The 876,295-nt window shown below is 39.0% G+C and overlaps 6 protein-coding genes, 2 long non-coding RNA genes and 2 pseudogenes across 13 annotated transcripts; 5 read left to right on the plus strand and 5 right to left on the minus strand.

Annotated features, from left to right (window-relative positions):
- Positions 1-18,623: 18,623 nt before the first annotated feature.
- ORC5 (origin recognition complex subunit 5) lies at positions 18,624-104,462 on the plus strand. 2 transcript variants are annotated; one of them, XM_036067462.2, is made up of 14 exons: positions 18,624-18,796; positions 19,371-19,463; positions 21,162-21,362; positions 30,241-30,315; positions 35,340-35,451; positions 41,404-41,534; positions 50,567-50,615; positions 50,704-50,794; positions 59,065-59,117; positions 60,484-60,596; positions 61,782-61,829; positions 67,737-67,847; positions 93,806-93,918; positions 103,662-104,462. In XM_036067462.2, exons 1-14 carry the CDS (start codon positions 18,725-18,727, stop codon positions 103,705-103,707), a joined length of 1,308 nt encoding a protein of 435 aa, XP_035923355.1. In that variant the 5' UTR covers positions 18,624-18,724; the 3' UTR covers positions 103,708-104,462. The 2 variants fall into 2 exon arrangements, with proteins under 2 accessions (XP_035923355.1, XP_077916164.1); XM_078060038.1 differs by lacking the exon at positions 103,662-104,462 and adding an exon at positions 94,889-95,069.
- Positions 19,904-20,768, minus strand: LOC118519820 (cytochrome b-c1 complex subunit 7 pseudogene; annotated as a pseudogene).
- A 112,651-nt stretch (positions 104,463-217,113) lies between the features above and the next one.
- Positions 217,114-707,464, plus strand: RELN (reelin). Of its 3 annotated transcripts, XM_078060039.1 has the most exons (66): positions 217,114-217,594; positions 288,652-288,762; positions 356,331-356,466; positions 419,894-419,964; positions 443,527-443,559; positions 446,255-446,333; positions 464,225-464,321; positions 469,405-469,456; positions 494,788-494,884; positions 497,672-497,912; positions 515,175-515,320; positions 533,408-533,559; positions 541,776-541,888; positions 543,202-543,410; positions 544,493-544,621; positions 545,588-545,697; positions 549,500-549,566; positions 553,361-553,594; positions 554,264-554,425; positions 559,200-559,436; positions 578,849-579,041; positions 579,853-579,965; positions 586,432-586,569; positions 587,517-587,703; positions 594,013-594,218; positions 599,612-599,783; positions 600,326-600,526; positions 605,109-605,341; positions 613,994-614,151; positions 615,428-615,635; positions 616,808-616,884; positions 623,186-623,344; positions 623,532-623,720; positions 624,224-624,497; positions 626,800-626,940; positions 627,045-627,222; positions 630,561-630,645; positions 631,482-631,664; positions 634,016-634,187; positions 634,288-634,390; positions 636,104-636,333; positions 640,805-641,025; positions 642,824-642,971; positions 645,276-645,534; positions 646,399-646,648; positions 650,145-650,313; positions 663,029-663,169; positions 664,608-664,785; positions 666,425-666,618; positions 670,486-670,742; positions 673,661-673,815; positions 674,881-675,095; positions 677,204-677,381; positions 680,296-680,471; positions 680,623-680,729; positions 682,430-682,672; positions 683,226-683,401; positions 688,955-689,028; positions 689,800-689,961; positions 690,655-690,812; positions 693,659-693,878; positions 695,897-696,094; positions 696,709-696,807; positions 697,417-697,500; positions 701,110-701,245; positions 706,361-707,464. In XM_078060039.1, exons 1-65 carry the CDS (start codon positions 217,369-217,371, stop codon positions 701,237-701,239), a joined length of 10,494 nt encoding a protein of 3,497 aa, XP_077916165.1. In that variant the 5' UTR covers positions 217,114-217,368; the 3' UTR covers positions 701,240-701,245; positions 706,361-707,464. The 3 variants fall into 3 exon arrangements, with proteins under 3 accessions (XP_077916165.1, XP_077916166.1, XP_035923358.2); XM_078060040.1 differs by lacking the exon at positions 697,417-697,500 and having other exon boundaries at positions 217,115-217,594; XM_036067465.2 differs by lacking the exons at positions 697,417-697,500; positions 701,110-701,245 and having other exon boundaries at positions 217,115-217,594.
- Positions 399,735-400,940, minus strand: LOC144379656 (dnaJ homolog subfamily A member 1-like; annotated as a pseudogene).
- Positions 707,465-716,713: 9,249 nt separating the features above from the next.
- Positions 716,714-770,785, plus strand: SLC26A5 (solute carrier family 26 member 5). Its single transcript, XM_078059845.1, has 21 exons — positions 716,714-716,777; positions 720,010-720,132; positions 723,189-723,261; positions 741,569-741,773; positions 743,573-743,712; positions 748,894-749,004; positions 750,126-750,292; positions 750,859-751,023; positions 753,199-753,351; positions 754,645-754,727; positions 759,160-759,307; positions 760,529-760,642; positions 761,459-761,536; positions 762,438-762,533; positions 762,753-762,859; positions 763,957-764,026; positions 765,661-765,753; positions 766,427-766,534; positions 767,638-767,838; positions 768,650-768,704; positions 770,415-770,785. Exons 4-21 carry the CDS (start codon positions 741,622-741,624, stop codon positions 770,597-770,599), a joined length of 2,226 nt encoding a protein of 741 aa, XP_077915971.1. The 5' UTR covers positions 716,714-716,777; positions 720,010-720,132; positions 723,189-723,261; positions 741,569-741,621; the 3' UTR covers positions 770,600-770,785.
- LOC144379657 (uncharacterized) lies at positions 721,722-722,332 on the plus strand. The gene is made up of 2 exons (XR_013442984.1): positions 721,722-721,828; positions 722,205-722,332. It is a non-coding gene; the product is annotated as an uncharacterized LOC144379657 (long non-coding RNA).
- A 6,709-nt stretch (positions 770,786-777,494) lies between the features above and the next one.
- PSMC2 (proteasome 26S subunit, ATPase 2) lies at positions 777,495-791,761 on the minus strand. Its single transcript, XM_036067471.2, has 12 exons — positions 791,604-791,761; positions 789,756-789,793; positions 789,102-789,183; positions 787,769-787,868; positions 783,149-783,280; positions 782,689-782,761; positions 782,206-782,301; positions 781,446-781,610; positions 780,320-780,407; positions 778,113-778,315; positions 777,912-778,008; positions 777,495-777,826 (listed from the first exon to the last, which is right to left on the minus strand). Exons 1-12 carry the CDS (start codon positions 791,671-791,673, stop codon positions 777,669-777,671), a joined length of 1,302 nt encoding a protein of 433 aa, XP_035923364.2. The 5' UTR covers positions 791,674-791,761; the 3' UTR covers positions 777,495-777,668.
- A 1,875-nt stretch (positions 791,762-793,636) lies between these two features.
- DNAJC2 (DnaJ heat shock protein family (Hsp40) member C2) lies at positions 793,637-829,026 on the plus strand. Of its 3 annotated transcripts, none has more exons than XM_036067468.2 (17): positions 793,637-793,929; positions 796,504-796,694; positions 801,699-801,774; positions 814,969-815,067; positions 816,133-816,274; positions 817,611-817,691; positions 819,016-819,081; positions 819,553-819,644; positions 819,723-819,844; positions 820,386-820,535; positions 823,515-823,603; positions 823,676-823,745; positions 825,232-825,416; positions 826,302-826,402; positions 826,514-826,621; positions 828,520-828,674; positions 828,893-829,026. In XM_036067468.2, the coding sequence occupies exons 1-17, from the start codon at positions 793,866-793,868 to the stop codon at positions 828,965-828,967; spliced, it is 1,866 nt and encodes a 621-aa protein (XP_035923361.2). In that variant the 5' UTR covers positions 793,637-793,865; the 3' UTR covers positions 828,968-829,026. The 3 variants fall into 3 exon arrangements, with proteins under 3 accessions (XP_035923361.2, XP_077916167.1, XP_077916168.1); XM_078060041.1 differs by having other exon boundaries at positions 796,593-796,694; XM_078060042.1 differs by lacking the exons at positions 793,637-793,929; positions 801,699-801,774 and having other exon boundaries at positions 796,564-796,694.
- Positions 819,722-827,082, minus strand: LOC144379727 (uncharacterized). The gene is made up of 2 exons (XR_013443095.1): positions 826,781-827,082; positions 819,722-821,590 (listed from the first exon to the last, which is right to left on the minus strand). It is a non-coding gene; the product is annotated as an uncharacterized LOC144379727 (long non-coding RNA).
- Positions 829,027-829,117: 91 nt separating the features above from the next.
- On the minus strand, positions 829,118-842,709 carry PMPCB (peptidase, mitochondrial processing subunit beta). The gene is made up of 13 exons (XM_036067469.2): positions 842,564-842,709; positions 841,422-841,559; positions 840,585-840,671; positions 839,414-839,543; positions 835,533-835,731; positions 835,070-835,149; positions 832,873-832,985; positions 831,944-832,087; positions 830,753-830,913; positions 829,792-829,877; positions 829,623-829,711; positions 829,390-829,465; positions 829,118-829,304 (listed from the first exon to the last, which is right to left on the minus strand). The coding sequence occupies exons 1-13, from the start codon at positions 842,657-842,659 to the stop codon at positions 829,240-829,242; spliced, it is 1,464 nt and encodes a 487-aa protein (XP_035923362.2). The 5' UTR covers positions 842,660-842,709; the 3' UTR covers positions 829,118-829,239.
- Positions 842,710-876,295: the final 33,586 nt, after the last annotated feature.

An 876,295-nucleotide genomic window follows, 5' to 3' on the forward strand; every position in this document is an offset into this window, starting at 1 on the left:
TATCTTTTGGAATTCAGATTTTTTTCAATTTTATGAAGAAAATATGGTGTGTGGGCCATATATTACTTAATAAACCCAGCAAATCTGAGATTACACCCTTTCATCAAACACATGAATCTCTCTCCAGCAAAATATATGATTACTCACACGAAACAAGGCAAATAAGCCTATAAACTGTTTCAAGACAGACCAGGCCAGATATTGCTTCCAAATGATTACCAGGAAGCTTTTATCTTTCAGAGCTTTCTAGATTTGGGACATGTATTATAGACAATAGCTAATCATGGATTGGGCACCGATTGCAGTGCTTGGTTATTTATCCAGAACTGGCCAATCACCTGCTGGGGTTGTTGCATTGCTAGCACTGTGAATCAGGGGTCTTTGATCAGACATTGTCCCTCATAACTGGTCTTTCCTGAGTCTAAGTACAAGCCCCCATTCCTGTGTGATCCATTTACTGCCTCATCAACGTGCTGAGACTGGCGGAGATTATACAAGATTTCTTCAACTTTAATGGGAAAGGACAATTTGTTGAGATATTAATTTTTGCTTTTTTTTTTTTCTTCAGCTTTTTTCTCCAATCCCCCATGTCGAAGAAGGTAGCCAGGTCCTCTATTCCTTTGCCTCTGGGTAGGCAACCTCCCTCTCTGGCAACTGGTCCCAAAAGACTGAAATCCTGGAGGGAATTCTATTAGGAAGAAATAGACAGAAGTAAATGATTTTGAGGAGTGACAGAAGAGAAAGTGGATTTTTCTAGTACTTGCATGAATTTGGAAGTCAGCAGTTTCCAGAGGGAGTGAGGACCTGAGGCTGCATTGGGAAAGGTGGGAGAATTTAGTGGAAGGTTGGCTGCATAGTCACTGTTAGGGATTGAACATTTGTGTCCCCCCTGCAAATTCATATGTTGAAACCCTAACCCCCAAAGTGATGTTATTTGGAGGTAGAGACTTTGGGAGAAAATTAGGTTTAAATGACATCATAAGGGTGAAGCCCCATTGTGAGATTAGTGTCCTTAAGAAGAGAAACCAGAGTGCTCTCTCTCTCTCTCTGCAGTGTGAGGACATAGCCAGAAGGTAGCCCTCTGCAAGCAAGGAGGAGGCTCCTCATTGGATCCAAATCCTCCAAGCTTGATCTTGGACTTCCCAGCCTCCAGAACTGTGAGGAAAAAAAAAATATATTTGTTCTTAAAGCTACTCAGTCTATGATACTTTGTTATATAGCAGCCTGAGCTTAGACAGTCATCTAGCATTTGACAAAGTTTCACATGCCCAAAGAAGTAGAAGAGCTCTGCAAAGGTCTAGCAAAGACAATGGGAATATGAGTGGTAATCAGGGGGGACTGAAGATGGGAGGTGCCACCCACAATCGTTTGTAAATTCCCTGGAGTCATTCATAGGATTGGGTGGGAGCAGATGTTTCCAACATAATTGAGATGAAACTTTCTGTCAGCCTGGTCATGGAAATGTGGACCAAAGTCATATTAAGTCAGATTGAAAAAAATAACATGAGGTAATGATTTTGCACGCCTGAGTGTATGGATTTATATTTGCCATCTCTAGTTTTCCAACATCTTTCTTACCTCTTGGCTTCTTTTTTTTTTTTTTTAAGGATTTTATTTTTTTTAAGTAATTTTTACACCCAATGTGGGGCTCAAACCCACAACCCCAAATTCAAGAGTCACACACTCCACTGACTGAGCCAACCAGGCACCCCTTGGCTGCTCTTTTAGATATATTGCCATCTCACTCCTGATACCTACAGTTTGATTTATATTATTTATTTTTTATATTTTATGCTTTTTCATTTCTTCACGTTCTTCCTTAGCCCTCTATTTTATTCTCTCTTCTCGATGAGGAAGAATCTCTTCTCAGAACATTTTGGGATGACCCAGTAGGGCAAGAACAGAGGTCGGGCATTCGAGAGCCTAAGTGTGACTTCGCGAAATGCAAAACAAATAGTTAAATTACATTTGTTTGGACCTGAGGCCCTTGACCCATCTGTGACCTCTCCTAGGTAAGGCTCTGGCTTGGGCGAGGATGTGGGAGCAGGGACTAAGTGTGAGAATGGGAAGGTTTTAAGCACTTAGTAGATCTGTGGTTCTTGCTGCTGGGCTGACAGCAAATAGCAGTATAAGTACGCGTCAAGTGCCCTAAACAAGTCTTCCGTAAGTACAGCAATACTCCACAACGGACACCACTCAGGTAGTGTTATGTCTTTGAGAACAACAAAATGGAAAGAATGAACCTCAGTAATTGTGTATCAGGGGCTAGGAAGGGCTTCCTAGGCACGAGAAAGGGTTTCCCAAGATGTCATAGGATGTTCTTTAGGAAGAAGCCACCAGTAGACTCTTCAGCTATCATTCCACATCTTGAACAGGCCACAGGTGTCTGGCTGAGAGGTACCGCAAAAGAGGAGCAATACCTATAGAGGGCTACCTGACTGGACAGACATCCAGCTTCATTTAAGGTCTCCTCAGCGTCTTGCCTCCCCACAGGGTCTTCCTGCAAGTGACCGTAAGGATTTTCCCATGTTGCACCTGTGTGAGCGCAGGTGGGATCAAGTAGCTCCAAGTTTTCATACAGGTATATAGTTTTAGAGCGTTAAGCTCATGGTCTCTTAAAAGTCTTGTTTTTTTTGTTTTTTGTTTTTTGCTTTTTTTTTTTAGATTTACTGCTAAAAGCTTATTTTATTGTGATTGTTGTATGGCAAATAATTTCTAAATTACATTTTTATACTGTTTATTACCGGTGCAAGCGTTTTTGACTTTCATCCTTTGTGTTTTCAATGTTGTGAAATATTTCTGAGCGTTCCTTCAAGGTGAAGATTTTTGTTTGGGTCATTTCCTTTTCATTCTTTTCATTACAACCACTATCCTTATTTATGTCAATAAGTTCACCTTCACAAAGTTCCTCTGGCTGTATGTCTAGAATTTCTTGAATAGCAGCGCTGGTAACTTACCCACAGTCAGCTATAACTTCTATAATTCCTTTCATGCGTGATTCAAATTTCTCTTCCAACGCTATCACTTTTCATTTCTTTGCTGCACTTTTACCTTTGGTGACCAATTCCCTCTTTTGAGTATTCATTTTTGTAAAATGTCATATGAGCTTATCATCGGGAGATAAGGAGGCAGCAAAACTATAAGCTTTGCCTTCTGCATTTGAACTTAATCAGGAATGCACGGTGACCAATCAGGGACAGAGTTTGAAAGAAGTGATGTGATTGGTCACTGATCATGATGCTCATCTGTTATTTCTGTCCTGATTTGCAAACTGGGTTCTATATGCAATTACTCATAGCCAATATACCCTGGTAACTGAGATCTGAATCGTGTTGTTGGGGGGACTGGTGTTATATAACTAAATCATGGTAACTGAAATTTGTGCATATTGGAACTGTGCAAAGTGAGGACTGTATTGAATTGACACAAAATTACATAAACCTATAAGACCCAAGCAACAATCAGAATGTACATTTTAATCTGGTTAGAAAACTGGTAAGAGAAATATAAGGAAAAATATTATTCACAATAACTAACCCTTAATAGTAATTCTTGTGAGTAAGGTCAAAAGGAAAGGACAAGTTTATATTTAAAAACTATAGGGGCACCTGGCTGGCTTAGTCAGAAGAGCATGCGACTATTGATCTCGGGGTTGTGAGTTCAAGCCCCACGTTGGGTATGGAGATTACTTAAATAAATAAAACTTTAAAAAAAATAAAAATTATAAAACCTTACTGAAAGACACAATGGAAGATATGGAGAAATGGAGAAACATATGTTCCTGGATAATAGGAGTCAATATTTTAAAGGTATCGATTCTCTCCCAAGTTAATCTATAAATTTAATGTAATCCCAAAAAACAAGTACTAGGAAATTCTTGAGTGTTTTTATAATTTTGGAATGGGGGAGGCCTTTTAATTGTGAATCCAAACATAGAATCAGATTATAAAACACAATAATCCACAATAAAATATAGACAGAACTCTAAGAACATCTTTTCATTATATAGAACAAAGAATTCAGATTTAAGATACAGAAAGAGCTCTTATGAGCACCAACGTGGATGAATCTCAAAATAATTATGCTGAATGAAAAAAAAAGCCAGACAAAAAAAGAGATTACATACTGCATGATCCCATTTATATTAAATTCTAGAGATTGCAAACTAATCTATAGTGACAGAAAGCAGATCAATGTTTGCCTGGGGCTGGAGTGGGGTGGAAGTGCAGAAGGATGGAATTATAAAGAAATACAAGGGATGCCTGTGTGACTCAGTCAGTTGGGCGTCTGCCTTTGGCTCCGGTTGTGATCTTGGGGTCCTGGGATCAAGCCCCACGTCAGGTTCCCTGCTCTGCAGGGAGTCTGCTTCTCCCTCTCCCTCTGCCCACAGCTTCCCCTGCTTGTGCTCTCTCTCTCTGTCAAATAGATAAACGAAATCTTTAAAAAAAAGAAATATGAAGAAACTTTTTAGGGTGACTGAAATATTCATTATCACACAATTATGTGGTGATTGTTTTGAAGTACATACTATGCCAAAATTTCTCAAATTTTACATTTAAATCACTTTAAATATGTACAATTTATTGTCTATTGACTATATCCTCCCATAAAAATTTAAAAAATCAACTTGAACAAGACTAAAAGCCAATAAAAACAAGTAAAGAAAATGTATAGCCAAACCACAAAAGTAAACTGCCAATAAAATTAGAAGATACCTTTATTAACAATCAAGGTAATACAATGTAAAACACTAAATTTTAAAATTCATTTTTGTGCATCAAACTGGAAAAATCCAAAAGAGTTATAATTTCTGGTGTTGAGGAAGGTGTAGGGAAACAGACATTCTCATACATTGTTGGGCTGTGGATTAGAGAGTAATTTGACTTTGTCAAATTTAAAGTTACATGAAGCTTTGGTTTGTTTCTAGGAATCTACCCTATAGAAATAATCACAAATTGTCAGAGATATGTATAAGAAGATCTATCGTTACACTGAAATAATAGTGGTAACAACAAAACCACCAAACTACTATAAATCAATGGAATTTTCAAAATTATGATACCTTCAGACAATAAAATATTATGCAGCAATTAAACAGAATGGGGTATATGTGTATGTGTGTGTGTGTGTGTGTGTGTGTGTCTGTATACTGAATTGTAAAAATATCCATGTTTACTTCTTTTTTTTATTATTATTATGTTATGTTAATCCCCATACATTACATCATTAGTTTTAGATATAGTGTTCCATGATTCATTGTTTGTGCATAACACCCAGTGCTCCATGCAGAACGTGCCCTCTTTAATACCCATCACCAGGCTAACCCATCCTCCCACCCCCCTCCCCTCTAGAACACTCAGTTTGTTTTTCAGAGTCCATCATCTCTCATGGTTCCTCTCCCCCTCCGATTTCCCCCCCTTCATTCTTCTCCTCCTGCTATCTTCTTTTTTTTTTTTTTTTTTTAACATATATTGCATTATTTGTTTCAGAGGTACAGGTCTGTGATTCAACAGTCTTACACAATTCACAGTGCTCACCATAGCACATACCTTCCCCAATATTTCTAAGTGAAAAAGCAAGTTGAAGAGTAATCTTTTTGTTTAAAAACATTGATACTTGTATACATGTGTACATATACACGAGTAAACAAAAAATTCCATCTGGGGATTTTAAATAACAGAATTAAGGAGAGATTTCACTTTATACACTTCCAAAGTTTTCTTTTTTTTTTTTTTTAAAGATTTTATTTATTTATTTGACAGAGAGAGACACAGCGAGAGAGGGAACACAAGCAGGGGGAGTGGGAGAGGGAGAAGCAGGCTTCCTGCTGAGCAGGGAGCCCAATGCGGGGCTCGATCCCAGGACCCTGGGATCATGACCTGAGCCGAAGGCAGACGCTTAACGACTGAGCCACCCAGGTGCCCCCCAAAGTTTTCAGATGTACATTTTATTTTTCCCTTTTGAAAGTAGTTTAGTTAAGACATGATTTATACAATTTACATATGTAAAAAAAAGTCAAAGTCTAAAGATAATATCTTGAAGACTTCTGATAAAGGTCTTTGGAACACTCAGACTCCTATCAACTCCCTGCCATTTTGCATGCCATTCTTGCCCCATGTTTTAGTTCTGTCCTTTTTCACACCCCTCAAGTTAGACATTATTACTATTATCATCATCATCATTTTTTTGCAATGTTTTAGATTCACCTCTGTTTACTGCTCTCTTTCCTTAATATTGCTTCTTGCATCTTCTGACCTTCCTTTTGATATAATTTTCCTTCTTTTTGAAGTTCATCTTTCACGTGTAACTTAAGTATAGATCTGTTGGTGACAAACTCTCTATTTACCAAAGCAGATTTATTTATTTATTTGGCTCCCATTCTCGATAGGAGGTTTTCTGGGCACACAATTTGAGAAAGATATTTTCTCTCAGCTCTTTGTATATGGTCTTCCTTCCCTGGTCTTTGTTGTTGAGTAGGAACCGACAATCAGTCTATTTGTGGTTTCATGGTAGGTATCTGACTTTTCTCTTGGGCAGTGTTTATGATCTTCTGTTTGTTTTCGCTTTTCTGCAGTGTGGTGAGGTGGATAAAGGTGAATTCTGAAATATCACATGACTAGTAGGGAATATGCTTTATTGGGGGACACTCACAAGCCAAAGGCATCAAGCAGGGAACTTGCTCCATCCCACAGAAATCTATGCTACGGTGGGCCACACAACCAAGTTGCAGCAAAGAGACACCCACCTCCTCCCTGCTCCCTTTTTAGTGGGCAAGCAGGAGAATAAATTTCTCAATGGGGCAACTGCTGATTACTTGGTTTCCGGGAAATGCTCATTAAGGTGTCAGCTGTTTACAGGGAGCTTTCTGAGAACCTCACTGCCAGGCACCTTGGAGATCTTGGGGCCAGTAAGACCATACAGTCCCTCTTGTTGTGGGGTATGAGGGAGCTACCAGCCCAAACTAGTTCCTTGCCCAGGCAATAGAGAGATGGAATCTTTTTCAGGTAATTCGATTCTTGTACCGTAATTCCAGCCCCTAATCTCCAGTCTCCTCACATGTCTGACATAGGGAAAGAGAAAGCAATTATTTGCCCCTCCTTTCACCTCCGCAGCCCTTCAGTTTTGCGGTCGGATGTGTAGTTTCTACCAATTAGGGTTTGTCGTCGTGCCTGAGGGGTAAGGTAGCTTCACAGTTCTTTTCTTGGAGTGACGTGCTCTCGGGGAGCCACGATTTGTTATTCTGACTCTAGGGGCGACATCTAGAGGCAGAGAAGAGTAGCTGCAGAGCTGCGGAAGCCATCCCGATCTCCATCATCCTTCCAGCGGTGTGCTGAGGTCCTTTCCCCGGTGACAAGGACTCCCGCCAGGGTAGAGTGGCCGAGGGTCAAGACTGCCCCCTTAATATCCGACCCCCTCCCGCCCATTTCGGACTGCATTTCGGTTAGACTCCTCCATTCTAAAAGGTATCAGCAGGGAGACGTGATGAGCTCTCATGGTTTAGCCAAAAGACCCAAAACTAATCACTGGTAAGAGGGGTTCCCCCTTCTGTGAGTATCAGCAACCCAGCGGTTGGGGTGGGAGGGCATGGACGACCAAACTCCAACCTGTCCTCCTCTAGTCTCAACAGACCCAAGCAGAGTAGTGATTGTCTGGCTCTGCAATGGCCAGGTTTGCAGAGCGGCACCGGACCTGGATGGATGGGCAGAGGCCTGGTGGGTCATCTTCACCTTCAGGGACTGTGATGCTGCGGGTTTGGAGAGCAAGGACAAAGGTCTAGATCTCTAAAGGGAATCCAATTTCCCCATCCCGAGGACCTCCTCACCCATTATCTTTCTCATGGCTTTCTTCCCTCCTCATTGACCTTCCAAGAGGTTTTCTTTTTCTAAAAACTGCTCTAGCTCTTCTCTTTCCCATATATGCAGCCCCGGTCAGTTTTGTGGATCGGTCCAGGGTTTTTCTATCAGTCCTCTGGCTTCTCTTTCTCTACCCTACAGCTACAGCTGCCTGCAAAGCCCAAAGATTTTGGCCGAGAGCCAGAAGCACATCACTCTACTTGACAATTCTGCTCAATTGAGGGATTTTCCTAATTCGGCATGCTCTCTCCAGATGGTACAGCCTCAGGCTCAGAGAATGCTCTTCTGCTTCTGCCCATACTGTTCAAGAATGTGGAGGGCATGCCTGCCTCCTCCTCTTTGGTCAATCCAGCAATTTATCCTGCAATAGCAGGTGCTAGGATTGGTAGATCTCAATCTGTGGAGACCCTGCTAATAGATGCTTTTCTCTAGAAAGCATGTCCATTTCCTCTTGCCCAGAATCAGGTAGCATTACTGGCTTGTGACCACTCCTTCTCTCTTCTAGTCTCCCTGGCTTAATTCAGAAGCCCCAGGTTTAGCGAAATGAAGCAAATTACTAGAAGGCAATTTGGTAAGTATATATCAAAAATCTTTAATACCTATAGACATTTTGACCTGATGATTCCAATTCTAGGATTTTAACCTAAGGAAATATTTGAACACATGTCTCGGTCTATATAGAAAGATATTCACAGAAATTTTTATAAAAGCAAAAATTAGAGATAATTTTGAGGTTCAGAGGATGATTGGTTAAATAAATTATGATGCACCCGTACAATAGAAATCTATGTAGCAGCTACGTTGTAGCTATTTAAAATTATAATGCAGATCTATAGTTACTGAAATGAAAAAATGTTTGCAATATTGTGTAAGGAAAAAGACCACCTACAGGACAGCATTTTTTTTATATGATCCCAATATACATTCCATTTGTCCTCTGCATCACTTGACACTGCTGATCATTCCCTTTCTTGAAACTTTCTTAGTTTCATGACACCTCTTTCCTCGCTCCTAATTTTCCTGCACTCTCTCTGGCTGTCTTCTCAATCTGTTAATCTATTCTTTTGCCACTTCTGAATGTTGATATTTTTCAGATTTCCATATTCTCCTTCTTTTATCTTCTCATTCTGTCCACTCTCCTTGAACGACTTCTCTCTCTTTTTTTAAAGATTTATTTGAGAGAGAGAGAGCGAGCACCCACACTCGTGGGGGAGGGGCAGAGGGAAACGGAGAGAGACAGTCTTTTTTTTTTTTAAAGATTTTATTTATTTATTCGACAGAGAAAGACACAGCGAGAGAGGGAACACAAGCAGGGGGAGTGGGAGAGGGAGAAGCAGGCCTCCCGCGGAGCAGAGAGCCCGATGCGGGGCTCGATCCCAGGACCCTGGGATCATGACCTGAGCCGAAGGCAGACGCTTAACGACTGAGCCACCCAGGCGCCCCAGAGAGACAGTCTTAATCAGACTCTGAATTGAGCGTGAAGCCAAAGACGGGCTCGATCTCATGTCCTTGAGATTTTGACCCTAGCCGAAACCAAGAGTCAGACGCCTAACTGCCTGTGCCACCCAGGGGCCCCAAGTGACATAAATTTTTACACAAATTTAACAACCATTTAAATGTTAGGGAATCTCAAATCTGAGTGTTTAGCTCCAATGGTTTTCCTAAATTCCAGAACCATTCAGCCAACTGGGCATCACTATTTGGTTGTCTTCCAGGATCCTCAAACTCTGCCCCAAACAGAACTCATCTTCCTTGTCCTCCCAAAACTGCTCTGCCCAGTATTCCTCATCTTAATGATGGCCACCACCTCCATTCAGGATCCTAGCAGCCATTCTTATCTTCTCTCTTTCTTTAACCAAACAAGTCTGTTAATTCTACTATCTAATTCTACTATCTGAATAGCTCTCAAACTTGTTTATTTATCTTCATTCCTCTTCCTGCTGTCAGATTATCTAATAGATGGTTTCATTGCATGATTAGGGCACTGGCAGAGTATGGGGGTCCCAGGAAACCCTCAAACTCCCACCTTGTGGGCCAAGACTCTTGGCTATTTGTCATGTAAGAATTCTATACTCATCTGAGAAAAAGATGAACTTGATACATGGGCACTGGAAGACCAATATCTTCCCTGTCCTGTTCCCAAGAAATAATTGATATGTTATACAAGAGGAAGACACTAAAACATTAGATGTTCTTCAGAATCTTCTTATCTTATTCGGTCATGAGAATTTTTACGTATTTGTTACTTTGTAATATTTTTAATGGACAGTAGAGGAAGTCCACCTCTGAGTGTCCCAAATAAGAAAGGAAAAGTTGTACTTAGACATCTTAACTGTCAATCATCTCAGATACAAAAAAGAGAGGCACTCAATTTGCATCCCACCCCCACTACCCTGGGAAACAGTAATAAGATCATGCCCACAATGTTTAACTATAAATAGACATCATTTTATCAGCTATCCCTATGATAGGAGAGGCATTCATTATTAAAATTATGGGACAGCTCCAAGAAAGAAACCTCACCAATAGAGAACTGAGAAAACCAGTGTATAGCTAATATCTGATTATGTAATAAAAATATTAAAGAGAAATGAAAATTGCTTAAAAAAAACCCTTTGATTTTTGTCATTTAATGTTCTGAGTCTTTCAAACCATGTAATTAATTGACACCTTGACAAGCAGCAGGAAGTCTCCTCTGATACTTGTTAAATGATTTCTCTAAAACCTCAGGAATTATAATAAACAAACAAAAAACCAAGACAAAAATTGTAAGGAATTTAATGTTTGCTATATCAAAAAAAGATTATATTCAACATAATTCAGAACATAATTGAATTTCCTTACAAATATTTTTATGGTTTAATACAGTTTTTATTTGAAATATGCACGGGGGAGACTTGAAAATGTCATAATGTTTGCAAGATTTGAGTCCTTAGGGGCAGCTGGGTGGCTCAGTCAGTTAAGCATCTGCCTTTGGCTTAGGTCATGATCTCAGGGCCCTGGGATCGAGCCCCGAGTCTGGCTCCCTGCTCAGTGGGGAGCCTGCTTCTCCCTCACCCTCTTCCCTTCCCCCTCTCGTGCTCTTTCTCTCTCAAATACATAAATAAAATCTTAAAAAGGAAATGTGAGTCCTTAATTTGATCCTGCTTCTGCCATTTCCTGTTTGAATTCCTTAAAAATTCTAAACCAGTTTACTAAATCAGAGATTTAAAAGATCTCTGTGTTTTCATTCCTGCCTGTTTCAATGTTCTCAATACTGCTGCCACTGTGATCTTTCCAAGGTGCAAATATCCATGCATAAAATTCTTCAGTGGCTCCCCATAATCTTCAAGATCATGTCTAAGCTCCATGTTATGGCATACATGCCCTTTAGTCGCCAGGATACTCTCACCTCTCCAAAGTTTTTGACTTTCTCCCCTAGTCTTCTTCTTCCATTTCCTTCCCTCTACCTTGTAGCCAACACTCTGGCTCTGCTGACACATCTGAAACTTTTCTGTTTTCATGCTCTTTTGCACATTGAACCTTTACACATTCTTCTTATTGACCTGGCTAACTTCTACTGATATTTCAGTATTCACAACAGATATCATTTTCTCTAGAAAGACTTCTATGACACACACTTTTAATTCTATGTCCTAGTATTAGCCTTTTTGTGTAAATTGCCCCAGCTCCAATTCCTAAAAAGCAACACAACAAAAACTGGATAACAATTGCACACACAGTGGGTTTTGTTACATGAGAGGGAACCCTGAGTTTGGGGAACCTGAACCTTTTCTAACGGGAAGTAAACATGCCCGCTTTTTGCTCCTGAAGGAGATATTACCTTTACCATATTGGGCCGAAAGTTTGCCTGTCCTTTTTTGCTCCAAAGATTCTATCTCTATTTTCCAAAGCTGTTTGCTAGACCAGCTTCTTAGAAGAGATAGTCTTGAGAAAAGGGCAGTCAGTGTCTCGCTCACAAGATACGCAGAGATGTGAGAGACCCATGGAGAAGTATCTCACAACAGTAATTTGAAGGCAGAGCCAGGATTTATGATAGATTTGTGAGGTATTAAGAAAAAAAGGAAATAAATATGACTTCCAATTTTTTGGCCTTAGCAACTGGAAAAATGTAGTGCCAATTTGCTGAGGTGGGATGACTGCGGTAGCAGCAGGGCAAGAATGAGAAGTTTGGTTTTGGTCAGGCTAATTAAATAATTATAATCATAACGATATTTATTGGGCATTTGTCATGTGCTGGCCCCTCTGATAAACACATCATATACATTTACTGGACACAGAGTAACTGAGCACCTTATACATGTTAGTCACTATCCCAGGATCTGGAGTTAGAGCATTGAACAAAACCAGCAAAATCCCTGCGTTCTATTGTAGTGCTTGCATTCTGGGAAAGGACAGTCAGGCTGCTGAGGAAGTTCAGTGTGAGTGAGAATCATCGCTTCCTGGAGATAGAGTTGTCAACCTCGTGAGGTAGGATTTTGTATTTCCCCCCACTTTATAGAGGAGGAATCAAGGCTTAGAAAATTAATATGCCTAAGGCATATTAATGTAGGAGCCAACATTCTAACTCATCTGTTTAACGCTAGAGCCTATACTTTCTTATTTATCTTTAAGAAGATTTTATACATTCTTATTCGACAGAGAGAGAGAGAACATGTGCGTGAGAGAACACAAGCAGGGGGAGCAGCAAAGGGAGAAGCACGTTCCCTGCTGAGCAGGGAGCCTGATGTGGGGCTTGATCCTAGGACCCTGGGATCATGACCTGAAGCAGACCCTTAACCTCTTGAGTCACCCAGGAGCCCCATTATTTATCTTTTGAATAAGAATGTATTCATGAATATTCACTAAAGTGAATATAATGTCATTTACGTAGTGCTAAATTAGCTGTCCAATAAACTGTCCTTAGAAATGCAATATTGAAAATTTAAAAAGAAGTAATGTAAAAATAATGGATCTGGCTAGTGCAGTGGAAAAGTTAACTGGCTTGCTTTTTCTACTTAATATTGATTTAATCTCACTCTGATATTGGATTTTTTTATATTTCACTACATAAATTACTTTGAATATAGTTTCATTACATATTTTTATTACTTTCTTTTTCTTTTGTGGTATAATTTTAAAAATTATTGCATTGAAATAAATTTGAGTTGAGCTGAATTTCAAAATATTTGTCCAATTCAATGGAATATTTAAAAAGACTTCTAATATATATTAGTAGCTCTCAGAGAGTAAGAAGCACTGAAAACTGTGGTACTGTAATGAGAACCCAACACTTGGAAGAGCTACATTTTGATCACTTATCAAAGAAGACGTTTTATGAAAAATATTTCCTGGGACTATATCCAGTGAAATTCTCAAATAATGTGATAGGGACCATAAGAAACATTATATTTTAGGCTAAATGTAATATAAAGAAGAGAGGGAAAAATTGTGAAGAAGATTATTATTCCCACATTTATTCAATCACTCATTTATTCATTCTATAAGTATTATATTAATTTATTATTTTTTACTGAGAGTTGGCATTTGTAGGACATAAGCTTCTATTTATGTCTCCATTGTCTACCACACTAGATTGTAAGTTTCACAAGGATAGGGTACAATGTTTCTCTTGGTCACACTACATCCTTGGCACTCCACTCAAATGTTAGATTAATGAATGAAGGAATAAATAAATGAATCTGAGCATTTTAATCAAATTGGTACCCAAAAAACCATAAGCACAAATATCTGTAACACAAGGTTAAGAATTTCAGGTGCTGTACCAGTGTAAAGTAATAAATCCTATGAGACTTGAGAGTGGAAAGGTTTTGTTGAGAAAATTGGGGGAGTTTCGTAGCACTGGACCTTGGACTTAAAATAGGCAATGTCTTAGGTTTGGTTTCCTAGAAAATACAGCTTGAGTCAATGATGAAAATGCTTTCAGATGGAAGGTTCAAACCAAAGGCAGAAAAAGTAAAAAGGGAAATGAGAACATATGTGAGCTTGGATTTAAAAAATAACTAGTTGAGTTCCACTATAATCTAGATTGTAAAAATCTGGAAAGAGCATTACTCCCACTTTAACAAGAAAAGCTGGATAAACTAATAATTTTTCTTTAACCCACCAGAGTTAAAGAAGAGCTAAGGTCACAGGGAAACCAAGTAGCATGAAATCTAAGGAAAGATGGGCTCCTTCAAGGAAAGATGGATGTAAACATTGACTCACCTGTAGCAAAATAGGGGGAAGGGGAGAAGGTAGGTGCCATAGAAGCAGGTAAAAATGTTTAGCTAAAATTTTTTCTGATTTGGTGAAGGCCAACTATAGCTAAGATACAGCCACAGACACACAGGCTCATGTCCATAGACCTCCACTGGATGCTCACAAGAAAGATCGAGGGCAGAGCAGGAGAAAGCTTCCCTCGAGGTACAAGGTAGAGGAAATGAGAAATGTTGGAAATTGGGAAATGAACAAAACCCTGCTCCAACTCTTGTTCTGTATAAAACAAAAGTCTTAAGCCTTCAGAAGAAAGGCAACGAATGCTCTTACCCACAGAGTACATGTGGAAAGCTAAAATCACAGCTGGGCGAAGGGTAAATAGAAAACACCTTCTACTCCTAGAAGCGGAGCAGGAAATCCCAAATAAGACCCCCAAAGACACACTGCAGAGTTTAGCCGCTATGGAGATAAGGACAGGTTTACCGAGAAAAAACCCACTACTACGTCAGGGCCAGCCTAAGACTGAGGCAGGACAGGACAGCGGAGAATACCACCCCCCCCCCCCCAACAATCAGACTGGTAGAGTAGCAGGTGAAAAAAAAGCAGCATTCTGTCTCTAGGGGAGAGGCTAGAATGGGGAGAGAGACCACCTCTGAATTGCAAGCCCACAGGGAATGCCAAGAGTTGGGGGTGGAATAAGAATATTGAAAAAAGCAATGGTTTTATGTATGCCTGGTAAATCAAGGTTGTTAATTATGTTTTTCAAACCTCCTATATCCTTATTATTTTTGTCTGCTTGATCTAACAGTTTAGGGAGATTCTGTTGAAATCTGCGCTAGGAGTGGATTTGACAACTTTTCCCTGAATTTCCACCATTTTTGGCATTTTGAGTTTTGATGTAATTTTAATAGGGTTGTTTCATAATTTTGGTGCAATAAAAAAGTTGTAATACTTCAGGGTCTGTGTTATGATCCTCACTCTTGAAATCCGTGAGTAGAGACAAATGTCCTTTTTAACTACTTTAATATCCCTAAATTACTTCCAAACATGATTATTATGAAGACTAACCAATAGGAGTACTAATGAGGGGCGTGTCTATATATTTTAATCCAGCAGAAAGATCAGGATGAACTCTAATGTAACAGGTGGTGCATTGGTTTCCTATTGTTGCTGTAACACTTAACAGCTTAAAACAACACAATTTTTTATTTATTTATTTTTTTTATAGTTCTGGAGGTGAGAGGTCTGAAATGAGTCTCACTGGGCTAACATCAAGGCTTCAATGCGGCTGCGTTTCTTTCTGGAACCTCTCAGGGAGAATCCATTTTCTTCCCCTTTGCAGCTTCTAGAGGCTGTCTGCGTTCTTTGGCTTATGTTCCCTCCCCGCCCCCCATTTCCAAGCCAGCAACATCGGTCCAAGTCTTTCTCACACTGCCACCTCTCTGGTTCTCCTTCTTCTGCTTACCTCTTCCACTAATAATGACTCTTGTAATTAGATTGGGCCCATGTGGATAATACAGTCTAATCGCCCCCTGTCAAGGTCAGCTGATAACCTTCCTTCCACCTGCAACCTTAATTCCCCTTTGCCATGTAATCTAACATATTCACAGGTCCTGGAATTAGGTCATGGCTATCTTTGGGAGGCCATTATTCTGCCTATCAGAAGTGGTAAATGGAAGGAGCAGAAAAGGTGGACATTGTGCTTGGACTGAACTAGAGAGATGTATAGTTAAGTTTAGAGAAGGTACATAAAATGTAGCAATCTGCCTAAGTATGACATTGCTTTCAAATCTACTTCATATTGTTTTCTCCTAATATAAACTCGTGCATACAGGTAATTATTATTTAATTAGTATTTACATGTTATTAAAATATATTTATTTTGGAAAAAAGTCAATATTTGGTTTATTTTCAAATAATACTCTAAACAATGTCCTCATCTACCTGGAGGGATTTTCACAAAAGTGTAATGTGGTACTGAGGATATATTACCCAATTTCTATCTTTTTAGTAATCTGTATAACCAACCTGGGGCTCAAACTCACAACCCTGAGGTCAAGAGTTGCATGTTCTTCCAACTGAGCCAGCCAGGCAGGCATCCCTTTATTACCCAATTTCTAAAGACCATGTTGGTCCTTCACGTTCAAACCTCCTTAACAGTAAATGGCCAAAGGACCTAATGGTAGCTTCATTTCAGAGTAAAACTGGATTTTAACACAATTTTATTTATTTATATGCTTGTTTATTTTTTGGACAACCATTTATACTTTCTTTTGAGCTCAGGGTAGTCTTCAAAGTGGCTAAAACTATGATCATCAGACTACTGAGTAAAAGTGGGATGCCATATTTCAAGGCACAGAAAGCATTTTTGCAACTAAAACTAGGGTATTTGGGGCTTTTTTTGGTGTTTTACTTCAGCAAGAATTTTCCCTTAATTGTTCATTTCATAAAGCAAATGTGGTTAAACATCTACTCTGTATTAAACTCATGCTAGTCATTTGGAAAAAGTCATTAATTCAATAATTATATATTTATTTTATTATTTTTGGAGAGAGTGCATATGAGGGGGAGGAGGAAGGAGCAGAGGGAGAGGGAGAGAATCTTTTTTTTTTTCTTTAAGATTTTTATTTATTTGAAAGACAGAGCATGAGCATGGGGAGGGGCAGAGGGAGAGGGACAAGCAGACTTCCTGCTGATCGGGGAGCCCAACACAGGGCTCAGTCATGACCTGAGCAGAAGTGAGACACTTAACTGACTGAGCCACCCAGGTGCCCCGAAAGAGAATCTTAAGCAGGCTCCATGCCCAGCATGGAGCCTGAGGTGGGGCTCATCTCATGACCCCGAGATCATGACCTGAACTGAAAGCAAGAGTTGGACGCTTAACCGACTGAGCCACCCAGGTGCCCCTCAATAATTATTTGAGTGCCTACATTGCACTAGAACTTTTTTAGGTTAAGTTCCTCAGAGACCTTACATTTTAGTGTGAGAGACAATAAATAAGTAAAATATATATTTAATAAGTACAGTGAATAAAGAAAAAAAGGGGAGTGAGGGACGGCAAAGACTTGAGCAGAGATGTGAGTTGAGAAGTGAGCCACATGAATAAGGTTGAGCAAATTGTCTCGGAGAAACAGGAAGCTTAGACTCATAAGAAGCCGGAACATGCCTGGCATGTTCCAGAGAAAGCAAGGGTGCCAGTATGACTGAAGGGGAGCAAGCTTAAAGAAGAGAAGCAGATGAGGTGAGTAAAGAGGTGAGATGGGGAGGGGAGTAGGTCTACAGGGTCTTGTACTTGGTGAGGATCTGGTGGAATGAGAAATGAGAAGGATCAGAGTAGGGGGATGACAATTTTCAAAAATTTAGATTACTGCTATACCAAAATATTGAAGTTTTCCATCTACATTTGGGTTTACTTCTAGTTTATCTGATGCCATGGCTAAGTTCCACAGCCATTATTTGAGATTTTCTTTCTGCCTGATTACTTCTTAATTTATATTTTACTAGCCCCAAATGCCAGTACATCACAATGTATATTACACTTTCAAAATGGTATTGAAAAGCAATAACCTGAAAGCGCATTTTATCACCCAGTATTTTAGGGTTTAAAACATCTCTCCTTGTTTGGTAAACAAATCATTTAGTTAAAAACTGGAGAATAAGTAACTGAAGATCCTTTAGACCATGATTCGGACCATGATGTGCACAATTAATTCTACGTACCAGGCACTAAGTATATAATCTTTTACTCCTAGCAATATCCCAGCTATTATTATCCTTATTTTATGATAAGGAAGTTGAAGTTCAAAACGAATAGTTCAACTTTACCGAGGTCTCTGTTCTAAAGTTTTAGGACCCCAAGTTCTCTTTTCTCTTTACTTCTGTATCTTTTTATTTACAGAATCTTCCAGTGTCTGGTTTCTCGAATAAATACACGTGAAGGTCTTATGCTAAGGATAGCATTACTGTTATTCCTGGCGCCCTCACCAACACCTTCACCTTAGATCTTCCTCCCTTTAGGAGGGAGAGGCATTTCCAGATCCGGTTTCAGGCTTGCGTGAACACTAGTAATCCAAGTTGTTTGTTCAACCCCATTACACTCTTTCTTTGCACCAGAGACCCCTAACTGCCACACCCTCGTAGGGGAAAAACCCCATCTTTAGACTACTGATTAGCTCAGTCCGCCTTACAGTCCCTGTAAGGAGAGGGGCCTCAGCTGCACGCCTGCCTTCTTTTCTCCGATGGCGCTCCAGGGCGAAAGCTCCTGGGACTCAAAGTTTCTGCAGGAAAGAAAATCAAAGCCACGGGCTCGCGGGTCATCAGAAACCCGGAGGGTCCAGCCGTTTTCCTGTTCGCGCATCCCCGCGTTGTCCCCGGCCCTTTCGCCTCCCGGATGGCGAAAAGCGGCACCCGCGATGTCCAATCACCAACAGCACCGTCAGCCAAACCCCTCCTCGAAGGGGAAAACTGAGCCCGCCTCCTCGGACCTTGGGAGAAAGGGCGGGGCGACGCTCCGCGTGCGCGCTGCCGTTACGCCGACGCACGGGCACGCCGGGTCCGCCCACGCCCTCGCAAGTCTGGTTTCCGGCGGGAGCGCGGATCGAGGGGCGGAGGTGGGGCTGCGGCTCGGGTTGTGGAGGTGGCTGGGGCTGCGTTGCCCACTGGTACCCGCCGGAATGCCTCACTTGGAAAACATGGTGCTTTGTCGCGAGTCCCAAGTGTCCCTCTTGCAGTCCCTGTTTGGAGAGGTATTGTGGTCAAACTATCTTTTCTCTTCCAAATCCTGGAGGCAAACATTTCCGTGGTCTTGCGACGTGTTCTCGATTTTCTGTCTTCGTGTTTGGATTGAGGGGCAATACTCCATTTTTTTTTGCATTGAGAAAAGGGTTGTTGTAGGTCGACCCTACTCCTCCACCCTAAGTAACTTCTGGTTAGTCCCTTTTGAAGGAGAACGGCACAGGCGGGAGCGGCCGGCACCACAGGACGTTGGCCCAGGACGGGTTCTTTTACACACGCCACTCTTTTGAGATGGTGTTAAGCCAAAGTAGCCACTGGAAGTTGCTTAGTATCTTATCCCAGCTGAAAAAGATTTTACACAAGTGTGTTCGCAGTGTTACTTTTTTCCAGTGTCAGTTCGCACGTTTCATTGAGGTAATAGGTGTAAATCAAGCGTGGATGTAGGTGGTGGTTTTCAAGACTAGTGAGGGCCAGAGCAGGCTTCAGGTTTAAAGTATTTTCCTTTGCCATGTAAAACTTTCTCATGAGTTGATAATTATTTTCTGTTTTGTATGTGCAGACTAATACTTGCCTTTTCTCTCTTAGAGGCATCATTTCAGCTTTCCATCCATTTTTATTTATGGACATACTGCCAGTGGAAAGACCTATGTAACACAAACTTTGTTGAAAACTTTAGAGGTAAGAATAACTGTTAATTGATTTTTTTTATTTTTTTACTCATAGACTCCTAGAAATGGAATCTGGGAGATTATTTAGTATAGTTTACCTTTCTCTGAAGGAATATCTTCTATATGAAACATTTCTGACCAATTTTTGTTTGAGATATTGTGGACTGTGATAAAAAAGGCCAGCAAATGTTAGTGAAACTGTGACTAAGAGATATAAAGTAGCCTTAGTTACATTGTTACTCTGAAAGAGAAAGAAAAGCTTCCTTCTTGGGTGAGATTTGTGGAATGTCACTAAAAATAGTTATAGGTTCCATTATTTGTGCTAGATGCCAAAAGTTATCTTCCTAGAATGAGCAGTACTGCTTTTGTGATTTCTTTTGGAGAACAGACTATATTTGTAAGCAAGTCTTTGTTTCCTTGTTACTTCTGGAATTAACCTCCATTTTGATCTTTATTATTATTATTTTTTAATCACAATAGACATTTATTTAGAGTAATACATTTGCAGCTCAGATAGTTCTAAATTGTACATTTCAGGTTTATTCAACTTCTTAAAAATATTTGAGGGCAGCTGCAACCACAGATTTCAACTCCATCATTATTTCTTTGCCCATTCTTCTCTCTCTCTTCTTTCCCGAATAACTTCTTTCAGATATGGTTCAAGGTAGAATTTATCCTCCTCGTATCTTGTCCACTGCTCTTTAGGCAAGATCTGATGCCTCATGGTCCAGTGCTCTCTTAATGCGAACCATCCTGTCGTTATAAAGGTTCTCAGGAAGCCTTCTTATGGCCTCTTTCACATCATCATTCTCCTATGTTGTATCATCTCTCATTAACCCCAGTTTATTGAACCCTGCAGCATTGTAGTACCATTTTCGAATACCCTCCGGCCACCGGCTTGGTGCTGCAACAGCAGGCCTGCTCGCCGTCTTGACCCGAGGCTGCAGCGTTGCCTGCTGGGTCCGTTTTGATCTTTAAATGAAGAGCTAGCTTAATCCTCATAGGAGGATTACTATGGTTTCAAACTCTTAAAATTCTTTTCGATCTAGGTTTGTTTATCATTAGAATATTATCTTAAAATTATTAGTATGAAATTCCTACCAAGAATTTTAACATGTACTTGGGTTTCTTTATATGAATTCTTTAAAGTACAAGTTTGCTCTGATTCTCTGTAGGAAACAAATGGCAAACTCAAATAATTGAAGTGAGTTTAATGAAGGTACTGTTGCACAAAGGTCGAAGAAATGTTAAGGGAACTAATAAGGGATGATAAAGCACTGAGAGCTTTTACTCCCCTTAGGCCTGAACGGACCATAGGAAGTAGCTGTTACCAGATCACTGTAAGAGCTGTAGCCTTAAATGGGGGGGCTGCCCAGCTGGAGCTGTGGCTTTTGGTAGAAGAATGTAGCCATGGTGGAACTATGGGCCACTGAGGGTAAGGGGTAAGTTAAGGGAATATTCATTTTGTTTCTTCTTACTGCTCTCCTTCAGGCTCCTGGTTCTTCTTGTTGACTGAATCCAACCAGAGCCAGAAAATAAGCGAGTCTGGGTAATGCAGGCTGTAGTGGTCAGCCTCCTGGGGTACAGAGCAGCTTGGGGGTGGGGGAGATGTAGAGTAGAAGGACACCTGCTGAATAGCCAACAGAGCCGATACTATATATGTGGGTTTTCTTTCCTGTTTACACGTTTTTTAAATTTTTGTTTTCAGCTCCCACATGTCTTTGTGAATTGTGTTGAATGCTTTACCTCGAGGCTGCTTTTGGAACAAATTTTAAACAAATTGAATCATCTTAGTTCTTCAGAGGGTGGATGTTCTACTCAAATAACCTGTGAAACACTTAATGACTTTGTTCGCTTGTTTAAACGAGTAACCAAAGCTGAAAGTCTCAAGGATCAGACTGTATATATTGTGAGTAATTTAATTTCATTATACCATCTATTTGAAAACTGCTTATTGGTCAATTTCTGTAAATTTTTTCTATCTCATTATTTGTATTGCACCGTGCAAAGGTGCTTTTGGGATACAAAAATGTTTTAGATGTATTTCTTATCCAAAGGGAACTTCAGTTTAATGGAAGAGTTATGACACATACTACGTGTGACTATGTGCAGAGTGTGATAAGTGATAACCATGAGATGCAAAGTACAGACTTAGGGATATGTGATACAGCTTCATGAGGTGATAACATTTGAGATAGACTTAAAAGGATGATTAAAGGATTATAGGAAGAAACTGAAGAAGGAATTTCAGATGGTAGGAATTATGTAAGGAAAATCATGCAGATGCAGTGGAGGCCAGGGAATCAATAGTACAGTTTTGGTGGGTAACAGTGTATGAGGGGAGAAAAAAGCTAGGAAGGTAGGTGAGGCAGATCATGGAGTATCTTGAAAACTCTACTAAAGTGCATATAGTGAGGCAGTAGTGAAGATTTTAGAGCAACAAATCTGTTTTAGGAAGATCATTTTGCAAGGCATGTTAAATAGATAGGGGGGTGGTGGTGACAGACTGAAGTCTAAAAGATGGTTTTCAGGCTCTTATCACTGTTTAAATTAGAGGAAATTTGGGCCAGGACTAGACTTGGGGAAGATGCAGAGAGGAATAAATGGAAGAGAACTCGAAGGTCAAATTTTTCAGTTGTGTGTGGAGTAGGTTTGTGGGGAAAGATGAATCATTTGATTTTGGGGTGGCTAAGTCTGAATTGTAGTTGTTACATCAATGTGGAAATGTTTAGGAGACAACTGAAACTGTGTAGTGTGTTTTATTTTAGTGGATTTTTTATAATACTTTAGCCCTTTTTTAAAAAATTATTATCTCTGGATTTAGAATTAAATTTTAATATAATGCCTTATTATAACAGCTAAGTTATAAACTTAGTTATAAGGGACCAAATCTTATGCATTCTTGCATTTCCTGAAATTTATAAAACAGTTCCTTCCACATTTTAGTTTCATTCATTTATTTATTCAGCAAATAACTCTTGGGCACTTCTTATATGCCAGGGACTATTTTAGATACTGGAGATAGAACATAGAACAAAATAGAGTCTCTGCCCTCTTGCAGTTTATAGTGTAGTTGAGGAAGATAGATAAAAAGCAAGTTAATATGTAGGATGTCAGATATAATATGTTAATAGAGTCAGGGAGAATCACTTGGGTGGGGAGAGTAGTTACTTTTCTAAATAGAGAAGACAGAGAAGATCTCACTGAGGTGATGACTGAGCTGAGATCTGAGGAGCAAGGAAGGAAGTGAGGAGCAAGCTTTGAAGATATGTGAAAAAAGAGTATTCCAGGTAAAGAGATTTACATAAGACTACAAAGAAGACTGGAACATGCTTTGTGTATTCAGAGTATACCAAGGAGGCCATTGTGGCTGGAATAGTTTAAGTAGGGGGCAGAGTAGTAATGTTGAGAATCAAATGAAGGGTACGAGGATAGAAGCACGAAGACTAGTGTTATGGGTTGAATTGTTTCCTCCAAGAATTCATATGTTGAAGTACCTCAGAATGTCCTTATTTGGAAATGGGGTCATTGCAGTTCTAATTAATTAAGCTGAAGTTATACTAGAGTAGTTTGGACCCCTAATTTAATATGACTGGTGTCCTTATATAAAGAGGAAATTTGGAGATAGACATGCACACAGGGAGGATGCCACGTAAAGATTGGGGTTATGTTGCCACAGCCAAGGGACTACTAGAAACCAGGAGAGAGACCTGGAACAGACCTTTCTCTAGCACCTTTAGAGGAAGCATGGCCCTGCCAGCACCTTGATCTTGGACTTCTGGCTTCTGGAACTGTGAGATAATAAATTCCTGTAGTTTAAGTCACCCTGTTTGTGGTACTTTTTATGGCAGCTGTAGGAATCTAATGCAACTAGTTATGAGGCATTTATAATAATCTAGGCAAAACATCATGTTGGCTTAGGCCAGGCTGGTAGCAGTAGATGTGGTAAGAAGTGGTCTCAATATATTTTGACAGAATTTCTGATAGATTGACTATAGAGGAGGAGAGAAAGAACAAAGTTAAGGGTGACTCAGAAGTTTTTGTGTACTTGAAAGGATGGAGTTGTCATCTTAGTGGAGAAGACTACAGCGGGAGGGGTCTTGTTAGGTAGGGAAGGAATGATCAGGAGTTTGGTTTGGGACACGTTAAATCCAAGTACAGATGTTCAGTTGGCACTTGGAGACTAGAGTCTTAGGTCAAGAGAGGCCCATTGTGGAGATAGGATTTTGGGGTTGTGGGTATAGAGGTGGTAGTTCTTAAAGCTGTGAGACCATTAGGTCACCAGGCGAGTGAGTGAGTTAGGAGAGAGGGGAGTCCAAGTGCCCGAGTCTTGTGGCAATCTCTTGGTTATGGAATGAGGAGATGAGGAAGAACAAATGAGGACAGAAAAGAAATCAATGATGTATGAAGAGAATTTGGGTAAATGCAGTGTCCGAAGTCTAGCTATGCTGCCCCTTTCCTGGTCCTTTGACTAGGGAGAGCAGGGTTTCTTGGTGCTTTTTTGGTTCATGCTCATTAGCCTTTCTGTGTTGCTGGTTTCTTCAGCTCCACATATGTGCTGTGTGAGGCAAAAAGACAACTCAAGCAATACACCCTCAGTACAGTGAGTTGTCATTCCTCTGCTCTTAAGGTCCCTAGCTGGTCTGTCTTCTCTCTACCTTTCAGAGCCCTGTTTGTTTTAGATGTAACATTCAAGATTCTTAGTTTTACTTAGCAGAAGGAATAGGAAAAAATAAATCTGCTCCCACCTTCTCGGAGTTAGAAGTCGAACTTCTTTTAAAATGCAAGTGCATAGTGAAGAATACAGCTACTACTGGTACAGTTCTGCACCATTACCTGGACTTATGCCAAGGCAACTCTAGTTTAAACCACTATTACTTGCACCATCAGTGCAAATATCAACATCGTGAAAAGGGCTAAATGTTTCAGTATTACCATGAAAATAGTTTTGACTTTGCCAACCTTTTGAAAGGATATCAGGGACACCCTTCCCACCCCCAGGGGGCCACACCTCAAAAACCAGTGTTCTAAGAAAGTTGGTCTTTCAGTGAGATAAGGTAGGAAATAAGATCACTGGTGGAGAGGAATTTAAGGAATTAAGAGTCCATATCAGAAGGGGGGCATTAATGTGGGTTTTGAAATATCCAAAAAATACAGGAGTTATAATAGGGAAGTGTTAGTAAGAAACGGTAATATTTGAAGAATGAAGAGGAATGACCTCAGTATATGTGGATGACAACAAGGAGAGGTTCAAAGCTGAATGTCTTTAGGTAGGATGGAAAATCAATATTCTATAAACAGCCTTGACGAGTAAGTAGGGCTGTACTCATTTTTCAGATCCATTGGATAGAAGTGGGTATTCAGTAAGTACTTACTAGTTGGCTAAACATTAAGTGTGAGAAAGTTTGCAGGTGTTTAGTGTGGAACATTTTTTAGAGTACATCTATAGACAGTTCAGCTATTTAATAAATGAATTGGTAAGCTTCAGTACTTAGGAAATACAGAAAGGTAGCTGAGAATGTTTTCTAGTCAGTAAACCCGTTTGCAAATCAAGAGTCTATTAGAATGCCTTTGTGTAAATTATTAAGATAAATGTTTGGATCTGAATTAAAATTTTTACTTCTCTGAATATTATCTGATCATTGCTTTTGAAGAAGGATCATTTATTAGAATATTATAAAATCCTTAATTATAGTGGGTTAACTAAATTAAATTAGAAGAATGAACTATTAATTTATTGCTTCAGCTTTGTGTTTTGCATTAAAATGGGCATAAAGATGGGCCAATTATTTGAATTAATCTGTGTCCTGGATTAGAGAGTTATTTAAATGGAGATTGATGGGGAAATTGCATAATTGCTTAGTGGAAAAAATAATTTATATCTTTTTAGCAGTAAATAATTTTAGCTTTATTTTGTCTAATTAAGAATGAAATATCTTAAATTGATTACTCTCATAGATTGTTTCAAGCTGTCTGTTAATTAATAAAACATATAAAACAATTTGGACTACTTAGGGAAATAATATTATATTCTTTGCATTTTTATTTTATTCCTAATTTAAATTATTATAGTTTCCAATAAGATTTATTAATAAAGTGTAAATGTTAAAAAGAAAAAAACAAAACAACCCAGCTTTTTAAATTTCAGTTCTGAGAAGAAAATGTACAAGATGAATCTAGAACATTTTGCCATAATAGAAAGCTAGGAAGCTATCAGCTACAACGAGGGTCATTTCAAAAAGACACAGAAGCTCATGTATCAAAAGAATTAATATTGTTAAAATGTCCATAGTACCCAAAGCCATCTGTAGATTCAGTGCAATCCCTATCAAAATTCCAATGATATTTTTCACAGAAATAGAGAAAACAGTCCTAAAATTTGTATGGAATCACAAAAGACGGAATAGCTAAAGCAATGTTGAGAAAGAAGAAAAAAGCCTGAGGCATTGTACTTCCTGATTTCAAACTATACTACAAAGCTATAGTAAAACAGTATGGTACTGGCATAAAAATAGATACATAGACCAATAGAACTGAATTGAGAGCACAGAAATAAATATTCCCATATACATATGATCAACTAATATTTGGTAAGGAAGCCAAGAATGCTCAGTGGGGAAAGGATAGTGTCTTCAATAAATGGTGATGGGAAAACTGGATAGCCACATGCAGAAGAGTAAAGTTAGACCCTTATTTTACACCATTCACAAAAATTAACTTGAAGTGGATTAAAGACTTAAATATAAAAAGTGAAATCATAAAACTCCTAGAAAAAAAGCATAGGGAAAATGTTCCTTGACATTAGTTTCGGCAGCAGTTTTTTATTATTTATTTATTTTAAAGATTTATTTGAGAGAGAGCGCACATGCACTATGCACTGAAGGGGAGGGGTAGAGAGAGAGAATCTCAAGCAGACTCCCCACTTGCATGGAGCCCAACGTGGGGCTCAATCTCTTGACCCTGAGATCATGACCTGAGCCTAAATCAAGAGTTAGACGCTTAACTGCCTGAGATACCCAGGCGCCCTAGCAACAGTTTTTTAAATACAGCACCAAAAGCACAAGCAACAAAAGCAGAAATTAGTAAGTGGGACTACATTGAACTGAAAAACTTCTACACAGCAAAAGAAACATTCACCAAAATGAAAAGGCAACCTATAGAATGGGAGAAAATGTTTGCAGTCATCTGCTGAACAAGGGGTTAATATCCAAAATATATAAAGAACTCATGCAACTCAATAGCAAAAAAAAATCTGGTTAGAAAATGGGCAGAGGACCTGAATAGACAGTTTTTCAAAGAACGTTCAAATGGCCAGGTACATGAAAAGGTGCTAATCATCAAGGAAGTGCATCACTTCCCTCACTAATCATCAAGGAGGTGCAAACCAAAACCATGAGATACCACCTCACACCTGTTAGAATGACTATCATCCAAAAGACAAGTATTGGCAAGGTTGTGGAGAAAAGGGAACCCTTGTGCACTGTTCTTGGGATAGTAAATTGGTATAGGAACTAGGGAAAAAACAGTATGGAGGTTCCTTAAAACATTAGAAATAGAAATACCATATGATTCAGCAATCCCACTTCTGGTATATATACAAAGCAGATGAAATTGGGATGTCAAAGAGATAGCTGCACTCCCATGTTCATTGCAGTTTTATTCACAATAACTGAGACTATGTGTATATATATACAATGGAATATTATTCAGCCATGAGAAGGAGATCCTGCCATTTGTGACAACATGGATGGACTTTGAGGGCATTATGCTAAGTGAAAGAAATCAGGCAGAGACACTTAATTATATGTGGAATATAAAAAGCCAAACTCATAGAAACAAAGGAAAATGGTTGGTTACTAGAGGCTGTGGGATAAAGGAAATGGATGTTGGTCAAAGAGTTCTAATTATAAGATGAATAAGTTCTAGGGAATCTATTGTACAGCATGGTGATTATATTATGCTATACTGTGTTGTGTATACTTGAATGTTGCTAAGAGTAGATCTTAAATGTTCTCACCACAAAACAGAAATGATAATTATGTGAGGTGATGGAGGTGTTAGCCAAAGCTTTCATGGAAATAATTTTAAGTATATAGGTGTATCAAATCAACAGTTGTATGCCTTAAACTTATGCAGTGTTACATGTTAGTTACATCTCAAAGCTGGGGGTACAAAAAGGACCCAGAAGCTAGTTTGAAGGGGCTTCCACTGGCCAAACATGGTACAATTGGGCCATCAAAAAGAACAGTCAATTCAGTAGATGGAAGTACATTAGATGTGTTAAATCCATGAACTTATAATGATAGTAAACAAATAAATAAAAAACACAAAACCTCAGCTCATTGGTTACCATGGGAGTTTCATTTACTAGGGCACAACCGTAGGCTGAATAATGGCCCTTGAGGATATCAGATCCGAATCCCTGGAACCTGTAAATGACCCTTCATTTGGAAAGAGGGCCTTTGCAAATGTGATTAAGTTAAGGGTCTAGAGATAGGGAGATTTACCAGGTTTATCTGGGTGGTCACAAAATGTCATCACGAATGTTTGTGTAGGAGAGAGGCAAAGGGAGGATTTGACTGAACCACACAGACAGGAGGCCAAGTAATAGAAGCAGAGGCAAGCAGAGTAAGAGAAACGTGAAGATGCTCGCCTTGAATTATGCAGTGATGCAGCCACAAGCCAAAGAATACTGGCAGCCACCAGAAGCTAAAAAGGGCAGAGAATGGATTCTACCTTAGAGCTGCTGGAGGGCATGTGGCCCTGCAGACACCTTGATTTTGGCTCTGTGAAACTGATTTCAGACTTAGGACTTCCAGAACTGTGAAGGAATCAATTTTTAGTCTGTTTTAAGCTATCAAGTTTGTGTGGTAACGTGTTATAGCAAGCACAGAAAACTAATAGAGGCACAAACTTATTCAGAAAATTAGTAGATAAAAGGAAAGAATCAAGCATTTATCCCTTCTGTCCTGTGTGAACTTTATTTCTGAGTAACTAAATAGCAGATGAGGCAAAGTTCTTTCTAGAAAAATGTCCTGCAACAAATGCAGGAAGAATCATAGAAAATTAAGTTTTGCAATACCTAAGAAAGTTTTGGATATAGGCAATGATCATCAGTTGATGCAGAAATCATTTGGTGAAAGGCTGCTGGGGAACTTTATAATAGATCAATCAGGCTGACAATACCTGAACCTGTCAGTCAGTCTTAACGTCACAAGAGAGACAGGCAGGTATTGTGTTCTGGCTGATGTGATTCAATAAGAAATACAGAGCACTGTTTGTGAAGTATTCTTGACCAAAACTTGAACCTGAATCTGATCAAACCTCTAGATTTTTTGACTGTTTTACAGGAAATATAGGGGATATAAGAACATGTTAAATAATATTAAAGAGAGGCAGTCAGCCAATTCAGTATTATGAAAAATTCTACACAATGGATTACTGGTTTTCAACAAATACATAACAAGGAAAAAAGGAAGGGCCAGGGGAAATGTTATAATTTAAAATTGACTAGAAGACAAACCAAATACAATAAGATCAACATATGAACCTTTTTGGATCCTGAATCAAATAAATGAACTCTAAGGAGACATTTGTGGGACAAGTGGGAAAATTTGAACATTGGTTATTACATGATGTTAAGAAATGTTGTTAAATTTTTTAGGCATGATAATGATACTGTGATTATGTTTAAAAAAAGTAGGTTTTCATTTCTTAGAGCTGCATACAGATGGAGTGGTATGTCTTAGAGCTCCATACAGATGGAGTGGTATGTCTGGGATTTGCTTTAACATAATCAGCGAGATGGTGGAGGGGAAAAGTGGAGGTGGATAGAAGAAACAAGATTGACCATATGTTGATGTTTGTTGAGGTTAGGTGAAATATATGTGGGAGTTACTGATCTCCCTATCTTCAAGTATATTTTAAAATTTCCGTAACAAAAAATTAAAGCAAAGGTTAGATTAAATATTTTAGACAGTGTTATGAAGACTTTGATTTTATTTTTATGGACTAAAGGATAACTTCTTGAAGCAAGTTTTTTTTTTCTTTTTTTAACATTTTTTATCATCAAGATTTCAAACACGTAAAGAGAATAGTGTAATGTACTCCAATGAACCCATCATCCCGCTTCAGTTATTATTAACATGGTCAAACTTGTGTCATCTTTACCCAGGAACATTGTTCCCTGCAACATATTATATTACCCATAATAACATATATATGTTCTCTCTACATATCTATATACATCATATATGTTATCAGTGAATATGTATGCTATATCTACATAGATATATAGTATAGTGTATAGAGTATATAGTATAGTATGTATACCATATATCTGTGAAAGAGAATTACCTTTTAAAATAACATATAGAGAAGTATCTTTTAAAATAACAATGCCAGTGGTTTTATAACTGAACAAAAATTTAACTTTTATCAAATGGAATAAAAAATGCATCCAGTTATTTTTCTTGTATACCTAGTAAGGTATCCTTAGAGCATTGATAGTATACCTAGAAAAGAAACCTTTTTAATATAGCTGTGATTCATTTTATATTTAGAAATTTGGATTAAAATACATTATAAGTAGTCTGTTTTTTAATTTACTAATTTGACTTGTTTGAAATGCCTTCTGCAAATGTAAATGCCAGTTAAAAATTAATTCATAGGTTACAATTTTTCTTTTTAACATGGAAAATTCAAGTCTTGAATTGTGCATCATACAATGTTAATGTTTTATAAAGGCTTTGTAAATTGATTTTGACACTGCATTTTTTTTTTATAAGGTTCTAGATAAAGCAGAATATCTAAGAGATATGGAAGCAAATCTTTTGCCTGGGTTTCTTAGGTTACAAGAATTGGTAAGTAATGTGTAAGAGTCTTTTTGCCCTATGACCTAATCAATAGATTGTCTTGTCAGATTTTTTCATTTGCCAGTCTGACAGGTGAGAAATGAATCTTAACATAATTTTAATTTGCATTTCTCTATTATGAATGTTGTTGAGCATTTTTTCCAAAGTAAAAGCAGTTTGTGACTTGATAACATTTATTCTTTATTTTAGCTTTTTATTTCTGATTGTGAAGTGACTAACCCTGCTTTCTTTTAAAGGTTTTAGGTGTTTGCTAGAGTAAATGGTGGGGGCCTAAACTTTAGACTTTCTGAAGAATTTTTAAATTTTCTTTTCAGTAAGCTAGAAAAAGAATGGTATGTCTATTCTGGGTCTCTGGAGTTCTGCCATGATCATGGCCAGTCAGTGTCAAAACCGGCTTTGTATTTCAATTTATAATTGTGTTGGCACTGAATAGTATTAATACTACTCTAATTGTCATGGAATGTAATGAGAAATGTAAGTCTAATTGTAATGAGAAAAGAATAGGGATGGATTTAATATGCATATGTGTCAGGTCAAAGCCAAATAATTTTATGGCAAATCAGGGTTTTGCAGAAGTTTGAATAAAGACAGTGTGCTCAACATCGCTCGGCATCAGGGAAATCCAAATCAAAACCTCAATGAGATACCACCTCACACCAGTCAGAATGGCTAAAATTAACAAGTCAGGAAGCGACAGATGTTGGCGGGGATGCGGAGAAAGGGTTACCCTCCTACACTGTTGGTGAGAATGCAAGCTGGCGCAGCCACTCTGGGAAACAGTATGGAGGTTCCTCAAAAAGTTGAAAATAGAGCTACCCTATGACCCAGCAATTGCACTGCTGGGTATTTACCCCAAAAATACAAATGTAGGGATCCAAAGGGGTACGTGCAGCCGATGTTTATAGCAGCAATGTTCACAATAGCCAAACTATGGAAAGAGCCAAGATGTCCATTGACAGATGAATGGATAAAGAAGATGTGGTATATATATACAATGGAATATTATGCAGCCATCAAAAGGAATGAACTCTTGCCATTTGCAACGACGTGGTTGGAATTGGAGGGTGTTATGCTGAGTGAAATAAGTCAATCAGAGAAAGACATGTATCATATGACCTCACTGATACGAGGAATTCTTTTTTTTTTTTAAGATTTTTTTTTAAATTTTTTTATTGTTATGTTAATCCCCATACATTACATCATTAGTTTTAGATATAGTGTTCCATGATTCATTGTTTGTGCATAACACCCAGTGCTCCATGCAGAACGTGCCCTCCCCAATACCCATCACCAGGCTAACCCATCCTCCCACCCCCCTCCCCTCTAGAACCCTCAGTTTGTTTTTCAGAGTCCATCGTCTCTCATGGTTCTTCTCCCCCTTCGATTTCCCCCCCTTCATTCTTCCCTCCTGCTACATTCTTCTTCTTCTTTTTTTCTTTCTTAACATATATTGCATTATTTGTTTCAGAGGTGCAGATCTGAGATTCAACAGTCTTGCACAGTTCACAGCGCTCACCAGAGCACATACCCTCCCCAGTGTCCATCACCCAGTCACCCCATCCCTCCCACCCCGCCCCCCACTCCAGCAACCCTCAGTTTATTTCCTGAGATTAAGAATTCCTCATATCAGTGAGGTCATATGATACATGTCTTTCTCTGTTTGACTTATTTCGCTGATACGAGGAATTCTTAATCTCAGGAAACAAACTGAGGGTTGCTGGAGTGGTGGGGGGTGGGAGGGATGGGGTGGCTGGGTGATAGACACTGGGGAGGGTATGTGCTATGGTGAGCGCTGTGAATTGTGTAAGACTGTTGAATCACAGACCTGTACCTCTGAAACAAATAATACATTATATGTTTAAAAAAAAAAAAAAAGAAGAAGATAGCAGGAAGGGAAGAATGAAGGGGGGGAATTGGAGGGAGAGACGAACCATGAGGGGCTATGGACTCTGAGAAACAAACTGAGGGTCCTAGAGGGTGGGGGGTTGGGGGGATGGGTTAGCCTGGTGATGGGTATTAAAGAGGGCACGTACTAAATGGAGCACTGGGTGTTATACACAAACAATGAATCATGGAACACTACATCAATAACTAATGATATAATGTATGGTGATTAACATAACATAAGAAGAAGAAAAAGACAACTGGTGAGAGAATTCATTGTTCCCCAATACCAATTGGTATAGGAATGCTAAACTCACAAGAACTGTGGCTGTTTCCTGTTTGTACCATAATCACAAGTGAGCAAATATTTAGTTTGATCAAAACATCATATTCAATTACTGTTAATTTAAATTTTATTGATTTTATAATTTTGTATTTAACTTACAGGTTTATTTTTGTTTTTGTTTTATAATCCTGTAAGTACTTTGAGCATAAATAGTTTATACTTACCTAGTTTTATGTCTGAGTTAGTATTAAGTAACATTATCATTAAAATTAATATTTGGAGAGACAGTGCTTGCAGCATTTCTACCTTTGAAAAGTTAAATATTTACTGAACATATTACTGAAATAAAAGTTCAGAGAGGCTTTCCAAGTGCTGTTGAAATCATTGTGTGTCTAAGGTCGATTCCTAAAATCCACTTTTAGTAATAGTATTGGGCAGGGGTGAGCTGTGAGAGGACAGGAGGAGAGACCGGTATAGCTCTTGGTAGCCGTCCTGGAAATTACCTCACATAGTCTAGCCTTTGTAGTTAGGTTAACTCTTGGCATTTTACTACTGAGACCAGGAACCCGTCCTCTTTAAGTAGATGCCTCCTCCTTCATTTCTTTTTTTGTTTTTTTCTTTTTAGATTTATTCATTTATTTTAGAGAGAGAGAGAGCAGGTGTGTATGCTTGCATTAGAGTAGGGGGAGGGGCAAAGGGAGAGAATCTTGAAGCAGACTCCCTGCTGAGCATGGAGCCCAACGCCACACTCCATCTCAGGACGCATGAGATCATGACCTGAGCCAGAACCAAGAGTCAGACGCTTAACCAACTGAGCCACCCAGGCATCCCTCCTTTTATTGTTTTGTTGCGTTGCATTTGTGGGGTTTTTTGCATACCTTCATCCACTGTCCTCATTGCTCTAGGATTCCCTGTCTGGTGTCCAGAGGACATTGTTGCTGTCCTCTTGCTATTCCACTATAGCTTACCTCATTTTTCCCCCTCATGCCTAGTAATGGTCATCATGCATCCCTTCACAGTAGTTAGGCCTTTCACTTTTTTTTAGTTGTAATTATGGAAACTGAAGAAATGAAATAGTAATTTCAACTCTAGCAGAAAAGAGAATTGTTTTGACATTTCTGGAAACATGCTTGATGTAAAAAAAAATGTATTTCATTTAGGAGAAATCTAGTAAAGGCATTTCATGTTTGTTTTGTTTTTTTTTTAAGATTTTATTTATTTATTTGAGAGCAAGAGAGAGCATGTGCTCCTGTGTGCATGAGCAGGGAGAGGGTCCAAGGGGGAGATAGAAGCAGACTTCCTGCTGAGTGGGGATCCCAACGCAGGCCTCAGGGCTCCATCCCAGGACGCTGAGATTATGGCCAGAGCCGAAGTCAGATGCTTAACCAGGTGAACCACCCAGGCACCCCAGCATTTCATGGTTTTTATATTAAATATTTATCTGAGTAAAATGAAGTTTAAGTTATGATAGATATCATTGTATATTGAAGGTGAGATGAGATGAGAACATTACCAACTTAAAATTCTTTCAGATAGATAAATATCTTCTATTTTTTGGACCTCTATATTTTTGAACTGATTTTATCAAATGCTTTTAGCTGGTCATTTTTTTAAAGCAAAACCACTCAATGCCATGTAATCAAGATTGTATTTAGAGCATACTTTTTTATCCCTATAGAAATAAATTCAAGGAGACAAAAAGCATTTGAAAGTAAAAATCTTTTCCTGTTTTTCATAAAGAAGCTAGATTTTTGTGGACTTACTAATTTATTAAACTCAGCTATCTTTGTTAGCCAAAAGAATGTTTTTCTAAGTAATGAAAACTGGAACATAAGATTACATGTAAGTTAGTAATCAGTAAATAATAAATCACCACCAAAGTATAGTGTAATTTATGTGTTTGGATCCTAAGAATAGTTACTGAACAAAGCAGCTACCATGTCTGCTCTGTCACCTCGGGAGATGTCAAAAAAAATATGGGTATGTGTTGTGAGCACTGTGTATTGTGTAAGACTGATGAATCACAGACCTTATCCCTGAAACAAATAAACATTATATGTTAATAATAAAAAAATGGGGAAAAATTAAAATTGGTGTTGAAAATGCAGAGGTGTGTCTACAGATAAATTCTAACCGGCATCATAGGGTATTTGTGGCCACTCTGTAGGACAGTGTACATGTTGAGCTTGTTTACTTAAGTGTTCATTTTGGTATACCGATAATACTTTCCAAATATACTTCAAAAGATGACTGTTCACTTTACACTGGTGTTTTGTGTGTGTATTTAGTGTTTTTAATGTATATTCAACATGTTTTGCTCAATAGTTTGTGTGAAAATAGCCTTAAAAAAACCCTTAACGTTTCCTAGTATTATATGGTTGTAAGTACAACATATCTATTTTTCTTTAACTCTTATTTCCTTTCTGGGTTTCTGTAGCTATTTTAATGATGAGAGATGTTAAGTTGCACATTTTTTGTTTACTGATTGAAAGCTAATGATTTCTTTGAAAATTGCCATAAAAGGATCTTGTGTTCATTATTAAGCAAATGTGTTTCTTAATTTCTATAAAATAAAAGCTGTGTGACTGTCCTAGCGTTCATGGGTAACTGAAATGTTGGTTAACTTTAAAGTTTTATGGAAATTCTAGGTAATGATGTATGAAAATTTGCAAGTGGATGAGCTCCTTGATTAGGTTTTATAAATAAGGCTTATTAATATGCAAATAACTTGTTATATGTTGTAACTTTGCTGGGTTTATTTGAAAGAAAAATTCAAATGGAATTGCTGCTCTGATTAAGATTTTTAAATGCAAAGTTACTTTTATTTCTCTTTCTTTTACAGACTGACAGAAATGTGACTGTTCTGTTTCTCAGTGAAATTGTTTGGGAAAAGTTTCGTCCAAATACTGGGTGCTTTGAGCCATTTGTCTTGTATTTCCCTGATTATAGCATAGGTAAATTTTAAAACTTCATTTTGACAAATGATATTCACTAAAATAGTTTTTGTTGTTTGAAAGATTAAGCTAGCATATTCAAGTGAAATACTTTGATGTCTTAATCTGTTCAGATTTGCTGCCAATCTCAAATAAAATGTTATGTATCTGCACTTACAGAGGTTTTATTTTGGAACTGTGAGGAGTTATATAGTTACTAAAATTTTTTGAATGAGTATTCTTTACATATTTGTGCTAATGGTGTATTTTCACATTTTTTAGTATAGTAAGATCTATATATTGTGATGGTAACACCCATACAAATAAGAATCATGGGGCGCCTGGGTGGCTCAGTCGTTAAGCGTCTGCCTTCGGCTCAGGTCATGATCCCAGGGTCCTGGGATCGAGCCCCGCATCGGGCTCCCTGCTCCGTGGGAGGCCTGCTTCTCCCTCGCCCACTCCCCCCTGCTTGTGTTGCCTCTCTCACTATCTCTCTGTCAAATAAATAAATAAAATCTTTAAAAAATAAAATAAAATAAAAAAATAAAACAGCCAGTTATTTAAAAAAAAAAAAACAAGTAAGAATCAGACTAGGTTGGCAAAGCACATTTAAATTGTATGGAAATCTTTATTTACCATCTATTTGGGTTAAGTACTGTGTGGAATGTATCTTTTAACTTTGTAAATCTGATTTTATTTTTCATTAGTGTTCCTCTTACAGTACCAACTACTAGGCCTTGCGTTTCTTACTGCCTTTTGGTTTGTATTTAATCTTAAATTTCATAGATCTTGTTTATTTTTGTCTTTGGAAGAACACTGTAGCCTTTTGTGTTGCCGAATAGTTTTGTAGATTAGTATTGTGTTGTCACTATACAAATATGCTGCTTCTGATTCAAAGTTTATAATTGTGAAGCATAAAGTGGTTAGCAGGCTATGAAAAAATAGCATTCCTTGACCTTAGCCTCATTGACACTAGCCCTCTGAACTAATCAGCTGTAAACATTCATTGTTAAGATAAACACATTTTTGCCTATTTACACCCGAACAGCAATCAAATGACACCTTGCCTTACCTAATTAACTGAAATAGAAGAAAGGAACCCAAAATAGATGAAGGGAGCCCTTATTTTCAGTAGCTTCTCTTCCATGAAAATTGCAAAATAGGAAGAAGGGAAAAGGGTAGGAAGAAAAGGAATGAATCAGAGGATTTCATTAAAAAAAATTTCTTTGTACCTTGTGTCATCACTGTTCGAAGTTAATTTTTTTCATGACCCATTTAGGGTTTAAGTACTGAAAAACTATACATTTAAAGAAATTGTTTTTTTAAAAGCTGATTTTCTACATCTTAGTGAAGTTGTATTAAAGTATGGTATAATTATAGAATTTGGTTTAAAATTTTAGAAAGTAAAGATACAAAGCATCATAGATGGAGAGAACTTGGGGACATTTAAATAATAAAAATGATCTTGCCAATTTCAGCACATAGACTACTAGGTTTTTGAAAAGTATATAATAATGGAGCCACGTTTTATCTGATGATTTAATTCAGGGCCTTCTACATACCAAGATCTTTTTAAAAAGCAAAACACCGTAATCACATAGAAGGGCATTCAAAAAAGGAAACATTAATTGATAAGCCAAACTGTAGTTAGAGTAAGCATGGAACCAGAGTAAAGGGATAATCTTAGTGGCTAATGTCATCCAGTCATAACTTGATACACATACCATCTGTAAGAATATGGTATTTGATGTTCAGGATGCCCTCTCTCATCAGTGATCACTAGGAGCTCAGTTTGGAATTCTTGTTTCTGATCTCTACCACATGCAGACTACTCATCTTTTGGTAAAGCTTCCCCTCCCCCCCCCCCCCCGGTGGATTATAATGCACTTCATCAGCTTTTTGGTTTGGTTTAGTTATTGTGTCATTCAGGATAAGTTTTGCTCCAATAAACAATCTGAAAATCTCAGTGACTTATAGTTTCCCATATCACAACCATTGTGCTGGTTTTATCCTGTGTTTTATTTCTACATTTATTATATTTTCTTTTTTTTAAGATTTTATTTATTTGTCAGAGAGTCAAGAGAGCGCACAAACAGGGGGCGTGGCAGACAGAGGGAGAAACAGGCTTCCCGCTGAGCAGGGAGCCTGAGGTGGGGTTCGATCCCAGGACCCTGGGATCGTGACCTGAGCTGAAGGCAGATGCTTAACAGACTGAGCCACATTTATTATAAACTGCATATTTTTAAAAAAGATTTTATTTATTTGAGAGACAGCGTGAGCGGAGGGAGGGACAAAGGGAGCGGGAGGGAGAGAATCTCAAGCAGACTATGTGCTGAGCATGGAGCCCAACTTAGGGCTTGAACTCACAACCCTGAGGTCATGACCTGAGCCGACATGAAGAATTGGACACCTAACTGACTGAGCCACCCAGGTGCCCCTATTATAAACCCCATATTAAATTATTATTCAGACTTGAAAGAAATAAAAAAATCTTTTATTGTTTATCTTGCTTGAGCTTCTTGGATGTATGAATTGTATAGTTTCGGTGACTTTGGAAAATTTTCAGCCCTTATTTCGTCAAATATTTTATCTTTGTTCCCTGTGTCCCCTGACCTTGCCTTTTCCTGGGACTGCATTACATGTATGTTAGATCATTTGATATTGTCTCATTGAATCTGTTTACTTATTTAAATTTTAAATCTTTCTTCTCTGTGTTTTATGAGGGATAGTGTTTTTTCTCTATGTCTTTAAGTTCACTCACTTTTTTTTTTTCTACAAGTGTCTAATCTGCAGTTAATTTCATCCAGTGAAATTTTTCCTTACAGATCTTACTATGCTTTTGTTTTCCTTTGTATTTTTGAGCTTATGAGTATGTTTATAATAGTTGTTTTAATGTCCTTGTCTATTGATTCCATGGCCTCTTCCATTTTGGGTTTGTTTCTGTTGACTAATTTTTATCTATTATGGGTATTTGTTATGCTGCTTTGTGTACTTAGTAATTTTTGATTGAATAATAGATATTGTGTTTTTTTGTATGTTGGACATTTTTCTAGGAGCACTTAAATTTCTTGAAGATATATCTTTTAGGGCTTTTTTAAAGCTTGTTTGGAGACATGCTCTGGAGTGGCCTTTATTCCAGGGGTAATTTTAGCTCTACTTCTAAGACATAGCCCTTCTGGGATCTCTGCTGAATGCCATACATATATAGTTTCTTCATTGTGACTGGTGACAGTATGAATGATTTACAGTTCTTTGTGAGCTCTGATAATTGTTTGACTGACAACTCTCCATTAATTGTTTAACCCCAGAAGTTGTTCTTGCTTGGCCTGTAGGGTTTTAGTCCGTGCATATACAGATTGGTATTCAGACAAGACTCAAGACGAACCCCTATGTAGATTTCTGTAGCTCTTTCTTTCCATAGCTCTTTCTCTCTTGTACTCTACCCTGCACGTTCTAGCAGCCTTAGATAGCTCCATCTACTCTGATCTTTGTCTTCTCTTTGGAATTAATGGCTCCTTTTGGAACTTTCCTGTACCACAGTTCTAAAATTACCTCTTGTTAGAAAGCCTGGCTGATAGCTTATTTGTTTCCTTTTTCTCAGGTATCATAGTGCTTTATTGCCTGTTGTTTGATGTCTGAAAATAGTGTTTTTTATATTTTGTCCAGATTTCAGTTTGTTGCCGGAGAGTATTTCTGGAGCCTCTTACTTTTTCATGACTAGAAGCTGAAGTTCCTCATCAAGTTAGAAATGGTTGTTCTTTATGTTTTAAACTATAGTTTGATAGTGAAATTTTAAGACAACAGGAGACCAGTCAGATGGCTTCTTCTTCCCTTTATTTACTACCTGTTAGTGTACTATTTTTTGACTTTCTGTTAGAGATGGGATTTTTCCATACGTTTGAATAGTCCCAGACAGAGCTTCTGTAATGTGGAGTTATACTCTGCAGTTTTACCTGTAGTCTAACTAAGTAGCTGCTTTATTTTTATAACAACACAGTGAGATCTCTAACTCTTACAACACTTTCATCAGGATTGGGCCAGTGGTAACATATAATCAACTTTCATGTGTGGCATCGAGAGTCACCAATAAGGGGTATCTAGATAGAGATGTTCAGGAGGAGCTTAGGAGCGCCCTCTGATCTGGAGACCTGTTTTCCAGATTTCTGCATCCATCCATTTGTTAGACCATCTTTTTCACCTGTGTATGTTCATCTGTCTGACCATCCGTTCCTTCTATATCTCCTCAGTTTTAAGGCACCTTGTAGAAACTTTCAGTGTATCCAATATTTTCCCATTCATAGTTTTAAAAAGCTTAGTAACATTAAATTTAAAATGTCCTATTAGAATGTAAAAATACATGGACACCAAAGTCAAGCTTTGGACTTTGTGTATTTTTTTTCAGTGGTTGTGATATAAAAAATGCAGATCTAGTAACAGTCTCTCATAGAGAATCCGTTCAGGATAATATTCCAAGCATGTGGCTGGGCTTTGAAATGTGCTATGTTTTGTTTTTTTCAGTCAGCAGCCCTATCTAAAAGAGCCCCTTGATATATAACTATATGTAAGTTTCTCTTAATATATATCCAATGATAGGCTGTATATATTGTTCGATCTTGCACCTATATCTGATTGTGAGGAACAAGAGAGTGGTAGAGTCAAGGGCTGATGGTAAATGGCATAGTGTCCATGGTAAAAATACTCACCTCTTGGGGCGCCTGGGTGGCTCAGTCGTTAAGCGTCTGCCTTCGGCTCAGATCATGATTCCAGGGTCCTGGGATCGAGCCCCGCTTCGGGCTCCCTGTTCTGCAGGAAACCTGCTTCTCCCTCTCCCACTCCCCCTGTTTGTGTTCCCTCTCTCGCTGTGTCTGTCAAATAAATAAATAAAATCTTTAAAAAAGAAATGCTCATCTCTTAAAGGGAACCTTAGACAAAAGGAAATTGACTTGATCAGAACATCCTATGAGACTTTTTACTTAACTATTGCAAAAATCCTGAACCTGTGGAACTAGACAAAGAACTAACTGAGGAGTCTAAAGAGACCATTGCACCAGGGAGTCAGAGGGAATTGCAATAAGGAATGAATGACTAATTGATTTCATGTACTGTACATGGGCAATTTTTGAGTAATGGGTGGTTGTTTCTCTTTTAATTTTAACTGTGCTTCTACAATATGATATTTCCAGCAGGATAAAATAAAGTTTAGGATTCTTAACGTGTGATATTATATAAAGAGTTTAAGAAAGAAGAGAAATAATAGTAAAGATACCAAAGCTTTAGGAAGAAAATATGATTTATAAAAGGGGGAATGACCAAGTAAAGATGATGATTTTCATAAAAAATTATGAATTCTTTTTATTTTTCAAAAAATGAAGAGCATTTTCCAGTTTGGTGGTCGGTTGTTTGTGTAGTACTCCTGCTTGTTTTTTCTAGTTGATTTACTTATTAGGCGGACAAATAAATAGAATGTATATTATTTTTCACCCTTGATACACATTTTGCCTGCAGAGGTTCTTGAGATTTTCTTTAGATGTCATTGTTTAATATTTGTCTTAAGCAATTTTTTTTTTTAAGATTTTATTTATTGATTTGCTAGAGAGAGAGAGTACAAGCAGGGGGAGTGGCAGGCAGAGGGAGAAGCAGGTTCTCTGCTGAGCAAGGAGCCCGATTTGGGACTCGATCCCAGGACCCTGGGATCATGACCTGAGCCGAAGGCAGCCACTTAACCGACTGAGCCACCCAGGCATCCCTGTCTTAAGCAATTTTTAATAATGTTTTTAGAACATTAGATTCATAATTCTTTTGCCTCAGTTTCAAAAGTTGTGTTACATTTCTAATCTTGTAATAGTTTTCGTATTCCTTAATAATTGCTGGGCCTATATATTTATTGTTTTATACCCTTGTTATAAAATGCTAGAAGATATAACTTGTGGGGTGCTGGCTTAATCCTTAAGTTCATGTGTGTCCTTTGAACAGGGAACCTTCAAAAGATCCTGTCACATGATCATCCTCCAGAGTATTCGGCTGATTTCTATGCTGCCTACATTAATATTCTTCTTGGAGTTTTCTACACTGTCTGCCGAGATTTGAAAGAGCTCAGACATCTGGTGAGTGAGCTTTTTACTTAAAAAAACAAAGTGTATCTTTTAATATTTTTCCATGTAGAAATGGTGTGAGGTAGGCTAGAAGCTGAAAATTTATTCTAGAAATTTGGATATGGCCTTTTGAGGCTAACATAAGTAGGTGGAAGTCTGTTCCTTAGTACAAACTTCAATCTGATCAGAAAACCTTCATTCATCTTTAGTTAATGTCTTCTCACTCTTCCTTAGGAGTGTTTTTTGTTTCCTTCTTTCTCTTTTAATTGCAGAAAATGTAAAACTTCATTAAAATAAAAATGAAGAGAAATAGAAGGTGTAAAAGCTTAATAAGTAATTTTATGTCTTAATTTTTTGTAACATTTCTTTCACGTTTTATGTATGTAGCAATAGTGGTCTGGCATCTAGATGAATTTAAGGGTAGTCAGAAGCCTTAATTACAGGTCTTTCATGAGCCATTGACCTTGAATTAGTTATCTTTATATAACGGATTACTTTTGATGTTTATATAAATAATTAAAACATTATTTAAAAGAGTAGTAAAGCTATTTATATTTCACAGGTAATTTGTAAAGTAATCATATTTACTTTAATTTTTCTTTGATCTTTCTACTTTTTAATTGGATGTGAAGGGGAGGAGGCAAGAATATCTGGTTTCCCTTTTAGAAACCTTCCATTCATACTAAGATTTTATCTACACGTAAGAGAAAGTAGTAATATACCTAAGGATGGAAAACAGTTACTTTTTTTTTTTTAAGATTTTATTCATTTATTAGAGAGGGAACACGAGCAGGGGGAGGGGCAGAGGGAGAAGCAGACTCCCTGCTGAGCAGGGAACCTGATGTGGAGCATGATCCCAGGACCCCGGGATCATGACCTGAGCTGAAGGCAGATGCTTAACTGACTGAGCCATCCAGGTGCCCCTGGAAAACGGTTACTTTAAAAGGAACACATTCTATAGATTTTAGCACATTTTCTTTGTTTTACTCTTTTCTTTGCTCTGAAAAGTCACTTAGAGGGATTCAGTATGTGTTTGAATGGGTGTTTGAGACAGAATGTAGAAGAAGGCGACCATTTAAAATTGGGTTCACATTTAGGATGTTCTTCTAAGTTTTAGATTTTAGGCTTCTTCTTCTGATTTAGATGTAGATATCAAGTATCTTCTGAGTAGGGAAAAAACTAGAACTAGAACAGTAGGGAGCAAGCTGTTCTAGTTCAAGCTCATCACTAACATCTCTATAGGAATTGAATGTCTTGGATCCCTGGTGCCCAAAGGAAATGACAACAGAGGGGCTTACAGAGAGGAGAGGGGTCAGTACACGGTCCCTGCATGAGGTGGAGTCAGGGGGAAACACTCCTCTACCATCTTGCCTGGGAAGTAACCTGCAGTTACCACAACTTAGCACTGATGTCCTTGAATCCTGTGGGAATCTGTGCCTGCAGCCATTTCAAAGTAGATCATGAAGTGTAAGAATAAATAAATGTTTAGGGAACTATTTCTAGATAAAGTGTAAAAGAAAATATATGTTTAAATATGCTATTTTATATAGTCCTATATTTTTTATAGTCCTTTTTTAGTCCTTTAGGTTTTCCTGAAAAATTATTTAGGGATGAGCTTATAGTTTTGTTATTGTTACATCATGTTCATAAACTTGAAGCTTGAAGTGTGGTTTAAGCTTTTACTATTACTAGTAATACTAATATATATATAAGATATGATCAGTAAGCACAGGAAAAAAATAGCAGTGTTCTTATTTTCCTCCGTATGTGGAACATAGGATAATAAAGATACATTTTCCTTCAAGTGGATACTATTATTTGTTTCAAAGTTTGTAAATGGCATAGTTATTGAAAGTTTAATAAATCACCTGCAAAGGATTCTTTTTAGGCATCTTTTCTATGTGTGCACTTTTGAGTTTGCTTTACAAATTATTTCTTTAAGTACTGTTTTTTTGGAGGCTAGGTCTGTAGGTAGCACGAGATAGGAGAAAGTAAAGTACTACTTAGAATATCCATTTAGGTTTGTTTTATCTTGACTATGATATTCTTAAAAAATAGTAATTATAATTTTTAAAAGGGTCAATTGAAGAAGTTATTTTTATATTCATTTATGAATGCCAAACACAGAATGGTTCATTTTCTAAAGATGTTTGCATGGCCCTTTTAAAACAAATCTGTTACACATTAAGTTTATTGTATTTTAAACTTTTTTCTTCTTAAATATCACAATTTTCTTAGAAATTACTCAGAAAAATTAATTGCTTAGGCGGAGCTTAGTAATCTTTTAGAGTGCAATTCCAAATTTCTGATGCCAAGTTTTTGTTGTTGTTTGGCCATGTGCCTGTGGTGACCAGTGACATAGTGACTAGGAAGCGGGTGCCAGATAATCAAAGTGTACATGGTAGAATGAGCAGAGGACTTAATATTCAAATATCTTAGGTCTGCCGCTTACCAGCTATGATATGTATGTAATTTTATGTACTTCAGTTTCCTCATTTCTGAAGTGGGGGGGGCAACCAAGAAAACATAACTCAGATGATTTTTACGAGGATAAAAAATGCTCTCTACTAAAGTGCTTATAAAGTATGTTAGGTGATATTACTGATAACACTAAGTTATTTAAATAAATATTCTCCTTTTAAAGTACAAATAATTTCTGGGGGGATCATTTACTTTTTGTGAATTATTTTAATGAAATAATACAGCTGGTTTTTATGTAGCCAGGACCCAGAACTCCCTAGGGAATAGAAGTTTTGATCTTATTTTTGAGCAGGGGCTAGGTAGATTGTCCCATGGGTGTTTGGAGCGTGGGAGGAGGTGGGTTCTAGGTCGCAGGACAGTGAAGGGAGCTGGCACAGAGAAGCTGCTCAGGGTACAGAGTCTTCTGCCTTGCACATAACTCACCTGTCTCACATGCAGCTGACCAGCCCAATGTAATTTCTACTTCAAGCAGTCATGACACTCTCAAATCTCAAATTCTTTCATGTATTTTTCAAACTTTATTTTTTGATGAGGAAGAGATTGTCACAGTTCTGAAATGCTTGCAGATCTGTCCCCTAGCTCTCAGTTGACTCAAAAGACAGTACACACCAGTGTGTTTCTATACATATCAGTTATTTTTGCTTTATTTTTACGATGTGATTGTATGCTAGGGAAAAATACTCCCTGAGAACTAAAATGAATTAGATTATAAAATTTTGCAAATAAAGAATCCTGGGGTCTGGCTCCAGAGCATATGTTCATAAGCACTATACCACAACTACCTCTTAAACAATAGCCAGTTTTATTAAGTACTTTGTGTGTGCTGGCCAGTGTTCTAAGCCTTTTGCCAATATTGACTCAATTCTTAACAACAACCCTGTGAAGGAAGGCATTATTATGAATTTTCATTTTATAGATGAAGAAACACAAGTTGTGTCATTTACCAGCAGTATGTTCTTGGCAAGTTACCTAAACTTTTTGAACTTGAATTTTCTCTTCTGTTAAGTAGGTATAATATCTGCGTCAGAGGAGTTTTGTGAGGTAAAAAGAAGGGGGGGGAGCACGTGTAAAATGCCTGATAGCTGAAGAGGATCAATTAATTTTAGTTCTCTTCCTCCCTCTGCTGATCAGACGTTCATGGACTTAAAAATACATTGTAATCTTACTATCTCCAAGAACATAAACCATGACTTGGGTATGGAGACTACTAACTAAAACTGCTGTAGGTTTGCATTATATGTTAAAGTCATATATTAAAGAATATGAAGTTTGAAGAATGATCTGGCAGAACAGCTGTCATTCCGCTCATGGCCAGGTTTGGTTTGACAGATGGCTGGGTGAGTGGGTGTCCTTCATATATCTTTATATTGATTGATGTATGAATGAGGATGTCTTTTCCACATAGAGAAGAGCTATTTTTTGGTGAGAGGTGCTTAAGGGGGAAGCAGAGTCTTTAATTAGGAGAAATAACCTAGTTAGGTTTATTTTTCTTTTATTTTTTCTTGACTTTTTGAGTAAAGTGTAGCATACATATAGAAAAGCACAAGGGGTCCCTGGGTGGCTCAGTCGGTTAAGCGTCAGACTTTTGATCTCAGCTCAGGTCTTGATCTCAGAGTCATGAGTTTAGGCTCCACATTGGGCTCCACGGTGGGTGTGGAGTCTACTTAAAAAAAAAAAGAAAGAAAAGCACAGAAACCATACATATGTACCATAGTGAATTATCACAAAATGGAAACACATGTGTAAATATAATCCAGGTAAAAAAGTAGAAAATTACCAACATCTAAGGAGCCCACTTCATGCTTCCTCCCGATTTCTACCTCTTCCTCCCTCCTCAGAGATAATCACTATCTTTGCTTCTAACATTAAAGGTTAGTTTTGCCTGTTTTTGAACTTTATCTAAATGGAAACATACAGTATGCATTCTTTTTTATCTGTCTACGTTTGCTCAACATTTTGAGATATTCATCCATATTAAATGAAGCTGTGGCGTATTTTGAGTAGTCCCGTAGTCATCTTTAGACATGGGGTAAGCAAGAAGCAGTATTTAGCTAGCTTTCCCAGTTGGGCCTTTATAGGGCACCTTTATTTTTGGCCTTGAATAATTAAGAATTCTTTTTGTATCACAACAACGTTCCATTGGTACTGACATGTTAATAGTTTGCTCTCATCATTTTATTAGATATAGTATTTACAAGATAATGAAAGTATTGGATAGTTTTAAAATTTATTTAAAAATTTTTGGAAGCAATTATGGGGCACCTGGGTGGCTTAGTTGGTTAAGTGTCTGCGTTCGACTCAGGTCATAATCTCAAGGTCCTGGGATTGAGCCCCACATTCAGCTCCCTGCTCAGCAGGGAGCCTGCTTCTCCCTCTTACTCTGCTTCTCCCTCTGCTTGTGCTCTCTCTTGCTCTCTCTCTGTCAAATAAATAAATAAAATCTTTAAAAAAAAATTTTGGAAGCAATTTCTAATTTACAAAAAATTGCAGGTACAATAAAAAGAACTTTTTCTCTTTTTTCCCAAATCATCTGAGATTGTGACCTGATGCCCCATGACCCCAAATACTTTAGTATTTGTATCTTTAGTATTTAGTATCTTAGAATGGCATTCTCCCACATAACTACAGTACAACCATCAAAATGAGAAAATGGACTCATTGCTCCAACCTGATCCTCAGGCCCTATTCAGGATTTGCCAGTTGTCACAGTAATGTACTTGAGAGCAAAAGAATCCAGTTCAGAATCACATACTGCATTTAGTTGCTATGTTTCTTGAACTTCCATTTAGAGTAGTTGTTCAGTCTTCGACTTTCATGATCTTGTGACCTTTGAAGATTACAGGCCAGTTGTTTTGTGGAATCACCTTTAATTTGGATTTGTCTGATGTTTGCTTATGGTCAGATTCAGGTTATGCATCTGACAGGAATATCACAAAAATGATGCTTTGTTCTCATTGCATCCTATCAGGTGTTACAGGATTTCATTTTACTTTATAACTGATAATGTTCACTTTGATCATTTGATTAAGATGGTATTTCTTTTCTCCTTGTTGTGGGGAAGTACCTCGAAACCTTGTCAATACCTTGCTCCTCATCAGAATTTCAACTTAATCATTTTTCATTTCTGTCTGGCTTCAGGATATCCTATTTTAAGATAGGGCAATTACCAGGGTAGGTATCACCTAATCCACATGAGCACTTTAAAAGCAGAATTTTCTGTGGCTAATCAAAGAAGGGGAAGTCAGAGATTGGAAAGATACTTTAACTTCTCTGTAAGATGGGGATGATAATGTCTACATCGTAGGCTCAGAGGATTAAATGAGTTAATGCATGTAATAAGGCCCCCATTGCTTGATTAAATTAATGTTAATGCAAACGTTCTCAGTTCTGATTTTTATTTCTCTAATATTTCAGAGATGAAATGTAGGTATTCTTAAAAAGGCAAAAGAGTTCAGAAATTATTTCTGCATGGCCTTGGAATATTGGAATATGTTTTTATATTTGTACTTGAACATGTGTATTAGCTTTCTATTGCTGCATAACAAATTACCACAAATTTAGTGGCTTAAAACAGCACACGTTTATTAGCTCACAGTTCTGTAGGTCAGAAATCGAGGCAGTGTTGCTGGCTTCTGCTCAGGATATCAGGTAAATTTAAAGTTTTGGCTAAATTGTATTCTGATCTTGAGGTTCTAGGGAAAATAGCTTCCACGCTTATTCAGACTTGACAGAATGCAGGTTTTCTTGGCTGTAAGAATGAGGTCAGAAGCTGTCTGGCTGGCTGTCAGCCAAGTCTCAGGCCTCCTAGAGAGCACCTGTATTCTTCGCCACATATCTATCCATCCACCAGCCAGCAAGGGTTTGTTGAATCCTCATACTCCTAGTCTCTGACTTCTGTGACTGGCCAGAGAACATTTTCTGCTTTTGAAGGGCTTGTTGATTAGGTCAGACTCATCTCATTATCTCTATTTTAATTCTCCCATAAATAGTACTATCTTTGGGACTTTAATTACATCTACAAAATTCTTTACAGCAGTACCTAAATTACTGTTTGATTGAATAACTGAGAGAAGGTGTGCATGTATATCAGGGGCTGGCAGTCTTGGGGGGCTACCTTAAAGAGTTTTGCTTACTACAGTATACATGTATCATATTTTTTAAGTTTTTATTCAAGTAATCTCTACACCCAACATGGGGCTCAAACTCACGACTCTGAGATTGAGGGGCACACTCTTCTGACCGAGCCGCCAGGTGCCCCTTTTAGATGATTTTCTAACAAATAATTTCAAATAGAATAATGAAGTTTTTCTGAAAATCTTGCTGAGGAAGAGTTGGAAGTTTCCTAAATTGCCTATCTCTATCTTGTGGCAACCTAGTCATTATTCATAATGGATTGTTTTGCCTCTTAAAGCAATGCAAGTTTTTCTTTGCAGTATAAGGGAAGTAGTCTCTCTGTTTCACCTGGATTAGGCTTTGCTAACATTGTGGCCTTATTGGTTTAGAAATAAATTCCCAGGACATCTCACAAATCATGATCATGAATTCAGGCACTGGAATCTCTGTGCCTGTAGGCAAATTATATTTTGCTTTCTTGGCCGACAAATGGGCATAATAAAAGTGCAGTTGTCAAGAATAAGTGAGGTAACAGGTGGCCATAATTATGTTTCTCCTGTTATGAGCATGAATATTTGCTGAGCACATGGTCATTTCTTAATAAAATTATGCCTCTGTCTTGCCCCTTCCACCCCTTTTCTTTTTTTTTTTTTTTTAAATTTTTTTTTTTAATATTTTATTTATTTGCGAGAGAGAGAATGAGAGACAGAGAGCATGAGAGGGAGGAGGGTCAGAGGGAGAAGCAGACTCCCTGCTGAGCAGGGAGCCTGATGTGGGACTCGATCCCGGGACTCCAGGATCATGACCTGAGCCGAAGGCAGTCGCTTAACCAACTGAGCCACCCAGGCGCCCGCTTCCACCCCTTTTCATGAATGGGACCAGCTAAGAGTAAAATATATATTTAAAAGTTGGAATAATGGGGAGTTAAATGGGGGGAATGTTCAGTGGGAGTAGAAATTTATTATATCAGAAAATTATCTAAAAATTATTTCTGCTTGGGCTTTGGAATTATTTTTGTGATTTTATTAGCAGTCTTTTTATTTCCAGTCTCTGGGTCATTGGGAGGATGGTTTAAAATATCAATGGGCCTAAAGTTAGATTTTGCTATAAATAATCCTTAATATAGGGAAGTAAGATTTGCTTATATTTGAGGATTAATATAGGAGAAATGGGCATAGTATTAGCACATTTGAATGTTAATAGCCAAAGTTGTGAAAAGTATTTTGTATTTGGACAGATTATTTTATCAAATTCCCCTTATTAGTAAGGGCTAGGATTTATAGATTTACTTAAATACAGAGATTGTATTTGGACAGTTAAGGGTACTCATAATCGTATAGTTTTATATACTCAGCAAGTTCTTGTGGAATGGCATGGGGAAAATACTAATTTACTAAAGTAAAATGGGAAAATAGTCTCCTAAAATTATCTTCATTACCTTTTTACTGCTATTTGTAAATGATTAAACATGTATTTTAATGTTTTGGCCAAGAAAAAAAAAACAGCCAAGTTGTTTACCGGTTACTGCTGACATTGTGACATTACTGTTACTAAGTAGTGTTTAGATCTGAAAACCTGAAACTAAGAAAGTTGGCCTGTCTACACTTAATATAAACAGAGTTTGGAAGATTTTTCTGCCCTCAACAGTTGCTTTTTATGGAGTAAGATAGGAAAAACTTTCAAGGATTAGTTCTTAGCTCTCTCTTATCTTCTGGATTTGACGTTGGATAGTTAACATTTACATCTGTCTTTCTCCAGGCTTCATTATGGAATCATTTCAGTATGAAATACTTGTGATCAAGTTAATATTAATAAATGGCAGCTACATATTTTTATCAGTTTGCTTGAACCTACCTCTCGGTAAAATTCCTGTGTTTATTCATGGAAAACTATTAAGTAATTATGATTAGTTAGTGCTTCTCAGACTTTGGAATACATAGAATTCTTGGAGAGATTGTTAAAACATGGATTCCTGGATCTCATTCTTAGAGGTTCTGATTGTGTATGGTGCCAAGAACTTGAATTTATAGTAGTCTCAGGTGGTGCTGCCAATCTCATAATTTTGAATTGTACTGAATGAGATGATGTTTGATTTGTGAGAGTGTTCAAAACTTGGAAAGTAACAGGTAATTCTAGTGGTATTGTGTGTTTTATGGTCCTTTGTGACAGAATTATAAACTAAAATTACAAATTATGCTTTGCTATATTACTTTATATCTAGAAGCTAATACATTAGGCAGGACTTAGCCAATTCAGGAGTATTTTGCATGTTGTTTTACTATCATTTTTTATATTTGTGGTTTTATTACTATAATAAGCTATAATAATATTTTACTTGAGTAATTATATTGAAATAAAATTGTCTACATTCTAATAAAAATTGTACTTGGAAAATAATTCCTATTTGTGGTGAATAAGTGCTTTCTCTCTTTTTTTCCCTTTATTTACAGGCAGTACTTAATTTTCCTAAATATTGTGAACCTGTGGTTAAAGGAGAAGGTAACTATGTAATTTTACTTATTAATATTTGTTTTGAAACAGTTTCTGTAAGATCTGAATTTTTGAAATTTTCTCCCTTTTGGGGTAGCAAATGAACGTGATACTCGCAAACTCTGGAGAAATATTGAACCTCATTTGAAGAGAGCCATGCAGACTGTTTATCTCAGGGAAATATCAAGGTAATTTTCTGTTTAGTGTGTGTAATATTTCTGTCTTTAATTTGGATATTTTGTCTACTAAAGTGTAAATGTTTTCCTTTACCTTCTTCACATTAGGAAAAAACCCACAAGTTTTGAATCGTTTCTTATTTTGGGAAGGACAGCCAATTTAACCAGTATGTTACACAGTTTGAAGCAAGGCATATATTTTACAGTTGCTAATTTTTTTAAGTCTGGAAAGCTACAGGAAAATCAGCTTTAGCTTTGTTTTTTATATTTGTGTTTAGATATTTGAATAGGTATAATGAAAATTTGATTGTTAAAGCAATGTGTAAATCAAGTCATAAGTCTGCATTTGTCTGTTACTAGAATTTCATAGTAGTGAAACTGCTAAGGAGACATGGTGGCGTTTAGTGGGAAGAACAGGGTTTTGATTCCATTTCAGCCATTTTCTGCCTTGTGGTCTTACCAAGTCACCTAAAAACCTCTGGGCCTCAGCTTCCTCCTCACAGTCTTTCCAAGATTTAAAGAATGTGTGTGAAAACGACTTGTGAGTAATACGGTGCCTTACAGGTAGGTGATAGGTGAAGCCTCAGTTACGAAGCAATATAGGAAATTTAAAAACAACAGCAACACTCTGCTTTTCTCACTTTCTGGTCAGTTGTGTTATCATTTTTCTCTCATAAATACCTTAATCTGTAACTACTTTTCTTTACTAACTTTGCTTTTCATTTAATTAGTTGATTAGACTATAATTCAGGGAGAAATTTAATAGTTTCTAAATAAATAGAAGCATTACGAAGATACTGCTCTTCCTCTTTTCAATAATAAACGTCATTTGATGAGGATTTTTGGAAGTCACAGAATAGAAAAGCTTGTGATCTACTCTTTTAAAGGTAGAAAAATTTGGATGCTTGTTAAAATGATTTTTACATAATAATGAAAGTACTTAGAGTTTCTCATTGGATAGTCATGGCCATGTAAATCCAGTTTTCTCCATAAGATCAATAAGGAGAGGAGATAAAATCACTCCTAACCCCTGTCTGCAGTATAACTGGGAGGCTATGGAGTTGACTACAAACTTCAACTTATGTGTAATTAGTGAAACAACCTAAGTCAGCGGAGTCCGCTCTGGAGCTCATGCTGAAGTAAGACGTTAAACACTGACTGCAAGGAGAGGACAGAGGGAGTAGGGGGTGGGCTCACCAGTAGTGGTGAAAGACGGATGAAATCGCCTCTGGATGAGAATCCGGCCCTGAGTGGGAAAACACTGAGGACAAGTGGGACCTGGAGGGTTAGAGCACTGGCTACTAAAGAATCAAAAGGAAGTGTTTTAAGAGTATGTATGGCAAGAATTATCATGGCAGTCTTGGGAAAGGATTGTTTTCCAGGGAAGACAGGTGATTTGGAAGGGCTGGGTATCCCTTGAAGGGTGGGTAGGTAGTCAAGAAAGAAGCAAGGGGTGGAAATTAAGATACCCGTGGCGCCCCCCCCACCCCCAATCAAACAAAAAAAGAATGACAAAATCAAAAGATAAGCCATCCCTCCCCCTCAAAATGGCACTATGTTTTAAAGAAACTGCACTTCATTCTTACAGGAGAAGGCATTTTATTTTTATTCATTTATTTTTTTAAAAAAGAGTTTATTTATTTGACAGAGAGAGGGACAGCGAGAGAGGAAGCACAAGCAGCGGGGGGGTGGGGGGAGTGGGAGAGGGAGAAGCAAGCTTCCCGCTGAGCAGGGAGCCCGATGTGGGGCTCCATCCCAGGACCCTGGGATCAGGACCTGAGCCGAAGGCAGACGCTTAACGACTGAGCCACCCAGGTGCCCCAGAAGAAGGCATTTTAGAACCAAGAAATCTACTAAGCCATCCCAAACCCTCACCCCTGCATTCATAGTATCATCTGTTTGCTGATCCAGGCAAACACTGAGCATTTCAAAATGAAGAGAAAATAAATAGAAAATCCATAAAAAGGTATTATAAGAAGAAACAGAAAATGTGAATAAAAAAATTTTAGCTGATGAGAATTTTTGCCTTCCCACCCAAATAAAGCAGAGGAAGATATAACACGACATACCAACCTAGTTTAAATTTTAAACAAGCATTTTCTAATATGAAAAAATACCTTAAATCAGAAATTCAGCAACTCAGAATAGACAAAAAAAATATAGGAGGATGTGAAACAAAATTGACCAAACTCAGGAATGGAATTCAAGCAAAAGTAATTTCCTCAGATGAAAATGAAATTTTAAGATATTCCAAAGGAGAGTAGATTCAACTGAGAATATAATAAAGGGTACTGAAGAGAGGAATGAAAACAACCAAAAGGACAAAACTAAATAAAGAGGTAAAAATAATCAAATAGAATGTAACAAATGTGACAGGCAAAGAAGATTCAATGTATGTATAATTGGATTTCCTAAAGAAAGAAAACACTGGATTTGAATTAAGATCTAAAACTGTAATCCAAGATTTTCGAGAAGGAAAAAAGACCTGGTTCCACGTTTTTTTTTTTTTAGAAGATTTTATTTGAGAGAGACAAGGAGAGAGAGAGAAAGAGAGCACAAGCAGGGGGGAGGAGGGGGAGAGGGAGAGGGAGAAGCAGACTCCCCACTGAGCAGGGAGCCCGACATGGAGCTTGATCCCAGGACCCTGGGATCATGACCTGAGCCAAAGGCAGACGCTTAACCAACTGAGCCACCCAGGCGCCCCTGGTTCCACATATTATAGGGTTCATCTTTTCATTTGACCCAGAATGGTCAATTCTGAGACTGCCCTAGTCTATTAATCTGTAACAAATTACCACAAATTAGTATCTTAAAACAATGTGTATTATCTTATACTTCTTGATGTCAGAAGTCTAATATGAGTGCACAGGGCTGTGTTCGTTCTGGAGGCGTTTGGGGAGAATCTGTTCCTTTTCCTTGTCACATTATTTAGAGGCTACCTGGCGTTCCTTGACCTGTTGTGTTCCTTGGTCTGTCTTCAAAGCCAGTAATGTATCATTTTCTCTTCTCTCTGACCTCCTGTCTTCCTCTTAAAAGAATCCTTGTGATTTCATTGGGCCTACCCAGACACTCCAGAATAATCTCCCCATCTCAAGATTCTTATTAACTCAGTCACATATATGTATAGTCTATAATATGTTTCTTTCACAGAAAGGTGTAGAGCACAGAAATAAGCACTGCTAATCTGACCTCTTGCCTTATTGAAACATTTTGAAAACCTCTTTCTTTTAATGGGTGGATGACATTTATTTGTATTTATTGGTATGAATTGTATAGGCTTTATTAATTTTGTCATGTTAATTTGTTTAATTTCCTTATGTGGTTATTTTCTTTGTCTTTTTGAAAAAAATTTTTTGGCAGTTAGGATATTTTGCATTTTTGTTCCACTTGGTTACCTTTGTAGTCAAATCATAGAATGCCCTTAAGTCCCCTTTTTTCTTGTAATGTGGGGTAAAGGACCAGTGAGACTCTCCAATAGGGTAGTAGGAAAATAGCAGTCTAAGTTTGGTGAGATCTACTGGTCCATTTGAAAGCATTCAAATTGCTTCAAGGTGTGACTTACCTATTTTTTTCCCACCATCCCTGACCCTTCACCCGTGTAAAATAAGATTTGCTAAATTAAAAAAAAAATCACATATTTTATAGTTCCAAATTGAGATTAAATAATTGGGATAAACAGAATAAAGAAAAAGAATAAAGTCATAGACGGCTAGATTCTGACTCAGCAAGCTGTTGTTAGGAATATATGTTGCTTGTACAGCTTTTATAAACCATTTGGACCAATTATAAAAAAGACTTCAGCCTTGCTCCCTGGTTCATCTTAAAATTTTAGCCTATTAGACCTCAATTAATACAACTGCTCTGACTTTGAGTCACCTCTGGAAATTGATAGTTCATAAACATTTATTTAGAACATGGATAGACTTTTTAGTCAGGTCTCAGTTGAAACTGGTTCTATCACTTAGAAGCTTTGTGTTGGTTAACTTTTCTGACTTTCAGTTTTGTCATTTGTAAAAAAAAGAAGAAAGAAAAGATATGATGCTATCTGTCTTATAAGTTCATGAGTATTAAATGGAATATCTTAAGAGCTGGGTTCATAAGAGACATAAATGTTAGTCTCCTCTCATCTCATTAAAAATGGTCATTTTATCCCCTGGTTGTCCTTTGCAAGTTTAAATAACATTAAATGGGTAATTGCTATATAAGAAACTCATCAATTTGAACTGTCTCAAAGTCTGGGTTGTAACAATGTAAATGATAAAAATTTATTTTTATTTGCATTTATAAGAAATGAATGTGAAAATGCCTTATAATCTCTGAAGCAATATTGAGCTATAAGGTGGAGGAAGTGGTCTGTTTTGAGAGTCAGTTTGTTGTGCTGGGTCTGCTCTCCACATAGGTTACTAGTAGTCTGTCGGAATTTCCCGTATTGCTGTACAGGCATACCTTGGAGATACTGCAGGTTCTGTTCCAGACTACTGCAATTAAAAAACAAATGCAATAAAGTGAGTCAAATGAATTTTTTGTCTTCCCAGTGCATATATAAGTTAGTTTACACTATACTCTCATCTATTAAGAGTGTAATAGATTATCTTAAAAAAAACCCACAGTGTACATATACCTTAATAAAAAATATATTATTGCTAAAAAATGCTAACCATCATCTGAGCTTTCAGTGAGTTGTAATTTTTTTTTTTTGCTGGTGGAGGGTCTTGCCTTGATGTTGATGCCTGTTCACTGATCAGGGTGGTGGTTGCTGAGGGTTAGGGTGGCTGTGGCAGTTTCTTAAGACAACAGTGAAATTTGCTGCATCTGTTGACTCTTCTTTTCTTTTTTTTTTTTTTTTAAGATTTTATTTATTTATTTGACAGAGACACAGCGAGAGAGGGAACACAAGCAGGGGGAGTGGGAGAGGGGGAAGCAGGCTTCCCGCCGAGCAGGGAGCCCGATGTGGGGCTCGATCCCAGGACCCTGGGATCATGACCTGAGCCAAAGGCAGACGCTTAACCGACCAAGCCACCCAGGCGCCCCGACTCTTCTTTTCATGAACGGTTTCTTTGTAGCTTGCAATGCTGTTTGATAGCATTTTACCCACAGTAGAACTTTCAAAATTGGAGTCAGTACTTTTAAATCCTCTTGCCACCTTATCAACTAAATTTATGTAATATTCTAAATCTTTTGTTGTCATTTCAAAAATCTTCATTAGCATCTTAACCAGATTCCATTTCAGGAAACCACTTCCATTGTTCATCAGAAGCAGTCCCTTATCTATTAAAGTTCTGTCATGAGATTGCAGCAATTCAGTTACATCTTCAGGCTCCACTTCTAATTCTAGTTCTCTTGCTCTTCCACCCCTTCTGCAGTTATTTCTTCCAGTGAAGTCTCGAACCCCTCAAAGTCATCCATGAGGGTTGGAATCAGCTTCTTTCAGACTTCTGTTAATGTTGATATTTTGACTTCTTCCCATGAAACATGAATTTTCTTAATGGCGTCTAGACTGGTGAATCCTTCCCAGAAGGTTTTCAATTGACTTTGCCCTGATCCATTGGAGGAATTACTATCTATGGCAGCCTTAGCCTTGAGAAAGGTATTTCTTCAATAGTAAGACTATAAAGTTGAAATGACTCCTTAATCAGGAGGCTGCAGAACAGAACTCTGTGTTAGCAGGCATGAGAACAACATTAATCTCATTGTCCATCTCATCATCAGAGCTCTTGGGTGGTGACCAGGTCCATTGTCAGTAAGCAGTCATATGTTGAAAGGAATCTTTTCTGAGCAGTAGGTCTCAACAGTGGGCTTAAAATACTCAGTAAACCATGTTGTACACATGTGCTGTCATCCAGGCTTTGTTGTTCCATTGATAGAGCAGAGGCAGAGTAGATTTAGCATCATTTTTAAGGGCCTTAAGATTTTTGGAATGGTCCTTGAGCATTGGCTTCAACTTAAAGTCACCAGCTACATTAGCCCCTTACAAGAGAGTCAGCTCTGTAGCTATGAAAGTCCCAGATGGCATCTTCTTCCAATAGAACGTTGTTTCACCTGCACTGAAAACCTGTTGTGTAGTGTAGCCACCTTCATTCATGATCTTGGGTAGATCTTCTGGAATAACTTGCTGCAGCTTCTACGTCAGCACCTTCTGTTTCACCCTGCACTTTTGTTAGAGAAGACGGCTTCTTCTTTTAAACCCCATGAAAATGCTAGCTTCTAACCTTTTTTCTATAGCTTCTTCACCCCTCTCAACCTTCATAGAATTGAAGAGAGTTAGGGCCTTGCTCTGGATTAGGTTTTGGCTTAAGGGAGTGCTGTGGCTGGTTTGATCTTCTGTCCATATCGTGTCCATATCCATGAAATGTTCTCCATATCAGCAGTAAGGCTGTTTTGCTTTCTTATTTTCTGTGTGTGCACTGGAGTAGCACTTTCAGTTTCCTTTAAGAACTTTTTCTTTGTACTTAAACTTGGCTAACTGGTTGGTGCAAGAGGCCTAGCTTTTGGTCTATCTCAGCTTTTGAAAAGGACTTCCTCACTAAGCTTAATCATTTCTAGCGGGTGATTTAAAGTGAGAGACATGTGACTCTTCCTTTCACTTGAACACTCAGAGGCCATTGTAGGGTTATTAATTGGCCTGCTTGTTGTGTTGTGCCTGAAGTAACTTGCTGCAGCTTCTACGTCAGCACCTTCTGCTTCACCCTGCACTTTTATGTTAGAGAGACGGCTTCTTTCTTTAAACCCCATGAAATGGGACTTTCATAGCTACAGAGCTGACTCTCTTGTAAGGGGCTAATATAGCTGGTGACTTCAAGTTGAAGCCAATGCTCAAGGACCATTCCAAAAATCTTAAGGCCCTTAAAAAGCAGTTGTGTTGTGTTGTGCCATTAATTGGCAATATTGTTGTGTTTCAGGGACTAGGAGGGCCCAAGGAGAGGGAGAGATGGGGGACTAGCCAGGCAGTGGAGCAGTTATGTTTGCCATCTTCTGTGGGTGCAGTTTGTGACCCCCAAAACAATTAGAATAGTAATACCAAAGATCACTGGTCACAGATCACCATAAGAAATAATAAAAATGAAAAAATTTGAAATTAATATGAGAATTATCAAAATGTGACAAAAAGAGATGAAGTGAGCAATTGCTGTAAGAAAAATGGCACTGATAGACTTGCTTGATCCAAGGTTGCCACAAACCTTCAATCTGTAAAAAATGCACTATCTGCAAAGCACAGTGAAGTGAAGCATGATAAAATGAGGTGTGTCTATATTTCCATAATTTTCAGCTATGCTTGCAGATTTGAAAAAATACATACAGTTTGATTTGGGATATTTAGTTCTGGTCTGGCATTTATTTTTAAATTAGTATTTTAAGAGCTGAGTTAAAGAGTTTGAGAGGGTTCTTAAAGATCATTGCATCTAACTGCCTTATTTTTTGGTGAGAAGGTTATTGATTTATTCAAGGTCATACAGCTAAAACTTCTGTCTCTCAGGGTAGTCTTTTTCCTACACTATAATGTGTTTCCTAATGAATTTGATTTGTCATATCATGACTTCATATTCTTAATAATATTTGGGGTGTTTAATAGTTTTAATTGCAAGTAAAATCAGAGGGGGCGGTGGAAATGCCATGAACTTTGCAGGCATTCTATAAGGATTCAGGTCTTAGCTCTGATACTGACTGGCCGGGTGTTCTTGGGCAACTTAACCTATGGGCCTCAATTTTCTGATGTAATGGCACTTATTTAAAGAAATTGTTATGCAGGGGAGCCTGGGTGGCTCAGTCGGTTGGGCGTCTGCCTTTGGCTCTGGTCATGATCCCAGGGTCCTGGGATCAAGCCCCACATCGGGTGCCCTGCTTAGCGGGGAGCCTGCTTCTCTCCCTCTGCCCCTCTCCTCCGCTTGTGCTCTCTCTCAAATAAATAAATAAAATTTAAAAAAAGAGATTGTTAAGGAGTTAGAAATGGTGTATAACAGTTGCATCTAATATGCTAACTGGAGCATTGGGAGTTTTACTGAAGAATAGGTGATGTTATTTATTTATTGGTACTTTTTGATAGCTTTAAAATTATCAGGAAAAGAGATATAAAAGTTAACATCTGGATATTGATATGTAAGTTTATATTCTAATACTAAATGATTTCATTGAGGCACAAACATGTACATTGCATTTATATTGTCTTATTTATAAGGAAATTGGCTATTTTCTTAAACCAAAAAATTACTTTTTCTAGGACTCTAAGTACAGTATATTGATTTCATATATTTTCAAACCATTATTGCTGTTCTATTTTCTTTCAGTTCACAGTGGGAAAAGCTACAGAAAGATGACACAGATCCAGCACAACTTAAAGGTATCAAAGGAAGTATCGAAACAGTTACGAGAGACATTTCTTTGATTACTAATAATCGAGATACTGAAGTTAATACTAAAGATAGCATCAGTCAGTAAATAGTGTTACGAAAAATAATTTACAAACTACTATGATATTTTAAGTAATGATTTTCTCTTAAGTGAAGCTCCAATTTATGAGGGGAAATAATTCGAATACCAGTTTTCTATTTTCTAAATGTTGGATTATGTCATGTAAAAATCAAGCAGTTTAATTTCTTTAAATGCTTTTGTTCAGTTGTATGACACAATTTTATCTCAGTATATATGTATTTCTTGAGTTTAATGTTAACTCAGTTTGGGGGATGCGTTTCTGTTGGTTATGTTTAAAAAAACTTTGTGCTTTTGTTTTATTTGAAGAAACTATTACTTTGGATTTATCCCAATAGAACAACTTTACTTAAAAAAATTGAGCAAGTATCTAAAATATTCTTATTTTAAAAAGTAGATCACCGGCTAGTGGTTAGAGGAAATGGTGTAAAATTAAGTGGTGTTGCAATTCTCTTTTGTCTATTTTGGTTTCTAAACGCCCTAGATGCTGTACAAGTGATTTTCAGTTGTGGTGTTCCAATGGCAAGAAATAGATGCTGGCATTAGAAAATCTGCAGTAATTGGTCTGCACTATTCCCTAACTGTATCACCCTGAGCCCAACTCAGTGTCCTCAGCTAAAATGAAAAGAATGTGTAACTTTAAGTTACTGCAAAGATTTGGAGATGCCTCAGTAATAAGGCGGCACCTAGCACAGTGTCTGTGCTAGATATTCAGTAAATATCAGATTCCTTTCTTTCCTGTAAAAATCGATGCTATTTGACCGGCTCCTTTGTTTTATTTATCCATGCATTTAGTTATTTCCTTTGTGTGGGGTACCGTAGGGATACAAAAACAAAAACTCAGATGTGTTTCCTTCAGCAAATATTATAGCTTGGTAAGAAATATAATTTATGTACAACTGTTAATACAAGGTATAAAGTTACAGGGGCATAAGTGAAATCCACAAAGTAGGAATTCATAGTAGGGATAGATTTTCTATTTTGGTATGATAGGAGAGCAGCAGGGAAGTTTAATGGAAAGTGTGGCTTTGAAGGGCAGGAAGAGTAGGATTTAGACTTCAGAATAGGAGGAGCTAAGCGAAAATAATAGAGCAAGCAGATGATTAATAGTAATGTTCACTGGCACTGCCCATTATTATAATTTAAACTTACAGAGTAGGTCATTTTTACCACAGAACACCATATGGAAGTCAGAAGATCAGTGAGAAAAGATAAGAGATACTTAAAATCTAATGGTAGCCTGTCAAATGCCTTCATAAAAGATTTTTGTTATGTAGGTCTCTCAGCATATACTCATGTGGAGCTTCCATATTACTCTAAGTTTATTCTAATCGCTGCATACCTCGCTTCATACAATCCAGCAAGAACTGACAAGAGGTTCTTCCTTAAGGTAATAATTATTTCTTCTTACTTTGTTTTTGAAGATTCCAGGAATGTTTTGAAATTTCTCAACACCTGTAAGTTTCTCAGGGGCAGAGATTAGAATAAGAGATTGCTAAATGTATATTTAGGACTTAGTCTTCAGAAACTTTAAATTAAGGTCACAACCTGATTGGGGAAAGTAGATAGCTTCACAGAGGGTTCAGGTATACTTTAGGTAATAGTTCTAGATTTAAAAAATACATAAATAAGGTTTTCTGTAAAGTGTGAGAGATGGGAATAATTTTAAGTGTGGTAACTCCTTTATTGTTCTAGAGCTCCTACAGTGGTGCCATGCACTCCATACAGCGTTATCTAGAACATTCGGAAGCCTCTTCTGCATGTACATTAGTTGGAGAAATCCCATTTTGGAATTGTTTTCTTTTGGGAAAAAAAATGCAATTTGATTCATTATTGAATATATTTGTAATTTTTTATTTGTTGTTTTGCTTATCTCTCCCACTAGTCTCTTTTTTTCATGAAGACAAGGACCACATCTGTTTTTTCTCCACTATTAAATTCCAAGTGCTTAACCAAATGGTGTCAGTCAGTGTTTCTTATGCGAATTGACAGCCTGCCTTAAGGAATGAATAAAAACCCATTTATCTTTGGAAGTTTTGTTTTTATAGAAACAAATAAGCTGGAGATGCCTGGGTGGCTCAGTTGGTTGAGCATCTGCCCTCGGCTCAGGTCATGATCCCAGGGTCCTGGGATCGAGTTCCACATCGGGCTCCTTGCTCAGCGGGGAGCCTGCTTCTCCCTCTGCCTGCCGCTCGCCCTGCTTGTGCGCTCTCTCTCTGTCTCTCTTCCTCTTTCCCTCTCTGACAGGTGAATAAACAAAATCTTTAAAAAAAAAAAAAAACAGACAAAACAAATATGCTGTACTAAGTCAGTACAATAATTTCATCTCTTAGGAAGTATCGCCATTTTGTTTTAACACCTTTTTCTTTACATACAGAAGTAATCTTGTATATGATTGAAATCTAAGTCAAAGCAGCCTAAAATATGTTGATATTTTAGGTGGTAGTAAATAAAATAAGAAAGCCTAAGATACGTAAATTAGTATTATATGTGCCATTGTTTTAAATTAGGTTTTCTGTTTTTGTGGAGTATTACCTTTTTTTTCCATCTTAACAATTACTTTCCTTAATTGCAGCATCATGGGAAAATCAAGAAAACTAACTTTCTAAAGAAACATGAAAAGGTATTTACCTTTTAATTTCTTTCTTGGGAAAAACTCATGAATTCAAGGTACTGTAGAAAGTGGATAAATGCATGCTTTTATTAGTCATTTGGATGTAAGAAGTTATGGTAAGGTACCATTATAATGTTGTATTTTGTTATGTTGAATGCGGTGACGAAGACACATTCAAGTGAGCTAGTATTAGAGATAAAAGTGAGTTGACAAGTTCTTTTAGTGAATTCATCGATGAAAAAGATTACCCTGGAATTTTTAACTAAACACAGCTGGTTTTCCTTTTTTCCCCTTTGAAGCTCACACAAAAATGACCCTGAAGAAACAAGAAAGGTGAACACATAGGGACTAAGTGGATGAGAGACGCGCACAACTTGGAACTGCTTTGTAGGTAGATGTGCAGATTACTAAATAGGCCAAGAAGGCAGGCACCTAAGCCCAAAAGCAAGCAGATTTGACCTGAGGAATCTGGAACAGCTTAGAAATCAGAGGCCCTGAGCACATTTGAAGGCAGGGTGTGGGGCCACGTTGAAATTGGGGGAAGGAGCGTGTGGACTGCTCAGACACGTTCTGCTTTGTACATCAAAACCACCGAAGCCTCTCTTGGTAAAAGATAAGAGAAGTTCTACCTGTAAACTTTGCACCACAGAAGCTGTGAGTCTTGTTTCTCAGTCCTATTCTTAAAAGCAGTTTTTCTCAGTATGCCCTTCTAAAATGATAGTATTTTCTCACGACTTTGAAGACATTGTTTTGCTGTCTCTGGCTTTATTGCTACTAAAAAATTCGCTGTTAGTCTATTATTCCTTTGTTGATACCTGTGTTTTTCTCTAGCTGCTTATAAGTTCTCTTCTTGTTTTCCTTTAGTGTTTTTACTGTTTCACTATGGTGGATCTGGGATTGAATTTTTTAATTGGGATTCGTTTTGTTTCCTGAATTTGAATAATGATGCCTTTATTCAGTTCTGATGAATTAACTTTTCAAATACTAGCTTCTAACATGTCTTCCTGAGACACTGATTAGATATGTCAGACCTTCCCACTCTGTTCTCTTCGTCTCTTAAGTCGTTCTCGTTCTTTATTACCTTTGGTCTCTGTGTGCTGTATTCTGGGTGATCTCTTCAGTTTGTGTTCTAACTTTCTCTCTGGCTTTGTCTCTTCTGGTTAAATCATTTTATAATTCCAGTAATGTCATTGTAATTTTTAGATGTTTCATTGGTTTATTTCAAGTTTGATTACTTTTATATTTTTCTTAGTCCCATTTTTCTTTAACATAGAAATATTTTATATTCTCTTGTATATTCTAGTATTAGAAGTCCTTGTTGATCTATGAATTCTCCATTTTGTTTTTGCTGGTTCATGTGCATAATGCCTTGCTCCTGAACATTTTATTATTTTTAATTGTTGGCTGAACTTCATCTTGGAATTTTTGAGGCCTGAGGTGTGTTCCTTTAGAAAGGTTTTACATTTACTTCTGTGCAGGCACTTAAGAACACGAGTAACCTGTAATCATTTGAAATTTGGTTCTTAGCCGTGGGGGTTTTCAGACCACAGAGGTACTGTGAATTCTGCCCCCACATCAGCTTTAAGCCCCAGTTTCTAGTTGAAATTCTCAGGGAAGACTTTTGTCCTCCCTTCACAGAGTCAGAGTTTGGCAGGGAAATTTCCTTACCAGATCCATTTGCTTGGAATGGAAAATTTTTTTCTCGTATGGCCTCTTCACTGAGACGTCTCTGATTAGGCTTTCCACCGTTGGCAGATCGTTGATTTTGAACCTTCTTTCTTATGTGTGTAGTTGCTTTGGGTAATAAAGGATTGTTAGGAGGGAGTACTTACAGCTGGGGTGGTCAGAGAAGGATCTGTGTGGCTTGCATATGAATGGGCACTCAAGAATGATGGGGACTGGGGCGCCTGGATGGCTCAGTTGGTTAAGTGTCTGCCTTTGGCTCAGGTCATGATCTCAGGGTCCTAAGATCAAGCCCCATGTCAGGCTCCCTGCTCAGCAGAGAGTCTACTTCTCCCTCTCTTCCCCCTCCCCTTGTTCTCTCTTGCTCACTCTGCTGTCTCTCTCAAATTAAAAAAAAAAAAAAAGGAATGGTGGGAACTGGATGTGCAAAGATGGGAGAAGGGCTATTTCACTTGAGGTAATGATTAGGGCCAAGAGCAGAGGTGAGAAAATGTAGGGCAAAAAAAAGAAGTAATGAAATGTAATTGGCTGAAGTGTGAAGTGAGTTTCAGAGAAAAGTCATGTGAGGCCAGGTTATGGAGGAATTTTATCACTCACCAGTTCCTTAAGGGAAGGAAGCCCATCTATTCACCTCTGTGTCTCAGCACTTGGTGGTATTTGCGGGTGTTTACAAATGAATAGGTAGAATAAAGAAAATTGAAGAATGAACATAAGGCTAAGAATTTTAGGCCTGTTCTTTAGACAGAGAAAACCCGTTTAAGGATTTTGAGGTGGGAGATATATGAGTGCTGTGTGAAGGTCAGTGAGGACTGTGACATCCTGGCACTTGAGACCACCCCTGTGGAATGAGTGGATTTTCACAAGCCCCAAGAAGGACAGTCTTGACAGAGAGAACCATATGAGCAAAGACCTCATGAAAATATCTCTAGTTGTAAAGGAACTATAGTTCTCTTGATGGGATTCTTACTGATTTGACCTTTTATAGTAGCCTCTTTTGTCTTTGGTTCATGTCACTGTAAAATCTGAGCTTAACTGAAAGCTCCCTGTGTCCCTAGTTTATATTTTTCTTCCCTCTCTTCCTGAAATCTTGATTGAATGCTTATTTTATGCCAGGCACTCTGCTGGATGCTATGGATAGAGCGGAGAACAGAATAGCCATTGTCTCTGCCTTCATGAGGCTCTTAATCTAATCAAGCCATTACACATTAAAAAGCAAACCACATGAATAATTATTGTAACAGTTGTTTTGAAAATACTGTATATCTTCAATTGTATAATTCTTTTTCTCCTCAGCTGACACTGATTTTTTAAGATTTTATTTTTTAATTCAAGTAATGCCTGTGTGTGATACCAGATTATTTGCCCATCAGTTTATGTAGAAAAGCGACTGTTTTCCCCCTGTCCTCGCCCATAGTCTCATTCCCCTCTTCTCTGAATTGTTTCTAGTTTTAGTTTTTCTAGTATAAATATTCATAACTCTAAGTTTCTGTTTCTGTTTTTCTTGGTGTAACTTGACACCAAATTTGATGACATTTAACTCCTCAAAAATTTGATTTGATTTCCTTTTTTGATCTATTTTTACAGGCCTTCATTCTCTGTAATGAGTTCTATAGTGGATTTAGTAGGCATTTCTCAGACTTTGCCTTCCCCTCTAGGAGGGGAGCCAGTTTGCATGTATAGCACACAAAACCAGTTCAGTGAGGAAGGGAAATATCATGTCTCATGTGCCACTAGAACACTTTAATTTTAAATTGGATATGTGTTTTCTAACCAGAAAATTTAAAAAGTGAAAATTTTTCCTTTCCAAGCAAACGGATTTGGTAAGGAGATTTCCCTGCCAAACTCTGACTCTTTGTGAAGGGAGGACAAAAGTCTTCCCTAATAATTTCAGCTAGAAACTAGGGCTTAACACTGATGTGGGGGCAGAATTCACAGTACTTCTGTGGTAGAGGGAGAGGGAGAGAGACAATCTCAAGCAGACTTTGCTCTGAGCGCGGAGCCAACATGGGACTGGATCTCGTGACCCGCACATCATGACCTGAGCCAAAACCACAAGTCAGATGCTAAACTCACTGTGCCACCCAGGAGCCCCGATGTTAACCACTGTTCTTAAACTCACACAACCGGCAAATGATTAGCATCTAGAATTTTTTTTAAGACTTACATAAACCAGTAAGAGAAAGGCAAAAATCCAATCGATAAGTGGGTGAATGATATAAAAAGGAACCTGAATGTCTAACAAACCTGACATGATTATCAGCCTCATTCACTAATGACAGAAATTAATCTTTATTTTTATTTTTTTTGAGAATTGAAACTTTAAACAACAGCTGTTATTTCATGTTCTTGGATTGGCAAAACTAAAAAAAAAAAGTCTGATGATTTTATTGGTGAGAATGTAGAATAAGAGCCTGTGTATTCTGTGGGTTGGTGATACTAAAGTTAGTGTGTGGATGTACTTCGTATGGTCGTGAGAGGCTGGGCTGTGCTGTAGCGAGAAACAGACCCTGAACCTCAGTGGATTAGCATAACAAAGGTCTATATGTTGCTTGTGACACAGTGGAGTACGGGTTGGGTGGCCCTATTTGTAATGATGCCAAGTAAAACATGGTGATTGCTAAAGTGGCCACCGAAGGGTAAGAAGATTAAAGGATTAAAAGAAGATTAAAGGTTTGAAAGGCCAGGCTTGGAAGTAGGTGATATCCCATTCACCCCCCAGTCATCTAAGGGCAGGAGATACTGACAAATGTAGTCTTCCCTGGGCCCCAGACAGGAGTGTTGGTGATCATACAGCATTGTGTCTGCCCTCTGCTTTCTGCTTTAGTTTCTCAGTCCCACTTAGAGAAACTCACACATGTGCGCAAGGGGAAACGTACAGGATGGTCCATCACAGGGTTATTTGTGATGAGTTATAGTGATGAATTTTTAGAAGTACATAGTGATTTGTCATAAAATGGAGTTCTGTAGGGTTGCTTAAAAATGGGACTTAGAAGTGCATGTATCCATATGGATAAACCTCAAAAAACATATTGAAGGAAAAAAGCAACTTGGTAGAGTGATATGTCCAAAATAATATCATTTATATGAGATTAGATCTTGCAGACAATGCTGTATATTGTTTATGAATACATCTGTAGTAGCAGTATAAAAATCGTCATGGAAGTGGTAAAAACACCAAATTCTGGAGAGTGGTTCCATTTAGGGAGAAAATGGGATGTGAGAGAGGTGTAAGGGAGCTTCAGTTTATCTGTAATTGATCTACTGTTTTCTTTCTTTGCACATATCACATACTGTTAGGGCTTGATAAAATTGGGTGCTGGGCACATTATTATTCATTATATCAGCCTCTGTACTTTTCTAAATGTTTGAAGTATTTAATGAGAAAGGATATAAAATTTAAGACCTGGAAAATGATTTCTAAACTATTTTTTAGATATAAATAGCTGAGGTAAACATATACTTCATTTTGTAATTCTGTGTAGGTATTTAGGTATTTTTCTTTACAGTCATTCTTTAAAGAAATAGTTTTTCTAATGCATGTAAATACAGATTTCCATTTATTTGGCATCACTAATACAGAGTACTTACATTCTAACAGTGCTACTAAAATTATCTTAGAGTGGACCTTGAGCACTTCAGTTTTCTGATGACAAGAAATTGTACCTTATGGTTTTGTACACAAATACGTACATTTTATGATCTTTCCATTTTTAAATTTTACGTTTTGTTTCAGGCTGACAGCTTATTCACAAATTATCAAGTCTTTTATTAGTTTTCTAAGCTAGTATTTACTATAACTGATCTTTTTAGAACTATTAATGTTGAACAAATGTATTTTCCTGGTGATGGCACAAAAAGGAATGACTAGTGAGAAATAAGGAGTAGGTTCTAGTCAAGGAGTTAGGACCTGGACCCTGGTTTTGGTTATGGACTATTATGACAAATGACCTGGCTTAACTCACTTACCATCTGGTTATAACAACAAAATTGGTGTGATGTTCAGGACTAGAAATGGATAACTTGTGAACTGTTTATTTAATACCTGTTTATGCTAAGTCAGAAAATCTTGAAAATGTTGAAAGATAAGTCATTATATCAGCTAAGGTTTTAACGTAGAGACTAAAAGTTAGAGTTGTTAGGATCTTTGAGGTACACGTATATTGTTACTGGGAATTTGTGGTACAGAAAGTGAGTTCTGCTATAAGAAGAAAATCCGTGTTCTTTTTGTTACAGACAAGCAATCATCTTCTCGGACCAAAACCATTTCCACTGGACAGATTATTAGCAATATTATATAGTATTGTGGACAGTAGAGTTGCTCCAACAGCAAACATCTTTTCCCAGGTAAGCTTGCTTAATAGGTTTTTATCTGTCCTCTCTGTCTTTATGGAATTCTCCAGGTAGTATAGTTGGTATAGTTCTAGCCATGTGGATTTTTAGTCAGCATGTATTACTGCTTTAACTAAGCAGTGAGCAGTGTTCTTGGTAAGTACTTGAAAACTCCAAATATAGAATCTTTGAGGGTATCCCTGAATTTGCTTCTATTTACAGTTATAACTTGATGACAACCAACTTGATGTTTCCAGATGTTTTCTTTTTTCAATAAAGGAATTTTTAAATTAAATGCTTATAATTATCTTGCTGATCAAATAAGTGGCTTCATGATTAAATTGATGAATTATTATGTAGAAATATAATCTAATGAACACAAAATTTTTAAAAATGTATTTGTAAGGGACGCCTGGGTGGCTCAGTTGTTAAGCGTCTGCCTTTGGCTCAGGTCATGATCCCAGGGTCCTGGGATGGAGCCCCGCATCGGGCTCCCTGCTCCGCGGGAAGCCTGCTTCTCCCTCTGCCTGCCGCTCCTCTGCTTGTACTCTATCTCTCTCTCTCTGTCTCAAATAAAAATAAAATCTTTAAAAAAAAAAAGTATTTGTAAGAACGTAATCTATAATATCCTTGTTCCTCATATATATGTCAACAGTATGATACTAAAAAATTTCCAGAATGATTAAGTTCTCAAAGTTTTCACTAGATGGCAGCAGTAGCATAAAAATATGAAATATGACTTCTTAAAAAAAATAGTCATTAAGCATTTTTTTTAGTTGACATTTTAAGAAAAATCTATTTATTAAAAATATAGTCACAATAGATTTCTCAAATGGTCCAGAAAAACAGTTCTTAGCACATGGTATGAATGGCTAGAAGATAAAACAAATGATGTGACTAGTATTATTAAAAAGCACTTCAGATTTTGCAGTGAGCATTTTGTTCTCTATATATGCTTTTAGGTTGAGAAATATATAAATACTAACATTTATGTTTAAATTTGCTGCAAATAAATTTAGTCCCTGAATGGATGTTTGACTTGTAATCTAATGTATGGTGGTAACTTTTTTTTTAAGATTTTATTTATTTGAGAGAGGTAGAGAGCATGAGTTGGGGAGCAGGGTGGGCAGAGAGAGGGAGAAGCAGCTCATCCTGGGGCTTGATCCCAGGATCCCTGGATCATGACCTGAGCTGAAGGCAGATGCTTAGCCGACTGAGCCAGCCAGGCGCCCCTATATGATGCTAACTTTTATTTATTCATTTAAAGAAGACTTTGAGAACCAAAAACAGGTATGTTCTCAACGTTCTCAACGTTGAAGTTAGATAATTTTTATGTAAGTCAGCATTTATAGAAAATTGTATCTACATTTATTGTGTTCTTGAAGAAAGGTAGTCTAGTTGGTTATTAGACTCTGTAAATAACTAGCTTAGGTAGGTAGATTGGCAGCCCTAATGCTGGTAACTTTAAAAATCTAATTCAGTTTTAATCTGTGTTATAAGGATTTTTTTCCATATTTTTAAAAAGTCATAGTGACTTTTTTTTTAAAGATATTTATTTGAGAGAGAGAGAGAGCACAAGAGGGGGGAAGGGTCAGAGGGAGAAGCAGGCTCCCCACTGAGCAAGGAGCCTGATGTGGAACTCGATCCCAGGACCCTGGGCTTAAGGCAGACGCTTAAGCTGACTGAACCACCCAGGCACCCCCTGAAATTAATTTTCAATCAGACTTACATTTTGTTAATAGCTTTCTACATATAGTAGATGATTTTTTTGTTTTTTGCTATCGCAATAACTATGAAACAGAAAGCAGGTATTATTATTTTTGTTAAAAGGAATTGAGCTTTAGAAAGGTTAAATGGTGTTCCCAATATGACACAATGAGTAAATCTTTGAGAATCAAAGCCTAGAGAAGTGAGGTAGACAGTTAAGGAAGGCATTTGCACCACATGTGATTGTACTTCTCAAGTGCTCAAAAGCTACCTTTGTGCACAGGAGAGAGAGGGAAGGATAATAAATGTTTCTTCCTTTTGGAAAGCTTGTAATTTATTCTGGGGGAATAAAACATATATAAAAATAATGGTGTAAGTCTGTAAATGGATGCTGAGAATTTTAGAGCAGAGAGAGAGTGCTTCTGGATTGGGCAGGGTGAGAGAAAAACAGCTTCACAGAAAAGGTGAAAAATGGAGCTGGGCTGTAGAGAATGAGTAGGAGTTTTGTTTCTTTTAAGTATTTCTAGTTTAAGTGATACCTGTTTATTGTACAAAAAAAATGAGAAATTGGGTAAATAAAAAGGAAAAGTAATAGATAAAGCTGACATCTTACTTCCAGTGGATAGAGTTAGAGCTTTAAGAAGGGGAGGTGATAGGAGCAAAGGGATGGGACTGGGAAAAAGCAAGACACGTTTGTGAACTGTTGCCTCAGTTTCATTGAGAGTGGATGGGGTTGTATCGTAGTAGTGACAGCAGTCGTTGTCGCTGTGGTCCAGGACGAGTAGTCCTGCCATCACCGCACATCCTGCCTTGCTGTTGATGCCTTCCACATCGTACCTTACGTTGCTAGAGCGTTTGGCATCTTATAAAGTTTGCTGCGTACTAGGTTAATCTTTAGAAAAGGAGAGGGAACTGAAGCTCAGTGCCTCAGAGATCTGCCCAAGGCCACACAGCAAATCACTGGCAGCATCCAGACTTGGATGCAGATTTTCCCAGCAGCACGTCTACATTTATAGGGATAGACAGTCAAAACCAACAAGAGGTTGCTGATTTGGAGATTTACTAGCTACCCTGAGGATTTGATGAGAGAAGAACAGTATCACCAGTCTTTATGCTGTAATGTATGTAATTAAGAAACAGCTTGGCCTAAATGTATCTTTATTTTTTAAATGAAATGAAGTTCTCTTCAATCTTAACAACCTAAATGAAGTTTGGTAATTTCTTCTCATTAGCAGTAATCAAAATGATTAATTTTATATATTTAAAACATGGCTTTAAGTGAATTTGTGTTCATTTGATGACAGATCATTTAGGACTTGATCTCAGTGATTCCTATTTGGGATACAAAGGGTGAGATTATACAGAGGGATAGATGCAACTAACCCTAAGGAGTTGACCTCTACTTTTGCTTGGTCAATAAAGTATCCAAGAAAATCAAGTAGCATATATACTGTGTTTAAGAACAAAATGTGGCAGAAATCACATTCAGAAAAAGGCTGTTTCTTCCACAAGTTTATTTTCCTTTCCCATTGATTCCCAGTGACCTTTCCTATTTATATGGTTTCATTCAGCCATCAAACTTTACTTTTGCCCATAGGAATGACAATTTCCTTCAGTTCACTTAAATTTTTTTAAGCAAAAGAAGGATGCCGACATTTGTGTTGGCAGTGCTTATTTGATATGAACACTAGATGGCGATATTGCTGCATTCTAGCTTTAAGATGAACTAAGGAAGCCGCGTTACTCCTTAAAATAGTCTTTCATGTTTAGAGAAAGCTGTTTGTTAAATGAACGCTTTGGTTTATTTGAACAAAAATACAATTGCCTGAAGCTGTTTAATGATATATACGTGTGTGTATGCACACATGTGTACACGGTCATGAAAATGTAAATAAGATTGGTAAAGAATTGTGTTGCATGAGTATTTTCCACCTGGAAGTAGAGTGTTTTTCATTGGCTGTTAATGTGTCTATATGAGATGATAATGTATTATTTTTCTAATCATTTATTCCATATGCAACTGTTTTAAAGATTTATTTCATGGTAATTTGCTGTTCTTTTAGTTTGAATTACCAGTTATATAATTATTATTTTTTTTTACATAAAACAAATTGATCAAATGTGGTATATATGTTCACAATTTTCTTGAAGTGCAATTTTATTTCCATTGCATTTTATTCAAATCTATTTAAATCTATTCTGTAAAAAAGTTATAGTAGCTGAAGGAATCTTTAAAGTTAAAATTCCAATTGAGAATAATAATCAAATTCATAATAGTATTAGTAACAGTATTGTATTATAGTTGGTATTCTTCTGAATTTATTATCTATTAAATTTTAGGTAAAATTCTGTTAACTTTTTAGTCTCATAAATAGGTAAAAGAATATTAGCACATTTAACGTTTTATGTTAGATTAATGCTCAGATTTATCAAATTGAAATATGGTTTTAAAATTTTTCTGAGACTTTTAAGGTAAGTTTAGCCTTATCCAATTTAATATAATCTTGTAGTCAAGATCATGGATCATTTTAAAAATTGTCAGTCACATAAAACAAATGTAGCTCTTATATATGTATATAAACTTTGTGAATGGCAAAGCATTAATTCTGGTGTTTTCATTCTTTTTGCCTGTTAGCGTGGCTAGAATGGGTAAACTATACCATTTACATGCAGGAAGTAGTAAAGTTTAGAGGTATTACTTTCAAATTTTAATTTGATCAGATATGTTATTGAAGACCATTTATCATCTTTAAAAGAAGTACTGTTGAATTGTCCTTTTTTTCCAGAAGTATATTAAAACCAGGTTATGCTTTTTTATTTTTTTATTTTTTTCCTTGAAGAAAAATAATTTGGAAATTTTTGCATGATTTATTTCATCCTTTTGATATTTCTCTATCTTCTCTTATTCATCTTTGTCCACTTCCTCATAGTCTTGTATTTGGGTGAAGATAGTAGGAACAGTTCTTTAATATTGTAGTCATGTATATTACTTATTTTAATATATTAAGTCATATTGCCTTCTCTTTTCTCAGAGGATAAACTTGCTGAAGAGTTTATTTCTAAAATTACTGGTAGTGGTTTCTAAAGTGACTTTTAAAAGGAAGATTATCTTTAAAAAATTAAGGAGATTTAATTACACATATATTACATATTAACATTGATCCTATTTGATTAGTTAGCATTTTGAAGAATTAGTTTTGAAGATAGTTTACTGTAATTGTACACTTCAGAAGTTTTAAAATAATATAATTGTTATATCCTGTATTATAAAAATGCACTCTAAATCAGTATCAAGAAGTAGCTGAAAGATAAGAAAAGGAGCATACATTGTTCCTTTAAGAAATAGTTCTATGTACCATATAGACAAGTTGAATTTTTTCAGTAATTAATATCTAATTTCTGAATGGCTTTCTATTTAGGTGTGCATAATTTAATGAGGAAAAATTAAATTAAAATATTCTTACAAATTGGTTTTCATTTTTAAGAGTATAAAGAATTTTTTTTGAGCAAAGTATAATGTACAGATATATTTTTTTCAAAAATACACATTTCAGTTTCTACTTTCTCTGCTTTTGAACTCACATCATGATACCATATACATAATGGAATATATTTGGACTATATTTGTGACATCAGTTTAATTTTTTGGTCATGAATCAACTTGACCTTTTAATGTTGTATTAAAAGGTTGTATTAATGGTAGTAGCATTTAGATAACCTTAAGCTTTCTGCTCATTTAGTTGTTGGTTTTATAAGCTATACAGGATATATTTAAACTAATAATTGTGATATTTTCCAAATCATCATCTGTCAGAATGCAGATGATAATTTAGTTATTTTATCTGTGAGAGCTTTTTGAAGCAGATGCTTCATCTCTAATTTACCATAGCTGGAAGATGTTTTTGCTACACTTGTTAGGGCCGCTAACCTTTTATTCAACCAAAAACAGATTTTTGGCATTTTTCTTCAAATATAGGTAGCTGTTCAGTAAATTTATATAATTTTCTGTTTGTTTTTTTTTTACAGTATAGAAGGGATTTTGCTAATATTATTTAACTTGAAAACATTTAAAAATAAAAATTTCAATCTAATTAATCTACTTAATTCATACTTCAAAGTTAGTGTTTACCTTCTTTCCTTGGTTGGGATTAAGTTTTTCTTTCTCTGCTTAAGATTTCATTTAACAGATCCTTATTGAGGCCTGCTATGTTGCAGGCACTGTGTTAGATAAAGAGAATATGAATGTGAAGAGAATGCTGCTTCTGCCCTCAGGACTTCCGAGTCAGTCTGTGGCTTCCATGGTCCTTCATTTGGTCTTGGGGCATCTGCCCTCTTCTAGCTTGTACTAGGGTTAATGGCCTATGTGTGTATTTACTGGGAGGACTGGATGAAGGAACTGATACTTAATACTTAAAGGGAAAACTAATACTTAAATATTTAAGGTGACTAGATAAAAATAGAATTTTTCACTTCAGTAGTCCCTGTTATTTGATAATATAGGTATTTGAATGTCTTCTTCCAAGTAAAATGAACAAACTTGTTTGTTGAATCTTTCCTTCTGACATGCCTTGAGCTTAGTGTTGTGGAGCATGATTGTTTAATACCTGTGTCATAACTAAATTTTGCTAATACCCAATTAAATTTAGTTGTAACTAAATTAGATTCTGTTAGTTGTGTCTATTGGTATCAAACAATCTCAGTTAAGACTTGAAACTTGTTAAGTTATGGACAAATAAGCAGTGTATTTTATTTGGCTTATTATAAACCAAGTGGGACTTAAAAAGTTACATGGGTGTATTTCAAATACTTTATGATTAAAAGTTACCCTAGGGGCGCCTGGGTGGCTCAGTTGGTTAAGCGACTGCCTTTGGCTCAGGTCATGATCCTGGAGTCCTAGGATCGAATCCCACATCAGGCTCCCTGCTCAGCGGGGAGCCTGCTTCTCCCTCTGACCCTCCCCCTTCTCATGCTCCCTCTCATTCTCTCTCTCTCTCCTCTCAAATAAATAAATTAAAAAAAACCAAAACAACTATTTGGGGATATTTCATATTTGAAAACTGTAAAGTTACTTTGGTGGTAAGGAATACTAATATTAATTATTACCAAGGATGAAAAAAAGCACAGTATATTTTACTCTGTTGCCCAGGGGTAAAAGTTGAATTTCTTGTTGTCATTTGTAAGAGAACAGTGTTTACCCCTAGTGTGCTCTTCTCTTGTCTTCCCTAAATGTGATACTAAATTTCATCAGTGTAGCCACTTTGTCTTTGTGAATATATTAGCCCAGCAATAGGCATTTTTACTGAACTCTAGAAAAATGGAACCATTGCTTAAGGGTGACATGTAAAATACTGCCTAAGGGATGAAAAAAAATTGCATAAATTATGCTTTCAACTTCTGAGTAAAATAATGCATTGGTACCTTATTTTTGTAGGCAATATTTTATAGCCACCTTTCTCAAAGCTTAGTAGTGCTTCTAATAAATATCTCAAATGTATACCCTTTGGTCACATTTTGGGGGGAAATGTATTCAACACCAATAAATTTTATTTGACTTGGCAGATTTTTTTTTTTTTTTTTGCTGGAAACACTAAAAAACACATGGAGGTATGTGTTTGCATGTGCCTATTTAAGAAAATCTGTACTATTAATATAGTGACTATATAGGCAAATGCATACCTTAGTTAGAGCTTTATGACTAGTTTGTTTCAATGAGGAAAGGAGTTTTAATAAGAACAGTTTAGGAGGTAAATGATTTGGAAAAATCTACGTTATTGAAATGTGTGCTATATTTTAAAATACTTTTATAAAAAGATTAGAAGAAATGTTGATGCTTAAGGGGATTTCCAATGAGAAATTGTCTTGATTTCTTGTCAGCTTGCAACTAATTGGAGTCCTTTGGAGGACATTGACCTCACCTGCCCGTACAAAGACATATTTCAGTTTCTCATAGTGAGAAATTGGGGTTCTCAGTGCCAAGTCATCTATAGAACCTAATTGCTCCCTCACCTTGGACACCCTAAATGTGATAGAGTTGAATTCTTAGAATCAAAAGTAATCATGCCCTGTTAGGAATCAGAAAGGGAAATAAGTGTACCCACAACTGTCTTATCTACTCCCTTAACTTCAGATGCTGTGTGCCTGCTGATGTCTTTTGAATCCTTTATTTCTAGCCATTATCCTCTCTAGTTCTGGACCCAAATTGCCAACTGAACAATCATACCTGAACGTGCCATATCCATCACACACTGACACATCCAAACCAAAAATTATTCCCTAAACCTTTTTTCTGTTTTTCAGCCTTACCTAGATTTCAAAACTAATCATTTATTTTTTCATCCTTTAACAAAGCACATACTTTGTGGCATGCACGATTGTTAGGTGCTAGAAAAACAAAGATAATACAGGTTTTTTTAATTTCAGTGGAGAAATCATCTCTGAACACTTTTGTTTCCCTGTAGTTGGTCACCAAGTCCAGTCTGTTTTTCCTCCTAAGTACAAATGTCTCTTGGACTTAACTCCTTTCTTCCCACCCATGCTGCCATTGCCTTAAATACATAGCTTCATTATCTCTTAGACGAGTGCACCAGCATCCTGACTGGTCTCCCTGTCACCATGTACTTCTGAATTTATCTTCCATACAGTCGTCAGCATAAATCTTAAAAAATAAATTTGATCTTGTTTTTCTGCTTACACTTTTTTAAATGAATTACATTATCTGTAAAATCAGTTCTCCATTCCATAGCATTTCCTGTAAGGTTCTTCACAGACTGGCCCCATTTTCTGCCACTTTCTTTATTCACCCTCTACACCATTCACCATAAACTGTTTCCTCTCTGAAAACACACCAGTTTTTCTTTTGTATTGTTACATGTGCTGTCTCCCAGCCACTGTTGAGCTCTCTTTTATGCTTCGTGCTCTGCACTCCCAAATGCCATTTCTCAATGACTCCACATTTTGCCTCCCTCCCTATTACTCATTCTCTTCTCTATAATCAGATAGTTGAGTTTATACATATCACTAGCATCCCTCTCATATTGTGTCATTACCATTTTATTATGTGTTTGTCTTCTCTGATATATTGAGTTCTTTGAGGTCGCAAAGACCTTTGTCTTTTCATTTTTGTGTCTCAGTGCCTTCAGCATGAGATTCACTCATTGAATGGTCTCCCATTCTCCTAAGCTTGCATTATGGCCTTCCTAGATATGAATGATTTGTCGTCATTTGTGTGCTAATAAGTTCCAGAGATTGTAGGCGCTCTCTTTAGTCCTCTGTGTAAAAACATACGTGCCAGTTTTTGTTTATCTGAGCATAAGTGAAGACTAATAATAGTCTACTCCCGCCTTTTTTTTTTTGAAATAAAAATTCCAAAGGTGAATTTCCAGAGGTGATGATTTTAAGTTGAGCAGCTTTGACAGCATTTGCCTATCCCTTCCATTGCCGCACTCATCAGCTCTACCTTGTGTGTGTAAAACTGTCTTGAACTCTCTTGATGTCCGCCACATGCTCATGAACTATCACGTCACCTGAAATCAGATCAAATGTGGTGCTTGTTGGGTTGTGTGAACCTCATGCATTAACATATCATGTGTTAAGTTCTTTTATTTAAATAATTTAGTATGTTTCAGGTTGTAAATCTCCTCCAGGACAAACAAGACAGGGTATTTCACAAATCAATTGACATAGATACCAACCCATGAAAGTATAAAAATAACGAGCATGTTAAAAATTAATTACAGTTGTAAATTGATTTCCTTTTGTTGGCAGAAAGAACATAGTTTATTAGCCCAGGAGCAGGTTCACACTGTTTTAACATCAAGCACTTCCAGCTGAAGCTTGTTAGTGACTGCCTCTCAGATTAAGAAAAAAAATCCTCACTGTGGTACATGAACTCCTCTTGTTAAGACATAAATAATCAGCTCATCCCCTACGTGGATGAGAACAAAGAACATAATAGTACACAGAGCAAAGATTAAGTAAATATTGCACAACCTCATTTAACATGTAAATTTAAAAATATCCAAGTATAAGGAGGTTTTCACTTGTAATTTTTCTTTGCGAATGCCTCCCTTATGACCTAGGAACTAGTCAGAGGGGAAAAATAGATACTTTGGCATTTGACTTAGGCAGATTGATTATTTTAAGCTAAAGTAAAATAAAATTAATTATGGTCAATATTGCTGGTAGTACATGAAAGCTAGGGAAATACTGTTTTCTTTGATAGCAAGATGCTTCAGATTTTTAGGAGTTTTATTTTTAAACCAAGGATTAATTTTATTTTGAGGAAAATCATCAATGGCAACATATGACTCAAACTTAACACTAATATTAACTAGTTCCCATAGCTCTCTCCCCCCCACCCCCAGCTGTTTCTCAAGTTTTGTCCATTTCCTCTGCTAAATCCTGATTTCTTCTAGTACAGCGTTTTTTTTTTTTAACTTTATTCTGTATTTCCTAGCACCAAATCTAAATCCTGACTTGGAAAAAGAAAACCCACTCCCTAGGCTACTTTCATACTCATTTGAATTTCATTCATTTGAATTTGAGCTTGACACAATAGACAAGAAAAGCATCTGTGGAACACAATTAAAAATCTGAAAATTATTGACAAAAGAATATGCCTTAATAGGTAATAGAAACCAAAAAGGGGGGGCGTAATAATATCCCCACAAAAATTTAAACTTATTTAAATAATTAAAATGATACTTCTTGGAATGATTTCAGTGTTTCAGGAAAGACCTTTTCATTGCCTTTGCTTTTTAAAATTTTAATGTTTATCCTAACTTAGTGTTTTCAACTGTTACATATTTTGTATGATTTATTATAATAATTTTTTTGTAAATGATCTTTAATCCACAAATGTGTGAGAAATTTTGCTTTATAATACCATTTTTAGTGTTATGTAATTTCAGGTTTTAAGAAATCATGCTTTTCCCCACTTTAAATTGTCTTTTAAAAATTAAACCTTAAAAACAGTAATTTTATATCTAGTGTGCAGTCTAATTTACGAAAGTTAACATTTCATTAGGTTAGTAAATTCCACTTTAATATTTTACTTTGGTGACATCACACCCCTCACATCTGATAATTTTGTTCACAGGATTGTTGATTATTCTCAAGGCTATTACCTGTATCCCTGGCGCAGGACATTTGCCTATGTTGAGATATTTCTTTATCCTTTTGCTACAGTTTCATTAAGGTCTTTGTTTTGTCTGCAGTGTCTTTGCTGCTGGGTTTCTAACCCCCTTTCAGCGTGTAATGCTTCCAGAGTTGTCATTTTACTCACTTCTTCCGTAAAGCTTTCCTTAGTCTGTCCCAACAAAGGTATCTCTTCCTGTATTCTGCAGCTCCCTTTTGGGGTAGTGTAAGGAATATTGGCTTTGGATTTAGATGGTACTCAAATTCAGTGCTGCTCTTAGAACTGTTAGCTCAGTGACCTTAAACATTTACTAACCTCTTTGAGGTTGTTTCTTCATTTGGAAAAAAAGGTTTATGTATAGTACCTAATTCATGGTGGGGTTCTTGTGAGGACTGAAGACATTAAAATGCCTACCCAGTGTCTCTATCTGTAATTTTGAGATCTAGATCTATCAATGTCTGTATCTGATCTATAGAGCTTGGACTCAATAATAAATTCCAGTCCTCATACCACTGTTACCCATGGTCTCTAATATTAACCAGTCCCATAGCTGTCCCCTCCCCACCCCCCCTCATATTTTGTCCATATCCTCTGCTAGATCCTGAAGGAAGGAAGGAATGCCAGGTTACATATGTGTCATTCTCAGGAATTTTGAGGGACACTAGAAGAAAAGATAAAAACACTGACTGGGGTCTTTAGCACAGTAGTTAATAGGTTTGGCAGACCACCTTCTAATATTCATCAGCACCCAAAGTGAGACATTATTTTGGCTAAACATTTTTAATGTGTTAAACATTCTTAAGATTAAGTGCTTAATTTAAAATTTATTATTACAACTCAAATTTTTTTTTGTAAACCTCTAACATGGTGTACATGTTGTATGTATTCTCTTTCACTGGGACTTTTGGATTAAATAATTTTGCAACATCTGCTAAAGTGCCTCAACATATTTGTTTGGGGTGACTGACCAGGGACTGATAATGCCATTCATCCTTTTATGATGTCTGTTTTCTCATCCGTAAAATGAGGCATTGATCTCCAAGGTTTTCAGACCTGATAGACTAGCTCAGAATTTTATCTTGTAGTCATTTTTATATTGAAGCATAAATAGCCCCCACACAAACAAAAAACTTTCACAGTTTTAAGAAATAGAAATAAAAAGTAAATTTTGGGAAAATGTGGAACAATCAGGCTGGGATTTACATAATAATAGTTTTGCTATAATCATATGTTCTAGAGGAAATAAGTTGTACAAGTCACAGGTTTGTAGCAACTTTGTGAGACCTTTATGGGCTCAGAGCATGAAACCAGCAGCTACAAATGCTTTGCAGCTGAACCATAAGTCATAACTAATCATCTGGCTTTCAGTAAGAAAATCTGTAATCTGTATGCTTTTAAAAATCTACGTAGCCACACCACAGTAACATATCAGTATTGAAATAATTACCATCTCTAATTTGCCCATTTTAAGCAATATTTTATCAAGTAGTTTCTTTAAATCCCTGTAGATATGAGTCAAAAAATGTTTTTATTTCTACAGGTAGATATTTGTAACTTCATAGGTACTTAAACATTTTGAGAAAAAATTTATTCTGGCAGTTTATAAGGTCTTTCTCAAAGCCCTCTGTATTTTGTGTATTTTATCAGTGTATGTATGTATGTTTTTATTGGGGTATAATTGATACATAACATTATCTTAGTCTCAGGTGTATAACACAAGGAATCGAGATTTGCATATACTATGAAATGATCACCATAGTAAGTCTAGATAATATTTTTCACTATACATCGTTAGAAATTTTTTTCTTGTGTATTTATTTTATTGGATCTTGTGTGTTTATTTTTTAAATAAGCTTTTTTGGGGAGGTAATTGTAGATTCACATGCAATTGTAAGAAATAATAGGGGCTCTTCCTCTATGCCCTTTATTCAATTTCCCCCAAAGGTTATATCTTACAAAACTACAGTGTCACAAACAGGAGTTTGACATTCATGCAATCCACTGATCTTATTCAAATTTCCCACTTTTATATATCTTTATTTTTGTGTATGTCTGTGCATACTTGGTTATGTGAAATTTTATCCCATGTGTAGGTTTGTATATCTACCACTATAGTCAAGATACAGACCAGTGACCTCACCACAATGTTTTTATAACCATACACACCTCTTTCCCGCTCCCTCTGCCAATCCCTGACAACCACCAGTCTCCATCTCTAAAGTTTTGTCAGTTCAAAATTGTTTTAGGGGCACCTGGGTGGCTCAGTCGGTTAAGCGTCTGCCTTCGACTCAGGTCATGATCCTGGGGTTGTGGGGTTAAGCCCCACATGGGGCTCCTGTTCAGCGGGAAGCCTGCTTCTCCCTCTCCCCCTCTGCTGCTCCCCCTGCTTGTATTCTCTCTGTAAAATAAATATATAAAATCTTTAAAAAAAGAATTTTTATAAACAGAATTATTAGTATGTAATGTTTTGAGATTGCCTTTTCCCACTCAGCATAATTAACTCCTTTGAGATTCATCCAAATTGTTGCATGTGTCATAGTTCATTCTTTTTCTTATTGCTGGGTTATATTCCATGATATGGATGTACCACAGTTTGTTTAACCATTCACTCCTTGAAGGACATCTGGGCTCTCCCATTCTTTGTTTTGTTTTTGTATAGTTTTGTATTTGGCTGTTATAAATAAAGCTATATGAGCATTCATGTATAGGTTTTTGTGTGAACATGCAGTTTGCTGGGATAAATGCGCAGTGGTGCAATTGCTAGGTAATAATTGGATATTTGTTTTATAAGTGATGTCAGTGTTGGGCGCCTGGGTGGCTCAGTTGGTTAAGCGACTGCCTTCGGCTCAGGTCATGATCCTGGAGTCCCGGGATCGAGTCCCACATCGGGCTCCCTGCTCAGCAGGGAGTCTGCTTCTCCCTCTGACCCTCCTCCCTCTCATGCTCTCTGTCTCTCATTCTCTCTCTCTCAAATAAATAAATAAAATCTTTAAAAAAAAAAAAAAAAAATAAGTGATGTCAGTGTTTTACCACTTCCTGTGAAGTATGGTAATCTTAACTTCCATTCAGATCCCTTTGCTTTCCCACTTCCTTTCTTTTCTTTTTTTTTTAAGATTCATCCACTTATTTTTTTCTGGCCTTTTTTTTTTTTTTTTTTTTTAGTTTCAGAGGTAGAATTTAGTTATTCGTCAGTTGCATATAACATCCAGTGCTCATTACATCAAGTGCCCTCCTTAATGCCCATCACCCAATTACCCCATCCCCCCACCCACCTCCCCTCCAGCAACCCTGTTTGTTTCCTAGAGTTCTGCATCTTTTATGGTTTGCCTCCCTTTCAATTTTCATCTTATTTCATTTTTCCTTCCCTTCCCCTATGTTCATCTGTTTTGTTTCTTAAATTCCACATATGAGTGAAATCATATGGTATTTGTCTTCTCTGACTGACTCATTTCACTTAGCATAATACTTTCTAGTTCCATCCAGATTGTTGCAAATGGCAAGGTTTCATTCTTTTTGATAGCTGAGTAATATTGCAAGATATATATATATGTGTGTGTGGGGGTGTGTGTGTGTGTGTGTGTGTATACACACACACACACACACCCCACATCTTCTTTATCCATTCATCCATTGTTGGACATCTGGGCTCTTTCCATATTTTGGCTATTGTGGACATTGCTGCTATAAACATGTAAGGGATGCATGTGCCCCTTCAAATCACTATGTTTGTATCCTTTGGATAAATACCTAGTAGTGCAATTGCTGGGTCATAGGATGGCTCTATTTTTTAACTTTTTGAGGAACTCCATACTATTTTCCAGAGTGGCTGCACCAGCTTGCATTCCCACCAACAGTGTAGGAGGGTTCCTCTTTCTCCGCACCCTCGCCAACATCTGTCGTTTCCTGAGTTGTTAATTTTAGCCATTCTGACCGGTGTGAGGTGGTATCTCATTGAGGTTTTGATACTGTCTTGAGTGTCAGGTGGTGGTATAGTTTTTAATCTGATGTGATATAGAAAATTCATGAGGAGATAGTCTATTTGATTTATCTGTATTTCTCCTCTTCCCACTGTTCTGTCTTGTTTCTTGGAACTCAGGGTTCCTCCTTCTACCATTTACTTTTTGTTCGAAGAAATTCCTTTAATCATGTTTTAAAGGTAGGTCTGCTAACGACAGATTCTTTAGTTTCCCTTATTTAAGAATGTCTTTATTTCTACTTTATTCATGAAGGGTAGTGTTTTGAGACATAGAACTCACAAGTGCCAGCTTTGTGGGGGGCAGGATTTGTGTTCAGTCCAGGGAGGAATAAGCCGACCTGGGGAGCTTTCTGTTCTGGATTGGGAATTAGGGGATGCTAGGCCTGGATCACTTTGTGCTATTGTGTGGAGAATCACAGGACTCCCTGCTTTTATGTTGTTCCTCCAGTCCTGGGTCCCTAAGTAGTCTACCTTCCTCTTTCCACCTTTCAGAGTCCTCCTTTGGCTTCTTAGGTTATTTCCAGGGTGTATAGTTGTCCAGGGAAGAACAGTAAATATGAATCTATTCCATCTTGTCTGGACCAGAAGTTCTCCTGTATTTTAATTTAATTTAATTTTTTATATTTTCTTTCTAACCCTACCTTCTAGGCTCTTTGTTAGTATTTGTTTATACAGAATATTCAAGGGTAATTCAATTGCATGAGAAACCTTCTGTAAATTAGTGCTAACATTTTTTCCAGAATATTCAAGTATATTTTACCATTATTTAGGGAATTTATCCCCAATCAGGATTAAATCCTTTTAAGACATTAGTTTTATTGACTGCAGTATATTCCAGTTTATTCTTTTTTGCTAGAAACAGAGCCTTACTCAGAATAACTTCTTGCATTTGGGGCCTTACCAATGGGAATGACTCTAACAACAGGATTGGTTGCTGCGGCAGATGAGAACGACTGTCATCCCACCTCTACCTTATGCATGCACATGTACCCACACAGAACCGGGACACTGTATATATAATGAATTTGGTCCCAAGTACCTTCACCGTCTAGAGACTTCTGCCATATTTCCACTGATCATATCAAAATATTTAGGTATTAATGCCAGCCTGGAGATATGATTTCATTATGTTATCATGAACATTTTAAGTTGGGCAAACAAGTATATCAGTAGATGCACAGTACTTAGAGCAGCTCAGGAAGTGCTCTAAAAAGTTTCATGAATATGCAATTAGAAATAAAAATTAGATAATTTTTATGAATTGGCTAATGGAGAGGAAGGTAGATATTCTTTTTTAGGTTGTAAAATTTTTATTTTTTAAAAGTTAACGTGCATAAAAGGAAACTGAAAAACCCAAGAAACAAAGAACAAAGTCATCCATACTCAGGAGCAGTTTACAGTTTGACTTCTAGGTCCCATGTGTGTATCTACACAAGGAAGCATTTTAATGTAATGAAGATCGTACAGTTATGTATCATGCTTTTTCACACATCATGAATATTTACCATTTCAAAGTCCCCAAACTAAGAGTATTTTGATAACCAAGAATACAACTCCATCTGAAAGAAAAAAAATGTAATCCTGCCTTTCTTGGCAACAAAAATTTCCTAAAAGACAAAAATGGCAACAGGCCTCTAGATAAAGATATTGGCAGAGTTACAATTAAAATACTGCATTCCCTTAATGTTCAATTTAAAACGGAGACATAAAGTAACAGAGTACACAACATGTAATGCTTTTAAAAGAATTCATTATCCAATCTGTACTATCCAGATATTAGCAAGGAGGTATGTTTGCATTGAATCACTTAATGTATTCCTATAGTACAACCAAAGAGACGCACACACATTAACAGTTATCATTACAATGTAAATAAGAACACATCCGCATACATCTCTCCTTCTATACTTCCTTCTGCCCCTCTGCTGCCAACCTTATAAGTCCTGACATTTCTCAGAGACAGCTTAACAATTCCATGTCCAGGATGCTTCTTTCTTATCAATAACAAAAGAAACTTATAAATTGTTTAATTTGCTAGCTGTACATTTCATCATACATTGTCACCTCAGGGCATCCAAAAAGCTTAGATGTTACAAAATAATGAACCTTGTCCACAACAAACACAGGTACTTCATAAAAACGCATATACAGACCTATGGTTATAACCTAAAATGGTCTTCTAGATGTGGAGATACTAGCAAAAAGCCCTTCCCTTCACCCCTCCTCTGCTCCCTCCCCATTTTAATGACTAAGTATAGGACTACATCTAGCTCTAAGAGGTGGATTAACAGACACTCCCAGAACAGTCCTGAGGAGGGTAGATATTCTTGAACTTACACGTGTATAGAAATAATTTTCCGAAAGATTCATATATTTTCTTCTGCAAGTTTTCATTTAGGTATGAGTTAATATGTTTGAGATCCAAAATGTTCATGCTACAAGTTAATCTTTGTACATGATTTTTTTCAGTTTTATTCTAGCAATATTTTAATAAACTCGCAGAGTACTTTTAAATTGTTGGTACATTTGTACATTGCTTTATGTCGTATTCTCTAAAACTCTATTTGTATGTTTTTGTTCATATGGTAAGATCAAGGAATAAAAAAAAAATCTCTGAAATTAGTAATTTTTAATTTGAAAATCACACCCTAATTTAATTACTTCATTTTGGTTTTAGATTTTTTTGTGTATTAGCTCTTCCTAAATCATACCCTCCTCCCCCTTCCCAAATTGAGCAGCCATCTTAGTAATAGTTTGGAAATGCCTTTTGACTGCTCTGTCTTAAAGTGATACTGTATCCTTCGCACAATTTACATGATTATCCATGGAATTCTAGTAGTGACTTTAAGGGACTATCTAGTTCAACTTAACTGCCTTTAGAATTTTGTTGAAGCTAATGTGATAAAAGTAATAAAAGTAAGCTATCCAAAAATATTCTTGAAATTCTAACTTAAGACAGATTTTTGTGTTTCTTTATGAAAAAATATATAAGAATAATTTAGCATACAATTTGAGTTAAAGGATTAAATATATGAGAGTATTTGAATCTCAGCAAAGTAGAAGTTATAAGAAATATAAGGAGGCGCCACTGGCAGAGTAAAAAGGTAATTAATGTTTTCTTCTGTTTTAAAAGGAAACTACTAAAGAAACCTGTGTTTAATAATAAGATTAATGTGAGTTTCAAATGACTATTACTAACGTACTTTAGCAAATGAATCCCTTACAGAAAAACAGAAAAGATTGAAGTTAATGAATGTATTTTGCTGTAGGAAACTGTGTTAATTCTTTTCTATATATCCTTCTTAAAATTTCGGCCGCTTTCTCATCATGATTCCTACCTGCTTCCAAAATAGGAAGGATGACAAGTTTGTCTTGATGTTCAGTGGTGTGTACTCTTCCTCCAAAGACCCCTATTATTCCTGCTGTTGATCTTTGCTGTGTCTCATCCCTTCATAGTAAAGATCTCAAGCAACCCATCTTGTAAGAGAGATGAGTACTGGGCATGCATGTTGTCATTATTAAGTGAACCTTTTTTTGTGGCTAAGATTTTATTTATTTGAGAGAAAGAGAGAGAGCAAGAGCATGAGCGGGGGGAGGGTCAGAGGAGAAGCAGACCCCCCGCTGAGCAGGGAGCCTGCTGCGGGACTTGATCCCGGGACTCCAGGATCATGACCTGAGCCGAAGGCAGTCGCTTAACCAACTGAGCCACCCAGGCGCCTAAGTGAACCTTTCTTTAAATCTCTTTTAAAATCTGTTTTATCTGTGTTGATATACCATTTAGTTGGTATTTGACGTATCTCGTTCTGTCCTTTGACTTTTAACTTTCCCATATTCTTCTGTTTTTGAGGTATCTCTTCTAAACAGTATATAGTTGGATTTATTTTTTTTCAGGCAATCTTTGTTTTTAATTTTCAGCAATTAGTTTACTTTTAATATAATTACTAGTATAATTTTGTTTATATCTATTTTATACTTTCTATTTTTGTTTCTTTCTTTTGGATTGATTATTTTTATAATTCAGTTTTTCCTCTACTAATTTAGAAGTACATACTCTTGTTTCTGTCCTCTTAGTTGTTACTCTAAAAATTAGAACATTCATACTTATCAAAGTCAAAATTTAGTAAGTACTAGTATTTTTTCAGATACCATGGGACCTTAGAACATTTTTAACTTCATTTTCTGTACTCCCAATTTATATATTACTGGTATTGTGCACTTTACTCTTATTTTTAAACCCATAATACATTATTGTTATCATTTCTGCAGGCACATCCATTTAGATTTACCATCGTATTTTCTACTCTCTTCATTCTTTATTCCTTCTTGCATTTCACCTTTTAATGGGATGCCTTCCCCTTTACCGGGCGGTACATTTTAGTAATTTCCTTGAGTAGGGATCTCTTGGTAGCAAACCTTTGATTGTTCTTAGTTTGGAAATGCATTTAATTCATCCTCAGTGTTAAAAGATTGTTTTTTTCTGGGTGTACAATTCTGAGTTAACAGTGATTTTCTTCAGTACATTGAAGCTATCTTTTCACTATTTTATGGCTTTCATTGTTCTTAAGAAATCTGTAGGTCCAACTGCCACTTGTTGGAAAGTAATGTGTTTTCTTCTCTAGCTACTTTTAAGAACTCCTCTTGTGGGCTACACTTTCACTATGATGTGTCTAGGTGTGGATTTCTTTTGATTCCTCCTTCTCTGGATTTATTTAGCTCTTTAATTCTGTGCTTTGGTGTTTTCATCTCCTCAAATGAATTCCCATCTGTTATCTCTTCAGATACTGCTTGTGCCCCCTTTTGTCCATCTCTGTTTTCTTTCTAGATCTTTGATTAGAAATATGTTCAGTCATCTCTTTCATATTTTCCCTCTTTGTATCTCTGTACTCTGCATTTTGGTTAATTTCTTCAGAACTGTTCTCATGTTCCTTAATTTTCTCTACAGCTGGGTCCAAACTGCCATATAATTTTTAATTTGTTATATTTTTAATACAGATATTTTTAGCCTGCAGATAGTTTTAGGTTTTACTTCATGTTTCTAAACAAGTCAAGCATGGTATATTATTCAGAAAGCTATAGGAAATTCAGTGTTTTCAAATAAAATAATATAGTTTTAAATAAATTAATGAGCTGTTAGAAAAACTCATTAAATTTGAAATTGAAAAATAATGCTAATAGGTAGTAATAATATAAATAATACCTTATATTACTAAATACTGTGTTCCAGGCACTGTGCTAAGTGTTTTACAGATGACCTCATTTGATGGGCACATCACTATTTCACACTTTTGTTTTTGTTTTTTTTTAAAGATTTTATTTATTTATTTGACAGAGAGAAGGACAGTGAGAGAGGGAACACGAGCAGGGGGAGTGGGAGAGGGAGAAGTAGGCTTCCCGCCGAGCAGGGAGCCCGATGCGGGACTTGACCCCAGGACCCCGGGATCATGACCTGAGCCAAAGGCAGACACTTAACGACTGAGCCACCCAGGTGCCCTTATTTCACACATTTTTAACAACTAACTTAATTTTAATCATTTTTGTTTCATTGAACTTTAACTCCTACACTAGGTAAATGGAAGCTCTTATTTTTTATAAAAATGTTGAATAACTTGAAATTTTTTTTACCATTCATTAACTTTACTCATATGTGCATATAAAATGTTACTAAAGAAAGCATTTACTAGCTTATGAAATCATTTTTGCCTTGAATCAGTTTTACTTTCCTTATATCTTCATGGGATGAGGTAAAAATACTAACAACAGAAATAACTTCATTTAGAAAATAGCAGTAATCTGTGCCAGCTGTAGGCTACTTTGGATTCTCTTTGATTTTGTATCACCTGGATTCCCATTTCTATCATTTCATTTTCCTCTTTGCATTTCCAGTGAAAATGTGAAGGAATTTTATGGGATTGAAATGATTTAATTACCTATTTGACTCTTTTCATTTTAATTCCTATCTAATTCAAAATCAGTCAAGAAAACAAGGTCTTTTTACTTTTCACCTAATAATACCTGTTCTTAAACTTTCAAAAATTAAAGGTAATGATTAAAAAATATTCTTTTTACATCCCTATTGTAATACATACCAATTTTGATATCTGTGAACACCATTATATTATTTGGGGGCAACCCCTAGGAAAGAAGGGGTGTACCGTTTGTAATTTTATGGACTAGAAGATACCTAGCATATATGTCAAAATGGTTGATCCATACTACGTATACAATAAATATTTGTCTAATGAATTTTTAAAATGTTATATATAGTAGGTCATTATAAAACAAATACTATTCATTTTTAGCTTAATTTGAGAAGAGATCCATGATTAGTTTCTAGTAAAAGTCTAGATGTTACTTTCTTGATATGAAGGCCCTGTGATGCCTGAGGTGAATCTCTTCTGAAGTGTGGCGTAAGAAGCTGGGCAGGTACTAAACACAAGTGCTTCTAGGGGTGAGGTCAGTGAATCCAGTAAAAGTTTTTAAAATGACGGTGGTATAAAGAAGCACTTAATTCTGTGCTGCGTATTGAAGGGAGCTTTCAGTTTTTCATTTCACTTCATTATCTGATGCTCCATTCTTATAATAATTGTAGAAGATGCCTTAAACTTTGACTCTTTTCTCATGTCCACCCTTTAACAAAGGCTCTCTAAGAGGTAAATGGAAATTTGTTGACAAACAATTTTTATCCCCACAGAAAATCTGTGCCTGATTACTAAGTTTCCAGAGTTTATTAATTTTGGCCATTTTTTCAGCTTTTCTTATCACTTATAATAATTTATATAATTATTTGAATAAAGGAGTTGATGTCCCTTCAGATACAGTTTGTGTTTATGGACTTCAATCAAACACACTAGTGTCACATCTAGAACTCATGTTATCTGCAAGTACTAAAAACAAGTTTAAAAAAAAATTTTTTTTTAAGATTTTATTTATTTATTTGACACAGAGAGAGAGAGCACAAGTAGGCAGAGCTGTAGTCAGAGGGAGAGGGAGAAGCAAGTTCCCCTCTGAGCAGGGAGCCCGATGTGGGGCTTGATCCCAGGACCCTGGGATCATGACCTACGCCGAAGGCAGTTGCTTAACCAACTGAGCCACCCAGGCGCCCCAAGTTTAAAATTTTCATGTCACAGTTTGGAAAATTAAACAAAAGTGAGAGCTCAGCTTAGGGGGCAGCAGTGATAAGGTCTTGCGGTGTAGCCTGCACAGTCAGGACTCTAGAGCTGTTGTTTTGGGCGGGCCCTTCAGGAACTGGCCATTAGCTTTTAGGTTTTTCATAGGTTTTTGGTTTTGTAGATTTTCCTAGAGGTGGTCAGCATCTCAGGAATATGATTAGAATTAATTATACTGGTCAAATCTCAGGAGACAAATGTGTAAGCCAGAATGCCAGTTCATTGATAAATATTGTTAAGCAGACTAGATACTGAAAAAATTATTAAGCAGGTACGATATTTAAGTTTAATGATCAGCTCAATAAACTCAGAATTAAAATACTGATTTCTTAATAGGTATGATTTATTGAGCAATTCCTCTGTGCCAGGCATTGAAATAGTACCTTGACTTTCTGCTCATTTTTGGTTATCTCATAAGTACTTAGAACATACTACATGGTTGGTTTATTATTATTCTGATTTTTAGTTTTGAAAATTGAGTCTCAATTTGTTGAAGTGACTAATCTGAATTGTAGTAAGTGGAAGAAGATAGGTCTTCCTAACTTTGCATGTTCCTTCTTCTCTGAAATGAGAAGATTAAGCATGAAATCAGAGTAGGTTCAGGAGTGGGAGTGGGAAAGAGATTATTGGATGATCTTAATACCTTGAGTAACAGCTAAACAACTCCACCTCCACAGTGAGCACCTACTCAGCTTTCCAAGTTAATGGGCAAGGCCCTTTAGTCCTCTTGCTGGAGGCACACTGCCAAGTCTGTTCTCTTGAATGCTTCCTTTTTTACAGATCATCCCCATTCGTTCAACACGTACTTTTTTTCAGGCAAGAGTCTAATACAGCTCATTAGATGTTAGCTCTCTTAGCTGTGATCACAGTTTAGTTATGATTTTCAAAAGTTCTGAGTTGTTAGGAAAGCTAAATCCTAGCCAATTGAGTTTCTGGCACTATCCCGTCATTATCACTTTGGGCAAGTTGGTGAGCATCTTGATTTCCACATTGGTTGAATTAATTATCTGAATCTAGCAGTTTTCTAATGGAGGGGTTGGCAAACTTTTTCAGTAAAGAGCCACATTGTAAATATCTTAAGTTTTGCAGGCAAAGAGACAAAATGGAGGGTATATTATATAGGTACTTAAGTAAGTAAGAGAGAAGACTCTTATCTCATTCCAATCTTTTTGCCTGGTGTGAGGTCATCACATTTTGTGGGCATGTTTTGTGCTCAGTTGCCATCAGCTAGAGACATTTTGGGGACAAAGAGGGAAGGGGCCTGGCAGGCAGGACAGGCAGGGTGACTGCCGTGGTCAGTTTCACTCTTTGTCACAGTGATATTCAGGTTTCTGTGCATTCTTCTTTCCTCCTGGGCAACCCAGCTGTCTCAGCAAATTTCAAAGGATTGCTAGTATACAGACCACATCCTGTGATTTCCAGCACCTCCCTCCCACCCCCGCCCCCCAAAATCTCCAAATTTAAAAACACTAGAAAAACTTAATGAGTTGGAAATTAAAGAATTCTAAAATAGCTTAGGGGCCAAAGAAGAAATCAAAACAGAAATTAGAACTGGAGTATATAACTACTTCCAAGATAGTAGAACAAATGATAGAATGGAAAAGTATTATAATTCAGTTCAGTAAAAGGGAAGAAAGAGGGTTGCCTGAGTGGCTCAGTTGGTTGAGCATCTGGCTCTTGATTTTGGCTCAGGTCATGATCTTGGGGTCTTGGGATCGAGCCCATCGTCAGGCTCTGCGCTCAGCAGGGAGTCTGCTTGAAGATTCTCTCTCTCTTCCCCTCCCTCCACTTGTGCACATGTGTGCTCTCGCTCGCTCTTTGTCTCAAATAAATAAATCTTTTTTAAAAAAGGCAAGAAAGGCACATAAAAACAAATAAGTTGACATAATGGTAGAAATAAAATTTTAGAATATCATTACAATAAAAGCAAATGGAGCATATAGTCTAACTAAAAGGTAAAGATTGTCAGACTGGCTATAAAAAGATAATTCCACTACATGTTGTTTACGTGAGAACTGTCTAAAGTTAAGAAAATACAAAATTTGAAAATAAGATGTTGAAAAAGGAAAAAAGATTATCACCTAAAAGAATGTTGATATAGGTATATTAATATTAGAAAAAATACATTGTAAGGCAAAGGCATTACTGAAGAAAGCGACCATTAGATAGTAATGAAAAGGTTTAATTTACCAGCAAAACACAGTGGTTTTAAGTGCATGCAAAAACTAACAATCACAAAAAGAAAAGGACAGACTCCTCACAGTGGGAGAATTTTAATGCTTTTTTGTCAATTTCGATAGATGAAATAGATAAAAACTGGAGATTGTAAGATTTCAACCCTACAAATGAGCTTGTTCTAATAGACCTGTAAAATAGTGTACGACAGCTGCAGAATGCATAACTCTTTTCAACACACACATCCATAAAAAACGTTTCAAGGCATAACATAATTTGTGATATTGAATTAGAAATTAAAGTCGTAGCTTTTTGAGTGCAGAGCTTCATATTTGGTATATTAACACAAAATGTTTTTCTAATTAGCAAAAATGCTTCATATTTGCTAAATATAGAATTTTCTGTATATAAAATACTGTGGAATCTACCATCTGTTCATTTTTTAATTTGTTAATAAAGTAATGACAGCTGACTGAACACTGCATAACACTTTTCTCTTTAAAATGGGAGGGAATGGAGTCTGTGTACTGTAGTAGGATGAGTAGGGACTCTAGGTTTGAAATCTTGCTAAGCCACCTACCAGCCCTAGGATCTGGAGAGTTATTTAATACCTTTAAGGCTCATCTATAATGTGAGTAATAATGTGCACCTTCTAAGGTTTTGAGGAATAAATGAGATACTGTGTATAGAGTACTTGGTACAAAGCAAGTCATTACTGCTATTATTGTTTTTAATCACTTATAGAATGTTTTACTGAGCATCTGCAAAGTATTAGTCTCAAATTAAATGAATATTTTTAATTCCTAAGACTTGTGATTAGGTATTACAGACTTAAAAACTCTTATCCCTTATATTGCCACAAAGCAAGTCTCCTTATCTTTTCTTGTTGGCATTGCTGACCTCTTCTCCTGTTATCTAGGAGATGAGAATAAGAAATTGGGGGGGTGAAGGATGGGGAAAGAAATTGGGAAAAGAGAATGGGCTGCTCAAAGAATTCCAGCTCTTGGATCAACTTTCTTGCTTGGATATTAGCATACATAATACTTTTGTTGGGCTTGGGGCACCTGGGTGGCTCAGTTGTTAAGCCTCTGCCTTCGACCGGGGTCATGATCCCAGGGTCAAGGATTGAGCCCCGCATCGGGCTCCCTGCTCCACGGGGAGCCTGCTTCTCCCTCTCCCACTCCCCCTGCTTGTGTTCCCTCTCTCGCTGTGTCTCTCTCTGTCAAATAAATAAATAAAAAATCTTTAAAAAAATACTTTTCTTGGGCTTATGAATGTGAAGTTATATTTTGATTTGACTTGTTAAAATGCACTTTTAGTTTTGCTAGTATTAATCCTTTTGGTGTTTTCCTGACTACCCATTTGGTGATCAAGACTAAGCCCAGGTCTGAAGGATGTATTTATCTCATCTAACCAGTTACCCAACTCTGAAAAAGGCCCACATCCACATTTTAACTGCACAATTCTCAAGGGAGTGCAGATTTGATATTCTGAAGTGTTAAGATAGAAACTCCATAAATTCCTGAGTACAGAAGGAATGTGCTTTCTTTGTAGTTTTTAAAGATTAGCAGTTATGAGTCATTAATGAAACAAAGCTGTCTCTAGTGGAGTCCTTAAAGACTGGTTGTTAGTTTAACCAGGAATTTAAGCATATGACACATTTGTGTATACCAGTTTCAAAGTTATATTCTTTGCAGTTATTCTTATGAATTCAGTTATATATCTTTATCAAAGGAACTATAAAATGTTTTAGAAATGAGGGCATCATGTTATCTCATCAAAACAGCTCATAAAAATGTTTTCTTATTTTTAGATTACCTCTCTAGTGACCCTTCAGCTATTAACCCTGGTTGGCCATGATGATCAGCTTGATGGACCAAAATACAAATGCACAGTATCTCTAGATTTCATCAGAGCTATTGCTAGGTAAGCATAGAATAATCGTTAATGGAAAATGTCTTGAATTATGTAAATGATATACTAAATATAAAAATGTTCTTCCTAATGTAATGTCATTAGTCATTTAAGCAAGAGAAGATCATTTAAGTGCCAAGAATGAGTAAGTTTCACTGTAGAATGAACCCTCTCATCAATTTACAAATGACATAAAATTGGGAGAAGTAGCTAATATGTTAGACGGCAAAAAGAAGGAAGATTCTGAAAGACCTTAAAAGACTGGGATAATGGTCCCATAGAAGCAAGATAGGATTTAATGGACAGTTGACTACAAAAACTGAAATGTCCTAAAACAAGGTGGGAGAGACCTGGCTTAAGTGCTAAGTATTTTAGCTGATGGCAAGGTTTTAACAATCCTGGTGTCTCATTTAGGGGATGTAATAGGTCTGCTGTGTGTTCCCATAGGCAGAACAAATCTGGTGTGCTGTCCTGTGCTTGGCATTTTAAGAGGGGCATTGACAAATGGGCATGTGCCAAGGGGGGGCAGGAGGAGAGTGGTAGAATGAGGAACCATGTCACCTCCCTGACTGAGGGACAGGATATGAGAGTAAAGTCCTAGGAAGGAGGCAGTAACTCTCTCGAGTATTTCAGGGGCTTTCACGTACAAAGTGGATGAGACTACTTCTGAGTAAGTCTAGAACGTTAGAAGTTCTAGGGAAGAAAGTATGTCTGTCAAAATGAGAGCTGTCTAAAATGTAGCGAGTTTCCTCACACAGAGGTCTACTTACTGTTACGAAAAATGTTCCAGCCATTTATGTGAATAAATGACCTCATCTCATGATTGCAGCTGGATAGCAGTCTGTCAGGCCGTGTAGACTGGCAGGTGAAATAAGACAATCCGTAAGACAGGGCTTTCCCAACCCTTTTGAATATGAAGATTGAATTGTAATATCCTTCAAAATCTTGAAAATATTTACATATATTTCAAAATTATATATAGGCACGAAACATTATTTATTCAGGCTGAAAATAGTGCTTGACACGGGTATGGATTTGCAGATCTCCTCAAATGAGGTCGACAGCTTCCTAACATTCTGAAGTCCACAGGTTGGCGGCCTCTGCCCTGAAGTCTCTTCTGTGCAGAGAAAAAGTTCTGTGATACTATGATGCAGGTATTTGAGATATTTTGATGGCATGTAGACTCTAAAACATAAAGTGAAGGTTTTAAAATGTGTTGTTGTGGCAAAACTGGGCAGCTTTTACCCAGAAGAAATTGAACAGAAACTTTGAGTGTATTCACTATGACCATAAAGCAGTACCTTTCTTTTTCTAAACAACTATTTTAAAAATTCTGTATCTATGAGCTTCTACCAAAGATGTAACTTTTGAATGAAGTGTATTTATTTAAGGGATTTTGTCATTACTGTGAATGTGTTGGGTTGTGCCCCAACATAAACATGTACAGGACAGAGGCTTATGAATGCCCAATATGATGAATATACAGTGAACCCAACAGAAACTTAATTCATAGCATCAGTGATATTAAACACATCCAGAGAAGTGCGCTTCTATTTACTACCTAAAAAGGGAGCAGGACTTCTAGACCTGGGATTCTGTCATAGAACTTGGGATCTCTCTAACTTGCTTTGTTACTTTTGTTTTCTCTTCCTTGCCTTCCACGGGCAGTGTCCAAAGAATAACTACCTCCTTCTTCCCACATCTTCCCTCTTCCACTCCCTCATCCCCATGATATATTGTGTTCTTTTTCTGCTCATTTAACCTTCCATTCTTTCTTTCTCTCCCTCCCATATCCTTCTGTCTTCTCCTAATACTCTTCCTCATTGCCTTAATGAAAACCTGATTCTTACCTGGGGATACTCCTTCCCCTGGAGTTACCTCTAATGGTAGCTGTTTATTTTCTCACATGCTAATCTCTCAAGGTTGGATGCTCCTTAAGTGCCACCACTCTTCCTTTATGTTGCCACTTCCAGATTGCTACTGCCCCCAACTTGTTGTAGAAATGTGGACTCCTTTGGGCCTCGTGCAATCTGGCTCTGTTTCCCCATTCTTCTTATGCTTGATAATCTTCTACCAGCCTCCCACCCATTCCACCTCATATATTGAAGAATAGAGCACATGGTTCACAGGCTTCTTTTTAACCTAGATTCTTGACTCTTCAAATTCACTCTGTTCAGCATTCACCTGTTTTACAGAACAAAATTTTAACCATCAGTTGAGAACTCCTTCAGCTACATTGGTGTTCATCTTCTCTCTTTCCTTTTTCAGTAGGTGGGGGTCTCTCCTCCACCTGTGATCTGAATTTTATCTCCTCCATCTTTCCCAGAACGTTTTTTGAAATTTTCTCAGGCTGTTTATTACTTAGTGGTATCTAACACTGATGACCACTCTCTCTCTTAAAACTCTTTTCTTAGAGCCCATGATTTCATTCTTCTGGTTTTCCTCTTTATTCTTTGGCTTTTTTTTTTTCCTATGGCTCTTTTGCCAGTTTATCCTTTCCACCCTACCTTTAAATGTCCTTAAGACTTGGCTCTTTTGGGGCACCTGGGTGGCTCAGTCGTTGAGCATCTGCCTTTGGCTCAGGTCATGATCCCAAGGGTCCTGGGACCGAGCCCCGCGTCGGGCTCCCTGCTCAGCGGGAAGCCTGCTTCTCCCTCTCCCATTCCCCCTGCTTGTGTTTCCTTTCTCGCTGTCTCTCTCTCTCTCTGTCAAATAAATAAATAAAATCTTTAAAAAAAAAAAAAATTGGCTCTTTTCTCTTTTCATATGGTACTTCTACCCTAGGCAATTTTGGCTATTCCCATGACTTAAACGACCATCTCTATATTAATAACTCCTGAGTTTTTAAAGGCCAGACCTTTATTCTAATATTCTTGACCTTTATTGGATGTTTCTCAGCTACATCAATACATTTCCAAAACTGAACTCAGGAATTCTAACCTCTACTTCTGCCTGCCAACAAAAAAAGAATGATTCGTCTTTCCTCCGATGTTGCCTATTTCAGTGGTTAACACTGCAGTCTGCCACATTATACAGGCCTGAGACCTGGGAGTCATTCTTGACATCTCTCTCTCCCACACTCACAGTATCCAAGCATCAGTCCTGTTGACTACCAAGTCCCTCCCATAGATCTCAAATTCATTCACTTTTACCATTTGTACTGTTCCCTCTATAGACCAGGCCACCACCATCTCTTCTCTAGTAGCCTCCTAATTGGTCTTCTGTCTACTCTTACCCTTTATAACTTGTTGTTCACACTATAGCCAGAATGATTTTATACAAATTTAATGGCACCCTCCTACTTAAAAGTCTGCAATATATCTTTCTGAATTAGTGTTTTTGTTTTTTGGGGTAAATACCAAATAGTGTAATTACTGGATCATATGGTATTTCTATTTTTAATTTTTTGAGGAACCTCTGTACTGTTTTCCACAGGGGCTGCACCAACTTACATTCCCACCAACAGTGCATGAGGGTTCCCTTTTCTCCACATCCTCACCAACACTTGTTATTTCTTGTTATTTCTTGTATTTTTGATACTAGCCATTCTGACTGGTATGAGGTGATATCTCATTGTGGTTTTGATTTGCATTTCTCTGATGATTCATTGAGCATCTTTTCATATGGCTGTTGGCCATCTATATGTCTTCTTTGCAAAAGTGTCTGTTCAGGTCCTCTGTTCATTTTTTAATCCCTTGTAATCCTCTTTTTTTTAAAATCATCTTTTAATCCTCTTTTTTAATTGGATTTTTTTTTTTTTTTGGTGTTGAGTGGGGTAAGTTCTTTATATATTTTGGATATTAACTCCTTATGGAAAAAAACCCCACTAATTCGAAAAGATACATGTGCCCCTATGTTTATTAAAGCATTATTTTCAATAGCCAAGATATGGAAGCAACCCAAGTGTCCTTCAATAGATGAATGGATAAAGATGTGGTACATATATGCAATGGTCTATTACTCAGTCATATAAAAGGGATGAGATCTTACCATTTGCAACAACATGGTTGGAGCTAGAGAGTATTATGCTAAGTGAAATAAGTCAGGCTGAGAAAGACAAATACCATGTGATTTCACTTATATGTAGACTCTAAAAACCAAACTCTTTAAATGCAGAGAACAAATTGATGGTTGCCAGAGGAAAAGTGGGTGGGGAGATAGGTGAAATAGATAAAGGGGATTAAGAGGTACAAACTTCCAGTTACAAGATAAATAATTCATGAAGATGAAAAATACAGAATAGGAAATATAGTCAATAAGATTGGGATAATGTTGTTTGGTGACTACACTTATTGTGTGAGCCCTTAGTAATGTATAGAATTGTGGAATCAATATGGTGTACTCCTGAAACTAATATATTATACATCAATTATACTTCCAAAAAAAAAAAAGTCTTCAATAGTTTCCTATGACTCTTGGGATTTAAAAAAACAAGAATCTTTAATGTAGCTTACAAGGCCCCAGTGATCTGTCCCCTGCCGCCTCGTTGTATCGCCCAGCCACATCTGGTACACACAGTGCTCCCCTAGGTATTTGCACTTTAACCTTGCTGGCTGTTTTTAGTTCTTCATATTCACCATTCTGCTTCCCATCTTTGCAAATGCAGCACTTTCCATCACCTCCTCTCCTTTATCTAGCTAACCGCTGCATAACCTTTAGATTTCAATTTAAATGAAAAGAAGCATTCTTAAACATACCATGACCACCATCGTGTGCCCCCACTCCAATCACAGTATACAGGTCTCATTGTTTTCCTCTAGTACTTATCATAGTTTTAATTAATTACTTAATAATTAGAGTTCATCTTTCTTCCGACAGTATAAGCCCATGAAGCTCAAAACAGAGACTGTGTTTGTGCCAAACACTGCCTTAACTCAAACTTAAACAATGCTTTAAACTTAGTATATGCTAAATATATAAATAGTTCATGTTTTCCTATAGTGATTAGCAGTAAAACTTCAGATGAAGGGGAACCATTGTGGGCTTGTCCTTTGGGGCAGCAACAAGAAGGGAACTAAGGAGACAGAGTTTCATTCCAAATCCAGGTGTGGTAGAGATAAGAGATCATAAGGATAGTTACTGAAGAAGAGGTAGGTATGTCTAGTTCCAGACTCCTGTAGTAGAGAATGAATGATTAGATCAGAGGACACAACCTAAGTGTCCAAAACAAGGGAATGGATCAGTAATTTATTGTACCTACTTATTTTAAAAAAACACTATGCAGTTACTAAAAATCATACTTTGGAAGGTTAAAAATACAGAAAAATACCTGTGATACAGGCTTAAGTGGATAAAGCAGTTATATATGGAGTTACATACACAAGAAAAGTAGGAAAACCTAAGGGAAGGGAGTGATGATCAAAACTGGCAACTGATGCCAAGAAATCAAGCAGAGTCCCATCTGATTTAATGATAAAATAACCATTTGCAACTTTATCAGGAACACTTACAGGGATACAGTGGGTTAGAAGTCAGATTATAGCATATTTAAATAGTATTTATAAGAAAATTGATGCAGCAAATAGAATGTTTCTAATTCATTTGTTCACTTAACATTTATTGTATTGCCCATTATAATCACTATGCTAGGCTTTGGGGATATAACAACAAGTAGAACAGATTTATATCCTATCCTCATGAGCCTGTATTCTAGGATTCTTTTTGCTGTGAAGAGGAAGAGAGGATTGTTACCTACTAAAGGGGTTGTGGAGTTGTGAGAGGGTTATTATTATTTAAACATTTGAACATATTTAAATGCTGATGGAAAAGGGGTGATAGAGGAGAATTAATGATACAGAGGACAGAGAGATTAAAGTCTGAAACGGTATATCAACATGGGATTTTAGAAACATGAGTTGAAAAAAATAGCCCTGGATGAAAGAAGGGGACTCTTTTTGCATTATAACATGAGGAAAAAGTGGATTCAGATGGAGCTGAGTTTGGAAGTTTGGTGGCAAGAAGTCGAGGGAATTCTGATGTCTTCTATTTAGCCTCTAAATGTGGAGACAAACTGAGACTAAGGACAGAAGTAGTAGCAGTTTGAGAGGAACATGGGTATTTGAAATAGTGCTGTGGGGAATGGAAGAAGGTGCCGTCAGGAGAAGGAACTTGCTGGGAGTACTGAGGGCCCATTTAAAGTTCCTTACCTTGAATTTACAGTGGCACCAATCTGTGAAACTTAGGATCTTCTCTAATAGCATTCCATGTGCTAAGTACTGGGACAGCAAAGGGATATTGTTGAAATCACATAGGATTGAGGTTTTGCCAGGTAAGTTTTCTGGATGCTAGTGAGTGCTTGAAGTGATGGACCATGGAGTCTAAGCTAGGAAGGGAAGGAAGGAAGTAAAGCCGGTAGAGAGCCAGTAGCTCAGTGCCTAGCACATAATACCAGTTAAGTATTTGTATATCACGAGCAAGTGAAGGGGCTTGTGAACTGGTTGTGTCAAGGTGTTCCAGATCGCCTAGAGAAAGAACTTGGGGATCAGAGGATAGCATGACAGAATTTATGTTTTTAGAGGTAGAGTATTTCTGAATATGATCATGAGAGTAAAAAAGACCATTGGAGGTAGGAAAGACAGGTAGGTATGCAGTGAGGTCACTATGCAGATCTTGGGATGGAGAGGAAGACCAGACTGGGTGCTGCATGATTCAGTGACTAAGACATAATGGCAGGGGGACACAAGGTGGTGAGTGGAATGATCTAAGTCTCAGAGGAGCAGAGCTTTTTGCACCAGGACACCGAACCCCACCCAAAGGACGGCCTGGAGTCTAACCTCATTAGAAAGAGCTAAAGAGGAGGCTAGGTCCTTCAGGGGGAGCCAGATTTCAGTTAAACCCAGAAGAGAAAAAACATTCATGGAAGAGGTAGAGGACATAGAGAACTTTATTGACCAATGAACAGGGGAAAGGTTTGGATCGAGAAGCAGTGGGAGGCTTTAAAGGAAGCACAAAATATGGAGGTAGAATATGGGAGAAGACAGATGATGAGAAGCTTATTAAATATTGTCCTTGGCTTGTTCTTAATGTGAATGGTAGTTTTAAGTTTCTTTCTTACACAGTCACTGGGAAGACAACATAAGATTGCTTAAAGTTGTCCGGTTGCAAGTTGTCAGTGGAACCAAACTCAAACTGCCCACAAAAGTAAAAGGAAATAAAATAGTATCCCATGAGAAAAAAAGTATTTCAGTGTAGTAAAAGAATCAATAAAGTGTAATAAAAAGATAAAGGCAAAATTAAATCTTTAGACATACCATCTAACTAACTTGTATTAAAGTATTCTGAATTCTGATTTAAGAATTAATTACTCCTAGGCAAATTGTCACTAATATTATTTGTGTTTATCCTATTTTTTTCTGTATGCTTACTTTAGAAAATAATTCATTTCAGTTCTAAGAATCTCCTGTATTATATAAAAACTGTCCAAAACCTTAAAATCATATTTATATAAATTTAATATGCATCTGAAGCCATGAAAAGCCAGAGAAAGTACAAAGTACATCATTCTCTTTGTAGAAATTTGAAGTGTTGTTTACAGTGAATTGTTTGTCTCTGAGCCCTGTAAAGCATAAAGTTATCTTCAGAATGTGTGACATAATTTTTTATATTTTCCTTGTGGTTATTCTTTCAAATTCTGCCTTGTCTTAGAATAATATACGTGGGGACCAGTTGGCAAGTCACCAGTTTACATTGGGGGATGGAGGGAAGATAAAGACATTCATACATCTTGGGCACTAAATGTTTCTTAAAGGAATGATATTACATATTCAATTCCTGAATCATTTACTATCTTGAAAAAGCCCCAAAATCTTAATGGTATCATTTAGTTTGCTTGAGTATTTTCTAGTGGCAAAGCAGAGAAGGGGAACGTAGTTGAAGCTTTTATAGATGAAGACACTTAAAGAGCGTAGTGTTTTTAAGTCAGTCCGTTTGTTCTGCCAAAGAAAATTTATTGCAGAAATTCTGCTAAAGTTACCCAGCTAGACTGAGTAAAATAGAGGAGTCCCGCCACTAACACAGTATTTCATTAGTTCATGTTCTCCTCTGGTCCTCGTCCAGTATACAGACGCTTCCCTTGTGCTGTCACTACCGAGCTGTGATGCTGTTCTCCTTTTCCCTTGTTAGCATTGTAGGTGTGTCTTCATATTGGTCATTTTCTATGACTGTCTCACATTCTATCAAATAATAGCTTCTGATCTTGTAGTTTTGAAATGTAAATGTTTTAATATTAGCTGCTTCTAAATTTTTTTCCCACACAACGTCAAAAACCCCAAAGTTATGGTGGGTATATACCTGAGAAATATACAAATTCCCCTCCCCTTTCTGCCTGTGGTTAGAAAAGCTTTTTATGTCTGTTTCCTTCTAAAATCCTCCAAGAACGATCTTTTGAACTGGTATGATTTATGTTTTTTGGCAATTTTGTCCAACTGGAAGTTTGTACTTCTTAAGACTTTATAAAAAAAAATGGTGAGTGATACCTTGTTGCCAGTATATTTGGGAGGTCCTAGAATTGAACAGAAGAAAAACATAAAAATGAAATAGATTATGAGATAATAACCACACATTTTAACGTCTTTATGCCTGAGATTTTTTTTTTTTAATTTTAGTAACTGTTTTTAGTTGTTTTATTATTGTTAATGATAACAGGACTGTCTTGGCAGTGTTTTTATACCATTTGGAAAGGTTTAGTATTCTTCAGAGGCACTGTTGTAATGAAGCAAGTAAGGTATTCTTTAGTCCTACATTAGGTACCACAATAGCCAGAGCATCTCATTTGAGCTATTTTTAAATGTGTTTTCATAAGCAGTATTCATAGTTCCTCATTCCAGATTTTAAACAATATTTGATATGTCAGTCATTTGCTTAGAAACTTTTTTAGAAAGTGTATTATAAAATGATAGACAAAAACATTAATTGATGATGGTTTAATAAATAAGAGTGTGCAATTAGTGAATCTTTAAAAGACTGTTCTCCCATGGATGATTATTTTTGCAGAATTGAATACTTTAAGGCTTTAATTTTATACTTATTGCTAGATCATTATAACTAATTATTTTCACCATTTATTCAAATAATAAACCTCCAAGTCTGAATATTTATAGTGAAGAATGAGTTTGGAGAAAGGAGAATAATTATATGTCTCTGTCTCTCTGCTATTTTATTCTGCCTGCCATCAGAGTACAAAAATATACATTCACATCGTCTGTTTGTTGTATCGTATTCTTGGATCATACAGATTTAGTTACAATACACATACAGGTCACCCAGTGTTAAAAGACTGAAAAGAATGAAAGCTACAAACGAGGACGGATGAGCTATGCATTATGTAATGATAAAACAGGTGTTTGGGGAGATAAACAGTGTTCAGAAGCAGAGAAGATTTAAATACTTTTGCATCTGTAATTACTTTATTCTGGTTATTAGACAAAAAAGCAAATAGCTTTCAAATGAAATCTAAACTTTCTGTAGTATAATTGAAATACAGAATGTTGAATAGTTCTAACTTCGCTTCCTTTTTTTTCAGAAAAGCAAAACTTTAAAATGCATGGGAGAAAAAAGGAAACTTTTTAAAGAAACTTTGTTCCTAGTGACATTTTATAAAATCAATTCCATTCCTGTTATGGTGCTTTTGATAGCACTATAGGATTTTGGTTAGCATTGGTTGTGAATTATTTTGCATGTGCTTCCCAGATCACACATACAAAGCTGAGCAGTCTAGGGGGTGAGGATGCTAACATATTATCTATTTTTGTTTATAGGACGGTGAACTTTGACATAATAAAATACTTGTATGATTTCTTGTGAAAACAAGCTTCAAAGCCATATGGACACTGTGACAATGACTAAGCCAAGCTGTGTTCATCCAACTACTTAGCTGGCCAGGGAGAGGAGTTCTTTGGCTCTATTGGATTTGTCCAGACAGGTGCTGGCCCAGCATGGAATCTGATGAAAATACTCTGATTGGTCTGGGTGGATGTGAGCAGAAGACTATTTACCAGGGACCCTGGAGTATTTGGAAGCAACGTGTTAATTATAAACAGCAGGGTTTGAGCACAATCTGTTCTACTCTTAATGATGTTATCTTAACACTGAAATTGCCTGAAACCCATTTACTTAAGACTACATTTTGCTCTGTGAACTATCCCCTGCGCTTTGAACGTGCCAGCAGCCTTGTATATAAGCCCAGTCTTTTCACTTCCTCTCCACGGGAGCCTCTGCAGTTGCTTGCCAAAGCAGATTTTCCTAAGGCCACCGTTTTAAAAGATCATAGTTGCAAAATATAATAAATAGAAGTTGGTGGGTTTTTTTTTTAATCCAAGCTTGTGTATGTTTATCCTTCACCCTGATTTTCTCAAAGGGACAAGGTAGAGTTCGATCAGATATAGGCCAGGTCTCCATCTCTAAGCCTGCTTAGTGTCTGCAGCCTGTGTGCGGTTTTTCTGGTCACTCTTGCAATTAACCACCCAACCTAGCTTTTTAATCCGCATGATGGTTTTCTTTTCTTTTTTTAATCATTGGCCTTTAAGAGTTCCACAATAAAATGTTTTCCTGTTACATCAGTTATGAACCTTGGGTCTGGATTTCTTGTCTGTTCTGATTTTTGAAGAAGATTTCCGTTAGCAGTTGAATACTAGAAAATTGTTCTAAGCAGATTCACAGTGCTTAATTACATTTCAGGGGCATTGTATTCTTTCATTCCTTTTTTGAAGAAAAATTCTCACAACAGGCACTGCCAGGTAGGAAACCTTTTCGTGTAGTTATTGTCTGCCACGTTCTGGATCAAAGAAAACAAGCAGCTGTATGCTTGCATTTGTTTAGCGGTAATGAGACGGGGAGAAGGAATGGACTTCCTGTTTGCCCCCCAAAGGATGACATCTGCCCTTGCCCTACATCTCTTGCCCCACAGAAGGTGGTAAAGTTTTGTGTTCCGGAAGATGCTTGGAGAAACCAGGACCAGGGGGAAGCCATGTGCATTGCGATTTCAGGCTTCGGTTTCCTGCACGTAGAAATCCAGGTATCATTAAAGTGGGTAGCTGATTCAAGGAGGAGCAGTGACACTTGGGGGAGTTTTCAGCCCCTCTTAGTTGGCTATTAAGTGGCAGGTCTGCTGTGCAGCCTTCTTGGATAGGCTGGGACCAATCTGCATTTTGAGGGAAGAACTCTGGAGTGTCAGAGGGAGAAGAGATTGTCAAATGGGGCACTGGAATGAAGGATGGAAAGGAGGCAAAGTACACTTACAGGAATGTAAGTGACTCTCCATGCCTCCTCCTCGCTGCTGGCCACCTGTCCCCTGCCCAGCACCTTGCCTGTCCCGTCCTGCCCTGTGAGGTGCCACCAGCTCCATATATGGCTTCCCTGCAGGAGACCTTGTAACCGGATTTTCCCTGCTCCTGACTGGACCATAAGAACTTGTCTGTTTGTAATTTCCTTTCTAATGGCTTGCTAAATGACTCACTCACTAATTTGATTAATTTATTTAAATGAAGGCTAACAGAGCTTAATATGGATATTAGCATTTTAACAAGGGTCATCTGCAAATGAATTCTGTAATGGGAAGATACGAATCTCCAATTACAAGAAGGGATCTAATGATGAGAATTATGCTGGCTGATGGGCCAGATATTTCCATTAAGAGAGGAGATGCCTCGGGAATGGAGATTGGTACAGCCACTATGGAAAACAGTATGGAGATTCCTCAAAAAATTAAAAATAGAGCCACCATATGACCCAGCAATTCTACTTCTGGCGATTTATCTGAAGAAAATGAAAAACTAATTTGAAAAGATATAGGTACCACTATGTTCACTAAAGCATTATTTACAGTAGCCAGGATATGGAAGCAACCTAAGTGTCCATCGATGGATGAATGGATGAAGAAGATATGGTACATGTATGCAATGGAGTACTACTTAGTCATAAAGAAGAATGAAATCTTGCTATGTGCAGCTATGTGGATGGGCCTTGAGGGTGTTAGGCGAAGTGAAATACTCAAGTCAGAGCAAGATAAATACTCTGATTTCACCTATATGTGAAATAAAAAAGACAAAATGAAACCAAACTCCTAGATACAGTGAGCGGACTGATGGCTGCCATAGGGGAAGGGCATTAAGGGAGGTGGGTAGGGGGCAAAATGGGTGAAGAGAGTCAAGAGGTACAAACTTCCAGTTGTAAAATAAATAAGTCATGGAGACATGCAGTATGGTAACTACAGTCAATAATATTGTGTTGCATATTTAAAAGTTGCTAAGAATAAATTTTAAAAGATCTCATCACAAAAAAAGAATAGAACTTTTTTCAACCCTAATTTTAATATATGCTTTATAAACATCTTAGGGGTACCTGGGTGGCTTAGGTCATGATTTTAGGTCATGATTTTAGCTCAGGTCGTGATCTCAGGGTCCTGGGATTTAGCCTTGCCTTGGCCTTCTCACTCAGTGGGGAGTCTGCTTGAATTTCTTTCCCTCTCCCTCTCCCTCTGCCACTCCTCCTCCATCCCTCCACCAGCTCACATGCTTGTGCTCTCTCTCTCTTTCAAAATACATAAAATCTTTAAAAATAAACATCTTAATTTCTAACACCAAACATGATAAAATATATGAAATATACTATGTTGAAATTTATCAGGAAATCATTTTGTTATATAATTAAAATAATGTTCTGGTGCATCATTTGGAAAAAGAGAGGAGGCACTTAAATTATGCTCCACAAGTATTCTACCTAGATCTAAAAATGATTTATAGGTGGTAGAAGAAGAAAGTTACCATGCTGTGGGGTTTTAGATTTTTTTTATATATGGTTGACCATTCGAAAAATGGTTTCTTTCAATTATTGTGACTCAGGTATATACCTAGTTAGGTGGAGATCGTATGCCCTCTTCTCTCTTACTTTGAAGTTAGTTTCAATTCCTGAATCAGTCTTCATTGCTGAAGCAATTTCTTTTCAATACCTCTGAAAGGGATTCTGATCCAACAAGGCGATTATGCTCATTAAGCCCTAAAGTCAGAAAGGGGTCAGGGCTCTAGGGCAGCAGTTAAGAGGTGGGGCTCTGGAGTCAGACTACCTTGGATCAAATACCAGCTGTATCTCCACAAGTGATGGGCCTTAGGCAAGTTGAATCTGTTTGTGCGTCTCTTTTCACACCTATACAGTGGAGAGTAGAACTTATCTCCTGGAGTAGTTTAGAAGATTAAATAAGTTGATATATCTGAGGCAGTATAATTCTCAGCTGGGAGCAGTTTTTCCCACCAGGGAATATTTAGCAATTTCTGGAAACATTTTGGTCGCAACTGTGGGATGTGTGGAGGGATGGGATACTGCTAAACATCTTACATGCCTGCCCCACAACAGAATTACCTCGTTCAAAATATCGGTAGTCCTGAGGCTGACAAACCTGATCCAAGTAAGGTACCTGGCATAGTAAGTGCTCAGTAAATGTTGGCTGTTGTTAATATGAAATATTTGTGGCCTAGAAAGCAGGTAAGTGAGGGAATGTAGCAACATTCCAACTAAAAGGGAAAGAGGTACTCTAACCTACACCTAAGGAAGATAGGTCTTGTTTGAGATTTCGGGATTACTCAAATGGACACAGTACCTTGGGTTTTTATTTTTGAAATTGGAGGATTCTGGGTTCTATTTCGCGTGCAGATTTCATTACTTACTTTTCAAGAGTTTGTCCAATAGTGAAAAGCATGCTCTGAGAGTGATCAAATCAGAGAACAAGCGACATACACTGTTTTCCCTCAAGGTGTGATGGTTGAGCAATGAGTGGTATACCTCCAATGGATTTAGTTAAACTGTTTAATGTAATTAAGGTGGTCTGGAGCATGGAAAGCTTGGGCGTAAGAAGTAGCCTCTTTAGTCCCTTCAAGGTGTGCACCGCTGCTTGTACTATGCAAAGAAAGTAATGCACCAAGTCCAGGGACAGTGCATCCCTCGTCGCACTAAGTACTAAGTCTCTACAATAGTAGATGGAAGGCCGCAGCTGCCCCAGTGTGTGCAGTTAGGGCTGTCATAGTGCCCTCCAGTGCTTCCTCAAGACTCACACTACCGTGTATCATAATTGTTTGCATTTTATGCCTTTAGCCATGAGCAAAGACTTGGAAGTAATTAGACCAGAGGTTGATATTATTCAGCTTCACCCCCTACATTTTGAAAGCTTCATCTGCTACAAAGTGACTGTCTATCATATGTAAATAGTTTAGATAATTTTGCATGTAATTTCAGTCTGCTGACACATTTTGCTTTCAAAAATGCTTAGTAGAGCTCAAAAAAATCTTTCCTATCAAGATACCAACATTTCACTCAAATTTGCTACTAAATGCCCTGAATACACAGTTAGTGTTCATTTTCCAGCAGTGACACATTCATGAAGCACAGTATGAGAAGCAGAAATTTGGTAGAGCAGAGAAAATTATAATCAATTCATTCATTTAACTGCATGTTGATGCACAGTAATGATGGGAATTTTAGAAGGCATTCAAGTGTTTGAGTAAATAGTGGTAGCTTTGGCATGAGGAAAGAGTGGATTTTAGAGACAGTGAAGATTTGCTTGGGCTTTGGATGAACCACAGTCCATTTCATTGGTCTTTGAAGGAGTTGAGAGTCTAATTATTGGCATTTTCCATACAAATATTGAATATTCATCCAAAAAATACTCAGTCCCAGCTGTGTGCCAGGCGTTGTGTTGGTGGGGGAGGAGACACAGCAGTGGTCAGAGGAGTCAGATGTCTGGACAGCAGGTGCTCTCAGCATCGAGAGAGCTGTTCCATGAGCTAGGAAATCTCAGGGGAAGGACTAGATCTGTGGGATGAGGATGATTATGAGTTCGATTTTGATCATGTTGCCATTGAGGTGCTTAGTCCCAAGTGGAAGTGTGAAGTAGGTCGTTGCATCTAAGTTTGAGATCCAAGTTAGAGCCAAGTATAAATGTAGAGGTCACCAACATAGAGGGGGCTGTCTAGTGAGTAAGAGGTGTTAGTTCTTAAAGTTGTGTCCTTGACATGGTGAGAAGAAACCATCTGGAAATGAGCTAAAGAAAACATATAGAAGGTGGCCATAGCTATTGCTGTTCTTTTTTTCAAATAACACTTCTGCACTGTTCATACACGCCCCATTCTCTCCAGTATATGAAGCAGCAGCTAAAGAGACATGGGCTAAGTCCCATTTAGTATCTGGTCCCAAAAGGAAAAATCAGACCCACTTAGAGTCTTCTGTGGAGAACTGTTAGTTCCAAACACGTGATTTCATCACTTTTGGCCGACTCTCATAATAATAGAGGCGTTGCTGTGGCTCAGGTGTGCCCTGGAATTTCTGAGCCCTCTTTAGGTTCACTTCCTCTGGGACAGAACGTTCTGCCATCCTTCATGGGACTCATCCAGCTGGAAATGAAGAAAGCCTCAGAGGAACTGAGATGTACCAACCCCATAAACATCCAGGAGGAAGGAAGCTGAAATAGAAACCTCTGCTACTTACTACATCAGTCTTTGTTTAATTGAACAACGTTGACTAACTGAAGCCTCGTCTTTGAGTGGATGGAAAGACGTGAGAAGAGCCACATGTCTCGAGGGATAAAATAGGCAGCTGCTATGAATGCCTCTGAATGTAAAAGCAATAATTAAGCTGAAGTGACCTACAGAGAAAGGAATTAAGTAGATCTAAGTAATTGCATTTTTTTATTGTGATATTATAGCTAAAACTTATATGGGAGAAATGAAACATGTACCAATAAAAAAAGAAATCTTCTTAGACTACTAGAATAGGAAGGCCATGAGAGAAACCCCCAGCTGAGGTAGGAATGAAACTTTGGAACTGTTGAAAGGAGAGGACACTGTCCACAGCTCCCTGCAGCATGGGCTGGTTGCCTGAATTTCTTTTACGATCAAAGGTCTGGGTTAAACTAGGAAGAAATTAAGGAGAGAATGAAAAGACCTCCACCCTCAAAGAGAAAACGCTTTAGAACGTGTTTTTCATAGTGCTGCTATATATAGTTAAATAATCTGTCCTTATTTATAGAAGGAACACAAGTTTACTGCAGAAATTGGAGGCAGTCATGAAGTAAAAATCACGTTAGCAATGTTCAGAGATAGTCTCTCAGTCAATGTTGTGTATATTTACTTCTAGTTGCTATAGTCTCATAATTTAAAGAAAACCCCAAATCGTGTCTTTTATACTGGGAAAGAAAGGACAGGTCAGGTGGAGACTAGTGGTGCTCACAGTGGCCTGTGAAATATGATTGGTAGGACTTAAGTTCGGAGCATCACCAAAACTGTTTAGAGTGACAACAGTTTTTTTTAAAAAAATCACTTATATACAAGTAGTTGAAATGTGAAACCACATCAACGTCATGAAAAGTGAGTATCTCAAAGACACAGCATCAAAAACCCAATTCTCAAACGTGTGGCCAATATGTCTCTTTTAATAGAATTGTTTCTTTAAAAATGCTTATCCTGTTATTAAAATGGAAGAAAACAAAAGAAACACTAAAGTGGGGGAAGAGAGAGAAGAGAAATTGAAGTGAAGGATGGAAGGAGGAGAGCGGTGAAATAGACGCTAACTTGTACGAACATGAACCACAAATGGCATGGAAATGGGATGTTCCAGTTAATCTGTTGCTGGGTAACAAACCACTCCAAACTTCATGGCCTAAAAACAACAATCATTCGTTTTGATGGTGAATCTGCAGTTTGGGGAGGGCATGGCTCCATGCGCTATCCCACGGAGCCTGGTTCATTGATGTCTGGAAACGGATGCTGGCCGGCGGCTCTCGTCCTTCTGTGTGCTCTCTCCGCTGCAGGACTGCATCACTTCTGCAGCGTTGTGATTAAGACCTGCCTATATTTAAAGGGAAGGAAATTAGACCCACCTCTCTTGATAGGAAGGGTAGCAAAGAATTTGCAAACATGCTTTAAATCCCTACACGGAACATAATAGGCTGAAAATAATACTATTATGGAATGCAGATGAAGTATATTTTATGTCCTCTCCAAATTTGAATCGGTGTCGCGGGGACTGCTGGTTGTCCTCTGACTCCCGCCAAGTATCTCCCCTCCGTTCTTCCAAAGCGCAGGAACCCTGGCTGCAAGGAGGCCAGTGTAGTTGGAGCACAGGGGGCAAAGGCACCTACGGTGGGAGATGGGAGAGAGAGGTGATGGCCTCGTCCTGTGTGGCCTTGCAGGGCACTGAAGGACCCGGTTATTGTTCTGTGTGAGATGGGAGAGTTTTGAGCAGGGAGTCACATGATCTGATTTAGATTTTGAAAAGGATCACTAGATGCTACATTGTTAATAGGCCATAGAAGCAGGAGGATCAGGAGCTATCAAAATAATCCAAGTGAGAGATAATCGTGGCTCAGATGAAAGTGTTAACAGTGGAGGTGGTGAGAAGTTGTCAGATTCAGGATATAATTTGAAAGAAATGTATGCAGGACTTGCAAATTAATTGGGTATCAGTTGTAAAAGAAAGAGTCAAGGATGACTCCAGGGTTTTTGACCTGAACATGTGGAAGTGTGGAGGGGAGAAAAGATGAGGGGTTCAGGTGTGGACATGGTAAATTGGAAATTTCTATTAGGTATCTAAGATGAGATGTCATGGAGGCAGTTAGGCAGGTATGTCTGGAGTTCAGGATAGAAACCCAGGCTGGAAATGTAAACATTGGGGTTGTCAGTATCCAAGTGAAAGTGTGTAGGGGAAATGTGTATATAAAGGAAATATGGTCACGTCTTCCGGGTTAGAAAACTTCTGGTTCACTGGCTGAGCTCTTCCCAGGAGCATTCAAACCCCTCGGAAGGTAACCCCAGTCCCTGGGGAGTTACTACTAAACTGTAAGAAACCATTGATCAGTCTTCCCTATGTCTTCCCATAGGATGCATGATACAATTACAGTTTCTTTTATTTAAATATTGAAATTTCACATACTTTTTTTTTTTAAAGATTTTATTTATTTATTTGACAGGGACACAGCGAGATAGGGAACACAAGCAGGGGGGAGTGGGAGAGGGAGAAGCAGGCTTCCTGTGAAGCAGGGAGCCCGATGCGGGGCTCCATCCCAGGACCCCGGGATCATGACCTGAGCCGAAGGCAGACACCTAATGACTGAACCATCTAGGGGTCCCTCACATACTAACTTTTAATCTAAAATTTCAAGTGGTCATTGCAATATTAAAAAGAAAAATGACAGGAAAGGCATGAGTGGGTCATAGATTTAATAGATTTAAATATAACAACGTATACCATGCCTGGCCCGGACAAAATGGCCTCTAAATACTGAGTTCACAGATTAAATATGCTAATTAAATCTCAAATGCCCATTGTTTTAAAGCTGTTCCTATTACTACACATTTACTTTCTCTGCATATCAGAAATAAATAAGATTGTATGAAGAATTTCTCCATTATATATAAAAGTTCCTTCTAAATGGATCTAAGTATGGAATATTTGGTTATTAGTACCTATATTGTTTTCCTGGAAATATCCATCCATCTTTTGTTATATATTTTTTTATTCTAATCATGATAAATCCACCACTGAATCCCACTTGAAAGGGGACAGGCTTGGAGTTGTGGCTCAAGATGTTGGGTTGGTTTAGGGCACCTGGGTGGCTCAGTTCGTTGGGCGTCTGCCCAGGCAGAATAGAGTGAAACTGCCAGGCCTATATAATATTTGAAACTATAAATATGGTTCCATCATCATCACACAATAACTCAGAGCCACCTACCTGCATAAGGAAGATGAAAGTCCAGGGATTACTGGACACATACTGCCCTTTGAGATAGAAACTGATTTTTCGTTTCCTCTTTGGCTTTTCACTGTTAAAACTGTGTGATTGTAAGAATACCAGCTGGACATTTGTATGGCTGGCACTGTAATAGACAATTCACATACATCATCTCTAATGCTTACGTGGTTTGGATGAAAAAAATGAATTCACTGAAGAGCTGACCCTTGAATGCCTCTTGGGGAAGGAAATACAGTATGAGCAACTAGGAGCCCCAAACGGGAGAGAAGAAGCAGAAAGGCAGAGGATGAGACCCTGGGAAGAAGTTCCTGGAAAGAAGTAAGGCAGCAGAAACATGGCTAAACCTTTCTGCTTTAAAAAATAAGAATTTATTTTTGCTCCCAAGGATCAGGGCAAGAACATACACAAAAGGAGTCTTTAAGCTGGGCCACTGTACAGGTGATCAGCCAAGGAGAAATTTTAAGTTAGTGCTTTACAATTCAAGATGTGACCATTTTGTGCAATCCTTAAATTTCCTGTAACAGTCTGCTGCATCCAACAGCCATGTTTTGGAGGATATCATCAAAAAGAGGCCATTTCCTACTAATGGGGTGACACTAGAGTAAACTTCTTTTAAAGGATACCAAGTGGAAGTCACAAAGATAGCTGACATTAGAAATTGGTTAGAAGTGAGCATGAGAATTTAAGATTCAAACCCTTTCCCTCCAGACAAGGAATTCAAACACATCTTGGACGTGACGAACCCAAGCAAAAAGCATCACATGCTTGTTTGCTCGCTCGCTCGCTCGCTCTATCTATCATCTATCTATTTTTTAAAGATTTTATTTATTTGAGAGAGAGAGCAAGCATGGATGGGGAGGAGGGGTAGAGGGAGACGGAGTAGCAGACTTCCTGCTGATCAGAGAGCCCGATGTGGGGCTTGATCCCAGGACCTTGGGATCATGACCTGAGCCAAAGGCAGATGCTTAACTGATTGAGCCACCCAGGTGCCCCAATCTATTTATTTTGAAATTCACTTGGTTTTTGAGCCCTCACTTCTGTTGACAGTAGAGACTAACTGGCCAATTCAAGATTAACTCAGCTTCTTGCAGTGTACACTCAGCTCCTTGGATTGCTTTCCATCCCCTCCACCAGTGTAGGTTAGGCGCATGCGTAGGCTGTATCTGTGCTATTCCTGAACCTGTTGTGCAAGCACTGGAATAGCTGAGGACAAAAGCTGACTTCTTTCCACTTGGTGATTCAGTGTCTCCTCTGTATGCGGATGCAGAAGATCCTCACAGCCTGTGCCCACTCTCCTACGTCCCTCTACCTGCCTTTTCCACAGACATCCTTGTCCCTGATTTTTTAGTCTAGTTCCTTTGGGCTTCTGACAAACCCGCCAAGCCATTCACCAGTACCTCTGAGTCTGACTGTAACCTTACGTGGGGCTGCTTCTCCTCATGAAGTGGGCTACCGCTCAAAACTGTCCGCTGGGAGGATTTCAGCGCGCTAGCATCTTTCACTTCCACTGAGTAGGGCTCTAGTGCATCAACAGTTTTCAGCTTGGCACCCACATACAGAGCTTACCCAGCCATGAAACAAAACCAGCCTTGTTCCTTCTTCAGCAGTTGATCATGGGGGAAACCCCCCATGAAGCCATAGGTATGAGCTGAGGGAGAGGCATTGGTGCCACAGGGGATCTGGGCCACTTGTTCCTGCAGCTTTCGTATATTCTCTGGACCTATTTGAGAATGATCCCCAATGTATCACTTCCATTGTAAAATGGATAGCTGCGGGTGAATGGGTGGGTCTGAGAGTACACAGTTCATCATAACGGGTAATTTTGGCCATGTGACACTTGATGTCCCATAGGGAGATGCTCGCCTTCTACCAAGGCACTATAACATCCCAAGAGTTGTTTGCTTGAGCCCTGAAAGGCACTCTGCTATTGGAGCTTGCCAGAAGCTCCACACAACATCCACACCGATCTCTATTATGGGATGCTGGGTTGTATGGCCCAGGACACAGGGTTGCCTCTACTGCAGCCTAGATCCTTATAATTCTTCTCGCTCTGCTCCCCATTCAGAAATAACAGCCCTCCATATCACTGGTAAATGAATAGAAATAGTGTATGTTGCCCCCAGAACCTGAAGAAGCATTGCGTTTCTTTGTTAGCAATAGGAGATGCAAGTACGATAGCTTTAAATTTACTTTTTTTTTTTTTTTTGAGAGGGAGAATGGGGGAGGAAGGGCAGAGGAAGAGGGAGAGAGAGAATCTTAAGCAGATTCCACGCCCAGCACAGAGTCTGACGTGGGCCTCAATCTCACGACTCTCAGATCATGACCTGAGCTGAAATCAAGAGTCAGATGCTTAACCTACTGAGCCACCCAGGCGCCTCACTTTACATTTACTTTGGAAGGGTGTCACATCATATCCCAGATCACCAGTTCCCTGAAACTTCACTGGTATGGAAGTCTTCTGAATCTTCGTGAGGATTTCCCATCCAGCACATGGAAGACATGTGTTGTCATACCAAGATGTCCAGCTTCCTTGCAGGTTCTTGCTCAGCTGGCGCAATTAATATCATATCACCCACACAATAAACCAACATTATGTTCTATGTGATATCCAGATGGTTCAGGGCCCTTTGGCTATATTGCAACAGAGAGCAGGAGAATTAGCATAATTCTGGAGTAAGACCATGAAGGTATATAGTTGTCCATCATATGTGAATGACAAATGCATGTGATGCTTCTTCCTGGTAGGTATTGAAAAAAATCTATTTGCTAGACCAAAAGCTGTGTATTGGGACGTTTAGCTTCTGTTTAGAATGTAGAAAATAAGAACATTCCTAACCTTAAATCAGGAAAAAAGTCTGCAAAATCATGACTTCTCTTGAGCCCATCAAATAGCTGAGGCACAGAGCAACCAACTAGCTTGAAATCTAGAGCAAGAGAGGTGACTTGAAATCAAAGAAAAATGGGACATGAGCATTTGCTTACCTGGGCCAGATGCTCAGTGTCATATAAGCTGGTAAGAAGAATTCAGCTAAAATGTTTAACAAATTCCTAAAGACTAAATATGGGCTGGTATGAGGATATAGAATTCCTTGGGAGATGCAGACACAAGGAGAATTTGCCTGCATTCACAGGCTCTTCGCCAAGTGTTCACAAGACAGATTGGTGGACAAGAGATTGAAGAAATCCTCCTTCATCGTGCAGACCTGGGGCAGGGAGAAGCAGCTGCTGTGGAAAGGCATGAAGTCTCCCTCGTATATTGCTCTCCTATCTCTCCACGAAAAAAAAGGTGTAAACCACTGGCCACTGGCAGAAAGGCAGCAAGTCCAATAATCTTTAGGGGCACACTGTAGCTGAGGGAAAGAAACAGAAAAAAATCTGTCTACCACTGGGGGAGATTAGCAAAATTGATAAACCTGTGGTCAAGCTAACCAAGAAAAAGAAGACACAAATTACTGTAAGAAAGGACATAACCACTGATTCCACAGCCTTTAAAATGATAAAAGAGAATATTATAAACAATTCTTTGCCCATAAATTTGATTATTTAAATGAAAAGGACCAATTCCTTATAAAACATAGACTATCAAAACAAGAAGAAATAGATAACCTGAATAGCCATACTCTTCACTAATAATTCTAATGATTATTTAAGGGAGAAATAATAGGCTAGTCTATACAAACTCAGAAAATAGAAGACATGAGAATACTTTTCAACTCATTTTAGAAAGCCAGCATAATTCTGATACTAAAACCAAAGACCTAACAAGAAATTTGCAGACCATTATCCCTTGTGTATCCCTTTTGCTAAGACAAAAAATTCTTAGCAAAATATTAATGAATCAAAGCTAATAAGTATATAAAAACAATTACACATCATGACCAAGTGGAATCTTCCGAGAAATACAAGACTGGTTTAACACTCAAAAATCAATCAATATAATTCATCATATCAATAGAGTAAAGAAAACCACATGATTATTTTAATAGTTGTAGAAAATCATTTGACAAAATCCAACATCCACTGATGATTTAAAAAAGCACACAACTCCATGTGAATGAGAAATTAAAGAGAACTTTTTCTACTTGATAAAGGGCACTTGTGAAAAACCTATAGCTAACATCATACTTAATGTTGAAAGATCTAATGCTTTCCTCCTAACATCACAAATAAGGCAAAGATGTCTACCTTCACCACTCCTATAAAATATATCCTCATCATTCCTATTAAATATAATACTAATAAATAAATATACTGGAGGTTCCAGTCCATGTAATAACAGAGGAAAAAGAAATAAAAATCATGCAGATTGAAAAAGAAGAAATTAAATTGACAGTATTTGCAGAGACCTTTTTTTTTTTAAGATTTTATTTATTTGACAGAAAGAGACACAGTGCGAGAGGGAACACAAGTAGAGGGAGTGGGAGAGGGAGAAGCAGGCTTCCCGCTGAGCAGGGAGCCCGATGCAGGGGCTCCATCCCAGGACCCTGGGATTATGACCTGAGCCGAAGGCAGACGCTTAATGACTGAGCCACCCAGGTTCCCCGCAGAGACCTTTTATGTAGGAAATCGAAAGCATCTACAAAAAATCTTCTAGGACTCATAAGTGAATTTAGCAGTCAAAAATTCATGTATAACTTTTGACTCCCTAAAACTACTAAATAGCCTACTGTTGTCTTGAAGACTTACCAATAACATAAACAGTTGAGTAACACATAATTTGTATGTTATATATATTATGTGCTATATTCTTACAATAAATAAGCTAGGGAAAAAGAATGTTATTAAGAAAATCATAAGGAAGAGAAAATACATTTACAGTACTGTGCTATATTTATTGAAAAAAATCCACATATAAGTGGACCCATGGAGTTCAAACTTGTGCTATTCAAGGGCCAATTATACACTGTGCTCATAAATTGAAAGACTCAACATTGTTAAGATGTCACTCCTCCCCAAATTTATATATAAATTCAATGCAATAACATTCAAAATCCCAGCGGGATTTTTTTGTTGTAAAACTTGGCAAAGCTGATTATAAAATTTATATGGAAATGCAAAGGAAGTAGAATACCCAAAACAAGTTTTAAAAAAGGAGAAAACATTGGAGAATTTACGAACAGATTTCAAGTATATATACTTAGGTAAATGAAACATAATAGAGACTCCAGAAATACACATTATATATATATATTATAAATACAGTATAAATTGATTAGAGATAGATGATAGATAGCTATCAATTGATGTTTGACAGAGGTGCCAAGATAATTCAGTGGAGAAAGGATAGTCTTTTCAATTGATGATGCTGGAACAATTGGACATCCATACACACACACAAATAAGAACCTGATACACAGCTTGAATCATATATAAAATTAATTAAAAATGTATTGTAAATCTCAATTTAAAACCTACACTATAAAACTCTCAAAGGAAACATGAGAAAATCTTTGTGATCTTGAGTTAGGTCAAGGTTTATTAGGATACAAAAATTACAGAACACATAAGGGAAAAATGATAAGTCATCTTCATCAAAATTAAAGTTTTTCTTCAAAGCACACTGTTAAGAAAATGAAAAGACAAGCAGCAGACTGGGAGATCATATTGGCAAGATGCACAGGGCTGGTGTCCAGAATATATAAAGAACTCATGCAGCTCAATAATAATGAAATAAGAAATCCATTAAAAACTTGACAGAAGATTTCAACAGACACCTTATCAAAAAATATATAAAGAGGGTAGAAAACACATGAAAGATACTCAACATCATTAATCAGTAGAAAAATGCATGTTAAAAGCACGGAGGTACCTCTATGCACAGATTAGATTAGCAAAAGATAGCAAACAGACAGACAACAAACTGAAAATAACAAGTGCCAGCAAGGGTTCAGAGTGACCAGAAGGACCTCTCTTATGTTGTTGATGTTGGTGGGAATGCCAAACGGTACAGCTGCTTAGGAAAACACTTGGCCGGTTTTGTAAAAAGTTAAACATACACTTACCACACAATCCAGAAACTCTCCTGAGATTTTATTCCAGAGATATAAAAACTTTTATCCAACAAAAACAAAACAAACATAACTGTATTTGAATGTTTATAGTGGTTTTGTTCATAATAGCAAAACAAATAAAAAGCAAAAATCAAGAGGGGAAAAGAAAACGCTAGGTTTACATTTCCCATCTACAAAAATTCTGCTACATTTTCAACAGCCCTGCAGGTGTTCTTCTAATCAATGAAGAAACCAAAGCTTTGGAGGGGTTAAGACATATTTCCTCTAAAAGAGGTACAAACCTCAGTTGTAAAATAAGTAAGTCATGGAGACGAAAAGTACAGCAGAGGGAATATAGTCAGTAGTATTGTAATAACACGGTATGGTGACAAGATGGTGACTAAGCTTATTGTGGTGAGCATCGAGTAATGTACAGAATCGTTGAATCAATATGTTACACATCTGAAACTAGTATAAAATTGCATTTTAATTATACTTCAATTTAAAAAAATGGTGGGGACAAACCTGTAACAGGGACACCCCCACACCTCTCAAAAAGAAGAAAAAGGTATTCCAAGGCATAGCTAATAAGATGCAGGGCCAAGTTTCAAACCCAAGCCATTCTGTACCCCATTATATTATGGCTATAATTTTGATGAGGCTGGGTTGATCAATATATTTTCAATACCGTGTTCTTTAGAAACTGCATATGTCACAGTTGGAGTCCTTGAGATAAACCTTGGAATTCTAGTTAATGGGAATGTAGACACCCCAGATGTCAACTTCAGGGTCTCTTAGTTCACCTTTGCCAAATACAGAGTCAGCATATCTGCATGATGTTGTATTCCAGGCCTCAGTGTGTTCGTGTTCCTCATTTGAAGGCTTGCCCTTGAGTAGCTCAGAGCGGGAGTACAGTCAAGAAGTTCCTGTGTGGGCAACGGCGGTCTCCCTCCTGCTGGAAATGCTCTTGGGTCATGGTGAGGGGCTGCCGCTGGGGCTGGTGGCCCCTCAATCAATCTTAGCTGGGTGTTCAGTCTTCTTGTAAGTCGGAGCAGCCAGTGGGATTCAGTTGTCATGGGAATCTGATTGTTTTAAATGCTGACAGGGAGAGGAAGAAAACACACTGCGTGTAACACGTTACTTTAAAAATCTAAGACTTGTGACACTGAGACAATGTGACGGACTTATTAAGAACACAGCAAGGGTTTGAAAATTATGTCCGGAACATCCTGGCCTTGTATCTGTAAATTCACAAACTTACTGAACGAGAAGAATCATTGTATTGAAGAATTCAAACTTACTGAACTTATTGGACGAGAAGAATCATTGCATGTCTATTTCAAAATAAAGTCATCTGGAAAAAAGCCTTTCCCAAACTGGTTTTTATAAACGAATACATCTCAAAGTGCATTGGTTAAAATAGTAAGCCCATAAAAGGACAATACAGTAGCAGCGTCCTCAAGGATGAGGGGTGCTCAGTGGAGTCTGGGGCTTAGGTTAGGACTCACGTGAAACTAGGTCTGTAAATGTGCTCTATGGGATGAATGGAGGATTCGTGACATTTGGTAATTATTCTGGTTGCAAATCAGTGTCAGGAGCAGTAAAATTAAATTATCAGTGGACAGGAGAGAAGACTATATGTAGGTGGAAAATAACCAATACAGACAAATGACAGCCAACATGAGCATTTTAAAAAAACAAAGACAGGTGCCCCCATCACAGAGGGTTTCCCCATCTGACACAGACTCTTACTTTAAGGATCATCCAGCCATGTCCTCGATAAATTCAGGATGTTGCTTATAGACAGTATCTTTATAACCAAGTTTACTGAATATTTACTGCTGAGTGCAGGAAGTCCCAGGAAACTAATGCCAAAATACATGCTGGGTGCTGGGAAATGGGTGGATGACCTTCCACCTTATGCTCTGCACAATAACTGTCCCAAAAGGTTATGCTTGGGGCAGAGGTGGGGCTTTGTATGGAGGGCATGTCATTAGTCCAGTTGATTCCACTCCTTCAGAATCTTCCCCTACCTGTTCTCATATCAGGTGAAGAGGAGACTACATTTCGGGCTCATTGTTTGATGAAGGATTTTCGAAATGAGGATGCTGACTTACAGTTGGTGTTCACGTCCACAGAAGCCTAAATGAGATACAGAATTGAAGCAATCCATTTCAAGTGAGGACTCGTTTGACAAATCAAGGTGATATGTCCATCTTTGTTAGGTGGCAAGGTCAGGAAACCAGTTTTGACAAGTGATTTAGGGCCTTGTCATCTGTTACTTTGTGTTCAAGGCTATTCTACCTATGTTAGGCTTGTCCCTACGATAGTCAGACCCCTTTAAGATGCTGAGTTGGGGTAGATTTTTCATCAGTTTATGGATGGCAGCTAAAGTCCTGACCATGGATGAGATCCTGCAGAGAGGAACGGTGAAGAGAAAGGAAGGTGGTGGTAGACACCAGAGAAACTTGGGTCATGGATGCCAGTGAGAATATCACCTGGAAGAAGTATAAACTCTGTCAAATCACAAAGGTTGAAAAGCAGTGAAGGGCAGATTGCAGTGACTTTGAACTTTGCACCCCAGATAAGGGACCCCACTGATGTGCCTTCCTTAGACACAGGAATGTTGCTTCTGGTAGCTCTTTCCTTCTAGGCAATACGACTGGCGGTGGCCTCCTGCCCTCCACACAGGTGTCCAGAGCATGTGGGTCAGGCACCGTGCCGGGCCCGGAGATGCAGCGGCAAGGAAGACAGACTCAGACTCGGACAAGTACACACTCCAGCAGGAAAGGGCTACTGGACGGGCAATACTGGGAAACTGACAGGGGGTAGTCGGGGACCCCGCTGACCGTGCATCGAGTCTGTGAGACGCTCCTTGGCCTGCAGGCAGTGCTGACAGGGTCCCACTGACAGCTGAAGAGCCGACAGGATGTTTAGGATGTTGTAGTTTCCCACTGCTGCTTTAACAAACAACCACCAAGTTAGCTTAAAACAGCACAGATCTAGCATCTTCCAGTTCTGGAGGTAAAAGGTCCAAAATGCGTTTCACTGGCCACAGTCCGCCTGTTGGCCAGCCTGAGATCCTTCTGGAGGCTCTTGGAGAGTAATCTGCTTCACCTCCCTTCATCTTCAGAGTCATTGGCACAGCATCTTCCAATCCCTCTCTGACTCCAACCTCCTCTTCTGTCACCTGCCTACCCCGTCCCTCAGGAGAACCTTTGTGATGACATTGGGCCCACCCAAATCATCCAGGATAGTCTCCCCATCCCAAGATCCTTAATCGTATCAGCGAAGACGCTTCCGTCGTACGAGGCGGCGTCTGCACAGGTTTTGGTAAATAGGATGTGGACATCTTTGGAGGGCTCTTACGCCTGTCACACGAGGACTCTCATTTTCGTTAGGGAGAAAAGGAGCTAGATTCCCGTACACGGATGTTCATCATGCACCCACCTGGGCCTGGCACTGTGCAGGGCATCCACCGATGAGTGAGCCCCGTCCTTGCGTGCTCAGAGCTTCCTGTAGGGAGGGGGATGGGACCGGGACGACACACCATGTCATGTCATGACCAACGACAGTGCTGAGGGGTTCAGGAGAAGGGAAGGGCCAGAGTCCACCCGGAGGCCCAGGGGGAGGCCTCCTTTCCCCTGGCTGGGGTGAGTGCTGGGATAGATGCACACAGGGCAGCACGGCCAGGAGGCGACCCAGCCAACCGGACGAAACAGACGCAGTGCATTGTGTGGGGACAGCGTGCGGGGAAGCAGTGCTATGGGGCCTGGGCACTGACAACTGGGAAGATTTTAAGCGGAGGACGTGGGCAAGCAAAGCCTGGAGGCAAGGAATGCTCTCTTCTTCAAGAAGACGGAAAGGGGCGCCTGGGTGGCACAGCCGGTTAAGTGTATGACTGTCGGTTTGGCTCAGGTCCTGATCTCAGGGTCCTGATCTCAGTGTCGTGATCTCAGGGTCGTGAGATCAAGCCCCGCGGCGGGCTCCATGCTAAGCGTGGAGTCTGCTTAGAACTCTCTCTCCCTCTGCCCCCTCTACACACCCTGCTCGCTCTCTTGCATGCGCATGCTCTCTCTCTCGAATAAATAAATCTTAAAAAAAATACAAAAACAAAAATAGAGTGAGGGAGGGGTCTGGTTGACAGGGGAGCCTCACCTAACAGGGATCACACCACTTGGTTCACAGCAACGATGGGGACATGACTCTGTCCCCCGGTTTGACGATACTGTGCCATTTCTCAAAGGCCTCCCCCACTGTGCCCCAGGTAAGCTGCTCTCTCATGTCATTCTGCTTCCTCTCTTGGCCCCTTTAACTTTATCTTCCTTTTCTCTGTTATCTGAACCTCATGCTCCTGGGACACGGTAGTCGCTCGGGTGACTGTCCGTGCCGGCGAGATGCATGTCTGCGGTCAGACGTCCTGTGTCCGGGGGAGGCCGGCTCACTGCCCGTCCGCGTCTGGCTAGAGGCAGGAGTGAGGAGGCTCACTCGCCTCCCTGAGCCCCCATTACCTATTACTTGCCTAGCCCTTAGGTAAGTGATGGTGCAAGTGCTCCAAGTCCATCTCCTCCAGGGAGCTCGTCTTTCAAGTGTAGTTAAATCAGTAGACTCAAAAAGAAACGATCGTAAAAATAAGGCAAGAGAGGAATAACTACAAAAGAAAAAAGCTGGTCGTTAGGAATCAGTGTTTATAGTCTATAGCTGTTCTCTCCAACATGGCAGCCACTAATCACCTGTGCCCATTTAAATTTAAATCAATTAAAATGAAATAGAATGACAAATTTAGCTCCTCGGCTGCACTGGCTACATTTCGGCGGCTGGGTTCCTGGACAGGGCCAATATGGAAATTGTCATCGATGTATACAGTTCTGTGGACGGCACTGGGCTATAGTCATGCTCCAAACCCCCAACGCCTTCTCAGAAGACCCAGAGTCCCTGTCGTGGCCGATCCCCGTGGTCTCCAAGGCGAGGGTGCTTCCATTGCGAGGCTTCTGGGAAGGACGTGGAGGTGCTGCTGGCATTTAGTGGGTGGGGACCAGGAATGGCAGACGTGACGCCATGCTCAGAATAGTTTCACACAACCCCATTTGTCTGGTTTGCAGTAAGACTCTTGAAAGTCCTGAACTCTATTAATTATGACCTAAGCTTAGATCCTAACTCCATTTTACACGTAAACACAAACTAATTTTTACCGTGCACCTAGTTATCCAAGAACACAAAAAGCTAGTCTTCAAAATCGAGTCACTATTTCAGAAAATCTCTATACTGACAGCAACACTACGCGACAGAGTTGCCAACACACCGGTCTGAGTTCACTGTCAGATTCGCAGTGATTTTATGTGTGGGTGCAAGGGTCTTACTAATTCATTATTATTTCTGGTACCACCGGGAAATACTTATCTTATGGAAGGCCTTCTACTTCTTCCTGGAGTTAGGCTATTGTGTTAATTTTTAAAAATTATGAGTAAGGGTTGTATTATCTGTGGATTTCATGACAAGATAGCGAAAGGGCCATTTGAAAGCATTTGTTATGTGAAGGGGCTTTGGTTTGTTAGAAGGGAGAAGCTTCAGGGATGCGCCCCCTGCTAACTCACTCACCTCCACCTGCTTTGCACCTGTTCCCTCCGCTCCCACCCATGCGCTTCTTGTTCTTTCTCCAGCCCAGCAAACAGGCTCCTGCTTCAGGTCTTGGCCCCCTCTCTCCGCCCGGCCTGGAACTCTTTCCATGGGTCTCCGTCTCTCCCTTCACTTAGGTGTCAGCTCAGAGGTCCCCGCGGCCCTCCCTGACGCCCCTGTGTGCAGTGGCTCCCTGCTTCGCTCCCACCCACCTGCGCCGTGTCTGATGCTCTGCTGACCCTCTGTGGCAGGAGGGGCTGTCTCCTTCGCTGCTACGCCGACACCATGTTGCGGCTCAGGAAATCACCCCAGAAGGAAGGAAAGACACGTACATTCCTCAAAGGACTCAGGGCACCCGAGGACTTGCCTTAGCTTGGATAGGTACAAGGATTCTTTTTTTCAAAGATGGGCAACCATGCTCTAGAAATTTGAAATGCATAAAACATTATGACTCTGGCCATCACCCGCTTTCTTCTTTGTTAGACCGAACAACCCAGTTTTCCAAGTTGCTTGCCCTCCTTGGGATTTATCTCCGGCAATGCTTCAAAGGGAGCTTCAGGTTTTTGCTCTATTGGGGCCCCAAGGAGCAGCTTGACAATTTCCTTACTGCTTATAACCTGCAGTTCCCTCCAGAGGCCTCCACTCCTCTGTGAGCTCTGCCAACTGGTTGTCACGGCATTAATTAAACTGCGAGAATAAAGGCATTGCGTGTCATTTTCTATATTGGATGCCTTCATGTTATGGACATATCTCCATGGAGAAATCCCGTACATAAAGTGAAAACAAATTCCTCGTAACTTCACAAAAGCTCAACTGGGGTATTGTTAAGAGGAGAAATTGCAGCCCCCTGAATGTGAACTCATATTTGATAAATGTCTGGAGAAATATGCATGGACTGCCTTCTTTCTTTTCTAAATTATGTTTTCACTTCCTCCACCCAAAACATATGTGGCAATTTAAAAATGGTCACACCATTTTGGGGATACGAGCTTTTGGATTCCTGTATCCGGGCAATAGACTAGTAACTAATTTGAAATCAGAGAAATATATTGTCCACTATTTTCACGCATATGGATAAAACTTTAGATGTATTTTGGATGTTCCCAGTTATTATACACAAACTGTGTTGGGCATGCCGCGTTTTAAGAAATACTGTTTTTAGTAACAGGGAGCATAATGAAACATAAAGGACAAAAACAGTGGCCTTGCTGTTCCCCAGCAGAAGAATAAAAGACTTTGGAAAGATAAGGCTTTATCCCCACATTCCAAAGGTCAACTCACTGGGCTTCTGTTAAACTAGAATTGGCAAGAATTCCACAGAAGCCCTCTGGAAGCTTTCTCCAGAAGGAAATTGTGGACACAGTTAGCAAAACACATAGGCCAGCCCTCGTTAAGCTGAGGGCACAGGGCATGCTGAGAGCCTGGAGGGCAGGAGAGGAGTGGACCCTGAAGCAGGGTCTAGACTAGTGCTCCCCAAAGCCTGTTTCTCCAACTGTGGTCATGTGGCCACCATGACCTAAGGGTAGGAATGAAGTGTTCAGAATTTTTATAGCAGCTGGACAAAGTCACTGTATTTCAATTGGACCCAATAATAATATATATATTTTTAAAGAATTTATTTATTTATTTGACACAGAGAGCAGCAAAGGGAGAAGCAGACCCCCCCCCACCCCCCACAAAGGAGGGAGCCTGACACAGGGCTTGATTCCAGGACCCTGGGATCATGACCTGAGCCGAAGGCAGACGCTTAACCAACTAAGCCACCCAGGCGCCCCTTTTTATTATTAACTCAACCATTATTCATATGTGTCTATTTTTAAATTTTATTTTTCTAGTAATTGATTTTTACTGTAATGTTTAAAAGTATTGGTTCACTGCAGGTTGTAATTAAAAATCCTTCACTGTAGGAGTGCCTGGGTGGTGCAGTCGGCTAAGTATCCGACTCTTGGTTTCAGCTCAGGTCGTGATCTCAGGGCCGTGAGATTGAGCCCCACTTTGGGCTCTGTGCTCAGTGGGGAATCTGCTTGAGATTCTCTCTCTCCCTCTCCCTCTGCCCCTCCTGCTTGTGCTCATTCTCTCTAAAATAAATAGATAAATCTTAAAAAAAAATCCTTCACTGCAGATAATTTTAGAAGCACTGGTCAAAATCAAATGGAAATAAATAAATACATTGCCAAGGAGTGCACTCTTAGCAGAACTGAATTTAGAGCACAGAAGTACAGGTTGTTTTCAGGTTGTGTATTAAATGCCTCCTGGAAAGTTTGAGGTATCAGGTGGGAGGTCAGATTATTTCTAAGGTATCTAACTTTACCTTGGTTATGTGATTAATTCATTCATTTAACAAATATGTATTGTTAAATGTTCCAGATGCTTAGAATACACTACCGAATAAAATAGCAAAAAATGGAGTTTACATTCTAGTGGAAGGAGATGAAGAGTAAACGATAAACATAATGAGCAAGTAAATGACACAAATGTAGAGCCGCAAATCAGTGATAGAAAGGCACAAGTTAGGTGTACTGGAGTGCCGGAGGGGTGTGTGTGTGTGTGTGTGTGTGTGTCATGAGGATAATTTAAAATATTGTGGTAAGGGTAAGCCTCAGTGAGAAGTGTAGTTTGAATAGAAATTTGAATATTATGAGGGGTCATTCATGTGGCTTTAGGGGAAGAAGGGTCCAGGCTGAGAGAAGAGCTAGTGCGAAGAGCTGGTTTAGGGGAGCTGAGAGAATAGGTCAGGGAGAAGCAAGGAGCCTGGTGTGGTCGAGCGGAGTGGTCCAGGGGCAGGGATAGGAGATGACGTCAGAGAGAGAGTGGGAACCCAGACCTCTTAGGGTCACTGTAAGTTGGCTTTTACTCTGAGTGAACTAGAAAGCCACAGCTGCTGTGTTTAGAATAGAGTATGATGGGAGACCAGTTTGGAGGCTATTCCAAATGAGAGAGGATGATGGTTTGGTCTATGGTGGTAGTGGGAGAGGTGAGAAGTAGGTCAATTTTAGTTATATTTTTATGGTAGAGCTAGCGGGATTTCCTGACCTGAGGAATGTACCATGTAGGAGAAAAAGAGAAATCAATTGTTTTGGTCTCAAGTCTTTTTTTTTTCCCTGCCATTATAACTTCAGAGCCATATTAGTTATGATTTCTGATTTTTATTGGAAGTCTCAGCTTGAAGAAGCAAAAGGAGATTCTTTTTTTTTTTTTTTTTTAAGATTTATTTATTTATTTGACAGAGAGAGACACAGCGAGAGAGGGAACACAAGCAGGGGGAGTGGGAGAGGGAGAAGCAGGCTTCCCGCAGAGCAGGGAGCCCAATGCGGGGCTTGATCCCAGGACCCTGGGATCATGACCTGAGCCGAAGGCAGATGCTTAACGACTGAGCCACCCAGCCGCCCCAAGGAGATTCTTTTTTAGGAGCACCCTGCTGTCGTTCAGGGTCTGGATCCTGGTGATGGCTCAATGAGCCCAGAAGGTCCTAACACACACATACTGTCTGTTGTAGAGGTGTTCGGGTCTTCGGGATTCCAAAAGATCCATTCCTCAGTCATGCAACCAGAGAGCTACATTTTTTGAGTTTCAACCGTACCTTTCTGAAATTTAAACTTCAATTGGACCTGAAATCAGATCCCTTTAAAAATCTGCCCTTTATGATAGGGCCCTGACATCAGCAAGCTTCTGCATTTAGCACCAGGGCATCCTGTGGTTTTAAAACTATCTCAGACAATGAGAAAAGGACAGTCTCTTCAATAAATGGTGCTGGGAAAACTGGAGCCACATGCAAAAGAATGAAACTGGACCATTATCTTACACCAGTGGTGTAACTCAAAATGGATTAAGTCTTGAATGTAGGACCTGAAACCATAAAAAGTCCTAGAAGAAAACATAGGTGGTAAGCTCCCTGACATTGGTCTTGGTGATGATTTTTTGGATTTGACACCAAAGGCAAAAATGAACAAGTGGGACCACATCAACCTAAAAAGCTTCTGCACAGCAAAAGAAACAGTCAACAAGATGAAAAAGCAACCTACTGAATGAGAGAAAATATTTGCAAGTTATATATCTGCTAAGGGATTAATATCCAAAATATATAGAGAACTTATACAACTCATAGCAAAAAACCAGTCTGATTAAAATAGGAGAGGACCTTGGATAGATGTTTTTCCAAAGAAGACATCCCAACGGCCAACAGGTACATGAAAAGATGCTCAGTATCACCCATTATCAGGGAAATGCAAATTAAAACCACAATGAGATATCACCTCACACCTATTAGAATGGCTGTTGTCGAAAAGACAAGAGATAAAGAATGTTGGTGAAGATAGGGAGAAAAGAGAACCCTTGTGCACTGTTGGTGGGAATGTAAATTGGTGCAGCCGTTACGAAAAACAGTATAGAGGTTCCTCCAAAAATTAAAAATAAAGCTACCATATGATCCAGCCATTCCACTTCTGGGTATTTATCTGAAAAAAAAAAAGAAAAGAAAAAAAACACTAACTCAAAAAGATATATTCACCTCCATGTTCACTGCAGCATTATATACAATAGCCAAGATATGGTAACAAACTAAGTGTCCTTTAATGGATGAATGGATAAAGAAAATGTGAGATAGATAGATGATAGATAGATAGATATAAAATACACACATATACATAATGGAGTATTATTTGGCTATGAAAAAGAATGTTATCTTGTTATTTCCAAAAACACGAATGGGCCTTGAGGACATTATGCTAAGTGAAGTAAGTCAGACAGAGAAAGACAGATACCATATGATCTCACTTATATGTGGAATCTAAAAAAAAAAAATCTCATAGATGCAGAGAACAGACTGGCAGTATGTACGGCATGGCAACTATAGTTACTAATACTGCATTGCATATTTGAAAGTTGCTGAGAATAGACCTTAAAAGTTCTCATCACAAGACAAAAGGTTGTGTAACTAAGTGTGGTGACAGATGTTAACTAGACTTATTGTGGTGATCATTTCACCAGTTATACAAATATCAAGTCATTATGTTGTACGCCTGAGACTAATATAATGTAAGTCAATTATACATCAATTTTAAAAAATAAAAAAAATGTAACAAATTAAAAACAGAATCCCATCCAGAAGAGATAAAGACACACCTCCCCCTGAGAAGCTGTGCCACACACTGTACCCAGTCCTTCCCACACATGATCTCACTGACTCCAGCCTAAGAGGCCGTATTAACATCCCAAGTGACAGACCGGTGAACAGGCTTTGGTTTAAGCAACTTGCCTACCATCACCCAGCTAATGGACACAGCCAAGATTTAAACTCAGATGGTTTCATCCAAAGCCCTTTGATGTTCACCATCTCACTCCTCTGCCTCTTAACATAACCTAACATGTGCCAAATGGCAGTCACATTCTGTCCTCTGGAACACCAACATCCCCCTGTGGAAAATCCCATGTAAGAGGGACCAGGACTATCTCTTCCAATTTCTATAGTCTACCAACCCTGGGCATTCATCTTGTCTGGATTGAACTTCAGCCAGTTCATTTTCAGCCAAGTCTCCAATTTAAGCAGCCAGTGGGTAAAATACAAAAACCACCCCGTTGGAATCAGATGAAAAAGAAACACAGGCTGGGAATTCTTGGCATAATGATGAAGCAGGAGGTCCAGGTCCCTTGCTGGCGTTTTAAATGGTCTCCTATTGACACTGAACAGGGAGCATCGCTCTGGCAGGAGACGCAAGCGCAGCATCCCCTCGGTGGATGAGCAATCACCACAAACCACCTTTTGGGTTTTCGGAGAGAAGGATGTATTTGCTGGAGCCAAAACAAAACAAAGAACTCTATCCACTCCACCTCAACACCCGAAATTGAATAGCACTTGGCGGGGGTACAAGGAGCACAATAAATATTAAATCAGCCAAACTCAATTCGATTGACCGTAGGACTTGAGTAGGAAACCATAAAGAATTGATTGAAATGGTTCTGCTCATCCCTTGTGTTTGTCCCGCACTCATGTCTGTCCTCTTTATCTATCTTTTCCACCTGCTCAGCCCTCAGCCACCAGGAGAGCTACAAGCCCACAAATCCTAAGGAAGCCCCCCCGGGAAGGTGTGCGGACAGGACATGTGGACAGAGAGCACAGAGGCTTCAGTCCTTTGTCTCCTCTCCCCCTGGAAGCAGCAGGGGTCAGTCAGGAGGGAAGGATCCAGAACAGATGCTGGGGGAGAACCCGCAGATCCTATTGGGAGGAGACCAAGGAAGAAGGGAGAGTTTAGAGAAAGGGAAAGTAGAGAAGGAAAGCGGTGGAAAAACTAGAAAGGAGATGAGGATGGAATGAGCTGAAAGAGAAGGGAAGCCCCTCCAGGATTTGTCCAAACAACACCATTATGCCTCCTACTCTTTCTTCAAGACCTTAGAGAATTTTATAAAGAGGTATGAAGACAGGCGTCTGGGGAGTCTTTTTAACCTACCAACTGAACCCTGGTGGGACTGAACCCTGTTTACTTGGAGTCCCACTGCCTGCCTTCACAGAACTGCTAACAGGTGCCTGCCACCATCTGTGCACAGGTGTATGCTAGCCCGCCCGCCCCACGATGAACTGAAAGACTGTCAAGGGCAGGGCTTGTCTCTAGTATGTCTTTATAGTCCCTGCCCTTAATATGATTCCTGCCTCCTGGCAGATACTTAATAAATAATAAATGAAAAACCCAAGTCCAATAAAAGCCAAATCATTGGACAGACACAAAAGAATGCATCCTGTGTTACTGCATGTATAGAAAGTTCCAGGGGCTCCTGGGTGGTGCAGTTGGTTGAGTGCCTGTTTCTGCTCAGGTGATCTTGCGGTTGTGGGATGGAGCCCCGCCTGAGGCTCTGCGTGCTCAGCAGGGAGTCTGCTTGAGTTTCTCTCTCCTCCCTCTGCCCCTACCCCCCCCCAAATAAATAAATAAGTCTTTAAAAAAAAAGAAAGAAAGTTCCAAAACAGGCAAAACTAATCTGAGGACAGGAGCAGGATTACCTTTGAGTAAGGGTAATAAATGGGACATGGTATGAGGGGCCTCTGAAGAATGGTGATGTTCTATAGCTTGATCTGGGTGGTACTTGTTTTGTTTGTAAAAATTATTGAGCTGTACACTTGTGATTTGCACACTTCTCCTTATATCTGTTATGTATGCTTCAATAAAAAGTTTACTAAGAGGAAAAAAGGAAAATCAAATTATTAGCTGCTCCAGAGAGACCCTATCAAAAGCAATTGATGGGGCGCCTGGGTGGCTCAGTTGTTAAGCGTCTGCCTTCGGCTCAGGTCATGATCCCAGGGTCCTGGGATCGAGCCCCGCATCGGGCTCCCTCCTTGGCGGGAGGCCTCCTCTCCCTCTCCCACTCCCGCTGCTTGTGTGCCTGCTCTCACTATCTCTGTCTCTGTCAAATAAATAAATAAAATCTTAAAAAAAAAAAAAAAAGCAATTGATGTGGATGAGGGATTCAAATTATACAATGAGCTGCTTCTCCTTTCTTTTGCTGAGTATGAATTAAAATAGCTTGCAAATTATATGACAAGCCTCACCAGCACTTCCCAAACATAATTACTGAGTAGCCTATCTTACTGCACTTCTGATGAATCATTGATCCTTAACAGGTCAACAAAAAGAAATGCATCCATATGTACATGCAGATTACAATCTAATTAAGGACCTCTATAGTACCATGTTTTATATTACTGATTCCCAAAAATGTTGTTCCACTGAAGGTGAACAAAAAGACTTCCCTGCATCAGTAAGCTTTTGGGATGTCAGACACTGAAAAGTGAATTGTGCTTCTGATTAATTGATTTTAATAATAATAATTTTATTTATATAGAGACCTTGCCAAGGTATTCAGGGAGCTGTAAAGCAACCCAGAATCCATGATTAAAGCATTATACAAGCAATATATAACAAGCCTCCCTCCTAAAGTAAAACAAAGGGACGAGATGGATGGGACTGAGATATGAAGTTGCAGGAGAGGGAACAGGCTGTAGATTCAGTGTGGAAGGGGTGATAAATGCTTCATTAGTGAAGGACGGGAGTTTCCTGGGTTTGGCGCAGGAGTGTAATTTAACAGAGTTGGATTGAAACAGTGGCCTATGGGGAGTCCGTCCCAGCCCTGCCGAGATGTGCGCGCTTCCTCCTCCCTGAGCCTGGGGGAGGGAATGCAGACAACGCTCACATCTTTCCTGCCAACGACATCTTACCGTTGAGTGGGATTTTTCACAATGACCCAGATAGCAGAAGTGAAGGAAATATGTATATTTATTCCTCACTTCTTGACGTTGGCAAGAGATCTAGGTAATTTTCTTTTTCTCAGAAAGTCCTAAACTAAGTCCTGGAAAATGTAAGCGTATGAGAAAGTCACTGTGAAGGTGGCCAAGTGTCAACGTTCTGAGAGAACATCAGCAGGAGCTGAGACTTAGGAATGATTAGTGGGTCTTCCTGCCTCCCCACGCCACGCCCCTCCCCGCCCGGGTGCTCCCTGCCCGGCCCGCCGCCCACGGGTGCCAGCTGCCCCCGCCAGCCCCACCCCCTGACCTCTCCCCGCACCACCGCGGCTCCTCGGTGGTCAGGCGTTTTAGTTTCTGGCTTTTCTTTCCAGTGACTTGTAACCATGCAGGGACATTAAAAAGTTGTGGAAAGCAGAGAAAGATACCAAGAAGTAGGAAGAAATTATTCCTAGTCCAACCAGCCAAAGGCAACTGTTTTTGAAATTTTCTGAAATATTGTATTCAAGTGTGTGTGTGTGTGTGTGTGTGAGAGAGAGAGAGAGAGAGAGAGAGAGGGGGAGACGTGAATATGAGGAAAATGTCTCCGTGGATATGTAAATTGTTGTCAGTGGTTATTTCTAGGTGGACCCGATCATGATTTTCACTTTGATCTCTATACTTTTATATAATATTAGGAAAAAGGACACGTGGCCATCTTTTAATTAACATCAGGGGGAAAAGTAATACAATAAAACAGGTGAAGCCGGTGATTTCTCTGTTGAGGTTTGTCACCTGACAGGAAATGATACGTAGTCCATCTTTTTTAGACGTAATGACGTAATCAAATACGACTTCCGGAAAGATGACCTGGAGGATGCTGAAAGCCCCTTTTCGAACAAAAGCTTAAGGTCTAGTTCTGCTCTGTTCTAGGGTAAAAGTCTACTTTGTATTTAGTTTGGCCATGTGAGTAACAAGAAAAGAAGGAGTCATTGTAGGAAAAGGAAAAGTAATTAACAAAAACCGCCAAGTGATGAGATGGAAGATTAGCAGTGCGTAGCCTCACTAACAAGGTGATATGTGCAGTTAAACAGAAAGACGGATGACCGAAGGGGATTTTCCTCCAGCCAGAGCCGGGGCTGGGAATGCCCTGTGGCTCAATTAATTTCACCTAATCCCGGGCCAAATAAAATAAAACCTTTATCTTATGCTGGGTAGATACAGTGACAAATATGTACCCAATAGACTATGATGTTTTCTGTAATGAAATGAAAAAAAAAAAAATTAATCCGTCTTTTGTTTCGCGTTATTCTTATCTAGGTTGGCTATGCAATCATGTGCCTTTGTGTGAGGAAAGCTGGAAAGATGTTGGGGCAGGGGAGGAAGGGGAGCCAGAGTTTACTGGGAATCCTTGCGCAATGAGTGATTGATTAGTGGGTAAGAAGTCGAGTGAGAGCTAGTGCCCTGGATTGAATAAAAGAGCTTCCATTATTCAGCGAGTGCTGGGGAAGGATGGGGAGAGACTGCATGGAAGGCTGCCATGAGTCTAAGAGAAAAGCAACTTTCTGGGAAAAAAGCAGACATTAGGGCAAAGAAGGCAACCGTATTCTACCCACGGAGCAAAAAAATTGACATTACAGAGGATAAGAAATGAGTCTAGAGAGAGGGAGATTGCAGAATGTTAACATTATGCATATTTTGCTCTTGTGGATCTGTTTTGCCTTCAATATTTGCCCTTCTCTGGATTGCTGATTACATAATCACCAATGTTATAAATTGTTGTGTTGAAGATGAGGGATTTTTTTTTTTAAGCCTGTGACTGATGCTACAGGATGGCTCAGTTTTCTCTCTTTGCATATTTGTATTTACCTGCAGTACGTGGCATGGGGGACTCTTACAGAAGAAAGAAAGCAGGAAAGAATATAAGCCTTCTGTCACTCAAAGTGGGGCAGCAGCTGAGTCAAAGCTGGGCTTATCAGCCAACAAGCTGAAGTCCGATTCTTGGATTACTCTGGAGTGATAAGACTGTCTTTCTCTGAACAGTGTTTATTAAACTGCAGGTTGGGAGCCATTAATGAGTTGTGAAATCAGTTGGGTGGATTACTCAGCATTTTTACAATATTGAAGAAATAGAATAGAAAATACCAGAATGCATTGCATGTAGTAAGAGTAAGTACTGTTTTGTAAAAAATAGTCATTTCACGCACATATGCAATGTAAAATGTCAGAGTAAAAAAAAAAAAGCTCCAAAGTTTCTGTCATAGAGTACATTTTTTAATAATACCCAATCACATGTTTAAAATTTTGGAAGCATTAAAATCCCAATTCTTTGGAAAAGTGTACTTTATTATAATTTTCCACAAGGATTTTATTGCAAGGAGAGCCTAGGCTTGAGTTCTTTCAAACTAGGCTAAACAAGAATGCTCTCAGAAACTGCACGTAACTGGCCAGTTCAACCTTTCAGTACAACAGGTGAGGATGAATGTATCTCTGTGTGAGTGGTTATTTGACTTAACACACGTTCCCTTTTGAACATATGTTCAACTTGCAGCAACTTAGGATAATACAGGGGAGGCTGGTGAACCAGAGAATACAAGATACTAGATAAGAAAAATATCACTTGTATTTGTTTTGGAATATGCTACTTGAGTTTTCTTACTAGATTTACTTCACTATGTACCTTTCCTATAGAGCTGTGATAAAATGAGTTTCCTCCTCTGAACATAGACTCTAACAGTAGAGGGATGTAGGTGACTCAGACACAAACCGATTGAAAGCTGCCACTTTGAGATTAAACTTTGCCTCATGTAGTCCACGAAGTAGCTATGTTATAAGAGATTTTGCAGCTGGTGCAATTCACGTTTATGACATAGATGTTTGAGTATTATTTCTTCTATTACATAGTATTCGCCATAGAGAAAAATTGAATTTGTCTAAGCAAGCATGAGTCCTGTTGAAGATGAATTTGTCTTAGAAGTACCAAAAAGAATTTTTTATTAGGAAATTTTACACCTAAGTCTGTCTCGCTGTAGAGTGAGTAGAGGGTGGACAGCATCCCATCTCAGTATTCATGCACGCGCTCACCCGAATTGATCTGTGCACCCCCCACCCCCCTTCCTGGACCCCCCCGGACCCTGCCACTTTCTCAGGACATGACCTAAGAGCTTGGTGTAGAATGAGTTAACACTGACCTAGATGTAAGAAAATCAATTATTTCAGTAACAATGTATTTTAACTTTATTTTATGATACTTAAAAAAATCTATACTTGAAATTCCCTGGAAAAGGAAAAAAAAAAAGGAAGCAGTCAGTGAGGATGAGGTGGGAGGGAGTGATGAGGAGGCACTAAGGGGAGAAAGAGCAGTGAAAACGAAATCAGTTGCAAGGGTTTGGCACTGAACTCATAAGGAAGCATTTTTAAATCGCTTTCTTTGACAGTATTGCTAACTGAAATCCCAGGCAATCAGACTTCTGTAAAGTAGCATTTTAAGAGCTTACACCAACAGATTGAAGTGAGGTTGTTGCATTTTGAATTTTCATTCGCTGAAAACTCATCTTTCAGTCTCTTTCTCACTTAGTTGCTGGAGCTATGTAGTACTCTCTTTAATAATTAGCAATCAGATTTCTTCAAAAGGAAAAAAAAAAAACCTTGCAAAATTATCTTTTTTTTTTTAAATAAAAAAGTTGCTGATTAAAGAGCACTAGTTCTTGGTAAGAGTGCTGTAGATTACTTGGCAGCACACATCTTTATTCATGAACGCCCTTTGAAATTCGGTTTTGCATGTATTTAATGTATTTTCTCTTCAAAATGAATGAAGTTATTTAAAAACGAGAATAAATACCCCACATTTAGTCCTCTGAAACAATTAAAATAGTTAAAAGTGATTGTCCTTGAAAAACCTCTTTGCTTAAGAAAAGCTTATTGGCTACCATCTAAAAGTCACTCTTTGCAAGTTTTTAAAAAAATATTAGACACAGTCTCTATCAAAACCTTAGCTGTTCTTTTTGCAGAAATTGACAAGCTGATATATTTTTTTAATTTTTATTTATTTATTTATTTGACAGAGAGAGAGACAGCGAGAGAGGGAACACAAGCAGGGGGAGAGGGAGAAGCAGGCTTCCCGTGGAGCAGGGAGCCCGATGTGGGGCTCAATCCCAGGACCCTGGGATCATGACCTGAGCCGAAGGCAGACGCTTAATGATTGAGCCACCCAGGCGCCCCAACAAACTGATATTAAAATTCATTTGGAAATACAGGGGACCCAGAACAGCCAGAACAATCTTGAAAAAGAAGAGCAAAGTTGGAGGACACAGGACACACACTTAACAATTTCAGAACTTATGGCAGAGCTACAATAAATCAAGACTAGCATAAAATTAGCATCTGTTTAGATGTAAAGATCAATGAGTAGAACCGAGAGTCCAGAAACAAACCCACACATTTATGGTCAACTGCTTTTGACGAGGGTGCCAAGAGAATTCAATGGGGGAAAGAATAGTCTTTTCAACAAATAATGCTGGGACAACTGGATATCCATGTGCAGAAAAATGAAGTCTGACCCCTACTTCACACTATACACAAAAATCGATCCAAAATTCATCCTAGACCTAAACAGAAAAGCAAAAACTATGAAACCCTTAAAAGAAAGCATAGGGGCAAAATCTTAGTGACCGTGAATTAGGCAGTCATTTCTTAAGTGTGACAGCAAAAGGACAAATAACAAAAGAAAATAAGTTTATTGAGTGTCATCAAAACTGAAAATTTTGGGCACCTGGGTGGCTCAGTTGGTTGGGCGATTGCCTTCAGCTCAGGTCATGATCCTGGAGTCCTGGGATTGAGTCCCGCATCGGGCTCCCTGCTCAGCGGGGAGTCTGCTTCTCCCTCTGACCCTCCCCCCACCATGCTCTCTCTTTCTCATTCTCTCTCTCTCAAATAAATAAATAAAATCTTAAAAAACAAACTGAAAATTTTGTGCTTCAGACAATAGAATCAAGAAAGTGAAACTACAACTCACAGAATGGGAGAAAATGTTTGCAGATCATGTATCTGATAAGGGTTTGATATCCCAAATATGTAAAGAACACTCACAACTCAACAATAAGAGAAAATAACCTAATTTTAAAACGAGCAAAGGATTTGAATAGTCCGTTCCCTGAAGAAGATAAATAAATGGTCAATAAGTACAGGAAAAGATTTTCAGCAGCATCATCATTAGGTAAATGCACATCAAAACCACAATGAGATACCACTTTACATATGTTAGGATAACTATGATCTGAAGGTGGACAATCACAAGTGTTGGTGAAGATATGGAGAAACTGGAACGCTCACATAACACTGGCGAAAATGTAAAATGGTTCAGCTGCTTTGGAAAACAATTTGGAAGTTCCCCACAATATGCACACAAAGTTACCATTAACCCATAGTAATGACACTGCTAGGTCTAGACTCCAGGGAGTTGGAAACATACACCCACAGAGAAATGTGTACATTAATGTTCAATAACATTATTCATAAAAGCCAGAAACTAGAATCAACCTAACTGTCCATGGATAAACACAATGTAGATCCATATGATGGAGTCGTATTCAGCTATGAAAAGAAATGGAGTGCTCGTACATTCTACCACATGGATCAACCTTGAAACCAATGTACTGAGAGAAGCGAGATATAAAGGCCACCTACCTATTTATATGAAATGTCCAGAATAGGCAAGTCTGCAGAGACAGAAAGTAGATTAGTAGTTGGCAGGGGCTGGGAGAAGGAGAGAATGAAGAGTGACTGCTAATGAGTAAGGGATTCCCTTGAAGGGGTGAAAATATTCTGGAATTAGATCATCATGATGGTATATACAAATACCACTAAATTATACACTATGAAAAGATGAATTTTATGGAATGTGAATTATATCTCAATAAAAAACAAAAACAAAAAAAGACCTTTAAGGGGACAATTGAGGAAATTTAGACATAGTCTAAATATTGGACAATATTAGGGAATAATTTCTAATTTTCATAGGGTGAGAATGATATGGCTATAAAAGAAAAGGTCATTATTTTTAACTGATGAATTCTGAAATATTTAGGGATAAAGTTTATGATGTTTGCAACTGATTTTCAAATGGCTCAGCAAAAGAGGAATATTTTTATACACGTATAAATAAAGCAAAGTTAGCAAAATATTAACAATGGTACAATCTAGGTGGTGGGCATCTGAGTGTCCCCTGTACTCTTCTTTTGACTTTATTTGAAAATTTTCCAAGATAAAGTTGAGGAAAAAGAGAACAAAAGTAAGTCCCCCAAAGTTTCATCATTTGTCACATCGTAAATAGTCCTGCGTCCTTTATGGGATGATTGTGAGAATCAAGGTAATTTGTGAAATGCTATAAAGATTTTCATGGTTTTATTTTAAAACTCTGCATTTTGAGAGAGATTGGAGTGGCCATCACGAATGAATTGTGACATTATTTTATGCTAAGTCAATTTTCTACTGTCATTCTTTTATTTTTGCAAGCCTAAGACATGCTTTACTTTTCTATTCAAATTCTAGAAAAATTTCAGGGCCGCTTAAGGTTAGATGATGAGTAGTTAGCACTAATTATTTTGATGGCTAACTTTCTTTTCCAAGCTGCTGGGGAAAAAATTCATCAGGGCAGTCTTCAGAGAGTAAAAACAGAAACATTAGACTCAGCTCGAAACTCACATCATGGGATTCCTGAGAGGAGCAGCACACAGATGAGTATTAGACATCTGGTAAATAGGATTGATGAGCAGACTGGATCAGGAGCTTGTGAGAATAGAGAGAACTTACCCTGCCTTTGTTTTAGCAACTGGTACGCACAGACACGTTGCTTGGAACTGCTGTTACTTGTTTGGTGTGTCGATACGATTGTTCTCACTGGATTTTCAAAGGACAGGGGCAACTAATCCTTCCATTTCTATTTCATTTCATTCTTCTTCCTTCACCACCTTCAGGTAGGACTTTGCTGAAAGCAGTGACTCCACCACCATTGATCAAGCGTGAGGGCTTATCACCTACCTGGTCGTTCCCAACAACAACGCAATGTGGTCTCCCTTCCCCTCTCTTGACTAGATGCCTGCTGTGATTTCCCTTTCTGGAAGAATCCTGTCCAGTTCCTCCCATGGGATGGCCAGGCCTCACAGATTTCCCTTTGGTTCAGTGGCTAAGCGACCCAGTTGGACACTGACCAGTCAGAGATAGCAGTGCAAGGCAGGACTTGGGCCACATTGGGTTCCTTGTAAGCTCCTGTCCCTCATGTCTCCTTCCTGGAGTGTGTTCTTATTCTTTCTCTGCATTCCTAAAACACAGGATAGGATCTGAAACTCATTCAAATAAGATATAAAGAATTGATTAGATTTAAAATGTCTCCTTTCATTAGATTAATTGCAACTCAACCTAGCAAAGTCTTAAAACTAAGGAGTGAAACTCGAACCATGGAATTTGGGATACTATCTTGCGAGAGGAGAAAGTATTTTCTGGCCAGCTTAGTTTCCTCACCCATCTCAGCACACTTCTTACTTACCTCTAAAGCCAGTGTGCTTCCTGGAGGCCACCAGCTGGTATCTGCCGTTGGCATTAGTGGTTGCCTTCTTGGTGACAACTGGATATTTCTCTGAAACGAAGTGGTAATTTCATTTCCTGTTCCTTGTACAAAGATGCCCAGTGCACACACTTCGTCTAACAGGTTTCCACCAATAATTAGCACTCCGTAGGAAATCAGACACAGGGGACCGAATAGCCTGGAGGAAAACAGCCTCCTTCCCTTGAGCTCTTCCTTTAACAAAAAGTTGACACCTTCTTAGACAGGGAAGGAGGAGAGGAAGGAGAGAAAAAGCTTAATGTGCAACGTTCCAACCTGTGCTGGGGATAGATTGGGTATGCACTGGGATGCACTGGGAAAATATTTGTTTTAAGATTTGTTTATTTATTTTAGAGAGAGACAGAGAGAGAGAGAGAACAGGGAGAATCTGATTTTCTAATCATCTCAAGAAAGCAGCTTCTAAGGTTGGCATGAATTTGGAGATGCTCTTGCAAGGAGAATCAGGCAGCACAAGTGTTAGTCTTTTTGATTTGTAGCTGCAATAGCGGACCCTGCATGTATTGGAGATGATGTGATCATATTCTATCAAACTCCATGGCTCTAGTGAAAACTCTGTGTGGGTCATTTACTGACTCTCCTGATAATAAAAACATCAGAATATGAACATTTCTTTTTTCAGGAACGTAACAGACAGACACTGTATGCTGCTGTAAAAACCAAAATACCATTATCGATCACCCGGAATAACTGGGACCACTATAAAAGTTCATTCGGATCCAGGTAATAAAAGTACTGAAAGTCAGAGAATTGAAATCATCGGTTAGAAGCACCAAATACCATGACTAGTTCCTGAACGTTTCTGTGTCTGAAAGATACTGCTTCTTAAAAGAAACCCACGTCTCAGAATAGTTGTTAAATCACAACAACAGGGAAACTTCCCCTGCTGGTTTCTTCCAAGTAATAATAATGCTTTACACACCCACAGCGTTTTACTCTATGCAAGGCAACATAGTGCAATGTTGAAGAATACTGACATTGCTAATTACTACCTGTGTGACCTTGGATAAGTTTCTTAGCCTTTCTGTGCCTCTCTTTCTTCATCTCTAAAATAGGAATAATAGTAGCACCTTTCTCCTAAGATTGTCGTATTCGGCAGAGCATGTTCGACAGTTAAAGCACTCACAACGGTGTCTGACAGAGAGTAAGGTCTTCATAACCGTTAGCTCTTAATATTGTTCTCTTTTTCATACCCTACATTCGTTTGTCATTCACAATAAGCGTTAAAGTATACTGGTGTGGTAGCCAGTGATAGAACCAGTTTAGGAAGAGAGACAACTTACTGATTTACGGAACCCAAGGAGATTGGACATCCTGAACGGTGGGAAGATCCCAGATGTATCTCCCGTTCAGGACCTCTGGAATCAGGACCTGAAGGCCCCCAGGACATGTTCTTTGTTTTTAACTCCTGCCACCTCTCTGAGATAATCTTAATTTGCCTCTCACTGCACACTGGCTTTCTTCCCATGGAATATAACAGCTTCCAATTTCAAGTTAGGCTTACCTCTAATAGCCTCTAACACTGATGAAGAATTGACGGCTTATCTGTTCCCAGGTTCAAAATCGTGGAGAAAGATCCTGGTTTCTAGAGATTTATGGGGCCCAATAGATGGAGGCCAGGAAGTAGGGCTTTATAAAAACATTACTGTCCTATTAGATATTCCCATGATGACAGGGTGGGGGAATGGGAGGTGGTGAGTGAGGAAAGTTCGAAAACACCAGAGTTGGGGAGAGTGAGAAGTTGGTATGCACTATACCCAAAAATATTTGTTTTAAGATTTGTTTATTTATTTTAGAGAGAGACAGAGAGAGAGAGAGAACAGGGAGCAAGGGCAGAGGGAGAGAGAGAGAAATCCTCAAGCAGACTGCCCTCTGAGCACAGAGCCTGACATGGGGCTTGATCCCAGGACCCTGAGATCATGACCTGTGCAGAAATCAAGAGTCTGATGCTTAACCAACTGAGCCACCCAGGTGCCCCCTACCCAGAAAGATCTTTAAAATTTTGTTGTTATGATTCACATATCATAAATTCACCCTTTTAAGGTGTGCAATTTGGTGGTTTTTAGTATATTCACAAAGTTATGTAACCATCACTGCTGTCTAGTCCCAGAACATTTTTCTCACCTCCCAAAGAATCCCCTCACCCATGAGCAATCAATCCTCATTCTCCCCTCTCCTAACCCCTACCAATCATTAATCCACTTCTATCTCTATGGATTTGCATATTCTAGACATTTCATTTAAATGGAATTGTACAATATGTAGCCTTTTGTCCTCGGCTTCTTTCACTTGGCATATGTTTTTAAGGATCATCCATGTTGTAGTATGGATCAGTACTTTATTCTTTTTAGTAGCCTAATACTAGTCCATTGAATGGATATACCACATTTGTTTATCCATTTGCCAGTTGATGGACACTTGGGTTGACTCCACTTTCAGACTATTATAAATAATGTTGCTATGAACATTCATGTACAAATTTTTGTGTGGAATATATGTTTTCAACCCTCTTTATTCTATACCTAGGAGTTTAACTACTGGAACTTATGGGAATTCTATGTTTAATATCTTGAAGAACTGCCAAACTGTTTTCCAAAGCAACTGAACCATTTTTTATATTCTCGCCAGTAATATATGGGGTTCCAGTTTCTCCATATCTTCAACTCTTGTGATTATCCATCTTTTTTATTATAGCCATTCTAACATGTGTAAAGTAGTATCTCATTGTGTTAATGATGTTGACCATCTTTTCATGTGCTTATTGGCCATTTGTATATATTCTCTGGAGGACTATCTATTTAAATCCTTTGCTCATTTTTGGGGCGCCTGGGTGGCTCAGTCAGTTAAGTGCCTGCCTTCAGCTCAGGTCATGATCCCAGGGTCCTGGGAAAGAGCCCCACGTTGGGCTTGCTGCTCAGCGGGGAGCCTGCTTCTCCCTTTCCCTCTGCCACCCCCTCCCCCGCTTGTGCTCTCTCACTCTCTGTCAAAAATAAATAAAATCTTTAAAAAAAATCCTTTGCTCATTTTTAAATTGGGTTGTCTTTTTATTGTTGAGTTGTAAGAATTTTTTTATATACTCTGAATACTAGGCCTTTATTAGATGTATGATTTGCAAATATTTTCTCCCATTCCATGGGCTGTTTTTCACTTTCATGATAGTGCTCTTTGAAGTATAAGTTTTTAATTTTGAGGACATTCCATCATTTTTTTTTTCTTTTGGTGTCATATCTAAGAAACAGTGGCCTAGTCCAGGGTCACAAAGATTTACCTCTATGTATTTTTTAAGAGTTTCATAGTTTCAACTTTTACATTTAGGTAAAATTTTGAGTTAATTTTTGTATATGGTATGAGGTAGGAGTCGAACTTCATTCTTTATACGTGAGTACCTACTTATCTTAGCACTGTTTGTTGAAAAAACTATTCTTTCCTGTGTTGAACTATCTTGGCATCCTTGTCAAAATCAATTGACTGTAAACATATGGGTTTATTTCTGGACTCTCAATTCTATTCCATTGATCTATATGTCTATCCTTATGCTTTGTAATAATATTTAAAATGGGAAGTATGCATCTTGTAACTTTGCTCTTCTTTTTCAAAATTGTTTTGGAAGCCAGCTGAGATTTTAATAAGGATTACATTGATTCTGTAGGAGAATTGCCATCTTGACAATATTAAGTGTTACAATCCATGAACATGGGATGACTTTCTCTTTACTTTAGTCTTCTTTAATTTCTGTCAAGAATATTTTGTAGTTTACAGTGTATAGGTCTTGGCCCTTCTTGGTTAAATTTATCCCTACAGTGTTTTATTCTGTCTAATTCTATCATAAGTGGAATTATTAATTTATTTTTTCAAATTGTTGATTTCTGATGTATAGTAATACAACAGGTTTTTGTATATTGATCTTGTATCCTTCAACTTTTCTGAGCTCCAACAGGTTTTGTTTTGTTTTTTAATGTGTGTGGATTCCTTGGGGTTTTCTATATACAAGATTATGTCATGTGTATAATCCAAGACAGAGATAGTTTTCCTTCTTCCTTTCCAATCTGGGTGCCCTTTGTATCTTTTTCTTGCCTGATTTCCATGGTAAGATAGATTATCAACCATGTTTTATAGATGGAAAAACTGAGATTCAGGGAAGTTACATAGCTTCTTAAAGTTTCTGTATACTTAGGTAGCTTGGGTTTTAATCCTGATTCTGATAATAGCTTGCTGTATGTCCTGGATCTCAGTTTACCATCTATGAACTTCAGGTATTGAGCAAAACAAGTCAATGAACATATAATTACAAATACAAGTAATAAGTGTACTATGAAGGATGTGAATAGGATGCTATGGTAGGAGAATACCAGTGTGTGTATTGGGGACAGGGTCCACTTTAGAAAGAGTTGTTAGGACAGGCCTCTAACATTTCAGCTACGACCTGAAGTTTCAGAAGGATACTTTCATTTGAAGTTTCTTGTAGGCAGAAGATACCGTATTTGTGAAGGCTCAAAGACAGGAAGGAGTTTTACTATCTCTGCCCCGAGACTAAAACTTGGTGAAGACAAGACACCAATCTGTTTTGATTTATCAGTGAATCACCAGAGCCCAACACTGTACCTGGAACATTTTATGTGTTCAGAAAATAGTTGTTGAGTGAATGGGTGGATTACTGAATGGATTTATAAATCAGGTAATATGTAAGGTTCCTTTAAGCTCTGACAGTCTACCTTTTTCAGTGATTAGAGCTAAGTTTCTGATTTCAAATTTACTGTGGCTTGTCAGTTCATTCCAGTTTGTTTTGTTCCACACAACAGGGTTTTAGGGATTTAGCCTCTATGTGTTATCTCTGAGTTCTGGTTACTGCTAGGCTGTATTGTCATTCAGGGACCTCCTTTTGTAGGTTTTGGGGAACAAATTTGGCCTTCCATACTTGGGATAGAGTTGGTGAGGGCTGAGAGAGTGGGTGGTGTGGTGTTTGGCAGTAAGGAGACAGAAGGAAGCACAGGGGAGATGGTCACAGCCTTGGTCCTGGGTGTCCAAGGTAGAATCGCTCCAGTCCAGCTGCTTTTTTTTTTTTTTAACCCTTCCTTGTCTCTCATCTGCCAGAGTCCTAACCTAACAATACAGTCTCTTACCAGTCTTGCGGACTGACCCCTGGCTCACTGACATTTACCAATGTCCCACCATGTTTGTGAATGAAGAAATCAGTGCTCCCAGTGTGTCTTTCTGGTGAATACCTTGTCTCTGACCTAAGAGCCTCTCCTCTCTCCCACCTTTAGAGGACTCTTGGCTGAGGCTGTGGCTCTGGTTACCTGTATCATAAATGGAATTGATTGACAACCTGACATGCCTCCTTTGTGCTTCATTATAACTCACTCAGACTGAGTTGATTATACTCTTTGCACTGCAGCATCATCAGTCTGTGGAAGGCCATCCTTTTCTTTCTTTTATTTGATCATTTTTCTGCCTCCATCCTGTCTCCTCCCTTTAAACACCCTTACTGTGTGTGTGTTTAGCTTTGCTGCATGTGTTTTTAAATGGCATTGTGCAATAAACAGTATTGTGCTCTGTATTGGTCTGCTAGGGCTGCCATAATAAAATATCACGGTCTGGGTGGCTTAAAGAACAGAAATGTATTTTGTCACAGTGTGGAAGCTCTAAGTACAAGATCAAGGTATCAACAGGTTTGGTTTCTCCTGAGGCCTCTCTCCTTGGCTTGCAGATGGCTGCCTTCTTGCTGTAGTCCCCACCTGGCCTTTCCTCTGAGCATGTATATTCCTGTGTCTCTTTGTATATCCTAATCTCCTCTTATAAGGACACCAGTCAAACTGGATTAGGGCCCCATCCTAATGGCCTTGTTTTAATTTAATCACCTCTTAAAGACCTTATCTCCAAATACGGTTATATTCTAAGAAACTAGAAGTTGGAACTTCAACATATGAATTTGAGGGGAACAGAATTCAGTCCATAACATACTGTATATCTTATTATTTCTTCTTTCTCTCTCGACATCCTGTTTCAGAGATCTGTGTTACTACATGCACTATATGGAAAATGCCATATTTTACTTATCCACTCCCCAAAAGATGGACCCCCTAATTTGCCCCAAACACTTTACTATCACAAACAATGATGCAAAAAACATGCTTGTATATAGCTCCTTGTGGGACTGTGCAAGAAATTCTCTGGATTATATAGCAGAAGTAGACTTGCTAGGATGCAGAGCTCACACATGTTAAGTATCATTAAGTACCTCCAGATTGCTTTCCAGAATCTGGACCAGCTGTGTATGAGGATTCCTCTTTCCCAACATCATTGGCAGCATTTAATGCTACTTTTTAATAATTTCCATTCTAATGGGCAAAATAAGTATCTTGTTGTTTTTAGCGTAGTTCTGACCACTACTAAAGTTGACATTTCCATGTATTTAATAGCCATTCAGGTTTCCCCACTGCTGAATGTCTATATACTTTGCTAATTGTCCTATTTTTTCTTGATAATTCGAGAAGTTCTTTGTATATTCTAGGCATTAATTCTTGTTGGTTTCTTGCAAATATCTTTTTTCCTCTCAATGGGAAACTTGACCCATAGTGCCCTTCATTAAGGAGGAATCTTTACTTTCACTGTAGTAGAATCCATCCATTCTCCTCTTATGGGTTTTTTTTTTATGTTTAGTTTCTGAAATTCACCTTCTTCCCACTGCCCCAATATCACAAAGATATTCTTCTGCATTTTATCAACTTATTCTATTATTTAGTTGACTCTATATCTCTCACATTTGTATCTTTAATCAATTTGAAGCTTATTATTTTTGTAGTCAATATTGAATAGTTACTTCTCAATACTCATTCTCCCTTGTTCTTTAGACACATAGCCTCAGATTTTAGATGGGCATATTGCTACCCATAATAAAGACTACATTTTCCAGACTTCCTTACAGTTAAGTGAGGCCACATAACTTAGTTCTCAATAATTTGATATAACCAAAAGTATGTGAGAGAGTCCTGGGAAGACTCTTTAAAATGCAGGAGACAAGTTCCTCCCTTTTTCTCCCTTTGAATCTTTCTGTCACCAGCCTGGACTGCTGAAATGATGCTGGAGTATCAGCAGCCGTATTGAGCCATGGAGGGATCTTGAAGTTGGATACCATATGCTGAGGATGCCAGAGCAGAAAGCTAGAAAGGCTTTGGTGATATTACAGAGTTGCAGTATCAGCCCTGCCTCCTACCTCTGGATTTCTCTTATAGGAGAGAGAAATAAGCTTATGCCTTATTTAACCACGGCCACTTTTTTGGTGGGGGAGAGTAATATATAGACAACTAAATCTAACGCCTAATGCTAAACAGTATAGTATAGAGAGCCAATCTTATTTTTCTCCATTTAGTGAGCCTGTTTTTCCAACCCCATCTACTAAATGATTCATTCTTTTCCTACTAGTTGTGATATTACCTCTATCATGTTCTTATATATTCATGAATCTATCTGTCACTAGGATCTCAATTACTAAATCTTGCTTATGCTTGTTTTTTTTCCCTGTCAGTATCTAAAGGTCATCAGAAACTATGTGTCCCTGCAAAGAAGACAGGAACTTTAGCATACTATCATTTCCTCCTCCTTGTCCCCCTATCCCTTCCCCACCCAATGGATATCAGCTAAAATTTTAGTTCTGGATTATTATGGATATACTTTTTGTTATTTGTTTTGGCCAAGCCTTAACTAAACAAGAGTAAATCTTACTATATTCTTTATTAATCCTTTCTTTTCCTATCTTGTTGCTTCTTCCTATATTAATTTCTCTTTTTGCTGGAGTACAGATTCCAAGAGGTCTTTCAGAGTGCTGGTGTGGTAAACCTTCTGGGACACACCTGAGAATATGTTTATTCCATTATTACATTTAAACAATAGATTAATTGATTATAAAGTTCAAAATTAAAAGTTGTTTTCCTTTGGTACTTTAGCAAGATTTTATATCTATCTTCTATACAGTTTTGCTGTTGAGAAATATGGTTTTCAGGGCACCTGGGTGGCTCAGTCAGTGAAGCACCTGCCTTTGGCTCAGGTCATGATCCCAGGGTCCTGGATCAAGCCCCACATAGTGCTCCCTGTTTGGCGGGAAGCCTACTTCTCCCCCTCCCACTCCCCCTGCTTGTGTTCCCTCTCTCGCTGTCGCTCTCTGTCAAATAAATAAATAAAATCTTAAAAAAGCAAAAAAAGAAATACGGGTTTATTTTTCTTCAAGGTTTTAAAATTTCACTATAATGTGTTTAGAATAGTTTTTTTTCTTCTGGGCCCTAATTCAGCATTAAAAATCCTGTCATTCTGGAGTCTTAGATATTTTTTTTAGGGGGTGGATGAGGGGCAGAGGAGGAGAGAAAATCTAAAGCAGTCTCCATGCCCAGCATGTGAGCCTGACACAGGGCTCAATCTCACAATCCTGAGATCATGACCTGAGCTGAAATCAAGAGTTGGATGCTAAACTTACTGAACCACCCAGGTGCCCCTTAGATGTTTCTTTAATTCTAGGAGACTTTTGGGCATTATTTCCTAAAAAATGTTCTTGTTTTCACTTAGGCTTTATCTGCATCTGGGACTCCCACCTGATGGAAATGACCTGTCTTTTACGTCTTTTAACTTCTCTTTCATTCTCTTTATCTTTTTACCCCATCCAGATACTTTCTGGATGAGTTCCTTGACCTGATCTTCCAGCTTACTAATTTGTTCTTTGACTATAACCATTGTTATTAAACCCATCTGTTGTATTATTCTCCATCACAATATGTTCTATTGCCTATTTTTCATAATTGCTTTCCTCTGCATCATTTCCAATATTCCTCCTTATATCTCTGAATATTATCTACTTATTTATTTAAAATCTTTTAGTTACATTAATTGTGCTTTTTTTTAGTGCAGATGTTTTATTATTTGCTTCCATTTTATAGTGTTTATGCTTACAAGGTATCTCATTATTTGTCCCTTGAGGTTATCAGCTAACTTGGTGTTTTGCAGGTCTTCTGTTTGCCCTTCTAGATCCACTTTCCACCTTCCCCACCCTGCTCAGTGTTTCTGAGCCTGACCTGTGCAAATGACATCTACAGGATCCCTTGTCCTCTGGCTTTCTGTTGGGTTCAGCAACTGGGGAGACCCAGCAGGAGAATGGTGGGAGGGAAGAATGTGCAGTCAAGGATACTTATTCTCTCACTTCTCTCCCCATGGTGTTGGCTGTGTCCTTGACCGTAGGTCAGAACTCCTGTCAAGACAGACCTCTTTCAAAGACTTTCTCCCTGTGAGTCTGAGACCTCCTACCTCCTCTCCCTCTCCCAGGCCTGTGACTAGCACTTGAGTACTCTATATGCTAGCCACATAACTATAAATAGTCTTATTACTAAAGTCTTCTCAAATGATCAGTTTGAGTATGCCACCATTTCCTGCTGGGACCCTGACTAGTATATTCAACCAGGGTTATTTACCTGGAGAGAGGGACAAAAGCTGATTAGACCCTGCCTAGGGTTTCTCCAAGTGAGTTAGACAGGGAGCATTATACCAAGTGACTTAGAGGGAGTGCCCCATGGTGGAGAGGCCCTTGTGTTGAAATTCAGGATTAAGCCACCCTGCATCATTCTTTCCATCCTGGGAGTTCAGTCAGTCTTCCCAGGAACTGCTTTTATCCAGGGATGTTGCAATTGCTCAAACTATGGGGTGGTTTGAGGAGGAACAGGTTTCTCAGGTGTTTGCCAACTCATCTGCACTTATGCTGTCTATTCTTTACCGCTGCAGCTTCAGAGCTTCCAGGATATTCTCTGACTGGCCCAATGGTTGTAGCCGAAAAGTCAATGCTCAGGGCAATGCTGGGGAGAGAAAAGAGTTAAACTAAAAAATTCTCTGCTGCTCTATGCCCATTTAGAGCTTTAGAGCATGCATCATCATCTACCCGTCCCAGACCCAACCACCTCCTATTTCTCGAAGAGTTTCTCATTATTTTTGTTTTGTTTTGTTTTTTAAGGTTGCAGAGCTAGCTCTGAGCTCTTCTGGTTTCTCTTGGGTTCAGTTTGGGGACAGGAATCATCCATGGACTTCCTTGGATCTGTAAATTGAATGTGGTTGCTCAAACAGATACCTATGTTTTCTTTGCATTGACATTCTGATTCACAAGGGCAGTAACTGTTTGCCCAAGGCAGCCTCTCAACTGCCATTGATTCACAGGCTGATAATAGACAAGGCCAACCTTCAGAGGTCATGCAGTCTATCCTCCTAGGAAAATCGGCACCAAACTGTACCACGAAGAGGCGGCTAGGAAATCTCTGCTCAAGTGTGGGAAGGTCTGGCTCTACCTTCTGTGGATATTATACCTCCCACTATCTTGGATAGTAAAGTAGATGTTCTGATATACCATCCAGGTCCCTCTTCAGGAATGAAGGACTTATTACCCCAGCTATTGGGAGTACTGCCAGCAAACAGCCTTTAGCCATCAGCCCTTTTGGGGGGTTGCCTTAGCTGAAGAGATGAGAGATATGATGATGATGACAATGAGGATGATGCTAAGTGTAAGGGTGGAATCAAAGGAGCTATTCAACATAGACCCTGCCTTTGAGTAGCTCAGTCTTGTTAGGAAGATGATGCATAAATAAAAAGAAGTATAATTGAGAATACAAGACAATATGTGATAAACCACAGAGTTCAGCCAAGCAGCAGTTACAGTAATTTGGGAATTTGAAGGAATAGGCATGATGTCCCTTTGGTCAAGGCTAGTCATGCTAGATTCTGTATATAGGAGGGATTTGTAAGGGGTCTTGAGACTCAATGAAATTAGCTAGGATAGATAGCCAATGTGATTGATTTAGAGATTTCTTAACTCTATGAGATATCGTCTATCTTATTTCAAATAAGATGGATACACACTTGGGAGAGTTTATCCTGGCAAGGACCATGGGAACAAGCAAATAAAGCTGAATTTTATTAAAAAAAAAAAAAAGCCTACTCATCCTCACAAAACCCTGTGAGATAGGCACTATTATTATTCCCACCTTCCAGATAAGGAAGTAAGGCACATGATGGCTAAGTGACTTGCCCAAATTATACAGCTCGCAGGTGGTTGTCTTGGGATCCAAATCCAAGCAGTTGGAGCCAGAGCGAATGTTTTCCTACCCTATTTCCAAGGCAGGTAACTGCCTTCCTTGGAGACACCAAAAGATGAGAATTGGATTGAATCTGTTTATGAAGTGATAGTTATGGATAAGCTACTATGCCTCTGGGAAGAGGAACTTGTTTATCATTTCTCATCTTTTCTGCAAAAGCAATTTTTGCAGCAGTGCAAGTTTTATCCCTAGTAAATGAAACAGGTGCTCATTAGGCCTCCGGGCTGAGGTAGCTCCCACTTTGCAATTGCTGAAAGAGGTGGAGAAGATGAACAACCCTAAATGTTCACTATGGAAACCTGGACATCATTTCTATTCGTGTGGGGTTCATTAACCTCAGCTTCTTCAAACTGAGTTTTATAAAACAGGCAGGTGTTTCTGGGTATGGAAGGACAAAGGAGAGGAAGTTGGTATATCTTAAAAAATAAGAAAAAAACCAGAAGCAATGGAAAAACATCCCCTTCTTTTCCCTTTTATGGTAGTCTCTGAAGCACATATACACAGACTGCCTTAATATTTTTAGTGAAAATTAGTAAGACATTTATTATGGAGATGGGACAGTTTCTTATCTGATGGCTGAGCTATCTTGAGTTCAGTGTTTGTGGCTTTAATGAGCAGAGAATGTGGGCACTGGGAGATGTCTGAACAGACCCTATCCAGCCTGCACAGAGACAGACGATGGGCTTTTACAAACATGGGGAAAGCTACGTATTGATCCAAGGGATTCCTGAAGTCACTTATTTCATTTTAATGACTCTTCTTTGGTCAAGTGTCTGCTGCCATCCACCTGAGGGTAAACACGGGATCAAAGTTCTGATTCCTCCAGGATTAATCATTTTCTTCTTTATCTGCATCAAAGTTCTTGGATATGGCAAAACTTCCTTTTTCAGTCGAACTCACTGTATGTTTAGATTTCAATCAATAATGGTAAATATTGGCTTGAGGGGTCATGGCTTACTTGAGGGAAACGAACTTACCATTTGCAATTGTTTTTTACACTACTTCTTTCCATAAAAGAGGTTTATTTAAAAATCCTATTAATCTGAGAAAAGAGATTTTGGCCAAAATTCTTTCACTGTTTCATCTTCTTATTTCAAAACACTGGAGGAAATTTTTCTGATTCTACATGGGTTTGGCAGCAAAGTTATTATAAGCGCAAGTTTGGAGTCACAAACGTGAGCTGGTTTGCGGTTCTAACCTTCTCATTGCCTAACATTGGGCCAGATAACAGTCTCTATAAAAGGACATAATGACAAGACCTACATTTTATGGTGGTTTTGAGTTTCCAAAGATATAATAATTATAAAGAATTTAGTTCAGTGCTTGGCACATAAGTGCTCAGTAAATATTAGCTATCAGTGCGATTATATTATTTCAAACTTTATATGTATGCAGATTAGAGTGTGTGTGTTTGCATAATCCAAAAACTATAGATTACAGAATCTGAATTTAAGTGGGCTCAGCAATTTTCTTTAAAGATCAGTAAGTCTTAAAAACCCTTGAATGGAGATGTCATCTGTATAGGGCTATCCAACATGATTTGTAAAAACTGGGCATGCACGTGAAGCCAGGTTGATGTTGTACTTTAAAATGGTGAATATATTTTCACTTTATAATTCAAAATCATAGATTCACAGTGCCCAGTGTATTTAAAGTAACATGTACATAGGAAAAAATAACATGTAGGGTGCCTGGGTGCCTCAGATGTTAAGTGGCTGCCTTCGGCTTGGGTCGTGATCCCGGGGTCCTGGGATGGAGCCCCGCATTGGGCTCCCTGTTCAGCGGGGAGACTGCTTCTCCCTCTGCCCCTCCCCCCGCTCTTGATTTCACTCTCTCTCTCAAATAAACAAATAGGATCTTTAAAAAAAATAACATGTATATAAATACAAAATAATTGAAATGATTGTATGCTAACTGAATATGCACACTGTGCATGTGTGTATGTTTCGATGTAAATGGGACCATCAGTATTTCAAATAGAGGACCATAGCGGCCTGTCAGTGAATGACAATGGCCTTTTTTTAAAAATCATAGACAACTGGGGAATTGCATTGTAGAATCACTTGTACCTATTTTTTTTCAAGAGGCAGATCCCGGGGCCTCACTCTGGACTTAGTAGATCAGAATTTCCAGGAATGGCATCTAAATACTTGCACTTTTGATATGGTAGTACTGCCATAAACAGCTAGAAAACTAGGAAAAGTATACGAAAGTATGGTTTTTAGACACTGTAACAGGCCGTGCAAGACTGATCCATGGAAGGAGGCAAACAGATGAGCTGAGCCCTTTGATTGCTCCAGCGTCCTGCCTGGAGGCTGTTTCCAGACCTCAGCTCAGCAAGAGGGAACCTCAACAGAGTCTGAGGGTCTTGCTGTGGGGTTCTGGGAGGCCAAGGGGGTTAAAATTTGTGGAGCAGAGCATCAAAGAGGAAGAAGTTGCACAGAGAAAACTCTGGAGATTAGCAAAGGGTTTGCTGAGTGTCTGGCTGGTTGCTGACCTATGCATGTGGAAGCTCCATGAGCCTGGGGACAGACCCACCCTCCGTGATCTCTACTCACTCGGTCCTCCCCAGAGATAACCACTCAGCATGATTTTTGCCTGTTTTCAAACTTGATGTGAATGGAATCAAAAACTGTATATTGCCGGGGTGGGGTAGCTGACCTATTCTGCTTGACAGCATGTTTGGGAGCTTGATCCATGTTGTGTGGCAGTAACATTTGCATTGTCATTGTGATGTGCTCTTTTATTATACGATCCGAGCACATGGTATTTCTCATTTGGCAGTTAGTGCAACTTTGTTTTTTATTTTTTTTATTTTTTTATTTTTAGCTATTACATATAATGGTGCTGTGTCTTTTGGCTCATATACATATGTATTTTTCTTCGATATAAATCTAGGAGAGGACTAGTTGGGTCATAAGATAGGTGTACATGTAATGTACATTTTCCCAGAATGGTTGCACCAGTTTCCTCCCACCACCAGTGCATGAAAGTTCTAGTTGTCCCATATTCCCACCAACACATGATATTGCCAGTCTTTTTTTTTTTAAAGATTTTATTTATTCATTTGAGACACAGAGATACAGAGAGAGAAAGAGAGAGCATGAGCAGTGGGAGAGGCAGAGGGAGAGGGAGAAGCAGACTCCCCGCTGAGCCAGGAGCCCGATGTGGAGCTCGATCCCAGGACTTTGGGATCATGACCTGAGCCGAAGGCAGACGCTTAACCATCTGAGCCACCCAGGCGCCCCAAGCCAGTCTTTTTAATTGTAGCCGTTCTGGTGGGGGTGTAGTGGTATCTCATTGTGCTTTTAGTTTGCATATTTCCCTGATTCGTAATAATATTGAGCATCTTTTCAGATATTTATTGGCCATTTGGATATCTTTCTGTAGGATTTCTGTATTTTTCTTATGGATTATAGAAATTATTTTTACATATTCTGGATACAAGCCCTTAGTATATGTTTTTCAAATTTCAAATATCTAAAAAAAAACTCTGTGGTTTGCCCTTCACTCTCTTATCTTGTCTTTTCCTTTAGGAACGGGAGTTCCTACATTTAATTTATTCCAATTTATTCATCTTTTCCTTACTGGTTAGTGCTTTATGTGTTCCATTTAAGAAATCTTTACCAACTTCACTTTTGAAGATTTTCTCCTCTTTTTTTTTTCTAAAATTTTTCCCTACAGTCTCATAGTAGCTGAATCTTCCTTTCAGTGTTCTCTTGTGGATATCCAGTTGATCCAGCATCATTTGTTGCAAGATTCTCTTCTCCCTTCTTCTCTGCTTTGCCACCTTTCTCATCAGTCAGCTGCCCCTATGTGGGCGGGCTTTTTGCTGGATTCTGTTGCATTCCATGTCTGTTAGTCTGTCCTTGTGCCAACACTCCAGTCTCGACTGTAGTAGCTTTCTAACAAATCTTGACATTCAGTAACTTGGCTCCTCCAATCCTGTCCTTTCTTGTCGAGATTATCTCAGCCATTATTCTGTTTCCATATACATTTTAAAATGTGGATCAATTTCTACCTTTTGCTTCAGTGGTAGTAAGTGTGTTCTGGGAATTTCTCCATTTTACCTGAATGTCCTAATCTCTCATCGTAATCCTAATAGCCTCATATTATCTTTTTTATTGTCAGAAGGACCAGTGGTAATATTTCTTTTTCATTTGTATTATTGGTTATTTGTGCCTTCTCTCTCTTTTTCATTCATCAGTCATGCCAAGGTATTACCAGTTTTCGTAGTCTTTCCAAGGAATACTTTTTGTGGCTTTGTTAAATTTCTTCTATGTTTTTCTTCTGAAGCAATTTCTGCTCTCAGAGTTATAATTTCTCTGCTTCTACTTACTTTGGGTTTCATTTGATTTTATTTTTGTAACTTCTTCAGATGGATACTTAAATCACTGATTTGAAGCCCCTTTACTTTTCTAACACATATATTGGCATCTACTTACTTCCCTCCAAGCACTGCTTTGGTTTCATTATACAAATTTTTATGCCCGATTTTCATTATTTTTCAGTTCAAGTATTTTCTAATTTCCATTATAACTTCTTCTGGATCACATGGGTTATTTAGAAATGTGTTATTTAAGTTCCAAACATACAGAAATTTTCTAGCTTTTTTTGTGTGTGTGTGATGGTGTTATTGACATCTGACTTATTTCCACAATGGTCAGGGAATATACTCTCTAATTTTAATCCTATGAAATTTATTAGAGAAGCTGATGAACTAGCATGTGTCCAGTTTTGATAAATGGTTCTATAGCTGTTGGGTGCATAGTTCTGCATATGACAGGTCAACTGTATTAATCATTGAGTTCTTAATATCAGTTATTATTAACACTAGGATTTACCAGCTAGAGCATCTATTTCATTCTTCTTTTTTATTTCTCTGCTGAAATTCTCATTTTGTTCTTTTGGTTCCTTGAACCTATTATTTTAAAGTTCATGGCTGTTAACTCCATCAGACAAAAGAATATATCTATCATACGTTTTATTATCTGGGCTTTCAACTAAGTCCCATCTTCTCAAATACCAAAGTGTTTTTGATTGGATACCAGACACTATATATTAAAAATGGAGAGGAAATTGAAGCTCTGCATAATATTCTCTTCCTTCAAAGAGAATTATCTTTTACTTCTGCAAGTGGACCTTGAGCTAGGGCCTCCAGATCCCCTTACAATCAGAAATTACAGTGATTTAAAGTTGGATGTCAGTATCTGGGAGCGCTGATCTATTTCCAGTTTACTCTTAGTCATTGTATATATTTGTATATAACCTTTTGGAGTCCCTTTAGAAATAGATTTCCTTTTCTTTGACAAGCCTTGAACTTTAGCTTTTGCCCCATAGACCTGTGTGTGCTAAAAGTTCTGCTCAGCTTCTCATTGACTGCTTGTAACAATACTATCTCTCTTGAAAGGATTGTGGCACCAAATGCCAGACTCACCTCTATGGGCTTCCTTCCTCTACCTAAGACATTTTCCCTACACATCTTAACTGTCCTGGGTGTGTGTGTGTGTGTGTGTGTGTGCACGCACATGCATATGTGTGTTCCAGCTTTTTTAGTTCTCCATGGGGAGTTTGGTCCGAAGAACTAATTTTCAAGGGCAAAAAAGTAGAACTCCTAGACCAGAGAATTTTATGCGAACAGAGTAATCTCATCTTATCTTATGTGTTAATTGGTTCAGTAAACACAGACCTATGTCTGGAACTATCCTGGTGGATTCAAGAGCTAAAAAAACGATTGTTGTTGTTTTAAGTCCCTCAGTTTTAGGGTGACTTCCTGTATCACTGTGGCCAGCTGATGCAGATTTTGGTATTTGTGCCTGATTTGGGTACTGCCACGAGAAAAACCCCGAACACGTCATTGGCTTTGGCACCACATGGTTGGTGGAAGCTGGAAGGGTCACAAGGAGAACATTAGCAAAAACCTAAAGGGCCTTAAGAAGAGCGTTCGGAGAAGTCTAAAAGGCCTCGAGGAAGCTGTCAGTAAGGGCCTAAAGGAAGGAGAGGAAAATATTATTAGAAGCTAGAAAAACAGGATCCTTGTTAAGTAGTAGCAGACTATGAAAAATAGAAAATGTAATATAGTAATAAACTTGATGATCTAGCTAAGGAAATTTTCATGAAGAGAACTGATGGTTCTGCTTGGGGTTTTTAGCTACCTATAATAAAATAGGAAAAGAAAAATAAACCCAAAAAGGGAACCATGGCCCCCAGAACTCTAAGATGGCCCCATGATCTCTACCTCCTGGTGTTGCACACATGGCTACGTTGGTCTAGCAGAAGGAATGATGCTGCAGAAGGAATGGGCTTGACCTAATCAGGCAAGTCCTTTTCCATGAAGAGACTTGAAGTGTGAGGGGCCATGGAGGAGCCACATGGGAAGGACCTGAAAGCTGAGAGCAGCAAGAGATGGGACTTCAGTTACACAACCCAAGGATATCAATTCTGCCATCACCCAAGGGAGCTTGGAAGCAGGTCTTTCTCCGGTTGAGCCTCCAGATGAGGATAGCTGGCTGGCACCTTGACTTCAGCCTTGTGAGACCATGAGCAGAGCACCCAGGTAAAATATGCCAGACTCCTGATTCACAGAAACTGTGAGATAATACATTTATGTTGCTTTGAGCCACTAAGTATGTGATAATTTGTTACGCAGAGGTAAAAAATGAATACAGCAATTGTTCGACTTCCAGCAAAATTCGGAAAATTGTAAAGGAGGCAGGACTCTTTCGATTTGAAAATAAAAATATGTATTTTCTCAGTCTCTGAAGATGGCAAGCTATTCTCAAATTAAGAAATGGCTTCCAGGCAAAGATCAAATCTAGGATGGACCTGTAAGATCCTTTCTTTAAAGCTCAGAATAATTTAAGATGCCACCTCCTAATTCTTTCAGATAGACAGAAGTTCTGCTAAAGATGTTAGGATGTGCTTCACCGACTCTCTTTTGAACAATGGAGCTGCTTAGACTCCGAAGGGGTTGTCACACAGCGACTTCGTAAGGACTGCAGGTGGAAGAGAGCTTATTTTAAAGAGGTCTGAGCTTGTGGCTATCTTGGCCCATACTTCCCATCACCAAGTATACGTGGTGCCCACATGAAACTGATAACGTGATGCATGCAGAACCCCCAGAACACAAGAGAATTTTATTGCTGGAAGTGCTGTGAGCTTGAGCTGAGCATTAAGAGCCAAGGAGCAGCACTGGGCTTTCATCAAGAAATGAACACTATGTTCCTGACCGTCTCCCAGAACTACCGCAGACCGGTGCCAGCTGCGTGCCTCCCCTTGTGCTTCCTCCCGTTCCAGCTTCAACCTTTGAATCAACTCCCTGACTTCCAGACCTCTCTCTCCTCTGTGACAGGCAGGGGCAAAACTCAGCCAAGGTAGCTTAGGTCCTGCACCAAAGCCCAAGGTCTTTGTGATATCTATGCTGCTCTGACGATAAGGAATTTTTTTAAAAGATTTTATTTATTTATTTGACAGAGAGACACAGCAGAGAGGGAACACAAGCAGGGGGAGTGGGAGAGGGAGAAGCAGGCTTCCTGATGAGCAGAGAGCCAGACATGGGGCTCAATCCCAGGACCCTGGGATCATGACCTGAATGCAAGGCAGACGCTTAACTGACTGAGCCACCCAGGCATCCCAGTAAGGAACTTTTGACACAAGCTTTTGTACTTTAGATCCGTGTTCTGACTCGGGTGCCCTTGAGCTGCCACGGATCTCTCCAAATGAAAGGAGAACAAGGTTGTCGGGCGGAGGGGAGGGGGTGGACTGTCAACCTTGGCTGGCTCCTCCTTTTTTGCCTTCAGGATTCCCCATCCTTCCCATCATCAAGTGAGTGTGAATATGTGTGTAAGCACATGTGTATGCATGTGTATATGTTTGGGGGGAGGGGTGTTTTTCCAAGAGGATCTTCAAGCAACTCTCCCCTAACCTCTCCTCCCCAAACTGATATGTACCCTTCTCTCCAAAGAAACAACTTCCTTTGCCCCTTTATAACCAAATCCATTCCCTTACTTTAAAAGAAAAAACAAAAACAAAAAACAGAGAACTCTTTTGTCCAACACAGGGTATACAAGAAAGAGAGGGGCTCATATCAGACATTGCAAAGGACCTAATCTACTGATTATTCCCTCAGCATGGCATCTCCGTCGGCCAGTCACTTAGTAGCAATGTCCGACATCCCAGACGTGGCCCCGGCCTCCCAGGATGTCCTCATTAGCAAAGGGCAGCCTCTGCACAGATGCAGGGAAAAAGCAAGAAGAAAACCCCGCCACTCAGGCACATTCCTCTCAGCCCTGCTTCACCGAAGAAAACGTGGGCTGATTGAATGGCGTTAAGTCCCCTCCGACCACTGCAGCTGAAAGGACATACTTTCTTAAAATCAAAGAGCCCGAGAGAAGAGAGTTGTCTACGATGAGCCGCATGTGTTTTTTCCTTTCCCGAGGGAAAACCTGTCCGACTTTGGGTTTTACCACTCATAAATTATCAAGTTATTTCTCACTTATGGCACGAATATCAGTCTGATTGGTATATGCACCCACACATCAGCTGAGACTCCAGAGAGCTAAATTTACAAAACATTAAATCAATAAGCATGTGTGAATGGGCAAACAGCATGATATCCTTAACTTAATAAGGCCACAGCATTACTGTTAATCATCTGTTTTGCAACTTCTGAAGTTTTTTTCCCCCTTCTAATTTTATAGTGTTGCTAGAAGCCTAGATGAGTGAAGGCCCTTCTGTCAGAAGAAGAGAACAATGACCTCAAACTAGGAAATGAGAGCTATTCCCAGGGAGACGGAGCCATAATGATATCCTGAGTGTGGGAAGCTTTGCATGATGCTGTATTTATAAGGAAGAAATAATAAGTACAGTGCATTTGCCTTGTTGTTTAAACTAATGAGGAACCCTAGAACAGACAGGGCGGCCAGATGTCTCTCAGGAAAATACCAAACTTCCAGATGGGGAATGGGGAGAAGATGTAGGAACAGATGAATAAAAATAGCATTCCTCTCCTGCCTCTGTTCTGGGGCTCCCCCCAAAATATATCTCCAGATCCCCAAGAACAGACTGACAATCTCTTCACATGAAAAAATATCCTTCTGTAGAGAAGCACCCACCCGCACTATGGGCTCTCCTTTCACGTTACGGCACCGATGTCCTGACAGGCTAGTCTGGGGTACTTACGCTGCATTATTTTCCACCGCCCAGAACTTTTTCCAAGCCTCATGTACTGGAGGCAACCACCCGCAGAGGGGAGATATCGTCTGGTGGGAGATACTAATGACTACTACAAATTGGTGGAAGCTAGGCGGAAATGCAAACAAGGACAATAGTACGGAGAGAGCTGAGCTGCCGAGCGAAACCCAGAGAGACTCTGGACGAGAGGTTGGCAGGGGTGGAATGTGGGAGTGAGGAGGGAGATGGAAAACAGGCATTAAGTAGAAGTCTGTGTAAACACATAGAACGGACTACCTTACAGGAGGCTGCTGGGCAGATTCTGTCCCCTGCCTGCACTGATCTGGCCAGCACATAGACCAGCTCTCAACCACTTCACTCTAAGATGAGTCCTTCGTCTTGACTCTACCACTGTTAACCACACATAAACATAGCTCCTAGGCAGCTTTTCTACTCAGGGGTGAGAATGATCAAGAAAATATACTAACATTTGCAACAGGAGAAAATCCTTATCTGCTATACAGAAAGAGTAATCTAGTCCATGTTTACTTGTGAATGGACAACAAATCATAGGAACAAAACAAGAATCATGAAATCAGAGTCTAAGATAAAGAAAATATCTGATCCCCAATAAATACAAGATAATTGGGCACCTGGGTGGCTCCGTTGGTTAAGCGGCTGCCTTCGGCTCAGATCATGATCCCAGGGTCCTGGGGTCGAGCCCCGCATAGGGCTCCCAGCTCCGTGAGGAGTCTGCTTCCCCTTCTCCCTAACCCCACTTCCCCCATGCTCTCTCTCATTATCTCTCAAATAAATAAATAAAATCTTTTAAAAAAGATGAGATAATTTAGGAAAGAATAAAAAAGGAAAGCAAAACTGAAATTACATTTTCAGAGAGATTCAAGAATGTATTTTGAAGTGTATGTATGTTTTTAAAATTCATGAAATATCTCTGAGGGATTCACAACAACTTAATAACAAGGTCATCTCTAGGGCCGGGAACTGGATGAGAGAGAGCTTAGTTGTCACTATACATTTTTTAAAAACTATTGAGTTTTGTCCCAGGTTCATGTATTACTATTTAACGTAATAAATTAATAAAATATAACATATCCATAAATTAAGAACAAAGTACTACAGAAAAGGAATGGAGAACAAGAAGAGCTCTTGGAAAGTAAACGTTGGTGGAATAACAGAAGAGTTTGGCTAGCACAGCAAAGTTAAAAAGAGATAACAAATCTCACTAATACGAACTTCATGAAAAGAAAACAAGGTAAAAGGGACATACTATTAAAGAAATAATAGAAGAAAATTTGTCAGAGCAAAAGAGACATGAATCTTTGGATTGAAATTGCCTTTCTCATAATTCTCTATCATGTTTTAAAAGATAACTGCAGAAAACTATAATTAATAATAATAATTTATAACTAATAAAACTATACTGGTGGACGTATAACATGTAAAGATGTACTTTGTATGATAATAGTAGCCCAGAAGGGAGGAAGAAAGGGATATGTATTGGGGAAAAGTTCCTATATAATGTTGAAATTAAGTTAGTATTAATCTGAGCTGGATTATTTTAAATTAAGAGTGAATTTACTCACCAAATTTTGAGAAGGATGCATGAAAAAAGACCCACAAACAGACATATGATTGTGAAATGTCAAGACTCCAGGGGTAGAGAAAAGATCCTAAATACTTGCATGGAATAAAAAGAAGTCACCATACAAAGGAGTAAGAGTCAGACTGGCATGAAAGCAATGCCTTCAAAATTCTGAAGAAAATAATTTTCAAGCTAGAATCCTACATCCAGTCAAATGATCAATCAACAATGGTGGTAACGTAAAGACAATGTTAGATATACAGAGTCTCAGGAAATGTGCCTGTAAAATTTTCCTTCTAAAGAATTTCCTGAGAAAATAAGATAAAAAGGAATACAAAAGGGGTTGTAGGATTCAAGAAATGATGGCACTTACTCAATGCCCACTATAAAGAAATGCCAGGGGGAGAATTCTGCAGCAAACCTGGAAAGCCAAGCCATTGGCCCAAATTGGAAGAGCAAGTCAGGGGGCTCCTATAAGAGTGGGTTTAAGTGAAAACCAAAAGAGAACTGAAATATATCTCCAGATCCCCAAGAACAGACTGACAATCTCTTCACATGAAAAAATATCCTTCTGTAGAGAAGTGCCCACCCGCACTATGGGCTCTCTGCTGTGTGAGCTTTACCTATATCTGCGAAATACCATCAATATCTTCTCTTCCTCTGATTTACTCACCTGACAAAGCAACGCAGGTTAAACTCAGCTCCCTGCCTGTACTGTGTCTGCACTGTCAGGGGCTGTTCATGACTTGGGAGACAACTGCTTCTAGGGTGACAGGTCCCTAAGGACAGGACCACAGATCTCACAGGTCCCCTCAGCACAGACTACCTATAATACTTAATTTCCAGTCTCTCTCTCCCAGCTACCTGTTTTACACTATCTTCCTCAAACCTCATACAGCTGTTTCCCATTCCTAACACTTATTCGATAACCTACATTATTGATTTATTGATACAATAAACACATTGTTCTATATGATTTTTCTCCTTGTGGTTACAATTGACTGGATCATTGCAGACACCCCCATCACACACACACACACACACACACACACACACACACACACACACAACCCTGTGTGGTCTGAAGAAGCAGAGAATAAAGAATGAAGCAAGTTTACAGGGACGCCAAGACAAGAGGTAGAAAAGATTCCATCCATTTGGGCTCACATTTCCTGGTTCCAGTTCCTTCCTGAGGGTCCAAGAGCTTTTTTGCCCTGAGTTCTATGAAACATTACTGTATTTTCCTTCACCTGAAACTCCATTCCCTCCCTCACTCCACCCCAGCTTAAGTTGGGTTCAGTTGGCTAATACAAAGAGTCAGAATCATTTAGGGCCTGTTTGAGACTTTTCAGACTGCCTTTTGCACATATTCCTGGGTTGGCATGTCTCTTCCCCCATACCAAGTTCTGAACCAGAAGATAGAGGAGTCAGGCAAATGAAGATACAAGGATTAGGTTTATTGCCTACTGATGTTAAATTGGAGGATATAACTTAGATGTGTGATAAGAGAGGATTTCCTGATGCTGAATCTCAGAACTTGACCAATTTCTCCACCCCTCACAGGTAGCACAGGAAAACTGGGACCTCCCCCTTCAGGGGCAGAGTCTTTACCCCTAAATTTACCTTGTGGCACATCTTCTCTGCAATCAGACAAATCCCAAAGAGAAGGGGGGGGAGGGACTAAGTTACAGAGTCATAGTTCCTGCTCCTAAAGTCACACAGCAGATAAGAAATTCATCCTTTCCTGGGGATGAAGAAGGGGTAAGAGAGTCCAGGAGTGTTATGCAATGGGTGTCCCTCTACAAGTACAGAAACCTATGGAGGGGGAAATATTTAGTTCCAGTAGTTCCTCTCGAGCCTGGTAAAGCTGCTGATTCTCTGTTCATTGCTGTGTCCTCCACACTGAGGCAGGATCCCCTTTTTTGTATACCCTAATGCCACAGGAAGGCTGCCATTATGGAAAAAAGAAGACACACAAAAATTCAATGAATAAGAGGAAAACATTTTGAGACATCTTTGAAAATAGAGATTTCTCCATCTAGAGAAGGTATAGGAAGTTAACATATATTCTTTTTTTTATTATTATGTTATGTTAATCACCATACATATATTCTTGATCAAGATTTCTTAATCACATCTCATGGAAGAGGATTTCCTTTGATGAGTTACAGGCAGTATTCTTACATCCACCATAGTCTTTTACAACCCTTACAATACTGTAATCAGTTCTGGGTCACCAAACGTAGCTTATGGCCAAGGCCTTCTTGCAAACAATTGCTTCATTTTGTTTCACCTATTGTGGCTAAGATAATGTGACAGATGCCTTCTGATATAACAATGAGATTTTCTCCATAAAATTCATTCTTCATAGGCAGATAGTTCATGACGGCAGCTTGTTAAAATCTTGGTTCCTCTGCCTTTCTCTCCTGGCCACCCTGTCCATACTACATTTGAATCCGGGCAATTAATGTGATAGGCCGAGTCCAAAAAGATGGATCAAGGAAGTATTTGACATTAAATCTCTTGCAGGGGAGGTAGCTTATCATGGTCTGGAGGCCGCTGGTACTGGTAGCTCAGGGTACTGGAATTAGATATTGTTCTTCTGACCTGCTAATAAGACTAGAATAACAATAACAACAATAAGCTCTCTGGGCAGAGATCTTTATTTTGCTTATCTCTCAACATATTTAAAGTATAAACTGATCTTTAGAAAAAACTACCCAAAGACCCTTGCGATCAGCATAATTTTTAAAGACAATACCATAGAATAGCTTCAAAACTTTAACTCCTTCCGTAAGAGAAACACTTCTTTCTTGATTTATTCCCAGTTTGGTAGTGAAAATAAGATTTGTTCTTAGCGGTGAGAAATCTCAATGCCATCTGATGTCTCTGGCTGTATTATTCAGAGTAATTAATTGCAACAGATAACTTTGAATCTCAGGGGTTTAACACAATAAAAGTTTATTTCTCACTCTCATCACAGCCCAGCATTGGCCAGGCTAGCCTCCATATTCTATAGCATCTGTGTGTGCTCTCCAAAGTTGTCTCCACTGGGGAAGGGAGTGATGGAGAAGGCATACCAGCATCTACATGCCTCAGCCTGGAAGGGATACAGTCAGAGCCAACTGGTCAACTTAGTCATATGGTCCTAACCTAACTACAAGGGGGATGGGAAAATACATAATGAAGATGTAGACTGATCTTCAGAAAAACATACCCGAAGAATGCTATGCCAAATAATTTTTAAAGGTGCTACCATAAAAAGAGCACATGAGTATTTGGTAAGCATGGTCTCTGTCACTGTAACTAAGCACAGCTCTCATGCCATCTTTTAAATCAGTGGTGGTTTATTTTAGCAAGGCAGTCTTACTGCGTCAAAATCTACATTTTATATCCTTAAATCTATAACCAGAGTAGCTATTGGCATGTCTAATTTAATCTTCAGATACTGTGGAGTACACTTTCTTTTTCCCTTTGCTAAACCTGTTAGTAAAACCTTATTTTCATGGATCAGATATTTATTTGTACTAAGTCCTTTAATTTCCGAGACTCATTGGTTAACACGCTCATATCAATTTTGCTTTAGTCAAAAGAGGTTGGAGGGCCATTGACAATGCCTCTTAAAAGATGATCCTGCAACATTATCTAAGAAATCTTTAAGATTCCTGGGTGGAGACAGATGGTGCAGCTCAGCAGTAAAATAATCAGTGTGCACCAGACTGTTGATCTTATATGTGGATCATAAATCTCCAGACAATGACTGATGGTGCTTGTGAACATTCTCCCACAAGCTCCTCAGATGTGTTCGTCATAGGGCAGCTAGAGAACCGAGTGCCCTTATTACGGTAGTTGTGAATTACACAGGCAGGGGAAGCACAGTACACTTGACCAAAACACAGTGTTTGATTTACTTTAAGATAAAAGTGAGCCTCTCAGCATAAGGATACCACAAAGTGGCCTGACAACAGGTTGTCTTCATGTTTGAGGTTGTATTCCTTTGTTTACTAGTAGTGTGTGAAGGTGGATTTGTACTGAGTGTTGTTTTCTAATATTTGGGGGAAAGCATGGCCTCTGTATTGTTATAAAAGACTTTGAGTTTGTTATAAGTAATGAGCAACAATAGATGAGCAGGCCTTCAGCAAGACTGTTCTTAATTGTTCTAGAAATAGAAAACAAAGATGGGGTTGGCTAGACTAAGTAACTCAAAGGGACCAAAAACACAAACAGTGAACCATTTTAATTTCAGAAACACATAGCTGGAGTGACTTTTACTCCATTTTACACGTGTTGCAGATAATTAAGTATTTTGAATCTTTTAATTATGTGTTTTAATGATGATTTCATGCTGCGATAGTTGAAGAGAGTTAGGGTACTATTACATTCACATAGATTATCTGTAGGTCTAGGAATTGCTAACGTGTTTGGACTTTGTCCATTATTTTAAGGGTTATCCTAGTTCCATCACATGTTTTGGCATAACGTGTCTTCTCAGGAGGTCTATGAAAATGCTGCCTCTGAGGATGGGTACAAGGTTAAGGATGTGTAGGTGTTTAGGAAAGAGTGGCTTAGATAGAATATAGCTGCTTTGACTTATTCTGTCTTCCCCCACCCCATGAATTGTCTTAACTCACCAATTAATAGCTTTGTGGACACAAACATACTTTTTAAATAAATTACATATGCAAATTTCTTAATAAGTGTAACTTGAGGGAAGTGAGGTTAGCCACATTTAACTATCAAAGTAAGGACTTTTTACATATATAAGGTGTTACTTATAAAGGAGGCAGGAAAATACAGCGGTGAAACAAATCGGCTTATAATCAAATTTCCTGGGTTCCAAGTCCATCTCAGCCACCTATTAGCTCTGTGCCTATGTCTCAGAGCCTCAGTTTCTTCATCTGTAAATACAGAAAAATGATATTACCTACCTTACAGTGTTATTATGGATAATGAGATTGTGTTAATAAAGAATTTAGCATAATTTAGTAATTAAAGTTAGTATTTTTTCATGCACTAACATGAAGAATTTAACCAGGTGCTGTCCAGGGTGCTGAGGTGAGCTCTGAATCATAGACCATTATGACACAATACAAATAGCTTGCCCAGAGCTGTACAGTATGCACATTTATCAAGTTGATGGCCTTCCATCCAGTCAGGCTATATCTATTTTATTTTGACTAAGTTGAAGTGGGACCACTGATAAACTGCTTCACATAAGCTATCTAATGGGATTAAGTGCCACCACAACAGCTAGCCAGTTAAGAAGACAGCTGTTTTGACTTGATTTGTCCTTCCTCTCAATGAGTTGTCTTAACTGACCAATTAATATCTTTGTGGACACACCTTAATTTTAAAAATAAAATACATATGCAAATTTATTTGTTATATGAGTTTGATGTATGAAAGGAAATTCATTATGAGGATGTTTAACCTGATAGGCCTCCTGCCAGCATGTTCTACTCATTCATTAACTTATGATTGGAATATAATATCCAACAGGTTGATAGCTATCATCTATTAAATTGTGCTTTATAATCAAAACTCTTTTTGACATTATATTATGTATTATATAACTTATTTGTTATACTTCTTGTCCACCTCTTTTATGAGGGAATGTATGCTCCATAAGGGCAAGGTATCCCTCCCCCCTTAGCCCTAGAACCTGAAACTGTGCGTGGAATATAGAAGACATGCCAACAATTAGGGAACTTAAGTGAAATGGACAAATTCCTGGAAAGACAAAAATGATTGAAATTGACTCAGGAAGGAATAGAGAATCTGAAAGACATATAACAAGTAAAAGCTTGAATTAGTAAGTTTAAAACTTCCTACCAGGAAAATCCCAGGCCCAGATCGCTTCAGTAGTCAATTATACTAAATGTTTAAAGAAGAGTTAACACCAATCTTTCACAAACTTCCAACAATTAAAGGAGGGGCACACTTCATAACTTCTTCTATGAGGCCAGGATTATCCTGATAGCTAAATCAGACAAGAATCACAAGAAAACTACACACCATATCTCTTATGAACATATATATGTAAAAAATCCTTAACAAAATACTACCAAACTGAATCCATATAAAAAGATTATATAACATGACCAAGTGATATTTATCCCAGGAATGCAACTGGTTCAATATACAAAAATCAATTAATATAACATGCCTTATTATAAAACAAAGGACACAAAAACATGATCATCTTAACAGATGCAGAAAAAACATTTGACAAATTCAATACTCTTTCAAAATAGACACACACACACACACACACACACACACAAGGAACAGAAGGGAATTTTCTCAACCTGATAAAGGGCATCTACAAAAACTGCACATCTAACATCATTCCTAATGGTGAAAGACTGAAAGCCTCCCACAATCCACAGAGTGGGAGAAAATGTTTGCAAATCATATGTCTGATAAGGGACTTGTATCCAGAATATATAAAGACAAATAACCCATTTAAATATGGGCAAAGGATATTATTAGACATTTCTCCTAAAAATATATACAAATGGCCAACAAACACATGAAATAATGCTCAACATCATTAGATGTTAGGGAAATGCACACCAAAACCATAACAAGATACCCCTTCAAAATGATTAGGATGTATATAGAATAAGCAATATATGGTAACAAGTTTTGGCAAAGAAGTGGTAAAATTGGGACTCTCACATATTACTGATGATGATGTAAAATAGCGCAGCAGTTTGGCAGTTTCTCTAAATGTTAAACATAGAGTTAAAATATGATCCAGCATTTCTACTCCTAGGTATATATCGAAGAGAATTGAAATCATATGTCCTGTACATGAATGTTCGTAGCAGCAGTATTCATAATAGTCCAAAAGTAGAAACAAATGCCCATCAATGAATGAATGGATAAACAAAGTGTGGTATATCCATACAATGAAATACTCAGTCATATAAAGGAATGGAGTACTGATCCATGCTACCACATGGATGAACCTTGAAATTTTTTTTTTTTTAAGATTGTATTTATTTATTTATTTGAGAGAGAGAGAGAGAGCATGAGCAGGGGGAGGGGTAGAGGGGGAGGGAGAGGGACAAGCAGACTCCACACTGAGCTTGGAGCCCCACCTGGGCTTGATCTCAGAACCCTGAGATCATGACCTGAGCCAAAATCAAGAGTTGGAGGCTTAACCGACAGCATTACCCAGGCTCCCCAAAATCTTGAAATTCTTATGCTAAGGGAGATTATTATGTTACTGAATTGTCACAAAAGGCCAAATATTATAATATTCCATTACATAAAGTGTCCAGAATAGACAAATACATAGAAAGTATATTATGGTTGCAAGTGCTGGGGAAGGGGTAATGGGGAGTTATTGATAGTGGGTATGGCATTTCTTTTTGGATGATAAAAATATTCTGAAATTAAATAATGGTGATGTTGCAGAACTCCGTGAATATGCTAAAAACCACTAAATTGTATGCTTTAAAATGGAGAAATGCATTATCTGTAACTGGCATTTCAAAAAAGCTATTTTTAAAAATATGAATGAAGACACATGCTTAATAGCCAAAAATTGTTAATATGGAATTCTATTCCTTATGATTGCCTCTTACAAAAAAAAACACAAAAAAACTGAAAGAAATCCAAATATATAGTTCTCTATCCATTGCCCTATCTCTTTACATCTGGTACCCTTTTCTTTGAACATTACCAGAAATGTTTGTTCTTAGTTTCTCTTACTACTTCACTTCTCTGTAAGCCCTTCATTGTGTAAATAAACTTAGCATCTCTCATAGTGAGAAAGAACTCATCTTCACAAGACTGAAGGGGACAGGGTATCACCTGGAAGTTATAGGGTATTTTTGGTAGATGGGGGAAAGAAGGAAATCTGTACAGGCTCCCACACAAACACTTCTATTCTGTCCCATTTGTATTTGTATATGTAGAAATATGATACAATATACATTTAATGTCATAATAAAGCAAATTATCTTGTAGTCAACGATACAGGTGAAGGTAGGGATTCTCAAAAATGATAGAATATTGTAGGAAGGATACTCTCTTCCCATTCTCCATCCCCCCGTCTGTCACCTCATGGAACTTGGTCTTCTCAAGCTTGCAGAGGGAATAAGAGGGAATAGAAAGGAGCTGTTTCTAACATAACTAAAGGGCAGGAGACAGATACTGATGCATCATGCTGGATATTCTAAGGCAATTAACCTTTGCATTATGAAATGTCTGAATGATTGCTAGATGTTTCCAGTCTTAGACCTGTTTGTTCTCTTTGATAGCCTCTTCCTTCTTTCTATCCACTCATGGGATTGGAAGCTCTCCTTTCCCCCAGTGTGTTAGAGGAACTGGATGGTACATAGATTGACCACAGCCATCAGCAGAAGCAGGACACAAGATGAGGTCTTGGTGGAGGGTTATGGTAGGTGAAAAATGGTTATGGAGCCCAAGATACTTTTTTTTTAAGATTTTATGTATTTATTTGAGAGAGAGAGTACAAGCAGGGGATGGGCAGAGGCAGAGGGAGAGGGACAGGCAAACTCCTCACTGAGTGGGGAGCCCAACACGGGGCTCGATCCCAGGCCCCCGAGATCATGACCTGAGCAGAAGTGAGACACTTAACCGACTGAACCACCCAGGAGCCCCAAGCCTGAGATACTTTGGAAGGAGACACAGGGAGGGGACTCAAGGGGGATACTCTCTGATAATTGAGGTCATGGGGGCTACCTGAGAGTTTAGGAGTAAGGCTTTGTGTCTAAAAGTGGAAATCAGAGACAACCCAAGTTGATGAAGGAAGTTAGCTGAAAATCTTTGCCACCCTGAGGGCTCTGAGTGAGTTGGAATACTATTATTACTTAACTTTGGTGTAACAATAGATAACATTTGATGGGATTTGGTGCATGTTTTTGATTAGCTGTAGGAATGGGTAAGTGACCCTTACTATCACTCCCAGATTATCAACAAGCTCTTTGGTTCTTCCAGTCTGAGGGTGGGGAGGTGAAGAGAGCCATGAGTGGGACAAATGAACATTCTCTTCCCTGCTAAAGGGCCTAGTTTCTTGGTTTCAATAATATAAATTCATGTCAGGGATGAAAGCTAAATTTTTCTCTCTCTTGATCTTGTATTATCCAGATCATGGTTACATACAGTTCCCACATGTTGGAGGATCAGCTGTACAGGTTGCCTTATGAGGTGATCCTTGATTACATTAGTAGACAAACACATTTGGGATGATGATGAGAGTGATTTCAAATTAGGGCGAAAGAAAGGAATTGAATTCAGAATTAATATCTTAACTGACAGAAAAAGAAAAAATATTCAACAATTTTATAAAAATGCCAAAATGCCAACTCTATGTGAAAAACATCCCAGGAAAACCTACAAAAGCTAGGGGTCCATGAATTTGGCATGGTCCACTCCTCCTAATAGAATGAATCTCCAGAGATTAGTTGCAGCCATCTAGTGGGAAATGTGTGCTAATAAAACTCACGATGAAAAAGGTCTAAATTCCTGTCCGAGCAAGCAAGCAAGCAAGCAAGCAAGCAAGCAAGCAAGCAAAACCACTGTCCTCGCACCTCAGAACTTGCAACATTTTTCATTCTTGAACTAGTCAGACATCCCAAAGATTCGAGTATGTCCAAGAACCAAACACACCTATTTTTATGAGGTGAGGCAAAATGACTCTTGTGGCAAAATAATTTAGCATTGGCAGGGGCTGGGCTTCTTTCACTGTTATTGTTTTAATGTCCAGAAAAATGCTTTGTTTGAGGCATACTGCAGGACAAATACATCTTTCGAATGTCAGAATTCATATGCCTGCATCTTTTCCTAGTCCTTCACCTGTCATTATAGGAAACTTTTATGACTGCTTGCAGACAAAGGCCGAAGACACAAAGGGAAGAAAATGAGAATAGTTTAGTAAATAACAGATCAGCAATTTAAGGTCGGCTGAGGAGTTCAGCTCCCTGGCCGAGGACTGTGGAAGCGGCTGGATTCAGGTGTAGTTAATACCAATGATTCAGAGAGGGGAGCTTTAAGAGCTCTCGTGTCCTAATGTTCGTGGTGCTAACGCCGCTCCAACTAAGCAAATCACAGAACCTCACGGCAATTGCTTAATCTGCTTGCCTGTTTCTTTACCTGCAAAATGAATCCGCTAACCCTGTACTCTCCTTTGATACACACTATTGCTACAAAATATTGCTGATGAAAAATAATTAGGAAAGCAGATGATGGCTCTAAATGAAATAAATACGAATTAAATAATTGAAATAAAGATGGCACACGGCAAGCGTAAAGAAGAGAACTTCTTTGGTTTCTCCGTAACAATAGCAGCCTACATTTATGGAGGATTTTACTATGTGCCAGGAATTATTCCAAACACTTTACTTATCTAACCACTTATTTAATCCTTTCAGAAGCCCCATGAGTTCAGTATTTCATCTATAACATGCAGAGAATAATAATTCTACATCACAAAATCGCTGGACCAATTCCAGGCATCGAGGAAGCACTCCTCCATAAATGTTTGCTGTTATTATTCGGTTCACAATCTACTCTTTTGCTCCTTGAAAATCCAGGCACTTGCTTCTCTTCAGTTTTCTGGTGCTTTTTACCTTCGTGACATCCCCAAAGTCACACACGCAGCTTCTTTCTGTGTTTTAGGATACAAATTTTAGAGCTTGGCAGGCCGGACGCATTGAACGCAACAAAGGGCATGCTTACTTGGTATCTCCTCTTTCCTCCTATCTTTCCATTCTCCTTTTGCTGAAGTTCATGCCGTGCTTACCTTGAACATAGTCCTGATATTTGAACTGTCCCTTCAGATTTACAAGGTAATTTTTTAAGTGTGTTCTCTCCATACACCAGAGTCCTGGCTTGTGTCCTGGCTCGGTGTTTACCGGATGTGTAATTTGAAGTGATTCACCGGCCTCAGCCCACGTTTCCTCCCATGTAACACGACATTAATAAGGTTGCATATCTTCTGGATTTATTTTCAAATGATATGATACTTATAGAGGGTTTATACAGTTCCCAGCACAATGGAAGTACATATAGTAAATCTGTTAGTGGAGGTTATTTGTAGTGATAATAGTGATTATCTTTCCAATATCTATTCCACCCCAAGGGTTAGTCTGAACTAGTCGTGGTTATACGCTTACCCTTACTGTGCCTGACTGTAGCTTTACCAATAGAAATAGGAAAAAAATATTCAATAATTTTATAAAAATGCTTAAATGCCAACTCCACTTGGTGAACATCCTGGGGGAACCTAGAAAGCCAGGGGGGTCCGTGAGTCTGGCATGTAAATCCCCAGAGATTTGCTGTAGCCATCTAGCGGGAATGGTGTCAATAAGACTGGCATGTCACCCAATTCTAGACAATAAGACAAGAGCGGAAGTCTGCTCGGGGGTTTCTGGGAAAGATTTTCTTGCTGCCAAAAAAGAGCTGCAAGAAAGAACTGGTCCCTCTCTTCTTCCTTTGGACATTGTCGGGCCTGGGTGTGATAATGGGAACAGCTGGAGCCATCCTGCAGCCAGCCTATGGATGAAGCCAATACACAAAGGTGGGCAGGGGCCACTGAGGACTTGGGCTGGGAGCTGCCCTACCTCTGTGTTCCTAGTTACATTTCTCACTGCTCAGGTTGTTCTGGGTTGGGATTTTCTCTCACGTGCAGCCTCTCTGATACAAAATGTTGGTAATAATAACCATCAGCAGCAGGAGCAACATATGAGAAAGTCTGATGAGGTTTTACATTTCTCTACAACAAACTTTCCAAGAGGTTCTGCAAGTAAATTATTTAATCCAAATATTCACAAAGGAGACAATCCAGTTCTGATAACCCATTAAAAGGTGCCATATTCTCAGTTTATGTGTGGCAAATTGGCTTTCAGAATTTCTTGGGCTTTATTTTTCTGTTGGACGTGCTGGAGGATGAGGTGAGAAAATATCATGATCCATGGGGTGTGACTTATGTCTCCTCTCCCATCTTATTATGATAAAACTGAGATAAATCTCAGTTATAGAATTCCGCGGGGTAATGATCAACTAATGGTTTCCAGTCACCTCCTTGGTCTTTTTATATTATGGTTGCTTCCTAATATTTATATAAACATTGGCTTTGATGATAGATTATCAAATAACCAACACATTTTTGGGAAAGTAATGTCTGTTCTGAGAATATTTTATCAACATGATCCTGTGTTTGATTTTACATCTAGATTGATTTTTTCTGATAACCCGATGACCAACATTCCTTAGATCAGACAATCCTTCTCTTACTCTTTGCAACCAGTACTGAGAGTCTCTGCCTAACCAGTGTGACCGTTCTTTTCAGTAACTTCAGTATTGCTTCCCAAACTTCAGGGTGGTACAAAATCTCCTGGAGGGCTTATTAAACCAGATTTTAAAGTTTTAATAAATGCCTTCGGCTCAGGTCATGATCTCAGGGTCCTGGAATGGAGCCCCACATCTGGCTCCCTGCTCAGCGGGGTGTCTGCTTCTCCCTCTCCTTCTGACTCTGCTGCGACCCCCCCTCCCCCGCTTATGCTCGCTCGCTCGCTCTATCTCAAATAAATAAATAAAATCTTAAAAAAAGAAAAACCAGATTGCTGGCAAACTTTAAGTCTGGAGTGGGACCCAAGAACTTCCATTTCTAAAATTTTCCAGGTGGTACTCAGCTTCTTTGTCCAGGGACCACTATTATAACACAAACTTCAAAACACTCTAGTTTAATTTTTAACACACTGAATATTTACAAGTGAGTAAAGCCCACCATAGGTCAGAAATATTCTCAGATTTCAGGTCTCAGTATGGAACTTATACTAATTGCGTAGTGATTCATTGGTTGTTTTTAATCTACATCTAAGAAGACACTGCTTGGACTTTTAATGTGGTTCTTCCTCAAGGTGCTTCTTTGGCCCTTTTCTTCTCTTACCTGGTAATCTCACCGAGGTTCACTGTTTGCATTATGCCTTCTGCACAGCTGCCTCGGATACTCCTCTCTCTGTTCCTGACCTCCCTCCTAACCACCAGTAAGCAAGCACTTTAGGAACCCTCAAACTTAGGATGTCAAAATACAACTCCCTCTATACCTATTGTTCTTGCCTATTTTATGTTCCAAATTCCTCTGTACCTTCATACTTTCTGGCCTTCGTTCAATATGCTCTCTCTGCTCCGTGAGCCCCTTGTAAGGGACTTCCCTCATTTTGGAGGCTCAAACCAAATCTCTCCTCCAGAAAACCTTCCCAATTCTCCCTGAAGGAAGGCATTTCTCTCTTTTCCATTCCTCTCTTTTCATGGACTCACTGATCTTATGATCAGGCCCACCCAAAATAATATCCCTTTTCATTAATTCAAAGCCAACTGATTACGGATTTTAATTACATCCGCAAAATCCCTTCACTTTGCCTTGTAACATGAGCTTAATCACAGGGGCAAAAATCCTATCATATACTTAGTGTCACGTAATGGAAAGGGAGATTATGCAAGGTGTGCACCTAGGGAGTGGGGCAATCTTCTGGAGCTCCACCCCAGATCTATTGAATTGGAAACTCTGGAAGTAGGGATTGGTGACCTGTGGTTTAACAAGTCCTCCAGGTGATTCTAATGCAAGTGACCATTTGAGAACTACTGCTTTAGACTACTAAATGAAACAAGAGTGCAAACACGAGATCTAATCATCCTACTGTGTGGTCATGGGAAATTCAACAACCTCTCTGGGCCTCAGTGTACCAATCTGTAAATTGTGGAGTTGGGATTCATCCTTTTGTGTTTTTTGTTTTTTGTTTTTTTGTTTTGTTTTGATTTGGTTTTTTTTTTTTTTGTTTGGCTTGGCTGTACTGCAGCTGTTTGCTTATTGATTGTTTTGGAGTCCGGCCTTGCTCCTCGTTCCCATTAACACTGGGAGTCAGGGGCTCTCAGACTGGTGCCAGGGCCTGCTCCTACTGGCTTGGAAGAACGGCATGCTAAATAATCAGGACTTTTGAAAGTTGGTTGTAAATCTTAGCAGCTTGAAATTGGCCATGCTGGGAGTGTTTACTCCACAAAATTGGCAGATGTTACAAATCTGGGCTCTGCTCACCCCTCCTCAGTATATCACTGCCCTAATGCATTGAGTAATGCCTACCCTCTCCCTCAGCCACGCTAATACTCTGTACTGAGAAAGAAAATGCTTGTCCTTCCTACGTTCTTCCAAAACTTTAAGGGGCACAACACACATGTTTTAGTTGTGGGCTAACGGAGAATAAGAATGTGTTAGAAAATGCACGTGGGACTGTGAAACATGGAGAACACAGCTTTGCAGTCTTGGGCTTCCAGTGTTGGGAATAAATACACTCACTGTATGGTGGATGAATACTGGCCAAAGTTACGGGATCACTTGCTTGCTCTCCCTCTCTCTGAACCATGTGTCAGCCGCCACCTTCTTCCAGTTTTTGCTTCCTTCCCTGCTTTGAGATCTCTAGATTTCGGGGCTGAAATGCATAGGCTGTAGGTTCAGCCCCTTCCCCCCTGAGTTTAGGAGGGCACCGGGACAGTGAAGGAGAGCGTGGCCTCTGGTGTTCATAGCCCACGTTCAAGTACTGGTTGTGACTCTTTTTAAACTGTCTAATCTTCATTAATTTACCTTTCTGCTCCTTTGATTCCTCATACATAATATAGTCCGTTCTGCTGTCCTGCCTGTTAAGAAAACGTAATTTTATTCGAAGAAGTTGCTGTTTGGGAGCAAGAGACGCTGAAAGAAGGCAGGAAAACGCCCCGGCTGAACCTGGCCCCCGAGCCGCCGAGCCCCGCGTGGAACACGCGAACACTCACACCTGGCCAGGACCGCCCCCCGGAGGATTGCTGAGATGGCTTCCTCCCCACTCCGCAGCCACGGAGTCACGCAGCCACGCAGGCGGCCACTCGTGTCCACCCAGACACCCGCCCCCCGTCCTTCATTTTCCTTCTTCCTCCCCAGCCAGTTTTGTACTTTTCCTCTCCGTTCTCTGTTCTTTTTCTTTCTTTGTCGGTTCTCTCACGCTCTTGTCTTTCTTTTGTTAGCTGCACACAGGGCGGCGAGTTGGGAGCAGGTGGGGCAGTGGTGGGAGTGCGGGCGCCCGCCCCACAAGCTAGCTTCGCGTCCTTTTCAAGGTAAAGTGCCAGATTTATTGTCGTGACCATGTGGTTCTTAACTATTTCACATCTATAAAACTGCGATACCACTTTTATTAGGTTTTTATCTTTTTAAAAATGTGACGCTGAAAAGTTTTTGAGTATTGTGCCCCCATTCCACTTTCCCATTGCATGATTTTGCCTAGAGTGGTGATTTTTAGGAACACCTATATTATGTGACAGCATAACTGTAATATCAACAACTGTCCCTTTCATAACGCTAATAATTGAGTTAATATGCACAAAACCCTAAGGTAACCCTTGGCAGTAGTAAGGGGTAAATTAGCAATGGCTCCACGAAAAAAAGGGCATTGAAATAGGTAATATTCTCCAGAGACTTAACAACTCCAGGCTTTTGTGCAGAGTCTAGAGTCTAGGCCTCCTAATTATACCTATGAGGTGGAGGACTTGAGGCCTGCTCAAGGCCATACAACTAGTTAACAAGGAAGTGAGAAAGCACTAGTGTTCAGGGCTCTTACTTTCTCTCTAAACCAGTGACCCATGGACTGAAGGCAATAACCGAAAACTAATTGCAAAGTCATTAAACAATCTCTCAATTTCTAAAATACACATAAAAAATAAAATAAAATAAAATATATATTAAAGTTTCCCGGTTATGGGGCACCCAGCTGGCTCAGTCAGTAGAGCACGCGACTCTTGATCTCGGGGTTGTAAGTTTGAGCCTCACATCGGGTGTAGAAATTACTTAAAAATAAAATCTTTAAAACATAAAAAAAATAAACTTTCCTGGTTATGGTAAGTTGGCGGGGACTCTAAGGCTCTTAGCAGTTTGGGCTGTGTAGAAAGTTCTAGCTGGAAGGCAGATGTCTAGCCTATTCAAATTTTACTCTGAATTCGAAGTACCTTTCCATCTTTGTGCCTGAAGGGAGAAAGCTATACAAGGGTAACATCCAGTCATTCGCAGATGAACACTTAAGGGGCAAAGAGAAGTATATTTTTATCTCCCCATTACATTATTGTCTTTACAATAGCAATTCCCTCAACCCCCACCATTGAGAACACTTATGCCCAGGGGTGAAAGCTTTCCTCTCTGTATTGCTTATGGTACACAGTGGTACCTAGCGAAGGGATATATTTTCCTTTGTGATGAAACAGCCTCAAGAGCCACTGTGACCTAAAATTCCCCCCCACCGCAAACTGTTTTTAAGTCCTCACTTAGTATGGAGCCAAGAGTGAAACTATAGTGGGTGGACCCTCCATACATTGTAACCATCATTTGACACTTGGGTTATTATCCTTTCTATAAACGGTGATGAGTTTTTATCCCATATTGCGTAATTGCCAGCTTGTCAGCTCTACAAGAACACATGATTGTTTTAGTTAGTTTAAAGGGAATGATGGGTTAATTAATTGTACTCGTGTGTTACCTCTTTGGGGAAGATGAAGCAATAAAAATGAGGACTACCTGCTAAATCTGTGTTCTTATTTAACAGGCTGGATTATATTAGAATAATGGCAGACTGGTTTTTTTAGGGCAATGGTTCTCAAAGTGTGGTCCACAGACCCTGGGAGTCCTGGAGACTTTTCCAGAAGGTCGGCAAGGTCAAAACTAATTTCATAAAAACACAAGACGTTATTTTGCCCTTTTTTTTGCAGTGTTGATGTTTCCCTTGAGAGTGCAAAAGCTTATATTATTGCTTATGACTTTTTATGTGTTTTAAGTTTTCCATAATTTTAAAAGTAAAATTTACCTACACCTGAAACTAATATTACATTGTATGTTAAGTAACTGGAATTTAAATAAAAACTTGGGGAAAATTAAAAAAAAAAAAAAAGAGTGCAAAAGCAAGCTATTGGCCCCTTAACCCAAATCAAGACAATGGTTTCAGATTGTACTCGTCGGCAGGCTTCACCATTATGCTCTTGCGGTTAAACAAGTTCTAGTTTCAGTTAAGAGTGTCCTTGATAAAGCAGTGAAAATTATTAATTTTGTGAAATCTCAATCTTTTACGAACATGTTTTTTAAATCTGTGTGACAAAATGGGAAGTGCTCACAAGGGACCAAAATGTAAGGGAAAGCAATAGTGCGATAGTTTGACTTATGAGCTACACTAGCCACTTTTTTAATGAAACACAGTTTAATTTGAGGAGCAACTGACATATAAAATATGGCTTTTTAGAATTTCCAAAAATGAACCAAGCAAGCCTTTGTTCTAACTTTAGATATTTGTTGCCAAACATAATAAAATAAAATAAAATAAAATAAAAGATATTTGTTGCCAGTGATAAATTTGAGTTTTCAGGTGAAAATTAGGGCTTTGGAAAGATTGTATCTGCCACCAGGAGCTTAGCAGTGTCTCAAAACTTAATGATTTTTCTGACAATATGGGTGGTGATATTAATGAGTGTGATTTTTTAAAATATTATGTAGTGAAATATGCCAGAATTTGGAAGGTCTGCATAATTCATTGAAACAATATTTTGCAAATGACTAACATATGATGTTAAATCAGGAATGGATGAAAAGGATAGTCAAAATATAAGTGAGACCAATGGATTTCAGTGCGATAGAATATGAAAAGTTCATCAATACAGTTTCAGATCCACATTGCAGATAACCTTTAAGAGACTTCCACCTGTTGAGTCCTGCTGTGCTATCAAAGGATGTTTACAAGTATATAAAAAGGTTAGTAAAATAGTCCCTCTTTTTCCAACTAAGTATCTGTCAGGCCCAATTTTTTTTCTAAGATTTTATTGATTTATTTGACAGAGAGAGACACAGCGAGAGAGGGAACACAAGCAGGGGGAGTGGGAGAGGGAGAAGCAGGCTTCCCGTGGAGCAGGCTCCATCCCAGGACCCTGGGATCATGACCTGAGCCGAAGGCAGACGCTTAACGACTGAGCCCCCCAGGCCCGCAGGCCCAGTTTTCTCTATGTACTTCAACCCAAAGCAACATCTTGGCGACAGAATGAATACAGAAGCAAATATGAGAATCCAGTTGTCTTCTATTAAGCCAGTCATTAAAGACATTTGCAAAAACATAAAACTATGCCACTCTTCGCACCAATTTTTTTTGTTTTAGAAAATATAGTTATTTTTCAAAACCAGTATGGTTATGTTAACATATAACAGATTTATTATTTTTAAATTAATTTATAAGTAGATATTTGAAAAACATCCCCATTCACACTTCTAATATACTACGTAAAATAGATATGACCTACAAAAACACAAGCTTTGGGGGATTTTCAATAATTTTAAAGGTTTATATGGTTCCTGAAACCAAACAGTTTGAGACTCGCTGTCTCAGAGCTCTGAACTGGATTTAAAGACACAGCTTCTGAAGTGTGGCCTGTGGACCACCAGCCTCAGGATTAGTGAAAATAGTATGTATAAATATGTATAAAAATGGATATTCCTGGGCCATTTCCCACATTCCTGAAATGGATTCTTGCAGCATGGGGATGAGAAAACCTCCATGTCTGAAAAGCTTTTCAGTCATTCTGATGCACATAAAGGAAACTGCGCTGGTCAAGGGTCCTGGACTCCATGTTTGGATTGGTTACCGTTTATTAAATGATCTTGGGTAATTCTGTTAGCTTCTTGGAAGCTCTGTTTTCAACACAGTAAGTTGGATCTGTGGGCTCACTTCAATAAAAGCTTATTCAGAAAGGCTCTGATAAAAGGCTTTAAAAACATCCCGCATGTTGCCATTTCTTAAATCATATGTGTTAAAATAAATTACTGAAGAAGATGTTGCAAAGCTGTATCCTTGACTTTTAAAAATAGTTGTTAAAGAAGTCTTTTAAAAGACTTTAAAAAGTAGTCTGCTGATTTATTATCCGTCCATTTCAAAAATTCACCGTGGACATCCTTGGCATTAGTGCGTATTAGCTGGGTTCTAACCCAAAGTGCATTCCCAAAAAACAATACCCCAAAAGAGAGCACAAAAGGAAAGCAGAGAAAAGATAAATGTAGACTACCCCCAAAATAACAGCTATAAAACTCAGATATAAAATGAATCTGAGGTACCAAAGGGCCCTGAAAAATGAAATCTTTTTAAAATGAGAGATGATCCTCTCAGCCTGGGGGCTGCATGAGGAAAGAGATGTACAATCCCTTTAATGTTCTAAACCCCAAAGTCCAACGCTCCATTCCCTCAAACCTCTGAAGGCCAGGACTGGCCCTGAGTTCATAAAGCTCACTTGCAAGCAGTCCTTCAGGAGCTTTAAAAGTGGGAAGTAAAAACTTTAAACAACCTATTGCTCATACAAATATCCATGCAAGGAGGTGCAGCTGTGAGCGGATTGTATCCTCTCTGCCCTTCTTGGGAAATGGTGGGGCTGTCCCTTCCCAGGTTCCCTTCCAATAACAGACCCAAGCCATCCTGTAACTCCTGGTAGGGGCTCCCTATATGTCTTTGTGCCCCACCTGCTGGTGCGCCTCTCAAGGTGAGTGTCTTTTCCTAAGCTAGCAGGCCCTTGAATTCCTACTCTGTTAACAGGGTGTATGTTTAATATTAATGGGTCCCATTTACTGGATCTACATGTCAGGTATGGAGCTCAGCGACACTCCTGGCAATTCCATAAGGCAGGACTGTTGTTGTATCTACTTATACGTGAGGAAACTGAGGCACGGCGCGGCGGAGTCACTTCCTGAACACCACCCGGCCAGTAAGTAATTGCATCAGATTCAGTGCTATAATTGTGTGACTACAGATCTTGAGTTCTGAGCAGTTCCACTACTGTTTTTCCTTACCCAGAGAACTGAGAGGCAGAATAACCACCCTCTCGGTAGGGACGGAGAGCGGAGGGAGCCCCTTTAGTAAAGCCTTTCGGGTCCAATAATAAGTCTTCAGAGAACCATTCTAATATTTAATGAACCTCTAGATTTTTAATAAAAATCTAGAAAAAATTTATTAAAAATGTTTATTAGAAATCTCACCTGCATTAAGCTTGATTGTTTTAATGGCTGGTTTGTCTTTCATTTGTAAATGGTAGAAAAGCTGCCAGGTTCAGGCAGAACCATTGCAGCCAAAGGTTTCTAATCCCCCTTCCTCCCTTTTATATTTTTTTGCTGGGTCCATGGTTAGGATTCAGGGCAAGGTTACAGGTAGTGATTTTGTGGTATGGCCTAGACTTATATGCAAATAGCATTGACCTTTGAGCTAATTCTATATTCATTCTTTGTTCCCCAGCACGATAGTAGCTCTTGTAGACAATGTCTGAAAAATACATTTTTTGCATGGCACCTGAAAGGAATGGTGGTTTGCAGAAGCATCTGTGTCTGAAGGGATCACACTTTTAGAATTCATTACAGGGACTCTTGCTAGCTTCTCCAGAATTATGGCCTTTCTGATTTTCACTCTTCCCTCCCAGCCTCCAAGCGGAGGCTGAAACCATCGTTCTTAGGTACCCCCATCATTCTCTTTCTTTGTGTCCTCCGGTCTTCCCCCAGTGGAGTCCTTTTTTATTTCTCGTACTCTTAACACTGACATTTGTTTTTAGTCCAAAACTTACTTCAGTCATTTGGGAGTTATATGATCATTGACTTGAAATGTACAGAGTAGATGTACTGCAAAAATTTAAAGAAATAGTTTCTTTGCTCAAGGGAATGTCAACAGATAAGGGAAAGTGGGGGAGAAAAAACAACTCCAATATTCTAGAAGCATGTATTAGTTTCTCGGTCTTTTCTTTCCCCATTTTTTATTATTATTAAACTTCATTTCAGTAGAAAGAAGGAATCTTTTGAGGGTTGCCAGTCTGAATTTATAAGACAGTTGGAGTATAGAATATGTTAGGAGAGAAGTTCTCTTACTTACATCAAATCCTCAGAGTGCATGATCAAGGCTTGCCTTGTTGGCATGGCCGAGGTGATCAACAGCATGCTGTCTAAAATATTTGCACAGTTGTAACTTTATTTATTTAATAAAATAAATTCTGTGGTGTTTTTGCATACATTGCTATGTTTGTCTGCACAGAATGCTGTTCCGTAGGAATCGCTGATAGTGTTCAGAATGATAAACAACTTTTTTGAAGTCATGCAGCCAAAAACCAAGGAACCAGGAACTCTTTCCTTTCCAACAGTACTAATATAAAATGTTCGATTTGCATTTACCAAACATGCCATCAGTCAACAGGCATTTACCATGCACCTCTTAAACTAAATGACTAAAGACGTTTTCTTAAAAGGTGATCTCTGCCCTGAAATTTCCTGCTGAGGAAAACAGACCTGTGAACCAACCTCACTTGTAACATATGCATTCAAAAAGCAGATCGGACTTTACAATGTGAGCTGAATAAGTATTTAAAATTGACAAGGAGAACTTGCTCTTTCATGGAGTACTGCCATGCATTATATTCTAATGTGAATAGTCACATTACTTTGTTTTCTTTGTCAATTGACCTTAAGTAATACTCTGTTTAGACTCTAAACTTTAGAGTAAGATAATTTAGATGTTAAAATATCTTTTTTATATCGTTAATCTGTAAAGGAAAAAAGGGAAATTTAACTCAATCCTCTTCCAAATTAGAACAAATTCCAACTGAGTTGGGTACTAAGTACATTTTAAGAAGATAGGAAATTTAGCTCCGTTCCAAGTGAGAGAAATCTCTGGAATATTACCCATGCGGCTACATACAAAAATATCTTCCAAATGTCACTTGGCCCAGTCACTATCCTTGATGGCAATGACAATCAACTCCTGACATTTTGTCCTCTATATTTTGGTTGGAACAGAACCATTTGACCAATGAGCCAAGCACAGACCCTGGAGTTACCTTAGAATCCTTTGCTTCACGTAATTAACTGGTAGGAGTAACCTGGACATTATCTCATCTCGATCTCCATAATCACGCATTTCATGCAAGCTCTGTCTGATAGCCACCCCCTCCTTCTTTAGATTACTGGAATACCCTGTCTCAGATCTTCCTCCCACAGTCTGTGGTCAGTTGTGAATGCTAAGATTCTTGTTATACCATTCTCTCCTCCGATGGGAGACATTAGACAGTGGGGAAAAGCTCAGGATTTGGCATAAACAGATTTGGATTAAAATTCTTCTGCCAATTACTAGCTGTGATTTGGACAATTAATTTCTTTGATCCTCGGTTTTCTCATCCATAAAAGAGGGTGATAATGATAAAACTCACTGTGCTAGGCTCTTGTGAATATTGAATAAAAGAAATACATTAAGGGGCGCCTGGGTGGCTCAGTTGGTTAAGCAACTGCCTTCGGCTCAGGTCATGATCTTGGAGTCCTAGAATCGAGTCCCACATTGGGCTCCCGGCTCAGCGGGGAGCCTGCTTCTCCCTCTGACCCTCTCCCCTCTCATGCTGTTTCTCTGTCTCTCTTTCTCTCAAATAAATAAATAAATAAGATCTTTAAAAAAAAAATACATTAAGCATCTGATACATTTGAGACAACCAGCAAATGTTAGTTTCCTTCCTATCTCCTTCAAAAGGTTTCTCATTACCCAGTAATTCAGAACCCACCCTGAGTTAACAGTGAACTAGTCCCATGGTCCTTTCTTCTGTCCTCCCATCCACGACTGTCTTCCCAGATTGTTAACCACCCTGCTTAGACTTCTCTCTTTGTCCATTGGAGCCTGTTTATCTGGAATACCTTCCCTCTCTATCTTCCTTTTCATTTATCTCCAGCTCAGAGGCTTACTATTTAAGAAGTCTTCCTGATTAAATCAGAACTTGGCATGTTTTTGAACACCTATAACATTTGAGTTTAATGTTAACCATGTTCCTTTGTATAGAATAAATACGTAGAAGTATCTTTTGCTTCTTCATTCTATAGCACATAGCAGGCAAATGGTTGGTGGGGAAAATATGTCAATCGAATGCATAAACTGTTCTTGCTAACTCAAATCATTCTGCATGTTCAGTCAAAGGTATAGAAAGGCCATATAATGAGATACTGGTAAAAAAGAACCAGTCAATATGTCAACGCTTTTGACTGTCAGCAGCTGTGATTTTAACTGATGAAAATACCAGTTATTTCTGGTATGATTTAGTAACAGCGAGTGATATTTGACCCTTAAAGAAAAATACCTCTCCAGGGAAGTGTCCCTCACTACATGGCAGAAATTCACTAAGTACTGAGCCACTACTGCCCCCTATAGCCCGTCCGAGATATACCAGGGCATAACAAAATATTTTCCCTTGACATTCTCAGGAAAAGGTTTTGTGGCTAGAGGATCTGTTGATTGTCTACCCAGCATCCTATCCCTACTTACCCCTTCACAGGGGAACCCTGGTTTTACACAGGCATCCACAAAATGCAGCTCAAGTGACTTAGGGAAAGTGACCCCAACACCAACTTCTGGATAGGCTTTAACTAGTTTAGTTGAAAGCAACCGTGGTGATCTCGTGCCTCTTACCTGGGTTGGTTATGTAACCTGACTTAAGCAATCAGCTCATGGCCTTCTCTTGGTAACAGGACCTATGGTGGGCCTGACTGAAAGGAGGGGATCTTATTGCATAATTGGGGGAGAAATGTATTTGCTTTCTGAATATATAAATGAGGAATCCTATACCCTTATTACTACTGACAACAATGCCTTGATCACCTATTGTAGGAACAAGTCCACATGGTGGAAGGCAAAACAGTGAGATGGAGTGAAATGACTAAATGGAGCCTGGACTTCTTTAAGCTGCTAAATCAGCCAACTCAGAAGCCCTTACCTCCACTGGACTTTTTATTATATGAGATACTATGTTCTCTTATTGTCTAAGTCCATTTGAAAGCATCCTGTTAAGAGTATGGAAAATGGAAACAAATGAAATAATGATGCATCTTTAAGGTATTGTTGATTTCTAAGCTTAAGGACATCATATAAATATATATTCTTGGATGGCATACTTCTAAGGAATATTCTCTTGGCACGTCTGTGAATACAAATGGAATGTGTCCGTTCAGCTTCAGTTTCTTATTGGGTTCTTTTGCTTCCTGTACAAGAGCCTCTTGATATTGAAGAAGTCCATGGGTCCATATTCAACCAGCAACACATGGTTGCTGAATTCAGATATTTGACATCTCTAAGTTCATTGCCACAGACTTCTTTCTCAAAAGCTTGACTTCCCTCTACTTAAAAATATGCCTCCAAATCCAACCAGATCATTGTAATTATTTTTACTGAGTTGCCCATTGATGTGATGTCATCACTCTATTTTTAAGATCCTTGTCTTTTTTGGTAGAAGTACCTACACCATTATTGATTTAATTCCACATGTGCTCTTTATATTGCCCCCCCCATGAGAAATAACTGTCTTCTACTATGAAAATTAGTAATACTTGAAGCAATTAATTTTTTAAACTAAGAACATTATCAAATATGTTTCTTCAAAAAAAAGTGTTTCCCAAGAGAGGGGACTTGAGAGTTATTCACAAGAATGCTTAAATTTTGTGTTTTTATTTAAATGACATTCTAGAAAACAAATTAAGTAAGCATATTTTGGATCATTTTTTATCTTATAATTGAAAACTCCATAGTTTCACTGCTTGAGTTTCTGTTTGTGTTTCCAATAGAGTTGATGCCAAGTGGTATTTCTTGAATTATTGCCAGCTAATTAAAAAAAAAAAAAAAACAACACTGGTGTGCTTGATATATTGAGAACGTCTTCTCACCAAAGGAAGGCCAAACGGTATCACAACAGGCCATATGAACCAGGCTTCTCAATAGTCTAATTAGAGAAAAATGGGGGGAAAATTGAGTCATCAGGTTAGCACTCCAAACTCACATGAACTTTCATCATTACACTCAATCCCATATTAATGTTGCCAGCAGCATTTAGTTTCAAACAGGATCATTTATTAGCTGGCTTGTTTTTGTAGCTTTGTATTTACTCAAATTTGTTTCAGGTAGGTGAATATATAAAAGCCATAAGCAACTGCAGATTATACCTTGTTTATCTAAGTACACATTTAGTAGCATCTCACTTTATCCCTTCCTAGGTGCATAATCCTGGGCAAGATACATAACCTCTTTGTTCCTTGGTTTCCTGATCTATAAAAAAGGAATAATAGTATTATCTACTTCATTCGATTTTGTGAGGATTAAATGATTTAATATATGTAATGTATTCAGAGGATTACCTGAAATTATAGTAAGCACTCTATGAGTTAGATCTACTCCATTGCTATATTTTTAGTATTACTACAAATGAAATGATTGAAGCCAATGCTGAAGCTTCATCAGGACTTTTTTCCCTTTGTAAGGATATACTCGAGTTTGATGTCCTCCTCTTCTCAGCCGCTGCTGGAGAGCTTAGCCCCAAGTCTGTGGCCCATGACTAGCAAGAGTGAGGTTATTATAATGTGTCTTCTTTGGCTTTAATTTTTGCTCCATTTATGCTCCCATCCATATTTTCCTTTCTCCTTTGCTTGTACTTTTAATTTTTGAGGTCTTGTTGCACTGTATTTGTCCTTTTAAGCTATCTTAAAAGTCTGTTTTGGAACAGAAGGTGTGGTTCATAAAAATCAATACAAATGCATACCCACTCTTAGACTGTGTGAGAGTAAGGCATTTAATAGACAATAAGGCTCACTGGGACATATTACCACATCCAGGAAGGATCTCAGAACTCATTTCCTGGACTGTGAGATATTTTCTCAGGAGTAGGAGTATAATATAATTGACCATAATTATCTTCTGTCCGTTCTGTGAATGTTGCAAGTGTTTATTCCATTTCTGTAAAAAACCCTTATGTAGTATATTTTTCCCATTTTCTTTTAACTCTCTCACAGTGAGTTCATTTAGGAGACGCTGTGTTTGTCAATATTTTATTGAGATTTCTAATTTTTTGATTATTTCTTTTTTTTTTCTTGAGAAGGAAATATAGGCATTGATGGTGAAAATGGTATGATTCAGGTCCCGCAGAACAGAATATTACTTGTGATGACAGGTATATAATTTCCCTTTCCTGATCTTTCTGTTCCATTTTCTGGGCCAGATTTCAACCTCAAACATTTTGTACTGAGATAAATGAATACCCTGTAAGAGACTTTTAGCTGCCTATTAGAATTTGTTAAGTGAGATGAGAAATAACATGATTCATTGGGTGTTGAAATTTGCTACTTATAGTCCTTGGGAAAAAAATATACCTATCAGTGTATCTAGAACTATTTTGCTTTTAAAGCAATTATCACTTTGTGTTAGGAGCTGAGATGGGAGAAAGGAAGTGATAACTTTACTTAAAAGTGTAATCTGTATCCATCTATATCCATTATTCTGCAATTAAAATTTCCTACTCAACTTGACATTCATCACACGTTTCATTTAATTTTTTTCCTTCAACAGTATTTATTTGATGTGTGATTTATTAAGACAATAAAAAGAGAAAAATTGAACTTGAGGACTTCCAAATAATAATTTTTAAGTGTTTCTTTGTGCTTCCCCATATCCAACCAGTTCAGATATTACAGCATGACTTATGTAAGTAATTGATTTTTTTTTTTATTGATTATTGTAATCTCTGCCTGCTGGACTTACCCAGGAATAATAGCAGAATATTTCTTTTCTTAATATTGCCCTCTGTTCTTTGTGTGATCAATGTCTACCTTCTGCTGGTCGCATAAAGTTAGATAGCTACAAATGGCTTTTCCCAGTGTCCTTGTGAAATGCAATCACCAGCTTCAGGTTTCCTTGAGACATGTAAACAAAAAATAATTTTGACACGCAGAAGTTTCTGGTTCTTTCTGATGTGTGAATCACCCTGATACCAAAATGACGTGCGGGGGTGGTCTGAATAGCGTTAATAGGTGTGTATGCTGTGTTTACCAACCTCTCCCCTCCACGTCTCAAGAATTATTACCCCAATGCTAAATGCGCCCCTCCAAGCTTCCTTGAAATCCTGACAAGTTCAAAGCTTTTAAGTTCAAGAATTGAAGTTCTCTATGTGAGACAGGAAGCATTTTAAAAGAGCTGTGAGTAGGTAGACCAAGTCCATCATACCCTATGGTATGATGTGGGGAATCTCTCTCTTATTGGCCCTGATGGTCTATTTGAAATGGACTTATTCTTCCCAGATAAAAAGTGCTGGGTTACCCATTAAAATTTAAATATCCCTTGAAGAGTAACATTAAACTATTTTTCAATCACTGGAATTAGTTTCTCAGATTTTTCAAAAATTTAAAAGAATTTTTTTAGAAGATTTATTTATTTATTTTAGAGAGAGAGAGAGCACACATGTGAGCAGGGGGAGGCGCAGAGCAAGAGGGAGAGAAGCAGGCCCCCCACTGAGAGGGGTGTCGGTCATGGGGCTCCATCTCATGACCCTGAGATCCTGACTTGAGCTGAAATCAAGAGTCGGATGCTCAACACACTGAGCCACCCAGGTGCCCCTAGTTTATCAGATTTTTAAAAAGAATTACATGTTCCTTGCTCAAAAAACAAACTCAAACTCTACAAAAGGGTATAAAGAGAAAAAGTTTCTTCCCTTGCCATGCTCAAATTCCACTTCACTTTTGGGTATCTTCCAGAAATTTTCTCTGCATTTGCAGGTATTTCATTTTTTGGTGTGTTTTGTTTTAATTTCTACCTGCAATGTGGGGCTCGAACTCATGACCCCAAGATCAAGAGTTGCATGCTCCGCTGACTGAGCCAGCCAGGTATTCTGACTGAGCCCCTTCAGGTATTCAGTTTCAGATTAAACTTTTTTCAAGTAGGACAGTTCACATATTTATTTATTTTTTATTATGTTATGTTAATCACCATACATTACATCATTAGTTTTTGATATAGTGTTCCATGATTCATTGTTTGTGCATAACACCCAGTGCTCCGTGCAGAACGTGCCCTCTTTAAAGACAGTTCACATATTTAAAAGATAACAGTCTTTGCCTTTATACCTGCCTCCTTTATTTCACTCCCAGGGGAAGCTGATATTAACAGCCTTTCTCAATGCCCAGATAAAAGCAAATACCTTACAATGTCTGACTTTTAAAAATGAGAGGATCCTCTATACAGTATGTGGCAATTGTTTTCTCACCTAACAATATGTGGACATCCCTAAAGAGTAACAGATATGAAATCTTATTTTTTCCTTTTAACATCTACACAATATTGCTTAGAATGGACATATCATAACTAATTGCAACTACAGCAATGTTGTAATAAATATCCTTATGCAGTAGTCTTACATCCTCGTGTTTTTATTTTGATAAGAGAGATTCCCAAAAGTGAAATTTGTGGGTAAAAGAATATGTGTATATTACATTCAGTGTTATGGCCAGATTTTAAAAGTGTGGCAATTCATCCTTAAACTCCCACCAGGAACATCTCAGTATAACTGTTTTCCAACATCCTCGACAGCACTTGATTTTTATCATTCTTTGTAATTTGCCTACTGCTTTTACTTGTATTTGTCTGGTAGGTTGAACATTTTTTATGCTAATTGGCCAGTTGAATTTACTGTTTTGTGAATTAACTATTCATATCTTTGGCAGTGTTTCTATTGAGTTGTGTATCTATTCTTGTTATTATTATTAATTTTTAGAATTCATTGTATATTGGTGGTATAATGGTTGATAATATATGTTATAAGTATATTTTTCTTTTTTTAAAAGAAGATTTTATTTATTTATTTGTCAGGGAGAGAGAGAGAGTGTGTGCACAAGCAAGGGGAGCAGCAGGCTCCAATGTGGGGCTCGATCCCAGGACCCTGGGATCATGACCTGAGCCGAAGGCAGGTGCTTAACCGACTGAGCCACCCAGGCACCCCTAAATATATTTTTCTAGTCAGTGATGCAAGAAGCAATTTAATGTAGTGTCCAGTTTCTGGAGCTAGACACTCCGAGTTCAAATTCTAGGTTTCTTATTTATTGGTTGTGCGATTTGGGGCTGTAGATTCATCCTATGAATTAGATAGGATCCCATCATAAAATGAGATGAGGAATAAATGAGTTAGTAAATATAAACATGTGGAAAAGCATCCAGTGTACAGTATGCTAATTTTTTATACTATTAATTTATTAAACTAGTTTTTTTGAGTTTCTATGTCTATAATCACATACTGCAAAAAAGAATAATTTTGTCTTTTATTTTCCAATATTTATGTGATTTTTTTCTTATCTAATATATTAGCTCTGAAATGATGTTGATAATGCTGATGTGGATAGTCTGCATTCTTTCTGATTTTAATAGGAAAATGGCTTTAGTTTCACTGCTTAGCTTGATGTTGGCTCTTGGATTGTAGCAAACAGTCTCTATCATATTATCCTTTCACATCTACTTTATTTGGAGGATTTTAAAATTAGGAATGGATGGTGAATTTTGATAAATCTTGTTTTAGTATACTATCATTATATATAGCAGTATTCATTTTCACACTCAATTTGTTGGTATAATGAATTATCTGGAAAGATTATTTATACTGAAGTATCCTTGCATATCTAGAATAAACTCAAATTGTTTCTCTTTTTATTTATTGCTAGATTAGATTGATAATATTTGACTTAGAATTTTGCATCTATGTTCCTAAACAAAACTGATTTATAAGTTTCTTGTTTATACTGTCTATTGGGTTTTGTTAATAAGGTGTTGGCTAGCTGGATGAAATAGAGATTAATGCGTTTTTCTATGAGCTAGAGTGCATTAAATGACATGAATCATCAGTTTTTTAAGACTATATCTGTAACCACGTGGGTCTGTAGAGTTTGTTAAAGGTACATCTTTAGTTATCTTTTATGATTATTGGTCTATATAGATTTTCATTCTTTTCTTAGGCTAATTTTGGTAATTTATATATTGCTGAAAAATATTTTGCTTTTTTCTCCCCCTTTGTCAGGCTTTTTTTTCTTAAAGAACCTACTTTTTTTAAAAAAGATTTTATTTATGTATTTGACAGAGAGAGAACAAGCAGGGGAGCAACAGTGGGAGGGGGAGAAGCAGGCTTCCCGCTGAGCAGGGAGCCCGATGCGGGGCTCGATCCCAGGACCCTGGGATTATGACCTGAGCCGAAGGCAGACGCTTAACTGACTGAGCCACCCAGGCGCCCCAAGAACCTACGTTTTTTAAGATTGCTTTTCAAATAAGAGTCAACGGAAATAGAAAAGGTGGGACATAGGCAGAGAGGAGAGCAAGTCCAGAGAAAGGCCCCGCGGTGGGAAGGGGACAGCTGGCTCACAGTTCCATCTCAGTTTTGCCGATAATTAGTGTTTCAGAGGCTAGATAAAGCCATTACTTTCTAGCTCTCAGATTGTCAGAGGTAGCTTGGCACAGCGCTGAGAGAGCAAAGAGATTTCAACTCATGCGGCAGCTCGAAGAGATTGGAAACTGCTTTGCCTCTCTGTGTTGAGGAAAATACTGCAATCATGTTTCTGACAATAGGAGTCCTTAGTAGATTTTGGTCTAAGTGTATTTACTAGCTGTGGCTGGCACACTGTAGGACCTCAACCAATAATTGTTGGGATGGATGAATCTCCATTCTTTTTTTTTTTTTTTTTTAAGATTTTATTTATTTATTTGAGAGAGAGAATGAGAGACAGCATGAGAGGGAAGAGGGTCAGAGGGAGAAGCAGACGCCCCGCTGAGCAGGGAGCCCGATGTGGGACTTGATCCCGGGACTCCAGGATCATGACCTGAGCCGAAGGCAGTCGCCTAACCAACTGAGCCACCCAGGCGCCCTGAATCTCCACTCTTAAACTCACCAAGCTTCGCCATCTGCATCTATAGAATGGAGCGGTGATACCAACCTCATGGGTTTATTTTGAGGATAAAATAGAATGATTACTTGTGCATGCAAGTGTTTTCTCAATTATAGAATGTTAGGAAAATGTGAAATCTGTGCCTTGGAACTTATTAAAATTAGGCAGCTAGACTGCTGAGTCATCTACTGAACACTTACTGTGTTTATTTCCCTGACTGTATTTAGTAGTTTATCATTTGATAATAAGCAATTTAGAAAATAAATTTCAGCAGCAATGGACTGCTCATTGGAATTTGGGGCTGTAGATGGGGTCTGCCTGGTAGATGGTAAGATGTGACCTCAGGGCTTCTTCAGTTCCTAAACTTCATCTTGTATATATTTTTTAAATTCAGTAATTAGGTCAAACAATATATTTGACCATAAAACCACATTGACCTAATTTGACGTATTCTGCTCTCATTTGAGGTCTTAGAATTTCATCTGGCAGGATAATTAGGAACATTATTCTGGTTATTGAATCTTTGAAATCTGATTTTCTTCTTCCCTAAGTTCAGATTTCCTTGTTTATATCTAATTTGGCCAAAGGGAAAAAAAAAAAAACAACAACTCCATCATTTTGGCTTCAGGCTCTCTAAAGAACCCTGACTGTTGGATGCCTAAAATGACTGTTGTAAAACGAAAAAGACAACAAAATCATATCCAGTTTTATCAGTAGTAAGTATTGGTGATGCAATCACTAGACCAGGGCCTTCAAAACCTCTGTATGTTAATGTATGATTTTCTCTCTTGGAGAATCACTCGCACATGTTCACTTTGAACCTCAGTGAACCAGTTGCTTTATATATAGATCAGGACAATAGATGTCCTAATGGAGATTAGCCATTTATACCAAATATTACCAAAACTCAAAACGTGGTGGATAAAAGAAGCTGCATGCTCCTTCTAGATGTTGTATCTTAGTCGAGGCTCAGTTATCCATGAGCAGGGAGCACTGTTGTACTGAAGGTCATCTTGAGGTCGACATTATTTTTCAACACAAACACTTGTCACAGGCCTCTCTTAAGTTGACAGTTGTCATTTTCCTCTTTTTTCCTTTTCCTTTGACCTGGAAATCCTAGGGCAGGCCATTGATGCTGGACCTTTATCAGGCTGCCCTGGAGTTAAAACCATGACTCATTCTCAAATTCAGAAAGAGAGAGTTCAATGATTAACAGAGGCAGCCAGAAGGGCTGTGGTAGAAACCCATTCCTGAGGGCCCAGAAAGTGCTGCTTGTTGACCTACAAAGTTAGGCTTTCGCATCAGCGAGCAAAGCTGCTTGCTCGCAGTAACTCCTCAGCCTCTGTCCCCCTGGGTATGGATCAGCTTTCCCACTGAGGTCAGAGAGCACGGATCCCTTACCCAGAGGAGTGTGTCGTCCTCCCTTTGGGGTGCCTGCCCCCTACCCCCACCCCCGGGCCTTCTGACAGGGAAACATTTCTGAGCTCACCTCATGTGGAGCTTCTGAAATGCCCATTTTGGGAGAAAATCTTCTCTCAGGTACTTTAAATGACTCTTAGAAGAACCATGGCTTATCCACTGGAGAGTCTCCTGCAAAATAAAGCAGGGTGGCTAGACTTGATTTTCATGAAAGTAGAGTTAGAAAATCCTCATTCTCAATCCTTATACTACATATAACACATCTGATGGCCAACCTCAAACATAGGGATGTTTTAACTCTGAAAGTATTTCAGTGAGGTTCCTGAGAGCTGTGCATTATAAAAGCATAAAATGTAGTCTTTTGTGCCAGCTTTCTCAACCTCCCATGCCCTAAAGATGTAAAATTAATCCTACTGAACAGACAGAATGTTCTAAATTGTGTAATCCCTTTGACGTGAATTCTACCTTTACGAAAAGGCAAGCTGCTAGTGGTTTGCGTTGTGTGTACCTTACATGGTTAGAAACTGTTACAAAATAGAAGGAGACTTTTGTGACCGTCAATATTTCAAAAACACTTCAGATAAAGGCTACCTACAATAATTCCAAGAATTTTAAAAGTTGTCCACCCATCTTGTAGGCAGTAGTTTGGTGAACTAGAGTAGGAATTTAACCATAAAAGAGGAACAGTGTCATAAATAATTTTGTGAGTCTTATTAAAAAGAACTTAATAAGAGAAAAGCTATTAACAGAATCTAATAACTGAGAACTCAGAGTTATGAAACTCATCACTGGGTTGCACACATTGGCTGCTCACGTTTCACCTACTAGTGCAAAATAATAATGGTGGTGATAATTTTAAAGGCTTCAATTTGGCCAAACTATCATCTATATAGTTCATAAAGTACTAAAATATCTTAGAAATAATCATAACTACCATTTCTTAAAAATGAGCATATAACTTAGAGGTAGTACACTTAATTAAATTGAGTCAGAACTATATTATTGGATTCTTAGGTTTGTGGGTTCTTGTAAGACAAAACTCACAAACCTTCTAGAATAATCCAGGACCATAGAGCGTGAGCAAAAGGAACGGGGCATTTGGTTAGAGATAGTTGGTTATAATCTGAAACTTCAATGCTCTCATCACCATTCGTAACACTCAGTTACTCAGCGCAACCAGCTGGACTTGAGCGCTTTTGGTTATAGGTCCAAATTCATTTCCATATCTTAATATTGAAGCTACAGCATTGGTCTTGTTATAAATACCCTGCCTCACATTTTAATGTAAAATGTGTGATATTTAATGCTTCCTGTATGACTTATATCAATGATAGAGAATTTGGCTAAGTTAAGGTTTTAAAATTATTACAACTTTGTGCATGAATACCCACAGCTTCAGTAACAACTTTGTGAAACCAGGTCTCAACAGTGTCCAGTTTTAAAAAGAGAGAGGGAGGGCGCCTAGGTGGCTCAGATGGTTAAGCGTCTGCCTTCGGCTCAGGTCATGATCCCAGGGTCCTGGGATCGAGTCCCGCATTGGGCTCCTTGCTCAGCAGGGAGTCTGCTTCTCCATCTCCCTCTGCCTCTCCCCCTGCTTGTTCTCTCTCTGTCTCTCTTGCAAATGAATAAATAAAATCTTTAAACAAATAAAAAAAATAAAAAGAGAGAGGGAGGCAAACCAAGAAACAGACTCTTTTTGTTGTTGTTGTTTTGTTTTTAAGATTTTATTTATTTATTTATTTGAGAGAGAGGGAGAGCACATGCAGGGGAAAGGACAGAGGGAGAAGCAGGCTCCCCTCTAAGCAGGGAGCCCAACTTGCTGGGGTATAAGATATATTATACTGGATTGTGTAACGCTGACAAGTTTCTGTCTTCAACGAAATTGTTAGACCTGTCCTTGACTTCTAGCAATATCCACATTATAGTCATTAACTGAAAAATAGACAGAAATGTGCCATTGTGCCCACTATGTGAAAAATAAAATCTCGTAATATCATAGGCATGGAAGTTGCTTATCATTTCACATTTGGTGCTTTGTTTGAAACTGACCCATGACCGGTTTGAGATCAAAGTTCATGCAACTGGCAAGTAATGGTGGCATTATTGTGTGTCTGTGACATGTGAAGTGCACAAAAAAGGAATTCATAGAGATAAATTGTTTGGCATGCACAAGTCCCTTCTAACCCTTAAGGATTTTCTCAAATTCAAAAGAGGATAAAGAACAAGAGAAATAAATTATTAAAGGTAGCCGGTTTCATTCTTTTTCTCCCTCCCCCAAAGACTTGGGATTCCTACTTCTTAAATATTTTTATGCCTTTCAGAGTGAGTTTCATGGTCCAAGAGTCACACTTTTACTAAACATGACAGAACTTCTAGCAGTGGAATAGTGCTATATTTCAGCGATGTGATGTGTTTAATAGGCTTTTATGTTTAGGCTTACACGCTAACTATGATTTACTATATTTGGGGGAGGCTACGGGGGAGGAAAATAAATTCAGAATCGGAATGCAGTGTTCCCTGTAAACTGCACGGAGCCAAAATCCCTTCCAGGAGAACTTAAGTGCCATGCTTCGGCCAGGCCGATGAGGAGGGGAAGACGTCTGAAAACTTGAAAGGGACGCTTACCCTAGGACAAGAGAAGCCACTTCTCTGTATAGAATTTGTGCCTCCCACCTCCCCAGGGCAGGGGATGCATTGAGAAGAGAGGGGCAAGGTTTCCCTTCTCTCTTGAGCACCATTTTCCAAACAGACCAAGATCTCCTATGGCCTCTGGCAGGTGGCAGTGTAAGAGAAAAGTGAGAGGCAAGGGCTGTCTGTCCAGGCAGATATTAAAGGTCCAAGGTTTTTTGTGGGGGTTAGCGAGGCTAGGAAGATCACTGTTTGGGGGATCCAAAGCCCTTGGTTTAATTCACAGCTCTTTCACTTAGTAGAGACCTTGGCGAAGTTGCCCCTGTGTGTGAATCAGGTTCTACTAGGACATAGCCGCGTCCATGTGCTCACATACACATAGCCGCGTCCATGTGTATTTCCTATGGGCTGCTTTCCTGACACGACAGTAGAGACGAGTAGGGGCGCCTGGGTGGCTCTGTCAGTTAAGCGGCTGACTCTTGGTTTCAGCTCAGGTCATGATCTCAGGGTTGTGAGACCGAGCCCCATGTTGGTTTCCACGCTGAGCGTGCAGCCTGCTTGGGATTCCCTCTCATCCTCTGCTGTGTGTGTGTGTGTGTCCTCGCTCTCTCTGTCTCTCTCTCTCTGTCTCTCTAAAGAAAAAAACCCAACTGTACAGATGAGTAGTTGCAGCAGAAACTGTCTGGTTCAAAAAGCCAAAAATAGTTACCATCTGGTGCTTTACAAGTAAAGTTTGCCGACCCCTGATCTAGACCAAATGTTAGAGCAGTAAACTGATTAAATTAATCGACACTAAAATGTGGATGACTACCTCTCCCCAAACCACCCCCTAGAATGTTAACCTATTAAACTGCTTTTAAGACAAAATTAATTGCAGTTACATGAATAAAATCTCAATGGGTACTTGATAGTTATATTTTAGTAGGTACCCTTCTCAGGGCTTACCAGGAAGAGCCTGTCTTCAGTTACGTACCTCCTTTACTGAAGCCTATTTTTAGTTTGCCAGACCCACTATATTTATATAGCTCATTCTCTGTTGACTTTGCTTGAGTTGCTCTTCCCATTCTCACCCTACCCTTTGTACAGGGATAATTCCTATTTATCCTTAACACTTACCCAAGTCTCTCCTAAGACATTTATTCCCCATCAAAGCCTCCCCAGTACCTCTACCATCCCATTTCACTCTTTTTCTTGCTGACCCTTATTCTAAGTATCACAGTGCATATTAACTCATTTCATCAAAGTATTGACCATCATTATTATAATTACTTGTCTGTAGGTTTCCTCCATTAAACTATAAGCTCCTCTCTTCACTCGTATATCCCCAGGGCTTAGCATGAGTGCCTGGCATACAGTAGGTAAATACTTAATGAAGCACTATTTATTAATCTCTCCCAGTTTGGTCCCTTATAAGCAAAATTCTGGTTACTGGGGCGCCTGGTGTCTCAGTTGGTTAAGTGCCTGACTCTTGGTTTCAGTTCAGGTCATGATTTCATGGGTTGTGAGATCAAGCCCCGAGTTGGGCTCCATGATCAGTGGAGAGTCGGCTTGAAAGATTCTCTCCCTCTGCCCCTCCCCCCTAAAAATAAATAAATATTAAAAAAAATTCTGGCTACCTATTTCAATAGGAAGAATGTTCATAAATAGAGAAACTTCTCAGGAAATTTCCTTGACTATTGTGTGAAGAATGGGTAAATATCATCTGCAACTGTATCCTTTTCTGTTACAGAAAACTTTTTTTTTTTTTAAGATTTTATTTATTTATTTGACAGAGAGAGACACAGAGAGAGAGGGAACACAAGCAGGGGGAGTGGGAGAGGGAGAAGCAGGCTTCCCGCTGAGCAGGGACCCCCATGTGGGGCTCGATCCCAGGACCCTGGGATCATGACCTGAGCCGAAGGCAGACGCTTAACCACTGAGCCACCCAGGCGCCCCGTTATAGAAAACTTTTTGAGCACTGCTAATAGCTGTTGAATTCCAAGATAAATTTTTTTTGTTGTTGCCAACAAGCTCATGTGCTCAGAAAGTACGGATTATAGTTTTTTATAAGCCCAGGTATGTTGAGGCATTGACAATATGGGCAGTATTTTCTTGAGAATGAAATGTTCCTGAATAATTTTCCCATTACGTCAGTATACAGCATTGAATCCAATACTATTAAACAAATCCTTCTTTTTTATTTAACTTTACTGGAAAGATTTACGGAATTATATAGTATTCATGTAGGACTTTATCATGGAAGTAGCAAACGGATGGTCCAAATAAGAAACACCATTAATATTATTAAATTTTACAGAACATGGGAGTCCTGGCCTCTCTTTTACAATGGTCCAGACTTTTCTTGATCAAGTTAAAATTTCTCTTGCCATGAATGCTAATTCTGAAAAACAGCTCTGATCAGCACTCATCATTAAGCGGAAGAATCCATGCAGACGTATCAGACATCCTGCAGTTCCTAGAGAACAACATGACACCAGAATGAACCTCCACTGCTGGACAATGGGAGGACATTTCAATCCTCAGATGATGCAGTGGACATTTGTTGTTTGTCCTGTTTAGCATGTCCTTTCCGATCTTTGAATACATTTTCTTTCGGGGACCCACCCCCTCCTCCCTCAAAGTCCATGTGGTTTTGGTGGGCCTATACTCAGTCACCCTAGGCTCTAGGAAACATGCTTGTGACCGAACCAATAAGCATTTTCATCACAGTGACTGTTCGGGGATTGGCACACAACTCTAAGCCAATGCAATGAGACTCAGTCCTGTAATGATAAAGTGTGCCTGGACTTGCCAAGGGCTACCATGTTGAGAGGGCCTGCCTGAGAGTGATACCACTGCAGGAGAAAACAGAACTGAGAAGTGGAGAGAGAGTGAGTGGAGTTCTGGCTGCATTATTTAGGCTATGCCTGAAGGTAGAACTTCCCTTGAACATTTCAGTTATCTTTTTTATTGTTGTTGTTGTTTATAAAGATTTTACGTATTAAAGCCCGAGAGCACAAGCGGAGGGAATGGCAGAAGGAGAAGCAGGCTCCCTGCTGAGCAAGTAGCCCGATGTGGGACTCGATCCCAGGACCCTGGGATCATGACCTGAGCCGAAGGCAGACGCTTAACCGACTGAGCCATCCAGGTGCCCCTTGAACATTTCTATTATCTTAACCAATAAATAGGTTTTTTGGATTTAACTGATTTGACTTGGGGGTCTCCATTCCTTATAACCAAAAGATTCTTTTTTTTTTTTTTTTTAATTGCAGTATACTTTTTTTTAAAATTTTTTATTGTTATGTTAATCCCCATACATTACATCATTAGTTTTAGATATAGTGTTCCATGATTCATTGTTTGTGCATAACACCCAGTGCTCCATGCAGAACGTGCCCTCCTCAATACGCATCACCAGGCTAACCCATCCTCCCACCCCCCTCCCCTCTAGAACCCTCAGTTTGTTTTTCAGAGTCCATCGTCTCTCATGGTTCTTCTCCCCCTCCGATTTCCCCCCCTTCATTCTTCCCCTCCTGCTACATTCTTCTTCTTTTTTTCTTTCTTAACATATATTGCATTATTTGTTTCAGAGGTACAGATCTGAGATTCAACAGTCTTGCACAATTCACAGCGCTTACCAGAGCACATACCCTCCCCAGTGTCCATCACCCAGTCACCCCATCCCTCCCACCCCACCCCCCACTCCAGCAACCCTCAGTTTGTTTCCTGAGATTAAGAATTCCTCATATCAGTGAGGTCATATGATACATGTCTTTCTCTGTTTGACTTATTTCGCTCAGCATAATACCCTCCAGTTCCATCCACGTCGTTGCAAATGGCAAGATCTTATTCCTTTTGATGGCTGCATAATATTCCATTGTATATATATATACCACTTCTTCTTTATCCATTCATCTGTTGGTGGACATCTTGGCTCTTTCCACAGTTTGGCTATTGTGGACATTGCTGCTATAAACATTGGGGTGCACGTAATCTTTCGGATCCCTACTTTTGTATCTTTGGGGTAAATACCCAGTAGTGCAATTGCTGGATCATATGGTACCTCTATTTTCAACTTTTTGAGGAACCTCCACACTGTTTTCCAGAGTGGCTGCACCAGCTTGCATTCCCACCAACAGTGTAGGAGGGTTCCCCTTTCTCCGCATCCCCGCCAACATCTGTCATTTCCTGACTTGTTAATTTTAGCCATTCTGACGGGTGTGAGGTGGTATCTCATTGAGGTTTTGATTTGGATTTCCCTGATGCCGAACGATATTGAACACTTTTTCATGTGTCTGTTGGCCATTTGGATGTCTTCTTTGGAAAAATGTCTGTTCATGTCTTCTGCCCATTTCTTGATTGGATTCTTTGTTCTTTTGTTGTTGAGTTTGATGAGTTCTTTATAGATTTTGGATACTAGCCCTTTATCTGATATGTCATTTGCAAATATCTTCTCCTATTCTGTCAGTTGTCTTTTGGTTTTGTTGACTGTTTCCTTTGCTTTGCAAAAGCTTTTTATCTTGATGAAGTCCCAATAGTTCATTTTTGCCCTTGCTTCCCTTGCCTTTGGTGTTGTTTCTAGGAAGAAGTTGCTGCGGCTGAGGTCGAAGAGGTTGCTGCCTGTGTTCTCCTTTAGGATTTTGATGGACTCCGGTCTCACACTGAGGTCTTTCAACCATTTGGAGTCTATTTTTGTGTGTGGTGTAAGGAAATGGTCCAGTTTCATTCTTCTGCATGTGGCTGTCCAATTTTCCCAACACCATTTGTTGAAGAGACTGTCTTTTTGCCATTGGACATTCTTTCCTGCTTTGTCAAAGATTAGTTGACCATAGAGTTGAGGGTCCATTTCTGGGCTCTCTATTCTGTTCCATTGATCTATGTGCCTGTTTTTGTGCCAGTACCATACTGTCTTGATGATGACAGCTTTGTAGTAGAGCTGGAAGTCCGGAATTGTGATGCCGCCAGCTTTGCTTTTCTTTTTCAACATTCCTCTGGCTATGCGGCGTCTTTTCTGGTTCCAAATTTTACAATTTTACAATTTCTGGTTACAAATTTTAGGATTATTTGTTCCATTTCTTTGAAAAAAGTGGATTATAACCAAAAGATTCTGTCAACTCCAATCTACAAATAGTAGTGTACTGAAATTTAAAAGTTATCTGGAAAAGATGTCTGGGGAAAGTCCAGAGAGCTCAAATAATTGAAAAGTAAAAGAAAATATGAAGAGAATGAATATTAAACATCTCTAAAATTTTCAAGCTAGTTTCAAAAATTAGACAAATTCTCAACTGGTAATGATAGGTGAGAAAAGACATTATTATATTTTTGCTTCCCCTTTTTTACTTTCACAAATTTGAGTATAAGCATTTTAAGTATTTTGGTCATATTTTGGGCATGAATATTTTAATATTATAATTGATATTTAAGTAGAGGCTATAATGTTTCTTTAATTACATGTTTTCAAAGGGGTTAATTCATCCTTTTAAAAATGTTTTATGAAATATTTCATACATATGGGAATACATTAGAAACATAAATTAAGCATAGGAGGGGTACCTGGGCGGATCAGTCGGTTAAGCGTCTGACTCTTGATCTCAGCTCAGGTCTTGATCTCGGGGTTGTGAGTTCAAGCCCTGCATTGGGCTTCACATTGGGCATGGAGCCTACTTAAAAAAAAAAAAAAAAGAAGAAAAAGAAACACATATGAAATAAAATATAAAATAATATAACCAACACCTGTGTACTTATTAGCCTAAGAAACGTATCATTACAAATAAAGTTGAAGCTCCCTTCCCCTCTTCTTGGACAAACCCGTCTCCCTCCCTCCTAGAGGTAATTACCATTCTGAATTTGTTGTTTATCATTCCATACATTGCTTCATACTTTACCATATATGTATGAATGCCTGAACAACAAATAGTATTATTTAGGAGGTAAATAAGCTTTACATAAGTGGTATAATACTGTATGTTTTCTCCTGCAACTTGCTTTTTAAGTTAAGCCTTATGTTTGTGCCATTCATTCATGTTGAAATGAGTAGCTTTCCTTCATTCATTTTCACTGCAGTATAATATTATATTTCAAGCTCTTAATAGATTGAGAACCCAGCCAGGGGGTGGGGGAAATCTATGAAACAGAATTTTTACTAAACTTTAACTGAAATTTAACATTTCCTTTAATTATAAAATAGGCAACCAACAATAGTAATATGTGATTTTATCACCAATAGAAATCATAGATATTTCCATATCACATTTTGGTTAATACAGAGAGATCTTGAAATATAGATCAAGCTCATTAATTACTTTGACATTGATAGTTGTTTATCTTGCTACCCTAATGAGTTAATAAAAACACATATATAACATTTTTAGTTATATAACATTTATAAAACATATATATACAATATATATTTATATATAAATTATATTTAATATATATAAAAATATAACATTCTTAGTATGCTGATAATAACCATATTTCAATACAGTTTGTTTCTTTGTATTCCTATATATTTTATTTAAAGGCATCAAAAAAATTTTAAACATTATCCTTGAGAAGAGGCTCATAGTTCTCATCAGACTGTTAAAGAAGTCCTAGGCACAAACAAGGTTAGAATCTTTGCTCTCCAGCAATTCCACGCCTGGGCATCTACCCAAAAGAAATGAAAATGCACATCCATACAAAGACTTATATGGGAATGTTTAAGGAGCATTATTAATAATAGCCAAAAAAGTGAATCCATATATTACAACAACACTTTAACGATTAAAAAGAACTATTGATACATGCTACAACATGGGTGAATTTCAAAACCATTATACTAAGTGAAAGAAGCCAGATACAAGAGACCAAATTTTAAGATGTCATTTATATTAAATGACCAGAAAAGACAAGTATAAATATAGATACGTATAGATACATAGTAAATTAGTGGCTGCTTGGAGCTGGGGCTGAGGAAGATAGGATTAGCTGCAGATGGGCACCAGGGATCTTTCTTAGGGTAATGGAAATGTTCTAACATTGGATTGTGATGATGTTGCACAACTCTAAATGATTTACTAAAAATCACTAATATATGATAAAATGGATGAAATTTATGGTATTTAAATTAAACCTCAGTGAAACTGTTTAAACAGCAAGAAACTTTGCTCCATTGTACAACCAGATCATTTATTTATTTTTCTATTAAAGGTGGCTTTCATTTTTGTATTTGCTATTAATAGCAATATTGCTATGAACATTCTTGTACATATCTCCTTCTGCACCCACTGAGCATGTCTCTATGGTGTATAGCTAGAAGCAAAATTACTATATTGCATCAACTTTGCCAGATACTGAAATACTGCTTTCCAGATGGTTGCAACAATTTATATTCCAGCAACAATGTGTAAGAGTTCTTGTAATTTATAGCCTCACCAATACTTGCTTTGTCAGACTTTTAGCTTTTGCAATCTAGTAAGTATGAAAGGGAATCTTGTTTTAATTTTCATTGCAATATTTTCATCTGGTATGAGACATTGTTGTTTTCTTCTCTGTGGCCCAAGGCAAGATAGTGTAGTGGTTAGACGCTAAGGGACATTCTGTCTAGGTTTGAATTATGGTTCTACCCCTTCCTAGAGGTTTTAACTTGAGAAGATTATTTTATAATTTTAGCCATATATAATTTCACATTTTGTTTTAACTTATTCCTACAGAGCCTATTTTGTTCTTGTGTTGTTGTGCTTCTCTGAGTAGTATCATTTTATATTTTTCCCTGTTTTCCATGTAGGTAGTCAAAGCAATTGTGAAATATACAAACTATTAGAATGAATAGGTGAGTTACAAAAGTGAAACTTTTATGCAGAAAAAAAGTATTATAGTTAAACTGAAGAACATCAAAGATAAAACAAAAGTCTTAAAAGAGTAAGGGGAAAAATACAGATTACCTTCAAATAAGCAGCAGTTAAGGTGATAGTTGACTTCTCAGTGGTAACAATGAAAGCCAAGAAACAATGTACTGTCTTCAATACGCTGAAAGAAATTAACTGCCAGCTAAGAATTCAGTTTGTTCCTTTCCAATCCTTATATATTTATTTCCTTTTTTTCTGGTCTTATTTCACTGACCAGGACCTTTTATATCGTGTTAAATAAAAATGGTGGTGGAGGGCATCTGTTAATTCTTGATCTTGAATGGAATGCTTTTAATGTTTCACCAATATGAATAATGTTTCTGTAGAAATTTTTGTAACTATCCTTCATCAGATTAAGGTAGTTCCTTTCTTTTTCCTTTTTTAAAGATTTATTTATTTGACAGAGAGAGAGAGAGCACAAGCAGGGGGAGCGGCAGGCAGAGGGAGAAGCAGGCTCCCTGCTGAGCAGGGAGCCCGATGTGGGGCTCGATCCCAGGACTTTGGAATCGTGACTTGAGCCGAAGGCAGACGCTTAACCGACTGTGCCATCCAGGCACCCCAAGGTAGTTCCTTTCAGTTTTCATTTTGCTTCTCATAAACAGATGCCAAAGTTCCTATATCTTTTGAAATGATTCTATAATTTTTCTTCTTTAATTGTTAATATAATGAAGAGCTTTTCTAATGTTAAAGTGTTCTTTTAGTCATAGAGTGAACCCAACTTTGTCATCCTGTATTATCTTTTTTATATTTTGCTGAGTTCTATTTACTAGTAGTTTGCTTAGAATTTGTGCATCTTTGTGATTTGTGCATGAGTGGTTGAGATTGTTCCATAACGTTCCATTCTCCTCTTGTCCTGTGCGGGCTTGGCAAGTGGTGCCCAGGCTGATTTCATCTGCCGCTCCTGCCCCGTCAGTGCTCGCCCTTCTTCACCGTAAGCCCCGCACACCCACATGCCCTGAACATGATGTTTAAACTCTTATCAATAAAGATTGAAGTTAGTTAGTGTGCTCCCCCTGAACACTCTGCAGTCCCAAATTAAATGTTATGTATGGATTCCACAATTTAACTTTTAAACTTCGGTTACATACATTTATTAATTATTATTATTATTATCATTCTGCTCATTGTTTTTTAAAAAACCACTTTATTAAGGTGTGATTGATCTACAAAAACCTGAACATATTTAATATATATGGCTTGAGGAGTTTGGAGACACGTATATACCCATGAAATCATCACCACAATCTATGCCATAAACATATCTAGCACCTTTAAAAGTTTCCTCCTGCCCTCATATTATTTATTATTTTCCTATAATAAGAACACTTAGTGTAAGATCTACCTTTTTAGTAAAACTTTAAGTATGCAATACAGTCTTGTTTCTTATATTTCAGACCTTCCTTCAATATATATAAAATTTTACATTACACACACAAAAAGAAAACCCAATGGGCAGGTTAATGGCAGCTTGGACACACAAGTGGGAAGAGATAATTAGTGTGTTGGAAGACTCATCTGGAAGATACATTCGAAATTCTCTCAAATGCAGCACGGAGACACAAATGAACAGAAAATACAACAGAGAGATTAAAAGATATGGAAAAGTGGGTGAGAAAATGTAGTTTACATCTGAACTGAGCTCCAGAAGGGAAGCCCAGAGAGAATGGGGAGAGGCAAATGTCAAGGAATAATGCCCCACTAACCTCACCCTACTCCCAGCCTTGTAAAAACCTTTACCTCATTTTCCTTTACCCTTTGATCTCCTTCCTGGTCTCCCTATTGACCAAACTCACTCAGAAGACAGAGGCCACAGGCACTCTGTTGATGCCATCGCATAGGTCAGCATCTTGAGCATAGTTAAGAGTGGAGAATAGATCTGGTGGGGAGCAAATGAAAGAAATCCAACACAGTATTTTCTTCTATAACTTCTGAAGTTTGGCTTTACACATTTAAAACTTTATTTTAGTAGTTGATAATTTGTGGTATAAGTAGGGTTTATTTTTCAAAATATGCAAAATGAAAAGGCAACCTACCAAATGGGAGAAAATAGTTGTAAACCATATATCTGATAAAGGGTTAATATCCAAAATATATAAATAACTCATACAACTCAATAGCAAAAAAAAATTTTTTTTAAACCAATCTATTAAAGAGTAGGCAAAGGATCTGAATAGACATTTCCCCAAGCAAGACAAACAGGAAGTTAACAGGCTCAACATCACTGACTATCAGGGAAATGCAAATCAAAACCACAATGAGATATCACCTCACACCTGTCAGAATGGCTAGTATCAAAAAGACAAGAAATAACAAGTGTTGGCGAGGATGTGGAGAAAAAGGAACCCTTGTGCACTGTTGGTGGGAACGTAAATTGGTGCGGCCGCTATGGAAAACAGCGTGGAGGTTCCTCAAAAAATTAAAAATAGAACTATCAAATTGAAGCTGCCTCAGACCTTCACGTACGATCATATAAATAAATAATAAAAATAAAAAAATAATAAAAATTATTATTATTTTCATCTTCTCATCTTCACTTCCTGTTCGGGATGGTACAAATTCCCATAGTTCTGTCTCTCTTATACTCATTTTTATCCTCTATATTTTCTTGTCTATCTTAATTCTTTTGTCTTCATGACATGGACTGTCAGAATCTTGGGTTCCCATTGTTCTAGAAAATAGTTTTTGACATTTCAAAACGTAACCCATTTTCTCTGTTTTGTTTTATGTTTTTGACGTTCCTTAAAATACTTTCTCCTCATCATATTTGAATTTTGGTACAATCAATGATTATGAAAAACCTAAAATTAATCTGAATTTAAGGCATGCCCAAACCAAATAAGTGCAATGTATCACCAAATTCACTCAGACTAATACTACATACCTAGTTCTACAGATGAATATGTTGAGGAGATTTGTCATGGGGACACTTGTTTCTTCAGGTCATGTTGCTGTACCAGTGACAGTTGTGTGTACTTCACGTTTGGACCCATCAGATGGCCAGAGCAAACTACCTCGGACACACTAAATCTGTGATTCCACAGACTGGGAATCATGAAATTCGAGATTTCACTGACAGATACGTTTGTTCTCTGTAGTGATACCACAGACTTGTGCCCTTCAAATATAGGTATTCTGGTTAAGTTAAATTATGTTTCAAGTGATCCTGTCAAAAAATAGTTATAATTGTAGATATGGCATTAATTCATGCATTTCTGACGTTTTGAAACATCTGGTGATTGGGAGAATTTTCCACACGCTAACTTTTGGCTCTGTACATTTCACACCATGTTACCCTTCCACTCGTCACATATATCTGGAGCCGGGGGCCGTAGGGCAGTCTGCAGTATGACCTCTGAACTGTACCTACGTATCCTGACTCCAATTAGGTCCACATGGTAGACAGGAGAAGTGTTTCTGGAAGTCATCCTTTACTGGGACAGTGGCTAGCAGTAAACTTAAGTGCATAAAGAGTGACTGCAAACCACATAAAAATACCCAGCAAAACTCAAATCTCTAAAGCGACTTCCCTTCAGCTGTTTTCAAAACAGTGCTCACAGCCCCTGCAATGACAATCTACACGAGGAGAAATGTGGAGACGTAGTTAGAATAGAACGGAATGGAGACCTTAACCATGTGGCCAAAATGTCTTTTCAAATTGTACAATAATAAATGACTATGTGAACCCATTTCTAGTCGCTGCTCTCCCCCCTCCCCGTGGCCTTGGAAGACGGTTATACAAGTGAAAGGTTCTATACTTAAGGCTGTAGTTCTAGGTAGGGAAGTGGAGTTTCAATTTTATTATTTTCCATATAGATAAACAATGGTCTCCGCACATTTGTTGAAAAGTCCGTTTTTTCCCTCTTTTGACCTGCAGTGCTAACTGCTATACATTAAGCTTCTATATAATTGGGAACCCACACTCATATGTGCTCACACACGTGGTTCCTGTTTCCCCTCATGGTTGGTTCCTTTTTAAAATTTCCTGGTCTCTTAGTGATTTCCTTTATTTCCTATAAGCCCAATACAAGAAAATTATGTTTAATGCTGGATCTAGCTGTTTTATAGGGAAAAGACCTCCCAGAATGCCTAATATTCCAGACTGCCAGAGCAGATATGTCTGTCCTTTGAGTTCTAAATTTTAGGGATCAGGTTTTTTATTTTGAGAATGCCTGGTCATTCTTGATAGTCCCTTATTCTTATATTTTTGGAACATTTTATTTTTCTACATTTATTAAACAAATACATCTTGTATTCTATAGCTGATAATTCCAATATCTGAAGTCTTTGTGGGTCCAATTCTGGTTAGCTACTGTTTCTGTTGACTCACTGGGTTCTGCCTTCTCGCAGTATAAGTGACTTATGATTGCAAACATATGTTCAGTGCATCGTTATCTGTTGTAGTTCTTTGAAGCCTGACTTAAAGGAGGTTTTTTTCCTTCAAAGAGACCATTTGAATTTGTTTCTTCTAGGTGCCTGGGAGCACTTTTAACCCAGGACCACTTTAAAATTAATTCTTGGCTTGAGGGTTTTCAAATATAACAGAAGTAAGAATTTGGGCCACATAGTTTTGAGAGCCAGACTGTGGTTTCAAATTTTGGTGAGAGCATTTCCCTGCCAACATTACTCCATGCCAAGATTGAGACAAATGAGAAAATTTTTCTAGTTCACCTTTCTGTTGAGGGTCTAGCTATTTGAGGATCATAGTTTTATGCATGAGTTTCCTATCACAGTGCTTTAGAAACATCCCTGATATGTCACCAACAGATATTTTTATAAAATACGACCAAAATTAGTTACTAGAAAAATAGAATGCCACTTGGATGTCACTGCACTATAAAATTACTGTAAACGTTTCTAAACACTTAATTTCTGTACATATCTCAACATGGACTGGCAACAGATAATTTACAGACCCACCTGCAGACCCCACTTTGAGTAAGACTATCCTATCATTCTTCCCACCTATGGCAGACGAAGCTTTATCTCCTGTTCCCACATCCCCACGTAGCCATCAAAATGGCAGTTCGAGGTTTGTTGAAGTGGGAGATGTCAGAGTCCTGAGTGGGTTGAGTACCTACTGGCTTATCTCTTGATTCTTGCTTTCACTTCATTTTTTACATCTATAGATTTGTCTTTGCATCACACTAGTTTGGCAGTGCATTGAAAGAGGTTCTGCCATGATCCAATTCTCTCTCTCCTCATTGAAATGTATGCATATATTCACCAAAAGACATGCACAAGAGTAATTTTTAATGATATTTTCATAGTTGCCCCAAACTGAAAATAGTCAAAATTCCCATTAACAATAGATAAATAGTGATCCCCCCACCATATACTATATAGTAATAAGAATGAACCAACTATTGCTACATGCAACAACATGGATGATTCTTACAATGTCGAGTCAAAGATGCCAAGTATAAGATCATATATATATTACATGACTGTTTATATAACATTTAAAAGCAGGCAAAATTAACCATCTTGAAGACATATTCTGTCCCTGCTTAAAATCCCTCCCATGTCTTGGGGAAGGGTGATGGCTCCGGTGGGTCAATGGCACTTCTGCCTAACGTTCTCCGGATGCTGCTCACATGGGGTCTTCCGTTTGTGAAAATGCATTGAGCTCTATACTCATGATTTGTTCACTTTTTTGTGCATATTGATACTTCATTAAAAGGTTTGCTTAATAAAAAGTATTTAAAAAATCGTTTATCTAAGCAGCAACAGTCACTAAGTTGCAAAAAGCCTGAAAATTGGGCACCCTCTTCTCTCTCTCGCCTTAGCCCTGTGTCCAGTGATTCAGTGTATCACCGAGAGCTGTGGGTCTTTTAAATATTCTCAATTCCGCCCTTCTCCCTCCTACTCCCAGACCATCATCTCCCACCTGAGCTACGTGCACCACTTCTGAGTCCTCTCCCTGCATCTACCTTCATGCTCGCCAGTCTGCTGTAACCAAGATGACCCTCCAAATGTGTGACTATGACCTCAGGATATGGCCCTGCTTACTATCCCTTCTGTGGCTCCCCACTGCTTTCAGCAAGAAGACCACCGTACTTGCTGGGGCTGAAAAGGCCCTGCCCAGTCTGTCCACTACTGTGCTCACAGCTCATCAGGGCCAGTCTCCCTTGATGCTCTTTACTCCATCAGCACTGACATTCTTTCAGGCCTGGAATCCACCACTTTGCTTTCCCCATCAGCTCCTTCTTTACACATAGGTGCTTTGGCCCAAAATATTTTTTTCCTCCTTCTCCTCAGTCCTTTTTACCAAACTAACAGCTCATTGCTCAGGTAAATCTCCACTGTTCTATTTCCCTTCTCATCCTTTATTCGCCTTTAAAGCCTCACTTTTCTAAGTCCCTCATTGACTGTAGTAATCAATGTCGATACCTATCTCTCCCCCTGAAATGTAAACTTTACGGAGCAGGAATTGCATCTGCCTTGTTCACCAGTTTTCCCAGGATCTAACACAGGGCTCTGTACGTAATAGTTGTTCAATTAATATTTGCCGAGTAGGTGAATGAATGAAGAATGTACTTTGCGATGCTGTAACAGAAAGTGTACTAGAGACAATGACGTTAAAATATTATGCTGGACATTTATTTAAACCCTGGGGAAAACGTAGTAGATTATTTTTTTCTCAAAAAGTTTTTGGCATTTAAAAATTAATTAATTAATTCCTTCGGATCATGTCACTCCTTGACCTAAATCTTCCCCATCGTATTGATGTGATCTGGCCCCTGCCTGCTTCTCTGGCCTCATCCCATATTGCTCTTCCCTTGTCCTGCTGCCCTTCCTGAGCCTTGAACATCCCAAGCATGGTCCTGCTTTAGGGACTTCATACTAGTTGTATGGTTGGACTTGTTGGACTGTTTTCCCCTACATGTTCACATGGTGGGCCGTTCCATACTCAAGAAGTTTCAGCTCCAATTTTACTCTTCAGAGAAGTTTTCCCTGCCTCTTCAATCTAAAGGAACCTGCCTGCCCTCGATATTCTCTTCCACATCATCCTGTTTTATTTCTTCATACCATTTACCAGTGTCAGGAATTATGTTGTTTTTTGTACTTGTTTACTGTTCAATTCCCAACACTAGACTGTTAACTCCATGAGGGCAGGTACTGTATTGGCTTTATTCACTGCTGTGTCTACTGCATCTAGCATTTTGGCACATAGAAAGTGCTTGATATATATTGATTGAATGATTGAACGAATGTGTTAGTGTTTGAACATTCATTCATCCTTTCAGTGTAGGGCAGTGCTAAACAATAGAACTCTGTGATGATGGAAACAGTCTATAGATTAGACAGTGTTCTCCAGAGAAACAGAACCATTAGGATATCTATCTATCTACCTACCTACCTACCTGGATATATATAAGAGGAATTGGCTCATGTGGTTATAAAAGCAGAGAAGTCCCACAGTCTGTCATCTGCAAGATGGAGAACTAGGAGAAAATCCATGGTATAATTCATTCTAAGTCTGAAGGCCTAATAGTGTAAGTCCTGATATGAGTCCCAAAACTTGAGAACCAGGGGCAGAGATGTTTCAAGGCAGGAAAAGATAGATGTGTCAGCTCAAGCAGGAAGAGAGAGTGAGTTCTCCATTCCTCTATTTTTTTTTTTTTCTATTAGGGCCCTCAGTGGATTGGGTGATGCCCACCAATATTAGGGAGGGCCGTATGCTTTGCTCAGTTTACCAACTGAAATGCTAATCTCTTCTGGTAACACCCTAACAGAAATAATGTTTTACCAGGCGTCCCTTGATCAAGTCAAGTTGACACATAAATTAACCATCATAATCTAAGTCTGCTCTGTCCAATATAGTAAATACTAGCCACATGTAGTTATTGAATACTTGAAATGTGCCTAGTGTATCTGAAAAACTTAATTTTGAGTTTTGTTTAATTTCAATTTGAATAGACAGATGAAGTCTAGGGCCTACCATAATGGACAGTGCAGCTCTAGAGAACCTGATTTAGGATGGGGGGGCAGGGTCAGGAAAGGTCTTCTCAGGCAAAAACGTGTAAATGGAGATGTGGAGGATGAATTGACAGCATCCAAGTGAGGAGTGAGGTGGAGGAGGGAAGGCTGAGGGTGTGCACTTAGGGCACAAGGATTGGGAAGGACATTCCAGAGAGAGGAAACAGAATGTACAAATCCCTGGAAGTGGAGAAGCTTAAAAAAGAAGGATTTTTAGTGTTGAGGAATTGGGATCTTTTTCCCATAAAATTGGGAAATTTTATGATATAATGACCTTTTATTGACCCATGGTTTATCTCATCTTCATATTTAAATTTGGGGTGCAGTAACATGTTCTGGCAGGACATGAATATCAGAGCCAGTCCTTTCCCAGTGAAGTTTCATTCCCTGAAGACTCCCTTCTTTTGCTAAAGAGTCTCAACTTCTTCTGATTGTACCATGTCTTAGAAGTAATAGGTTTGAGAAGTTTACTTCTACGTAAGGAAGGGTTTTCTCTTATTTGGCCCTTTATTACTATTTTAAAGCTTAAAGAGTTGACTGATTCCAGGTTGTTCAGTTTCTCCATATATCCATATATGTATGTATCTATCCATATGGACAAACTGAACAACCTGGAATCAATATATATATAAATAAATATATAAATATATATAAATAAAATATATAAATATATATACAAATATAAATGCATATATATATAAAATTTTATATACTTTCTGCTTGACTTTTTCATAGTAAATAAGAGTAGAGATTTCCTTTCTCACACATATCAAAACATTTGCTACTTGGGCTCAAAAGATCAGTAAAAGGCAGACAGTGAGTGAACTCTTGCAACTTTTAAATGTAATTCAATGTCTGTTTTGTATTTTATCTGGATTCATCATCTCCCAATGATTTGAAAGTTGTGGATCTGATTTTATATGTATATACATATATTTCCCACTGTGTTATGATTATTCACATTCAATACTGGGCAATGATTTCTACTTATCAGCAAGAAAAGTTTCATAGTCTAAGAATACCTAAGTGTAATTTTTTTGGTAGACTAATTACCACTTCAGAGCAGTTTTAATTAAAAAAGAATCTTGCCCCATTTTAAACTCCCTTTCCTGCAGATTTACTCATTTTTCACCCCTGACACCACTTTTTATTTTTTGAGATTTTTTTTTGATGAAAGCCAGTTTTTCTTGAAAAGCATTTCTCTATTTTTCTATTTAGTTTGAAGGCTTGTAGATTTTCTGGACCAAATATTCTTGAAGATGTTTATTATGATTCACTAAATAAAAGTAAGATCTAAGGCTTAACACAGGAGCTGGGAAACTGGAAATTTTGAATTGTAACCCACTTTGCCTCCTGTTGTGGGATTTCAGTAAAGTGCTCTACTAGGAAGATGCTAATTCCTCATGTTCAAGGTGATTCTATATAGATGTCATGTATTTTCCTGATTTATTTTTAAGATTATTAAAATGTATTAATAATAGCTAGTTGAACTGGGTTTAACCATGAAAGTATCAGAGGTGTGTGAACTTGGACCTCTGTTACTGTAAGAGCACAAGTACTCATGCTTGTCCAAAGGACTGCTAAGTGGGGTGTACCAGCATCTATCCCTTTCTTAAGCAACTCAACACCACTCAGGGCATTATTTGAACAGTCTCTGTGCCTGTTAATGAACAACCATAGGGCTGAAGTCAGAGATTTGAGCCTGCATAGTTAAGAGTATAGAAGTCACCAAAATGTACATAGCAAGGTAATGTTGTAAAAAGTTAAAGCACAAAAAAAGGGGGAAGATTGGAAAATAAACTTGGTTACATAAATTGAATGCTAAAAAAGCCATGGTAAGAGACGTACAAGAGAGTACTTCTTATAGAACAGAAAGAGGGGGACCTCTGGGAATTGGTAACCTTCTGGGAATTAAGTGCCAGTTATGTCCTGGACCAATTATCAGTGCTTTTACTAAAGACAATTTTTTAAAAACATTTTATTTATTTATTTGAGAGAGAGAGCGTGTGTGTGAGTGGGGTAAGGGGCAGAGAGAGGGAATCTCAAGCAGACTCCTCGCTGAGCCCAGAGCCTGACTTGGGTCTCCATCTCACAACCCATCAGGTCATGACCTCAGCCAAAACCAAGAGTTGGATGCTCAACTGCCTGAGCCACCCAGCTGCCCCTAAGGATAATTGATTTAAAGCAGCAATCTTGGGAGCAAGCATGGCCAGATGTGATCCCAGACTCCTCTTCTTACTGAGTGCCCTTGACAAATCACTTAACTTCTATGAATCTCAACTTTCTTTTCTAAAAAGTGAGGATAATTATATCTACTTCACAGGGTAATGTAAGGATTAAATGAAGTAATCCGGTATTAGTAAAGAATAGTTCTTTTCCCATCCCTCTAACAACACCAACATGCATTCCTTAGAAGTGGTTTGCAGTGGTTAAGTGCTGGGACTCTGGAATCAGACTGTTTAAGTCATGGCTCTCTCACTTATCAGCTGTGTGACCTTGGGCAAGTTACTTGACCTCTCAGTGCTCCATTTTCATAATATGTACAATGAAGCTATTAATAGTACTTTCCCCCATAAAGTTGTTATGAGGATTAGAAGAGTTTAATCTATGAAGTGTTTAGGACAGCCCTTTGGCTCACAGTAAACATTTAAAAGTGTTAGCTAAAAATGTGCAATAGTTTTGGATTCTTTCTAGAAGTGATTAATTTGGTGTTAGGTTATATTCACATAACTGGACAGGAAGATATGGTAACAGTCATGCCAGCTGTGGGGTGAGTTTCTTGTAAGTCTGTTTGGGGCAACATTGCGTGCTGTGAACAGGTGGTGGTGATGGTTTTCCTTCCAGCTAAGGTTGTAGATGGTTGCAGGGCAGTTCTGGGCGAGACCCTTTAGAGCCAGCAGCCAGGCTGTCTTGCATCCAGCCTTTGTTACTGATATTGGGCAAATCAACATTTCTGACTGTTTCTTCCCTTGTGAAATGGGGATAATTTTTGCCTCTGGGGGTGGTGTGAGTATTATATGTGTTAATTTACCTAGAGCCCATGTAGCCTGCACCCAGCACATAGCTGCAGTGGTAACGATTATTTCATCAAATATATACAGCAGTAGGGCCCTCGGGGTTGGTTCAAAGGAAGGAAAACCAGAAGGCAGCCAGAAGTGGGCCCTTTCTGCCTGTCTGAACTCGGTCTGGGTAAGAGGAAGAAAATCTCTTCCTTTTGCAACCTAAATGACTACAGAGGTCTCCCCTGGGCCCCTGCCTTTCGCGCACCCCCCCCCCCCCATAGGCAAAGACACCATTCTTTCCAGTTTTATAATCTACTCATTTCTGTACGTGCGGGTTTATCTGGGCTTGGTGGTAAGCCAAGGGTGGGTGGGAGAAGCATTAAAACCTGGCAACCTAGCTCCCCCATCTCCGGATGCCGCAGGGCTCCTGCCAGCCGTCCTGGGTTAAAAAACGTGCTTTTTATTTCACTTCCCCGCAGTCTCATGTGCAGCAGCTCATTACCACCCGCTTCAGTCACCACTGCTAGCGTCTCCCCAGAACGTTTTCCCCTTCCCCCATTTCAGGGACATTGGTCGTAGCTGACATTTAAAGGAAATAAACACGGATTTTAAAAATTACCACCTTCTCCGCCTGAAGAACCCAGCAGCAATGAATAACAGAACAGTCCAGCGAAGGGCGCCTGTCGGGGCTCAGCTCCGCCAGCCCTTCCTGCCATATAATTCCCCACACCCGAGCAGCACAAATCACCATTTCCAGGCACCACTCGAGGCTGCCAATTCCACTTTCGCTTAATCTCATTTAAAACCCGGCTACAGATGAGGCTCTGTCGCTGCGGCGAGGAGCCGGGCGGGGGGCAGCGGGAGGGACGCGAGGCCTGGGTGGGAAGGGAGCGCAGGGGCCCCTCGCGGTTCGGGGCCGCGGCCGGATCCCCAGAACAAGTGCAGGCCGCCCGGGCTCCGAGGCGGGCGAGCCCCGAGGGGCGCGGGGCGCGGGCGGCGCAGACAAAGAAGCCGGCGCTAGCGCCGGCCCCACCACCCCTCTCCTTCCCCCCGCGCCTCCTCTCAGGAAAAAGAGGGAAATCTGAGGGCCAAAGGGGATGGTCTTCTCCTTGTGCTCTCCCAGACAGCTGGGCGGGAGGTTCTCTCTCTCCGAGGTTTCTCCGTCCCCTGCTGTAGGTTGGCGGCCCCCCTGGCCCCCGACAGCACCCCCCCAGACCCACCCCCTCCTCCGGCTCGCGCCCCTCGGCGGCCCTTCCGGGTGGGAACTGCGCCGCGGGGCCGGGGCCCCGGGAGGCGTGCGCCCCGCGCCGCCCGAGGTGCGGGCGAGCGAGCCTGAGAGGGCGGGGGCCGGGCGGGCGCGCGCGAGGCGGCGCGCGGGGGCGGGGGGAGCGGCCGGGACACGTGTGGCGGCGGCGGGGGGGACTCGGCGCCCGGGGCTTTAAGAAGGTGTGGAGGGGGGCGGGCGCTTTCCCAGGCCTGGCCGAGGGGCGTCGCGCAGAGGCGGCGGCGGCGGCGGCGCACGGAGGCGGCGGACGACGCGCTCTCGGCGCCCGCAGTCCAGGTCCCGCTCTCCCGCGGCCCAAAGAAACTTTGCGAGCCGCGGTCTCCCCCGGAACTTGCCGGAGGGGCTCCGCTCCGGAGCCCGCTCTGCTCCCGTCCGCCGCCTTCTCGCCTTCCCTCCGCGTGGCTCCTCCGTCCCGGCGCCTCCCAAACTGAATGAGCGAGCGGCGCTCGGGGCGCGCGGCGGCGGCGGCGGCGGCGGCATGGAGCGCAGTTGCTGGGCCCCGCGGACTTTCCTCCTGGCGCTGTTGCTGGGGGCGACGCTGAGGGCGCGCGCGGCGGTGGGCTATTACCCCCGCTTCTCGCCCTTCTTTTTCCTGTGCACCCACCACGGGGAGCTGGAAGGGGATGGGGAGCAGGGCGAGGTGCTCATTTCCCTGCACATTGCAGGCAACCCCACCTACTACGTACCGGGACAAGAATACCATGGTAGGTACCACAGCAGCTCTGCGCTCGCCGCCCGGCCCGGTGCGCCCGCGAGCGCAGCTTTTTATCCCTTTCCTTCTTCCAAGGGGCCATTTAAACGAGAGCCAAGAGAGCCCTTCCCTCAACATTGCGCTCTGTGGAGGGACAGAGAACAAAGTTAGTGAGGATCGAGTCGCGAGTTGGGATTTATTCGCCACACAGCACACACCCCCCTCACTCATCTCCTGGTAATGAGCCGGTTCTTGTGGGAAACGCCTGAGAATTGGGGGTTGGCGTCTTTCCCCGCTCACTCCTCGTCCTTGCCGCTGACACGTTTAGTGGATCCGCGCGTCTTGTTTCCCTAACCCTGTGCTCGGATTTCAGACCTTTGTCCTGCTCCCGGTTCCCCGCTGAAGGGTAGCCGGGTGGCGTTGGGGCTGGCGCCGGGCTCTGCGGACGGGCTGGTGACAGATTGACGCGCCCCGGTCCCCGGCCGCCCCGCGCCGTCGCCTGCCCGCTGCAAAGTTCCCGCTGCTCGCCAGCCAGGGGTCCCCCATTTCATCCAGTGTCAAACGGCCCTCCTGAAATGGAGCGGTTGCTTCCAGCTCTCTCTGTGCTTTATAAAGTGTCCCTTAAAATGTCCGTAATAGATGGGTTTTTAAAAAATTCCTCTTACTTAACGTGCTGCTTGTTTTTAAAGTGATCTCTGTGTTGTTTATTGATGACTTTGTCTTTTATCTGCACAGCTTTAATATCCAGGTAAGGGCTTGAAGCCCCTTATAATTTAAAGGTATCTTTTCTTTAAAAAGGATCATTATGGAGTCCTTCATCAAAATTAAACGTTGCTAAGGAAGTAAAATATAGCTCCGAGAAATAGAATTTTATATGGTGCATGTATTTTGACTGTTTCAAGCTAGTAAATCGAGTATGTGGGGGAAATAAGGTATTACCTATTTTCTGTTATTTCCTCTGGCACTTCTGAATATTTCACTGCCATGGTGCTTCTAAGGTGTGACAGGCACTATTTGATTAGAATTTCAAGGCAAAAATACTTATACCCAACCAAATAGAAACTATTGCCTAGTCATCTATTATAGTTTCCATGTCTTGTGGGCTAACAATTATTGACATAGCAGGAGATAATCCACCCAGCAGCTGGCTTTTCAGATAACATGCGTGTAAAAATGATCAGAGTCCTTAAGTTTTCTATTTTTTGAAAAACATCTTCATGTCTGCTCTAAAATGTTTTACGTAAATAAATCCTTTCCCGAGGTTTAGAAGAGTGCTTTTACAACTTTCTTGTGGCATGGTGGCAGCCTTGTCTGTAAAGCAGGAGTCTAATTCGGTGGAATTTTAGACTTTGAAAAATTAATTGTCAGTAACTAGTCCATTCTTTAGTAAAGTGTTTCTGTCACTCCCTTCCCAAGAACGTTCTGGTGTTTTTTCTGAGGTCCCGAGAATCCTTAAGTCAAAAGACCAGCCAGTTTGATGGCAACCAAGACCTAACCCAAAGACTGATTGATTGAGCCTGTCACTTGGTATGACCCTTAGCAAGGGTGCTTGCCTGTCATTAGTTCTAAGTGAGAGTGGTCGGTAAGTGAACCAAAGCTGGGCTAAAAGGTGTGATTGTCAGGTTGTGATGGAAGACCATGTGATAATACAAAGCCTTGTTATTGGGTTTTTTTTTTTTTTCTTCCGTTTTCCACATCCTTTGTACGGTGCTAGCATAGAAAACTTAAAAATACTAAAATATGACATGGCCTTTGCTTTTGCTATAAAGCTAGCAAATATAAGTCAGCCAAAGACTGACCATAATCACGTACCTGAGTCTGAAAAAGAATGAATGATATGGAATAAGAAAAAAGTGTAGTACTTCAAGTTGGACATTGTGGGGGAAGCCTCAATTTCTATCTCTTTTCTGCCATCAGAAAAGGTAGAGAAATTTTATTATGTAACTTCAAGAAGGTCAAATTATTACAAACTTTGAGAACTGTTCATGTCATATTTTAAATTCCCGTTACCTGTTTTATCAAATATTTAGATTTTGAAACTGCCTGCTTGAAACAGGCCTTCAGTAAGAGTTTTTCCCTGTAAAATGTTCTACAGGTTGAAGAATTGTTTGAAAATGAAATGATGCTTGTGTGTGTCTCTTTTTCTTTTAGACTTTTAGAAATTAATGTTAAAATTAATTATATAGCATCTTTAGGAATTGAACTGATAATAGAAAAACTTAATCTAATATACATTTCTGGTCGGCTCATTTTATATGAGACCAAAATAGAAGGTCATTCAGCCAAAATTTTTTAAAGCTCAGAACATTACTGAAAGCACAGAACATTACTGAAGATCAGACTATGTCAGCTGCCCCCTGGGACTTGTGCTGTGTGACAGAGCTCAGAATGTGAAATGGAGAGGCAAATGTCAGTCTAGTATAAAAGTGGTTCAAAATTACGGGTCTCTGTATGTGTCACCTTTATTTAAAGATTTTATTGAAAATCTTTTGGGGGCACCTGGGTGACTCAGTTGGTTAAGCATCTGCCTTCGGCTCAGGTTATGATCCTGGAGTCCTAGGATGGAGCCCCGGAGTCAGGGTCCCTGCTCAGTGGGGAGTCTGCTTTTCCCTCTCCCTCTCTACCTCCCACCCCTCACCCCCCCGCCCACGCTCAAGCACTGTCTCTCTTCTCTCAAATAAGTAAATAAAATCTTAAAAAGAAAATCTTTTCAAAAACAAAAATATAATACTACAGAATTTGAAGCTTGCATGTCTAACAGAGTTGTCATATTTCTAACATTAAGTAGTATATCTATGTATTTGCAGTTTTGGCAACTCTATAAACAGTACATGGTTACTCCTACTAGTTTTCATCTCTTAATTAAAGGGTGTCACTCGGTACCTCTGTTTTCATCTTCTTATATCATTCATTCACTCATTCATTCATTCATTTATTAGTGAGGGAGAGAGTTGGGGGGAGGGAGAGAGAGAACCTTAAGCAGGCTCCATGCCCAGGACGGAGCCCGACGCAGGGCTCTATCTCAAAACCCTGAGATCATGACTTGAGCCAAAATCAAGAGTTGGATGCTTAGCTGACTGAGTGCTCCATCTTCTTACATCTTTTAAATTTTGTTGTCTGTGACTTTCTTGAGATGGCACCATTAGTCACAGTGAACTATGGTGTCCTTGCATGAGTATACCACATTGCAGAAACTCAGCAAAAAGAGGTCTTACATACATTGTGTTGAATAGAAAGGTCTCAGGATCAGAACCTTTTTTTTTTTTTTTTTTTAGGATTTACTGTTTTTGCATGAGTCCCAAAATATGGTCAATTTCCACAACATGATTTCCAGGACCAACCCTGAATTTTTTTGTAGAAGTTTGCAAATAATGGGAAGATAGGAAATGGAAACCTAGCTGATCTAGCCAGGTGGCCATTTCTCTTTCCCAGCCACACCTGGCGATTCACTGCTCCTTCTCCTAGGGACCAGGGCAGTATTGTGAAACATGCAAAGGTCGAGTTGATGTCTGCACCTTTCCCTTCCCAAGATAATCCCTGTTTCTCCCCTTTACCCTCAGGTACTACCTATCCTTTTTTGTTTACAGCCTCCTCCCCCCAACTTATTTGTAGAGTGTGACTCATCAATATTAAATTCTCCCACAGTCTTAATTATAATGGTAGAAAGATGTTTTTCCTTTTTTTGTTTAGAAGAATTTTAAGCATCACCGAGCAGGCAGACAATACATTTTGAGGTAGAAAGACTTTTTAGAAACCTTGAAATCATGGAATAAGAACCTGCCTACTCACAAGATTGGCTTTACTCAGTCACCATCAGAGAGGAGAGGTCAGACATTAGAAAAAGCATCCGTGAGAGCCAAGCATAGGTAAATGAGTCTGTGGAAAGTGCCTGAGCTTGGATAAGACAATTTATCTGAATCCAGAAATAGACTAGACTCCCTATTATTAAGGGGGCGTAAGGTGCGGGAAGTAGTCCCTTGTAGTGAAAAAATGTTCCAAAATATTTGATTGAGGGGAAAAAATTCTGTCTTAAGCAGAACTGAATTAGTGATATGGTATAATACTTTAAAAGGGGGATTGTATTGTATTTTGTAAATGCAGTAGCACTGTTGGTGGTTCTTGCATGCTATGTTTCCATCCCTTTATTTATTTAAATGGGGATTTATTTATTTAACCGCATAAAATGTTATGGGGTGATTGGGGAAATAAATTCCCGCTGCTAAAACTGAGCATTTACCTAAAAAAAGATATAATTGGAAAAAGAGCATTTTGTTGTAACAGTTGCCAATATTACTATTATAAATACGTGTGTTCTGGAATCAACATGTTGCTATTTAAAAATCACTGTTCAAAGGCGGTGTGATGTAATGACTTTTCAAATATAGGAATGATATATGTCAGACGTAATTTTTGGTAATATACTCCAAATAAAATTCCTTTCAAAGGAGTGATATTATCATTTGAATTAAAGTAATCTCATGTTGCTAAGGTAACTATTGTTTGATCAGGTGTGTGGTTATTTGTCCTTTACCTGTCTCGGATTCCAGAATCAGCACATTTAAACTCAGGATCATTTGTCAAATGCAATTTATAAGTGAACTGCAGTGGTGTCCTACTCGTATGTGACTGTGAAAATTGACCATTTTAAAGCATTTTGCTCTAACAGTTATATACTTCATCTCATTCTCTACAATTTATTTCAAATATGTTTTACTGATGTGGTTCAGATTGGTTCTTAAATCATATAAATCTTGCTTTAATATATATTCCCCATGTGAGGTTCAATTCCAACCATAAATTTAAAAAAATCAGGTCTCAGGCTCATAATTGAAAACATCTCATTTAGGCAGATATTCTTACTTCATTCACTATACTACATTACTAGAAATTATTTGATTAGAGTATTTCCCTCCAGTTTTTATGAATATTTTAAACTATTATTTTCGTTAAAAATGCTAAATAATAAAATAAAGTTGCATATTGTAACCATGTATTTTTGACAGAACTACCTTATTCCCATATTGTTTTTCTTTTCACCTTTAAAAAGTAGGCATTGTAACAAGATTTTAAAGTCCACACTATTGACTTTGAAATTTTTTCATAAATTAGGGGTGCCTTGGTGGCTCAGTCAGTAGAGCGCCTGATTCATGATCTCAGGTCTTAAAAAAAAAAAGAAATTTTTTCATAAATTAGTTCATTCAAAGGAATAGATCTGAAAGCCGTCTTTGATTTATTTTCTGTCTCTCTCTGGAATTGATCAACTTTATAGAATGACCAGGGAACCCTACATTATCAATTATTTAGAATGTGTTGCATATTAAGCCATAATTGTTCTTTTGATTATTTCAAATGGCACTTACTATGTCTTTAATGTTAACAGATGGTTGCTGATGCATTGAACCCTTAGTATTTCAAATAGCCTTTACATCTGAAAAGCATAAAAAGAGTAACCAGCACTTTTTGAACATTGGCATTTAAAAAATTGTATATATTCTCACGTAAGATATAAAGTTCTTAAGATTTTTTTAAGTTCTTAATGTAATATAGAAATAGCAAAAATAGATGGCCCTACACTCTGTCAGGAAGAGAAGGAAGGTGGAATGCATTCTGTTAGAATAGCTGGTTCACTATGAACAAAAGAAATGATTTAGGCTTTGTCTGAGTAATGACATAACACAGATAAAAAGAGAAATTCATTTATGTAAATATTTTGGTTTCAAGAAACATTTGGATGATTAATCCACCCCACCGATTTTAGATCATCTATTAAATAACCAAACTGTATAATTTCATTCTTACCGTGCTTAAGCAAAACAGTATTAAAAACACATTTTCAGAAATTGGAATTGAGTTTTCCAAATATGAAGATTTCATAATGACTGTCCAGACACAGGAATGGTGTATTTAAAAAAAAAAAAAGATTCTTGGCTGTCAGGTAATTCCCCATGAGGTGAGCTTACTTTGGTTTCGGTTGTATAGCTCAGAGAGTAATTTTCCCCGGGATATCTGCCATGCCCATCTCATCGAAGGCAAGAGAGCCTCTAAAGGATTGAATGCCGTGCCTATGGGTTAACCAATTATTTCTAAGATGTGCTTTGCTAAAACTATACCTATTTTTTCCTTCTTTATTCAATCCCATGTAGGAACGAATATAGCAACAGATGTAGGGATGTGCGGAAGGATCAGTACGAATGTACAGATGTCGATGTGTGGCTTAAGGCAGCTCTAATTCACTCAAAAAACAAAGTGAAGGTAATTAGGTAGCTTTTGGATGCCACAAAGAAGTAGTCATAGGAACTCTGATGTTCCAAAGTAAAAGCTGAAACCCAGCTTATCTTTTGATACTAAATCATCTTTCCCTAGAGAAATAAAACTTTATTTGGAAACCAGAATAAATTAAATTTTATTGATTCAAGGAGTCTTTGCAACTAGTGAAGAACTCATGAGTGATTGCCATTGATGTATGCGGGTGCTCACATACCGAGTGACACATGGACGCATGACCATGGTTGACCAGCCTGAGCCACACTCGCCGCAGAATTGACTTTCTCTGCCTTTCCTGCTCAGCCTGCTCTTCTTCCATCTGTCTCTCACGTGCTCTCACCCTTGGTCCCTTTCTTCCTCCTCCTAAATTTTCTCATTGTCTTTCCTCCTCTTCTCCCTTCCAGCGTGTCACAGGTCCTTGCTCTCCCTCTCCTCTTCCTTCCCTTTTCCTGCTTTACAGCTCTCTTCTCTTGTTCTTTCTGTTCTTTCTCTTTTTCCTTCTTCCCTTCAGATTTTCTGTCACCATCTCTATTTTTCTCTCCCTTGACTGTAACATGAAAAATATCAGTAGATTTATAACAATTATTGTACTCATTGGATATTTGCAATCATAGAAGTAGATGAGTAGGCTTTTGTATTATTCTCTTAAAAACTTAGTGTTATGTTTCTGTGACATGCACTTGCCCTTTTAAAAAATTATAGGTTCATTACTCCTCAGAATCGGGCCCTTCTTCCTACACTGTAAAATCTCTCGGAAGAACTTGCAAGCCTGTAGGTGTTTAATTCTGAGTCGGCCACTTTCCCCATTGTCACTTAATTTGGTCAAACTACAGATTCTGAAGTTTGTACATAGAAGCATAGATGTACACATTGGCGGGAGTTACAGAAATTGGAAAACTGTGTACTAAATTAGCTTGAATCTGAAAGACAGCTCAACCTGGAGACGTCTGAATGCTTGAGTGCAAAGAATCTCCTCTAGTAAACTGATGAAGGACTTTCTCTCTCAACCCCTCTGTCACCTCAAGTCGTCGTCTTCACTCGGTGGTCTGTACCAAGGCTCATAACTGCAGTTGCCCAGGTATGAAATAGTGATGCCAACTTTTCTGGTTGCTGGCACTTAACAGGTCAAAAGGGGGGTGGGGGCCTTGGTATAAAGCAAACACTAGATTGGAGATGTGTTGCTCTGGGATGAGTACTGTAGTCTTTCTTGAGCGAGATCTGTTTTATCGTTTTGTGCCATTGTCTATTCCAGCTCAGAACTTCAAAGATGCCTTGGCTGAGAGTTGAGAGTTATTTCACTAAAAAGGGCAGTCCTGGGAGGCAGAGGCATGTATGAGTGGCAAGAGTTCAACCTTTGGCAGCAGAGAGACCGTGTATATATCCTTTCTCTGCCACTTATTAGTTGTGTGCCTTCAGCAAGTTACATCTCCTCTGTAAGTCTCAGTTTTCTGATTCTAACGTAGAAATAATAATATTCATATTTCAGGATTGCAATCATCAAATGAGGCCATGCTTGTAAAGCACCTCACACACAATAGGTGCTTTTTAGATAGTAGCTATTATCATCTGGTAGGATCCAACATTAGGACCCAACATTAGATAAGGATATTTGAAGCGCTGCATATACAGCTAGGAGCCATTTACCCATGCATGCCCATTTTGTGCCTTGTCAATATGTGGCATATTTCCAGAGAAATTTCAAATTTAGTTATTGAGCAGAGTCATAAAAATTAAAAAAAAATCAACTCCTCATCCAATATGTATGATCAGAAAGTGCTGCCCAGCCAAAATACGTATATGACTTGCCTAGAATTAAGAGTTTTAGTATGGTTCTAGTCCAACCAAAACTTTTATTAACTTAGCCCATTCCTAACTCAAGCCTTCCTATTCCTAAATTGAGTATTTTTCTTTATTTGATGGTCATAATAACCACCAAACTTTGTGTATTTAAGTGTAGTCTGGGAAAGATGCCAAGATAAGTAAATATTGACATCAGTTTAATATATTTTGTCAAATCCTATAATATATATATGTCTACAACCCATGTGAAATAATTTTAAAATACAAAACAATTTCAGCCAAACTAGAACTGAGAGTGATTGATTTTGATAATGAACCCAGAGTTCACCAGGTCCTCAGGGACTAATTGAGGAAACTTAGATCCACAAGTGGTTTGGTGGTGAAGTGGAAGGTCGGTTCATTTACAATAAAAAAATGTACTTGTCAGGATAAAGGCCTCAGCTGTCCACTGCATTCTGTCCACTGGAGCAAAGATTTTATGGGTAGGCAAGTGACTATTAGCAGGTGGTTTGGAAGCATGGAGTTATGATCACAATGGCAGATTCCAGCATCTAGGAAAGCTTCTGTAGCCAACTCAGGTCAGGCGGGCTGGTTGACCTCTTCTTCCCTAGACAGTAGTGGAGGAAGATTGTCCTGTTCCTAGACTCCAGAATGCCTCATTATGTCACACATATTGCTTGTTGTCTACCTAGTCATTACTGAAACTCCCTTTCTTACTGATTTTGTTGAGAATAGCTATGTGTCCAGTTAAAAATACTCAACTCCAAGGCTCCCTTGCAATATAATTTCATAAGATGAATTAGGAAGTCTACTGAGTGGGATCTTTAGAAAGGTTATTGACAAAATTGGTAAGGATGATTTTTAGAGAGACCCCAGAGATACTTGGGTTTTGCCCTACTCTTACCCATTTCTTCTAGCCACGGTGTGGTACAACCATCTTGTGACCTTGAGGATGATGGTCACATGCTAAAAGTGGACCCGGAATTTAGGAGGAGACTTGATCTTTATTTTTTTTTTAAAGATTTTATTTATTTATTTAATTGACAGAGAGAGACACAGTGTGAGAGGGAACACAAACGGGGGAGTGGGAGAGGGAGAAGCAGGCTTCCCGCGGAGCAGGGAGCCCGATGCGGGGCTCGATCCCAGGACCCTGGGACCATGCCTGAGCCGAAGGCAGTCGCTTAACCAACTGAGCCACCCAGGTGCCCTGAGACTTGATCTTTATTTTTTATTTTTTACTTTTTATTTTTAGAGAGAGAGTGCGTGCACACATGCCGTAGCCGGGAGAGGTGGAGGAAGAGGGAGAGAGAATCTTAAGAAGCTCCACACCAGCACCCAGTGTGGAGCCCAAGATGGGGCTCGATCTCACAACCCTGAGATCATGACCTGAGCCAAAGTCAAGAATCGGATGCTTAACCGACTGAGCCACCCAGGCACCCCAAGAAGGAGCCTTTGTCTTTATTTGTACCTTTGACTAGCTGTACCAGCCCTGGAATGCCTATTCTGCATTTCTTGTATCTTAAGAAAAATTAGTCAGGTTCCTATTATGTGCAGGTGAATATAGTCCTAATTATTCTAAATGCCCAGATGACCCAGTTTACATTCTCTTTTAGGTCTGTCACAATTCTTGTATCAAGTTCTGAATTGTTCTGGTCCTCCCACAGAATTGCTTTTGGCCACTTTGATGGAACTAGGGGATGTTTCCTAAGACAGTTTGATGTTTTAGTTTTTTTAATTTTTAAGATTTTATATATTTATTTGTCAGAGAGAGAGAGAGAGAGCACAAGCAGGGGGAACGGCAGGCAGAGGGAGAAGCAGGCTCCCTGCTGAGCAAGGAGCCCGAGGTAGGACTCGATCCTAGGACCCTGGGATCATGACCTGAGCTGAAGGCAGACGCTTAACCGACTGAGCCACCCAGGCATCCTTGATAATGCATTTTAAAAATATCCCTCAAGGTGTGCTACTTCCGCAGGTAGCAAAAATAGTGCATTTTATATTAACTTTTTAGTAATGCTTTGAGAAAGTAACCTGTCCCTGACCTTCAGTTTCTGAAGTTTCTTATAACTGACAATTTATGCTAGTTTCCTTCACCAAACTGTTTCCTGACAGTCCTTTCTCTCCAAAATGCAGCATCACCATATATAAATCCTGTTGACATTTAAAATACCTAGATGTGTGACATGGTTGTGAATGTGAGCTCTGCCCCAACCTTAACCTCGCTTGTTATGTCTGGCTCAGCCTCTAGGACCAAATCCAACATTGTCATTTCTCTTGCTTGCTGCATATTGACAGAGGAAACAGGCATTCCAGTCTTACCTTTAGGAACATGTCATCTTTTCATGTAGGCCACCTTTGTTATGAATGTTGAAATATCCTATGATCATAGTTCCAGTTCTTTTCTTACTTCCTTTTCTCACATAAACACTTCCTGCATTCTCATACTGAAAAAAAAAAAAAAAAAAAAAAGTTGTATGTCTGGTGTTTGTGATGGAGGAATATACAGAAATTAGTGGGCTTTAGTCTCTTAGAAGAAGTGGGTTCACATTCCCATTGCAAGTACTGATATTATCAAAAAATAAAAAAGGCAACTCAAGGGCTTAGAAATAAATTAATAGCAATATTAATAACAAACTCTAAAGTAGAATTTAGTGTGTGCTAGGCACTGATCTAAAATTTACATATATTAATCATGTAATTTTCACGTCAACTTTGTGAGGTAGGTACTATTATCCTCCTTTTATGGATATAGAAACTGAGTCCCAGAGATGTTAAGTCTTTTGCCCAAGGCAGGAGTTCTCAGTCTGTCTTGCTTTGAAATCCATGCTTCTAGCTGGTATGCATTTATCTGTAGAAATGACACTTCTTTCAGGATAGGGATAAGAAGAAGAAATAATAAAAGACATATTAAGAAAGAGAAAACAAAGAACAGTAAAAGCCAATTTTGTTACTTAAAATAAAGATTGCAAACTTAAACCAGAAAGGTGATATCCATGCCAAACAAAGTCAGAATTTCAGTCCTAAATATTCATTGTCTAAGACATTATCTTCCAGATAAAGCAGAAAGCAAAGATAACCATTTAGTATACTGTTGACCTGAAAGAGTTAATATGTCTTCAAAGTGTGACAACAGATAAAAATATAAAAAAGTGATTTGCAGATTTTGTTCACATTTTTAACCTTTTGATGAATGTAATTTCTATTAAGATTTTTAAGTAAACAGCAAGTTTGTTCTCTAATAGAAGTTTGTTCACTAATAGAATTTAAGTAGAACCAGAATAGAAGAGGAACACAAGGGGAGAATTTTAAACTGAGGCATTTCAAGAAGATTTTCACTGAAGTTCATGTATTTGTAATATATTTCTTCCTTCAGGAAATTCCTTTGTGTGTTCTCAGTTGGCAAGTACAGCCTGTGAAATTGAGGGATGTGGCACACTGTTGAGTCCTGATGACATCGCAGAGCTCTCTGCAGCGTCTAACCTGCTCACTAGCCGCAGGTCTGTTCCCACGGGGTTACTGACGCCAATGACATAATGTTTGTTTTGCACTTGGCTTTGTAGGGTTCTTTTTCATACATGGATCTGATCTTTAAAAACCACTTTCTGTTGAGCTCATTTGAATAAGAAAAAAAGAGCAACTGCCAACGATCCTCTTCTGCCCTTGCCCTCAAATCATTCACCTCCTGCCCCAGAGGGCAGCCTTAGGCTTGTGGCAGCCGGGCGAGTGTGACACATGAGGGATTGCAAGGGCGTTGGTGTCGAGTGTCAAGAAGCAGGGGCTGCCCTTGCCTCATACTTACATCCGTAATGCAAATATTTCCTGATTTGTCACCACCATAGTTTATCTCAGTTTGCCTTCAGATCTAACTGAGGTCCACTGACCCCTGGTGGAAAGCAAACCGGAGGGTGGAGGACAGATTCACTGGAGAGCTTCCTGTTTAGAACCCACCAAGGTTCTCAGAGGTCCTGACAGGAGGCCGTGCTTTTCCTAAGAAATAAAAATTGGCCTCATTGGACTTTTTTTTTTTTTTTTAATTTTTATTTATTTATTTGACAGAGAGAGACACAGCGAGAGAGGGAACACAAGCACGGGGAGTGGGAGAGGGAGAAGCAGGCTTCCTGCGGAGCAGGGAGCCCGATGCGGGGCTCGATCCCAGGACCCTGGGATCATGACCTGAGCCGAAGGCAGACGCTTAACTGATTGAGCCACCCAGGCGCCCCTGGCCTCATTGGACTTTAACGGAAGGACAGTGGCTTTTATAAAGATATTACCCAAAAAATGTACAGAAGGTCTACATCTAGATGTTTTCCTTTTCTCAGGTGGGACAAACGAGATTGTTTCTCCTTTTGGCCTTCCCTGGGGAGTTGTGTCAAGTTGCAGCTCTTCTGGGCAAGTCTGAGGACCTCAGGTGTGGGGTAGGACGCCCTAAGACCGCTTTCCCTGGTGATCTGCCCTCATGCAGGCATTAAACCTTTTAGAATATCTCTCAAACACAAGTGGCTTATGTCAGCCTTGTAACAGAAACTGTGAGGCAGACACTTCAATTTCAAATAAATTGTGAAATATTTTAGACATATAGAAAGCTACAATCAATGAAAATTCAAAATTGGTATCACTAATGAGTACCCAAGGGATACCTATCTATATTCATTGAAGTAAAATGTAAATGCTCTGGAGATCAAGCTCTTCACAATTATTAAAATAATACCCACTGGCTTGACCTGAATTGCTGAATGATTTTTGCTTGTTTAAACAAGTTTGTCCTGTCCCCACTATACCAGTTGTTCCCAAGCATGAAAACCAGGGAAGCCCTGCAGAATAGGAAAAGAAGAGGACATCTTGCATGAAGCATATGCTTGGTTGCCATCCTGATGAAACAGCCATTAAAAAAAAAAAAAAATCCACTACTTTGATTCAAGACCAATAAATGTTTCCAGTGAGTAAAAAGAATGTTTCTCCTTAGAAATGTTTGTCAGTGAAAGAGACATTTATAATCAGAATTTAAGAATACTTACTAGGATATTACCAACTAAAAAATTTCTTAAGCTTTTATTTTGCCAATGTAAAAATGGCCCTCAAACCTTCATTTTTACTTATGTTGGAAAATGGACCTGACTTGAAAATTGATGAGTCTTAATAACTACCACAGAGTTTGGAGACTGGTGGGTATACCGGGGTACTCTGGTTTCTAGCCACAGAAACCGGCTCTGGATAACTTGGGCTAAAGGAATTTATTAATAGAAGTTGGTTTATGGGGCTCCTGGGTGGCTCAGTCTGTTAAGTGTCTGCTTTCGGCTCAGGTCCTGATCCCAGGGTCCTGGGGTCGAGTCCCGCAAGTCCAACGTCAGGCTCCCTGCTCAGCGGGGAGCCTGCTTCTCCCTCTCCCCTTGCTCCTCCCCCCCGCTCATGTTCTCTCTCTCTCTGTCAAATAAATAAAATCTTAAAAAAAAAAAAAAGGTGGGTTAACTTGAAGAATGGAAGGAAAACCCAAATGTTAGAAGTAATGATAGTATATCCAGGAGGAGGGAGTGGTCAATTGCTAAAGGAATTGAGGTGGTGAGGACCATGATTTTCTGGCTTTTCTGATTATTTCTGGCCTTTTTTTTTTTTTTTTTTTTTTTCTGATTTTGAGGCTTTTTTAGCCCCACAGTTAGGATGAATCCTCTTCAACCGCTCTCCTTTTTTGTGTCACTGAATTCTGATCCCTGGGACCACAAGTCTTACTGGCTTATCTGGGGTCTGGCCTTCGCTCTTGGATGGCTGTTGAGTGGGAGGGATATCTTTCCAAAGAAGAGGGAGTGGGTTTGGGTCAAGCAAAACAAAAGATAACTGCCACCGTCTTCAGTATATATCTTTAAGAATAAAAGATGTGGAATGACCTCTGAGGTAGTAAATGTGATGTTTATAACACAGGGCCATGTGGAGAAGCAATGTTCTCTGGGGTGCTGTAGCATCCTTCATCAGATGTGAAGAATTTAGTGATTTTTGGAGGGGAGGGGGCAGATCTAGCCTAATAGTGATTTATCATGCTTTTGTAGCTTGGTGAACATGTCTAATTCTCTTCTGAAAGCTGTGCAGTGCGGTACAGACTACCTATACTTGTACAAGAAGCCCAGCTTCTCTGGGGTGTGTGTTCTCCTCTTCAGTTCAAAGCCCCGGGGTCACCCCCAGTGACCTGCAAGGGAATATCAGAGGTAAATCAGTGAGTACATGCCTCTGCTTTCATGCATCAGTATAGACAGACCATCCCTGTGTTCACTAGGAAGATGTCAACGTACCTCTCTCAGTCCTCAGCTTGCCAGGACCTTTAAAGCATCACTTGTCATCACCCCCTTCTCCTTGATGCATTTATCATTTGGCCTCTGGGATTTCACCGTCTCCTAGTTTCTCCTTCCCTCCCTGGCTGCCCCTTCTCATCCTTTGTCATGTCTTCCTTTCCTCCCTGACTTTGTAGTACTGGGGTGCTCAGCTCTCTCCTTTCTGCCTTTTCTCTTTTTCATCTGCCCCATCTCCCTAAGGTTGCCATCCATCCTGATGTTTTGAGGGCCATCTACATGCTGGTGACTGCCACACAGCTCTCTGAACTGCTGTGTCTTATTCCCCATTCAGCATCTCCACGTGGATGTCTGTTGGCATCTCAAACTTAACGTACCCCTCATCCTGCCACCCACAAGGTAGCTCCTCCCTGAGTCTCCTCAACTTCATTATTGCCAACTGAGGACGTACAGTTATTCAGTCCCCAAACCTTCTTTCTCTGCCTCCCACCTCTGATCCATCCCTGAGTCCTGCTGGCTTTACTTTAAAACACACCCAGAAGCTGCCGTGGCCACCACCTCTCACTTGGATTACGGCAGGCTCCTAATCACATGCCTGCTTCAGTGCTTGCTCACCTTCATTTTAGAACAGCAACCAGAGTGATCCCGCTCAAGCCAAGAGCGTGTCGTTCCTCTGCTCCACAACCTATGGCAACTGGTCCGTTCCACCAAGTTGCCTGAACAGCTGTGGTCCACCTCCGTTTTCCCAGTGACCCGTCAGCTTAGCATTTTTACCAGCAAAGATGCCTAAATTTGAATGATAAATTCTATCATAATTCTGTCCATCCCTTTTGTTGCTCCCTATGTCCCTATGAGGCCTTGGAGCACCTGGCTCTTCTGTTACGTTTCTGACTTCTTTGTTTCTGACTTCTTATCTTACTCTTCCACTGAAACCAACATTAAAGCCTCTTTTTTGTTCTTCAAACACGTATGGGCTCACTCTCATCTCAGGACCTTTGAATTTGCTGTTTCTTTGTGCCGCTGTGGGCCCCCTCTCCCCGTACTCCATCTCCCCTGAACTGCGTTGTTTTTCTTCGTTGCTGCTCTTAACATCTAACATTTTATTCTTTACCTTGCTTGCTTGCTGTGCACCATCAGCATAATGCCTTTAAGCTCCGCCAGGGCAGGGACTTTTGTCCGTTTTGTTGGCTGCTTTATTGCCGGTGCCTAGAATAGTGCCTGGAGCATAGCAGGCATTTGGAACGTTTTGGTTTAATGAATCAATGAGCTAAAATAGCACTTGGGAACCCTGTCTAATCTCAGTTATAGTTAAAACTGTCTTATGAAAGTGGTAATTCTAAAATAAATAAGGCAATGAAGTGGATCATTTATGCAGAATTTGTGAGTATAATTCTAAATTTTGGCCTTTTGAATCCATGATAACAAAAATCTTTAAAAAAATCTGAGAACCATGTCTCTACTTTCCCAGCCTCCAAACTTACAAAATTCTCATGACTTTTGTGAGACCGTGCAATGCTATTTATAGTAGTCTTTTGGATTGGCTTTGCTTTAACTATATGTTAGCATATCCAAAAAAGTTCTCATAGCAATTAGTGACTGCAATTATTAATAGAAACTATAATAGACTTTAAGCTCTTATTCCCAGAAGCTCCTCTGTGCTGTACCATAAATAAATTTGAAGCAATTTTGATGAATGGGTAGCTAGTTTGTATTTAAATTTTCATCTGAATGGGAATAAATAATGGGAAGAACAGAGACCAAAATAGCTTGGCTCCGTGCTCAACAGATATGCAATAACCTTATAGAAAAAAAACACACAAAACCCTCAAATTTCTCAAAAGACTTAATCTTTTAAGAGAAATCTATTGGGGCAATGATGAATATACGAAGGGAACAGCAACTGAGAATTCTGGATCTTCATTAAAGTTCACTGACGGATACCCTGTAAGTTGAGAGATCAGAGGTTCCAAGCCTGTAGATGTCAACATGAATGTTTTCAGGTGTTGATAGTGAGAATTGCTCAAGTCTTATGGATAAGATTTAAGAAGAAATTGTCTCATAGTTTTGTTATGAAACATCAATGAGCTAGTACATATAAAGTGTAACACAATGCCTGGCACAGACAATAATGTTAAGTTATTAAGTATCTGATTTTTTTCCTCTGTGAGTAAGTAGATCTGTACTTACAATTAATTTTTTTCTCTTATTCTTTTAACATTATGTGATCATTATATTAACATTTTCCAAAAACAGAACTTTAATGGCTGCATAATCTTCTGTTCTATGCTTGTAGCATAATTTATAAATGTGTATGTTTGACATTTTTGTCAGAGTCATTTTGTTTTCAATGATACAAACACTATGATGAATATATTGCAGTTCTTCCAAATTTTGGCAAAATGCTTTCCCCCAAGTTGTGGCTTTATTTTTATTTTTTCACGAATTTTTATATGTAGATTATATTAATAAATTTATAAAAACAGATATACCTTTCTTTGGCTTTCTCATACTGCTTTTGTGCCTGGACAGTCTTTTCCTACATAGAGAGTAGGTAAATATTCACATAAACATTTTCCCTATTTTATTATATTTTAAGTAGTGGATTATAATAACTTGCATGCATCCTTAAGTGTGTTGATCTCATTTGCTTATGTTTCTTTTCATGTGGGGCAAGTGGCTCCCCTAGATCCACAGAGGCACTGTCTCCCACTACCTGTTTTGTCTTAGCTGCTATCAGAAACGCTCTTGAAAAAGCTGTTCCGTGCACCATATGGATTGAATTACTGCTACCGATTACAGTGGTTGAGTGCAAATGCCTGGTGCCTTTACTAAAGCCTTCGGGGGACCTTTGCTTCTTTTAACAGGGTCTATTTCACTCTCCTGCACAGAATTTTTGGGGGAATTCTAATAGTCTCAATTGTGAAACACCAAGGGAGCAGAGAAACTGCCGACATCATGAGTGTATGCTTTTGCTGATGGTACCTGTTTTGGGCTGCCAATCTTAAAGCATTTCTATCTAATCTTATAGAACATATATATTATACATTAGCAGTGTGTGAAGCATCTGCCTCTTTATCAGAGAAAAGATGGATAAGCCAGAAAGTGAACATAAAAAAATGCAAACTGTCCAGGGTTCTCATTCTTTCCAGTTTAGCCCTCAAACTACTCCTGTTGCTCTCAGCTCTTACTGTGTCTTGTAAGCCTCTGTCTGACAGTGGTGCTGTCTCTTATCATGGCCTTTTCTCTTCCTAAATCTAGTGATATCAAACTTCAGGAATCCTGAATGGATGACCGCCCCCTCTGTTCCAAACAGAAGTCACGTGATGGATACCAGTCATTGTGACATGGCATCTGCGCATCCCTCACCTGTGTTTCTGCCTTATCAGGGCTTCTCAGTGCTGCACCTCTTTGCCCTGTAATTCTAAGAAATACTCAGTGGGGAAATTTTAAAACTTTAGTTGTGAGATCCAATGACATCTTTGATATTGTCTTCAGGACTGAGCCCTTCAGCTAATCTCCAAATCTGATCCCTTGTAAGCAGTCTGTGTTTTTATCCGCATATATGCGTGCATACACGAATGGGTTCAAACTATACCTGCCAGTCGGCGTTTTTCACTCAGCTCTGTGTTCTCAGTATCTTTACGTGCCAATAAATGCAGAGCTGGTTATCTTCGTTTAGTGGCTGCATACTGTTACATTGTATGGGTACATAGAAATATACCTAATCCCCTCTACTCTTCATGTTTGGGATAATATAGACAACAATGCAAGAAATTTTTTTCATTTATGTTCATTATTCACTCACTGATGCCTAAATACTTTCACAGTGTAAATAACTAGAACTGAAGTTTCGGGTTCAAAATTTATTAACAACATTAAGATATTGATACCTACTGCCAAATTTTCCTCCAAAAAGATTACATTAGTTTACATTTTGTTCAGCAGCCCATCCATACACTCACAGGAATGCTGGGTGATATAATTCTTTTTAGTCTTTGCCAAATGTACAGACTTGAAAAATAACATTTTATAATTATTTTTATTTCTTTCATTACTAGGGAGATCAAATACTGTTCTTATATCTCTATTAATTTGTGTGTGTGCATATATGAGTTATGTGTCAGAACATTTGCTCATTTTTCTGGTTTTTTTTTAAGATTTTATTAATTTGAGAGTAAGAGTGTGAGCAAGAGAGCACAAGTGGGGGGAGCAGCAGAGGGAGAGGGAGAAGCAGGCTCCCCACTGAGCAGGGAGCCCGATGCGGGGCTCGATCCCAGGACTCTGAGATTATGACCTGAGCCAAAGGCAGATATACTTAACTGACTGAGCCACCCAGGCACCCCTCATTTTTCTGTTTTAGGGTTCCTCTTTTTCATATTGAAGAAATCTTTGTTAATATTAGTAAATCCTTTGTGATATATGTTATGAGTATTTTCCCTTTATCTTTTGATTTTTATGTAGTCAGACATATCAGTTGTTTCCTTTATACAGAGTGAGGATGACACATTGTTTGGTAGTATGGTCTCTGGAATCAAACATGCCTGGATTCTAATCCTGGCTCTGCAATTTTTTTTTTTTTAACAGCTGATTCTAGTTATTTGTGGTAGTTATATTCTATAAAGTCTCCCCAAACACTGAACAAATACTAAACCATTGTTCCTGGAGGAAATATAGAGTTAAATTTCCATGAGCCTCTGGTCACATTTTCATCAACTGATTAATACACAACCTTGTTTTATGTGTGCTTCTATTTAAAGATACCTTGTTTAACATATATTGTTGATTCATTAACATTGAACTCATGGCCTACAGCACTGTAACTCATGCAGGAATGTACTTTCTTCATAAGGCACATCATAGTCTTCTTATACTTAGGGACACTAGGTAGCACTTCAGTACTGTGGTTGGGGGCCATTTTATACAGTGAAATCACGAACAAAAAGCAGAAAAATGCCAAAGAAAGGGGGCACTAAATAGATCTTGAAAAGGATACTTGTTTACAATATAAGAGCAGAAATGGGAAGGCAGAGTGTTGCCTTGTTTGACCTCAGCTGGGAATGTGTGTGTCAGACGACTCAATTTTTTTGCTATTCTGTACGGGTCCATGAATATGAAAGCACCTTGAGTCTTGATTTGGATTTGGGGGTTACACATACATTGTAGCAAGTAGGTGAATTAACAAGGGATTGTGAATCATGAGGACTGACTGTATACACTGGTAAGGCCTATTTTTTTCTGTGTAAAAAGAAAACTGACATTAAAATGATATGACAATAAATAAGATAATGTATGTTTAGCAGATAGTAAGCTAGTCAGTGTTAGCTGCTATTGCTGTATGGTTTCTGCCTTCAGTATTATGCATATAAAAAGTTTCATGAACCCTCAGATTACAAAAATATTCTTATATTCTATCTCCTAGTACTTTAAAAACGTTTAGTTTTTGCACGAAACTCTCAAATTCATCCTAAGAAGAATTCATCTAACAAGAAGGGTACTGACCTAATTTTTTCCTGTATGTTCTGCCATTTTTCCCAGTACCATTTATTGAATAGAACATTTTTCTCCCACAAATTCTTAAGTATTCTTTATTATAAGTGATCTTTTAAATTACATCTTCTAATTGGCCATTTTTAATACATAGGAAAGATACTGGTATTTGTGTATTTTATATGTAGGTATCTTATGGAACTCCAAATATTTTTACAAATATTTTGGGGGGGTTGATTTTCCCCTATTTTTAGGAAGCATTTGTAAGGCATTTGAAAATGAATAGGGTGGGATGGAGGAAGAGGGCAGATTGTATACAAATGGAAAGGAGTCAAAACAACTTAATTTTACATCTTGCTGAATAAAGTTTATTTTCAACAGGACAGTAGGGCAAAAATAGTACACGGAAATTTGAGAACACTGGAATGAGAGGGGCTTCAAAACCCTAGCTTATTATTCTTATAGGCTTTTCTTTTGTGAGCGCAAATGCCTCCATTTTATGGATGGGAAAATCAGGATGGTAGGAATACTCAACAGATTAAGACAGCAAAAATGCCAGCATTAATTGAGCTCTCATTACTATGTGCAGGGCCCTTCTCTACACCCTTTGTGGAATTAACTTACTTATTCTTAGGAGAACTTCATGGGGGTAGGTACTAGTATTATTCCCACTTTACAGTTGGGATAATGGAGGTGCAGAGGGGTATGAAACCTACAAAATGTCAAACGGAATCAGTAATCTTCTTTCCCATTATTCTGAAATTTTAATTGAATTTGGTATGACTGGCTTTTTATATTTCCATAAAAGCATGACAATTCATATAAAATTCTTTTAAATGTTAAGAGATTTTACACTTAATTCTTCCCTGGACCTCTTGGGAGCAGGTCCTGCTGTCCACACTGCGGCAGCCCCAGCCCAGCCCCAGCTCCAGCCCCAGCCCCAGCCCCAGCCCCAGCCCCAGCCCCAGCCCCAGCCCCAGCTCCAGCCCCAGCCCCAGCCCCAGCCCCAGCCCCAGCTCCAGCCCCAGCCCCAGCCCCAGCCCCAGCTCCAGCCCCAGCTCCAGCCCCAGCCCCAGCCCCAGCCCCAGCCCCAGCTCCAGCCCCAGCCCCAGCCCCAGCCCCAGCCCCAGCCCCAGCTCCAGCCCTAGCCCCAGCCCCAGCTCCAGCCTCAGCACTTGGCTGCAGCAGAATGTGGGCTGTTTTGTTTTGTTTTTAGGCAGCATGTAAAAATGTGACACCATTTAGCATTTTTGGTTGATCATTTCCGTCTTTCCCCCCCCCCACCATCTTTTCTAACTGGCTCTTAGTAGTCAAGTGCCTCTTATTTCTATTTGCAAATGAATTACAGTAATAGTCTAGTGAAAAGAATCACTAGATGGTTAGATTTGAACAAGGAAGCAATAATATCCTTTGCCTTGTTGGATCTCCGAAGAGATTTAATTTCGTCTTCTTCTTTTTTTTTTTTTTAAAGATTTTATTTATTTATTTGAGAGAGAGAGAATGAGAGACAGAGAGCACGAGAGGGAAGAGGGTCAGAGGGAGAGGCAGACCCCCCGCCAAGCAGGGAGCCCGATGCGGGACTCGATCCAGGGACTCCAGGATCACGACCTGAGCCGAAGGCAGTCGCTTAACCAACTGAGCCACCCAGGCGCCCCTAATTTCGTCTTCTTTACGTTTACTTACCTTTGTAAATTTTTTTCACATCTTAATTTCCCTTTTTTCTCTCTCCTCTCTTCTTTTCATTATATATTTAATTTTTACATTCTTAAAAAGATTTTCTTTATTAGCGCGAGAGAGCGCGCGCAGGAGCAGGGGGGAGGGGCAGAGGGAGAGAGAGAAGCAGGCTCCCCACTGAGCAGGGAGCCCTGATGTGGGACTTGATCCCAGGACCCTGGGATCATGACCTGAGCCGAAGGCCAATGCTTACCCGACTGAGCCACCCAGGGGTCCTGAAATAAAAACGTTTGTAAGAAGTTTGGAGTTTGTAAACAACTTCAAAATATATGTACTTGAAAATAAAACCAAATGGTAAGTGTAAATACCGAACAATAAATGATGTGACAGGACAGTGGCATGAGCCACATGAGCTATCAGACTTTAGACACGAGAGAAGCCCTTCTGATCCAGAGCAGTCGGAGATGGTTCAGAACAGGCCGTGAAGCTTAGAGTTCTGATAGAAGGAAAGAGGGGTAATGTTACGTTAGTCCTGAGGAGGGGCACAAGCAAAGTAGTAGTGTTGAGACTTGTAGGAAAGGTTTAGTGAGCACTAAGCATTCCTGCTGGGGGTGAGGAGTTATTTAAATGAAAGGCTAGATGTGGGGCTGATTTTGGCAAGTTCGGCTTGATGAGCCTTGCACATCAGACCGAGGCATTCCTTTGTCTCTGGGAGGCAGGGAGCCACTGAAAGTTTATGAGCTGGGTAGTTGTACCTTGAAAGCCTGTTTGGTTTTCTGGGAGTGTCCTGGACCTTGAGGGAAAAGAAGGCCTGTTTGATCTGAGGATAGCTGGTGGGTGTGCAGCTTTGGGGTTACCTGGGGAAGTGCAAAAAACTGCCTAGGTAAGCTGGTGTTTGGTGAGCCAGAAGGTGACAGAGGCCCTTCACGTCCATGGGAAGTGTTTCAGTTTCTTGTGGGGCTGTGTAAAGTGGCCTAAGATGGTGGAAGCCTGAGGAAGGGAGACCAGATGCTAGGCTCCTGGTGTTAATAGAAGGGGAGGCATCTAGCAGAGCGGAGAAGAGTATGACTTAGTTGTTGGTCTGGATGTGTTACAGTCCTGTGGCTACCAATCCTAAGCTTCAGGATCCTCGTCTGCAAAATAACAGCACTCATCTCTCAGTAAGCTCATGCAAAGGGCCAAGCGCATTATCTGGCATAGAGTGAGCACTGAATATATATTAGTTGTTCTTGGGGTATTGGCAATGAGGAGGCTGGGAGAGGTTACAGGGAAGGAAGGATAAAGAGGCTTGATTAATTGGCCATAGGGGCAAACACAGAAGATAGAATCAGCAGGTCCCCCAACATCTGAGTTGAGGAAGAAATGGTGGAAAGAGTGGCATTTGAAAGGAGAAGTTTCAGAAAGAGGTGCAGATTCTTAGGTTGTAGATATTATTTTCCTTCAGGGGAAAGGTGTGAGTTACTCAAGGACAACAGATTTTCCAAAATGGGCAGCTTGTGGTTCATTCAGTACCTATGTTAGGAAAATAAAGGAAGTTTTACAGCCTGGGTTCTGGTACATTTATCTCTAATCTGAGGCATTCATCTGTACATTGTAAAAAGAATCACAATGTATTCTTTTTTGTTTTTTAAATCCTTACTGTCATATGCTATGTACAAAATAAATAATTTTTCTTAATAAATTCTAAATCTGTTATTTTGATGTGGTAAACATAGATATAGGTAGGAATAATTCAAATGTCAGGAATAGGAAAAGAGCAAAGAATATTGATTTAGATCAAGTAAGCTCTTACTTTCGTTCGTGAAATTAAATAATTGTTTAAATAATTTAAAATTCTAATTTTTGGTGTAAAATAAATTTTCCTCCTAATATTGAATACTGTTCACCAAAGTGCTCTAGATTCTGTAGCTTTTTATGAAACAAAGGGCTCTGTGCTGGCAGGAAAGAGAAAGGGTCTAGGAGTTGGATTGATCCAGCCAGGTGAGTAGGGAAATATGTGAATAAAATGTGTTATCATTGCCATTAATGTGAAGATTAATTTTCTGTGCCCAAATGGATTATTTAGAATGGAGCCCTGGCCTGTAGGATACCAAGAGACCAAGAATCAAAATATGGGACAGAGTCCTTAAATTACATTAAAATGATGGTTTCATTATACTGTTTCTATTCAAAGACATGATTTTATGAGCATAACAGTATAATATTCAGTTTTATTTATTTACTTTGTCATTTAAAAAGGTCGTAATGTATTTGCTACTGAGTATAAATGAACGTGCTCAGGGCAACCATTTAATTCATGTGGACCAAGGCAATTCATTGATTTTAAATTCTGGGTTCTCTCAGCCCTTCTTGTGATAATATTAAGTTTTTACGTTAATGTACTTTGTGTTCAGTAGCCTGTGAATATATCTATAAGCACCATTTTTAAAAAATCCCTATAATTTTGATAGAAAAATAGATGTCATAAAACAGTTTGAAAATTTTGGCCCCAGAGTCCATAAAAGAAATAAGAGTTCTCTGGCCAGGAGTTTCAGAAGTATAGTGTACTTACACAAAAATGTGTTTTTAATAACATTTCTATGTATAATAATACTTTACTTTTTTATAGTGCTTTGCAGTTTTCAATGTGGCTTCAAATAAATTATTTGTTCCTCACAATAAATCTGTGAGGTAGCATTATTATCCTTATTTTAGAGATGACAAAACCGAAGTGCCGAAGAGTGGGTAACTTGTCCAGAGTCTCATGACCTGTAGCTGGTGGGGCTGGTGTGCTCGCCCAAGTCTCCGGCTTCAAGTCCCTGGCTGTGTCCGCGCTCATTGTGGCCTTGCTCAGCATTACTATAAAACTCCCTTTATCCCCAACCCAATGTTACTCCAACCACAACCCATGTGACTTGCCTGGGAATAGCAGTGGGCTTGTGCCCCCAAGGTTATTCTGATTAAAAAAAAAAAAAAAAAAGGTAACGTCTGTGAAAACTCCTAGCCTAGAGAACCCATGAACTTCATTAAGCCTTTGTTCACCTGTTTATACACTGGGGATTAAAATACTGGTTTTACTTATCTCAGAGGGTGACGAATCATTAGGTGAAATGTTTTGTAATCTGTAAAGTGATTCAACAATGTAGGGCATTGTTATTATTATGTAGTTTTAAGGTCTGTCTTGTGATTGCAATTGGTTATGGAGAAAAAGCTGGGGTGGGAAGAGAGCATAAAGCAAAGACAAGGGAAAGAGAAGGAGCAGAGAGACTGGCAATAAGAGGAAAGAGGCGGGGGAGGGGACAGGGAAATTGTCTTATTGTTCCCATCACTGGCTTACTTCCGCCTCCTGTTCCCAGGTTTCTGTCTCTAACCCACCTAACAGAGCTGGACTTTTTTTCAGCCTTACCTCACTGTCTTCACTGGTTTAGGGTACCATGTCCGTAGAAGGTCAAAATGAAATTTTATATTACTGCCAGTTTTACCTTATTTTCATAGGCACACTCAGCACTTTTTTTTGTATCACCTGAAGTAATTATAATGGTTTAATATAAAAATTAAGTCATAAATTTTCACTCTCATTTACTTTTTTATCTTTTCTGGTTAGGTTATCATTTCAAAAGGTATTCTATGACTTTCAGACTGTCTTAGTTGTCCTGCTGTGTTTTGGTAAAGACAGACCCATGAATTCATTAGTTCACCCATCTAATATATTATATATATTATTTCTATTATATTCACATACACATACATGCATACACACATGTACACACACACTTATGACTTCTGAATGGAATACCCTAAGAAACCTGCTTTAAAATGTCTTTTGGGAAGTGTCCTCTTCTCTCCTTTGTGTTCATGAGCATTCTGTATTATCCAGAGCTGAAATCTCCTATTGGTGAGGTGCCTCTGGACAGGGATTTTGTGGCAGACCACCTCTTTGTGGCAGAGAGCTATCAGGAGAAGCACATCACCCTTGCTGGTGGTTGGAAGGGCAAGCAAGGAGCATAAGGAACAAAGACAGGGAGGACAGCAGGGAGAGTGGGGATGGCAATATGGCAAGAGAAAGGGAAGAGTCTGGCAAGTTGTAAAGATGTGTGTGTGTGTGTGTGTGTGTGTGTGTGTGTGTGTTAAGAGGAATGTGTGGGAGGGGTCAGAGGATGAGGCTAATTATGAGGAGTGGAAGGAGCCAGTGTGTAGTTGAGTTCAGGTGAAGGACAGCAGTGAGCAGGGAAGAGGGTGAGGGTATGGTAAAGGGAGTGGGGAACTATGTTTGGTTGTAGATGTTTCGTTTGTTTGCTAAAGGATATTGCTTCCCATAACCAACTGTGGGTAGCTGAATGTATTAGGGATTAAGTAAAATAATCCAGAAATGAAAAAGGAAAGAAAAAGACAGAAAGAAATAAAAGAAGGAAGGAAGGAAGATCATTTTTCAGAAAGAAGAAAGAACTTTGGGAAAGTCTCCCCACCTAAACGTTTTAAAATAAGAACTAACTTTTATTCTGTGGTTGTGAGGTGAGGGACAGAAAGACCCATTCCAGTGGTGTTTGGGGCGCTCAGAATTTAGATGCTAATAATCCAAAAAATAGCTAATATTTACTTCATGCTTCTTATTTAGAGATACTTTATTAAGTACTTTATATACATTTTCTCATTTAATTTCAACAACAACTCTTTTGAAATGCTGTTTATGCACATTTTATGCATGGAGAGATTGAGGCATGAAGAGAATTAAGTGACTTTCTAAAATCATAGAGTTAGGGTGCCTGGGTGGCTCAGTTGGTTAAGCGACTGCCTTCGGCTCAGGTCATGATCCTGGAGTCCCTGGATCGAGTCCCACATCGGGCTCCCTGCTCGGCAGGGAGTCTGCTTCGCCCTCTGACCCTCCCCCCTCTCATGTGCTCTCTCCCTCTCATTCTCTCTCTCTCAAATAAATAAATAAAAATCTTTAAAAAAAATAAAAAAAATAAAAAATAAAATCATAGAGTTAATAAGTGGCTGAGTAGAATTCAGGTCTAGGGGAATGATTTCTGGAGCTTGGACTTACAATCTTAAATTACTTTTGAAGCATTTGTCTCAAAGCAAAACCAACAACAAAAAAACAAAAACAACCCTCCACCATCCACAAAAAACAACTCAGAAAGTAGTTCAGCAGCACATTATGCTTATATTTGCCTTGCTCTTGAGCTTTTAAGACTACACCATTCCATTATGCATGAGGGAATTACCTAGCACCTGGTGAGTACATTACTCAATCAGCTAGCTTCTCTTTTTTTTTGTTTGGTCTTATCTTGCCTATTTTATTGTTTATGAGCTGCCACAAGAATATAAATGATTGCAAACAGGGTGGGCAGGGATCTAAATTCATTGGTTTGTGATTTCTGAGCCTTAGTTTAGTTGCTCCATGAGTAAAGCAAAAATACATCAGAACACTTCTCAGATGGCTATTGCCGACCATAAATTTTAAAGATGTTTTTTTGAATTTCTTAAAATCTGAAGTGTAGTAAAATCATACAGTTTGGGGAAAATGGATTAGTTCTTCCTCAGGACCTGGGACCATTGTAGAGTATCATCTTAATTCTGTCTTCTCTCAAAATTGTCATCCATTTACCTTAGCTAGCCAAGAACACAGGGGTCTATAGCAGACATGTTTTCTCTTCTTGTATTACTTGCACAAGCAACATTTTAAATTCCCCCGTTCATTAGCACTTTGCTGATCAAACACATAGTCCACATTTGTGTTTAAAGAAATTCATCTGCCCTAACAATTTACATATCCCTCTTGTGCACACTCACCTCCAAAACACCAGCTATCCATAAGAGTTTACCCAAGCTTGTTAGTGATTTCTAAAGAGTAAAATTAGCTTTATGTAAAGAAAGCACCTTAAAGCAGTGTTCCTTCTTAGTTACATTCACTCTGCCATTTCTAATTCTTTGGGAAATAGTTTACAGTACTTTTTTCTATATATAAAGAAGGACTTGGGGGACCAGAGCAGAGTGTTACCTTTGCTGACTCATAGGCATCTTCATGGCAAACACACACGTATACATACACAGGCATGGATATACACATGCACAAATAAAGATAGGTAGGCACATTTAATACAAGCTTTTTATATTTTTTCTTAGCATTTGGTCACTCTAATCGTGCTTTGGGAACCAGTTTTATTTAGCAAGGATCCTACTATTTTATTCATTGCTATTCATTCACGCATCAGATATGCCAGAAACTTTCCACCCTTATGGAGATTATAGTCAAGATGGGGGAATCAGAAAATAATAAGTAAAGTAAAAAGTATAGAATGTTAGATGAGAAAAATAAAACTAAGGGAGAGAAAAAGCCAAGGAAGAGGGATAGGGAAGGGGGGGAGTGGGGAGGAAGGCTTCACCTGAGAAGATGACTTTTGAGTAAAGACTTGAAGGAGATGAGGGAGTGAGCTCTGCAATGATCTGGAGGAAGACCTTTCCAGGCAGAAACAAAAATAATCACGGGGTGCCTGGGTGGCTTACTCGGTTGAGCGTCTGCCTTTTGCTCAGGTCATGATCCCAGGGTGCTGGGATCGAGCCCGTGTGGGGCTCCCTGCTCAGCGGGGAACCTGCTTCTCCCTCTCCCTCTGCCTCCCCACCCCCGCACTCTCTCTAAATAAATAAATTAAAAAAAAATTTTTTAAAAAAAAGAAACAGCCACCCCATCCCTCCCACCCCCCACCACTCCAACAACCCTCAGTTTGTTTCCTGAGATTAAGAATTCCTCGTATCAGTGAGGTCATATGATACATGTCTTTCTCTGATTGACTTATTTCACTTAGCATAATACCCTCCAGTTCCACTCATGTCGTTGCAAATGGCAAGATTTCATTCCTTTTGATGGCTGCATAATATTCCATTGTATATATATACCACATCTTCTTTATCCATTCATCTATCGATGGACATCTTGGCTCTTTCCACAGTTTGGCTATTGTGGACATTGCTGCTATAAACATCAGGGTACACGTACCCCTTTAGATCCCTACATTTGTATCTTTGGGGTACATACCCAGTAGTGCAATTGCTGGATCATATGGTAGCTCTATTTTCAACTTTTTGAGGAACCTCCATACTGTTTTCCAGAGTGGCTGCACCAGCTTGCATTCCCACCAACAGTGTAGGAGGGTTCCCCTTTCTCCGCATCCCTGCCAACATCTGTCATTTCCTGACTTGTTAATTTTAGCCATTCTGACTGGTGTGAGGTGGTATCTCATTGAGGTTTTGATTTGGATTTCCCTGATGCCGAGCGATGTTGAGCACTTTTTCATGTGTCTGTTGGCCATTTGGATGTCTTTGGAAAAATGTCTGTTCATGTCTTCTGTGTAAGACTGTTGAATCACAGACCTGTACCTCTGAAACAAATAATACATTATATGTTAGAAAAAAAAAAAAAGAAGAAGATAGTAGGAAGGGAAAAATGAAGGGGGGAAATCGGAGGGGGAGACAAGCCATGAGAGACTATGGATTCTGAGAAACAAACTGAGGGTTCTAGAGGGGAGGGGGTGGGGGGATGGGTTAGCCTGGTGATGGGTATTAAAGAGGGCACATACTGAATGGAGCACTGGGTGTTATATGCAAACAATGAATCATGGAACAGTACATCAAACACTAATGATGTAATGTATGGTGATTAATATAACATAACATAACATTTTTAAAAAATAAAAAGAAAAGATCAAAAAAAAAAAAAACATTGACCTTCCCTCTGTATACTGTAAAAAAAAAAAAAAGAAAAGAAATAGAAACAAAAATAATCACATGGGAGTCCGCCTCTGTATTTGAGTCAGAGCAAGGGTGGGTAGTGTCTGGGTGGGATAGCAGAGGGAGGTGAGGAAAATGGGGGAAAGACAGAGCCACTAATAGAGAGTTTCATGGGCCTTTGTGTGGACTTGAGTGAAAGGGAACCTTGTGAAGGGTTTTGAGCCAAGGAACAACTCCGCTGAATTTATTCCTTTAAAAAGGATCATTCTGGGATGCTGAATTAAGAAGGAACTGTAGCAGAGGAAAAAAGGCAGCAGAGATGAGACAGGAGGCCACTGTAACAATGTGGTTGGCAAAGGACAGTGAGTTGGACCAGGGTGGTATCAGATTTTAACGTTTTGAAGATGATCTGGGTAGGGAGAAGTCATGATGGCTTCAAGAGTTCTGGCTTGAGCGACTCAGGGAATAGAGTTGTCATTTATTGAGATGGAGAAAATAGCAGGAAGAGGAGGCAGAGTCTAAGGAGCTCAGTTTGATGTTAAATTTCAGGGAACTGTTGGGACCCGTGTAGGGATTTCTAATAGATAGTTGGAGGTAAAAGTCTGGAATTCAGGGGAGAGGTCTGGGCTGGGAATATAAATATGGGTGTTATCTGTATGTAAACGGTATCATAAGGAATGAGTATGGTTAGCAGTCCATGGAATTTACTAAGTAATGCGGGAAAGAAAGGAGCAGTGAGTGATTAGGGAAAAACGAATGGGCTGTGTGTTGAGCGGTTTGTGCGACTTTCAACAAATCTCTCTTTTCAGCCTCAGCTTTTCTGTCTGTATAAATAGTCTCAGACATCCCTTTCTTGGACTAAATGATCTCTAGGGCTCTGGTCATTTCTAAAATATAAAGTTTAATGTTTCTGATTTTTTTCAGTTTTTAGGCAGTGGAGCTCAGCTACTTTAATCTGGGTTCAGTAAGATTATTTCTGAGAGCTAATGTATAATAAGTCACTGTGTATGGCTACTCACAGATGCTGTCTCTGATGCTAGTCTCTGCATTGTCCAAACATAAGATCAGACCAAACGTGCACACACAGTCTCATGCACACAAACACACATTCTGATAATCCCTTTTTATCAGTTTGATTTTCTGCACCTTCCCGCTCTCTCACACATGTATACACACACACACACACACACACACGCACACAGAGTCACTGAAATAAAAAATATGTTGAGACCCTCACAGCAGTAGAGATTTTCCTGTTTGCTGGGAGTGGGAGGGGAGCTGGTTGGGAGGCTGAGGGACCAGGGAATGGTAGGGAATGACCTGTGAGGCTGCTTCATTCATGTTGGACAGAAGCATTCTGCTGTCCACGTGCATTTTCTCTACATTTGCAACAAATCAGTCACAACTCAGACTTTAACTCATATTTCAGGAATCTCAGCCCATAGATCTTACAGTATCTTTCCTTGAATTTATGGAAGCCAAACCTCCACCAGATATTTAAAGTTTCAGGAATGGGGACTGGTACCGGGTCCTGTTCATGACAGAGGACAAATGGACTCCCCAGACTGCCAGGGAAAAGTGGCTCACTTTTAGGGGAGGGGAATAATCACTGAGTCCTTAATCCAGGTGGGTGCTGCTGGGTGCTTCATATGCATTGTCTCAATTTAGTTAAACTTTATATGAACGTGGTGAGGTAGATACTATTTTGTTGTGTAGATGAGGACCCGAGGCACAAACACCTTAAATTCCTTGCCTTGGGTCATACCAGCAGGGCTGGTAAATTTAGGAATTAGTGCTCCGGGGCTTCTGAGCTCATGTTTATCCTGTGACTGGCATTGTAATCCCTGCGGTCAGGAGAGCCAGATTAGGAGAGGTGGGGTCTGCCTCAGGGAGTCTGAAGGGGTCCACGCCTTTGTTGGCACTTTACCAGTGTTTTCCAGTGCTCAGGGGAAAACTGGGCTGTATGTTATTATCCTTCAGACTATTACTAATGCTTTTGTAAATCCACATGAATGTACCTATTTTGCCTTCATGCGGATTTTCTGCAGATTTAACATATGTCCTCTCTGTCATGCAAACATGTGAGCATTACTTGGCCAGCAATCCAGGAACCCTGTGAAATCTCAAAAGCCCCATCTGAAAATATTCCAACATTTATAAAACTAAAATAATGCATTTGGGGGGATGGGAGGGGCTGTAGGGGAGTGCAGAGGGCCTGAGATAAAGGTGGGATGAGCAGGCATCACACGAAGGCCCTGCTGTTGACCGTGTGTGTGTGTGTGTGTGTGTGTGTGTGTGTGTGTGTGTGTGTACACACGCATACAGTCAAGGTAAGTGACTTACCTTTTCTGGGCCTTGATTCACCAGAAGGCAAAAGAGATCAGGTAATTTCCAGTTTCTCTATATTACAAGATTAATCTGAGGTTTAAATTAGACACGTGGCCGTGTTTTATGACAGGTTACACGCATGGAAAGGTCTATTACTGCCGTGGTTGAATCAACACTCTTAGAATTAGGTAACTTTTTTATTATAGTTACAAACCAGCAGACTCAGTTGTTCTGGTTGCAACCCCTGAGATAATTATTGTACCTCCACTTATTTTTGCTCAGCAAACTAAATAGAAAAAGAATAATTTGTTTCCCTCCATATATTAATTTTCTTCTGGAGTGCTGAGAAAAGTTTGAAAAAATATTTTTTCCACTTGAGACAGATTTCAGTGAAGCACTTTTTTTTTTTTTTTTGACTCAAGGGAACTGAATTCCAGAGATATTTCCAATGAGAATGGCTTGCAGAAGCCAAGGCAAACAACCCAGTGCCCCTCCAGTTCTACCTCTGCAACATGACTCATTTATCCTTTTCTTTCCCACTTTATGGCAGATTCCTTAGCCTCCTGTTACCTGGGTCTATGCTTCCTGTTCCACTATGAAGTATTAATCTTCTCTCCAAGAGAATCCCAAGGCACCAAGAACATCCCATCCCTCCTCCCCTAACCCCCCCACCCCTGTTTTTCTTTTCATGTTCGTCTTTGTCATTTCTAAGAACAAATTGTAAAGTTGCCAGGACAGTTCTCTTTTAACACTCCAGTGCTTTCATTCTTCTTTACTCTGGTCCAGAACGACAGTCTCTGCCATCTACAGCTTCATCCTTAGCGTCTCCCTCCCTTTCAAGTCTACATTGAAATTTTAGCACTTCTAAGCTTTCTTAAATCCTTGCTAATAACCCCTTTTGGGAGAAGATGTAAACATGGTCTAACACACTTTCATATCTTTTCCTGGTTAACCAGGCTTGTATCCAAAGATTATAGTGTATCAGTATGATTCCTAATTAAAAAATTTTCAAAACCAGCCCCAAGGAGAGATTTTCTCCTAAGATTATTTTTTTGTTATACCCAGAAATCATTCTGTAAGGAGATACTTTTATGTTGTGTGGATTAAAACTCACATTTTTGGGTCATGTTTCGTAAATTCTGCTTGGCTTTGTCCGGGCCTTTTCTTTCTTTGGTAGTAGGTTGATTTGGCAATACTGTTACTTATTTCCTAATTGAACACTTAGTTCTGATATTAAAATCAGTTTTACTGTGGTCTTCTGTCTTTCAGGGAATCTGTTCATTTCAGATAGTTGCTCTTGTAGATAAATGGGTGACTGTGATGATTAACGGTAGCGTAAGTAGAAATGACATTGCATCTGAATTTTTTAATGTGCCTAAGTAACCATTAAATGTGCCTGAGAGATGTAGCACTTTATTGTCTATGTAGAATGTAGGTAAAGCAATATGTAGAGGGTGAACCTACATGGGAAAGCCCTAATGCCATTCCAGACATATTAAATGCTGGATGAAATATGAAAGAAAAAAATTTAAAGTACAGAGTTGAACTCAAAAGCAAATTAGGGGAAATCTTCAGGTGCCAGCAGCAAGAAAGGACCCAAAGACATAGTGGTTAGAAAGGATAGAAGCTACAGAGACCCACAGGACTATCTGGACCTAACCTATGCCCTAGGAACTGAGATGTTTAAGTCTGAATCAAGGACTCAGGTCTCCAAACATAAAAGAAGGATGGACCTGAGCTTGAAGCATAAAGCCCAAAGCTGGGATGAAATCTTCCTGTTCCTGTGTGAGTACCTAAAGATCTCTGCCCATGAGAGTTGACATGTGACATGGAAGTAGGCTTCTTGTCCTGGTTCTTGGGTGAAAAAAAAGGTCACCTTGAGAGAAATAGAAGCTAAAGGCTACAGGACACGTACATAAAGGCCTGATCAGAAACCTAAGCAAGAACATAGCAACAAATTATCCTACATCTGATAGGAGTTCAAGAAAGAGACAGTGCAGCAAATGAGGCAGGTGCAATCTTCAAAGGGACAGTGGTGGAGAATTTCCTAGAATTGGAGAAAGTTTTGAGTCCCTAGGTTGAAACTAGACACTGAATCTAACTGAGCCATAATAGTTTGGATGCTATAGCATAACAAGGAATTACGAAGGTGTATCCATTCCTCTGTTGATGGAGAAAATAGCCTCAAGTCCTAGCAGACATTTTATTATTTTTACTCATTTTGAATTTCTAGAGAAAGGAATTCAATAACTGTTCATGGTAATATATTAAAACATCTCATGAGAACACCATGGGGTCATAAGAGATTTGTGGCTGGAAAACATTTTGGATGTCTTTGAATCTACTTATACAGTTTATTCAGTTGAAATATAGGAAATTTGTTTGGATTACTCAAGGTCTCATGGCTATGGAAAGATAGGACTGGAACCTGGTTAAGATTGAATTAAATAGTATACTATTTGAAAAATATAAGTACTGGATACCTTTCAGGGCTGAACACCAGGCCACAGCGGCTGGCTTCTATCCTTTCCTGTGTTTGATGAGCAGAATGGTCTGAATGGTCAGAATGGTCATTAGCTGAAACCTGTTTTATAAAGGATAGCTGTTGGCTTTTTCCTCAGCTAAAAAAGCTTTTTAAAAAAATTATTCTCAATCTTGCTAATTGTTTTCTGAGGCGCTTGAAATACTGTCCTTAAAAAAAGTCAGCATAAAATATACATGGAAACATTTACTCCTGTCTGTGTACTTTTGAAATATTGAAGATTTAGCTTATATCCAGACTTATAACTCCTCATCATTTCTGTTTTAGTTTACCAGAACACAAAAATCGACTCTTGCCCACTTAGATTTAAGCACTTTGATAATCTAGTTATAAAGTCTGTTTGTGGTATGTTAATTTTTTATGTCTAATTATTCATTTTTATATTCCATGTCAGACCTTGTTTTGTTTTCCTTTTTTTTTTTTTTTAAGATTTTATTTATTTATTTATTTGACAGAGAGAGAAAGAGCACAGCCAGGGGGAAGGTGCAGAGGGAGAGGGAGAAGCAGGCTCCCCACTGAGCAGGGAGCCCGATGCGGGACTCGATCCCAGGACTCTGGGATCATGACCTAAGCCGAAGGCAGACGCTTAACGGACTGAGTCACCCAGGTGCCCCTCAGATCTTGTTTTCAAGAGTGTTGGGGACTTCTTGTATTCCATGTGTATTTTGTTCTGTACCAGTTCAGATCTTAATTCAGATAGTCTACAGTTGGGAAATGATGGTCAGGGGATTGCCAGAAAGGATATATGAAGAATATTCTTTTTTCCCAATGAACGAAAATAGGAGTAAATCTCTCTCACACACACACACTTACACCGTTCTCTTCCAAAGTGTTTAGGTGCCTATCCCCATAGCCTTTTTGGCAACTGCACTTAACAACAGAAAGAGATAAAATTAGGATATGAATTAAATAAGGCTTGTAGGTTTTCATTATTTATTTTTACCAAAACAAATCCACTATAGAGTCTAGTTAAGATTACATTCTCATTTGATATTTAGATTGGCATATTTAATATTCTTCATATAAAATTCTGTGTGTGTGTGTGTGTGTGTGTGTATTTATGTATTTCCCTCACCAGTACCTTTAAAAATATGAGCACTGCCAAAACATAATTTATCAAAAGCACATTCAAACTGCTTTTAGTGAAGCTGTGGAGAACATTGAACATTGTTAGTGATTGAATCATACTGTCTGAGTTGCCCTGAGTCCTCTTGATGCTTTATGGCAAAGAATGTAACAAGCTATGCATGTGGATTCAAAACCAAACAAACACCAATAACCCTTCAAATCATTATTGTAAGCTTTAGGTAGGGCAGTATTTTAACGTTTTTAAGAAACTATTTGTAGTAAATATGAATTTAGGATACTTTCAAGAGTTTGTCTTCCTTTGGAAGCTTTTTCTTGCCTGGCCCACCCGTCCCCTCCCAGGGTACTGATCTTGGAGCACATCTCCCTTTGAAGTCAGCAGGAATCTTGGGGCTTGCATCAATACACAGGATGAGAAAGAGAAAGGGAGGAACCAGGCCTTGGTGATTGGTCCCCACCAGGAGCTGGATCTAGAGATGGCTGTGACATCATTGAAGAGTGTGAGTTCATTTAATGAGGGGCTAGCAGGGGAAACACCTTTTAATGAGGCCAGAGCCCATTTCTATGTTAAAATACCATTTTCTTCAGGAAGGTGGGATTTAAAGAATGATTTTTTTGAAGCAAAAAGGTTTTTTGTTTTTTTTTTTTTAATCAGAATATTTCTTTTATCCTTCTTGAAGGTGTCTGAGATGCTAGGGTATTGCTCCTCATCCTTACTGTTTAAACAGTATAATGATTTAAACATTTTTTTCCTGAACTTTTGAGTGTAAACAGCTGCTGTGTGTGCTTTATTGGTGTATATCTCCCTAACGCTTTATATGGAGAGATACTGGGTCTTCATGTCTCCGTTTGCTTAATATGGATTTATGCATTTGCAGTCATTTCTGGTGATGTATTTCAAGACATCAGAGACTTTCTTATATTGTCCAATTTATATTAGAAGAGAAAAAAAAAAGAGACGTAGAGAGAGTGTGTTTAAAGAAAGGTTTATAGAAATATCAGGAGAGGTATTCATTTTATTGGAAACTGGAAAAGGTTGAGAGCAAGTTGTTAACTCACGATTGCTTAAGTACCAAAAGGTGAACTTTTAAATAAATTTATTTTAAAATGACTATTGTACAGTATATTAGCAAAGTCAAGAATCATAGGGAGTTGTACATAACTAACATACTTTAGAAAATCAGTTTCTTAGATTTCCTGACTTTGCAAATAGACCAGAGGATGATATGAAAAATCAGACTTAAGGTCCTCACTGATTCTTCTACTTAACCCTTTGCTGCTTTAAACTTCATCAAATAATTAACAAACAAAATCAAGACAAATTGGGACAACAACACAACCACTGATTTTAAACAAGCCATGGAAATCAATAAATAGCAATAGCACCAAATGTAAATTATTTTCTTTAGGATTAACTTAACAGTTGTTGTAACAAAGAGATGATTGGCTATCCAAATAGGAACTGGTGTCTGCATGTGTGAATATAAGTCCATTAGACTTTTAAATATAGGGGCTCTGAAGTCAAAGAAGGCCTAGTACACAGATGCTTGTGGGAGCTAAATCACATAAGCACACACAAAGGACATAATGAAAACAGTTTCATGATAAGGAGTGTTGGAAGATTTGATAAGCAAAGTTCAGGCTAAATATTGGAGTGAAAGGAATATCTCCTTAAAGCAGACTGCTGTTAAAAAAAATTGAGATGAACATAACACCTACCCTCCCAAGTGTGATTTTTTAGGACTATGATTTGGTGATATGTAAAGTATCTAAAGTAGTAATTATATCATAATAAGGCAATTAGAAGATTTAAATAAAAGAATATGGTATTTTATTTCCCCTTAAAAATACATGTTTACCCTCTAGAATGTGATTCTTCCCTCTCTCTTTGCATTTAGTTATAACCCAAAGACAGTATATTGAAATAGATGTTATTGGCATATAGTACTTGACTGTTAACAGGTGATAAGTTGATAAATGAGTTGGTATCAGATTGTTTTAGGATTTTCTTTTTTTTTTTTTTTTAAAGATTTTATTTATTTATTTGAGAGAGAGAGAATGAGAGACAGAGAGCATGAGAGGGAGGAGGGTCAGAGGGAGAAGCAGACTCCCTGCCGAGCAGGGAGCCCGATGCGGGACTCGATCCCAGGACTCCAGGATCATGACCTGAGCCGAAGGCAGTTGCTTAACCAACTGAGCCACCCAGGCGCCCCAGATTGTTTTAGGATTTTCTAATAGATCTGATTGCTGGTAGACTTGGGAGAGGACTGGGGAACCTGCTGGTTAAAAAAAAAAAAAGTCCATATTATCCAAAGCAATCTACAGATTCAATGCAATCCCTATCAAAATACCAATAGTATTTTTTACAGAACTAGAATAAATAATCCTCAAATTTGTATAGAACCACAAAAGACCCCAAATAGACAAAACAATCTTGAGAAAGAAGAACAAAGCTGGAGAAATTATGCTCCCGAGTTTCAAACTATATTACAGAGATAGGTTGCTTACCTGTCATTTTAATTGAACGGTACGGTACTGGCACTAAAACAGACACATAGATCACTGGAGCAGAACGGAGAACCCAGAGGTAAACCCAACTTATACAGTCTGTTAATGTATGACAAAGGAGGCAAGTGCTGTGAATTGTGTAAGACTGATGAATCACAGACCTGTATCCCTGAAACAAATAATGCATTATATGTTAATTAAAAAATAAATAAAATGCTGAAATTTTTTTAAAAAAGAGGCAAGAATATGCAATGGGGAAAAGACAGTCTCTTCAACAAGTGGTGTTGGGAAAACTGGACAGACATGCAGAAGAATGAAACTGGATCATTTTCTTACACCATATTAAAAACCTCAGAATGGATTAAAAAGCTCAATATGAGACCTGAAACCATAAAAATCCTAGAAGAAAACGTATGTGTTGGCCTTAGCAGTATTTTTCTGGATCTGTTGCCTTGGGATAAGGCATAAGTTATTGGGACCACATCAAACTAAAAAGCTTTTGCACAGCAGAGGAAACTATCAACAAAATGAAAATGCAACCTACTGAATGGAAGAAGATATTGGCAAATGTTACATCCAATAAGGGGTTAAGTCCAAAATATGTAAAGAACTCATACACCTTAACACCAAAAAAATAAACAATCTGATAAAAAAATTGGCAGATGATCTGAATAGACTTCCAAAGAGGACATAGAAATGGCCAACAGACACATGAAAAGATGCTCAACTTCACTAATCACAAGGAAAATGCGGATCAAAATCACAATGAGATATCACCTCACACCTGTCAGAATGGCTTAGTATCAAAAAGACAAGAAATAACAAGTGTTGGTGAGGATGTGGAGAAAGGGAACTGTCATTCACTGTTGGTAGGATTGTAAATTGGTGCAGCCACTCTAGAATGGAGGCTTCTTGAAAAATTAAAAATAGAAATACTATAAGACTCAGTAATTCCACTTCTGAGTATTTACCCAAAGAAAATGGAAATACTAATTCAAATATATGCCCCTCTATGTTTATGCAACATTATTTACAATAGCCAATGTATGGAAGCAACCTAAGCATTCACTGGCAGATGAATGGATACAGAAGATGTGGTGTATATATTCAATGGAACATTACTCAGCCATAAAAAAAGAATGAAATCTCACCATATGCGATAGCATGGATGGACCTAGAGGGTATTATGCTAAGTGAAATAAGTCAGACAGAGAGAGAGACAAATAGCATATGATTTCACTTATGTGGAACCTAAAAATCAAAACAAATGAACAAACAAAGACAGAAACAGATGCATGAATACAGATAATAAACTGGTGGTTGCCAGAGAGGAGGGAGATGAGGGGGGGAAGGGGTGAAATAGGTGAAGGAGATTAGGAGGTACAAATTTCCATTTATAAAATAAGTAAGTCACAGGAATGAAAAGTACAGCATAGGAAATGTAGTCAATAATAATATAATAACTTCATATGGTGACAGATGGTGACTACACTTAATCATGGTGAACGTTTCTTAATGGATATAAATGTCAAATCACTATGTTGTGTGCCTGCAACTAATATAATATTCTAACCCTAACCCTATTCTAGATTTAACATTCTTTTAAAGAGCTTATTTATTTATTTATTTGAGAGAGAGAAAGCATGAGCGGGGGGAGGGGCAGAGGGAGAGGGAGAAGCAGACTCCCCCCTGAGCAGGGAGCCTGATGCGGGGCTCAATCCCAGGACCCTGAGATCATGACTTGAGCCGAAAGCAGACACTTAACTGTCTGAGCCACCTGTGTGCCCCTAGATTTAACATTTTATATACCTTCTTTTGGATAACTAAATTTATGCTACTTAATTTTTTTCATATCTTAGTTTATCATGAATTAATAGTAGTTTCACTTTTCCATACATTTCTTGAAATTTTATTTTAGCATATGGTTTATTTTATAGAATCTTAGTAAACTATACTCTTAATTATTTTACATTTGGCTATGTTTTGAGAACATGATTTCCTTTAAAATGTGTGCTAAAATCTTGCCATGAGTTGCATTGTTTAGCATTTTGATACAGCGGTATAAATGCAGACCACTGAACTGGGTATTAACCATGCATCTTGTAGCTAAATGTTGTATATAGTATGTAAGAGGTGCAAAGTAGGAAAGAAAATGTTATTTTCAAATTTATATTCTTAAAATGTCATACTAGTTAATTTGTCCACTAAAATGAAAGGAAGGGCTGTAATCTGGAATATCATTGCCTCTCTTCCATCACATGTGAACAGCCTAGTCCCACATTAGGCCTTTGAATTATGATGTTGGGGAAATTACTTTCTACTCAGTGAAAATTTCAGATTATAAATAATATTCTTCATTCTGGATTTTCCTACATAGGCATTTTGAGAATTAAAACTTACTAAACTAACTAAAAAAATGAGTATACAATCCAGTTCATGCAAACTTGAGATGAAAGCCTAAATTATTAAAAAATTCAATTGAGGTAGGATGAAGGAAATTGAAAAACAGATACATGCACACACCCACACACACCTATATATACACACTGATTATATAAAGAAGGAAGTGTGTGTGTGTGTGTGTGTGTGTGTATTCACCAAATATTTCTTTACCTAGAAAACTCTGTAGAGCAACTAGAATGTAATTTCATTCACAAAAATGTAGTTCTAGCATAAAGCATCCAAACACAATACATGTAGGTATTAAGTGTTTAAAAATGTTTTACATGTCCTATTGAGTATTCTTAATGCATTAACGATTATGGTCATGGCATCAGTAGTGCAAGACAATTAATATGCATATAGATATACTTGTTTATGCATTTGTGTATCTGTTCTAAATTTGCTTTACTTAATGAAAAGTTGAGTTATTCATCTGATGAAAATGACCATATTTTATATTTCATTCTTTGCTGTAGTTAGTTTTGCTATAAATAGATATAGACAGAAATAATTTAATTTGAAAAGGGTAAAAGGCAAATTCATGCCAAAAATATACATCAATGTGGAAAAGGAAATTTTGGAGGAACAAGTGTCATAGCAATTATAAGTCTTCTAAGTAACATTGACATTGTGAGAAGTCACATTTAATAAAACATAATATATAATAATTTCTCATGTTAATATATGTGCTAGAGGCAAATTTAAGCTTCACTAGGAAATTTAATTTTTACATATTTTATGAATGGACTATTTCTGTTGTAATGAACAGTATTTTACTTCTGTCACTGTATTTGTTTTTTAGGGCAACTATAACAAAATATCACAAACTAGGTAGCTTAAAACAACAGAAATGTATTGTCTCACATTTCTGGAGGCTAGAAATCTGAAATCCTCAGGGCAGAGTTGATTCCCCCTGAGAGCCATGAAGATCTGTTCCAGGCCCCTTGCCTTGGCTTGTGGATGGCTGTCTTCCTCTGTGTTGTCTCTTCACATTGTCTTCCCTATATGCATGCCTGTCTCTGTGTGCAAATTTCCCCTTTTTAGAAGGACACCAGTCATATGGTTTAGAGCCCACACTAATGATCTCACTTTAACTTGATTACCTCTGTAAAGACCCTATCTCCTAATAAGGTCACATTCTGAGGTCCTAGGGGTTAGGACTTCAACATACGAATTTTAGGGGTGGTGCACAATTCAACCCATAACAGCCACCATTGTTTTGTATTTGATGCACAAAGGTGCTTCCCTAATAGGGTTAAAGGAATTGGGTATGTTGTGAGATATAATGAATTGCAGTTAATTTCCTTGAGATTTCTGAGTGATAGAGTATATTTAAGAATGAAACATTTGTGGCTGTTACTGAATTTTTAAATGCCAGGTGCCTGAGAAGACTTGAAATAAATTAATTCATTTGGGGGGGATATTCTATTTCCACAGCTAGTGTTTAGAAGATTTAGTAGACTGACATGCAAGCCGGAATACTCTGTATTATCTAAAATGCCTTTAGCATACCACTTACATTTGTCTAGGGGAGTTCACGAAAGCCAGATTTTTAGTAAGCTTCTACAAATAATTCATCATGAATGAAAGGCAATCACATCCCACAAGCACTTACTTTTGCTTATCATGAGTTGTTTTGTTGTTGTTGTATTATCTCTTTGCATCTGAGATAAATGTGTTGAGAATTTCATCAAAAGCTTAGTACACTGCAATCATGTTTTCCTATAATGTACGGATCACTGTGGAACCAGAGTTCTCAGATATTATATATCAACTTTATTGTTATTCGGTTGTAAGGTACATAGTAGAGTGTAATAATTTCAAGAGACTGTAGAAGCACTAGCATTAAATATTAAACATTTAAATGAGGAAACACTGATTAATTCATAATATTCTGAGCAGCTCATGAATGTTTAATACCCATATCTTGCCTTGATTGGATATTATTTAACTGGAACCATGGTCACCGTAAGACTACTTAGTTACCATTTTTATTTGCAGGCCCACTTTATAAAATGACTCATTCTATTTTAGGTAAATATTATTTTGAACTTCTCACCATTTTTGGTTCCATTTGTAAGCTAAAGCAGAATGATAAATTAAAGGTTAACAATATCTGTTAAACATTTTACACCATAATTATCTTTAAAAGTAATAGTTGAGGTTAGGTTTGCATAGTCTTAATAAAGTAAAAGTACTTTAGCAATAACGTTTCCTTGATTTTACTTTTTAAGATTTTTTTTATTCATCCTGTAGATATTGCTCAGCATCTGTTATGTACTCAGCACTGGGGTCGTAGTCAACAATGAGTAAGACACTGTTGTGGCTTCATGAAGCTTATGGTCTATGAGGAATTTAGAGATTGAACAAATCATTACTCAAATAATCATTGAATTACAGTATGGTGAGTGCCAAGTAGGAGGAGTGTGCGATTATGTGGGAATATTTAATGGAGCTTACAGCCTGGTCAGGGGGGATTAGGGAAACTTCCTTGAAGAAAAACAATTATGATCTGACTTTCAGGCAGAGTAACCCCTGGTCAGGGGAAGAACTGGAAGGGAAGGGAGAGCGTTGTGGGCAGGGACGACCACACATAAAGGCCTTGAGGGCCGTGAGTCTTTGGGAGAGGAGTAAACCGGATTAAATTTGAAGTCCAAAATAATATTACAGATGAGAATGACTTTCCTCTGTAGATTAGGACTCGCTGTTGGAAACTGTCTGAGAAGGCTACAAAATCATTGTGTCATCTCAGTTTGTAATAATGGAGGGTGAGTACTCATGATCAAGACTGATCCTGGGTAAAGGAATAACATGACAGGCTTTCTTTGGCAGGGTTGGAGGTGGGGAAAGAACTTTCTCACATCAATCAGTTTTGCTGTACTTTCCCCTGGTTGGTCTTTTGAGAGCTCTCCCACCACCCTGGGAATTCTTAATATTTGACAGTGTAGTTCGGAGATTTTTTTGCTATTTGCAGATTGTCTTCTCTTTCTGTGATGGTGCTTAACAATTATCATAATTCTTGTAATTCTGTCTTGGGGGTGAACTGGAGGCAATGCCAGGTGGAGGTACGAGGTAATCCATAAGTCTTAAAAAAATATAGGGGCGGGGGGAGGTGGGAATTTTGACTCCTCAGGGAACAACCATGGAGGACTCTTCCTTCAGTGGCTTTTAGTAAAGAAGTTATAGGGTCCGATTATCCCAAACTCAAACAAGCACAGGGCAGTTTCCAACACCCAAAGCTCAGACGGTGTTGGGGTCTTCAGTGTTTATTCATTCACGTTGGAGCCTGCAAACCTGAGGAGTGAGGCTCCTTATGGCTCACCTTGCCACATCGGAAGCCAAGTCAGACCACTAACTGAGAACCTGCAAATCTGCATCTGAGAAAGTTCTGCCAGGGATTCATCTTCAAGAGATAGAGGACTAGCTGTATCACATCTGGCTTCCTAAAGTCCTCCCTTGCAAGACAGGCACTAAAATGCCCTCCTTTTTCTTCTCAGCCCTGACTAGTGCCACCACCAGTGAGAATTCAGAGGGCTCCTTGATGGTCACAATGTAACCCAACAACTCTATCAGTTCCTGATCTAAATTACCCTTACTTGAATTGGACTTGGCTGTTTGTAGACTTCCAGGTCTTATTCTGCCACCCCTTGGCAGATGACCAATTGCAGTATTTATTTTTTAGAGTGAGAGAGAGAGGTCGTGCATGTGGATGAAGGAATAGGGGGAGGGGCGGGAGAGAGAACTTTAAGCAGGCTCCATGCCCAGCACTGAGCCAGATGCGGGGCCCGATTTCCCGACCCTGAGATCAGGTCAGACCTGAGCTGAAATCAAGGGTCCCACACTTAACTGACTGAGGCACCCAGGAGCCCCATGCAGTATTTATCCCTGGGAGAGAACACAGTGTTAGAGCTCTCTCTTCCCAGCACTTCTGCACTCCTCGAAGCGATAGATCTGGTCCAAGAATCCTAGTAACTGTCTACCCGCTGTCCACCACACTCCTTTAATTCTCAGCGGAAAGATCAGAGTTATTATTAAGGATTGTTAATTAATTTATTAATAAGAGTTTCTACTACTATCAGTACCAAAAATACAGGGTCTCTGGTTTAACTTATAATGGTTTTGTCTCCAATCTCTTGCAGTAAGAGTTTCTCACATTTCTGGAGGCAGTTGGTCCATTCCAACAGTTCCAACACCTGCTTGATCACGAAGCTGCACAGCAGTCATCAAATCCCCAGGGGTCTAGTCTTGGTTAGGGTGTGGCACTGAAACCTTAAACTAGTCTGACCAGGTCCAACATTATTGTGCCATCCAGAAAAGGTTCTAAATTTGAAAGAAACCACTGTCTATAGAAATGGCAGGGAGGGGCGCCTGGGTGGCTCAGTTGGTTAAGCGTCTGCCTTTGGCTCAGGTCATGATCTTGGGATCTTGGGATCCAGCCTACTGTCGGGCTCCCTGTTCAGCGGGGTTGTGGGGGGGATCTGTTTCAACCTCTCAGACTCCCTCTGTGCTGGCGTGCGCGCTCTCTCTCAAATAAATAAATAAAATCTTAAAAAAAGAAAAAAATGATGTGGAAACTGGTAATTACTAATTTATCACTTCTTTTTTTTTTTTTTTAAGATTTTATTTATTTATTTAACAGAGAGAGACACAGCGAGAGAGGGAACACAAGTAGGGGGAGTGAGAGAGGGAGAAGCAGGCTTCCTGCGGAGCAGGGAGCCCGATGTGGGGCTTCATCCCAGGACACTGGGATCATGACCTGAGCCAAAGGCAGCTGCTTAACGACTGAGCCACCCAGGCGCCCCAATTTATCACTTCTGAAAGGAACTTTTAAAGACTTAATTTTGTGAACCCATGTAGTACTTGGTTCTCTGGCTGATATAGTTAATCTTCAGGAGTGTATTCTCCCAAAATTTGCACATTTTAAGTGTAACCTCAAGAAGGTCCCATTAAACATCGTGGCTTCCCTTAAATCCTATGCACAGAGCTTTGCATGGTTATTCTAACAGGCTGGTGGTCAGGATTAAAATGTGTTTATGGATTAGGGCGGCTTTCACAATTTTAATCCAAGTTGTGCTCTGTGCCCCATTTATCTCCAACTTGGTACTTACCCCTCTAACTTCCGTCCTGACCAAGGTTAAAGTCTTCCTTCTCTCTTGCAAGAGAGAAACCTTTCTCTTTTGAAAGGGGAAAGGATTGCAATGATACGATTCTTTTTTATCTCTTTACATATTATTGATTTTATTCAATTTGGGAGAAAGTCATTTTCATAAATAAATCATATTAAGTGTGCAGTTATTACTGGCCAAATCTGTACAGTGACACCAATAAATGTAAATCTGGTTTTTGGAGTTTTGATTCTAAAAACAATTGCAGTTGCCGTTTCTATTAAGAAATAAAGCAGTGGTTCTCTAATTTTAGGGCTTTAAGAATTACTTGGAATACCTATAAACATGCAGATTCCCCAGGTCTTCCTCCCTGCCACTCCCACTTAGCCCTTAGAAATTGTTTTCTTAGATCTTTGGTAAGGGTTGAACATCTGCTTTATTACCAAGCCCTCTAGGTGATTCCTATATAGGTTGTATTCTCTAGGCCACATTTTTGAGAATCACTGGGTTAAGAAATGTATCCCTTAATAAGTATTATGGATAAGAATCTAGTTTTTTTTTTTTTTAGAATAGATGTATATTTAGAACGTGTAAATTAAATATAGTAATTCAAATTGTATTTTAAGCCTTAGCTATGATACTTAAACCAAATACTATATACTATATATATTTATATTTATACATTATATATATACATACACATATATGTGTGTGTGTATATATATATATTTGTTTTAAATCGTGAAGTGCACATATCAGCTTTACTTAAAGAGATACTCCTGCCTGGCAAACTCTCTCTCTTTGTCCCAGTGACCTAGTGTCCTATGGATCTTTGACCCAATCTGGTAGCATTACCAGTGGACTCATAGCTTCAGTTGTACCTTTGTAGCTTTTTACCTTTGAGCTCTTTGATTATCAGAGAAGTAATGGACAAATGTCCTTTGGTTAAATGTTATAATTTTAAATATATGCATGGAACAAAATATTGGTAGTACTTATTTCTGGATGATGGTATTTCAAGTGATTTTATTATTTTTTTAAACATTAAATTTTTTTTTCAAAATTTTGGAAGGAGTGGGTATTACATTTATAATTAGAAAAATTTAATTTAGTTTTAATAAGTGAAAAATAATTTTCTTCTGGTTAGGTATAGCTGGAGATAGAGACTAAAAGTTACCAAGAGGATAAAATAAAAACAAAATAGAAAGGCAATCCAGGCAAGAGAAGAAATCAGTTAGCACTAGATGGAGTTTTACTTATGAGTTTGACTAAAAGAGGAACAAAGCAGTCTCTTTTAAAAGGGAAGAAACAGTTTGAATTCTTCCATGCCGTTTGGACAATCTTGACAATGTGTATTTATCTTAATAAGTTCCAATTTGTCTAAAAATGTTTGAGCCACCATTTAGAGGAAGCACAGGAGTTCTGGGATTTATGGTCTGAGTAAATGTAGTGGGAATTTCAGCATGTCTTTCTCTTTTTCAGCTGTATGAAAACTCTCCCAAGGGGACAGTTATGGAAGTCTCATCTCTTCTGAAGGGATAGTTTGACCTGACAGTATGGGGGTAGAAAGGAAGGGAGAGGTGACCAAGGGAGTGATATCATCCAGAGAGGAAGATTTGGGCTTTGAATGTTTATTGAGTAAAACTAACCTCCATCGTACTTGACCTTTGGAAAAAGAGGTTATTATTAATTTAGCAATGTAGTTTCTAGGCTAGGAATGAATCCAAGGTGTCCATCAAAGGTTACATAATATAAAAAAAAATCTTAACAAAGGAAGGAAATGTTACCCACAGCTGATATCCTGTAAGATTACTTCATTAACAAAGTCAGCTATGGAAATTTTTGGTTTTAGGTATCTCTTCTTTGAATCCAATATCTATCATCCAGCCACTTACCACCAAAGTAAGGGAGTTCATTGCATCTTGAGACAAATTAAAACAATTTGGTTATCCTTAAGGTTTCAGATTTGGCTATCTTATCAGGGATCAGATGAGAGATGATGCTTCAAGCTAGCCCTAGAACTTTGTAAGGTGCAATGAGGAAGGAGAGGTGGGAGGGTCACATCAGGAGGTGAGTGTGGGAATGAGAGCCACTTGCTGGTAAACTGTGATAATCGTGGGGCAGGAGTTGATTCAGTAGCACAGTATCCTCTCCAAATCTGTTTTTAGTGATTGCTTTCAATAAAAAACTCCTTCTCAGTAAGAATTCAAGTTCTGTTCAATGGTAGTTTTAAAGGATTTATAATGAACCTAACAGTTTTGAACATAAAACGTGTGTACATGGCAGTATTCTGAAAACTTCATGTAAATTATCTCATTTAATTCCTGTAGCTCCTTTTTGCTTTCTAGATATTCCTTTTTTGCTTTTTAGATAGGCCTTCCTCTAACTCTTTACCAAGGCACTTACTAGATATTAAAATCTTTTTTTTTATTTCCTTCCATTTTTTTTGACTGGGTATTTGTATAAAACATAATAACTCAACCTTTAACAAATCTTTCATTGATGTATATCGTGCATACAGAAAGCTACGAATAACACAGATGTATAGCTTACTGGATTTTCACAAACTAAACACACCCGGGAACCTTCACCTAGATCAACAAGCAGAGAGTCTTTATAAATACTCTTACACAGAACTGGATCCTAATGTTACCTGGAGTTTGCCATTCGGTTTTTTCCACTTAACATTTTATTGCCACGTATTTCCCACGTTACTGCATATTCCTCAAGAAGCAAGCTTTTTAATGGCTGCGTGATAGATCTTCAAGCGTGTACAGTAATTTATGTAACTGTTGTTTGAATCTTAGACATTTAGGCTGTTTCAGTTTTTCATTATTACAGTATTGTAGATTGTAGCATTGAACATAAATCTCTGGCTGCATTTTTGATTAGTTTTTTAGGATACATTTTTAGATGTGTAATTACTAGATCAAAGTGCATGCATATCTTAAAGCTCTTGATACATATTGACAAATTACCCCAAAGAATGATTATACCAATCCATCGGAGTTTATGAGTGGCCATATTCCAGTACTGGGTTTTCTGTGTGTGTGTGTGTGTGCACGTGTGCGTGCCTTTTTGATAGCTAGAAATTGATATCTGACCACTGCTTGGGTTTTCCTTGATTATTAGTGAGATTAATATGCTTTTATATATTTATTGGGCAGTTACTTTATTTTTCTGTTTCTTGCATATAGAAATTAAAATATATAAAATTACACCTTACTCATTTTTAAAAAATTTCTCTGGGTATAAAAGCCGATAAAACTTTAAGGAGAATTTTTTTAAGCTCATTAAAATTTTGGGAAAATGATGAAATAAGTTTTCCCTTTATGATCGCTTTTTCAAAACATGCTGTTTTGGAGAAAAATCTGTTTTAGAGAAAACAACTGTTTTAGAGAAAAATCTATTTTCTGTTCCTGAAATTTAAGGAGGATTGTAAGTAAAATTGGAATTAAAATGATACATATCAAAGGCTTTATAGTTGGCTGCTCAGTATATGGAGACGTTATGATAGGTTGTTTTTCAGGCTTTAAAGATATATTTGATTTTTTGTTAACTTATTGGGAAGACATAAAATATAGGAATCTTTAAAAATTTCGGGAACTGGTGTTTTTTAAAGTAGCTTTTGCATGGAGGTGGTGGAATTTTAATAAAAGAAGAAAGAATTCATTCACAGAAGTGAGGGTCAGTAGGGATGAGGTGGGAGGGCTGTTTCTTGTTGCAACTGTATCTCCGTTTGCCTCTGGTTCTACCCTGCGCCTGGTTGCTGAGCAGAGGCTGCTAGGACTGGCAGACTGTGCTGTGTTGTATGTAATATGGGTAAATAACCTGCGGTTCTGAGCCTATTAAGAGGAGGCCATTTTAACATGTGTGTTTTAATCCCTATGTTAAAATTCTGATCTCCAGATGTTATAAGCATTAAGCTTTTCTTTTCCCTTTTGGAAATAAATTTGCCAGAATATTCTCCGCACGTCTGAGTATCTGGATGTTAACTTTGAGCTTTATCTGTTGTTTATTCTTTTTTTTTTTTTTAAGATTTTTATTTATTCATTTTGAGAGAGAGAGAGCAGGGTGAGGGGCAGAGGGAGAGAGAGAATCCCAAGCAGAGTGCACACCAAACACGGAGCCTGACTGGGGGCTCGATCCCAGGACCCTGAGATCATGACGGGAGCAGAAACCAAGAGCTGGATACTCAACCGATTGAGCCACCCAGGTGTCCCCTACCTGTTGTTTATTCTTTGCTCTACATTTTGATATCAACCAAATCCAGTTCCCCCCTATTATTTCTAGTATCTACTTCATATCCAATACAGGCATAGAGGATTTTTACAGTTGGAAGGGACCTCAGAGATTATATAGTCTTTAGATTCTCAAACCCAAATGCCTTCCAGGGCCAGCAGAACCTATGTGAAGTTATCTCGGGTGAGACAGTAGAGTAGGAAGTAATGGTGACTATGGAAACTAGAGAGTTTGGCCGCACCTAAAAGCATTGAGTTCAAGTTTATTCAAACACTGTGCTGTCCTAATGAAACATATCCACAGCATAGTTGGCTTGCAGGTACCCAGTTTATAGTCTCTCTAATCTTCTTATTTTAAGAACACATCTTAATCTTTCCAGTAAAGTTAGTATGAGCAGGGGTTAGAGACCAGGTTTTCTGACTTCCAATTAATTGATTAATTAAGTATCTATTCAGCGTCCACTTCTACCAGACATTTTCACATATTTTTTTAATTATGTACATGTCATCTGCTTCCAAAAGCAGATTCGAAGCTAAGGACAATAACTAAAAACTCAGGAATTAGGAAAACTAGAATGACCTTTAGCATAAATACTTAGGATGCAGAAAAATTTCATTCACTTATAACCAAACATTTACCAATCACTCTTTTGTGCTGGAGAAATAAGCAAGTCATGCTGACGGCTTTTCTCTTGTGTAGACACTGTGATTGGAGATGTGTGTAGCTCTGCATTTCAGCCAATAGTTGTTACATGTTCAAGGGTTAGGTAAGTATATAGGTTAAAATGTGATTCTGTTTGGGATCTCTCCCGGTATTAGTTGCTTCCTCAAAATTTGTGATTCTGTGCAGGAGCAGAGGAAGCGAACATTCTTATCATATCCTGAGATCCCTTTACGTGGGTGGATTAATGGGAGTCCCAAGTTGGTGACATATCCTCTCCTGCTGTTGTCAGCCATTCTGATCCCAGAGCCAGTGCTTAGGAGCTGCCGCCACCACCAGGTGGAATAACAGGAGCACACATGTGCTCCTGGTCAGCATGGTTGCCTAGCAACAGAGGAGATGCTGATGTCTGTGGATGTGTGGGCACAATATATTCTAGTTCCAGGTGCTTGATGGACACAGCGATTACATAGACCTTCCCTGTCTCCCTTTGGAAGTTGTGGTTCTGAGGCTGGGAAGCTGGACTGTCTTTGGAAGCTGTGTTTGGAAGCGAAAGGGGAATATAGGATATGATCATCTGGCTACATAGATAAGTACTGAAAAACAGGATTTGGGTTTCTGCCTCTGGATTGAGCTACAAGAATAATGGGCTCTTGGCAAAGGATAAACTATATCTCATGAAGACAAGAAATAATATGTCTAACGGGCATGTGATTCTCACTGAATATGAGAAAGTGGGAAACAAATGCCTACATAAATCTGAAAAACAAAACAAAAAGAAACCCCAAAGAGAGATTTTTATAGAGGATACCAGGTATGAAGTAGAAAGAACCACAGAGGAAAAGATATACAAGTGAATATGAAATTTTGATACAAGACAATAATTTATTTCCTAGCTATTACTGGGCTTTGGAGGTATCCTGCAAGGTGGGTCACCAACTGTCCTGAAAGAGTTTGGGACAAGTTCCACCATGTTGTGGTGTGGACTAATAAGTAGGCATTGTTGAGAAAATTTAAAAGACAAGCATCTACAAATAGATTTACGCTATCTTTCATCATGCCAAGCAGAAGTGGGCAGGGACCAGGGTGCTGTGGAACCCTTGGTGTAGGTTTGTGTTTCAGTGGAGGGGCCCTCCTTTCCTCAGTGGTCCTTCCTTTTTATAGAGTAAGCGAAAAAAAGCAGTCTTGTAAGTGGAGGAATAATCAGTCTGCTTCAGGCCAGGCAGTCAGAAATCAGACTTGTCTGGAAAGTCACCTGAGCAGCTTCTGGAACCCTTGGGGCCCATGGAGTGTTGTGGCCCCCAGTGGGGAAGGAAGCTCTCCCCAGCTCTATGGGAAGCTGAGCTTGGGTACACCCTCTCCTCCTGGCTGGAGGACCCATCTCTAGCTAGTTCCCAGGCCACTTGGACTTTTAAACAATTCTGCTCATTGCCACAGGTGGAATAAAACACCTGGCTAGAATATAGCATGGAAAGGGTGCATTTTGTTCAAAAAGAACAGACATTGCAACTGATACTTTAGTGCCACCCGTCTTCATATCCAATCAACTCACAAATGCCATTTGTTAAATTTTCAGGAATTTTGTGAGTCGGTTGTTAAACACAGTGATTATTAAAAATTAAATTATGTAAAGTTACCAATCAGTAAATTATATTAAAACAAGAGTAATGCATAGTCAAAACTCATCACTTCCTAACTGTTATACTACATCTTACTATTATTTATGTTTCTTGTATCTCTATGGGAAAAATATCCTATGGCGGAGTAATAATGCGTGCTGTGGTTCTCTTCCCAATTCAGTGTTCAGTGAGCTAGCAGCTGGTGCCTTGAAGGACACCAGTTAAAGTCCCTCATGACTACTCTATCTCGTTGGTGGGAGTTTGTAGTATTATAAAATACCAGGGCCTTTTGCTCCAGAGAGGTGGTTACACATTTAGCTGCACACCAGGGCCCATAACCTTGGGCCTTGCCATTTCATTGTGCTCCAGCATGCTTCTAACCACAGTATCTGCATCTCTGAGCCAGAGGACTGTGCACTCCAGGCACGAGCAAACTCCCCAGTAGCATCTTTCACCAGTGCCTGATGGGAATCAGTGTGTAAACACCCCAGCTCCCTTCAAGGGAGATAATTTTGAGGCGAGTGTTTTACGCGATTTCCTAAAGTTTTCCCACAGGATTAAGGTTCAGTTGTCCAGTAGGATAGCCTATTTCGTATTGTACTTTCTGTTGGCTGCCCTCCCATCCCTCTATCACTTCTTTCACTTCTGTGCTGATGTTCCCTCTACCCTGCCTCAAGGTCCACTTCTGAGAGTGTGTGTGAAACAGAGGAGAGTAGTGCTGAATAGAAGGAGAACTTTTGGATAAGGAAAGAGGCAGAAGGATGCTATCCTGTGAGAATCAACAACGAACCAGCCAGCCAGATGGCAGACATGGAAGATGATTTTCTCATAGCTGGCAGAAAAACCAGATAGAGTAGTCATGTGGGACTTTAACTGTGTTCACCTAATTCTGATTCAGAGTCTACTAAAAGCAGAGCACATCCACTTAAAAAACACTTGGTAATAAAAAAAAACCACTTGGTATTAATCTATTAGGTACTGTGCTCAGTGGGGTAGGGATATTATGATTAATAAGGCATTGCCACTAGTTCCAAGAAGCTTATAACCTACCAGGGGATGTCACATGGACACACACAAATACTTTAAGGTAGGAGGTGGTAAGCTTCATATAGTTGAGAGTGCTTGTAGGTCTTGGGAGGGAGAATGAAGGCTTGAATGGTCAGGGAGTGTGATATAGTGTGCGTTATGAAATATATACTTGGTCTTTATACCTCTTTCTGGCACAGAGCTCCCGAAATTTTGGAATTTCCTAAGTTATGAGAGTGATAAAGGCGTGTTTTGTTAACCTAATGAGGTGGCTTTTGGAAGACACCTAAGGATGGAGGCTGGTTGCCAGTGGAGCAACCATAAGATTAGAAGGTTGGAACTTTCAGTCCCATCCCCCCAACCTCTGGGGAGAAGTATGGGGCTGGAGATAGAGTTCATTGACCAATGGCCAATGATTTAATCAATCATGCCTATGTAATGAAGCCTCTTTAAAAACCCAAAAGGGTGGGGTTCTAAGAGTTTCCATTTGGTGAGCACATGGAGATTCAGGGAGAGCGGTATGCCTCGAAAGCCTGGGTGTTCCACACCCCTTCCCAAATAACTCACCCTATGCTTCTCTTCCATCTGACTATTGATTTGTGTCCTTTAGTATCCTTTGTAATAAACCTGTACTCTAATAAGTAGAAAGAGCTCTGTGAGCCGCTTTAGCAAATTAATTGAACTCAAAGAAGAGGTTGTGAGAACCTCAGATATATAGGGCTTGGATATGTGCTTTGGTCAGAAGCACTGGCGATAACCTGGACTTGTGATAGGCATCTGAAGTGGGGAGCAGTCTTGTGGGACTGAGCCCTTAACTTGTGGGATCTGATCCTATCTCCAGAAGGATGGTGTCAGAATTGAGTTGAATTGCAGGACAGCTGGTTTGTGTGGTATCAGAGAATTACATGGTGGTGTGGGAAAATATCCCCACATATTCAAATTGGTGATCAGAATTATAGGGAGCAGCCTGAAGGAGGTAACATTTAGGGGAGGCCTAGAGGAAATGGAGGGATTTCAACAGGGAGAAATAGAGAGGAAAGGAATTCTGGGTAGAGAGAATGATGAGAGCAAAGGCCTGAAGCTGGGAAAACAATCTATGTATTCACGTTCTTGGAAATACAAAGGTAGACAGGAGCATGGAATCCTAGGTAAGCCCAGAAAGGCAGATTACAGGTGGGTTGTGGAGACCTAGATAGATTTCTGGGAAATTCTTGGTATGCCTTCTAATATAATAAGTGCTCAGGATGCAGAGAAACTGTATAAGGGGGTCTGATCCTCTGGACACAGGCTCCAAAGGGAATTTTATAAGACCTAAGAGGGACAGGGGTCTCAGAGCAGTCAATTCTAACTATAAATTGTAACTCATTATAAGGAGGAATAAAGAAAAGACAGCCCTAATTGGCTCGGATTTCAAAAACATTGAAAAAAGGCAGAAGAAGAGACACACACAACCAAGAAGCGTAAGGTGAGGAATGCTTTTGGGAAGTCCAAGCCGGCAATGAACTGAAGTCGGAGAGCAGTTACGTGTGCTAGAAAGGCACTGATGGTGTTACGGGCTGAACTGTGTACCCCTCCAAATCAATATGTTGAAGACCTGACTCCCAATACCTCAGAACGAAACTGAATTTGGAGAGGGCCTTTAAAGAGTTAATTAACTTAAAATGAAAAAACAATTAACTTAAAATGAGATCTTTTGGGTGGACCCTAATCCAGTATGATGGATGTCATTATAAGAAGAGGAAATTGGGACACAGACATGTCTGTACACAGAAGAGGACACAGCGAGAAGGTAGCCATCTATCAGCCAAGGAACGGAGCCTCAGAAGAAACCAAACCCGCCAACAACTTGATCTTGGACTTCCAGCCTCCAGAACTATGAGTAAATCAGTTTCTGTTGTTTAACCCACCCAGCCCATGGTACTTTGTATGGCAGCCCTAGAAAATTAATACCCTTGGCATGAAGCAAGCAATGAATGGGGGCCTTTGGCTTAGCACAGATGATACCGTCAGTCCTCATTTTTCACAGGTTCCGTCTTTGTGCCCCACCTACGTACTGAAATTTATTTGTAACCCCTCAAATCAATAATTGTGCTGCTTTTGCAGTCATTTGCAGACATTCACAGGGAGGCAAAAAGTTTGAGTGGTCATGTGTGTATTTTCCCAGCTGAGGTTGAATGCTCTGTCATCTTGTTTCAGCCCTCATGCTGTAAACAAGTGTCCTTTTCATCATTTATTTAGTGGCACACTTTTTGCATTCCATTTTTTGGGCTTTTTATTGAAAATTTTGCTATTTTATTTTATTTATTTTTATTCTTCTTATTTGAGTGTCATCGACACACAATGCTATATCAGTTCAGGTATACAACCTAGTGATTAGACAAGTTTATACATTATGCTATGTTTGATAACTTTTCTGTTTACGATGGTCCCCGAGTGGTAGTCCTGGGGTGTTGAAAGCTGTGATGTGCATTAGAGAGAAAATGCATGTGTTAGATAAGCTTTGTTCAGGCATGAGCTATAGTGTTGCTGGCCTTAATCTAAATGTTAGCAAATCAATAATATACATTAAAAGTAAGGTTGCCTTTAAACAGAAACACACATAAAACAAGGTGATGTAATGATGAGTTGATGAAAATGTTGTGACCAGAGCCTGGAAGGAACCTAACCCTGTATGTCCCCCAGGAGCAGTCATTTAGTATTCGCTAATTCAGTGTTCGTGGTGGCTTTATAGAATATAACTACCACATATATCGGGAATCAGCTGTATGATGTTGGAAGGGGTGGAAAAGTCTCGCCATCCAAATCTCATTTTCACCTTCTCTACCAAGAAGATCATTCCAAATGAAAAATGTAGAACACAAGTACTTGAGAGAAGAGGTGAAGCTCGAGGTAGATGAAAGGTAGTGAGGTCCTAGACACTCCAGCCCTGTGACGAAAAACGTACCCACATGGTTACTGAGCCACTTTTTCTGTCTCATAGATAGCAGAAGTAATAGAACTACTTCGGATGATAAAGATTCCAGCAGCCACAGCCCATTTAACTTTATATTACTTTATTAATAAATTCTAGAAATTCTTATTAGAATCTATAAAATAAGAGATTATAAATAATCTCTACTAGCAATCAGAAAAGAGAGGTGTTCTAGAGCATCCAGAAAGGGTTTTCTACAAGATATGCTATGCTAATTTAACTTAACTCTCCTACTCCTCCCGCTCCCCTTCTTCCTCTCCCTCCTCCTCTTCCTCTTCTCCTTCTCCTCCTTCTCCTTCTCCTTTTTGATATTGAATTCATAACCTATGTAACTTTGGGTAAATGTTCTTTAAAGGCATATCTGCAAGTTCAGGAACTAGTTAGCTTCTTTATCATTAATTCACAGTTGGGACATATAGTGGTCTTTGTTTGCCAAGAATGTCACCACAGGCTCTGACATTGCTCTTTAGTGTATTCTCCCCAAATCCATGGCAACCTTGGCTGCTCATCCTCATTCTGGATTTGTTTCTGTCCTCATCAGTGACAGAAAATTTGCTGGCATGCATGAGGTCTCCTAAGAACAGGTGTCGCATTATATCCTCATCTTGTTAAACATCATTTGCACTAGGAGGAAACTGCAGTATAATAAAAGGCACAGTGGCTTTTTACTGTAGTGGAATTCCTAATATAGTTTCAACTCAATTCAATTATAATTTTTAGTCCCATGGATAGCCTTCATTGGAAATTCTATTTCCCATGAGGTATCAATCTGGAGCATTTCATATCACTGTAATTGGTCTATCCCAGGACCACCTACACAAAATTTACCCAGGATGAACGCTGTTAAACATGCTATTCCTGATCTTTATCCCAATCCTACAGAATCAGAATCCCCAGGGGAGTGGAAGGGGGAGGGGGAAGACCTAGGGATCTGAATTTTAATAATCTTCTCAGGTGATTGAAAGTTCTAGTTGAAAAAGTAAAATAATCTGTGGGAGAGATTAGTTTGGCTAATAGTTCTACCAAATACTCATTATTCAATTTAAAGTAATAATTTTATTTATCAGGGTTAGCACTTGTAGAGTATGAGTTCATCTGTGTTGAATAAATATCGTAACTCACATTTTAAATTCTATTTGGAATTCTTTTTTTTTTATTTTAAAGATTTTATTTATTTATTTGACAGAGAGATAGAGAGAGAACACAAGTAGGCAGAGTGGCAGGCAGAGGGAGAGGGAGAAACAGGCTCTCCGCCGAGCAGGGAGCCAGACGTGGGGCTCAATCCCAAGACCCCAGGATCATGACCTGAGCCGAAGGCAGCTGCTTAACGGACTGAGCCACCCAGGCGCCCCTCTGTTTGGAATTCTTAAATAGGCATTTCAATAGGCATATACAAATACTTGCAAACAAAATGTACAAGTTTATAAAAATGTATCTGTATGCAAGTTTGCCTTTCATCCAACTCTAGTTTTCTATGGCAAGTCTTCAACTTAAGAATTTAGATGAATTTTCTAAAAAAAAAGCAAAAATCAAAAACAAGTATGTGCTAAGGCTAGATTAAAAGTTACTTAGAAATCCTATACCAGAAAATAAGGAATAGCACAGGTGCAAAACATGTTTAGTCCTTTGCAAACTCCTTTCATTTGAAAAAATTTTACCTAATCAGTTAATTTTTCCCTAGAATTCCAAGTCTCAAGACATTTCCTGATAAATATTCATACCTGCAGTTTTTCTTTATCTGTGTCCCTGGAAAAATTGTCTTACAGTTGTATTGAAAATGCAAATTTATATTAAACTGCAAGATATTTTGTTATTTTAAGAAGGATTTTTAAGACTCATCATACTAAATGCCATGTTGTAAAATATTAAGTGTGACATTTTCCATTTTACATATAGGAGAAATATATGTAATCGCAATTTGATGTTATATAAATTAGCAGTACATTTATTCCTTTTTAATAATTTATCCAGTCGCTATCAGATGCCGTCTGTCAATGTAAATGTCATTTAAGTTATATTCTTATTTAGTGATTATTCTTACTTAAAGCTTTTTGGAAGAGCATTTAGTTGTAGCTTATTAGAGGAGCAATTAGCTGTGCCTGTCCCTGAAAATGTCTGTTACATCATTTATTAAACATTATTTTGTGAATTTTAGTGTTAGCAATTTCAGATTTTATGAATTGAGTTTTGAAACATGGAACAAAGATTCTTCCGAAAAGGGACAGGAACAATCACTCAAATGTTATTTTTGTAAACATGCAGATGGTTCACATTATGTCACCAGTACCAAGTGATAGCACTTACTGTTTGCTCAGTGGATGAATGAGTTGAGCAAGATACACACACACACACACACACACACACACACACATTAGATCTGACCATAAAGTAAATGAGCATTTTATATTTGTCCTATATAAGTTAATTATAGAATTTTATAGTTTAATCATATGTATGCCATATGTCTAATTTACTCAGTATGTATTTAAATGAATTCTTTGATTTTAGCACAGTTGCTTATAATTAATTAAGTGTATTTAAATGAACATATAGAGATGCCAAATGAGAATACTATGGAAAAACCCTTTTTAAAAAAATTGTAATATTTTTACAGTTATATTCAATATAACTGTTAGGATTTCTATCAATTATTAATAATGCTGATTTAGTCAAAACATAACAGAGATATATAATATATAATATATGTAATATGTATAATACATAGCTCTGTCACATAATAGAAATCTATGACATATACATGAGTACCAGCAATGTCACCCTTGGGCATGTTCTTGAACAAGTATACAGTGTTGCAAATATGGAAATATTTTGAAAATTTGTAACGATATATCAAATCAAACAAAACTATAAACAAAGCATATATTTATGTCTTGAACAACTTGGGGCACACTATTGGGAGTCATCCTGCAGTTTGTTACATGAGTTCAAATTTTCTTTATTTACCCCCAGTCAAAACCGCATTTTATAGGAATTGGGGGGCACTTTGTGTTAAAAAGAAAAAAAATCCAAGTAAGTGTAATAAAAACAAAACTATTACAGGCCTTTTTGATTGTGTAAAGTCTTTAAACACCTGATTATATTGAAAAAAAATTATACATGTGTTTTTTCTTTAGGCAGCTGTGCATTTTATTGTAACATATTTACCTGTGTATATGCTTATGAGAACTACTAGGTGTATTTTTCTCATTCTAGAAAAGCTTAATTAACACCCTTGTGTCAAAGAAAAAAATTCTTAGGACTCCTTTGAGAAGGTTAGGGGTAAAAAGTCTCCTAAAATACTTTCTTTTAAAGCTGATCTTTGCTTAAATTTTAAAAAAGTTGTGATGTTATTGACAAGGTAGTCTTTTCTTTAAAAAAGAAAGAACAAAAGGATAAAAATTGCTGAAAACCTGAACACCACATTCATTCACATCACTTTAATAATTTATCAAGTGCAGGGCAACAATATGAAATTTTCATGTATGAGTATCATCCAGTCTCATATGAAAGTAACATGTGAAAAATAAGGTCAGAGATAAGACACAAATACCAGTAACTCTTGTCTACAGTTCTCTAAATTACAATAGAGTGTAATTTATAGAAGAAAATAAATATTTTTGGTTCTAGGAACTAAATAATTTTTTCAGTATTTGTAGGAATTTTTTTAAAATTCAGAATTACATTATGAAAGTGAAAAGTGGATGATAAAAACATCATTACTATAACAGCAATTGGGACTCGTACAGTGGAGCATTGTAGAGTTCTGTTTTTCTTTTTTATATTTAAGATGACTAGCTAAGGAATCTGTGTTTAGCATAGACTGGACAATCCTAAAGAGGTTTCAGAAACATTCAAGATCTCATCTCAGGTGCCTATTCTGACATACGTCTCCAAGTCTCAGGACAGGATTTCACCTGAATAAGGTAGGTGAGATTTTACCCCAAACGTTAGTGCATTCAGAAATACTGAGTGTGTGCATGTGTGGGTGTGTGAGTGCGTGTGTGCACGTGCAAGAGAGAGACAGACAGACAGCCCTAGGGAGTAAAGAACAGAAAGGCAATGTGGAGGGATGGAGAAACAGATTTACTTTACATTCACCGAATGCTGTCATTTAAACTTACTTCCAAAGGGCTTAATTTTAAAATGATAAATTCGCAAACACATTTGACTGCACCCATTTTACGTCCTAAGATGAATTTAAAGGAGGGAAAGATCTCAGTGGCTCTCCTTTTATTACTGGTGCTGCTGGAACAGAAGACTTAGAGACTATGTGTGGTTCATCTGAATCTCTGAATCCGTAATAAATATATCGTAAGAGGCTTCCATGGAGATGGACTCTAGAAGATGCTTTAGTACATCATGAAATTTTGCATACGATCAGCCCCCCCCTGTACCTGTCACAACTCCCAGATCTTGCGCTGGGTTTCCTCTCCTTTCAGGGAGAGACAAAGGTGGGAGAGTGTTTGCCAGGGCGTTCTCCCCCTGCTTTCGGAGGTGGGCTGATCCAGAGCTCTCTGACCTTATTATTTTGATCATCAGCCTTGTCCTCCATCACACCGCATTTAGTCCTCCCTGGAGGCCATTCTTTCTGCCTCCTTTGTCCCCCAAGGAACAGTACAAATCCATACAAAATGAAAAAGAGGAGTAATAATACCAATAATAAAGGGCAGTGATAATGACTAGTGCAGCAAACATCAGGTTAAATGCATTCTACAGAGCAGCCTGCTGGGCATGCTCCCCGGAAACTACGCCTACGTACCTGGGGCTTGGGGGGCACCGCTGTGCACTGCCTTCCAAGGTCAAGCCCCTACCGTTCTCTCAGGACCTCCAGGAGATGCAGGCTGCTGTATTTAATCCAGTCCATCCAGCTTGAGGAGCACGGTTTCCATTTCTAGAGCCTCCTCTTACATGCCACCTAAGGCCCAGGGTTTTGGGTAGTTGTTGGGATACCTAGGTAGGGCAAGCGTGACCTCTCTCTGCCCTTCATAAAAAGGCTCACTGGCGTCCATTTGTTTCTGGTCTGATTTTTTAAGATCTTTGTATTCAGTTTACTACTATGCATTCATATCCTCCCTCAGAGACTCTTGACCTCCATTTATTTCTTTTAAATATTTACTGGGATAATTTTTTTTTCTCAGCTGTTGTTGGTTTGGGGGATGTTATTATTGAAATGGCTTTCTTAATATTTGAAAGCTACATAAAATCATGTTGTACTGGAAATAATGTATATAATGAGAAGTAATTCAGGAATCATGCTTATAGAGGTTTTGAATTAAATTATAATGTATTTTTAGATGGTCTCTATTTCGTACCCAGAGCTAGGGGCACTTTAACTAAAGAGGAAGCAGTAGTTGAACACTCTATGTTGATGAAATTTTGCAGCAAATAAACTCAGTTTATTTCATTTTCAGAGTAATATGTTTGCTCCTCAGGCTATTTAATCTGTTCTGTATTCAAAAGGCAAACAAGTTTCTGTTCACAAGGCAAAATGCAGCAACATTTTTTTTTAATATTGACAGTATTAGTTCTGCTGGTGTTTTTCCTTTTCAAAATATATAAAAATAAGAAATAGAAACTCTGCAATTGCTGCACTATCACTAATACTTAATTTCAACATTTTTGCAATTTGCTGTCTTCTGATGTTTGTCATCTTGAAAAAGATGGTAACATCATTTCATATATTATATATGTTTCTTTTCTGCACATATTAAAGGCCTTTTCTATAAAGTAGTAATGGAATATGCTTCAAGTGATCAAAATTTAATGGCCCATAGTGCATTTGTAGGCCAGAAGCTTTAGGATGAAATGCAACAGCATTAAACGTCGAAATTTATTTTCTTCCAGACTTTCATCTTACAGTGATTTTCTGCAAGAATGGTATTAGGGTCTTGTTGGGAATAGTTAATAGAAACTCTAATAGATAATAACTGACTCTGTAATTAGTCATTTCAAGACAGAGGTACTCTCTGAGCCACTGATAAGAATTGAATTGTGTTGCTACATCATGTTTTCATTCTGCTGTCACAGCCCAGCAATCCATATTCATAGACTCCTGGAGCTGAGCTCATTGCCAATTTAACACAGATGTGGGAGCGATATGCACAACCTCCTCAGCCTTTTGATCCCTTCTTATTTCTTATTTGAGGAAATGGCAGAGTAACTTCAGAGTGAGGATAAGGCGTAAGGTGTCTTAGTGACAAAATTACTGGAAGATTAATTTGGTATGTACATAAAATATGTGTGTATATATATTCACACACAAAGTACACATGGGCAAAAGAAACACTATTATGGTTAAATGTAAAATTCCACCAAAATTTTCTCAGACATTTCTGATTTTTGAGTACCATAATAAAATACTGCATAGATTTTCAGTTTTTGTGTCCTGCAGGAGAAACCTTCATGTTCGTCTACCTCTGTGAATAACACTGGTTCTTTTTTCTCTGTCGAAAGGATGCTGGATATCACAATTTTAGTTTCATCAGCTACCCTATATTCTCAGTTTTATTTTATTTTATTTTGTTTTGTTTTGTTTTAATGTTAATGTTGTAACAAGTGTTTCTGTAGGGTTGAATTCAATAAACATTGATTGAGCTCTTCCTCCGAGCCAAGCTCTGAGGAAGGTGGAGAGTGCTCATGTGTTCCACAGTTTCTGAGAGCTTCGGGGTCACTGAGAGGGGAGAGGTGGCTTCCGCAGGGGATCAGAAGAGACTTTGTGAGAGAGATGGCATTGGGATCTGTGCCTGAGGAATGGGGAGGATTTTAACCAAAGGAAACAGGGAAAGTCATTTTAGGTGAGGACTCCCTTTAAAGAAAGACAAGGAGACAGGGAAGTAATGTTCTGGTTTAACTGGGTCACAGGGTGTTTTCAGCTGAAAGAGGGAAATTTGAATGAAGAGAATGGTTATGGCCAAGCCTGAAGGTCTTTGAAACCACACTGAAGACAGGATTTTAATCTATGGACAATAGGAAGCTAAAGATGTTTGTTGAACAAAGGAATGATGTGATCTGATAAAGACACATTTGCTTTTTGGTTATTGGTAATCATATACATGCTTTATTTTTCCTCTAAAATGCACTGGTAGGTTCAAAATTCTACTTGCAATCTGTAATGTTGATACTGCTTTTTTTTTTTCCCTTTACAATTAAAGTAGCTAGTCCTCTGTACATTTTATTTATTTATTTATTTATTAACATATAATGTATTATTTGTTTCGGGGTACAGGTCTGTGATTCATCAGTCTTACACAATTCTCAGCGCTCACCATAGCACATAACCTCCCCAGTGTCCATCACCCAGCCACCCCATCCCTCCGTCCCCCATCCCCTCCATCAACCCTCAGTTCGTTTCCTGAGATTAAGAGTCTCTTATGGTTTGTCTCCCTCTCTGGTTTTGTCTTGTTTCATTTTTTCCTCTCTTCCCCTATGGTCTTCTGTCTTGTTTCTCAAATTCTTCATATCAGTGAGATCATATGATAATTGTCTTTCTCTGATTGACTTATTTTGCTTAGTGTAATACCTTCTAGTTCCATCCATGTCTTTACAAAGGCAAGATTTCATTTTTTGATGGCTGTATAATATTCCATTGTATATATATACCACATCTTCTTTATCCATTCATCTCTTGATGGACATCTAGGCTCTTTCCATAGTTTGGCTATTGTGGACATTGCTGCTATAAATATTGGGGTGCACATGCTCCTTTGGATCACTACATTTGTATCTTTGGGGTAAATACCAAGTAGTGCAATTGCTGGGTTGCAGGGTAGCTCTATTTTCAACTTTTTGAGGAACCTCCATACTGTTTTCCAGAGTTACTGCACCAGCTTGCATTCCCACCAACAGTGTAGGAGGGTTCCCCTTTCTCCGCATCCTCGCCAACATCTGTCATTTCCTGACTTGTTAATTTTAACCATTCTGACTGGTGTGAGGTAGTATCTTATTGAGGTTTTGATTTGTATTTCCCTGATGCCGAGTGATGCTGAGCACTCTTTCATGTGTCTGTTGGCCATTTGGATGTCTTTTTTGCAGAAATGTCTGTTCATGTCTTCTGATTGGATTATTTGTTCTTTGAGTGTTGAGTTTGATAAGTTCTTTATAGATTTTGGATACTAGCCCTTTATCTGATATGTCATTTGCAAATATCTTCTCCCATTCTGTCGGTTGTCTTTTGGTTTTGTTGACTGTTTCCTTTGCTGTGCAAAAGCTTTTTATCTTGATGAAGTCCCAATAGCTCATTTTTGCCCTTGCTTCCCTTGCCTTCGGCGATGTTTCTAGGAAAAAGTTGCTGCGGCTGAGGTCGAAGAGGTTGCTGCCTGTGTTCTCCTCAAGGGTTTTGATGGATTCCTGTCTCACATTTAGGTCTTTCATCCATTTTGAGTCTATTTTTGTGTGTGGTATAAGGAAATGGTCCAGTTTCATTCTTCTGCATGTGGCTGTCCAATTTTCCCAACACCATTTGTTGAAGAGACTGTCTTTTTTCCATTGGACATTCTTTCCTGCTTCCTCTGTACATATTTTAATGCAAAAATATAAAAGATATAAAAATTGACTCTAAGGAAATAAAGTCTCATTGGGAAGGGTTTTATAAATTTATCATAAACATTTGTGAAACCATGAAAAGAAGTAGATGATATGGCAGATTGATGTGTTTAAGTAGATGCTTACCTATTTAAAGTCATTAAAATATTTGATGATTTGATATAAACCTTTGGTGTCTAAAATGGATCACTGGCGGCTCCTGTCATATGGTGGTGATATATTTCAATTTTTATAAAATAACCAGAATTGATAGGATGTCAGATAGAGTTTATAAAGCATTTTGCTAATAGGGAACTAGTTCTAAATATCTTTTTTTGCCTTTCTAGCTAGTAAAGTCCAAATTATAGTTCTAACACAGTTCTTGGCTCATAGAAGGTTTTATGTATATCTTTATCTATACACACACACATATATAGCAATATACATATATTTCCATATATATTACTTTAAGTCTGAATGTATTATGTACTTTCTAGTGCATTTTATTGTTTGGGTTAGTTTGCTCATCTTAAGTGCATTTGTAATAAGTGTGTTTATAATGAACTTCTTCCTTTCCCTTTTATTTTATTTATTTATTTTTTAAGATTTTATTTATTTGTTTTGATAGAGAGACAGCGAGAGAGGGAATGCAGCAGGGGGAGTGGGAGAGGGAGAAGCAGGCTTCCCGCCGAACAGGGAGCCCGATGCGGGGCTCGATCCCAGGACCCTGAGATCATGACCTGAGCCGAAGGCAGACGCTTAACATACTGAGCCACCCAGGCGCCCCTTCCTTTCCCCTTTAAATAGGATTTTTTTCTGAAACAAAATTTAAAAGACTAGCACAACAAAATTTTAAAGACTAGCACCTAGATTCAGCAATTATTCATATTATATAATAAACTTCTTTTCAAGTGAACTGATACTTGCTAAATATTATGTTTCCCATCTTCTTACTATTAGAGCACATGGCTCATAATCTTTGAAAGAGAAAGAAGGGTTTGCATATTAACTGGGCTAGTTAAATTAAGTTAGATATAGGTAGTCCTAATAGTTGTTCATCTTAAAGGTAGTTCAAATCCAAAAACTTTGTACAATTTTCCCTTATCTTAGTGTGCCCAAATTTATACCTTTTAACTAAAACTTCTACTTATGTAAAGGTAGTTTTATAAAATATTTTTAAAGGAAACATTTTTTAAATGACATTAGCTTTGCAACATTTTAAATTATGTAGTGGGACTATAACATTCTGAATCAGAAACTTACAAAAATATGAAAGTTGTAAATTTTCCTTCTAGTTCATGTACATATTAACATAATTTTACATTCAGCAATGTGAGCTTCATTTTTTTTTTATCATGAGCCACATTGATACTGTGTATATAGTAAACTTTTTTTTTAAAGATTTTATTTATTTATTTGACAGAGAGAGAGATCACAAGTAGGCAGACAGGCAGGCAGAGGGAAAGGGAGAAGAAGGCTTCCCGCCGAGCAGGGAGCCTGACGCGGGGCTCCATCCCAGGACCCTGGGACCGTGACCTGAGCCGAAGGCAGATGCTTAACCGACTGAGCCACCCAGGTGCCCCTATAGTAAACTTTTATAAGTTTTTTTTTTTTTAAAGATTTTATTTATTTATCTGACAGAGAGACAGCGAGAGAGGGAACACAAGCAGGGGGAGAGGGAGAGGGAGAAGCAGGCTTCCCGCTGAGCAGGGAGCCCGATGTGGGGCTCGATCCCAGGACCCTGGGATCATGACCTGAGCCGAAGGCAGACGCTTAACGACTGAGCCACCCAGGCGCCCCCCTTATAGTAAACTTTTAAAACAATTTATCAGAGATCACTCTTCTGCTTTCACGAAGATTGTTTCAATTGCCTAGATGGCAGCAGTGTGTGGATGTAACTGATGAGCTAAGACTGGAGAAGGCCAGATAGTGCTTGAAGGGTGAGTCCCAAGTGGAATTAGAGGAACGAAAGTCAAGTCAGGGCACATAGGAAGGGTAAGAACTAGTGCACATTGGGGTTCCCATGAAGCTTGAGCGAAAGGAATCAGGAAGATATCAGAGGGTAAGGTAATTATTAAGTGTGAAAACAGAAACTGGCAGTGACTGATGATGCAGAATCACCCAGGTGAGGGACAACGAGCCAGGGCAGCCTCGATGCCTGAGACAATTATTTGTAATTCTGTGGGGTTTTTGTTTGTTTGTTTAGGAAACCCTGACAGACTAACCAGAGGCTGCAAGTAGAGAGAAGTGGAAGCATTTGATGAAAGGGAAAGCAAAGGACAGAGAGATGTGTATTCCTGACATAGTTTCAAAGTTGGAGTGCCTTGGCGTAAAGTTTTCAGCATCTTGCTCAGATTGTTCCTGTGTTTGCTGCTGGTGTTCTTGTCAGTAAAAACATGCAGGCTGCAGACATTCTGAAGTTTCCTTCAAGCTATCAGGGAATCCAAACTGTGTCAGATGTCTTTTGAATGCAGAAGTGGGACCCGTTGTCTTCTTGAATAAAAGGGAACCCGGTGATCGAAAGGCTACGTCTCATATCTCGTAAGAGTTTGGGCAACATAGCCTCTCTCTGAAGCAAAGAGACTGATTTTCAGTTCACATATGGATTATACATTACATCTGTTTAAAGGAGGAGAAGGAATGCTTATCAAGACAGTTTTTCAAAGGCAAATCTCATTTTTCCCCTCAAAAATAACTCTAAACTCCCAACTCTAGCAAATGGAGAAATAGATTATAGTCAGTTAGTTTCTAATAGGGAACTCTTCGTTTAGATGATTTGTGTAAACACATAGCCTGTGAGAATGTATGTATACTTAAGGTGATCTGCCTTTTTTTACAGATGTCTTCAGTTGGCCTCTTGGTCCCACATCGATCATTTTGCATTCTGGGAAACATTTTAAATATATAAATAGCCAACTTTTCTTTCTTATTTTTTTTTTCCATGTGGTTTTTCCAGGTGGGATTCATTTGACATATAAAATCTAGGATTCATAACATACTTTTCCTCTGGAAACGAGCTGAAGATAAGACAACCTTGTGCCATTTTTGTATGAATGAGTTATTCGTTAATACATATTCCAATAAGTATTTATTGAACACCCAAAAGTGTCAGGAATTGTTCCAGATGCTTGAGATGTACTACTGAACAAAACACGATATCTGCCTTGATGGAGTTCACATTCTGAAGAATGAGAAGGACAGTAAACATAATAAAAACCATTGTGAGTAAATGTATGATTATAATAGGCTAGAAGGTGATAATTACTTGATAATCTGAAGGAGGAGAGTCCAAGGCAGAGGACGGTGCTGGTGCAAAGACTGGGCACGTCTGAGCAACAACAGGGAGGCTAGTGTGCCTGGAGTGGGATGAGCCAGGAGGAGAGCGGAAGGAGATGAGGAAAGAGAAGGAATGGAGGCAGGTCATGTAGGACTCTGGAGGCCACTGTAAAGACTTTGACATCGACTTAGCAGGGAAGCTGTAAGCAGAGGAGTGACATGATCCAATGGATGTTCCTAAAGAATTCTTCCGACTCTTATACTGAGAATAGACTCTAGAGAGAGGAGGGTAGAAACAGGAAGACCAGATTGAGGTCTAATGCAATAATCCATGTAAGAAATGAAGGTAGCTTAGAACAGCGTAGTAAGTGATCAGATTCTGGGTATGTTCTGAAGGCAGGGCCAATAGAATTTACTGATGGACTAGATGCAGCATATGGGAGAAGGTGATTCCAAAGCTGACTCAGCAGGACAGACGGTGCTACCAACAACTGATTTGGTGAAGGCTGTAGCAGAAGCAGTTTTGAGGGACAGGGTAGGCATTCAGTTTTGGTCATGTTGAGGTTGAGACCTATCTTCAACATCCAAGTGGGGTTGTTGAGCAGCATCTTGATATATATCTTTAGTATATATATAGAGAGAGGTATGTAGAGACCTGGATAGGAGACAGAAATTTGGGAATAGTCAGTTTATGGATGGCATTTTAAAGCCAAGAGACTCTAAGGGTAAGAAGTGTTTTTTGCAGTAATTCAATTCTGTTTTCTAAGACACTCAATGTTTAGAAATGATATGTCCACCTAGCCATGAGGTTACCAATTGGTATTCGTCTCACTACAACTAGGAATAGAACCAAGCAGGGAAAATAGCTCGCCTGATCTGACATTGCACATTATTGTTGGTAAATAAATTCCAATCCACTTATTCCTGGGATATTTTCACTAGACCTTGCTGTTTCAGCAATATCTTTTGGAAGAGAAGGCATATTAATAACAAGCTGGGGATGCCACTTATCTTGAGCCTGCTAAGGTCACAGTTGAGACTTGATGTAGACTGTGGGTGGAAATGTAGTAGTGCATGGGGAGGGTAGATGGACCATCTGAGCAGGCAGTAGGACTCCGCTGTGGGCAGTCCAGTGATCGCTATGTCTTCAGCAGATGTGAGGAGGTCTGTGAAGGGCTCCAGGTCTCCAGAAGGGAAGAGCAAGGCAGGGGTTCAAGCTCTGAAAAAGGGCAGGGAAAGGGAGGTTTCACCGATGAGTTACTATATGCATGATAGTTTGTTAAAGACATACATATACTGATAGATTGTAGATATATTTCTTTTCATTCTTACAGTGAATTGGATAGTATCATTTTTTTTTGTAAATGAGGAATGTGAGCCAAGGTCACGCACTGATCAGAGGTAGAGAGAGGTGAGATTCAGATTCAGGTTTGCCTCACTCCCTAACTCATAAAACTCTTATATTTTTTTAGTTTCTTGGGAGTAATAACCAGAGTAGAAGCATAAAGGAATGGAGAGGAGTCCACAGGGGCTATATTTGTGCACTTAATACAGAATTGCTGCTGTCTTACTGGACTAGAGTGGAGTGGATTGAGAGGAAGTGGGTAAAAGCAGGGTCCCATGGGTCCACAGAACTGCAGGTTGGGTCTGATTTGCTGGAAAGGACAGCCTGAGACATTACCTTAGAGTCCAGAGGCCAGTATAGTTAATTTAATAGAAAGCAACTTAATTCTAAACCCCACTGGATGGGGACACAGAAGCTGTTTAAGCACTTCTTACCTTGGCCAAGATAACTCACTGAACCAAAGGGTGGAGGCAGCAACAGAACCAACTGTGGGAATCTGGAGTAGGCAAAACAGGGGGCTGATGATTAGGGTGTGATTCTATAAATGAGGAGATTGAGACTGTAAGAGATGAAGTGGTTTTGCTCAAGAACAGATAGTAGCAGATAAGTACCTGGTGCCCGGATCCCACCCCTTACCCAGACTAGGGCTCCATCCACCATGCTGAGGGGTCACCTCTCGGCCACCCTCAACCCTCTTCCTCTCTAGTAACAGTGACACTGAGTCCTGCAGCTTTTACTTTCCTTTTCTTCAAATACTCCTCATGCATGTGAATAATCTGGAAAATAGTGTTATTAAACAAGGGTTTGGTCATGTCACTTGGCTTCTGTGGGATTGGGAGTTGGGGAGGGGGTGGTGTGCAGGCAGAGAGAAGACAAGAGAGATGCTGGGTAATCAGCATCAGACATGTTTAGATGATATCAGATGGTCCTGAACAAGGTTCCAAACTGCTCTGTGCCACAAATTCCTCATTTGTATCCTGGGAGTAATAATAGTACCCCTTTTATAGAAATGTTTTGATAATGAGATAATACATGTTAACTACTTAGCTCAGTGCCCAGCTGAGTGGTTTACGTGCAGGCAGTCAAGATATTAGCTATTATTAAAGAATGTGAAGGTGATTTACTCCAATATCCAATGCTGTTGTGGGGGTAGCATGATGTCAGGCTGTTCTATTGATCTACGAGTCTTGTTTTATGCTTTGTAATGTGGACGCTTCAGACCCTTTAGCTCTATTCACTGGATTTCCTGGAGTTTAATTTAAACATTCTCATTAAAGTTAATGTGACTCTGGCCATTCTCCTAACTGCCACCGAGCATGATGACAGTCTTGTACTGTGCACTATCAAAATAATATTACCTTTTCCTGGCTGCTTCCTACAAATGGCATCATCTTAATCTTATAAAACCAATGCAGGAGAAAATATTATGTCAAGATGGAAATTCTAATCATTATTTTAGGGTGGTGAGAAAGACAAAATTGTAAGAAGCCAAACCTGAGTGGCATACAGATACATTGTATTTGACCCTTTTTTCCCAGGAACATCCTGATTTTCTGGTTATGAAATCATTTGGACTCCTCTTGCAGACTTTGTTCTGGAACTTAAGGCATGCAGTGGTCTTCCTTCTTTGTTCTCAGAAGGAAAAAGACTAACTGTCTTCATGCAAATTAGTCTGCTTTTGTTGAAAAACTTCAGGGGATTCATCTATGAAATGTAGACACACAATAAGAAATACAGTGCATCTTATTGTTCTTCTTCCAGCCGATGTAAGATTGTTTCCCACAGTATGGAATACTTAAAAAAAAAAAAGTGTTTAATCGCAATGCCAAAACTCCAGCAATGCCTTTGACTGCCTTCAGGGGTGGTGATGGAGGTGGGGAAGCTAGCTATTCAATACTACATTATTTTCAGATGATTTTGCATATAGCTGGGGAACGTGTAAATGAATGCAGGAAGATAGATCTAATGTACTAAATTTAGGACCGGCAATTACAGATACTGGAGTTCTGAGCTTCTTTCTGCTCCTAATATAAAGAATTCCTAATATAAAGAAAATACTAACTACCAATAGTATAAAAATAGTTTTTTAATAATGAGTAAAATTGTTTTGACAATGTTTAACTCTTCAGAAATGTATCTCAGTATTCTGATTGTATTAATTGAGGTTTCTTTTCTTTTTCCCTTCCTGCATTTCAGTGACAATTTCAACAAGCACCTTCTTTGACGGCTTGCTGGTGACAGGACTATACACATCTACAAGTGTTCAGGCTTCACAGAGCATTGGAGGTTCTAATGCTTTTGGATTTGGTAAGCTATCCTGACATTAGAAATCAGTGATTGTCAATGTTTAAACAATTACAGGTCTTATTTTTTGAAACATCTGTTTTAAAAGGATCAGACATTGATGACTTCAGAGAAACTAATCTGAAGTGATTTTTGTGTTGTTTGCTTGAAGTTAGGTGAATTGAAATAAGTCATGTGAATGTACGACCAACCGTAAGCTTGGTGTGACAATCTTTCTATCCCTCTCCGCCTATTGACACTATTATACTTGGTCTTGGGGAATCAGGTAGGTTTCTATGTTCTGTCATTAGGTTGCTGGAATTGGAATTTACTCTGATGCCCATGCAATTATTCCATAACCTGTTTTTTTAAAGTTTTATTATTATTATTTTTAAATAGACTCTACCCCCAATGTGGGGCTGGAACTCATGACCCTGAGATCAAGAGTTGCATGCTCTACTGACTGAGCCAGCCAGGTGCCCCTCAACAAGCTGTTTTTATAAACAGTTCTTACGATCCTGAATTAGGTGAAAAGTGTCACGTTAAGTTTGGCAAGTAAGCATTGCACAAAGTGGAAGGTAGTAATGATTGTTGAAATGATTGAATTCTATGAGTATTCATGAAAGAATGTGTTTTAATATTTAATGCCCTTACATGGAGTCCTTGTCCTTGAATCAGAGACTTGGCAGGTTACTTAAATGGGGAAGCAGAAGGCTACATGATTGTTACTGAGCCCAGAGGATTCTCAATTTTGAAATCCCTGGTTTACCCATTATGCGGTAAACATGCCAAGCTGGAATTAAATAGTCCCTTTTCAGCATCAAAAATGCAAATTTAATATCTCCGTTTATGTAAGACATGAAATCACTGATCTTACTTTGAAATTGGAAAACTGCACAAGACTCCCTACATTGATATGAAAAAGATAGAATTGCCTTATCAGAGTCAGCCATGTGTTCAGCGTTTTATCTTTTCTGGGGTATTTATTAAATAGATAATTTTTACCTACTTTTGATATATAAGGGGGCACCTCCTCTGCGCCAAGTCCTAGCAGTAGCTGTGTCCAGGTGACTCACTGATTGATGTCAGAGCAGTGCTGTTGATGCCCCATTGTCACCTGCTGGCCCAATATGAGACTCACAGCCTCGGGGCTTCACAGAACCTGGAAGTCATTTAATCATCATGTTAAATTATCTGACATTGAGAATTTGCCCTATTTTTAAAAGATCTCTGATAAGCTTTTACAATGTGTTGGTAACTACTTCTAAGTTCTAATCCTCAAGAAAAAAAAATTCTTCGGTCTAAAAATTCCACTTATTTAGCCCCATCCTTTTTTTGCTGTGCAGCGGTGAAAGGTCAGCTTACCGGTCCTATCGACGGACATAATATATATGATGTGCTACCTGTTACGTTACAACAGGACTCACAAGCAGGGTTGCCACATTCAGCAAATAAAAATGTGCAGGCCGTCTGGTTAAATTTGACTTTTAGATAAACAATCTTTTTAGTGAAAGAATACAGTATTTGGGTTAAGGTGTTCTGGGTTCTCCCTTAGCAGAATTAAACCAAAACCTCAGGGAGTGGGGTGTGGGCATTGGTTGTTTTTAATGTCATTTCGATTGCTGGATGGGGATGTTGCAATGTTTGTGCAGGGCTGAGAAGTGCTGTACTGGGTCGGTCCAGGTCTGGTAGCAGCAGCCCCTGGAATCTGTCACTCCAGGGTTCCAGCCTGTCTGTAGACTCAGTGAATCAGATATGCTGGGGGTGAGACCCAGTGACCACTTTCTAAGAATCCGTCCAGGTGATTTGGGTACACACCAAATTTTGAGAACCACTCGTCTACATTCATTAAATGGGAGAGATAGACATTATTTAACTGACCGTATACATACATAATAGCAAATCTTGCTAGAGGCAAGCTTGCAGAAGTCCTGAGTGCTGGGAAACATTATGCCGGAGAAATGAGCTCTGGTCCGGAGTGAAATGGCATGGAGGTAGGAGAGGCTTTCCTGAGGAAGTGGCGTTGAGCTGAGATGTAAGCTTGATTTCCTCATCTGTGAAAGGGGTTGGTAAGGCACCTGCTTTATAAGATTTGTGAGAATTAAAGGGGGTTATTTACATGAAGCCCTTTAACACATAGGAAGCACTCAGTAAAACTAGGGATCCCATAATTTTCCTGATAACTGAAGCAGCTGCTTTCCCCAGCCCAGGAGTTGTATATACCTCCTTTGAGAGGCAAAAAAAACAGTTCTTAGGAGGAATTAATCTGGGGTTTGTAGATCCAGATGATTCGAGAGGACTTGGCTGAATGAAATAGCTGTCACTGGCCACGATGGAGCCTTTCCCTGAGAAAAATCATTAAATCTCGTTCATAAGTATGTTGTAAACGCATTTTGAAAGGACACATAAAATGCAGGTGTCATATTGCCTCTGATTTTTGCTAGTAAGGCAAACAAAAAACTAGGAATGCAATTGTTAGAAGTTATTTTTTTAATTTTATTTCAGAGAGAGAGAGAGCAGGGGGAGGGGCAGAGGGAGAGGAAGAGAGAGAGAATCTCAAGCAGACTCCACACTGAGTGTGGAGCCCCAACTTGGGGGCTTGACCAACTGAGCCACCCAGGTGGCCCAATTCTTAGGAGTTATTTGAGACACCTGGGCTTCTAGACATTTTCTCTGGTGACTTTGAAAGCTGTAGAAAGGCAGTTTCACTTGAATTAGAATGTTTTTTGATTAGCTTAAATTGCAGTTGGTCTCCCCATCTCTATGAACCCTGTATCATGAGGTTGATGGTCTGAAGAGGCTTCAAAACATGAAGTCCGCTCATGGTCTTTTGACTTCCGTAACCACAGCTCAGGCCTCCCACCAGTCAATCGGCATTTTTATAGGACATAATTTTTACATGGATGGATGGATAAGTGAGATCTTTTGTAAGTTCCAGTAATAGCCACATAAGTTTACATGGATTTATATGATAGTGGTAAATTCCTTTAAAAAATTTAATTATACACCTCAATATTATTAAACAGAGTTAATGTTTGGAAGTGATGTTTTTGAATAGAGAGCAGGAGATAGTTTAGATAAATGGTCACCTTAGAAAACAAAACCACATTAATTTTTTGATATTTGACTTAAGTTTAATATATTCTTTACAATTTAAGAAAATGAAGATCTGAGTAGGGTGCAGATAAGAAAAGAGAGGAAACTCTTACAGAAGGTAAATTGTAAAAAGAATTGCTGCTTTTTGGTAGTTTAGTATTACAGTAGGATCAGGCTGAAAAAATGTGGCATTCTTTGATCTAGAACAAAAGAGTTATTGAATACATTATCTATCATTAGGCTCTGACTTAATTGATGGAATGTTAAGCAAACTTGGTTTGTTTGGCATTTTCCCAACATAGCATAGGATTAGGGTGGGATATATTTAACTAGCTGTGTTAAATAAGACAAAGTAAAACATCAAGTTGAGTCGAAAAAGGACTTCTGAAAGTTTTTTCCTTTTATAGTTAATTTTAATTGTACTAATTACATGAAAGTTATAGCCGCTCTCCTTTAAATATAAAATGTGGTGTGACCAGCCAAAATAAGACTGTAATTATTAAGATACTGTTGTATAAGTGTAATTCCACTAACATAACTACAGCCTTTTATGCAAAACCAGAATTCTTTAAAATGCATGCCTCACTGACCAAAAATAGACAAATGCCTAATAGCCAGAAATACATTAAAACAATAGCAATGCAAAAGCTGACTATATGCCAACAATGCGTGATTTGAAATACCTCATTTTGCTTGTCAATATAAGAAAACATGCAGCCCTAGGGAAGAGTGATGTTTAATTATGGATATCTCTTTGTGCAACCCAGAAGAAAAAAAAATGCTTCCTCTTGTCTTTGGCATTGAATTCCAGCTCAATCATGTAAATCTTCAAGGCTCTTTGTGGTCGCTCAATGAAAGGCTATTTGAATATTCTTTCATACAAAATTATTCCTTTTCCAGAGGCTGAGATGCATTTTACTCAATATTTAGTATTCTGGCTCTAAAAGCATTTTGCTCAGTTTTTGGTATTCTGGCTTTAAAACCGGAGAACTGGGTTTGCAGGTCTGACGAGTAGCAGCCACACTTCCAGTTGTTAGACCTTGCGTAAATTAAACGTCTGTGCTTTGCCATTGCTAGATCGTTGTGCTCAGCTAATACATGAGCCATTTTAACAGTTTTTCATGTAAACTTTTGTAATCTTCTATGTGTTTCCTTTCCTTCTCCTATAATAATGAGGCATTCTGGATCCAATCATTTGTTAAATTACAAAATTCCTAAGATGGCAAGATTTGATGAAATCCAAGTTTGGGGAGAAAATACGGTGAACAGATCCAAGATTTTTTCTTTTTAATTTTGCTCTTAAACATTCAGTCAGTCATGTCATGTTTTTAATGAACATTAAGCAACTAACATAAGAATTTAATATTTTCAATATTACTTTTAAAACATGGTAGTAGAATTTTTTAACTTAATAATCTGACTTTTTCTCCACTGTAATCTGACACTCTTAACTTTAGATGAATAGGGATATATTTATAAAACACATTATTTAAGTGTTTTAAGATTTAAAATTTTAGTAAATCTTATGTTCGTCACTAGTTAATAAAAATGCGTACTTTACCAGTAGATTTTGATTGTATGTTAATGTTTCATTGCCATGTTGCAAATTTTTGTCACTACTTTGTTTTATTGTCATTAAAAATAAAAATACAGGCTTTGTTTAAGCTAAATTTTGTTTATCATTCACATTGAAACTAAGTAGAACCTTTTACAACTTTTACAGTGTTACTAGTTGTCACTAGGAATGTAGGTTCCTGGGCATTAAATACAGTTCAATCTTAGGTGTCCTATCCTTGTGCCTTTGAGACACACACATATGTTATACATACATATATTTAGGCTTTAAAAAAATATAAAGAGGGGACAGCCACTAGGAACTTCATTAAATAGGGTTCTCTATAGTAATGCTGTTTATTCACTAGCCTAAATTAGGCTAAATTACTCAGAATGATCTTGTTAAATTTATTTTGTCTGTCTTTACAAAGAAATGCTTTGTAATACGCTTGAGGAATTTTAAACATATTCAGGGATTTTGAAGGCATGACCTTTTATTGGATATGGTAAATGATCTATAATTAACAAGAAGACTTTAGGTTAATTAAACAAATTGCTGTAGTCAATGGTACCAGGAGCATAGCTGACAAGAGTTGAAATTGCCGTTAATTTTTCCTATTTACTGGGTATTAACCTAAGTTTGGTCTTAACTCATTAATTTGGTCTCAATTCCATTAGCATATGCCAGCATTACCTTCATTAAGAAATAGTATAATGTAGTTTGTATTTGACATATGACTAAGGAATTCAGGGATTATTTCCCAATTTCTAAATAACTAAAAAGAATCATTTACTAGAATAGTGGACGTGATGAATATAAAGTTGTTGAATTAGTCCTTCAACAAATTGCTGAAGCAAATGTTGAGCGGCCTGAGATTTGGGCCAAGTGGAGGAGTTAGGGGAGAGAGACAGCTCAGTGCAGGGGTTCGTCACATGACTTCCAGAGCTAGGCAGCTCAGGTTCCACACTCCCCTGACACTGCTTCTTCCTAACTTGGGCCACATTCTTTCTTTCCCTAAGCCTCCATGTCTGCATTTGTAAAATGAGAGGCACCTCGTTCACAAAATTGTTGAGTGGATTAAATGAGTTATCTCTTTAAGTGCCTAGTATATGTGCTTAAAATAGGTATTATTTATTTAGTTTTAAAGATTGTATTTATTTTAGAGAAAGAGAGAGCAAGAGCAGGGGGAGGGGCAAAGGGAGAGGGAGAGACAGAATCTCAGTAAGACTCCCCACTGAGTGTGAGCCTGATGTAGGACTCAGCCTCACGACCCTGAGATCATGACCTGAGCTGAAACCAAGAGTTGGACATTTAACCAACTGGGTCACCCAGATGCCCCTAAAATAGGTATTATTTAAAAACTCAGAAAGAAGTGAGAATTCTATCTCTGAAATAGCAAATAGAATGAGAAGATAGTTTCAGTGGCAGAACGTTTGAAAGAGGAAGTTTGACTTTAATTTGGATGGCAAGCAACACATGCAGTTTCTTACCCATAGAATTTAAAGCTGAAATGGACCCTTGGTAGAGCCCGGCTTAGCCCCTGCTACAATGTATAGGTAAGGAAGCAAGGCTTAGGAAGGGTGAGTAGTGGCTATTACATGAGATGGTGTAAGGGTGATGAGTAAAACCAGTGTTCTGACATCATATCCAGTTCTCAGATACTTTTTTTTGAAATATAATTCACATACCATAAAATTTACTATTTAAAGTATACATTTCAGTGGTTTCCAATATATTCACAAGGTTGTACAACCAACACCATCTAATTTCAGAATATTTCATCACCTCCAGAAGAAACTCCATCCCCGTCTAGCAGTCACGCCCCAATCCTGGCGCCCACCTCCATGGAACTCTCTATTCCCTCCTCCATACTTCAATCTCTGCCCTGACCTCCATGAGCCATCTCTAACAATCTACTGACAACAACAGATCTACTTTCTGTCTCTATGCATTTGCCCATTTTAGACATTTCATGTAAATAGAATCATACAATACATGGCCTTCTGTGTCTGGCTTCTTTTACTTAGCATCATGTTTTCAAGGTTCATCCCTGTTGTAGCAGATACCAGTATTTCATTCTTTTTTACAGCTAAATAATATTCCATTGTTTTGCTATACCACATTTTGTTTGGTAGGTGGAAGGTTGACAGTTCCCAGATTCTTAAAAGGAGTTAGAGTTGTGCAAATTGGGAAAGAAAAAGTTTAAGGAGGATGCAAAGCAATTGGGAAAACCAACGCCCTTCAGTACTTACCAGCCACTCTAAAACCTCTGAAGATCAAATTGTGGAGTCTGTTCTGTGGCTTAGACCCGAAAATGATTTAATCTAAAAATCAAGATGAATTACTCCACTGCCCTCCTTCCTGCCATTCAAGGGAGATAGGCCACTGTGGCATGAATTTACCCTAACTCTTTGGCCCCATGTAAACCACGAGCAAGACACCCAAACCAAGCTGAGTCAATCAGATTTACCAGTACAGGAATTTGGAATCAAGACTCACCAGTCCCAGTCCAACTCTTCATGTGCTAATCAAGGCACGTGTAAACATTTGGTAGCTCTGGGCAGCCATCATCCACAAGGGCTCAGAGGAATGTTGTGCAGGGAGAGGAGAAGGGGAGACAGACAGAATGTTGCCTGAGGTGCCAAAGCTTTCCAGGCTCTTATTTGGGCTCTCTTCCCATCAGGCTGGGATATTCTTGGGTTCTAAGAAACAATAATAAAAATAGCTAACATTTATCAAGCACTTGCTATGTGGCCGGTGTGTTGCAGGTATTAACTCTTTTGATCCTAACAAAATCCTACCAATTATCCTCATTTTGTAGGTAAAGAATCTGAGGCACAGAGAGGGTAAGTAGCTTGCTGAAGGTCACACATAGGGAGTTGCAAAGTCATAATTAGAACTCGGCTCTATAGTCTCTCCTTAAGCTCCCCTTACAGCCCAAGCCCACTTGAGTTGGTTTCTATTACAACCAGAAGAACCTTGACTAAAAGAAGGCCCTCTCTGCTGTAGCCCAGCCTGTAGGGCTCCCAACTCTTCCTTCCATACCTTTATAGGCACATACATTCCCACCACACATACACATACACCTGTGCACCAGTCATAACCAACACACAGTTCCAAAATCCCAGCTGCATTAAACTCCATGCCTTTGTCTATAGTGCTTGGATTTTCTTCTGGTTCTCTCTGCGGGGCAGACATCCCTCCATCTCTCAGGGCCTTTGCCTGACTCACCTCCTCTATTGAGCCTTTGTGACCCTACTCCCTGCTCCTCCCTGGCGCCCACCTCCATGGAACTCTCTATTCCCTCCTCCGTACTTCAATCTCTGCCCTGACCTCCACGAGCCATCTCTAACAATCTATTGAATTTACGTGTTTAAAACCTTTATACCTCTTTGAGGACAAGAAATGATCTAGTCCTCTTCACTCTTATGGCACATAGTAAGTGCTCTATAAACATTTATTGAATGAATAAACCAATACAAATCTTTGAGTATTTGTGGGGTACTTCACTACTAGAGCTGACATCAATAAATGCATGTATGTGCACAAGTGTCCTGGTATGGACAAGAGAGTGAATATTACTGTCTTTAACTTTGAGGATATTTCTGAATCTATATATGTACATATAAATCTACCTATCTATACATATATTTAAAACTATGCAAAAATATATAAATTTTATCATCAGAGATTCTGGGGAAATTTATTACCCTGCCTACCACTTTGTTCCTTTTTTTCCTGGAGGTGGCAGGCACCCATGCCTTTAGATATGAGAGAGACTAATGAAGTGACTTCTTTAGAATCAAGAGATAGGAAGAAGTTCAGGAGATTGTCCACTCCAGCCTCCCATCTTAGGGCAGGTCAATGTCCTAATGATACATGACAGTGAAGTTCTTATTTTATCTCTTAGATCTTTCAAAAATTGATGACTCTATAATTTCTTGGGAACACATTCTAAGATTATATCGAGTGAGATGATTAAGGAAGGTTTCCTGGTATATATGTGTAACCCCCTGCATCAATTTCAGTGCTTTTCTCCTATAATTTTTTAAGTAATTGAAAAAGGTAAATGTTTGGGCGCCTGGGTGGCTCAGTTGGTTAAGCGACTGCCTTCGGCTCAGGTCATGATCCCAGAGTCCTGGGATGGAGCCCCGCATCGGGCTCCCTGCTCCGCAGGAAGCCTGCTTCTCCCTCTCCCACTCCCCCTGCTTGTGTTCCCTCTCTCACTATGTCTCTCTCTGTCAAATAAATAAATAAAATCTTTGAAAAAAAGGGGGAAAAAAAAAGGTAAATGTTTGTTAAAAGGTCAGTAAGTAACTTATTTTCTTTCCTTTCAGCTAAAAAAACCACACTCCACATAAGATTCATCTATTTCATAACTCCTTCATACTTTACCTTGTCAGTTGTCTCTGGACACTGCACAGATTCTAGATTCTGGAATTTAGCCCTGATAAGACATGTGCCCTGAAACCCTTGTAGGTACTTTAAAAATGTCTCCCTAAGGCAAGGGAGTTCTTCTGACTCTTTCTCTTCCTTATTCCTGCTCAAATTCATGTGCTCAGAATCACAGGGAACTGGTTGTTCATAAATATGAATGTCAGGAAAGTCACATTCTTAGAATGAATTCTAATGGAAGTTGCCACTATGCTATATAAGTTATGATTTTTTGAGATTGTTTTGTTACAATTTTGTCTGTCAGTGTGAACAGATTGTGAAGAGACTCTTCTGTCTGGCAAAAGTAACCTTATTAAAGAAGATATTTGCCTCCCAAACAGCACTGAACAAACAAGGACAGAGCAATAGGTTTTTATGTGGGGGTACTTTCTCATGTCAAAGTTTTAAAAAGTAATTCTGGAAAATAAGTTTCTGTAAATGAGGTCTTATCCCTTACTAGATAAAGACAGAGTCAGGAATATTTTACTCTCTTTCTTAAATAATACTTTTACAAACCACTTAGGAATCGTGGCTTTGCTGATAAGAGATACTGTTATTGAGAAGAGCGACACTTTTCATAGTATGCCAGACTGTCCATTTTAACAGGAGAAAGGATCAAAGTATGTGTTTAAGGGAATAAACTTTGAATTCTGACTCTGATCTGGCAGTCATTTTGCTTGTAATATGGCTTACTCTTGACGTTTTCCAGTCCTTCTTTTGGGTATCTAGATAATGATAAATGAGTTTATGTTCCATGTTCACAGTAATTGATTTATAAATACTCTTGGTTAAAGTTGGCTGCTTCTTTCTCGGCAGTTAAATCTAAGAACAACTTAAAATAATTGTATCATGTTATTACTTTCTGGAAATAATTCTGATAATAATCTCTGAAGTATTTTTCTTAGAATTAGTGAAAGTAAATCCTTGGCATCACCTAGAAGATAGTTCTGGATGCAGCATACGAATTTGAAAACAGCTGTAGGAGTCCAGTAGAGGCCCTTCACCCAATGCTGGTTCTGTTTCCACTCTTGTCTTCCATTGTGTGGTTTGCATTCAGCCCTCTGATGCTGAGCTTTGCACGTCGCCTAATAGACGTGTAGGCTGCTCTCTGAGGCAACTACACAACTAAATTACTGTTTTGGGGACTCTGAAATGCCTGAATGGAAAGATACTTGCTAGTGTGGGAGTTGCCATTTTGGAAAACAGAATAGCAAAATTGTTAGTATTTTGGTAAAATTTCAGACTGAGCTTCCCTCCTGCTTTTCCTTCCACATGTTTTCAGACACTGGAACCATGTTGTTGCTATTATCTAGTTAATTATGTTATTTCTGGTTCTTCTTCAGAACAGTGCCTCTCCACATGAACTCTAGTAAACAGCAAGTTAAAAGTGAAATAAATGGAGCTATCAGAGATCATGCTCTGGGAAGATGTTTTGTTTATCCTTCATGGTTTTCTTTTTTGAAATAATTAGTTATTTGCATTATGAGAGATTCTTTTGTAACCAAATTTTTAGTCTGTGTGATCCAATACCATTTCCAACGCTAATAACAAAAATGGAGAGAAATCTGTTACTAATAAACGAAGAACTCCGTTGGGGTTTGGCTCTCTGTTTCTAGAGAATGGGACAAATGAGCTGCTCTGGAATCATTATGAGGTTGACAAAGTTTATCTTTCCAGCCCCTAGCCTTTCCCCTCCCTTTTCTCTCTTTCTTTCTTCTTGTCCCCTTTTTAACAAGGAGATGATATCAGACCCATCTCAGAATGAATTTTAAAATATTGCACTAATAGCACCTTTTCCCCACACTGCATCTTGCAATCATTAGTGTCTTATGATGCGTTAATAGCAAAATACATGGCAGAAGTGTATTGCAGTATAAAGAAGCTTGGAGTGTGCTGGTTAAACAAAATTAAATAGTACTTCTTAGAATCTTTAATATACTTTTCTTTTGAGATCTAGTTCACATAATATAAAACCTACCGTTTTCAAGTGGACAGCTCAGTGATTCTTAGTATGTTTAGTGTTCTGCAACCATCACCACTAATTAATCTGAAAACATTTCCATCCCCACAGAAAGAACGCTGTGCCTGTTAAGTGTGGTCAGTCCTACATCCCTCTCCTCCCATCCCCTGGCAACCACTAATCTACTTTCTGCCTGTATGTATTTACCTATTCTGGACATTTTATACAAATGAAATCATATAGTAAGTGGCCTTTATGACTGGCTTCTTTTACTTGACATGTTTTCAAGGCTCATCCATACTGAAGCATATTGAAGAATGCAGTACTTCATTCTTTTTTTTTTTTTTTAAGATTTTATTTATTTATTTGACAGAGAGAGCATAAGCAGGGGGAGTGACAGGCAGAGGGAGAAGCAGGCTCCCTGCTGAGCAAAGGGAGCCCGATGCGGGGCTCGATCCCAGGGCCCTGGGATCATGACCTGAGCCGAAGACAGACGCTTAACCGACTGAGCCACCCAGGCGCCCCTGCAGTACTTCATTCTTATTTATGGCTGAATAATTGCCCATTGTTTGGATAGTCCATGTTTTATTTTTCCATTTCTCTGTTGATGAATATTTAGATTGTTTCCATATTGGCTATTATGAATAATACTCCTATGAACATTAGTGTACAGATTTCTTATATGAATGTATATTTTAAATTCTCTTGGGTTTGTATCTAGGAGTGGAATTACTGGATCATGTAGGAATTTTGTTTAATTCTTTGAGGCGCTGCCAAGTTGTTTTCTGTGGCAGCTGCGCCATTTTATGGTCCCAGCAGCAACATGGGGGCTCCCAATTTATCTACATCCTTAACAACACTTGCTATTTTCTTCCATTTTTTAAGATCAATAGTGAAGTGATATGAAGAAGAGTCCATCCCGACTACATTGATTGTTTGAATCCCTGGACTGTAAGGATGGTTTAATCTTAGAACATCTAAATGTTTCTTCTCTGTTTTCTAATCTTCTGGCAGTGAAGAACTCTTTGTGTAATAAAAATGCTAATTTTAAAAAATTAAAATGATGAACAAACATTTTGCCCTAGTTGTGAAGGGGCTGTTAGCCTTTTTACAACCAAAAGAAAATAACCAATACCCTAATACCCTAATAGAAAACTAGTAAAAACTCAAACCATTTACAAAAGAAGAAAGACAAATGTCCAATAAATATGAGGAAAATATTCAACTCACTGCTAATAAAAATGCATAATTAAAACAATTATGAGGATTTTTAAAAAAGATTTATTTATTTGAGAGAGAGAGACTGAGCATGAGTGGGAGGGGCAGAGGGACAGAGAGAGAGAATCTCACGGGGCTCCATCTCTGGATCCTGAGATCATGACCTGAGCCGAAACCAAGAGTCAGACACTCAACCTACTGAGCCACCCAGAGACCCCAACAATTATGAGATTATAAATTTTTTTCAATTAAAGAATCATTTTTTAAAACTGACAATGATGCCTAAAATCACCTGTACTTAATTCTGGTATCAGTGCTGGAAAACTGGTATTTATTGATGTGAGTATGTATTAGTTTAGTTATCTAGAAAACAATTTGGCAATATGTAAACAAAGCAGTAAAATTTTCACATATTTTGACACCGTTCTTTTACTTTTGGGAATCTATTAGAAATTTAAACAAACCCAGAAATGCAGACAAACATTGATGCATGTGACTGTTTACCAGGGCACTGTTTATGTTAGGAAAAACTTGAACATAATCTAAATGTCAATAAAAGGTAATGATGAAATAAGCTAGAGTATTGATAGGAAGGAATAATACGCTGATATTGCATTATTTACAACAGTCAGGATATAGAAGCAACCCAAGTATCCATGAATAGATAAAAAAGATGCAACACACAAACACACACAGGACTATTATGCAGCCATAAGAAAGGATGAGATTTTGCCATTTGTGACAACATGGATGGACCTAGAGGGTGTTATGCTAAGTGAAATAAGTTGGACTGAGAAAGACAAATACCATATGTTTTCACTCAGATGTGGAATCTAAAAAACAAAAAAGATAATTAATCAGACCTGTAAGTACAGAGACCAAACTTGCCAGAAGGAACGGGGATGGAGAGAAGGGCAAAATGGGTGAAGGGGAATAGGAGATACAGGCTTCCATTTAGGGAATGAATAAATCACAGGGATAGAAGGCACAGCATAGGAAATATAGTCGACAATATTGTAATGGTGTGTATGGTGACAGATGGTAGCTACACTGTGGTGAATCATAGTATAACCCATAGAGAAGATGAATCACTATGTTGTATCCTGAAACTAATGTAGTATTGTGTGTCAACTATGCTCAAATAAAGAAGTTTTTAAAAAATAAAATGCTGCCATTAAAGTGGTATTTTTGAGTGATAATGGCATGAGAAACTAGTTGTGGTACAATTGAAATAACTATGTGCATACACACACACATACATACACTCACACATAGTTTGGATATTTACTTTGCTTCTCCAAATACACACCCACACTAACCTACTGAGGAAACTATAGAAACATTATTTGACATGATCAGTACTGGTACTGAGTCAGTTGAAAGAAATTGGTTAGACATGTTTATTGTTTTGTGTTCTATGAATGATTAAACAATATAGTGTTTGGTTTTTTTTTTAAGATTTTATTTATTTAAATATTTATATAATTTTAAAAAGATTTTATTTGTTTATTTGACAGAGACACAGTGAGAGAGGGAACACAAGCAGGGGGAGTGGGAGAGGGAGAAGTAGGCTACCCGCTCAGCAGGGAGCCCGATGTGGGGATTGATCCCAGGACCCTGGGATCACGACCTGAGCCGGAGGCAGACGCTTAATGACTGAGCCACCCAGGCACCCTAAGATTTTATTTATTTATTTGACAGAGAGAGACATAGTGAGAGAGGGAATACAAGCAGGGGGAGTGGGAGAGGGAGAAGCAGGCTACCTGCTGAGAAGGGAGCCCGATGTGGGGCTCGATGCAGGGCTCGATGCGGGGCTCGATGCGGGGCTCGATCCCAGGACCCTGGGATCATGACCTGAGCCAAAGGCAGATGCTTAACGACTGAGCCACCCAGGCGCCCCTAAACAATATAGTGTTTTAAAAGGCAGTCCATCCTATGGGTAGGGTCCAGGCTAGGGAGAGGGTACTAGGAGTACTTGTGTAGGTTTTGATATTAAATAGGATGGTCAGGCAATAAATTTACAAGTTTTCAGATATCAGTGAAGGACTGTTCTTTAAATATGGGTCCACTGATTGGAATCCCACTACTTTTTTCCCCCACATAAACCGTATTTCCAGTTTTAATTTCTTTAAAATGGAGCAAGAATATAAATAGACTTGTGAAGAATTCTGAGTGCAGCATTCTAGATATTCTATGGGGTTTGTTTGTTTGTTTGTTTTTTTTGCACTCTTTTACAGGTACCTTTTCAACCATAGTTTGAAAACAACACCTCTTAGGTTCTTTTTTTAAAATTGTATTTATTTTAATTGTATGTATTTATTTGAGAGTGAGAGAGAAAGCATGGGTGGGGGGAGGGGCAGAAGGAGAGGGAGAAGCAGGCTCCCCGCTGAGCAGGGAGCCCGATGTGGGGCTTGATCCCAGGACCCTGGGATCATGACCTGAACCAAATGCAGATGCTTAACTGACTGAGCCACCCTCTTTAGGTTCTTTTTATCAAGTCTGTCCAAAGCATTCAAGTTAGTGTGTATATAAACAATAAATCTCTTAGAAGTGCTCAGTTTTTATCAGTTTATACAGCAATTCATGAAATTATATTAGGTTAATAAGAGGTTCAAATGAAATAAACAGATTTCGGGGCACACCCTAGATAAATGCACATATAAGAACATACCAGGGGCGCCTGGGTGGCTCAATCGGTTAAGCGTCTGCCTTCGGCTCAGGTCATGATCCCAGCGTCCTGGGATCGAGCCCCGCATCGGGCTCCCAGCTCAACGGTGAGCCTGCTTCTCCCTCTCTCTCTGCCTGCCTGTCTGCCTGTGATCGCTCTCTCTCTGTCAAATAAATAAATAAAATCTTTAAAAAAAAAAAGAACATACCAGATAAGCACACATGTGGAAGCATAAAATCAAACACAAAAGCAGGGTACCTGCTCCCCCATGTGCACGGCTGATGGGACCAAATAAGTTGGCAAAAGAAATGCTATCACAGTGATATTTACATGATTTTATATTATGTGTAGGTACTCATCTAATGAACTGATGTTATTTTTAAATATGGTGTAGTAGGGATGTGAATGAACTATCTCAATCTATTTTTTTAAATATTTTATTATGAAGAATTTCAAAGAGCCATCAAAGTTGAGAGAATTTTACAGTGAGCCCCCACTAGCTAGGTAGAGTTTGTATGCAATGAAATGCGCAATTCTTAGGGATATATAAGGTTAGATCTGATAAATGTATAAACCTGTGTAACTCAAGCCATTATGAAAATATAGAACATTACCTTCGCCCCAGAAAGTTCCCTCATGCCTCTCCTCCATCAGCTCTCACTTCCACTTTCCAAAAGCAGCCAATTTTTATTTTATTCCACCATAGATTAGTTTTGCCTGTTCTGGAACTTTGTATAAATGCAGTCATGGAATAAGTACCCTTTTGTATAAGCTTCTTTCACTCAGCATAATGTTTTTCAGATTTTTGCATGTTGTGTGTATCAGTACTTTGTTCCTTTTTATTGCTGGATAGTATTCCTTTGGACACCTGGCCTGTTTCTTGGTTTTGGTTATTATGCATATAGCTGCTATATGTACATAGTCATCTAAGTCTTTTTGTGAATATATGTTTTTGTTTTGTTTGTTTTGCCGGGCTTGAACTCATGACCCTGAGATCAAGACCTGAGCTGAGATCAAGAGTCAGATGCTTAACAGACTGAGCCACCCAGGCGCTCCTGTTTTCATTTTTACTGGGTAAATACTTAGCAGTGAAATTGCTGGGTCTTGTTTTATAAGAAGCTGCTAGACCTTTTCCCAAAATGGTTGTACTTTTTATACTCTGAGTATAAAAGTTGCAGAACATTATAAGATTATAAGAGTTGTAGTTGTTCTGCATCTTCATCTACACTTGGTGTTGTCAGTGTTTTTAATTTTAGCCATTTTGGTGGGAATACGGTGGTATCTCACTGTGGTTTTAATTTGCATTCCCCAGCTGACTAATGATGTTGCGCACTTTTTTTTGAAGATTTATTTATTTATTTGAAAGAGAGAGAGAGCGCCCATACAAGTGGGGGGAGGGGCAGAGGGAGAGAATCTTTAAGCAGACTCCCCACTGAGTGCAGAGTCCGAAGCAAGGCTCCATCCCACGACCCATGAGATGAGGATCTGAGCCGAAATCAAGAGCTGGACGCTCAACCGCCTGAGCCATCCCCTGTTGAACACTTTTTCATGTGCTTATTGGCTACTTTTGTCAAATATCTGTTCAAACCTATACCCACTTTAAAAAGTTGAATTGTCTTCTTATTATTGAGTTATATAGAAGTTTTAATATATACTGGGTACTAGTCCATTATTAGATATATGTTTTGTGAATATATTGTCCGACTTATGACATCTTATGATGTGTAGAAGTTTTAAATTTTGATGAATTCGAATTTTTTCATTTATGGTTATTGTTTTCTGTGTCCTGGCTAAGGAAGCCATTGCCTGTCCTAATGCAAATCTTATTTTTTAATGTGTGCCAGGTGATGGAGCCTAAAAAGTAGCTATTTTTCTTGATTTTTTTTAAGTAGCTATTTTCAATCTTCATAATCTTTGGGTGCGTATAGAGCAGATATTAGAGTTCATATACAATATTTCTAAAAGTTTCTCATTAACCATTGCCTGATTGTTTTTTAAAAAGTTAGGACACTTTTCATTAACGTGGCATCATTTTTACCCTCAAAAGTTTTTCATCCCACATGTGTAAGCTTCTGATGTTTTATAAGCGACTGAAATTGCTTCAGACTCCCGGATTATGCTGTGATAAGCCAAATGGGCTTTAGGACACTCCCTTCACACCAGAGACACATGCCAGAAACCAAACAGATGGTAAACTAAGCAGAAATGACCCTCGGCATTCTCATTAGAGCAGTTGGGGAAATTTTAATGGGCCCCTATTTGCCTCGTGCTGTATCTAATACCCTTTGAACTGCCACTTTTTTTTTTTCTTGTTACAAGTCAACAACCACCATGTATATTTTAATAGGGATTATCAAACACAATTTGCCCAGAAGATGTACAGTCCTCTAATGCTAATTAGCCAAGTTTAAATAATCACTGAGTTCTGGGATAATTGGAAAGAAACACTGTTTTTCTTGCCAGTGCATAATTACTAATTAACAGGAAGATAAAATATCTGTGTAGCAGTCATATCTAGGAGAATCTGTTAACAGTTAATTAACTGATGAGTTGATGCCAAGTCAGTGTTGGTCAAGAAAGTTTACAGATGAAGTTCTTATAAAATAAATAAATAAATATACACATCATGGAAAGATCACATTGTTGAGCCGGAATAGAGCATGGGTGGAGTAAAGACTGTGTGACTCTGACCTAGCATTATAGTGCTTAAGGTGGACAGTCATTTCATTAAAGAATTAGTGTCTCTTTGGTGCTAAATATTAAAAACACCAACTGCTGGTTTCTACTCTGCTGTTAACACATAAGATTTGAGGCTTCATTAATTTGCTTTTCTCTTGATCCTAATAATTGCATGGGCTTTCTCAACCTTAACATATCCTCATGAAATTGGACCACAGCCTCCTCTGTGTTTTTCTGCTTACAAGAGTTACGACTTGAGTGTGTGAAATGGGTAGCTGGAGATTCACAAAGAAGAAAATAAAAGCTTGACTGCCAATTTTCTTTGTTTTTGTTAATGCAGGAGTTACCATTGTGCTCTTCTTCACAAGTATTTGGAAACACATCCATTAAACCATTTTTTAAAAGTTAACATTTTTGTTAAAGAATAGCATGCTTTTAAACCTATTTTTAATTTTTTCATTTAGACTAATGAGTGAGTGGGTAGTGCCAAGCATTTAATACGCACTGCCTGATAATTTAAGTGTTTTGAAATTCCATTTGTTTGGGAAAAACTAAAAATTCAATTATTTCTTTATGAATGCATACTTTTTTAAAACTTTTTTTTTGCAAAATCTTCATTGCAGTGAAGAGTCTCCTATAGGTAAAAAAAAATCTTGTAGAATTTAGAAGTTCTGTGAATAATAAAATGTTGAATTGTTCAAAAGATAGGAAGATGATAAAACACTCGGTAAAACTATGGTTTTGTAGATTGTGGTGGAAATGAAGAATATGTTTGCTAATTTCTTTTGGAATACATGAAAGAGTAAAGAAAGCTTTGTAGCAGGAACATTTTAATCCTTGTACACACACTTACACTTAATACACTGAGAGTTCTGGAAGTTGTTATTGTAATAGAAATTTTAATTTTACAATTTATTCCCTTATATTCAGACCTCAACCATAGCTTCGTCTTCAAAGAATGAAAGAAGGAGAATCAATGCAGTGTTGTTTTACTCCATTTTACTAGTCTGCTAATTAATTTGGTGATGCGGAATCACTTAACCAATTTACTTCTCAGTCGTACACATTTCTAATCTTAATGACCCTCAGCCTTGGGATATACAGTATTCTTTAGTTAATGTTTCAACACATCATGACACAGATACATATCATTTCATGATTTTTGTTTCGATTCAGTGTATTTCTGTGAGTTCTTGTTTGCACAGTAAAAAGTATAATCTCTGCTAGGTCGTGGTATTACAGAAGTTTGGAAAGCTTTAAGAGGATGTCCCTCCAGCACTGTGGTTGCTTAAGTGTGTGTGTGTTTACGTGCAGATACTTACGTTCATTAGATCTTTGGCATGTAAGATTTATTTGTAGTTTCAGTGACCAGTACCCCTCCTCAGAGAGCAAGACCACGTAATAACTTGTTATTCAGCTAGTGCACAAATTTGAATAGGACACATTTCAAGACTTGGTGAATAACCACTCATTACCCATATTTCAGTGCATTTTATTTTTCTCTAATTGTTCTCATGCAGTGTGAAAGTGTTAAGAACTTTTATTTCTTTGTGAAAATAGCCCTCAAAGAGGTTATCCATGAGAACTACAGATGAACACGAGGGAAAGTGAAGAGTCTTAGCCTGGATGCTCACATCACTAGGTTCCAACTTTATGGGCCCCACTTGAGGGCTCTGCATCCTTCTAGAGGTGTCCGGGGGCCTGGCTCATCTCTAGCTGAGTACTGGCATCCTCATACTCCATCCTCATGTGGAGTCAGCTGCAAACACAGCTTTTGGGAGCAGAAAGGGGAAACCTTAATTTCTTACTTTCTCCCTGTGCAGCATCTTTTTGTCATCTGCCCATACACTTGGAGAGGATGCCCTTTGGAAGGATACAGAGAGATCCTTCTGGCCTCCCTTCAAAGCTCATTTCATTTATTTATTTATTTATTTATTTATTTATTTATTTATTTATTATTTATTTATAAAGATTTTATTTATTTCTTTGACAGAGAGAGACACAGTGAGAGAGGGAACACAAGCAGGGGGAGTGGGAGAGGGAGTAGCAGGCTTCCCGCTGAGCAGGGAGCCCGACGTGGGGCTCGATCCCAGGACCCTGGGATCATGACCTGAGCCGAAGGCAGACACTTAACGACTGAGCCACCCAGGTGCCCCTAAAGCTCATTTTACATAGTAGTCTCAGAAGCCTCCCAGAGTCTCTCTCTTGTCTCTGGATACTCCTATTTTGGGCTCAGAACTAAAGACCCCCTTTGGCTAAGCCATCAGTTTTTCTGTTATATCACTAACATACAGATTAGTGATTGAGTGCAGGTATATTCTGAACTATGTCATTTCCTATGGACATAATAGGAGTTTCCTAAAGCAGTCCTAGTTTCGGAATGATAGTATGAGTCTGTACTAGAAAAGGCAGTATTATGCTGGCAAGACTTAGTGATTTTACTATTAAATGAGATCCTAATTTTTATGCTAGGGCAAAAAAAGCGAAGTGAATTATAATCTTGAAAGGCTGCACTAATTTGTTGAGCTGAAATCACTTTTTTAAAAACAGAATACGTGCTTGAAGCTAAAAATGTTCTAAATGTTTGGTCCCAGAAATTTAAAAAAATTCAAATTTTATGTATAATGGAAGCACTAATACATTTTTTATGTAGGAAAAAGGACTGTCTCATAGATGGATATGTTGATATTCCCCTGGAGTTTCCACAGGAGACCCATCCCTGGGGAAGAGAAAGTGCCAGGGCTGTGAAGGAAGACAGGAGAGGGAGAGGAGGATGGTTAGCAGCTGCTAGATGGATCACACAAGGCTTGTGAGAGGCATGATGACTTTTATGGGTGCTCCTTACTTTTCTTTTTCTTTTCTTCTCTGTTCTCTCATTTCTGCCCTGTCCCACTTCTTTTTACTTTTATCTCTTCTTTCTTAAATTCCTCTTTTTAGACTTTCTTTGATGCTTTTACTTATTTTCTCTCTCTGCCTCTGGTGGTTGCTCATTTCTTTTTTCTTTTTAAATATTTTGATTTGAGTTGTAGTTGACACATCACATATCAGTTTGAGCTGTATAACATATAATGGTTTAATATTTGTATATATTGTAGAATAATCCCCACAAAAAGTCTAGTTAGCGTTCATCAGCATACATAGTTACAACATTTTTTTTTCTTGTGGTGAGGACTTTTAAGATTTATTCTCTTAGCAACTTTCAAATGTGCAATATGGTATTATTAACTGTGGTCACCATGCTGTACCTTGCAGCCCCATGACTCTTTTATAACTGGAAATTTGTATCTCCGGACTCCCTTCACCCATTTTGCCCACTCCCCCCAACCTCCTCTCCTCCAGCAACCACCAGTCTGTTCTCTGTATTTATAAGCTTGATTTTTGTTCCTTTGCTTTCTTTTTAGGTTCCGTGTGTATCATACAGTATTTTTCTTTCCCTGACTTATTTCACTTGGCATAATGTCCTCAAGGTCCATCCATATTGTTGCAAATGGCAGATTTTTCTTTTTTATGGCTGAATGATATTCCTGTGTGTGTGTGTGTGTGTGTGTGTTTGTGACATTTTCTTTATCCATTCATTCATTGATGGACACTTAGGCTATTTATGTGTCTTGGTTATTGTAAATAATGCTGCAATGAAATGGAGGTGTATATATCTTTTCAAATTAGTGTTTTCTTCAGATAAATACCTAGAAGTGGAATTGCTGGATCAGATGGTCATTCTATTTTTAATTTTTTGAGGAACCTTTATACTATTTTCCATGGTAGCTACACCAATTTACATTCCTACCAACAGTGCATGAGGGTTCCCTTTACTCCATATCCTTGCCAACACTTATTATTTCTTGTCTTTTTGACACTAGCCATTCTGACAGGTGTGAAAGTGATATCTCATTGCAGCTTTGATTTACATTTCCCAGATGATCATTGATGTTGAGCATCTTTTTCACCTACTCATTGACCATCTAAATGTCTTCCTTGAGAAACTGTCTACTCGGATCCTCTGCACATTTTTAAATCAGAGTTTGTTGTTGCTCTTATTGAATTGTATGAATTCTTTATATATTTTAGATATTAACTCCTTATCAGATACATGATTTGCAAATATTTTCTCCCAGTCAGGAGATTGCCTTTTAATTTTGTTGATGGTTTCCTTTTAGTTCCCCATTAGTGCTTTTACTTATTTTCTTTCCTACTTCTGGGTGGTTGCTCATTTCTTTCAATTCTTTATTCCTTTCATCCTTCCTTTAATCCTGTATTTCTCTTCTCCATTGTCCCTACCCCCACTTTTTCTCATCTCTCTGCACTAGGCCTTTTTTGTTGGACTCAGCGCACTTTCTACCCTTGTCCCCTCATTCCTTCATTCATTATGTAAGCAGCATTTGCTCCTTGGATTATGCAGAGTGATAGTATTTAGTGTACAAAATCAGAGAGAGTGTGGCCCATGTTTACAGCATGTCAGGAGCAGAGCAGACTTATGAAGATGCATCAAGAGGTATGCAGAGAAATGGCAGCCCTAGGTGAAAGACTGAAACTGTGAGCCATTGTCAGGTGATTGGTCATGATGTGGAAAAAAACACATTTTAAAATTATATTTTGAAGTAACAAGTATACTTACTAAAAGAGCACATTTTAAAGTATATTTAAAATTATTGAATAAGCTTTTGTGCTCCCTGTTCATAATTTTTCTTTGAAATATTTGAAATATGAAATGAATTCTGAGGTACAAAGTATCATAAATGTATTGGTACTGCATAATTCCTAAGGACTCCAAAGCAAACCTGATCAGAATTGGTTGTGACCTTATCAGAAGTTACCCACATTGCCTAATAGACATCTACAAAATGGATATATCTTTACATGGCTCTGGTGGGAATTGGCAGTGATCATAGAGAAAAAACCACCTAGCATAAAACATATACTCTCAACGATTGTTTTCTTGTCTCTGCTCTCACCCTTTAAATTTGCTGGCGAATTGCTAGGTGCTGTCATATATACCTACAAAATTTCAGTGGCTTGAAACTAGAATTTGTTTCTTCACTTGTATATCAGCTTATCGTGGGTGTTTCTGGTCAGCACGGAGGCTCTGCTGTCTTCACAAAGCTTCTTAGGTGAACTTGGGCATCAATTTCCAGCTGATTGAAGAGAGAAAGCAGAGTAAAGAAGGTATAACTGGGGCGCCTGGATGGCTCAGTTGTTAAGCGTCTGCCTTTGGCTCAGGTCGTGATCCCAGGGTCCTGGGATCGAGCCCCGCATTGGGCTCCCTGCTCTGCGGGGAGCCTGCTTCTGCCTTCTCCCTCCCCCGCTTGTGGTCTCTCTCTGTCAAATAAATAAATAAAATCTTAAAAAACAAAAAAAAACAACAACAAAAAAAGAAGGTATAACTACTTTTTAACAGTCTTGGCCTAGAAAAGATAGATTACTTCCAATCACATTCGGTGAGTGAAAACTAGTCATACGGCTTAGTCTGGCTACATTGGGGTGGGGCAGGGGCACGCTGGAAAATATAGTTCTAGTGGGGCAGCTGCCTACCAGCAATAATTCTGTTCTGTGCCAAGGGGAGCATGACTTTCTGTGCACAGTGAGCTGCCTCTGATACATTCTTTCTCCCACCTTTGTCCCAGCACACTGTATTCTTCCGTTCTCTTTTTATTCTATTCCCCTGGGCTGAAGCAAGGGAATCTAGGGTGTTGGCAAGAGAGTGTCCAGGGTGCAGACGATGTGATGCGCAATGGGTCTGACCTGGTTGGGAAAGGAATGAAGGCCTGGAGGGCCCTAGGAATGGGGATTGATGAGAGAAGTAAAGGAATCGGAGGGCTCAGTGAGGTTGTAAAGGCAGTAGATATTTGTAGAATAAATGAATAATGAATACATAGGTGGGGGTCAGGTAGTAAGGACTGGAAGAAAAGGGGTACTTGGTCAGATTTGGGATATGGGGAGCTAATCCTTCAGCAGTGCAACAATTCCAGCAAAAGGTCTAGCGTGTCATTTGAAGTATTGCCGAAATGGAGTGGAAAAGAAGGTATTTGGTGTTGAGTTTCTCATAGAGCTGGGAGGAAAGGCTCTAAGTGTGGCCATCCATGTAGGCATTGAGCACACTCACAATTATGGCAGGGGTGGTACTGAAGGGAAGACCACCAACCTGATGCAGAGTCATTGGCCATTGAGATACGCTGCCTGCCTCATGGTGATGTTAATTACCAACGTAGCACAATGAGATGAGACTCACCATCCTAATCAGCATATTTCTGTGCTATGCTGCAATTTATAAACCAGTGTCATGCATGTAATCCCACTAATATAAGCCTTGAAGTGTCTAAACTGAACACTGTTGTTTTTAAGATGTAAGAACATTTTTTATTCTAGCTTAGGCAGGGCGGCCAAGGAAGACTTTTTAGATACAAATGAAGGATGGCCCAGTTAGGTCAGTTGTTAATTTCTTCTCAGGCAAATAAAGACTTTGATGGAATTCTCCTTTCAATTGCTACTACCTTCCTTTTGATTCAGAGAGAGAATGGAACTCAAAGATCATACCATTTTCTCTAAGGCTTAAATATCCAGCGTGCTTGATGGCTCAAATACCAAAAGGGCCTTGGTCCCCCTTATCATAGGGTGTCACAGTGTGAATCAAAGACGGTCTTCTACAGTTCGGTAGACACATTGCCCTAGAGCTGCAATGAGGTGAAATGAGAGTCTTGCTTAACTAGTAAGAAAACCCTTTAAAAAATGTCTGTGTGCTACCCCCTTTGTGCCTAGGAAGACCCAAGACAGGGGTACAGCTGCAGTACATAAAAGACATGGAGAGAGCAAACCAGAAGCACAGTGACCAGCAGCATGGGAAAACTATTGCCAAATATGCCAGAGGAAGGACTGGAGTGAAGTCCAGGGAACATAAGAGAATTGAGGAGTGCATTAACAAAAAGGTCATTGAATTGCAAAAAGAATTGAATAGTTGGTCAGATCTTAGAGAAGTTCATGCTAAGCATGCCAGCTAAATCAGTGTTGGAAAGCTCACATTTTTAGCTGGCATAGACTCTTGTGTTGTGCTACCTATTTGGAGGAGGCTGGGAAAATGTTTCTTATTTCAGGTCATTAGACAAGGATTTTGGAGTGTGTGTCTTAATAGTGTCTTAGTCCTCTCTAACAGGGATGTATTTGAGTCTTTGTAGTTAACTGCAGAAACCTTACCATTTGACTGAGTCTTTACCAAACTTTACAATGTCATTCCCGTTTGTAGTTTTAGTGTCTCTGCCTACCTGCTTCCCTCTGTCTGCCTCTCTCTTTCTCTCTTAGTCTGTCTCTGTCATGTGGAAATAATAATATAACTCCTAGAAGGACGTAATATCTTCTGGAGGAGTATCTGGCTCCCTATAAGCCTGGTCCTATCGACAGTGACTGCAGAGTGAGAAAAGTGAGAAGTCTCCTTCCGTAGCCAGGCCTTTCCTCTCTAAACCCCTCTTGACTCTCAGAAGAAAAAAATTTTATGTGGCTTTTCACACGTTCCATGAGTTGTGCACTTTAGCTCTTAGGTTATGCATTAAATTCTTGGTAGTGTTCTCAGAAGAGAAATAAAGGTGATGACCCTCAGTCCTCTGTTTTTAGTGCTCTCAGTGGGTGGAATCGGCTGCCTTCCTGCTACCAACATTTCCATGTAGCTCAAGAGCTGCCAGCAAAGTTAATAGCCTCCTGAAGGTGTGATAATCAGAAAAACAAGAGTGTTTTACTTACATGACGTGAAGTATAGACTTTTCACCTTTGAGAGAAATGTGGGATCTTAGTATTTAGATTGGTTAAAAGATGGTATAAACTGCTTCTTCTCTCCTGACGTTATTCCTTGGGATAAATATAAGCCTGTATAATTGGCTGTTTTGGCCTCTGCATTTTTTCTCTTGTCATAAATCAGGGCTGGATGACAGGGGATCAGAACAAGGAGCTGTAACTCATGAGTTCTTGGTATGTTGAGGTCATGGCTTGCGGGTCAGTGGCCAGCAGGCCAAGTGAGAATGTCAAGGCACTCCAGGATCCGGGAACCAGAAAGCCAGAGTGATAAGGGTGGGTCAGTAACAGTCATCCAAAGACATAGGACAAGTGGCAGGAAACTGGGGAACAGAACTGCTGTGAATGACCGTGCATTTGAGCTCTACAAAAAGCCTCCTGGCAAGTGGGGCTGAAATCTGATGTGCTTGCTAAGTCTTGTGCTTTGGTGCAGAACTGTGTCTTCCAAGAGAAAACACCTGGATTACCAAGCTGTGGGGCCGTAGGGCTTCAACCATCCAGAGGGAGTATCTTTCCACTTTCTCTGGAGGCCAAAGATAGGCTATCAGAGGTTCTGCCAGAGTATCTCCTTAGTACATTAGATCTCCAGAACTTACTTATTTTGCATAACTGAAACTTCGTGGCCTTTGACCAACACCTCACCATTTCCCCCTCCCCCAGCCATGGCAACTACCATTCTACTCTCTGCTTCTATGTGTTTGGCTATTTTAGAATCCACAGGTAGGTGACATCATGCAGTATTTGTTTTTCTGTGTCTAGCTTATTTCACTTCACATAATGCCCTCCCAATCCATCCATGTTCTCACAAATGACAGGATTTTCTTTTCTAAGAATGAATAATATTGGGGCGCTGGGTGGCTCAGTCGTTAAGCGTCTGCCTTCGGCTCAGGTCATGGTCCCAGGGTCCTGGGATCGAGCCCCTCATCGGGCTCCCTGCTCAGCAGGAAGCCTGCTTCTCCCTCTCCCTCTGCCTGCCGCTCTGCCTACTTGTGCTCTCTCTCTCTCTCTCTGTCAAATAAAAAATAAAAAATCTTTAAAAAAAAAAAAGAATGAATAATATTAATGGTATGAAAAAGTGCTCATCATTACACATCATCAGAGAAACCCAAATCAGAACCATGATGAGATATCATTTCTCACCTGTTAGGGTGGCTATTATGAAAAAAATAAAGGACAGCAAGTGTTGGTGAGGATGTGGAGTCATGCACTGTTAGTGGGAGGGTAAATTGGAGCAGCCACCGTGGAAAACAGTATGGAAGTCCTTCAAAAAATTAAAAATAGAGTTACTATTTTATCCAGCAATCCTGCTTCTGGGTAGATATCCAAAGGAATTGAAATTTGAATCTCAAGGGGATATCTGCACGCCCATGTTCATTGTAGCATTATTCACAATAGCAGAGTTATGGAAACAACCTAAATTTCCATCAGTGGATGAAAGGATTTAGAGGCCATCTCTTTAGCATGATGTTGAGTAATTGGTTGTTAGAAAAGTTGTTAAATTTAGTCGGGATTAGGCACGGCCAAATATTACCAATGTACTGACATCAAGGAAGTGTAAACAGGGAAGTAGTTTCTGCTTCAGCTTTTGGGATCCTTGTGGCTTTCAGCGGCCCATCTCAGAGGTCCTGGCCCAAGCCGCATCTGTGGGAGGAGACGCTGAAGATCCCAGGTGAGGTAGGGAGAGCAGCAGCAGTTCCTTGTGATTCTTCCCTGGGTATCACTATACTTTCACTCCATAAACACATTTGATTGCAGGTTCCCAGGTTATATGTTTTTCTTAGATGAGCTGATACAGTAGACCTCAGATCCGTATGTCAGTTTGGGAGACCTGGGGATTTTATTTAGGGGAAGGAAGATTTGTATGAGATTTTGGGACAGACCAGAAGGTGAATTTAGAACTCTCGTTATGTTTAGGATATTGGAAGCTGCAGAGAACCTTTATAGGGCAGGATAAAGCAATGAAAACACTGGAGGTCCAGGCTAGTTAATGTTTTTCCACTAGCTTCTGGAGCAAAAGATGCCAAGTTAATCCATGCCACTGAGAGTTTTCTCCAGAACCCTCTGGGCTAGTTCAACCCTAGTTATTTTGCCATTTTCTGTCTGTGTGTAAGATGAGGATGAACATATTCTTCCTAAAACTCTTCTGAGAATGTCAAAGGCAAAGGTAAGGAAACAGAAGATGTTTCCCAGTCCTGGTGCTGTTTGATTAAATTGAACCATCCATCTCTTTTTCCACCAGGGATTCCCATGTCTACACCAAAACACTTTAATTAGAGCAAAGACAGAGTCCCTCCTCTCTATATGACATTCTGTGAATTTTTTTCTTGTCTAGACTATGTTGATCTCATGTCTGACCACAGAAACCTCTTACTCATACAATATCCTTTTTTTACTTCTACTTCCCTTCCTCCCATCCCAACTGCCACAGTCAGTTAGCAGTTTGGCTCCCCTCTATATAATTTCCCTTTTAGTTGCCAGTATTTGAGTTAGTGTCCTCCCATGAATGCAAGTGTCCTTCTCTCCTGCAACTCACCTTTGGTTTTTCTTATAACTGTATTAGGAACAGACTCTTCCATTCTGCATTGTTTCAGGTACAGTGGTGAGGCAGCTTTCTTTTGTTCACCTACATCCACCCATCATAGGGTATTCAGCTAACCCTTACTTCTGTGTAACTGTTAATCATCCAGTACCAATATGGTGAAGTTGTCTGGGGTGTCAAATATTGAAGTTCCAACTCCAGTGTAGTTGGAAATGAATTCTTAATTCCACCAACCTCTGTTTCAGCTCTTTAACAGCTACCTTATATCATGACTGACATGCTTTGTTTTTGGCAATTAAATCATTTACTGGGATCCAGAGATGGGAACAAGCAGAGGTTTTGGAGTAACCATTCTGTTGATTAATAAAGACCCTTGATAGTAATCTGGATAGAAATAACACTTGTATGAAGCAGGAAAATCATCTTGTACTGGTCTTCATATTGTCTTTTCATTGTTTTGTCTTTATTTGTATTATCTTGCTACATATATTTATTTCTTCCTGCTCTTAATTTCTCCTTGTCCACTTTGAATCTCCACTAGATTGCTAGCAAATGAGTTCAAGGTGGCAGCTGATAGTATAAACTCTGTAACATCTAATATGAAGATAGATACATTGTGGGTATAGAATTATCATTGGTGATGAGATATGTCCTTACAATGACGTAAAAATAATGACGTTACATTAGGGAATGATAAGTTTAAATGACCTTAATTGTTATCACAGTTGTTAGTTCATAAACAGCTATCCTTATCTCATAGCTGTTTCCTAGATAAGATTATAATATTATAGGATTTACTTAATTAGAATTAGTTTTCTGTTGTGAGTATCAAAATGACTTTTATGTTCCCACAAAACAATTCACCATAGCTTAAAATCAAGATGTGCATTACTTTGTACGTGAAAGATAATCCCTTGATTGAAAAAGGCTAATTGGGGTTAGCTTCTGTTAGTACAGACTCAGGAAATAGCTTTGGTAGATTTTAACATATGGATAAATCCCTTCTCCAAACTTCCCATGTTGAAAAATGTCTTTCAGCTGGATATCTTTTAAAGACTTTGATGCATAAAGAAAAAAATCTTATCAGGCATAAAATGTTTGTCCATTTCCTCTTGATATGGATAATGAATTCCCTATCCTATTAACAGAGGTTGGACTCATGAATACCAAAGAGGTGGCATTCCAACTTGGGTTTTTTTTTTTTTTCTCTTTCCTTTTGCCTATTTATTTCATTTTGGTTTTAAGACTAACAAAAACAAGTTTAATTGCTTCCTCACTGCAGACATCATCTATCACCTATTCTTATGGCACTGCTCATGGCAAAAACTCATTAAATAATAGGCTCCAATATGTATCCAATTCACAGAAATTATTTTTAAGATCTGTTTACTTTCACCCTTACAAATATAACTTCTTTTTGGAAGAGCATAATGGTTATTAAAATAATCACCATTTTTTTAAAACAGTAACCTAATTACATGGACATTCTTTTTTTTTTTAAGATTTTATTTATTTATTTGACAGAAAGAGAGAGAGAGAGAAAGAGAGAGAGAACAAACAGGGGGAGGGCAGAGAGAGGGAGAAGCAGACTCCCTGCTGAGCAGGGAGCCCGATGTGTGACTCAGTCCCAGGACCCTAGGATCATGACCTGAGCCAAAGGCAGGTGCTTAACTGCTGAGCCACCCAGGCACCCTTACCTGGACATTCAATGTTTAATTTATAAAAGAGCTTCAGGTTGGACACACCTGTGACTTGGAAATGCAACTGTAAGGCTCTCAGTACATATAATGGTAGGACATTTAAAAAGTATAAAATATTTAGAAATCTATTATGGTAATCCCGGGGTGGGATGATGAGAATCTGAACTAAGCTAGAAATAGAAGGATTTAAAGGAAGTGATGAATTAAAAAGAAAAAAAAAGTGGCCAAACTAAATAGGTAGGAACTAAAGACTGGATATATTGATGAGGAGATGAAGGGAGGAGTCAAAGGTAACTCTGGGATTTAGAGAATGAACAATGGTTGTAATATAACTAGAATGATCAAATAGGGCCCTGGTTTGGAGGATTTGTAAAAGTTCAGTTTGAGGTAACAGAGGTGGACACACTTGAGCGAATATATGTAGTAGGAACTAGAGGAAGTGAGATTGTGGCCATAGAAGCAGATGGGAGCTAGAGCTTTAGATTGGAAGGTCCCCTCCATGGGCATGGATTTAAGTAGCATTAGTTTTTTCATTTATCTCTCTCTTTCCCTCAGTTTGTTGCTTGCCTTGTTCTTTGGTTCAAAGAAACATTTAAAACAAGGGGAAAATACTAAATTTAGGGAATTTTGATTGATTGGCTGAGGCTGATTGGTTAGCTGGTTGGGTGATTGATTGATTAATTGGTTGATTTATTTATTCATTCATTCATGGGAGCTTCATGAACCAGGGAATGCTGATTGGTTAGCTGATTGGTTGGTTGGTTAGTTTATTGATTGATTGATTGATTCATTCATTCATTCATGGATGCTTTGGTTTGAATACAATATTCAACATGATTTTGCCTCTGAGAAGCTTATAATCTAGTAGGTTGGGGGTGTTTTGTATAACTATTGCTGCCTAACAAACCACCCGAAATTTAGTTGCTTAAAACAATAACAATCATCTGTTTGTTCATGATTCTGTAATTTGGGTAGGGCTTTGTGGGGAAATTTGTCTCTATTCCATGAAATATCTCCTGAGGATGGAATATCAAAGATGACTTTTTCATTCAGAAATACGGTGCCTTAGCTAGGATGGCTGGAAAATGAGGTCATGCTTAAGCTGAGTTTTGAAGGACAAAAATGAACAAAGGGAAGGAGAAGGAACATTAAAAAGAAGAAATGAAAGAAAAACAAGAAATGATATATGCAAGACTGAGAAACAGTATACAATATCATGAATTTAGGGAACTTCATTTAGGTCAGTGTGTGAAGGATCCAGAGAAAGGAGGCAGAAAAAAGAGTATGTGGATAATTGTAGGAACTAAGGCTACAGAATTAAGCAGGGATAGATCACAAAGGGTCATGTTTGTTGAACCAAAAAGAGTAAAGCAGGGAATGTTGATGATGGCAATAGCTAAGGCTCTATTGAGGAGGAGGAGTTTATAGGTGGAAGCAGGAAACAAAGCTAAGAGACAGGGTTATCACAGAAATCAAAGGAGGAGAGGGTATTACGGACAACATGATCAACAGGATCACATGCTCTGGAGAGGTCAAGGTAGATGAGGAATGAGAAGTATTGGTTAGATTTAGCAATGAGAAATGCTGCTTGGTGGCCTTACTAAAACTATAGCTAAATTACAATGGATTGAACACTTAGCAAGAAGTAAGGAAATGAAAGGAGGACAAAGAACAGTAGCTAGAGGGAGATGGGGATGGAGAGAATTTGTTCATTTGTTTAAGATAGGAGAGGCCTTGGCATACTGTAAAAATTAACTGGTAAATAACAAGCAAAATGCATTTATTGAGTGTTTATTATGTCCCTGGATGAAGACACGGAAGCTCAGAGAAATTAAGCCACTTGTTCTAGGTCATACAGCTAAGAAGAGAAGGAGCAAGGATTTGAACTAGATCTCACTTTCTAGAGCTCATGCTCTTGACCATTATGCTCCTAGCTACTATATGCAATGCTGTTGATGATAACAAAGATGATGATAATGATGATGATGGCAAGGGAGGGATTCTTCCACTGAATTTTGAAGTGGACATTGTATGTATGCAGCCTGTAATTATTGGTGCCTTAATTTTCTTACACTTGGAAGAGTAATTTTCTTACACTTGGAAGAGTAGCTTTATAATGATAATGATTCATGATCTGCATCACAACTGAGCTAAATATAAAAGAATAGCTAAAAAGAGCTTTAAAAAATGTGAAGTATTTACATGTACAAAGTTCTAACCTGTGTTTTAAATATTTTTTCAGGTTCTAAATAAAAATTACTTATAAATTACACCTAGGATGTGTAAGCTTTTCTACTTGGATGTGCTATGCCACCTTTCTGCTTGTGATGGTGGATGTTAAAATTGCCTGCTTCTTAAATCAGCCATCTGTTTGTAGTCTAGAAGTAACGCAGCTGAAGAACAAGTGGGCTCAGCCGTGGCTACTATTGGGAAGGAATGTAGTTTTTCATCTCAGAAAAGGATGAATGTATTATTTAAATACACTATAGTATCAAACCCCGGCTTGTGGAGAATGGTTATAAGCAGTTTTTTTGTGATATTTTGATAAACATTGCCATGATACATAGGTGGGAAAAATGGCTCAAGGGAAAGGAAATTTTGATGTCTGGGAAGGAGCCAGCTGTATGATTATATGTGTGGAAGATCAGTTTTTAGAAAAGCGTTTTTATTTTTCCTATCAGTGACTTCACTTGTCAAATATTAAAAATTAGATACATGTCCAAAACAGAACTGGCCCATGGAAAAGACAGCAGTAAGGGTTATCAAAACATGAGAAAACACTGAATTATCCCACCTACTCCTAGCACCTGTGAGAAACTGCAAAATGATAATAATGCGTATGTTGCCAACTGGGCCATCTGTTCTAGCTACTGCTGGCCTTGTCAGTGTTTGGAATGCAGACACCTGTCAGAGAAATTCACGTGTTGCAGGAAGCATTGATTTGGTGTTTTGGCAGGTCATTCTCTGCCCTTTGAGTCAAAATGAAACAAATGTTTTGGCATTAGAGTTTTGCATATGGTACATCATCCTTCTAATGGAATATGGAAGTATGGTTTGGGTCCCTCACTATGGTGGGCAATCCTATGGCACTTAATGCAAACATCAGAACATGAAAAACCAAGACATATTTTCCCCTCCCTGCTCCTTGCTAACTGCAGTTATCTCTGCCTGATCTGTAAAACAGAAGAGGAAGGAATGGTGGGGATATTATTAAAGGTAGCTAATACCTATTTGTGTCAGACATTGTGTTAAGTCTTTTGCATGTATTAGCTCAATTACTGTATTTTAAATGCTTTGGCAAAGAAAGAATCTGTGTGGAAACGAAAGCTAGGAGAGTTTGACTAACTTGCCCAAAGTTGTATAGGAAATTAGCTGAGAATAGAATCTGGGTCTAACTCTGGAGCTCAGCCATAAAGCCATACTCCCTTCCATGTCTGAAGAGAATGTGGTTGACAATATTTTCTAGATGCTTGAAATTCAAGAGAGTTCAGACATATCCATTATCCTTTGCCTTACTGAGCATTAGGGTCTCAGCCTGAGGTTCAATTTGTAATAAAAACCAGAGTTATGACTTGACCCCAAGTTTAGTGTTTGAAAATTGAGCAAGAGTAAAGCCAAACCCTGATCATCTGCCCATCTGTAGGGAAATAGTTAAGAATAGAAACCAACCGGCTGTTGATCTGTAGTTGGAAGCATATATTCTGTTGGAGACAAACATTTGGATATTTTTAGAAGGGCTTTGTGAATCTACCTTACCTGAGGACAGGGAAATAAATTCAGTATTATTTCTTTACTGAATTCTAGTGTTGTAATATTCCATCCCCACCCTAGGCACAAATGATTGTGCAATTTAGATGCATAAATTAGAGCTAAAATTTTTTGAAGTAGGAAATTTCATCATGCATTGCCTTTAATATGTCAGACCTTGAAGTTGGAGGAGCCCCATTCACCCCTCTAGGTAGCCTAGCAGACTCTAGGTGGGAGTTTCTAGTGATCTCCACTTACACTTGTTTTCAGTGTAGGCAGAAACTCCTCTGTTACATTATTGGGTGGGTCATTTCTCAGGAGCTCTGAGATGTGTGTACTTGAAAGTTGGGACAAGAAGAGGACAAATACCTACAATTGATAAGTATTCAATAATTTGATAACTATTTATCAAAGTAGACACTAGAGATACAATGCTGAAGAAGTCAGAGTCCTAGTCTGAGGGCAAACTGGCTGTGCCATTGCTGTGAAGATCAGGGTAAGTACAAATGCTAAGGGAACATAAGAGGGACAGAGTTTCTTCTTAGCTAAAACATGAAGATGCTTAATTGTGTGTGTGTGTGTGTGTGTGTGTGTGAAATTGAAGAGTCAGGAAAGAGAAGGATATTCCAGAAAGCAGGACCAGCATGTGTCAGGCAGGAGAGAACATGGCATTTTTGAAGAACTGGAAGAAATTTGAGAGGAGATGGAGATGGAGAATGGGATCCCGAGAAGAATGCTGGAGCCCAAAAGAGCTTATGGGCCATACTAGGGAGTCTAGACTTAAGGATATTTCAGCAGGGAAGTCATATGACCAATTTGCATTTTAGAAAGATCTCTGGGCACAGAATATGGAGGTTAGTTAATGGCAGGAATGGAAGAAGGACACTTTTGGTAGAATTCCAGGGAAGAAGTGATGGGCGTAAGCAAATGTGATGATGGAGGACATGGAGAAAAGTGCATTTATTTAAGAGAGATTAGAGAAAGAGAATCTATAGGTTTGGAAGTTGGAGTTGAGGGAGAGTGATGGGTCAGAGATAACACTCAGATTTCTGACCTGAGTAAAAGATGATTGTCTTCATTCTGACAGGGAACACATCAAGGATGATGAGTTGAGTCAGACATGTTGAGATGTTCAAATGGAACTGTCAGTATGCAACAATAAGGAGCTCAAGGAAGGTCTTTGGTTTGAGATATAATTTGGGAACGAGCTATTTTCCATAGATGACAATTAAAGCCATAGGTAGATTGGATAAGATTACCGTAGGAGGAGAAAGAGAGAGGAGAGGAGTGGATTAAATTCTGAGGTATACTAATATTTATGGAAGGGGCAGGGAGGAATTTGCAAAAGACCCTGAGAAAAGACAGTTAAGAGATAGGAGATACTTGAGTGGATGGGTATCCTGGAGGCCAAAGAAGAGAGCTTTTCCAGAAGGGGTGAGGAAGTCAGCAGGTCAAAGGGGTGAAGTCAAGTGCTATAAAGCCTGAAGAGTGTCTGTATGTTATAGCAGTATAGAGGTATGGTTGCCTTGAGTTAGACTTTCTATATCTAGGAATCTTTCAAGTACTAAAACAGTAAGTAAAAGTCACTAATTTTAAAGCTTGAAATATTGTTTTTTAACCGAGGAGATTAAAATTAAAATTTTAGTTTTAGTGTGATTTGATCATTTTTTTCATATTTTGAATCAGATTTTTTTTTCCAGATAACAGTAAGTGTTACATGGTATATTTCTGCAAACAGCACACATTGTTACATTTTTTAGATAGAGATTAGTTCCCACAGTAAAAATAAAATCAACCATGCATCGGGCTTTATCCTGTTAATGCTCAGTGTAATTATAAAGTATTACTAATGTCAATAGAAGGTACAAAAGCAATAAAAGCTTAGTAATAGTATTAACTTATATTTGATAATATTTTGTACTTCAGTATCCACTTAAGCATGAATAAAAGCTTATAATCGAATAAATACTTTTGGAGGGGCAGGAGGTAACTGTGATTAAGAAAAATAGTCATTTACATTCTTTGTGTTCAGAATACAGTAAATCCGAAAGTTAATACTCCACATCTTTATCCTTCAAGAGGTTGCCCTTGCATACAACTTTCCACAGAAACATGTATTTAGAGGATGAAACAAACATATTTGGGGGGGGGGATAAAAAGCTATATTCTGACATTTCATCTTAATTGAATCTCTAATGAAATGCCTTTCTTTCAGTCTTTCTATACAAGTTAATCCTAAAAAAGTATCAGTAATGGCCAATTGTTAAAGAAAGTGAGAGACAGAAACTAGAATCAATAGTCCCTTAGGAGTACATAATCAAACAAGTAGCTATCCTGCAACAGAGCATCTTGGTTACTGTGGGAATTCATGTAGTTATGTTGTCTTTAGAATGCTTCTGCAAGAACACTTGCTAGAAAGTGGCTTTTATGTGATGTTGCATTGACTCTTGGGGGTTGCCTCTCACATGTACTTAAAATATGAATTATGCCCTAAGTCTCTTGAATCTCTTCAGAATCTCCTTACTCCAAGGAAATTTCATTTAGAAGCTCCCAAGATGATTTCCATTCATCAATTATGAAGGAGAGAGTCAGGGTTTTGAGTTTTAACTGTTGCAATCTTTGACATTTCCAGACTATGCTTGGAAAAAATTCCTAAGTCTAATATTTATTTTCTTTGCTGTGGTGATTTGAGAAGTCACAGGTTTATATCTATGTGGTAATTATAACAAGGTATCCTAAGTTTGCTTAGATTGTAATTAATATTTAACATTTTTTTGGAATAATAGCACATTAAGTCTGTATTAAATATAGTACCAACCTGTATTTAATACTTAGACAATATTTCAAAATGTGGTCTTCTAAGACATTTGAAATTTCTATTCAAAGATATGTTTATGTATTATTCATATATTGTTAGAATATAAATAATAAATGATTGAATTATCATTATTTCTCATTGATTTCATTTCTAATAGTAAAAATGGATGCATTATTTCTAATATGGACTGTAGTATTTAAAACTTCTTATCAATACCCTAGTTTGCAACACAGAAGTGTTGAAATATACAAATAAGCCAGACTATAACACCAGGATTGCCCACCCTTCCAAAGATGAATTGATATTATTAGAGTGATGTAGCAGTTGCTAAAATGTTGTTTTGCTCTTCTATCCTCCTCCTCTCAATTCTAATCTAGTCTTACTTCCCATTCCCATTCAGTGAACTTGAAGACAAATTAATAGAAATCATTCAATCTGTAGTCCAAATAGCACAATGTTTAAAGAAAAACTTCAGGCACCTGTGGGACAGTGGTCTAAAATATGAATAACAAGATTTCCAGAAGAGAGTGACAGTTGACCATAAAAGTATTTGAAGAAATCATGGCCAAAATTTCTCCAAATTCAATGAAAAACATTGATTGAGAGATTTAAGATGCTCACAAAATCCTAAGCAATGTTAAATACAAAGAAATTCATACCTAGAGCCACTGGTCAAACACCTAAAAACCAAAGATCAAAAGCAAACCTTTAAAGCAGCCAGCAAAAAAAGATACCTTAAATGTAAGTAAGAGTGACTGTTTGTTTCTTGTCAAAAACAGTGGAGGCCAGGAAGCTTGAATGCCATCATTAAGATGAGGAAAGAAAGGAAAAACAAAACTGTCAGCCCGGAATTCTATATCCAGCATAGATATCCTCAGAATAAAAATTTAAAAAGGTATTTTTACATAAATGTCAACTGAAATAATTCATTATCATCAGATCGGCACTATAGTAGATTCTAAAAGACATTGTTCCAGTGAAGGAGGAATAATAGTAGGTGAAAGCCTTGATCTACATAAAATAAAGAAAGTGTAAAGAAGAGCACTGGAAATGGTATGAAAGTGAGTGAACGTAAAATAGAGTGGATTTTTTTTCTCCTTGTAATTTCCTAAAAGAGAAAGAAAGAAAGAAACCAATAATATTAAAATATGGGATTTAAAAATGCCTATTTATTGTATCACTTCACACTTCCCACTTCTTCACACCTTTAAACTTTACATTCCACACTTCACAGAATTTGTAAGGTTATTACTTGCCCCTGAACTTTTGGGCACAGAAGGGACAAATGAAAAAGTGATAGACATAAACCTAACCATATAAATAATTATATTAAATATAAGTAGATTAAACATTCCAATTAAAAGGCAGAGATTGTCAGACTGGACATAAAAATCAAGATCCACATATATTCTGTCACAAGAGGTGCAGTTTAAACAAAAATAAAAACAGATTGCAAGTAAAAGGATGGAAAAAGATATGCCATGCAAACAGTACATATAAAAAGCAGGTGTGGATATAGTAATATGAGACATAATATCAAGACAAAGATTATTGCAAATGATAAAGAGGAACATTTAATGAGAATAAAAAGTGCAATTTGGTAAGATATCTAATGATCTTAAATACATATACTATATATGTGCCAGTTAATAGAATCTCAAAATTCATGAAGCAAAACTGAAAGAACTAAGGGAGAAATAGACAAACTCAAAATCATAGTGGGAGATTTTAAATTTAAGTCTGATTTCCGTAGCATACCAGGCAAAAAGGGAAACATAATTTTAGCTAGTCCTGTGTGGTTAGTGGAAGGTGATCTAAATGAACAGACTAGCAGTAAATTCTGGAGGGATTTATGGCATAGATACTTAAACTAAGGACAATTTTTTAGTGGATTAATGTTCTCAAATGATGTAGAAACAATCTTTAAATTGATTTTCTGGTTTTACGTTTTCTATAAAATAAAATTTAATAGAATACATTTCATTGATTTCTATAGGAGGTAGGTTAAGAAAACATTATTTTGCCTTTTAAATTTATTTCAATGCAGAGGTAGAGTTTAGAAAGGCTGAAAATATTAACATAGCCTTGAGAAGCTTTCTTAGGATATCAGATGGTTCAGCCAAGCATTTGGCTTGGTCAGTCTGAGGGTAAATTTTCAAATTGATTCCTGATATCCCGTATTATGGATTAAAATGAGATCCATGTGTTTTAGTTTACAGAGATGCAGGTGGCATTTCATTATGAAAATTCAGGCATTCTCTGTATTTGTGTCCATATGGAGCACCATCCCACTTGTGCATGGAGGTGGCCTTAGGGGTGCCTTTGGGTAGGGCCAAAATTTCTTTTTAAATAGTGCTTTGAATTTTGTGGAGCACTTGGACAGAGCAGGAGGGCACTTGGCGCCAGGAGGGAAAAAGGCATTGAAAAGGGAGGTGGGAGGACACAGTGGACGAATTTGGCTGACTTCACAGCGTTGCCTGGGGTCTATTCTGGTTTAGAATATGAATTAGGCAGTTTGTGATTGGTACACATTGTTTTATCACACAAAGAAAACTGGGAGATATATTCCCCCCTTGCTCTTCTGTAAAATGAAATCAAGAGTGTATCCACGTATATAGTTACTAAACATTATAGCCTCCTGTGGTCAAGAGGAGATTAAATTTCAGGATGACACAGAGAAAAATATGCCAAATCAGGAGCAACAACAAAGATTTTGTTTTTTAAGTAGCATATTCAAAGGTGAGAATTCTGAGCCAAAGATTAACTTAGGATTTCAGTTCATTTTTCTTCTAGGAAATATTTTTTGATATTCCCAGTTAAATTTTTATTCTTTTCTTACTTAAGTACAATAGTTGCATAGAAAGCTCAGCAACTTTGATCCAGCACATTTTAAAAGGCTCGTGATATATACTCCCAAATAAAAAGTAGCATAGAATCTTCCATGACTTCGTATTTTCATGCCCAGAGGACACATAACAAACCTGTGTGTGAGTAATTTTTTTTCAATAAGGCAATATAATGAACTAATCTTTCTCTGAATGGTTGACATTTTGGGGTACCATTATCGAACTGGGAAAAATAAATGGTCTGGTTTATTGAGTTTCTCTTTTAAATGAAGGTACTGCCTCATGGTCTGAATGCACTGTGTGCAACAATAAGAATACATAAATAATATTTACTTTGTAACAAGATCCATACAGAAAATGTTTAGTTAAATTGCTTTAAGTAAATATTAACTGTCATTTATTTAGCTGTTGCTGAACTTAGGTAAGATCTATTCAGTTATGGGTATGTTTCAAGCAATCTAATTTTAGTATTACCCCTTCTCATTTTTGGTTAGGTTGCTTAATTTAAGCTATACATCTGTATTTTACAATCAGCTGGTTTTGTTTAATAGGTGAAATATGTTCACTTATTAAGGCAATAATTAGGGATAGTTAATAATTTCTTCTCTAATTAATGAACAAAGAACCATCTAGTTCTGTCTCTAAAGTGTGTGTATGTCAAGGGATGGAGGGAGGCTATGGTCATAGAGGGCAGATAAGAAGATACTTTGGATGATGTGAAGAAAATACCAGAAACTCTATATTGTTTTATTGTATTATTGTCCTGTCCTTTTACAATTTCTATTTTCGGGCCTATTTTATAAAGTGCATAATATAATAGTATAGTAATAAGTATATATATTTTATAAAATAAAAACATACATACTGAGGTAAGTGTTCCAAAAATATTTTGCTGGTACGGATGCCTGATTTTTGATCCAATTACAACGCCTTTCTTTTTGACTTAAAATAAGAAAATGAGAGAAAGATAACTACTTTGTAAATTGTCTATTTTGGTTACCTAAATGATTTACTGGGGGTCTAAATGGATTCAGCGGTACAATCACAAATATCTAGTTTTTTAAAAATATAATCAATTGTGCATTTAATAAACTGGGTTACCAAAGCTACATCCATCCCTAAAAAGAAGCAATCCCATATCTCCTGTCAAACATGCCCTAGAGGGGTCTTTAAAATGCACCTTGACTCTATTTGCAAGAACTGTCAGGGCAAAGCAAATCTGTTTGATGTGTTTTTCCCAACTTTAATCAGGATTATTGTTTTTAAAAAGCTGTAGTGCTTTTAGGTATATGGTAAAATAGTAATTATTGCAACTGAAGAGTTGACCACATTTCCAGGACCAATTCCAAGGTAGCAACTGATATTTTTAAATAATAATAATTCTTGCATTTGTTATGGCTTTCCAGTTTCTTAAAATATTCTAACTGCCATTATTCCATTTGATCCATATAACATACTATAAATGAAAGCTTGGTAATAACCTCATTTTTCAGGTAAAGAAACTGAATTTGAGTGGTTAAGTAAATTGACCAAGGTCCCATGGTTTTAAAACATCAGTGTGAGTCCTCTAAATTAAGGTGTCTTAACTCCCAAGTTCAGGGATTTTCACACTCTTTCTTTCCAAATAAACACTTTCCATCAATGTTTTCATGATACCATATACATAGGGCCTGAAATGAAACTAACTAGTCTCGTGACCCTGGGCTGTAGTCACTTAGAGTGGAGTTGTGTCATACTTGTGTTCAAGTTACTGGAATTCAACTACAGTTGACCCTTGAACAAGGTGAGGGTTGGGGTACCCACCACCACCCCAGCCCCATACAGTTGAAAATCCATATCTGGCTTTTGACTCCCCCCAAACTTAATTACTAATAGCCTACTGGTTAACAGGAACCCTTACCAACAATATAAAAGTTGAATGACACATATTTTGTATGTTATATGTATTATATACAATATTCTTACAATATAGTAAACTAAAGAAAAAGAAATGTTATCAAGATATCCTAAGGAAGAGAAAATACATTTATAGTACTATACTGTGTCCAAAAAAAATCTGCATGTAAGTGGATCTGTGCAGTTCAGAACTGTTATTCAAGGGTCAGCTGTACAGGTGAAAGGGAAAGAAAGAAGATAAAAACAAATGGGTGTGAGTGATTCTAGCTGTCTTCACATCCAAAGAGCACTTACCTTGAGTGAAGGTGAAATGTGGGATGTGAGTCTGCTGTTGCTTGGGTTTGTCTGAATTCTTTCACGGCCCCAGTAGTGTGAACATCCCCTGGGCTCAGTGTAAATTTATTGTTTAAGGATGCATATGTTTTATGTAACATGTGACATTTGTGTAAGCCAACTACCTCATTTGGTGCTCAGCCAACAAAACAGTGGTCTCTTCCCAATGCTGAGCAACTTAGGGGATTTTGGAAAGGAAAATATTGATTACAAGTGATTTTTTTTCTTATGAGAAATAGAAGATGTGACTCCACCATACTGTCTTGGAGTAAAACTTCCTCATCTGTTGAATGGGGCTGGTAATATCCACTTTACCAATCTCAGGGGAGATTCAGGTTAAAAAATGTACAGAAGAGCACCTTGGGAAAAATCACTATACAGATAGAGGATATATAAGTATTGAGTGTTTTATGTAGTCTGATCCCACTGGGCACAGTCTGCATTCCACAGTGCAAGTGAAGTCCTCTAGATGCCCCCACTGTAAGCCCTATTCCCTAGCTTTTTCATAAAAATCTTCCTTGAAATTCCAAGAGTTAGTGTTCCATGCAGACGTAGTTGAGGAGAACACTACTGGGAGGCCATTACAAGGACTGTTCCCATCCCAGGGGTGAGGGATTTTCAGCACAATAGTCTGGGATTCTGAGACTCCAACTCTCATTAATGACCTTTTCATTTTACCTTCTTGAGGCCCACTTTCCTCGTCTGTAAAAGGAGATTAAGTCAGATGTTTCCATCTGAGCTGGGCCCCTTCCAGATCGAATATTCTATGATCACATGGGTACATGGCGTCACAATTGTCTTTTGGGTGGAGACTCTAATGATCATAATTATTCCTTTTGCTTTTAAGAATTGTGTCTTTTCCTCTTAGATTCATAATCATGTTAACACCTTCGTTCAAAATGACCCACCACTTTTTCCATAATTGCCAAGTTGTTCTTTTTTTTTTTTTTTTTTTTTTTTAGATTTTATTTATTTATTTGAGAGAGAGAGACTGAGAGAGAGAGCACATGAGAGGGGGGAGGGTCGGGAGGGTCAGAGGGAGAAGCAGACTCCCTGCCGAGCAGGGAGCCCGATGCGGGACTCGATCCAGGGACTCCAGGATCATGACCTGAGCTGAAGGCAGTCACTTAACCAACTGAGCCACCCAGGCGCCCTGAATAGTGGATGACTGAGTTTTTAAAGCTTTTCTTCCTTCTGCCACTCTGTGTTTGGCCTGTTTCAGTTCTCCTGCTGCCTAACCTGTTGAACATCCTCATCCCCGGTAAGTGTGGGTATGAACTTGAAGAGATGTTCACTGTTAAGTATGTGGCTCTCCCTAAGTAAATCCTTGCATTTCTTGATTGGGAGAAAGAGCCATGTCTCTTCTCTGGCTTCCTGACTGTTCTGGATCAGATTAAGGGTTTGTTGTTGTCGTTGTTGTAAAGGATGGTACAAATCCTTTAGATCATCTGCTCCTTACCTCCTTTCTGCTGGAAGGCCACATCCTGGATGCCTGTGGCTGCCTGAGACTTACATTTCTGTTTCTTCTCAACTTTATGTTTCAGTACTCTTTACCTTTCTGCCTTTCAGTTGTATCCCTTCTCCTTGGACCTTTAGCTAGGAATCATCACATATTTGCCTTTAGATGAAGAGTTTGTAAAATTTTAGTTCTTTTTTTTAATTTCTATTTTTTTTTTAGAGGGAGAGTAGGAGGGAGATCAGGAGGGAGAGGGAGAAGAAAGAATCTTAAGCAGGCTCCACATCCAGCTTGAAGCCCAACAAGGGGCTCCATCTCACGACCCTGAGATAATGACTTGAGCTAAGATCAAGAGTCAGACGCTTAACGGACAGAGCCACCCCGGGCCCCGTAGAATAAAATTTTAATTCTTTATTTCAGTAGAAGTATAGTGAGTATCTATCATGTGCCATGCTCTGAAAATGGGAGCCATAAATTAGAGAATCTGAAAGATGGAAACACTAAAAGAGGAATGGGAAAAAAATAAGAGAAAGAGGCATAGGAGTGAAAGAGACAGGGTAAGGGGGCAGGTGTGGGTGTGGACATGGAGAGAAAGAGGTTGAGAGCTGAGGCAGATAGAGATAGATGGATGAATGGGTGGGTAAATAGATAAAGGTGTAAACAGACACCAGGACCACAGTGGGATGATAAATACTGTAATTACAAATTAATTTCCAGTTCTCACTGCCTTTTACCCTCTTCAACGCTGTGAACATGTATCAACTGCAATCCTGTACAGATACACAGACAATGACGCAATATTTCAAATTCACTGACAACAGATCCATACACCAAAAAATCAACCATTCTGTACTACCCAAAAAATCTTAGCTTTCCTTCTTTAGTGAAAACGTTTGTACTTGTATTCCACTCTACTTCTTGGATTACCGACATGTTGGCCTTATCCAGGAGAGGTTAGTGTTAGGACCTGATGGGCAGCCACTGAATTAATTTATGAGTTTCCTACTGGCAACTCATTACTTTTCCATATGTTATATTATGATTTGTAATATATTTGGTCTTGGACCCAGGTCCTGTAAAGGAGCTCCTAAAACCCTTGTGATTTCCTAGATAAGAGCTGTAAAGGTGTCTTGTTATGTTAATGAGGTTCCTTTTGGAAAGGCCTCAGGGAACCAACCCTGTGATTGAAGGGTTGGAATTTTCAATGACCTCTACCTCCCCATCTCTGGGACTGATGTTAACTCAGTCACCAATGGCCAATGATTTAATCAATCATGACTGTGTAATGAAGGCTCCATAAAAAGGACAGTGTTTGTAGAGCTTCTGGGTCTGAACCTTTAATATGTGGGATGGGATGGCAGGAAGTGTCAGAATTGAGTTCAATTGTAGGACACCCAGCTGGTGTCTGGAGAATTACTTGGATGTGTGAGGAACTGGCCCCACCTCCAGTGTTGTAATTGGTACCAGAACCTATTTAGTGTCCTTTCACTTTTTATTTCCAATCTCCCTCTTCTCTGTTTTCAGCTTACAAACGTGCTCAAAGACGAAAACCAAAAAAAAACTCTGTACTTGGTCTTCCCCCTCAAACTGTCATCACACCCAGCTTTTCTTCATTGCCAAACATCATGTAAAAACACTGTACCTACTAATATCATTTTCTCACCCGCTACTCACCACTCAATACAATATTGTAAAGCTTTCTTTTTGCCCATGATACTGTTGATTTTACTTTCATAAAATGAATGCCAATAATGGCATTCTATTAGCCAAATCCAGTGGCCTATTTTTAATTTCACCTTTCCTGGTCTCTTGGCAGAATTGGACACCAGTGGTCACTCTATATCTGGAACTTCCCTTTTTGCTGTGGAAGAAAAATCAGGTTTTCATATTGGCGAACAGGAGTTTCTGTAACTGTTTATGACCAGTCTTACTATGGAAACTGTATGTTACGTTACCCAAAATATAGTCAGGCAGAGTGCCACTTATTAAAAAATATATTCACTATTCATAGTTGCAAATAGTGCGATTCATGGCCTGGTTTCTGAAACCTCCAGGCTTAATTCCAGTATCTTCTCCCTCTCTTCCTGGGCTGACAACAATGCAGTAATCTGTAATATGCTACATTCTTTCCTAAAAGTGAACCCTTAAGAGCCTGTTGGCATACCAGAGATTTGGGACATTTTTTTTAACTTGAATAATATTCGTAGTTGCTTGAGATGGAGTCCTCACAGAACTAAAAGCATGTTCTAGAACCAGCTTTAGAAACCTTGTAGCACCTTTGATCAAAACTGTGTACATCAGAAAAAAAAATGATTATTTTAAGCAGTGTTTCCTCCCTTTATGCAAAAGAGAATACCTCCTACTCTGACATTACTTCAGCATTTATAACTTAGCACTTACCTTCTGTCTTGTTCTTTAGTGTTTATTAGTCTCCTTGGTATAAAATCTTTGCGACCAGGAGCTTTGCATTGTCTGTATTCTTGATGTTACTTTTTTTTTTTTTTTTTTTTAAGTAAGCTCTATGCCCAGCATGGGGCTTGAACTCATGACCCTGAGATTAAGAATCCGATGCTCTAGGGATTGAGCCAGCCAGGCGCCCCTTTGATGTTACCTTTTGCAATGCTAAATACATGGCAGAGTTATCCTCAGGATGTTATGAAATTTTCACATTAATATCATGCTGTTGATTACTTTGAGGAAGTTGGTAAGGAGTCAGTAAATCATTTATCATTATGATCATCAATAATAATAATAATTAAAATAACCACTGCATTCTTAAAATAGTGTTCCTTATGTTTTTGTTTGTTTTAGAATTATGATTGGTGTATTTTCCAGGAAATATCTAGCTATCTCAAATCCCTAAATACGGTCTTCTATATGAATTAAAGAATTATCCCCAATGGACCTTAACTCCAACCTGGGAATGTGTCCAAGGGCTGCTTTGACTAGAAAAATATAGATACCAGTGTAAGAGCCAAGGCCCAATGTTGGTGCTTTCTACATTTTCACCTTTGAAAGGAACTTGTTATAAATCAAAGGAAAACTCGGCAGGAGAGCTTTTAGGGTTGATGGATATATCCTAAAATTGGAGTTTGGTGATGGTTGCACCACTCTAAAAGTATTAAGAATGATTGAATCATGTGCTTAAAATGAGTGAATTTGATGGCATGTAAATTATATTTTAAAGCTATTAAAAGAAAAAAAGAAAGATGAAGGAAATTTTGAATTTGTATCTAGGCCTCTAATATATTGTCTCTTAGTTTTCTCTTCCTGCCACCTCAGAGAGCTGTGATATTTAATTCAGTACTTGTTCTTTAATAAGTTATTGTGCTTTTGGTCTTTTTTGATACACTGTCATTAATACCTTGCTGAAATACAGATTTTCCTCTTTAAAAAATATTTTACTATAAAAATTTTCCAGGGGCTCCTGGGTGGCTCAGTCGTTAAGCGTCTGCCTTCGGCTCAGGTCGTGGTCCCAGGGTCCTGGGATCGAGCCCCGCATCGGGCTCCCTGTTCAGCGGGAAGCCTGCTTCTCCCTCTCCCACTCCCCCTGCTTGTGTTCCCTCTCTGGCTGTCTTTCTCTGTCAAATAAATAAAATCTTTAAAAAAAAAAATTTTCCAAAATATACAGAAGTATTGAGAATGCTCTAATAAACCACCATGTATCCATCTCTCAGTTCTAATAATGATCAATTCTTGACTACTCTTGTTTCATCCACTTACCTGCCCCTCCCCCTTGCCCTTGATTGTCTTGAAGCAAATTCCAGACATCATAGCAACTCATCTGTAAATATTTCAGTATGTATCTAAAAGTTAGGTAATCTTAAAAAAAACATAACCAGACTAATATTATCATGCCTGTATAAGACAATATTTCCTTAATATCATCATATATCCAGATAGTACTTGCATTTTTAAACAGCTGTGTACGTTTGTGTGCTCTGGTGTGCACGCGTGTGTGTGTGTGTGTGTGTGTGTGTGTGTGTGTAACATTTCTGAACCAGGATCCAATTAAAATATATACATTGCTATAAATCATTGTCTCTTAAATCTATTTTAAATTGGAGATTCTCCCTTCATTCTTTGTTTTCTCTTGCTTTGTTGTTATTAAAGAAACCATATTTTTTGTCCTAGACTAATTGTATCCTAATTTTTGTCTTTGCTAAATTGTATCCTTGTGATCTTGTTTCAGGTGTTGTGTTCTTCTGACCCTTGTATTTTTTGTTAGATCTGGAAGCTTGAATGGCATTGACATTGTTTGGCAAAACCTCTTCATAGGTGGTATTGGGAGTTTCCATCAGGAAGTATATTGTGTTTGGTGCTCTTTTTTGTGATGTTACAGCCATGATGATCATTGCCTGGATCCATCAGTTCATTATGGGTTACAAAATGGTTATACCCCACTTCTTTTTTTCCTTCTTAATTTGTATAATTTCCTCTAAATAAATGACTCCTCTTTAACAATTTGGTTACTTGAGGTAGTTTATATATAAAAAGCAGTATTATTTTCAGTTTCCAAGAATAATGAATTCATTTCCAATAATGTGCAATTTTTTAATTTTTTAAAGTATCATTTTAAACTCCTGATTTAAATATACTTGATGTGTTTCAATCCATTGAGGTTATTATCCTAATTGGTGCTCAAATTATCTAATTTTTGGCCACTAGAAGCCTATTTAAGTTGAGCGCTGCATCCTTGGTAGCTTGCTTGCTTTCTGGTATGACAAGATGTTCTAGGCTCATCATGGATGTTTCATTTACTAGAACTTTTCTCTCAAAAGGTTTACTGTTTACTTTTCATTGGAAATGCTATTTTGACAATACTGTTTGGGTGTTGTTCCAGGGTTGGTTATTATTTTTAGGGCTTTCCAGTAAACAGAACTTAGAAGAGAGACAGAGAGAGAGAGAGTACATGCACACATGTCTTTGCATGTCCAAGATAAAATATATCATGAGTTTTCACTATGCTTCTATTTCAAATTTAGGCTTGCAAGATTTTTACTTAACGTTAGTGGTGAGCTTTATTCAACTGGAGTAGTAAATATTTAACAACCTGTTCTCTGAAGTGGGAATGGGTATGTATCCTGATTTGTAGTTTTTGCTAATTCTTGTGGTGTAAGTAACCCAATAACCCCGTCATTTCCGATTTAAGTTTATACAGTTTAAATCACTAGGGACATAGAATCAAATTAATGTATTTTAGAGTAATTTAGAAGAGTTATTTTCTGTAATTGTGCCGCCAAGTAGATGTATAATTAAGTTAATTTGCTTAATTTTACTTTCAGTTATTAGGGATTGCTGTTTATTTAATTTTAAGAATTAGGTAAATAATTTACATGGTTGCAGAGTATCTATAAAATCCACAAAACAAGATTTATTCAAAGAAGTCTAGTTTCTCTATACTCTATTTCATTTTCCCCCTGCTACATAACCATTTTATAAATTATGGTTTATCTTTTCACTGTTTTATAATATTAGCAAATGTCTCTGCTTTTGTATGTATCTATATCTGTGTATCTTCTTCCCTCTCTTAGGTAAATAGAAACCTATACCGTATTTTAAAAAAAGATTAACAGTATTTCTAGGAAACCAATCAAGAGTAGTATATGGGCAGGGGCGCCTGGGTGGCTCAGTCGTTAAGCGTCTGCCTTCGGCTCAGGTCATGATCCCAGGGTCCTGGGATCGAGCCCCGCATCGGGCTCCCTGCTCCGCGGGAAGCCTGCTTCTCCCTCTCCCACTCCCCCTGCTTGTGTTCCCTCTCTTGCTGTATCTCTCTCTGTCAAATAAATAAATAAAATCTTAAAAAAAAAAAAAAAAAAAGAGTAGTATATGGGCATTTCCTTATTCCTTTTTTACAGCTGTATAATACTTCTTGTGTATAATGTGTTTATTCATCATCACTGATTAGTGGTCATTTGGGTTGTTTTAGGTTTTTTGCTGTAAAAAAATAGTAGTATAAGACAGTGGTTGTCAACTTTTAACATCAAAAGACATCACTGAACCCTGCTTCTTCAACTTTTGATTCAGTGGGTTTTTATTATATTGAATGGATTTGTTTATCCAAGTGTCAATAGTTTGTGTGTGTGTGTGTTTGTGTATGTATGTGTGTTTAAGCTATTTGTTATAGAAAATTTCTGTAACATATGAAAGTTGACATGATAGCTTAATGAACCCCCACGCATCTATTAACTTATTTTCAGTGATCATCAACTGAGGCAATTTTGTTTTAGCTATACCCTCACCCATTTTCCCTTTCTCTACTGGATTAGTTTTTTAAATTTTGAAAATTTTTTAAAGATTTTATTTATTTATTTGAGAAGGAGCAGAGAGAGAAAGAACAAATGAGCAGTGGGGAGGGGCAGAGGGAAAGGGAGAAACAGACTCCCCACTGAGCAGGGAGCCCAACGGTGGGGCGGGGGGCTCTATCCCAGGACCCCAACACCTTGGGATCATGACCTGAGCCAGAGGCAGATGCTTAACCGACTGAGCCACCCAGGCACCACTCTACTAGATTGTTTTGAGGCAGATCTCTGGCTTGAATTTGGTGACCTTGATCAAATCACTTAATCTTATTAAATGTCAGTTGCCTCCTCTATAATCATACCTATTTTCAGTGGTGTGCTGATAAATGTTTAAGAACCAGCTCTCTGGGAAAATATAAGCCCTAGTTTGTAGCATTTGCCAGTTTGTATGATGTAAATACTCACACTGTGGCTGATTTCAAGCTACCAATGTGATATCACTGAGTTGGGAAGAGGTGGGAAGAGACGTGTACAATCTGTGTTCTGTAGCTAGTGTAAGCTAGCTCCACCATACCGGTGCTATTTCATAGGGTAGTGGTGAGGATTTATTGGGGGAAAGAAGTGCAAGACACATAATAAGCATCAGTAAATGGTAGCTCTCACAGTTATGATTATTTCTAGCCTATTGAGACCCCCTTCTCACTTGAGAGAGTCCTTCAACAAGTTCTTCCTCATTACATGTTTCCCTGCATCTGAACATTCACTTCTCAGTACTATCAAAGGACCCATAAAGCAGTGTGATCCCATTCACTGACTTATTCCATATAATAATTGGCTTGCTGCACATTATAATTAAAATAAAAACTTAAATACCTTGATCCCTTAGGGAATATAGTAAAGAAGTATTAATGTATTTGCCTCACAGATTTCATAATTTGATGAATATTAAGTGTTTTGAGGGTTGAGTATAAAGTTATTTTAGGGGTTTTTTTAGTCTTGTCATCATTAATTACCTTCTGCTATTGATAGAAACAGCTGGGGAATATTAAAAATTTCCATTTATAGTTATGATGTAATGAACAACATATGCCCAATTCAGTTTATTGTGGCTTGGTGTGCATGTTTAAAGCCAATAAAACAAGTAATTGTACTAATGCCTTTATAGATGTGGCTTAATGGTTTACTTACATTGCTTTGACATTTTGTTCATGGGGATTTGAGGAATGTTAATTGTTGTCATTGTGCACGTTTAAAAAAAAAAACACTGAAGTGACCTCATTGTCTTCCATGGGATATCTTCTCTTCCATGTGTAATCTTTTCCCAATGAACTGACGACAGGTCACCAAACATGCATTGTTTTCCCATTAAAGATAATCTGATAATTTCTATCATCTTCCCTTTTTCTGTCTACCCATTCAACTGATCAGTTTTGTTTGTTTTTGTTTTTTTAACGCTTCCAGTTTTTTTTTTTTAAAGATTTTATTTATTTATTTGAGAGAGAGAGAATGAGAGAGACAGCATGAGAGGGGGAGGGTCAGAGGGAGAAGCAGACTCCCTGCCGAGCAGGGAGCCTGATGCGGGACTCGATCCCGGGTCTCCAGGATCATGACCTGAGCTGAAGGCAGTCGCTTAACCAACTGAGCCACCCAGGCGCCCACTAACGCTTCCAGTTTTAAAGCTAAAAGGATCAAATATTGCTACTGGCCCACAGTCATGACACTTGAAATACAGAATTGAGGTCTTCTATCTCTAGTGTTCTATTTAATGTGTCATGGAGGCAGGCCTGGGCTTGATCTTCAGTGTGTGTAATAAAGCGTACGTGGTTTCTTTCTGTAGGGCTAGTATTCATTTCTAAGGCCAGTTGGACATGATAGGATCAATTAATTCGTAATTAAAATTTGTATCACATCATAAACATTTGCTATAATAAAGAATAAAAGCTACTGGAGCACCATTGCTACACTGTTGGGAGTGTCTTTGTGTTTTATGTGTTAAAGCAACGTGTCATCAAGGTGATGCAATAAGGATGTATAGGAGGCGTTACGCTAATGGCAGGGCTGATGCAGGTCAGAAAGCTGTGAATAACTTAAGTATAGTCAAATACTGTACTTTTTCATGATGTTTAGGATTTATAACTATATACTTAAAAACAGAAATTTTAAAAAGCCCCCCCTTACCTCCCTGAAAAAGATCTTATTTCTGAATATCTCTACTCCCAGCCCCCATTATAAGCCATCAAAGTATTTGGTTTGGTTACTCAAATTGTATAATGTTATATTTATTAGGAATGCAATTACCACGTTAAAGGTGAACAGACAGCTATTGAATTATAGTAGCTAATAACATTTATTGAATACCATGTGCCAGGTACTGTTCTAAGAGTGTTGCTTATATTAACTCATTTAATCCTCCTGACAATTCTAAATATCAGGTGAGGGAGTGGAGGCTGAGAGAGTTTAAGTCGGCCAAGGTCACACAGCTATTTAATGGCAGAGGCAGGATTTGAACGTAGTGGGCCTCCTGCCAGTCCTGTTGTACTTAACTATGACACCATGCTGCATCCTATAGAGAGTATTTGAATGTAAAGTAGACATGATCTATGTATTTTAAATGCCATAGTTAACTCCTGGTAGCCTGGAAGGGGATTTAAAGATTTCCAAAGAGACTGCTCAACGGCGTAGTTGTGTAAAACATTTACTATTTTGTAAATGAGGTAGAAATATCAGTGAAGTCCTAACTAGAGATAATTGTAGAAATTTAACCCAAAACCTCTGCAGAGCCTTAAAGATGTGGCTTTTCCCCCAGCCTCCTTCCCTGGTGACTTGTTTTCCTGGAGTAGAACAACTGATTAGCATATCTTATTTCTGCAGTTAACGCCAAGCTTGTTTGCCACGACTGGATTTGCCTGATTGGTGGCGTTTAGTACAGCGCTTGGCAGTTCTCTATGGAGCGCTTAGATGTCAGCTGTAAATCATCTGCTCAGCCTCCTGACTGGGAGCTCCGTACCTCCCACCTGGTGCGCTGGGCACAGGCATCCACGCACTCTCCATATGCGGGCAGAATCATGCTCAGCCTCTGGGGGCAGCGCTGCAAATTAGAAGGTGAATTCGTAGCGCTCTGGGCAGGCCCTTACGTGTGCAAATCCTGTTCCTTGTAATTGGAATTGTGTTTGTAAATCCCTATACACCCAGGTGAGACTGTATTACACCCCTCTACACTGGATGGAAAGGAAAAGACAATCTGCTTCAAAGACGCCAATTTAACTTCCTCTAAAAACTGGACAGTATGGGTGGGCTTTTTGCAGTCATTGTCTCATGAAATGCAATCACGGTCTTTCCTGGAGTACTCCTTATTTCTCAAAAACTTTTTTTGTAAAATCTACATTCAACGATAGTTTAATTAGTGGTATTTCCCAGCTATGCAATCAGTCTTTAGAAAGAGATCTTGTCACCTCTTGTGACATCTTTATAAGGAGGTATATTATTATAATGTAAGCTTAACCTTTGCGTGGCTCTTAGTCAATAACATATGTTGGGGTGTGGTAGTGTAGTTCATTGAGTTGGCAAATATACTAGGATAGTTTTTACTAATAACTTTGTTAAGTATGATGGCTTTATCCTTTTGAAGGTCTCTGATGACAAATTTAATGATCATTTTACTGTAACTGTTTATTTGTTCTTTTAGGGTTTATGTTAGCCAGTGATTTTCATTGTTAAAAAAAGTATGGGTGACAGTGGGTTACCTCTTTTTAAAGGTACATATTATTTTCAAAAGTCTTGTGGACTCCTGCATGCAATTTCTAAATACAAAGCTAGAATTTTTTCTAGGACTTCTTGTCAATTTATTTAGTTGTTTTTTGTGTTTTTGTTTTGTTTTGTAAATTCTCTCTCCCCCTCCTGCTGCCCATTCTTCTAATGAACTCCCCCATGATTTTATGTGGTATTATTTACCATATACTTTGTATTTTAGGCAAGTTTGAATTATAAATCAATATTTAGAAAATGAGTTACTTTTCTTTGATAGCATCTTAATAAATCATAACCTTTCTACCTAACACTGAGTCACAGAATACCATCCATGCTTTCATAATCACTAACATGTTTTTCTGAGTGAGAACGCTGTAGCTCCTCATGATTCTCTTCATTTCCTTGAGGCACATTATGGGTTAATAAATGGGTTAAATTTCTCCCCAGAAAAGATATGTTGAAGTCCTAAACCCTCAATACCGCAGAAGGTGACCTTATATGGAAATAGGGTCGTTGCACATATAATTAAGTGAAGATGAAGTCATACTGGAGTAGGGTGGCTTCCTAATCCAATATGACTGGTGTTCTTATAAGTCAAGCATGGGAAGACACAGAGACACAGAGAGAATGCCATGTGAGGTAGGAAGGTTGGAATGATGTTCCTGTAAGCCAAAGAATGCCTGGGACCACCAGAAGCTAGGGGAAAAGCATGGAACAGATTCTGCCTCACAGCCTTCAGAAAGAACTAGCATGCTGACACCTTAATTTTGGACTTTAGTCTCCAAAGTGTAAGACAGTAAAATCCTGTTGCTTTCAGCCATCCAGTTTGTGATACTTTGTTATGGCAGCCCTAGCACCATAATATGAGGCATAAAACAATGAATTCAAATCAAAAACCTTTCTCCTAACACTGGAATTCCAACCCTTTTCATGCCTTGCCTGGTCTCTTGTGTTAATTTTCCAGGCACTGTCCTTGATGTTCTTTGGTTTGTATCCATACATTTTATACACCACTATCATGTTTATATTTCTTTCTGTGTATAAACAGTTCTGGGAATCATTCCCCATTGTGCCTGCAGCAGTACCAATTCTTGACTGAGGCATCCAGCGTCTTTCTATTCTGGCCCCCCTCAATTGCCTTTCCCCCTCTTTCCTCCCTGGGCCTGCTGTGCATATTACTGTATCCCAGCTGCTCTCACTTCTCCTTAGTTGTCTCAGTATGACCAGTACTCTTCCACTTTGAGAATGCTGTTCCTTTTGAAAAAACAAAAAACAAAAACAAAAACCCAAGAGGATTTTATTTCCCTTTCAAAACCAGTAATGTCTCAAACATTGCTGTAATAGCTTATTGATTCTCTGTCCTAAGGAGATGCATTTGCTATCTCTTTGGGCTCACAAAATAATGTAGGCTTCTTTTATGATACTTAGAGTAATTTGCTTTGGATTATCAATATCTTTGCATGAGTTTTCCATTGTATTAAGCCCTCATGGCATCTTTAATGCTTGTTGGCAGAAATCTGGCATCCCCGTGCTAGATCATAATTCCATAGCAGACCCAGAAACATACTGCCGATTGCGCGCTTCTGCTGGGCTCCTCCTGGCATGTTCCCCTTCATTCCCTTGAAGAATACAACAATGGACTCAGATCAAAGCCTTTTCTCTTCTTATTCTCATCACTATTGTTATCTCCTGACTGACCACAGGACGATAAGATAAAAATTTGACAATTCTCTTGTCTCAGAAAGTCACAAGGGAGATAATTTTTTCACACCAAATCTCTCTCTTTTTTTTAAAGATTTTATTAATTTATTCATGAGAGATAGAGAGAGAGGCAGAGGGAGAAGCAGGCTCCCCGCTGAGCAGGGAGCCCGATGCGGGACTCGATCCCAGGACCCTGGGATCATGACCTGAGCCGAAGGCAGACGCTTAACCATCTGAGCCACCCAGGCGCCCTTAACACCAAATCTCTTAATCTCTTACTTTCCTCTCTGACCTGGTGAAGTCTCTAAACCAAATACAGAATTGCTCTATTAGTAAAATTTTTGAGCATACATGTATAATTAAATATTTGTCTATTTATTTACTTTTAATTTATAAGTTCAATACATATACTCCTGTACTTAACATACTTTGTATATTATAGGACATATAAATTTGACAGTAAAATATAGAAGTTCTAATATTTTCTTCTGAACTATAGAAATATGTAAATGAATTCTTTAAAAAAATATTTGGGTTGTCTTTTCAGTTAGAAACTGTAGGTAAAGTAATTTCAAATCTAAAATTAAATTTCTTTTGGGTCACCTCGGTGACTCAATCAGTTCAGTGTCTGACTCTTGATTTCAGCTTAGGTTATGATCTCAGGGTCATGAGGTTGAGCCCTGCATGCAAGGACACCAGAGTTCACTGTGACTAATGATGCCATCTCAAGAAAGTCATAGACAACAGAATTTGAGAGATGTAAGGAGATGGGACACTCAGTTGGTTAAGCATCCAACTCTTGATTTCAGCTCAAGTCATGATCTCAGAGTTTTGAGATCGAGCCCTGCATAGGGCTCCGCATTGGGCATGGAGGCTGCTTAAGATTCTCTCTCTCCCTCAGCCTCTGCCACCCTCACCCAAGTGCTCACACTCATAAATAAATAAATGTAGTATACATCAAATTTTCCTGTGATTTGTCTTTTAAAATGTATTGATATTTTATCTATTTATATCATGATATAAATAAACTGCTTGCAGTAATTGTAATATTATACATGTTTAAACTGTATTTTTTGTATTATATGTGATTTAACATTTTTAAATTTATTAATTTTATAAGAAAATGAAGAGTTATTGAATGCAGTGCCTTTACCAGAAAAAAAAGAAATCATTGATTTTGTAAGTCACTGGGGCCATGGATAGAAATTTAGGGATCCTAAAAAGAAGTTTTAGTGCTGGTGTAATAGCCAACATTTATATATATATTTATTTTATGCTGGGCATAGTTCTAGGCATTTTACATACATTAACTGTGTAACCCAGTGGTGCAGGTACTGTTGTTTTTTGCGTTTGTTGTTGTTGTTGTTGTTTGGGGGGGTATTATTGTTTTCCATATTTCACATATGAGGAAATTACACTCATCACAGTTTTCCTTTGCTGTAAAATAAACAGACTGTTGTTCTTTTTGAGAGCAGGAAATGTCATGGAGAAGAGGAAAGCCGACTTTGAAGTCTGTTCATCCATTTGGCAAACAATTATTGAGTGATGCTGTGAAAATCAATAGCATCAAATCACTTCTCTTAAGAAATTTATAATCTAGTAAAGGAAATAGAAGTAAATGAACTGTGATAAGAGTCATTATATTAAAAGGATGTATTAATCAGGGAAATTCAGATTTGCTGTGGTAAGAAATTAACCCCCAAATTGCAGCTTAATTCAGCAGCTCTGTATAAGACTGTTGAATTAAGAATCTCTTTAGGGTAGTTGCCCTCCATGCAGGCACTCAGCAATCTAAGGTATTTCCATATTGTGACTATGCTATCTCAGTGTGTGGCTTCTTTTGCCATCAAGGCGAGGGAATACAGGAACCTAGAGAACTCACTCTATTCTGTTCTTCAACTAGGACATAGTGTACTTCATTTCTGCTTGTATCCCATTGGTCAAAATTATTCACACAGCCCTTTTGAACTACAGAGAGGCTGCAGTGTGGGGGAGCCTATAACTATTTGGTAAATAATAAATGCCTTGGCTAAAAGGTATGTCTAATTAATTGGAGAAGAAGAGAGTTGGGCAAGAGTTTGTATTCTACAGGAAGTAGATTGGAAAGTGGAAGGAAAAGTCACGAAGTCATTATAGAGGCTGGTGAAGGTAATTGAGAAACACAAAATATCAGGTTCTGGGAAGGAGCTGGAGGAAGTCTCTTCAGTACCACGGAGAGCTCCTGTCATTTAAATGACTGTTTTACCACATAATGTCAATAGTAACGCCTTTATTCAGCAGTATTTCATTCCATAAACATCTTTTATGTGCCTGTCATAGATTTGGTGAATAAAAATTTCATAACACATAATTAACAGTCTAATGAGGAAGACAGATAACTCTCTGTAAAGCAATGAGTAGGTTCAATAACAGAACTATTCTCTGGGTATTATAAGAGCAGGAGATGTTCCTAATGTTAACCTGGGATACAGGAAGAAGTTGTACAGGAGAATTTCATGGAGGTGATGATTTATGATCTTATATGTATATTAAGTGATGAGTAAGGGTTTGGCCAAGTGAGAGGAAGAAAGGGTACTTAGGCCAGGGATCAGCAAACTTTTTCTGTAAGTGGCCAGATAGTAAATATTTTAGGCTTTTTAGGTCATAATAATAGGTCTCTATTGCATATTTTTCTTTTTGTATTACAACTTTTTAAAAATGTAAATGCTCATTCTTAGCTCAGTGGTAATACAAACAGGGGCCATGGCCCAGATTTGACCCATGGGCCAATAGTTTGCTGACCTCCAGTCAGCAGAGAGAACAAGAACGAAACTAGAGGTGTGTGCTTATAGCTATATACAGTTTGGTCTTGATGGAGTGGGAAGTTTGAATAAGGGTCGTGATAAGTGAGTGCAGAGAAATAGATAGGGGGGAGAGAATGTCATGTTGAGGAACTTAGGCCTACTTCTGTAAGTGTGGATTGCCGTTGAAGGATTTAAATCAGTGGAATGATAAAATCAGATTTGCATTTTTGAAAGATATATGTATTGAGAATTAGCCTGAGGAAGCAAAACTGAACTAAAAAAGACCAGTTAGGGAGCTGTTGGTACTGGTCAAAAAAGAGATAATGAAAGCCTGAGATAAGGCCACAGTAGGAAGGTTAGGCAAGAGGGGGCAGAGTTGAGAAAATTTTGAGGTAACATCAGAAGGACTTCCTGATTGATTGGGGTGGGGGAGAGGTCAGTAATAACTCCAAGACTAGATAGATAGTGTTCTTTAACTGAGATGATAAATATTATGCTAACTCATTGAGTCCTTCTTTTAGCAGGAACTCTGATTGTTAAAACGATGGCTGCCATTTGTTGCAGATTTATACCATCTGGAGTCAGAAAGCAGAGGCACGTTATCTGTTCTGATGTGACTCCCTGGGAAATCTGTTAGGCTTCCAGGAAGGGCATGGGGAGCCTTTGCTCCTTTCTATCAAATAGATTCACTGCTATAAGCAATATCTTTCCTGTGGCAGAATGCTTACTCAAGATAAGGGATAAGGAACTCAACGTATAGGTTCATGGACATAGTCCTAAAAATCATGGTTGTTTAAAGCTATCAGTTATTTTAACTATTTTGGGATCAAAAAAATCAGAACTTCATAGAGTCTGAACTTGTTCTCTGTAGTAGACATACACCATCTCTGGTTATCCAACATTTTTATAAAGTTTCCCACATTGTGAGTACCACCATTCCAAAACAGAATTCCCACACTTCCTTTCTAGGGGTGAAGGCATGTAACTTAGTTTCCTCCTATCATCTAGACCAGCCCTCGTGGGACTTGGATACAGAAAACTACCTTATGAGCTGGGGACTGAACATGGGTTTATCCATATTCAATCAGATGCAGTCATGGAAAATTCTTATATATTTTTTTGGAATAGCCAAGGTGAATGTTCTGTTATTTTAGTCCAAATATGGTTGATGTCAGGGAGTGGGTGGTGCCAGCTATTGTTTTATGTTGGACTGGTTCTGTGGACTTCACTTCTTGCTCTGCAGCATCTAGGTTTATTTCTGGTCCTGTGGACTTCACTCCTTGCTCTGCAGCATCTAGGTTTATTTCTGGTCCTGTGGACTTCACTCCTTGCTCTGCAGCATCTAAGTTTATTTCTGGTCCTGTGGACTTCACTCCTTGCTCTGCAGCATCTAGGTTTATTTCTGGTCCTGTGGACTTCACTCCTTGCTCTGCAGCATCTAGGTTTATTTCTGTGTATCTCCCAGGGAAGCTGCCTCATCTCGCTCAAAATTCCTTTAATTAGCTAGATTGTATTCTGTGGTTTGCAACTGAGAGTATCAGTAGTTACCCAGGGCTTTAGTGATATTGTATCTTATATAAAATAGAAATAACATATGATCCAGCAATTCCACTTATAGGTAGATACCCAGAAGAATTGAAATCAGAATCTTGAAGAGATACCTGCATTTTCATGCAGCACTGTTCACAATAGCCGAGGTATGGTAGCAACCTCAATGTCCATCAATGGATGAATGGATAAAGAGTATGGTATATACTTAGAATGGAATGTACCATATGTGACAAAATGGGTGAACCTAGACCACATTATGCCCAGTGAAATAAACCAGTTACAGAAGGACAAATCCTGCATGATTCTATTTATATGTGGTATCTAAAATAGTCAAACTCATGGAAGCAGAGAATAGAATGATGGTTGCCAGAGAATAGAATGGTGGTTGCCAGTGGGGACAAAGGGGAAGTGGAGAGTTGCTCTTCGGTTGGTATCAGGTTTCAGTTATGCAGGATGTTTTGTTTTGTAAAGAAAGGCTTGCCGAGGCTCTTTCCAGCCTCCCACATTGGCTTGGGTTTATATCTCTGAAGCCTTTTCCTCTTTGGGTTTTTCTTGCCTGCAAATGTGTAAAATCTGACTTCCAGCCTGGAAGTTGTAGTGTGAATCCAACGTACACCAGGGCAAGTCAAAGGAGCAGGCACCAGGTAGGGAGGCAAAATAGAGTTCTGGATAGGTAACCAGTGTGGTGCAGTCAGTTTGGAAAGGCTAGCGGCAGACAGTAGTAATGATTACCTGCCGGCAAGCAGTGGTTAGTGGGGGAGGGGAGGTGGTATGCAGTGTTAGGAGGAGGGCAGCAGAGGTATACTTTGAACCAGTGGATCAGAGAGCTTCAGTTAGTGCAAACTTTTACATAGCTCTTTGGAAAAGTTGCTGCTCTGTCAAACTCAGTGGCCATAGACTTAAGGGTAACTGAATGGCTTTGCCCTTTAGGGGAGCGCTTTTGACCTAAAGATGTGTCACTCACATCCGTATCTCATTCAGAGATGTGCCTACCAAGAGGACAAAGAGTATCCAATAACTATCTGATGAGAAATTAAGGTGTTTGGATCGGGTTGATGGAGGAGCACCTAAGCTTGTGTCTAGAGAAGGGGTCCTCTTCCTGCTTACTCTCAGCTGGTTTGCTCTCCATCACTGAGTTTGGACGGGATTTCCTTTGGATCAGGACAGGGGTTGGTCCCAGAATTGAGGTACTTCCATGTAAGGATACAGGTAATGCCGGAAGAAGCCAGTGCACAGTGTAAGATAGAAGATGTGATCAAGTGTCATTCACTAGCTCTGTTATCCTTGTAAGTCACTTAATTCTCCTTGGTCTCCAAAATGGGAATGATAATATTTAACACATACAGTGCTAACTATGTGCTATATACTCATTTATTCTTTGCGACCACCCTATTACTATCATCTCCATTTTCCTGGAGAGGAAACTGAGGAACAGAGTTTTTGAGTAACCTGCCCAAGATTCCATAGCTCCTCAGTGGTGGAACAAGGATCTGAACCCAGGCAGACTGGCTCCAAGGTCTGTGCCCTCAACCCTTCCTGACTACTGTCCCTCCAGTACTAGTAAGGCAATAATAGGGCTACAACCCCGGGCACGGAGAAGGCATTTGGTAAATGGCAGAGCTGGGAGAAGACCAGAGAGGGAGGGCAACAGCAGTAATTCTCATCTTTGTAACGGCAGTGAGTGAGGAAAGAATCAGGTTGACTAGGAAGAGCATCTTTTTGTGTAACTGACAAGAGGGGTGGAAATAGCATGAATCCTCATACGTTTTCTAACTTATGCCCATAGACATACAATTTCAGAATGGTCTTAAAAGGTTTTAGTGCTTTTTTGCTTCTAGACTTACACCTGAAACCAAATGCCTTTAAATCAATGTTTTAAAAATTACACATACCCAGGGTATATATGCGAGCATGTGTGCACGAACTATTCATTATCTAGTAGCAATACTCGAGAGCCGTTCTTTTCATATCCATTTTCATCAGCCTGGTGCTTTACAGATAAGCTGCAATAAGGATGTTTTCAGAAAGTTCTGTGATTACTTTTCAGCCTGTAAAATCGTGTTTAGCTTTGTTGAAATGTTTGAGTACGTTGACCTAGCGAAGAAGGCAAATAAAAGACAAGTCAAATTCTGTAAGTAAACATTTATTCGTATTTAAATCAAATGAAAAGATTTAAAAAATGACTAATATAATTCATTTTCCCTGTTCACTTACAATATAGCACTAACTTTCCAAACCAGATTTGCAGAAGGGTCTATTTTTTATTAACTGATGGAAGCCTTTAGATATCCCTTTTTTATTTTTTAATTTTGTTTTATCATGTTATGTTGGTCACCATACAATACATCACCAGTTTTCGATGTAGTGTTCCACAATTCATTGTTTTTGTACAACACCCAGTGCTCCATGCAGTACGTGCCCTCCTTAATACCTATCACCAGGCTAACCAATCCCCCCTTTTAAGGAAAGAGCAAATGATAAAAATACAAGGAATTAGAAATCACCTTAAATATTTGTCATCTTCCGCTTTTTATGTAGACATAAGTTAATAGATTACTAAAACTTCCTGACAGAACAACATTCTACTATACTTTCTGAAAGTGTTTGAAATGATAAAATAATATTTCTTTTAATGTTTCATCATTTTTATATATGAAGGCTACATTTTTCGCAAACAAAAATCTATAGTACTAAGGTACTTGCCCTTTCTTTGGCAATATCTCATCCACGGATATCTTAGTGCTTGAAATATGTGAAAAATAAACTAGGGCAAGTTTCTACCCACTTTCACACTAACCATGACAAATCACACACTAAACAGATTTGAGTAGTCCACATCTTTAATCTACAAAATACGGAATAAACCCAACATGAATGTGTAACTTTCCCACTACATTAGTTATTTTGGGTAATAAAGTCTTCAGTGTGCTTCTTGGAAGTGAATGGCCTACATTTTTATGAGAATATGTGCATTTTGTTTTAGAGATGGGAGAAATTATAGAAATTTTAATTACAGTTCTGAAGATCCAAGGTGTGCACATTAAAAGCATAGAAAAGTATTCCTGTGGGAAAATAGAGTTCATACAAGGTTTAGTCACAAACTTAAAATAACTGAAGACTTGTCAAGGAAAATGACATCCCAGAAGGCAAAGAAATGTGTATCACTGTCTTAAAAGGAATCATGGAAGCAACTTTAGAACAATTAAAGACACCATGAGCCTAATCTTGCAGAAATATAATGTGGAGAAAGGAAACTCTGGTACAGATTTATATCCTCTAACCACAGCGATCATTAAGAAGACAAATATTGATATTTTTAAACTAGATACCCAGTTGTTTGAATGACTTAATGAATTTAAAGCACCCATACTATGTCAAAGAGTAATATTGACTCTTTCTAATATAGAAATTATAGATAGATGGTGAATATTCTATTTTTCAGGTGTATATACACAATATTCAAAAGGAAAATACCTTTATAACATGGATGCTTTAAACTCTTGCTAGACAAGTTATCAATCTTGTAGCACTTCAGAGTTTGAAATTAGACTTTATTTGCCCAAAGTTAGATCAGGAGAGGCATACTTCTTGAAATGTTTATTTTCTCTCATAGTCCATAATATACTTGGAAAAGTATAGCTTTTTTCGTTGAGGAAGGAGTTCCACATGAACACTTTTGTATGAGAGTTTATGCATAACCACAGCAATGAAAATAAAATCTTCATTATTACTATGGTACACACATATACACATAATAAGTATATATCTCCTTGATATACATGTAATTAAATTCTATTATCCGATTTTCCTTTTTCCAAGTAATATTAAAAACTCAATATGTATCCTATTATCCAGCACACAGCAGGGAAAGCACCATCATAAATTTAAATTCATTATCAAAATCAAATTTCAGTTTTCCCAAGAATAGGTTCCCAAATCACCTACGTTAATTAGATGGTATATGTCTTTCATGACACAAGCCATTAAGAAGATCATTGTGGCGGAAGCAGTAAACTGTGTTTCATAGAACACTGGAAGCTGAGCCTGACTGTTCTTCTCGTTCTCATTTTATATTTGCACCTCTGCTCATTATGTCTGCCTTTGTGAGATGTCCTCCCATCTTTCTTTTATTGATTTAGATTGTACTCAGAGAGCTTTGGAACTGAAGGGCGTCTTAGTGATCAAGGACCAGCAGTTTACAGATGTCAGAACTGAAGCTTGAGAGGGGGCACCATGACAAGGTCATTCAGCTGTGTGTGGCAGAGTGAGGGGACAGTCTCTTGATTATACTCTGCTGCCTCATGTAAATAGAAACAAATGTGGGAAATCTTGGCTTTTCTCTCAAGACTCAGCTCAGCCTCCCTCTTCAATAGCGCCATTTCTTGACTGGATAGCAAGGGCATTGGTTTGAATCCAGGCTACACTCTCCACTTTCTCTATGACCAGGAATACGTTCTTTTATCTCCATTGCCTCAGGGTCCTCACAGGTAAAGTGGAGAAACTAACAGCTCCTTCCTCACAGGGTTGTTAAGAGCCTCAAATAAGTTAATGTTCATGAAATGCTTACAATAGCACCAGGCCATAGTAAGTGCTCAATTAAGTATTACTATAACCATTATTATAATTGTTTCTATTAATGACTCTTCTCCTATTTCATAATTTTTCACAAACACAACTTCATTTAGCACTTACTTATTTTCTAGGTGTTTTATTTAGAATGTCAGTTTGCTCCAGTTTTCTCTTTCCAGCTCAAGTTATTTCAGGTAGGGACCGTGTCCTACGTTTCTTCTGTGCACCTCCACAGGGCCTAACAGAATGTTTGAGCCAAACTAGGTATTCTGTAAATACTGTTGTTTTCTGCTGGTTGATACTAAGATGAATAGATGACTAATAGCTGCAACTCTGGCCAACTTTTAGATATTTTCAAAGAAAATGCCAATTAAAATGTGGTAACCAAGATATGGAAGCAACTCAAATGTCCATCCATAGATGAATGGGTAAAGAAGCTGTATATTGTATATTGTATATATGTGATAGAATGTTAGTGGCAAAAAAAGAATGAGATCTTGCAGCTTGCAACAATATGGATGGACTTAGAGGTTATAATGTTAAGTGAAATAAGTCAGACAAAGACAATTACCATACGATTCCTCTCATATATGGAATTTAAGAAAGAAAACAGACGAACAAACAAAAAAAGAGAGGGAAAAACCAGATTCTTAAATACAGAGGACAAATTGGTGGTTGCCAGAGGGCAGGTGGGTGGGGGGATGAGTGAAATAGATAAAGGGGATTGAAAGTATACTTGTGATGAGCATGGAGTAATGTATAGAATTATCGAATCATTATACTGTACACCTGAAACTAATATAACACTGTATGTTAATTGTACTTCAGTTAAAAACAAAAAAGAAACTGTGATGGCAGTATAATATGCCAGGGCTCTTTGTTAAAAAAGCAAAGACCACTGTGCACTCCTAGTATTTGAAGGTACATAATAAGGCCCTCAGAATACATGGTTCTAGGAGTAGTGGGTAAAGGATTGAATATTTTGCATTACTGTCAGGGCCCTTGTGTAAGACACTTCTGGATACTTTCAAACTGTTCTATTGGTACCATATGGGTATTATTCTATGCCCTGAAGCCTGGACAACATCTTACTAAGACAAATTTTTAATGCATGTTCTTGGCTACATATTAGCATTGCTTGGTGAGCTTCTGAAACTCCCAGTACCCAGGCTTTATCCCAAACCAGTTAACTCAGAATCTCTAGGAACCAATATTTATCCCATCTCTTCAGATGATGCCACTGTGCAGGCTTGTTGGCAACTACCGTGCCGGATGGTTGGATTGCAAGAATGTTGTTCTCTGGCAAATTTACCTAGAGTGGGGCATGTCCTAATTACAACAATATAGTTTTTTTTTTTTTTTGTAAAATATTGTGAAGTAATATGCAGCCCAGACATTGACTCACTTTCTAGGAGGGGTTTTGAAGAATCGGGAGATATTTGAATGTGAATCCTGTCACCAAGGCTGTGAAACCCTGAAGCCTTATTTTGTTTGATTCATTTCCCTTCCCACATGATAGTGGCTGGAACTTTTGTTTTCCTTTTTGGTCAGGCTGACTCCTGCAGATATGTCATTTTCCACATACACACACAGGATTTCTGCTTTATGCCCACCCAGAGCAGAGTGGCAATTCCTGAGTCATGGCTTGTGAGTCTCCTGCGGCACTCTGTCATTTCCTGGGTAGTCTCTTCTCCTCCCTAACCTTGTGGTTTCTCTGGCTTGATGAATTTTGTCTGAAGACATAGCTTAAAAGAATAAAAACTTGGATGAGAAAAAGGGCATCGTTAGGCTATGTCAAAATACAGACCTGTTTTTCTGTTTCTTTGTGCAGTATGACCTATTCTTTTATTCTGGAAGATTCTGTTTCACTGGGTAATGTAACATATGTGGTACCTTTTCTATTGCTTTTAATTTTTTTAGTTAAATCATTCTTGTATTGATTCAGAAAAAACATTTCTTGAGTATCTGTGATGTGTCAGGCATTGTGATAGTTGCTTAGAATATAAAAATTAAAGACCTAGTCCCTCACAGGTCAAGTGCTATGATGAAGCATGTATGAACTGTTATGATGACATGTAGAAAGGGCACCTATCCAAACATGGGGGGCACTGTACTCCTATGTATTGGGTCATTTAATTCTCACAATAACTTTGGGATGGAGGGGACATGGTATTTCCATTTTATAGACAAGAAGACTGGGTCTCAGAGTAAGTCATTTACCCTAAGTTCACAAAGCCAGGAAGTGAATTTTTTATTTAATTGCTCATTCCTGGCAATGTTTTTATTAATATTGTTATTAATAAACTGTTTTTAGAGCACTTTTAGGTTACAGCAAAACTGAATGGAAAGTATAGACATTTCCCGTATGCCCCCACCTCCCCCCACGACTCCCCACTATTGTCTGCCTCCTGCATCACACTGATACAGTGATACATTTGTTACAACAGATTAACCTATCCTGACACATCATTATCACTCAAAGTCCCTAGTTTGCATTAGGATTCACTCTTAATGTTGTACATTCTGTGTGTTTTAACAAATATATAATGACATGTGTCCACTATTGTAGTATTAAACAGAATCATTTCACTGCCCTAAAAAATCCTTTATGTCCTGCCTATTCATCCTTGCCTCCCTCCTAACCCCTGGCAACTGGGGATGTTTTTCCTGTCTCCATAGTTTTGCCTTTTCCAGAATGTCCTATGGTTGGAATCATGCAGTATGTAGCCTTTTCAGATTGGCTTCTTTCATTTAGTAAAATGCATTTATTTATCCATGTCTTGTCATAATTTGGTAGCTCATGGCCTTTTGGTCCTGAATAGATACTCCATTGTTTGGATGGACCACAGTTCCATTCCATTCACTTAGTGAAGGATATATTGGTTGCTTCCAAGCTTTGACAATTATGAATAAGACTGCTATATACATCCATGTGCAGGGTTTTGTGTGGACAGAAATCTTTAATTTATTTGGGTAAATATTATGGAGCATGATTGCTGGATCATACAGTAAGAGTATGTTTATTTCTGTAAGAAAATGCCAAACTGTCTTTCAAAATGGCTGTACCATTTTGTATTCTCACCAGCAATGAATAAGAGTGCTTATTGTTCCACATCCTCACCAGCATTTGGTGTTCTCAGTGTTTTGCACAGTGGCTATAATAGTTGCAAAGTGGCATTTCATTGTTTTAATTTGCAATATTCTAATGATCTATGAGGTTGAACATCTTTTTCATATACTTACTTGCCATCTGTATATTTTTTGGTGAGGTGTCTTTTCAGGTCTTTTGCCTATTATTTTAAAAAATAGAGTTATTTTCTTATTGTTGAGTTATTTATTAATATTTTATATTGGAGGTCAACCTAAGAGAATCATCTTCTTAAAAAAGAAAAAAAGCATCTCCGGGTAGCTCAGCTGGGAGCTGACCTGGCACTTACAGCTAGGCTATGGTATTCTCATGTGGAATATAAACAGTTTTACAGAACATCAACATCAGACAAGGCCACCTTGAAACTGATGGCTTGAGCCAAAACCAAGGCCACTTTGTAATCATACCTGAACACAGACAAAAGCAAGAACATGGTGCAAATCACAAAAGTGACGATCCCCCTCTCCATGCTAACATGACTTTTATCGATCACAACTTTAGCTTATGTCATTCCTCATGTCTCCCGTATACAATTTAGTAAGGTACTCTCTGATAAAATTGCCCCCACTTTCTGATAGCACCAAATCCAGAAACAAAACCACCTACCCCTGTAACCTCCCCAGCAGGATTGGGGGGTCCCAGGATGCAGGACTTGTAGTACTAAGATCAGGAAACTCTCAGGACAGCTTGATCATCCTGTTCTCTAAAATAACCTAACACAAGCCCAAATAGTTTAACAAACCTTTGCTAACGTCCTCTTACTGAGATACTTCCCAGTTCCCAATAATATTTGGTCTCGTTTGCTGTAAAGACTTCCAGTAAATCCAACCTCGTTATACTATAGGTATGGTCCTGGTGGTCTTTGGTGATGGACAAAGACCAATCAACAAAATCAAAGGAAAACAACTACTATAGCAATGAAATTAATAGATTAGCCCCTAACAAAAATGTTTTAAATTATTAATATCCTTCTAACAACAGGACACGGAAAATTGCATAACTTACAGGGTGGCCAAACAGCATGATGAATCTTAACATACAAGAAAATGTCCAGAAAATATTGTTAATGCCATGATAAGAAAGACCGTGTTTTGTTGTTTTTATGACAACTTCTCTTTCTTTCTGTCTCTCAGGGATCATGTCTGACCACCAGTTTGGTAACCAGTTTATGTGCAGCGTGGTGGCCTCTCATGTGAGTCATCTGCCCACAACCAACCTCAGCTTCGTCTGGATCGCTCCACCTGCTGGCACCGGCTGTGTGAATTTCATGTAAGTACCCAAAGTGTCTGTGACCAGTAGGGAAGGCAAATATACCTCTCATGGGATGAGATGTAGGCTAAGTATTTAAATACATTATTTTAACAGGTTTGACCTTAATTAAAGCCACTAATTTTGGTGTCAAAAAGAGGTCAAGATCATAAAAAAAAGATAACTTGAGCAGTATATTTTTGCATATTTCTTTATACTTCAAGAGATCTGAGTTGGATTTTAGCTGACAAAAATACACAATCAGATAAAAGTATGTAAAGAAATTAAGGCAGTAGGAAAACAAAAGTTTGGAAAGTAAGATGAAAACAAATATAAAAAAATGCCATGAGGCTCCATCCATGTTTTAGAAGAAGATCACAAATTTAGCTTTCAGCTTTCTGGCCATTAGTGCCAAGAGAGAAATGTGATCAGTTAGGTGAGTGATGGTGGTGGGAAGTCAGGGAGTCCATAGAAACTTAATGACTCTCTCCTATGCTTTCATTAAGAGGAAGCTGGGAAATGTGGTGAACAATGTTCCAACAGTGTCCTTAGATATTAACATTGTGCTACGGTTCAAAGGCTGTGATTTTCTCCATCTCTCAGTGTAAACTCTACCCCTGCCCCTGCCCCAGGATCTCCACTTCTCACACTTCTTAGTCTTCTCTCTTTTTTTTATACCATTTTTTACTTTTAACACATAATATACTTCATTTATTTGATTATGTGTATTATTTATTGTCTGTCTCTTCTAACTGAAATGCAAGTTCCTTGAAGGCAAGAATTTTTTTCTGTTTTGTTAACTGATTTGCCCCAACTGTCTAGAACAGTCCCTGGCACTCAGTACACACTCACTCAATATTTATTTAATGGAGGTAAGCCAATGGAATAAGGCCAAGGGCAGTTCAGAAACAGCTATTCTATGGGCAGTCAGGCAAAAGAGAGCTGGAAGGCATCTTGAATGGTTTTCTATTCTGAACCTTCTGCTCAGACAACAACATCCCATAAAACCTGCATAGTCTAAAATTTACCACTACTTTTCCTTCCCCTTTAATAATATACAGTTCAGGGTCAAGGATTCCTATGGCTCCCACAACACCGATTATATATTTTCTGCCTATCCTCTGGGTTACGCAAGCTGCAAACATCAGATTAATCCTATCCAGCTGATTAACATTCAATCCTATCATTTCTCCTTCAGAAAGTTTTTCATACTTGAACCTTTTTCTTCCAGAACCTTTTGCTAAGGTGATTACGGTAGCTTCCTAAGTGATCTCTTCTCCTCCAGTCTATCCTGGACATTGTCGTCTAGTTAGTCTTCCTAAGGCACAATCTTGATCACAGGAAACCAGATACTTTAAACCTCCTTTCTGAGGACCAACCCTTTGGCTTGGGTTTGAAGAGTCTTCCCAGTCTTGCTGTGTATCATCTTCTGTTTTATCTCCCGTGTGCACGTCCTGATGGGGCACAAATTGCAGGACTTCCCACAACCCCGTAAACATTCCATGTCTTTCTCTTTCTCCATGCTTTTCCCTTAGCCCAGAATGCTTTTTTCTCCTCAACTCCAGTTATTAAAGTCCTACTCATTCTTTAAGGCCTGTTTAAAATGCCAACTCTTCTATAAAGCTCCAAGATATCAACAATAGAAGTGACGTGTAGGATCGCATTTTGCTTGTAACTCTGTTGTAATGCTGATTATATTTTACTGTATACTTATTCGAGTTAATTTCTTGCCTTTGCTATTAGATTAGATTGGACAGGGATACATTTTTATTTCTTTGTGATTCTCCCCACAGTTGGTACAACACCTCATACATAGATATCACAGAAGATGACCCTTGAATTAAATGATGTTCAGTGTTGTCTTTTCCTTTAGTTTAATAGTGATCTCTGACTCTCTCTTTTGGAATGCTCTATCTTATTCATGTTGGCACTGGGAAAGGTAATTTAAATTCTTGCCCTGCATAACTTCTTCATTTAAGACAAGAATTACTTTTTTGAAAGCTAGAACACAAAGGAAATCTGTATTAGCAGCATACAACTGCCTATTTCCAAGTAGATATAGTTTTGAATTGAATCTGTGTAAAAATGATATTTGGTAGCTTCTGGCCTCATTGTTCCCAGGGTCCCAAACTCTGTTTTCTTCTGAGAAATAACTTAGGTATTTTTTTTAAAGATTTATTTATTTATTTTAGAGAGAGTGCATGTGCGCCTGAGCAGGGGGAGGGGCAGAGGCAGAGGCAGAGGGAGAGGGAGAGAAGCAGATTCCCTGCTGAGCACAAAGCCCAATAACGTGATTCTCAATCTCAGGACCCTAAGATCATGACCTGAGTCAAACACTTAACCCACTGATCCATCCAGGCACCCCATAACTTAGGTATTTTAAGTCTTAACCCAAACAATGTTTTCGTAGAAAAATACTGTCTGGTCAGAAGTAATAGTTACCGACTGCAAAGAAATTCATATGCCCTCACCCATATTTCCCAATGACATTTTGATGATGCAGTTTGTACTTTTTAACATTCTTTTTTCTTTTTTTAAGATTTAATTTATCTGTTTTGAGAGAGAGCACGAGAAGTGGGGGGAGGGAGAAGCAGACTCCCTGCTGAGCAGGGAGCCCTAAGCGGGCTCAATCCCAGGACCCTAAGATAATGACCTGAGCAGAAGGCAGATGCTTAACTCACTGAGCCACCCAGGCGCCCCTTAGCATTCTTAATAAGCAGTTAATTCTTCACTTATTATAAGCCATGACTGTATTGAATGTTACTTTTGGGCAGGATGCTTTTGTTGATCTCTTTTCCTAATTAGTTTGTGAGAGAGTCCAGGAAGACTGAAGATTGAACATGGGCCACAGAAGCAATTTATTTGAAATTTTCTGAACCAAGTCTTGCAATTCCTTGCCTTTGTTTCTTTCTCCAGTATTTATGATGTGTTCAGTAGAGCTCTATATAAGAGTTAGTATTTGTAATTAGTATGTGCCCAGCAATACTTGAAGGAGATGGTAATGTTCAACATTAACTTTGAATATTAAACAAAAATAAAATAACACAAAGCCTATGGCATTTGAATGTAAATATACCATAATTCTCTCTTTTCTGACTAATCCCCCAAATTAAAGCTGTTATTTTTTTTTCTTTTTCTTTTTTTTTTTTCTTTTTTTTTGGAGAGGGAGATGGGGAGGGATAGAGAGAGAGAGAGAATCCCAAGCAGGCTCCATGCCCAGCACAGAGCCCAGTGTGGGGCCCGATCTCGTAACACTGAGATCATGACCTGAACTGAAATCAAGAGTCGGTTACCCAACCAACTGAGCCACCCACACGCCCCAAAACTATCATTTTTTAGGGGAGGAAGAATTACTTTTTAGAAATTAAATTTTAGCCATGCTTATGTGCTTTTGTAATATATTTTATGTAACTTTTTCACGTTGTGAGTGAACATGTGCTCCATATGGTTCAAAGGCTGTGACTTGCTGTATACTTATTCGAGTTAATTTTTCACATGTGTTTTCTTCTTTTAACTGGACTTTATTTTTTTATTTTTAAATTTAATTAATTTATTTATTGAGAGAGAGCGGCAGGAGAAGGGCAGAGGGAGAGGGAGAGAGAGAGAATCTTAAGCAGGCTCCAGTGTGGAGCCCAACATTGGGCTCCATCTCATGACCCTGAGATCATGACTTGCGCCAAAATCAAGAGTCAGATACTTAATCGACTGAGCCATCTAGGTGCTCCTTACCTGGTCTTTAAATCCCCCAAGGTCAGGGACTATGTATAGTCCCATTATATACCTAAGAAATCCCAATGCTCAAACTACAGACAATAGAAGGCCCTCAATAAATATTTCTTAATAACTAATAATGATATCATCTTTCATTGACCTCAAGATACAGATATTTTACATTTTGGAAACTCTGAAGTAGAGTTCATCTTACCTTTGATGGCATCTTACAATTATAATTGCCAGACCTAATTTTATTTTTTAATGTCTTACAACTGATGGCATCTTGGATTTGAAGAAAACCAAGCAACTAATATTTATCATTTACCATGTGCCTGGTCTCAATGAAGCTGGCACTTAAACTGACACTGCACCCAATTTTTATAATCTGGTATTAGCACAGCAAATGTATGATGCACACTCTGCGATTTTAAAACCCAGTTTTCTATTTAAAATTCTTTAAAAAAAAAACAACCCATAGTAAGAATTATGGAACATTTGAACTAAAATCCAAGACAATTGTATAATGCACTGTGCATGTTTTTCCTAGAGAAAAGTAAGTGGCACACTATCTGACTAAACCAGGTTTCATTGATAAACCACTTAGCCACATAGTCATTTGGGCCAACGGTTTACAGCCTTTCTTGTTAAAAATAATGGAGTAAGAGACACGGAAGAGAGGCTGTCCTGAGGATAAAGTTATTGGCTGCTCTGGTATAGATGTATTCAGTGGATCAGTAACTAAAATTATTTTATCAATACTTTATGACACCTGTTGCTATCATTGACATTTTTTAAAAAGATTTATTTATTTATTTGAGAGACAGAGAGAGTGAGCAGAGGGAGAGGGAGACAAGCAGACTCCACACTCAGTGTGGAGCCCGACTTGGGTTCAATCCCACACCCCTGAGATCATGACCTGAGCCGAAATCGAGAGTCAGATACTTAACCGACTGAACCATTCAGGCGCCCCAGATATCATTTACATTTTAAGTGATAATTTCACTCAGAGAACTGCTAAATATTTAGATCTTACATCAGTATGGTTTGTCTTTACTTTTATATTTGATTAGTCTTAAGTGACTAGCAAGCCTCAAGTTTATTTTTTTATTATTTTTTTTAAATATTTATTTTTTTAAGATTTTATTTATTTATTTGTCAGAGAGAGAGAGGGAGAGAGAGAACAAGCAGGGGGAGTGGCAGGCAGAGGGAGAAGCAGGCTCCCCGCCGAGCAAGGAGCCCCATGCGGGACTCGATCCCAGGACCCTGAGATCATGACCTGAGCCGAAGGCAGACGCTTAACAGACTGAGCCACCCAGGCACCCAAGTAGGTGTTGTTCTTACCTCAGTTTGCAGATGAGGAAACTGAAGTACAGAAATGTTAAATAATTTGCCTGATATCACTCACCTAATGGTCAACACAGCCTGGATTCAGAAGGCAGTCCAGTTTCAAGCATGTGGTTTTTGCTCTTCACTGTAGTTGCCTCTGAAATGATCTCTTGGCTATTTCATTATGGCAAAACATCACGGCAGTGATACAATGAAAATTATATGGAGTTGGTAGTTGGTATCAGCATCTCTCAGATTTTTTAAGTGACCAATACGGGTTTCCTATCCTCATTTTGAAATCTATCTCTAGATGAGATGTAGTAATATTATCTAACTCATTCAAACATCAAGAGGCACCTGTTTATTTATTTAAAATTTTTTAGTGCCAAAATATTTACTGAAAGTTTTCAAATCTTTCAAAAACGTTACATAAAGTGAGCAAACACAGGGAAACTGATGACAAATCAGACGTTGAAAACTAATATCTGGATAACTCAATGAAGGCATGAAGGGGAAAAAGGAATATCTGTGAGCATTTACTATGTTCAAAACAGTATAGGGGCACCTGGCTGGCTCAGTCAGAAAAGTATGTGACTCTTGATCTCGGGGTCATGAGTTTGAGCCCCATGTTGGGTGTAGAGATTACTTAAATAAATAAAACTTAAAAAATAATAAAAAAAATAAAACACTATATTAGGCTCTTTTACAAATACAAGAGGCACCTATTTAAATTTCTGAAATGTGGAGAACATTAGGTTTATATGTCAAACATGGGTTTTATCTTGATATAGCATGATGCAGGTTCATTCTTTGGACGGTGATTATATCCTATCCCTTATCACGAAAGGATTCCATTAGGGAGGGAATGTGTGTATTAAAGACAAAACTTATCACTATTAGATTTAAGTTTAATGGCTTGGACAGAGATGCTAACATAATATTGGAATTCAAAGGGAGCAGAAAAGATCAGATCTGTGCCCAAATTAGTGACAATTTAACCGTAAGTCAAATCCCTCAAAACTAGGAACTGATGTGAAACAAGCGGTGTTCTATTTAAGATACTGAAGCCACAACAAAGAATGAACTCAGGCCAGCAAAGAGGTACACAGGTGGACTGTATCTGAACATTTGACATTTTAAAGGAAGATTCTCCTAGAAGACTAATTTTTTAAAAGTATACTAAACAAGAAGACAAAAAAAAAAACCACATCATTTAGAAAATTGAAGACAGCAGCAGTTTCTGAATACCAGACAGGCTGAAAATCATACAGATGCACAGATTTGAGGTGCTGCCTTGAGTATATCTCAGAAGCCTTTAATTTTTGATGAGAGCCATTCCACTGTGTCTGGAGGATTCCTCAGGAAAGATAGTATGGTTGCCCATTTATTTCCATCCATCAGAAGGAAGCATCACAGATGTATTTGCCTTGTTATTTAAACATTTGAAATGAGATCAGGGACGCTCCCATGGGTGCATTTATTGGGAGTGCATTCATACCTACAGATAAGGATGCCAACAGTTGATACATACAAATGTTATTTTACTTTCTAGGTTTACGTAGCTTACTGCAAAAATAAATCCCTTGTCATGGAAGGCTAACATGTTTGTATCCACACTGTTCGATAAAACCAGATATGCTGTTTTCCATAGGAGGAATTTTATCTGTCTCTTAACTCACATTTTTTTCTGATGGTCTAGTTTTCTTTTTTTAAACAGACATTTCCCAACCCGAGACAATTATTTCGGTGCTGCTCAAAAATGTACCTTTGAATGACAGGATAAAAAAAAATATTTTCTACCCTTAAAAGTGAATGGCTAGGACCCTGATGGTTCTCACTCCCTGTAGGCCCCTGTTTTTCATCAAAGTTAAGTAGCCAGTTAGGTTCGGACAAGGAGACACAGTCTAAGTTCAGGGTCTAATGTGTGTTCTTATTTATCAACTTTTTGGCAAATGAGGTCAAGATGCTGCCTGGGGATTTAATTTTTAATTTTAGGGAGTGTGATAAAATGTTGAGATAAAATATGTCCATTTATCTCCAGGAAGGTCTAAAGAAATTATTTTTTATATTAATTATACAACGTATTTTTAAAAATTTAACAGATATTCAAAAGGCAATACCAACCCCTTTGTATTACCTGTCTTCTTCCTTCTCATCACCTCCTTCTTCCAAGAAGCCACAGTGTAAAAAACACAGGTTCTATTAGGGCAATTTACTGGAGTTTCATAGGACAGTTTTCTTTTCATCAGAATCATAAGACCATCCGAGAAGTAGAACTGCTTTATAGTGAGAAAATTTTTCTATTTCAGTAATGAAATATGTTTAGGGTCCAAAGATGGACCTGCATCTGTGAAGTCTATCCCACAGCAAATAGTTGTATTAGTGAATTTGTTCTTTTTTAAATCTCTGCTTTTTTTTTCTTTTAGGTAGAAATACCAGTTTTTCCTAATGTTAATTCTAGAAGCAAAAACAAAACAAACAAAAAAGCAAGCTTATAGCAAACCCATCCTTTTATTCTTCCCTTCCCTTTCATGTAATGGAATCATAACTTGCGAAGGGTACTTAAGTAAGTGGACTGAGGTTTGGAAACCACAAGATGCTCTTTATTATGAGGCCTTGTGGTTTAGATGGGATTACTACTCCACTTGGCACTTATTACTTGAAATCACATGGATCATTTGTGAAAGCAAAAAACACCAAAGTCGGTAAATCTAAAAGCTTTATGTATTACGATTCTTAGCACTTCTCTGTATCTAATAGAAATCTCCTAAATGAGATATGGGCAGAGATTTGGGTTATTTCTTTATTAATAGAATTGATGAAACCAGTTTTAGAGGCCTTATGTGAGAAATTATTATTTTTTTTCAAATTGCCTACGCAGTCAAAAATAGTGATGACAAAGATGTCTGAGAACCAGGTGAATAAATTTTTCTCATGGCAGCAACAACTCCATGGTTTGCCAATACAGTGACTTGGATAATATATACTAGCAGCCAGATTTTATTTAGCTCTGCTTTTTTTTTAATCTCTGAATATTAAGGCATGATTACAAACATGAAGTAGATTTTTGATTGCTTCTTCCAGATAAGAATTTTTTAAAGAACTTATCTTGTCCACTGTGACTTACTTGGATATACATACAGACATACCTCGCTTTATTGTGTGTCACTTTAGTGCAATTAACAGATACTGTGACTTTTACAAATTGAAGGTTTGTGGCAACCCTGAATCGAACAAGTCTGCCAGTGTCATTTTTCCAACAGCATTTGCTCACTTCATGCCTCTGTGTCATGTTTTGTAATTCTTGTAATATTTCAAATTTTTTCATTATTATCGTATTTGTTATGATGATCCGTGGTCAGTGATCATGACTCGCTGAGAGCTCAGGTGATGGTTAGCACTTTTTGGCAATAAAGTATTTTTAAATTAAGGTATGTACTTTTTTAAAGGCACAATGCTATTGTGCACTTAAAAGACTACACTATAATGTAAACACATACCTTTTATATGCACTGGAAAACCAAAAAATTCGTTGACTCATTTTATTGTGATATTTGCTTTATTGCCGTGGTCTGGAACCAAACCTGCAATACCTCTGAGATTATTTCCGTATGCATGTATATGTTTATATTTATGTATATATTTACATACAGACATAGATGTATATTCATATATATGCATATATATACAAACACATGCATATATTCTAGAATTTGTTTAGAACTATACTTTCTAATACACTAGCTACAAGGCACATGTGGCTATTTATTTATTTATTTTTACATGTGGCTATTTAAATTTAAGTTAAAGTCAAATAAAATAAATAGTTCAGTTCCTTAGTTACACTAGCCGCATTTCAAGTTCAGGAACCACATATGTCTAGTGACTATTATATTGAACAGCACAGATCTGGAACATTTCCATCATTACAGAAAGTTCTAATGTGTAGCCCTGAGAAAATCTAATTAATTATCTTTTCCTCTTATGTTACCTTAACATTTACAGAATATAACCATGTACTTCAAAGGACATACAGAAGGAGGAACGTAAAGCTAAGATTTTGCAATGGCCCTGTGAACTTAAAACCTTATAACTGCTAACCTGGCCAAGCAGGGCAATTTTTTTCGTAGAAAACTGGTTACCTAACTGTTCATTTTTTTTTAAAGATTTTATTTATTTGTCAGAGAGAGAGAGGGAGAGAGAGCACAAGCAGGGGGAGCGGCAGGCAGAGGGAGAAGCAGGCTCCCTGCTGAGCAAGGAGCCCGATGCGGGACTCGATCCCAGGAACCTGGGATCATGACCCGAGCCGAAGGCAGACATTTAACCCACTGAGCCACCCAGGTGTCCCTACCTAACTGTTCATTTTAATTTTGTTTGCTAAAGCAGAAATTTCTATGGACCTTAACTTTATGGGGACCTTAACTCTATGTAGGCCAAGTGTGACAAGTGGGGATCCCCTCTGGTTACCTTTTCATATAGTGCTCAGGACTTAGTACCACTCTTTGGCTGCTCTGGGCTAAGGCACTGTTCTTCTCCCTGACCCCACCCTTGGGTCTCACTCTGCCTGTCCCCCCCATCCTCTGCCACAGTGTTTTAAGTTCAGGGCCTTCTCAAATATTCCCTTACCCTATGACAATTTACCACCGTGTACCTAAGATTTAAAATGAGCATGTCTAGAATGCTAATTATTAATATGAAAATAAGCAATAATGAGGTTTGGAATAGCATTTGATGGTGATGATGATGATGATGATGGTAGTAAAAATACCAATTTCCATTTCATGAGCACCTGTATCCCAGGCAGCCTATTCAGATCCTGTACCTTCCTAGTATGACTGTTACTGAAGAAAGAGCTTGAAGAGGTCACAGAAATAGGTCCGTTTTCATCCAAAACATGTCCTTTTAGCTGCTATCTTATATTACTGCTCTCTGTCACTGTTAAAATAGTAATTGTAAAGATAGTGTCGCAACTTGAGAGATGTTTGGAGTATTAAGTGACAAAAACATAAAAAAATGCATTTCTACTATTTCAAACACATTAAAATTATGTTTGTAGAGGATTTCTGGCATTGTGGAAGACTGAGCTCTCATGGCAGGAGCTCCTTCTATTAAAATCACATAGAAACTTTAGATAAATGAGTAAGCATTTAAAATACATATAAAACTGTTGGAAAGAAAGTGAAGACACAAGGTGCCAGAAGAAAGGGGAGGTATGGAGACTGGATCAGGAAGTGGGAGCAGATATCATGTGGGTCTATGGGTATTTTAAACCTGGATTTAGGTCCTAGGCCTGGAGTTTTAACCTCAGTGGGATCTGGAGCCATCGCTGAGAGCCTTTTCAAAGACAGCAGGAGAGAGGGAAGGAGAGGGAGCAGGCGCTGGGCCCGCTGCCTGAAGCCTGGAGCCTCAAGTATCATCCAGCTCTGCCTGGGAAAACAGCAAAGCTTGTCATCAGACTGAGACTTTTGGTAAAGTAAGCCACTTATGAGAAACTAAAATTCTCTGTGTGAGGAGTCTGACTTGACTTTACCTTATTAACCTGGTATAGAACATCAAGTTAAGAAAGTAACATCTAGGGGCACCTGGGTGGCTCAGTCGGTTAAGCATCTGCCTTTGGCTCAGGTCATGATCCCGGGGTCCTGGGATCGGGCCCTGAGTTGGGCTCCTTGCTCAGCTGGGAGTCTGCTTCTCCCTCTGCTGCTCCCCTGCTTGTGTGCTCTCTCTCTCTCTGTCCAATAAATAAATAAAATCTTTAAAAAAAAAAAAAGTAACATCTAATGGAAGTTTTAGAAGGAGAGAATAGAAAGAATGAAGACAGACCTATTTGAAGAGATAATGGTGGGGAATTTTCTAGAACTAAGGAAGACGTGAGTCTTTTCTATCTAAGCAACATAAATAAAGTTAGCATTGAATCAGATCATGGTGAACCTTCAGAGTATCAAAGAGAAAAATCTCAGAGGCAACCAAAGACAAAATGTAGATTTCCTGTCATTTTAGTCTGGTAGTGGCTTTCTCATCAGCAACAAGGGATGTCAGGAGACAATGGAACAGTATCTGCAAAGTCGTGGAGGAAATGCATCGTCAACCTAGAATTCTGTACCTAGATAAATTATCAGTTAGGCATGAAAAACAAAATAAAGACATTAAAAAAAAGAGACTTGATATTTTTACCACACACAGAAACAGACGATTTTTAAAGCAAGCTTTTAAAAGATGTGCTTTAATATTGTGATACAAGAGTTAATAATAATTAGCAAGTGTGTTAGAGATTCCAAATAAGCTTTGGTTATGTAAATAAATTTATATACAAAATATACACCAATAACTATTTTCAGATAGAATTTAAAGGCAAAGAATAACTGAAATACTAAGCAACATGAGTGTGAATTGGAGGAAGGAGAGAAGTCAGTATTAAAGTTTTCTAAGGTCCTCAAATTATTCTGAAAGAAAGTTATAGACGTAGTTAAAAACATAAATGTGTAGAACTGAAATAGAAGTATAACTTCCAAAACAGGGGAAGTATTGGGGAAAAGATGAAAGAAAACTTAATCCCTCCAAAGAAAGGAAAAAAGGTTACCTTCAAAAGCATAGAAGTATAAAATGTAAGATAAATAAGTATATATAGTTGACCCTCAAACAACACATGATATATAAATTTTCATGCCTAACTGATAAATAAGTATATAGTTGACCTTCAAACAACACATGATACATAAATTTTCATGCCTAACTGATAAGTAAGTATATAGTTGACCCTCAAACAAAGCACCAACCCCCTGCATGATTGAAATCTGCATATAACTTTTGATTCCCCCGGAACTTAACTAATAGCTTACTGTTGATCAGAAGCCTTACTGATAACATAAACAGTTGATTAACACATATTTTGTATATGTATTAAATCCTGCATTCTTACAATAAAGTAAGCCAGAGAAAAGAAAATGTCATTAAGAAAATCCTAAGGAAGAGAAAAAACATTTACAGCACTTTATTGTATTTACCAAAAAAAAAAAAAAAAAAAATCCCCCTATAAGTGGACCAGCACAGTTCAAACCCATGCTGTTCAAGGGTCAACTGCATATATATATTTACAATAAATATGAACAGATTAAATTAACCAGTTAATACACTTTGACTTTCAAAATGTGATTATAAAAATCTAGCAATGTTCTTCCAAGAGGCAAACCTAAACATAATGGCACAAAAACATTGAAAGTAAAGAGACAGGAAAAGATATACCAGGCAAATTCTAACAAAAAGGAAGTCCGTGCCACTATATTAATTCCAGACAAAATAAGCAAAACATAATAATATTAGAGATAAATATTAGGGGTAATTTCCTAGGGACAAAATAACATTCATATAGGTAAAACTGAAGGAAAAATGCAAAATTGAAAACTACCTTTGAGGTGACAAGATACTGAGTACGTATTTTCTAATATTTCAAATGCAATAGTATTATAAAATTATTTGGACAAAAATTCTTTAAAAATTATTTCTTACCTGTACCCCTGAAACAAATAATACGTTATATGCTAATAAAAATATATTAAACCTCAAAAAAATTATTTCTTGAATGGATGAATGAATGCATGCATACATAAATGAAAAATTGCAAGAATGCACAAATGTACCAGAAGACTGTATTAGAGAATTAGGACTTATATTCTGCTATTTAAACCTCCAGATACTGCACTGATGATGGCTGTATTATAACATTTTAGGCATTCTGGAAATAACAATTTGGTCATTTAACAAAACTTTATCAATAACTTAAAATTCTGATTTGCAATTAATTTTTCTCTAATAATTCAAGTGATATGTAAATCCTTCTAAATAATAATTCTGACATCTTAAACATGTGGAATACAATATTTCTATTGTTAATTAAGCTAAATAAGGTATCTCCTGTTTTTGAATGTTATTTAGACTAACATAAAATATAAAGTTTAATATTATCGATAGTATTTTTTTAATTGAAAGGCTCAAGTTCATGTAAAACTTTGCTGTTAAAATTTTTTTAAATAAATGCAGTTTGAGGAAATAAATTTAAACCACATATTTTCTGGAATTTTAAGGTAACCTTTTTAACATTACATCACTGCATTTTCAAAAGTTGTCTTATTTAATAGCACTGAGAAATAAATATTAAAATTATTTCCACTTCCATTTTAGCACTTCACAATATTGAGGTCAGGTTTGGCTACCCACATTGACAAGTCCTAAGCTGGACTTGTGTTTGTCAAATGTTCTCCATTTGTTCCCACTATTAGTATTTAGAGAAGGGATTAGGAATAATATGAGCTTATTAGTTATCTGGGCTGACATATATTTCAAAAGAGCAATGTCCAAAAATATTATACAAATGATAAACAGTAGAAATGCTTCTAATTAAAAATGTTCGCTGTGGTTGCAAAGGAGCCAAGATGGTAGGTCCCTTAATCAACCTCTGGTTTTAACTTAAGCAAATATATTGAAAGTAAGGCTGTAAAGCTAAGCTACATAAGCCTTTCTTCTAAATCCGCCTGCAGGCATTAATGCTCATATTTGAGATGGCATCCTTATTTGCTAAGTGCAAAGATGGTTACAAAAGAGCTTTTCTCACTTTGAGGATAAAAGCTAAAGTATTCTTTAATTTTGGTTACTGCCCGGCTCATCTTAACACCATAATAGTTATTTGGCTCGAAACCAAAAAGTAGCAATACAGTGCTTACATGTCTATGGATCAAAATTAGATGAAAAATTGCTGTTTCTCATCTCCAAAGCTATTTGCTGCACATTTTATAACCCTCAAGATGCCTTTTGTAATATGTGATAACAGAACCAACTGCAGCATCTGCCTGGAAAGAGATTACTTTAATTATGGACTCAGTGTCCTATTTTCTGCAAGTGATCCCCAGAGACAGGCTTCCTGCCGGAGGAGAGGTGCAAGGATGCACATTAAAGCCTACACATCAACCACAAAGGGGTGGATAAAGTGAGACAAGGACACCCATAAACCGCCTTCATTTTCCTAGTCTGTGATGTGATGGAAGAGTCTATAGTGATAGGTTTTTAATTATTCTAGCATCTGTTGTTATGGACTTCTGATGGTGAGGGCAAGATGAGCTTATAAAAGAGAACAGAACCTTTGACAAGTCTGTGAAGGAAACAGGCTGTATTAAAAAGGTTTGGTAAAACATAATTTTCTTTCAAGTTTTCCTTCCAAATTGAAAAATATATGCGCTGTATCAGTTACTTGCTGTAATATTATTAGAAAGTGAAGCTAAGTAGCTTTCTTGTCAACCCCAGTTCTGGATAACACATCAAGTGCCTCATTATTAAGAATTCATTTGCTATTCAGTATAATAGAGCTGCTCATAATGAATTTCATTTAGAATCAGTGTGTGTGTCTTATGTATTTCCATAGAAGTTCTTTATAATTTAACATTGATTTGACATTATGAGTGGACACTTAAAGCAAATTGTTACCTTGTTCGTATTAATTACAGAATTAGACTCCTTGATGAATGAGCTTTTGAGAATGAGCGTGTGGGCTTACTTTTTAAAAGCATAGCACATACTCATATAGGATATTTGGGATTTCATCTGATTTCTCAAAAAGTATAAGCATATTTTGCATTTTTTAAAAGATGGGGGATTATAGAAGAGCAACCATGGGAATTAATTTTAAACTTCAAAAGAGGAATTTAAGGGATTTGGCATGGAATCATTTCCTGTGGGGGAGGGAAAGATGGAATGGAAAAATGTACCTACAATTATATTAGGTGAAAACATCAAGTCTTATAAGTATTATGCCAACTATGACTTTCATTATTTTCTGTTGTTAAAATGAAATGTTATTAATATATTTTGATAAAGAAATCTAAGTAAATGTATCTTCAGGCATTTTAAATGGTAACATTTAATTCTAAAATGTTACAATGAAATATTTGCTTTTTGGGAAATATTTGGTATTTTTAAGACCTTCTAATTTATAATAAATACCACATTGGGGAAATTTTTAAATGTATGTTCAAAAGGATAGCTCTACAGAGGTTTCTGTGTTGTATAGATAGATGGTAGATGAAGAATTGAATCTGTATTATCTATATACCATCAGAACTTATCAATAGAAGGTGTTTAGTGTTTGTCTCCACTTAAAGATCTTGGGTATAATAAATTAAAGCAATATTTATGGACTTTAGGAAAAATAAAAGCCTATTAGAAGAAACTGAGAGTATAAATAACTGTGCTGTCATCAGTTCAAGGCAAATAATTCATAACTTTTTAATTTATACTTTGCTATTAAAACACAGGTTTCTTTATTTAATATAATGGGTCTCAAATATGTTGTGAAATCAGAATTCCCATACAAATCAACAGCAGGGGGAGATTTCTAAATGGTTCATTTGGAGAGTGACGAGATGACTTCTTTATAAATCAAAGGGAATCAGAATTTTCTCTCAAGGAGTATTCTGTAACTTCAGTTCTATATAGTGCACTTTGGCAACTCCAAATCAGACATTTTTTTTTTTTTAACTTATTTTCTAATCCCAAGGTTTGTTTGGAATATATATATATATACTTTTTTCCTGTCAACTGTTTCTTTTAGACATTCTCTCTTCTGAGTTTGGTTTTTAGTAAAAATGTCAAGTTAAAATTTTTTGGCTTTCTGTATTTCATGTTTGGGTCAGAATGTAAAATGCCTTTATTTGGACTTAGAATTTAAAAGAATGACAATAGGGGCGCCTGGGTGGCTCAGTTGTTAAGCATCTGTCTTCAGCTCAGGTCATGATCCCAGGGTCCTGGGATCGAGCCCCGAGCCCCGCAACAGGCTCCCTGCTCCGTGGGGAGCCTGCTTCTCCCTCTGCCCCTCCCCCTGCTTGTGTTCCCTCTCTCGCTGTCTCTCTCTCTGTCAAATAAATAAATAAAATCTTTAAAAAAACAAAAAGAATGACAGTAGACAAATGTATGCTACAAACAGACTGTTCTTCACATTTAAACTTGACAGTGAATACTATTTCCTTTTAAATGTTTAAATGCATTTTATTTTCTGGTTAGGCAAGTAATATTTATTGAAGAAAATGTTTACAACTACAGCTAAGTGAATACCTGTGTATGTCCACACACACCTTCACACCAACACTTACTCCTGTTTGCACACACCCACATGTTCCTCTTCCCAGAAATAAGAATAGTAAGTATCTTTGGGTATATCTCTTCAGATGTATGTATGTGTTCAATTTTATTTTTACTACTTGGGGCTCTACCATGCATTCCATTTTATAATCTAGCTTTGTTTTAAAACCTAACATTACATTTTAAATGTTTTTCTAATAAACATCTGTCTACATCATCATCTGGATAGTATCCTATTATATGGCTGTACTATAATGTATTTAATAAATTACTTATTTATGGACATTTTGCTTTTTTCCAGTGTTTACTGTTTTAGCAGCTTTGTAATGAACAGTCTTGTAGCAAATGCTCTTTGCACACACCTAATTATGAAAGCATATTATTTTCATAGTAGAGTTAACTATGAAGTCAACCTGATTAAAATAAAACCATATTATGATTTTTGTGCTAAGGCCAGCATCACAAAGACTAATGGTAGTTAACTGTTCAACTTCAAACAGTAATAGTCCTTTATAATAATGTTTGGTAATTATTCATAGCTTAAGATAAATGCCGGTTTCCTTATCATTGTTCTAATACCTAGTCATCACTTTAATTAAGAAAACTATTCTCTTCTATTATGCTCTCGTATTATAAAATAAGTCAGAGAAAGACAAATACCATGTGATTTCACTCATATGTGGAATTTAAGAATCAAAATAGATGAACATAGGGGGGAGAAAAAGAGAAGCAGACCAGAAAACAGACTCTTGACTATAGAGAACACACTGAGGGTTGCTGGAGGGGTGATGGGCAGAGGATGCACTAAATGGGTGATGGGGATTAAGGAGGGCACTTGTGATGAGCACTGGGTGTTGTATGTAAGTGATGAATCACTAAATTCTACACCTGAAGCTAATATTGCACAGTATGTTAACTAACTGGAATTTACATAAAAACTTGAACAAAAAAAAGAAAACTCTCTCTCACTTTGCAACATTTTCTGTTCCATTGTTAAATTTCAATAAATGCCTTTTAAAGGTCTGTTTTATAAGGCAAACTAATTCAGTTGAAAAGCAACACATTGTGCCCACTTTCCAAAACTCTCTGGAACACAGGGCCTTGCAGCTACCTAGTCAGTAGTGAGTGAACCTCTCAGTCTAATGTTTATACTTTTAAAAAATCTTTGTTGTTTTAGCTCTATAATTTGAATGTAGCATTCCCATAGAGAATGTAAATTCCACTAGTAAAGAAGAGTTGGCTTTATTATATTATATAAATATTCACTCTCTAAAGTCCTAATTATTTAATGATTATAGGTACAGAGTAGAGCGTTTAAAATTGTCACGAGTGATAACATCTACATTTTTCTGTTTATTAATGCTATTTTATTCTAGCATTGTCATTGTCTATCCTTTCTTCCATACTCAATTTAGTCTTCCCTGGAAAAATAAATTATTAATACAAGTATCCTTAAGCTTTTCCTAAAGAAAATCCTACAGACTGATTCTTAGAAATTATGGTTTATTATACAAACAAATGTGAGCATGCTTAATATTGACCGTTTTAACAATGTGGAAGAATCCTTAAAGTCCTTTTCAGCCGGGTGGAAGTCTTTTTCACCTTCATCTCTGCTTTTGCTATATTAAAAGCAGGGCATTACCTCACATAGAGAGGGCCTGGCCACATATTTAGAACCTTTGCCTGCTACTTTGGGTATCTGTTTGCCCTTGGTCTCAACTCGTTGATTCATAAATCACCTCGAAGTGAGAATTCACATTGAAATATTCAAGTTTATGGGTAACACTAGACTCTTCCAGAGAGTGAAATGCTAGCTTGATATGAATAAACTGTAGGATGATACTGTAAATATGAGGGAGAAGAAGAGTGGCAAAATGTATATCAATATGTAGACAAGTTTAAAGAAATATGAACAAGGAACAATAATTTGAGCTTTTATTACAAAATCATGGTCTGTGAGTTGTCAGTTCTATAACAAGAGGGAGATTCAAGGAGCAATTATGGACTGTGTCTTCAACTTCAGACAGTGCTATTGTGGATTTCATGATCCTCCAAATTCTGGGAAACCTCTCAAGGGCTACTAGAAAGTGAAAAATGATGGTCTTAAGGCATACAGGCAGCAGTCTCTGGAATAGTGGTTGAAATGTTAGGTAAAATTATTTTATTATTTTTTAAAGATTTTATTTATTTATTAGAGAGAAAGAGAGTGCAAGTCGGGGAAGGAGCAGAGAAGGGAGAAACAGAGGGGGAAGGAGAGAATGTCCAACAGACTCCGTGTGGAGCCTGATGAGGGGCTTGATCTCATGATGCTGAGATCATGACCTGAGCCAAAACCAAGTCAGACGCTTAACCAACTACACCACCCAGGCGCCCCAAATAAAATTATTTTTGTGTCGAGTCTATATTATATCTATCTTGAAGGAAAGACCTTGGAGAGTGTGTGTGTGTGTGTGTGTGTGTGTGTGTGTTGCCAGAGAAGGGCTCTGGAGTACCACTATAAATCAGTTTTTCTTTTGGAAGGTAAGCTCCTGGATATGATCTTTTTTTATTTTTATATAAGTTAAAACATGATTTACATTTTAAAATTTTGCATTTTTAATTTTACATTAAATGTAATGGCACCTGTCTTGAAAACATATCTATATCCCCTTTTTTGCTAATTCCACATTGAGAAAATGAAGATGAAAATCTAGAGCACACAGATGTGCCTTTTTTTTTTTCTATTTTAGAGAACTTGATGTATAACAGTTCAACTTACAGGATATTATACATGATTAAACTTAAAAAATAAATGCTTTTTTATGAAAGATTTAACTGGGGGATTTAAATATCAAATATCTTTGAAATACATTTTTTTTCTTTTCCAAATCCATTTACACAGAGCTTTTCAGTACAGCTGTGCTGGAGATGAGCATGGCCTTGAATAATTAGTAAATAAATTTGTAAAAAAAATGCTGTTTTCTCATGGAGATGTTCAAAGTAACACCCTCGAGGGTGCCAATAAAAAAGTCTTTGGGTTTAAACATTTCACTTACAAAGGGACTACAAAGCTGTTATTACTGGCACACTGTGGTCGCCCCTTTGCCAGTTCACAAGAATGACCCCCCATAACCCATAATGTTGTAACTCACAAGTAGGAGTTTTATTTTATTTTATTTTATTTTTTTAAAGATTTTATTTATTTGACAGAGAGAGACACAGCGAGAGAGGGAACACAAGCAGGGCAAGTGGGAGAGGGAGAAGCAGGCTCCCCGCTAAGCAGGGAGCCTGACATGGGGCTCCATCCCAGGACCCTGGGATCATGACCTGAGCCGAAGGCAGACGCTTAACGGCTGAGCCACACAGGCGCCCCAGGAGTTTTATTTTTAAGTATGAAATGGTTGCAATAACAGTATTTGGACAAGAAATAGGAATCATTGGCAAATCAGATGTTTAATAAAATTGTAGTAAATATAGTAATGATACTCATAAATTTAATATTTCACAGATAACTTTTCACTTGATGCATCCAGTTGAACTTATGACTTGACTTTAAATTTGCAGTGTCTGGGTGGCTCAGTCGTTTAAGCGTCCGACTCTTGGTTTCAGCTAAGGTCGTGAGGTCAAGCACTGCGTCGGGCTCTGTGGTCAGTGCAGAGTCGGCTTCAGATTCTTTCTCTCGCTCCCTCTGCCCCTCCCCCTACTCACTCTGAAATAAATAAATAAATCTTTAAACCAAATAAATCTGAGGAAAATTACATCTCAAAGACATCCACCCAGCTGCTTGTTTCAGACACTTCAACACATGGGTAAACATTTATTTTGTTTGCCTGGAAGGAGTAAAACTTTTATGTGACACTGTGAAATGTGTAAAACTTTATAAGGTCAAATATTAATCAAAATATGATTATATGGCTGAGCATTGAATTTCTCAAATAAAAATCTGAAAAGGGAAAAAAAATTCCATAGCAAAATCAACTGAGAAATAGTTCTATAATAGCTCTATATTTGTATTTTCACAAATTAAATCACTTTTCCTTTTTTTTACTTTTTAACTTTTTTTTTTCTTTTCAAATTTTTACTTAATTTCTAGTTAGTTAACATATAATGTAATATTGGTTTCAAGAGTAGAATTTCGTGATTCATTACTTACATATAACACCCAGTGCTCATCATAACAAGTACCCTCCTTAATACCCATCACCCATTTAGCCCACCCCCCACCCACTTCCCTCCATCAACCCTCAGTTTGTTCTCTTCATTAGAGTCTCTTGTGGTTTGTTTCCCTCTTTCTTTTTTTTTCCCTTCCCATATGTTCATCTGTTTTGTTTCTTAAATTCCATATATGAGTGAAATCATAAGGTATTTGTCATTCTCTGACTTATTTTGTTTAGCATAATATACTTTAGCTCCATCCATGTTGTTGCAAATGGTAAAATGTCATTCTTTTTTATGGCTGAGTAATATTCCATTATGTATATATGTGTGTGTGTGTGTGTGTGTGTGTGTGTGTGTGTGTATTCATACTACCTCTTCTTTATCCATTCATCAGTCAGTGGACATTTGGGCTCTTTCCATAGTTTGACTGTTGTTGATAAAGCTGCTATAAACATCAGAGTGCATGTATCCCTTTGAATCTATATTTTTTTAAAGATTTTATTTATTTATTAGAGAGAGAGAGAGACCATGAGCAGGGGGAGGGGCAGAGGGAAAAGCAGACTCCCCGCTGAGCGGGGAGCCCAATGTGGGGCTTGATCCTGGGACTCCAGGATCATGACCTGAGCCGAAGGCAGATGCTTAACCGACTGAGCCACCCAGGCACCCCCAAATCTGTATTTGTATCCTTTGGGTAAGTGGCTAGTAGTACAATTGCTGGATTGTCAGTAGTTCTATTTTCAACTTTTTGAGGAACCTCTACACTGTTCTCCAGAGTGGTTGCACCAGTTTGCACTCCCACTAACAGTGAAAGAGGATTCTCCTTTCTTGAATCCTTGCCAACATCTGTTGTCTCCTGTGTTGTTAATTTTAACCATTCTGACAGGTGGGAGGTGGTATCTCGTCATGGTTTTGATTTGTATTTCCCTGATGATGAGTGATGCTGAGCATGTTTTCATGTGCCTGTTAGCCATCTGGATGTCTTCTTTGAAAAAAAATGTCTATGTCTTCTGCCCATTTCTTAACTGGATTATTTGTTTTTTGGGTGTTGAGTTTGATAAGTTCTTTATAGATTTTGAATGCTAACCTTTGATCAGATATGTCATTTGCAAATATTTTCTCCCATTCCATAGGCTGCCTTTTAGTTTTGTATTAAATCACTTTCATGAACAAATCTTCTCATTATGTAAAGCTGCTTGAGTGATAATTAGCCAAAAGTTGACAGTAGAAAATCATATAGCCCAAATCCCAACATATCTCTATTGTTTTAAAGATTGCTTCTGTTTCTTTCTGCACTTTCTTCCATCCCTTATTGCCTTTGCAACTGGCCATTCCTCTGAATAGTCAAAGATATGTATAGATTGACTTGGCTAATGTTACTTTATAAAAAACGTTACCAAGTAGATGTATGATAAGTTTTCTTAGTATGGCATAACTTTGGTTCTAAGAGGTAGCTAGGAAGACCTAAACTCTCATTTTATTTTTTTTAAATATTTATTTATTTGAGAGAGAGAGCATGAGCAAGGGGAAGGGCAGAGGGAGAAGGAGAGAGAGAATCTCAAGCAGACCACCTGCTGAGCGCAGAGCCTGATGCAGGGCTTGATCTCGCGACCCTGAGATCATGACCTGAGCCAAAAATCAGGAGTTGGCCGCTCAACCAACTGAGCCACCCAGGCACCCCCTAAACTCTCATTTTAAAGATGAAGAAACTAAAACCCAGAGAGTATAGTTCAACGAGACAGAGCTAGATGATGAGAGTCCAAGGTAGACCCAGGGTTCCACTTCCCTTTTCACGCACTGTGCTGAGTCCTCAGCTCACTGGCCCTCTGGGCCCTTGGAGGGCATTGCCAGCTGAGTGCCGTTCTTCTGCCCTCCATCTTTCCCTCATGTATTAATAACACAGCCAAGACAGTGAAGTGTTGCACTTAAACACCACAATACTGATCCTTGATTCCGGACAAAAATGGAGATGTTTCATTTGGATTTATTAATCTACATAGACCATGACCTTATATTCTGGGTTTTCTGGAAAAGGCTCAGGTGACTGTATTCTCTCCAAGAAGGTTGTTTGTTAAACATATAGAACTAACTAATAAATATGCAAAATTTAGTATTCATTAGTTTGTAAGTCAATTAGAATAAACTTCCAAATCAGAAAGAAGCTTTTGTCAGATTATCCACCTTTATATTTATTTAAGAATATATGATTCCCCAAGTGTCTCTCTGTGTGTCATCCACTATGCTTGGCTCTTTCCTTCACTCTCCTTGTTTCATCCTCACAACAGTCTTACGAAATAAGCAGTATTATTATCCCCATGATAGCAATCGGAGTCTTGGTATTTAAATAGCTCTCTCATTATGCAGCTAGTTTTTATAGCTAGTAAGAGGCAGAACTTCAGCTCAGGTTTAGCCTGAGCCCTTAATCAATGCATTTCCAATGACCACACAAAGTTGATTGTTGGCTATGAAAAAAGGCAGAACAAGAAAACAAAAAAATAGACATTTAAAAATACTATAGTCTGGAGACTAGTGATGTGATTAATAAAGTGATTAATAAGTATTGTTTTGAAGGCTTAAGAAAACCACTATTTGGGGGAAAAAGAAAAGAGATTTAAAATAAAAGAAAAAAGACATGGTCTTCTGAGTCATTTAAGGAGTCAGAGATGACATTGTTACAATAGAAAGAGAGAAAGAAGATGAGAAAAATACAGAGAAAGATCTTCAAGCATTTCTCCTTTTCTCAAAAACCTTCTTCTGGATACATTTCTTGTACTCCAAGTTTAAGATTTTCTGCTATGCCCATGGCATAAGCTTCAGTTTTCTGGACTCATGTGGAAAATTTGCTTATGTGGAAAATCCAATTTTCCAACTATGTCAAAATAATGGAGCATTATTATATACATATTTATGTTGGCTTTAATGAATAATATGTAATCTTCCCCTAAAAATAAGTAAAGATAAAAGTAGATTGACTTGTTAACGTTCTGATGTCATGGGCTTCTCTGCCTCAGTTTCCCCTTCCAAAGATAAAGTTACTTTTACTTAGCATTTTCCTGATTTATTTGGAGAAAACCATGAAAAATTGTTTCAGTGTACGCCTCCTGGATACTCCTGGGCGTCAGTAACTGTAAAAACATGAAGCACTGTCTATTGGGTATTATCTTTTCCTAGTTCCCTTGCAGTTTTACTGAGAAACTTGAAATTGACAAGGATGTGAACATTACCCCATAATTGGAAACCACAACAACAAAAAACTGATCAGAGGATCATAGAGGATAATTGGCCACGTATGTGGCAAGAGTACAGGCTTCCAGTGACCTTCCAGGGAGACTAATGTCACATGTACATCCTCATTATTGACCTGAAACAACAGAAAACAGCAAGTTAATTAAATTCTCAGATAATGCTAAATGAAGAAGTGTTTGTTGCTAAATCCCAGTGAAGAACAAGACAGAATCAAAAGGTCCCTTGAGAATGTTAGAGATAGTCAGGAAATAAAACAACAACAACAACAACAACAAAATTGAAGCTTTAAAATGCAAGCAAATGTATCTAGAGAGGAAGCAATTTTAAACACTGATATTAGATAAGCTACAATTAGAATGCAGTAATGATTAAAGGGGCCTTCAGGTGACAGTAAGCAGAAAATTAGACATAAGCCCGAAATGCAATATAGTTAAAATGCTATTGGGTTTAGGACCCTTGTATTCAGATTCTGCATAAAGGATCAGATAAACACTATTGGCTGATGAGACCTCATTTAGACTTCCTTGATTACAGATTACAAAGCTGTAAGAAACAGAAAAGATTAGAGTTTGTCATATGTATGCAAATGCCCTACAGCCCAGGAAAATCCAGTGCCAGCCAGCAACAAGCTACAATGTAAGGCCCCTTTTCCCTTAAAATATGTCCCTTATCCGTCGGAAGCAGTACACGAGGCTCTCGTCTTTCAGGTAGGTTGCTGTCCCAGCAGTTCCCATTAAATTGCCCATTGATTTCCTGGGAAGACTTAATCTGGAAATGAATTTGTTGGAAAGACTCTTGGGCCGCTATGTGGCAGAGGCAGGACTCAGAGTAGAAGGGGAAACTGAGGCAGAGTAGATAGGTGTGTGGCCTGGGGTCTCCAGGAGGCTCAGAAGGGACGGATAGGGTCAGACTGTGTCTCGCCCTGGGCCGCTTGAGGGACTCAGTTTCCGAGGGCCAGGGGAGAAAGTGTGGTTTGGGAGCGCTCACTAGCTGGTAATGGATAGTGGTAACTGTAGCTGAGTGAAAGTCACTTGAACTTAAACGTTTTTTGATTCACATCGGAGGGCAAATGGCTGAGGCCATAGCTACCTATTTTCTGCTGGTCCTGTGGATGCAACAAGGCAAACCATTTGAATAAATAGCCTTATTCTCACTAGCTTATTCTTTACAGAAATGCTATAAGCTTATTTAAGGGCTTTATGGCAGAATCATTATATCACTCAGTGGATAGATTCATAATTTCAGACACTAAAAAAAGTTCCATTGGATTTAATAACTGAAATGTGTTTCCCTCTGGATTAAATAAGTTTGGGGGGTTGATTTTTTTTTTTTTTAATTCTGTGTTGGTTTATGTCTGCCAAGGGAAATCCACAATGAATTAAATCTGCTCAATGAAGTTTTGCTCTTATAAAATTGTTTTAATGCTAAACATTGCCTGTCTCAAATATTGTACCAGAGGCGTTTATTTACAATCTGGTACATATGTAGTTTGAGCTTCTTAGCATAACTTACAGTGAATTAATGACTTGTTATTTATTGCTCAAACACTCTGTAGAAGTGATTTATAGGGCTCTGCTATGCGCTGGCGGTTACTTTGCAATCTGTGTGCTGGCTGTCTCATCAATATCATTAAATGAATTCACAGTGACACAGCTCTGCTACTATAGTTTTTGGTATGAGGGATAACTGAACATAAATCAGAACTTATGTTTAATTCATAAGATGTACCAATCTCTCATGTAGGCGTGAGTTAGGTTAGAGGATGTCACAAATGTGTTTTACAGTACCTCTTGTGATTAAACCCAGGCCCTTCCATATGACTTTATATACCAGGTAAAAATAATAGGTTGCTCTGCGCTATGCTATTTTTCAGATAAATGCAATTTATTTTTATTTAGGTACAATTGGTTTCTATTGTTGCCCCACAGCGGGATATATTTTAGATATATTTTAATATTATAAAATATTTATATTTTATAACACTGAGAGAGGTATAATGAAAGAACCATTACTTCGAGTTTGAAATTCTTGTATATTCTTCAAGTACTTAAAGATGGATTAATAGCTACAATTTATTTTTTAAATCTTTTTTAGGCATAAGGTTTTAAAAAATAGAAGAAGTGGACATTAATGCTGCGTCAAAAATAGTTTTGTTTTAAGCCTTAGAATTTCCTTTTAGTAAGAACTTAAAAAATGCCTAATTAACTTTGGGAGAATGGGCCTGGTTATCTTTGCTTATTAGTCCAGTTCAAGAAAGGGGAAATATAACAACTTAATATACAACAAGGAAAGTCAGTCTCTTGCTTGTTTAGAAACAAACAATTCCACAGAATAGAATTCAAGATGTATTTATATATGGGTTTTCTAAAAAGGAAACTTTAACTGTCCTAAAGAATTTTACTGGTGTTGTTGTTACTATTGCTACCATGACTGATATTGATTCTTTGAACCAGTGCGAGTGCAGTGTAATCCACGCAGAAGATGTGAGTTTTTCTCCTGGTGAGAAGGGTAATCTGGCTGCAGCAGTGCTGCGACCAGGGCGCTGGGATAATGGTGAGCTTGCCAGGTTGTCGAGCCTCGTCTCCGACTCACTGTGTAGCCCTGTGATCAGCTCTGCTGACCGTCACAAAGAAAGAATGTGACATGTTTCTGCCAAAGAAAATAATTCCAACATAGGCAAGAAACTGACAGAAATGTCTTCTCCTCCTTCCTCTGGTTCCAGTTGATTAGACCTAGCTTGAGGTCCTGATGATTTTAAGACCTACTTAGTTGGGCCTTGCTTGAAAAGAAGATGGATGACTATTGCTTTCAAGGCCCGAGTGACAAAAGGATGAGAGGAAATGACATTACTTAGTAGTGTAATAAGTAATTGATTTCATAACGCTCGGGGCAAAGGGCAGAGTACATGCATGCGTGAGAGCAGAGGATGCCCCAGGCATGTCAGGAGAGGGGAAAGAAAGCACACAAGAAGTGTTGGGGAATAGGGTGCCTCAGAGGGGAAAATCGCTAGAGGAGGGTGGTTGGTAACAGCAGGATAATCAAAGTAGTTCCTTTACATATAAATTGTGAGATTAAGAATTTACTGAAAGTAGAGAATTTCTGTAAACACTATCAACTGGAAGATCTGCTTCCTAGAATTTGTATCATTTAGGAATAGGTTCAACCTACACACAAGAGAAAACCTGACTTTCAGTGTCTTAAAAAAAATACAAGTCTGTTTTTGCTCATCCAAGAAGTCATGAATGTCACACATCGCCTACTGTGTGTGTTTCTGCTGCTCGTCGTCACAACGGGGCTCCTCTGTTAGCTGATTCTTTCAGAATGTTCCACCAGCTCTCTATATAACATGCTTATTTTGCCCGATCTTGGTTTTCCTATTTTAGACATTATCTATTGAGTTTCTTGAATGGAAGTCTAGACTGTTATTTTTGTGATTTTGGTTGGACCAATTTTAACACTCTATAATATTGATTACGTCAGTTCCATTCACAGCTCAGTCATACACGGCACTGTTATTTCTTTTCTTTTCTGGGCTTTTTGTTTTCCCAGGAATTAATAATTTCCTTGTTTTTTCATTTTTTTTTTTTTCTAAGTATGTGTTTCTCTCCTACTTGTGTAAACTTTCTCTCAACACATTCAAACCCATTAAGTTTTCCATCTGTTTACACCTCTTGAAGGAAGTGTTCCTGGATCCCTTTGGCCTATTGGAATCTGGACTGGCTGTTCCCTGGCCTGCTGCTCAGCTGGTACCCTGGGATTTCCCTCTCCCTTGCTCCTGCTTTGGATCCCAGTTTCCTTTATTATACATATTCCTTTTGCTGGGTATATGCCTTGCAACCACACCCCTGCTTTTGGCATTGTTGCTGCTGTTGTTTGAAAGTGAACATCCTCTGGTACCTTTCAGAGTAGGAAAAAAAAAAGTTTTTAGACTTTGTTGGTCTGAAAATGTCTTGATTAATAGGTTGATTGTGTATAGAATTCTAAGTTGGAATTGGAAGGCCATGTTCCAGGGCCTTCTAGCCTCCAGAATAGCTTGATAGGACCAAAGTCATTCTGATTCTTGACACTTCCTAGGAAAACTTTTGTTCTGTATAAATTTGTAGGATTTGTGGAATTTTGCAATGATACATATTGTTATGATTCTGTTTTACCTGATGTCCTAGAAACTCACTGGGCTCTTCTATCTGTAAACTCATGTTCTCCAGGTCTAGAAAATTGTATTGAATTATTTCACTGAGGATGTATCCCATTCCCATCCTCAGTTTCTCTGTTCTTGTTCTGAAATTCCTCTGTCATACATTAGACATTCTGAAACAGACCCTCTAGTTTTCTTTTTCTTTTTGCTCCTCTAGTCTCTGTCTTTTTGCTCTACCTTCTGAATGATTTCCTCAGCTTTATCTTCTAAATCCTGTGTCACCTTTCAGCTCTGTTATAATATTTCAAATTTCTAAATACATTTTTTCCTTTTGGGTATTCCTTTTTTAAAAGAAATATTTTAACAGCACCATTTTTTCCCTAATATCTCTGTATTATCTCTATTTTCTTTATTTTTTTCTTGCCAATTTGTTTTGGTCTCTCTTTCTCAACAGAGAATTTTATCAAAAGTCCAATGATCTTTGTCTATAGTACCCTGCACCACATAGATGTGTTATAGGGGAAGTGAGGTGGTAATGAGAGAAGTTGGTGGTTGTCTTCACTGTAGGTTGATCTGACTTGACTGATTCCCTGGTAGGTCAAAGATTTTAGTATCTTTAGGTTTTTTCCCCTTAGGCAAGACAGAGTCTCCAAAAAGGATTTCCCAATCTCTTGATGGAGGGTGGAAACCTCGTTTCCAGCTTTATGGGAGCCAAGAGGAGAAAGTAAGTTTGGGGCGTCTCATTCAGTCTGTAAACTTTCACTTGTCCCTTGTGTGCTGCTCTCAAATGTGGCTGGTGTCTCTGGAGAATAAACCTCCAATCTTTGGCTGTTATGAGGAAGGCCTTACCGAGCTTCACAGAATTAGGGGGAAGAGCTCTTAAGGAAAGCTTCTTAAATAGACTTCAACAAAGAGTCTCTGTTCTGTCTCATCTCCATCCTCACCTCAAAAGGCACTCAGTGCTTCAAATTTCTGAATCCATCTCAGCCTACCCCACTGCTGGCCTAGGACTCAGTGTTTCGGTAGGTGCTGGGTTAGTTGTGACTAACCCATCTGCTTTCTAGTTTCCCAGATTTTGATGTGATTGTTATTTCTCCTGTCCTCTTGGCTCTTTGGGTTCATGCCTTTTTAAAAGATCCTTTACTGTATTTTAGTGAGGTTTCAGGAAGGAGTGGAAGTTGATATTTGCATTCAATCCACCGTCTTTTTTTTTAAAGATTTTATTTATTTATTTGAGAGAGAGAGAGAGAGAGAGCACATGAGAGGGGGGAGGGTCAGAGGGAGAAGCAGACTCCCTGCTGAACAGAGCTGAAACTCCAGGATTATGACCCGAGCCTAAGGCAGTCGTTTAACCAACTGAGCCACCCAGGCGCCCCTCAATCCACCATCTTTAAAACCTGACGACTTTTCAGTTACCATTTAAAACTCAGCTCAGATACGGCCTCTCAGTCTCCCCATTCGAAATTGGAGTAATTTTTTTTGGCGGGGGGGGGGCTGCTATTGAACGTATGTCCTTCCATTATAATTGACATTGCATGTGTATCATGTGCCATTAGTCTGTGCAGTCATTCACTTGAAAGCTGTGTATTATTTGTCTTCTTGTCTCCAGCACTTGCATGGAGCTTATAACATGGCAGGTGTTGAGAAATACTTGTTAAATGAATGAATGAGCATGGATGTTAGGATACTAAGGAGGAGATACTTTTACTGACTCCCATCTATCCTGAAGAGATTATACGGACTCTTAAGGATGTAGTTGCAGTGGTACTTGATTTTTAAGGCCAAGAAAAAGATGAATTGATTTTTGGGTTTTGTTTTTTTTTTTAAATAGAGAATCCATTATCCAGATTCTCCTGACAGTTACTCAGCTCACTGTTTGTTTTTCCTCTTCTTTTAGAATGTGAGAGAGGCAACTTATATCTTATGATTGTCTGTAAGAAAGTACTTACAGGGAGCTCCGTTTCCCCTCAATACCATGGCGAATTGCTTTAACCAGTGACTAAACTAAGTCCCCTCTTCCCTCTCTCCAGTACTACTCATAGTTAGAGTGGTTAGCTAGCACTCACCTCAGATGTTAAGAAAATGTTTGTTTTTTTCTCTATTTTTAAATACATATTATAGTACTGCGACCTTCTCATCTGAAAAATTAAGCTTGACTTTCCTTAAATTTCTCTAAAAATACACACTATATATTCCTTATTAATAAGTGGGACAGTTTTTTTTTTTCAAGATGGGTCAAAAACTCCCTGCAGATATAAAATCTTGGTTCCTCCTTACTTAGCAACTCAAAATCTACATTTTCTCTTCCATGTATTTTCTCTTCTTAACTAAAAAAAAAAAAAAAAGTTTTTTAAACCATAGTGGGCCCGTGTTCTCTCCCATGGAATATCTAATAAGAAAGGCTATTGGGAAAGCATTCCATTGTCCCTTTTAGACCCTCTTTGCTCTCTCTGTGACCATATGCCGCATGTCCCTTCAGTATAAGCCAATCATTTTGGCTTATTCTTCATTTTAAAAGTGGCTATGTGACCAATGAAAGCATCTCTTGATAAGTTAAAAGAGCCCGTGACCCAGGAAAGTGTCAATAACCTTCACACCCCCCCCCAAGATCAAACCATCATCAGGCCATTGGCTAATAGAAGACTAAAATCTTCTCTTAGACTAAAATCTGAATAGCTGGAAGGTGGCTGGAGTATTCAGGAGGATTTGGGACTTTTACAGTTTTACAAATCTGAGAGTTGGCAACACCAGACTTTCGTGTGCTTTCACAAGTATACGTGCCACTCATATGTACTCATGTGCCACGCGCATTCAGATATCTGGAGTTGGTTTAAAATCATTGGCTCTTGAGATTAGATTTTAATTCTCTCTGTGCATTGAGCCTTCTACCGCTCACAAAATACTTGCACATCTGTTTAATTGATACTCGCCTAGCCTGTGAGATAGGCAGGCCAGCTGTTGTCTCCATTTTACAGATGAAGAATCTGGTGCTTAGACAGGTTATACGACCTTCCCTGGACTCATCCACCTAGACTATTAGTGGCAAAACTGAGAGTAGAGTCTAGTTTTCTTTTTCTTGGATTTGGAATTGTTTCTTGACACCGAGGTATTGTTTTGCTCAACCTGAGGGAATGTAGGTATGAGATACCTGGGTAGCACTTTTAAATTCTTTCACGGAAGACAAGTCCCTGCCAGACCTCTTGACCAGCAGTGGTTGCTCATCATGATCATCCATGATCGTTTGTTCACTCCCCCAAATTAAAAATATCTCGGCTGGATGTGAGGTTTAATAAAAGAACAGGGAGAACATCCATCATGAAATACACCCTGCACTGAGTAAGTTGGGCAGGCTGTTTCCTAACTAATTTTTGTAACTAATATTTAAGATTTAGGAGTTTCATTTGTTAGCAAGAAATAATCTATTACTATAGTCTATATCATTTCTTAGTGATATCATGTATTAGTTCATTAGATCTGTCTAAAAGATTTGCTTCTTATTCCTTATGAATAATTTGTGGATGCCCAGACATTGCAGAATCAGGCTTGGTATTACTACGCATTATTTATGACCATAATCTTTAAACATATTCTAACCTGGAAATTGTGTGTAGGTCTCACATTTACATAACTAATATATGCATTGTCGCTGCCACACAGTAAGAAATGCTTACCTGACAGGCTGTGACCTGCATAGTGTAACAGACATTACTCCTAATTTGTCAGAGACTCAGAGCATAAATTATGGGTTTCTTTTCAGACTGCTATCTAATGTCATCCTATTTGAAATAGAAAAGATGTCCAGCAACTTCAGATGAAATTTGAGATTTCTCCTCATTAATATTTTGGCTTTGTTATCAATCATGATGGTACGTTAGATATAACTTAGAATAATTCTTGTATGTCCTTGAAATAACCTTTCTCTTCAAACAGAATCAACTTTTATGAAATTGTCAATAAGCAAATACAAATCTCAAAGATAAAGATATGAACACTCTAAAAATATTCCAACAGTAGGAATTTTTTTCCCCTACAAGATGGGGAAATAAATGGGTGTGATAGACTCTGTCTCCCTCAGCGGGAGTGAAGGTGAAGCTAATTATATGATGGAGGTCTCCTTTCCCATTACACATCATTTGAAGATCTTAAACACAGAACTCAAAGATTCTCGGTGGTTTTCATAGCCTTGAGATATTTTTGGGTGCAATTTCCACCCTTTATAAAAATTTCCACCTTTTAAAATAGCTAATGAACCCCAATTTCTAAAGCATTTCCTGTAACTGCATCTGTTGCTAGGAGAGGAGCAGAAGAAAAAAAATGACAGCATCCTAAGATCTATAACCTTGCCAATTTCTGTTGTTCTGGAAACGTAAGAGCCAAGGTTGTCACCAAGTCTCACAATGATCTTCACCCATTATAATTTGCAGAAGTGCCTGGAAAATCCTATATTTCTCTAAGTTCCTTCCAGCCTTGGAAGCTAGATATCGAACTGCAGCCTCTAAGCAATTTGATAAAAACGTTTGGGCATCTGTCCCCCTTAGAACATAACATAAAGCCTCATACTTAGAAGGTGCCAAAGAGTATTTGTTGAATCAGCCATTGGAGCACTAGGCAGTCATGGTGTTAGTCTCAGAAGTTTTCCATTATCCTTGCTCCAATCAGGTGTCTTTTATTATCTAATACTGTGTTAATCATCTGATTCCCAACCTCTAAGAATTTATTATATAAGGAAAGAATGCTAAGTAAATTAAAGACCCTCGCCTATGAAGAAGCATTATGTGAAGGCAATTAATTCAACAAGTAAAGAGTGACGATGTGTTTGAAAGCACTGGATGTATTAGAGTGTTTTAAACATCATTGTGAGTACATTAGTATGAACAAAAGATAAATGCCTTTAGTGAGATGGCAGGTGAAAAGCAGCAAATGGGGATGTGTTTATAAAGTGTGAGCTTGAGAAGGAACAAAGATATGGATTATTTTAGCATTGCAATCATAAAACTAGAAAGGGTTTTAGGAAAAAGGGAGCTTATTTTTGACCCATGAGAGAGATTTAAAACTTTGTTTTTTATATATCTGTGTGAAGATTCCATTTTGGCCAAATTTAAATGCACTTGGAAACAGGTCCTGGGAATGTTCATCCTACATATTATTTGGAAATATGAAAATAATGCATTATAAGATCATTATATATTACCTAGTTAAAAATACTGTTCATTTACCTCATTTTAAAAAAATGCTAGGGGTGCCTGGGTGGCTCAATCGGTTAAGTGTCTGCCTTCTGGTCAGGTCATGATCTCAGAGTCCTGGGATGGAGCCCTGAGTCCAGTCGGACTCCCTGCTCAGCGGGGAGTCAGCTTCTCTCTCTCCCTCTGCCCCTCTCCCCTGCTCCTTTTCTCCCTCTCCCTCTCTCTCTCAAATAAATAAATAAAAAATCTTTTAGAAAAATAAAAAATGCTAGCATTTTAAAAATAGTTTTCTATTGTGACCATGGTTACTTCTGAGGCTTTGTTTTTGTTTTAATAAAACAAGCATTGGAGGAGTTCTTGTATCTATACTTTATATGAAAGGTACGCTTTTAAAATCCCTGTTTGGATATTTCAGTTGTAGTTATATACCTATCCCTGAAGCCAATCCGAGTCTATAAATGGAACCAGCACTCTGATTTCATAAGGAGTCTCATAATTATATTGGTACTTAGAAGCCTAGTTTATTTTCCTAGGGATTTAATGCACAGTGCTAATATTAGCCTTTGCTACTAAACAAAATGCTTTTCAAAATTTCACATATGGGTATCTTGAATTTATGTGACTTTTATAGCATGCCTATATTTAAATTAATTTAAACTCTCGTGAACCTTGGTCTAAGACTAAATTCAATGTATGAAAACCCAAGTTTATAGAAAAAGACCAACTAAAGGATTGGGATTTGTTTTATGATAGTAATCCTTTTTTTTAAGAGTTTGTTTTTTTTTTTTAAGTAATCTCTACACCCAACATGGGGCTCAAACTCACAACCCTGAGATCAAGAGTTGCATGTTGTACTGACTGAGCCAGCCAGGTGCCCACAGGAGTAATCCTTTAACTAGCAATTTCCCTTTATACAGTTCATATTTGAATGCCCTCATATACCTTTCAGAAACATATGCATAGTGTCATGCAAAGTAAATATCAATTTCTGTTTATTTGGTCATATCTTAATTAGATTTTGTTACTGAAAATGGTAATTTTTAGCACTTGATCATTTTTGTTTCTTTTTTCCCCTCTAAAAAGTTTTTCAAGAACTTGTTGCTAAATTTTGAATATAGTAAATTGTTTCCTTTACTCTTTTCCTTCTGAATTTGTGAAAGTTATTATCTCTCCTATTGCTCTTACCTTTGTTTTCTTACTTAAATTTCATGAACAAACAACTTTTCCTTCTATCTAAACAGTAAACTGACCAAGAGGAACCTGATTTGTATTTATTTTGTTTCTCATTTATTCAGTAATTCAGCAGATATTTATTGATCATTCACTATGTACCATAGATTTTCCTAAGCCTTAGAAATATGCATCAGCTGGGCATCTGGGTGGCTCAGTCAGTTAAGCATCTACCTTCAGCTCAGGTCATGAGCCCAGGGTCCTGGGATCGAGTCCCACATCAGGCTCCCTGCTCAGCAGGGAGTCTGCTTCTCCCTCTATCCCTCCCCCCTGCTCGTGATCTTTCTCTCTCTCTCTCTCTCTCATGCTCTCTCTCTCAAATAAATAAATAAAATCTTAAAAAAAATATGCATCAGTAAACAAATAGAAGTAGTCTTTGCCATAGAATTTGTATTATTATTGTTGTTATTATTATATTACATCATAATTACTGTGGTTGGCACTTACTAAGAGCTTGCTATACACCATACTCTGTATTTTATGTGGATAATTTCTTTAAATCTTCATCACAGTTCTGTGAGGTAGATACTATTATTCGTGAGGCACAGAGAAATTAAGTCATTTATTCATGTGATTTACCTGAATAAGTACGGAAACTGGATTTAAACTCAGACATTCAGACCCCAGAGCCTGTACTCTTGATTACTCTAGTATGCTGCCCACAAATAAAATAATTATAATTGTAACAAGTGCCATGAAGAAATAGTGAAAGCTATAGTGAGCAGCTATTACAAGGAATCTGATTTAGTCTGGAAAGTAATGAGAAGCCTCTAAGGAGGACATTTAGGATGAGACCTCAGGGTTGACTATAAGTTGGTCTGTGGAAGAAAATTCCCTTAAAGGTAAGTGCACAGCAAATGGAAATGTCCTGTGGTAGGAAATGGTTAGGTGGTCAGAGGAACTGAAAGCAGGCCTCAGACTATAAGTGTAATAAGTGATGAAGGAATACTGATGGAGCAGCATGTACTCCAGAAGCGCTGGTCTCTCCCCACAGAGGCACAGCTTGTGGAACAATATAACTTTGCCATTGTTCTAAATATAATTGCTTCTGTTTTAACCAGATCTCTTCATATAAAAATGCATATTATTGATAGACAATGCAGGATTTGAAACTAGGACTATCACTAGCTGTGTAATTCCCCATGAGTTTCCTACTCAAGATTCAAAGTATTGAATATACTGGAAGTCCAAAGTATTTGAATCTCTAAACCAGTTACTTAAGGTAGATAATTCTGACACTGTTTCAGTTTATTATTACTAGTAAGGTTATAACCTCATGGATGTTCTTATTGTTCTTGTAAAGTGCAACTCTCTTATTAGGTGTGGTGGTCACAGCAACCCCCAACATATGAAAAGCAAGTAGAAAGGAGGGGATAGGTCTGACACCAGTGCTCACAAACTTGACCCTACAGCAGAGAATGGCTAGAGGCTCTGGCCCAGGCAGGAGACAGTTCAGGCCAAGGAAGACTGATGTTGGAATTTCCCTTAATTGGAGCCCAGGGACAAATCTGGGCAGCCAACCCAGTCAACCTAGAGAAAAGGCGGTTTGTATCTAGAACTCCAGCTGTGGCTGACTGTAGTGTAAACTTCTTGAGGGCATAAAACATCTTTTGTTCACTGCTTTATCCTTATCCGGAGTGCCTCGAATAGTGCTTGGCCTTATAACCAGGAGGTTTTGTTAGCAGGTGCCTAGGTACAAGTCTGAAGTCCACTGAGACAATGTGGAAGGGAGAAAAGGAGTGCCTTAGGGATGTTCATGTGAGAAAAGGATCCCAGGTCGGCCCAGCAGTAAAGGAGCTATAGAAAGCAACACAGGTTCTCGAGAATCATGGCTGATCCCCGAGATCCTCCATTATTGCCCCCATTTTACAGATGAGTAAACTGAGGCTTGGGGAGGTTATTTGATTTGACTAAGATCAAGACCATTAAGTGGTGGCTAAGATCTGAATCCAAATTTGACTACAAAGTTCATGCTCTTAATCACAATACTTCACGCTTCTAAAAATACATCTTTGCTTTCAAGTAGCTATCAGAACAAGACTGTAGCTACTAAAGGCATCACAAGGAGGTAAATCCACTAGCAGAGTTGGTTCAGAGTCCGTGAGTAGCGCTGTCCAGGGCTGGGCATCGGAGATGTCTGCACACAGGATTCCCAGGAGCGAGGCGCCGGAGCGGCTGAGGAAGCAAAATGGAGGCTGACCAAGGGCACAAATCACAGAGCATGTAGAATCCACACACAAAGATTTTAATCCGTGACTTATTACCATAATTAATGATTTGTTGTTTTCTCTCAAATGAAAATTAGTTTGTCAGATCTAGTAATTGAGGAAGCTAATTACACATAGCTGCACAGGGCCTGCCCCAGGCAAAATTGAATGTCTTTTGGCTTTGATTTGTTACCTCCTATCTTGGCAGCATTTCTTTCCCTTTACAATTCCTTTATATTCCCACACATGCCCAGGATTTTTATGCTGCCCTTATCTTTTCCTTCCAGAAGAAGACTGATGTAATAAATGAGTTCATAATAAGGCTGGTTGGTAATTTAATAAATTATACTGCCTGGAAATTTTTGTATTTATAAAAGGAATCTTACTAAATGTAATGTAGTGCCGTGGATTGGATACTTGTGGGGAGGGGGAGGACATCATCAGAAAAACTAGTAAAATCTGAATGTTAATTCTTCAGCATTGGCAAATGTACCATGGTTATGTGAGGAGTTACCATTGGAGGAAGTTGAGTGAAGGGTATATGGAAACTCTCTTGTACTGTCCTGGCAGCTTTTCCGTAAATCTAAAATCACCTGCAGACAAGACTTTTAAAGCAGCAAAAGGGATCTTTAAGAGAGATGAATTGCTATTCAAAGGAATAAATCTCTAAGAATTTCAGGCACATAAGTCATACCCTACAGGTATGTAAGGATGACCCTATAGCTATGCACCCACTCACTTTTACAGACCCTTAGCTTATTTAACCACTGAATATTTCTCTTTTGTAAATTTTGGATGCTGTGATCTGTTTTGTAAATTTTGGATACTATGAATTATATGAAGAGTGAGAAGATTGTATCTATTCTACCCACTGCTATTGCTGAAAGACAAAAAACCAAACTGAGAGTTAAAGTTGTCAAACAAGAAGCACACAGCCATTTTTACTTCTTCAGGGAAGTGTGATGGATTCCTGAAATCTGAATTAAGCAAACATTAACTGATGTGCTGGGAGATGAGTAATTTAGAAAAACCAAGGTCACTAAAGTGCCACTGTTTTAAAAAATCAGAAGGAAAACAAATTCACTTGGGCTTTCAAATACTCACATAGGGTTTTGTTCTTTATCTAATGGCAACATGAGAATCAGTAGTCTTTATATGACCTAATTTAAAGGAATAAGGGCTTGATTCCATACCCTCAGTTCAGGGTTCCAAAAGAATTTACCGTGTATAACTCCAGGGACATTAAAATTAGATAAAGAGTTTAAAAACATGATTTCCCTCTTGGAAAAGGTAGACCGACTACTTGGCACTGTGTCAGATGAGAGACAATGGAAGCTTGTTCTATTATTTATACAAATTGACTGGTTTGGCAGTTGCTCCAGCAATGAGCCATAATGAATTACAGAAAAATGAAAATGTGATTTCTTTAGCATTGTACAAAAATGGAATATTCACAGGAAGGCAAAGAATGACATTATAAGCTCCAAGCTGTGTCAAAATGGTCTTCCTTGTTTCTACTTTATCCCGAAGGTAATGCAAATAGTGTATATTTACCGGGGCAAAAATTGTAATCATGGGCCATCATTTCTGTGCTATTAGTCAGGGGGCTGTGCCTTGTAATTCCAAAGGAATTTTAAAATATTCATTTTCCATGGCTTTTTACTTTTAACTACACTGTCTCTGCCTTTGTTTGCAATAAAGGCTTTCTTTTAGCTAAGTTTCTGAAATTGGATGATTTGTTCATGTCTTCCCAGCAAAGGGAAGAAAAAAAAAATCATGACGCAAGTAATTCAACTCTAAAATACCTAATTTTCTGATTAATTGGCTCAATATTCTTTGTTCTGTTAGGGAATCCCTGGTATACTCTTGACTTTGAACTTTGATATTTATACCTCATATTTTCATTCACTCCCATTTATCCATACTAGGTTTTCTCTAACAAAATTGTGTTCAATTCCAGGAAAGGCCTTTTAAACAAAAATACGAGACACTTCAACTTCCCCAACCCTAAGGGCTACGTTAGTCAAAGACTAAACTCACAGAAAATGTGAATCAGACAAAACAACTTTCCTAAAGCTGAGTCTTAGCTCGATCCATCAAGGGCCATTTATACAGACATCTATTGCAGAATGTGTGTGTGTGTCAGATCTTACTTTTCTCTTTTGCCTGGAGCAACGCAGGAAGCCGGTTATAACTATGCTGTAGAAATTGACTTCAATAGAAAATGCTACTTGGCATTAGGAGATATTATATATAATTAGACTCCTAGACATGAGCCAAATTTGAAATATTTTTCATCATGTAAATGTCAAAATGAGTGCTATTCAATGTGGTAAACAGAAGGTTTAGTGTAAATATTGTAATTTTGATATGGGGCTAAGTTCTTACAAAACTATACACCAGGCATTCTCAACCAGGGCAATTTTACCTCTGCTCCCAAGGGACATTTGACAATGTCTGGAGACATTTCTTGTTGTCATACCTGGTATCTAGAGGTTAGAGATCAGGGATGCTGCTAAACATCCTATAATAGACAAGACATCCCCCTATAGCAAAGAATTATCCAGCTCAAATGTCAGTCGTGTTGAGATTGAGAAATCCTGCCTACACACCAGCTTGTGAGTGACTGTACCAGAGACAACTCTGAAAATGCATCATTTCATACAGCGTCCCTTTAGGTTAATAGGGGAATCCTACTTCACTGAAAAATTACTCTGTTGTTTTTGTTGTGAGTTAAATATACATGTGTTTCTCATCTACCAAAGATAGTGAAAAATCAAGTGGAAATGAGGGGCAATCCCTTGCCAGAGTCTCTGGGATAAATTTTAATCCTTTCCAGTCTTCAGCTGGAGAAAGTAGGAAGGAAATAATGTATTGATGATAGTGGTTGTTACCAGAGTAGAAGATGTTATGAAGAGGGATGGTGAAACTTTTCTGACTCAGCGAAGAATGTATAACTGCATATCTGTTCAGACCAGTAGTTTTTTAGGTCTGGCTACAAGTAGAATCACGTGTGCCCAAGCCCTGTACCAAGATTCTGAAGAAATTGATTGGGGTTAGGGCCTGGTGTTACATATATTTTTAAGTTTCCAATTTCTAGATGGATTGATTTCTAGTCAAGACGGTTTAGAATCAACCTTTTAAATACCCTTAAAATAAAAATATTATCTGTCTAGCAAAATGTTCACTTGTCCTACCCATGATGACCATTTCATCCTTACCTCCCATCCCCTTTTAGTTCCCTGAAAATGCACCTGCCTGAGTGTTACATTGGCAGTGAGTTATATATGCTTCACAGACATTTTCTTAGGCTAGTAAATGGTTCTTACTACCCGTATTACTATCCCAAGATCAGACTCAATAGTGACAGAACTGGTGGTATCACCAGAAATCCCACCTGGACACTCTATCTAGCACCATGGGCAGCACTGGAATTTACTTGAAACACTAAGGAGATTCAGTCCAAATATGGTTCTATATTGAGCTAAAGGAGTGTAGTTCTATGTGAGGAGGCACAGAAAAAGTCAGCCATTATCCAGACGACATCCTAAGCATTCATCCTGCTTTCTTCAATACTGTAATTCATCTAAAAAAAAAAAGAGAGAGAGAGAAGAAAGAAGAAAGAAAGGTACACATGACTGATTTTGAACATACTTGTAAGAGTTGTAGTTTTGCCTGCACGGGGCCAAAGGACGTTGCTATAAATATGCTAGATAATTTAAGGGGACTTTCAATTAATCATTACATCAATAATTTAATGTGTTTTCGTTCATCTAAATGTGTCCTGAGGCAGGTAAGAGAAGCACTACTTATACATTGCAAAGAAAGATTATTCACTCCCTGGGCTCAGAGTTGCATATAATATGCAGAAATTAAACTTTGGTTTAATTGAAATTTGGTTGTAGTTTGAGGCTTTATAGTTTCCTTGGACCACCTACTATATTCTTTTTAATGAAGCATTGAAGGATGGCAGCATTAAAGAAATACTAAATTAGCTCTTTCTCTGTATGTTTCAAGCAACAAAGCACTTCTTTCTGTCCATTATAGCATCATTTGGAAGAAGATAGAGATAACCCCCAGACATTCCTGACCATCCTTAATAATGACTGCATGTCTATACACTATTAGCTTATCTACAGCCTTCTAGAATATATTTTGATTTTATTTTTTAATAGCAGCTTCATTGAGATATCATTCATATGCCATAGAATTCACCCCTTTAAAGTATACAATTTAAGTGTTTTTTAGTATAATTCAGGTTTGTACAATCATCATCAAAAATTTCAGAACATTTTCATCACCCCCCCCCAAAGGACACCTTGCACACATGAGCAATTAGTCCCTATTTCCCCATCCTCTGGCAGCCACCAATCTACTTCCTGTCTCTATGGACTTGCCTATTCGGGACGTGTCATATAATGGAATTATACAACATGTAGACTTTTATGGCTGACTTTTTAAAGTTAGCATGTTTTCAAGGTTCGTCCTTGAAAGGTCCATGTTAATAGCATGAACAGTACTTCATCCCTATTTACGGCTGAATGATACTCCAATGTATGGATATACCATGTTTTAATTTAGGCATCCATTGGTTGATGGACATTTGGGCTATTTCCACTTTGGCCTATTATGAATAATGCTCCTAGGACGATTTGTATACGTGTTTTTTTGTGTGTGTGACCTTTTGTTTTAAAATCAATTAGGTATACATTTAGAAATGGAATTGTTAGGTCATTCAGTAACTCAATGTTTAACATTTTGAGGAATTGCCAAATTTTCCAAAGTGGCTATAGCATTTTACATTCTCATCAGGAATATCTGAGGTTTCAATTTCTACATGTTTTCATCAATCTGTCTTTTTTATTTTAGCCATCCTGGTATTGGTCTAGTGATATCTCATTGTGGTTTTTATTTGTATTTCCCAAATGAAGGATGATCTTGAGCATCTTTCTATGTGTTTATCAGCTATTCGTATGTCTTCTTTGGATAGATGTTTATTCAAATCCTTTGTCCATTTTTAAATTGGGTTATTTATCTTTTATTGTTTTGAGTTATATATATGAGATGTATATGTATATATATATACATACATACACACACACACATACAAACATATATACATACTGGATACAAGTCTCTTATTAGATATATGATTTGCAAATATTTTCTCCCATTCTATGGGTTGTTTTCACTTTCTTGATAGTATCCTTTGTTTCACAAAAATTTTAATATTCTTGAAGTCCAATTTATTTGTTTTCTTTTTTTTGCTTGTGTTTTTCATGTTGTATTGTCAAATACAAGGTCATGAAGATTTACCTCTTATCTTTTAAGAGTTTTATAATTTTAGTTACTACATTTTGGTCTATGTTCCATGTCGAGTTAATTTTTGTATTTGGTGTGAAGTAGGGGTCTAACTTCATTCTTTTTTGTTTTTTTGCTTTGTAGTCAGTATATAAAGGAGACGTTCATAGATTTCAAGAATTTCTTAATTCTGATACCCAGATTTTAAGCCTGTGAATATGATTTAAACATACAGCTAAAGCTATTCATCATAATTTGCTATCCTACCAACATTAAATTATAGTTGCTTCAGAGCATAACTTAAATGGTTTAAAGTAAGCCTGTAACATACCTAAAAAACACCTTCCTATCTCATACATGCAATTTATTCTCCATGTCTCTTCACTCTAACTTGCCCTGCTCCTGAAGTCACTACTCTGAAGCTTATCATGGTCCAAAGAGAAGGGGGAAAAAAGTGTAACCAGGATTGATTGATATATATATATATATCTTTTATATATATATATATAAAATAACCCCCAGACATAAAAGATATATATATATATAAAAGATAGGGGCGCCTGGGTGGCTCAGTGGGTTAAGTGTCTGCCTTTGGCTCAGGTCATGATCCCAGGGTCCTGGGATCAAGCCCCACATGGAGCCCCGCATCAGGCTCCCTGCTCAGCAGGAAGCCTGCTTCTCCCTCTCCCTCTGCCCCTCCCCCTGCTTGTGCTCTCTCTCTCTCTCCCTCTCTCTCTGTCAAATAAATAAAGTCTTAAAAAAAAAAAAGAAAAAGATAGCACAGCGGAAAGGAATGCAATTCTACAAGTGCAAGCCCTCAAGCAGCAGCATATCATGCTAAACCCCTTCTTTAGAAAGGTATCATTTCTATCACTATTACAACAGGCCAAATTACATAGCATGCCATCTTCAAGTAACAGGTGAGGCAAGAGAATGAATGCAGAGGCATCACAATGAATCCCACTTAATATAACTGCAGACCAGCACTTCTGTACAAATTAAGTTCTTAGTCTGATTGCCAGTTAAATACAAGTTTTAACCTCATAGCTTACCAATTAAGGGCCATAGGGGCGCCTGGCTGGTTCATTCGGTGGAGCGTGCGACTCTTGATCTCAGGGTCATGAATTCAAGCCCCACGCTGGGTGTAGAGCTTACTGAAATAAACAAAACAATTAAGGGTCATATACTGAAGTCAATACATACACCTAGCATTTCAGTCTAAGCTGTTTCATGTACATAGAGCTGAAATCAGTGACAAGGTGTGGACTAACAAATGCTAAGTGAGATTTTTTTTTAAAGATTTTATTTATTTATTTGACAGAGAGAGACACAGCGAGAGAGGGAACACAAGCAGGGGGAGTGGGAGAGGGAGAAGCAGGCTTCCTGCAGAGCAGGGAGCCCCACGCGGGACTCAATCCCAGGACCTTGGGATCATGACCTGAGCAAAAGGCAGACGCTTAACGACTGAGCCACCCAGGCGCTCTAGGCGAGATTTTTTAAAATTAGTTTCTACAATTATTAAACTTATCTTGCACACTAAAGTCATCATACATAGAGGGCAAAGTCAGAGTTTTTATATTTGAGTTTATTCTTCATTTAACTTTTAAAACACTACTGTAGTTGAATATTAAAAACAATAGCAAGTAGTGAGCTATGATTCTAGTCCTTCCCTCATTTACTACCACATATAAAATGCCAGCAGTGTCATTTACTGGCCCCATTAAGAGGTCTGACACTGAACACCACCCCTTGGATGATGCTCATCACCCTCAGATGCTTCTTCACTGTAATGGCGCCATCTTTCCTGATTTGGATCAAAGTCCACGAATCCTACCTGGTCCATTTCATCAGTCTCTTCTAATTCCTCCCGGGAGGAGTTTTTCCAGCAAAGAGAGTTTATCAGGAGAGAGACAGCCATTCTCAGGAAAGTTTACCTTAAATTTGATGATTAAGCACCTCTTTTCACATGGTCTACAATAAATTGGCATGCCTTCATCAACACACACCTGATATCCCCATGTTTGACAATCTGACCTGGAGAAGAGGTGATGAGGATGGTTCGATTGTCAAGAGTAGATACTGGCTTTTGAAAGCCGCATGGTGCTTCTACCAGCTGTATTCCATACACATGAAAAGGTCTTCTCCTCACTGAGTAAAAATAGCATGGTCCTTCTGATCTAAAACGATGATAATATCTCCGGGAGCCAGTCCTTGTTGTTGGTCTCCTTCACCATGGAATGTTATCTTCTGGCCATCTTTCATGCCTTTGTCAATATGAACTTCTAGAATCTTCTTCTCTCCAACTATCTTCCTTCCATTGCAGCTTTTACATCTATCTTTAGGACTGATCCATTCCCCATGGCCCTGCACTCCATGCACACAGACTGAGTTTGCTGAACCATTCCAGGTCCTCTCTGATGAATTCTTATTTGCATTCCAGTACCTCAGCAATTGGGACAGCATTCTAACCCTCCTTCCTTACCACCTTGTCCTTCACATTTGTCACGAATCACATTTTTTGCAGAGCTAGTTTTCTTATTGCACCATTATATAAATCTAAGGTTACTGAGAGCTAATGCACAACATTTTTACCTCTTCTTTCTCTCTGCATCCTTCCTGCTCCTCCAAAAAACATACCAGATGTGTCCATCGCAGAGCCCAAACCACCACCAGCTCCACCTTCTTTAATTGCCTGTTCTCCTTTGTCATATGATTCCCTTTATTGGCATCAGAGAGTACTTCATAAGCTTGAAAAATCTGTTTAAACTTCTTTCCTTCATTTGGATTCTTAGCAGGGTGGTACTTCAAGGCCAGTCTCCTGTCAGCCTTTTCACTTCTTCCTGGGGGGCCATTGGGTTTGACCCCCACAACATCATAGTAAGTGGTTTCTTTCACCATTTTCTATAGCTGGTGAGCAGCTGAGGCCAGTGTGGGGGAGCAGGAAGGAGCACGCTGCTGGGCCCAGCCCACACAGCTGCTGCTCCTCTTCTTACCGAGTGTTGTGGGAAGTTCCGCCATCTTCATTCTTTTACATGTGGATTTCCCTTTGACTGAACACCACTTGTTGAAAAGACCTTTCTCCTTGAACTGTCCTGGCTCCTTTGCCAAAAAGCAATTGACTATAATGTGAAAGTCTATTTTTGGACTCAATTCTGTTCCGCTGATCTGTTTGTTCTTCTGTCAATATCACACCATCTTGATTACTGTAAGTTAATAGTTACTGTAAGCTTATATCAAGAAGTGCAAGTCCTCCAACTTTGTTGTTCTTTATTAAGATCATTTTGACTTTCTTAACTCCTTTCATTTCTGTGAATTTTATGATTAGATTGTGCATTTCTGGGAAATACTCAGGACTTTGATAAGTATTGTGTTGAATCTGTAGATCCATTTTGGTATTACTGCTGTCTTGACAATATTAGGTTTTTTGACTTATGAACGTGAGATTTCTTTCCATTTATTTAGACTTCTTTTAGTTTCTTCAACAATGTTTTGTATTTTGTCATGTACAATTCTTGCTCTTTTTTTGCTAACTTTATGCCTAAATGTCTTATTCTTTTTGATGCTATTGTGAGTGGAATTGTTTTATTCCAGTTAATTTTATTTCCAGTTTATTCATTGATAGTGTATAGAAAAACAACTTATTTTTGTATTTTGGTCTTTTATTCTGTAACCTTGCTGTATTTATTTATTAGCTCTAATAATTTTCTTGTAGATTCTTTAATATTTTCTATATACAAGATTATGTCATTATGCCATTATTATGTCAAGTAGAGGTATTTTTTACTTCTTCCTTTTCAATATGGATACCTTGTATTTCTTTTTCTTGACTGATATCCCTGGCTTGAACCTCCAATACAATGTTGAATAAAAGTGGCAAGAGCAGCATTCTTGTTTTGTTCATAATATTAGAAGGAAAACTTTCATTTTCTCTAATAAGTGTGCTTTTAGCTATCAGTTTTTTGTAGATGGCATTTCAAGCTGTTCCTCATATTCCTAGGTTGTTGAGTGTGGTTTTTTTTTTTTTATCATGAAAGGATATTGGAAGTTGTCAAATGATCATACAGCATCTAATGATATAATCGTGTTTCCCGCCCCCCTGTATTCTATTAACGTGATATAGTACATTGATTTTTATATGTTGAACCTTGCATTTCTGGGTTAAATCCTGCTTGAGTCATGGTGTATAATCTTTTTAATATGTTGGTGGATTCCAATCTGCTAATATTTTGCTGATAGTTTTTGAGTCTATATTCATTAAGTGGTATTTGTGTAGTTTTTGTTTCTTGTGATGTATATACTGAGCTTTGGTATGCTGGCCTCCTAGAATGTGTTGGAAAATGTTCCCTGCCTCATCTATTTTTTGAAAGCGTTTGTGAAGGATTGGTGTTAATTCTTCTTTAAACATTTATAGAATTCACCAGTGAAGCCATCTGGACCTGGGATTTTCTTTGTGGCAAGTTTTTTTTATTACTAATTCAGTCTGTTTGCTTGTTATAGGTCTATTCAGATTTTCAATTTCTTTTTTTTTAAGATCTATTTATTTATTTATTTGACAGAGAGAGCATGAGAGCGGGGAGGGTCAGAGGGAGAAGCAGACTCCCTGCTGAGCAGGGAGCCCAATGCCAGACTCTATCCTGTGACTCCAGGATCATGACCTGAGCTGAAGGCAGTCGCTTAACCAACTGAGATACCCAGGCGCCCCAGATTTTCAATTTCTTATTGAGTCAGTTTTAGTACTTTATATCTTTCTAGAAATTTGTCCATTTCATCTTTGTTATCTAGTTTGTGGGTATTAACTATTCATAGTATTTCTTTAAAATCCTTTTTATTTCTGCAAAGTTAATAGTAATGTCCCCTCTTTCATTCCTGATTTTAGTAAATTGATTTTCTCTCTCACTCTTTCTTTCTGTCATTTTTTCTTTCTTTCTTTCTTCTTTCTTTCTTTCTTTCTTTCTTTCACTCTAGCAAACAGTTTGTCAATATTGTTGTTCTTTTCATTGAACCAACTTTTGGCTTCATTGATTTTCTCTAGTATTTTTCTGTTCTCTTTTTTATTCATATCTTCTTTAATCTTTATTATTTCTTTCCTTCTGCTTGCTTTGATATTCATTTATTTTTAATTTAAATTCTATTTTTGACAAAGATGTTTTAAATATCATATAATAAGGGGCGCCTGGGTGGCTCAGTCGGTTAAGCATCTGCCTTCAGCTCAGGTCATGATCTAAGGGTCCTGGGATGGAGCCCCATGTCAGGCTCCCTGCTTAGCGGGGAGTCTGCTTCTCCTTCTGCCTCTGCCCCTCTCCCCCTGCCCCCACTCATGCTCTCTCTCTCTCTCAAATAAATAAATAAAATCTTTAAAAATAAATAAATAAATATCATGTAATAAGAAAAGACTTATAATAAAAAGGAAGACTTCTCATCTCTGCTCCTTCCAGAAACACTCCCAGAGTAAGCTATTGTTATCGTTTTAGCCACTGCTTCTGGTATTGCTATCCATATTTTTAAATAAATACTTAAACCAAGTGACTTCATATTGTGGAAGAAGAAGATGTACTTCTTTTATGCCATTAACCTCAGACACACAACTTCATCCCCATTTCCTCCAAATATAAATATATCACATTTTTAAATAAAATCAGTCATCAGTGTTTCAGTCAATGGTTATATAAATATTATTCACTGCAGAACTGAACGGTGTACTATGATTTTTTCCTTCTTGAACAGCTTTTCATTTTTAATTATTTCTTCTCTTTCTTAATTTACTGTTATTTTTCCTAGAGCACTTTCTCAGTTGCTTCCTGAGAGATTATACCTGGGGAGTGCAATGTTTGATTCCTTACGTTTGATGATAGATTGGCTAGAAAAAGAAGTCCAGATTAAAAATAATACTCTGAAAATTTCAAAGGCTTTCTGTGCTATAATTAAGAACATGAAAATGACACAGTTTTATTCTTATTTTGAAAGTTATTATATTTTCTTTGCCTGGGAGCTTTTAGGATCTTCTCTTCATGCTTGTTGGTTTTCAATTTCTTGATAATGCTTATAATGCACAGGAAGTAGTTGGCTGTCCAGCCCTTCATGCCAGAGGTGTTCTTTCTATCTTGCCATTTTTAGCCCCCCCCCCATGTTGTACCTCATATCTTAATTTCAGATTCTCTCTGATTCAGTATTTTGATTTATTTATTTATTTGAGAGAGAGAAGGAGCTAGAGCAGTGGAGGCAGGGGAGGGGCAGAGAATCCTAAGCAGACTCCATGCTGAAGTCAGAGTCCAATGCAGGGCTTGATCCCATGATCCCAAGATCATGATCTGAGCCGAAACCAAGAGTTGGTGGACTGCACTACCCAGGCACCCCTGATTTAGTATTTTTAGAGAAGAAGGCTCAGAATTATTATATTTTCCTAAAATTCATTACACTTTACCCACATAAATGCTCAGCTGACAAATATGTCTTCTCAAACTGCCATAGGAATTATTGCCTAAATTTATCTGAATCAATGGATGTTTAACAACTAGAAATAAGCATACTCTACAGATTTGGAAGTTTCACTATGCATTTCCATTTCATGAGTATAATTTAATTATGGCTAATATAAGTACTGTTTATTTCTGTTAAAGTCAGAAATCATGAAAAAAAAAAAACATTATTCCCAATTCCCTGACTACCCTATCCATATAATTGAGTTTATTGTGGAAAGTTTTTAGTGTAGAAATTTATTGAAGCCTTTCACATCAATGGAAATGTATAGATAATTCAGGAAATAACTGTGATATATATTGAAAACATAATATAGGAAAGATTCTATAATAAGGTTGATAAAAAATTATTCAATAAAATATGTAAGGAAATTTTTTAAATAAATGAGAAAAATAAATTTAAATCTCCACTGAATGCCCATATGCCAAAATAAATTCCAGATGAATAGAAAAAATTCCCAGGAGAAAATGCATGTACATATCTATTCAACTGAATTTAGAAGGGGAAAGAGCTTCTAAGCATGAAAAGCCTGGAAAAAATTAGAAGGGAATTGACTGAAAGATTTGATTACATGAAAATTTAAATTTTTTTATTAAAAAAACAATAAATATAAAAGACTAATTATAAACTGCATAGAAAATATTGGTAAGAAATATATAGCATAGAGTTAATAGCCTTCACATTTAAAGTGTTCTTGTAAGTTGGTTAGAAAAACATTAAAACCCGTGGCAAAATGGCAAGGACATGAACAGTTAATTCCCAAAACTGAAAAATGTAACCAAGAAACATGCAAAGTATCCTACTAATAATCAGTGGGATGGAAATTAAAAGTAACATGACACCTTTAGAATGGAACTATAGACTGATGACGCTCAATGCCACCAGGGGTATTGTGGGGTGGGTGCTCTCTGGGATACTGGTGGACAAATCTACCTTTCTTTATATGGTGTTTGGAATTATGGCCTTCGTGTTTATGCCCTGAATTTCATTATCCCAGTCCTGGAAACCCATCTTAAAATACAAGATATGCGCAAAATGTCTACCTCAAAGAAACAGAGAGTGGCATGGTAATTACCAGGGGTCGTTGGGTAGAGAAAATGAAGAAATAGAGGCCAAAGGGAACACACTTCCAGTTATAAAATTAACAAGTTCTGAGGATCTAATGTACAGCATAGTAATTACAGCTAACAATACTGTATCATATACTTGAATGTTGCCAAGAGAGTAGATCTTAAATATTCTCACCATAAAAAAGAAATGGTAATTATATGACAGAATGGAGGTGTTAGCTAATGCTATCATGGTAATTATTGTGCAATGTATAAATGTTTCAAATCAACATGTACACCTTAAATTTATGCAGTGTTATGTGTCAGTTACATCTCAGTAAAGCTGGGGAAAAAATTAAAGATATGGTCAGATTTATATACTTCATTATTTAAAATATTAAAAAAATAGAAAAAAAAACAATTCCAACAATAGTACAATAGTTAAAGAAACTATGCTATAGCCATACAGTGGAACATTATGTAGCTTTTAACAATCTTGCTCTAAAAATATTTAATGATATAGGAACTATTTATAATAAATATTAAATATAAAGGAATAGAAACTTTTTAAGCAAGCAAGGTTCTTTCTGTTAAAAGATTCTATTTATTTATTTGAGAGAGAGCATGAATGAGGGAAGGGCAAAGGGAGAGGAACAAGCAGATTCTCTGATGAGCAGAGAGTCTGATGCGGGACTTGATCCCAGGACCCTGAGATCATGACCTGAGCCAAGGGCAGACACTTAACAGACTAAGCCACCCAGGCCCCCCAGGCAAACAATTTTCTAAAAACTTTATATTCATGAATTAATTTAAAAAGCTAGAATATAGTTTACTAAAATGTTAATAATGTTATCTCTCCTGGATATGAATATGAGTAATTTTATTTTCACACTAATCCTTTTGTATATTTTTAAATTCTCGTAATACACACATTATTTCTGTAACAGAAAAAATAATTAAAAGCTTGTTTTCTCCAAAGTAACCCTTGTATATACTTCTGCAGAATTGTTTTACAAGAATATACCAATATTGTCCTAATTTGTTATGATTAAATTAACTAGGTTAGATATCCTATCTTTTATTAGAGCTTTCATCAGCTTTGTCACAGTCATAAAATATTTTAGAGTTTATAGTCTTATTTTTTGAGGGTAAGGGGGTGACTTTTCATCCTAAGTACTTTGGGATTTTTTTTTAAGTGTTGTTGGCACACAATGTTACATTAGTTTCAGGTGTACAATTTAGTGATTTGACAAGTTTATACATTATGCTATGTTCACCGTAAGTAGAGCTACCATCTGTCCCATTACATCACCATTACAATATCATTGACTATATTTCTTATGTTCTGCTTTTTATTCATGTGGCTTACTCATTCCATAACTGGAGGCCTGTATGTCCCTTTCCCCCTCACCCATTTTGCCCAGTTCTTCACTGGCAACCATCAGTTTGTTCTCTGTATTTATAGTTCTGATTCTGCTTTTTGTTTGTATATTCATTTTTTTAAGATTCCATTTATGAGTGAAATCAAATGGTATTTGTCTTTCTCAGTCTGACTCATTTCACTTAACATAATACCCTCTAGGTCCATCCATGCTGTTGCAAATGGCATAATCTCATTCTTTATGGCTGTGTAATATTCCATTGTATACATATACTGCATTTTCCTTATCCATTCGTCTATTGATGGACACTTAGGTTGCTTCCATGTCTTGGCTATTGTAAATAATGCTGCCATAAACATAAGGATGCATATATCTTTTTGAGTTAGTGTTTCCATTTTCCCTGGGTAAATACCCAATAGTGGAATTATTGGATAACATGGTATTTCTATTTTTAATTTTTTGAGGAACCTCCAAACTGTTTTCCACAGTGGCTGTACCAATTTATATTCCTACCAACAGTGCACGAGGGTTCCTTTTTCTCCACATCCTCATCAATACTTGTTGTTTCTTGTCTTCTTGATTTTAGCCATTCTAACAGGTTGAGGTGAAACCTCATTGATTTGCATTTCCCTGATGATGAGTGATATTGGGCATCTTTTCATGTGTCTGTTGACCATCTGTCTTCTTTGGAAAAGTATTCAGGTCTTCTGCCTATTTTTTAATTAGATTGTTTCTTTGGTATTCAGTTGTATCAGTTCTTTATATGTTTTGGATAGTAACCCCTTACTGGATATATCATTTACAAGTATCTTCTCCCATTCAGTAGGTTGTCTTTTTGTTTTCTTGATGGTTTCCTTTGCTGTGCAAAAGCTTTTTATTTTGATATGTCCCAACAGTTTATTTTTGCTTTTGTTTTCCTTGCCTCGGGAGACATATCTAGAAAAATATTGCTATGGCGGATGTTAGAGAGATTACTGTCTGTGTTCTCTTCTAGGATTTTTATGGTTTCAGGGCTCATGTTTAGGTCTTTAATCCATTTTGAGTTTTTTTGTGTATGGTGTTAGAAAGTAGTCTAGTTTCATTCCTTTGTATGTAGCTACCTGTCCAGTTTTCCCAGAACCATTTGTTGAAAAGACTGCCTTTTCCTCATTGTGTATTCTTGCCTCCTTTGCCATAGATTAGTATATGTGAAGCAAGCACTCCTTGCCATAGATTAATTGACCATGTAAATGTGGGTTTATTTTGGGGTCTCTCTTCTGTTCCATTGATCTATGTGTCTGTTTTTGTGCTAGTACCATACTGTTTTGATTGCTACAGCTTTGTAGTATATCTTGAAATTTGGGATTGTGATGCCTTCAGTTTTGTTCTTCTTTTTCAAGATTGCTTTGGCTATTTGGGCTCTTTTGTGGTTCCATACAAATTTTATTATTTGATCTAGTTTTGTGAAAAATGCTGTTGGTATTTTTGTTGTTGTTGTTAATTTATTTGAGAGAGAGAGCATGCGTGGGGAGGAGAAGGAGAGGCAGGCTCCCTGCTGAGCAGGAGAGGAGAGGGAGAGGCAGGCTCCCTGCTCAGCAGGGAGCCCGATATGGGCCTTGATCCCAGGACCCTGGGACCATGACCCAAGCTGAAGGCAGACGCTTAACCAGCTGAGCCACCCAGGCCCCCCTGAAAAATGCTGTTGGTATTTTGATAGAGATTACATTGAATCTGTAGATTGCTTTGGGTAATACGGACATTTGACAATATTGATCTCTCTAATCCAGGAGTATGGAATATTTTTCCATTTATTTGTGTCATCTTTAATTTCTTTCTTCAGTGTTTTATTGTCTTTCACCTCTTTGATTAAGTTTATTCCAAATATTTTATTACTTTTGGTGCAATTGTAAATGGGGTGTGTGTGTGTTTTTGTTTTTGTTTTTGTTTTTTTAATTTCTCTTTCTATGACTTCATTTTTAGTGTATAGAAACACTACCAATTTCTGGGTATTAATTTTTTATCCAGCCACTTCACTGAATTAATTACTTCTAGTTTTTTGGTGGTGTCTTTAGGATTTTCTATGAATAGTATCATGTCGTCTGCAAATAGTGACAGTTTAACTTCTTCTTTACCAATATGAATGCCTCTTATTTCTTTTTCTTGTCTGATTGCTGTGGGTAGGACTTCTCGTACTGTGTTGAATAAAAGTGGTAAGAGTGGAGGGATTTTTAAAAAATTCCCTTTCTGGGACACCTGGGTGGCTCAGTCAGTTAAGCGTCTGCCTTCAGCTCAGGTCATGATCCCAGGGCCCTGGGATCGAGTCCCACATCGGGCTCCTTGCTCAGCAGGAAACCTGCTTCTCCCTCTGCCTGCTGCTCCCCCTGCTTGTGCTCTCTCTCTCCCTCTCTCTCTCTAATAAATAAATAAAATCTTAAAAAAAAATAAAAATTCCCTTTCATGTTTGTGCCAATATTTTCTGAAATGACCAGTTAGAACATCATCATTATAATTCTTCACATTTTTACCCTATCTTTTTATGGAGTTGAACTCTCTTGATTTCTACCACAGCCCTGAAAAATAGATAGTGCAAATTTTGAAGTCTTCTTTTGAAAAATAAGTACTTATCTAAGGTCAACATAAGCCATTAAGCTGTGGTACAAACCCAAAATGTTTGTTCTGATTCCAGATTTACTGTTAGAAGTTACCCAATGCAATCAAGTTATTTTATAGGTCGAGAAAACGAGACATGCAGTGATATGGCATAGGTCATGGAGAGAATGAGTGCCAGACCTAGATTGCAGCCTCCATTCTTTTTTTTTTTTTCTTTTTGCAACCTCCATTCTTTTGTATCTGAAACTCATAGTCTTTCTATCAGTCCACTGACTAGTGGCACCTAAATACTTTGCATTAGTGTTTTCACAAATATGCAGACTCTTTAATTCACTATCCAGTGAACAACATAACTTTTACTAAGGTGTTGTTTGGAATTGATAAACTATTTTACCAGCTTTGTCCTTGTCTTTTCTAAAGATGCCTCTGAGGCAAATTAACACAAGGCTTACTTAGTTAAAAGGTGTTTAAGACAGCAGAGCCACTCAAGTGCGTTTCTTTGATGAATTTTAGTGATTTAAAAAGGTGGTATGAAAACTATTTTTATTGCGAAGTTTCGGAAGGCATTTCTGGGATACGAGTGGTTTAATAAAACTCTGGAAGATGTTAAATGGTGAAAACATTTTGCAGTGGTCAAGCAAATGCATTAGCTTATTACTTTTATTGTTCTTACTGTTACCTGATTTGATTTCTGAGCTAAATCTAACCTATAATAATGTTTATTGTGACCATTTATTATTAGCACCTAATCATCTTTTCCGTATGTGTTTCTTATGTGAGAATTTACCAATTAGTTATTAAAGCATTTAACATTATATAATAAGCATAACACAGACTAATCACGTATTCCACAAATATTTACTGTAAGGCTACTGTATGTCAAGCACTGAGTACCAATAGAGGAAAAAAAAATAGATAAAAATCCCTATGTCTAGGGTACATATAGCCTAGTAAGAAGACACAGTTCAAATGAACTAAAAAAATATTTGCTGAGCACCCATCCTCTGTCAAGAGGGCCAGACTCTGAGCAGGCTAGAGCAGGCTAATATCTTAGCACCTCATCAGATTCATAATCCTTAAGGGCTTGTTGAATTATTTAGTGGAGGCAGAGATAACACGATCATTTTAATAACAAAAATTGTACATGTTTTTTATTGTTTATAATCAAGGATCTATTACTTGTGGTTTTCTGAACCAGGCAAATTGCTGATAAAGCTCATATGAAGCTATTTAGAAATTAGACAATAAAAAGTCCTTTATCTTGGCATATAGCACTCCTCCTTTCAGTTTTAGAAACCTAGCATGTGAGTTGGGAGCTTTTGACAGATGTTTGGTGCCTGGGTATAATCCTTCTTGATATGTGAATCAGTCCAATCAGCCTTCCCTTATTCTAAAATTCTCTGATCACTCCTGAGAAATTTGGCATTTCTGCTTCTTTTAATAGTTAATGAGAGCAATCCTTTTGTGCATTGACAAAACAAAACATGTTTTTATCTGCTTAGAGGTGTCTTCCCTCCCTAGGTGCACTTTGTTGTTGATTTACAAAGCAAAGAAAGATAAAAACTCTGCCAGTGATAAATGTTTGCCTCTCTTTCGTGTTATATATTCTGCAACTATCAGTGCTTTTTCACCAAAATGATTATTCTTTATTGCAATGCAGTATCACATAGCAATTATTGAAAACACTAAGTGAGAATCGGAGTTCCAGCTACATTTGACTGAATGCATACGGTATCACCGGTGATTCTTGGTACCCTTGGCCACTGCATGCTCCACTTGGAAGTGGTGCCTCAGCTCATGAATGTGCAGCTCCATGGCCCCCAGGTCTGGACTCCCTTGGGCCTCGTCTGGGGCTGTCTGGCTCTCCAGCTGGCCCGCCTACAGTGCCTGGTGGAGCTACGTGCAGATGATGTCAATCTTGGTCTTATTGTCCTGCAGTATCTGCTGGGCCTTCAGCAGCAGCTTCCTGTCCTTGGTGCTACCATTGCTGTGTCTGGATCATGTTTTCTGACCCCCGTTTCATCTTCAGCTTGATGGCCAGATGAGTGTAGACCATCTATGCATTGCCAAATTTCCACACATGCACGCAGTGTGGTCACACATCATGACCCACATCTCTTCTGGGAAGCTGGTGAATTTCTTTTGACATGTATAGGAAGACACTCCCAGAAATTGCAAACATAAAATTGTTGTGGAAAAATGATCATTTCAGAAAAGAGCAAATGGAATTACGGTTTTGGGCCTGGTCTCAAGTCAAACTATCTCCAGTCAGATTCATAAGTTATTAGTTGGGTTTCCATTCCTGAAATCGCTTTTCACACACTAAAATATCAAAATTAATTATGGCAATAGAACAAAAATGCGTACTTTAAAAACTACTATGTATAAACACAAAGGTGTAAAATCTATATTATAAATACCCTTTTGGGAGAAATTTTTTCTGCGTGGGCTGGATCTAATAATAGTTGTTCAGAAAATGGCTTTTTTCTTGTAAATGCAGACTTTTTTCATGTTTCTTTTTTTCTTTTCCTTGCTTTCCTGTCTTTTCTTTTTTTTCTCATGGACCTTCAAATTGCATCCCAAGTTGGAGTTATCCTTTGGAAAATTCCCACTACTGATTCAATATGCCAAAGACCTCTGAAAGTCTTTGAATTGGGTGAGGAAGATCATTCATGGCATCTTTTTCAGTGATGCCTTGCTCACTTTTTAATGGAGATTAAACTCCTATTATAAACAGTAAACTTTCTTTTCAACACTTTCTGCTAAATTTTCTGGAAGAGTATTTGTGCTTCTATATCTGTGCTTGTAATTCATCCCAGAAATCTAACTATAGGCCAACGACCTCTCTCCTTAAAGAGATAAAAGCATCCTTTTTCTTTTAAGACACTCAGACTTCTCTTTAATAACTACTTTTTGCTTTATTCTGTTCACATGGGACAGCCCCAAACCCAACACTCAGTTTTTCTCTTTTGACCTTGTTATTCTTTCACTACTTAGGTCAATAGAGTCTTCCTCCCAATAATACATGCAGTTTGATTTTCATCACATAGGTACATGTAGGTCCTCGAAGAGCTCATGGCTTTCCAGCACCAGGACTGAGTCCTCCCCTTTGACTGCACTGTCTGTGCTGGGGCTCTGCCCAGGTCCCATCACCCCTGAGGTGTCCTTAGGCCAGAAATGCTAAGCAGGCTACATGTTATGTACTAACTCTGAATAAACATAGGGGCTGCTTAGAGCCTAGGGTTGTGGGTAGTGAGATAGGCTGTGTCTGGGTTCCATTACAAAGAATGCTGTGCTTGATTAGTGATGTCCGCCAAGGCAGACCTTCTAGACATGTCTAGAATGGGGACACTAGGGGAAGAGGCTGAAGGAGTACATTCCATCCTTGCCTTAGGCTGTTGTTCCTGCTTCCCAGGCTGCATTGTCTCACACACCAGGTAGCTGAGGAGGCATTGTGAGGGCCATGAAGGTACAAGCGGCTTCCCTAGGCTCTGGAAGGACCAGCATAAGCTCCAAGCTACAGGGAGCTTGGAAGGACAGCTCATGCAGGGCCCCATGGGGTCTGCAAGTTGCAGGCTGGGGTGACATTAGCTCCTTTTCCTCTGGAGTCAGTTTCATCCAGGGAAAGATAGCTGGCTGACTGATTCTTGGATAAATTTTAGAGAAAGAATAAAAGTTTTGTCAAAAGACTTCCATGCACAGGGGACAGAATATGAAGAATCTTGGGGGCATGAGAGAAGTCATGCATTCTGGAACCTGTGAGAACTACTCGACTACTCAGTTGCAGGTGTGCTGAGAGATGAGGCTGGACATATGAGCAGGGACCAGATCCTGAAGAATCTTTTAGGCCATTCTAGGAAATTTGACAGAATCCTTTAAGTGATAGAGAGCCACAGAAGGATTTCAAGCAATTTTAGCCAGAAAATTGGCACAATGTGAAAGTTGGATTGGCATGGGGGTCAATCTGGAGGGGTATTCCAATCAAGAGAGTATCGCAGTTTACCAGATGACAAATTATTAAATCCTGAATTAAAATAATGGCTGTGGAGATGGAGAAGAAGGGTAAATTTGAGAGTTAATAGTTAATAAATTTGATAGTTAAGAGTTTGGTGGTCTTTAAGAACACATAGACCTTGTGATTACTGGATAGTGAACATTAATGCTGAAACTTGTTTTAAAGGGGAGGAAATATTTATACATTTGACAGTCGGAAAAAATGGTACAGCATAGGAATAAAAGATGTAATTATAAAAAAGAGAGCAGGGGCACACGGGTGGCTCAGTCAGTTAAGCATCTGACTCTTGGTTTCAGCTCAGGTCATGATCTCATGGGTTGTGGGATTGAGCCCTGTGTCTGGCTCTGCACTCAGCAGGGAGTCTGCTTGAAGATTCTCTCCCTCTGCCCCTTCCCCCACTCTCACACATGTGCTCTCTCTCTCTCTCTCTAAAATAAATAAATAAATCAATCAATCAATAAATAAATCTTAAAAATTATAAAAAATAAAAAAGAGAGCAGTAAAACTTTGAAAAGCAAAAGCATTATGAAAACATTCACAAACTTTTACCATTTTGCGATGGCCTTGCCATAGTTTGAGAGTTTAATATAAAAAAATTTCTCCCTGAAGTTATTCATTACTCCTTTTTATATGTTTTAAAGAATTTGGTATTTTTTTCTTGTTTTAATAAGGGTCAAGCTGTGGCCACAACCTAATTAACAAGTACAGTAATTTGCTGATGAAAGGGGGCAAGAATCTTTTCAAGTGAACTGATTCCTTTGAATGTCAAATTTACCAAATTCAGATCACCTCTCTCCTTTCCTATGTTCCACATATTTAGTAACATTTCCTGGTGGGTGGTTAACATCAGATTGCTGCTTAATGAATGACCTTCCAACTGTGAATGGACAAGGCACAGTAACATACTAGAACTCACTGGTAAAGCAGGAGAAAATGGTGGGAAAAGAAACCCGCTACTGGGTTGCCCTAGGTTTAAAATGATTCTTTAAGTAATTTGTGAGCAAAATGAAATAAAGAAACAATACACTTCAGTAGGCATTGTAACAACTATATTAAGCCCCTGTTTTATTCCATTTTTGGAAACTGGATGGCAATATTGCACATTGGAAGTGAATTGTGAACTGGAAAGTATAATTTTGATTCCTTCAAATGTTGAAGTCATTATGACATGTGCCTTATGGGGGATATTTTCGTTTTAATTAACTACTCCTACTATTCCAGAAGCTTTAAGTCTGTTTAGGTAGAGAGACTGAAGAGTGAATATTAATTTTTTAAATAATAATTGTTATTATTAGCCCTATCTTCATGTAGGGAATCTGAATCCTAGAGTGATCAAAGAAGTTGGGCAAACTCAGCTAGCTTGTAAGTGGCAGCATACTGCGTTTAAACGCTGGTCTTCCTGATTCTAGACACTGAGCTTCAACATCGTGCCTCCTCTGGATATACACTAATTCTTAAATGGCTGGAGCACACAGCTGCTCTAGGACTTCACTTAAAATTAGAATCTGGCGTGTTCTTTAAATTCATAACAATGGCTATTTCGAGCTCTGAATATGGTGATCATAATGAACTTTCTTCATTTGATAGAATCTATAGAGCTTTTATTTTTTTAATCTTTTTATTTTTTAAGATTTTATTTATTTATTTGCGAGAGAGAGAATGATAGGGAGAGAAAGAGAGCACATGAGTGGGGGGAGGGTCAGAGGGAGAAGCAGACTCCCTGCTGAACAGGGAGCCCGATGCGGGACTCGATCCCGGGACTCCAGGATCATGACCTGAGCCGGAGGCAGTCGCTTAACCAACTGAACCACCCAGGTGCCTCTATAGAGCTTTTAAATTATAGATCATAACAGCCCAAATGAATTTTTAAATTACTTATTTAATAGGGATTCTTGTTGGCAAACTTGCTCTAGAAATATCTGTATCTCCCAAGAAGATAATAAGTACTTTCTAGAAACTTGTTTGAGAAATTTGGTCTACTCCTCAGAACAGGGAACAATGAGTATTTTTCTGACCTCTTCTGAAAAATTACTGCCCCTTAGGGAAAATTAAGTGGAAGTTGTGCCAATATAGTTATTAGCACCACAAATTTGATAGGTGTGCCCCCAAAGGGAAGCTGTAAATTACACTAAAATAATTCTGAGAATGAATAAGGCCTGTCACCATCTACCATAGCTGTTTATTTTTATAAGAAAAGAAAAATATAGTGTAGATTAAAAATTGGAGGACAATTTTTGAGTCTCTAGACTCTGAGAGTTACTGTGCTTTTAGCAATTTCTGAGTATATATAATATATAAATACATTTTTATGTTTAAATGTATAAATTTATGTTTATATATGTTACTTAGATATATTTATATTTATTTGTCATTATGTAAATGCATATATTCATAGATTTTAAAAATGACTGCTATAATTCTGTAGGTAGACCCATGAATTATTTCCTAGTTCTAAATATGTTCAAAGTAGGCTTGCCATTATTGACATCAGCCGCACCCTGAGAGTGTGGAGCCAACATCTCATGGTACAAAGCAGAGGAACTTGTGTTCTTGCTGGTCACCTGGTTCTGTTCTTTCTTCTCCCCAAGATAAGATGTGAATTTGCAGGCCCTTAAAATGATTAACCATACATCTACCAGAGGGTTGGGCATCTTTATATTAAGATGTTATCTAAGGGGTTTAAGGGTCTGTAAAGAAAGTGATGCACATGATAATTATCTTCAACATGTGTTTGTGTCCTATTCCTCCAGGGTTTGGGCAGTGGTGTGGATGAGGTTGGCATCCAGTGGTCTTGTCTTTGGTAGAGATGAGGCCAGGCATGAGGGGTGGTGGGGGCCGTTGGAGGAAATGTGAGCTGATTGGAAGCCAAGGGACTCAACAGAGTACTGTGGGAGAGGCGATCAAGAGAAATGCTAATTTTTACACCTGAAACCAATATAACACTGTATCTTAACTATACTGGAATTAAAGTTTAAAAAATAGAGAAATGCTATCTTTAAAGGCAAATCCCATGGAGTTGCTGGCCAAGTGGCCAAATTTCCAGCTGGAAACAGAAAAGAAGTTTGTCCAAAAGGAGATTAAATAAAAGGGCTTAGCTATGGACTAAAGGGTTGGAGTAGAGAGCACAAGCCATAGGCCACATGAATTTAAAGATCAGACCCTGAAAGCAAGAGAGAGAGAAAGCTACCTTCAAATCTTTGAACCAGATCAATGACAATTTAATGTGATGGTTAAAAGCAAGGACCCAACACTCAGACTGCCTGAGTTTAATCAGTCATATGACATTAGGCAAATCACATAATAATTCTGTGTCCCAGAAAAATGGGAATAATAGTATCTATCTTGTAGAGTTGTTGTCAGGATTAATCGAGCTAATTTATTTAGAGCCCTTACAATTGTACCTAGCAAAGGATAGATTTCATTTCTTAACAGGTGTTATAATAATAATAATAACAATATGTATGTGTATATATACATGGTATATATGTGTGTTTATATATACATATATGTATGTGTATTTAAATGTATATATAAGTATATATGTATATGTCTGTATATACACACATATAAAAACATATATAAATGGTTTATATATATAAACATATACCAGTCACATTATTATTATTACTACTTTGACTTTTCCCAAGCAGTGGACTTCAGATAATAACATTGGGCATGTGGTGTGCTTCTCAAGCCAGTTTCTAATTGCTGAGCCCTTTCTTCAAACATTAAATACTTTAGAACACATAAAGCACAGGTGCTCTGGTTTGAAGTGGGGATGCCTGCTGACCCTCCCCTGGACTCCCACAGAGACCCGAGGCACCACTGTGGAACACATTTTGAAAACTTGGAAAGAATCCACCGCCTGGAATCAAGACCTTGAATCAGGTCCTATCTGCACTAACAGGCTGTGTATACCCTTCAGCATGTTCTCACTGGCCTCAGTTCCCTGATCCGTGCACTGTAAAGAGCTAGAATTACTTCAGTAGTTTTCAAACTCTGCCACTTTAAGACCTTGAGAGTTCCCGAGAAGTGTGCAGGGAAGTTTTGGGGAATGGGTGGTGAGGAGTATGCTGTATGAGCAGGAGGGAACCCAAGGACTTCAAAAGCTAGGAAGAGAGGAATATACTGAGATTTCATATGTTTATTTGAAGAATGAGTTACCACTGCTGAAGAAATTTTGACTAGATGATAAAAGAGCCTTCAGTTTCAATTATTCCCTAGTCCCTCATCGAACCAAAGTAGCAGAAATCAGAACATGAATGAAAGCAACAAGTACTAAATCTGAGGAAACCGAGTAATGGGGAAAGCAATGTGGACTATTCACAAGGTGCTGTGCAGTGACCAGGCTATTTCAGGATCGCTGCTCTCCAGGGAAAAGGCAAAACCTCTGTTGCCTGAGTTTTATCTAGATACTTTGGCCTCATTGTGTTCATGGGAACATAGACTGGCAAGATGATAACTAAGTTTGTGGACCAATGAGAAATATTACAATGGGGATATTCTATACTCACAATCAGAAGACAACTACAGTGAACAATTAAACACTGTACATTGTGGGACTTTCCTTGGTGGTTAGTGATTTCAGAAAATATGTTCCTTCCAAAGCAAACGTCAAATTAAAATTTTCCATTTATGATTGCTGTGCTGCGGCGAGAGGTGTCTGTGAACTCAGAAGCTCTCGACTTGACTGAGATTTGACAACGAAATGTATTTAGGTAAATCAAGTTCCCATGTCCCCTCTGGGCATAACACCTGTAATTGATGAGTGAGTCCGTAGGCCATGCTTATGGCTTGGATTGACCCTATGTTTAGTCCTCCTCATTTTCAGCTTGCTAAAAGCAAAGGAAAACCTATAAACATATGTGAACAAATAGTGTGGTAACGTCTGTTTATCAGTAATTTTGATAATGATTGTGCAACAAGGGCGGATTACCTTACAAACATCACAGGCAGTGTGAGATGAATGCTGCCCAGTGACTTTTCTCTCCAATTCTGTCTCCCTTCCACCATTCAGAGCTCTCACTGTTGTGCCATTGTGTATGTGTGTGGATGTGTATGTGTTAAAGTGTCACATTTCCCATCTCACTGCTGAAGTATGTTAGCTTGGAGCAATGTCGCCCATTAACACTTAAGCGTGGCTTAGTTTGTCAGATTGTGTTTGGAGAGTTGGGTCCTGGCATCTGACACTAATGATAGGGACAATTCAACGGGGAGTAGAAATGGGAAAGGTCTGCAGCACAGAGGAGGAAGGTACATCCACATAGAGACCGAAGTGGGGAATGTTGGGAGCCACGAGGTCCTGCGGGCCCCACAAAGGATAAAATGTTGACTGAGAGATACACAAACCGGGGTGGGGTGGGGAATGCAGAGGCCAAACTTTGCCCTCTGGTGACCTAGCACAGTGCCTTATACATAATCCATCTTTAGTAAATGATGCCTGAATCACATTATTTTTTGTCCTCAGGTGGTTTTGGGAGAACTAAAGTTGAGATTTAATTTTAATATTTTTTAGTTATTAAAAAGATTTGCGTATGGCTTATTTTCTAAAATCAATTTTCTTCAAGAGGCATGATTTTCTGTTTTAAATTTGTTCAAACAATACATTTTGTGCCAGAAAAGTTCTTTTTAAGGAAACATACCTCAAATATGAGGCATAAATAAGTTTTCCTTTAATAAAAACAGTTCCTATTATAGCCACTGAATAACACGTCTGCTGCAAGGGTGCTATTTTTTCACCAATGAATGTGCACAGCTCTGATTAGAGGAGGTGAACGATGCACATCTACTTCAAAGGGTGAGTTAGACCCTGTAGGGAGAAAAGGTGTATTTTATTATGACAGATTTTGTAATTATGAAAGCTCTGAATTGCCCTATTTTTTAAAAAAATACTTTTGAAGAAATGTAATTCTCTGTCTAAACTCTCTATGTGTTATGGTGACTGTTGATTTCAGAAAAAAGTATATTCGGAGCATCTTTCTCCAGTGCTAATATCATTATTGCTTCACAAGACATTTTATATCAGTCTTCCAAGGAAGAAATTTTAATAAGCATACTTTTTCTTCTATGCAGGATTTGCTTACATCTACTGTTTTCAGAATAAGCCCACAAATGTTACAATATCTTTACAAAGGAAAGCCAGAAGATAATTCTCAACCCAGGGGCCTTGGTCTAAGCCCTTGTTCATTTGTATCACTGTTCAAATGCACTCATTTTTTAAAAGATCGTATCTACACAATAGCATTTAAAAATGAGGTTTTTCAAAAAGTTGTAAAAATACATTAAATTGTCACCAAACTTACTACAAGATTTAGATTAACCTTTCCTATTCATTTTCAGGGCTACGGCGACACACAGGGGCCAGATTATTTTCAAAGATGCTTTAGCCCAGCAGCTGTGTGAACAAGGAGGTAAGAATCATCTCTGACACCTCTATGTTGGTTGTGTCAAAATTATTCATGGTAGGCCTGATGTTCTATGTACTAAGTATTTCGTTACTATTACTTGATCACGATGCTTTAAAACTGGAATTATTGATCCCTTCATGTCCCTAAGAATTAGGCATTTAGTAATTACTGATAAAGATCTGTAGACTTCTGAAAATACTAAGTGTGAGCAAAACAAACCAAGAGAAAATTTATCTTTTCAGATAAATTTATTTATCTGATGCACCATTTATTTCAGATTTTTGGTTAGATACTGTATCATTTTAGATACATTAAGTGGGCATTAAGCAGTCACATTAAATGACTTCTACTTTGTGAGTGCCTCATACACATCCTACCTTTCACCTATACCAGACTCACAGATGCATATATGCACACATACACACACGTACACACATATGTACACACACCATGAAAGGTGGAAAACAGGATCCATGCCCCAACACAAATTTGTTCACTTTACTTCTTGAGCTTCTACCTGACTTTGTGTCTTCATTGTAGCACTTACCACTTCACATAGAATTTCCCTCTGAAAAGAAATGAGTATTACCCATCAGAGGCTGAGCTTCTCAGGCATAAACCATGCCTTTAGAGCTCTTTGGTTCCCCAGAACCTGGCATATGACTATTCAAAAAATGCTGACAGATTTAGAATACAAGTTTTTCTCAGTCACACATCTATTCATTGATTTAAGCATTTGACAATGAATACATTTGAAGCCAGTCTTTGTTAAAGTCATGCTATTTTCACCATCATCATAGGCATAATATCAATTTTTATTTACACAGCGATATTTTTGGGAAATTTGTTAACTTAAGATTTTTGAATTTAAAGGAAATTTCTACTAATCTTATTTCTGCTAAAGAGAATCTAATGGGTTTAGGAAAGAAGTGAGGAAAAATTATATTGGTTTTTGAAATCAGGCCTAAGAAAATACCATTTATTATTTGTAGTAATATATACATCCTCAATATGGCTTTATCTTGGTAATGCGATACTGGATGATTATTACTGGCAAACTCCTGATTGTTTACATATATAACTCTTGAATCAGAAAACCGCATTCTAATTATAGTTTCAAATATATTATCAGTGTTCTTGGGTTGAGCAGATTTTTACTGTGACTTTTGTGAATGCAAAACTGTGATAGCCTTTGTAGTAAGCTCAAGAAATCTATCACGATGTAACTCTTTTTTCAGACTGAGAATGTTCACAATACTGAAAATATAAAACACTATATAACATAGTGAACATTAATGTTCTGAAAAATGCATAGTGTCAGAAAAAGATAGGTCTAATTTTATTAACATTTAATATTGTTTAAAAGCTGATCTCTTTTAAGCGTTGGATTTTTGAGTCTTTTCCATTGTATTGTTGGAATTGGGTTCACTTAAAATGAAAAGAAAAAGCCAAGAAAAACCAGTGGGAAAAAATTCTCAACCAGTGGGTTAAAAAAAAAAGCCTTATATAGTCAGATTGCACACGAATATGATTTACACAATGGTAGATGTGCATGTTATTAAAAATGCTATTCAGCCCAGGACCAAAGGAAAACACTGAGCTTTTCAACAGCACCTAATCAATTGAAATCATATCAATCCATCCAAGATAGGTTGGAAAGGATACTAACAAGCGTGATGGCTTCCTGCTGTCAAGAATAATAAGGGAAATAATTGGTGCTATAAACCATAGATCTATTTTGGACCTATCTACTTTTAATTAAAACATTAATTATCTCCTTAAATAAAATAACATAAATTTAACATATTATAATTTCTTATACATTGGATGGAGAATATTTAATGTATTTATGAGAGAGAAAAAAATGACAATCAGTATATACCAAAGCATAGTGCCTTTCAATTACAACATACTCAGTAGGTTTGTTGATTTTAATTAAATTAAACAATTTAAACAAAGCAAATTTTGTTTTGTGAAGCTTGGGGACAGCTATTATTATAAGACTATTGGTGACTAAGCATATTGAAAAAGTAAAATGATCAGAAAACATACTAGCCTTGCATAGTCTGTCATCTCGATCCTTCTCCTTAAAAGACATTCATTGAAGGATTTTATTCTGCAAACATGTATCTAACACCTACAAGACCCTGTCTTAGCTCACAGTGCTAAATATAGCTATAAAAGTAAAGAAAGCCCCATTTCTGTTCTCAAGGGGTGGGATATAAATGGCAGATCAGCTACATTTGCCTGGGGGCTTTAGGAAAGGCTCCCCAGGGAGCAAGTCCTGAAGGGTCAGCAGCAGTTTAAGAAAAAAAGAAGAGGAATTCCATCTATCTCCTTCCCATTTCTACTGATCCACCTTGGATCACACCCCATCATTTCCTTCAGGCTTTGCTTAATAGCCACCTCTTAGGATTCCCTGCTCCCACTTTCCGGCACCCTAATCAGGGCTACAATAATGAGCTTTCTAAAATGGAAACATGATTATATCATGTCCCTGCTTAAAACCCTTCAATATCTCTATTGGAGGCAATAGTTCACCTTCAAGGTAAAAATCTCTACTGCTTATCACAGCATACAAAGAAAATCCCTTAAAACGTGGCTTCAGTTTGCCTCCCCCACCTCAGTACTTTTTTTTTTTTTAAGATTTTATATATTTATTTGAGAGAGTGGGTGGGAGAGGGAGAGAGAATCTGAAACAGACTCATGCTGAGTGCAGAGCCAGACACAGGGCTCAAACCCATGACCACAAAAGATCATGACCTGAGCCAAAACCAAGAATTAGACACTTAACCAACTGAACCACCCAGGCGCCCCTCCCCACCTCATTTCTTGTCATCCTATCATTTCTACCTTAAAATTCTCAGAATGCACCTCACTCCATTACTTTCATATTATTTACACACTATGCCCCCTGTTCCCCCATTTTCTTGGGCTGGACTACCTTTATATGGCTTGTCTGGCTCACTCAGCCTTTCAGACCTTTCTTAGATATTGCCTCCTCCTGAAGAAAAACATCTCTGATCTCCCTCAAGCTCCTCCTCAAGCTGGTCTTGGACTCTCATACATGGTTACATAATCCCTGGACATACCTCTCAAGGTACAATAATAATACAAATGAAAACACGGTCAGCACTGTTATATGCCAGACTCCACTCTCCCCATTCATTCTACAAACATGACTTCATTTAATCTTTACTGCAACTCTCCGAAGAAGGAACTATTATGACCTCCACTTTAAAGATGATGAAACAAAGACACAGTGAGAATAACTTGCTTAAGGTCACACAGCTAGAAATTGGCAGAGCTGGGACGGGAGCTCAGGCAGTTTGGCCAGTAGCCCATGATATTAACCATTACATTACACTGCCTTTCCAATGAAGCACTTACTTCAGCATGAGCTCATTTAACTTGACAACCATTTATTGCACATTATAATAAGAACATTATTACAGGTGCTTTATCTGCCATTAGATAGAAGCTCCTTGAGGACAGGGACTGTGCTTTTTATTACCGAATTGCTAAAGCCTCACATAATGTCTGTATGCACCCAGTAAATGTTTATTGAATGAATGAATGAATGAACAGTTGAATCAAACTAGTCTGATAGATGTGGGAAAGAGGAAGCTACCCGGGAGGTCATTACAGCTAAGCTGGGAAGGTAAGTGGAGCAGGTTGTAAAGGGCCCTCTGTTTGCTCGGGAGTTTAAACATTGTTCTGTGGGCAAGTGGGAAGCAGGAGGGTGACATGAGCCATCTGTGTTTTTGAAAGAAAACTGGGGATGGGGGTGGAATGGGTTGTAGAGATTAGGAGTTGGAGGAAGTTAAACACAGTAGTAGGATGCTATATCACCCAGGTGAGAGCTAAATTTTAAGCTAAATGAAAATTGGGTCTTGGCGTGGTGCCTGGGTGGCTCAGTCGGTTAAGCATCTGCTTTTGACTCAGGTCATGATCCCGGGGTCCTGGGATCAAGCCACACATCGGGCTCCCTGCTCAGCAGGGAACCTGCTTCTCCCTCTCCCTCTGCTGCTCCCCCTGCTTGTGTTCTCTCTCTCTGTCAAATAAATAAATAAAATCTTTTTAAAAAATTGGATCTCGGAGACTAGAAAGGGATATAGTAGAGAGACTTCGGAGAAGTGTGATCATTGTAGGGAATGAGGGCTGGAAGAGGGTCCAGGGTGATTCTGTGATTTCTGGCCTCGGTGACTCGGTGGCCAGTGATGCCAAGGACTGAGAGAAGAAATGGAGAAACGTTAGAGGTGTTTGGAAGAGAACATAACAGACTGGACTTCAACACATTGTCCCTGAGGAGGTTGTTTTCCATCCTGCAGGGCTCTCCAACAGCCTGCTGGGAAGAGAGGCAGATCTGAGAACCATCACCATGTTGGTTTTGAGCAGGGAACATGCTCATCCAGGGAGATCCCCAGGAGAAGGGAGGAAAGGCCCCAGTGTAGAAGGCTGGTGATGGCACAGGAGCAGGAAGAAAAAGGAATTCTGGAGAAGGGGCCAGCTTGGGAGACTGGGAGACTCAAGGAAGACATCTCAACATGGTAGAGGTGTTCGACAGGGACAAAGGCTTCTGAGAGAACGGAGAGGATGAAGTATGAGAAAAGGCTTTATGATTTTGCAGTTAGAAGTTCATTGGCCATTTGACTATAAATGAGGGTGGTTTCAGGAGAGGCCAGACCACCTGAAGCTGCCTTGTAGTGTGGAAAGCTCTTGCCCAGGCTTTGGAGACAGTCAAGGGAAGAAAGATGACTGTGAGTTGAGAAGTAAATGTGAGGCAATGTTTAAAGTTGAGGCTTTGAAAAAAATCGAGGATTAAAGGGAAGGAGAGAGATAGGGCAAGCAGAGGGGAAAGCAGACTCAAGGGAAGGTTGGGGGTTCTCTCTTTCCCTCCCACACCCCCTGATAGAACCAGAACGTATTTATGAGCATCCAGGGCTTTGTAACCAAAGACCACTGGGAGCACCCCTGTAGTTGACAGGTTGGGTTTAGTGCTCGTTCCAGCATAGAGAAGGCAGGCCATGGAACTGTGGGACATCTCAACAGAGGGTGTGACAAAGGGATTATTATGAGATTTGGGCCTGTGTTTCATGATTTTGGCAAAGGTTTATGGAAGTGGGGCTTTGCTCTGTATTGGATGCTGTAACCAGTAATTCTGGTTAGGGATCTCAATAAATCCTATCTACAGGGGAGGCAGACTAGAATGAGGGGAAGCTATACTTGGTGAAAAGACAGTACAGTCACCACTATTAGCCAGGAGAAGGGGGGATTGGTGTACTGTGAGTTGGACAGTGTTCTGGTTAGGTCTGTGTTCAGGTATAATTATGAAGTGGCCCTGTGTCAGTCTTGACCCATCATGATCCCAGAGTGGCTTTGTCTGCAGTTGATGTTCTGTGAAATCATTTCTTTAAAAAAAAAAAAATTATTCATTTGACAAAGAGAGAGAGGACAAGCAAGGGGAGCAGCAGGTAGAGGGAGAGGGAGAAGCAGGCTCCCCAGTGAGCAGGGAGCCCGACAAGGGACTTAATCCCAGGACCCTTGGATCATGACTTGAGCCAAAGGCAGACGCTTAACCAACTGAGCCACCCAGGTGCTCCCTTGAAGTCATTTCTGTTCATTGGGAGAAGCAAGGCCCAGCTGTGAGTGCCCGGCCAGCTCCTAGATACCAGGGGCTGCTTTTCCTTTCTTGAGGTCGAGGAGAGAGTGCTAGTGGACATTTACTTTTGGATTTAGACTTTATGAAGACTTTGGAATCCTAGAGAAGTAGGTCTGGACCCAAGCTCTGTGTAACCTTACTTTCAGAGCCTGGACACAAAGTACAGGCTCAGTTAATGATAAAGGAGGAGGGATCTTGCTGGAGCCAAGTTTTATTCAACGTCAGCCAGTGTGAAATCAAAAGCCTGATAAGTAGATCAGTGTGGTGAGATTGTGGGTGTTTAATTTTTTTCTTTAAACTTATCTGTATTTTTAAAAATTTTTTTATATTGAACTTATATCATTTGGGTTATAAAGAAATAACAAATTTTCTCCCCCTCCCCCCAAATAACAAATATGGGGTTATACTTAAGAAGGAGGAGGGACAATTCTGTTGAGGCAGACGGACTTCTAAGAACTATAGAAAAATTCTAAATCACAACTCCCATGCCTCTTCCTTTGTGAGGACTTGCCTGATGCTCTTAACATGATTGCTCTCTGTGATGTCATAATTATTTATTTAGCTACTCCTGCCCTTCCACTGAAAGCTTCATGAGGGCAGGAACCATGACTTAATTTTTTATTTTTCTGAATACCCAACAGTGCTTGGCATAAAAGCAGATGCCCTATACATGTTTGCTAAATGATCACCTTAAACATTTTGCAATTGAAAAATCACTGCCCTTCCCAAAAAATCTTCTTTAACCCTGACCTTACGCTATGGAACACCATGAGTCAGTGTGGCTCTAACAGAAAGCAGTGTCACGAAGGAATGTCCTTTGCACTGACCTCAGTTTGAAAAATGTATAAATCACCATTTTAAGAATTCAGAAAATTATTCACAGGTTTTCATCTAAACACTGAGCACCCCCAGTGCTCTCAGAACGTACACCAGGTTCAGAGACTTCAGGTTTCACCTTGAATCCTGAGCTCCTAAGTAATTACAAACACATCTCTAGCTGAGTTCTGCTGACAGGTCACAGTCCTTCTGAAGAACCAGAGGATTTCTCATTTCTAGTCTGGGGTGGGGATGGGGAGGTGCTTGGTTGTATACTCTCAATTTTCTTGAAAGTGGAAGATGCTCAGGTTCATGCACCAGGAGTAGACAATAAAGAAGTGAATTCAGGGGCACCTGGGTGGCTCAGTTGGTTAAGCATCTGCTTTCTTCTCAGCTCAGGATCTCAGGGTCCTGGGATCGAGCCCTGCGTCCTGCTTTCCGCTCAGTAGGGAGTATGCTTCTCCCTCTGCCCCTCTCCCCTGCTTGTGCTCGCCCTCTCTCCATCTGAAATAAATAAAATCTTAAAAAAAAAAACAGAAAATGTTGAGATGAGTGAGGGATGAGGACATATTTGAATTTATGCTCTGACCCTGCGACTGTCAATTCCTCATCTGTAGATTAGCAACAAAGCCAAGAAAATTAACTTGACAAAGTATACACTACTCCTATATGGCGGGACTAGAATCCATATCTCAGGGCTCACCACCCAGTGTTGGTTTGATTATACAAAGTAGATTCTTAAAATTTAAAAAGTAGACATTAAAAACCCTCAGGAACCCCAACTTCAATAAATACGAATCATCGCTGTTGCCTCCATTCCCTGAACACCTAGCAGAGAATACACACTTTCTGAAGCCCTTGTAAGACAGAGGCAGCAAGTATGAAGCTGATGTGAAACTGTTCTCAGCATGGCTGCTGCTGGCCCAGCAGCGTGCACATGTCCTGGTGGGGGCTGGGCGGGGGGAATCATGGTGCATGTGTATATTCGTTGGCCTGTGAGCTTCTTGGCTAATACCCCCTTCAAACACACACATTGATTATTTAGCAAGGCCAGATGGCAAGCTTAACGGCCGACAGCAGTCATGCCCTGTAGTGCCCCCAAAGGGTGCATGCCATTTATAAACCAGGCTGGAATTCTCTGTTGTTGGGTTGATGGAAGTGGATATAACCAAAGGCAAATGTTTTATGTCAGGGGAGAGGGGTCAGGCTTATAGTTGGAGCCGAAAATCTTGGCTGCTTTCTGCCGTGCTCAGCGGTTGTTTTGCTGTTCATCACTCTCTGAACAGTGTGGTAGACAGTGTGGCTCTACTTTCTAAGGGCTGCTGGACCATGGTGGTGGGCAGTATATTTACTTCATTCAGATACCACACTCTGGAATTTTTAAATTCTTTGTAATAAGGACTGAGGAACGTTTATTTAAGCTGTGAGATGGAGGGAGATGAAAAGTTCAGTAAGCAAGTCCATAAAATGAAGGAGGGATTTAACCTACCTCGATATTTTTCAGCACGTCAAGAATACCTTTTAAACAAATAATGCAATATATGTTAAGAAAAAAAAAAGAAGAAGAAGATAGCAGGAGGGGAACAATGAAGGGGGGGAAATCGGAGGGGGAGACGAACCATGAGAGACGATGGACTCTGAAAAACAAACTGAGGGTTCTAGAGGGGAGGGGGGTGGGAGGATGGGTTAGCCTGGTGATGGGTATTGAGGAGGGCACGTTCTGCATGGAGCACTGGGTGTTATGTGCAAACAATGAATCATGGAACACTACATCAAAAACCAATGATGTAATGTATGGTGATTAACATAACAATAAAAAAATAAAAAATAAAAAAAGAATACCTTTTAAGGTGATAGATATGGTAATTGGCTTGATAGTGATTATTTCACCATGTATACATATATCAAAACATCGAGTTGTATACCTTAAATATATACAGTTTTTTCAGTTATACCTCAATAAAGCTGGAAAAAAAGAATACCTCTTATACACAAACATGGTATGAATTTTACATCAGATCTACCAAAATCTTCCCTTGCCTGTTCTTGCTTACTCGGTAGCTCATATTACTAAATATTTTTCCAATACCCCGAAATGCAATTTTTTTTTTAATTGATCACACCATGCAAGTCAGAATCAACTAATAGAATTGGATTTTACCGTATCTACTTTAATAGTTAAAGTGGAAAATAATGATGTGTTCCATTTGAATTTGACCAACGCTAAAATTTTTGCTTTTCAAAGATGTGTTTTCCCCGTGGTTATTCTAGAGTTTACATTTCCGTTCAGCAGTTATAGCTCGTTGTTCCAGACATCCCTGCCTTTGTAACTGACAAACGAAGAGAGCTGAATTAGGAGACTTTGGTAAAACCATCCAGGAACCTTTAATCTTGCTTCAAGGCCTCACAAACTACCATCAGGGGAGAACCGAAGCCCTCCTGGGGCTGGGGAAAGCCAGAAGTGTTCCTAAGTGATCCTGAGGACAGATAAGATTTAAAGGAACATCGAAGAGCTGACTCATGGGGCCATAGTAAAATTTCTTGCTACTGGCCCTAGGCAGGTCTGACTACTTTTTTAATTTCCTAAAGAATGGTGCTTTGAACTGGTGCTGTTTATCCCAAGATGATTGAACCTAGATTTAAACAGCCTTCTTTTCAGTTCTCAGGGTTATATACATTCCCACTTGACAGCTTTATCTAGTCCAAAGTCAAAACCCCAGGATTTACGCCCGAGAAGAATTTGACATTGAGTTCTTTTGGATCCAGAGAAGTACACTTTCTATTCAAGTTGCAATATAATCTGCTGGATTCCTCCCCTATTTTGAAGGACAAAAAGCCTAGGTTTTTGGATCTTTAAAATTACTTAGGGGAGGGGAGCAAAGCTGTGCTGAACACCTTAAATTACCATTTTATTTTGGATTGCAAAATATTATTTCATGCAACCTATTAATCCAACCGTATTTTTACATTCAAAGGTTCAGTTGTTTAATGTAATAATTAATACAGATTTTCATAATCAAGTTTTTCAGAGTTGGAACTCATTAATATTGATTAATACATATTGTGCTGTTTCCCATACCATTCCCAAGAGCCTGGCACAATATTCTGTGCCCAGAAGGAACGTGGTCAAGTTGTGAGGATTAAATGCAGAAGTGATGTACGTAGGATGGTGGCTAGCACATAAATACTCACTGAATGTTAACTATCATTATTATTACTAGGCATTTATATTTGGATGCCATTTAGGTACCTTGAACTCAATACATTCTAAACTGAACTTGACTTTTCCTCAAATCTGGACCCCTTTCTTGCAGTTCTGATTAGTGACTTCATCAACCCAATCAAACAGAAACCCAGATAACATTACTTTCCTTATTCCTTTCTTTCTTCCATGTCTAGATCCAAAGTGTCTAAGACCAATTTATTTTATATTCTTAGTATCTCCTAACTCAGTCCTTTTCTTTTGGCACACATCCATTCATTTAGTTCAGGCCTTCCACACATGTATCAAAATGTTCTTAAACACAAACCTCATTTTTTTACTCCCAGCCTCAAACCCCGTAACTCCCTGCATTTGCCCCACTTAGCCTAGCTTTTGAGGCCGAGACAGACTCATCTCTGCATTCCAGCTCTCTCCCACTCCCCACCCTCCCTTACACCCAACTCTCTTCATCAGACATGCCGTCCTGTCCCCTGTCTCTGGGGCTTCAACATGCCAATTTCTGTCCCTGGAACACCCTCCTCATTTCCTCCTCCATCTTACTGATGAAATTGCTCTCATCCTAAAGATCCAGCTCAAGCCTCTCCTCCTCCATCATCTTTATTTTTATCACTATTCCACCTGCTACTTACTAATTGAATTTAGTTCACCATGTTGCATTGTCAGGTGTTAACTTCTACACGTATTTTCTACTGTACCTTGAACCCCTTGATCCGGCAGAGACTGGACCATTTTTATATTCTCAGAAGCTGATAGAGCACTGGGAATTTAGTAGGCACTCAGTTATTAGTTGAGGGAATGAATGAACCATATAGAGCAGGTATACCTTTCCAAAATTGTCTAATTACTATTATTTCTTCAATGGCTGGTCTGCCTGCACTTCCTGCACCCCAGAATCATTTTTATAATCATATTTAGGCATTGGACACTCCTTCGGCATTGATGGACTTTATTAGGATGGACTTTATTGTGAGTAGCCCTACAAAACTCAAGAGTTGGTTGGGTATTATTTCAAATGATGTTTGTCACATTGCTCAGTGTCCTCTTTCTAAGAAACCACAGGAGAAACATCTCTCAAGTCTCTGTACCCGAAATACCTCCCCTTCTCCTGAGCAAGGTGTTTTCTTTTCATGTTATGAACTCTTCAATTTCTGTAACTTTATAGCCTCTGTGACTTTATAGTAGGACCAAACTTAAGACGTCAGAGCATGCATCTTACTCATCTCAACTGGACGTAGTTTTATTCTGACCCTCATTTATCATCATCTTTGTTTTCCCTTTTATTAACTTGTTTGATTGTCTGCAGTTTTGGGTTTTGTTTTTTTGTGGTTTTTGGTTTTTTGTTTGTTTTTTGTTTTTGTGCTTTTTGGTAAGCTGCCTTGTATCTGTTTTAGAACAAGGCAAATTGTACAATGTATCCTTAGGCATATAAAAAAAAGTCAGAAGTAAGGTAACATGAAGATGATAACAGAGGTTCAAGTGACCAGGACAGGAGGGAACAGAGAACATTAGAGTTTTCTAACAGCAGTGTCTTGCTGGTGTTATTAGTGCCCAATAATTAATGTCTTGTTGGTGTTATCACTACCCAATAAACATATTCGGAGCAACTATGTGCCAGACTTTGTGCTAGGCAGGGGATGCAGAGATTCATGAGATAGAGTCTCTAGCCATACCAACTCACAGTCTAAGCAGCCCTCATTTCCATTGCAGCTTTTAGGATCGTGAGTGAGATACAGAGGAATCACCTTTCCCCCAAACAGGCCCCCTCCCCAGCTCGTAGGAAGTTAACTCTTTTTAATTAAAGTATAGAGCTTCTATGGCAAAGTGCATCAAACTGCGGGCTTACATGGTTAGAAGTAGATTTCTCCATCATAAATCAGTCCGGAGGCAGGTGAGCCGGGCTGGTGGAGTGGCTCTGTGGTTCCATATCGAGGGTCATGCTGGCTGCTCCAGCACTCTGTGTCTCAGCCGGAAGGGTAAAGGGCCAGGGAAGCATGGCCATTCCTTTAGAGGGCATGGCCCAGCCCTAAATGTGACCCAGGTCACTTCTTCTCACTCCCTATGAGCAGAGCTTAATTCCTTTGTCACAGGAAGCTGCAGGGGACAGTGTGACAGGTACCTCTAACTGGGGGCCACAGTTCAGTTTAAGCAAAGGAAAGGAGAACAGATATGGGCAGACCTCTAGCAAAGTTCTGCTCACATTAGCAACAAGACTTCTTCTTCTTAGTAGTCGTGGTATTAGTATTGTAGTAATTGTTATTAATTATATAATTATGGTGATGATCCTAACGATTTTCCTTCCTACCTCTGATTGTTAAAGTCATATGCGCTAAGCCTACAGGTCAATTTTTAGCTATACTTCCTCTCCTCTGCCCCGTCCATGAACTTCATCTCAAGTTCTCAAAGGTCATAAGATGTTTTAAAAAAATTATTACACAGTGATTTGGGGAAACAAAAGCTATTCACCAACAATTCAGATGGTATATCGTTTTGTATTCTGATTTTTCACTTAAAACTTGTATTCATATAATAAGCAAAGTTTTGGAAAATGTATGGTTATCTCCCCCCAGAAAAGTTCAGGGCATGAGCATAGCAAGACAAGGACTCACAAGTGTGAGTATTTAAGATCTCATTATTGACAGCTCATGGTAGAATAAATCTTACCTGACAGAGTTCTCTGTTCCCCACTTTGCAGATTATAAAGATATATTTTAGTTTTTCTCCTATTCCATTTATTTTAGAATATGACAGATGATAAGTTGTTATGAGACACAAATCAAATTGAGATGGGAAGTGGGGGGGGAAGGGAAGAGAAAAATACCTCCTAATATTGCTGGTTCTGTGTATAATTTAGCTGTCTTTAAATATTAAGGAATCTTTTATACTGATTGTAAGTATATTCCTGAACACAGCGAGAACTATTTTCACTCTGAATTTATAACATTTTTGGAAGCTTAATTATCATACTTGAAGGTCAAATGGTTCTTTATTGCAATAAAATACAAAAGTAATAAAGAAATTATTCCTGGGGAGATGAAAGTCTAGGTTCATAGCTCATTAAATGGTAACTTCACAGACCGTGTCTAATTTGTCATATTTAGCTTTGGAAATTTCATACATTTGAATTTCAAATTAGGTGAAGAGATACCTGAGGCAAAACTACCTAGGGCCTTTGAATTCTAAAATGATCTGGGAGATATAGTTCCCATAACATAATACCTTTATTTGTAAGAAGTGCCTGTCATTATATGTATATTGCTTGCCAGACTCAAATGCTTTTTTTTTAGGTAATCAATAATATTAACACAAAGCTCATTAACCACTCCCTCAATTTGTTTTTAGACAACCCTTCCTTTTTCTGCTCAGCATATTGAAATTTCCATCCTTTGTACTGAATTATTTGTTGAAAAAATTGGCAGAAATATATTTTGAAGCAACATGATTACTTAAAAGTTTCCCTCCAAAATAAGTGAGTTGAAAGATAAACACTTTTGTCCAAAGAACAACCTCTGGGGGAGTTAAACATGACCTCGTTCTTTCTAATGTGCCTATTCTAGGCTGCTGTGATCTCGAGATGCTAGTGGGCTCAACTTTTGAAAAAGCATAAATGCAGATATACTTTTTTAAGAAATGAAGCTTCTCTTTACTTTCAGCATGTAATATGTCTCTTAGACAAATTGAATGGATGATGGGAAGAATTTCTGCTTCAATTTAATATTGAAAAACCATATAATGATCCATGAAAATACCCAAAGATTTAAGCTATGGGAATGTGATTAAGAAAAGCATGACTGTGGTCCAAGATCCAAATGAAATCATAGAAGCTAATATGAAATTAGAGGTGTTTACTGCCTTTTCAGTTTATCGAAGCATTCTGATCTTCCATTTCCTTTTTTTTTTTAAAGATTTTATTTATTTAATTGTCAGAGAGACAGCACAAGCAGGGGGAGCGGCAGGCAGAAGGAGAAGCAGGCTCCCTGCTCCCTCTGTGGTTTCTTAGAAAGAATCCTGTGACTCCAGGACCATGACCTGAGCCCGAAGGCAGACGCTTAACCACCTGAGCCACCCAGGCATCCCTGATCTTCCATTTCCATCAGCAAAGCTCAACGGCTGCTCTCTTGCCAGTGTCATAAGACAAATTATTACAGTCTGTGAGGTGCTCTAAATAGTTAGAGATAATAGAGAAAATGTATTTAGCAAGTGAAAGGTAATGTTCACAGAGTAACTCTTTTTGAGCCAAGCAATAGACAGATATTTAACATCAGTTGTGTTTAAATGTTTGGAAAGGGATTGATAAATAGTTATTTTCATAATATAATGAAAGTCAGATTAACTCACTGTGAGTGGAAAATAATGAGCTATTAAAAATCTTTCTGCCACCCCCCTCACCAAATGAAGAGATTCCTTAGGAGAGGACCTGCAATTCTTGTGACTCTAGACTCAGCACCAACACACAGATGTGTGAACATATGTGAGCTAAGTGCTTTTTCCATTTACTCAACAAAGTATCAGTACACATTTTTTTCTACTGAATTTTAAACAAATCAGTGGTAACCTTGTTTGAAGAGACCAAGAAGCGTGTTTTTCTTTGAAAATTTTGCTACAGAACTTACTTGTTTTCATGTTAGGCCTAGTCAGTCATTGTGACGTGAATTGCTTGTTTTGATGTGAATTGGGTCCCTTTACAAGTGTGTCACATAATAATCATTCACCTTTACTGTCGCTGGCACAATTGTCTTTATGAAATCTGCATTAGTACAGATTTCATTGTATTCATAGTATTTATTCAAGGCAGTTCCAGTCTTGTTTTTATGATAGCTCATGGAGATTAGTAAACCATTTCAAGAATAGCACAGCTGAATAAAAAGGAAGCCCTACAAGGAATATTTTTTTTCAAGCGTATTTTAAAGTAGCTTCTAAAAACAGTGATTCAGGTTTCATATATTTTCAACTATATTAGCTTATCAATTAAAAAAATCCCCTCCTATCCAGTGTGGACATTCCTCAAAAAATTAAAAATAGAACTACAGTATGATCCAGTAATTCCACTACTGGATATTTACCCAAAGAAATATGAAAACGTCAATTGAAAAGATACATGCACTCTTATGTTTACTGCAGCATTATTTAGGATAGCCAAATTATGGAAGCAGCCTAAGTGTTCATCAATAGATGAATGGAATATTGGAATGGAATGAAATATTACTCAGCCATAAAAAAGAATGAAATATTGCTGTTTGAAACAACATGAATAGATCTAGAGAGTATAATGCTAAATGAAATTAAGTCAGTCAGAAAAAGACAAATACCATATGATTTCACTCATGTGGAATTTAAGAAACAAAACAAATGAACAAAGAAAAAAAGAGACAAACCAAAAATCAGACTCTTAACTGTAGAGAATGAACTGATGGTTACCAGATGGGAGGTTGGTGGGGGGATGGGTAAAATAGGTGAAGGGGATTAAGAGTACACTTACCACAATCAACACTGAGTAATGTATGGAATTGTTGAATAACTATATTGTACATCTGAAACTAACATAACACTGTATGTTAACTCTACTGTAATTGAAATTTTAAAAAAATTTTTAGAGAATTCACTCCTGTCCTCTTTACATAGTCTATAAAATCTTAGTAAAATTATACACTTAAGCTTCAGGTCATTTAATAGTACCCTAGCCTCTAAGAAAATGTTTGGCTAAGCAAAAACCTAGACTGAAGCATTTCATTATTGATCTAAAGCTTTGTATTCTACCAACATAAATAATCTGGGTGGGTCCTGCTGGAGAATTTGTAGGACAAATAATTTTTAAGTTATTTTTAAGTGGCACTTAAAAAACATCAAAAGGAATCTGGAAAAATTAAGTGCATATTTATGAATGACTTTGACACTCTTTAGAACATTTATTACCTATTTGTATGAAAAGATTGTGTTATGCATAAAATTCTAAAAGATTCCTATTATTTTTTCTTGTTTAACTGCTCTTGGGAGATATTTGACTAATGAAATTTCATAGGTCCTCATTCGTTAATGGTTCCTGGTAAAATTGCTACCAAATTGCATTGATAATTAAAACATTTTAAAGGTGTTTGGTGGCTTTTTTCAACTAAAAACAAGTCATAGTATGCCATACCTTCATTCTTAATGAAACAGGCTTCTGAAAAACACTGCAGGCTTTAGTGAAATTCTATCATGATTCTTGCATTCTGTTGACTTGTTTTTACTTTGTTTTTTTTTAAGCAAAGTAGGGGTTCATTTTAACTAGCCTATTTAGCATTTCATATTTTATCTGTGGCTTTGACTAAGTTGATTCATTTTGATGACATTTGGCATACTCCTGATGTTATCATGATACAACTTAAATTCAATTTTCAGTTCAGTCCAATTACCTGAACCTGATCAGCTTTACAGAGGACATAGTTTCTGTAATTTTTTTAAAAAGATTTTATTTATTGATTTATTTGAGGGAGAGAGGGTGAGCAGGAGGGAGAGGAAGAGAGAATCTGAAGCAGACTCCATGCTGAGCACAGGGCTTGATCCCACCACCACGATACCCTGACCCAAGCCAAAATCAAGAGTCAGATGCCCAACTGACTGAGCCACCCAGGCAACCCTTCTGTAATTTTTATAAATCTAAATGACATTAAGTTTATGGGTAAAGATTACAGGTGATTATTTTGAATGACATCGAGTTCACTGAAACATAAATTCATTTACACCTTTATCCTCTGATTAACACAGATAGTGTTGTCATCTTGCAAATATTCAGAATTATAAATTGGGTTTATTTATTCATTGCCAATACTCATGGATCTCTGTGGAGTGATCCATGAACTCCAACTGTAAGATACGGTATCCCAGATCATTGTACTTCAAGTTTAAAACACCATTGAAAGCTTGGCCTTTAACCACTGCATTGTTTATAAGAGTTTACAAATTATTGGTAGAAACTTCCTTATTGAGCAGAATTGGCCCAACATTTATGGGAAGATAAGCGATTTAATAAATAATCACATGTTTGTGTAAACTAAAGTGAATTTTTGGTATTTTTCTCAGAAGTGAATTTTTTCTGTAGTAGAGGATGTACAGCTACTCATTTTGTGAACCTAGGAATATCCAAATTTGTTAACAGTTTTGGGTTAGGATAGTTGAGTTCTCACAGCTTACAGTTCTGTCCAGGCTTGATGTACAGACTCATGGGGTTCACCAGTGAAGCTAAATCAGGACCATATTGATAAGGGAAATCTGTGTTCTAAGGTGGCCGACAAGCCAGCAAAAGAATCCCGGTCCCCGCCCCCCCAGGGCCGTTCTGGGTTTTCCCTCCTGCCCCGCCTATGGCGCAAGCAAAAGTGCCCCATATAGGGGCTCAGACCTTTGGAGATCACTCTCCTTGGAGCCCGCCGGCGTTAAATAAACCTCCTATCCTCCAAGATCTCCGAGTGCCGCTTGGTTCTTCCATCGGGCGATCCAGTCCAGGTTCCGTAACAATGTTATGAAGCGTCCCCCTCAGTGATCTCTTTGGGTACAAAATCATTCCAGCTATCTTCCTCTGTCTCTAATTCAGTCTCCTCTGAAAACTAGCAGGACCCCCATCCTCAGTGCATCCTCCCCTCTATGTGCCTGGTCTGTTGTCTGACTTGGTGTTCTTATCCCGATGGAGAGACACACCTGGAAAGAACTGGGATGTCTTTTACACTTCTGTTAAAGATGTGTTTTATCCTGTTTTCTCCAAAACCAAAGTCCTACTTTTTAGGAACATTTTTATTCTCTCTCAGAACAAAACTTCCCAGTCTAAGCCATTTGGCAACTTTATGTGGTAGCTATAATTGGTCATGCAATTTCAGGTCAAAAGAGCTGGGAAATTGGACCAAGGTGGGGTGGTAGGGTGGGGGCAGTTGGTCCCTTGGGGAGGCAGAGAATCAGTAATAGACCAACAATATGTTGAGATAAAAACATTCAAGCAATGGAGAAAGATGAGTCAGAACTAGCTCAATGGCAAAGGAGCAGGGAAGTATACATAGTATATGTAGTTGAGATGTGGTACTGGGCAAGCACTTGGAAAGCTGACAAATTATAAAGCATGTTATGTTTAAAGGAAAGAGTAAAAGCCTGAATGACAGATTCACATAATTCATCCATGGTAGTAGTATGAGGCAAAGCAGGTACTATCCAAGTGGGAGTATAATAAACAATATTAAACTACATTATACTTCTTCCAGCTACTTATTCTAATTTTTCTGTGGTACATTTACCCAATAAATGTGGAAAAAACATTGAATTTGATACAGGCTCAGAAATTTTGTTATATTACATAAAACTAAATTGATATAATCACTTACTGAGAGATGATTAAAATAAGCTTCCCAGGCCCAGTACTTGACCAGGTTTTGGACCGTGTTTACACCATACATGGGTGAATATTTTTCAAGGAAATTTGTACTTGTCCTTCCATCAAGTTTAATGTGTACTAGGTTTCTCTTTCTGATGAAATAATGTTTAGTTTTATCTCAGTGGATTTTGTTTAAAATATTGAATTGAGTTTTCCTAACTAGTGATTTAAAATATGATTTAAATTTGTTGAATTACCATAGAGTCTGTTTAAATTCAGGTGGATACTTATTGGGTGTTTAAACTACCCAGACTATTATACTAAAGGAATTTTTCACAATGTTATGAATATATTTTGGCTTTTTTTTTCCAGAGGTTTGGATCTTCAATTAATCATTTTCCAAAATTTCATAAAATATATTACAATTAAGAAGCAGTGGGGTGCCGGGGTGGCTCAGCCCCTTTAAGTGTCTGACTCTTGATTTTGGCTCAGGTCATGATCTCAGGGTCATGAGACTGAGCCCTATGCTCAGTGGGGAGTCTGCTTGAGATTCTCTCTCTCCTTCTCCCTCTGCCCCCACTACTCTCTCTTACACACACATACACACACACACACACACACAGAAGTAGCTCTCAGTTTAATTCAGTATTTACTGAGAACCAATTAGCAGCTTAGGCTGGTGTCTTGGATGGGCATATTTTTTGCCTTTGAGGGACTAATTTCTTCTTGGGAGAAAAGATATATACTTAATACAGAGCATAGTTCTGCATGCTGTAAAAATAAGGGCCAGATTCTATGATTAACACCAATGGTTCTTGGGGTGCCTGGGTGGCTCAGTCGTTAGGCGTCTGCCTTCGGCTCAGGTCATGATCTCAGGGTCCTGGGATCGAGCCCCACATCGGGCTCCCTGCTCGGCGGGAAGCCTGCTTCTCCCACTCCCCCTGCTTGTGTTCCCTCTCTTGCTGTCTCTCTCTCTGTCAAATAAATAAATAAAATCTTAAAAAAAAAAAAAAAGACCAATGGTTCTTAAATTTGGCTTTCTATCAGAATCAGCAGGAAAGGTTTTTGAAAAATACAGATTCCGGAGATAGTCCCTGAGACGTTGGTCTGCTGTGTTCCTGGTCTTGGCCTCACAGAGATAAAATCCTTTCTTGTTCCACCACACACACACACACACACACAGACACACACACACACCAGAAACAAAAAAACAAAAAACAAATTCTAAGCCTCCACTCCCAGAGATTCTGACTCAGTGGGTCTTTTCTAATTGGCCCTCCCCGATCTATAATATAGGTGGTTCAGTGTAAGATGCCAAGTGCCAAAATATTGTAGAAAAGGAAGCTATCAATATGGATAGACTTCTTAAAGTAGAGCAAAACATTTTATAACTTATTTTTTTTATTGGGTCCAGACCTTAATCACCAGAGTCATATAAAATCAAGTGGGTCCTGATGTCTCTGCAGATATTTTGTTATACTTATCTAACCATGGTACTGACTAGTAAGTATTTTTAATTGATAATTGCCATAAATTTTACATTTAATTTATTTCCCAGGTTTTTTTGAAGTTAAATATTTTATAGATACCAGTGTTATTCCTTCCCTCTTCAGAATTTATTCTGTGAGCACAGAGAACCCCTTTTGTAAAATAGCTGATATTAGGGCACCCGGGTGGCTCAGTCGGTTAAACATCTGCCTTCGGCTCAAGACATGATCCCGTTGTCCTGGGATCGAGTTCCGCATCTGGCTCTCTGCTCCTCAAGGAGCCTGCTTCTCCCTCGGCCTCTGCCTCTGTCTCTCTCTCTCTCTCTGTGTCTCACGAATAAATAAAATCTTTTTAAAAAAATTAGCTGATATTAGGCATGGTAAACAACTGTCATATCTTAAGAAACAAAGCAAACAACAACAACAAAAAATCTTTGGTCCTCGCTCCTCATTAGGTTACAAAATCTCATCTCCCACTTTGCAGTGAACTTTTTCGAAAGAACAGCCTGCACAGTCGTTACAAGGGTGGCCTCTGAAGCCAAATTCCCCGGGTTCATCTCTAGACTCTGCTCAACAGTGCTTTGATAACAGGATGCTCTCAATAGATATCATCTTTATTAGGATTATTTTACTCTCATTCAACCCTCTTCTCTCTTAAAACTCTCTCTTTTCCTTATTTCCATAATGACATGTACTCTTTCTCAGTCTCCTTTGCTAGCTCTTCTTCTTCTGCCAGTTCCTGAAGTGCATCTTCACCTCTTCATTTCACTTCTGTTTTTATGCCCTACATTCTCTCTGGGTGACATGGTCTTCTTCCATGTCTCCACACGTCCTGTGTGATAATGATTCCCTAGCTGATATCTAGCACAGCTCTCCCTCCTAGCTCTTGTTCAGCACTGTCCTGTTGAAGTATAATGCAAGCCACATGTATCATTTTCAGTATTCTAGTAGCCACATTTAAAAAACAAAAATAAATAGATGAATTTTAATAACCTATTTTATTTAACATGGAATATATAAAACATTAAACATTTCAATATAATATAGTCAATATAAAATTATTAGAGATATTTTTCATTATTATTTTTTTTTTAAGATTTTTATTTATTTATTTGACAGAGAGATAGACAGAAGAGCACAAGTAGAGGCAATGGCAGAGGGAGAGGGAGAAGCAGGCTCTGCACTGAGCAGGGAGCATGATGTGGGACTCGATCCCAGGACCCCGGGATCATGACCTGAGCCGAAGGCAGATGCTTAACCATCTGAGCCACCCAGGCGCCCTCATTATTTTTTGTACGAAGTATTCGAAATCTGGTATTTTTTTACACTTAGAGTACATCTTAAGTATTAGACCACTTTGTATTGAGATTCTGTAAAATTTAGAGTTGAAAATTAGATTCACATACCCAGTTGTTCCATATCTACTTACAGGTTTTCCAATAACTGAATCAAATATCAAAAATTATTTTTCTTTAATACTCACATCCACCTTGACAAGATGTATACATCTTTTTTAGAAGAGACTATTTAACTTTGATACGAAGGCATATCAGTTTCAAAACTACATTTGACCAAGTAAATCCATTTACTCCTATGTCAACCTAGTATTATTAACATGAGCTTTATTTATTTATTTTTAAGATTTTATTTATTTGACAGAGAGAGACACAGCGAGAGAGGGAACACAAGCAGGGGGAGTGGGAGAGGGAGAAGCAGGCTTCCGGCGGTGCAGGGAGCCCGATGCGGGGCTCGATCCCAGGACCCTGGGATCATGACCTGAGCCGAAGGCAGACATTTAACGACTGAGCCACCCAGGCGCCCCTATTAACATGAGTTTTATAGGGATATTACATAAATTGAAGAAGCTACTCCAAAATTATCGTATCAACAAGACATTTTAAAGTATTTTTGGAGTCTTTTTGCAGACAATTTAAAAAATGTTGTCAATTGCAATTAAAATCTGCTTATTGATTCATGTTAGGAAAATGTATAAAATCATTATTTATTTGTATTTTAGAGATTTTACTTTCAATGTGAGTTCTCTTATTTTTCCAACCACTTTGCAAATAAACTCTTGCCTTCCTTGAAGCTTCAAATTCAGCTCATTCATTTATGGTGTGATACTGGTCAGACAACATACATCACTGTGTCAGGTTTTTGTCATTGATTACTGGTTAATGAGCAATTATTCCTTTTGTTTCAAGAACATATTAAATTAGAGTTAACAGTTCAGTGAATCTTTATAAAACTCTTCTATAACGTAACCAGTAAGCATTGATGCAAAACACAAGATCATTCCATTTTTCTTGTTTTTTTTTTCCAGAGTTTCATAAACTGTTGATGAGTCAGAGCACTTGCATGTATATACTAACTCTGTACTAACAGTTGTATCCATGACACTGGCCGTGGAGTCTGTTTCAAAAAACCAAACACAGATATTTTCAATATGTATAATATGTTGGTATGAAGCAATAAGACAAATACCAGTCTGTAGTTTTAAAATGTTGTTAGGTCTGAATTTTCCACCTAACATAGCTGAAGCACTGACCATTGTGACAGAAACTAATTTTTTTATATCTAACTAAAATTATTCCTTAGCTGTTAGAAGAGATTTAAAAATATTTATGTCATGAGTTGTAATTTTTAGATAGTGAATTGCCAACATTTCTTCATAGACTCGGTAGTTCTTCGAGAAAAAAAAAATAACCAAAGTACTAATTGGGCAATGTCCCTTATTTGCAGAGTGCCCTATCTTAAAAAGCATATTTTGAACACCATTCCTTTGCTCATAAATGCTCAGAAAATCTTCAAGCTTTCATGGTTAAGTCCAAATTCCCCAGCATTCACTTCTATGATCTTGTCCCCCCGATCTTCCCAATATCGCCTTTTTTACTCTTTCCTCTTAAACTTTCATCCAGTCATGCTGAAATTGTTGTGGTTCTCCCAAAAAGCCATTCTCTTTTGCTTCTCTCTCTGTCTCTTTTTTTTTTTGAAGATGTATTTATTTATTGAGAGAAAGAGAGAGAGTAGTGTGGGGGCAGTGAGGGGCAGAGGGAGAAGGAGAGAGAAATTCAAGTAGACTCCCTGCTGAGCGCAGAGCCCAAGATCCGAGGAACCATGAGATCATGACCTGAGCTGAAACCCAGAGTCACTTACCTGACTGCACCACCCAGGCGACCCTCTCTTCTACTTCTCTATGCCATTTCACTTTTATTCCAGAAAGAAGCCCCTCTCTGCTCCCCTGCTACCACCTGTCTTCCTTCTGCTCATCTTTCAAAACTCAGCAGAGGAGGCGCCTGGGTGGCTCAGTTGGTTGAGCATCTGCCTTCAGCTCAGGTCATGATCCCAGGGTCCTGAAATCGAGCTCCATGTAGGGCTCCCCGTTCAGCAGGGAGTCTGCTTCTTTCTCTCTCTCTCTCTCTGTCTCAAATAAATAAATAAAATCATAAAAAAAAAAAAAAAAAACTCAGCAGAGAAATCATCTTCTCTGGAAAACCTCTCCTGACAGCCCTCTTACTGTCCAGTCTGGAATTAGTATCCCTTCCTAGTCCTCCATCTCCCCCCCCCCAGCCTCCTCCAAACACACTGCCATAGCACTTATTACACTATACTCTAGTTACCAGATGGTAAGCTCTTTTGAGAGCAAAGGTGGTGCTTTTATCTATTTCCGTAACACCCAGAACAGCCCCTGACAGATACTGGGTGCTCAGAAATAGTTCTGGCATATCCATTAACTATCACGTCACATTGATATTATATGTTTCAAGGGATACCTGATTAAGCTTGTATAATAAACAACTATCCTGAGTGTAAGGGGTTCTACTCTACACTTTAGGAGTAATGCATTACTTTTAAATAGAATAATTAAATAGAGAGTTGGATGCCTTACTTTAAGACGCTTACTGACATTTTTGTCTTACTCCTCTCAAAAGGTTCTAACCATTTAATTTGTTTAGTATGACCTAAGTTTTGTCATTGTATTTGATTAATACTGGATTTTGCTTTCATTACTAATCAGCCATCTTTCCCTTTTTCTCTCTCGGTCCAGCTCCAACAGAAGCCACGATGCACCCACATCTAGGTAAGTGCTTAAGACCCTGACGTCACTAATCTTAGTACTAGATGTGCTTGTTTCACTCCTCTGGCTAGGTGGGCAGATGATATAAAGGTGAGGACACTTCCTGCCCTCTCTGATTTTCACTAATCATTCACTGGAATCGGTCTTAGGTTCAGATTATGCTTGAACACAGGACCTCGCCAAGGAGGTGATCATGGTGCCCAGCTGGGGCTAATGGAGGGATTTTTGAACCTGTTAGTACATTCAGCTTTGGGATCCTGTTGAATATGACCTTTCCATCCTATATTCTAATGCTAAATTCTCCCCAGAGCTCCTACCCATCACAAATAGTAGATCATAAGGATAGTGGGTAGAGAGCTAGGAGTATGGAGGAATGGAGGTCATTTTGGATTTGAGATACCTGTTCAGACCAGTGCTGGGTTGTAAAAAGAGAAAGAATTTGGTCATTTCTTTAAAAATTAAAATGAGGCTGTTTAAATAGCTATAAGCTTTGTTTCATGGCACCATGTAAAGTTACCATCTCTCATTTTGCTCGTGTTCTTTCCATAATGCCATGCGAGGCAAGGTTGTGTAGTGGTTAAGGGGATAGCCTCTGGAGCCCTTACCTGGGCTCATCTCACCGTCTCACTTGCTAGCCATGTACATTGAGTAAGTTATTTAGCCTCTCTGGGCCTCAGTTTCCTCATCTGTAAAATGGACATCGTAATAGTACCTACCTCCTAGGGTTGTTCTGAGGATGAAATGAATTCCTTTTCGTAAAGTGCACGGTCAATGACGTAACAGTGTTTGCAAAGAAGTAAATACATGAACAATAACCATGGAGGCTTACCCGTGCCTTTGCCAAACATTCGCTAGAAAACAAGTGATCTTTAAGAGTTCAGTTTCCCATTTGTGTTAGTGAAGATTTATTTTAAAAGCCATTTCCTACACTATACTATGTCATAAGAATGAAAAATAAATCATCCTGGCTGGCTCCAGCCTTTTCAGATGTCTCTCGCGGTGGGACTTGGAGATGGGTCAGTTATTTGTCTCTTGGGCTCTTCCTTTCAACCTACAAACCCAATTAATTTATTTTTCTCTTTGGAAAATCTGCCTTGAGAAGCTCGACTTTTATGTAATGCTACAGCTTGGGGCTCTTCTTTGGCAGACGAACGCCAGCGCTTAGAAGCATGCCTTCTGGCAGCCGAGGCAGGCTGGTAACCCGCAGTGGCCCAGCCGCGTCTCGGCCAGGTTAGGTGTCTGGGAGAGCTGTACCCTGGACGCATCTCAGGCCCCACATCTGATGGCTCAGAGGAATCATTAAATCACTCCCACGCACAGAACACATCACAGCGTTCTCTCCAGCGGAAATCCATATTCTCCCCATTGTCGTGCCTAAGGCTTCCGAGTTTGAGCAGCCATTGCTCTTAATACGTGCTGATTCACTGGTTGCCCAGACTTCGTTATGTGCTCACCTGCTGGTGTGCCCAGAATCAAGAGAGCAAGGGTGGCTGCGGGTGGTAGTGTCACCAAAGAGAATCTGGAAGGATGCTTCCTGAGAGTTGGAGGTGATTTTAATTACCCAGTGAGTTAACGTATTATTTTCAAGTGAGCCAAAAAATATATATATAATAAAATATATAAAATATATTTTATAAAATATAAATAAAAAATATAAAATATATAATAAAAATTTTTGGTTATTTTTTGGCTAATCACTTTCCTATGATTTTAATTTTTTCCAGAAAGCATATGTAAACTCATTCGAACAAAATTATACAGGCTCAGAGAATTTATACTAGCCAAAACAAACTTCGCAAGCAAACCACAGGTATCAGATGAGAGAGGGTTTTTAAGCACTGAATTCATTTTTTACAACTTGAGTAGAAATAATGATCATTTCTCATACAACCTTAAAAATGGGCCGTGAAATTTTTTTACTTGTCCGCCTTCTTTTCAGTGGAAATACCACATATTCTATAGTTTATGAAGACAGTCTTTGCTCTTGGAATGGCCAAAGTTGTTCTAAAGCTTGAAAATAGGTATTTAATACAATCTCAAGTGTAATGATGGTATACTTTAAACTGTGGTGGTATTCGTCCTGACTTTTAACATGACTTTACTTGGGACTTTCATGGACTCATGTAGATCATTTCTCCAGTGCAGCTCTGAGGGGGAAAAGTTGCTAACAATTTGCAACACATTAAATTTTAAAAAAATGAGTGAATATAGGGAATGAGAGAAAACGAACCAGGGCAAGAGGGATAGTAGGAAAGAGAAGAGGAAATGGGTTAAACACCAGCCATATTAGCCGACGGTAAATAGCCAGAATGTCCCATCTCCTTCTATGCTGTAAAGTGAGTTAACACTGAATCTTTTCTGGACATATGGAGCTTGAGAAGCAAATCTTGCATGACCCCTCTTTGTAGGTTAGTACTGACCTTGGCCTTCCTGCCTCTTCTGGCTGGTGAGGATTTGGTAGGGTTTCTCTTTGGGGACTCTGTTTTCCGACTTCTGTGTGTCTAAATAGCAGAACCTTTACCCTTTCCCTTCATAGTTTAGGGGCAAAACAAGTACAATATAATCAACCACTCATTTTAAATTCAGCTTTAATTTAAAATATTGTTATTCCTCATAAAGGCAGCACATTGACACTTCTGTGTAGCTAAATCTATTGTGTAGTGTAATTTTTTTTCTAAGTATTTTATTTTTCTTTTAGCTGAAGTACATAGCGACAGCATTATCCTACGAGATGACTTTGACTCCTACCACCAACTAGAGTTGAATCCAAATATATGGTAAGTTATAGGAATATGCCTCACTTCGGTTTGTTTGTTTAATGCAAAAAAAAAAAAATGTTGCTGACCACTCCCTTGGAGCAGCTACATAACATTAAATTGCTTGCTAGCACTAAGGGAGCGGTGAGAGTTGTAAGTTGTTCAACTAGGAAACTGGGCTTAATGTAGACTGCATGATGTCCAGTTCATGACTTCTTTAAGAGCTTAATCTAGGGGCCATCTCAAAGCCATGTGTATGGTTAGATATTTTGTTCAGTTGTACAAGTTCTTTCTGTAGAAAAAACTATGCTTTAATGTGTCTAATAATTGCATTTATGCTGAGCAAAAGAAGGGAAACGGTTATCTGAAATGACAGGTGATTTGAGTCATACTTCCAACTAATTTCTAAGTCATTGGGTCACCTCATTATTTATACTCCAGTTTCTCCTTTGAAAGTAGCTTAGGTGCAAATCCATGGGATATTTGAGGACAAAGAAATAATTAACCAAGCTCATTCATTAAAAACTCATTGAATACATAAATGGATGCATGGATTTGTTGGCAGTTTGTTGTATTTTTGCTGACTGGAGAAATAGGTCTATCAACCTAGAGCTATAATCAATCTGTGTAATTTCAGGGAATGTCTGAATGTGGATTTTCTATGATACTAAATGTTTTTGTATGCACAATCAAGAGTTCAAGATAAATTTGAAGCTCTAATTTAAACTTTCAAGTTGCAACCAAAATCCAAACAATGCTCAAGGCTAGAAAGAAAGTGAAAAATACTGATTCAAATGATACATGCTCTGCTATGTCTATTGCAGCATTATTTACAAGAGACAAGATATGGGAGTAACCTAAACGTCTATTGATAGGTGAATGGATAAGGAGGGCGGGGATGTGTGTGTGTGTGTGTGTGTGTGTGTGTGTGTGTGTGTGTGATAGAATATTACACAGTCATAAAAAAGGATGAGATCTGGCCATTTGCAACAACCTGGATGGACCTAGAAGGTATTATGCTAAGGGAAATAAGTCAGATTGAGAAAGATAAATGCTATGTGATTTCACACTTACGTGGAATCTAAAAAATGAAACAAATGAATAAACAAATCATAAACAAATAAAAATCAGAATCAGACCTATAAATACGGAGAACAAACTGATGGATGCCAGATGGTAGCGGGGGATGGGCAAAATGGGTGCAGGGGAGTGGGAGATACAGGCTTCCAGCTATAGAATGGGAATAAACGGTACAGCATAGGAAATATAGTCAACGATATTGTAGTAGCATTGTATAGTGACAGATGGTAGCTACGCTTGTGATGAGCAGAACAGTACATATACAGAAGCTGAAGCACTATGTTGTACATCTGAAATTAATGTAACATTATGTGTCCGCTATACTCAAATTTAAAAATTAAAAAAAGACTGGAATTCCATCCTCAAATGTCAGCATATGGTATTCATGTCTATTTTTCTTTATTTTCACTGTTCAACAAATATTAAGCAATAATCACTTTATACAGTAAAGTAAAAAGAGATAGAGTTCCTTCTCTCAAGTAGCTTATATTTAGTAGAGGATATACTGAGAACATATTTTTAAAAACCGTATAATCCAGGATAGAAATTCTTAAGTATAATAGAGGGCTACAAATAACACACATACATACTGTACCGCCAAAAAAAGAAAGACGACTCTGGTGGGATTTTCGTGGAGAAAGTGGTCTTTGACCTGAGTGTTGAAGATGACATATAGAGAGGGCTGGTGTTTCAATACTAGATGGAGGAACTTCTGTCTTTTCTAGAAAGAAGTACCGATCCACATACTATATGGACTGGACAGAGTCATAAAGTCTCATAATTTATATGCCATTTAAGATATAATTTATCAATAAAATTTCACTTCCCTGTGAACATATCCTAAATACAAATTTCTTAAAATAAATTGAAAATCTTTATTAGGAAAAGGCCAACGAAACTTTCTAAGCACAGCGTGTACCCAGGAAAGGTTCTCTCCTCCTCCTGACATTTGGGTTTTTTATATTCCATTAATATAGATGTTATCAGATGATTTGTTTCTTTCAAGGCAAGTTCATTTCTGTCAAGCTAATTCATTGTCTTCACCGAGTTTTCTTGACAGATACAAAATGTGACTTTTATGTGGTTCAAATTCTGTTGTTTTTGAAATCAATAAAACATGATTGATTTTGCTTCACCCATTTTCATGACTGATCTGATATATACTTCCTTGACCAAAGTTATGGATTTTGTGTCCCTTTCACTTAAGCTAAGGTTTTTCCCACTTAAAAACAAAACAAAACAAAACACCTTTTATTAACTTTAAAAAGCCACGTACTTCTGTTTTCTATCAAATATGCTTCAGAGTAATTTTACTTTAACCCTTATTGCCCACAGTCTCCTTCACGTAGCCCCTTTAAGATTAAGAAGAAAAAGCCCCGACTATGAACCTCTCATCCTTTGGGAGATGACTTTGTTGAGCAGGTGGCAGAGGTTCTCATGTCAGGTGTGTCTCGTCTGACTCTTGAGCTCGCCACGGGCCAGCAGAGTACCTTGAGAAAAGTGGGAAGCTTTCTTTACCACGCTGAGCCTGTTTCCTGGTCAGTAGAAGTGAGACGAAGACTGTTTTTCCAGCATTGTTCTAGTTTGATGAGCCTGCAGAGGTCTGGTGCCACATCTGGTACTGTAGATCTCAGTGAGGGTGGTTTCTTCCCCTCTTCTCTTCTCTCTCTCTCTCCTTCCCTACTTTTCCCTTTCCCTCCTTCTCTTTCTCCTTCTTTCACTCTGTCTCTCCCTCACCTCTCCTGCTCTCTTCCCCTACTTTCCTTCCTCTCTCTCCCTCCTTCCCTCTGTCCCATCCTGTCTTCTTCCTGTGCTGGATTTGTGCATTGTTCTCCTTGCCTGCTCTAAGCCCACAAATGACCCCAAATCATTATTAGTTTAAAAATTGTCAACCAGTTTATTTAAGTGAGTCCTCATATCTACCCTCTTTGCATTTGGATGAAAAATGGACATCAGGGTAAATATGTCTGCATTATATAATATATGGAGCATATGTTCGTGAAAATAGAGTAGAATCATAGAGAAGGGGAAAAAAGAGGATAGGAGCTGTCTCAAAATCCTTAAAAATAGATGTAAACTTCCTAAAGTCAGAAACCAGCACCCAATAAAATCAGACATCCCAGTCAAATATTTCCAGTAAGGTAACGAAGCCCTACTTTATTTTGGAACTCTATAGACTTGACTCTCCTGAAATCTGTTTTCTCCGAACACGTACTGGCATGTGAGTTTTGCTCTTTATGATCTTGTCTTTGATTCTCTTCACCCCCACAGAATTAGAAATCACTGGGCAACTCTGACAATGTGGGAAGGAGAAAACCTTGCTGCCCACTCTGGAACTCTGGGACCCCCACCACATACAACAGAGGGTCTGGGGCACGGCTTCTGGCCAAATTCCTGTGACTAAATACATCATGAGAGAATTTGCCACAAGAGAAAAATGTACTGTTTTTATAAGCATGTTTCTGCCCTGGGGTTTGAAAATCATCATATGCGTTATTTAATTTGTAATTTTTAAGGACAAGCTAAAGGAGAAATTAAGAAACTGAAGTCATGTCTGTGCAGTGAGGGAGAGGAGGAGCCATTTAAAAATTAATCGCTCACAACTTATTTGCTTCCATTAACTTCATCTAATAAAATCAATTTTTTTTCACTCCATTACCTGTACTTTTTGATAGCCAAGTTTATTATCTCATGTACAAATTGCTGTACGTAAAAAACAAGGAACATAAAACGATATGACTATTATTATGAATGAACGTAACAGCCCAGTTACTATTCCAAGTGTTTGGCAGCAGTTGAAATAGAACCAAGAAACTTTTTTTCCATCAATTCAACATTGAATATCCTGTCTATCTACTTAGTTTAAATATTAGATTTCATTGAAAAATTAATAAATGTACTTGGCAAAAAGTCCAATAATATTAAAAAATAAATGATAAAAATAAGCCTTCCTCCCACACTACACCTATATTCCCTTCCTCCAGGGGCAACAACTGTTAGTTTCTTCCAGTCCTTCCAGAAATTGTTTATGCTTACACAAATGTAAATTCTCTCCACAAACTTGGGCATCAGAGAAATAAAACTTATTTTATTCTTTCATAACCCAACTTAATTTCTTTTTATTGTCCCCCTCCTACAAGTGGTGAAAACTTAATTTCAGTCACCTTTGGCTCACCCTCTCCCATTTTCTGATGCTGTAACAAAATTTCAGAGGATTTATTGCTGCAAAGTCAGGGGTGGTATGAAGATGTACCTCTGGTCTCCTAGTCATCTGTCCCTGCAGTTACCCATGGTGTCTCCCTGTCTCATCTTTGGTGACTGATCTTTGTCCTTTGTCCTTGTCCTAACCATCCCTTCAGGGCATGGCTCTGTTTTGATGCCAGCTTGAGGGCAAGGAAACTGTTCTGGTGCTCCTGGATCTGGGCCATGGGCATCTTGGCGATGCTATGCTCTGGTTTACACAGCTAGGGTCCTTCTACCTATCTGAAATGAGGAGCATAGAGTCCTTCTGCTCTTTGGTCCCCAAATATCTCTGGGGCTCTGCTAGTAAAGGGGCCCTGTATCTCCCCACCCCAGGCACTTCTGATTGCTTTGTTTGAATGAGAGATGACAAGTCAAGTTACAAATGAAAAGAACAACAAAACCCCCTTAGGGGAATATAGTGGTGGCTCAGGCTTGTTGGGAGTGAGGCTTCTCTACTTCTACTTTCCCTGATGTTGCATCACAGGTGTCCCTCTACACCGCAGTGGTAACTTCATCGATTTGAATGTGCTACTGTCTGCAAGGGGCCGAGAGCAGGACCAATTTATCAGCACTGCTGACAACTCTCCAGTATCATATGACTGTGTTATATGATGGAAGGGATCATGAGCGTCTTTTTCATATAGAGACAATCTTCCAACCTCCAAAAAAGGGGAGGTGACTGGGCGCCTGGGTGGCTCAGTCGGTTAAGCGTCTGCCTTCGGCTCAGGTCATGTTCCAGGGTCCTGGGATCGAGTCCTGCATCAGGCTCCCTGCTCAGCGGGGAGTCTGCTTCTCCCTCTCCCTTTACTCCTCTACCCCCTGCTCGAGCTCTCTCTCTCTTTTGCTTACTCTCTCTCCCTCTCTCTCAAGTAAATAAATAAAATCTTTTTAAAAAAACGGAAGTGAGAAGAAACCCTCATATAATGAAAGTTAGAAGAAATTAAGGACTTACAAATAAGTTTTATCTCCTTAACATTTCACTTAAGCATCTACTACTTGTACATCAACTATACTTTCATAGTTCCTTTTTATAAATTAAACTATTTTCGTATGATATAAGCACTGCCAGTATTTCATATGAATGGAGCACAATTCTGATTTTGTTTTATTAAAAGGAAACATAGCTAATTGCCCCAAACCGGGAGCATCCCAGGTACCCATCAGCAGGAGAATGGATAAACAGTGATATATCCACACAATGGAATACTATTCAGCAATAAAAAGGAGTGAATTGTTGATAGTTGAAACAGCACGGTTTAATCTCAAAAACTCTATGTTGAATGAAAGAAGCCAGACCCAAAATAGTTCTTTTTTTTTTAAAGATTTTATTTATTTATTTATTTAATCCTAACTATGTGGTTCCACTTCAATGACATCTAGGATAGGCAAAAATTATCTAAAGTGCTAGAAATTAGATTAGTGATTGTTTCCGGGATAGGAGATTGACTGGGAAGGGCAGGAGGCGCTTTCTGGGGTTAACAAATATGTTATATATATCTTGAGGGGCCTAGGTTACATAGATATGTGCGCTTGTCAAAGCAGGAGGTCTATATATTTCACCGTGTGCAAATTTACCTCAATTAAAAAATCCAGCAATAATAAGAAAATGAGAAAAAAATAAGAAAGAGGAGACATTATTGATTCATAACTTGCAGTTATGAAGAGTTCAGAGAGAAAGAGGGTTAAAGGAACTAAAAAGTGAATGATTTGTGAAAAACGACTTAAGTTTTCTTAAGAAGTGTCTTTATCCTCCACGCAATTACAAAGTCAACCAGGAATCCTTGTTTTGCTTAACAGATTATCCCTTTAATGCTTGTTTTCTGAAGATCACAGAAGGCATTTGGAGCTGTAATATCACTAGGCTCTGATGTTCTAGTGGGAAACGTGGGACTGTTAGAAAACATGATGATAAATGGCAACTTGATGACAACAGATGTTTTCCCTGCAGCACAATAATAATAGCAGAGCTGTCCTTTTCAGCAGAGACCAGGGAAGAACAGGAGTCAGTCCTCAGAAGAAGCATCTTAGATGAGTAAGTTGTGATGCCAACAGGGATATGAGATATCAAGAAGAAAGACGCAAATGAAGTTGCCTTGGATCCTCTGATACATGAAGACCTCTGCCCGTTGGTTTATCATACAGAAAGCCCCTCGGTTTATAGCTAAGGAAGCTAAAGCCATGGGTGGCATTGTGTAAGATTGACTGAATCAAGAAAAGACTAGAACATTTCCATTTGTATCTGTAAATGATCACACTACAGGACCAGCGAAAGGGAGATCACAGACTCTGCTGCATCTGGTATTCTCTTGAAAATACTAATTTATTGGAGCAATTATTCTGAAATAGAGCAAAAACATGGATGATTTGGCTTACCACAGTTTATTTTCTTTGAGAAAAAGAACTGTCTGAACAAAGACTATAAAAAGACAGAGGTTTTAGGATGAGGAGGGTGAGTTATTCTAGTTGGAGCTTTATTCCGTGATTAAAAGTTTAGCCCATGAGAGAAAACAAGTCAAGCAAGCAGTAAAATAGCTTCATAGTTCATTGGTATGTTGGACCCCCCTCCCAAGAAAAAACAAAAACAGAGAGGACCCCACTTAGTAGCCAGGTGTGAGAACCACAATGTAAGTGGTTTCCAAGAAATCAGAAAAAAAAGTTAGACTGATGAATGGTGTCACTGGGAAGGAAACTGAATAAAAGTCCATCCACTTTGCTCAAGGTCCAGCAGGCTCAGGGACAGTAAGACAGCATTGGGTGAAGGGGGTGCTAGCCACGGACACCAAGGTCTCTATGGTACTGCTGAAGGATTTCCAGGAGATTTTGTTGGTAATGATGATCACGTAGAAGACATATGGCCTCATAGACTTACCCAGTGTAACACAGAGCATAAACCTTACATTTTTTTTCAAGAGCGGTGACCAAGGAAGATCATGAATAGGTGAGAACAGTCAGGCAAAATAAATCTTTTCTCTGATGACATACCTTTGCCAGAACCTCTAATATATCCGTATATTTGTGAGTTATGAAATTATAATTTGATGGTTTTTTTAGAGTTGAATGGTCCAATATTCTGATCTTATGTGCATCCTCTACTTTTTCTCTTGCTTCCTCCCTCTTGACTTCTTCACCTCTTCCCACTCTTTCTCACTCTTTCTTCTCTTTTGTTAGTAACTTTTTTTCTTTTATTACAAAATTCTCCTCTAGCCTTCCTCTCCTGCTTCCTCCCCCTCATTCCTCTTCTTTTCTTACTATGATGTCATTGCTCTGGGGAAAAGCTTCATCTACAATAGAAAGGTTAACCAGGAGGTGTCCTACCAATAAAATAAGGTGTGAATCTTGAGGCTTATTATTTCCTTCTTTAATCTCTGTTTTAGATGACAGAAGTAAGAGCTCACTCAATGGAATTAAATGTCAAGTACATTTGAAACAAGGGAGAAAATATTTCTTCAAGCAGCATGTAGTGGAATTCACCATAGTAGGAGGTCAGAATATTGCATGCAGTAGTAGGGTATTAGAAGGGTTATTTTCAACCCAAATAATATTTGTCATTGTACCTGTTAACAAAGGAGAGATCAAAATTTAAAACTCCCTAGTGAAATAAAAAGAGCTCTTTTAGCTTCCTCAGTGAGAAGTAATGAGGATGAGCCATAAATGGGGTTTGTCATTTTCACATTGAGGGCATGTGTTAGCTTCTTAAAAAAAAAAAAGGCATGACATCGTTGAAGGTGATATTATTCTCAGTCTTATAGAGTGAACTTTCCTTGCTGTTTTTCTAAAAATATTCTACATTTACAAAGAGAATAGGGGTTTTTTTTAAAGCTTAATCTTTCACAAGAAAATAGTTATGCCCTCTTCATTATGAAACATTGTCTCTTTAGTATAAAATGTGGTCAAAAGTTGAATCTTCTGGTTGTTAAGGTTTTAATGGGAAGTACCAGGAGCTTTGGTGTCTCCAGAAGAAGTCAGCTGACTGCCTAGCTACCAAATGGCCCTCAGGGTCCCATTTACTTTGGTGGATTCACCAGTCCCTGATCTGTCCTTGCCTTGCAGACTCAAACATCAGATTTTGTCAGACATGCTGTGTGAGCGGTTCCTGAGAAAGAGTCCTGTTATCCTTGGGGTCAAGAGATTTTTCTTTTCTTTTCCCTTTTCCACTTTAAAATACTTTTTCTAGTCAGTACACTTATTAAGATTATTTTAATATCTCCATTCAGAAATGCTGGTAGATCCACAATTCTGGTTCATAGAATGCTGGATTGCTTCTTTGAAGCTGAGTCCCAGACACTGACTTTTTCAGAGGCAATAAATTCTGGAGAGATAATCCGATGTCCTCGATCTTGGGGACAAATGGCATATATCTCAAATGAGAATTTGATGATAACTGATTGTCAGTGAGTTTCCAGGTGATTAACTTGTCTCAGCAGAATGCCTGACTAAAGGCTGAGTGATTTCACTCTGCTCTAAAAAGAAGAATGAGCCATGTAATTAGACTGCTCTTGAGAAAATAATATTTCAATTATTTATTTATTGTTATGAGGATGATGTCACCACCAACCATTCATAAATCTCCTGTTGTGTGAAGGAGCCCAATTTTCTCATTAATTCTCCTCCTCTTTCCTGCTCCTAAAAGTCCTGTGTGAGTTACTGCATTACATGGGGACCGCATCCTCCAGGGACATTTCACTTCAGCTTCCTCTGTGCCTACTGAATGGGTAGTTGGCATGTTTTCCAGCCTAATAATTTTTCAATCAGGATTGAAAACATAATTATACCTTCAGAGGTATACTCTCTACAGCATAAATGCACGTCACATATAATTCTTTATCCCAGACAAACACAGCCACCCAAATAATAAAAAACAAAGAGAATTGACACCAAATAACAAGTTTCAAATTGACAAGGAGCTTGTTATAGTGAAAAACAAAACCTTGGTTCAAAGCATTTCTTTTTTTTTTTTTCTCTTTTACTTTTATGTTTATGGTTTGACCCTAGATGTGTTGGTCAACAAGTACCCGCCTTTATGTTTACTGATTCTTTTATGTTTCTGTCAGTGAAAAAACAAGTGTGATAGTCTATGTATAAAATTGTGATGAATTATCTAAGGTTGTACATAAGCGAAAGAATATTGAATTTGATGAGGTACTTCAGTCAAATTCATTCTTAACATTTCCTGTGATGTCCATGACATTTTTCTTATTTTTGTACATCTTCATAACAAAATCCTTTTATCAAATAAAAAAAAACTTTTAAGAAAAGTCATCATAGCTTTTCAAAATAAACTCTGATAGTAAAAAGAATGACAAACATTTTTTTTTTAAGTGCACATTGTTTCTAGAGAATTAGAGTTCTTTCCTCTTACTGACTGTGTTAGAGTGGCCTGGGAAGAATGTTGGACTGGGAGTCAGGGAACCTGAATTCTAGTCCTGTTCTATCATTTGTAAAATGAGGGGGTGATTCAGTGATATTTCAGATGCCCTCTAACTCGAATGTGCAATGATCTGTAAACTCTAGTAATAGATAAGCTTCATGTGGAACCTAAGCAGATGATAAATGGGTTCAGAGAGGGCTTAATAGATTCAGGCTTTGCATGGTCTTTGGGGATAGCAAGCATTTCCCTTAAAATGTCTTTTAATCACACTGTTCATGGCAGAATATATTTTGAGGTATGCGGTTCATATGATGCATCATGGTATTTGTCAGATTCTTATGTTCTGTTTTTCATAGTGGGAAAAAGGAAAAGAAGGGGGAAGTTTTCTTAGATTAGGGAAATATTCGGGGTTACTTTAACTATTAGGCAGAGAAGCAATTCATTTCTAATCCTTAGCCTGGGAGGTCACATTCCTTTTTAAATTGAAAAGCAAAAGTCTGTTTAACTGGATTATTTAAAACTTCCTTCTTCCCACCAATCTCTGAAGAATATGCTACCTAATTCTACAAAGCCGGTCATTTTCCTGAGAAAATTCAATTGTTAGGCCACAGTTTAAATGTTTGTTTACATCTGTAGGTTTTCGAAACTCACCTTCTCTTTCCGACTTGGGTCACTTTTTCTTGTCCTTTGTACTGTCTAGTCTCCATTAAGATCATTGTTTCATGATGAAATTATGGTTCCTTTTCCTTTCTGATAATGGCATTCCTATGCATACTATTACAATGCTTCACTTTATAGAAAAAATATAAGGAAGGTCATGTTATAGATTCATTATTAGGAAAGTCACCTTGATGAGCAACACAGATTTTTAGGAACCAAAATGAACCCACTGCCAATAATCATGGAAAAGGAAGAGGAGATAAGCTCAGACTGCTACACACTGAAAAGTCATGATGGTTAGAGCTCTCCAGAAACCAGACTAAAAGCAATATGATTGATCGTTCCCTTGGGATCCATTCTTGGGCCTCTTCTCTTCTCACTTTGTAAGATCCTTCCCTCTCTCCTGACCCCCATGCACTCCTATGATTTCAACCATACATCTTTTTTTTTTAAAGATTTTATTTATTTATTTGACAGAGAGAGAGACAGCGAGAGAGGGAACACAAGCAGGGGGAGTGGGAGAGGGAGAAGCAGGCTTCCCTGCGGAGCAGGGAGCCCGATGCGGGGCTCGATCCCAGGACCCCAGGATCATGACCTGAGCCGAAGGCAGACGCTTAACGACTGAGCCACCCAGGCGCCCCTCAACCGTACATCTTAAACTGTCGTTATCAGTGATGATCTCCTTTCTCTGAAGTTCAGGTACATATAACCGTTGTCAGCTGGTCATCTCCAGTTATGGGCAGAACCAGAGAGCAGTCAGTTTCCAAGCCCTGTAATTCTCTAAGGTTGTGCTGTCCAATAATGGCAGCCACTAGTCACATAAGCTGTTGAGCACTTGAAATGTGGCTAGTCTGGATTGAGATGTGCTATAAGTATAAAATACACCCCACAATTTGAAAACTTAGTGTGAAAAAAGAATGTAAGCTATGTCATTAATAATTTTCCATTAACTACATGTTAAAATATAATTTGAATATATTGGGTTAAACAAAATATTATTAAAACTAATTTCACCTGTTTCTTTTTACTTTTTTTTTTAAGATTCTATTTATTTTAGTGAGAGAGGGAGTGTGCATTGACTGGGGGAGGGGCAGAGTGAGAGAAAGAGAGAATCTCCAGCAGACTCCGCGCTGAGTGTGGAGCCCGGTGCAGGGCTTGATCGCATGACCCTGAGATCATGACCTGAGCCAAAATCAAGAGTTGGATGCTTAACCAACTGTGCCACCCAGGCACCCCCCTTTTTACTTTTGAATGTAGCCGTTAGAAAGTTGAAAATTACATATGTGGCTTACATTACATTTCTATTGAATAAGAATACTCTAGAATGTGCCCACTTTTCTCCATCTCTACCTTATTTCAAGGCACTATCACGTCTTACTTGTGTTACATCAGTAGTCCTGATTTTTTCTACTTCTATTGCCTCATTTGCTAGAGTAATTTTACTAAAAGTTGGATTTGTATCATGACTTTGGAAATAGAATGAGAGTTTTAATCCCACTTCTTTAATTTATAAGGTGTCTAACCTTGGACAATCATATTTCTAAATCTCAGTTTTAACATCCTCTCAATGGGGATTAAAAATGGAGGGAGGGGGTTTTATATGAATTTATTGAGACGTTGTTTGTAGAACTAGTAGCATAACACCTATCACTTTGTAAATGGCGCACGAGGCCTTCCATGAACTGGTTCCCACTTTCCAGCGCCATCCTTTGCCACCCTTCTGTATGTACCAGTATGGTTCCAGTCATACTAGCTCACTAGAGTGGCAGTTCTACTTCTGTGTCATAATCTCTGTGTTCTTGGTGCCCTATCACACCCTCACCTTTCCTCCTTGCTTGAATAACTCCCAGTTCTCATTCAGGACCAGATCTGGGACCACCTCCTTTGGGAACTTTCCCTTCCGTCCTCTGTCTGAGTTAGGTACCATGGTAGCCAGTACGTACTCCTGTTATGAGGAGTGAGGAGCTATGGAAAACGTGATGGGCGTTGGAGTTAGCAGGCCCGGGGCCAGATGGCAACTCTGTCACCTTTGCAGCTGGGTGACAAGCAAATGTTTAACTTCTCTGAAGCTCAGTTTTCTTATTAGTAGAACGAGGACACTGACAACTGTCTTACAGAGAAGTTGAGAGATTTACATGGGCTTTAGAATATCTGGCACATAAAAGAAGGCCATAAATAGTTACCATTGCATTGGCACCCTATATTGTAATTGTGTGCTTGTTTCTCTGCTTTTTCTTCTGTAGTGTATACTCCTGAAAGAAAATGACGCTGTTTTATTGGTCTTTGTACCAGTAAAGCTTGCCACAGTGCCTATAGGTCCTTAACACAAGTTTGTTAATTATACGAATGAATTAATGAATGATGAATGAATAAATAACACATTGGCAGCCAAGAGTCTGTTGGATTTGACCACCCAGAGGAATGGGCATTCAGGATAAATTATAATAATTTCTCAGACTGAGAAATTCAAGCAGAGGACATTTAAAAGACGTTGGCAGAAAGTTGATGGATTTGTTCCATCAATCCTTGTTGAAGCCATTGTTCTTCCAAGTAGCAGCAACCCAGTGAGTAATTCTAAATACATGGTAATTCTGAATCTTTAAGTTCAACAGGGTACCAATGACTTTATAAATTTTATTTCAAGTTTCTGGATCTATATAGCACAATGAAGAAGAAAAAGGTCTGGAAGGCTTGTTGGGCCAAATGGGGAGAAGGGCTGTTACCTGTTTGCTTTTTTCTTGTGTTTAACTTCTGTTATCTTACAAAATCAAAGTCAAAATCAAACACATCACACGTCTGTTGTCTAGTCACTGGTTCCTTAATGCCAGGCTCTTGGCCATCTATGTTAGAATCACCTTGAAACAATATACAGACTTCTAGGTTGCACCTGAATCATTTCATAAAAGCTGTAGGGAAGGGGGTGTGTTACTTTTCTGATATACAGTTGATTTGGAGACTGATGATCAATATTTGTAGGTAGAATGATGATTGCTATGGGAATTCAAACCTCAAGCCTCAGACTTCATATCAACAATGATGCTTTTATTGTTAATTAATTAGCCTGTTTATCTTATATTTTTAAAATTGAAGTATAGTTGACAATATTATATTAGTTTCTGGTGTACAACGTACTTATTTGACATTTATAGACATTATGAAATGCATCACCATGGTAAGTATAGTTACCATCTGTCACCATATAAAATTATTGTGGTAATATTGACCATACCCCCTATGCTGTATCTTATATCCCTGTGACTTACTTATTTTATAACTAGGAGTTTGTAACTTTCAATTCCCTTCACTTATTTATATCATTCCTCCCCCACCCCATGACAACCACCAGCTCTCTTTATTTATGAATCTCTTTCTGTTTGTTTCTATTTTTTTTTTAGATTCCACATGTAAGTGAAATTATATGGTGTTTGTCTTTCTCTCTCTGACTTATTTCTGTTACAACAATACCCTCTAGGTCCATCTATGTGGTCACAAATAGCTAGATTTCATTCTTTTTTATGGCTGAGTATTATTCCTGTGTGTGTATGTGTATCACATCTTCCTTATCCATTTATCTATTGATAGATACTTAGATTGCTTCTGCATCTTTGGCATTGTAAATAATGCTGCAATAAACGTAGTGGTGCATTTATCTTTTTGAGTTAATATTTTTTGAGTTAATATTTTTGTTTTTTGGGGAAAATATCCGGAAGTAGAATTACTAGTTTGTGTGGTATTTCTTTTTTTAATTTTTTGAGAAACCTCCATACCGTTTTCCGTTGAGACTGAACCAATTTACATTCCCACCAACAGTGCACAGTGGTTCTCTTTTCTCCACATCCTCACAAACAATTGTTATTTCTTGTCTTTTTGATTAGCCATTCTGACAGATGTGAGGGTGATACCTCTTTTCGGTTTTGATTTGCATTTCCCTGATGATTCGTGATACTGAGCATCTTTTCATACATCTGTTGTCCCTCTCTATGTCTTCTTTGGAAAAATGTTCATATCCTCTGCCCATTTTTAATTGGATTATTTAGTTTTTTGGTGTTGAGCTGTATAAGTTCTTTATATATTTTGGATATTTTCCCCTTATCAGATATATCATTTGCAAAAATCTTCTTCTATTCACTAGGTTGCTTTTTTGTTTTGTTGATGGTTTCCTTTGCTGTGAAAAAGCTTTTTAGTTTGATGTAGTCCCAGTAGTTTATTTTTGCTTTTGTTGCCTTTGCCTAAGGAGACAGATCCAAAAAAATATTGCTAAGACCCATGTCCAAGAGTTTACTGTGTATGTTTTCTTTTAGGACTTTTATGATTTCAGGTCTCACATTTAGGTTTTTAATCAGTTTTAAGTTTATTTTTGTATATGATGTAAGAAAGTGACCCAGTTTCATTCTTTTGCATGTAGCTGTCCAGTTTTCCCAGCACCATTTGTTGAAAAGACTGTCTTTCCCCATAATTGACCATATAAGTATGGATTTATTTCTGGGCTTTCTATTCTGTTCTATTGATCTATGTATCTGTTTCTGTCCTAGTATCATATTGTTTTGATTAGTATATCTTGAATTTTGGAATTGTGATACCTCCAGCTTTGTTCTTCTTCCTCAACAATGCTTTGGCTATTTGGCGTCTTTTGTGATTCCATATAAATTTTAGGATTATTTGTTCTAGTTCTGTGTAAAATACTATTGGCATTTTGATAGGGATCACATTGAATCTGTAGATTTCTTTGGTTAGTACGTACATTTTAACTATATTTATTTTTCCAATTAATGAGCATAGTATATCTTCCCATTTATTTGTGTCATCTTCAGTTTCTTTCATAAATATATATATATATTTTTAGATTTTATTTATTTATTTGAGAGAGAGAGAATGAGAGAGAGCACATGAGAGGGGGGAGGGTCAGACGGAGAAGCAGACTCCCTGCCGAGCAGGGAGCCCGATGTGGGACTCGATCCAGGGACTCCAGGATCATGACCTGAGCCGAAGGCAGTCGCTTAACCAACTGAGCCACCCAGGCACCCTCTTTCATAAATATTTTATAGTTTTCAGAGTTCAGGTCTTTCACCTTCTTGGTTAAACTTATTCCTAGGTATTTTATTCTTTTTGATGTAATTGTAAATGGGATTATTTTATTTTATTCTTTTTGTTGCAATTGTAAGTAGAATTATTTTCTTAATTCTCTTTCTGGCTAGTTTGTTATTAGTGTATAGAAATGCAATGGATTTCTGTATATTAATTTTGTACCCTGCAATTTTACTGAATTAATTTATTGGTTCTAATAGTTTTTTGATGGTCTTGAGGGTTTTCTGTATATAGTATCATGTCATCTGCAAAGGATGACAATTTTACTTCTTCCTTACCAATTTGGATGCCTTTTTTTTTTTTCCTTGTCTGATTACTGTGGGTAGGATTCCTAGTATTATGTTGAATAAAAGTGGCAAGAGTGGGCATCCTTGTCTTGTCTTTGATCTTAGAGGAAAATCTTCCAGCTTTTCACCAACAACGAAGATTTTAGTTTACAGTCACTGAAGGAAAATGGCAGATAGTCATTGTGAGGGTTGAACATTTAAAAAATTTTTCTCTTTCAAAGTTGATATTTCTCTCAAGCTATTTCACAATGACCTGGAGGCCAAATAATCCTCATCTATCACTAAGTAAGAACCCCACTAAAATTTTTGTGTTACTTCTCTACTTTTATCACAATCACATTCCTTGAAAACATTAATGTACAATTTAAAGATAGAGAAAGTGTAATAAGAAGTTCATGTAATAGGTTCTCTGTGGGGAAAAAACCTAGTATACCAGTTCTAGATGAAAGTGGTGAAAATTTATAATAAAATATAATAATATAATTTATAATAATAATTATATATATTATATATAATAGTAACATTATTATTATTATAGCCAACACACTAACACATCATGTTAGCTATGTGCAGGTCCTATTCTAAGATCTCAACCTTTAATAACAGTACTGTTTATGAAGTTGTCTTATATTCCTTCATTCATTCAACAGATATTTGTGGAATACAACATGTCAGGCATAAAACAGTGATCCATTTATCACCTTTATGAAGCTACTATTATGTCTTTTCTAATGTCAAAGATTTTTTTTTTTTAGAATTTTGCTCACAGTAATCGGGAGAAGATTTAAATCTCCTACTAAGATTTGTGATGCTATGAGCACTGGCATTTTAAATTTCATATCAGAAATTGTTCTCTGTTTATTCTAAAAAAAAAAAATCAAAGGTTCTTGACATTATTGATCTGCTTATGGGAACACAGCTCAAAAGAATAATACCAATCACTTGATCCATGCAATTCTCATGCAGGCAATGCTTACATTTATTTGCCAAGTTTTCACTTATTTATTGTGCTTCTGCTTCTTGGCTTTATGGGATATCTGGTATCTTTTCACACTTTTGTCTTCTTCCTCCTGGAATGGGAATTCCTACTCCCTCTTTCTCTGAAATTAGCAAATAGTTGAAAGGGTGAAACACGGTGATCTCCAAAACAAAGGGCATGCATGCTACCCTTTCCACAATGTTTGGCCCATAGAATGTGAAACTGAAAATGTCCTTTCTGCATGAAATATAGCTCTCATGTGGTTTGAGGTTCAGACAGAAGAAACATGGATTATCTCTCTACATGTTAGGTGTGTAATGATTGTAGTTTGAGATGTCACGATGCAGAGCACTGCGTTACTGTAAATATGCAAAGTCAAATCCAGAATTTTCATACCTTCAATTTCTGCTAAAAACATGAATACATTTATTTTTGAGATTTTGTCCTAAGGTTGTATTGACCACTTCATTTTAAAGTAGTAAAAAAGCAGCTAATTAAATTATTTGCAAGGTTAATGTATCAACTTGTTATCCAAAATTTGCTTGATTTAGAATTTGTATATATTTCATATTAATACGTAAATTAAATATAATCTGATTCCATTATTTTTTAGCGTGGTATATTTTATAGACATTCAGATTTATTTGAGGACAATAATTTTAAACATTTACGCTTATAACAACTCAAAAGAAAATTAAAATTGGTAAAACATCTTTTGTTTTCAGAGATACAAGTTTTAGTTCATTATCTAAGTGTGTATTACTTTGCTTAACGTTAATATTTGCAAACATCCTTGTATTGGATATGGTATATATTATATGTAATTATTAATAAAAACACCCATCTGCCATTATTAAGTGCCTACTAGGAGATTGGTTCCGTACTCTGTGTTTCATGCACTCTCTTGTTTAATCCTCGTGTGAGATTTAGGTCAGTATTATCCTCATTGTACAGGTGAGAAAACCAAAACTTTGGGAGATTAAGTAACTTGCCCACCGCTGTGAGTGACCGAAAGAACTGGGATTTTAGTTCAAGCCTTCCTGGTTTCATGTTTCATAAACATGTCACAATACAAAAAAAAAAACTATAACCTTCCTCAAAATGTTGATTTGAACCGACTAACAGTGGCTTATGTCTTTCCTTACCTGAGCAATAAACCACTTTGTGCTACTTAATTCTCAGGCTGGGGGTGCATTCTCTGTTCTCACAGGGTTGAATGTAACAACTGCGAGACTGGAGAACAGTGTGGTGCGATTATGCATGGCAATGCTGTCACCTTCTGTGAGCCATATGGTCCAAGAGAATTGGTAAGTACATGCTGTTTATGTACATTATTCCAAATACACTGTCTTTATGGAGCTTTTTGCCAACAAAAGATTCTTTTATGCTCTTATAAGTCATATGAAAATTTGCAGCATTGTTTATATTATGAATCCTATTACAAATACCTCAAAATGGGGAACAGTGGTTTTATAGTTTATTTTCAAAAGTAAAAATAAAAAATTCAGTAATAAAATGGGCCGCATCAGTGGATACACATGGTGCATCATTATGATTAGATGGCTTTTTAAAAATATGGGTATGACATGCATGTAACATCGATGACACACATATGTATGTATATCGTATTTAAATAATTTATGGCTTTCTAAATTCTTGTATAAAGCTTTACTTTTAACTGTCTTATATTCTCTTTGCAAGCCAAAAATGTTAGACAAGCAACTTTATCACATTATTTTAAAACTTTGTGTCCCAACCACAGAGGACGTTTACTGAATTTTTTTTTAAGAAGTGAAAGTGCACTGAATAAACTAGTTTTGAACAAATTTTGGTTTGTGCCAAATTGTTTAGGAGTAGGTTACTTTCCTTTAATTTAGACTGATTAGACTTTGCCTGCCAAAGAGAAGTTCTTGGATCATATGTAAAATGAAACATGAACATTCTAAATTAAAAGCAATGAAACCACTAGCCATCGGCATGAAGCTAATGAGCCTTTTGTTGTTACTTGGTTCTGGCAGAAAGATTACATTTCACATTCTTGAAAAAGGATATAAAAGCAATATTTTATATTATACTCCTGGCTCAATTTGTTTGCGAGAAGTGTTCTACTCATAGCGTCTCTTATAACGCTTTGCTTTTCTGATTTTCAGCTCAAGCTTTAGCGCTTCTAACAGGTTGTATTTTTCACCCCTACAAAACACATTGTGTTTCAAATTCATTAACTTTAAAAGTGGCCAGAAGATGGGCTTCCACAATACAAAGGGGAGAAAAACTAGCTAGGCAATTAGAAGAAGATTTAGTTATCAAAGTGAAAGTCAATTAATTTTTATAACATGGTTCTTATTTTATGCTGCTTGAATACCCCTTTCATGGCAATGGATACATTTAATTTATTAAAGATAGGAGCTGCAGAACATTGATAAATTGAAGAATTTTTAGCTGAAATTAGAACACAAACAGAATTAATTGGATGCAAATTAAAATAATAGGTGCTCATAATTCAAGTCACACAAGGTGTTATAATATTCCTGCAGACAAATGTGACTCTGGTAGTGAAGTTCTTCTTGAAAAAATAGATTTGCTAGTGCATTTTAAATAATGTACCATGACTGAATTAATTAGCTGTAAACCTTTAAACAAAATAAAATTTTACTAATTGAGCTTAGAATAAATGCCTTTTTTAGAATGTTCTCCCATTTGGTAATATTTCTGGAGATGCTTGGCAAGTTCTTTTTTGTTTCTACTGATAAATAAGAAATAAACATCTCTAAGAATATAATGCCAGAATTCTTATTTCTACAGTTTCTAAACTAAAAACTGAAGTATCTAGTTTATTTGACCCATGTATATTTTAATCCTGATTGTTTTCACTATTCCTCAGTTTATTGAGCATTAGAGTTTATGTACCCAATGGGCTAGTTTTGAATTGTATTATATAATTAATGTGAGATTAGCCTTTCAAGTAAAAAAGAAAATACTTGAAATAATTTTCTTCTTCCAAGGAAGAAAAAAAAAAAAGACATATGTAGATTTATATTCCCATCATAAGTACAAAGGATTGTGTTGTGGACCCCAAGGGAATAGAGTGAAAATACATTAATAAAGACAGGGATGACATCCACATTTTACACACTAGCAACTTCTAATTTTCAAAAATTTTTATACTGTGTTGGTGTCCCAGGAGCAAAAATATATATTGTACCCAAGTTGTGTTTACAGAAGACAGATCAACCAAATGAAAAGGAAGGAATTCAGTTGTCAGTTAACGTGCTATTATGTTCACTAAAATTCAAATATTTGCTTGGTACTCGAGACTGAATACAGTCAAAACTGTTGTGCGTGAGAACTGATGAAAGGTATCGGCCCCCCAAAATCCCTTTTTAACAAATTTGCCTTCTTTTTCATAAATTACTGAAGTTGTGAAACAAAGGATCACAGGCAAAGAACTTTAGTAGGCTAATTCGATATCTTCTATGATGCCAGCAAGAGCATCTCCATTTTGTGAATTCAGTCATGTGGCATTTTATTTCAATAAAAGCCAGAGTCAGTGAGAGGTGGCACCTGCTGTCACATGAGAACACCAGGCATTTATGTCCCCACTGCTGCTGTGGTTGTAGCCCTCACACATTTTATTTAACTCCGTGAGGTCTCCATATTCGGGTGGTGACACCCCAACTTTATTCATTCTGCTGGTCCAAAGTGAAGGACATGAGGAATTCACTTATCCACTCCTTTAAGAGAAAATGTGCTCTCTCAGAGCATGAAACAGGTGGGTTATGTGACCCCCTGTTTTTTTTTTTAAAGAAATTATTTATTGAATTATTTTCATATATTTGGAAATGCATTTTAGTTGCAGGGAGGAGTTTGGGCTAAAACAGCATCATACCGCCCCCCCCCCCCAAAATTTGCAGGGAAGATGTGCAGAATAAACAGCCTTAGCCAGTAGCAAATTCATATTCATTTTGTGGTCCTACTAATTTTCTGTGATTTAGGGTCTATTTGATAACTTAAGACCACTGAGATTTGGTAGGAGAAAAGTTCTGTCAGACTTCATAATTGCTGTATGGTTTATCAAAAGCCATGTAAGAGACCCTTTTCATTTGCAGAATGTCAGATGTAAAGACTTAATAACTTTGCAAACTAAAATTACATATGTGAACCCAAGGATAAGAAATAATTTATAATCCCCAAATGTAAACATAGGTGAACAGATTTGATAGGCAATGCTTCCTGTTACTTTTTTCTCTTCATCTTTCCTATTCCTTGTAGCCGACACTTTTACTAATGAGCTAAATGGGTAAAGGTAGAGAAATGGGAGTTAGCCATTCTGTCAGTCCTTAGCTTCCCTGGTGGAGAAAAAAAAAGTGTAGAATCAATGACTAATCTAGGTCCAGGGTCACTCACTCTCAGTTAGCACATGTAATTTGAAATTTGGCAGTATTCCAAGCAACTTACTGTTTGCTAGCCAGGGTCACGTCTGTGGAACTTCATTATGCAGGCGACACAGTGTCATTTATGACACCAACAGGGTAAGTATCTCAGACTCTCTCGGATATTTCATGCACCAGCCTTAGCAATAACCATGGTGCTTTTAGCTTACATAGGATACCATTGTTTCAAAGAACTTATATTCAGGAGTGTTTCATGATTCACCTGGGAATCTACTCAGTTATATAAAATCAGAGGTGGAAAGAGCATTCATTCAATTTATGTGAAAACTTTAAAAATTTTCATGTGCCTTTTTGGACTGTAAGATTAAATTATCCAAGTGGAAAAACCATGAGGACAAACAGTTGAACTTACTCTAAAAATTGTATGTGTGTGGAGGGGGCAGGGAACAGATTCCTTTTAAAGGAATCTTGAAAAGGAGCTGGTATCCTAGTTATTTAAAGAAAATTCTGTTGGTGCATTTTTCTTTAATGACTCTAGTTCAGGGGAAGAGAGCAGGAAACAGAGCTCTGGGCGTGATGGGCCAGTTTTCTTTTAGTAGATAATCTGTGATAATGAGGGATTTAAATTAAACAGAGAGAATTTGCTCTGACACCCTGACATCAGTGATTTTTGCTACCGTTAAAATCAGTTAGGAGCTGATATCTATACTGATAATGTAATAATTTATAAAATGTCTCTCTTGCCCTCCCTTCTTTTACCTTTCCTGCTTCCTCATGGACTTCAGAGTCACATATTTAAAGCATACATTCAGTCATCTTTCCAATTTGTGTTGTAGAAATGGGAAGCATACATCTGATCTTTGGATACTCACATCTCAGCTGAATTCTGGCAAAACAAGAAGCTTGCTCACTCATTTCCCCACTAGTTCCCACAGTGATTCATAAACTGGGTATCTCCTGACCCTTCCGCAGTTGTGGACTCCATCACGTGGGGGCCAACAAAGTGCAGGAATAAATCTAAGGATGATATTATGACATATAAAAAGCGGAAGCAAGCTTACTGGTTTTGCCATGGTGAAGACATAGTTGTACACTTTATAATTTATAGGTGCAGTCATGGGAGGCATCCCATTCATTAGCTCACAAAGGTCAGGAACCCCACAAGAGAGTCACTGAAAATGAGAACCCTAATTCTCATCCCATGTGAACTGGTATGGGTCGAAGTCACTGCTCCACAGAATAAATAAGTAATCTTTTAAAAATTTAAATTGATTTCAGATTAAATAGGGTACCATTTCTCTTTCAGAAGGGGGAAAATTGTTTAAGCATGCTTCTTCATGAGATTAAAGGACAGTAATAGAAATGTATTGGAAGGATATTTCTAGGCCCATAATTTGATTACTTTTTTTTGAGAGGTAACAATTTTATTGAGAAATAATCCACATACTCTACAATTCATTCATTTAAATTATAGAATTCAAGTCTTTTAGTTCATTCACAAAATTATGCAATCATTATTACAATCAATTTTAGAACATTTCATCATTCCCTAACGAAATCCTATACCTTAAGCTGTTGTATTTCTAATTACTTTGCAAAATAATCTTATTCTCCTCATTTGCTCTTAATTTACCTCCTAGTTTTTGTTTGGGAGCCTTTTTATGGCCTTCGCTTGGGCTCTAGATTTGTTGGTTTAGGATGGGGGGAGGTTGAGGGGTGAGTGGAGGGGACTGTGTTAAGTGCCCTCACAAGATTACCTGGTAGATCACACCGAAAATGGTTTTCAACAGGACCCTGAGAGTCTAAATCAGGATCTCACAGCATTATTCCCCACAGGGCACCATGAAATATATGTTCAGACATACTGATGAAAATAAGCTAACCACTGGATTAATGCAACATCTGTTTATGGCTCCTTTTTTTCCTCTTTTCAACCCCCTTTCCTCTTTCTCCTCCTATCTTTCTATCTTGTCTTATTTTGGTATATTCCTTTTTCTAGATTACCACCAGCCTTAATACAACAACAGCCTCTGTCCTCCAATTTTCCATTGGTAAGTGTTTTTAGCAATTATAGCAATTTAACTTGGAAGTGTTTGTTTTAATCATAGTGTGTCATCTGGATTATAGTGCCAAGTGCTTTTAGATTTAGAGAAGAATCCATCTTAACATTGCTATAAATAATTTAAAACATTTTTTAAATGAAATTTAAAATCATAAATGCTGCGTTCTGTTCTCACTTCTCTCCAGCAGGGAGCGGTATTTAAGAATGGTACAGAGAACCCAAAACATTTTAAAGTGATTTACATACGATTTCGAACGATTGGGATTGGACTGTTAGAGCAGAATTACCTGACTGGTTGTGTTTTGCTCAGATTAAGAAGACTGAAAATCTGTTAAATTTCCTGCACCTTGACTGGCTGGTAGTGAAAGAGATAATTATTGTTGCCTGAGAGAAACCAGTTAGGGTTTCGTGTTTGGCACAAATAATCCATGTTTAATTCAGGCACGGATAATTTTAAAAATGTATCTGGCAATATTTCTTTTAAGTGCTTTTTATAGTAGAGCTCAAAATTCCTACACAAAGCATTCAGTAAAATAAAGTACCTCTGGATCAAGTGTGTACAGCTTTGCTGTCTGTTTACCTTCCGTTCTCATCTCCAAAGGCATATATTAATAAATAACACGGACAAGGTTCCAGTAGGAATGTTCTAGGTAAAGAAAGATACAGCCTTCTGGATGGGGGCTCGTCTTACTGATCTGGGTCCTGTAAGGGAAACCGCCTCCCGGCCTCTGTGACATGGAGATGCGGCAGCTGTGCCTCAGGAGCGGGCACGGACAGCTTCCTTCATTCCCCAGGCCCATCCCCTACCCCACCCCACCCCACTGTCTTCACCCGCTTTTCTTTGGAGAACCACCATTAGCAAAAGGACTGTCTCCCGCAGTAGCCCCCCAGTCCTGATCACAGAGCGGCGTTCTCCCAGCCGGGAGCTCTCTGTGGTTGATTGTGCCTGAGCGCAGTTTTCTTCAAGCCGTGCTGTTGTCACCTTCTCCTCTGCGTGCCTCACGGAAGCTTCTCTAGGCCTTACTGTGAGACTGCCTGTTACAGTTTGGGTTGTTTTCTTCTCACATCGAAAGCAGGACTACAACAATTTACAGACTGTTCCGAAGTCCATATGTGGTCATAAGGAAAGTGTTAGCTAAAACAAAATAATGAGTCTTTTTTTTTTTTTAAGATTTATTTATTTATTTATTTGAGAGAGAGCGAGAGAGAGAGAGAGAGAGCACGAGTGGTAGGGAGAGGCAGAGGAAGGAGCAGGCCCCCCGCTGAGCAAGGAGCCCGATGCGGGACTCGATCCCAGGACCCTGAGATCATGACCTGAGCCAAAAGGCAGATGCTTTTTTTTTTTTCTTTTTAAGATTTTATTTATTTGTGAGAGAGAGAATGAGAGACAGAGAGCATGAGAGGGAGGAGGGTCAGAGGGAGAAGCAGACTCCCTGCCGAGCAGGGAGCCCGATGCGGGACTCGATCCTGGGACTCCAGGATCATGACCTGAGCCGAAGGCAGTTGCTTAACCAACTGAGCCACCCAGGCACCCCCAAAAGGCAGATGCTTAACTGACTGAGCCACCCAGGCGCCCCATAATGAGACTTTCTTATGAGGGTTTTCTTGGATCCATTAGCAAGTGTATCCTAAACGTTCTGTAAAGAGCATGCAAGACTTATAATCAGAAACAAGTGAAGTGCATTTTTTGAAAGTTGTGGTGCTACAGAAACAATTCTTTTAAAAACTCTAGCATGACAGGCAAGTAACTAGAACCAATGTGTTTAAACTTATTATGCTATTAATATTAAAAAAAATATGCTGAAAAGGTTTTCCTATTTATCTGTATTCCAAGCATTAATTCTAAACTTTTTTGTTAGGGCAATGAACATTAATTTCAGATATTATTTCTAACCAATTAAAGAATACAAGAGAATCCTCTTTAAAATATATGCTTCACAATTCTACTAGTATTTGAACTTTCTTCAAGGTAGGTAGGAATTTTATTCCAGCACCAATGAAATTATCCTACCTTAAAGGGGACAAAAACCTCTATTTTTGTAAATAGTAAGGAGTATACCATGGAGCTGGCAGAGATTAATTTCCTCTCCTTTTAATATCACCCCACCACGAGCAACAGAGCTGATGATACAGGGCTGGGAAGGGGACAATCAGAAGATTCAGGGTCTGGTGCCTAAGATCCCAAAGCCAGAACAAGCACCATGACCAAGGGCTTCGGGCTAGACCCAAACATATGACTACTTAGTAAGAGCCCTTGACTTTACTGCAAAACAAGGACCGCCGTCTACCAGGCCAGAGAGCTGCTTGTATTATTTAAAGCACAGATTTGAATCCTAGGTTAGAAGACTAGAAGAATAACAGACTCAGGAAGTTGGAAGAGATATGTAGATGGATAGGTGACAGATAGATAAAAATATATCAAGTTTATAACTAAAAAAATACTTAGAAATCTTTTCTGAGTGGCAGTTTTAGAATCAAAAAGAAATTTTAACATGTCATTGTTTGGAAATGAAACAAAATATTTATTTTATTTTTTATTTTATTTTTATTTTTTGAAACATTTTTTAATTTAAATTCAGTTAATTAACACATAATGTGTTATTGGTTTCAGAGGTACAGGCCTGTGATTCGTCAGTCTTATATAATACCCAGTGCTCATTACAACACATACCCTCCCCAGTGTCCATCACCCAGTTATCCCAGCCCCCCATCCTCCTCCCCTCCAGCAACCCTCAGTTTGTTTCCTGAGATTAAGAGTCTCTTATGGTTTGTCTCCCTCTTTGGTTTCATCAGAAACAAAATATTTAGTGAAGAATTATAACTTATTGCTTAGGACTTCACTGGGGAATTTGCTTACTGCATTTTGAGAATAAAAATCTTGGGAACTAAGAAGGATTAGGGTGGCCAAGAAACAATGTAGTGGCAAACCATAAGCTGTGTGGTGTATGGGGGTAAATGGTCAATATGGAAGTGTGGGCACAACTTTTCAGAAATGGTTTTGTGTAACTCATTATGAGTGCTTCGGGTAGCATCATTCTGTTTATATGGATGGCATGGGGGCTAGATGAGGGCACACACACGGATTCCAGAGATGTCATCATCGCATGAATTCATCCTGAGCTTTACAAGTCCCATGATAACCAAATACCAAAAAAGCAAACGTAGAGTCAAGTAGCAGCCATTGCGTTTATACTCAGTTCAAAAATTATATTGCGTGTGTTATAAAAAAGCACTGTATGTAGACAATCCAACATTTATATTTCTTTGTGGATTGTGGAATTATCCAACTCTATACTAATGGTTCAATACGGTCAGTCAGATTTAGTGTCCCTCCTTGGAATTCCTTAAGGATGTTAAATGTTCCCTGTGTAGTGTGATGATTCAGATGTAATAGGGACAGTTTTTTAGGGAATTCTGTCATGATTCATGGCTATCATGGTGAATTATGTTCACAATTATGGACATATAGCCACAATTGAGTAAGTTATTGCCTTGATATTTTTATATTGCTCTTGTAAACATTTTCAGTTCCATCACAAGCGTTATCCAAGTACCCCAGAGCTATGTGTACAGAAATGTCTTAAATTACTAAGCATATCAAATAAACTCTATCATGCCACTGTTTCACAGCAATGCTCTTCCAGCCCTTTCTAAATATATATACATATATCACACAGACGTGTGCACACACACACATATAAATATATGCATAAACATACAGGCTATCTTAACCAAAAGAATTTTTAAAGTTAAAGCATCCTGAAAACACAGCTCTGTAACCTGAAATTTATCAAGTTATCGATAGCTAAACCATCTTGAAAAATGTCCAAAATGTTTGTAGACGAACTTTTCATTTTTCCATTCCAATGAAAGATCTCATATCCATTTCTGTGTTGAAGCATTGATCTGACACAATCCTCACTTGATTCATTAGAGTCACCTAGTGGAATTTATGGTTGTAGCCTTAGAAACATTTCCCCGTTTCCTTTAGATTTCCTCTGGGATAGGAAGAAAGATTTGAGATGATGTCCTTGCAAACCATTATCTTACAGATGCCTCCAAATTCTGCTTTTTCAGGCAGGATCCTGGGTCCAAGGGAAGTGCTGGTAATGCTTTGCATCGTTCATTCACTTCACAAGATTTCACTGAGTATTTGCTGTGTGCCCAGCCCTTTCCTGAGCTAACTATAGAAAGACCAAAAAAAAAAAAAAGGAAAACAGAGGGGTATTTACCGTGCTGAGCAGTTTGGTAGAGGGCTCTGGCTGCATCCAGAGCAGGAAACCTCTAGGGAACTACCAGAATGCTATAAACAGAGATGGACATGTGTACAGGTCCCCATGGTGGCAGGTCCTACAGAGTAGAGCAGGTCAGGAAGGCTTCTTAGGAGAATCCCTGAAAGCCAACAACATGAGTCACTGGAAGGGACAAAGGTTTTCCAGGTGAGGAGACAGAGTGACACAAGCAAGATACAGGATGGGAACGTGAGTGCCCTCCCGGAGCAGAAGGACTGGCCAGGGGGTGGCTGTGGTCAATGTCAGATAAAATTGTGTCCATTTGAAGAGTTAATCTATATCGGCGAGGGTTTTAAACTTACTGAATAGTCAATAGAAGTCAGAAATGGCCTCTTTGTCTCTTGAGCAATAAAAAAAATATAATGAAATTAATTCTTAAGAAAGATCATTTGGACAGTTGTGTTCAGAGTGGACTTGTCTCTTCCTTGATATAAATCTGCATTGACTCACTCAATAAGATCTTGCCAAATACTATGCTTGTTCAGTTTAGCCTAGCTCTTTCTTCAGATTAATAGAATTTGGAGGCTAAATGGGGATTAAAGGTAAAGCATTTAAAAACATATGGCATAAAGAACAGAGTTTAGTTTGAGAGATAAATCTGTCTTGTCCATCATGATATTCTCAGCCCCTAGCCCAGGGACTCAAAATAAGTAGGTGATCATAAATATTTCTTGCCTGAGTGACAAGTAACTATTACAGAGATGTCTGTAATACTAGGTAACCAAGTGCTAAATTGGTTCGATGCAGACATTTCATGCCAAGAGAGGATTTGGGCATGGTGATCCAAAGACCTCAATCAATGGAAAAGTTGACCCAGAAGGAAACATAAAATCACCAATAAACTATGCTTTTAGTGAAGCTAGTGGACAGTAATATATATCCATGTATTTATCAGTTGTTAATGAACTAGCTAGAATCTATTACTTGTTCATACTTTATAGAATTAGTACCTTTTTTCTTTGGCTTTACTTATGAATATCTTAAAGATCTGGGGTTTTCTGTGGGCATTTTTTTTACTGTCTTTTTTGTTTGTTTTTAACCATCTCAAGACAGGGGACAGCCATTAAATCATAAATGTTCTACTTTTACAGATTAAAATATGAAAATGTCCTTAGGCCTGATTTGTTCTCTTATGTACCTACTTGTGCTATAGAGTCTCTGAGATAAATGAGAGCTTCTCAATTTGTATGAGTGTATTTTGAAAAATAGAAATTAGGAAATAAGGAAAGTTAGAGGTACTATTAATGGTGAATTGGAAGATTGCTTTGTAAAAGAAAAGAGATCTGGCACTATTTTTTCTTAAATAGGTATAATGAATAAAATGCTACTTGTATGAGGTATTATATTGCATTTAGCATAAGAGAAGCAGCTTTTCCCTCAAGCCTAATTCATAAACATCTTAATTACTCAGAACCTGACCCAATAGAGAAAGTTTCTCTCTACTCTTAGATCAGCTAATTCAGAGCAAGGAGAAATTGAGCCCTCCATGTCTTGGTAGGAATTATTGCTCATTTCCTCTGTGAGCTTCCTGAGATATGTTTCTAAATTAGACTCTCATTTTTTTCAGGAGTCACTGTCCTTGGTAAGTGAGTAAAACCTTGGGGAATTTGTTATGAAATAGTGAAAACCTCTTCTAAAACCATAATCTCTAAGTATGAGACGAACAAAATCTCTGATGACTTGAGCTCAAAACAAATATTAATAAAATACAGAAGTTTAGAAAAATTTAATAGTGAAATTAGTTTAATACATATGAATTTAAGGTTAAATAACATGTTTATTTGAGTGTAAGATTCTTGGATATAAAAGATATTAAGATAAGATGTGTTTATGACTTAAGTTTTAGATCTTCAAAGGTCTATATTAACACAAAAACTGAAGTCTTTATATATAGAACACTTCTGTGTTATCTAAATTCAATAAATAAAGGTTTGGAACTGATTATAATTCAGGTTGTCCTGCTTCTTCATCCTGGACTTGACCTATTCCTTTGTGGGGAATGTATATTTTAAAAGACCAGTTTAAATAAGCTTTATTATATATATATATTTCAAATCCACCTCACCCCAAATTCTTACATCCTGTTTTAAGCTATAAAAGGGAATATTCTCAAATATTGTAAAATTCTACTAAGCATAAGGTTCTGGCAAAGATTGTTGAGATTAATTACAAGTGTTCTTGAATAATTAAAACTGATAACTAAATAATTATCATTATGTGAATTAAAATACAATTTAAAAGATACTATGTCCTTTTCCTTTTGAAATACTTAATTCTGTCACTCTGCTTGATGAGGCTTAAAAAATAAGTATCAGCAATTCATTCATAAATATGTTCTACTAAAATTTATTGAGGGCTGTTCTAGTAGAAGGGATATAAGCAATAAACTATAGGATGAGAAGAAACTGATCATTGGTATAGACTAAATGGTCTCTCCTATGAAAACTCAGCTCATTGCCCTAGCCTGATATCTCTAATTCCCACTTCTCCATATTATCACACCTACTTCACTCTGCTTTTATACACATTTATACACATTTCTGCATATCCACTTGCACCCTTTAAAGCTTAAATGTTTAAAGCCCTTGAGGGCTAAGTGGTCTAACAAGTGTCCCTCTTGGTTTATAGGGCAGAATTCTGCTTGCAACTAGAACTAAGTAACTGTGGATTGTATTGGATCTCATTCATAGGTTAGGAAAGAGACTTAGTGATGTTCCACACTGGTTGCTCAAAACTATACCCACTCTCGACTACTGACGCAAGTCCATGGGCAGTATGAGAACCTGATCCAAGCCAGCAACTTTCATGTTCTTATCAATCAACGACTCTCGATCAAGACCTCTTCTTTCAGAGAGACCTTGAGGACATATGCTATACATAATGTGATGTGTCTGCATCCACTGTGGAAAAAGCCAAACCCAAGACACTGCTCAGCCTGCAAGGACTTTATTTATCAAATAGGTGGGGGGGAGAGAGTCCACATGTGAGAAGAAGCCAAGGAAGGGGTACAGACTACAGAGGAGAGTGAGAGCACATTGTGTTGGAAAATCCAGACAGAGGGAGGTCCAGAGGCAGGACTTTATCATTTGGGAGGGAGACTGATAAGAGCAGGTGTAGTACTGCTCCAGAGGCAAAGCACCACCATTTGAAGGTTAGAGAGATGGAAGCCGGCAGGGGGACAAGGCAGAGGCCATTCTAAGACCTGAAGATCAAGGTCAAAGCCAGAACTGCAGCAAGGGTGGTAATGCTGAGTTTCCAGATTGCTGGGGTGGGGAGGGGCAGTGCTTAACACCTGCTGCCTAAGGTGGGGGTCAGTCCTCCCAGAAAATGAGCCAGACCTGACCACTAGGGCTAGGTTGTATGGGCTTGGCCCTGGGAAAAGGAGGGCTGCTTGGCAGGGAATCTGGCAAAGCCTGACACATTTTGCATTTCTCTTCCTGTGTTTCTCCCAGCATAGGATCTGATGAAAGCTCTACGCTGTGGGCTTGGGAGGAAACATGCAAAGGGGGGTGGACATCGAAAGGTAGCTGGAAATAGCATGGTATTCCATAAATTGGGAGAGAATTGGTTCCTTTGTTCCTTATGATAGGAGTAGCAGTAAAGAGGAAAAAAATATAAATATTTTGGAAGTGAGGGAATGGGGATAAGGACTGAAAGGGAGAAAGGTACAAAAGGGGAGGAGGACAGCTGTTAATTTTATATCCTGTGGTCATTGTCCATCTGCCATAAACTGAAAGAAGTCACCTAATGAGGTTTGGGGATTTCAGCCAAGGAAGTGACTAAGGGGCAAAATATTAAGTACAATAAATCACATACTGTCACATTTATTCAGAAAAAAAGGTTTGTAGATCCAGTAGACTGTTTACTAATAAAGTCAGTCAAAACAGAAATTATTGCCAGTAGCCTCATTCTAATAAACAAATATAAAACAGAAGGTGAGGACAAGTTGCTTTTAAAACCCGGCTCTTTTTCTACATCTTAAGAGAGGTTTTAGAGTTTAAGGAAACCTGTTTTTAGTGTAAGTACAGAATATTTTTGAGGAGTTTTACTGTTCTACTTTATTTGACCTCTCTTAATCCTTAATATCAGTTTTTAGTAGATGCTTAAAGTGGAAATTTCCCTTCCATATAATGGTCCTTCCTATGGTCCTTCCTAATATACTTCTTCAGCTAAAAATATGCTAAATTCCCCCCCAAAGGCTATTTTTTTTTGTGGGCAAAACAGAGGGATAGACATAAACTCCAGATTTCCATGTTCAAACAATTGATTACTTTGATCTTTTGAGACAATCAAAGATTTTGGACATGTTGATTTCTCTAAACTGACCATTTTCATTAATAAAATAATGATTTATCTCAACTTCGGTCATCGTATTTTACCAAAATTGAATTCATTTGCTCTTGACAGATCCAAGAGTTATTTGAGGACTTCCTCTCGTGTGGAATGGACCTGTTCTTAATTAAAGTCATATCTGTGGGCTCCTTTCAGTCACAATTCCCATCCCTGTCATTTGGGACCCAGAAGCCCCAGGATGCTTCCCGGGGCTGCCACAAAGCATTATCTGATACAGTAACCATTTTTTCCTTCCCTGCCTCTTACCCACAAATCAGACTGCTGCCCCTTTGGCTACAGCCCCTGAATTTCACAAGGCAGGAGCTGCTGTCTCTGTACAGACACAGGCAGGCGAATCAAGCCTGCGCTCTCTGAGAGCCTGAAGGATGTGTAGACACAGACGTGAGACGACAGCAGCTAACAGGCTGCCTCCAAGGAGCGGGGGAGACTGTGGACTCTGCCAAGAACAGCGCTCCCTGTGAGCCATTCCACATGCATTTACTCCACCCGTGGTCTCAGAATTCGCGGAATAGTCCATGTGGGGCCCAAGTCTCACCTTTGAAGGTAGATTTTTTTTCCCTCTTCCTTGAATTCTGCATTCCAAAGTGCTCTGTAGATAGCTGATGCACAGGAAGCTAAGAAGTAGCAAAAACAATTTGTTTCAAAGAGTATAAGGCAAGAACCTGGCTCACTACTAGAGGATAAGCATGATTACATTTTTTACAAAATTTACAAACTAGTGGAACAAATGTACATAGATATGCCACAGAAGAAAACGTTATGCATAATACATAAATGCTAATAAAGTTGAGGTTTTTGTGCTAGGAGAGGACTAAAACAAACATGAAAGCTAAGAAACATTATACCAGTTATCCTGAAAATGAGAGCATTTTATGCTTAAAATTGGGAGTCATCATTTACCTGTTCATCAGGTAGTACTTTTATACTTATTATCAAGATGTTGCTCTATTTATAGTAGATTATTTTGCTGCCATGGGCTAGTACCCTTAGGATTTCTCTGGCAGGCTCAGTAACAAAGGAAGTAAAAAAACCTAAGTGTAATGTAATCATTGTTCTACATTATTGTTGTTCCTGGAAATTAACATGCACAACTGCCTCCAGCAAAATATTTGAACAGAAGTTGTAAAACTGTAGAAATATTGATCACCTGCATAATAATGATCTATGGTTCTGATGGCAGAATTATTTTGAAGCAGATGAATTGCAAAGTAGCAAATAAGCCTTTACTGTGTTTCTTGGTGCTTTTGGGTACAGCAAGATTATTTTCTCCTCAGTGAGTAGTCCTGTCCTCAAAAATCACTCTTAGCAGGAAAAGGGTGGATAAGTGCCGGAACTGCCTATTTTACCAGTATCTTCACGTGCTTCCTCTCATTTTTCACAATATGGAATGAGGCAAGTCCCTTTCTTGAATGCCTTCGCCTGTAGTAACGTGTCATATCCCCTGGGAGTGACAGTGTCTAGCTTTTTAAAAGCTCCTCTAAAAGTTCCCCATTCATCTCCTCTCTTTCCATCACCCCAGCCTCGAGTTAATGGGCCTGTCTTCCATTTATCTCCCTTGAAAAGATGAGAAGATGTGTTGCTCCTGTTGAGATTTGCACCGGTCATAGCAGGGAGTTCTAAGTAGCCAGATTGCATCCATTTCCTAACTTTATGATCTTTCTCTATCAAATGCCATGGTTTACATGCAGCTCCCGGAGCCCTGCTTGTCTCTGAGGTCTGAGTTTTGAGTAATAGGAGCGGCAGCACTTGGGCTGCAGGGACCCTCAGCAGGGCTCCATCCCGGTACTCCTCAAGTGTTCAGTATTTATGGGCTGCCGCTCTGCTCTCTAGAGGCATGATTTCTGGCGATGCTTTTCCCCTTCCATAAATTCTGTGAGATCAGTTCTCGCCTCCTTCCATGGCTCTGTGCGGCATTTTAAAAGGCAGCTTGTTTTTCAGGCAGAGCTTTGAGAAAAGAGTCAGCCTCCCGAGAGGACAGTGGCTCTTTCTATTGTTTCTGTTCTGATTTACTTTGAAAAGTCCGGGGCTTTCTGAAGAAGGGCATAACCAAATAAAAATAAAACGACCCAGGCATTGGGAGATTAAAACCGTATGATTTATCCTTCTACCATAAGAGTAAAAGGAAATAGAGCTCCTGGAGAAACAGGCTCACCGTCCCTGATCTGTAATTCCATATTACAAAAAAACTCAGAAAAAAAAATACCACAAGCCTATTTAAAAAAAAAAAAATTATATGATGGCAAAGCCTAACATGACCTGGATTCATCTGTCAGCAAATCCTGAGTTGAAATAATTTAAAGCTATTTATAATCTTTATTTATACTGCTTATGGGATCTTCCTGCATTTCACTGCAGAAATACTAATGTGTTTGATTGCAGAGCGTTGCCCCAGACTTTGCTGGGGATGCTAAGGAACATGTGGTTATATGCAGCACATCACCTTTGTGAATCCATACATTAATTATATAAGTAATTTGGATCCTGAAATTTGTCTTACCTCAAGGGATTATGGACCTGCGTGGCTATTATTCTGAGGAAGGAAATAAGTCTTAAATTCTTAATAGAAGAAATTGCTAATATTTGTTTTTTTAAGTGGCCTTGATTTTATACCATATTAAGCTATTTTTAAGTTCTTTGTTCTTACGGCACCACCCAAGAGAGATGGGAAGAAAGGGGAAAGTTCATTTGTGAACTTGGGAAACTTCCTGGCTCTAGGAGGTCTTTGTAATCTCCATACACGTATGTTGTGCTTAATGGGCTATTGCGCAACGAACAGGTTTTCCAAGTGCTAACTAGAGGCTTCATGCACCGGCATGTAATTGCTGCTTGCTCATGTGTTCGTGTATTCCTGGCATTTTAAACTCTAACAGCACTTGAAGATTTTCTCAGCCAGCACTGCTCAGAAGCACGCCAGTTAAGCAAGGCCCAGAAGTTACAGGTTCTCTGGGACTTTTGCTGAGCCCCTGAGGTTCATGAAGGTCAACGTAGGTTTCATTCAGGTTCATCTTCAACAGAGGCCAAAAGTGAGTGGCACGTGTCTAGGGTAAACAATTATTTAAAAGTCTCTTCATCAATCCTAATGCAGTTATACTGTGATCATTTCCTTTTAAGAACGTTTTAATTGAGCTAAATCTGCCTTAAGTAACAGAGAAGAAATGATAACTTGTCATTCTCTTTTTAAATGTTGTCCTGCATTAAAATACATTTATTGCTTGAATGTGCTATGCTCAGCAACGTGGAAAATGTACTTTGTAATCTAGACTAATCTAGTGTTTTAGGACCTGCGATTTAAGACATTTATGAAATGCAGGAAGGTGCATGAAGTATGTGCTCTTGAACAGGGGTGGGTTCAGGTTTTATGAGTCCACATTTGAAGCTTATGCAGTTTTGGGTAAGGGCTAGGATCTCTTTAAGGAAAAACATACAAAATCACACATTCAAAATTAGGTGCAAATGTATTTATTTAGAATGAGAAAAGAAATCACAACAAATTTTTAGAACCTAACAATACCCCCAAAATGACAAATCCAGAAATATAACATAGTATCTTTGTTACCTAACTGAAATGCTCTATAATACTTTTTTCCTTGGAATTTTCGGCTGCATATTCTCAAATCACCTCTTCAAATGACGATTTTATAATATTTTCTATAGAGGGAATAGAAAGATAATTCTGCTTCTAGCTTGGTGGGTCAGAGGGTTTTTGGTTTTTGTTTTTTGTTTCTTGGGGTTTTTTTGGTAATTATTAACAGTTTACCTTCACAACTCCTTATTGATAATGCCATTTAAATGATCATCATCAAATTGAAAAATCTTTGCCTTATTTTTTTCAGGTATGAACTGTAAGATTTCAGGGCTTTTTAACTTTTCTTGCAGTCAGTAGGCTTAACTACTCTTGAATCGCCATCACTCAGTAAACACTTTATCACCATTGTCCTTGAGTCACAATGCTAGGTGCATCAGCACAGTGGGCAGTAGAAGTGTTCTGGAAGCTCTTTCTTTTTTTTTTTTTAAGATTTTATTTATTTATTTGAGAGAGAGAGCATGTACAAGTTGGGAGGGGCAGAGGGGGTGGGAGAAGTAGGCTCCCCACTGAGCAGGGAGCCCAACACGGGACACTTAACTGACTGAGCCACCCACGTGCTCCCAGGAAGCTCTTTCTATGCTAAGAATGACTACACTATGAAATAGAAGTGACCTGCAAAGCTACATAACCATATCGCACTAAACCAAAATAACCTATTTTCAAACTCAGCTTCCCCTTAGCTGAGTCTCAAAAGCAGCCATGGCCACTCCAACACTATCCAACATGAGGGGACTATGCTGAGGGAATAGTCAGAATGGAGATGGCGGTCTTAACCAGTAGCAAATATTGGGGCGCCTGGGTGGTTCAGTCAGTTAAGCCATCTGCCTTCACCTCAGGTCACGATCCCAGGGTCCTGGGATCGAGCCCCATGTGAGACTCTCTGCTCAGCGGGGAGTCTGCTTCTCCCTCTCCCTCTGCCCCCCCCCTGCTTCTGCTCTCTCTCAAATAAATAAATAAAATCTAAAAAAAAAAAAATGAACAGTAGCTGGAGGGATGGGGTAACTGGGTGATGGACATTAGAGGGCATGTGATATAATGAGCACCGGGTATTATATAAGACTGATGAATCACAGACCTGTACTTCTGAAACCAATAATACATTAAATGTTAATTAATTGAATTTAAATTTTAAAAAGTAACAAATATTATAAAACATGGTCAAGTGAACACATTGCTAGAGATCTTCCCAGAGCCTTGGAAGTTGCTCACAAAGGGGAGGGGCCCTGAAGTTGGAGCTTCATCAGCTTCATAGTAAATCCACTTGTGTCTACATTGTTCCTGTCTACACCAACATGTTAGAATTGAGCATTACATTTATATATGTTCTATTGATGAGTATGTGTTTACATTCCGATAAACTTATGTCATTTCCATACTTCTTTCATACCCTCCTGCAAGTAGCCTCAACTGCAAACATCACCTTCCCTTTACTTAACATTCTGTTGTTTTGCTTATCTCACAAGTCATATGTAAGGACCATGGAGATTTCTACATACTGCTGCAGCTAGCGTTCTAATTCCCAATAAATTATTCATCCAAATCATTAATGCAAAATAGTACTTTTTTATAACGTAGATATTTTAAGCCATGTATTCTTTACATTTATACTATTATACAGAATGTTTCCTTGTCTTTAAGCCTCATTTTTATTGACAGACAACTTTGCTGTTGGTATAAACAGGGAAGGGAACAGAGCACTGGATTGGGAGTCAGGCCATACGGTCCTTCTCTGCCAGTTGACCTTGCCACATAACCTTGGGCAAGTGCTGAAGGCTGTCTGGACCTCTGGCAACAGGTTTGTAAAGTGAGAGTGCTCATCTTCATGACTCTTCATGGCCTGGATCTATATAATTATACTAGGGGTAGTATACTATTTAAATCTTCATCACTACATCAAAAACTAATTATGTAATGTATGGTGATTAACATAACAATAAAAAATTAAAAAAAAAATCTTCATGACCTTCCCCCTGTGGTCCTAAATCCTAGGACTGGGTGACAAGAACGAACTATGGGTTAACTAGGAAAACATTTTGTCTGAACCTTATGCTTGTGATATCCGTTTTAGTTAAGGCCACCCCAGAGAAATATCAAAGTACTTATCATATCTTCATTCACCCAATTGTGGTTAACTTAAACTTGTAGTTTGTTCTGTCACCAGGAAAAGATATTAAATAGAGGGACATCAAGTCACCCAAACAAATCTCAGTGTGAGAGATCAAATGAGCTGCCCCTCTGGCTCTTCCTGTAAGAGTGTCAGTCTCAGGACCCCTGGATGGCTCAGTCGGTTAAGCGTCCAATGCTTGATTTCAGCTCAGGTCATGATCTCAGGGTCATGAGATTGAGCCCGTGTCATCGGGCTCCAAGCTTAGCACAGAGTCTGTTTGAGATTCTCTCTCTCCCTCTGCCCCTCCCCCTGCTTATACTATCTCTCTATTTCTCTCTTTCCAAAATAAATTAAAAAAAAAAAAGAGTGTCAGTCTCTGTGTTGGTGGACTGAAGCTATAAGTCAACCCCATCTCCTTAATCTGCTGAGAAGTGTACAAAAGAGATAATAAAACTACACTTACTGTGATGAGCACAGAGTAATGTATAGAATTGTTGAGTCGTTATATTATACACCTAAAACTAGTGTAACACTGTATGTTAATTATACTTTAATAAAATTTTTAATAAATAAACAACAATGGAAGAGAAAGCAAGAAAAAATTAAATTATTTAAATAAGAATTTTTTAAAAGTTAATAATAATGGTATCATTGTATTTCCAAAAGACTTTCTTCCTAGAGTTAAACTGACTCCTAGATTGATTTCATTCACTTTTTTTTTTTTAAGATTGTATTTATTTATTTGAGAGAGAGAGAGAGCAGGGGTGGGGGGCGCGGGGAGCAGAGAGAGAGGGAGAGAGAAAATCTTAAACAGTCTCCATGCCCAGTGCAGAGCCCGACGGGGACTTGATTTCATGACCTTGAGATCATGACCTGAGTTGAAATCAAAAGTTGGATGCTTCACCCACTGAGCCACCCAGGTGCCCTTTCATTCACTTTTTCAACAACTATTCACTGAGGTCCTCATCCATGTGAAGCAGCTCTCAAGGCACTGAGGAGATGGGATTTTCGAGACAAAATCTTTGCCCAGGTGGAGCTGGTATTCTGAGGGGGAAGGCAACCATCGAATATGTCAGCGAGTTATAAATGCGATGAAGAAAACTCATCGGGGTCGGCAAGTGAGGGCTAGCGTTTTATTGGCGGTGGCTAGGAGAAGGCTTCTGAGGGTGTAACCATCAAGCAGAGGCCCGAATTGTGTAAGAGAGTTAGCTTGGTAGAAGGAACAGCCGAAGTTAAGAGCCGTGCGGACTGCCATTGTGTCACCGCAAGAACCTTATGTAAATGCGAGCACTAAATGCTGTTTTACTTCTTATGTGGGAACGGTTGCTCAAAGGGTGTGCATTTTCTGCTTTTTCCTGAATGACAGCCAAAGTCAAGAGAAATGGGACTTTATCACAAGAAAGTTAACTAGGTTTTTGAGTTCACATGTATCTCTGACATGAGAAATACTTCTGATAATTGGTTGACTCATTGATTAATTGGTTGATTGATAGATTAAAGATTAATCATCTTGGCCTGGCTCCATATAACAAAAGTGGAAAGTTACTTGTCTCTTTTTTCCTAAATTATACTAGGGGTAGTATACTATTTAAATATAACCTGGGGTAGAAGTTGATACCAATTTCAGTCGTGATTTTAAATTGAGGAAGATGATTCATGGATCAGACTAAGATTACAATAAAGTATTTCTTACGATTACAATGATGAGGTTCTCTGACAGTAAAAGGAAACCACCATAGAGAAATAAGCTTTGCCATTCTTTTTATTCTTTTACTTTTAAAAAGTAATAGGTACTGTTTGACACTTGTAGATATTAATGGTTTCTTTATGGGAAATGATTATTTCAGAAACAGATTTACAAGTTATTACGGAATTTGTTATTTAGAATACAAATGTGGATTACCTGGTATCTTAAATTTAATCCTGATTGCAATATTATATCAGGTGAATGCTTTTCACATAATTAAAATAGTCTAAATTGGGAAATGTTAGGATATTGCTTTTTTTGGAATGCAACTTTTAAAAGAAATCTCTTTGAAATGCCTTCCTATAGATTTAAAATCAAACAACAAAAACTCTTTGGAAGAAGGTTAACCTCTTGTGTTTGTTCTGAAAACCCAGTCACGAGGTTATCACATTGGTCTGGGGGTAAGAGATGATCTAAGGAGGTAGTGGTGAAGGTAAAGGAAAGATATCGGTTTAATAAATATGCAGGAGAAGGATCCAGAAGTTTGCGTGGTTGGCTGTGGGGTAAGGGTAAGAGAGGGATCTTCAGGGCACCTGCAGAGAAAGCGATGCCCAAGTAAACATGATCTTTCTTTCTTTCTTTCTTCTCTTTCTTTCTCTTCTTTCTTTCTTTCTTTCTTTCAGATTTATTTATTTGAGAGAGAGAGAGCGCACACATGTGGGGGAGGAACAGAGGGAGAGGGAAAGAGTGAATCTCAAGCAGACTTTGTGCTGAGCATGGAGCCCGACGCAGGGCTTGATCTCACGACCCTGAGATCATGAGCTGAGCTGAAATCAAGAGTTGGATGCTTAACCAACTGAGCCACCCAGGCGCCCCAACATGTCATTTCTTCTGGGTGGAGTTTCACTCATCTCCTGTTGTAAAACCTGAAAGCAGAGTTGATGACTGGCAGGATATTTAGGCTAACGGTGGTTCAGTTCTTTAGGTTTTCTTCTCTGTACCAAGAACAGGCCACTATGGTCTCAAGTCATAAGCCTGAGTAGAAGTTGCAGTACAGAAACCTCTCCCAACCTGCTGTGACCCTGTGAAACTTGTAGATATTAATGGTTTCATTAATGGTAGCACTATTTTTTTTTTTTTTAAAGTGTGCTTTTGTTCCCAGGAAGCAGTTACAGTGAAGTGGTCAAAAGTGTGGTTCTGGTCTATCTAATTCTGAATCCCATTTACCTCCCAGTACGTTTCTTAACTTCTCTTTGCCTCTGTTTCCTTCCTTGTAGAGTGGGCATGCACATGGTGGTACCTACCTGCTCGTAGCAACCATTATTGTTCCCTTGAGTTATTAGACCTTATTTTCTTTATTGTCAGATTTTCTGTTTTGTTTGGATGCTAGGAACTGTAAAATCAAATTTTCAACTCCACTCCAGTAATTATATGGATCTTATGAAATGGATCTGCTTCTACCGATTTGTCTTGCTATCCTTCTCCCAGAGCACTTTTTCTTATCAGGTAGACTCTTCTCTTCCCCGCGAATACATTTACCAGTAATGCTAACAAACAAGTAGTTTATTCATTTTAGTCTCAGATTTTATTTCTGTGTTGAATTTATAACATTTCCACTGAAGAGCCTAGAAACAGCCCTAAAATATAAGAAGCCATAGGAAAAATGCACTATAAGTTCTTTGATAAGCAGTAATTCAATTTAATATTTAGCCTAAGAACAAGTATGGTCAGAAATGTGTTCCTTTTGTATGATAAATGAATTTGTGAAGTGAAACAAAAAATATTGAATCATAGCTGAAATCTGTTAGTGTGGGCCAAGAACTCTTTCCTAGGCATGTTTCCTGTGTTAACTCCTTAATCTTCGCGTCAGTTCTATGAAGAGATTGCTGTTATGATTTACATTTTACAAATGTGGAAACTGGGCACAGAATAGTTAAGTGACATGCCCAAGGTCACGTGGCTAAGAAGTGTCCAAGCCCAGATCGCAACCCTAACAGCCTGCCTCCCCCATCCTCTCCTATCCCCTATGCAGACTTGCCTCTCTGAAAGATATCTTGTATCAGAGGAAATTTCACTCTAAAAAGTAAAGTGAAAAAATTACATAGAACTATCAGTAATGCTAACAAACATTGAATTTATTGTCATGTAGACTTCCCTCATGTGAGACAAATTAAATATGTTTAAACCTATATGACACCAGGGCACCTGGTTGGCTCAGTCGGTTGGGAGGCAGACTCTTGGCTTCGGCTCAGGTCATGATCTCAGTGTCATGAGATCTAGCCCTGTGTCAGGCTCCGTGCTCAGCGGGGTGTCTGCTTCGGATTCTCTCTCTCCCTCTGCCCTTCCCCCCACTCACTAGCTCTCTCTCTCTCTCTTTCTCTAAGACAAATAAATAAATGTTTTTTAAAAAACCTGTATAACACATTAACATGCACCTGCCGTCAAAGATTCTCTCATTAATCCATAATATTACAATTAAGAGTAACATTTTTCAGTGTACCTGGCTGGCTCATTCAGAAGGGCATGTGACTTTTGATCTACACCATGTTGGGTACAGAGATTGCTTAAATAAATAAATAAACTTTATTTAAAAAGTAACATTTTTCTGTAAGGTTACAATTATACTAAGTTCCTAAATGTCAAAGTGGGCTTTCCCCCCTTAGAACAGTGTGTTAGGGTGGCTGTGGAATTGAGCCCCACATTGGGCTCCTCACTGGGCATGGAGCCTGCTTAAGATTCTTCTCTCCCTCTGTCCCTCACTTTCTCTCTCTCTCAGAAAAAACAAATCAAAACAGTGTGTTAACTATTCAAATATTCCAACAGAAACAAATCAACTTAAAGAGACATGATAATGTCAAAATCAAGAAGATACTGCATTAGAGAAATTTTTCATGCAGTAGAAACCGATTCCTGATGAAGAGCTCAGAACTCGTGCCCTGGGGGTGATACTCTACGTGGCTTATGACTAACTTGTATGACTTTGCAAATTGCTTATTTTCAATTATCCCGGGCCATTATAATAAGGCTTTACTAATAAGCAAACTAACTCATCTGGCTATCATTCTTCTTCACATTACTTTATCTGGCTGACAAAAATGGACAATAATTACTTGTGTAATTTGTCTCTGATATTTTTATTCCGAAAGCAGACTGGATTATAGAACCAGTTAAGTCCTCTTAGGGCATCTTCTAATTAATTTGGGGAAATTATTACCCGGGTGACCCTACAACAGTACCAGTGTTAATCTGTGGTGAGGAAATAGGCTGTTAAATGACTTTCCACTTTGACTCTTGAAGGCAAGTAGAAAGTCCTTAAGTCTCATCTACTGTTGTAGTTCCCTTTTTTAAAAAAATTTATTTATTTATTTAAGAGAGAGAGAGGACAAGCATTGGGAGTGGCAGGCAGAGGGAGAGGGAGAAGCAGACTCCTCGCTGATCAGGGAGCCCGACGTGGGACTCGATCCCAGGACCCTGAGATCATGACCTGAGCCGAAGGCAGATGCTTAACCAACTGAGCCACCTAGGCGCCCCTTGTAGTTCCCTTTTTTAGTAGAAACATACCTCAGTAAAAATGAAGAAATGGAGAATCTGAAGTAAATAAATTACAGCAAACTTATTGATGATCCAGCCAGAGTAACTGAGCTCCTACTGTGTACCAAGTATCGTTGTGGGTACTAGGGACATAAGGAATGGGCAAGACAGACACAGTTCCTACTCTGATGGAGCTTGTAGCCTAACAGGATATGGACAATGAGCAAGTAAACGATTAAATAAACACAATAAATTTAAATACTGAAAGTACTACGAATAATACAAAGCTGAGTGATAAGATGGAGGATGATTGGTGATTGGGATAAGCTTCTTTAGATTGAGTGCTCAGGGAAGGCTTCTTTGAGGAGGTGACATTTGCACAGATACCTGAGGGAGAAGAGGGACCCAGGCAGGGGAGAGTCAGTGAGGAAAGATATGAATGGAATAAGGAGAGATTAGGGTGTGAGAAAATTGACATCATAAGTGTAGCTTCAGGCGGAGAGAAGGAGTGCAGAAATCCTGGGATGATGGAGTGTTCAGGGAAGAGAAAGGAAGTCCAGAGCACTTTATGGCTGGAACATAGTAAAAGAGAGGAAGAGTAGTACAAGGGATGGTCTAAGATGTACAAGACAGCAGATCATGAAGCATTTTGTATATCAGGATGGGGAGCTCACCCTTTTGTTCCTAGGGTGCTGAGAAGCCTTGAGCCGGTTTTAAGCAGGGAACAGTATAATTGTTAAAACATTTTAAACCCCGCCCCCCCAACTGGTGTGAGGATGATGGATGACAGGAGGATAAAAGAGGGAGCAAGAAAACCACCAAGACATGCTCATGACTTGACTAAGGCGGTAGCAGTCAAGAGGGACATAACGCTAAACAATATTTTGGAGGCAGAACTCCCAGCACAGTCTGATAGGCTGAAATGGGGCATGAGGGAAAGGGAGGAACCAACGATGACTCCTGGGTTTTTTGTTCATTTGTTTGAGCCTGTGGAGTGGTTTCATTTGAAATGAAAAGACGAGTAGCTACTGGGGAAGCGGAAAACCAGTACTTCCAATTTTGACGTAGTGGGTTTGAGATGTTCATTAGGGATGATAAGTAGCAGTTTGGATCTGCAAGTGTGGAACCTCATGGGAGGTATAATCCTGGGTGTTATCTGTTGTAGATGTTATTTAAAGCCTTGAAAGTGGGAAAGATCATCATAGGAGGAGATGTAGGTAAGAGAAGAGAAAGGCACTAAAACAGTTTGAGGTCAAGAAGGAAACGGGAAATAAAGGAGATTGAGAAGCAGCAGCCAGTAAAGGGGGAGGAAAATCGAGAAGTGGTGGAAGCCAAGGGGAGAAAGGCAGAGATCGACTGTGACAAATCCTGCTGAGAAGTCAAGTAACTTGAATTTGGGATCTGTTGATTTGGCAACATGGACCCCCCAGTGAGTTTCAGGGTGGTCCTTGAGAGCAGGAGCCTGTGCGGAGGGTGGGGGCAAGGTTGCAGGGAGAGAATAGGATGTGAAGTTTTGACAATCACTGAATAACCATTTTGAGGAGTTTTGCTGTACAGGGGAACAAAAATAGAATGAGAAGGAGAAGAAAGAGGGTGACATCAAGAAAAGTGTTTTGTTTTGTTTTTAAGACGGGAGATGCTTTGTATGTTTCTGTGATGTTTGTATGATGACAGGAATGATCCGGGAAACTCATGGGAAGAGATGGATGATTCAGGGAAAAGAAAGGGGAAGTTTTAAGGAGCAAGAGGAGGTGGGATCTAGACCATGTGAGGAAGGTCACATTGATTAGAACAAAAACATTTCAACCGCTACAACAGGAGGCAAGCAGAAAACACTGGTTGATGGATGGAGAATATGATACAGGTAGACTTGGGGACAGAGAGATGAGGGCATTAATGTCTGTGTTTCTGTTTTTCTTAACTGTGTGTATTGCATTCTTAACCTAATAAGAATGAACTCAGACTTACGATTGTATGTTAAAATTCTGAAAAATTAAAAAAATAATCCAGTATTTTTATAGTAACTTGATAATACAAAGCAAGCTATTAAAATGGCACAAATTCTGCAGCACAGATTCAGGACATCATTAGTGAAGGGTTGTTCCGTTGCAAGGTAGTTGCAGGGCATTATGTAGATGTCTGCTTTAGCAGAGGAGTAAAGATGGCTTGTATTTATATTGCAATGCATGTATTTCTTAAACCATAGAACCAACTATAAGACAATAATAGACTAGAAATGTTTTTAGTAAAAATATCCATCGTTGCATACTGTGGGGTTCACTAAATAACCAATAATAATGTAAATGATGGCTACTGTAAATAACTGTAGGTTTATCTTTATCATTTATCAATTTATTTGTCAATTTAAAATCAAGAATTGACAACCAAGACCAACTGGAAACAATATTAATGACATTCCTTTAACACAAAATATCCTGTCCTCCCCCACAGCGTAGGTGTTTCAGTAACCTTTTATGTGTAGCTCTACATGAGAGCCAGGTTTCTTAGACTGCTGGATGGGGATCCTCAATAAATCCTAAAATGTCAGCAATTTCACAATTTTATTTATGAATACAAAACGTTAGGAATGTTTGTAGGTTACTTGTACCCTTGCCGTGGGCAGAAATGAAAATATATGGACTTTCCTCATTTGCCCATCACGAACCAGAGGAAGTGTTTGGATTTTTAGACCAGTTACGTCAATGGCTAGCAGACCATACTTGTATAACCATGATCCTGAATTATCTTCCCTCCTTCAGTAGTTCTTTACATCCTTGCAAATTTGCTACTTTAGAGTGAAGCATGACATTGGAAGGGACCTAAAGGGGGAGAAAATGGATCTGCAAGAAGAGGATACTTTGCATTTGACATTTGGGTTTATCTTTCTGGTTTTAAATTTCAGTGTTGGCAATTAAAGATCTTTGATTTAAGAGGGGGAAGAAAGAGGTACCTGTTGCAGGTGGCAGCTGGTTATTACTGCCTCCTTACTGCGTAAAATGTGCTTTGAGGTCTGTGACAGCTCGGCACCACAGGGAAGGGGAATTGGGGGTGGCATTAGCCACCTGGGCACAGGAACACTGATTAACTCTTTCTTCTCCTCATCCCACACAGGCTCAAGCAACCATTGTCAGTCTGGGCAAGGAAAATCTTGTTCTGTTGGCTGAAGTCTAGGTGACAGTGGGGTTGCAATCCAGAAGGGTTTATGTGAAGAAAAATTGTACCCAATATATGTGAGAATCATTTCAGAGTGGGAGTGGGGAATCATTTACTCATTGGACTGGCACCATTTGGAATGGGAGTTTGGTGGGGGTGGCCTCAGAGTGAGGCAGATAGCCAAAGCTGACTGGTTCTTTTGGGGGTGCTTCTTCCAGCTCAGGCCCTCCCTCTTCAGTTCTCTGGGCATGGGGCATGGGCGGTGGGTGCTTCTCCTTGGACTGGCCCCTCGTACCCCACCCCCTGGTCCTAGTATCCAGTTGTCCATCTCTGTGTCAGAGTCCCTTTCCCTTTTTGACCATCTTTTCACATGGAAACCCTTTACAGTGACCCTGGGCTAGTTCTGTTTGTGGGGTACACAGTTGGTCTCTAGGAACTGTGCATCTTCGTCCACTGCGGGTGCAAGTGCAGCTTTCTCCTGAAAGTCCTGAGGAATTGTTGGAAGGATTCTAAGCAGGGAGGTAACATGAGTCAGTTTACTTGTAGGAAGAGTACTAGCAACAATGTGGCCAGAGAAGGAAGCGTGAGGCTGAAGACAGGGAGGCTAACTAATCACCCTTGCAGAGTCCTGGCCCGAGCTAATGAGGGTGTATTGATAATGCTGAGGAGAAGATGGATTCATAAAGGTATTAATATTATAGATATGCAAGAATTTAATGGCTAAGTGGCTGAGGAAAAGCGAGTCACCTGCCAGGTGCCTTTGTGTTTTACGGGTGCATAATAAACTAAATTTCCCACCATTAAGATGGTAGCATAAGGAAATAGGAGAGAAGTCATATTTGTCATCAAGGTCATATTTGGACACATTTTTTTTTCTTCTGGTGTTTATCAACTGTCCTTCTCTCTTAATTTGTAAGCAATTTGCAAGGAATTGCATTCTCTAAGGAACATTTTTGGTCACCATTTGTTCTACCTGTTTCTTTTTCAGGGATTCACCTTAAACATTTGCTTTTAAGAGCTTATGGTGTAGGGGCACCTGGGTGGCTCAGTTGGTTAAGCGACTGCCTTCAGCTCAGGTCATGATTCCAGGGTCCTGGGATCGAGCCCCGCATCGGGCTCCCTGCTTGGCGGGAAGCCTGCTTCTCCCTCTCCCACTCCCCCGTGCTTGTGTTCCTTCTCTTGCTGTCTCTCTCTCTCTCTCTCTCTGTCAGTTAAATAAATAAATAAAATCTTAAAAAAAAAATACCTTATGGTGTATACAACATGAAGGAGGCACATACATACCATTGAAATTCTTTAGGCTGATTTGAACTTTGTTTTGAAATAAACAGATTGTCTGCCAGTCCTTCTTGTTTGTATTGAAGTTTGTCCCCCATAATCCTGGCCCCTTCCAGTTCCAGTCTCACAGCTTGATATTTATTTTAAGCAGCTGCTTATGAAAGGTAAACTTTAGCAGTGATCAAAATGGAATACGGTGGGTTTGTGTTTGAGTGTAGGGTTGCTGGGGGGAGCTGTCCTTCGAATACCCTTTCTTTTATACTTTTTGCACCCACATTTTGGCTGTGAGAGTAAGGCTGGGAAAGCTGCCTTTTGGCTTTTGAGCACATTGCCAGCTTTGGCGATTGCAGATTAACTGGTGTTGTACTAAACACCACTGAAATAAAATAAATGAGTCTATTAAAGCTTGGAACTCCTGAGAACTACAAATGTAAAAACCGTCAACAGATGCCATTTGCTGAAACCGAGGCTCCTCTAGCAGATGGGTGAAAGTTAAACATAAATTGCACTATTTCTTCTTCTGTTGGTTCATTTGTTTTTAATATAGTATGAAAAAATCTTGCTATTCACTTACTTCTGGCATATGCTTCATGGCTGTTTAGGGTATTCTGAGAAGATCTTTGAAATGATAGTCATGCTATGTTTTATTATGTGAATTCATTGAATGCATAGAAACAAATCCTTGTCAGAGTTTTAAAACTTTCTTTGGTCATATTTCCAATATGGAAAATCAGAGTGAGAAATAATCACCAAATGTTCACAACGGGACATAATGTCTTTTAAATCTTTCATGTTGCGCTATAGTAGAATAATATCTATCATATCTAACAGTTCTTACTGATTTAGTACTTGAATTTTCTTTGCAGTATTTTAGTTTCTCGCATGCCATCTAATCATTTAAATAACACACACACAGAAGAATGGTGCTTTTAGTCCTCGTTCCATTTAATGACTTATATACCATTTAATGCGATCGCTACTAATTAATATTAACTTGCAAGAACCATAATGACATTATTAATCATTCGAGAATATTCATATATTCTCAGCATAGAACTAAGTGTTTCTTTTATAATTTAGTTTACTCATATATCTCTCTAGAAACCTGCAGTTTTCTTGCCTTTTTCTTGATCCCTAAAGTTATTTATCCAATAGTATTTCTCAGAACTGGGAACCGAATCAGAACCAAAGAAATTTCAGCATAGTTGGAAGAATGGGGAAGCAATTAAATAAATATGTAAATTGTTACGAAATCGTCTCACATTTAGGAGGACGGATAATATGCATTACGCTGTTTTTTAACTTTGAAACTTACTGTGATTGCTCTTTACAGGCTCAGGTTCATGTCGCTTTAGTTACTCAGACCCCAGCATCATTGTGTCGTACGCCAAGAATAATACCGGAGACTGGATTCAGCTGGAGAGAATTAGGTTTGTTATCATTTCAAGTAGTTTCATAAATCCTGACGTAAGTGGATTTCTACTTCCCCATTTGCCTTCATTCTACCACCGATTTTATTCTGCATGGTCAAGTACTCTGGTTGTTAATTACACGAATTACATGCCTGCACATATTACTCTCTGCCCTGTTTGAAGAAGTATTGTTAAGTGTCATTTTCCATTCAGAACCTCCCACAGTTCATAGTAGCTGTAACAAACCATTTTTGATAAAAGCATATTTGAGAGAATAACTTTTAGGATGCAATCCTCCACAAATTAACATCACTCTACTCTCTAGGTGGCCGGGCTATGGGCTGGCTCCAAGGCCTAGGAATATACGAGATTACCGCGTAAATTCCTTCCAGTCTGGGATGGTAATGAGTTCATAGCCACTGGGGCTTTTGCATCTAATCTTTAGTTCTGTCATTTCCCATCCAACCTCCCAAAGGCAGGTTCTAAAATTCTATTATCATAATTGTGATGCAACTTGTAGTCATTTTATTATATTTTCTTTATTTAAAAAAAAAAATCCCTCAATAAGGAAATGAGGTAGGATGCTTAAAGAAGAAGCTCACTCAAGTTGAAAAAATTTGGTTAAATTAGCAAAACACAAATGATATTTACTCCTTCTGCAGAGTTTAAATCATAAAACAATTCAAAATGGATGCCTGATTTTAGGTCTGGTAAGATATTTAAAAGAAAAAACTGCCTGGGACTTTTATAAAGTAGTTAGTCTGATTGATTTAGTTCTTAAATTCATATAACTCAAGTAGAACATTTTCCATCAGTTTTGTACAGTTTTCTTTCTTCACATGCTAATTTCCTTACCGTATTTCCCTATTGAAAGAATTGCTATTTATTTAGGGAAGAAGGGTAAATATTAGTCTTTAAATTCTTAGTCTTCAAAGCTCAATCTGCCCAAAGTTTCCAGTCGTATTTCAAATTTAAAAAACTGTCACATGTCCAAGGTCTACTCCAACCAGAAACTGAGAAAAGTGATTCTACCTCATGGATTTTTTTTTTTTAAGATTTTATTTATTTATTTGACAGAGAGAGACACAGCGAGAGAGGGAACACAAGCAGGGGGAGTGGGAGAGGAAGAAGCAGAGTCCCGGTGGAGCAGGGAGCCTGATGTGGGGCTGGATCCCAGGACCCTGGGATCATGACCTGAGCCAAAGGCAGACACTTAACAACTGAGCCACCCAAGCGCCCCTACCTCATGGATTTTAATAGACTATCTCTCTCTGAGGCAGGATACCATATAATCTGTAAGGACTGGGTACAAGCCAAGCTCTGACATGCTATGTCAATTTTATAACAGCATTTTGCTATTCTTCCTAATTTCTAGTAGTTATTATGAAAATGCATTCATATTAAATACTTATTTATATAAATGGCTGTAAACAAGGCAGCATATTGAAAATTTTATCCTAACCTCCATTTTTTTCTCTATCCAATAGTTATGTATCATAGTTTAGGTAAATTGTAGTAGACATTTCTTGCTGGAAAACAGCTACACATTTTTGATATGACAAATAGTGAATGTACACATTAAATTACAACATATGAAGATCACATTCAGCTGACTCCATTTGGTTTTTCACTAAATGAGACTTTCAATTTTAGACCGTGCTCCAAGCTATCATGCTCATTAATGCAAATTTTCCTTACCAGTAGTAGTGATCAGAGTGAACATATTTTCAGTCACTTCCTAAAACTAAAATGTACTATTTTCATTGGTTTAAATTCTTTTTTGAAGCTAAAAACATAGTCATTGTGCAATATTTTAAAAGAAAAGGCAATTGATTACCCCCAAAGGTAAGGTACACCATCTATAACCTACACTGACAATTCTTTGGATATATATGTGCTTCATTGGTGAGTGAAAAATATGTCTTTTCTGTAGTCCTTTCAAAACTGATTTATAGTAAGCCCAGGGTAATACTAGTTTGCATTTTAGTACCACTTTTAATCTTGGCTAAAGCAATCATTTTTACTATAGCAGGTTTCTACTTTGGTAGGATAAAATATTTAATAAAAGTACTTTATCACATAGCAGAAGGGCCTAGATTCTAACAGATATACTATAAAAATCATGTTAAATTATATCAAGCTTTTAAAGATTGATCTGCATCAAGTTGTAAAGAATTATATAGAGTGTTTCATTTTCATGGCAAATCTCACACTGATATAGACAAAACAAATAAAAGTGTATCTGGTTACAAGAAATAAAGTAATTATTATTAAACACAGATTTTGAAATAGCATAGATACAAAATTTCAAGAAAAGAATCAAAATTAAGAAGTCAATTTTATAGTTTTTCTTTTTTCCTTTTTAGTATCAAATAAAATCAACTGTGAGATTATTTGAGTTTTTTGTGATTGAGTGTCTACGACATGCAAAAAACTATGCTGCAGACACTTTGATTTTTTGCAGACACCATCAAGTGTGTGCATTTTCTCTTTGATTATTCCTTTACTGGCTTACTTGAATATACTCGGTGTCTGCTCTGTGTTAAGAGAAGAGCTCTCGAAGACGTTTAATGTTTAAACTGTCATCACTTAATAGGAACATCTTAATCATCAGCATATACTAAAAGATTTAAGGGCTGTAGGATTATGAGTATTTAATCTGTGATACATATCATGTTAAGCTAATGAAACTACAATCTTAATTAAAAAACAAAATTGATCTATAAGAAAGAAAAAATGGATACCATTGAGCGTCATTGTTTATTTATTATGTGGCACCAATTCCCATCTTACCGTATATTCCAGAGCCCCTTCCAATGTCAGCACCATCATACACATCCTCTACCTTCCTGAAGACACCAAAGGGGAGAACGTCCAGTTTCAGTGGAAGCAGGAAAGTCTCCATGTAGGCGAAGTGTATGAAGCCTGCTGGGCCTTAGATAACATCCTGATCATCAACTCAGCTCACAGACAAGTCATTTTAGAAGACAGTCTTGATCCAGTAGACACGGGCAACTGGCTTTTTTTCCCGGGAGCTACAGTTAAGGTTTGAGCTCTTTTTTGTTTCTTCTCCTTCCCTCTAAAACCTAAAGTTTAATCAACCAGATCAGACAAAGATAACCATTCTTACCAAATCCACTAGTAAAGGAATAAGTAATACTCTTATTTATGTTACCTTCTCTTTTAAGGATGGGGAGTCATTGGTACAAAAAACACTGACTTATTCATCCATTTAGTAAGTATCTTTGAGGACCCACTGTGCTGTGTCCTGGACTGAACCTAGAGAGTATAACCACAAAAGGGCAGATATGTTTCTTCCCTTCACGTGGCTGTCAACTTTGTGGGGGTAGTTAGACATGTCAACATGCAAATACAAAACAATATAATTTCTCTGATTTGCTGGGAAAGTTTAGAGCTCTGGAAGTACAATATACAGTACCGAATCCCGTCTCAAGGGATTAGGAACGTGCTCCAGATTAGGAACCTGAGCAGAGACCGAAAGGTAATTTGCAGTTGGCCAGGTGGGAGGAGTACTGTTTCTAGAATCAGAAATCATATATATAAGGCCTGGACGGCAAGAGCACAGAGCAAGGTCTTAGACAACGTTCAATCTATTGTCTAACAGATTTTGAGTTGAGACTTGTGATAGTTAAATGTGGAGATAAGGCCAGTGACAAAACCTTGAAGATCTTGCAAGCTGCTATGGAGTATGAATTTTATCCTGAAGGTGATAGGGAGTCACTGAATTGCTCCAAATAAGTCTGACCATCAGATTTTATTTTTTAAATATACCTTTGAGGATGGAAAATGGGATGGAAGGGAGAAAGTGCAGGTAGGGGAGCCACATAGGAGGCCGGTAACAGAAATCCAGTGGGAGACCATGTTGGCCAGACTTAGGGGAGAATGTGGATGGACTTCAGAGATTTTTAGGAGAGGGAATAGAGAAGATTCAGGACTGATTGAGATGATGGGGGAATAGCAGGTGGTGAACACAGAATTTGGGCAGCTGGGTGGACGGCAGTGCCATTCATGGAAACAAACATAGAAGGAGAAGCAGGTTCACAGAAGTTGATGAATTCACTCTGGCCATGGTGATCTTTTCTTTAATTGAGATATACTTGATGTATAATATTATGTTAGCTTCAGGTGTGCCATGTAATGGTTTAATATTTGCATATATTGCAAAATGATCATCCCAGTAAGTTTTGTTAATATCCATCACCTCATGTGTTTACAAAATTTTCTTCTTGTGATGAGAACTTTCAGGATCTATCAGCAACTTTCAAATATGCAATATGGTATTATTAACGGTTGTCCACCATACCTTGTGGACATGTTGATCTTGATAATCCTGGGGACAAGCGAGAAGAAATAATTGGTGGGAGGTTAGATAAAGCAATCAGGAACTCAGAGGAAGTTTAGCAATTATCAGCCTTTTGAATGGACATTGAAGTCATAGGCTTGCCTGCCCAGAGTGTGTGGAAGAAGAAGTTGTGCTGAGGCAATATAAAGGATGTCATTAGACCCTCAACTGGGCCCTCTCAAGTTTCCAGTATATGAAAATAGAGTGCAAATACAGCTTAGGGAATTTGTAAAATGTGACTCGCTGGTACCCTGTGCTGCGCAAAGAAGGTGAGAGCACAAGAGGAGCAGCAAGTAGAACCTAAACATCTAAGATGCTCACCTCCTTTTAATAATGTTTTTGAATTAAAAAAAAGATTCCAAATTATTTATACCCTTCAACACAGGAACTCCCCTGACACAATAACTTCTTGTTTAACAAACCAAGCGCTAGACAATCTACTTGTGGTTGATGAAATCACACCGATTGGCATTAGGAACAGGAATCATCCTTGCTCAGTGTGAGACAACACCCAGTAAACCTTATGGAAATTCATCCTGACAGAGACTCTAAAACCTTGGTCCCTTGAAAGAGAGTCCATGGATTCCTTTCATATGGGTGTAGAGAAGAACCTTTGTGAGGATATCCCACGTCCTATCCCACTACCACTTGATTAAGAAGGATTTCTGTTGATGTTGTTCAACATCGGCAAGAAGACATGAAAACCCAGGAAACATGCGGGGACCTCAGGGCCTGGGATTCACATCCTTTTCCCATGATGATCATTTATCATTTGGACTCAGTACCCTTTACTATACAAATGCAATTTTTATGCCTTGTTTTACAAGCTGTTATACTAATCTAATTAGCCATTCAGTTTCTTAATGGATTGTACTTTAGTACCACCCCTGATAAAAATGCATGAAATATGGTATTGCTTCAGCAGTGGTGTTCAATTAAATTACGACTTTGTGTGGGTTAATAATTTTGCTTTGTGGTCCATCATTTTACTCCCAAACTTACCAATCATACATTTGAGATTTGCCTAGTGACCTGTGGGGGGAAAAAAAACACTGTAGCAATGATATATATCATTGCTCTTTGACAGCTATCAGGTAGAAATTTTTCTCTGATGTTTCGTTTGAAAATTCTCTTTAAAATTTTGCAATAATGGAATCTAAGAATTATCATTTTACCTCATTTGCATGACCACCCTTTTGCTTTCTGGCTCAAATATCTGAGCATTAAAAAGTTGCTTTTGCCAAGTGATTTGGAGTTCTAGCAATAAAAATTGTTTATTTAAACTGTATGCAACTTCTTCATTAAATATTTCTCCTTCAATTTGTGGCATCTGAAACAAAAACTAAATATAACCAATTAAAAAGCGTAAGCGTATCTCCATGTTCCTATTGGTCACAGGGCATGTTTTAAACATTGCTTTATTTTGGACTTTTAGTTTTGAGGATTATTGTTTGTTTGCTTGCTCTACCTATGTATTACCTTTTCTATGTTCAGTAAAAGTCTCCAAGGTGATTATATCTTAACTAAATCAAAGAGTGAGTCTAACAGCAATTGAGAAAGTATGCTTGATTACAAAATAGAGCTTAGTTGCAGAAAAAATGTCCAAGCACAGACAGAATACTCTTAGTCTAAGTAATAAGGGCTACTCTTTATTGAACATTAAAATTCCAGGTGCATGCATGCACACACACAGATACACACACACACACGGACACACATATGCACACAGACATACATACACACAGGATTATGTATAATTATATATTATAAACCTATAAAGTAGGTGCTATAGTAGCCCCATTTTACAGATGTGGAAAGCAGACATAGAGGTGTTGAGTAACTTATCCAAAATATCCCTCTCACCCATGGGAGAGCCAGGACTCACATAGAGAAATCAGACTTGATCTTGATTTCATTCACCACATGGCTTTGCTCTTACAGGTCGTAAATATAAACCAGTGTGATTCTGTTTGGCCCATGTTTCTTCCCAACATCCACTTATTAAATTATCTGCCTATTTTCTTCCCTGTCACTCTCTGACTATAGGTTAAAAGATTCTTGGGTTTTTTTCTATTTCTTGATCTTGCTCCAGCTTTATTCCATTTGTAATGCACATTCCTTCCTCCAGATGACTGATTTTTTTTATACATTAGAATTTAGTGAGTTCGGCCCAAGCACTGGCCTCTTTCTTCTCCTCCACACTCTTCTAGCTGATTTTGTTTTCACGGTCCTGGTTACTGGACCATCACAGGTATTGAGTGCTGACCTCAGGTGAACTTAAGGGGATGGGAGTATTGACATGGTTTGCTTATGGAGGCAGGAGGCATTTGCAGTAGCCTATGCGGGAGGTGATATAGTATAATAACGATGAGATGCTGAAGAAAGAGAAATCAAGTCTCACAGCAGTGGACTGCCTGTGACCAGGGTGTTAAGAGGCAAGGACCATACGTAGGGATGTCAGTGACAGAAACTCCAGCATCATTCCTTCACAGAAATCACATCATGCTCCCTCCATACTCAAGACCTCCGATGGCTTCCCGTGGAGGCCTAGCCTGTAATCCGAGGCCCCTTAGTCCAGGCCCCACCTAACTTTCATCCTCATCTCCTGATCCACTGTGCTCCAGCCTCACAAACCCAGCACAGAATTCCACACTGCTACACTTTACACATGCTTTTCCACCTTCTTTTTTCTCTGCCTGGTAATTCCCAGCCTCCCTAAGGGCCCAGTTCCAAAGTCATTGTCTGTGTGAACTTTGTGCATCATTCATGTCTCCGTCCTCTCTGTGCTGATGTAACTATTAGGTTGAACAAGCAGGAATTGGGGTTGTGGACTGGCTGTGGAAAACAGGTCTCTTTGTTTCCCCCAGTGACCATTGAGGTTCAGCCTGAGAGCTTCTTTATCTCTGTTCTCTTTGCAGATCCCAAGACTGCCGAGAGACCAAATAAGGCATCCAATCATTTTTGTCTCTCAGATAGTCCCGGATCAATAACAGATATGATCAGATCACTGTAATCACCTAAGCTCCAAGCTTCATCCGTAGCTTCTCCCCTCCTCTGGCTTAGGTCTGCTGCAGTGGGAATGATGGCAGTGGTCAGCTCCTTCTCGGTCCTCACCACCCCATGCATTTCAGCCTCTGAACCCTCCAGGGCTGGGTGTGGAGGAAGCAGAAGAGGCAAGAGGCAGATATTGTTATAAACTGTAACTACTGATCCCTTGGCCTGGCAAGCGATCAAAGCTGACTCTCTCTTCAGTCTACCTTTGGGCTCTTTGGAAATCTCCCCGCTCCTCACTAATGCTGGGGATCTCTCACCTGCTGTTCTTTGATGCATCTCCCATGTCTGTTTCCACTTCCAGCCACAGGACCTCAGGTTAATGACTACAACCTGTTTCCACTGAGGGCTTCTTGCCCCTCCAGGGAACCATTTGAGGCAGGATCTTAGACAAACTAGGCTGTTTCTTGTGTCCATGGGCTGAAGTGTACACTCTAGTAAACGTTCACCTTGGATCCATGATTGGGAGGAGAGTAGTTACTTCTAAGCACAGCCCTCTTCTTACCTAGCCATCCTCCAGGCAGCTCTAGGCACAAGTCCAGGCCCATCCAGCATACCGTCCAAGTGGTACCCTTGAAGTCCAATGCACCAGGCTTGAGCAGAGAAGATACCTTCCTCCTCTGATGCGGTCATGGGTGGGACGCATAGTTCACCACCAAACCTCTCTAAAGAAATCATTTCTCTGCTGTCCAGCTTCCTACTCACATCAACTTTGAATTTGAATCCCTGCAACGTGAGTGAGTAACTAAGCCCTTTTATCACCTCTTTCACTAGGTCCTTGTAGTTGGTCCATCCCACCCTCACCTTAAAATGTGGAGTAGTTCCATTTCAATATTCTCTTACATGGTACATATACATCTATGAGTGCATTTACAACCTTGCTTTCCATTTATGTTTCTGTCTCCCTGGTTAGAATGTCAGCTTCTTAAGCTCAGGGACTGTTTCAACCATTTTTAAATCTCCAGTGTTTGGCACATGATGGATTGTTGTTAGGTGTTAACAGAATGAATGAGAAGCTGGAAAAAATAACCAGATGATCTAGTTTAGGAGGAGAGAAAATGAATTTCATATTCACTGATGACTTGAAGTCAGCTGAAAATATTGTGAATGAAACTGGAGACAGCACAACTGTTAAGAAAGGGGGCTTAAATATATTGGTTAAAATCTTGGCTTTACCATTTATTAGCCATGTGGTTTGGGGCAACTTATTTAATCTCTTGTTTCCTCAGTATCCTCATCTGTAACAGGGATAATAATAGTATCCACCCCAAGCTGTGATAATTAAATAAGAAAATACACATAAAACCCTTAGAACAGTCCCTAGCACATAGAAAGGGTTTAATAAATATGTGTTCTCTATATTGAAACCTAGAGAATAGGCTCCACAAGGAAGTGAACATAGAGGAAAATGTGTAGAAGGCAAAGGATTGAGCTGACTGCTCTGATTATGAGGTGGGGGAGAATAGGATAGAAAAAATATAGACCTCACAAATTATGTCATCCTTACATGTCATTGAAGTAACATCAGAATCAAATGCATTAAAATGATTAAGTTGGACACAAATGTTGCCCGTACATGTAACCTTTGGCAATCAAAATAAGAGATAGTTTCCATTGGAATTAAATTTCAATGCCACTTATGTAATCAGAATTATTAATAGTTTCTATTATTAACAACAAATGATTTTTTTTAAATGCTACTGTTCATAAAACAAGGGAATAGAAAGTAGTGAGGCTGTAGACTGCCTAGCTGATGACCTCAAAAATAATGTTTAAGGGTGTCAGGTCAGATAGGAAAGATGAAAATGATTCATATTCACAGTGCATATTTCTCCTTATCTTCTTTAGATTTTTTTTTTCAGTTTCTTTGGGAATATTTAATTCATTTCATCTGAGCCAATTCTTGTTTATCTCAAGTAGGGCAGATTGATATAAGACCAAATAGAGTAATTAACTTAAGGAGTTTATGTGATCTGGAGAATTGCAATTATAGGTCACCAGTTTAAATCTGTCCTGGGTTGGTAGAAGGCCATTACCATCTGTTGGCTCTTGGATAATTAACATAAAATAGATGTATAACAGTATTGGCTTTTAATATGGAATCTAGCCTTACATTTGTTGTGCTTTTTGATTTGGGGTTGGTAAGCTGCAAGGGGTTATGGAATTAATGTGTTCTTCCTCTATAGCCTTCTGTGTTTCTCCTCCATTCTTTTTACAAGTGCATGGCCTTGCCTGACTCATCTTCCAGTGTTTTTCCAGAAAACTTGTCCATGTGGAAGAAAAGGCACACCACATTCTTATGCTTCTAATTACCATCATGATGTTTTATTTTCCGCAAATCCCTAAGCAGCCCTTTGTTCATGACCAAGTAGGTGGGGCTCTAAATGCCAATAAATACAGTGCTGCAAATTAAAAAGCTCCCCAGAGCACCACCCTCATTAGCAATATCCCAGAGTAAGCAGATCATGGACTCACAAGGCAAGTGGACTGAAGCCTACTCAGTATCGAATCACCTGTCTTAATTACTAGTTAAGATGATTTTGCCTTCGTTTATAGAATACTGCATCCCTTTTCAACCTTTGTATATGATTTCTAGGAGAATCAAGAATTACTTGTGTCCATCGTTCCTATTCAAAACACACAGGGACACCTGGGTGGCTCAGTCGGTTAAGCATCTGCCTTCAGCTCAGGTCATGATCCCAGGGTCCTGGGATCGAGTCCCACATTGGGCTTCTTGCTTCAGCCATGAGCCTGCTTCTCCCTTTGCCTGCCGCTCCCCCTGCTTGTGCTCTCTTTCTCTCTCTCTCTCTGTCTCTCTGACAAATAAATAAAATCTTTAAAAAAAAAAAAAAAAAAAGACACAGAGTGTACTCTGCCTGTTCATCCACAGTTGCTAGAATAGCTAAATACTGCCACGGCTGCCATCCCCCATCCCACGGGAGCACGTCTCTCGGTCAGGCGGTTGTGGGTGTTTGTGCCACATTCGGAAGTGGGAGGCCCATTCTTCCTGTCTGAAGCAGGGCAGTGATTCATCTTAGGGCAACTTCTTGTGCTCCAACTCTACGACAATGGTCTTGCTTTTGCCATCAAGGTTTAAGGGAAATGAACCAATTTTTTAGCCCTTTCCAGTTAAGACTTAGAGTATCAAGGATCAGCATTTCACCTTGGGTAGGAGTCTCATATCCAGGAATGATACTTGCGCTAACATGGATGCTAAATAATAATAAATAATAATAGTAACCTTATGATGATAAATAGTAGTAACGATGATAATAGAAATAGTAGTCATGATGGCATTTCATAAATCCTTCATATGTGCCAGCACATGAGGAAGCCTTATCATCCAAGTTTTGTATCAATAGTCAATAAACACTGGGTGTCTGTAAATGGGTTTGGCACTTCATTTCCCGTAGTCACTCTTGAAACATTTGGACAAATCCATCAAAGTCATCTCTTTCCAGCTCCTCAAACATACATCCTGTGATCTGAGAACATCCTTAATTTCAAGGTCAAAGAAAAACACTAAATGTTAAGTTTTTGGAGGGCCAGCCTGGAGCTCCTTCAGCTAGCAGCCTGCTTTCTGTAACTCACCATCAAAGAGAAGAGCCGCAAAGATCAGGGGAGCACTCACAGGAGAACCCAGGGACGGACGATGAGGAGAGCTGTGAGCAAGTGTTTGGGTTTGGGTTTTGTTTTGTTTTGTTTTGTTTTCCTTTAATAGTACCCCATGGAGCAGAGTTTCCAAATGGATCGATATACCATGGAGGCGACTCTTAGTCAAACACGTGCTTCATTTTGTTTGCTTTCTCTCATCTTTAGTGGCAGCCAGAATTTGTATTTTGAAAGCATGAATCATTCGTGACTCTTTGGTATCTGTGTGTGTGTGTAGAGAGAGAGGGAGAAAGAGAGAGTGTATGTTTTGCTCAGTCACCATTAATAAATGTTTATATCTGCTCAGCTAGCCTGGTTACTCTTCGCTTGCAAAGGCATAAATCACTGGCTTCTGTCAACTCTGGAATTGACCCACAGATTAAAGGCAGATCACTGTGAGATAGGTGCCGTTCCGCATATTTTTTATTTTTAAGAACTCTTCCCACTCTGATTACGTGCCTGAACCTGCTAATCTTTCTCTCTTTATTACCCGAGTTCATTGTGTGGCTAGCAAAGAATTCCAGATGGCTCCTTCTACACATTTATGTCAACTCGTGTTGGGAAGTCAATCAACGCTGTGAGGAAGGTTTGTCCTTTAGAATAGACTGTGATTTGATTGCATGTATTTAAAAGAAATTTCTTTAAAAAGTAACTTATTAAGTTTTTCAAATTTAGGCCAGGGATTTGGAATAACTATACAGAATTTAGAAGGGTCATATGTTATTTTTTTCTCTATTACTGCTTCCATTTAGACAGACTGCTTCCTCTATACTACACTTATTGTTGATAAATATGCAGTAATAATGACAATTTTTTGTTTAACAAACACCAAAGGCCCTAATGAAGACAACAGCCATTAGGCAAATCAACAACCCATTAAGGGGAAGCATTAAGTCAAAACAGGAGAGTCTATTAATTTTCTTATAGCTCTTGTACATTAAGCATTTGCCAAATTCATTGTCCCAGTGGACACTAGGCAGATCTCCAGTCCTGAATAAGAATTGGAGCTTTCTGGGATTCTGCTGTCACCTGTCTAATACTTTTATCATAAATTGTGGAATTGTTAATGCAGAATAAGGTCATTATGTCCAAATTACGAAAGCATGTAAATTAATTTGTCTGAAAATTTAAAGTCTTCATGCAGGTTGAGGCTAATGAAAAAAACCTAAGACGAATGGTGAAAGGGATGATCACACTCAAAGCAGAGTTCACTTTTAAACATGCATTTCGGGGGATGTAATCCCCTGGCAGATCAGTACCTGCCTACTATAATGCCCAACTTGTTTCCCAGAAATTAAGCACCCCAGAAGAAGGTTTCAATGATCCTTTCAATGATTTTATTTTATTTTTTACAGTATAAGGACAAACAGAAGGAAATCAGATATGCTTTCCAGAAATGTGCTTTGCAAATCGCTCTACTGGAAACTATCTGGTGTGTAACTTGAGGGATTTAAGTCCCGGCTTTCTAATGAGGATAAACCTGAGCTCAGTAAGACTTGTGGTTAGTCCATGTTCCCATGTCTTTTTCCATTAAGAATCGGAACGTTAACTATGATCTTTCTGGCCAGATTCCAGCCTGGTTAATTGCATGCTGTCTACCTAAATTCCCTTTGCTTGGGATGTTCTTCACTTTGGATTGCATTGCTCTTATTGTCATGTTTCCCCCAAGAGGTGGGTGCATGATATTGTAGAATGAGCCAGAATATAATTTGTCAAGCTAATAACAGTACTTTGGGGATGAAGGGTTAAACACAAGTCGTGTGCTTTTCACAATTTCCCTCCAAAGCTGCGTATTTGTACAGTAATTAATGTGGAATAGCATTAGTGAAACATGGAATTGAGCCAAATCACCATGACAAGGGTGGCAATAATATGGAATCAAATAATTTTGATAAATGCTACCGGAAGTAACTAGTCAAACAAATCCCCAGAGCCTCCCTGACTGATGCACCCTTTTTGTTTGTTTTTGATCTGAAGGTGACACATTTAATCACTAAGTAACGCAATGTTCCATGAGATTTATTTTACTCTATATGAACGTCAAAAACATAACATTTTTCATCATTTCTGTGCCTAGCACAGGACATAGCACGGAACCTGCCCGGTGACACTCACTGAAGGAAGGTTTGTTAAGCGAATGAATGAAGTAAGGTTTGCTAAGTGAATCAATGAAGTAAGGTTTGTTAAGCGAATGAATGAAGTAAGGTTTGTTAAGTGAATGAATGAAGATGGGGGTAATGAACATTTACTGATTTCCTGAGATTCCCCAATCTTTAGGGCGCATGTCGCCTACAGTATCTCATCTAATCCTCACACTTACTCCCATTCCGCGGATGAAAAGACAGAGGCTCAGAGAGGCCAAATGGCTTCTCCAAGATCAAACAGTTTTGACTTTTGTAGCCAAGTGTGTTTTACTAGAAAGCCAGCCCTTTCGTTCCTCAGTCTCCTGTAGCCTCCCACATTGTACCTGGCATCCTCAGCCTTAATTTGAGAAGGCAAGTCCGAAAACCTCAGACCCTGTGAAAGTCAAGTTGGTCTCCATAGACAAGGTTAACAACCGCCCTATGGAATTTTACATTGTTATTCTTACTCTCATTACTCCAATTCAAATCTGTCACTGTTGCCATTTTGGAGTTGTCATAACTGTTGCCAAGTAATTATACACTTGTCACAAAATATACCATAAATCGAATCTTTATGAATCTTGGTACAAAGTGGTTCAAATGTGAATGTTTAACGAATCCAGAAAATAATGAGAAAAAATACCCTTTAAGCTCCCTAAAATTCACTCACTATGGTTGAATCTATTGTGTCGACTACAGAAAATGCACTTCAGCCCTCCTGCACCTGGACTGTGTTCATAGCCAAGTTTTCAGTCTTTTAACTGGCATTAAATTACCTAGAAATTGAATGTGTGGAAAATGACAGAAATTCATTTTGCCTCATGAGAGAAATCATTCTCTTCCTATTTCGATTTTTTTAAATATAGCATGAAAATCTGTATCTTTAAAGACCATTGACCCAGGTTGTAGGAAATATGTATTTCTATATGATAATAGCTCTAGTGTAGAGAAAAGCTTAGGAAACACAATGATATGTAGGCTATAAGTCAGTCAATTTCCAATCACTCAATCACACATCCCAATGTAATCCCAGAAACTCCTCTACCAACATATTTTATTTCCAGCCAGATATTGGCTAATTTATGACTCTGCCAACAATGCCATTTTAATTAATTTTATTCATCTTATTTCTCTTTCCTCTGCTCCTCATATCTCATCTATTTGCATTGCCTAGATTTTAATTAAAAAACCTCTCCTCTCTAAGGAGCAATCTGAAGTGGCAAAAATAATCACTTAAAATATTACAGTCATTAAAACATTGGCTGTGGTGGAAGCCATGCATTTTCAATTTTCCTACAAATGATGTTTTAGCTTCCTTTTAAAGTGCACTTTGTATCTGAATTGTCTGCCACCAGCCAGCTTGGCTATCAGAAATGGTCTTCCAGCTGGGTGGGCTGAGTGACAACTCCTTAATGGAGGAAATGGATGGCTCTCTGCTCATGTGGAGGGGAAAGCATACTAGGCAGATTTCATTCCATCTGCCACCAGCTCTCTGCAAGCTGGCATTGCCCAAATGCCCAATATACTCATTCCAACAAAAAGGATATCATCAAAAAAATAAATTGTAAGTCTACAGATGCCTGAAAGAAGCATCAGGGCCATTAGACCCCAGGGAGATAATATTAAGAGGTGCCTCGGTGTTCATCTTCGATGAAAACCTAATTAAACCGTGGTGGGGGCGATTGCAAGTACTTTTACAAGTACAGAGGTGAAGTCATTAACATTTGCAGCAGAGGATAGGGAGCAAGCTTAGAAAAATGCTATCCTGAATTGTGGCCAAGGACTTGTTATATTGAGGAATTTGCACTGATGTTTCCTGTTGATGCTTTTCTGAATGGCAAATTCTTGTCACTTAGCTACACTGTGTTCTGCTTTTCAAGTAAAGGAAACCCATTTCGCTGCAAAGTAGGAAAATATTTTCGATTGACAAATAGAAACAAGTAAGGACTATATTTAAGGGATTTTTAAAAATTGGAGATCTTTGGTACTCAGAACTATAAAGTATGTGTCATTGATCACTGGTAAAATAGTGACACGAAGTAAAAATAGTGATAGTATCATAATGCACATTAGGAAGGCTAGAAATAGAAATATTGAGAGCCATCTTCAGAATTTATACCTTTATTTTGCCCCAAATACATGCTTAGTTACCTGATACATAGTCACCATAAGTCAGTCAAAAGCTGTAACTCAGGAAATCAAATTTTATGATCCTGTTTGCTCAAAAAAAAAAAAAAAAAACTTGATAGATTTTTAGTATACTCAACATACTCCTGAATTCCAAAATATTCTTGTTTTTATCATATCAAGAGCTCATGTATCTCACAAAGTTAGACATTTAACTGTCTTTTGAACTTGTTTAGATTTTAATTGTTATTACATATAAATGACATGAGTTTGAACAGATGCTAAACAAAAACAGCTGGGTATTAAAATCACTGAGAGCAGTTTTCTGAAATTCTTTTCATACTTTCAATGCACATTTTGCTTGGATTTTTAACATAGTATACTGATATTACACAAGGCAAGTTCATTTGTAAAAAAAAAAAAAAGTGGCAATGGACATCTTGCATTGTTAAGTTTTCCTGTCCTCAGAGAATTTTTGGTAATCTGCCAAAATTTGGAGGGCCTTTAAAGTTCTAATTGATGCTTCTATCTGCCCTAAATGTGAATGAATGTTTGCTGTATTTTTACCATATGGTATTGTGGGACATATTCTTACACATTTTACTAAAGGTTTTAAGTTGACCTGAAGAATTTTAATGACTATTCTAATGAGAAACGCAATTAAAAATGGATTTACATATGTTTCTATTTCTCTTTCACCTCCCGCTAAGAGTATGGACTATACCAGCTTATTTTTGGAAAAAATATCTATCCAGAAATAAAATAATGATTATTGTATAGCACTCAGACGTTTCAGAAACACACTTCCACAGGTAATATTACTTGTGCTTCTAACACCACCTCTAGGGAACAGATATTATTGACATCATTCTGTAGCCTGAGAAACTGAGGCCTACAGGGGTTAACTGACTTATGCAAAGCCATGTAGCTATTATGTGAGCAAACGCATTGGAACAGGCCTTCTGATTGCAATCCTCAGACTCCTTGAGGATGGGTAGCAACTGAGTCTTCATTTCTTGTCATCTTGATCGGTTTTGGTTTCTAGGATTTTGTTCTTTTCCAACCTTCATCTCCTCAATTCATGTAAGTGCTGAATTAATTGAGGTAGATTTTAGGGGCCATGGCTCCCATCCAGAGGCAGAGATGCAGTATCAAACAAGCCAATTCTATCCCAGTCCAGATGCATTCCGGCAGAAGTTCTGAGTTTGGAGAGTATCTGGGAAACCTGGCCCATTCTAAGATTTTGAGCCCCTTGTGACAAATCCTAAAATAGAATTCACAGGGAGCTCTAACTTGCCTTGTGATTGATTTAGGGATCCTCAGAATGAGAACCCTCAACTGTCCCCCTACCTTTCACAGGAGTCTTAAATATAGGGCCTATAAACAGTCAACTTCTCAGTAGGCCTGTCCCTGCCCATTCCTGCTCAGATGACTCAGGAATACACCAGTTTCACACAAACTGTCTCCTATTTTATAGTCCCAGTATGACCATGCTGGCTCGTATTACCCTGACTCCAAACCTCGAAAACATTGGGTTCTACCCAGAATGGCAGAGGCAGAAGTTATCTCTTGATCTCCTTAGCATGGTGGGGAATCATGCAGCCATCCGTTGCTGTGTGTGTTCTGTGCATCCCCAGGCCCTGCTGCCCAGAAAATGACAGCCCCATCTTGCTAAGAGAGAGGGGAGGTTGAGCCGCCTCCCGCTGAACTGTGGCTGTTTACTTTGCATATGTCACAACCTTTTTTCGGTACTGCAGTCCAGCGCTGACTATGAAGAAGAGAATATTCAAAGAGCAATCCTTTTCCCCTCCACACCCAGAGGACTTTGGGCCTATTTGGGAAGGGAGAATAGAGCTAACTGTGAATCGTCCCTTAAACCTGACAGACAGGATTAGGATATTTGCAGTGGAAAGACCAGCACTGATTGTTCTAAACCACTGCCCTGTTTGAATTTAGATTTGGCATTATTCTTCTTTTACTACAAGCTGTTAGAGAACAACTCCTTCCCTATAGAAATAATAATACTGTGCCCAAAATCATACCATTATCTCTTTCATGGAAACTTACCAAAGACAGATCCTACTAGTTTTTAGATCCTATTAGCATGAAAATTGGATTAATATGTTTTCAGATCGCTTTATTTATCCTTGATGTGGTAAGTATTACTTGTGTTTCATATGCTGGTGCTCTGTAGTCATAGTGTCAAAATTGTGTATTTGGTAGGTAATTTTCAATAATTATACAATTACAAATGATCTATTCAACTACCAGATGTATTTGGTAACAGCAAAATCCCTAACAAAAAGATCCTTTAAAATTATTTCTATTTTTCTAAAACACCAACTGATTTTAATTTTTTGAAATCAGTTTAACAATATGCAGTTAAACAATATCTAGTTTTATAATGGCTTTTTTTACACAAATTTTCCATTTCAACTAAATTAAAATATATATCAAATATCTTAATAATATAAATTTTGGAGGAGTAGCAAAACACTTATTTATAACACAGTCTTAAAGTATTAACAAACAATTCTGAGGCATATTGAACAAAAACTGAAATAATTAAATTGATATTCAGACAGAAATGACCAAGGTTTCATGTTAAGTGAGTCACTTTTTATTACGTAAATATGTCCTTTTATTTTTTTTAAGATTTTATTTATTTATTTATTTATTTATTTATTTGAGAGAGAGAGAGAAACAGCATGAGAGGGGAGAGGGTCAGAGGGAGAAGCAGGCTCCCCGCTGAGCCGGGAGCCCGATGTGGGACTCGATCCCAGGATTCTGGGATCTGACCTGAGCCGAAGGCAGTCGCTTAACCAACTGAGCCACCCAGGCACCCTAAATATGTCCTTTTAAAATGTAATTAAATTGTTCTGTTTTCACACATATAGATATTTCATGTATGTCTTTTCCTTAGACGATGACTAAATGTGTCATCTGCACTGATACCAGCATTCTTACATTAATCCCAGGTACACATAGGCCACAGTTGATCAGGATTCCAGAATGTGAAGATAATTGTGAAAAACGTTACTTAGAGTTTGGTGGATTTATTAGGAAAGTAATCTCTGTTATTTTAGTTAGCATTTGTAGTCTTTACAGGATAGTAGTGGACCCTTGGGTTTGTCACCTTTTGACAGTTTCTACTTACTGTTAAGTAAACTGAACCCTAGTTTTGATCAGTTTGTGTGGGGTAAGGATCACATATAATGAGCTCAGTTTAGCATCTGTAAATAACCTGTATTCACTGTGGTGTGAAGAGGATTCTCAGGCAGGTGATGCATGCTACATGCTACAATAGTATCTAAGATGATGACAGGCTCTGGTGTGGCTTATGTGTTAGTGCTGTGAAATGACTCTCCCAAGATCATATGCTCTGACTCTTGAACTTCTGGAAGCTTCTAGAAGCTTTATTTGCTCTTTCAAAATGGTACTCTGATTCCTCCTTCAATTGATTTTATCCGCCATAACCAGTTTAATTGTCAAAAAACATTTCTTTGATACATCACTCCCTTATTTTAGGACACCACTGCCAACAGGATATTGTAGAGATCTCTAAGACTACTAAAGATTTTTTTACTGTCAGGCTCCAGTCGAATTCTCAAAATCATGCCTACTGATCACCGTTGTCGTTCATTCATATTCGTCATTCAACTTGGATTTTTATCCATCCTTTAAAGCAGGTTAAAGACCTGTTCATCTGTGAAACCTATGCATTTAGACCAGCCTTGGACAGTGATTCTTACCTTTTCTCACTCATTAGCACTTACCATCTGCCGTCTAGCATTGAGACCTATCTTTGCTATCTCTCAATGAGACTGGCATTTTTTTGAGAGCAAAGATTATGTATTATTATACTTCATTATAAACCCCTCCCCCCCAGTACGTTCCTAAATGCCTTCTACATAGTAAGTTCTCTGTAAAAGAAAACTTGATTACTTGAAAAGGCATAGCCATATCATTCATTCATACATTATTGAATTATTCAACAAATGTTTATTTTAATTTCTACTATAAGCCACGCATTGTGTATAGAGCAAGGAACAACATGGACATGATCCCAGCTCTACAGAACTGACAGTTGCTGGGCCTGATATTTTCTGTCCAATTATTTTTCTTCATTTCTATTGCATTTTAAGAGGATGTAAGACTTAACAGGATGTTTGATCTTTCTTTTATTAGTATTTCTGTATATATGACTTACTACCAAAAGTTAGTTAATAAAAACTTGTATTTTTACAAAGTAAATATTCAGTTTACTCAGCTCCAGAGTTTGATCTTATCTTTGACTATTCCCTTGAAGTTGAAAAAAAAATAGGTTAAAAAAAAAGTATCACAAGAAACTCTTTTTCTTTATTCTTTGTGTTTTGGGAGAATAGCAAAGATTGTGATTTCCCAGCTCTTCACTGGGGGCGTCATGCACTACTTTGGTCTCGCCAGAAACTTTTATTCAAAAGGTAGCTGAGAATATACGATCATATCAGGGATTAATTTGACCTTTTCTATATTCCATGTTTTGATTAGCTGGCTATTCGACTCATATCCCATTTATAGACAAATTGTGAAAGGCTTGAGTGGCAAGCCAGAAATATATAGAATATTGTAAAGGTCAGTGTGATTTAGCCCATAAACACAGCATTGAAAATATATGACAAGTCATTATCACACTTAATTCCTATGACAAAGACTGGGTGAAGATGGGAAATTATTCCAATTAAAATATTCTTGTTTCATACCGAAGGCTGAAGTGGCAAAGCTCAAATGGCCTCTTGACTCCTTTTTTTGGTGATAACTTAATAAGTTAGAAAGGAATTGTAATTGAATTAAACAAGACAAAAAAAGAAGTAACAAGCTCTTCTGATTTGAGAATCCATCATAGAGGGAATAATATAATGACTTTTCTAAACACTCTAATTATACATGAGTAAGACAGATACAGCTACAAAACCAATTCAACAGCCACCCCATGCTCTCTTTTTATCTACAGCATAGCTGTCAGTCAGATGGGAACTCCATTTATTTCCATGGGAATGAAGGCAGTGAGTTCAATTTTGCCACCACCCGGGATGTAGACCTTTCTACAGAGGATATTCAAGAGCAGTGGTCAGAAGACTTTGAAAGCCAGCCTACAGGGTAAGTAATTGCTATCCCACGCTGTGTATAGCACTTATATTTTTTCCACTGGACATATTTTAAATGCATATTATTAAATAGCAAAAGCATAGTTAAATCAATATTGATTATTCTTCTTTTAAAAGATTTATTTATTTATTTATTTGAAAGAAAGAGAGAGAGAGCAGGAGGAGGGACAGAGGGAGAGAGAATCTCAAGCAGACTCCATGCTAAGTGCAAAACCCAGTACGGGGCTCCATCCCGTGACCGTGAGATCTCAACCTGAGCCGAAATCAAGAGTCGGATGCTTAACTGACTAAGCCACCCAGGTGCCCCAAAGCCAGTTGTTCCTTATAGACAGGACAAATGGTTAGACTTGTCCTAAACATTCTTTATTAAATAATCAACTATTTTATGTGTATTAAAAATTTATAATTGTAAATACCTTTTAACTGCAGTTGAAGCACTTATATTTCATCTTCGTTTATTCACCTTTACTGGGAAAAAGTTTTTTTCAATGTGTATGGAAGACAAAGTCTTTCCACTACTATTATATTGAGACTTTCAGTCATCTTCCTGGGGCCTGAGATTTATAGACAGAAATCTGCCCAGCAGCCTGAGCTGCCACCGCTCCTGTGACCCTTTGCTGCTACCTCGGGGTCCTTCACTGTTGAAAGCTAATTGCTGCTGTGGCTGACCCAGCCCCGCATCAAGGAGGTCCAGCCTGTGGGGGAGGCCAGGTATGCCTCTGACGGAGGCTGGCACTTTGAGGGGCCTCCTTCCTTCAGAGCCTAGCAGTGATGTCAAGGCCTTCAGTCCATAAAGTTCTTCTCCTTGGAAGTTCCTGACCCCCTTGCAGTTCCATGTCCAGTGTGGCTCGGGTGTCTCCTTGAGGGACCAGCCACTACTGCTCCTCTATTCCATCTCCAGGATTTCCCCAAGAGTCAGGCTGCTTGCCTTCATAACCCTTACACTACACAGGCTCGTTCCACTCCCCTTACAAACCAGTGGGATTTGATGGGGTCCAGAATTTTGACAACACAAGCAAGGCTTTTTTACCTACCTTTCGGAGATGAGGAACCATCACCAGTGGATCAGTTCTCCCTTTCTGATTCCTGATACAGAAGACCAATTCAAACCCCTTCCCTGGTTATGGAGCTTGACTGCCTATGAGAGAGTCCCAAATCTTGAAGCACAAGAGATTCATTGACCTCCACTCCTTCATCTCTCCAAGCTAATACCATCCATGTGGAAGTGATGAGCCATCCTCTTCAGGGAGACCCACATCCCCTGGGGACACATGATTCTCAGCGATACCCAGCCCCCATCCCACTAAAGCAGAGAGAGAAACACAAATTTAATCTCCAGTAAGACAACTCTCATACCCATGTAAATCCCTGTCTATCTATCTACCTCTTTCCTCAAAGTCTTCAGTGTTATTAGTCTTATTCTTTTGGGGAGAGAGAAAATTTATTTTTAATTATGGCTTTCATACCTACCTATTCCCTGTCCGACAATGCTTTATTTTCCTTTTTTTTCAGCTTGTTGTATTATCAAAGCTTGTCTATAAAAGAACAAAAGATTTTTAGGATGGATTAATGGTCCATCCAGCAATCTGCTAGTAACATCAGTGAAGGTTTAGTATAAACAAACAGAAAACCATGAGTTAAGCTTAGAAAGGAATTGATTTTATATTAGAAGAAACCCAACATATCTTAGAAAATTAGTGTACTAGTCCAGAGACATAGCTTGCAAAAAATTATTTCATTTAACAGAGTAGACATTCCATTTTCACAGAGCACTAATGATATAGTGTGTGTCCTCTCTGCATCCCATTCACCCACTAATGATATGAGAGAATTTGTGGCTAAACTAAATCATTCATCCCCCAAAACAAAGAGGGAACTAAAAGTATTTATTCCTGAGAAAAGAACTAAAGTTAGGACACACACAGAGGAACATCACAAATTCCATCCACTCAGTGACTCAGGTGGTTTCAATTATGCTCTTTGGCCACTTCTCAGTCCTGAGGATTGTATCAGGGTTTTGGTCACAGTTAAGAGGCTAATACTTTCAGGCCATGGCATTGTCAGCAGATCTCTGTTCCAATAACATAGAATAATGCGCTTGACAAAAGCACCAGTGCCACTCTAATTGCTGTACAATTAATTCCTCTAAGTTCTAAAAGCAGTAAATTATTCTAGCAACTACATCTTAGGTTTATTTGTAGCTTTTCCCCTAAGATATCAGGCGACACCTCCCAGATTTACCTCATTTATGCTCTCAGCTGGTTGCCCAGTTATCCAACTTGGTGTTATATCATAAAGGTGTAAAAGGATAATGAGAGGATCTAGTGTTTTTTGTTTGCAGTGATGATAAAAATGCTGGTTTAGTCCATGAGTGTGTGTGTGTGTGTGTGTCCTCTCTGCATCCCATTCACCCACTCCTAAATGTTGCTTTATTGGTCCACGAAAGAGTGTTGTCATAATCATTTTTAATCATAGCTTCGGAGGAAAAAAAGCCCATCACAAAATCAAATTAATGTGAAATATTTTTACCTAGGGAAAGAGCTGACAAAGAAAAACACATTAGGAATTTGGTAGTGAAATTCTTTTTTTTTTTAATTTAATTTAATTTTATTATGTTATGTTAGTCACCATGCAATACATTATTAGTTTTTGATGTAGTGATCCACGATTCATTGTTTTCGTATAACACCCAGTGCTCCATGCAGTAAGTGCCCTCCTTAATACCCATCACCGGGCTAATTCTTGATGTGTTTTGTTTTACCAGCCAGATTTACTAAATATTTGTCTCATTCTTCAACTCAATCATCATTACCCACACTGATAATTTATCATTATTGGCTCACCTGCTGAAATAGAAAATGTAGATAATAAATCCCCACTGTGCTCAAGAGCAACCAATTGAATTGATTGAGCTCTGTAGTTTTGAGGTCACTTTTTGAAAAATAAAAAAAATTTAAATAAATTAATTAAATTGTTAACCTGTATATAATATTTTCACTTCTCTTAACTATGTTTTTCTCCCATAAGAATTATGAAAGAGAAAAATGAATATGCAATCCTCTCTAATAATTTCAAAACACTTCATATGAATGTTAAGAAAGAAAAGAAAGTCACTATTTTTTGAATCTGGCTTCCCAAATATTCCTGTTTTCCTACCATTTGAGTCAAACTATTTGATCTCATATCACAAGGATGCAAGAGCTGTTTGCCACTCATATCACAAAGTTGTCCTAAATCCAGTGTTGATAGGTTTATTTTTTAAGTGGGATCGTAAAGGTTTTTTTTCTCTTTTTCCTAAAGAAAACACATCTGTTACTTCAGCAAGAGAGAAACTTTAATGGATACACTGATAATTTATGTGAATCTTTCTAAACTTTGGCTTAACCTTACAAACACATCATTTAATTAACAACCACCATATCTCACCTAGCTGAGACTGCCTTTAGGTGGGAGAGAGCTTTGTAGAAAAACACACTGCTATCATATAGATTTTGTATACTTCTCTTCCATCCCAAATGCAAACATTGTATATTTTTACTATTCAAATACCTTTACTGCTGTCACTATTCATGTTAAAGAGGAACTCCACAAATGTAATGAATGTTAAAATATTGAATCAAGGCATCATGCTTCAGTCTTCTCCACTTGCCCCAAATCCTTGGAAATTACAGAAAATGAGCAAACATATCTATAATGATACTATAAAACAAACAAAAAAATGTGCCTTAGTTGGGTCAGGAATTATAAAGGACTGTACACAAAAAGAGAAGAGGAGAAGATCTGATGGAAGGAGGGAACTATAGCCCCAAACACATGTTGAATAAGACATTAAAAAGATGTCTCAGCACTGCTCTGGGACACAGATGCTGGTCACATGAATGAGGATGGGGCTCTGAGCTATTGCTATAGGGATTGCCAAGGAGGTGAGTCCCTCAGTACACCTACTTCCAAGTAGAGGCTTCTATTCCCAGGAACAAGCAATGAATGTGGATACTTGGAATGGAGAAGCAGGGCAATCCAGGTGACTGGAAACCTCAAGGGGGAACAGAGACCCCTCCCCATGGTAGTCCCACCTAAAGCCCCATCTGCCCCCATCAATAGCCATTTTTATACCAAAATAAAAAAATAATAACAGATACAAATTTAAGCAAATTATCTAGAATCAACAAATCTGAGGAAAATCAACTCCATTTAAAAATCATCAAACTAAAGAACTAAGGTCTGAGAAAACAGAAGTAGTAGAATAAACAAATGGAGATTTTATAAGAAGCATAATTAATATCCTCAGAGGGTTAAGATTGCATACTGCATTTGAGAAATTAAAACACATTTTATGAGGAAGCATAGAGATGTGAGAAATGATGACAATATATGATTGTTGAAACAAATTTAATGGATTTTTTTTTTCTCCACTGAATATCAGCATAGGCATAGCTGAAGAACAAATTAATGAGCTAGAAATTTGAGTCTTGAAGTCTACCCAAAACTTAGGGTCACTGGATATAAGAAAAAAAGATGTAAAGTATAGGGGGGGAAATTGGTTCTTCTGTTGTTAGAAAAATAGGAATTCCAGAAAGAGAGGTCAGAGAGAATATATGGAATGAAATATTCAAATATATTACTGAAGAAAAGTTCCCAAGATTGAAAAAAGAAGAAAGAAAAGACATAGTTCCTGTGAATGAAATGTTTAGCAAGATGAATGGGAACATATCCAGTCCTAGAGCATCAAGAAGAAACTTTAGAACACTGATAAAAGAAGAAATCCTAAAAGCTTCTTGGTGAGATTCATAGTACTTTTCTTGGTAGCACTAAGCATAAGTTTAAAAAAAAAATGAAGAAGTTACCTAGTTCTGAAAAAATTATTCGGAACATAAAATTCTTTTCCAATCAATTATCATACAAGTATTAGGAAAAAACGAAAACCTTTTTATTTCTATACATATATATGAACTTCATGGTAACCATGTTTTTTGTACATAACCAAAAACGTACAATAGAAACACAAAAAATAAAGAGAATGGAACCCAAACATAACACTAAAGAAAACCATGAAACCACAAAGGAATAGACCAACAGAAGAAGAAAGGAACAGAGAAGACTACAAAAACAACCAGAAAACAAATAACAAAATGACAATAAGTACATACCTATCAATAATTACTTTAAATGTAAATGGACTAAATGTTCCAATCAAAGACATACAGTGGCTGAGTGGATAAAAAAATAACACCCTTTTATATTCTGTCTACAAGAGACTCACTTCAGATATAGAGACACACACAGACTGAAAGTGAAGGGATGGAAAAAGATATTCCATGCAAATGGAAATGAAAAGAAAGCTGGAGTACCAATACTCATTTCAGATAAAATAGACTTTAAAACAGACTGTAACAAAAGACAAAGAAGATTATATAATGACAAAAGGGTCAATCGAGGATCGCATATAATATTTGTAAATATTTATGCACCCAACATGGCAACACCTAAATATATAAAGCAAATATTAACAGACATAAGGGGAGTGATTGACAGCAATACAATAATAGTATGAGACTTTAATACCCCACTTACCTCAATGGATAGCTCATTCAGACAGAAAATCAATAGGGAAACATTGACCTTAAACAACACATTAGACCAGATGGGCTGAATAGATATATAGAGAACATTTCACCCAAAAACTGCAGAACACACACTCTTTTCAGATGTACATGGGACGTTCACCAGGATGGATCATATATTAGACTACAAAACAAGTCAGTAAATTCAAGAAGACTGAAATCATATCAAGCATCTATTCTAACCATAACAGTATGAAACTAGAAATCAACTATAAGAAAAAAACTGAAAAAAACACAAACACATGGAGACTAAACATTTACTAAACAACCAATAGGTCAATGAAGGAATCAAAGAGAAAATTAAAAAAAAAAATACTTTGAAACAAATGAAACTCGAAATACAACTTTTCAAAATCTATCTGACCCAGCAAAAGCAGTTCTAAGAAGGAAGTTCATAGTGATACCAGCTTACTTCAGGTAACAAGAGTCCCAAATAAGTCATCTTTTTTTCTTATTTTTTTTATTATTATGTTCAGTTAGCCAGCATATAGTACATCATTAGTTTTTGATGTAGTGTTCAACGATTCATTGTTTGCATATAACACCAGTGCTCATCACAATATGTGCCCTCCTTAATACCCATCACCCAGTTACCCCATCCCTCCACCCACCTCCCTTCTGTAACCCTCAGTTTGGTTCCCGGAGTCCAGAGTCTCTCATGGTTTGTCTCCCTCTCTGATTTCTTCGCATTCAGTTTTCCCTCCCTTCCCCTGTGGTCCTCCCCACTCTTCCTTATGTTCCACATATGAGTGAAACCATATGATAATTGTCTTTCTCTGCTTGACTTATTTCACTTAGCATAGTCCCCTCCAGTTCCATCAATGTCAGTGCAAATGGTGGGTATTCATCCTTTCTGATGGCTGAGTAATACTCCATTGTATTTATGAACCACATCTTCTTTATCCATTCATCTGTTGAAGGGCATTTTGGCTCCTTCCACAGTTTGGCCATTGTGGACATTGCTGCTATGAACGTTGGAGTAATCTAACTTTATACCTAAAGAACTAGAAAAAGAACAAAGCCCAAATTAGTAGAAAGAAGAAAATAGTAAAGATCAGAGTAGAAATAAATGAAATAGAGACCAAAAAAACCCATAGAAAAGATCAATGAAACTAAAAGCTGGTTCTTTGAAAAGATAAACAAAATCAATAAACCTCTTGCCAGATTCATCAAGATAAAAAGAGAGAACCCAAATAAATAAAATCAGAAACGAAAGAGGAAAAAGTTAACAACTGACATCACAGAAATACAAAGGATTGTAAGCAACTATGATGAATAGTTACATGCCAACAAATTGGAAAACCTAGAAGAAATGGATAAATTCCTATAAACACAGTCTTCCAAGACTGAATCACAAATAGAAAATCTAAATAGACCAATTACAAGTAATGAAATCAAATTAATAATAAACCTTTAACCAATTATAGTCCAGAACCAGACAGCTGCACAGGTGAATTCTACCAAACATTTAAAGAATAGTCCCTATTGTTCTCAAATTATTCCATAATACTGAAGAGAAAGGAACACTTCCAAACTCATTTTACGAGGCCAACATTACCCTGATACCAAAACCAGATGAAGCCACCACAAAATAAATAAATAAAAATAAATTACAGGCCAGTATCCCTAAGGATCATAGATGCAAAAATCCTCAAAAAAAAAATAGCAAACTGAATTTGACAACACTAATATGATCATACACCATGATCAAGTAAGAAAGATTAATTCCAGGGGTGCAAGGATGGTTCAACATCCACACATCAGTCAACATGATACATTACATTAACAAAACCAACAATAAAAATCATATATTCATCTTAATAGATGCAGAAAAGCATTTGACAAAATTTAACATCCATTTATAGCAAAAACTCTTAATAAAGTAGATACAGAGGGAACATACTTCAATTTAATAAAGGCCATATATGACAAAACCACAGCTAACATCATACTCAAGATTGAAAAGCTGAAAGCTTTTCCTCTAAGATCAGGAACAAGACAAGCATGTTGGCTCTCACCTCTTTCATGAAACATAGTCTTAGCCACAGTAATTAGACAAGAAGAAGAAATAAAATAATCCAAATTAGAAAGGAAGATGTAAAACTGTCATTGTTTGCAGATGACATGATAATTTATATAGCGCGAACCTAACTCCACCAAAAAACTGTTAGAAATAAGAAATTAATTATGTTGCAGGATATGAAATTGGCATATAGAAATCTGTTGCATTTCTGTACACTAATAACAAGCTATAAGAAAAAGAAATTAAGAAAATCCTATTTATGATTGCATCAAAAAGAATAAAATACCTGGGAATAAATTTAACCAAGGAAGTATAAGACCTACTCTGAAAACTTTAAGACATTGATGAAAGAAATTGAAGAAGACACAAATAAATGGAAAGTTATACCATGGTCATAGATTGGAAGAAAAATCTTACGGAAAATGTCCATACTACCCAAAGCAATCTACAGATTTAATGCAATCCCCAGCAGAATACCTATGACATTTTTCACAGAACTAGAACAAAGAATCCTAAAATTTTTATTAAAAAAAAAAAAACCCTAAATAGCTAAAACAACGTTGAGAAAGAAGAACAAAGCTGGAGGTTTTTCACTCCCTAATTTCAGACTATGCTAGTCATAGTGATCAGAACAGTATAGTACTGGCACAAAAACAGATGCATAGATCAATGGAATAGAATAAAGACCCTAGCAATAAACCCACAATTATATGGTCAATTAATCTATGACAGAGGAGGCAAGGCTATACAATGGGGGAACAGACTGTCTCTTTAATAAGTGATGTTGAGAAAACTGGACAGCTACATGCAAAAGAATGAAACTGGACCACTTTCTTATACCATATATAAAAATAAAGTCAAAAATGGATTAAAGACTTGAACGTAAGTTTGGAATCATAAAATTCCTAAGACAGAACATAGGCACAAAGCTCTTTGATATTGGTCTTAGCAGAATTTTTTTTGGACCAGTCTCTTTCAGCAAGGGCAACAAGAGCTAAAATAAACAGATGAAGTTACATCAAACTAGAAGTTCTTACACAGCAAAGGAAGCCATCCACAAAGCAAAAAGACCACCTACTGAATGGTTGAAGATATTTGCAAATTACATATCCAATAAGAGGTTAATATCCAAAATATATAAAGAACTTACACAATTCAATATCAAAAGAACTCGATAATTATTGAAATTGGATATTATGTACATGGGATTTCATTGTTACTTTTCTTTCTACCTTTGGATGTAATGTACAGTATAGGGAATATAGTCAGTAGTATTATAATAACTTTGTATGGAGACATATGGTAACTAGACTTATCATGGGGATATTTTTATGTATTATAAAAATGATTATAAAAAAGTGATTTAATATTTTTATGTATTATAAAAAAATTATTATTAAAATTATTTAAAAATTATAAAAATTATGTATTATAAATATCACTGTGATCTACACCTGAAACTAATAGGATACTCTAGTCGATTATACTTCAATTGGGGGGGGAAAAAAAACTTTTTCAGACACATAGGGTTCAAAAAATTTACTACCCCCCAAACCCTCTCTGAAAGAATTACTAGGAGATATGTTCCTGGAAATTAATCCAAGAGAAATATGATAGATTCAAGAAAGAGTAGTGATCAAAGAAAAAAGGAACGCCTATAGTTGAGTCTAAGTAAGTATTGATTATTAAAAAGTTTTAATAAAAATTTGTAATTAAAGTCCAAATGATCTCAACTTGAGAAGTACAGAAGGAAAGTGACAAAAAGAGAAAAGAAGAGTAAGGAAGTAAAATACTGCCAAACTTCTTAGCTTGCTTGTAGTGAGGATATAGATCTAGGATAACTCTTTTTTTTTTTTTTAAAGATTATTTATTTATTTATTCATCAGAGAGAGAGAGAGAGAGCACAAGCACCAGCTGCAGGCGGAGGGAGAACAGGCTCCCTGCTAAGCAAGGAGCCCCATGTGGGACTCCATCACAGGACCCTGGGATCATGACCTGAGCTGAAGGCAGACACTTAACTGACTGAGCCACCCAGTGGTCCCTGGGATAACTCTTAATGTTAATAATAATAATAATGTTAATAGAAAACTTTAAATATGTAAATAATAGATTAGCCAGATAGAGGCTACGTAACTTCTGAAGCATCAGGGTCACATAGGACATGGAAGACTGAGTTTCGTACATGCCAGGAAAGTAACAAAAGGAAACAATAAAAAGCAGGGTAAATAGAAAAGAGAAAACAATTTTTCAGGAATCAATCTAAACATATCAGTAACCCAATAAATTTGACTGAGTTATATTTATTAAATGATATTTTCAAACATATCAGTAACCCAATAAATTTGAGTTACATTCATTTATTAAATGAGATTTCCAAAGTAAGTTTTTAAAAGTAAGCTATGTTTTACAATAACACAAGAAATTAAAAATCAAAGAAGAGAAACAAATATACCAGGCAACTACAATGAAAGAAGGAGGCATATTAAAATCAGATAATTCGAATCAGATAAAATAAAATCCAAATGTAAGCACTAAAAGGACTAAAAGGGGATATTTTATGCAACAGTATATGTAGAACACTTGCCACAATGCATAGCACATAATAAGCAATCAAAAAACTTAAGAATTAGCTGTTATTCCAACTATAATTACTGTTGGTAATGAGATATGAGCAAAGTGATGCTCAAAGGAAAATTACACTCAAATTAATTAATGAGATATAGAAGAAACACAAACAAATAAAGTTGAATCGGCCAATGAAACCTAAATTGGATTCTCTAAATAAACCAATGAAGTGTCATTAAGAAAAAAGACCATATTAGTTAAAGTGATAATTGGATATATTTTAAAACCATGGAAGTGCTAAAATGGATCTGAGTAATCTTGTTGCAAGCTGTTAAAAGAACATATGTCTTATTTGTTCTGGTTTGCTTTGGGCCTGGGTTCTAACATCACTTTCTCTTGAAGCAAATTGTTTTTATACTTTAAAAATACAAACAGTAACATTTCAAATAACAAAAAATAAGTGCTATATTGTTCTGGAACTCCTTTATAGAAATTAAATGTTAAACCTTTAATGTGCAGTACATTTACACACCATCTTTGCTTTTGGTTCTGCCATCTTGAGTTGGCTTGTAGCCCCCCTCTCCCGCTCCAAAAACTAGCTGTTTCCATGTGAGCATCCAGAATAGAGACACTGGCTTCCCTTCCAAGATAGAATCTTTTTTTTTATTGTTATGTTAATCACCATACATTACATCATTAGCTTTAGATGTAGTGTTCCATGATTCATTGTTTGTGCACAACACCCAGTGCTCCATGCAGAACGTGCCCTTTTTAATACCCATCACCAGGCTAACCCATCCTCCCACCCCCCTCCCCTCTAGAACCCTCAGTTTGTTTTTCAGAGTCCATCGTCTCTCATGGTTCATCTCCGCCTCCGATTTCCCCCCTTCATTCTTCCCCTCCTGCTATCTTCTTCTTCTTCTTCTTCTTTTTTTTCTTAACATATATTGCATTATTTGTTTCAGAGGTACGGATCTGAGATTCAACAGTCTTGCACAATTCACAGCGCTTACCAGAGCACATACCCTCCCCAGTGTCTATCACCCAGTCACCCCATCCCTCCCACCCCACCCCCCACTCCAGCAACCCTCAGTTTGTTTCCTGAGATTAAGAATTCCTCATATCAGTGAGGTCATATGATACATGTCTTTCTCTGTTTGACTTATTTCGCTCAGCATAATACCCTCCAGTTCCATCCACGTCGTTGCAAATGGCAAGATCTCATTCCTTTTGATGGCTGCATAATATTCCATTGTGTGTGTGTGTGTGTGTGTGTGTGTGTGTGTGTGTGTGTGTGTGTGTGTATACCACATCTTCTTTATCCATGTCATCATTATCCATGATGGACACCAAGATAGAATCTTTACTGAGGTCACAGAGAAAAAAAGAGTGAAATCTGAATCCTTCCAAAGTGATTTAATTTCTGACAGCTTGGCACAACATTAGCTGGTGATAGGATTTCTCTGTGGAAGGTACTGGAGGAGGTTGGTGACACTGAAATGTTTAGATGCCCATGTCTTCAACCTTGTCTTTGTTCTCCATAGTCCTTCCTCAGTGGTTCACCTGATCACCATTGGCCACAAGTCAGTCCTGATGATCTAGGGATTTCTGTGAAGTAAGACCAGATCTCTAACACCTCAAGAAGCATAGCTTGGAGTTATCTGTATTCTACAACACATCCAGGAGCATTAGTAAATTGATGATTTAATTCCTCAGGCCCATAAAGTATGCTAAATAGTATAACTATTTATTGTTATTTTTTGAAATTCAAAAATAGGAAAATGACTAAATACAGATTGGTATACACATAGCAAAATATTGTGTGGCTCATTTACAAAGAATTAGTAATGTCTACATTACTAATGGAAGTGAAAAAAGACAGAGTATAAACCATCTATATAATATTACCACAACTATTTGGAAATATACATACAAAAATATTAGAAATAAATATACTAAAATATTAACTGTGCTTGTCTCTGGGAGAGTGTGGTTATAGGCGATTTTTTCCCCAACCTTTTTATTTTCCAATTTTTCAGTAATGAGAATACTGGTATCATAATAGAAAACAAATAAAGTTTCTTTTTTTAAGTTTCAAAAAATATTTCCAACTGTACTTCTCCATGTGGGTATCCTCTCCCAGGCCACAGACATCATTTTTGTGAAGTGTTTTCCTCCTACTTAAAAATTAAAAGCAATTAGTGGCAAATACGGCACAGAATGGAATGCCCAGAACTCCAATACACCAGCAAGATATAGAAAAGATGCTTGGAGGGCAAACAGGACTCATCCTGAGGTCAAATTTGCTTTCCCATATTTGGTGTTGCTGACTTTTTCAATGGTTAGAGCGTAGTCTCTGTACTACTAACCTATTTCCAGTTCATCCTACTTCCATTGCTAACAACCCTCTTCCACCACCACCCGTATCCTATTAAGATCACTACATCAAAAACTAATGATGTATTGTATGGTGACTAACATAACATAATAAAATTAAATTGTATGGTGACTAACATAACATAATAAAATTAAATTAAATTAAAAAAAGATAACTGCTTTAAGAATTTGCTCTGAAGAAGCTCTTTCAATAAATGTATTTTTTTTAAAAAACAGCTCATCTAAGACTATAGAAAAAAAACTGAGTAAGACAATGGTTTTCCAAGGTCAGCCATGGCTTTGTCTCTGACAGATGATTTACTATAGAGAGACCAAAATTCAAAGTATTATTTATATGTTTTAATGACACTGCTTGCTAGCTGGATTTCACCAACAACTGACTCAATATGTCTTTCTTAATATTGAAAGTTATCCAGTGGGGCGGGGGGACAAGTAAAAGACAATATAAACTCAATAAAACAATTTTATATTGGCTTCCTTGTTCCAGAGAAATTGTAGCAAAGAATCTTACACATGACCATTGAAAACCAAAATTGCATATAAACCAACAAGAACAATCTCCATTATAGCCCCTTCAATGTAAGTTGGTGCTTTTATTAAAAATGGGCTTTAAAATTATTTAGAATTCTTCAGAACAGTTTGAGCATCTTCTTGTATTTTCTACAAATTCTTCCCTCTGTCCTACCCAGAAGAATTGTGTTCCCTCTGACGTAGAATACTTTTCACAAAAATGCTTGTAAAGCTAAAGAAAGATTTCATTTAAGCTTATAATTCAAGGTAAGTGAACTGAAGATAGGTTGGCAGTCTGAGTTAATATTGTATTAAGTGGATCTTTTTTTTCTTTTATAAGCATGTTCATTTTTATTAAAACGAAACCCACTTGACCATTCAGATAACAAAATAATAAATTGAGGAGCCCAGAAGATTATAGACAAAAATCATGAATAGTACCAAAGATCCACAGATTATAGATAAAGTACAATTTTTCTTTCAGCTCAGTATCCCCTTGCTTAAAGATTAAGTAGTCATACTTGCATATGGGACTGTGCCTTTGTCCAGTCTTGCTGCTTTGCTAATTCTGGTGTGAAAAAATAAAAATACTCATTATTATTTAGAAATTCATTTGAATCGCCTCTTCTACTTAAAACAAAGATAGCACTATGTTTTACGGGGGGGAGTAGGGGAAGCTAACACTTATTGACATGCTGTCCCATCCCAGGCAGAACATTATTTTCTCTAACCATCCTCCAGTCTAGGTCATATTTCTGTCTTATTGGTGAGAAAGCTGAGTGCTTTCTCCCATTCTGAAGACAATGTTCTTTATTAATGTTATTCCGACAAGAGAGTAAATCAACATAATGCATGTAATAAAAACCTAAAACAAAATTGAATTTGAGTGAAATACAGGGGAACCAACTGAAGAAAAGAATTTTTGAAATGCAGTGCATGCAGGGAAGCTTTCAGATAGAGCTCATCCTTTACCTTCACCTAAGCTGTCATGCTGCAGGGAAAAACCTCTAAATGAAGGTAAAGAAGCCTTCAGTCAAAGTACACACCTTACTAGACCTCACAGGGCTCATACTCAAGATAAACCTCATGAATATAAATGAATGTGGAAGGGTCTTTACCTATGGCACATCCCTTATTAAATAACAGAGAATTTATCCCAAATAGAGACCTTATGGATAGAATGAACTTATTTAACCTCAGAGAATTCATAGAGATTAAAAAAATCTTATGCATTTGGTAAGTGTGGGATCTCATAGCCAGGCTTTATCCTATATCTTAGCTCACACCTAAAGTAGCCAACTTTAGGTGATTTAATATATTCTGGAAAATATAATAAAACAAATTTTCATAGATAATGTGAAATGCTTCATTAGCTTTAGAGTATCTTATGCCAATATTTGTAGGCAAAGAATATCTGATTAAAATATGACTTCTATTGCCTGTGTTCATATTCTTAGCATTTTCATCAACCTATAATGAGATCATTTAAGTTTTCATTCTGCATTATAATACCTATAAATTGAATGCTTTTCTTCTTTTTTTCCTGAAAATTACATTCTTACTGCAAAGCAGATATGTAAAGGGAAAATCAAAAGTCCCCCATGCTAATCCCATTTTTTCACAGTTAAATTGTACACATATATTCATTCAGAAATTTTTCTGTGACTACACACACACACACACCACCCACCAGAGTCACATTTTGTATACTGTAGTACAACTTAATTTTTTTAAAACCAACGACATATAATGAATGTATCTTCTAGTCAGTAAATATAGATCACTATTTCAAAAAAGTGATGTACCAGTTTATCTAATTGAACCCCTATTGATAGACAAAAAATATTGTAATGAAAATTTTTGCATACTTGTTAAAGTATTTTTGAAAGGTAAATATCTTAAAGAGAAAAAGAAAATTAGAGAATCAGATATATATGCGTACATATACATACATGTAGGTATGTAATTTTCATTTTGATAGTTACTGCCAAATTGCCCTTCAAAGAATAGACCTCATTCTATTTTTAAGCTAATGAAGGAAATCTTTTTTAATTTCAGCTTTCCTGAGGCATCATTGACATATAAAATTGTGAGAAAGTTAAAGTGCATCATGGTGATACGATGTATGTATTCGTTGTCAAAGAACTCCATCTAGTTAATTAACACATCCTTCGCCTAACCTATTTACCTTTTTTGTGTGAAAAGATTTAATTTCTACTCTCTTGTATCTTTCTTAAAAGTATCAAAGTATGAGCTGATTAAAACATAAGTAATTGTATTCTCAAAGCATTCCAAAATAGTTGATAGAGAGGACCATCGGCTTTCCAGCTAAGAAACTGCTTTAAATTATCTTTACTTACAAAAATATTCCTCTTTTTTTTTGGACACAAGAATAGAAAGTCATATTTTAAAGATCTAAATTAAACATCATTGTGACCTTGCTACGTCTAAGGAACAAAGTTGCTTACTTAAGGCATTTTATTGATTATTAAACTTTTTTTTTCTGTGTTCCAAATTCAACCCACTCTATTATAAATAATAGATACCATTGTATTTATAATAAATAATATAGGGGCTCTTTTTTTAGTTAGTCATCAAAGCATAAATATAAATTGCTATGTTGGGGAGGTGTCTCCCCTGTAGGCAGACATTCCTTCAAATGCAATTCACATACAACTACCTTTACCTGGGCAAAACATAATTTAGACCATAGAGAAGTAACACTCCTTTTCAGGAAAATTGCCATGCCATCGAAAATACTACTAAGGGGCACCTGGGTGGCTCAGTCGTTAAGCGTCTGCCTTTGGCTCAGGTCATGATCCCAGGGTCCTGGGATCGAGTCCCACATCGGGCTCCCTGCTCCATGGGAAGCCTGCTTCTCCCTCTCCCACTCCCCCTGCTTGTGTTCCCTCTCTCGCTGTGTCTCTCTTTGTCAAATAAATAAAATCTTTAATAAAAATAAAAAAATAAAACTATAAAGCTCTTCAAATATCACTTCTGGCCTCAAAGATTTGGTTATTTATAATTTCACTTCATGTAATTGATTATCAGGAGACCGCCAGGGACCATGTCATTTGTATAACTAGAAAAGACCCACAACTTTGTGCCCTTACAAATCTGGACTCTGAAGTCCAGGGAGTGAAAGGCTCTCTCTGCTATCCCTCAAGGATACTTTTTCTCCAACTAAGCTTGAGCCAGTATCTATACAAATTCATGAAAGAATGAGTTTATGCTACAATGGGCTTCTACTGAATTTTTAATAAATGCAAGATAATTTATTCAAATCACTGACACTTAAAATGATTTTTTAGATCTCTCTCTGCTTCTTTCTCTTCAAAGCAGACTAAACTTTCCATTTCATTTGATTATAAATATTTGGGTTTCTAAAGAAAGTAACTTCACTTTTGTTATCTTCCAACAGTTAAAAGTGGGAGAAATAAAGACTAAATTAGTAGAGTAAAATTGAATATATTGGACTTTAAAATAAAGATTGAAAAGAAATATACAGGGACACCTGAGTGGCTCAGTCGGTTAAGCGTTCAACTCTTGGTTTCGGCTCAGGTCATGATCTCAGGGTCGTGAGACCGAGCTCTGCATCAGGCTCCACTCTCAGTGAGGAGTCTGCTTGAGATTCTCTCTCCCTCTCCCTCTCCCTCTGCCCCTCCTGCTTGTGCTCTCTCACTCTCTCTCTCTCAAATAAATAAATCTTAAAAAAAATATATATATACGGTCTGAACATATCTCACACAGCTCTGTCTGTGGTGGATGTCTTGAAAATAATTCATTTAGATTCATCTAGAAGAGTTATTCATTCACAACTAATAATGAGAAAAAGAAAAAATCTCATTTTTCACTTGAATAGAAGGTTCTTTTAGTCCATGACAATTCCATCTTTTTCAATTCAATTTTTCACTTTAAAAATACTCTAAAGCCTAAAAGGAGTCATCATATGCATCATTTATAACCTTAACTTGCTTTGTGGATCAGTAGGCTGAGTGGTTTAATTGGGATAAATGGAGCAAGTAAAAGACCAATGAACCAGTGTGAAATTTTCTTGTATGAGTCAAGAGAGGTTCCTTGTTAATTTACAGTGGTCCAACACTATTAAGAGCTGCTTCAAAAGGTTATTTTTTAGTTTCTTGAATGATTAATATAATCTGTTAAAATATAAAAAAAAAAAGTAAGCATTTCCTAAACATCTTGGTCCCAAATCTATTATAAACTGAAATGGTCCAACATAATCTCCCTGGCACAGTACACTCTTTAGAACCATAACTACTAAAATAAGAGCAAACTGAGATACAGAAGATCGCAGTTTTAGAGCTAAACAGGCAATTGGCCTTAGGCAAGCCACTTACCTCTGTGTGTCCCAGTTTCCTCCATCTGTGGGCAAGCGAGTTGTGTGAATAACAATGTCCAGATTAGACACAACCAGAAATAAATACTAAGGAGAAATAGGAGTTTTAAAATATTAGATATTTTTGTTCTCTTCTGTATATCTGAATATATATTTTTTGACATGATCCAGGTTAAATCTCATCTTTTTTTGAAAACTAGCTAGGCTCTTGCCACTCTTATGACTTTACATTCTATAACTTTTTTAATGAGCAAAATACCATACAATTGTTTATGATCTTATGATACTGTCTTTTATGGTTCCCTGTTTCCTTAGTTCAAATTTGACCCCCCCCCATCTTGACTGTAAGTACTTTGAGAATAAAGACTATCATGTAATAGACATACCGTACATAGTATTGATTAAATTGGTCCGTCTACAGAAAAATCATAATTGCGAATGGAATGTGTTTAAAAATTTGTTCATTACGAAAATCTGTTGTACCACATCTTTATTTCAGAATTATTGATTTCTAAGTAAATGTTCCTCATTAAAAATAAAATATTATACTCTATAAAGCTTTGACTTAATATTCCAACTGTTCATGATTCTCATTTTTTTTTTAAGGTGGGACGTCTTGGGAGCTGTCATTGGTACAGAATGCGGAACAGTAGAATCAGGTTTATCAATGGTCTTCCTCAAAGATGGAGAGAGGAAATTATGCACCCCATATATGGATACTACCGGTTATGGGAACCTGAGATTTTACTTTGTTATGGGTAGGTACATTTTGAACAAATTTTTTTGACCTAAGGCAGAACCTAGGCCATCCCCTATCCCTGGGGAAGTAAGATTGCTTGTTGGCTAACAACATAAAATGATATTCACAAAATATGAGTTCTACTAGATGAACAAAAGCTCCCACCTGCTTCAGACCAGCCCTACTGGAACCATCCTATAAGAGAACTAGTCCTGGCATGCCTTGATAGGCCTGAAGGTAAAATGCCATATACCTTCATCACACCTCTCCCTCAGTGGTCATAGCTGAAAAGACAATGGGAGAGAAGCTGAGAACAAAATAACTCCTTTGTCCAAAGTCCCTGGCTTCCCCCCAAAGCAGTCATCCAGGTAAGTCATTTGTTTTCATGGACATATCATCATTACATCACTGTTTCTTTGTGGGATGCTAACAAAGAGGTTTATAATACTTTAATAATACTGTCTACTTTTTAATATGTAGCAAACACACAAACAAAGTGTTCATAAGGTGTATTTTTCTCCAGATTATTGTAGAGCAAATAAGTAGGTAAACATTTAGAAAAAAAAACCCAAGGAAGAATGGGGGGGTTGAAATCAGGGACCTCTCAAATTTATCGTGTTAGTTACATATTCTTCCACTAGATGTCATTCCAGAAATGTGAGTAGGTGTCACATGCCTTTTTTTGTTGAGTGACTCAGAAAGCACAGGCAACACCTGGAAGTGAAACAGGAAATAAACATTTACCACCTTTGAACTTACTTGCAAAGATGTCAGCTCATCAGGACAAACAGGGCCCCTGAGTCTGGGCTTCAGCACTGGCTGTTTATTTCCCTCACATTCCTTACTTCCTACAGGTCAGAGTGGCTTGGTAAACTTCAGATTATGTCATACTCCAAAACGTTGTCTGCTTGATGCTACCTCATTTTCAATGATGATCTGTTTGATAACAGGGAAGTTGTACATATAAAGTATAATAATGTAATCTTCCTACATTAAGGATCTCCTCACCTCGACTGAAATGGTCTATATACTTAGAGACCCAGAGTTCATTTCCTTTACATAATTAGAATTCAAACTGGCTCTCATTTTATTAAGAAAGATTCCTGGGAAACCTTAACCCTCCCCTCAAAAAGTTGTAATAAACATTCATGCTTCTAATGTTAAGCATTTTCCCTTTTTACCATTTTTCACATAATAATTTGCATTCTTGATTTTTTTCAAGGTGAATCATACTAAATCAACCCCATTCAGTGCCTTCGTAAGACACTGTCATATTTATATAAGCGTCTTTGTAGAAGAAATTTAGTCATCTTTAATTCTTTCTGAAACAAAGATTATTAATGAATCAATTAAAATAATGTTGACTATGAGGAAAAAACTCATTTGAATGAGCCAACAGAACATTATCCCAAATAAAAGCATCTCCATTTAATTTTAAAAATTAATTAATTCCAATTGACTATAGAGCACTGAGCTAGGTTATGTGGGGAATACAATGGGGGGTAATAATGGTACCTAAATCTCAATGATTGAATTCATGCAAATCCCTTAAAACAGTACCTAGTGCCAATAGGTACAACTCAATATATCTTTTTTTATATATATAAAAATTTCTTAGAATTCCTGCCCACAAGTAACATCTAAAAGTCAGTCAGAGAGAGACAAATACCCTATGATTTCACTCATATGTGGAATTTAAAATGCAAACAAGCAAAGGAAAAACAGAGAGACAAACCAAGAAACAGACTCTTTTTTAAATTTTTTTATTGTTATGTTAATCACCATACATTACATCATTAGCTTTAGATGTAGTGTTCCATGATTCATTGTTTGTGCATAACACCCAGTGCTCCATGCAGAACGTGCCCTCCTTAATACCCATCACCAGGCTAACCCATCCTCCCACCCCCCTCCCCTCTAGAACTCTCAGTTTGTTTTTCAGAGTCCATCGTCTCTCATGGTTCATCTCCCCCTCCGATTTCCCCCCCTTCAAGGAAACAGACTCTTAACTATAGAGAACAAAGTGATGGTCACCAGAGGGGAAGAGGGTGGGGGAATGGGTGAATGAAGAGTACACTTATCATGATGAGCACTGAGTAATGTACAGAGCTGTTGAATCACTGTATTGTACACCTGAAACTAATATAACACTGTATGTTAACTGTACTGGAATTTAAATAAAAATTTTTAGGAAGAGAGAGAATGTAATGGGCTGTAATGAAATGAAGATGGTATGGAAGTGCCAAGGACCCTCTGGGTTGCTGCAGTGTTGAGATCAGGGCAACACTCCGTGAGGGAGATGACATTTGAACTGTTCCTTGAAGGATGGCCTTAATTTAAATCTAAAGGGATTTATAAACTGAAACTAATATAACACTGTGTTCATTACACTTGAGTAAAAATTTTAAAAACAAAAAAAAATTATAACTTACCTCGAAGGAATAGATGCAGGAGGAAGATGATAGTTCTCTCAAAGAAGAGGGAAATAAGGGACATTTTATTTTACACAAAAATCACAACATAAACTGTGTTGTAAAAACCTATCCCTACACTTCTGCCGATATACAAATGGGATAGTTAATTTTGAGCGTCATATTGAAACAGAGAATTATCAATATTAAAAACAACTTTTTAAGGGTTTGAAGGGAGAAAAGAATGCCAAGCTAAGCCAGCATTTTGAGAAAAAGCACAAGTATAAATTCACATGACATGTTTGGGGCGGGTGATTTTCCCACTACAACTGAGTGGAAAGATAGAAGATGGAGCAAGAAAAGAGAAATGGAACCAGAATGGTGATCTTCTTTAATATTGACTAAGGAGTTCAGGTTCTTTCTCTAGGCAGCATAGAGCCACTAGATGATTCCTGTCAGTTCTGTGACGTATTCTCATCTGTGTTTTAGATAACTCTGACATGAATGTGAAGGAAAGACTGAAACACTCAGAAATTAGAGGACAGGAGACCAGTGAGGGTAGGGTTGCCAGAGTTAGAGGAAAAAAACCAAAGCAGCTTTTTAAATTTTCTTAAAATGCGGGGTGCCTGGGTGGCACAGTCAGTTAAGCATCAGACTCTTGGTTTTGGCTCAGATCATGATCTCAGGGTCGTGAGATCGAGCCCCGTGTCAGCCTCCACACTCAGCACAGAGTCCGCTTGAGATTCTCTCTCTCTCTCCCTCTGCCCCTCCCACTCGTGCACTCTCTCTAAAATAAATAGTCTTTAAAATTTTTTTTAATTGAAGTGTAACTGACATACAATATCCTCTTGGTTTCAGGTGTACAGCATAGTGATTAGATAGTTTCAAACATTATAAAATGATCCCTGCAATGAATCTAGTTACCATCTGTCACCACATAGTTATTCCAGTATTATTGACTACATTTCCTATGCTGTACTTTTCATCCCTGTGACTTACTTATTTTATAACTGGAAGTTTGTACCTCTTAATCCCCTTTACCTATTTAAATATGAATTTCAGATAAACAAATAATTTTTTCGTATAAATACTGTTCATGCAATATATTTCATCTGGCAACCCGAAGTTAGGAAGCTATTGCACTAGTCCAAGCAACCAAGGAATATGGAGTGACAGTGATAATCATACGAAGAAGGGGATAGAGAATAAACAACAGAAGAGAAGGAACCAACTGAGGTTCACACCCAAAAGACTCGAGATTGTGAGACCAATATTGGAAAGGACAGAGATTTCTTTCATGGATTTCTTCGTGGATTTCTTGGATTTCTTCCTATTTCCCGAAATAGGAAATGCCCAAAAATAAATAAAGAGTAGATATGAAGTAGAAGATTTTGGCATTAGGTATATTGAGGTTGAGGCTTCTGGAAAGCCATACGAAGGTAAAAATTTTTCTCAGGGTGTGAACCAGATCGGAAAATCATCAGCACACAGGTGACAATTGGAGCCACTGGAGTTGCTGTGTTCTCCCAAACAGAAGGCAGAGTAAACAAAGCACAGGGAAAATTCTTAGGGGGAGCCCTCATCTAGGTAAAGGTGGAAGGCATAGAGGTAGACAAAGGATACTGAGAAAGGACATAAAGACATGTGGGAGGAAGGTGTTGTTCTACACTGAAGGAGGAAGGGAAAGGGTAGGGATTAGCCCACAGAGAAGCCAACCAGGATAGGGGCTGAGAGCTCCCCAGGGACTTCTGAGCGAGTATTCCCCATGGTGTGGTACATGGGAAGCCAAAGCACATAGAGATCAAAGAATAAAAGACATGTGTCCCTGAAAAAGGACCACTTCTTCAAGAAGTTCATCAGTAACAGAAGAAAAGAAATGAGGTCTGGATCTTGAGAAGAAAGCAGGATCTAGCAAAGGTGGTTTTTAGGATAGGAGAGGATGTAATAGGACAGGACAGTAGGGAAATATAGGGTAGGGTAAGACTGGACCTATAGAAAGACTTCAAAACTTTGGTAGCTGATGGAGAAAAAGGCAACATGGGAAGAGATCTAAGATATGGTAGACAGCTTATACTGACCCCTTTGGAAAATCACTATCTGATTGTTTATCTGGACAAGATCACACTCCCTTCCTTTCTGGCCCTGCCTGTATGTTCTTCCTGGTTTCATCCCTTGGTTCAGATCGATCTACTGTGACTCTTTCTGGAAAATTTGCTCAACTTTCAAAATTAGGTTTAGGTCTGTTTCCTTCATTCATGTATTCGTTCAACACAAATTCATTGAGGACCAGTATCCAACACTGTTCTTAGAGCCAGAATGCAGTGAACAGGACAAAAATAACCTGACATACATCATTCATTCCTTTATTATTTCTTCAACATATTCACTGAACATCTCCCATACACCCAGCTTTTTTTTTTCTATTTATTTAATTTTTTTTGATGTAGTGTTCCATGATTCATTGTTTGCATATAACACCCAGTGCTCCATTCAATACGTGCCCTCCTTAATACCCATCACTGGGCTAACCCATCCCCCCCACCCCCCTCCCCTCTAGAACCCTCAGTTTGTTTCTCAGAGTCCATAGTCTCTCATGGTTCGTCTCCACCTCCAATTTCCCCCCCTTCATTTTTCCCTTCCTACTATCTTTTTTTTTTTTTTTTAACATATAATGTATTATTTGTTTCAGAGGTACAGGTCTGTGATTCATCAGTCTTACACAATTCACAGCGCTCACCATAGCACATACCCTCCTGAGATTTCTTTCCTGAGATTAAGAATTCCTCATATCAGTGAGATCATATGATACATGTCTTTCTCTGATTGACTTATTTCGCTTAGCATAATACCCTCTAGTTCCATCCATGTCATTGCAAATGGCAAGATTTCGGGGTTTTTTGATGGCTGCATAATATTCCATTTTGTGTATATATATATATATATATATATATATATATATATATATACCACATCTTCTTTATCCATTCATCTGTCGATGGACATCTTGGCTCATTCCATAGTTTGGACATTGCTGCTATAAACGTTGGGCTGCACATACCCCTTCAGATCCCTACATTTGTATCTTTGGGGTAAATACCCAGTAGTGCAATTGCTGGGTCGTATGGTAGCTCTATTTTCAACTTTTTGAGGAACCTCCATACTGTTTTCCATAGTGGTTGCACCAGCTTGCATTTCCACCAACAGTGTAGGAGGGCTCCCCTTTCTTACCTCATCCTCGCCAACATCTGTCGTGTCCTGACTTGTTAATTTTAGCCATTCTGACTGGTGTGAGGTGATATCTCATATACATCCAGCTTTTAGCCCACACTTGTATCTCTCTTCTCTGACTTTTGTCTGCAATTATGGCAGCACAACACAGTTTATTGCTAATTATCATTCTTTTGTGAGTATTAATCTTGTTTTCCTGGCTAAATTACAAATTTTTTGAGGTCAGATTTTCCCTTTAAGCCCAATGTCCTATACATAGTAAACAATAAAATCACTCTCCTAATATAAATAAGTATCTTAAAAGCTACTTAAAGCAGGACTTAAACTATCTGAAAACTGACTGTCCATGTGGTTTTTATTGAGGTCTTCTGTAATTGCTGTACAAAATGCCCCTTGAGTCATACCTTCCCACAATACATCAAAGCGAATGAAACTGAAGAAGAATCCATATCTTTCTGTACCAGCTGCTGTCACTGAAACTTCACAGAGCTGATAAATTGCCCCCAGAGGGATCTTTTAGATAAAGTCTGTCATCATTTTAAAGTTGTGGCTCCTTTTGGACTTTCTTCTTCTGTCATTCTGGGCGGGAGGAGCGTTCACGTGTGTCTCCGTTCCCTCTGAAAGGCAGGTGCAGTTCACGAACTGTTCTTAAGAGAGCAGAGATTTACAGGGAACAAATCAATGAAATTAGAGAGGACTGAGGTTCAGTTCCTATGTCTCTGGGTATGTTGCTTTAAATCCATACTGCCTGTGACCTTTCACCTTTCTTGTGTTCTTTTGGGTAAGTCTTTAATATGTCCTCAACAAAGAAGTTACAGTTTTTAGATAGGGGTTTAGTTTTCATGCAGATCTTTTTCCCCCAAAGACAGTAGTTTAGAATGACTTTACTAGCTATATTTACCATAATGTAGCAGTGTGTAACAAAATGCTAAAAAAACTCTGATATCAGATATCAAAATCATAAGGTTCTCTCTACTGGCTGTTGCCCTTAAACAATAAACATCTGTTAGGATGAGGGTGACATTATCACCACATCTGGCCTCTCTCTTCTCAGTTCAGATTAGTTAACTCAATAAATATTTATAATATGCCAAGTTATGTATGTCTAACAGATGTAACATGCTATAGTTCTATGCTTCATGGATACCAGCATCCAAGTTACTTCTATTATTATGATCTTTCTTATGTTGATTAAGTTCTAGCTTTCTTACTTAAAACAGCACATATCAGTAATTTTTCCCCAAGATCAGACCCCAGCTACCCAGACTGAGATTGTATCAAACATTCCTCCCCCCCTCCTTCCTTCCTCCCTCCCTCCCTCCCTTCCTTCCTCCCTCCCTCCCTCCCTTCCTTCCTCCCTCCCTCCCTTCCTTCCTTACTTTCCTCCTTCCTTCTTTCCTTCCGATGGTGAATCTCAACCATTATTTGTTGATTTTACTAGATTAATTCTCAGAGGGTAACCTTGTTCTAGAGTTTTGAGGTTAACCTACTGTCACCATAGAGTATTAGCAACAAATTGCCTATAGAGAAAAATTAACATTAATGGTAGTTAATTTAAGAACTGGAGGGGATCTTTTGAAAGATAGTAATAAAATTAAGAGTTAATGTTATAAATTTGGGACCATAAGGATAGAATATTTGCCAGGAAATCCATGTACATTCCTACATTCCTGCTATGATGACTGGGGCTGTTGTGAATGATAGTAGTGGGTAGGGAGAGGCTTCTGGGTAGACATGCAGTCCTTTAAAATCCAGGTTCTGCAGACAGTTCATAGAAGCCAGCAATAGTAAGAATTATTGGCTGAATGCAGTAGTGAAAAGAATAGAGGGTCAAGGGCTAAAAGACATACCATTGACTCACGGCTTTTCCACCGGTTAGTTGAATGGTCTTCAGTTTCAGGTCCCTGCTCTGTTATTCAGTTTCGTCATCAGGATGATCTTAATTACCTCTCGGTTCTAATGTTCCATTGTTTCATTTGACTGTAAAGTAGAGAGATAGGGAATGAACTACTCTGTGTACTTTCCAACAACCAAATGAGGTACCAAAAATAAAAATGAAAAATGTAAAATGAACTGCAATTAAGATGCAAATACCTAGTATGTGCTAAAATATTAAGGATACTATGTGCAACTGTTTAAGTAATATCACTTCAGAAATAGCTAATGGAGTGAGTCACCACATTTTTTAAAAACCAGCATCAATCAGTTCTGAATTTTGGCCATTAAGACCTCAAATATAAGGAAGTGACAGTTTCTTAAAAAGCAGAGCACATCTTTTTTAATGTGGGTTAAAATTTGGACATGCAGCCGCGGCTCGTTGCAGACTATCATTTGAGCAATCTCATGAAGCACATAGTTACTTTGGCCTTCCCAAATATCAGGTTATTGATCTTTAGCATGAGATAGTTCTATCTGAACTATCTTTATAAATTATTTCCTTGGGTCTGGTTATTTTTGTTTAGGGTCATTCTTAATATAATATTATTATAATTATTCTTAAAGTTATTCTTATATTTTTTTTATTCTGAAAGTTAACACTACACATGTTTATGGATGCAATTTGGTACCAAGAACTTAAAATTTTTGTTTTATACAGGAGGGGTTTGTGACCCTGGAGATTCTCATGAAAATGATATCACCCTGTATGCAAAGATTGAAGGAAGAAAAGAGCACATTACACTGGATACTCTTTCCTATTCCTCCTATAAGGTATTGATGCCAGTCCATGTGCCAAATGGCCCCATCCCAGATCTCCGTAGACAGGCCAAGGTCAAAACCATGAAGACCCTGCTAGATGCAGAGAACACTCTCTTTTAGAAGCCCAGGAAGTTGCCAGATTTCTTTAAAAGTGATATGGACATTTTAATATTCTCTTTTTTTTTCCTGATACAAATGAAAAAGGCGGTTTTTATCAGGAAAAATGAACTACAGCCCATTAGAGACAGTAAGATGGAGCCCAGTACTCTGACAATTATTCTTGTTCCCTATAAAGCCCCAAAAGTGGCTCTAATTATGGAACCTCACAGACTTGTTATCAGGTATAATGACTATTTATCAAGCATTTTAGGATTTCCTAGGCAGAAGACATTGTAGAAGTATAGATTATTGCTACTTTTTTTTTTTGCTAATTATAGCCACTGAAATTGACCTTTTTCCTTTGCCCTTTGGATTTAGTACATGTACTGGCTCTGGTTATTTGCAGACATCTTCAGAATTACGTGTGATGCTTGTCATTAGATGTAGAATTATTTTTTTCTAGTAGTAGACTTCTTTGTGCTGAGACTACACTCACACAATCATTATTAGTTATGCTGTTCTCCACATTGATGGCACCGTCGGAACTGTAGAGAGCTGGAACGCAGCCAGCACCTAGGATTTCGGAAGACGGGAGGTAAACATTGGGCTAGAATAGGGGATGGCCAGAGAAGGTATCCAGCACACCCATCCGCTAGGGTCATTCGAGTGAGACCATTTGGGATTTCATGCTGGACTAGTTTTCCACCTGTGACTAGCTAGGGTTACATCTGCTCTGGTCAGCTGCATGCCTCAGACGAAGTCAATTGTGTAACTCGTTGTTGCTGGCTGTGACCGCTTAGCGTCCTATTTTCAGAATACTAGTTTGGCAACCATTATTACCATACAAATTCACTTTTTTAAAAGAGGACCGATGATAAAGTATAACTGTGAAGTTGCCTTTGTCTTGTTCCAAGGTATATAAAATGGATACATACGCTCTGATAACTTTTAAAGAACTTACACTAATTAATCTTCAGGTAGAGAGGGCCTGATCAGTCACACACAGAGAGTTCCAGGTGCCTGCAAAGGAGGAATCCTGAGTGACTCAAACAAATACCCATGAAGACCACATCAACTACATGAAATAACAGTGGAACACACAGGACTTCGCCCCGTGCTCATAAATGGCAATTATACACATAGTAACTGCAAGATTGAATCTAGGAGAATTCACACAGTCTCACATAGAGGGATGATGAGTGATTTTGGTTTCCTTTGTTTTGAAGGTTCCATCTTTAGTTTCTGTTGTCATCAATCCTGAGCTTCAGACGCCTGCTACCAGATTTTGTCTCAGGCAAAAGAACCATCAAGGTCAAAACAGGAACGTCTGGGCTGTCGATTTTTTCCACGTCTTACCTGTTCTCCCTTCTACGATGTCTCACATGATACAGTTTTCCATTAATCTGGGCTGTGGAACACATCAACCTGGTAACAGGTAGGAAGTCCTATTTTGTGAGTGTGTGAACTCACACACTAATTAGAAATGAAAACGTGGGGCACCTGGCTGGCTCAGTTCATGGAGCACACGACTCTTATGAGTTCAAGCCCCATGTTGAGCGTAGAGATTACTTAAAAAATAACATCTTAAAAAAAAAATGAACACGTGGACTTGGCTATTAAATCAGAGCAACTTCTCAGTAGGTTTCCTGCTGAATTTCTAATGAAACATCCTTTAAAAAAATACACACTTGGGGCGCCTGGGTGGCTCAGTCGTTAAGCGTCTGCCTTCGGCTCAGGTCATGATCCCAGGGTCCTGGGATCGAGCCCCACATTGGGCTCCCTGCTCGGCGGGAAGCCTGCTTCTCCCTCTCCCACTCCCCCTGCTTGTGTTCCCTCTCTCGCTGTGTCTCTTTCTGTCAAATAAATAAATAAAATCTTTAAAAAAAAAGAAATACACACTTTCCCCCCAAAGAGGAGCTCTTCAATTAATATGCAGATTATGATTGGATAATTTTAAGTAGAAATGAGTTCATTCTATGAGCTTGGTTTTAGGTATCAGAAGTGTTTGCACACGCTGTGGCAGCCATCCATGCAGACAGATTGCCGAGAGAGAAGAAAAACAAATAACTGAGAAAAAAAGCTTGACCTCATGTTGGTTAGTGACCCCCTAATAATAGGCACGGAAATCAATTAGCACTTCAAGAGCTATGACTTCTCGGTTTCACTTCGCACAAGTGTTGCTGGTCCTTTCTAAGAATTTTGTGAGTCTCACATTCACGGGATGAGGTGGCAGTGTGAGACATGGTAATTGCCTTGCCATCTATCAGATTGAAGCACGCCAACACCCGTTCCCATTTGTTGGCTTTAAAAGATAGTCTGTTTCTCTCGCGGTAATTTAACCGTTTGCCCTTTGAAGGCTGGTCAGACTGCAGTGAAGGGGGAAACGATCATTTTGGAAACAGCATCTTAAAATTTGTTACTCTAGTTCCGCAAATGTTTAAGATACTTAGCGAGGGCTGAGTCTCTTCATTTTCTAATCTTTGCACTTTTTTGTTGTGCTTGTCCTGGTGTTACCAGCGTCAGCTTGGAGTTTTCTACCAACCATGGGCGCTCCTGGTCCCTCCTCCACACTGAGTGTTTGCCTGAGATCTGTGCTGGACCCCACCTCCCCCACAGCACAATCTACTCCTCCGAAAACTACAGTGGGTGAGTACATTCTCTCTGAGAGATCGGGAGATTTGAATCCATGTTGTGACTCAAAATCCAGGAGTAAGCCTGAGACTCTACTTTTTCATAATAGGTAAGGAAGCTTTCAGGAGATGTAGGAAGGATCCCATTTTTTTAAAAAAAAGACAAAAAGACAATAACTTCAGTAAATCTGATACAAGATCAGGATTTGTAGGGTCACTCATTCTCTATGTACTTGGCTTTTATATTGTAGATACATAAATTTAAATTTTGTATAGTTGATTGCATGGTTATTGCCAAAAGGCTTCTTGCCAAAATACTTACTTAGGGAACGATACAGCATAGAGAGGTGGAAGAAAGTGAAGCTGTGGGTTCAAATCCTAGTTCTGCCATCTACTTGAGTAATGATATTTACTCTCTAACTTTCCCCTTCTTTCCACGTAAATTAAGGACAATGGTATACCCCTTTGAGGGCTGTTTAGAGAATTAAAGATGACTGTGCCAAATACCTTCCACCTTACAGAATAAGCACTGGATAAACTGGTAAAAATATCTCCAAGCATGGCAAAATTAAGTTAAGAATTATTTTCTTTCTTAGCCTCTCTTGAAATGTGCATAGGACTAGGGGAGAGCAAAAAATAGAAAGTAATCAATGCCAATCAGCCCCCATGTCGGCACAGATGCATATCATAGAATAATATCATAGGTCTGAGTATTGATGTAAAAATTCCTAAAAAGAATGTCTAAAAACAAAGTAAATATCACTTGCTGTTAAGAACAAACACAGTACTCTAGTGTGATACGGCTGTTTTTAGAAGTTCTTTGTCGGAAAACTATAAACAAACTCCACAGGTGAATTTAAAGAGTTTATTGCCAAACTTTAGTGCTGTCCCAGGCATTTAGAAACTAGAACGTCAAAGGCAAGTAAAAGAGGTTCAAAAGATGAGAATGTGGTGAAGCTGTTTTGTGCTAAATTTCTTGCAGGTGGAACCGAATAACGATTCCCCTTCCTAACGCAGCACTAACCAGGGACACCAGAATTCGCTGGAGACAAACGGGACCAATCCTTGGAAACATGTGGGCAATTGATAATGGTTCGTTTATGCCTGTCATAATCACATGCCATTGATGCAGAGTCTTCCTGTGCTTTTGTTCGTTGGTACAGACTTAATCACATTTCTAAGTCATGGTCTTGCGATTCATTAAACGCCCTTTCTTCCCTCTCTCCTTTGCATTCCGTTAGAAGCCCAGGGATGCACAATCAGAAAAAAAAAGGCAGCAGTGTCAGCAATATTAGATGCCAGAATGTTTCAACATACATAATGTAAAAATGCGTAAAGCCCTGAAACTCAAATTCACAGCTGATGACAGGGGATATCCTAACATTTTCTTTGAATGTTTTATACAAAATTAACATAAATACTTACCATACTGCATGTATTAAAATAAGACCCATTCTTCTCTTAGTAACTACTGCAACATCTGGAACGCTTATCTTTTAGATGCAGACACCACACATAAGGGAACATCATCTCCAGAATGAAACTTCTGAAGCAAAACTTCTACTTCCTTCTCAGAAAACAGTATAAGAGGAAAATTTAGATATACATAAAATATCCTATGTTATCTTTAATTTTTAAGTGAATTGTTGATCGTTTTTGCATGACTTTAAAGCCAGTATCACTTGTAACAAGTGTACAGGAGAGAAGATATTTTAAGTTATTGGGGTGCGTGACTGTAAATTTCTTATATTTGTTATTAATAGCCCACTCTAGTTTTTTAATAATTCTCATTACAGGCAGATTCATAGATTTCCTATTTTCAGAGTATATCAATTTGACTGAAGAGTTACACTACGAGGAATTAGAAAGGGAGGGGAGGGGGGACAAATGTCAATACTTAAGCAAATTTAGCATAGCCACCGACTTTGGTCAATTTTATGACGTAGGAAAAGCCTACATCATTGTTTCATGCTGACCTCCCATGTTTTAATAATGTTTTTGCTATTTTTAAAAAAGATTTTATTTATTTATTGGAGAGAGGGAGAGAGAGCATGAGCAAGGAGTAGGGGGAGGAGCAGAGCAGGAGAGAGAGGGACAAGCAGACTCCGAGCTGAGTGTGGAGCCTGACGGGGAGCTCAATCCCACAACCCCAAGATCATGACACCAGCCGAAATCAAGAGTCAGACACCCAACCAACTGAGCCAGCCACCCAGGCACCCCAATCTTTTTGCTATTTTTTAATAATCAAAAAATTGCTACACATTTAATGGAATACATTCTTGAAACTCAGGAATAACTTAAGGCAAGATAATTTACTGATAAGCCAATGTAAATTCTTTAAGCAGTCTGTGTTCAGAGAAGACCAGTAAGAGGCTCAGACTTCAAAGACCACATACGTCAACATAGTACATTTAACATAGTACATAGTACATAAACATAGTACATTTGCAAAACCATCTAAAGATTAATTTGGTAAAATGGACTTCCTCCATTGGTAGAACATTTTGCATAGCATTTGAGTTACAACACCTGTTAATTAGCTCTAGGGAATAAGTATGTGCCTCTGGATAGTAGGATATGAGTGACTTTTCCCCTGCTGTCATACTTTTTAGGGGTCCTATAATGAACTTATATTACTTTGATAATAATAAAAGAACTCAAAAAACCAATAATAAAGCAAATGAGGAAATTAAGAGTGCTATGAAGCACATGTAAGCCTATGAAAAGAATATCTAAATTTCCCAAAGAAGGCTACTACATGATCCCAAGTCAGAAAGTGTCCCACCATCATGTTTTGAGTAGAATGAGAAAAGGTAAGAATATATGGAATGAGCAGTGCAGGTCAAATGCAAAACTTAGGGCAGAATTTTCTCAATTCTGTTGTCATCCTACATGTGAGGTTTTCACAAAAACAAGACCTGCTCTCTGGCTTCTTCATAAGGCAAAAAAGGACACACACTTAATCCTTCCCAAGAGAAGTGTGTGCCAACTTGCCAAAGAACACTTCTGAAATCTCTCCCACTTCTCTATGGAATTCCAAACCATGTCAAGGAAAACAGAGAGAAAAAAACAGGTCAATATCCTACTTCTTTTAGGTATGTTTTTCCTGCTAGTGTGTACAGGAAGTATTTTTGGAATTATCCTGAAGTTCTTAGCAAAATGGAAAATCCTAGAGCAAAGTATGTTTGTTATCACTTTTTAGTTTTTTTGACTTGATTAAATTAATAATAGTGATAAAAACAAATCTATCCTTTCCACACTCTTAGGAAAAACAGCCTATAACTTACTCATGCTGTGAATCCCAATGACCCCATCATTAGTGGGGAGGGATGACAAGATGCTTAATTGCAATATTTTCATTGACTTGGAAAATCTTGTTTTATTATTGAAATTTTTTTTTTACAATGGAAGCTTTTTGAACTATGACATAGGTACCTTCTAGGGAAGCCCTCCAGAGTGATCCCGCAAAATGCAATGAACCATTTACAGAACTTAGAATAAATCCTACTGCAGCCATAAAATCAAGTGTGTTGGGAAAACAATCCATAAGCTTTACCAGGCTAAAGAAGACTGAATGAAGCCTTTTCCTATTTCTCAGCACTGGTGCTGTCCAGTAGAGGCCAATAAGGCAGATGGAGCAGGAAGGATTCTTGACCCCAGTATCATGGTGATCATAACCATATGGTGCCAGGCAGCCTGCTAAGCATGAACATTTCATTTACTCTTTCCTCCAAGGATTATTATCCCACTTTAAAGAATAGGAGCACTGGATAAATCACTTATCCAGAGTTTTCCAGGTGAAGTGGGAATTTGAATCCAGGGTTATTTGACACCCAGAACCCGTAACTTTAACCACTCAGCCTGCTATCTGATCTCTTCCTTAACCATCAGCTTCCTTCAGCAAGAGTTTTTCCTGGCTGCTTTGCATCACACTTGAATTAATTGGCTCCAGAGAACAAGTGTTTGTAGGAACATTATCCACAGGGAAATTTATTTTAAAATGAAATCATTTGACATGATTATGAGACAGGAAAAAAATGATAATGGAATGCAAATTTGTTTGTGCCTAAAATTGAATATGTGAGGTCTTAGCAACCATTGCATCTCTAATTCCTCATTGGTTTTGTTCCATTTTTCACACTTTTCGGTGTGTTATTCATTGTACTGGTCGGTTATCAAGAGGCTTAATATCTTTAAATGTATTTGAGTCTGATGATCTCAGAACCTACCATTCAACCACCAGGAACCCTTTTCTTGGCATTCCAAAGATTAGAATTGAGGTTTGTAATATCATTATCAGTCAAGCCCACCATTTAGGAAAAGATCTGCATTTCAGAGAAGACTTGATGCACAACAACAGATTTTTAACTCCCCATTTCAGGAAGGATGGGTTAATATTTAGAAAGATATGTAACAATCATCTATAATGTGTTATAGATTTTAATCAGATAAGAATGGAAGTTACAGTTTTTAAGTTAAGTCTCCATTTCCTGATATATCAAATTGATCCTTTGCAAATTCTTTATTTCTACCTAAAAAAAAATTAAACTTTATAGAAAGTTCAAGTCAGAAGCACAATATTCTGCCTAAAATCATTTTAGCTGAAGAGACTCCATTAAGGAACCCAAATCGTATGTTCCTACCTATTTTTGCTATGGAACATTAAACTCTTGAAAGAATTAAGTTAAAATATTTCCAGCAGATTTGTAGCTAAGCACTTACCTTGTCACACAGCACCCTGTGTTACCCTGGCTTTCTCCGCACAACATGCACAGAATGGGCTAGATTTTATGGGTATTGCTTCACAAAATTGATTCACATGCTGATGTTGTTCTTGGTTTTTCCAGTCGGTTTTGCCATTTTTTTTACATGCTGTCTTTTGCCCTGCCTGCAGTTTATATTGGTCCATCGTGTCTCAAGTTCTGTTCTGGCCGAGGACAGTGTACTCGACATGGTTGCAAGTAAGCATTTTTTAAAATAATAATTATACTTCTTTTTTTATATGTATTTTATATATTGAGGCCACAAGTCATTTTAACTTGTTTCCTTTTTAGGCTTTTTGAGGTCTTTCCAAGACCAAAGTAGGATTCTCCAAAGGGAATTTAAACATAATAGACTATTAAGTGTCTTTTGTAGGTGGAAGTTGATGAATAAATAACTTTTCTGTGAAGCTAAATTGTGAACAAATTTAGCATACCTCATGTAAATTTATGAACAAATTTGAATTCTTCATAGCTTGATGACTGCCTTTTCTTTGGTTACATTCTTTAATATGCTATTTTTCCATAAACTTGTTCTAGTGTTCTTGAGCCATATTTTAATTCCTAGCATGCTTTGTAAATGAATTATGCAAATCAATACTGACCCAAGGCTAAAGGGAACTAGAATGAGCCAAATTTAGCAGATTTGATAAGAAAATTCATCTTTAAATATAATTTTGCAGTCTTGCTTACTTTCTTTCTTTTTCTTTTTTTAAATTATGTTATGTTAATCACCATACATTACATCATTAGTTTTTGATAGTCTTGCTTACTTTCAAAAATCATTTGGGTCTTCAAAATGATATATAAATGTATATAATATACATGTATATTATAGGTATATAATAATGATGTTAAATATGAAGTTTGAAATTCTATATAAATAGTTAATATCTAGTCACCACTGAAGCACTGTGTTATGTTTATAACAAGAATGGATATTCATATGTACTATGTCATTCCCACATTAATATTTAATATTTAATTATAAAGTATCCTGGAAATTCCTGAAACCACAATCTTTGTTATATAGATAAGTTTTCAACAACTGATCATCTAGTCTGTCTCTTCTTGTCCTCCAAACAAAAAGAGTAATAATTAATTAATGGAGAACTCATAAAAGAGATTTCTACCTGATCATTTGGAAATTATATGTATGAGGCAAGACACTTGTCAGCACTGACATTAGAGTGTCATGTTAACTTTTTAACTATATTGCAATGAATTTAATTAGCAAAGAAATCTCTCTGCACAATAGAAATGTTTTAGAAAGTATGAAAGAATTCAAAAGTTCACTTTTCAATAAAACTACCAGCTCCCACCCCAAAACACTGACTCATTAGATCTGTGAAGCATTATCTGGTGTTTTCCTCAAGTTGTTCTCTTCATCTGTCATCCCTAACCAGGCCATCCTCTCATTTAGTGCATTTCAAATAAAATTAACACGAGAACGCCAGACATCTGTGTAATTCCTGAAGTTGTCCTGAAAAGTTTTGAAAACAAATGATCTAAAAGGACAGCTGCTTTTATTAATGAAAATAGAAAGTGCTATTTCTAAAAGACCCGTCTATAATTAGAATAGTTATACTTCATACCTCGTTTTTTGTGTACAATCTCCCTGTTAGCATTCAGTGCATTTATTAAGACAGCCATCCGTGTCACTCATGATAGATGCAAACAGAAATCTGAATGGCAGTTTGATGCCTTTGGGCATTGTTCTTTTTTGACACTGTACATTGTCTTGAATAATCATAGCCTTTTCCTCCTTCTCAGGTTTTTCAGAATATTTTCACCAGTTGGAACTTGAGGTTTTTTTCCCGATTTCTGACAATGTTTTTGTAATATTCATCGGTTTTGTTCATTTGTGGCTGCGCTAAATGTTTGGCTACTACATCCTTTTCCAGCAATATGTGACTTGTCAAGTATGAGCAAAGTGGCATAGAAAAGAAATTTATATTCAGTACTATTTATTTCTTTTAAATGGATCCTCCAATTTAGGGGCCTTGCAGCTTTGTTTCTCTTCCCACTTTGCTCCCCTCATCACTACTGTTCCTTGCTACCAGGATTCTGCTTCTCCTGCTGCCTAACACTTTCTTGCCTGTGTATAATCCCCAGGCCTGGGTTTCTAAACGGACAACTCTTTATCCTAATAAGCCCATCCCTGTTAGAGGCACTAGTGAGAAGGACAGAAAGCGTTAGAAACCTTCCTACATGGGTGTCATCCACATAGCTTAACACTGGGGCCTTTTATCCTGACATACAAGGTGACCATAATGTCACATTTAAGGTTGGGGAGATGAACCAATAGGGGATATTTTTGGAGTCAGGAGAGCCTCATGCCATTCCTGGAATCTCCCAACTGGGTTACCCTACTGTTCCACTGCAAAACAAAGGCTGCAAATGTATTTTTAAATATATGAATGGAATCTTGATCAGCATTTTTTCCCAATTATATAACTTTTCATTAAAAGTATACTTCGAAAACCATTAAATGGGAACTGACTCCAATGTGAGTCACCTCTAAATGATCACTAATGTCTCCCAATCACTGGTCCTAAGAAGATACATTTAAAAGACACAGAAATGCATTTGCCCTGAAATGCATGCTTTGTTGGGGAACATTGATTCCAATTTGTGGCCATGGAAAACCACATTCAGTTTTCTAGTGTCAAAATGTGTCCTCCTTAGCTAAGTTTTTATCCTTTTTGGAAACTACTTGGCTATTCACTAAGTCGGTGAGATAACGTGTGAAAGAAGTATATTGTTTGAGGCTTATTTACATGCTCCATAAATACTGGTTTTCTTTCCCACTCCCATCCCTAATGCTGAACAACCTTCAGACTTCACGCTGCAGCAGTTCTCGGCATTTTAGGGTCCAACTTCCTTGATAATATGATAATGACTATAACTCTTCTCCCCCATAATATCCAGTACACATACAATTTGACATTTGTTCATCCACTCCGTGGACCCTCTCTGTTAGGCCAGCATAGGTCCCAGTTTCAGCACTAGTGCTAAAGAAGTATTTTTCAGAATTATGTCATAGTATCACTTCATTGGTACTTCATGGCTTTCTAAAATGCTTGTTTCAGATTTTAGGAGGTTTTGAATGCTTAGATGAGAACCCCTCACCCCACCCCAAAAAGACACAATTTAATTTTATAATGGGTGACATTGTATAGATAGTGAAAAAGAAATAGTGCAGTAAAAAAAAAAGAAAAGAAAAGAAAAAAAGAATTTAAAACTAATTCCTGATGAGTAAATGCCTTAAAATATAAGAAGTTTCTGATGTTCACCTATGGAGTTATCTTCAGTGAGTTTTCTAATATAAATACAGCAGGAGGCAAGTTGTTGTGTGGGGTTTGTTCTGTTTTGTTTTTCTTTTTCTTGAAGCACTACTAATTTGGGATTCCACTGTGAGCAGCACAGTTCGGCTAAGGACAAGGTGTTCACATTCCCTTTATAGTGTCAATCTAAGTTTGAAATAAAGATAGATTTATTTTCCAATCTTTTCCAAATATTTCAAATAATTTCTATCACAAACATAATGTGTATTTTTACATTTGTTCTTAGAGGAAATTTATTCCAGATGTCTCTGGAAGTATTTTATTGATGTTTCTTTTACAAATTTAATGAACATAATTGAGAATAAAAGTATATACATGATAATACACCTTTTACAAAGATTTTAAATTGGAAATGTGCACAATGTTAGATGCAGACAAATCGCTGACATTGGTTAAAGATGAGTGCTGAATTATTGTTTTAATCACAAGCTTTTTATAGCAAGGCTGTGCAAAGACTATATTTTTCTGGAATATTTGTAGTCAATCACCCTTATCAAGTCTTCAGATTCATTGTTTTCCAAAGACTAATGAGCCTCGCTTACCATTCAATCAAATCCTGGCCCCTGGACTTCCTCCTCCCTGAATTAGATTCAGGGATCTCTGAAAGGACCAACAGCTTAAAGTTTTATTTTATGGTATCTCTTTCAGGTGTGACCCTGGATTTTCTGGCCCAGCTTGTGAGATGGCATCCCAGACATTCCCAATGTTTATTTCTGAAAGCTTTGGCAGTTCCAGGCTCTCCTCTTACCATAACTTTTACTCTATCCGTGGTGCTGAAGTCAGCTTTGGTTGTGGTGTCTTGGCCAGTGGTAAGGCCCTGGTTTTCAACAAAGATGGGAGGCGTCAGCTAATTACATCTTTCCTTGACAGCTCACAATCCAGGTGAGTTAAGGCAGGGTGGAATACATATCGAAACCAGATGCTAATGATTGAATTTAGATCTCTTTATTCTCCAGTTTTCTCCCTTTTTTGCTGATATGTACATCTTTCAATCTTTAACCGAGAGGGAGCTTACAGTTAGTTTATACAGGGTTAATTTGCCCTAGTTTTTAATAAATTAAAAGGCCTACTGATGACTTTAAGATACTTAATGACTGACTAGGTTTTTAAACATATGAAATGTTAGCATCAAAACTGTGTTCTTAAGCCAAGGGCTAGTTAATTATTTATGTAGTTTTATTTGACAGCTTGCAGAGGCTGATTAGATTTACTCTACATCTTCTCTTCCCCCAGTGCCTAATAAATAATGTAGTAAAGGAATGATTGGCACTTTAAGTGTATGTACACAAGTACATAGTATACAAGTATGTATAAACATACACTTATATTTGTATGGATATATCTGCATATAAACATGCATTGACCTCATCTTCTACACATATTCATACATCTCACAGTGAAATTACTTACATTTTATAAAAGGGAGATGAGTGGAAACATGCAGCTTTTGAGTAGTTCATTTAAATTTGTTTGGAATTCTTTAAAAGCCAAAATGAGCATTATGATTAAAAATGTTTATGCACACACTAATTACAGACAATTCATGTCTAGGTTTCTCCAGTTCACATTGAGGCTGGGGAGCAAGTCTGTTCTGAGCACATGCAGAGCCCCCGACCAGCCTGGTGAAGGAGTTTTATTGCATTATTCGTATGATAATGGGATAACTTGGAAACTCTTGGAGCACTATTCATATCTCAACTATCATGAGCCCAGGTACGTTGGAAAGCATTTGGAAAAATGGTTAGAGTGATATCTCCTTCCTGGGGAAATCATCATTCAACTGGTATAAGATTCAAGATATTTTTCCACTGAGAGATGATGAGGACAAAGATTGATGTGTCTTGCAATAAAAAAACTAGCAAATCACATTCTTCTATTTCATTAGTCCTACTGATTTCTGATAATTTGAGGAAATTTATTCTCATATTTTGAAATGTATATCTAAGGGAAATATTTTGATGCCCAGGAAAGAAAAAAATAGTTAACACTGTTATCCTTATTCAACTCTACTGCATCCTATTGTATATGATTTTGATATGGTACTAAATTATAAATGCTGTTAACAAGTAATTGTTATCAATATATTATAATATGTTATAATAAATTACATGGGACAATAATTCATAAAATCTGATAACCAGTATGTATTTAAAATTTGCATGTAATGATTAAGTAAGGAGTATAGGTAAGTTTTTCTAGCAGGTATAGAGTCCCTGGCAAAAATGGAGCGTGAGGATTTACTTAAAGTCTTTCTTCAGGCCACTTCTGCTTTTCTTTAGCTTATCCATTTCATAACCTATAGTTGCGATTGTGAGATTTAAGTTTGGCTTCAAGCAGAGCCATCCTGTGATGTCATCAGAGTAGTAATCACCATTGTGGTACAATTTCAGAGATGTCCACAGGGCCCTCGCCTCTTCTGGAATACTATTGACCTGCTCACTGAAAGTCTTTTAAAAGTTGCAGAAGAGGAGAATGAGAAAATTAAAATACCTTTAGAAGAGGTGACATTGTGGCTACATTCACAGTTAGTAAAGAACTACCACCGTTTGCCTTTTTGGAAGTACATTTTGATCATGGGGAAATATGAAAGCGAGTGAGGGCTTTGGGCTCTGAGGTTTGCACTGGCACCAATGCAAAAAGACAGGGGCACTGATCATAGATTTTATATTCTTTTTTTTTTTTTTTAAAGATTCTATTTATTTATTTGAGAGAGAGAATGAGATACAGAGAGCATGAGAGGGGGGAGGGTCAGAGGGAGAAGCAGACTCCCCGCTGAGCAGGGAGTCTGATGCGGGACTCGATCCCGGGACTCCAGGATCATGACCTGAGCCGAAGGCAGTCGCTTAACCAACTGAGCCACCCAGGCGCCCCATAGATTTTATATTCTTAAAAATGTTGCCGACAGCAGTCGCCACATTTAGGTGTTTGTAAGTAAATGAGAACTTTTATTTTCATAGAAAATAGAGTAGCATGTAACAGAGATAATAGTTAACAAATTATGAATTACAATTATTTACATTATAAAACTTTAAGAACACATCAAATGTGTTGAGTGTTTTCCCTATAAAGGTAAATGAAAGGCGAAGCTCAGCTTTCTCACTCAGTAGACACACATGAATACCAAAGAAACATTTCATAGACTCTCCAGTAAATATTAAAAGAGAATTAAATGAAAATCAAGATGATAATAATAATGATGAGAGCATGAAGAAAATATCACTGTCCTAAGTCAACTTGGCCTAAAACATGATTTTTTCTAACAAGGATGGACAGCTCCAAAATTCAATAATCAATCTTTATCGTGAAATTTAATTAATCTTTGTTGATATGAAAAATAATTACACATTTAATGTGCTATTGCAAAGATGCATTTAATCTTGCCTGCCATTTGACAGCAACATTTTTCTTCTAAGCAGAATCAACATGGCTTTTCAGCACTACGTATGTGCATTGCTTGAAAGATTAAGATCGAGTGGAGATATTTTTAAAAAGAGAACATGGTAGAGGTATTAAGAACACTTTTATTTTTCACGCATGTACCTCTGTCCATGAGACTCTTCCTCCATCTCCCTCTTTCTTACAAATATTAATAAAAGGTGACATGGCAGAAGTAGAATTTGATATATTCTAGATTCTAAATTGCATTTTTTACGATAAATAACACAAACCATGTAAGTCCTTCATAGGAGAGTTAAATATATCTTGATGCCTTTAGCCATTTGCTGTATTTTCTTCAGTATAAATTGCTGCCTGTAATTGCTGTCAATTCCATATTGTCCCTTTCGGCCTTGGCTGTTCAAAAATGAGGTATGATCCATAGATATGCTAGTTAGCCAATCACTATTACTCCTAGCCGATTTCTAATAATTTGTTTGCCTGTGAGTCACTTAGTAAATAAAGGAACTCTATCTGCTGGCTATTTATAAAATGTAAAGCCTGTACATTTATCTAAGTTGATCTTTTAATTCACACTGACTAGAATGTCAAGAACTAATTGGTATTTTTAATGTAAAACCTTATATCACTGCTGAAACTAAAATTATTCTACATTTTTCTTAATTATAGGGCTTGTTTCTTATTCTAAAATTATTATAAAGCCGATTTTTATTTTAGTTTTGCTTTGATTATGTGATGACAAGACGTGTCTGAGCTTAGTCTCTGCCCCCCAAAAGGAAGATTGATAACAGAAAGTTGACCCAAGTCCTTGGGCTCTAGGAATGTTCGGATCAATTGGTTCCATAGCTATTCTGAGCAGCCACTGCACTGTGCACAGAGTAGTGGGAGCGGCCACTGCAGTGTGCACAGAGTAGTGGGAGTGGCCACTGCAGTGTGCACAGAGTAGTGGAAGCAGACATTCCCACCCCACTCAGATATGAAGTAAATGTCAAGAGCACGGGCCCTACAACCATCCTGCCTCGATCCAGCTCTGGGCATTGTCACCTGAAAGCTGCTTAACATTAGGGAGAATATTTGACCTTTCTGTGCCTCAGTATTCAAATTTCTGTTGGGGTATACGGACAATATGTACTTCATTTATGCAGCAAAAATTTGTTGAGTTTTTGTTGTATGCCAGATACTATTCTAGGTACTAAGACAAAAGTGAAAGACCAAAAAATGTCTCTGACTTTGCCATAAGGATATTATCCCAACTTCACTGATGAAGATGGCGAGCCACATAGAAGTCGAGTACCTTCCCTGCAGCTGCAAACTTATTACCTACTAGTTAATATTAACTACTAGCTAATAGAACTTATTAACTACTAGTTAATCAGTCAGAGTGGGGACTTCAACCCAAGAGTCTGATTACAGACCCACAGTCTTAATGTCTCTGCCAAGGAAAATATTGGTCATTTCAATTACTATTACCACACACACACACACGTGTCTATGAAATGTTTCTTTGGTATTCGTGTGTGTGTGTGTGTGTGTATGTATATGTGTATATATATATATATATATATATGCACTAGAATAAAGGAAAATAACCTTTGAAGTTGCCTGAGAAATTCTACTTTTCAGGTGTTATTTTTAAATTATCTTTATTTTCATCAGAGAGAATAGTAACTGCTTCTAAAATTATTAATATAAAGGAAAATTATAATTTTCCAGTAACATAATGGTCAAATTAAATTATTAAATTAATGCATAATGTTTTCATTATTGAGCCAGTTTAAATATAGTTTAATTATTTTATTTCTTTACATATTTGATACGTTAATACAAATAAATATACTTATTTGATTATTTAATAAATACTTAGAAATTAAAGTGAAAATTACTAAAATACTCAATTTAACTAAATTTTACTCTTCTAATATTTCACATTGATAAAAAAATTAACAGATTTAAAGTATTTAAAACCATAAGTATTTAAAAGTAAAAACCATAAATGTTACTTTAATTTAAGCAGTGTTTTAAAATTTATATTTCTGTATTTGAATATTGATTTTTCATTATTTAAAAAGTGTGTTTTCTCACATTGCAAAAAATTCTACCAGTTTTTTACTGGTAGTTTGTATAATTAATAGTGATGAAAATCATGTTATTCTATCCCATATTTCCATATACAAATTATTTAAAGAGAAAATAGATATCATTTTTTAATAACTCTAAGTATATAAAAAATTACATTTCCAAAATGTGACTTGACATTTTTTATGCAATAACTAAGAATAAACGTAATACAAATATGAAAATCAATCTAATTTCTAATTAAATCCAGCCTTAGACATTGAAGTTTTTAAATAATTTCTTTTTTTTTTTTTTTAATAATTTGTTTCTAAGTTATCCAACTAGTCACGTCTTAGGGAGCTTTCCTTTGCTCGCTGGGAAAAAGACTCAGTCCCTTTAGTGTGTGTTTGCTGCGAACACCTCTCCTGGCATTTAAGTGTGCATTGATGGAGACAAATGTTCCATTTGGCATTTGCTTCATATCTCACCTTGTGTATGGATGTGAGCAGCATGGTACGGTGATTTATGGAGCTTTCAGGCAGATGTTGCAGTGGCAATTAATGTAGGTCTCCTGCTGCTGTGTGCAGTAATTGCTCCTGGAAATTAGATATTATTCTTAATTTTCTTCCCCATTTGTCACATACAGGTTTGTTGTCATAGCCACCATGACACAGCAAGTCACCTCATACACTGCTAAACTCATGGGAATTAGGAAGTGCCACAGTTCCAACCAGCCTCAAACTGTAATATGTGTAACAAGGTGCCCACGATCCTTTTTCAGGCGAAGGGACAAATCCTGCCACTTTGACAACTGTGTTTTATTGAGTTAGCTTTCCTGAAAGCAGTCATATTTTTGGATGTGTTTAGAGGACTTGGAGTCAGACAAGAAATTGGAAATCTCAAAAGAACGTTTATAATAGTGGGAGAACTATTTTTTTAAATGCTGTACCACAGGAGAAAAATATTCTTTTGTGAATGTTTGTACTTTAAGATATCAAAGTAATCGGAACGTTTACTTTTATTTTTTTTCCTTTAGAATAATCTCTGTAGAGTTACCAGATGATGCAAGACAGTTTGGAATTCAGTTCAGATGGTGGCAACCATATCATTCTTCCCAGGGAGAAGACGTATGGGCTATTGATGAGATTATCATGACATCTGTCCTTTTCAACAGCATTAGCCTTGACTTTACCAATCTTGTGGAGGTCACTCAATCTCTGGGATTCTACCTTGGAAATGTTCAGCCATACTGTGGCCATGACTGGACACTTTGGTAAGAATCCCTCATCTCTCTTGTTATAATTTGCATTGAGGATTGGAACACAAGAATGATCTTCTAGTCCATCCAGCACTTATTCATTTGCTGACAAATATTTACTGAATACGAACCATTTCAAAAGTCATTATTATGTCTACAAGTAAGATATCTTGGGAAGGAGGACTGAAAGCAAAATACTGATAGATTTAAATAAATATAACCCACTGTGACATATAAAAACCCTCTTCCAAAAGTGTTAATAACTAAAGTGACTAACACATAGTCCCTTCGTAGAGGCCCACCACGATCACAGTGAAATGTGAAATCACTCTAATGACTATTTTAATAATTTGTCGTAACTAGTTCTCTTTTCATGCTGTCTTACATACAGTCCAGGAAGTTTTTTCATCCCTAACTTACTGACTAAGATCTCCTTTTAAATCCATCTTATCAAGCAATATTGGACCACCAAACCATATAGTTAATGTTGTTGGGGTTTCAAGATTATAGAATATCCTAGTCAAGATACCTTTCCATCTTAGATTTATGGTCAAATGCAAGCTTTGTTATACATTAAACAGTAAATAAATATAATAAACAGTAAATAAATAATTTAAGACCATGATTAGGACTTTAAGAACTTCAGTAGAATGATGTTCAGTGATTAACTGGCATCAAGAGGTGGCTACTTAAGGTAGGGAGAAGGAGGAGGCTATGTTCAGGGAGTTCAGTTGGTGGATATGATACATTCCATTGATTAGAATGTAGGAGAAAAAGGAAATTCCAGCCGCATGAAGATCTGAAAGAAGAACATTCCAACCACAGGAAAATTTGCAGTGCAAAAACTCCAGAAGTGAGACTGACTGTGGCATAGTCAAGAACCAGGAAGCCCAGGGAGGGAGGGAGCAAATGTCAGGGATAGAAGCCAAGAATTGTGCAAAGGCCAGACCACATAGGGCTTCTAGGCCCAGTGACTCTAGATTAAAACTCAGGTCTGCCTCATTCCAAAACCCACAGCCTTCACCAGTGTGCATACTGCCCCTCTCTCGGTTCCTCTAGGGCTTTAAACATGATTGAGGAATAATTTTCTAAGGGAGTTTTACTTTCTATGGAGTCATGGTCAGACCAATTTAATTTCTCCAGACGAATGTCACCGAAAGCTATTCACCGCAGTTGTCTCCAGAGAACATATCATAAATGACCCATCAGTGACCTTATCATAATTAGAGGTAAATTTTACACACCATTGCACAGAAAATTACCTTTGATGGGAATCGTACATGGACATCACATCTCACACACAGCAGGCTAACATTCTAGCGTCAAAATAACAGCTAATGGAATGGAAGTACAGCTGGTCACTTTTGCTGCAAGCACTGTTGAACTAGATAGAATGAGATTTCTATATGGGAAAGTGTGAAAGGTTATATTGTGTGTTTTTTATTTGATAGCCTCAGATGCTTGTTTTTATGAACATTCTTTCTTAGTCCTTGAGACTTCAAAAAAGACAAAGGGGTGAGGTGAAGTAAGAAGAAGCAAAGAAGCAAAATGAGATTTATTAGAATTATATGCTTCTGAAAATTTAAATTGACCTGAATTAACAGTAATTCAAATCAGTCATATACCATAAACCATATCCCCCGTGATTTGTGTAGTAGGTTTTTTTCCCAGCACTTTTAATGCAACAATGAGTCATATCATGAATGCAAGTCCTGTATCATGTTTATTTTCATAAATAGTTAACATCTGCTCAAATAGACTCCAAAGTTGCTGAGCATTTTAATTTAACACTTGGGTTGAATGCATGATAACAGCAGTTTAATTTCTGTGCTTTGATCAAAACCCTAAGAACAATATCCTTTCACACGAGTCTGATGAATATTCTTAACCCACCACTGCTTTAATTGGTGGAGATACATTTACTTTGTGAAAATACAATCACAGTAATTATAGAAAACCATAAGAAAATATAAATAATTGTACAATCCCCATGGGCACCTTAAGCAGCCCCATGGGAGTTTTATTAACAACCACATGTGAGCAATCAGATTTGACTTTCTGATCTTCTCTGAAACGAAAAGGAGTTGTCTTGGTTATGAAACAACAGAGTATACTCTGGCAGTGATAATGAGACTAGAGAAATACATTAACTACTTTAATAAGGACATGAAAAATTCTCGCCGCTCATTAAAATGAAGCAACATGGAAGATCTCAAACTGTTCCATTTTCTTAGCCAATGAGTCAGAATAAAGCCCCTTTTAATGACGCTGTTTTCTCTCTGCTGCTGTTGAGGAATATATTGTTCAAGTTCAACGAGAACTCACTTTGGCAATGTTTTTCAGAAACACTTGTTACAATATTGAAATTCAAGTAATGGTATTACCAACTCTTTATCCTAACCTCCTAGTCCAAGATGAGTTGTTTTTTTTTTTTATGTAAAACCTTTGGAGCATATTATCTTATTAAGTAAACATTCTTTGAACATGTTGAAGTATGTAGCCTCTGCCCTTCAATGACCTTGTTCCTCTCAAGGGAAATTTTGAAATGTATACATGTTCTCTACAAATGGCTGGTGTTAAATTAATTATTGTTGGCTTTTCCCAGCTGTGAGTTCATTTGGTTCTCGTTTTCTAACTCATGCCTTTCCATGTGCATGGATTGTTGCTGCTGAGTGTTCTCCAGGGAGAACTTGGACAATTGCTTTTTCGTTAGAAGAATTAGAGTCAATATGCTATAAATCACTTTACAGTGTGTCATCATAGAGCACTTTTTTCCACAGAGAAATGAATTGCTGTTAATTATTTGTAGGACTTTCCTTTCTTCCATGCACAGTATCTGATATCAGAACCTCTATCTGCTTTCTGTTCTAAAAATAGTCTTTAAAACTTCCTCCATATATTTTAAGATCACTAAGGGAATAATTTTAATTGAGGTTTGTTAAAGATTATCTGACTAATACTGTTAGTGATAATACCAAAGGACATTGACATTCATCTATCTTATCTAATAGACTAGCAAGGTATACAGGTGATAAGGACATTGCTGTCATATATATAAGATTTTGGTTTCAAAATGTATACAGCTGTGAGGGATGGTTGTTATAGCATATTAGAATTGGCTTTTGGTTTTAGTAGCAGAGAGAAGGAGTTTTCCAGACAAGCAAAAGCTGAAGGAGTTCAGGGTGCCCATCTGGTTCAGTCAGTAGAGCATGCGACTCTTGATTTCAGAGTCATGAGTTCGAGCCCCATGTTAGGTGGGGAGCCTACTTTAAAAAAGAAAAGAAAAAGCTGAAGGAGTTCAACACTGCTAGGCGGACCTTACAAAAATGTTAAAGGAAGCTTTGATAGCTGAAACAAAAGGGCACTAACTAGTAACAGAAAAACATTTGGAAGTATAAACCTCATTGGCAAAGGTAGGTATATGGTTAAATTCAGAATACTCCAATGTTGTAATGATGGTAACTAAATCACTTATAAACTTAGTGTGACGATTAAAAGACAAAAGTATTAAAAATCACTATAATTACAATAATTTGTTAATGGATACACAAGATAAAAAGATGTAAATTGTAACATCAAAAACAAAATGTGGGTAGAGGGAGTAAAAATGTGGAGCTTTATAGTACGCATTCAAACTTATCAGCTTCAAATAGACTGTTACAAATATAAGATTTTATATAAGCCTATGGTGCCAACAAAGTAAAAATCTATAGTAAATACACAAAAGATAAAGAGAAAGGAATCTAAGCATACCACTACAGAAAATTACCAAATCACAAAGGAAAAGAGCAAGAGAAAAAACAAACAAATGAATTAAAAACAGCCAAAAAACAATTAACAAAATGGCAATAGTTAGCCCATACCTATCAATCATCACCTTAAATGTAAATGGACTAAATCCTCCAATCAAATGACATTGACTGGCTGAATGAATAAAAAAATAAGACCCAACTATATGCTGCCTACAAGAGACTCAGTTTAGCTTTAAGACCACATACAGACTGAAAATGAAAGGATGGAAAAGATATTCCATACAGATGGAAGCCAAAAGAAAGCAGGGTTAACTAAGCTTATATCAGACAAAATACACTTTAGGGGGAAAACCATAATAAGAGACAAAGAAGGTCATTATATAATGATAAACGGGTCAATCCAACAAGTGGATAACACTGGTAAATATGTATGTGCCCAGCATAGGAGGACCCAAGTATATAAAGCAAATATTAACAGACCTAAAGGAAGAAATAGACAACAATGCAATAATAATAGAGGACTTCAGTAACCCACTTTCAATAATGGATCGAGCATCCAGACAGAATATCAATAAGAAAACATTGAACTTCAAGGTCCCATTAGACTAGATGGACTTAACAGATATTTACAAAAGGACATTCCATCCCATGCAAAGAATACATATTCTTATCAAGCACACACAAAATATTCTTCAGAATAGATCATAGGCTAGGACACAAAACAGGCCTTAAAATTTTTAAGAAGACTGAAATCATATCAAGCAACTCTTTCTACCACAATGGTATGACATTAGAAATCAATTACAAGGAGAAAATTAGAAAATTCATAAATGTGGAGATTAAACAATCAATGGGTCAAGAAAATCAAAAGAAAAATAAAAATATATCTGTGACAAATGAAAATGGAATTAGAGCATACCAAAATGTATGGGATGCAGCAAAAAGAAGTTTCATAACAATAAATGCCTACATTAAGAAACAAGAAAGATCTCAAGTAAACACCCTAACTTACACTTCAAAGAAGTAGATAAAAAAGAAAAACTAAGTCCAAAGTTAGAAGAATGAAGGAAATAACAAAGATCAGAGAAGAAATAAATGAAATAGAGACTAAAAAGTAGAAAAGTCAACCAATGGAAGTAAGAGTGGGTTTTTTTTAAAGATTTTCTTTCTTTATTAGAGCATGAGTGGGAGGAGGGGCAGAAGGAGAGGGACAAGCAGACTCCCCGCTGAGCAGGGAGCCCAATGCGGGGCTCAGTCTCAGGGTCCAGGGATCATGACCTGAGCCGAAGGCAGACATTTAACTGACTGAGCCAGAGTTAACCGACTGAGCCACCCAGGCACCCCCTTAAGAGTGGTTTTTTGGAATAAACGAAATAGGCAAACCTTTAGGTAGACTCACCAAAAAAAAGGACTCAAACAAATAAAATCAGAAAGGAAAGAGGAGAAGTTACACCTGATACCACAGAAATACAAAGGATTGTAAGAGAACTATGAACAATTATACACCAACAAATATAGATAACTCAGAAGAAATGGATAAATTCCTGGAAACATACAACCTACCAAAACTGAATCCTCAACACAATATTAGCAAACTGAATTCAACAATACATTAAAAGGATCGTACACCATGATTATGTGGGATTTATTCCAGGGATTCAAGGTTGGTTCCACATGTGCAAATCAATCAGTGTGATATACCACAAACAAAATTAAGGATAAAAATCATATGATCATCTCAATAGATACAGAAAAAGCATTTGGCAAAATTCAACAGGCATTTATGATAAAAACTCTCAACAAATTGGGTATATATGGAATATACCACAACATGATAAAGGTCATATATGAAAAGCCCACAGCTAATATCATACTTAATGGTGAGAAGCTGAAACTTTTCCTCTAATATCAGTAACCAGACAAGGATGCCCACCCCACTTTCATCGACCATAGTACTAGAAGTCCTAGTGGGAACAATTAAGCAAGAAAAAGAAATAAAACGCTCTAAATCAGAAAGGAAGAAGTAAAATTGTCTCTATTTACAGGTGACATGATATATATAGAAAACTTTGAAGACTTCACCAATAAGCTCTAAGAACTGGTAAACAAATTCAGTAACAATGCAGGATACAAAATCAATATAGAAGAAAACCCCAAATGTTTATACACTAACAATGAACTACCAGAAAAAGAAGTTAAGAAAACGATCCCATTGACAATTACATCAAAAGAATAAAATACATAGGAACAAATTTAACCAAGGAGGTGAAAGACCTATACATTGAAATCAATAAGACAATGATGAAATAAATTGTAGAAGACACAAACAAAGGGGTGCCTGGGTGGCTCAGTCGGTTAAGCGTCTACCTTCAGCTCAGGTCATGATCTCAAGGGTCCTGGGATCGAGCCCCGTGTAGGGCTCCCTGCTCAGTGCGGAGCCTACTTCTCCCTCTCCTCCCTGCTTGTGCTCTCTCTCTCAAATAAATAAATAAAACCTTTTAAAAAAAGACACAAACAAATACAAAGATACTCTATGTTCATGGATTAGAAGAATTAATGTTTAAATGCCCATTTAGTTGCTACTCAAAGCAATCTACAGATTTAATGCAATCCCAATTGAAATTCCAAAGGCATTTTTCACAGAAATAGAACAAACAATCCTAAAATTTTTATGGAACCACAAAAGACCCCAAAAGCAATCTGAGCAATATAGCCAAAGCACTCATGAGAAGGAAGAACAAAGCTGGAAGCATTACATTTCCTGGTTTCAAACTACCTTACAAAGGTATAGTAATCAAAACAGTATGGTATTAGCATGAAAACAGACACATAGATCTACAAAGAACAGAATAGAGAGCTTAGAAATAAACCCACACAGATATGGTCAATTCATTTTTGACAAAAGAGCCAAGAATGTACAATGAGGAATGGACAGTTCCTTCAGTAAATGGTATTTGGAAAACTGGACAGCCACATGCAAAAAATGAACTGGACCACTATCTTATGCCATACAGAAAGATGTATTCAAAATATGAATCAAAAACTTGAACATAAGAGCTGAAACCATAAAACTCCTAGAAGAAAATATAGATGGTAAACATCTTGACATAGATCTTGGCAGTGATTTTTTTGGGATATAATACCAATCAGAGGTAACAAAAGCAAAAATCAACAAGTCAGACTACATTAAACTAAAAGGTTTCTTCAAAGCAAAGAAAACCATTGAGAAAATGGAAAGGCAATCTATGAAATGCAGGAAAATAATTGCAAATCATATATCCCATAGGGAGTTAACATCCAAATTGAATAAAGAACACATACCACTCAATGGCAAAAACAAACAAACAAACAAACACATAATCTGGTTAAAAATAGGCAGAGGATGTAAGTAGATACTTTTCCAAGGAATATATGCAAATGGTCAACAGGTATGAAAAGGTGCACAACATTACTAATCATCAGAGAAATGCAAATGCAAACTACAATGAGCTATTACCCCACACCTGTTAGAATGGCTGTTATCAAAAAAGACAAAAAATAACAAGTATTGGTGAGGATGTGGAGAAATGGGAACCCTCGTGCACTGTTGGTGGGAATGTAAATTGGCACAGCCACTATGAAAAACAGTATGGAGGTTCTTCAAAAAATTAAAAATAGAACTGCCATATGATCCAGTAATTCCACTCCTGAGAATATATATGAAGGAAATGAAGTCATTATCTTGGAAAGTTACATGTATTCTCATGTTCATGGCAGCATTATTTACAGTAGCCAAGATGTGGAAATAACTTAAGTGTCCATCCATGGATGAATGGATAAAGAAAATGTGATATATATGTACAATAGAATGTTTTCAACCATGAAAAAGAAGGAAATCCTACCATTCACAATAACTTGGATTGACCTTGGAAAAAAACAAACTCATAGATACAGAGAACAGATTGGTAGTTGCTAGAGGTGGGGGGTAGGGAGTGGGTGAAATGGGTGAAGGTGGTCAAAAGGCACAAACTTATGATACATATGATACATGTCTTTCTCTGATTGACTTATTTCGCTCGGCATAATATCTCACTGATATGAAGAATTCTTAATCTCAGGAAACAAACTGAGGGTTGCTGGAGTGGTGGGGGGTGGGAGGGATGGGGTGGCTGGGTGATAGACATTGGGGAGGGTATGTGCTATGGTGAGCACTGTGAATTGTGTAAGACTGTTGAATCACAGACCTGTACCTCTGAAACAAATAATACATTATATGTTAAAAAAAAAAAGAAGAAGAAGAAGAAGATAGCAGGAAGGGAAAAATGAGGGGGTGGGAATCGGAGGGGGAGATGAACCATGAGAGACTATGGACTCTGAGAAACAAACTGAGGGTTCTAGACGGGAGGGGGATGGGGGATGGGTTAGCCTGGTGATGGGTATTAAGGAGGGCACGTATTGAATGGAGCACTGGGTGTTATATGCAAACAATGAATCATGGAACACTACATCAAAAACTAATGATGTAATGTATGGTGATTAACATAACAATAAAATATTAAAAAGGCACAAACTTTCAGTTATAAGATAAATAAGTTATGGGCGTATAATTTCCAGCATGAAGACCATAATTAGACTGCACAGGCATACCTCAGATATTGCAAGTTCAGTTCCAGACTACCCCAATAAAGCAAATGTTAGAAAAAGCAAGTCACACGAATTTTTTGGTTTCCAAGTGCATAGAAAAGTTATGTTTACACTATAGTATACTAAGTGTGGAATAGCATTATGTCTAAAAACAATGTACTTACCTTAATTAAAAAATATTTTATTGCTAAAAAATGCTAGCCATCATCTGAGCTTTCACTGAATCATTATCACTGATCACAGATCACTACAACAAATATATTAATAATGATAATGTTTGAAATATTGCGAGAGTTACCAAAACGTGACACAGAGACACCAAATGAGCAAATGCCAATAGAACTTTGCTCGACACAGGGTTGCCACAAACCTTCAATTTGTAAAACAAACAAAAAAAACCCCACATATCTGCAAAGTACAATAAAGCAAAGCACAATAAAACGAGGTATGCTTATATTGTGTATTTGAAAGTTGCTAAGAGAGTAGATCTTAAAAGTTCTCATCACAAGAAAAAAATACTTGTAACTATGTGAAGTGACTGGATGTTGACTAAACTTATCGTGGTGATCATTTCACTATGTATACGTATATCAAATCATTATGTTGTGTACCTGAAACTAATACAATAGTATATGTCAATTATATCTCAATAAAACTGGCAAAGATTAAAGTAAAAAAAGATGGGAAAAAAAGAAAAGGTATAGTTTTTATCTTTAGTGGTGCTTGAGGAAAAGCAGATTTAATTAAAAGATTTAGAGATCAATGAGATGTAGAAATATTGAAAGGCTTCCTAGGTACTTTGATGGGTGTTAAAATAAAAGGTACTCATTCCTTGTTATGTGTAATTTTTTTTTAATTAAAGTGCTCTCTTTTCTTTATACAAGTAAATCAGTAGCACGTGCATTGTTAGGGTCGGTTTTTAGAAAGAGAAATTTCCTAAGGTTTGTCATGAAAGTGGAGAGAAAATAAAAGAGCAATATGCAAAAGTGAAATGAGCTGTGAATGACAACAGGCTCAATCAAGAAAACAGGGTAATGTGATGTGGTATTTAGTGTTGTGATGGGAGGATTTGGGAAGCCTAGTTTTTCACACCAGCCCCAGGTGGCACAGTCAGCCCTGGGGATGTAGGAAAATACAGGTGCAAAAGGGGGAGAACAGCTACAGGGTGGGTGTCCCATGAAATGAAATCCTCACATTGAAAAAGCCTAGTTTATTTTGGTGTGTTGAAGAGTTTATTAGCGTTCAGTTTAAAAAGATTTACACCTGTGGTATACCAAGACGCAGGAGTTCTTAAAGAAGTTACCCTTTAGGGTTTGGTCCTTGGTTTAGAATTTGTGGAGCCTTGGTATTTTTGTTGTTGTTGGTGGTGGTGGTAAGCGGTTTAAGAATTCATGATCTTGGGGCGCCTGTGTGGCTCAGTGGGTTAAGCATCTACCTTTGGCTCAGGTCATGATCCCAGGGTCCTGGGATCAAGTCCCCTGTTGGGCTCTCAGCTCAGCGGGGAGCCTGCTTCTCCCTCTCCCTATATCCCTTCCCCCACTTGTGCGTGCTTTCTCTCTTTCTCTCTGTGTCAAATAAATAAATCTTAAAAAAAAAAAAGAATTCATGATCTTGGTCTAGGGCTGGTAATATCGTATCACTTCCTTGTCCCTCACAAAAATGGTTCTCGGTAAGGTTCAGAGCTGTCAGGGCAAGCTGAGGGTTCTCGTGAAGTTGCAAAGCCTCAGTTTCGTCAATGCCACCAGCTGCTTCTATTAGAAGACACAGCCAAGTACTTTTCTTTAGGATTTTTCTTTCATTGAACATCAGCCCATGTCTTATGTAGAAATTTTGTCAGTTTAAATAGTTTATTAGTAAGCCTAGAGTATTCTTGGGATTATTTTTTACAGAGACTCTGAAAAAAGAGCAGTAAATCAATTTTAAATTGTGCCGCTCACGGAAGCCAGTTGGGATGAGGTGGGCTCCCAAGAGCCACTTCAACCGCCATTTCATGGTAAGTGATCGTTCTAGGAAGCTTAGCAGATAGATAAGGTAAATATATTGAGTGACAAACTGAAAAGTCACTTACTGTTGTTTTCAACAACTATGTAAAGAGTACTTTCAGTAACCAGGCGTATTAGTGCCTCTCTACAATTGGTAATATAATTGAATATTCCCCCAAACAGGTTTACAAATGACTTTTCTAAAATAGAGTCTATGTATTAGGCTTTTTCAACATGAGGATTTCATTACATGAAATCTTTCATTCATTGATAGACTAATTTATACATGTGACTGTTTATTGATTGCACTATTGGGTACTATTTGTGCTGGAGGTATTGTGGTTGGTACTGGAGAGGAAGATAGAAAAGTCTTGTTTGCAGAGTTTACATTCTAAAGGGGAATAACACCAGTAGCCACGTAAACAAATCCATAATAATATTTCAGAAAGTGACTTAGTGCTATGAGGACAGATGAATGGAGTGTTAGGCAGCGTAAGTGGAGAGTGAAATGATTTTAGGTAAGATAGTCAGGAAAGCATTAGAACAGAGACCAGAATAATGAGAGACAATGATGTATAAAGTGTGCAAGGAAAGCATCGCAGGTAGAAGAGCAAGAGCAAAGGCCCTGAGGCAGGCAAGGAACTGGATTATATTAGGACCTTGAGTTTATGTATTTATTTTTAGAGAAGGGGAGAAACACAGAGGGAGAAGGAAAGAGAATCTTAAGCAGGCTCCACACTCAGTGCAGAGCCCCACGCAGGGCCTGATCTCACAACCCTGAGATCATGCCCTGAGTCAAAATCAAGAGTTAGATGCTTAACCGACTGAGCCACCCAGGTGCCCCTAGGACCTTATAGAGCAACATAAAGATTTTGGAATTTACTCTAAGTTTTATGGGAATCCAGAGGAGTGATGTGATGATACTTATATTTTAAAAATAATTATGGCTGCTCTTTGGAGAACAGATGATAGAGAGTAATAGGAGAAGCAGTAGAAGAAGCTCAGCTCAAAGGCTAACAGTGTCATTTGCATATGCTTATAATGATGCTAGGAACAGAATGATGCAATGGAGAAATGGACCACTTGAAGATATATATATATTTTTTTTTTTTTAAAGATTTCATTTATTCATTTGAGACACAGAGATAGAGAGAGAGCACGAGCAGGGGGAGAGGCAGAGGCAGAGGCAGAGGGAGAAGCAGGCTCCCCGCCGAGCCAGGAGCCCGACGCGGGGCTCGATCCCAGGACCCCGGGACCATGACCCGAGCCGAAGGCAGACGCCCAACCATCTGAGCCACCCAGGCGCCCCCACTCGAAGGTATATATTGAAGGACAAAGCCTTGGGACCTGCCAAAGAAATGGATAAAATGGCTGTGTTCCAACACTCACGTCCTGTTGTTGTCCGCACAGTTGACTTTTAAGTCATTTATTTCTCCAAAGTGAGATTTCCTTAAAAATCTCCATTTGGACTAAGTAGCTAAGTGAGAATTTGGAAGTAATAGAACACACCACTAAACAAATTAACAAGAGAGTTCTACATTTAATGATTTAGATTCATGGTATGTGTGGCTTATTGAAGCAGAAATTCAATTACTTTCTATGGACAGTGGTTCAGGAGATCTCCAGTGTAGATAGAGTGACCTGGCCCAGTTGGCCTCTCCTGCCTCTCGGCCTTTCACTCAATCCACCCCAACCATGTTGATCTCTCTATTCCAATAAGTCAAGCTCTTTCCTCTTCTAGCACCTTTGCATTAGCTCTGCCTCTTCCTGGGAAGTTCTTTCATTAGTCATTTTGGGCACATGCCAGGACCTGCAAGATTTCCAGGGGCCTGGAAAAAGTCCAGGGGCTGGGGAAATGAATATTGTCTCAAAAATATGACAAGAAAATTGCAAAAATAGAATTAATAAATTTAATTAAATAAATTAAATAAAGATAGTTAAATTAAATAAATTTAAATTAACTATCTACAAAACATAATATATGTTAACTCCATTCATTGCTAAATTTGAATATTCATAAAATTTCATGATACTGGAAATAATTTTTTGGTCAGATTCCTGAGTATGCTGAAAAATTATAACCAAATGTAAATTACATGCATTATTAGTGGCCAAATAAAATCTAAAGGCAAAATTATAATATCCATTTGAAGGTTTTGCAGTGAAAAAATATATTTAATTGACATGGATGTACTTTAATATGTTTGCCATGATGTGTAATGGAGTTTCCAACATTAAAATTATCAAGGTCCTTTAAAAGTGTTCAGATGGCCCTGCTTGGCTTCCCATAGTGGAAAGGGTAAAAAAAGAGAGAATTTCAAAGATTCCTCATGTATTTTTCTCTCTTGCCACACCCTTGATTGCCAACTCAACAAAATAAATAAGGAGTGGTCTAGCTATTTAGAAATACACAAGAACTTAAAAAGTTTTTTTTTTAATTTGAGTATGGTTGACACATGGTGTTACATTACTTTCAGGTGTACAACATAGTGATTCAGCTTCTTTGTACATTATGCTGTGCTCATCACAAGTGTAGCTACCATCTGTCACTATATAACACTATTACTATATCCTTGACTATATTCACTATGATGTGCCTTTAATTCCTGTGACTTATTCATTCCATAACTGGAAGGCTGTATTTCCCACTGCCCTAACTCAGTGCCACCTTTTTTTGAGGGCAACTTGGCAGTAGATGCTCATTTTTAAAATTTGCTTTGACCAAGCAATTCTGCTTCTAGAGATTTATCCTAAGGAAATAATTGGACCAGTACGCAAAGATATATAGGGATGCATATTATAGCAGCATTGTTTATAACAGTGAAAAATGGAGCAACTTCGAAAGAGTTCCATAATTGGAGCTAGGCTTTATTCTCAACATTTTTTCAATATGGAGAGATGTCAATGAAATAGTTGTAAAAAGGAAAAAAAAAAAAAAGAGGGTTGCCTGGGTGGCTCAGTCAGTTAAGTGGCCAGTTCTTGATTTTGGCTCAGGTCGTGATCTCCTGTGGATCAAGCCTCACCTCCACTCCCCACTGCACGTGGAGCCTGCCTAAGATTCTCTCTCCCTCTCCCTCTGTCCCTCCCCTACCCCCAACTTGTGCACGCACTCTTTTTCTCTCTCTCTTAAAAAAGGAACATGTTTATTATGATTTTATAATAATTTTTTTTAAAGAAATAGAAGTGAGTGTTTATGTGTGTGTAAACATAAGGAAGTCTGGAAGTATTTATACCAAAATGTTAGCAGTGATCATCTTTAGGAAGTAGAACTGCGAATTTTTACTTTAAAAAAAAAAAATACTTCTTTATGGCCAGATTGTTTTTTCCAGTAAATGTAAAATTTATATAATCCACTAATATAGTATAGTTATTTCTGTTTTGAGATATAATATTATAGAAATAACAAATGAGTTAAAATGCCACCTTTAATTCCACAATATCAACAAGACAGTCAACTCCCTCAAATATTTCTTTGATGATTGCAAAAACAAAATGAAAAGGATGACATTAGAGAGGCTTAGAATTATTTACATGTCCTTTTGCAGATGAATATAACTTCTGAATGATTTCAAACCAAAACCAGCTTTATGTTGCTCTTCTATTTTTGTGGAAATGAGCTTTGCAGAGCTGTTCTTTTCTGTGGGGTCCTTGAAAATAGTAGAATATTGCTTAGGTTTCTAAGAAATGTAAATATTGGTACATTATCTTGTCTTGTGGCATATTGGTAGTGAGACTTCAGACACATTGTCTAACTTACTAAACTTTTTTTTTTTTTTTAGAGAGAGAGAGTGTGAGCGCATGCATGTTCGAGAGCGGGGGCGGGGCAAAGGAGGGGGAGAGAGAGAATCCCAAGCAGGCTCCAGGGTCAGACACAGGGCTCGATCTCAGGACCCTGAAGTCAAGTCAGGTGCTTAACCAACCGAGCCACCCATGCACCCCATTACCAAACCTTTCTTAAGGAGATGGGATCAGTTGTTGAAAATGGCTCAGTCCCTGGGTGAATTTGCCTTGAAGGAACTTTGTGGTCCAAGTATTCTCCCACTTATGTTGGTTATGTGTATCTGCCCTTCATATAAAAGAGCCTTTTTTATGGAGATGGGAAAGAACCGCTGGGGAAATGCAGGAAGAGTGATTTCTTTAAGTGAGAATAACCTTGTCTGTGTTCATTATAGCATGTAAGTAACTATGGTTTTGTAAAACTTGCCCTCTTCCCAATTGAGAAGCCTCACTCATGTGCTCATTTTATTCAGCATTCTTTAAATGTCTTTAATATCAAGACAGAGTGGAAAGGACATTCAAGTAGAAATCAGAAGGCCTGGTTTCTAGCTTTTTAGTGACTGTGTAATCCTGGGGCCAGCAACTCAGCTATTGGGTTTTTCATCTCCATAACCCAGTGTTAAGGATCCCTCATGGCCTCCCAAATGACCTTGACTCAAAGGTCAAATAAGATAATCTAGCTGTTGGAAAACCATGATGTCCTGCGACAACACCAGGTGCTTCTGTGAGGTGCACAGGTTCTGAGTGCTTTAGGGGATGCAGGGATGAATAAGATATGATCTCTCCCTGCAGAGAGGCTTCCAACCTAGTCAGGACAACAGGTCGTTGGCAATATGTGAGATTAACAAGGGAGGAGGAGGCAAAGGAGCTGTGTTATGGGTAAGTATAGAACTGTGGAGACCTGAGTTACATTATGGTGTCATCCATTTTACCAGAAGTAATCTTGTCCTAGTGGAAAGAATTGTCCCCATTCTCTCATTAAATCTTGTAATTACATGCAGGAACTTTTTTACTGTTCCTTTATTTTTGAGGCACTCTTGAAAATCAACATGAATGAAACTAAGGGTCCTGGTTCCCAATGCATTCTGTCTCCAGAATTTCTCCCCAAAAGGCTGATGTGGACTGTTCTTTTTCGTTTCTCTGATTCTAACAGAGAAGTTCAGCTTCATTTTTGCCTTTATGAACCTATCTTGACTTAAACAAGCAACAAAGAGGAGCAGTTTTATCACTTAAAGGATGGCAGTCTGTCAAATTCTCACCTCTAAAACTCCAGCTGAGTAAGAACATCAGCGTATTCAGAAGGGGAAAAGCTGACCTAATATTACTGGCTTTCAGCCAGTCTTGAATAAATCATAAACAATTGAGTGAACTTGTACTATGAATGGTCAAGATTTTTAAGGCAGAGATGTCTGTGCTTTTCTTGTGTTATTTTGCTTCCGATTAAGTTATCAGGATAGGTGAGGTGAAGGTGATAACCACTACACTACAGAAACAAGGCAGAAGGCATGAACAGACTCTTCTCCAAAGAAGACATACAAATGGACAACAGACACATGAAAAAATGCTCAACATCAGTTGTCATCAGGGAAATACAAATCAAAACCACAATGCGATACCACCTCACACCAGTCAGAATGGTTAAAATTAACATGTCAGGAAACAACAAATGTTGATGACGATGCAGAGAATGGGGAACCCTTCTACACTGTTGGTGGGAATGCAAGCTGGTGCAGCCACTCTGGAAAACAGTATGGAGGTTCCTCAAAAAGTTGAAAATAGAGCTATCCTACAACCCAGCAATTGCACTACTGAGTATTTACCCCAAAGATACAAATGTAGTGATCTGAAGGGGCATTGCATCCCAATGTTTATAGCAGCAATGTCCACAATAGCCAAACGTGGAAAGAGCCTAGGTGTCCATCAACGGAAGAATGGATAAAGAAGATGTGGTGTATATATATACAATGGAATATTATGCGGCCATCAGAAACAATGAAAATTTACCATTTACATTGAAGTGGATGGAACTGGAGGGTATTATGCTGAGCAAAATAAGTCAATCAGAGAAAGACAATTATCATATGGTTTCACTCATATGTGGAATATAAGAAACAGCACAGAGGATCATAGGGGAAGGGAGCGAAAACTGAATGGGAAGTCATCAGAGAGGGAGACAAACCATGAGAGACTCTTAACTCTAGGAAACAAACTGAGGGTTGCTGGAGGGGAGGTGGGGGGGGGATGGGGTAATTGGTGATGGGCATTAAAGAGGGCATGTGATGGGATGAGCACTAGGTGTTATATGCAACTGATGAATTATTGAACTCTACATCTGAAACTAATGATGTACTATATGTTGGCTAATTGAATTTAAACTAAAAAAAAATATATCAGGATAGGTATCATATGGTACCATGAAGTATGGCAAGCATTTTGGTTAGAAAGCATTCAGGTCTAGCTCACAACAAAAACAAGAAAAGACGCAACTACTAGTAGAACAGATAGTTGTGCTAAGTAAGAATTTTATTGTCACTGTTTAACATCTCATTTAGACTCTTGATCTTTTTAAAAGATTTTATTTTTAGTAATCTCTACACCCAGTGTGGGGCTCAAACTCACCACCCGAGATCAAGAGTCACATGCTCTATCAACTGAGCCAACCAGCTGCCTGAGACTCACTCTTGTCCTTTTATATCATTTTTATGTTGTTTCTTTCTTGGTGTCTTAGCACCTTTAAAAGCTTGTTATCGTGAGGGTAGCTCACAGAGCGCATCCTTCTCACTGTCTTTAACCAGGTTCATGGTTGACTGTAACCATGCAAAAGTTACGTGCAGGCAGCATTTACAAAACACAGCATTTCTTTCTGTTTCTCTTAGATTTGCAAGGACACTAAACCATCTCTGAAGGGAGGAATTTACAAGGAACTGATTATGAAAATAATCTTAAATTATTTCAGAAATGCTGGGGTGAGGAAATACTGTGCAGGACATGAGTGAGAAAGTTCTAGTGGCTCTCCGTGGATTGCAGACTGTGCTGCCCTGCACGTGTGGTTTTTCCCAGTTGCCCAGGATAGATTGCATACCTTTAAAGTAAACAATTCAATATATGTTAATTAATTGAATTTAAATTAAAATTTATTTTTAATTTTTAAAAAATAAAGTAAGCAATTCAAATGACTAATTAGTTGGCTCCCTTATTTACCTTCCTCATAAGGGGCACTTCTAAGAGCATTTAACCCTTGAAGTCAAAAGCAACATTTACTTCTCATGGGGAGAAGCAGTCAGGACTTTTTTTCTTACTTAAAAGACTCTGGAATTTATATGGACAAGTTTGTGCCTATAGTTTACTAGTGTTTTTCTTCTATATTTATTCTTTTGTTTTGTAATGTTGCTGAAAATTGCATTCTGCAGCTTTGTGTTTGCGAGAATGCATCCCATACACTGTCACACAGCAGCAATCATGGGTTTATTATCTCTAACACCAAAGTATCATTACACAGTAACTGAAAGTTAATGATTTTTAAATTAACTATATATGAAAGTTATTCAAAACTGCAGCATTTTCTTCTCCATCTTTTAACAATAGAAAGATAGAGAGATCGTGTATTGGTTAAGAGGTTTTAGAGTTGGGCAGAGCTGAGTTTATACCGAATCTCTACCATTTACTATCCCTATTTCCCCATTTGTTAACTAGAGATATTAGTCCTACTTCACAGAGTTATTGTAAGGATGGAACTAAGGATGATAATGTGGGTATTGTGCTTAGTACAGTCTGAAGATATGGCCTAGACTCAACAACGTGTGGGCATCTTTATTATTAACAATAAACAATTTGTAAGCCCTGGGTGTGTAACACCAGCAGTGATAAATATGACACGTCCCTTCCTTTTATTGACCATTCAGTTAAAGCAGAGTTTGGGGTTCTTAACCATTTTATTCCTCTATTCATTGTCCAAGTGTAAAAACTGAATTTAAAATTGGTGAAGAGTAATTAGTCATTGTTAGGAAAAAGCTTCTTGCACTTTGTATCCTTGAGCCCAAACCCATGATGATCCTCTATATGGACAATGTTCCATCTTTAAATAACATCTTAATGTCTGCAAGAAGCAAGGTGAAGTAGTTACTCCTTATTTTGCTGACTCAGCAAAGGACAAATAAGAAAAAATATTAAATGCCTCAAAGAGATCACAGATTTTTGCACCATTCCCTTTTTATCAGCTCAGGCCCCTGACTAATAGGAGCTACTGCTGATGTGTGGTATTGGCCCTGCTTCACAATAGCAGTACCAAGCATTGTGGCAGACAAACCCCAGTGGGGTTAACCCTGGGAATGTTTACATTGACCCATATTAACCACAGTGAAAATGTGTCCATATTTTAATCTCCTCTGATGGATGATAAATTCCTTGAGCAGCTTGCTCTAAAAAAGTAATTGTGCCTGTCTTCAAACAGTTTACAATTACATGGTACTCAACTGGGACCCAGTAAAATTTTACTGACTTGAGGCACAGTCATTAAAACTACATTATGATGTTTTCAGTATTTAATGCCTAAGCATTATGGAACACTACATCAAAAACTAATGATGTACTGTATGGTGACTAACATAACATAATTTAAAAAAAAAAAAGAAAAAAGTGCCTAAGCATTGAAGACTATTTGGAAAATTAAAAAAAAGAAAAGAAAAGCTGTGAACTAGTTTCCCACCACCAACTAGAGCCACTGCAAACATTCTGGTGAATTTCCTTTATGCATCATTTTGTGGATTTTTAAAAATTTATTTTCTCATAAGCATGTTAATGTGATTACATTACCTTCATAAATATTTGAAATATGGATGATCTGTCAAGTGTCTATCCCAGTTTACTTAAGGATTCCATTTTCCCTGTAGTTTGACATTGAAATGGTTACCAATTACTATTATAAGTAGACCTGCAATATTCATCATATTTTATAAAACTGTCCTTGAATTTAGGATTATTTCCTTTGTATAGATTCTAAGAAGTGAGATTAATGAGTCAAAAGGTTTACACTCATGAACGATGTATGAGTGAGTACCCATTTTTAAATATATTTGACAACTCTAGGTATTAACTTTAAAAAAAAACATTGCTTCTTTGATAGGCAGATTGTTTTAATTGCATTTATTAGATTGACTGAAATCCATTCTTGAGCTTGGCAAGATTTAAACAGGCAAAATGAAGCTATTTTGGTGTATGGTATGAAATGAAGAGCCTCGTTTTCCCTTAATACTTCGCTGTTTTTAATCTTCTGATTCCCACCTCTGTCTTTCAGTTTCACGGGAGATTCTAAACTTGCGTCAAGTATGCGCTATGTGGAAACACAGTCAATGCAGATAGGAGCATCCTATATGATTCAGTTCAGTTTGGTGATGGGCTGTGGCCAGAAATACACTCCGCACATGGACAACCAGGTGAAGCTGGAGTACTCAAACAATCACGGCCTCACCTGGCACCTGGTCCAAGAGGTAAGTCTGTTTTCTCTAATGCTTGTGTAGGCTCCTTCTTTTTACATAGGAAGCAGAGAGTTACAATTCCAAAAGTTTAGGTTTGGTTCAAAAGGAACAATGTTATTTGTAACTTAGCATTGAAGTCAAGTCAGCAATAAGGATTCCACATTCTGCACTATCAGATACTAAATTATAATTGAAAATAAAAAAGAAATGAGAATAACTTCAGGACTGGGTACTCTAGGATGGTGTTTGGAATATTATTTTCTCTAACCCTCCTCTTCCATAAATTTTCTCTAACCCTTCCTTCCTCCTTCCTCTCTTTCTTTTCTCCCTATAGCATGTCTTCATCTGTTCTTTTCTAACTCTCTTTACCTGTAGGTAGTCCATATTAAAAATTTGGCACATCTTGCCTTTAAAAAAAAGAAGAAAGAAATACATAGATCCAGATTCTTAGGATCAAATTGTACTTCTTTATAGACACAGTGATCTGACATTACAATACATGCATAAATAGCACAGTGATTAGAATAATTTTGCCAAATGCCAGTGTTATGATAAAAGGTCAAAATATGGATCCTAATCCATGTCCATTTTTATATGTGAGAATTAAAAGACATTTAATTTCATGGTGACACTTGTTTCCCCGTTATTTCCCAAATATTTCAGCTTCACAGAAGGAAGAATCATGGATTGCATCCATATTGCAAATAGTTAAGATTATGACATTATATTTCTCTAAGGCCTTTTGCATTTATGGTGACTGAGTCAACACATTGTCCCTGGAGGAACGGAAGCCAAGTTTAATTTTTGCCTTCCTCTCTCTTAGGAATGTCTTCCAAGTATGCCGAGTTGTCAGGAATTCACGTCAGCAAGTATTTACCATGCCAGTGAGTTCACGCAGTGGAGAAGAGTCATAGTGCTTCTTCCCCAGAAAACTTGGTGAGAGATGACATCCGTAGTGACTTTAACTTTTACCATCTCTGTTAGCGCAACTTGAATATGAAGAAGAGTTAAGCACAATGGCAAGATGAATTTTCTTTGTCATCAAAAGACCCAGATCTTTCTTTTATACTGAGGATATTTGAAAAATAGAGCTAATGAAAATTTGATTTCCAAACCGTCCTACTTTTTTTTATTATGTTAATCACCATACATTACATCATTAGTTTTTGATGTAGTGTTCCATGATTCATTGTTTGCATATAACACCCAGTGCTCCATGCAGACTGTGCCCTCCTTAATACCCATCACCGGGCTAACCCATCCCCCCACCCCCTTCCCTCTAGAACCCTCATTTGTCCTACTTTTTTTTTTAATTTTCGTATGGTTGACACACTGTTACATTAGTACATCAGGTGTACAACTCAGTGATTTGACAGCTCTGCACCTTATGCTTATGTATGTCACAGCACTACTACCATGCCACTGACCACATTCCCTATGCTGCGCCTTTTATTCCTGTGACTTATTCATTCCCTAAACGGAAAACTGTATCTCCCACTCCCCTTCACCCATTTTTTCCACCCTCCCTACCCCGGGGCAACCAACAGTCTGTTCTCTGTATTTGTTGGTCTGATTCTGCTTTTTGTTTATTCAATTTTTTGCATTTTATTTTTTATGATTTTATTTATTTATTTGAGAGAGAGAGAGCACAAGCAAGGGGAGGGGGAGAGGGAGAAGCAGATGCCCCGCTGAGCAGGGAGCCCAATGTGGGGACTCAATCCCAGGACCCTGGGATCATGACCTCAGCAGACGCATAACCGACTGAGTCACCCAGGGCCCCTGTTTTGTATTTTAGATTCCACGTATGAACGAAATCATGTGGTATTTTTCTTTCTCAGTCTGACTTATTTCACTTAGCATAATAACCTCTATGTCCTAGCTTTTTCTGACCTCCCTTTCTGCCCCAACTCAATGAGCTGTTCCTTTAGGTTTGACATATGTTAAAAGGGAAGGATACAGCATCCAGAATCTCCTATGTCAAGACAATTTGCATTTCAAGGCTGTTTTCTCGCTGCAAAGCCCTACTTTTTTATTTCAAAAGCTTAATACACACTTTTTTTACTATTCACATTCTCTCAGTAACCATAAAAATCATCCCCCAAGAAGCTAAAGCCTCAGTAATTAGGGGGAAATTTAAATATTTGATAATGTTTAAGAGAAAAACACCTTTTTCCCCTAAATATTACATAATTTTGTTAGATGGATTGCTCTGGGCATCTGCTGGTGAGGAATAGATTGTAGGAGAAAGAGTGAAGACAGGGAGTTGAGTTAGAAGTTCCCAGGCATTCCATGTTTAGGTGGCTTGGAGTATGACTGTAGCAGACAAGACAAGAGCCGTCATTGTGAAATACATTTTAATCAAATAGGGCTTGCTGATGCACTCCGTGGGAGCTGTGGTAGAAAAGGAAGAATCAAAACCAGTTTGTAAATCCGAGGCCTAGGTAAACTGACCAAGGTGGGGAAGCCTGGAGAAGGAGTGGATTTGGGGCAGGAAATGAAGCGTTCTGTTTCTGGGATGCGGAGTTTAAGATACTTATCTATCCAAGCAGAAATGTCAAGAAGCCAACTGGACTTATACATCTGGAGCTCAGAAAAGAGGTTTGGGTTGAAGCGTTAAATACCATGAGTACTGTTGGAAGCCCTGTGACAGGATAAGCTTGCCCAAGAAAGAAACTTAGACTAGAAATTAGACTAGAAATTAGAAGCTCTCAGTCTGTCCTTACCAGTGATTAATTAATCACATGATTTTAACGATTCACAACCTCTTCAAGCCTGATTTCTCATGAGTAGAATGAAGTTTAATTAGATGATCTTAAAAGTCCCTCTCAGTTCAGGAATTCTAAGATTCTGTGATGTGGGTAGTAGGAAAAACATGAAAGAGACAAGAATTGTATTTTTCTGTGGCATCAGCCTTCCAAGAGCCCTTTTGTAAAGAGAAAATTACTAAATAAACCCTTCTTCGATTATTTTACGTGGAAGCTAGGCTCTACACAAAACAATTGGTTAGATAACAACCCAGAATTATTATTACACGTCCTTTAGTTGGAGATTGAATTACTGAATTATAGAAGAATGTCTACTTGATTATTTTTAAGGATTCATCATTATGTCAGTTGGAATAAAATGCTTGAAATTTGATTTCCACAGGTTTTTTTATATCCAACTGTGAGCCATTTCCTAGATATTCTGTTAATGCTTTGTATAACAAGTTGCTACTTTCTCTAACATCCTACTTTTTTATGTCTACTGCTGGGAATATAATCAGGATTTGTATTTAATTTCAATGGTATTCCAAGCATATCTATCATGATTATAAAAAAGCAACAGATCAAACAATTGAAATAGTAGTCATACTTGCTGTAAAGCTACTGAGGCTTTTTCTTTATGATTATTTCACCATTAAGTGTATCACCCTCATTATTTAAAAATGTTGATTTTTATTTATTGACATGTAAGGTATAATTTCAAAATTATGATGGTAAGTTCATCTTGATAGTGTATCTTAGAGATGTCTTTTCATCCCCAGAAATGTTATAAACTATTATTCTTTTTTTTAAAGATTTTATTTATTTGAGAGAGATAGAGCACATGCAAGAGAGCACAAGCAGGGAGAGGGGTTAGGGGAGAAAGCGAGGGAAAAGCAGACTCCCTGCTGAACGGGGAGCCCAGTGTGGGCTTGATCCCAGGACCCTGAGATCATGACCTGAGCTGAAGTCAGATGCTTAACCAACTGAGCCACCCAGGCACCGCTAAACTATTATTCTTAATTAATGTAATTTAGGCAGTATCCAAAAAATACTGTCCTTTATCAAAAAAAGAAAAAAAACACCTTTGCATGTTATTTCACAGATTGTATGTTGCATTATTATTTCCTAGCTTACTAGATAGTACCACTGAGTTGAAAGTTTTAGTATAGTCAGAAAAATCAATTCTCATCAATGTTTATTAGACACTTGAGAGGAAATCTATTTGACCCTTAAACACTTCAGTTCCAACACTGCCTGCCACATGTTGGGTACTCATTAAATGTTGGGGCATTGAATAGAATTCTAATTCAGTGTGCCTCGATGTCTATAGATTATTCGTGCAACCATTTGCCTTTAAATCCATGTAACTGAATAACTGAACTCTGCTTTTCCAAATTTTTTTCAAAGCCCTGGGTAAAGAAAGTAAAAATATTTTTTAAAAACGAACAAACCCAATAAGATATTTTCTTTTAATATTCCTGCTAATACTTAAACTAAACATGATTGCTATATATAAAAAAAAAAAGTGTTCATCTGGTTATTATCATTGGTTTGGGATTTATAATGTTTTTTAAAAGCTCTGCTATAAAGATAAAGTACATTTAGTATCCCTGGCATTCTTGATAACTTTATTATATTCATTTCAAACTTTTGCAAATAGCATGTTGTTCTTAAGCATTGGGGAAAACAGTGCAGTTTAGTTTGAAGCAGTTTTCCTTTTGGCAAATCTTCGTTCTGCTGCTTTGATTCACACATACACAACTCTAAATTGAATACACACAAGCAAATGTGGTCCCCACATTACCAAAAACCTGTTAACTTTGGAAAATATGCTAGATAGGACAACTTGGAGTGGAAATATTGAATATATATACACCTGCTTAGAGAAATTATATTGTATATGAACTGAACATTTGTTACCAGTGAAAATTAATTTTGCTTTTATGAGAGCATTTACATAAGAACAGGGCCTAATGAGACCCAAACAGCTGTCAGTTCTACTTCATAAACAAATCTACACCTAATGACTGAATAAGTTTCAGAAAAATTGGGTAAATGTAATTACAGTAACTCTGAAGGTGGAAAATACAATTTAGTCAGCCTTCATTTACCTCAGTTCCTCAGCCTTGATACTTAATACCTAACTACCAAGAGATGACATGATGCTATTTTAATTCAGTCTAGAAGTTTATATGGGAAAAAAATCAAAGACAAGACTGACAAGTTTTGTTGCTTTGAGGAATCCATAGAGTTTGGGTTTTAAATGCAAGTCAACTTCATTTCATGATCCATCAACTTCATTTCACAATCTTTATTTCATGATGGTCCCACTTTCAGACCCAATCCGAAGCGCACAAAATGTTCCTTCTAAGAATGCTTAGATCTGAGAGGGGGGGTGGGTTGGCAAATTAAATATTTGTATTGAGGGCAATATTTAGCAGTGATGCAGCTGCAAATCAGTGAGATCACACCTTGTGTTCTCATGTGTGACCAGCTGGAGATTGCTCACACAGCTAATTTTTTTTTCTCACTAAAAACAAAGCCAATATTCAACCTCTTCTGCTTCCTTTTCTGTTAATTAACATCAGCACATTAAACTGTGGATTGTAATTTTAAATGGAAAAATCCACTTTAAGCTTTTTATCTTAAGGAAATAGTCTCTTTTTCAAGAGTTCACAAGATGCACGTAAGGACTAATTTACTTAGTAAAAGAATTTAGAATGTGTTTACGTGACTGTTCAGAAACATACATAAACTGGGAAATCTGGGACATGTCTGAAACCCTCCCACCCCATTTTAATGTTTGAAATATCAAAACTTCAAAACAATGTATGCCATGGGTTTCACGTAGGCACGTGACTAGATAGGAAATAAACCATCACCTCAGTCAACAACCACCAGAACAATCACTAAATTTACGAGCTAGAAGGGATCTTAGAAATTGGTTTGCCCAATCCCTTTATTTGAGAGGTGAGGAACTAGAAAGCCTGAAGGCTTAAATTTCTCACTAAAGGTCACACAGCTGATAAATTGCAGAGCTAGAGTCCAAGGGGCCAAGTCCCCAGACCCCTAGCACATTCTTTACTCCATTACCTACAGAAGGCAGAAACAGGCTGCCCTTTCCTGGCCTGTTCATCTACTTATTGACTCATCTTTTTAGCAGTCTCTTTTGGTACACCTACTTTATTCTGTTCCTGTGCAAACTGTTGAGACAAAAGATAGCCCTGTCCCCAAAAGAGCTCACAGTCTAGACACCTGTGGCCTCAGACTTGACTCAGATTATCAGTCCTGACAAGATACAGTCATCTTTCCCTTGCATGAAACTTAATTTGCTTCTCCTCTGTAGGGCTCCATGCTCTAAAACAGTGTACCTACTTTTATAGTAGGATCTTCTACAAACCATTTCTTAACGAGACTATGAAAATTGTGATGGCTATTAGATTTCAAATATAAACTATTACCATAGAGGAGGTGTATCTCTGTCATTGTATATATCTTGACGAGTGCTGATATGCAGCAAATCAGTGTCTACTGGATGCATCCTGGAATTATCCTACTAGGAATGAAAATGCAACATATTAGCCACAGATCATTGGCAAAATAAACAATCAAGGCTTAGTCTGGATTTTAACAATCTGTTACATACTTAGGGAGTATTTAATATGTGGGTAATTGATGCAGTAGACGTTAAGGGATCATTCAGAGCAGTTAAGATCAAGTGTATGTGTAGACAGTGTGCTTAGGGAGGGTTTAATCAATGGAATGGAGCATGCACATGAATTCTGCAAATCCTTTTTGTTTTCTTTTGTTTTGCACTTTGACCAAAAAGAACTAATCACAATCCCTGAAAATTTCTAGAGGCAAAAAATATGATGGGAATTGAAAAGAATTTTTTGTGACTGTCAGTGGATGGAAACTTTCTTGACATTGCTCTCAAAATACTCTCTTCTTTAGACTTTCCATCTGGTTTAGACGAATCAAGGTCCCAAGTGTTTCTCTATGTGTAATGGACTGTTTAGCTTTTTGTTTCCACTTAACATCAGCTTGTCCATGAAACCTACCCAAGTTAATGTTTCTGAAATAATCAGCAGAATTTAGGACCCAGATGTTCTTCTAGAACATGTTCTTCTTAGAGCACATTGTAGCATGTCCCTCAAGCCCAAAAAAATACCCCCAAACAAAAGTTTTGTTTTATATTGAGAGCTCACTGGGAGTTTTCCAATAACTGCTGTTTATTTATTGAAAGAAATTTCATTACCATGATTGAAACACCTCACATTTTCCTCTGTGGAAGAGAGGCTCTTTTGTATATACCTTTTTTTTTTTTAATATTCCTTCTTTCTTGCTTGCTTTTCCTAGCATCAAATCTCTGCATAACAACAAAAAAATCTGATATTTTGTTTTTCTTCAAAACGTCACAAATTAAATTAAGATGGAGGTATATATCCAGATTCCTTTTTAACTTTTCGTCATGATCGAATTGTTATATTGGCTAATAATTGAGTAGACAGACTTTCAACTACCAAAGAAAAATGATTGGCAGCTAAATGCAAGTTCCAGAAAGTTCGTCATCTGAAAGAGTCTGAACTCGGACATTCTTCGTTCTACCGTGTGTCCGCTAAAATACTGTTTTCGCTCCCGTCCCTTGTTTCTAGGTCCAGTGCCACCCGCTTCCGCTGGAGTCAGAGCTATTACACAGCCCAAGACGAGTGGGCTTTGGACAGCATTTACATTGGCCAGCAATGCCCAAACATGTGCAGTGGGCACGGCTCATGTGACCACGGCGTGTGCAGGTACACACACCGCCACGTGTGATCGATTGCCTGCTTCTCGGGGTTTGCGTTCAGAGGGATAGCACGGCCGTTGTCATCAGAGCGGTACGGACAGACTGAAAGATAATGAAGGAGCCAAAAGGAAAACGATCCTCCTTTCTGCTCTTAGTTTAGGTGTAAAAGATGCTGTTACATTTTAAGTGAAGTCTGAATCTGTATATCCTAAACTTCAAAATCTCACCTGAGGACGAGGCCTCCTGGGTTTAAATTTCAGAGTTTATTAATTAACCCCAAAGTCCTCTTTGGGGCTTAAAAGAGCCTTGCTGTTGTTTGTTTCCCTTCCGTTCCCCTGACAGTCTTAAAACACAAGTCAGACAGCTGCTGCGCGCTCTCCTGCGCCGCGTGACCAGAAGCTCAAGGCTGTAGGCAGGGGGAGACGGTGATTATCGCTAATGAGGATGAGAAAGGAACACACCTGAATACTTAAAGACTCTAAAAGAGACGGAATTTAATCAGAAAGAGGAGCCATAAAACATGGCCAGAGCTACACGTCGGATGAGCAAACCTTTCCATGTGACTCTCAAGATCTACAGGAAGATCCCACTCTTCTCCTCCCACACCACCCCCCCCCCGTCCCCGATACGCGCGCGCGCACACACGCACGCACAGACGCGCGCGCACACTCACGCACGTGCACACACGTACCCATCTCCTCCCTCATTACTCCTTGATGCCTCGGTTCTGCTGTTACAGCACCATTTCTTTCAAGAAAAGATTCTGTCCTTTTTTCTTTTCAATGTCAAAAACTGAAGCTTGTTACGACCACATACACAGATTGACACTGTGGAGAAAAATCTCGTGTGAATGCTAAGGTCTGAGCAAAAGGGAGACGTGGGAAATGCGGGTGCGTGGCCGTGGCACTCCCAGAAAAGAGGCCGTGACTTTACGTGGCCCTTCCTCTCTCCCAGGTGTGACCAGGGATACCAAGGCACCGAATGCCGCCCGGAAGCTGCCCTTCCTTCCACGATCATGTCGGATTTTGAGAACCAGAATGGTTGGGAGTCTGACTGGCAAGAAGTCATTGGGGGAGAAATTGTAAAGCCAGAACAAGGGTGTGGGGTCATCTCATCTGGATCATCTCTGTATTTCAGCAAGGTAAGAGCTAGGGGTGAGTGATGACGAAGGTCTGACTAAGCTATGGGAATACGTGATCCCCGCAATGGCTATTTCCGTAAGTGAGCGATTTACGGAGCAGTCTGAACTCAGAAGGTACAAACGTGGGACAGTTTTATGTTTCCCCACACTGCTTGCTTTTAAATTCCTTTGTCAAATTCCTATCCCTGAACTACATTTGGGAAACTCTGGTAGTTTGATGATGGTTTGGGGTTACCACAAATCCAGGGTAGGGCCGTTGAGAATTCCTGCCCTTCTTGTCCCTGATTTAAATCTTGTGGCTTTCCTCTCCTGCCATACCAGCCAGGCTTATGCCTTGAGGGTCTTTGAGTGGGGCAGGGACTCCTTGTCTTCTCGCTCTGGCATTGGAGGGTGCGTGAGCGTGCAGCCTGGGGGCGAGGAGTGAGCAGGGGTGGTGAAGGCGAAGCCTCAAGGTTAAGAACAACAGCTGCCTGCTGCAGTCCGATTCCACCACTCCCTAGCTGTGTGACTTTGAGCAAAACCCTTAACCTCGGTATGGCTTGGCTTCCTCATCTGTACAGTGGAAATAAGAGTATTCTATCTCATCAGGATCGTGATGCAGAGATGAGTCGGTACTTGTAGGTCACATAGAACAGTGCCGAACACATAGAAAGCGCTTCTGTAAGTGTTTGTTAAATTTGTCAATCCATTAATCTCAAGAATATGATTGGAAGAAGGAGGGGTGATGGTGGGGTTTGGGGATGTGCAGAGCTGTTCCCTGGGACTGACTGTCCATGTTGAGCAGACATCTCGCATCCTATTTCAGCTCAGTTTGTTGCCTGCTGGTGGTATCTGATGATACAGGACTGTCTGAGTCAACTCAGGCTACTATAACAAAAATACCATAGGTTGGGTGGCTTACATGGAAAATGGGTTTTTTTCCTCACAGTTCTGAAAGGTGTGAAGTCCAAGATTATGGCACCAGCAGATTCAGTGTTTGGTGAGGGCCTGCTTCCTGGTTTATAGTTGGCTGTCTTTTCATTGTGTCCTCACATGGTGGAGAGAACACAGAGAGAAAAAGCAGGCTGTCTTGTGTCTCTTCTTATGAGGGCGCTAATACCATCATGAGGGCTCCACCCTCATAACCTAATAACCTGATAAAGGCCCCATCCCCTAATACCCTCCCTTCAGGGGTTAGGCTTTCAACATATGGATTTGGGAGCACACAGACATGAAGTCCGTACGGAGACAGTGTAGAAGTTTTTCTTGCAGTGTTCACCTTTACTAGGGGCAGCACCAGGTTGGACAGACAGGTCAGGAGACACCCCCGAGGGACTAAGGTGCCACCCAGAATCTCTAAGACCGATTCTCTTGGAACACGCCCAACCCCTGTTGCTTGGTTAGCGATGGGGAGGGGCGAGCTACCTTCCTCTCCTCCCTAGCTACCATCTGGACAAGACATTATTTTCTTTCTCTCTCCTCTAATTCATCTCTTTATTTAGTCCTCAAAAGGACTAGAGTGGGAGCAGGCCTAGTTCTCCAACCTGAGCTGTGTGTCTCACCCTACTTATTAGCAGCTCTCTTTAGAGTGTCAGGTGCTTAAAACCACTTCTTTCCAGCAGGTACTATAGCCACCAATTCTAGGACAACTGGAAATGTCCCAGTCTACGTCACCTAACAAATACACAGGTGTGGGTGATACACTGTAGGGCTCATATGTTGTGGAATCTGGGCAGAAATCCAAAATAGCTTAATTTATGCAAATGCAAAAATAGGTGCAGGTTTTATTTTGATGCAGGTGCAGAAGAAAGAATCAGCAGCAAGCAAACAAGATGGAGAATGATAGAAAATCAGGATGAATCCCATTTGATGATATTTCCTGTCCATTGACATTGAACATCCGCTGGTCATTATTGTTAGAGATAATCGTCCACAAGTGACCAGTATGCATTGCACAGATCTGGACACACCATGTAATTGTTCAGAAATGGGAAGATTATGTCTCCCATAAGCATCAATTTTAAATAAGATTATGAATCCTTGACCAATATGTACCAAACACCCCAGTAAACACGTATGCATACACACAAATATTTCAAACATAGAAAGGTTACATATCAATATGTATATAACTGTAATTCAAGATGATCTCTATACTAAAGCTACCTGGATCGGTACCTAAGCTCCAAAACTCATTAGCTGATTCATCTTGCAGCCTTATAACATCTTCCTGTACCTCAGTTTTCTCTATTGTAAAGTGGGACTTGGAGAGTATCACTGGGTTAATGAAGGTAAAGAATTCTTTAGAATAGTGTTGGGCACATAGAAATCGTTCAATAAGTGTTAGCTATCACAATTACATTTTATGAGAATATATTTAAAATTGGTATCACTGGATATTTCCATATGTGTGCCCTGCCACTAACTTAAAATCAGTATTTCAGGGATGCCTGGGAGGCTCAGTCAGTTAAGTGTCTGTCTTCAGCTCAGATCATGATCTCACGGTCCTCGGATGGAGCCCTGAGTTCGCCTCAGTAGGGAGTCTGCTTCTTCCTCTCCTCCTGCCCCTCCCCCCACTTGTGCTCGCGTGCTCTCTCTCTCTCTCCCCCTTAAATAAATAAATAAATAAATAAATAAATAAAATCTTTTAAAAAAATCAGCATTGGGGCGCCTGGGTGTCTCAGTTGCTAAGCATCTGCCTTCGGCTTACGTCATGATCCCAGGGTCTTGGGCTTGAGCCTCACATCGGGCTCCCTGCTCAGCGGGGAGTCTGCTTCTCCCTCCCCGACTCCTCTTGCTTATGTTCCCTCTCTCGCTGTGTCTCTCTCTGTCAAATAAAATCTTTAAAAAAAAATAAAATAAATCAGCATTTCAAAATTAAATCATTCTCTTCCCCTCCCAATCCAACTTTCTTCCTAAATTTTTGTCAAAATATCTGAAGAGCATTTTTTTTCCTTTTTTTCTCTTGTATCAGGCAGATCTGTTTTGAATTCTAAGTGAGAGAAACTAGCTTAAGCAAAAAAGGAGGAAATTTGGTTCATGTAATCAAGACACAAGGTAAAACTGGCTTCAGAGATATCTGGAACTAGAAACTCAAATGCCCACAGAACTCTCTCTGTTTTCAGGTCAGCTGTCATTTATGAGAATGGTACTGGGGCCACAGAGCTTTCTGAGCAGCCCCGGAGAAAAATCTGGGGAAGGTTTCGGATTGGCCAGTTTCCCGGGGAATGGCGTACTCTGAGTGGCATAGCCAGAGAGGTGGGATACAGGGTTTGGCAGCCCCCACCAGCAGGGACAGTGACCCAAAAGAACAGCTCTGCACATCCACCACCTTTTGCAAACCACCTTAAACCTAAAATGTGCTTCTGTCCTGTCCCTCTTCTATCACAGAATTCAGGATGCTCTCCAATACTGCTGCCCTAATTGTACAACTTATTTTCTTTTTTGAAATGTCAGACCTCTGCTCCAAACAGAAATCTCTCCTCCACATCCCAGGTTTTGCCAATTTCCCTGTCTTTGCTTAATCTCCACTGCCTACCATGATGCCTTCCACCATCTCTGTTATCCCTATAAACTTTGTAGCATCTGGCTCAAATCCTGCTGCTCTATGGAGCTTTGTGGGACTATGGCAAACTACACTGATCTCCCCGTTCTTTGAATTCCTTCCTCATTGGTGTTCTGTACATACATAGATCATATTTTTATTTTTATTCTCATAGGACCCAGCAAGATGCTGAGTCCTACTGACTGAGCTGAACTTTAGATAAGATGTTCAGCTCAGAAAAGCATGCCCTGTGGTAGGCATTTACAAATCAGTAAGTACCTTTGAGACGGACTAGATTGGAGAATTGATAGATGATCGTATGACCAAATGGGACTCGACAAGGAGTAGAATTTGGTCTGCGGCCCTAATTGTCATATTGTCACTACACATACTTGTGAGCTCTCCTTTGAAGTTTGTGGTATTGTGCCTGGTGTGATTGGCACCCAATAATTATAACTGAAGAAAGGAATGAATGAACAAATGAAAGAGAATTGGAAGACAAGAGGTTCTAAATAAATGGTTATTTTCAAATAAATATAGTAGGATTATTTTTCTAGTGGCATTTTGATTAAAGAAGATTTTAATAGGCATAAGGGTAAAGTTTTATGAAATGTTTTAGAGGTTGTGTTATAAAGTCTCTAGATTCTGAAAGCGTTACTTTTAAATGTGTTTTATTTCATCGAAACCCTTAGAGCAGTGAGCCATTTTGACCTAGAATGTGGGGGGGAAATAGGAGAGTATTTTTCACATTCCAAGAGCAAGGAGATCTGTAACCTGTGACTCCAACACACATGCGTGTACACGTTACACATGTAAATATGTCTAGACATACACACATCAATACATTGATCATAGTAGAATAGAGAAACTGCAAAGCATATGTTACATCAAATTCTAAATTCTGACAAAAAGTTTGCCATGAGCCATTTCCTTTTTCTTTTTTTATCTCCCTTTAAAACAGTGTTCAACATTTCAGGTCACTGAACAAAAGAAAATGATTTGTGCTATTCTCTGGGAAAAAACATCTTCAGTGCCAAACTAAGCATTTGTATGATATTTTCCACCACTTACAAAAATCCCACAAAACACCTTTAAAACCTTTGTCAACCAACACCATAGTCTCCTGGAAAAACAACACCGCTCTGTGATTTTCACAATAGACTAATCATTCCAACCAGCTAATTGTGATAATTGGATTTTTATAATTCTCCTCACCCTACATCTTGATCCTTCTGGCTCATTTCCACGTGCCAAATTTTTCATAGAAGTTTGCTGGATTGGAATTAACTAGCAAGGTTCTGTAGGTTTTCTTCTGAAAATCATTCTTCCTGTAATGATCCTGCGGCATGAAAATTCTCGGCCAGATTATAATAACCTCTGAGGTTCAAGTCAACAAAAAGAAAAGTTAAAAGTGCATATAACATGTTGAAAAGGCATATTACCTCTAAGCTTTTCTCAAATACTTACTTAAAATTGAGAGTTCCAAAGAATAAGTTCCTATTTCAGGATTAACTTCAGTTCTCATTTCACTGGTACCCTTGTTTATTTTGGAATCTCTTAATTGGCTTTAGATTTATCAGTAACAGTGTACTGTTTTAATTATCCCCAAGTATTTCCCCTGTGACTTCTAATAACTGAAACCCTTTCTTAATTAACTTAGTGGATTAGAGGAGGGTTTAAATTATAAGTGTGAGGGGTGTTTTTCTCTATACTATGAATCCTATCTCAATTTTTCTTCCTGACTTTTAATTGAACTCCTTGGGAGCTCTCCAAGACCAGTTCGGTGCAGTCTGTGGATTAGCTTTGGCAGTATCTGCTTGGGTGGAAGAATCTCATGAGCAAACCTTTTTTCCGTCCCATTAGCATGAACCCATTTACTTACAACAGGACTGATGACAAACCTTGTCAATTTGAACCTAGTACTTCACAACAGGACTGTGACATGTAGGGGACACACAGAGCAAAGGAAGCAAGTTGCTGGATTTGAGGAAATTTTTCACATTTTTAAAACACAAAGACCATTTCATAGTCACAAAAACTTACCGAAATGATCCCTCCCAACCTCTGTGTTTCCAAGAAAGAGACCGAGACAGAGGGACTTGGAGCCTCAGAGACTTGAGTACTCTTTCTTTTTGTCAGGAAGTTTCTATTTTGCCAGTTTCACTCTAATTCCCAAGGAGGAGGGGGGTCAGGGCATATCTCTGGAGAGGATGTTTCCTCAGTAAGGCATGCCATATGCTCAGCAAATTACATGCAACATGTATTTCATCTAATTGTCACAGCACCCTATAAGGAAGGTATTATTACCCATATTGTACCTTTGAGGAAAATAAAAGCTCAGAAAGGTCACACAGCTAGTGAACAGCATGAATAATGGGCTAAAATTGCAACCCAACTCTAACTGATTTCAAAGTACATGGTCTTTCTTCTCTACAACTCTGCCTGGAGGAGATTTACAAAGCAAATAGAGGAAGTGTTTTAATTAAAATTAATTTTGCCTTATTTTTAAAGACTTTTGAATACTCTTTCTATGATTAGCAGTTCCCAAGGGTCTCATAACCAAGTCTGGGAGTCAATGATGCAGAAACTAATCAAACGTAGTCAGGAACAGTTACCGTAACCTGAGCAAAGAATTAAATGGTGTGACTTGCGCCTCTCAACGTTAAATGGGGACAAAATCATCTCCCTGTGGTGCTAGGATGTTTGTATGATCTTGAAACTGAAATAGCAAAGTGCCAGTGAGCTCCCAGATGATTGAATCTATGATTCTTCCGTCTTTTGGAAAGGCTGGGAAAAGACAGCTGGTGAGCTGGGATCTGGATACTTCTTGGGTGGACTTTGTCCAGTTCTACATCCAGATTGGCGGAGAGAGCGCTGCGTGCAACAAGCCGGACAGCAGAGAGGAGGGCGTCCTCCTCCAGTACAGCAACAACGGGGGCATCCAGTGGCACCTGCTGGCAGAGATGTACTTCTCAGACTTCAGCAAACCCAGGTAACCGCCCCGGCTGGCCTCCCGCTGGTTTCCAGGAGTGGTAAAGAGTACATTTTTGTGCACTGTTTCCAAAATATCACTAACTCTTACAAAAGTAGACACTACATCAAAAACTAATGATGTACTATATATGTTGGCTAACTGAACATAATAAAAAATGAAAATTAAAAAATAAAATAAAAAATAAAAGTAATAAGTAGACAAACTCATAAGTATCTGACTTAAATGATAGCTCAGCATATAAAAATTTCATTTCATTTGTTTCTGGACAAAAAGTACTTGTTTTCATGGCTGAATTTTATTTATTTATTTTTTTTTTTTTTAAAGATTTTATTTATTTATTTGAGAGAGAGAGAGAGAGCACATGAAAGGGGGGAGGGTCAGAGGGAGAAGCAGACTCCCCGCTGAGCAGGGAGCCCGATGCAGGACTCAATCCCGGGACTCCAGGATCATGACCAGAGCCGAAGGCAGTCGCTTAACCAACTGAGCCACCCAGGCGCCCCATTCATGGCTGAATTTTAAAAAACTTAAGAAAAATTGTGACTAGAGGAAAAGTAAGACAATTGACCAGTTTTCCTACAGAAAACTCACTTTTCCCATTTGCAGGTTCTTTAAATACACACACACCATATATTTTATATATATATATATATATGTATAAAGTTATTTATATATAATAAAATTAGTATTAAACATGTATAAAATATAAATTTATATAATATATGAAAATATAAATTTATATAAATTTGTATAAAATAAAATTATTTTTATATGGAGAGAGTATAAACATACATTTATATATTAACATATAAATATGTTCATTGGTTAGATTTAACAGCAAGATGGATTTTATTAAAAGTTTTCATATAGCAGAGCTAATCCTAGACAAAGTATCTGTGGGGCTCAGGTTTTTCTAAACTTTTTTACTGGCCCATCCCTGTCTTTATTTTCATGGATGACGAATACACGTAATAAATAAAAACCATGACAGGTAAGGAGTTTGGGAAAATGACTCATGTTTAATACTAATACCTATACCAGGCAATCAATGTATTTAGTTATTTTACAATTATGTAGCATTTTGAAATTCTACATTTATACTTTATATTTTATATGGCATTAAAATTTATTCAAGAATATCACTTTTAGAGCATTCCATTTTATAATCTCAGGATTTGCACTTTAACATAAAGACAGAATCTTTCTTTATATGTTGACCATCAACCGTGTCAAGTTTTAACATCTTGTTTTGCATTTTACTACTGAACCTTGTTTTATTGAAGAAAAATATTATTGAAGACTCTATAGATCCAATTCTCACAAATTAAATATATTTGAACATCCTGTAAACATATCGCTATTTTGTAGCTTGAAGGTTCCTAAGTTTGTTGTTTTAAAACATTGAGTCATTTAAAGGTGACATAACTTTCCATAAAATAACATAAGTAAACATGCAGACAGACCAACCAAAAGCTTTTCTTCTAAGGGACACAGAGAGAGGCAGAAACCAGAGGGGCGTAACTGGGAAAAACGAGAGACACAACCTCCAGGGAGAATGTCAGCAAGTGTGTGGGAGACCGAACGTGGTGACATTTCCCCCAGTACAGGACAAAGGGAATTGATAATGGTGCCAAATGAGTTTAAACAGCAATTTAAAATAATTCAAATTATTTTTTCCAAACATTATCATTGTCAATCTGGAAATTATTCAACATTCAGTAAAGTGACTAGATTACTGTATAGACAAACAGAAATTCAGTAGCTTTTTCAAATTTCAGAAATATTCAGCTTTTATTTATGGGAATTTTTCTTTAGGGCCAGAATATTTCACCACATTCTCAAAGAGTTCTATGATACTAAAATGGTGGGGAAATTTTGAGTTGGGAGATATCAGAAAAAGACCCCATTCGTGGTGGCCAATACATAAATATAAGGAATAACTTTAACCAATAGTACTGAGCATCTCTGTAAAGAAGAACTATGAAACTTCAAAACTTCCTGCAGAGATATAAAAGAAACCAAATAAATGGAAAATAATACAACATCTCTGGATAGGAAAACTAAATATTGTGATATGAAGATAATCTCTTAATTTATATCTCATGCAATTCCAATGAAAATCTTAGTGATATGTTTTGGGGAACTTTATATCTAGAAATATAAACTGGCAAAAAAGCTTAAACTTTTGGGAAAAAAATAGAGGAATGCCCTACATGATTTTAAAACATACACTGTATAACCTTTAAATAATTTAAATGGTGCATGGATAGAACAAACAATGAAGGCAAATGGATGACCTAGAAATTACTCACATATATGTAAAAATATGTATATTAAAACAAGGTTCATGAACTATCAATGAAAAATGGTTATTCAATCAAGTGGTGTTAGAAAAAAATGGGTAGGCTCTTGGGGAAAATTATCTATTTAGATCATTACCTGACCCCATCAAAAACTGTTAAAGACTGGTTAAAGATTTAAACATTTAAGTGAGTATCTGATCTTAGAAAGAGATTTAAACTTCCTAAACACAAGTTCAATGGAAGAATTAACAGAGAAAAGGGCTACTCACATAGAAATATACTACTTGCAGACATAAAACTACATACACATGTAACACATCTCTGTCAAAGAAAACAGAAAACAGTGAAAGAAAAAAAAACTGAGAAAATATTTTCCACCAATACGAGAAACAGAGGGCTGATGTTCCTGTGAAGAACTTAAAAAAATGGGTAAAAGAAGTGAGTCGATGTTACAAAAGAGGTTTAATTAAGTCTAGAGGTTTAATAAAATATGAATAATAGCCAACCTCTGTTGCAATAAAAAGATATCATTTTTCAACAGTCTGGTGGTCATTTTTTAATAATAACACCAGTGCTGTCTCCACACGGGAGCAGCAAGACAGGTGCTCTTGTGTCTTTCTGCAAACTGTAGGACTGTTCCAGGAGGAAATTTGGAAAAAGCAAGAGCCTTAAACATGACTAGTTCATTCAGCCTGATAATTCCATTGCTAGGAATCTTCCCTAAAGAAATAAACTGAGTATCAGATAAAGGGCTAGTATCCAAAATCTATAAAGAACTTATCAAACTCAACACCCAAAGAACAAAGAATCCAATCAAGAAATGGGCAGAAGACATGAACAGACATTTCTCCAAAGAAGACATCCAAATGGCCAACAGACACGTGAAAAAGTGCTCAACATTGCTCGGCATCAGGGAAATCCAAATCAAAACCTCAATGAGATACCACCTCACACCAGTCAGAATGGCTAAAATTAACAAGTCAGGAAACGACAGGTGTTGGCGAGGGTACGGAGAAAGAGGAACCCTCCTACACTGTTGGTGGGAATGCAAGCTGGTGCAGCCACTCTGGAAAACAGTATGGAGGTTCCTCAAAAAGTTGAAAATAGAGCTACCCTACAACCCAGCAATTGCACTACTGGGTATTTACCCCAAAGATACAAATGTAGTGATCCGAAGGGGCACATGCACCCCAATGTTTGTAGCAGCAATGTCCACAATAGCCAAACTATGGACAGAGCCAAGATGTCCATTGACAGATGAATGGATAAAGAAGATGTGGTGTGTGTCTGTGTATGTACACACACACACAATGGAATATTATGCAGCCGTCCAAAAAAACGAAATCTTGCCATTTGCAATGACGTAGATAGAACTAGAGGGTATTATGCTAAGTGAAATAAGTCAATCAGAGAAAGATAATTATCATAAGATCTCACTGATATGTGGAATTTGAGAAACAAGACAGGATCATAGGGGAAGGGAAGGAAAAATGAAACAAGACGAAACCAGAAAGGGAGACAAACCATAAGAGACTCTTAATCTGAGGAAACAAACTGAGGGTTGCTGGAGTGGTGGGGGGTGGGAGGGATGGGTGGCTGGGTGATGGACATTGGGGAGGGTATGTGCTATGGTGAGTACTGTGAATTGTGTAAGACTGATGAATCACAGACCTGTACCCCTGAAACAAATAATACATTATATGTTAATAATAAATAAATACATAAATACATAAATAAATTACATTATGTAGTACACAAAAAAAGAAAGAAAGAAAGAAACTGAGAGGGGCACTTGGATGGCTTTGTCATTAAGCATCTGCCTTCAGCTCAGGTCATGATCCCAGGGTCCTGGGATCAAGCCCCGCATCAGGCTCCCTGCTCAGCAGGAAGCCTGCTTCTCCCTGTCCCACGCCCCCTGCTTGTGTTCCCTCTCTCGCTGTCTCTCTCTGTCAAATAAATAAATAAAATCTTAAAAAAAAGAGAAAGAAACTGAGGTGTAGGTAAAGCTTTATGCATAAAGATTTTCATTACATAATTATTTATAACAGGAAAAAGTAAAACAATAGTATGTGTTGTGAAAATATATAGACAGTAAAATGATCTTAAGAAATAATTAGGGATGCCTGGGTGGCTCAGTTAAGCATCTGCCTTTGGCTCAGGCCATGATCCCAGGGTCCTGGGATCGAGTCCCACATCGGGCTCCCTGCTCAGCGGAGAGTCTGCTTCTCCCTCTCCCTCTCCCTCTACTGCTCCCCCTGCTTGTGCTCTCTCTCTCTCTCTTTCTCTCTCTTTCTGACAAGTAAATAAAATCTTAAAAAGAAAGAATTATACTGACATGAGAATGTACTTATTATATAATATGAAATTTTAAACTGAAGTAAAAACTGTATTTTACATACATCTCACCTATGTAAAAGATTACATGCTTTTATGATATACATCAAGGTGTTAACAGAGGTTAACCCCATGCAGAAGATTATGGGTGATCTTCTGTTTCATTTTTAATTCCTATTAACGCACAATAAGAACTGCTTTGGAAAAAAAATTAATGCTATTTTAATGTAATAACATACAAAGGAACAGTTTTTTTCGAGGTTTTTCTTAAAAATATGATACCATTGTCATGGTAATCAAACGACTGTTCAGTAAATCAAACTTAGTAGAAATATCTGCCTCCAAAAAGTACAATTCCAAATGAAATAAACATGACCAGGACTAAAGGCACTTAAGATCTTAAACCTCTTGATCTCTCTAAACTTGGAAACTTTTGGGGGCGCCTGGGTGGCTCAGATGCTTAAGCGTCTGCCTTTAGCTCAGGTCATGATCTTAGAGTCCTGGGATCGAGCCCCGCGTCAAGCTCCCTGCTCAGCCGGGAGTCTGCTTCTCTCTCTCCCCACTCCTGCTCGTGCGCTCTCTGTCTCTCTCTCTCAAGTAAATAAAAGCTTAAGAAAAAATAAACTTAGAAACTTTTAAAAAATATCAGGAGACCAAACAAAACTGAACTTTCTCTTGTTGCTATTCTTGTTATTTTAACAGCTGCTAAGAACACAGCTTTTCCTTTCCAGCCATAAATGATTTGCTTTTATGCAGATTCGTCTACCTGGAGCTCCCAGCTGCTGCTAAGACCCCTTGCACCAGGTTTCGCTGGTGGCAGCCTGTGTTCTCGGGGGAGGGCTACGACCAGTGGGCCGTCGATGACATCATCATCCTGTCAGAGAAGCAAAAGCAGGTCATCCCGATTGTGAACCCAACTTTACCTCAGGTATCTTTCTTATGTCTGAGCTCCAGGAAGACAAGATTGTAAGAGTAGATGGGATTAAAGGACTTCTCACTTCCCCCAAAAATTTAGTGCTTGACCCTTGAATGTAAGTTTTATAAGTAATATAAGTTTTCAGTGTTTGTACTTACTTTTCTGATTTGCACTTAATTGTTCTGTTCTCTCTCTGTGCTACCAGTTCACAGATTATTTAGATAGATAGATGATAGATAGATAGATAGATAGATAGATAGATAGATAGATAGATAGATAGATATAAAAAGACTAGGAAGTCTGGCCAAGGCATCAAGTACGATTATTACTGTGTTTATAAAATTAGATACATAGTGGCAAAATATTTTCTGTTGTTAAATCATCAGGAAAAAAAAGTTTGTGGCAGTAAAAAAAAATAATAATTTAGAGATTCTGCTGTATTTTCCTAGAAATACAAATGGCACATAGCCTTGCATATCATGAACTGAAAATTCCTTTCTTGTTTTCAAAGCTATCCAATTGCCTTTCTGTGTTATCTGCATTGTTTCTCTTAGAACTTTTATGAGAAGCCGGCTTTTGATTACCCAATGAATCAAATGAGTGTGTGGTTGATGTTGGCTAATGAAGGGATGGTTAAAAATGAAACTTTCTGCTCTGCTACACCATCAGCCATGGTATTTGGAAAATCAGACGGGGATCGATTTGCAGTAACTCGAGATTTGACTTTGAAACCTGGATATGTGCTACAGTTCAAGGTATTTATGGACAGATCTCCTCCCAGGGCAGGTCAAAGAATAGAACATCTTCCAGACCCATAAGTGAAATCAAAAGGACACAAATTTTTCAAACTCTCTTAAGGAAGGGACTCACCTGAAAGAGGTTCGATGATCTTAGAATGGCACAGCTGTCCAGTTAGCTCTGCCCACAAGGACAAAAGCTGGTCAGTTTGAAAACTGACTTTTAGATTTTCAGTCTGATTATGACTTAATGAATCCCATGCTTCTGAATGTTAAGAGAGAAGCTCTCTTTTTCAGTTTATGAGTGCTTTTTGGACTTACGAGTTATTTTGTGGTTTTACTATAGTACTTTCAAACAATTGCCCTTCCTTTGATTTAGTAAAGTTGTACCTTAATTATCACTGTTCTCTTAAAAGCTTGCTGTTTTTCAGCACTGTGATAACATGTCAATGTGTATAGCAAGTATTTACTTTGACAAGCTCTTTTTTCAGAAGCCTAATCAAAATTTCATTTTGTTTATAATAAAATCCCATTGGTGAATTCTGGGGTCGAAAGTAATGCAGTTTTAATGAGCTAGCACAACTACATGGTCCTTACATAATGGCAGGATGGAGATGGTAAATAATTTACAAATGGAATTATTAAAGAGATCAGATGTTTATAGGCAGCTCTTCAAATATAATTTCCACAGGTCCGTAAACAAGGAATGTTAGTCATAAATAAAATGATTAGTGAAATGTAATCCTTCTCTGTTTAGAGTTTGATGCTAAACTACCATGAAAAAACCATTAATAGCAGTATATGACTCAGTATTAATTTGTTGGTACTGCCTTAAAATGGTAGCAGAATAACAGCAATAGCAAATACGTTGGCTGGAATACTATGCTGTTTCTCACCTGACACCTTTTTGATTTAATTAGTCACAAAATCATGGTAGTGTAGGTGTTAAAATCTGCAAGATGATATTCTGATGTTTAAAAAATCTAAATCAAGCAAACATTATTAAATGTTCCAAGTACTTAACCAGTAAGAACGCACAATGCGTTGAGAATCTCAATTCTCAAATCACATCAGCAGAAAACTTTTGATTGTGACCATTAGTTGATAGTAGATATGTGTTATGGGTCACTTGGGAATTGATGATTAATGTATATTTGGAATCTGTGACAAGAACTTGGTGTCATTTGTACACAGTGCTGGTACGTTTTTTTGAAACTGCGTGCCATTTGTCAAACACTAGTTGCTAGGAATATAGACATGAAAAATATGGCCCTAGCCCTCAAGGAGCTCAGAAACTAGCAAGTGAGCCAGAAAAGAGAACAGTCATTATCACAGGAGTGTTGTAGTAGAAATAGGCTCTGGATGCTATGAGAGTACCTGGCATAGGGCCTGGCAGGTGCTCCAAAAACAACTGTTAGTTGGATGGATGGATAGATGGATGGATGGATGGAAGGAAGGAAGGATAAATTGAAATGGAAAGTCTCCAGAAATACAGATTTAGCCAGATTAACAATGGAGGGGGGAACAATTCCAGTTAGAGGGAACAGAATGTGCAAATATATGAAAATACATGAAAGTGCAAATGAGAATAGACAATTTGGAAACTTTCAGGAGCTTAGAGTATGTGCCATAGAGGTAAGAGAGAAAGTTGATCCTAATTGGTTTTATATGATACACTAAGCCACTTGGGCAATAACCCAAGAGCAATGAGTCATGGAAGATTTTTAATCCATTAAGTGCAAGAATCAGACCTGTTTTAGAGAGATCATTCTGGCAGCAGTATGGGTGTTGACTTAACAAGAGGAGAAACTGTAATCAACAAGTACATTTATTGATTTATTCAACAAATATTTATAAAGCCTTTACTATGCACCAGGCTCTGTTGTAGGCTATGAAAATAAATAGGAATAGCGAGTGTGGTGCAGGGTAGTTATTATTTTATAAAGGGTTGTCAGGTTCCCTCACTAATAAAATGACTTTTAAGCTGAGACCTATAAAAGTTAAGAGGGTGAGTCATGTAGCTGTCTGGGAAAGCATATTCCAGGCACAGGGCACAACAAGTACAAAGGCTTTGAATCCAGAGTGTGCTTGGAAAAGTTCAGGAAATCACAAGGACGCTATTTAGAGCACAAAGAGACAGAACGGAGAGACAGGTAGCAGAAAGGAGAGAAGTGCTCTGATTGTGGAATATACTCTGAGCAAAGAAAGGATGCTAGAGCAGTCATCAAAGGAAGAAATGGGGAGGCCAGATTAAGGCATTTCGTGGGATTATAAAAATAAGGAGATGGATCTGAGAGAAGTTAAAGGGGCATAGTCAACAGGTTCTGATGACCTGTTGGATGATAGAATGGAGTTGAGAATGACTCCATTCTGGCTCCAGTCACTGAAACTGGACATACAGTCAGAGGAGGATTTGTGTGAGGGTGGCGGATGATGAGAGCAGACTTGGACCTGTGGAACGAGGGGTGCCTGGGCACTGCTGAAGGGGAAATGGCAGGAAGCAGTCCTGGACATTTCCAGAGAGCTGGAGAGGGGCCCGGGCTGGGAGTTACAGAAGGGATTTGAAATGATGATTGTGAATGAGAGTTGGGAGCATGTATAGACTGAAAAGATAAGAAAGCTGAGAACTGAATACTAGAAAACACTGACAGTTAGGAGGCAGGCTAAATGGTCAATTAAAAAAGGCACAGACTTGTCGAGAACTGAAGGTTCTCGAGACCTGCCTACTTTAGAAACAACGGCAGTCATAAGAGGTCTACGATGAAAAGCTAACTGTGTGTGGCTATTGCAATTACTGTCACCGTACACCAACCGAAAGCTCTGCTTACTTATGCGTAATAAAAGGAATTTGTCAGGGCGCCTGGGTGGCTCAGACGTTAAGCGTCTGCCTTTGGCTCAGATCATGATCCCAGAGTCCTGGGATCGAGCCCCGCATCGGGCTCCCTGCTCGGTGGGGAGCCTTCTTCTCCCTCTCCCACTCCCCCTGCTTGTGTTCCCCCTCTTGCTATGTATCTCTCTGTCAAATAAATAAAATCTTTAAAAATTTTTAAAAAATAAAAGGATTTGTGTTAGAAGAGTTTAATCATGCATCAGAAATTGTCAAGTCTTTGCTTATTATTGTTGACATTGAACTATATAAACTTGGATAAATATATCACAATAAAATTTCTACAAGCCCAATTACAAATCCTTCTGAGAGATGCTTTCTAGCTGTGAGTATGGGAATAAGGAAAATATAGAATCTTCTTTTGAAAGACTGGATCAAGCTACCAGTAGTCACAAGGATGAACTGGTTGACCTCTTGAGCTCTGGGCCAATATTATTTGCCTACGGCCCTACCTTTCCTTCATTCTTTATTCTGTGGTCATGATCATGTTCCTCTGAGTGCTTAACTTCAGTGTTTCTTTTCTATAAAATTTGACTGCTCTTATCTATAGTCTTATACAATAAAATTCTATGGTGGCTCCCACCAACAAATGAAATAAGATATGAATAGGTCATCCATATAAGATAGCATATAATTAAATAAATATAAGGAAAAGAGCTTGACATTTATAATTACCAAAAAATATCAACTAAAACAGTAATAAAATCATTTATGCATTTACCAATTTAGAAAGAAACCGTTTTAAACTTGAATAATATTCAAAGCTGTGGTAAAACTGATTCATTTGAACCCAATTGATTAAAAATGAACACATAAATAAAAAGTTTTAAGTGTTTCTATGTTTTGACTTAGTAGTACTACTACTAGAAATTTATCTGGTGATAAGAGATCAACTGAAGAAAAAAATATACATTCTTTGCAATGCCACATATAATAATAAAATAATAGATTAAATAGAAAGTAGAAGGAAAGTTCTAGAAGTGTGATAACTTCAACTATATGACCAAAATATACACTTCTTTCTAAAATTTAGAGGAGAAAACAGAAAAAATAAAAACACTTGTGCTAGGCCATTGGGATTTAAGTTGCTTTTCTTTTTTTTTTTTTTTCCAAATTTTTTTCATGTTGTTAATTCTGTGATGACATTCCACTACATGGGTACCCAGAACAATAATTGTTTTATTTCTAGATTATTTTGTTTATTTGATGCAGTGGCAAAGACTTAGCTCTTTGATCTAAGTTGGCAATGATTTCTTACTGAGTTTTGGCAAGAAAATAAAGATGGTTATTCCATGGAAAACAGGGAGGGTAGCCCTCTCTTCAGGTAACCTTCTTGTTCTGAAGAGGATAGCTCTTCATCTTCTGCTTCCCTCTGTTTATATGCCTGGAATGAGAGAAGAAAGCCATTTCTTGGCTTCTTGGATTTTATCCCTGGCTCCAACATCACAGATACCTTGCTTCCCATTTCCCTCCTATAATCCCAAGAAATCCACAAAATGGCGACTGGCCCAGCTTTTCTTAAAAAGCACCTGTTGTTCACCTAAAGTTTTCTAGAACCTGTGGAACGGTCTTTGTTGGAATTGAGCTGAAAGTCTTATCGTTGTCAATATAAGGCAGACTCGGTAGCAAGAACCCTGGCTGCTGTAGGACCTAATGTGTTAAGTGATAACTTGGAACCAAAACCTTGGATAATCCCGTCTTTCCTTTTGACAGCTAAACATAGGGTGTGCCAATCAGTTCAGCAGTGCTGCCCCAGTTCTTCTTCAGTACTCTCATGATGCGGGCATGTCCTGGTTTCTGGTGAAAGAAGGCTGTTACCCAGCTTCTGCAGGCAAAGGATGTGAAGGCAACTCCAGGGAACTAAGTGAGCCCACCATGTATCACACGGGGGACTTTGAGGAATGGACAAGAATCACCATTGTCATTCCAAGGTCTCTTGCATCCAGGTAAAGTGACCGTTCTTATTACATGCCATAGGCGTTATTTCTTGGGAGCATATATTTATCTCAGTATCATCATTCCAGTGACCTACAAGAATTCATATAGTCTAGCTATATGTAGTCACAAAATGACTCTTGAGGAAAAGAGCCCTGGGGCAAAATTCCCAAAGTAGGAGTGTGTGCATAGGCGCACATGCATATACACCCCTGCGTGCTTGGCAAACAGACTTACTCATTTATTCATCCACTAAACAAGTATTTATTGAGCACCGTTCTGGGCACTGGGAGTACGGCAGTGAACAAAAGATGTTAAAGGCTAAGAGTCACAAGTCATTATTATATCTGACTTTCACTTTATAGAGATTTTGGATAATTTAATGCCTCCCTGTGTGGACAATTTGAGATATCTTGTAATATAAAAGATCCCTTTAAATGACTATTAAAATAATAGAAAGATTAAAAATCATTTGACAGAGAAATGAAATAAATGGATAAAAGAAACTTAAAGTGAATTAGTTTCATTAATAAGGAAATAAATTTAACTCTGTTTTCTAGCAGCCTAGGACAAAGGGAGAAAATGCAGGGTCATTTAGTTCTCATGTTTGGGTAAAAAGAAAAAAATGCATTCTGATTTTTAAGAAAAAGATACAATTTTTTTCCTTGCTCAGTATTGTAGAATAAATGTATAGCATGCATAGATATCCTTATGCCAGGTAAGGTGATAACACAGAGATCAGTAGGTTTAACTCTATCATTTTATGAAAGATAAAGAAACATTCTTCAAGTGGACACTTCTTAATTGAATCCCAGATTGTAGCATTAAACTGTGACTAAGTCAAGGCATTTCTGCAAAGCCTAGATGATATAAATCTACTCGTACAGCTTTCTGGTCGTGATTTAACATAGACTTGGAATATTCATTAGTGCCATTCAGCAGTATTTCCAGCTTGCTTCCTTCCTAGAATATAGTAGGATTTATATTTTCCTCACACATTTTAAAGTTTGACATGGCCTAATAAAATGTGAATGGAAATGAAATGTGTGATTTTTAAGAGCCCGTGTGCATCTTGCCATGTTCTCTGCTTTTGAAAGCATGTTTGGAGACGTAGTTTACATCAGTCTGGGTCCCTGACTGTCTACAACAAGCAGACTTCCTTGCCCACCTACACTGGACATACTTCCATAAGCAAGAATTAAACTTTTGTTGAGTTAAGCCACTGAGATTGGGGATTGTTTGTCACTGAGGAGTAACTGATCTCATTCTGACTGATACAGTGGTAAAAGCTTAGCAATCTAGAGGAGTGGTTTATTCATAAAGTTCTTGGAGACCATTCTGGATGTGACATCTTTCGCCGAATTGATCACTGAACTTACTGTGCATCATCTAGCTAGATAAGCTGGTTATGTTCTCTGCCTCCCTCATTACTTAGGTGTGCATCTCTCAAAAATTACACCCCACACTTTGGTATACAGACTTCCCAGATAGGGAGAGAACTTGTTTATCCAAGGCTGTATAAGTTTCTGGATTAATCTACTAAACTTTGAAGCATAGTCTTTAAATACCAATTATTCCAAGAAAGAGTTTGTCAGTCAGTGGATCTAAGTCCACCTGTAAGTAATTTTTTGTCTTTATATGCCAGTGTTCTTTGTAGTATCTTAAAGAGAGACTCAGATGATTTGATGTATGGTGGCAAAGTTGATGGGTTGGCCTTCTTTGGTGAAATTTAAGAATTTGACTTGCACTGTGCTTTAGGTAGAACAGGCCCAGCTGCTGTAACAGAGAAACAAATACAAATGTTTAACAAGGCTTAAACAAGATAGAAATTCTTTCTCCTATCACAGCCCAGAGGTGAGCAGTTCAGAGCTAACAGGGTGGTTCTGCCGTGCTGAGCACAACACTTTCATCTCTGGATCCAAGGCAGCCATTCCAGATCTTATCATCTCTTAACCAGTAGAAGGAAAAAGTAATCAGGGATGCATAGATGCATTTCTTTTTTTATTTTTAAGATTTTATTTATTTGTTTATTTTAGAGAGAGAGAGCACTCAAGCAGGGGGAGGAACAGAGGGAGAGGGAGAGAGAGAATCCCAAACAGACTCCCCGCTGAGTGCTGAGCCTGACTCGGGGCTACATGTCATGACCCTGAGATCACGACCCTGAGATCATGACCTGAGGCAAAACCAAGAGTTGGATGCTTAACCAACTGCGCCACCCAGGCGCCCGGATACATTACTTTTTAAAAAATCACCCTTACTCCTTGTTTATATCATGAGTACAGGCTAGGATAATATTTGTACAGTTACCTACTGCTATGCAACCTGTCTCTCCAAAACTTGTCTCTCCAAACAAAAGCAACAATGATTGACTTTCTCGTGGTTTTGTGGATTATCTGGGTAGTCCTGCTGCTGCTGTCCAGGCTCCATCATGTAACTGCATTTAATCGGTGGGTCGGTTAGTGTTTGGGCTCAGCAGGACCTTTCTCTCTGTGTCGTCTTCAGCCTAGTATTTTTCACAGTTGGTGGTTCTAGAGTTCCAAGAGAACAGAAGTAAAAGCTGCAAGACTTTATCTTATTTGCCACATCCTCCTGGTCAAAGCAACTCACAAGGCCAGTCTAGATTCAAAATATGGGAAAACAGACTCCCCTTTTTGACAGGAAGTGCAGAAAAGTCAGACTACAGAGGAACATGTACACAAGGAGGTGTGATTCATTGGGGGGCTATCTGTGATAATTTGTCCTAGCTCCCGCAAGTCACGTCTCTCCCACAGCCAGATGCATCCACTCTCCTCTCTAGACCTCCCATCACAGCATCAGGCACTAAGTCAATGATCTCATGATCTCTGTCAGGTCAGGGTATGGCCGTGGCTCCCTGGATGTGGCTTCCCTTGATCTAGAGGCCTATGAACTAAACAGGCAATTATCCATACCCAATATACAGTGGTGAGACACTGACAGGATAAGGACAATAGATACTTCCACTCAAAAAAGGGGGTAGGGAATGGGAAGCACATGGCAGCCACTGGCCAAAAGGAATTCTAAAAGCCAGCAAGATACTTATTATTAGGACTCCCTCCTCCATGAGCAATGTCCAGGACAAGAAGGTTGCCTTGATTAAATTCTGCTCTTTAGGAGTGATTCCCTAATCTATTGTTCTTCTCAGTTATTAGCTCTGCTCTGTAGGGTTCACCCTCTGAGGCATCTTTCCTTTGCCATGAGAATTTATCTGTGTTTGTATCCTAATAGCCATCTCATCCTGCTTTCTGCCCATCGCAAGCTGGGCACATAGCAGTGCAGCCCTCTAGTCCTCACCGTTACCACTGCCTTCCTCCCCCGGTGCTTTTCTGAAACTTTGACCCAACTACAGCTCTTCCAAATAGATAGTACAGCATGCCATGAAGCTGGGGAGCAGCAGGTGGATTATTTCCTGCAATGACTAGAATATCGGGCAGCTACAAGACATGACTATGAAAGTAGTGGTTAAGCCACATATGAGAACTAAAAGAAGGTTTTCCTTAATATCACAAAGTGAGCCAATATTTTGAAGCTCCCAATGTATCAATATTGTCTTGGACCTCAGCTCTTGGAAGAAGAAATAGTCTTCATTAGAGTCCAGCTTGCTGGCTGATGGCATTTGTGACAAAGAGCTCTCTACTAAAGAGTAGGAAATATGTTTCCACTTTAAGAGTTGTTGTTGTTTCTTCTGCAATATGTTCAACTCCACTATCTCCAAATGCAGTGTTGGAAAGCTGAGAATCCTAAGTGTGAAAATTGTTAAAATTGGGAGCTATTTTGCCATGAAGCAACATGCTTATAATCGTTATTAGAACATTGCTCTTTCACAAATAATTCTAAGCCGATTTTCTCAAAGGAACATTTTGTCTTCCTATTCATTCTCTTAGTTCTTACCTACAAAGGAGAGATACCCGTGGCAGTAGATATATGCTGGTGTATCCCTGACACTCAGCAGCATCCCGACCACACAATATGTCATGCCATGCAGTCTGCTCTAGGTTCCGTATGCAGAATGCAAAATATTGATATCTCCTGGGGCGGGGGGGCGGGGGGGACACAGGAAGGGGGCATGTGCTAGAAACACAGTTGCTTAGTATTCTGCAAAGTGTCTCCTCCACTGCCACCATCACTCGTGCACCTCTGCACAGGACAAGCAGGTGCACAGGAATCTTCTTTGTTGGAGAGGCCGGTGCAACAGCTCTCTCAAATGTGGTGATGGAAGGGGAAGGTATAGAAGCCCATTCTCCTGGTCACTCAGGCATCCTGTGAACAAAAGTAATCGGGAAAGGAGTCAGAGATAGAGTCTTATCTTCTACTTTTTCCTCATGTGGGAAAGCAAGACAAAGGGGAAGTTTTGTTCAATGATTTGAATGGTCAAGCCACACTGTGGTTTATTTCTAGTAAAATTATGTAAAATTAAACTCTGTCTTTTCCCCAGTCATCATCTCCTCCAATCCTTCCCGGACCTTCCTGACTATCAGGTCAAAGATGCTCTTCTAGCATTATGTCCTTCTCAATCGCAGTAGTAAGCAGGGTTGCACATTTACATTTCTTCATTCAGGGTTTGACCAATGTGTTTCCTCACTTGACTGTGAGCTACACGATGGCAGGAACCGTGTTGGGTTTTGCTTCCCATCATATTGCCTAGCCCTAGCACTATGCCTGGCATGCTGGAGATGCTTGGTAAATGCCGATTGAATGAAGGGATGTTGAATGAGGAATAAGGACCAACAGCAGGTAGATTACCTACAGTGAAGATACCTCCCTTTTTAAAATATGTTTTCCAAAATAAATTCAGTGCTATTAGCAAAAAGTCATTCTTCTGCATTCTGCTGTATCTCCCTGAAAAGGCAAAGATAGCACATGCACACGTGTGCACACACACATTAATAGCATTAATAATTTCAAGACTATATCTCTTCCACTTTAAAAAAGATAAACTATATGGAATCTAGACATGCTTATTAGCTTAACTTTGGCCTACTTCCTTTTGTTTTTGTTGTTGTTGTTGCTGTTGCTATAGCTTAAAAATTACAAGTTATTTCATGTTTAAGAAGAGTAAATAAAAGTAAGATACACTTGAGGCCTGGTTCTGCACACGAGAATGGATAACAGACTCATTCTGGTTCCTGCAGCTAGATTCAATTGGAGGTTCATTCTGTAAGTGGACAGCATAATACTTTGCTTGTCTTTGATTAGCCTTCTCCATCGTTCCACGATAGTATTCCTATGTGGAGTATCAGTACCCAGAGAAGAACTAGCCGAAGGATAAAAGTTATCCAGTCTTCAGTTGACAAAGCCATTCCAATAGTGAGCAGCAAATATCCTAATGTAGAGAGAGTGATGAATTCATGGTGCTGAATCAAGACATTCTCTGCATGCTGGGTATCTTGTAACACTGGTGTTTAAATAAGGAGCATTTGGGATCCCAGGCATAGTGGATTTTTGCTGGTATAAAAAGAGGTTTTCAAGCAAAGATTCAGAAACAGTTTGATGAAAAGTATCCTATTATAAAAAATAGCTCTTAGGCAAAGAATTAGAAGACATTTGAAGAAACAGGCAAGATAACTTTTAACCATCAGAAACCACCTGTTTCTGCAGGGAAGAAATAAAGCACCCACCTCACTTTGGCCTACTTCTTCTGATGGTCTCTCCATGACTACAGTTTTTTAGTGAATTTCTTACTAGCTTCCTCTTATTCCAGCAACCCCGAGGTTTCTAAAGTATTTGTGCTCAATTCCAAAACTGTGCAAGGGAGAGTAGGAGAGGGCAGCAGTAGGTATCAGGCACCAGACACAACTGGGAAAAATTTAAATGAAGCAAAACTTGCTTATGTCATGAAAAGTGAAAACTTTCTTTCTTTGATTTGCACCTACCAACTAAAAACCACCTAGCAGAGATTAAAAGAAGGAAAAGAGGTACAATCTCTTGCCCTTTTACTTTTGAAACATGGGCTCCCAGTTAGGACTCTTAGCTATGATTCATCATGTCCTGGACTCACCCTATTAACCAATAATTTGTCATTTTGTTTTGTTTTGTTTTGTTTCTTCATTTAAAAATGGATTCCTTTGTGCTCAGCTCCTGAGGTCTTTCACGTTCTCAAATATCTAACAGTGAACTCTGCTTCTTGGGTCTATGGAAGACTTAGACTTGGGGTTGCCTCCTCTGTCTGGCCAGACCAGACCCTGATTCTTTCATTGTTATGAAAATTACAGTGACCCCAAGAAACAGATGGGTCAAAGCGTTTCATTTCCTCTTCTTCCACTATCAAATTACCAAAGCTTCTAGAATTCTACTTAAAGGTGAGATTCTTCAACCTTCTGAATGCTTCTGGGCCTCAACCTGAGCCTCCCTCTTTCATGAAGTAGGGCAGTTGATGGAGATGCCCTCATCTGGCCCATATGGGAGAATTTGGGGTAGAGGAAAGTTGTTCCTACCTCTTTCTTTACTTTCCATGGGGCAGAAGTTGTAGATCCATGTTTCTCTGTATTACAGAAACACAAAAAGAAGAGACAAGAATGACTTCTAATCTAAGAGGACTTGTATCGGAGAATTGGCATGTTTTCCTTTTTTTTTTTTTTTTTTTTAAAGATTTTATTTATTTATTTGAGACAGAGAGAGAGAGAGAGAGAGAGCACATGAGATGGGGGAGGGTCAGAGGGAGAAGCAGGCTCCCTGCCAAGCAGGGAGCCCGATGCGGGACTCGATCCAGGGACTCCAGGATCATGACCTGAGCCGAAGGCAGTCGCTTAACCAACTGAGCCACCCAGGCGCCCGGCATGTTTTCCTTTTTTATCAAAAGATACTCCTGTCTTTTGGGAGGGGCACAGAGGCCTTAGCATTTTCCTTAAAAGCAGCAATTGGCAAAAGCTGCTGATCATCAATTCCATTTCCTTCCTTTGAGAGGAAAAACATCTTCACAACCTAAATAACCTTCTGACCCCAATGGGAGGAATTTTCCCAAGGTTCATGGCACAACCACTGTATTTTTTTTTCTCTTTCTTTCTTTTTGCTTTTATGTTTTTCTAATCTTATTTCAATTGTCTTTTGCCTTAAGAAATAAAACCAGTATATTTTGAATTAGCTTTAAAGGAAATAAAAGATGTGTTCACCTTCCTCTTAACACACTGACGAATATGTGCTAAGACTTGCATTAATGGGTGATTAGTCTCTGAACACTTAAACCTAGTAAACAGCATTGTGGTCACATTTCGCAGATTTGCCAGGAGTAAGTGACTTAAAATAATGAAGAAAATAAATCCAGGTTTATGGTTCTGTGTTGCCAAATAATCAAAGCTATTTGAAGAGCTAGCAAGAAATGCGTTCTGACACTGCCATGTTATTTGCACAATAACGGAGAGGAGAAGGAACTGACTTTGTCAATAGTTACGTCTGACGATCTTCATTAATCTTTAAGATTCTTTACCCTTGTTTACGAAGAAACTGGATTCACTGGAAAGTCTATAAATACCGGCAGCGAAATTAATTGGACTCCAGATAACCTAATCCATCTTCCTTCCTTGATGTCGGTAGAACTGAGAAGGAAGAGGTGTTTTCCTGGTGTGACATTATAGAGGGGCACAGGTTTCCATATATTTGAGAAGAAAGAAATGTGCTGAGAGGATCGCAAAGACTGGAGAGCAACTGGAACCAGTGTTAGTCTGGCAGCCTCAAGACTGTCGTTGTGGGGGAAGAAGCACCAGGCAGCAGCCCAGCCCACTGGGATTCCAAGGTTTTGAAGCACTGGGACCAGGTCCTTCTTTTGTTCATTGGCAGTCACCAGTATTTGTTGGCAGCCCAGCTGGTTGCTAAGAGCTCATAGAATGCGCAGTCTTAGGGATTTGAAGCTGAGAGGTGCAGAGGAAGGCAACAGGTGGGAGGAGCGCTGTCAGTACAAACTTAACTCTTTCCTGCCAGGATCATGTCAGTGGCAAATAGCCAGAGTCCCCTTATGTGTCCTAACAAAGAACGGTCTATCTGATGGTCTCAAAAATTCCTAAGTAGCCTCTTCTGAAAATACCCATAAAATCAGTGTGATGAAAGGCTGAAATATTAACCACGTGAAAGGAATGCCTTTCTGGTTTTTATTACTAAAAGCTTATGAGATGGGGGGTGCCTGGGTGGCTCAGTCAGTTAAGCGTCTGCCTTCGGCTCGGGTCATGATCCTGGGGTCCTGGGATCCAGCCCCGCGTCAGGCTCCCTGCTTAGCAGGGAGTTTGCTTCTCTCTCTCCCTCCGCCCCTCCCCATGCTCATGCTCTCTCTGTCTCTCTCTCTCTCTTTCACTTGCTCTCTCTCTCAAATAAATAAATAAAATAAAAAATTTTTTAAAAGAAGGTCTAGACAGTTTTAAAACATATGAGATGGAAAATATACAAGTAAAAACCTATAATATGTGTCTGACCATCAAAAATCTTCTGTATCTGATATCCTCCTGGTATTGAAACATTTAGGCTGAAGAGGAAATAAACAATTTTCCAGAAAGCTCTGAGAGAAACACTTTATTATGAAGGTTAAGTGTCCAGTCAAGTGGCCATGACGTTCAAATAAACATGAAACCTTTCTTGAATTTTTCTGAACCCTTCTATGTTTCAGGGCTTTTGTACGAAGTATTGGGATAAGAAACACATGTGTTGTTTTTCCCCAACAGTAAAACCAGATTCCGGTGGATTCAGGAAAGCAGCTCACAGAAAAACGTGCCTCCCTTTGGTTTGGATGGAGTGTACATATCTGAGCCTTGTCCCAGTTACTGCAGTGGCCATGGGGACTGTGTCTCAGGGGTGTGTTTCTGTGACCTGGGGTACACTGGTAAGGCCGCAGACACGTGTCTGATGGTTTGTTTGTAAAATACTCATCTCTAGCTACTGTCTTTCATGTTACTTCTTCCAAGGAAATAAGATTCTGAGGTGATTCTTCTTTAAGTCCTAGTTGTAGGAATTTGCCACCCAGGCACTTGAGGTGCTAAAAGATATTTTGTAGTTTTGAGCTGCCTAAGGAAAACAAAACAAAACAAAACACAGTACCATCAATTTCACTCCCTAAAGGAGATTTATTTATTAGTAATAGTGATAGTAGTTAACATTGCTTTCGGCTCTACTCTATGCCAAGCACTATATAGTAAGTGCTTTTTATATCATCTCACCGAATTCTAACAAAAACCCTGTGCCATAGGACATAATGTTATTGTCTTGTTCATATTTGAGGAAACTGAGACACAGAGAGACTTAGTAACTCTCCCAAGGGCACGCAGCTAGGAGTCGCTGAAGCTACACTTCAGACTCTGGCAAGTCAGTCTCTAAAACTCAAACCTAAGCTCTTCCTTGACCACTTGGCTGCAAGGGGCTCTCTGGGCTCTTCACATTGCTTTTTATAAGAAATGTAATTTTATACATGCAAAGTAAAAGTCAGTGTCTGAAATGATAAACCCAAGACTGCCAAAAGAGAACTTTACAAGAGAAATATTTTCTGACCACAGTTACACTTGGCTATTGCTACAAGCAAAAATAAAAAGGGAGCTGAGATTAAAGAGTAAAATTGAAGAAAATGTTATAAGTTTCAAAATCTTTGTTAGGGTCTTTCCTAGAGGCAACTTCAAAAGGATGCTTCCCAGAGATTCAGCGCTCTGCCCTTCATCTGGAGCGTGACCAAAGACAAACATATGTCGTTGCAGGCCTTCTGTGGAGAGTCCTGCCATTCATGGTTTCAGGGGTGTTTTTTTTTTAAATCTGGGATTAGCTCTCCTTATTGATCCTCTGATAGAAGGACAACAAAGGAGCAAATTTTATGGTGGACAAAATCTATTTTTCAATTTGCCCACATCCTCTTGGTAGCAAGAACCATGGACATGTGTGGTTCCCAGAGTCTCTCTACAAATGAGTAAAAAGTGATAGAGGTGGAATCATGTTTTTGATGATGGTAGAAGTGGCCGCATTTCTGACAGACAATTGTGGGATACTGATTTCCATGGGTTTCATGCCCCTAAACCCTGTGGAAATGCTTCCTTAGCCCGTGCTCTCAATGTGCCTTCTAACGTATAATGATTTCAACAAAGCCTCTCTCCCCTATGTATTTCTTTTCTCGGAAGCCGCACAAGGAACCTGTGTATCTAATGTCCCTAACCACAGTGAGATGTTCGATAGGTTTGAGGGGAAGCTCAGCCCTCTGTGGTACAAGATAACCGGGGGCCAGGTTGGAACCGGATGTGGAACGCTGAATGATGGCAAATCTCTCTACTTCAATGGCCCCGGGAAAAGGGAGGCGAGGACCGTCCCTCTGGACACCAGGAATATCAGGTACAGAGTTTATTGGTACACTTCTCTGAGAACATAGTATTTACCATGCCTTGTGGTCTAACCTGAAACTCTCTGTGCTGTTATTGAAGATTTACATAAAAAGGCTTCTCTATATAGATTCTGATATGTAAAAATGAAGCATAACTTTAAGGCCATAATAAAATAGTTTCTGCAAAATTCATACCACAATTTGTTAATCAGCCTACAGACATCACTAAAGTCTGTGTGTCTAAGGTATGTCAGCTTGGTTTTCTAAAATTCTGTGTTACTGCAGTGTTTGGTATTACGTTTATATATGCCAGGTGAAATGAAGATTTTTTTTCAACTTTAAATTCTGTGTCCGAAAATGATGTGTTCCATTGATTGACATTTATTTGTATTTGCTTATTAAAAACTGCTCCAGAAATTTAAAATACCTACACTGACACCTACTGGTAAAATAAATAACTGCTTAAATGAAATAGCACGCTTAAAATAAAACTACTTTTTGTCTTATTATCAGTTAAATTATTTGAGAATCGGAAGAAAGGAAACTGAAGAACTATTTGGAACTTCTAGACTTTGTCCTCACTAAAATCTGGGGTTCTGTGTCACTTTTTTTCTGCCTTCGATCTCTTTCCCCTTCCTTCTGAGTTCTCACAGAGGTGCACCTGTCACATAGGCCCCCTCTGTTGGTTACTGTGGACTGAAGCCTAATTTACATCACACTGAGTGTCAGCTGTGAAAAATTAAACCGTCTGAGTCTAAATCAGTAATATAGGTAATTATGTGGCCCTAAACTAATGTAGCATTCAGCTTCTTGATGTTAGATATTTCCTCATCCTGAATTTCCAAGGATAGTATTATCTCGATTTAAGGAATGAGCATTTCAGTGATTACACTAAATTACATTAGACATCACGTTAAAGTAGAGTTCAACTGTTTCCTTTTTTTTAAGTCATTATTACTGTATAAAATTAATGGTTATTAAGTAACCATTTATAAAATGGTTACACAATTAGCTTGCTATATAATCTATATAGTTTCTACTTTTCATATGCCCTTTGTGTTTAAAAGTAATATTTTGGAATTACAGAAGCTTTTTTTTTAATGTGTCAAAACGCAAAAGGTTAAATTTCTTCTGAACTTACCTATTTGTAAGTAAACTGAAGTTTGTGTCCCGCCCCCCCCAGACTCGTTCAGTTTTATGTACAAATTGGGAGCAAAACTTCAGGGATTACCTGCATCAAACCAAGAGCAAGAAATGAAGGTAAGCTGTTGTATTTCCTTGGAAACTGTAGTTACTGTGGGCACATTACTCCTGTTTCTTCCCAGAGTTTGCCAGGGTTTTGCAAACTGAGATGCTACCCTGAATCATTTCTTCTCTTCTCTTCTCCATCATTAAATGATTAGCTGCAGGGAGCCATGATCTTTTGGGTTCCTCATCTAGATCCTTAAGCCTGGAAAGCTTATGGATCGTGTCAGAGTATATTTGTTTTGATCTGAGTGTATTTGTTTATGGTCAGAGTATATTTATTTTAAGGAATGCTGTCCCTTTATAACTTTCAAGAGGGAGGAAAAAATAGCAGAGCCTTTTACATTTAGTGTGGGACTAGAAGCTTGTTTGCAAGGGCATTACTGAATGCAGATCAGACTCTGTTTCCTGCCCATAAATGTTCTGGGGGTACTAGCATCCTTTGGTAGAAGGAACAGTTCTTGGCAATGATAAACCTTAACTTTTACTAAGCACCTATTATATGCAAGGCACTGTTCCAAGTGTTTTATCTGTTAATTCATTTAATCTTCATCATACTTCTTTGTCATAGGTATTATTAGTCCTATTTCACAGATGTAGAAACCGAGGCACAGGTAGGTCAAGTAACTTACCCCAGATCATGCAGTCAGTAAGTAGATGAGCAGGGATTCAAGCCACTGGTGCTCGTTCCAGAATGGATGCCTTAACCACCCATATCCTGCTTCTCTCTTTGCCCAGAGCTCTGCTTTCTCTAGGCTTCCATACCATCTTCTGCCTCAGTGATTCAGTTCTGAAAGAAATGCAGAAGGCTTGTAGCATATATAAGTGGCCTCCGGGAGCTCTGCAGATAGGGGTGCCCTAAGGAACCCTGAATGGGAGTTTTCCTAGCACAAAACCCATGGGCTTCTCAGATGGGTCCTCCTCCAAACCTTGATCTCGTGAATGGCACGTGATGAGTTGTGTAGCTTCTGAGTTTGTTATTATCTCAGGCATGACTGTGTATGACATGTTGGCTTAAACCCTGCCTGGTAGTCAGTAGAGCTACTGATAGTTCTAATGACCGATCCTGTATGTCCTCAGCCATATTGTCACTGACTGAAAGCTTTCAGGACTTTTTCTGAGTATCTCAGTACTCTTAGTCTAGTAATCATCCAGATCGTTGATTTACTGAAGCAGTGGTCTAGAAACTTTTACAGACCATTTTGCGTTCCCTAATGTCTTCAACAAATGTCTATTCAAGAGTCTGCTGTAAGCCACACATGTTCTAGGCTGTGGATACCATGTCCCCAAACGTCTGATTCATCAGTCATGTTGAGCTAGGTTATGCTGCTATCACAAACAGCCCTCTAAATCTCAGTGGGTTAAACCAGAAGAAGTTTCTCCTTTGTGCTACATTTTCATCGAGGCTCATCCAAGGTCCTCCTTCCAGCACCCAGAGAGTGAAGCAGCTGCTGGGTAGATTCTGGATGTTGCCCGCCATGTGGCAGAGGGAAAGAGAGAGTGTGGCGAAGGAGATGAGAAGTCCAAACCACCACGGGCCAGAAGGGGAAGAAGAACCAGAGTGGCCCTCCTACCACAGCAGACAAAATCCCTGCCCCGAAGGGTACTTCCCTCCTAGTGAGAGGAAAACACACAAATAAGCAAGATGTCAGATTGACAGCTAGGAGGAAATAAAGAAGCTGGTGAGGTGGACAGCTGTTGACTGAGAGATTTGATTTAGGTAAAGTGGTCTGAGAGGGGCGCTCACTGAGGAAGTAACGTTTAAATTGAAATCTAAAGGATTGGGGCACCTGGGTGGCTTGGTCGTTGAGTGTCTCTCTTCGGCTCAGGTCATGATCCCAGAGTCCTGGGATCGAGCCCCGCATCGGGCTCCCTGCTCCGCGGGGAGTCTGCTTCTCCTTCTCCCTCTGCCCCTCCCCCCGTATGTGTTTTTGTCTCTCTGTCAAATAAATAAATAAAACCTTAAAAAAAAAAAAACCTAAATGATGGAGAGGAGCCAGCAACATGATGAGCTCAGGGAGAGTTTTCCAGTCAGAAGCAGCAGAGGCCACAAAGTGGCAAAGAACTGTGATGTTGGAGAACTGAAGGAAGGCTAGTGTGGCTTGGGACTCATCGAGAATGAGGGGCAGGAGCCCAGGAATACAGGGCCTCGCTAGCCACGGTAGGGAAATGGGGTCTGAGTCCATGGGTCGTGGGCACTAACTGAAGGCTTTGAGCCCAGGCAGCAACATAATCTGACTTAAATTTTTACAAGATCGTCCTACAGAAAGAGTAAGTAGTTCAAAACACATAAGTATTTATAGAACACGTGTTTGCCCACGCAGAGGTGTACAGAAGACAGGGTCCTGTCCTGAAGATCTTATTTTTCTGGTTGGAGAGGTAGAGCATTTTAACATTTCTTTTAACCGTTATAATAAAATTACTATAAAATACTTGGTGGTTGGAACAGTGTAGCAATTGTGTATGTGACTCTTCTGAAAATTACAGATCTGTGGATATGAGCTTTAAAAAAAACTGACCAGAGTAGACTGGGAAGCATCCACCTGTCATAGAGATGAAGTTCTGCTCGACACTTAACCTCTGACTACAAATGCTGTTGCCTGCCCTGCCAGGCAAATTCCCTGAGGACCCGTTTAGGAACAAGCAACTTTCTCTCAACTACTCTTGAGCCATTTTCTTGAACTCCTTGCTAGCCATGTAATTCACATCCCACAGGCATTTCTGTCTTTTATTGAAAATTGGTTGTTAAAATGTAAATCTGCCTAAATCCTTGAACCAATCTCTTCCAGTTGATGAAAGTACAGATTTTTTTACTTACTCAAGCTGAAGCATTAATTTACATATTTGGAATTAAAATCAAAATTAGGCTATTTTCAATAAGAGTGGGCAGAACACAGATGGGGTTGTAATTTAAAAAGAGAAATGTGATGCCCGAAACACTCGGGAGATGAGCTAAAATGGCTTTGTTTTTTTCAGATGTGCAGTGTGTCAGATGACACAGCTAATGGGGCTCAGCAATTTATATAAAATAGAGATACTGCTGTTTCCCTTTCTTGCATTCCTCCATTGTTTCATACTTCTGGAAGGCCCTCCTTTATTGTCCTTCGGGATTGGGTCCTAATCTCTGCAGACCTGGTTGTGTCACTCCTAAAAAAGCTAATGAGGAGAAGGGCTGCAAGCAGAAACCAAATGGAATATGGACCACTTGAGTGGTGCTTCTCATGTACATCTGAATCCTCTAGGAAGCTTAAAAGGCAGATTCTGATTCAGCAGGACTGTGATGGTATGGTGCATAACAAATTACTCCGAAACTGAGCTGTTTAGCACCACAAACATCAGTTATCTTCTAGTTTCTGTGAGTCAGGAATTCAGGAGCAGCTTAGCTGGGTGGTTCTGGCTCAGGATCTTACATAAGGTTGCAGACAAGATAAAAGCCAGGAGAGGGGCACTCATCTAAAGACCCAAGCAGGGCTGGCGGATCTATTTCCAAGAGGCCTCAGTTTCTCGCTGGGTGGACCTGTCCAAAGGCTGCTTGAACATCATCCCTACTACCTGTCAGCCGGCTCTCCTCAGAGCAAGAGATCCATGAGAGAGCACAAGGGAGAAAGTGCAGAGCCTTTTGTGGCCTAGTCTCGAAAGTCACACACTGTCATTCCTACCATATTCTATATATTGCATGCAAGTTACTAAGTCCAGTGGCACTCAAAAAAAAAGGGGGGGGATTAAACTCTACTTTTTGAAGGGAAGAATGCCAAAGAATTTGTGGACATGTTTTAAAACCACCACAGGTAGGACCTGTTCCCAGGTGATGCAGGTGCTGGTCCTTGGACCATACTTTGAGTAGAAGGTACTAGAAAGGACTAGCCAGTGAGATTTTATTCTCATGATGCTTCCTTTCTGGTACTGTAACCTACCTTCTGAATAGGTCCCCCCCCACCCAGATAAATAACTATCTAAATTATTCTCTCTCTCTCATATCTTATTAAATATAAACCATATCAACGCAAATTAATAGCCACAAGAAAAACTAAATTTTGAAGTGTCTGTTCTCTCAGCCACCCAAATTCACATTAAAAGCCAATAGGACAGGGGCGCCTGGGTGGCTCAGTCGTTAAGCGTCTGCCTTCGGCTCAGGTCGTGGTCCCAGGGTCCTGGGATCGAGCCCCGCATCGGGCTTCCTGCTCAGCGGGAAGCCTGCTTCTCCCTCTCCCACTCCCCCTGCTTGTGTTCCCTCTCTCGCTGTGTCTCTCTCTGTCAAATAAATAAAATCTAAAAAAAAAAAAGCCAATAGGACATATTTTGAGCAAACGTCAAAGGTTGGAGACTGGGGTTTTGCCAGAAGTTCCTCAACTTAACTAGAATAAAGACTAGAAACAGACTACCTTCCATTTTCTTCATGAACTTTACTGTGACTCTCTTCCTCCAACACATGGGTCTATAGCCAGCCACCCACTGAAGCTTTAACTGCCAATCTCTACACTTATATCCATCATGCTCTCTCTCCAGAGAATTCCTGTTCTTTGAGCTATTTTTATCCTCTCATTATGAATGATGGTTTCTTCTATTTTAAATACGGTAAGATTAATTCTTCTAAGAGTTCTAATTTTTTGCGTATTAGTCATTGTTGTTCCTCGCATCCTCCCTTGTCAGATGTGGTGACAATAACTCCATGTGCTAACAATTAGCCTTAAAAGGCTGTCTCTGGGTTCTATATTTTATCCTAATGGTTCCTAAAACTTAATTTTAGTAAACTCTTTGTTGCCCAGCATGATAAAAGTATTGAGATCTTCCCATCAGTCAGTAATGAGGTAATTAAAAAGTTACCATATGTTTCATGAATGATTTAAAGTTTTTCAAAAAGGTTAAGATATAACAAAATTAGTATAACAAATCCAACTTTCCTGAACATAATTTCTGTGAATACTCAGAAAGTACTTCAGGAGGTGCCTGGGTGGCTCAGTCGTTAAGTGTCTGCCTTTGGCTCAGGGCAGGATCCCAGGGTCCTGGGATCGAGCCCCACATCGGGCTCCCTGCTCCGCGGGAAGTCTGTTTCTCCCTCTCCCTCTCCCCCCGCTTGTGTTCCCTCTCTCGCTGTGTCTCTCTGTCAAATAAATAAATAAGATCTTAAAAATTGAAGAAAAAAAAAAGTACTTCAGTATCCCCAGTCACAATTATGAGTATGCAGTGCCAGTCTTAGGAACAGTTACGGAATAGGCAGTTAGATAGATGCCAAGAAAGCTTCTGCCCCTCCCATCAATAACAACAGATGGATGGATGGATAGATAGATCGATCGATAGATCGATAGATAGATAGATAGATATCCTGTCAATGCCCATCATTGGCTTTTTTTTTTTTTTTTGCATTCAACCTTACCCTTTCCCTGTCCTCTTTTAAAATAAAAAAGTTTCAGGGCACCTGGGTGGCTCAGTCAGTTAAGCGTCCAACTCTTGATCTCAGCTCAAGTCTCGATCTCAGGGTCGGGTGTTCAAGCCCCATGTTGGGCTCCACCCTGGGTGTGGAACCTACTTAAAAAAAAAATTTATAATAAAAAAGTTTCCAGGAGAGGTAGCAGGGCCAGTGCATATGGTCCTGTAACTTGAATGTGCAGGTCACTAAATCATGTCACTGTGGTAACAGGTGGAGGAGGGACATTGGGTAGATGGGGTGGGTATAGAGGGAAAGGTTGACACAAAAAGGAGAGTAGAACTAATATTGAATGGGAGTGAATTTTCTGCTTTGCTGTTTAGTAATTTGACCTCATTCCAGCCTCAGTTACCAAAGCCTGACAAAGTATGAAGGGCCAGTGAAAGGATCTTTCTGTGTAATAGAATTTTCAGATTGGGCCCTGTTTACTGTCTGGTGCTTTGGCAGAAAAGAGCCCTACTTGATTTTGTGCTGGGGAAATTGAGATATTTCTTCTGAGTGTGTAATAATGAGATGAGACTTGGTAATGTTCAGGACAGAATCTAAAATTCAAATACATGATCTGCAGTGGATTTTTATGTCCCCCTTACCAGCCCACTCATCATTCATACAAAGCTGAATAGTCTTTAAAAGAGCTTATGTTTTTGTTTTTGTTTTTTTCTTCTTTGTCTTCCATTTCCTGGGAGTTGGTGCACTAGAAACTGTCAAGGAATTGATGAGCCTTCAGGTCTGCTAATTCATTCCTAGGAAGTTAGATGAATGTGCCCTCATTCTATGAGATGCAATTTGAAGTTTCTGCTGCAGTCTTGCCATTTAAAAAATACTGTTCCTTGCCCTTTTTTGCCTCTAGGAAAGCTGTCCAAGTAACTGGATTTATGTCTTTTAACTCAGGGCTTGTTGTTCAGTATTCAAATGACAACGGGATACTCTGGCATTTGCTTCGAGAGTTGGACTTCATGTCATTTCTGGAGCCACAGATCATTTCCATTGACCTGCCACGGGAGGCGAAGACCCCCGCCACAGCTTTTCGATGGTGGCAACCCCAACATGGCAAGTTACTGCTCACTCCACCCTTCCCGGTGGCCTTGAGAGCATATGGTTAAAGCCGCATTGTACCATATGCTTCTTAATTTGCTGTCAGTTTCCTAGACAATTTGATTTAAAAGCATAGTCATAAAGATACTCATATAGCTATATAATGAACTTTCTCTAACTGCCTTTATTCGTCGGATTTCAGGGAAACATTCAGCCCAGTGGGCCTTGGATGATGTCCTTATAGGAATGAATGACAGCTCTCAAACTGGGTTTCAAGACAAATTTGATGGCTCCATAGATTTGCAAGCCAGCTGGTACCGAATACAAGGAGGTCAAGTCGGTATTGACTGTCTCTCTATGGATACTGCTCTGATATTCACTGAAAACATAGGTATATATTTTCACCAGATAAAGGGAGAATATTTAATTAACTAGAGGACTAAGTTAACTAAAACCCAAGAGGAGACTCTCTAATGCAAAACTGTGTACATAACTGCCTGGGCTGAGGGAGACTCTGGGAAGAAAGGAGTTGGGTTGACTTCTAAAATAACTTGGTGCGTCCAGCTTGCCTTAGAACCGTCCTTCGTGCGTGATCTAACTAAGGTTTCCTAAAAGAGCAATAAAATCTCTCTTGGAAGACATTCCTGTGTCTCATAATTTGCAGAATTGCAGATAGAAGACTCTCCAAGATGGTCATGCTTTTCAAATTAGCAGCCTTCCATGGGTCCAAGCCTCTGCTAGCCAAATAAAAGCAGTTATTGTGGGATGAAAAGTCACTTCAGTTAAGACAGGATCCTTGTTTGCTCCTGAGCGTGTTTATTACAAGCACAAATGCCAAATAAGCAAAGAGAGGACCATTGTCTACTACTGTTCAACTTCTCCCTTTTTTTGTAGGAAAACCGCGTTATGCCGAGACCTGGGACTTTCACGTGTCGGCATCAACGTTCTTGCAGTTCGAAATGAGCATGGGCTGCAGCAAGCCCTTCAGTGACGCCCACAGCGTCCAGCTCCAGTATTCTCTAAACAACGGCAGAGACTGGCATCTGGTCACCGAGGAGTGTGTGCCTCCCACCATTGGCTGCCTGCACTACACGGAAAGTTCCGTGTACACCTCAGAACGATTCCAGAATTGGAAGCGGATCACCGTCTACCTTCCACTCTCCACCATGTGAGAACAGTTGTGTGACTTCATGTCAGAATGTTAGGTTCCTGTCACCTCATTTGAAAATAATTGTGATTCCACTTAGCAATTCTGACTCGCGATAATTATGCAGGGAGTCTGCCAGGGCGGGGGGTGCGGGGAAGTACCAGATGCTTGGGGTTGCAATTTTTTAATGCGTCGGTGAGTTCCAAAAGTTTTACGCGTCTGAACTTTTCTGTTCTTCGGCAACAGGAAGGCTGCCCACCAGACTCAGTTGTAAAAATAATCTTGTTCTGTTGTAAAAATACCCAATAACCAGAGTGATATTTGTTCACATGGAGCAGTATGTGAAATCATCACATGTGGAAGAATAGTAGCCTTAGTTTCTTTTTTTTCTTTAGTCTCAGTACCACAGTGAGAGTAAAAAGTTGGTTCCTTTGAAACGCTCATACTGTTTTTACATCTTCCTTCCCCTCCCTGGGATTTCAGATCACATTCAAGAGTTGTATTAGGGCTTACAGCAGGCTCCCTGGTTTGTGGTTTAGGCATTAGGATAATTTGGGGATCTTTCTAGGAGCTGGTGTGTCCTGGGGCGGCTGGTCAGAGATCGTGCCGTCGTGCCGTCCTGGGACTGCTCCCCTCCGGTCCCTGCCGCACCCTGCCGCTACGCTGTTCTGAATTATAGGCAAGTTGGCTTCTGCAGGCTACGTTTACCAGGCTCCTGCATCTGCTGGCTTCCTCGTAGATTTAGTGGCACAACCTGGCAAGATAAGCAGAGTGGAAACGGAGATAAAACAGGGTATCCCTCCCTTTCCCTTTCTGTCTCAAGTGCATCTTGGCCAACTTCAGTGACTCCCGCTCCCCAGAGATGGCCCCCCGTGGGACCCTGGCCCCTGGGCACCCCCAACACTGTCTCCTCCCTGTGTCCCTCCAGCTTCGGACTTGTAGCGGCTTCCCAGCTCTCGCCCAGCTCTGGTCTCCTCACCGCCGCTGTTGGCTTCTCAGCTCTGGCACTGACCGTACCTCCAGGTCCTTGTGTTAACGCTGTCTACATTAAATACTCACAGTGGTTTCCATTTTGCTGATTCGATTCTGACTGAGAGGTGTACAACCAAATGGCAGAAGAAAAAATGCAGGAAACCAAAGCATTTTAGCATTTAACCTAAAATGGTTTCCTGTGGACCCCCAGAGCTTTAAAGAGTGCTTACTGGGAGCTCATTTATTCGCTTTATTGTTATTCAACAAACATTTATTGAATATCTACTGTGTTTTAGAACTCTAATGCAAAATGAATAAGCTGACGCCAGGATCCAAAGATCTTATTTAGGATAGTGGACATCTCAGCAGTTATTTATGACATGAAATGGTGACATTGATAATACTCAGGGATGTTATTGAAACTCAGGGGGAGGGGTACTACCTAACTGAGGGAGCTTCCTGGAGGGGCCCATCTCTGAACTGAGTGAGGGAGCAGAGCCTGTGGGGTGAAGAGGGCTTGTGGGAAGGCATGCTGCCGCTTGGCGTGGACCTTCCCTTCGTTGGGGAATCACCGGCAGGGTGTTAAGGGGAGGTAAAGCCATGTTGCGCTGAGGGAGAACTTGTGTCGGGAAACAACGGCACTTGAAATGTCACTATTGAAATTCTACTTCAAGATTCCACATTCCAAATAAGTGACTCACCGACTTCTGCTGTGCAGCCCGTTCCTAAGCGAGGGGCTGCTACTGCGGTTTGGCCCAGGCTGCATGTATTTCTGGATAAGGTCATCTTCTGACAGTGAATTCCAAGTAGCAGATTGCAAATAGAATGGAAAATGCGGGCGTGCATCATATCGTTCGGGCCCTCACCTCTCAGGAGCCAGGCCTCAGGCACCAACACGGAGGCAGAACTTCCCTGGGGTTTCCGTTTCCAGTCTCAGAAACCATTTAGGGACAGTAGCGCAGGGACCTCATGCCCAGAACTTCATGAGATTCCAGCTTCTCCTCGTGTTTCTCATCCATTCCACCTCCTTCCTCGTTCTGAATGGCAGGAAAAGCCTGAAAGCAAAACCCCAGATTCGGTGCGTAGTTCAAACACATAATAAATCGCTAGTCTGAGATAACTTTCCCACCCCAGGCGAGTTAGGAGACACTTGTATGAAAGGAAGGGTGAGATATTTACAAACCATGTTTTCTGCTCTCGTTGGTGGGTTCAGCAGGAAAGAGCATCCCACACTTGGTGTGAGAACTAAGTGTCTCCAAGAGGGAACTAGAACTTGGAGGAGGGGAGTTAAAAGAAACGCTCTTCTGCTTTCAAGCGTGCGTGTCGAACCAAGTGTGTTTTCTTTGGTTAGATCTCCCAGGACCCGGTTCCGATGGATTCAGTCCAACTACACTGTGGGGGCTGACGCGTGGGCCATTGATAATGTCGTGCTGGCATCCGGGTGCCCCTGGCTGTGCTCGGGACGAGGGATTTGCGATGCCGGACACTGTGTGTAAGTCAATGAAACTGGCAGTTTCTTTTTCACAGTGCAAAAACGAAAACGGCTTTCGAACTCACGACACATAATGCCTTTCCCCCACTCCTTTTTTCTCTTAGATGTGACCGGGGCTTTGGTGGCGCCTACTGTGTGCCCGTCGTTCCCCTGCCCTCGATTCTTAAGGATGATTTCAACGGGAACCTACATCCCGATCTCTGGCCTGAAGTGTATGGTGCCGAGAGGGGGAATCTGAATGGTGAAACCATCAAATCTGGAACATCACTTATTTTTAAAGGGGTCAGATAAGATTCTACTTCTCTACTCTGCTGCTGAGATTCCTTCCTTCCCTCACTGCTCCACACAAATGCGTTTCTGCACCTGCTCAGATGGTGCATTATTTTATACAAAGCTGTTGTCTTCTAGCCCAGACCGTGTTTTCTCCTCTGTTCAGCATAATCATTCTTTAGCATCACTTAGGCATAAAATCTTTCCTCTGCTTTGGTGATCAGACCTTCATTACTTTCTGCTGCAATTATATATATGTGTGTATGCAATTATATATATATGTATACACACACACACACACACAAATTATGCATATGCAGTTTCTAGAATCTTGAATTCTAGAATGTAGCGTTTTATGTGTTATTGAATATATAACTTGCAGAACTGAAAAAAATGATTTTATAAAAGGTCTTTGCTTTTTCCTTTCTTTTTTTTTCCTTTCCTTCCTGCCAATAGAGCCCTTTAGTGACTTTAAGAAAACCAAACACTTGAATCAAGTGAAAAAACATTCTCAAACATTGTTAGTCTATTTTTGTATTTCAGCCTAGATGTCTGGTGAGGGGGATGTTAAGCAATTGTGTGAAACACTGTACTGGTTGGCACATCTTTCTATGTGAATACATGCTATAGAGAGAGAAAAAACACTTAGGGGTCGGAGAGATTTACAAGTCCTTTCCATCCACATTTCAGGATGGAAACTGCTGGTTTTTGCGTGTGTGTTTTTTCAGTCTTGGAGGCATTAGCTCTGATTACCACTAGCTCACTTCCGATCTGCTTGTAGCATTGACAAGACCAAAAAGCAGGAGCCCTGTGACTTTTCATGATTTAAATATCTTTACCTGATAAATTTTTAAGCAGTGGGATTAACCTGGTCCCTAGAGCCTAAGAAGAAGGAAGACACAGAGTGTTTTCTGTTTTCCCTTTAGCCATCCAAATGCAAGAGCAACCAAGCATTATATGTATTAGACGTATTGCCTGTCAGCTCTGCAAGATGTAGAGTGGGCCATTCAGTAGGGTGCAGTTTGACCTAGAAGGGCATTCTTTCGTTAAAAAGGAAATGATCGTCTCTTTTGAATGTTTATAGATTCAGGAGTACTATCAGCTATTAAAATAGCTCTTATATGCCAAAGAACTCCCACATTTAGTACAAATGGATTAATGAACCTGGAAAAGAGATGAGAAAAGAAACCTATCCGTGTGAACTAGAATATGCACAGAAGCAGGGCTTGACATTTCCACCATGTAATTAATATCAAGTGCTGAGCTACAAGCAAATACTACAAACATGAAAGATACTTTCATATACATTGTGCCCACTTTCAACATAACTGTTCCTACAAGATGTAGTGTGCAATGGTCCTTTGATGGCTGATATGTATTTGCCCATGGGAACAATTTCATACTTAAGTTCCATAATCAAGGGGGAAGAGTCATCATAATCCTTTAACTTGATGTTAGCAAGGGATCTTTATTAGCTGGATCTTTCAACTACCCACCTCAAAGCTTATTCCTTGCAAGTTGAAGAAGCCACCTTTCCTCATCACCTCAACCTCCACATGGCACCAAGATGTAAAACCATTCAAGGCTTTGTGCTTGTCAGGGTACACGGGAGAGAGTGTCTCTCAACAGTGAAACATGAAGAACAGGCATTGACCAGGTGTCACGGACTGAGCAGGGCAGTGAGTTATTAGGGTAAAAATAAAAAACAACAAAGACTGGAAATATAAGGCTTTTACAGGGCAACCTTCAATCCTGGAAGTTTGAATTGATGCTTTGTGAAGTTCAGGGACAGGTATACATGCCGCTACTTTTTCATGACAGTATTAAATAATTCTCAAACTCTAAATTTAGCACTATCTGGATTTCTTCTCCCAAAAGCAAAAGGTGATTTAATAAACGAAACACTGGTATCCAATAAAGGCTGGAAGATAAGTTACACAGTCTGACAAATCTGGGCTCAAATTCTGCCATCAACACTTTTAAGCTCTGCAATCTTGAACAAGTTACTGTCTCTGAGTTTCAGTCTCCTTCTCTGTATCATAAAGATAATAATATCTTGCCCTTACGAGTGCGATGTGTGTTAAAGGAAAAAGGTGTCTGTTTTAGAACCTGGCATATTACAGGCATTGAATAATTCAATAATACGGTTGCTATTAGAAAATTAGTTCTATTTAAAGTTTTTCAGTTATTGAGGATTTTGTGCTGGGTAATAAGAGAAAGAGGGTGAATTTGCTTTCTCTAGCTAAAATTACATTTGGTGTTTATTAGTTGACAAGAAATCCAGGGGTGCCTGGTTGGCGCAGTTGGTTAAGCGTCAGACTCTTGATTTCGGCTCAGGTCATGATCTCAGGGTCCTGGGATTGAGCCCTGCCTCAGGCTCCCTGCTCAGCAAGGAGCCTGCTTCACATTCTCTCTCCCTCTGCCCCTCCTGCTCATTCTCTCTCTCTCTCAAATAAATAAATCTGGAAAGGAAGGGAGGGAGGGTGGGAAGAAGGGAGGAAGGAAGGAAGGAAGCAAGGAAGGAAGTGTCCACTCAGTATCACACAGTCCTATACCACCGAAGAGTCACTTCATTCATAAGTCACAGCTAAGATGCTAAAAGGCTTATTTGTACCTTAGGACATTTGCATAGTGAAATTCTATTTTACTGGCTATCACTGCAGTCCTGTGTACACACAGAGAAAACAAGCTATGGGGCTGTCAGTCCCAGGCAACCAGAAATAGTTAATTAGCAGAAAAAATTACCAAAGCTAATGTGATCGCTTTCTTCCTTCTTTGGCTTCTCTGCATGAGCAGTTATAGCCGAGGCATGGGGACTCGCTTATTATGCCTTATTTAACCTGACCAGCGGGAGGGTGTTGTGTCAGCCTGGATGAGAGCCTCCCAGCGTGGTCAGAGTGCACAAAGGAGTAGTAAGTCCCTACGACTCCCTGGAACACTGAAAAAGTTACCTCTTAGTTCCCAACTTCCAGCAGGAGCACTTGGCAGAGACTTTCCATCTGTTTCCTCATTACTCCTCTCATGGGGTGCTGTGGTCAAAGGAGGCTACTTTTTAAAAAAGCCTGCAGATAGGTAATGCTGTCATTTTTGCACTGCTTTTTATAAAAGTCACAGCAAAGTGGGATGTCGAGTTGAGACAATGAAACTGGGTTACGGAGTCATAAGAAATGAAAGCCTTAAGAAAGGGGAAATGATCCATTTTTCCTTTTCAACTGCACCCACCATTGCTTCTGGATCCTTACATGTATGTATCTATTACTTAGCTAATGCAAGTTAGGTGTATAAAAGTCAAAAGAAAATAATTCTGCAGATGAAATAAGGTTGTTTAATGTATATGTTTGTGTTTTCAGGAAGGACTGAGGATGCTTATTTCAAGAGATCTAGACTGTACCAATACTATGTATGTCCAGTTTTCACTTAGATTTATAGCAAAAGGTAAGTCGTTTCTATGGGTAGAATTCATTATTTCTCTTTAAGAGAACTCCCCCTTGCCTTACACAATTCCTCCCCCACAAAGAAATGATAGATTTGAGGCCAGTAAGTTCTGTTACATGGAAGAGCTGACATAAATATAAGTAAATAAATGTTCATAGATGTGCTTCTATAATGTAAATTCATCTTAATATAAGGGTAAGATAACTACTGATTTTGCAAAAATTTCATATAGCTGTAGTAATCATACTAATTCTGTGGTAGCTAGATTTATCATTCTGTCCCTGAGTTTTTTTCCACCACGACTTCCTAGGTATAAGAATTTTAAATTTTAAAAATTTAGCTTATGGACATTTTGGATTTTCTTTTATAGGTGTGAACCCCCAAAAGACAACTCTTTGCCATTATGACCTTTCATATTAACTAAGTCATTTCCTCAACAAATAATGCCCTTTGGATATAATAAGCTTTCAAGTAGATTTTTGTTTGTATCCTGAGATTTAAGTGTTTGACCATTTGTAAAATTGTGATGCCCGTGGAAGCAAAATTCTCTGATATAAGATTTCCTAAATGAAATACAGAAAGATCTGTGTTCATATCTGAGAAAGAGAGGGAGATACTGTTGTGTGAAAATCTGAGATCTGGTGTGCATTTTGAGATACAATCATCCAGAAAGCCCCACCTGACGTTGCTTGAAGCTGCCTCCGAAGCACTTGGACTAAAGCCTCTAGGGGAATATAAGTCAGTTTGTGCATCGATGCCAAAAAAATAGTGTTAGAACCTACCATCTCCCTACTTTTATCACAGTATGTTTTATGCCTGTGGTGTCTTCTCTCTAGGTACCCCGGAGAGGTCTCACTCTATTCTATTACAATTCTCTATCAATGGGGGAATCACTTGGCACCTGATGGACGAATTTTACTTCCCTCAGACAACCAACATACTTTTCATTAATGTTCCCTTGCCATATACTGCCCAGACCAATGCTACAAGGTTCAGACTCTGGCAACCTTACAATAATGGTAAGAATGCACATGTTCGCCTATGATCAAAACTGACGATGGCATTTTACCATGTTTGTTTCTAAGATGTGGAGGAAGTGTTTGTCAACTGAGTAGTTTTCATTGTCCATAACACACATTTTACCTAGAGGAGTCTCAATGAATATTTAACTTTATGTATCTTTGTTGTCTCTTTGTATTTAACTTATAAGTTCTCTTCATGATGTAAATATAGCTAAAGCCCCTTACAGAGCTAAGGTTTTTAAAAAATAATTGAGCATTGGGCCACCTGGGTGGCTCAGTTGGTTAAGCATCTGCCTTTAGCTCAGGTCATGATCTTGGGGTCCTGGGATTGAGCCCTGCTTCGGGCTCCCTGCTCAGCGGGGATCCTGCTTCTCCTTCTGCTCCTCCCCTCTGCTCGTGGGTGCACTCTCTCAAATAAATAAATAAAATCTTTTTTTAAAAATGTAGCATTATCGTTAGTCACTCCTCAATTGTAACTACATTCCTGCTGAATTCATTTGGGAATAAATAGTTCTTCTGAGTGTGGCATTTCATTAGTGAGACAGAAGAACATTGCAGCAAAATACCATGACAAAGTGACAGGGACTTACACCAAGCAGAAAGTACCTTAGATAAAATATTCTTATCACATACCCCCGCTTCAGTGATAAGTTAAAGTGAATGTATAATTTAACAGCATTTTCAGATGGCTACAGAAAATGATTCTACAAATTTGTAATGTTTTATTGCTTCCAATATTTCTATTAACTGCTGATTATAAAGGACCAGACTCTACCAAATCATGCATTTAATGGCCTGAGTAAGCATGGAGATATCCCATTAAGCATATTCTTTGCAGAGGTAACACAGAAATGAATAAGAAAAATGTACCGCTATCTCTAAAATTTAACCTGAGTATTTATTTTATACTAGTAAGCCAGAAATAATTTTTAACTTATTACAAACAGAAAAAATAATCTTTTATAATCACCAAATAAAAGTAAAAATGAATAAATAAATAAATGCAACCAAGTTTCACAATCCAGAGGATCATTGTCTTCATGTTATGATTGGAATTTTACTTACCTTTTACTTTGTTGTTTTCACCAACTGCTTCCAAAACAAGAAAAGAGAACAAAGCTACTAGAATTAGTACAGTGATAGCTGGGGCACCTGGGTGGCTCAGATGGTTAAGCGTCTGCCTTCAGCTCAGGTCATGATCTCCAGGTCCTGGGATTGAGCCCCACGTCGGGCTCCCAGCTCAGCGGGGAGTCTGCTTCTCCCTCTCCCTCTGCCTCTCTCTCCTTGCTTGTGCTGTCTCTGTCTCTCTCTCTCTCTCTCTCTCAAATGAATAAAGTCCTTAAAAACAAAAAAAGAATGTACCAAAAAAGAAAGAACAGTGATAGGATTAGAGAGAGAGAGAGAGACACATGTGACTTCATTTAAATCATCAGGTTATTTCTACAAGCTCCTGTTTACAAATTATATATATATTTATATGTAATATATATATCTTGGTAAGAATTGTAGTCAAAGTAGAAATCAGCGAAGAAGCAACCTTGGGGAATCTTGATGTTTCTGCTTTGGCATGGTCTTATTTCCTTGTTTCCTTGAGTCCAAACAGCACTTTGCAAAGACAGCCTGGGTTTGCCCTCCTCCCTACTCTGTAGGTATCTTCCTTCAACACCCAGCCTGTGTTGCTGAATCAAATTCTCTGACAGCCTATGGAGTGATTTTACTAGTTTTCTGGATAGTTCCACATATCTTCAAATAAACATAAAAGTTTTGAAAAACATTAAAAAATGTACATAACACAGAGTATCTTCTGTGTAGTTTTAACAATTAAATAAAATTATGCATCAGGCCAGGGTTTCCATGACCACAGTCCTTTGGCCTGACCGTAGCATGATGCTACGTCATGAGCTGACTCTAAAAGGTCATGGGTTGCTCCTCGAATCGACTAGTATACCTCAGTTTTAAATCCGCAGGCTTGACCACCTGTGCTCACAGATTCAGGTGTCTTACAGGTTCTCCTAAACCATGAAAACACAATTCAGATCCCATTCTTGGCAGCAGAGGGTCTGTAGCGCCCACCGGGACTGGGAGGGGAGCACAATTTCACAGACCGTCTCAGCTTTCTGAAATCAGTGAGGCTGTTCCCTGCTCTCTCAACTTAATATGATTGACAGCTTGATTCTTTCATACTTTAAATACACTGTTGCATAGTTTGTGTTTCTCTGTCTCAAAGGCATATATTTAACCTGTTGTTACTGATTCCTTTCTGTCCTTCACTTTCTTCCAACGAGCAAAAATGTCCCTCCAATTTCCACCATTGGAACAACTTTTTTTTTTATCCAAAAATGCCTTAGGTAAGAAAGAAGAAATCTGGATTGTTGATGACTTCATTATTGATGGGAATAATCTAAACAACCCTGTGATGCTTCTGGATACATTTGACTTTGGACCCAGAGAAGACAATTGGTTTTTCTATCCTGGTGGTAACATTGGCCTTTATTGTCCATATTCTTCAAAAGGAGCCCCGTAAGTCTTTAACTGAGATGTTAAAATAAAACCTTCGCTCTCTACAAATGACGATGAACTTTTGCCCAAATGGATTTCTTGTTGTTTTCTTCCCTAACAGCGAGGAAGATTCAGCTATGGTATTTGTTTCAAATGAAGTTGGTGAGCATTCTATTACCACTCGTGACCTGGATGTGAATGAGAACACCATCATACAATTTGAGGTACTTGACTTTGTTCTATCAAAAATGCTTTAAATTTTATCTTGAACAAAAAGCCAGGAAAGAGAAGGAAAATCTCAGATAATTTCATGTGTTATGACTTTCCATTTTTGTGCAAGGACAAAAGAGGTTTTACATCATAATTCATTTTTATTAGCAGAACCAATCGTCCTACTAAGGTTTATTTCTGAGTTTTTGTCCTTTATTTATGACATAATCTCCCTACCTACTACAATGGGAAGTTGTTGAAATAAATTATTTTAAACATTATAAAAATGAAAAGGGCCATACTATTCTAATATTATTGTTTTCACAATTTTTACGTGTTACCTAAGACCCAGTCAGTGTAACTACCGTTACACCATGCTGGCACATTTATATAATGTTTATCATGGTGCCGTGTATTTTACAGATAAAACAACACTACACTATTTTTATAATTTTTGTGTATTTCATTAATATTCATGGACTCCTTATAATTTGGAAGAGAGCAAATTAATAATGTATAAAAGAAAAACTTGTGTGTATTTCAAGACTTAGATAAAATCAGCAGAACCAAGGGTGCATTGTGCCAGCATTCGATAGTACTAACTTTCAAAAATGCTTGTTTCGTAGTTGAGATCTCTAGCTGCCTTTAGGAAGGCTTACAATAGTGCCTGACTGCATTAACAAAATTCTGAATATTTCTTTAGATTAACTCTTGGTAGCCTCTAAATTAGAGTTGTCTCTTGCATCTCAAAAGTCAGAGACCAAGTGATGCTGTCATACAGAAATTATTCTGGATCTATTTTAAACTTTGTTATATTTTCTAGCTTTATTTTAAGTTGCTTAAATAACCTTCTATTATATTTTCTAAATGTATGCTTTAAATGTTAATTTAAAAAAATAGCACCTGTGGCCGTGTTCTGTTATCAGAAGATCTAGGTAGAAACAAATGCCTGTAGTTGAAACGTTTATCTGATGTTGATACTTCACTCATCAAAAGGTACAAGGAGTAAGTTCAACAACAAAAATTATAAGTATAAATATATCCGGGTGCTTCAAGAGCAAGAAAATATTAATCTCAATTGCAAGAGGGGAAAATTGCATAGGAAGAATTACATGCGTTTATTTAAGTTTTAGTTTATTTACTTGAAAGCTTGGAAAAAGGAATGAAGTAATTATTTCCCTAATGATTAAGAAGGTCTTTCTGAAAACGCTCTCCCTGTGCCACGGAAATCGTGACAATAATTGTATTTTGTTGAATACGTATTGAAGTTTTTTCACGGGCGGAACTTTGGGGATTATTTGGAAGGTGTCACAGGAAGGAAAACAGAAGGCCTTCCTATCTAGCGGACTGAAAAAAAGTTGATGGTTAGAAATAAGGAAACAGTCTTTTCATTACGATTTGCTTGGCTTGGCTATGAAAGTAGGCCAGAGGTAAAATTTGGAATCCATGCCAGCCTTACCCACTCCCTAGCTTTTTATAAAATGAGGGAAAATAAATTTTTTATGAGGCCCTTTGAGGTTCTTTATGAAAAAATTATTATTTGAAGGTAATATATGATATTACTCAGTTAGGCAAAACAGAATTTTATAGTGTTAAATATTTCAGCAGGGCAGTTCCCAGGAAAACGGACTCTCGAGAAAATAATGAAGTGGTGAATCATTTCAAGGCCTGTTGCTCTGACGTAATTTGTATCGCTTTTTTTGTTTATTTTTTCCTTCCTCCCCCAGATCAATGTGGGGTGCTCCACGGATAGCTCGTGTACCGATCCAGTCAGACTGGAGTTTTCAAGGGACTTCGGGGCGACGTGGCACCTGCTGCTGCCCCTCTGCTACCACGGCAGCAACCACGTCAGCTCCCTGTGCTCCACCGAGCACCACCCGAGCAGCACCTACTACGCGGGGACCACCCAGGGCTGGAGGAGGGAGGTCGTGCACTTCGGGAAGCTGCACCTGTGCGGGTGAGGGCCTGCCGCTTCGCACCGCCATCTTTCTCCTCTGACGGTGCTCTCCCTGAGGTCACCGTTGACTTGCCACTTTGCGGGGGGCGCCTTCCCCTGGTTCTCCTCTTCAGCAGATCAGTGGGGGCTCCAGACATGGGACTCCGAGCTGACACACTACTCACTCAGAGTTTGAAGACAGGTTTAAAAGAGTACATCATGGGCTGCACTCTAGGGATTCATAGCCCCCACGGGTCTTCATTAGATCCATGAGGAAGCAACAGATATATCATTTTCTCCTAATGTTGTAATCCCCCCCACACACACACCTGCCCCCACCTCCCAGTATAAATGCAGTGAGAATTTTATGACTTTCGGACATCTACCTGTGTCTCTTATGTAGGGAGAGCACACAGCGGGAGGATGGAAGCCCACAGAATAATCTAGGTGACTCATAAAAAAAAAAAAATTGTTCCACTCTTCCCCCGCCCAGGCATTTCTGCTTTTCCAACCTCTTTCAGCATTCTTGTTCCATATATTTGACTCTTCTGTTGAAAACTATTTGGAGATAAAGGACTTCAGTTCTAATAGAAATGAAATGAATAGTTCAAAAACTAAACCTAATAATGCAAGTGAACAAAGAGAGGAAGTCAACAAAGCAGGCTCCCTCAGAATTTGTCTTTTCTATCAGAAGAAAAAACTTGTTCTTTCAGGGTATGTCAAGAAAAGAAAGCACTAATATACTTTCAAGATGGAAATAGATTTACATTCCCAATGTGAAACTCAGCAAAATTGTAAGTCTTGAGTCTTCAAGCAAAACGACTAATACCTAGTACTTTTCCAAAAGGGTGAAAGTAAATTTTCACAAGTCTGCATTCTCTTTGAACATAAATCCATTTGCTTCTCATCATATCATCAGCATAATTTTTATAATTTGATTGCTAAGGACTTTAATATTTTGAGCTGTCAAGGATGTTATTTGTTAATTCTTGATGTTACACCAGGATATGATCCCAATGGAAAATCCAACTATTAAAAAAAAAAAAAAAAAAAGCATTACTAAGCAGAATGTCCTCACGGTTCTGTAGAAGACAGAGCTGACAATTCAGCCGGCACAACCAGAAAGTTGTTATTGCTGGGAGTGGGGAGGATTGTCTATAGAAGAATATGGCAGGGAGAAACAGCTCAGGAACAACTTTTTACCCAAAATCAATTGTACTATTTAAGATCCTATGTTGCAGGAAATATAAAGGGCTTACCAAAAAAGTGGAAAAACTTACTAGAAGCATACTGGGGAATTTCGTGGACCCCACTTAGAAAGTGTGAGGGACTCAGCAAAAGGAGTGTATGACCCTCATTTTTATCATGCTGACTTTAACATCACTCAGCAAACGACTACTCTCATGTGCTGGAACTCTTAACTCCACATTTCTAGAAGAGACAGTCTGAATCAATCAGCTATAGTCAGAAAGCTAAGCCATGCGACAGAAGCCTAGCTGCCCCAAATCCACACTTATGGGCAGTATAGGCAGAGAAAGGCCTGCGGGCCGATCACGCAGGCACCTAGGACCAAGATCGTGACCATTATGGTTATTGTTGAAAAGCTCCAAATTTTCTCTTTAATGGACCTCTCATTTCCTCCTATTGCTCGGCTAAGAATTGGATTAACGAGGAAACCACCCTAAAGACAGGGTGTAGGGCATGAATTTACATTGTTTTAACAACTGAGACTTCCTTCAGCACATTCCCACATGGAAACAGTCCTCTTTAAAGAAATATGGAATAAAGTCACAGGACAGTTGCTTCAGTTTCATGGAAACCACCTCACTTAGAATTGGTGATGTCCACGGGGCTGTGCTGACGCATAAGGGAATACAATTTGGAAATCTGAACGAGAGAAATCATAAGGCAATATAATTTGAACATTAGAAATGAATATATTTTCACCCGCTGCTATTGAGTGTCAGTTTAAAATATACCTCCTCCAATGATAAAGGTGCAGAACTTAGGCCATCGTGTTATTTGTACTCCGTGTCATTTTTATTTCTATAAAAAGAAAGGAAATCTGTCCAAGAGGCATGCCCACTCTCAGAATGGTATAAACCTACCCTCCAAACTGCCTTCAACCATTTCTGTGAAGAGAAGTATTGGCCTTAATAGTGTTGTCTGGTCCTTGTTTCAGGAAGAGAATTAGCACTCTTGTTAAAACCCACGCAGGCATGAATTGCTGGAAGGCAAAAGTTAAATTTCCTCCAACTCAGTGAATCATTGCTTGGTTTGTATTCAACATGGTCCATAGTGACAGTACAAGCCAGATGCTAAAAAATGTACACAACCCATGTGTAAATTACCCTTTTCCGTGCACTTGGTGGACACCAGATACCAAAAAAGCACATGAAATGTTTTCAGGTACAAAATGACCATGTTTGTCGATTCACATATGAAGCATGAAGTATTGAGCTTCCATTGAGTTTTATTCACATCACCTTTGTGTCCTTTTCCTCTAGGAGTCTTTCTGTCTGTAAAACTTCCTAATTGCTTTTGCTTTATACAGTTTCATAATGAGTCAACCAAAACCCCTGTCTAAAGAAAGCACCATTATGTGCTTGAAATTTTAAGTTTACATTTAAAAAACAGATCCTTTTGAATACCACTGGCTTGGGAGAACAGACGCTGACATTCACCAGGGAGTGGCAGTGAGAAATTTTCAAAATAAGGCTTCAGCAGAAGGGAAGCACAATAAAACCAGACCCTTCAGCCCATTTATCATAGTGCTTGCAGTTTCTGTGTCAAGGCAGGTGAACAATAATAAATATCCAACCAAGGTGGTTCATTTGTATTCAGAACATTTGAATAAATAAGGAGTTCAAAAAAATCCATGTAGGCTTTTGTTCAAAGGAAAACTCTAGCCATTTCCCTCAGCTCAGCAGTCTGGAAGTTCAAAGGGTAGAAAGTGCTTCTTGCCAAGACTAAACTCTGACAAGTATTTGAAAATAAAATGTAATTATGAACTGGCATTTTGGGAGCAGCTCAGTGTGGTTGGAGTCTTGAGATAAACAATGAAATTAGGGTTAAAATTATATGTGGGAACTTGACTCCATCTGCTTTACGATCTACTGAACTTTAGAAGCCTAATGAATACTTCCAAAATTGACTTCTAATTTCTGTTTCTCAAATTAAAAAATTATTCTGAATTTGGTTTCGATGATCACTGAATATGGGACACATTCATAGGGTACAAAGATGAGTGTGCATGCCATCTCTATCTCCATCCCCTCAAAAATAAATCTGTCTTCTTTGAATTTTGTGTCTAATAGAACATATTAAACTGTTTTTGAAATACTACCTAAATATGTAGATTATTTCCAAGAAGCTCTCATCAACAATATGATAGGACAATTTACTTGGAAATAAAATGAATTAATGGTTGTTGGGAGCTGGAACTAGGATGGTATGGGGAGTGACTGCTTAATAGACACAAGGTTTCCTTTTGGGGTGATGAAAATGTCTTGGAACTTGATGGAGATGGTTAGCTAAACACTGGGAATGTGCTGACTGCCACCCAGTTGTACTCTTTAAATGGCTAATGGTTGCTTTTATGTTATGCGAATTTTACCTCAATTTATGAAGAAAAAAATCAGTTACGCAGAGTGTAGATAGAATGGAGAAAGCGTCACCAAAGAAGTCACTGTTGAAAAAGGTGAGGGTCAGGTGGAATTTGACCTAGTGATAGGATTAGGAAGGGCTTACAGGAAACAGGAACGTAAATTGGCAAAATCCTGGAGATTGAGGAATGGAGTTTGTGTTCTCGAAATGTCAAATCGAGTTTTCTACTTCTTGAGTGTGGTGCAGAGGTAGTAACTGGCCGCTGTTCCTTGATCAGATGTCCTTACTTTGAAGCTGTGTTGTTCTATTGCTTTGATTTTATTTATTTTTTTATTATGTTAATCACCATACATTACATCATTAGTTTTTGATGTAGTGTTCCATGATTCATTGTTTGTGTATAACACCCAGGGCTCCATGCAGAACGTGCCCTCTTTAATACCCATCCCCAGGCTAACCCGTCCTCCCACCCCCTCCCCTCTAGAACCCTCAGTTAGTTTCTCAGAGTCCAGAGTCTCTCATGGTTCATCCTCCCCTCTGATTCCCCCCCCTTCATTTTTCCCTTCCTGCTATCTTCTTCTTTTTTTTTTAACATATAATGTATTATTTGTTTCAGGGGTACAGGTCTGTGATTCAACAGTCTTACACCATTCACAGCGCTCGCCATAGCCCATACCCTCCCCAATGTCTGTCACCCAGCCACCCCATCCCTCCCACCCACCCCTCCAGCAACCCTCAGTTTGTTTCCTGAGATCAAGAATTCCTCCTTTCAGTGAGGTCATATGACACGTGGACGGAACTGGAGGGCATTATGCTGAGCGAAATAAGTCAATCAGAGAAAGACATGTATTGCTTCGATTTTAAAAGACTTGTACCTCTTTTTCAGATCTGTGCGTTTCAGATGGTACCAAGGATTTTACCCCGCTGGCTCTCAGCCAGTGACGTGGGCCATCGATAATGTCTATATTGGTCCCCAGTGTGAAGAGATGTGTAATGGACATGGGGGTTGTATCAATGGAACCAAGTGTATATGTGATCCCGGCTACTCAGGTCCCACCTGTAAAATAAGCACCAAAAATCCTGATTTTCTCAAGGATGATTTTGAAGGTAATCTTTTAAAATAAGTTCTATGTAGCTTTGTGAAAGAAACTACATATTAAATGTAATTTGTCATATAGAAGTAATCATGAATTCCACTCTAACATTTCATTATTTATCCCTACAACTGCGACCACCCATTCCTTCATTTAGTTCTGAATTGTATAGGGTTCCGTGTTCAAAACAATGGTCAATGAGAATGAGAAAGGCCGTGATTGAGAAAACTAAAGCTGGTTTCACCACTTCTTCCATCACGTGGAATTGCTGATTAATGACCATTTTAGAAACCGTCTCTAGAGGGTTAATCTTGGGTAGAGGGAACAAGTTTCCAGAAATATAAATTCCTGTCGTCATTTATCATCAACTCATTGAGCAGCCTCTCATCACTTTCTGTACCTCAGTTTTATACCTAGAATCTAACATCATTATGTCTGACGATAATGTTGTAGAAAAATGTACTTGGATATGTTCTCTGATAAAACAATGGGAAAATATTCTCATAAAAGAAAAGTCTTAAACAAGTGTAACAGTATGTTAGGATGGTGGGATCAAACGATTTCTTTCTTTTTCCCAAGTTGTCTATAAAATTATTATAAGATATTTATGGTTTTAAGTACAATTTAATATTAGATTTAGGTATATCAATACAATGGGTGAGTATGATGCAGCCATACAAAGGAATGAAATACTGATTCATGCGACAACATGGATGAACCTTGAAAACATTCAGGCCAAGTGAAAGAAGTCAGACACAAAAGGCTATATATCATATGATTCTGTGAAACATCCAAAATAGGCAAATCCATAGAGACAGAAGGCAGATCAGCAGTTGCCAGGGGCTGGGGGGGGAGGGGGGGATGGGGAGTGACTGCTTAATGGGTATAAGGTTTCCCTCATGGGTGATGAAAAAGTTCTGGAACTAGGTAATGGTGACAGTTGCACAACATGAATGTGAATGTACTAAATGCCACCGAGTTGTTCACTTTAAAATGTTGAAAATGATCAATTTTGTGTTGTGTGCATTTTACCACAATCAAAAAAAAAAAAACCTAGATCTAAGATAAGTATCTGGAGAGATTTGTGAGCTGGTTTTGAGAAGACATTATTTAATTGAAAATATTAAATTACACTGTAACTTCTTCCATTAAAACTGTGTTTTTAAAAATACTTTGTAGGGGCGCCTGGGTGGCTCAGTCGTTAAGCGTCTGCCTTTGGCTCAGGTCATGATCCCAGGGTCCTGGGATCGAGCCCCGCATCGGGCTCCCTGCTCAGTGGGAAGCCTGCTTCTCCCTCTCCCACTCACACTGCTTGTGTTCCCTCTCTCGCTGTGTCTCTCTCTGTCAAATAAATAAATAAAATCTTTAAAAAATAAAAAAAATAAAAAATAAATAAAAATACTTTCTAATACCTGCCTGACACGGTCCTCAGAGTAGCGAAGACAATGAAGAGGCCAGTGGAAAAGCTGCATTACCCTCTCTTACTTTTGGCCTGAATCACTCTCTGCCTGCCAGTGTCATTTTTTTGTCGTGTAGGAGAGTTGAGAGGAAGGACCCATCTGGCTGGACCACAGCTACTCAGGAAAAGCCCCACCCCCCCTTCTGTCATGTGGCCCCTTAAATTATACAGCCAAGGTTAAACAATTCAGACAAGCTAAACTGTTGAAGAGACCTCTTCTCCCAAAATATGTGACTTCAGTGTTCATGACTTTGTATTTCAAAACTGCCTAAAGCGTTTAACCATATTCCTTTAAAAAAGAGTATGACTGTCTTTGGGGTCATAGGTAAATCACCTTTACCACTTTTTACAGGTCAGCTAGAATCTGATAGATTCTTATTAATGAGTGGTGGAAAGCCATCTCGGAAGTGTGGGATCCTTTCCAGTGGAAACAACCTCTTTTTCAATGAAGATGGCTTGCGCATGTTGATGACACGAGATCTGGATTTATCACATGCTAGGTAAACATTTTTAGATGCTGTCGAGAAACCACGTTGTGATGTACAGTAACAGAACGTAATCAAGTCAGAAAGAAGCAGACATCTCAAGGGCAAGGCCTTCCATTGGAAATGTTGAGCTTCTCTCTTATCTAAGACTCCGTAAAGACACAATTCATGTAATTTCCATCCTAAAACCGAGGGAGCTTTGTGAAATAAGCTAGATCAGAAATGAAACATAGCTAAACAGACAAAAGTTAATATCAAGATCGGTGATATTTACAAGATGGTGACTAGGAAATGACAATGTTTCACTTACTTTCACTTCAAGAAAATAATGTTGCATCTTTTTTATCCACCTTCTAGAGAATACTTTTCGGGAGCACTTGGACCATGTACAAAATTATCTACACCACGCTTAGTAGAAAGCTTAAATGAAATACAATATGTCCTCAAATCACCCACCATTAATTTTATATCCATTAGCAATTTAAGTTAAGAATATTTGAAGTGTAACCTTATTCTTTATAAGCATTTCTTTCCAATGATTTGCTCATGCTTTCTAGGCACTCACTTTCTGATCTGAGCACAGCCTCTCAGAAACAAACATTTAAACTGGCTCAGAGGATTATGTCCTGTCAAGATGTGTATCCCTTGATCATTTGACAAGCCAAAAACTTAGCCAGGAAAATAAAGAAGACAACTCAACATGTGTAAAATGGAACCCTGACCTATTTTTGCAAGTGAACAAAAAAGTCGTGTTTTTGTTTTTTAAAACATTCCCGAGTATCTTAAAATAGATCTTAACATATTTACCCTCCTCTTTCACCTAAATCTTTCATTTATTGAATTATAAATTTGACCATGCTTCATAAAAATACAATTCTGTGAGAGAATTTTACAGTGATAGAAAGCAAAATTTTATTTCTCGTCATCCTATTTTAATGCACATGGTTTAATTTGATGCTCTTTATTTCAGATTTATCATTGGCGTTTGAGTTCTCCAATTTAGAAATTATTGGGTTTTTCTAAATAATTCTGATGTGGATTTACCATAACTAAATTAATCTATAAGCATTTCCCAATACAAGTAGACAATAGGCCAAAAGGTTTTTTTTCTGTAAGTGGTTATTGTTTTTATAGATATCAACATCCACTAGGCACTAACTATGTATTTTTTTTTCATTAATCCAATGTTAAAAGCTCCATTATTTATCTCATCTCAGTAGCGTGCTGTGTAGGATTTGCATACATTGACCTCAAAATGCTCCATGTAAAATCCCAATTTTCTCGGGGTTATAAGATAAATGAATGCCTAGTTAATGGAGATGGGGGGAGGAGGAAGCCATGAAGAATGCATGGTTTTATATATGGAACTGATAACTTTTATTATAAGTCCCAATATGCTTCCTATGTTTAACATGCATACATAATTGGGCGTATGTGTTGGGTTACACATGAAATTTATTCTGCATTACCAGCTAGCACGGCGGCCAGACCAGGCACCAGCAGCTTGCCTGCCAAAGATAACATGTGAGCTAGTTTTCGTTGGCACCCCAGCTGGTCGCTGCCACTCCGTCCACCTCCCTGCCAGCTGGGAAGGCTGCCCCTGGCTGTCCGCCACACTTCTCGATGGCCAGTATCATCCATCCCAAACCCAGCAATAGTCAGAGGCTGGCACAGCCCACCCTCACCACCACCCCCATACTCGTGCTTCCCTGCCCCTGGCACAAAAGATGGAAAAGGGGCCCAGGCTTGACACACCTCTTCCAAAAGATCCCTGGCCTTTCACAAAGAGGAGCTACAACCTCTGCATTTAAATGTGTCTCCCCAGACCAGTAACAGGAGACTGAAAAACGACTGGTAAAACCAGAGGATGGATGATTTTGCCAATTAATGGCATAAACTACGTTCATAACATTCTTCCAGTTTCAGATACTAAGGATAAATTCATCTTAAATAGATAACAACACACACTCCCACACTTGGAGAGTCTTTGGAGCCCTCCCATCTTCTTATAGGATGGCCAGAGGGTACGGTGAGTGCTCAGCTCCCTCAGACTCACCTTTGTGGAGGGGGACAAAATATGAAGAGGGTACAGAGTTGCCTTTTTCCAGACTTCACATTTTATTAACTTCCTTACATTAAAAAGGAAAATCGGACTTTGAAATGATTGCTCTGGACATTCATTAAATCATCATATTCATTAAAGCCATGCATTCATCTCCCCCACCCATGACCCTGTGGGCTTGTCTTTTGTAAACAGTGTGAATTTGTCACTGAAGTAAAAAAAAAAAAAAAGTCTACAATAAATCTTCCTCATGTCAGATTTGTGCAGTTCTTCATGAGACTGGGATGTGGTAAAGGTGTCCCTGACCCCAGGAGCCAACCTGTGCTTCTCCAGTATTCGCTCAATGGCGGCCTGTCTTGGAGTCTCCTTCAAGAGTTTCTTTTCAGCAACTCCAGCAACGTGGGCAGGTACATCGCCCTGGAGATACCCTTGAAAGCCCGTTCTGCTTCTACTCGCCTCCGCTGGTGGCAGCCATCTGAAAACGGGCACTTCTACAGTCCCTGGGTTATCGACCAGGTCAGTCCATTCGAGATTAACTATTATAATTGTTGGCACTCGAGCTGCATGTGGCCTAGATCGCATTCAGGCCAGCCCCCTCGCTCAGTCGAGGAAGCCCGAGACCCACAATTGAATGACTTGCCCATGGGCACGCAGCTAGATTAGATATGCCATTTAGCTTCCTTTCATTTTCTTTTCCTTCAATTGCCTGAGCCTATAAAAACAAACGACACCACAGAAGGCCCAGGTCCTGCGCATAGAGAAATCTGCCATATGGGTAGAGGGACTTTATCAAGCGTGATGCAAGGTTATAATTCTCTGAAAAGGAAAATGTGCAAATTAGCATTGGTACCACATGCACTCGCTTCCAAATCCTCTTTCCTAGCCTTTGAGGAAGAAATAAATAAATCTTCCTAACGTCCTTATGGACAGTTCTAAAAGATCTTCATCCATAATAAAATGGGTGTCAAATAGAACTCAAAGAACCTGTTAACAAACGGTAGAATCCAGGTGAAGAATTGGAACTGAAATGCCTTAGGATACAACTGTCCTTAAATAGAAATTTCGCTTGGAAAATAATCACATGTAAGCCAAATTTTGCTTTCCCAGCTTGGGCGCATGTAGTTTCCAAAGGCGCAGTTTGGCCCATGAAGGCTGTGAATGGTTTTGTCAGTACTTCGATTTGTTTTCTGCCGCTTCTTGCCAGATGGGCGAGCAGACCACACAAACAAAAGCATTCTGAAAGGCCCCTGACGGGACGCTCGCCATGTGACGCACGTGTTGAGCGATCTGACAGAGAAACGCAAACAAACAAGAAGACCGAACTCTCTCCTATTTTGAAACCATATTGAAAATTCGTTTTCTTAAAAAAATGCCTTTCAGATTCTTATCGGAGGAAATATTTCTGGTAATACGGTCTTGGAGGACGATTTCACAAACCTGGATAGTAGGAAATGGCTGCTCCACCCGGGAGGCACCAAGATGCCCGTGTGCAGCTCCACTGGTGACGCCCTGGTCTTCATCGAGAAGGCCAGCACCCGCTACGTGGTCAGCACAGACGTTGCCGTGAATGAGGATTCGTTCCTGCAGATCGATTTCGCTGCCTCCTGCTCGGTCACGGACTCCTGCTATGGTAAGTACTCCCTCTCCAGGTAGAGGGAAGACGTGTGCAAATGGGCATGTGTGGCACCTCGGACAAGTCTGAGTATAAAACAGAAGTGCGCGTGAGTCAAACCATGATCGCGTTCTTGGAAATGGTGTGTATACATTAAGTTTTAGAAGTCTCTTTTTTAAAGCCTCGTAACGTGAGCTTATTTTTAAGTATAGGTACTTGAAGACTTCTTTACATATAAATAAAAATGCCTACTTTGTCTCTTTTTGAAAATTCAGATTTTTCTTTTACCATCAGATCTGCAGGATTAGGGACTCTCATCACATAGAGAAGGCCAGAGTCAGCAATAGGATTTACACATGAGTTTGTATGTACATGGGCTTTAATTCATAGAACTTTATATTAGTTCAGCTACTGTCTTCTTTCCATCACTCCAGGAATCATGAAATTTTGTTGTTCCCATTTTGTCTTATAGTTTTTGCCATTCTGGGTCATAGCATATTCTAGGTCACCCTCATTGTGACCAGTTTGCATCCTCTAGGTTGTACACACACACACTCATACTTACATATACCTTGCTCACGCGCATGTGCACACACGCACACACACACACACAGACACACCTATCTTAGGAGATATAAAGACTGACATCACTTCGTACTTGGACCCTTCACTGTAACTTGCAAGCCTGTCGGGATTCTGGGGGTCTTCTGGTCTTTAGCCACCCCATATCATTCTTCCTCTAAGAGATCCAGATGAGAATGTTCACAAGGACTTTGTCCTGTTTTAGATTCCAGGGGGCCAACATCTGACGAATTTGGTTACTTCCAAGGTCTTGCAAAATCCAGATTTTTCATATTTTCTTTACTTTGAACTTAAAGGACATATCTTAGGGGGGGTCCCAGAAATGCTCATGCTACCTCAGATTCAATCAGTCAACACTAAACTAGTCAACAGGAGTGGAACTTGGATAAGTATAAGGTACACATCTGTCTTCAATAGGTCTAGTTGAGGGGATACTTTTAAAAAGTTAGAGTCCAATAGGTGACTAAATCAAGTGCTCTATGGATTGGTACTGACGCAGAATGTAATGAAAGCTCAAAGGAGAATGAGATGACCAATGGATGGCCAATCCAGGATCTGGGGAAGATTTCACAAAGAAGCTTAGTCTCAAGTGGGCATTGATGATTGGAATGGATTTGAAGGGTGAATGGAGAAGAAAGGACATCCCAAGCTAGGCTAGCAGCATAAGCAAAGAAGCAGAGGTGGGGGTGCTCCTAGTCCATAGGGAAAACCATGAGCAGACCAGACTGAATAGGCAATATTTTCATCTAGTGGAGGAGAGTAGAATTCTGATTTTGAAAATAGAAAAGGACGTTAGGGTCCTAGATACCTGCTTCCTCAGTAGCATAGGAAGGTGATGAGAACCCAGGGAAGTAAGTTATGACCCAGTAGGCTTGTAGCAGCACCAGGACTGACACTCTGCTTTCATAAGCCCAGTCCTGTGTACTTTCTACTGCCGGCTGGTGCAACCTCTTGAGAAAGGTTGAACTGAATGATAAAATCAAAGAGGAAAGTGGATAAGCAGAGTTTGCAGCTAAGGAAGAAGAGCCTTAAAAGGCACATACAAGAATCTGTGCTTGACAAGGACGTGAATGAAGGGGCACAAGGGCAGAGGAGTGACATGGTCTGTTTTAGGGCGATTAGCCCAGGAGCTGATGAAGGTGGGTATGCCAATAAAGAAGCCTCAGTGGTCCTCTGTGTAGGAGGTGATGAAGTCCTCCCTGTGTGGCATGAAGAAAAATGGGATGGATACAATTGATATGAGACAACGCAGGCACAAAGGAAAGAAGCGGAAAAATCTCAAAACCAGGTGCCAGTTTGAACATTGAGAGTAAAAAAGAGAAGAGTAAAATTTCTAAAATAATTTCTAAACTCTGAACCTGGAAAACCAATGCAAAAGTATCTCCATTGATTGAATTTGATAGTTAAGAAGAGATGTATATTTATGAGGGAAAATGGTGAGTTTTTCTTTAGTTTGGGTGCAAGTAGCTTTAAGTGGAGATGCCCTTGAGTGAGGAGGATTTACAAGATAGAAAGCAGGAACTTTGTCTAAACGGTGCAGCACAATATGCCAACATCCGGTGTAATGCCAGGCTGAGTAAACATTTATTGAATGGAGGAAATTAATTGGAGACATAAAATTGGCAGATCTGGGCACAGGGATAATAGTTGAAGCCCAAGGAGTATACACAGAGAATAGAAGGCCAGAAATGGAGTTTGGAAGAATGCCCATAGCTGGGCTCGTTAGCACAGGAGTCAGAGGGAAAGGAAGACAGGAGATTCAGAATAATGTCCTCCAAAAGAAAAGAAAGTTTCAAGAATCAGGGAATAATCAATAATGTCTACCGCTGTAGGAAGGACAAAAACAATGAAGACTGAGCTGGACCACTGTATTTCACTAGGAAGTGTTGCTAGGAACCGTGCTGCAGTGAGTGGTCCCACGCTGGCTGCACATGACAATCACCTGGGAAGCGGCACAGCTCCCGACACCTTGGCTGTGCCCCAGAAGAGTGAAATCACAGTCCCTGGGGGTGGGACCCTGGTATTCGTGGTTTCTAAAGGTACCCAGGTGATTTCCAGGTGTGCAGCCAAGATTGAGAATCATGACCTTAGAGAGAGCAATTTAAGTAGGGAGATAGGGGCTCGAGCAGTTTATAGACTGAAGCAGGAAATAAGAAAGAATATAAAACTCAGGTTATAAGTTGGATTTTTCAGAAAAAAGAAACAGCTTTTCCTAGACCCACAGCCTGACTGCATGCTTTGGCACAAATTGCAAGGCCTCCGGCTACCTCCTTATACCGTTCTGATTCCCCAGTATATTCTATAACTCAACAGAGCAGGGTATGTGAGCACAAGGGATTTTGCCATTTCTAAGCAGTTTTACCTATAGCAAGAGCAAAATTGGCATTGTTGGTCAGGATCCCTGTGGAATGGTCAAGTTTTGAGGAAGTTGCTCAATTTTTTAAAAAGTAATCATTAAAATATATGGTTACTATGTTTGTACTTGCATGTTAACCATGAAATAAATAGACATAGTATAGTTATTATAGTACATATATATAATTTGTATAATTTCATAATATACTGCAACTATTAGATTAAACAATAAATATATATATAACTACCATTACTATTGCTTACGTGCATATGAACAATGGTTTTGTTATGATTGTTCTGAAAGTTTCTCAGTATAACAGAGTGATTCAGGAAAATTTATGTTTCACTTGATTCTAGCCCCTTAAAAGAAAAACTATCTTAATCTGGAAAGTGAAAAATAGTAACTAGTAATGTACAGAAGGAAAAATCTAACCAAGAAACATTTCAAAATAGGAAACACAAATACAGAGGAAAAATCAAATTGACATTTGAATTAAAACATAAGAAAACATAAGTAATTATGCTTCCTGGGTCTGCATACATGTATTTCTATTCAGAATAACATTTCCTGTTCCAGCTATTGAATTGGAATACTCGGTAGATCTTGGATTATCATGGCACCCATTGATAAGGGACTGTCTACCTACCAATGTTGAATGTAGCCGCTATCACCTGCAGCGGATCCTGGTGTCAGACACTTTCAACAAATGGACCAGAATCACTCTGCCCCTCCCTCCTTATACCAGGTATGGATGCTTCTGCATGTATTGAACCCCAATTTGATATTATTTGGCATGTTGGATTTTAGGACAACAAGTTTAAATGAGATACATGCACTTTTGTTACTTGTTGATGGTATTGCCAGGCACGAATTACTAAGCAAAACAAGGGCACCTGGCTTGCTCAGTTGGTAGAGCCTGGGACTCTTGCTATCAGGGTTGTGACTTTGAGCCCCACATTAGGCATAGAGTTTACTTTAAAAAAAATAAGCAAAATAGGGGGTGCCTGGCTGGCTCAGTCAGTGGAGCATGCGACTCTAGATCTTGGGATCATGAGTTCAAGCCCCACATTGGGCATAGAGCTTACTTTAAAAAAAAAAAAAAGGAAAAGAAAAAAGCAGGGCACCTAGCTGGCTTGGTTGGAAGAACATGCAACTCTTGATCTCAGGGTCGTGAGTTTGAGCCCCACGTTAGGTGTAGAGATTACTTAAATAAATAATTTTAAAATTTATTTTCTTAAAAAAAAAACACTTAAAAAAAGCGAAGTAGAAACCAGTTTTTGTGGTGACATCGTTCTGTGTTTTCCCAAAAGCCAGGCCTATACTGACTTCCATTTAACTGATATTTTGAAAAAATGGCATCTGTAAGAAAACAGTGGCTGAATCAGCGAGAATCGCCAACTTGATTCACTTAAATTTAAAACAGGCACGTTGGATACAGAGCAGATTTAAATGGAGTCTGCTTTCTGTTCAGTCAGACTACTGTAGATATAACAGTGAGCAGTGTCATATCAAATAGATATAGCAAATAAATGTGTATTAGAATTATTGTCTGCTTTTGAAATTTTATTTTCAAGAGTATCTTGAAAATTATCACCTGGAGCATTCTTTTTATATGAAAAACAATGATGAATGCATCATGCATTGTGCCTATAAGAAATGACGGTGGCTTCATAAAATTCCCTGGTAAATGCTTTATTTGAGTAAAACAGAGAATTCACCTTGCCTAGTGGATAACGACCCTCTCTCTTCTCACTAAGTAGGTGCTAATCATAGGGAAGCTTTAAAATCTTGATAGGAATTCCTGTTCCCTCCAAAAAACAAAATGGCAATCAGTTGTTGCCATTAAGAGAGAAGCAAAGCAACCAGTTCAACCATGTGGAACAGGAGTTATAGTTTGGGCTCGTTATTGTTCTCTCGCCTCCCCACAAATGAAGAATGAATAAATCTTCCTAGCAAATGACCATAAAATTCAGCTGTTCATCTAGGACGTAACTTTTCTTGGGGTTATCATAAATGGGCTGGTTTCAGTCGCTCACAGCCTAGGGCTTATCTACAATTGCTGGCTCAGAGGTGCGAGGACTATATGAACTGTCAGCAGAGTTGCCCAGTTTAAATGAGATACGTGAGATTCTGTTGCTTGTTAGAGGTATTGCCATGCATGAATTATTAAGGCGATCTTAATAAAGTGAAGTAGAAAAAAAAAAAACTCCATTAAGGCAGTAGTCTTCTACGGCTTTATGAATTCTGTGAATTATTACCCAGCTAGTTGGTAGCATTTTGCAAATAAATGACATTCTAAGATTGATTCCAGCAAGTCATTATACCCTTGAGTCTTGTACTCAAGAAAGGTAATTATTCTCCATCTTTTAACCTATCTTTTAATTGTCTTTTGCACATACCCATAAGAATTTTGACCCTTTCAAATGACATTTGAAAAATCTGATGAGCAGCCATTTCTTCTTGTTATCATATTGAAAATATGCAGTTTGTTTATTGTACTACCCTCAAAGCCCACGTTATACAATGGTCTTAAAGGTGACGCTGCCTTATAGTAAGGCCCTCTGGATAATTCAGAAAGAAATGCACATGAATGGACCCCAAGCCAGACCCACCGCTTACTGTGCTCTGCCATATGCCAGAGATCATTAGAACAATGTGCCAGGCTCAGAGCACTTTGTCTCAAACGCAAGTTAGCATATCTATATCTGCTCTTAATTTCCGGTTACTTTTTCAGTATGGCATTTCTTTGTTTTGAGCTGAACTTACAGCCTCAACTTCTGCAAAGTATTGAGACATCTATGCTTACATTGTCCACTAGGACAGAATTGAGAATTTCCGTTTGTAGCTCTTCATCATAAACAAACATGATGCTGAGGACTTAAAGCCATGTGCTAAGTAGGGGTGAGGAGTGACTGTGACAATGTGCCGATGGTAGATTTGTCCACTCATTCACTTATCGTAGAACCACAAGGTTCCAGTATTGTTGGCACAGTGGTAGTAAGAGTCAACTGAGGTTGGTTATCCACAAACTGACATCAAACCATTACCCAGACTAAAATGATTGGTAGTCATCAGTAGAGATTATTCCTTCATGTAGTCATCCATTAAACAAATACTTTTGAAACATTTAATTATATGCCAGGTCTGTGTGAGGGGCTGAACTTATCCCTGCCTCAGCAAACTTTGAGTGCAGTGGGAGACAGAGATATTAACCAGAAATCACCAGTAATTGCAAAAGTAAATAAATTCAACTGATGGTGGACAGTTGCATGATGCTGAGAGATCATATGTCCTAGGGAGATTTGCCTTGATCAACAAAATCAAGGAACATTTTTTGGAGGAAAACATAATTGAAGTAAGAGATAAAGGATGGATAGCAGTTAACTGGGGGAGGAGGAGAGGGAGCAGAGTTCCAGACAAAGAAAATGGCCTATGACAGGAGGTAACAAGCATATCTGAGATACTGAAAGAATGGATCCAACCTAGAGAGAAAGTGGAGTGAGATGGAGTCTGACCATGAAAAGTATCGTAGGTCATACTGAAGATTTGGGGATACGCCCAGGATGGCTGTGTGGCTCAGTCGGTTAAGTGTCTGCCTTCGGCTCAGGTCATGATCTCAGGGTCCTGGGATTGAGCCCTGCATCATCATGCTCTCTGTACCCTCTGCTCTCTCTGCTCTCTCTGTTCACTGGGGAGTCTGCTTCTCCCTCTCTCTCTGCTCTCTTCCTTTCCCTCTGTGCTCTCTCTCTCTCTCTCTCTCTCAAATAAAATCTTTAAAAAAATTTTTTTTAAATGATTTGGGGATATGTCATATAGGTGCTTAAAAATCTGCTAAAGTGTTTGGGAATAGGGGGGCATGCTCAGATTTGCACCAGAAAAGCTTATTCTAATTGGAAAACAAATAGGGGAGGATAAGAGTAGCTGGAAGGAGACTCTTGAAGAGGCAGTGAGTGCTGGTAGCTTGGACTAATGTGCTGGAGACATGAAGGGAAGTAGAGAAAGTCAAGAGAAATGGAAGCAATAAAATTGAGTTTCATGGTGAAATGGACGTGGGAAGGTGAGGGAACGGACAATGTTGAAGACGACTCTGGTTTCTGAGTTGAAGAACTGAATGGATGCTCGTGCATTTCACTGGGCAGGGAGCACTGAGACTGAACACAAGAGACATCACACTCTGCTCCAGACATTTCTACGTTACAACCTAAATAAGCTGAGGTGGATAGAATCATAGTCTCTATTACTCCCATATACACGGGTTCAGTTAGATCTTACTGGAAATTCAAAAATGAATGGAAAGCATTGTGGTTTAGTGGAGAGTTCTAGCTTTTCAGCCCTGTGAGCTTTTAAGCAAGTCATTCCATGTCCCAAAGCTGCAGGGTCCTCATGTGAAAAATGAAGAGACTTTTTGCCATGTAAAAAATCAAATAAATGTGCATGGAAGAGCTTGGGACATTGTGAACATTTATAAAATGTAGGTCATCTTTACATTTATGTGTTGACAACATGATCACACTTATGATTATCAGACTTCATCTTCAGTGAGACTAAGAAGTCTTCCTAAGCTTGTGTAACAAGAGCAAGCCCATGGTAATGGTCGGACACTGTCTTAAGTTCCTGCCCTGTAGGAGATTACCATCTGACTGAGGAAGAATAAACAATTTAAAAATAAAACGTGCTGCATGTAATTGAGAGCTTCAGTGAGGAATGGGCTAGGAATGCCATAGGTACTGAGAGATGGGAGACAGTGTTGAATGCCAGAGTTAGAGGGGTTTCATGGAAAAGATGGGCCCTGGCCTCAAAGGATGGCTTGGAATTAGGTGGGTAAGGAGAAGAACATTCTAAATTAGGGAAACAATGTGAACAGGACACATGAGCCCAGCAAGAGCCCAAGAGTTGCTGATGAAGGCACAGGGCTCATATCTGGAAGCTATGGAAAGTTGTTTGTTTGTGGAGTTGGCTTAACTTATCACAAGCACTGAAGCAAGGCAGAGGAGTTTAGACTTGTTGGAAAGATGAACTGTGGTGGGTTTTGAACTGAGAATGTTCTTCCAAGAAAAACAATTGGGAGAACAGAGAGGCTCAAGTAAAAGAAAAGCATGAAGTAACGAGGGTCTGGGCTACAGCTAACAAGAAGGGGATGAGAGGGATATTACGGGACATTTCAAAGGAAGAATTGATAAAACTCACTAGCTTCTTCTCCACTGCACACATCAAGAGATGACTCAAGTTTGAAGCCCAAGAGAATGGGGAGAAATCTACAGTTGACTCCAGGAAGGACAGTGTGACAAACTGAACCAAATGACGCTGAATTCAATGTGATGACTGGAAATACAAATGAAGACATCCATTTGACAGAGATGTGAAGGTCAGAGCCCAGGGAAAGATGATCAGCTTTGGAGGCAGGAGCATAGAGGTGATAGGCAGTGCCATGAAACGGTCAGCTCTCCATGGGAGAGCATTTAAAAAGAAAAGAAAGGACCCTTAAATTTAATAGCAGGATGAGTGGAAATGGTTATTAAAGAAATTGTGAGGATACAATTAAGGAGGTAGAAGAAGAATCAGAAGAGTACGGTATCCAAAAGCAAGTGAGAATAGAGTATCAAGCAGGAAGAAGTCACCATCCCTGACATATGCTGCTGAGACTAATGAAGAAAAAAGTTTCACAGTAAATTTCCATAAGGAGATAGTCAGTGACCTTCAAAAGAACAGTTTAAGTAAGATACTGGAAATAAATACAGCTTGTCTGGCCCCAGAGCCCATGGGCTTAACCACTGTATTAGTCCTACGTTTTTATTGCTTGCCTAAGAGATATGGTCCTAGAAGAAATAGGAAGGGAGAAGGCAGGAGATCTTGAGAGATGCTGAAAAAAAATACAAAGGTGCCAAAATCCATTTCATAGCCCCTAATCTGAATCTGCCTCTTCCTATTCACTAATCCCAGACCTAAAAATAACAGGTGGCTCAAGTAGCATGGGTTCTGAAATGTCACCTGAGAACCAGGGTGAGTCAACAGAAGGGCAGGTAATTCAAATCCACTGAGAAAGGTTGCGGGGGTGGGGGGGTCCTGCCACTGGAAGGCTCAGGTGTGACTTGGCTATTTTAAGTCACAGTTTGAAGATGATCCATTCCCTCCTTCCAACCCTAATGACATGGCTGATACCACTGTCTTTAAAGATTAACTACAACACTTTGGAAGCCAGGTGGTTTTAGCCACAGCATGCACACTACTTAACATTTGCAGAAGTTTACAGGAGAAGTGATAAGTGCAAGAAAGGGCAAAAAGATTGTGGAAGAATTGGGAGAATGGAATGGGGTTGGGTTTACCTTTTTTCAGGTAAACAGATTTAGGGAGGGAGGATATTCTTCCATGATAATCCCAACTATAAAAGCAAAGAAAAGATCTTATGCTAAGAAAACCAAATAACTATATATAGTATTTATTGGGCTTGTCATGGAGAAATATTCAAAGGAAATACAAGTTCATTTTTTAAAGGAGAGATTCTTAAAACTTGCCTCAGTACTATTTATCTCCATTGTTACTTCCAATTTTCCAGTATCTTTTAAAAGACTTTTTGCAAGCATTCATATTACTGAACATCTTATTAAAAATGTTCAATCAAGTCAGGGAAGCCTTGGACTTCTCTTCCATATCCATTTTCTCAGGCATCATTTTGATACTTTGAAAATCATTGCTGTTACTTTACCAAATTTGTGTTGTTCTTTCAGGACAGCAAAACATAAAATAATTTTGTTTGGTGTAAACCATGGTACTATGGATTTTCACATACTGAATATATTAATATTTTCACATTATAATGTTAAGACAAATAAAACCTATTTCCATTTCCACTACAATGGAGAATAAAACTACTTACAGAAATTCTGCATTCCAACTAAGCTTTCTCCATTGTCAACCTTGTTGCCAAAGTTTTATTAGAGAATTTGAGATTTGGCTGTACTTTGAACATATTGCTACGTATGGATTCTTAAGATTATTTTAACAGTTAAATAGAAGTCATTCTCCGTTGAGAAGGCATTTTAAAAATTATAGGAAATTCCTTTTATTTGAGGGATAGTCCAATGTATTTGATGCTCTCAGTAGGCCTACTCAGAACACTGTAGTTTTTTATAATCATTACTAATTATAATTACCAGCAAAAATAATAATTCCTTATTTTACCAAAACAAGGATCACCATTTTCTTTTCTTTGTAATCAAATCAAAATTTTACTCTGAGTTTGAAGGGACCACAGATTATTTTTGGCTCACATTTATCTATTTAAAATCCAAACATACAAAATTTAAGAAAATAGCAAGCTGTATTTCAATATAATCATCACCCAGCTTCAACTATTATTGATTTATGACCAACCTTGTTTCTTCAATAGCACCACTCACTCTGGACCCCGTATTTTGAAGCAATTCCCAGACACATCATTTCAACTGTAAATATTTTAGCATGTATCTCTAAAAGAGGACTTTAAAAAACATAATTATGATACCATTATCCTACCTAAAAATTAATGACAATTTCTTATTCAATATTTTCTTATTCAATATTTACTTAGTATTCAGTATTCAAATCTCCCTGTTTGTCTCATAAAACATTTTATCATTTTTTTCAAATTAGGTTACAAATCAATATAATTGGTTGAAATCTCTCTTAAGTTTTCTTTAACCTTGAGGTCTCCCTGTTAACCTTTTCAGATGAGGACAAAGACACAGAGAAGTTATATGATTTTCCCTATAGATACACAGTTGGTGGCTGAAGCAGGATTGTACCAAAGCTCTCCATTTGTTCTCTATCAAGGAAAGAAGATAGGCCATGTGGGGTGGCTTGTTTAAATTCTTCTATTGCTAACCCTGTACTATGCTTTCCACCCTAGTTCCAGAGAGGTATCATGAAGGATCTAGGTCACCTTATAAGGATACCTTACCTTTATCACATTTGTTTGGGGTCATAACCTGTGGTCCAAATACTTTCTCCTCTCAGTGTTCAGACCCCAGTGTTTTGTAAGAAATTTAGAAGAAAAGAAAATTAGATGACCGTAAATATTCTTTCATGGGCAGTTTAATGTTATCTAAACATCCCAAAATGTTACAGTCATTTAGTGTCCTACAAATCCCTAGTGTTATTTATAATCACCAAGGGAATTTTCTACCAAAGGGTCTGGGATGCCTAAATTAAGAACCCCCAGCTAGCCGCCAAATCAATGGTCTTCCAGCCTTTACCTGCCATTCAAGACAGCCAGAGTTCTCAGTAACACGTCAGCTCCAGCAGGAGATAGTTCTAGAGCCAGTTCTAAACTAAGAAGTTACAGAGGCCCCCTCCTTGAGTGGCAGTCCTTACACCTATGAAATTAGTCAATTGTACAGAGAAATTTCTAAGAGTCAACCTCTCATTTCCACCCCAAAATTCAACCTCCTTCTTTTGTTCATAGTTCAGTGTGTTCTTCATGAGGATCTCCCCCAGAGGAGGGATACCCTGGCAGATGGCCCATCCCTTTAATAAGAGCCCCTCGCCATAAGTAATTCATTCACACTCCTGGTACCAAATTTCAGGCCTCCTCTCTAGAGCCTACTTTTTCTCTAGCTCTTATCTGTAGGTCATGGGCTGTGACCCATGGGTCCACTCTGTTCAGGTGAGCTGATCTATGCTTCCCCCCAGGTGTACATCTACCAGTGGGATTGCTGGGTCATATGGTGACTCTGTGTTCAACATTTTGAGAAACGAACAACCTGTTCTCCACAGCATTCACACGAGCCTGCATTCCCACCAGCAGTGTATGAAGGCTCCACATCCTTGCCAACACTTGTTATTGCTGCCTTTTTTATTACAGCCACCTAGTGGGTAGGAAGTATATCTCATTTTGGTTTTGATTTGCATTTCTCTAATGACTAATGATGTTGAACACGCACTTATCAGCCATTTATATATCTCCCTTGGAATATTCTCTACTTTTGTCTAACACAGAAAAATAGGCTAGTAGAGGAAATTGTTTTCCAGTATAAAGGCAGGACCTTAGCTGCCAAGGGAAATATAGGACACATTTTGAAATGGGGCATTGCAGAGCCTCTAATTAAAGACAGAGGGCCAAGGGCTTCAGCTATGACATTAACCTGCCAAAGTCAGAATAGATAGACTTGGGTGTACACATAGCAACAATACATACAGCCTTCCATAACTAAACAACTGCTCATATTTAGGGGTCATGGGAGGGATAGGATGATTTTGTACAGGTTGAGGTAGTTTTGAAGGGTCTGCTCATGAGAATACATTGTAGTAACAAACCAAGAGATTATTGCCTTCTCTCAGTTGCGTGAGTGTGACTTACGGCACTGTGACTTAGGGCACTGAACTTCAGCTTCTTCGTTGGGAGTAAGAGAGTTGGCTATATTTACTCGTCCTAAATATTTTATGTATTTCTGAGAGTAAAGGAAGCATTAAGAGAGAGTGAAAAGGTTTTTTAAAAATTTTGTATGGTTCCTATCGAAGGGCTTTTTCTCATGATGATGATGACAATGAGGACTTCATAGATAGACAGAGTATTCCTGGAAAAAAGAGTAATACAAAGACTCAGAAATGTGTATAGAAACCTATTAAAAGGTGTGGAGGCAATGTGGAGAAATGTTCCCTGGGAGAACAGAGATGGAAGCCATAATATTGAGGGTAACATTTTTTAACTTCATAGCAATGGATGTTCAATTATTAAACAACACTTATGGAGCACTTACTATGTGCAGTTGATGAAGAGGAAATGATATAAATTCAGAAAAGAAGCAAAGGGAGATATTTCAAGGATATGGAAAAGGAGAAATATGCTCTGGGGCCATTTTCCCCCCAACTCCAAGACGCAGCAGCTGGTGGTGGCCGTCATTATAAGGAAGCTTCAAGATAAATGATGACACCTGCCAAGGGACTTCACCAAGACACTCACAGGTCTTGCTAAACACAAGCTAATTAATTTTCACAACACCCTTATGAGGTGGGAAGTAGCATTTTCGTATTCTACAGATGGGGACGTGTCAGCACATAAACATAAATTATTTGTTCTCTTTATATACTGAAGTTGTGACAGGGCTGGGAATAAGAAGTCCTAGAAATTCAACTTCCAGACCTTCATTTTTCAACTTATATTCCAATTCATCCCCTTAGTGAAAGTGTCTCCTTGTCCTATAAAATAATATTGGATAGTATATTTTCCCCTGTTTTATGGGTACTTAATTACTAAGTGCAGTTATTCCCAAGAATATAAAATCACATTTGAGACAGGGCCCTAGAAGTCCTCTAAGTTAACCCCCTCGTTATTTATGTTAAATTATTCAGGACACAGGACTGACTAGTGCCAGAGTACAGATTAGCGCCCCCTAAATATCTGTACTCTTAGTGGCCAACTCTGGTTTGAGGAATTCTACACATGATCTCCCACTGTTTCCTTTTCTGTGGAATGCCACAGAGTTGTACAAACTGAACATGTCATGGTTGGAAGTCCCCATAAAAGCTATCAACCCCAACAATGCGTCTGGCTCTTAAATCTTCTCTACAATCTCTTTGGTAAGTGGCTGCCCAGACTGTGATTCAACACAACCAACATTCAGAAAGCCACCCCTGCTAGGCAGCTCATGCCACCTCTCAGCTGCTGGGAGTTCTTCTCCCCCTTGACAGCCATCAGATCACTGACCCCCGGTCCCTGCCCACCCGCCCTAAAGACATCTCTTACTTGATTCTTCTTAGCCATCTTTATTGCTGTCGACTTACAATTCTTTCAGTAAATGTTTATGAAGTCCCATCTATAGGTGTCACCAACAATAAAATGATAAACAAGGAGAGAATCATCCAGCAGAGGAAACTATACATAAATAAGCCCTCTGAATAAAAAGTGATAAAGGCTTTGATGGGGCATCATAAAACATTAAGGGAACAAAGATTACTTGCCTACTCTTTATAAGCACTGGAGATACAAAACAATATTCCCTGAAGGAATAGAGATGTTTCCTGCCCTTCAGAAGTTTATAGTCTGAAAGAATAAGAATGTAAGTGTTGACTTGTTACTAGAATCCAAGTAACCATGTGCTATGGAGGTACGATATTCCACTGTGTTATTTATAAAATGTTGCTGCATGCGAACAGGCATAACTATTAATAAATTTCATCATTAAGAACTAACTGAACAGGGGCGCCTGGGTGGCTCAGTTGGTTAAGCGTTTGACTCTTGATTTTGACTCAGGTCATGATCTCAGGGTCATGAAATCGAGCCCTGGGTGGTCTCCATGCTCAGCGAGCAGAGTCTGCTTGTCCCTCTCCTTGCCCCTCTGTTCCTCCCCTTCCCCCCACCCTCATCCTGCTCAGGCCTACGTGCTCTCTCTCTAAAATAAATAAATAAATCTTTAAAAAAAAAAAAAAAAGAGGTAACTGAACAGCACAGCCACTGACTTGCACAACCCCAGGGGAGCATCTTCCAACTGCTTACTGTGAGAATGGTGGCCCCTGGATACCATCTCCCTGCACCTTTTTTTTTTTTTTAAGATTTTAATTATTTGAGAGAGAGAGTGTAGGCAATCAGGGGTAGGAGCGGGGCGGGGGGTAGAGATGGAGGGGGAAAGAATTTCAAATGGACTCTGCACTGAGCACAGAGCCTGACATGGAACTGGATTTCATGACCCCAAGATCATGACCTGAACCAAAACCAAGAGTCAGATGCCCAACTGACTGAGCCACCCAGGTGCCCCTTAACTGCCTGAGCCTATAGACCACCTACTAAGTGCTAGGCACTGTGCAGTGAGGGTATAATGTTGAAAAAAGGGGATCAACGCTGTTCTCTTGTAACTTAGTCTTCTGAGGAGGAGGCAGACATTTAAGAAATGCATATGCAAATAAATATATAACTACAAATGTGATAAATACTATAAAAGGAAAAGAACAGTTTGCTCTGGAATAAATGTGATTTTTAAAGGGACCGAAAAGAAAATTTCTCTGAGGACTTAAGACTTCCTCCAAGACCTGAGGGACACATAAGGGATAACCAGGCAGAGAGATGAAGAAAACGTAGGCAGAAGATGGGAAAGAATGTTGTGAGCCCTGGGAACTGGGAGAAGGAGCAGTGCTCCAGACTGAGTAGCCAGGATGCAGGGCTGGAGGATGGGGCCCAGGAAGAGTTTAGGGTTGAAGTTAAATGCCACAGGAAGGATAGGAGGATGTTAGGTAGTCTGCTGGGAGCTGAGGAGCAAGAAGTATTATGGAAAAATCAGTGCATAGATGATGCTCAGTAAGCAAATATCAAACTGAACTATGCATTTTCAGAACGGAGATTTTTAGTTCTGGTCTGTTTCTTTTCTAGTTTCTAAACTTAATGCATATGTTTTCAATTAGAAAACATACAACCCTTGCTGTTGTTTGGTCTTTGTCCTGCTCAAAACAAGTATCTCTCAATCAAGTGATTAACAGTCTCATAATGATATCAGTATATGAATCCATAAAACAGGGGCTCCTGGCTGGCTCAGTCGGTGGAGCATGAGACTCTTGATCTCGGGGTCATGAGTTTGAGCCCCATGTTGGGTGTGGAGATAACTTAAAAAATAAAATCTTAAAGAAAGTGAATCCATAAAACAAAACTTGCTTTTTCTAATTATTTCATCTGCGGGTTTCTAAATGTTCACCACCACTTGAGCCTTGAGCAGTGTTTGGATTTACTGCCATCTAGTGTCTCTGAAAACATAAGTTTATTTGTGTTTCTGAACAAGACACTTCCTAAAACTGTGCAAACGAGCAAATCTATTTCTGCTTCTGGAATGGGAGAATCTCTGTTTTGATTTTATTTATATTGCATTTGAATTAATATAAAATAAGTCTGGCCTTATTACTCTCTCTCTTTTCTCCATCCAATTATCTAGGGTTTCATTGATCCCTCTGATGTACACTCTTACTGTCTTCTTAAGACTTTCATTGTGAGAATTCCTCGCTAATGCTGTCTTGAGGTGGACCAGTATGCCCACTGTACAAAAGTGTCTAGTTTTCAGGAACGCTTAGGAGTTGGAATCGAGCTTTGCAAGTCAAATGCAGAGGGGTTGGGGCAGCTCAAGGACAGGCATCTTTCCCTAATTTGCAAATATAACTTAACAGCAGCCCTGGTGTCACTCCACAATGGTGCCCACATGAAATTCAGGGCTCGCTGTTCCCCTGAGGCTACTGGTGAAGATTAGTGTGAGTTTCTGTTGTAGTCTGTTTTTACAAGGCTGGGAAAGATAATCAGCCCAAAATATATTCTCAAGCTATTGCAGTTCAGTTTGGCCTGGTGTTGTTAGTCAAAGTTTTGCATAGGTAATTAAAATAATGAACGCTTTTCTGAGAATACAAGTTAGGGATGTACCCACATTTTTGTTATAGCCATCCATGCACTTGTTCAAATATACACATTTTCTTTCACACCACATCCTTCGTTATAATTCTCTTGTTCTTCAAAGGTCCCAAGCCACTCGTTTCCGTTGGCATCAACCAGCTCCTTTTGACAAGCAGCAGACATGGGCCATAGACAATGTCTATATCGGGGACGGCTGTATAGATATGTGCGGTGGCCACGGAAGGTGCATCCAAGGAAGCTGTGTGTAAGTACATTGTGTTTTCTTCCTTCCACTGGCAGTTCCTGACTCTCATTCCAGCCAGGAGATTTTTTTGAAACTGGATTTGTAATCACTCCAAAGCTGCCGTTGGTTGTACGGTTTTCTTGAAATCTGATACTGAGCTAACTGTAGAGCTTATGGATATTGTATCTTCCTTCTTGCTTAGAGATTAGGAACTGAACAATAGCTGTCTTGTCAAGAGAAAAGTGAATTATCATCAACTGTATTTTATTTCCTTCTGTGTTCCTATGGTACACGTGAGCCCAGAAAAGGACATGGAAGAGGTTTGGGAGTTCAGTATATTCTGACCGAAAATAACATGTCATAAGTATTTTTCTCACTTAGGCCTGAATATATGTAATAGATATGTATTACTTGTGGTTGAATTGGTATTCCTGTGTGGTTTGCATAAGAAAGTTTTTAAATGCCTGCTCAATTTGCTATCAATGGAGAGGGCTAGTATTTTACTTAGCGAGTGTTAGCATCTTTGGAAGGATCTAAATAAAGTGTGTGTGTGTGCACGCGCACGCGCGTGCATGCACAGATCTTGTGTACCACAGGCCTTTGTGCTTTATTTTCAAAGATTTTGCTGCGTGGTAGGATAGTATGAATGAGGGTGCTGATAGAGAATTCATACCCCCTTCTCCGCTAATCTCCGCACACCTGGGAGGTCTTTCCTTTGGTTAATGATTCTAGCCCATATCCAGAATGACCTCTGAGACCCCAGAGCCTCCAATCCAACATTCATATTTCCTCCTGTATTGAACACGGAGGTCAGTCCTTCGGTCATAGATGGCAGATGCTACCCAAAGTACCCACTGCCATTTGGAACATGGCATCTTGGATTCCTAACTGACCCAAAGCCTCTTTAAAAAGGCCAATTTCCTAAGTTATTAGGACCTACCAGTTTAGTTTGGCAGCCACAATTTCTTATCAGCTTTCTAGAGCTGTGTCACATAGAGACAGGGCTCTAGTAAATTCTTTGAAGTTGCTTCTTTCCCTGTAAGCCCAAGTCACTACTTTAGGAATGCCTAGAGGTAGCTAATTCACAGACTATTTCTAACCTAAAGCACTGTTAAGAAAAGCAGATGAATGGGGCACCTGGGTGGCTCAGTCGTTAAGCGTCTGCCTTCAGCTCAGGTCATGATCCCAGGGTCCTGGGATCAAGCCCTGCATCAGGCTCCCTGCTCCGTGGGGAGTCTGCTGTTCCCTCTCTTGCTGTGTCTCTCTCTGTCAAATAAATAAATAAAATCTTAAAAAAAAAAAAAAAAAAGAAAAGCAGATGAATTCTGGAAAGCTCTGTGAAGCTAAGTAAGCTTTCATCATCCTGGACTAGGAATAGCAGCTGTCTTCACTAATTTGAGAACACAATTGTGGAGGTTTTGTTTCATGTTGACTTTTCCTTTCTTTTCTCCGTACCCAGCTGTGACGAGCAGTGGGGTGGCCTATACTGTGAAGAGCCCGAGATCTCCCTTCCAACCCAACTCAAAGACAACTTCAATAGAGCTCCATCCAACCAGAACTGGTTGACTGTGAACGGAGGGAAACTAAGTACTGTGTGTGGCGCTGTGGCTTCGGGAATGGCTCTCCACTTCAGCGGGGTGAGTGTTTGGCTACTGGTTATTCATGTCTGCATCCTCTGAGGTTCCTGCAAAAGAGTTGAGTCTCTTTTATTGGCAAATCAAGATGCAGAATTAGACACTCTAAATGCACAACCCTGATGCGAACTTGCAACTTTACACAAATCAGAAAATACTAATTATTTCCAACATTTTCCCCATCACAAATCATTCGAGACCATTTAATTATGCAAGGTAGTGTCAGCACAAGGCATATGTACGTACACATTAAAAAAGGACTTAAGTGAATTTTCATCCTGGGAGAGAGTACTTGCACAATGTGCAAGGGTCTTCCATCTGGATGATGCTCTAATTGAAAACTCTTGAGCTTGCAACAGATTTGGGATTTAAGGAGCCAAAAATCAGGAAATTGAGCTTCAGTGTTCCCTGAATTTATTAACAACACTTACTTCTTTCTCTAAATTATCAAAGAAAGAATAATTGTCAGTAATGACTAGACATTTTTATTTATAGCAAATTATTTTGTGAATGACAACGGCAATGTTAGAAAATTTCTTTGATGGGGCACCTGGATGGCTCAGTCAGATAAGTGTCTGCCTTCAGCTCAAGTCGTGATCTCAGGGTCTTGAGATTGAGCCCCGCATTAGGCTCTCTGCTCAGTGGGGAGTCTGCTTCTCCCTCTCCCTCTCCGTCTGCTTCTTTCTCTCTCTGCTTCTCTCTCTCTCTTTCTCGGAAATAAATAAAATCTTAAAAAAAAAAGAAAAAAATTTCTTTGAGAAATTTTATGGTCCTTCTAATTGCTACTAAAGATGACGTGTTTAAAAATAGAATTTCTTCAGTACCGTAATTAAGTACCCTTCATAAGCAATTTAATTTTTAAAAATTACAAATTCATTGTCAGGTCTTTATTTCCCTACCATTCCCTATCTTAGAATTTGCATTTGTGCCAATAGAGTGTATTATTTATATTCAGTGTTTTAGCCGATAGTAACAATATAGGATTCCTATAATCCTCAACGCTAAGAATGCATGTTTACAATACCCTTCCTACTTAGCTAGAACTCCCAAGAGGCCTAGTTTCCTGCCTATGTTCAACTAAGAATTATCTGCCTATCTACACTAATAAATTAATATAGATGACACTAAAATCAGCTATAAAAGTTTAAATAAAAATAATTACAACTATTATCTCTAATTAATGATTAAATTGTATGAAATCCTTAGATGTAGTCATTTTTAAATTTCATATTAAAATAGTTATCTCAACATGCTATTTTATTAATAGCTATTACCTTTTAAAAAATCTAAAAATGCCTGTGAATAACTGGAAATAGTTTAATAAAACAGAACAGTTACTTTAATTTCAGCTCTCATATTGCTCATAAGAAAACAAAAGAGAATCTCCTTAGAATACATTGTCCTTTGTAAGTTCTAACAATGAAATTTCAAAGTTTAGCAAATATTTGGTGAATGCCTACTATGTGCTAGAGGCCATGCTGGGAGCTAGGATAACGGGAAAGATGATACAAACACCAGTATTACAATACCATGGGACTTGTATTACAAAAGAGATATAAAAAGATGGAAGCCAGAGAAAACCTTTAACCTGCAATTACAATTCTTTATCACTGTTTTGTTGGATTCTGCTTTTCTCCCTTAGGGTTGCAGTCGACTGCTAGTCACCGTGGATCTGAACCTCACGAATGCCGAGTTTATCCAATTTTACTTCATGTACGGATGCCTGATAACACCAAATAACCGTAACCAAGGTGTTCTCCTGGAATATTCTGTCAACGGAGGCATTACCTGGAACCTGCTAATGGAAATTTTCTATGATCAATACAGTAAACCTGGGTTTGTATTCTATTTTATCTTTAATAATGAGTACGTTGAGCAAAGATGCTTGATGAGGTCTGCCAGCTTTAGTCACGGGGACTGCAGGGGACCTGGAACCATACCCACTGGTAGAGATTCTTCTGACACTGACATAAAGATAAGATTTCTGAGCTGGATAAGCAAACTGGTTTGGGTTTTTATTTTAAGAACAACTACTTTTTTAATTCCAGAATAAGATAAAATATGTTATCACAATGCCAGTCATGAATAGACCCAGTGCAGAAACCCATGTGAATTAATGAATATATAGTAATTAATTTCAACGACATTTTGGGAAAATAGAAACAGGAAGACAATATATTTATTTATTCAGTCATTCATTTATTTATATAGGGTTTATATAGTGTTCCCTCCATTTTAGAGAATTGAGGACTTGGAAATACCTAAAGTCTATTTTTTAATTATTTATTTGAAAAACCCCTAGGGTGCCTGGGTGGCTCAGTCGTTAAGCATCTGCCTTCGGCTCAGGTCATGATCCTGGGGTCTTGGGATCGAGCCCCATGTCCAGCTTCCTGCTCAGTGGAGAGCCTGCTTCTCCCTCTCCGTCTGCCTACCACTCTACCTACTTGTGCTCTCTCTCTCTCTGTCAAATAAATAAATTTTTAAAAATCTTTAAAAAGAAATCTCTTTAAAATATATATATCCTCTGCCACTGAACTATACACTTAAAATGGGAAGTTTTAGCATAACATATAGACTTGTCAAATCAATATCTTATACACACACCTGGAAAAAAATGTAAGTGTTATATATATTTTACTACAATTTAAAAATATTTAAAGAAATTTTTTAGAAGTTAATAAAATGGGGGCGCCTAGGTGGCTCAGTCCATTAAGCGTCTACCTTTGGCTCAGGTCGTGATTGAGTCCTGAACTGGGCTCCCTGCTCAGCAAGGAGTCTGCTTCTCCCTCTCCCTCTGCCCTTCCCCCTGCTCCCCTGCTCACTCTCTCTCTCTCTGTATCTCTCTATCTCAAATAAATAAATCAAATCTTTAAAAAATAAATAAATAAATAAATAAAATATATATATTCTCAAAGGGCAAAAAGCAATCAATGTGACCAATGAGAAAAGTTAAAAAAGATCTTAAAAAGTAAAAGAGCATATTTTTTAAAGTGGAAGGAGGAGAAGAGAGAAGAAGAGGGTAAGAGACAGAAAGAAGAAGGTTGGAGGAGGGGAGGAGAGGGGAAAGGAGGAATGAATACAGCCCAACCAAGAAACAGAATAATTAAAAGCACCCAAAAAGGAAGACAAAACATAGATAATCCCAAACCAGGTACAGGCTAAAAATTAGGTAAAAGAAAAACAATGAAAGAATCTTGTAAATGGTCATTTAAATTCAATGTATCTGTTAGGAAGAGGTTCAGTTGTGAATGACAGAAAACTCCAAGTAACTTAAAAGGTTTTTTTCTCTCTTAATATAAATTAGATCCAGAAGAAAGTAGCCCAGGGCTGCTACAGCATCTCCACAAGCACCAGAGACCCAGCTTCCTTCTACCTAATACTTTTGCCACATTCAACACATGACCTCTATCTCGTGGTCCCAAAGGGCAACTCTAGCTCCTCCACATTCCCACTGGCAGAAGGGAGGATAGGCAAGAGGGGCGTGCTGTCTCTCTTTAAGGACACTTCCTAATGGTTGCCCCTATTTCCATTCACATTCCAATAACCAGAACTTAGCCACAGAAACACACCCAGATGCAAGGGAGTCTGGACATACCATCTTTATTCTGGGTGACTGTTCACCTCGCTAAAAAATGGGCTCCTATTATGAAGGAAGAAGGGGAAAATGGCAGTTGAGGAAATGCCAGCCACAAGCAAACATTTAAAATCCTGCACTTGCATTAAAGTTGGACACCAGTAAAGGAATCCAGAGAAGCTAAGAACACAGCGTAATAGTGCAAAAAACGTGCTCATCTATTAGTAGAAGATAATAGATAAGCCAAGTAAACCATTTCCTTAGTCTTTATGGAGAAAGTTATAAAGACTCTCAGGTATGAGTTCCTGAACATTTAGCATAATATACAGAGAAAAGGAAGTTAAGTTAGGATATAAACATAACTGTCTGATCTACTTTAGTTCTCTCAGGGAGAAACAAATTGACCAAAGTAGGAACAGTGGTCATAATTTATTTAAACTTTCAACAGCCTTAGTTAGATAAATTTCCACTCCAAAGGTTTATAAAATGTGGTCAAGGATTTATCAGAGAAAGGAAACTAATTTAGAAATAGGAAAGAAAAAAAAGATAAAGATCATTGCTTTGGGTAAAGAAGTCCATTGTATGCCCTTCCAGGAGCAGATACATTTCTGATATTATTTGATATACTTTAAAATGTTAAACATGCCAAATCAATGCTGATAAGTTGTAGAAAGATCTTACAAGGTGAGACAAAAAGGGGGCAAGGAGAGGTGCAGATGAACTTCAAAATTGAAATGCATGGGGAAATAAACTTTGGAAAAGATTACTTGCCTAAGCATTGCTGGTCTCCAGAGTGCCAGTAACTATACAGGTAAGGATCTAGGATTCACAGTCTGCACTTTCCTTGTGTCCCCTTTGGTACACAAAATGCATCTTGGTCTTAGGGTACACAAAATGTGGACATGGTCCATAAAGTATTTAAATTTAAGTACTGAAAATCTAACCAAAAGCATCCTCAATTTGAAGGGATCTTGATTGGTCCCCATCTGGAATATGGCCTACTATTCTGGAATCTACCTCAAGAACGACATAAAAGAGAAAAGAGGAAGGAAAAATAAAATCAACAAGGAGATACTATGTAAATAAAACTGAAATAACGAACCCTCTTCAATGTGAAAGACAAAAACTAAAGGAGCCACCATCAAAGTCCTCAACTTAAGCGTTCTTCACAGGATGAATTTGGGCTTACTGGCCCTGTCTTGGCACACTAACACTAAGAGGCAGCCTTTAAAAGTGAAGGAAGGTAGATTAGCATGGATAAAAAGATGGGAATTTATGCAAAGGAGATTAAACTACAGGAAATTATTTCCCCCAGCCGACTTCATGGTTGTGAATACAAGTTCAAAAGGGTCTGATACATTCTTGGGCTTTAAATGCATAATTGCGATCAAGGGGTATTTTAGACCTCATGTCTAACTGGTTATGACTCATATTGGAGCATGGAGTCAGATTTGTCCATGTCTGTTCTTAGTGACTGGGTTGGGGACAGCATGCTGGGCTTCTTAGCCCATAGTTCTTACTCAGCATTTCTTAGTATAATGTTTTCAATAAAACATAAAGACAAAGTCAATGTCAAACTACAAGCAACTGATAAAGTAATTACAAAAAACCTGGTACCCTCAAGCTGAGAGCCCAAATGTCCTGCCACAATCCAGTGTCTAAATTCTAAGCAAATTGCTGATACTCATGGAAGTAGAATGAAATCGAGGTGCCAGGGGAAGGAAGAGATGAAACCAACCTGTAGGAGACAGAAAAAAAAAAATTTAGTCTTGGCTTATGTCTACCAAAGTGCATATCCCTGGGCCTACAAATCCGGAGATGCCCCTAGGCAAGCAGAAAATTGCAAAGTCCCTTTAAGACCTGCCAGGGACAGTTAGAATAAGTAGGTGGTTCCACAATTCTTGAATTTGTTCACATTCTGTTTCCCAATTTAGGGACTCCTGAACCTTCATAAACTCAAATCAGTTTGTCATGGCTTTTAAAAATTAAAAATTTTTAAATGTTATCTCATGTCCTCCCCCCACCCACCACGTGACTTGTAACATCTTATCTCTTGTTGTAAATCTTTTACTCACATGAGACGTTTGACACGATTTCCCCACACACACACCCCCATCATTTTCTCACAGATTTGTGAATATCCTTCTCCCTCCTGATGCTAAAGAGATTGCTACTCGCTTCCGCTGGTGGCAGCCAAGACATGATGGCCTGGATCAGAATGATTGGGCCATCGACAACGTCCTCATCTCGGGCTCTGCTGACCAGAGGACCGTCATGCTGGACACTTTCAGCAGCGCCCCTGTGCCCCCGCACGAGCGCTCCCCTGCAGACGCCGGCCCTGTTGGGAGAATTGCCTTCGACATGTTTATGGAGGATAAAACTTCAGGTACATTTTTCCCTAATGCTAAATAAAAATCCAGCAGAAATGTAGTGTAGATTTAGGTCTTCTCAAAGAAGTAGAATGTGGAGCCTCTTACAGATTCTCAAATGGTATAGAGACCGTGAAAATGCTTTCACCCTTTTGTTTCTCTCAAACTTCCTGGTTTATGTTGTGACTACATCTTTTCTTTCATTCAAGCAGCAAGAATGTTTTAATAAATAGCATTTTGTAATAATACCATTTTTTTTTTAGAAACTCTTCATTTCTATGTTTCCTATATTTTCTCCTTTGGGTAGAAAGCCAACATTTCCTGGACATTTGTTTGCATATCTGAAGACAAGTGTCTTGTTTTGCTACACGTCAGATGCCTTTAGGATGGCATTTCATGTTTTCGAGAGTGTCTAAAGGTCTTGCTGGTTACTCTTCATTCTCTCTAGAAGTAGAGCAGTGATTCTGGTGAACCAGAAAAGATCTCTCCATGCTATGCTCATTTTTAATGTCTTGTTTTTGTTTTATTTCACTGAAACTCTTCTGGTCACCTTTTTTAAAGTGGTGTCTTATGTCAGGTTTGTGGCTTTTTCATGCCACATCCTTGGTTATACTACATAAAACATGGAATCCTCAGGCAAAGTAGTGATGTATAATTATACAGCTCCTACCAACACTGCAAGTGTTATCTGAAAGAGTTATCTGAAAATCGCTCTCTGATGAAGGTTATTAAGGAGCTCACACAGATCTGGTTCAGATCTTGGCTAAATTATTAATTTATTTTTTCCCCATGTAACAATTTACATAAGTGAGTTTCTGGTCAGAGAATAATTGAAGCACTGCTTCTGTATGAATAAAAGCAAATACAGATTAGGGGTGCCTGGGTGGCTCAGTTGTTAAGCATCTGCCTTGGGCTCAGGTCATGATCCCAGGGTCCTGGGATCGAGCCCCGTGTCAGGCTCGATTATTTTTTCAAGTACCTAAAATACCCGTTTTTACTTTAGGCTTGATTGGTTATGTACAATTGAAGAATTGCACCACTGGTTTTCTAGACACTGTAATATCTACTTACAGAAGTAGTTTCTGATATTTCAGAAGAGATTGATGAGGTAGTTGATTAATGTAAACGTGCTTTCTTCAGGATTCAGAGTTCTAGCATAAAATAAAATATGTGCCCCAGAATTTACTGGTGTGGGATATTCTTAATGGAATTCAAGTTTCTATGCACTTTGACTTTTGAGTACTAGATGCAGGATTAAATGTAGCTCCAAATCCCATGAATCGGGATGGGATTTGGAATGAGAATTAACAGGTAATGGCAATGGGATTGTGTTAGCCATTTGAACCCAGACATAAACTGCTTGTTCTGTGACATAGGTTAATGCTCAGACAAACTCCGAAGGACACAACACAGGTGAAGGCTGAGTTCCAATTACATTGTTTGGTCTCTCCTCTGACCCCTCTGACACCATACAGCTCTGTGACTCACACAGTGGCCCCAAGCCTCCCATCATACCCGTTCGTCGCCATCGTAAATGCTAGAGCTAACCAGGAAACTTTCAGAGACAGAGACCTATAAAACCAGAGTATATTGTGAATTTGATGCAACTTATGGATATGTTCCATTCCTAAACTTTCTGGAATAAAATCATAATGTTAAAAATACCTGTTTCAGAAAAGAAAGGACATTGTGGGCGACGTGTGTGTGTGTGTAGATGCACATGTGTGTGATTGAGAAACAGGAGGAGAGACGATAGGATGTACTCTGTGCTAATCAGGTCATAGTCTTGCTGCCCGCGTCTTCCTTCAACTCTTACAAGCCTGTTTTTAGTCACTTAGTTGAGTTATAATTGACATACAAAAAGCTGTTGATTTTAATGTATACAACTTGATGAGTTTGGAGATAAGTATACACCCATGAAACCATCACCACAATCAAGGTCATAACTTGATTAATCACCTCCTAAGGCTTCCTCACACAGGCCCCCCCCAACATTTTTTTAAGCTTCTTAGCAAATTTTTAAGTATACAATACAATATTGGTAACTATAGGCCCTCTGTCATACAGTAGATTTCCGGAACTTACTGCCCTGTATTCCTGAAACTTCATACATACCCTTTGACTGACATTTCTCCCTCTCCCCAGCCCCAGGTAACTGCTATTCTACGCTCTGGATCTACGAGTTTGACTATTGTAATTTGTTTAATTATCCAGATGACACTACCAGAATTTCAGTAGAAATAGCTAACTCACTTCCCTATCATATTACTAAAAACTCTTTGTCCTTTAAATCCTCCCAAAAAGTTAAATGTCTATAAGAAAAGAATTGGTATAGGGGTGCCTGGGTGGCTCAGTCGTTAAGCCTCTGTCTTCGGCTCAGGTCATGATCCCGGGGTCCTGGGATCGAGCCCCACATCAGACTTGCTGCTCAGCGGGAAGCCTGCTTCTCCCTCTCCCACTCTCCCTGCTTGTGTTCCCTCTCTCGCTGTGTCTCTCTCTCTCAAATAAATAAATAAAATCTTTTTTTTAAAAAAAAGAAAAGAATTGGTATAGGGGCACCTGGCTGGCTCAGTTGGAAGAACATGTGACTCTTGATCTTGGGGTCATAAGCTCGAGCCCCACATTGGGTGTAGAGATTACTAAAAAAAATAAAATAAAAAGCATTGATATACAAGTCCCTTTGCTTTTCATTTATAACATATACAATACACTTTTTTTCCTAAATGTAGAGTTACCAATATTGGATAGTAGGTATATCTCAACCTCCTAGTATCCACGTTCCTAAAATGATATGCTTACATTAGTGTTTTGCCTGTGGATTGTATGTAATGTAAGAGAGATTTCTACTGAAAATAATACGAGATCTTGCTTAAAGTGAAAAGTTGCTTCAAGTAAGTTTGCTATAAATTTGTCATAAAATTTTTGTTCACTTAAGTGAATGAGCATTGGCTATTCCATGATGATTGCACGGTAGAAAGATTCTGTGACTCCCCCGATGGCGTCATGATTTGCGGCAGCCATGATGGAAGAGAAGTGTATGCAGTGACCCATGACCTGACTCCCACGGAAGGCTGGATCATGCAGTTCAAGGTGAAAATATGGTTACACAAGTAACCATCCACTAGCAATATAAAAATGAAAAAAGAATTTGTAGAGACAAAGATCATACATTTCATTGACTTAATCTATACTTTGAAAAATAAAATGTAATGTTTCGGTAATGTTCATGTCAACTATATATAACTTAATGATTAAAAGTGATTAGGATGATTTTACTTCTGAACTATGCCAAGGTAAAACTTTCATAAATGTGTTTCTACTCAAGATTAAATACTGATAGATCAAAATAGTGACAATAAAAATGTAGGATACTTATTTCAGTTCCCAGAGTCTAAATCATTATATGACTTAGCCAGTTTCTTCCTTTAAGAGAAGCTTAAAGCTATTATGGTTATAACTACATTTTTGTTTTTTTTTTACAAGAGCATTTTAATGTTTCTAGAGAAAGAAAATTCTAGAAAACAAAGGCATGATTAGCATTAATGCCAGCGTCAGTTTTGGCCAAGATTTTATGTCAACCAATTTATTTTATGTCAACCAATTTATTGTCTACCTCACTCCCAGTGTATTAACAACAAATGTTGCAGGATGCCTATCCGAATCAACAAGGGTATTGTGCCTTATTAAAAGTACCTTCTGTTATCACTTCATTGCATCTTACTTGTAGTTGAAAGTGATTTATGGAGAGTCATAAATTGTACAACAAAATAGTAAACTTGGAAAAGCTGTTAGTGATCCTTCTCGGTCGAGCATTCTGCCAAATAAAAGTGCCAGACCATTAGCACAACAAACAACAATGTGTAAGAGTGGGCCCGGGCCTTCCAAGGCAATCAGCCAGCCATGGCAGAAGCACAGCTTTCAGCTTCTCTCCAAAGTCCCTGCACGATATATTTGGCCCTTTCTATAATTTGTCACCTTGGCAACCACATCAACTCTCCCATCTATCAGCAGAACAGATAATGAACCTGAAAATACAGGATGGATGTGGTGCAGCGTCTATCAAGTGATCGGCAACTTTCTTGTTGCCAAGTCCTTAGAGCAGAAACATGTAATATGGTTTTAATCCTTCAACAATCTTTCTTTTCTGTGTACTAGATCTCTGTTGGATGTAAAGTATCTGAAAAAGTTGCCCAGAATCAAATTCATGTGCAGTACTCTACCGACTTTGGTGTGAGCTGGAATTATCTGGTCCCTCAGTGCTTACCTGCAGATCCCAAATGCTCTGGAAGTGTTTCTCAGCCATCTGTATTCTTTCCAACCAAAGGGTGGAAAAGGATCACCTACCCACTCCCTGAAAGCTTAGTGGGGAGGTAAGTAAAAAATTAAAGCCTGGGTTCCAAGCATCCAGAAGTTCTTTAGGGACACCTGTTGAGCCTGAAATTCTGTGTAATTGTGGGTAAAATGCTCTCTTACCCCTAACTCTAAAGGTTCTCTAATTGGTGACCTCCATGATGAGCTACCTTGAGGAGACCTCAAGTTTTAATCCTCAGACTTGGGCCTTGGCAGGCCCTTCCATTTCCCAGGTTTTAATCTCTGAACATGGGGACAGACCAATAGTGATAGTCTTAGAGCCACATGAAAAGGTGTATGCTTCCTCATGGATCTGGTAGACTGTGGTCCACCATGCATCACACGCTTTCCATATTACTGCCTTATCACTCCATAGATGGAGCCAGGAGCAAATCCTAACCAGTCATGCTATTTGTACAAATCCTAATTCTTCGTGCTGTCTGTGCAAGTGTGCTTTGTAGATTTCATTTTTTCTCTGACCAAAGCATTACGTTCTGCACCTGCAATGAAAAGTCATTAGCTGGGAGCAGTGGTGAGCCAAGATGATTAAACTGTTCCCTGAGAAGTCTGTGGATGAGTTAATTTAAAGCAATTCCAAAAGATTTGCCTTTAACTGTAAAATTAGGAAAAAAGATACACTGGAGAAAATGACAGGCATACCTCCACCATATGAATCATAGAGCCTGGCTAAATGCAAAACCTTCTTATGAAACAGAATTATGATATATGACCAGAACATATAGAGCCTTTAAATAAGGCACTTGCACTGGGCTTTTCCAGTGTGCCATAAAAATCATTTACTACATGATCACTCACTGTTTCCTGGAACAAATCTAAAGGGCTTTATCAATTAACGTGCTAGGAAATTAGATCAGGATACTTTCCGCTGCAGGTAATAGAAAACCCAATTCAAATGGACTCAATTAAAACTGAAATGTATTATAGCTATAATGAAAAACTCCAAAGACAAGTGGACTCAAGCGTGGGTTGATTCACAAGCTCAAAAATGTCCTCAAGGACATTGTTACTTCTTTCTCTTTGACCCTGACTCTTGCCACACTGTCCACACATTGGTGTCACACTCAGCCCTCATGGACATAGACACTTGCAGAAAACTGAAGCAGAATGCGTCCTTACCTATGTCCAGTGGGAAAGAAAGAGAGTTGCTTTTCTTTCAGAGCAACTACCTCCTCGCATCCCATTGGTACAAATTAGCTCAAGAAAGCCCATCCCTGACTCCAGTCAGTGGCCAGGGGAGTTATATTATCCATATGACTCACCGGGGCTGAAATGGATGCTAGCGAGCCACCACGATGTCATTGCTTCATTTTACCCCTCCCATTCTCTCTCTTTTTTTTATAATGAGGTATAACTTACGTTCAGTAAGATGCACACATCTTAATCGTGCAACCCATGTAACCACCCCATAAACTAAGATGCAGAACATTTACATCACCCCAGAAAGTTTCCTCATGTACTTTGAACTCTTTACACCAAAACTGTACAGCATGTTTTGATATAGGGTTAATTATGAGGCTTGTATTTTCCCCCAGAAGACACAGCAATGATGAAATCAAAATCTCAGGGAAATTGCCCTTTAAAAAACCCTTTCAAAATTGTTTTCTAATTAGCAGAGTTGTTCTGAGAATATTGATTATCTTTGGGGATTCAGAAGTTGCTGTTTCCCAATCACCCGAGGGCTGTGTGCATGCTGACAAGTCTCTGTCAGAGGATGTGCTCACCTGCACAATTTCAGAAATGGCAGTTAATGGGTCTAAGTGGCAGCACAACCGCTGGACTCCAGCTCAGAAATAACTTCATTTCTGATAGTTACAGATTTGTATTTTAAAATGTTCCTATTGCTTGAAATAGAGATTCCACTGTATTTTCATTTTGTCTTACAAGTTTGCTCACAGATCATAAAATTTAAATGAAACTGGCTTTAAAGGACCATTACTAGAAATAGATAATGGTGGTCAGAAAACATTTTTTCTTAATGCATTTCATCCTGCCAGAGTGTCTTAAATGGTTTTTTTTTCTCTTGAGTACTGAATGTGTACACATAGGAAAATGGACCTGAATAAAGTTCACTTTGGTTCTCACTCCTTTGCTTTTGTGTTGTCAATAGTCCAGTAAGATTGAGGTTCTATCAGAAGTACTCAGATACGCAGTGGGCAATCGATAATTTCTACCTGGGCCCTGGATGCTTGGACAACTGTAGAGGCCATGGAGATTGTTTAAAGGAACAGTGCATCTGTGATCCAGGATACTCTGGGCCCAATTGCTACTTGACTCACACTCTGAAGGTAATGTTACAGCCATCAAAAGAAGCATTTATCCACACTGCAGGTCATGCCTGAAGAGACATTGTGTGAGGCTAATACTTTATAACAGCATTCTTTGGGGGCCCCAGTAAATAAATCTTTGGATGGCAACTAAAGAATATGTCTTAGGTTTCTTAGATACAAAAATATTAGGATCAAGGCTGGTACAATTTATCAGTTTATAAAATAAACCAGACTGTATCAATTAAAGAACATAAATACTCTGCTTTTTTTTTAAAGCAGACTCTTAATTTGAAATCAGTATTAATTCTTCTTCACATTTTCAGTAGATGTACTGTTTGAAAGAAGATGCTAATGTTATGAAGCAAATAACCTAGATTCATGATCACAAAGAAACAAATTTTCAAAAATGACTAAACAGTACCTGCATTTTTTTAATTGAATTATAATTGACATACAATGTTATTTTAACTTCAGGTATGCAACACAGCGATTGGACAATTCCATGCATTACTCAGTGCTCACCATGATAAGTGTAGTCCCCATTATGTCACCAACCAACATTATTACAATATTATCATGACCTGAATTTTTGTTCAGAAAATTCAGTGTTCTGATGAGCACTGCTGAAACGTGGCTGGTATTAAGAATAGAGAGGTCAGGGGCGCCTGGGTGGCTCAGTTGGTTAAGCGGCTGCCTTCGGCTCAGGTCATGATCCTGGAGTCCCGGGATCGAGTCCCGCATCGGGCTCCCCGCTCAGCGGGGAGTTTGCTTCTCCCTCTGACCCTCCCCTCGCTCTCATGCTGTCTCATTCTCTCTCTCAAATAAATAAATAAAATCTTTAAAAAAAAAAAAAAAGAGGTCATTCTTGGAAACTTTAGCTGTTACATCATTATTTAATGTGCAAAGTAAATACAGTTGCCCAACACAGTTGCCATATATGCATTCTTGGTTCTGCGAACAAATTCAGTGCATTTGTCACTGCAGTAGCAGAAAAACGACTAAGCCAAAACACAAGTGGCTGAAATCAAATATGTAAGTGGCAAACAATGTAAACCAAACCTGTCCTGTCATTTTTTTTCCTATGAGACACCAACAGCTTTGGAATTAATAAGTTAAAAAAATAACATTGGAGCAATACTCACTTGTGTCTGAAGCTGTTGTCTATTTGTTATCAAATGAGATTATAACATGAGAAACCTAGCCATAGATAATGAATTAACTAAAAAAAAATCTAGTTTCATGAGCATTCAAATTTTGTTAATATTCCTCAGTTGGATAAGAAATTATACAAGTCTATATTATGAACTCCGATCAGACCTTTCTAATGAGAGTTTACATGGTTAACAGTGCATGTCTTCTGACTCTTGTGTTCTTATGTGTAAACCTGCCTTTTTAAAATTGCATTTATTTGTTGGGGTGCCTAGGTGTGTCAGTCAGTTAAGCATCCAACTCTTGATCTCAGTTCAGGTCTTGATCTCAGGGTTGTGAGTTCAAGCCCTGCATTGGGCTCCATGCTGGGCGTGGAGCCTACTTAAAAAAAAAATTACATTTATTTGCTCATATCAGTAAGATAAGGAAAGACTGGCACGTGACTACGTCCTTAACTGTAAAGATGATTATGTTCTGAGTTTTTTTTTTTTTTTTAAGATTTTATTTATTTGTGAGAGAGCGAATGAGAGAGAGCATGAGAGGGAGGAGGGTCAGAGGGAGCAGCAGACTCCCCGCTGAGCAGGGAGCCTGATGTGGGACTCGATCCTGGGACTCCAGGATCATGACCTGAGCCGAAGGCAGTCGCTTAACCAACTGAGCCACCCAGGCGCCCCTATGTTCTGAGTTTGAAGAGAGTCCTTTTAAATCATTTTAACTACACAGTAAGATACCAACTACACAACTCATCTAAAGAAATGAAAAAGTAGTTTTTCTGTATACAGTTATTGCAATTGCAACTGTAACAAATTGTTTTCATGATACATCATTTCTATCATTTAAGAAACAAAAAACAAAAGAATCATGCCTCAACACAGTGCAAAACTACTATGGACAAAATGAATGTACCATGGACAAAATGAATAGAAAAATCAGGATGTTTACAACGATGTGAGGGGATGAAATAATTTTGCATAAAATGTAACCATAACAGACCCTAATATTTTATTTATCTACTCTCTTTGGAAAATAGACTATTCCTGATTGTTGGTCATTCTTAGTTAGGATAAACTGGAGACCTGGGGAAAATATTCTAGATTTTGAGTATTTCTCATCATCATCCTGAATCTTGACCCTGATAAACATGTAAAACCTGACTTCCAAGGTTGATTTTCTTTTGACTTCATACAAAAAGCTTTGGTTTCAAATGTCCCTGACTAACCATATGGACATTTTAAGTTCACACTGTCCTAGAAGCTAAAGGGTCCTGGTTGCTTAAAGCGGTCGCCAAAGTGTGGGGGCATACACTCCTGGGGGAAAACAAAACAACCCATTGAAAAATGTTAGGGAAAAAAGTGCTAGAACATCTGTTTCATTTTATCTTATGCCTTTAAATTTTCATTTTTTATGCATGTTTCATTATATGATAAATTACAATTGTACTTTTATATACAATATAAATAAATACTTGGAGAATATATGCTTAAGTAACTTCACAAATAGGAGTGTTACTATAGCCAACTTGCAGTTGTTTTATTTTATGATTCTTTCTAGACTTAAAATTCCAATGACTGAACATTATTTAATCACTTTACGTGATCATAATATATGATGAAAAAGAACGTTTGTAGAGATATCTTGGCTTTTTTTTTTAAATATCTTTGGAAAAGCATTTGAAATCAGCCCTATTTTTTCAAGTCCAAGATGAAACTGTGTTGTCTAAACTATTCCATAGTTATTATCTGAAATTGTTACTTTTAACCACATCCCACTTACTTGTTTCCAGACTTTCCTGAAGGAACGCTTTGACAGTGAAGAAATCAAACCTGATTTATGGATGTCCTTAGAAGGTGGAAGTACCTGTACCGAGTGTGGGATTCTTGCCGAGGACACCGCGCTCTATTTTGGGGGATCCACTGTGAGACAAGCTATTACTCAAGATCTGGATCTCAGAGGGGCCAAGTAAGTCGGTTTTGGTTATTTTTATCACAGCATCGCAAGTTGGCCCCAAAGTAAGGAACACATTTACGGGAGAAGTTGTTATCCAGGACTTGAGTAGACTATTTGTTCTAATTCACTATTCTGATGGATAATAATATGTGTTTGCATTCAGATTCCTGCAATACTGGGGGCGCATCGGTAGTGAGAATAACATGACCTCCTGCCATCGGCCCATCTGCCGGAAGGAAGGCGTGCTGTTGGACTACTCTACCGATGGAGGCACGTTTCAGGGGTGAAAGCCACACCTTGGAGCAGATTCCCAGTTTACATCCAGTGCCCCTCTGTAAAATTTCTGCAAAGCTTTGCTGCCTTTGCAGTGAGAATAGCGAAAATCACAAAGAGAAAGCTGCAGATCTTAGTCACGTTACGCTTCCATACATGAGACCTGTGTGTTCCACAGAATCTACCCACGAGGGGATAAGAGAGAAATCACACCAAAAAATAAGCTCCAAGCTTTATGAATAAAGAAAAAAATCTGTGTAACTGAAGCTTGATTATCAATGACATAATTAAGAAATAAATTTTATATGGTTTCCAAGTTAAGATCATTTTAAAAAACATTTTAAAAGCTTTTGTGTGAACAATAAATAACAATAAGTCTATAAGAAAATTTTATTGTGAAAGAAGATCATCTGAATTCATGAGTCCGTCAAAAAATATTTTAATAAAATTCGATTGTATTATTTTGAAGTAGCTGAAACCAGACCAAAAATACCGTGAAGTCCTTAGGAGATCAGTTTTAGCAGATAGGTATCATTTGAATAACTAGCAGAGAAATAGATGAACTTAAAGTATTTTAGGGTATTCAAAAGTGTTTCCTTAAGTAATTTAAACATCCCACCTACACTTTTATCAACTGATAAGAGGGAAACTTCTTATCAGTCCAACAAAATAAAAATTGCCTAGAATTAAAATAGCTACATTAAAATGTTAAATTACTAGGAGCTCCTGTCCAGAAACATGCAAAACATGGATGTATCTCATTATTTATGAAAAATAATGCACATAGTAATCTAGAACAAAATTTTAAGAACAGAAAATATATAATTTTTACTTCAGTGTTTTTATTTTTGGCCCAATATTTATAATTTTTTAAAATATTTTTTATTGTTATGTTAATCACCATACATTACATCATTAGTTTTTGATGTAGTGTTCCATGATTCATTGTTTGTGCATAACACCCAGTGCTCCATGCAGAACGTGCCCTCTTTAATACCCATCACCAGGCTAACCCATCCTCCCACCCCCCTCCCCTCTAGACCCTCAGTTTGTTTCTCAGAGTCCATCGTCTCTCATGGTTCGTCTCCCCTTCCGATTTCCCCCCCTTCATTCTTCCCCTCCTGCCATCATCTTCTTTTTTTTTTTTTCCTTAACATATATTGCATTATTTGTTTCAGAGGTACAGGTCTGTGATTCAACAGTCCTACACAATTCACAGCACTTACCAGAGCACATACCCTCCCCAGTGTCTATCACCCAGCCACCCCATCCCTCCCACCCCACCCCCCACTCCAGCAACCCTCAGTTTGTTTCCTGAGATTAAGAATTCCTCATATCAGAGAGGTCATATGATACATGTCTTTCTCTGACTGACTTATTTCGCTCAGCATAACACCCTCCAGTTCCATCCACGTCATTGCAAATGGCAAGATCTCATTCCTTTTGATGGCTGCATAATATTCCATTGTGTATATACCACATCTTCTTTATTGGCCCAATATTTCTAACTACCCTTCCCCTCATACCATCAGCCTGGTTTTTGATACAGTGGTGAACACTTATAGTAAAGTCAATGAAATCAACTCTCATTTCCTCATTGATGCTTTCTTTGGGAAGCTTATGGTAGCTGCAGTCTACTGTTGGTTTGTGGAGTTTTTTCCAGATATGTTACTATGTTGGTGTATTTGTTACGATAGGAATTACTTGGACTTTGCTCCATGAGATGGATTACCAGAAATACATCTCTGTTCGACATGACTACATCCTCCTCCCCGAGGACGCCCTCACCAACACAACTCGACTTCGCTGGTGGCAGCCTTTTGTCATCAGCAATGGACTTGTGGTCTCTGGGGTGGAGCGTGCACAGTGGGCACTAGACAACATACTGATTGGAGGAGCAGAAATCAATCCTAGTCAACTGGTCGACACTTTTGATGATGGTAAGAATTTTGTGAGCCTTTTGTCTGCTTATTCTTTAGAAGAGTTACCACATGAAAAGCATTCAGAAGAGTACCTAGCACATATTCACTGCTCAACAAATATTAGCTATTCTTTTACCCAGTGGTCTGTAAATCTTCAATATTAACTGTTTGTTGAAATGTCAACTGAGAATTTAATAAATTCTGTTAAAGACAAAGTGTCTAGCTCTAAATATAATTTGAAATTTCAATATCCAAAATAATTTTAGTTTCTTTAGGAATTTCTGCACCACAGAGATGCACATTGCATTGTTTTAAAAGTGTGTCAAAAATTTTGTAATAGTGCAAGTCAACCAGACTAGCAGTGACAGTTTTTAACTTGGGTAATCATTATGTGAACATTTAATAATATCTTCTAAATTTGATTAATCACCTTGGATTTATATATTATACCAATTACATAAAAATCATTCTTAAAGGCTAAGCAAAAAGGCAGAGCATAGACATTTAAGTAATTAAACAATAAACCAACAAGAAAGTAACATGCCATATTGCTTCCAATTTGCCTTAACAGAAGGTACTTCCCATGAAGAAAACTGGAGTTTTTACCCTAATGCAGTAAGGACAGCAGGATTCTGTGGCAATCCATCCTTCCACCTCTACTGGCCGAATAAAAAGAAGGACAAGACTCACAATGCTCTCTCCTCCAGAGAACTCATTATACAGCCAGGATATATGATGCAGTTTAAAGTAAGGGGAAATGGCTCCAAACAGAATATGGCATTACATTACATTGGGGATGGAAGATGGGGAGAATGCTTATTTGAACAACTCTAAGGAAATGATTGATTTCATTCATTAAAAGAGACTTTATCTTATGAAGAAAAGAAGTAATCTTTAGCAAAGCCCTTTATCAGATAGGATTATTTGAGCACAGATAAAATCAATTAGTATGTTGGGACATAGCAAGAAATGTAACTATATTGTATTTCATATATGTAATCTTGAGTTCAGTTTCCCAAACCCTGGAAATGAAAAGCTCACATGGGTACCTCTGCCTACTCTGCCTATTTTTCTTTCTCTCTCTCTCTCTCTCGCACGCACACACCCACACACAGTTTCTGTACCTCTTACTCTACACTGATTTCATATATTAAGCCACTTTCTATCCTTTTCTATCATGTCTTTCTTTTTTTTTTTTTTTTTGGTCTCTGACTTCTAAACACAAACGTGTACAGTAGCCTGGTTGGAACTCCTCCAAATCCTCAGATTTAAAAAGGACTCTCAAATTTTTTACATGCATATTTTATTCATAGAGGAGGGTAAAAGGGAAGTCATAGAGATCATTAATAGATAATCTGAGAGAAAGATAAAGCAATACCAATTGATGTTTTTTTCATTATAAAACATATTTTTTAAAAAGGGGTATTACAGAAATACACTTTGTTACTAGATTACTTTAAAGACAAACATTGGTTGTTTACTTAAAACATTTGTTAAATGTTTTAAAAAGATGTCCTACAATGATGGTTAATAGTAAGAATCCTTTCTAGCAGGAATAAAAATGTATTCACAGCTGGTAGGAGAGAGAAATGGGGAGCTGTTATTTAATGGGTATAGGGCTTCATTTTTGCAAGATTTAAAAGTTCAGATCTTTTGCAAAAAAGATGGGGGTAGGGGTATTCACTGTTTTTCTCAGCTTTATGCTAAACTTTCCTTCAGAGACTAAAGGGTGAGGAAATCTCCCCAAATGTTACCACTCCCTAGGACTATCCTTAACTTAGTGGCATGAAGGATGCTCAAGGTCATATTCAGTATTACACCACCCCTAATTCCAAGCCACCTCCTGTAAGAGTGAAGATTTTTCCTCTCACAGGCCCACACTGGGCCCCTATCAAAGCCATCATATTTGATTAAGTTGATAGGAGCCTCCTGTCTTGCTGCCTCTGTTAACCCAGAACTGAAGAGATGGACATCTTCTTCTCTAACCGAATCCATTTGTTTAAAAAAAGAAAAAAGTTCATCCCCAAAAATGTAATACTTAAAGTATCACCAACACTGCATTTTTCTAAGTCACCATAGACTTCCTGAACTTCACCTGTTTCTTACCTTTCCTTTCCAATCTGTACCCCTGGGCACTGTTGTCTTTGCCCTCCCCGGCTGGTGCCATCATGTTCTTGTCCCTTGGCTCTGGGTTCTCTGCCAGTTTTCCTCTTACCTCCTTGGAATCTACTTTTGCCTCCTTTTTGGCTCTTCTTCTTCCTCCAGCCCTCTAGATGTCAGCATTTTGTAGTACTTCTCCGTTCTCTTCTCTCTTAGATATTCTCCGCATTGAGAATTCCATTCATCCTTTGGCTTCTTTAAGACCAGCTCCCAGATCTGCCTTTTCAGCCTTGACTGGTTCACCAACAATTAATTCAGTACTTTTACATTCTGTGTACATTTCTACACCTTCATCATCCTGGCATCTCAACTCGCAATGGCAAACAGTGAACTTCATCTCTTCCCTTTCCCTACCAGCTCCTCTTCCTAATTCTCCTGTTTCTATTGATGACACTCCCTGTGACTTACTCATCAGCTTTAAAAGTTGAAGTAGTCTTTTGATTTTTCATTCTTCACTTTTCACATCTAACCAGCTACTGTTGCCTTTTGAGTCTAATGTCCAGTGTCCCTGGAAAAAAAATTGGGCCTGGTCATTTCTGTACAAAAACTTTTATGCCTTTGAGAAAAAATTTTTCTCAAAGGTTAAGAGCTTGCTCTTTTAGCTTTTTTTGTTTTTATTATTGAAGTATAATTGACATAAAATGTTATATTAGTTTTAGGTGTACAGTATAGAGATTCGACAGTCTGTACATTACTCAGTACTTACCACGACAATAAGAGTGGTCACTACCTGTCACTTTACAATGTTATTACAGTATTTTCACCTACTTGATCCATTCCTCCTACCCACCTCCCCTCTAGCAATCACCAGTTTGTTCTCTGTATTTATGTCTATTTCTATTTGTTTTGTTTTTTAGATTACACGAATTAGTGAAATCATATGGTATTTGTCTCTCTCTAATTATTTCACTTAGCATAATACCCTCTAGATCCATCCGTGTTGTCAGAAATGGCAAGATCTTATTCTTTTTTATGGCTGAGTAATATTCCATTTGTATATATGTACCCCATATCTTTGTCCATTCATCTATTCATGGACACTTGGATAGCTTCCATATCTTGGCTATTGTAAATAATGCTTCAGTGAACATAGGGGTGCATATATCTTTTTGAGTTAGTGTGTTCATTTTCTTTGGTACATACTTAGCAGTGGAATTACTGGATCATTTGGTATTTCTATCCTTAATTTGTTGAGGAACCTCCATACTATTTGCCATAGTGGCTGTACCCAGTATAGATTCCCACCAGCTGTGCCCAAAGGTTCCCTTTCATCCACATGCTCACCAACACTTATGATTTCTTATCTTTTTGATACCAGCCATTCTGATTTGCGTGAGGTGATATCTTGATATCTCACTGTGGTTTGATCTGCATTTCCCTGATGATTAGTGAGGTTGAACATCTTTTCTTGTGTCTGTTGGCCATCTGTATGTCCTCTTTGGAAACATATTCGGGTCCTCTGCCCATTTTTTAATCAGATTTTTGTGTGTTTTGAGTTGCGTAAGTTCTTTATACATCTTGGGTATTAACCCCTTATCAGATATATCATTTGCAAATATCTTCTTCCATGCAGTAGGCTGCCTTTTTGTTTTGTTGATGGTTTCCTTCATTGTGTAAAACCTTTTTATTTTGGTGTAGTCTGAATAATTTATTTTTGCTTTTTCCCTCACCTGAGGAAACATATCCATAAATATGTTATTAAGGCTGATGTCCAAGAGATTACTACCTATGTTTTCTTTTAGGAGTTTGGTCTCACATTTAGGTCTTAAATCCATTTTGAATGAATTTTTGTATATAGTTAAGAAAGTGGTCCAGTTTCATTCTTTCGATGTTGCTCTCCACTTTTCACAACACCATTTGTTTAAGAGAATGTGATTTTCCTAATGTGTGTTCTTGCCTCCTTTGTCATAGATTAATTGACCATATAAGTGGAGGTTTATTTCTGGGCTATCTCTCCTGTTCCATTGATCTGTGTGTCTATTTTTGTGCCAATATCATACTGTTTTGATAGTATATCTTGAAATCTAGAATTGTGATACTTCCAGCTTTATGCTTTTTTCTCAAGAGCGCTTTTGCTATTTGGGGTGTCTTGTAGTTCCATACGAATTTTAGGATTATTTGTTCTAGTTCTGTGACAAATGCTATTAGTATTTTGATAGGGATTGCATTGAATCTGTAGATTGATTTGGGTAATATGGACATTTTAACAATATTAATTCTTCTAATCCATGAGCATGGTATATTTTTTCATTTGTTTACATTGTCTTCAATTTCTTTCATCAATGTCTTATAGTTTTCAGAGTGTAGGTTTTTCACCTCCTTGATTATATTTATTCCTAGGGGGTGTTTTTTGGTGTAATTGTAAATGAGATTGTTTTCTTCATTTCTCTTTATGCTACTTTGTTATTAGCATATATAAATACAACATATTTCTTTATATTAATATTGTATCCTTCAACTCTATTGAATTCATTTATCAGTTCTAACGTTTTTTGGTGGAGTCTTTAGGGTTTTCTATATATAGTATCATGTCAGCTACAAATGGTGACAGTTTTACTTTTCCTTTCCAATTTGGATGCCTTTTATTTCTTTTTCTTGTCTGATTGCTACAGCTAGAACTTCCAATACTATGATAAATAAAAGTGGTGAGAAAGGAAATGCTTGTCTTCTTCCTGGTCTTAGACAAAAAGCTCTTGGGTTTTCCACCACTGAGTATGATGTTAGCTGTGGGTTTTTCATATATGGCCCTTGTTATGTTGAAGTATGTTCCCTCTAAACCCACTTTGTTGAGAGTTTTTAATCATGAATGGATGTTGAATTGTGTCCAATGCTTTTTCTGCATCTATTGAGATGATCATATAGTTTTTATCCTTTCTCTTGTTAACATTATGTATCACCTTGATTTGCAAATATTGAACCATCCTTGTATTTCTGGAATAAATCCCACGTGATTATGATGAATGATTCTTTTAGTGTATTGTGGAATTCAGTTCGTTAATATTTGGTTGTGGATTTCTGCATCTCTGTTCATCCTTGCTGGCTCAGTCGGTGGAACATGCAACTTTCGATCTCAGGGTTGTGAGTATTGGCTATAGAGATTACTTAAAAATAAAACCTTTTAAAAAAAAGAATATTGGTTGGGGTGCTGGGTGGCTCAGTCGGTTAAGTTTCTGATTCTTGGTTTCGGCTCACGTCATGATCTCAAGGGTTGTAGGATTGAGCCCCACATCGGTCTCTGTGCTTAGCGGCAAGTTGGCTTGAGGATTCTTTCCCTCTGTCCCTCCCCCCACTCATGTGCATGCTTATGCTCTTTCTCTCTCTCTCTCAAATAAATAAATAAATCTTTTTAAAAAAAAGAATATTGGCTTGTAGTTTTCTTTTTCTGTAGTGTAGTGGGTACCAAGTTAATGCTGGCCTTGTAGAATAAATTTGGAAATTTTCCTTCCTCTTTTATTTTTTAGAATAGTTTGAGAAGAATAGGTGTTAACTCTTCTTTAAGTATTTAGTAGAATTCGTCTGTGAAGCCATCTTAGGGGACTTTTGTTTGTTGGGAGTTTTTTGATTACTGATTCAATTTTGTTACTCATAATCAATCTGTTCAAGTTTTCTCTTTCTTCCTGATTCATTTTTGGAAGATTGTATGTTCCTAGGAATTTATCCATTTCTTCCAGGTTGTCCAATTTGTCAGCATATAATTTTTCATATTATTCTCTTACAGTCCTTGTATTTCTGTGATGTCAGTTGTTATTTCTCCTTTTTTATTTCTGATTTTATTTATTGTAGTCCTCTCTCTTTTTCTTGATGAGTCTAACTAAAGGTTTATCAATTTTGTTTATCTTTTCAAACAACCAGCTCTTGATTAGAAATAGTACTCTTTTAAACCTTAATTCTCATCTTCATACAAAGTTGCATATTTTTTTATTCCCTTCCTGATTTTCCTTTTATTATGTTCAGTTAGCCAGCATATAGTATCAGAATTCAAAAAAAATGTAGCATTGGTGTTCTGGCAGGCTGCTCTGTAAAAACTTCTCTGAACATTTGTTGATTACTTATTAGAGTCATAATTTAGAGAGGGGATTTCTAATTAATGATAGGTATTTAATCTTCCCTATACATATTTGTTGTTTATGTTTGTTTTAGATTGTGGTGGGTTGTGAAGCCACTTCTTGTGGTGACCTTCATTCCGTAATGTTGGAGTACACTAAGGATGCAAGGTTTGTGAAATAATTTACGTTCCTCCAAACTTGAATACAACTTCAAATGGGTGTCTGTTTTTAAAGCAACTACAGAAGAGCAACCTTTTATACTAAAAGTACAGTTTATGCTTATTTCACAAATTGTATTGATTTCATTTATATAAAATTTACCCGTATGTCTTATTTTCAGATTTTTCCCTCAAACCAAGAAAAATCATTTTTCATACTAGGCTGGCTGCAAGCCAACAAACTTTTTTTCTTCTAAAATAAGTAAGATACTACGTTTGTGCTCAAAGTAGAATTCTCTTTTATTCATGTTGCTCATTTTCAACCAACCTTAATGAGAATTTAAATCAATAAAAGATCTAAATATGCTTCAGCCAGAGTCACATGTCCCTACTTTCTTCGGAGCCCTGTCTCCCACCACCACTTTTGAAAATGAATTCTGGGGAGTTAAGTTGGGTAAACAGAGAATTTTGTCAATCAACTCCAGGTATATTTCTGGTAATAATTTCAGTGGGAGGAAACCAGTAGAATGCAGCAGCATGCATGCTATTATTTTATTCTATTATCTGTGAATATATTCTTGTGCTTGTAAAGAGTTAGATATATCTTGTGTGAAATTATTTTAAGTTTTTATTTTAATTGTCTGTATAAATATATACAGGAAATGGAAAACTCACGTAAAAATACCTCAATGTAACCCAACCCCACAGTGGTACGTTGTCATTAGTCAGGTCATCTATTTCTCTTAAGAGTTGTCTACCATAACCTCTGTGATTTCTGCAGGTCTGATTCCTGGCAGCTCGTTCAGACCCAGTGCCTTCCTTCCTCTTCAAACAGCATCGGCTGCTCCCCCTTCCAGTTCCATGAAGCCACCATCTACAATGCTGTCAACAGCTCGAGCTGGAAGAGGATCACCATTCAGCTGCCTGACCATGTCTCCTCCAGGTAAATTGCATACTAAGGTAAACTTGGTCGGATTCTCTGGCAATCTCTACAGAGCTCACGCAGTGAGATTCCATTACAGCTGTAGTACCCTCTCCATCCATGTCCCCAAATGGCAATGGCATGTCCCAAGAAGAAATAGGAAGACATAGGATCTTTTCTGTAAATGCTACAGAGCTCAGACCTGCTTTGGATGAAATACCACAGCACATGCCAAGCTCAATCACAGGCCCCAAATCACAGACGCTCAAAGACCTGGAGTTGGCACCATATCTGCCCCAGGGTTCTGTGATTCCCAAGGGCTGCACTGCTCATCCCATATACACATACCATCTGGGGTGTGCAGGGCTGGTCGGGTTACACGAAGCCACAGGATAAACATAATAGAGTGCAATCTTCCTAGATTTGGAAAATGATATACCTTGATAAGAAAAGTGGACACACATTTATTATGGAATAGAATAGGAAATTCACATCAAACTCTCAGGGAAGGTACAAGCTTCCAGATTGGCACTTTGGGAGATATCCCCAGAGTCTGAGGGGTACAAGTTCATTCACCTTGACTTGGGTGCTTCAAGGAGAAGCCTGGGGAAGTCCTTTTCTCAGAAATAGTTCCCATTCCCAGGGCTGGAGGCAGGACACAGCCACGGGAAGTAACAGCCTACTGAATCCCTTCTGCTCTCTCTGGACTTTCAGTGCGACACAGTTCCGCTGGATCCAGAAGGGGGAAGAAACAGAGAAGCAAAGCTGGGCAATTGACCATGTGTACATCGGAGAGGCTTGCCCCAAGCTCTGCAGTGGGCACGGATACTGCACGAGTGGCGCCGTCTGCATCTGTGATGAAAGTTTCCAAGGTCTGAATCCCAGACTGTCACTTTTAATACGGAAGACCATGAGGTTCTCGTCACTTCAACACGTATACAAAGGCCACTGGGAGGGGCGCCTGGGTGGCTCGGTCGGTTAGACGTCTGCCTTTGGCTCAGGTCATGATCCCAGGGTCCTGGGGTCGAGCCCCACATCGGGCTCCCTGCTCAGCAGAGAGCCTGCTTCTCCCTCTCCCACTCCCCCTGCTTGTGCTCTGTCTGTCAAATAAATAAATAAAATCTTAAAAAAAAATTTTTTTTAAAGGCCACTAGGGAGGAAAGAAAAACTCCATCCCTGAGGGATTTGGCATAGATGACACACTCTTTGTACAGAGTTATTTATCTTTGGAATGAAATATCAAGGATAATTTTCTGCCATGTTCCTTGAAGTATTTTTTTAAATGCAGAATTCTGGGGTGCCTGCCTGGGTGGCTCAGTCAGTGAGGCGGCCGCCTCTTAATTTTGGCTCAGGTCATGATCTCAGGGTCCTGAGAACAAGCCCCACATCAGGCTCCACGCTGCACGTGGAGCTTGCTTAAGATTCTCTCTCTCTGCCCCTCCCCCTGCTCATGCACTAAATAAAAATATAAATAAATAAATAAAATCTTTTAAAAAATTAAATAAAATACAGAATTCCATAGCACTTCACATTCCCCATCCTCCATATAATTCCCTGCCCCAAGCACTACCCCCAACACTTTATTTTTGCTTCTGGGCCTCTCTCCTTCCGGGCCTAGCTGCCCATCCCTGGATACTTTGCCAACATTCCTTCTTTCTCAGTCTCTCCAATAGCAGCTGCCCCTGTCCTCCCAAGATGTAGCTGACAATTCAGGATATTCTGTGTGTGTGTCACACAGACACACACACACACACAAACCCACGACTCAAAAAAAAAAAAATACATTTTTACTGCTTGGGCTTCTAGAAGCTGAATACTTGATTTGGGACCGAGTATCTACTCAACTCCTGACATCATAGGAAATTGCTCCCTTGGCCTGAGAGAAGGCCTGCAGCCTGCTTTTCTTTGATGCAAGGTTTCGGACAGGTTTCTATTGTTACAAAGTCTGCATGATCACCATTATATTCTCAGAGCCCAATACTTGGCATATAGCAATGCCCAGTGAATCCTTTTTGAATGAATTCTTACATTGCCTTGTACTTTACTATTTACACAGTGTCCACCAGTTTATTCAGCAGAGTCATTAAGAACTTACGATATCCCCATAAGTTAGCTGTGGTTAATATAATTATTCCCACTTTACAGGTAGAGAAACTGAGACTCCGGGAACTTATGTGACTTGCCTAAGATGATACAGCCAGTCAGTATCAGAAAGAAGACCATTACCCAGTTGTTCTTTCCAGTCCACCTTGCTGTGTCTCATAACTGAGGATTTATCCAAAGAGGAGCAGAATTGGGGCGCCTGGGTGGCTCAGTTGGTTAAGCGACTGCCTTCGGCTCAGGTCATGATCCTGGAGTCCCGGGATCGAGTCCCGCATCGGGCTCCCTGCTCAGCAGGGAGTCTGCTTCTCCCTCTGACCCTCCCTCCTCTCATGTGCTCTCTCTCTCCTCTCATCCTCTCTCAAATAAATAAATAAAATCTTTAAAAAAAAAAAAAAGAGGAGCAGAATTATACAACTTCCCTAAGGGAAGTTTTTACAGTGTAAAAATCCATAGATTTGACTTCGGGAGTAGAATATATTTAGATTTCTTGGTTGATGCTATTTCCTGGCCTCCAAATGAAATGAGTATGATTAATGTAGACGGCTACACATCTCTCATGTCAGAAATTACTTAGCCGTGATCTCTTTCTTCTGGTCTCATTACCCCTGCGACCAGCTGGTTCTGTCCATGTGTTAGCTGGAGAACTTGAACTTGAGGCAAATGAACAAATCAGATGTCTCACAAGGAGTCCCAGATGTCTGGAATTTGCCCTCTCTCCTGCTCCAACAGATCTATGACCTTTTGATTTGGAACTATTGTAGATGTTTAGGGAAACTGCTGTTCAAATCAAGGGCAAATGCAAACATATACACATTTGTTAATTTTATGTCTTAAATGCCCATATTTCAGCTCAGTGGTCTCATTCTTCCAGCCTGTTCACTATTCATTTATTTATATGACCTTGTTATTGCATATCTCATAGGTGCTAAGTATTGTGTTAGGTACTAGAATCCAACAATGAATAAAATGCAGACTCTGCCCCCAAACTCAAGTATAGAGCTGGAAGAACCAGAACATGACTTATCCTATTTTTTTTTTTTAAGATTTTATTTATTTATTTGACAGAGAGAGACACAGCGGGAGAGAGATCATGAGCAGGGGGAGGGGCAGAGGGAGAAGCAGGCTCCCCGAGGAGTGGGGAGCCCGATGGAGGGCTCGATCCCAGGACCCCAGGATCATGACCTGAGCCGAAGGCAGTTGCTTAACCAACTGAGCCACCCAGGCGCCCCTATCCTATTTTCTGCTACAAAAGCATGCTGGGGAGAAAGAAATTAGATTGGTTTCTAATGCCATCATGAGAGCTCTCCACCAAGACCCATCATTGATGAACATGTAGGCCCAGCCAGATGCTGGGTATTTACACAATCGATTCACGTGAGCACTAGGTACATTAGCACCTACATGATGTAGCACCCACAGCGGGATTTTTTTTCAAGAACACAAGCCAATAATTGCTCCAGTACAAAAGAAACATTTATTTCTGGGAGTCTGTATCTGCTTGGTATGTTGTCATTCTTACAGTAACAAGAACGGACTAAGCCTAAGATCGAATCCTTCATCTTTTAATGTTTCTGCTGCTTCTCGCTAACTTTTGCAATTATTCCCTTCCCTCTAGGTGACGATTGCTCTGTTTTCAGTCATGATCTTCCCAGTTATATCAAAGATAATTTCGAGTCAGCAAGAGTCACTGAAGCAAACTGGGAGACCATTCAAGGTGGGGTGATAGGAAGTGGCTGCGGGCAGCTGACGCCCTACGCCCATGGAGACTCACTCTATTTTAATGGCTGTCAGATAAGGCAGGCGGCCACCAAGCCTCTGGATCTCACTCGAGCAAGGTAACCAAACTTCCGTGTTGTGGTTCAGACACAGAACTGGCCACAAGACTGGTCACTTCCCGCTGTCTGTTAAATATAAGCGTGAACGTCACGGCATGGGTGTCGCGAAGCCGTGGAGACCTAAATGTCACTTGAATTTGGTAGGAGGAAGCAGTGTATGTTTTCACAACTCAGAATTATGCTTTCCTTCAATTTACTGTAGAATTACCTTGTTTTTCTTTACGTACACTGGCTGAGTGGTGGTGACATAGGCATAAGCCAGGAGAAATGGCCAAATATAAAGAACTGATAAGTCAGTCAAATCAACATGTTGTATACCTTAAACCTACACAGTGTTTTATGTCCATTATGTCTCAGTAAAGTTTAAAAAAAGTAATGAAAAAATTTTAAGTTGGCTGTAGATAACCTATATAGGTAATTTCATGTTGACTATTTGCAAGTATGTAAATATAAATGTATATGTGAAGTAAATTTGTAGTCAGGCAAACATATATACCTATATTTAGCATATGCAGTTACAATAAACAGAAATGGAGGATCAGTGAATGGATGGGAACTTTAAAAATCAAATGTTCTTGGAGCTGGTTATTAATGCTGAGTAGAGTGGACAGAGACTGCAAATCGACCAGGGAAGAAAAAGAGACCCCAGGAAGGTTGGCTTTCCTTCCCCACCTGCTCATTCCCAGCTCTGCCACCTCCTTTTGTCTGTGTAATTCAAAAAAAGATTCCAAAGCTTTATGAAGATTGCAAAATACTGGACTAGAGTATTCACTGACTGCTGCAGAGTGTTCAGGAGCTACAAGGATTTTGAGAATTAGATGCTTGGTTAAATAAAAATGTAGACATTTACTTAAGGCTTTTGACATTAGAAAATATTAGTAATGTATTTTCAGAGGCAGAAAGGCAAGTTTAGGGTCTTTTGGTATGATAAACAATGAAAATACAATGAAGTCCTGTGTGATAACTGTGGAGGTGCCAAAAGTTATGTTCACCCATCCCGTGTTTTCCTGCCAGAAAGATGGACTTAATCTGGGACAGCCTGATCTTTCCCTTGACCCCATATACAGCTGCAAGTAGCTGCTTAATGAACAATTGCACGCCATGTTGTGCGAGCAAGTTTGTTTTAATTTATGCATTCATAAGTGTTAATCTACTGCCTTATGTCACCAGGTCCCGTAAATGGCACTACTTTACTAATCACTAGGACTCTTATTAGGGTAGATTTCCTATGTTTAAAAACTGTATCTTCTGGGGTGCCCGGGTGGCTCAGTCATTGGGCGTCTGCCTTTGGCTCAGGTCATGATCCCAGGGTCCTGGGATCGAGCCCCTCATCAGGCTCCCTGCTCAGCGGGAAGCCTGCTTCTCCCTCTCTCATTCCCCCTGCTTGTGCTCCTGCTCTAGCTGTCTCTCTGTCAAATAAATAAATAAAATCTTAAAAAAAAAAAAAACAACTGTATCTTCTAAGGGCAAGGATGACCATGAGGAGCAAAATGACACTTCAAACAGAGTAACAGACACGGTCCAGAGCCTGCATGTCCAACTCAGTTTTCCCTCCGCTATGATCTCCAAACATCCTCTCCTAAAATAGACATGATGATCTATCCTTGTGTAGATGCTGTTCAGCTTGGAGCTATTTGGGGGGGCGGGGGGAAGGATGTAGTAGAAATATCCTGGTTTTATTCCTGGTCCTCTCTATGTCCTCATGCTTATTTGGCCCACATTACCTTCCAGAGAATAGAAGGTATTTGGGGCAAAATACTCTAAGACAAGAAGAGCACAGGCCTTTTGAAAGTCAAAATTGTTCTCTTGGTGTAGAAAACCCACCTTCTGAGATGACTTCTCATCGGTAGGAGGTAAAGGTTAATATAAAAACATTTTTTTATTAACACGCCTTAGTCCTAAGACTGGATGCTTCCATTTCTACTCTCTGACCTCAGAAATTGCAAAGGTTAAAAAGAAAAAATTAGAAAGTATAACTCTTCTACTACTCCCTGACGCGCGTCTCCCTGTGTTTTCAGCAAAATCATGTTTGTTTTGCAAATTGGGAGCAGTGCGCAGACGGACAGCTGCAACAGTGACGTGAGCGGCCCGCGCGCCGCCGACAAAGCCGTGCTGCTCCAGTACAGCATCAACGGCGGCATCAGCTGGCACGTGATCGCGCAGCACCAGCCCAAGGACTTCACGCAGGCCCAGAGGGTGTCCTACAACGTCCCCCTGTAAGTGGCCCGATCCCTGGGGATCGCCGAGATTGAGCTCCCGCGCCCACGCCGCCCGGTGGGTGGTGGCGGAACCGAGCCGCGGCCCGAGCTCCAGAGCTGGGTTGCTGTTTCCCGGGAGGCCGGGAGGAGGCGCACGAGGGAGGAGAGCGTGCCGCTGCACGCGGGGGCGCCGTGTGCCTCTTTCCCTTTCTCTAGCGGGCGTTTCTAGTCCTTTACAGAAGAACGTTTTTTCATTTTCGGGGTGCACGCCTTTGAAAGTTTTCTGAGGCTAGGCAACGGTGTCACTTTGGTTCGGCACCGCACCCCCAGTTCTAGCACAGCGCCTGTCACGCAGAAGGCATGGCCCGTACGTGGGCCGAATTCGGTGCCCTTCCTTCCAGCTGCTGCCGGAGCCCGGGGAGGCAGGGAGGGAGAGGGAAGCGGACTGCAAGCCCTTGAGTCGCCACTAAAATTTAATGCTGCTCAGAAGAGTACCGTGACCTAAGCAAATCCGAATTCCGCACCCTCAGTCGTGTTGATTTAGACTGGCCTGTTATCTTTGAGGTCTGGAAATGGCATACCAGAAAGTTTTGTCTTCCAGCGCGTAACCTCTTTGTCCTTCTGTGACCCAGGGAGGCACGGATGAAAGGAGTTTTATTGCGCTGGTGGCAACCTCGCCACAATGGAACAGGTCATGATCAATGGGCTTTGGACCATGTGGAGGTCGTCCTGTGAGTATCTGATACATAGCGTCCCATGTCCATTTCGGGAAGGTTTGAAATTCTTTTGCTATGGCATGCTCCTTAATTCAGTAACAACCGTTCCTGATGAGAAGCCCCCACGAGACTTTGGCCTACGCCCTTCAGCAACTGCAATCTGTAGCTCGAGTCAACCTGAAGTAGCAAAGTCCCCAGAGCAATTTAATATGCCTTAGAAAACTTCAATAAGCAAAAGACGTATCTGCGGATTTGACCATATTAGTGAAATTGGGTAACACAAAAGTCTCGAGGTAAATGGGAAACAATGTCTTTGCCGCATCTGGGTTGCCTTATGAGATGGCATGACATCCTGAAGAGAGAAGGGGTCTATTGCTAGCTAAGGCGCCCAGTTACAAACACCTGTCTGAGCCACAGATGCCCAAGGCATTCTTCTGTGCGATGACGCGATGGCCACTGGAGCGAGGAATTTGTGGTTTCAGATCCCCCCGACCAACCCCAGCATCGAGCGCGTGGAGGGTGTTCCCCCGTGGTTTGTCCCGTATAGTAAAGTTGGCACTGCTCTCACCTAGCCGGGTTGACTGTTCTGCAGAGAGATGACTTGCTTTTTCTCTAACGATCTAGTTCCTGTAGAACTGGAATGCTTATGTCTCGACGGGTTCGGACTGATGGCTCCAAGTGGTTGGCAAGGAGAGGCGAATCTTCTCGGTAGATAGGTTCAAATGTTCATTCTGTTTACCAAACCGAAAATGAAATCAGTCCTTTGGCTGATTTCAGTCATTTTGAAAGCAAACTTAAATGATTGATTGGTAGGCAAACTACCAGATTTGTTTTCTTTCAATCATAGCCATGAGCTGAATATTTCAGTCTTGAGTTAGCCCTCGTCTTAGTTTTCACTGAGGCACCTGCTTGCATGGCATCCATATCAACCCCCAAATCCAAGAGCAACCTGGTCCCTACACAAGCCCCCACTGTGCGCTCTGCTGCTTTGGACAACTTGCTGGGCTCTGCCTCCACAAGACAAAGTTGAAGTTTAAAAACAGTCCAAACTCATTTGGATCTATACATGAGGCTGATGTTTTACTTAGACGTTGACTTCCTCAGAACACATTCTTCCAGGAGAATAGGATATAACCTGGGCTCTAAAATGAATACATATATATAGTAAGGCCAGAGATATGTCCAGATAGACCAAAAACCAACCCTACAGCCTTTCTGCCCTAACTACTCTCCTTTCAGAGCAGTGCTTCTCAATCTGATTGAACATCAGAATCACTTAGGAGCTTTTGGAAGAAGCATCCCTACAGATGATTTGATTTTAAATTGATCTACAGTGGGACCTGAGCATCAGTCTTTTTTAAAAGCACCTCGGGTGATTCTAATAAGCTGGTTGAGAATCAGATTTAGAGTCAATAAACACTTTTTATCTTTCAAGTCTCTTGCCAAGTCAGTTTACATTAATGGGGCTTCCTGTGCCTGACAAAGCCTTACCAACTTCTATGGAAACTTCAAAACTTGACAGTCCTCAAAAGAAGGCAGCTAATCCTGCCCTGGGGTAGACATATCATATGTGCGAGTAGCTATTTCTTCTCCTGCCACCCAGCCAAGCAATTTCAGTTATTGGTTTTGGATTTCAGAGGCTTATCATCACCGTAATACCCTCCCTTAGACAAAATTAAAGAGCAGGTGGGCTCAGCTGTGCAAATATCCTCCCCTGGTATGAAACAACCCCTTTGCAACTTTGAAGCAGAGCTCTGTTCTTCGTTCCCTATCCTGGAATGCCTGGTGTTGATACTAATTTTTAGAAGCAGCCACCAGCATCATGATATTACTGTAAGAGTCAAGTTCAGATTCTCTGGAATCTATCATATCAATCATACCTATTGTTTCCGGTATTTTTCTGGAGAAATAATCTGTATTTGTAAAGACTTCACTTTGATTCCATCTCCAGAATTTTAGTACTTTCAAGAATTTATCATTTACCAGGCACCTGTCTGCTCTTACCTTGCATGGTTCTCTCGGATTTTCAGGGCACTAAAACATTTTGAGTGAGGAATGAGCATCGCCACACATGAATAGTTTCAGTGAATAATTTAAAAATTATAGCTTCACGCATATCACCATATAATTTTATTTTTATATATTACACAGGTAATTTTAAAAGCAAATGCTATCTCTTTAATGATGTTTTAAAATTTGTTAAAATTAAAGGAGTCGCTTGGTTTTCTTTCCTTTTCTTTTAATACCAATACAGAGAAAGTATATTTTCAGAACTATCGTTTTGATGTTTTGCTCTTGTCTTAGGATTTAACATTTCTATATCACTGTACCCTTTCAAAGTACTTCTTTTCAGAAGAGTCAAAAGTTTTAAGGCATTTACTAATTAATATGCCCTTGATAGCTCTACAGATTAATTACTTTAAGTTACTCATTTGATAAGCTTAAAATAAAAAAGAAAGTTCCAGAGAATTCAGAAAAATAATTTTCCAGAGTGTCTTTCAACCAAATGAGGCGCAGAGAAGCTATCCAAGGCTAATTTCATGATTCACAAATAGTGCTAATTTTAATTTTGCTACAGTGAATGTGTATTTAGAAATAGATAGAATACTCCCATATATCCCTAATAATTCAAAATATCCTCGAATTCACTATACTTTTATATGATAACATTTAGTTATATAAACTAGTATGGCTAACTCCTCAAGTGTGGACAGGAGAGGAGACTGGGATGCAAATCTAAAGAGATACAAGCCCTGCCTAACTGATTACTGCAAAGAGGGCTGCTAATATGTTTTTGCAACTAATGGTTGGAAAACCATTACATTTTTAGAATGTATTTTCTTTTCTGAGTGCAGACTGGCCTAATCTAGCTTTATCACCATAGTTTTGCTTCTGTGCATGTGCACTAGGGACACATGCTAAAAATCCCTAGAAAGAAAAGTTGTGGTCATGCATGGTATCTTGAGTTTAACCTCAATACTGCCCATATTAACTAAGAAGAGAAAAGAGTTTGATGACAACAAATTCAGCACTTTTGAAAATATTTCAAGGCTTAAGGAATGCATCCTAAATTGACAACATACATAATAAATGTGTAATCTCACGGCTTAATTCTAACATGCTCCATGTGGAAGGATTTGCATTTCATAAATATGGATGTACGGAGTGACAGGCCCCACACCATAAAGATAAAAAGCACCATTTATCATTTAACAAGCAAAGTTACTTATGCTTTATGCTTGTTTGAGAGTGAAATCTTTTCGTTCTCGTGATGTTTTTCAATGAAACCTGCCCATGAAAAGCACTTCATGATGACTGGCCCCTGCTATTCTGGCATAAAACAGATGGACTGAATTGACAGATGACTTTTTTCCCAGCCTCACTAGCTTACCAAAAGGCCTTATTCTGTAAAGTCTGAACGATGTAGCATAACACTGGCACTGACAATCATGTCAGAAACCTAATTTCTCTGAACTCATTTGCTAGCATAGAACGTTTTTCAGTAAATGTTTGTGAACACACTTGGGCAGACCCCTCACAAGATCCATGCTGGTGGGGTTCTTCTTAGGATAAAAGAAAATTATTGGTCTTAATCTTTTCTCTTGGGCACTCATCCTTCTATCCTAAGAATCTCCCTCACCCAACTATGCATTTCATTCACATATCACATTTTTTTGTGTACGTGTTTAAGTCACAACCTGTCACGTGTATAATGAAGTGGGCCAATTTTTGCATGTGTACCTTGAAAGCAAATTGCTCAGTAAAGAGCCTTTGTGAATTGATTTACTAAGAAGTGAATTTTTACCACATTTACTGGGAATGAAAACCAGTATGTTGCTAACTATGGTCTTAAACACATCTATCAGATTTTAATAATATGAGTACCACCATGACCATCCCCTCATGCTATTCATTATCAAAATACTGTCATTTTTGGCACAAATGATTTATGGAAATGAGCATAGTACACTTGTTGCAAAGCATATTTATCCTTTATTAATTTGACTGCGTTATCTGATGTAGTGGACTTCTGTATTTTTTAAAGCCCATTCCTTAATATATTCAGAAATAAGCATTTTTCTAAAATGTAAATAATTGAAAAAACAGATAGCAAAATTAATGTCAGTTATTAACTACTACTTTCGTATTTATACTTTATACGCAACATTTATGCCAAATGTAGTACTAAGCTACATGTACCTTGACATACGGTTATGAGCAAATATTGCATGTTGCATTACATTAAAAAGTTAAATATATGTATATATTAGGTGTAGAAGAATAAGAAATAACTTCTTTAATTTTTATTTTCAAAAGAGATGAAAAATCCTATATTGCATCTAAACCTGATCAGACTTTTATGACTAATCACAGTGCTGCATGCATTGAAAGGCATTTTTTAACTTGTGTTATATTTCATTATTTGCTGTCATTGGTTTTCCACTAGAGTAAGGTAAGTCCTCTTACTAATCCTGGGTAATTGTTGACCAATAGTTTCATCAGTGTTACCTACATTAAGAGAAGTGTTGTCAAAGACCTTTGCAATTAAAAAAAAAAATCGTGAGAACAAAGTTGTATATGACATTGAGATACACTGGGACATTTGAAACCTGTATCATGTAAACTCAGGGTTCAGCAACCTTGTGGCAGTTCTCTAATGTATATGCAATGTTGGGCGTAGACAAAGTGCTAATCAGCATTGCTTCATTGGGTAACAAATTTGACTCTATGCCTAGGACTGTATTAGGTGCTTTTGAAGTGCTCATAGTTTATAAACTTGTTGTGAGGGGAAATTAAAACCAGAAATGTGTGCAAAAGACCTAGGGGCTCTGATTAAATGTAATGTCTTTCAAAAGATCTATTGTGCTGGAGATGAGTGAGGGTAACTTGACTTTTAATTTTATTCTAAATTAATAAGTGAATTGGCAGAAGGTAATGGACTTATTCATAATATTGGTGAGTTCTAGATCCTATTCTTAGGTAAGATTTGCCCTCTTTAATATATAGCTGCATTTATCCTTTAGTGGAGATACTTTAAGACTTAGGAAAGAAGTTAAAATGATTATCATTTATTAATCATCTGCATATTATGCTAGAAGTTTCCATTTAGTCCTTACAATTCCCTGAGGTACATGTTACCAGATATTATTCTCCTTACCACTTAACAGAGAAAATAGATGTGAAATCTTCAACATTTGTGAGATACATGAGTCTACACTTATTTTTGTGTGGCCTTCCTGAAAATGCATGGTCTTGAAAGTGAAATATCCAGCATCCTCTATGCAGGGGAGTTTCATTGGTTAGTTTGATCGACAGCTTCTCATCTGACCCTCACCAATATTTCTCTGAAAGATGTGACAATTCACTGAATTCTTATTTCTGCATTCATATGAGGTGTTATTTATTGTATCATATGTTTTGGTAATAAATAAATTTTTAATTACAGATCAGTAAAAATACTTACATTTTTATGAGCTCAGATTACTTCTACCAAGTCTCTGTCTTCCCCATTTCCATAAGAACCCATTAAAAATCAATTGAATTTTTTTCATAATAATTAATGACCTAAGATACTGGCTCCAGTGAGGAGTAACAGTTCAAAAGAGTACAGTCATTCTTGAAAATTCTTGCAATATCCGGGGTGTCTGGGTGGCTCAGTCGTTAAGCGTCTGCCTTCGGCTCAGGTCATGATCTCAGGGTCCTGGGATCGAGCCCCGCATCGGGCTCCCTGCTCCGTGGGAAGCCTGCTTCTCCCTCTCCCACTCTCCCTGCTTGTGTTTCCTCTCCCACTGTGCCTCTCTCTGTCAAATAAATAAAATGTTTAAAAAAAAAAAAGAAAAGAAAATTCTTGCAATATCCGTATTTCCTATGCAGAAACAGAGAAGTGTCTTATATTTCCATATCATCTAAGTCCCTAAACTCACTCAGCGATAGTGAACATTTAAGTTAGCATTTCCAAGATGCCACTGATATTCATTCTCCCTTCGCTCAATGACTGACAGTAGGAGAATTTAAAAATGGACCAAGTTCAATGCACAGCCAGAGCAAATCGATAGGTCAAGTAGTGTAATTGATATGCCTTGGGATGAACATTACCTGCCTTCATTGGACTGATGATAATAAAAAATTACTTTCCCCTGTAATTGCAGTGGAAAAACAAATCTTAATTCCATCACATCTATTATTATTTTGGTTATAAGGTTATCTATAGCTATATATCTACATGTATCAGAGAGAAAAACAGGCTCCACAAAAAAAAAAAAGTAAACATGAGATCTTTCAACTTGTTTAAGAGTGCCCAATCCTGTTAAGTTAGACATTTCAGAAGCCACAATATCTGTTTAATGAGCACATCAGTTTATTAAATGGCCTAAGAGGCAGACAGCAGTTTGGTATAGCTTCCCACGGTGCTTGATTTTAAAAAAAGCTTATGAACTGGAAAAACCTGCTTCTTTAGATTCCGACCTAACAGACTCCAGAAATATTTATATTTTACATATGAAAGTACTAGTTAGTTTCAAGAATGCTTTGAAAATCGGGCCATTTTGAATGTGACTAGATAAACACGAGGCATCTCTAGCAAACAGACGTGTGCATCAACATTCTCAGGGATCCAAAGATATGCTGCTGATATTTAAATTTATTCAAAATTAAAGAGTATCCAATGAATCAAAATGTCTTCTAACGAGATACAAGCTTCCATGCTGGACTGTCAAGGTATTAAAAATCTGCAACCTGTTAATATTTATTTTCTTACAAATAGCGATGGAGAATAATGAGTCAATAGTTCTATTAGAGAAGTTGCTTTAAAGCCATTAAACATGCACATCAATTTTTGTTAAAAATTGAATGTTCCTTTGTTCCCATATATTGAGGTCGCTTTCGTGTCAATCTAGGTTGCATTGGGATAACTAAATATCTTGAGTGTTCTGAGTTTTTTTCTATGTAAAATATTTTAACTATTTTAAATTCTCTTTGAGTACCTTATATCTTTAAACGTGTTTTCAACAGAATAATTTTCATTGCTTTAACCTTGCAATTATTCTTTATAGTTAAAGAGTAATGATTTACAACAGGAGTCCAATCAGTAAGTCACCAAAAGTTCAACAGACATGCCTTGACCACCCACGGGTGAGGCAGGAGGCTCAGTTCTGTGGTGTGGGCGTGGGGGGAATGGGGGACAGGCCACTGCCCCAGCAGAACACAATCTCCATCCAAAGCAGAAGATGAGCACTGTGAGGGTTCAAAGTTGGGGGGCAATCCCTTCAGTGAGCAATACATAAAATGTGATACTTGGAAAAAAATGTAGCAATTTAAGAAGTGATGTAAGGGGTTGACCAGTGAGACGGATGGAAAAGGTTTGGGGTAAGTTTGAATAGAGCAGTCTGTATGGGAATGTAGTGGAAGAAAGGACAAACAGAACAAGATGAAGCATGTAGAGGACTTGAAGTATCTGGCTAAGTTAACTTAGATGTGGCTCCACAGACAAGAGGATTGTGAGTGGCTTGTTACCAAAGTAAAGCCAACATTTGAGGGAAAGTTTACTGAGACTGGTGTGCCAAACGCACCCTATGTATGTGGGAAGACACGCACACACATACATACCATTGTGTATTCAGTGATACGTTCTCAGGATCTCATGGTTTCTGTTCAGCAGCGTTTTTTTCATAAGGAGAGAGAATGAGGAGGCTAGTTTAGGGGGCCACTATAATAACATATATATATAGTAATATATAATAAGGGAAAGGGCTACAAGGTGACCTACCATGCTGGGAGGAAGATGGCTAGTGCCAGTCCCAGCATTTTGTGATGAAAGAGGTAACAGGATTCTTCTAACACTTGATTGGTTCAAGACTAATTAGTTCAAGACTAAAAGGTCATTGCCCTTCTTTTGTAACCAGACAGCAATTAATACTTACAGCTGATAATAAATAGTGGATAAATTCATTTCATCAACTATGGAATTGAAACCGATGACTTCGTTAATACATGTAACACTGCAACATCACGGGAGGAAGGAGGGCTAGTAAAGCGACTGAAGATAAACCTGATTGTTGTTTTTTTCTCTACAGTGTCTTCAGAGTATATTCTAGCTTCCATTCTATAGTTTCTAGCATTTTGATAAAATAGAAACCTAGAGCAGAAAGTTATTAGCACTTCATTTTATTTTATAAAATATATATCACTGTGAGTCTTTTTATCAGGTTTTCAGTACAGATGCTGTTGCTTGTTGATTAAGCGTATCTGATGACATTCACTTTATATATTTTCCTTTGAGACATTTTATTATAAATTTTCTAATGATCAAACTATAAAACCCTCATTTTAAAGGTTTTTGTATATTACAAATGTTAGTATAATATGCTTAAATATAATACCTAGTATAACATACTATGTAAAACAGTACCATTTTACACCTTGCCTAGTATATTGATCATTAATAACCTGGAATATGCTGCTCGGTGCAAAATCACCCGTTGCCTCCTCTTTACCCTAACTCACGCTCATGTCATATTGACCTTCATGGTGGAATCACATCACATGACATCATCCCACTCCAGATACATTTTATGTTTCCATGAAATTAAGGAGGGAAAAATTCTGTGTCCAGACAGCATTGAAGAGACTCAGTGAATTTGAAAAATAGTGATAGGCTCACATTTCAAAACCTCGTTTTGATGCCACAGTGAGATATGTTGTCACTCAAGTCAGTGTGTGAAAGGAGTATGATTCTTTCCAGTGATGTTATAGATAATGATCCTTTTTAAAGTATATTTTCCATACCAAAACTTTTAATAGCTATGTCCACCAATATTGTGCAATTTCCTACAGAAATTTTCCGTACTTTTATCAGCTTCACGTATAGTATGTACGTATGCATGCGTGTATGTACTTACATACACATACAGTCAATTATACAGTCGATTACACTTTCTTAGTATTTTATGATCTTTTTTCCAGTGGAATGTCTTTTTCATAAGACCATGTTTCTAGACCCCAGATGCTTACTGTTTGTGGAAGGCCGTGAGAAAAACTTACTTTATTTTGCCCCTGAGTCTAATGAAATAGGAAGGTCAAGCTGATTCAGCTAACAACTTCTTTTTTGCTTTTTAAGCTTTAGACGAGAATGTTTGCTAAAGGAATCAAGTTATGTTTCCTACTTGTTAAAGATGTGTCTAAATAAGGTAGTGAGTACAGCACACACTTCCTCTCAAATGAAATCCACCCAAGTGTTCAGAAAAAGGTCAAGAATAAAATTCAAAAAGCCAAAACAATTTCAGTCCACTTTCACTGTGAGTCAAGAGAATTTACCTTTTTTATTTTTTTTCTGGTTTGGAGCTCACTAATGAAAAGAAGGGGATTTCTTCAAGGCCAAAGGCAGTGAATGCAGGTGTCAACCTTTAGTTATCCTGTCCTGGGGTAGCATTGTCAGCAGGACCGATTAACCATGAAAATTTTCAGACAAATAGCAGGGTAACTTAGAACAGAGACTAGATTTTTTTCATGATGGGACTTACATGCTCTCTCTCCTTTGCCTCCCTGCCTCTCTCCTTTCTGATTTTAACAGCACTCGCAAACAAAATTACATGATGAATTTTTCACGACAACATGGGCTCAGGCATTTCTACAACAGAAGACGGAGGTCACTTAGACGATACCCATGAAGAATCACAACTTTTATTTTTCCTTCCAACATGTGATGTGTTGCTTCCCGTTCTTTTAAATCGCACACCGCATCTGATATCAGGAAAATTCTGCGAAGGACTTGGTGACTAACTGAAAGCCCTTCTTACGATCGAGTGCACACCACTTTCCCACACTGTGAACTAATGACAAGTGACTTATTTTCTCATGAGTAAATGTCTTCATGTTGCTGTGTCCGTGAAAATTGTGATCTGTTGTAATATCAGTTACAGTGGCAGTATTGAAAATAAGAAATAGTTTAACAGAAAAAAAAGTTTAAGCACAAAAATTTAAGAGATTTTATGTTTAAAAATGGCATTTAGTACAGAATTTAACATTCTTGGTCACAAAGCTATTTAAGTGGACTGTATTTCAGCTCTGTATCATGTTTTATATGATTAAATTATCGTTCCTTTTTGTATTCTCTTCTACAGTATAACACATTGACACTATTTACTTGTTATGTTGCAATATTTTGCTGCTGAATTTCGGGCTACTTATATTCTGCAGAAAATTCATTGAGATACCTACTCAAGAAGATAGTTGTAAAGATATTGTATCTCCTTTAATATACTCCTTAAAATGTATGTTGGTTTAGCGTTGTTTTGTGGATAAGAAAAATGCTTGACCTTGAAATATTTTCTACTTAAAAATTGTGGATGAAAACCCTATCTCCCAAAAGTTCCCAGCTCCTTGTCTAAAGGTTCTTTTAAAGTGTTCTGTGGCTGATTTACTAACAGTAACTGCCATTTCGTGTCTGTGGTAACAGAGTGATTTGTAAAACAGTGGATGTTTTCATTGTGTTCTCTTCGTGGATTGTTTTTCCTGCGGGTCATACTCATACCTTCTGATGAAGTTGTACCAACACCAGCAACGTTATAATGGCCCCGTAGCCCTGAACTCTCATATTAACCTAACTAAAAGGTTGTACTCTAGGGTGAGCCAAGCTAAAAGCCCATGCTTAAATAAAGATTATGTCCATAAGCCATTTGAGGCTCATTTGTCTTTATTCATTTTTTAATTAAATTTTGTGTAGGATTTGTAAGCCGGATCGGTTTTGGGAAGAACAGTGTTAGATATATATACTGGTGTTTCGTTTCGTCATTGCTAATAACAATTATGAAGCCACACTTTCAATTGAGCCGTGTTTCTCTTATTCAGCTTTTTCTATTAATCACCCTAATTACACCAAGAAAAATCAATGGAGAATTCTGAAAATTATTGAATTCCTGAGAATTTTGTTAGCTGCTAATGTAATGTCTGACTCATAACAAGCACTCGTGCATTCATTCAGCAAATGCTTGTTGATTGCTTGCTACGTGACAGACACTGTGTTATGTGTTTACAATAAAAATGGCGATTGAGGCATTTTCTCTGCTTCTAATGTCTACACAATAAAAAGTATGTCAATAGTGTTGAATGTGTTGATTTTCAGAGGATTAAAAAAAATCTGGGTAATAGAGTAATAGATGGCAGTAGTATTGCTCTTTGAACAGGGGAATGATAAAGGATGATCCCCCTGAGAAGTCTAGCTAAACTGTATTTTGAGCCTGGTATCAAATCCGTTGTGAATCATTGGAGATACAAGGCCTTCTTTTCTCAGCCTAATTTAACATATGATATATTTTATAATTAAGTGTGGTGTTTGGCCCAAGAATGGTAACTATTGTATCTTAATTATTGATTCTCCTTTCTTGGTTCACAAATTGTCTGCTGCTGGTTCATCATTTGATGGCATATTTGGTTCATTTTCTCATTGGAAGAAGGGGTTGAATTTGTCCCAAAGCCTTGTCTTTCCAAGTCTTGTGTGTGTGCCATAGACCTACCAGATAACTAGGGCAAGATATTTTATAGTGCTCTCATCCAGCTGTCTTCCTACCATCAGAAGAGGGTTGAACTCCCTACCAGTCCATCTCCTCAAAGTTTTAATAGTGTAAGTGGGGACTTACATGTGTATTGGCTTATTTATTTTGAAACATAGACCGTCAGAGTAGGACTTCAAGTATTGTTGGTTGAACTGACTTACCTTTCTAAATAAATAAAGGAAACAAAGTTTAGTAATAGCAGAGATTAAAAAATATTTGCATGGCCGAGTTTCCATGGTTTCTAAACAGTTAATCTCTTATTCACCATACATTTTAATGTAAATTATACTCAATATCTGATCTTAAATGTAGTCAATATCACATATATTTTACCCTTCAGCTAAGAAGGAACATATGTATGTTACTTGGGAAATTCCCAAATTGAGATTGTCACTCTTGTCTTATGTTTCAAGGTTTAAAAAAGTATAGCGGATCACTAAAATATGTACCCATTCATTTTAATGTTTGTCAATTGAAATTTTTTGATAGCAATTTGTATTGCCTTTCTGTACTTTATCTTTTTAACTTTCCCATACATGGCAATTGCCACTTTTAACACTAAATAATATGCTTTTTTCCTAGCTAATTTTTATACAAAGATGTGTACTATTTACTTGAGATGGGTATTTAGGATGCATTTCAAGTAAAATTTGTTTTTCATATATGTTTATTGGGCATATGGCATCTAGGTATTTAGTGCATTCGTGTGCATTTATTTATGAAGGGTTTTTTGCATATGCTTAAAAGACTTGCATCTCACATTATATAAATATTACTCTATATTTTGCTTTAGCTTATTTATATTCCAACAATTTATTCTGGAATTTACTTTGTTATATGTTGGGAGGAATGACCCTAGCTAATTTTTTTCCAAATAGTTAATAAATTATCCCAGTACCAAAATAAATAAAAAACACCTATAGGGAAAAATGTTAAATCTAGAGGTTTCCACAATGGTAAATTCTCACAATACTTTTGACACCACTAACACTGAGCCTAAGTATACCTACAATGAATGAATTAATAATCTGTTGAAAGGAGATACACCCCTTGGAGGACAGTACCTTTTTAAATGCTTAAATGTGACAGAAGGAACTTTTATTTTGGAAGATTCTTCGTACTAGAGCCCACTTCAGTCTTTTTGTTTATGCATTCATATCAAATATATATTAAGGGATACCACGTGCCAAGCACTGGGAAAGGCACCAGGGATGCACTGGCAAACAACGGGAGACACAGTCTTCCCTAAGGAAGTTCACAGTTTAGTGGAGAAGGAAGATATTCACCAATAATCACACAAATAAACATAACTGTGGAAATGCCTCATGTAGCAATAAACATTCTTTTGGTAAGCATCTATTAAATATGTACTACCATACTAAGATATATTTTGGGGGATACTACAATGAATGAACCATGGTTCCCTTCCTCAATTTGTAGTCTAATTGGAGCTCAGAAATACCAACAAATACAATACAGTGAAAAAGATGCTGCAGTAGAAGCGTATTCTAGATCTCATGGGCACAGAAAAGAGAATAATCTGCTCTATCTAGAAGTGGGGATGAGAAAGGAAGGCTGAATAAAGGAAATCTTTACATAAGAAAGGCAAGGCTAGAGTAGTGCTTACGTAGTATTGGAAGCTGTAGCCAATGCAATAAAACAAGAAGAAGAAATAAGAGGTGTAAGATTTGGAAAAGAGATAAAACTCTCCTTAGATGCCGTTGATAAACTTGTCTTCATAGAAAGCCCAAGGAACTCTAAAGATAAAAGCACGAAAATTAATAAGAGTTCAAGAAGCTGCTGGACACAAGATCCATATATAAAAATGGACAGCATTTCTAAACAAAACATATAACCAAGTAGGAAAAAAAAAATAAACAACCAGTGGAGATAAAAAGCAGGAAATAGACTAAATCCCAATACCCAAATAAAAGAATGATTAGAAAATTTTAAATGATATAAAGCCATAAAAGGACAAAGAAAATATAGGATGGAGACAAACAGATAAAAGATAACAAAATTTTAGAAAATGAAAAGTGAATGGACGAGGAGCGCCTGGGTGGCTCAGTCGTTAAGTGTCTGCCTTCGGCTCAGGTCATGATCCCAGGGTCCTGGGATCGAGTCCCACATCGGGCTCCCTGCTCAGTGGGGAGCCTGCTTCTCCCTCTCCCATTCCCCCTGCTCGTGTTCCCTCTTTCGCTGTGTCTCTCTCTGTCAAATAAATAAATAAAGATCTTTAAAAAAAAAAAATAAAAAAATAAAAAAAAAAAAAAGAAAAGTGAATGGACGAGTAGTAACTAATCATACTGTAAAAAGCTAAAATCCAACTGTCTACAGAGAAGGGATTTGCATTACAGAACACAGAAGATTCTGGAACTGCAGAGAAAACTGCCTCTGCAAGCAAGGAATAGGCAAGAGGATGAAAACAAGGGTATTGGTTAAAATTCTGAATAAGGAACGGACTTCTTTCATCCCAACACCAACAGGAAACTATCCTTCCCATTTTGGCAAGGGACAGGAGGTTTATTTTTTTGGATAACTTGAATCAGAGAGGTTGAAGAAGACCCAGAGATTTCAGGCAGCAAAGAGCTGGGGTAAGTCTAGTAATTTCTTTTTAAGGTATTAAGCAAAAGCCTACCAGTTGAAGGGTGAGACCCCCCTCGCTCACCACAGCACCCTTTCATCTTTCAACTCCCTGAATCCTGGAATTGAGCTTCTATCATCCAGACAGAACACTGAAGGGTTCCTCTCTTGAAAAAAGACTTACGAACTGAAAGTTGAGGAATTCTGTCATGAACCAGCCAGATCACCTTGCTCACACAAATAACTTCCAATCAACCGTTTTTAGTCATAGTAGTTTTGTCAGAAGTGGAGAAAGGATGGACTAGCCAACAGGTGGTACTAAGACAATTTGTTATTCAAGTGAAAAAAAATAGATCCCTAGACATATCATTACACAAAAATAAACCCCAGGGAGATTAAAGACATAAATGGCAGAGGTAAAACTTTACAACTTTTAGAAGAAAATATCATTGTGGGATCGGGGAAGAAAGGATTTCTTAAACATGACATAAAGCAGACAAACCATAAGAAAAGATTATAGGATTAGTGGTCTGTAGTTTGATTGGATTCATTTGTCAAATTCTTGCATAGCAGAAGAGACCACAAAGTTTAAAAACCAGCCACTGAAGGGGAGAAGATAAAGCCACAATATACATTCAAAAAAGGACTGGACTCTAGAAAATATAAAGAACTCATGCAAATAGATAATAGAAGGTAATGAAATAATTTTGGGGGGCGCCTGACAGGCTCAGTTGGTGGAGCATGTGACTCTTGATCTCAGGGTTGTGAGTTCGAGCCCCACACTGGGTGTAGAGATTACTTTAAAAAATAATAAAATCTTTAAAAAAGAAGAAGAAGGTAATAACATAATTTTCTTTAAGTCACAAAGAATAGGAATGAAAATTCACTGAAGGAAAAACTGAAATAACAAAAGATTAAAATGTTCAACCTCACTAATGACCACAGAAACATCATTTAAAACAACAATGATGTCATACCTAACCAGGGAGGCAAAATCAGAATCCGAACATAGTGGTGCTGAAAAGAGGATCTTGGGTAAGTTCGAGCCCCATATTGGGTGTAGAGATTACTTAAAAAAATAAAATCTTAAAAAAAATACAGAAAAAAAGAAAATATAGCTAATACAAATCTCCGTGGAGAGCAGTGTAGTATCAGTAACATTGAATATGTTACAATATCCATAAGGTTGAATGTGTACAGCTACTTCTGGGTATTTATCACAGAGAAACTCTCACATGTATACACAGAGAGATGTGTGCAAAAATGTTCACAGCCGCATTGCTTGTAATTGCAAATAATCAGAAACAATCCAAGCATCCATCAACAAGAAAATGGATAAATTGTGGTTTATTTGTATAATATTCTATTGTGTTAAAATGAACATGCCCAATAACAATAAAACAAGTTGCAAAATTCTATAGCATGATGCCATTTATCGGATATTTAAACTTTGCAAACAAATACAGTCGACCCTTGAACAACACGGGTTTGAACTTGGTGGGTCCACTTACGTGTAGTTTTTTTTGGATAAATACAGTACAGTACTGTAGGTGTATTTTCTCTTCCTTGTGATTATCTTAATAACATGTTCTTTTCTCTGGCTTACTTTATTCTAAGAATACGGTATATAAGATATAAAACATACAAAATATGTGCTAATCGATTGTTTATGTGATGGATAAGGCATCCGGTCAGCAGTAGGCTATTAGTGGTAAAGTTTTGGGGAAGCCAAAAGTTATACTCAGATTTTCAACTCCACTGGGGTTGGCGCCCCTCACCCCGATGTTGTTCAAGGGTCAACTGTACAATTTGTCACTTATGAATACATGCATATGTAGCAAAAATCTAAGAGCATGCGTGGGAATAGTAAATACAAATTCATTACACTGGTTTCCTCAGGCCAGGGAATAAGATCAGAGAGGGGTATGTGGAAGACATCAACTCTACCTAAAATGTTTTCTTTCGTATTTAAAAGTCAGAATAGGATACAGTAAAATGTTCAGGTTTGAATGGGTTGAATGCATACAAAAGTATTTTTTGTGTTATTCACTATTTTCACGTGAAGATCTAAAAGTTATAGCCAGAAAAGAAAAGAATAAATAGGATTTGTTAGGCAGATTCAGCGGGGAGACATATTTAGGAATGAGCAATGTGTGCAAATACACAAAGGCAGGAACTAGACTGGCTCCTTGGGGGAGTCTCAGATCTTTTGAATTTACAGAGGGGCTCCTGGGGGCTAGTGCTGCAGGGGGTGGAGGGGGGGAGTCAGGAGCAAGGGAGGAGAAGCAATTTCTCATACCAACAAAATTCAACTTTAATTAGGAAGCACTGGGAAGCTGTGGGAGGGTTTTAAGCCCATGACCTTTGAATAAATCCACTCTGACCAAGGGATGGAGAGTGGTTGGATTCAACTGAGAAAAGAAGCTGGGACACTAGAATTGATGGGTAGACCTGGGACCACAGCTGAGGTATAATTTTAAATTGTCTGGAAAGAATCTTACTAAGGATTCATACTTCTCCAGAGTAACAACAAACTGCTTCACATACAAAATATAGTAGTAAGTACAAAAGCAACTACGCATTTATTTATTGTGCAGGGAAAAAAAAAAAATCAGCCATTATTAAAAGAATTCCAGTTCAGAGGTGAGAGGGTTTTGTCATTCTTACTGGATCTCCCATTTAGTCCTTTGGGTACTTATTAGAAATGAATTTTTACAGTTTTTTTTTTAATCCCACATGATGGAAATTGGTGCTCTCTTTATAGACATGGGAGACCATGCAGCGACAGTGGAAAAGTCTGCCAATCTCCAGTGGCCTTATTACTTTATTTCAGTGTCTGGACCCACTGTCTAGAAATCATGTCAGTACAGCAGAAAAAGAGGAAGTTAAGTCCGAAGACATAATTTTTATGGAAAGAATACTGGTAGAACAATAGATGGATATATATGTGAATAATAAAAAGGCACAGAACTGTGCATAAGAAATATTGCCTCGGGCGCCTGGGTGGCTCAGTTGGTTAGGCGACTGCCTTCGGCTCAGGTCATGATCCTGGAGTCCCGGGATCGAGTCCTGCATCGGGCTCCCTGCTCAGTGGGAAGCCTGCTTCTCCCTCTGACCCTCCCCCCTCTCATGTACTCTCTCTCTCTCTCTCTCATTCTCGCTCTCTCAAATAAATAAATTTATCTTTAAAAAAAAAAGAAATATTGCCTCAATAAATCTAGGGACAGTAAACTAACTTACACCCAAGTTCGTACAAGAATCCCTTAATGTTACCATCCAGGGAAGGCACACAATATTGTGATAAGTTAGACACTTTTGAACACCTCTTCACTTTAATAGAATCTAAACAAATTCTGTTAAGAATCACCTCAACAGAAACTAAACAACACCCTCCAAGACTGAAGAGGAAACCCCATTAATTAAAAGCTAATTAGAATCTCTGAATTCTAATATAATTTCTCCCACATTCATATTTTAGGAGACTTGAAGTTGATTCTTCAGTCTGCCTCTAAATTTCCAACTGTGACATTTATATTCTAGCATATTCCATGTTTGGAGTTTGGCAAAACATCAAAGGAGGACGGCTGTCTTTGGCTTCTCTCCCTAAGACACACCCTACACAACCAGAACATGCCCACATCCCCCCGACACAGAAAACCAGCTTGGGTCCTAGTCCTGTGGGTGTTAACCAGTTCTCACATAGGAGAGAGAAGGGTCAACTCAGACACTGTGGTAGGCATTAACATGGTCATCTCACAGAAAGTGTTAATATGGAACAAACTGTAAATTTGCCCTGAGGGATTTCTATTGTAATAAGTAGTGTTAAACTTCCAGAAATGCGTCAAGATCCAAAAGAATGAGTGTTTTAATGGTGAAATTTCAGGTATTTGTTTAGGTGACTGAGGTAGATGTTTTGGCAAAAATGCCATGAAAGTCTTCTACTTTGATGGATCAGATAGCCTGTGAGACTGGACTTGCAGATCAGTCCGCTGGACCTGTTTCAAAGCCTTACTTCACAAAAATGGTCATCTTTTCATATTTTAAGTACCAACAGTGGCCTATCTTCCCTCCCTTGCCTTTCACTGCCCTGGTAAGTGAGCCTTTATAATCAAGAAAATGGACCTGATTCTTAGTTGAAAGAGATACTCGGGCACTGTTTAAGGCAGAAACAATGATATTAATGTATTATGCCCAGTCTTTGGAAGGCACTTCCTTCTCAAGTCCTTATTATCTCCATGCTGCTTATGATCCCTGCCACAATTTGGTGCACTCCTTTTAAGAAAAAGAACTCAAAAATATAAATGCAAAATTAGGTAGCAATGTGAATATTTATTTAGAAAAGGAAAATAAATCACAACATGTTCCAAATGTACACCCATTTTTAAAAGTTGAGAGATATCATAAACATTATCTGGAACTGCCAGACTTCATTAAGAAAAGACGGGTGAGAGGGGCGCCTGGGTGGCTCAGTCCGTCTGCCTTCAGCTCAGGTCATGGGATCAAGCCCTGGAGAGGCAATAATCTCTGTAGTTCTTATAAAATCTGGTGATGGTCTTGCCCTTTACTCTCCTCTAGTTTTCCTCTCCCTGTTTTTTTTGTGTTGTCCTAGTCTTTACAGGCTCTGCCTCTCTTCCACTTGAAGTATTTCAGTAACCAGCATCTGGTTCTCTCTGCAACCATTTTGGTCCTTGGCAATCCATTCTCGGAGCAGTGACTAGACGGATCCTTTTTTTTCCTTTTTTTAAGATTTTATTTATTTATTTGCCAGAGAGAGAGAGAGAGAGAGAGCACAAGCAGGGGCGAGTGGGAGGGGGAGAAGCAAGTTTCCCGCGGAGCAGGGAGCCCGACGCGGGGCCCGATCCCACGAGCCTGGGATCATGACCTGAACTGAAGGCAGCCGCTTAACCCACTGAGCCATCCAGGCGCCCCCCGGGCAAGTTTTTATGTTGAAATCATTTCTACCCCTCATCTTCGAGGATTTAGGCCCTCTGGCTGCGTGCTCTCTTGCATCTCAGTTGTTAGAAAGAAAACAGGTTCTTTCCCTCCTTCCTCCTTCCCTTTTTTCCTCTTTCATTCCTCTTTTCCTCCTTTCTTTCCATTCTCCGTTTCCCCCCCAGGTATATTCCTTTCTCCCAAATAGGATGTTTTGTTGCTTTACTTAATTTTTCCTTTTTTTAAAAAAAGGTGTTTTGTAAATTCTAACTAGAATTCCTGAAAAAGAATCTGTCGCGCACGGTCTTGTTGCACGAGGCAGTATTTGCAAGAAAAGGTGTTCATCGAAAGCAGTTCATCAAAGCATTTTTTTTTTTAAAGATTGTCATTCTGCATCTCCATGTTCCTTGTCAAGTCTGAGTCTCCATAATCACTGTATTTGAGAATATAGGTTAGGATGTTTCCATTTTACAAATAGTAAGCAATGTTTCCTACTTGAATACTATATCGCGTGTTTATTGTGCTTTCTTCAGCCTCGACCCTCTAAATTTGTCTCGTACCCCACCTCCAAGCTCCACGAATCCCCTCCTGAGGAGTTCGTGAGCCGGGGGAGGGGAAAGTGGGGTGTCAGTCCCGTAACGTTTGCGGGCTGCACCAGCAGAGCGTTAGTCGCCAAGCACGCCCCCGAAGTTCTAGACGTTTGAGAGGAGACCTCGGGCGCGCGGGGTCCGGGGGCGGAGGGCGGCGCGGGGCGGGGCGGGGCGGGCTCGGGTTGCGGGCGGCGCGCCGGGCGCCCTGGCCCCACAGCCGCTCGGCGCCTCCTCCGAGAGCCGCGCGCGGACGCAGCGGCGTGGCGTCGAGGCGGCAGGGGCTCCGGAGCGCGGCGGCTCGGCCCTGGGCAGGCCCGGGCAGCGCCGGCCGGTGAGTGCGCGCGAGGGGGCGCGGGGCCGGCAGGAGAGGCGGCGGGGCCGGCAGGGAAGGCGCGGGCGCGCACGGAGCGCTGACGGCCGTGCCTCGGGCCCAGCCCGGCCCGGCGGTCGTGTCTGCGGTCTCCCGGGCTTACCTCTCGGTCTCTGGCTCTCACTCGTTCCTAAAACTAACAGGCAACAGCTTAGACTTGCCCCACCCCGGCGGTCTCTAAGCGCTGACAGGATAAGTCTGAGCAGTGCTTTCCTCCGGAGACGTCTCCCTCCATCTCCCCCCTGCGCCGGCGGCCCACACTTGACGAGACGTTCGCCTCCCTTGGGGTCTAAGCCAGCCTTGGCTCCCGGCGCCCTCACGGTGCTCCGCAGACACTCTCAGCCCTGCCCCGCCGACGCTCGCTTCTCGCCTGTTCGTGTCCCCTCCGGTTTTGAAATCTCATTATTGCCCTTGGCGTCCTCGCTGGGGCCGCGCGCTGCCCGCGGGGCCACCGGCTGGGGTCCCCGCGCTGGGCCGCCCGGTGCCCGGCCAGGGGAGCTGTGGTTCGGGGGCCGGGCCTCCCCTCGGCAGCCCGCAACGTGTGGCCGGTCTCCGCAGCTCCGTGACGGGGATGCGCCTTGCTGCTTTAAAATTTGGTAGTGGTGGCCCCCTGCCTAGAGCTCCGGCCGCCTCCCGAACACCTCCGGTGCGGGGCGCGCTGCCGAGGTAGCGGGTCTGATACTGCGGCCCCGGCAAGCGCCTGCCCCACGCTTAGGGAAGACCGCTGATCAGGAAGCCGGTTTACTCGCAGTGACTGCCGCACGGAGTGGGCTTTTGGGGCCGGGCGGGCACGGGACGCATGCTGGGCATTCTCGGGTGGAGGTCAAGGCCGCGAAGGTGGAAGACCTACAAGGGTCTGGCAGCTGTCAGGGACGCTGTGGGGAAGGGGGCGGAGATTCTTACCCTCCCCGTGGTCAGTTTGGGGTCTAGAGTTGGTAAATCGTGAACGGAAGCTCTAATAACAAAAATGGTAATTCGGTGTGGGGGGGGGGACACTGAGGATCGGCTTTTTCTTATCTGAGAACTGGGAACAATGTGCATTAGCCATAAATGCACATGATACGCATCATTGAAAGTAAGCTTGGAAATAGAGGGAAAGTCGAATATGCAACTTTCTGAAACGAAATTTGGAATAGGTTTTTGCCAGGCAGTCCTAATTACGGTAGTATTTCTTTGTTCAGAAGACTTTCAGGTGGGAGACCAGACGCAGGAGAGAGAAATTCAGACTAATTTGCATTAGAAAAAAGCTCAGAGTGAAGAAATCGTAGGTAAGATGACCGATATCTTAAGTGCTCTGCTGGAAGGCTTTCTGCTCTGTTAGGGAACACCTGAAGCCTCAGTCCTGTTACGGAGCATTTCTTTTTTTCTCTCTTTAACTACTCTGAAACTATACAGAGTTACAAGTTCCTCATTAATTTATGAGCGATACCAAAGAATTGACTCAATCCAGCAAGTATTCGAGCACCTTCTGCGTGTGAAGCACTTTGCTAAGAGCTGCAGAAGAATGGAAGATAGAGGAATTTTCCAATTAAAACCACCACAGCAACAGTGGACTGACTTGTCAGGTGTAGATGCCTCTTCAATTTAAGTCAAAACCAGTTGAGTTTTCCAAGGCTGATGTCAGAGACGACTGCCTGTTTTCTTTTAGGAATTTTATGGTTTCGGGCCATTTTGAGTTCATTGTGTGTGGTGTGAGAAGGTGGTCCAGTTTCATTCTTTTGCATGTAGCTGTCCAGTGTTCCCAGCATCATTTATTGAAGAGACTGTCTTTTCCCCCTTGGATATTCTTGCCTCCTTTGTTGTAGATTAATTGACCACGCAAGTGTAGGTTTATTTCTGGGCTCTGTTCTATTGATCTATGTGTCTTTTTTATGCCAGTACCATGCTGTTTTGATCTCTAGAGCTTTGTAGTGTAGTTTGAAATCTGGGAAAAAATGAGTTGAGTTTTCATCTGATTCTAAATGTGTGTCCCTTGATATCTTAATCATTTTGAAGTTTTTCTACCAATGCAGGTAGTCCGCATTTTATTAATTCCAAGTAAAAGATTTTCTAGGAAATATAACTAAATAAGAAGGCATGTCCATTTTCCCTAGTGTTTGCACTATCATTGAATTAATAAAGTCAAAATCAACAACAAAAATGAGGGGATGGTGATTTTCCTTTGTTTAAAACTAGTGAAACTGTGCAGAAAAGAAGACAAGGTCAGCATGGGTAAATGTAATCCTCTGGTGCTTCCCATCCTCTTTTTTATCTAAGTTCATTCCTTTTGGAAGATAGATCCAATTTCATGAAATCCTTCAATTTGTCTTTTGGAAGACAGCTCCAGTGGCCAGTTTCAGGAAATCTTTCAGCAAATCATCATTGCCATGGATACTAGCAATCATCAACTACATCATCTTTTGGACTTCACCCTCTTAAACAATTTTATTGGGGGGAGAAGGGGTTCGGGGAGGGGACAGGTCTTTTTAAAAATCTGGCCTAAGCTAAGGACTTTATCCCTACAAAAAACACACAACATTCAAAATGTTGCATATCTTTCAGAGGAATAAGACCCCCCTTTAGAACAGGGCAGTGATTTAGTCAGGGAAATGGAAATGAAGAGAGGATATGGGTAAATCCACAAACTGAGTGGTTAAAACTTAATTCACTTTGGAATGGAATAAATACTTGGCCTTTTGAGTAAGTGTCCTGTAAATAGGAATTAATAAATGTATTATCTGTAAAAGACTAAAGACAGTAGTCCTGTTAATCTTTTAGTTGATCAGTATCAGCTTGTGTCTTGAACATTATGAATCCCATTTTTTAATTTTTTTCTCGTCCTTCTCAAGGAAAGTGCTTCTGAGATTTTTCTCCCAGTACTGATGCCCCATTCAGGGCAGTTTTTCACATACCAACTGTTATAACCATGAATTGCTCAGGATGGGAATGGTTGAATTCAAAAATTTGAACTTGGTCTCTCACGCACACATACTCATGTTCACCTTTGGGAAGGAGGTGTGTGCGTGTGTGCGTGTGTGTGTGTGTGTTGCATCATTACCATATTCAGTACTATGGGATAGCAGTCGTTGCGTCTTGGGAGAGAGTTGACTGGTATTAGGAATGAATGGATGGCATCAAGAAACATTTTGGACGTAACTTCTTTCAAAGAACAAACCAGCAACCCCTGGATTAACTTTCCTTCCTTCTGTCCTAGGGCCGAGGAGCGAGCTGTCCCTTCTCCAGCTCTCAGCCCTACGAAGCCGTGTTTCGCTGAACCATACCAGACCTCTCGTCTGGGGCCCTGTCCCCTGCCCTCTGTGCTGCACTTTGGACTCGGGTAGGTAGGTCCCCCTGGAACTAATAAACTGGGAAAGTGGGTCATAGGTAGTGATGGATTTGATGTGGAGCACAGGATTTCTTAACATTTCCAGAGTCCTGAATCATAAACCACGATTTGGAAGAAAAGGGTAAGAGAGAGAATGCTAGAAGCAGCACAGCTTACTCTCTCTTTTTAACTTGGATCAGGACCAGCCTAACTGATCCTTAGCTATGAAGCAGCTTTGACTTAGCTTACTGAGTGACAGCTACATAGTTGGTCACGACCTTAGAATGCCATTGATAGACATTAATTGGATGAGTAAACTGGTGGAGATCATGATTTTTTTTTTTTTAAGATTTTATTTATTTACTTGAGAGAGAGCATACAAGCAGGGTGAGGGGCAGAGGGAGCAGCAGACTCTCTGATGAGTGAAGAGTACGACTCGGGGCTCGATCCCAGGACCCTGGGATCATGACCTGAGCTGAAGGCAGATTCTTAGCCAACTGAACCACCCAGGTGCCCCGAGATCATGGTTTTAATCCAAGCTCTGCCCTTAACTAAGTGTGTGATCTTGGGCAAGTAACAAGTCAATTAAATTCTTTGGACATTCATTTTTTTTCTGTGTCATATGGGATCAGTGATTCTCAACTACTAAAGTATAATTCTTTGCATTTCAATCACAGGGAGAGTTTATTTAAAAAAAAAAAATACTGGGTCAGAGATTCTGATGTAATTAGACTGGGGCAGGCCCAGACATCTCTTTTTTTTTTTTTTTTTTTTTTTTTTTTAAAAGCCTCCCCAACCCCCTACCAGGAAACACTAATGTCCAGCCAAGATTGAGAATCACTGGGTTAAAAAATCACCAAGAACTGATTCTAAGATTATGTCACCTGAAGATAGAAAGCAGATCCACAAAATCCCTTCTATACATAGCCTGGCCCAGGATTATATAGACTCAGTGGTAACGAAGCCTAAACATGCCTTCCTAAGAAGCAGTCCACATCAGGGACTTTAGTTTATTTAGGGAAGGTAATGTGCCTTCTCACTGGTTCAGTATTCCCACAATGCTTTGCAAGTCCTTAGCACCCGGTATGTTTCGATGGACTGAACTCCGTGTAACTCTGCCTATCCAAGATGATTAGCTGTTCCTAATGTCCCCAGAGACGATTATCTCTCTCCTTGGGGTATCCATGCCAGTGTTCAATAGCCTGTTGAAATTTTTTCCTAGAGGTGATCTGTGATCTGTGTGTGAGGGGTATGGGAGAAAAGTGTCAGCAAGGGATAAAGATGATGACCTTGATTGTTGCTGAAATGTGAGCTTCTGTGTCCAAACTAAGATAAAAAAGGTGATCCTCACACCTTCTCAGGTAGTAGACTATCCAGTTACCAGAAGTGGGATAGGAAAAAAAGAGCATATTGTTTACCTTAATCATTTGTTTGGGACCCAGTCTTGTTGCCATTCCATTGTTAATTCTGTAGATGTTCACACTTTGAAAATTATTCTTAGATTTAAAGATATAATTTACTAAATTGTAATCCATAAAATTTATTTCTGTTTATCGTACTCTTTTTTTCTCCTACTGCCCTTCACATCCCAAAACACTTAGAAGAAGAAAAAAACAGTGTGGATGTGTGACTGTCAGATCAGTAAAAGAGAAACAGACATGAGCTGACAAAAGATGGAAAGGCATTAAGGAGGAAACATAGAACAAGGGTAAGAAGGCCCATGGACGGCAAGGAGCTACACTTAATTTCATTTCTTTTGTCTCTACTGTTGGTCTTAGGGCTGCTCCAAGTTTATTCTCAGGCTTTCCAAAACTTGGGCAAGTCATTGTATTTCACCTGCTATGTGTTGGAAAATATGGGCTTGTGGCCCATGATTCCAGTATGTTCCCTGCTGTCTTCCAAACATGGTGGATAGAGGGTATCTCCTTAGGTGAATTGACAGCCTGGACACACTTGGTCTAATCCAGCATGGGCCAATCCCAGGGCCTGGGCTAATTCTAAATAATGTCTTGGGTTGGGGAATATATTTTTTTCTTAGCTTAGGAAAGCTACTGACACTAGAATTCTTTACCTTTGTGTTTTAGAGGAAATGGCCTTACCTGGTATCAAAAATCGAATGCAGACCTACAGAACCAGCTCAGCCCCCATCTCTCCATTTACCGAGAGGTGGTTGCATCCCTGCCATTAAAAAACAAATCTTGTGTTGGATTCATTTTTATATGTTTATTGCTGATCATTATTCTCAAATATTTAGTAATATTGGGCACATGCTGTTTTGTTATTTCATAATTTATTCTTTACTTTCTTCTTAAATAAATTAAGATAGAGTAAATGTGGGGTGCCTGGCTGGCTCAGTTGGTGGAACATGTGACTCTTGATCTCAGGATTATGTGTTCCAGCCCCACATTGGGTGTAGAGATTACTTTAAAATCTTTAAAAGAAAGATAGGAGTAGGGGCACCTGGGTGGCTCAGATGGTTAAGCGTCTGCCTTCGACTCGGGTCATGATTCCGGGGTCCTGGGATCGAGCCCCACGTCAGGCTCCTGGCTCAGTGGGGAGCCTGCTTCTCCCTCTGCCCCTCCCCCTGCTCAGGCTCTCTCTCTCTCTCTCTCTCTCAAATGAATAAATAAAAAAAAAAATTAAAAAAAAAAAGAAAGATAGGAGTAAATGTACTATGAAAAGATGGGCTTTGTCCTCGTAACTTCAAGTTAAAACTTTAAGTAAAAAACTTAATTATTAATTCAAATGCCCAGTTATGTGTTTAAGCATTTTTCCTCCCACAAACCTAATTTTTGAAGTTAATGAGTACTGTTAGTGTTGTTCTGGTCCCTAGGATTATTATTCGTTTTCTTTTTAAATCTTTACTCTCTCAAAACAATTAAATGTTGCAAGGTAACTAGAAAAGAATATCCAGTGGAAATGTTGCAAGATAATTAGAAATGATAAAATTTCTTCAACTAGTCCCTGTCTGATTGAACACTTTTAACAACCAAATCCAAAGCTAGCAGGGGTTTTCATTTCTTCTTCCTTCCCTCCTCGATTCACTCATTCATTCAACAAATGTCCAGTGAATTCCTGTTCTGTGCCTGTCCTCTTTTGGCTTTCATTCTCACGAAGGGAAGAGGACAGACAGAAAATGAAGTAAGTACAGTGTGGGTCAGAGGGTGATGTGTGCTATGGATAAAAATAAAGCTGGGGAGAAGGCAGTGGAGGGGCTGGGTGGGCAATTTTTAAAATAAGGTAGTTAGGACAATCTTCAGCTGAGAAAATGGTGTTGAGCACAGACCTGAAGGTGGTGAAGGAGAAGGTTCTGGGAGCTCCGGGCCAGGAGTCAGGGGTGTGCCTGGCACACAGCAGGGAGGTCCCCGGGGCTAGAGCAGAGTGAGGAGGCGGGAAGTAGGAGGAAATGCAAGTGGCTGTGGGGCAGGAGCTTGGGAGAATGCTGAAGATCATACGGGGCCTTTTAGGGCCTTTTCAGAGGGATGCTTGTGAAGTGATAGGAAGGTGAAGTTTCTTACTGTTTAGTCAAAATTCCAGCAGCCCTGAGATCTGTTTCTTCTTTGTTACACCCTCCAGGTGGTCTCCAGCTTTCCCTTCCTCACAAATCAGTCCCTACCCGTTCTTTCCCTAGGGATTCCTTTCTCCCCAAGGCTGGCCATAGAGTGGGATTCAGTCTCCCATTCTCCTTACTGGCTTGGTACCCTGCAGGTGAGGCTCTCCCTTCCTTTTTAAAGAATGCACTCCTAGGGGGCACCTGGGGGCTCAGTCGGTTAAGCATCTGCCTTCGGCTCAGGTCATGATCCCAGGGTCCTGCGATCGAGTCCCGCCTCGGGCTCCCCCTGCTCGGTGGGGAATCTTCTTCTCCCTCTCCCTCTGCCTGCCACTCCCCCTGCTTGTGCGCGCTCTCTCTCTCTCTCTATCTCTCTGTCAAATAAATAAATAAAAATCTTTAAAAATAAAAAAAAAAGGAATGCACTACTAGTTGCTAAAGAATAAAAACTGCCAGGTAGTACTAAAGCCAACAATGGTGAGAGAAATTAATATATACAAACTATATCTTGGTTTCTACTGTAGCCCAGGCAGAAAGGGGCCGCACTGCTGCTTGGCTGAATTTAGCCTGTGTGTTTTCTTGAGTCTGCACATTGTTTTATAAATACTTGTGTAACATTGAAAAAGTGATAGTTTCGTTAAAATGTAGTTTCAAGTTCTCTTTAAAAATTGGATGTTCTATTTATATGCAGTTGTGGAATGCGGGGCCTGGGTGGCTCAGTCAGTTGAGCACCTGACTCTTGGTTTCCGTTCAGGCTGTGATTCAGCATCCAGAGATCGAGCCCCACGTTGGGCTCTGCGCCTAGTGCGGAGTCGCCTAAGTTTCTCTCTCCGTCTCCCTCCACCCCTCTGCCTCCCCCCTCCCTGTCCCTCTCTCTCTCTCTCTCTCAAATAAATCAATCTTTATATGAAGTTACAGAATAGGCAAAACTAATCTATGGTGATTTTAGGGATACGGCAGGGATTAACTAAGTAGGAGCACAAGGAAAATTTCTGGGTGACGAAAAGTTTCTATTCATAATAGTCTGAAATGCGTGGTGGAACTCATTAAACCACACACTGATCTGTGCAGCTCACTCTATGTAAATTGAATCTGAATATAAAGAAAATCTTTAACTAGAAGCCGGTATTCAGCAAGAGCTGAGTGGGAGCTAACCCCTTTGGGTTGGCACATGCTCTCTAGATGGCTTCACTTCAGCCCTTGTCATTACCCACCTGGCCCCTCGTGTGTGATTCCCACAGCAGACTCTCTCGGTGCTTCTGGGTTCAGCTCTCAGTGGGGGCCTGGTATGTTAACTGGCAACAGAGAAAATAGTACCTGCCTCTAGGGTTACATGTGAAGCAGGTTACAAAAACAAACCTGATAGCTTAGGTCGGTCAGGCAGTGTATCCACACCCATCTCTCAGTGGTATTCTCAAACCGGGGCTTCTGGGAGGTCTCTGAACGTGACTCTCACTCTTCAGCCAAGGGTCTCCTGTGTTTTTGCAGACACCTCCTCTGCGAGGATACAGAAAGTCCTTTGTACTCCTATCATCAGCACTTACAACTTGCTTTTATTACATTTGTTACAAAAATGATAGTGTGTGCTATGGAAATCCTAGAAAGTACAAATAAAAAGAAAATTACCCACTATTCCACCATCCAAACGTAACCTCTATTTACAGTTTTGTGGTAAATGCTTTCAAATCCTTCTCCATACTTCTATGCATTTTATATTAAAAATGGTTTGATTCATAAAATTCGGCACACACTTGCTCAGTTTTCAAAATGAAAAAATAATAAGTGAAGGATTAAGCACAAGCATTGCCTTCTCTCTAACCTGTAACTGTTTTTAAAAGGCTATAAAATTATGCAAAGAATAGGAAGAACTCAGAAGAGAATGAGATAGACAAATGTTTGGAGGAAAGTAAACGATGAAACAGAACTAAGGATTAGTGCAAGAAGGACCGCCATGGGAATGAGAGGGATCTTCTAGAAAGAAGCTCTGGGCGTGGAGTCAGCAAAGACAGAGCAGGCATGAGCAGAGGCATTGAAGCAGAGAGATTAACGGAAATTCTTACACATTAATTAAAATGAAGCCATGTTTCTAATGTGAGTTTGGTATTATAGATAAATCCTTTTTCTTCCTAGCACTTGGAAAGAGGGTGGGCCCTAGCCTACAAGCCAGTTCTTGCCTCTTAACCCTAAAATCAAGCGAGCCCTCAGCAGAGCCGACTTTGGTCACCATATTATTCAAGGAAGGGTCCTATGCTGGAAACACTTGATATGTGATAGTGGAGGAAAATGAGAAAAGTTAACGAAGTCTTTAATTTATAAATATAAGTATATAACTAAGAATAACCTAACATATGAAGGAGCATTTAAAAAAAAAAAAGATAAACAGTTACTAATGCCAGAGGGGAGATCATTCAGGGAAATTATTTAAATTAGCTTTTAAAAAATCTGAGTACCCTCAGAGTGATTAAAAAGATAGTTTCCTTACACAAAAACAGAATTCTTTTAAGAAGGAACAATCAGAAAACCAAAATAGTTTCAAATTTTCTTTAAAAAATGATTAATAAAAATAACTTATTAGAAGGACTAAAAGATAAAGTTTAAGAAATCTAGTATAACACTATGTTAACTGTACTGGAATTGAAAAAAAAAGTTTAAGAAATCTGTCAGAGAATATATATGCTAGGAAAGATGAAAAAACATAGAAGAGCAGTCCAGTAAGTCCAATATCAACCTATTGCAGCTCTAGAAAGAAAAAATCAAAACAAAATAAAAATGGCGGGAAAGAGATTGACAAAGAAATACTAGGAAAAAATTCCTGTAGTTGAGGAGAAGTAGGAGATAAAAAGGATCCAGCAAGTGAATGGAAAAAGCATCCATACAAATATACAATCATTATAAAATTTCAGAATCAAGAATATAGCAAGGCTCCTAAAACTAGTTTCTAAAAGGGAATATGAAGTTACTTAAGATTGACATAAAGTTTCTCATCAATGAACTGGATACTGAAATGTGATAAAGCAATGCCTTCAAATTTATGAGTGAAGGGGCGCCTGGGTGGCTTAGTCGGTAAGCGTTCAACCCTTGATTTCAGCTCAGGTCATGATCTAGGGGTCATGAGATCAAGCCCTCATTGGGCTCCGTGTTGAGAGCATGGAACCTGCTTAAGATTCTCTCTCCCTCTCCCTCTATCCCTGGTCACACACTCTTTCTCTAAAAAATAAAAAATAAAATAAAATAAAAATTATGAGGGAAAATTATTTTGAACTTAAAATTCTATTGCCAGTGAAATTATCAGTAGGTGTGAGGATGACATGAAGACATTTTCAGACTTGCAAAGATTGAGGCCCTTTGCTTCCAGGTTCCCTTTCTGAATCAATTACCTAAGGATGTGTTCCAGCAAAATGAGGGTAGAAAGTGAGAAGGAGGAAAGTGTGGAATAGGAAAGAGTGTAACTCCCCAAGTGCAATTAAAATAAATCCTTGGCTGACAGATGTGCACCAGGCTTAGAAAGAAATTAATACAAATTAGGTCAAGTAATCAGCTCCAAGAAGAATGACTTTAATTCCTTTTTTTTTTTTTTTTTTTTAAGATTTTACTTATTCACTTGACAGAGACACAGCGAGAGAGGGAACACAAGCAAGAGAGTGGGAGAGGGAAAGCAAGCTTCCCGCCGAGCAGGGAGCCCAATGTGGGGCTCAATCCCAGGACCCTGGGATCATGGCCTGAGCCGAAGGCAGACGCCTAACGACTGAGCCACCCAGGCACCCTAGAATGACTTTAATTCTATTCAATAGATAGAACCAGTAATGAACAATTTTAATGTAGTTATAATAATGGGGCCTTGGGCAACTGAAGGACTAAGCTGACTCATATGTACAAACACACAAAAACAAAAGATACTTTAAATAAAGTTAAAGTTAAATAAACTTTAAATAAAGACTACCAGAAGAATGCAGAAGACTGTTTTAAGAGAACAGTAAGTGCAAGCTCATACTCAGCACACCCCATAGGAGTTTCTCTGTGGGGAAAAAAATCATAGGGTGTAGGGATGGGGTCATACATGCAAACCTGGAAAGAAGACATGGCCTCAGGCCTAAAGAGACAAGGAACCACCCCTTCTCCCATTTAATATGAGCTCACTATTTTAAAAACCTGCCAACTGGGGCACCTGGGTGGCTCAGTTGGTTTAGCTTCTGCCTTCGGCTCAGGTCACGATCCCAGAGTCCCGGGATCAAGCCCCGCATCGGGCTCCCTGCTCCTTGGAGAGTCGGCTTCTCCCTCTCCCTCTGATCCTTCCCCCCTCTTGTGCTCACTCTCTCTCACTCTCTCTCTCAAATAAATAAATAAAATCTTTAAAAAAATAAAATATGGTCCATTAAAAAAAGACAAACCTGCCAACAACCATAAGAGAATATCAACAAAGAAAACAAATAGAATTAGGGGCGCCTTGGTGGCTCAGTCGTTAAGCCTCTGCCTTCAGCTCAGGTCATGATCCCGGGGTCCTGGGATTGAGCCCCGCATCGGGCTCCCTGCTCAGCAGGAAGACTGCTTCTCCCTCTCGCACTCCCCCTGCTTGTGTTCCCTCTCTTGCTGTGTCTCTCTCTGTCAAATAAATAAAATCTTTAAAAAACAAAAACAAAAAACAAATAGAAGAATTAAATCCTCAAGAATATAAGATAATGGAAACATATCAACAAAATCTTAAGTGTGTTAAAAATTATTAAAGAGATAAAAAGAATACAAAACAAGGGAAAATAGTACACTATGAAAAAAAGAAGATACAGAAATAAAAAATACAGACATTGAATTTTTTTAATTAATGTTCTAGCTAAACAACATATTGGAACCAAAGGTAAGTTAGTAAATTAGAAGCCAAATCTGAGAAGACTGTCTGGAATCAGGTCATTGGGATAAAAAGATGGGAAATGTCAGAGGTTAAAAAACACAATGATATAATGAGAAGTTCCAACAAATGTCTAATAGAAATTCCAGAAGGAGGTAAGAGAAGGAATTTGCCTATATTTGTTACATAAATAAACAAATTAAAATAGTAATACAGGGACGCCTGGGTGGCTCATCGGTTAACCGTCTGCCTTCTGCTCAGGTCATGATCCCGGGGTCCTGGGACCGAGCCCCACATCAGGCTCCCTGCTCAGGGGGGAGTCTGCTAACCCTCCCCCTACTCATGCTCTCTCTAGCTCTCACGTGTGCTCTCTCTCTCTCTCTCAAATAATTTTTTTTAAAATAGTAATACAATCTAGCAAAAATAATGAGAAGTAAGAAGACTTAAATATTCATTTTTAATGATAAGCATTCACAGATGTCCGAATTCAATGATTTAAAAAATAGCTGTATCATTCTATTACTTAGAATAGTAGTACTCAAACTTTTTAAATATATTTTTTGAATTTTTTTATTTAAATTCAATTTAGTTAACATATAGTCTATCATTAGTTTCAGGGGTATAATGTGGTGATTCATCAGGTATATATAACACCCAGTGCTCATTACATTAAGTGCTGTCCTTAATGTCCATCACCCAGTTACCCCATCCCCCCACCAACCTCCCCTCCAGCAGCCCTCAGTTTGTTTACTATAGTTAAGAGTCTCTTACGGGTTGCCTCCCTCTCTGTTTTTATCTTATTTTATTTTTCTTTCCCTTCCCCTATGTTCATCTATTTTGGTTTTTAAATTCCACATATGGGGCGCCTGGGTGGCTCAGATGGTTGACCTTCAGCTCAGGTCATGATCCCGGGGTCCTGGGATCGAGTCCCACATCGGGCTCCCTGCTCAGTGGGGAGCCTGCTTCTCCCTCTCCCGCTCCCTCTACTTGTGCTCTCTCTCTCTGTCAAATAAATAAAAATAATAAATAAAATCTTTAAATTCCACATATGAGTGAGATCATATGATATTTGTCTTTCTCTGACTAATTTCACTTAGCATAATACCCTCTAGTTCTATCCACGTCATTGCAAATGGCAAGATTTCATTTTTTTGATGGCTGCGTAATAGTCCATTGTGTGTGTGTGTGTGTGTGTGTGTGTGTGTGTGTACCACAACTTCTTTCTCCATTCATCTGTCGATGGACACATGGGCTCTTTCCATACTTTGGCTACTGTGGACATTGCTGCTATGAACATTGGGGTGCATGTGCCCTTCCGAATCACTCTTTTTGTATCCTTTGGATATTTATCCAAAGGATACAAAAAGAGTGATTTGCCGGGTCATAGGGTAGTTCTGTTTTTAACTTTTCGAGGAAGTAGCTCTCAGTCTTAGAGATTTGGAAATGTGTCAAAGTGATTGAAGGGGGCTGCTAGCATTTAGTGTCAGGGACAAAGATGCTAAATGCACAGGAGAGTTCCACACAAGTCCTACCCAGAATACTAATAGCATTTTTTAAGAAATGCTGATGTAGAGTTCAAAATAAATCCACCAGAGGAACTAAAAACAAAAATGATTTTAAGAAAATAGTTGCTTCAAGGAATAAGGCTACACTTGGGGAGAAGAGGGGTGGAAAACTGTTGCTTTTCATAACTAACCCTCCCATAATACTTGCAGTTTTATTGTGTCTGTATTATTATGACCTGAAGTTACCATTTTAGAAAAAGAAATGACTGGTAAACCAGTAGATTCTTCTTCTGTTTTTACTTAAAATTCATTCAGAACTTTTTTTTTTTTTTAAGATTTTATTTATTTGACAGAGAGAGAACACAAGCTGTGGGAGGGGCAGAGGGAAAGGGAAAAGCAGACTCCCTGCTGAGTGGGGATCATGACCTGAGCCGAAGGCGGGCGCTTAACTGACTGAGCCAGCCATGCAACCCTCAGAACTTTTTCTTATTAAAATATCTGTCACTCAAATCTAAGCACCAATTTGAATTGCTGAGCTTTTTACCCCAAAGAAGATTCTGGAAGCATATCTTGTGAGTATTAATGATATTTCAAGTGTTCCAGCTGAAAAATAAATCTTAGAATTTATCAACTGAGGGAGTCACAGCAAATCAGTGTTAGAGGGGACTTCATTTTTTAATGGAATTGAATAATTTTTCCATAGAAGGTGGTTCTATATAGAACAAAGTAGGATGGAAATAGAGTCAAATAACTAGAGCATATGGACTCATTTGGAGCCTAGAGCCTGCCCTTTACGGTCCTATAACACCTGGCTCTGTTCAACCTCTCCAGTTTCATTTTCTGTAACCACTCAAAATAGGATTTCTACCAGTGCTTTTGGTGTTCTATGAACATTTTGTATTTTTACTTTTCACATCTTGGTGCAGAATCACGTGCCCTTCCTTCTGCCTTCTACCCATTATTCAAGAGCGGCTTCAAATCCAGTATCCTCTCTGAAGCCTTCCAATGTGCTTAAAAACCACCAGGCTTCATAAGCAGTAAATCACAAGTGAGAATACATGCCTATAATTAATATCATTTAAATAACATCGGCTAAACATTCTGGCATGATCAATCTGACACACCGTTAATGAGGCAGCATTGCATACATGCATGGTTTCTGAAATCAGCAGACCTGAATCCCATTCTGGCTGTTCTTATCCTATCAGAGCCTCAGATACGTCATCTGAAAAATGTGGGTAATTCTTACCTCACATGGATGCTGTGAGTCTTTAATCCCACAGTCTCAGTAAATGTTAACTGCTGTAATTATGTTTATTGTTGTGTATAAAGAAGAAGCTGACATAAATTGTCTACCATTCATATTATTTTAAGTCAATTTATAGTTTTTATATACTCACTTTGTAAGTTACCCAGTACTTAAAATGAGTATTGACATTGTTTAAAGGTGAACTTTTTTTTATTACTATCGCATATGAATTCACGCAGATCAAAACCAGAATTCCACTTGTAATGGCAAAAATTTGGGGTTGCCTGCCTATCTCAGTCAGTAGAGCATGTGACTCTTGATCTCAGGGTTGTGATTTCAAGCCCCACATTGGGCGTAGAGCTTACTTAAAGTAGCCGAAGCATCTAATAATAAGGAAGGTGGTTAACTAAATCATTGTATATGTATATTAGAAAATATTATGCAACCATTAAAAATTATGCTTCTGAAGTTGTTTATTAATGTGGCAAAATGCTTATGATATCATGGTAAGTAAAAAATTTTTAATGTAGGGGTGCCGGATGGCTCAGTCAGGTGTTGACTCTTGATTTTGGCTCAGGTCATGATCTCAGGGTCTTGAGATAGAGCCCTGCGTCTGGTTCCATGCTCAGTGTGGAGTCTGCTTCAAATTCTCTCTCCCTCTCTCTCTCTCAAATAAATTAATAAAATCTTTAAAAACAAACATTTTAATGCAAAACTTTTAAGACAATATCCAGCCATGTAAATATACATTATATATGGCACAAATGTATGTATTCATGATATACATTCAGTATGTATTATTTATGCATGAGAAAAATGAAAAATTTCCAAATTTCCACAATGTTCATATATTTTATAAGGAAAAAAATCATGATTTATATATCAAAGGCCCTTGATCTCATTTCCTAAATGGTATTTCCTTGCCGACAATCTCTCGCTCCCATCCCCAGAACTTTCTGTGTTCCCCTATATGCTCTATCATTCCGTATGATTCTACCCACCTGTAAGAAATCCTTAAAAGGAGGTAGAATGCTGCAAAGACATTAGATGACAAGGGTCCTGAGGGCACGTGCCCTAGCTTATTGATCTCTAAGCCAACGTGGATGTGACAGCCAAACATGGAGGTAGAGAGTCAGTAGAATCGTATTGAATGAATGAATGGAGACCCAAGGCATTGAGAAATGGAGCAGGTAAAAGGAAATAAGTGTGAGATTGATTAAAAAGGTAATCATAAATATCTATGGAGTCCCTTATTCTAAGTGCTTTATAATTCTTACATTAATCCTCAGTGCAGCACTGTCGGGACTAGCTAGACAAATTATAAGCATCCACATAATGGCATATATGCAGCTGTTTAAAAAACAAAACAATGAGGGGATGCCTGGGTGGTTTGGTCGGTTTGGTATTGACTCTTGGTTTCAGCTCGGGTCATGATTTCAGGGTCATGAGATCGAGCCCCACATCCGGCTCCGTGCTCAGTGAGGAGTCTGCTTGAGGTTCTCTCTCTCCCTCTCCCCCTCACCGTCTTGCACTCTTGCTCGCTCTCTCAAGTGGATACATAAATCTTTAAAAAAATGAAGAATCTATTTTATAGTGGTATGGAAAGATCACCAAGAAATATTAAGTGAATAAAGCAAGGTGCGGAACAGTATTAAGTCATTCTACCATTCATGAGAAGGAGACTATTCATATCCGCCTGTGTAAAATATTTCTGGAAAGACACACAGGAAGCTGACACCATGGTTGTCTCCCAGCCACAGACTGGAAGTGAGACTGCCCTTTAATTCTTTTTATACATGAATTTTTGAGCCATGTGAATATATTAGTGATTCAAAAAGATAATTAAAAACGGAGGAAAATCATTATCCCCATTTTCTAATAAGCAACCTGAGATTGAAGGAAATGAGGTCTCCTGCCCACAGCAGTAATAATAACAGTCACACTTATTAAGCACTTACTGTGTGCCAGGCCCCACAATAGGTACTTTGGAAACATTTTCTAATTCATTCCTCACAGATCTATATTAGTTTTATGTTGGGGCGCCTGGGTGGCTCAGTCGTTAAGCGTCTGCCTTCGGCTCAGGTCATGGTCCCAGGGTCCTGGGATGGAGCCCCACATCGGGCTCCCTGCTCCGCGGGAAGCCTGCTTCTCCCTCTCCCACTCCCCCTGCTTGTGTTCCCTCTCTCGCTGTGTCTCTCTCTGTCAAATAAATAAAATCTTAAAAAAAAAAAAGTTTTATGTTTATTTCACTGTCACCACTGAAGAATCTGAAGGAAACATAGAATTTATTTTCCAATTGAGCACACTTTTGGAAGTAATAATTACTCTGGGACAGCAAGCATAAGCCAGGACTTAGGGTCACTCCACTTAGAGAAGACAAATAGCATGCAGATGTCCTATCATCATGGCAGAATCAGAACATGCTCTGTGTGACTCCACAGCCTATACATGTAACTGCCGTTTACAGATAAGCAGATAAAGGGACAGAAAACTGAGTACCTTGCAAAAAACACACAGCTGTTAAGTGCCAGTTCCAGCCTCCAGGCATGGTCCTTCTGAACCCAAAGCTTATACCGTATGATGTTGCATCTCTGGATAGAAATCTAATAATCCTTTGGCAGAGGAATTTAAGAGGAGGATGATAAATCTAAAAGAAGAGGGAAAGGATGGGCAGAGTCCCAAGCTAAGTACTCTGGCACCTTTGGCCCCCCCCACTCAAACACACCTGGAGAGCATTCAGTCACAAAATGTCTGGGGGCTGCTGCGTGCGGGAGTATGTGCCCAGTGTTTCGGGGACAGTGGTCCTGGCCTCACAGAGCTTACTGTCCACATTTAGGAGCAGGTTGCATAGATTTTAGGGCCTTTGGCTCTTTGTACGTATTGGCCACCGAAGTTAATCAATGATTGTTAATAAGGAAAAGCAAATAATATATGTTAAGAGTCCCAGAAGACTAGACAAAAGGAAACAACTTTTTCAGATTGCTTTCAGGAAAAGGCTGATAAGGTCATAAGTGTAAAATTGTTTCCTGGACTACAACTCATGAAGCTTTTTCTATATGCTATGCCCATTATAGAAAAGCTTATGCCCTGGGAAGTGTAGAAAATTTTCATAATAAATAACATTTATTTTTGTTAGTTGTTCATGCTGATGCCCATAGAGTAATTATGTGAAAGATATAGTAAGTTTGGGCATGTGCTTGCATACTTGGAATGAGAAGGTCAACATAAGCATTAGGACTAATTAGATTATTATGTAATTAATTATATAATTATAATGAGAGTTATAGATATATAAGTTGATTACTTTGAATAGACAGATGCCCTGAAACTCTCTCTCTTCTGATACCTCCAGTCCACAGTGAAGAATACTCACTCACTCACAAACTGAAAAGCATTACTGAACTGGTGTGTGTTTGTATGTGTGTGTGCGTGTGTGTGTGTGGTGGGGTGGGGTGTCTTAGTTTCAGACAACTGAATCCATTCTAGCTAAATCCACAGAGATTTAATTGGCATTTTGAACAAGCTTGCCAAATACTGTTCTCAGAATGTTGTCACTGGAAATACTATTTAAGGATGAGGAGGACACTAGGACTCAGAGAGGCAAGTTGTTTTTCTATATATATTCAACAAGCATTTTTGAGCCCTACGTAGCCATCACTGAACAGAAATCCACAGCATTGGGTTTCTGATCACCGTCTCGTTTCCCAACAGGTTGTTCTTCAATCTCCCTCCATGACTTTTAAACAGTACAGATTCCAGAATTACTAAATCAGTATGTCTAAAGGACCTGGAAACCAGTTGTTTCAGGCTCCCTAGATGATTCGGACACGCTTCCAAGCATGGAATCTCCTGGTGTAGTTGGCCCTGTTGTAACGGTATTGAATGGCTCAGGGGCTCGCGCAGCAGAGCTAAAGCTGGACCCCGACCCTCACCTCCATGCTGGAGTATCTCCCACAAAACCAGCGTGCATCTCTGTTATCGGCAAGCAGCTGATTCTTGCCTTAATTTGAAGTTAAAAATGGTGCCAGTGTTTTGTTACAGTTTTTATTTATAAATATCTGTGCCTTTTAAATTTGATGGCTACTTTGAATACGAAACCAGGTTTGTTTTGGAGACGTCACTTACCCCTACATGAATGTAGATGGTTCTGTTTTCTGACCTACAAAGGGAGGGGGTTACATTGGATCATCTTCAAGATGGACTTTCAGACCTAGAAATCTATGACGAAAACTGTTTTTAAATCCCTTCTTTCATGGCTGTGGAAAACAGGATTTGAACCTCTAGGTCATTTTGCTTTTCGGTTGCTAGTATTTTTGTTGGAGGACCTGTCAGAAGATTTGTCCCTTTTGACCATCTTAGAAGTGACATTTCTCATGTGAGAGTTTGTGTGGTTTTACAACTTGGTGATTTATATTTTAATCAGCACACTGGAAGCTCATTATCTGTCAGATCAGAGTCTAGTCATTTGATCTGCTCGTGTTGGTCCCTTGGTTTCTTTGCTGCTCTTCTTCTGATAAGGGGGTTATTGATAGCCTTCATGGCTTTAATTATTTAATCATTATTGATGAGCATTAAAAGTTCCCCAAAAGGGCAGCCTTTCTCTATAACACCCTCTTCTCCTGTCCTGTCCTTACCCCTCCAGCACTCCTTTCTTTTCCCGGATAAGAAAAAACTGCTAAACAGATATCTCAAGGAGACATAGACTATAGCCAGAGTCCTAACACCTCAAAAATATTTGAAAATCCCCTCTTATCTCTGTCTCTTCCTAACCTACAGAGAGTTATGGTTGCCACATTTAGCAAAGAAAATATAAGATGCCCAGTAAAATTTGAGATAAAGCACAAAATTTTAATATAAGTATGCTCTATGCAATATTTGGGGACATATCCTAAAAAAGTATTTGGTGTTTGCATTGAAATTTAATGGGCATCCTATATTTTATTTGGCAACCCTACAGAGAGTACATACCCTAATGATTTCCTAAATCCATCTAATATTTTGAGATCTTTCTTTGAGACTTGCTCCTAATTTAAACCTAGAGCAAAATGTTTGTAATAACTGAGACTGTATTTGTGTAAAGTTTAATGGGTGTTGCACTGCCCAGCTACACACAACTCCCTCTTGTGTTCAGAACATAGGAATAGAAACAAGACTTTGAAAAACCTAAGCAAGATATTCTTCTGTTTTGTAATTTTTTATTAAATATTTCGAAGACACACATAAGCAAAGACAGTGATGTAATGCATTGCCCACACTTTATTTACACCCTACCCAGTTTATTTTCTTTTTTGTTTGGATGTGGGTGTTTATATTGCCATTCCCTAAGTCAGTGGTTTTGACCTTCAGCTGTGTGTTATCGTCACCTGGAGAGCTTTTTACATCCTCATCCCCCCGCCTACCTCCCAGACCAATTAAATCAGAATCCCTGGCAGGAGAGTCAGACATCAGAAGCTGCCCCGGTGATTACAGTGAGCGGCCAGAGCTGAGAACCAATTCCCTAAGTGAAAATGGCAAAATCAAAGAAGTATTTTTACTGCTGAATCATGTCCTCATATTTTAAATTCATCTTCAAAATTATTTCAAATTATTTGTGGTTTTCTTATGTCTTTTTCATATTTATTTCTCTGTCTCTCTTGGGTTTTAAACCAGCGGTTCTCTACTCATTAAAATCATCTTAGGATGCTGTTTTAAGAAAATGCCTGGGCTCCCCTCCTGGATGTTGTGCTCTAATTGGTCCGGTGTGGAGCCCAGGATTTCTTGGTTTTAAAAGCACCTGAGGAGATTCTGAGTTTAGGCAGAGTTGAAAGCCAGTATTTTTTAATATGTCAAATACCTATCTAGCTGATCATCTGAATCTCCTGGGGACCATTTATTTATTTATTTATTTATTTATTTATTTATTTTTTAGTGGAAGAAAACACATTTATGTATTTATTCATTTCTACTTACAAGTAAGGTCATAGACATCAAGTAGACACCATACTGCCTGGCAATACCTTGTCAGTCTCTGGTCTAATTTCTCTTTCCTCAGACCTCCAACAGTCTCTCCTTCTCACTTTCTTTCTTTCTTTTTTTTTTTTCTATTAAGATTTATTTATTTATTTATTTATTTATTTGAGAGAGAGAGAGCAGTGGGGAGGGGCAAAGGGAGAGAGAATCTCAAGCAGACTCCCCGCCGAACGCCCCTGAGATCATGACCTGAGCCAAAATCAGGAGTTCGACGCTTAACCGATTGAGCCACCCAGGCGCCCCTCCTTCTCACTTTCAATACAATTCACAAAAGAGAAACAACTCATCTTTCCAGCACCACATCTACCAGCCTAAGTGCTTTTGTATCCACATACTCTGCCTTCCCACTGTGGACAGGGAGGAGCTCTCCTTGTCCTCCTCAAGGTCAGGTCCTGCTTGTATGTAAGAGCCAGTGTCTCGGGCGCCTGGGTGGCTCAGATGGTTAAACGTCTGCCTTCGGCTCAGGTCATGATCCCAGGGTCCTGGGATCGAGTCCTGCATCGGGCTCCCTGCTCAGCGGGGAGCCTGCTTCTCCCTCTGCCTCTCTCTCTCTCTGTCTCTCATGAATAAATAAATAAAATAAAATCTTTAAAAAAAAAAAAAAGAGCCAGTGTCTCCTAGGTAACTTTTAAAACACACGTGTAATTGCCCTGCTTGATAAAGTAGAAGGAATTTTAAAGTTCTAGGAGGAGGAGAAATGGGTGTTGGCGGGGCACCTGGGTGGCTCAGTCGTTAAGCGTCTGCCTTCGGCTCAGGTCATGATCCCAGGGTCCTGGGATCGAGCCCCGCATCGGGCTCCCCGCTCCGCGGGAAGCCTGCTTCTCCCTCTCCCACTCCCCCTGCTTGTATTCCCTCTCTCGCTGTGTCTCTCTCTGTCAAATAAATAAATAAAATCTTTAAAAAAAATAAAAAATAAAAAATAAAAAAAATAAAAAAAAAAAAAGAAATGGGTGTTGGCAAATGACCTTCAGAGTAATGGGTATAAATGAGGAATCCTGTTGAGGATAGCGGAAGGACTTTTGAGAATAAGGGTAAGAATGTCTAATATTTTGGAAATATTTTATTCCCACACACCTGGGTGGCTCAGTTGGTTAAGCATCTGACTTCTGCTCAGGTCATGATCTCGGGGTCCTGGGATCAAGCCTACGTTGGGCTCCACACTCAGCTGGGAGTCTGCTTCTCCCTCTCCTTCTGCCCCTCCCCCTCTCCTGCCCCTCCCCCAATCCTGCACGTTCTCTCTCTCTCAAATAAATAAAACCTAAAAAAAATATTTTGTTTCTTCTGCTATGTTTCAATGTAAACACCTATTCTGTTGCTCTGAGATCTTTAGAGAAGGCCGTCACACACGGGTGCAGCAGCGCATGCCAACACCCACACAGAGTGAATGTCCATTGTCCAGGCCCCACCCCTGGAAATCCTATTTCAGGAGGTTCAAAGTGAGGCCCTGATATCAGTACCTTAAACCTTCCCCAGACCATTGTGGCAAGTGACCAGGTTTGGTCCCACTGATTGTAGATGTTACAATATCTTTAGATGATGTTCATCACAATCCATCCCATTGACATCTGGGCGAATTGATGTTGGGGAACATAAAGTCAATGGTAAAACTGGGTTTTTGCAACAGGGCGAAAAAGAAAGTCTGACTCTTATTAGACCTCCCTCAGATCTACCTTGTCTTTTTCTCTTTGAGTGACTCTGAAGGAAGATATAACCTTTCTGAAATAGGACATTAGAAGACCAAGGAGGTATACAGAAAAATGAATAATAAATTTTAATAAAGAAGGCTTAATCTCCTGTAATACGAAATAGCAGAGAGGAAGTATGACCTACACAATCAACAGTCATGAGCACCAATCCAAAGATATCGTTCATGCGTCAAATACTGAGTGCCGGCTAAGAGACAGGGACTGAGCTAGGCCCTTGGAGCTCAGGGTATGGTATGGCCTCGGGAATCACAATCTAGAAGAGACCAATAATTATAACCAGTGGGAAGAAAAATGGGAAATTACATAAGTAGAAAATATAGACACAGTATGCAGGGGATTAGTGGTAAGGGAAAACTTCAGAGAAGCAGAAGACAAAACCAGGCTTTTGAAAGATACAATGATCAGGGTGTAGGGAGGATGGAAGGAGAGTGAGGGGGGGAAACAGCATTTGTTATCAGAGTGAATAGAACTGTAGGCATGGGCTTAAAGCAGCATGCGTGGTACATTGCCTGAATTGTGGATGGTTCTATAAGACTGTCATGTAATGTTCTGGAGGACTTGGGGTAGGAAGAAGGCAGAGGGGTTGCCTTGCCCTATGTCAGACTCCACTCACATATATCAGCCCATTGTTCGTGGGTATTATGATGAGTTCCTAGAGTGTCCATAAAAAGTTAGCCAAGAGATGGCCAACAAGCCTTGCTAGCCTAAAACAAAAGACGTATGATCCCTATTTGTCAGATTCTGCAGCAAAATCCTCTTTCTCCAGACTAATCTGCTCATATCCTCCTTATTGGTACTTGCCATGCTTTCGCTGTTAGACTTCCTTTTTATTCTAGACTCTGGAATTTTTAACCTCCTTAGACATAGGCATTTATTTTTGCATGATGTTTGTGGTTGATCACATGAGCCTGAGTTCAGTGTGAATGTAATTTCAGTTTGATAAGAATCTAACTTTTCATCCCGCAGGAATTGTATCGGGCAACGTCAGTAATCCCCCACATCCCTAAGGTCACCACATAGACACCTGTTAGCTCAGGCTAACCCCCATCTCTTCTGCTGTTACCTTCCTTCAGGTGGGAACACTGGCTTTAGTTTTGTGCACTTAATTTTTATTATAAGGTATATAGTTCAAATATACAGACAAATACGAAGAATCCTGTAATAAACACCCATTCACTTACTGCAGGGCTTAATCAGATCTAAACATTTTGCTCTATTTGCACCAATTGTTTTTATAAACTAAAACATTGTAGATACAGTAAGTTAAAGCTCTATCTCCCCTGAGTCTAATTCCCCTTCTCTCTTATCATTCATGGTTTTATACATTCACTACATCTATGTGTTCATAAACAACATACAGTATTGCTTTATACATTTTTAAACTTTGTATAAATTATTGCATCCTTGAAGTATCTATCTGTACCTTGCATTTTTGTTGAAAATTAAGTTTTTGGGATTTATTGATGATGACACAAATAGATTTAGTTTGCTTTTTAAGACTACTTTATAACATATAATATATCGCTCTACTGAAATTTACTTTTTGTGTACAGGTAGACATTTGAGGTTCTTTTCCAATTTTTCAATATAATAAAGCCATAGTTAACATCCTTGTACACATTTTCATTTGCACAGATATATTGGGATTTTATTCCTTAATCACTTCTTTTACTCATATTAGTAATACTCACTATGTAGCATTTATATACATATATATATATGATTTATAGACATATGCATATGTCTATAAACCAGCCATCCTAATTGTCTCAAACATGACATCATCATCACCTTTAAAACAGTAGTATAAAATTGCACTGACGGGGCGCCTGGGTGGCTCAGTCGTTAAGCGTCTGCCTTCAGCTCAGGTCATGATCCCAGGGTCCTGGGATCGGGCCCCACATCGGGCTCCCTGCTCAGCGGGAAGCCTGCTTCTCCTTCTCCCACTCCCCCTGCTTGTGTTCCCTCTCTCACTGTGTCTCTCTCTGTCAAATAAATAAATAAAATCTTTAAAAATAATAATAATAAAATAAAATTGCACTGATGTTTTCAACTTGTAACCTCTCACTAGTCACCAGGAATTTCCCTCATGGAGATATATAAACCTTAGTTCTGAACCGTGGAATAATTTAAGGAGTAATCAAATATGAGTACAGAATTGGAGAGGAGGATAATATACCTTCAAGAAACTTGGGGTCAATTTAAGGACTGATCTTGCCCTTTTCCTGGTTCCTTGACATGTAAATGGTCAGAGTCAGCCTGAGTCACTATTCCCCTCATACGGACTGAAAGCCAGCTGACTGCAGAATTTAGTCACTGAATTTAATATGAGCTGTTGTTAAAAGCATACACATTACTACTTATTGCCCTGGGAGGAAATAAGTCACATGTGGGTTTTTTTTTTTTTATTTTAACTTCATTTGATTTATTAGTGGTTGCTAGATACTGAGCTATATGGTAGGTGCTCTGGGATGTCCAAAGATGAAGAAGTCCTCCAGTGAACTCACAATCCTGCAAGGAAGAGATGCTTAGGAAGAGTCATCTGTCAGATTTTGGCATCTGAAATAGGCTCTTTATTTTCTCCTTTAGTGGCACTCAGGAAATGCTTGTCTCCTGCTGTTGATGCATAATCTGAGAGTACTATGGATCATGCTGAAGAAAATGAAATCCTCGCAGCAAGCCAGAGGTACTATGTGGAAAGGCCTATCTTTAGTCACCTGGTCCTCCAGGAAAGACTGCACAAGAAGGACAAAATTTCGGATTCCATTGGGGATAAGCTGAAACAGGCATTCACGTATGTTGTGTTTTAACCTATTTCCTTTATCCTGTCATTCAGTTATGACAGAAGCGAGGTCAAATGTATCAAGAAAATCTGGTGCAGTGGGGAAAATAAAACAAATGGTGAGCACTTAGGATTTGCAAACTGTCCACACGGTTCACCCAGGGATAGGTATCTGATTGAACCCCGGCTTCATTATATATTTCACCCTATTTATTAAATTCTGATTATACTTGGCATCCGTTTAACAGTTTATCTAAATACCCTGCTTTCCCATACTCCACCACCTTTGAAATATCCACCACTTCCCTTCGTCTCTCAGGAATGTTCCAACCACTCTATCTTTTTTTTCCACCCTGACTTCTACCCCATTTGGCAACATCCTGAATTTAAGTCCCAACCCAGGCTGTCAAGGACACTCAGTGTCCTAGGACTCCTCACTTTGGAGACGCTCACACACATGTTGCAGGCCTGGGACTGGTAATTGGTGTTGCCTGGCATGTGTGTCTCTGGAGAGCTCCATAGGTTTGATTGCTCCCTTCTGGACCCTTGGGAAGACACGTCCATGTTCTGTGTTCGTGCAAATTTCACAGGGACCCTCCGCTCTAGGTATGATCACCAGGAGAGTTTTAAAATGTATTCACTGGAGTCAGACGGTCTGAGTTTTAATCCTAGTCCCAATCACCTACCAACTGTTGCTTGCATTTCCTGCTCTACAAAATGGGGATAATAATAGTACTTACATCATAGAGTTCCTGGGGGTTAAAATCTGTCAATATATGCAAAGTCCAAGGCACGTGGTAAGTACCACATTAGTGTAGCTATTATTAATGTCTTAATTTTCTAAACAAGGAGACGGGCATCTAATCTAGTTTGTCTCACTGAAATTCATGGCTCTTGCCACAGTTGCCGCAAATCTCCTTCCAATATCTTCCTTCACCTGGTGATCAGATACTTTTGGCCACTAAAGACATGATATAAAGTACCACGCATACTGCAAGAGTGCATTGTCTTTTGAATGGAATAAACTGCTTCCTTGCTTCCTTGTTACCCGGAGAACTTGGGGCTGTCGTGGTGGTGATGGAACCCATCTGTCCATCTCTTATTTAGTGATGTCTCTGATGATTGGCATGGACTGGCAAAAGGACTGGCCAGGGCCCAGAACATAGTCTATGTATCAAAATCAACTGAACTCTGTAGGGATTAAATGCAAGGCCTGGGTTTTGTCAGCATGATGTCCCACCTAATCAAGACAACCAGACACGGAATCCGCTATAACACATGAGTGACAAATGGTGTTTTGAGTTTACCTAATCAAAGACCCTAAAGCATTGACTACATATCCATAAAGCTCATAGTACTTGTATAAATTTCCTTCATTTTATAAGGACAGGGGAAACTAAATGGGCCTGCCAGTCAGTGGTTCCACATTCAAAAATTTACTCAATCAGTAAATAATTCCCCCATTTTGTTTTTACACCAACACAGAAAGTACATTAGGATTTCATCTGCTAAAATAATAGCTTCCAAGGTATCTCAATTATTTTGAAGCTAAATTTTTCTTGGTAAAATTGTAGAGCATTATTATGGAGCCAATTCAGATGTTTCCCTTAAAAAAAAAAAAGTTTACAAGCAGATCTTCTTGTTTCTGATCTCTGCAGAGTGGAAAGGTCATTCTTAGCACAGAATGTGAATTTTTCCTTATTGCTTCAGGATACGGGGAAGGGAAAATGCCTTGGTGTGAATTCTTTAGAAGTATTCCTCATTTTATCTCTGGGTTTTTTTGGGTTTTTGTTTTGTTTTTGTCCTCCCAGATGTACTCCTAAGAAGATACGAAATATCATTTATATGTTCCTGCCCATAACAAAGTGGTTACCAGCATACAAGTTCAAAGAGTATGTGTTGGGTGACTTGGTCTCAGGTATAAGCACAGGGGTGCTTCAGCTTCCTCAAGGTTAGTAGGTATATTTATTTCTTTGTGTTGTTTCCCTTGCCACCATCTCTTCAAACAATTGTTGACCTTTTTTCTGTTTACTTTCATCATGATTGTGAATTCATAGTTTTTATCATATTCTAGTAACCTTTACCTGTCTAAAGGAATTCTTCAGAAATATTTAACCCTTAAAAAGCCCAGAGACAGTAGTTGTAGAATATGATGATACTAGTTTGCAGATCAGTATATTTCTAGGAACTGGCTGGGCATGGCCTTACTTCTTCCTAAGTTAGCCAGTCACTCAATGAATGTGTTGTCGGAGTTCTCCTTGTTAAGGTTCTTGACTTTTAAGTCCATATTCTAATTACAAGGGACCAGGATATGCTGAATTCCTGTACATTTGTGGGATTTTTATGTGTGATATAAAAATTTAAGAAAATGCTCATTAATTTATTCATCTATTCATACATGTTTATCAAGCATTTGCCCAGCTCTCCTTGTCCTTATGAATCTAACAGTCCCATCAGGCAGAAAGTCATGAAGCAAATAAAAGCACATATACATTTTTAACTACAAATGATGTTAAACACAATGAAGGAAAATTCAGGGTACCAGAAGATAATAATAGGGAAACCTAACTTAAGTAGGTAAGTCACGGAAACTTCTTTGAGATTTGAGCTGAGCCCTAAGGATGAGCGGGAGGCAGGTAAGGAATGAGAGGAAATGCATTTGAGGCAGAAGGAATAGCATGTGTGAAGACACTTAGCAGGGAAAGAATTGAGTATTTGAAGACTTGGTTTGAAGAATTACTAGAAAAGCAGCTTGCTAGGGGTGTAGGGGAAGAGGGGCCGGTGGCCAGCAAGGTGGGCAGTGATAGATCTGCAGAGCCTTGTTGGCCACTTTTTGGATTCCACTCTGAGTGCACTGAAAGCCATCACCGTGCTTTCACTTGGGGTTTCTTTCTGAGGGGTCACTAGGACTGCTGTTGGGGTGAAGTGGATTTGGTTGGTGGGAGGGGTACCAGAATGAAAGTGGGGAGACCAATTAGAGGTGATAGGACTCAGTATAGGGAAAAGGTGATAATGGCTTGAACAGCCTCTAGGTCCATTGGCCAAGAATCTATTCCCTTCTCCAGTTTCCCCAAAATTAATTACCAAATGATCAATTTGTCAAGAAAAAAAAACCACTTCCCCTAATGATCAATTAGTTGCATTTTTAATTTTCCAAGTGACTGATTTACCAAATCTGTTAAACATAAGCCTTGTACCAGGTGTAGGATGGTTTTTCACATACATTTTGGCACCAACACCCCAAGGGCAGAGAAGGAGACAGGTTCAAAGATGGGGGTGGGGGCAGGGAGGGGAGCCCACAGAGTCTCAGCATCTGAAATGGGAAACAAGTGAAACTGACATTGAATCAAGTGGGACAAAAAAAGCTACAGAAGTACTGCAGTGAAATCGTGTAAACTAATACTTCAGCGAAATCCTCAGGATTGTGCCTAATTGGGTTAAAATGCCATTCCACAGATTTATTTTTGACCTGTTAGCCATCTTCCATCTTGAACTAGGGTGGTGGTGATAAAAATGAAAAGAGTTATAAAGATACATGCTGTATTTTATGGTCAGCCAGATTGGCTGTTGGATTGATTGAGGGGAGAATGGGGAAGAAAGGCATGTCAAGAATTACTTTAAAGTTTCTGGGCTGATGAGTTGGATGTGGGGACATTGAGGAAGAAAGATGGTCAAGAATGACTCTCAGATTTCTGGTTCTAACATCTGAGGGTTGGAGGTGCCCACTGCAGATGTAATAAAGACTGCAGGAGGGATGAATTTGAAGGGTAAATTTGAACATGTTAAATTTGAAATGCTTGTGAGATAGACAAACAGACATTGCATGTTTATATTTAAAATATGGGCTAAAAAGAGAGCTGTGGGCTAGAGATGTCGGTTTGGGGATCTTTGACATACATAAGCCATGGAAGGCCGCCCAAAAAAAGAATGTGGAATGAAAGAGAAGAGAGCCAGGATCAAGCTTTGTCCAACATTAAAGACCAAATAAAGAAGGAGGAACCAGCAGAAGAGACTGAAAAAGAAGCATCTGGAAAGGGGGAAGGAGAACCAGGAACCTGTGGTGTTACAGGAAGGAAGAAGGAATGATCCAGTAGGTTGAACATTAAGGGATGTAAGTCATTGCACAATCAAATTTGTATGGAAAATGTATTTTTCTGCCCATCACTAGTCAATGAAGATAGATAAATAGGAAAACCAAAATGTAGCAAAGACAGAGATCCAAGAGATAGTAAGTTAATTTCTTGTGGTTGGTAAATTATTAGTAAAAAGACTTTGTTAAGCATTGAATTAATGCATTCATGAACTTAATTGAATACATGCTTCTTTCTCTAAATTTAAAATCCCTCTAAAGTGATGGTAAAGCAGAGGGAAATGGTATAAACTAGCAAGGACAAAGAAAATGGGAGAGCAGGCACCATGGAGCAGGAAGAAAAATGGCAAGTGATAGACGAGTGACAACTGAATTATCAGAGTGGAGGAAGCTGGTATTTGGGTGTCTGCCTTGCAGAACATTGGGAAATTGGCAGCTCCAAGGATTGTCAAAGGTAAGAGTCAGGCAGATGGCTAGAAGCAAGAGGATTGGTTGAAAGTCTGTATAATAAATAGCAAGTACATGGACACCCAGGTCCCCACCAACACCACTCAGTGGATGGCAGGTTAAAGCACTGAAAGATGTCAGGAGGGATGAAGTCTACACATTGACCTGTGCACTAACAAAGGCTCTTCTTTGCCCTGTGCAGCTCCAAAGAGCCTGTGAGAACTTACAGCCCAAGGCACACGATGACCCACCCCCAGAGAAAAAAAGCGATAGTGACAACTGGGGGTTCCCCAACCAAGATGCTGGCTGGTCCCCCAATTGCCATACAGTAAAGCTCATCAGTAAATAAAGGGGGCCAATGCACATGAAGCTTCAAGGAAGAAAACAAACCAAAAAGAAAGAAGGACCTCATTGGGCATATAAATAATGGAGAGGGCAAAATAAAACATATTTGCCCTGTAATATTCTCAGCAAGTTATGAAAACATATTGAATCCATGAGATAAGAACAGGATGTGATTTTAAAGATTTTATTTATTTCAAGAGAGAGCTTGAGCAGGGGAAGGGGCAGACACAGAGGAGAATCTCAAGCAGTCTCCACACTGAGCACAGAGCCCCACGCAGGGCTCCATCTCATGACCCTGAGATCATGACCTGAGCCGAAATCGAGTCGGATGCTTAATCGACTGCGCCACCCAGGTGTCCCGGGATGTGATTTTTAAAAGGAGCCTTCAGAGAACAAGAAAGAGCTCATAGAAATTAAAAATATGATAGCTGGAGTAAAACATTCAGTCAAATGGGTTGGAAGATAGAGGAAATCTGGAAGTAGAAGAAAAAGATGAATACGTGCGCAATAAGAAAGGCAAGATGAGAACACGAGAGGATCAGTCCTGATGTTCCGTCATATATCTACTGGCAGTTCCAGAAAGAAGAGGTTAAACAGAACAAAAGAGACTATCAAAGAATATTTTCAGAATTGAAATACGTGAGTTTTCAGACTGCGAGAAACCACCAGGTACCCAGCAGAAGAAATAAAAAATAAAACGAGGCACACCATAATAAATATCCAAATACCAGGGTTAAAGAGAAGATCTCAAAACTTCTTAGAAAGGAAAAAAAAATCACATATTATGATATAACTAAGTGGAAGCTGAAAAAATAGGAAGTCAGTAGTTAACATCTGAAACTGATAAACTGAGAATAATAATGCCAACACATTCTTTAGCGCAAGGTCTCTCAGCCCTGCACCATACCACGAACAGCCCCCATCCTCAGTCAATCATGATAACAAAAAATGTCTCCTGACATTGCCAGATGTCCCTGGGGGAGGGGGGGGGGAGCAAAAGCCTCTTAGTTGAAAACTGTTGATTTAGAGAAATGAGATAAATGGTAGAAAAACAGCTAAGCTAGTTGGAAGTGAGCGCCTCTGGGGAGCAGAACCTGGAGGTAAGGCAGAAGAGAGCCCGCTTTTCTTCAGAGCCTTTTAGTACTGCTTGGCTTTTTAAACTATAGGCATGCATTCCTTTGAAATAAAAATAAAAAATAGAAATTTGTTTTTTAAAAAAAGACAACATTAAAATGACCACATTATTATATATGGAATAAGGATGCTTCCCCAACTCTTCTTTGGCTAAAATTTTTTTCTTCACGACATGCCAATGCATTAAGTGAGTTTTGCAGTTGTCCCAGACGTTTGGCTGAGCTCCCTGAGCTGAGAACAAGGGGTGTTTATTGTCTCCACGTTCTGAAGAGGATGCCAGACCATCTATGCAAAACTATGAGTGAATGACACCAAACCGTCTCTTTAGTGCATCACTTCAACAGGATATATTTGGGGACCAGGGATATGATAGTAAATTTGGAGTGAGCATTTTCTAGAGAGAGGTGAGCACTATACATTTCCCCTCCACCTAAAGTCAAGGTAGGAGTGACTGCAAGAGAACCACTCAAGAGCACTGAACACATGTCCTCTGGAGTTTTGGGGGGATTGTTGCCTAATTCTTGCAAGAAAAAAAAATCGACAGATAAAAGGGTGTAAACTGCCCATGTAGGCAGAATGGGAAGCCCTCCAGTGGGTGTGACCTGCACTTCCAAAGCTTCTTGTAAAGGCGCCAAGCTTTCCCGTTGGATAAGTGGGTGCTCTGGAAGGTAATGAGGCTTGGCTCATTTGAAAGGTACCTGCCCAAGAAGACTGCCTAGGGAGGAACATATGCCCGCAGAGAGAACTTGGAAGAGGTGTAAGAACTGGGAACTGGGAGTTCCTTATTGAAAAGGGATCCCCAACAGACCCACAAAAACACCCTGGTACAGAAACAGCCGGCATTTGGCCATCAACACGGATTATAGCTACACCAGTCAAGTAAGACTTTCTGCCCTTATTTAGGTTGGGAAAGAATAAAACAGAAAAATGTCCACCCCTTGGCAAAGAGGGGATGACAGGGAAAAGGGTCTCAGCCTGGGTGTAGATTGGGATGCAAGGGTGGGCAGGTTAAGACCCAGCTGCTTAAATTAATGTGGCTTTCACTGCTTCATCCTAAAGTGCCAAGAGATGAGTATATATAACTCTCTGTTCTCCTGTTCGGTTTCAATCCCACAGGGTTAGCCTTTGCAATGCTCGCTGCCGTACCTCCGGTGTTTGGCCTGTACTCTTCGTTTTACCCTGTTATCATGTATTGTTTTTTTGGAACCTCCAGACACATATCCATAGGTAAAAGCTTAGAGTTGATATTTTAGTGCCATTCTGTTTGGATTTCCCAGCTTTGCAGTGTGCCAAAGAAATAGCCTGTTTGTTATCAGAACATCCGTTTCATAGTAATTTTGTTACTGCATACCCTCTAGGTGCTTTATAAAAATAGACTCCCCCCAGATTTCCAGAACGAATAGCTTTCTTATAATCTTGGCATAATGGGAAAAAAAAAAAAAAATTTTCTCATGTAAAAAAGAGCAATTGTTGAAATCTGGGAAATAAGTACTTTAGTTCATAATACAATTTGCTTGGATCTGGTTTTTCTTTTTCTTTTTTATTTTATTAGTGTTACTGCATGTTCCTAATTACTATGCATGTATCACATTTTCATCCTATTTGAGGCTCTGAACTATACATGACTTTTCCCAGTGTATTTAGGATAAGACTTACATGGACTTCATAACAGCATTGGTGCTGCACGAGGCTACCACCAGCGAACACACACACAATGTTTCCGATGTCCGGTGCTGGGTAACAAATATGCCCAAATGTAGCAGCTTAAAATATTTACTTGATTATCTTGCACAGTTCCTGTGGGTCAGGATTTGGGAAGCGCTCATCTTGGGCAGTTCTGCCTCAGGGTCTGTCATACAGTTGAGAGTCAAAGGAGGAGCTGAAGCAGCTACTCTCTCTCTCTCTCCCCCTCCCTCCATCCTTCTCTCCACGGGGTCCTCATTGAGCTTGCTCACACCCAGCGCAAACAAGCATTCCATCTCAGATGGCAGCGGCATCAGCTTCTGTTACGTAGCTTCAGAAGCCTCACAGCATCACTTTCGCTGCATTGTTTTGGCGACTAGCATGTCACAAGCCCACCCAGATTCAAGGAGAGCAGAATTAGACTACCTCTGAATGGGCAGGTTCTAGAAGAGTCCCTGGGATGGAAGATATCATCGTGGTCATTTTTAGGGAATACGATCTGTATGTACACAGCTTACACGGAACCCAGGGGCGCCAGGCTGAAGAGCAGGGCAGTTTTATGTCAGTGATGCTATATCAGCCTCACCCGGGTCTCCTTGAGAACCGGCAACGACCAGGGAGATACACAGAAAATGATTGCCTCAATTAATGCTTCACTATTTCAGGTCCATTTGCTGTGATTAGCCTGATGATTGGCGGTGTGGCTGTTCGATTAGTACCAGATGATATAGTCATTCCAGGAGGAGTGAATGCAACCAACGGGACAGAAGCGAGAGATGCCTTGAGGGTGAAAGTTGCCATGTCTGTGACCTTACTTTCAGGAATCATCCAGGTAATAGTCACAGGTGGAGAAATGGGCTCTCATTTGTTCATTTAATAAATATTTATTGAGCCTTCGGGGCTGGTCTACATGGTGGGCAGGGTCCAGCCAGCAGAGGTCCAGAGCTCGGGGCTCAAAGCACTCAGAACACCAGTCCCACGGCACGCCTCACTTAAGTTGGTATTTATTAGGAGCTAGCAAGCTTCAGTTGGGTCCTTTAGAGATTCCAAAAGCAAGAAGAGTTTAAAGCAGGGTTGATTAGTAATGGAAAGAAGTCCTCTCTTATCCACTTGGAAGGAACAGGAGGTGACATTGACTCAACATGCCCCCAGTTCTGAGGACCAGGGAAAGTATGAGTGTGCCCAGTGCCGGGGGGGAGGGGGGGCTCCAAGCCGCTCCAAACCTTCCACTGCTTTCTGTATAACAGGTGTTTCACTTGGGAGCTACTTAACTGCTGCAGCGGCAAGACTGTAGTGTTAGAAAGTGGTCCAGAAAGAACTTTTGTATGTTTTCTGTTGGTTTTCACTTCCTGGTCTATCACGTGACTTCTTTGTTTGTTTGTCATTAAAAAAAATTAGTTTTGCCTAGGTGTCTGTAGGTTTGGATTTGTGGCCATATATCTCACAGAGCCCCTGGTCCGGGGGTTTACCACCGCGGCAGCTGTGCACGTCTTCACCTCTATGTTGAAATACCTGTTTGGAGTGAAAACAAAGCGGTACAGTGGGATCTTTTCAGTGGTGTATGTAAGTAAGCTACTTCCCGACTTACTGGTTTTTCCTTCTTATTTTCCTCTCTTCTCTTCTGTATCTCTGTCACCTTCAAGGCTCACTTTTCCAAGAATTAAAATAAAATGGAAAAGATCTCATTATTCTAAGACTTTTCTGAGAACCCTACACAGAGAATTAAACCTTAAAGTCCCATTTTATTAATAGGTGATACCTCACAAGGAATTTTTTATTAGGCCTTTATTTGGTGACTGCCCCTTCACCCCAACTGGCTGAAAAGAATGCTTTTTCTTGAGACCAAATTGTGTTCTCTTTGGGAACTAACATAATTTAAAGGCATCACGGGAGAACACGTCTCTCTCTAAAACTGCTTACTCAAGCAGGCAAAAAAAAAAAATAAGTAAATCTATAAAAGATTTAACCAACACGATTACCCATCAAATCTAATAAAATCTATGTCGACCCTTGCACCCAACTCAGAGAAAATATAAATTATTTGCAAGCACATAGGGAACAATGGTAAGGACTGATCGTGTTGAAACTGATCACAGATTCTGAAAATTCAGTATTTTCTCACACAGTGCAGTATAATTAGCAATCGATAACTAAATATAGCTTTAAAACCCCCGTACATTTGGAAAACAAAAAACCTACTTCTTAATATTCCATGGATAAAGAGGAAGTTATGAAATAACTAAAACCAAATGACAGTTAAATTCTTCGTATCCAAAGTTCTGAGATGCTGCTAAAGCTAGTCCTGGACAGAAGGACTGATGGTCTTTGCAGGTGTTTGTGTGCATTTCACATGCTGGGCACAGCAGTGAGTGAGCAGATACGGCCCTTGCCTCTTGGAGCCCAAGTCCCGTGGGAAGACAGTAAACCATTAATTGCGTAAATATATAATTAATTGCAAACTGTATTGCGTACTATGGAGGAAAGTACAGGCGGCTATGAAAGGTGAATAGGGAGACCTTTCAATTAGGGGTCTAAGAAAGTCACTATAGGGAAGTGACATTTAAATTGAGTCCTCAATGGATTAGAATGGGATCAAACTGTAGGAACATGTCCTAAATAACTAAATTCTTCGTTTCCCATAGTAGCCGATGACCTGCTTCCTACACTGAGATTTCTCTCAGTGCCTTGTCACAAAGGAAACAGAACAGATAAGCACCTGAGTATGCTCTAGGCATCAGCAGGCAAGGTGTGTAGCCTGGGCTCAGTGTAGCCCACTCTCCCAGGGGCCAGATGAGTACTGACCATATTTGGGGTGCTGAGGCTGCAACCCTAGGATAAAAGTAGGAGACTTTCTTTTCTTTTTATTTTTTAAAGATTTTATTTATTTATTTCTGCGAGAGGGAGAGAGAGAGAGAGATCGAGCGAGTGTGAGAACACGAACGGGGGGAGGGGCAGAGGGAGAAAAGACTCCCCCCTGAGCAGGGAGCCTGATGTGGGGCTTGCTCCCAGGACCCTGAGATCATTACCTGAGCCGAAGGCAGATGCTTAACCGGCTGAGCCACCCAGGTGCCCTGGAGATTTTCTTTTCTAACTCTCCTGGGCTTTGTCCAAACTTCAGCACTCTCTTGCCTTCGAAGTGTACCTGGTCCCTTTTTCATCTGCTAACTATGACTTCTTTCTCCCCCTTTCGCCTCCATAAAAAACTTTTCTGTGTATTTACCTTTGCATTATTTTGCTGATATCAACCCCTAATCTTTCGTCATGCTCAGAACTCAGCTTAAGGGGTACTTTTCTGAATAAGATAATACTACATTGAGCCATTACCCAATCACAGAACATGGTAATATAAGATTGTTGGATAACAATTACCACTACAGGGGTGCCTGTGTGGCTCAGTCTGTTAAACGTCTAACTCCTAATTTCAAGTCAGGTCATGCTCTCAGCGTCATGAGATCGAACCCAGTGCGGAGTCTGCTTGGGATTCTCTCTCTCTCCCTCTCCCCCTCCCCCGCTCACTCGTTCATGCTCGCTCTCTCTAAAAAAAATAATAATAATTAAAACTATAAAGTTATATGACGGGGTAAAAATGCCTCCTAATTAGTGGGAGAGAGTTCGGTCTGAGAACTTTTAACTCGGAATGCGCAGCGATGGGACGGCTGGTGTGTATTAGCACCCTAGTGTGTCTGTCTATCCAGGGGCCGCTGCTTGATGTAACATCCAGTGTTCCTTGTGTTACAGAGTACAGTTGCGGTGTTGCAGAATGTTAGAAACCTCAACGTGTGTTCTCTAGGCGTCGGGCTGATGGTTTTTGGTTTGCTGTTGGGTGGCAAGGAATTTAATGAGAGATTTAAAGAGAAATTACCTGCACCCATTCCTTTAGAGTTCTTTGCGGTAAGTCAACTTTGGCCACAGACGCCTGGCTATTTTGGTGAGGGATTTAGACAGGGGAGGAACAGGGAGTTCTACCTTTTTTCTCCCAGTTCTGCCAAGAGAAGAGTAGAATATGTCAAGGGGAACTTTCACAAATATGCTAAAAGAAAGGAAATCTATGAGAGTGTAGACGGGGATGATTTTCAAAGTCGAGGTGAAGGCCATCCGTAAAAATTGTAATATGAATCATCTCTGAGTGATGAGATTATGGAAGACTTTTCTTCCTCAAAATTTGTATTGACTAATTGTTTTATAATGAACACCTACAACTTTAATAACCTGAAAAAATTAAGCTGTTTCCATTTTGAAAAGAGCAAGAGACAAAGTTCCGATGCTTTCTTGGTTCCTGGCGCTCCTAAGCCAAAAGAAATACCTAAGAGTATTAAGTAGTTAATACATATTTACAACTTACTACGTATTTACATCTCACCACTTAGGAACTATTGTAAAAATAATGCACATGCAATGAACTACTATATATTCTATTACGTTCTTAAATGACCACAATGGTTTATTAATAACGGTACCTTATTATTGGTTTCCTGCAGCCACCATTACAGTGAGGACTGGCTCCCTGCCCTGGCCAGCCCTCCTTCTCCCCTGGATGACCCACTCAGAAAGTTCGATAGCAATAGTTCTTCAAGATGAAGAAACTTGCTTCTCCTTCTGTTATTTTTTCCGTTGCTCGTCAGTGAGGGCTGTACTTTACACACCCGCTGAATCTGTGCCCTGACCATCCAGGGAGGCTCACGCACAGCGGGATTTGGTGACCCCGAGTGTAGCTGAGGGCGGAGACCGCTGTGGGGCCGGGGGAGGCCTCTAACCACAGCTAGTGCTGCTGACGCGGACAGGGGTCAGCAGAAAGACTGTGGGACCAAACGTACATTTTCTAATGACACACTGTCAGTGCACCACCCTCAAGTGCCCTCTCCAGTGTCCCTTGTTCATGCCATCGTGGTGAGAAGGGCAGAGGTGTCTCCTGGAAGGTCTTAGGGCTCTTCCTGTTTGCAGTCAGCTGGCCAAACACCTCAGCAGGGAACAGAACAAAATAAAGAGGAAAGAACGCCAGGCCACGAGGCAATTTTGTGGGGAAAGAGCCATCAGGAGAAGTTAGAAATGCTAGCGGCTAACTATAATTCTGTTTCTTAAAACTGGAAGTTGAAAGACTAGATTGTGGCTTGGCTAACAAATCGTTTGCAGCTCACGTTTGAATTTTCATCTATGAAGGCACATTTGGATTTGGGTCTGTTCTAGGTGGTGATGGGGACTGGCATTTCAGCTGGGTTTAACCTGCAAGAATCCTACAATGTGGATGTCGTCGGGACACTTCCTCTGGGGTAGGAAAACCGTTTTTATTTTAAGTAACATCAATAATCAATAGATCTATTATTGTTTGTAACTCCTGCTTTAGTATTCTTACAATCAAAATCTCTTTTTTTCCCCCTACATATCAAATAGCTGAGGCTTTGTGTTTTTTTGGGTTTTAGCAGGTTTTTTTAAATTGTAAAAAAACACATAACAGAAAATTTACCATTTTAATCATTTTGAAGTGTACAATTCAGTATGTTAAGGATATTCACATTGTTGCGAAATGGATCCCCAGAACTTTCTCATCTTGCAAATCTGAAACTCTATACCCATTAAACAAGAATTCTCTACTCTAGCTCCCCTCCCCCAACCCCTGGCAACCACCACTCTTTTTCTCTGTATGAATTTAACTACTCTTGGTACCTTATGTAAGTGGAATTCTATTTGTCTTTTTGCGACTGGCTTATTTCATTCAGCATAATATCCTTAGAATTCATCTGTGTTGTAGCAAGTGACAGAATGTGCTTCCTTTTTAAAGTTGAATGAAATTTCACTGGAGACACACACACACACACACACACACACACACACACACATATATCACCACATTTTGTTTATCCATTCACCCAACGATGGAACTTTGGGGTGCTTCCACCTCTTAGCTATTGTGAGTATTAATTGCTATGAACATGGGTGTGCAAATATGTCCTCAGGACCCTGCCTGCAGTTCTTTTGGATACATACCCAAAAGTGGGATTGCTGGATCATAGGCTAGTTCGATTTTTAACTTTTTGAGGAACTGCCATACTATATTCCATAGCGAGTACACCATTTTATAATCCCACCAACGGTGGTATGTAGTGTTTTCTTTTGTTTCCTGTTGCTGGTTTTTAGAATCTCTCTTCGGGTGGCATAGGAAGTAAGAGCCAAAATAACCTAAATCTAGCCTGACACTTACTAGCTGTGTGCCCTCGGGCAAGTCACTTATCCTCTTAAAGCCCCGGTCTCCTCCCCTGTCAGGTTAGCCCCATCACCGACTCCTGTCCCCAGAGCAGCTCTGAAGCTGCAGGAGCCCGTGTGTGCACCTGGACGCAGTTAAGACATGGGAACTGGAAGTTCTACAGTTCATTATTTCAACAGATTTTCTAGTTTCGAGTCATCTCTTCTTTGCTTCATCAATCCCCTTTTACCTAACTCTACATTTAAAATTTTTTACTATTCTCCTTATGTTTGAAGGAGCTAGAATAACTGTGAGCCTCTCTTCTCACCTCATTCTGTTCCTCTCCGACATGCTCTGGCCGTCTCTGCATCTCTCTGTGTGTCTCTGTCTTTCTGTCTCTTGTACTGTCTCTTCCTCTTGCCATCCTCTTCTCTCTTTCCAGATGAGCAGAATCAGATGTTTGCCCAGATGTTGGGCATTGATGAACCTGGCATACTGCACCAGGCCTTGTCTCTGGTCCCGTCTAAGAATCTCCCGGGGAAGGACAGGGGCAGGAGTTGCTCTTGAAGCCAGCGTCCACCCCCCACCCCAGGGCAGGTGTTGAAGGAGGAAGCGATGGATTGCCATCAGGAACATGTTACTTATGATTCCATGTTAAGGAATAACCCGGTAGTAACACTTGCTTTTCTATTTGGACTTATAATTTATAAAATACTTTTATACCCACCATCTCCGCTGGTGCTCCCAATCACACTAGTGACATGTATGCTCTCCCCATTTGACACGATGAGGAAGGTCATTCATTTAAGCGTATGTTTACTGAGCGCCTGGTATGTGCCAGGGACACAGCAGTTAAAAACAAAAGCAGCCGTGTGAGCACAGAAGTGCCCTCACGAAGCTTATGTTCTCCAGTGGGGGGAAGGGACCGGGGAGAATGAACAGTGAGAAGTGCTGTGAAGAAGAGGGAGGCCAGGTAAGGGATAGGGAGGGGCTGGGGTTGCTGTGTTAGGCAGGCTCTCAGAGAAGGCGACATTGGAGAGACGTGGCTGAGGTTTCATGGCTCACCAGTGAGTCCCAGCCTGGACCCAGAATACAGTCTTCCGATGCTCAGTTGTTAGCCGTTTCCATTACCTCACACGTGGGTCTCTAACATAATTAGTCATGTGCTAAGCCTTCGTCTTTGACTAGATCCAATAGACAGTTCTAGTCAGTAATCACAAATAATTTGATTAAATGTGAATTCTTATGCTTAGATTTCTCCTTTTTAAAAATTCACATACAATTCACCACAGTTTCTACCCAATACCTCCCTTTCCCTATTGCATTGTACCCAAATATGTTGCTTTTCCTCCATGTATGAGAGTCATACTTTAAAAAAAATTTTTTTTTCACAAACAATGAATCATGGAACACTACATCAAAAACTAATGATGTAATATATGGTGATTAACATAACAATAAAAAATTTTTTTAAAAAGTTTTACCTTTCTATAACTTGACTACCCTTTCTGGAACTCTGCCCCAAACCAAGCAGGAAAGAAATAATGCTTACCTAACTACCTATCTATATATAATCATACTATTTATCTATGAATCTTGTTGCTGAATAACAGCTCCAAAACAATGTCTTAAAACATAATCAATTTGTTTGCTCACAATTCACAATCTAGGTAGGGAGCTGGGTGGTCTCCTGCTGTCACTTGGGGTCTCTCAGGCAGCTGCCGATGTCTGAAGGTGTGCCTGGTGAGCTTCACTCCCCTGTCCGATCTGTCAGGTGGAGGGCTAGCGAGCATCTTCTCCCGCAGGGTGACTCCAGCAGGATAGCCAGACTCTTTTATGTGGTGGCTCAGGGAAACAAGACAGAAAAGCAGGAAGTGCCGGGCTGCCAAAAGGGCTCATCCAGCATCACCCGCCCCGCATTCAGTTGGCTAAAGCAAATCACAAGACCAGCCCAGATTCACCGGAGGAGACACAGATCCCCCCGCTACACGGGAGGAGCAGCCCAGACAAGGATGGGAGGAACTGTTGGCAGCCATATTTGAACGCAAACTACCGCACTTATCTATCCACACACACAAATACACACACAGGACCGTGTGTTGACTCTTAAAGGTCCCAGTCATGGCAGTATATCCTGTTTCTTGGTCTACTTTCCTTAACTCATTCCAAAATACATTCTTTTCTCCTATTCTTCTTCTGCGCTCCCAAATCTGTTGCTCCGGCTTCCCTCCTGGCTAATGCTTCTGCAGCAAAGTGCAAGGGAAAGACAGTCAGTTTTGCAGGCAGACCTCTTGGGCTTGACTCCTTGCTCCATCTTGGGCAAATAACATAACATCTTCAAGGATACGTTTTTTCACCTATAAATTAAGATAATAATAACACCTAGCTAAGAGGATTGCTGTGAGGACAGATGAGATGATGTATGGCAAGCATATGGCACGAAATGTAGGCTTAATGTTCAGATTTTTTTCCTTCTCCCCTTCTCTTTCCCTTACCCCTGAACTTGAAACATCCCCTTTGTCACTGTGATATGACACAGTCAGAGAAATAGGCACAGGGAGGCAGGTTCTTCATGGTTTTTGTTGTACTGGTGGCCATTTGTACATGAGCCATCAGACCTTGGACAAGTTGCTTAGTCTCACTATCCCTCATTTTCCTCATCTGTAAACTGGGGAATATGCCCATATTCTGACAGCTCCCAGGGCTGTCAGAGATAAATAAGCACAGAACCTGGCACAGAGGAAGCACCTAATAAATGGTTGTTATTATAAAAAAGAATAATATGGTATGGAAATTGATTGTTGTTATTATTTAGCCCAATGCCTTGAATTGAATCAGGTGCTTTGAAAACCTCTAGTGCCCCTTACCCCGTACCGTTCTAGGGAATCCCTGTTCTGTTCCTTTAGGACAAGGGTTCCAAACTATAAGAATGGACCACAAAAACTGGGTTCCCCATTGGTCCCTTCAGATTCCCAGGGCTACCAGGTAAGACCCAAAGAGTATAATTTTCTGTTGCTCCTTTCCCATGTTAGAAACTCACCTAAAGGGATCCTGGGAAGCAGAGACCTTACTTGAAATAAAAAAGGGGAGTAGTCTGGACAGTAGTTCTCCTCTAAGACAGCCCTTGTTAACACCCTCCTTGCCCTCAGACTTTGGTTCAAATGTCTTGTGCCATCTGAGCACTTTGCTGACCCTCTCTTCTTCCTGTTCTGTGTCTTACTTACACATGCCATACAGGGTGTCATGAGGTATGAGGTTACTCCTTTTCTAAATAAAACGGCATCCGATATCTGCTGATAACGCATTTGGGTAGAAAGCCAGTACTCTAGGGTTGGGCCCTAAAAAGAACCTCTCTGTGTCAAAGAGGGTATTCATTCCTTTTTGCCAAACCAGAGCAAATAAGTATCCAAGCATTGATCACCTCATTTGCAGGTGATGCTCTTCTGAAATGCTCCTGTCTAGTTGCATGTTTTTCTCCCAGTGGCCACAACACTTGGGTTAAAGTCAGCTTGACTTTTCAGGCTGCTGCCTCCAGCCAACCCGGACACCAGCCTCTTCCACCTTGTGTACGTGGATGCTATCGCCATAGCCATTGTTGGATTTTCAGTGACCATCTCAATGGCCAAGACCTTGGCAAATAAACATGGCTACCAGGTTGATGGGAATCAGGTAAAAAAATCATTCATTCCCTGCAGATATTTCATTATGGTATAATCATCCTGCTGTGCTATGGAAGGCAAATGATTTAGATTTCTCTGTCTCGTTAGAAAAACTTCTATTTTGATATTGGGGGTACTGGAAACATGTATTTATTCAACACTACAATTTTTTCATTATTTATGTGCATTAGATCATCAGAGCACTGAGATACAGTTCTACCTCATGTCATGGGTGGGGTTCCTGCTAGGAAGAGGTAACCTTGGATGTGAGGCTTTCAGTTTGCTATACTCCAACAGATGTTATCCCTATTTTTTAGGCTCACAGCCTGAGAAGCAAATGCTTTTCTAGAACCATTTCTGTGAAGACTTTTCTTTGCTCGTTAAACTTGGACATGTGATTCATCACTCAAACTCCACATATATTCTTTGCCACCACTTTTTAAAAATTTTTTGAGAAGGATGGGGGGAGGGGCAAAAGGAGAGGGAGAGAGAGAATCTTAAGCAGGCTCCATGCCCAGCATGGAGCCCAACGTGGGGCTCAATATCACAACCCGGAGATCAAGATGACCTGAGCCAAAATCAAGAGTCAGCTGCATAACTGACTGAGCCCCCCCCCCCAGGTGCCCTGCCACCTCCTTTTATAACCTATCTATAGATATGTTATTTAATCTGAATAGAATGAGTCATAATTTTGGCATGACAATGTCTACTTTAAAACACTGTGTATTTCTAAGAGAAGATTAAATGCTCCACATTCCCACAAGACACAGTGATCCAACCAGGAAGACCGGAAGTAGCCCTGAGAGCAGGACTCACTCACTCACGGGTCCCAGGAGGACACTGGCATGCACTCGCTGAAGAGCAACAGTCCAGGCATTTAGAAGATGCCAACAGTTCTATACACCAATAACTTACTCATAACATAAATATTTTGTCCCTTTTTGCTGCAGTTTTCTTTAAAAAAAAACATTGTGTAAAAGAGTGGGTTTGGGAAAGTGGGGACTAGGTAGTGAGTGCAGCTTTTATCTCTGAGAGAACAAAAGCTCTAAGTGTTTTTCTCCCATCTTATTCAAGAATCCCTATTTTAAACTCATGCTAAACAAACTCTTGTATCTGGAAAGAGAATGAAGAGACAGCCTGTCCTGCTGAAAATGTATCTTAAATGGGCCATCGTGCCTTATTTCCTGAAGAATGACTGACTTCTCGTGTGCTTTGTGTCCACATGGAAAAGGAGCTCATTGCCCTGGGACTGTGCAATTCCATTGGCTCACTCTTCCAGACTTTCTCCATTTCATGCTCCTTGTCTCGAAGCCTTGTTCAGGAGGGGACTGGAGGGAAGACCCAGGTGTGTATACAGCTGGCCTGTGAGGACCGGTGATTTGGGGGAGTAAATTTTAATCCCCTGATTCTAGTCTGAACCCAAACAAAGCTGCTCTGTCTGAAGACTGATGCTCCAGGGAGATGTGTAGTGAATCAGAGAAAGGCATGAATGGTTGAAGCGATTCACAGGAACTGAATCTATAGGAAAGAGGTATATTCTCCAGTTAAATCGAAAATTACACAACACTCCCTGCTACCAGTAAACCTCAGAGTTCAGACATAGGATGTTGCCCTGAAAGCCTAAGGCTGGGTGTGGATGGTCAGGATGCCAGCACCATCCAGTAGAACTTTCTGCAGTGTTGGAAATGTTCCCTGTTTTGCATCATCCAGTACGACAATCCAGACACATGTGGCCCTTGAGCACTTGAAATGTGGGAAATGCAACCAAGACCTGAATTTTTAGTTGTATTTAATTTTAATTTTAAAAATTTAATAGCTGCACGTGGCTAGTGGCTACTGCATTGGACAGCAGAGCCTCATTTGACTCTGCTGGCCCTTGTGGGTCTTGGGTCATTATCTCCTTTCCCTCACCCCTGACAAGGGCATTTCGGTCAGAGTTTTTAATCATTTCAGCCTCTATTTAAAAGCTATAAGAGAAACCAAAACTTCAGAAAGGGGAATGGGAAGGAGTTATAGGTTTATGTAATGGTATTGATGACTTGTTTGAATCCATATTTTCTTGACCTTCCCGCAGTAATTAACAAAAGACTAAGATCACCCTCTGCCCCGCCTCTTACTCGTGTCTTCTAAAATCCCCTTCCGTGTGTCGTCTCTCATTCAGCTTGCAGGTTGTTTGGCCTCGCTAATGATTCTGCTGGTCATATTAGCCACCGGATTCCTCTTTGAATCATTACCTCAGGTGTGTAGTTTGGACTTGTTGTGAGGTGCTTCCATGTGTAGAGATTTTGCTCTTTTGTTTGTTTATATTTTTGTGGCCATCTCATGGGTTTTTACTGTAACGCTATCAGAGTGGTATAGGAAAGGGCCAAGGCTGGGACCAAGATCCCATTCCACAATCTACAGTCCTGCCCCACAATCTGGGACCTTGGGAAAGCCATCTCAACATCTCTGGGTCTCTGTTTCCTTATCTGCAAAGTGGGGGTTTGGACTGATTAATCTCCAAGGTCCCTTCTCCCTTTGATCTTCTATGACCTTGTACTTCCATTAAAAATCTGAGATGGCCTTCACTCCGAAGACATTTGTTTGCCCATCTATTTTTTTTTTTTTTAAAGATTTTATTCATTTATCTGAGAGAGAGAATGGGAGACAGAGAGCATGAGAGGGGAAGGGTCAGAGGGAGAAGCAGACCCCCCGCCGAGCAGGGAGCCCGATGTGGGACTCGATCCCGGGACTCCAGAATCATGACCTGAGCCGAAGGCAGTCGCCCAACCAACTGAGCCACCCAGGCGCCCCTGCCCATCTATTTAATGTAGCAGAGATCAGGGACAATATAGAGTAGGGAAAATCATAGTGTGGGAAGACCATGGGTGAAATAATTCCTTGAGTACCAAGTTTAATTCTGAACCTCTTGACCACCATGCAGGTTTGCTGCTAGGATATAAGCCTGGTTTTCCAAGGCCCATTTTAGCTAACCGAGTCCTGAAAATCCAGGTGTTCCTGGCTCCACATGTACCATCACGGCTGCGTGGGAAGTGAGTGGGGAGAGGACGTGGGGAGCGCAGCAGGAGGACAGTGAGGAGCCAGCAAAGGGGGCTCTCTGTCCAGAGGAGGAGACGCATGCGTGATGTGCTCTGTTTCAGGCTGTGCTGTCGGCCATTGTGATCGTCAACCTGAAAGGAATGTTTATGCAGTTCTCGGATCTCCCTTTTTTCTGGAGAACAAGCAAAATAGAACTGGTAAGTAACAAAGATGATTGTTAGGTTAATATGTCATTGCGACACATGGATGAGTGCTGGTAAAAATGTGAGAAAGGTAAGTTAGTGCAGTCATTTGTTATGTGTAGTATCTAGTCAGGCAAGGTTAGGTACTGTGTGTGTGTGTGCGTGTGTGTGTCAGACAGACTCTTAGGAAATTTCTAGCATGATTCTACATAAAGCTTTCTGTCTGTCTTGTAGACCATCTGGCTTACCACTTTTGTTTCCTCCCTGTTCCTGGGATTGGACTATGGTTTGATTACAGCTGTGATCATCGCTCTGCTAACTGTGATTTACAGAACACAGAGGTGAGGGTACAGATTGGGATGGGTGTGATTGTCCTGCCTGAAATTGCAGTGTTGACTTGAAATATATTGTATTTGTCGACAGGCACCACTAGATTGTGAGCACCTTGACTGGGAAGGCGATATTCCCGGAGTCCAATACCGGGCATATAGTGTGTGTTCTCTGAAAGCTTGTTGAGGGAATCCACCCAGAAAAACAGCTAACGTTCATATCATATATTCTAATTCACAAAGCACTGGTGCATACCTGCTAGGAAGCACCAGGGCATTGTAGCAAGTCCATGGAATGTCAAATCCAAGACCTTGAGCCGTATTCTGGCTTTGCCGATCCCTCTGACATTGAACAGCTCACTCCACGAGGCCTCAATTTCTCATCCACACAACAGCATAAAGAAGCCTCGTGTGTAGGATATAATAAGGTAATATGAGGTGCTCAAGCACTAGTATCTGTCATTACAGGATTCAGTTTGAGCCAGACTGTCCTATAAAAAGAGGCAGGCTCTCCAAAAATAATGTTTAAAATCGATTCAAACCAAACTTAAGAAAACTTCTATGCTAATAAGATTTTTTTTTGTTTTCTTCCCACACCTTCAGTTGACTACCACCCCCAGGAGTCAGAGCCTCTTATTAGAAACCAAAAGAAAATCTCCTCCCCTGCTTTTGAATAAGAGTAGGAAGACAGTTCTATTGAGTGGATGAGAATTTGAGTTACACATTCCTTGGCATGGCTGGAACTCCGCAACATTCACTTTTGCCCCTTTTTTTAAATGCCTGAGTCTTTTGTCCTGACTAGATTGTGTGGTGTGCATGTGTGTGAGAGAGAGGTGTGTGTGTGTGTGTGTGTGCATGTGTGCATGCATGAAGAGTATGTGGATGTGTGTGTCGTGTATGTTTGGGACAGGGTGTGGGCACGTGCCAGGACTGGCCCTGGGAATGTGATCCATGTGAAGCCCTCTGCAAATGTTTCATATAAGGATCACGTATTCCTGAGTTCACTAGCAAGTCCATACGTGACATGTAAACACGCAAAACCTCCTGTTTAAATCACATACTGGGCGTCAAAACAATGGTATTTTAACACCCTGTCCCTCTGTCTTTAGTCCCAGCTACAAAGTCCTTGGGCAGCTTCCCGACACAGATGTGTATATCGATACAGATGCATACGAAGAGGTAGGACTTTTTTCTCATTTTAAATGGTGGTAAGCCAAATAAATAAAATCTTTTAAAAAATAAAAAAATAGGGGTGGCTGGGTGGCTCAGTCATTAAGCGTCTGCCTTCAGCTCAGGTCATGGTCCCAGGGTCCTGGGATGGAGCCGCGCATCGGGCTCCCTGCTCGGTGGGAAGCCTGTTTCTCCCTCTCCCCCTCCCCCTGCTTGTGTTCCCTCTCTTGCTGTGTCTCTATCAGATAAAATCTTTTAAAAATAAATAAATAATAAGTGGTTGTAAGCATATCATGGGATCGGCTGACTAAATGTTTTACACAGGACAAAACGTGGGGCTGAACAGGAGGGAGGTGTTGCAGTCAGAATGAAAAGCCTGAACTGGAATTAACTGGATTCAGTTTTAGAGTTTATACTCTACATTAATCACTCAACCTCCTAATATTTATTTTTCCTCTTTCTTCAATAGGGATAAATAGATATTCCTGGAATTAAAGTATATATTTACCAAATACTGAAACTGAGAGGATGGTTTATACGTGCGTGATTTTATGCCTTCAAATTCCCTTGATTTTGAATATCCTGAGGGGGCATCTGGAAGACTTGTACAAAACCTTTTAAAATTAGCTTCGTCTTGTAAGACTGATGAATCACAGACCTGTACCCCTGAAACAAATACATTATATGTTAATTTAAAAAAAGGGCATTTCGGTCAGAGTTTTTAATCATTTCAGCCTCTATTTAAAAGCTATAAGAGAAACCAAAACTTCAGAAAGGGGAATGGGAAGGAGTTATAGGTTTATGTAATGTTATTGATGACTTGTTTGAATCCATATTTTCTTGACCTTCCCGCAGTAATTAACAAAAGACTAAGATCACCCTCTGCCCCGCCTCTTACTCGTGTAACATATAATACATTATATGTTAATTAAAAAAAAAAAAAGGAGTCAGACACTTAACTGACTGAGCCACCTGGGTGCCCCCCTAAATAAAGTTTTATTGGAACACACACACACACACAAGAATTTTTCTCAAAAAAAAAAAAAAAATTAGCTTAGTCTCTTTGATTTGCTTTATGTTTGGGAAGAAATTCTCAGATTTACTGTAAGTACTGGGAAATGAGACTGGTATTAGGATTGTTCATTTTTCCTCCTTCTAAAGAATTATGTGCTGGATTTGTTACTTCCAAACTGCATTCTAAAGTTCCTTGAGGCTTCTGGGTAACACATTCACTCTGTGGAACTTGGGTCTGTTTCAGCTCCTGCCTGCATTCCAGGAACCAACCAACATAACCTCTCTTCACTCCATCTGCCTGTTCTTCATGGTCTGAGGGGCAGCCTCCCCTCCCTATCCGTTTTCTTATCTGTTTGTAAGTTTTCGGTTCCTTCTTTGTGTTTTATGGTGACTGTGAAACAAAGACTTTTAAAAGAAATGTGAAGATGTGCATATTAAATGCTTTCTTCTCAGACCTCCTTCCTCCAGGGCACCCGTAGGTAGGCTAGAGTGACAGAATTTTATCTAAACACCATAAGAGGGCCTTTAGTGACTTATGCATTGATTTTCAGGTTTGAGGAGGGAGGCGGGTGCAGTTTCGACTCTGAAATATTTCCATGTGTTAAATTCACTAACATTTTATTTTTCAGGTGAAAGAAATTCCTGGAATAAAAATATTCCAAATAAATGCCCCAATTTATTATGCAAATAGCGACTTGTACAGCAGTGCTTTGAAAAGAAAGGTGAGTCACAAGAAATTGATGATTTTTGAGGGGACCTGTGGATTGACAGGAATGTGAGGGACACTTAAATGTCTTGATACACCTTTTATACTATTTCATTCTCTCCCACTTGGTAAAATACATAAAATTTACCATTCAGCAGATGGAATGAAGTACATTCACGTTGTTGTGCAACCAACACCACTAACACCACTAGTCATTCTCTTTTATCACGTGCACATATTACCTTTTCAAAAAATTTTTAAGAAAAAGAGTGAAAAAATAATTTGAGGTGTCTCACTCTTCGGATCATGTGGGTTGCTTTGGTCGTGATTAAAACTGGACCCCACACCACCCAGTTTATAAGAAAACCTGCCAGTCAACCCACAGAGTCTCTTAAATATAAGAATCTGAGAGTACATTTGAAAAATACTCCTTTAAAAATTCTCTTTGATACTTGAGTGTATTCACTGCTGCATCCTGCTGAATGCACATAAGAATAAGGAGAGTTACTCATGTTCCTTTAATGAGGGAGTAACTCAGCTCAGGGTGCCTGAGGGAAAGGTAGAGTAAGAGGTGGGGTGATAACTTGGCATTGAAAACAGTCCAGTGGGGGAGATTTGAAGATTTATTGCAATTGGGTGGGTTTCTGGGTGCCAAGGAGTGATTTTGCGTGTATTGCTCTTCTGTAAAGACTGGAGTGAACCCAGCACTCATAATGGGAGCAAGAAGAAAGGCCATGAAGAAGTATGCTAAGGAAGTTGGAAATGCAAATGTGGCCAATGCAACCGTTGTCAAAGCGGTGAGTGGTCTCTTCACTGTAGCTTTCCCTTCTCTACTTGATCTGCACCGCCCCCCACCTTCATTCATGATTGAAGTCTTAACACAGCAGGAAGCCGCTAAAATAGGAAAGCTTAGAAACAGTCGAAGTATCCTTTATATATTAAAGATACATGATAAGGTCAGTTATGCTTCTGAAAAAATTAGGGATATGAGCCCCAGAAAACATTGTTTAAAAAAAAATATGGGGCGCCTGGGTGGCTCAGTTGGTTAAGCGACTGCCTTCGGCTCAGGTCATGATCCTGGAGTCCCTGGATCGAGTCCCGCATCGGGCTCCCTGCTTGGCGGGGAGTCTGCTTCTCCCTCTGACCCTCCCCCCTCTCATGTACTCGCTCTCTCTCATTCTCTCTCTCTCAAATAAAAATAAATAAAATCTTAAAAAAAAAATTAAAAAAAAAAAAAATAAAAAAATAAAGATCACACAGTAGTACCTTAATAAATTGTACCATGTACCATGGGTACTTTGTCATAGATTCATTCAGCTGATAGTAAAAAACAAAACAAAACAAAAAAACCTCAGGCTGGATTTTGCTGTTCAAGCTTATGGTAATTTGTGGCCGTGCTGAAGTTAACAGAACTGTTTTAGAAGTGAGGAGAAATTGGATATGATGACTAAGGGGAGTGGATTTTATTAGACAAAAACAAGACGAAGATAAGAAACTGAGCTAAAACTGAATATTATGTACACATCCTTTTTCTGTCACATTACAAGGCGGGGATATGGCAGATATTTTAGAAGAGGTCTGGTGGAGACAGTAGTTTGAGAGTATGGGAACTAATTTTCCCTTATAAATCTTTCTCAGGGGTGCCTGGGTGGCTCAGTGGGTTAAGCATCTGCCTTCCGCTCAAGTCATGATGCCGGGATCCTGGGATTGAGCCCTGTGTTGGGCTCCCTGCTCAGCGGGGAGCCTTCTTCTCCCTCTGACCCTCCCCCTGCTCATGCTCTCTCTCTCTCTCACTCTCTCTCAAATAAATAAATAAAATCTTTAAGAAAAAAAAAAAATCTTTCTCAGAACCAACACGTGTGCTGTTCATAGGCTTCTGGTTTGGTTTACCCATTGACAGGATGCAGAAGTAGATGGAGAAGATGCCACGAAGCCTGAAGAAGAGGATGATGAAGTAAAATATCCCCCGATAGTCATCAAGAGCACATTCCCTGAGGAACTGCAAAGATTTATGCCCCCGGGGGATAACATCCACACCGTCATTCTGGATTTTACGCAAGTCAACTTTATTGACTCTGTTGGCGTGAAAACCCTGGCTGGGGTAAGCATCATCTTATGAGTCGTTTCGTAGATCTGTGCCATCAGTAAAATCAGAGAGTTGAACTAGGGTCCCCTTTTCAACTCTTAAAATTCTTCTTTGTTTTTGGTGGGTTTTGTTTTTTTTTTCAACTTTCGATTGTGGAAAATTTCAAAACCGTACCAGAGTAAAGAGCACAGTGTAATGAATCCCCGTGTAAGCACCGCCCCACTGCAACAGCTCATCAGCCTGTGGGCAGTCCTGTGTCATCCACCGCCCCCTTTCCCGCCGTCCCCTTCTCTGACCCGGAAGCACATCCCAGCCATTGCCTTTTTGTGAATATTTCAGGGTATAGCTCTACAAGGAGAAGATTCTTTTACCAATCAGTACCATAACCCAAAATTCAACAAGAATTCTTTGATGGCCTCATTATCACTGTCCATATAAAAATTAAGAGAGGGCACCTGGGTGGCTCAGTTGGTTAAGTGACTGCCTTCGGCTCAGGTCATGATCCTGGAGTCCCAGGATTGAGTCCTGCATCAGGCTCCCTGCTCAGCAGGGAGTCTGCTTCTCCCTCTGACCCTCCCCCCTCTCATGTGCTCTCTCCCTCTCTCATTCTCTCTCTCAAATAAATAAAATCTTTAAAAAAATTATTAAAAATTAAGAGAAATACAAATTAGTTTTAAGCGATTAGCTCAAAATACATAATTATTGAAGAGAAGTAGCTCAGGTGAATGCACTAGCCTCTTGTGTCACTAAATATATACTGGTAGAAAGAGACTTGCCTTGGGCCCAGAGTCGAGAGAAACTAAACTTTATTTCAACATTATTACAGATTGTAAAAGAATATGGAGATGTCGGTATTTATGTGTATTTAGCAGGATGCAGCGGTGAGTACACTTCTAGAATGGGGAGAAGTTTTAACATTTTGGTTTCGTTTCTCTCTTTTTTAATAACTTTTTAAAAGTTTGGAAATATTTTCCCTTAATTTTAGTTTCTGGCAGAAAGGAAAATTATTCAGGGAGGGAAGGGAAAAAATGAAAATTATTCTTCTGAAAATCACTCTGAAGCTAGCTTTGAAATTAGTCACTCACAGGCACCCCTGTCCCTGGGCTATTTTGGCAGGCCTCCTGACCTGGACTTGGAGGGAAGGAGCTTATAAACCATTGTTCTGAGCTGGTACATTTTTTAGTAATTATTTAATGGCAGCCCTAAACATAGTTCTATACAATCATTAAGGTTTTTCCATGACAACACCTGCTATTTTTGCTTTATAATAAATTTTGGTTGAAACAGTGCCTGAAAATGAAATCTACATAAAGGCATCGCTTTTCACCTGCCAGGATGGCGAAAAGGAGAAATGTCTGACAGCATGCTCCATAGGCACACTGTGGGAGCACAGGGACTCTCCGACATTGCTGGTGGGAGTGCAAAATGGAACAGCCTCAGTGGAGGGCAGAGCGGCGTGATCGTTCCCAGTTACAAATGCACTTTACCCTTTAACCCAGCAAGTCCAGCAACGTGCTGCACATACTCAAAATGACACGCGTACGTGGTTAACCATCTATAAGCAGTTGCAGAAACTAGTTACTGTCTATAAAACAAAAGACTGGAAAAAATGTCAAAGAAAAGGAACCAGTTAAATAAATTGGGTACATCCACACAATAGAATATCATGTAGTGGTAAAAAAAAAAAAATTAAGTACAAACAAAATCCAGAGTAATACAGATATATATATATATATATATATATATATACACACACACACACATATATATATATACACGTATATATATATATGTATATATATATATATATATATATATATATATATATACCATGCTAAAGAGATACTTTGGGGTAAGAAAAAAGGGAAAAATAAGAATATGTATTTGTATTTACTTATATTTCCCTAAAGAAATACTGAAAGAATATGCAAGAAAATAATTTCCTGGATAAAGAAAATGTGATGTGTGTGTGTATGTGTGTGTGTGAGAGAGATATACTGATATATACTACACTCACACACTCACACACTCACTGGAATACTACTCAGCCATCAAAAAGAATGAAAACTTGCCATCTGCAACAATGTGGATGGAACTAGAGAGTATTATGCCAAGTGAAGTAAATCAGAGAAAGACAAATACCACATGATTTCATGTGGAATTTAAGAAATAAAACATAGGGGAAGAGAAGGAAAAATAAAAAAGAGAAAACGAGAAAGGCAAACCATAAGAGACTCTTAATGGGAGGGATGGGGTAATTGGGTGATGGGCATTAAGGAGGGCATTTGTTGGGATGAGCACTGGGTGTTATATGTAAGTGATGAATCACTACATTCTACTCCTGAAACCAGTTTTACCATATATGTGACCTAGAATTTAAACAAAAACTTGAATTTAAAAATTGAAATTAAAAAAAAAAAAACAGAAAATAATTTCCTGCTACTACTGGGGTGTGACATCGTGGGAACGGGATTGGAGTGACACTTTTTACTCTGTCATTATAATATTTAAGCTATATAAGAGTGCTAATTTTTTTAACGTTCAAGACTGATACCCAGAGTGTGGACTGATTTTCCTTTCTTCTTTTGTAGCACAAGTTGTAAATGACCTCACTCAAAATCGATTTTTTGAAAACCCTGCCTGGAAGGAGCTGCTGTTCCACAGCATTCACGACGCAGTGTTAGGCAGCCAGCTTCGGGAAGCGCTTGCTGGGCAAGACGCCTCGGCCCTCCCTCCCCAGGAGGACTCAGAGCCCAACGCCACTCCAGAAGCATAGATGAAGAACTCAGCCGGGATGGGGTATGCGCCTCTCGTGAAATCACTCACTGTTATGCAGTTTAAGTACTAGACACTAGATTTTTTTTCCCTAAGGGTCAATACTAGTAGTCAAGGCTTGATTTGGAGAGTGAATGACACATAGCAAGATGTATCTTACTTGTATTGTTTTTTTTTATTGAATATTTCAAAGACTGTCGTCCTCTTGCCTGCATTTCTTGTGCAGTGACATTTTTTTAAATTTAAATTCAATTAGCCAACATATAGTACATCATTCGTTTTTGATGTAGTGTTCAATGATTCATTAATTGTGTATTACACACAGTGCTCATCACATTACGTGCCCTCCTTAATGCCCATCACCCAGTTACCCCATCCCCCCACCCCCCTCACCTTCTGCAACCCTCAGCTTGTTTCCCCAGAGTTAAGAGTCTGTCGTGGTTTGTCTCCCTCTCTGATTTCTTCCCATTTAGTTTTCCCTCCCTTCCCCTGTGGTCCTCCGCGCTATTTCTTATGTTCCACATATGAGTGCAACCATATGATAATTATCTTTCTCTGCTTGACTTATTTCACTTAGCATAATACCCTCCAGTTCCATCCATGTCGGTGTAAATAGTGGGTATTCATCCTTTCTGATGGCTGAGTAATATTCCACTGTATATATGAACCACATCTTCTTTATCCATTCATCTGTTGAAGGGCATCTCAGCTCCTTCAGCTATTGTGGACATCGCTGCTATGAACATTGGGGTGCATGTGCCCTTTCTTTTCACTACATCTGTGTCTTTGGGATAAATACCCAGTAGTGCAATTCCCGGGTCATAAGGTAGCTCTATTTTTAACATTTTGAAGAACCTCCATACTGTTTTCCAGAGTGGCTGTACCAGCTTGCATTCCCACCAACAGTGTAAGAGGGTTCCCCTTTCTCTACATCCTCGCCAACATTTGTTGTTCCTTGTCTTGTTCATTTTAGCCATTCTGACTGGTGTGAGGTGGTATCTCATTGTGGTTTTGATTTGTATTTCCCTGATGACAAGTGATGTGGAGCATTTTTTCATGTGTCTGTTAGCCATTTGTATGTCTTCTTTGGAGAAGTGTCTGTTCATGTCTTCTGCCCATTTCTTGACTGGATTATTTGTTTTTTGGGTGTTGAGTTTGGTAAATTCTTGATCGATCTTAGATACCAACCCTTTATCTGATATGTCATTTGCAAATATCTTCTCCCATTCCGTAGGTTGCCTTTTAGTTTTGTTGACTATTTCCTTTGCTGTGCAGAAGCTTTTTATCTTGATGAAGTCCCAATAGTTCATTTTTTGTGCAGTGACATTTCTGTTACTTTTTAGTATTACCTTTATAAGCTGAGCATTTAAGAAGTTATTTCCTTTAAGTACTTTCCCTACAAATCAGATATGCTGTCCCCAGGTGGGTAGTGGCTCCTCGTTCTTGTACTTGATTTACAGGATTTTTGTAACCAGAGTTATCTAACAGAAGGAGCAAACCCACAATTTTCCAGAAGTTCTCTTAAAACAACCTTTTATTATTAAAGAACAATCGAAAAATTAGAAGAAACAGAAGAAAAGAAACATTATTTTGCTACCACTCAAAGATTATCACTAACACTTTAATGCACTTCCTTCCACATCTTTTTCTGTTCATATGTATTTTCATCTTTTAATCAAAGGAAGATCATATTCAACATAGTGTCCTGTAATCCATTGTTTTCAGTCAATAATCCTTGCTTTCTCATTCCAGAATACTTTCACCTCAGACCTACTTCAAATTTCCCATCGTCCTCAAATTTGTAGTTGGTCTGTCCAAACTAGTAGCCATTCTGTGACCTAACGCTACAACTGGTCATGTCTCTTCAAGTCCCTTAAGTCCATCTTAATCCAGCCCAGTCGCTTTTATGACACTGAGTAACTATTTAAAGGGACTGGGGCAGTTGTCCTGTAGAATCCCATTTTGTTTTTTCAAGGTGTTATTTCTCTTGTCCCTTTATTTCCTGAACTGCCTGTAATCTAGAAGTTCTATCTAAAAGTTTCATGGATTGAAAAAGAACATTTTTTTTTGCTAGAATATATCATAGATGAGACACATGCTTCAAATCTCATCACATCAGAAAACAAATATTTAGTTGCCCTACCATTAACGAATGATGCTAAGGTGGATCACTGGACTAACAGGACAGCCTAATCCCCCACTTATGTTTTCTCCTTTGTGACTAGTGAGTTACCTATATGGTATGCCTTTGGCATTGAATGAATGCCCAGTTTCCCATTAGCCATTCACCCAGGGGTTTTAACATCCTTGCCTAAGTCAATAATTTTATTAAGATTTGTGATTTTTTTCCATTTCTCTCATTTCTTCAGCATTTATTAGTTGATGTTTCTTTGTAAACTACAACTACCCCTCCTCCACTTGAGCTATTTTGTCATCCTTAAATACATCTCTTACTGGAAAGGTAGGTTAAATGTTTTTTCAATTTAATTATCAACTTCAAAGTAAGGAGTTGGTTTAACAGATGATGACAAATTAGGTTCTTTTATCTCTCTCTTTTTTTCGTGTAATTATAGGCTCGTGAATTTTTATAGTTTTAATGTTCTTCAGTCCATTATAATTATTCTTTTTGGTGTTCAGATTGTCACGACTGTGACCAGAAGTTTTATTGTTGCTAATAGTAAAGTAACCTTAAAGGCCATGTATTTAAGAAAGGTAACTCCTAGGTATAATTTAGTATCTTCCTTGGAAGTCCATAAGAGTTATCAGTTAATTCTTCATCAAACCCAGAGTTAAGCCTCTGAGTGAGTAAAATGCCTATTTCAAGCACTTTATAGTTGTTCAAAAGGAGTGAGGGAGAACTTTAAGCCATTTTGTCATCAAAAGGTCTTACTCTTGTAGTTCCAACTACCACTTTATTCCAAATCAAAGCACAAGTATGCCTAAAGCCTCCTCTGCTGAGATTTCCTAATAATCAGGTTTTTTTAAAAAAGATTTTATTTATTTGAGAGAGAGAGTGAGAGCACAAGCTGGGGGGAAGAGCAGAGGGAAAAAGAGAAGTAGGTTCCTGCCTTCAGCAGGGAGCCCCATGCGGGGCTCAATCCCAGGACCCCAGGATCATGACCTGAGCCAAAGCAGACAGATGCTTAACCGAGCCACCCAGGTGCCCCTAATTGTCAGTTTTTAAAGTATGTTTTCCTATTGACTTCTTGTTTTAGTTTTCATGAAGAAAACACTGCCAGGAGAAAAGTGGTCAGATCCTAGGAAAGAACTACGTTAGCATGGGTCTACTCCATCCAAACCCTATGGTTTGTTTGCTTTAACTATTGGGCTTCTCAGTGACTTTACTAATTTAATTCAAAGTAGACCCCACCTTTCTAATCAGTACTTAATGTAGATCTAGAGTGCAATCAGATTCGCATCCAGTTACCTCGTTTGCAATCACCACATACAAGATCAGATACATCTGCATCCTGATACACCCTGCCTTCTTAAAGGGCACTTAGCTGTAGAAGCTCAGCTTTAGTGGAAACGTTTGTAAAAGGGCCTGCACCATTTCAGCCACTAAAGCAGAACTTAAGGATTTTAAACAATGTTATAAAATACTTCATTGCATCTACTTTAGCACCCCTCTTCCACAAGTGCTTTACACATAGTAGATATCCACGTCCTAGTTGTTGGTAGATTGAAAGTAGTGTACAAAAATAGTATTTATCTGTATCTAACAGATCTGTATTTAACTTTTCTGTTAACCATGTACATAAAAAATGCTTAAGTCTTACTGAAGGGAAATCTGTTTTTGTTTTAGCATGCCTCTGAAAAAGTAAGAGTACATTTCAAAATGTTTTATCTATATGTAATTATGTTGGAATGTTTTACTTTATTTAATATAGTGGAAAATTTCCTGACCTTTTTTACTTTAAGTATGTCTCTATGTTCTTCTTTCTGGACCTTAATAGCTACTAATATATGCTTCCTATGTTTCTCAGCACTGGTTCAAATTCAGTCTTAATGCCCCTGTCAAAATGGGCATAATCCACAATGATAGATACCGGGACTTGGCTAGTCTTATTTTAAGGCAATATGGGAAAGCCCTGTCTTCAGGAAGGGTCCCACATAGAGAAGTCCTTTGTCTTTCTAAAATCCTACACAATATAACAGTGGTTGATTTCTGCCTCATGGGTAGATAGAGTATGTTTTTTTTGTTTTTTTGTTTGTTCGTTTTTTTAAGATTTTATTTATTTGACAGAGACAGACACAGTGAGAGAGGGAACACAAGCAGTGGGAGTGAGAGAGGGAGAAGCAGGCTTCCTGTGGAGCAGGGAGCCCGATGTGGGGCTCAATCCCAGGACCCTGGGATCATGACCTGAGCTGAAGGCAGATGCTTAACGACTGAGCCACCCAGGCGCCCCTAGATGGAGTATGTTTGAAAATAATTGCGAACCAGGGCCCGGGGAAACTAATTCATGTCACAGACATTGACTGTGTAATTGTATGGCAGCTTATAGTGGGATCCCAATTGCCAGTCTCATCTGCAGTGGGACTCAGAGAAGAAAGGATAGGAATCCTCTGCAAGCCCTGGGAGTAGCTCATTTTATAGTTTTCAGGTAACATCTAAAATATCCATTCCATGTGGTTTGATCCTGTGTTCTTAACTGTTCAACAGAGAAGGGAGGTGCCTGCCTCCGAAGGGACATTTTGAGAAAATGAGTCTGCCCTCACGTGTATGAAGGAGAGGGTAACAGACTCACAGAACCTGCCCTGCAGCGGGTAGGTGTGTTTTTGTTTTGGGGGTTGTGGGGTGGCATATGCCCTCATGAGAGGCTGAGGGAGAGGGAAGGGAGGGTATATGGTAGGGAAGGCTTTATCTATTATGTCTGCCCCTTTAAAGACAGTAAATCAACTTAAATTTTAAAATCAAATAAAACGTCTTTGGTGTGAGCCTGTGTGTGCCTTGAGTGTAAAAATGCTGTTGGTCCGTTTTAGTGTATCTTTCAGGAATGCTTTTAGGATTCAGTATGTTTAGATTTTTGATAATATGGTTTGAGTGTTGATAAGAGTTGGTTTGAGAACTGGTAAAAAGTACTGCCTTAATTCTCCATATAGCCAACCAAAATGCATGAGACGGGCTTTGAAACCCCTCAAATCCCAACAATAGAATGTTCAAAAGCTTAGCATTGTAGCAGGTAAACTGCTGGCTTACTGACTTGGATTTAATCAAGTTTGAGCATCTCAAAAATCTATCTTGCCTTTGAGAAAAAGGCATACCAGGCTTTTCATTTCACTTCATGTAACGGATAAGGCTGAGCTTTGTGGAAATTAAGTTTTTATAAATCCAATCGCATTTTTAAAATGTTTATAGAAAGTATTTTTTAAAGATCATATTTTTCTAAAGCCATCAACTCTTTGTATTCTGACTTATCAGCACCCTGATATATATAGAACATACATGTGTGTCCATACACACATGTGCATAGATTAGGTGGAGGGGGTTACCGGTGAATGTGTGTTCGTTCTCTTTTAAGATAGGGTACGAAGATGCTAATCTAGATAGGGTTAATACTACTGGACAGAAACACCCAAATTTTTCAAATAATTGTCAGTTTGATGTGTGACATTAGATTTTCATCATGTAACTGAGATGTTAAGACTCTCCAGAGCCTGTACCATGTTAGGCCTGAGTGAGCTCAACAGAGCCAGTTTGAGTAATCCCACATGGTGCATATGATACTACTATGTAGCTCTCTGAAAAACCTGGTAAGACTTCAAAGAGTGTGACGTCAATGCTTATGTTTATTAAAACATTACAAAAACATACATCTTCATTTATTTGAGTATATTTTATTATTAGCCTAACACCTAGAAAGGGCTCGCTCTGTTTCATACCTCATGAAAGACCAGGGCAGACTTAGGAAAATTGTTCTGATCCATTTCACAAAAAAGAAAAATGAAGAAAGAAAAGCATGCTGGTTGGATTTTATGAACAAAGGGCTTTTGTTCTTCTCTTTGAAAACTTTCATTATTTTAAATATTTCAATACAACATTTAAAGCACTTTCTATGCTGTCAACTTTTTTTTCTGCGAATTAAAACATATCCAGTTCTTGCTATTTTGCATTACTTATTTATGAATACTGAACTGCAATAAAAACATTCTTTATTGTGCTTGGATCTCAGTATTTAGGCGGGGAGGCTAACGGTGGTGCAAGGTGGGAGGGGATTTGGTGATGGCTGCACAAGAAATAATTTTAGAGATCTGCTGAGGATCCCAATACAACTTTATTTTTAGAAATACCTTGCTTCACCAGAAGTCTAACAGGAGCTTTATCAAAATTTTACACCATTAATTTATAAAATGAAAATAAGTACTTCTCTGTATGAAACCAATTCTGGATTTTCTAAATTAGAATATTATGTATATATTTTTCTTTCTGCTTTACTACTTCACTGGTCATTAAAGTCACTAATTCTTCTTAATTAACTTGAAATCAACTCAAATGACAAAGCAAAACCTAATACATCAGATGCTTCTTCCACTTTCAAGAGTTTGGTCAAAGCTTTATTAGTCAATGTGGTAGGAAAAAAATAAAGCATTAAAACACGTGGTCCTGTGCCTAGATGGGCTGTTTTGATGAGGGGCAGAAGAGCATGAAGGTGAGGAACACAGGTACCGAGCTGACAAACTTGGACGTGAATCCCAGCTCTGCTACAAGTATAAGAAGTAGGAAAGTGTTTGCATGCATTATTACATCAAGATGCATTAGCTCCGCCTCACTGGGCAGATGGGAGGGTACCATCGGCACCCAGCCAGCATACGCCTACAATGTACATGGTCTAAGCAAGCACTTTATGATATGGGACCCTTAAATGGTAGTGATCAAAACACAATACACATCATAATATCTGCCTGATGACATTAGATATCACCTTTTATTGTACTACAGAGAATAGACATCTGAAGAAAACATACAATTTTGAAATGCTTTATTTTTGTGTGTAATGGTTATTAACAAGTCTATTTAATAAAGTTAGGATTCCAATGAAAAGAGGTGTTTTCATGAAAGCCTTCGGGGATCAGTTGTATGTCATATAGCGGGGAGTAGCACTGAATTTGGCATAAGACTTAATGACCTTATTTACAGCCTCCAAGAAATCCTTTTCAGTAGCAATTTTTCGCCGTGCTCTGATGGCAAACATACCAGCTTCTGTGCAGACGCTTCTAATCTCAGCACCTTTCAAACAAAAAGACAACAGGCTTATTAAAGCAGCCTGAACAGACAGACCAGCAAACATAATCAACAAGACCTTTCAACCTACCCGTGCTATTTGGACACAGTCGGGCTAACAACTCAAATCTGATGTCTCTTTCAACACTCATTGAACGAGCGTGAATCTTAAAAATGTGAGTCCGACCCTAAAAATGGAATTGATAAATATTAAAATGGAAAAACATCACGGGAAGAAAAAATTTCAAGCGAAGGAATTCTTGACCTCTCTAAAATGAAATGATTTTCTTACCTCCAGATCAGGTAAGCTAAATTCAATCTTTCTGTCCAATCTCCCTGGCCTCATCAGTGCTGGATCCAAAGTATCAGGTCTGTTAGTGGCCATCAGCACTTTAATGTTACCTCGAGGATCAAAACCATCCAGCTGATTGATCAGTTCCAGCATCGTTCTCTGCACTTCGTTGTCTCCTCCAGCACCATCATCAAAACGAGCCCCTGAAAAGACAAAAGGAAAAATCAGCTCTTCACGTCCACTCAGGAGCACGCAATGAGTAACTCGAAAGTACAAGCTCCGCTCAAGTCACGTGCTCCAGCGCGAGCGGGCATCTCCTTGTGAAGCACATTCTCTAAGAACAGCCTCCTTTACACAAAACTCATTAGAAAGTGAATCTTTCAGAAGGACTCATCATAGATTTATTTAACAAAGGCTCCTTTTAAAGTATTCTTTTTAAACCTCTTTTAGGAATTTTGTTTTTTAAATCAAGAACACCTCCATTTTTAGCACAATATACATCCGGACTAGGAAACAGTAATACACGCGGACCTGAGTGCTACCGTGGTGTCTGTGTGTAAGAAAAGGTCATACTCCTCAAAGTTTCTCAGAAACTTTCCTTAAAAATATGGCTAAATCTGTATTACAGTAGAACTGTAACAGCTTACTATCACACTAATTTAGATGTATTAGAATATTCTAGCTTAATGTCAATCCCTCATTTCAACCAAAATAGCAAAAAAAAAAAAAAAAAAAAAGGCCTCCAAACATCTATTTTCATTTTTAAGTTGTATAAATACATATGGTTATATTAATGTATTATGTACATTAAAAAAAATTGGAAAATTTTTAAATGATATTAAAAATACAAAGAAAAATTCCAGATTGTCTTCTTGTACCCTAATACTACTTTATACACAGTGTACTTTGGAAGCCACAGCTTCAGAGCATCCTGACGTCATCATAAGGCTTACTCCAAAGATACCATACAAATAACTTCAGAGTCACAACATGACACCGATACACTGTGGTCACACATTATGTCCCTCCAAGACATTAACCACAGAATTTCCAAACCCAACAACACCCATCCAGTCTAAAAACAAGACTCTAGGTAACCTAACTGCAGTCCCCAAAGAACATTACGGGGTGCACTATGTTTTCAAGTCATTTTTGTCACTAAGTTCATTAACTGAACATATGACATCTCTCGAGCTATTAAGAATTATTACTCCCGGGGCGCCTGGATGGCTCAGTCAGTTGAGCGTCCAACTCTTGATTTCGGCTCAGGTCATGATCTCAGGGGTGTGATATTGAGCCCCGTGTCAGTCTCCCTCTCCCTCTGCCCCTCCCCTCTCCTAAAAATAAATGAATTATTACTCTCATAACTGTTACAATAGTCCAGGCCTACAGAACAGTTGAGTTTTCAAGGTCTCATTTATTACTTAACTTTTTTTTTTTTTAGGTAGGCTCTACCCCAGCGTGGAGCCCAATGTGAGGCTTGAACTCACAACCCTGAGATCCAGACCTGAACTGAGATCAAGAGTTGGATGCTTAACCAACTAAGCCACCCAAACACCCTTATGACTTATTTTAAATCTCTCTAAAACCCATGAAATAAACAAGGCAGGAATTATCATTCCCTTTATAAGGTAAGTGAACAGAGGCTCAGAGTTGGAATAACCTGTCTAGATCACACAGCTAATACTGTATTTCATCAAATCTATGAAGCCAACAATAACATTATTTTATGTACACTTTATGAAAAACCACCACCAACTAAATTATGCCCCAATGCTTTCTTATTACATCAAGTGAAGCTATACCCCAAGTTAGGAGTTATTAAAGTGTGAAAACATGTGTCATGTGAATGAAATTAGGAAAGTACAAAGATAAAGACTTTGAGAAACAGCAATGCTCTATAATATTTCTTTTTTCCTTTACAGTGTATCTCTATTGTTTATTAGATCTGTAGCTCAGAAATGCCAGAGCTCATAGAAAGAAGAGTTGGAATTAGAATTTTGTACAAGATTAACATATCAGGAGAACTCTACACATATTACTTTAGAAGGCTCATGAAAACTAATAATAAAAAATAAGAATAATATAATAATATAATTTTAAAAAAATCACTGAACGATGGAAAAAGAAATTGAAGAGAAATAAAAATCAAAATCTTAAGAAAAAAAAAAACAATCTAAAGTAGTTCTCTAAAATACCACTCATACCTCCAATAGCATCAATTTCATCAAAGAAGATAAGGCAGGCTTTTTTTGTTCTGGCCATTTCAAAGAGCTCACGAACCATTCGAGCCCCCTAATGAGAAAAATAGTCAGAGTTGGTTTAAAACATTTTTTAAACACAAGAAGCAGCTATGCTTCAAACTTTTCAATATTCCTAACAGTATTCTCAAGTATTAATAATACCTAAAGCTTTTTCAAAAAAACTGAAGTTTGTTACCTATTCAATCAAATTAATCTCATTAGCCTCAAAACAGTATTAATTTCACGATTCTATACCTATTAAATAGCCAATACTTCAAGACCTGAAGAGGTCAAATGAACACTTGAATAAAGGCACCATTTCAATCAGTTAAAATTGAGGAAATGAAAGAAAGCATCTGATTTATCACTTGGCATTTCTGATCACCGATTTTGCTTTGTAAGTTTTTTTTTCTTGAAGATTTTATTTATTTGAGAGAGAGACAGAGAGAGAGAACAAGCAGGGGGAGCAGCAGAGAGAGAAGCAGGCTCCCCACTGAGCAAGGAGCCCGATGCGGGGCTTGATCCCAGGACCTTGGGATCATGACCTGAGCCGAAGGCAGATGCTTAACTGACTGAGCCACCCAGGCGCCCCTGCTTTTTAAGTTTTGATCAAGGAACAGAAGTATATCTTAACTCATGCTGCTCCTTTACTAAGTCTTACTCTAAGTATACTCATCATTAATGTTTCAGATGTGATATACACAGCCCTAGACTTAACTCTAATGAGAAAATACATCAAATGTATACGTGCGTGCATGTGTGTACGCTCACACATATACAGACGATTATGTTCTCTTTCTCAATAGGATATGAAACGCTGCCCCTGAAATGAAAGTACACTTTTGAATGCATTCACTGTATTTCTGGGGTCTTAGAAACCAAATCTGTAGAAAAGCTCATCCTTTTGAAGAGGGAGCATAATGATTAAAAGTTGTAGGCAGTTGTTTGTTTCCAGTGACCAAGGGAAGGCCGGTGGCTTCTGAACTACGAATTACAATCCATCAGTCAAGAAATTTCAAGTCTCAATCCTTCAATATGGAACTGCTTTCACAGGGCTACATATTATTTGATTCTGATCAGTGTACTTTACCTCACCGACGTACTTCTGTACAAGTTCAGATCCAATAACTCGAATGAAGCAAGCGTCAGTCCTGTTGGCAACTGCCCGAGCACAGAGGGTCTTGCCTGTACCCGGCGGACCAAAGAGCAGCACACCCTTGGGAGGCTCAATGCCAAGGTTAACAAACCTCTCTGGCTGTGGTGGGAGACATGATTTTTACACTTATCACTTCCGTGCAATAAACACAGAACTACTTCTGTATCATATCTGTAAATATCATGATATTTAAACCAAAATTATTAAGTGCACAACCTATATACTTGATCTAAATAAGAATTTCGCTTATTCTAAGACACGTAATGGCTTTTAAAGGTGTTTCTCTTATCCAGGCTTAACAAAACATTTTCCCACTGATTTAAAAAAAAAAATAGTGTTTTAAAAAACAAGAGTATTATCCTAGTTTTCCATTATCCTCCCAAGCTTAATTTGACTCAATTTAAGCCTACATCCTCTTGGTATCATTAAAACACGTGGTTTCTTCTACAATAACTTATAACAAATTTAACATATTGCTAAAGGTTATACCTCAACCTCCTCTGTCACTCAAGATAGCAGATCTGTTTTTGAATAGGTCTGACCAATCAATCCTTTTGCTTCCTCTTCTCTCCTGGAACGTACCAACTCACCACACTTCTATCCTCTACCCCCTCAAAAGTTTTCACTAAAGAAAATATAAAATTTTTAAAGCTATCTAATGATAGGTAACTAGTGCACAGACTCAGCCACTTACATGAAGTAATGGCGTTTCTACTACTTCTCGAAGTTTCTCAATCTGTTCCTTACAGCCACCCACATCACTGTATGTGACATCAGGTTTTTCTTCCACCTAAAAGAAGAATGAAAACGTGTAACATATAGCCACAGACTTTTGAATACGAGTTCAAATGTTCTATCCAGTAGAGCAGACCCAATACCCTAAAAGAAAAATCAGACTCATAGCAAATAAGAATTCCATAAAAATGGAATACACTGTCCAGTGTCCTAGAACCACTCACAATACTACCTGCTATGACACTAAGTGAAAGAGACAAACCAATAAAAAGAAAGACTGATAAAAACATTCTCATCTGAAAAATTGTTTAAAACATTTTTGTAATTCTTCAGTATATGCCCACATATTGATAGTTTACAAGTCAAAGTTTCAAAATTCTTTGAGATGGATGCAATTGTATTCAAAGTCATGCCATTCCTTTTCCCTCCCATATTTTCTTACCTGCATCATGGTAACTGTTGGGTCAATCTTGGGAGGCAGCGGAATGTGAATCTGATACTTATTTCTGTCCACCCTAAGGAGATAAAAAAGATCCTCACTCAACACATTCAAAAAATGTACTAATTATCATGCGTTGTATATACATTAACTTACTTAATCCTAACTATCCTAGAGCAAGTGCTTCCTCCACTCACACCATGTTACCTTAAATAGACCGTCAAACTCAACTCTCAAATCCTGCACTTGAGTATGACATGTAAAGCCATTCACAAAAAGCCCTAGTGGGATAGGAGAAAGAAGCAGATATAGAAGAAAGGATGTTCAACTGTACTACTCTACTACAGAGTATTTCTTCGTTATTCTACGGCACCCAGTTCATTCATTCCAAAGAAAGCCAAGGATGTCAATGTGACATGGTATCTTTAATGAAAGAGGAGCATTTACTGTAAAATAGTCTTACCCAACTCTCATCCCTTCTTCAATGTCAGTAGGTGCTACCTGATCACTGAGGTCCACCACAAACTTGGCAAACTGCTTCACATTGATAATGTACTTTGGGTCCTCCGAATCAGCATTGATTATCTTCGTACACCTAACACAGCAAAAGGCTTGATTAGAGTAAGGAACCTAAACCACTAATAATGAATTCAAGTAACTAGATTCTCTCCTGGGCAAGCAGTATACTAACGAGCAGGTATAAACTAGAACTGCAGAAATTAGGTCATTGCTAAAGATCCTTTACTATAGAAACCCAAGGGTCCACTCAAATTAGCTAAGCTGTAAAATTTTCAAAAGATACATTCCCCTAGAAAGTTAAACCCAAATATTTCATCATTAAGAAGTTCTCTAATTTCTTAATTTTTTTTTAAAAGATTTTATTTATTTATTTGAGACACAGAGACAGGGAGAAAGAACACGAGCAGGGAGAGGAGAGGCTCAGCAGGGAGCGCTATGCAGGGCTCGATCCCAGCACCCCAGGATCAGGACCTGAGCCAAAGGCAGACGCTTAACCAACTGAGCCACCCAGGCGCCCCAATCTCTTGATTTTCTTAAGTACATTCATTAGTGACACTCCTCTATATCTTAAGTTACTCTCCTTTTTATTTTCCCTTTAGGAAGATGATTATCTTGTCTTACATCAAGTTAAGTAATAAATGTGTTTACATTCTTTCCTGAGTTTATACTTCAAATCCATGATTTATCATTGTTGCTATTTTAACTCAAATGTGTTCTTTTTCTGTGTAACATGGTGAAGGCAAATTTGTAATACCATGTACATCACAGTAAAAAGTAGTCCACTGCCTTTACTCTTTGATGGAAGGAAAACAAAGAAGAGAACTCACTTTAGAAAAAATCCATGTCATAAGCTGTAGCAATTATATGGGGAAATACAAAATAGTCTGGAGTGTACATAAAGGTAGATCCCAAAATAAGCTCAAGAATGCTTTGTCCCCAGGGTGCCTGGGTGGCTCAGTTGGTTAAGCGTCTGCCTTTGGCTCAGGTCATGATCCCAGGGTCCCGGGATTGAGCCCCACATCGGGCTCCCTGCTCAGTGGGGACCCTGCTTCTCCCTCTCCCCACTTGTGCTCTCTTCCTGTCTCTGTGTCTCTCTCAAATAAATAAAATCTTAAAAAAAAAAAAAAAGAATGCTTTATCCCCACAGCATAACTGTGTGACAGGACTGTTTTCTTTCTTTCTTTTTTTTTTTTTTTTTTAATTTTATTATGTTATGTTAGTCACCATACAATACATCATTGGTTTTCGATGTGGTGATCCACGATCCATTGTTTTCATATAACACCCAGTGCTCCATGCAGTACGTGCCCTCCTTAATACCCATCACCGGGCTAACCAATCCCCCCTCCCCCCTCCCCTCTAAAACCCTGTTTGTTTCTCAGAGTCCATAGTCTCTCATGGTTCAACTCTCCCTCCAATTCCCCCCTGCCCCATTTTTCCCTTCCTTCTCCTAATGTCCTCCATGCTACTGACAGGACTGTTTTCTGTTACCAGCCAAGGTCTACCAGGGAGGATTACATAGAAAGTACCTCTCACTACTTTCTCTGACAAACCATGTCAACACTGTCTGCACAAATAAGGATCTTTCAAATCTAAAGCTGAAAAAGTATATATATATGTAAGGACATCAACTTCCAGAATGAAGCAGAGTTTCTCTCAGCTCTTAAGTCTCCAACTAAAACCAAAGTACGATTTACCAGACATCTAGCACAAAAGATGGGACACCAAACAAGAGAAGGGAAAAAAAGCATCTTGGATGAAGTAGAAACCTTGCAGTTATCATTAATTTCCTTAGAGATGAGAACATATTACAACCATGATTTGAAAATAGAGGACACATTCGGGGCGCCTGGGTGGCTCAGTCGTTAAGTGTCTGCCTTCAGCTCAGGTCATGATCCCAGCGTCCTGGGATCAAGCCCCACATCAGGCTCCCTGCTCCACGGGAAGCCTGCTTCTCCCTCTCCCACTCCCCCTGCTTGTGTTCCTACTCTCGCTATCTCTCTCTCTGTCAAATAAATAAAATCTTAAAAAAAAAAAAAGGACATTCAAAAAAACAACAAAACACATATATTGAAAGAATAAAGAGCTCTCAGAAATTAAAAGCTTGAGAAGAGAAACACAGAAAGGAACAAAAATCAACAAAAGGACTTAACGTTAAGAAAATCTCACAAAAAGTAGAGCAAAAAGACCAGAACAAAACAAAACAAAACCCCACACAGGAAAGAATAGCATATTAGCAGAGATATCCAGGAGGCCCAAGATCCAAGTAATACAAGCCTGGAAAAGAGCACCAAGAAAATAGAAATTATTAACAAATAATTTCAAGAAAAACTGCCACAGTGAAGGCCAGGAGAGTCCAGCACCGTGCGTGAAAATTCCCCAATACTGAGGCATGTCATCATGAAATCTCAGAATCGTGAGAATGAGGAGACCCTACAACTTTCAGATGAAAAACAGGTCACAGATACAGGACTGGGAATCGGAAGAGCTTCGGACCAACCACCCCGGGAGGTGGAAGACCATGGAATGCTGCCTTCAAAATTCTGAAGAAGGAACTTTATACCAAGACATTTTCAGACATACGTGGTCTCAAAATATTGCCTCCCAACTCACTTCTTTCAGGAAGCTACCAGAGAGCTAATACTTACACCTAATGCGGGTGTAAGTAAACCAACAAGAGAAACTCATGGTACGCAAGCAACAGGAGAGAGGCCAAGGGAACCTGCAGGGTCAGAGGTCACAGGATGGTTGTGATTTAGCAGGTGCAAAGGGCCACGGTGCAAACCGAAGCAGGCAGGCAAGTGCTGGGAAAGACTTCTTTAGGAGAATGGACCCGAGAGCACCCGTGGCACAGCGCACCTGAGGTACGCGTGAGAAAAAACCTGATGGACCTAATGCATCTGAAGAGCAATTTACACAATCCGGAAAAACTGGAGGGTTGAGTTTTTACATACAGAGAAAACCGGGCAAATGAGAAAACAAGACAATTACGACAAGGAAAACAAAAAATGGTACGAGAAAGAAAAAGTAATCACCATTTACTACTTGCCTCTTTGTGAATAGCACTACTTAGCCACAGTTAGGAAAACAATGACTACTGATCTAACCAAAATTTTAATGTAATTACATTAGGAGGATGTAGGAATAGGAAAGGTATGTCTTGGGGATGAAGGCAGAGGAAACAAAACAAAATCCTCAAGCCAATAGATAATACCTAAAAACTAAAAAAAACAAGATGCAATCTACAATATACAAGAATTATGTCCGTAAGAATCATGAAGGCAGAAACCAAACAACCAGTTAAAAATTTTGAATATAGGTGTCTCTAGGGAAGAGAAATAGGGAAAGACAACTATTGTCCTAGAACTATTTAACTCTTTAAAAACCATGATAAAACTGAAAAATAAACCAATAAATGGAAAGGAGAGACTGAAAAAAGGGAGTGAGGGAGGAAGGAAAAGAGGAAAGGAAAAATAATCTGTAGTAAAATAAGCTGTAGTAAAGAGGTTAAAATTGAAACAAAATTTTCAACTATTAGAATAAAATACAGGAGAATATAATCTTGGATTGAGCTAAGGCTTCTTGAGCAACAATCAAACCCAAAAGGTATAGTGAAAACATTTATGTATTTTATTAACCTCCTAAAAATTTTAAACATTAGTACAACAAAAGGTACCAAAGAGTTAAAAGTCAAGTGACAGAATGGGAAAAAATATTTGTAGCATATTGAAGAAAAGATTAATATGCACAATATATAAAGTGCTCCTAAAAATTCACAGAAACAACCCAACAGAACAGACCATGAATGGACACAGAAATACAAATGTTTAGTAAGTATAAGAAGCTGTCATACTAGTAATCAGCATAATGCGAATTAAAATGAGGTTTTTTCTCCCCCCAAATGGTAAAAGTGTAAAAATAGATGATCACATATCTTATACTCATCAGGAAAACAGGTATTCGCTTCAAAGCCTCATTTGAGGAGTGTAAACCGGTCAAACTGCCTTTTTCCAGATTTTCAAAACTGTAAATGCCTCTGACCTCCCAACTGCACTGCTAGTAAGCTACACCACAGAAGTGGACACAGAGAAATACATAACATCAACATTCAGTGTAGTATCATGTACAGTAACCAAATTGTAAATGAACCAGAATCTACGGCAAGAAAAAGAAGAAAAAGGAAGTACTAAAAAAAAAAAAAATCAGGATATGTTTCTTTGCATGCAAATATATATATGAAGATACACAGGTGGACTAAGAGGACCAAACTATTTTCAGTTACAGCTGAGGAAGGGGACAGCAAAGATGCGAAGGAAGGTTTCCCTATCTTCACCTGATCTTTTTTGTACCATTTGGATATTCTGATTTTTTTTATATGATTATGTCTTCACCTACTTCTTGAATAATTGTTGAAGTCAAAATTTAATCCCAGATACTCCCGTAGAAAGCTTTGTTTACTTCGAATTAGGAATAAAAAATTTTTATGAACTATTGAGTATACCCTAGATTCTAAAAAGTGCTTAAAAGTACAGATAAAAATAAATTTCCAGAGTTCTATGCATACCTCGCAACCTGCAAAGGCTGTTCACTCTGCAGTGTTTGCTTATCTGCAGCCAAATCCCAGAGTGCTGGTGGGGCCAGGCCAGTATCAGACTCTTTAATACCTACGTAAAGAAAGAGAACAGAATTCACAGAAATGTAACGTATCACCCGCAAGCGGGCGTTCTCAAGCTCAGCACTACTGACATTTTGGATGGCATAATTTGTTGTAGGGGGTGTCCTGTGCATTTTCGTGCAGGAGGCAGCATTCCTGGCCGTTAGCCACTAGATGCCACCAGCACCACCTCCCCCTCAAGTCATAAGCATCAAGAGTATCTCTCGTCACTGCCAAATGTCCTGGGGGATGGGAGCACCGGGGCAAAATCACCCCATTTGAAAACCGCTGCCCTAAAGTAATCACAAGCCAAAATTCAACACCATATTTCACAAATTTGTGCAGGTCAAATACTGTAAAACTTCACCACTCAAATTACTGAGAAGAAAAGTTTCCAACTACTAGGCAATAGCCCACTTACTTCAAGCAATACCAGGGGAGACCATATTTTTATTCACTAAGAAATTTTTACTTGTTTATTAGAGTTTATTGAACTTGGCTCTGACCAACAGAACATTTGCTTAAAGGATGATGTTGCTTAACTGCTTAAGCACTGGACTTGGTTGTGAAAGGTAGTGAAAGATTATTAAAGGAGATCTAATTTCTTTTTTTAATTTAGATTTATTTATTTATTTATTTAAGGTTTTATTTATTCATTTGAGACACAGAGAGAAAGAGAGAAAGAGAGAGCATGAGCAGGGGGAGAGGCAGAGGGAGAGGGAGAAGCAGGCTCCCCGCCGAGCCCGGAGCCGGACACAGACCTCGATCCCAGAACCCTGGGATCATGACCTGAGCCAAAGGCAGACGCTTAACCATCTGAGCCACCCAGGTGCCCCTAGATTCTATTTATTTATCTGAGAGCAAAGGAGATCTAATTTCTTAACAGATAGGAGGATAATAATTTTTTTAATCTGTAATTCATGAAAGAGGAAGTCTTGTAGTTAAATTCTTTTTTTTTTAATTTTTTTGTTATTTATTTTTTTATTTTTTAAAGATTTTATTTATTTATTTGAGAGAGAGAGAATGAGAGACAGAGAGCATGAGAGGGAGGAGGGTCAGAGGGAGAAGCAGACTCCCCGCCGAGCAGGGAGCCCGATGCGGGACTCGATCCAGGGACTCCAGGATCATGACCTGAGCCGAAGGCAGTCGCTTAACCAACTGAGCCACCCAGGCGCCCAAATTCTTTTGATATAATTAACACATGACATTTAAAGAGAGGAGACAAGAATGAAGAAGTATATACCAGTGAGCTCATTAATTTTCTTGAGAAGTTGCTGAATGTCATCTTCAACCTGCTTTATCTGCCTAGAGTAAGTGCTTTGACCCTAGGAGATAAAGATCACTTTAATTAGAACATTAAGACATCAACAATTCATTAAACTGCAGACAGAAACTTTAACAGTTACAATCTTAATAGCTATTATTGACCCAAAGCTTGTGAAGTGGAAGTAGAGAGAGAGTGTTATATTTCAGAAGTATTCCTAAACCAGTATTTTCCCCCAAACAACACATCATTATGGAAGCTAACCAATGAAAATCATACCTGAAATTAACCAAAACTACAAGCCCATTTCTATGCACTAAAACTTTTCATTTCTAATTCAGTTACATACATTTTAAATATAATACACATTTGTGTAAATTATTTCAAGTATCTTTCAATATAGTACCACACTTAATTACAAATAGTATAAAAAAAATGTACCAGCTTTGACATGCTGAATATTTACTCTCTGATCTAATCTAGAGAGAAACTGTGATACATTAACTTTTTTCAGTGAGGATTACTATAAACTGCTAGACATTCTCTTCTTAATTATTTTGGAAGGATAATACCAACAATAGTTCTTATTTCAACATAAAACGTCTGTATTTGGTAGACACTGAAAACACTTACATAAGTTTTCAGCAAGGCAATATCCCCCTCATCCAGAGCTAAAATAAGAAAGATAATATATTAGATTCAAAAAGAGAAAACTAGAGCTAGCAACTCTTTTCTGTTCAATTTAAATTGCATTAATTGAGTGAGAAAAATTATGCAAAGATGTAATGATATAAATACAACCAAAAAAAAGTTCCTGGACTCAAGGAACTTTTATCTAATTGGGTGAAGGCAGATGTTTACCAACTGTGTAACATAAATGCCGAAGAGTCTCAAAGTGCTGTGACACAAAAAGAACAGGGAGCCCAAGGAACAGTTTGGGAATCAGAACAACCCGGGCACTAGCAAAGTCCCAGCAAGTCATGCATTTGCTAAGTAATGTTGGAAAAACCACTTAATCTAAGCATCAGTTCTGTCATCTCAGAAACAGAGAGAACACTCATCTTACCCTCACAATGAGGCTATAAAGACCAAATTAGATATGGATGAAGAAGCACATAAAATTCTATACACATTAGTCCTAACTATATGCAAGGGATAAATTTAATAATACATTTGCAGAATGATAACCCACCCAGAGAAATACACGGATGAAATGTTAAATCTCTGTAAGTTTTCCACCAGGTGCCTGAGTAGCTCTGAGCTGTATCCTAAAATACTTCCAAGGCAAAGAGTAGAGTGTGGGATCAAAGTAGAGAGAAAATTTCTTTCTTTGGCAGGGAGGTGGAAATGGAAAAGAAAACAGTGCTAGGAGAGGTTGAAGTTGTTTAGGAAGGGAAGAATAAGAGAAAAGAAAGGAAAAAAAACAATGCAAAAATGTTTTTTAAATAGTCTGTAAGGAACCAAAGAAGAAAACAGCATAAAGATGAGACTAAAAGGGGAAGAAAGGTAAACTGGGTGTGCATTATCTCCTGCACTGTGGGTGGAGTGTCAAGTGGTATAGTCTCTACAGAGAGTAATTTCGCATTATCAAAATTACAACTCCACTTCTAAAATTCACCCTACAGCTTGTGTTTGTGCCTGGGATACAAGTTATAGGAACAAGGTTATTCGTTGCTCTAGAATGGCGGTCAGATTGGAAGAAATCTAAATGTGCATCAATAAGGATTAATTACATATATTACTGCTCCCCCAATAAAGTGGGATACCATGCAGATGCAGAGAAAGGTAGACAGCACGGACCCTTTATATAACGATATGAACTTATCCCTAAGACACGTGAAGATGGGAAAAAAGCAAGATGTACAATATGCTCCGTTTATGTAAAAATAGATAAACGCTTGTTTATGCACAGAAAATGTCTAGAAAGATAACGCGAAATGGCAACACGAGTTGCCTCGGTGGATAATGGATGGCTGGGGTCAAGGGTGAGACACCTTTCAATGTATCTTTTTTTATGATTTTAGTGTTTTGAACCATATGAATAAATTAAGCAAAGGAAGGTTATTATTATTTTTTTTTTTTTAAAAGAAAACTACGTCTCAGGATCCCGGCTACACAGGGATAGCACCAAGCCGTCCCACTAGAAGGGGAGGAGGGACAGGAGAGAGGATCCAGGTGACCAAGCACCGCCAGGCGGGGACACTTTTCAAGGCCTGCAAGGCCAAGCAGGGTGCGTGACTTCCTCAAGACCTGACAGCTGAGTATGAACAAAAACCTCGATCGGCGGGAGATGAACACAGAACTAGGCGCAGCATGAGGGGCAGAGAGAAGGCAGGCAGGCTGAGCCGGCTGCCGCCACCCACTATATCATCAGGGGCACAAAAGGGACACAGCGCCGAGTGGCGAGCAGGGAATCCAGCCTCCCCTCCCGGGCCAAGCCTGGTTCTGCTCCGGCCCGGACCGCAGCCTCTGTCAACTGACCTCGGATGGGCTTGTCGTCCTTCTCATCCTCTTTGGTTTTCCGCTGATCGGCACCGAGGTAATCCGGCATTTTAGGTGCTCCGAGTGCCTCAACTCCCTACTGATTACACAGCACCTCTGTCGCTTCCGGTGGTGCCGCTCTTTCCGTTCCTCACCGGAAGTAAGCCGAGCTCTGCGGACCCGTTTGGTCTGCGCACGAGAACCGGAAGAGAGGGCTCGGGCCCCCGCGCTGGCGTCCTCCTCGCAGTTACGCCGAGTGCGAGGAGTTCCCGGTGGGAAGCGAACGTGGGTCGGCCGTGGCCCCTCACCAGGGAGACTTGCCCTGAGCAACGGATTCCGAGAGCCACCCTGGCTACGTCGCTGAGTTTAAATCCTTATTTAGTCATATCTTCCCTGTGCACTCTCGGGTAACTCCTGTACCCTAGTTTATGCTTTATCTCATAGCATTGTCGAGACAGTAAATAACAGTGTTTTCAAAGTATCTGGCGTATTAAATAAGCAGCAAGTACTAGCTAGATCTACAAATAGAGGGAGGTAAATAGAAGTTGTTCATTAATTTGATGTCAGCGTGAGATGAGATAAAGTTTCATTTTTCGAACCTCCTGGCAAAGAGGAGTGGTGGGAACCATCCTCAGGTACGGCGGAGTTGGGGAAAAGAGCAGATGTTGAAAGAAATTAGTTTAGGTGATGAACAGAAGTGCGTAGTTAGGAAACAACTGTAAATTTAGAAATGAAAAGCCTGACAGAGTGAATAGAGTGAAAACGTAACCTGCAGGGTGGGAGAAAGTATTTGCATGTCATAAATCCGATAACGGATTAATATCTCGAATATATGAACTAGGACTGGAAGAAAACAGACCCATTTTAAAAAATGGGCAATGGGGGCGCCTGGGTGGCTAAGTTGGTTGAGCAGAGGTCTGACTCTTGATTTTGGCTCAGGTCACGATCTCAGGCTCCTGAGATCCAGCCCCGCATGGAGCCCCTCTTCAGGCTCTGCCAACTCGCTCTTTCAAATAAGTAAATAAAATCTTGAGGGCGCCTGGGTGGCTCAGTTAGTTAAGCTACTGCCTTTGGCTCAGGTCATGATCCTGGAGTCCCGGGATCGAGTCCCACATCAGGCTCCCTGCTCAGCAGGGAGTCTGCTTCTCCCTCTGACCCTCCTCCCTCTCATGCTCTCTCTCATTCTCTCTCTCGCAAATAAATAAAAATCTTAAAAAATAAAAAAAGAAATGTCAATTTTGAAGTGACAGTTTTGTCATGTGGTAGATAGAAGGCCCATTCAACTTATTTTACAGTGAAAATGTAATTCATAGAGACTAATTCTCTAACTTCAAGTCTTTCATTTTGCTCAACCTATTCCAGATACTGCTGCAGGGCTGGAGGGGGTGGGAGAGAGGGGTGAATCTTTATCCACTGGTTTCCTTTTTGCTAGTTTTTGCGTTTGACCTCAATCCTAGGAGGAATCATAGTAGGAGTACAATTGATTTTATTATACATTAAATAACTAAGTTCCAGAATCCTGTAATTGGTAATATCTTGGGGGTGAAACAAACAAACAAGTTCATGCTTTTAGAGCAGGGTAAAGAGATTGCTGGCCTTGGAATAGAATCTTAACACTGAGGAGGTGGTCTTCTCCAAATGTCATGAGGATTAAATGAGACAACGCGGGTAAATTAATAATATCGCAACAAATATTAGTTGACATTATTAATTAGGTAAACACAAATATATTACAGATCTATGTACAAAATTCTCTATAGATACACATAGACTACAATAATTATTCTCAATACTAATACATACATATATTTTCATTTTTTTATTTGTACTAGTAGAGCTACTGGAAAAATCAGCGGTTAGGCTCGGGCTAGTAGTAATTTAAAAATAAAAAGAACATTGTAAGAGCTGCTTCGGAAAATTATGCTCCACGAGTAGCACCTGTTGGAGAAAATCCTTTTCGCCGGGGAACTGAGGAGTCGAGGAACCTTTCTTTTGTGAGAGTCGGTCCCCAACCGGATCTGAGTCAGCAGCGGAACTAGGCTGCCGCACACGTTGGCGCGGTGTGTGAGGGTGGAATTGGCCTCCGCACCGCGAAAGATCCATCCCGGAAGTAGTTATTGGTCGTCTCCATGCGCCGGTTCCTGGGCGTCGTAGAGCCAAGGCGCGAGGCTCGGACCGAGAGGTAGAGCTGGAGGGGACGCTAAGCGCCCTCCGCCCGGGGACGCGAACCGCTGCGCCAGCGGGGCTGGTCCCGGCGCCATCATGCTGCTCTTGCCGAGCGCTGCGGACGGCCAGGGCACCGCCATCACCCACGCTCTGACCTCTGGTACGTGCCCACTCAACCCCGGCTCCGTCCCGCCTTAGCCGCCCTTGCCTCAGTCCTCCACCTGCGCGACACCGAAATCGCTCTGCCCTTGTCCCTGGCGACTAGCCCCCGGACGTGTGGGGCCGTGACGCCTGTGCCTTTTTGCTCCGGGCTGTACAGCTATCGTTGCCCAGACCGAAAGGAAGGAGGGAGGGGGCGTCTTCTTTCTGCTCCTGCAGTTTCTTTCTTCTCTCCCGGCTGCTGACTCATGGATCGGGCGGAGCAGTTCGGGACCGAACCCTCTAGTACCGTAAAAAGGTTCTTGTAAGCATCTCCTTGCCTAGGGCAAGAGACTGCCCCAGCGAGCTCCCACGTGCCTCGGGTCGTACAAAGCCTTGCTGCTGGTGCTCTGTGAAACACCTTTCTCCCGCTCTGCGTTTGCTTCGGCTTTGTTTTTTAAATGTCAGAACTCAGACACTGCTCCTCATACTTAGTCTGAAAAGATCGTTGCCAATACTGCTGCTAAGATTTGTGTAGACAGACTTTCTAAAGAGTCATTGAGTGAGTGTTGACCTGCTGCTGTAGTTTCTTCAGTGTATAGCCCAGGACAGCCGTGGGTATTGTAAACCTAGTCTCCAGTTTCAGCGATCCGCATTAATTACCAGGACCACTCAGAGAGACAGTTGTCGGATGTGCTTCTGAGCATATCTCGTGGCACATGTTGCGTTCTGCTCACAGAAGTCTCTGTGTAACCTTAACACCTAAAGGAAAAGGCTTGAAGGGTGATCTTAAAAACTGCATCCCGGCCACACAGCTAGTCCTTCTTGAACATAGTGTTTGAATCCTCTCCTGTGTATGGTACAGGAGATCGTAATTTCCCAAACCAACTAAAGCATGAAAAATCAGTTATTTTTAGAAAATTGTGGCCATTAGGTACAAGGGGAGACTTATTTGAGTTACTTGTTGCTGGACAGAGTAAAGCTTTTTGCATTCGTGTGGACTATGAAATTAAAATTGTTCAGTTTTTTTCCTGACTCACTACTTTTTTGGGATTGTTAATATACAGATGTACAGTGATTTATCCCTGCTTCTCAAGAATGATGATAAAGCCTTACTTTGATACAACAGTTTGTGGTTTTCAAAGTGGTTTCAAAATGTGGTTTGTCATTCCGTCTTCCAAGGAAACCATAGAAGATAGATGTTGTTCCCATTTTACAGTTGAAGACGTCTCTGACTCATTTCACATAGTCACTAATTGTCAGACCTAGACTAAATCCAGAGCTTCTGATTTCAAATCTAGAGCTTGTTTCACTATAGCATAGCTGTGTCAGTAAATCCTCATTAGCTGCTTGGAAAATTGTCTTCCAGAACAAATCATTGCTAGTGAATTCTTCTTTTTTTTTTTAAAGATGTTTTATTTATTTGACAGAGAGACACAGCGAGAGAGGGAACACAAGCAGGGAGAGTGGGAGAGGGAGAAGCAGGCTTCCCGTGGAGCAGGGACCCCGATGCGGGGCTCGATCCCAGGACCCTGGGATCAGCCGAAGGCAGACGCTTAACAACTGAGCCACCCAGGCGCCCCCAAAAATTTTTTTCTAAAAGTCAAAATATCTTAAATAAGGGGCTCCTGGCCTTCGGCTCAGGTCATGATCCCAGGGTCGTGGGATCGAGCCTCACATCGGGCTCCCTGCTCGGCGGGAAGCCTGCTTCTCCCTCTCCCACTCCCCCTGCTTGTGTTCCCTCTCTCGCTGTGTCTCTGTCAAATAAATCAAATCTTTAAAAAAAAATTGTTTTATGAGGTTAGTTTTTTATGACAGTTTATCATTTATTTTATTACAGTTATTGGCCTAAAAGGAAAGCAGTTGGCAACATTTCTCCCTGTTCCTCACCTTCCTCTCATATTCTTAGAAAAGTTTTTATTTATTGTTGACATTGCTGAATGTTTTGTCATCTAACTGTAAGAGGTTGATGGAATACTCTGCAAGTACTAGGAAACGATTATTACTAACCCTCATGTTAACTGGAATGCAGGCATACCTTGTTTTATGGCACTTCACTTTATTGTGCTTTGGTGATAGTGCATTTCTTACAATTGAAGGTTTGTGGCAACCCTGTTTTGAGCAAGTCTGTCAGCAACTTTTCCAACAGTATTTGCTTACTCTGTCTCTGTCACATTTTGGTAATACAGTATTTCAAACTTTGTCATTCTTATGGTGATCTGTGATGTGATAATGACTCGCTGATAGCTCAGATCATGGTTACCATTTTTTAGCAATAAAGTATTTTAAAATTAAGGTACATACATGGTTTTTAAAAGACATGATACACTTGGAATTTTAATAGACTACAGCATACTGTAAATATAACTTTTATGTGCACTGTGAAACCAAAAAGTATATTTGATTCACTTTTTTGCAGTATTTGCTTTATTGTGGTGGTCTGGAACCAAACCTGCAATATCTCCCAGGTGTCCCTGTATTTCTTTAGTTGATGGTTTTAAAATTACATTCTGATGCTGTTTTGATCTTATGTTGCCTTGAAACAGATTTTTTCCATGCAATACATTGAAGCCTCTCTTAACACTTTCAATCACAGCCTCAACACTCTGTCAAGTTGAACCTGTGGGAAGATGGTTTGAAGCTTTTGTTAAGAGGAGAAACAGAAATGCTTCTGCCTCTTTTCAGGAACTGGAGGATAAGAAAGAATTATCAGAAGAATCAGAAGATGAAGAATTGCAGTTGGAAGAGTTTCCCATGTTGAAAACACTTGATCCCAAAGACTGGAAGGTATTTAATATCTGAATCTTTTGTTCAGTCAGATGCTTTGTGAGGCATAGGCAGTTTTCCCACGAGTTTTCCATCAGTAAGCCATGTTTTAAGATGCTTCAACAAGAGAACCATAACTGAACACCTGTTTATTGTTAAGCTCTGAGTGGGATAGCACTAGTCATAGGATACCATCTCTGCTGGAAAAATCCAGGAAGTGTTCACAGAAAACATAATGTTTGAGCTGGCCTTAAAGGGATGAGTGGCAGTTCGTGAAGCAGAGAAGGGAGAAAAGGTGTTCTGGGCAGAAGGAATAGATCTGCAAAAACACAAAGGAGTAAAGAATGTATATCACCTCTTCGGGGATTAGTGAAGAGTAGAGTGGGTAGGGTACTTGAAAGGTGGTTGTGAGAAATTAGTCCTGAAACAAGACTCTAGACCAAATTCTGTTGTACTGTCCTTTTTATGCCATGCTAAGTAAGGAAGGAATTAAGATTTTTTTTTTTTTAAAGATTTTTTATTTATTTGACAGAGAGAGACACAGCGAGAGAGGGAACACAAGCAGGGGGAATGGGAGAGGGAGAAGCAGGCTTCCCGCGGAGCAGGGAGCCTGATGCGGGGCTAGATCCCAGGACTCTGGGATCATGACCTGAGCCAAAGGCAGACGCTTAACGACTGAGCCACCCAGGTGCCCCAGGAATTAAGATTTTATTTTCAGGGCAGTAGGAAGTCATCAAAAGTTTTAAGCTAATTTTAGCAAAGTAATTCTCCTGGCAGTACAGAAAATTGCTTGAAAAGGGAGGGCAGGGCTGGAGGGGAAGTGAGTAGTTTGCTGTTACGGGGCTAGTGCAATAATCCAAGCCTGCAGATGCATACTTGAGCTAAATTTATGGCCGGGTTTTGAGGAAGAGGGAACACGTGTTTTTTTTGGAGGTAGACTTGATAGAGCTTGGTGACCTTGACTGTGTGGTACAAGAGAAGATGTACTTAGAAGACCTCTGAGCATTCCAGCTTGAATGACCTGCTGGAGTGTGATGTCAGTCACCAACATTAGGATGCAGGAGAAAGGAAGTTTGTGGGGAATGTGGTGTTTGTGTTCAAGTTTGGCTATGTCAGAGTTGAGGTTCTAGTAATGTACTGATGAAGTCTTCTAGTAAATGGTTAGAAATTGGTCTGTGGCTCTGAAAGGAGGATAAAGCCAAAAACATTTGCAAGTTGTTGGCAAGTTGTAGGTGGTAGTTGAGCCTGGGGGAATTAAATGACATCAGCCAAGGAGAAGAATATAGACAAGTAGGTATCCTAAAGCTTAAGTAGGCATTAGTATAATACTTAAATATGTATACTGTGGAATTAGAGTGCCAGAATTCAAATCTGGTTCTGCCCATTTAGTGCGCTGGGACCTTGGGAAAGTTACTTGACACGTCTGTTTCGTGCAGTGAGATTGCTCACAGCTCAAAGGAGTATAGTGAAGATTAATGCAATGATGTATATAAAGCACTTAACCTAGTGCTTGACACGTGATAAATACCAAACAGATAGTGGATAATGAGTTCCTGTCTCCTAGCTTGTGAGGGTTAAATGAGATAAAGTGTATGTGTAAGGCACTTAGAAAAGTAAGTAAGCACTCAAAATGTTAGCTGATTCACATACTGTCATCAGTTTTAAAAGAAAAGGACTGCACGTTGAGGAGCCTGAATATTTAACGGGTGGGCAGAGGAGGAGAAGCAGCAAAAGATACTAAGAAGGGTGAAAGAGGTCAAAAGAAAACAACGAAAGAGACATTTGTTAGTTCAGCTAAGGTTTATTAAACATCAGGCACTAGACCCTTCCAGAAACTAAGAGAGGAGGAAGTCTCAAGAAGGACAAAACAGTCACCCATGTCACTGCTTTGGAGAGGTCAGTCACATAACATGAATAATAATAAAAACCGCCAGGTTTGGCACACGAAGGGTAGGTGACCACACTGAAAGCAGTTTTGGTGAATGGTTCGGGAGGCAAGCAGTTACAGTTGGGTTGAGTGACTAGGAGGTGATGAAATGGAGACCACAGTGCAAAATACTCTCTTTCAAAGCTGGACTGTAGAGAAAATACTAACTTGAGAGAAAGGCGGGGTCAGGAGAAGATAGAATTGGGGACCACTGAGATCTACAAGAGAGAAAAGGAAAAAAGATGGAGGTCTTTGGTATGGAAAAGAGTAGGTGATGTCAGAACAAGGTAGCAGGGTTCATACATTGGTTCAGTTAATTGTTTCTTTCAACAAACAGGGATTAAGCATCTGCTTCGTAGCAGATGCTGTTCTGGGGGCTGAGGAGTCTGCCGAACAAGACAGTATCACTGCTCCCACATAGCTTCTATTCCAGGGAGGAGACAGATAATATGTAAACAATCAAGGACGTGGCCACCAGGTGCTGGGCAAAGAAGTTGAACAGGGTGCAGTGATAGAGTGTCCAGGTGACTGCTTTAGGTTGAGTGGGCGGGGAAGGCCTGTGGAGTTGACATTTAAGATAAAACCTGAGTGACACGCCAAGATCAGGGAGAATGGCATTCCAGGCAGAGAGCTTGTGCGGGGGCAGAAAGAAGTTCGAAGTGTGCCAGGAACTGATGAAGGCAAATGGGTGGATTAGCGTGGATGAGGGAGTGGTGAGGAGGTTAAGGAGCAATAGTCACTGGAAGGCCATTGGAGAGTTGGAAGCAATGACAGTTTGTAAGTACTTTAGGGGAAACAAGAAGGAACAGAGATGGGCAGAGAAATGTCTATTTTAAATAAGGTGATAACATTTAAGCTGAGACTGAAGGATGAGAAGATGGCAGCCATGTGAAGAGTGGGGGAATGTGCCAGGTGGGGAGAACAGCATGTGAGGAGAAAGGGCTTGGTGTCTGCAGTGAACTGCCAACACCAGTCTTGTATTTGGGAATGAGTGACCAAGGTAGAGTGACAGGCCAGGAAGAGCGAGCGGGAGACGGAGGTGCTCCGTACAGCTGGGGCTCAGAGGAGAGGTCTGTGCTCAAGTGACCTGGGGAGTCGTAAGCAGTTACAGGGTACTGACTATGTTCTGGCCCTGGCATTGGCTCACGTCACCCAGGAGCAAATTACAGAGAGAGACGAGAGAAACCCCAGGACTGAGCTTTGCAGGTCCTGGAGAAGCCAGTAAAAGTATCTGAAAAAAGGTGCTGGAAGGTGGGAGGAAAAGAGTGAATGCACAGAAACATTAAAGGAAGGTAATCTTTCAAGGAAGGAGTCAGCTGTGCTGCCACTGGGAGCCGAAGTCAAGTGAGAACAGATGAGTGGTCTTGGACTTGGCACCTGGAAATTCATACTGAAGAGAGCAGCCTCATTGCACCTGGGGTGGGAGTGGATGGAGCAGAACCAAAGTGGAGTGGTTTGAAAATGCACGCTGAAGGAGGTAAATGTGTGGACGGCTTTTTCAAGAAGTTTAATGTTGATGAACAGCAGAGAAATGGAGATAGAGCGGTAACTGGAAAGGGGATCTTGGAAGTATTTTTAGGATGAGAGCTAACAGGGCCACCTGGGTGGCTCAGTCAGTTAAGCATCTGCCTTCAGTTCAGGTCATGATCTCAGGGTCCTGGGACCGAGCCCTACGTCGGGCTCCCTGCTCAGTGGGGAGTCTGCTTCTCCTTCCTCTGCCCCTCTCCTCTGTTTGTGCGCACGTGTGTGCACTCTCAGATAAATCAATAAAATCTTAAAAAGGGGGGGGCGCCTGGGTGTCTCAGTCGTTAAGCGTGTGCCTTCTGCTCAGGTCATGATCCCAGGGTCCTGGGATCGAGCCCCACATCGGGCTCCCTGCTCGGTGGGGAGCCTGCTTCTCCCTCTCCCTCTGCCTGCCACTCCTGCTTGCACATGCGCTGTCATATAAATAAATAAAATCTTTAAAAAAAAAAAAAGGTTGAGAGCTAACAAAGCATATTTTTATAAGGATGAAGATAATCCAGTTGAAATTTAGGAGATATCTGAAAGACGTTAGTATTTTGAGGAGACTTAGAGAACCAGGAGGAAGGATGGAGTAGTTTCTCTTGGTAGGACAGGCTTTTTCAGTTGTGAATGGAGGGAAAGGGAAAGATCTATGGATGCCAGTAGGGTGGTAGAAAGATAGGTAGGAATTTGAGTAAGATAATTTACATTTTTTAGTTAAGCAGGAGGCAGGGCTGTTGATAAGAGGGTGGAGAAGGATCTGTGAGGTTTGAGGAGTGACTAGAGAAATAGTAACCTTAGGGAGTGGAAAGGTAAACCAGCTGGAACGAAGTATTATTGCCAGGTATAATGAAGAAGCCCATCCATATGAACTTTGCAGTCCTGAATTTAAAGGGAAACCAGTGAGCCCTGCTTGACTTTTTCTTCCCATGTTACAATGCCCTCAATTCCCTTTCCTCCCCACTCACTTCTCCAATACTAGATACACTCTTTGAATTCTGTAGGGAGACTTCAGTTGCTACTTCAACTTATAAAATCAGAAGGATGTTAACCCAAGCAGAAACAAAAGCAGGTATTTCCTCTCCGGAGAAGCCTCATCCCTCAGTTTCTCAAAATTTCCATCCAACCTACCTTCTTTGCTGAACATGACTCCTAGTCTTACCATTGCGCTGGCCCAACCCTGTGGACTGTGATAATACTTCCCTCTCTTCTGAAATCTTCTGGCTATATCCTGATTTAAGGATGGCCATAAGATATTAGTAGGTGATCTTGGACTTGGCACCTGGAAATTCCCATTTAAGAGAAAAATGGGCTCAATGGTCAAGTAAGTTTGGAAAATGCCGGGTTTTGTGGGTTTGTTTGCATTTTTTTTTTAATTGCAGGACTTCTCAGAGCCTTTATTAGGCTTCTGTGCATACAAAGCATCACAAGGGCTGTTATCACAGTCCACATTTCCCAGACTTACTACAGAATCCATTTTATATGCAATGTCTCACTGGACTCCTATTATGGGAAGCACTATTTTAGGGTACCAGCATAAGGGATAAGATATATTGCTCCATTTCACACTTGACTCCCTTTTGTGTCTTTATCAGAACCAAGATCATTATGCAGTACTTGGACTTGGCCATGTAAGATATAAAGCTACACAGAGACAGATCAAAGCAGCTCGTAAGTACTTAGTTCTTTGGAGATAATCCAGTATCTGGCATAGGAAATGTTATCTTTTTGAAAAGATATGCACTATCATAGTCTATAGCCATAAATCTAGATTCAACAGCATTTGATACATGGTCATAACAATGCATAACCACAGTCTCCTTTACCTTCAGAACCAGAAAACAATCATTCTCATGCATGGACTTTTTCACTGGGAATAAGAAATCAGAGGATGGGTGGGTAGGTGTGTTTGTGACCAAGATAAAGAACATTCTTCCAGTGGCAAGCTTTTAAAAAAGTAATGTTTCATTTCCCTTTAGAAATATGGCCAGCTGTATTTAGTGGAAGCTGCCTTGTTACTTAGGTTTTTTGATGTTATTTTGTGGTTTAGGTTACATTTTTATTGATACCACCCTGAGTCTTCTGCCCAATAATTATCTGATGCTTTACTGCTTTCTTCATTAAAAAGATAAAAATTTCGGGGCACCTGGGTGGCTCAGTTGTTAAGCGTCTGCCTTCGGCTCAGGTCATGATCCCAGGGTCCTGGGATTGAGCCCCGCATCGGGCTCCCTGCTCAGCAGGAAGCCTGCTTCTCCCTCTCCCATTCCCCCTGCTTGTGTTCCCTCTCGCTGTGTCTCTCTCTGTCAAATAAATAAATAAAATCTTTAAAAAAAAAAAAAGATAAAAATTTCAGGGGAATTCTTGGGAACCTGGTCTTCACATGCTTTATAAAACACCATCCCCTTAGTGCCCTACACACCATTCGGTTCACCTGGTTAATAAAGTTTGATCAAAGGGGTGAAGGTGATTAGTTTTCTGTGTTTTATCTTAGGAGAATGTTCTGCCCTCCACTCTAGAGAATGGATATTGAGGTCAGAGGAGGTAAGATTGTGACCAAAATGGAAAAGGAGTTAGGGAGTCAAGGCCAATCAGGAGGAGAAAGTGTTGTACTTGGAGGAAGGTGGCTGAATGAGACCCATCTCATGTTGAAAAATACTAGTTGAGACTAAGTATAGTAGATAAATTCAAAATTTTCTCCACTAATGCCTATATTTAGGAAAATCACAGGAAATATTTTTAATAAGGTGAAGGAATTTATGAGATTTTAGATCTATTCAGTTTCTTAAAAAGCTGGCATGGTTTTAGACTAAGCATATGTTAATGAATATGAATAGTCATTGCAACATACATAAATGCCAGGGAAATTCATTTGCTGTGGAAAAATATTTGCAAAGTCTTGCTATATGAAAGAACAGCATACAAATACCGAATGAGTTGATACATATAAATTTGTGAAAGAATTGGAAGTGATTTAGAACTATGAAAACAGTTGATGTTTTAAGGTGAAGGAGTTTTTTTTTTCTTTAAAGATAAAAAATGTACAATAAGCTGTAAAAGAAACATTCATTTGTTTCTTTTTTCTTTTTTTTTTTTTTTTAAAGAATTTATTTATTTGACAGAGAGACAGCGAGACAGAGGAAACAAGCAAGGGGAAGTGGCAGGCAGAGGGAGAAGCAGACTCCCCTCGGAGCAGGGAGCCCGATGTGGGGCTTGATCCCAGAACTCTGGGATCATGACCTGAGCCAAAGGCAGACGCTTAACGACTGAGCCACCCAGGCGCCCCTCATTTGTTTCTAAGTTTGTTCATTTTATTGGCGTAGTAGAAGTTAATTTTTTAATACTCTATAGCCAGAGGCTTTGCAACCCCAGTGCATCAGATTAACATTAAGTAAAATTATAATTCATTCTCTGCCACTATGTTGATATTCTCAGTATTTATTCAAAAGGAAACTGATTTTCTCTTACCTCTGTCATTATAAAAAAAGGCAGTTGCTTGCTTTACTGCTTTCTGAAATTTAGTTCAAAAGTAAAAATGTGAAGTTTAACATTTACAAATCTGTAATTATTAGCACAGAAGCCTAATAAAAATAAAAGTTTTACTGCATTTGAGATCCTTCAAGTTTTTTTTTTTTTAAGATTTTATTTATTTATTTGACAGAAATAGCGAGAGCAGGAACACAAGCAGGGGGAGTGGGAGAGGGAGAAGCAGGCATCCCGCAGAGCAGGGAGCCCGATGCGGGGCTCAATCCCAGGACCCTGGGATCATGACCTGAGCCACCCAGGTGCCCCGAGATCCTTCAAGTTCTTATATCCTGTTACACACATATAAAAAGACTTTTCTTTTTGTTTAATGTATTTTGAATTGCTTTAGTGAAAATTAGGAAGTCACTGAAAGGTGAATAAAATAAGTGGTCTTTTTTTTTTCCTTCTCTGCATTGTCTGAAAAGAATAAGTCACTAGAAAAGTTGAATGATGGGTTAAGAGAAAGTACTTGAATACTAAAAGTGGGATTTCAGCTGCTTACATAATTTTGTTTTGAAATAAAATTGCCAGCCACGCTGGCAAATGATGCATGTAGGTTTGATATTCTTTGCACTGAAATAAAGTCTTCGGTGATTTGAATTTTCTAAATTTAATAATTTTAGTTCAAAATATTTCTGACATTTTAAACTGAAGCTGTTCCTTACGCTTCTTAAAAATTAAAAATCCTGGGGTGCCTAGGTGGCTCAGTCGTTAAGTGTCTGCCTTCGGCCCAGGTCATGATCCAGGGGTCCTGGGATCGAGCCCCGCATTGGGCTCCCTGCTTCACGGGAAGCCTGCTTCTCCCTCTCCCACTCCCCTTGCTTGTGTTCCCTCTCTTGCTGTCTGTCTCTCTGTCAAATAAATAAATAAAATCTTAAAAAAAAATTTTTTTTAAATCCTGTTTAGAAACATTTTATAAAAATAGCAATATGAATGTACAATAAAAGCCTTTTTGCTAATGTACCCTCAAAACATCCCAGAAACTGTCTTCGGTGGGAGGAGATGGGCGTATCTTTGAAATTTCAGTAAACAACTGCTACTCGCAAATTACCCTTGTTTCTTTTTCAGACAGTGTTCTTTGGCCTCCTTTATTTTTAATATTGAGAAATATCTTTTGCCCCCTCCACAAGAGACAATATAAGACAGCCTCAGGACTCCCTAATACACATGGATGAATAAAGATTAGGCAGAAAACTCAAGAAAAAAACCAGTGCAGCATAAGAGGAGACAATCCAACAAAAAAAAAGACATCACCTCTCTTAGACTTAGAAGTTTCCAAAGAAAATTTAAGTATCTCCTCATGTGGTCAGTAAAATATGAAGACCCTGCTCTGGGGGTGTGGTGTAAACATGGCGAAAGAGACTAGGGAGAAATAAGTAGAATTGTGTGGAAACTGAAAACATGAGAGCAGAATTTAGGATTCCAAAGGTTGACATACTGATTAGAAAAACAGTAGAGCAGAGGACAACCGTGAGAATGTTCCCAAGATTCAGAGAGAAAGAATAGAGATGCCAGATTTCTAAAGAAGTCAGAATAAATGTCACAAACCATAATTGCAAATAAAGAAGGAAACTTAACCAATTTATAAGAAGATACATCTTGGAATTAAGAATGTTTGCGGGCATGTGACTTAGGTTTCACTGCCCAGCACACTTCCTTCGAAATTCGTAGGAGCGCAGCGTGAGGTAGGCTGTGCTGCGCAGAATCCATTTTGCCAGCGGGCGTGGAGGCGCACTGCAAAGCTTGTATGGCTTTCCCTCTGCCCTGGCCGTGGAAGCAGCCCGTGCTCAGTGTCTCTAGCGCCCCACAGTGCTGGGATCATCACACCTCTGAACTATCTGGTATGATTGATAATAGTTCCTAGGTACATAGCTTCCAAGCCCTGTAGTCTGACTCTTTCAAAGATTCTGTGAGCTGCCTATTAACGTTTAATAAGTTCCTTTCTGCTTAAACCATCTAGAAGACAAAAATGCTTCTCCTGGAATGTTAGTGAAGAAGCTGATGATATACCAGACTGTAAAAAAAAAATTGGAGTTCAAAAAAACAAAAATGTACCTGTAGTTTTTGAAGCCCTGCAGTATGTGTAGAAATTACTAACTTTATTATGCCTATAAAAAGATTTGTACGCAAACGTTTATAGCAGCCTTATTCACCATATCCAAAAACTGGAAACCGCCCAGTGCTCACCAGCAGGATCATGGGTAAGCAAACTGCTGTACACTCATACAGTAGGTTAGTGCTCGGTGGTTAAAAAAAGAACAGATAACTAAGACATGCGGAAATGGGGATGAATCTCAAAACATTGGGTTGAACAGAAAAGATACAAAGACAAACTATAATTCCATTTACATGAAGTTCAGGAGCATGCAAAAGTTGTCTATGGTGAAGGAAATCAGGTGGTAGGGCATGGGAGTTGACTGGAAAGAGTGAAGGGAACGCGGTGATGGAAATGGTCTGTATTTTCGTTGGTGGTAGATATAGGGGTGTATACAATTGTCAAAATTCAACGTAAATTGTATTTTAATTCAATAAAAGATGTGATTAAACAAATCAAACAATCACTTGGGAAATCAGATATACTCTTTGGGGCCTAGAAAGATACAAAAATTGTATTAGATTATTTTTGTAAAAGTAAAATCGTTGCCTATCAAAACTTAAGGGATGGCGATTAGAGCTGCACCATAAGTAAGTTCATTGCCTTAAACTGTTACTTTTTAAAAAGAGGGAAAAATAAAATGGGCATCCAGTTCAAATGTTTAAAAGAATAGCACCAAGGAACATGGAAAATTAGAAGAGATAAAACAGCGGTATCCCAAAGTGGATTTATAAAAAGAAAAAAACAAATAGCGAAATACAGAAAGAAACCATTACAGAAGATGTTTTTAATGGAGACCACTATTAAATGTAATAGATTCAAAAATTTTGATTAAATGAACTTTTTTGAGGGGCACCTGGTGGCTCAGTCAGTTAGGCGTCTGCCTTCAGCTCAGGTCATGATCCCAGGACCCAGCTCGGTTCATGATCGAGCCCGGAGTTGAGCTCCATGCTCCATGGGGAGTCTGCTTCTCCCTCTCCCTGTGCCCCTCTCCCTGCTTGTGCTCTCTCTGTCTCTCTCAAATAAAATCTTTTTATTTTTTTATTTTTATTTTTTAAAGATTTTATTTGTTTGACAGACACAGCGAGAGAGGGAACACAAGCAGGGGGAGTGGGAGAGGGAGAAGCAGGCTTCCCGCGGAGCAGGGAGCCCAGTGCGGGGCTCGATCCCACAGGACCCGAGCCGAAGGCAGACGCCTAACAACTGAGCCACCCAGGCGCCCCAATAAAATCTTTTTTTAAAAAATGAAATGTAGCAGGAGGGGAAGAATGAAAGGGGGGGAAATCGGAGGGGGAGAAGAACCATGAGAGACGATGGACTCTGAAAAACAAACTGAGGGTTCTAGAGGGGGTGGGGTGGGAGGATGGGTTAGCCTGGTGATGGGTATTGAGGAGGGCACGTTCTGCATGGAGCACTGGGTGTTATGCACAAACAATGAATCATGGAACACTATATCTAAAACTAATGATGTAATGTATGGGGATTAACATAACAATAAAAAAATTAAAAAAAAATGAACATTTTTTAAATTGAGAAAGAAATTTTAAAGGCAGATGTTTCAAAGATTTTATTAGAGAGAGTGCACAGGAGTGGTGGGGGGGCAGAGGGGGGAGAGAGAGAGAATCTCCAGCAGACTCTACAATGAACATGGAACCCAACATGGAGCTTGATCTCATGACCCTGAGATCATGACTTGAGCCAAAACCAAGAGTCGGATGCTTAACTGACTGAGCCACCCAGGTGTCCCTAAATAGGAAGAAATTTTAAAAGTTATGAAAGAATTACCTCCTGAAAAAAATGTTTTTAGGGGCACCTGGCTGGCTCAGTCGGAAGAGCATGCAATTCTTGATCTTGGGGTTGTGAGTTTGAGCTCCACAATGGGTGTAGAGATTACTAAAATAAATAAATAAACTTTTAAAAATATAATAGCGAATTTAATTTAACAGCACATTAAAAGAAGAATACCCACGAACAGATAGGATTTCTTTCAGGAATCTAACTTAGGAAGTATATTAATATAGCTAAATCTGTTTATAATTTAGATAACGTGATTTTCTAAATAGTGAAAAATGTATAAAACACAATTTAATAGACATTCCTTTTTGATAAATAGAACTTTGCAAAAAAATACAGTTAATTTCCTACTTGGTAAGTATTTCACACCTACAGCCAACAAACTTAACCGTGTGATGTTAGTGATATTACCATTAAAATCCATGGGAGAAACTAGCCTGCTTATTATTATGCTATTTTAGGAGTGTAGTTTAGTGAACTAAGATATTAAATAAGAGAACTATTGGAAAGAAGAAAAATACATTATTTGTAGGTAATATAGGCCCTACCTAGAAAACCAAAAAAAAGGGTTGAGTCAAGTGGCTAGATGCAGGAGAAATATACAAAAATAATAGTTTTTGGAAGTTACCATCAAATTTATTAGGAGGGTATAATCATTTTAAAGATGATCGCAGGGCAAGAATAGTTAACCAGAAACAAACCCTGATTAATTTGCTATAATAAAGGAAGCATCATACATCACTGGAGAAGGGAAGGATTATTAGATGTTATTAGGACTTCAAATGATGAAAGGTTTAGATATTTACTTGAATTTGTTAAAATTCTAAAAAAATTTAAAGAATTTTTTACAATTTTCAGTTCTAACCATAGAAAATAATAATGAAACTACAAAATATATTAAAATTGTTGAGAATGATGAAGGTACCTTATAAGTTATAAGTACTGAAAAAAATTATAAAGGAAATGATCAGTAAATATAAATGAAAATGACATATATAGTATATATAAATGTTTATAAGTATACATATATATGACATACATACATATATGTTATATATGTAAAACTTCTATTTTGAGGATTTTTCCCCATCATTTAGGGTTCCCATTAGGTTAATTGGCAGTGAAAATCTCACATCTCAAAAAGTAGTTTTACATATATATATATATAAATACTGTGTATATATATGTCACGAATATATATGTGTAGATACGTACAATGTATATTTGTATGATACATATCACAAAGAAAATGACAACAGTATTCATCAAAAAAGCATTTTAGAAACAAATTCAGTAGGTAATCACTTTTTAAATTAAAGCTGAGGTATTAAAAAAATTGAGCTTTGCTGAGCAGGAATAGAACAGGAGGGAATTTGGGTGTCTCAGTTTTTTCATTGTAAAATTTAAAATGTGACTAGATAATCTCTAACATCCCTTCTAGTTCTAAAATTCTTTTTTTTTTTTTTAAGATTTTTTTAAAAAATTTATTTGAGAGAGTGAGTGGGAGAGCATGAGCAGGGGGAGAGCAGAGAGAGAAAGAGAACAGACTCCCCGCTGAGCAGGGAGCCCGTTATGGGGCTCGATCCTGAGACTCCAGGATCATGACCTGAGCTGAAATCAAGAGTCAAGACATTTAACTGGCTGAGCCACCCAGGCGCCCCTGATTACGCTTATGTTTTAAAAAACCATTCTCTCTCTCTCTCTTTTTTTTTTTTTTGGCAAGTTTCCTCTCTGTACATCCCCCACAAGCATCACAAGCTGTTTATTACTTAGTGTTACATGAGATAAAGGTTTTAAGCAGTACGTGATGTAAAACAAAAGGGGCACCTGGGTGGCTCAGTCGTTAAGCGTCTGCCTTCAGCTCAGATCGTGATCCCGGGGTTCTGGGATTGAGCCCCGCGTCGGGCTCCCTGCTCCGCGGGAAGCCTGCTTCTCCCTCTCCCACTCCCCCTGCTTGTGTTCCTTCTCTCGCTGTGTCTCTCTCTATCAAATAAATAAAATAAAAATCTTAAAAAAAAAAAAAAGAATGTTTTAAAACAGGTGATCACTTCCCTTAACCTTGTAACTTCTGTTTATAATCTTTTTGGCAAATGTAAAGTGCTCAGTTATTAATACAGAGAAGGATGCTTCAAGAGTGATCAGTAAGATTCTTTAAAAACAAATTTCCTTGCCTGAAGTGTTTGCTACAAGGACCTTAGCTCAATTATTTTGGCACTGTGCCTCGTTAACTCTTACTCATTTGCTTGGAATTACCTCCTGTCTTCCATTCACCTAAACCAAATTCACCTATCTTTCGAAGTCATTTTTACTTCTGATGGACTGTTTTTCATAGTGGTTATACCAATTTACAATCCTACCGGGGTGCCTGGGTGACTCAGTCTGTTAATTGTCTGCCTTTGGCTCAAGTCATGATCCCAGAGACCTGGGATCGAGCCCCACGTCACACTCCCTGATCAGCAGGGAGCCTACTTCTCCCCCACTGCTCGTACTTTTTCTCTCTCAAAAGATAAGTCTTAAAAAATAATTTACAGTCCTCTCAACAGTGCATGAAGGTTCCCTTTTCTCTGCATTCTCACCAAAGCTTAGTTCTTGTCTTTTTGATAATAGCTGTTCTGATATCTCGTTGTGGTTTTGAATTGCATTTCCCTGATGATCAGTGATACTGAGCATCATTTCATGTGTCTCTTGGCCATCTGTATGTCCTCTTAGAAAAATGTCTAGTCAGATTCTCTGCCCATTTTTTTAATAGGGTTATTTGGGGGTTTTTTGGTGTTCATTTCTAGGAGTTCTTTATGTTTTGGATATTAACCCCTTATCAGATGTATCATTTGCAAATATCTTCTCCCATTCAGTAGGTTGCCTTTTAAGGCCATTATGTTTCCATTTTTATTTGTGTCAAAGTATTTTTTTTATTATTATGTTAATCACCATACATTACATCACAGTATTTTTTTTTTAATTTCCTCTGTGATTTCCTCTTTGACCCATTGATTGTTTAGTAGCATGTTGTTTAGCCTCCACAGGTTTGTTTTTTTCCTGTGTTTTTCCTATAATTGATTTCTAGTTTCATACCATTGTGGGTATAATAGATGCTTGCTATAATTTCTGTGTTCTTAAATTTACTGAGACTTGTTTTATGGCCTAACGTGATCTATCCTGGAGAATGTTCCATATGCACTTGAGAAGAATGTGTATTCTGCCATGGTTGGATGGAGTGTTCTGTTTGTTAAGTATATCTGGTCTAATATGTTGTCAAAGCCAGTGTTCCCTTACTAATTTTCTGTTTGGATAATTTGTCCATTGATGTAAGTGGGGTATTAAAGGCCCCTATGATTATTGTGTATTACTGTCAATTTCTTTTTATAACCATTTTTTTTATATATGTTTAGGTGCTTCTCTGTTGGGTTGTATAGGTATTTACAATTGTTATAGCCTCTCGTTGGATTGATTTCTTTATTAAGTGATGCCTTGTTTTGTCTCTACAGTTTTTGTTTTAAAGTTGATTTTGTCTGACATAGTATTGCTACCCCAATTTTTTTTTCTGCTTCCACTTGCATGGAATATTTTTTTCAATCCCTTCACTTTCATTCTGTATATGTCTTTAAGCTGAAGTGAGTCTCTTGTGGGCAGCATATAGATGGGCCTTGTTTTTTTGTTTTTTTTAAAGATTTTATTTATTTATTTGAGAGAGAGAATGAGATAGAGAGAGCATGAGAGGGGGGAGGGTCAGAGGGAGAAGCAGACTCCCTGCTGAGCAGGGAGCCCGATGCGGGACTCGATCCCGGGACTCCAGGATCATGACCTGAGCCGAAGGCAGTCGCTTAACCAACTGAGCCACCCAGGTGCCCATGGGCCTTGTTGTTTTTAAAGATTATTTATTTGAGAGAGAAAGAGAAAGCACAGAAGGTGAGGGAGAAACAGATTCCCCCCACTGAGCAAAGAGCCTGATGTGGGGCTTGATCCCAGGACCCCAAGATCATGACCTGAGCCAAGGGCAGATGTTTAACCAACTGAGCCACCCAGGCACCCCAGTGGATCTTGTTGTTTTATCCATTCAGTTACCGTGTGTCTTTTTTGAAGCATTTAGACCATTTACATTTTAAGCAGTTATTAATAGATATGTACTTATTGCCATTTTGCCAATTGCTTCCTAGGTTTGGTTTGGTTTTGGGGTGTTTTTTTGTTGTTTTGGGTTTTTGGGGGGGTTGTGTATTTTAGAGCTCTTGTCTGTTTCTTTATTCTCATGATGTCTTCCCTCATGATATGACTTTCTTTAAAGTTAGGCTTAGACTCCTTTATTTATTTATTTATTTTTGGTATCTATTACAGGTTTTTGATTTGTAGTTACCATGAGGTTCATATTATAACATCCTGCGTGTGTAATAGCAGTCTATATTAAAGTTGATGGTTGCTTAAGTTCAAGCACATTTTAAAAGCACTATATTACTCCCCCCACATGTTTTATGTATATAGTGTCATATTTTACATCTTTTTATTTTGTGTATCTGTTGACTGATTTTTGTAGATAACAATTGATTTTACTATTTTCACCTTTTTCCCTTCATACTGGCTTTATTGGTGATCTATCTTCACTGTATGTTTGCTTTTACCAATGAAGTTTTCCTTTCACCATTTTCTTCTAGTTAATGCCTATTCTTTTCACTTAAAGAATTCTCTTTAACAGGGGCGCTTGGGTGGCTCAGTCGTTAAGCGTCTGCCTTCGGCTCAGGTCATGATCCCAGGGTCCTGGGATCGAGTCCCACATCGGGCTCCCTGCTCCGCGGGAAGCCTGCTTCTCCCTCTCCCACTCCCCCTGCTTGTGTTCCCTCTCTCGCTGTGTCTCTGTCAAATAAATACATAAAATCTTCAAAAAAAAAAAATTCTCTTTTAACATTTCTTGTGAGGCTAGTTTAGTGGTGATGGACTCCTTCAACTTTTGTCTTGCAAACTCTTTATCTCTTCTTTCATTCTGAATGATAACCTTGCTCAGTACAGTATTCTTGGTTGTAGGTTTTTTCCCAGCACTTTGAATATATCATGCTACTCCCTTTTTTAAAATAATTTTTTAAAGATTTTTTATTTATTTATTTGACAAAGAGATATAGCAAGAGAGGGAACACAAGCAGGGGGAGTGGGAGAGGGAGAAGCAGGCTTCCCGCGGAGCAGGGAGCCCAATGCGCGGCTCGATCCCAGGACCCTGGGATCATGACCTGAGCCGAAGGCTTAATGACTGACCCACCTAGGCGCCCCACGCTACTCCCTTCTGACCTCAGAGTTTCTGCTAAAAAATTGTCCTTATCGAGTTCCCCTTTTATGTAACTGTTTCCTTTTTCTCTTGCTGTTTTTAAGATTCTCTGTTTATCTTTAATTTTTACCATTTTAATTATGCATTGGGGTAGACCTTCTGGGTTTCATTCTTCCTTTGTGGGGCTCCCTTTGTGTTCTAAAGCTGGATATCTATTTCATTACAGGTTGTTTGTTTTCGGCCATTATTTCTTCAAATAAGTTTTCTGCCCCTAACTCTGTCCTTCTGTGACCCCTATAATGCAGATGTTCTCTTATACTTGATGTTGTTGCAGAGGTTTTTTTAAAGATTTATATTTATTTCTCAGAATGAGAGAGAGAGTATAAGCAGGGGGAGCCGAAGGCAGAGGGAGAAGTAGGCTCCCCGCCAAGCGGGGAGCCCGACGTGGGGCTTGATCCCAGGACCCTGAGATCATGACCTGAGCCGAAGGCAGAAGCTTAACCGACTGAGACACCTAGGCATCCTACAGAGCCTCATTTTTTTTAAATTCTTTTTTTTTTTTTTTTGCTGTTCAGCTTGGTTGCTTTCTATTACCCTGTCCTCATCGCTGATCCATTCTTCTGCATCCGCTCATCTGGCCTTGATTCCCTCTAGTTTGTTTTTCAGATTTTCTGTCTTTGTTGAAGTACTCACTGAATCATCCACTCTTCTCTCCAGTCCAGTGAACGTCTTTATGACCATTACTTTGGGCCTTTAATCAGGTTGAATGCTTATTTCCATTTTCTTTAGTAGCTCTTTTTTCTTGGGTTTTGTTTCGATCTTTCATTTGGATCATATTCCTGTCTCCTCAGTTTGCATGACTGTACGTCTTTGTATTAGGTAAGTCAGCTGCCTCTCTTGTTCTTGAAAGTAGTGGCCTTATGTAAAGGTGTCCCGTGGTGCCCAGTAGTGCATTGCCCCCCACCGGTCACCAGGCCCAGGCCCTCCAGAAATATTTTGTGTAGCGGCTGCATACACTCTCCTGGTATAGACTGGTCCAGGACTGCTATGGGTGCAGTGGTAGGCCTGGCTTGCCGCCAGCACAGCTGCTTCAGAGGTCAGGCTGCAAGTGCTGCAGGCGTGCTGGTGGGTGGGGCTGCCCCCTCCCCTCTGTCCACAGTTGGTTTGGAGAGGCCCTGGTTCTGACCGGGGCTCCCTACCAGGTGTGGTGGGATGGGAGCCATTTGGGATGGGCACCTTTGGGTGGGGGGAGCTCTACAGGGGACCATGGGGCGGGGCAAGTAGTGTTAGCAAGGTAGATGGAGAGTGTCACGACTGGCTTCCATCAGCATCAGGGCAGTAAGGCTGAAGGAGAGCAAGGAAAATGGCACCTGCCTGCATATTTCTTTCTGGGAGAAAGTTCCTGCAGATCCCTGCCCCTCTGGCACATGTCCTATAATTAGTAAATCTCTGTCACATATAACCCACATGCTTTTCAAATTGCTCCCTCTGTGCTGGGTCTCAGAATGAGTGCTACAGTGCACTGGCCCTTTAAAATTTTAGCAGAGGGGCGCCTGAGTGGCTCAGTCGTTAAGCATCTGCCTTTGCTCAGGTCATGATCCCAGGGTCCTGGGATTGAGCATCGGGCTCCCTGCTCGGCGGGAAGCCTGCTTCTCCCTCTCCCACTCCCCCTGCTTGTGTTCCCTCTCTTGCTGTGTCTCTCTCTGTCAAATAAATAAATTAAATCTTTAAAAAAAAAAAGTAAAATTTTAGCAGAGTCTCAGTATAGCCTTCCAACTCCTGGAGTGAAGCCCCACTCGTTTTCAAAGCTAGATGTTATGGGGGCTCCTCTTCTCTGTGTGAAACTCCAGGGCAAGGGTACTCAGTAGGGGCTTGATCCCCCACTCCTCAGGGAGGACCCCTGCATCTGTGATATCCTTCCTTCAACTCCAGTGGGTTGCCACACTGGAGATTTGGTTCCAGACTACATCTCTTCCTCTCTTCCCCTGTCAGTGTGGCTTTTTCTTTACATCTTTAGCTGTGGAAAAGCTGTTCTGTTGGTCTTCAGGTCCTTTTCAGAGTCGCACTATATGTAGTTGCAGTCTTGAAGGGTTCGTGGGAGGAGAGGAGCTCAGGATCCTCCTACGCCGCCATCTTCCAAGCTCCTCATTTTTATTTTTAGTTTTGATGCATAAAGTGACAAATTGTCTAAATCTGGCTTGTTTTGTAGATAAAGCAATGGTTTTAAAACATCACCCAGACAAACGGAAAGCAGCTGGTGAACCAATAAAAGAAGGAGATAATGACTACTTCACTTGCATAACTAAAGGTAAGAAAAAACTTTAGAGTCAGGAATTTCTAAAAGTGATGATTATTTACTAAGTTCTGGGGTTGGATTTCTAGTGTATATTCTGTAGTTAATTTAACTATACCATGACATTTCAAAACACTTTCAGTTATATCTGGTTGGTTCTGATAATCTGCCCCAGAGCCTCACTACAACAAAGTGAGGTTCTCCCAACCAGCATCCTCAGCAGTGCCCGGCAGCTGATCAGGATGCAGAAGCTTGGGCCCCCCCCAAGATCTACTGACACAGTCTGCATCTTAATGAGATCATCAGGTGATTCTTAGGAGAAGCTCATCCTAGAGTTAATTCATCATAAATGTTACGTCTAACGAGGATACTAAATTCTCCATTTCAGATACTTCGTGGGACTAAATTGTTCCTCAGATGTTTTGCTAATTTAAATCCAAAAATTGATTATATCCTGCTATGGACCCCAAGACAGTTTATTGCTCTTTACATAGCCATGTCTTCATTAAGCAAATTAATATATGTTGTTGCCATTTCTAAATGTGTCCTTAAATGTGATTTTACTCCCAACACGGGGCTTGAACGCACAACCCTGAGGTTAAGACCTGAGCTGAGCTAAGAGTCGGATGCTTTAACCCATGAGCCACCCAGGTGCCCCGATTGTGCATTTTGATGCTAAATTTTTAAAATCGTGTACACACCTTTCAAACTTATTCTTTTTGGTCCATTCTTACACAGTGCTCAAGATGGTAAACATTCTTTGATTTTTTACAGCCTTGGAATCTAATGGTTAATTTTCTCTTTCTTTGTCCTCGGAGTCATGCATTCTTAAGGGTTGAGTATTTAACCATTTTGTTTTGTTCTATGCCTTCCAGAAGAGACTCTGAAGGAAGTTGTGAGGTGAGATTATATCCCAGTAGTGCTGGGGGTGTCATTACCCAGATTCAGTCTCTTCCTGCCCATAAGCACACACAGTTTTTAAATACGAAAAATAATTTTTTTTTAAAGGAAGGGGATTTTTTTTCTCACAGGAAAAAAATGTAGAGTCATGGTAATGCGACCTTACTGTTTTTTCCTCAGCTTATGAAATGTTATCTGATCCAGTGAAAAGACGGGCATTCAACAGTGTAGATCCTACTTTTGATAACTCCGTTCCTTCTAAAAGTGAAGCAAAAGACTATTTCTTCGAAGTGTTTTCCCCAGTGTTTGAAAGGAATTCTAGGTGAGTTAAAGGATCCCCTTGTGATCATAATGCTGTGCCGGCTTGCTGCATGTGCGTCCAGGCGTCTGCAGCTTTCCTCTGATAGGAGTTTTTGCTCTCCTCCTCCTCTCCAGAATTGAGCCCCTCTGGTGAACGTACTGCTCTTAATTTATTTTGCTCTCTGCACAGAAGTTCTGCCTTTCCATGGCGAGATTCCTTTACACCTCATAGGATGTTTTTCTTATAGATTTCCTTTGTGGGAAAGAACAATAGCTGACTTTATGTAGTGTGATATTGTTATTTAGGTGATGGTAATTTCCTGTTCTTGTGCTTCCCCTTTACTAATGTGCTTGTACTCTATTTGGCCCCTTCTCATTTGATAAAGCTTTTGTTCTTTCTGAACTGTTTCTTGGAGCATTTCATTATCATAAGGTTCTCTGACAAAGGATGATATAACTTTAATGTTAGTGTATACATAGTTTATTTCATTAGTCAGTTTTTAAATGGGTATATCAATATTCTGCATTTTTTGGTTGCATCTGCGTTGGTTGCATCTGCGTTAGAGCACAGCTTGGCTGCACATGGCGTCACCTGGAGAGCTTGCAGAACTCCTGATGGCTGTGTTCCACCTGGAGAGATTGTGATTTAATTGTGATTTCAATTTAATGCATTTGGAATGTCTGTCGGGCATTTAAATACTCCCAGGTGATTCTAATGTGCAGTCGGGTTTGAGACCCACTTTTTTGGTTTAGTGCGGCTTAATATTTTCTCCGCCCACTCTCCTCAGTTTTGTTTTGTAATAGTGTTGAAGGTGGTAAAAACTAAATAGTGTAATATCTTTTGTTGTGGAACGGTTTCATAGAGTAGAAAACATGGGTGAGTAACAAGCTCAGGATCCTTGCAGAGATGATGGGTGAGGTGCTGAACTGAGAAGTCTTACTCTTCGGGGGATGGTCATGGTGCTGAGCCGGTGGGAATCATCTCTCTGTATTAACATTTTAAAAAAACCTGGGCCTGCAGGTTGCTTGTGTACCGCCTGTTTAGAGGCTGGAGGAAGTGTGCCTGGGAGAGGGGGCTAGCGCCTGTCCTTCCTAGCCAGTGTGGCAGTTCCTCGTTTATGGAGCCGAAGACAACCTGGTGATGAGAACACTGTTTCATTGTTTCCTCCCCAACCCTGTCTACCCTTGTCCTCTCTTATGGCACCTGCATTGTTCAGTACCCCACTGCTGATCTTCCAGCTCCATCTCTTAGTCATAGCAAAGGGAGATTATAGGGGATTAGTAAAAGTTTTTTTAATAAATTAGCTTGTTGACCTTTATACAAAATTTTGAATTAAATTTTTCTTTTAATATTTCAGATGGTCAAATAAAAAAAATGTGCCTAAACTTGGTGATATGAATTCGTCATTTGAAGATGTAGATGCATTTTATTCTTTCTGGTAGGTGACTACACTCTTTCTATGATGCTGTCTTTTTTTTTTTTTTTTAAAGATTTTATTTATTTATTTGACAGAGAGAGACACAGCGAGAGAGGGAACACAAGCAGGGGGAGTGGGAGAGGGAGAAGCAGGCTTCCCACAGAGCAGGGAGCCCGATGCGGGGCTCGATCCCAGGACTCTGGGATCATGACCTGAGCCGAAGGCAGACGCTTAACGACTGAGCCACCCAGGCGCCCCTATGATGCTGTCATTTTTTAAAAGGATAATTATTGGGCGCCTGGGTGGCTCAGTCGTTAAGCGTCTGCCTTCGGCTCAGGGTCCTGGGATGGAGGCCCACATCACGGGCTCCCTGCTCGGCGAGGAGCCAGCTTCTCCCTCTCCCACTCCCCCTGCTTGTGTTCCCTCTTTCGCTATCTCTGTCTCTGTCAAATAAATAAAATCTTTAAAAAAAAAAGAAGGGTAATTATTCAATAAATACTTGCTCGTTCATAAATTAATTGAAGGATAGGAGAATCACAGAACCCTTCCCGAACAAAAAAGCACTCTATTCAGAAATAATCATAAAGGTTTTCACATAATGCTGTATTATCTCCTATGTGATGTTTAGGCTTTGATGATTTTTTAATCTGTTTTCTAATCGGATCTCGAGATGTCAAGCATACTGTAGTGGTAAAAAATGATAATTAAGGAGCCATTTGATTTCAGTAAAAAATATATTTTCATTTGTCTTGCTGATAAAAATACTTGAATACATGAGGAAGGCAGTGCTTCCTGCCTTCTTTGTAACTGATTCACTAATGTTTAATAAACACAATATTCCTGGCCAATTCATAATTACATGTGCTATATTTTCTCATTAAGTATCTGGTAAATGAAAACCTAAGATTAATGTGAAACAAAAATGACCAAATTTAGCTCTACCAGTTGTAGTTGCTTTTTCCCTTCAGACGGTACAAATCAGAGATGCAGTAACCACTTTGTGGGATACCTTAAGACTTGACAGACTAGGACAGGTGAAAGTAGGGAGAGCTTTAACAAGTCCCAGGCAAGAGAAAAAGCTAATGGAGATGGTAGGGAGGTGTGATTTTAATTTAGGGGTGATGAATGTACTTTTAGATTTTCATACCAAATACAGGATCATTTAAAAAAGAGGAAGAAGAAGATGGCTTGAGCATAGTGTTAGTTCCACCAGTGGGGGGTGGGGATCTACTAAGACAAACTCATCCACTTGCCATTAATGTTTCTTAGAATTATGTGCATCTAACTTAAAAAAGGAAGATTTTTTTCATTTGTTTTGGCTTAACTTTGTTTTTATCTATATTAGGTATAATTTTGATTCTTGGAGAGAATTTTCTTATTTAGACGAAGAAGAAAAAGAAAAAGCAGAATGGTATGTATGTAAGTCACTAATAAAGGACGAGAGTTATTTGGTTCCTTGTTGTGATGTATATATATACTACATATATTTTCTCAAATAGTTTTCTTTGTGTATCCTTTTTTTGAGTTTTTTAGTAGTAGTTTGAGATCCCATCTCACAAGTTAAACTAGATGAGGCCAAATCAATAGTTAATGGTATGCTTAAGAAATTGCCAAGAAATATAATTGTCACAAAAGCTCAATTCAGCAAATTATTTTTCTTCTGTTTGCTTAACTGGTTTTAGTTTTCCCCGGGTGTTGGGAAATACTTTTGACATGAGTATTCCCCAAAAAATCAACCAAAATTAAGTAGAATCACCCTTTAACTAATGTTAATAGTGACATGGCATTTTAACCTTCTCAGACATTATTTATATATAAACATATTACATTTTCCAGTGATACCATCTATAATCAATAGTTTGCAATATTTTCTATTTTATAGTCGTGATGAGAGGAGATGGATTGAAAAGCAGAACAGAGCAACAAGGGCACAAAGAAAAAAAGAAGAAATGAACAGAATAAGAACGTTAGTTGGTAAGCCTAATTGATATATTTTAAAAGGTTCTTTAAATATTGGAAGTTGAAAAAGTTAACTTTTTTTTTCTGGTATAGACAATGCATATAGCTGTGATCCAAGAATAAAAAAATTTAAGGAAGAAGAAAAAGCCAAGAAAGAAGCAGAAAAGAAAGCAAAAGCAGAAGCAAAACGGAAGGAGCAAGAAGCTAAAGAAAAAGTAAGATGATGAAGCTGGACTTTAAGTGTTCATAAAATCTTTAATCCTCAGATATATTTAGAAAGCTATAATTTTGAGGGGCATCTGGGTGGCTCAGTCGGTTAAACATCCCAATCTTGATCCCAGGGTCATGAGTTCACGCCCTGTGTTGGACTCTATGCTGGGCATGGAGCCTCTTTATACAAATAAAACAAAACAACTATAATCTTGAAGTAGAGAATTAGGTGCTACATGAATAAATCTTGATAAGTTGATACCATTGATAATTACAGGCATATTCCTTGAAGGAAATTTTTATTAAGCAAAAACATGTCATATATATTCCTTTAATACTATACTTATTTCTAATGTGCCTATTTTACATTTCTAATAAATGTAGAACTGTACCAGCGCTTTTCTCAGTTCAGCCTTCAGTCTTCAATACGTTGACATGTCACCTTTTTTCCTAATTTATTTAAAAGTTGAGTTTTTTGAATAAGATTATAGACAGTTAGAAATCCTAATTTTCCTGTTAAAATGATTTTATTTTCCATTATTAAAGCAAAGACAAGCTGAATTAGAAGCTGCTCGGTTAGCTAAAGAGAAAGAAGAGGAGGAAGTTAGACAACAAGCATTATTGGCAAAGAAGGAAAAAGATATCCAGAAAAAAGCCATTAAGAAGGAAAGGCAAAAACTTCGAAACTCATGCAAGGTATGTCAGACTGTGATTGAACCAACACTAGGTAACAAATCCAATTGCTGATTAAACTTAAGAATATTTCCTTTCTTATACTATGCAAATGTAATTAAACTGTTACATACATTTTATCTCATTTAAACATCTTAAATGCTTTTAAATTCACTTTTTAAAAATTTCACATGTGCATATTTCAGTATTCAGCTGTAGTAATTGGTTTTTTTGACATAAACATTATGTAATTTTCAAACCTAAAAAAAAAAACGTTGCTCAGTATTCTAATAGTCCATATTAGATTAGGTGTAAAATCAGCATTTATCTTAGAAGAAGTTCTTTTAGAAGTTAAACTTGGGTTCTTTTTAAAGATCTGAAAGGTTTCATTTTTATCGAAACGGATTATCATTTGGGGGAGTACTGGTAGTTTGCATTCAGATAGTTTTCACCAAAAAAGATTGACCAAAAAATCCCAGAAGTATTCAAATGTAGTTTTGTCCAAGAGCTGTTCTTAACATTTGAAGCTGGTAGAGTCAGGGACCAGTATTGTTCCTTATCAAATAGCACTGAATGAATAAATTAATGAACTGCTAAGCTATAGGGAGAGATTGCTGTACAGTATTGTGTACTATACCATTGAGTTAAATCCAGCAAGTATGTAACTGCTTTCTATGTGCGGAAACATTCTCTTCCATGTCACTGTCCAGAGACCCTGGGTATTGGATATTTATTTTAATATATGCCATCCTGAATCTTCAGTTACCATAATGTAATTGAAATTAACTTGCCCCCTCATCAGGCTTTGAAAGAGGTTTAACCAGAATACAAGCACAGGTAATCACTTCAGGCTTTTGGTCAGCGAGAGGAAATAAAATAGGAAAAAATGAAGTGTTTTCCTCAGATTTCACCCAAAAATTGTTTTGAGAAGGATGCATTGTATCATAGTGGTGAAGGGTTCGGGCTGAGAGCAAGCTGCCTGGGTTTGAAGTCATTCTCCATTAGACACTTACTGTCTATGGGCCCTCAGGAGGTTACTTCAGCCTCTTTGTGCCCCAGTTTCCTCACCTACACAGGAGCTGAAATAGTAGAATTATGAAGTTTAAATGAGATCATTCACATGCAGTACTTAGCACATTTGGCATGCATGTAATGAGAAATCCGCAAAAACTTTAAAAGGCCAGGGGCGCCTGGGTGGCTCAGTTGGTTGGGTGGCTGCCTTCGGCTCAGGTCATGATCTCGGGGTCCTGGGATCGAGCCCCGTGTCGGGCTCCCTGCTCGTCGGGAAGCCTGCTTCTCTCTTTCCCACTCCCCCTGCTTGTGTTCCCTCTCTTCGCTGTCTCTCTTTCTGTCAAATAAATAGATAAAATCTTAAAAAAAAAAAAAAAAACTTTAAAAGGCCAATTAGAAAATAGAAAGCTTGAATAGTTCTTAGAGATGAAGCATAAATGAGGGTAAACGTTCTGGCATTAGGTAACTGTTTTATTGCTCTTTTCCAGGGTGAGTTCATTTATCAGATACCTAGTGAGCACTTACTATGTGCCAAGCAGTTATAATTGATGTAGATATAATGATGATATGGTCCTTGCCTTCCAGAAATCTGGTTAATGGTGGAGAATTACAAGTAAACACTTTAAGATGAGTACTAGAAGAGAAAGTACCAGAAAGGTAGTCAAGGAAGGCTTTCTGGATCTGGTAGGATTTAACCAGGCGAAGCAGTGTATGCATGAGATCAGAGATGAGATAGGTCAAGGAGCACGGAAAGAAGGCCGAGATCCAGGAAGCGTGGTTTACCAAACCAGAGGCAGCCAAAGACGTAAGGAGCCGGGTCTTGAAGGGCGTTCTATATCTTGTTAGTTCGTATCTGCTACTGAGTTGGTTGGTTTCGGTCAGGATGCTGAGAGAAGCCCAGAGGCAGAGACAGTTGGGAGTCTTTTGCCATAATCCAGGTGAGAGAGGGTGGGAATAGAAAAGGTGGAGGAAATGAACCAGTATTTGGGAGGTAGGGTAGGCCGCTGCCTGTGCGGCCCTGTGTGCTGGAGGTGGTTAGTAAGGGAGGATTTGCATGTGTCCTGGTTTCCTGCATGGAGCACTGCATGGATGATGGTGTAATTCAGTGAAATAGAAAACAAAGAAGGAAAAAGGTGAAAGGAAATGCTCAGTTCAGTTTACTGCCATTTCCACCTGCTCCAGTTGACTTCAGTTTAGGGCTTGTTGAGCACACTGAGATGCTCAGCTGGAAATTGAGTGAGTGGTTGGCTGTACAAGTCTGGGGTTCAAGAGTGGGATCACTGAAGTCTTCTCTATCTCAGTGCCACTAGGAGCCATGTGAGTAGATCACCCAGAGAGAGAGGGTTAAGAGGGAGGAGGGTGGCGGATGCACACACCCTGGTTAAGGTACTGATAGAGGAAGAGGAGCCTGGGAAGGAGTGACCCAGACAGGCAGGAAGAACAGGAGTAGTGCTTTTGGACAGTAAAAGCAGCATTGGGACCCTAGTGAGAGCCAGACTGTGTGGATTAAGGAAGCATTAAGGACATTAAGGAATGGGAGCATTGAGTACCATCTTTAGTTAATCATAATTTTTCTAATACCTCCTGTTCCTTAACACATTACTTTAATTTGACATTTAAAATTTCTAGTAAATTTTACAGTTCAGCACAAAGAACAAAGAAAGAATAGGCAGCCCAACAAAGAGAATTTTGAGTTATCATACAGAATTTCTTGATTCTTAAGTGGTTCTCTGGGGAATCATTCTTTTATAACATCCAGAGATCTTCCACATCATCACCTTTTTTCTGTTTTACTCCTCCATCCTCTTGGTAATGGCTTTTTATTGCTAGTGGGTCAGGGAGAGCCTTGGGAGTATGGTTGTTAATGGTCAGAAGGCCATACATTCACCTGAGGAATCTCTTGAGAACTTAATGTTTTGCACTTGTGTTTATGGACATGCTCTTCCATTGTCAGTAGGTAAAAGATGAAAATGTTTGTGCTTGTGCTTCTAGACCTGGAATCACTTCTCTGACAATGAGGCAGAGCGGGTTAAAATGATGGAAGAAGTGGAAAAACTTTGTGATCGGCTTGAACTCGCAAGGTATAACTCTAGGAGTGCTACTGAGTCTTATCTTGGGCTTAGGATGAAGTTTCATCCCCTTTTTTCCTTTAGCTTACAGTGCTTGAATGAAACACTCACATCGTCTACAAAAGAAGTAGGAAAGGCTGCTCTGGAGAAACAGGTAACAGAACACTTCACTTCTACCTTTATTTAGCATTTAATTCTGCTTATAGTGTTGCTTTCACCTTAGTATTTCCCCACCAACATGTAAGTTACGAATAAGGGCAAAGAATCTCATTTCTTTCTATGTCCCCCAGTATGTTTTGTTTCTAGTAAGTGCTATTGTTACTTTAAATTGGATTTAGTCTGTAAAGTTACCATGTATACAACTGTTTGATTTGTGGTATCTATACCACATTCACTGTAGTTTTTTCAAAATCACTGTTAGAAAAAAATAATTGTTTTGACTATTCCTTGAGCATCTTTGTAGGATAGTAACATTTAGACCAAAAGAAATCTGGGTTCTGTCTAGTGTACACCTTTTATTTTACAGATGAGGAAACAGGCCCAGAAATTCAGTTCAGTGTAACAAGTATTAGTACCTACAACATATAGCACTATGCCCAGGTAGTTTGGAGAAATGCCTCATGCTGTTGCTGCCTCAAAGGAGTTCAGGAACAGTTACGCTGAAGAGGAAAGGCCTGAGGACCAGAAGATGGAGGATCTGGAAGTGCCCAGTACAGGGCAGAGTGGTCAGGGAAGGCTCAGGGAAGGGTGTGAGCCAGCCTTGAAGGATGGACAGTGCTAAGATAAAGATCAGAGGAAAGCATGAACCGTAACATATAGGTAGGAGCAGCAAGGGGGAGAAGTGGGAGAGGAAGATGGTTAGGAAAAGTAGAGCCAAATTAAGCAGATTTTTAATACCATGATGACTGTTTTCCATTACTGCAGATGTTTGAGTAGCAAAGGGTTAATGTACTTTCAATCTGGCCTTTGCTGGCAGGATGCGCCATTTAAGTGTGACTAGTTCTAAGACTCTGACTGGAAGGACTTGTGCTGTGAGGGATGATGGGAGTCACTGGAATCGCTGACTCTGGGTGACTGGTTCTGAGGGATGGCCGGGGGGAGGAATGAGTCACAGATGACCCCTAGAGAGCTGTTGACAGAAGCAACGAGGCCAAGTAAAGGTTTTCTTCTTTTTTGCTCGTGCATGTTTGAAGGTAGACTGGAAGTATGTGAAGGGTGGAACTTCAAGATAAAACACTGGCCACTTTCTGTGCCTTTACCTTTTGGTAGAGGATAAATGAGGTTATCTTCTGAAAGAGTGGATATGAGCTTAAAGAGAGGTTTGAAATGGCCCTTATGGGTGAATAAGCCAGTGTAGACTTGACAAGTCGTGTCCAAGGCAAATAGAAGTCACAGGACATGAATACAAGGCAGGTCAGGCTGGGAGTGGTTCTCGTGCCTCAAGCAGAGCTGTGCAGCCTGGAGGCCGGAGTGAGGCAAAGCCAGAGTGAAAACCTGATGGCCGGTTTCGGGGTTGGCCTGGGAGGCGTGTAGGGCATCGTCGGGAGGATACTGAGAAATGCGGACCACAGAGCCCAGCTGGAAAGGGGGAGTGTAGCAAGATGTTTTAAGTCCCTGACTTACCCGTGATATTTGTGTAGATAGAAGAAATAAATGAGCAAATTAGAAAAGAGAAAGAGGAAGCTGAGGCTCGAATGCGCCAAGCATCCAAGAATGCAGAGAAATCAACTGGTGGAAGTGGAAATGGCAGTAAAAACTGGTCAGAAGATGATCTGCAATTATTAATTAAAGCTGTGAACCTCTTCCCTGCTGGAACAAATTCAAGGTACTGGTTTTAATGAAACTTTTTTTTTTTAAGGTTTTATTTATTCATGAGAGAGAGCACAAGCAGAGGGAGGGGCAGAGGGAGAAGCAGGCTCCCTGCTCAGTGGGGAGCCCGACAGACGTGGGGCTCGATCCCAGGAGCCTGGGACCATGACCTGAGCCACCCAGGTGCCCCTAATGAACTTCTCTTGAGCACATACTAGAGCCTAGGGAAAATGGAGACAACACCCAAATAGCATTGGTTACAGCAGAAACTTCCAGGGTTATGCCTGAGTCTAGACAGACTCCTTCCACTGAATTCAGTGCCACAGTAGAAAGTGTGAAAAACAGAGTGCATTTGGAACCTGCAGGATTTTGCTGTTTACACAGGAGGATGCTTCACTAATTTCTCAGGAAATTAAAGATTATGACACATAAACCTTGACTTTCACGCTGGCTTACTCCATCATGGCTTGTCCTGGGGACTAGGCGGGTTCCAAAGTTTCTCTCAGTCTTAATCCTCCTTTCCTGCTTCCCACCTCAAACCAGAACTTACTGCAAAGTGTGAGTTTAGAACTCAGAAGAAGCTTTCAAGATCCAGCCTCTTTCTATAGATGAGGAAACTAAGGCTCTTTGCAGAATTTCTCTTTATGTGTGGTCTTATTACTCTTGGTTTGTACACAGGAGTTGGTAAGGGTTTTATAGACTTGAAACCAAGACTATATACAATTGGTTTAAACATATGAAAAGCAAAAGCTATAGTCCAGGTAATAGTAATGAGACCACACCAATTTAGAGCTAATTCTGTAGGTATTATAGCTAACCCCTGTGCATTACAAATGGAAGGGTCATTCTAGCTTTTATTTGGGCATTTTACCCTCTTAACTTATCCTATCGCTGTCTCTAGATGGGAAGTTATCGCTAATTACATGAACATACACTCTTCTTCTGGAGTCAAGAGAACTGCCAAAGATGTTATTGGCAAAGCAAAGAGTCTTCAAAAACTTGGTGAGCAAATCAATTTCTTTGCTACCTTGAATACACATTTTTAAAATAATTTGTGCAATTTAATGAGAGACTAAATGAGATGATCTGTAATACATTTTTTTCATTTCTCAGACCCTCATCAAAAAGATGATATAAACAAAAAAGCTTTTGATAAATTTAAAAAAGAACATGGAGTGGTGCCTCAAGCAGACAATGCAACACCTTCAGAACGATTTGAAGGTAATTAATATCGTTTTTCTTTAGAAAATGCTAGCCATGTACTCACACTGTGATAGACCAGACCTAGGGTCTATGCTCAGAATAACTGGAAAATAAAGCGTTTCACCGATTAGAAGATGGAAAGGAAGCATTTCTAGGACAGTCACAGATTGACCTCACCTGCCACCACTGAGAGCTGCAGTTCTTCCATTTCAGATGCATTACGGGAAGGGCTGGGTTCGTTTTGCTGACTAGATTTTACAAATCAATATTAAAAGATATTTGGTCATTTGAAATTTGAATGAGGTCTACAGACTAGATAATAGTATTTTATCAAGGTTAATTTCCTGATTTTGAAAAGTACACTATAATTATGTCCTTGTTTTTAAGGAAAAATGAAGTTAAGGAGTAAAGGGCATCATGTCTACAACTTACATGAATTAGAATAAATTATGTCTGTAATTATAGAGAGAAAAAGCAAGCATGGTAAAAATGTTCAGATTTGGGCTATCTGGGGAGCACGCACAGGTGTCTTCATGTCAAAATAAGACTTAGTTAAAACCTGTTAGGGTGCTGACATTGTCTCGGGTGTTCTTCCCTGGACCAGTGTGTTTCAAACTGCAAATTGTGACCCATAGGCGGGTCATGAATAGAAAATATCAGAGAGCATTATACCTCTTACATAAGTGGGTATCATTTGTAAAACTTTCGTCCATGTATACATGTGCATTTGGGATATGAACTTTTTTTCTGTGAGTGGCTGACAAAAAAGGTGGGAAAAGTTCTATTTCACTTGATGCCTTTGCGAGCCACCAATCTGTTCTCCCCTAAACTAATCTTCGGATATGCCTTCCAAATCACAGTTCCAAATACATGTTTTGGGATTAACTAACTCTGATAACCTATCCCTGTCCTCGAAGTCCCACTTTTCTTGTATTCTTTATTTGGTTTATTATCGCAAAATTTCAGTATGAAAATATTAAAGAGGTTTATGCTTAAAGAAAAATCATAACTGTGGTTTCAAAAATTGGGGGCGTGGGGTTTTTTGGTTTTGTTTTGTCTGGCCTAGGCTGGGCATTATTTAGGCTCTTTTAAGGTAAGTAACAAAGGGAAGTTCCAGGACACTTGGAGGGCGCTTCTGAAGGGGTTTATTTTCCTGATCCCGTATGTCCTCCAACTTTTTTCTGAGAGAGGAAATGAATTCACAGCCTGGTGTTAAATGTGGGCCTGAGACCAGTGAAAGGAATCACTAAGAGCTTCCTGGAATTTAAAAGCCGACTGCAGCTTTTTAACCATTTAACATTTTCGTTTTTCTACAGAAATGTGATATATAATACTTACATCCTTAGGAAGACCTACATTTGTTTCTGATAACGTGTGTGAGAGAGATCTTGTCAAGCACAAAGGGATTAGTTTAATAGAGGTTCTTATTAGCATTAGCGCCACAAGAATTTAGTGGATGGATGTGTTGAAAATGCCACACTGGAACACAGAATCTCTAATGCCCTTGGAGCACTTGGCTTAATTTTGCTAGGCTCTTTCCTCCAGGGTAAAAAGAGAATGCTTTTCAGGGTCTCATCCACCTATAAGTTTGAGGTAGCTCTCTTATGACTTGTGATTGTTTTTTTCAACCAGTCTGGTGAGTAAGTTGTAGGTTGTAGCAGACCAGCAATATAAGGCAGATATTAAAAAAAACCCTGAGATATTTTAGGGGTTGTGAGCTATCTTAAAAGTGTCTTCTCTCATTTAGTACTTTACAGGTTTTCATGTGTTTCAGCTCTAAAAGTTTGTTCAGAATTACCACAGATTTGAGTGGCCACTTACCAAGATACCTGTGCACCAAGACTCATCTGGGAGGGTGCTGCAACAGAATTTTCTATCAGCATAAGATTTTTCAGATAAGAATTTTTCTTAAATAGGTCCGTGCACAGATTTCACCCCTTGGACGACAGAAGAACAGAAGCTTTTGGAACAAGCTTTAAAAACGTACCCAGTAAATACACCTGAAAGATGGGAAAAAATAGCCGAAGCAGTGCCTGGCCGCACAAAGAAGGACTGCATGAAGCGATACAAGGTGATCGATGTTATAGAACTTAGACTCCATTACCATTTCGACTATATTACAAAGAAATGGCAAACCTTAGCAGCTTTCTAGCTCTGGCAGTTAGTACAACTCAGCCTTGTCACTGGTGTCTTCATTACAGATTTCCCCACTTGTACCAAAGCCAGTCGGTACTAGGAAAGTATGCCAGTTCCAACAACGTCTTCACTAACCCCTTTCTCCCTTCCTAGGAACTTGTCGAGATGGTAAAAGCAAAGAAAGCTGCTCAAGAGCAAGTGCTGAATGCAAGTAGAGCCAAGAAATGACTTATGACAATCTTTGTTGTGTGTGCATTTTTATAATAAAACTGAAAATATTGTACAAATTTTCATTCTTAAAATTATAGTGATAATTTGAAAGTGTGCTGATCTACCGTTCACTGTGGTGGTCTTATCCTTTCAAAGTCGGACACAGTGTTTCATTCAAATTTCCAAGTATACATGTTTTTATTTTTTTCTTTAGGGACTGGTAGCTTAAAACTTGCAGATCTGTTAGCCTTAAAAATACGTATGTTCAAAATATTCTGAGTAGGAGCATTTTAATCACGAAGCCAGCACATGTTCCTGCGAATCTGGTTAAACTCTGGCAGTTGTTCAGTGGGACCTACGGATTCAAAGAAGATAGTTAAAAGTGAATAAAGGACAAGTATTAGTCACTTTGTGCGTGAGAGAAAAGGAGCCGGGCTTACCGACAGCAGCGAGAGCTGGGCTCTTATCATAAATATATTTGGTGCACACTTCTTGAACTGTCTCAGCATTTACAGCCTGAAAGACAGAAGATCCCAGCATTCGGAGCTTTGTGTAGGAAAGAGAGAGTCTACACCTAGAACTTTTTAGAATTAAAGCAGGGATTTACGATACGTATTTTCAGCTTTTGTAATAAGGAACTAACAAGCGCCTATAGTGTCTAAAGACTACTTACATCAATTCTTGCCTCAAGCTCCGGAATGGGAATCCTTCTGTTATAGCATAACATTTGTCTGCCAATATCTTCACAGATTGGGGTAGAACCTGTTTAAAAGAGAAGGAAAAACTAAGTAATGGAATACAGATCAACCCTAGGAAAACAGAATGTCGGTCTTTAGTCTTACCATCAAGTTGCAACAACATGTTTGTTTTCAGAAGATTTTTGGCTCGAGCGACTTCACTTTCAGTTACACTTGTACAGAGTCGCATCCTAAAACCATTAGGAAAAATCAAAATGTCAAGTAGTTTGAAAAGCTTACGTGCTTTTTGAGTCAGTGACTTAAAGATAAGATGCTATAATCTATGAACTGCACCACAACATACAAGTGATTAGGACTTCAAATTAATGAAAAGTTGAAATTTTCATGATCCCAGTAGCTACACAAAAGCTAAAATGTTACTGATTATTTTCCTGGTATCGTTAATTTCTTAAAAGTAGTATGATTACAGATAGAGGTTCAATCCAACATGAAAGTAGGCTGACCACATTTTGAGAAACACTTCGCCAGTTCCCATGTTAGGATCTGATACGCTAGAGAATAGGTCTGGAGACCACTGGTTTCTCAAAAGAATCCAGTGGAGTGTAACTTAAGCCTACTAATTAACAATTACACCCCCCCAGTTGACGAGATTTAGAGACCTATAAGCCATTTAAGAATGGTGGAGGAGAGGAACCAGAGCTAAGAAAGTTTTCCAAACAGCATGGGCCTTTCTGCCTCTGTCTCAAGGCACCAGTTCAGAGTAAAACAATACATTTTTCTTTTAGCAATGGCAACTTCAGATTCATTGGCATAATACCACCTTTCCAAGCCAGGTAACTTGTGGAGATACTTTCCAAGCAAACTTTTAGGATCTTCTTTCTGAAGTAATCCGCTTCGTAAAGATTAAGAATTTCCTACAGGATAAAGTCAGCTTCACATGAGACTTAGAAGAAACCTCTGTGATCTTTAAAAACATGGCAACAACTGCTACTCTTCAGTCTTGTTTTCTTGATTAAATGCTAACATCCCCATCAAAACCAATCACCAACGTGTGAGGAGGAAACTAGTTTAAAATGTGAATTCTAAGCAAGATTTACTTTCTCACCATTCTTTTTGAACAACATGCAGCATGTCTGCAATGGTGGCCGGTTCACAGACCATGTAGATCCCCCACAATCCCGTATCTGTGTAGGAAGTGTTGAAGGACTGGAAGCTATGACAGAGGTTGCCGTGACAGGTGAGCTGGGCCAGCTTGCTAGAGAGATTCTGTAAGGAAAAACATTGTCCAAGAGAACTGCAGGTGTATGTGCCCAAATTACCAGAAAGAAAAATTAATTCTGTGGCAAACAGTGAATGCCCCAACATGTGAAGTTTCTATCTAGCAACATCTCAAGAAGTTAAAATTCAACGAGACTAAGAACCATACTTCTCCCCAGCCCAGTGTATCCCCAGAGAAACGCACAATGTAAAAGCAATGAAACCTTGTAATTAACACAGTAGCTACAGCACTTCTAGAGTAATTCACTGCTGTCATCAGCCCAATCTGTAGGGCTCTTGGCTGTGTATGCTTAAACATTGGAAATTTTATTGCACGTGAAGCCTAAGATATTTATTTATTTTTTTTTTTTTAAATATTTTATTTGACAGAAACACAGCGAGAGAGGGAACACAAGTAGGGGAGAGGGAGAAGCAGGCTTCCCGCCGAGCAGGGAGCCTCATGTGGGGCTCGATCCCAGGACCCCGGGATCATGACCTGGGCCGAAGGCAGACGCTTAACGACTGAGCCACCCGGGCGCCCCAAGCCTAAGATATTTATATGAAGTGTATTATGTTGAAATCTTTGAGTACATACTTTGTATTCTGAAGTAATTTCAGACAGAAAAGTTACAAAAATAGTACAAGGAATTCCCTTCATCCAAATTCCCTAAAAACCGTTACTTTACCATGTTTCTTTTATCATTCTCTTTAACAAAATTTTTCAGCTGTTTGAGAGTACACTGAAAGATCTGATGCTTTTTTACCCTTAATTAAATGCTTTGTGTACACTTTTGAAAAACCAGGAAATTAACCTCCATACAATCATTAAAACTAGATTAACACTGATACGGTACTATCAGTGAATTCTATCCTTAATCAAATTTTGCTACCTATCCAACTTATAAATTTTATGGCACCCACACAAAAAATTTTTTTCTGGCCCAGGATGCAATCCAGGATCAGTTTATATCTTGTCAAGTCACAGTACAGAGTTCCACCCTGTCATTTATTATGGAAAATTATTTTTAAAATCACTTACCATTCCTCCTCCAAAAGAGCGATCCCAATTGCCAATCAGTGTATTTGCAACCATGAGACAGATTGTATCTGGATGTGCCCAACCAACGGCCTCAACAGCTACTGCAAGATGCGCCAAAGGCATCTTGTCATCCCTCACTCGTATCTAGTTAAGACCAAGGAAACACAACTCTGGTTAACACTGCCACCGCGTAACAGGCTTAATAAGAAAGAAGGTTTAATCATTGCCACATTACACTGAACAGTCTAATCTGGAAAAATGTCTTGAGTTCTGGAAAGAACACCAAAAGATCTCCAATTGAACTAATAACAGACATAGCCACCAGATGATGACCTGGTCAAAAAGGATTAGGTTATTTCACTGGTAGAGATCAGCTAGTATTCTAATACTGACATAACAGGCTTATTCTTGTACCACCAACGCTACACAGTTCTGCGTCAGCCGACAGCAGACCTCTCTCTCCAGGTAGTCCTTTGAACGTCATCCCTAATGCGGCAAAGGAGGCTGCTGATGAGCTGAAGGCTACAGCTGACAAGTAGCCAATTCTCTGCAAGTTCTGTCTCTAACAGCTACTCCCAGAAATGTACTGTGGGCAGAACTTAACCGGACGTGAAAGTCAAAATTTGGGGTGTTTTAAAAATATAATTTCATACCTCAAAATATATAAATGGGCATAGTGTCAAAGAAAAAGCACAGAAAGAGCAAATTATGACATTCCCCTCAAAACCTTGCTTCCTTAAGAGAGAGGTGGTTAAATAATATGGAATATAAGTGCATAAATCCATCCTCTTCCCTTTTTCTTTCAATTTAAGCCTCTGGTTTCTTCCATTTTACTCCTGTTAGAAATAAGCACATTTTGTACACTCATTCATAAATACAACACAAGAAACCCAAAGGGCTAAATAACTAGCTAAGGAGGCTTGCCCTACCTCACTTCCTGTGAATTTGCAGGGAGGCAGAGCTGGTATTTCTCCTTTGTGTGTGGACAAAGAGTCACCAAAATGAAACTTTGCTAACTCAAGCAGTTCATCGTGGGAAACTCCTAAATTGAAGGAAAACATTTCATATATCTAGTAGCAGCACGATCTAAAGCAGACAACTACCTGCCAAACTTTGTTTTACAATAAACTCCAGATGGTATAATGTGGTAAAAGCCTTTAGAGAATAAGCTCACACAGCACACACCTTCTTGCTTTATAAAGCTTGGAGGTGCACAGCTTTCTCAGTCTCAGCTTTCACAGCTTGCACAGTTTTCATCAACAAATTCACAGCTAAGGATAATAAGACAGCTTGAAAATACCACATTCTATACAGAATCATGTTACATTACTAAAAGTCCTAGAATGCAAATTAGCAAAATCACTTTTCAGTAGTACATTTTAAGTAGAAAAGAATATAAATATGAACATGAGCTTTGTTCTCTGAGCTCTGCTACCAGAATTCAGGAACAAAATAATGTCATCTAAATTTCTGAATAAATCCATTCAAACTCATGACCCAAACAGATTCGGTGAAGGATAAACACAAAGACAAACATAGAAAACAAATTTAGGCATGTGGCAAGTGCTTTAAAATATTGCCATGAAGGTTCTTTATATGAAGCCTTCCTTTAAAACGTAAAAGCACAACTTACACCCATATTTCCCAAACCAATCTGTGATATAAAACAAGACCATGTATGAATGCATGTTTTCAGAAGCACTGTGTAGGAGAGCTGCCTTGGCTTCAATCCAGAGGGTGACGATACAACAGGGAGAGCCTAATGTTCCAAGAATGACAAGCAGAGAGTGAAAAACCATGGACGTGCACACAGTTCTCAGCACCTGACACCACCAACTTCCAGGGTTTCATTAACTTCACCTATAGCCCTCCCAATTGATTGGACATTCCAGATACTCAGTTCCTGCTCCAAAACCTCTGCATATCCTTATCCAAAAGGCAGGGAGCCAAAAAAAAAGTTTTTTATGAAGCTAGATCTGGTCTTTTTCATTGAATTTAAGAAGCCATTGTTTATAAGGCTCATCATCACTTATGTATCAAAAAGACAAAATGCTAATATAGGATACGCACTTAACTGTTAGATATCCCAACTTCAGCAATGTCAAAATGAACCTATGAACTACGATTAAACCCACTGTGTCCATATGCCACCAACAAGGGCAGAGACATCCCAGACAGCGTGGTGGTTGAGGCCTCCTCTCACTAGGTCTTCCTGTTTCCCAGGCAGTTTCAAATATGGACCCCCCAGTCAGCACCAGCCATTTTAGAAACGAGGTTGCTCAACAGAATCTCAGAGTGCACTCTACAAAGGTAACATGATTTACTTTCAGAGGCCAATGAATAACATGTTAGACTTAACCCTCATTTTCATTTTCTCCATTATTCCCAAGTAATTAGCTCAGAAGTCTTATCCAGGGCAACTAGAATTTTAATTTATTGTCATTTCTAAAGAGAGAAAAAATAAATCTACACAAAAGAACACCCATCTATCTTTGCCTTACCCTAGAAAGTCAAAGAGAAAACAAACCTGGAAACCAATAAAGTGTACTGTTTGCCTAAATTCAGGAAATCCAGCAGTATCTAATGGGAATTTTCTTTCATTCACTGGCTTCAAATGTATCCCCAAGGAAGCCTTGTCCTGAAGCCACCTACACGTTTGGATTCTCATTAAACACTCTCAATAGTTCCCTATATACTTCCCCTTCTCAGTAATTAGCTCTACTGAATGAATAAACAAATCAAAAAATGAGCAACATAACATACCCATTTCATGCCTGACCAAGGATGAAGTTGGTTCTCAAAAAGTAATTTAAAATCTCAAGAGACTCCCAAACTCTAGTACACTTTCCCCCAAATGTCATTATCACCCAGTTTGTTCATTTGCCCATTTCCTTGCAAGTAAATTCCGTTATGTGTAAACACTTATGTAAGTTCTTCTATTAAAAAAACCTCTACTAAAGACGGGAAAAGTCTATTTCCAGGGCTGTACATTCCCCTTAACCAGCATATGAAACAATTTGCTCAGTAAATAATAAATCCCAGGACATGTCCTAACAGGATCAAACTAATAAGCACAACACTTTATGACTGTGTTTAAAACAGATACAGAAATGTAAATCGACTAACCTCCAGCAGCAGCAAGTACTATTCTTGGCCCCTTATAATGTGTGGTTATATAATCCACCAAATCCTTACGATTTATAGATCTGTAAACGGAGTAAGAAAAGCAATATAAATGGAAACTAAAAAGCACAGATCTTCATATACTATACCTGACATTAAATTGGACCTTAAAGGCTCTAAGTTAAATGCAGTCAGAAAAAGGGATATGGGCAACAAGTATCAAAACAACTTCAACTTTTTTATATCGAGCTGATACCATTACTTGTTATGTCAGCAGTATCCATGAGTGCAGACACCTGGGAGTTAGGTGGGGCTAAAATGTAGCTAACCACAATTTCAACTGGAGTATCAGGCAGGAAAAAATTACATTTTGAAACACACTTTTTGAATGTTTCTGAATGTTAATTTTCAAAACTCAAATTTTTCTCCAAAAAAAAAAAAAAAAAACCTTGCGAATTATACCTACTTGATATTTTCAGTTGGTCCCAAAATTGTCCGTCCAAGTGCAGTATTTTGATAAGCTGTAGCGTGAAGATAATCAAAAACAACTTCCTGCAAATTGGTTTCAACTTCCTGCATCTCTCTAAGGATTACTCCACGCTCACGTTCAATCTCTGCTTCTCCCAATGTGCTGTTTTGTATTATATCAGCAAGAATTTCTACAGCTAATTGAAAATACAACAAGAAGAAACACTAAGAATCTTAATTTTCAATATTAAGCTCTATTAAACTAGCATCAGAAACCATGACACTGAGCATCATTCAATTTTGACTAAATGACTAAACTAGGAAGAAACAAACTTTTCTATACAGTCAATATACCTAAAAGGACAATATTAAAATTGAAAATAGAACATATAAACCCTGTGGTACAGAAGAACTTGAGGAAAATTCCTACATTTGTCAAAGGTCCCCACAACACTTGTAATGACGCCACCACTTCAGACATGCCAGAGTCTGCACACGAGTGTATACTGTTCTGTAGGAAGATTACAAAGTAGAAAATTACCTGCATTAGAACATCTAGGTACCTACATAGGATCCACAGCACCCAAGTATTTGCTATCCTGGTTCCCACAGCAATGAGGCTGCCCCATAAAGAAGACAAGAAACAGCATAATCTAAAATATGCCCCCAATGAACCACTTACAGAATTAGGGTCTTCTCAAATATCCTTCCCCAATTAACTTAATCCCAGTGCCTGTTTCCACCCATTGGATCCATGTTGGCTATAGTCTCACCATTAGCAAAATGATGATCTAACAGAGATGGAGAGTTAACATGAAGAGGAGGATAGGTATTCCAAAAGATTAAAAGTGACCCTTGGGAAAAACTGATGAAGCCCTCAAATATTTAGACAAGAATGACCCTAATTTGCAAAAAGCCAAAAGTGAACTCAAAGATATCCTACTATGCTGTTAAGCAATTTTATCAGAAAAATTACATACTTCTCCAAAAAGGAAAAACCTTATCTATTCTTCAAGAATTAGTACATAGTTCCAATCACAATCTAAATTTTAGTAAATATGAAACATTTATAATCTTTAGTTTCTTTCTTTTTTTTTTTTTTACTCTACTGCAAACTTGTTCCTCCTTTTAGGTTCACTTTAAGAGTCATTGTCTCAGAAGCAATTATGTTACATTCCAACTATAGTTACCTCTAGACTGCCCAACATGACAAAAAAGATTGCTAGACCAAAGTAAACTGGGGCAGAGATCATGACCAAAGGGAAAAAATTATCTGTAAGACCAAATAAAAACCATCTGTCCAGACGAGAACCAGAGGCCATGATGGGTGATGAAGGGTCCAAAGACACAGGGGAGGACAAGGAATCCTGTGTGAAGACTCTCCTTATATGGGATTGGTAGTCTAGACTGGGGTTCGCTCAAGTGGGAGTTCATACTTCCTGGAATTTATGTTTTAATCAGAATCTTTCGGGGCGCCTGGGTAGCTCAGTTGTTACGCGTCTGCCTTCGGCTCAGGTCATGATCCCAGGATCCTGGGATCGAGCCCCGCATCGGGCTCCCTGCTCCACGGGAAGCCTGCTTCCCCCTCTCCTACTCCCCTTGCTTGTGTTCCTGCTCTCGCTGTGTCTCTCTCTGTCAAATAAATAAATAAAATCTTAAAAAAAAAAAATCAGAATCTTTTTTAATGTATATTTAATATTCTGTAGTAGTACATGTATTTAATTTGTAAATATACCTATACTGATGTATAGTCACATCTCTTACCAATAAGGCTGGGTGATCATAAACATTTGGAGACTGCTAGTCTGAACATCACGTTATTACCTCATACACCAGACTTCACCCAACTGAGGGGACAAAAACCTCAAGCAAACCCCCAAAAGAGAGCTGCTTCAGAGAGCACTTCCACTGTGGATTCCTCAAGGAGCCCCCAGGCTGTGCCACTGGCAGGGGCTCTGTCCTTCCCAGCCAAAAGCCAGGAGGAAAAAAATGGTCTTCAACCTTGTCTTGTCCTTTCTCTAGTCCTCTTTTTTTGCTTTCCCTGCTGTTTCCTGTGTAGAAAAAGGAGAGGGAGGAGCTAGAATGAACAACTCTTTGAAGTAGCCTGGCCTACCCTCTGTTACTAGTCCTGGGGTAAAACGTTTCAAGGAAATCATTAAGACCCTTACAAACGTTTTTTGCAATTCAAACCAACACACCCTCCGCACTGTTGTCATTTTAATTGGTTGTAATGCAAGTCAGACTACCATGTTATAAAATTTTATTTTATTTACTTGCAGGTGGTAGTTGTTTTTGTATAGAACAGGGAATTAAAAAAAAAAAATTGCTCCTAATAACCAGAGCAATTACACAAGAAAACGAAATAAAAGGTATCCGATTTAGAAACAACCCAAACTGTCATTATTTGCAGATAACACATTATACACAGAAAACCCTAAAGAGACTCCATCAAAAACCTTTAGAATTAATAAATCCAGTAAAGTTGCAGGATACAAAATCAACGTACAAAAATCTGTTGCATTTCTATACACTAATAATGAACTAGCAGAAACTAAGGAAACAATCCCATTTACAACCGCATCAAAAAGAATTAAATATCTAGGATTAAACTTGTAAGGAGGTTAAAAGACGAACTCTGAAAACTACAAGACATTAAGGAAAGAAATTGAAGATGACACAAGTAAATGGAAAGCTCTTCCATCCTCATGGATTAGAAGAATATTAAAATGTCCATTACTATCCAAAGCAATCTACAGATTCAATGCAATCCCTATCAAAATTCCAACGGCATTTTTCACAGAATTAGAACAAAGAATCCTAAAATTTGTATGAAACGACAAAAAATCCCCAATAGCCAAAGCAATCTTGAGAAAGAACAAAGCTGGAGACATCACACTCCCTCACTTCAAACTATGTTACAAAGCTACAGTAGTCAAAACAGTATGGTATTGGCATAAAGAGAGATACCTAGATGAATATAACAGAACAGAAAACCCAGAAATAAACCCACACATATATGGTCAATTAATTTACAACAGAAGAACCAAGAATATGCAGTGGGAAAGGACAGTCTCTTCAATAAATGCTGTTGGGAAATCTGGGCAGCCACATGCAAAAGAATCAAACTATCACTATCTTGGGGCCCCTGGGTGGCTCAGTCGGTTAAGTTCTACCTTCAGCTCAGGTCATGATCCCAGGATCCTGAGATAGAGCCCTGAGCCCCATAGCCCCATACCGTATCCCCTTGCTCAGTGGGGAGCCTACTTCTCCCTCTCCCTCTGCCTGCTACTCCCCCTGCTTGTGTGCTCACTCGCTCTGTCAAATAAATTTTAAAAATCTTAAAAAAAAAGAAAAGAAACTACCACTATCTTACACAATATACAAAAATTAACTAAAAATGGGTTAAGGACTTGAACATAAGATCTGAAACCATGCAACTCCTAGAAGAAAACATAGGCAGTAAAGTACCTTGACATAGGTCTTAGTGATGATTTTTTCTTTGAACTGACACCAGAAGCAACAAAATAAAAAACAAGTGGGACTACATTACGCTAAAAAGCTTCTGCACAGCAAAGGAAATCATCAACAGACTGCTAAGGCATTAAAAATGTTTCACTACTACACATATGGCTCTGGAGAAAGTATTTTTGAATCAAGTGTTAGGGCCTGGTTTGTACAAGTCTTGCAGCTTACAACTATTTGATACCATCTGTCATATTTACAGAAAAAAATAAAAATAGGGGCCCCCTCACCCAAAGTTTGATTCATTTTTTCACATTTCTGAGGGTTACTCTTTCACAACAGACATAGCAAAAACAGTATTAGATTATTTTTGAACTTGTGAAAATTACCTATCTGCACTATACATAATAACAATACCTCTTGGCAAATCTTTAGAGAATGCTTTGGCATAATATACAGTCTGCTCTCTGGAGGTATAGGCATTGAGATGAGCACCCATGTTTTCAATCTCAAGTTCCAGATCTAATTGGGATCTCTTTTTGGTGCCCTGAAACAAAAAAGAAGAAAAAGAAAATTATGGTACCTTCCTTTATCTCTCATCTATTCTAAACACTTCAGACAACGAATATGAGGACATAAGCAATGTCAGTTTCATGCAAGGACCAAATATGATTTCTAAAGTGCATCCGGGGGGGGCGCCTGGGTGGTTTAGTCCATTAAGCATCTGCCTTCAGTTCAGGTCATGATCCCAGGATCCTGAGATCGAGCCCCATTTTGGGCTCCCTACTCAATGGAGAGCCTGCTTCTTCTCCCTCTCCCTCTGCCTGCCACTCCCCCTGCTTGTGCTCTATCTGTCAAACAAATAAACAAAATCTTTAAAAAAGCTAAAAACTAAAAGTAAAGTGCATCGGGCCTCAAAAACAGTGGTGTACTTACATATGACCCTTACATCCCAAGAGAAAATCCTTGTTTCAACTCTACATAAGCAACTTTCAGTAATTATTTCAGATAATTACTGTGGAAAAAAAGAAAAGATTAAATAAATAAAATAGACTATACTACTGGGGGCACTTGGGTGGCTCAGTCAGTTGAGCATCTGACTTGGTTTCAGCTCAGGTCATGATCTTAGGGTCATGAATCGAGCCCTGAGTGGGGCTCTGCACTCAGCGGGGGGAGTCTGCTGGAGATTCTCTCTCCCTTTCCCTCTACCCCTCCCCAACCCACATGCACATGCACACGTGCATGCTCTCTCTCAAATAAAATCTTTAAAATATATATATACACCTACTACTGAAATAGTTCTCCTTGCCTGAGATTGAGATTTTTTTTTTTTTTTAAAGATTTTATTTGACACACAGAGAGAGCGAGAGTATGAGCACAAACCGGGGGGGTGGCAGGGCGAGGGAGAAGCAGGCTTCCCGCTGAGCAGGGAGCCCGATGTGGGGCTCGATCCCAGGACCCTGAGATCATGACCTGAGCCGAAGGCAGATGCTTAACGACTGAGCCACCCAGGCGCCCTGAGAGTGAGATGTAAAGAAATTTAAAGAAATTTGAAGAAAATGTATTTTTATAAAGTCTTACAACTTGCCTTGAAAGCCATATGCTCCAAAAAGTGAGCTGTGCCATTATTCTTCTCATTTTCATATCGACTTCCAGCATCAATCCAGAGCCCAACCTTAATGTAAATCAAGGAAAAATTAAATGAAACCTCATTTTCTCTTTTGGGGGAATGGAAGTGGAGAGAGGGGCAATCTTCTTCCTTTTTTTTGACAAATGCTTTCCAATCCTAACACTAAAGTTTTCTTGACTTCAGTGAATTGACAACACATACCTGTCAACTATGAGACTTAAAAATTTTGGTCATCGAGCTATTGCTGGGTGGTGAAGTATCTACTTGCCAGTTTCACAGAGGACCCAGATTTTTAGCCCAACTTGTTAGTACAGCCAATTAACAACTACAGTATAAAGAACACTAGAGATTATCAGAAAATCTAGGTTCAAATCCTGGCTCTGTCATGTATTAGCTGTGTGACCTTGGACAAAACCATTTAACTTTTCTGAACTTGCCCCTCAACTGGGTGTGATGGTGCCTCCTACAAAGAATTATTTTAAAGATGAAATAAGACAATATATGTAAGAACAGCCGGCACAGAGTAGCCTAGAGAAAGTACTTATTTCACTATTATCAACACCACTAACAATAACACAGTAACAGGCTGTAAGAACCAGACGCAGACCCTAAACAAGGTACACAGGCACTTGCTATGAAAGTGAAAGATTCGCAAGTAAGAGTCATCTGTCAAGGCAAAAAAACTGTCACTATTTCTCAACCACCACCAGCCAATAAAAAGCTGAGATTTAAATCAACAATCCGCTCTGTCCTAACGAGGGGGTCACCTAAACAGCGGTTGCTGGAATCCCTTACCGTGCACGTTGAGAGGCCAGAGTCTTCAGAGGCCACTCTCAGTCCGTTGTCCAGACGCGTTACTCGGGTTTCAGGAACATTCAGAACCACCCGTGCAGCAGCCTGTGTACTTCTCAATCTGTTCCCGCCAAAATATGACTAGTTGGGGGCGAAGGGGTGGCAGAGAGGAAGAAAACACATCACTATTCTGATATTAAATGGTGGTTAGAAAACCAAATCTGTCCCAGAGACTCTGTAAAGTACTCTTTCCTCCTCAATTTTTGTTCCACTGGGACCCACCCCTTTGCTGGCTTAGGAACCTCGCTTAACCTAAAGCCAACAACACGCCCACAAACATGCCTTTCCCTTAAGGAAAACAAGCAGTTCTCATCATTATCCAGAGAGAGACTCCTTTTATTTCAGTACCTCTCCTAGACATGTTTAATATTCATTACAGAGGGAACAAGCTGGGGGGCCGGGGGGAGACAAGAAAGGGAGAGAAAAATGTAAAGATACCTACACGCAACACAGCACCGAGATTTAGGTTCTCACTGTTCAAGGAAAACAGAAGGCTTTGGAAAAGGCAGAAAGAGCAGACAGGCAGAAGGGCAGATGCTCAAGATACACTGACCGACTGATCGCTGACTGGGCCACTCGCCCGCCTGCAGTTTCTCTTTTCCTTTAGACACGTGAAACGTCCCACATACCTGAGGTTCTCATGAGAAAAACCTATATCCTGCCAAAACTTTCTTTTAGCTTCCCCGGGGTTCGCAGACAGCACAGCTGAGGAGGAAGCTCAGTCTTAGGCTAAAAGAGAACTCTGATCTCACTTTTTAATTTCCCCCAATTTGCAACCGCTGTGTCTTTAGTCATCAACACGCACTCATTATGACCCCTGGGCAACCGGGGGGAAGCGGCCGGTAACCAGTGTCATCCCACACTTTTCTAGCAGGTCACGCGCGGTGGGTGACCAAGGTCAGCTCATCCCCGGCGGGACGTGAGCATCCCAATCCCAGGCCGCCGGCGCCGACCCGCCGTGGGGGTGCGGGGCGCAGACTCCACGGCTGGGCTGGCGCCCACGACTCAGGTGTCCCGCGCGGCGTCCGGAGGGAAAGCCCCGGCCGGGTCTCGGGCGGCACCCAGACAAGTGGAGAGAAGCTCACCCTCCCGGCTGCGCCTCCAACCAGAAGCCTCTCCGCGAAACCCCAAAGCCGCCGTCGCGCCGCGGGTAACAACAGCCCTCGGGCCGCCGCCGCCATCTCCGCTCGGGACTGGGAGGAGGATGTGCTTCCGGGGTCGTGACCCGAGGGTCCACGGAAGGAGGCGGGCTCCACCTTGTGGCCACGATGGAAACAACACTCTTTGAAGCGGTCCCAGAGAGCATGGATTTGGGCTTGGTGCGGAGCGATTGGCCCCAAATAATACGAATTAGGGAGTCTGTAGGAGGTCCTGTATTATCAGTTACTTAGATCGCCTGTGGCGTGTACGGCTCAAATGTGGAGGAGTTAAAGGTAACCTGGTGCGACCTGTTATCCCATTGGTGGCTGGAATTGATTGGACAAAGTAGAATACGATCCAAAATTCACTGTCCTTCAGGAAGCATCTATGGGGAGAGACAAGCGTGGAGAGAGGAGGGAAGGATGTGTCATTGTTGACCCCTATTCACTCTTCCACCCTTTACAGTCTGGTTCATTTAATTCCATCGAAACTGCTCTTGGTGAGGCCACTAATTGCTTAAAGACGGAGGCTTCACGGTCGTTATCTTACGGTCCTAATGGCAGAATTTGACATCGTAGATCTCTGAAAATTTCTTATTGTATCTTAGAGCCCCTCCTCCTTTTTATAGTACCTTCTTCTTTACTTTATTGGGCAACTCTTTATTCACAGATCTCTTAATGAAGCTAAAAATACAAGCACTGTTCTAACTGTGCTATTCTTAGGCTCATTTTACAGATGTAGAAATTGAGGTAAAATATATTGCCTGAGGTCACCATGCTAACAAGAGGCTGTGTGGATCCAAAGCCTGCGCTCGTAAACACTGTACCATTTTGCCCTAAAAGTTGGTGTTCCCCAGTGTTATGGACCTGGGCCTCTTCTACTGCACTCTCCCTAACAGTTTCCATTTCCACCTAAAGACTTCCCTGTCTACCCAAAGGCCTTTCTCCTGAGCTCCAGGCCCGCTTACACCTTCCATGACTAGAAAGCTGCAACTGACTATCCTTTTGGCATCTCAGGATCAACTTGTCCAAAATGCAATTCACTGTCTGGCCCTAAGTCTCTTCCTGTATATCCAGTGCAGAACAGCCAAGGAGATTTCTGTTCACCCAGACATCCAAACCAAAAACCTGGATCTCATCCTTATCTCCTCTTTTTTCCACCCTCCACATCCAATTGATACACCCTGCTCCTGCCTCTTGAATCTGTTCCAATTGTCACAGTTTTCCACCTTGTTGTCCAAGGGATCTTTTTAGAATGCAACTTTTAGCACAACAGTCCCGTTATGAAAAATCCTCCAGTAACTCCATGGTCAGGATAAAGTGAAGGCTCCTTAGTATGGGAGATAGGGCCCTTCATGATCTGACTCCCACGTATCTTTCTGGATTCATGTCTCTCCACCTACCCTCTCTGCTATGATTCACAGGTTTAGCCCACACACTCAATTACATAATAAGGACAGCCAAGGTTATTCCTTCATATTTCCAAAACAAATGTGTGTTAACGTTAATAAAGAAATACAAACATGCATACATATATACAAAAATATTTAGGTATAATCACAGGAAGCTCCTGGGAAATTTTAGCACATTTTAACTCAAAATTAATTGGGACTGTCAGAGAAAATGACAGAATAAAGACCTCCAAAAGTTCTTTTTCTCATAAAAGAAATGAAAAAACTGGTTAAAAAAAAATGACCAGAAGCTGGGGCGCCTGCGTGGCTCAGTCAGTTAAGGGTCTGCCTTCAGCTCAGGTCATGATCCCAGGGTCCTGCAATCGAGAGTCTTCAGATCCAGCCCTCCTCCCCGTCAGGCTCCTTGCTCAGCAGGGAGTCTGCTTCTCCCTCTTCCTCCGCCTCTCCCCCTGCTTGTGTGCTCTCTCTCCCTAGCTCTTGCTTACTTGCTCAAATAAATAAATAAAATCTTTAAAAAAATAAAACAAAATAAGCTATTTAAAAATGTTCATAGAACTAAAAGAAACAATGTCTAAAAAAACAAAAACTAAACGAAAGTATGAGGATGATGGCTTACCATATATAAAATATCAATAAAGAGAGCTGTTATTTTTTAAAAAGTCACAGTTCTGGAATTGAAAAATACAGTAACTGAAATGAAAAATTCACTAGAGTGGTCCAAGAGCAGGCGTGAACTGTGGAAGAAAGAATCAAATTGAGGATAGGTCAACTGAGATTATCAGTCTGAAGAATTAAAGAAGAATGAGGCAAAATGAACAAAGTTTCAGAATGCTGTGGGATAATCCTCAAGTCCACCAACACACACATACCAAGAGTCCCAGAAGGAGAGGACAGAAAAGGGCACAAAGAACCTTTGAAGAAATCATGACCCAAAACACCCAAATTTGGTGAAAAACAGTAATCTACATGTCCGAACAGCTCAATAAATTCCAAATAGGATAAACTCAAAGAGATCCATACCTAGAAAGACAAAGAAAATCTCAAAAGCAGCAAAAGAAAAGCAATTTATCATATATACTTGATCCTCAATAAGCTTAGTAGCTGATTTCGCATCAGAAGCCACGGAGGCCAGAAGGCAGTGATATAACATGCTCAACGTGCTGAAAGGAAAAGACCGGAGGCCAAAAATTCTATATCTCGTGAAATGATCTTTCAAAAATAAAGGAAAACAATCTGAAAATAAAATTAAAACAATTCCATTTTTAATAGCAACAAGAAATGTAATACTTAGAAAATAAGTTAGCAAAGGAGAAACACCTGGGTGGCTCGGTTGGTTGGGCGTCTGCCTTTGGCTCAGGTCATGATCCCAGGGTCCTGGGATCGAGCCCTGCAGAGGGCTCCGTGCTCAGCGGGGAGCCTGCTTCTCCCTCTGCCTCTACCTGCCGCTCCCCCTGCTCGTGCTCTCTCTCTCTCTGACAGATAAATAAATAAAATCTTTTTTTAAAAAGTTAGCAAAGGAGTACAAACTTACACTCTGAAAACTATAAAACATTATTTTTTTTTAAATTTTATTATGTTATGTTAGTCACCATACATCATTAGTTTTTGATGTAGTGATCCACGATCCATTGTTTTCGTATAACACCCAGTGCTCCATGCAGTACGTGCCCTCCTTAATACCCATCACCGGGCTAACCAATCCCCCCTCCCCCCTCCCCTCTAAAACCCTGTTTGTTTCTCAGGTCCATAGTCTTTCATGGTTCATCTCTCCCTCCAATTCCCCCCGCCCATTTTTCCCTTCCTTCTCCTAATGTCCTCCATGTTATTCCTTATGTTCCACAAATAAGTGAAACCATATGATAATTGACTTTCTCTGCTTGACTTATTTCACTTAGCATAATCTCTTCCAGTCCCATCCATGTTGATGTAAAAGTTGGGTATTCATCTTTTCTGATGGCTGAGTAATATTCCATTGTATATATGGACCACATCTTCTTTATCCATTCATCTGTTGAAGGGCATCTCGGCTCTTTCCACAGTTTGGCTATTGCGGACATTGCTGCTATGAACATTGGGGTGCATATGGCCCTTCTTTTCACTACATCTGTGTCTTTGGGGTAAATACCCAGGAGTGCAATTGCTGGGTCATAGGGTAGCTCTATTTTTAAATTTTTGAGGAACCTCCACACTGTTTTCCAAAGTGGCTGTACCAACTTGCATTCCCACCAACAGTGTAAGAGGGTTCCCCTTTCTCCACACCCTCTCCAACATTTGTTGTTTCTTTCCCTGTCCATTTTTGCCATTCTAACTGGTGTAAGGTGGTATCTCAGTGTGGTTTTGACTTGGATTTCCCTGATGGCTAATGATGATGAACATTTTTTCATGTGTCTGTTAGCCATTTGTATGTCTTCTTCAGAGAAGTGTCTGTTCATCTCTTCTGCCCACTTTTTGACTTGATTATTTGTTTTTTGGGTGTTGAGTTTGAGAAGTTCTTTATAGATTTTGGGTACCAGCCCTTTATCTGTAGTGTCATTTGCAAATATCTTCTCCCATTCTGTGGGTTGCCTCTTTGTTTTGTTGACTGTTTCCTTTGCTGTGCAGAAGCTTTTTATCTTGATGAAGTCCCAAAAGTTCATTTTTGCTTTTGTTTCACTAGCTTTTGGAGATGTACCTTGAAAGAAGTTGCTGTGGCCGATGTCAAAGAGGTTACTGCCTATGTTCTCCTCTAGGATTTTGATGGATTCCTGTCTCACATTGAGGTCTTTCATCCACTTTGAGTTTATCTTTGTGAATGGTGTTAGAGAATGGTTATAAAACATCATTTAAAGAAATTAAAGAGGTTCTATATAAATGAAAAGACACCTTATGTTCATGTATCAGAAGACTTAATATTGTTAAGATGGCAGTATTCCCCAGATGGATCAACAGATTCAATACAATCCTTATCAGAATCTCCTAGATTCTTAGTGTAACTTTACAAGCTGACCCTTAAATTCATATGGAAACTCAAAGGACCCTGGATAGTCAAAACAATCTTGAAATAAAGGATTCACATGTTCTGGTTTCAAAACGTACTACAAAGCAACAGTAATCAAGCAGTGTGGCAAGAGTAAGAATGTAAGAATAGACAATCATAGAGTTGAGCCAAGAATAGACAATCAATGGAATAGAATTGGGAATCTAGAAATAAACCCTCATGTTTACGGGCAATTTATTTTTGACAAGGATGCCAAAATAGTTCCATGAAGAAAGAATAGTCCTTTCAACAAAGAATGGGCTGAGACAATTAGACACCCACGTGCAGAAGAATAAAGTTGGACCTCCTACCTCATACCATATATAAAAACTAACTCGAAATAGATCAAAGATGTAAATCAAAGAGCCAAAACTACAAAACTCTTAGAGGAAAACATAAGTATAAATCTTCACAACCTTAGATTTGATATTGTTTTTTTCAGACATGACACCTAAAACACAGGCTGCCAAGAAAAAACCATAAATTGGACTTCATCAAATTAAAAACTTTTGTGCTTCACAGAATTAATGAAGTGACTGGAGAAGCAAGCTCTGGAAATGAGTAGGAACCAAAGAAGGCCAGGATATCAAAGGCACTGCCGTCCCTGGGAGCTTGGTGCTGCCAATATGCTTAGGCTCTCAGTGGCCATGTCTGCTGTACATCTTTCCCTCACTACCCCTGCTCTCCCTCAAAAATCAACGTCAGAATCAAAATCTGAAGGAGATACCATTTTACCTCCACCAGGATGGCTAAAATAAAAGACAATAAAAAATGTTGATGAAGATGTGGAGAAACTGGAACCCTCATGCACTGCTAATGGGAATGAAAAATGGTACAGCTAATTTGGAAAACAATTTGGTGGTTTCTCAAAAAATTAAACATAGAGTTCCCAGTTAACCCAGCAATTCTACTCCAAGGTACACATACCCAAGCGAAATGAAAGCATGTCCGCTTTTATACTAATATCTATAGCAGGTGGAAAGGTGGAAACAACCCCCATGTCCATCCATTGATGAATTATTAAGTAACATTTGGTGTATCTATACAACAGAATATCATTTGACAGTAAAATGAATGAAGGACTCACACACGCTACCACGTGGATGAATCTTGAAAGCATTATGTAAAGTGAAAGAAGCCAGTATATTCCCACGATTATATGAAAGACCACATATTCTATGATTGCTTTGACCTGAAATGTCTAGAATAGGCAAATTATATAGAGAAACAGAGTACATTAGTAGTTATCTAGGGTTGGGGTTCATGGGAGGATTGGAGGTTGGCAGTTAATGGGTATGGGGTTTCTTTTTTGAGGTGATTAAAATATCCTGGAATTAGGGGCATGTGGGTGGCACAGTCAGTTAAGTGTCCAACTCTTGGTTTCAGCTCAGGTCATGATCTCAGGGTCATGAGATTGAGCCCCATGTCAGCTCTGGGTTTGGCACGGAGTCTGCTTGGGACTCTCTATCCCTCTCTCTCTCTCTCTCTCTGCCACTCCCACTCGTGCTCTCTCTCTCTCTCTCTCAGAATAAGTAAATAAATCTTTTTTTAAAATCCTGGAATTAGTGGTGATGATGGCACAACTCTATGAGTTGTCTTTAAAAGAATGGGATAATAGAACAAATGCTATGTTTATTAACAGTATCTGGATATCTGCCTTTCGTCCCCACTCCCCACCCTTTCCCATTCTATTCTTTAGGGAGCCGACCTGCAGATTGCTTGATTCATCAGGTTTTTAGTTGGATTTAGCCCCGTGAAAATCAGAGCAGGATACAAAAGCCTGGAGAAGTGAGGTAGGTGCCTTTATCCCTCAGCTTCATCCCCAGGACCTGAGGCCAAGGACACAGCCTCTTCTCCAGCTATCCTCTGCATTCTAGCAGCCTTTCCTTCTTCTTCTACCTTTGAGGCTAAGTAGGGCAGGTCTCTGCTATTGCTAGTTCTAGAATACCGCACTTCCCCTTGTTGGTTTTTCTAAACCCCGTCCCTACCTTTGTAAAAAGACCCCTTATTAAACTCTCTTCAAATTACCCCATTTGAATAAGCTGGAAACTAGACTGATAGAAAGTTTAAAATTTGTGTTAATCAGTATTAATATGAATGAGCCCTATAGTATGTATTATATTGTATTAGGATGACAACTGATTTCATAGTATTATTTGTCAGTATTTAATTTTAATTTAATAGAAGAAAACAAAAACTAAAATGCAAGTGAAGGAATCGTTGAACTTCAAAGATCTCTTCACCACAAGAGATATTATTCCCCAAAAGCTACTTCTTTAGAGGTCAGGAGTTATTGTTTAAATTGAAATACGGGGGCACCTGGCTGGCTCAGTCAGTAGAGTGTGCGACTCTCGATCTTGGGTTTGTGAGTTCAGGCCCCACGTTGGGTATAGAGGTTACTTAAAAAGAAAATCTTTAAAAATAAAAATAAATCAATAAATACAAAATAAATTGAAATATGTATTGTTTTAAAATCCTCTCTAAAACAGGGCACCGGGGTGGCTCAGTTGGTTAAGCCTCCAACTCTTGATCTCAGCTCAGGTCTTGATCTCAGGGTTGTGAGTTCAAGCCCTGCATTGGTCTCTGTGCTCAGCGCAGTGTCTGCTTTGGATTCTTTCTCTCCCTCTCCCCCTACCCCTCTCCCCGCTCGCACGCATGCTCTCTCACTCTCTCTTTCTCTCTGAGATAAATAAATCTTTAAAAATAAATAAATAAAATCCTCTCCAAAGATTTAAAAATACATGTTTGAATAGCAACAGTAGCTCTTGACTCCCAGCTTTGAAAGAGAAAGGCATTTGAAATCTTACATTTCCTCTGACCTCATTCCTCCACCTCCTGATTTTTGTTGTGTTATTACTATTTTTGCATTACTCAGATGTATCCCATTCATACTCTGTTCTGTAATCAGCATTCCCATGATTGTTTTGTACTGGTCATAACATTTAAGTAGATCAATGTTCATCACCAATCCCTTTATGTGGCTTTTCTATTCCTGAGTTCTTTATAGGGATCAACATTTTAGTGGACTGCATTTCATTGTCCAACAGTTGTTGCTATTTTTGTTGTTTTGAAAGTTTGTCATATTCTTTTCATTCTTTCACATTTGAACATGTCTGCTTTTGCCTTTATACTTGAATAATAATTCTGAGAAAATGAAAATGTGACCCAAGAATATCAGGCCCAGATAAATTATTAAAGTAGAAGGAATATTGCCTTGGAAAAGTCTGAGGCTAACCAGATTTTTTCCCACCCTTAAATATGGCTTGCCTTATCTGTTTGAATTCCTAAAAAATTACTTTATTCCCGAAGTTTAACAGCTGAACTAGTCTATGTCTTGGTGTTGAGTAATTTTTGTACTGAGCAATTTTTATCAAAATTCCAAGAAACACAATATGTTCTTACCAACTGCAGATCCACTTCTTCCCTCATTTTAGGAAAATTCTCTTTCAATATATCTGGCATTCCATTCAGGGCGTTCTTTATTCAGGGGTAGCAGTTATCCTTATGCTGAATTACTTTATCCATCTTCCATATTTGTTGGCATCTCTCTAATTTCCTGAAGCTTTGTCCTTTTTATCTTTATCTTTTTTTTATTATCTCAAACCAGAAGTAGACCCACACACATCTGCCCAACTAATTTTTTGCAAAGACACATAAGTAATTCAATGGTCAAAGGATAGTGCTGGAACAATCGGATATTCCTAGGCCCCCTTCTTTCCAAAAATGAACGTCAACCTAAGCCTCACACGCTCTATAAAAATTAATTCAAAATGACTCAGAGACTTAAATATAAAACTATAAAATTTTTAGAAAAACACGTAAGATAAAACCTCTTTGGGAGGGAAGGCTAGAGAAAGAGATTTTAAGCTTGATACCAAAAGCATAATCCATAAAAGGAAAACCTGATAAACTGAACTTCATCAAAACTAAAAACTTTTGCTCTGCAAAAGACACTGCTAGAGGATGGAAAGACAAGCTACAGACAGAGAAAATAATTGCAAGCCATGCATGCAACAAACGACCGGTGTCTACAATGTACAGATAACTCTCAAAACAGTAAAAAAAAAAAAAAAAATACTCCCAAACAAAAAACAACCCAATTAAAAAATGGGCAGGAGACATGAACAGATACTTCACTGAAGAAATACAGATGGCAAACAAGCACATGAAAAGATCAACATCATTAGCCATTAGAGAAATGTGAATTAAAATCATGAGCGATCTCTACACCTGTAGCAGACAGGCTCAAGTGAAAAATAGCCCTACCACCATATTGTTGGTGAGGATGCAGAGAAACAAGATTTCTCCTACAATCCTGGGGAAAATGTAAAATTCCAGAGTGGTACAGTCACTGTGGAAAATAGCTCCAAGTTTAAAAAAATAAGAAAAGTAAATATATGCTCAGGGCGCCTGGGTGGCTCAGTCGTTAAGCGTCTGCCTTCGGCTCAGGTCATGATCTCAGGGTCCTGGGATCAAGCCCCACATCGGGCTCCCTGCTCAGCGGGAAGCCTGCTTCTCCCTCTCCCACTCCCCCTGCTTGTGTTCCCTCTCTCACTGTGTGTCTCTCACTGTCAAATAAATTTTAAAAATCTTTAAAAAAAATTAAATATATGCTTACCCAACGACCCAGCAATTGCAGTCTTGGGCATTTATCCCAGAGAGATGACAACATCTACATGGTTATTAATAACAGATTTATTCATGATCACCAAAAAACTGGAAAGAACCCAGATATCCTTCAACAGGTAAATGGTTAAATAATTAAATGATTTTTTTTTTTAAGATTTTCATTTATTTATTTGAGAGAGAGAGAATGAGAGAGAGCGAGTACATGAGATGGGGGAGGGTCAGAGGGAGAAGCAGACTCCCTGCCGAGCAGGGAGCCCGATGCGGGACTCGATCCTGGGTCTCCAGGATCATGACCTGAGCCGAAGGCAGTCGCTTAACCAACTGAGCCACCCAGGCGCCCAATAATTAAATGATTTTTAAAAAATACATCCAGACTATGGAATATTACTCAGCATTAAAAAGAAATGAACTCTTGATGAAGGCAACAACATTCATGGACCTCCAAAGAATTAAGCCAATCTTAAAAGTTATATACTATTTGATTCCATTTATATAACATTCTTGAACAGACAAAATTTTAGAGACGGAGAAGAGATTAGTGATTGCCAGGGGTTGAGGTAGGGAGAGGAGGAGCATAGAGACAAGAGTGAGGTGAGCATGGCTAAAGGGTAGCGGGAGAGGTCCTTGAGGTGCTGGAGTTATTCTCCTTCTTGAACATGGTGATGGTGGCACGAATCTCCACATGCGATAAAATTTCACAGAATTCAATACACGCAAATGAATGCATGTAAACTGGCCAATGAGAAGGTCAGTGAATTACGGCAAAGTCGCTTTCCTGGTCTTGTTATAGTTAGGCAAGATGTTAGCATTGGGGCAAACTAGATGAAGGGTACATGAGATCCCTGTATTGTTTCTTACAACTGCACGTGAATCTACAATTACCTCAAAATAAAAAGTTGAATTAAAAGGAAAAATGAAGAAACATTTCCAAAAGAAATGTTTTTATTATGAGAGAGGAACAGTGCTGCTTTCTATTTATCGGTCATCATGTATCAGTCACATGGTCACCTGCTTGCACGCACACACACACACACACACACACACACCAGCCACACAATTTCTTATACAAATTGAAACAGGAGGGCAAATTCAGAATTGTTCATCTGGCCATAACTAATTAAGTAATAAAAGGAACTGCAAATGAACTGGAGCAAAAAAAAAAAAAACTTTGCATGTTTCACGAAGCTTTCCTGATCTGGCTTTTCCTACAAGGCCCCCCTCCGTGATGAGGGAGCGAGGAGTGTGCTGTGAGAGTGTGGCGGGACAGCGTGAGAAGCTCCCTGCATCTGGCCGTGGGGCTGGCCGCCTTTGTGCCCAGGCTGGACTCAGTGAAGTGTTTCGGCTTTATTTCTTTTTGTTTCTTGCCTTTTAATGAGGCTCTACTGAGTGGAAGTAGGCCCTGAGTTGAATATGTAATCACCATGGGAACTGAGGTCCCTGGGAATGTGGCTCACAGCCCCCACACGTCTATTGTCAAAGTCCTGCTTGTGCACTCTCCTGCGTTCTGAATGCTTCTGAGTGTGAGCGAGCGTATGTCTGGGGGCCTGTGCATGTGATGCCCAAGGTGAGCTGATTGGTCCTTGAGCAGAGGCAGAAGAACATGTATACACTTTATACAAACAGCTTTACCTCCTTCAAACTTCTGGTTAGTGTTTGTTAGCTGGGAATCAATTAGAATCAAGTATACGAAAAGAAAAATCGTTTCTGAAAAATCTGAACTCCCACTTACCCCCACGCAGGCCCCCGTATCTCTTCCACGGGAACGAAGTCCAGAAGTTATAACACTAGAAAAATCTGATTTTCTTTTTTTTTTTTTTTTAAGGTTTTATGTATTTATTTGACAGAGAGAGACACAGCGAGAGAGGGAACACACGCAGGGGGAGTGGGAGAGGGAGAAGCAGGCTTCCCGCCAAGCAGGGAGCCCGATGTGGGGCTCGATCCCAGGACCCTGGGCTCATGACCTGAGCTGAAGGCAGATGCTTAACGACTGAGCCACCCAGGCGCCCCGAAAAATCTGATTTTATATCTTCCTCACCTTCATTTCCTCTTGGCCTAGGTGACCCCAAATCGTGAGGATTTTTCCACACCCAGAGGTCTTCCTGGAATCCTTAAAATCATGAATTGCCTCCGCATTTTGTTTTTCTCTCTGTTCATCCATTTTGTCTCTTGATTCACACCAGATTGATGTATACTGAACGTTTCTGCCCCTGGTTTCTAATCATTCACAAACCTTCCCGGAGAGGCTGCGTTTCCTGTAGTGGAGACAGTGCCTTCTAGACAAATGTTTTGCTCTAGATGTCTTCAGTGGTACCCTCAGGATAGGCTTAAACCCACTAAATCTTCGGGGCGCCTGGGTGGCTCAGTCGGTTAAGCGTCTGCCTTCAGCTCAGGTCATGATCTCAGGGTCCTGGGATTGAGCCCCATGTCAGGCTCCTGGCTCAGCGGGGAGTCTGCTTCTCCTCCCTCTGTCCCTCCCCCTGCTCATGCGCGCTCTCGCTTGCTCTAAGTAAATAAATATTAAAAAAAAAAACTCACTACATCTTTGAGAGAAGACTCCAAGAGGTTCGGCAAAAGGACAAGAAGAAAACAGAGTCTAGATTCTAATTTAATGTGGGAAGAACTTCAATAAAGATCTCAAAACAAATTGGCAAGAATACCAAATATCAAAAGCACCTGGGTCCCAAGATGCTCTTCTTCAGATCTGGGTGTAAGATTCATGCAAAAGTAGATTGGACCTATTTACATTTGCTCGTTTTTCTGGTATCCGAGATAAGAATAGATTCAGAAGCTGTAGGAATGGTGATTTGCCAGTTAAGTCAGATTTCCAGGGAGACAAGGTAGCCAAGTCAGTTTGATTACCTATTTACCCGAATCTCCTGTATGCACCCCCTCTTCTTACCCCTGGCTGGTTTCACCAAATTTAGGTAGAGATCCTGAAGTAGAAATTTAATGATAAAGGTATTTTTAAAAATTCCTACAAATCCATGAGCTGGCATGAAACGTTCTTCTGTAATTGATTGTTTTTTAGGTTCAGTTTGTGGTAGGCGGAATTCTAAGATGACCCCCAATGACGCGTACCCTGGTATAATCCCTTCCCCATGGAATCTCATTCCTGTGATTAGGTCTCAACAGATGGCCACGGTGAAGGAATCTTTCACGTGGAATTAAAGTACCTAATCAGTTGAGTTTAAGTGAATCAAATAGTCCTGGGTGGACTTTACCTAGTCAGGTGAGCCCTTTAAAAGGGTCTAGAAGTCGGAGATTCTCTTGCTGGCCCTGAAGCAGCTACGCCCCCAAAAGTTCTTTAGCCCCACGGAAGTGAAGTCTTCCAACAGCCATGTGAACTTGGAAGAAGACCCCAAGCCTCATGTGAGACTCCAGCACTGAGTAACACTGTGGTTATAGCCTTGTCAGACCCTGGAGTAGAGAACCCAGGTAAGCCACGCTCAGGCTCCTCAGCCACGGCAGCTGGGATAGTATGAGCATGAAGTAAGTCACTGAGTTTGTGTCTTTGTTATGCGGAAATATTAAACGAGTATGTCATTTAATCTCCAGAGGCTTGGCTGGCTGTTCAGAGTGGCTGTGTTGTGACCTTACTTCAATTGTCCGTTTTTTTCAGAGAAAAAACAGAGAAAAAAAAAACACCCTCAACACCAGGCCCTAAGCCTGTGTTTTGCATATAATAGATAAAAAGAGGGGAAATCGTATAAGTAAAAATTCTTACCTCTAACCCCCCATCAAGATACAAAACTTTCCTCATCACAGGCCATTCATTACCGTATTCTGTTGATTCTACCTCCAAAATCTATTCTGAGCCATCTTTGTCTTTCCATCCCCATTCCACCCTCCCCTCAGCTGCCGTCATTGTAGTCCAACTACAAACCAGCCTCTTGCGTGGTCCCCAGCATCTTCCCTTCCCCTCTCATGCCACATTCTCTGCCAGTCCAAAGTGATAATAAAACATGGGGGGAGGATTGTGTTCCTTCAGTTTTTTTTTTTTTTTTTGAGAGTGAGAATGTGTGGTGGGGGGCGCAGAGGGAGGGAGAATCTCAAGCAGGTTCCACCCTCAGCCAGCGACTTGGGGCTCAATCTCATGACCCTGAGATCATGACCTGAGCTGAAATCACGAGTCAGACGCTCAACCGACTGAGCCACCCAGGCGCCCCTGTCCCTTCACTTCTTAAAACCCTTGCGTAGTTTCCTGTTGTCCTTAGGACAAAATCCAAAATGAGGTAGGCTCTCCTCCAAATAATCTTGATCCATTTTTCCTCCCCTCCCAATTCTCCAGCGCTGTTGGTCTTCTGTTTTCCCCCAGTGGAAATGGCCTTCTCCATGACCACCTTACTTACACTCTTTGCCTTCATTGGACTATATAAAAATAGCAATTTTATATTTGTGGGTTTATTCATTTTGTTTCTCTATTAGCCATGAGCTCTGTGAGGGTGGGGACCATGTGTTTCATCCCCCTCTGTATCCCAGCAAGGGAACCTCGCCCTGTACCATGGGGGAGCTAATAAGTTGTTGAACGGATGAACGAAGGTGTGACTTCGGTGTTTTTCCCTCAAGATGAACTTAATTGGCGGTGGGTGTAATGCTTACATGGTGTCTTGGACCATGACTTGCAAGTTCTGTGTTTTTAAGTGGAAGCACTTAGAAAACCAGTCTTCCTGTTAACTTAGATTCTTGCCTCATGTGAGGAATGAGGAGGAAGGAAAGGAGAAAATAGTATAGTCAAGTGGTGGTGCTTGTTTCTTCACCAGAGAGTGTTGAGAAAATGGACATTTGGGGGCATGAGGCCCCTTGCTCTGGACACAAAACAAGTGAAAGTCTGAACTGTGAACTGAATCCAGGGCTTTTGGACTCTAACACCTACCTTATTTCCTTTCAAGCTACTGATTAAATGATCGTGGACTACATCTAAGAAAAAGTTGTAGTAAACTTCTTTGAGTTAATGTCAAAACTAGATAGAAGCCTGTTAGTCTTGTGAACTACCCTTTGATCTGTTATTTTATTGGAAATCTAGAACGTGTTGAGCATTGATCTCATCATGACTAAAAGGGAAATGAATTGGAGATTTTGTTTTGTTGTTTTTGGTTGTTAGTGAATGCCCATTGAGTCAGGGCTGATGAGCTCGACAAGTCTGTTTTGTGTCTGGGATGGTGCTCAGTGGACTTCTATTAATAATAAACTCCTTTCATGATTTATTTTTATTAAAGCCCATTCACATACACTGAGTTTCTTCTTGTAATATACCTGTGTATCAGTGAGCTAGGCAAGGAATAAATATCCCTATTTTATTTTATTTTTTATTTATTTATTTTTTAAACATTTTATTTATTTATTTGAAAGAGAGAATGAGATGGAGCATGAGAGGGGGGAGTGGGAGTGGGAGAGGGAGAAGCAGACTCCCTGCTGAGCAGGGAGCCCGATGCGGGACTCGATCCTGGGACTCCAGGATCATGACCCGAGCTGAAGGCAGTCACTTAACCAACTGAGCCACCCAGGTGCCCCAATATCCCCATTTTATAGATGTGGAAATCAGAGTTCTAAGTGCTTGCCCAAGCTTCTAGAACAAGGGAGGAAGAAATGTGTGACAAACTAAAGCTGTAAGTTTAAATGCAGGGATCCTTGACTCCTCTGTGGACTGGGTGGAGGGTGGGAGGTTTGCACTAAGGTCAGGTGGTCCGATTTGGTGGCACAAGCACTGTGGGTCGGATGGGAGTTGTGGTCTCCCCCGTGCCCCTCAGAAAAGGAGTGCTGTGTGAACAAGGTGTTCTGCCCCTTGTCTTCCCTGACCCTGATAATCTATTTGATAGAATGTTCTTTTTCCAGTTTTCTCCAGAAACTCCCTTCTGAAACTTGTCAAAATGCATGGACCAACAGCAAGCGAAGATGATCATAGAGTCACGTGCTCTACCAACTGAGCCAGCCAGGTACCCCTTCAGCTCCATGTTTCTTCAACAATAGAACTCCGTGCCCTTTCTATAGCACTACATAGAGATCTTCGTTTTAAATATGCAACTACAGAGGACTCAACCGAATCCATGTCCCATTTATGGAACTAATCCCCAACGGACAGAAATTTATTTCTAATTTCTTGCTGTTATAAACAACACTACCGTAGATGATGGCAAATAGGCCTCCGTTTGTACAGGTCTATGCCACATGACCTCATCTCCTTACCAGTCAGTCCTGGCTTAGGCTACAGGCTCCTCTGGGACAGGGAATGATGCATAAAGCATCTGAATTTACCTGCTTTTAGCAGGATCTAGCACATGTAGTTCAAGTTAATTGCGCTGAAGGTATTTTACAAGGACTAAGCTGGTCTCCGTGGGCTTTGTCACCTGCACCAGTCTGAGAACCACTGGGCATGCAGGCCTCTCAGGGTCTGTTGGGTTAGTCTGTTTGCTCTCTCCCTCGCCCCTTCCATTCTCTGTCCCTCTCTACCCTGACCTGTTTACCCAGGCAGGAGCTGAGCCTTCTCAACAGCATCCCTGCCTTTGGCTTCCCGTGGGGGTCCTGGGGGGAGGCACTACCAGGCGACGGAGAGTGCAAGAAAGGGAAGATGACGGTCCTTTCCCTCTCCCTCCCTGCCTCAGCACTATGGTTCCAACAGTGGTTGTGTCTTCCGCTGGGGGGACTACAGCGCCCTCCGTGGCTGCAGCTCTCTGGGTGCTCGCAGCGACCTCTCCCTTCAAGGCCAGGGTAGTAAAAGCTCCACTGTGAGCCCTGGGTGCTTCCTCATCCCTTTCTGGATCTCTTAGCCCTGCCCACATCCCTATAAATCATCTTGCGTTAAATGATCTCCAGGCACATCTTTGGCATGGAGTGCTGTTTTTCTGCCAGGACCCTCACTGGTAGAGTCCCTTCTGGACCTGAGACTCAACCGTTCTAAGCCTTGATGGAGAATTTTCCAACTGCTTTTGAAATATAACAAAATGTGCTGGCTACACGGGGTCAGACCCTCACCGATCCCCTCCCTAAGCTCCACAATGATAATGTTGAAAAGACACAGAGACGCGCACAGAGAGAGACGCGCACAGAGAGAGACGCGCACAGAGAGAGACGCGCACAGAGAGACTGATCGACAGAGACACCCACACACAGAGACACACACAAACTGATCGACGGAGACACACGCACACAGAGACACCCACACACAGAGACACACACAAACTGATCGACAGAGACACACGCACACAGAGACACACGCACACAGAGACACACACGCGCACAGAGACACACAGAGACACGCACGCACACAGAGACACGCACACGGAGACACGCACACAGAGACACACACACACACATAGACACAGACATACACAGACACAGACATACACAGACGCACAGAGACACAGACACACAGAGACACAGACACACACGCACACAGAGACACACAGAGACACGCACACAGAGACACACACGCACACAGAGACGCACACAGACACAGAGACACAGACACAGACGCACAGAGACACACGCACAGAGACACACACACGCACAGAGACACACACGCACACAGAGACACACGCACACAGAGACACACGTACCCAGAGACACACCCAGAGACACACCCAGAGACACACCCAGAGACACCCAGAGAAACACAGAGACACACACGCACACAGAGACACACGCGCACAGAGACATGCACACAGAGACACGCACACAGACACGCACACAGAGAGACACACACACAGAGAGAGACACACACAGAGACACACACGCACACAGAGACACACCCACAGAGACACACCCACACAGAGACACACAGACACAGAGACACATGCACACAGAGACACAGAGACAGAGACACACGCACACAGACACACACACACAGAGACACACAGAGACACACACAGACTGACCGACAGGCACACACACACAGAGACACACACAGACACACACACAGACACACACAGAGACACAGACACACACAGACACAGATACACAGACATAGACACACAGAGACACACAGACACACACAGAGACACACAGACACGCACAGACACACACAGACGCACAGAGACACAGACGCACAGAGACACAGACGCACAGAGACACAGACACACACGCACACAGACACACACACACACACACACAGAGAAACACACACAGAGACACATACACACAGACACACACACAGAGAAACACACAGAGAGACACACACACACACACACACACACACAGACACACACACAGACACACACACACACACAGACACACACACACAGACACACACACACAGACACACACACACAGACACACACAGACTGACCGACAGACACACGGGGCCCCCTTGTTCCCCTGTGACTACTTGGCGAGCATCAGCATGTGTGATTCAGCCTGGAGTGTTTAATAAAAATATGCACAGGGTTTAAAGAGTGCCTCAATGGCTTCTGCCTAAAGGTTCTTTTCACTTACTGAAGCAGCAGATAGGAACTGAAAAAAATAGAGCAAGCAAATAAGACCAGCAAGGTTTTGTGTGAATGAAGCAGTATTCAGCTTTATACATTCCTTATAATGTATATAAATAGTATTTTCAATGTGTGCATTTCTTGAATAGCTGTTCATTAGTGGGCTGTGAATTGCATTTTTTATATCTATGGACTGCCTTCCAACCAATTAAGTTGAAAACTGGGTTTTTTCCCATGATTAATCACTGAGCAATAGCCTGAAGAGTCTTCAGGGCATGGAGATTGATTCTTTGTACTTTGAGTTGTACGGATATCTGGTTTCAAGTAAAACATAATGGCTGCAGATTGCATTGTCCCTTGCTCGTTAGCAAAGCTCAGGCTTTTGAGATTGGTGATTAGGATTTTTCCTTCAGGGAGGATCAGGCTGCAAAGTCTTCACACACAGATTTTGCTGGTGGATGTCAGCTACCAAGCATTTTAAGAGACCCACAAAAAGGAGGCCTGCCATTTTGTCTCAAATCTGCCTGCTTCTAAGAGAGCTGGAACTTTCTCAGGCATAAAAAAGTAGTTTGAATGCTGCATGAAATCCTTTCCCCACCGTAAAGACAGAGGGATGAGGGGAATGACCAAATGATTCATTTATTTGCAGCAAATAAATGAAAAATCCTTTGTGGAAATAGTCTATCTCTGTGCACTTGTGTATGCACATACATACATAGGGAATGCGGATGCTTTATCAACTCTATGTAGAGACTTTCCTTTAAAGCCAGTATTCATATGGGATTAAATTTAATAATATGTTTGTTTTTAGACCCTTGACTTTTGCTTATTTCACATCAAATCTTATATGTAATATTCTTAGTGTTTTCATTTAGAATAGCCTTGACCTAGCAACAATAGGACACCTTTAATTTTAATCAGATGGGGACACTGAATTCATGTATTATACTGATGTACTCCTTCCTGGTTAACTAGAGATTGGACATTTTCTAGGAAAAATAGGCCAGTATTATGGTTTTAACTTCATATGGTCATGTGGTCATCTTTGACGTTGGTGTTTTGGGTCCCCTCGCCTACTTAAGTACATTGACTTTTATCAGGCCCATGTGACCAACGTGCTGCCAATGATGGGGTAATATGGTTGTGTTTCTATGGTGAACTAGGCCCAGTTATCATCATTGTAAAACTGATATTTTTATATATACGAGTAAGAGTTATTCAGTTTGTATGGGAGTTGACCGTTTCCCACGAAATTCTAGTCCTTATAATAAGGTGGTGAGCAGCTCATACGATCACAGCCAGCTTACAAATGAGGCTCTGAGAAGATCCCATAGCTTCTAAGAAGTCAAGGTGAGATGCTGAAAAGAACCCAGAGCTCTGACCAAATTCTATGTTTTATGGACCCCCCATCATAAGTCTTCACTTTGATGGGATGTCTGTTTAAGGAATTTCCCCAAACAAGCTCAGCCTTGAATTTTATGGAACTGAAGGCATCACTTTATTTAAAATAATGAAGAAAAACTTCTTTAGGGAGATTCTCCATAAGATATCTTTCCTGTTTTGCTTTAGAAGATCAATATAGAAATGGGAATAGTCTTCTTCCAGACTTTGTCCCCAGGTCACTGCTCAGTATAATAGATGGAATGCATTAAGGACTAAAGGAATGGACCAAAGGTTAGTTAGGGCATCATTCTGCCTGTGAGAAAATGTTCAACTTTGGAGCAAAGAACTAATACACGTTACCCATGTTGATGCTTTTTATTTAATATCACTCCTGTTCCCTAAATCACAAGCTGATGTGTTTTCTGGTGAATTTCAAAATCAGTTTCTTGAAATGTAACATGTTAAAATGGTTCTCCGAGTCCTAGGAATACTAGCAGCCTCTGTTTTCTCCTTTGTGCCGTTATGTTGGGTAAGAACACCTGCTCCAGGCAGTCTGCCTAGTTTGAAACCTGCTTTTGTTTACCTCACAAGCTTACCTCACAGGGCTGTTGGGAGAATTAAATAGGTTAATACATATTAAAGCACTTAGTATAGAGGCTGGTACATAATAAGTGCTCAGTCACTTCTATTACTTTGTTCCTCCGAACATCGTTTCCCAATAAACACAAGCGAAGTTCTCTTTAAGCTACAAGAATGAAAGCCTACACATGTCAGCGGTGCTTATCTCTTCATGCTGGGATGGATGATGATTTTATCTGCTGCTTTATGCTTCACTGTATTCTAAGTTTCTAAAGTGAACATGCATTATTTTTACCATAAAATGTTCTTTTTTGTGACGTAGATAACTGCCAATAGGCAGACAGAAAAGTTAGGAACACAGGTCTTCACAACAACACACAGTGCTTGAAACTTCCCCGGGAGCCTCATCAGGAAGAGGGGGTGACCAAGTCCGGTGACTTGCTGGCTCTGAGTTGGGCATACCTCTGGGCCAGTGTTGACAAAACAGTACCAGCCATGCCTGCTGACGACCTTTCAGCTCCTAAATAGTCAACAACCAACAGCTGTGGTTTTTTAAAGAATTTGTGCTATTACAACGACCCAAATCTACCGTCTAAACTGAAGCTGTCTTCAGTGAACGGTTGACGTGAAGAGCAGCCAGACTCTCCAGCTTCTTGTTACATGAACATTAGAGATTAACTTCGAGCTCCACCCGAGTGGTGACTTGCCTGCATCCTAATATTTCTAGGCTTCATTACCATTCACAAGGACAAAAGGTCAAAGGCTAACTCGATCTTACGCACCTCCCCGTGACCCTCGGTTAAAGGCTTCGGGATAGTAGTTTCACTATCATGGTAGATCTACAGTGTGAACAGGCAGGAGGAATGAACCGCATTCAGGAGTTAGGCCTGATAACTGGGTTGGAACACGTATTGGGAGAACATGACCTGGGTGCAAGGATCTGGAAAGCAGGAGGACACACTATACAAGACAAGTGAGGGGAGGTCTAGCCCCAACCAGTGGGCATATCCCAAATGGTGAGGGATGAGGCCTGGTGGTCCAGAACAGGTGATACTTGGAAATCCGGGGAGGCGCGTTAGCTGGTGGTAGGACCACAGCATGGGACTGGCCCTGTGGCCTTGTCCTTGATCCTCCCTGTGGAGGAAGGAGTATGGGGTCTGAGTGTGTGACAGGAGGGTTTCCAAAGAGACAGACTTAGTACTGGACCGAGCACTAAGGCTCAAACCCATATGAACAGAGCACAGGTCCACATCTCCAAGGAGTGCGAGCGCGAGTGTGTGTGTGTGTGTGTGTGTGTCGGGGAGGGTTGGGGGCAGGAAAACTAGCAGCTGGAAAGGGTTGACCGTGAGGTCCGGATTGGTCTAAACACCAGCCCAGAGTTGAGCCATTTGGTGGGAAGCAGGGGCTAGAGGGTGTGTGAGGTGGCATCAGACTTGAGTCTCGGGAGGGATTAAATAGTTGGGGACTAGATAGAAACTGATATTAATAAAAACAGCAACTGTGTGCTGAGCACTACTATGTGTCAGACAATGTACTAGGACTTTGCATACATTATCGTTAACCTCAAAACACTTCTGTAAGTAGGTGTAATTATTTCTAATATGTAAATGAGGAAGCTGGGGCTCAGAGGACGCCTAATAGTCCAAGGTCACAGAGTTAAGAAGAGGCAAATTGAGGTCTGCCTAAATCCAAACCGACAGTCTTTCTACTCCATGAACACATCTACTTCTTACTACATATGAATGAGCATTGTTGGCTCCAGTTTCTTTGTTCTTAGGGGCAACACTCACTCATTCACTCGTTCACTCACTCGTTCACTCACACTCACTCACACTCACACTCACTTTCAGTCTCACTTTCAGTCTCACTCTCACTCTCACTCACTCTCACTCTTTCTCACTCTTACTCTCACGCTCACTCTCATTCACTGACACTCATTCACTCACACTCAATTGCACACTCAGTCACACTCGCTTTCACTCACTCGCTCTCTCACACTCACTCACACTTTCACACCCACTCACACCCACTCACTGTCACTCTCAGTCTCACTCACTCTCACTCTCACTCTCACTCACTCTCACTCACTCACTCTCTCACTCAGTCTCTCAGTCTCTCACTCACACTCACACACTCTCCCTCTCCCTCACTCTCACTCTCGCTCACTCTTGTTCACTGACACTCTCGCTCACTCACACTCAATCGCATGCTCAGTCACATTCACATTCGCTCTCATTGTCACTCACTTGCTCTTGCTCTCACACTCACTAAGTCACTCTCACTTGCTCTCACACTAAGTCACTCTCACACTAAGTCCCTCTCACTCACTTTCACACACACTCTCACACCCACTGTCACTCTCACTCACACTCTCACTCACTCTCTCACACTCACACTCTCTCACACTCTCACACACTCTCAGTCTCTCTCACTCTCTCACTCTCTCACTCTCTCACTCTCTCACTCACTCACACTCTCACACTCTCACTCTCTCTCTCTCACTCTCTCACTCTCTCTCACTCTGTCTCACTCTCTCACACTCTCTCACACTCTCTCTCACCCTCTCTCTCACCCTCTCTCACCCTCAATATTCCATATTGAAATAACAGGAAATGTTCATTACTCTAAGAAAATATGTGGGGCGCCTGGGTGACTCAGTGGGTTAAGCATCCACCTTTGGCTCAGGTCATGATCCCAGGGTCCTGGGATCCAGGCTCTCCCAAGGCTCCCTGCTCAGTGGGGAATCTGCTTCTCCCTCTGCCCCTCCCCCCACTTATGTGTGCACACTCTCTCTCTTTCTCAAATAAAACCTTTAAAAACAAAACAAAAAAAAATGAATACTCTTAGATTGAGAGGACCTGGCAGTAGCTTCAACATTCTTGCTGACCATTTCTCTAATTTGTTGGAAACCCTGCAGGTTAACATCAGATGGTACTTGATGAACACCAATACAAAATTAGAGTAGACCGAGTAAAGCAGCGATAAGAGAAAAGACAGGGAAACAAAGACAGAGTCAGGGCCTCAGAAGTATTGGCGTCACTAGCATTTGGATTGCTTTGGGTTGTCAAAGATGGTTTGGGCTCGGGGAGCTACTGCAGTATCCTAGATGCTAAAGGCTTGTTCCGTCTGCCTTGAGGCTTTTTCCCTATCTTTCAGTAAAAACCTATCACCTTAGTCATGTTTTTGCCACATAAAAGGATGTTTGAGAGAGACCAAATCAAAATTAAGATGCCCTCAATTGGCTGGGATGACGGGCCTCATGTCCTGCAGTAAGATTTCATAGACACAAACTTAAAAGCTCTCTTTATTTTCAAAGGATTAACTGTATAGATAAGAGACTAGTGGAGGATTGGACTAAACAGCAACCTAAAACAATCTTTTTGCAAACTGCAGGCTTATAGTAATAATAGTATGATGACCAAAAAAAAAAAAAAAGTAAATCCATCTTAGGCAACTTTTATAAAACCATAGTGTTCTCCCCAGGAGAACAGCTCTTCCCACTCCATTCTGTACATCTAGCCCTTCCTGGAATGTGGTGTTCAGTTCTGGGTACATACCTGAGGAATTTTGTAGGAGCCCCTAAGGTGAATCTATCCGAAGCCACTGCTGAAATTCAGGTTGGCCCAGGTGTGTCTCGGTGGTTGATGGACAAATGAGCCTCTCTCAAGAGAGAACAGAAGCAAAAGGAAGAGTCGGGCAGCTAACCCTGACTCACTTACGAAGCCTCAAGTGTTGAAGAGTGAGTGCTCTGGGCATAAGGTTTTTTTGTTTTGTTGTTTTGTTTGTTTGTTTTTTCAAAGAGTTTTTGTTATTGTTGATGTTTTGTTTTGTTTTTAATGTAAGTCATTCTTTTTTATGTAGGTGAAGATTCCAGAGATTGTATTTGGTTTTATGCGCTGTGGTATCCCCAGTTCCTTAACCTCTCTGTGCCTCAGTTTCATCCTTGATAGATGGTGATGATACCAACATTGACCTCACAGGGTTGTTGAGCAGGTTAAATGAGTAAATGTTTGTGAAGTGCTTAGAAGAGTGCCTGGAACACAGTAAACACTACTCTATAAAGTAGTAGTTGTTGCTGTTACTGAGACTTCTGCTGGGGGAGGCCTCTTTGTATTTTTTTTTTTTTTTAAGTTTTTGTTTTTGAGAGAAAAAGCACGTGCGCACACTCACACAAGCAGGGGCAAGGGGCAAAGGGAGAGGGAGAAGCAGACTCCCCGCTGAGAGGGAGCCGGATGCAGGGCTCTATCCCAGGACCCTGGGATCATGACCTGACCCAAAGGCAGAGGCTTAAACGACCGAGCCATTCAGGCGCCCCTCTCTGTATTTTAAAGATACTTTCCAAATGATTTTTATGCAATCATCTGGGTTTGCTCATAGACCCCTAGGAAACTATTGAAGTCTATTATTCTTGTTCTTGGGGAATTGAGTAGCTTCTTGTAGGAGCCAAGACCAAGCCAAGAATGAATCTCAGACTGTCCTTGTAAATCTGAAACAATCTGTAAACCCTAAGTTCACTGTGCTTGCGTTAGAAATTCTCTCACAGTCCTTATCCCTCTGTAGAAGATCTGGGTTGCAGGTTACTATAGAGACTGTGTTTACTAAATAATCAATCTTAGGGGCACCTGTGTGGCTCAGTCAGTTAAGCATCTGCCTTCGGCTCAGGTCATGATCTCAGGGTCCTGGGATCGAGCCCCGCATCGGGCTCCCTGCTCAGTGGGGAATCAGTCTACTTCTCCCTCTGCCTCTGCTCCTTCCTCCCACCCCAAATCCTGCATGCTCTTTCTCTCAAATAAAATCTTTAAAAAAAAATCAATCCTAATTCACGGTGGATTTCATCTTAATGATGGCATAGAACATGGCAGAGGTTGTAGGCTAATGTGAATTTCTACAAAGCATGATAATTTCCACTAATGTTGCCCTCAGTGTACATTAACATGTACATGATAAACCTATATTTCATTTTTGACCTAGATCCATGTAGAGTCCTTGGAGCTCTAACTCTGCTCTCTAACTTTAAGAATTAAAACAGAGAGTAGTTTGCTTTCCAAGAGGGTTAGCCGTCATCCCTTAATGCTGGGAAACTCTGAGCATAGGGTGTACATAGCTCTGTCCACCTAGATGAAAATACTAGATGATATGTTACATGATGGTGGTGCCTTTGCTTTTCCACAATGGAAATTGTAGAAATCTTGAATTTTGGAAGCCAGGATTACATTTTTTCATGCCCCTACCCCCACCCCAGGCTATTGTTAATTGCTGAGTGGTATTTATTAAGCAATATAATGTCACATCAGCCTTGTAAAAAGCAAGCAAGAGGAGAGTCTAATTATTGGATCCCTTTATCCAACAGAAATGGGCCTGAATCTTGCTTCTACATCTTACTGGCCTTGTGCCCTTAGGAAAGTTAGTCTCTCTAAATCTCCACTTTCTCCTCTATAGAGGAGTGTAGTAATGCCCAGTGTCTGAGTGTGTTATGAAGATTGAGAATTGGAAAGTAAACAGTGTCTGGCCTATGGAAAAGGCACAAAAGTGTACCTTAAAAAAGCTGAACCTGAAATGCAAAATCCTAAACCAACATAAGTATGCAGTGTAAAATAGCAAAGGAATACAGAGAGGACTACATCATGAAGAGTGCTGCGTGATCAAGGACACACTGTACATTAACCATCAGTATCTATTGCGGAAAGTGTGATTTCATGGTTTTTCTAGGTGTGTGGAAATGACAACCTCCTTTCCACTTCAAAGAGGTTTTCTGAGTGAGTTTGGCCTTTGTACTCGAATCCAGAAAATGCAAGATCTATTCGGAGCACTCCAGGAGTGGGGCAGGGTATTGGTGATGCCTAAGAAGGAAAGCTGAATGTGTTAAGTTGTTATCCAGAAAGGTCTATGAGGACAGAGTTGTTGGCTATAACTACCATAAAATTCTAAAGCTGTAGCCTCTGCCTGGAAGCACACAAGGATGCAGAGCTGACAAATCGTGTATGGCTGCCTGCCGTCTGCCCCAGCTAAAAGTTTCTAATCAGCAGATTGCTGGGCGAGGTGGCTCATACTGTTAACTCCACATAGAAACTGACTTTGAAGCAAGGTCAAGAGAGATGCCAAATTGCATGTACAATGAGCATGTGAGGATAGCCTTGAATTAAATCCTCACACAAATCAGCCTCCTCTTTTTCTCCAGGGCTCTGGATGTCTTGCTAAAACATGAGTTTTCTGTCCTCTTTTACTTCACCTCCATCTCTCCCCACTTCCTACCCTGCACCCCAACCCCAAGGAGGCCCTTCAGAATTCGGGGAATAATCCTTCATCTATTTTATCTAGTCTACAGCCATAATAAGAGTGTGGGCTGTGTACTAACCACAGAATTCAGTGCTAGAGGTATAAATATGCATCAGAGTATTTTTTTTTTAAGATTTTATTTATTTATTTGACTGAGAGAGCTAGAGAGCACAAGCAGGGGGAACAGTAGAGGGAGAGGGAGAAGCAGGCCTCCCAGCGAGCAGGTAGCCAGATGTGGGGCTCGATCCCAGGACCGCAGGATCATGACCTGAGCTGAAGGTAGACACCCAACCATCTGAGCCACCCAGGCGCCCCCAGAGTATTTGTATATGAGTAGCCCACATTCTCGTTAGGGAGACAGAAATGGAAACAAATAGTCACACTACAATAACTGCTTTAATAGTTCTCTGAAAGCACCAAGGTCAGAGAGAACCATTTTGCTTTGGGAAAGTGGGAGATCTTCTCAAAGGTGGTGATTCTCGATCTGAGCATTGAGGGATGAGCCTGAGTGCTCAGAGGGTGAAGTCAGGGAAGAAAATTCCGAGCAGCAGAAGAAATGTGTGCACAAGCTTAGATGTGTGGGCAGTTGGCATGGTGGACAGGGAGGCTGGAGAGGGAGCCTGGAGAGAGATTGTAATAGCAGTAACACGTGAATGTGAAGTTCAAAGGTAAGACCTGTTTGGCTCCAGCTCCAAATTTTAGAATCAGAAGGGGTCTTCGTGATCATGGTGGCTCAGGGCGGTCAATGACATGTTCACACAAGGACCAGAAGCAATCTCTTCCAGTGCTAGGTCTTCTCTTCTTTCTCCAACCATGACCCCTAGCCCCAACCCAGTAAGCTATTCCTATAAAGCCCAGAAATTGGGTGTCTCAGAGTTCAACCTGGAAGTCACAGTATGGAGTTTAGATCTATGTGTCTACTCATTTGTCAAGTTAACATGACATCAATATCTTATACAAATTGTTATCAGACTTCCAAGACTGCTTGCAGGAGAGTGTGTGAGTTTTCCATTGCTGCTGTAACAAATGACCATCAACTTGGTGGTTTATACAAATTTATTTTCTTATAGTTCTGGAGGCCAAAAGCCAAAATCCGTTTCACTGGGCTAAGGTCAAGGTATCACAGGACTGGTTCCTCCTAGAGGCTGCATGCTTTCCTTGCCTCCCTCTTACAAGGATTGTGATTACATTTAGAGCCCCCCTAGATCATCCAGGCTAACCTCTCTCTTAGATCCTTAACTTAATCACATGTATAAAGTCTCTTTTGCCACACAACGTAACATTCACAGACTCTGGGGATTAGGAGGTGGGTATTTTAGGGAGAACAGATAATTGTTCCATTTACTACAGATAGTAGTACTCTTTGTCCTTGAATTGGAAGCATGCAGACCACACATACCTGTTTGTGGCCGTGGACTTGGAAATTCAGGGGTAGATGGGAAGGGCTGGGACAAGTAACCCTCGTTAGTGCCTTGAGTCTATGAAGAATCAGATACTTGAGGGATTGGTCTGATCTTTGTGGGGAAGAAGGCAATGGTTTTTCCTCTTCTCGTAGTATATGCCATCCAAGTTGGATTACCCTTGTACTGGAAATGTGTTGGGTAATTTAAAAAGGGTTAGAGATTCCTTCTGAAATTTTTGTTTGCTGACCCAGTGATGACAGAGCCACAGGACTGGCTGAGCACTGGGAATAAATTATCTTAATGTGGAAATACTGAAGGTTCATAGTTTCTAATGCTGGATTGGCACATGCTTTAGTCTGAGAGCATAACTATCCTCAGACTCTAGGCCTGCATGTGAGAGCCCACGCTGGCCTCCTGTTACTGCGCCCTCTCTAAGTGTGCCCCAGGGACCTGGTCTCTTAGAGCCCAAGCTCCATCCCCAACCACCACCACCCCCACCAGGTACCCAGGAATTGGAGTCCTGCCACAATGGTCTCAAGTCTGCTTCCAGGGCCTGCACCAACCTCACCCCATATCTGCCCTCTGGAGCTCAGGCAGCACGCTACTGTGTGCACCCCAAGGCCCAGGGGTGGCTCTGTTGGGCATGGATGGGACACAGACACTGGGAAGGGTCCACATGGGTAAGCTCCAGGCCATCATAGTAAAGGACAAAAGCTCGAAGCCGATGTCCTGGACCAGTTGCGAGCTCTCCCTGAGTGAGCTCCAGGGGCTGGCAGAGAGCTCTGAGGGGGGCAGAGAACTCTAAGAACCTGGGCCTCATCCTTATGAAGGTGTATTTTGTTAAGGTAGGAGGATTGAAGATCTTTTACTTAACAGTTTCAGCCTGATGTATAATTTTTCAATAATTAGACGTGTAGGATGTAGGCCTTGTTAATAACTCTTGCCTCAGGCTCTGTATGTATCAGTGGCAGGGCTGGCCAGAGCCACACTCACTGCTACGAATAGCATTGCCTCAGTGAGAGGTATGCCACACTGCATTGAGCAGCACAAGCAAAGCGCCATAATAGGAAGGAATCAAGTCAAGTTCTTTGGGCATTCAACGGAATGTAAAAAGTTCAATTAATCCCTCAAGTCATTAGGAAAGTATCTATCTCCAGGCCTCAACCTTCATAACATAAGGTGTTTAGCTGGGCGGCTGACGGAAATAAATAAAACTTAATGCCTTCAACATTAACAGTTGGGTTTTGGTGTTTAGATTTTGGAGTATGTTTGGTTCTTTATTCTGAATTACAATCTTTTGTTGTAACTATGTGATTCAGCTCCATGGGAACTGAAGATAATGTTAGCAAAACTCTAAGAACAAAAGAACAAGTGATTTTTTATTATCAGTGTGCCTCCATGAAGACTTCATTCAAATCCTATTCTGGGAACCACTAAGGTGTGGAGGGTTTCCTCTCTCATTGGAGAAAACCAAATTCTCATATCAGTGGATTTCTCCTAATCAAATTAACAAGAGGATTAAAAACAAGTCTATATTCAACACTCCTACCATTTTAAAAGTTAAAACTAGTGTTTTAAATGAAGAATAAATTTTGGGCGCCTGGGTGGCTCAGTCAGTTAAGCATCCAACTCTTGATTTTGGCTCATGTCATGATCTCAGGGTTGTGGGACTGAGCCCCACGTTGGGCTTGCCCTCAGCTCGGAGTGTGCTTGAGATCCTATCCTTCTCCTTCTGTTCCTCCCTCTCCCTCTCTACTCTGCCGGAGTGTTCTTGCTCTGTCTCTCAAATAAATAAAATCTTTAAAAAAAAAAAATTAATGAAGAATAAATTCAAATATTAAACCCCTGAAATCTAAAATTCTTACAAAATACATATTGGTTGCTTTAGTTCCTTTTTTTTTTGAAAGTAATGTCTATGCTCAAAGTGGGGCTCAAACTCACAACCCTGAGATGGAGTCTCATGCTCTATCAACTGAGCCAGCCAGGCACTAGTTATCTTTTTTTTTTTTTTTTTAAATCTCAAGGTTCATGATTCAAAGTAGCATGCTGGCTTGTACTATCTCAGTGCTATTCTTGGAAGCACAGAATTTTCCAGGTTGAATAGACAGCGGTGGTGGCAGACTCCTCCCTCCACTTCTGGAGTTCTCCCCTATACTTTTTGTGGTATTAATCCACAAAAAATGCTCTTTCTCAGAAAAATTCTGCTTTTTAAAATTGTCAAAGCAATCAGCATTACTTGGATGAGTTTACCTGGGGCTTAGATTCTACATTTTGAAGATCATAACCTGAGTCTTTTAGATTAAAAAAAAGTGAAATATACTGGCCAATTAGCAGCAAGAGGAATATTACTTTTCACACAACTGAAATACTATAATATCTGGCTAGTCTCTTTTCTAGGGGGATAAATGCTAAATGAAATTCAAAGTATGATCTCACAACTATAGTGTGTGAAATTAGTCTTAAGAAGCAAAGGGGCTTAATTTTTGCTTATTTCCTCAGATCAGCTGCCTTTTCCAGTTGCTAATATCGTTCTCTAATTTAGAGATCTGCAGTGGTCTCCAATTTTTATTGTGAATGCCATACAAATAACCCATATTTGTTTTTTAATTTTATAATATGCTGCTGTACAGATACATATTATGAAACTCAAAATCAGAAAGCAAACAAGATTTAAAAAACATAAACAGAAGTTCTTTTTTTCTTGAATACCCAGTGGGTTGGGGCACCCCACCTTGGAAGTTGTGGCTATATGGTGACATCATTTGACTCAGAATTTCTTCTTGGCTGCTATTTTTTTTTTTAAAGATTTTATTTATTTGAGAGAGAGAGAGAACAAACACAAGCAGGGGGAGTGGGAGAAGGAGAAGCAGGCTTCCCCGCGGAGCAGGGAGCCCGATGCGGGGCTCAGTTCCAGGACCCTGGGATCATGACCTGAGTTGAAGGCAGATGCTTAACCAACTGAGCCACCCAGACACTCCTTGGTTGCTATTTCTGCTCTTAAAAGAAGAGGTTTGGAGAAATTTTACTTAACTGTCCCTTTAGGTAGAACACAGTTCTTGTCTCTGAGACCTTGACTCTATTTCTTTTCTGGCCCATCTCAGATACTGAGAGTAGGGGGAGAAAAGTAGCCTAACATAGAGGTCAGCAAACTTTTTTGGTAAAGGGTCAGATAGTAAATATTTTAGGCTTGGTGGGTCCTACATCTCTGGAGCAAGTACTCAGCTCTGTCCTTGTGTGCAAAAGCAGTTAGATAATATGTAAACGAATGAATGTTGTTGTGTCACAATAAAACTTTATGGACACTGCAATTTGAATTTTGTGTAATTTTCAGGAGTCACAAAATATTTTCGATTCCCACCCCCCTCTTCCAACCATGTAAAATTGTAAAAGCCATACTTAGTTCACAGGCCATACAAAAATAGGTGCAACCTCAAGCTATAAAACTGCTCGGAGAAAACAGGAAAAACTTCATGACCTTGGACTTAGCAGTGGTTTCTTAGATATGACACCAAAAGCACAGGCAACAAAAGCAGAAAGACAAATGAGACTATCTCAAACTTGTGCATCAAGGACCCAATTAGAGTGAAAAGGCAATCTATAGGGTGGAAGAAAATATTTTCAAGTCCTACATCTGATAAGGGGTTAATATCCAGACGATATAAAGAATCCTACAACTTAACAAAAGATAATATAATTCAAAATGGGCAAAGGACTTGAACAGACATTTCTCCAAAGATGCTATACAAATGGCCAACAAGTATACAAAAAGATGTTCAACATTCCTAATCATCAGAAAACTGCTAATAAAAACCACAATGAGATCACCTCAGACCCATTAGGGTGGCTACTACAACCAAACTATAACAAACGTTGGTGAGGATGTGAGATACTGGAGCCCTTGGGCACCATTGGTGGGAGTGTAAAATGATGCAGCCACGATGGAAACCGCATGGAGGATTCTCAAAAAATTAAAAATAGTAATGCCATTGGATCCAGCAATCCTACTTCTGGGTACATATTTAAAAGAATGGAGAGCAGGGTTTGAAGAGACGTTTGCACATCGTTGTTGATAGCATCACTATTCACAATAGCCAAGAGGTAGAAGCCATCCAAGTGGGCATCAGGGGATGAATGGATAAATAACATGTGGTAAATACAATAAAATATTATTCAGTCTTAAAAAGGAAGAAAATCCCATCCCATACTACCACACGGAGAAATCTTGAGGACACTATGCTAAGTGAAATAGGCCAGTCATAAAAAAGACAAATACCAATGATTCTGCTTATATGAGATATTTAAATAGTCAAATACACATAAAAAGTAGAATAGTGGTTATCAGGGCAAAGGGGTAGGGGGAAAAGGGGAGTGTTGTTTAATGGGTATAGAGTTACAGATTTGCAAGTTGAAGAAGTTCTGGAGATCTGTTTCCCCAACAATATGAATATACTTAACACTATGGAACTGTGCCACCCAGGTATCCCTCAACTGAGTAAATTTTAAAGATCTTTATTGACTTTATTCAGTGATTCGTGAATCGGGCAGCATCCCATCCCGCAGATAGAAAGGAGTTCTGAGTAGCTGTGCAAAATGAAAGACTTCTAGGAAGAAGGTGTTGAAAACCAATCTCTCAGGGCGCCTGGGTGGCTCAGTCGGTTAAGAGTCTGCCTTCAGTTCAGGTCATGATCCTAGGGTCCTGGGATCGAGTCCTGAGTAGGGCTCCCTGCAGAAGAAGCCTGCTTCTCCCTCTCCCACTCCCCCTGCTTGTGTTCCCTCTCTAGCTGTCTCTCTCTCTCTGTGTGTGTCAAATAAATAAAATCTTAAAAAACAAACAAAAAACCCCAAAAAAACCCTCTCTGCTCTGGGGCTGAAATATAACATGAAGACAGAATTTGGGGATAAAAAGGCATGATCATTTCCTGACTTTGCCAGGCAAAGGAGCTGCAGCAAGCTAATGCCTTCAAAACTGCAGACGCCCCCAGGGGAAAAGGCTGAGGGGTTTTATAGAAAAGTACAGGATTGGGGCACCTGGGTGGCTCAGTTGGTTAAGCGACTGCCTTTGGCTCAGGTCATGATCCCGGGATTGGGATCGAGTCCAGCGTCGTTGGGCTCCCCTCTCAGCGGGGAGTCTGCTTCTCCCTCTGACCCTTTCCCCTCTTGTGCATTCTCTCTCTCTCAAATAAATAAAATCTTATTTTATTTGGGTGGTTTTATCTGGGTGGTTTCGATAGGAATCTGGTAGAGGCTTCAGCCACCTTCACGGTCTTCAGTGTGGTCTCCAGACTCCCTCTGGCCACCTGAGTTTTGTTACTAAGTGTATGTTGAGGTCAGCAAGATGTCAACATTGATCCGAGTTCCTGGAACAAGGGATTCTACTGAAAAACAAGTGAAGGGGAAGGGGAAGCTTCAAGAAAGAGGAGGAGAAAAATGTGTACAGTTTAAAGTCAAGCCTTGGTGAAGCATTAGTGTGTCCATCTTAATTTCCAACCATCTTTACGTTTCTATAGCAGTTTCCAAGGGAGCAGGACATAGAAGTTACACGAGCAGAAAGTGTATTGGTTGGCAAGGTCTCTTTCCTTTAGGTGATGGCAGGGGTTTATCACGCAGGTGATCTTGTTAGTGCTGACCAGGTGATTCCTGATTAGTTTAAGATTCCATTTCTGAGAGAGGCAAAAACTAATTCTCAGTTTAGTGATGTGAAGCTTAGCCTGAGTGACTCCATTTGGTGCCTGTTGTCTTGTTTTTAATAGTAACCATTTAGAAGATAAATTAGTTAAAGGGTGGCATAAGAGGGAAGGACAAATAAAACTCAGTTCAGCAAGTCAGGGTCTAAAATTAAACCATGAGTGAAATGCAGAGAGTGCAGTGTTCACTTTGCCCTGTATGGTGAAGCAGGGCGACCTAGAAATTTTGCCTGGAGTGATATAAATTGTTACACTAATCAGCTTCTTTTCATTGCCTAGAAAAAAAATCCAACCATTGTAAAAGCTTTAGAAGTTGTGTTGAGCAGAGATTACAACACAATCCATAAAGTTTATGTAGTATTCCAGGAGTTAAGCAAGCATAAACATTACTCCTTAATTAATACAGCTTCAATTATAATCGCAATGTGTGTTAAAAGACTATTCATGTCTCCTAGGCTTTCCTGATTTACAGAGATGTCCTTATCCCAAGTACCCGCTCTCATGGAAAAACACCCTGTGAACATTTGTCTCTTCACGGTATCTGTAAGTATGTGTAGAGAAGAGTTAGCAAGTGAACACTTCAAACTGATTATTAAGCATAGTAAGCAAATGCAGCACATGAACCTAGACAGTATCCTAGTTCAGAGGGAAAAAGTTATGAAAGACATTCTTGGGACAATCCTAGAAACTTGAATATGGACCGAATATTGAGTGACGTCAGCACTAGCCCGAGGGAGTAAGGTCCACACCTGACCTAATCTTTGTATTTCTACAGTATGACACAAGCACCTTCACTTTCAGATAGCACGATAGTTCGGTTTGTATTTTCCAACTGTCGTACCTGCATTTGGGGCCTGTGTGTTGTTTTTTCCAACA

The sequence above is a fragment of the Halichoerus grypus genome, chromosome 12 (genome assembly GCF_964656455.1).
Source record: "Halichoerus grypus chromosome 12, mHalGry1.hap1.1, whole genome shotgun sequence".
In the NCBI taxonomy this organism is placed as follows: Eukaryota; Metazoa; Chordata; class Mammalia; order Carnivora; family Phocidae; genus Halichoerus; species Halichoerus grypus.

What these genes read in the sequence shown, in the direction of transcription:
- PMPCB (XM_036067469.2), bottom strand. Translation starts at nt 842,659, where the DNA reads ATGGCGGCGGCGGCCCGAGGGCTGTTGTTACCCGCGGCGCGACGGCGG. An exon ending in TGGAGCATATGGCTTTCAAG is followed by an intron (nt 839,544 to 840,584) that starts GCAAGTTGTAAG and finishes TTTTTGTTTCAG; the next exon opens with GGCACCAAAAAGAGATCCCA. An exon ending in GCAAATTCACAGGAAGTGAG is followed by an intron (nt 832,088 to 832,872) that starts GTAGGGCAAGCC and finishes GGTCTTAACTAG; the next exon opens with ATACGAGTGAGGGATGACAA.
- RELN (XM_078060039.1), top strand. Translation starts at nt 217,369, where the DNA reads ATGGAGCGCAGTTGCTGGGCCCCGCGGACTTTCCTCCTGGCGCTGTTG. An exon ending in GGCCATGACTGGACACTTTG is followed by an intron (nt 559,437 to 578,848) that starts GTAAGAATCCCT and finishes TCTGTCTTTCAG; the next exon opens with TTTCACGGGAGATTCTAAAC. An exon ending in ACACCATCATACAATTTGAG is followed by an intron (nt 634,391 to 636,103) that starts GTACTTGACTTT and finishes TTCCTCCCCCAG; the next exon opens with ATCAATGTGGGGTGCTCCAC.
- ORC5 (XM_036067462.2), top strand. Translation starts at nt 18,725, where the DNA reads ATGCCTCACTTGGAAAACATGGTGCTTTGTCGCGAGTCCCAAGTGTCC. An exon ending in CTTTGTTGAAAACTTTAGAG is followed by an intron (nt 19,464 to 21,161) that starts GTAAGAATAACT and finishes TTTTGTTTTCAG; the next exon opens with CTCCCACATGTCTTTGTGAA. An exon ending in TGAAAGAGCTCAGACATCTG is followed by an intron (nt 41,535 to 50,566) that starts GTGAGTGAGCTT and finishes CTTTATTTACAG; the next exon opens with GCAGTACTTAATTTTCCTAA.
- DNAJC2 (XM_036067468.2), top strand. Translation starts at nt 793,866, where the DNA reads ATGCTGCTCTTGCCGAGCGCTGCGGACGGCCAGGGCACCGCCATCACC. An exon ending in GAAAAAGAAAAAGCAGAATG is followed by an intron (nt 819,082 to 819,552) that starts GTATGTATGTAA and finishes TCTATTTTATAG; the next exon opens with TCGTGATGAGAGGAGATGGA. An exon ending in AACTTCGAAACTCATGCAAG is followed by an intron (nt 820,536 to 823,514) that starts GTATGTCAGACT and finishes TTGTGCTTCTAG; the next exon opens with ACCTGGAATCACTTCTCTGA.
- SLC26A5 (XM_078059845.1), top strand. Translation starts at nt 741,622, where the DNA reads ATGGATCATGCTGAAGAAAATGAAATCCTCGCAGCAAGCCAGAGGTAC. An exon ending in AAGCTGAAACAGGCATTCAC is followed by an intron (nt 741,774 to 743,572) that starts GTATGTTGTGTT and finishes TTGTCCTCCCAG; the next exon opens with ATGTACTCCTAAGAAGATAC. An exon ending in ACCAGGTTGATGGGAATCAG is followed by an intron (nt 759,308 to 760,528) that starts GTAAAAAAATCA and finishes CACATGGAAAAG; the next exon opens with GAGCTCATTGCCCTGGGACT.
- PSMC2 (XM_036067471.2), bottom strand. Translation starts at nt 791,673, where the DNA reads ATGCCGGATTACCTCGGTGCCGATCAGCGGAAAACCAAAGAGGATGAG. An exon ending in CAGCCTTTGCAGGTTGCGAG is followed by an intron (nt 783,281 to 787,768) that starts GTATGCATAGAA and finishes TTGCTGTGTTAG; the next exon opens with GTGTACGAAGATAATCAATG. An exon ending in CAACAGTTACCATGATGCAG is followed by an intron (nt 782,302 to 782,688) that starts GTAAGAAAATAT and finishes TTCTTCTTTTAG; the next exon opens with GTGGAAGAAAAACCTGATGT.